The sequence below is a fragment of the Ammospiza nelsoni genome, chromosome 9 (assembly GCF_027579445.1).
Source record: "Ammospiza nelsoni isolate bAmmNel1 chromosome 9, bAmmNel1.pri, whole genome shotgun sequence".
Taxonomy (NCBI): domain Eukaryota; kingdom Metazoa; phylum Chordata; class Aves; order Passeriformes; family Passerellidae; genus Ammospiza; species Ammospiza nelsoni.
Window position 1 is genome coordinate 24,221,189 of NC_080641.1, and position 1,131,525 is coordinate 25,352,713.

Consider the following 1,131,525-nt stretch of genomic DNA (forward strand, 5'->3'; position numbering starts at 1 on the left):
GCCTATGTCTTTGTTTTCCCCACAAAGCAGAGTTCAGTGATTTCCTGTACCTCCCTCACATCCCATTACCCTTAAAGAAACATTGCTTGACTGCAGTAAAGATCCATCTCAAAACTGAAGAAAGCGGTAAGAACCACAGCAGTCAGCCAAGATTGATTCCAAACATGAGTCTCAGGGCTCACATGTACTCATGTCAGCAGGAAAAGGTGGAAGGAAGCATGCAGACCATTACCTCCGAGCCCGTAAACACCCAGCAAGTCACTGTTCTCCCCCACCTCTTCCTCACCCTCCCTCATCTGCTCCACCTGCTGCTCCTGCACTGCCAGCAGGCTGCAGCCACCCCTGCCAGCTGCACCTTCCCCCTGCCCCAGCCACTCTCCCAAACAGCTCCATGCTCCCCTAACCTCCTCACCCCGGAATCCTCTCCGATATCCTCCGCCAGACGCAGCCTCTCGTTTCCCTTTTGCTTTCTCACTGCCTTCCTGCTTGCCAGCAGACCAGCTCCTCAGCCCCTCCTGACCCTTCCTGTCCTGCCTGAGAGCCTCAGGAACTTTTGGAAGCGTGAGGCTTGGCACAGAGGGCAGAGTCAGGGCTGTGCCTGTACCGGGACATCGCTCTCCCCACGGTCCTATGTGCGTATTTTGCACATGGTCGTATATTTTAAAGCAGGGAGTTTTCTTCTCTGACACAGGGGCTCTGCACCGGGCACTGCACAGCAACAGCATCACCAATGAAACTGCTTCCATTCCTAGGTAGGTGAAACCTCTGTTTCTGGGGAGTGTGTGCCAGGTGAGAAGGGAGTGGGATCTAACAAGGAGAAAGCATTATATTGGGGGTGGTTGAAACCTGCTGGGTACACAGGACTGGAAATCCCTGCAGCTTTGGTCAGAGTTGCTGTTGGATTTGGTAATTGCATGGTTAGGATCATCCCACAACCAAACCCAAAACACCAGTCCTTATCTCACTGTGGCTTTGGTACCGAAAAAACCCCAGAAACATTGTGAGTTTCTGTGCATTTTTTGTATGTTTTTTTCCTTCTCTCTCTCTCCATCTGCTTGGGAAATTTTTAGATTTCACATGCTGAAAACAGTAAAATGACAACAGAATCAACAGGTTTCTGTTTTAATCCCTGTGGAAGACAGTCTCTCCTCTCAGAAACACAGAGAAAATGTGAAATTTGTTGATATCTAAATTGACTTGGATTATATACAATAATTTAAAAATTGTGTGCAATTTTAAGTCTTTTGAATTTTTCATGAAGTCCTAATTTTTTCAAGAAAACAACACCTCTGTGAGATTTCATGCGGCAATGAAACTGTAACACTGGGCTAGCAAATATCCAGAATGACATTTAGGTAGGGAAAAGCAGAACTGCAGGGAAAGACAGCACCCAGAATGATCTTTGTGTTCTGCAACTTTCATTATGTCCTCCCACTAACAATTTGTAAACTACAAATTAAAAAAACTTACTTTCATTTCTGAGCTAAATGCCTTATATCTACCAATTGTAGGGTGTGTGTGATCGTACAGTGATCTGTAAGTGTTCTCAAAAGAAGAGATTCCTTTTTTCTTGTATGCATTCATACAATGGGAAAGTAGTTATGGTGTTTTGAGACATTAAATTTAAATAATTTGCCACACTGTAAATAACTTTTAAACCCTGCTATCATAATGATGTAAATATGTGATATTTCATCTTAATCTACCAAACCATGCCTATGTTTTAGCTTCAGAAGTATGGGAGTGCTTATAAGAACAAAAAGTGAGATCAGGGGAACATTCTTTGGTATTTTTCCCTGGGACATGTAGGGCAGTTTGGATTTCGCTCCATACATAATTCAGAGTGCAAATGAATGCCTGGGCTTTACTGGAAACTACTAGAGAGCTTTGAAAGCCATTGAAATGGTTCCCCCTCAATCACTGAGTGACTTCTATGCTGTTTACCAATTTTTTACTGGTTGAGAACACATTTGAGTTGTTTATCTGTGGTATCTGCTGTTCTACCAAAGACGCCCCTGTAGCTGGTGGCCCTTGCCCTATCCTGCAGTACAACAGTCTGTGATGATGTTTACTGGAATACACCCATTTTGTGGAAACCTTTGGCCCAGATCTCATTTTAGAGCTCAGAAAAAAGGTTTTAGATAATGAAAGAAGTCTGATTTTCCTTTGTTCCAGTTTTGATTTCCAGTCTGCTGGACTATGGCTGCACTTCTCCAAGCTGCAACATGACATGCCACAAAGATGCCAGGTGTGAAGTTCAGGGTGGGACAACAGGCTGCTACTGTTCCCAAGGATACACAGGAAATGGCATAACAGTCTGTAAAGGTAAACAGATTTTACCTATACTTTTCTTTATGTGCTCACTTGAAAAACTTACTCAAGAGCCCACTAGTTCAAGGATTACACTTTATGTCACAGCAGTATCCTACGCTAATATGTCTTCAAAGCCAAAAACTTTAATATTTTCTGAGAAATTGTACAAATCGTGCTCATCTTGGTCTTTTGATACAGCTTGCCTTGTATCTCAGTTGAGTATGACCTGTTTTCCAGCTTTTCTTTTCCATGAGAGCTGCTAACTAATCTTTGCTGATTTACCTTCAGCAATTTCCCTTGTGACTCAGTATTTCTGCAGTTAGGGCTGGTGTGGTGGCTACTGCACAGCCCTCAGCTCCCTCCTCACACACACAGCACTTGGCCACGCTTCCCAGCAGCTGGTCACCATCAAGTAACAGCTCCTGGGCTGCTCTAGGAAAACAAGGAGGTGTGTATGCCACAGAGACATGCCAGTGGTGATTTCTGTACTACAGAGAAATATTCCAGAAATCCTATTAAGCAATCTACTTTAGGATGACTCTGTCTTTCAGCTAAAGAAAAGGATATTTTCCCCACCTTCGTATTTGAGTTTTCCTCCACTATGAATAGGTCTAATATTTATTTTCCCTGTTAGGTATGGTTATGTCTAGCTGCAGACAGCTGGAATTAATCTTGTCAGTTTTCAGTATAGTGATAAGCAGTTAGGAGAAGTAACCATTTACCAGGCCAGTTTTTGTGTTTCAAGCATCTTGGGAAATTTAGCAGTTACTACTTAGTAGTAACCCTTTGGTGTGGTATGAGTGTAGGAAAGCAGCCCACAGGTATTTTGGAGTTCTGTAGCTTATTTGCCATGCTGTGCTTGGAAGTATGTTTGTTTAAGAAGATTTAGAATGCAAAAGACTTTTTTCTAAGGCCTTCTTTTTTGTTTATAAGGTGTGAATGTTTAAAGAGAAATATAGATGTATAAAATAACAAAAAATGAGGAATCACATAATCATAGAATAATTTAGTTTAGAAGAGACTTCTGTAGGTCATCTGGTCCAGCTCCCCACTCAGAGCAGGTTCAACCTAGAGCAGGCAGCTTAGGGCTTTGGCCAGCTGAGTTTTGAGTATCTCCAAGGATGAAACCTGCACCTCTCTGGGCCCTTGTTTCAATGTCTGACCAATTGTGAAAATGTTTTTTCTGATATCTGCTTGAGGTTTCTCTCATTGCAGCTTGTATCTTTCCCTTCCCATGTGCACTTACCACTGTACATGTCTAATAATAGTTTAGCTTCATCTCCTCCATAAGCCCTCATGACCTCCCATTGAGTAGAGTAGGCAGCATTATTATTTGCCCTTTGCCTTCCCTTCTAAAGTCTGAACAAACACTCTTCTGTCAGTCTCTTCTTTGCATCAAGTTTCATATAGTTTCTAAATAAATTGCTTGAATTTAATGCTAACCTTGCTGTGATGGGTTAATCATTATTTGTCTATCAAGCTGGACAAAAGAAAGTAAGAAATGGCCTTCACAACACCGGTTTTGTTCTTGCACTGGTTCAATTGTAGCACCATGAAAGTCAGCTGGTGTGAATAATAAGTGCACATCATGTTTGCAGAGTCAAGGGCCTACACTTGTGAATAATGCAGAGAAAGAAGAAAAACAAGTCAATTTTAACAATACTGCCTGGCATAAATCAAACTAGCATTTACTTACCTGGCATCATCTGGTACCCACTACATTGTCTGTACTGGTCTAGAAAGTCTGAAATTATGAATAATCAATTTGCAGTAAGAATACCTATTGTTCTCACTGCCATGATTGATGTTCTTAAACCCATCCATTATACATGCACCTATTAAAATGTTATTAAATCCAAATTTGTGAGGACAAATTTATCTTGCCTTTCATGCTCTTTTTCTTTTTCATACAATACCTTTTTCTTACTTTCCCTTTTATCGTATTTTCTTAGAGAAATCTACATTCAAATTTCATAAAAAACATTAATTTAGTACTTAAAGAAAATTCAGTGCAGTTAAATATGCATTCACAAATCTTGTAAATCCATTAATTGTTTATTAAGAATTGTACTCAGTGTTTAAAAACTCAGTCTTTTAAATAAAATTTCCAAAGTCAGTCGAGGCAAACAAGATACTAGATGTGCTTGTGGTGTATTGCAGTCAAGTGGCAATGGTTTGAAGCAAGTCTCATGTCTGGAGACCAACATTTTCTCTGGTAAAACACCTCAACAGCCACCAAAGTCACTTACCCTCCAGCAAAGCTCATATCAGAGCAGTGTGGCTGCTGGCCCTGAAAGCGAGACAATGTTCTCTAGGGCAGTATGAAACACAGTGCATTTCTAATATTGTGCAGTAGTCCTCTAATAGCATAAAAAATTAACCAGAATTTTAATTGGGTAGGTTCTATAAAGGATTAGAAATGTAGGCTACACCCTATCATGAATAGTTTAAAGCTGTGAAGACGTAAAGCAAAGCCTCAGTTGTTAAATGATGTATGAGATCTTGCTGTTCTGTGTGGCAAAATCAGCAGGTGTGTGTGCTGTTCTAGAGATAGATTCCCATTTTTATTCAGTTAATAATCTTAGGCTTTCACAATGATAGCGCAGTCACCTTCAAAGGAGATCATCAATTATGTGCTAATACAGGCATTTTAGAAAGAGCCTATGTAGTACATTATGTTTACATATTTGCCCTTTTTGTTATTTAGATAAGCTGTGAGAGTCATAATTACTGTCAACAACATCAGTAATTTTGCATAATGTAGAACCAACTTCTTCATTGTGGTTATCCTGGTAGACAATTAAACCAGAACAGTCATTGTTTAGAGGCTTTATTCTGAAACAAGCAATTCAAATTCTTCCTCCTTATAAACATGTTGAACAGAAAATCTTAGTTTTCAGGTTAGTCCTCTTAAGCTTTCATGGCTGAGAAACTCTTCATTTTTATTTATAGGTACATTCTTACAGTGAAAGGTTTACATTTGTTTCTCTACTTTCACTTACTTGTAACACCTCTTAAATACTTGTAAAAGTTATTTCTTTGCTAGCCCTGTCTTTTCACTGTGACACACTTAGACATTTTCCCTTGAGTTTTCTGTGCTGCAAAAGGCAATAATGTCCTCTTACATTTATTTCCTAGCACCATTATTGATGAATCATGAATCACTGATGTCAACATACCTTAGGAATGGGGTTTGTTAGTTTTGACTTTGCTCCCTTTGCCATCTGGCTAAGTGACTGCAGAGAGCTCAAGATTATTGGATTTGCTGTGTATAGATAAAGACACATAGATACGAATTTAATTTCCTGGTGTCAAAGTCATGGCTTTTAAAATAATTATCCTTTTACAATCTTTCCCACAAGGTTTCAACCACTTTAAATTAGGTCATATTTTGGACTTTCTGAAGGCATACTTTGGCCACTCTAACAAAAAGCTAATCCTCTTCATAATCTCATTGTCTTCAGCAAGAATATATGCAGGAATGCACATAGTCAGGAGAATAACTGATTGTGGTATCTGGCCTCTTTTATATACTGGAATTATAACTTACAGAGCAATAAATTCCCTCTGTACAGAAAACCATAAATGAGTCACCTTGTCAAGTTTTACACCTCTGAGGTACAAAATACTATCCCAGTCTCCTTACCTCTTCTTTTGTATTTATATTCCTTGCTTTATGTAGTATTAAATAAGAGAGAATGACCTCTGATAGTACATCTATTTGCTTTTTAGGGCTGTTCTTGGGCAGATGTGTATTCTGCTTGTAATTCACAAGGCTTTAGCTTCACAATATCATACACATAATTGAAATAACATGGGCTAAAACTCTTGGCAAAAAAAAAATAAAGATATACCCAGAAACAACTGATTTATAGACAAGTTAACTTCCTCTCATGCAAAAATGCCACGGATTTTTTACAGATAAATAGTATATATTTGCCATTTGTGTAAGAAGAGTTGGACATATAAATTAGGTGTTGTTCATAATTCCAGCTTTCTTCTGAAAGAAAATTAAAGGAAACTAACAAAATTTTTGATCCTTTTGAAAAGATAAGGGTAGCAGTAAAACTTCATAGAAGCCAATATTTTATTTTTAAAACAAAGGGGAAAATGAGTTGGCATCAGTGATGCTTTCCTAAGCAGCTCTGCTGTTTCAAATGCTGGCTGCTTCTTGATTGCTGACTGCCAATTTGCTGCTTTGCTGGCACACTGCAGGAAATTAAAGTAAACAGTGTGATCACAGTGTTTACTTTAACTTTGTAAAATACGGAAGGAAAATGAAGCAGCGCTGTTTGTTCCAGGAGGGTAGGCAGGCAAGCAGGAAAAGCCTGAACACAATATCCCTCCCAGATATCCCTACACAATATTCCCTTGTAAATGTCACTTGCAAATTATACTGCAAGATTAATCAGTGTCATTTGTAAAATAGTTACAGCTCTTCCAGAAATATTGAGCAAGGACTTAGGCTGTCAGAGAAATTTTCTATTGGGGCAAGGCAGTAACTCTGTTTCTGAAGTGCACTGTAGGAGGATTTATCATTTTACAGAGGTAAAAAGTACATCAGTGCAAAGTGGTATTTTGTATCAAAATACAGAATCCCTGTTAGAACACAGGGCAATTTGTGTAAATCCAGCTGAATCAAATTGAAAGCATGCTCAATATCTGAACACAAACATATTTTCTTGCTTTATGGAGGGTCAAAATACCAAGTCTCTGGCTTTTGCTGTCTATAAAAAGAAGTTTTTTTGTGAGACCTCAGTTCCTTGTCCTAACATGATGCTGCTGAGTCCCACCATTGACTTTTATTGCAATCACTGAATTTGTTTGGATTCACTGGTGTCATTGTTGCCATTCTGCAGTACCCAATTTGTCTATAGTTTTTATGGAGGGAATTTTTATTTTCAAATTAAAATGACCCTCTAAAACCGCTGTGTATAATCATTTTATTCTATCCAAAATTGTTCATCAATAGAAAATTATTTAATTCAAATGTTGATTCACCAAAGGAGATTTTTTTTTTTAAACAGCAGGCATACATCACTGGATGTCACTTCTGTGTTTACCAAATAGTCTGAAATCACTGATATGGAAGATCCAATCCACACATTTCCTAAATTCATTTCACTGCTATCAGTTACCACAAGCTATAAAAAGGCAAATTGCAGCTGCTCTAACATAGCACAGCAGGAGAAAGATATGCCTTAGCCAAACACTAACAGGGCTCAACTCAGCGTGTGACAGCTTGGAAAACTTGGGATGTGCTATACAGGGGGCCAAAGAAGATCGCTGATTCCCAGCCCTTTTGACATGCTCCTTGCCCTTTTTCCATTCCCCTTCTCCTCCTGCACCTTCCAATCTCTTCTTCTTTGCCTCTATATTCTGCTGGAGCTTTTACATGGTTTCAGGGAAGAAGCAGGAATCACCTTTTAATTCAGAATTCCTACTGGAGATTTAGGTGTTGGGCATTTTGGTGATCCTAAGATTTGTCGGGAGGCACCATTCTGTTTGTTACATATTTAGGTATAATATTTAACTTAGCCCATGGCTTCAGGGTTCCTCTTCAGGGGTCAGAAGGTTTTCTTCCTTTGTGTCTTCTTTGGTAATGATGCAGCTGAATGGTTTTTTACTTTCCATGAAGTGCAGAGATTGCCTGCTGAGCTGTGAGATGTTAACCAGCTGAGGTATCTTGATTTCACATTCCAGATTAAACCTGTAGGCAGATCACGGAATTGAAAAGTCTGGATAAATTAACTGGGAGGATTTGATTTTCTGGTGCATAACAGTCCACCTGCCTAGGAAAGTGCTGATGTTAACGTTAACATGGCAGGCTCCTGGCCATTTGGGGACCTATGGCTTTATGTCTGTCTTTTGCCTTTTCATGTGCAAGATGTCACACTTTCTGTGAATTTGGGAAGGGCTTGATGGCTGTGATGTCCATGGGCTGCTGGGGACTAACCAGCTGTTGTATGGTTGCCTTCCAGCCACAAAGGATGGAGTTATGTTTATGTTCCTGAAAATAACCATATCCTTGGCTAACAGTATTAGTCAAAACAGCTTCTGTAGCCTTGAATTTATTTTCATAGCTATATTCAAATTAGTTTTTAGCTGAATTTTTTAAGAGTAGGTCAGGAATTTGAAGGGGGAGCATGTGTTACAGCACTGCCTGGTGATGGATGAGAACGTGAGTCAGGAAGAAAGCAGTGCAGGATGTCTGGAGTAACAATACAACCCTGCTGAATAAGGCATGGTGGAGGTGTCTGTCTTACTCCAATTGTCTTACCTCTGTAAATGGCTGAGTGTGGAATCACAGAGAGTGACATGGTTCTCCCAGGAAAATCCTGGGAAGCTGTGTAGGAGCTGCGGGAAACTTAGAGGAAAGAATTCAAACAATTATTATCTGTCTTTCTGCAACCACTGTTTATAGCTATGGCTCTCCAGAGTGTGATATTCATAGTTCACCAATAGTGGGAGAGAAGATTCCTAAAGGCCAAACAGGTCTTAGGTCCACCATTGTTTCTATAGGAACTGTAGATTTCTAATAATAAAGTGTCTTTTCATGGCTCCTGACCACCTTTGGCTGTCCCTGATACCCCTTAGGTGATAGCTGAGTCCATCAAATTTTGACTCAAAGCGTTTTAAGCATCCAAAATGTCAATTCCAAAAATGAAGAAATCACTCCCAGTTTCCCACTCAAATGAGAGACAGAGGATCTTCAGAGAGTTAAGATCTTCTTCCTACTGCCAGAAAACACAGTTCACCTGGGCCAAAGACACAGCCCACAATAACTATTTTTAAGATTGACCTAACTTTTAGAAGCCCCGGACAAAGTCCATTTTAGGGACTTTTTAGATAGATTCATTACATTCTCAGATTTGAGCCAAAAAATAATAAAAGAAAAAATCTCTATTTCTTTTATGTGTTTTGTTTACATTTTCTTGAAATGGTACTTTGAGCATGACTAAAATACAGTAATGCATTTTTTAAAGAACCAGAAAGAAAAAAAAACTTCCTCTTGTTATATCTTTAATCACAACCAGACTCTCTTTTAAATTAGTCCTGTTTGCATCTAAAAGAAGTTTTTAAAATGTGTGTAGATGATGAGGTAGAAAAGAGTAATTTATCTCTCTCAAAAATTTACCCAAACTTTTAGGCTGATTATCTGCACTTGGATGGTTTCTTACTTGTTTAATTCAAAATGTGTTTTAACCCTTGCCAAATAACGCTAATTTCCTTTCTTGAGAAAATACTCCTTTCATCCTGCTTTATGGTACTAAGAATCAATATGTTACATGTTCAGAGGATGTGGGAAAACTCATTTAAGGAGCTATAAACTTGTTATTTCAGAGTTTGCTTACTTTGTGTTTACCAGAGATATGATTCCCTTCCTGTGTCTCTGACATCTGAAGTAGTCCCAGGAGGTCCAACGGTAACAATATGTTCTTCTCACTTGCTGTTTTCAAGTAAAAGGATGAAAAGTATTTCCTGAACATGTATACTCATACATGTATATTAAATGTGCACAACCATGCACACAGGAACCTGTGTATAAGTAGGCATGTGAATCAAAGCGGAATTTTCTATGAAAAAAAAGTAAGGTAATCTCAAAATTGTCAGTTTTACTCATTCTGTGGCTGTATAGTCAAACTTAGTTTTTGTTAAGGGAAGAACAAGATTTATTGTAAAGAAATTGCTTCCATAAATTCCATTTCCTTGAGACTTCTCAGCCTAGGCTTGCCCATGGCAGAGGCTGCTGCAGCCATCAGACTGTGCAGCTGCCTTTGGGCTGTGAAGTCAGTGTCACCCACAAAACAAGGGATGCATCATCAGGAATTACACACATGAGATGATGTCAGTTCTACACAGCTCCACTGATTTACATGTAATAATAGCCCACTAATCTCCTATATTCATTTTACTTTTTTCTCTGTAACTCTATAAACTATGAACTCTATGAATTCTCTAACCCATAGAGCTCAATTGCAGAAAAGTGTTTTCTTTGGGATTTTTTTTGTGCCTTGTTTTTAATTGTTGTTTTTTATTTTCTTCTGCCAAAAGATGCTGGCCAGGAGTGGTGAAGTTGTATGTAACCACATTTGAAATGTGTAATTTATCTAGGATGATATGCTGGTGCACAATTTTTCTGTGTATGACTGTGAAAAATTGCCGACTGAGCTGCTGGCAGAGCGAATATCAAACCCAGCTCAGCCCTGTGTGTATGAAAGAGTTTAAGAAGGTAATTGACACTTTGGACCTCTATTTGCCAAAGAAAGAGATAATGACGTTCTCCAAGAAGATTAGAATCTAACCAAACATTGTGCTCTAAATATAGAGCACAAAGCCAGGTGATGTTTGTGAAAATGCTGCTGGGCTGCAGGAGAGGGAGGGGGCTGAAGGACTGCAATTTTGCACTGTATATTTTTTAGGTACACAGATTTAATTTAGAGATTATGGCTTGAAAATGAAATTTACAGTATGTGTGTTTTTCGGCGATAAGAAATTGATTTTGTGACCTTGGTGCACACTAATTGAAATATCTGGCACAGTGTTTTGCTGAGGTTAAAGGAAGCCATACATGCCTGGAGCCGCATTCTCCTTTCACCTTGAACTGTGTGGTTAATCACAGCCCCAATCAGGGCCAGGAAGGAAGCTGATGTTTCACTGGGGTACAAGGAAGCTGAATAATCTCTGCTCATTGTCTAAGGGATAGCTGCTTGTGTGATTACTTCTGGCTGGGCTTAGGAGAGTCACGATTACTTTAAAATGGAGAATTCTGGTGCAATTAACGTTCAGGGAGAGCCAGAGGCCAGAGCCCCAGCAGCTGTGGTGGCACAGCTGGAGCAGACACAGTGAAGTGCAGGGGTGTCTCCTTCCACCTGCCCACCACAACCCTGGCTGCGCCTTGGGGTGAGACACCTCTGTCCTGTGCTCTGTGCCCCTGTGCCGGGACAGGAAACGGGGAAAAGGTTCTCTGGCTGTGTCCTGTGTGTGCTGTTCCATGGCATGGAGCCCTCTGCCCCTGGATGGCTCCTCCTGTGTATTCTCCTGCTCTGAGGGCTGGTTGCAGCACTGAGGAACAGCAGCCATGTCCCAAGGGACTCTGTTTGTAGGGGTTTGGTTGAATATGCTTCATTTAACTGGGTTTCTGCCTTAGCTTGGACATGTACAACTGTGACACTCTGAGATTGTCTAAATAATGGTGTGGTAGGGTGTCCCATTATTTTGCTTATTATTTAATGTTACACATTTGCTAGGTTGGCACAGGATCTTGTTTTTCAAAAAGGAGAATGAAAGCTCCTGAAAAGCCTTGACAATAAATGGTTATTTGTTCAAAACAGCCAAGTCTAATCTTTGTTTATGTTACTAGGCTTCATGTAATGGTGTTGCAATAAAGAAAAACAGTTCTTCAGGATATGCACTGGCTTTTATGTTTTATTGTAATGAAAGCTAGGCACATAGGCAGCAATCTACATAAGTTACAGTGAGGGAGAACATAAGCTTGGATGGTGACTTGCATGTTTATATATTTACTTTTTATTTGTTGCAAAGTGCCTGAATCTCAATTTTTAAAAAATGTGAAATTAGCCTGAGGTATTGCAGATTTTATCCCCAGAATTTTACCAGTGGGAGACGAAGAGAAAAGGTGAATTCATCCTACACTGGGAGACCACTGCTTCCCTCTGCCCCATCTGTGCAGATGAGCTGTGGGTCTGCTCCCACAGCCACTGTCCTGTCCTGTCATGCTCAGTCCCCAGCTGGGACAGAGCACAGACATCTTCACTGCCCTCCTAATGTTCTCGTGAGTTTTGGGTACCCCCAAAGCTCAAAAGGGCTGAGGGTAACCCAGGCTTGGCCCACAGAGTGTGATGGCAGGCAAGGGAGATATTGCAGCAATAATCTCTGCATCCCATGACAGTCTTCACCTCTGATCCCTGTAACACCAGAGGCCCTAAAGAAACTCCAGAGAAGCTTCAAGGTGTTGTCATGGGCTGAAAGAGAAATTCAGTTAAGCTCTGCAGGCCTGAATAGGAGCTCTGAGTCCTGCATTTTTAGCTTGTGGTGATGAGAAAGGAGTAGGTGGAAAATTGTATTACAATGAAGGCTTTGCCTTACTTTTTCTCTTGAATAAATCATTTTCATGGGGAACATTGATCCCAAGGAAGCCCTACCTTTCCAAAATCAGCCTGTGAGGAGTTCAGAAGGGAGAGGAAAGTGGAGATACTCAGACAGACAGTTTCAGGCCCTTTGTTCCTATCCAAAATGTTCCATTATTTAGAGCTATGATGAAGCATGCATCAATTCATAAATATGACCCACTGTGCAATATAAAAAATATCAATATTTCTCTCCCATTGTGTCAGGGATATCTGGTGCATACAGAAAGACTTTCATCTCCTTAGCTACCACAGAGAAAATGGGAAAGGCAAACAGCCTTCAAAAGTGACTCAAAAGCAGAGATGAGGAGAAGTTTCTAAAACTTAACACAGCTTTTGATCTGAGCAGATCAAAATACAAAATGTGCAGGACAGCACATTGTAAACTATGCAGAACTACAATTTGGCTTCTTTTTCAATGTTGTCATGCAAATCTTGCTATGGTGATTCCACAACTCTTTCATCATACTCAGATTTATTATTAAAACCTAGGAAACTCATAGTGAAGCTGCCTTTAGAAAATGAGGTCACTTCAGGGATGCATCATACAGCCTCACTGGTCTCACAGAAGTCACATACTCAGTCCTAGGTATGTTGGGACACAGCAGTGGGTTACACAAGTGTTGAGCTCCATTTATACCACTTTGCACACACAAGGTCTGGCGTTTAGGTGGATGTCAAAGGAGAGGCTGGAATAATATTTACACAGCTGAAGACTGAAGAAAAAAAGAACTGCTAACTGAACTTTTTGTATTTCCTACTGAATAAACAGGTAGTATGTTAATACCACCAAATGCTTCTTGTTTGAGCAGAGGGATGTGCTATAAAACCTCTGAGCTTTATTCTCTGCTCTTAGAGAAAGCTACTGCAGCTTTCATTAGCTGTAAACAGCTCTTGAATTATTACTCAAGTTTTGGCCTTAGACTGATCACCCTACAGGAAACTTTTAACCTGGCAATGGCACATTACCCTCAAGGAATGCCATGCAGACAGCCACATCCCATTTTGAGCTTGATATTCAAGCCAGTAAGGAGTCTGTGCTGCAATGTGGACACCTGGCTTTGGGAGCTGCGAGGGAAATCCAGGAGCAGAGCTATTGCTGCCTTCACTGGCAGTGTGGTAAAAATAGAGCTGCTACTTCTGTTCCTGCAGCAGCAAGCAGAGGCAGGAGCACAGATGAGTACAGTCAGGTGTTTTATCAGGGTTTCCTGCAGAAGGGGTGATGCTGGTGACATTCCTCCAGCAGGGAGGTAGGTGACTTACGATTGAGTCTCGCTAGCCACAATGGCTCTTGGACACAAAGCCACAGTGAGGGATGGATTTTCCAAAGGAATATATGTTGAGGATTTTTGAACTGTCTGGCTCTATCTGAGGTGCCTAAAGGAGGACTGAGTTGTTTCAAAAGAATACTCCCAGTTGTGGATGCCAAGCAATTGAAAATCTGTCCCTGAAGTGCCTTTTATTTTCCTACCATCTGATGGCAGTTTGGGTTTTTGATTGATTTATTTCTTTATTTTTAACTGTAAAGACCTTTTAATTAGGGAGAGGAACTATGTGAATGAGCTGGAGCTGCTGGTGGTAGCAGCTCCTTGCCATTAGAGATTGGGTCATTAAATAAGTAGATAATATCCTCCTTATTGAGGAGATTTAGAAAATCATAAGGACTTTGCATTATTACAGTGTTTAGCATTCACAAATGGAGTAAAAAACCCCATAATGGCAATTTTAATTAGCTGCAATGCATGTGGAGGGTTCTTTTCTTTCTTTGAACAGCCAAACACTAAACAATTCCTAAATCCCTCCTTGTTACTTATGTTTTCTTCTTGGTGGTTAAAAACCCCATAAAGCAGAAATTGAAGACTTGGTATTAAAATACTTACTGACAGCTCCATTCAAAACATCCTTTCAAACAGTGCTATATCACATTGTGATTCATCTGCTATTCTGATAGAGTTGCTTTAACAAGCACCTTCCTTCTTAGTTAGAACCCATCTCTTTTTACTGGAAAATTCTTCCTTTAAACACTTTACTGAACCTCTGCTGTAAACAAGCCTTTCTTCCTCTGGAGCTGTACTGTTTGTGCTGCAAAACACATGTGGCCCCTAAAAAGCACGGTGACAGGCTTTTTGGCATGAAAAGGAGAAAAGAGCAAGAGAAAGAAACCCTGGCATTTTTCCCCTCCTCACCTGTGTTGTAGGGGTGCAAGCACCGTGTGAAACCAGCCCAGGCCAGGAACATCCTGGGGATGGAGTGGTCCCCAGTGCATTTCCCTGTCGGAGCTTGAAGTTAGAATTATTTACAGTCACTTTAACAGGACAACAGCTGCTCTTTACCTAAAGATGAGCCAAGAGCACTGAAAGAATTTGGATCTGAATTGCAGATGGATGGGTTTCAATTTGATTCAAGTAGCTGGACTGCATGATTCTGTACTGTAAGCTCTCAAAGTCAGAGCTTGAGAGAAAAATCATTAATTTGGAAGCTGATACCCTGAAAGACTTTTATGAAGCAATATATTTTCATAGCAGACACAGATCAATTTAAAAGTAGTAATCAAGAGCCATGTGCTACGTGTTCACAGACAAAAAATGTAGGGAATCCAGCCAGAGCCAGACACTTAACATTCAGAGCATTCAGACTAGCACTGAAGATATTGCCTCTATGGAAAATAGTAGGGTTCAGAATTAAAGTATTGTGAATTTGTGAGATGATCACAATGTTGTGCAGACATAAAGATGCTGCCAGATTGCTGCCAGAAACTAGCTCAACATAACTTTTCCAGGCAAATTTGTGTTTAACTTCTGTAGAAACTTTGGAGAAAGGAAGAGTCTCTATAAATATTTGACTGAAAAGATGTGTTAAATTCTTGAGAAAAGAGAAAAAATTATAGGATAACCCATTAAAAACACTTTTTATCATATTTGAAAGGCATTCTCTAAATTTTAAGTCACTATACAAGTTTTCATCACATGAGATTCAGGTCCTGGTCCTTACCAGTCCTAAGAATTTTTAGGTGTAGCATTTGCTTAAAAATAAAGCATCCACATATTAGTGTTTTATGTCATGCAAATAATTGCATTGTGTAAAAGCAAAATTTATATTTAATTGGAAAGTACTACAGCTAAACTCCTCCTGGAAATTTTTAACTTTGCTCCCTAAGTAGTCTCTTTGGCAATACTTACATGAAAAAAATAGAAGCCACTAGCAGTGATAGGTATTTCAAAAGGTGGATTAAAATCATCTCTTATCAGCTCCTCAACCATTTGGGATTTGTGCTTGGAGCCAGGCATGGTTTTCGTTCCTCTGCTGAAGTCGTCCTCTGCCATGACTTAAAGCAGCCTGAAGAGACTTTTGTATGTGTTATATACACTTTCTTAGGTTGATTTTGCTCTAGTTTTCCATATCAGTGTTTACCAGTCAGGAAAGAAAGTAGGGAATAGTACAATCTTTGATGGACACCTTTGTTTTAGCTGACATGTTCAGGTTTTTGGTGTGCCATGGTCTAACTCCAGCCAGCAACTCAGCCCCACACAGCAGCTGCTTTGCTTTCCCCAGTGGGGCAGGAGAGAGAATCAGAAAAATAAAAGTAAGAAAACTTGGGGGTTGAAAAAAATACAGTTTTACAAGAACAGCAAGAGTCATGCACACAAGGAAAGCAAAAAAGCGCTTTCATTCACCACTCCCATGAGCAAGCATGTGTTCAGTCATTCCAGGACAGCAGGGCTCCTTCATCTGTAACTCAGAAAAACAAAAGCCATCTCTCTGAATGTCCCCCCCTTCCACCTTCCTCCAGCTACTCATGCTGAGCATGACACAAGCTGTTAAGGAATGGTGTCATGCAGTTACGCACTCTGCACATATTGTCACTAAGGATAATATAATAAGGATAACAGATAAGGACAGGGGCATATTTTCATAGGTGTTTCCATAGCACACAGAGCACAGTGCTTAGAAAAAATCTTATTTTTCATGAGGAGCCTGGTCCAGTGAAAGCCTGCTCATAGCTGAGGGGTTACAACTAACTCTTCATGGTCCCTTCCAACACAAACCATTATCTGGTGATTCTATGATTCTGTAGCATAGGACCTATGGGGCACATGCAGAATTAATTTTTGCTTTTACCCCTCTTGGCAGATTCCATTTGGGTGTATTGTTTTGCTTGTGAAGAGTGAAATTCCTAAAAAGGCCTCTGTGTCAATTTTTACTACTTCTGTTCTCATCATGTTGATAGTATATGCAAAGAAATCATACAAAGAAAATGGTCAGTTTTTTACCACTGGTTTCTCCGCAGAAAAGAGATGTTATATTTTATATATATGTTAGATGTTTTATGAAGACATATGCCTCTGTATTACATTGCTACGTGCTACTCTGTAGCATGAAACCATACAAAATCTTCGAAAACTGCAAACTTTGAAATTTCTTGAGACTAGAAAATAACAATATCTGGCATCTTTGGAGAAATGTTACAACTAATAATTGCCTCCTAGCTGATTTTGTTGTTATTTCTCTGCTCCTGCCTTTGACAGTCCAGCTGCTTTTGGCTGGACTTTCAGTGGCCTCCCATTATTATCAGCTGGGGCATAAAACCTTTCCTCACATATTTGTATAGCTGAGTCTGGTCACAGACTCTCCCCATTCCCATCCTCTCTGCTTTCCCTCCATAGAATAACTCTGTCCTGACTGATATTGAAAGCATCTAGTAATTTAGTATCATCCACGAATTTAATTCTCAGAATGTTCTTCTCTTTTTCCAGAGCATTAGGAAATATGTAAAATGAGACTGGGCTTAACACCAGCTCCTGGGGAAGCCCACTGGGTACCCCTCCACAGCTCAGTGCAGAGCTCTTTGTCATCACCCATTGTCCTTTGTTTACATTCCTGCAGCCAGTTTGCAATCCCCATGGCAGCACTCTTACCCAAGACATCATAAGATATTTTTCTAATAAGATTTTGTGAGCCACTGTATCAAATGCTGTGCTATATCCCAGAGATGTTGTACTTTCAGCCATTGCTGAGATTCACGTCTAAGGTTTTCAGGAAAAGGGAGTAGGAAATCCCAACTCCTACACTTCAGCAATGAGAATCTCATGTGAGAAGTGCCACCAGAAAATGAGGAATGGCAGAGAGGTGGGACTAGCTGCATTAAGGACATACAGCCAGAAGGAAAGGACAGAAAGGCACAGCTGATAGCAGGGGAGGGCTGCCATGGTGGAACAGAAGGAAAGAGAAGGGTAAGACAAAGAGTATCAAAACTGGGAATCAACTTGATGGGGGAATACTGGAGCTGTCAGCTCTAAGGGAGGACCTCTAAGCTGTCATTCATTCAGTGATTTTGTTTGATTCTCTTCAAACCAGGAGCCATGCCTTAGTCTCCTTCATAATAATTCTTCTGCTGCTGTTTGCATCACATGCTACTTGGAGGTTTAGGAAAAAATTTCAAAAATATCCAGCAATTCTCTGGATTAATTCAGATGGAGGCATCTTGTGTGTGCACTGTGCAGTTTGTATCTGCAGGACATCTCTTCTCATGCCATCAGGGCCATGTGGATTGGTGGGGACAGGAGCTTTTGCTCTCATAGCCTCAAGTTTGGGACTTGTCCCTTACTCAAAACAGAAATACATGGACAGATCTTGCACTGGCTTTACCAAGAGCTATTCCTGCCTGAGAATGGCAAGATCACACTGAGGATCAAATCCTCTTTCTGAAGGGATTACAGTTCCTGCCAAATATGTGACATGGTTCAGTTTCAAGCACATACAAAATAAATCTCCATCAAGACAGACATTTAACAGTGGCTTAGTATCCAGGACTGTCATGGGAGAGAGCTCTCAGCATCCAATCCAGCAGGATCTTCTGGCCAAGGTCTTCAAGACCTTGAGATCTACCTCTCTTAAATAATTTATAGGGATAATATCTAATGAAGCTTTTGTATTAATTTATATGTATTGCACAAGTGTGGATAAGAAGAGTTACATTTTTGAGGGAGATTACTTCTGAGAAGCCACTTACAAACATACCAGTTTTCCTTCCTGTCAACTCTTGTCACTGCTTGCAAATCTTCACTCTCTTCTTTGTGTCACTTACCCATGTTCTTCCTTGGGCTTTAAAATGTATTCATCAAAGAGATAACAGATTTAGCTTTGAACATCACCAAGGATTATCCTGTGAAAACAATACTACTGAAGACATGTGATGGCTGATTTGTAAGTCATGTGTGGGCACTTAATGCATATTACAAAAATTTCAGTCCAGCTCCTGGGGAAAAAAAAGAAGAAAAAGAAGCAATATAATCTCACTCAAGAGCAAGAAGCTCTTCCTCTTGCAAGAAGCAGTATAATCTTGCTCTGTTTCTGGCAGTGGTGGGTGCCTGTTCTGAGAGTTCCCAAGAGTCATACTTCCTGTGCTGGGACAGTCAGAGGCAAATGCTGTCATTTCCACTCTGGAAACTAACTGCTAATATAGTTAATACCCTGCACAGAGTACTCACATAGGAAAGTATGGGTAATAGTGTCACGAGATTTTTTTCCCTTATGAAAATATGCAAAAACAAAAGAAGAAAGAAAAGAAAAGGGTGTTTTAAACCAGATATGCCAGCCTTAAATATTTTGCAGCACCTTCCTCCTCAGGAAATTAAGAATATTTAAAGCAGACTAACTTAGGGGTGTGTTGGCATGGCTGTGTGATCCCAAGATCCAATCCATACTTCAAGATTGCACCAACTGGAAAATGCTCTCATGAATAAAATAATATGGAATAAAGTGTTGTTTATGGTTTCTTTTCTCAGCAGATTAGCTATGTACATCTTGTAACACAGGCTGACTTTGTGGAATATCAAGCACTTCTAGAAACCTGTTTGAAAATAAATTACATTATCCACCCAAAGCAATATCAGAAATGTCCCAGAGTCTGCACTATCTTAATGTTGATTTAAAATCATATATTCATATTACCATTTTATGTCTAGTAAAGCAATGTGATTGAGCCTTTCTTTTGCCAAAGTTGTATTATCTCATTTCTCTGAGTTAGGTAAACTGTAATGTGTCTGCTTTACAGATGGGTAAACTTAGCATAAAGAGAGGAAAGCCTCTGCTTTGAGTTCAGAAAGCCTAAATATGAGCACTTTCATCTATATTGGTCAGTCGCAGTGGCAGTGGCTCCTAAAATGAGCTTCTTTCCAGTCATTTATATGACAGATTATTTTACTTTAAACAATTCTTGGATAAAATATATTAGGTGTCCCTAGGGCAGGGACCTGAAATCAAGAGTGGCACATGAGGCATTGCCTGCCCAGCTGCAGAGATGCTCTCCTGGGCTCGGGGGGATCGAGCTGCTCTTGGCACCTGGAGCAGCCAGGTAGGAGGGATGGGGTGAAGCTCTGCTCAGGCACTGCCTGCAGCTGGGTGGTTGGTGTGCTTCTCAGGATGAGGACAGGGCAGGTTTGTTTAGGACTCCTTCCTGCTAAAACACTGCTGATGAAGAGGACATTGCCATTACCTCCATGTCTTTCTCCTTCTTGCTGTGTTTGAATAAAAGTGACTGCTACTATGCTGATCATAGCACAAGCTCCCATAGGTGTTTATAGGACCCCAACCCTTTGGAAATGAGTTTTCAGTGGAATTGAGGCATCATTACAAAATAAAGACTGCCCCACTAATTGTTGGCGGGGTCAAGACAGTCCTGACCGTATCAAGAATCAGAGCACGACATTTGTCAAAGTACTTTTGGTGCCAAAATTCCTTTTTCAAGTTGTGATTAAAGAAGGAAGTAATCACAGAGAAAGGAAATAGAGTACCCCAGTCAGTAGCCAGTCTTTTCCAGCTAGCATTTTGAGAAATGCTGTATAAATTACAGGCATGTAAATTACAGCTAGTATTATGAAACATTGGACCTGCGGGGGGTTTTAACCTGCATATATGGAACAGCCAACATACTGTTTCCATCATTTTAATAACCTATATAGAGCAGGTGGCTGATGCAGTTAATGCTGGCATCATTTTTCTTTCCCTATGTGATTTGCTGTGATGACAGTTCTGTCATTTCATTTTGACTATTTAAGGCTATTAGGAAGCATTTTTGGATAATCATGCACAACAGGTATTTTCAAGCATGCCTAAAGCATATAGGGTGTCATCACCTTTCACACTGCATATTTCTAAATAAGTATATAATATATTCTTTGTTAATCAATGAGAAAACTATGGACAAGATCACCAGCTGTGATAAACTGCCTAGATTCATTTAGTTAGATGGAGTTATACTCTTTTGTTCCAGATGGAGATCAAGTCCAACATCATACAATTGCAAACATTTCAAAGAAGTGAAACATTTCTAAGATCATTGAAATACATATTTTACATTTCAAAGATAAAATACCAATATGTCATCAAACCATTTAATTTTCTTCCAAGTCTGAAAGTAAATTGACGAGACATCAGCAATTGGCAGGAGAACAAATGAAACATATTGAAAGAGGCAATTTGGTGGTGTTGAGGGAGGCAGATGTGTCAGTTTTACATCTGCTTCAGCAAAGTCCTTGTTGTTGTTTTTCTCCCTCCACCTTTCAAAAAATATTTCATTAGCTAAAGGTTTCATTATTAGATAAATGAATAATCCTTGATAAATGTCCAAGTAGCACTTTGTTCATTGAAAAGCCCCTTTGATCTCCATGCTGTGATTCAGGCAGTCGCTGTTCGTTTGTGGAAGTTTCTGACTTTTTTTCTCAGAACTCATCACACCTGACACACACAAGGTTTCAATTGCAGCTGAGTAGTTTCCTGGGCCCCAATACTCCAGATGCCAATCTACTACCTCTCTCCTGAACTAGCTATTAAAAGGGAAGGAAGTGGAAACAGCACTGAGATTTCCACTGACAGTCTGTTTCAGTCTATAGGCAGACATGGCAGAGAAGCAGCAGAAGGAAGAAAAAAAGAAGGAAGGGTAAGTGCTCCCGTGTTTTTAAATGCAGAAAGCAAGGTGGGATCCTTATACAGTTATTTTCTCTGTGAAGCAGGTAGACAGGTATGAGCTAAGTCTGTCAGCAGGTGTTAGTCAGAGCTGCAAGACTGAAGTGTGTCAGAAGCTGCTGTTTGAAGAAATATGTACTGGTAATGAAATGAGTGATTCCCTGCCGTTGGCTTTGCCTTGATTTTTTGCTGGTCTCTGTCTTCTTTGTTAATCATCTGTCACATTCTTCTGAAGAGGTTTTCAGAAATGCATCAACAAAACAAGGAGGCACAATTATTTAACTCAATATTTTATGAATTTTCAAGAGATTTGATAGGCATTGTGCCCAGGGTGTGTCTGAAAAATTGAAATACCAAAAAAATTCATAAGATTAATAGTAGGATCACTGGATTTGTAAAACCTTTTTGCCAAGTTATGTATCTGTGAATCAGATCTCATGTATGCATTGTCCTGCAAACCAGAAAAGTGGAACCGTGAAAATATTTGACTTTCTTTCATTTAAAATAGATTAAAATTTCTGTTGCTAGGAGCTGCTGATACTTGGGTTTTGGGGGTTTTTGTTTAAGTTTTCAGTATTGGCGTTGTTAATGTGATTTCAGGAGCTAAAGCTTTAAGCAGAAAAAAAATACTGAATGATGTAGAAGTATTAATTGCATATACTGGGGGCATTTCTAAAGACTGAGCAGTTTAGCCTTTAGGTGCCCATTGATGCATAAAAATAACAAGTAATAACAAGGAATTCTGCTCAAAGTAGACTATCATAACCTGCAATTTTGACCTTAGATTCTACGTTAGAACATTTTTTTTCCAATAGGAGAAGGAACTTTTCTTTAGAGCAGGGTTTAGTCTGCTTGAGAAGGTTGCTGCAAGGAGGGCATCTGTTGACTGGGCTCACAGGGCTTAAAGACAAGCATGAGGAACATGTACCTTCTCTGTAATACCAAAAGGATATTCAGGGTTAAACCTCCCAACCACTCAAATCCATGGCAGAATTTCCTTTTTAGCTCTCCTTTTTAATGGGGTATTAAGGTACCTTTCTAACCATGCAACTTAATCTTGCACTGTCCTTTGCTCGAAGTAAAAACATTCTGGAGAGCGGTGTTTGAAAGGAAGTTTCAGTTTGTTTCATTTCTTAAGATTCATTATGGGGTTTAAGCTTACCCAAACAAGATCAAGGTACCAAATGAGTTCATATTGCTATCAAAGCAAATGTGACCTTTAAGGGTTTGAGCTCATTTTGTTTAAATCAAAACAGACAAGGTAAATGGAAGGATTTGGTAGATGGGGAACTGAGACAAAGGCAGGCTAAGTGATTCCACAGGCTTCCACCCACAGTCTATAGGACAGTCAATAAAAGAAAATGAAATCTGTGAGTCTCTCAAGGTCACATTACCAAGGGTGCATCCAGCTCACAACCTTTGGTTGTGGAGGTGGCTTCAGGAGTATGTGTGGAGGTGGAAAGTCAGGAAAGGACACTGCTATGTAAAGGAAGCAACACACCTTTTGCATTTGGGAATTACTTAGGGGCTGGGGGAGGTGGAGATGAGGCAGAGAGAGGTGTCATTATGTCGGGGCTGTTGGATGGAGCATCAATGGAAATGCCTGACTCTCTAGAGGCACATGGCATGTGTGCAACTGTGAAGGTCAGCAGAGATGCTGGTATTTGTCAGAACAGTCTACACTTGCTTACTTTGCTCTTTGTTTTCAGGGGCAACCCCTTGCTGAGTATCCACCAAAGATGAAATTTCCTGCTGGGTTAATGACTTTTAATTGTGCTGTTCCTGTTATCATTCCAACAACACCCCTCATCACAAAGTGGCGTGCTATAGCCCTGCTGTCATAAAAGATGTGGACAGTATTTGTCACGCAGTCCACTGGACAGTCCAGAGCACTTTCCTGTGCTTAGTATAGATGGGAAGTCTTCAGTAGCAGTAGGCAAATGTTGAATTATTAAATTATGTCTACAGCACTTCATATAATTATTGCCCAAGCGATGGTACAGCGAGATAAGCCTGGTGTCGACAAGCAGAATTTTCCACCTTTGGAGTTTGGTTAACAGGCTTGCTGTTTTGAAATTCAGGAAAAGTCCACTCTCTCAGGAAGAATTTAAATAGAAAATTAAATGGGTTTGCATATTGCTCTGCATGACAGATTTTTTGTTAGCCTTCAAAGTCTGCATGATCTAACCAAGCATGTGGAAGCAAGATACAAATTTCTTCTGAGTGCTATAATTTTTGTTATTGTGGAAAATTGTTAAGGGTAAGTAGTTACCCCAAATGTTATTTTAATTCACTAAATATGCTGTGGATTAATAATACTGTATGTGGAGACAGTGGAATAGGAATGGCTGAAATCATTTCTGTGTGGCTTCTCAGCTGGCTGCTTTCAGAGGGAATTCACTCTCTGGTGATTTTTTTTCTCCCTCAAAGAAAAGTATTCAGACGAGAAATGACTCCACAATTATGTCTTGGCTAGAAATTACTGTGGCAGAAGCTCTGTTTGGTCTTCCCATTCCTTTCTGATAAAGTGCAATTAGTACATCCCTTGACTCACTCTGTGAGGTGTTTTGGGCAGGGGTGTTGTGGGGGAACATAGGCTGCTACCACAGCCATTCTCTAAACATGCAGTTGGAAACGACAGCTCTGCTCTGCTGACAGAAAACATCAAAGCAACAAAACATGCCATTTTATCTGATGGGGGTAACAATATCTCAGCTAATAAAATGGCTGTCATCCCTGCCTATTGTATAGATAAGGAAGCTGAGGATGTTGGGATGCTCTTTGTTGGTACGCCAAGTTGCAATTATCCTATGACAGAGCCCTTCTGGGCTATGATTGATGAAACATTTTGAGGGGGAAAGTGCCTCAATAAGTGAATTTCATTGGATTTGATGAAGATATTGCTTGCACAATGGTTGGCAAAAACAAAAACATTTTGAGTGGAACTAGGAAAATGTGGCCTTATTTAATCTGCCTGAGATGTCCTTGCCACATTCATTTATTTGTGTTTTATGTTGGATGTAAACAAGTCTAATTCTGAAGTTCTTGTGTTGACCTTTTCTGGCATTGAGATCAAAGCACTGTCTGCAATAAAGATGAGAAGACTTTAAAGACTTTGGTGGCTTGTCAGAGTAGGGTACGTTTAAACATAAAATATCACAACAGAGCAGCCTTTGGCTAGAGCAGGCACCGAATGAAGTTCTAAAGAATTTCTTGCTCCTCAAAAAACCCATCATTATCTTGCAGTTTAATGGCCTAAAAGTGGAGCCTGCTTAGAAAACAATTTTTCCTTCTTGCCTGAGCCTTAAGTCGCAGGGTGACTCTGCCAGTTGTCTCCAGCAGCCGTAACATGGATGTCACCAGCTAAGAGGAAAGGCATGCTCTTCCCTTACTCAAATCCCTGTGTAGATTTTAGGACTGGTAAAGCACTCCTCTGAGCAACAGTCAGCCCTCTGTAAAATATCAGCCTTCCCAAAGCATGGCATGCTGTCCCATCCCCAACATGCCCTTTTCCCTGGCTCCAGCTGTTCTGTATCCCAGATCTTTCAGTGAGTCTCTGGAGGAGGTCCTGGAGGTTAACTTTACAGGGCCTGATCTGGAGCCAAGGCAGCTGGTGTAAGAATTTGAGCTCTAATATATTATTTTCTTATATAACAGCTTGACCATTTGAAAATAAATGTCTTTTTAAACACTACTTTTCGGGTCCATAGTCTGAATTTAGATTTGAGGTGTAAACCTAGTCTAAGTGAAATGTTTAATGCTTAGAATAATGTAAAATTTGCAACAATTTCAAGCACAGAGAACATTTCCCAACAAACTAAAACTGGGATTTTCAGTATGTTGATTGTGTTAGGACTTTTGGAGCAAAGTTGAGGCTGTCCTATAGAACTGCCTGCACTGATGCATTCACAGGCAGGTGCAGAGGACAAAAGGCAATGACTTCTTTTGATGAATAAAACATTTCATACATGATATAATGGTTTTCCTAGATTGAAAACAAAGTAACCATCTTTACTGCAACTTGCAGCATTTCACCATATTTCCAATTAAACAGCTCAGTTTTCAGGGATACTTAACATGCTGCAGGAATCTACCCAATGCGTCTACGAGTTCAGTTGATTCAGTAATCGTAATATTTATCTTGACTATTTTTGCTTGAACTTAGGTTTAGGCACTTACTTTGAGGGGTTTATTTCAATGTGTGAAGGGAAGCTTCTTTTTTATATTTTTGAGTGATTTTCTTGGGAAGCAAGTTTTTAGCCTTTCCAACTGAGAACTTTGAAGCAGAGTAATACTCAGGGAACAATACTGGTGAAAGTTTCTGCAGTGCCTCCCTCTCAGATGGACCCTCAGCATGGCAGTCTGTGGAGATCTGTTGTGCTTTATGTGCATTTATTCAGTGCTTTATGACAATCCTCCTTTTCTCTCATCTCAGAATGTAAATTGTACCCTCACTTTAACCAGTGTAGGGGTGTTTTCTCTGTGCTGTGTAACTGGGAATTTTCCTCCCAGTGTCAGAGCTGTGCTGTGCTGCCAGGGCCAGGCTAACAGAGACTGGATTTAAAGGGCAAATTAACCTGGCAGCACTGCTGCAGCACCACTGCCTGTGATGGGACACGCCTCTGAGCTCAGGCAGCCCCACAGTGTGGCACACAGCCTGTCCCCCATTGCCAAAAGATACACAGAATATTTACAGCATATCCACACCCTCCCACCTGTCAGTGCTCCCAGGATAAAATGGACATAATAACACTTTGTGTGGCAGGTGGTATTATGGTGGAGAAACTTAAAAGTGTTTTCATCTCTGACTCGTGCCTCATTTCAACTTTAATACTTATGGTAGAAGTATTACTTCTGTCCAAACTCAGATATGTTTTTAATGGACTTTTGTTTTTTGCCTACTAAGTGTTTTGTATCATTGGGATAATAAAGTCCTCAGCCCCTGTTTCTGAGAATAAAAACCTTCACTAGAAAATTACAAATTCATGTAGACAACAGTGATTATGAATAAACAGACTATTTCAACCTAGGATGTATTAACTAATGAAGAGTAGAGTTGTTAGCATAGTCAGCAAGGGAAAATTCTCTTTAGATTGATTTAGGATGCCATGTACTCCCCTCACGCTCAAAATTCATTAAGAGATCTGAGTAGGTTAACTCGTTCTGCTGTTTGACATGAAGCTAAAATTTTCCAGGTTTCATGCCTCAGAAAAAAGGTCCAGAAAGAGCTACCCAGACCATTTGGCATGAGGAGACCACGAGTTCCATCCCTTCAAAGCTGTATGTTTCAGGAGGGAGAGATGAAAGAGGAAATTTGGCCTTAAGACCAGTCTGGTTTTTGGAAGAGGTTGCTACAGAAAGGAGGAGAGCTAGATGCTTTTCAAAGTAGCAAATTCCACTAAGATGATATTTGGCCATTATATGGGAAAACGATTATATTCATCCAAATACCTGCAACCTTTTAACTGAGCCAAGCAGTACCACAGACCTAACTCCTCCTAAGTTTTATAACCTCCTGTTCCACTTCTATCACTACATTTAGCTTTAATTCACATCAGAAGAAAAAAAGAAGGGGGGAGGCTATGGGGTGTACACAACATTAAAACCTGTATGATTTTATAGTGATTTTTTTTTTCTGAAATCATCCACTGGGGTCAGTCTCTGAGAATATCACTGTCAGTAGTGAAGATGTTTTGACCGTGGAGTTAAATACTTGCAGCATTGACAGTAGCTGGAAATACTTCAGTGGTTATTGTTGTAGTCACTAGTCCAGCTGAAATAATGGTGGCATGTTTTCCCTCTGGGTAGAATTCCTCAGCCTAATTGTCTCCTCCTTGCCAGACCATATTTGATATCTTCAGGTTTGGAGACTGGATGTATTCCAGCAATTAATGGCCTTTCTCAGTTATAGATTGAAATTATTTCCTTTTGTGATTTAGTCTATTATCCAGAAGTGAAGCTCTTGAATTCCAGAACATTTAAGTGGGATAACTCACAAACAGGATAATATAAAAAGGACTGTAATGAAGCCACATGAAAGCTTTGTGGGCCACTGTAGAAGATGACTATTTCACATGTAATATTTTACTTTAAAAATAAAATAAATAAAACCACTATTCACTATTGTAAAATCTTCTTATAATGGCCTAACCCTAATATTAGCTTAGAGCAATATAGGTCCAAGTGTTTCATGGAGCAGGATTAGGTCACCTCATCTAATCTCCTGAAGAGTGGCAATCCAATTTTGTCAAGATACTCCTGTCTTTAGTACTGCAAGTTGGGTTTGACAAAAGTAAATAGTGATCCCTGTGTGTCTGATGCCCAGGCCAGACTCCTTATGGTTCTCCATCCACTCAGAGCATAATTAGCCTGTGGTTTCAGAAATCAATGAACACTCTTCCACAATGGAAATAAAAACAGCTGTAGTCACTGTTTTATGGCCTTCCATGTTATTTGAGTTACTACTCTCAATGAAATTTTACCACATCTTTTATTGTATTCTGCCTTTTAAATCCAAAATGGAACAGAGTACACATCTCAAAATCAAGAAATGTTCTTAATATAGTTTCTGATATGTTACAGGAAATTATTTGCAATAAATTTGTCCTTTGGAAAAAATGTAACACAGTGATACCTGGGCTTCACAATGTACTACCTGTTTTTAAGTAGCTGATTCAAAAGCTGAACACTGAGAAGCACAGTTGTCCTTTCTACATGTCTAGCTGTCCTTGTTGTCCAAAGAAAGTCTTAATGCTATGATTCTAAATTTAGGATTTAGCAAAAACCTTCTAAGTAAGTTCAGTTCCTCTTTTCTCTTGCAAAAATGATGCTAAAATGGGAAATGTAAAAGGACAGAGTTTACCTCTCATGGACCAGGAAGGTAGTCTGGAAATGTGAGATGTAGGAATTCATCTTCACCATGACCTCTGTTTTAGTGTTTCACTTGCTGTTTGATGGGTCATTGTTGAGGGATGTTTGGTGCATGGTGATGTACAACCTCTTTGCAGCTACTGGAGAATTATGTCCTCTACAAGAGTTTTGGTTTGCTTTTGGTTCTGATGTAACATGCACAAAATTCTGTCATACTGAGTTTGTGTTTCAGAAAGTTCTGCAAGCAGAGTTTTGAGAAATTAGTGCTGGAAATAACAAGAACCAGGTGCATTGATAATTGAACAACTTTGAGTCTTATTTTCCTTAATACTATTATACAGCGGCTATTGGAATATTGGACAGATATGTGTACACAGAATAAGTAAATACTCTGAAAAAAGAGTTAATGTAATCAAGACTTCACTCTCACATTGTGATAAATCTACTTTCATGGATGGTGCTGATTCTATACCAGAATTATGGAAAATGCATTGGGAAATCTGCAAGAAATTAGACTGCCAATATTGTCTGGCTCTAGTTTGGTTTGGATTTCGTTGTATTTCTGATTTTCTTTGTTTTTTTTTTTTTTTAATGCAGTTGTATTTGCAGTGCTGAAACAGAACTTCTACTTGGGCTCCCATTCAGTTCTGCAGGAGGGGGCATGGTTATCTACTGGCAAATCCCTTTCAGCAGGGGACTGCTGTGCTGCTTACTTTCCTTTAAGCAAAAATATTCTGATTGTGCATGTCCTGTTTTACTTTTCAGTTAAAGGATGTTTTTCAGTGAAAACAAACAAGTTAGCAACAAAAATTAAAGCTAAATGGGAAATTATGTAGTTTAATAACAGGGAAGCTTGTAAAACACTTTTGCTGGTAGCATTCAGAAAAACCCTGAAAATATATATATACCTGCACACTGCCAGCAGTTCAAATCCAGCATATCCCCATTCAGCTGCACTCCACTTTGTGTTAATTCCTTGTTTTTGAAGGAGGCGAACCAAGAAACTAATGATGTGTCTCAATTACATTCTGTCTAATCCTCAAGTAGCGAGCTTGACACAGGGTGTCTGCCAGGATGTTGAGGTTGGGTTTTGTAATTAAATCAGTGTGGGTGAGGAAGAGCAATGTGATCTTGATTCTTGACTTCTGCTCTTGGCAGGTTGTGCCCCTTTGCTCCTGTAATAGCAATGGTGTAGTTTAATGGGAGCCACTCCTTGGGCATTTGTGAGTTTGAGGTCAGGCTCTTTTATGGAAACAGACCTTTCACATACTTAAACCAAACATGAGCATATTCACTTGGAAAGAAATGCAGAAACAGTCCTGGTATTTCTGAGCCTGCCACAAGGAGCAATGGAGCAAGTCAGCTAGGGGAAAGCGTGCTTCAGAATTAGATATGAACCTGAGCTGGTCCTTTAGCTCAAACACACCTGCCTGCCCACTCCAGGGAGGAACTCAGCAGCCTGGTCTTAATTTCTGGCTCCCAAATGTATGATATGAACCACCCCAAACAAATGGATCTCATCAACTCCAATTAAAACTACCTTTACCAGCCAGCTCTGTGCCTGAGCAGTTATTTTATGAATCATTGCAGAGCCCCATGTATTTGCTCATTTGTGCCCATCACTGTGTGCCACCTGTGCCACGAGCTCACACACCTCACAGTGTCACTGATGTTAAATATTTGATTCTGCCCTTTGTGCTTTGCAGAGGCTCCCAGAACAGCACAGGTGCTTTTGTGTGCTTCCAGCCCCAGCTGCCTGGCACAGTGGGAGCACAGTGCTGCTGCTGCCATGTGACATTCCAGACCCCAGGATGCAGCCCTGAGTGACTGAAGGATGACAAGCCCATATTCTGACATAGAACACCACCATTTCTTCCCACAGCCTTTGCTGCATGCTTGTAGCAAGTCTGATAGAGCTCATCAGATAATGCTCAATGTTCCACTGCCTCAGTCAAGCTGTGTTTTCTCTCAGTTACACCTTCTTCACGTCTTGCTCACCCACACCATGATGGCCCCACTCTGGACTTCATATACAAGCTGTAAAGTGCTGATGCATTTCCTGGCTGTGTTTTCTGACTAAATATACTTTTTTGTTTTGAAATTTAGGACAATGTTGCCTGGAAGTTTTTATTCCCCGTTAATCAGACTGTTTCCTAAGCTGCTTTCCTTCTGTCTAATCTCTTGCATGGGACCAAAATGTTTGGATTTGTGGATGAGTGACATCTCACTTATTCACATCCTGTCTGATGGGAACATTTGTTGTTTGAGTTCACAATATAACCAACCAGGAACTGCATGTGACTGGAACTGGAATTGGGATTATTTTTTATCCATTCCTCTTTGGTATCTATTAACCAGTTTTCCAAATAATTCACCTAGTCACAACTTCTCACCTCAAAAACCAGCCTTGGAACTCCAGCAGACCATCTTCAGCCTGTTCAGGGACTTTTCCACACTGTACTGTCTCTGACATTACTCTGCTACAATCTCTCCCCTTCTTTAGCATTGCATTTTAACAGCTCATCAGACCAGCTCCTTGCTGGTAAATTAATGCTGTGTTCTTGGGAGAAAGACAGCGGGGGATCCTGGAGTACCCCAGATACAAGGAGGTCGTGCTCTGCTACCCTGAAGAGTGAGTGGCAGCTCCTTGTCCCTTGTGCCTGGGCTGCCCCTTGGGCTGTGCTCAACACCCACACCCTGACAGGCTGCTGAGACCCTGCTCTCCCCAACAGGGGATGCCTGACCAGCTCCAAGCTTTGCCTGCAGGAGAAAATCCTCGCAGCACTCCCAGGTCTTACCCTCACGACCCAGTCAGGGAAGGGGCGTCAGTCAGACAATAAATAACTAATTTGTGGTTTGGACGCCCAAGCTGATGCTCGGCACTTGCAGCTCTGAAGTTTCTTGCTGAATCTCTGTTGGTCAGTACAGCAATGAGGTCTCTTCTGAGAGAGTGATGTTGATACACTCCATGTGGGCCTCTGCTCTCCAGAGGTGAAGGGGAGGAAGTGGTTGGGAAAACTGTGACAGGACGACTCAATATTTATTCCCTCCTTCAATTATTTAATCCCCCTTTTACTTCTGTTTCACTAGTTTAAGCACCTTGTTCCTTTTTGTTCTCAAATTCTTGCAGATGCCTCTCTGGATAAATGGTTTGTTTCCACTCAAGGATTAGTGCCTTTAATGATATATACCCCATTCTTCACATAGGACTGATCACAAATAATTTCTTTTTTCTGGTATTTCACAAGTGTTCAAAAGACAGGACGTTCTGTGTGGCTAAACAAAATGACAATTTAATCTCTAGCATTTACCTGATAATAAATGCTGTTCATGTTTAATTTATAATGTCTAGAAATATCAGCAAGAGATGAGGGAAACAGTTTAGATAATATATTAAACCCTCCAAACCTTGTCCATTCTCTGAAACTCAACCTGAGTGTGACTTTAATATGTAGGAAACTGTCCTCCCTCTCTTAGACTGTTCTATCCTGTTCCTTAAATTGGGACTAAGGGAATTTTCTGATGTGAGGCCCTTTAGTTCATCCAGACATGAAAGAACTGCTGACCTGAAATTATCCCTTCATAAACACATAGCCTGTGTGAGAGAAAATATTTGTTTGTAGCACTAAGACCTTATAGGAGCTAGTTTTAGAGCCACCAAGTCAAAACTGCTTTAAAACTCCCAAAAAGTTACAAAAACATCCCAAGAAGGCATTGTGAAAAGCTCTTGAAGGTGGCAGGGAGATGTGAAATCTTAACAAGGCAGAGCTTGCAGCAGTAAGATTTCCTATGCAGCAACTGCATGGTTCCCTGCCCAGGTGTAGGACAAAGATGAATCAGGCCCATTATGAAAGCAATTCATATTTAAATGAGATTTCCAGCCCAGTTTCTACAGTCTCTAGTGGTTATTCTAAGCATCTGCTCTTTCATGCTGATTTAGACCAAGCTCGAATGCTGAATCTTTGGAGAATCATAAACAAATTGTGTTAAATTGCCATTAATGGATACAAATCACAAGAAAGGAAAGGCAAGGTTGCTAATGGTATTGCTGTTCTTAACTCGGGCTTTGATGGCAGTAGATGCAGTCCTGCAGCACAGAAGTAATGTATGTAAAATCACCCACTGTTCTGAGACCTCCAGACAGGCTGAGCACAGCGGGAGGAGCAGCACTGGAATTTGCTTTACAGGAAGCCTTTCATTTCCTTGCTTTTGAGGGGTTAAGTGAGGCACTTCAAGCCCTGTTCTCCCACGAGGGTTACACTAGGGAAGGGTAGTTTTCCTCTCCCCCAGGGGCTCCACAGCAGCCCTGGCAGCAGAGGCTACTGTCAGAAAGCAGCGGATGCAATGCATCAATGAATTCCCCAGCCAGCCCGGCTGCATTTCCTTCCTCCCCACTGCTGTCCAGCGCTCACACTGCTGTGTCCCGGAGATACTGGGTCCATCTTGATAGATGGGTGTGCTCCAGAGGCCTCCAGCCTTGCTTTCCACAGATGGGTTTGCGTGGATTAGGGGAAAATTAATTGTTGATGCTTTAATTGCATCAACTTTATGTCACGCGGGAACGCACTAAATTGAAGGCGCACATATTGTGGTGTAAGAGCTGCTTGTAGTCCACAGTAACATCAGGCTTCACTAAACTCCTGAAAATCGCAGCACTGAAAATCACTCACTGAAAATCAAGCACAAGGCCTATGCTTGTTCCAGTGAGGCTCAGGTTAACAAACTCAAGCTCTGGTCAGGTGTCTTTAATATTCTCTTCATTTCTACAAAAATCTCGTTTTGCATGGATTGGGGAGGACTGAAAATGCACAAATCATTCTGTATAACTTTGGATTTCCGCCTTGTTTGTTACTTGAACGGAGGAACAATTTTTTTAGAAATTTATAAAAAGTTAAACAAGAAAAACTTCTGTGTGATTGTGAATCAATATGACGAGTTTCACCACACAACTAACTCTTCATATTATATGTCATCATATCATCAAAAAGTCTATCACAGAGATGTGCCCAGTGCAATTAAAATCTTTCATAGCTGTTTGATAAATCCATTACCTAAAGATTTTTCCTCATTATATTTTTCATGTAAATACACAAGCAGTATTACAAAAATCATCTCACCAGAATTGATAACTCAAAGAATTTTCCAATGCTTGTCACAAAAAAAAGCAAATTATGTACTTTTGTAGCTGCTTTCCAATTGTAGGTTATAATTTCATAACCATGCATTATTAAAATACCATATATTTACCATATATGACATGGTAAATCTTTCACTTTAAAAGGGACATAGAATACAACAAAGGAAATGTTCCAGGTTTGTTTTTCTCCTCCTAGAATCTTATCAGATTCCTCTAGCTTCCAAGTGTATCATGCCCCTAAAATCCACAAATCATTCTTCCTTTTTGTATTGGTATGTTTTAAAGTTTGTAAAATAATTTAATGCACTCTATGCAAAAATGTACTCATATTAATGAGCACAAGTGTTTGATAACAGAATCACTAGCTCAGATCAAAATGGAGCTCTAGAGGGGTATATCAGTTTTTCATATTTTTTTCTTTTTTTTTTGCTTTTAAAAATCCATAATTCTCAAGAGACTAGTAGAGGTGTGATTATATTACATTGATTACTATAAGAGTAGTTGATTCTATCTAACTATGACATTTATGTACAGCAAAATACATGCTTGCTGCAATTTTAAGGTAAAAATGGAAAATGGATTTTATTATACAACTCTAGCATGGAAACATCCTACCAGTATTCAGGTACATGTTGCTATATCTCCCATATATCTTGGAGTTACTCAACACAAATTCCCTTGGAAATTATGTATAACCTTCTTTACATTTTGATTGGTAATGATGAGATTTTAGAGCAAACCAAATCATAGAACTGCCACGTAAAAAAATAACTAACCAAAAATGGAAAGCAACCTAAAAAAACAACCAATCCCAACAACCAGCTCCATGGCCCCACTGTCATTTCTCAAGAGAGTGCAGCTATTCAGGAAATGCCTTCTGTATCTAACAGACTTGAACGTAACATTACCATTTAGCCATGATAATTAACCTTGTCATTTGGCTGGTCGTGCCTCTAAAGTCTCCAAATTTTTCATAATTTACTGGAGACAAAAAATCTTTAAAGCAATGTATATTCCTGAAATACTGCCTGCAGTGTTCAGTGAGTAGCTGTGCAGCATTAAATGCACGTGCTGTAATTAAATTAGGTAGCAACAAAGCAGGTGGACTCTATGAGTGCTGTCACTTAAAGTATCCTTTCTGCATAGGCAGGAAATTTTGTTAGGAAAATATTTTTTTCATCTATAAATCCCATTGTGTTTCCTGACATCCTTTAAATCACAAATCCAATGACACTATAAATCATGTAAAATTTGGAATATTACTTTAAGCCCCTGGGCTCCTCATTGGAGTGCTTTCTGAATAAAAAATTCAGGTTGTTTACACAGAGAATTCAATATTATTTTTGCCATCATTTTTTATCTTGTAGAATATTTTGTGTAAAAAGGAATGTTTTGATAGGCTGTATAAGAAAATCCTTTCTGTTTTTTTCAAACTTCTTCTTTTGCCTTCCTCATTAACCTAGTAGTTTTCCATAGCCTACTTCCATCAGTAACTTTTACGTCATTAATTTCAATGCAAGCAGGATGTGGTCCAGTAAATTATCGCCCTGCACAGTCTGCTCAGTATTACTTTAGACCATGGGAATAGTGAAATGAAAGCTCCATGTGAATTTAACTCTTTAAAATATTCATTCTTGCATTTGCAATGTAAGTTACTGCTGTTCTTCAATGTTCAAAATGTTCCTGTAATTATCTGAAAGATCTCTCAATAAGAAAGCTTACCAAGGCCATACAGTCACCATTAAATCCCTTGCAGACATCATAAATATTGAGGAAAAACACCAATAATCCAGTGAAGTTATTTAGATATAATTCTAGTGAATTTGTTGATAACCACTGTATGAGTCACTTTAATATTGCTTATAAATCCTTTGGACCACCGAAAAAAGGCAATATTGCTGGATATCAAGGACTGCTGTTGAAGTCCTAGAAAAAAAAATCAAAAATAAATGTTCTTGCATGTAGCCTTTAGACTCCTCAGCTCTGTTATTCCTCTACTTTAAATCTAGTCCTGCCACTATCAGCGACCTTCTACTTCTCATTTTCCAAGACTACAATCCCATGAGCTTTCCAAAGTCAACACATACTCTTTTCTAGAATCTGTAATATTTTCCCAAGACCAAATTAATTTTACAACCAACTGGAATAGAGTATTCCACTCTTTTTTTGTTGTCACTAAATGCTAGGCAAATTTGGGATGCAAAGGAGTCAGACACACACAAAATACATTAGAAGTGGACCCTGTAATTAAGGTTGCAAAGTTTTCTGGGACCTGGTCTCTGCAATGCTACATGACAAACCAGATTTTTTTCATATTCTCATGCTTTTTTTTTTGAACTGGGATCAACATCACACTTTTTCCTCCCTATCATAATTCCACTTATACTAATTAGGTTTTATTTTGGCATTCTTAAGATCCAAATGATACACATCCTCTGCTGTATTCTCATGAATACCAAGGCTGTAGAATAAATATTGTTGATGTGTGTTGGCACAGTGCTTTTATACTTGGATTCCTCATTAAATTACATTACATTTTAGTTTTAATGAGCATAATCCACTTGATACTGTTGACCCAAATTCCCCTGAGGAAAACTGCAGCTCTGAATTGATATTTGCATGTATGAGTCAACTGAGTCACATTGAAAATCATGTCAGACTTCAAATATCAAAATGTTTCCTGTTTGAGTTATGCTGGGGGTCGTGATGAAGTTTTATTCCAGAAATGTATTCCTGCAAGGCTTTGTGGCTCTTGCTGTACTTTAATCTTGTCACTGCCCCAGCTTGCGTGCCACTTTCCTTATCTGCATCCTATCTCTGTAAACAGCTTATGAGAACACTGACCATCAGGAAGCAGGAACACCTTTCTAAAGCTCATCCTTGGGTGTCTTTTCTGAAATCATATTTCTTCTCCCTGTCATGCTCCTAAATCATTTCTCTTCTGCAATAAATTGTTATTTCTCTCCCTGTTAGAATTCTTTCCTGTCATTCATCATGTTGTGAGTACCTTTTGCTTGAGAACAGGAACAAAATCCCAGTACATTTCAGAAAATCTTTAACTCTTTTCCTTTCTCATTATGTAGAAAATAGAGAATTCCACTCAAGAGTGCCACCTTCTTTGGGAGACTTTCATTGATTTTTTGTTTCAGAGTTTTGGGGTACTTAAAAAAAATGGGCTACTGGAAAAATGGATTTATCAGTATTGTGAGTGTTTTTCTCAGTTTGATAAGTAGTGGGCCTGAAAAAGAAAACTTTTGAAATTTTTTTCAAGTTTGGTCTGAAAATTATTCAATAGAAAACAGAAACCTTGGAAGATTTTGGATAGGAAATGGTTTTATTGAGTCATTGCAGGAGATCAACTATGCAGTTCAAAGCATGAATTCATGATTTTGTTTGACCTTTGATTAAGATTGCTGGATCCCCATGCTCATAATGACAGTCTCAGACTCGTGTATATCCCTCCTTTTCACTGTGTCATTGGAGGCCTGGGGTTAGCCCTGTAAAATTGTTCATGTGAATTTTCAGGTACAAAAATTATGACTTGCAGAGCAATTGCTAAGAGGAAAGGCTCAATACATGAATCTTGCTGATCTCTTTGTTGAGACCTTTGGGATAACTAAGAAAAAACAATATACTTGAAGACTCAGGCCAGTCAGCAGGATGAATTTGTAAGTCTGTTTTTACAGTAATGCTGAGAGATACCACAGAAGGTGTTTTAAAACAGGCCATAAAAAATGTGCATTTAGCTATAGAGGTTTTGCTTTGATGTCAGAGAATTAAGGGGTGATTTCTTTATAGCCTTTTGACCTCTGTTTTTTTATAATTCAGAATTCCCAGACACATCCTCAGAGTGAGCTTCTACCTGTAGATTTTTGGATAGGAAAAAAAATATTATCAGTTACAGCCATGGCAGAACACACACTTGTCTCAATCCTTTATTCCAAGTGTATATCCAATTAAACCATTCATTTCAGCATCCCACTGATCTCTCACTTGTTGATTCACACAGGATGAGGGCAGATGAGTGCTGCTGAACACCTGATTACTTCCTTGGCAATGGGAAAACTCTATAGACAAATACCAAGACTGCCAGCTCAGCATTCAAGATTTATGCAAGTGAAATACCAGAGCCAAATTAAGCTTATAGAAAACTGCTTTCTTCAATCATCAAATGTAAATATATTTTTCCATAATTTGTCTTGCAGATGATAATGAGTGTGAAAATGCTACTCAGCCTTGTGGAGAGCATGCCAATTGCACAAACACAGAGGGAAGTTATTACTGCACATGTATGTCTGGTTTCAAACCCAGCAATGGTCAACAAATTTTTGTTCCTAATGATGGAACCTCCTGCGTGGGTAAGTTATTACTGTCTGCCACAGAGCTTTACATTGTCACTCTTCTCTTACTGCTTCTCTTAATTATAGAAATATAGCAAAATGCTCTCATATTTGTGAAGTTTGGAATTTGTGTATAAAATTCCCACTTTTTGGAGTGGAACAGGCTTGCTTAATATTCCAGTTCAGGCACACACTTCTCCCTGACAACAGAGCATCTGCCATTGCTTTCCGTGACACTTGCATCTTAACTCTGTTTGCAATATATTTAAATCCACATGTCACAGATTTACACAATAAATATATAGTTAAGGCTACACAGAAATCACCAATTCACCCATTTATGCCACTGTTTCACTGATGTGTGAGCAAAGTGATCACATTCTCAGGAGAAAAAGTGACAAAATATTCTGCATTCAGATCTAGATCAACAAATTTCTCTATAAGTTTGAACTAATATACTTCAAATATCTTTTATTTGGAAACTTGTTCAGGATACTTTTGTTATTTTTCAAGTCTAATCAAAAGAAACAAGCAAGATCAGTGGTTATCCTACCTCCTGTGCCCTTCATTAGCCTCTGGTTCTGTAGCAGTTGTATGGAACATGTTCAAGATTACAGGGGAGGAAAAGTTCTCTGGAAAAATGTTATTTCTGAACAACCATGCAATCCTTTAGGATTTCCTCTGAATGGAAGAACTGCAACTATTTCTCTTTTTCAAACTCCTGGTAATTTTCTCTGTATGTTGCAAAAGTCCTCAGGGAATGGGAAAATGAGAAATAAATCTATTGCCCTTTACACCTTTATGCTGACTGTGTCTCATTCTAGGTATGTCTCCTGTGAGCTTGTGAGTGCTGACAACCTCTCTTCTCACCGCTCTTAATATCAGCAGAGTGGTTGCATATTAAGCCAGAAAGTGATCTAATCGACATTTCTTGCCCATTGCTCACACCCATCTAAAAGTGCTCTGCTTTATCCAGCTCCTATGAATCATTCTTAAATTAGCTGGGATGGAGACAGTTAGCACACTGAGCTGTAAATATTCTCACCATTTCTGCTCCAGGTTTTGATTTTTACATTATGATATTTCCTCAGCTTTGGGAGTTTGTCTTCAAACTTATTTCTCAGACTGTCTTTATATCACTTTAACTTCTTACCCTTAGCTTGATAATTTCTTCCTTTTTCCCCCTCTTTACTGGGCAGATTGATCTTCTTTTTATCCTCTACTAGAATACTTCTTCTTTTTGAAAATCCACATGGAGGAGCCAAGAGCTTTTAAAATGCACACTGAAATGAAAAAAAAATTACCTGTGGGCACCTTTTTTCATTAAACAACTGTACAAATTACTTTATCAAGATATGAGTCCTAAACACAACCTTTTGATCCACAATTAATTTTTTTCCTTATCCATCAGGGAAACCATAATAGGATATTTTGTACCCAATGGTTCTGCTGCTACAGGTAGCAGATATGATTTGCACACAAGCAGCTGACATTTGTGTATTCAGGGTGACAGCTGAAGCAAATATCAACATTTCATTCTAAATAGAGTGCAAGTTATTTAGTACAAATCACAGAACAGAACTACCAGTTATCCATCCTACACAAGCTTACGGGGCCCCACAATATATTTGTAGATTCTGCAAAGTCTTAAATCTTCTTTTTAATATATGTATATATGTACATGACAGTAACTTTAAAACTAGTGTTTGAATTTTGGAGAGTATGCCATTATGAATCCTATTTGTTTATGCCCTCAAACCTACCTGAGCTTCCAGTAGTGCAAGCATGGCACAAAACCTTGTGTGTCCAAGTCACTTTCCAAGTTCATGAAAATACCTCTGTGTTCCCTCTTTGGAAGCCACAATGAGCTCCCAAGTAAAAAGTGATAATGTTCCCCAAGATCATAGATCAAAAGAAATCTTGGGAAAATGCTTTGAGAAATGTTGGTTCACCCTTAATCCAGCCAGAATGCTGGGTTTTGAGTTGAGGGTCAGAAGTATTTCACCCATGTTATCAGGTAGAATTGCTGACGAGATGACAAAGACACAGATAGAGGAAAAACCGGACAGTAGGAAGGGAAAGAGAGAAGAAAAGGATAAAGGAAATGGAGAAGAAAAAAATAAGAATGCAGAGATGTGACATTTCTGAAGACTTTTTTCTGCTGTCCTGAAAGTGAGCTATTAAAATCAATTTTTTACTTTGTGCAAAAGCCATACTTTTCCTTAGACTTCACAATTTATTGAATGTTCAGCTGCAGATAAAAAAGTGAAATAGAAACCTACTTTTTTCACCCCAGTCAACAGAGTAAAAACATGAAAATGGCCATCTGTGAAATGAAAGTGACATCCACGCCACTCTGCTTTTTCTGGGAACATGCTATTAGCTCCCTTCAGGTATTTCTGAGAGCACTGGGAAGGCACCCATTCTCCATCCCATCCTTTGCTGTGACAAGGGAGCTGTACAGTGGATGGAATCTGGCATTGGGCCGCGTTGCTAACTTTTCTTTTACCTTTGCCATTCATAGCCTTTTACATTTCTACTTTGTGCGTGCTGCTGCCTTCCACAGTGTGGAGACACAGGGAGGGAACATCCAGTCCTTTGCAACTGGAGTTTTCAATCACTTGCAAGCTACTAATAAGCAGAAGGTATAATGTAGACATCAAGCTGTCTTGACTGGCTGGTGAGGAATCAAAGTGATGTAGGTACAATCCTGTAATTGGCAGGACTGAACATAATAACTGTTCTCCGTACTTTTAATTTAATTGGAATTTCCTTGCCTGCTGCAATAGATGAGGAGTGACAAAGCAAAGAAATAAAATAAAAGGTTATAAATCTATTTTCATGCTAGCCTAAGTGTTGTTGGTGATACTATTTTTCTGATTGCAGCTATTATAAAAGCTTCAAAGTTCAGCTGCAGGATTTGTTTTGAATATTTACTGAAAGGCCAGGGCCTTTCACAGACCTGTGGCAAATGCTCTTCTGTTTAAAAAGCTGTTGTTCTTCAACCTTTGCTCAGGAATGCTGCCTGTGAAGGCTGCTCAGGCAGCCTTGGCAGCCCACTCCTGCTCCCACAGCACAGCAAGGAGGAGAGTTTGGGATCCTCACCCCAAAGCTCCTCTAAAACTGGATTGCTGAAAGCACTGACAAGCTGTTGTCCATGTGTGGTCCAACAATTGCATATTTGGTTAAAAAGGCATAACTACAAACCTACAGCTACTGTGCGCAGCATTTCAAAGCAGGAACTTGAAAGCTGCATTCTTGCAACTGTCACAAACTGTTGGCTGCTCCTGACAATCTCATTGATTTAAAAGGGATACGAAGCTGATTAGTACCTTGCAAGTTCAGGCATATTGCCTTTTAATTTTGTCATCCAGGAGTTGTTCTTTCTTCTGAAAACAGTAAATTAAATAGGCATGATATGGACCCATTCCATATGGACAACTCAACTGCAGAAAATCTATTTGCATATACTCAACAGGGTGTCTCAATCAGACTTTAAATAGCAGTCCTGTTGCCAGAGATATGCCAAAATACTTGAATTTCTGCTTTTTTTTGATAATCCTCTCTTCTCATTAAAATCTCCATTACACTTTATATCTTCTATAATTACAAAAAGAATTTGCATGACTGCCCAATAATAACAAATCAATTGTTTACTGATCTAAAAGTTCATAAAGGTGTCATGACAATTTTGAAACATTTGTATCAGTAAATCATATGGAAACCTGATCCTTAGTGTTCTGAAACGCATTCAAATATTACTTTTTTACTGTAAGTTTTGGCAAAGATTGTTGTCAACTGCTGGTGTTTTAGCACTGCATTACATGATGAATGGTTTTGTTCAGATGCACATGCCCTCCATGCAGCTGACAAGGCCCAAGAAATCTTTGGTTTGAGGGTGGTGGTGTTTTCAAGTTAGACAAACTGGCTTTGTCATGGTTTTCACCCCTGCCACTTCATTCAAAGTCTCTCTGTCTTACAGAGTCACTCAACAAGGCACTGACAGACGCTCACTTGTTTCAAGCAGAGCTTTATAATTTACTGATGTGAGAGGTTATTTAAATGCCAAGAGTAAGAACTTTAGCCTTGTGTCTTTAAATGACAGCATTTAATTACGAGGTATCCTGTGTGTAGCACTACATCATGCTTTTTTCCTTCCCTTTTGCCAGATTGGTTCATGTATAATGTGGTTAGCTCCATAGCTATGAATACTTAGGTCACAGAAACCATACAAATGCTCATAATGCAAAACTCAGCTCCTTAAAGAGAAGCATTAGCAGTTTGGGACATTAAATATGGAAATAACCTATTGCCCTAATGCAGAAAATCATCATTTAACTTCCTGCTTTAAACTTCCATGCTGGCACCAAGCCATTTAAACACAGAGTTTTCTTGGTGGCTCTCCCTGCAGGGCAGTGGTGGCTGTGCTGGGGAGGGCAAATGCACCTCCAGTGCCACATCTCCTTCCTGTCTGCGCAGGAGTCTGAATGGCTTTTCCTGAAGCTTCTGAGCTTCAGGCTCGAAACACAGCATATCAGGTTCAAATCAGAGCATTGGCTCATTGGGAAAAAGAGATATATGAAAGTAAGGTGGGACTTCAATCTTAAATTCCAGGGAGACCTCTGTCCAAATAGACAGATGGCCTTCAAGTATTCGTCGTGTATTTTTTTTGCATTCCCTCTATATATCCATATCTTTCCATTTTTCAATAATATTATTTCACATGTATTGTTGCTTCATTTCATGCTCCATTTTGAAACCCACCAAGATTCTTGTATCAAAAGCAGAGTGTGAATCTAGTTTCTATATGCTAATAGTGTATTTCCAGCCACCCCCATAATCTGCTTTCTGCTTGTCTGTTTTTAACATGCCCTCTGACTCAGCAGATGCTGCCTATTAATTCACATAGCTCTTCTTTTCTACTGATCAATTAACCACTTCTCTTTTTTCACCAATTTCTTCCTAAAACTAAGCATCATTCCAGTTCTTGACTGGAGCTGCCATCCTCTCTCCTCCATGCCCTGCTCTGCCTTCCCTTTTCTTCAGCTGTTACTTAAACCCACTCATGTACCACTTCATTTTTTAGATATACCTGTCCCAAAGCTCGTCATGTTTTTCTCCTTTCCAGCCCAGCCCTTCACAGTCCGTTACTTCATTCTCCAGAATTATTTGGTATAGTTCCCAGTTTGCTTTCTCCATTGAGTTATTTGATCTTTATCCTTAGCCAGCCAAATAATGCAAAATAATCACTCCTCCAGCCAGGGATTTAGTACCCAGCTCTCCCAAACTGATCAGTTCATGGATTCCCTTACTGGAATTCATTGGTTTTAGTCTTGGACTATGCCCCACCCAGTTACTGAACTTGTCTACCTAATGGCAATTTATTTAGAAGCAAAAAAGACATTTTAGGCAAATGTAATTTAAATGTGGATTTAAAAAAATAGAAAAGGATACGTCAAGCACTTTAAAGGGCACAGAGTTTAATTCTTAGATTAACAAGCTGGACAGAGTGAGCTTTTGCAGTGTCTTTTTAAAGCTGCAACTTAAAAGACAAGTCTGCAGGGTCTTTTTCTAACTGAGCAGAGAAAATCTATTTATTCTAATCTCTGAAAAATGGATTTCAGATGATTTGCATCATGCCAACCATTTTGTTATGATAGAATTAATATGGTTTTAAAGCACGAGCAGTGTAGTATTATCGAGCAATAAAAGTGGTGGTATAAAAATATGATCAATTATGATTTATCCTTCTAATCCTTAAGTATTATAATTGGCAGGGACTTTGCCATTGAGATTGTGGGTTTAGTTGTTCCTTTTTTTTTATTACATGAAATTTTATTATGAAACTGCTTGTAGTGTGCAGGGCTATTATCAACAAAGCAGCAAGGTGTTATTCTGTACATACTTAATAAAAATTCAATTTCTCACAATATTTGCAGATGTAGATGAGTGCAGCAATGAAGGAAGCGTTGCCTGTGGAGATCATGCAAAATGTGAAAATGTGGATGGAGGGTTTAGCTGCTCCTGTAAGGAAGGTTATCAACCATCCACAGGAAAATTGCAGTTTAAGCCAAATGATGGCACTTCCTGCCAAGGTACATGATATTATAAAGGTTTATGTGTTATTATAGAGATACATCTTCTGGGAAATCCACCAGTGCCTATTTATCTTCAGTTAGATTAATCAGCAAGACATGAAAAAGAGGCAAGGCTGTGGCATCTACAATTCCTGAGAATGGAATAATTTTGTAAATGTATTTTTGCTAAACAGTGTGATGAGATCCATCTGAAATAATGGCTACCTCCTCACAGCTGTCAGATCTGTACTGCTCTCTGGAAATTTGAGCTCTCTCTGCCCCACCTGTGGAAGTCCCATAAAAGGGACCGAATTCTCCACCTGAATATAAGAGCTCATTCCAACCCAATGCTATAATTTTGGCCTAGATAAAGTCTTTGTAATTGTAGTTTGAGAATGGAATGTTGTGTTTTATGTGCATAAATTCAGAATGCTGATGGTGTGGGGAATGACCTAGACAAGAGCTTTTGCAATTATTATGTATTGAATATTGATTGAACTGCAATGTATAATTAGTTTCCCTTTTTGTTTTTACAGAAAATCCAAGGGCCAAGTGTGAGTTATTCAAAGACTGTATAGCTGAACATATTAATAGAACTTTAGCCAGGGTAAGTAGCGCTGGTTTGTAGATTAATTTTCAAATCCTTTAATTGTTTCTGTTTGAAACTGCTGTTTCAATTATAATAGTTCTTAAACAGTTTTTAACAAAGGCTTGAAGCATACAATTGAACTTAAGCATGTTGACAGAAGGCTTTTTAATAATTTCAAATTATTTGAACTGGGTTGTATGTTCTACTCATGATAATAACTTGCTGGGAATCTGCATGTTCTCTTTCCAGCAAAGTGAGTCATGATATATGAAAAATTCAGAAGCGTGGTAATCACTCAGCTGTTTCTGTAATTTCTGGAGTTACACACTGCTGCATTTACTGATGTGCAATTATTTGTTCAGAAGGAAGGCAAGATAGCTTACAAAAGTAATGTCAACAAGTGACTAAATAGAAAAGGGAGCCATAGCATCTTGGTATGCTGCTTTATTTACTCCTCAAAGACAAGTGTGTAAAGTGATACAGGATTTATAAAAACAAATACTCAAATACTCTGTGGCCAGAGTATTTTTCACCAGAAAATTTCTTTTTTTCACCAGAAACAACGATTCCTGAAGCTAATTAAAAATACATTAATGAATGCACTATCCATTATTCTACAGCTACAGTATTGTCTAATTTTAAAGAATAAATGAAGCATAAGCATAAATAAATTAAAAGCAATTGTATGTGTTTGCATTTGATATTAAGCAATTTGATTCAGTTACTGGATTCAAAAAGATATTATTTTACAGGATTTTATTAACCTAGTATTGCATATACATATGTAGTATTAACATAGTTTTTATCTTTACCTGCAATGTTAATGCATCATATCAAATATAATACCTTGGGTGCAAAGGCATGGTAACTGTTACAGCGGAATCTTAGAGGGAGATTTTTTTAAAAGATATACTTAAACTAAACTTAAATTTATAATTAAAAATACTTTCTTGTAAATAACTGTCAGATTTTTAGCCTGTTTTCTAGTTCTCTTCAGTTACAGTCAAAGGCAAAGCAAGCCCCATAAAAGCTGTTCAACAGCAGAGAGTGGAGATCATACAAAATCAGATGTTGGGTGTTTTATTAATTAGGTTCCAGTATTGTGAAATAAGAATTCTTCTCTTATTCAGCCATGAGACTGAAATGAGGAAGGTTAACCTTCATCTCACACTCTCCTGCCTATATTTTAACCTAGGTGTTTTATGTAAGTGCATTTAGCAGTTTATAAGCTGAAGCAGTGAAGGAGAAATTGACGGTACAGTTCACTCAACTACATGCTTTATAATTTGCATTTGAGAAAAAACAACTAAAAAAATACAAATACTTCCCATCTGTTTCCACCTCTTCAGTTAAATTTTAAAAGAAAATTAAATAGATTAATACAGAAGCAGAATAATCATATCATTGATATTTAATTTTTTTTGCAGAACGCTCTACTAGTTTGCTTTAGATCATCAGGATAAATAAAACTTAGCTGCTGTAGGGAAAAAAATGTGCAATGGTAGCACAGCTTTTTTTTAATTGTGGCTGTTTGTGAGGGTTATAACTAGACATGTGTAATATCAATAATTTATAGGTCAACGTGTTGATTGGGTAGGAGTGTTTATTCACAAGTGTCTTATAAACCAGTATGTTACTTAACAGAAATCAGTCTATTGGGTTCATTTTCACGTGCAGAAATATTGCTTTAATTGTTTCATTGAGATATGAACTCTGGCATTTTTCAGATTAGTCATTTAAAAACACCTCTGGAGAAGCTGCAAGAAATTAATAAAAATACTTTGGGACCCCTTTTACCTGTAGAAGTGATTTCATATGTTGAAGCACTGTCCCATTCACCGTGGAACACCATGAGTGACCCTGTCTCTGACAGTGAAGCCCTCCAGAACACCACCATTAACGTGAGTGGATCAGGCCTTGGAGCTGTGGGGTTTGTCCTTTTTCCAAAGATAGCATGGGACTCTTCTCAAACACATGTTTTACTTACAGGTTTTGGTCAACACTGTGAACAATTTTTTACAAAAAGACAAAATTACAGCCTGGGAAGCTCTGCCTGTAGATAACCAAAGGAGGAGCCTGACCCAGCTGCTGCACACAGCAGAGCAGGCAACACTTCTCATGTCACAGAGCTTCAAAAGGACAGCCCAGCTGGATGCTAATGCAAGTGACATAGGTAAGATAAAGAAAATTATTCTGAGGTATACTTCAGATGTGGATTAAACTGAGGAGGTTTTCAGCACAATTATAAAGATTAGAAATGGTGTTATGTGAAAGAAACAGGTGTTAATTTGTATGATTTTTGTAACTAACACCTGACTTTCAGTGTAGGTATCATAATTTTCAAAGACTAAACCTTTGAGTCCGGAGCAAAAAAATAAATTGAGAGACTGAAGGAACTTGTTTTCATATTCCCTTTAAATCTCTCATTATGGCCATATTCACACAGTCTAGATTCATTTTATAAGCACAAAATTATCTATGCATCTTATGTGTATAAAAAACACCAGTGGAACAAAATTTGGACTTACTTTCTACAGATTTTTTTTACTCTTTTTGGTTCAGTGTAGTTCTTATAAATGAACTTGGAATAAGGATTGTACCTAGTGAGTTTAATCTTGAGTGGCATAATCTCAACAGGAATTTCTCACTTTAAGAGGAATTCCCCAGGAGGAGAATTGGTTAGTCTCAACTGCACCATTTTGTTCACCTACCTTCTCTACCCTGTGTGCTGCTGTCTTCCCACCAATACCTGCTGATTTTGCTGTGGTAATAATAGTTTTACCATTCCTTCTACTGAGAGCAGAGTAAGGCTGACCAGCCACTTTTGCAAATCCTGATAAAGCATGGCAGATTCCTTTTCCAATGGCCACTCCTTCATCTTTATTTTTCTGAATGTCCCCAAACTGTATGTGATCTGATTTGTTATTTTAGATTTAGTACAGTCCTTCAGTGTCTCTCACCAGCTTGCTGTTTTATATGATGACTTGATGCGTAAGATTCCTACTGTGGTCTCGAGGCAGGTCAAACCACCTGTTCTTCCCTCACCTTTCTGAAAATAAATTAGAGTGATGAAAAAGAAGGGAGGGATTTGTTCCTCGACAGGGACTCTGTAGAATGAGACTCATGTCATTGCAGAGCCCCTCTGGGCCTGCAGCAGGTGCAGGGCAGTGCCAGGTGCTGCTCTAAAGCCCCCGTGCTCCCTCCCCACACCTCCCCTGCTCCAAAGCAGAGGCTCTCACGACCACAGGGCCATGGAAGTCAGCAAAGAGGATTCGGGTGCAGTCTCCAGTGGAACTCTAGGTGTCGGTCACCAAGGTGACAGAAAAAGCTGATAAAGAGAATGGAGAGGAATCCCTGTGTTGAAAGGGTAATGATTGTATTCCTTGGTTTTGTTCTAAAATGGTAAACTGGATGAGCCCATTTCCAAATTGGACCTAAACACTAAAATTTTTTGTTACTGTTTTTCAGCATGAATACATTTTTCACAGGTCTCATATGTGCCAGACAATACAATTTTAGGTTAAGACCTACAACATCACCCCTCTCTCTCCACTGCTTTTTTTGGTGTAAGCTCTTGAACTATGAGCTTTACAAAACTCCAGCCAAAGAAAACAATTTCTTATGCCCTTACAAACATTTTCTGACCACTGGTCTATTGAATAGCTCATATTATTTTTGTGTGCTGTGCTATAAGCAATGCAGATGGTCTAGCTTAGTGATATTCCTCCGTCAGTCAAGTTTTAGATTTGTTTTGTTTCATTTTGTTTTGCTTTACTTTGTTTTGTTTTTAAAAAAAACCCTATTGACTTCTTTTTATTCCCATCCTGGGTGATTGAAACTCAGCGCTGTAATGAAGCAAGTAAAGAGCTCAATAGTCTCTAATGTAGTTTTTGTCCTAAGGGGTGATGCTTGCTTGTTTGCTTTTTGACAAGACACATCATTAGTTCATGGTGCAATGTGTATTTGGTAGCGTGGATGGATAACCATAAAACATATACTTTTCAAAAGTTGGCTTTTATCAAATGTTATTATTCAGTGGAGAATTTTGTGCTTTCCTTTTTATAATTGTGATTTGTAGCCCCTTTCAGAAATACATTTTTAATAAAGCAATAGCTCTTCCTAAAGTAACCTACATTGTTTTTCCAGTACCTAATTTAAGGAAAGGTAAATAAGAGACTGTATTTTTCATAGAAAGAGTAAAAAGTATGAGAGCAAAATGTATGCATGAAAATTTAAAAAAATAGATGTTTAAACAAACGTGTTATATTAATGACATTTTTCTTGAAATATTTTGCACAAGGATAGAGTCTTAAAATTCACAGTAATTATGCAATCCAGTAGCACACTTACTAAGCCAACTCTAAATTATGGCAGGCCATAATGGAGCTGTGATTTGTACAGTATTTTTCTTGTTTTACAGCACTCAAGGTTTTTGCTTTTGATTCACACCACATGAAACACATCCACCCTCATGTATACACAGGGGGAGATTACGTAAAGATCTCTCCAAAGAAGAGAAAGGAACCTCATCCAAATGGTAAGAAACAAAGGTTGAAGAGTAGGTGGGTTAATAAACACCTTAGACAGACTTTTACCCACTAGAAAACAGCCAAATGTGCAGTTTACCAAGGCTGAACTTCCCCACTGCTAGCTACAGAGAAGACAAGGTATTTTTGTGACCCTTTCTCCCTGATTGTCTCAAGACTGATATTTCTAATATATCCAGTGGCACAGTGTCCAATGAGTTTTCACCCTGGGCATTGATGCTACAGACCTGAGCTTTATCCATTTCTCAAGCCATAGATCTGCTGTATGACTTTGGGCCAGCCCCCTCAACTCTCTGTGCTACTTCTCCTTCAAAATTTGGCGCATTTTTCTGTTCAGAGAGTAGGTCACTGGGGCAAGAACGTTTAATCTTTAGTACCAAAACCAGCAGGACCCAGATCTGGCTTGTACCTCAGAGTTATACAGAAAGGGCTTGCAACTACTGTTGCCACTAAATATAAATGCATATCACTAAATATAAATACATGTGTTTAAACAGTTATGGACTCATACCACATAATTTCATAAACATGGAAAAGATTTTTCAAATCTTTGTCTTCCATCTAATCTGTATCTCAAATCATATCAGTATCTAAAAATGTGGTTTATTGTGGTACCAGGGAGAAAGTCTCCACATTTTTTAAGATCAGCATTGAACCCTAAAATATCTTTTTCTTTTTCCCATCCTGGGTCCAATGTAATGGAAGTCAAACATCAGAAAAGTCCAGTAGTCAAGTCAGAGACATTTCAGTTTATAAGAGTTGACACCACATGTGTAACCAGTTGCAGAACAGCAGCAACTATACATTACTCTAGAAAAAATACATATGGATATATCTAGTTAGTATTGCCGGTGTGAACACACGTTTTTACTTCCAATGCCAGTTACACTGTTTTAAATAAAGCTATATTTCATTGTCTCTAAAACATTTTTATAACTATTCCACAAAGACTCCATCTGTTTTGCATATTTTATGCAATAGCAGCAATAATGTCTATTGTTTATTGTTTCCTTAATGCCTTCAATTTTGTTCTTCCATAAAAGCCCCCAAACTCCTAACCCTGGTGTGTTTGATTGATAGGCACTGTGGCAGTTGTCTTTCTGCGGTACAGCAACATCGGCTCGCTGCTTTCCTCGCCCAAAAACCTCTCCTCCAAAGACCCTTCCGAGCAGAGACAGACAGTGAGCTCTGCAGTTATAGCTGTTGCAATTAGCTCAAATCCACCCACGCTCTATGAGCTCGAGAAAATAACATTTACCTTAAAGTATGCCAAGGTAAGGAGGTTTTTTATTATCAGCTTCAAGTAAAACAAAGCATTAGCCAATCATTTTATGTGATGTAAGCATACCTGCAGCATATGATGAACTAAGACATAATTCTGGTGTTTGCTGATGTGATGTTACAGTTTACTACTCTAATAAGATTAATCTCAAATGTGACATCCTAAGTGCAATATACTAAATATGGTACAGAGGAAAATTGCTATGGGGCTTAAGCAAGGGCAATGATGCCATCTTGGCTGGGCTGTAGTATGGATAAAATGCAGATGTCTGAACCAGAGAATATAACAGGATCTTGATTATTCTGTACTTAGGTGGGTTTTGTTTCTGAAAGTTTATCAGACAGTTAAGCATGTATACTAAAAAAAGGGGAAGTAATGCGTCAAGGTTTGTGCAAAAAAGGTAACCTGGAATTAGGGGGTAATAGCAGAACCTATAGTTTTGGAGCTTTGCTATTTCTGAAATCTGAAAACATTTACTTAAAATTGAGAAGTTTACTTCCAGCAAATACAGATTTTTGCTGGCTTGAATCATATGTGATAAACTACCTCACACAGCACAAAGAATCATCAGAAACATAACAAGAAAGCAATTCTGTAGAGAGGTGAGCAACGGAACAAGGTGCTAACCTTGGTTACACAGCTTTTAAATTTGTTTCTTCCCTTCTGAGTTAGAAATCACCTTTATATAAATTTGCATGTATTTATAAAGCCTACATTACAGGGGAGACTTAGTCTTTGACTAGATTTAGTAAGCACTCACTGTACTAAATAATACTAATGATCTTACTCATCACTGTTGTGTAGCAGGTGATATAGCAGGTGTGATATGACCCTGGCTTTATCCCAGTTTGCTTTGTAAAATGCATGGAATAAGTCTCAGGTTTTGAACTGCTCATTTGGAATGGATAAGCAATGTAGCTGTAACCTTGGAGTCTACTCCATGTTCAGCAGGTGCAAGCATATATATAACAATGTTTTCAATAAGTAAAAATTCCAACATTTTTCCAGGTGCCAGCAGGGTTCAGTAATCTGATTAGACTACATGTTTGGTGGGGTTTTAGCTGTGTGAATAAATTGCTTCCATCCCCAGCCACATTTTAATTGCTTGGAATAGGCCTTGCAGAATGTGTTTTTTGTTTCCCAGCCTTCCAACGATAACAAGCATTTTTTAATGAATTGTGCGGTCTAGCGTAAGAAAGGTCTCTTGATGGGAAATATCCTGCCTTTTGCCATCAGCAGAACATCTTGTTTCTGTTCCAGACTGCAGATAAAGACATTAAATGTGCATTTTGGAACTACTCAGACACAATGAATGGCAACTGGGCTACAGAAGGCTGTGAGCTGACACATTCCAACTCCACTCATATCTCATGCAAATGTAATCATCTGACTCATTTTGCTGTTTTGATGTCCTCAGGTGGCTCCGTTGTAAGTGCTATTTTAATTTAGTGTTTTACCTGATACTTTATTCTGTTTTCTTTCCTTATGTTTTTATTTTAGTGCAACCTGCATACTCACCCCCCTTTAGGTTGTCTCTCAGTTTTGTTCAGCAAACACACAATTTATTGTGCACAAAGCAAACAAAATTCCTCCCATATGTGTTTGAATTTCCTTATGTCCTTTCTGCAGTATTACAGAGCAGTGATGCAGCAAAGTATCTTGTTCCAAAAACACAGTCTGTTGTGCTTATTTTTGGAGCATTGCATTTCATTTTACATCTCACTTTAATACTGCTGTGGGATTTATCTGCCATTCATTGGTGGTCAGTAACCATATGGCCCTGAATTTCTGTCTCTCAAAACTTTGCCACCCATTTGTCTAACCTTGGCATCTAAAAATCTGCTTTAAATTCTCTCTGGAGAGTTTGCAGCAGCATAATCATTCTGAAGTTTATGGCTATTAAACATGGGCACTCCCGACCAGCACAAAACTGGGAGGATGGCCATTCAATTTATGTCCTTCTTACATTAAGAAGCTCCATTGATTTCCAGGGTCTCAGTGGGGATCTGCAGGATCTCAGGTCCTGCCTCAGGAGGCAGCTTTATAAGGTATCAGAACTGACAGCAAGCAGAATATTAGCATGAATATACTGTATTGAGACAGTTCTCTCACACTGTGAATTTCATGCTGATAGAGGCTGTTTCCTGGTTGCTAAATAGCATCCCAAGTCTTCAGCTGAAATTTAAAACCTTTGCAGGTACCTATATAGTTATTTTGAAAAGAAAGGCTGGGAGGTGAAGAATCTCTCATCCTTTATTTAGTAAAAAAATACTGGGATATATTTTATGGTCAGCTGAATACCATCCTTTTGCTGATGTACAGTCATGTATTTCAGAGTTTCTTTGTTCAAATAGCAAACAGCAAAAGAAATTGTATTCTTATACAGAAAATATTCACGTCCAGTATTGAAGTATCTTGTGTTTCTCTGGAGAAAGTTCATGTTAAATATGTGGAATAGCATTTGCTTGAAGTGATTGTTATTTCAGAGTCTTGTTTTGATCATGTTGCAAATTCAGTAAGACAGTTATTCAGTTTTGCTTATCTAAGTCACTGCTGTGATAAGTCCTTTTATATTAGAAAATATTTGTGTCATATTAATAGATGTCCTACTGCCAGTGTATTTGTCATTCACTGAAATGATCTGATTTTGAAAATCTTATTAGGAGATACTGATGTTAATAAAAAGTTTTGTTAAGAAATATCAGAAAATGCAAGAGCAGGAATATATACAGTTTATTACTAATTTCCCCTAGAATTATATCTGTCTCACAAAAACCCAATACTTTTTAGATTATCCAAAGTGTACATTTCCAGTGAAACTCTGCAAACAGTTTTGATTAATATTTTGTAGAAAAGAAGAAAAGATCTGTATTATAGAATGAGGTCTTTCTTGAGATGTTACAAAGCTGTTCTTTTAAATACTATATTATAATTTTCCCCCAGGGTGTTACAAATTATAGCATTCTTACAAGAATCACTCAGCTAGGAATAATTATTTCGTTGATTTGCCTCTCCATGTGCATTTTCACCTTCTGGTTCTTCAGTGAAATTCAAAGCACTAGAACGACAATTCACAAAAACCTCTGCTGCAGCCTTTTCCTGGCAGAACTTATTTTTCTGATTGGAATTAATATGAACAATAATAAGGTGGGTAGTTTTCACTTGTGCCTTGATTTTGTATTGCAAAATAAATATACAGTATAAGATAAGATCTTCCTTCCACTCCCCACACTTCCTACCTACAATAGTGACCCTGCCTTCCCAGTACAGTAACAGGAAATACAAAATGGTCATTTAAAGAGGCAGGGCCTTCATCTGAGCTGGTGTGTAGTGACTTTACTCCATGGATTTCACTTAAAATTTGTCACCTTTACTGAGAATGAGATCTCAATGTGTTTAGCATTTTCACTTCACTTAGGATGCTGTATAAAGCCACGTTGGTGGCCCCCAGGTTAACAGTGTTCTCTAAAATCAGGCCAGAGCTGCAATCCCAAGCTGACATCTGAGATATTGAGCTGTAGGCTGGAGGACCACATGTGAGGTCTTGACCTGTCCCTTTTGCTTTTCAGAAAGCTGGGGGGTTGATTTTTGCATCTCAGATTAGTTTCAAGAAATAAAATTATGCATAAATTATCAAAATATCATACTATAAGTAGCTGAATAGGATTTAAAATCACTTGAGAAAATACGAGCTGCTATCCCTGAGGTAGCACTCCAGCACTGATGGATTGAAAAATATCATTTTACAAACACTTTGTATAACAAAAGTTATTTCAGAAATAATTCCTTGTGATTCCTAATTACAATGTTATCAAAATAATAAAAATTAACTTTCTGTAGAACAAGCCTATAGACTACTCAGCTATAACAATAGGATCAAACTAGTCAAGCCACTTATGGGAGGACAGAAACTAATTTTAAAAGTGGAATTAGTCTATTTTACCATTTGCTACAGAAAACACTAATGAGCAAATGTACAAATGGGTGTAGGACAAGTTCTTGTTTATCAGCTTTACAACTGGGCTGAATCCCCATTTAAGGTCACTCAGTCGCTGTGCATGTACTGTTATGGTATAATATATATTGACAAAAGCCTGTTACTAGGATTGTGACTTTTGCTTTCTCTGGTTGAATTTCTAGCTCTTCTGCTCAATTACTGCTGGACTACTCCATTATTTCCTTCTAGCTGCTTTTGCATGGATGTGCATTGAAGGTATTCACCTCTACCTTATAGTTGTGGGAGTCATCTACAACAAGGGTTTCTTGCACAAGAATTTCTATGTCTTTGGCTATGTCAGCCCAGCCGTGGTTGTTGGAATCTCTGCTGCACTGGGATACAAGTACTATGGCACCACAGAAGTGTAAGTCACTGTTTCTGTGTCCAAATCATCGTACAGGCAGAGACAATAATCACAAAAGCACATTTCAAGGCATTTTCTGCTGTTTAATTTTCAGATGTTGGCTCAGCACTAAGAATAACTTTATATGGAGTTTTATAGGACCAGCATGTCTAATAATTCTTGTAAGTATAATTTTAATTTTTATTGTAGTACATAAAGCCAATAATAAAAGGTGTTTAATAATCACCCACCCACTGCCAGCATAGCTGTGAGTGCCAATTATAGGGCAGAATTGACTAATTTAGACCTTTTTATAGTACCTCTAAATTATTTATATGCTGTACATCTAAACAGTTTACTAGTCTGAAAAATGAATGTTTGACAAAAAAAGTTCAATATAATATCAGAGGAGTTTTTTCTTACTCTCTTTTTTTTTATCCCAATGGTTTGTGAAATTCTGTGAAGCATTTCTGGTTTTTACAGAGAGGTATCTTTGTATGTCACTGGCATCTCAGCATGGCTCAGCAGGAGGTGTTACACAGACACCATCCTAGCAGACAGATAATCTGGTTTTTCAAATGTTGTGTGACTTAATCTCTTATCAGTGATCGGTCATCTTTGTAAGATTAGACTGTCATCTTTGTGGTTTTATCATTCGCATGTACCCTGTCATCATCAAAGCCATTTTAGACTAAATTGCGACGTCAGAGAAAAGAACCTGCTATTTCACATGGGCAGACAAGTCAAGTATTGATAGCCCTATTTCAGCTGTGAAGAGCACCTTTTTAATTCCTATTGGAAGTGGTTTCAAACCTGTAAATTTGGCAGGTATTACATGTTCAATTCTGAATCGAGATGTTTTTGGTGTCTCAGGAGCATTCCTAAGTGCTATAAAGTTTAAGGAACCATTCTGGCTGTAATGGGGCTGTATTCTGTACAACTGTGTTGACAGTGATAGCTGAGCTAACAGGAGGAGAAGGTGCAATAGTGAGGCCCCACAACACCCACGGTCAAGTCAGTTACAGCTGTGTTCCTTTTTAAGCTATTTGGTATAATGTGAGGATTTGTTAAAAAAAAAAAAAAAAAAGTGGAAGATCATAACGCATTCAACTTGGTAGTGAAACAGTTTTATGTCAAGGCATTATCCATTTCAAAGCTTAATAAAGTATCAGGTATAATTCTGGTCAAATTTCACGCCAAATTCCCACTGCATATTGGGTACAGCTGGAAACAACCTGCCAGATATAGCTGCAAGGTTATGCCTCCCCATCTCACCCTTCGGGTGAGCACAGCAAATTTTGAGAGGCAAAGCACCCTGACCTCCCTTGGGTCAGTGCTTCTGGGTCAGATAGCCCTGGTGTCCAGCAGGTTAATAAGATGAATAAAATCATGGCAAGGCATCATCCTTTACTAGGAAATTCTTACAATTCTTAGGTTTATGTTTACAATTTCCTATTTCCTCTTTGGACCTTATCTTTCCTTCCATGGAGGCAGCAGGGCTGGGGTTTTGTTGTTATTTCTCTCATTGCTGCTCCTCATTTGCCCTCAAGTAAAGACTTATGCACAGTGATGTATCTCTGTAGGGTTAGCACACGAAAATCGCATTATCAAACACACAAAATGCCCAAAGAGCAGGCATCTGTAACCTTGTTTTCAGCTCCAGCTGAGCTGTGCCCAGTGGGGATCTCAGATACACAGCACAGAGGCAGAGCAGGTCTGCAGTGGCTTTGCTGTAAATCTGGCTGGCTGCAGAAGCAAATCCTGCAAGCTGGACTCTGAGGCCTGTAGACATTCTCTGAGCACTCCAGATCTTCCAGCAATCCCTGCAAATTAAAAGGAAAAAGGGAGGTGTTAGAAGATGATCCAGGCCTGTATGCCAGTGCAGCCCTCCTATGGATGAGGAGAGCAGCCAGACAGTTTCTTTCTCTCTCACTCCTTTGCCTAAGACCTGTAGCTGAAGAGCAAAGAGCCCTGTTCAGCTACTTTTGGTGTGTTATAGAAGTATTTTGTGCTAATTTGTTTTCCCAGCATTTGCATACTTCCATTTAGTGTCTCTTCATAACAGTGTGCTCCTAGATTGTGGGGGGGAAAGGCAATCTGCTTTCAGCAAGGTGCTTCAGCAGCTCCAGGGTTTTTTTGAGGGTTTTGACAGCTTGTTTTGACAGCAAAATGAAGCCTGAACTTCAAGAGGGATATTTTCTAAGGGTGTAGGTACCTAGGTATTTTGCTCATGCTCTATCCAGGTAGTACATGAAAATATGGAAAACCCTATGAAAATAGGCACTGACACTGGAAGATGAAGTTGGTGTCAGATGTCTTCTTGGTGGAAAGCACATTGTTGGCAGCAATTCTGTTTCCATTGTCCAGCCTTCCTGTTGAGAACACTGCATGGGCTTCAACATGACAAAGATTACTCTTTCCAAAGTAGTGCCACTCAGGCAGTCCTTTTAATTACAGGAGCCAATCTTTTCCCAATATTTCCATTCTGCCCACAACTAATTAAAGAGAAAGAATTTAAAAAATATTAGTTAAGAACTCTGACAAGAAAATATCATTTTTGTTCTAGAATAACCAGATAGAGCACTACAACCATCATTCAAAGCTGAAATATCTGGCAGCTTCAAGTTTACCTTTAATCCTAAACTTCATCTGCTCATAGCATTGAATTTGCAGATTTTCCAAGACAGTTAGGAGACCATGGATACCAATTCTCTGGAGGGCTACTCACCACAAAATTCTTGCACAAAACCATTAAAAACATTGTCAGGACAAATGCCCATGTACCCAAATGGTGGTTTCACTTTCTGTGAGTGGGACCCAGGAGATTTGTCGTTTGGATTATACTGTAATATGCTTCTAAGACAGCACGTAAATGATGAACAGAACCCCTTCTGTACCAATGGTTAGCTGTCTCAGGGCACGTTGTTTCAGACATGTCCTTGGGCTGTAAATCTGTAGTAAAAATGAAGCATAGGGAGCTCAAGTGTTTATCAGGAGTAAAAATTAAGTTCTTCTCTGATTGCCTAAGCAGAAATGCTTCTTCTGAAGGTGTTTGCTTATTAATATAGAGGTTCTATTAGAAGTTTTAAGTGCAAAGTAATGGCCTTATTGATCCCATCTAAAAATTATTATTATTATTAGATTGGTGACTGTACATGAAAAGAAGTGGGTCAGAAACTCTTTAGATGGACTTAGCAAAGAAAGAGCATTTTAAACCTTTAGAAAACAAGCTGCAAACTGAAGATAACTTCTACAATTTATTCCTTCCTCCTAATATTTGTAATCTTTAGAACCACAACCATTTTAACTAAAACTATGCAGTAGATTAGATCAAAGCATACAAGTATGGAGAAATTATTTATAACATGTATTTAAACTTTTTAATAGGAACGTGAGTTTATCTCAAGCTTTAAGGGACAAACATTCACACACATGGCAGCCAAAGACTGATTGAGGCAAAGACAAATATAAACCCCAGAGATAAAAGGTATGAAAATGGGGGAGGAAAAAACCCAGAGAATATAAAGAAGACCTAGAAGAGTTTCTTTACTATTGTAAAACACTCTTACAGGAATAATCTCCCTGGTAATAAGTGTGTAGAATGGAAATGAGTATTTGTCGCCAGGGTGACGTGGCTGCAGTTTTGATTAGCATGTAATTTCTGTCAGCAACAAACTCCTTCCCATTTTGGAGCATTTCAACATGGCTTTCCCCACCCCTGGCATCATAGCTTTTTGAGTGGGAGTCGACCTGTGTAAGGGCTTTATTCTGTACCCCTGGTGGTTTTGGAATCTTCATCTTTTAAACTCTATAGACACAGCATAAGTTCTTCCACTTGTACCTATTTTGAGGTTCAGTTATATATTAGTTATCCATTTGGGAGTAGAAATGATGTCTGGAAGGGTTGGCCAAGGGCTGTTAACACTGTAGTTATGAAAGTCTATGAGACATTAAAAGGAAAATTTGGAAAAGAATCACTGCTATTCCAAGTGCAGCTCCAGCCAGCCCTTCTAATATACCTGTCTCCCACAATGTTCTCCCATCAAATCTGTTCAGCTGGGCTTTGTGCAGCAAGTTCAAAGTCACCCATGAAAACATGATTTGTGCCTTTACAGTATCGACAGAGTCATGCAGACTTGACTGTTGTACCTACTGTCACTGTCACAATAAATTGGCACACCTCTGTGAGGAACCAGGACTCAGAAGTGTGACGTGTTGTAACATTAATAGGTACAATTTGCCATTTGACAGTATAAATCTATCACTATCATTTGTTGAGATCACCTCTCTAATAAAAAATACAGACTTGCTCTTTGAGGTTGGAACATTTCCAAAATTGAACATCATCCAAATAATCCTCTCTGTGGCTTTTATCCAAACATCCCAGTGCTGTGCAGTGAGGAGGTAGCTCCTGCACGCTATTCCTTGTTTTACCTCTCTAATGAGTGGTTTTAGGGACTTTGAAGGTGTCTGGCTTGGCTTCAAGTTCCAGTTTCTTGAAACAATTGGTAATTGTAGTGTTTACAACTATAAAAATGGTTTATACATGAACCCTGCAATTTTCAGAGCATTCTTGTGCACTTGACTTAGAACGTACAAGCCAAGAATAATTCTTGGAGTGGTGTCCCCAGAAAATCCAAGCTCTTTTTTGATAAATGTAATGAATAATCAACTGTAAAGCAAAAATATTCTAAGAACTTCAGTGATTGATTAACCATACTGGTTGAACCTTTCTTATATAAATGAATGGGTAAATGAATAAAATATACAGATTGCAGTTGCAAAATGCAAAAAAGGGACATATGAGTGATGAAAGCAGGCTAGCAGTAGAGTAATGCTTTTCATTAAGGAACTGCCTGCATATTCATTAGAGGTAGTCAATTACTTAAAAAATACATTCATCAGATAATTTATTTGATGAATTTTACCATTATTTGTCAAATAATTTATTCAACAAAAAAAGGTAAAATTAATGGATTAGTGCATTTATCAAATCTTAATGGACAGCTCTAATGCTTATTCAGTTCTGTACATTTAGGTTGATTCAGGATTAGTAATACTGCTGCAATCAATGCAGAAGAATTCCAGGCAAATCCATTACTGTGCTATTTTCTCATATACTCACAAATTTCATGCACTTAATCTAGACTATTCAAACTGAACATATTTCATATAAAAAATAAATATTCAAAGAATCTAAGATATTACATTTTCCCAAGCTTCAATAAAGAACATGGTCTGACAGACCATTGTTACCATTTCAAAAAAAAAAGAAAAGAAAAAAAAAAAGCAGCCCCTCTGAGGTGAGTCACATCACAGTTATGTCATCAAGTCCACTGTCTCTTTGGGCTTCCTCACTTTATTATCCTTGTTCTTCAGTGAAACATTGCACAATCATTATTCCTGACATTTCTTGATATTCTAAGAATTATTATCAAAAACGTTCCTTGACCTCTGACTTCCACCACAACAAAACATAGCACCATCTCACATTTTTCAGTGAATATTTATGCTCTGAAAAATTCAGTGGGTTTTTTTAATGATAAATGCTTAGTTATGTTTCTTATATAGATGTGAAAGATATACTCCACCGTTACTGTGTGTTTTTCAGAAAATAGCTGTTTAAAACATTTTTTTATATCTACTGTTATTTCTCAGTCTGCCTTTTTAGTGGAAATAAATTCCTACCGGGACTAGCAATGCCTTTATTATTCTTTTTTAAAGAGTAATAGTCCCCTTTTCATTAACCTCTCAGTGGCTTCAGTTAAAGGTGTCTCCATGGCATTTCTTATGCCATTGTGGATAAAGTGGAGAGAATTAATTATATAGTGGCATTAAAGACCGAGTCTGCAACTTTGCTTGAAACAGATTAGTCTAAACCACAGTGCTGTTCAGCAACAATACCTGCTGTGCTAAATAATAACCGAGTCAGAAAATACTTGCCCTGTTCAGTGGACAGGATCAACAGCTTCCATATTGCCAAACCCAACGGATGCAATTTCTCAGCAAGACCAGAGCTTTCACATGAATCAAGGTTTTATCTTCCTTCTCTCTGCTATTAAAGCCCCAATTCTATGGTCCCTTGACATACTTAGGAAAAAGAGGGGTATGTCCATTAGCCATTTTAGAGTAATGTAATTAGAAAAAATATTTGATCCTGTGTTATTGCATAGTAACAAATTCATTGCATAAGGCTGAAGGGTCCTTGAAGAATGTTCCAAACAAAAGCGTTTGCTTTTTAAAAAATCAGCTTAGCAGTTCTATAAGAAAAAAGTAAATGAAGTTGTCCCTTGCTGTCCCTGGAAGGACATTAGACTCGAAACTCAGGCATGTCCTCTGTCACCCAGAGTGAACCAAGCAGACACAGCAGGGGAGGGAGCACAGGTGGATGTCAAGGGAAAGGAGAAGAGCACCTGCATGTGCCAGGTGGCTGCAGATTTCCTGAGATGTTCCCCAGCTCAGAGCAGATTAATGTCGCACACATCCTCCTTCAGTTCTAGAAAGACTTGTTTAATGGATCCATGTATAATCAGCTTTTGTGGGTTTTTTTTTTAGGAAAGCCATACAACTGACTGAAATAGGTTAGTTTTGTTGGTTTGTATTTTAGGGTTTTTTCATTGTTTAATATCTTCTTGCTGGTTCTGTTATATGCCTTGCTCTAAGCACAATTACTATAAACATATATGCTTACCCTAAATTGTTCACTGGAAGGACACCATAGGTTTGCTTTAGACAGTTAGCATAGACTGGTGATGTCTTTTGGACTTTCTTAGCAATTACAAAATGGCTTCATCCACATGACATCTCACTTGAATCAGATCTTCTTCCACTATTCCTGACAGGCATTTACAGAGGTGAACTTAAATTCACAACAGTAATTGCACAGGAATACTGTGCTTGGAAATCTCACTTGGACACTAAAAGAAGTTTTTGTAGTTTTGAATAAATCATGCCATGTGATCCTGAAGAGGATTTGGCAAATTGTGGAAGGTATGGATAGCTTTCTGACAAATATTCACACCTCCAAAATTGAAAATACAGCTTGTTCTCAGACTTCACATCTCAGTCATGCTCCTGATGCTTTCTCCTTCTTGGTAGCTCATCCAGTCACTGAAGCTAGTTGTACTAAAAGATAATGTACAACTATTTCACTCTTCTTTTCTGTGTCAAACTCCTGCAGGGTTCCTACACGAGGCTCCAGATGCAGCCTTAGAAAGGTTTCCATGTATGCAAGGAAACCATAGGAACAGGAGCAATGTGTAGTCTGAGCTTTTAGATGCACCTTGAATCAGTTCATTAAACAGCCTGATTTATGTCACTCCAAACTCACAAGATAATACATCTTCTCAAAAGCTTCTTGGAAAAGAAGAGTAAACCTAGGGATTATTTACACTGTGAGCAAAATAGGCCCCAGTCCTACCACTGCATCTAACTGGGGTAACATTTATGTCTGAGGTCAGGTACAGCTCTGTTGGTTCATCCCTCCTGCCCTTGGCTGCAGAGATGACAGTAAATAATGTGTTTGGTTTTGCAATCCAATAAGAAATAACATTGAATCCACAAGTCTGCAAAGCTGTTTACCCTGATGAAAAGCATTAAAACCCCATTTATTTATTTACATCTTCTTTTAAGTGTTCTAAAAATATAAAGGAAACAGTTAATTGAGTCTAAATCTATAGCTTGAAGTATCTAAAAGAAAACTTTGAAGTATTCATAAATAAAAAGCAATCCTATGTGAACTTTTTTTTTTCCCGAGTCAGGATTTGTAATAAACTCATTTGGCTATGTTTTAACTTTTAAAACAAGTGAAATCATTAAAATCTTAGAAGCATAAAATTCTCCCCCTGAATAATTGAAAATATTTCCCAAAAATACAGCCTAAAGGGGTTCATTAATGTTTTTGTTCCGTTTCCTACTCCTAGATAAGACTGCTGTTGTATACTTAAAGCTTTCGAGAAGATCTATTCACTGGGGACATGGTAATGAGATAAATCAGTCAGGAGACAAACCCTGACTGTTTGACTGCCAGCTTGTGTCCAATTTTATGCAATTAATGCAGCATACATTTTCATTTTGAAGCTTAAACGGTTGTATTGTTAATAACTTAATTCCGTTCTCCCGGGCTGCAGTAACGATGAGCCACTGAACGCTGTGGCTTTAGCCACCATCAGCCATCCAGCCAGAGAGGCAGGCATGGATTGCTCTCCCCGGCAGAACCCAGACCATCACAAGCTCATTAATTCAAACACTCGTAATGAGGGTCATTGTACAGACTGATACAGATACAGCTGCTCTGAACTTCAGACATTTTTTGAAAGAGCCACATTCAATATGATATATGTAAAAAATTCAAGTATATGCCTAAGAGAGCAGCAGGAGAAATTTTCTCATTCTTTTTTGTGAGATCTGACATCAGCATATAGATGGTTTCATCAATTATTGAGACAGAGACTAAGAAAGGAAAAGGGAATGATTTGGGGGTTTCATTTTTGAAGTTTGAATTTAAAGTGCTCAGACTGAATCAGAACTAGTATGTCTGAGTCTTTAGAATTAGCTGCTTCTTTCTTATACCTTCTCTTCTTTGTAACACTAGAGAGCCTTTAAAGGCTGGTATTTGAAATGTTTTAATAACTTTTGAAAGGCTGGGGTGTATCTTTTTACACAAAGATATCATACATGAAATTACTGATTCCTTTTTCATTCTATAAATAATGTGCATTGGAAATACTCTCAAAACCTCAGCCTCATATTAAACAAATGGAGCAGTGTTTAAAAAACAAAGCCGTTTAGATAATCCTGGACAAGGAACTGGGGGGGTGAGGGAAATCCAGGTCTTTCTGCTCCAGTGAATATTTAATTATTTATATGGCATGGAATAGATCCAGCAGTAGCAGTAGCAGTGAATATCTATACAGAGCTGAAGAAACCAAGGGTCATAGCCAAGTCTGAATATTAAGTAAAACAGAAAATTGTGCCCCATGTCTCCAACATCCTGTATAAATGTGCTGTCCACAGGGATTTTCATTGTTCAGGAGTGTCCTTTCTGGTTTTATTCAGAAAAGCCATCCTGGTCAGGAAGCGTTTCCTGGTGAAAACACAGTCTAAAACAGTAAATGTCTTTTAGTGCTAATGAACTGACATTTTTCAAGAAAAAAAGTCTTGGATGAAATTTTTTTGAATGCCCTGTCCTGATCCATTTAATTTCACCACAAGTCCAGGTACTAACTGAGCCACTGCCATGAAAGACAGACCATTCCCCTCTGAGCTTTCAAGTGCTCTTTGTCTTGCTTTAAAAAAGAAAGGGGGGGAAGAAGGAAAAAAGATGTCTTAGTTGTCAAATCTGACAGCTTTCAGCTACCTTGATGGGGCAAAATGATGATAGATCACTTCACTCAGTGTCTTACAATTTAATTGTAATTAATTATGAAAGAAATTACAGCTCTTCAACATGAGTGCAAATATTTTTATTTGCAAGTTTTATTAAATTTTGTGCAGCTCATCCTATTCAGTGTTCAACTAACAAAAAATACCATTCTGCCTCTACACAGGGAGAGTTTCATGCAGTGTGAAGCACTAACATCATATTTACTTGAGGACAGAACACTACAATACTCTTTCAGTATGTAAAATAGGTACATTTCAGAGTGGAATTAAAGACCTATTTTAAATATAGCTGTTGCTAGGCAATGTGCTATTAGCAGAACTACAGCAGCCTGGAACACTTAGGATTTTAGGACCTACATGCTCGTTCTTATATTATTATTTAGTTTCTAAAATACTAGCAATCCACAGAGAGGTTGGTATTTTGCTTAGACAATAGGTGAGATTGCTCCTCAGTGCTCTCTGCTGGGGCAGTCCCAGACCTGATAGGAGTGGCAGCCAGGGCAGCAGCATCTTGCTGTGTCCATGCCCAGCTTTCCTTCCTTGCAGAAGCACCTGCTCAGGTAGCAGGGAGACAGAGGGAGGGATGCTCACCTGCAAGCAGACTTTCAGGGATATCCTAGATGCAGGTGGAGGTAGGTTAGCTCCATTCTTTTCCCATCCTATTCTAAAATACATATGACTGATTGAACAGAGATCCCTGGGCTAATTCCTTTGGCAAAGCCTCCCTATTGTTGACCAGATGATTAGGAGAGCACCAGTAAATTTCTTTGAATTCTAAATTGCTTTCTCTCTCCTGCAAGAGGACATTATCCAGATCAGTGCTGTGGGTCAGATCTGATCCTAGGAGTTGTACCACTCCAGACTGCTCTGAACTCTTCCTTGTGTGCCTGTTGTACCTACCCCAGCAACATCGCCGTTCTGAACATGGGAACTGTAGCATGGAGATCCCCAAAACAGCAGCAGGAAAATATCACTGTCCTGCTCTTTACCACAGTGTGCATCCATGACACATTAAGTGCTAAAACCTGCAGCAGTGCCCACTGTTGCCTGTGAATGTCTTGGGACTGCATTCTCTGTGGTGTGCAGTGATAAAGCCTTGACAATGCTGGTGGCAATAGGAGTTTTACTATTTAACTAGCATTCTGCATATTAGTTTAATGGGGCCAGAATTCACTCCAAAACCCTAAATCCTTCTGACCCTTTTCATATGTGGTATCCCAGAGAGGGATATAACACTTATCATCCTTCCTTTAAACTCCATCTCAGGTGTACAATACAACCCAGCTCCTGGGTTTGTGTCTCGTTAGAGATTATCCAAGGTTATACAGCTACATAAATGTAGTTGCCCATATCTACAGAATCCTGATTTCATGGGCATCCTAATAATTGCTCTTGTTAATTTCCTATTTCTCACAAATATATTTTAAGTTTTTCATTTGTTCATAAATATACCACAACATTTCTAGAACTTAAGAATGCTAAAAATACTTTTACAAATATCTTTAGGGAGACTTGATTCCCTGAAGATGCTGTGAGTGGAGGCTTTTTCTGTATCAGTCCTTGACTTTGATTAAACACTTAAAAAAAGAAAAAAATGAATAGATTAATTATTAAAATTAGTCCTGTAGTGCACCTGAGCAATGATGAGTGAAACATGATTCTCACTGAATTGCAGAGGAGGCAGAGCTGAGGATGCTGAGCACTTCAGAGAATTGCCCTGGCAGGGAGAAAGTCAGAGGTTTTCTTTCTAAAATGATAAGGACTGAGTGCACTGTTTGCCCAATAGCAGGCTAGGGTGGTTTGTTAAATAAATAAAATACAAAAAAAATTATTCAGTTCAGGGCCTGGAATCAATGCAATTCCCCTCTAGTCTATTAGCCTTGCCGAGCAGCCCCTCTCAGGACACAGCAGTTTCTCTGCCTGCTCAGCCATGTAATAGCACTGAAAACAAAGGCACCGGAGCCGCCGTGTCACACTGTGACATCGTTATTCACTCCATAAAACCGCGGCCGTGCCCAGCCCCTCACGCCCTGGCTTTGCCCCCAGCTGCAGACTCACTGTGCTCATTATTCAGGTGAGCTGTCCCCAGGCTGGCCCTGTGCACAGCCTGTCCTGAGCTCGGTGTCACAGCTGCCTGCACATCCTGCTCTGCTCAGCCTCTCCCTCTCCGGGGACACCATGCCTTATGTTTGCCATTTCCTTCTCAGTCACCTGGCCTGTCACCTTAAGGCAGTCTTAATTATAGTGCCAGTGAAGGTTTAGTCAACAAGATCTTAAGACTCTGGTTTAATTACAAAAATGAAAACACATGATTACAACCAAAGTAAGTATAAAACAATATTTGGCTGTAAGGAGCAATCGAAACTTTTTAGATGTTTCAGCGTCTCTCATGCAGAAGCCCCTCTCTCTCAGACAGAAAATTTGGCGATCCAGGACTTTTGTGTACATCTGTATTTTAGATTACTTCTGCAGCCTACTACCTCAATTTCTGGTTGTTTGAAACTCATTTTTGCATACAAATTCAAATGTCTTAAGTGCTTGTACCTTTGGCTAGGCATTTTAAGTGATTTGACTTCTCATTCCATTTGTTGGAACACATAAGGCTCTTTGGGGATATCAGTTCTATTTCCCCTTTAGTCCTAATAAGTTCAACTTATTAGTGTTCATACTCAGTCCTGCCATCCAATATGAACTTTTTACTTTACATTTCCCAGAAATAGAGGCCATTGGTGTGTTCATAGCAAAGAACATACAGAGTATCAGGTTGAAGCAGGATGCATTAAGTTTAGGATACCTTTTGGGATATCTATTGGATTACCAGTTTTCTCCAAAGGCCACACTTGACACATTGTTTACATTAGGTGGTTTTTTCCTCCTGGATTTACCCATTAGTTCATGCTATTGTTTTCCCTCATGTTTTGCTTCATTTCTGTGTCACAGGGTAGTTACTAAACCTTTGTTGCTATCCATTTCATCCCCCCTCAAAGGACAAAATGCAGTTCCAGAGGTTTCTAACTTAGGTTGAAGCATTGTATATGTGCTTTCACTTTGCTATAGAAATTTTTATTAATGGAGTGCTTAAAAATGGGGCAAAGACCAACTTAAGACTTTAATAAATCTTGAAAATGACAAGTGTTTCAGAAGTTAAGTTCACCCTCATTACCCTGTAACACTACCTCCTGTGAGGCTACCTGAGACATATTGTACAATAATTGTGTTCTGGCAGCTGACTCCAAGAAGCTGGTGTTAACCTCTCCTGCTCCCCTGATACATACAGATTATTCCCATTCGAATGGGCTGGTGAATGAAAAGATCAGAGTTAATGGGAATTACTTTAATGCAGGAGGCCAAATCCTATTATCCTGTGAAACGGACAGTGCAAATAGCATTTGTGCAAAGGAGCCCCACTGGGACAAGGAGAAATGGAGCCTACTGCCCACCCCATCCTTGCTCAGCAAAACCTTGCCACTTCTGCAGCTGCTTTTGTGAGAAAGGGGGGTTGGCCCATGGCGCCTCTCACAGAACCTATTTCTGGCAGTTTTTAAAGAAGTTGCAGTGTGTTCTCCATACTTCTGGTACCTTGATCGCATTTCCCGCTACCTTTTTCAAATTAATAAGTACATTATGTGAGTTATGCAGATTACAGTGTATGCATGAAGTTATTTGATATATTATTCACCAACAAATATAAAATAAAAAGTAAGTCTGCATGTAATTATCCACAACTGCTGACTGACTCATAATTAACTTTGAAAAATTGCTGGTTTAGGAGATATCATAGATTACAATTTTAAATATAAGGAGCTTCAGAATAGCTCTCGTGATCAGCACTAGTACAAGGTATTCAGTGAAGGATTAATTCCCAAAACTGCTCATCAGCTCTATCTCCTGTCTTATCAAATTGTAAATATATTATGCTGCATTAAACTATGAGCACGCAGCTAATTAAAGCAGAGACTGCTTTAATATTAGATACTTTCCCTTTGACACAAGAAAAGTATTCTAAGGACATACTTTATGAGTGTTAACAAATGAAAACGATTCCTTTTCAAGTGGTACTGTACTCCAACAGCTGTTTGTTTTTTATTCCAGAGACTTTTTCTTTTGTTGTTTGGGTTGGGTTTTTGGTTTGGTTTGGTTTGGTTTGGTTTGGTTTGGTTTGGTTTGGTTTGGTTTGGTTTGGTTTGGTTTGGTTTTTTTTAAAGAATAAGAAGCAGGGGAAAACCATAAACTCTTTCTGGAGAAACAGCTTGGGGAAGGCATTAATTCTATTCATTCTACAGCTGGAATCCCACAGGAACTGACCAAGGGATTGCAGCCAAAGACTTACAAATAGTACCTGAATGACACACAGCAAAAATTTGGAGAATTTACTAATATTTTAAATATATTCTGATGTTAAATGCTGCAAAGTAAGAAGGCAACCTTCCACCTTTTTAAAGGAATGCATTATAAATTTAACTGAAAGATCAGTGAAGCCTAGCCAAGGCAAGAAAGCATCAGAATCACAACTGAGCATCATTTGATATATTGCTTATTTTAGTTGCTTTTCTTTGTTTCAAACTCAAATTAAATGATGACATTGTAAAAAATCAAGGAAAAAATACCAAAACTATTCATCTATGAAAAAAAACATAAAAGAGAAGATATACAGCAATACACCTTTCAGTAAAAGCTAGATTTTTAAAATTATTTGTGAAAGCCTCTAAGATTTTTCTGCCACTTGAAAGTTTTCACACCCCAAAGACCTCAAAATGTATGATGATATTAATGTTATTTAGCAACAAAAGACACACATATTTTATGATCAATATGATACAGTACAATAGAAAACCCATAGGGTAGAGGGTTTTTTAGGAGTTTCTAAATTTCTCATTCCTTTTTTTAAATTCCTTTCCTTTCTTTTCCTTTCCTTTCCTTTCCTTTCCTTTCCTTTCCTTTCCTTTCCTTTCCTTTCCTTTCCTTTCCTTTCCTTTCCTTTCCTTTCCTTTCCTTTCCTTTCCTTTCCTTTCCTTTCCTTTCCTTTCCTTTCCTTTCCTTTCCTTTCCTTTCTTTTCTTTTCCTTTTCTTCTTTTGCTTTCCTTCATTGCTACTCAGGAAAAATAATCTCAGTGGGAAATCGAAGAGATTTACCAATAAAATCAATAAACATTTGCAGACTGTTGGTAGTGATACTGTTGAGATAAGGTAGGGTTACATCCCTGTTTGATCAATATTTTTTTCAGGGCTAATATTTTTTTAATGTAAGTGAATCAGAACAGGGTGGGTTTTTTCCCCTCCAGGCATGGGATTCTTTAGATTTCACATGGGATTCTGTAGATTTCAGATACACAGAAATTTTATCTGTCTTGTTTAATTTAAATGCTTAACAGTTATTGGCATTCAAAGGTATCCTGGTTTAAACTAAAAGTTTTTCTCTTTGCTCCCCCAGGTTAATTTGTTGGCTTTTGGAGTAATTATTTATAAAGTATTTCGACACACTGCAATGTTAAAGCCAGAAGTCAGCTGTTATGAAAATATAAGGTAAGTTTGCCATTCAGTACAAATTCTGTAAGTTTAAATACAGACAGAGATGATAATGAGTATTCAAAAGCAACAGTTCAATATCCTGAGATTTGTAGAGAGAGAAAGATTTTTTTTTCTGCTATTACCCTTATATATATTTGGACATAAATTTTGCAGTCATTATTCCCACTGAGTCATACCTTGTATGATAGGGTGTGTGTGAAAGATGCACAAAGAAAACAAATGGCCCATATCAACCAGAGGTAAAGACTGATGGCAAAGTTAAAGAAGTAATTGTCCTTTTTTCTTAAGTACTTTCCACAGCCTCTATGCAAGGCAAAACAGAATTCAAATCTATGTCTGAAATGGGACCAAAATATTTGCCTTGAAGTAGCAAGATAAGAGATTGGAGCCATTCACATTATTTGGGAAAAGTCTGCAGTAGGACATTGTGCTTCTGTGGCACTGGGGGATGGAGCAGATTCTTTACTTTGCATGCTGCTATGATTTTTCCATCAACTCACTCTCTTTTAAACTGATTTATAGGGACCTTGAAAACCGTTTGTGCAGGAAAAGCTGAAGTGTACTACAGGGAACATTGAAAACAACTTACTGTTTGTGTTGCTTAGGAACACTCCTGCAGTTTCAATGCATTGCACTAGATTTATAGTTAGGATTTAGCAATCGTTTGATTGATTACTTTCTCTTATTCCTCACCTTTCATAGCTTCATGTGGTGACCTGTTTCTAATGGAGTTGAAAATTATCAATTTTCAAGGGAACAGTGCTAAAAATGTCTGCTGTTCAAAGGAAGTCCTGCAATGACTCAGCTGAAAATGAATAAGAAAGTAATCAGTGGCTTCATTTCCAAGACAACATGCTGTAATTTGTGCAAGTCTGTGAGCAGGGCTCTACAGCATCTTGGAAAAAAAAATTGTAGCCAATCCGTTTCTACAATTTTAAGGCATCAATATGCTGACCCAGGAACTATTTGAGGGTACTTGTGTTCTAAAAACTTTTTTTTTTTTTTTTCATTTTTAAGAGACGGAATTTAAAAAAGAGCCTGGTTTTATAACTGGCACCGTCCTCTGCAGTGAACCTGAGAGGCAGCCTGGGAATCCTTTGATGTCATGCACATGCACTGACCTAAGAGCATATTGAACATTTTTCTGGGTTATTTTTTTGAGGAAGATAGGGGGGAGGAGGAAAAGGGGGGGAATGCTTCATAACAGACATATGTTTTTCCTTGGGGAATTACACTAACAGTAGATTTAAATCAAATCATATGGTGCTGCAGTACACCAGAGAAAACATAGCTGAAGATTAAAGAAGCCAGTGTTTTAAGGCCCTCCAGTTTTACTCCTTTGCTCTTCCAAAGTGGTTGTGTGACTTTGTTCGTGCTACAGTGCTACAGCACACCCTGAAGAGCAGCCCCTGCACTTGCACTTCTCAGGCCTTGGCAGCTGTGAAAGAATTTCCAAGGCAGCACTCACCACCCAAAGTGGAGGGAAAGGAGAGTAGCATGTGCCTGTGTGTTGCTCACAATGTTCTCTCCCTGTCCAGATCCTGTGCTCGTGGTGCCCTGGCTCTCCTGTTCCTCCTTGGGGCTACCTGGATTTTTGGGGTCCTCCATGTGGTCCAAGGGTCTGTGGTTACTGCCTATCTTTTTACAATCTTCAATGCATTCCAGGGGATGTTCATCTTCATATTTCTTTGTGTGCTGTCTAGGAAGGTAAGCATCCTATTCCTTGTGGGAAGTGACTCCATCTCATGTCCCTGCACTGTCCAGGTGTCCAGCCCTGAAGTTGAGCTTCTGCCTTCAGTGGAGGCAGAACCTCTGTCCAGTTTTTATGTTCTCACATATTTTCTTCAGTTTAAGAACTGAAGTATGAAACATGAGAAAATGTGGTTTTTTAACTGTAAAACTGGTTACAGTGTCATTAACCTGACAGAATAATACAGTGAGTGCAATAAAACTTCCAGTATTTTCAATTAGCAGCACTATCACCCACACTAGCCTGGGATGATACTTTCTTCAGTGGTCTGTCCTAAAGTAAATGTCAGCCCCACCTTAAAATATCTAGTGACAGGAGCATTACAAAATAAGTTAAAAGACATATAGACCTATTAATAAATCTATTGCATAATTGAATTCAATATTTTTATTTCAGATTCAGGAGGAGTATTATAGATTGTTCAAAAATGTTCCTTGCTGTTTCGGCTGTTTGAGATAAATGGAAGGAAAACACTCAAAAGCATCTCAGCAGAAGAAAGAAGAAACTTACACGGTGTTGTTATGGATATTACTGCAAAATATAGTATTTTGAAAGTTTGAAATGACTCAGTAAGCAGGCATATCTCTTAACTAAATTACTGGTTTTGTACATACATGTGCATTTGTGCAGAACATCTGTATTATTCTGTATATTAACAGTATACAAAACAAACTAGATCATTGCAAAAAAAATATTAATAAAGAAAAGGGAAAGAAATTTCTAAAGAATCTCAAGACCTCATGACTGAGGTTTTGTTTCTAATATTAAAAATATCTGCAGTTCTTGAAAGCGAGATACCAAAAACCAACTGGCACAGCAGATTTTATGAAGTGCTTTGCTAGTGGAAACATATTCACCATCCTTTTGTAGTAAAAAACTTCATACATTAAGTTGTGCGTGACCATCTGCGGGGAATGGGTTCCATTAAAGAGTCAACAGATAAAGATCTGCTTCAGCCTAGACTTTTGAAAACATTTCTTTTAATTTAAAGTAGATTAAAAAAGGAATTTGTTTAATATTATTCTCTTATCACTCTGAAATATATATTTGTATATTAATCAATCCTTTATTTTTATAACTTCTAAAGAACTGTTTAGATCTAAAGAGCTGAGGTCAGATCTGATACAAGAATGGTGGGGCAGTCATTTTATAACTGAAAGATTATTTTGTGAATACTTTGAAAAATATCTGGTTCTCGTTTTATTTAATTGCCAAAAAGACTGAGATCTGCTTAACTGGCACTATGATTTTGGAGGCTGTGGGAAGAAGATGCTTTCACAGGTTTGCCACTTCATAGATGGTTGGAATCCAGACTTTGTAAGATCAAATTAAAGTGGTAGAAATTACCCATGCAGAAGAAGACAGATTTAAATTCAAGGTAATGTGTCTCTGTACCATGTAAATTCCAATTACAGCAGTTTTCTCACAGCATCTTTGAGTCAAGCAGTTGTCTTCCTCTGAGGCTCCTGGGTTTGAATCAATCCTGCACTTAACCTTAGGAGTGTGAATAGAACCACTAAAATCAAATCAAAACTGAGGTGCAAGTTTGGCAGATCAGGGCATAAACACAATACATCAACCATTCCACCATGGTATCTGACTTATTTGAAAAATATGCTTTAATTTCACCCATTTAGCACCCAAATTATGTGAAGTGCTGAGCAATTTCCTGTCCACATTGCCTTCTCAGGAAGTGTCCTAGGATCTCAGATGAAGCCCAGTATTTTTGCCAGTGAGGCACTGTAAATATGTAATTGTTAATAAATCCCACTGTTGTGTTGTCTGTTAAAATAAAGCACTAGTCTGAATTTTATTTATATTAAAGGAAATCTTTTTTTAGTAGTGGTCAACTTTGGTTGTTATCCTTTTTTCCTTATACACAAGGTTTTCATTGTATGCACTGCAATGATAGGCTTCATTAGGTATGTTCCATGCCTGTGTCAAGTCTTTTTGAAAAAAGAGTAGTCTATTTTTCAAAAAAAAACTAAAGAAATCTCCTGGTCCTTTGAATGTAAAATATGTGAATAAACTGGAGTGCTTTGCTTTCACATTTTGACATTTCCATTCATTTAAATTAATACAGTGGTAAAAGTTCACATTGTTACATATCATTTGCCCTCAATTATTTGCTGTATTTCCTTTGCTGTTGTCTATGTTCTTCTGAGGTTGGGAAATGCAGATACATATTACTTAAAAGAGTATTTTTAGAAGGATATCTACCAGCCCATCATTTTTAATCTCCTGCAGAACTGTAACCTATAGTAAGCTGATCTGGACAAAGCATCTCTAGTAACTATATAATGACTTCAGCATGCTCAGGGAGATTGAAAAAGTTCCTTGGAAAGAAAATATATCATAAATGTTTAGCTTACAATAGTCTTTGTAATGAAAGAACATCTTTTATAAGAAAACTGCTCTCCTGTCTCTGGGTCAGATCTTCATTGAAACTCTGTTTTGCTTACATACAAGGATGAGTTTTCATCTTTTAATACAGCACATAAAGAGCAGATATATTTTTTTTAGATTCCCTGCCTCAGACCCTGAAGGATATTGCAACTGCCCTTCCTAGCAAATGCAGATGTACTGACAACTAAAAGGTTTATTTGCCACAGCCCTTAGTTACATGAACCCCAATCCAGCAGAGAGAGAAGGGCTGACATTGGACATAAATTGAAAAAAGAGAAGTTTCAACAAGATATGAGGAAAATCCTTTTCACCATGAGGACAGTCAAGTGTTGGAAAGGATTGCCCAGAGAGTTCATGCAATTGTGTTAAAATCTTTGGAGGTTTTTAAGACTGCATAAAGTTCCCAGCAACCTGATCTCAACCTGACCCTGCTCTGAGCAGGAGGGTGCATGAGATGACCCTCTGAGATCCCTTCCAGCCTGGATTGTTCTATTAGTCTATGGTATCAAATCAGAAAAATAATAATCAGGCATTAGTTACAATTTTGTTATGCAAACTTGCACTCAAGTGCTAAGCAAACTGTTTGTCCAAAAGTAAATTCATGTAATATATTTATCAGATCAACTAGCTGACTGGTTTGAAAACTAAGAATTTTGTTTAACACTTTTTAAGATTACACATTTTAGAGGCCTGTCACATGTCCAGCGGGGCCAACAGGAAAAATAGTGATTGACCAGATATATAAAAAGTAAAATATTAAGGTTTCCCTCTGAAAGTAAATGCTTGATGAAGAAATTTTTTCCATTAAACCAAACAGAAATTTGTGTTCAGTGTTCAGTGTTGCATTTAAAGGTTCAGTGTTTCAGAAAACAATAAATAAGGTAAAGACTCATCTATTCTGAAATAAATATTCCCTCAAAGAATTAGAATAGTATTTCAAAGAAACTGCAATATTATCGCCATAGCCATTGGGAGATTCAGTCTGCTGGAGCTGTGCTAATAAACAGAACTTCTGTGCTCTTTACCTATTGGAATGAAGCAGGTAGTCATTCAAAACAAGATAAATACAGTGCAAATTTATTTCAGACTTCTCTCCACTCCCCAGCAGTCACAGACCTTCAGCTCAGAACATGGGGATGCTCCAAAGCCAGGACTTGAGCCCCTTGTTGACCACACAGATAAAGCAACGCTGCACATGGTTATGGGAAGCAGAACAAATATTTTCAGGGCTGATTCCTCCAGCTGCTACACTTCCAGCATCACTTTTCTCATCAATAATTTCACTTTTTATATATTTATTGTCATAGTTTCTTAAAGGCCAGTTCATAATCAGACTCTTGCCATGTGCCAATTAATCCCAGGAGAAGCCCTACCTCCTTCTTTGAAATCTATATAGATTAGAAAGAAAAGTCAAAACCCATGAAGTTAAAGCTTTCTTTGCTCTGGGAAAAGATGGTAGGAGGAGAGCCACTGGCCAACAGCTTCCTCCAGCCTGTGTTACTCTTTTCCTTTGGTTCTCGTACATCCAGTGCTGGGAGATTACAGAAGCGACTGTGCCACCTCACCATAGTCATCCCCATGCAATTTTTATATAAAATTAAGCCTTTAAGATGGATGCAGACTTGAAAACAGCTGATCAGCAATACCCTGATAGTCCACTTAAAAACGACCAAACTGTCAAGTGCAAATGTGCTGAAGCATTTTCACAAGCTGCCTGGCTCCCTGCCAGCTCAGCCCCCACGGCCGGCCGGCGCTGTGGGCAGCCTGTCCATGGAGCTGCAGCCACAGAAGGACAGGACTGCCGCTCTCAGACTCTGCATCTCCATGACAACGCTCCTGAACAAACCTTGTGGAGAACCAAGAGCCCTCGACACACCCAGACTTTGCCAGGAGTCAGGTCCATGGCCAGGCACAGAACCTGGAGGCCCTGGAGCTGCGGCTTTAAAGATGCAAGATGCGACTGATATGAAATACAGTATATCCACCAACTTTACTGCTACACTGCAATATTGACAGCAGAAGTCCTACTGGCTCAGAAGAACAGAAAGTATGAAAAAAGTTCCATAGACACCAAAAACTAACAGTAAAACTGGCTTTGGAGAGCATACTTTTTTTCCCAAGTGGAACAAAAAAATGCTTAAAAAATCACACTGAAATTATCATGAAATATAAGTTATTACTGATTCTATTTATGATAATATTCATGTTTTGTAGAGGCCTTATTTTACATCTTTAACAATTATGTTTTGTAGAGGTCCTATTTGACATCTTCCCAATGCAGGGTTGCATTTTTCCCAGAATCCCTTTTCCAGAACTATCCCTTTAAATTTGGCAGAAGCTTTACTTCTACAGCTGTTGTTTTGCAGGTCCTTGGGTTTTTTCTTGCATTGCTGGTAAGTGCTCATACTTTATTGTATTTTCTCCTCTGGATTCCCAAGGAAAAAGTGTATTTTCAACAAACATAGGGGAAGCTCCTCTGTTTCCCAAAGCATTGCTGACTATCCTAATTAAAACTATCTCCAAGACTTACCATCAGCCTTCACTACAGTGCAATAGACACCTCCCTGCAATGTAAGCCTTTGTATTTATTGTAACTATTTATATAAATGCTGCAGTCAGCTCTGTATCCACATAAACCTAACACCATTTATATTAATTTTGTAAGACTTTTGTGAGACAGTGCTAATTTAGTCAAATCCAAGTTGATTATAAACTGTTCTTCTTTATAATAACTAAGTTTGAAAACTATGTTTTTAAGAGGCAACCCAGTTTACTTTGTTAAAATAAGTTATATTTTATCTGGGCAGGGATATTTTCCTCCTGTGTCTGGCCCACCATTATTTGGTCTAATGGATTGAGTTAAAGGCAACAATCTTCAAAATCCCATTTCTCTCTCTCTTTGAATGTTTCTGCACTATGCAGACTTCTTGGCATCACCTTGGCTTCTGCTGGGTTTCAGAAATAATTGTTGATGATACAGTAAATTTGTTTTCTCTCCCTTGTGTTTAAATCCCAATCTTACAAACACTCATGTATTTGCTCAGTTTTATGCATGACTAAGTCTTTGGCGTTAATGAGGCTGCTCATGTGCATAAAGTTAAGCATATGTGCAAGTGTTGTATGATCAGGGTCTTAGGATGCCAATTTGCAGTAATAACAGATTTGCATAAACTCATGATCCCAAGCACTGGGCTTCCTGCTCATTATCAGCAGTGGAATTAATTTAGCTGTTTTTCATTCCATGATGTTTATGAACCTTTTCTTTTTTTTATTTTGTGAACTTCAAGTTGTTTTGATTACCAGTCCTCAGCCATTTTTGATTTTGTCCCTGTCACTTAACATACGTGGGGTTTTTCTCTCCATTTACAAGTAGCCCACCTTAACCATGTTAGTATGAGCTCATTTATGCTCAAGATAAAAGATCAGGTCACACTTCTTAAGCTGAAAATATGCTCCATGCTGTGTAAGAGATCTGCAGAAATACCAATTGCAAATACCCAGCTAAGACTCATCAAAATCCTGTGCACAAGTCATGGCTGCTGTTGTCAAGGGGTTAGGCCCTAAATGAAGTGAGTAGCAGCTGTAACCCATTTAGTAGAGATGCCAGCTAAGGGAGAGGCAGTCTGCACTCCACTCTGGCAGGTGGGTCGCATTGAAGCAGAAAAAAGCAAAGTATATCCTCACTGAAATAACAGTGCGTGTCCTACTGAAGGATAATCTCCCTTCTGATGCTCAGCTCTGCTTTGTCTTCATTATGATTGACACTTAATACCTATAATACAACTCCTAAAGATTCTGGGGTTTGACTCCTCGTTCTCAGAAGCAGTGCTGCGTTTACTCCCTCTCTCAGTGGATGGGGCAGGACCAGGTGTCCCCCCTTCCCTGGCAGGGCCTGCTGAGGACACACCTTCCCAGAGACCCTCCCTCTGTGGTGCACCCGGCTCCCAGAGCTGACCTGCAGTCCCCAGAACAGATGAGAGCTGAGTTGAGATCTTCCAGCCCGCAGTAACGTGGAGAAGGCTGGAGTGCAACATTTGGCTCTGCAGTGAGCAAGGGATAGCTGAGCTGCAATAGGGAAACAAAGGTAGAGTAGCAAAACAGAGGCATGAATGCCTCCTAACCCTAATGTGTAACATTTTTAAAGAGGGGGGGAAGATAAATGAATAAATGAATAAATTCTGCTACAAAAGAGATAGTTGAGAGCTATCATTTCAAGAACCTCTGAAAGCCAGCTGGAGCCACAGAGAGCAGTATCTCTGGAGGCCAGCCCAGGAGGAAGGTATTAACCCTCTTAGTGCTGGTGGAGAAGCAGGAAAGCCTAAAGTAGTAAATAAGTGAATCTCTGTGTGTGTCAAAGCCTTAACTGCAATTCTTTTCAGTAGAGCAGCTTTCTTTTCCAGCCCAGGCCCTTGAACACACAGTCACAGGGGGAGTGCACAAAGAGGCTTGGCTGTCCCTGCAGGGGCTGCAGAGTGGAGGGGATGGGTCCCACCTTCTGCAAGGGCAGAAAGGAGCATCCCATTGTGTCCCACCTTCTGCAAGGGCAGAAAGGAGCATCCCATTGTGTCCCACCTTCTGCAAGGCAGGAACTCCCCTTTCTTAAACAGCTTTGTTCCCCTACCAGGGGCTGCTCTCTGAGCTGCATCTGATTGTGGTTTCCAAGCTCTGGCTTGGCTCTTGCAAACGCTATTCCGGTAACAGACAAGCCTGCTCCTCTGCCACGTATTTGTTTAAATGGGTTCAAAAGTTCCCAGCTTCCTGACGACTTTTTTTCCCTCCTTTGTTTTATACCAATCAGTTAATTTGCTAACATCACCCTCCATATCTTCTGATCTTAGGCGAGCTGGCGGGGTTTACTGGTGCCTTTATCGCCACATTACAGCCAGCAGTGAGGAATGCAGGTCAGAAGGGAAATAAGAAGGGATGGCTCTTTTGAAATGGGGAGGAACAAGATCAGGGTTGTGGGGCAAACAGGAGAGGGTGGAAGTGCAGAAAAGGGATGTACTTTAAAAACAAACTCATGCTGCACTAATCCAGCTGCTATTCAGCTTTATCCCCCTCTGCTTATACATTGCTAGAAATCTCCTTTTATCTTCCTTTGTCTCTTTTTCTTATTCTGTCTATTACAAAGTCTTCACGAAACCACTTATTTTTGTTATACATTTTATAAAATGCTCCGAGTATTTCACAACACACTTTTATTAGCTTCTGATCAAGAAGTCCGTTTCAAATGAAAACATTAGACCCGATCAGAAATGGGAACGTTTTTCACAAAAGGTGATGGTTTTTGTTTTGAGAACAATCTACTTTTTAGTCAGAATTTTTGTCCTAGCCAACAAAGAGCTTTTTTATCTCTTTCCCAGTTACTCCAGATTTACAAGAGTGAGAATGAAAACACTGCAATTTTTGTCCTCATTACAGAAAGGGACAGAGATTTAGAAGAAAAAGATTCATTGAGCAGTAATATTAGAATAAAATTGTGCTGTTTGGCTTTGGTAGCTTTGTGCTTGTTTATATAAGTGGATTGATCAGAGGCACTCATATTTTGTTTTTTCCACTGCTCTGCATGTCCTTGTTGATCAGAACAGTCCTGCTTTATCTCTCACAGTGTTCTTCCAGGTCATGGTTGAGCACAGAGGCATGACCATGAGGAAACTTGCCTTTACTTCTGCCAATCACATGCCAGTCGATAAAGAGAAATCCATTTTCTTTCTACCTAGCACTAAAGTGGGAAAAGAAAGGTTCTCTTTTCTTTTCTTCTTTTTTTTTTTTTTTTTTTTTTTTTTTTTGTGTGTGTGCAGCAAAGTAAACAAAAGTTTACTTTAAACTTTTTCAAATAACTCTTTTTCCTGGCAGAACTTTCTCTGCCTTCTGCTGGCTGAAGGGCATTGTAATTCATGCAATAAAAGGGGAAAAGATCTGCTGGTAGAGATTGTTTACTTTAAACTTCTGTTTGTTTTGCCTCCACTCCAGGAAGAATGTAATATTTCTATAAAGCTCTGTTAATTTTTTTTTTTCTTCCTTTGACTGACTTGAGCACTGGAGAAAGCACCTGATCAACAAACAGGAAACCAAAGACTTTTTATCCCTGTAGGACAGAAGTAGCACAAACTGCTGCACTGCAAGCTGCTTTTAACTGATCCTCCTTGGGAGTGAATGGATGTTACCTGCAAGTAACCCATACACTCGGGTCAAAATTTTCAAACCAGTCTCCTAAGCCCAAACATCCCACTGAAATCTATGATGGAGTCACTAAACCACTTCAGATAATAATTAAAAAATAAGATAAGTGCCAAACTGTGATTGTAATCAGTAGGTCACCACTTGTGGATGTATTGCCAGTTGGAAGAGCTAGGTTTCAGATCCAGTTTCCAGGTTGGCAGAGCAGATGTGCAGATCTAGGAGCTGGTCCTTACATGGAGGCAGAGCTCCATCAGAGGTGAAAATGCCACACTGGTTGCAGACCACTAGCAGGGGTTTGAGGGGTTGAGGTGCCTCATCACTTTGTGGGCAGCAACTCACATTGCCCACCATAAAGCAACTGGAAACTGAGTTTCACTTTTCCCTCATCCCTTGCTGTGGACTCTGTGAGTGTGTCTGTCTGTTTCCTCCTTACTGAAAGAGGTTGAGGCTGAGAACATGGAAAAGGTCATATGGTCAAAATGCTCAGTCCAGAGTGATGTTTTTTAGGATGGTGTGGTACGTGACATGTTGTATTTTTTTTTCTCATATATATGAACTAGTTTATAAAAAGAGGAGCAGAGGAATAGTCAGTCCATTTAAAAGAGATGTGATGAGGAAGGCAATTGCTATCATTGTGTGCTAGATTCAGCATTTCTGGAAGAGGCAACCTACATCCAGTTGCATAATAACAGAGCAAGGGTTGTTTTTTGCAAGTGTTGTTTTTTGCACTCTTGATTCATAGCACACTGCAATGGTGACACTGATCCACTTATCCTGAAGTGCCTCCTAACCCAGAGCAGTGGGTCCAGGTAGCATGTGCTCCAGGTCCTGTAAGGATTCAAATCTTAATCTCTGACTTTTTGCGAGTGTTTGTCAGAAACCTGCCCATGAGCTGCTACTCAGCACAGTGGGGGTGTGCTTTCCTGACAAATCTCAGCTGCTGAAGCAAGAAATCATGGGCCCAAGAGATGCCCAAATGTCTCTCCCTTTGGAGGTGCCTGAGACAGTAGGTGGAAGGCTGTGCTCTGACAGCTCCTTCCAAAACTTCCCCCACCCCACCCCCACCTCCTCTTTTATCTCTGCTACGGGTGAGCAGGAAAAGAGCAGGAAGAGCGACAGAACAAAAACAGCCTTGAGACTGGGGACCAGGAGTCAGGGCTGCTTCTTGCTGCTGTCTCAGCTTCACTGACAGCCAGGTGCTCCAGCCTTCTTAGCCACAAAGATGTGTCAGGGAAGGCACAAGCAATCCTTCTCCCTCCCTTTCTCTTTCTGCTAGAAGAGTAAAGTTGGCACTGTGATGTTTTTGAGGCACTCTGTGCTGATGGTCACAGGTGTTCACTGGCCTCCCCCTTCAAACCGTGTCAGGCAGGGGACTTGGGTGCCCCTCAGTAACACATCCCCACCTACCTGCTCCTCTCTGAGCAAGTGCACAGGCAGACTGCACAGCCTGGATTCAGGCAGAGAGACATCTGGGGTTGCAAGAAAGTGCTGAGCGCAGATTTGGGGGTCCTGATATTGGTCTTTAAAAATCTTGATTTGCCTTAAGCTTCTGTAAGATCTCACCCTAAAAATTGATCTAGAAAATGTCAGATTTATTTCAGCAATATAGATGTTCAGGAACATAGATCTTCAGAGCCAGAAAGGATTAAAAATTTCCACTCCTATGTAATGAAAACCAAAGAACTTTATCCAAAAATGTCTGCCTCGAACTCTCTGCTTGTGACAAAATATTGCAAGAGTCTTAAAATTCCAGGATCTGGAGAACTCTTGCCCATTCAGCTTCTTTCTCTTTCTCCAGTCTGCCGCAGTTCTTGAATAAAAAGCTCCTGAAAATATGTATGTAAATGTGGGGCATTTTACAACATGCTTGCAAGGCAGGCAAACGGGCCAGGCCTTTGAGGAAGCATGAATAGGTTAGGATTATAATTCATTGTAATGTCATGGCAAGCTGCAGTTTCAAAGGCCTAAGTTCTCCAATTTTATCCAATAAAAAATTTAAAGAGACAAAAACCCAATTTGTTTTATAATCAATAAAATGTACAGCTTCTTTATCTTATTAGATGAGGCTGTCAGTTGCAGTCAACCATTGTCAACAGGCTGCTTGATCTATCAGTAAAACAAATCATTACAAGGAACACAGCACTGCTGCTGTGGCTTTTGTGGTGTTTCTAATGAGGACTGGCAATACCTCTATTCCATTACAAGATTTCAAAGTGAATTTGTTGGAGGCACACCCAGACTTAAGGTAGGAGAGGAAGGTTTAAAAATAATTAACTGTGCTGTTCCAAATAACTCGATAGATTAGGGATTCATTCACAATAAAGCAATTCCTTGCCTCTATGATTGGTATTTAAATCTAGGGTGGCATTAAGTGCTGGTCTGCTTCAGCCTAATCTTGGGACTGCACAGGATTAGAGGGCACGCACGGCTGCTCGCGCATGGGGTAGCTGAGAGGAATGAAGTGTCTGAGCACTGCACAGAAAGAGACAGGCAGGGGGAGAAAATATGACCACATGGGAGGCGTGAGGGGCAGTCTGGCAGCTGTTTTGCACCATGCTTGTGGCCATCCCTGTTTGCAGTGGCCCTGGAGCTCATGCTGGCACCCAGCACTGTTGCATCCCTGAAGCATGTTAGCTGCACAGCCCTGGAAAGGGGACCCCTCCCTGCCACACATGCACTGCTGCCTCAGGCCCCCCACACATGCACTGCTGCCCCAGGCCCCTCACACATGCACTGCTGCCTCAGGCCTCCACACTTGCACTGCTGCCCCAGGCCCTCCACACATGCACTGCTGCCCCAGGCCCTCCACACATGCACTGCTGCCCCAGGCCCTCTACACATGCACTGCTGCCCTGGGCCCTCCACACATGCACTGCTGCCTCAGGCCCTCTACACATGCACTGCTACCTCAGGCCCCTCACACATGCACTGCTGCCCCAGGCCTCCACACATGCACTGCTGCCCCAGGCCTCCACAGCTGTCCTGTGTGTTTCTCTGTTTTACTCCCTGTAGGTGCTGGGCCAGACAATAAGGTGATGAAGCTAAGACAGGGCAGGCTGAAGGACATGGCTTCTTTAGGCATGTTTCCCTATTAGGAACTCCCCCAACTCCATGGCATCCCTCCTGCAGCACCATGGCTACTCACCAAATCCAGCTGCTGACACATGAGGGTCAGAACAGGATTTCCTTCCTTTCAGACCAGACAGAAAACTGGCAGCCTCGAGAGAAGGGATGCCTTGGGATTAAAACAGATCTGAGGCTGAGATGATAAATGTGGGACAAAAGCTCCTGTGAAAGTCACCTTCCTAATTCAAAGGTAATGCCAATGGAAGTCATACCCTTAGGTCACATAATTCCTGAAATAATCTACAAAGTAGCCCAGTAAATCAAGGAGAACTGATTTGAAGCTCTTCCTCCACCTCAGACTGCTTTTTTAGGCACTTAGCTCATAAGAAAAAAATCTCATCCACCTGGCAAAATACAGGGGGCTGGAAACAGCAGCAGCTCTGCTGAGCCTCACCTGTAGTCTTTGCTTTGGGGTGGGAGTGCACACAAAATAGAACAGGTAACTTCCCCAGGAAAGGGATGTCCTGGGAAGGGACTGTGGACAGTCAGCCATACCCAGGCCACGTCTCACTGAGGAGCCAGGTTTGGGATCCCCCTCTGCAGCCTTCAGAGCTGCTTCAGAGCTGCTTCAGAAGCTGGATGGGACCCAGAATTGTCAACAAGCTGAGTAGCCTCTCACAGTCCTGCTGTGAGCTGATTATCACATCTAACAAAATAATGTGCTGGAACAAATAACACTTCAGGCTCTGTTGTTTCAGGTGAAACTTAGTCCTACTAAGTATAAATTTATAATAAGAGCCACAGCATTATGAGTTTCCCAACAGCCAGATCTAATTCAAATGCATAAATTCAGACCCTTACAGGGACACTCTCATCTTTGTGTGCTGGAATTTGGGGATTTACACACATAATTCCCATTAACACTAGTAGGAGTTACAGTACGCATACATACATTCCCCCCTTCCCGATGCAGGCATTTCCCTTGGGGATAATAACTGTGCTTTAAATTCTCCTTCCACGATGGTTTGCAGGGATGCTCAGCCCTGAGCCGCTATGGGCGCACCTGCCGCGGGCTGTCCCGGCAGTGCGGTGCGACCTCCCCCGACACGGCCTCTTCACCCGCGGGAAATTGTGTCCCTGGAAAGCCGGGGGACACTCCCGACAGACGCTGCTGTCGCGATTGAAGGCCAGAAAGCGCCGCTGCGCTCCGCCCGGTGCCGCGCAGCCGAGCGCGGCCGCAGCCCCGAGGCGCGGAGCCCGAGTGCCACCTGCCGGGACCGCACAGCTGGAACCGCACAGCTGGAACCGCACAGCTGGAACCGCACAGCTGGAACCGCTGGCACCGCCCGGCGCTAAACACGGCCCGAGAACGAGAGGCGTCAGGTTTAGGGCCGGAGCAAGGCAGGTGGGGTAGCATCGGGAAGATGCTTGGCTGGGGAGGAAGAAGAAAATAATTATTCCCTCCAATTCCATGCAGAATTCATGTGTGTGGAAAAAAATTAGGGATAGGTTTGTTGGAGTAGTTAGCTGAAAGAAAATGTGAATTGATCTTATTCTGACTCTTTTTTCCTTTTTTCCCTTTTTTTCCCTTTTTATCTTTTTTTCTTTTTTTATTTTTTTATTTTTTCCCTTTTTCCTTTTTTCTTTTTTTTCTTCCTTTTTTCTTTTTTATTCTTTTTTTCTTTTTTTCCTTTTTTTTTTCTTTTTTTTGCAGTCATTAAGAGCATTGCTGCAAAACCTCTATAAGGCACTTCACTTTAAAAAGGATTTAACCTGATGTTTAAACAAGCTGCCCAATCAAGGCCAGCAGCACAGCAGAATATCCTCTCGTTATGTGTGTACTCCTTATCGTTCGTTGCATTTGTAACGTTTTGGAAACGCCTGCTTCTCTAATAAGATCTACTCACATAAAATGCATCTGTAGCATAACTGTAGTGGGGAAGAAAGGCCATAAATATTGTGCTGTGCCTGACCAAAATATATCCATGGTGTCCTGTTCCCTTTTTAGCAAGTTTGAAGTCGACTCTGTCGAATTTAATAGGCTGATGCTTTTACAAAGCATGTGTGACAGATAAACTGGATTATGTAGAGGTTGACAGGGCAGTTGCTTTTTTAGGGTTGTTTTTTGGTGCTGGAAGCTTCAGTGAAATTCAGGGCACTGGTGGCTGCAGTGCTCCTCTCACAGGCCTGCTTTGCTGTCAGAGGGAGAGTAGGCTGGTGCCAGCCTGCACAGCACAGGGGAGCTGCAGGCAGAGTCCCCCTGCTCCAGACAGCCCAGTCTGTGCCTAAAGCTGGGATGGTCACACAACCTTTGCAGCAGTCTGACTGCTGAGCTAGTCTTAACCACAGTTCTTTCATGAGTATAATTCTGTTGTGTGTATGGATTACTAATAAGAATTTGCCATCACTCTGTATGTAAATGGCATGACCCAAATTTTTTTTTAGTAGTTGTGTTTTAACCTAAACACTGTAAAGCTGCAACAATTCTGTCACATTTTCCTGTCTCCTTTGAAGATCTGTTCTCATAGAACTACCAAGTGGTACATGGAAAAGGTGTGTCCCTTTTCCCATGGGGACACACACATCCCCCAGAATTCACCCCTTCTTCACACTCTGGGCTTCATTTTTTTCATGAAAGCTAAAAATTTGGCATTCTGCATAATTCTTTATCTGGAAACAGAAAATCTTTGTTAATAAATCTCTTGTATATGCTGTGAAATGCTGGAGGATCTCACAGCTCATTGCAATTATGTGTATTTTAGATCAGAGAAGTGATGGCTTACACTTAGGGGCTCTGCAGAGAGTGTTGCATGTTATGCTAGCGACACAGCTTTGGCTGCAGGCCCTGATCCAAAGCCAGCTGCAATCAAACAGTCAAAGGTCATGTCTCCACAACAGAAAGAAGTTGTAATTGTAGCTTGTCCCAGGATTACCCTTGGTGGTTTAAGCCTGACAGCCTGAGAAGTAATAACACAAGCAAATGTGTAGCTGAGAGCTACCAGCACACAAAGGCCTCCAGTGTGGGCTGGTGGTGCCTCCTGGAGCCCTGCACAGGCAGGAGCAGCCTGGGAGCTGGGCTTGTTCAGCCTGGAGAAAAGGAGACTCAGGGGTGACCTTATCACTCTCTTCAACTTCCTGAAGGGTGGCTGTGGTGAGCTGGGGGTCGGTCTCTTTCTCTGGGCAACAACAGACAGAACAAGAGGACACAGTCTCAGGCTGCACCAAGGGAGATACAGGCTAGAATTAAGGAGGAAGTTTTTCACAGGAAGAGTGGTCAAATACTGGAATCATCTACCCAGGGAGGTGGTGGAGTCACCATCCCTCGATGTGTTTAAAAAAGACTGGATGTGGCACTTGGTGCCATGATCTAGTGGAGGTGTTAGAACATGGGTTGGACTCGATGATCCTAAAGGTCTCTTCCAACCTAGAAATTCTGTGATTATGTGTCACCAGCCCTGGGCCACCCCTGTCACCTCCAGAGCCACGGGCAGCCCTGCTCACAGAGCCACCAGCACCTCCAGCCCCCCTCTGCTGCCAGGACACCGTGGCCAGGACCTGCCTCTCCCCAGCTCCAGCTGCACCCCTGAGTCACAGCAGGCCACAGTGCCACAACAGGTGTCCCAGCTGCCCTTTGTCCCCAGATCAGGATAAGGCTGTCCACATCCTGCCAGGGTAGCTGCTGCAAAGTGATGATTGGTGCTAGCTGCCATTAGGGTGAGAAAAATCTAATCTCCATAGCCTGGGGGATGGCCAAAGCTGGAGAACGTGAATGGATTTTCAGGAAAAGACACAGGAGGTCCTTAAAAAGAGTTTTAAAATGTATTACTCACATAAAGATAGATGTGCAATATATATATATAGATGTCTCTAGAAATATTTTGCAGAATTTGCATGATTTTTTGAAGGTCCATAATTTAGAGTTCCAAATTTCTATTTCAAACCCAGCTTGTTTTAAATGGATGGGAATTCTTCTTCCAGCAGTGACAAGTAGAAATTAAAAGTTTCTGAGCTGTACACTTCCCATTCCTGAGTCCAAACTTTTCCTCTTGAAAGAAAGTTTCTCATTACCATATCTCTAAGTAGTTAATGTTCAGAGTGTATTTTATTGTAATAGATTGAGAAAATGGCAATGGCTCTATATCATTATGCAAAAGCAAAGGGATCTCATACTACTACTTTAAAAATGCAGAAAAGATCACGTATTTCTGCTGTGTCTGCCTTATAGTTTGCTGTGCACATAGTCACTATCATTATCTATGAATGCTGTTGGGTCACCCTGAGATTTAGGAGAGTGAGGGGAAGGAAAGAAAACAAAGGTAGAAGAAAAGAAAAAGAAAGAAGCTTTGCATTGCTGCCCTTTCTTGAAGGCAGACTTTCAGCAGATCACTTTGACCTGTCTCCTGTCTACCTGTCAAAATGATTATTTGTTCTTTCACAGTGCCTAGAACAATTGCAGGGTAAGGGTTTGTTTACTCTTTTGCATCATATTGAAATCATTTACTTTTATAATTGTGGACAGCTGGAAAAGGGGTTAGGAATAAGAACAAAAATTAAGAGGACTGGCAAGAGGGTGAAGGATTTCAATACAGGGCACCAACCAGTTTAATTGCTTGAGATGACATAACAAACACTTATTGAACACCAAAGACTAGCTTATAACTTCTGTGGCTGTAAAGTAAATGACAGTTTTAATCAAATTTCTTTCTCTCACTAGAACAGTAATAAACATGAGCAGATATGTTTATCTCTTTCCCACACCTTTATCAGAATCAAAAACCCAGAGCAAGGAAAGTTGCTATCATCTGTCCCTGATGTAAAACATGTATCTATAAAGTAGACTTCTGAAAAGCTCATTTAAATGCTCTGGTCTCTGCTCTTAGCCATTATGTGTGCTCAGTCCCATGTAAAGCCTTGAAAAGCAAAACAAGAGCTCTTTTGCAAAGCCTCCTCTCCATTTCCCAGAGTTGTTTTTTCCAAAGCCATTGTTTTTTGTTTTTTTTTCTCCTGGGTATAATACCATTGTTTTTATCTTGCTGCACTGTTTCTTAGCAGAAGAATGTTTTAAGAACAATAACATAACATTTAGGAATAATAACCCCCTTGTCTCACGCTGGCTCTGCTGCTCTCACTCTCAGAGCCACACGTACTGTCTGCAACCAAAAGACAATACCTAAGAGTGAACTTCAGAAAATAACCAGTATTTATATTTTCTCAGTGTTGCCACCAGGGGCATTGAGTCTTTTTTGGTCCAAGTGGGATAGCTCTGTATGAGCCTTAGTAGCAATTTGTTTCAGAAGATTTCCAATTAGTCATGGATATTTTTCAATAGCTGGGGCATGTTGTGCTTAATGACACACTCAGAACAAAGGAATCTCCTTTTGTTCTGAAACTGCTGTTTGCACTTTTGTTTGTTTTGCCCCAATTTTCTTATTAGAATACAAGGTGAGCCATTGTTTCCACTTCCTACCTAATCTTTCCATAATTACAAAATAATTAGATTCATTAATGTTTGGGTTTTTAATCAGAAAAACAAAATTCTTCCATAATGTCCTTACAATTATCATGCCAAGAGGACTTTATTTTACAAATTTCTATGCAAATATAGATATAGCTGGGATATGTGCTTGCATTTGAGCAGTTATCTATAATGCTTCTTTAGTTGCATCAGGATTACCTGTTCACAAGGTCCAGCATCAGAGAGTTAGCAATACTAACTTATTCTAAATTAATCTTTCAAGATTTTTTATAAAGGTTCATTGATATTTGGTTTGATTTTCCTTTTCCTCCACCTAAAAGACAGGACTTTGCAGTTCCTGTGCATACAATGCTGCTTGTCTCTAGTCCCCTTCTCAGAGCTCCTGACATCTTCCAATTTCTGGTCAGGCCCTTTGAAAGGAATCACAAAAGTCTGTGCAAATATTTCATTTACTTTATTCACAGAGGAGGCATATGAGAACACTAAAGCTATGTGCCCTTATTGATTGGGTTTTAGTAAAATCAGAGGAGAAATTCATGTACCAGCTGATTTTCAGACAGCCACTAGCACAGAGCAATTCACTGATGGATGTCACCAAACAGAAGGTCACACCCCAGCATATGCACTTGGTTGTGCTGTGCAGTGACTTCATTTGTATGCAGCAGGGACAGTGAAGCATGGGGCTGCCTCTGGAGGGAACAGTCAATTCTGCAAACATTTATGACACTGCAGACTAGTCCAGGGAAGTTTACCTTGCCCTTGTCTTTGTAAAATGTTCTGTCGATCAAGGTTATCTGGTCAGAGCTCTCCTGGAGTCTCAGCACAACCAGATCAGGGAGCAAAGGGGTAGAGAGACATTAGAGAGGGTCTTTATAGTGTGTCTTGGGGAACATTTTTCAGAAAAATCACTGTACCAGGACTTGGAATTTCTGATCCCATTTTCCGCAGACTGCTTTGGACAAACAAGGAGACTTTTAGCCTTTGTGTGTCTTGCCACAGCTTATGAACAGGATGCAGATCTTCTCTCTCCACCATTTGAGGTCACTCATTAATTATTCCTGGTGTGCATGGGACCCCAATTGGAACTTGGGTCTATGGGTATAATCTTATATCATGTTGAATAATGAGCACATAAATGAACTCTTATTGAATGTTTGTCTGAATGAATGGCATGAGCATAGGAGAGGAAAGGTGGATTTCTGTCTGCACTGCAGATTTGGGGGAGGTGAAATCTAAGCCTGGGTTTTCCACAACCCAGATTTTGTTTCTGCTCCATTTTGTGAAAGGTGCCATCATTACTTGTTCTTCTCTTTCTTCTATTTTAGCAGTGATCTCTATGAGTTAATCCCTTTATTTTCAAGTACTTATTTTATTTTCTAAATTCTCTGAGAAGACATCAAATCAAAGTTTAAAAAAAATCAGCTAGAATAAACATTTTTACTTAATCCCAGGCAATATTTGTTTCAAATGTAGATAATTATAGGGGAAAAAATTATGTTCAGGTGGACATCAGATTTCTTGGGGACTCTCAAGAAATTTTAGTGGTGAATCAGAAAAATTAATTATTTTCACTGGTCTTTTCTTAAATCTTTATTCATACTACCTACAGCAGTTCTGTCATTCCTTTCTCTGCCTCTTTTTTTTCTTTCTTTTACTTATTCATCTTGTCCCAGGATAATTTATAAGAGTTATCTCAGGTTTATATTTTCAGATGTACTGCTTGTTATCTTGCAATCTGCAAACAAATCATGTTTTGTATCTCCTCTATCTCACTGATGTCAAATGCTGAAGCAACTAGGCCAGAGGAGCTTCTCTTAAATGTAGTTTCAATGACAAAGGGGGATCCACCTATTTGCATTTCAATTTATTGTTTTCCTGAGGAAGCAAAGTAACTGTTTGCTAGGTTTTGTTGGGTTTTGTTCACAAAAGATGGTTTTTGTTGATATTGGTTGGTTGGTTGGTTGGTTGGTTGGTTGGTTGGTTGGTTGGTTGGGAATTTGTAACCACCAGCAGTTTTTTGGTTGTTGTTGTTGTTGTAGTACAAATTGTTATAACCAGCCACACCAAGTTCTATGATGAAACTGAGGTGGAAATAAGTGTGTCCAGGAACACCAAGGTGTTACTCCTGGGTGAAACCTGCTCTTGTCCAACCTGGGGTGTGCAGAGCTCTGTGTGGGTGCAGGTTGCTGCATAGAGACAGCAAATGTGGCTGGAGAGGAACTAAAGCAGCAAAAGGCACATGCATACCCATGCTTATGTGGAGACTGAGCCAAAATAAGGAGGAGGTAAAGGAGGAAAATGTGCTTAAGAGCAGGTGTCTTTCAAGGGAGGAGTCACATCAGTAAGAAAAGGGACACACAGGAGAGAAACTTTATTAGTGACTGAAGGCCAGCCAGGACAGCAGATTTTGATGAGTTTTCCTGCACAAGAGATCCAGCTTTGCAAGTTGGGCTGAAGTCCACATTCACAGCTTCCATCTTCTCCATATGAGTTTTGTGGGCACACAGCTACTCTGAGTCTGGGCATTTGGATGTCTGCCTGACCAGCCCTGGGTGTTTATTTCTCGTTTGGGAATAGAAGCACAGGGTTTGCTCATGGAAAGAACTGAATGAACTCATTTGCAGGTGCAATCTTAATGTATTCTTAAACTGCTACCCTCTTTGCCTTTCCCAGCTCATTTTTATAGGGCTGGTTTGGGGTTATTTTTCTGTCAGTGGGTTATTAAAAAAAAAAAAAAAAAAAAGTAGCCCAAAATGTTCCCTAACAGAAACCTCTGTAGTCTCCCAGAATCTTTTTTACTGGACTGGCCCAATTCTTAACAAATATAGTGAAAAGAGCAGGGCAGAGAAGAAAGGTGCACAGGGTCATTTGACCATTGGCATTTGGTTCTGAACTTCAGAGTAAATGCCTGTATTCTTCCTAGTAACGTAGCTTTCCAATCATGTAAAGTACAGCACACCAGAAAACTTTGTAGCAGTTAATTCATTTTTGTGGAGTTCCCTACTGCCAAAAGTCAAGGGAGCAAAGGAGAACATAGTGTAAGGCACAGTTCACATGGCTGTGCTGCACAGCACGGGGACAGCTGATTGATGCAGTGTGAGTTTACCCTCCAGGATACAGCTGAGGTTATTGGTGGGACAAGGAACTGAAGATTGTGTTGCAGCTATTGGCTTCATCCATGAATTGTTAATGTAGAAGAACAAAAGAATTCACTCAAGGCAATCAATTTCCTTTTAAAAATACAACAATTCACCCCAAAAGAGTGAAAGAAGGCTTAAGTGATAAATTGCAGGAATATTGCCTTCACATTTGACACCCATTAGACCTGTTTTATATTGGGAAAGTAGTATCATTAAGCAAATAGACAGTGCTTTACAACTATTAGCTTATGAAAAGATACAGCTACTACATAAAGATAACTGTTATTAAATAAGAACATTTGGCAAAGCCTTTAAAGAATATGAAGCAGAGCTGCCTTTGGTAGTATAGGTCTTTCCTTACATGCTTTCACAAAAACGAAGGCCCAATTTGGAGCTATTTGAGTTCAGAGGCACTTAATGGGAAGCTAGATTCCCTTAGCAATAAATGCAAGTGTAGGTATAAACTGAAGGAAGTTTATACCTACACTTTAGTATGAACTTGCTCCTCCAAAAACACCAGAGTGAAGTAATCACTGTGTGCTGAAATCCCCCCATGGAATGGCAGCAACTGCTGTTCCTCCCCATGAGGAGCCTTGGAGCAGATGTGGGGTGGTCAGCATCCATTTCTCCAGGGTTCAGGCCCCTAAACAGTGCCTCCTTCATCCTTACCAGCCTTTCAGACATAAGCTGAAAACATTCACCAGCAACTTACATCCCATAGTCCTTTTCCAACACAGATCATAAACACTCACTCAGTCTTATAATGCACTATCTTGTAAGCTGTTAAACAAAAAATATGTGACTGAGTTTCAAAAACCCTGCCAAGCAAACTTTCCTCCTAATGTCCAGAAACTGCTGTCCTTTCTGTCTCCATGTCTAATTTGAGGCAGATAAAACCAACTTCTCACCATGTTTTATCCATCTGTAACATGTCTTCCCACCACATTATACCCCAAATGTTCCTTAGAGAAGCAAGAATATAACACTGATAGAAAGGGGGCAGTTCATTTTCTAACCTATGCCATCTCCCTTGAGAACAAAAAGCATATATATCTACTGAAACCATCAGCCCTCATCCCACATGCCAGGTTATGGCCTAGAAGCAAATCACAGCGATATTGCAGATGCAGGGATTTTTGAAAGGAAAGGATGAGAGAAGTAGGATGGTGAGGACTGCATGAAACATCAAACACAAGAACAAGGTGAAGAGAATTCAGAGCAAGGGTTAGTCTTTGCCCTGAATATTGGCTAGGGAAAAAAAATTAGGTTTAGAGCTCTCATCCTCATTTGCTTATGCTTTCCCCCTGCTTTCTGAACTCTGGATACTTGGCTACATAAACATTTTTTCCCCCTTAATCATTAGCCCTATATTTGGGTTATTTTTTAGGTGAAAGCAACCTTTTCTAATTCTCTGGGAATGTTCTGTTCTATCTAGTGCCAGATGGTGAAGTGGAAAGCACTTGGGATAAGTCCTTCACCATCTGCAGACCAGAATATCTCCACCAGTATATTTTCCTCCATCAGGTCCTCATTCTTTCTGTTTTCCCTCATAATTCTTGTTAATTTTCTTCTCTGCCAGCCTTCTTGATCTTTATCAGCAAGCAGGAACTGCCTGCCCCCAACAAAGCTAAGTGCAGAAGAAAATCTGTGTACCCAATCTCACATCTGAGATAAGCTTCAGCAACCAGGGGAGGTTGGGAAAAGATAGCAATATTTGCTTTTGTTATTGATCAGTATTTCTAATATAGGAATACCTCATCCTCTCAGTCAAGATAGATATTTCTTTGAGGTAGATGCAGAGTCTTCACCTGGTGAGAGATTTTCCCTGCCTTAAAACGTTTATAGTGCAACAGGCATGACATACTATCCACATTTTGTATTAAGTGTGATTTGCTCCAAGACCAACACGGATCCATAAATTGAAACCAGTTCCCCTCAGGCTTTATCTACTGCTTGAACCACAAAACCAAGTTTTCTGACTCCTGAAGGCCATTTAGTAATTGGAACTCAGAAATATTTCATAGTTTCTTTTTCTTAGTAGCTGTAAATTGGGTCTTACTGAAGTCAAAAGTGTTCTAGTGATGTTTGCAGCTTGGCTATGTTTTGCCATATTTGAATTAAAGCTTATACACCACTACAGCTTTTCTCTGCTAAATAAGAATGCCATTTTTCATTAGTAATAAACTATTAAAAATGTTTAAAAATTAGGTCCAGAAATGCACTCCTCCTTAAACTATACTACACCAAGTAACTACAACATATTGTTGGAGTTCTCCCTCTCAAAAGTTCAAGAAGCTTTTGGACAACGTTCTTGGGCGCACTTTCAACTCAGCTTATTCTGTGATTCTGTAATGTCACTCTTTTTTATGAAGCTTTGCATTAGAGCTTCTGGGTAATCAGGAAAGGTGCTGCTTGGACTTTCAGATGTCTGTCACATGCATATCCAAGTGATCCAAACTGTGTCTCTGTATACTACAATTACTCCATTCTACACCATATATTTCATTTCCAGAGAATGAGCAGCACTTTTTCTCCCACCAAGCATTTGTATTGTTGTGCTGTAAATTTGAACTCATACCTACGTCATTTTCTTCTACATCTTGCCCAAGTTTTATTCAAGTTATGCCTCATTCTCTTCTCTCCACATCAAGGGCATATATTATACTTGCAGTTGCCATGTGATTGACAGCAAGGATGCTATTATGCACCAAGCAATCTGAAAAAGTAGGTCACATAAATTTGCAGAGTGTAGTTTGCTGAAAACCTGTGGAGATTTACATATAGCATATTGTATGGATTTGTTCTGAGCATCCTTTGCCCGTGTTGTGCTTTAGAAAGATGTGGTGAGTGGGAATGTTTTTCTAGCCAAACACCTTTCATACTTGCTATAGGATTGTCCTGATGCCAGAGCTAGAGCACCTTGAAATTTGAATATGAGCTCGGAAGTGAGTATAAATGGAATAAAGTGATTTAAGGGCCAAAAATATAATAAAGATTTTGGAAACCGATACCAAAAAATGTACAGGAAAAGAAGAGATTTCTGACTTACTTTATGCAATTATTTTTTTGTAATTAAATGGAAGTCAAGAGAAAACACTCTCATCTCATCCTCTAATACTTCTGTAGCTCTCACAGTGCATCAATGAGAGCAATAAAGTGGGCCAAACAGCCTCAGCCTAACACCACTGATGTAACTGAATTATCAAGTCAGATAGAGACAACATTGTGCAGAAATCTATAAGCCTGTGTTACTGAGCCCCCAGTTAGGTACCATAATGGTTTCTTTTGGCCTGTGAACCTTTGAAATGATCATTCTGCTTTTTAAAGACTCTTAAGCATCTACAGGTCATTGCATTGGGTTACAATTGCAGCTATAAAATGACCAGTAACAAACCAAACACTTTTTTTTTCTCTTTTCTGAAGCATGCTTCTTATGCTGCAGACACTGCTTCTCCAACTCATTATAGTGAGATCCCTTATTGCCCAGCATTGTACTAACTCTGTCTGGTCTATTGTATTGTGATGACACTCCTTTGCCCATTGTATTAGGTTAGTACCTCCTTGGCTATAATAAGTATAAAAAAAAATTCAAGGTTTGACTTGTCAAATGGAACTTTTCAGTGACTTATTAAAAGAACCCCTGCGGTATTACAAAATGCAGGTTTTCTGTCATCTAACCAAAAGATCCCTTTAGAAACCTTCATTTTTTATATGTGTAAAGACAATTTCTTCTGGTGAAACTCTTTGATTCTTCCCTGAATGAAATCAAGTGTTTTAAAACTTTTTGAGTTGCCCCAAAGGCTCACTTCTATACCATGGAACGTGAAAGACTGTGAACCACTCACATAATCATCACATAGACACTGTGCAATGTGCTCCTGGCAGCAATCCTTCATTACATACTGCAGGCTTTCATTAAAAAAAAAAAAAAACCTGAAGGAAATCAGGGAAGAGAAAACTGTGTATTTCTTGATCATAAGAATTGAGAGAAAACAAAGCTGGAGAGAACACAGTTGTCAGAGATTGCTAATGAGGTTATGATAAATTGTTGCTAGAGAGATCTTACCTGATGAAATAGAAGGAGAAACAGAAATGTGAGGAGAGATGGCATTCCTGTTAACCTCCTTCAAGCAGATACACCTCAAGTAGTGCTGTCTCTGGTACTTTACAGTCCAACAGTAATGTATTTGTAGGAGTGGAGATCATAAGTCAGCATTCTACTCTCTCCTCACACCCCTGCTTAGAAAGCACCTTCCTCCCACCACAGCACGTAAATTACCACCAGCATATAAATCAGGTCTTTGCACTCTCTTCTGATATATTTGTTATTACTCCTTTTCCATTTATCCTTTGTGCTATAATGCTGAGGTGAGGTTGGGGTTTTTTGCCTTTTGGGTTCTTTCGTTGGGTTTTTGGGTTTGGGGTTTTTTCGTTTATTCATTTGTTAGCAATGCCTTTGGTGAACACAAGACCAGTTTTGTGGGCAGCCTGGGAAGACAGAGCCTCCCACATCTTGTGTGAGGTCCCAAATGAAGGAGGGGAAGAGCAAAGTCAGTGCCCAAATCTCTGTCACAGAGGAATAGTCAGAGCACCACAGGAGGAGGCAGCAGCACCTAAAGGATGACTGAAACCCCCATAAAGTAAGGTATATTAATGAAAATAATGAAAAGTTTAGAGAACTGCAGGATGGGATTTTCAGAGAGCAAAAAGCCATCTGAGGAGTATTGTTGCCCTCATTTGACTTTGAGACAGTCACTGTGTCTACAATGCAAAAAAGCAAGAGACAAGTTAAAGTGGTGGGAGATGTTAAATTAAATTTTCTAGATAAAAAAGAAAAGATAACTGGAAAAAAAAAAAAAAAAGAATATATAAAATTCTGAGTTATTCCAGAAGTTCTTCAAGACTAAAAAAAATAAAGTATCTGAAGCTCTCTTCTATTCTGATGGATCTGTGAAGGCATCAAAGAGAAAAAAAAAGTTTTCCTTGGTTCCTTTTTTCCTGCATTGTACACTTGCTCCTGGCTTCAGATAAGAGACTGAAGTAGAAACCTTTTTCCAGCCTTCTAATCTGAAGTATATTAAATGGATTTCAAAATGGAAAAGTAGAATTTTCTATATATCTCTATCTTTTTTATTGTGTAGCTTCAAATTATTCTCATTTGTTTCCAGAGTAATTTTTGCCATTTATTTATCTAAACTGTTTAAAACCTTTCTATCACCTTTCATATTCAAAGGCAAACCCAAACCATTTTTCCCCAAGACAGAGAGACAAAAATAAACTACTTAATACTGAGGTAATAACATGGACAAAATGTCACTCGTGTCTTTCAGTTTAAATCCCTTTTTCCCTCATGTTATTTCGATCTGCCTATTGAGAAGACCTAAGAGTCTCCCTGTAAAAACAATAGGTTTCCAATTAAGTCTCATTAGTCGGACAAAACCACCTGTTTTGGGTTAAAGATCTTATAAGGCTCTAGAGCGAAATGAGTGACAGTGAGGGCAAAGTGCTCTGATGAGAAATCGAACAACTCCTTCCCTGAGAAGTCCATCATCCCTTCCCGCTCTCCAGATCAATTTGAAGCTCTTGTCAGCACCTTGTGTGTCTCGTGCTTTTTAGCAAAATAGACTCCCCTGATTTCTTAGGGTCAGGGAATACCCTCATGGAAAACCTGCCTGCTTCTCTGAACCTGTACTGCCATACAGTTGTCACAAACCTTCTCCTCACACCGTGGGCCACCTTTTGTGGCAGGCAGCCCAAGCCTGATTCAGGGATATTCTTCCCACTGTTTCTGAGGAATCACACTCTTTGATTCACAATCCTCCTCTTGCCTTTGGTTGTGGTCCTTGCACCTTATTGCTTATAGCTGGAGGTTCATCATCTCAGTCCAGGTCCGTTTTAAAGAACTGTCCACAGGTCTAACTGTTCCTGCATGAGGAATTATGTCCATTAAATGGCAATGAAATCTTACTTGCTGTAACTTCAGGATGGAAAGGCTGCTTCAACCTCATTGCTAAACTGCTCCTTGGAGTCAGAGAAAGGTATCTAGAAACTCCTGTAATGGTGTTCATTTCAATGTGCTTTGAACCTGCTGCTCCAGTAATCTTCAGTGACAAGGCTGGCTCACACACCTGTGGTTCCATGTGTGCTATAGGCACTTCTATAATTTTAGAGCCCATTAACCACTAACTTACAAGTCTATGGTACTTATATTTTGTGAATGCTTCGTGAGGCTCAGGCTGATAGCCTATTTTCTTGGTTTGCCTTTTTCTCTTGTTTCCCAGGTGAGTGGCCTGGCTTTTCAAACTTACTGTGAGATTGGTTTCTTTTCCATGCTTCATTAAGACAGAACATTTGTTACCCTCTCTTCAGACATTGCCTAAGTCTTTGTACATGCACTTTTATCTTTTTCTATACTTTTTCCAACATGTTGAGTGAGTAGAAACTTACAGATGGAACTGCTGATGTGCTTTCATGTAGAGCATATTTGCTTTTACAGTTGTATGTCTCATATTTTAATTTTCCTTTGCTGATACCAGCAGTTACTTTTATGCCTGGAAGATGAGCTGTTCCCACACTCCTCCATAGTTTTTCCTAGCAACATTTCTTTGTAGATTGGCTGGTGAGGAGAGCTGAAAGTTATAGGGCTGCTACCTTCCAGAAAGCCATTGAATTATTTAGTATCACCACTCCTACCTAAAATGTTAGCATCATTGAACTCAAAGTTCAACAGTGGTACTGCCATGATCTGTTCAAGCACTCTGCTGCTACAGAAAGCCCAGAAGCTGTCTGGAGAGGCTAAACATAGGCAGATTTGAAAGAAATATTTAATGCTTATAAATAATAATTACACTAAGAAATATAGTTGAGCTTTATGAACATGAAAATGTAGTGTTAAGAGTCTTGGCTGTGTTAATAGGCTCTTCTGCTGTGACTCTGTGTGGTGTGGCAGCCACTGGCACCTGCACTGAAGTGTAAATAGCTGGACCAGGAACACAAATGGTATAAAATGTTTGTATAATTAATTAGGAGTTAAAAAATATATGCTCAAATGAACATATTTATTACACCTTGTTGTGCTACATCTGCATATATTTAGAAGTGCACAAGTAAAGAATGGAGTGGTAAAGTTAACATTCACTTCAGAAAACTCACAGATATATGAATCTAAGTAGTTTTATTTGCTGTAGGAAAGATCTTAAATCAATCTTTAAATCAAGAGGAAGACAATTTTTCATTCACTTGTGTCACAATGTCCAGAAATTCTGGGAAAATGAATAGGAGTGCTTGAATAATTTACTAGATTGTGCTTATGGTTCTTTGTTGTTTGTAGAAGAAGTCCTCAATTAGAGGCTTTACTAATAATCAGTTCAAGGGAACTTGTTTTTCTAGAGACTTTCTAACAGGCAACTAAGTTAGCATCAACCAACACCTTCCTATGTTAAAAATTGGAAAATACTAAATACACATCTGGAGTAAAGTGATCCAATTCCATTTAATTGGAGCTACATCAGTTTATTCCAGAAGAGATTCAGCCAGTGAATGAATTACAAATAAATTTTCAGAGGGGAAAGGAAAGCCAACAAGATGAAACTGCAGAAAATATCCATGGAATTTCTCTGTCTTCATTCCATTGCCTTCTCTGAAGAATTAAAAAATGGATAATTAGGTCCAATTTAAGTTTCAAGATTGGTATTATTTGTTGATCAGTGCAGGCATTCATTGAAAATTAAATTTAGAAGTTTCTTTTCCAGTTATTTGCCTTTGAAAACCAAGAAAATAACAATCTTCCTAGTGTTTTCTCCAAAGGTGAGCCAAAGGAAATTAATTTAGGTATTATTATGTTTTTTAAATTGAATATTTTAAAAAATTGATGGTTTCTCAAATAGAGTTCTCATATAGCATTTTTACTGTTCTGAGAAGTACCCATGCTAGAGCAGATTTTCAAACTCTATTCATACTGAGAACTGCTTTATTCCTTGAGTGTTTGCACTGAAGTTACAGTGAATTCTCAAAGAGCAAATTAGTGTCAGCATAACCTAGATATAGCTCCAGTTAAACTCCATGAACAGATACCATTAACTTCAGTGCAGGGTACAGAGAGTAGAGAGCAGGGGCCTGCCTTTAACTTTTTCCTATATTTATATTTAAAAGTCTTGAAAATAGAATTTGAGCAGTTACACATCAAGGCTGCACATACCACACTGGAGAACAGAATTTCAGTAATATATGCTCTTCTTGCAGGAAAAGACAGTCTTTATCATAAGTGTTAGAATTGCTCCCAGTAAAATGGTAAAGAGATTTTCTGCAAGTTGGGAGAAAATGCAGTTGTGTAAGTGGCAAGACGGTGGGCCTGGATCTGCATCCTCCTGGGTATACAAATTTGTTCAGCCTTAATTCTTTATACGAGGGGGATTAAATTAAATCTTCATGGTCTGAGCCACAGGTGTGTTCAAGAGTTAGTTTGCCCTCTGATTTTTATGGGCAATGCTGAACCCCAGTGCTGAAGTCCTTGATAAGCAGGTATGAATATCAGTGCTCCATTTATCTGTCTTATACAGAAAATATTATGATCATTAATACATATTGTTGTGGGAATAGCCATGTAGCAACTTTCTTTTAAACCAGTGAAACATGGTGCTCAATTTATTACTGAACTAACTTTCACACTAACTTAAAAACAAAGTGTCTTCTTATTTGTATACGATTAGACCTTTTATACTTTGGAAGTCATAGTCATTCATTAAACACTGGTAGGTGATGTTGCCTTTTTTACCTATTTTGTGAGGGTAAAGTCAATGCCTGTTGTTTGAACTGGCTGGGTATTATCTGCTCCTTCCTTAGGAATAATACACAGCTTATCTTATCTGACCCATGACCCAGTGTCACAGTGACCCAGTGCTGTGAAACTAAGGTACCACTCACCTCACATATTCTGTACTGAGAGCAAATTCATGGTGAGCTTCCTCCTGACACCATAAACCTGTCTGTTACTCTGGCACTAGAAAGGGATGATCCAGACCCATACTGTTCTTGCAGTGGTACTGTGATATAAAGGAATATGTTACTAAGTGGAAGGTCCATGAAACAAACAAAAAAAAATCATCATTATACCTGATAATATTGATTTCTAAGAAAAAAACAGTGCTTTCCCCTTCATTCTTAAAAAATTTTGCACATTTAGGGTGGGACCACAATAAGTAACAATTTTGAGATATCATTATATATTTTTACTGCTCCATACTTTGAAAATAAAAAACAAGATTCCTTTCTTAGGTAAATCTGAAGTTTTGCAGTGTAATACACTTGGACTGTTGTAAAGAAAAATGAAGCCTTGAGAATTTCCTTCTTTTTAAAATTCTTCTACCACCACTGACTTGGGCATTGTTCTTCCAGGGATAGAAAGGCATCCTCATGCAGTACAGCAGAGGGTCGCGGGTTCTATTCTGAAGTGGCAGCGGCTGTTTTGTGTGTTCTCCCTGAAAAAGGGTTGTGATGCTGAGTTGGCTTAACCAACTCCCTCTTCCTGCTTTCATCCTGAGGCACACGGGGTGGTGTGGACTCTCCTCACCTCCCTGCAGCAGTGCTCACACTTTTTACAGCCACAGTTCACCACAATAAACCTGACACAAGTATCCTTCCCCCTGGATGAGTTACCAGCCGTGACCCTTGGAGCCAGGCATGCAGCCCCAGGCCACCCCTCAGCCTGCTGAGCAGGGCACTGCAGGCCTCAGAGCTCTGTGTCCTGTCTGTGCCATCACCATTCCATCCCCAAAGGGACTGAGCTAGACTCCTGACAGGGCTAAATTCCAGGGCTGCCTGCTTTCCTGTCAGCACCAACCCCACAGGAGCCAACCACCCTGTGACCATGAGGCCTAAGGGTTAAGATAAACTTATTAGTTATCTTCTAGTGCAATGGAGTTACACAGCAAACACCAGTCCTCAAACATGAGGTGACTCAAGCCTCAGATGCAAGTTGTCTAACATTTAACCCTGCTGAATGACTTGGGAAATAGTATATCCTGAAAGGGGAGGGCAAACCCTGAAGGCACTGAGTCTGTATGTGGCTGATGAGCCAATGATGGTAGGTAGCCACGGTGGTGGACTGTCAGGCTTCAGAATGTGTTTCCATATTTAAATACAAATAAACACCTTTGAGCTCCTTAGTAAAACCAAGTCATATCAAAACAATCTGTTTTCAGATTGAGGATGTCAGAGTTAGATTCCCCACTCCTCTTTCTACTTTCATTCTTTTATCTGGAAATGACAGGCAATGCACACTTGGCCTTAGGAGCAGTCCCAACAACTACTTCAAAAAATGCACCAAAATGTGTCTTTACCTTAGCAGCAAAAAGCAAAAAGCTAATTTATCAAAATAAAATTCTACAGCTATTCTATTAATCTAGACCAACAGTATCTTTCAAACCATGCATATATCAGAAGCTAGACAACATATAAATAGCATTTCTACCTGTTTTAATTTTTAAACTTTGTATCCAATTCCCACAATTATCACTCCAGTGGTGGTGTGCCAGCATCAAACTGGGAAAACAGTCAAAAAAAAAACCCCAAAAAACCCAAAGCTCCTTTTAAAGCAATCTAATGAAAAAAAAATCCCTTTGTGAATGTACTAGAATAAGCATATGGCAATTTAGCCCAGCCTTGAACACATTCTCATTCATTAGACGATCTCTCTGGAGAGAATATCAAACATTATCTTGGAGGCTGTGCCACTCTTACAAATGGTGAATGTTTTGCACAAAAAATTCAGGGATTGAATGTTAAATATGAAATAGGTGTGAAGCTTCTTTTTAAAAATCTTTTGAAATGAGGAAAACTGAAGGCTAAAAATCTCTTCTCCTAGCCAACTGGTTATATCTATTTTAACCTGCTTGGGAGCAGTTTGGCTAATCTCTGCTTTGTCATTAGGCTATACATTAGCAGGATGGAAATGGCATCACTGCACCATAATTCAGCAATGTGAATACAGAACAAGGAGAGTGCAGAGCTATCCATGGCAGTACAACAGCAGATAATAAGACTCTGTAACTCAAGCAGAATGTGTTATGTAAAGACAATTGCTGTGTAGAAGCAATAGCTCTAATCAGGTTAATTAGGCTGTATTCATGTTTCATTTATGGTGCAAGTGCCCTGTAAAATCAAAGCAGTCTACCTCCTATTACTGCACTCCTAATACAGCCATCACATTCTCTGTAACACTCAACAGCATATATTTTCTTCTTTAAAAGAAAAAAAATCCCAAGGTATTTCCTATTGCTTTTTAACAATCCCTTTTCTTCATTGTTTATGCCTAAAAGTAGAAAAAAAGGAAAAGATTCAGGTTGTGTATAAAGCCTCTGCCCACATTAAATTTCCTTCCTCTGCAACTAAATTAGGCACTTGGATATTGTTTGTGGAGGACCTGTTTGATTGTGGATTATTTATTTTTCATGTGTTTTCTTGCTCACTAACATGACCTGTTGAATGTTTAAGAAAAATTGTATTGCCTTTAAAAAGTGTACCTCTTACCTTTCCTCCTTTTATCCATTTCCCTTAAGTGATGGATCTCCTGTTTATTCCCTCAGAACTAGCTGGAATGGTGTGTCTACTTTGAAGAAAGGATTAGAGCTCAGTGCTGTGACCCTCAAACTCTAGCTGTGTCTCCTCTCTACTTACTGCATTTATTCTGTAGCTCCTTTAAAGTAATAACGGGTACAACAATTCTGAGATCACTTTCTTTTCTCCCCCAAGGAAACAAGCCTGGGTAAAGAGGAGTTATTAAAAAGAGAGATTACATGCTGCAAATGAAGAGAAAATGGCAGCCTGCACCATCTTAATTATTATAGTTGTTATTTTTGCAATCAGGTGTCCACATGGTGATTGTAAGCTTAGATTCAGTGTGCTTCATTAGAAAAAAGAAATGCAGTATATTCACTATCCATTTAGAACAAATTTATTCATGTTGCACCTTAAATATAAAACCTTTTATTAAACTTGAAAAATGCTGCAGTTCTGTTTTAATAAGTATGTGTCCCTCACACAGTATTTCAATGAGCTATTAATAATGATGTTTAAATAAATATTCTTTCTCACACAGTTCTGTACTTTATCTTATACATTCTGCCCTATGGAATGGAGCTAGTTGAGCTCAATATGATAGCACAATATTACTGCAGAGGTCAAGCTGTGGCAGTGATGAGCAGGGTGAGAGGAGCAGGAGTTTTGCATGTTATCACAGTATTACTTTGCTGCTGTGCATTTACTTCCATGCTGGCTGCAAAACATGTAGCTGTTTGTAAGGATGTTTCTCACTACATCTCACACCAAGGTGTGCTGCTGAATTTCACAGGGCTCACAAACATGGTGTATCTTGTCATAGCTCACAGGACTTAGGACCTTAGGAGAAAAAAAAACATCAAAGAAAATCTGTGTACACTTATTTTTTCACCACCTGAGCTCACACTGACCCAAAAATATTTATTCATCTATTTTAATGGTTCATATGTCTACTATATATTTAAACATTTTACTAGACAGATTTCATTTCAGGGAAGGTCTGACTACCCATACAATTCTGTATCACTCTCTTCATGAAGGAAAGCTGAGATACTAAAATCCTCAAGATTTCATGAGGTCTTGGTAGTGAAGAAGCCCTCCTTTGACCCCTGGTGGAGCAATGATGGGGTAGAGGGACCATGAAACTGCATCCCTGACTCCAGCCCAGGTGCCCTGGCACCACAATAATGAACTTCACTATTCCTCAGTCAGGTGGCATCACTCCAAGTAAATGAAGCAATAATGTAAAGCACTGTTTGATGGGGCCTGCAGTAAATGTCTCTCCAGGCCTGAAGGAGAAGACCTCAGGACCTGGGTTTAGGTTTCACCCTTCTCCTCCCTGATGGACAGCACCAGCAGAGAAATCCCTGTTCCCCTCCTGGAGGATAAAGTCTGGCTGCCTGAATTAGTGCACTGTTTGCTGTGTTGCACCTCCCACAGCCTCATGGAAATACCAGGTAGACATTCCTGAGCTCTCCTTCCTGCCCCCCAGTAACCTTTGTATGCAGGTGGGTTTTTACCTGATATTTAATTTATCATTTGAACAAAAGACAAGTTTAAATTCAAAGTAAATGTTAAACACTTGCAAAAAAATACATATAATTGAAGTTAGGGAGCAAACTCCCTCCTGACATGGTTTTACTAAGGATTGATCTAAATGTTATTGCTGCAAGAGGGAAATTCTGGATATATTTCCCCTAGCAGGACAGCAGAAAAAGCCTCATGAGAACCTACTGAGAAGTTCCCAATGGTCCCAACTCACTGAGGTCCTCTGGAAGTTTAACTCCCTTCTTATTAGATTCTTCTTATAAACAAAGAGAATAATTTCCTTCCTGTTTTCTTCATATAAGCTTTCACTGTTAAGCACAGGCTAATGTGATGGTCATACTGACAAGTTTTGTCTTTCCAGGTGTGGGAAGCAAGATATGGTAAACACCACAGAAAGGCAGTTTCTCATTGCATGCCCATGAGCTGTAAAGTGTCTCGAGCCTAAATCTGTAAAATCAACCACAAATTCTCCTCTAAAGGGAGAGTTTCTATGTGAGCAAGGTTTATCTCCAAAGCAGTGACCCTTAGGAAGAATAAATTAGCAGGAGATTGAAGACATGACCAGAAGAAAGCTAAATTATTTCAGTTATGATGGAGGAACTATATTTGGATAATTTAAATTTTAGTGGGGTTTTTACTGTATAAATAAAATGTAGAGAAATGGAAGAAAATAGAAAGCAGGATATTTTTAAAATTAAATCTTTTCCAGCATATAGCTGCTAAGGTGTCCTGCTGAATTTCAAAAGGCTCACAAACATGGTGAATTATATAGAATGTAAGGTAGCTGAACTCATGAGGGGATTTGAAGTTGTCAGCATTCACGGCCTCAGAAATGTTTATTTTTTGATTGATCAATATGCATTCTAGAATGCACTTATTTGTCAAAGTAACGTGCCAAAAGAAACATGTGATATCACATGCCTTTATAAAAGAGAAACCCATCACATTCACCTTTACTCTACCCCCATCATGAGGGGCTTGATATTAGCCCTGGTTTTAACCCTGGTGGGTAAGTATCTAACTTATGTGCTTTGATCAATTTAAAATTGTATATTCAGGAAAAGGTTTCAGAACCTAAATATAGTTCACAGGCAGACGTGAACTTTAACATGTTGTAGAAAAAATATTTCATTACTTCTTTTGTTGTTAAAAGAAAAAAAAGGCATTTGGCTGGTGCTGAAATGGAAGTAAAGTTAATTAGAAAGGGTTATGCTATATGTGCAAGATGAGATATAGCCTTTTATACTACAGTACATTCACATTTTAGGGTTGTTTTTTTTTTCTTTGTCATTTCATTCCTCTATTTTTTCTTCTCTTTCAGGGAGCCAGCATCTTAATTACCGTAAGTAATTTTCCTATCAACTAATATAATTATAATGAGTGAAATTAAAAATAGAATCTGAAAAGTGTATCAATGTTTAATATAGCTTTACAACAGCTAATTTAGTTCAAGTCCAATGCAAAATGAACAAATTTGTCTTTTTTTGTTCCAAACATTCTAATGCAGGTACTTTAATATATTCTGTACATTGTGTATAATATTTTATGGGAATCATTTCTTTGCAGAACCCGATTTCAGTGAAAACAAGGTTTATACATTTGATTATGAAACAACGCTTCTCAGTGGACTTCCAGAGAAAGGACTTGCAAGAGCTGGAATAAGAATAAAAAGTAAAGTGGAAATTAGTGGTATTGGGCCAAAACTTTGTCTCATTAGGGTAAGAAAATATGTTCAATTTGAAAGGTAAAATTCTCAACATACTTAGCTTCTTTTTTAAGCTTTTGTGAAGTTATTAGCTTTCCTCATGTGTTGTGCTTACTCAGGGATAATGTAACTAACACTGTTATTTTTTATACAGTGCCCTAAAATTCTATTTGCACTTTGCAAGGTAATTCTCAGCTCAAGCCAACCTTGGGCTTGAAGGATTTCTTCTGCTTTGTGGTCAGGGAAACAATGGAATGTAATTTGAAATGCACAATTATTTATTACTAGATCAATCCAATTGTTTCAAACTGTACAACCTAGGATTATTTAATCAACTGATTTCATAACCAGCAGACAAAAGGCAATAAAACATGCAACAGTAGTTGCATGTGATTCAATATTTAGCATAATTAATGTCATCTTTCTTTTTTCTGAAGGGTCCTGAGTGACATTCTTTGTCATCCTCAATTGTATGTTTTTACTGCTTGCTGAGTAATTACTGAGGGGTTTGATTATGTGAAATACACTTTTGTCTTTAACAGAAGCCTGTATGTGCTTATAATGGTTGTAGAGAAATGCACACCTCAATTGCTTTACACAAACTTCACTTAGCCTTGTGCATGCAGGGAAGAAAAATGTTATTTTAAAATCTTTAATTTGGCATATTGAAAACTTTAGGTCAAAAAGACTGGTGGCTGTCTAGTAAATGTTGTAGCTTTCCACCCTGAATTAGTCTGCTGTTATTTGGTATTTTCGTACGTTCAAATTATAATAGATCTAGATGGGAAATATTGCTTTTCCATGACATTTGTTAGGGGATGGATTACAAAACAAAAGAAGCCAAGGAAATAAGAGTCACACATCTGGAGTGGTGAGTAGAAAGCTTCCCTACCAGAAAAGAGGCAGAAGAAGTCTTGTCCTTATCCCAGAATCTCCTTCATTCCTCCCTAAATGGCTCTTGGTGTGCCAGGATGAGTCTTCACCAAAAATTGACTCCTGTTCTCTAAAACTTTCTAACATAATTTTACTAGTGTTACTGCATTTTTGAAAAGTTTCCATTTCAGAAATAATTTCAGGCAAGGAAAGGAGAAGAGGAAAAAAAGCATAACTTTTTGGGCAAGTTCTAAGCTAAAGGAAATAGTATATTTATTCCCTTCTTCTCTGGGAAAAGTTTATTTTGCTGCTGTTATATTTAAATTAGACAGTTTGGAGGGATGGTTCAGGGAATTAAACTTTCATCTGCAGCCTACTAGTTCACATTCAGCCTAAACAAAAAGCTGTGCTCCCTGGGCAGTTTCCAGCTGACAATTTTTTCATCACAAACCAACAAGTAAGAATTGCCAGCTGTGTTCAAAACCAAGCAGACAGCCTAAGTCCTGCCTGGGCCCCAAGGGCTGGGGAAAACTACCTCGCCCTGACCCTGCAGAGCAGTCCCAAACCTGCCTGTGTGCAATATGCCAGAAGCATGTCCAAGAGGCAGCATGAGGGATTTACTCTCTAACAGCCTTCCCTGTAAGCTTCAGTTACTGGGGCTGGCAGTGATCTCCACCAACAATAACAAAAATAAATATGAAAGCGCAGTCTCCAGTGATTTGCTGCATGAGGATTTAGTTTGTGTAGCTTTTTGAGAAATTAATCTGTGTCTTGCGCCACATCACCAGCCTGAGGTGTCAGAGAAAAGTCTCTTTAAGTTGTCAAAATATATAGAAGGGAAGGGTCCTCTGAGAAACTAAGCTAAACATGCCCATTCTCTGGGGTAGGAATTTTTCAAGTTATGCATAGTTTAGCACAAGTTTCTACTTGTTTGGATGTGCCCTGTGTGGAGGCTGGAGTGTGAAGTGCAGAGTGGGGCTGGAGCCAGTGCCTCAGCCGTTGGTTCCATGGCACAACGTGTAGGGAAGGACAATTTCTGCAACCTGCTGTCCACCGCTCAAACTAATTCTGCATGTCTGGCTGACCTAGAGGCCATGTGTTTATTAGTTTCAGATTGCTGCCTGCGCTCTGTGACCCCAGTGAGGGAAATGACAGAGTTCACAACAGGAGTTAATGATGCTTTATGCAACATTAACTTTCTCCTGCAATTTCCTGCAGTTCTTCCACACTACTTTCGGGTAGCAACCTGCTGCATGTGGCTCTTCTCTGGCTCATTTCTTTGCACAAGTCAACCTTTGGCAATATGGATTGTCTGTGAAACAGAACAGAGTGCAGTGGCTGTGGAAATATCAGCCATTTGCAGTGCTCTCTTTCACTTTATATACAGAAATGTGTGTATCAACACTAGTTATGCTAAATGGCAACTTCCAAGTTTCGCCTTTGAAGAAGCTTTGCGTTATTTAAAAGCTTATTTTTGATGTGATTGAAGCTTTAGATGCTTGGGTGTATTCAAAAAAAAGTTAACTGGGGAGAAAAAAACTGAAAGAGGAGATTTATTCCCCCTTTGTTCCAGATTCACTCGATCGAAGCCGCAGAGTACAACGGTGCCTGGCCCGAGAGCCCGTTCTCCCGATCCCTGAAACTGACCCAGGTCCTCACTGGGCAGCTCAGCAGCCCCATCAAGTTTGAGTACAGCAATGGCCACGTTGGGAACATTATGGCTCCTGATTCTGTCTCGGATGATGGTCTGAACATCTACAGAGGGATTGTGAACGTGCTGGAGCTGAGCTTAAAGAAGGCGCAGAATTCATACAGTCTGCAGGAGGTGAGTTTTGGGTTTGGCCATTGTGGTGCCTTTGCAAATAAATAAACTTTCACTTCAGAGTCTTCTACTGCATTTTCCGTATTCATCCTTGACATAAAATTCACTTATAAGAAAGACCTAAGCTTGGGACATCATGATTAAGTTTCATATGGGACAACATTTGGTGGCGATGTACTTAAACAGAACAACAGAAGAGCATATTTTTAAGCTGGTTGATGAAAGTATTTCAGAAAAATACATTTGCAGAATTAAACTCTTGGAAAATCTGGCTTGTGATTCCAGAGAAAGTAAACCGTGAAAGATGAAGCCTACATAAAATGGGAAAAAAACATGCTTGAAAATACAGTTTCATATTAAAGTCAAAATAACAGTAATTTGACTTTTTCTACCAATCGTATATACGTTAATCTCTTCTAGCTCCTCTTTTAGGAAGAAAATAGTATATATGTCATAACATTACCATAACAGCTTTGACAGTTGCAGTTGATGCTCTGTTGAAATTTCCACTGTTTTTCAAGTTTTAATATATTAGTCAAGGTCAATCATCTGATATTGCTATTCACCACAGAAATTGCAACGTGTTTAGTTTTTGTGAAACCATATTTACATTGATTACACTACATTCAATTCAGAGATTGGCAAAAACCTAAATTATTATACTTTCATGTTATTTTTATTGGAACTATAGACAAGAGTAACTCTAATATTTTTTAAATTTATTTTTACATAAGTAGAGTTGTTTCTGGGAAAGGAGTTAGATGATTTAATTTTTTGCACACTGTTTGCTGCACATAAAAATCCGTGTGGTGTTGTTGGATATTCTGCAATGCTATTTTCTCATATCAAGTTTCACATCTTAATTCTTTCTAATTCAGTTAGCAATATGTTCTACTCTCACCGCTAGGCAATAGATGTGACTTCACCTTCTGGAATAATTTCCAAGTTTTCTTTGCTTCTCTCAGACAGCAACTGATTAATGAGCTTTGGCACCCATGCTTGACAATCTTGAGTCACTCTGCAAAGGAAGATAAACATTATTAGTCCCAAAATCTGAGCTGCAGAGAGGTTTAAAGGACCAACCTGGGAAGGTGTACATCCCATCCTGTGGGTTCAGGGTGTCTGAGCTGGCCATAAACTGCGCACATCTGTGAAGCTCAGCTGGGCAGGAGTCTGCTCCATCCCACTGAACTCTCTGGGTTGGATTCTCCCATTTAAAGTCTGGATGTCTCTACCATACCCTGCAGAGTGCAGAGACCCATACCTGTATTTGCAGAGTGCAAGGCTTCCAGAAATATTGGGCAATTCCTATTTCTAGCCTTTACCCAAGACACAGTGTCTCAGGGAATTCTGTTAAGCTGAAGATGAAGTGGGTACATCTTCTTTCCTAAACACCACGTGAGCATTTCTCTGCTCTCACATAGCCCAGAGCTGGTCTCTGCACTAGCTATGCTATAAATAACAATAATAAAAAAATCAGGAAAATAACTCTTCCTCCTGAAATGCAATCAAGCATTTTTCCTCTACAAAAACCTCACTGACTGTGGAGACTTAAAAGGTCTTATAAATGTAAATGCTCAAAATATTATTTAAGAGCTCCGCTAAAACTGTGAACTCAAGAAGACCCACAATCAAAACTCTTATCCTGAAATTTTTTTTAATTATTGCTGGTCATATTGTGACAGATCACCTGATACTGCAAGGCCTGTTCCATAGGCATTCGTAAGCTCTCTGTAAAAGCAAGTTTTGAGGGCAGAATGCCATCTCCAACCTTGAAATATTTTACTGTTAAAATTTCATGCTGACTGATCAAATTATTTTGACTTTTTTATTAATATTTTCTCAAAACATATTTCATAATCAACAGCTCTAGCTGAAAATTATTGCTCCCGTTTCCTGAGGCTCTGAGTGAAACTTTTGGGAGATTTGGTTCTCTCAGTGTAACTCTGATTTGGCTTACTGGAAATGATACTTGTGAAAAAGAGAGGAAAGTAATGATCATTGCAATTTTGCTTCTGAAGAATATAAGGAAAAATAAAGCATTCACTTCCATTAGTAATTTTGAAAATGCAGAATTAAACAGGAAATTTCATGAGGTGAGGAAAAGCTTTGCATAATAGTGACCTTCTCTGATCCTGTTCTCATTTTTGCCAGGCTGGGATTGGAGGTATTTGTAACACAACATATACAATCCAGGAAAACAAGAGAGCAAGCGTAGTCTATGTGGGCAAATCCAAGGACCTGGACAGCTGTGAAGAGAAAGTTCAAATTGTCACAGGATCAGCATACACTCATCCATGCAAGACCTGCCAGCAGGTAAATCAGAGTGGTATTGTGTATAAGTATTTTAAATTCTTATGCAGAACACCATTTGATATCCACAAAATCTCTTAATTTTAAATACTAAAAATGAGAGGAAAATCAGATCTGCTGTATCCAGTTGTCAATATTTTCTTTCTGTATGAAAATGATGTCACAGAGAAGCAGAGGTCTGGGCTGCCCACTGCAATGTACTGCAAGCACACTTGAGCTAGCTCAAGCTAGCTGGCTTGGAAACCATTAATTATCAGCATGAGTTAGTTCACCTACTCTGTTGAGTAAAAAAAATAGTCACGATGTCCATTTTCTGCTATTCAAGACAGGTACTGCTGAACTTTATTATAATCCTGTCTTTGAAATAGAGTGGTTTATGCAGCTGCTCTCCTCAGAAAAATGTGTCTGCTTCTCGAGGGAATGACCAATTACTTAGATTTGGGAAAAGGAAAAAGCAGCTAACATGTCTTAGCAGTAAAAGTAATGGAGACAGGCAGTGTGCCTGACCTCTCCCATGGAAGTGAGCGTACAGAATTCACATTGATTGCTCTTATGGCCAATGAACAAAACAGCCCTGGAAAAGAAATGAGTTGAAGTGGGTGATGTAATAGCCTCTAGTTACAGAATTTCAAAGTTCAATGACTTTTTATTTTCTTTGTTTCTTTTTTTTTTTTTTTTTTTTTTTTTTTTGTATTATAAAGAGGAACAAGAATTCTCGTGCGACTGCTACTTACAATTACAAAATTAAATATTCACGTAGTGAAGCTGTAATTACACAAGCTGATGTCGAGGAAATTCACCAGTTTTCCCCCTTCAACGAGATAACAGGAGGAAATGCTATTGTAGAAGCAAGGTACTGTACATATTGCTTTAATTCAGCAACCCAGTAACCTGAGTGAAGGTCTATAAGAGAAATAAATCCTTTACTTCCACAGCCTATTGTTTGCCAGTATTTAATTACATAAAATCCCAAACAGCTCATAAAAACAACCGTCACTGTTAGTTGTAAATCTGAAACATGCACATCCCTATCCAAATTTTGTTAGCTAAACTTGGCAGGACTTGACTATTTTATTTCTCAGGGATATTTGATTTATGCCATAAAAGCCAAAACAAATGTAATTCCATCTGAGAAATTGTGAACTAATATATTTGAAGCAAAATATTCTGAAAGACAGTTACTCAGGAAAAAGAGTTCCCTGGAAAATAATAATGCAGTAAGAGATCCTTGGAGACTAGTTCACAAAAAACCTAGATGGGACTCTGGATTCCTAAATACCATGGGCAGCTTGCAAATCTCCCACCAAAACTGTTTCTTGATAGGAAATTGCAAAATTTATTGCAAAACAATTGGGCACAAGACATGTTAAATGCATTTGCTTTTTCACAGCAAATTTTGCATATTTCTTAAAGAAATTTAGGGCAAAACACAAATAAGTTTTTCTATGAAATTGTGTCCCTAGCTCAAGCACTCAAACTTTCAGTATTTGAAATTTTTTTCATCTATCAAATTCATTTTTTGGAAAAATTTTCAGTTACTTAAATTTACTTTAATTATGGGCTCTGGAAATAGGAGTGCCCTACTGAAGGGAGAGGCTTTTTGCATAAATGTCTCAGTGCAGAAGGTGTTCTTTGATCCCACTCTACAGCTGCTGTAATCTTCATTGCTCCATTAGCTTCTGCAAGGATCTGTTGGAAACAGCAGAATCAGAAATTTTGTGTCAGTAGCTGACTGATTAACTTCATGTATATAATGAACCTGTTCCATTTGGCTAACCAAACAAAACTAAACCCAAAAAAAATAGTGAAAGTGGCTTTAATGTCTTACAAAATCGAGGTGTAGATAGACACATCTGCAGTTCTTATTAAATTATAGGGATTTTTGAGTCTGCATTAGTCTGGAGACAATGGATTTATGGTGCATTACACTCTCCCTGTGCAGCCTGTAGAGATTGTCTTCAGTAAGGTCTTTCTCTGCTCTCTGAAGGATAGTACCTTTACTTTTCCCATTTTCTCTGCATTTTTATCATTACCCAGCTGAAGGGGACAAATATAGGATAGTTGGGAAGATGTGACTATCTCACTCAAGTCTTCAGAAGTTATTTCCACAATGCATTCTCTGTTAAAAAAAAGTAATCCATCAAGGCACTTGGAGCTGAGCTTTCAGACCTGCTCAGCATAAGACTCTTGCAGCACCTTTCAAGGCCAAGAGAGATTTCACTACTGTTTCACCATTTTCATCCTATCTTTAGCATTCATTTGCTCTTCTCTTCAGAATACAGCATTTTCTCATCTATTCTAGGCAGATATATCTCTTCCCAAAACAATGAAAATGAAGACATAATAGATTCATCAAGATTTGAAAGGGGGAGTTAAATGTGCCTGAGTGTACCTGATGTTATACTTTGTGACCCAAATGCCCTTTCAACAGTATTGTATAACATTTCAAGAGAGAAAAAATCTCTACTGATTCTGTAGCAGTTTCTATTCAAATTCCAGTGGCTTGTATGTAAAGCAGTTATATGCTATTTTTCTGCAGCAGTTCTCTGCAATCCATATGGAAGGAGTGAATAAAAATGATACAGAAGATCATAGAGATTCCAAAATAAACACACCAATTTTCTACAGAGATTTCGAGAGACTCTGTAGTACAGCAATATTGCTTTTGGAATGTTTTCAGTTGTTCAGTACAAATACCTAACTTTATTATAGTGTCCTAAATGACCCATTTTAAACATAATTGGTAGGATAGGCTGCATCTCTTTAGCTGAAAATGTAAAAAGATAGCAAATATTTACAAAGACAGTCTCTCATTGGAATTATTCTTAATAACAAATGATGAAGGTTTGTTGATTCTTAAAAAGTTTTCAAAAGGTCGAGCACTTTTCCAAAGACTAATCCTGAATTTATGTGGCCCTTTTCTTTTAAAATCCAGTTTAAAGCTTCATGAGAACCTTCTTTTGTGGTCCCCAGGACATTCAGCTTACCAAACAAAATGGGGAGGGAATTGTAATAGTTCAAGTAAAAAGATTGTAGCATTTCTTATTGTATCTAATAACTTTCAATTTCATTTGAAACTTCCAGGAGAGACACAGACACATAACAGCTTTTATGAACTTCTTAAAAATGTTTAAATTAAATTGTAATAGCTGAGCAAGTTTCACATCTGTGTTTTTCTAGAGTCCATCTTTTACTCCTTAAGACACAGCAAGTATTTCCTATGATATTCTTCAGGCCACAACCTCTCACCTCCCTCTTCTTCCATAAATTCTCAAGCCCAGTTTTTCCCAAAGGAAGGCAAAGGCTGGCTCTGTTCTGAGCCCTGTTGGGCAAGTGCACACCTCCTCAGAGCCTGGTTCTGAGCAGCATGTCATTGAGGGTATTTGCATCTGGCTGCAAATACCCTCAATAGCAAAACCTTTTGTGGCTGCATTGCAGTACGGGGAAGCAGGATTACTGTTTGTTGGGGTTTTTTTCGTTTGTATCCTGAATCTTGTGATGTTTTCTTCCTGGGGTTCTCTATTCCAGGCAGAAACTTGTTTTGACTGAGGTGCAGAAGCAGAGGGCAGAGGTCCCATCAAAAGAGTACCAGAATCGTGGATCTCTTCAGTATCAGTTTGGCAGTGAGCTGCTTCAGCTTCCTGTCCACTTATTCAAAATAAAGGATGTGGAAAATGAGGTAAAGCCCAGCAACTGGACAGATTCTTTGTTGGAGATTTGAATCCCTGCTTGTGGGAAACAATGCATGCGATCTTTCTGCATTTTCATCTTTCTGCAGATTGAGGAAAGCCTCCAAGAATTAGTAGAGGCCACCTCTGACCAGCTTCCCAATGATGCACCAGCAAAAGCTCTCAAGCTCCTGCAGCTCTTCCGTGCAGCAAACGAGGAGAATTACGAATCGGTGTGGAAGCGATTCTCCAGTCGGCCAGCCTACAGGTACAGGCAGTAAAGGTGGTCCTGCTTCTGTGGAGACCCTCTGGGATCCCTGTGTTCAGAGGCAGACTTGGAAAATGCTGTTTGCCTTTCCCATTGCAGGCGCCACATTTTGGATATAATCCCTGCAGTGGCCAGTCACCGAGCACTCAGGTTCCTGCGGCACAAAATGGAAAGGCAGGAGCTCACCAGCTGGGAAGTGACTCAAACAATGCTTGTAGCTCTGCACTCCAGCCCTCCAACTCAGGATGTGATGGAGGAAGCAATGGTGGGATTCTCTAAACACTCTCAAACCACCCTCCTGATTCTAGCATCTGTTGTATTTATTCCTTTCACAAGATAGCAAAGGCTTTGAAATTACAAAGGTTTTACATCCTCTAGCGAGGTTGAAAGGGCTTTGTTTCCTGCGTGTCTTAAGGGGAGGAGAATGCAAATCAAAAGGGCAAAAATGAGTCCGGAATGAAACGGGAAATAAAGACTAAAATACCCCACAGGGATAGAGGTTATTGCTGCAAACAGTGGCTTTAGTCTCTCTTTTTCCAAATGTACTTTATAGTTACATCAGATTAGTTCTCTGACTGTTTACAAAGACAAGGGAGCAAGAAATACATAATTGTTATATCTACATATTTGTCCTAATTTTCCTAGAAGGATGGCTATGAATTTGAGAAGATCTGTCAAAACCAAGGAAATTATGTCAATGTGTAGGCCATGTAGGAGGAAGTCTAATTATTTTTGCAATTTTTTCTGTATACGCAGGCTTTAATCCAGTCTCAGATGCAAGAATTTATCTCTGCCTACCCTAAGTAGAGATGATGAACCCCAGACTAGATTTTTTTCCCCCAGTGAAAGCCCTGACAGCCCAACTGTTACTGTGTGCTGGTGCTCTGCTTCCCACACAAGAAACCAGTGGGAAACCAGCTGGTGCCTCCTGTCAGCTCCTACATTTATAAAAGATATTCCTTTCTGCCCAAGCAGTGAAGTCCATTCACAACAAATCTCAAATTCATTGTACCTATAGCTGAGGCAATCACAAAACATGATGAATGTTTCTTCAATAATGTGCATTTTTCCATTCCATGACTGGGTGATTTCTTCCCTTTGGATTATAGGCTATGCCAAATTTAAATGTGAAACACTGTAAAAGAGACAGATCTGCCTTCCAGATGTTACTTGGTGTTACTTTACAATTACAGTGTCAAATACAGCACTATCCACAGATTAACTGAAAATCCATCAACAAAAACAATATCAAAAGCCCGATTTTGTCTTCCATTAGGCAGAACCATATTTTTCAATAATGTTCCCCTTCATTAATGGTATTAACAACCAGCTGCCTTCTCCCCAGCTCTTAGTAAAGAAGCACTGCCCACGCTCGAGCTCCGTGCTTGGGAAGGTTTGCCACCTCAGCTACGCGTCCCTGTGCCACAAGCAGTGCTCCTCCTCAGACTCCTGCTCCGAGTGTCTCCAGGTAACCACGGGGTTATTTATCATTTAAAAGAAAAAATTAAGCCTTGAGTTCTTTCTTCATTATTCAGAAAGCTGTATTTCGCTTCACTACAGCACTTCCTTTGGGGAAAGGAACCCCAGTTGGTTAAATACAGCATTTTTATCTTTAGATTAGCACACAAAAGAGAGTGAGAGGAAGGAGCAAACAATTCATTACACTTTCTATCTGAGTGTCTCTGAGTGCTTTCTTGCCAATTATTAATGAAGTCCCATGACATTGCTCAAAAATACTTTAAATATAGGCATTATAAATAAACTAAGTGATACAAAAGCCCAGGTTTTTTGTCAGAATTAATGTATCCTAGCCAGAAGCAGAGCCCAGTCATCAATATAGGCTATAAGGTTGTTATAACAGCAGTAATACCCTCCCTGCTCTACACTGCTTTTAATCAGCAGGCCTCAAAACAATTTGAGTAGTCATTGAATAGCATTTCCCAGTTCTAAAAATGCGTGTCAAGTTTCGTGGAGCCAACCACTCAGCCAGTAACAGCAAAGGAAAGAGAAATATGTGTTTAGTCTTTGGCACCCATCAATCCACCATCCCCAGTGAGAGCAGGGTGTTCCAATTACACTGCATGCATGACACGATGTTTTTCCTGCAGTACATAGGCATGGCAAACATTCCTGCATTGGTCTCCTGTGTTACAATTGCCACCAATGCTCTTGAGCTAATTAAATCTGAGAAACCCTGTGTCAAAGAATGAAAATTCTTTCCCAAAGCAAATGATTGTTTAGGCTTATTCAATGCATTTCCAGTGTCCTTTCATTTGATCAGTAATACCAAGTAGACTATTTCTGCACCATGAAGGGATCTCAAATGTGTTATGTTAAACTGCACAGTCGGTATTGAAATTATTCTCTAACATCTCAGTTGCTTTTTTAGAGCCATTTCTTATAATTTAAAACTTATCTATTAGGATTTAGTTATTTGCTTTTATTCAGCCTTCAGATGACTACTTCTAATCTTGCCACACTAAAGGAAGTGTGATCCAGTTGCTTACAATGAAGGCTGTAAAATTACCTAATTGTTGGCAGGGAACTCATTTTTCATCTATTAATCCACACTGAAAAGAGGCTGTAATAACTGGTTAAGGGCACCACCACTATCCATATCTTCAGGAATCTTTTTTAAGGGTGTGAAGGTTTAACCGTATCTGTCCTGTGTTCAACCATGAGAGAGAGAGATGCTCAAGCAGCATTATTTCAGGGTTACCAGCTTACCTTAAAAGGCAGTGGACACTAGGTCCAAGCTGTTATTTTTTCCTTTAAAAATCTTACTTGGTAACTTTAAGGTGTAGTGAGAAGAAGCTGTTCAGTACAGCTACACTCGTTCTATGAATAAAATGTTCTATTCATGAGGAAAAATAAGAATTTGAAAACATTTAAAATAAATGAATTGAACAAACTGAAATTATAGAAGTCAAACCCCAGAAGAGGCTGGTGGATGGGATATAGATAAGAGCTGGAATTGAACTCAACAGATCTGTTTTTCTTTTTTCAGCTTCTTCATGGCTTTGCAGGAGAGGCACTGAGCAAGTCTAGCGCAGAAGAAATTTCCCTGGCTTTGAAAGCCCTTGGGAATGTAGGACATCCAGCCAGCATCAAGCACATCAAGAAGTTTTTGCCAGGATATGCAGCTGGTGCCTCGGATTTGCCACTCAGGGTCCATGTGACTGCTGTGATGGCCCTGAAAAACATAGGCCTGAAAGACCCCAAAATGGTAAGAAAATGCCTCCTTTGCCCTTCTGACTTCCACTTACAAAGCTGCTAACAGATAATGGGTGATGAGGGAAAAAAAGATCTATTTTCTTTAAAGATAATGTTATTTAAAAAAAAATACTTAGCCATTCCTCGGTAGGCATGTCTTATTTCTTTTGACATTAACCTCCAGTATTTCAGACTGCAACAAAAAAATCCCATTAAAAGGACACATTCATTGTTGTTGAAGACAAATCGGTATTTCCATTGCAAACATTTCATTTCCAAGGACATTAGACAGAAAACTAAATTATTGACCCAAATGTGTTTAGTACTACTTCACCTTTGGTATGTGAGAGAACCACAAAACAAGGTTTTCAGAGAATTGACATTTAATACTGAGTGTCACATCTAATCGTAATTCAAGACCAGATTTTATTGTAAATAGATACCAGGGGTTTGCATCCTAATTACAAATTTACAGACATTGTGTGGGCTTAAGTCATAAACAGAGCATTTACTAAATGTGACTTTTGTCCCTGACTGAGATAATTATAAGATCTCACATACAATGCCTACCCCAGCACACTCTCGTGTACCACAGACATCACTTTACAATCGTTTTCATTTGGAAGCAATCTGCTTTTAAATGGAAACCTTTTCAAGCTTTTCAAGATCTTTTTCCTGATGTTGAAATTTCTTGTTTTATAGAAGTAAATTCTTAATATAAAAAGGTAAAATAAAAGCTTTCATTAACTATTCACCTACTAATCAGTATCAGTGTTTCCATTGTACTCATTTTTTGCATGTGCCTCCCAGTTTGAGTGCATATATTGATCCACAGACAATAGTGAGCCAGGGTATGCTTTTAACCAAAAGAATAAAGAAACAATTTAGTGGAGTGCAGGAGCTGGATGGGGAAATGCAGGGGAGGGAGGGGAGAGAATTGCAAGGGTAGAAGTTAAAGTATTTTCTGGGGGAAAAAAAAAGTCAATTTGATGTTTGAGACCAACACTGCATCTCTGATTATTCTTTGGCCTGGCTTTCCACAGGTGCCCCAGACCATTCAGTTTCATTTCCTATGCATTTTGTTTGGGGAAAATTGATCTGGAACAAGTTAATGATTGTGGCCACTTTTTTTTTTTGTTCCAAAAACAGTTCAATTCCTGGCTTGCAGCTAGGCACACACTCATATTTGGATTAAATGTACATAATTCATGGCCTTTTTTATTGTTTAATCTGAAAATTTAGGCCTACTGCATCTTTGTCACCTCATCTACATTGACATCTGATAGTCAATATATTCAAATTCATAAAACCAGTCAGGGTTTTTCCAAAGTTTGCTGAAGTTTCCTGGGTCATTCCTCATTAGAGCTCATGGATGTGCTCTCTCCCAGGCAGGACAGGGCTGTGCAGAAGGGCTGCCAGAACAGGGGCACATCGTCCACATCCATTTCAAAGTTAGGGCCAAAGGCTCCTGTGCCCCCCTGGAAACTGCAAAGGTTCCAGCACAAAATTGTTCTTGGTAGTGAATATTGCTGAGGGCAAACACATCAACCACAAGTACTACTACATTTATTGCCTTGAATTTTGGTTTAAGCTGCCTATATGGCGTAGAGATTTATGGTAATAAATTAGGTTTTATTTGTTTCATTTTTATTCTATTGTTTAGCAGAAAGTACCACAGAAGATCACATTATTAGAAATAAGTTGTACCTTTATATAGAGGGATAAATGATTACTGAAATCACTTCTCAGGTATGTAATGGATTCATGAAATCTCTTTTACCTAGAGTGGGATAGCTCAAAAAAGGGTTAAAGACTTGATGTAGAAGTTATCCAGTGAAGTTCCTTGGCTGTGATTGTGTAGGAAGTCAGACTACCTTACCATAATGCCCCTTCCAGCCCATGGACTATGAAACCACACTCTTGCCATTATAATTAATTAATCCAAATTTTTACTGTGCTGTTGATGAAACAGATAATTCACTGCTGTTGAATGGTTATTAGCAAAATGTTCAAACATACAGTAAATCTGGATATATCTATTATGTTCAGGTCCAGGCTATTACCCTTGAGATTTTCCTGAATCAAAAACTTCATCCTCGAATCCGAATGTTGGCTGCAGCGGTTTTACTTGAAACCAAGCCAGGTCTCCCAGTCGTGATGACATTAGCTGATGCTGTGCTGAGGGAGCCCAGCATGCAAGTGGCAAGTTTCATCTACTCTCACTTGAGGGCCCTGGGCAGAAGCACAGATCCAGATCTTCAAGTGCTGTAAGGAAAATTCCCTTCCTAGGAGAAGCACTTGTTGCAAGCTAATTGGAATGTTAATGTGCTCACTGAACTTTTCCAGGGGTTCTGCCTGCAGGATGGCTGTGAGAGCTCTAAGTCCCAAGTTTGACAAGTCTGGATATCAGTTCAGCAAGGTTTTCCGCTTCAGCGTCTTTAAAGGTAAGATCCAGGAGGTTTTGTAGAAAATGTACACTGGTGAATATGTGGGGGAAAAAATTGTACAGTATGAGAGCAAAATTCTCCTAACCAGCTGTTAGGCTGCTTGTTGTTCCTCCATGTTTTCTGATCTTCAGTGAAAAAAATATGAGAATCTCAGACCCTCCATTTGAAGAGTTTTTATGTCCCTGTGTGTTTTGCTTCGTACACTGCCAGCATGAAATTACCAGAGGGCTTGTGGGGCTCTAACCCTCCGTTTTCATTAGTCAGGGAGGCACATGCTCCTGTATCAAATGCTGTATTCTCAGTGGTGCTTAACAATTTCATACCATTGTTCAGCACCAAACAAACAGAAGGGACCTAAATTGCTGCTGAAGTGGATTAATTTCCACCAGTGTTGAACACCTACAACTCCTGCTGCATCCAAATGTGATGCTAAATACTCTTCACCCCAACAATTGTGCCCAGTGAAACAGAAAACTCTGAAAACATTCAGATGTGACAATTTATTGCACCCAGGAGCAGCTACATCAGGTTTATTGTCTAAAGATTTTTCTTGCATCTTCCTACCAGGATTCTTTACTACAATGAACAGATCCATGTATGGTATCTGGAGACTGGCCAGTTACATTCAGAGTTACAAATAAAAATGTAGTTAAAGTAGGGAAGGACCAGATTAGAAGAGATGTTTTATTGGGCCACATTGTAGCTTTTCCTATTTTCCATGTATGTTACTTTTCTCAGTAGATTTTTTAAGCAACTCCTCTATGTAAATGACCATGACAGCCTCAGTGATTTGGCATATGTAGCTGGTAGACTTGGGAGATTATATCTCCAAACACAGTCTCCTTATGCATGCTGTTTATCTATCAGGAGCTGGATGTTTTTAGAACTTTTGTCGTTCACTGGTATCTCAAAGCAATCAATATTAAGAGACTCTGAAACATCTGAAATTCACAGTGCTGAGTGTACAAGTGCTGCTGCCTCCTTTTTGGAAACAGGGGTGTGGTTTGAAAGACTTTGGTAAATCTTATTGTTATCTTGCCCCAGTTTTGTGGGTTTTACGTGGCCATTTAATGTGTGCTATAATAGAAATAAATATGATACATTCTGTAAGAATCACAGTCATATATTTTTATACATGTCCTTGCTGCCTCAATCATGGAGACAGCAACTGTCCAAAGAAACACAGTCACTAATATACACCAGGTGAACATTTGTACTACTTAAAATACATTCATGGATAGATACATTTTCTGTTAATATGAAGATATGTGTTTCTTTGTTTAGACAAACATTTTGTCTTTTAATTTTTTCTTTTAAAATTAAGCCATCTAAAATTTTCACACTGTGAGAAAGAAGGGTGCAATATGTATGAGGGAGGCTATGTGAAATGGAATACTTTATTTTGGCTGTAGCCTGGAAATGCAGTACATCAGGGAATTGCTGTTACTTCCTAGTGAAGACCATTATCAGTAATTTGGCTACCATGGATAGGTAGGTCCGCATCCTGAAAAATAAAAACCAAGATCCTTTTCTCACACATGCTAATCTTAGACTTGCATAACTCAGTTAAATTAAGTCGATCTTGTACTACACTAGCATGGGAAGAGGATTTCTAATTTGATTTGTCTCCACTAGCCACAGGTAAAATATTTTTCTGTGAGTCCATTCTGGAAGAGTTACCATAGTGACGGCTGTAACACAGTACCTATTTCCTTGATAAAAACAAAAATCTGCCCCCAGCATTGCAGATCTTTGTGGTGCTAGATGCTGAATTTTTAATGACAAGAAATAATGTCAGCTGAATCTATCTCTGCTCTGGAATTTGTCACACATGACCACCACAAATAGTGCTTCATGCTCTACACATTGCTGCTGGAATCAAAGGGGTGGTTCAGTGTGAGGACTGTGAGAACCTGACTCTTAATATGCACAGATTCATATAGTTAAATGTATGCTGATGTTTATATGTACCAAAGACTGCTTTCTTTGCTCACTAAGTTTTCTTTCCCCCATCTTTGGGGTAAGACATTAATCAAATATATGCAGGTGTCATCAAACTCTTATGGTGAAACGGCAAATATATTCTTGGAGCATTAGCACTATGTAATGCCCGAGGTGTGGAAAATATTCCTGCTCTCTTCAAGTCAATGAATTCTATATAATCATTTATTAATTTTTAAGCAATAGTTCTTATTGAGTATCAGGAAGTACCATGGACTTTTTAACTTATTGGTTTTGTGGTAAGAACATAAAAAATTTAACAAATTCACTTAAGTACTGTGCCTCAGTTTTAGTGTCCTGTCCAGAAAACACCTGGCATTGCCTTGGCTAAGCTCATGCAGAGAAAAACTAGTCTTCACATTTCTGTTTTCTGTCAACTCACTAGTAATGTCCCGGTGTGGCACCACTTGGTTGTTTGTTTGGTTTTTTTTAATAGGATCATCATTACTATCTACTGAATGTTCTCCACTTATTCCTCTGTCAAAAGTGGGGTGGCATAAATGCCTGTGTCTTGTTTGCAGGGGCTGTTTCTGAATCTCATATGCTGTAGGTAGATAGTGCCCAGCACTTTGGATAGCACAGTACATTCATGCAGCAAAACAATGAAGGCAATTTGGCAAAATTACAGTTCATACATATTTCCCTATTCTCCAGAAAGTGTAGGAACAGGAGAGGAGGGCTAGAAGGAAGCACAACAAGGATGCTGACATATCCTGTCAGCTTTGTTCTTCTTAAAACCTAAGGAAATTTAGAAAAGCAGAGGGATTACTTCAACTCATAAAGCAGGACAGAATCTAACATGCCAGAACTGGGAAGAATTCCTGACTGTCCTCTGCACTGATTATCTGTACCTAACAACATTATGGATGATATATCTAAGTAGAGAAATAAATAGAAACTAATTGTTTCCTCAAACTTCACTCAGTAGTTATCAATAATTTAACAACTGGCGCATTTCATGTGAGGGTTACAGCATTTGGGACTAGATTTATTAAATAGTTTTTGAGTCATTTGAGAGACAAATCTATAGCTCACCATCTGTCCTTACAGGACATCTGTATCACTTTCCCTGAACTATTAGCAAAGGATGGCAAATCTGTTTTCATTTCTCATCTCCTTAGTCAAGGTGCCCTAAATGACGTCTCGTAAAAGCATTTCATAAGCTGATTTTACAGAGTGTGACTGGATGTAAATGATATGGACAGGCATATTTTCCATACTTGGAGAAGTTCACGAGGTGGGCCCATAGGAATTTCAGGAGTTTTAACAAGACCAAATGCCAGATGCTGCACGTGGGTCAGGGCAACCCTCCATATCAATCCAGGCTGGGGAATGAACAGATCAAAAGAAGTCCTGCCAAGAAGGACTCAGGGTGCTGCAGAAGGAGAGCCTGGACATGAGCCAGCCACGTGCACTTGCAGCCCAGAAAGCCAATTGTGTCCTGGGCTGCAGCAAAAGAAGCCAGACCAGCAGGACAAGGGGGAATTTCTGCACCTCTCCTCTGTTCTTGTGAGCCCCACCTGCAGGGCTGCATCCAGCTCTGGGGCCCTCAGCACAGGAAAGATTTGGACCTGTTGGAGCAAGTGTTGAGGAGGAGTAGTGAGATGATCAGATGGGTTGAACGCCTCTGCCATGAGGAAAGGCTAAGAAAATAGGGACTGTTCAGTCTGGAAAGGAGGTGGCTCTGGGGTGACCTAATTGTGGCCTTCCAGCACATGAGGGGAGCGTGCAAAGGACCTGGAGAGCAGCTTTACACAAGACATGGAGTGACAGGATAAGGGGAATGTATTCAAACTGAAAGGAAATCGGTTTATATTAGATATTACAAAGAAATCCTTTACTGTGAGGGTGATGAGACTGGCACAACTTGCTCAGAGAAGGTGTGAATGCCCCAATTCTGGAAGTATTCAAGGCCAGGTTGGATGCAGATTTCAGCAAACTTGTCTACTGGAGAGTGCCCATGCCCATGGAAGGAGGCTGGAACTGGATGATCCTTGAGATTGCTTTCAACCCAAACCATACTATGATTCTATGATATAGCAAAAGCAACTGGAAAAATGGCATAACCACCATGCAGTGACCAGTGAGCTTGTAGCTTTGCCCATTATTACTTAAAAAACATCAGAATATTCTGTTTATAACTGTTTCAGAACATCAGTTTTATAGCTAAGTTTTCTGGTCTTGCTCATATGATATTGATTATTAAATTAGTAAATAGATATAATCTGCACATTCTGACCTAAAAACTAACTGTGCTGTGTCTTACTGCCTATTTCTCTGCAGAGTCCCTCATGAGCGGGCTGGCAGCTAAATATTTGGTATTGAATGATGCAGGTAGCTTAATTCCAACTGTAGCAATGTCCCAGCTACGGGCACATTTCCTTGGAAGAGTGGCTGATCCCTTGGAGGTAATTGGGTCTACCCACAGTTTGCCCTCTAATCCCTTCTTATAACCATCATCCACTGGCACCTGCACTTTTCCTTCCCACAGGTAGGAATAGCAGCTGAAGGACTGCAGGAGTTGTTTGCCAAAGGTTACGCTCCTGACAGGGACTGGGAGGCTGACTATGACTTCAAGAAAATCCTGAAAACGGTAAATTCTGGGGGAAAAGAAAATCTCTGATATTGCTTTCTCAGATGTTATGAAGAATCAGGCTTTTTTAATCTTCTCACACAGCTCTCTGACTGGAAGGCATTCTCCAGTGACAAACCTTTTGCATCAGGCTACTTGAAGATGTTTGGCCAAGAGCTGTTTTTTGGTGGACTTGATAAAAACGCCATTCAAAATGCACTGCAGGTATCATTTTTAAAGCACCACTACCCAAGCATCAAAATCTCTAAAATACTGTTACTTTCATGCATTCTCTCCTTTTTATAAATCCATGATTGGGGTTTTTGTCTCTAGTATTAATCAAGGCAAATAAGGTCAAGCTTTGATCAGGATTATTTATAATCATTGCTAGCAGAATTTCCCCTGAGGCATACTTAATGACACGGATCATGATATTCAAGTTCTGCTTATTTAGACATGTTGAACTCTGTAATTGCAGGCATGGTATGGATCTGATGAAAAAATCCCTTCACTAAGGAGAATAATCAGTAGCCTTCAAAGTGGTGTAGGGAGGCAGTGGACCAAGGCTCTCCTGTCCTCTGAGATCCGCCGCATTGTGCCCACCTGCACTGGCTTCCCGACAGAGACCAGCTTCTATTACTCTTCCATCACAAAAGTGGCAGGAAATGGTAACATAGCTCTTTGCTTTAGCAATTCAAACATTCTTGCTAGGACTGGAGGGCGTTTTTAACCATTTCCTTGCTTTCTTTTTAATAGTTCAAGCACAGATTACACCTTCTCCAAAGTCTGATTTCAGATTGACTGAGTTACTAAATGCCAACATTAAGCTGAGATCCAAAACAAGTCTAAGGTAAGTATTTTGTATAAAATAAAATAATAATATTTTCAAGTGACAGAGACCATAAATATTCAACAGCTGATTGCTGCATGAACATAATTATATCCTCCTTCTACCTTTTCAGCATGGCCAAGGAGGTGACCTTTGTAATGGGAATTAATACACACACAGTCCAGGCAGGGCTGGAAGCACGCACCAAAATGAATGCTCATGTGCCTGTGAATGTCGTTGCCAGTATCCAGATGAAGGAAAAAAATATCAAAATTGAAATCCCACCATGTAAAGATGAGACTGATGTGGTTACCATAAGGTAAGACACAGCACTTAGTATCTTTATATGTAGCAAAGCAGAGTCACCCAAATACATCCAAGAATCTTGTCTCTGACTTAGAGCTTGGATAAGTGGTGGTGATTGGTATAGTTAATGTTCACTTTAAATGAAGTGATATGCACTAAAGCTTTGCTTGAAAATATGTGTTACTTTCTGTGGCCTTCACCTGAAAATCCTCCTTAGGACTCTATCTCAGTTGTTGAGATCCATAAGCTATCTGAAACACAAATTACATAAAATTTCTATCTTGTTATAAATATTTGAACTGGAAACACTAGGTAAGATATAAGCCAGATTAATTTTATCAGTTAGAACAGTTAACTCATCTATATTTGCATTAGATGCCTTGAAGCATAGAGTGTTTGGTGTTTCTTATGTTTTTACTTTGTTCCCCTGTGGCTGCCATTTGGTTTTCTTACCTGTTAGGTCTCCTTGATTTATTATCAGTGCATGCAATTACAATACACTCTGGAAAACTGTTGTAGCCAGATGCCAAACAAATGAAAACAGATGGAAATACAAATGCAAAGAGCAGGAGGAAACAGAAAGAATATGTCCAAGGAATCAAAGCAGTAGACCAAACTTAGAAAACCTTCTCACGCACACACATGAAAAAAAAAGCCTGAGAAAGAGAAGCTGAAAATTCTTCACAAAGGAAAAAGCTTCACTGACAACAGAAATCAGCGATTATACAAACCACTGAAATGTTAACAAGTTTCTGCTCCAGGAATACAGCCGTAACAAAAGAGATCAGTTGCTTGATCCAGCTGCAATTAGCATTCATGGCTGCTGGCCCAGAGATGCTCTGCAGGTCTCCTCCATTTAGCCACCAGTTAGGCTAATCATTATTTTCCCTTGTCCTTCAATAGTCACAGACCATTTGACATGCATTTGACATCTCATCCTCCTCCCTAAGACAATTCCACCTCTCCATCAAGTGTGGTTGTAATAAGGTCCTCTCCATGCAGAGGTAGGGAGGGTCTCAGCATTTCAGAGATGAAAAGTTAGCTGCATGGTTTTTTTTGGTTCAGTTTCTTATGGAGGCCAGGACAGCCTGCTCCTAAGGTCATCAGGGACAGCAGGCAACAGCTCTCACCAGTTCCCACTGTTAGAGAGAGGGAGGCAGATATTAATGAACTCAATAAGCACACTGAACTGAAATGAGAATATTGAATACTAATGGGGAGTTTAGAGCCTCAAGCAGAGAGAAATATTAGCAGAAGGATCCTCCCTGCAAATAGATAAAAAATATTTTCCTCCTTTGACTTAAGGGGAGATCAAATGAGACAGAAAAAGGGTTAAATGCATTGCCATTAAGCACAAAGCAAGTCAGTATCAGAAACAAGGTATTACAGCAGAGAAGCCCATGAGTTCCAGCACAAGCCCTGCTCTAGACCCTGCAGCATTACCATTTATAAAGTGAAGTAGTCACTTGGAAATAGCTCCATAATGCCAAGTATATGATAAAGCTAATACTCACTAGATGACTTCTAGCACCATCAATTTCTCTCCAAAAAGCATTCCCATTCACTGTAACAAAACAAATGGCCAGTGGAAACCACACGGAGCAATGAAACAGCAATGAGTGCAAGAGAAGGCAAAGCAATAACTAGAGAATGTAACACTGAACCACATCACTGAGGAGGTCAAAGACCAAGCAAAGTAAAATCTTAGAGGCATGAAGAAAAACAAGCAGGCACAGTAGACAGAAAGGAGATAGATATATAGATGTATAAATATATAGAGATATATATAGCTATATAGACTGAGTTAAAAATTTAATTCAACATAGCCTTTTTCTTCCTTTTACATAGACCTACCAAATAATAAAGATCCAATTGAAGTCAATGTTTTAGGGATATTGTGACACCTTCCCTTGTTAGCTTTAAATACCCCATTTAAAGAAATAGTCCTAGAAAGCTATTGATCTTTCATGTGTTTGTAAGCTCTGTTCAAAATATTTTCATATCGGGCACTGTCTTGATGGTCAGCAGGTTACTTTCTACAGTCCCATGACATTAAAGTTAGACAGGACATGGTATTATTTTCCCCATCATCTCTGGTATTCAGACACAGGAAGCAAACAGTTTTCAATAGTATTAGGTTCATTTATATCCTACACACCATAAAGGTTATAACCTGTCACAGCAGTGGGACTTATATAAATTTTCAAGAGCCAAAAAGAAATTCAGGTTAGTAATCACAGGCTCAAAAGAAGAAAAAAAAAAATAGAAAACTTTGGTGATAGAGATGTTGCATTCCCAAGACAAATCAGCACATTATGGGCTCAACTCTCTCTATAGCAAAAATCAGAGCACAGTAATTAATTGTACTATGGAGAGAATATATAGCATGTGTTTCAATTCAATCCTATCAAAATTTAATTAAAATAATGGTTATTTTTAAGGCTCTTTTCACATAATTATTTAGTATACTACAGATGGCTACTTCAACATACTTTTAAACAAAATTTACAAGAAGTAAAAATCAAATAAATTTCAGGGGAAATTAGAGCTCTGTGATTAAAGTATAAATATGGAGAGCTGCCAGAGAATGCACTTTGCTAATATACCACACATTCATAATGACAGCCTACTGAAGTATATGCATAATCATGAATAGAGCTTGTATCATAAGGTTTTTTGCTTATTTTAGCTGTAGGATAAGCAGAAATTGCTTCACATAGGCATCTTATTTGCAAGATGAGCCAGGTAATTGCAAATCTCTTTGTCCAACATAGTACACCACATATAGCAGAGAATGCAGAGAGTGATCTTGTTGAGGCAGCAAGGTGTGTTTGGGGAGCACTGCTCATTTATTTACATGTGTTGTCACACTGTGCTTCAAAACCTGGAAAAATAGGTTTTTGTTGATTGTTTTTTGTTTTAAACAGACATTTGAGCTCTCCTGTCCCCATCCTAGGGGGGACAGGAGAGCTCAAAGGCCACAGTCTCTGAAACATCATTGTGTCCAACACAGCTCAGTTGCTTGTCCCCTACCCATGCAGTGAGTTTGCCTTATATTATAGCACAGCTTCTTCTCTCATCCAAAAAAATGCACTAATACATATTGGAAAATCTCCTTTTTATTTTTCCTCCCTTGTGTGGGATCAGAGAGAACAGATTCTTTCATACCATAGCTTTAGGCCTTCTTTGTGACTGTTTTTTCTTGTTAAAGCACCAGAGCTGGCTCTTGTAGCCTATTTTTACTGTGCCGTGTGATTCTGCAGACATTGACATGTGTCACCTGTGATGCAGCTACATTTGTCGGCTCTCTGTGCTCAACAGGGAGGAATCGATCCTTCGCTTTCATTAGGTGGCAGGAGTAGACTATTGGCATAAAAATACTTAAAAAATTGGAAAAGAAACCCCAGGGCTTTCTGCTTGGAGATCCAGCCTGCAGTTCAGTGGTCATTTGAATTATTGAATGGGATTAAAATAAAACCATTTCCCTTTTTGTCTCTTTACCCAGATGAGCTATCTGAAATGCAAGTTGATTTGTATTTTCTTTTATCCCCTCAGCTTGTTAGGGAGAATATTTTATTTCAGATTCCATTCTTCAAGGTTCTCCTATCACCCAGCGTGGAGCGTTGCTGTCATGTCATCTAAAAAAAGAGAGAGATGGAAAAGAAAACAAAGCCCACAGGTGACACACGTTTTATTGAGGTGTTCCACATGAAGAGCAATTGTGTGCTTTACATTGCACACAGCACGGTAGGAGCCTTCAAGAGGAAGAGAGGGCTATCAAATGAATACAAATTCATCTTTCAAATAGGTTAGATTGGAAATGCTCAAGCTAGTACAGTGTGGACCGTATTAAAATAGAGACCATTTTGAGACCATCTCCATTCACTGTCACAGCAGCCACCTCCATTGGCAGACCACAAAAGCCCCAGGGCAAAGAGATCAGCTTCATCCTTGAGAAAGAGCACATGGGGAATTTTGAGACAGATGTTAGCTGATAAATGGCTAATAAGGTAGAGCTAGCACAGTGTTAATAGCTGAGGGAAATAGGTTTGTGTCTCTCAAAAGTGTTTCAGCATTCGAGATGTTGCTCTGACCCAAAACAAGCCTCATAGTTCACAGCACCGTAACAAGTTCCGCGAAGAATGTGGGGTATGAAGCCAGGGGTTCAGGATATTTTGCCATGAGAGCCTCAGCCTGATGCTGCACCTTCTATCTCTTATCTGGGATCCTGACTAATACACTTAGAATTCACAACACTGGAAACAATGTACCAGACAGATTTACATAAATAGGCTCTTAACCCTCCTGCTCAACTCTCTTGACCTCTTGCCAAGTCATGGCCAAGGCATGAGTATTATTGAATTTAAATCAAGCTGGAGACACTTAGTTTCATGATTTCACACTCCTTTCTTCAATTCTGCTCTAATAAAAATTGCACAGGAAACAGCATTCAGTAGCCACAAGTCCCCAGGCTGTTTTTTGAAGTTATGGCAGTATTTTTCCAAATACAATGTCAAAAGAAGTTAGAAGTAAGGCTACTGCAGTGAAGACAGAGAAGATGAATATAAAAATTTAAAAGTCCATGAGCTCAAAATAGGAAACTCAAAAATGTAATAATATAATCCACAGCCAGGCTTATAAGCATGCTGTTTTTCATGGTATTAGAGTATGAAGATCCAATCAACTGAAAGGTTTTTAACCTGTTCACATGATTCTAAAATTCTAACTGGGCTATCTGCCCCTGAGATTGTCTTTATTGACTCTTAGCAGTCCTTGAAAACACAACAGGAAGGATGCTGTAAATATCTGTAAAGCAATTTGCAAGGTATGATACTTGTTGCTGAGTGCAGGCTACAAGGCATTATTCAGGTCTGTTCCTCAGCAGTGCTTTATCAATACAGGTTTCCTCTAATGTTTATTCTGCAGGTCTAAGACATTTGCTGTTACACGAAATATTGGAGATTTGGCTGCTAGTAAGATGACTCCAGTTCTTTTACCTGAAGCAGTGCCTGACTTAATGAAGACGTCCTTCAATTCAGATTCTGCATCAGGAGAGACTGATAACATCGGGGTAAATGATGTAGTGTCTGACTATTCTTTTTTGGGCTTTTAAACAGTAGGGAACCATTTCTTTTCTCTATAGGAAAGGCTACAATTCATCTCTGACCAATGCTGATTCACTCAAATAAGCCAGGTTCAATCTAATAACACAAATAGCCCTATAGTAACATTATTTTAAAATCTGGAGTGTAATACATCAAACTTGCAACACTTTGTCTAAAGCAAAAGCATTTTCTTTGGTAATTAATTTTGCACTGCCATCTACAGGCCCACAATCTTTAAAATACTTTGCAACCATTATGGAAGCACCATGTTCCTGGGGCAATCACAAATGTTCCACAAGATGCTCCACTGCTCGACTTAGAGAGCCAAACTTAATGCCTATAAGCATCCTGATTTGAGCACGGAGTGCAGTTTGTGTCATGACTTCCTGAGCCAGGTTTCCTTAAAGCCAGGATAGGCTTTCTAATCCAGGCAGTGCTGTGAAGGCATCGCTGTGAGAATTCATTCAGACCGACAGAGGCAGGAATACACTGTCCTGTTCTGGTTTCATTGTTATCCTGCAACTCTGAAGGGTTTTCAGATAAAATAAGAGATGAACAGAGGACAAGAACAGCACTTTCCTATGGAGAAGTCAATAGACAAACGTGCTATCAGTGAGAGCACTTTCCAATATCCTGGAACAAGCTTCCTTCTGCTTTGTGTCTCTGTGCTTCCCTTCCTGAAAACTCAGCACTCCACAGTTATTCTTAAATGAACAGCAGCTGAAAAATGGCACTGAATGGAGCATTTCTCAGTATCACCAGAAAATCCGGGTTTTTTGGTAGGGTTCATGCAAGGCTGGAATCTTGTGAGACATGATAAACTGCATAAAAAAGCTAATTGCAAACATGAATTGTATGTGAAACTAAATCTTGTGATTATTGTGTCTTTAGGTATTTGCTTCATTGCTTCAGGAAATCATAGTTTTCATTTCATGGATTTGATTCCAGTTTTAATTAATTTTCATTTGTTCTTCTCTAAGCATTGCTTATCACATGTAAATTACATCGTTTTTAGTGGAAATTTCTAATACATTATATGTTTTGACCATTTAATTGATATAGTGTCACATTCATGTTAGACCTCATCTGACTCAGAATTTTTGTGAACATAGTCGAAAGTTCTGTTGTCTGACATGTCAAAAATCAAAAGAAAAAACTCCAGTCAGTCTAAAACACAGTCAGTTTTGTCAAGAACCTCTAAACACTGTCTAATATTCCAGGGAAACAAAATTAAATATTTAAAATTAATTTTTGATATAATTTCCCATTCTTACAACCTGAAGCTCTTTTTACAGTAGGTAGTCTAATCAACCCATTCAGATGATAATTTTTTCCACTTTAAAACCAAGTTGTTCTATGTCTCTGCTTTGCTATCCAAAATAAACTGGTTAATTTCCCCTGCAGAGCACAGGTACTGTTACCAAAATATGATGCATAACGTGCAGGTAATTTCTCTCATTTTTGCCTGAGTTCCCTTGATGTGTGTGCTGTCTCATAGGGTAGACAGTCTGCAGAGGATGTTTCATCTGGAAATCCCTTTTCTTCTGGACGCTCCTCTTCCCAAAAAGAGCCATTTGTTCAGTCCGTGTGCTTCAATGCGAGCACGTTTGGAGTTCAAGTGTGCATTGAGAAGAAAAGCGTGCACGCAGCATTTATCAAAAACCTGCCTCTTTATTACCTGGTTGGAGAGCACGCCCTGAGAATCAGCTTCAAGCCAGGTAAATGCAAGTGGGCACAAAAGAGAAAATAGTGGGTGGAGGTGTGTATATACACACACACATATAGACAGATACAGATGTATATGTGCATATGTATTTTTTGCATCTTAAGTACCACTAAATCTACAGTTCGAAGAACCAGGCCAGCCAGTATTGGCAGCAGTCTGTGCTCACAGCAGGAATCCATTTCTCTCCCAGCCGCCTGAGCAGCAATTTCCCAGCTCTCCCAGCAATGCCACTCAGTGTGGCCAGCGTCAAGCAGAGCTGATCTGTGCCTGCAGAGTGTGTCTGATGCATCCTGAATCATTGGATTTGGGATGCAAGCACGAAGCAATTGGACATGGGCAACAGATCTGATGCAGTGTCCTGTAGCTACATTCTAAAACCCAGACTCTAAAAGGGAATTATGGATTAACCCTGCCAGGATCTAGTCCTTAATGTCTTAATCCATGATCATAAGAAATAAAAGCACAGCAGGCCACTGAATCTAGGTCTCCTAAGTATCAAACTAATGGCCTAACCATTGGGCCATTCTTTAGTTAAGCCTCCATTCCTGTCTGACATTTAATTCTCTAACCCATGGTTTATCTCTTTAAACAATCCAATTCACTTGACTTAAATCTGCTGATCATTCTGTTTATTGACTTGAAAAGAATCTAGTATCATGGTAATATTATAAAATTTATTTGCCATTAATAAATGCTTCAGCTATTAGAGAAATTTTTTAACAAAATTTCTCAATACCAATAATAATCACTGAACATTTATATTTGAGAAAAAATGGCTGAATAAATTATGGTGAAATTGGCTTATTTTCTCATTCAGTTGCTAATAGTAACAATAATACTAATTGTCATGCAATTTCAGTTTCCACTGAGGCACCTATTGAAAAAATACAAGTCACAATTCAAGCAGGAGACCAAGCTCCTACAAAAATGATACGTCTAGTAACATTTGAAGATCCAAAGGCACAAGCATCTTCCAGAAAAGAAGCAATTAAAAAAGTGAAGAAAATCCTTGCTGACACTGATGATCAGGTACTGCTGCAAAATTCCACTTCTGAATTTGTGGGAGACATTACACAAAGCTTATTTTTATTCCTTCTACTAAGTAGCTTCCTTTGTTTAGATATTATGCCAAAGTGGAAAATAAAGACAGACTTTTGGATACACAAGTCTTTCAGCAGGTCTTTTGTTTGCACTCATCCTTTCTGCAAGTGAAAGACATTAGAAGGATCAGGTTGGTTTTGCATGCTTTTTTGAAAATCTCTTGTAAGAGATAAAATAGCTGTTGTGTGGCCAAAAAGTAGTCTGTTATTTACAGCTACTGCAACTGCAGCAAAATGCTCTGACACCAGCTACACAACCTGCCCTGAGACAGTGACAGCTACAGCATTGTCATTACTGATACCAGTTACATGTCATTGTGAGGCCAACAACTGCTGCACACGCTCCTTATCACAAAAATGTTTGGGGCGTTCTGCTTATGTGTGGGTTTAACACATTATTATGAAATTGCCTTTGAATTATTGTGATGTGTTGCAAAGATGTTATCAAGCACACACCTTGTCTTCTAAGGCAGCAGAGATTCAGAGATGTCTGCATCTGATTTTACTTATACCATTCTGCAGGAACACAGAAAAATAATTTTTTTCCATTGTTACCCTTGACTAGGGGACAAGAAAACACAGGAGCTCATCATCCAGTGCCAGTAGCGCCAGTGAAAGTGCCGAGAGTACAACGAGCAGCCCCTCCAGCAGCGACTCCGATGACAGAGCATCACAGGGAGGCACCCAGATAAATCTGAAAGCAGGGCAGTCCAAAGCCAAAGGAAAGAAGTTCTACCCATTTGGGGGCAGTAGCAGTAGCAGCAGCAAAAGCAGTAGTAGTGATAGCAGTAGCAGTGATAGTAGTAGCAGCAAGAGCAGCAGTAGCAGTAGTAAGAGCAGCAGCAGTAGTAGTAGTAGTAGTAAGAGCAGCAGTAGTAGTAGCAGTAAGAGCAGTAGTAGCAGCAGTAAGAGCAGTAGTAGCAGCAGTAAGAGCAGCAGCAGTAGTAGCAAGAGCAGCAGCAGTAGTAGCAGTAAGAGTAGCAGTAGCAAGAGCAGCAGCAGTAGTAGCAGCAAGAACAGCAGTAGTAGTAAGAGCAGTAGTAGCAGTAGCAAGAGCAATAGTAGCAGTAGCAAAAGCAGTAGTAGTAAGAGCAGCAGCAGCAAGGACAGCAGCAGCAGCAGGAGCAGCAGAAGCAAAGGCAGTACCAGAGGCAGCGCAGGTAGCAGCAGCAGTAGCAAAGCATCTGGTATAAAGCATAAGGCTAAGAAGCAGTCCAAGACCACATCATTTCCACTTGCCAGTGCTGCTGAAAGAGAGAGAAGTGGCCGTGAGCAGAAGCCTAAAACACAGAGCAGCAGCAGCAGCAGCAGCAGTGAGAGCACTGGTGCTTCCCATTGGCACAGCAAATCTGACCAAGGAGTTGAGACAAACCATGCCAAGTCCCGAGTTCACAGTGGCAGTAGTCACACTTCCACAGAATGGGTAAAATGTCTAATACTTTGACTTCTGCTAGGAGGCCATCTTGACTGACCTGTAGGTGATAACTTCTTTGTGAATTTTGCAGGAATATCACCTTCCAAAAGTATACAGTCTCCGCTTCAAGTCTGCTCATGTCCATTGGGTAGGTGCCTAATTCAAGTGCACATTGCCATGGTAGCTGCAGCTGATGTGATCAAACCTGTTACTGAAGGGCTTTATTTGGGCCATTTCCCTTGACTATTCCATAACCCCCAAAAACAATATTTACGATGAACAAAAAAAAGCAGATTTATTACTAATATGCTATTACATGTCATCCTTTTGGTGTTACAGCACTTGGGTCAGGACACACAAATGCAGCCAAAGCTAGGTTAACAAAGACCATGGGGGAAATGATAAATCAGTGGGACCTTCCAATGGGAATAGTTATGTTCACAGTTCTTAGGCAGCCATGGCAAAATCATTACACAGTTTTTTTCAGAAACCAGGTTCAGTACACATTATGGCTCAGAGGTATTTTTAGCATATATTAGAAGGGTGATAATGGAGTGGCTTTTGTAGGTGTTACCTGTACAGCTATTATATACCTTGCATGTGAAAAAGGAAGATGATTTATAGTGTTATTCATAAAATTGTATTATCTTTTTTTTTTCTGGATATGGATGTATTTGACCACTTATGAAATGCCACTTTTCATTTTCCCTAGCATTAGATCCGAACGGTGTGATGTTGCTATTTGCAATCAGTATCTGTGCAGTCTTTTTTTCAATAGATGTTCAGGTAGATGCAAGGCACATTCCAAACCAACAAAATTCATGTCTATAAATGGAAATAAAAATAACACTCTAGATATGTCCAAGTCCGTTACCTATAAAGGAAGGCTGATAGCTCTGATTTTGATATTTACACTGTAAAACTGGAGCTACCTCATAGATTTTTAACCTATTTTTATTTCATAGCATCCAGATCATAAAGGATCAAGCAGCTCATCATCATCTTCCTCTGAGCTGGGAAGCAGCCACAGAAACAGCAGCAGCAGCAGCAGTGACAGCAGCAGCAGCAGCCACCACCACCACCACGGAGAAAATTCTGCCCACAACTCCAGGAGGAGCAAAAGAGTCAGCATCCACCACCACAGCCACAGCTCCAGTCTGACACGTGAGGTACAACTGCGTGTGGTACCCAGAGCAGCCAGGCTTAGCTGGCTGCTGAGCAGGAGCTGTAGATGTGGTGCCACTAAAATTGAAAGCCAAAGTTCATTGAGATATTTCCCCCCACAAAAAAACTCTTTTTTTTTTTTTCCCAAATCCCCTTGTGTTCAGGTTTGTCTGTTTCCTTTCCTTCATTTCTGAAGGTATTTGCAGTATGTGAAAGCCTGGATTTGGAAATTATACATGTTGAAGGGAATGTAGCTGTGAGTTAAAGAGGAAATAATTTTCTTTATCCTGTGAAAGCCCAGAATACAAAATCAGTTGCTTTAGGTAAAAATGAGGAAGAAATAAATAAGTCTGCCTAATCATTTTTAAATGTAGACTGGAGGTCATGAGTGCATGCAGAGTATAACTAAAATCAGACTTTCCACGGACATTACTGATTGGTAAATGTGAAGGCCCATTAAGCACAGATTGCTTTTACCTTTATTGTGCACACAGTATTCTATAATTGTCCTGCATAAAGGTATCTACATAATAATAGAACAAATAGCTCTGCAAATGCAGGCAATGTCATGGGAAATTCTGCTACTAAGCAGGACTTCAAAATATTTGATTGGCTTGAAGAAAGTGTAGTATAGCAAAATAAGTTGTGAATGTGTATATTACTCTGAATGTCTCTAGCACACATTGTAGGCAACTATTTGGAACATTACCATAATGAACAAAACCTTGCTATTTGCACAAAGGTAGCTTGGAAGCATCTTGGATCCCTCATCAAAATAATCACGTCTTTGAATAAGTAGGTTTCCAACCAAATTCATCTTTAACTATTGTGGATATAGAAACGTGTACTGCAAACTAAGCTGGTGAAGGACAAGGGCTGCTGCCTGCTATCAGTGCACATTAACTGGGCTGCAGGCTCTCTGGTGAGCACACAGGAATCCTTAAACACAGATGGTCGGGGGCTCTTTTTCAGCGCAACTTCCTGGGAGACGTAATTCCACCTGGCATCACGATTGTGGCGCAGGCAGTGAGGAGTGACAGCAGAAATCAAGGTTATCAAGCCACAGCATATGTTCGTTCTGATGCTGCCAAAGTTGATGTGCAACTAGTTGTGGTTCAGCTGGCTGAAACCAATTGGAAAGCGTGTGCTGATGCTGTGATACTGCCTCTGAAAGCACAGGTAAGTGCCCAGGCGGCTTCGCACAGAGGGACATCACAAAGCCCAGAGCAGGCACAGAGAATCTGCTGATTAAGAGTATTAAACAGGAAAGGCATACTTATTTTTAAATGTTTCATAAAGTTGGGGAAGTTTCAGAAAATATTTCCCCATTAATATAGAAAATAGTATAAAGAAATACTCGCACACTTCAAACTCTGGCAAAAAAAGTATTGATTTTCAAGATAAATCAAAATATAACCAGTAGAAGCATTTTAAAAAATTGAAAAATTCACTTCTTCATGACTATTTATTATCTGTTCTACTATGAGTTTTCTTGTCTGGGAATCTGCCTGATTTTTCTGTATATAATTTATTGACCCCAAGTTTAGCTCCGCTGGTTAGAGCAGTGTGTAGATAACACTAAGGACACTGGATTTGATCCCTGTATTGGCCATTCACTCAGGAGCTGAACTCTTTCTGGAAGGAGTTGGATGATCCTTCTCGGTCCCTTCCAAGTCAGACTGTTGTGTGATTTCAAAAGACTCATAACTCAAATATATTTACATTGTATTTCCTATGATTTATATGAAAAGATGGAAAAAGCAAAGTTGGGTAATGGGTTGATGCCAAAGAGAGCATCATAAACGAAGGAAAAGGTCCTTACTGTTTTTGCATATCCCTGTGCTGTGCTTCCCATGAGTTTTTTAGAACAAGAGATGTTTGTGCAACAATTTATAAATCTCTGCTTTTTGCAGCTGCAATTAACAAATTCAGCATGATATTCACTATTGAAGAAAGTGGGGTGGGTTCAAATCAAGAAGTCTTGGGGAAAAAAAGATAAATTATAGTGCAGTCCTCTTCTAGAAAAAATACATATTTATTAAGAAGTTACCACATCTAAGGAAATCTCAACATGCTTTTTGCAGCTGCTTTGAGACAGGAACATGTGTATGTAGTTTTGCACAGACCAGAAAACTTTTTTCCTACTATGCCTCAGCTTTTGCATGAACAAGTCAACATTTCTCTGTGAGCCTGTTTAAAGATTGGAAATATGAAGGATCAATGCACAAATTGGTGAAAGAAAATTTTACATTTTGAAATGGTCAAAGTTCATTCTGGGATTCTTTTCTGAACTTTGGGTGACTGTTTCCCTGTTTACAAAGGCCAGACTGAGATGGGGCAAGGAGTGCCAGGATTACAGGATAGAAGCAGTGACTACCACAGGACAACTAGCAAAGAAGCCAGCTGCACAGCTGAAGGTGCAATGGGGAAAGCTTCCATCCTGGATAAAAAAGACAAGCACAGAGTATGTAATTCATTATTTCCTTAATTTTTATTTTACTTTTTTACCCTACTTGGCTTTTGAAAAACACTGAAAGAATGGATGAAATTTTTCAACCCAAACATACTTGTCTGGGTGGTTCTTGGATGGTAACCACAAGTTCAGTGGTTGACAAGTATTTTATGATGTGTTCTATTTTTTCCACATGTTTCATATTAAATGATAGCCTCCAAATATATTAAAATTATGTTTGATTTCATTCTCCATATTAAATTATTTTCTATTTATTTTCAAAATGCCTTTATGTTTTAAAATATTCTTCTATTCAATCTCAAAAAATAACCATTTTAAATAGGCAAAATAAAACCAATGTGTTTCTTCTTGATAAAATCAACCATTTAATTTGACCCAAAGTAATATTTCCTCAACTTTTCAGTTCTTCCATTTTTTCCTGAGGTTTTGGATCTGCAGTAGCCCTCACCATTCCATGTGTGCTTTTTGTTCATGCACCTGAGTTTGTCACACCTTGTTTATCTCTAGATTCATGCAATACATTCCTGGTGCAGCGCTCATGTTGGGCTTCTCAGAAGTACATCAGAAAAATCCATCTCATGAATTTATAGTAAGAGCAGCTGCAACATCTCCACGAACAATTGATACAGTAATTAAAGCTCCTGAGGTACGTTAAATTTTTATTTTCATATTCCTTACATTGAAATGATTTTCAACTTAGAATGTTTTGACACTTAACGTAAAGAAACAAAAAACAAAACATTCCCTTTTAGAGAATCTGCTACATACCTCACAGTATGAGGTGGGTGTTCAAATACATACAACAGCTCCCTTGATTTTGTGCTGCTTTGGCCCAGTGCAGGAGTAAGTTGAAAATCAGGCCCTGTAGTCCAATATTTTATTTACATTTGGAGATCAGCAGTGAGGCCAAATTGTCTCAGGTATAACTGCTCTGCACTCACACCTTTATGCATTTTTACCCAGTTTGACTAGTTCTTGAACGAGGGTCTCAGATGGAGGGGGCCTTGAGAGCACTTTGCACACTGCTGCAGCCACAAGCAGCTGCTGTGTGTGTTGGCACTGCAGTCCCACACCTGCAGTAACCATGCTTGATGTGACTGGTCTGAGCAGCCACAAAGGCAACTCTGCCATAACCAAACTGCAGCAGTTAGTCACCCTGTGACAGGAGCCTGCACAGGCCTGGTCTGCAGAGTCTCACTAATTAATTGGTCCTTGTCCACTAAATTCCTATGCACCTCTTTGAATAATTTCCCCTATGGATCTCTGGCAAATTAATAACAGCTAGCAATTCATACACAGAAACTTGTGTGTCTTTAACCCACCACAGTGCTTCAGTACTGCAGGATCTTAAATATGTGATCCTGAGGAAGTCTGTGCATTAGGCATTCATTTGATTCTCTTGGCAAATATAATTTGTAGCTACAGTGGAGGATCTTACCCCACCACTGAACATGCCAGTTTTCAGCCCTTAATGGATGAGATTCACTTTTCCAAACACATCCATCATCTCAGTTACTCAACTTGTTAGCCTATTTTTTAAGTCATTCACATATCATTTAAACTCATCTCTATCAGTTACTTTTCAATGTTCTTAAAAATTTCTCAAAAAGTCAAGTATGGCTAGAAGAGGTGATGATGATTTCTCACAAAAGCTGAAGGTTAGGGTACGTTCTGCTGAGACTAACACAACTGCAATTATAGAAATGCATCTTCAAGGGGTTTTTTTCCCAAGATAAGAGAGAGGGTTTTTTTGCAGTCATATCTTGAGCATATGGTTCAATTTATCTTAATGTATTTTCATTTCTGCTTTTTCAGGTAACACTTTATTGTCAGGGATTCCGATTGCCATTCACTCTGCCCTTAGGCCCATCTCCAGCTTACGAGACTCAAGATATCACTGCCTGGAATTTATTGCCTGCAATAGCTTCACAAATAGCACAAGAAGATCAATGTAAATGTTACTTATATGTTTGTCTCATGAATAAGCAATGTGTGTAGATCATACTCTGCCATGGCTGGGCCTTGCCTTTCCTTCTAATGGTCTTACAGGGAAGTATAGCATGCATCTGTAGCCCTGCTTCCAGCAGCTCATTCCCTCACAGAGAAGCAGGTTTATTGGCAGGTGAATGAAGAGGTTTCAAACTGCTGTAAACATTCAGAGTTTAGGAATCACTCATGTCTTCAAGGACTAGAGGTTGTCTTTCGCCCCTCCTGAGAAGGTGCCAGCTCTGCATTGAGAAGCATCAGGTGATGGGCACAGGAGAGTCCACATATTTTCTGTCCAGTTTATTTTATTCAAAAAGGAGCCACATAAGTTTCTCCTGGTTGGTGTCTAGCACTTCTGTGGGAAATGGGGAGTTTTTATCACAGTTTGTTATGGCATCCAGTTTCTCAAGAATTTTGTACATTTTATTCCCTGTTAGCTTGAGTTTTGTGCTTGGCGCGTAATCAAAATCAATACTGGTATAACCTACAGCAGGTAGTTATTTTGTAGTGTTCTCATGTCCTTACAGAGTCTGGCTTCTGCCAAGGAGGCGAAGTTTTCTTCATGTCTGCTGGGTAGTTCAGTCTCATAGTGTTCAATCTCACAGCAACACCTACAGTGGTCACATCTGCCATTTCTTTATGGTTTTGTCTTTCAGCCACGTGTGAAATCGGGGAGAGAGATTTCAAAACATTTGATCGTGTGAGCCATTCATATTCTTTCAATAAAAGCTGCAACCTGGTTGTGGTTCAAGACTGTAAGGAATACCCAAAGTTCATCGTTTCTACAAGAAAGGTTGCTCCTCAACCTTTCTCAAGAGAGGTTCACATAAATACAACATCAGCGTAAGTGTGATTTATACTGAGGCTTAGAAATTAGGTACAAAGTTTCTCAGGGAGTCACTCTAGGAGTAAGAGATATCTACTTCCTAGCTGAAACTGGTTCTCAATAAGACATATGGGAAAGAAAGAATTTCTAGAAGGAATCCTTGTCTGAGGCTCTATGGTGTAGTTGCTCTTGTCTTGAATTCCACAGCCACCAATATCTGATAACTTGCTCACTAAGCAACCATGCTGTCTTTTCTTTAAAGGCTGACTACTAAAACCCACAGTCCCAATGAATTTTGCACCTTGGAAAGAAAACTGCTTGTTCATTCATTCAAATTCAGATAGTCACAAATATCTATACTTTTCATATTTGACCACTAATTTATTCTCTTTTATTTTTGGTTTTTCTTAAGGAACATCACAATCAGTCCTGCCTCAAATTGGTCTCTCCTTGTGGCATACAATGAACAGCAAGTTCTATCACACAGTGGAGGTTCTGAGTATGCAAAAGGTAAGCTGTGATAGCCAGTTTTCCAGGACTGACCTGGGAGCTAAATATCAAGATTTTATAAATTTCACAGAAAAATCTCAGTGAAAAGAAAACATAAGTGGAATTAATTAAAAGAGAAAACTAAGGACTACTTTCTTAAGTTTTGTAGTGACTTATGTTCATGTTTCCTATAGTATATATACTCTTACTTCTACTCTTCCAGCATCAATGACAGGTGAATGAAGCCCTTTCTTATCATTTACCCAGCTTGGTGATTGTTCAGAAAAAAGGTTCACATTATAGTCACAGAGAGATACTTTTATTCAGACATTTAGCTGGAGCACCACCACTGTCATTATCATTTCAAAATTTAGCATACTAGCTACAGAAGTCAGTTCCCACTATAGGTAACAGCAGTAGAATATTTTTGAAAATATATTATTTCTTCTATTTTTGTTTTTCCTCTCCACTTAAATATACATATTTAACTGTAGCAGCAAAATGATCATTGTGAAGGAAAATGCATTGTGGTGAGTTTTGTGTTACACAGTTTCTCCATTAATTTAAGATGATCAGGGTATGATTCACCATCTTTTTACAGGCAATGTTAAAATTTATAAAAATGGAAAAACAGTTACCGTGGAAGTTCCAGAACTTGGACTGCAGAAGGTGACTTTTGATGGTGTAAATCTTAAGGTACAGGACTTACTTTCAAAGTTACTGCTTTCTTTCTGCCTGGTGCCTTGCCAGTGTGACAGACCAACACTTCAGCATTCACTACAAAGATGTGCTGCTTTGCAGGTTACAGTTGCTTCGTGGATGAGAGGAAAGACCTGCGGAGTTTGTGGTAACAATGACAGAGAAAAGGAAAATGAGCTGCTCATGCCAAACCATCGGCTGGCACACAGCTGTTCTGCGTTTATTCATTCGTGGATACTGCTAGAAGAAACCTGCTCTGGTGGTGAGTGGATATGGAAAAACTCTGTGCTTGGATAGAATATGATTTCACTTTTCCTCTGCCAGGACCTAGAAAAATTTTTTTTAAAGCAGTAGATGCCTTTTACTTAGAAATTTCAATAGCCATATGTATGTATTTTAACTTTATTGACCACTGACTGTTTAAAACACTGCTTGTGAATATAGAGAATATATACTCCAGCAAAAGTCTTTGTCTCATGTGTAATTCAATGTTAAATAATTGGTTTTCATTTCTTACACTGAGTAGTTTTTTTTCTTGAGAGGCAAAATCAGCCCTAATCTTGCTCTTACTGGAAAATAAATTGTGATTTTCACCATTGTATCACAACAGTTTCAGCTGTTGTCTGCAGACTTAATTTCACCACACAAGGTGCAGACTATGAATACAGTGTCAGATCCTACACTCATGTAAATTTCCAAAGTGTAAAAAAAATTCATTATTGTTCTGCACCACGTGAGGGTGCAATCTCCGGAAACTATTTAGAGCTACTCCTAAAGAGCTTCATCTTACACGCAGCTGGAAAAACAATGTTAGACTCCCAAAATATCAATACAGTTTTGTTTGGTAGGTCTCCATTTACCTTGGACCTGAAATAATTTTATTGAAGTTAATGGGGTTGCTTTCTCCTTGACTTCAGTCGCAGCAGAATTATTCTTATCTGTGTGTCAGGAAACTGAGTTGTAGCTGGGATCCTGTTAAGTTACATTATACCTTTCTAGTGAGATAATTGCAGCATTATAAAAATCATCCAATACAAAAATTATCCTTGTTGTTATTGAATAAATGCTGCCCTTTTTTATCCATTCACTACGGCTGACATTTTTCCTAATGCAATGAAGTAGCCATTGTGCTTGCAGTATCTATTCTTAATAGCTTTCAGACATGAGAGGTTATTTTCTGTGTATTATGTAGTTCTAAAAACTGAGTATACATGATTCCATTTGGGTTCTATTGTGCAATTAGATTTTAAAAATAGCTCCCCTTTCAGACTCTTTCCTCAACTTATTATTGTCCTATCTTGATAACTTCGCTACTGTGAAAATGGTTTGTCAGGTACCTGTGTTTTAATAAAAGCTGAAGAGAAAATATGGACCTTTATTATTGCAAGGATCTATTGGGATTTATTTCCACAATTTTAACTACCTTTCCTTTTCCTCTCAGGGTGCAAGCTGCAGCGCAGTTATGTGAAGCTGAATCGAAACCCTACTGTTGATGGTGAGGAATCTACCTGCTACTCTGTTGACCCAGTACTGAAATGTATGAAAGACTGTACTGCAAGTGAAAAGGCTTCAGTAAAGGTTGGCTTCCACTGCTTCCCAAAAGGTACAGTGTTTTTCTCCCTCTGTGTGTCACGTACTGCAGGAGCTGTCAGAGCACTTGAAAGAACAAAGCACAGCACAGCCATGCACAGACCTGTGCTGCTCTGGCTCCTCTCTGAGCTGCTGTTTTTAATCCCATTAGTATTTGCTATAACTGCTGACAGTGCTGGCCAATTAAAAGCTAGGTTAGGTGATGGCAGGTAGCATCATCTGAGAAAAACATTTCAGGAGGTAAAAGGGGCAGCAGCAATCAATAAAATCACAAAATAAAATTTGTCATGTCTTCAGGATCTCCATAAAGTTGAGATAAGCAACACTGAGTCCTTTTATGTACATTACAGCCTGCAATTTTGTGTAGACCAGGGCAGGCAAGGCAATTGAAAGTCAGTCAGGTAGTGTGACATGAGTGCTGTAGTTAGACTGCCATGCTATACCACTGTGCAATTCATCAGCAAAACCATATTGCTGGAAGTTTCTCTAGATTGTCCCAGAAAATGGTTTGGTTTTAAAGGTATTTTATACACACATACTCATGCCCCAGATTAAAAAAAACCCACAATCCTTTTTCTCATTTCATTTATACCAGGATGCCAGGCATTGTCTTATACAGTTTCACACTGAAGTTATGTAATCATGAAAGGAGAATCCAACCTGGAACCCACAGATATTTCTGGAGCATTTCTTCCTAAGTCTTTTAATTAATTACCTATATAGCTTACAGGGAACCATAACATTAGGAAGAATCTATTGAAGTGTTTTGTTCTCTGTTAACCATTTCTGGCCAAATCCATTGTTAGCTGAGATAATCCAGTGTGGTTTCACTGGAGTCAATGCACCCCTGTGTTGAGTAGGGTTGGAAAGGACAGGGTATTTTATGTCTGAATTTAAATGTCTGTGTAGAACTTTGCACTTTGCTTGTGTTCTTAATATCTGAAGTGTGCTGAATCAGCCTAGAAAAGAGGAGAGGATCCCTCTCTACAATAGTCAAATATCTGCCACAGCCTATTCAACAAGTAGCGCAGAGAGTGTTAATAGTTTTGGTGGCTCCCTGAGATGAGAATGGATGCATTCTTTCATAAATAGAAAAACCCACTCTCAACAAAAAATCCTTCCAAAATCTTGTTATATCCATGTTTCACAGATTTTATTGTGTATCCAAGTCTGTATCTCTGAAGTGTCACAACCCCAGACCACTCACTGCCTTAGAATATTAGGCTATAATAAAGCTGTCTCATTCTCTCACAAAACTGTTTGAGAAAAGAGGAAAATCAGAAAAAAAAAAGAATTTAGTTGTTGCAGCCAGTGCTGCTTTCAGAGCAACCGCAGGCTTCTCTTGTTCATTTACTGAAGCAGAGACTGGGGAGCCCGCTTGCAATTCTTTTAATCAAGACCTTAATTTTATTTACTTATTTATTTATTTGTTTATATGATTATTTATTTGTCCTGAAGAGGAAGCAGAAAAAGAGGAGGAAAGGAAGGAGGAAGAAAAAGATTCCATTTATTATTCTTTAGCTTGCTAAATTGATTGCTTTTTCTTAGGCTAAAGATCAATAGGAATACAAGGCCAGCACTTTAAAACTATTCTTTTTCTTTCTTTGTCTAATGACTTGGAGAAGCAGTAGAAGCAGTAGAAATCTTCATCTTTCTCAATCTAGGAACACACCTGCACAGGAGAAAGAACTTTTCTCAACTCTTTATATGAGAATTCAGACATGATAATTTGCTGTTTCAAAATTCAAGGACCCCATCACAGTTAAGCACCCCACTTGCAGTGGAGCAAGGATAAAATGAAGTACAAGAATGCACAATTTCTCCTGTTGCCCTCAAATCAGCAAGACTGTGGCCTTAGGAACTTGACTGAGGCAGGCATCACTCCAAGTTTAAATCCACATATTGGTTTATATTTCAAACATGCCACAAGTGGATCAGTTACATGAGGATCAGTTACTCACCCACAATCCAGTTTGCAAGGAAACCATTTCCTACACGGATAAGAATGTGCTCAGACCCACAGTGGGCCAAGAGTAAGAGACATAATGTATACAAAAAAACCAGAATTCAGACATTTTACAGCATTTCTCGTTTCACAGCCTGAAAATATAACATACATTTTTAAAAGCATCTCCAGCATCTTTCTGGGAAATATTCATTATCCAGTTTATTATGCAAAACCTGTGCTTAATATTGGACAGTAATTTAGCCATGGAGGGTGTTAACCTTTCAGAAGATAAGTGACTGATGCAACTTGAACTCATACAGCAGTGTCCATATTTCCCTGTGATGAGGAATGGCATGTTATAAATGTACTGTCCAACTAAGGAATAAAACAAATTGAAGTAAAATTACGAAAGTTTATGCATTCTCATTACACAAACCTAATCTAAATGGATATCCTAATATTCTTCCAATGCAATGATAAACCTCCAACTAGCTAGGAATATTTATTGGGAGGATGAACATCATTATTCCATTTAGATTATTTCAGCATTAAGGAATATGGCTTATTCAAGCTGCTGTTGATAAAGCAGTGTGGTAAGGTTAATACTGCAACTGAGAATGCTCTGCCAGATTTCACAGTATATGGGAAACTTTAATTAGAAGTTTATGAACCTCTGAAAATTCTCCAAAGGGCTTCCCCTTCAGAAATGAACTTCGACAAATTGTCAGCAGAAATACTCAGTGATATGCAGCACTAACAGAAGTGATTGCTGATGTGGATTGGTACGTGGTGGTCTTACACTGACAGGGGCTACCTCCAGCACTTTCACAGCCTCCTTTTGTCTTTGTGCTTCGTGAAATGTAATTCATTTTGGTTTTAGGGAAGTGTTACAGTAATTATATCATGGGTGAAAATCCTGTTCCAAGTCAATGAGTCAGTTAGATGTCAGTCGTGAGGGCAGGATTTCATTCTTTACTTGATGAGGGAGTTGACAGCCATCAAAACAGTCTTTCTTTGAAATGTGTTAATTTGCTTGATGCTAGTTAACAATGGCTTCACTCTTCTGACAGAATCTGCTGTAAGCCTGTTGGAATGGCAGAAAAGCAGCGATAAGAAATCTGCATCTGAGGATGTTGTGGAGTCTGTGGATGCTGACATTGATTGTACCTGCACTGGCAGCTGTAGTTAAGCTAAACGTTTTGGCATTGTGCTATAGACATACTACACAAATAATTGAATAGCTGGACAGATAAGAAGGGAACATAATAGCTGTAGTAAAATATTAAGAAAGGTGCTTGAAGAAAGTAAGTAAGTCTATTGCAAAGTCAAATGCATTATGTACAGTCTGCACTGCTTAATAAATGTGTTCATTAAATAAGTATTCATGTGGTCTCTCTTTATTTTTGCCTATCAACAAAACAATCAGGCCAACTATAATATTATACAGAAATTCTGCTCCCTTTTATCTGAGATATAATTACAGCAGTCCGCTCTTAAAATTATGTTCACTAGGTGATGAAAGGAAAACATGATTACGGCTACAGCTAACATTCCATTGTGCAAAGAATTTCATATTTAGCATACTAAAGACACAGTAAGCATTTGTTTTCTTTTATGTTTTCTGGTAAAGAGCAACGTCTGTTCCTGGAACCGTTCTGCAAAAAAATATATTTTACTCCCAGCAAGACCATTAGCCTTAGTACATTCTACAAAGGAATGAATTGGACTGCTAGACTCCCACTGTAGCTTTCCAGAGAGCTATAGTGTGTGACACAGTCCCCATTTTCATTTAAATTTCAATGGATGTGCTGTTGCTTCATGAACTAACTAAAAGTGTGAATAGGAACTTTTTTTTTTGCTTTACCATCTCCTATTGTATATTTATGAAAATGATGGCTTCAAAAACTTCAGGGAACAATAATACATCAAGTAGCATTCCAAATACTCCGAAAAGCAATATATAGAAAGATATGTAAGATCAATAGCACCACAAAGCTAAAATAAAATACAAGCAGGACAGTCAGACTGTGTTTAACCAGTGAAGAGTCAATCTGCTAGCCCTCACTGTGCAGAAAGGTAATTCCCTCCCACCCCAGGGGACCAGGAATAGGAGGCACCTTCAAACCCCCAAGCAATATCTCTTCACCCTGTGTCACAAATCAGCCGTGCACTGAACCATGCCATGTTTTCCACTGCAGTCAATAGCAGCCAGCACGCTCTTCCAAGAGAAGCCTTAGCGTGGGCAAGGGACAGCTGAACCCAAATCCTGGCAGGAAAGTGCCATTAAAGAAAATGCTTTTCTTTCTAACTAAAAACTGATCTATCAGAAAAATTATTGAAGACTAAATAGTTGAACAATTACAGCATAACACCTCACAGTGCTTTTGTTTCAAGAGCAGAAGCATGAGTAATGTAAGGAGGTACTCCTTTGACTCTCTCTCGAGTTGCAGCTTGCCTCCAACTTTCAGAAATGGCCCAGTTTTTCTCCATGTACAGCCATAACATCATTACTTCCAGAAGTAAGCCATTACCAGTTCATTCAGCCCAGATGCCTGATGCAAACTCTGGGGCAAAGGTATTTGCCTCTGCCCAGAGCCTCTCTGCTGGGGATAACCTACAAAGGCAAAAGGCAGTTACCTGCCTCTTTTTCCTCCCCCAGCCTTAATTCGTCTATGTATTATGTTTGAGAATGTATGCAAATACCCAGTGCTCTATTCAATAGCTTTTCTTCATGCATAGATCTCCAAAGTAAGACCAGTAACATGAATTCCTTGCCTTGTGTTTTTATTTTTAATAAAGCATTCACAAAATGTACAAAAGCTGTGTTTTCCTAACTCATCAGAAGAGCTAGATTGCAAAACAGATAGCCTCAAACAAGAGGGGAGATGAAGAATATTGCATTCCACTTTCCCTTAAAATCACACTAGTCTTATACCTGGAGAGTTCTTTTCTTGCTGGTATTGTTTTCACTGTGGCTTATGGCAGATTTGACATTGACTTTCACAGGATCAGACTGTCATCTTTAATCCAACACCTCTTTCTTTAATCCTCTTGTTTACAAAAGAGAAACTTTTGCCAGTCAACCACTTCAGATAAGACAAAGGTAGTAGGGGGAGAAGAAAAATGAAGTTTCATGCTCAACTACTAAAACAAGGGTTTAGTAACAGCAAAGAGCCATCAGTAAGAGAAGAAATTCTGCTCCTGGGGCAGGGAATTCACTCACCATCACCCCACCAGTAATGCAGCCTGGGGGAAAGCTTCACTGATGAAGCCCAGGCACAGACTTTGCTCTGCTCTGCACAGAGCATGGATGGGACGCAGCTCTCCTTTCCACTTCCAAGGGCAGCTTTCCTTTCTGGCCAGCTCCTGTTCCTTAGTGCCCTCTTGCTGGGACAGCTGAATGCCTTTGACTGCCTGAAAGGCTTCACTGCAGCTGTAAAATCACAATGCAATGGACGTTAGAAAAGCATGAGGTTGGTATTGTGCACGGCAAAGCAGGACTTAGAACCAGCTCATTTTGCCAAAGGAATTAAGAACATTAGCAGTACAAGTGTGAAAAAGCCCTTCTGGAATTTCTAATGCACCACACAGACATTTCCAACCCATCTGGGAGAATATCTGCAGTCCAGATTTAAACCTCATTTGGAAATCATGCCTGTCCTATCTTATAAAGCAAGCCAAACTATGTACCCAACTGAGTATTAAAATGCATACTACACAGGCTGAGCTTTTATGTATTCCACTTTTCATTCCTAGTGCTCCTCAATTGTATGTATTAATGAATTCTGGACTTCACTGCAGTAACGAAGTAATATAGTCTTGCAATTATGGTACTCTAGTACTGTTTTTCTAAAAAGTGTCAGAAAAAAGATGCAGACTTAAGCATAAGCCAGGCTTGCATCCTAATCCTGCCCTTGCAGGTCTGTAATGTGGTTTTGCATCAGGCTGGGGACTTCTGTGTCTCATTTTCTGCATCAGAAAGATATGACTACTTACCTACTTGATGGAGTCAGAAATGCTTATGAATTTATAGTCCCATATGTCTTTTGCAAGTTCTTCAGTGATTCTAGAAATGAAAAGTAAATTTTTCCACTAGATCTCCTAACCACATGAGTATGTTTTATTGCTAAGTTGAAGGTTTTCATTTTCAGATTCATCCAACTGTAAAATAACTATACATTTGGAAAAAATCAAAACAATACACTTAATTTGTTCATGGTCAGCTTTGGTTATACCTTAGTGGATTATTCCCAAAAGCCTTGAGTTGGATGGTGCTATTACAGACAAATAGGCAAAAAGGCTATTGGAGACACAGCCTTTTGTATCCTAGACAAAGACAACAAACCTTTTGTCCACCAGACCTGGCTCTTTTGATTCACTAATTTTAAATGACACAGTGAATCTCAGGAAAGCAGGATCATTCTGCTCCAGAGAAAGGAGCTGCAGTGGGATAGGAAAGGACAAAACCACTAATACCAGACCCTTCCTGGAAATGAAATGCCAGCTCTGCAGCATGAGCATTAAAAAAAAAAAATCCTCAATTCTAACCCCACTGAAACCAATGGTTAAACTCAACAGAGCCAGGCTTTTACTCAGCATGTTTGAATGAGTTATTAAATGAACTTCGGTTGTCCCTAAAAATAAATGTAGTGTGCAGATCTAAGTGCAGCTGATGAATAAGAAACCTCAGGAATCCAGCAAATACAGTAGTTAGAGCTAAAACCAGAGACAGCTCAGAAGGTTGCAGGAGTAGCTATTAGTGACCATCTGAGCTTTATGTTGAATCTCAAGGTCTCTCATGCCATCTACTGGCTTTTTTTATTTAGTTACAATGTTTTTCCTTGAGGTTTTTTATAGGTCTGGTATATTCCAAGTAGTTTTACATAAATTCCATTTAAGGTTTGGGATGGGTTGTTTTTCCCTCTTATCTCCACACTTGATTAATATCTGATTTTTTTTTTTCCTGTAAGTGCATTACAGTTTGGCACTATTCTGAATACCATTTCACATTGTCCCCAGAGGAAAAAGGCATTGCATAAGGCATTCTTATTTCTGGTACTGCTGAATAGGCAATAATTATACCTGTAAGCAGTACTGGAAGAACAGTTTACTAAGAAAATCCAAAGCTGCTCAAAAATAGTACTTACAGTTCATCCTGAATCAGTGTGAGAAGGCTGTTATTTTGGTACCTGAAAATGCTTTGTGTACAGAAAAAATGTAGTTATCCCTTTTTTTTCACTTGCAGTTCACTTAGCTGTAATTCACAGCAAACACTTCCATGGCCTAATAATTTTAAGTTGCCTTTCAGATTTCAGGTTTGATAAGCAGGAATTATCTATGCTGACAGATCTGATCACAGAGCTTTCCCTTCATTATCTGTAGCCTGTCTCTTCCTGCAGTCCCAGTTTCCCTTCCCTATTCATGCATCCACTGGTCTGGTCAGGACACATGTGGGCACCTAACCTTCATGTATCTTCTTAACATACACCGAAAAAGTAACCCAACATTCTTCATGGATATTATATGAAACAATATTTAAATGCCTAATGTAACTGTGGTCATATCTGCCTCCTATGTGGTTGAGAATTTACTCTAATTAGAGCTGTCTTGATGCTTTGTTTTTTGCCAGGTGATAAAAAAGATAATTACAGGGAAAAAAGAAAAGAAAAAAAAAGAGCCAAGAATTTGGCTGGATAAGCTAACATGCTAGAATTCTACTCAGATTCCTGCTTCTGTGGTCAAAACAAAACTGGTACTACTCATGATCTGTTCATGATTTGGGGGATGTTATAAGATTAGGTTTACTATGGGCATAAGTGATTAACAGGGGCTCAGGGTAGGGCTAGAACTGGCAGAGAAGTGCTTGTCTCACAGTGGCATTAACCTGCCTACGTTACTGCAGACTCAATGCAGACACATCCCTGAATGTTTCACCTTTGAGAAGTAACACCACTTCCTTTTGATCTACACCATGAGTCATGGTGCCCCCGTTCCCTCTGGCATTCTGAGTCTCTGTGACTTTCCTGTGTCTGAGCCAGAGCACAGTGTTCATCCCAGAGCAATGCACTCACCTCCCTTATCAAGGAGATAAAGCACTTCAGGTGGGATCTAAGGCATCATTCCCAGCCCAGTCCCTAGGAAGACCTCAGGAAATGCTGAAGATGTCATCATACACACTCGATTTCACAGGGCCCTGGGCTCCCTGGGAACAGTTTCCATACCTGAAATCACCTTCTAGGTTTTGGCACATGCATTGCCTGTTCTGCAACACAGCTGGGGAAGGAGGCTCACATCCCTGATGATTGCTCAACCTGTTAAATCAGGGAATGAAAATAGGCATAAGCATAATCACAGGTGTAATACAGAGGGAAGAGCAAGTTGTGTGACACTTTTCATATCATCTGTGTGAGAAAGGGCTAAGCCCTGTGTATTTTCCACCATTTCTGAGCAAAGGCAAGGCTGCTTTTTAGGATGCTGGAGAGTTCTACAGCTTGTGAAAATTAGGCCGTGAAAGACTTCACCATTTAAAGGTATAGAAGGGAGTATTAAGTATTTCAGTCTTGAGTATAAGTGCCTGCATTGTATCTAAATCTTTTTCTTTCCTCTGTGAAGCTGGGCATCAGTCTCTACAGCACTACAGCTTCACATTGGAAAATCCTAATGCAACCAAACTGAAATGCTCCAGAGGAATTAATTGGTGACCTCGCCTGACAGACCAAAATAAATCTGGCAGGCAGGCTGTCCCCTCTGCCAAGTGCTCAGCTCCCAGCTGCAGCCGCACGGATCCCGCTGCCAGCCCCAGCCCAGCCAGCCGCAGCTCCCTGCGCTGCCTCCTGCCCGCGGCTTGGCTCCGCAGGCTCCTCTGCCTGCCCACGGCCAGCTGCTTAGCACCAGGCAGACAGGCAAGCTGGCACTGCCCACACCTCTTGGCCAGCTGGTGGATCCACAAAATGGATTGCTCCACTCATGAGAAATTCTGGGAGGCTGAAATCCCCTCCCTGCGCAGAGCGAGGCGCGGAGTGACAGCCCCAAACCGCCCCGGGATGGCTTCTCCATCAGCACCTGCAGGCTGGTCCCTGCCCCAGTCCTTCACTCAGGCAGGGGACAAAGGGGCTTTTCAGAAGTGCTGGGATGAATTTAGTTCATTTATATTTCTCAAAGGATCTGAAGCTCAAAATTTCTGCACATCATTTGGTGTCCCGTTTCAGCTTTCTCTTAATGAGTAAGCACAAACTGGCTGAATTAAAGGTCATGGTTTAGGTTATAGGCACAGGCAAAGCTCTGTGTCCTACCAAATCTGCAGCTTTACATAAACACCTACAGAGTAAAGGTTCTGACCTGGCCAAGCAGAATCATAGCTCAGAGTATGGTATGGTTCTATATCATGTCAATACAAATATAAAAATAATTAAGGAGGATTTCTTGTTTCTCACACAGCTTCCATTATCAATTCTAGGGGTAACTCCTTTATAGTACAAACATTTGAATGTCACCTGCACTCACCTGCTGCATGTTTTCAGCATGGCACCAAAGAGTAGTTGAAATGTGTAAGTTTTTGCTCTTCCTGAGCTTGTTTCTCCTTAAAAATCTCACTTTAAAGGAGGTTTTTTAATTATTTATATATGCACCTGATTTGTTCTGAAATCAGTGATCAGGACTCTATGCCTGAATAGCCCCATAACAGCAATAGAAATATTTCCTGTAATTGTGTCCATCCCTTCACCATTGTTCCAATCATCAAGTCCCCTTTTAACTGCAGTTCCATATGGAGCAGCAGAGACAAGCAGTGCCACAACAGCTTACATTTGCATAACCTCTGGGCTGGAGACAGTGTGAGATTTTCACAACTGCTAGCTGGAAATGTATTTGTTTAGCCAAGCTGCCAAAACTCATATTTTAGCTTGGGAAGTCTCTCATCCAATAAGGCTCTCATTACACTTCCACCATTCTACAAGCACTCCATCCTAAGGCAATCAAGATGTAATAAATAGTGCTTTGTAAAAACCAATGGTCCTGAGTCATAGGTGTAAGGAATACAGATGGAGTGGGATCACCCAGAGTCAGCCCCTCAGGAAAATACCTGGCAATTTCCTCATCACATCATCCTTAAATGTCAACCATTTCCTCTATAGTTGCACTAACACTGGAAACACGAGCCTTGCTGTTTTCCTCCACATCAATATGCACTCAAGGAAGAAAGGAAAAAAAGTTTCTTCTGCTGCAAAAATGTTGATAGATCTTTTAAAACAGTATATGAGAAATAAAATCTGTGGCAGAATCTGCCTTGCTATTCTAATGTCTCAAGACTGAAAACTGAAATAATTTTTCTGAATGACAAACCAAGCACTTTTCTTACTTGGTGATCACACAGCAATTTCACAGCTACTGGGTTTCATTACCCTCTTCCCTCCCCAGAAGATTTCCTTTCTATGAAAAGACCTTTCCTCCTTTAAGTTCTACTCTTTGCCTGAGTTCTGCATTATGCTATTTGTAGGGCTTATTTTTCCCTTGTTAGTCAGTAAGCAGGGCTGTGAGGAAAGCACTACAGAACCAAGTGTGTCTCAACAAGCTGAACAGATTCCTACAGCAAACCCTCAGGAAAGCAAACTGCAGCCCCCTCTTCTCCTACCAGCTGCTGCTGCTGCATTTACCTCCTTGATAAGAGACTTGGGGATCTTCTCAATGGTTTTGCCCTTGAGGGAATGGAGCAGCAGGAAATAGGTTTGCTCACACTTCACCCTGACCTCTAGGTGAGACAAAACCTTCCCTGTACAGTTGTGTGCTCACAGCAGAAGCTGATAAATAGAACCACAAAACAAACAACAGAGTTAAATAAAATCCATTAGTGAGGCTCTCTGCTCCTCTTGGCCACTTCTGGGGGTCCATCAGCTGCAAACTCACTGCCGCTAGAGGGCAAACATGGCCAAGCCATTTAACAAAAGAAATCTCTGTACGTTAATACATTATCACTTTTCATTATGGCTGATTTTTCTGTGAAGAAGCCTCTTTGCCCACTGTACCTTCAGCAAGGATACTGTGATGGTATCTTCTACCAGAGACACAGATGTCAGACACACTAAAAATACTCATAGTGGGAACCCACCCAAAATACATGGATACTTTATTACATTTCCCTAAAACAATTTATAACTGCAAGCAAGTAAAATACTTTCCTCAGATATTCAAATAAAAATATGGTATATGCATTGTTGTTCTTCAAACCAATACAAATGAAAACAATCTAGATATTTTACACCCTATGGAAAATAATTATTTTGAAAAATTTTATTAACCGTAACCAGTCAAAAGGCTTCCAGAAAACTTTAGAGATCCCACTCTAGGCGTTTCCTGTTAATGCAGAAGGTGATAAAATGAGACATCCAGACTGACTTCCTCTACAAGGCTCTTGTCAGCCTTTCATCTCATTCTCAATGAGCACACAGGCAGCTCAACTCCTGTTCAATAACTCTTGATAATGGCTTCAGGGTCTGTAGGTGGAGTTAGTCATTATCACATAATATGGGTGTTTAGCTATTCAACTATTCAAGATAGAGAAGGTAGTGCAGCAAAGTGAAAGGAGAAAGAAAAGAAAACCGTGTAGGGAATCATTCAAGTTGTCATTTAAACTATGAAGAGGAAATACTATTCATTTGATAATTTCTTGAAAGATTTGTGCAGGTGATTTTTCTAATGGAAAGAAATGGAATGTTTAGAAAGATCCTGCAGAATTGGTATCAAAGTTCAGAAGTGTTGAGTCTGTTTTCCCTTTAATATAAGCAAGGCAATATTTTTTGTTAACAGGAGGTCCAGCTCCCTAACTGCAATGAAATGAAGTCTCTGGAGTTGCATTTGCCTCTGGTATCAGTAAGTGACCTCCCAACATCAAGATTTTACAAAGATTAGCTCAGCAAGTACATAAAATGTCAAAAGCTACAGGAAATTTTCAGCATTTTCCTTCTTTAGCTTCTCAGAAGGAAAGTTGTCAAAGTAGCTGTCTGCTAAACATATCATCTGACTTACTATAAAAGAAGGATGTCAACACTGCACATCAAATCCAGCACTGAGATCTATTTTTTAATGGGCAGGATCTGACTTAGACAGATCCCAAATCTCTCTGCAATTACCCGCATCTGTAGGAAAGGCACAAAAGGATTTATCTTAAAGAGCTCTCAAACTACCTTCTAGCCTTGGTTTTTGTGACAGAAACAAAGTAAAAATCTTAGGAAAATATTTCCAAAGGCATTTTTTGAGGAGACTGTAAGTGCTGGCTGCTCCCCTGCTTTCACGCCAGCAATGGGGCCACGTGGGTGCAGTTTGGCTGATGACATTTGCTCTCAAACAACACCTTTCCTGTGGTCTGGTGACCCTTCCCACATGAGCTCCAGCCCTCTGTCAGCAGCAGACACCAGGACACCCAGCAGCTTCAGGGAAACAGCTCACAGGTGGGCTAATGCCACCAGAACTACTCATCCACTGCTGCAGCCTATTGCCTTCAGAGAAAGTGTTTGGGACAACACAATGGGAATTGAAATTACTCTCTCTGCACCATCCCTAAGCCAGAGACCTTCCAAATATAGGGAGAGAGAACAGAAATGCAAGAACATTAAAAAAAAAAAAAAAAAAAAAAAAAAAGCTGGGCACTTTCAATATGCTTCAGCTTGATGAGCTTAACCTATTCAGCATGTCAGTGGTTCCCTCACACGCCCACCAAGGACATGCCATGGCAGGGGAACAGACACTGCTTCCTGAAGCCAATGTTCACACAAGTGTAAGAAACAAATTAATTTATTCCTGCTAACATGGGCTATCATCTGTTCCCTGCTAGGTTTCCTTCATGTTCAAAGCATACTTCAAAAACAAGCAGTAATGTGACCTGAAGTCTAAATTTTGCTACAAGAGCTCCAGCTTCTGGGAGCCCTTCCCACAGGTTAAGGGAAGTCACTTCAGCCAGGTGTGAGTCACCATGTTTCATGGCTGATTTCTCAACTATTCCCCTATGGATGGTCACTTCAGAGTTATATCCAGCCATTACATCTAATAAATCAGCCAGCATTAGCCCAAGAGCAGGCCTACAGATGCAAATCACAAATACTGCCACTTTAGGATTATGACCCGTGATCCTTGACATTCTTCTTTTTGTGTGTCATTTTACACCCACACAAGGTATGTACAGAGCCCTAAAGTCTCTTTTTACAAAAACTTCATGAATGTCCACAGTGGGGAAAAAAAGGAGACACAAGCACTTAAGGTTAAAGCAAAATTTTTGTCTTTGTAACTAAACCTTATTCCCTCCTGGATTAGATTCACCAAGCATACAAAGATGTGCTTTTGTGGCCCAGGAAAGAAAAGCTCTGGACAGGTTTTGCAAGTTCCTCTATGAAATCTTAAGTGGAACTGTTCACATTTAAGCCAGCAGTGTACAGGTGTTAGGGAGTGAGACAGCACATCATCTAACAGCCAGCATACCTCACTCCTGTCTTCTTCTTCCTCTAATTATGCATAAGAATTAAAGAAAAATAAAATAGGGGGAATTTTGTAGGAGGTGATTGCCCAAAAACATATAAACAAGATTTTTTTCCTTCTCCTCAACTGGGTGGGTAAACTTCTGCTGTTCTGGATTGGGCTCGATGAACAAGTCATGTTAGCCCTTATTTTTTCTAAGTTTGCCTTTCTGTCTGCTAACAGAAGACAACTTATTCTTTGATGAATATGAATATCATTTCAGCATATCTTAACTTCTTAGAAGGTGAAAAAAGACTTTGAGTTGTCACACAACTTATGCATTCAGAGTGTGATGATCCCTAATGGGACAAAATCATGGCAGAAATGGAGTACAACTGCGTTCTCCTCAGCTGATGTGCTTGAGTACAAGGCCTGAGCACCTTCCTCAAAAGAAGGAAATGTTTTCCTCATTCTAGAAGAAAGTCTGCTCTGGCACCAAACAAATGGGCAGCCTCCTAGGAACTGCTCCCCAGGAAGTCTCTCTGCAATTGCTTCTGGTTGAAGCTCACACAAGAATTCAGTTTTTCACAAAGGCATTAGGTAGAAAAGCTTTAATTATTAAAAGAGTGTGAATTAAGCAGACAGTGTGCTGCACCTACAGTGCCTTGGTGAGAAGGCACTCTGTAAACAGAATTATTATTTCATCAACGCAGTAGAGTCCCCACTTAACGGCTCACTAACTGGGCCAGAGATGAGATTCGATGTGAAGAAATCAATGACTCAAAGCAAGAGATTCAGCAAATATGAAACACCTAGTGCTTGGCTCTTAGGGTTGCATATTGTCTCCTGCGGAAGTGACTCGTATCATGCAGGGAGAAAATAACACTCCTGCTGCTGCATCCAACTGTATCCATGGGAGATAAGGCTGAACTGGTGCTTGCCAGCACCAGAGTCCCATACTTTAAGGGGGCGTTATTTGCTTTTTGGTGTTCTCCTTCTGTGCTCTGTCTGCTAAATTAGTAAGCATTGCTACTTCATATTTTCAAAATGTTCTTACTGCTTTATTTCTTCTTTTTGTAATTCATGACTTCAAAGTCCGTATTTCTTAGTAATGGCAGCCTTATTTTGGTGTCCACCAGATGTACACATCAATCAGAATGACTCTGCTCTACCGCAGAGCAGAAGCACCAAAGGGCATCCTGCAAAATTAAATGGGAAGAATAATGAAGTCCTTCACAATTCCTCTCTGTTCTAACCACTGTAACAACTCAAGAGAGCAGAGAAGATATTTTCAACATGTGGCTATAGGTGCATGACTCTTCCTCAGACAGCTGGCTAGAGGGTAAATGGCAAGAGCAATAAGTATCTATCTCTCCTCCCCGGGAGTGAGCATGATTCATGGGTGAAGAATACTTTATTTTCCTACTCACCAGCACACCGAGGCTTTTCTGTGAAATTACTTCTTAAGTTTTCCTTCTCTTCAGTGCTAATTTAGGAATATAAAACTCACCATGCTGGCTCACTTTTCACTGAAGTGATTTCGGCTTCACTTCCAGATTCTCAGGGAAAATCTCAGCTTTATGTTCATCAGCTCCTAATGAAAAACAGCAAATCTGACTCTGCAAAGGAAGGTTCCTGGTGTAGTGAGGATTGTCTGTGCAAAGAGGGAGAGATGAGTTAAATTGCAGGGGAAATCCTTCATTAATAGTACCAAAGGACTGCACAAAAACCCAACTAATTCTCTGAATGAAAGAAGGATTAATACCCCATTTTATAGGAAGGAAAGTGAGATAACAGAGCAAACACCCAGGAAAATTAGCAGACAGGATCACTGTGGCTTCAGTTCCACATCCATTCCCATGGGTGGAGAGCCAAATTTGGGCAGAACCCCTTCTATTGGTGTGGCAGTTTGTTTGTTTGTTGCAACAGAAGGAACAGCCCAGCAAAATTTCTCACAAGCATTTTTCTGTAGAAAATCCTGCCATTTCTCATTTGGATTTGTTTCCTATCAGCATGCATCTTTACCAAACAGGGCAGTTAACAGTTAATGTGACAGAAAATAAATATAAATTGCACAAAACTGTGTTCAAATCAGACTGACACCTTTCATGTGTTTTTGAAGATAATGTCTTTCTGACACACCTTCTGGCTGCTTCTCATAGAGAGGAATAATACAGAGCACAGAAATACAGCTCTGGAAAATGGCAGCTTACAGTGCCTTCCTCAAAAAAAGTAATAACCTTTTTCTACACATAATTGCACTAAATTCACCAAGAGCACATAATGGACAGGAATACAAAATGAATCACAGCATTTCTATATGAAACAGCTGTTCCATGAACTGGCCACGATGATTTTTGACTATGTGACTGCATCTGTAGTTTGGAAACAATTATCCAGGAGCAATTATTTATCTTGAGTTGTCACACTTGTTTTATCAGCTCTTTAGGGGGTACTCCTGGAGAACCTGGAGAGCTGAAAAAGCAGGATTTTCCTGCTTCAGTTGGACCAAGAAATAAAATGCAAATCAATGACAGCATGTTTGAATAAAATTTGTGACATCCAATTTCATCCATCATTTTCTTCCTTTCCTTGTTAAGACCAAAGAAAAAAAATTACATTCTCACTAAGACTCAGGGGATCTCAAAATATATTTAGTAGTCACCCCAGCATACAGGAATCAGGAGAATGCAAATAAATCCCATCCTTCATTGCCTCATGCTTTCCACTCCTCTAATTTGCAGTGGTAAATTTGAAATGTGAATAGTGTCATTTTTCAGCAAGCACTGAGCACTCCTGGGTGCCTTTTGCTGCCACTGGGACGTGCAGCTGTGACATCCAACACCTATGTAAATCTGGGCCGAGTTATCTGCAGGGAGACAACTGAGAAAAAGAGTTGCTTTAGCATCTCACAAGGGAATGAAAAATCAGTAGTGAGCTGCTGGCTCTGTTACAGGTAAGGCAACAACTTAATGTAAGCAGCCTTAGGAATAGGCTAAAAGTTGTTTTTCAGAGCATATCAGGAGACAATACAGGGCACTGTCATGCCTTCAGGAAATCATGTTCAGGTTTTATAAACCACAAATGCAAATAAGCCCTGGCAATCCTTATACTATGAGCACATAAATAGATTTAGTATGTATAAACCATTGTGTGACTCGGTTGGAGAATGAATCCTGTCTGGGAAAAGAAGCCAGAGCAGTAAGAAGTTTCTGAGCACCCAGGACAGACATTTCAGGCTTTCTAATTTCACATGTCTGAGACAAGAACCACGACACAAATGTTGTTGAAATTAGACATCATCTTCCAGGACATCCTGAGCAGTTAGCCAAGTGCAGCATAGCTGCACAAAAGAACTTGCTGTCTCTTGTTATTAAGCTATCTGGCTGCTCAGGTATGGCCCACAGCCTCTGGACAGTTGTTCTGAGTGCTCAGTCTGAAAGCAATAAGCATCACTTTCTGGGAAGCTAACAAGGGTGAGACTTTAACTGCTCAAGTGTGTAGTAAAAGGCTGTTTCCTTTCAAAACTGAATTAAAATTTGGGCTTATACAGTTCTTTTTAAATTAATCTCTTTGTTCCATCCATAACCTTTTTTCTCCTTTTTTTTTTTTTAAAAAAGCAGCTTTTGAACATGTGTTTGTGCTTTCCCTCTTCATACATTGACCAGTCTCCTGTTCTGAATTTTGATGCACTGGGGGCCTTCCCCTCAAACAGCTCTGCTCCTGCTCTCACTGCACTGCTGCTCTCTGGCCACAAATCCTTTTACAGGAAAGGGGCTCTGGGTGCAGCTGCTAGAGGTGCACAGGACAGGCAAAGCACCTCATCCTGAATGCCAAACACGAACCCTGAGCCTCACAGCTCAGGGGGTAATGAAAACTGAAGACACAAAGGGATTTTGCACTAGATTTCTGAAAAATCCAAGCTGAGCTGACAATCTAAGCACTTCTCTGTCAACAAAGGCTGATTGGGATTTACAAACTAGCTGTCCCTCCTGAAGAGCCTGATTTATTTGGTATGCTTTGAGTAATCTTAATGTATGCCAAGTTTTTATTCACAGACATGGCCTTTTGCATAATACCCGAACAGAGTATTTGCTCAGGAAGTGGTAGACCTGAATTCCAGGCTTTTCCCTGCTGAGGAGGGCTGAAACTATGGCTTCTGCTTCCTGGGGGAAAATGCAGAGCCTGCAAAGGAGGACAAATCTGGATTTGAGTAGAAGAGACCTGGGACTCAGCTTCTGCTCCCTGGGATGTTGAAATATCCAATGTCAGATGGCATCTGGATTAAAAAACAAATACAAGCCAGAAATAATCAAGGACAGTGAGACTGGGAGCATGAATACATCACTCTTGGCCAAGCTCCATAATCACTAGGTTAGATAATGATGCCAGTCCTCTTGGCAGACCTTATTTGCAACGTGCTAGTGCAATGATATTATTTCAGTTCTGCAGCAGCTTGGACGTCTCTGCATTGCCCCTCCATGGCACAGTGCAGACATGCTTTCTCTCTTTCACTGAAGTACAAGCTATTGCATTTCCTGGGTCAGAGAGAAGTTATGTGTAATAGTAACATTGATGTAACTACTGCAGCTGCACTGCCCTCATGCATTAGTCCTTGGGACTGTACACATCCTTGGTATCCATGGCACTGCCTGCACCTGGAACAGGAAACCTTTCCATTTAATTTCAAATATGTTCTGTGATTACAGCAGTCATCCATTTAATTGGGGCATCATACCCCCTGTTTCAAGTAATATTTAATTAAGTTGTAGTAAAAAGAAAGCAAAATTGAGAATCCCCTATCCAGGAATGAATAACCTAAAGGATTTTAGAAAAAATATCCTTGAGGATTTTAGAGTAAAGATTATTTGAAAAGGAATAGGATGTTATAATTCATCTGCCCTTGTCCCTTCCAACACACTTACCCTCTGTAGAACAGGGATGAGATTTTCTGGAGAGCTGCATTTCCAGGTCAGCATCACAAAATCAGGGAGTATGCAGGAGGCACTGCTTCATTCTTCCTCCCTGGGTGCAGTTTAAGGTGTGCAAAGCTTTCTGCCTCCCACCCAAATGCCTGTCTGGGGGAAAGGACATTTCCCCCTGGCTTTCTGAAGCACCTCTGGGCACACCAACTTCCAGGAGTCCCACCCATGAGCCCTACTGATCTTCTGGGGTATCAACCAAGAGACAACCAGGAGTTGCATGCCTTGACTGGAGTCACAAAACTTAGAGAATTAGCCCCCATTTCAGCCTGTGCAATATCCCATCTAACTGATGGAACATCCCATCTGACTGCAGCAGTTTGGGCATAGATGCACTGGGCCTTTGAGGCACTTGGAACTTCTTCAGAACGGGGAAGAACCTAAAATTCCAGCATCAAAGACAATTAAATGACTTCCTAAGAGAACATGGATCTACTTTAGTGAGTTCCCAAGAGAAGCCACTTTCCCAGCCACAGTCCAGAGCAGCTGCTGCAAGGATTCCCTGCCATGCAGTTTGTGTCCATGTCAGACACCTGCCAGGAGACAGAGCAGTGCAACATTCAAAGTGGGTCACCAGAGCTTTCTAACATTAACCTGCCTTTGACTCACATTCCACAAGATTTAGATCATTTCCAAGGAAGTCTGTCACGCTGAATGTGCAGGCTTTAAAGCCTGATGTTATGGCTGTGCTATTATTGTGCAGCATGTGCTGCTTGCACAGCAAGATTAGAGACTCCTTTCCAAAATGAGGGTCAAATTTATAAACCTGCATACAGTGCATTGTCTCTAATAGGATATTTTTTCCTTTGCACTCTTTCCTGTTTAATGTAAAATGAAATGGAATTTCATCTTTAGCAAACCTTTCAGCTGGAATATAATTTTGACTAATAAAACATCTATAAACAGCATCAGTTTTATTATGTAGGACTGCTAACAGTCAGACCTTGATAACAACACTTGACTTGATTGGCAGGAGTGGGGTAACCATGGACACTGTTCTTATTAAGAAGAGATAAAAAATTACATTCCAGTAATTCAGAAATACTTCTTTTCTCTTGAACAGGAAAGTGAAAAAATATTTACAGATCTATTCCTACGTCAGATGCCATGCCTGTTACTGGTAACATTAATATTGTTATCATTTTAGCTGCAGTGCTTGGAAACACCAGCCTGAGGTCAGGGCTACTGAGGTCAGGGAGATGCCTGAGAAGAAATCTTGGTCCTTGAAATTCAAGGCCCAGAGTTGGAAAAAACAAGGCAAATGAGTAAAAGAAACTCATTTGGTTTTATCTCTGTTTTTATGATTAAAGAAAAGAAACACAAGACAAATCTTTAGCTAGTCTCAAGGATATTTTCATCTTTGGAATTACTTTTTCTGCATCTATTAAGCATTAAAAAGGCATCAAAAACTGCTAGACTAGTCAGCCCTGAATGAGTAAAATCATATCTACATCCTCACTAATATTTTGAGTTATTTATAAAATTTTATAGACGTGTTTTAAATAACGGTTTCTGTAAAGACTGATCATACAGCAGACTGTTGCACTGACATTTTTATGTCTACAAAAACCTCTTTAATTGTGGAATTTCAGCAAACCTCATCCTTAGGGAGCTCATCAGTTTTTTCTGTGCATTTTTCAAGCCAACTTGCCTTTTCCTCGTTGTGCATGAGTGTCAAAACTAGAATATGGGTTGACCCAACTCAAACCAGGTGTTGGTTTTCTTGTTTGAATTATTTTTCTATCACATCCTGCTTTTGCCCTTTGCTCTTTTCCATACTGACAGCTTTGCCAGAATAAATCTTTTTGCTGTTCAGCCATACAAGAAAACATCTCACAAACAAGGTTATTGTTCTTTTTTGGCCAGGTATGCACAGCCCAGATTGCTAAATCCTGACCAGTGGGTCAGGCTGTTTTCACATCTCTTATTCTGTATTATCAAAAGGCCTCTTTGAATACATCTACCTGTATGCCAAAAATAAATCTTCATGTGCTGGGATGTTTATACTTTATATCAAATATATACAACATTATCTCCTCTCAGGCCCATATAGTTTAAAAGAATCTTTCCAATACTCCCTGAGTAACCTAAATCCAGGCAGAATAAAAATGATACAAAATATATAAAAGGCAATAAACCTGTAGCTCATCATAGCCCACGGAGTGCTCCCTAACACTTGTTGTTTTGAAATTACTTCTGTCGCAGTGGCAAGCAAGTGCCTGTGCTTTCATCTGGAAACAAAGACTGAATTATTGTCTCTGATGTCAAGGGAATGTTTTAATTTCTTGTGTTACAGTCACTTGAAAGTGTGTCCCCTAGCCTAGAGATGGAGAGAAAGGGCCGGGGTCACACTCTCACCAGTGTTCCCCCCAGAGATTTGTGCCTGCTCTCTGTCCGAAACCCATCACTGTGGTGCTCACAAACAAAGCATGATTTCATAAACACAAGCACTGGGTTCAGCTATTCAGTGACAGACCTCATTGTGTGTTTCTTGAAAATGTTCCTTATAAGGGGTACTTCTTTGGAAAATTGTATTTCTTCATGCAATATTTGCTTCTAAAGAAGCATCTTCACCCACTCTGCACAAACTGGGAGATGTCAGCTTCATTATGTTCCATCACTTCTTAAAACCATCACTGGAGAAAGGATGGGATTTTCACTACAATTTTGGCTGATCAGAGAATGGGATGCAGAAAAGCTGAGATGGCTGCAAGTGTCTAGCAGTAACATTAATGACCCAATCACCAATTCTTTGCATTTATACACACTAAAACATGTAAGTAGATTCTGAAATAACAAAATTCAAGGGTTCACAGCCAGTATGAAATTTAAATGCAACCCTTTCCACATCTATATAATATCTATACAGACTTGGCTCACCCATTTTGTTTTTAAAGACATCAGGTTTGTTGAGACTCCCTTGTCTTTCTTCTCACACGTACCTTGCAGTCCCCATTAAAAAGAGGATTGTGAAGTTCCCCTGGATGCCACTTGTTTTCTTTCATCTCTGTGCTGAAAAAAAATTTACACATCTAAGGGTGAACACTCTCAATCTGGCCTGCAGCTTTGGACTCTGATTTGGGGTAAATATTCTTGTTAGAGGCTACTTTTTGCACTGTGGAGACTTAGATCTCCTTAAACCTCAAATCCACAGCTCTATAGCATTTATCTATACATTTCTATGAACAGGAGGGAGTCAGAGAGGGCTGGGCTCTATCCTGGACTTCCCTGTGGTCTGTAAGTTTCAATACAGAAATGAAAACACCAGCATCTTTAAGGGGCAGAAAATAACAGGATGAATAGCAGGATGCCAAAATGAGGTGGCTTTCACTGATACCAGTTGCAAAGAAAGAACAAAGGTATTCATTACGTGGGTTCACCAGTTTGGTAATTGGGAGATAATACATTTACACACAGCCCAGTCCAGCCCAATGCTATTGCATAGCTTCGGTTCTTTTAAATAGAGATCAGTATTATCTGTACAGTCATTTTATAATAAAATACTCAAAATTGCATATTTTATCACAGCAAATGTTCTCAGGTTGTACAAGAAAAGAACAGAAGAACATGTTCTTACATAAGAACACCTGATACTAAGAAACATCATCTTACTCAATATATACAGAACACAGAGTCCCTTCACACGTTCATTGGCACCTCACTTACAAGTAAGTAGCTGGGTAAGCATAAACAGCAAAGTACAAACACCTCAAAAGTCAAGAGACCCTCAGGAGTCTGGAAAGCCTCATTCTTTCAGGCTCCATCTCTCCCAGCAGAGGACAGCACATGGACAACAACTGATCAACAAATGAGCAAATTCAAAGTGCTCACAGCCCCTGGTGTTTTGCTACCTGGAGTTGTGTGCTCACCAACAAATACATTCCTGTCCTAGTTCTCTGCAGGTGCTTTGTTGCCATAAAACAACTCTTGCTGCAACAAGGCTCAGAAAACAGAGATCACACTCCTTTGTCTTCCCAAAACAATGTTCAAGGTGAGAAATAACAGGAAAGTTAGAAGCCAAAAATTCATGCAAATGCAGTCTCTGGAATTCAAGGAATTCAATGCCACAGGACATCAGCAAACTGAAACGTTGCAGATAGTTCCACTGCTTACACAACATACAGGCAAAAGCTCATCAGAATTCACGCCACACAATGTAAATCTAAGGGATGAGAAGATGAGCTTCCTTTCCCCTCTGCGGTGCAGTGATGGGTGCAGTGCTGGGCACACAAATGCTGCTCGCCCTGAAGCACTGCCCTGGTCACCTTCCCAATGCTCCCAGGTCTGCAGTTCCTGCTGCTGTGACCCACAGCCCTCCAGAGACACAGCACTGGTATAAATTGTGAAGTCCAAATTGTTCCTAAAAATTTGCTTTCACTTCCACAGCATTACATTCATGTATTTTGCAAGCACGCTGAGGATTGTACTGCACATCTCTAATGCTTTTTTTCTGCTTTGCAGCATGTCTTTTAACCAAAGTACATGAAAGTTACATTCCCATTAATAGATTATGAACCACTAATGCAATTATCAGTTTAAGCAAAAAATAAAATAATTTTAAGTTACTAATCCACACATACGTACCTTTAGAAATAACAACATAATTTCCTGCATATTTAAAAAAATTAATTAGAACTTCACTCTTCCAATTCTTACTAATTTAAAAAAATCCCACAGATTAAAAATGGGGAAAATAAAGATATCAAAATTCATTAATATATTAAAATATCTTTATTTCCTTCAAGGCACTGTAATTTTAGATAATGTTATTCTCCTAAACTTTTAAGTTGTACTAATTTTTTTCTCTCTACTTCTATATTATTCTCCTCAGGCACAGATAATGCATTTTGTCCATCTTATGCTTCTACTTCATTTTTCCTAGGGACTGGTTTGTTCAGCAGCAGGCAGTCATTTTAGCTTTTTTATTCGCTTTATCCCCCATTCTCTTTTGTGGATCTAAAGGATACACCTAAGGTGAGTTGAGACACTGTTTGTGAGATCGTTCTGTCCCCCCCCACCCCAATAACAATAATCACAGACAAGGTGTCCTTGTTCTTTCCTTGCTACCAGAACATTCAAGATTGACAACTCTATACCAAGTTGCTCATTTAATCATACATGTTCTGGTGGAAATTATTACCTTTATTGCAAAGCTGTGTATAGGTAGAATTAAATGCTCATCTTTGCAATAAAGAATGTGCTCTTCTGTAAAATAATTACTCTATTATCAGGTCTGCTGTAAGTATTGTGCAGTTGCTAGTAATTTTTCTCATTCTGTGAGGATTATAAAGAGAACCTGAATTTTCAAAGTACGGCATTTAAGACTATCAATTATTTCCTTCATGGCTCCCTCCCTTTACAAAAGAAAATAATCTCCTCTGAAGAAGGTGTCATTCTGATGACAACAGAAGGATTGCAATATCACACTTTCAATGAGAATGTTAGACCTGATTCAAAGTCCAAAAATTCAAACTACTTGAAAAGTGTCCTATTAACATCAGTGAGCTGTTCATCAGCTCTACTGAACAAAAGCTTCTCCTCACTTTAGGTCCTGCTGATAGCTGTCAGGCCCTTGAAACTTTTGACATCCTGGTTCCAGTTACATCAGCTCCCCAGTAAGATTTATGCAGGTTTTCTGCCCATCTTCACTGGTTAGGTATATTCAAGTCCGCTTTCCTTGCTTCAGAAGAATGTTTTATACAGCTTAACTTTTAAAATCTTATTAAAATGACAGGCATTATACAGACTATGCCAGCAATCTGTATAATAACCAAGCAAAGTCAGAGCCCTTTTAAGATACATAAATTTTTGAAAGCAAAGAGTTTCCTCCATGCCTTGCAATACATGTAATAGCAAAACTTGAAAGAAATTACTGTTGTATAATTATCATTTCCTGGAAAAAAAAAAACACTAAAATAACTTGCAATTGTGAATGTTAGGTGTGGCTGAACACATTTACGCCTTCAGAAACATCAGGAAGTTTTTTATTCTACAAACACTCTTGAGAACTGATGGGCTAAACAAGGCTTCCCTGCCAGGTGTACTTTTTTATGAAATAAAGCATCACAGGAGCATGTCAAGAAAAAACAAAATTAAGACACTTACAAGTACTGGGTGCAGACAAAAGAGAAATAAATACTCTGGGACAAGAACATAAACCAGGAAATCCAGCCAGGAAAATGACAGTTAGATAACAGCCCTTACAAGCAAAGCAGATAAAGGAAAGAAAATAACATATGTATGTTGTCATGATATCCAATCTCCCACAATCCAACTAGTTCCATTCTCATGCATCCAGAATCATTAGTGCAAAATTTTGTGATTTAGAAATGGAAGCTAAAATGGAAATCATGCTGAAAACAGAACTGCACTGGAAAACATCCCTGTCCAACTGAGCACTAAATATTTATACCCCAGAGGAGGAAAAAGGCCTTAATCAAGGCTAGTCCCAAGCCCACAAACTTTCAATCCTCTCTGCTCAAAGGCAGCAAGCAGCAATAATTCAACCCACGCAACCAAAGCTAAAAGGTTTTTTCTGCCCAAAAAGAAGAACGACAGTAGGAGAAGGGGCTGATCCGCACAAAGGGCTGGTTTTTGGTTCACCACAATGTGTAACACTGCCACGGGCAGTGAGCTGTAGCCACACCAGCTTCCACAGCACCACCATCAGAGCCAGGACAGGCTGGGTGAAGGCAGCTGAAGCCAGAGGAGCCCAGCAGTGACAACAGCTGAGGCACCAGCCCCAGCCAGGGCAGCAGCTGAGCCACAGCTCAGCCCCTCCAGCTCCATGGGTGCTCTCCAGGGCTGCACAGGAGGGACAGGGATGTGTCACCTTGGGATGACACTGCGGCCAGCAGGAGACTCCCCCTTGGTTTGGAGCTCAGGGTCCTGCTGCACACTGCTGGCTAGAGAGTTTTCTGGACAGCCAACACTCCCTTGAAGGACGCGCTGGTGTCTTGAGCCCAGATGGATGCGTCCTGCTCCTCCAGCTCATTAATGCCAATCTTTCCTACAATAAATAAGCCCAGGAGCTGGTCTTCCCTGGCCTCTCCTGGATGATTTATGCCATGGGCTTGCAATAAGTCATGCTGAAGTTTCTCTGACCTAGATTTGCTCCAACGTTGTAACTAGTTTGGTGACTTCTTTCCAGTCTTTCAAATCCATTATTCAGCAAGCTGGTGCTGATGATGCACTTTCAGCCAGGTTGCTTTCATCTTTCATTTTATTAAATGCAAATTGGGTTTGAAAATGAAGGCGGACACTGCTGTAATCACACTGGCAGGTAACAGTGTTACTCAGCTGTCAACAGAATTCAGCCTAAATAGATCATGGCACGAGAAAGAAATTGTATCAATGACTTTGCTTTGCTTGTATTTAAATATTACATCAAATCTGTACTGTCACAGGGGACAAAAAAGTGAACACAAGTTGCAAACATAGCACTCATTCTATACCTTTTCTCGTTTCCCTTCCTTCTGCTCCTTAGCTAATCCAAGGGGAGTTATTACAGCATGAAATTTGTGCTTTGTTTGCCAAAAAGGTAGCAGGATAATAATAAACCAGACAGCACCAAAGCCATGGGTTCCACTTTCAATTACTGGTTTAGATAAACTAATTAATTAAAATATCAAGAGCAGGTTTTACACATGAATACTCTTGAGTTCCAGAGAGCTGAAAGTAAGCCAATATGAAACACCAGGTACAGATATACACTGCTAATACTGATTTGCTTGCCTGTATGTTATTTGTAACAAATAACATTATGGTCTGCTTTTGCAAAAGTAACTATTAATAATTAATCAGTTGCACTAACCCTTTCTGAACCATATCCTTATGTAAAACATGAGCCAGCTGTGGCATAATCAAAAATATCAATGAGTGTTAACCAGATTTCAGCAATTAATTTGATGAGGCCTCATTCATGACTTGGACTGTGTTGATTTTTCCTAACTTTGCTAACATTTCAATAGGAAGGAACACGTCCATGCTCATTGTTCTTTACTACTGATATGAAAATATTTTGAGGCTTTCATTAGAGGGTGTAGCACATAGTAGCACAGAGATGTTCAGCTGTATTTTTTTGCAAAGGGGCAATTATTCCCTACAAGGAGGAAGGAAATGCAACTACAAAGAACAGACCAAACACTGAAATGTCTCAGCACAGTCCCAGATGGAAAAACCCTGTATATTTTTTATGTGGGGACACTTTCTTAACAAGAGGCAATGTCATAAGAAGATGGGAGGGTTAAACATCTGGTCTGAGGTCTGCCAAGATTCACCCAAAGCTTTGGGCATGTCATCAGAATAATTCCTGACATTTCTCATTTATTCTGCACTTCTGTGCAAGCACCAAAGTCTGCTGTCAAGAGTCTGTCTCACTTTGATTGCAGCAAGCAGCTTTCTCACCCACTACAGAGCTATAATTTTGTGTGCTCGACACTTACTACAAATGCTCTCAGAAATTTGAAAAGAACAAGTGGGAGAAGTACTCGCGTGCTGCCACCCTTCCAGTGCAGTGAAAAAGCGGAAGGGAATTAATAATCCTGTTGATGTGGTCAGAAAGGGGCCTCAGACTCTTGCTTTGACTCTCTCCTGGCCAGGACACAGAACCCAGCAGCACAGTGCATTCACAATAAGCCCCCCAAACACAAATGGTGTCAGATGTGGCTGCTGCCCTAAGCAGGGTCATGGATTCCCCATTCCTCTGCACAGGTTCCCTCAGAAAATTGAAATCAGGTTTCTCCATCTTCTGGGGAAAACCTCAACTAGATAGCAAAAAATCCTGAAGCCAAGTTGTGTAAATTGACCTTGGAGCCAATTACCTTTACCCCTCCAAAAGCTGCAGAAATGTGTCAAAATGCCCCCTCAATTCCTCACACATGCCTGTGCTGGCAGAGCCCCAAACAAGTTTGGATCCGGGTGTTTTGCAATTGAAGGATCTTGATTGTTACAGGGGTAAAGAGAGAACCAATCAACTTTGCATATATGCATATCTATCTCAATATTTGTGCTTTCAGCTGAAGGAAAATCTAATTTATTTGAACCAATTCTAATCTGAATTTCTTAAAAGTTTTTTTTTTTTTTTTTTTTTTTTATTATTCCTTACTAAACCATTCAAGAACATAAGAAAGCTTGTTGTGCACACAAATAATATGCATACATCCAGGGCACTTCCTACATAACTCTGTTGTCCTTCTCTAAGACCCTTAGTGTTTCAGCATTACGAGAAAAATAACAATATCTCTAGTAAGTATTCTATACTTATGTAATCTAACAAGTAGACGCAAAAAATCTTTCTGCCTTTTTAAAAAATAAAAATTCTTAAATACATTTAAATGCCACACAACCCCTCTGCTGTGTCAGGGATTTCTTTGCAGATGGGCGCATTGCGGTGCTGGGGTCTGCCTTCCTGAGCTGTGCCTTCTTTCCCAGCCCGAGGGCTCTGCTGCGATTCCTGCAGCAGAGGGCAGTGCTAAAGCACCGGAGCTGCAGCCCTGCACAGGCAGAGCTGGCAAGGGATGGGGACATCCCCACAGGGACTCTGTGCCATGGAGCTGCTCTCATTTCCCTGCTGGAGAGGTGGGGATTGCTCCCCTGAGCGTGTCCAGGAGCCAGGCTGTGCTGTCACACCAAGGCTGTGCTGTCACACCACGGCTCTGCTGTCACACCATGCTCACACCAAGGCTCTGCTGTCACACCAAGGCTGTGCTGTCACACCACGGCTCTGCTGTCACACCAAGGCTGCGCAGTCCCACCACGGCTGTGCAGTCACACCAAGGCTGTGCTGTCACACCATGCTCACACCAAGGCTGTGCTGTCACACCAAGGCTGTGCTGTCACACCATGCTCACACCAAGGCCATCTGCACCTGTACTGAGGAGCTGCTGCTGGGCAAAGCTGCTCACAGGTGAGGTCTCTGCTGGGCTGGTTCCTTGTCTCTGCAGACCAGGCAGGGAGCCCTGCTCAGGGATGGCAGAGCAGGTAAATCTGTGACTCTGGGCACTGGTACTCACCCCACCAGCGAGCGACACGTGCCTGCACAACCCACAGACATGCCTGGCCCATAAAATCTGTTTGAGACTTTGCTGGCTTGGCTTTCAAATGTTCCTGGGAGAGACAATGCCATGAAAATAGGGGTTTTATAATCAGTCATTTTCATTTGGAAGCTGAAGGCAGCTCTCCACTGCTCTGCTTTTATAGTCTGTGCTGTCAGATATTCCCAAACACCCTACAAAGAGGCTGAGCCTGCAGAGCTGAGATAGTGAATATTTGCAGCAGTGCTCAGCAGCCAGCATCTCTGAATCTATCAACAGCTCCTTGCAAGAGGAATCAACTTCATCTATCCCCATCTGCACAAGTACTTTAAAGAATAATTTTAGAAAGCAAATGAACCATTGCAGAGCCATTAAAAGAATTAAATAATCCATAAGTAGCAGTAAAACAGTACAATAAGGAACACTTAATGTTATTAGAAAAGTCAGTTGTGTGTGGACAAAGGCTGACTGACAAATGAGAAAAATATTTGTTCACTGTGAGTGATCTACAGCAGACCCACAGCCAATGGCACCAGATGGTGGGGCTGGATTTTTGTAAACACACCTCTTCTAGAACCAAAAAAGCCTGGTTAATCGACCATGGATCATGGTCCCATAAACCAAGCAAAGCTGTGCCTGTCCAGCACCATTGGCAGAAGGTTCCCATTAGGAAAGCAGTAAAGAAAAGTTTCTGGGTTCTTTGGGAGGCATCTGGATTCACTGGGAAGCACACAAAAAAAGGGAAACTGAGTAATTCTGAATAGATCAGGTAATAGAGAGAAGATCTTATTCAATTTTCCATATCTGTGTTGGATAATACATTTAATTTGAATGCACAGTCCTTTCAATTCAGTATTTTTAGTCTGTCATCAAGAACACAGGGGTACAAAACTAAAGAGGGATGCAGCTGAGAACTCAGATTCACAGAGTGGGTTCATTGTATGATAGTCATGAAAAGAATGTTGATTCTCAGTTTGAACTGTTATTTGACAATAAATAATAGCATTCTTTACTCTAGCACTGTGATGGCATTTAATCCATGGATTTCAAAGAGCTTTCTTACAAGGTAGAGGATGAAAGAAATTTCCAAAGCAAATAGGCATAAAAAATTCATCAGGGGAAAACTCTGACTCTAGTTATTGATCTACAACACCGTTCCCAACCCATGAAACACCTTATTTTTTTTATTGGCATGGGATCACAGCTAATCCTGCTGCGTGTCACTTGAGGATTAATGACCAGCAGCAGAGCAGCTCCATTCATTACAGCATATCAGAATGAATTTCTAATTTTGACACTGGAGGGAAGGGATGCCATCCAGAGGGACCCTGACAAGCTGGAGAGGTGAGCCTGTGCAACCTTCAAGAAGTTCAGCAAGGCCAAGTACCAGGTGCTGCATCTGGGACAGGGCAATGCCAAGCCCAAACACAGGTGGGGCAGACAATGGGCCAGGCACACCCTTGGGAAAAGAACTTGGAGTTGTTGGCGGATGAGAAGCTCCACATGATCCATCAGTGTGCATGTGCAGCCCAGAAAGCCAACTGTGTCCAGGCTGCCCCAAAGGCAGCGTGGGCAGCAGGCTGAGGGAGCAGATTGCACCTCTCTGCCCTGCCCTCCTGAGACCTCACCTGGGCGCTGCACCTGGCTCTGGGGGCCCAGCACAAGGACAGGGACCTGCTGGAGCCAGTCCAGAGGAGCCCACAAAGATGCTCAGAGGGCTGGAACACCTCTCCTAGGAAGACAGGCTGAGAGAGATGGGGTTGTTCAGCCTGGAGAGAAGGAGGCACTGAAGAGACCTTAACACCAGCTTCCAGCTCATAAAGGGAGCACAAGAGTGCTGGAAAGGGACTTTTCACAAGGGCCTGCAGTGATGGAACAAAGGGGGATGGCTTTTAACTGAAAGAGTGGATTTAGAGATTAGAAATTCATTACCGTGAGGGTGATGAGGCACTGGAATTGTTTGTCCAGACAAGCTCTGGATGCCCCATCCCTGGAAGTGTTCGAGGCCAGGTTGGATGGGGCTTTGAGCAACCTGGTCTAGCAGAAGGTGTCCCTTTCCATGGCAGGGAGGTTGGAGCTAGGTGGCCTTTAAGGTCCCAACCCAAACCATTCCATGGTTCTAAGAATCACAATGTAGCTGCCAGCATCTTCAGGTACATAATGAAAAACCTGGGAATAGGTTGTTTTTTTCCTATGCTCACAGAGAATAAACTTTCTCTGACCACAAGATGGCCCTCATGGTATATTGTCTGTGCTGAGCTATACAATATCCTTGCCTTATTCATGATGCATAGCTTGCAATACTCTAGTTTCACTTTATTTATGTATGGATATAGTCTATTTCTCCCTGCTGCCTTCTGTTAGCAGAAGACAAAGCAAAATTCCTGAATCTCTAAGATTAATTCACAGGCTCTGGGGCAGCCAGACCGAGTTTGTGGCTGTGCTGTCCCAGCACCCCAGCCCCAGAACAGGCCCAAGCACACGGTGTCACCCCACACTGCCACTTCCCCATGGCCACACACCCCTCAGTGCAGCTGCTGCACACCCCTGGCCCCTGGGAGACAGACCTGGAGAAAAGTCCTTTCCCCACCACAAGGGCTGGCTGCCCCCAGGTGAGATGCCAGGTAAGCACAGCTCCTCCTTGTTCTCCCATCATGAGGTTTTGCATCTCTTGCTTGTCATGTTTTCTTAAGGATTCTTGGTATTGCTTCTGCAGGCATATTTGACCTGGCATTGTTTAATTTCCTGTGTTTTCTGCCCAAAAGCCACATGATCAGGCTCAATGATGTCAAGCAAGGAAACAAAATTGTTTCTTTCAGTCTCTGGCTTCCATGGGACCTTCTGAGCCTCCAGCTGTGTTGACAGGGCTCAGGAATAGCTCTTTTTGAGTTTCTGCTGGTCTAGAATTGGGGAGTTTCCATAAGAGAACTTCCTGAAAGGTTAGATCAAGACAATTCAAAGCAGGACAAGGAATTATATATATGTATATATATATATCCTCCCACCTATAAACCTACTAGTTTCCTGACTGAAAGTGTTCAAAATTGTAAAATGCTACAACAAGGAGTGCCAGCAGGATGAAGGACAGCCCTGTCTCAGCCCAGCTGAGCTGGGATAACCTCAGGATGATGTGATGCTGATTTGGTAAAGCACAGGGATGTCACAGAATGGGACAGGGTACCAACCACACTTCAAATGTGTCTCTTGAACAAAAGAGTAGCAACAACTTATGGTTCACATATTAGTCAGGTATGTCTGTTTCCTGTGGGCATCCAGTGCTCCAAAATGGTGACAACAAGATCAGTTGAAAAAAAAAAAGAAAGAAACCATTATAAATTTCACTAGAGAATGTTTTGTTGTTTCTAATTCCACACTGTGGGGACAATCTTTACGACCTCTCTATTTCACAAGGCAAGAAAAGAAACTGCAAGTCTTTCCCTCCTTTCTAGCAACGAATTTGAGTGCTGAGGTTTTGGGGATGCCAATCCTGCCAGGTTCACTCTCTCCAGCTTCAGTCTGTAACTTATCTCTGATCTGTGCCTGCAGCTAAAACAGAGATAATTCAGCCAGCAGTGGCTATCTTTACCTGTATATTTGTTTCCAACACCTGCATGGCTGATTGCTGATCATAAATCATTCAGTACAATGAAAAGCTTTTGTGAGGTATAAGAAAACATCAGTTCTTTAAAGGATAAGAAATGCATCCTTGAGCAGTTCCAGAAAACTTAGCAGAAGTATTGAAGACACTCTAAAACTATTATTTCTTGATTATCACCCCAACACTTAACTTGAACACAAAAGGAAAACACTGTATTCCATTAAAGAACAATATATTTTAGATCTGTAAAACTAGAAATAATTCTTATTAATTAATTAATAAGATCCCATTAAATCACTTCAGGCTTTTCTTAAGAATAGTATCCATATAGGTACCAGTAACAGGAATTAAACACATGTTCTTCAAAACCCATTATTTTTTCTTTGAAAGGAAAAAAATACTTTCTATTACAGGTAATTCTGAAGCAAGTTTCAATTTTCAATGGGAAAATTAGATTACCTGAAAGAACTTGTTTAGAGAACCTATTACATTATTTTCTCTCTGTTTGAGACATGAGTTTCAACCAAAAATTAAATTCCATTCCCAGGAACTTTAATTTAAAAAAAAAAGAGAAATTTCCAAGACAACCTCTGCCATTGCTAGCAGCTTTCAGCATCCCAGCTCCCACAGCTCTCTTCTGCTGCTGCTGAAACCAGACCATGAGTTATCCAAAATGATTGCCTAACGCTGGCAGCTAGAACAAACATTTCATTGAAACTACTGAAACTAATTCCTTTTCGTGATGTCTTGAATGACACTAGACATTGTATCATATTGCGCACCAACATTTTGCAGACCATTTCTCTTAATGTTGATGTTTTTAACACAGGTCTTCTATTGAGAGAATAATATATGTCAACAGAGACTCTCTCCACACCAACAGAGAACCCCAGCACAAGGCTGGATCTGAGAGGAAGGAAGCTGGAGAACATCCTGAACACACACCCAGAGTACCACAGTACAGGGTAGTAAAATCTCATCTTTCACCGCATTAAATGAGAAGACTTTTTGACTAATCCACTATTCTTAATGCACTAGCTCTCCTTAGTACAAATCAATAGTAATGCCCTAAAAATTAATGTAAGTACACTACAAATAAATTAGCATAAGTTGGTGGAAATCAGAATGAAAACTGAACAGCTTGACTGAGTCTTCAGTGAAGATCAGCCTGTCAAGATATTATATAATTACAATTACTATTACTTTGTTCTGCTGTGATTATTCTGCTTTCTTGCAAAAAGTATCACAGCTTTTCAAAAACACTGGAACTTGTTAATACTACAAACTGCCTTTTAAAAATCCACATCCTCAAAATTTTACTTGTTCAAATCAACCAGTTTGAAACAATAATTCTTTGTGAACACCTTTAAGGTCAGATCTTGTAGAATGACTGAATATTTGGGGATTCTTCTTGAAAATTATTTGCACTGTGATTCCCATATTCACTTCTGTGAAGAAATGCAATATTCATACACACATATATATAAAATCTATACTCACATACATGTGTATACATATTTATACAAACATCCTCATACTCTGGCGTTGCATGATGGTCTTTTGTGGCTTATGTCCACGGAAATGAGCAACTGCATTTGTTCCAGCAACATCCATCACAGAAATCCTTCTTGATGCTGGGAACAAATAAACCAGCAGCAGCAGCTCCCAGTTCCTGTGCCCCTGCACCTGGCACAGCTCTGGGAAGCAGCTGAGTGCAGCAGTGACATCATTTACACTCTGTACAAGGGCCACGAGAGCCTCTTCAGCATCTCTAGTACAGGCAAGCAGAGCTTAGGCACTGCTGGGGTACACAGACTCAGGTTTGAGGGTTTTGAACAGAACTGGGGACAGATTTGGGTACTTGTAGAAACAATTTGCTTCACTAAGCCCCAGAAAGGTGGCTCTCAGGGGAGGGCAGAGAGAAACATGCCATGGCAGAGAGGGAAGGGTGCAGAGCATCCTTGGGATGAAATGTCCTTTTGAGACAGCCATCCCTCTGAGCTGCAGCCAGGAGCCCTTGACCATCACATATTAACAGCAAAAGTGTGCAGAAGCCTGTACCAATCACTGCCTTATGGCATGTGATGGGTGAAAAATAAAATCTTGGAGATGTATACATCTCTCCATGAAAAATAGCTTCTTTTTCAGTATTCCTGCAACAATATACTTATCAGTAATCTTTGCCTTATAAAACATAGCCCTACAAGTTCACTGTAGCCCTAAGACCATTTCCTATTCCACTGTACCAGCCTTTGTTCCTGCAGGGTATCCATTACTCTGCAGTGCTGTCAGAGGTGTGTCTGGTAACAGCCCAATTCTGCTTTGATGCTCCCAGACCATCAGAAAAGATTATACACTTTTGTGGGAGCATAATTTGACCTGTTAACCACTTATAACTGGTAACGAAATAGAAATAAAGGACATGATTTGACTTCCAGAGCCAAAAATTAATTTGCTAGGCTGGCAGTTACAGGAAAAAAAAAAAACTTTCCATTTATGTACTGGAGATTTTGTCCTTAGTTCCTGGCACATCATTTCAATAGATCTCTGAAACACATTTGAGATTGAAATAGGCCTTTAATGTAGATCAAATATGGGAGACAGGGAACTCTGGTTTCAATATTTCAAAGTTATCCTTCCTAAATTGCAATAAATGTCCCTACTCTCTTTCCAGACTCTCTTTTCCCAGTGTTCTTGCATTAAGCTATTTATCTGCCTGTGTGACAGTGATTAAAGGCATCATTTTTTGTGAATGTTCAATTCTACCAAATCTTGGGCAATCTCCTTTGACAAGAACTTCAAAAAAGACAAGAATAAAACTTTGTAGAGCTCAGAGTCCAAGAAAAACACACAGACACTCTACTCCACCACAGCAGGTCCTCCTAGGGCATGCTAAGCATTTCCTCATTGCAGTTGAGGGAACCATCCCTGCACATCACCATGCAATTTTGATCCCCAGCACTGAGCAGTAAAGGCAAACCAGTCCAATTTCAGACATGAAGAAAACATGTCAAAAGTGGGTTCACATTGTCTTCTTGAATACTCTGAATTGGTGTGGCTAAAGGAGTGAGGCTGAGCCATGATGAAATAAATTCCTGGTGTTATCTGTTTGATCTGGCTGTGCCAGGTGCCTGAGACCTATCTGTATCTACATATTATTCTCCTTGCCAAACATGAGGTTCAGTCTCAGACTGCTTTTTGTTCTGTCCAATATATTTATTAGTCAAGAAGACTGAAAGAAACTGAACTTCAACAAGACATCAGAAAGTCACAGCATACAACCACTGCTACCACTACTATATACTACAATCACTAATAATAATAATAATTATAATAATAATAAAGGATATAATACTATGAATTGTGTTTGGAAAGCTTAGTGGTACCCCAGTACTGCCATGATTTGCTTTGCTGAGATCCAATCTTCACAGCCAAATGCACAGCCCTTTACTGTATGACTTCTCTAGCAAAAAGAATCTTCTTGCTTGCTCAGAAATATGACTTAATTGTGCCACAGGAACAAAAAAGTACTTTAAAAACCCAATAGTTTGAAACACAGAGTTGCTGTTTGCAATTCTAGATTCCTTACAGCTAGAGACCAGAGCTTTAAAGTGAAATGTTTTGGGGTCAATATTTGGAGAAGCGCATGCCTCTGCTTCTGGCTCACTTTTTGAGAATATGCTGTACCATTCCTCACAGCTAAACAGCTGCCCAAAGATAATCATTACATCTATTTAATCACTGTTTTCTAAAACTTGCTCTCCAGATATATTATGGAATGAAGAACTTCAGAACACTGTTAAGTTCTGAAAGTGTCTTCTCAGTCCTTCCATTTACATCACTAAATGCTAATTCCACAGATTCCTTCCCCAATTTCCCTAATAACAATCCTTTATAAAAAGGCTAGACTAACTAGACTGTTGCCTTGGATCCAGTTCCTCCTCACCTCCTCAAGGATATGTGGATTTTCTAGTGAAAGCAGAACATCAACACTTCCTAGTGTGTTCTCATTTGCCTTAGTTCTTTTATCGAAGATATATAATCACATCTCAGTTTAGGAGAACTTTATGCATTAGTAGAAATCTACAGTAACTTAGAAATAGAATTATTAAATCCAAATATCCTATATGCATCTTTCATCTGGCTACATAGGCAATTCACAGGTTTAATCTATAGAATAAAGTCTTATTTTCTCTACAACAAAACTCTAATTCTGGGTGGGAAGTATTACTTTAATTTCCTTTTTTAATTATTTCTACATAAAACAGTAAGCTAAAATTTTGTCAAAGCCGCTTTCTTTGCCCTAACCCCTCACATAAGCCATCTTGTAGAAGACTGTTGAAGTAGAACATCAATTCCTCACTTGCATGGGGTGTTTTAGGCAATGCTTTTCCTTTGTGCACTTAGCAGTGAGTGTTACAATGCCAGTCCCAGCAAGCTCATTTTCCTTTTTACCTTCAGTTTTCTAGTTGTGCTTTTTGTGGCAAGTTCCCTGATGTTAACCAATGTGTCTCACATCACACATGGCAGAGAAATCATCCCTCCTCTCTGCTCAGTATACATTTTATCCCTGTGCTAAATACTATTGGGTTCTCACTCAAAGATAACACAAAGAGCCCATTCAACCTTTCTCCTCAAGGTGCAGAGGGAAAGGACTTCATGAGCACATCTCAGTTCTAAACATTTTCAAGATGACAGAGGGGCTCATGGTTTCTTTTTCCTCATTTAAACACTCTAAGAAGGGCCATAGGTCAGATTCACATTCAGGTCCTTTTCTTTGGAAATGCTCTTGTTCCTACAGGAAGCACAATGGCTCAAATTACTTAATTCTACCTCAAAAACTAACAAGTAAATGAACAGCGAACACCTGAATAGCTTGTCACTGACCAAATTGAGTCTTTCACCAGATAGGGTCTAACTTATGCAGCTTTCTTTTGTGTGTGAAAAATCCATTTTTCTTTGCTCATTTAACAGTGAAAGTCACCAGTCTCAGGCTGTTACAGAGGCAGTTATTACATGCTTTGGGTTTTAAAGCAGTGCTCTTAACAACACTGTGAAAATGAATTACCTCAAGGAAGCTTTCACATTTTCCTAGGAAAGGCCAAAAAATTATGGGGGAAGAAGAAGAGAAAAATAAGTACAGCTGGTAAGTGTCAAGAGTGCCATTCGCTATGGATTTTAAGGTTTTGACATTTATTAATGTCAAATCCCTTTTCCTAAAAGACAGAGATTTCTGATAAGACAGATTTATACATTCCACATGGTAGTTTGTTCATATAGAGTGGAAGAGATCCACGTTTAAAGGCCTGCTCTGCTCTTCAGGACTGGAATCTCATTCTTGCATAAACTCCATAGCTGTCCCATTAGAGGAGCTTTGGCATCTCTCTCTGTTCTCTAAAAATTATGAACTATTCCTATCAAGGCTTTACATGGAAAATATTCTCAAATATTTATGTGTGTATGCATAAAGTGAGGCTATATAAGTACAAAAATATTGCAAATAGCAAAAACGTCATAAACAGTAAGAAAAGGAGGAGGGAGAGGAGAAGGAAGGCAGGTTTCTTGGCTTGCTGAACACTTTTAATTGAAAATTTGGCAAAAACAAGAACAACGAGAAAAAGTACATTTCCAGATGAATCTGTTCTTCCTAAATCTGGTTTGGGAGGAAGCCAACAGGACAGAGAAATTAGGAAAGCAATATGACTACACATTTCCCACACTGCAGGTCCCAGTAAAATTGACTGGTTTCCTGATACTGGATGCTCAGTCCCACCTCTCACTGGTACCCTGATGATGCAAAGCTCTCCCAGGAGGAAAAATGTTAAGAAATAAGTTTGTTTCCATAGAACCCTGTCCACTGCTAAAAAGAGCATCTGAAAACAACTAATTCCAAAACAGACATGAGAAAGCAAAATTTGTGTTTTAGCTTTGAAACATCATCTCAGATTTATTCTGTGATATTGAAAGAACAAAGACATTACCAAACATATATTAGTAACTTTTTTTTTAATTAGATTCTGTGTCTGAAGTAGTTTTGCCATCTCTTGCTTTATGGCAGCATAGAAGAAGCATAACAAGATTTTCAATGTGTTATCATTTGCCTTAGTTCTTCTATAAAAGATACATTAACATAGAGTAGTTTAGGAGAACTGTATACATTAATGGAAATTTACAGTAACTTAGTAGAAATATCCTATATACATCTAGTACACTATTATTTATAGAGCTAAACTGTGTGTTAAAACAATTTCAGATGTGTAAACATAGCTAGTAGAAATAAACCCTGAATAAATAACTGCATTGAGATCTTTCCAGATGTGCACAACCAGTATACATTCTACCAAAAATAAAGAAAAAAAAAGCATATCCTAGTACTTTAATCTTACAGTATTATAGGGCAGTGTCCTACTATTCAATCCATTTAACCTCAATTTTGAGGTTCATTTCTATCAGCAAAGACAGACATATTAAAATGCTCTTCAAAATTACAACAATATCTCATTGAAACCAAAGTCCCCAAAGTTCAAACATGAAATAGAACACAGTTGTACAGAGATGTACACCAAAATTGGCTTTTCAGAATAATCTGGTGTTAGTGGACTACACAGCAGCAATACTGATGAGATAGCTATTAGTGATTAAATTATTCAGTACTGATTGTTTCTTTGCAGGAAAACATCACTTGAGTCCTGAGTGCTACTTTTTCATCATGCCACTTGAGGCCACACAGCTTTTAAAATCCACATTCTTATTGAGGTCTTTCCCAAGGCACCGATCCATCACAGAAATCCCACCTGAATGTTGAGCATTAGAGTGGTTTTTCTCCTAAACTACATTCAGGCCAAGCTCTGCACCACAGAAATCAAAGAGCATTTTACAGTGATGCTAGAATTTCCCTCCTTGAGGATAATCAGGAATTGACTGTGCAAGGCCCTAAGCAACCAGATCTAAAGTTAGACCGACTTAGACTGATGGCTTGGATTAAGCAACTTCCTGAGGTCTCTTCCTACCCACATTATTTCCTGATTCCCTAGAAAAAGCAAAAACAGTAGGTAAAATGAAAAGTTGCAGAAGCAGAACATGAGAGGTTTTCACAGCATACAACAGGATTGTTGAATAATATTGCTAGAAATAACATTTTGAAGTGAAGAGACAGAAATAACAGCTGGAAAATATTTTGCTGAAGTGTTACTCAAGTGTTACTTAAAATGGTCAAGTGAGATTTTCGAGGCACATCATAGTACAGGCTTTATATATATAAATTCCTCGCCTTCACCAGCATTTTTAAACAGACATTTATATGTTCTACTTTTCCCCTTTCCATATACATGGAAGGACTGTCCAGGCTATCTGACTGAGTTAACTCTTTTTTTTTTTTTTTTTTATTTGTTTTAATAAAACAAATTCTCAAATTCTTTGGACTCAGGGGGGTTGAAAACACCAGAGCACACTAAATACCCTTCCTTCTTAGCTGAGCACTAGGATGTGTGCAACAATTCCAGGAGTGGTTTAAGAGTTTAAAATTTACAGGGGAATGGTAAGGAAAGGGCCTGGATACTTCTGGCTCAATTATGTCAGTCTTGGTCCTTTCACTGACGAGCACAACAAAGAGCAATAAGGTGAAATTCACTTCTTCACAGGGCAATGCCTACAGGTCTCAAAGCAGAAAACACTGGAATATTTATTAGCAAGAAATATTGAGTTCTAAAGCAAATAGCTAAGGATAATTTACATGGCAGTATAAGAGCAACTCTTTTTCAGGAAGTGCCAGTGAGGATTTTTACTTATGGAGAAAAAAAAAATGTATTGAAGACTTAGGTGTGAACTGAAAATAAAAAAAAAATCGTCAGCAATTGGGAAATTAGATTGTGGACATTCCGATTAAAGAGACAGGTGGAAAATTGGATTTTTCTACAGAAATGCAGCTCTCCTGCACCAAAAAATAAAAAAGCTTGCACTGAGAATATAAGACAAAAAAGAGAATCTACTTTCACCTTTCATTTTTGGCAAACTATTTCTGTTCCTTTATGACATAGTTTCCTGTCTCATTAGAAGTTTTAAACTGGTTGATTTTTCCGTGCTCCATTCTGTCTCTCTGAGTTTGGTGTTCAGAAGTTTAGAAGCTTTCTTTCGAAGCTCATCACATACTGGTGCTGAAACAAAGTCCAGAAGGGATGTCAGCAGCACCATGCCCTCTCAGGCTCCAGCAAAGCTCCACTGAAGCACCTGAGCAGCAGAACCAGGCTCGGGAAAAGCCCCAGCTGCACCCAAGATGAAGCAGAACCAATCACAGCCAGAATGGAGGAAGAGCAACTCCATGACTCCTGACTTGTGTGACCAGAATGGAAAATGAAACACAGAGAAACAAGGAGAAGATGTGCGACCGTGAGGAAGGACTGAGACTCCCAACCCACCTGAGGTGAGGGCTGGGATCTCCCCCTCAAAAAATTCCCTCACTCCCAGCCAGGCCTTATCAGCTGAAACTCCAGATTAGCATGGATGCCAGCGTGCAGCCCAGAGCTGGTGCTCTCTTAGAGAGAGGAACAGCAGCATCTCACTCATGCCAACGATTTGCCCACTGAATATACAGAAGCCCTGCTTAATTATAGCAAATTACAGTAATATGTTACGGCTTTGATGTGACTCTAGAGCCCTTCAGAATGAGAAGAAAACCACAGCGTACTGGAGGAAATCCAAAGGGCCTTCCCTCAACCAAGGATAAAAAATCGCTGTGAAATAAAATTATCATCTGATAATACACTGCCACCACTTTTAATCATGCCTTTCAAACAGATTTCTAAAAATATTTTCAGGTTAAAAGGAAATTCCCTACCCAAATAATACTGGCTTATGAATTTCCTAGATATCCATATGTTAGAAAACAGGAAAATTACATATGTTCTTTCTAAAGATCAAGTACAGCAACATCACCCAAAAGAGAGAATATTCCCACATAAAATTCAGATTAAACCCCTTCCATAAGGATCCTAAGGTCAGAGTTCATGACAATATGTTTATTTACTCTTGGTCCCTCACACCCTTTGCCACATCTTTACATAGTCATAAACAGCAGATTCCCACTCAAATTTTTGAAGGAAATATGGAAATATCACATACCTGGTTGCAATATGCAGGCTGTCCTCCAAGGAAGTTCTCTGCTTCAGATCCCAGGTACCATTACACCAAGTACCACCAAAACTGAAGGGTCAGTGGTCTCTTCCACACTTTGATGAAATCCCAGAATATTGTTTGCTGAGAATGGCATGCAAGTATGTCACAGCACAGAGAGGGGTAAAATAAATAAATAAAGTATATCTTTGCAGAAATTAAAATTAACATTTCCTGACTACTGTGCTATTTTTGAGATTGTATTTTGGTCAGTTATATTTGTAATTCCTCTTAAGTCTATTTAAGAAGGAGTTTGAGGAATGTGGATAGTCTGATTTACTCTGAGAGGTCTGATAGAGGATTTAATAGTTGATAAAAATGCAAGAGTTGTGGAGGTTATTTATTTCCTTCTGATTTCTTCAAGATCTTCCTAAGGCTCTGCACAGATGCCCCAAAACTGTTTCCGCTCATGTTTTTATATAAATGACAGCCTGGCAGAGAACTGGGGAATGTTCTGCTGTCCTTCTTCCTGAGAATGCACACCAAACAAGATAACTTTCCTGTTCAAAATCTATTTCTCAATTTTCAGAATTAAAAACATCTGGGTTTTCCATGTCAGCTTGTGAGATCTTGAAAGTCCTCTGAAATAAATGAAAGATCATTTTTCCACTGCCAAATATTCTGACCAAGGCTGAAGAGTAATTTCACAGTAATTGCAAACCAAACATTATTGATAAGGAAAAGGGATGCTGACTTGCAAAGGGCTTTGTGAGAGGCAGGTGAAAAAAATTCTATCACCTCTTAGTCTAATCCTTACTAATTAACGACATAATAATTGGTTTGGTCTTGTTGCTCATTAGGCCTTGATGTGCTAATTGGTTTATCCTGATGGCTTTATTGAATAGAGCACTTCCATGAGAATAATTTCCCATCCATGTATAATACACAAACTGTTTTCTTACAGCCATGTAAGTCATCTGTATGAGGCTGTATAACACAGGCTTTATGAATAGAATCTGAAGTATTTGAAAGCCAAATTTAATCTGCATCCAGTTAGTTCTTTCAGAGATAGATGTGTGAACCTTGTTATATTAATCCACTGACAGAGTGGAGGTTTCTCTACCATGACAAAACCTATCTTCCACTTCTCAAGCCAGTCCTAAAGCAAAGAATTCAGTAAATGAGCCTGGTTTCTTTACTGTGAGTCCTCTGAATCCTTCCTGAAGCTCTACTGCTCTAAAATGGTCATATCTTCTACTATAACACCTAGGAACAAGAAATTAAAATGAAGCAGGGAAGAGTTGAGAGAGAGAGTATGAAACAGGAGAAAAGACAGATTTAGAGACAAGAGAAAGTTAAACAGAAAGAAAAAATAGTTTGTCTTGACAATTTTCTCCCTGCAGTTTCATTTCATTCTGATCCCTACATAAAAGGGAGAGATGCTAGCTGAGGATGATGTCTGCACAGCTGATTGAAAGGACCAAACAGTTATAGTTTACAAAAAGGAGCAAATATGCTTACTGAACCAGCCACACCAAACACATGAAATATGCTATTATCAAAAGGCACTCAGTGCAATTGCTGGCATAGGCAATCTCTCCAGAGAGACCCGGGAAAGTTCTTGCACAAAATGTGAATGACATTGCCAAAGCAAAGCAAGCAAAGGGCCATTGTTCCAGGCACCTGCGTTCCGCTCATCAGCTCACGGAGCACGCCCTCGTGATTCACTTTTGTTGGAAACCTGATGATCTCCATGGCAGCCTTTCATTAAGCAGTAAAACCTCCACGCCCAAATTTGTTAAACTGTTATATTCAAGCATTAGAAAACATATGGCACAAATTTGTAATTTGAGTTTTGTGCCACCTTCCTCCTCTAACTCCAGACAGAGACAAGAAGTAAACACAGTGTCTGTGATTTCCTGTTGGGCTTGCCTTGTTATGGTTTTTCTGATTTATTTTGTCACTTTCACACATGTGTCTGACCTCCTCCTCAAGTTCCATTATATTCCTCTTGTCAGCAGCAGATTCTTTGTGCTGGGGATTGCTTACTTGGTGTGCGTATTTGCTCCTTTTTGCATGAAGCACTCACAGATGGTGAGGTTGGCACAGATTTGTGTCTTAAAGGCCAGTTGTCTCCCCATAAATCAACCCATGTCACCCCATCTCCTGTGCATGGTGAGCAAAAACAAAACCACAGGCAGAAAACAAAACAGAAGAAAGCAGCAGAGGACAGAAAGAGCAAGTGTCAAGTGACATTGCAACTTAGAAATCCTTTGAAGAAAATCAACATCAGACCGTGTGAAACCATGGAAAAACACATCACAGTAGGCAAAAGCAAACTGAGATTAATTTTTTTTTTAATGTCTCAACAGCGTTGAAGTAACATGAAATGTGGGAGCAACAGAAGCAGAGATTTTCAGCAAGCAAATGGAGTGAGCAAGGGAAAAACCAAGCAGAAGATTTTTTGATATCCGGGTATTTCTATTTCTGAAACTGGCTTTTGTAAGCCTGGGTCTGGTTAGACAGACAGCTAACTATGATACTGTGTACTGACATATGACAGCAACCACACTCAAACTTACAAGATATCTTTTTACAAAGTCTAAAATGGAATTAAACTGTGACTATTTTAAAAGTAAAGACTCTGAGCTCTTTCAGACTTTATGACATTTTGGGACTCCCAAAGAACATTCAGAAGGACTAGAAATCTTGGGAATTATTTGCTGGCAAGCAAAAGTTAGTCAAGTTTGAAAGCTAAATAGAATCTTGACACCAATGATAAGAAAGAATTCAAAATAATGTGGGAGATAAAGAGAGAAATTTGAACATCAATCTTCAAGACTGTAAAACAAAACAGAAGGGTAAAATACCACTAAACAAATTGCTCTATTTGGGGGAAGATGCAAAAACTTCAAAGGATTCTATCACTTTGCAAGAATTTTGGAATATCAACAGAGTTTTCACAGCATAAACAGAAAGGATGACCAGAGTAACAGTAACTCCAAGGAATTTTTCAGTAACTGGTGAATAATATTACAACAGAAGACAAATGGACTACAATCTGAAAGGCAGTGCAACATTTTAATTTAAAAGCACACATTCTTTGCTTCACAGCAAGCAGACTCAGATGCCAAGACAAAGGAATATTCCAAAGTGCCAAAAGGTTTCCAGATCATACCTGATCTTTGCACATTTCTACTTCTTGTCATTATCTGAAATTTATAATATTTTTCCTGCACAATAAATATAAACAATTAAGTTGTCCACCAATTCATTCTAGCAGATGCTTTTTCTCAGGCACCTTAAAGCTAAAAATAGGTTCAATCTGGAAGACACTACAATGAAGAACTTGCCAGATGTGATAGCACACTGTCATGCAGTGGCATGAATTTAAGCAGTTCTCAGCACAGGGTCATTTCAAATATGCTACTCCAGTTCTCTGACAGAAGTAGATTAATCAACTTCATTAATGTTTTAAAAACTGCAAAAACTTTACAAAGCTCTATCTCAAAGCAAAAAATGTCTGTAACTAAGTTATATTTAACTAAAACCTCAAAACAGAAATATATTGTTTGAGACATCTGGTCACATTACTGAGAAAATGCAAATACAGATGAAAAGGAATGCAAAAATAAAATCCACATGATAGGCATCTGCACTTAAATCTTGTACTATTGTCGTGCATATACAACAGCAAAAAGTATTTTTAAATATACCCACTAATATGCTCCTTGGTCTTTAAATTCTCCCTTAAAATGTAAAGCTATCTAATTTGTGAAAAAAAAAAAATCAATCAGGCATCTCCCAGATGATAAAAGCTCCATGTGCCATTGTATGTGCAACAATTAGGGGATACCTAAATGTGCTACAAAAAGGAGCCTTTTGTAATTTATTTCACAAATTATTATAGATATAAAATTCAGCTGCAGAGCATTTCCAAATGCCTACCAACAAACCTGTATTTCATATACCAGAGCAAACATATACATTCAAGAAATCAGAGAGGTAAAAATAAGAAAAACAAGTGACATCCCCCAGTCAGATTTGGTAATAATCTTGGTGATTATGGGTATCTTGTAAAATATGAAACCTGAAGACATACACAGTCAGTAAAGTTTTAGGTCTAACATGACTACCCAGGCCCTACCTGGCCTGTATTGGTCAGGAACATTACTATGCAGAAACTATACAAAGACAGAATTATATTGGATACGTCGTTTCCAGGCAATGCAAAAGAAAACCAAAATAAAATTAAGTTAAAGTAATTTCACACTGGATTTTCCCATTCTCTTTCAAAATGGATGAAGAAAGTATTTCCTTACCATCTGCCCTGGTACAGTTGTGTTTACATATTATGTCAAATTTCCAAACCTCCCTTCATTTGATTTGTTGACACAGGGTCTACTAAAATAATCTGGATCGTTAATATGACCTAAATATTTTTTTCTGTTTTGTTTTACATAAACATGTGGATGGGTGGGTGGTTGGTTGGTTGGTTGGTTTTAATACAGAATTTTTCAGTCATCCTAAAAATGATACAATATGCTTATGGCATGCTTGAGAATAATTTTATGAAGAGGGACTTTCCTGTTTTACACATTAAACCTGCGGATCAGACGGAAAGTATGACCAACAGCTGGTTTTCTTGCTCAGTTCTAGACCTTTCCAGGACTTTGGAAAAAGAAGCTGATTTTCCCTTTTTAAATATCTGAGACACAGAGCACATCTCCAGCTGTTCCTGCAATCCTCCGGACGGATTTCAGCTGCTCCTCTCCACGTGAGGAATTTTATCACTGATGCAAAACGAACGAGATGAACCAATGGTCCCACAGGAGCAGCAATTCATGATTCATCTTTCCTCATGGGTAACAAGTTTCTACTGTCCCCACTTTTTAATAAATACTACTTTATTCTTTTAACACTGTCTAGCCTCTGTTCTAGGCAGCCTCCCAAGGCATCACCAGAGTTACCCATTGGGCCCTGGCTCTGTGAGCGTTTGTGTCCTCCTTGCTGAGAGCTGGGCTTTAACCACCCTGTCACCATTTCAAAATCTAACAGATACTGTCATAGCTTCTAGTGACTCCATCTGTTCAGCTATGAACTTCATCCTGCTGGGATTGTAAATGCAGAGAGGAAAGAACATTACACTCAATTGTTTTGGGTTTGGGATGGGGATTTTTATCTGTACAATCTCCTGAGTGCAAGTGCACTCCCTTCGAGATCCTTTGGGATACCACAATGGAGAGCTGGGCACACCAGCACTTTGCTAATTAGTCCTATTGTCTGAAGCCACTTCTCACAACATTAAAAGGAAAACCAATGCCATTTGGTCAGAGGTAGCTAGAAATGTATCATATTTAAAAATATTGATTCAGAAAGAAAAAAAAAACTTAATATTTTTAATAAAATGTTTTGCAGAAAAAATCCCATTTGAAGTCATCATTCCTCTTATCTCAAAAAGAATCAAAACACATTCAAACACATTACTGCTCCTGGTCCAAATTATTTGTGTATGGGCTTACCTGAAAAACAACATTTAGCTGAAGGAATTACAGAATTATACACAATGATTCAAAATGCATCAAAATTCCTGTAAGATAAAGGTTTTGGGTTTTCAGCTGCAGCATTTTAATGTTCAGAGTTTTGGTTTATTTTATTTTTCCTCTGATAGTACCAGCAAAATGGAAAACAAACAGTTTCATTTAGAAATAATAGTAGCAAAATTAATAGATATCAGACTGCAGGAAAGAATAAGTGCATCATCATCTTTCCCTGTATTTCAAACTGACTTAGAACAATGTAAAGCCTTGCACCACTACAGGCAAAGATTCACATTTCCCATGTGATTTCCTAATTACGACTGAGTAAAAAGATGGTCAAAATTGCATACAATGAAATTATTTCTTAGGTAAATTGAAATCAGTGCGGAGTCAAAACAACCTTCCAAGGTGAACTTACAACAAATGTAATAAAATTATTTCAGATAAGGATAATAATACACCAGGCTAAAATGATGCAAATAAGAATCCTTTTTACGGGGGACAGAAATGTTTTGTTCTTCCCTCTGCAGCAATATAAGTACCAGATCACTTTTATATTGATGTATTTTATTTATACAGACTGTTTTCACATAATTAATTGTTCCACACAGAATGTGCTCCTTCTCTTGACATACAAACCATTTTAATAATTATAAAGGGAAGAGCAAGGCTTAGAGCTTTCTTCAATTCTTTTAAATTAAAACTTTTGTGCCATGTTATACATATCTCTGTGTGCACAGCCTGAAGTTCAGGCTTCCAGCAAGCAGCACTCCAAGGAGCAGGAGCTGTGTGCTGCTCTTTAACATGGGCTCCAAACCTCCTCATTTCCCACCCAACACTTTCTGCTTTCTCTTACAACCTGTCCCTATCACAGCATCTTCGTATATTGCTCCCTTCATGGAAGACACAAATGTGGCAATTCCAGAGAAGTTCAGAATGGATGCAGCCCAAAGAAAGATTATCTATTTTCTGCCTAGTGAACACCTCCGTTCATTTCTCATGGGATTTCATATTAAGTTTTTTTATGAAGGCGAGTTTTTTATCACATTTGTAACTAATAAAAGACTTTGTTGAAGACATGAAGGTTTTAAAATTAAGCACTCAGAAACTAGAAAATTCCTAATATTTGAGGCAGCCTTTGCAGCCAAATGTTATGGTTCATGTACATATGCACCACAAAACAATCCTTAGCTTTTTTTCCCACCGGCTATGAGCCAAATAACATATCATTCCCCAGTCCTGTCTTCACAGACAGCTGAACCATTTTAGTTGATTTTTTCCCAAAAAGACTCCCTTCAGGAAGCCATCCAACGTGGCTATTTCAAGCAAAATGTTCATGTTCCAAACTTCAGCAAGTGCAAGTGTTTGCACTGTACTTCTCAGGGAGCATCACAGATGGGCTCATTGCCACCTCCTTGTACACTGGAGACAGTGAACATCCCTCGAGAGGATTCAAGGACAGAGAACTCAGCAGCAGAACAAGGGCCCAGGCATTGCCCAGCTCAGGCACCCTCCCTGGCTGTGTGATCAGGGACATTACACTGAGTTTCCTCAGGACTGAGATCCCCCATCTGAGCCTGATCCATGCAGCTGCTGATGACAGCACCTTGAGAGACTGGGAGCCACCTGCCCCTGTGGGATCTGCCCAGCTGCTCTGGTTCCTCACTCAGTTGTGCCCTGTGTCCTGCTGGCTCTCAAGACAGATGACATGTATGAGCTCAGCAAGCCTGGCTGACACTGTTTATAAACCATATTTCTGCTCTTTCTGCTCTAGTCAACATTGTACTGCTATTTCATGTTTGTAGCAAAGAAATAAACAGACACAGGCAGGTTTCTTCAGAACTCCTGCCCCATATAACCCAACCTAACAAGAGGTCTATTAAATTACATAAAAAGAACTTGCAAGAAAATCTTATCTCTTGTAATTATTAAATCTGCTACTAAGTAATATAATTGTGTACTATTTGTAGCATATGGCTTAGACCACCTATGAACTCTATCATTTTAATTCAGCTAGAACATAGAACCAAATTTGTCAATTTTACAGTATACTGATTCTTTTCATGTTCATTTGAACCATGTACATTTATTATGAGTCAGTTTCCTGAACGAATTCAAGGCCATCTCTTGGATTCCATTTCAAAATGCCTGCCTGCCTTGCAAGGCTTCATACTGCATGAGCACTGTTCCTGATATTCCTGCTACATTATTTGAACTTAGATAAGGAGTCACTCCCCTGCACACTGGAGCTTGAAGTGTTGGCACAGCCTTAAATTGCATGGTGTGGTTTTCTTTTTCCATTAAATGCTTTTTATTTCTATCACTGGGAGAACAGAATCAAATCCAAGACTGAATCTTTCTGCAGATTGAATCACGCCTCCCTCATTTTAATAGCCATTTAAAAGCATATTAATACCTATTTACGTACCTATCTTTATTGTACCAGCTCAAATAAGTAATTTCTTGCCTTCAACAAATTATTCCAAGGCAGATAAAGTACAAGTCAATGCTTTAGCAAGTGGAGCTGTGGCTGAGGTGTTCAGACACTGCTGGCAGCAGTCAGAATTTAGTAATGGCATCCAGATAAGGGATTCACTTCCAGCTCCTTGTTGTTCTCACAATTTCAACTCTGACCTTTTATAATCTGCTCTTATACAAATGGGGCTGTCCCTCCCAGCTAAACACAACTTAAGCAAGGAAGACATGGTCTCCCTTCGTTTACTTTCAGAGTTTTGGTTGTTTTGGTGTTTTTTTTCATTTCAAGCTGTTTTTCTTTGAAGACATGAGAGATAAATACTGCTCCATTCACCACACATCCTTACTGCATAGCACACAGTGTCCACAGCTTGTATGGTAACAGGGAGATGAGCTTACTTTGACTGAAGAGGGATGTGAAAGGAGTTCTCTGGCACCTGGAGACTTAAAAATACAGCCCTCCATTTCCTCAGGACTTCTGCCTTTCAAATATTATATTGGGCTCATAGGGCTTTTTATGGCTGAGTTTGAATAATACTTTAAAAATGAAAATCACGTGGGTGTCTTTGCCTATTTTGACTGCTTTATCATTAAGCATCTGTAGATTTACTGACATATAACTGCAAGGAAATCCCTTTATATTCTCACTGAGAATAATGAGTGACCATCATTAAAAAAGATCTCTATGGCTTCAGTGCCCAAATATACTCCTAAATGTCCAAAAGAATCAAAAGCCAAATTTCCTGGCACATTAGAAGAAAGGAAAAAGAAAAGAAAGAAAAACAAATGTGGCATCAACACAGAGGACAACACTTGAATTTCCACACCAACCAATAAGTGAGAAAGCAAAATAAATTGTGTTTCAGCCATTTTTGAATTCTGAAGTGTAATGGGAAGTTGCACTTCACATAAATCTTTATCACACCTTTCAGGTTATTTCAAGACACATTTTTCTATTAAAATAGAATTTAAAAAAAAAAAAAAAAAGAGAACCACTAAAGGAATTCTCACTAGTGCTTTCAGAACAATGTGTCTCATTCTACATTTACTGAGAATCCCAAGATCTCACAAGTGAAAAACAACGTGGACAGTTAGGGAACATCTTACACTTGGCACTTTACCCTGAGTGCTACAGTGATACAACAAACAGGTTATATCCCATTAAAAACAGTAATACATGACGATTTTCAACTTCTAGTGAACTTTTTTATTATATACTACTTAGTTGGGACTGAATAGCAATTTGTGCCCGCTATTCATACTTGAGAAATAAAATGTTTTTTTTAATAAAAATGTTAATTTTCATTATTTTTCAAAATCTCTTAAAACTGCCTAAAGAAAACCTTCATTCTGTCTCGCTTCTTCTACCTACTCCATAATTCTAGTTTTTTCCTTCTGCTTAGAGTCCCACAACACTATTAGCTAGAAAGATCCAAGTCAGTTACAATTCTCATGCAAAGGGTTCTGAATAAATTAGGAAAAAATGCAGTCTGGAGGAATGAAGCTGTCGGCATAACAACATCCAGTTTGGGCACTGAAGAAGGCATCTGTCCTTTGTTGTTTGATAAAAGACAATAAAGTCTTCCAACGGGCTCATTTACAGACTTGGGATATTTTTAAAGAACCAAGGATCTATTTTTATGTTTTGTCATGTTGTGTCAAGAGGACACTTATCAGATTAGTCTTTTAATGCATATGGGATTTTGTTATAAAAATAATAATTTTAGAGTAATTTCAAAGATTTTGATAAGTATTTGTCAGATCTCTCTAACTGTAGGGAATTTTTAATTAAAATTATTTTAAATTATAATATAATATAATGTAATATAACGTAATATAACATAATATAACATAATATAATATATAATTAATTATAGATTATTGTGCTCTATCAAGCCAAAAAAACCTGAGCCAAGTCAAAAAAAGGGGCAGAGATGTCCACTTTTAATGGTGCACAAACAGCCACAAACTTGTGGAGTCTGTGTTCTGTGACTGCATTTTTTCCTGCAAATCCCTAATTCTTTTGGTGAAGACTGAAAGAGTGGCATGTATGTCATACATACTGAGCTACTAGCAAGTACTGAACAAGTTTAGCAAAAATTAATACACTGGGGGGAATGGGGTCACTAAATCATCTTCCCCAGATAAGGAGCAGCTTCCCTCATAACCATAAGTGAAGAACTCACCCAGACTCTCCTTTCTCTGGATGACACAACTGGAACATGCTGTCTTCCACACAAGAGACATTACTGAGCATCACTGTCCTTTATTTTATCCTGGGCAGGCTGTGCAGTTGTGGGCTGTGTTTACTCGATGCATTAAAGTGAGGCCAGCAGACACAAGGCATGAGAGGCTCTGATGTGAATCATCATGGGCTGGTAGCACTGGAATCCAGCACAGTAAATAGAGCTTATCCCCAGATCAGAACAAGCCACTCAAAACTGGTAGCACAGTTTATGACAATTTGAAAGGACTTTGGAAAAGCCATTTTTAGAGCATGACCACTATGACTTTCTCATTTCGTCTGCAAGCAGCAATAAATGTTTGTTAATACTGGAGGGGGAAGAAAAAAAATTAGTTAGCAAGCACAGCTCATAAAAGTCCTTCAATCAGGGGCACAGTCCTCATTTCCCCTCCTGTTCTCACTGTAGTTCCCTGTGGTAAATGCAGAGGAAATGCAGAAAAGCTGTTCCCCTCACTAGGAGGGTCTGCAACTACAGGCACTTTCCATGCTCCCCCAGGTGAGACTTACTTCTGTCCAGCATGTGCCCTCCAAACAGAAATATTCTCCAGCAGGTGACAGCCACAACACCTGTCTTTGTCTCCCTGGTGTGCAGAGCAGACAGGCTGAGAGCACAGCATGTGCAAATGTGCAAAGAGCACCCTGCACTGTGCTACACTCACTGCTCTGCCACAGGCACCTCACTGATTGTGGCTCTCAGTCTGTTTATTCTGCTGTCATCAGTGGTTTCACATCACTTCTCATTCTGAAGGACAGTGTGCATTGATCTTGCTGCTCTTATAAACGAAACAGTGAAGATGAGCGTTTCATCATCCCAAAGATAAGCAGTAGAGATGGACAGCTGGGGGAAGGAACTAGGACACAAAAGTGCACCAGAAAGGTAACAGGGTCAGTTCTCATTGCTCCTGCCAGAAATCCCCACCAGTGACAACGAAAATACAAAGAAATTAAAAAGGAAAAGAGGCATAAAAAATAGAGGAAAGATTAAAAATATAAGACAGTTTGGCAATAGGAGTGCTGAACAAAGTGCTAGGGGTAGTTTTTCCTCTTCCTAATGGATTGCTTTTGCGGTAGTTTCTTCTGTATAAGGCTAAAATTAACAATACACTTTTTTTTTCATGTGAGTAAAAATAATTGATTCAGCCCCAATTGGGCAAAATTTGCATTTAATAAATCTTAATTTGAAGGGGCATTGTTACTATATGTTGTTTTATAGAACCTGAGGTCTCCTCAGAAAGGAGTCCCACTTTCATAACACATGAAATGAAAAAGAATATTTCTCTCCTATCAAGTAGAACATAACAGAATAAATACCATCCAAAAATCACCCAGACTTTATTTAATTTCCCTTCAAATTCACAAAAGTAGCAGTAGTACTTCCCACAGAAAATGTTAATGTCCATTGAACTGTTGTAGACTTTTTACTCATATGTACTCAGCTCTTTCTGACATTGTTACATTGTAAGTGAATTCCTTGACAAGAAATCACTGACCACATTGCAGGATGATTTTATTCAGTCATCTGGGGCAGGAAAACCAAGTGCCTCAAGTAAATAAGGAATTCCTGATCTGCTCCCAAGAGCTGTCCCTACCTTCCAAACTGGCTTGCTTGAGAAATTTCTTTGTTCTGACTGCACTTACTTGAGGTAAGTAGGAACATTTATAATTAGTTATTACTCTCAAGTGGCCTCAGTCTCCCTGAGGAATGAGTAGTGCTGCCCTCTGGGTAGCAGGTTCTTACAGAACTGTATTTCAAATGAAATGTTTTACTATTAAAAAAAAAAATCTATGAAGTCTTATTGGCTTGGTTTTGCCTGGAAAAATCCAGGATTTTTCCAGATGTCCTGTGATCTCACTTAGAATTAACATATCCAGGATCCAAGTCTCAGACTAGCACTGAGGTCTGGCTTAGACATGTATTTTCAATAGTATGACATGATTCTTCGTTTGATTTACATTTCCTAGGCCTTTCCCATGTAAAAATAAAAAAGGCATGCAAATAATAACTTTGAATATCACTGGCAACTCCTAATCTATTTCATTGCTGAACCTTTACAAAACAAATGTATTGTAATTCTGTATTTCTTTGGAAAACACATGGTGCACAGACACATACATCCTGAGTTGAGTCTCCTGTTATTCACAGCTCTAAAATTAAAATGGCATTTCTAATTTTTGTATCTGAGAAAGACAAATTAACTAAGCAACACATGGCATGCATGATCTTACAACACTAATTACTCACTGGCAGGAGCCACCAGCACTCACATATGACCTTACCAAGGCTTTGACTCAGGATGTTATTTTTCTGCAGATTACCACCCTAAACTCAGACCATTTATCATGAACTGCTGACATTTCAGCACTAGCAGGACAATACACAGCACAAACTGCTGACCAAAATGAGTACAGCATTTTGACACAGCAGATGATAGCTCATTACTGGGATAGCCCTGCAACAATAATGCATTTTGCCTTGATAAAAATATCATAATCTAAAATTAGTTACAGTGAGTTGGATAATCTTAATAAAGAGGGACACAAGTTGGAAGAACCACCCCTGCTCAATTATAGCAAAAAGCAGAGTTCATGCTTGATGACCTGAAGCGTTTGAAGAACAAAAGTAACTTAGTAACTTTTTAAGTATGAATGATTCAAACCTTCACTTGGCAGGTTTGGGGTTTTTGGGGGTTTTTTTGCTTTCTTTGAAATCAGAACTTTTTGAAATAGCTGGCAAAAACTGTGGGGAGAAACCTCGTTGTTCTCTATGTGTTTGCAAATCATATAGTGCATTCCCTTCAGTTCACTGAAAGCATGTAAACTATATCCTGGGAAATAAGCTATTTTCCAAGATGACACTTATGGAAGCAGAAACCCACCAACCAAACATGGTGAAATGTGAACATATATTTGGGAGTGCAATGAAGCAGTGAGTGATATTTTGTAGACTTATCTTGTGTCAAGGTGTAAATTATCTGGTAGAAGTAATTTCAAAATGTATCTATTCCTTCAAGTAGTGAATGCTTTGCTACAGCAGCTCTGTCAAATCTTCTACAACTGAAAACCATTCCACCAAGGTCAATGTGAACTCTGACAGTGGTTACAAGAGAAACAGCCTTGCAGTAGGCAAACCACACAAAATGTAATACTAAACATTGCAAATACTGAAAAATTGTTTCATTGCTTCCATGGAACTGAACCAGTAAAACACCCATCCCTCCTTCAAGTGGATTAATGATTCCTTGGAATAGAAGAATAATGTACAAGGACTGCTATTTCTGTCCAGCTTTGCAGGTTAAATCATGCCATTTCCTCCTTTCCTCCTTTCCAGCCATTAGTTCCTCCCCAGACCCACTGCATGGGTTCCCAAGAGGTGCCAGGGACCTGTGGCTCTGCCACACCAAGCACACCTGGAGCTGCTTGCACTTGGCTCCTCAAACAGGCAGGAGAGAGAACAATGAGCTGCCATGACCTTACGCAGTTTGTAATTACTTTTTAACAAAGTAATTTTACTTTACTTTTTTTTCTTTCTTGGAGATTTTGCCACATATCTCAAGAATCCTCACCATTAGCACAACACAAGTCCCTGCATGATGGCTGTAAATGAGGGAGGCAGAGGAACAGTAAGGTGCTATATGTAAGATTCAGACACCTTAGACTATTTTCAAAATCACTCAGAAAGTAAATGAGGGGTTTTTCATTTCAGCTTTTCCCCAAAAAACTTTTACCATTGTTCTGCCATATGCTATTAGTCTGCAAGTTTCTCATTCTACGGACTGCAGTAGAGCCATAAAAAGTGTCTCCAGGTTAAAAATATTCACAAAGAATCATGTAACACTTCAGTGCATTTGGAGGAGACAAATCTGAAGGAGATATTTTATTTTACGTTGTTTAAAATTTGATACTGCCCTCACATCCTCATAAAAGTGACCATTCTCTTCTAGGAGATGACGTAAAACAATAAAGGAGCAACTGCACAATTAATGTGCTCTGTTAAATGTTTCAGGATGTGCAAAGAGATTATTTGCTCAAAGTTGAAACTAAAGGGGATTGCTGCTGAAGTCCCACAGTTGCTGAAGCTACAAGAAGAGTAACCACAAAAAGCTTATCAGAAATATAGAGTGCACCAAAGATTTTGTCAGAAGGCACAAGTAAGAAAAGTAAGCACTTCAACAATAAGTCAACAAGTAAGCACAGCAACAATAAATTCTGTTATACCAGCCACAAGCACAGATTGGAATTAGCTGCACTGATGACAAGTCTGATTTCGGATGCATGGCTGAGAATTCGCGCAAGAAACAGAAAACAACTTTCCACCACACCAAGTGGCTCAGAATCCTTCCCAATCTGATCTTGAACACTTCCAGGAATGGGGCACCCACATTTTCCTTGGGAACTGTGCTAGTTCCTCACCACCCTCACAGGAAAGAATTTCTTCCCAATATCTAATCTAAATCTTCCCTCTTTCAGTTTAAAGACAAAACAGAGTATCTTCAACAGAGATTAAAAATGTCAAATTACCATTTTAGAAAGCAGGGGTTGAATTGTTCCAGGCAATCTTGGATTAAAGTTCTGTCTTCTTCATCTTCCTCTTGAGCCTGTGTCACACAGACCAGGAGCAGACAGCACGTAATGTTTCAGGCATCTGGGGAACTTCATGCATAAAAGGTATCCTAGAAATTATCAGAAGTCTCTGCTTTTCAGGAATTATAAAAATAAATCTGAATCTTGAAATTAAAGACTTTCTCACTTGTCCAAGTGTCATTGCAAAGGTTCCACTCCAGGCTACCAGGCTGCTTTGGCATGGACTGTTCCACATTCCCCTGCTGGAGCCCTCACTTCACACAGCTCTGCCTTCAGCATGCATGAAGTGAAAATAGGACTGAAAGATGCAATCCAAAAAATAAATTGATTCAGATTACAAACATCTTTTTTATGAATTACAACAGAATTCAAAGTATTTTTCTGCTGCTGCCTTCAGAAGAAATTAGATACACACACATAAATGTCCCTGGGAAGGGTAGGTGCTTCCTAGAGATGTTATACTGTAACAATTTTTTGCCTCAAGTATTTTAAATTGCTAACCTCCAACTGAAAGTAAGGTTGTTTAAAAAAAAAACTGAAATGGATTTATTTTTGTAAACTTCTGTAGAAAGTATTTATTTTGCAACCATGGTGCTGAAATTAAACAGCTAGATAGATACATGTTTATATTCCTGCACACATGGAACTTTTTTTAAAGACTCCATGAATGTGTTGCTAAGAAACCAAGTCTTTCATAGATCTGTCACTCTTTAACTTATCCTAATTATAAACAATTTTTTAAATTGCATTAATTATATTTTGAATATTTAACCATTGGCAATCACTTCAGACGTCACTTTGTTTACAGGAGGCAGTAGAAAGGGACAAGTGGGTTTGTTCTTAAAGCATCATCCCTTGGAGCTCCTGAAGTGTTTACAGGAAGCTTTTCCCCACACGAGGAGGGTCGGATCTATTACAGCAAGCAATTGTCATTGACTCAACCTTTGGCATTTTTGTTATTAATTCTTCCTGTAACTTGCTGCAAATATTATGTTTGTTTGTTTTCTGTTTCTTATGAATAAATTGTACTGAGTAAGACCTAATGGTTTAGGGCTTGCGCAATTTTCAGGCTCTGCTCAAATCCCTGTTTGCACCAGCAGATCTGTTCCTCGACTGCACTGCCTACCTCTTCTAAAAATAAACCACTTCAGCATTTCCCCAGAGCCAGATGGAACTCTTTCCTATGGCAACACTTAAGGGAACAAAAAAAAAAAACCCAAACCAACAAACTTTGTACTCAGAGTCAGCATTCAAGATACTTGAGCCAGAAATTGTGGACCACATATGTGTATCGCATCCATCTGCACAAAAGCTGAGCATCAGCTACAAAAGGGTCAGACTGCAAACGTGCTTTGATTGCCCAGACACTGTTAAACTCAACCGGAAAACAGAAAAAGTATGGATTAGTACTTACCAATAACAGATGTTAAAGACATGCAAGTGTCATTGCTTTTCAGCCTTCACCAAAAAAAAATTGAGACCTAATGAAATAACCAGGAAAGCTTGGAAAAGCCTAAAGAAAGTATGAGTTAAGGAATCTGTGAGTTACAATCAAGGGTCTCTAAAGACAAGCAAGTGTAGGTCCTGCTTACCAGCCTGACCTCCTCACACCAAGGGCATGGGGTCCCAAAACCAACAGCAAACATTTTGGTGTAGGGAGAGCAGTTTACTTGATAATTTGAATTGTTCTGTTTAAAACATAAGAAGGTCTCCCTCCAAACTATCCCACTGGATGTATTAATGGCCACTAGAAAGCAAGTTGCAATAGTGGCTGTTCCATGCAGAGAAGCAAATGTGATATTTCAACCATTGTTTGCCCAGCTCATGTCCAAGACAACAACCTGTGAGACACACAATACCTGCCATCACCACTCACCACACTGCTTCAGTCACTGGTAAGGAGAAACACACCTATAAACAGTCACTTTTATGAGAATAAAAAGCATGTTGTTACTGAACCAATCAGCACAGCTTTAATGGGCAATATTTTCCACCTGAAATACACCCTCAATACAAGCTGATGGCCACGGGGTATTGGAACTCATGACTGGGTTTTCTCCTTGCAGCTATTCCTCACCATAGCAGTAAACTTGAGGTTATCTCAAGAACACAAAATGCATTTTAAACAGCCCCTCTTTTATCTCACTTTTGAAACAGCATTACACAAGTAGTATTTAAAAATTTCCTAGTAAGTATCAAAATTAACTGACATTCAGCAGGAAAACATTGTCTGTTAAAAGAGAAAATACTTTCCTCAATATAATGCAGCAACCCTTAATAGAAAGTTGTTTGCTGAAATGAAAGACCAGTTTTGCCATTTTTTATGGTGGCAGATTGCAGAAGTTAAAACTGAAAAGCATTTGATTTTTTTTATGGAAGCAATAAAAGTCACCAGAGGCATTGTAAATTCCCTTGGCATTTGAGCATTTTCCCAAGAAAATTAAATCTCATTCCAATCTATGCTGTAATTCAGTGAAGTGCTGAGTTACCTGTAACATCCTGGAGCAGTGCACTGCAGGTAAGGCACATCTGAAAGGTCCCAACATCTTGTCCTAAAGGATCACCATGGCTACAGAACTGGTACCTATTGCTATTCCTGAAATTGTTGCTCACATATCAGACTGAACTAATAGGAACACTTAATACACAGAAATCCGATAATAAACCCACAAGGTGAACCCTTTGTCTCAAGAATCACATCTAAAGACCTTGAACCTTGCTCTCCATCTTTGTATCCAGGTAACAAACTAGAGGTATTTGCATAATCCCTGCGATGAGCAACTGGTTACTGATGGTTTCTTTCCTCAGCACATTGGCTCAGCCCAGGCTAGGACTTCATTTCAGGATAAAGTGCTCCCTTATATAGCCTGCTGTTGCTTAAAATCCCAATTAGATTAAAATATTCTCCCACCCTGAAGATTTCCTCGGTCATTAGTCACAAATGAGATTCACTTTCTTCCCAACAGAGCACTTATTGCCCCTGCCTGCTCTGGAGGCACTAATTACTGCCAGCAGTAAACAGGCAGCTCACCACTGCTCGCATCGTTAGCCAACTTCTGAAGAGACCTCAGCACACCCTGAGCACACTGTCCTTTGCTCCCTGCCTGGGCAATGCTCACATCCTAATGCGAAGCCATCCCACTGGTTTTTTAATAATCTCATATTCCATAAAACATATAACTCGCTAATCATACAGCACAGCACGTTGCTGGCTGTTCTGTGAGATGAAATGAAATGCAATGACAATCCAATCACTTTCAGGGTAACAGGTCCTTGGGTGACTGTATCCTGAGCTGCCTCTGCAGGCCACCACATCACTGAGCAAGGCAAAATAGCAACAGCAAAACTCACTTTTTTCATAGTGTATGTGAAACACAGGCAGATACTTGGATAAAACCACTTACATCCCAAGCACCAAACTGCCTCAGTTCCACTTTTATTTGCATTTTCTAAGCATGGGTCATCAGAACTGCCTTAGAAACCCTGCCCTGGCCATGTGCAAGCACTGGTACCTCTCACCTGAATTCCCACTGGTCCCTCTCTACCTTCACACACAGTGGTAGTGGTTGGCTTGAGTCCAGTGTGATGTTTTTTGTCATAAGCATTATTTTTGATAACTCAGGATCATCTTTTTGGTTACACAAAAACACCTTAACTCTCAGGATACAGTTTGGTAACTTTAATGAGGCTTTGCAATTTACATTCAATGTGTATCAGTACACAAAATATAAGAAATCACATATACATATAAACTTTGCTCTGTTGTTTTACAAGCCAACCAGAGTGAACAACACAAGCTACATTTATTTGTTCACACAACAAAATGGAACATTTTCAAGCTTCATTCACCAACGAAATATCTCAACAATTTAAAGACCAACATTATTTTGCAGCTGCTAAAACAACAATCTTCCATAGGGAACAAATAATTTATGTCAACAGATAAACTGACATCACATTCTATGAAATAAAAAAGCCACGTTGAGCACTGACTGAATGCTTCCAGATTTCAGCAGAACTCACATGAAGCAATAGTGCAGAACTTACACCAGCATCAAATCTGTCCACCATTTATCAGCCCTATGACTGAGAAAAAAAATCACATACAGAAATTTTTTAGGGTAAATAAAGCCACTTTAGTACAGGTTTATTTAACCCACTTATTTTTCAACCTTTTTAAAACAAAAAGGAAATAGCTTTAAAAAATATAAAAAAAAAGAAACATTTAAACCTTTTGGGTTTTTATTTTCTGACTTGCAAACTATTCTCACATACAATATGAATTTGTACTTTGTGAATAGTTTTGGTCCCTCAGACTGTCTTCTTAGTGAATCTGTTTTTAACTACTTTGTTCAAATATACCAACACTTCACTAACGTAGTTATTTGAAGTTAAGTAGGTAAAAATAACACAGACCTATCTTAAAACAATATCTCTCATTTTTGGCTTCTGAACAGCATACAGTCACAAAAACCAAAGCTTCTTTTAGCAGCATTAAAGGTGAAGGGCCTTCTGTGTGAAGCTGTCCTGAAAATTTTCCGGAACCTTCAAGTTATTGAATGCTCTCAGCTCTTCAGACACAGACCCTGCAAAAACTGAGCATTCAGTTTGCTCTCACAAACTAAACCCTGCGCCCAAAGCAGTTCCCTGCAGAGGTGCTCATTTGGTCACACACATGTTCACGGCACACGTGTGACCTCTGACAGATGAAGCAGATGTACCACATGGGTATTTCAGTACATGCACCAGGGGAACGCTGCCAGAATCATCCTTCAGTGTGGGAGGGAGGGGGAAACCACAGTTTTCACAGACTAACCACTGCTTTATGCCTGTTAGTTTCAACAGAATTGCTGAAAGGACTAAAAGCTCACCAATACACCCCAAAACATAACTGTAAAGAAGCTGAGCTCATCTGCTTCTCTGCTCCCAAAGGGAACCTCAGGTTTTGTCAGTGATTTGAAAGGAACACTAACACTGATGCAGAGTTCACAGCTCTCCCAAAAACTCATGGAACAGTAAATAATTAAGTGATCAAGTCAATGAACCAAGCACAGTGGATCATTTAATAAACTGGGCATAAGCAACATGTCTTTTATATATACAATTGGTAAATTCAACGCCTAGAAGCACAGAATACCCTTATGTAAAGGATGCTTGACTTCATTCTAGAAAAAAGTGACTCTGCAAGGGATTTGAGGGTATCTCTGGTAGGAAAAAATCTACCCCTTTTAAAAATCACCCTGGAGATCAGTTCTGCCCTTTTAAAAAGCCTGTTAAAGTGAAAGGCTTGGTGGGGAGTGTTACAAGGAGCCCTCTTCACTTTAGAATACACCCCTTCCAAATCTGGTACTGGAATGTTAAATCATCTATATTTTTCCCTTCCATTCACTGAAGTGAATTAAAACATTCAAGGGCATCTTTTGGACTAGCAATATCAAACTGGTGAGCAACAACAGCAAACCACTGATAATTTAAAACATATGCCAAACCACTGAGCCTTGGAACTCATTTTAAGGTACTGCCCATGTAGGAGCGTTGCCTCCATCATCTCTTCATAATTAAAACTTTAGTTTAACTTTCAGTTCAACTTCATTGTCCCATGGAGCTGAGAGGCCGGAGGTTTATCTGTTTGGAACTTCCTGGTGACTCGGATATCGCTGCGACCTTCAGAGAATTCTTGATGGAGCTGAGCTCCCACATGTGCAGGTTCACGCCGTGCCCGCCGCAGCAGCCGCTGGTGATCTTGTAGAGGTTCCTGAGGACAGCCTTGCGCAGCAGGATGTACACCCAGGGGTCCAGGATCTGGTTCCACGTGGCCATGCGCAGCGCGAACAGCAGCGTCTCACACGCGTCCTCCGAGCGGCCCTCCCTGAGCCCGATCCTGGCCATGGCCACCTGGCAAAGGGCAGGGGTTTACAATTATGCATCAAAAAACACACATTTAAACAACCTGAAAACTGAGTATTTTAAAACTGTACATTAAAAAACAAAGAGAGCATGTAAATGAGCAAAATTATTTCAGCACTGTCTCTAATCTTCACACCTTCACAGCATCAGTGCATCCCAAACTGCAACGCAAATACTTTCAGCTATACAGGATTCATCATCCTAGAAATCCTCTAATGTTTCACAAAGGACATACACGTGCCTCTCCTGAATTACTTCTGCTGAACTTTAAGCAGAGGATGGCAACCTGCCAGGGAACATCCTTGAAAACAAGGGAATGATCTAAGCAACAAGCAAAAACTTAATCCAGAATGTGATCTAACAAAGCATGCCACGACTGTTCCAGAAATGGATTTTCTCAAGGACAGAATCCACTTGTAGGTCAGCACATTTTTGTAACAGCTATTTATTTTTTCACATCTTCCTAATTAAAGGCTGCATAAGGAACACAGTACCTTGACTTCAACAAGAAGATTCACATTTTTCACAGGTTTTCAAAAGATTCACAACTTTTCCAGGTTTTCACAATCATTTGGGAAAAAATCATATTTTTAATGTTAAATAAATTTGTTTAGGAGTGACAGAACATTTTTTATGCTGCAGCAGAACACAATTTATTGACACCAGAGGATTTAGAGGTCTGCAGGAAAATTTAAGCCATGGTGACAAAAGCCACTTGTCAGTGGAGACACAGGAGGTTTCATTCACCTCTGGAAATGCTACACATGGACAGACCTCCACCAGCAACAACACTACCAGAGCCAATAATTCCACATGGAGGAATTCCAGACCAGCTCAGCAGGGCAGCATCCAGCAGAGGATACCCAAGGGCCACCAGCCCAGCAAGGTGTGGCTCTGGCCCCTCTGTTCTGCGGGGACACAGCCCCAGGGAAACCCAGGCCACTGGGACTCCTGCCCTGCAGACACCTCCTTTACAGGCTGGCTGCCCCTGGGCGTTTGTAACCTGAGTTCCTGCGTGAGGAAAGCCTGATCTGCCAAGCCAGGAATCTGCCAGAAGGTGGTAAATTATCTCTCTCTCTTAGTAATGTTAAAACCACACGAAGACTTTTTTGGTAGAACGATGAAACACTGTAAGGCTTTTTGTTCCAAAGCCTTTAAAGCACGGCAGTTATTTAACTAAGAAACAGGATATTTTACAACTGATGCTCTGAGTACACTAATTTATTGGGCAATGAGAAGTAGGGTCAGGCTGTCCAGGCGCAGGGTTGTAATTTCAAAAAGATGTACTGAAAAGAGACTCAACAGAAAAACTAAAAAATAATAATGAATGAAGAGAGAAACTTAAAGCTCAACATGCCAGCAAACCTATTTTACTTCTTTTAAATGCTTCTCTCTATTTGCAGACCTATAGCTATATTTCCTATAGCTTGCAGGTCACCACATCTGAGTATAAGCTTGAATGGCACAAAGTGAACACATAAAAGGACACTGGAACTTGTTTGATGAAGCATCTGATGGAGTGTTTCTGCGTGGCTTCCATGGGAGCAGCAAAGGAAGCCCCCAGGAACATTGCTGGGGAAGCTGGTAGGACTGGCAGGAACACAGCTGGGAACTGGTGTGGGGAGCAGGAGGAATGTCTGAGCACCAGGCCAACACAAACACAAGCCAGTTCCCTGAATCTGCTGCTCACCCACAGCCACTGGGCACATTCCTCTCTGACATCAGCAGCCCACCCAAACTCGAACAGCTCCCCTGGCTTCACATGGGATGTTTGTTCAGGACAGTCTACATTTTATTTATTGGAGGTCCAATACCACAAGGCAAACTCAGACAGAATACTCCTTACTCTGCAAACAGGACTGGGCAGAAATGACAGCTCAACAGAGCTCACAGACCAATGTCCTTATCCCACTCAGCATGTCTGACTTAATACAGACACACAAGCCACTAATCTGATGTACTTAAAATTCATTTGTTGTTCCTCTCTCACATTCTCTGAAGTCAATAAATGCCAAATCCAATGCAATTTCATGTCCAGACAAAAAAAGCACTAAATGTTGCGAATAAGGAAAAATAGCTCCATCCAGACTTTGTAAAACTTATTTTCTCATGACACCAAGAACATTTGTGAGAAGTGTTTGCATTTAGAAGTAATCTGCATTTAGAAGTAATCACCTTTAAGTGAATCTATTAATTTGCTGTTCAAACTAAACGACTTCTGCTTTGGATTTGCAGGAAGTAAATCAGGACAACAAAGAAAACTGATACATAACTATGGATTCTGACTTGGAGAAGCTTCATCCAGAATATTTCAGTTGCCTCTTCTGAACATCAGACATACAAAAAATAATCCATCTAAATTCACAAGAGCAAGTAGAGCTTATGCACACAGACACTTGATTAAACAACTCATCTGTAGGTCCCTGGATTAGAAATAATAAGATAAAATCTAATTATTTACAAATTTTGTTTTATAAGATTTTCCTAACCATATTACTAACACTATTTGGGAGTATTATGCAGAAATTAAAAAAAAATTTTCTTTCTTATATCTCTAAAACTAATATAAAAGCTTTTTGAAGTTTTGAGAGGCCAAGATTTCCATAAGAAATGGAATAAGACAGAGAATCTCACTGCAGCCCTGAGCAGAAGCATTTTTATGTTTAAGCACTTGTGGCAGAGCAGCAGGACATGTAGCCATCAGTGAGTATGAATTGAGAGAGATTCTCACTCCTCCAAAGAGACTGTCCTGTTCTGGGGGCTCATCACATCTTCAGAAAAATCATGTAAGAAAACTGCAAGCACCCGTGCAAAGAGGAGATTTTGTTCTGGAGCCTTTCTAAAATCATTCACTGATTTCTAGAACAAGACTTGAACTTCAGAAGAAGAGGGGTGGAATGGAATGAAGTTAATATAAATTAGTATTTCTCTCACATTTTCATAGTCTATTTATTTAAATTTGAATTCTTGAAATACTGTTCCAAAGTCAAGTTTGAAACCATAGCTGCTGATAAAAAGGAAAATACACTACCAGCTGTTTAATAAAGGATTTCATTGAAGCAAAACACGCAGGCAGTATGGATTTTCTCCCTGGGTATGAGAAACTCTTGTCACTGAAATGGTTCAAAGTCATCAGCTCCGAAATTGCCACTAGAACTTGGTGCAGTGCCGAGTGGACTTTTGAAAGTGGGACCACCTCCATGGGCACAAAAAGAACATTTCAATTATTCTTATTTGAGTATTAGAGGTCAATAATTGGTTCAAAGTCAGGGAACCAATTCAAACCCTTTTTTCCTTTCCCTGCAGGTCCACCAGGCTGGTATGACAAAGGAATTCTGTTCTCTGTAGGCAGCAGCACCCAAGTGGGGAAGAGGCAACACCATTGCATCATATCTAATCACCTCTGATCTCCACAAGTGAAGTTAACATTCATGCAGATTCAGCAGCATGACTCAAAAAATTAATCCCCAGCTGGTAAATAACACACGTAACTCATGGCATTTTCTAACATATTTAGAAATGTAAGAGTCCAAGTAGCACTCTGCTGATTTATACACTGTTTATATGAGGACAGCTGTAGTATGTCTCCCTGGTTTGCAAAAAAAAAAAAAAAAAAATATCACATGATGTAACTATGACAATTCAAACTTTCTTTATAAAAGGTACTAAAAAAAGTACAACTTTAAAAGCAATTTTTTAAACCAAGGGTACCTGCTTGAAAGATATAAAGTTATTCTGATTCATACCAGTCCTTAGTGGTTTAAGAAAGGACCTGAGAATTCAGTGTTCCTAAAAATACAGAAAATCAGATTTGTGTTAAGGAAGGACTTGGCACAACACATTAAACTTCTGCATCCTTTTTGTCCAATTTTAAACTTCATTAAAACCAAAGCTCACTTTGCAAGATCCAGAAAGTCTGATGGAAATTTTTTTTAAACATTTTGAAACTGTTGACTTCTTCAATTCCGTACCTAGCAGACAGCATCAGAGAATTCCCATTTCCTTTAAGGGCAAAGCTCAGGGCAATAAACAAGAAAATTGCTTCAAGGCTTCACACCACTCTCCAGACATAAACAGCACTAATTTAATTTTCCTTCCAATTGGATCTACACGAGAACAACCAATAGGCTCAAAGGCTGTGCTGCTTAGTCACATTCCTGTCAGTACCCAAGGACAGCCAGTCAAAACAAGCAGCTGACTTTAGAGCTAGTTAAGAAATACGACAAAAATGAGACTTTGATGCATTTCTCCTCACAGGCTCTAAATCCAGGTTCTATCCTTGACTTCAGGAAACTGGGTAAATCCCAGTCACCAAGAGATTGACATGGAAAGCAGAACAGACAAATATCGGAAATTCTTGTCTTCTGCAGCTCAGCCCTCAGACTCCCCTGTGGGAACCCTGCAGACCCTCCCAAGCCTCTTCCTTGGGATTTCCTTACAAGCCATTCTGAGGATTTCCATTAATGGAAGGAAGTCCATGGATTTTTCAGTATTTGCAGAACGCTTCTATTTTGTCACTATTGTCAATGTCAAACCCTGAGGTGCAAATCCCCTTTTTCTAAACCACAGAGGTTTCAAGGCAGAACTTTACTGATTATGACCCAATCCACTGAAACAAAAAATATACACTTATTTTGAATTCCTAGAGTTTTTTTAACTTTTACTTTTCATTTTACAAAAGCAGCTTCAGTCTAACAGGCAAGGGATCTTACAGGTTGACATTTTGTAGTACTCCATAAACACAGACCTTAAGAAAATTAATTTACAAAATAGTGTGAAAAAGAAATAAAAAGGCATATATCTTCATGTTTTATGTACCATTTTATATCTCTCAAGCAGTGCTGGTAAAAAAGAAACACTGCCAGCAAATTGCCTGTACCATTGCTACACTGATCTTGCAGTATGCAAGCCAAGCATTTGTTGCAACAAAGCTGAGCATGCTTCGTTGTATCTTTTATGTGATTCTGCAAGTCAGTTTAAAAACAAGAGCTTCCAAGAACAATATGCAGTGCACCATTTCTGCCATCAAAATATTAGTACACACACTGTTCTACTTATGCCACATAATGCTTTTTATGTTCTAGATCTGCATGGTTTTCCCCTAGAGTTTTCCTTTCCCTTTCTGAAAGAAAAACATTAACTATATCTTCAACTTTCATATACCAGATGATCACTTAGCTTAGCAATTAAATTCTAACTGAGCATAATGATTTGTCTTAAAAAAAGCCAAATTAAAAAGGTAGACAACAAAACATATGAGCCAGCTTTCCACCACATTAAAGCCCAGAGGGTACTTTTAAGAGCATATGTAGTAATTCCTTACGTACAATTCAGCAGGATCAGCTCTTGAGAAGAGTAGCAGGAGAAAAAGGGAGTCTCCTTTTCTCTCATGTATATTTCTGTGATAAAATAATAATGCCACTAAAAATTTAGAATGGATCCACTGGCTCACTATTTGCCCCCCTTAAAAAGAAACTGCATAAACATTTGGAAGGTATTGTTAACCTACAGAGGTGTGAAAGAGGTGGGAAAAGTCCAAAAAGCAGAGAGATAATGGGAAATCACAAAAGTTTTCACAAAGCAAATTAAAACATGTTCTCATATTCCTTTCTCAGACACAGCCTAGTCTGTGACCAGGCAATTTCTCACTGAAGTTGACAGGAAAGAAATTATGAAGTAAGCCTCATAACCAGAGGGCAGGGGCAGGTCTGTGTGCATGAACTTGCAAACATTAAGTGAAAGTGAAGTTTTTACTTTCTGTCAACTTTCCCCTTAGACATTACCTATCTTGCATCAGTTTTTCAGGAGGATAAATTCATGTTGGGCTTGAATAAAGCATTCAGGGTCACCTCTTTGTTTCTCCTAAATAATCCAAATATTTCTATCTTTAGAAATCCACTATCTTTATTTCCTTTCCCTGCCATCAAAGTAAGAAATACTTCAGTTCAACCAGCTAGCAATGCAATTACTCTCACAGCTTAATTGATAACTCATTTGAAAGGAAAGCATTGTGGGTATGGATAGAAAAGATTCTAGCATTGGAAACACAAGATGACTCACTTCATAATGAAAAGACATAGCGTCCATACCACAGTCAAATAAACAACCTGTTTCCTGAGCTACATGCTTTAAAGCTGCAAGAAAGGCTGTTTCCACAGCAGGAGGAATGTATTCCTGCCCAAGAACAAAGCCTATATCAAAAAACCTCTTGCACAAAAAAAATTATAGATAGAATAAAAATATTCTTTACCCAGCAATGCTAGAGAAGCTTTACAAGACAATTTTAAGGGCTAGAAAACAACAGAGTATTTCTAGTATCTATAATAAGGACCGTCCTTAAGCATTTAGGAAGGCAAGATCTGTAAGTATTTGGGGTTTATTTATTCTTCCATTAATGTCAGTTGGACAAAGCTTCAAACCCTAGAAATTATCTATTACTTCTCTGTTGTCACTTTGCTTTTCCATGTTTTCACAATCATTTGGGAAAAAATCATATTTTTAATGTTAAATAAATATTTTAATTTGTTTAGGAGTGACAGAACTTCTCCCACTAATACCCTACAAATATCTCAAGAAAGAATCACAAATAACACACGATATTGGGGAGGAAGAGAACTGTCTGAATGAATAAAAAAGTGACAATGTACAGACAGCCTGGGCGAAGAGGAGCTGCAGAGGTCCATAGCCATAGAACAGGCTGGAAAAGTTGGAAGAGACCTCTACAATCATCAATTCCAACCATTACCCCAGCACGACCACACCCACCACGAAACTTTCTCCATATGCCCAAGTACCACATCCACATGGCTTTTGAACACTTCCAGGGATGGAGATTCCAGCACTTCCCTGGGCAGCCTATTCCAATGCCTCATCACCCTCTCAATGAAGAGATGTGCTCCTAATTTCTATTTAAACCTCCACTGGTGATCCTGTCCTTGTTGGAGATGGACTGGAGTCACAGTCACCCAATCACTCAGTACTGTCTGATCTGCAGTGTCTGAAGGAATCTGACTGGAGGCAAAAGAAGACACAATGCATTGCTTTTGTGTCATTCTTTTTATATCACCTTTGTTAAAGTGACTTATTCTGTGTATCACTCTGAAGGAGTAAACTAAACAGCTATGATCAGAAAAATCAAAACTAATGAATTCGCAATATATCTACCAAATAGAAATATATAATTTGCAATTACCTTTTTCTTTTATGTTGGCAAATAAATTGCAAGGGCTATTGTGTTCAACCACCTTTCAGGAGGAAGATGGAAGAAAAAATCAAGTCTCCATTTTATTTCTCATTACTTCTGCAAATGCACACCTCTGGTAAAAGGTGGATTCAATTTTATTTCCAATTCACTAATGAACTTTAAATCCTAAAAGAAACTGCTACCACTTACTCCTTCCTGCTTCTCTTCCTCTCTTTCCATGCAGTGAAGCAGATGGGAATACAGCTGGCCACATCTCTCCAGCACAAGAGTCTTCCTCCCCTCATACTCATGTCCTGATTTCAGTCATCACCAGGTAACCCCTGAGCAGATTCACCACATCCTTTCCATCCTACCCCACCCCTGTAACTTTGGGAGCCCAGACCTCCTGAGGGGCAGCACGCAGGTCCAGGGCAGCAGGAGATGGCGCAGAACCTCCAAAGCATCTCCAGTTCATTCCACTGTTCCTCTATTTCACCTCACCCAATTCCAGAATGAATCCCTAAGAAAGAGGGAGCTCTGCTGTTTCCAAAAGCACACCCACAGAACCTGTGCTGGGCTCTGCACTGTGGGCACACAGGGAACCTCCATCCTCAGGGAGCCTCAACCCAAACTGCAACTCAGCAATTCCTCTCACACATCAACCAATCCCACAGCACCAGAGACACAAGCAACTTGTGCTAGAAAGCACCATGCCACAAAGCAGATTGTGAATTAACACCATAACAATTATAATAATAAACATTCTCTCACAGAATACATGAATGTGTGTTACACCCTGATGTCTGTCATTGAAACTGGGGAGGATGAAGGACCTTCTGGAGTTTTTCCATGTGAGTGTATTACTCCCTGAGATTTTTCAGCAACAACTTTACCATTTAAAGTGTTTAGATAGCCAGGAAAGACAGCTTCCCTAAAATAACCATCCAAAAATGGTTATGCCATGTATGACATTTTCCAAAGATGGCTATGCAGTGTATGATATTTTCAAGTAAGAAATGCCTGAACAAGTGTCATATCTAGGAAACAGGAAGAATTCCCTTATCTCAAACAATAGAATGAATGTCAAACTGACTTACTTTTTAATATCAAAAACACAGAATGTAAAAACTTAACCACGTGAAATAAACAAGGAAAGATTATGAATGGCAAGTTTATTTTGGTGAGGTTTTCAGAATTTGATTTCTTGAGATGGCAACTTCAAAATTGAAAAAAAATAAAACCAATCCACATTGTCTGTGAAAGTCACTGATACCTATTTGAAACAAAATACTTGTTTCATAGTTTAATTCTGTATGTAACATCTAAATTTAAAAATCAAAAAGCAAATAATTATGACAGAAAACCAGAAGCACATTATTCTGAAAATGCCATTTTCTCACATGACTGGAAACCTGCCTTCCTTACTTTTTCTCTCCAAAACAAACAATCTCATTGTCTTCTGATGGCACTGCATTATTAGAAAAGCCTTTACGCAAATTTTTCCAAACAGCACAAGTAAACATAGATAACAAAAACTCTATTTATGCTTCCCCTGAAGCCTCTGGTAAAGGGCAATATGTCAATCTCAGCCCTCCTTCCTTCCCTGGTTCCTACCATTACTGCCCATTTCTTCTCCAGCACTTTCCTGTTGAGAGTATCTCAGCTCCCTGATTTCTGTGAGAGGGAGGTAAACACTTGAATTACAAATATAGCCACAATTACTATAGACTTTCTAAGCACTCTGTGATGTGCTGGCCCATGCTTATAAACATTTTTGTTAAAATTATTCATGTTTCTCAGAAAGGAGAAGGTCTGTAAGATCTCTATGTACTGTAAAAAGATGACAATAGGAAGAGACCAATTCTGAACACCAAAATAGCACTTTTAAAATTCAGTATAAATTTAGGTAGGTATCTTCTAAAATTAATGTCACTCCACTTCTCATGTAACCTGGTGGAATTAGACAGCTGTGCCACTTAAGAATACAAAATTAAAGAAAGTTCTCTACCATCAATACTAAGAACATCTTACCCAAAGGTTTCATAGAAACACATCTGAACAGGTGGGTTGGACTTTCAAACACATTGTATTAAACTTTGTTATTCTCTCTGACAACACATGCAAATTCTTTCCAGGACTATTTTCTTGGGGAAAAACAGCACACTCAAATTGTCTGAACTGCTGAATAAATCTTATTCCGTGGGAAACTAAGCTGGAAAGAAACTTCTGTCTTGAGACTAACAAAAACTTCCATCAAAATGAGTGTTCTCTTTCCTCTTAACCTGTAAAATGAGTTATGTATTTCAAAATACCATTTGGGTCATAATATTAGCAAAGATAGTGATAGTTTTCAGCAATTCAACCTTGAGTTATCAGATGCTAGGAGAAACTCAAGCAAGAACAGCAATTGAATTTGCAGAGCTAATGGATCTATTGAGAAACTCAGCAAACAATCAAAGGACCATGACAGGAGTGGGAGCCCTCCCTCTAATTTGGCTCAACAAGACAATCAAACTCAGGAATTCTTTTTTGGAGGAACTTAGGGAGCATTTTATTCATTCAAACTGGCACTCCTGATCTCCTCCGACACAGCAAGGTCTGGAAGAGAAATAACCACCTACAGTCAACAACAGCTATCCCTGCATCAGGGCTGCAGGCAGAGGTAAGGAGGTGGATCCAGCAGGCCTGCTGCTGGCTAAAAGCTGTTTTTCCTTTCTCCATGACACTGGTTCATTTATTTAAAGCATTGTGACAGCAGTGGGCTCCTGACATGGGCCTGCACCCAGCCTCAGAGATGCACTGACAGTGCCCAAGAGTTCTCTCTCCCACGGGAGACCTGCCCTACCCCAGGCAGGTGAGAGATGTTCCCATACCCCACATCAACCTCTCCTGCTGACAAGGCATCCTGTCTTTGTGTGGTATCAGCACACAAACCTTCCAGCAAGAACTCAATGACAAAAGCCAGCACAAGCACAGTAATTATCACTGATTATCTTCTTTAAAATCTGAGCCCTGAAAAGGACAGGTAAGTGTTGTTCTCCCCTCTGAAAGTCTTGAAACGGCACTAAAAGCTGCAAGGTTAGTTGAACATATTTAGTGTATCTCCTTCACTCTTCAGAAACAGACCTGTGGAAATTGAAAGCCTAATTTATTCTTTTTCAAAAGAAAAGATCACTCTCCCTGTTGACAGCGCCTGTGCAGGCACAACAAGCTTACAGCTATAGCTTTGACTAATAAATAGTAAGGTAATAACACACTTCTACAGCTTTGACTAATAAACAGGAACGTAATACACTTCTTCAGAGCAGCCCCACATGAGAAGTGAATCCTCACATGGACCTGCATCTTGGGACATCTCCCTGCTTCTACTCAGCTGCACTTTTTGATTCTGAGAAATCACCAGTTACAAGAGCACAAGGGATAAATTTTTAGTAACTCTTAAGCTGTAGGGACAATACAACAGCAATGAAGGCATACAAACAGCAATAATAAAGCGACCAGCTCATATATATGATGTCCACTGCACATATAAGGCAGTGCAACAGCAATTAAACAGTCACCTTAATAAAGAAGACAGAAAACAGGAATGGAGGGAGAGAATTCAAGAGTAACACAGGTATGAACACCTGACAAAGTGTATACAAGGCTATACAAGCAAAAACAAAGGAGATGTAGAGGATTGCCTTGTTCAACCAACTACCTTATAATGGACACAAGGACATGGCCCAGGAGTTACTTAGTGTAAAACGTGCAACAAACTGACCTCCCTCAGCAGATACCAGCCCTGAGCCTGGCTCGGCACCCAAACTGCTGGTGGAGCAGCCAGGCTGGGATGGGGTAAGGGCATTCCAGTGAAAGCCTCCCTGTTAGTACATCAGCTTCTCACCAGCTCCAGAGCACATCATCTGACAGCACCACTCAGAGCAGCTCCTGCAGCCTCTGAGTTGCAGTGATTCAATAAATCACAAGCTGAACACAGCCCTAGGTGCACAAAAAGCAGCCATCAAGCCCCACTGCATGAGACAGTCTGAGGGCAAGAAAAAGTCAGAGCGAGTTCAGGGAGACACAATTGGCATAACAAATTGGAAGGAGACGAGATTACATGGGAAGGGGCTGATAAAAATTAATCTCAGCAGTAAAAAAGCAACTGAATAACAGTTGATTTATTCCTATGAAATAAACAGAGTTCTTTCCAATAAAAACAGGAATGGCTATTTCCAGCAGAAGAGGGGAGGTAAAACTGGAATGAAATTAATCAGTTAACTGCATGGAAAAAAGATTTTAACAAGAATAATTTGAATGTAAAAGTACTTTTCTCAGGCTGTGTTTCACACATGAAAAAGATTAGAAATTTCTCCGTATCACAATAAATTCACTCTGTAAATAAATTCACTCTGAAATAAATCTCTCCTGTCCATAGTTACAGACAGTTCTCTTTGCTACTCCAGAAAAACAAATTTTATAATATGTTTATCCCTTGAGCCCCACAGAATACGACACAAGGATGTCAGAATTTGCTCATACAAGCACAGCTCCAAACCAAGCTGTTTCATGACACGCCAGACGTCAAGTGACAGCCAAAAAACAGCTTTATATAATAATGTATTTCATCAGAGGTGTAGTCACAAAATGCTCCTGCCAGCTATTTGCTTTGGGAATCCAACCCCTAGGGACCAAATTCATCCAGCAAAATTGGCATACCCTTAGCAAATGAATGAAGAAAGCTGAGAAGTTGAAGTTGGTACATTCAGAACATATTTACCTGGAATTACCCATCACAAAACAAAATTATTTGGACTGTCAGAAAAAATGTGCCTCTGCAAACCACTGATTACATATATTATTATAAAACACATGAATTTCACTTTTTGGGATTTTTTTGGTGAATTTTCTCCTGCTGTCAACTCCTCAAAAGGCATCAGTGCTCCCCCATAAGGGAAGAAGCAGGGAGTACCTCTCATACTTCATTAGGGGGAGATTCTCTCAAAGTGGCAGAAAATGTGAAAAAGCTGCTTATTCTTGAAAAACAGATGAGATGGAGTTTTGGGAAAGAAATCCAAAGGAAAAAAAAGAAATCAGAAGGAGGTCCCTGTCCAAGAACCATGGGGAGAGCTCCACATCACCATGCCATGGGCTCTGCTTTTGAAAAATGCTCCATCCATGTCTTCAGGAATCTTAAGACAGAGGTGGTGATTGATTAGAATACTACATATTATTATTTATAATATTAAGTGTTAGCTATTGAAACATTTACACACATATATAAATAGGCATCGAAACAACTTCACTATCACTGAGCAGATGCAGAAGTCAAGTTCAGCTCCACATCAGTCACCATAAAGAACAATCCAGGGTCTCGTCATCTGAAAATGATTTTATCACAGGAGAGTGACAATGTCTGAATATTAACTCCACTTGGAAAAAAAAATAAAATTAATTTAAAATCTAATAGTGAAGTAAATCTGCAGTTGGATTACAGCATTGGACAGACTCGGCTGTGGTAGCCCTACACATATGTCAATGGACATACCAGACTAGATTGAAAACAGAAGGGAAATAAATAAATTAAACCCCCCCAACACCAAATGAATCCAAACTCTTGTATCTGCAAACCACATGTGCTATAAAACGCATTGCCTTCCTCCACTTTCTCTTCCAGAAGTTTGTTTGGTTTCTAGTAACTCTGGTTTACTTTGAGGCAATTGACTCTCATGAAACATTTTGTTCTGTATACTCTTTGGGACAGAGAACACAGGTAGAATTCACAATTCAAATGCTAGACTTCAAATTCTGACTTTTAGATTTAGCTTGGAGAAAGAAAATGAAAGAAGCAAATCACAGAACAAGCATGTATTTATGTCCTCTTCCAGAGAATTTCACCTATGAACATCTACTCATATTTATGTCAAGAAATACTTATTTTGGTATATGCTGATTATATTATAGAATTTAAACCACTCTTTTCACAAATTAAAAGCCCTGAGACCTTTCAGAATCAGAAGGTTTGAATCAGCAGTTAATCATAAAGCATGTAACTTGATAAGCCCTGGATCACTTCAATGTAGCACATGAGCAGTATGCTCCAGACAAAACTTTATTCTACTGCAGGTCAAAAAACTTGCTAAATTAACAACACACGTGTAATTCTGTTTGTAGTCTGTTGCTATCAAAACAAGCAATGGGTAAATAAATCAGCAAATTAACTGGTATAAACTCTATGATCCTAACATCTACAAAAGGAAATACCCACAGAGGACCCTGTCCCATTGCATTCCCCACTGAAACTCTCTGGCTAAAACACTGACTGTTCACTTCCTTGAAACTTCATTCCAAGAATCTAATCCCCCACTACATCTACTTTTTTTTGTTTTTAAACCCTTCCTTTCTAACCTAAATTTGTCCACATTGCAGAACTATTTTCCATAATGCCAGGCTGAGTTTGGCTCACCTCATTTCAAAAGAAATCTAGAGGCACAGCATCACAAGCCCAGCAGGCACAAAAGGCACCATCAGATTTGCCACCCAATGAAATCAGAATTCCTTGAGAACCAACTTCCCTCTGCAACACAGTCCCACAAAATACCAAGTCCAAAATTAAGCAAGACCTGGTTCACTGGCCTGCATCAGCTAATGCAAACACTAACTCCAAAAAGGGTCTGAAGAAAAAATTCCTGCTAGACCAATAATTCATCTTCAACAACCACTTAGATGAAGTTAAATATTTTAACAAAAGTAGTGCTGTGATTTCATTAGATTGCCACAATTTCTAAAACTATAATTTTATATACTTTTAATATATATCATAATTAAAACTGAATGGCATAACAAAATCAACCATAGTAGTTGCAATTTAGTGTTCCTTAATGTGTTGAATAAATGAAGTGTCTCTTTTGAACTAAAAAAGTTTACAGCTCTTCTGACACTCAAGGGTTTCTCAAAACCAAATTAATCTCTGCTTTTAAGAACAATTAATTTAAATGAAAATAAATGTTACCAGAAGATACTAATGCTGCTTTATCATAGAAAGTAAAGTCATCATATGAGATCCTTTTTTGAAAACCATTCTGTGGCATGCCCCAAACTTCAGATGGTGTCTGAAATAACTATAAAGTTCCCTACAAAACTTGCTCTGCTGCTCTGACAACTTTGTTTATGCTCCACACACTACAGCCACAACACTGACAGAAGCCAGCATGAATTTAAACTATGCTGCAGAGCAAGACTAGAAAAATTCTCCATTATTTGAACAAAAATGAAGGAGTATTTGTGCATTTCAGTGACTGCAGACATTCGTACCTACACTCACCTTGAGGCCAATGATACTGGATTAATTAAATGCTACCTGCCAGACACCAAACTGCTGCAGCCAGGCCAGTGTCAGTATCTAATTTTTAACTAACTCAGGTAACTTCAGACTGTACCATAGGCAGTGAGCAGATGGAATACAGCTGGATATGATACAGATCTTAGACTTAAATGTCAGCATTTGTTAGTTCAATCCAGAATTCCTCATTTATATCAATGGAAAACTAAAGGACCCTGCCTCTAGGGAAGAAATTAAGATTCCACGTTGCTTGTGATTTAAACCCTCTAGCAAAAAACCTAAATTTCTTCAGACAAGTTTGCTACTCTAAAAGCTAACACCAGCTTTCTAATGCCATGATAGAGTTGGAGCTGTCAAATTCTTTCCCATACCACAATCCCACCTCCTGGGACCCTGCTCACTGAGAGAGCAGGCACTACCAGCACTGATCCATCTCACAGCAGGGACAGTCCCATACCAGCTCTGCTGCTCCTCTGTCCACATTACAAACCCAGCTTGCTTATGTCTAAAGCAAATGTTGATTTCAACCCACTGCCAACCACTGGTTTTCAATACGACCCTAAAGCTAAGCCCTTAACACCCTGAAAATGGAGGGGAGGATTTTTAGGTTCTTAACTGTTACCTGCCCTAACAAAGTTCACAAGGAGCAGTAAACAGTTGAAATAACAGCAAACAGACTGCCATAAATAAAAGAATTATTTACACTGTACAAAGTAAAAAGACTTCCCAATCCTAGATGTCACTGTTGGAAGAGCTCAAAATGTGTTCTGAATTATTCGAGCCGTGATTCTTCTATCACTGTCTGCTCCACAGCTCTGGAAATGCAGTCCTGACAATCACTATGTATTTAGTTTACTGTGTTATTTATCAGAAGTGGAGAATAACTACAAGTTTTTTATAGATGCATAAGTACATACATTATAGGCAATATGCTATAAAATGAATATCAACTGAGTGGGTGGAGCTGTTATCACAACTTAAGTGCTTTAAAACCTGGAGACAAAAAAGTGTAACTTTTATACAGTGATGTGCATTAAACATTGGCAAATACATTATGCTCTTACCAGGAATGGGCTCCAGCAAATGCAAGAAACACACATTATAGCCAAGAGCTGAATGATCATTTCAAAATGATGAGATCTGCCTTGTCTTTGTTGACTTTTAAATTTGACTCTTAAGAGGGTAATTCCTGTGACAGCATTGCACAGGAATGAAATAGCAAGGGCCAGGAACCCAAGGCAAGAAAAAAGTAAGAGATAAAATCTGTCTTCCCAGTCCTCAACATGTTCTGTTTTATAGAAGCACCAGGTCCTCGATGCTTGAATTTGGTAGGCTCTAAACCTAAGAATAGGCAGCAAAGCTATAAGAACAGCAAACAGACATACCATAGTCAACATCATTTTCACATGTCTAGAAGTCATTTTTGTAGAGTGAAATATTGGCTTGGTGACTCCAATGCACCGTTCAACAGCCATCACACTGCCCAGGAAGAGTGGGCACAAACCAAAGAAAACCATGCAGATGCCAAAAACACTGCACAGAATGTTGGACTGGTTAAACCGAATCCAGTCTTTATCTGAGGCATACACAAACACTGCAATGGCTCCATTGATGAGGTGGCCGAAGAGATCTGTGACAACCAAACTGCTGGCAAGAAGCAAAAAGGAGGCTTTGGATTTCTGTCTGAACCTCTGGTATGCCTTCATGAGAATTACTATTGCAAGACTGTTGGACAAAATTCCTGCCGTCATGAAGATTATTGAGAAGAAAACTGAAATCTTTTTCTCCGTGTGGCACGTTGTGTTTTTCAAGACTCCAAATCCAACCAGCCCCGGTGATTTTGAACTGTTCATGGTTAGGAAAGGAGACGCAGCCCTCAAAGCATTTCAGCAGTCTTGCAATCAAAAGGCATCTGCAATTATAAAAACAAATATACACAACGCTGTAAAAGGCATACCACTGTTCAAATGGCATTTCAAGCAGAAATTCAATAATATTAGTCTGCGGTACAAATCTAATTTTCCACTTTTCTGAGTGATATGATATGGCATCACATTTTAAGTTCATCAATCACATTGTAAAACAATTATCCGCATGCATTACACAATGCAAATATAGCCTACAAGAAATTCAGTTTCAGCATGCATAATACATACAAAACAATGTATACAATATATCATGTTAATGTACATCAAGTAAGATAAACAATACCAACAGTTCTGTTGCTTAAACTAAGCTAAACAAATGTTTTTGCAACAAACTCCAAGAATGACAGTACTTAACCAGCCCAACCACAAAAGTGAAATACTGAAACTGGAGCATTTTGAGATCATAATCACGCTCCATTTTTAAACATTTATTTTCAAAACAATGTCTTAGTACCTCTAAACAATTCTCCTCCCACAAATTCATGTTTCAAAGCTTTAACCTAACCAGCACTGAAGCCTTCAAGTTCCCAGTACCCTCGCTGAAGCACAAACTTGGTTTTCAGACGCACCGTAATTCAGAAACCAATTCTGGAAGTTACTTTACGCTTTATCTCCCATCTCTACTCCAAGGACATTCCTAATACCAAAACCTCCCCAGGTACGGAAAAAAAAAAAAATAAAAAGTAGGGAGAAAAAAATAAAAAGCGGGCGCTAACAGCCCGTATTACAAACTGCCGCTGAAGCCCCTCGGTTCCTGAGCTACATCGGGAACGGGGCACGCCGGACCAGGCAGCTCTGCCGCTCGGGAGCGCTCAGCGGAGCGCGGCCGGCCAGCTCCTCCGACGGAGCGGGGCACCGCAACCGCACCGCAGCCGCACCGCGGGCACACACGGGGCGCACACCGACAGGCACACACCGCCAGCAGCCCCGGTGCCGGAGCAGCGGCGCTCCGCTCTCTCTTAAGCGCTGCCGTCACCGGGGGCGGGGCGAGCCCGGCTCGCCGGGCACAAGTGCCCCGGTGCCCGCCGGCCCGGGCCAGCCCCGCCGCGCCGCCGCTCCTTCCCTACCCCGGTCTCGGTGTCCGCCCGGCCCCGCCGCCGCTCACGTTCGCGTCGCCCCGCGGGGCCGGAGAGAAGCGCAGCGCGGAGCTCCGCCGGCCGCCAGCGCTGCCGAGCCCCCTCCCGCCGGCGCCGCCCGCGCCCGCCCTGCCTCCGCCTCCCCACACGGCCTCCCCAGCCGGCCTCCCCACACGGCCTCCCCAGCCGGCCTCCCGCCCGCCGCCCCCGGGACGGGCTCCGGCTCCGTGGCGGGGCCGCGGTTCCGATGTCCCGGGCACACGCACCTCGCCCCGCCGTCCCGGGAGGCGCAGCCCGCGGTGTCCCTGCGGCCCGCGATGTCCCCGCAAAGAGAGCCGCGCTGCCGTGTCACATCACAGCCACGGGCGAGTTCCCGCCCGCCGGGCTGCAGCCACAGCCGGAGCAACTCATGGGGCAGCCGAGAGGCCGCATCTGTCCTCAGGCACCGCTTCACCTCCTCTTCACTTTCCACACGCTGCTTCCCAACTGCGCCCGTCAGCGGCACGCAGGGAGCTCGGGAAGGGGCAGCCCCAGCAATACTGTCAGGGATGCGGCTGGCACAGCCCCAGACACACGGCCCTCGTTCTCCCGGGTCAAGTAGAGCTAACAGTGCTCCTTGGACCATTTCTCTACTGGAGAAACACCGTGAGAGCACATCCAAATGAGGCATTAATGATACGACCCATAGGCTGGAAATTCAGAGGTTGTTGCCCATCATGCACTCAAGCTCTTACCAGTTGAAGTTATAGATGACTTTCAAGTTCTTGCATCCATCAATGCCCAGGACTACCAAACAGGCCTGAATGGGAATTTTAGTCACAACTCTTACTGTAGAAGTAAACCAAAATATAAAATCAATGTCAAATTATGAAACAAAACTGTAAAATACTACAGAATTTATCATGGCTACAATGATGAACTTAAATTTTTCATTGAGACACAGTCTTGAGTGGTACTGTTCCTGGCGCCACAAGACTATTACTTAAAAATTAACATTCTCAAATGTACTAGTTTTTGCTTACCTTCATATCTTGAATAGTACAGGTGCAAGTTGCCTTTCTGTAATCCACCAGTGAGGAAACACAGGCTAGATTTATCTATTTCTTCAAACAGTATTTAGAGTCACTTGCATAAACAGTTAAGAGCACCACACGATGACCTTCTTCAAAATTGTTGTCAGATTTTGGCATTTTAGCATACAATGAGCAAAAATGCTCAGTTTGGTCTAATTGGGACCTATAAATTCCCATAAGTTCTTTTTTAAGACAACAGTAAAACATAAAAATATCTCAAAATACATTATTACCTATTAAAGATCAGAGAAGGAGAGTTTATTTTATGTTCCCCTGCCTAGGAATAAATGGAGATGGAGATCTCAAACTACAAACAGCTCCATGCCTCTCTTCCCTAGCCAGATTTTTTCACACAAAGATCCTGAAATGGGGAGCAATTTTGCTTGAAAAGAAGCAATGAAGTTCATACTTCAAGACTGCAGCCTGGGTGGTAGAAGCTGAAACAGCATTATCAGGTAGATCAAGACAAAGGGAAGAACAGAAAAACCTCAAGACAGCTGTTTCAGTGTGCTTGTAAAATGTAGTAAGGGAAAGGCAAACACCCTGAGTAAAGCAGTAGCCTGCCAAAAGGAGGGGCAGTATTTCAGTTGCTGCAGAGATGGAGAAAAAAGGCAAGAAATAGTGTTAGGAAAGTAAATACAAGCTTCCAACTTGCTTTTCAGACAAGAGGCATTGAAGAGTGCTCCTGCACCTGTGCAGCTGTAAGAGCACAAAGTGCCACATCCCAGTTTTGTGCTGTGAGCAAGCAGCTTGTTAAGCATTGGCATAAGCAGGACAGGTATGTCTGGTGCTCAGCCCTGTACACATCTGTGTGCTCCTGATACAGGAATAACTTAAATAGTGGCTTCTCTGGAATGGAATGGGTTTGTAGGATTATGGCTAAGTGGGATGGAGATTTCAGAAGGTGTTGGAGGGGTGAAAACTGGCAGTGACACCAGCAGAACTGTTTTTCATACTGACCCATGATCAGCTCCTTCATCTCCTATTACTAATGAAAACAGGAGTGACCAAAGTTGTCCCACCACAGCCTCTGATGTGTGTTGTGAATGAGCAGCCACTGCTTTCTTAGGGGCCAGCAGTCCTTTCACAGACCAAGAGCTGAGGGAAAGGAGAGGAAGGATTAATGTCATTTTCAGCAGGGCAGTGGCTTTTCCTCTCAACCATTTGACAGTCAACCATTATGGAGCTGGGTTTGATTCAACTCCTTTTTATGTCTGAGAACAAATGCTGTAGATGCAGGAGCCACAGTGGAGTGTTTCCTGACCCTTTCTCGTTCCACCTATTCGAAGACTGCAGAACTGAGGTGGTCCCTTGGCTTAGCTCACTGACTTCAGCACTTCTTGATGTGTTGGGCTGCTTGTGTTTGTTCCTTGACTCCCGTGTACTCCAAGAATCAGGAGGGTAAATACACTTTTTGCCACAGGTTTCAACTTGAATGAAGGAACCAGAATTCCCTGCTCACATTCAGTGAGTTTAAATCAAGAGGAGTAGTTTAACATATAGAGAGAGAAAGAGATACAGAGATAAAAAGACATCTCTTGTTCTGTGATAATTGCAGTCCACACACTGGTCACCAGAGAGTGGAAAGAAAATGTGACAAAATCTTCTGGATGGAGAACTTTTGGATGTTGCTGGTTTGCAACTGAAGTGTACAGTAATCAAGTCCTCAAAGCCTTCTGCTGCAAATCCAGGAACCTACTCAAGTGTTGACTGATTTTTCAGTGAATACCAGCTTCAAAGAACCTTGCTGTAAATGAACAGGTAGGCATTCCAGTGGCAACAACAAAGTTGGTAGAATGCAAATAAAACAATATCTCTTCATCCTTTTTCATCAAGTCATAAATTCCTCATGCAGCCTTCAATGATAGTTACTATGTACTTTTATTATATTCACAGTTCTTGGTGCAAAACATTGGAAACCTTTTCCTTTTTGTGCATAACAAGAGCTAAGTGTCATCTTTCCATTTAGTGAAATAGCAGTGATATAAAAGCCTTTAAATTTCACAGACAAAAGTAGTAAATCAAAATAACTCTAGAGGGAAACTGTGAATATAGGATCAGATTTGGGGCACCTCAGTCAAATAAAGCTGTCAGTGAGAATCCTTCAGTTAAATGCCACCTTGTTCAGCCCATAATTGTTTGAGACAAAAGAGACTTCTGAGGCCACAGACACTGAATGCTACAGTACCCATCCCCATAGAGGGTTAGGGTTACTGACTTCCATTTCTCCAAAACCAGCAATCCTTCAGGACTTCCTTCTCCTCTGGAATTAGTGCCCTGCCACCCAAAAAACAGCTTCTATCAAAGGTTCAACTGTACGTGATGAATGAGCTATTCAAATGTAGAAAAAAAGCTGATATCCAGCTGAAGGTACCAAAGGAGATTTAGACTAGGTGGGATTTACATCAGAAAGATTGCACATATTTTTATGCATATATACCATTCTAAGTATTATATGGCTGAGAAGAAAAATCATGGAAATGATGAGTTTCAAAAGGTTAATAAGCAATGCTGAGAGGTTGGGCAGAGGCTTGCTGTGTTCTGAAGTTAGCAATAGTCAGACAGCAGAAACATGGAGATAAAAAAATTATAGTCTTGGAAAATCTGAGTCACTTGTTAAGAACACCAGCATTACTAATTCTTCTTGGATTTTTAGTAGTCTTTTTTAGTATTCTCATTATGAAATGGGGAATTATTCCCATGTCTTTTTTAAGATTGTTAACCTAATTTTACAGCAGATTTTCAAAGAGACTGATTTTAAATCGTATAGTAGTGAAGGACAATTTGCAATCTCATTTCATTAAGCAGATAAGACTGATAAGGGCCAATTTTGCTTGAGAAATTAATTATGCCTCCTGTCTAGAAAATGCAATCAGAAAATTAGGTCAGTAATGCGGAAGGTGATCGTGTACATAGTAAAATGGCAGTAAGTGCACAATAAAGGATGTCACAAATTCCTGGCCTTTTAAAGTCTCATATAAATTTAGCAAATAAGGCTTCCTTTAAGTGTTATGTGACTGCAGCATATCCTCAACATCCTGGCTTGATAGTGTTAAGACAAAACAGTAAATTTCTGCCCAGGCTAGGAAATGGATTTTGTGAGAACACATGCACAGTCATCCTGGTGTGCAGTCAGACCATGTAGGTATCTGAAACAAGAAATGGAGGTCAGAATATGTCTCCTTAAAGATGTGTCTCAGGATCCTGGGTTTGCTTGATTCTTGAGGAGGGTGCATAAAATACTTGCTGCATCCTGTCATATTCAAAATACGCATTTTAAAATATGTTAAGGCAATTCACCAAGTTAAAAGAAGTGTGGTTCAGCAGAATGCAGCTTACAACTCACCCATGGCTTTGTCATTCTGATAACCACCACTCTGACCTTCATAGCTCACCATGAAGCTGTAAAACAGTCACAAATTGTGGCTTAAGTGCTGCCTGAATTGGGACACAGCCAAGGCAGCTAAAAGAGGAAATTCCTAGGTAGTTAAATATAAATTAATAGTGTTTTGCAACCAGCCCCAGATCAGTTCAGGAGGTTAAAACCACCAACATGCCAGTAAGCATTCACTATCAAAGCAAAATAAAACCAAGAAAGGTCATCAGGAATGATAACAACAAGCATGCATCTTTCTACTGAGATTTTCACCTGCTGATATTGGAACAGGGACTGTTTACTCTTACTGGAAGTACAGCTGTGAATAATGGTGTTTTATTTTCTAAACATCCCTATCAGCAAGGAAGTTAAATTCTTTGCTTCTTGATAATGAGACACAGGTCCTGGCAAATGAGGTAAGAGTTGCTGTAGACAGAACAAGGAGGAAATATTCTCAATTTCCCTGGTGAGGTTTGGAGGTGGGATAGGGGACACAGAGGTTTGCTACAATTTGTGAAATATGTTTGCATTATAGTTCTTTTCACTAGAAGGAGCAAAGACAGATTTTCTGTCTTAATGTGATCTCACAAAGAGGGTCCAAGAAGACCATTGAGAGGCAATCCTTTAACCAAGGAATTGATCATCAAATGGCTCATGGTACTATTGATACCAAGCAGATTGTTTCTGAGATACCGACAGACCTGCAAAGCAATTCCTTGATAAGCAAACCCAAAACTCAGGTGCTAAACTGCTGAAACAACTGCATCTGACTAAGTCATCCTTGCCAAACTGTGTTAGCAGAGGAGGAGAGAGCTCAAGTATCCATCATCCAGCTATCAAAGACAGACAAAATTTCCAAATGGAAAAAAATTACTAAACCCAGAAGTTTCTAGTCTAAGAACATTTACAATCTGTCCCCCTGGTTTTCTAGGATTTTCTAAGCCTTCTGATGTTGACATTCTTGTAGTGAACTTTCCCACACACTTTTTCTGTAAACAACTCATTGTTTTTCATTCCTTTTGGAGGAAGAGAGATTTGATAGACTGTTGGTTTGACCTGTAGCATTGCAGAAGTAGTACTGTCACCTTCCAATCCACTGTCACCCTTGTAAAACTATAAATAGTGGAGTCAGAGAATAAAACTTCCCTTTTTTCCTTTCACCTGAAAGCGGTGTGTACCTGTGTCCTTTCGTGTCGATCTGCAACAACAATCTGCCAGGATATTCAAAACAGCCACAAAAAAAAAAATCTATTCTGCCTTATTCACATTTGTTCTGAGCAATATTTACATTAGCATAAAAACTAAGATGCCTCATATTGGTCAAATGATTCCCTAATGGATCATGACAAATGCTAAATATTAGAAGTGGCTTTTGAAACCTTTCATTACATCAGTTTATTGATTTGCATTTATTCCTGCTTAGAGATACACTTTCATCTTAATCACATACTGTTGCTCTAAAATTATCTGATTGCTACAAATAGTGACTAAATTGGCTGTATCAGAAAGAACTGCAGGGCAGTAATTCCCTTTTTCTCATTTGCAAACCTTGTACTTTCTTGAACCCTTGTTTTTTGATATGACAATACAAGGCATACATGGGAGATCATTAGGATCCTTCAGGGTGTGGGTTGATTCTTTTTTATGTGCAGTTTTATGTGTTGCTTTGTACAAGTACAGCCCTTAGGAGTGAGGGAAGATGAACAGAATAATAGCAATGTGATTATAGAGCAGTGTATCACTGAGCATGTTCTTCCTATAAACCCATGAATGTGAAAGCATTCCCTTCAAGGATTTATAGGAAGCTTCATGTAGCAGTTCTGTACCCATTTATCTGGATAATGAATAGCAGATTAAACATTTTTAAACATATGTTTTAAAGTTAAATTTGATGTTTCAGAACTAAGGGTTCTGAATCTCCTTTATGATTATATAAAGTATTCATTTTTTGTACTACCATAGACCCAAATTTTTAAAAGGCCAGAGGAGACAGATATTGCCATTACTGACTGAATCTTGCCTGTTCAGGCTGGGGTAATTTGTAGTAAGTGGGCTTAATCAGGAGTGGAAGTACAGTTCTATACATAAAAATAACAATGGAATTTTCTCTTATTTTAAATATATGGGACAGAATGTTCTCTTTTATTACTTACCTCTTTAGTATTTGGGGACATAAGAACAAGCATCTTACAAATTGTACTAAATTAACTGCTTTTAACTTCACAGTAGCTCCTTTTCTCTTCTTCCATTCTCCAGGATGGAGACCATGGAAAAACAAACTTCTTGATGAAGAAGTCTTTCATCAAGTATTCTTTTTGATCAGTTTGCTCAAGTAAAATTAAATAAAGAAATAATTTCCTTCAAATTATTCCAACTTATTTTATTTATTTATTCCTCAATCGATGCTTGATACCCCAAATTTATCAATAACTAACTCATGTGGAAACGTCCTTAAAAAGATGCTTGAACTTGGTCAGTCCTGAAGTGGTCGGGCAGTTGGACTTTATGATCATTTTATGCCCCTTCCAGTTTCTGTTCCATTCTGTTCTATTCTACTGAAATATTCTATTCTGTCCTGTTCTGATATATCCTGATAAGTGGGAAAGTTCATTTGGTTTTCTGATGGTTTTTTGACCTCTGATTCTCGTCTTATAATTTTTCATGCTCCAAAGTAAAACAATTTCATTGTTATTCTTAAAGTGTACCATGAAATATAAATCTAAAGTCCATTTCAAAGCAGTGGGAAGCTTTTAAGTAACATCAAGAGGTTTTAGGCTACAAACAAAGTAAATACCATCTGGTTAGCAGAAAAAGCCGCCCCAGAATAGCCAACGAGTACATTTCAAATAAACAGTTCTCTCCCTGAGCCATGCCACCACAGCTAGAGATTGATACAGATACAAAAATACACGATTGCTCCAGATAAATAATAAAAAGTTACCTGAATGTCTTATCATCTAAAAGTGAGGAAAAATAATTTTTATGATATGCCAAAGTAAACTAAATGAAATTAGAGTAAGACAACAACTTAGGCAAGCAAATCTAATTTTAGAAAATCTTCATGTTTCCATAACATTATTTTTTCCATAGAATCAGACTTATCTCAAAGTGTAGTAGGAGCTTTAGACTCAACAACAAACCACAGCCAGAAGCAGGAATTCAGCCTCAAGGCTTTCAACTAAGTGAAAGTGTTCGAATTTCCTGGCAGAAGATAATTTTTTGATGAAGAAATAACTTCACATTAATGAAAAGGAAGAGCACTCATTTATGATGTGGAGAGGTATCTCTGTGGAAAGACTTAATTAAGAATGATCTAATTTTTTGTAAGTAGTTCTCACAGTGCTGGCTTACCACAAGTAATATCTGTGCTAGAGAAATCTGGTAAACAAATTTATATCCTTAATTAGAATATAATATTATGATGGGCAGCCATGTAACCATTCAGCTCTTACTAAATTAATACAATCTGTATAGATATAGGCTTGAGCCAAGCAGAAGAACTACCTGTGAAATCTCAGTAAGCCAGTTACTCTTGATGAACAGCAGGATTTGATAAGCAGAGAGCTAATGGAAGATAATGATATTTTCAGTAATTTCAATAGTGGAGTTTCACTGGAGAGGAGAAAGAAGAACAAGAAGGTGCTTGGAGAGGAACCAGAGTGTCAAAGCCTGAGAGCAAAGGGGAATTCACATGCAGTACATGTCAACACACTGGTTTTCTTTGGCTTTGTTTCCTGAAGGGCAGAGGGCTGGATTTCTAAGTCAAAGGAAGTGTTCAGGTTCAGTGAGGGACCCCTACAGAACAGGACTGACCAAGGAAATTACAGATGCAAGGATTTAGTAATGATTGTGGAGCCCACGTGCCTCTGAAGGTCCAGGGGCAGAGACAGAACATCTGTGAGCCCCAGATTTGTGACCACTCTCTCCAGGTACAGGTGCTTGATGAGAAACTTTGGCTTTATGGACTCAGAACACAAAGTGGCCTAAGGGTTCTTAGAGGCCAGCAACACAAATTTGTACATAGATAGAAGTGAGAGCAAGCACAGAAAGAGTGAGTCTGGCTTCTGACTTTTAAATTAGTAACTGGCCTTCTTCAGCAGCTTGTGAGTCCATGAGTAACACTACAGGTTGCAAAAATAAATGAGAAAGGCTTATTTATTTAAAATCTCCAATTAGTAGCAAAACAATTAATAGCATTTTAACATTCTGCTTGCCTGGGGTCACAGCTGGTTAATAGTAAACCAAGGAGATATGCATCAAACTTCTACTTTCTAGCTCAGGGAACTGGGCTAGGCAGGGCTGTTTACTTAGTACATGTAAAACAGTAAAAACCATTTTCCTTCCAGAATTAAAATGAAAACCACTACAGAATTAATCCATAATACTAGCACTGTGCAGCACTGCAGTGGAAACAAGACAGCCATTGAATAGCCTGATTTGGGTTAGAAAAGTAACCCAAATGGATACTAAATGGATGAGTCTGTAAGGCTGCTGGACAAGTCCCATTTCTGCTGAAATTTGCCTAAGTAATCAATTATCAAGACCTTTATAAGAAGACATTTCCTCCCATCCTGAGTAATAGCTTTGATTTTACTTTCCTTTTTAACTTTCCTTTGCCAGTGTGAGATCAGAGTTGTTTCCTTCTGAGTTACTCAGCCTGTAGGATGAAGGGGAAACATTCAGCCCTTACTGCTGTGGGTCCTGCTGCACCTGAGCTGTACCAAGGAGTGAAAACTGACAGTGAACCTCCCTGTTTCATTTTGAATACTTCCCAGACTTTGGTTTATTTTTCAAGAAAATCAGTCTTTCCTATATTTTTTCTTAGCTTTCACAGCTAATTATCCTCTCCCTTCTGAGGTCTTCTGAAGATCTTCCATTATCTCAGATAAAAGCTGATAAGGAATTTTTTAGGAAAATATGTTACTGTTTCCTCACATCTAGAAAATTTTAGATAGCTCTGCCTTGCTACTACAGAAGATAAAGAGTTTGGAAAGAATTAAATAAGGATAAGAATTAAGGAGCTGGACTGAAAACTGTGAATTTGGAGGGAATGCTGTAAATGAATCAGACCTGGCTAAGCAGAAATTAAGTGGGAGATGAAGTTATATTCTACATGAGCATAAATACCAAAATAAGAAAGAAAATGTTAAGAGTGAAGCCCAAGGAGACAAAACTGGTGCTGACTGGACTAGATTGAGCAATAGGAAGTATCAGAAGAATGCAGTAAAATGAGAGGTGGGTGGCTGTGATGCATTCTGGTGCTGATGCAACACTGAACAGGAGAGCCAAACCTGACAGCCCAGTTCAAGCACACAAATTTCATTTCAGTGGTTTTTTTCAGTTTATTTAATTAAGAGAAAATATTTTTTACCTAATGTTTCCCACTTTCTGAAAACAAGCATTATCAGTTTTTTTAAATCTACTTCTTAAATAAAAACAGCTACATCCTAAATTAGAAATATAAAATCACCCATAACAATATTATAATTTTAGATTGATTACAGAACTTGTATTTTTTCTAAGAGCTTATCAATTTTAAATTGGCTATTTGTTGTTCACTGAGTATATTAATGTGAAATATTTTTCCTTGGCAGCTCTGTTTTTCAGATGTGTTGACTGATTGATCACAATGAATGAAATCATGGGGCTTTAATTTAACTGAACTGTTAAGTCTCTGGGACTGAACATCCCATGAAAACATCATACTTCATACAGATCAATGAGTAATAATTCTTTTTAAAATTCCATACTTGAATGAAATAAATAAAAATGGAAAACACATGGCTGCATGAAACCACTGACTCTTTTATGATACCTTCAATGATCAAAGGCCAGGAAAAGTTGCTGTTTTCAAATCACATTTCCATGTTTTACTGTGAAAAAAAAAAATTTCATTATTTGAATGTGAAAGCAGAATATCCCAGCAAGGCCAGTACAGTAAAAGTCACAGGAAGAGGAGCAGATATCATAAGCAATGTACAGTATTAAAAGAGAAAAGGCCAAAGGGACTCAGAGGTTTGTAAGATCACTGAGCACAGTGTCCTTTGTTTACCAGAACCTACTCTTTGATTAAATTCAGTGTGGTTTTTTAGTCAGCTGTTTACAGCAAGTAATATTTAATGTTTTGCTTAAGTTCTCTGTGCTTGGTTTTGGTGAGGCATATTGACAACAGAATAAAACATGGAGGTAAATTGCTGAGGCCCTCAGCAATTAGTTATGTAGCAGTTTAGCTGTATTCAGAGTCACATGTGAATGGAATGCATCAATATCCATGAGTTGTTAACACCTTCACAAAATGTATGTTATCTTTTTTGGGAGCAGATAAATTGTAGCTGAATCCATGAAGAGAGAAAAGTTTTCCTAACTGAGCCAACATTAAAAAAAAATAAATCAAAGAAACAAACATTCTAATAGTAATAGGTTGTGGGACTATCTTCTTTTTGAAAATTCAGCAATGACCCAAAACATAATGATCCAAACAAATGGTCCTGATGATGCCTCATCATCTTGAGCAAACAGCAAATTAGTCTGCACTGTCTATAAAGAGGACCCCTAATTGCAGACAGAATTTGTGCTGGGACACGTGGTGACAATCTTGTGTTGTGCATGGCAAAGCCCTCTTGTCACAGACTGCCACACTGTCACACAGCTGAGTCAGGCTTTCAGGTTAACCACGGCAGGTTCAGACTTGCTAACAGAAAAAAAAAATCTATTAAAAATACTAAATTCTGTTAAAGAACTATTTTCCTTAGAATTAGTGGTTTTCTGAGTCAGAGGAAAAATGAGTTACAGATTGGAGCACAGAATCTAACCATGCAGCAGCATCACCATTTGCTAAAGGAGCAATTAAGTTATTTACCATTGCACAATTAAGCCCTCAGTAAAATAGAGGAAAATCGTGTTACATTTCCCTAGAATGTTTCTGGGGACAAGCTGTACCCAAGAGCCTTGCTGGTGCAAAGGTAAAAGAGAGAAGCTATGATTAAAACTTGCTTCATTGAAATACGAGCAAAGTCAGCCATGCTGCTGAATTTCAGGTGTGGATACAGGCAATAAAATGGGGCCTACAGTAACAATTTAGTTTAACAATGCAGGACATCAACAACAACTTTTTAACAGCAGAAATTTAGGCAGTGAATCAGCAATAAAATTATTATAGCTTGTGGGTCATATTCATTTAAATGAGAAATTATGGGCATGCAGAATCTGTATTTCACTCTATTGTTGAAAGAAAAAAACTTGCTTGACATATTTCTGTACAGGGTTCAAGAACTTAATCAGCTATTCTCTAGAAAAATCATACTCCAAGCTAATGGATATGGGCTAATGAGAACAATTCTGTAGCAGAGTATTTTGTTACATTTTTCATGCTTTCATACATAATCACAATGAGGTTACTATATGCTAGTGACTTTATAAACTACAAGATTGAAGTATATAATTTTTGGCTAGATTTAGGACCAGGGTTTTCCCAAGGAAAGTGTTCCAGCTGTGCAGTTCAATTTCCCCTTCCCTGGGCTGGCATCCATCTCCCAGCACTGGGTGGGTTTCCCTCACCCATTCCAAAGGTGCTCATTCAGTACCACCATTTCCAGCAACCATCTGTGACTCTCATTTATTAATGAAAGTATTTTCTTCAATTAAATCTTCTCGGCTCAGAAAATAAGAAAATCCTTCTACCTGCTTTGCAGCATAAGAATTCTTAGCAAAGGGTGGGAGAGGGCAGGAATAGAAAATCAGGAGTGATACAAGTGTGGGAACTGCACCTTGTGCTTGATTTGAATGTCAGCAGTGCTACAGGGTTCTGTGCAGACTCAGCATTTAGATCAGCTAGGTTACATCCAGCTGTAAAGCAGAACTGCCTCTAGATCCCTCCCTCTGGATGTTCAAGTCAAGCACTTTTGACCACTTAGGACCCTGCTCAAGTTCTCCTGGTGACCAGTTAGACATAGCAGAAAGAAAAGTTACAAATCTGGGGAAAACTGTAATAGTAAGAAGCAATTGGAGTTTTGTTTTGTAGGAGAATTCAGGCTTCAAGATAAAAAAAAAAAAAAAAAAAAAAAAAAAAAAGAGAGAGAGAGAGAAAGAAAAAAAAAGCAGCACCAAAAATCACTTCTACCAAGCAATACACCAAACCCCCTCCCTCTTTGAGAAAACTGATCTAAAAATAGAGGTCAAAAATACATTACTTGCTTTAGTAACCTTTAAGGGGTATTTCTTCATTAAATATTATACCTAAATCAGCTCACATTTGCAATTATGCTGATATATAGTTAATTAAAGCTCAAAGTCATGCTACTACATATTTTTCTCATGTGTATGATGTTGACAGGTGCATATCTGCATCAGAAATTTGATTCCTGCCTTCTTTTTTCCAGTGGGCTTGAATCTGACTGAGTAATTCACTCAGGAAGGAATTAAAATTCTAACACAGCATCAGTTTTTTCTACAACCAGACACTGTTACAGCTGACATTCATATTTCATGCTCCTTGTCTTCTTGTACTTCACACAAAACCTTATTCTTAGAATGCAAGAGCCCTAAACACTTGAATCACATTGAGGATGTTGTGAATCAGACTCTCAGCAGAGAGCCTGATTGCATTTGGAAAGGAGTAATTCCAACAGGTTTGAGCAGCTGTGGTCTACATCTCATCCTTTTCCCTGGAATTCTGATGAAATGTCACAGAGTGCACTGTGTCTGGTGCTCTGCACTGAGCACAGAATTAACCTCCACCAGGGCTCACAGCTCAGCAGGCTGAGATTTTGCTGTCTCCAACACTTTACCATGAGACATGAAAGCAGGATCAGGACCCTTCATCAATAAATGCAAACAGTGCTCACCTCCTGCTTCTGAACCTCCTGCCAAAAGAACTGCAGGTCATCTGGGTCAGACACTTGTCTGGTTTCGTCCTTTCTGCAGGGAAAAAAGTTACATCCAATGCTTTGCCTTGGCCACAAACTAATAAGAGAGCAAACAGTTCCCATGGATCATCTGACTCAGCCATTTTTATTTTGTTTAAATGTCCAGATTGCCTCCTTGTGATCACTTCAGACATAGTCATTGAGACAGCCTCAGAATAAATACTGTACTTCTTATTTAACAAATTCATTTACTTGACTATTTCTTTGTTGCAGTTCAGTACTGAACACACTATCCATCTTTACCTGATTTTTTTCTTAAAAAATTAGCCCCTCTTGATAACAGTAACAAGCAATGTTGAGGCATGAAAGCATTTTTGATTCTACCTCAGTATTTATTTCAATGGATGTTAAATAGTTCTGAGCATCACCTGCCTACTGAAGTAATCAGTGTCACAGCTGGCTCTAGAATAGCTGGTTGAATCTTATGGGAAGTCAATTGTTTCTTTAAAATAAGTGTTTCTCTTATTGTTTGCCTATCCAAAGCTAAAAATATTCTTTTTTCTAATGAAATCTCCATCATTTCTTGGATGATCAAGAAATGGTACATGTAAGAGCTACAGCAGCCTTTTTTACAATGCAGTTCATTCTTCCATTAACTCCTCTGTCTCCATAAGTGGCACTTAATTCTGCTGAGAGCTGATGAGAAGTTCGTCTTCTGTGAAATTATTTCTGACCAAGATTTTTTTTTTGAAGGAGGAGAGAATAAAATCCTTAATAACAGCCTCAGTGAAGCCTCTTTTCCCATGAAGGTTCTTTAGAGCCCACAAGAATACACAACTACTGAGACATCAAACTGCCTGGATTGTGGTGTGGATTTCTTGTGAGTTTCTGTGGCAATCACTTAGAGATTCCTTATTTATTTTCTTTGAGGGGGAAATTCTCCAAACTGACTATTCACTATCTACCTGAAAACTGCACCACAAAATTCTGAGAGATTAGGCATGAGCTCAACCTTATTTTGATATACCTGAGCAGAATCTCAAATCTCCATCAGCAGCACAGGACCAAGCAATAGGCACAAAATCTCCAAAGAAGTCTTACCAGAAAAATTGAAAGTAGTCTCACTTTCAAAAGGGGTCAAGTAAACCAAAGACCTGGCTTTCATCACAGTCGATAGCAATAAAGCAATGAAATCATTGAAACACTTGAAAAACAAGCTAGTAATTTGCCAGTGCCATTCTAGGGAGAAAAATCCTGTATATTTACTAAAACAGGGTTTGCAATATGCGCCCCCTATTATCCCTGTTCGCAGTTCTGGGAAGTCAAATTGCAGTACATTGTGTGGGAACTCACTGAGCTGAAGAGCACGAGGGAGGTCACTGCTGGGAGGATTTTGTTGGCCAACAAAAACTGCACCTTTCGGATTCCAGCCCAACCTGTTTGGGGCCAGTGTTGCTTTGCAGGTTCCACAGAGCAGAGCCCTTGTGTGAGCTGAGATTTCATGCCACAACTGAAAACAGACTATCCAATTACAACATCAGTGTCTTGGTTGATAATTAATCTTTATCATGAGCTCCTGTTTTGACCTTGTCAACAATATAGAGAAAAATCTGATTAAAGAACAGGTATGGACATAGGATTGGGATTTATTTTTTTCCAACAAAAAATGCATGCCATTTTCAAGAATTATTAGAAATATCACCTTTAAACACAGCAGAAGACTCATCTTGACAGATTCAGCAGCACTGTAAATTATTGGCAAGATTGATATAAAAGAAGATGATGGGTAAATTGAGAAATAATATTCTGATATTGCAGCCTATATTAGTCTTGGAGATAAATTATGCATGTCAAGAATTCTTATGCTTTGTTGAAGAGCTGGGAGAGAGAATTTGTGTAGGTAGCAAAACTGTTGATAAGGAAATGGGGAAAAGAGCCAGCCTAGAATAATCACTGTTCACCTGCCAGAAGACAAAACAGTATATTCCTAGGCCAAATACATCATCCTGCCTTTCTCAAAAGATTTGTAAGAATTGCTTTAGGATAAAGCTGTTCCCTTCTGATTTCTGTTCAAATACATTTTTTTTTTTAAATTATATGAAGTGATAAGTCTGAAAAAGAAAAAAAATCATTCCCAAAGGAAAGAGAAGAGGGATTGAAGGACAAGTGACCACATTAATAGGATAGGAGTGATGCAAGGTGGTGTTTAACTGAAGAGTAACAGAGAACAGGAAGGTTACAGAATTTTGGTAAGGAGGGACATGGGTGGCAATAATGAAGACTATTATGGGAGCCTTACTCCAGCTTCACTCTTCCCTATGTTCCAATGTTGAATAGAAAGGAATGTATGCAAATCTAAAAGAAGTTTAATATCTGTATTTACTTGAAAGACATTAAACAAGCATTTAATGTTCTTTTGAGAAGCAAGAGGAATGCAGACATTAATTTTCCAAACAACACATGTTTTCATGATTATGAAATAGCAACAAGGGCCCAGGCAAAGTACTTTTTCAACTGTTTCTTTATGCCTAGATTTTGGCTGCAGAATAACACAAAAATTGAACAAAAAATTTATAAATGGTTTAGATGAAGATTATTATTTTCTATTGTAGTCAATTCATGGGCAGCCCTGTGTTTGGACATGTGGATGTGGCTGCCACTGGACACCAGAAGACACATTCAGACACATTCACCTGTCTCATCCCATAAGCAGAGCTGGCTGAGTTACCAGCAATGCCAGATTTGCAGACAGATTTAGTCACATCCATGGCTTTAGCTGCTGTCCCTGGGAACTTTCTGACCCTATTTGAGGCACAGGCTGAAAGTCAGGACTCATGGAAATCATAGACAGAACCTCCATTGACTTCAGCAGGATTGGCCTCAGGCAGATAAATGAATGGCTGTTCACCCACAGGCCAAACACAGAGCAGGCTGTATGTCTGTCACTGCAGCAGAGCATGGAAGGAATAATGCTGGCAAGATGTAGGCCTAAATTTAGTGCAGCTTAGAAAACCTTCATTGAAAAGTGAGGAAAAACCCAGAAATTATTGTGGAATTAATCTGATGGTAACTGAAGTATATAAGTACCTAGAAATAAAAATAATTGAAAGAAGATCGAAGACAAATTGTGTCTGTACAGTCACTGTACTGAAAATGTATCCTGACTTATGTCCAGGAGCTGTTGGTCCTGGAACCAAGGTGAGGAATGCACTGTCACTGTAAAAATGAAGAAATCACTACAGTGTATTCAAGGTGTTAAACAATACTTACAATCCAGTAAGGATCCATAATGCTAAGCACAAACAGTTTCATTTTATTTGATTTTAAAGCAGAGGTTTTTTTCCATTACTTACTTGAGCAACATCTTTTGCAGATGATGGCAGCTCAGCGACACTTGGCTCTTGCAAAGGGACAATCTCTGTAAGTTTAAGAATGTTGCAGAAAAGTGGTTTTCTTTCTTTTCCTTTTTTTTCCTTAAGAAAGAACTGGGAAATGAGGGAAGTGAGTAAAATTTTTAACATTAGCAGATTGTTTGCTTTTATGTAAACAGCCTCGAGGGATTAGTTGAGATGCAGTATTCAAACAAACAGATTTGGTTTCATAATAAATGGGCTTTTAAATTATTCTGACATATTCAATCACACAAACAAGTTTTTTCCCCAATTCAGAAAAACTTCTCTGAGTTTTTTCAATTCATTTGCCTTATATCAGCAAATAACCTTACTCTTCTCCTCAGAAAACTTACTTGCTTTTGTCTTGAGTCTTGTGATCTCATTTTCATTTACATGAGCCAATCCTATCCTTTGGATTTAGAGATTTCTAAACAGTTCTTGGTAATCTTGATAATGTATTTGTGATGTATTGAATCCAGTCCTAATGAAGGTTTGTTTTAAAGAAATGTAAACAGGGACTTGTTCTCATCTAATGCAATTTGGCAGCAGAGTCTCCTACAGAGAGGAAATGAGCTGTCCCATGGTTAGTGTCCTGGTCTGGAACTCAGAAATTCCTGATCTCCTCTGTTCTGCTGTAGATTTCCTGAATGACCTTAAACAAATTTCTCCCTAGTTTTGATCCCCCTGTATAAAATGAAATAATAATAATAATACCTGTTTCCTGGTTAACAGATGAAGGAAAATTAAACACAGCTGAAAAGCGCTCGAAGTCTCTCAGCCCAGTTTGTGATTGCTCCATAACAGAGATCCAATCTTGAGAGACACATACTTTGTTCCATTCTAGACTTTGGTCCATGTCCATGAATGATGAGTTTTTGGGATGTTTTTAACATTTCTAATCCCAGCTTCAAAGCCTCTGTGTCTGTTAGATCTGTTAGCCATGTACCAAAGGCTGTACATACGGTTACTGCCAACAGAGTTCACAATTATAGTGGAAAGTGATGACTCAGACCAAAGGTCAATATTCCAATCACAGAATACCAGGCTGGAAGGGATTTTAAGGATCATCTGGTCCAACTTTTTGTGGCAAAACACAGTGTAGACAAGATGGCCTAGCACCCTGTCCTGTTAAATCATAAACTGTCCAAATTTAATTAAAAGTCCTAGGTAATTTTTTATATTGCTTTCCCTTTAAGCTGTTACCTCGTTTAGATAACAGGTAATTAGACAAAGTAGGAAGATAGAAATTTATACTGTTTCCTGTTACAGGTACTGAGAGAAAAAAAATCTCAGTTAGTTATGGTAGAATAGTTACATTATTCTATTGACATTTTATGAAAAATGAAGTTGGACAAGTTAAGGAGAAGACATTGGAAATATATTGGAAAAAATATCATATTTTTACTCCCTCTGTACCATGTTTGGCCTCCTAGTCAGGACTTCACTTTTGTCTAACAGTGAAAATAGGAAATAAAGCAGAGACTGATAGACTTATTGAGTTACAGTAGCATAACCATAAGGGAAAAAATAAATAAACTAATTGTGTGATTTACTTTGGGGATAGAAAGTTTGAGAAGTAGGACTGAGGAAATCATAACTAAGGAGGGGATGATAAATTGGTATTACTACATTGCCTTGCCAGTTGTAGTTGTAAATGTCACAGCACCACTTTGAGCAAAGCTGTGGGAATAGGAAGGCAGAGGAACAGTGGATAATGCTGCATCAGGGCCTCTTATCTTACAAACCAAGTGTGTACACAACTAGAGTTAGAGCTGTGAAACCAAGGCTTGCCAGAGTTTAGCTCTGCAGCCAGATTAGCAAAGCCATCAGACAGGCAGTGCTGTGCCCCTGCTCTGGGGACACACCAGACACAAGCAGTGCCTGCAAACATTTCTGTGTGATCATAAAGCCAGCACCACAAACACACCTGCTTAGACAAATTTCATTTCCTTACAGTATAAGACTCTTTTCGCTGACTAGTTTCTCCTTTCATTTACAAAAGCTTTCCCAGAAAGTGCAGCAACTCACTTATTCGCTATTTTCCACAGAGATGAGTTTTGTTTTGCTTCAGTGACATTCCAAGCCCCATTTGCTGTTCAGAAAACCTCAGTGTGATCCGACACGCTGTACTTGGAGACTGACATGAGTGGGTCTGACAGGAACTCTTCCAAAGTGTAATTGAGACTGTTACATTTTGCAGTGTAGCCTTTTCAAAGATATGCAGCATTGAGTAAAGGAAAAAAAAAAGTTTGCTAATTTACCAAAAGCAACCCCTGAATTGACCCTAATCACATACCTAGCCTACCCAAAACATCACCTTCTAACTTTACCACATTCTTCATATGAGCTACTCTTGGCAGCTCTGCTTACCTAATCAAAGCTGTGTTTACTGGGTAACTGCTTTAACATTGTTCCTGTGACAGCAATGCAAAATAACAGTAGTTGTATGTGTTTAATTTGGTGGTCAGCATATCAAATGACAGCTTGAAATGACAAAGTGCTTGAAGAGGAAGGGAAAGAAGAGAGGGAGAGTGCCCTCATAGCCAGCACCTAAGTGAGCTATTTCCATTTCCCCAATGCCACAGCAGACAAAGAAAATTAGAGTTATTTAATTTGTGTGTGGACAAACGAGAATGGAATTTTTTTAATTCTTATTTTCCATCTGAGAGCCAAACACTTCTGACGCAGATGCAGCAGAAACCACAGCCTTTGCTTTGCTCCACAGGAGAGGCAGCATGGGCCTCCAATCCCACCTTGGACTCCTTTCTGCAGCAACCAAAGGTCTTGTTCATCTCTCTAAATCCTGTTTGTGTTGGGTAGTTTCTAACAACATTATTTCCATTTCTATTCTTTACCACATTATTGTAAGACAAACATGAAAAATTATTTCCCTGTCTTTCATATGCTGTCTCCTTCTCCACATGGTGTTTTACCTTCCCTTGAGACGTAGCTGATCTGGAGATCCCAATGGAAGATTTTGAAGCTCATACTGTCTGGAAATTGTAATTTTGATGATGACATAAAATATGAAGTCCTGGTCCAGGAAAACCACTGATTTTAACGAGTTTGAAATCTGTCATTATGTCCTGATCTAAACCACCTGCTCACATTATATAGTGACAAGTGAACACGATCCTGAAACAGAACAGTGCATCACCTGTAGCTCTATTTCTATACCAAATCAAAGGAAATAATGAATTCCCAAATAATATCAACTTTAAAGATATTCCAATATTAATTCAGTTTGAATTCAAGTTTTTCATAAAGAAAGAAATACACCTGAAAAAGCAAAGTACTCTGTCTTCTCTATCCCAATTGTTCCTCCAAGTCTGCTTTGATTTTGATCACATTTCACATTGATTTTCAGGTTCAGATAAAGGCATAATCCTACGGAGTTCTTCTGCAGCTGATGTTTAAACAGAAAACATGCAAATAATTGATATTTTTTTGTTGCTCAGTAGCCAACAGAAAAAAAAACCAAAACCAACAACAACCAAAAAGAACAAGTCAGTGGTTATTGTTTTGGGTCTGTCCCAAACTGAAATGTTTCCACATACTCAGCCAATTAAGACAGATCATTTGAGATTAAACAAAACATTTCATTCAAAGAGAAATAAATCTGACATACTTAGTAATACCAGCCAGCCAGAGTCAGAGAGCATTAAGAAAAAAAGCCTTTGTGTAGCAGAGGTGCTGATCCCGTGGCTCCCGGGTCACAGAGAGCCCACAGGCAGTGCAGGGCCCATTCCTGTGCCAGCCCTGGCTACGCAAAGCAGCAGGGCTGGGATTTGTGGGAACGTGCTGCTGTGTCCTCTGAGCCCTTCTCTGGAGGAAAGGAGCCAGCTGTGGCCAGCACTCTGCCTGGATCAGGGACAAGTGACACGCTCAGCCTCAGGGAGCTGTTGTCACCTCCTGCCTGTGACCTTCTCAGAGCTTCCTCTTCTCAGCTTCTGAGTTGCAGCATTTTGCTCCTTGATCAAGTGAAATGAGGAACACCACTCACAAGTTTCACCTTTTTCTGTTGGAAAATCATCCAAACTATGGGTTACTTGAGCATTAACACTGCCCTGCACACTCCTAGAGGAAATTTCACCCATCCCATGAGTAGACCAGAGCAATAGGTTGGGACATCATGGGAGCAACTCCTGGTTAGCACATGTCCCATGACATATTCTTAATCTTGTATTGCCTGAAGTAGTGTACTTTGAGAAGTAAATTGTTCACCTAAAAACAGTAGGTCAAAGGTATTAAAGAAAAATTCCTGTATGTCTTGAACTTCTGTGGGGTTTAGTGTAGACCAATGTGATAGTCCAGACTTCCTCCAGAAGTTATAAAAAATTTCTAAATAATTTCATGTTTCTGCTTTTTTGGGAAAAAATCTGTTCATGTTGTATCTCCTCCCCAAAAAAATAAAAAATTTTTAAGCTTTAGGAGAACTATGAGAACGATCCTCTTCCTATGCAGCTTTTTCTTGAAAAGAAAAGTCTTGAATTTTAACCAGTAAATGAATTACCACATAGACAAAAAGTAACACACTCAGTAAGAGCAGTAATGGAATCACCATCCACATGAGGGGTACATGCAGTACATCTGGTTTTTCAGCGTGATAAAGGACACCATTCTTTACTGGTCACTTCTTTCAAAAGTACTTTTGACAGCCAAGTTTTGTCAAACTGCTGAATTTAATAAAAACAGAGGGTACTGCATTTTCAATTTTCACTTAATGCTTGAAGTGAAATGCAGATGTTCAACTTACCACAGGCATCAATATTTTGTTTATTTAACAAAGAGGTTGAGGAATTCAGGCTCCTCTTCTAGAGCCACATTGCACACTGCTTTCAGAGACTGCTCCTGCTCGTGTCAAACCCCCTGGCTTGTAAATATTTGGGTCAACACTGATTGCACTGCAGTAATTGCAAGGAGGATTGGGAAATTGCAGGCCTGTGAACAAAACAAGGTGTGCCTTCACAGCTGTAGGTAGCAGCTGCCTAAATAAAACACAGCAGGGATATGAAGGAAAGAACCTGAATTTCTGCAAGAGGTTAAACAGAATTAATTCCCTTCAGAAATAAAATTCAATAGCAGAGTTCAATTCAAATTCAGAGTTGTATAATTAGAATTATCTAGTATCAGGGTAAGTCAAAAGTCACAAAGAAAAGATTAAGGTTTCTGAAAGCAGGCAAATTTTCCATTACATTTCAGCTGTTGAAATCTTTTTGACCCTTTGCTCCTGTAGTTTTTCTCTTAAAACCTTATGTAGGAAAAAGCAAGTCCTACTCACCCTTCTTTTGAACAAACTACTTCTGTTCAGAAGAAAAAGTATGTGAATCACATATCATGGAACCATATCACATATGAATATCACATATTCAGCCTGGGACATTAAGCTACCAAAATAAATACTAAGTCAAAGGAAAATGTTAGTGGGATTTTCATCATTTAAAATCAGTGATGGTCCCTGATCAGGACAGCCTTCAATTACCCAAAGTATTTCTGCAATGAGATACCACACTGGTTGGATAGCAGGGCCTTAGTCCTGCTGAAACGTATGAAAACCCCTAATAAGGTGAAAATGCCACTTCACAGGTGTGAGGATCAGTCACAGGATTGTGTCCCTAATTCACGTTGACCCTACAAAGCAGTAACCTCACACAGCTACACCAGCTAGGGAATGCACTCTGGAACTCTACAAGCTTTTGTGTTGGCTTTGCACATAATGGAAATGTTGCTTAAGAGCTGTTGAGCAATCTCCTGCAAGGAAATTTGTAATTATGAGAAACCTTTTCCTAAGGGATTTTCTGTTTTGAAAGATGTTATGCACTATGATTTGTGAGGTGTTTGAACTTGAAAATCCTTGGGGTTGGGAGTAAAGGCTCTTTGTTTGAGAGCTTGGTTATTTGAGGGTTTGTTGGTTGGGAATTTTTCTGCACTGTACGCCCAATAAACAGTTAATTCCTCATTTTCTCCTCAAACGCTCTTTGTAGCTTCTGTTTTGTTATCACCTCCTTGACTGAACTGATAATCCAAACCCAACATAAGGTGCATGTTAGTGCATTGCACAACTCCAGGCCCTTTTGGCATGCCACCAGACAGCAGCTGATTCACACAAAAGTGGAGTCATTGGGAACATTTTCCTTGACCCCACAGGGCTGCAGGAAGGCCTGAGAAGAGCAGCTCATTAATCCAGTCATTTCCGTGCTGAATGTCTCAAAAAGAAAAGTGAACAGATAGCAAGGTTAACTCAAGAAATCACGGCAGGGTCACAGTTAAAGGGTAACACACACACTCACACTCTTGCACACCTGCTCACACTCAGGCACACACTGGCACGCTCTTGCACACCCACTCCAAATATTGTGATATTTTCCAGCATTGATTTTCTGTCAATAAACATTGGATGCTGTTTCCTTAACCAAGATGAAACACTTCTGTGGGAATGGCAGCGAGGATGCCCTGCATGGCTCCTCATCCTGCACCCCAGCTGAGCACAGCCTGTGGGGACATCCCTGAGCCCAGGGCTGAGCACACACCTCCATCCAGGGACACCCACCTGTGACATCCCTGACTCAGGGCTGAGCACACACCTCCATCCAGGGACACCCCTGGGGACATCCCTGACTCAGGGCTGAGCACACACCTCCATCCAGGGACACCCCTGGGGACATCCCTGAGCCCAGGCTGAGCACACACCTCCATCCAGGGACACCCCTGGGGACATCCCTGAGCTCTGGGCTGAGCACACACCTCCATCCAGGGACACCCACCTGTGACATCCCTGAGTCCAGGCTGAGCACACACCTCCATCCAGGGACATCCAAGGGGGGCCTGGTTTTGTGTTTTTTGTCATTCCAGGGTTAAGTCCCATTTGAGAATTGTCCAACATGAAAGCACTTAAACAAAAGATACTTGTTCTTAGTCTAGCATGTTCTTCATCTCAATATCATTCATCCTCTGCTTTGTTTTCTTACATTAATTTAAAAAAAATGCAGAGTATTATTTTACCTCTCAAATTGTTTTAATTACTTCCTTTCCAATAGGAAATAGAATCGATAGCATCTTTCCCTTCCCATAACACAGCAGAGTTCATAAAACTGTAAATAAACTGTCTCTTGTCTGCTTGGTAGAAAAAAATATTGGATTGCTGCCATCTTTTGGTTACGCTCTAAGATAACTGCTGTCAATTACATGCTGTTTTTCTAAACCAAACACAAGAATAAAGTATTCTAAAGACATTTGTGACTTTGTGGTAATAAAGTGAATTCTCTTTATAAATACAAATCCGGGAACATTTTCTCTTTCGTCACTAAAGTTTCAGAAGCAACTTAAGTGTATTTGTACAAGGATCTGTGGGAAGGCCTGCTTGAGGCAACAAAATTTCAGGATGCTTGAAAATAGTACATTTTAGATTTTCTAATTACAGACTTATCATTAAATAACTTGTGATCTTTGGTTTTTGAATTTCATTGTTTGTTTGAGAAGTTATTTAAATTTCACCACAGCCATGATTATACATAGCTGTACTTCTGGAGACTTTATCAATTTTTCCATATAATTTTTGGGATTTAATATGCCCCCACGGACCTGAATTATCAGAAGTTTTGAATAATGACTTCTCTGAGCCATCCAAATTAAATGGCAACACATGGGCATAATTAAAGACTAGAGAGCATGTAAGCACATGCTCCCCATTGGTTTTGCCTTTACGTCAGCTGATGAGCAATGACTAAAACTGCAGACTTCCATCACTGCTCCAGCCCTCTCAGACTGTAAATACATCCACAGCTGTTTCATTTAGGAGACCAGAGCACAATGAATGGAAGGAATATAGTTGACAAACAATTTAGCAGCTGAATTTTAGGCAAGCTAGAATAGCTCACAAATTATCACGCCAGCTGGAATGTTTCAGAAAGCGTTCAGGAAGACGTACACAAACTACTTCTCTTAATTTCAGTGAGAAATCAAGATGAGAGCCTCCTACTTCTTGGCAGCCACTTGATAAACAGCAGAACAGATAAAATAAAATATTGCAATGACCCTGTGGTTTCTTGACGTTGTGTGTAATTCCTCAAGTCCACACTATCTGCAGCTGGAATTTCACAATAGAGGGATAGAACATATTTGTCATGCTCAAGGTGTGGAATATTTCCCACTTAGCTTTAGCAGTAATAGTCCAGCATGCAGGCAGCAGGCAGCTCTGGTTGATCCAGAAAGATGTGAAGATGTGTATCTGATTCCTATAGCCCAGCTGAGACAGCAATGGCCCCAGATAACTGTAGGCACCTGTGGCCACCTGAGACACCTTTTGCACCCAAAACCAGCAGGACAAGTTAACACTATTCAGTGCAGAAAATAATTTATATCATTATGGAGCAGTTCAAAAGAGCTGGTCAATGCCAAAAGTGTTCCCAAGCTACCTTTTTAGTGTGGCTGGAATATGATGGAGTTAGTTTTATCACTTTTATCAAATGTTTATGTTAAGTTAGTGCCCAAAGGTACTAATCCAATCAGTTGTAGAGATACTTCTGTTTGGTGGTGCATAAACACACATTACCTGCATCCTATATCCTGCCAGGCTTACAGTCTGCTTGATCAGGACATGTTTATTTCATTCATGAAGCTATAAAATTTATATTAACTAAACCTTTATGTCTCCAATGGGCAACCTGTTGCACGCAGGTCAGATATGACAAACAGTGCTACAGTCAGTGGTACACAAGCACAGATAAAATGGCAATAACTGTGGAAAAGCTTCTGAATGCCAATAGGAGCAAAGGTACAGAAAATAACTGGGAGGAATGGGTAAGAGGCAGAGGAATATTTTGCACAGACATAAAAAGTCTTTTCCATCTCCAATTAATTCTCTTACATCTATCTGGAAGCTTTCCCAAAACTGATATTTAATTTCAAGGCTCAGAAATTATGTTTCTTCCTAGGTAATTGCTTTCTCTAGCAATAAATTTAATAGTAATAAAATAAAACACAGCAAAAGACCTTTAAATATCCCAAAAAATTAGCAGGAAGCAGGCTCTAGATACAAAGCACTGCTCTATCCCAGCCTGTGTGGAGATATGGAACTCACTCAAAGAAATTTGCAATGTGTATTACAGTTCTATAATGTGTTACTTGTAGTTATTTCAGTGTATATGAACTCATGTATTTAAAATGCATCATCTACCTGACCCATTTAATGGCTCCATGTGCCCCAGCCAGACCAAGGTGGCTGCTGATGAATTGAAAACAGGAGAGAACTCCAGATCCAGATGTTCATGCCCAGCAGCAACACCAGCTGTTTAGAAAATAACATCTTTTCCCCTTTGAAATGGACAAAATATGTTGTACACTGATCAAGGACATGAAATAAATGTATTTCATGAGAAGTTTTCAGTGTCACTTCCCAGGGTATAATTGTGATTTACATCATTGAAAAAAGTTCCACCAATGGAAGAACAGCACTTTGAGATGGCAGCTTGTGATGCTACAGAGGAATAAACAGTCCAGGCTCACTGTCAAATGCAAAATGATACTGCATGGCATTGAAAAAGCAGAAAGCAGACTTGCTGCTAATTTCAAACTTAAAGAATGAGGAGTTGAATTTATCTCAATATGGAATTAAGGCTTTGATGATTTTCCTCTTTGATTTCAAGAACGACTTCTATGAATTTTCATGTGATAGAAAAGAAGCCTTTTGATATCAAAGTGGCACTTAAATTGAAGTATTATCTAACTTAAAGCATTACTCAGGCAGACATCATGTTTGCTTCAATACAAGAGTGTGTGTGAATTTAGCAGATTTTGTTGTGGGTTTCCTTGTAGTGCACACCCACAGCACTCACTGGCCACAGCTGGTGCAATGGCCTATGCCCTCAGCATGGAAATAAGTTTGATGTGTGTTGAACACTAGAAATTAGATGGTTTATAATACAATTTTCACTACTTTAAACTATGCAAGTATTGCCTACAACATCCTAGGTCTATAATGAATCGCTGAGTCAATAAAACAGAGTGACTTTGTGGCATGTCTGCAAACAGGGCAGGCTTGGCCACTGTTTTGAGTAATGACAGCTGACATTGATGGCATTGCTGCGAGGGAAAGCTACCCAGACCCACAGGCGCAGGAAATGCTGAACACAGCTTAGGATAAAATGGGGAAGCTGGAGAGCCATTTGCAGCTCTCAAATCTTTAATGTAGCCTGATTTGAAGTGACGGCTGCATTCCTCTCCCTTCCCCACAGATCCCAGACTGAGTTCAGGAAAAACGTGATTTAAGGAAAAATATTTTTGGTATTATTGTGTGAACAACCTGTTACCCCTGTTGGGAGGACTTGTCAATGTTCCAGACCTCAGTGGTGCAAAAGGACTGGCTGGCGCTCCTAAGCATATCCTAGATCTATACAAAACAAACAGACAAAAGCAAAGAGCACTACACAGATACACAATATTTTCCTTCTCAATATTTCCCATATTCATATCCTCTAGACCGAGTAAAGCTCTAGACACACAGGCACTATTCTATGTGACAGTGCTTTTATTTGGTCTGCTGCTACTCATGGCTTTGCTGCCAGTGGCTGATCTAATATTATCTATTTAGGGGGCATATAAGCACTAGTTCAACTCCTTCCAGCCTACTTTTCTCCCTCTACATCTAGAGTGCACAGCTTCCCTTGAAGATTTTGGCTCATTTGTCTACATTTATAACAGAGCAAATACAAGTGTCATCTGTTACATGTAATCTAAAAGAGATTTTCTTTTGCAAAAGGGATTTGAACCTGTTTAGTTTGTTTCCTCTAGAAGCTCTCTCTTAGAGAAAGTCCAAAATAAGCACAAGTTTGACTATTTGTAGATTGGGGTACTGGAGTTCCAGTATCTTTCCACTGACATGATACACATAAGAAGCAGCTTCAGAATTTAACCCAACCAGCAACAGCTGCAGAGCAAAACTGCTCCTGATTGTGACCCAGAATTAAAAGGAAAATGGAAATTACTCCATCTATGTCCCTCAGAGCACTTAAGTTTTGTGGAAACCTTTTCCTATATGAAATGTGTCCTGAGAGTAAACCACAAGCCGTGCTACAAAATCACAGTGATATACAATGATGTATGAACAAAAAAATTTCCAGGAAAGAAAAGCATCATGCAAACTTCAAAGCTCTTTCTGACCACAAGTGAAACCCCACGTTTTTCCTGGTGACAGCAGTGTTATGCATCTGTACTTGCAGAGAAGTGCAAGAAACAACTGTCAAATGTGGCTGACACTGAAGCAAAGGTTCCAAATACAGGGGGTGGGAGGGAGGAGAGCAGAGGAACATCCAAACCTCTGTAACTGTTGGAAGTGCCAAAAAAACCCAGTTCTGTATCCCCCAGAAATATATGTCAGGTCTCAGCTAATAGGAAAATGACAGAAAATGGAGCCTGGGAGGACCACAAGCAGCAGTCTAGACCTTTGCTCTGTTTGCCAGCTCTGCAGTGACTCATAGCACAAATAGCTGCTTCCTAAAGGTGTCCCGGTCACAGCCTAGAATTAGCAAGTTCTGAGCTTGCTAACTCTAAAATATTTTAAACAGAACTATTGAGCTATAAAGAGCAGAATTATAGCCTGCCTCTAGCAAGCAGCTCTCCTTTTTTTCAAACCTCTGTCTTTTAAAAGATGAAGGCTTGCCAGCCTCTTTATATAACTAGCACTGATGGGGCATCATTCCTATTTTTTCCAGATATAACTGGTTTCCAGTTATATCAGTAAAAAATAGGAATGATGCCCCATCAGTGCTAGTGAGCACAGCATGCAGCCCTTTCACAGAGTCAGAGTTGTTCCTTCCATCATCTTGAGTGAACACAGGGTTTGTAGAAGCTGACTGTACTGAAAAACTCAAAATATTGCAGAGAACACCACAGTTTCTAAAGGATGCCATTAATATGGCATTACAAGAGTACAAAAAAAAAAAAAAAAAGAGGAAGAAAATTAAGAAATACAACTGCAAAAAAATCAACAAAGAAATATGGAAGAAAATTACTGTCAGAGAATGAAGTATTAAAGGATCATATTTATTCCCACTTGCTTCTGAGCAAACCAAGGTCTCCTGTGCTCCTTTGCAGTGGTGCCTGCAGAACTGTGGGGCATTTGCCAGAATTGGGCTCCTTGGAGCTCTTGGGTGGGAACCAGCACAGCAGAAGGCAGAGGGGATCCGGGGCCTGAGCAAGCATCCAGTGCTTGATCCATCTCACACCAAAGGCTGCAGCAGCCTCTGGAGCAGAGCACAGGCAGCCAGAAACACCTTGGGTTTGTCATGTTTGCAGAGGATTGTCACACATCTTCCAAAAGCACACGCGGGGCTGCTGCTCTCTCCTGGCGCTGTGTGGCAGCCCTTGCCGGTAATGCGCCGTGAAATGGAACTGGTCTGAGAGCAGAACATTGCACAACAGCATTCCTCTGCTGTGGTACTGGTTGGGTGCCAATTATGTATCATTAATATTGTGTTTGGATAGCAAATCAGGCAGACTCAGCTAAAATAACACAGCTTGTTTTATTAAGTCTTTGTGTAAATAAAACTATTGTACTGTTCGTATTCCATACTTATTGCTTCTCCCTGTGGGCCTGATTCTGCTTTTCCTCTACTCAGTAAAAACCAGTTCCATAAGTTTTTCATTAGTTTCACAATGTATATTTCACAAGATACAATAGTCACAAATTTGACCTTTCTCTAGCCATTTTCTGCAAAAGGTCTCTCATTCCCTGCAAGATACAACCATTTGTTCATCACTTTCCTTGAAGGCTGAGTAAAAAAGACAGGGATCATATGCCATTTACTTCTGTATATACAAAATCCTTCCCCAACTCCTAAAAGCAATGCCATGGCACCCCAGGGATCCAGGAGGACTAGTGGTGCTCTTGTCTGCCAAGGTGTAAATGGAGTCCAGAGTCAGAGCAAGATGAAGATACATAATATCCCAACCAATTAACAACTGAACAATTAGACATCAATGGGGAAATAAAAAATCTAAGTAAATTTAAATTATGAAGTCACTAGTAACTATTATCAAACCAAGAACTTTGTCATACATTGCTAAAAAACCAACAGGCGTGCATACCTAATGTCTGTACTGACCATTTACCCCAAATCTGGACAGAGTAATAAGCATAGCTGGCTTTTTGGAGGGGCTACCTGCAGGTCAGTAGGCTGGATCAGCCAACCAGCACAGAAAATATCTTCTGACCATGAAACCTGCCTGTGCAGATTTCAGTAGGTAGCATCTACAGACAGTTCAGAAGGTGTGCATTATTCTTGCAGAATTCCAAAAGGGAACAAGGAACACAGTGCAGAGAAATCTAATATCAACTGACTCCAATCACAGAGTTAGCACACTCAATAACCGTGAAGAACTGGTGACTACAAATATTTCAAAAATATTTGTTAAACAGACATGGGAGAAATAAACAAACATTGCAGAAACAGTTTGCCTTTGTCCTACAGCACACAGAGAGTTGCTGAGCATGTTCCCACCTTGTAATTTGGTAACTGTTGTGGCAAGAGGTGATTAACCTCTCACTGCATGGGCACTGCTTTCCAAAGGGAGAGTTTGCTGCAAGGAGTTTAAAGATGGGAATGCTGGAGGCTGACCATAAAGCACACAGTGAAATCCTTCAGCACAAGCATACGCTAAAAATTGCAAACCAAGTGGCCACTCTAGGGAGTGCATGGGACTTGGCAAGAGCAACATTTATAGTGGTGATATAAAATTAGACCCCAGGCAGACTCTGGTTTGTATCAGGAATCATTTGTTCCATTTTTTCCACTGACAAGAATTGAAACATAAGCATTGAGTCAGGCTTGCTCAATCAACTCCCAAATCTTACAATATACAAAAAACTGAAAAACTCATTGAAAAACTCAGATCAAAACAATTTGAGAGCTAAATTAGGTTGTCCAATCAGCCTTGGATGTACTTACTGTTCAAGCAAGAGCATGGGAATTCATCCTGCCTAAATATGATTAATGAATAGTAATGGAATCTCCCAAAAAAACAAAGTTGGTCAGACTCAATGGACAATAATCTAAAAAAGAAAGAGATGAAGAAAAGAAATGTCATAATCTTTAAAATACCAAATTCCAAATTATTGTGCACCTGTTCAGATTTAGCATTACACAGGTAAAAGGTAAAGTTACTTTTACTTCTGCATGTTTCTGTCTCAAATCCTTCCCCCTGTCCTGACCACCAAATCTCCAGGATTTTTTCTTTCAATCTCCTCCATATAATTAATTTTCAAATAATTTTCCATATATGTTTTTTTAACTTCTTTTTACCACTAACCAGCCTTTTTTCTCCCATACATTACAAAAGAAGTTATGCCACCTGTAAGGCAGTAAACAACTTATGCATCAAATGCAACTTGAAAGGGAATAAAAAACTTCACTATCTATTAAAATTAAACTTTTGGACAAAATAAACTGCTACAGAAATTAGACTTGTTCACTGACACACCATCCTGAGCAACATCCTGAGTAGATATAAAATATCTTCTGTCTAAAATTCAGTCAAAAGCATGTTGAATTTGCCTCCTGTGTCACAAAATTTATTCCAGGAGCCTACAGAGCACTGGAGAAGTCTGTTTTTTAAATATGCTTTCATTTTGTTTGACAAACATAATCCTCCTGCAGTGACGTGTTGTAACACACAAATGCAACTAGTGAAGCAGAAGGAGGCTCTTTTCATTAGGAAATGTGGGAAAAAAGTTCAGCTGAAGAAAAATACTCAGCTGAAGAAAAATATTCAGACAGCATGATAAAATCCATATTCAAAGGGAAAATAAGACCAAGGAACAGAAAAGGTTAAAATGAAGTTAAAATCTAGCAGGAAAATTCAGCATCGCTACCTTCAGGACGTGTGTTAAATATATATGAAATTCAAATGCATTTTTTAATTACTATATTAACTGTATGTAGGGATTTTTTAAGTTTTTTTTTGTTGTTGTTGTTGTTTGTTTGGGGTTTTTTTGTTTTGTTTTTTTGTTTTGAGGTTTTTTTGAGTGGAACATTTGTAAACAAAATCCCAGACTTAGCAAAAAGATCCATCTGGATCCCACACTGCCCAATTTGCCTTCTCAAATTAGACATTTGCTTCTAATCACAGTTGTCAAGCTGTAACAAAGATAGAAAAATAAGAACTTTTAAACAATACATATGGCCACGTAAGAATTTTCTTTTACCTATAGAACCTTCCCTTCAAATCCTCCCAGGTAAGGAAAATGAGCCTGGAGTTTTTAGTGGCCTCTCAGAATAACCACTTGTGTAATTTTTCTACCACACAAGCTAGTTTCTAAATTTGTGCCTCTGTTCCCCAAGTTGTAGCACCCTCACATGGCATTTGTGACAGATCTGATGAGTTTTTGTGTTATTTAGAGTTACACATGATGAACAAAGAAAAGGCACAGGACCAACAAGCTCCATCCATGTGCAAGAACAGGATGCAGCAGTGGATGGAGCTCTTTCATGGCCATGAAGAAGCACAGGTTAAGGAAATTATAATTCAAACTGAGCTACACTTTTGCTTTGCATATCTCTTGCAGTGAGAACAAGTGTAGCTTGGGACCTTGGCATTCTGTCACATTCTAGGAAGAAAAAGGTACTAAATTATGTAAAAGGAATTAAAATATTAGGTGCAGGACTGAGAAAAAACATGTTAATATTTCCTCAGAAATACTGTGGAATATTAGCACTTGTGGCAGAGCAGAAGTCAGACTACAGTTAATTTGTTTTTAGTTGTTCACTTCCATGGCTTGTAATGGCAGAAGGATTCAACCTAGCGGACACACATCCTAAAATATGCAACTCCACGCAGTATCCTTGCTACAGCCACCTGAGGAATAAGCAGCAATTTCCTTGAACATGGCACAACTGTAAATTAACATATAGTAGCCAAGCACAACAGTAACACAGCAATAACTATCTCTTTCCCCATCCCAGTTAATGAATTCCTGAGGGCAAGCAAAATAGCTTCCAGCTGATGGAGTTCTGAGGGCTGGACATGAATCATCCCCTGCCTCATCAGCATCCTGACTCATCCTCATTGTGCACAAAACAATGTTATTTATTTATTGCCCCTCTCTGCAGCACACGGGTGCCAGTTTACAGTCGGTGCTGGCAGGCAGACCTGGCCAGGCTCTGCCCATGTCAGAGAGATGTCAGATGTGTCCTTGTTGTCAGCACCAGCTCCTCCTGCTCTGCTTTGTCCCTTCCCTCTGCTGCTGCCACTCTGGCAGTTGCTGCGAGTGCCTGAATTTGTCACTGCTCTCCCATTGTTCAGGACTCTGGGTGAAGTCAGTAATGATGCAGAGTGGGAGCCCAGCCTTAGAGATAAGCAGCAGGCAGGAGGGGAAATGGGATGGGATTTGTGAGTAGCGCAGCTCCAAATGCCCTCATTGTTATCAACTACCAGTTTTGTACCATCAAAGCCAGTTTCTTTTGTTTCTAGGTGTATCATTCACATGTATTTTAATGGGAACTGGGCTTTTGAGCCTTTCCAATGCATTTACCTTTCACCAGACAATTGCATTCTGCATTGAACCATTCACATAATTACTACTCATAAGCAGTTAGAGAGCTGCTTTTTCTCTGTACAAATCCTTTTGCATTTCCTTTGGCAATGCTGCTTTCCTATGTAAACAAAGATACCCACAAAGAGAACATTTTACTTACTAAAAAATGGGCAACACACCCTACCAAGGCTGGATTTCAAGCCTTTTCTACAATTAACATCTTTTGTTTCTTTTGGTTTTTTTTGAGTTAAGCTCCTCGGCCATCAAATTTCAATTCAGTTGAGATACAAACTTCAAGGTAGAGATGTCTTGAATAAACATGCTAAGTATCTGGAAAAAAAAAACCACAACACAAAACAGGCAGCAAAGGACAACAGGAATAATAAAATAATTTCAGTTGGGAAAGACCTGTAAGATCATTGAGTCCAATCATGAACCCAGAACTGCCACATCCACCACTAAAAGTGCCAAATCTACACATCTTATAAAAACCTGCAAGGGTGGTGACTGAACCACTTCCTAGGCTGCCTGTTCCAATGCTTGACAACTCTTCCAGTTAAGATATTTTTCCTGATATCCAATCTGAAACTCTTCAGTAGCTCATATTCTTGGGGTATCTGAATTTTGGAGTGCTCTGCATAGATAGTGCTGATCTGTTTCTAGACCTGGTAAATCCTGCTGAGATTATTGGAAATCTTTAAGCATCACATTCAAAAATCTCAACAGATACTGTAGTTAGTCACACACATGCACATTTAAAAATGCAATACACTCTAGACTGGAAGACTCTCAAAATTCTGCATGTAAAGTCATCCAGTCCTTAGCAGAGACACTGACAACCCACAAATATGAGTTCACTGGAAGTGGTGTATATGCAAGTAATTATTTCCCACATAGAAAATGCAAGAAATCTTACTGACTGTTCTCTGTGATTCTGAAGCCTGGAAATGAAGCAACTATTTAAAACTGTTGAACAAAACCAAAATTTCAACAACAAAAGAAAGAATCCTCTAAGATTCACTGTGTGACATTTTTGCATTTTTTTCTTTTGATTTCCTTTTCTCCTTACTGACTTGCTTCAAACAGCATGGCCTCCATTCTCATATTTTATTACAAAAAACTAAGAGCCAAAGGGATATTCTAGTTATCTCAGCTAAAAGATTTTAAAGGGCACCCAAAAAATCCCAGTTGGAGGAGCCCTGAAATTCCTGTGGTGAAATGGCAGCAATCTGGAAAGGGACTATTGGCAGATAGCTCCATTAAATCTCTCTGGTCCCCCATCAATGCATCATTATTTAATTTCTCCCACAGAGGCAAGTACATGGCTCTAAATGTGGAATTTATTTGTTTTAAGAATGGCTTCTGTCTGAATTTAATTACTTTAGCACACAAAATGTCCTGTCCCCTGGAGAGTGTCACCCTATCTGCTGGTTCTAAAGGCAATATAGGGCGAGCTGTTTGGAAATAAACATTAATAAACATTTCTGCAGCAAGCTGTTAGGAAAGGACGTGGGAAGTAGAGGATTCTCAGGAACACAGGTTGTACAGTCTCTTCCATCCTTTTTCGATGTGTTGTACTTTCATGAAGGTAAAACAATACAAAGGGAGCACACCAAACACCCACAAGAACCTTCTGACTTACAACCACTCATGCTGTGAGCTCTCTCTTATTTTCAGAGCAAGGGACCCCACTGGGACCCTAATGCCAGAATTTATAGAGCCAATTTCTTTGCAGCCTTTCAGCTGTCTCAGTACTTACTGAGATATATCCCCAATACCTGCCTGATACTTTGGAACAAACAAAAACTGACCAGGACATTTTCTGACTACAATTCAATCACAATACAATTTAAAGGTAATCTTGCAATAAAAGTTTAACCTACTCCCTTTCAGTAGGAGGCAGACTGTTCTCTCCCATTCAAGCCACTGGCAAAATTCAGAATTCAGAAAATTAAATAGCATTTAAAAGAGTGCATTTTTTTTCTTCTCTTCAATTATTTTATTTTTTTTACTATTTTTACTATCATATTTTCACAATAAGAAAACCACAGTGTACAGAAAAAAACTACAGCTATAGAAATTTAAATTTGCCTATTGGGCTACTATAGGTTCAGAGTTTGGTATTATATGGCATTATATACATAGTTATTATATGGTATTACATACACAGTGGCAGACAAAAATTGAACCCAGTAATCCTGTGCAGTCTTCAGACACTGAAAAAGGTTATGGATCTCTTGAATCAACAGTTCAAAGTCTATTTTTCATTCAGTTTCAAGTACAGGTTAATGAAACCTCTCATTTGGGATATCACAAAGTAAATTTCTTTTCTTCATGAGTAAAGAACTTCCTGTACACATTAAAATATGCCATAACTCCAGTAACTCATTTATCCTATTCCTGAAGTTTGGAGAATTTCTTTTTCTTACTGTTGTTTAGGAATGTGTTTTCTTTCAATTGTTTAATTCCAACCAGAGGAACCACATCTTGGCAGTTTTAATTCCCTGGTTTCTTCAGTCATTTTTTACATGACACACCAGTGGAGAGAAAATAAATAATACTTTTTTTTAAAAAAAAGCTAACATACCATTATGTGACAGGAGTTAATGCAGAGTAAAGGGACAGAATTGATGTGTGTCTAAGTGAACTCAAAGGCGCAGACAGGGAAGTTCATGTAATGAGAATTATTAAAAAATACATGTGGTCCTCAAGAGCTTAACAACAGTCAACAGCTCTTACCAATCTGAGGTGAAGCTTCAAATGAAGATTTATTGAGCAGTTTCTTGGGGAAAATTTCCAAGAGCCAGAGAACACAAATATTTATGCCAATTTGTGAAGATAAACCAATGATTTGCTTATTGTCCAAAAAAGTAATTTCCCATCACATGAATCATGCTAAAGTATTCTAATAGAGACAGGGAGGTAAAACAATTGTATTATTTCGCAGAATAAAATTTTAAAATTTGAGGTTGATCTAAAACTTTCAGTTTCATTTTCATCCATTTTTACTTGGTAATAAATATATTCCTATTAGCTGACAAAAGCAAATTTGGAATGTCCTCTTTTGTAAAGGTTGAAAAGGTGACAACATTTCAAGCTGTGAGTTTTTGGGACTGTCTGAGAAATGCTCAGAGCTCAGCAGCTCCAGGGTAAGGTGCTCAATCACTCACAGGAACGAGCTGATGTAAATTGGGCTGCATGAGCCGTGTGTTCCAAGAGCCTGGCTCAAAGCATTTCTGCCCAGGACTGTTTGTACTGGCACGTAATTAGTTTGTTATATTGCTCCTCATCCAAACACCGTGTCTGCTGCAGAGTTATGCCCTTCACACTCAGGGTTTCCTTATCTGCTGTGCTCTCGTTCCTTATTGCCGAGTCCTGAGCGCTCCATTCCATCTGCCAGCACTAAATATCATTTGTATTGTGTGGACCATAAAAGCAGGTTCAGTCCCTTCTGCACTCAGTGTCTGCCTTCACCTGCTGATCTATGGTTCCACTCAGAAGAGAATTGCTACTGAAGAGGTTCCTGGCTTGTGCTGTAGCACCTATAAATATATATACATGCACTACGTATCTATATATACATATATCATGCACCTTTCAAGGTAACTGGGTGGATATTTCAGTGCATAGTTTGCAAATATTAGTTATGATAAATCATGCAAGATGAATACTTCTTTTAAAGAGGAATTTTAAGAGTATTCAAATGCAAAAATTACAAACAACTATTTACATTTTAGCCATTAGCAGACCAAAAAAATTTAAGCATAAGGTGCTGGAAGTGTTTTATCCATAGAATTTTAGCATTTTATGTAAAATATCATCCTTACAGGATGTTACTTTAAATTGTTTAGGAAAATTAATTTTATTTTTTAAATCACTGAGTATTTTCAAAATTATTATTTTTTTGCTCCTTTTTTGTATAAAAAGGGCAACTTTGACATAGTAACACATTAAAAATTTGGTGAATGGCTTAATAATATAAAGGAAAGAGTGCTCAGGATTTTGTACTTCTTTATGTTTGATATTGTGGATTTGAAATTGCCAAATCAACTAAAAAAAAGCTTCAGTGAGCAACACAGAGTTATGTGTATAGAAAAAAACTAACACAAGGTCACATTTCCACTTGATTTAGTCAGACCATCTTTAAAAGTCACTTGACTTTCAGTTAACAAGTGTAGGCAGTGTATGGTCACTTAATTGCACAGGAACTGAGCAGATTAGCATTGGCAGGACTTGATTATGAAATCAAGTCATGAAATAGCATTAACCCTTATTAAGTGCTCTTAAAGAAGAGTGGAAAAATAGGTAGTTTAGCAACAAGGCAAATGCTGCCAGATAGAACACAGACAAATATTCCAGCAGTCCATCATCAGCCTTTACATTATCAGGACTGTGCAATCTAGGAGGAATAGCCAGTATTGGAAAGAAACAATAAAGGTTTATACACCTATATAAAACTGTTCTGCAGCATCTCTTTAGACATTTGCAAATAAAAGCCAAATAGTAGTGAAAAGTTGCCACAAGGATATTTTTGAAATTTGCCTGGAACCGACTCCTTAGTAATTGAGGTAAGTAAGAAAGCAATAAAAAAGGCAATGAATTCATTTAGAAAGTGCATCAAAATTTAAATGATTAATTTAAAAACTGATGTTTCTCTGTATGTTTCCTAATTTAGTCAGAAGGACTTATAATAAAAGGAAATCTGCATTGTGAAGAGTTAGAGGTTGCAAGGAGCACTGTGACACTGTTGCCCATACTGTGCTTCATTTTGCATTATTTCAGCTTAAAGACACAAGTCATTACTAAAGCACTAATAATGAAAAGATGTCTCTAAATTGTAATATACTTCCCTCTGACAGAGAAATTCCATCCTCAACCCCAGCAAACCACACTATGAAGGCCAGCTGCCCTGCAGCACCCTCCCCAGCCAGTCAGCACATCTGGCTCTTACTCATACTTAGTAGCTACTAGTTTTAGGGAGTTTTTTCACTCTGATGAAAAAAGTGCTTCAGCACTGAGCAGGCATCCCTCCAGACAGAATTCTGTTAGAAGAAAGGGACCAAGCTTTGCTTTTTGTGCTTTTTGTGCTAATCCTCTTCCACAGCTGTGTCCCAGTGTGCAGGCTGGCATCAGTGTGCTCCCACCCATGGGGTCAGCTATGCTGCATCACCCAGCCCTTCCTCAGGGCTGGTTCCCCAGTTCTGCAGCTCCCTTGTCACAGGTGAGTGCAGCACACCAGTGCTGACTGCTGCAGAGGCCAGAGAATCAGACAGAGCCAAGCTGGATGTCCCTGAGAGCTGCAGAGAGAGCTAGGTGCAGGAAAGAGTAATTCTGCAGCGGAGGAGCCAGAGGAGGAGCTGTGGCAGCACCATTCTGTGCCTCCCAGCAGCTCCCAGCTCTCTCAGAACCAGGATGGTCCATCTGACAAGATGCCTACAGCATTATGCTGCACTGCTGGCCACTGAAATTCCACAAACTCCCTCAAATCCACAAACGTATCAACTTACAGCCAAACATTTTAATTTGGGCAGATCTTAGGAAGGAATTGCATCCAAATACTATGGAGGATGAACAACTACAGATTTCTTGGCTATTCACACTATTCTGCATTCAGGAATTCTCCGCAGGAATAGACAATTTAAACCAGTGTTTCATTAATAAAATTGAACACAAAGAAAGAAAAACAAAACCACAAGAAGGACAGAAATACTTTGCTAGCCTAAAAATGCATGTATCCTAGACTGACCGGTTAAAGCTTCTTTTTCTTAGCTTCTGGTGTATTATTAAATAAAAAGGCATCAGTCTTTTTGTGTTAAAAGGAGGTTTGTCATCAGGAGAAACCTCCTTGGGTGCAGCTATCACATCATTGAAGATGTAGCCATAGACATCAGTGTGTGCTGGCAACTCTTAGATGATATAAGCTCTCCAAGAATAATGAATACATAACCTTGGTACTGGACATGTCAAAACCTGGGCTTTGCTCTTATTTTGTAAGCTGGGCTAATTAGATGAAACTACTCTGTATACACAAAGCCTTTTTACCTCACTTCACATCGTTTTACTGGGTAGACAGCTCAGATTATCTGTGTTTATAATGCCTGAAACAAGAACATTATTTGATATTCTTTCCCTTTTCCCTGTAACAGATCCCAAGTATCCTCCTGGTACTATTAACATTGCCTCTCCTAACAGCCACAAAGAGGACAGTGGAAAATAACCAAGTTGTTTACTGGGTATAAAGGACTTGTTGGCTCTGTTTTGCTTGTAAAAAAAGAGAATTGCCTGATCCAGACATGGCTCATCATTATTTTATTTTACACACAGGCTGTGTATGTCAGAAAATCAAAGAGGTTTGAAAACCCCAGCCAGAGCTCCCATCTGATCAGGGCAGCCTAGTTGTCCTTCTGGACAGCTTCCCTCACAACACTTGGTGTGAAGAGCACAAAGGAGAAGGGCTTTACTTACCACATTTTGGCCATAATAACAAGTCCTTTAAGTAGCAGCTTCTACCTGGAAATGGTAGTCTGGAAATGGAACAGGTGTAGATTTACCACTTTATAATGTCTCTGGGAGAAGGATGATAGCAGAGACATTTGCTCTGCACAGATGCCACCTCCTGTAACAGAAGGACAATGATGGGATGGTGACCTCTAGGCTGACACATGTCCCATGAAGTCCATTAGCAGCCACACAGCATCTTTAGGAGGTGCTGCTCTGGTTTCTGGAGCAGGCCCCAACATCCCCGTGTAGTTTCATATCAAATGGAGCTACATAAAAACTGTGAAGTGAGTTCAACCTCTGAAATCACTCTCCTCAGAGTGACATGAAGTATTTGCACTTCAGCTTTCCAGCAATATCATTCAGCATTTCTCATTCTCAGTGATAATGTTTAGCGGTTTAGGGGTTGCAGTGATAGTGCTGGGTTGTTGGCTGCACTTTATCTTAAAGGTCTCTTCCAACCTGATAATTCTATAATTTTATTATGCTCTCCTCACCTTTATGTTTGATTCTTTTAATTTCTGGACGATTTGCCAGTCTAGGTACAAATCAGATTACATCTCACTATCATAGCAGTTTCCCATTCCCTATCTGAAGCACAGATATTTCTTTTAGCCTTTAAAATTTTAGAGAAGCATCTTCCTTTGATGCCTGAAAATTCATGTGATATAAAAGTGCCCACCTTTCCCAAACAAAGATGAATTTTCACTGAAAAGACACCCTACAAAACTGCAATTTTCAATACAGTTGGGAATCTGAAATAACAAGATGAGTACAGCAGATTAGACTATAAGTTACTATCAGCAATCTGCACAGTTTAATATCTACACAGCAAACCAAATGGTCAGCAGCAGCAGGCTGCAGACTCAGAGTAACTCCAAGAGCCCTTGGGTGCTGCTCCTGAGGAGCTGGCATCACACAGCAGCACTTTGTCACAATCCTGCACAAACTTTACACACAGGATATTTTCCAACAAAGACTTATTTAGAAAGCCTCAAAAATTACGCTAGCTTTCATCAATCAAGTACTTCATTTATGTAGCTAGTTTACCTTGCATGATGTAATAATAATGGCCATAAATTAAGTCAGAGGCATGTTAAAGATAGAAATATCAGACTGCATGTGAAATATTGAGATAATACATTTATTACTACAGACTGGAAGTCTAGACAGCAGTAAAGATAGATTCAAATAGTACATCTCTCAAAGAAAAACAATGTGCTCATAAAACCTGTGCAACCAAGGAACAAAGGCCTTTGAATGAGTTACAGAATGCAGCTACCAATAAATTTCACAGGAACATCAAAAAAAGAACAAGATTTCAAATCACTATAGCCACTAAAAGTAACAAATAAAGAAAAAAAGTAAAGAATTGCAACTATATTTTCAAGCAAAATTGCCACTTAAATCAGTGGGAAAGTTTGCCTAGGGAAAAATTTGAAGTACTGGAACAAATTTAGTGGTTTTTTTGAAAAGGTCAGCAAGAAAGCAGGAAGAAATTAGTTGGCATTTTCAAGGTACTAACAAAATCCTTTCACAAAATTGTTTTAAAACTTCAAATTATGGGTTTTTTCCTTCATTGCAGAGTTTGCATAAGGACTTAGGGAAATGAAGGGCATAATGACTCATTAACGGAAGATGGAAGAATAAAAACAGGCTGCAAAAACCTTTTATTCCCAGTCTAAGTAATATTTTAAAACAAGGACTCACAACTGAATTAGAGTGTTATTAAGGTAAAGGGCATTCCTGTGAGGCAGATGTTTATAATAAATATGGCCCTGAAAAAGGGTTGTCAAGTAAATTGTGTATATCTCTGAAGACCAAAAGAGTTATTAGCATTGCTCTTGAACCACTCGCTCCAACTACAGTTGTGGTACAATTCCCACTTTAATTCAGACAATTGCCCTGCACTTCCTTCTTTATGGCTTGACCTTGCAGAAAATCGCTGGGGTCTGCAGTGTAGGGAATTGCTGCCACTCCTAGCCCAGCCCAAATATGAGCTCCAACTTTGATCTTACACGTGCCACAATTATTTTGGTAATTAACCTCTGGATGGCATCATAAATGGGAGATGAACAAGCCACACCAGTACATTAATAAGGTACAGGAAGTGAAAGTTTCAAGAACAGACACTGCCAAAGAGAATATAAAGATTTCAAAGTCATCCCTGAGCCTTCAATATACAGTTGACTTAAGTGTCTGATGTGCAGCCCTTGACTCTTGTGATGAAGCCATGATTCCTCATCTTCTTCAGAAGGTAATTATTTTTTTTTTAAGTCTTTCCTGCTTTTCCATTTAAAAACCCAAGGGAAAAAAAAAAAAAAAAAGTTGTAGAAGTGTTTACAAACTGGCCTATCTTCAAGCTACTAAAAGTTGTCCCTTATATGCCTGAGGTTAAATATGTACTAAATATCTGTGGGATTAGGGATTCAGGGAACTGCTGTTCTGCAGAACAGCTATAAAATTGTTTTAGAACTTAGTGAAAAATAAGCTTTAACAACAAGGTGGAAAAGAACATTCTAGATCATGGCTTGCATTTTTGAAATAAGAGAAGATATTTCCCATTTGGATGTTATGAGGCAATTATCTGATTTTTGAGCAAGGGTTTGACATTCTAAATCTGCATCATAAAGTCTCACTGTTATGGCTGAGAATTTGTTTTCATTTCTTTTCCATTCACATGTTTTTTAAGAAGAAAGGATTCTTTAGCAAAAGGACTACAGTATAAAATTTTAAATGTTCAGCTATTAGACTGTGTTGACAGCAAGTCGCTTTTTATCTTTTATTTTCTCCATGGAGCTGCAGTTTGATGGGTGCAGAATTTTTCTTGGGATATCTCAGAAATACCAGTGGAAAGAATTACTGGACTCTTCAAGGGCTTAATAAATGCCTTGTGAATTCAGTTTTTAAATGGTGGTCTATCTAAACCAAGTGCTCCAGCTGAGACAAATTACATCTTCTCAGCCTAGGGGTGAACATTCAAGATTAAATTTGAATTCCGTTACAATTATCCAATATTTTAACCTGTAAAATTAATGGTCTATTAAACAGATATAGCTCACATGTGGAGCCATTTTAATAATGCATAGTTACAAAACAATACACAGAGTACCTAAGGCCATAAGTTATGAAAGGTATTTTTACCAATATAAAAAATTAAATGTCTGATAGATTTGTGTAGATACATCCATTACACAAGTTCAGATACCATTAAAATGTATTTCTGTAGTCAGTGATTAACAAAAATAAAACTAACAGACAGGAACATCAAATAAACAAACAAGCAAAAACTAACACTACAACCAAAAAAATCAGTAAATTATCTGTCTAGGGAGCTGGTTAAAACAGCTGAGGATATTGCTCCAAGCTAGTTTCCATTTCACCACACCCTGATCTGCCATAGCAGGCTGCGTGAGCATTTCTTACCTACTTCACTGGAAAGATACCGCTGCTTAAACAACCTGAAGATGAACTTAAAGGCTGTGGAGGCAAACTTAAGCAAAGCCATGTAAATTTGCACAGTACCAGATGAGAAGCTTTCACACAATCCCCTTGCCAAGATCCAGTTAATAAGTGCGGTGATCTCCGTCTGGCCATTTTATACCATGGCAGATGCTTCTAAGCAATTGCTTTTTGTAGTTCCCCTTTACAAACATGCACCAAAATACTGTAAGTGCAGCAGCTGTAATTTATATCTTCTATTTTCCCAATGCAAGTCTGCAGATAAACATTTAATTCAGATTAACTTTTTCCAGTTCTTGTCCAGCTTAGTTTAGTGCATTCAAAAATTACATTATTATAGAATCAAATAGTACACACAAACTTAGCCCAAAATAAGAAAATTAATGAATAATAATCGAATACATTAGTAAAAGTTTTTAAAAGGACAATTACAAACTTTTTAGACAGTGATGATGTTGAGTATAGCAAAACCAGACACTGCTTGAAAATATCAACCTATCAACTCTTCCTCAGATTTGAAAATTATAATTACACTTGTAGGAAACAGAATTGTTTGAGCATCATTCTCCTTCTCCTATCAGTTTACAATACCAGATACAGATTTACTGCAGATGAAGGGATAGGAAGAGTAAAGGACAAACTAAGGAGAAAATGGGTGAAATTCAGTATATTTTTAACAACATAGCTGCAGGCTGAACATCTCATAGTACACAACAAGCAGTGAACACGTAAGAAATAATTATAGCAGTGAAAGTAGAATGCAGTATAAAAATAGGCAACATGTGGTTCTCCACATAATAGTGTCATTGTTGAAAAGAAGCAAAATGCTTCAGAAGAGCATTTCCCCTCAATGGAGTTGAATTCAAACTTTCAGAATACACAGATCACAGCTGCAGACGTGATCCAGCCAGAAAAATGAAATTAATCATTGCAGTAATAACTACTATAATCTCCTTTACAGAGTTCATGAAGTTCCAAAAACTGGGGTCTGATAATATTTTAAATAATGTTATTTTTAAAACTTCTGCTTCACTTGTATTAACCAATGGCTTGCTTTTTCCTTACTCAACCATATAGCTGGGGTTGTTTCCAGTCTCTCAATTCTCTCCTGAACAAAACCCAGTTATTTACACTCTCATTAAAAGTTGTACCTCTGACATCCTCTGTGAGGCTCCCAGCATTTCACAGCCAGACCTGTGACAGCCAGGCTGTGTTTCTGTGGCTACAGAGGTGCGGGGAGGCAGGGGTGGATGGCTCTCTGTGCACAGAGAATGTCCCCAACACAGGGACAGGGGCAACAAAACTGCACACACAAACCCAGGAAACAGAGCAAAGGACCAAGCCAGGCCTAACCATGGTTAATGCGTGCTCCCATGGAGTTTTCTGAGCCTGTGAGAGTTCAAGAAGCATTTGGACAATGCTCTCAGGCACACGGTGTGTGATTCCTGGGGTGTCCTGTGTAGGACCAGGAGCTGGACTTGATGATCCTCATGGATCCATTCCAACTCAGCATAGTCTGTGATTCTATGATTTCTTAATCAATGCATCAAGTATATACTAATTTTAAAACACAGTCAAAGGAAAGCCTACACTTCACTGAATTAAGTTTGTAGAACATAAAATGAGATTTTGCTACACTGTTCCCCAAGTTTTCTGTCAAAGGTCCTTCCACAATCATGGAAAGAATGAGACCCATCAGAGGGGATCCAAACCAACCAGCAAACGATGAGCCTGGCTTCTGGTGGAGCCAGGATGAGTTCTGGGAAAGAAACCCTCCACACACATGGGTTGCATAATAAAATCCATTCAAAGGAAAGGAATTCCTAGCAACTGATGCCATTAAGACTCAGACATTTGGAAAAGAGTATAAGGAGATGCAAATGGGTCCATCTCCTTTTAGAGCACCCCTATCTCTCCTCCAACACTTGCTGAGGACAAGGCACAACCAGGAGGGCTGTCAGGCTCTGTGCAGGCTGAGACCATGAAAGAACAAGTTGTGTTGAGAAAGCAGAGACCTTCACACACTGAGGAGCAGCAGGTGAAGGCAGAGGTGACTGCTGCTCTGGGGAGAGCAGCACGTGAGATGCACACTCCTTTTACACAGGCTCAGCTTTCTGTCAGACACCAGCTTTGGTAAATTCTCCCAGAAGCTGCCCCAACTCAAATTCCAGGACACATCAGTAATGTCCTGCCTTTGATGCAGCCAAGGTCCCTTGGAGCCCTGCCCTGAAGTTTCTCCACATGTTATCTATCTGGTTTCGTAACCTGGAGGAGGAACAGCACTACTTTATCCTTGGCTAATCAAACAAACTAGTTCCAGAAGTGGTGGTCACCAGAAATAGAGCTAGTGAGGAACAGCCAATGCTTCCTGTCTGATCAAAGAACCCATGAAAGGAGGAAATTAAAAGATGTAGGTACAACCATCTGCAGGGTTCTGAAGAAGGCACTTATATTCCCCTCCAGTCCCATTTTAGGAAGACAAGCTTTTGTGGAGACTCAGCTGTACTCCCTAAAAATCATAAAATATACATGATATTCCCCACAAAGCTTAGCAGGAGTGTTGAGTCAGGCTTCTCCCAGACCAGAGTCAGCCAGCCATCCTCCTTTGGCAGTGTGAAAATGCTGAACATATTCATGGAAATTCTTCCCTTCAAGGTCAGCACAGATAGCACATGAGCTTTGTCCAGGTGTGTGAAAATGTGAAGTATTTGACACAACAACATCATCCTTCTGCATCCTCAACTGTGCTTTATAAAAACTCCAGTTTTATACATGTTTTTTCAGCAGACCTTAGATATGAATTGTACTGCACCAGGACAATATGCACACTAATTTGGGACTGGTTTCCAACAGGCCATGAAATTACCAGAACTACTATAATTCATCTCAAAGAAGGCGAACTCTCGATCACAAAACATTACTTTAAACTGAAAGTCTCTAGGCAGAAATTTTACTGAACCTTGAAGCTTTCGTGGGCAAACTTGCACAGTGCTTGTGACACAGGTGAGTTGCATTTATTTAAAGCTGAACCCAGGCTCTCTCAGCCCCACAGCAGCACTCTGCCTCTCCCAGCAGCTCTGAGCTTTTCAGATTGCAACATGGTGGCTGAGAAAATGCCAAAAATCTCCCTTCCTCCCTCGGCTGAAGTGAAATCATGTCGTGAATATGAAGCTCTAGCTGATGTGCTACCCACTCAAAATGGCAAGAACAAAAATGCTAATAGTAATCATTTAAAACAGTACACTTTAAGACTAGATCCCAGTTAATTTCTCTAATTGGAGGAGAGAGGGGCTCTCTGAAAGGAGATGATCCATCTGAATCTCCTTATCCTGTGTTCTAGAAGTTGGGGTTTGTCCCATGTATTTAATCAACATTTTGGCTAGGCTGCTCTTCCCCAGACAAGTTTAATCTTTTCCTACCACTCAGATGCATTTATCACCTAAGATAGCATCTGAGTTTTACAGCAGAATGTTGCAACATCACTGAGGTCACAGCTGATGGAAACCCCTGCTTGTTCATTGAAGGTCTCTGTGCTGGCCTCAGAGTGTAAGCCCAGAAATGTATTTTAATTCTAAGTTTAAAGAATTTTAAAAATGCAGAGGTTATTCTGATAAAGCTGCCTCTCAAGGATAACTTGTTTACCTTCATTCAGCAATCTATTTTCTTCTCAAAGCAGACCTCAAGATTAAAGGAAGAGTAAAGTAAAATATAGTTTGGAGGGAGTAGGCTTTACTAGGCATTTTTCCTAAGATATAAGGAAAAATAGGGAAAAAAATCTCAACCCAGTAAGTTTAGTAATTTACCTTGCTCAGAGATACTGACAGAGACCAGCGATCTCTGCTGTAAATTCTGTATTATGTGAAGCTTTGAGTGCCATGAAAATGGAATTTAACAACTGTTCTGGTAGTGCAGTGACAGAAAGCCACTGCAAATAATCTTTAATTATTCTGGTTTTTAAACTTTGAATTTTACAGTGTTGTCTACCTGCTGCTGTAATTATTAGCTCATCTGATTTTTTACCCCTTTGTTAGAAATTTATTACAACTCATCCATCTGTCATTGCAGTGGTCCCTGTGCTTTTTGAGAATTCTGCAGCATGGCCATTCTATCATTTTCAATACACAGTTACATTTTGGTCTGAGCATTTTAACATGGACTTGCTTTTCATATTTTATTAGGACTCACAAAGCTTTTATCATACTCACCTAAACACAGTTTGAGGTCTAAAAAACTGGATCAATCCTTGGGCCAGCACATCTTCTAACTGTACACAATAGGAATGATTTGGAAGAATGGGACAACCTCCTTAGAGAAGCACAGTGTAATCAGCCTTAAGATAGTAATAACCTGTCGTCATAACAAATAAACCAAGCTTTTTCTCCCTCTGAGATAGTTTAAGAAGGACTTTTTAACAAAGACTGCAGCTAAGGCTCAGAGCAGCCCACACTGGACTGCAGAGCATTGTCACTCTATCTGGGGTTAAACAAGGCTGGAAATTCACTTTGCTCCTACTATAGCTCCAGCCATGGCTCCAAAGGCAAAGGGATGAGGAAGACTGGCAAGTCTGCTGACTACAGGGGGAGTGGAAAAGAAAAGGAATAATCCAGCCATGAATCTGCAGCACTGACTCCACCACAGCCCCAAGGTCTGATCCTTCCTGCAGCGCCTCCTCTGCTGGGTAACCCACAGCCCAGGCAGGGCTCTGACCATGGATACCAGCACAGCTTTAAAGCTCCACTCTCCTGCCCTTCTCTGTCCTACAAGGAGCTCATTTCCCACAACACAGACTACATCCCCAGAGGATAAGAGGAAAGATTTTTCCCTTGTGAATACGCTCCCTACAAGTTGTCCTCTTGCTAAAAATTTTAAAGCTGAAAATATGTCTCTTTCTTCATTCCCAGACACCCCACATACACAATTCAATTGGGAAAAAAAAAAAAAAAAAAAAAAAGGAAAAAATAAAAGGGAACAACCTACTACATTTCACATTTCTGACCTGTTTTTTCCTTTAAAAAATTAAAAAGCACAAACTGCAGCTTTCAGGATTGGAGGATACTGTCAGTGTGACAGTCAGATACATGGAACAGTATTATATCCAAGTAATAGCGTGTTTGAGGCTTTATCAGGAAACTACATGATAATTAATAGGCCACAATGTGGAGTTCTGAAACATGGGTTGGGTCATGTTACAAGAAGGAAACTGGGCTAGTTACAGCTCCAGAGAGCCCTTAAGTCAGTAGGAGACTTTAGATCCTTATTCCTATAACATAAAATTGATTTCCCACAAGTTGTACATGAAGACTGTTCTGTGAAATTGGTAGAGAGTATTTATGTGTTACACTGATATTTTCCAGATGTAGATTTTGATACTTCCAAGTAAAAAAAACCAAAACCCAGCTAGTTTAGGGGATCCTCAAAGTAAACCTCAGTGCCGTTTATTTTCTCTCATCGTATTCCTTTTGGCAATGCTGACTTGAGCTCATAAACCACAGGGCTGGAGCCCAGCGAATGCAGCAGGCCCTCCACCACAACTGAAAGCAAGGGGAGCGGAGCCCACTGAGCACCTGGCAAGGAAGTCCTTCATTAGCACCACTTGGAAAGTCTTACATGAGATCACTCCCTCCTGGCCCTTAACAAAGAATATGAGGTGGTCCAGAGCAGAAAACGCACCCAAATCAAACGCATGTGTTGGCACATACCTTTACCCTCTGGTTTTAATAAAAAGGCAAAGAATTCACGTTGCAGTTGAGACAGGCACGATATACAGAGCCACACCACTTCAGAAGGCTGCAAACCTCTGCCCTCCTTGTTCTTTAGCCCAACTTTTTATGTTCTTCGTCTTGCATGCTTTACACCTGGGTGCCCTCTGTTCCCTTCGGTGCCCCTGGGCACTCCAAGGCTCATTGCTGTCAGTGCTGCTCAGCTGCTGCTCACAGCTGTGCCCACTGGGGATGAGGCTTGGCCTCAGCCACACTCCCAACCACCACAAACTCTGTGCCCACTAATTTGTTCTTAAAACCATTCCAGAATTGCCCTGTATTTTGGGTATAATTGACTGCTTGTGTTTGGTTGTATGGATTAGAACCATGATAAAAACCTGTACTTAGGTTTTGTCCTAAAAAACCCACAGTTGATTTGGCATGACTGTCCTTTTAAAGTTAATGGCACTGCTTGTGCTCCTACGTAAATAAGAAACAGAAATAAAGAATCATTTGCAGAGTTACTCTTTGCATAAATGACATGACCCTTTCTTTTTAAAAAAAGAGAAGGATAATTTGAAAGCAAGAAGCAATTTGAAGTAAACCATAAACAGACAATGTCTAGAATTTCTTCCTCATAATCAGTTTGTAATTGAAAGCTTTACAAATAGGACAGGCTGCCTGTATTTTGAAGAAAATGTCAATTTCTCTTTAGTGCATGGCATATAATTCAGTGAAAGAAAATACCTCTGACAGTCTCAGATGCTTTCTTCCAACACTTCATCTTTGGTTGCATTTTATTTTCATTGAATAATCACTTTCCATCCGTTTGCTGAGGCCTTTTATTCCTCCTTTTACTCAGAGTTCAAATTCCCTGCCAGGAATGCAGCACACTACTCAGAAGTTATACACCAATTTAAGTGTCCAGTGTTCAGTTCTAGCTGGGAAATTTCCACCATTCATTGAACTTATTAATGCACATATGTTGTATAAAAGAAAGTTACCATTTCTTCCAGGCTAACAAAACTTACATGATTCTAAAGCCCTGGAATAGAAAGAAAGAATTCTTTAATTGCTTACAGCTTTAAAAAATAGCTAATCTGAAGTATTTTAATTAATAACACCTCTCATTGGCCAGGGTTTTTAAGAAAAAAAATGTAATTTTTTCAATTACATTTTCTTAGAGGATATAGAGGACAAAGCACAGTCACTCTAGTTGCAATTTTGTCTCCCTCAAACCTTCAATATAACGATTCTACTGTGCCACGTTTCCGCTTTCTACTGTAACCACTATTATCACATGGATAATAAAACAATATTACTTGAAGTAATGGGGTAATTTTTTCAAGATGCTGCTTATTTGTGCCAACAGACTGCAGTAAGGCCAGTTCCTCTATAGGGTATGTGATGACTGGTTCTGTGCAATAATGAAATGATTCACTGTGACTCTCTTCCTGAAACAGTTAAATAAATTAAAAAATAGAAAATAAATTGAAAACACCGCTCATTTTCATGAATGTTCGTTTGCCAAAATAGGCCATCTTTTGTAAATGCAGCCAAATCCTCCTGCTGAAAAATGTTCTCTTACACCATCACACTGCAACAGTATCAGCAGATCCAACCCCACACCTAAGCTCTTATCAGCTCTTTGCATTAATGCTGACCAGTGTCCATTTTGTTGGTAATACTATGAAAAGGCAGTAGAAATGCATACGGGGCCATTTGGAAAAAAAAAAAAAAAAAAAAAAAACCAAAAAAAAACAACCAAACAAGTATGTAAGTCAGTTCAGCAAACAATAATTTCAAAATATAAAATGTAACAAGCTCAACAAGCAGACCAGTCCTGTAAAACTCATGGTCTGTTAGAGCTTCAGGAGATCACTAAAATTGCCATCTTAAAGATCCCAGCAGAGGCTCCATACTGCCATTCATAAGGGTTTTTTGGTTTGGTTTGGTTTGTGTTTGGTTTGGTTTGGGGGTTTTTTGAAAGAAAATTACCAATAATCAAAAGTAGCATATTCCAGTTCCAATCAGGAATACTGTCGGCACAGTATTGTTGAATCCAGTCTGGGAAGTTACTTTTCATAAAAATACTTGAAACTTTATTTACCATTGCCTTACTCAGTCAGTTGGCATCTATTGCATCAACTGCTGCAAAAGCAAGAATAAAGCAGGACTCTCATCATCATCATCATCATCTTGGAAATTTCTGTACTGCTTCATCAATTTACTATGAAGAGCTAGTCATGAAACCTACCTAAGAGTCAGCTAAATACTGAACGTCCTAGAAACAGCTGAGAGAACAGATTCACTTCTGAAGACAATGTAAGGATGATGAAAAAAAAGAGAGAATGGTACATATCAAATCTTATGTCATGAAAGAAAAGAGTTACCAGACCTACAAACTGATGTTACTGTGGGAGCAGGACACCCTGAATTCACTTGGTCTCTTCCACAGAAAGAGTACACAGGAAACAGAGTAAATAACTGATTTATAAGGATTCTTCACATTACACTGCAGTAAAAAAACAGTGGAAGAGATGAGAAAGTAGAGCAGTTTTGTGTGTCAGCTGTGCTGCTGGACAGCCGTGACTCATCCAGGACCCTGCAGGCTATTTACTGAGCAATTCATTAACCACTGCTGATTTTCTTCTTGAAAGTCACTTATTTTCCTGTATAAAACAGGGAGGCAATTGTTCTTTGCACTGGCCAGTCTAGCACACACACACACACACACACACACTGGGCTCTGTTGGTGTTTTGGTTACGTAGCACTCTTGTGCTGCTGAGACAGCTCGGGCCAGGCTGGTGTTTCACATTTCAGAGCTGTGGGCACTCAGCTCAGCTGGCCAGATGTTTCATGGTTCCTTCTGGGTAAGGTCCCCAGTCAAACCAAGACAGCCAAAAAGAAGAAACCTTTTCTTTGCTTTGTCCTTCCTTTTTTATTCTTTAATAAGTAAAACGTCCTTTAACTGTGTATCCCTTTTCATAACTGGCTTTTAATTGTGGAGGTAGCTGATTGCAGCGCATATTAACTGTGAGTGAAAGCATCCCATCTATTTTAACCAACTTGCTCCTCATATTCCTGCTCTGGAAATCTTAGCCAACCTTAGTCTTGTTGTTGATTATCTGATTTCCACCATTCCTGTGCCCAGAAATAGTTTTCAGCCATTTCATCCCGCATGCTTTGATTTTATTTATTTTGTCTCAGCAGCTCTCCCACCCTGCAATAAGGTGTTCTGAAGCACTGGTGGCCCAGGTGTGAGAGGTGTGGAGGGAGCAGCGTTATTGCAGGGCAGTGCTCACCTTGGAGAGCCTTTGCAGCCCCAGTGGCTCTGCAGCTGAAGGTTTTGTGCCCCCCTGAGCCCTGACCCTTTGGGCCAGCTGCTCACCCATCACAGGATGTGTTTATCCAGCTGTGTGCTGGGCATTTCATCCAGAAAGATCCTGTGAGAGACGGCATTGAAAGCTTCACTTAAAAATGGACACATGGCAATTTATCCATGTGAGATAACATGGATAAATTTATCCATGTGAGATAACATATCCAGCTGAGTATTCACACTGTTAGTTTGTTACTTTGCATTCAATCTTCAGAATATATGTTTTTAACACAAGTAGCAGAAGTTTGCTGATTTCCTTCCAATGCTCTCAGCTGTGTGGATAAGAAAGAGGACAAAACAGACACAAGCATTTTATGCTGGATATTACCGTAATTTAGCTTTTCTTTACTTCAGTTAGCTTTACTGGAAGGAACCCTGGACTCCATTCTGGTTAAACATCTGTTGTATCATAATTCTCTCCTTGTTAGGTGACAACAGGAGGTGACCTACACACAGAGGTTGCAAACTCTCAAAAGTTAAGAAATGCCAGACTCAGGGTTGCCTAATTCAGCTTCTGTATTGTGATACATGCTGTAACTATGCAACTGCATTTTTTTCCCCAGGCCTCATGAACATCACAGCACAGATAGTTCTTCTGTCAGAATTTCTTCAATAATATTTTTATACATATTTTTTCCAATATCTGACCTCATGACTTCAAATATTTAATGAAATAACATCTACTGGACTCTAAAAAGAAATGTCGTTTTACAAAGACAGACATATTAAGAAAGAGGAAATATAACAAGAGACAGACCTGCAAAGCAATTTCACTCATTTAAATAAATAGGAATTTAAGCAAGTAAAGTAGGCAACTCAGAATTATAAAAAGAAAATATTTATTAAAGAACAACAATGAAAACTTCAGAGTATTTGGGGACATTTCTGGAAAATAAACCATGCTATCTTGTCTTTAAAAGAGATATATAAGAGCTGCCTTCCCAGTGCAGTTCAGTGCTCAGAAGTAACATCAATAATTCTGTCTCTGGCCTGCTGCTGAGCTCTGCTTCCTCTGCATTTTGTGAGATAAGAGACAAGTCTGAAGCACCAGGCAGGTTTCCCAAGTGTTTTTCATGCAGCCTAAATGGCCCTGTGATAGAACAGAAACCACCTTTGAGCTGCCTTTGAGTTGGATTGGGTTGTGAATTGGATTTTGAATTGTCTTTCTTTTTACCAGTGCTAAATGTAGCCATATCTTGAACAATGTTTTGTACCTTCAATATGTAAATCACAGTAGCCTTTCAAGAGACAGCCCAATTAGGCAGGAAGAGAGTCAATATTAGCATTTGTTGATCCAGTGCTTCCAGCTGAGAGCAGCCCAGCTGGTCAAACACCGTGGGAAGTTGAGCCAGAGTGAGGGAGGATGAAGCAGCAAGGCATTTGTCTCCTGAAAATGCACATTAGATCCTGTCTTCACCCATCATTCTGAGATCCATCTTGCTTTCCACTCAAAAAAAGCTTAGCAGAAGCAATTAAATACTATTATATTGAGCATTTATGGTGAAAAAATAACCCTTCAGAAAGTTATGCCACCTGCTGAGCTCTGAGCTTTCTGCTGGTCATGGAGGGTGAAGCAATGAAAGAAGCTTGTCTTCTCTGGAAGGCAAACAAATCATTTGCCGTTCAAAGTAGATGTTCCAAAGGTAAATATATCTGCAGTTTTGCTTTCAGTTCTAAAACCTTTGTATCTTATCAATAAATCAATGGAAAAGAATAAAGTAAGAAAATACAACCTTAAAAAATAACCTGGATGCATAGAATACAGCAATTTGTGGGTATGCTCTTCTTTTGTAGGAATAAATCAGAGGTAGTTTTGCCATTGCAGTACTGAATGCTAAGGAAAAAATGAGAAGAAATCTTCTTGTAGTGAGTCAGCTCATCCACCATGTCCCTTTCTTTGCTCTTCAGGTAAGTAAAGTATATTTGCACATCTGACTAAATAGGAAAGTCTGATTTATTGACTTCATTGCTACCTGAATATATAGCACCATTAGAGGAGGAAACTAAGACAATTATTAAAAGAAGAGCTATGATAAGACCAAGGAAGTTTCAGTGATATAAACAGAGCCATTTTCTTTAGACTAGCAATTTTTTGTGCTGTATTTAAAGGATGTGACACTATGGTTCAGTATCATTGCCAAATTGGAATGATTGTGCCTGTGAATCACCCATTTCAAAACATAATTCTTGCTTACCTTGAATTGGAAAGAATGGAAAATCTAAACAAATAAAGGCATGTGGTTTCCTGGTGTTTGCTCCATAACATGTAGTGCATTGGTAATTAAAGCCATGGCAAATCACAGGAACACAGAATTTAACCCTGGCAAATCACAGGAACACAGAATTTAACCCGGAGTCAAATTTCAAACAGGCATGGAGGATGCAGTCTGCCAGCTGTAACCACTTAGGAGAACAAACATTCCTAACTAAAGGCTTCCAAAATCACAACCTGATGCACTACTAACAATTCTACCAATTTATTTTGCATGTTGTGGAGTTCTACAAGGATTACAAGCACATAGGCAGAAGATGAGGTAGTCACTGAGCGCAGATTAGAGCATCTGCTCACCAGGTATAGAAGGAAAAAACCCCAAAAAACTACAACAACAATAACAGCAGGGTTCATTAGAAATGAGACAGCAAGAAAGGAATAGCTTTATTGGAGGAGAAATAAAGAGAACTCCCTCTAGGTGTGAAATGCCTGGCAGCAATGTCTCCTGCATGCTGACACATGTCTAGTTCAGAAAGTTAAGGAAAATGCAAATGTGTGAGAATCACTAGTATTAAATATTAGTTCCTAAAGTAACATGAATTCAGAATTGCATTAAACTGTGCTTAGAGTATCAAATCAAGTGTATTTCAAGTAATTATATATATTTTAGACATTAATTAGCCCATTCTAAGTAAATTTATCCAAATAAAAAGTCCTTAACATTTATTTAGCATAACCATCTCTCTTCCAAATTTGCCACAGTGTCCTCTGTTTTGAGGAATTTCTCTAGTATCACTTCCATTTGAGCTCTGCAACAGCACAGCTTTATTTTAGTATCCACCTATTCTCTATATTCCAATAGAGAAACCAAGCAGAGATGAGCAGCAATGCATTAAGGAAGGGTGAAATACTGTGTACATCTGCATTGTGCCACAGCAGCAACCTGCTCTTTCCCTACGACTTTGCAGTCAGGAAGAGCTCACAGACCAGCAATTAACTTTATGCACAAAGCAGCTCTATGAAGCCTCATTTATATTGCCTCAAATCAAAAGCACAACAGTCCCACTGCCATAGATTTTTAAAATTCGAAAATAAAACTAGTAATTGCCTTTTTCATTATTGCCTCATGCTGGCTCAAGATACATGAGCAACATTAAACACATTAGCAGCTCTTGGTCTGATTAACTAACTCAAGGCAACAAAAACCAAAGGAATTGTGGCCACCATTCCTTCTAGGACAAAAGCTGGAGTCCCCAAAGTGGACTTGAGAGCTCTCTGTTGAATTGATATGGTTTGGGTCTGCTAGAGAATTAATCCTTTCATACAATGTTAGTGCACAGACCAACCACTGAAAGATTTCTTTTGCACAATAGAAGGATAAGACTGGATCATACAATCCTCCTGTGTGACCCCTGGAACAAATTGTGCTATAAGACTTATGTATTCATCTTGTTTGAATTGGAGCATTTCCTTCCAAAAAGAACCCAGTTCAGATTTTAGAATGTTCAATAAGGAGAAATTTATTACAATCTTTATTAAATCATTCCACTGGCAAATCACTCACACTGTTTAAGATGTGCCTGCTTGGAATCTAAACTGCCTAGTCTCAAATTTAATTGCATGGCTCCCATTTTACCTCTTTCAGCCAGACAGGAGAGCTGCTGTTATCAAATCTATGCTGCACATAAAGGCAAGCTGCTCCTTTATTTTCTCTTTAATAAACTTTGCTGAATCCTGCTGCAGAGAAAGGTTTCTAAATCTCTTAGTTCCTCTTACACCTCCCTGACTAAAAAACTTCCAGATCTGAATGTGGTATTCTGGTAATCTTTGTACCATGGGTAATTACAGCTTGAACAATTTCCTACTCCTTGGTTCAGACGGGGAAGGACTGGGAGCTCCCTCACCCCCAGAGCTCTTTTCTGTCATTGCTCCCCAAAACAGCTTTCCCTCACAGAAAAACCCTTCCCTGTTCAGCCTCCAGCAGCGTGGGTTCAGCTCCAGCCCTACCAAATAATGCCTAACACAGGTTTATATACAGAGTCACAACGGGATGGGACTGCTGGGGAACAGGTCTTGAGCTCTTTATTTTCCAGCATCAGTCTCATGACATGGTTATGACAATGGGAAGATGCCAGCAGCAGCTGAAGAACTCAGTTACAACTCACTTTGAAAGTTTTTTGACCAATCACACAAAGCAAAAGCACATTGACAGTAGTTCCATCCAATCACCATAAGCACACATACCTTTGTTTAAAACAATGCTTGCTTATTTTGAATACAGTACCTGCTTGTAAGCCTTAAAATATAATGCACAGAGCTCCATTAAGCTTAGAACTCTCTAATATCTAATAGATATACTTTTCTGTAGCTTAGGGAGCTATTCTAGCCAAGGGCTAACACACAGAGCATTGTTCTATTTGTCCTTTCTACATCTCACAGAACATTTCTGCTGACCAATCTCATGGCTACTGCTCAGCTCCAATCACAGTTCTGCTCTTTCTGAGGACTGCCTTCTGCAGCTTCCCCAAAACCCTCTGATTTTAAGGATTCCCTGACCAAACCCCAATTGTTTGGTGCCACCAAGGGCAAAACACAAGAATTTGGTGCCTGTGAAGGAGCAGCCCCACGCACATCAGCCCAGGCTGGGGGCACAGCTCACCCTGGGCTGGGCAGAGGCTGCTCAGGGACACAGCCATGCCCCCAGATACTCTCCTGGCTGCAGGAAACGCAATTCCCAATCCTTCCCTCACTCTTTGGTGTAGCCCCAGCAGAAGGAAAGTTCAGAGGGCTCTCATGAGCACACAAGTGTAATTCAAACAGCATTTAGAACCATTGTTGTTCTGATACGAGATGGTTTGGGATCTGCTGCAAAGTGTTTACTGAAGACAGAGCTGATAGAAATAGGTAACTCAAGCATGAGCTCAGCAAGCTTTTCCTCAACTACAATCTTAAAAACCTACAAGTAAATGAAAATGCATTTCTGCAAGAATGGGAAAAAATATGGGAGTGAGAAAAAGAATTTGGAAAGAAAATGCAGCATCTGCAGTAGACTGGTTGGCATTTTTGTTAATTACTTACTAAATCTCAGTTTATTTGCTTCAAATGCATTCTGACTAATGAATCAGCACACAGTCCTGATATATTTATGAAATAGCCAAATACCTAGTCCTTCCATTCAATTAATGGCCAGTGTATTTGTCATTCTAGATAAAGCTGCACAGCATGTTAATGTATTTATATGTTGTTTGGTGTATTAACATTTCTTTTGAAAAAGAAGAGAAGAAAGGATTGAAAATAGTAAAACAAGATTTATTGTCTTTAAACATTTAGGAAAGAGATATAAAATGGGCTTAAGAAGTAATTGGAAATTCTGCAGAATAAAAATGTCTGGAACATGAAGAGACTCTCAGTCTCCACTACCATTTAAATTAGCTTTTATATATTCATTGTTTTGTAGATATCCACAACATTATTTTAAGACCTGACAAACAAAGCCACTCTTCATGACTAATGGAAATCATTCTGTGGAAGACAAATGCTCCTCCAATAATCATTTTAATGGTCTTTAAATTCTCTAAGTATTGCTCCTGAGAGAAAATACTTAAAATATTTTTAAATATTTTAAATCCTCAGTCTTTCAAATAATGTCCAGCTTTTACATACACAGTCTTGGGCTAAATAATACCAGGGATGTACATATCTGTGAGTGCTCCCTGTGAGGAGAGAGGAGGGAGAGAGGGGGACATCCATGGGAACAGAACGGCCTGGCTGGAAACGGCACTGGGAACGGAGAGCAGGGAATTCACCCGGCCAGTGCAGAGGGCCGGGAGCGGCTGGGACGCGGCACGGGGGGATGCTGGCACACGGGGACACCGGGGCACAATCGCTGCTCACACTCATTCACACTCTGGCACACCACGCACACTCTTGCACACTACTCACACTCACGCACACTCTTGCACACCCCCACACTACTCACATGCACACCTGTGCACACTCTCGCACACCTGCTCACACTCTTGCACACTACTCACACCCACTAACACTCATGCACACCTGCGCATGCACACACTCTTGCACACCTGCTCATACTCTTGCACACTCACACACACTCTTGCACACCTGCTCACACACTCACGCACACTCGCTCACACTCACACCCACTCACACTCGTTCACACTCTTGCACACTCACACGCACTATCATTTCAGCCAGGCTGCACTCCACCCCTCAGCCTGTTTCGGATCTGTTCCCAAATCGCCATTGCCTCTGGAGCATACAGGGAATTGCCCTGCCTGTACACCGTAGTTACATGCATGCATTTTAAACATTCTGCTGCCTTAACATCTATAATCCATCCATAACCTCTTTTGCTTTCATATTTCTAGAAATAGGTTCATAATTTGGCAGTAAAAATTCATGTTTGATCTGTCTATAGTAAAAGTTGCTTTGCCTCTGCTTCCTCCTGCTTGCCTCTGTGAGATTGTTAATGGACTATTCACTCCCTCACTGCCTGTGCACAATAATGAGTGTTTAACAAGATTTCCTATAGAGCAACACCTTATAACGTAACCTCATTCATGCTTTCAGGCTCACAACAGCCAAAACTACATTATTTGGAACTCTCATTATGAATAAAAATGAAAAAAGTGCTCAAAAGATCTGTGCAGATTGTGCAGGTTAACCCAGTAGAGAAGACTTGAGACTTTTATTTTTTTCAGAAAAACAGATGTCATTGGCTTCTCAGTTCCATGAGCTATGCTGAAAACAGATTCAGGCAAAGAGGGAAAAATTTTATTCTTGTGAGGATGAACTCCCAAAGAATAAGTAAATCCACAGAGAAACTACAGGCAGGTCTGATTTCAAGGAAAAGCAAGAAAGTGCAAATGAGGACACTGTGGAAAACACTGATGCTTCTTGCACTGAGCCTAGAGCTCAGGGGAAACATTCACACAGGGACATACCTTAGTTTAGCCATTTTTGTACTTTTTCACCAGGCTTGTTGAAGAAAGAAGAAAGGCTTTTTTTTTTTAACTTTTTTATTTCCTTTTAATAATACTTTTTTATTCCTTTGCTCTCCTGGAAGCAAGGCAGACATTCCACTGCAAATAAAAGGACATAAAAAATAAAAAAAAAGAGAGGTGAGATCTCAGATCAAGGTTAAAATAAATGAGGAGAGTGGAGTCAGTGGAGAGACCAGCCAGGTGATAACTGCAGATCAGCTCTAATGAGCTGAGATTTTTTTTCCTGCAGGGTATGAGTTACTCTGTGAGTCAAAGGAATATTTTTAAGTGACAAATAAAATGCCACAGAGGAATTAATTGTTGCATTGTTGACTACTGGTTAGTCATACATATCACAATATGTGTCTGAGTGATGTCATCTTTTAAACTCCCACCCCACATGAACATAATGGGGAGATAATTGCAAGAAGCTGGTTGGAATTAATCCAAGGGAAGAAGCAGGAAGCAGAAACTGCTGAAAAGCTTGTTTTAATCTTGAAAAGAGAAGTGTCATTCCACATTTTCCAGGACAAATCCTTCCCTGTCTCTCCATGGTCTCTGACAAAGCAGAGCTCATGTCTTTGTCCCCACATTGCTTGTAGGCAAATACAAAACCTTTTTTCTTGTAAATCCTACCAAGAGCTGATCATACAAATGACTTTTTCTACACTTAGCTAAGATAAGATGCTTTTCAGGACAGATACTTGAGAGTAGATTTAGGTACTTCCTCAGACAGTGAAAACCTGCTATGAAAATCCAGGTTTATTAACTGCAGTCAATAAAGAATCCTTTCAGAGAAAGGAAATACATTCCTGTCCATAAATTGAAGTGTGTAAATAGAAATTTTTTTTTCTCCTTACTTAACCCTCTCAGCAATCATGACGCCCTTCATTCACAGTGATGGGCTGGAGAAAATAAACTTATTAAATTAATGAAATCTGCACTGTCTGTCCACTTAAATGTATCACAGGACTTGTTTTCTATCTACCACAATGACAGTATCAGGTAGAAATAATTCCAGTTTGTTTTTAAGCCTTTTGAGCCAGTTGCCCTGGATTCTAAAGAACTTTCTGTGATGATTTTGAGGGTAGTGTTTTGAGAACTGTTTATGATGGATGAGGATCCCTTGCAACAATTCTACACAAATATTTCTCTTACCTGCCTGTTTGTTTGTGTTACCTGCCTCTGTTCCTGTGTAAATTAGCAAACAGCAATTTGGTAAAGGGGAAAGCCCAGGAATCCTGGGTATGAGATGGAGCATTGGGAAGAAAGATGGCAACCCTGCAAGATTCACAGTCCAACTGGTTCAAGGTTATTCATTATTTTATTCAGGTGTTCTTACTAATAGAAGATTAAAATCCTTCTGCAGTGAAACAATTCAATAAAAGGGGTTTAGTGCTATGAGTAAAATGACTGAATTATGCACATAACACTACTTGTCTCATACTAATCCTGGTGAGCTTATTATCTGTTAGGCTTTATTACTGGCTCTGGATAAGGGAATGAAGATTTAGAGATCTTCTTAAACTCTTCTAAACTTGCTCTAGAAATGAAGTAAATAATATAGCAGGATGGTAATTTTGGTGGTTTTTTTTTTAATCAGTCAACTTCTATGCTATAAAGTCAGGGTGACTTTTGCCCTTGCATTTGTTATGGTGGAAATATTAATGGACACCAGGCAGTCTATTGCTCCCACAGAAGGAACAACATCTGTAAAAAGAGTGTGATAAGACCATTCTTTCAGACTCATAGGCAGGAACATGAGGCCCCAGATACAAGATACAGCTGGAAAGAATGGAAGAATGAGCTGGAGTGCGGAGTCTGACAAAAGCTGAGCTGGCTGGAAAAGTGACTCCCTTATTGTTCAGTGTTGTTTGGCAAAGCTAACAGGCACAGAGAAGAATGTAAGCTGCAAGCAAATGAAACTGCCAAAGGCATCATTCTGACTTGGAGCAAAGATGAAGAAAATAAAGCAGTTTGGAAACAATGAGGGAAGCAAATGCCCCCAACTCTCAAGCCATCGGAATAAACAGCGATTTTACACACTTCACTCATGCCATCAAAATTTCTTTTACAAATAACTCTGCAAAACTGTAATTATGCATTTAGGACCTTTTGCAAGCATTAACCATGTTCTTACTAAACCAGGCACTGACTCCAGACTTGTTCATCAAGTTATAAAGCTGGTATTTATGCATTGAAAATTGTCGTCATTAAAAAGTGTTGCAAAGGGCTGATTATCACACATTTCACTTGCAAGCAATAAAGCAGCATGCTGGCAATTCCACTCTCGTATTTCCAAATGCCATATTAAAAAAAGGCATAATAATGATTTGCCACAAATCTTGAAAAATATTCTTTTCCCTATAAATACTACTGAGACAGGCTATTTTCTTGCATATGTATTAATGCATTTAATTGAAAACCCAAGGCAGCTGTTACACTGCTACTCATTTTATTATAATCATAAAAATAATGGATGTTCAACACAGAGCTGAATACAGATTAATGCCAAAGCTATTTACTAATCCCTTTTCCCCTGATCATTCAAGAGACTAACCACAAATTTGAAAGGCCAGAAATACAGGAGGAGAGCGTTTTGCAGTGAGTTCAGCAGGGTACAAATCACAGGCATTTTTTTATTTACTAGGGACTAGAAATCAAGACAATGGAGAAAATAGAGTCCCAACCAACAGTCTGCAGCACAACCCACAGACATCATTTTGTCTGCAGCCTTTCTTCAGTCAAGCACAGCTAGAAGATGAACAGAGCTTAGCTCTGCCCCCTCCCATGTTCTGGGCAACTCAGTGCCTACACCTAATTCTAGATGAAGACTAGAACTTCTCTCACCTGGTCCTGGGGATAGGATGAAACCTTGGCAGCCTCCCTCTCCACACTCAAAAGTTGTAGTGATGGCTTTAAACACAGTTCAAAGATAGAAAAATTAGTTTAGCACACTGAATCCACACAAAAACCAAGACCTCTCTCTCAACACCAAAAGAAAAGTCCAGTAGCTGTGGATGGAAATGATTCTTCTTGACTTCCAGCAGCAGTAGCAAGCTCAGCATTCCAGAGATATCTCCTCCCCTGACACAGCTTCCATACATTTAGCATACAAAAGAAAAGCAAGAAAAGCCAACATTCAAAACCACCTACTCTGAAGAGAGACCTCAGGAGGGCTTTGGCATTGCTTTTCAGTCAAAAAGGCAAGTTCCCGCATTCCAGCTTTAAAAAATTCTCTACAGTCCTACCTGCCTTTTCCAAATCTGTCCACATTTCAATTCAAACTGTGAGAGTTCAAAACACCTGGCAATTAAATACAGATAAAACAATTCTTGGGACCAAAAGGAACCTACTGTGGGACCACACCTTGTTTGCTGGTGCTCCAGCAACCATTTCATACAGCCTCTCTTTATAAAAGTTAGAGTTCTGCCCTAAAATCAGCCTGGATTTTGTCTCCATACTCTTCCCTTGTGCTGTTCCATTTGTGTTAGAAATCCTCCTCAGTGTTTCCAGACCGAAGGCAGCTTGTGGCCACACCTGTATTCTTGGCAGTGCAGTTGGTTGGTTTGAAAAACTCCTCTCTCCAAGATCCTTGTCACCCTAACCAACTCTTTTTAGCTGTACCAAAGAACTCAGGATGTTCAGTCTGATGTTTCAAGATTCTCATAATCATTTTATTAGGCCTTTTTTCCAAATCTGTCCAATGCTTAAACAACAGGGGAAGCCTGCAGTGAGCACAGGGTTGAAAATAAAAATAAAAATTGCTCTGGGTTGCAACATTGCCTCCAAGTTTCTCCTGGTCTTCCCCCCTGTGATGCACAGCAGTCACTTTTTCCCAGATGCAGCCCTCAGGTGGGTTAGTCATTCAATGACTAGAGCATCAAGGTATTTTCCATGTAGCATCTCCAATTAAGAACTTCCCTCAGTCCCTAAAATTTGAAGTTATGACCTTTCATTTTAAAATATTGAACTATTAAAATACTATTGGTCAAGTTTTAAAGGCAAACTTGTTGGACAAGTTTTAACCACAATCTTTTTTGTCATGTCATCTTTCCCAGTTTGTATCCTCAGCAATCTCATTAACATAAGCCTATTTTTTGTGCCATAGTCTTTTTTCTGCCTCTTTAAAAAAGAAATCATCCCTCAGGTAAGTTCTATGAAAGCCTTCTGGTAAATTCACTATCTCAATAGTGTGACAATTAGCACAGCTCAAGAAAAGAGCTGGTTCTCTCACAGGCAATGTATTATCTGCCTTGGACTTGATGAGCCAAACCACCAATCTGAGCCGAGTTTCATGAACCTTTCCCTTGCAGCAATTCACTCTAACCAAGAACCCTGCCAAGAAAATTGCACATTCAGTTGGTAGCACGGAATTCTAAAAGACAAATATTGTCATAGCTATATTCACTTATCCTTGACATTGAAGGGAATTAGCTTGTTCTTTACCAAAGGAGAAAGTAGTTACAGCATATTTATCCAGAGATTCACCTCAATTCACAATGCTCCTATTCCTGGAAAGAGGTCATACTTGTAACTCCCTTTCTTTTCTGGTTTGCTTTATAGATAATGAAATGAAAACATCTCAACTGTGAAACAACATGCACTTTTAATTTGTTGACATAGGAAGGACAAGGTTAACCCCACTTTTGTAGTCCTGCAATTAGGATTTTGTCACTATCAAATTTGTACATGCTAATGGCAAACATCCATTGGGCATTTCAGGTATTGTTACCAACAGAGCTGAGATTTATGTCATTCTGTTGATCGGTTTCTGTATCTGATCATTAAAAATTTAGCTTATTTAGGTTAGAGATGCTTCAAAAAAGCTTACTGGTTTCAAAACTTAAGCTCAGCAAGTAAAATTATCTCTTAAAACACTCATTGGAAACAAAATCCACATTGTAAAAATGAGAATGTTTGGAAAGTATGTGTGAAGGCTTTTAAAAGAGATTTCAATACTATGATATGAATGCCTGGAGACTGCGACTTGCAATGGATTTACCATGCTTGCTTTCCCATTTGAAGCCAGAGAAGGTTTATATATATAAAGTACAAATCTGTGCCTTTACTGGAAGAGCTGTCAAGTGAAAGGATTACACAAATCACTGTCAGGTCAGCTGTGTTACAAGCACAACTTGTAATTCTAAGTCTGTCATTAAAAGCTTTTTCCACTAAACTAAGAAGTCTCCTCCCTCACTGTTCACCATTATTTTCCTGTTAAAAAGTAAAGATTTGGAAAAACTTAAAAAAACCAATATTTTTTGTAAGCAGAAAATTGCATTATTAGATATTGTGGTGCAATACGTTTCTTCAGCTAGATCTCATCTAAAATTCAAATACCTTATTTCCTTCTTATAGTTAATTAATGCAGTTCATGCTAAAAACCTTACCCCTAAAAAATTACAATAAAATATTTTATTATTCATCCCAAAAAGAAGGCAATCATTTCTATACTACATTCATGAGCCCACATTCCTATCAAACATTATCAGGGCAGGAGAGCTCCTTGGCAAACATGCCAAGAACCACAGCAACAGTTCCGCCGACCAGAACCACTGGGGCCATGCACCCAACATCCACACTGATCCTGACAGGGATTTACATTGAATTGCTGCCGCTAGTCTGACCTGCAGACTTCATTTCAAAGAAAAGTAGACATTTATTTCTCCCTGATTCTCCCTCTCCTTCAAATACTATAGTAAAATCAGTTTATAACAACTTGGAAACCTGCATTAGTTCTCAGGGGACTGGGAGAACCCCAGGAAATAATGATCCAGGTACAAAACCAACAGCTACATTTCTCTGAAAGAGCTCAGACATGACAATAGAGATTTAGGTAAGGAGTGCCATTAAAGAAAACTGAAAAAGCTGTTCCCAACCTCTCTGTTTACTAACAGCAGGAGAGATAAAGACAATATCAATATATCAGGAGATTGCTTCTATTCAATCTACGGAAACTCTGTTGCTGCATTCAGACACTGTGTTCTATTTAATGACAGTGCATGTTGCAATAGGTGAAAAAAATATTTTTTCTGTACATTTATGCAGTCTCAATCTATTTTAGTTGTCAGTGCCTGAATCTCACACATTAAACATTCCTTTTCTGAGGACAAAGTCTGCACTGCAGGCTGCATACTTTTCATTCAAAGTTGTTACTATGTACAAGTATCCTCGTGAAACGTTGAGGATTTTCTCTTTGACTTCCAAGTCTGTAAATTCATTCACATTTTCATAAACCAAATCAGACATCTTTTAATGCATTACAACATCTAAATGCAGAATGCCTTATAAACATTGAGTCAGAGAATTGGACAAGAAAACAATACTGAATATAAATTTCAGATGAAGCTCTTATTGCTAGAGTTGAGTTCTGAAATTCATGGCAAAGATGCCTTTCTTTCAAAGAGTCAAGGCTCTGATTTTTAATTGTTCTGAAATATCTCCTGGCAAAAAAAAAAAATAAAAGGAAAAATAAAAGCATAATATATCATCTTACTACAATACTCAGACTTTGGAAGAGACATTCTCAGAACTCTTTTCATCAAAAACAGTATTTAATTTGAAAAATAGGATAAGTTCCCATTAAAAAGCAGGAAGAAAAAATCTAACAAAATATTACAAATTAGCTTAATTTTAACATTAATATTGCACTTTCAAATTCACAAAAACCAAGGTTTTCAAAGCTTTATATTACATTTATCTCAAAAAAAGAGAAATTAGACAAATTGTGATGAAAATTATATAAAGAAATAAGAGTATATGCATTATTCAAATCTGACTAGCAGACGCGATTTTCCTAATTAGACTGATTATATTAATAGCTCTTTGAATAATAGCTGAATGAATAGGGTTGCATAAAATCAGGTTTAACTGAAGCATAATTTGGCATATTAAAGGTGTCACAAAAGATGTACCTGTAATTTGCAAAATTTGTTCCTTTAAAAGTGTAAAATATTCATCGCTCATCATATTTTTTAAATGATGAGCTCAGAACTTTATGAACAGCAGATTTCATTAAATCCCCTTGTTGCATCTAAAGACTACCTAACGACTCTGCAAAAATAGAAGAAAATAGAGCTGTGTTTTCCATTGTCTTGAACATAGCAGCAAGTCTGGAAGCAAAGGCACAAATTGCATCTGTCTGCCAGCTCTCTGCTGGCTCCGCACCAAATTATAAAAGTAAGGAATCAGTCGCTTTTAGAACAGCTGAGTTTGGGCTGAGTTACTGTTCTGGGCCATTGCACCTCAGATTTTGAGTGGATTATTCCCCAACATTCACCTCCATGTGCAGCACACACTAACAAGATGTTTATAGTCCCTCTCTGATCAGCACTTAAATAGAGCTCATGTCTTAGAATTAGTTTGTCTAACTAACCTGGGAGACTTTTGTAGTGACATTTAATGACATTTTCACTGTACAAAGCATTAGTGTCATTATTGGTTAGGTTTTAAAGGCTGTATTTTATTAGTAAAACAACGTTAATTTGCTACACAAATCACTACAAAGAGAGAGAAGTATTTATCATGCTTTATAAGGCAGTGTGATTCTCATGTGACAATTTATTCATGCATGGATGGAAAATGCAAATAATCTACCAGATTAGGTAGTGGTACCTGTCTTATGTGCTGAAAATAGTGAGTGCTTTGAGAACACTGAAAAAGTAAGATATAGTGACATGTTTTATTGCAGTAAATGCTAGTAAAATTGCAATCACTATTTAAATCTTAGGCCTGAAATAAACTCCACAAAAATAGGCCACTGTGACAAGAGGCAGCCCTCTGTAGAATTAGAGCTTCAGAGATTAAATTTATCTTAGTATTTTATCAGTGTAATGAGACAAATTATTCCCTCAGTATAAATTGATTGAACAACATTAATTTCTCAAAATAAAATGAATGGCCAAAACACAAGTGGTTATCTACTACAGGCAACATTTTGTGCATTATCCATAGTACTTTTTCTCTTTTTTTTTAAGGAATTCTTCATTTTAATACATTTTATAACCAGTGGCATGTTGGTAACTAACAGTAGAGTACATAAACACGTCCACAAAATTTGACATTTGAGTTTTATGTTTTGAAACCAACAAGGAATTCTTGGAATTTCCTTTTTGTTTTTCACCTAGAAGTTTAAAGAACAAATTATATGGCCCACAACACTTTAACCCCTCATTACCATGAGTAAATCACCTAAAGCAGCCCTGCACAAGACAGAGAGTGTGCTCGACTGCAACAGAAGACTGTGGGCTCAGACTTGCAATTATTGAAAAAGAAGAAATGCTCAAACTCCTTTTGCAAAGTAATACATCCTTGAGGGCTCAAATGAGCAACGATATGTACAAAATTTTACCATCTCCTTAGAGTTTCTTCAATTTTATTTTCACGTTTTACAAAAATTTGCTGAAGTGGAGTTTAGAATCCTTCTTCAATAACCTAGTAATGAGAACAAGAACCTGTTCACTCAATGCTACTTCAAAGTGTCACAGATTCAGACAAAAAAAAAAAAAAACAACACTGACATAGAACATGTAAATTTATTGGCATAATCTTTATTTTAAAGAGATCTCTGCAATTCATTGAAAGACATTTTCTTCAGGTAATGATTTAGAAAAAAACTTTGTAGTAATTATTACTTTATATTCTTATGCAAATATAAAAATACTAAAAAGATATGACACCTTCCCAGGCCAGAGCCCACATTCTCATTCAATTTCATTTGCAATAATCTCAGATTTAAAAGTAAAAAATTAGTAGTCAAAATAAACATTTATGTACAATATCATTGGAAAACCTAACATCTAAGATTAGTTTAACGTATTTTTCAGGGTCTAGGCATGCACTGTCATCCAAACTACAATTCTTTGTGACTTTACAATAATATCTTTTGGGTTTTAACACCTTCAGTATCTCTCTTGTGTAGCCATGTTGAAAAAACACAGAGACAAGAGAGGAACTCCATGGGATCTCAAGAAATCATTTAGCATATGCAAAGATCAATTAAGCACTTAGTGATATACTGTAGTCTCCAGTGCAGTCTCCAGATATTATTCAAATGCATTAATATTAATCAAAATTAACATTTATTTCTTTCTGTGCAGTTCCTATTGCAATATTATGGCATCTGAATAAAGCAGCAGCTTCCTGGTTTAAGCATTTCTACTCATCTCAGTAACAACCCAGACAGAGCACATTATGACTCAAATGCAAGCAAGCCTTTCTCATCCAAATATCTTAGTTTTCATGTTTCAGAGGAAATTTTTTTCCCTGAATACTGGTTCTAAAGAAACAGAGTAGCTTCTTCTCAGCTTTGCCTACAGTAAAAACACTGTCCAGGCCAAACTGTAAGAAAACATAAGGCTCTAGGCTAATACATAGAAACAGCAGAAAACCAGGGAACTGCAGCATGAAGCTAGGTACTTTCTCAACAGCTTTATAAACCTCTCTAAAGAGATAAAATAATCCAAACTCCTAGTTGCATATGTCTAACGCTTTTCAGACTATTGGTATCAAAGTGTATGTACAATAAAAATTACCTCATTTTCATAAATTTCTGAACAAATATATCACCTTGACACTCTCCTCACAGTGACTTCTATACGTAAATTAAATGTTTTAAATTGCCAGATGAATTTGTCAGAAGTTCAGGTTTACCTTCATTTCTATTAGAAACCTTCCTTTGCAAAGGAAAATCTCAGGTCAGAATACTTGTGCAGAGCACTCTGAATTCACATCAACAAAATTAGTAACATTCTGATGTATTTGCAAATCATTTTGTATTTCCAAACAGGGGTTGATAAACTGCACAGTTCTCATTCCAGTCGTCCTTGCTTGGCATCACCTATTGCTCCCCACACATCAAATACAAACTCATCCGGAAATGCAAAGTCTCCAAGAGTTTCATCCAAGGCCACTGCAAACTCATCTGGGTTTTTCTTGTCTCTTCCAGCTTCCACAATTGTTGCAGCTAAAAAGCAACAAAACAAAAGAATGTAATTATCATGAAAGTGACAGCTAACACACAGAACCAAGATAGGGATGGATGGGATTTGAGATGTCTGTTTTCAACAGCTGGTGAGGTCAGCTTAGGGACATGCAAATTTTACCAGGTGAATTTAGGATTCAAGAGGAAATTATGCACTTAAAGTTTGCGCTTATGCCTCTATAAAATGAAAAAGTTATTTCTGAAAATCTCAGCCAGGTGTGTCAAATTGTGCAGAAGGAAGAGAAAGGCTTTGCTGCTGTGCACAAGAAACTGGAGTCACCAAGGAACATCTTGGCATCCAGGGGAATGAAAACAGAGGAGTGATAGAATGGAGTTAAACTGTGATATCTTGTATACCAATATTGTCTAGAATTTTCTCTTATTTACCAGAGAAGTATCAGAATTTATCAAGTGCCAGAGCACACTTTAGAAATGGCAAAACTGGAGCTGCAGCTTAGGATTCACTCCTTCCTTAGTTGCTGTGCTCATCCCTCGCCTTTTGCCACTACAGTTTCTCAGACTCTGGGAGATCACAGAAATCCATCCCAAACACTGGATGCTGCCAACCCATGGATATTAGAGCAAATGCAAACCTCTCTTGATCATGACACCTGCACCTCCATGAAGGGTGAAAAGAGTCAGCACAGAAATTTCTCCTGTTTAAGCTGGGCCCAGAGAACCACTGGCAGCAAGCTACAATGGTTTGAGGGCAGAATGCTCTGTAAGACACACTCAGCACAAACAGCACTGCTGAACACAGTTTATTTTCTGAGCTGTAGCTCTGCTGCACAGCCTCTCTTCACAGGAAAATGATGGTATAGTACAATAAATGAAACATCAAAGTCTGCTTCATTTTGTGATTATTTTATACCCTTGCCTTGAACTGCTAGATGTCCTCCATCTTTTGTTAAACACCAAATACCTGCCACTTTCTTCACAAGCTTATCAAATTCAAGTGTCAAAGTGAAGGATTTGGTAGCTTCTAGCCTTTTCTTAGAGAAATGTCCAAATGTAAAATGCATAATATAGTGCCTGAGAAAGGGAAGGAAGTTTTGAAGCCACAGAAAACATCTTTACTGGGACAGTCTGCTATCTACCACATACACTGTATTGAATCAACATGGCAAAATCTCTCTGAGAAAAATAAAAACAAACATTCCCTGTTCTGAAGTTTTACTAAATTTATTTTATTTTGTTGACCTAAAACTCAGCTCAACTTTATTGACAGTTCTGAACTTCTGGCAAACAGCACTTGCTGTTGTGCAAACATGTAACAAGATGTAAGCAAGCGTGAGCCATACTCCACATTGTAAATGTCAACAACAGTAACTCTGAGGAAACTTGATGTTTTGGTTTTAACTGTGTTCAGCTGTGAGGCTCCAATCCCAGTGTGTCAAACTACACAAAGCTGTGCAAGGAAAATTTATGTAATTCTTGACAAATAAACTGCTGTGTACCCCAAACAAGTGTACCCCAGCTTCCCAGGCAACACTAGTGGTTCTCAAGGACCCTCAAGGCCCTGCCAGAAGAAACCCTATTCCCATTGCATTGATTCCCTCTGTGTCCCCTGTGAAGTTCCTCTGACTCTGATTCAGTCAAGTCTGGATGGGAAATGGGCATTAAAGAAGGGACTCTTGTTCCTGGTAAGTAGAACACAAGGATTTGTTCTACAACACCACTCTCTATTTTCTGACAATGGGGCACAAGAAGGTACTTACAGGGAAGCAAGCCTGGAGATAATGAGGAGAAGGGTATAATTGAAACTTCACAGATTTCTGGATATGAAGCTGGATGTAAATTTACTTGTTATAGACACTGGGAGAAGGGTGGAGAGAAAAGAGCTGTGCAAGGTGGAGTAAGAACAAACACACCAAGAGATTGTTACATCAGATATTTAGAAATCAAAAGAGTAAGGATCTAGACAAGTGTTCAAGCAGGGTGGGAGCAGGAATGTAGCCAGTTTTAAGATAAATTGGCCAAGAGATATGGAAGAACCCTATGACACAGACAGCAGCAATAACACAAGACAACAAGGCATTATATCACAGTCCAGCTGCTCTGGCTGAAGCTTCAGAATTGCACATAACAAACTGTCATTAACAAAGTGGAACTTCAAATGCAACTTTCTTTAAAGATTTACATTCCCAAATAACTAAATAGAATCTAAAACTGGTTTATTACAGATTTACAAGACTTGAAAACAAAATCCACTAAAAACTTAGCGGATCAACTTTCAACCCAATCAAGCAAGAATCAGAACATCGCCGCGCTAAAGCAGCCTCAAAAAAAACCCCATTTTCACCTGTACTGAGTAAGTGTGACCAGCACTGCAGGGCACATTTAATGCAGCGTATTGACTGAGGCACAGCGGCATTCCCAGCCACTCCTGCAGCCGGAGCCAGGCTCGCTGGCAGTGCGGTGCTGACCTCCAGTGCCGCCCGCCCGCACTGCCGGAGCATCCCGGGCACAGCGGCACCGCCGGGCTCTGCCATGGACCGAGCCCCTGCACTGCCCTCCTGCGGGCCAGCTGCCGAGCCAGCCCGAGAGCTCAGCCCCCATTCCCTGCCTGATTCCCCAGCAGCTGCCACAGCTGCGGGACAGTGCTCCCAGGGCGGCAGAATGCGCCCGGTCGCACAGCGACATTGGCAGAATCGATGGCAGAACGCGCCCGGTCACACGGTGACATTGGCGGAGTTGATGGCAGAACGCACCCGGTCACACGGTGACATTGGCGGAATCGATGCGCAATTCCCAGGGCAAATCAAAGCCCGCTGACTGCCAAGGCATTCAGCAGATACTTGCCAGCTTGAAGGAAACGTTGCTGGTTCTCAGAGGGTGACAGCTTCGTGCCAGATTGTCTCCACTCCCCTCCCTTTTCCCCACTGCTTCTTGTAATCACTTATTGTGCAGCTCTTACAGGAATTTTATTCCAATAGAATATTTTTCCACAGTCAAGAGAGCCTCAATTGTTTTCAGATTTTCCTTTTTTCAGTTCACTTCAGGCAATGTTAGTGTCTGATTGATTTTTACATAAAATGTGAAAAGTTCAGCAATCTTAAAAGTGATGAAAGGAATTAGAAGTCTCATCAACTTTAACTGAGAAGTTAATGTCAAGCTTCCCAGAACATGAACAAAGTAATATGTTGGCTTTTCAAATACAGTTCCTTTAAATAATCTCAATGATCTTTCACAAAATCCTTATTTTCATTTTTAATGAACACATGGGGCACAAGCCATGGAATCTACCTTCTGCCTGCCATTCTTATTATCTACCTTACACAGTCGTTTTGCTACCTATATCCTGTACTGTAACTTCTGAAAAAGCTTTTATCAGAAGTCCTGACAGGAGCCTCAATGTTTATTTAGCTGTAATGCCATTAGAAGTTTTGTCTTCATCAAAAGGTAACAAATATTGTTCTGTCCTGTCACTCTAAATCAGAAAATGAAGCATGTTATTGCAGTTTACAGTATTTAACATTACTTGGTTTAAGTTTCATGTTGAACATTGTCAGATCTGGTACTCAATAACTATCAGAAATATTTCTGCTTGTTCCTTTTTCTTAAGTACTAATTCTTCTTGAAGTTTATTTTGTTTAACTGGACTTGCTGCCCTACCTTTTATCAAAAAAACTCCCATTATTCTCTCAGAGTAAATGAACAGCTGTAAACAATATACTCCTGGATGTATGCAATAAAATCCTGTGGGAAAGGAAGTCTGGTGACAGAAGGAGAAGAAAACAACAGATTCAGGGAGAATATCACTTCAGTTAAAGCATTTAGAGATAAAAACATCTACTGAATATTGATGGGCTGGATTTGCGGGCCAAGAGAAAAAGCTTGGGTAACAGAAAAGGTTTAAACCTGTTAAGATATTTTGACTAGATGGTAAGTTTGAAAACTGAATTCAAAAATGGAGAAGTTGAGTCCAATTTTTTTAAACAGACAAGACAGAATATGCAAGGATATTTCAGCCTGGTCTCAGTGATGGAAGATTATGAAACAGATTATCTTGTTTGCGATCACATAGCATGGACAGGACAAACAGGGGTCAGGCCCAGCCAGCATGGGTTTAGGAAAGGCAGGTCCTGCCTGACCAACCTGATCTCCTTTTATGACCAGATGAGCCACCCACAGGATGAGGAGAAGGCTGTGGATGTGCCCACCTGGACTTCAGCAATGCCTTGGATACTGCTCCCCACACCTTTCTCCCAGAGGAGCTGGCAGCCCATGACTGCACCAAGGGATGTCCAGGTTGGACATTTCTTCACTGAAAGGGTGATTAAGCACTGAATGGGCTGCACAGGGAAGTGGTGGAGTCACCACAGCTGGAAGTACCCAAGAAACGACTGGGTGTGACAGTCTATGTTTAGTTGGCATGGTGGTGTTTGGTCAAAGCCTGGACTCAGTGATATCAGAGCTCTTTTCCAACCCTAATGATGCTGTGATACATCATGCCTGATAATATTATAGAGAGCAACAGAAAGGAAATAATCAGCCAAAAGCAGAAAAACAGAACAAAGGGGAACAAAATACTGGTGGATGAAGCCAAAAGGTGCTAAAAAAAACTGTGGACAGGAAGCCCTTTTGCCATGATTTACCATCGGTAGCATTCTGGGGTTAGATCCAGGCTTCCTCCCACCCAGAATTTTTGGGATTAAATACAGTCCATAGCAATTCAAGTCTTACTGATTTAAAAAAATAAATGTCAATATTTTTAACTAGCACTGTTTCCTGAGTAGCTCCTATTAACCAACTGCTCAAATTCCTTTACCAGAAAGCACTCGTAGAATTTAAAATAACCTGAATTATCTCTCAGCTGTGTATTTAAGTTTCAAAGAATGCTGAAGTCAAACCTTGGCTCAATTTCTATTATGCCCATAAAATGGCTGAAGAATATATTTCCAGAGCCAACTGCCCCTTCTCTGGATTACATACAGTTTTCAGTACAAAGGGGTAAGGAAGTAAAAAGGTAAAAATGCATCCAAAAGCAGGTATGTAAATTTCAATAGCATTTAGATCTCTGAAAATAAAAACTAAAAACTGTGCCAGAAAAAAAGTGCATGCATTTTCTTTAACAATTTCCAAGTACTTTGGTCCAGCCTAGGGATTTGTGTGTAGATTTAGTCAGCCATTCTTGAAACTGTCAAGATACTTAACAAAGCAAAAATTAAGGGCTTTATCTGACCTTTAATCTTGTCTGCAATTTAACATTAGTTTTTCCTTCCTTTCTTTCTAACTTATGTCTTAAAACTGGGGCACTGCTTCAGAATTCAATCACACCATGGAAGTGTCATTTTAATGGAGATGAAAGAGTAACATTAACTGACATTCAAAGATTCTGACAAACAGAAGTGCATGGAAGTGAGCAATGATTGAGATCTTAATCACTTGTCAGCTGCACTTTGTGATGACTTGCATTTTCAACTAATCTGGCCTGAGTAATGAGAGAAATTTCGAGCTAAGTGGTGATTGGCATCCTCTGAATGAATCTTTTCCTCATATTTCACTTTCATGGGTGACTGATCACATCCAGTATGTAAAAAACTGACATGTGTTAATTGAACAGATTTGTGACAGGTGATTAGCTCTCCTTTCCTAAAGAATCCTTGAGCTGTTTAATTGTTTTAAAATGGTAAAGTTGGGGGATTTGAGTCATCAACACTGGCTGTTGTCTCTTAGATTTGAACTTCAAGATATGGCTTCAAAGGTGCAAACTAAAGCTACACGAACCCTACAGTCTTTGATTTCTGACGGCTTCTCTTGGTTTCACTACCTTTTGGGGAGGAAAAGAAGAGGTAAGGGACAAAACAACCACCCAGTAGGGAAGAAAAGAGCCTCTCTATGAACAAAGACCTCTTCCTTCTTTGAGTATTCTTCTAAGGCTTTTTTTTTAAGTTTCCAAACTACATACTGAAAGATGAAGGGCATTAGATCTTTTGAGGGGAAAAAAAAAATCAAGGAATTCATGGGAAAACTCTGCCAGGTGCTTGGCCATTAACTCAACTATATGTGTTGAAAGCTGAACTTCTCAGTCTAGTGTGCAAGAGCCATCCTGTTTACAGTACTGAGAGCCAAAAATACAGGGAACACCAGTTCCCACAGGACTGTTCCCATGGACACCAGAAGCAGAGCACCCACAGCTGCTGATTCCTGTAGGGCAAGGAGCCTGGGGGCCTTGGAGGTAACCTGCAAGGACAGGAGCTTCCAGAAGCCCAGGCTGAGCCAGGAATGCAACAGCTGCAGGACAAAAACAGCTCCCAGAGGGACAGCTGGCAGGGCACCCAGAGCTTTGAAGCCTGAGCCAGACTGAGGCACAGAGGCTGCAGGAATGAGATGGGACATGGAATCCTCCCTAACCTAAACATGGCTCAGCAGCACACAGGCCTCCCAGGAGTGCACTGCATGGCAGCAGCATCACATATTGGAGTGGCTGGGAACAGAAATGTTGAGAACTTCTAGATTCCCGGGAATTGGAAAGTTTAGATAGAACCTACAAAACAGAACTCGAGTTTTGGGCAGCTCTGCCCTCTCTTCTATGCCATGAAGCCCAATTCTGCCTTAGACTGAAGTACAAATACTGTTTTACCTACATTTTTTCCTGTGAGAAAACTAGTGGTATCTGCCAAACAGATGCTTGCTGGTAGGAGCACCCAACAAAGGCCTTTTGGCTATTGAGATAACCACCTTTTGTTCTCATTCCATGCTGCCCCTCCAGCCCTGGAGCTTCATGCCAGACCTATTTTCTCTTCTGCTTTGCCTTTTCCACTTCTCTCTCATGAAAGGTTTCTTTTCAAGATCTCTTTCTATTTAGCCAATTTTTTCCTTTTTCTTGGCTGGTTCTTTTAAGATATTACCATAAGAATAAATACCTTCCTCTTTGTCTCAGTACCAGCAGTTCCACAAGATCCTAGGAGGATTACACCAGCCACAGCAGGCTAAAACAGTCAGACTGCAGCTTCTTCCCACACAGATATAAACTCCTATTTAGTTGTTGTCAGAATAACAAAGAAAGGCAACAGCTGCAAGGACAAGTTTGGTGCATCTTTATGGAACTTATGACACTGGGGTTACATAATGTCTTTCATTATAAATCAATGATTCTTATAACTAGTAAATATTCTATAAGTTTTCTCATGTTCATCAGAACACAGGTTTTAGAGATTTTGATAAATTTGTGTAATTATTCTGTCAGTTGCCTTGCTAAATAGCTACTTGTTCACTGATGAAGACCTCAGGATCAAACCTTAGCAATCAACTTTGATGGGTCTATGCCAAAGGGCAAAAAAGCAAATAAACATACTTATCCTGAAGAATTCTTAACCATGGCACACACAAGATCCACTAGAAAATATATGCCAGAAAGAATACAGTGGTGACAGTTATAGCAAACAACTAAAAATTCATGCAACAGTGTATAGCTAATGTGCAGAAAGAATAGAGGATTGATTGAGTAATTACATCAAAAGGCTTGAAGTGGGAGGGAGATTCTTTTATCAGAAAAACACATTTGTAGAAATACAGGCAAGTTTTTGAGACTGCAGGCTGGACAAATTTTGCTTCGCTTACATCCAGAGACTAAAGTACTCAATAAACATCAGACTACAGAAAATGAGAAATTATTTACTCTTGTAGTAATGTATCTGCTAAAAACTCACCTAATTCAATATCTCTTATGCCCATGTATGTTTCAAGGAGCTCATCCACTTTTTTAATTGCTTTTTCTTCAACTTCAGTTGGCTTTGTTGGAATAAAGGGAGAGAAGAACAAAGGTATGATTATATCCATGCAGATTTCAAAATAAAGAGCAATGTGCCAGTGATTATCCTTACTCCCACCTTGGCCCCCTAGACTTACAGAATCTACAGATAAGACACACTATTCCACTCCCTTTCTCTCTTCTCACAAACATGAGCTTTCCTCCTAATACCAAGCCACACAACTCATGCATTCAAACTGAACAGGGGCCTTGTATCTCCTGACAATACAGATCTCCATCAAATCCTTATCAGCTTTAGAAGAGCCCAGAATAAATAATATTTATTCACTAAACTCTAATCCTAGTTTTGCACAAATTCATGTCAGTGTATCTAATCAGCCTCTCCTAACAACAACCCTTACACCAACCCTGTACACTTCAGTGTCAGAAACAGAACAAATTCTTCACAGCCATCCCATCTCTTTTTCCCCCCTTCCCTCTTTTCAGCACCCCTTGGTCTAATCTAAATTCATCCATGCAGTCCATGAACTCGAAATCTGGGTTTTGTGCTTCCAGGTTCCTCAGCCCCATCCTGTCCCTGCTAGTCATCAACTTTAGTTGTTCTCTTCAGTCCCACAAGCTTTGTAACATCCCATTTTTCCTTCCTACTTATCATCCTTGGGGAAGAATAAATCAGAAGCTGGGTGATTAAACTGCTGAGGGGCATTCCCCACCATACCATCTCCTCCACAGTAGCAGGGCCTTTGGCTCTCAGGCGAAGTGTTTCTCTCCCTTTGGAGATTTTAGCCTCTGACAGAGTTTTGCCTTTGGACCTTGGCTCCAGCTTTTCTAAAGATAAAACAAATCCAACAAAAATAAAATATCAACCAAAACTACATATACAGTACAACAGAATATGAGGTATCTGTTTTGGTTATTACAGTATCTTCACATTTAGCCTGATCGAGATCTAGACTATGTAAAAATCTAATTATAAATTAACTATTCTAAGTATAGCTTTGCTGACAATTTCTTGTCTTCAAATTGTAAATCTGCTCAACTGCACTGAGGCTAGAACAATTGACCAATATATCTAAGCAGGCCTGTGGCATTCATTTCATATATGTACCTTGTATAATTTGATTTCCCTATTGTGCAGAGAAGCATTTATACCTTTAAATTAGATAGCAGCTGAAGTCACTGGCCAACTGCTGATTTATTCGGGTCTTTACAGACAGAACACATTGCAGGTTCAGCACTACAACATTTCTATCTTTCACTGATGCAATGGTGCCAGCACTGCTGCTAAGCAGGTGATGATGAGCCACCCTGAGCTGAGTTACCAATCTGCTTATCAGCACTCACAGAGCTGCAGTGGCCATAAGCAGATCTGCAGGAGGTTTGCCACTGGTTTCACCAAATTTATTTCACAGCTGATAAATCTCTACAAGAGTATCTGGTTTACACAAAGTTTCCTTTACCTGAATTCAGCCTTTCTTGTCTCATTCTGGGCAAGGGCACTCCAGTTAGTGGATGGAGCACGGAATCATTTAAGATTTGGGTTTCTTATTTCAGGATGCAATTTTACATTCAAGAGTGGCAAGGCTTTAATTTACTTACTGACATGGGAATTACATAGTGAATCTGGAAAGTGCTAGAAGAGAGGAGACAATTCTGCAGAACTGCTTTTATTTGTCCTGTATTCTCTAACAGATTATTCCTCCTCTTAATAGCAGGCCTTTCTAATAAGCTCTTCTTTAACGTGTTATATTAATTTTGCTCAGATAGACTTCAGCTCATCATTATTGCATAAGTGGTCACAAATCTAGATTATTATGCTGAACAGTATGTTTGAAAAGTAAAGTTTATTAGCTTTCATGATATGACTAGGTATGTCAAAGTCTCATATATATCCTTAGGATCAACACTTTTTCTTTATCCTTCTATTGCTTCAAGGACAGTTTAAAACATCCTTAAGATTGTCATCATTTCTGCTAGACTTGTTTCAAAAAGTCATTCTTGATAAAAACCTCCTATATTTTTCAAATTCTGTCACCATTATCACCTTAGAACTCATGATTTGAGATAACCTTCATTTGCAGTACTTTAGACCAAAACACTCTGGTATCACTAAACTATTTTTCATGTTCACATAATTAAAATGCAGAGTTTGTGTTATGCTGCCTTTACTTCGTTTCTATTAATTTTTCACAATTCACAGACACTTGTGACTGGTACAAATCTTTTATTCTGTGCTACAAGCCTTGCCTAGGGGAGCTGAGACAGCCTGTGTGTACATGGTAGAAGGATGTCCAACCAGTAAATTATGCTTATTTCACATTTCACTGAGAGGAAGAAAAATCGAAATAATTTCACACAGAGGTTTGTCTCTTTATTTCTGTACCCTCACCAAATGCTCTTGAAATTAACAGGAATTCAGCACCTATTTGTTGAGCAGGATCTGGACCTTGTCTGTCATCTCCTCTGGGGCTATTCTTAGTGCTTAAGCTGCAGCTTAAGCATTATCTTTGTGCCTGAAGCCTAACTGTACCTAAGGCTAAAGGCAGGACTTTTAACCTACTGAGCACTGCAACTTGCGAGTGAATTTCTGTAGGGTAAAAAATAATGTGCATATTCAAAAAATCTCTCCACAAAGCTCTTTAAATCAATGGCAGAAAAAGGGTATTGCCATGAAATTACTGCATTTTCTCCTCTACATCAACAGGCAGACTAAAAGGTATCTTAGTCACCTGACTAAAGTAAAAACTATTAAATTATGACTGAAGTCATCAATCAAATGCTGATTTACCCCGCTCTTTACAAACAGACTGTGTAACACTTCTAGCATTGAACACAAATTACAGGCCCATATTAAAAAGAGGTATTGCTGCATTACTAATTGTGATGGACAACACATGCAATTCTTTAGCATAATGTATAACATACACATTTACTTAACAGCAGTACCAACTTACATGTAAACACATTAGAGATCAACTCATAACTCCCTTTCTTCACAGAAGCACCAAAAGCAAAAAAAAAAAAAAATCTTTGCATTTCTCTCATTTTCAATTTCTGCTACTATTCTGACACCAAGTGTCAAGACTGGTGTATGACAGTAGCTGTAAACTACTAACACATAAAAAAATTTGTAAAACAAACATTAAAAATTTTTGCTGCTGTAGTGAACACAGTGATATTGAATTGACTGTCACTGCAGGTGTGCAGAAGGCCTCATACAGATTTGTGATTTAGCATTATTTTGAAGTTTTTATTACAGGAAAATGCTATATGGTTTGGGGAGAGAATCCAAACAATTGAGATAATAAAATTTGTAACTCGGTCTCTATTCTGACTGCCTGAGCAAAACTTCCCTTTTTTGTTTGTTTGTTTTCTACATTGATAAGAGTTTATATATACAAGAATTAACAGTAGGTATGCATTCCTCCTATTTAAGCAGCACTTCTCATTGCATGCAAGCAGCAAGCAAAGACAGAACTTTGCAATTCTGCTTTCTTCCAGTTCTGAGTTACCTGCTGCATGACTGGAGATCCACAAAAGGCTGGGGAGGGGGAGAGGGAGAACAGGCAGGCAGCAAAGGAGGTGCTCTGGGGAACCCCAGACAGTGCTTGCTGCAGACTCCTTCTGCATCAGAGAGCACAGACCCCAGTAAAGGGTACAGAAATAGAAAAGTCTGACACACAGAACAACAGGGATTGTGTACCAATAGAGGAAAAAAGGAGTTTTGAGGATCCAGACATTAAGGAAGTGATCCATGCTTTAAAACCGTACCTATGAAACAATCCCTGTTCTAATTTTGCAACATCATGTAGTGGCAGAAGAGACTGAGTAAGGCTCAGGTGAGGTAACCCACACCAGGATGACTGCTGGACAAAACAAGATGGAAGACAATCCATTCATAAATCTTCCACTTCAAAGAAAAAAAACTAAATGTACTTTCTTGTAGTAGTTATGCTACCACATGTGGACACCTGGCTGCTCTCTGAAAACAAAACCACAAAGTAATGCAAGGATGGGATTTTATTATCAAGGTGTTTTCCTGAACAAGGTGGACAGTCAGGGCACTCACCAAATGCCTTCAAAGGCTCTACCAACTCCAGCTTAAACTTCTGACCTTTCTCCAGATCTTTTAGCATTTTGGCAACTTCATAATGCCGACACTCTGACACATTTTTCCCATTTATGGTCTCTATGTGATCACCCACGCAGACAGTTTTGGTTTGGTCCATAATGCTGCCTTCTTTGATTCGCTATTTAAAAAAAAAAAAAAAAAACCACCACCAGAATTAGAAACATTTTTTTAAAAGGTGACACCACCAAGTTTCAAGAATGTTAGTTAGCAATATCAGTATTACTGAGCTTATTATTCCAGCAGTGTGTTTTGTCTATGAGATTATCATAAAACATATTTTGAAAAGCATTATTTTTCAAAGTGTTTTAATAAGCATTGAATATACAATCAGACAGGGAAAAAAAGAATGCAACCACACTTTAGAAATAAGGAATTCTGAATAACCTAATATTTTTGTGCTTTAAAACTGTTTACAGACATCTCAGCAATGTGAATGGTTATTCAAGTTTTTGGGGGTTTTCTATTTAATAGCTTGACAAGCATAGGAACCAAATTTTTCTCTTCTCAAGTTTAGTCCAGGGACTTAGTAAAAAAATTACATACTGTAAAGGGCTGATCTTAATAAGACCCATCCTAAGGGCTGAAACTACTGTTCTCCTCATTAAGCTATACTGTAAGCTGTATATTAAAGGATATCCTCTGAAATAATAAAGAATAAGAAAATCTTTTAGCTGCTATCTCATGGAAAACACAAATAGTCTAAAAGTCATAACAGAACAACTTTAATGAAGTGTAATTTAAAAAGTATGGGGAAAAACCTTTAAAATATCTCTATGATTTATGACAGTTTAAATTTCAGTGAATCTGTCTATTGTTGTTACATACTGCCATATTGGTTCATCATATGCATACATCACTTAAGCCATTATTATATAGCTATGGGATAGACAAGCCATGACATAGTAAAATACCTTTTATTTTGCAGGTACAAATTTCACTCTAACGTGTTCCTGAAGAACAATCTTTCCAACCGAGCCTGGCGTGGCTCAGCTAACCGTGTGTGAGATAACAGTGAGACAAGGCAGATAAGCAGCTGCCACCTCCCACTGCAGCAGCCAGCCCGGCCGTGCAAGGCTCAGGAGCTGCTCCTGTCCCTGCGTGGGGCTGAGCCCACACATGAGCCTCCATCTGAGAGTCAGTGGGAGTGTGAGTGCTCACTGCCACACACTGCACTGCCAGCATCTGAAGCTTCAGGCTCAGTTTAACTCTTTCTAGCCCCAAACAGAAGCCTGGTGGTGACTGTGGATGTGGTACTGTACACACCAAAAACCAAATGTGCCAAATGCGGTCCTGTTACCAAGACTCAAAACCTGTCCCACACAGCTTCAATCAATGTTTAGTCTACATGTCAAATATTCATTTAGCTTTTCTTCTTAGCACTTGGATCCACACACTAAAACTGTTGAAATAATATTCACTGGCTGTTATTTGTGTCACTTTTTATCACCACTCCAAGTTAACTGGCTGAGACAGTCGAGCTACACTGTTACAGTAATTAAGATGCAATTGCCTGTATTTCAAGTGCTCTACAGTCCATTGAGAAGCTATGAGGATCTATATTTCCTATGCAATGCCTACTCCATTTGATAATGTCTCCTTGTACACCACTCAGTCATACTTCAAGTTCTACTGCTGTTCTTTGAATGCTAATTTGACTCCATAATACCTTTTCCCACCTGCCTGTGTACCCCAAAAACAAATTTGTGAAAGCAGAACAACACCAGGTTTTGTTCTTAGTAGGGCAAAACAAGATTAAATTTCATAGGAACAAGCCCTGCAGTTCAGTGTCAGGTTTAAAATTGGTTGGGTTACCACATCAAACCTAGAAACTTCTGTGTTATTCAAAATGCAGTAAAATAACTACAACCCGTAGCAACCTTCAACAACCTGCCAATCAGTAAATTCAGTCTTAATTTTTAATTAAGAACGGGACACAGCCACAATTTTTTAAGGAAAATATATGTATATAAGCAAAAAAAAAAAATCAATAACACTTTAGAGACAGTCTCTGCTTAGTCATTTACCTAGAAAATATAGTAATAAAAAAGATGCAGACTTTACTTTTGTATATATGTGTCTATATATAAATCAGCATTTTCTATGCTGATTTAAAAGATCCATTAGCTAAATCTGCAACAACAACAAAGTATGATCCTAGAAACTCCTTTAAACTTCACCTTCATTCCCATGAAGACCGCATCATTTTCATTACAATGCTTATTATTAGACCAGTACAAGGAAAAATAATATATATTTGCTCAGAGGACTTTTACACAATTAACTGGAAGTTACAGCCTGTCTGGCTAATGTTGTGAGGGTTTTCCAGTGTGCTCCAATTGTGCAGTAGCCTATGTGAGGGCTGTTACCAAGCAAGCACAAAGGCAGTGTCACTGCACAGGGCTGCACTCGTGAACGCTGCTCACTGAAGCATTGCTTCAATGCCTTCTTTTAAAATGCCACATAAGCAGCAGCATGGCTGAATGTTATGGGCTGTATAGATGCCACCACTAGAAATTCACAGTTCTTTATAAACATAAAAGTTAGACTATGATTTTGCCAAAATGCTTAGTGAAACCTTTATTGCATCTTGACTTTCTCAAACATGACCTCAATCACATTTTTCCACAACAAAGACAAGCAAACCGATTCCTAAACCCTGTCTTGTTTTATAGCCATGGTAGCTAAGGAATGAACAGAAAATACAATTTCTCCATACAAAAACTCTGTTTACAGTGAGAACAACGATTGGGGCAGCAGTAATCAAAGATAATTGCTAATGCCTCACTAATAATGGGTAACTGGAATATATAAGAGCAAAGAATCTCAAAAAGGCAGAAAATGTGATTAAGGTTCCTAATACCTAGTCTAGCAAGAAGGGCAGCATCATTTCATAAGCCACTACTTGTCTCAAAACATACTGCCTCTAGGTCATACAGAAGAGGAGAAGGAAAGCCATTATGATTAATATACTGAGTATGTTACTGCCCATACTTGCTACTCAAGCTCATTGTGGTAAATTGTGGTAATCCACATCCTTGTAAATTCACCCTATCCAAGGCAACAACACAGGAAAGCTAAAAAACCACTGTACTTGCCCCTACTCTTGTACAGCACAAAGGCTTCTGCCCTAGGAACAGCCAAAGACTGAAAGAACATGATCTCATTATCACGAGTGACAGAAGTTCTATAAGCATCTAATAAATGACATCAGAAAATCAGTTTAAAACAGGAGGGGGCAGATGCAAGCAGTATCTAACACCTACCATCTCAGGGTAGCTCAGGAGACACAATGGTCTCATTGTAAAGCTGATACACATTACAGAAGCAATGAACAAATGAACTGATTTTGAATGACATCCAGTACAGATTAGCTGAACTAATTTTGAATTATGTACCTAAAGAAAAGCAACTTTATTCTTTACTTACCATATATATGATAATAAAAGATCTTATAGTTCTAAAGGATCATGAAACCAATAATTAACCAATTATAGTAACAGAAGCTTCTATAGAACAAAGTATTTCATTGGTAATTAAGTTTACCTTTATAAAGGCACAGCCAGTTCCATTGTCTGTAATGGTAAGTCCCAGCATATCATCAGTTTTAAGAACTTCCACTTCTTTTCTCTGTCCTTTCACATGGGCAAATATGAAATCTTCAAGGCCAATTTGTGCACCTAAGAGTTTGTCCATATCAACTTTGTGAGTGTTCAAAGTGCAAAACATGATCTGTGCAGAGGGAAAGCAAACACATTAACAGTGCATTAGGCTTGGTGAGTTTGACAGGAAGCCAAAATGAGAGCACAGTTCAGGCCCTGTGACAGGTCCATAGCTTAAGTGATCCCCCTTCTTCTCCAGCTGTGCCAGGAGAAGGAACAGTCTCCATGCACACAGAAAGCATCAGTAGCTCAAAGTGCAGGTGAGAGCTGGCAGGGAACACAGGAAAGAGCCCTCCCTGAGCCTCTCAAGGCCTCTCTGAGCACACCAGCCCTGAGAGAGGCATCTTGAGCTGCTACAGCTTGCACCAGGTCAGAGTAAGCAAACTGAAGAGCCATCACCATCTTTTGCCTCATCATTCACCCACCTCAAATTCCACCTGATCCAAAGATCACTAGGGACTAGTTTAAAACTTATTAGTTGAAAGGAGTTTAATGGGAAGGAAAAAAAAGAGAGCTTATCAAAACAAAAGAGTCATAAGAGAGCATGAAATGGTTTGTATTGCCCATGTGTTCCCTCATGAGCTCAGAGCACATTGTCTCCAGTGGGCTTCATTAGTTCCTGCTCTTCCCCAGCATGAGCTGGGGTCATCCCTGTTCCAGTATAAGCAAGGCTTAATAAAAAAGTCAAATTGCTTCCTTATAAACCAGCTTTTCTGAGGGATTTCCAGTCCTTTTTCTGCCGACGCTGATGCCAGCTCCTCAGCAGGGAGGTTTCTTGTCCTGGCCATAGGCAGGGTGAGAGCAATCCATCTGTGCTGCCTGGGACCAGAGATGCTCCTGCCCACCAGGAGCTGCATGAAGGAATGTGCCAAGCCCAGCTCAGCCATCACAGCTGCAGTAACGACAGTGCCCAAGCCTTTCCAAGCTGCAGCAGGAGAGGAGTGAGGGCCAAGGGAAGCCCAGCTCCTCCTGGGCAGCACGGAGAGCACAGGGCAGCAGCCAAACCAGAGACTCTGTGCTCCATGAGAAACTTGGGGAGTCCCTAAAATCTACTTGACTGAGGCAAAGACATGGGGTTTCCACACCACAACACATTCCCTTTTCTTTCCTCCTGGCATCACTGGATGAAAGCAGAAAAACTGAAATGAAAGTAACCAACCTGTTTACATTGATTCCAGGTCAAAAGAAGAGTGGATACTCTTACTAATGTATTTCACAAAGAGCATTTAAGCTTCTGGAGCTTTCTAGGACTTAGACTCTGTAACTATGGGGATTTTAATCTTAAAAGACTGAAAGTTAGTAGAGAGATTGTGTTTCTTGATAGAGGTCTTGTTTAGTTGCTGTTTTTGAAAACAAAACAAATAAAAACCCTCCAGCAAACAGCCTCACTTCAATGGCTACTTGCTTATCTCATCTAATCCATCAAACATCCACTGCAATCTAACACCTTACTTAACAATGAAAGTCGGAACAGCACACCCTTAACAGACATTAGTTTTATTTGCTTGGGTAATGCAAAGGTTTTTAGTTAAACAATACTCCAGATATAACAACACCTAGAGAAATTAATCTGGTTTTAAGTAGAAATTTGAATATAATAATAATGATAATAATAATCTCTAATTACAAGCTCTTTTTTAAAATAAAAAAATTAAAAACAGATTATATCAAGTTCACATACACATTTTCAGCTCTCTCAAGCTACATAACTGCCAGTTTAAAAGGGTAACTCAGTTCTCTGTTCATTGTTCCTGTGATGAATAACAAGCACTGTCTTTACATTTTAGACATTAGCATCCTTCATCTGACCTTGTCAAACAGACAATCTAGTAAATACTGTCACACCTTTGAATAGATAAAATTGGCAACAGAGCAGAAATGTGATATTTAGAAACTTGATCCAGAGTTTCTCTTTATAGATCTTCATCTGGATGGCATTCCTACTACAGCCTATAAGTCTGCAGAATTTTTTGTGAGTCAGTTCTGTGTTAGCCACAAGGCTGAGAGAGCATCAGCTAGTCAAAAATAAAACTTAAATCATTCTTCATCCTCTTTAGTGAACAACTGCTTTTTCTCAGAAGAGATATATGCAAAGAGTAATGTACTAAAGATGTATCTACCCAGAAGGATATACCAGTACACCATCAACCAGTTATAGCATAGCTTTATTTGTACACAGCTGAGACCTATTCATTCAGAAATGGTATTTTTCATAGATTTTACATAGGTTAAATATTGGGACCTAATGCCAGATTATATACCTGAATACTTAAACAACAGGTTTCCACTCCCTCAGACTTTTGCATATTTTTAATAGTAATTTTCATATTCAAAAATGAAACAAGAAAAAAAATCAATGTGCAGTTCTCATGGTTAAGTCTTTTCTGTCCTTACCCAAACCTTCATAGGCATTTGGTCCCTAACTCAGTATACCAGTGCTGTGAATATTTCATGCCAACTTTAGCAAGATATTATAAATCAGAACTGTTACATCAGTCACAAAGTATCTAGGATACCTCCTTCACCAAGAGTTATCATCTTCTGCAGCACTCAGAAGAAGGAAATTCCATGTTGCTGGACACTAGGGGCTTATGCACAACTTTATAAAATAGATTTGTCCAATAAGATTACTAACAGATCATTCCCTGTACCCATATTTTCAATTGGAAGAGACCACATTAGCCAACAAAACCAGGGCTATATAAAGAAATATAAACATGTGTTATGTAAAGAAATGGTATTAGCTAAGAAAAAGAGGGTTACATGATGTGTTATATAAACTATATATGCAGTACCATATTGCATGTTCTATACATTAACTGTACTCTCATCTTCCATACTGAGCTGACACCTTGAGAAGAACTCAAAAATGAGTTGGTTGATAGATTACATACTCAGAAGCTATTGAAAATGTATTAAAAATCTCAGATAACTTTACAGAGAACCATAATCACTTTCTGTTTAAGAGGCAGGGAACTGGGAATTTTAATTCTGAGCAAGATATAACACCCACTGACAGACTTCCCTATATATGTAGATGTCATATCAAGAAATCACCAACACAATTTTCTAGGTATTACTCACTTTATCTTCCCCAAGGAAAATGTGAGCTATGACCAGCTTCAGCAACAGGAAGAGAGTAACCAGCTCCTCCAAGTTCTAGTGAGCTTTTGGTACTGTCAGATATTCAGCCTGGTCAATACATTCAAAGGCTTATAAAACAAGCATTCAGTGTTTTGCTGTTTGTTTTGGGATTTGGTTGGGGTTTTTTTCCTTTCGGTTTTTGGTCTTTTTATACACAAGTATTACAATGTAATACAGTGAACACAAGTAATTACAGTGTAAATTTTTCCATCCAATTATTTCCACATTAATATTTCAAATACTTTCAATGAAAGTATTGGAAAAGACACAGCAAACATCACATGCAATATGGGTGAGACATTTAAGCACTGCTTAGGGAAACAGCAAGCAAACAATTCTTGCCATAGGGATGGGAGGAGGTGTTTTGTAGGGAGTGTTAAGTTTGCTCATTTAAAGTATTCCATCTGTAGGCGTGATTATGAGCAATTTCTTTCAACAGATAAGCTTAACAATAAAACTTTCAACATTTTGGTGATGAGGGTTTCACAAGCTAACCCTTTTCTCTAAAACACACTTCAGATTTTTTATTATTAAAAGGGCAGTTTTGTTCAGAAAGACAAGTTTCAGCAGTGGCTTGTTTGTCAGCAGCCTTTCATAAAACTTTAAACTGAACAGGTTTAAATCAAATACTTTTATGAAAGTTTAATGTGGCACAGCCTCACTGTATACTTGACTGTTTTAGCATGAGGAGGCAAGGCCTGTGCAACTACAGCCCACACAAAGCTCAGCAGCTGAACTCCTGCTACTGGAAGAGAAAGAGGGAGCTGCATTACTGCTGCCAGAAAGGTCTGAATTACCCTTGCAATACAAAATTCCTCCCACTGTGAAAGAAACCCCAACCTCCAAGGGCTCTGGACAGGCACAGCCATCGAGCATTAAGTTTAGTTCACCAGCCCCACCACATTTCACCTTTCAAAGCAAACAAAATAATCAAAAGGCAAATTGCAAGTAGGCAAACCAGAAGTCCTCACAGTTTCTATGGGTTACCATTCCCTTCTCGTCTGATCAAGAAATAGCCCAGCTACAGCTGGACTTTAATATCCACGTTCTCAGTGCCTGATTAGCTATTCTGAATACTTTAAAGCCCTACCATGTGCTCTCGCAGGAGCACACCACCACCAAATGCCTTAACAGACCCACATTGTCCTTCAGTCAGTGCTCATTTATTTATCATACAGGCTGCACTCAGCACTTTCACCCTCATGGGGAACATTCCCTGCTACATTCCCAACAGTCAGAGTGGAGTAGTAATCCTAAAAGGCCAAAGCTACACATAAATACTTTTTCCAACTATTTTTCCTACTTCAACCTCCATAGAAAAAATAAGGGAAGATATTTCTATTATTTATGCAAACAGAAACATACACGTAATGGTGTGTGGGTTGTGTTTTTAGTTAAGAGTTGCATCTATCTAACTTTTTTTTAGCTCTGTGCTTTCTTTTTGAAAGCTTGTTGAAGTAATCAAGTTAAATGTGATGTACCTCAAACAACACATAATAATGATGCTGGAAATTATAAAACTTACTTTTTTTTTTTTAACGTAACTTTAGCAAGGGGTTTGTTCTCCTTTGCCCAGGGAGAAGGGAATTGAAGTTTCTCTTTACAAGACTCTTCACCGGGGTTTAAAATTTAAAATTTTAACATTCACAGATGGGGAGTAGCCAGAAGGTACACAGGAGATAAGAGAACATTATCGACCATTACCCCCCATCATCACCTCCTGGTGAGGCCTGAGATACCTGGTCTGGGAAAAGACTGATAAGAGAACTGAAGAATGAGGACCAACTTAGCAAAGGGATCAATCGAATCAATTGAAGGCAAGAGGAGATCGAATAGTAAGCATTGCCTAATTTAAGACCAGTAAACAAGAATTTCTTTGGGTTTGTCTGTATCTTTTTTCCTGCAGTTTTGGTGTCAATGACACAGGCAATGTATTGCCAGAAGCGATATTCACTCCTCCTCCCTGGGGAAAGAATAATCACCTTGGACAGAGAAAGTGCTGGATGTTGTAAAAGTCAGAGAGGTGGGCAGAAAGGGAGACCTCTGCCTACCCCTCAGCTCAAAAGGGGTAAGAGATCTATAAAATACCTACAAGAAAGGATGAGTGCAGGAAAAGCCTCAGGAAGCAGCTGTTATGTCTCACTCCTTCATAGACACCCAGCAAACATACGTCCCCTTTGAAGCTATACCCATCCTGTCCCCATCCTCCCCTACTCATGATCCAGGTCTGCACAGAAGTTTCTGTCAGCGTCTGTCCAACAAATACTGTGTTTTATATAAACTTCTGTCACTGTTGGCAGTAAATCCCAGAACCTGGAATGGATTCTCCAGCAGAAACTGAACTCAGCTGGTCCCGGGAGGTGTGATCCAAAGAGGAAAAGAAGCGCTGTAAGCATGTGAAGTCAAAAGGAGAAGTGACAGATTACAAGTACAGCTCATTCAGAATGGTATTAAAACACTTAGGCAGGAATTCATCCAAGAATCCATTCTGCTGCCTGCCCTGCGGTAACCTCACATCCCATATTAAATGTATTCACTTCTGCAAAAGGCATCTGAATGCTGTCTGCACAGAGCTGAGCTCTTCCCCTCCACTCCCCCCCAGCATTTTCCAGCCCAGGCACTGCGGGGCGGAGATCCCTGCGATAGGAGCTGTTTCCAAAGGCTGTCACGTGTGGGTACCACACTGCCCGCAGCCTTCAGCAGAGCGGGGTCACTGAAACTTTCCTAGACAGGTAACGCCTACAAATGGCATTTGAGTACCTGAGCGTCCTGCAGTTCGCTGAGATGTAGCTCCTGGCATTATTCTTTACACCAGACTATCTGTCCAAAAGCAGTTTTAATGAACAGATAATACAATTTTAAATAAATTCTAATAAATTCACATTTCTTGGCTGTTCACGGATCTATCCTGTTTCTGTGCATGACTCTCTGATCTGAATTCTTCACTCTGCCACCTTTACATCAGGAAATATTTTTCTTCACTATTTTCACATCATACAACTTTCTTAAAGCCAACTAAATTTCTGGAGTAGAAGATTTTATGTTCAGTGCCCCCAGCAATAATTCTCCATCCATTTTTAGCAATAAGCCACATTAAAGAAAAAATTTAAAGGAATGGAGCACTAGGGAGAAAAAGGAAATAAGAAAATTCTCCAGTCTGGCACATGGCTGGCAATATATGCCATGATATGTGGTGCTTCCTCTAAGACCTCTGAGAGTGTCAGATTATACATCTAGCAGGAGAAACAGGAGCACACCATTCATACAAAATTAAATTTCTCTGTGAAAGCTGTTCTTTCTCAAGTCAGTGGAGCCAAAAGTTCAACAGTGAAAGGAAGAAAACTAAAATAGAAGACAATCTGGTGATTATGATAACTTGAGAATACAAGGTATAACTGAGATGGAACAGAACAAAAGGCAAACAGCAGCACAGGATGAAAAGAAAACAAAGGAGCAGAAGGTCAGAAAGCAGCTGGGGAGGTCTGGGACACTGATGCATTGCCTCTTAATTACTTAATGCAACACTGACTGATTAAACTGTATTCACTGCTACTGCCACTTCCCCTTTACAATTTACCATTTGAAATGCTACGTCAGGCCACAGCAAACTCAGAACAAAGCTTGTAGTATTAGTAGTCTTTACAACTTTTTCAAAAGTCATCTACAAAGAAGAAAACAAGTAAAGCTGTACAGTCACACGTAGGCATAATGAAATGTTAGCCCTCTGTTTCAACTTGCCACTCGGAGGTTAAGGTTCAAAGAACCACATAGGAAGAACTTGATATGGCCACTACCTTTTAACTAAGAGAAAACAATGCATTTACAAACACAAATGAATCATTATCCAAACAAATGTTTAGAACATGGCTTAGAAAAAAAAAAAAAAGATCAAAAAGGCAGCAGAGCTTAAAAAGGAATCCTGTTACAGACTTAAATTTAACTCCATTGGAACAGTGAACACTTTAAAAATAATTACCTGACAAAGCAGAAAACTTTCCAAACATCACTTTCGGCCGAAATTTTAAAAGGCAGTACGATTCAGGGCATTATACCACATGCCTTACCCTTCCAATGCATTCGTTCTGGGTATTTAGCCCCATAAATCCGCTGTCCCTTTTTTAACTAGAATGAAGTAGGGCCTAAGAGCTGTCTCCAACAGCAGCTGCCAACAGGTTAACCGAGACCCTGGAGTTTGGGTCAAGAGGACCATTGTTTCTACCATGCAAGAGTTAAATGCAGCCACATTTATGCCTTTTCCCGCAGGGTAACGCTCATTTGGAATAGCCAAAGGGGGTTTTTCCTCCCCAGCAGTGTAAAGCAGTGCCGTCCCCACAGGCACCCGCAGAGGCCGGGCCGGGCGCCGGGGCAGGGCGCGGGGCCGGGCGCTGGTGCAGGGGGCCGGGGTAGGGCGCCGGGGCCGGGCGCTGGTGCAGGGGGCCGGGGCAGGGCGCCGGGGCAGGGCGCCGGTGCAGGGGGCCGGGGCAGGGCGCCGGGGCCGGGCGCTGGTGCAGGGGGCCGGGGCAGGGCGCCGGGGCCGGGCGCTGGTGCAGGGGGCCGGGGCAGGGCGCCGGGGCAGGGCGCTGAACAGCCCCGGCGCCCGCTGGCGCCCCCGGAGGCCCGGCGGTGGCGGCCGCGGCGGTGCCGGCCCTACCTGGGCGGGGTGGATGCCGAAGGCCGCCGCGATGCGGGCGTACAGCTCGCGGGCGCTGCCGAAGCCCTCCACGCGGCCCGTGGGGCTGCCGTGCGCCAGCTGCGTGTGGAACTGCAGCCGCGCCGCGCTGGCCGACGGCGCCGGGGCCGCCGCGGGCGCCGGGGCCGCCGCCTCGCTCTCCACCAGCTTGAAGGTCTCCTTGGACTTGTCCTTCTTCTTGTGCCTCAGCCCCAGCGGCATCTTCCGCGCCGGCCCCGGGCTCCTGCGGCCGCCGCCGCCCGCGCTGGACTCTGCCCCCGGCGCGGCGCCGCCCCGACCCCGCGGCCATCGCGGCCGCCAGGTGCGGCCCGGCCCCGCCCCGGCCCCGCCCCGGCCAGCCCGGCCCGGCCCGGCCCGGCTCGGCCCGGCCGCCCAAGGCACGGAGCGCTGCGGGCCGGGAGAGCCCGAACCGCCCCTGCCCCCTCTGGGCAGCCCGGGGCCAGCGGCGCTGCCCTCAGACCGCTCCTGCCGCCACCACACAGGGGTCCTGTACCCACCTTCCACTCGCTCGTTCATTTCTGCTAAGAGCAAAGTACTGAGTACCGACTAGTATAGATTTATATCCAGCACATAAAATAAAACCAGAAGTATACAAGGACTTCAGGCTACTCCTTCTCATTTATCACAGACTATAAATCTCTAAGGGTTCATGAAGCAACAGTAACATAACTTAAGAGACTTCCTATTGTACTGGGCAACAGCTCTGAAATACTGAGATTTACTAGAGAAAATACACTTTTCAAGTATTTCTAACACTTAACAAATTCAAAATATTTCCTCTACTGTGAAATAGAGCTCCATATTGTAGTCGGAAGTTCACATTAGAGGAGATATCTGTGCTCCCAAGTAACCACGCTCACCTCAGTGGAACTGCTCCATTTTCAGTAGTGCACTGAATCCACCCAGGATGTGATGAGTGCAAAATTCATGAGCAACATTCAGCACTTCTAAAGGAAACTGCTCGAAAGGCACAGGGAGAAGCAGCAGTGCCTTGCCACATCTTCTGACTTGCACAATAAAAAAAGACTAACAGGATTCTGGCACATGGAGTCAGAGCAGGCAGGCAGAGACAATGAATTACTGTGAGGCAGCCCTGAGTCAAAAGTTCTTAGCAGATCTAATCAGAGCATCTCTGATTACATGAAATTACGTACAGATTTCAAACTGCTTATGCTGAGAGGTAAAAAACGTTTGAAGCCAATTTGACTTCAGCTTTTCCAAGATAGCATGTAGTAGATTTAAATGAATACTCAAAAATTTATCCAGTTCTGGCTTTTATCCAGTTCTAGTTGAAGACAATCAAATTCAACATTGTTACTAATTTTGTAGGAATTTCCATCAATAAAAAATCTAACAAAACTGCACAATAAACTTGTCTCCACACTTTAGTAGTTGATTGTCCAGTTCAGCTGGAAACCGCAGAACTTAAACTGAAGGTTTCTCTGAAATTGCAGAACTGTGTGTACTTTTTCCCCATTACTAGAATCAAATTCACACAGCATGTTGGCATTCACTGGATCACATCGCAGTGAGATGAGATGATATTAAGTAACAGTACCAAACTCTTCGTGTTCATCTTGATATTCAGGGGGTTTTGCTGGTTTTTAATTTTTAAAAAGCAACTTCTTTTAAAAGAAGAAGACTTTTCCCATTTACTAATGTAAATGTACTATGTACTATAAAGGAATTGGTGACAATTTCCCATGTACTATAAAGGAATTGGTGACAAGTATTTATGTCTTGTCTTGACTCATTCCTTTTCTTGTGAAAAGGTAATTGCCTCTTACAACCCAGTTAATACTGTTTATTAATAATTTTGTTAATGAGATTTATACTACATGAGATTAATACTAAATGAACACAGTCAAGTTTCCATATATACAGAGGTTGTGCAGATTCATTTAAAAAATAATTCATGGACATGAAGAGTCCTAATTTAGCTATCTGTTGCAAACCTTTCTTCAGTCCAAGTGTACTTCCATGCTTCATGTGGAGGTGGATGGAGAAAAACAGCTGAAGTTGGTACAAAATCTATGCTGATCCTACCTAGAGCTTGGAGCCATGGCATCAGCTTTTAACTATGGAAAGAAAAAAATGATGAGGCCAATGGAGCTGATCAAATAAACTGAAGACACAAACAGTATGGAGCATGTATATGCCATCATTTGTTACATGATGTAACAAGTGAAATGAAACCTTTTGTGTGACATTTAAATCAGAGGAAGATGACACTGCACACATGCCTATTTTCAAAACCCAAACCTAGAAAAGCACATACATGGAATTGCCATAGCAGTCCCCTGCTTTGGAAGGAAGGGTAAAGAAGTGTTCAACAGTCATTTTCATCTCTGCTACTGAAAAGGTTTATTACCATGGAGTTCTTTTTCCTAATCTACAAGTACTACTTATTAATATTGCTCAGATGATGGATTAGCAGTTTCAATGACTTACATTTGATCACCATAACACAATGCTGAGTGGATTGCAGACCTGTAAATTAGTTTCCTGAAGGAGGACCTCAATGAAAAGGCTGTAATGGACAGAAGACACTTTCTCCAACTACAAGAAATCCTATTTTCAGACTCCCTTGAATGTGCACCTTCTAAGGAATCATCTGCCAACACAAATTAATGCACACTAGACCAACCAATCCAAACAAGCCTCCAGCAACTCAGGATACTAAGGACCCAAAAATTACTTCAAATTAACTTTTTGAAGAGAGTTAACAACTGAAATAAAATTGCTATTAGCCTTGGTTTTAGAAAGAAAAATAAACCGTGTACTTGAAAAAAAGAAAAATTGATTTAATCCTTTCATCCCAAGTATATTGCACACCACAGGCTACCCCATTGTTCAGTTTCTCACACATAATACTTGGGATGCAAAAATCGTGGCATGCAACAACCATAGTTTGTGGAGAATGTATGTGGAACAATCACCTTGCTGGCTATGAAATGCCACTATCAGTGAGTGTTTCACTACACATGGGCTACCTACCCTTACTCAGGTAGGTATTTCAGGTGCTGGTTGGGTGGTGCTAGGGGTTTTTGAATGCAGGGCAGCAGGGTGTGAACTGGCAGTTTGTCCTTGATAAAGCAATCAGGCATGACTAAACAAGATTGTTTGTACAGCTCCTCCCTTGGGTAAGCCAGAATTTCCAGGGCAACAAGCACAAGGCATTTCCCCTTCCACACCCAAGGGGATCAACAACAGATCTCTATTTTCACTGTTCATATAATAGAGCAATTAACTGGAGAAGCCCGAAGGAAACAAATCATGCCATCCAAGAGTCAATTGCTGAGCAATCTGACAAATGAAGGGTTGAGATTCTGCACCTCATGAGGAGATTAGTGCTGCTATCTGCCCAGTTTGGGTGCTGAACAGTAAGTGGCTGTACAACAAACTCCCTGGTTCTGTAGGATGTGTTCAGTAAGCAATACAGTAAGAACTACTCATGTCAGCTGCAAAAGAGGACTAGCACTTACTGACTGGAAAAGTAAACCTGTTTCTTGATTATATTTACTGTATCATGTTCATGGCACATGTTTTTAGGTCTAGCACATGAATTCAAGTGTACAGAATTTCACCCTAAGTTATAGCAAATTTCACCGTTTAAGGAAAACCTATCTGATCCCAAAAAAGTCTGCTTCTGGTGAGTCAGACTAGCATATAAGATGCACATACTAGAAAAGAACAAGAGTGCATTTCTTCAAATAGGCCTCAGGAAGCTTCCAGCACTACAAAATGGCTGAGTGAAAGAACGGAATGCTAACCCCCCCCTCAGGACAGCAGAAAGCTGTGGAGCAAGCAGAGCACCACTGCATGGCAGGAAGGACAAAGGGTTGCAATGTAGCTTGACCTACTCTTCCAACAGCTTGAGGGTATCCTAAGGCTTCATGTTGGTGAGATTAAAAAAGGATCTTTAGAAGCAGAGGTTTTCAGACTTGCTGGATGAATTCCAAAGCAAGTAATGACTTCTACTTTCTGTGGCACCTAAGCAACCTTCAAGAGATCAAAAACCCATCCCAGTTTCATGAATGACCATTTTATTTTCATGTATTTCAGTAGTTACAAATATAGTAGTTGACTGAGTATTTGCTTCCTTCTCCCAAGTAGCTTTATTAAATAATCAAGTGGGTTTTAAAACATAGCTTTTAAGCACATTTTTGATTAGAAAAATATTTTTTGTGAATCCTGGATTAGACAGATATTAATGCTTCCTCTCATATTTTGAAGTAATTTAACATGCTGGTTTCTGAAACATATACTTTATCTCTCCATAAGAAAAGAAATACAAGCATTTATTTCATACCAGTTCTTTAAGTTTTGTATTTTGAGCTTGAAAACAGTTGGAAAAGTTTAGTTTGCTATACACATATATATATATATATATATACACACCTCTAAATACACAAGATACTGCAATTCCTCAATTTAACACTACTCCTCTTACCTGAAGATGGTTACAAAAAAAATAGTCTTAGTTGCTGTAACTTTTTTTTACAAGTTGGATATGGTTACAAGATCCTGGATTACAAAATGCTTGATTCCATTAGCTTTTGAATGGACAAATAGGTTTTTTAGGTTGATATGCTTTAAAGTCGTGTAGCTTGTAGCATTTGCCATCATAACAAAATATAAGAGAAAGTTAAAAACCAACTTTACACTTTTTACTTAAAAACCACATAAGAAATGCAATACGGAACATACTGAAATGGAAATTTTTCAACAAACAATATATAGTATTAACAATATGTAGAAGCACTAAGCAGCAATTTTTTTTCTTTGTAATACTGCTCCAGCAATTGTTTACTTCCTGTAGATTTAGGACTACAACTAACTGGTACTGCATGAAGAGATCTGCAGTTGAAAAATTGACTTGAACAATAACCCACAGAAATTCTACTCCTTTAAAAAAATGGGATTATTCTTACACTCATGTAAAAATTACTGTAAATTAAATCCCAACTTCCATATGATTTACTTTCTGCAGTCACATATACAACACTGCTATTTCGTAGGCTACCCAACAGAGCAGGTAACCTCTAAATTTCCACAGGCAAAAGGCTGACAGCAAATCTTGAAATACTTTCTTATGAAAAACAACAACAAAAAAATCCCAAACCCCAAACCCTTTGAAAAGTGTTGTTAAAGCACTGTATTATGGTTTTAAACTCAAGTAATAAAGCATGCCCACAAGGCATTTCTTCCACCAATCCATGCTGCAACCAAGGGAACCAGCCCTATTACTGTATAATAAAACTAGACTATTACAGAGGGCTCTCTCTATGCACTTTTGAACTCTAAAGACAACTGACTAATATTTGAATTTTAAAACAGTAACTCAATTCAAGCATAGAAAGTTTCTGGGCAACCCCTATCCCACACTGACTCCTAAACTTTGCTTTAGATACGACCTAGCTCTTTTTTTTTCTTCATGGGAGTAAAGTTTGGCCTTTGAAAATAAAGAATACCTGTGATCAGCATGATCCTTAAATATCTGCCCTAGCCAAATGTTTTTACAGGGTTTTTTGTGCATCTTTCCAATCTGGCACAGACCTGCTCCCTAGGGGACTGTCACATGAGCATCATCTTTAGGCTAAAACTCATTTACAGAACATGACCCATAGCAAAAAATGCCAAGCCCAAGTTCAAAGAATGATTTTGCTTACAAGAAACCTCCTGGCATCATGTAGTGCAACGGCCCTGCTCACACATGGTCAGCTGGAGCAGGCTGCCCTGCACAATGTCCAGTCAGGCTGAGTATCCAGGGATAGCAACTCAAACTCTTTAGGAAACCTGTTCCAGTGTTTGATCATCCTCTCACTAAAAATCTGTTTCCTTGTGTTCAGATGGAACCCCTAACTGTGTCCATTTAGTCCATTCACTGAAAGCTGCTGAGAAGAGCCTGACTCCTCCATCTTCATTCCCTCCTGCCAGGAGCCAAGATCTCCCCCAACTCTTTTCTTCCCAACGCCTGCAAGTTCCAGCTCTCTCAGCCACTCACACGTGGTTCTGTGCTAGAGCTGCTCCACTAAGTTTGTATCCTTCAAGTACCAGGGAGTCCAGCACTCCAGATGGATGCTCATCAGTGCTGAATAACGAGGAAGGACCATCTCCCCACACCTGCTAGCAAAGCTTTGGCCTCTGCTGCCACAAGGCTGCATTGCCAGCTCACAGTCAGTTTACTGACAGTCTGCTGGCCAGTTACTCCCCAGTGGAGGACTGCCCCTTACAGAACTTTGTGAGATTACTGTGTCCAGTTCTTCAGCCTGTCAGGGCCCCTCAGAAAGGCAGTACCATCAGCTGGTGGCACTGCTACTCCTCCCAGTTGATATGGTTTGTAAACTCCATCCCATAATTCAGGTCATTAATGATGATGACTAGTGCTGGCCCCAGTACTCAGCCAGAGGGTACACCACCACTGAGTTGCCTCCAGCTGGACTTAGTGCCACTGATTAAACCCCCTGTGCCCCCTCATGCAGCCAGCTTTTAATCCATCTCACTTCCCACTTATCCAACCTGTACTTCACCAGTCTGCCTACTGATGTAAAAGGTAAACAACACAGACTGTTCTCCCAAATCCCCAAAGCTTATTGGAGATGGCAGTAAGACTGGTCCAGCAAGATTTCCCTGCTGTACAACTATGCTGACTAGCCCGACCACCTTTTAGAAATGCTCTCCAGGAGGATTCTTTTCCATCATATTATCAAGGGCTTGGGTGAAGCTGATTAGCCTGTGGATTCCCAAATCCTCTTTCTTGGTTTTCTTGAAGAGTGGTATTTTCTCTTTTCTAGTCTACTGGAACATCTCTTAATCCCCCTGGCCATTCAAAGATAACCAAGAGTGGCCCTGCAATGGCATTAGCCAGCTCCCTCAACACTTTGGGTGCAATCTGTCAGGCTCAAGAACTCCAGGTAAAGTGCACCCTAACCCAATCCTCCACCACCAACCAAGGCTCCAGATTTCCCCACTAGTCTCAGGGGCCTGGAATTCCTGCACGGTTGTTTTACTGGTAGTGACTGATGCAAAGGCAGCACAGAGTACCTCAGCCATGTCATTGGTCACCACCTTCCCTGCCCCATTCAACAGCAGGCTCATCTTTCTTGTTCTTGTCCCTGAAGAACCCTTCTTGCTATTCTGCCTGAAGGCTGAGGAACTACCCCACAGCAAATGGCTACTCTGGCTCCTCAGGCCATGTGCCCTTTGCCACACCCACAATGCAGTCCTGACACTTCTGGAGGCAATAAAGAACATGCTTTCATTGCACAGGGGAGCTGGTCAGGAGTCCAAGCTGATTTTTCTGGCCTATGCTTTGTGCAGTGGAAGGCAACATACTGAAATGATCTCTCTCATGTGCTCTTTAAAATATTTATACCTTTGTGTATCTCTACTATGATTTAAAATTTCTGTATAAATGTGTAATGTTATAGACATGGTGAGGATATAAGAAATAATGTACTTGAAGGCTCAAGTACTGTATCAGAAATATGCACTGACTTTGTAAAAAAATTACTGTAATTATATTAAGCAAAATAATGACTAAACATTGCTGATTAGGAAGATGTAAAACAAAATGAGTGGTTTTCCCTGTAATTTTTACTGCAGAATTCATCTGTAGGACTTCTACTTAAACCCTTTTCTTCTCATGCAGCATTACAGTATTTTCCCCCCACCCATCCCACAAAACAAAAAAAACCCCAAAGATTCCACTAGGTGTTACAGATTGCACTTTTAAAGCAGACTCGCCAGTCTTCTGCATTTCCAGTGTCCTATTTTAATCTGTTGACATACACAGTCTTCCATTTTATGAAACTGGAAGATTTCGCCTAAGTACTTCTTTTGATGCCGGAGAAATGTTATCTGGGAAAATTACTTCAAACTCTATAATTAAGTCTCCCCGTTGGTCAGGATTTTTGGGAAATGGCAAACCATATCCTATAATTCTTCTTCTCATCCCAGGCTTTACCACTTCATTGACTGTCATGGGTATGGTTCTTCCTTCTATCGTTGGCACGTTGAAAGAGCTGCCACACAAAGCCTAAAGAAAGATTGTAATATGAGGAAAAAAAATTGGTCAGAACTTTTTTGTACCTATAAATGAATTTAGATTATATAAAAGTGACTAGCGTTCTAAATACCACTTCTCCTATGCACTTCCCAGATTTCAAAATTTTAATACTGTGTTCCTCTCTTAAAAAGAGAAAACTTTAATTTGTCATTGAATATCAGTGAATTTATGAATGTTACACAATGGTTACTGGAGGGTAATTGAGCTTTTATGTCCTTCAAAGACGTTATCAAATAATAAAGAGAGCTAAGCAAAATGAATTCCTCACTCATACCTCTCTACAGATGTCAGTCTTCTAAATTTCCACTGGAAATTTAGAATCCCATTTCACTTTTTGTTTGTTTACATTGCACAGGACTTTTTTCCTAATACATTATCAACCTCTATTATATCAAATTTCAGAACATTTAAGTGTCTATAAGCAGAGGCATTTAGAATCACAGCTGTCTTAAGTGAATATCTGTGGTGCCTAAAGAAATTCAAACAACAATATTGTTGCACCAAAATTTGACCATTACAGACCTTCTGCTTTATCCAACAGTTTATTTTCATTACTAGGATCTCTGAGAGTAAGACTCTGATTCCTGCAACTTCACCTGATTCAGCACACTTAGTATACATTGATAATGCCCAATTTACATATCAATGCAATGAGTCTAAACAGGCTTTTATCTGTGAAGGAACTGTATTACCCACATTAATATTAAATATTGTCTTTTCTTCCTCCCTCACTACTTTAAGTGCTTCACCTCACTTCACACTTATTGTAGAATTCCTTAAGGTAGCTTAATTTACACGAAGTTCATAATGAAATCAAGAGTTTATTTCTCTACCTGATACTAATTAAGAAGAAAAAAATACCTTACACACACAGCTACCATGCAGCTTTAACCATTGTATCATATTGTAATAACATCAAACACTTGGAGTTCTACCACAAGAGAAACTTACCTCCCTTAAGCTGATCTTAACAGGATAGACAATATTTGATCCATCTCTCTTGAAATGAGAGTGAGGTTTATCTTTAATGATAAAAACAATATCAGCTGGAATCGTGTTGGGTGTTTCATCGCCTTCTTTTGGAAAAGTGATCTTGGTGCCTTCTTTCCATCCTCTTTTGATCTCAATAGTGAGGATTTTGTCCTCTGTTCGGACGCTTCTGCCATCTGGGTTAAGCCTTTTGCGTGAAATCCTCATTCTTTTCGTGCAGCCATGATAGATCTCTTCCAGGGACACTTTCAGTTCATGGATTACAGGGGGATCTTGTTTACGACGTAACTGGCTGCCAACTGTATTCCTTTCCCTTGGAAAACCATTCATACTGAAACTAGTGAAGGATCCAAATGGGTCACCATCCACCTCCATGTCTTCAGTGTCTCTGCCACCAGGCATCCTCCTCCCAAAGAAGATCTCAAAAGGATTTGTGCCACCAAAGAAAGCTGCAAATGTAGCATGTGGGTCTCCATGGAAGGAGTACCGGAAGGTGCCACCCTGGCCATCAGATCCTCCAGCTCCTCCTTTAAGACCTAAACAGGAAAAACAAGGCAAGTTAAAAACAAATTGGGACTTAGTATAAGCTTTCCTGCTGTACAGTGTAATGATATCAGGACTGATGAGTCAGAAAGATATTTGCAGTAGAGTGAAAGGTCTGCTTTTCAGGGAGGATTCCCCATGAGAATGCGAGGTACTAACTAGCAATTCAACAGCTTGAACAGCAAGGTTTCTGAAGCTCTAGAATGACTTCAGAAGAACAGGTATTCTGACACTGGCAATTTCATTTCATGTGATTAAAACCAGTTATTTTAATCAATTAGCATCTTAAGGGCAGAAGACAGGTTTGCTTGATTTGAACTCTTCTTGTTCTGCAAAGTGTTTTGGGAATTGCATCCTTCTACAAGGTCACTGCTGGGGAAAATTACTCACTATCATATGCAACATATTCCATAGCCTCCACAGCTCAGCTGTAACTCAGTGTTAATTAGTTTTACCCATTTTCCTGCAAATTGTTCTGAGTAAAAGGTAACATGCCAACAGTCAAGTACATATATGCTTCCTTAATATTAAATTTAGAACCCCAAAACTATCACATAGCTTGTGTTCCTATAGTACAAAGCATAGGAAGCCTCTTCAATGCAGCCACAAATAAAAGCATCATGGAACTTACTAAGATCCATTTGATACAAAACCCCTTGTATACACTATCACCATGTCCGTGCTAAAAATCAGAAGGTTCTCAACAGTTTTGTTCTATCTTTCACATGGTGAGATCTAAATCTCATTTCTTCATGCCAACAACTCTCACTGAAAATTCTCTTGTACTTCCTGCGCTCCCATTTCAAATCAAGCTAAAATCAATTTTTTTCAATGCCTCTTTCCCAATCAGTGATCAATTACTTCCTTGTAATGGTGCTCTTCTGCACTAACCATTTCAGGGTGCTTTCTCAGACTATTAGAAGGCTGAAAGTCTTCTTAAGATACTTTTGTCCTAAAGTAAACAGTTTTAAAGTCTTAAACTTAAAATGCTTGTTGTTTAAACTTTTTTTTCAGCCTTAGACAACTCAAAACTACAGCTGCTATCATACTTTTATAACCATAGAAAAACGAAGGCTTACATTATGAGGGAGGCATTCTATAAATTTGAAAGAGGGGTTTGTAGGGGTTTTTTTTAGCTCAGTGTTCTCATGCATAACCTTAATGTTAGGTACCAACACTAACCAGCTAAAACATCAGACACTTCAATACCAGAGCAAAAGTACTTAAACTGAAGTTTGTTGATGTCAAACATCCTTCTGACACACTACTGTTAATGCCAAATATGCAGATCAGGGGATTCAGTCTGTGACAGCAGAAGGACACCTCCTGGAATAGCTGGCCAGAAGTTACTGAAGGTACATCCAGTTCCTGGCTGCAAAAACACTGAAGATTCCTCGTTCTTACAAACCCCAACCCTCTGCATTTCCATTAAAACCCTCTCAGAAGAGCTTAGAGAGCAACTGAGGCATCAGGAGATATTCCCACATTCAACATTTTAAAAGATCATACTTTATATCTTTGCCCAAAATACTAAATAATGCTATTTAACTGTAAAATAATTGTAAAAAGCATGGCCCCAAGCAAATAGCAATGAGCAGGCCTACTTGTCACAACGGAAGTTGTTATTTTAAAAGGAATTTCTGATACCATACACATTTATGGAAAGGGATGTTAATGACTTCCTCTGTTGCTCAATCATAACACTGAAAGTCATGTCGGTCAAAAATTTAAAAAAATAAAAAAAATCATCCTCTCCAGATAACCATTTTAGGATAAATGTGACATTTCTGAGGCCTCATTCTCTTGGCATGTTATCACTGTTTACAATTAAAGCTAAAAAATTGTTCTGGTATTTCATGACATCAGCCAAATTCTTTCCTCTCTAGGCACAAAGCCAAGGACAACTACAGGCTGGACACCTGGGCTTTTGCTCAGAAGGACTGCTTTGCCTAGATCAAGCAGATTGGCCTTAAGCAAAATTTTTTAAAAAGAATACAAGCCTTTTGAACTGCATCTCAAAAACTGCTCTGGCAGAGGAAGGCAGCAGTCAGAGATCACAGAAAGCTATCCATGTGTGATAGAAACTTATTCTGTTTAGTAACTTTTTGCCTGTCATGTATTTGGGGTTTGTACTAAGCCCCATTAAATTAGGAAATTAAACTTTACCAGCATTAAAGCCCAGCAATGCATTTTATACTTAAAATCTTATGAGCAGAACAAATACATTGTAAATATGCTGTCTAAAGAGAACACATACTATGTCTTCGTATGTTTACTTTGCTTCATTCAACATGATGAAAGTGACCAACCAAAGCATAACAAAGACATACATACCTTCCTCCCCAAACTGATCATAAATATCTCTCTTTTTGGGATCACTCAGCACTTCATAAGCTTCTGCAACCTCTTTGAACTTTTCTTCTGCATGGGGAGATTTGTTTTTATCTGGATGCCATTTCAGCGCTTGTTTTCTGTAAGCCTTTTTGATATCCTCGTCAGAAGCCCCTTTTTCAATTCCCAGGATAGAATAGTAATCTTTCCCCATCCTGAGTGCTGGAGGAATTCAGATTTTCTTTGCTGTAAAGGAAGCAGCGTCCAGTGTCTTAGCAAGGTGGAGATGCTAGAGAAGGAAAAATAAAAATCAAACTTTGAATCGAAACAAACAAGAGCTGCTACAAAACAACAAACTCTAGGCTACATGAAGAAAGCCCGGAGAGGCTGTCCTGTTTCATTCCGTGCCCCGTGGCTCATTTATAAAGCATTACGGAGCGGGCACGCAGCGCCCTCCCCCGCAGGCCGCTCTTTCTAGAACGCCCAAGCCCTCACGTCACTTCCCCGCCGCCGGCCTCGGCTCGCGCCGTCCCGCGCCTGCGCAGCAGCGCCAGCCCGGCCCCGGAGCGCCCGAGCGGAGCTGAGGGGGAACGCGGAGCGGGAACTGCGCCTTGCACCAGCCCGGCGCACCCAGCCCGGCGCACCCAGCCCCGGCGCATCCAGCCCCGGCGCACCCAGCCCCGGCGCATCCAGCCCCGGCGCACCCAGCCCCGGCGCACCCAGCCCCGGCGCATCCAGCCCCGGCGCACCCAGCCCCGGCGCATCCAGCCCCGGCGCACCCAGCCCCGGCGCACCCAGCCGCTCCCGGGGCTCCTCTGGCCCCGGCGACAGCCTGAAACCCACCCAGAGTAATTATAGCGTTTTATTTCACTGTTCTGTTTCTATAGAGACAGCTGTGCACAACTCTTTTCCAAATATATCAACATGGAGCTGTACCCTTTCCAGCAAAGGCTATGAAGAATTTTACACCCGTATCAACGACAAAGCTTCTGAAAGCAAAATTTCCTTTCTTTAAAAATAAAATTAAGCCACTGTCAACCACAGCTGACCATAGCAATGTACTATTAAGCAGTAAGAATGAATCTGAGTAAAAAAATACCACTTTGTTTACCACAACTCAAGCTACTAAATTAAAGCAGATCAAAATGTAAATCCTGTCTCAGCCTTCTTTTATGGAATAGGAAATACCAAGATTATTATACAAGTATGGCAATATACCAAACAAATATCTTTCATCTGATGAGATGCTAATAACAGAAAAATACTTGGTTCTTACACATTTGTTTTTTAAAATATATAAAACAAATTCTACTACTGAAGTATTTCTCGTGCTCCATAGAGAAAATGCTATGAAGTTTTAGCCTGCAAGATTTCTTTTGTACCTCTGTTAAGAGCTATGGGTCAAAAAATCAGCTACGTTTATCAGTAGGGCAATGAACCACATGACAGATTAACACAACTGAAAAATTACTCCTCTCTGGAACAAAGTATTAGAATACAACACTTTGGGTCATATCCAGACGTTGTCTGTATGAAAACAATTCTAGGCTGAATTATGAAGGAGGTAATTAAGCTCAGCTGCCTTCCTTCTAACAATAAACTCACTAATCCTCTGACTCAGGGAGCATATTTGAAGCCATTTTCTAGAACCTGCTCAAACTTACAAGAGACTGATAAGAAGGGACAGAAAATGCTTCCTTAGCCAGAAAGTACTAGAAAAAGATTTGGGACTTTACTTTCACTTTCTTAGTTTGCGTCATCCTCCTAATCCTCATACCATTATCTTTTCTTTTCCAACGTTTAGTAAATAGAATTTACTAGATTCCTTCCAGTGTTTCTACCTTGATGTGTTCCATCAGTATGCCCATTTCCCAGAATCCTTGCATTTCAGAGCCTGCTGCTTTGTGTCCAAGTCCCACAGGTCCCTGCAGTGTTTGTAACCGCGGCCCCTGGGCTGGGAGCTCACGGCTTTGCCCCGGCAGGAGTCAGAGCACAGAGCCCCCGGCGGGCCCCGCACAGCCCCCGGCGATCCCACACAGCCCCCGGCGGGCCCCGCACAGCCCCCGGCGGGCCCCGCACAGCCCCCGGCGGGCCCCGCACAGCCCCGGCGATCCCGCACAGCCCCCGGCGGGCCCCGCACAGCCCCAGCGATCCCGCACAGCCCCACCGATCCCTCACAGCCCCCGGCGATCCCACACAGCCCCCGGCGATCCCGCACAGCCCCCGGCGATCCCGCACAGCCCCCGGCGATCCCGCACAGCCCCCGGCGGGCCCCGCACAGCCCCCGGCGGGCCCCGCACAGCCCTCACAAACCAGCAGCAGTGAGTCCTGTAAATCACTCAAGCCTTCCAGAAGCACTAAACTACACAGCTAGAAAATTAGTAAAGCCATAAGCCAAGCCTTGATTAAGCATGATTCTGTAAGAAAGCTAAGGAAATTCTCAGATGTACAAATCCAGTAACATACCAGGCCAGGAAGCCACCTCAAAAACATAACAGAAACCCTCCCCCACCATCACTTAACTTTCCTCCTCACTCTACCACATTAATTCTCCAACTGATATATCACATTATGACTCAATTAACCTTTTACATAATCAGTTGTTTATACAGTCTTCAAATACAACAGCTACATTCCATTTCAAGCATACACAAAAAAGTTATCACCCTTCCAGTATCAAGTGGGATCTCTGAAGCTCTTGGTTATAGTCAACCCTGTAAAACAATTTTCCACCAAAGCAGGCAGTCTCAGACGTGACTTTCTGTTCTTACAAGCTACTTCAGGGTAATGCCATGGTGCTCCTATTCTGTACTGACAAAGCCAACAGCCTGTATTTGTCCAGTGCTTTTTTACATCACTGGGTTTTGTTACAGTATAAACTGGGGGGGAAGGAATTTCAGTTCAAGCTTTTTAACGTTGACTAGGGGGAAAAATGGTACATTTTCAAATGTAACAAGCTACTAAAATGCCAAATAGACTATTAAAAATGTTATTGTCAGGAAAACAGAATAAAATTTTGAAAACATGCAAAACTTGCCTAATATAACCAAGCTCTTACCTAGAAGATTTTCTATGTGCTTTGATCAAAACCTATGACATTCACTTGTAATACTAGACTTCCTTTTTTCATCTAAAGTGTGTATGAAATACTTACTAGGAAACTGAAAATTCTTCCTTCAGCAGCTGCACTTCAGAGACAGAGCCTGACTAATGCATTCCACTTGAGAATTGTTGCTTTAAAATGTCTTTTCCATTATTCTCTCAGAACAACTATCGTTTAACTCACATACATAGGCCAAGAGCTATAAGTCTTGTTTGGCAGAAAGTGGGGGCAGGGTCACAGGAACAGCAGTGCTGATATCAGCTTTGAATCAGCTGATTTCTTTAAAAAAGCCTTCACAACAAGTAAGAGAAATTATGTAAGCATTCATAATAACATACTGAACTCAAATTATAGATTAATCATGAATTAGCACCAGCGTGTTAAGGAAAAGCTTCTTGGCAGAACAGTGTCAATATTCCCTCAAGCTGAATAAAAATGCTCATTATTTGCTTTAAATTAAACCATTTCTTCTGTACTGCTTACTTATTAAACCACAGAAACAAAACTGAGAAAGACAGGACTAGATCACAGAACAAATTAAAGAGCAAACAAAACCACAAAGGCAAATTCCAGACAGATCACAACTATAAATACACATGTGCACATAAATGTCAAGGCACAGGAGCCAAATCCCTCCCCAGGAAAAGCTTTCACAATTAAGTGCACAATATTTGCAAACCCACATTAATGAATGGAATAAATTCATACTCATCTACAATGGTTTGAAGAAAGCACACCCATATACAAGAAAATAATTTCCTGTAACATTATCCATTGTTTACCTGGAAAAAAAATCCTACAACTCTTCTCCCCACCATCTTGAACTGGATGTAGCTGCTGCCTGAGCTATGTTTGTCTTTATATACAATTTATACTGTGAATAAGACCTGGTACATGCAAGCCCCATTCATGAACTCTATAATTAAATCGAGTTTCACCACAGAACTATTCAGTAGCTGGTATCATACACAGAAATAAGTTTTGGAGTCTACAACAGAAGCAATAATTAGTATAAAAAATATATCTAACATAAAATGCAAAATAAAACCTGCAGAGCATCACAGTTCTTTCTAGTGGATGGCCCTAAAAGAAAAGCTTAATTTAGTAATGCCCTTCATACCACAGTAAGAACCAAATTTATCAAATTTTTACTTGAGTTCTCTGTGGAAATTGCTACTGTGACAGAAGTAAAAAGTTAACTGTACATAAGGATTCTGGGGCTGACTTTACAGCTAAATGAATAATCATAAAAGCAAAGTGAAATGCCACATGACTTACAATAAATTCATTATATTTAGGTTACACCAGTCCTAGTGTCAACAAATATGTTTTATATTTTTCATTGGCAGTATGTCTTTTAAAACAGTGTCTATAATATTACTGGAACATACATTAAATTCTGCCAACAGGCCAAAGGATATATTTTAAGGTCTTTTATGGAAAAGCTTACTTAAAATATACATTCCAGAAATTACATGAATTATTGAGTGTAAAATCTCAAACCAGAGATACACTGTTACCACTTCTGAATCCCAAAAATGTATTTTTAAGGATGTGATTCACATAAGTCTTCAATTTCATTTGGAAAAGACTACATGACAAGATGTTAGTAATTTTTTTTAAATTAGTTTTAACTTTCTTATTACTTTTTGTAACAATAGACCAAAAGTCAGAAAGAAAATGTACAACTGAAAATATTCATCACACTTTAAAACTTACTATAGTTTATAATATGCTAAGTTATGGGTTGGGTTCCTGTCCTCAGGAAATTATTATTTCCATTACACACTGATCAGAACATAGCAAACTTACATCTCATACCTGATTCCTGTTTACTAAGTCACAATCTTTACTATGGCTGGAAAACAAAAATACTCTTGGAATAAACATCCATATTTCAACTTTTCACAACGAAGAGGGAATGAACAACTATGTGAAAGCAAGCAGAGCTCTAGGGATTCAGCAGTGATGTACAGATTGATGAAAACACAGGACTGCACTTGGGAAACTCAAAAGGAACCATCCAAAGTATGGCCACACAAAGCAACACCAAGAATTTCCATCTACAAGTTAAGACTTCCCCCTTCTAAAAGAATTCACATTCCAAACAAGAATACACATTCTATAGGTGCTTTTCAATTCCTTAGATTCTGTGTCCATTTCAATCCCTACCCACGCATTTCTGTGAAGGGATTCTTGCTCAGTTTGAGTGGTGATCAGCAAAAATGCCAATCATGCAAAACATTCACCAGGTTCTCTCCCATAACTGACTGTGCCTGTCTGACACACTGCTGGGAACTTCAAGTAGTTAAGAATGTTCTCACAATCTTCTGTAAATATCTGTATGGAAAAGTGCAGTGTTTTGGTACAGAGAAATGCCTCCTGTTATTAGCAAAAAATCCCCCCCATTCACAACAAAGCTGAAGTTCTCTTTCCTCCATGAAAATGTATGATTTTAACAAGTTCTGCATAATTCACTAGTTAAGTTGTAAGTCAGTACCAACACACTGAATGTTTTCAATACCATCACAAAGGACTGATTTACTGCATTTACTGGATGTACATATAGTTTATACATAGCCAGGGGCTTCCATGCCCCACACTGTTTTCTCAGCATGAAGACTACACCACTTCATAGAATATATGTTGTTTATAAAAGGTTTTAAAAGTACTGATTAATTCTGATCAGTGACAAAAAGACTACAAGATTGCTTGGTAGCCAGAAAAAAAAAAAAAACCCACAAAAAAACCCCAAGTATTAGTTGATACTAGGACACAAAAATCCCAGAAAACATTACTCATGTAAACACTACAGTACCAAGAGTCCATCTACACTGTTAACACTCAGCTATTCTGCCCCCCCCACCATGTGTATTATTTAAAATAAAAAATGTTCAGATAACCATAACAGATAAAAAAAATGTAAGCATTTCCATGTGAGAAACTGAAGATGATTGAATTCTTCAGTCTCCAAAAAACACAGAAGTCACTAAGGTCTGCAAGGTCAATAAATGATGGAGGAAGGAGGAAATGAATCGTTTAAGGTCTATATCCATTGCCAGAGGCAAAGTGTAATCAGAAGAAGCTAGTTTAAATAATAAAATGAAGAAATTCTGTGATAGGTTTCCATGTCAAAGGACACTGGAGACTCAATAATGATGTCAGTGGGACACTGAATAAATAAGAATATTCACTGGGACACTGAATAAATAAAAAAGACATGCACTGCAAGTTTCTTAACAAAAAAAACAGAGCAGGAATGTCAGAATACTGCAAAAATGTGTGGACCCCTACTCTTTTGTCCTGCAGATGTGCTTATTATACAAATACTGGAAAATAATGAATGAGTATACTATACTATAATAAGTATATCTGTAATGTTTTCCACCTAAATAGAGAGGTGGAGTTTACAAGAAATACACTTTTTATAAACAGGCATTTAGTTGCACTTGCGAAGATGTTTTCAGTAAACTGAGGCTTAATTTGACATTCACAGTCAAGAGGTTCAGCCCCCCTCCTGCAACACAAAAGAGGCAGAAATATCTCTAAAAATATAAGGACAGGATGGGCAGCTCATTGTGCAGCCCAGCACTCCCCAGGGCACAGCCCAGAGCTCCATTTGCTCGGGGCTGGACACGAGGGCAGCAGCTCAGACCTGAGAACTGCATTGGCTCCCGACCACATCTTCCACCAATGAATCCCGGGGCAGGAGAACTTCTGTGACCTCATACCCGTGCTATGCACTGATTAACAGCAAAAGGACAATGGAAAACCCAGCACCAGTTTCCACAATAAGCCCTGCTGACTTTCCTTGAAGAAACTCGAGTTGAAGAAAGTGTTTAGAAGGCATTTATTGCAACACGCTACATAAGGTCAGTTATTACAGTTCTGACCCCCAGGAAACATTAGGATGGGCAGTGTGTTTTATTTAATATCTACTTCGATGGCTGGAGTATAGCACATCATCTCTTTTGGCCTAGAAAAAGGAGGGTATCTACCACCTGGAACTATTTACTGTTTACCTTAAGCACAGTAGCAACTCCTTCATGCATAACAAAGTAACCCAGTGGGGTTTTTCCACCAAACAATACAAGTAATAACTTGCTGTCTTAAAAAAGATATGGAAATAATGAATCAGGGCACCTGTAGAATAAAGATACTCCTCACTGATTAGCTCTTGCAAAAACGTCTCTGTGACTGGCACAGACACAATTCAGATGTGACCTGATCTGAACCTGAAGTCTGTCCTTCCAGTGGTTCTCAGCCTACCATTAGGTACTTGGATTTGTTCTATTAAAAATAAACCAAAAAAAAAAAAAAAAAAAAAAAAACCAAAAAACCACTGTCCCACCACACTGCCGGTTTGGAACATTCATTAGTGAAACATAACACATTATAGAAATATTTTTCTAACGATGAATATACTCTACAGGTTTACACAGAAGGCTGACAAACTCATGTAGAATTTTATCACTACTTCTGTCATGTTCCATAACTAAGGAACAGACAGAAGTCATGTCTGCAAATCATTTTTTCTTCTTGCAAAAGCATTAGGGGTTTTTTTGACATAATTAAAAAGCTATCAATAAGAAACAACTGATGGATACGGGCCACACACAAGATAGTGTGGGTGGAAGGTAGGTGGAAGATGCTTGCACAATCCCCATGCAAATTTTCTTTGTTTTCTTGAGGTTTCTTCCCCTTTAATAATGTCAGAAGTTATTAGTTTCCAGAAGAAAATGAACTATTTTTTCAGCCTTGATGAAGATATGAACTGCAAACACAATAAATCCAGCTGAAAAGCGGCTCAGCTACACTGTATTGTTTTAATTGCTGTTACACTCATGCAAGATCAAGGTTATTAATGCACTACCAAAAAAAGAACTGCCCACATTTTTGCTGTGGACATGTGATCCCACTGCTCTTACATAAGCAAAAGAAGGTGCTCACACGAGATGCTTTTTCCAGAGTGTGCTCGTCAAAATCCCACCCAGCAGCTCTGATTCATGCAGCCAGTTTTACATGCAAGGCTGAAAACACACACACTGAACGGTGGTACAAAGACAGGAATTTAAAAAGGAGATGTCAGCACAATGCTGCTCAACGTGAAAGGAGAACAGATGTCAGTAAGAATGTATTTCACCTACAGGAGACAGAAAGACAAGCAGCTCTAGTTATATTTACTACAATCTGCTGGAAGAGAAGTCAAAATAGTTGCTCACTACTCTTTGCAATGTTTTAACCACATCCCATAGCTAAGTTATGTTTCATAACTGGTTTCCCCCTTCTCTATCAGCCTAGGAAAGTTTCAAGATAAAAAGCAACTACTTTGCAGTTAATATCTTAAATTACTTTATTCCTCTAGATTACAGAGTGCTTAGCTAGCTAAGAGGTAAAGAAGGTATGACATGGAAGGTACAACTCAGCAGGAAAATACCTAGGTGTTCTGAAGGGATACCAAATTTCAGTATCTATTCTACTAAGAAACTATCGGAATGCAGACTCAGAAAAGATTTACTTTTCTATGTTTGGGATTTTTTAAAATTTATGCTATGATCCACCAACAGTTTGTTTAAAAAGAAGATGCTCTGACTCACAAATCAAGAAGTAAAATTGTTAGCTTAATTAAACAGTATCAGAAAGAATACTACCAGACATCAGGCCCGGGTAATAAGGAAGTACACCAATCAAGCTTTGGAGCAATCAAGCTTTTCCCACTTCAAGAAGAGAATTCTGAATATTAATTATGCCTTAAATACAGTACTTACTCACTAATTAACAGGTCTTAAATGCACTTTCTTCAGTGCATTGCTGCAGAGGGATATTTTAAGACACTTCCATCCTCTACAGCTACTGCTGCATTAATGATTTGTTCTCCTTTCAGAGTCTCTCAGTCCCCACCTCAGCCTCTCTTAATCCCTATTCATATGCAACTTCCAGGACAGCCCCACCGCCCAACTTTTCATGCAAGGCCTTTCACTATTCTCCCCCATCAGGGAAGAATTTTTCAGATGCTTACAGCAAATTCTCTGTGCTCTCCAAGCTTTCTTTCCCATGACATGGCCACAAAAACACCCAATCCCCTGGAACAAGTCAGTGCTGAGCACTGATGACACGATCACGCTGACTAATATTATCCAGCTGCCTTTGGCACAGCATTCCTTCTACAGAACGATCCCGTCTCTTTGCACAGCAGCTGTATCTAAGGAAGGAGTGAGTGTTCTCTGACTTATCCTCCTACATCGGACATACCCAGTGCAACGGGGGCTTGATGCCATTTGAGAGCCTCCTGGAAGGTAACCAAAATTTTATATCAAATACATATCAAACGAGATGCACAAGAGTAAAACGTGCAAGGGAAGAGCTCTAAAGATTCTACATTTACTCAGCTTCTATATGAAGTTTTAATACACTAAAACCTTTTTCTAGGAAAGGCAGAATGACTAAATGTAAGCCAAAACCACCAGCTATGACATTCCCCCCCCCAAACTCTCTATGTAAAAATTATCCAAATACTACCAAATTGTGGATCTGAAAACTGTAATTACTACTTCAGCGCACATGTATTAAATACAAAAACTCATGACAGATCAACAGTTGTTTCTCTCAGCAGTTATTTAAGGGAGTTTCCCACTGATAATGTTGCAGATCCTGGACACACTTTGCCCAGTGCAGGAGCAGCAGCTGAGAGGATCTGAATCCATTGATCCACACCTCCCAAAGTGAGGAAATCATCAGATTTCAGCCGAGCAGCAATGCCTTGCAGAAAGCATGGCAGGCACAGGTACAGCGATCACAGTGGTCATCCTTCTCTCAGAGAACATCAGCACTTCTATACAGGCGTTCAGGGTACTGAGGCAGAGCTAAACAAAACATCCTACCCAGAGGGTTGCACAGGCAGCTTCATGAGAAATGCAATTCTTTACTTATTTGCCTTGTGAGATGCCTCCTTACTTGTACCAGAGAAGCACTTCTTTCAGGACAGCCTTACCTTCTGGTCTGATCACCACAGAGCAAAGTTGAAGTGAATTGTAAAAGAGAAAAAAAACCCAATCAACCCAGCAGAACTCAAAGCATGCATGCACTGAAGTGGCTTTGGTTATGCAGAGGATTTGTGTCAGTTCCACACTTTTACACTGATGCTTTTGCAATACCTGAACTAATATAGAAATACCCTGAGGACCTTTTGATAAAATGATTCTTTCACACACAGCATACGATTACTTTTTTCCTCAAAACCATCCATTACTTAAATCTCTGATAACCCACACAAATAAAAGGTTTTCTGACTTGTCAGATATTTACACTCACTGTTTCTCAGTGAATACATCCAGTAGAATATTTTAGTCTGATGATTACTGCAAAAAACAACCATTACGTCCTGAAAACCACGGGGGATGTCATAATCTGGTAAATTCAGTTAAGGGAGACATCCTCCAATCTCTAAAAGAAACAGTGAAGAGACTTTAAAAAAATCCATATTCCTCTGTTTCTTACACTGCCAGCTATCTATCTATCTATCTAGACTCTGAAAGGTAAGATGTTCACTTTTCTACTATTCATCCTTCTTTAGTAAGAGTAGTTACTGTATGAAGCGAACCTTATTTTGCACAACAAATGCTCTCAGGCTCTGGCAGCCCAAGCAAACAACTACTTACATCAAGCACATGGAACTTCCTAGAAGGCATCTAGGAAAGAGGCAGTGCAGGCAACCCCTGCAAGTAAGAAGGCAGGACATCCTGCTGTGACATGCCAGCAACATCGAACAAATACTGCAGTGAGCACTGTGAAGGGGTTAGATCCTCACCCCACTCCATTCACAGATTAAACAGAATCAATTAATCCTACAGGGATCATTTTCTTAACAGAAATATCATCTAATAGAGGGAAATGAAGACAAGAGTGCTTAAGAGATGTGGTTTTCTAGCAGATAGGTTCTAAGTGCCATCATGGGAAATACAGACAGATTAAAGTGTTAATAAAGGTCATTAGATCAACTTAGGAACAGTGAAAGTAAAGGCAAAATATTTGTATAGTGTACAATACTGTGAGATCGTTCTCCTCTTCAGTTTGCTAAATCTCATATTCTGACTGCAAAGCCTACAGTGACTTCAAGAACTGAGAAGATCGAGGAATAACAGACATACTAAATATCACTCTCAGCCTTCAAATAAAGCATCACCTCAAAGAGTAGCAAAAAGCTGATAAAAAACCCTGAAAATTAACATTCACCTATCATCTGTTGTTTATGAATTCACCTAGAACACTTTCCATAGCAGACAAGAGTGTTTGTATTAGCCCAAGGTGTTATGACTGCTTAAAAATTACCAGCACTGCATGGCTACTGGCTTGTCCCACAGAACTTAGCAAAGAAACAGCAGCACATTTTGTAACTGTAAAACGCAAAGCACACTGATGCTGCCCTTCATCCAGGCAGGAGAGAGCCAGAAAACACATAGCCACTGGCCAGGAGTGGTTTCAATGTGTCACAGTCAACTACTATTGCTCAACTCAAATTATACAAGTAACTACTTGCTACACAGTCAAACTATTAGTAGCTAAAAGAATGAACAAAGAGTGTTTAGCAACAGCAGCAAAGAGCCAAGCATAAGAATTAGATTCCCACACTCCAAGAGTAATTTAACTTTTTCCCCAATCCCTCCAGCTAACACAGCTACATTAATGGAAAGTATAAGCTAATTCTTATGTACAGGCTTTTGCAGCAAAAGTCTCAGGGCAGCAAGTTTCACCTGGCTGTAGCAATACACTATCATCTGCCTAGAAGCATACAGGAATTTTTAACTTTGTGGAATATATTACTCCTATAACCTTTCTTAACTGCACTACCTCGATAGTATTATGGGAGTTAAAAATCTAGCAATTTCTTAGCTTCCTTTAGTGAAGTTACCTGCACTAGAGAATGCAGGATAATCTGAGCTCAGCAACACTATGACTTATAGTCTATTGAATTCATCCCAATTACAATCGCCTTAAGGCAGCAAGGAGCTACAAGGCAGCACTGAAGGACAGGGAAGGGAAAACACTGAGAGCTATTTTCTTATGCGAATCCCTACACACAGCCCCAAGCAGACCAAGCCCAAAACAACAGCTTCCCAGGTAAAAGCACTGACCACAAACAGACCACACTCACTTCAGGCTGGAAGAGATCTGCCACGCTTCACTTTCAAAGCAGGTATGCTTTAAAAAAAGGCATGACGTTTATATCGTGATGAAAAAGGAACGGATGAATGCATAGAAATATTCTTTAAAAACTGTAAGGCATCTCCTCAGAATGGTTCAGAACGCCGTCGTACAGCCGTTCCGCTCCGGTATGATGCAGTCTCTATTGCTAGGATTCCTAAGGAGATGTTCTACGACCTTATCCTGATGAGAAGCCTTTACAACACCGTCATCCCTGTTCAGCACGACAGTTCATCCCCACCGGGTCACAGGACCTTAACAGGACCCAGATTAAAGCATTACACACTCCAGTTTTTCATTAAAGCTTGTGCTTGCGCAGCCAAGACCACAATCCCCCAGCTCTAAATCGTACATTAACAACGAACATTTTCGGCTATGGAATAAACAACCATGGACAACCGCAGGACGAAGCAAGCGAAGCTCCGCTAAAGTAGAGAGCTGGTCCCGTTTCGCGGGGTGTGGAACGACCCAAAAATCCGTTCGAAACGAGCGGCCGCGCCCGCAGGATGGCAGCGGGCCGCGAGCAGCGGCGGGACGGGACGGGCCGGCTGCGGGCCCTGCCCCGGGCCCAACGGCTCGGCCGCTCCGCCGCCTCGGCACCGGCCGGCGAGCCGCCTCCCGCCCCTGCCGCCCGGGCTGCCCCGCCAGGCGCCGAGGCGGCTCCCCCGTAAACGGCGCTCGCGTTATTGTCTGTGACAACGCCCGGCGGCCGCGCACCGCGGGAGCCTCTCCCCGGGGCACCGTCGCGCTCCGGCGGGAAGAGAGCCCGGCGCTCCGGACCCCGCCTCAGCCCAGGGCAGCGACGCCGCTGCCACCGCCACAGCCCGGGCAGCAGCCGGGAAGGCAGAGCACCCCTAAAGCGCAGTGCGGCGCGGGCAGGCGGCGCTGCCGCAGCCCCGGGCCGGTCCCGCGCGCCCCCCGCACTCACCGAGCGTCGCCGCCGCCTCAGCCCGGGCCCGACCGCGCTCCCGGCAACCCCCGCAGCGCAGCCTCCGCTCCCCCGCGCGCACCCGCGGCTCCACGGCAAATGACGCGAGAACTGCGCGCTGCCTCCCCCCACCCCCCCGCGCGCTGCCCTCCCTTCGCCCCACGTGACTCTCCCGGCCCTATCAGCAGCGTCTCCAAGCGCTCGCGCCTCCCGTGGAAACATCGCGATCTCACCCCACCCCCTGCGAGGCGGCCCCGGAGGCCCCGCGGGGCCGGCTGGGCGGGGCCGGGAGAAACGCCGCGAGGCTTCTCCGCCGTTCTCCGGCGCCCACAATGAAATCCCGCCCGAGATCTCGCGAGGTTTCGGCGCGCTCCCCCCGAGCACGATGCCGCGCAGGAATGTGAAAGGCGCGCGCCCGCCGCCATTTTCTCTCTTTCTTGGCAGACGGCGGCAGCGGCCGGAGCGGCGCCGGGGAGGCCATGGCGGACTATTCCACGGTGCCCCCTCCTGCCGCGGGCGCGCCCGGGGGAGGTGGCGGCGGGGCTGGAGGAGTGAACGATGCCTTTAAAGACGCGCTGCAGAGGGCTAGGCAGGTGTGTGTGGCTCTATCGAATCAATGGGGTCCCGGGGCCTGGAGGCCGCGGTCTCGGAGCCGCGGGAACAGCGAACAGTGAGGGCGCCGCGCACTGGGCTGCGGGGAGCGGGACCCCTCCGCCAGTGTGCGTGCGCGTGTGTGTGTCAGTGTGTATGCGAGTGTGAGTGAGTGTGAATTGGGGGGAGCCTTGTCCCGTCCCCACGCCCCCTTTGCGCCACCCGCCCGCCCTGGGCCGCGAGGTATTTGTGGCCCCGCTCCGCCATTGCCCGCGAACGGCGCCGGGAGCGGCCCGAGGGCATTCGGCGGTGAGCGGAGCGGCCCCGCGGGCTCCGTCCCCGGCGGCGGGGAGGCCAAATCTCGACGGGCGAGTAGCGGCGCGTTATCGGGCCGGGCCCGGCGCGGCGGAGGGACGGGCGGAGGGCGGCGGCTCCGCGGCGCGGGCCGGGCTGTGTTGCCCGCGGCGCCCGCAGCCTGCTCGGACCGGTTGGGCGGCCTGCGGGGCCAGGGCGGCCCTTGCGGAAGCTTTTTATCCCGCAGCTTTATTTGCGGCTTCTGCACCACGGGCCGTGTTTTCGTCGCTTCTCGGGCGAAATGTTCGCCTTGCCTGTTAATAAGCGGTCGCGGTTTTGGCAGTATTCGAGGACGCGGTGTGGTCGGGTTTTGAAATTGTTTGGCCGGTGAGGCCTTGCCGTGAGATACCGCGGTGTTTGGCGAAGAAAGCGTAGAGAAAGAAAATTCCCGTGTAGGAAAAAGGTTGTGGTGTTTCAAGGCCAAGTTTTCGGTTGGGATTTTTTTTGTAGGTGAGGACAATTGAGGCGGCTTTGCTGCTGAAGTATGAGCACAAGTCCTTAAATCGCAAAAGAAAACCTCTATGAAAAAAACTGGTTTTGGCCTTTTGTTTAATGATTTGGGGTCTTTTTATTGCGCGTTGTTTAAATCCCTGAAATCTTTTAGAAAACGTGGAATTAACATGGGCCGAATTAATTACTTTTTTTCCTTGGCTCACATCTGCCTTTTGTTTAGATTGCAGCGAAAATTGGAGGAGATGCTGGCACAGCAATGAATTCAAACGACTACGGTTATGGAGGGCAGAAAAGACCTCTCGAGGATGGAGGTACGCACTCATTCCTGCTGCATTTCTTTTCGTGGCGCATGGCCACTGTGCTAGAAAGATTGTTTGTGGATGCGGGGTTTTTTTTCCATAGCAGAGCATTAAAACATTTTGTTCCCCTCTAGATCATGACATATTTTTTCATTTTCGGTTTAGTGGGGAAGTTTTAAATCGTTGTGCTGTAACCTGAAGTGAATGTAAGACTATTTTACAGTATTTTAAATGTGGTTTAAGTGCTGCAAATAGAAAAATGCATGCTGGGGAAAGGGACAGAAATATTCAGGTTGCAAAATGCCTATGCAGGTGTCATTGAAGTCTTTTGTGGTTTTGTGGGATTGGTTACAACTCATAAATTGCAATTAGGGCAGGAAGTGCTGGATTGTTTCATTAGCTGCATTACTGCACTGTTTCAGATAAAAGTATTAATGCATTTCATTGTAAAAGCATAGGATTTTAAAAAACACAGGGAAGTGAATTTTCTACCTTGAAGACACTTTTGTATAGGGTAATAGTTCAGCCTACAGCACGTGTGAACCCTGATAAGATCATGCTTAAATCCTCTGACTTGTTGCAGCTTTTTCGATTTGCCTTGCACTGCAGTAAATTTTCTCCTGACATGTGTGTGTGTCCTCTTCTGTCTCTTACAGAGCATCCACTTTGAACTTAGCAGGGTTTGATATGGTTAATGTACACACCAAATCCTATCTAAATTACAGGAAGAAATCTTTGAACTTGCTGAAATGTTCTCATAGGTCTCACAAAAGAGAAATGCCTTTTTTTTTTTTTTTCTTTTAAGAGGATTGAAACTCAGTCTACAGAATGTAACTAAGGCTTTATATCAGGATTTCTTGTGTCCTACAGTAAAGGGTTTTTTTCTATTAAAGGTGAGGTTTTTAATATACAAAAATGAGCTAATGATGCTTCAGATGATATATGTAATGTATTCTTTTTATTTTATGTGTAGATGGCTCTTGGACAAGTCCGAGCAGTACAACACACTGGGAGGGAATGCCCTCTCCTTTTAAAGGCAGGAATTTTTATTTATTACCTGTGTTTAGTATGTAAACATGACATAAACTAGTGGATCTTTCTGGATTGACACAAATATTTCTTGGAATATGTGGCTGAGTTTTTGCTGCATATAAATTATGGTGGTTCATGTAGCCTTTATTTTGGGGTGGGAAGGAAGCATCTGAAGTGTTATTTTTACAGATACAGGTTCATGATGCCTTTTATTTCTCTACTGTACAGAGAGGATTTGGACAGTAGTGATCTAGTTACTGTGAATCTGCTTTTTTTTTTTTTTTTGAAGTTTTATACTATGAAATGCTTGATATTTGGATAGGGATTTCATATCAGCGTTCAGATTGAGATTGCATTGCCATGTGATACTGTTGTATTTTCAGATATTTGGTCTAGATTTGTGGTCATTGTCTGAATTATTTCTTAAGTTATTGTTGATTTTTGTATGGATTTGATTTTTTTTTTTCTTTTTTTACTATAGAAGCATCATTAGCTTGAGCAGCCAACAAAGCTGGACTTTGTTCCTTGTCTTAGTTGAGTTTCAGTGACTGGGTATCTGTGAGCTATCTACACACAGTGCGTTCTGAAAGCTGCCTTTTGTTAAACTGAGAGACACATGGAAAAACCTAACACCTTTTCAGCTATACTAACCAAGTGCTGAGTGCTCGTCAGATTCTTTCTTTTATTCAGATGATCAACTCCCTGAAATTGGAGGAGGAAAAAGAAAGAGAGGAAAAAAAAAGGGGGTTAAAATGCACTGGAAATTTACTATTCACACTAAAAGGCTTAAAGAGTTCCTGAATTTCTTGGCAAAAAAAATTTAAAAAATCTTAATTTTGCAGATCAACCAGATGCTAAGAAAGTTGCTCCCCAGAATGACTGTAAGTAAATTTTATTTTGTTGCCAAAAATACCTAAACAAGTGTAACATTGTCAGAACAACAGTTTGAAAGTGTTCTGGTAGGTGACACTTGAATAAGGGAGATCCAGAGTGTGGCTGGGGGTTTGTCTTGCATTGTTGAGGCAGCACGAGTCTGCTTGGTAAAACTGACAGTGGGGGTAGCAACAATAGGGAGTCTTTATAGCTTTTAAACCTTTTGATAACACTTCCTAAAAGTAAACTTGGACTGAAGTTAGTTTGATACAATTGAGTTTTGTTATCAAAGGAAATGCTTAGTTGTAAGCTGTACCACTTGTTTGAATTTAATTTTAACAATGTTTGTTTATAGCTTTTGGAAATCAGCTACCACCGATGCATCAGCAGCAAAGGTAAGGGTTTTACACTGCATCTTACAGAGAATTTTTATTGAAACAAAGCAGTTCCAAGCAATTTTTTTGAAAAAATAGTATCAACACATGAAGCATTTATTCTGTGTTTTTATGATCTGTTGAAGTTCAGCTTTAGCAAGTCCCAAGTCAGACAGTTAAAATGTACCTACATTGCTCTCCCTTTCTTTCTCCACGGCCTAGGCTGTGGATTGAGCTCAATAAAAGAAAAATATATTGGCTGATTTCTCTACTTCAGCCTATGTAGCATAGCTAGAAGTTGGAAGCAGATCTGAAGTTTAGAAAGGTGATGGCATCTTGTAAACAAAAAGCAAAGCTGAATGACCTAAAACCAAACAAAATAATTCAGACTACAACTTCATTGTTTTCTCCACTCATTTCTTACCTAAACAACTACATCCAGATGTTACTCTTTTGCTTTGGACACTTCTGAGATACCAAAATTTGCAACATCCTTTGATGATATACAGATGAAACTTAAAATGCTGCAGAAAAGTAACCTTTTCTGTACTGCATGTCTGTTAATGAAGAGAGTGAAGGAAACTTCTGACTGATTTGTACAACACTTAAACTTTTTGTGGTTTTTTTCTGTGTATTGTCAGCTTATGTAGAACCGTGCTTGCGTAATGACTTTTAAAGTTACTGGGAGGCAAGTAAGCCAGGCTGATGGTGGGGCAGTAGCTTGCTTTAGTTTAATGGGAGGATAAATGTAAGTGTGATGCTGGTTTGTTCTCTGCATGGTCATGGCTGTGTTTGCCGTTGGCTGTAGGTCTGTGATGACAGAGGAGTACAAAGTTCCAGATGGGATGGTTGGATTCAGTAAGTAGCAGGGCTGTGCTCATGTGGCATGGTGGGGGATGTTGGCAGGTGCTGTTGGTACAAATCACCTTTGTGTTTTCTTTCCCCAAGTCATTGGCAGAGGTGGAGAGCAGATCTCACGCATACAGCAGGAGTCTGGCTGCAAAATACAGATTGCACCTGGTAACTGTTTGTTATGTGGGGGGTTTAATTGTCTGTCTGGGGGAATGGGGAGGTGCTTGGTAGGAGGTCCAGAAGATTGCTCATTGCTTCTCATTGCTTCTCATTGCCTGAACCTTCATTTAAGATACAAGTGAACTTTTTTGTGCTAATCATGACTGTGATGGGCTAAAGAAATGCAAAATGGGATACAATGATTATTCCACTTCATTGAGTATGAAAATCCAGTAGTTTGTGTATTATGGTTAATTTCATAATCTCTTTCTGATTTAACACTGCTGATAAGTTGGCTTTATTTTATGTTTGCAGATAGTGGAGGCCTGCCTGAAAGATCGTGTATGCTAACTGGGACACCAGAGTCTGTTCAGTAAGTATTTTTAACTGATATCAGGACTGTAATCATGATTTTACTCTCATGGCAGCTGACCTGACACATGTGGTGAATGTATACTTGCTTTTGTCCGTTGTTGTAGTGGATACAAGTACAAATGTCCTTACTTTGCATGCTGAATCAAGCAGCAGCTTTTGTTCTGAATTAAGCTTTGATGAGTGTAACTGTGTTCAAGGACCTTGAGGAGGTAACTTCATTAAATACAATTGGTAAAGGACCATCTTTTAAATTCCAGTATTGGGGTGGTTTTATTATTTTGCAGTTAGTTTAAGTTACTTTTGCAGATTGATTGAGATTGCTTCATATTTCTTAGTGATAATAGCCATAATTCTTTTGCAGACACTATTCAAATTTTAAAAATTGCCAAGCAGAATAGATAGGGGCAAGAGATACTTGCAGGGATGCACATTTATGAATGTGTATTTTCTTTCACAGGTCAGCAAAAAGATTGCTTGATCAGATAGTTGAAAAGGGAAGACCTGCACCTGGATTTCATCATGGTGATGGACCTGGAAATGCAGTCCAAGAAATTATGATTCCAGCAAGTAAAGCAGGATTAGTTATTGGGAAAGGTGGAGAGACAATTAAACAATTACAGGTATATATGTGTCATCTTTTAAATATGATGGTTCTGAATGTGGGTTTGAGTGAGTATTGACCTCCCTTTTGTCAAATAGGAGCGGGCAGGTGTCAAAATGGTCATGATTCAGGATGGCCCACAGAACACTGGTGCAGACAAGCCCCTTAGGATAACTGGAGACCCTTATAAAGTTCAGGTAAGAAGTGCCTCACAATTAAATGCATTTTAAAATCTGTTTGGATGTTGCAGTACCTGAACAAACTTCTGTTGTTCTTTTAGCAAGCCAAGGAAATGGTGCTGGAGTTAATTCGTGACCAAGGTGGCTTTAGAGAGGTGCGCAACGAATATGGGTCAAGAATAGGAGGAAATGAAGGGATAGACGTAAGCATGGTTGAAAAACTTGTTCACTGTATTTTGAGATGTTCACTTTGAAATGTTAAATTGGGTAATACCACTGACAGCTTTTAACCAGATTCCAAAAGTTGGTTGTGGCATGTAAGTATTACTTGGTCATTGCTGAATTTACAACGCTAAAATGATGGGCAGCATTCACTTTACATTGCCAGCAGCTATGAATAATTTCAAGTAGCTGGAGTTTTTTATCAAGTAAGCAAGTAAATTTTATGGTCAAGTATATCATGTTACAACATTATTGAAAATTGACTTTGGCCTTTACAGATCTTATTTAAGGCCAGCTGTTAATGCAAGTCACAAGCTAGTAACTTCATCAGGGAGAGGCTTAAAGCTTCATCTGCTGGAATCTGCCTTTTAGATACTCTATAAATTCTTTCTTTTTTTATTCTGAGAAGCATAAAATCCTCTGCAATTGCCACCACTATGAGAACTTCTAAAGCATAGGATCACTTTCATTTTAATGGTTTAGTCCAGTATGTGCTAGGCTTGTGACTTGATAATAAAAAATCCATCCTTTAAAAAGCCTGAAGTGGCATTGGTCTTGCCCTACTTAACAACTCTAACCCTTTCATTATGTGGATTTTTTTAGTAATATCTATGCCATCAACATCTTGTTTGGGTTTGGGGTTTTTTTTAGGTTCCAATACCACGATTTGCTGTAGGTATTGTAATTGGAAGAAATGGAGAGATGATTAAGAAGATCCAGAATGATGCTGGTGTTAGGATCCAGTTCAAGCCAGGTTTGTAACAGGTTCATAAGTTTTTGTGACTTTACTGTGAATTTACTGAATTGCATATACTGGAATAGTTTGTTTTTATTCCAGATGATGGAACAACTCCAGATAGAATAGCCCAGATCACAGGGCCTCCTGACAGATGTCAGCATGCTGCAGAAATTATTACAGATCTCCTTCGCAGTGTTCAGGTTGGGTAACGTTGTTCAGTGTTTAAAATCTCCTGTCCACCTTCTGGAAAGACCCAAAGTTTTCAAAAAGTGTGTGTAACTAGAAAAAATAATTTAGTTGTGCCATTTGAATCTACTTCAAAGTTTGGTCTGGAATGTGAATGTTTACAGTTACAGTTTTGCAAGTGACCATGCTGATTCAAAGTCATGGCATTTGTTGATGTGTCTGATTTTAGAGCTGGTCCTTGTTTTGTGTTAATTGCTAATATGCTCTTACTTTTGGTTGTAATCAGTGTTTAAAAGCTTGTTGTTAGATGGGCCCCACTGCTGCATTTACAGAAGGCAGACAAAAATGACATCTTTGTATGAAATTTCTGCTTGCTTCTCTATCCTTTCCTCCTTCATCTTTCATATACAGAATTGTACAGAACATTTTTTAGAATTTAATTTATGCCTTCCATAAAAGGTACTGCTTCAACTACCAAACTTGAGTAGTGAATCTGTTATTTCTTAACAATAACGTAATGTAACTTGTTTGCATTTGTTTGCAGTAATTTTATAGAACATGCTCATTTGTTGCTGCTGTTTTTTAGGCTGGTAACCCTGGTGGGCCAGGACCTGGTGGTCGAGGACGGGGTAGAGGCCAAGGCAACTGGAACATGGGGCCTCCTGGTGGATTACAGGAGTTCAATTTTATTGTCCCTACTGGCAAAACTGGATTAATCATTGGAAAAGGTAATATATCTTATATGTGTACCTTGTATGTTACTTTAAAAACCACTCAGCTTCTCGGTTTGGACAAATGCCGTGCTACAGAGATGCAAGATGAGTCTGATGCTAATAATGCTGAATTTATATGTTCAGTCCCCGTATGGGCCTTTCCCTTAAAGAGTTGGACTCCGTGATCTTTGTGGGGCCCTTCCAACTCAGAATATTTTGTAATTCTATGACTTTTTAAAAAAATTTTGATTGCCCAATTTCCCCTGTTTTGGAGACTTTGTATATATTAATGGTACACATAACTTTTCTGGATCCTGTAAGAGAAGGAGCCAGTTACTTTGTGGCCAGTACCTCTGTGGGGCTTTTTTGTCATTTGGGCTTCCTTGCCCCTTTTATTGGGAGGTTGGGTTGTAAGTTTATATTTACTGATAACCATGTGTGTCAGTTGTCATTAATGTTTAATATTAGATGTTTACATAAATAAAAAATATATACAAGATTGTAGGAATTCTTTACTGACATTTCTGAGTATTTTTTTTATAACCATTTAAAAATTTATTTTACTTATTTATTGCCATTAAATCTCTGTGCTGCACTGAAGAGATTTTATTTGAGTTGTTGGAATGTTCTTGAACAGCTCATAAGAATAGGTGCCTTTTCATGTCTTTTTGGCTTCCATGCAGTTGACTTTTTCTCTGATATGAATCAGTATTTTTTGCTTTGATGCACCTCATAAAAACTCCGTATTGCATTGCAGGTGGTGAAACTATTAAAAGTATAAGCCAACAGTCTGGTGCTAGAATAGAACTTCAGAGAAATCCTCCACCTAATGCAGATCCAAACATGAAGATGTTTACTATCCGTGGGACACCCCAGCAAATAGATTATGCAAGACAACTTATAGAGGAAAAGATTGGAGTGAGTGGAGAACTGACTGCTTTTTTGTTTATTGTTAGAGCTAAACGGAGCAGAAAGCAAGTCTCCTTTGTGGAGATTTCTTTCCTTTCACTTCCCAGATTAAATTAATCAGATAATAAATGGATAATAATGGTCATCTGGATTTAAAGTAACAAAATATTGAAATGGAAACCGTTTATCTCTTCGGCATCATACAGTGTGCTCTTGAAAATGCCAATTCTGTGTATATGAAAAAATTCTTAAGTTCAAAGATGTTAGTGACATGTTTTGTTTTTCAGTCCAGTTATGTTTGGGTAAAGTTCTTGTCAAAGTTACACTTTCAGTTTCACAGTGTTTTTGTTTGCCTGTGTGTGTGCATGTAATTAAATTTACAAGAGGCTTTTTGTGCCTAATCTTAAAAGCAGGTTTAGTTAGTCAAGTTTAGATGTATTGATTTATTTTAAAACTGATAGTCTTGTTCGAGTGTGGGGAGTTTAGTGCAACTTGTGGAAAAATCTGTGGGTTTTTTTGTAAAATCCTTTACTTTCTCAAGAAGGAGCTGAAATAAATGCAGTTTTTTAGTTGCTATTACTGCTACAGCTGCCTCTAACTACCTCTAAGCCTAATCAAACTTTAAGTAGCCTGTTTTATGCAGGGAACTGTCTTTAAAACCAATCAAACCTTTTAGATGTTCTTTGAGTGTTTAGACAAATGCTTTTAAAATGCTGAAAAATAGAGATTCTCAAGGTGTATTTTCATCTGTGTCCCACCCTTGTTACAGGGTCCAGTGAATCCATTGGGTCCCCCGGTTCCCCATGGTCCCCATGGTGTTGTTCCTGGCCCACATGGACCTCCTGGGCCACCAGGTCCTGGTGCTCCCATGGGACCATACAACCCAGCTCCTTACAACCCAGGCCCTCCTGGTCCTGCCCCTCAGTGAGTATTGCCTCAGCTGACTTTGTTCTGTGTGGGGTGGCCCTGGGGCTGCCTCTCACTGTGGGTGTGATCTTTTCTAGTGGTCCTCCAGCTCCATATGCTCCACAGGGATGGGGAAATGCTTATCCACACTGGCAGCCACCAAACCCACCAGACCCAGGTAAGAAATGCACAGCTGTGCTGTAGTGTTGGAATATGTCAGGTACATCCATTCTGTCCTTACAAGTATATGCATCGTACAGTTACTTGTGTTACGCTCCTAAAGCTGAAAAGCTCCTGTTTTTTCTGGCTTTTTTTCACTGATTGTCACTTTACTTATGTTTTGCACTTTCCATATGTGCCTTGTGAAATGTTGAAATTTAATTGTTACAGTTGGAGTATGTTTTTTTACAAATGTTACTGATACTGCATCACTATTTATGATACTTTTTGCAAGTCTTGGTTCACTGATTTTGTGCAATTCAGTTTTCTTAAAATCAATGTTTTTGCATAAAGTTCTGTAGTAAGGCTGTCTTTAATAGTAAATGACTTTTGTATTTTATTTTAAACAGTCTTTACTGATTTGTCTTTTTGCAGTAAATGCTATGATATTTCTAGGTTTTGTTCTATTACAATTTTAAGAGTCTGATGCTCCAGTGTATTTTGTTGACTACCTTTTGAGGGCTAAAACCTTGGTGAATTGCTGTTAATAGAGTAAAACTAGTTAGGGTTGTGTATTTTGAGCTTTTGCTTATCATAGTTTTGTATTTTCTTCTGAAACCTATCTTTGTAGAATTTGTTTCTTCTATTTCTGTTTATCTTTGTCGAGATTGGGAGTTCTTACTTAAGTACAACTTCCAAAGTTGTAGCATCCTGCTTTTCTTAAAGTTTACATCCTTTGGTTGGACTAGAGGATATGGGGAAATGGAACATCAGCCACAGAAGGCATGGTAAGGCTAGATGCTTGAGTTTGTTGTACCTCATTGGTTTGAGGTGGAATTGTAATTCCTCACAATTTGAGCCAAAAGATCTCAATTCTGTTTATGTTATCAATGACAGATATTTTATGGTAGCCACTGTTCCTGCCATGGATTCTGTTAGTGGAGAAGGGACTCCATGTCTGTATCACGTTATCTCTTTGCAAAGAGCCCTTGCTGGTTTTAGTTCCCAGACTTCTGCACAAGGTAGCTCTGCATGTGCTCAGTTCAGTGTTTAAAATGCTGCTGACTTCATTTAGAAGTAGAATGGCTCAAAGTGACTCAGTATCAGCATAGCAAAGTATTTCATGCAAAACCACTGCTGAAAAGCTACAGCCTGTTTCACACCACCTTTTTTACTCTTCACTTCTCTACATAAAGGCTGGGTAAGAAACAATGGCAAATACTCCCTTGATGTCATCTTGATGATTCTGTAACTGTTTTTTATGAACACTTCTCTTCAAAATCTAATGAAGTTCTCATATGTGCAGTTGAAGTTGGTGTTTCTTTTGACTAGCATTTATTTGAATGATTTTTCTACAGTTTTCACTTAGTTACTCATTCCAGTGTAACAAATGGGTTATTTCAGTACTTTTTTCAGAGGTGCTTTCTCCAGAACTGTGCTTGCCCTTGTCATGTGAAAGTGGAGCTAGTTACTACAGTCAAATTTCTTTGGAAATTAATGAACCCAGCTCTGTGTTCTTCTACTCTAGAGAAGTAGCTAAGGAGGAGGGGGAGGAATTGAGCAATGGCTTGTTTGATATTTGCAGGTAACCTTAGAATATAGGAAGTGTTAATTTAAATCCACTATTGTTGATGGAAGTAGTGCAATTTAAACAGAAAGTAGAGTGTTAACATTTTTTCTGTGTGCATTTGGAGTGATTATATCTGACTTTTGTCACAGGATTTCGTTTAGCATTAATTTGTTGCTCTGGGTTCTTCTTGAATGCATTTTTCAGGGGAATTCTTCATCTTCCATTGCTCACTGCCTTACCTGTTTCATGTTTAGGGAGGATTGTATTTCCATTCCCATGTATAGTTACTCTAAAGTGTCAGTTCTGTCCATGTCCTTTTGTGAATTCTCTCCTCACTTGGATGAGTTTCTTTGCAGATACTTTTATTCTTTAAGACTGCAAATACTGTTTGCAATTATATGCTGGATGTGTAAAATGTATTATTTTGTCTGATAGTAGATTTTCAGGTATTGTCAATTGCCAATCTTGTAATTAATCTGTGATCCGCAAGAATAAGCCATTCCTAAAGTGTGAGAAACAGAGCAATAAAACCCTAGGAAGCAGCATCATTGGCCTACCTAGATGTAGATGAATAATGAGTCATGGAGATAGATGCAACTGTTTCTATTATTTTTTTATACTAAAAAGTTGTAAGTAAACAGTGATGCTTCAAAGCCATGTATGTGGATTCAGGTTCTTAAAATGCTGTGTGTTTCTCTATTTTACTGTTACCTTAAAGTTTAAGTGACAAGCATTGCAAACACCTAGTAAGTCTTGTATTCTTCTGTTTCAGAAATATGTATTTGGCATGCCTCCTCCACCGGTGCCAGTGTCATTAGCGTGAGGTTCTAACAAAAGTAAAACCACTGAAATCCTTTGGTGCTAGAGTGATTCATTGCTGCTGCCATTTATTGACATGACTGTTTATTTAAACTTTAAAAATCTGTTTCTATTTACCATATGTAAGATTAATAAGTGGCATTGTAGTAGTAAAGGTTCTAAAGTTATTTTATCTCTCCAGCTCTATGAAAGTACAGTTTGTATAGTACATTGGTCTTAAACCTGATCAAAAGTTTATGCTAGAAAGAAAAAATACTAGAAGGATGTACATGGATATTTTGTTTAGATGGATTTTTCCTTGGAGGATAATAAGAATGCCTAGGACAGGATTAATTGAGGGCAGCATTCTGTTCATAGTAGTGCTATTATAAATGCTTCTGTTCTGTTTTCATAGGTAAGCCAGGAACAGATCCCAATTCAGCAGCGTGGGCAGCTTATTATGCTCACTATTACCAGCAGCAAGCACAGCCACCACCTGCAGCCCCTCCTGGTGGACCAGCTACAACCCAAACCAATGGACAAGGTAGATATTGAGTGAAAGGGACACATTTCTCATTGCTGGAGATGTAAATACCCCATTCTTTTTTATTGTTGTCCTCCTGTGTCAGGTAAATTTATTTTATCCAGCTGGTTTTCTTGGAAAACTATTGCTTGTAGCTTTCAATATTGCTTTTCACAGTTTCAGTAGTAACAAGGGTCATGTATTTATCTTGGAATATACTCCAGGGAGAATTTTGCTGCAATGTGGGCTGACTTAATGACTACACAGAGCAGTCATAAATAAAAATGTAATGAGCTAAGCTGTTGATTGTCATTTCCTTAAATGGTTGCATCACTTCCAGTGGGTTTAGGACAATTACAGTTGTGGTATGTAGTTGTATAATTTTAATTTTTGTGCCTGGCTGAGGCTTACCACTTGAATTTTGGTATTTTGAATTGCCAGTGGTATGCACTTCCTGAATCTTGAAAACATGTCTTCTTTTACTAGTAGTTTGTAATTGTAGTAGCTTGTACCACAAAGGTTTATAGTATCAGATTTGAGTCATGTCACATATTTCAGTGGATTATTATTTGGATTATGTGTGAAACAAACCCCGGTAATTTTAGTTTAACTATTTTTAATGTAACTCAGGAGATCAGCCAAATCCAGCACCAGCAGGGCAGGTTGACTATACCAAGGCCTGGGAGGAGTACTACAAAAAAATGGGTAAGTGTGCAGGGGGTTTTCTGTTGTTTTTTCTGTTCCACGTTCACAGTGGAATGTTTTAGGAGACTTGTCTGTTTTGCTGGATGAGATGAGGGCTTCTACCCCAAAAAAAAATGAAATGCACAGTCATGTCTTCTGAACCAAATACTGCCGAGAAACAGACGAAATTTTGTGTTGTTTTTAGGCACTTCATGGTACTCAGACTAGTAATCAGCTTTACAAAAATGCTTAAGACTTAATGAGATATCTTTGATCATTGGGAAACAGCAACTTTTAAATGTTTCATTCTGAATATTATAAAGTACATTTCCTCTGTTTTGAAGTTCACTTTTACCTACTTTATGAAGCTATCTTTTTTATGTTTGGTAATTGTTTTCCAATTCTCTTCAGATTACATATGATTTTTTTCCTTGTGCTTTGCTTTCTGTGTTTCCAGTTACTATACTAAAGCATCATCATTAGCTATCATTTATACTGTGCCTTTTTTAAAATAATATTTGCTTTGCAGCACTTGAGAGCTGTTTTTAAACTGCAGATTATATGTTGTGGGTAGCTTTCTTTATAAAACTGAAATTAATGTGCTGGTTTATTATTTCATTATTTTGTGTATAAGGAAAGTATGTGGCAGAAGGTGTCATTACCTTTTAAATCATTGTTGTGCTCTGTCTGTGGTGTCCTGCCCTGGATACTGCAGGACACACAGGAATGCCAGAGCTTCCCCAGTGTCTCTGACTACACATACAGCACCATTGGGATCAATCTTTGTTTGCAGGGGAGGGTTTGGTGCCTGTTCTGCCATCTTCCTACTGCACTGTTTTCTCATGGAATATTAAAAGCATTCAGATTTAAGATCAATAACATGCATAATTCCTCTTACCAGCCTTCTGCAGTATTGATAACGCTTTGCCAAGACATAACTATCTTTATTTTTTATTTTGGCACAGTATAAGTGATCAATTCTACAGAAAATACATAACGAGTATTTAGTTCAACAGCTGTGTATCAGACTAAGAAAATTACACCTCCCAAACATGTGATTTCTAAGATAATATGCCTTCCCATTTTTCTTCTTTCTGGTTCATTCAGCTATTTCTTTTCAATTTATTGTCTCTCTTAGTTTGGCTCACATTCTGAAATGCAGACTTGTGGGTGGCTTTCACTTTTTTTTAAATAATGTAATTTGTTGGTAGGCTCTCTGCTATCTTTCTAATTTGCTGTCTTGGAAAGCAGAGTCTGGATTGCACTAGTCTTGCACTTGCACAGATTAAAAAATAGCAATAGAGTTAATGGGAGCAATTCCAAAGAGGAGTTGGAAAAAACACATTGGGAGATAAAAAATAGTTGGTCTTAAATGTAAAATGTGAAAAATGCCAAGACAGTCAAATAAGAGGAAAAACACAAGGGCAGTTCTCATCTTAATTCCTTTTTCTAGTTCAGATTGAGTTGTTTGCCTGAAGGAGAGCTTTTGATGGCTGGACCTACATAACTTAACTTAAAATCATGAGAACTTTTTGCTGCAGAGTCTTGTTGTGGTAGATACCCTTTATCTTCAAAGCCACTTGCAAAAGAGGAGTTCAGCTGGAGTTGACATAATGCTAAATGGTGCAGTTTTCCCCACCTCATGAACAGTAGAAGGTCAGTAGAAGACCTGATGGACAAGAAGGCTGCCCACCAGCAAGTTCTGGTGCTCTCCAGGCTTTCCAGTACCATTTGTGCTTCCTGTAGTGCTGTTACTTCTGTTCCCATGAACTTGTGCCAGAGGATGGCAATTACAAGTCACTTGCTCTTTGAAGACTCAGGTTTTTCACAACACAGATGAATGATTTCACCAAACATTGTTAAGGAGAGCTGAACTGAAATTCAGACTTGCTGAGCCCTGTCAGTTCTGGTTTTGTTGCTGAAAAAAACTGGTTTGATAATCCTTGTGGGAAGCTGAACAAGTTGCCATTGATATTGCAGTTGGGGTTTTGGATTTTCTTGTACTTAGTTAAGTATGAGTGACCTGAAAATGCTAAAAAACTCCAGAATATGCCCATCCAAACAATAATAGGATTTTCAAAGTGGCTTCCTACTGGTGTGATATGACTTTGCTAGTCATGGGGAACACCTCACTGTATTTTTCACTGAACAGTGACTTGAATATTAACCTGAGTCAGAAATACAGTGGCAAAGTCCATCTCCCTTTTCAGACCCTTGTTTCAGGGGCTGCTGCTTTGAGTAGCAAATACTCCAAAAAGTCTCTCATGGGTAACAGTTCCCTTTAAACATGAAGTCATGATCATTAGTAAATGATCCATATGCCACTATCAGAATTTTTAACTTTATTATTTAAAGTCATTCCCATATATTGTGGGCTTGACATACAGTTAAAGGATTCAATAATAAAATAGGAGTTTTTGAAAGGTTGCTTAGCATTGTAGTGGAAAGAAGAAACAAAGCAGTTTACTTTTACTAGAATCACCCTTGATAATGTTGAACTATAAAATCTCTGTTGTTTCCTTTCTCAGCCCTCCTTAAAGGGGATGTGTTCTGTGTTTCTCATGTTTCCTCTTGTGGTGACAGTAATTTATAAGTACAGATATTATCTCACAGTAATGGTGAAATTAGAAAGAGTGTACCCTGTTAAAGGTAGTTTTTGTTAAAATAATTGATCAAAAGTGTAAATTGTAAGCTGTTGTACATTAAAAGTTGTAAAATGTGAAAACAGATCTAAAGATTTTAAAAAATGTAACTTTTTTTGGAAATTCCGTTACTGTATAAATGAAAATAAAAGATGGATAGACTTCAGAGCCGACCTACAGTGTAAGTAGAAAAAACTAAGTTGTAAGGAGAGTTGGAAAATGAAAGGTTGTATTTTGATGATTTTCAGGATCATGCTTTGCCAAATACATTCTCTGCTCACACTTTGTTTTTGAGAGGATTAAAAGATTACACGTGTGTAGGCATAGTGTGAGTAGCTAGGATTCTTTGTTTAAGTATTTAAAGAAAAACAACTAAACAAAGCCAACCTTCAGTCTGATACTCTAGAAAACACTTCCTTAGAATTTCTGATACCGTGTTCCTTAGAAAGTTGCTCAGTGGACTTGTATTCAAATAAAAAGTGAGTTGGTTTCAGGTAGAACAGGAAACTTTAAGCCCTCATCATGTGGGAGCTGCCCCTTTCTATCCATAACAGAATAGACAGTTTGGGTGCATGTGGAATTGTACAGGGTGCAGGTTTGCATTTTGCTTGGGTTTATTTCCTGTGGGGTGATGTGATGTGGTGATTTGTTTTTATTGGGTTTGAGGGTTTTATTCCTAGTATCTTAGAAAAAAATTGCAGAGGTAGTGGTTTTTTTGGTAATATCTTAATTCTGACTAGAACTTTTGATTTGAATAATAATCCGTTAAGAATATAAATCAGTAAGTTTCATAGGACAGTAATAAAAGTTCTGATTTGGAAGTTCAGGAAACTTGAAATAAAGCCTTACATATAAAACCCTTTTGTTTGGGTGCCTGCAAGTGTGTGTGGACAGATATATAGAGTGTGTTGCTTTGCTTGGAGTCTTGCACATTTTGTAGTGGTAATTGCAAAAACACCTCTCCGAAATTGTAAAGATTAGTGGTACTAAGAGGGGTGTGTTTGGTGTTTCTGAAGTTGGAGGAAAAAGGAAGTAAAGATGTCTGTGACAGATCTCCTGTAGAAGAGCAGCATAACTAAAAGGTTGGCTGTAATTCTCTTTTATTGTTTTGCTTGTTTTTTTAGTATGCTGTAGAGTCCCTGTGTATCAGTCTGGCACTGGGATTGTAGTCTGTCAGTTGATTATATTGAAAGGAGAGGTAATTCTGAGCTCTCTTTGAGAGTGTATCTGTACATGCTCTTGTTTCTAGAGATTAGAACTTCCACAAAGTGTGGAAGCACATTTCAGGACTGTATTCTGTAGTGGAGTAAATGTTTACAAAAATTATTGCACTTTTTGAAAAATGTAACCTGCAATAACTTTGAAATTGAATGAAGTATGCCAGCATTGGGGAAGTAAATGAATTGGCATCTGCTGAGCTAATGAATGCAGTCTGTAAAATAAGGTAAAATTACTCTAGGTGGATTGCAAAAAGTTTTGCCTCTTGGTGTGTATTTAAATACTACTGTTGTTTAGGCCAGCAGGCTTTAAACATGATTCATGACTATGAATCAAGAGGCTGAAAAACCGTCCTTAATTTTGATTTACATGGGAGTCATTACATTAAAGTAATAGAATGAGTGTTTAGGTTGAAAGAGGCAGCCACAAGTTTATTCAGAGCCTTGGAGGAATATTGCGAAGTGATGTTTGTTGAGATTCTCTCATTTCTATTGCAACAACAAAGCTGTGCAATTGCAATTCCTTGCAGGTCAAGCTGTGCCTGCCCCTGCTGGGGCTCCTCCGGGCGGGCAGCCAGATTACAGCGCGGCGTGGGCCGAGTACTACCGGCAGCAGGCAGCGTACTACGCTCAGACAAGTCCCCAGGGAATGCCACAGCATCCTCCAGCACCACAGGTACAGTCCTGAAGTGGTTTTTGGCTGGCTTCTGTCTCAGTGGTTGTAGATATTTTTTTGCATGTCTCCTGCTTTGTTCCTTTGGGGTATGCATCTTTTTTTCTAGCAAAGTAGCTATCAGAATAATGAGTAGATGACTTTGTTTACCTGATAACTTGAGTTCTGTATCTATCCATATGTTTGGTGATTGTTTCTTTTATTAAAAAAAAGAAGAAAAACTTTCTCCTCCCAGGGTTTTGAAAACCATGCAAGAAGCCACCACCATTTACATTAACCAATTTTTCTTTCTTAAAGGCTTCACTCCTGAGTTAGCTCGATTTAAAGGATTTTCTTTAACTTTTTGTGTATCTCTTATGTATCTCTTCTGCACAGGGCCAATAATAAGAAGTGGACAATACAGTATTTGCTTCATTGTGTGGGGGAAAAAACCTTTGTTAAATGTATGGATGCAGACGCCTTGATGAAGATCTTAAATTTGGTTTAAAAAATAGTGTTTTTGACAATGTACAAAATATCTATCACTACTGATAGGAGGTAATATTTCTGTGTAGAAATGAAAAAATGGTTTGTTTTTAGTATTAGTGTAGATGTACACATTCCAGCAAATGTATTTGCAATTATGTGGTCAATGCTTTGTGATATAAATGTACTTTTTCAATGTATACTTTATCACTTTTAAAATGCCTGTTTTGTGCTTTACAATAAATAATATGAAACCTCCTGTGTCGGTAAGTTGGATATGTGGGTATATGCAGTATTGATTATAGGATTGATTTGCAACGCTGAATCAAGGTACCGCTACACAAATGAGTTGGGTTTTTCCCCCCCCATAAGCCTTGCTGAGTTTAAAAACTTGTCATTAGCATGTTTTTCCCCTCTTGCAGAATAGCTGTAGATGGAGGATCTCTTTCATTCATTGTATTTTGCTGCCTAGCACCAGTAATCTCGATACCTTAATTTTTTTTCTACTTGATTAAAACTGCATGTGTTTAAGAAGATGATCTTTTGGCATACTTCCATTGCATTAACAGTGAAATTTCCTTTTATACATGACCACTGTTTCAGACCTGTGCAGCTGTTATAACAGAACTTTTGTTGTTAATTGAATACTTCAAAACTGTTCCTGCATAACTATTCTATGGATTTTTTCAGACTAGTATAAAACTACTTTAAGTGTAATGTGCTTAAGCCTTCAGTTTAAAGTAGTCCACTTCAAAACTCAGTGTAGAAAAGTCAATGTGGTAATGCATAGTAGTTACAAAAATGGCGTCTGTCCTTAAAACACTGTTTTGTTTGAGTGATGGGAGTGGTTGAGAACTTCCTGCAGAGCAGATAACTTCTCTTTTTGTAAATATTCAAGTATTTGAATCAACTGATTATTTTTTTATATATACTTGAAGCTTCTTATTGCTCTAATGCTCATACTAAAAAGCTGATTCTCTTGAAATCCTGTGTTTGCTCTTTGCATATTTATTGGCTCTTTGCATATATTAGACTACATGCACTACAGTCTGTCTTGCCATTGTCTGTTGAAGTGCAGGTTTGATCCAGCCAGTATAGAACTAGCTCTATAGGGGTGAGGAGGACTGTGCTGTGTATCATCCTTGATTGTTCCTTCAAGGAGCATTGCACTGTAAGTACATCAGAATGACAAATTGATGAACTGCAACAGTATCTTTTTGTCAATGTTCCACATAATGCAAATGCTGTGCTTGTGTGATATTATGTTGGAATACAGTGCTGGTATCTTAGGAAATCATAATTGCTTCTTAATTCAGAAACATAGGTTTGCTTATATATATACATACACATAATCTGAGTTTTGTGGGTAAGTATTTCTGAAACTTCTAGCAATAGCTAAAGAAAATCATGTTTCTGTTTATCTAAGAGTTTCTTTCATTAGTACTCATGAGACAGCTGTCATTCAGTGTTATAAAGTATGCATATCATAACATTGAAGTCTTTGAGAACCACTTGTTAGACAGAGTTGTCTTTGTCTCCAGATAGTTTGCAGATATGTAGTGATGTAGGTATGTTTTAAATAATTCTATAACTGTTAATTGCTTTAATTTTTGGAACACATGTTGTTGCTTTGAGAATTAAATTTTTTTAGGGTGGCTGCACAGAGAAGTAAAAGTTAAGGCTTGAAAACTGAAGTAGTTTTTTCAGGTAATCAGCAATGTATGCATTGTGCTGTAGAAATAGAAGGAATTATTTTTATCCTTTTAAAGCTAGGAATTGCTGGTAGCTTGAAGAAGGCTAGGACAGTATTTGCTATCTTTAGTGTAGGGTATTAAGTTTAATAGTTCAGGTATTTTGCATGGTATTTTGTAGATAACCTTACAGAATGGTGCATTTATTATGTACTAAAGTGAGCAAAATTAAATTCACTGGATTCTTTATCATTCGCAAAATGGAGGCTGTTGATTTTGATTCATTTAAGGTATAAAATCTTTATTAATTGCAAACAGTGCAATTATTTATACTTCACAGTGCCTTCCCAGACCTTCCACCTTAGGTTCTGCTGCAAAAAAGCAACAGGTAAGCACAACCTAAGGAAGTATATAAATTAATATATTTCAGTACATTAATGTTGTCCCTGTGAGATCTTTGTGGTTGTGTATTGAAAAGCAATCTGCTGCTTCCCCAAATGCATTGTTACTCACGGTTCCATTTGAGTGGAAAATCTTAAGTTTTTAAACAACTGTTTATATTTCTAGGTCAATATGTATTTTTTTCTTTTTTCTTTTTTTTTTTTTTTTAAGAAAAGAATGTTAGATTGCAGTAATTGAACTTGATCAGAATAAGTAATTTTTGTTATTTTACCCAAATAGATAATTGTTGCAATTAAAGAATCAAAACCTTTAAAATGTGCAGGAATTGCTTTGGTTAGAAATGTCAACAGCCTTCACAAATGTTTTTTTTATGATAGGGCACTATTCCCATTAATCCATAAGACCTAAATGTGAAGAATGACTTCTTGTTGTTATCACTGAACTTGATAACTTGTCTTACAGTTCTAGTGTGTTAGTGGAGTTTGCTTATTAATACTTGACATGGTAGGACAAGAGATTTTGCAGTTTGAGATGAGTATGTTTTAACTGAAAAAGCATGAGCACCAGTTAACAGTACAGCAAATAATATTTTATCGCTATAGCAGTCAGTGTATGCTGTTTCTTGATATTTTTAACTGAATTGCTGAATATTTTGATAGTATAAAATGTTAAATGTCTTACAGATGGTCTGGTACAGGTTTTTATTCTGAGCTTTTGTTGTTGGTTTTTTTTAGCTTAACATAAAGCAGCATCTGTTTGGTTTTTGTTCATTATTCTGCTTCTAAAATGTGCTGCTCCTCTTTCAAAAGTCCTGCTTATCTGTACATCAAAGAAAAATATTCAAAAATACTGCCTTCATTTTCACACACAGTGCTGAAGATGCTGCAAGCACCAAATCATAGCTCATAGAATCAGGTCCTGAGATAGTTACTACCAGTAAAGAGGAATCCTTTGAGTGTATGCCATTGGTGAGCCGATGAGCATGGACCGTAGAAGGGCTCCATGTAGAAGGTAAAATTGGCAAAAGCATAACAGATTTGAAATGTATCCCATACATAATGATATAGGGTATAATTTTTGTTTTGATCACTTTTCATTCTTTAAAGTATTCTTTGTTTGACCATTAATGTTCCATAATCTGTTAAAGTTTTTTAAACTGTGATTTAATAATATAAACCATCTGTTTTACTTTATATTCTTCTAAACAGTCAAGCTAATTTTTGAACTGAATTAATAGTTGTTATTCAGTTTCTCAAGCCACTTAGTATTTCATCTGTAGCTTAACATGTAACTTCATTTTTGATGTGAGAAGAGGGTAGGTGTGTACCATTTGGATACTGTGGATTTAGTGTGGGGGTGAGTCATTTGTTCACTTCCTTTTTACATGGTACTTTTTCCTTCAACTGTTGCTCCTGAAATATCTTGAACAGTCTTTCAGTTGCTAATTTAGCCTGTGGGAGGAGATAGAGAAGAAAAAGCCAGTGTATTGGGATGTTGCTAGTGTGGAAGGTGAGATTTCTTCTGTGTAGCATTTGAGGTGTATTGGCTTCCAGCTTTCTCACTGCAGGGCTTACAGGCATGCTGGTCTGTGCAGAGCACCGTGTTCCTTTTCTGTTTCAACTCTTGTCTCCAAACTCAGAGTTCCTGGGACAGCAGTAGATTATTGGAGTTACCCCAGTAGCAAAAAAGATAACTGAATTTGCTTAGAAATGCAGTGGACTTGTCCAAAAGGTGTCTTGAAATGTTTCCTGCTTACCCCACCCATCACCTCTTAGTGTCCCACAGTGAATGTGAAGAGAAGAAAAGTTTTAAAAGCAAGCATTATGTTCCAAGTAGGAAAAGAATTTTCATATCACTTTCTGCAGCCTATACTTAATTAGGACATTGAATAAGATACCAGGTGGATTCTCTTTCGGGTGGCTTTATTGTAAGTCATCTGTTTCACTTGTCAGGCAGATAGGATCACGATTCACTTGCACAGCCTATCTTGAATTATTTCATCTTTATACTAGTGATATTTTACTGGATGGTAGAAACTGTTTCTCCCCATTTCTTTCCAGAGTAATTCTTAAGTTTTCCATTGCATGCTAAAAGTTTTTCCATTTTACTTTTTCTCCAGAAGTGGGGGGAGGAAGGGAGGACTGGGCTTTTAAGAAAGCAAACAGTTGACAGGATTCCCTCTTCCCTAGTACTAGCTTATGAAACTCTTGTGTATGCACAAATATTTCTCTTGCGTGCATGTGAAATGCCTTTTCGTCCTGAGAAAAGTGTTCTCTGCAGAAACTACCCGTGTGTAAACAGAAGATTGGCTTTAAAAGGCAACTGTGATGGGAACAGTGTCTTAGGGAGATGCAGCTTGGACTTGAGGTAAATTGAATGCTTTACAAAAATGTGGTTTTGAGCTTGCATTGACATTGTATGTAATATGGGTACACATTAACTGTATAATGGTTTTGTATGGTTTTTCTCAATAAATGTAAACTGATGAATAATAATAGCAATGGTTTTGTCTTTTTTTATGCTCCTATCCCTGCCTTTGTTATTTTGAGCTTACAGCTTCAGAGCAAAATTATTGTATCAACCTGTACTTCTGTGAATGACTATCACCCACAAAAAATGAAGTTAAATGTTCATGTAGTTATTAGAGTAAATACTAATTCAAAACACCGTGCAGCTCGTTACCCTTTGTTAATGAGGCCAGAGAGTGACTTGCAGCAGGTAACTGTAGAAAGAAAGCAGATTCAGCCACAGTACTATACACAAGTACTTGAAAATGTGACCTTTTTGTGTAAAGTTACTCCTCCCAAAGCTTCATCTCTGTGGTTCAGGTGGGTGTTAGCAGAGTGACATCAGTGTTGTTGTCAGGAGGTCTTAGAAAAAAGTATTACAGTAGGCTTCAGAAAATAGTGTTTATAGATATGGCAATTAACTTGCTGCATGAAGATTGAGGAAATAGGCACTTTGTGAAAATATTCTCATAGATGTCACCGCCTGTTTCGGTGTCATTTGATCAATGAAAAAAAATCCTGAGTCTTACAAGCAGGTGTTGGTACTTTGAAGACTGCTATAAACCTAAAGGAGATGGTTTTATTTGAGATTATCAGCTGCATAGGTTAATCAGAGCAGAACATTTTCAATGTAAACCCATTTTAAAACAAAAGAAGTTATGCTGCTTCAAACAATGGTGAGCATTTATGTCATCTTTTATTCTTTAAAAATAGTACACTTGGGTTTTTGAAAATCATCAGGAAGTATTTCCTTTGCCAGTTCAGTGCCTCTGGGATAAGGTAAAACAGCTTAAATATTCAGTGCTCATGCAGGATACACCAACAGATTTACACTACTACACAAGTTCCAGATCGTGTATTCAGCTTTATTCTCTTATACAAGAGTTGGTCTTCAAATGCTGGAGCACTGTGATAATTCAGCTTTTTCCTTCAGTTGATCTTTCATACATTGATTCCTTTTAGTTTCAGCCTTTGATACTAGTTTTTGCATTGAGTAGGGAATTCTCACAATTTGAAGGGTATATTCTTATCTGATGCAGGAATGACAAATTAATGCACATCCTTGCTTTCTTTAGTTGGCCCCATCAGAGAAAGAGATGATGCAGTAAGAAAGTTGAGGGGAAGAAAGATTCCAGCTAAAGTACAGCATTAGTAGTCATCAGCTAGAAAACAGAAAGAGGGTTAAGAGAGAGAGGAAATTAGATTTTCATAACAGGAAAGATAATGAGACTGAGATATAAGCAAATTAAAATGCTAGCTCTTACTTTCAATGGTGAGAATACAGGTGCTAGCAGCTGAGCCTCTATTGTTGACTGCTTTACACATATATTCCCCTTCATCTTCTGGGAAGGTTTCTGGCAAGTAAAGGCAGTAGGTTTCTCCTCTTTCAATATATTGATAGTCCTCAGAGTCCTGCAACATTTCCCCTTCAAACCACCATGTAACTTCAGGTTTTGGTTCTCCAGTAATTTTAACTGTAAATCTCACTGGCTCGCCGTCAACAACTGATGTGTTTTTCAGTGACTTCTTGAACCAGGGAGCTCCAGATCGAGCCTGATCCTCATCTTCACAAGTAGAACCATTAATAATGCTTCCTTCTTCTTCTTCTTCCTCTTCCCTTTTCTGTTTTAAAATAAGTTGAATTTAAAGTAGCAATAGCACTATGACTGATAGTGACACACGTTTCATTACAAGTTACTGTGTTTCTGAGAAGAGGAAATTCCACATCTGTCCTCAATACATAACAATGCACCCAATCTGGGCATGCCACGGGCAGTAAAATGCATTTTAATGAGGCTGGAATGTTGGTGTAAAAAACAGACAGGAATGTCAATTCCATTTTCAGACTATTCACAGGATGTCACATACTCTGACACAGGATGTCAGCAGTGTCTCACGCTCTTCTGCAAGTGTTCAGGTTGGATGGAGCTTTGAGCAGCCTGATCTCATGGGAGGTGTCCCTGCCTACATCAGGGGAGTCAGAACTAGATGACTTTAAGGCCCCTTCAACCCAAACCATTCTTTGATTCCATGGAGAGTATGTGCAAACACCAAAAGCAATTTTATATTATTTCAGCAATTCCTAGCACCTGCTAAAAGAAGCAGAACTTTCCTTTTGTATCTGGTAGTGTTGCCTACAGTGGTAATTTAGAAGCTAAGTTAAATGACACAACTGGAGAAGATTATTTTGCAATTTATACCTTTTGTAATGCTGCATCGATTTCTTTTTGCTCAAACTGCATGCGTAGTAATTTCTGCTCCTCAATCCTCCTCTGCTCCTCTTCTTCTCTGGCTCTTGCCATTTGCTCAAAACGAGCCTTCATGTTCACTTTGTGAGTAAATGGAGCCTCAGATTTCATGGCTGGTGTCACATCTACATCATCATCCTTGGGAAATAATAATTAAAAACATGGCTTAACTATTATTTATTGCCTTAGACATATATATGATAGCAAAACCAGTTTTGTGTTCCCAGAGTTTTTTTTTTAACTTAGCAGAGCCACACAGAGACCTGGTTTTATCAGAAGTTTGTTTGAGTGTAGGGTGAGTTTTGTAATAGTTCATCCAAGGATAGGACAAGATTTTTGCAAAAGTAATTTCAAAAATTCTGTGTAAAAAAATATTGCAGAAGTTTTATTCATATAAAAGTTGAGCACTTGTTGGCAATTGTACATCCTCAGTGACTGGATTATTTTGCCATGATGTTGGATTGGGTTTAACACTGAAACAGTTGACCTTATGAAAACAATGAGTGTCAATCATTAAATTAAAAGCTCACAAATAGGACAGACTTTGAGCTGATGCTGAAGTGACTCCTGTGGAGAAGAGCCAGAATGAAGTTCAGATCAGGATTAGTACTCTTAAGGTTTTACATTTCATCACAAAAGCTCACACTGAGCATATGGATTCCAGACCACTTTGGCACTGATAGCTCCATTTCTTGGGGTTTCCCCTCTGAAAAACTGAAGGTTCTGGTCTGAAATACAGATGAATAGGAACCCTCTCCTGCTCTACCCTGAGGAGTGAGTGTACATCACAGAGACTTGATCTTTAAATGGTATTGTCTGGATTGGGTAATTGAGTTTTTTATTCCATTCATGTAGTGGAGAATGAATTAAGAGTCAGAAGGAGAAGCAGTTCAAGTGATGATTAATAGGTAATTCTCAGATATGATGTTTTAAGCCCTCAGACTGGCAGGTTTCAGGTTAAAATGCTGAGCTGTAGGGCTTTGAGCAGAAAAGCAGAACTCTGCTTGACCAAATCACTGATAATAAACTGGTGCTGTCTCTTTAAGGGATGCTGAGGTGTGATGTCCTTAAGCATCCAAAGGAAGGAACAGGAAAGAAGGAAAAACATAATTTTGGAAACAGCAAAATTTTATCAAAGCAGCAGCATTTTCCACTGCTGGATCATTAGTGTGCTGGTTAAGTAGATCATTAACATACACAGAATGCATCTTACCTCTTGAAATTTTTCAGCTTCCCTTTCTCTGATTTCTTTATCCATGGCTCTTCTCTTTGCCCGCTCTTCTTCAATCTTCTTCTGTATTTCTTCTTGAGACAGTTGTCCTATTTTTTCAAACTTGCTTTTTAAGTTCTTTGCCTGGATAGAACCACTTCTTTTTAGCTTCATCAATTCTTCATATTCTTTGCTTAACTCAAAAGTTTCAGCCTCTTCTTCCAGCTGTTCAGAAATGACAGAATGTGTAAGATGGAAAATACCCTCATTATTTTTACCACCTATTCTCCCTCCAGATGGTATAATTCAATACATTACAGCTCTGTTAGTTATTTGAAATTTCCCCTGTAATTTTTTTTTACTTTGCTATCTCATGATGAATGCATTTGTATCATATCTCAACTAGATACAGATTTTAAAATACCTTGCTTGAATATCCCATTTATTCAAGGGTTGCTGTCAATAAACTGCCCTTCTTGGATTCAGAAAACCAGACACAATACAAAAAACTTACCTGGAGTCCAGAATTCACCTCTACTTGCTTGTAATATGATATGAAGTAATCCTCTAAAATACAGCTGTTTTGTTAAAAATAAAATACTGCCTTTTTTATCTTTTCCTAATTCAATGAAAAAGTAAATGACATTTCAAGATGTCGTGGCTGGAAAAGAAAGGGCAGTTGTGGATCCTGCAGTCAAACCACATGGGAAGCTGTAATTACTGATCTTTTTCTCCTTCCTTTTATGTAAAGATGTAATGCATTTTTAGCTGGATGTCCCTGTCTCTCCCTGCTTCCCCAGGATTAGTTGAGAACATCACAAGCTAGAGCCTTTACTATTTGCTCAAGCTTTGCAACAAAAATAATAAAACAATAAATTAATGTTGTTCTCTAACATTCAAAAGGGAACAATAAAAGAATTGCCACCCACAGCCACACTGAAGTGCAAAGTTCATCAGTGTGATGTTTTAAACATTGGCATGTAAAGCAGATTTTGTGTGTGATTTTTGAAATCAACTGTGCCAGTCTTCAAACCCTTGAAACACCAATTAGAAAAAAATTGAGCCCACTGTATTTTTCTCATTAGGTAGCACAGTATCTCTCTAAGGAAAAGCAAGAATATTGCCCTTTCTCTTACTTCTGTTTTTGTATTGTCTTTTGGGAACTAGATATTCTCCCAAGATCATAAATATTATCTAATCATTTTACTAATCATCCAGAAATTCAGAAATTATTGCAAAACCAAACTACAAATTCATAACTGTACTTGCTTCCAAGGTGGGAGTGGATAAACACATTTTCCTGATAGATTAGTGACAAAAAAGTCATTATATAAAATGTTTTACAAATAACATTTTCTATTTTTCTTTCCTTTCACATAATATTGAATGCATTAATTTAAAACTTCTTTCAAAGGAATTATTCTTTCCAGTCTTAAACTTTTAGTAACAAAGTGATAAATTTTATTTTTACTCAGAGCACACTTAACATACAGTTTGATGTACAAACCTGTCCCATTTCTTGTCTCAGCTGTTTAAATTCTTGCCTTTCCATTTCCAACTTTTGCCTACGCTCTTCTTCTGTGCGCCTCTTTTCCTCCTCCATTTTTTGTTTCAGCAACTCCTCAAAATTAATTTCCAGTTTACCAGGTATGAGAGATTCTTGAGAAAAGGTTTTAAACATTTCTGGTGATTCATCATCCAGCACCTGCTGGAAATTCAGAGCATTAATTATATCTGTGATGAAATCACAGCATTGTTCAGACACTTGTGGTACATAAAGCTGAGTGAGTGTTTGTCACATCTGCCCCAGCACAGACAGGGGCACTGTGCCAGTGTGGCCATTCCTCTGATGCTGTGGGAGCAGTGCTTTGGGGGTTGGTATTTCACTTTAGTTACAACACTAAACTTCTGTCATGAAGATTAGGTGGTTTTTTAAAGTGCAGTATTTTCCCTCTGTAGGGGAGGGTGTCCTCTAAATGCACCTTTAGAACCTAAAGCAATTAATTCTTGTTTACTTCAGACAAAGTGTTTGTGTTTAAATGTCATTGCTCTTAATATTGAAGTACATTTATCTGTAAGCTTTCTCTTAAGCAATCTGAATTACACTTGTGTTCTAAAGCAGTATTAGTATTCCCAGTAAGGATAAAGGAACAGAACATTCAGAAGAAGCTCTTCTTTTTGCACCAATTGTTTATGTTAAGCTATGTGGCTAGTTTATTGATTTATACACCCACTAGCAGGGGTTTCCTCCTTTCCCTGTCCCTGAATGGCTTCAGAGCATGGTTAGGCCTGGTTGGCTTTGGGAGCAGCTGGCCTATCTTTTAGACTAATCTGTAAGATAGTAGGGCCTAGGAAAGGCATTTTTCATTATGTCCAAAGCAGCAAGTGCAAGAACTAATATTTTATCAGACTGAATTTGTTGAAGTACTAAAATATTAATCTGAACACTACAAAAGCAGCCAGTAGTTGACAGTGAGTTATGCAGGAATTTTAATGTCAGTTTATGAATAAGAATATATGTGCATGTAACTAAATAAACTTACTACCAGATTGTCTCAACAGGAATGTGGGTAAAGGTGAGGTCAGGCACTGGTCAGGTATTGAACTGGGGGATGATGTGGCTTTTGGCACTGTTTGATCAGCACAGGTTTGAAAAGCCTTGTGGCAAACATGGGAGAGCTCAATGTGCCTTAAGTTGTAGACATTTCCAGCAGCAGTAATCAGTCAAATGATAGCAATAATTAAAGGAGCAATATTTCCTTTTGAGAAAGTGCTCTGACTATAAAGGGACAGAGAATAAGCATTTCTGTAAGAGCCTCTGGCACTACCTATATTTATTGCTGCTTACTGCCACTGTAACCCACACCTTGCTCTGCTGCTGCTGTTACCTTGGTTCATACCACACTCTTGACCTACTTTGCCCATATCTCTTTATTTGCCACAGCTCTTTCAGTAGTTTTTTAGCCCAATCCCACTCAAATTCTACAGATTTTACTCAGATTTTCCCTCTAACTTACAACTGGACTTCAGCACCACCATTCCTTCCATTCTTCATTTGTTTTGTGTAATATGAGCATAATTGTTGAAATTGTGTTAATAGAGAAGTGAAGTCAAAAACCAAAGCTGTGAACTCCTCCCTACAGTGAAAATGATGCCCCAACAGTTTTTAGAGGCTACTCATAACTAAATTAGCAAAGCAACATGAAATTCTTTTGTTGGTGGTGCATTAGTTCATAAGCTCATGACTTCAAGAAGATACCAAACCTAAGTGACCACGAGAAGCATCAATTCAGAATTTGCCCTAAGGAATTCAGAATCTGTGCATGCACTAGCAGCTGTCTCTGTATTTCTAACTAAGTTATGAAAACACAGCCACCTTCTCCCTGGTTAAAAACCACAAAGATTTAGTTGAGCTATGTCACGCACAAAACCTCTGTGGTTAGTTCAGTAAACATTTTAGCCATATTTTGTGAAATTAGGCCATACTTTTTTTTTCTGCAAAGTGGAAATGGTTGGTAGTGAGAAACTTTCCTGTAACAATCATGGTTTGTAGCACAGTCAACAGGAAAAGTTTTTTTGTTTTGTTTTGGGGGTTTTGTGCTAAGACAGGGTTTTTTTGCAGTCTCTACCAGAAAAAGATTGATGAGCGTGAAAGATTTCATTGTAGAAGTGATCACACTGATGCTGGGGAGCATGGAAATAGCACAGGGAAATGTGAAAGAGGGAGATCCAAAAGGAGGTGGCATTTGTGTTTTCCAGCCACACAACTACCATTTCTACCACTTCCAAAACAAAATTTAAATGAATGAACATTAAAAAGTTCCTGGAATAACAATTTAATGTTCATTTTTACTGCCTTTGAAAGGGAGGACTATTATATTTTTAAACATTTTAGGACAATCTTCACTGCTGCTACATTTTGTAGCAGTGGGAAATAAGGAAAACAGAGGATTATATTCTGTTAATAGTAGAAAATGTAGTATTCATATTCAGGATGCTACTTAACAGAGAACTGTCAAGTGCATAAATGCTAAAAATGTATTTCAGTTTTTTTTTAGTTACAGACCACTTTGACTGTCTGCAAGTAGAGCAGTCACAGCCACTGTGCTGGTATGATGGATTACACCCTGTTGATCAGTGAGGTTTTTCTTGCCTGGACACTTGAGTTTAGGTTCTTGCTACACTGACGCCAAAAAAAGAGTTTCTCAAGAAAGCGGGAAAAAACAGAAGAAGCACGTGCTTTCTGGGCTTCCTTTAGTTCTCTACTGCCTTTTCATAAAAAGTCTCCAGTAGCATTCTTTTGTTGGATTGAGGGTATTTTTAAGTGGCTTTAGGTTTTGTTTTCTGTCTTTGGAGATACAGACAGACACTATTTTTCAGTACAGCATCAAATATAAATTCACATTGTAGCTTCTCTAGGTAGTCTTTCAGCACAAGTCTTTGGCCCAGTTTCTAGGCAGAGGGAGCCCTGCTGGCTGTATCAGTACTCATACAAAGTTTTCAAAGTATTGCTTTGAATGATTGAGAAAATGTTACTGGGCACACAGTTGGCCTTCCCCAGTTCAGCCACAGAGGATGCAGGAAGGTGCTACCAGATGCCTGGGTTATTCCACAGTTCTAGACTGGCAGGTCCTGCCCTCCCTTTTGAAACAAACACTACTTCATTCTAGTTTGTATTTTTGTAATTTAATGCTGTATTTCCTGATATCCACCAATAAGTAACTGGCTTATACCCAAAAGCCTGCTGAATCTTGAAGTGGTTTAACTGTATATGAAGACCACAATTAAAAGCTCTGTGGCCACTTTTTTTTTTTTTTTTTTTTTTTTAAATTATAAATAGTAGTTGCCAACCCCTGAAATCAGGCATCTTTCTGTGCTTTCAGGTAGAGTATGTCAGTCCTAACCCCCTGAAAATTTCTCTCCAGTTTAATCCTAACCCAAATTTTAGAAGTCCTTGCATATGACAGAAATCTGTGTTTGTCAAGGGAAGATAGTATTACAAAGTGTTCTAATGGTAAACACCACAAGTTATTTTTTGTTTTTCCCTGAGCAAGCATTAAAAAGATCAAGTAGCAGAGCTCAACCTTTTCATTTTTTCTCCCTGAAGAGCCACAGATGATTGGAAGTTACATAGTTGCAGTGAGCATTTTTCTACTATGTCATTAATTAGTAGTGCTTTTAGTAGTAAGAGTGGACACCCTGTCGAGGTAAGGGAATAAACTTGGAGCTGTAAAAGAAATTTCTCTTCCCAAAAAAAAACTCAAAACAATGAACCCTCCTTGTGGAAACATTTTGGTTCCCAAGTATGTTGCATCTAGTGTAATAATACCCACTGGATATGATACCTGGTTTGGACTGAATTATCTGAAATCCTCTCTAGGCTGGCTGTGAGGAGGGATTGTTCTCTGATTACTTTTGGTAAATGAACCTGACTAGTTTACCCCATCACCTTAGAATAAATAGTAAAGTGAACTAATTAATGAAGGAGTTGAAGCATGTACTCCTGACTTTATTTAAATGTTTTTCCCAGAGTTTCTTTCCAGATTGGGATTTAGGTAAAAATTAAATTCTGTGCTAAACCAAAATACCATACCATGTTCTTCCTTGCTTCAGCAAATGCTCTTTTCTCCTCTTCTATGCGTCGTCGTGCATCCTCTTCTGCTTTCCTCTTTTCCTCTTCTCTCCTCTGCCTTTCTATCTCCTCAAAACTGAGTCTGAGTTTACCAGGGCGGAATTCTTTAACAGCATTTTCAGATTCTTCATCACCACCTTCATTTATCTTAAGAGAATAGGGAGAGGAAAACGTAGAAAGCACTTACCCAAACAAGAAAAAATATTCTTTATTGCAAATAAATACTCCATTCCTTTCTGATCTTTTATAAGTACTGTTTTCTCTTTGGGGGGAAAAATGCATCAAGACTTAGGTTCCTGTGAGCATCATTTAAACCTTTGTTCTAGCCAGGGGAGCAAGAAAAGAAATTTTCAGTATCATACACATAGCTTTTATAATTTTTAAAACTGTGTTGAGTGTGTAATTCAAAGAACAGTGTGTTACCAGGAAGAGACTGAACAGTTAAGAATATACTTTATGGTCTCATTGTTGGATCATTTACTGTAAATCACTCTCTATTCTCTTTATTTACATCATTTTCGTAGATGTTTATATCATCAGGTCTTTTTGTTTGTATAGAAATTGCTTTCATCAGTGCACCACTTAAAGAAATGCTGTACAGTCTTATAGCAAATCTGAATCAGTTAGCATTTTACTGTTATTCCAGACTGAGATTTTTGTTTCTTTTCTTTTTAGACATTTAATCATCACTGAAGAAAAGGAATTGAGATACTCTGGTCTCCTCACTGTAGCTTCTCTCCAGTGAACTCTTACGTGCTAAGAGAAGCCTGTGCTTTGCAAGCTGCAATCAAGAGCCCCTTTCAGAGGACATCCCAGAGTATTTTATCTGTTCATGGAGGGAGTGACTGGGAGCTGTCAGAGTGCTGATAATCCAGATCTCTGTACTCTGAGCAGCCCTGGGACTGGTATGTGGGATAGCCTATTAAGGGAATTAGAGAAATCTTTATTTGAAATTTGTAAGGGGAAAAAAAAGAGAATTTAAGGAAATTAACTGCTGAATTCTTAAGAAAAATGTTCACTTCAAATTTTGACAACCACTGGTCGGTAGGTACAGCTTCATGTTAAAAAAAAATTCTTGTGATGTAGAGAATTTGTAAGTTAATTCATATGACTTGATAAATAAATGCATAAGCATAAGGAAGGGAGATGTGAATTAATCTTCAGTTAGAACACCTAAGTGACTTCATGGAATTTACTCTCCTTCAGTTTCTTCACTCTTCTCCTTCACTAGAATCTCTTGCCCCAAAAAAAAACCAAAAATGTCCATTATTGACATAATGGCAAGGTTATTGGTGTGAAACAACAGCAGTTTATTGGAGGTGGAGATGAAAAAGTAAACCACAGTTTGGGTATCTGCCTAAACCTAGAACTCTCTCAATATGGACCAGTTGGAAATTTGTGTGTTTCTGTTTTCCAGAAGTTCTGTGTTGTTGGTTTTGTTTAAGTTTGTTTCTGTAGAATATAAATATCCTAAATATTTTGGAAATATAATTGAAATAGTGATCTAGAGCTGTTTTCCAAAACTGTCCATGCATAATTATACTCTGTTAAAGCTAGCAAATTTCCTATAGACAATATTTTCCAAGTTTTTATGGAAGATTAAAATCTCATTTCTTGTTAATCTTGTTTGTACGTGACTTTTGTGTGCGAATTAAGAAAGTCATAGTGATCATGACTATACAGGGGAAATGGAGTATGGAAAAATAAGCTAAGCTAAACTATCTGGTTAGCTTAGGTTAATACTAAGTGTTTGATTCCTTCAGTGTGATCCAAGAACAAACTATAGTGAGCTCTGGGTATAGCTGATCTAGCTGACTTATGATAAAGAACACATATGGAGGCAGTTTTCCATGTAATACAAAACAGGATCTGTGGGCTGCATTTCTGACAATTTGGGGGACTCACTCTAGTAATTTATAGTTTGTTGTTGTTTATGTTAATACATAAAAAAGAGCTGATCTGTCTTTTTTTTTTTTGCCTTTCTTCATAAGAGGAGAGTTGTAATTGATGTATATTTCTATCACATTTACAAATAAATATGGGGATAAGAAACAGCATTCTGTTACTAAGGAATGTTTACATCAAAAACCAATTACTGAACCATCTGCAGCATTACTTCAGAGAAAACAGACAGCCACTCATCTTCTTGAAGGCTTACAGCTTAAGATACTACAAAGTGTAGATAAAAAATCTACTGAGTTGCTGGCAAAATCAAAACACTGTTATTTTTTGGTTCACTGAAAGAATGTCTAAAGCATTATGCCAGTGTGGTTACTGAGTTAGAGCAAAGGTCAAAAATGTCTTTCAAAAACTCATTTCCAGACTCTTAACAGCTTGAAATAGAGATAAGGAAGAAGAAAAGAGAAGAATCACATACAGGAAAGAATGTGCAGATTGTGTACCAGCATGAACAGAACGTGTGCTTACCATTCTCTGCCTGGCTTCTTCAAAGGCACGCTTCTCCTCTTCCAAACGCTGCCTTGCTTCTTCCTCTGCTTGCCGCCTTTGGTTCTCCTGTCTTTGTCTTTCCAGTTCTTCAAATGTCACTTTCAGCTTACCAGGAGACAGAGCATCTTGAGTTTCACTGTTTTCATTTTCACCCTGGGTAAGAAAAATGAAACAGTTGTATCTTAAGCCAATAAATATCTATTATATAGGTATTTTTGGATGACTGCTTTACCTGGACTAATGAAAGGCACTTGGGTTCCTTAAGGAGTTGGTTTTGTTTCTCATCTTTTAGTGCCATTTCTTCATCCTGTGTCTTTCCTTGTTCTGCTCTCTCCTTTCCTGTGTTCTCAGAGTTTATTTTCATCTTCCCAGATGTCCTGGTGCTTTTTACAGGCACTACTGTAACTAGCAGTGAATCATCCCCTTCCTGTCCAAAAAGATATTTATTACATTTTCATGGCACTTGACTTGTAGGTAGCCTCAGTTCTTAATGAAGCTGCTGTTTAACGTGTGTGCACCAAAGCTTCCAAAAGATTTACTTGTATTGAATATTACCCACGAGAATAAAGTCACTAGTTTTCTTCTAATATCTGAAGAGTATCAAGAACTGAATTATATTTTAAAAATAATGGCTGGCAAGCTCCTTAATTCCTTTATGGATTTTCATTAACTGTTTGCCATAAAAACTCAAGGTTTGGGAAAGAACAGGTGTAATTTTGAATATACAACAATTGTAACCACACTCTACTTCCAGTTTTGTATTTATTATGTAAATGATAATAAACTGCAGCTGGAATAACCCAATAGCTCAACACAGAAATACGTAATTTGTAATTTCTAATATGTCATTTGTCAGGTACAGTAATTGTTTCTTGAAGGATGTTGCTGCTTCAACTCTTTATTTACAACTTATTTGCCAAAATATAATTTACTCATATTTTTCCCTCCTGCCAAATAAGTTAAAACTGATGAATTTGCAGGTTTAGTTTTTCTTTCCAAAACTGTAGTAGGAGTGTGATTTTCTTGTGTTAGTGAAAGACAATAGGACCTTTGGGCCCAGTTTTTGAAATGAAACATTTATTTGCAAGATAAATCAAAACCCGTATGGTATATTAGTAAAAAAAATAACAAAGTTAACTGAGTGAGGTGTTCAAACATCTGTATATTGTCAGAATCCCCCTTTAATTTCAAGTTTAAGGCAAAGAGCTTTTAAGATAATTCTTTGCAAAGCCAGCGGACTTAAAAGAATCCCTAATATATATATATATTAGGAAAAGAATTCCTAATATATATAAAATAATTCTGGTGGCTTTGAATATTTACATTTTAGATGTTCTTAATTAGCCACAAAATATTCATAGTGCAGGCTCTGTTTCAGACTTCATTATATTGACTTCAAGTATAGAGATAGTTCCATATACATTAAAAATTTGTTAACTCCTTGGTTGAACTTTAATTAGGTATTTCTGTGCTGTTTTCTAAGTTTTCCCAACCCAAATTACAATAATAAAACAAAGTGAATAAAAATGTAGGTGAACATTTCTTTAAAAAAATCTGATTACCTCAGCTGCTGATTCAGTTCCCGTATTGTTAAAGTCATCAATCTATTAAATGAGAATTTCATATGATTACATTAATTTGGCTCTTTGCCTTAGAGTTGCAAACATAGAACTGGAAATTCTTTTTGTATCAGTGGTATGTATGTAGCACATAAATTCACAGAGGTGGTAAGGAGCGAGGCTCTGCTGGAATACTTCAGATAGGTCAGCTTGTCGAGGAAGAGGCAACAAGACATAAAACATCCCACACAAAGTCTGCTAAAGCATTCTCTACACTGCTGAACCAAGAACAGTACTTCAGATGTCCATTCTTCATTTAAACATTCCAGAATTATGTAAAAAAAAAATTTAAAAAAACCCCTAAAGCTAAGTCATTGATTATATCTGATTCAAGTGACATTGTCTTCCCCTCAGCTCCTGAAAAAAGCCTAATGCTGTGTTTGCTTCCTATGCTGTGCCTATGCTATGACCTAAAACTGACACACTTTTTAAAATTCTACATGTAAGCACTTCTACCTTGCAGGGTAGATTAAATATATGCTAGATACAATGCCATTTAAAAGTACAATTTTAACCATGTTGGAAGTTCTAGTAGAAAAGACTATCCAAAAACTGACTTCTCCTATAGCACTGCTTTTCATTTCTTACAAATTCAACCTAAATGAAGTACTACTGTCATTTGGTTAAACAGAAATTTGCATACGTTTTTAGTCTATAATTTAAATGCTTACTCTCACTGCAGTACTTGCAGCACTGAAGAAAACTTGCAAAAGGAATTAAGTTTGATATCCTACAAAAGACAGAATTTGCTTTATTGGCATCAATAAAAGTTGGAGTCTGTTCATATGTTATATATATATGCAATGATGATTCACAAAATGGCAAAGGAATAAAACATGACCTGGATCTTCATGATTTATTATTTTTACTGCATTGGTGTTGTCTCATTTTTACCTGCCAATGGTGTTTTACTACTTCTTGCTTGCCTTAGTTCATGTATCACTGAGCTCTATCCACTAACTTACAAGGAAAGGTTGTCTAAAGTAAGAGTTTATAAAATACAAGAAACATTTTCAAATTAGTTTAGTAAACTTATATGCATATGACACCAAAATTTGTGCATGGTTTCTAACAGGTTTATGCCTGTGCAGTTTCATCTGCAACTCAACTTTGGAGCTTACAAGAAAATTGTTACTGTAAAGAAACAAAGACTGAACATTATATCTCACTTCCACCCCACTGAGCATCTCCCATGTAAATCTCTACTATGAGAAATCTTAAGATCAATCTTTCTGATCAATACAAAACATTTTTAGTGTTTGTTGTTTACAATTACATCATGACTGTTGGGATCAGATAAACATACCTCCTGTGCCTTTTTTGCCAATTCTCTTTGAATTTTTCTTTTCTCAATCATATCTTGTTCAATTCTGCGCTTTCTTTCTTCTTCCGTTCTTTTTCTTTCTTCTTCTTGCCTTTGCTTCTCCATTTCTGCAAACTTGCCTTTAACAGTTCCTGTGGACATGAAATGCACAGCTCAGCAGTTCCATCACCCAGGGAGTTCTGTGGCCATTAAAGTCAGGCCTCTCTTACCTATGAGCTTTGGAACATAACCCTTTTCTGTTTTAGATAGTTTGGTGTCATCATCTTCATCAGATCCAAGCAGTTCTTTCATCTAGTTGATGAAACATAGAAAGTAAAATGTCTTTATAACTTAAATGAAATCCCAGTATTATTGTATTCAAATAATGTGAATAGATTTTCAGATATAATAATAAATATTATAACACAAAAATATTAGCAAAGAAAATAACCTCCTGCTTTCTCCTGTTCCATTCTCTCTCTCTAACATATTGTTCTTTTCTTCTTTGCTTTTCATCTCTAGATCTCCTTTGATTTCTTTCTTCCCTTGCTTTCTGCATTGCTTCAAATTTATCCTTTACATCACCCTTGTGAAGCTTGGGCACATAGGACTTTTGGACGGGTTTAGATGAAGAAAGCAGAATCTTGGTGAAGATATAGAAGAAATGAAGATAAGAAAAAGAAAGGTGAAACAGATGGACAGAATATTTCTGATAGATTGGATTAGAAAGAATGTAAGAACATAAAAAAAGAAGTGCAATTGAGATTATGAACTTGGTGCCATGAGCCGTCATCAGTTAAGCATTATTATATTTGTTCATAAATAGTCATAAATTGTAAAATATCCAAAACAACATTCAGCATTATATTAAACTATTAAATTAGATACAGATTTTTATTGTTGCTTTCAATCTTAAGCAGTCACCAAAGAGACTCTCTACCCCCAACATTTAAAAGAGATAAAAAGACATAGATACATAATACAATACATATGAGAGTTTCCCTGCAACACTTCAACAGCCATCTATAGTTTTTAAATAAGCAGTAGTGTTTCTTAATTTAAAACTTGCAATATGCTTACTTTTTCAATATCTGGAAAAAAACAGGAGCCCAGAGATTTTATGTTACAAAGTGCAAAGATCACTGGACCACCAGGGCTCTGATGGTGATACAGCAAATGGAACTTCTTTGCCAATGGTTACTCTGTGGGTGTCCAAACACCAAAGGCTCCCACTTTCAGAGCTACTGTGAAGTTTTGTCTTTCTACAGTGATGACAACGGGAATGTTCTCAATAAAATAACACTGAGAAAACTGGCTAAAAACATGCTTTGTTTCATATTTTCCCAGCTACACCAGAAGTTTTTGTTCCTGCTACTCAGTAAGTCTATGTAGAAGAGGAAATACTTGAAGTAGCCTAGTATATTTACATTTTAGCATCAGATGTAAATGTTGCCCAGAATTTCGCCACCAACATTTAAAACCTTTTCCATATTTCACCTTCCTCCTTCATGTTTTTCTAATAAGAACATAATTCACAGATTCCATCACATCTTAAGCTACTTAACAAAACCCCTTTCATTGTCTAAAAATACCAGCAGATTTCCAGTATAATTGTCTTTTACAATTATTTGTAATTATTACTTCTGCAAGCATCAGTTGTAAATTATTACATTGCCTTGATTACTTTAAAATTGGTACATACCTCAGTTTTCTGTGCAATGTCATTCATGGTTACTGTACTGTGCTCTGCACCTGGTATGTTTAAGATGGCTTTCAGTTTCTACCTAAAAGAAACAGTTGTAGTTACATTCCTTTCTTTTCCTTTTAAATGATGCTTTAACCATCTTCCTGTAAATAAGTTTGCATAGGCTGAAATTGATGGATCACAATTTCACTTGGTCCGCTGGGGCTTTTGCAGACATGAATAGGTTCTAAGTATGCCACAGTAATTAAAAGAACAAGCTTATGATTCACTATTCATGCTCATAACTCGTCTATATAGTCCTAGATATTGGGCTCTAATTTCCATTTTAAAAACAACAAAACTCGGAGCCAAGCTCAGGCTGCCCGTGCTGCTCGCTGCCAAGCTGCGGCTCCCGGGGCTCGTCCCGCAGCTCCGGGTCCCGCCCGGCCCGAGCGCGATGGGGCTGCGGCAGCGGGAGGGGAGAGGGGCTGGGGCAGCGCCTGCTGCCATCCCGGCCTTCACCCGGCACACGGCACCGAGTCACGCTGGCCTTCTCCAGGGAAAAGGAGTGGCAAAAGCTAGGTAAGCCAATTGTATAATGTAGTTGTGTTCTGGAAATTACATAGCATTTTTCAGGAGAAAATTGTTCAAAATTTTAAAGTACACTGTATACTAGGAAGCTAACAGAAAGGCACTTTCTCTTCTTTTTCTCTTCTTTTCAGCTTCAGATCTGTCAGAGCCCATGGGAGGAAGGAAATCATGATGTGACTCCAGTGCTACTACTGTTGTATTGTATTGATCCTCTGAGTCCCAGGAAAGCCTAAACTCAGTGTGCCAAACATGGTGCAAATAAGGGGCTCAAAGATTTTAAGCAGAAGTGCTGGAAAAGCAGCTTAGCACTGCAAGGGACCTCTCACTCATGGTTTAGAGGAGCTGAAGTCAGGGATTTTCATGATACAGAAAGTTAAGCTCTTATTTTTCAAATTCTCTAAGTGTTAATTGCAAACAGATTATAAACATAGAAATATTTATGCACTTTTAAAAATAATTAATAGTAAGAGTTTTTTCATGTAAACTCCTCAAAAATACACCAACATCACCAGTGCTCGCTGGCACTGCTGTAGCTACACAAAAGGAATGGGATTCTTGGAGATCTTGGGATGTTTTTCCCAATGAAAGCAGTCACAACATATGAAACGAGAGCATTTAGCTTCCAACACTTGCCCTGATTTACAAGCTCTAAACTCCTCAATTTTGGCTTCAATAGGGATGTTCTGGAGAGCACTTTCGTGTTCCCTTTCAACCAGTTAGCAGGGAAAGTCACACCATCCTCACCCCACTCCTTCATTTGTAGACTGATAGGAATCCAAGGCATTTCAGTTTCTCACTTGTGAACACATGAACATATAATCACTAAGTAGCAGTTCCTATTGAGATTGTTTCAGGTCAGCAATTGCATGTTAGAATTGTGTGGAGTCTAGAAAGGCAGATAACTGCATCAGCATCCTGTGGACTCAGTCTCCCCAGGCTTTGCCATCCATTTGTACACTGTGCAGGATTTTCCCAGCTCTGTAAGCTTTAGCTGACTTCTATCCATGTAAGTAAAATCCCCACTGTGATCAGTGGAACCTTAAAACTACTGCAAATCTTTTAACTCCCTTATTTCTCTAAGCAGGTCTTAGAGAAAGTTCTCTGCTCTCATCTTTTGCTACTCTGCTCATTTAAAGGCTCCTTCCCCACTTGGGGCTGGCAACCTTTAGCCTTGTACTAAACATCCAGCAGCTGACTCAAAGCTTGACTGCAGGAACCCATCAGAAAACAAAGGAATGTCATGAATTGGTGCAATCCTGCATTGAAGTGACCTGGGACACAGACACATTTTACCCTTGACATGGGGCTGGAGCAGAGAACACTCAAAGATAATCTGTCACAAGGAATTCCACCTCACCTCAACACCTCAAGGTAAGGTTGCCACAAATTGTGACAACAGCAATGTACCCCATGGATAGGGCTTCATCTTAAAGTCATCTGAAAAATGGCTATTCCAAAGTCTGGTTTATTAGTGCAATTAATTGTAAGAAAATGTTCCCGAGTCAAGACTTTTTCTTGAACCTTTCTGATAGTTCAAATTACCTGAACCTCAACAGTGGGATAACAAATCTGAAATTTTTCTTAGAAGTGCAAAAAAAGTTGGAAGAAATCTTTGCAAATTCCTGCTGTCTGAACTTCCAAAATAGTGCCAGTCCAACAGGCTGTGGGCCTCCAAGATGGCAGATATGTTTCTGCCATTTGGAATACTGCCATATCTGCTATTACTTTAGGCTACTTTCCAGTTCATTGGCATCACTAACTCTAATATGTTTGAAGGTTAGCCAGCTGGCTCTAAGGCATTTTGCCTCTGCAAGTCATCCTACCTCCACCTCTGATGCTAAAAGATATTGATATAAAGCACCAGCACACTGCTGAACATGATAGCACCCACGTGTGCACTTCCAGCCCTCTGCATGGCCATTAAACCTTGAGCAGGATGAGCAGCTGGACCCTGCCTCGGGCACCCCTCAGGGCAGATGGGTCATTTCCAATAAAGACAATCAAAATATTGAAGAAAAAAAGAAGCACTCTTGAGTTTTGGGTTGGGTCTGTGAGGCAGTGACCACAGCTTCAGGAACAACCACTGCAGACAGAAGCTCCTCTGCATCTGCCTCAGCATCAGGAGAGGCTCACAGTCCATGAATTGGTGCTGAGAAAGTGGCTGCATCCCTGACACCTACAAATCATGGAAGAACAGTGCCTTCCCATCTGCCAATAGCTCTGCAGAAATATGCAGTAATAGATTTTCCAACCCAAGAAACCTTGACCTACTAATTTCCTTTTGAGATGAACTAGTTATATTAAATCACCCATTTATATGTATGTATTCTTGTTTTGTATTTTCATCTAATAAAGGCCATTCTTATTTTTTGAGGCAACACGAGCCTGCCTGTTTAGCTCCTTACTTCAGAAACTGTTTATCCTATTACAAAGCTGTCCAATCTTAATATTCAGTCTCACCTTTTCTTTTCTTTCCCAAGATCAACATTCCCCAGCAGAAGCTGTAAGAGCTCCTCATTGAAGCTTCCCACTCAAAAAGAATCCCAGATGATAATTTTGAACATAACCATGATCAAAAAATCAAGTTCACCTTGTTACCCTTTGCCGTCCCAAACTCATCACTCCAGCATTCACCTGAAAATAGTGTAATTTTTTCTTCTCTCCACATTTTATCTTTCCTACAATTGTCATATCTTTGATAAAGTTAGTCTGGTGTTGGGAGGTTTATACTGAAAGTACCAGACTGCAGGGTCCCTTTGAAGGGTCCTCTCCTCAAGAAAAATTTAACCTGCACCCAGTGATCAATGGTCCTAACTCTGGAATTGGAAAAAAGAGAAAATGCCACTTAATTTGACTGGCTGTTATGCAGAGAGAGTGAAAAGTTTAAGTGAAAATTTAACACAAAAGCAATAATACATAGGAAACCAGGAACAGATCAGAAACGTTCTGTAAAATATAAATTACTGCTCTCAAACATCTTACTCATTTACTGTAAATGGACAAGCAATCAGCTCAGATATGCCTTGACCTGTTATGATCACAGCACTTCTTCAACTTTTCCTGCAGCCTCCCTAAAATCTTTGGGGAAGAAAAGTAAAAAAAGAAAACCATTAAGGGGACACAGAAGTTTGATGGCTTACAAGTCCCAAAATCTATCTCCTTAAATTTAATTAATTTCCATTTCTGAAAGCAGGTCATAGTCCTCAATTGATAAAAAAAAGTTGTACAGCTTTAACCAGATTAAAAAATAAAAAACCTTCCCATAAACAATAAAATTTGCTTTCTTTTAAAAAAAATCTTGTTTTTCAGGGGCTTGATAAGCATCTTCACAGACACAAAAAATGCCATCATTTCCCTGAACCAAACAGCACTCTTTACAATAGGAGTATGAAGCCAGGACTTGAAAAAAAGGGCCCCCTGCTCTCCTCCTGGGTACTGTGGGTTATAAATAAGCCCTTCATGGCACGGTCTCAGCTACGTTTACCATCTGTCCCCTCTTTGTGATCCACTTGCAGGGAAGTCTCCATTATATATAAGAAAACCAAACTGTGAGAGTTGGAAACTCACTGCTTGCAGCCAAAGCACCAAGCAGAGGCAAACACAGTCCACAGCACTGGAATATTTAATAAAATATTAAACAGAACTGGATAGAGGAGGGGAAATGGCCATCATTTATGTCCTGCCTGTAACTGCTCTGGAATGACACTGCCAGTTGTTGTACCAAATTACAGATACTGAAGTAGATACTAAAATTATCATGCACAGAGGAACATCCTGAGCTGGCATCAACCATCAGCTTCACGGCAGCCAGTGAGTTATGACAATTAATACCAGCTGTCTAAACTTCTCATTTTGTATAAACACAAAATGCAAGACTACTTCCACTTACTTGTATTTCCTTCGTTAAGCCTTCATAATTAAAGACCAGAATGCTTACCAACAAGTGGCCCAGTTAATTTTACAATCTTTTCCTCAACCTTTGAATTTATCAAACTTTGACATTTATTGAGAGTCTTATTTTGTTGTAGAATACTCCTTGCAGATAGGGTGTTCTTTATAAAAACATATGCATTGTAAAGGATGCTTATGTTTTACACAGCTGTAAACACTCTTAAAGCAGCAGTGCCAATCAGCCCAACTGTTAAAAAATGTGATCACCCTTCTCTGCACAAAAGGTCTGCTGATCCCTTGCTCTATTCTGCTGTTATGGGGTACACAGGCTCCACAGCAAACATAGTGGGGGTTCAGAGACTGCTCTGGTAGTGGGGAAGTCCTGCTGGCATCTTCTGGCCCATGATTTCATGTTCCATGGTATCTGCTCATCCAAATGGAAGTGGCAGTAAATTGTGAACTGAGATTCCCGCGAGATAAACCAGGATATTTTGTCCCATGCCACAGCTTCTCCATTCCCCGCTGTGTCCGGCAGCTGAAGATGAACCAAGTGCTCTGTTGACTTCAATGACAGGACTCCAGAGACCAAGGAAACACAAATGCTGGCCACGAGGTGCTATTGCAATCTGTATCTTCCCTGCTGACAGGACACAGCCTTTCTGCCTCTTGTCAGAAATGCTCTTGGCCAGCTCAGACTGAAGCAGGGCTGGTCAGCCACAGTGGCCATGGCCTGAGCTCTGCCTCTGCCCCCAAGGAGAGGTCTCCAGGGCTTTCCAGAGACAGGCTGCTGCTTCCCCTGGAGCAGCCCTACCCCGCTGCTGCTGGTGCTGATGCCTGTAAAGAGCTGCATCGTGTGTACCACCCTCGCCTGAGCAGGCACAGCTGCCTCAGTGCACAGCAAGGGTCGCTTCCATCGCCTCCTGCACCGCTCTCCCAGCGCCATGAGCTTTCCCACTGCCTCCCCTCAGCCAGCTTGACCACAGCACCAGTTCTCCTTAAAGGAGTTTCAAAGCTTGATAACCACATCAATGCTTGCCTGGCTTCTTTCACTGAGAAAACTACTCATCTAATACATTCCAAATGCAGTCAAAGTGTTCCTTACTAATGTCTTACCATCTACCCAGCTCTTCTATTTCACCATACTGTGCTTTCTGCATAGAGCAGTCATGTTGTCATAATTCTGCATGCTCCTTAAATGATACAGTTAGCCCTCCTACAGGACTAATTATAATTCATAATTTCGTTTACTTGGACAATTTTCTAGGAGATCTAATGTCTCTTAAGACCTGAGATCTAAGGTTAAGAGTACAGTGTTTTCTACCATGCAACTATTTGCTGATTAACTCTTGAAATTCTAACATGCTTGAAATTAAACATGCTTTTTTCAATACTTGACAGCTTAAAAGAAGCCCTTATTTACCTAAAACAAACGTGATAACAACTAATTTGCAACCTGTCACAGAAGCCAAATATTTCTTCCAAGCCCCTCTGTTTTACAGCCATCACTCCATAGTGAAGCAGAACCAATGGAGCATCCAGTACGCCCTCGCTGCTGATACCACACCAACAAAACTGAACTCCGCGCCTAGAGACACGCGGCTTCCGAAAATCGGGGATTTCGGGGATTTTCAGCTAACTTTAATGAACATCACTCACCGCGGGTCCCTCACGGCAGGGCGGGACGGCCCTCCCGGGCTCCGCGTCCCCCGGGCCGCCTCACGGGGCCGGGCGGGCAGAGCCCCGCGCACGGCGGCGCCTTCGGTTAAACCGCTGCGGCCGCGCCCGCCCGGCCCGCGCCCTCAGGGCCCCGCTCCCTCACGGCTGCGGCCGCACCGCCCCCGGCGCTGCCCGGCCCGGGCCCTCCCGCCGCGGCCGCGGTGCGAACGGGTGGCTGCCCCGCAGCCCTGCGGGCAGTGCTGGGATCGGCGGCCGGCGGGGCGGAGCGGTCTCGGCGGCGAGAGGAGACAGCGCTCCCGCCGCGGCTCCGGCCGAGGGGCGCCGCGGGCAGCCCCAGCCCCAGCCCCGCCGCAAGCCGGGGCAGCGGGGCCGGCTGAGGGGCGGCGGGGAAGGGAGCGGGGCGGGGGGGCCGGGCCGCGCTGTGCCCCGCGGCGGCGGAGCCGCTCTTACCTGTGCGCTGCCCGCGCTGCGGCTCGGGGCGCTCCGGCGGCGGGCGGGCTGCGCTGCCGAGCGCCCCTTGGCTGCGGCCACCGCTCCGCCGCTGCAACTTTCCATAAAAGTCGCGACGCGCGCCCGGCGCCCGCATTCCAGGCGAGCCCCGCGCCGCGGCAGCTGGCCTGGCCCGGCCCGGCTCGTCCCCGGCCCTGCGGCTCGGCGCGCCGTGCCCGGCCCCTCGCTGGCCGCGCGGGGGGCGCAGCCAACCCCCCTCCCGCAGGCAGTAACTCGGCCAACAGGCTAATTTTGGGCTGGAAGCAGCACCGAGCTATAAATAACCGGGGCGGCGAGGCTCAGCTGCGCGTCCCTGGCCGTGCCGGCCCTCCCACAGGGCAGCGGCCGAGCGGCGGCGGGGGCTCCGCGGGCGCACCGGGACCCACCGCGACCCGCCGCCCCCACCAGGACCCGCCGCCCGCTTTCGCCCTGCCCGTGCTCGTCCCGAGGACCGCGGCTTCCCCCGGCCCGGTACCGGCGGGTCTGCGCCGGCTCGCCAGCCCCGGGTCAGCCCCACTCACCGCAGCCCCGGCCCCGCACGCAGGGAGCGCTCCGCTGCCCCGGCTCGGCCGGCCCGCGGGGTTTTATACCTACGGCGGTCCGGAGCCGGGTCGGTTAATGGCACATGGAGAGCGATCAACTAATAATAGTAATGTGACAGTCCGCTGATGGAGCGGGGAGGAATCTCCCTAGTGCCAGACTGCGAGAGGCAGAGCGCGGTGGCTCAAAGCAGCGCCTGTCGCTGGGAACTTTACAAAGCAGCGGCAGAAACGTGATTTTATTACATCTGAGCACATTCCTTTTCCTGCTTGAAGATGACTTTTTTCCTACATGTTCAGCTGCAAGGTTTCCAGTGCAGAACTTTCCTCTTCCTATCTCCCTGGTATTGTGTCTGCCGGACCGGAGCCCAACTTCCAGCCGGGTTATCAGCATTAGGACAATAAGCACACGACCTTAGGCTGTGCAGATCTGAAGCACGGCCGTCACAGCTCAGACACGAAAGGCGTTTGCCTTTTGAAGGACAGAGCAGGCACTTTCCCCCAGTGCCACCCCCGTTCTGAAGCACAGGAGCGGCGTGGGGGCTCCTGACTGCCAGGGACCCACCCGGTGTCAGCAGATGAACACATAAACATGCAACACACAAAACAAATCTGGGCAGGTCAAAGCACGGCCACATGGCCCTTCCATAGCAATAGGGGTTAGACTCTTTATGTCCTCTATTTCATTATTTACATTACTCCATAAAGGAGGTCTTAATCCACAACTGGAACTCAGTACGGCAGTTTGGCTTGGAAATAAGCCTGAAAAAATTGATCTCCTAAAAACAAGTGGAGAGACAACAGCTTGGCTGTTACAACACAACAGCTGTATACAATGAAAGTGGACAGCCCAAAAGCTGCTCCCATACAATATTTTTTTAATTTATATAATAAAATTTTTAATAGTTCTTGGTTGATTGCAGGCAGAAAACTCCAATTTCAGGATGACTAACTGGTATCAAAATTCCTCCCATATTAAATGATTTTGCATTAGATTTCAAGAACTGTTCAGATTTAAGTTTCAGATACAGTTATATGAGCAACAGTTGTTTCACTGAAATATTTTATTTTATATACACAGCTGCAGTTCATTTAGGCAATAGAAAGGTCACAAATACTCTTACTGACACTTGATTTGACACATTTACTTTGACAGAAACCAAACACTACAAAAAGGAAGAATAATAATCATTAAGAACACAATTAAAGTAAAATTATTATTACAACTAAATTACAAATGATATAAATATTTGATTCTTTATAATCCCAATGCATTCAACATTTCTAATCTTAGGAGTACCATTATGGAAGAAGAGGATGGCTTTTAAATTTAGTTTGTTCTTATTAGGATGGAAAGTATCATTCAAAACTACCTAAATTTAGACACTATAAAGTAAATTCTGAGTCTGATTATGAATTAACTAGAGTAGAACTGCATCATGCTATCACTGCTGTGGTGCAGCTCTGGCACTTGTGTTTGCAGAGATGGTGCACTTCTGAATTCTTTAGCCACAGGGCTGGTTATCAACAAATGCTGTGTCCAGCTCAAGGGGCAGGCTGTGAGAGCTGACTGCAGTTCTGTGCTGCAAGGACAGAGCCTTCCAACTGGCATCTCTCTGAGTTACACACTCAGAATAGATTTTTTAGAAAAAGATTGAAAAAGACTGAGAGGAGATCAAAAGCCTTCCCACCTGTACCTGGACATTTCCCTGTTTCTCTATTGCCTTCCTTTTTGGTTTCTTTGCCGTTTCTCAATCAAATGTTTGTTGGTGGCATCTTACAACAACCAAATCCTGTATTTCTTATTTTGTATGGGAAATTCATTGGTTCAATTTCTACTCCAACTCTGTGGACTTTTGAGCTCTGTGAGTGCACAGAAGTGCTCCTGTTTGAAAGGGACACAAATGCTGAAATCAGGTATTATGAAATTCTCCCCATTTTCTAAATAGTTGGGTGTTTGATTAGACCTTTCTTATTCTTCTGTTTAAAACAATCCTTTTGTTTTTGACATAAGACCAAGTTTCCAGGTTTAATTTTTTTCCAAGTGTCTGGAAATATTTATAATCTCATCTGCAACTCCATTTCTTCAAGAGCTTTTTGTAAATAATACGAAAATCTCAATATACCTCTAATTCCATAAAGAAGTGCATTTCTGTTTCTTTGTGATACATTTTAAGGTATAGTTTTCTTCATACAAATTAATTAGACCAGACAAATCACAGCAGACACTTTGCTCTGTTACCTACAGGTCATACATTTGCTGTAGAATATGCAGAACACTTACTCTGTTCCTTCTATTTCCAGCTATTCCTATCAATTTCTGAATCCAACAAGACACCCTTATTGTTAAATATAATTTCTTTCATAACTTGCAAAAAGCTGCCAAAATGCACATAGCTTAAACATATTTATCTTCTCAAAACTTAAGTGAGGTGGGTGAAAAAAACTTCACATGCCTCTATTGAAGACACATTGATGAGAAAAAAAAAATACAGCAAGGAGGATGGTGCCAAGCTCAGCAAGTTAAACAGTGGAAATAGGCCAAGAATAGCATTTGGAATTTCTGGTTTATTACATATAGAGTATACTCTTTTTTGTTAAATAAACTATAATCATTTGGCATTTCACACAAGTAATATGACACATTTTCATCGCTTTTTGTATTTATCAAGTGAGTACAACAAAGGAGCAAAATGCTGGCTCCAGTGAAATCTGTGAATTACACAGGCCCTCATTTTGAATAGCATCCTTTTGGGTTGTGTTTGACATGAAATTCGAAATGTTTCTAGTCAAAGTTTGTTTTGATATCCTAGATTTTAACAACATGCTTCTCAAGTATCTGAGTATTTGGAATTACTCTGTATTTCCTGACGTGGGATAGATTCTTGTGGGCTGGCTTTGTGTAGCAAAGGCATGGAAGAGCAGTTTTAGAGCCTAAACTAACTGTGAAGCATTGCTTCAGTTGACAGAAATTCAAAGATCATCATAATTAATCACCTCTGGAACAGGAAAAGCCATTGCTGCAAGGTGCCTCATACCTCCTGAAGGTGCTGTGCTCCTGTCTGAAGTTCAGGGTTCCATGGCCTGAGCCACAGTTTTACACTGCACAGAGATGGCCACAATTGCACAAATCTCCTCTTAAACAGACACCTGACTTCCCACAAAGAAGGGAGGAAGACACAAATTATTAAATTATAAAACACTGCCTTCAATTCTGTTTCATTATTAATAAATCTTATAATACATACTTATTAAAAATATATTTTGAAATGCTACATATGAACTGAGATTAACATTGGTTCATTTACCACCATATTGAGTAGTAATGGTTTTAGAACAACAAAGTTTTAAATTAATTGGTGAAGCTAGCTTTTCAAATATAAAGAAGTATTTTAAAACACCTTAGTGATGTTTAGATATTTTAAATAAAAATAAAGTAAAAATTGCATACTGGCAGTCATTCCTGCCCAAATGGTGCTTGCATTTCCTGCACTGCTCCATCACACTGTAGTACAAAATGGCTGCTGACACCCACACAAATGGAATTCTGGGGCAGGGGCAACATGTTCAGTTCTGTGCGTGTGATTACTTTATTGCACGTGTCACATGAATCAGAGACTGCAGACACCCCAGTCAAAACACCTTCTAGATCTAGACACCTAATGCTGTGGAGACTGCAATGAACATTTTGTACTATAAGCTTTTAAAGGAAACAACTCCATCAGCTTCACTTACGAATTATTTGTGCAAAAGTACAGTATTTCATAAATAAACTTTACCCGAATATTACAGAAAAAAGCTTTGGGATACATGAAATATAAATACAGCGACAGCTGAGCTGCAAAATTAATTTAGGTATATACAGTAGTACACTCCCCAGCTCTTTTCACAGATGTACATTTAACCTCCCTGAGTCCTTTTCCATACTTAGCAACACGATGCATTCCCAGATGTTTGCTCAGTAACAGCCACAGTAGAAAAGGGTGGAAAAGAGCACATCTGTGTGCACTCCCTGCCGTGTGCCAGGGATTGAAGCTTACTGTACTTTTGCTTCCAGGAGCCCCGTGGTCAGGACAGGCCTGTGGCCACTGACACAGGCCCCAACGTGCCTCAGGGAGTCTGCCCCCAGGTAGGCCAGCAGCAGCTCCGTGTGCCGCATCAGCAGCTGCGTCAGGTCCTCGGCCAGGCTCTCCATGGTTGAGTACCTCACCTTCTCAAAATCAAAAATGTCTTTGAGGAAGAAAAGCACTTGATCCTAGAGGGGGGAAAAAAAAAGGAAGAACTTGTTTTCAGTTACAAAAAGGAAAAAAAAAGTATGCAATGCTAACAGCTCTTTCTTTAACATGTTTCCAAAAAGCATCCAATTATGTATTATTTTGGTGCTGAGAGAGAAGTGTGCTAAAACAGCCTTTGCAAAACAGTTCCAGGCTTAAAATGTTCATATGAAAGTACTTACTTGCTTCTTATGGTTTCTTACTGTTAGCCTTAATCTTAGGAAAATGCAAATGTATACTAATAAATAAAATCTCAATTTATTTTAATCTGAAAGATTAAAAAAAAAATAAATAAAAGTGGTAATCAAAAAAAGTTTCAAACCTTGAAGAAGCAGCATAGATCATACAGCGAATTTCTAGGGCCCAAAAAGCCCCAAGCCAAAACAGGGCTGATATGTTCACATATAGCATAGAAATGTGCAAAAAATCCATCAGGCACCTAGTGATGTAAAAATTGTAGACAAAAGTTACACAGTAAATTTCGTATACAGCTCTATTGTTCAGCATTAAGTCTTCATAAAAGCCCAACACTTCCCGCCTTGGTCTAATAAAATCCCCCAAATGTGTGGAGCTGTGGCACAGAGTTCTACTGCGCAGAGAGGTCAGGATGCAGAAGGGGCTGAGGGGAGGCTGCAGCAGAATTCCTGGTGCTGGTGAGGAACCTGGTGCTTCAAGCAGGGAACAGGGCAGGACTGGATGGGATTTGGCTGCGGGATCGTGGGGGGAGCTGGGGCTGACAATCCCAGCACAAGCAGGTGAGATACAAGAATCACAACCTGGGTGTGCAGAACTCTGATATCTGCATGAGGGGCAGGAAGTCAGAGAGGTGACTGACACCACCACCAAGAGAACCTAAACTAGGTTTGGGAAAACCTTTCAGTTAAGGCTTTTTGCTAAAAATAGGTTTTAGGGCCCCAGGAGCTAAACTTCTGCAACTGGCAAACCTCTTGTCTAAATTAACAAGTCTACAGGACTAAAGGTTGATCACTCATTTATTTTGCCAAAGCTACAAAAAGAACTTCAAATTTTTAGGAGATGATCAATACCTTTGTTCCATATAATTTGAGAGGCAGCTTACCTTCATTTGCTGTCTTTTTTGCTTCAGTACTGACCAACAACTTGAAGCCACAGCCTAATTGTAAAAATAAAAAAAATAAAGCAAGCCTCAAATAATTTTCCATGTCAAAAGAACTCATCTGCAGAATACTGTATTTCTATATTCTACATTTCAGGGACATGTATATTCTTCAGTTTCAATCTTGTGACAACACAAAGTTTCAAACCATAAAACAGCAGCTGATATAAATAACAAGTTTATATGTACTTTATACTTGCTATTCCAGATCCATCTTTGCAACATTTTTCTTAGTTCAATTCAAATGTAATTTGGCATCCTTGACTGATTTTACAGCTACCACAGTTAGCAACACTCACTGGGTTTAAGTGAGGACCAGTCTTGTATATTAAAATGTGTGCTCAGACATCAGTAACTATTTTAGATATTAAGTGGCATGTGAACACATTGAAATGTACTTTTTCACTTTAGCAAAAACATTCTTGCAATAGCTTCAGATTCAGCTATGGAGCTTTGTCCAAATATGGACTGTGAAATACAATATACCAACATCAATACTGGACTTTTTCCCCTCCCAGCCTCTGACTATCCTCATCCGACTCCCCTCAGTACTGCAAAGAGAGTTTAATACACACAAAGCACACTGTATCCATGAAACTACAAAAATATATACATGTTATCTTTATTCTTTTCCTCTACAGGGAATATTTCAATTGTAAAAGAAAACTAAAAGGAAAACTTGCAGTGTACAGATGAAAATGGATGAAATGACAGTAGTCTCTGTACCAGCTGACCATGGCACTAGCCTGTGTCTCTAACAGAGGGATGAGATCTATCTGGCAAATAAACAGCCACACATGAAAAAACATTAATTGCAATCAACAGCTGAATACCTGGATTGTATTAATTTACTTTTGTTTCCTTGTCCCTTATTGCTAAATCTCTGTCTATGAACCAAAACCTGGACCTGATGTCTAAGATGTGGCTAACAGAAACTTCCCTTCTAAAATTCAGGAAGGACAAGGTTAAGTATTTTCTCCAACACATTCAATCATTCTCTGTTTTGGGCCAACCTGTAACTTTTAAATTCCTATTATGAAAAACCTGATAATACAATCTTTTAAATTCTTTTGAGGAAGATCTCAGGTACATACTCAGTACACTGCAATGTACTACAGATCAATTAAGATAATTACACATGAATACTTACAGTTTCTTTAAAAGAGGAATTTAACCAGCGGTTATTTACTACATTCTGTATAGATATTGGTGGATTTTCTAAATCTTCAAATGAATCCATTAATATGAAGTCCAGGACAACATCATAAAAATTCAGATTTTTCACCTATATTAAATGAGAACATGATCTAAGTAACCTAGTTTCTCTTTCAGCAGTGGAATTCAGCATGCACCATATTGTAATTTGCAGATTTGCAATTGTTTTTAATGAATATTAAAAATACTTTGTCAGTAAAGGAGAAGTTTAAAAAAAGTGTAGTTTCTGGTACTAAACTGGTGAATGCCATTTCTCTAAATCAGCAATATAAACAATAAAGAGTTGCCTTTCCCACAATTCTGAACTGTAAAAAATTATTTTTAGATCCTATGGCATTAGTAAGGGTAAAAACACTTTTCAGAAATGCAACTCACTCCTCTAGCAGCAAGTTCCATTTCAGTATTATCCCAGTGATCTGTTTGCTCCAAAAAATATATCATTTCATCAAAGACATCTTCAAATTTCTTTGGATTCTGTAAAGTAAAAGCAATGAGTATCAAGCAAATGTAAAAAGAGATATGGTTGATTTCCCCTGGACAGTGAATTCAGGTAGAAGTTACATAAACAACAAAACATTGGTAAAAAAGGGATTTTACCTTTCGTGCTTTCACAATTAAAGCAGACAAAATTTTTCTTCCACTTTCAGCAAGAAATATTCTGTTTGATGTTTCTGAAAGAATGATCTAGAAAAAGGTTCAGAAAATATAGACAGGTTCATTCACAGGTTATACCAAATGACCTTAAACATTTCAATCAATTTTAATTATCACCTTTAGTATAGTTAACAAGTTCCTAATAAGCCTTGGGTGCAAAGGTTACAAAGCTAATCATAAAATCTGGACTCCTCTGCAAATACATCTCATTTTAGAATGATAAAAACGTAAAAGCAACAAGAAAATATTTAAATACAGATTACATTATAAAAATGCTTGCACAAAGACTAACAGTCAGTTTCAATGCCATGCACAAGACAGACAAATCACTCCTTCCAGTTTACCTGAAAAGCTTGTCGAATACAATGAAGCTTAGCAAGGAAGTCACTGTCTCCTAGACATTCAAACATTTCAGTCCTGTGCAAATAGAAAAGTTTTCAGAGACTATTAAAAAAAAGCAGCACAAGAATATCTATCTAAATCTAATTGCTAGAAAAAATACCTAGTACAAGTAACTTCTAAAAAGTGATTTCTAGACAGAATATTAAACTTTAATTCTTGCTTTTCCTGGAAATACTTAAATAGACAAAAATCAATACCTTAACACCCGTGAATAAATTTTGCCTTCTTCTGCTAAGTGCATGGCTTCTTCATACAGGGGGCAGTGGCAAAGGGAATCCAGACCATACGTGCTACGAATCTCTCTGTGCTCTGAAAGCTGAAACAACATGTTTTGGAAGTTCACTAAAGAGCTTGCTGATATAATTTTTGTGAAGATAAAACAAATTAAAGAAGTTTTCCTAATGTTCTAATGAAAGATGCATCCTTTACTGCATCTGCTTAAAATACAGGGGTAACAATTAACAAGTGAACAGAACATATACACCAGGTCATAAGACTTAACTTAGTAACTCCTAAAATCTGAAAGCTACAGTTTCAAGTTTCAAAACCTTTAATTAATGAAATAAAAGCATCTTACTTTTGTATTTCATTTGTATAGTTAAGTTTTTGAATTGTCTAGTTAAAATAAATGATACCATAATGGGTCTCAAAGCTGTTAAAAGAAAATAATTGCCAGGACATGAAGTACAGAATGCTTGCACCATACAATTCCTTAGGAAGCTGGAAATAGTAACATCCTTCCACCTCTGTTTTAGTCTCAAGGTAAATAAGACTCCCAGTTACCAAACATACTGTATGAAACACGAATATTCAGTGCTTTATACTACAGGCTCCCTAAATGGTTTTCATTATTGACAGTGTCAATTCTATGGTTAACATAGAAATAAACATGAACTTGTAGACATTTTTAGAGAAAGAAAAAAAGCAGATCCATAAATCAAAGCACAAAAATAATACAGAGAACTCCTGTTTACAGGGTATCATGTTCAACCCACAAAACAATGTCTAGCTACAATTTCACTATAAAGATTACATTATATTATTAATAATAAAACCAAAATCTGATGTTTACACATAATTCAGTTTACTTAATGACCAGAAAACTAATTCTACCTTTTTTTTTTTTCAATATCCTGCATGAGGCAAACAAACCTGTGTTTCTAGGTTTCTGTGTTTCTGGCCTTCGAGGTCACAGATTAGCACAGGAACTGATACATGGGAATTGGGTGAGGCCCTTGATTATATTTAGCTTTTTTTTAAAAGAAAACAACAATTCCTCTCAGGCTACCAGATGAAATAAAATATCATGAGAGAAAGGTCTAACTGTTCCTCCCCAGAGAAGATGATTTTAATTACAGATTAATTCCAACAAATAATATTTTGAAAGGGGGAGCAAATTCCTCTACCACTGACTTCTCTTGGCACATAAAAAGTGAAGGGGAGAAAAAACAAACAGTAAACCAGAAATTAAATGTTTAACTAGAAAAGGTGATCTAGACAGGCTCTGAAGTTGCACCATTAATGCTCATGGAGACATTATAAATTTTCTTTTGATGCTTTCTAGTATTTAGAAATATATTGCTATATCACTATTTTATATGTAAACATATAAAGTATATATATGTAACAATATAGAGATGTAACACAGATTATTATGCTTAAAATTATCTTGCAACCAGTAGGGGACATTCTTTGAGATTAAATAAGGTGAATGCTTGCCTATATAAACATCCTGCTTAAAGTAAAACTCATTAGAGATGATTTGTAAAGATACATCCACATTTCTATTGTAGAAGAGTTCAGCTACTAGGAAAATTCACAAATTATATTCAATATTTAACAGGATTCAGAGCACACAACATTTTCTAGACAAGCACCTCCCAAGATGGCATCAAAAGGAAAATGAACTCTTCATTGCAGAAGTCTCTGAGGACTTGCTGCCTTTGAGGATAAGGTGGGCAGAGGGGCTGGTTTTCAGTTAGATGGCTCACTGTAAGTGCCTTGTATCAACTGGCATGTGCTCATGATATTTATTGAGGTACCTGATTTTACCTCACTGTGTACCCCTAAGCACCACATAACTCTCCTCACCAGGGCTTTGGTACTAACCACAAGTTCCCAGAAAGCTCCAGCATCCAACATCTTGGCATCACAAGCAAGCTGGACACTTGAAAGCTCCCAGAGTCCCTTCCTGCCATTCTGTAGTGGCCACCTCTGTGCACACACAGCCACTGCCACTCTGAGGCTCCTCACACCCCTCCAGGGATGACAAGGAGCTGTGTCACAGCTACCCCCAGTGCTGGCAGCAGCCAGGAACACAGAGGCTTGTGATGGTGCACTGGATGTGCCAGCCCCAAGTGTCTGCTTCTTCCTCAGTGTCAGGAGGTACATGGAGAAGAAAATGAAAATGCAGACATAGAAGAGATAGAAGATGACTGACACTAGAGCAGCAATCTCATCTTGTAAGGCTTTGCTTGTATCCATTCAAGGCTTCAAAAAGAGAGACCTGTTGGTGACCACCATAAGGACATTTCTGATGGCCTGCCCTAAGATCATTACATCAAAATAACACATCCTTCAAAACTCCAAAGCTTGTAGTTCTAACTTGTGTCTAACCAGCTCTGCTGTGCTGCAGAGCAGCCTCTGAGGATTCCAACATGGACACGGTTCAGATGCCCATCAGTTTTCTCTGGAACTTCAGCTTTAGGGCTGTATCTGCAGTAAGGAGATGCTGAAATCATTGCTCTAAAGCATCCAACCTTTGCCACTTGCAATCATTTTTAGGTCTGGGATGCTCTGACTGCTTTGGTTTAAGGAACAGGCTCAGTACTCTCATTTGCCCCTCACAAGTTGTTTCTTAATAAATAGAAAAAATTCTCAGCTGTGCATCAAGACCTTGTTGACTACTAAAATAACCACCTACATGAATGTAACAAAAATAAACAATGCTAGACCTTTCAGGAATTCTTGCTTGCTTCCCCTAATAGAGAGGTCACTTTACTGGCACATTCAGCATTCCTTACATTCTGAGAAATTATGTTTACCATATATTAAAAAAGCTGATGATAATCTCTTTAAAATATAAAGACATTCAGAGAAAAGATTTCCTCAAAAAATGTAAGTAGCTGCAGAATGAAAGTGAAACATATCTGGGGAGTTGGAAGATGTGATGGTGATTAGTAACAAAAACCTTTGAGATGGCATTTTAATAAATTGAAATGATGAAGTGGTGTGTTCCACCTAAGGTCTGGAAGAAAACAGGAAGGCTGTTACTGATAAAAAGCAGCAAAGGCTTTATTCACAAGTCTAAAAAATCTCCCAAGCTTTGGACTAAGGAAAGTAAAGTTTATTTGATAATAGACCTACAGATTCAGTACTAGTCAAAACACAAAAATTAGACATGATAAATGCATGTGCACTGACAATGAAGAAGCAGCAACAAAGCTCACTGTCAGGGAGAGCAGGAGAGAGGTTCTGTTAGGAAGATGGAAAAGAAGCCAGGAAAGAGAGGGCAGAGGCCTTTATCTGGCACACTCACTGCTGCATTGTTGCCAAAGGTGGCAGCTATTTTGGTCACAGTAGATGGGAAAGCAAGACTATGAAAAGCATACTAACCCTCATCAACACAAGCTGAAGGCAGCCAGGCTCAAATGGGGAAGAAAATACCACTATTTATCACACAAGTGTTATTAATAACTTAATTAGGGCAATAGTTGTGCTTACCACCCATTCTGCAATGCTTCTAGAGCCTAAGTGTGTTTAAGACTAGAAGCCTGTCTGGTCATGGGGAGGGCAACTGTGTCTAAATTGTCTCTACAAAGATTCAGGCACCTGTGTATATTGTAGCTGCCAGACAGGCACAACTCTGTATGACAAATCACCAAATAAGTGACCCTCAGCACCCTCTTGATCACCAGCCACAGCCAGATGAAGTTTTGGCTCACCCTCCTGCTATCCTGTAGAGCTCATCAAAAGGGCACGTGACGCAAGCCCTGCCAAACTGTCCCAGTTTTGTACAGCTCTTTCCTATATTTTGTTCTAATATAACAGCACGACATTCCTGTTGCCTCCTGAGCAGTATCCCTATCAATTTCCATTCAAGCATCTATCTGTGTCTTGTTTCATTAATGTTCTCTCTCCTGCAGGGCAGGGAGCTAAATCTGACTGACTGTGTCAGTGCTGAAACATGAACACAGTTTCCAGTCTCCAAAATGAGAGTCACACAAAATACTTAGTCCTGCTCCTTGGGACAGGATACAGTGTAGAAGGAAGCCAAGGAACTGTCAACAGAGCTTGCAGCATGATGAGGCCACAAAAAATGGTGCCACGTTCTAATTTCCTGGAAGGTGAAATTATTAATTCCAGTAGGGCATAATCACACCTATGAATTTCAGATTTAAAAATGTTGCTAAACACTTCAATCAAGACATGGAGTTTAGGGACAGTTACTGCTATTGTAACTGCAATCAGGGAGCTTATGATGAAGGAACTGCCTTATTTGGCCCTTAGGTGAGACAAATCTGAAGATGGAAAAGCCCCAGACCACTTAGCCTAAATTAAAACATTCCACTGTTTCCCTAGTGCAAGAAAAAAAATTAAGAAGTAGATAAGCAAGAGGAAGCTACTTGTCATCATGTCTAGAATAAAAGAATTTGGTATGTCAATTGTAATCCTGTTAAATCAAAGCAATTACTGCTCTCTGCTAACAGCTGAATACACTGGGAAGTTGCTGCTGCTCCTTCTCATTGCCATAATGTGAAGCATTTCTCCACCACACACCCTCCTGAGGATGGACAAAATAATAAATCATGGTAGCAGAGGTTTTGTACCAGAACACCAATTCACAGCTCTTTTTTTGCACCACACAACGATGCCCTGTAGCTACAACTCCCGAGCTAGCTGACCCTCTAGTTTAGGCCCAGTGGCTCCCATTTAACCCAGAACACTGATGGTGCTCTGGCTCAAACACCAAACTGCAAGTTGCTCATGTTCTATTAATCTTCAGGACTTCTGTCACCTAAGAACTTCACTAGATTCTTCAATAAAATCTGAGAAAAGTGAATTTGTTCTATTGGCAAAGGTTAGAACAGCTGGAAAGGATGAGAGAATCTTCATAACTTTATCCTGGAAGAACAAGTTGACAGAAGTGGCTTTGATGTATCAAAATGTGGAGAATATTTTCAGGATACTTGAAGACAATTACATGTCCAATTTTGGTTCCAATGGTTTTTTTTGCAGACACTGGGACAATATAGCTTTAGGAGAGGATGATGATTCCACTGATACATCCTGGGGTTTCTGTTTGTTTGGTTTTCCCTTTCTTTAAAGCCAAGCAGCACAAATAAGCATAAGGGGTTGTTCCCATCCTCACATACTTGCAAAAGCATTATGAAAGTTCATGTGAAAAAATCCCCCAAAAACAAACCAGATACAAAATGTACAAACTACAATGGTTTACAGCTCCTCTCATGAGCTGGTAGAGCTGAAGCAAGCTTGAATTGTGGTGGTGTCCAAATTACAGCAAAGAGAAACCAGTGTCTATGGATACAGTCCTTGTTAGGAATGTTGGGCACCACAACTCAATGTGAGTTACTAAATCAAGGAAATCACTATTTAATGTGAATTACTAAATCAAGGTAACTGTGTTATGGAAAAACAAGCCCCATAAGAGACAGTCAAAACAACTGCAAAGAATGTGTGTGCAATTCTTTCTTTTTGCAACTGACTTCAGTAGCTTAGTTGTGGTGTGTATAGGAGAGCAATATCTATCACAAAATGATCTTCTGAGGCCAGCTGCCTCTCCTGGTTTTTGGAGAACAGTGCTATTCAATATCACTGCAGCTCCTCAGATACTACAGAAGGAGATATTCCTCATTCAACTAAGTGTGTCACTGCTCATGAGTCTCTTTCAAACACCTCAAGGGAGCTGTGGCAGACTCCAGCTAACAGGCCGTTACCCAGAGATTACCACGTGTCCTTTGTGCTCTTGTCCCACAGGATTACAGTGAGTTAGATCAGGTACTTTACGTTGCCAAGGAAGCCTCCCAGTGTGGCCAGTCCCTGCAGCCCCACTGCACCTCCAGGGACTGTCACTGCCAGCCCAAGGTCCCTTCCCGTGGTGGCTGCAGGGAGCTGGGGGGTCCCTGCACACCCACAGGGCCACACAAGCTCCCCCAGCTCGGCCCAGGGCCCCAGAGCAGCCTCAGACCTCTGGTTCCTGCTAAGTCATTTCATCACATGCAACAACAGAGCAACAGCTCAACCTGCTGCCCTCATATTGTGCATGGAGTGTGCTAACACAGGTAGCTGTCAACTTCTTACAATTTTCTCCCAAAAAAAACTCCTCCAGGTCTAAACAACACAAAGCCTTCTTCATACATCTTTATAGTATGGTAAAGCAATAGGAAAAAAGAACAGAAAAATATAAATCATGGTGAAAGGAACTACTATAGCCTCAACTGACTGCTTCTTCACTCATGAAAATGTGATCTGTTTTTCAAAAGCAACTTCTGTTTAGGAGTTGGGGATGCATTATGTCAGTACACAAAAATAAACCCAAAACAACTGGGTCCAATGAAGCCTGGAAAAGCTCTATTTTCCCCACAAGAGAAATATATTTTTGCTTACAATGATTAGCAAAAAATAAGGATTCTTCTGTTCACTGTTGAAATAGATCAATAAATCTTTAAAAAAGCAATCTTTAAGAGTCTTACCTCAGCTGTGGAAACAAAGGAATCTGTGGATGCAATGCTTAATGTATCTCGAAGGCAGAAATCATCCCCATTATCCTTTACAGTAATGTCTGTATTTTTATCTTTAAAATTAAAAAAAAAAGTTTATTAGACAATCAGAAAATTCCATTTACATCTTGAAAACGTGTTTCATGTGTACTTTAACACAGTATTTCTTTTGGAAGGCACAACATTATACTACTGTAAGGGTAAATTCTTTTATGACCCACTAACATATATAAATGTGACTCTCTCTTTTCTGCCTTTAAAGTGGATTTTCAAATATCATCCACAATGAACTGGAAGAAGACAAAAAGACTTGGCCAAGGTTTTGGCCTTTCTTTTATAGACTACTGATGATCTCTTTATATTATGATATTACTTTGCTACATTGAGCTAGATCCTCAGTCAAGTTTTTGACTTGGCTGTGTTATGTAACTGCACCATGTCCTAGCCACCACTTTTACTTTTCTAAATAAAAGTTTATTAATAAAAAAAACACCACCACATTTTAGTTTTACTTGAATTTGCTTAACTTTCTAATTTTCATGCCTTTTTTCACTTGCTGGTTCTTCTGGAGAGCAAGTGAAGCTTTTAATCTTCACTGTATCCTCTTTCCTCAAAAAGCTTCATCACTGAAATAACACATCCAGAAGTATTTCCTACAGTACAAGAAGTCTTAAAGCCTTTAAAATAACTGTTATTTTTTCTTCAAATCTTCTGCAATACAGTTTCTCTCAGTTCTGCTTTACTTCATTCTCAGATTTCAACTCTTGCACTTCTGGGATGGTTTCATTTTAACCATACAGAAACACTTTCACAGAAGGATTAAATTTGTAAGTCGGTAAGTCAGGCTTTGGCTTGATGTGACCCATCCTACATTCCCAGTAGAGTAGATACATTTATTTCGGGTTACTTTACCTTCAGACATTACACATGTGTTCCTAAAAGCCTGTTTTATCTCCAAGAGTCAGCAGCAACCAGCTACCCAATGTCATCCAGGCTTGTTGCTAAGGCAATACTTCACTAAAAACTCCATTACACAGCGGAGTGGCCAAATGCCAATTTACTGGGACGGTTTACTCATCACTTGAAATGCTACAAAGCCACATTACTTAACTATTACTTTGGTGGTTGTTATGGTTTTATTAGTTATGGACTTGGAATGACAGCTCAAAACCTGCACAGAACAAATATCTGTCCTTGGGAGTATTCACTGAGAGAAAAAATGATTCAGAGTTTGGACAAGGATTTTACTAGAGCGAGTTAGGCAAATTGCAATCACGACTTCACCACTATTCATATGCAGTCTGATTTTTTTTAGCTCATTCTTACTATTTCTTTCTTCTGACCTCTTAAAACCAAGAGGAAAAGTACTGGAGCTTAAAAGTTGGTCGAGAAACAATCACATTCTGAAATGTGAAGTGCTGGAACAGAAAAGCAAACTGTGGTTTGTAAAGCACTAGCTTGAGGTCTGCTTAGAGTGGATGGGTAACATGACGTTTCTTTCTTATTTCTAACTCACTATTTGCATTAATTCTCTTCTAATATTACATTAGATGATTTTCTAATATCACTTTTTCACAAAAGAGTTTGCTGCACTTGCAATAATACTGTTAAACCCAGGAGAGTACAAGCATTATAGACTGACTGCAGATTTTTTGGCTCTCCTTTTTTCAACCTCTCCTTTTGCCTAAGCTGCTTTTACTGTTATATGTGAGTTTATAGCTCAATAATAAGAACATATCCCCACACTGATTCTAAATAGTTTAACTCTGGGTTATGTGGTTGATTACATATAAATGGGAATAATGCTGTTTAACTAAAATGTATTCCACATATGTTAAAAAAGTAATTGGTGCAAATGAAGGAATCACAGCCCAGAACAACACAGAATCAGGGGTTCTTCCATAGATCTTGTACTCAGCCTGTTAAAGACTAAATGAAGCTCTAGAGTTAACAAATTTTTTATTTAATCTATCTTTGTTGAAAAAGTCATACTTCCAAGTTTTCTAATATGGCCTAAAACTATCATCAAGCCAGTATGCTTTTAACATGTTAATTAGTTGAATATGGAGTATCTGTGTTTTCACTCAAAATAAAAAATCTCACTGCTACAGAAACAGACACAAAATTCGCATTTTATGAGGAAGAAAAAGATTAAAAATAAGGTTGGAAATGCTGAGTGAAATAATACCTTTGACAAGTGATATGTGCACACAAAGCACAGCCTCCCTAAAGAAAACCAAACAGCCTTGTCAGCTATTTCTGGCTTTCAGGCCAGCACCACCCTAATACCCTGAAACATCCTTAGCCAAGCAGGTGCTTATCAATACCCAGGCTGTGAAGGGAGCACGCTCTTATGAAAATTCACCATGGAATTTCACTGGGGTGAAAATTAACTTACAGCTGGAGTACATACCAAGCAAGTACCAGCAGAACATTCTTAGACACAAGAACATGAAAAAAAAAGAGACAGTGGCACAAAGACTCCTGGAATGAACAGCTGCAAGAGGAACCCACCCACCAGCGCCTGCAACTGCTCACACACTCATCCGTGCTTCTTATGGACTCTAATAACTTCAGGAGGGGAGTACTAGCAAGTATGTGAGCTTCAAATATACTTCACCTATTTGAGGAGCCAAGGAGTTATTTTGGGTTCACTTCTATTTGTAAAGGGGATGAAGTAGAGTGTCAGATGTTACAATCATGGCTCTTGATTGTAGTACCTTAAAATGTATCTATGGTCCCTAAATTATATTACAGTGTTAAAAACATGGAAAAGTATGGGGGACTGCTAAAGCTTGTGAAATTACTCCTAGCTTTATTATGTTTTGCAAACAACTATCTATTTAAAACTAAACAAGATTTAAAAAAGAGACCAGAACCAAGCTATTTTCACATCTATTTACAAATACTAATCCAGAATAATTATTTGTCTTTGTGCTGGTACATTTTCACGGTAATACAGAGCACAGAGCCAACCCCTTAAACTCTCAGAGCAAAATCTGACCTTCATAACTGCACAGAAATCAGCTTTTTAGTATTTAACTGGGAAGCATTCACCTTCACATAACGTTTTAAAGCTCTGAAAACCGTTTCCATGTTATCTTCCTGCCAACCCTGAATGAAACATGGCAGGAAGTTCACAAGTGAGTTTGGCACTTAGCTGACACATTTAAAAAAGGAAAGCACTTACCCACTAGTAAAGAACTCACTGGGAGTTACAGATTTTAGTTCCAAGTACCACCATTAAAGTCATGGTTCCCCATTCTGCCCAGCCCTCCCACTTCAGTGGAAAATCAGTGCAGTTAAAACATCACAAGCAGAAAAGCAAGATGAGAAAGTAGAAACTTTATAGAGTCTGAAGAGGAAAAAACCTTGCAAAGGAACCACTTATGAAAAGTCATGGCACCCTCAGAGCAGCAGGGGCCCAGTGTTCTGCCAGCCCACGTTGTGTGCTCAGAGCCCTTCTGTATGTGCCTTCCTGTCCAGTGAAAGGAATTACAATAATCCAGTTCAGACAGCAGCATGAATCAGTTCAGTTCCATGAGAGTGTGCCACAGTCTTCTAGCTAATCACAAGTGGCACAGTGGTTTGTCACCCCTTGCTGAAACATCCAAAAGCAGCTTTATTTACCTTTATAAATAGTTCATAACTCTGAGAGTGCTGATTATCACTTCTACCAAGTAGCTGCTAAAGCATTACATGAAGTCTTAGAGGATGCACCCAGAAAACAGCGAATTTTACATCATGTCATATTTATAAAAAGAAAACAATCCCAGCCTTCAGGTGCCCCCTTCTGATGACTGGGTCCTACAGCCACAAATTCAAAAAGCAAGCCAATATTGGAGCAGGGTACCCACACTGTGGGTCTGCTGTTGCAGTATGTGTTTACATTCTCAGTAACACAAATATCTGGGGGAGCTGGAGGCACCTCATCTAACCACATGAAACCAAAGCTGTTAGTGACTTCAGCATGAAAATATATTTCAGGTCAGGGTATTTTAAAAATATCTCCCCAGATCTTGCACTCTACCAGTACATCAGCATGTATCAAAGTTCAACATGTCTCATGGTTCTTTGTTGCTACTGCTCTGATGCAAACTGAAGTGCCAGATTCCTTTAGGAAACAAAGCCACACTCTTTCCATGCCCACCAAGCCACAGAAGATACTCCAGCCTGGCTCTCAGTGGGTGCTCACACCTCCAGCAGGACCCTCTTCTAACTCTGAGCTTCTGCTCACCAGGGTGAGGCCAGAACTCAGCAGCCAAAGCTGCCTAGAGGGGAAGAGCACAGGAGAGCATCAGACACTCAGTGTTTGCAACTTCACCCTCCTCCTAGAACTCTCAGACCTTTGTCAAGGTAAGCTGTGGCTGGGGCTACTGCTGAGCCTTCAAATGCATCCTTAACAGAAACCTCAGTGGTTTCCATGCAGGGAATTATCTTCTGCTTATGGGTGAATAGAGAGCCAAATCTTACTTCCTTGGAAAAAGTCGACTTAACAGAACTTTCATAATTATTTCCAAGCACAACTATAATATTCAGGGTTCACATAAAAGCCTTCTACTTAAAACACACTCACACAGGTATGAAAAGGTCAATTTTCCAAGACACTGGGTTCTCACCTAATTATCATTATGCAAAACCCAAGATGTTGTTCTTGGGTTTTGCATAATGATAATTATGCAAAGTCACTGTGTTCTGTATCACTTGGATGTTATTAAGACAAAAGTAGTACAGTTGACTAAAAGCTGAATTAAAAGCACATGTATAGATGACAGTAATATATTCTTCATACGTAGAGAATGCTTATAAAAATTTAATAGTACAATCCATTCAGTTTACATACATAAGCAATAAAATGCACCTGAAAACTGTGATGCACTGATTTGCAATATTTGTCATGTGGAAAAAGATACAATTTGCCTAAAATAATCTCATAATCTTCAAGAGATTTTCCAAATACTTTGGAAAGAAATAATAACAATTTCTGTGATGTTGATAATACTTTGACTATTTTCAGACATTTAAGATGCTGACTTTGTCCATAAAGTTATATTACCTGCAGAATACCACATTTAATGGTGTATAAAGCAAAACAACATGGCTACTGCTCTTATATCCTACTGCTCTCATTCTGCAAAGGTAAATAAACAGCACAAAGTTACATGTGTAATAATTTTAGTCTCTTCATGTAAAAATCAAGTGTACCTGAGAAAGGAATGTAAGTTCAATTTATTTCCCATAATCCATGCACACAGGTACATCAAATTAGAGAAAAGTATTAGGAAATACTATATAAATTTGATATTCTGGAATGGTGATAAATAAAATGATCCTTTCAAGATTTAAATCTGCTAAAGCATTCTTCCATAAATTTGATAACAGAGTTGGAATATTTTCTGATAGTTATTTTTTTAAGCAAAGAAAATACCAAATGGCTAAAAATATAGTTTTATTATAGAGAATATGGCTTGTGAAAGCTGTGTCTGAATCATCATAGCAGATTTATTGTAAAACCAACATTTCAAAATGGAAAGACCTCATCATGAGAAACTCTATGATCTCAAGGAAGAGGCAGAGTAAACACACGTGGTGCTACATTGCCGAAATCTGAATTTTAAGAAAACAAAGCAGCATCTGATATGTATTTTATACCCTGAATTAACAAATCATGTGTGCTGACAGCTGAGAAATCAGCTTAGTAAACACAAAATAGATGCATGCATGCGTTTTTCTCTCTGATTTACCTCTCTGACTCTCTACTTTGCAGACATATGATCCTGAAGCAGATTTGAGACATGTGTCTTGTGTAAACTACATGTCACTGAGAGGTCTTTCCCTATCACACAGCCTTTCATTTCACTGAAAATGCAAACACTGTACATTATATGGTTCTACACTTACAAAGGGTTACAGTTTTTCACAATTTCTTTACTCTGAACCTAAATATCTTCCCCGATTTTAAGGTTTCAATCCCTATTCTTTATAGAAAAGTTTTGCTTCTGAGCACTCTGCTGTTTCCAACTCCAGTAGTTTAGGTAACAGCTTCTGTACTTTGATTTGATTTGAGAGAAAAGATCTGGCAACCAAGTGAATTTGCTCAGCTGTCTAATCCAGACAGAGTCTGTTTGGGTGGATGTGCAGCACAAAGTTGTCACTGCTCTTCACTCCATTCTCCTGCAGCTCAGAAAGCACCACATCTCTGCTGTCCACAGCAAAGACCAGTTTGAATTCCAGCACTGCTTATTTCAAAGCTGAGACTTTGAGGCCCCAGGCTTTACAGCACAGCCCTGTGGAGCCTGCCAGACACCTCAGTCATCAGATTTAAATGTCACTGCCTTTTCTAAGCTCTTCACTTCTCCCAGCCAAGTGCAACCTACTGCTATTTTTGTCAAGCCACCTTCTAGTGACAATGGGATGGTCTGTTCAACCCCATTCAGTGTGACAGTACATTAACTCATAGGGATGCAGAGCAGATTGAAGATACAATGCCACATTTAGAGAAAAAGGAAGCACAAGGTTAATTTTCAGGCTTCCACATCTAGAAATTACTACCTTCAGTACCTTTCCTATGCCAGAGGCCTGCATAACCAGGTTAGGTAGAAAGATCTTCTCACCAGACTGACAGAGGAATCTCAAAAGTGAATTTCTCCCTTTGGTCTCAATCTTCCACACCTGTGAGTCAGTGGGTACTTAAAAGCAGGATGTTTGCACCAGTGCTTTACCAATGTTATCCCTTCCTTTTTTCCAAGGCAATTCTCATTGCCCCTTTCTTGCCTTTCCCACCACACATTTCTTCAAAGAGAGATATTACCACACATAGTGATGGAAAGGGACAATAATAAGCAGCAACTGTTACTCAGCTCCTGAAACCTGTTGTGTTTCTAACTGTTTCTTCAATTTCCTTTTTTTTCAAATCAGTTTCTTAACATGTTATATGAAACCCAAAAGAGCAAACATTGCAGTATTCTGGCACAAAAACTACTTTTCTGGACACAGCATAAGAGTATGGGACCATCCAAGATGGTCTTGTCAAACTAAGATTTCTGGGAAGGTTTTTCTTTGGCCAGTACATCATGCCATAGGGATGCTGATATTTCAAAGCAAGAAAGACAGCCTGACAAAAGGAAAACCCACACATTCATTTGTTCTTCCATTAAAATAAACATATGCTGCCCAGCAGTTGATAATTCCACTTACATGTATGAAGACAGTATCAGAAGAATCTGATACCTTCTCATCCCTGAATTATCAAACAAAGACAGAACCAGCTATACAGGTGGTGATCCTCAATGAAATAAACACCAAAAGATACAGGCATACATGTGTGTTTTGGGCTCAGACTGTATTCAGAATGTTTGACACAGAAAAACTCTGTAAGAACAGCCTAATAATCTCAGTCTTCCCTTCAATTTCAGGGCAGAACTATTTAACAGAACACTGCAGACTCCAGTGACACTGCTCAGGAATGTGACTGGCTTCTGCAAACCCAGCTGCACACAGACATGGTTTGACAACTTAAAATTTCTAAGACACATGCTTAACTTTAAGCAATAAGACTTAAAGAATATCTGGAGTGCCCCACTGACTGGGACCTACTTGTATTCCACTTGTCCCCAACAATGGGAAAGAATGAGATAAGAATCCCTATAAGGCTGTACTCTATGTAGAGTTCTGAATCTTTAGTTTACTAAATAAGACAAATTATCAAACTTAAACTAAAAAACCAAATTAATAACACTATAAGGTTGCCAAATGCAGTGGTAACGACATATTAATGCTTGAATCATAATGCAAGTAATTATTAAAGCAACCTGACCATTGCCAATCACCTAAGCTATGTACATTATTATTCAAGCCTTGCTTTATTTTCCCTTACTCTGGTTTACCACAGATAACTAATACATTAACTAGACAGCAACTTTAACTGCATCTGTTTGAGCAGCTGCTAATCAGTGCCAAGCCATGTGGAAATATGCATACATTTACCTTTAAATACTCACAGCCTTTCTCCATGTAGAACAAGGGCAGCTTTAAATAGCAGGAGAGAGAATAAAGCCTGGTGTGATCGACATGTGCTCTTGAATCAGTTACACCACAGCTCTTTGCTACAAAACTGGATTATTAGGTAAGGTGGGACATGCGCACAGTCCAGAGAGCTCACAGAGAATTAGAGACAGTAATTTATTTTAAAAACACCCTGTAGTTTGAACCATCAAAAGGGAAATCAGACACATCTCAAACCCAGTTACTTTTTCTAAGAGTTTTAGCAATTACTGCACAAATAGAAGCATGAGAGAAAAATAACACATAAATAATAAATGTTACTCCCTCCATTGTTACTGTTCACTTTTGCTATAACTTGCCACAAAAATAAATTCACTCCCACATAATTTCAACTTTGAAGCATTCAAGCTGAAACAGAAGTTTAAGAAAATTGTAAGATATTAAAAGGCCATTAGGAATGAAATGCTTACACAAGCTACTTGAGCCTTCCAGGTATAGGGTAAACAATTAAAAAAAAAAAATCACACTCCAAAGTAAATGCTTGGCAAATAAATGTGCAGAGCTGTAGTGATGGGGCATGGCTAGTGTTAGATAATAATTTAACAGCAATTCTTGAAGACTGTGCTGTGTGGATATACCACAATCTTTTATGCCACCTTGATGAGTCAGAGTTTTCCACTTAAAGAGCAGCAAGATTTAAACATAGTAGACACATTCATTAAGAAAAGTTCTTAGCTTTTGGGTATGTGTACATACACACAATGTTTTAATTTCATTTCAAGTCCTTGAAAATAAATTGCAGACAGAAGTGTACCTATTTTAGTTCTAACTACTGAATTAATAAAACTATAGTGCAGAGATCTGTATTTGCTGATTTTATGATTCTGTCAATACTCCATTTTGATATTGCTCTCCAAAGCAATTGGAAAGCTCAAAGTGTTTTTTCTGCACGTCCAAGACTAAGCTACCAAGCCAAGAGAGTTGATTTCTTTAGAAGTCTCTTCAAATTCTGAACTATCACTGCCTTTATCTCCCTGAGCCTGTTCTGGCTCCCCTTTCTTCATTTTGCCCAAAAATGTTTCAGACAAGCCTCTCTTAAAAGCATACTGCAATGCAAAAAAGAGATTGTTCAGAGAAGATCTAAAGGGGAATTGGCTCTGTGGACCAAAACATGTTCCTGATCATGAGTTTCTATAACCTCACACTGCCAGTACTCCAGCCAGAAAAATAAACACTTATCCCACCCTCACTCATTGCCATCTATTTGATTTTTCCTACCTCTAGACAATATATACAAACTAATAGAAGTTAAGTGCATGTACACCTTTTCTAGTAAGAAAAAGAATCTGCAAACTATAACTTGTTAAGAATGTATCATAAAAACATGAGAGAGGAGAAATAAAAAAACCCAACCTCCTGCATTTGCAGGCCTTTTACCACTTTTATGTAACTTCAAAATGCAAGCAAGCAGTTATTAATTCAAGCTCTGACACGTGAGGAAAATTATTACATTTCTTTACTCAAATAGAAGGTAAATATGTACTTTTAAAATAGTTTTTTAAAAAATGAGAAACAGAAAATTGCATCTGTACACATATTGTAAAGAACAAGCAGAATTAGTTGAGATGCATTTTGTGTTAGGAGGCCTGAGCAGGGATGCACAGGAACAGCTAACTGAACAAAGTCTGGGAAATAAAATCATGTTGGGGGATTGTGGCTCCATAGTAAGCAGCTTTTAGAGCTAAAAGGAGGACCAGCTTGTATTTCATTTGAAGAGAAGTTCCCAAGGGGAAGAGACCTCTTAAGAGAGGAATAATCTGGTCAGAAAAATGAGCAAAGGTGATTTTTATAAACAACAGTTAAGTCCATGTCAGACAAGCAAGTTTTAAATGGACAAGGCAACACAAAACATGGCAGGAGTCAAGAAGTGAGAGAGACAAGGGCTTAGACAGGAGTTTTGGTGTGGACAGAAAGAAGACAGGGCTCGGGGATGCCATTTAAGGGAAAGCAGTGGGGTGTATAAATAGCCTGCACTGCTGGATCTAATGGCAAAGCTGCTGGGCAAACAGTAAGGAGAGTCCTCAAAAACCAGAAACATTCTTTCTCATCTTATTGGAAGTGCTTTTGGAAAAATCTCCAAGCTAATTGACCATAGTAAGTGACCTTGACTTCTCCATTGCTGGGTCAGTGAAGAGTACAATAGAAATTCTTGAGCCACTGTTGAAAAGATTTCAGTTTCTAGGATTAACATAAAAATACACTCCATGTTAGCAAATAGCTATGATACATATTATGAATACCAATATTTTCCAGCAGCACTAACTTCTCTGCATGTCTATGCAAAGCCACTTTGCATTTTTAGTAGAGTACTGCCAAAACTAACAGTATCACTGAGAAAGCCAAGCATTATAGTATTTTTATAGACAAAACGTTTGCAAAAGTATTTTTGCTTCAGTATTAGACTGAACTTCTAATGACCAATCTTACTCTGTTCAAGCATTGTACCTCAGTGCTTTGTGATGAGGAATTTTATGGACAGCCATTTAGAAAGGAAGTGTTATTAATATTGGACAAAATGCCTTTAAAGGGAAGATTTAAATATTACTGATTAGGGAAGAAATGCAATCCAATTCAAATATTTGCACTTTGAGTGTCTCTTGGGTGTCAGAAATAAGGAGTTGCAGCAGTAAGTTGTAATATAAGAGACCTCATGTTTTAGCAGTTACTGAACTTCAACAAACTGCAATAGGTAAAAATTATGTTCAAAATATGCATTTTTTTAAAAAAATAGGAATGGAATAACTTCTCTGGGCTTTTCCTCAGACTTAGAAATATTGTTTTCTTTCCTTTTCCCTCATTTGTTGGGATGAATACATTTTCACACTTAGAGAAAAAGCTGTTTTCTTTTGTTTCAATTTCAATCCCGTTTGAGCCACTAGAAAAATGGTTAGGTCATCTCCAAGAAATTAAGAAATTATTTAATGGAAATTTATCTTGAAGGAACAAAGCAAGCAAAAGTTTCCAAGCTAACATAAAAAGTTACACAACTCTAAGTTATTTCATAGTATGTAATACTAGAGCTCACCTAAGTGAAGTATTAAACTGCTCCTGGAGATTAGGAATTATAACTAGAAACATTTATTGTATATAGGCAAATAAAATACACTCAAAATATTTTTTTTTCCAATAACATTGAGAGGAAGGAAGAAAATACAGGCTGTAGATATTAATCCATTGACAGGAAGACATTAGAGAAGTCTGTGTTAATAAATTATATAAAAATGAGTTTTCAACAGCTTCAGTGATTATGCAAAGATTTTTGTTGGTTTTAAGAGCTGCTGAAGAAAAGGTTCCTAATATGTAAATCAGTTCTCCAAACAGTTTTGAGACTAGGTTAAAGGCTGTGCTTATTCTCTCCAAAATGCCAGGCATATCTTTGAGTGTGAGAAGAAAATTAAAAAAAGAAACAGACAAACCTTTCAACAAAATCATCCAACAGCACAGACCTTCGTGACAGATTTTACTGTGGTAGCTCAAACACTTAATTTGTTTTAAGCTGTGTAACTGATACACAATAAAAAGTAAGTATTATAAAAATTAAAATGTATTAACACTAAAACATTTTAATATTGGCAAAAAGTTTAAGGGCCAGTGTACACAAGTCCCCATCAGTTTGAATGCCTGCATTCCTTTCTACAGTAGAAATTAAAATAATAATATGAAGTATTAGGAATTTAGCACTGACAAGGAACAATTTGAGAATTTTCCTCTCTGACCTGAAATTCTGCTTGTAAGTAAAACTTTTGTTTCTCTCCCAACTCTTTGCATTCCTCCCAAGTTAACTCGACTAACATTTCAGTCTGCTAGAAAAGTTCTATATAGGAAAAAAAACTGGAGAGAGCTTTCTTCAAGGGCAGAGTACTGAAAGTCCTGGAAGCTTTTAACCCTCTACACACCTTTACATTCATCACTCAGAAATAACAGGATGAATATTTTGTTTCACGGTTTTGTGCCAACTGCCTCCTTTCTGGGAGTGCAGCCTCATGCCTGCCTCAGGACAGCCTGTCTTTGACTTTCCATGCTGGTTCACAGTACTAAAAGAGGCACAGCATAGAAACAACCACAGTTCAGCCCTACATATTTATTTATTTTCATGTCCAGAAGTACTTTTTCCACAGAAATCCTATTATAGCTCACTGATTTATAGGATAACACTAAAAGTCCAGTGGAGAATGCAACAGTGAACACAATGGCATTCCATTATTTCATCTATTTAAAATGCAAGTCTTTTCCAGAGTGGTTTTAATAATTTACAACTCAACAACAGCTTACCAAGTTGAAAATTATTATTTGTAATTATTTTTATTATTATTACTCTTAATAGTATTCTACTCACAGGGAGAAAACTTATTTATTTATACCTCTGTCTTCTGCACTGCCGAAAGCTGAATATTTAGAAATATCAGAAGTAGCTGTCCTAGCAGGCAGAAGAGAGGCACTTCAGGCACAGACAGACAGTGGCTGCAGTGATGAGCTCCTGTATCCCAACAGGCCCCCAGGTAACTCATTCCTGACTCTCCCTTGTGACATGTTACCACAGCCTCCTCTAGAAGGCTCCTGCTTGGCAAATTGTTTATCATGCACAACCATCTTAAAATAGTAAGTGGGATCACAAAGTGAAAAGCAAGTCCGTGGTATGATTTATCAATGGCAGCACTAAGATCCAAATTTGATTTGGTAGAGGGAAATGTTGGGAAGAGTAACATTTAAAGGTTTTGGGAAGGAGCAGCATCTCTGAACCATATATAAATAGCAGGAGAGAGGTTTCAGGAGCTCCAGAAGTTTGATAGAAGAGTTTACAGAGAAAGCCAAAATTTAGAAATTGCTAAAAATTTTCCCCTCTAAAAATTTTCACCTCTCTAAGTTTCCTTCTGAACAAATTTGGAGTTCCTTATAAATCAAATTATAAACATCTTCCATTCTTATAAGGAAGAACAAGAAGTGCCTGTCAGGCATTTATGTAGCACCTGATAACATCTGTCCAACTGTCAGAGCCTCAACTCCAGCTGTGGCTGATCACAAGCACTTCAGGTAGAGGAAACAGAAGAAAAATCCACAAACCATATCTATCCTTCCTATGTATAAGAGAAAAAAAACAGAGCTAAACATTCTCTGATTATTGGAGCTGGTGAACAGTTGAAACCCTGAAGCACATGAGCTGGTTATAAATGTTTTTAATGAGCTGTGTCATCACAGAATGGTTTGGGTTGGAAGGGACATTAAAAACCATCCAGTTCCAACCCTGCCAACACTAGATCAAGTGGCTCAAAGCCCTGTCCAGCCTGACCTTGAGCACTTCCATGTATGGGGCAATGAATTAATATATTAAGGACAAAGGTTTTATCTTATTCACTCCAAGGCTCGCAGAAGAAGGAAAAACAGTAGCAAAGGGAAATGCTGAAATGCCAGAAAGACCACACTGACCATTTAACCCCAGGTTTCTATCTTCCCCAAAGAATGAAACATCCCTCAAAACAGCACTAAAAACAAATCTTGCCTCTGAAGTGTGTTGAGGGTAGCTTGCTTCAGAACTTCACTTGTTTCACTTGAACAACAAGAAATTTGATCTAGTTATGACTCTGACAACAAGGTCTGCAAGTCCCCCAGCACCACATACCTTTTCCATGTGTAAGCAGCTATTGAGAACAAGTCAGTCACCTCTCAGTGTTTTCTTCAATAAGGAGCTGACATGCTCAACATGAACCACAGATTACCTTGTTTTTCCAAAACATGGGAAATTTTTATGGCTTGTTTTGAGCTGTCTACAATCTCCAATCTTCTGAAATATGACCAAGAGACTGGACACAGTATTCTAAAACCACACCAACCAAGACTGCATCTCTGCCTCTATGCTGCTGCTGTCCTTTGCACACAGCCAAAGGTTAGAAAAGTTTTTTTCTGCAGCCATGTGCCAAGAGCTTACACTGATTATGATGTGTAACTTTCCTTAAGTGTTTCTTCATGATTTTTCTTTTAAAATCTCTCACTTATATGTACAGTTCATATCTGAAGGATTGGTAGTACAAATGTAGTTAGTTACTATTTAAAGAGACTATTCAGATCCTTATTAGTAATCTTTGCTTTTTGTCCATTCAATATTTTAAATGCCCTAAATTATAAATTTTATCAACTTCCAGCTCTACAATGATTTCATAATCAATAATATAGTTGATAAAATTACAGCATTTAACTAAGTATCTTCCCTAAAAGGTAAATCTTTCTCTTAAGAGTAGGCAGAAATATAAATAAATGTTCACATCAGTGAGCTAAATATTATCACCTAATTTATGCTATACCAATACATCAAACTGCAGATCTCCAAAACCTACAGTCCAAGAAAACTTACCTGCTTTGAAATTGTATCAACTGGCACTAATTAAATACTGGATTATTTTGGCTGTGGTAGCAGAACTGCAAATTAGCAACTCTTGTTTCACAGGCATGACATGCTGGAGATTGTTCCAAATTACTGGGAAATGCCCATTTATCTCAAAATCTTAACAAACAAACAACCAACTCCCATTCTCTTTTTCCAAGATAATGAATAGTAAATGGTAGATAAGGATGCTTTCTTTATCTAATTTCTTTAAGAAGTTTTAGATATAAATCTACCAAGAAAATTTTAGGTATAAATCATCCTTTTGCCACATTATAGTCATAATTATAGTCATTCCTACATAGCATAGGACCTCCATTTCTGTTTCTGTTCAGAACCATAGTTTGTATTTTGCAGTAGAGTATTATTCTTATTCTTAGTAGCGCAAAGAAAGCTGTACTATCTTTATTTCTTTTGACCACTCTGATTTCATCATTTTCTTGGACTTGCTTATTCTTGTGACTCTTGAACCCTTCAAGGCATCACAAGAGCTTCACAGGAGATGGTCCTTCTGATTTTTTATTAAAACATTCTGAAAAAGTGAAGCATCCTTTAATATACTTGCTGTTCAAGTCAAAAACTAAAGAAAGATAATGATGAAAAGCTCCAAATCCTAAACAAAGGTAACAGTATTCATTAAACCAGTTTATTACTTTTTTCCTCTCTCATCTGGGCCAGCACAAATAAAATTTAAATAATAAAGTAACTCAAGAGATCACAAATTACTTATATAAAGAACGTTTGAAAGGAATCAGATTCTCAGAACATTCTTGGTAAACAAGAATTTAGTTATCACATCTGAAAAATGAAATATTAATTGTAAATACTCCCAGGGTAAACAACAAAACACATTGGTAATAACTAAACACATTGAGCAATCACATAAAGTCCTTTGAGTACCATTTTATTAATTTGGCCTGAAGACAGAAATCACAAATGAAATTCTAATTATAATGGATATACAATGCAACTTGACTGATGGCTTCAGATGAAACCAAACTGAAATGTTCAAATGCTTGTTTGCTTTAAGGGTTACATTTCCAGGTGTGTGCAGATGTAACTCCCCCCTTGTCAAGGCTGTGTTTGGTCGGTGCAGGAGAGGAGGCCAAGCGAGGGCAGCACAGCACAGCACTGCACTGCCACCTCGTGCCGGGCACCACGGCTCCTGCCAGACTGAGCCACAACGTGCTCTGCCTTCAAACTCTACACTCACTCCAGAACAGATGCTTCATCTTGAATTATGAAAGGGTACAACAGCATCCATCTTTAATATCCAATTCTTTCAATAAAAATAATCAAACTATCTGTAGTTAATCAGCATGTCAGGCAGCAACTACTGATTATATTCACTGTTGTAACAGCTTAGGCACTCAGAACTGATACACTTCACCACCGGAGATAAGACCTTTGCTAATGGACATCTGCTTCAGATTAAGTCTTTCTAGTTTAATTTTCCATTTTGATAAAAAAATTATGATAAAAGCATATCAAATTTCATAGTTCAGAGGATGCATAAGACCTCTGAACACCCATGCTATAAAAAGGGCCATATATTCTTGCTGTATAAATGTTTAAATACTGATAAGTTACAAAGAAAACAATTTCCTTTCAATCCATTGTTATCTAAAATAGAACCACTTCATCAAACACAACATAATAACATAAAGAATGTGATTTTTTGTTGTTGTTGATTTACTGATAAATATAATTTTGCTCAGTGGATTTCTCACTCCTCCCCTCAAGAGCCATAATTACAAGCAAAAGGGATGTAAAGTAGCAGTACTCACCAATATCATTAGCTAGAGCAGCAGGATCAGAGACCCCAAGGGTGGCTTCAAACTCCTCCTGAAGACGATAAGCTCTTTGAAGAAGGGATTCAAGCTTATGAATGAATTCAGCACTAATGATATCCTGCAAGAAGACAGACATTAGCAGCTTTTCTATTTGCTTTCAGCCTGTAAGATTCCTTTGTAAAGTCCAAGGATATTAAGCCTTCACAGAACAAACCGTGACACATTAATTTCCTACAAACCACAAAGGGACACTGTCAGATGAAAACTTCAACATCCACAATAGATACACTTTTCAGAACACACACATATTTTATTTAGAGTAATAAAAAATAAAATCTAAATTTAAAAATAATTTAAAATTATCTGTGATGTTTGCTGCACTAGGAATAATGAAAGTAGCACATACCTGTTTATTTCAAAATATTTTTTAGCATTTCGTTTATAAGAAAGGAGGAAAACAATGAAAGTTTAAGCACATTGTTTGTGAATATGCACAAATTGATTATTTTCCCTGAGACATTTATCTTTGGCAAGCAGATACCCTCTCACATAATCATAAAAGAAAGAGAGGACCCAAGGGATTACGGGCAGGGAAGTTGTCTGCTTGATAGCTCGATAATACTGTCCAGAAACAAACACTGATGCATCAGCAATTGCCAAAAGATAAATAATGTTGGCTCCCTTCCCATACCCTCCTCCACATAACCAACCAAAAAAGTCAGAAGAAATGAACTCAGATCTCCTTTAAATACAATACCATTAAACTGGAAATTGAATCAATTGTCTAGTTTGGTAACTGAATTTGCAAAGATTCAGGCAATAACACAGAACAAATTGTCAGGGCAGCACCAGTAGATTACAGATGGGATGTACTCACTTCTACACTTTCTTCTGCAATTGCATCTCCTGCTCCCAGCTTAATGGAACCACAGATTGCTTCATCCTCAACTTGCCTGTTACGGAAAGTCAGGGCCTGCTCCCAGCGCCTCAGGGCCTCCTCAAACAGCTCCATACCTAGGGCAGAGCAGCAACAGCTCCAGCTGCACCCACGTGTTACAGACACAGGAAAATATGTAGCTAAAACAAGCATCATTATCACAGAGATGTAAGCTGAAACAACATCACTTCCCAGTCTGTATCAGTATATAGCCAGTACATATTTACCTTCTTTTTGTGTAAAGAAACGTGGCCATTTTCCCCATGTGTCATGGCTTGATTTTAAGGATTACTACTGCAAATAGTGGAGGAAAAAGTGTTCTAGAAAACTAACTTTAGATCAAGTATGATTTCATTATTTTATGGAAATGTTCTCAGACACTTGCCAACAGGACACTGAGAAAGAACACAGTAATATTTTGTGTCACTTTACCATAAAGCCAAGAAATAATTTACATTCATTGTAAGCAGATGCTGGATGTTCTTATTACAACTTACCCATCAAATACAAATTTTCAGGTGTAGTCACTGGAATATTGACAAGCTTAAGGTCATCTTCATCTGCTTTATCCCAGGAATTAGAATTGGCACAAGCACAACTGTGACAAGAGGTGGCACTCTGAACCTTGAAAAATAAAAGAGAGTATCCTTAAAATCACGTTCCTGCCTGAGTACACCACATCCAAGCCATGTGCCTAGAAACTGCTTTCACTCTGTGGGAAGGACAGTGGTTTCTCAGCATCTCTGGCTGCCTGTGCAGTTCATTCAGGAAGCTTCCTTCAGCTCAGTGAAGCCTTTAGATGCATATCCAATACAAGTTAACAGACATTCAAGAGCCTTAAAACACTTTTACTTACCGAGGCCAGGCTCTGAACTGAACCAGAGTATTTACTGAAAAGTCCTCCATTTGCATAGATACAGGACTGAGATCCTTTTTCCTTGGCAGAGCTCAGAGAAAGAGTCAAGTTTTGTCGACTACTGGAACAACTAGAACCTAAGAGACAAATTTGTTTTAAAGTTCTTGCAAACTCAATACTGCTTCTTGTGCAAATCTATCAAGAATTGCATTTACTCTTTTCAATAAAATCCAGTTTAGAAGCAAACAACAATTAGTCTTTTATTTACAGTTCTACTTGAGAAACTACACATTAGAATTCATTGTCTGTAACAATAACTATGCATTTTACCTTAATAATTTGCCTATTCTATAAAAAATCAGATGTGAATTTCTCCATATTGAGATACGCATGTAAGAATGGCAAAACCCATTGTTAACATACTATTGATAAAAATAGTTTTAATCCTGGTTCATGATTAAAACTTCACCTTTGACAAGAAGCCCAGCTTCTTTAAAAGAAAGATACTGTAATTTAGTTTCTAATTTGACATATTCAAAATTCAAAGTCTAAAAATTTGAACCAACTCAGATGTTCCATCCTATGGAGATGATTAGAGGGATGGAGCACCTCCCCTCTGAGCAAATGCTAGAAGTTGGGGTTATTCAGCCTGGAGAAAGCTCCAGGGAGACCTTACTGCAGCCTCTCAGTACTTGAAGGGGCCTATAAGAAAGATGGAAACAGACTTTTCAGCAGGGTCTGCTGCAATAGGATCAGGGGTTATGGTTTTAAAACTAAAAGAGGGCTGATTTACATTGGATAACAAGGAAGAAAGGTTTTACAATGAGAGTGCTAAAACACTGGAATGGATCGCCCAGAGAAGTCATGGATGCTCCATCCCTGGAAACACTCAATGCCAGGTTGGATGGATCTATGATCAACCTGGTCTAACTGAAGACATCCCTGCTCAATGCAGGGGTTGGACTGGATGAACTTTAAAGGTCCTTTCCAACCCAAACTATCCCATGGTCAAAGGAAACTAGTTTGGTTTACTACTACAGTTATGCATACCCATCCCCTCACACAACTTTCTTCCCTCTCCAAGAAAACAACAAAAAACCCCAACTTGGGGGTTCCATGCCTTACCTTTTTCTGAAGCAGCTGCTTTGGTACACTCTAATACGAGATGAGCTGGCTCCCATGGTGGCACTTTCTTGTTTTTCTTTCCACGTCTTCTTTTAAAGTGATGGGCCAGAAAAATCACAGATATTGCACTCACTGCTGTTACTGTGAAAAGTTTCTTTAACCCTGGGGAAAGCTTTATCTGAAAAGAAAAATGTGATTTAATTGCAAATATACATACTGAGAGACAGACTGCAGCACAAAGAACTATAAGGTATATTGCAAACCCACAGACTATGGGGATCTAAGCAAATGACTTTCAAATAAAGATTTGGGTTTTTAAATTTCTTCTTAATGCCAGGACAACGCAGGACTTCAATTAAATCTCTAACAGCAAAAAAATACTGAGAAGGAACCTGCCTTTCCCAACTACAGTACTTCTTGCACTGTGAAAGAGTGGAAGATTCTAATGCCAACATTCCTCTGGTGTTTCAATTTGAATAGAACATGTATTTAAACACATTTCTCTAAATTAGGTTTTGAAAAAAAAAATTGCATTTTATTTTGGATCTCTTTCAGTCATAGGTGTATAGGTGTTTTAAATTAGTAAATAAGAGCCACAAACACAAACAACTTGTATCAAAAGCTATTAACAAAATTTGTAACATGCAAAATAAGAAGGAAAGCGCCATTTAACTGGAAACCACAGTTCACATTCATAAAATCTTCTGGAAACTTATGCTGCTTGAGGAACAGAATGCTGAGAGAAAAACAGATCCACAGTCCTCCGGCCTCATATGGTGTTTGTGTAACATGATTCCTCATACCAGAGAGAGCACACAGAGCACTCTGGCACTCCTGCCTGCTGTGCAGTTGCTAAAGACTATCACCACTGTGCAATGTGAAGAAACACTGAAAGCTTCTCTCTGCACTGAGTTTACAGTCAACAAGTCAAGCACCTTTGGTTTGTGGAGAACCCTGCCCTTCCTGGTACCATGCCTTGACTGAGGTCTACAACTACCACTGTGCTCCATGGGGAAAAGAAAATGCCTGGAACACAGCACCAACACAGAGCTTACAAAATTTACAAAAGACTACTGCATTTCACAGAAGAGAGTCAACAACCAAATAACTGAGATTAAAATCTCCAAGATCACAAAATTAAATGTTAGCACACTGCAGTTTCAAAGAACTGCAAAATAATTCTTCTACATTTGTGTGTGCCTACAAACATGATCATAAATTGATTAACAGTGAAATGAAAACCTCTAAAAAGAGGAATGTTAATAGTTGCACATAAGGGTATTTAAAAAGGACATGAAAAGAGTGATCTTGCAGTGAGAGTTTTGAAGTATTTAATATATAGAAAAAAAGTGGAAATGAGCATATGCAGCTAAGACTGAGAATATCTTACCCTGGTTTTATATGCAGTAAAGTACTTACAGGGAACTGTGAAATATGACATAGCTTTTGATTATAAGTGTGTGATTCAATACAATCATATTAAAGACCTGATTTGAAAAGCAGAACTCAATACTATTATTCAAAGTTTAATGACAGTTGTGTTTAGCTTGTAAATACAAAAAAATCTACAAGGAAAAAAAGACAATTTGAGAATTTTGATATCTTGAGAATCACTGCACTGTTACAAAATGGAGATACACAGACACTTCAGGTACAGCAGATGTATGATGATGTGCTAAGCATTTATTAGCAGAAAAAGACAAAAAGTCACACTTAATTTAGTGCAGTGTTATAAACCAACTAAACCCCAATGTATTCTGTACAAATTTAATTCAGTCACAAGAGCACATACAACACTGCAATAAACTTTTAAACGTATAACAAAAGCAACAAAATTTAGATGCATTTATTACCTGGTTAAGAGAATAATACCAGGAAAGGGGAAGATGAAACACCCGTAGAGCTACTGTCTTCAGAGAAAATCGTGTCTCAGTAACAGCCTCTTCTGACATGGCTCCTTCTCTCCCATACCTCATTAAGCGAAACTATCTTGAAAACAATCACAGATGGTCTCTGGAATATTCTGGCAAAAGAAGGATACATACTATGAAGATGTAAAGGATGCATAACCATGGAAGGATGCATCCTTCCTAAAAGAAGGACGCATAACTATAGCAGCCCAGGACATTTTTCTTCTACAAGCTTTAATCTCTTCAATCACAGTACATGACTTGTTTGATTGATGTTTTTGACTAGAGGCAAGACTTGATGTGGTGACAGCAGATTTGCTGGTTCAGCTCAGGCCCCGTGTGTCCAGCTGCTGTGTGCAGATGTGCAGCTGCCCAACGCCCAGCACTAAGGAGGGCTCGCTCTGCTTTCATTAGCGGCCGCTCCCGTACTACAGCCTCTAAACCACGCACGGCAACAACCCTGCCTCTGAAACCGCGACTGCTGGAAGAACAAATCTGTCGCCTGAAAGAATTAAAAGATTTGTGAGCAGCTAGAAAAAGTTTATCTCATTCAGCGCCTCGTTTATTTGCAGACACACCACGAGACACAACCACTACAGCCTGACGTAATCTCCCCGCCGCAGGCACACCTCTCTCGCTCCCTGATGCTCAACACAAGGCGAAGCCTCCGAACCGCGACCCCGGCACCGCAACCGCGGCACGGCGGGAGGCCGCGGAGCAGAAGCCACCTCCGCCCAGCCCGCCCGAGCCCTCTCCAGCCTGGGCAGCCCCGGCATCACGGGCGGGCAGAACCGGGTGCCCTGCGCGCTCCTCAGCCCCCTCCCCGCACCCGCCCGGGTCACAGCGGGCGCGCCTCTCCCCGTGCCCGGGCCGCTGCAGCTGCCGCACGCAGTTGTCACCTACCTGCCCGCCGAGCACCGGGGCACGGGCAGCTCCCTCGGCTCCAGTCCCGGCGCTGCCCGGAGACCGGCGGGATCCGCTTCCGGCAGAGGGAGACGCGGCCGCTGTCGGCCGGGAGGAGCGGCTACCACGTGAGGGAAACCTGCGGCGTCAGAACCCCGCGCCCGCCATCTTTGCTGCGGGCAGCTCCCGCTGAGGGCAGCCGGGCGGGGGCGGGGTGCGCGCCTGGCGCCGCCATCTTTGTGCGGGGCAGCGCTCACATGAGCGGCTGAGGCTCTCGGCGCCGCCATCTTTGTGCGGGGCAGCGCTCACATGAGCGGCTGAGGCTCTCGGCGCCGCCATCTTTGTGCGGGGCGCGTCCGCGGCGGCGTCGCGGCAGCCGCGCCCGCCCGGCCGCGCGTGTGCGGGGCGGCACCGGCGGAGCCGCGGCCCGGGCGCGCCCAGCTCCGCCACGGCAGCCCCGCTGCAGCGCCGCTGTCCCCGCAGGCAAGGGCGAGACGCGGTGCTGGTCACGGCCCGGCTGAGCTCTGGGATCCGTGCGCGGCGCATCCTCCCGGCTGCTCCGGTAAGAGAGGAAGGGCCCGCTGGGCAGCGGCGGAGGGTTCGGTCTGGCGGGGGCTGTCAGCGCGGCGGGCCGTGTGCCTGGCCGGTCGCACAGCCCGAGGCGCGTTGGTGCGGCGATGGCGGCCGCCCGGGAGCCGTCCCGGCGGTCCCGCAGGGCTGGGCGGGGGCCCGAGGTCGGCGGTGCCCGGCCCGGGGCAGCGGGGCCGTGTGGGGCGGGACCGGCCTGCCCCCGGCTGGAAGCGGCCACAGAGCTCCGCAGGTCCCTGCTGAAGGTGCGGCTGTGCGGCAGCGGTACCGGGGGCACCGCGCAGTCCCTAAAGCCGGGAATTGACCGAGAAATGGCCCCGTTCGCTCCCCGAGTCACCCGTGCGGATGGATCGTCGGTATGAGGGCTGGAACAGCCTGCGGGAAGAGTCCGGGGATCACCTAGTGGAAAATCACTGTAGGCTTCTGCGCTTAGGCAAAGCCCGAGTAGGAAAATCCTCTTAGAAATATAGAGGTTAGCTAATGGGTTTCGTGGTTAGGATTTAGCGTGGTGGAAGGAAGAAAGGAAAGAGTGGCCCGTATGCCCTGAAAGCCAATATAAAATAAAAACTATCTAACCTTGTAAGAGGATATACCCTCAACTCCAGAATATTTTCAAATGTCTTTTCTCTGTGGGAACAGTACATAAGTGCAGAAAAGAAATGTAATGCAAGTGACTTATCAATTTGTGTCTTGCTTGAGTGGGTAGCTCTTGGTGCCTGAGGAGAAAGAGCAGGTACCTTTGACCAGGTTATTGAGTACGCTTTTGTCATCCAGTGGGAAAATACCAGGTTTTATGCTAAATATATATAAAGTAAGTTCTCTACCAGAGCTGGAATTGGTGGTGTCATTTTTTCAAGAAATGGGCTGCACTTGTTTATTGTTGATAGGTTAAAAAAAAGATAAAAATACGGAGGGATGGGAGATAAAATTCAAAACTGCCTATTGATTGATGGAATATAAAGGAACTTAGGTCAAGAAATAGGAAAGATGAACCTTAATTTGACACAGTAAAAAGACTCATTTAAGTTTGGTAAAAATGTCATTCATGTACAAAAGCAATTGAAGGAATTTCCGTAAAGTTTAATTAAAACAATGCAGATTTTTAGAAAAGTGATAAAAATTATGTATCTTAACCATTGGTATATGCCTAAGGCTATCACTTCAGTGGGCTTTTATAGCTCTGAGTGAATGCTGGTGGGTTTTTTGTGAATGTGAAGAATATTAATAGGATAAGTAATTACTGAACTTCCAGACCTCCTTAGTATTCTAAGTAATTAAGTGTTCAGGTACAAAGTTGCACTCTGTGTCACTCTTGCTTTGTTGCTATAAAATATAAATAAATGTGAAATGAAATTGTTCCAGTGCATCACTGGTAAAATAACCATGAGTGCAATGAAGGAGCCTGAGCTTACAGATTACTGGTTTGAGATGCTGTTATTCAGAGCTGTACTGACACAATAATAAAAGCCTGTAATGAAGACACAATTGCTGCTTCATATAATTGATGTCTTCAGAATAATCCTTTTATTCTTAAAATCTTCCATCAACATTCCCTTACTGAACTCTGTAAAATGATCTCTTAAAACAGCTCCATATTTAGAATATCAGTGGAATACATAAAACATACAATTGTTTTTTTCAGTATCTGTTGAGGTGTTAACTACTGTAACTAGGGCAGATGAAATCATTAATCCAAAACTTTTTGAAATAATTTAAATTTTGTTTTGTTTCTTTAGGAGATATAGGGTTCCTTACATGACCCAAAGATAATTTTGGAGATCAGGTGAATTCCATAGTGTTTGATGGGAGTTTTCTGTGGGTGTGATAGGCTTTCCATGGTAGGCACCACACAAGTCTGATGCTGTGGAATTCTACTGAATAATAAGCAGGTTGCTGGTCATGATGCTTTGAATTGTAGTCCACATTTCTCTGATGGCTCAATTTTGTTTTACTTGGGGAATGAAAAGACTTGTCAAGAACACAAAAAACCCTCCAAGACTGGACTTGAAGAGCATTTTTTCTTTGAAGTGTGAGTCTGTGCGTGCTCAAAGCAAAATTCTGTTGATGAGTCCTTCTTTGGAGCATGAATTGGTTCACTTCATGGGATGGGGTAGTGTGAAGCATTGAGATAGGTGAGCTGCAACCTCTGAGGGGAAGCAATGGGGAGAGCTGGCAATAGACTGGGAGAGAAATCCTCTCCCAGACCTGTGGGAAGCATTTGTTGAAAACCTTATTGCATGAGTGTGATCATGAGCAGTTGGTGTGGAAACAGGCTGAGAGAGCTGGGGCTGATCAGCCAGGGGGGAGAGGGAGACCTTACACAAAGACTTGGAGCAGGACTTGAACAAGGGCAGGGATAGGACAGGGGGAATGCCTTTGAACTCAGAGGGCAGGTTTAGTTAGATAGTAGGAAGAAATTCTCTATTGTGAGGGTGGTGAGACACTGGAACAGGCTGTTCAGAGGAGCTGTGGATGCTCCATCCCTGGAAGTGTCTGAGGCCAGCCTGGATGGGGCCCTGGGCACCCTGATCTGATGAGTGGCACCCCTGCCCATGGTGGGGCTTTGGAACCAGATGATCTCCAAGGTTCCTTCCACCCAAACCGTGCTATGATTGTGTGATCTCATGGGATCATGAAATGGAGATATGCTCCAGCCTCAGGAGTACAACGTGGAATGCAAAGGAAACTACAAATCCTATTGGATTATTTTGGGTTTTTTTTCAAGTACTGAAAATGCAGAAAAACAGTTTTTGGATGATGCCAATGCAATGCAGAAGCTGGTGTAAAAACAGATGTGCTAATGAGCTGCAGGGGAAGAAAAGCAATCTCTTCACATAGAGTAGGAAGTGGTGAAATGGAGGAAGGTCACTGAGCAAGGGAGGGGCTACCCTGGGCTGGCTAGGACTTAGGTGAAGGATGAGTCATGGCTTTTGAATTAATTTGACAGTTTTAGACTTTAATATAAAATTCTACAAAATGTGTTTCTGCAGCTATGTGTATTAAGCTACCAAGGTTATGGCAGAGTTATCACAGTGCAGCAAGATGGAAGGAGGTGTGTAAAGAAATTGTTAACAAAAGGTGAAAGAATGGTCACTCAGCTTTGTTCATATAATGACAAGTGAAGAATTTGTAACATGAACTACACTTCCACAAGGGATGCTCTCCATAAGACAGGAATAGGGACCACATCCACAGGGACATGAGTTTGAACAGCTTTGGCCTTTCTGATCATTGTTAGATGCAGATTGCACCAAGAAGCAGAAACTGGCATGAGCAGAGCTCCTGGGTCTGGGTTTGTTCAGGACTGCAGGTTTGGATTTGTGGAGTTTTGTGTATGAAAAGTTAAATACAAATTAAATACAAATCTGGCAGCATGAGGTGAAGTCTCCATTCATTGCTTGTATTACTTGTAATAGTGCATTCAGAAAGCTTCTGCCATAAAAAAAAGCCTAAAGCTTTACTAATCCATTATATCAGTCTTTTTAAAGCATTTGTATTAAGTCATCTCACTGCATTTAACGTGCTCAGGGCTTTATTTGAAACTCACTTGTCCTTTTTAAACATTTTAACAGACCTTGCAAACTGTGGGAGATGTAACATGCATTCATGTTGCCATTTCTGTTCTGGAAGGGAACCTTACAGTTCAAAGAGGAATTGCTAATATGATGGAAGTTGAGGAGGTTTGGCTTGAAAAACTGTTGCCTGATTTGAAGTGTCTTTCAGTAACAGTGCATATAGATTATAGTCAGTCACTGAACTGGGGAAGTGCTTCTCCAGCTGGAGCTTATGTTTTAGAATAATGCATTTTAAATGTCATGCCACTGGTCCTGGGAGAGAATTCAGATCTCATTTAGAAAAAAAATCGTAAATGTAGTATTTTCAGTCTTGTGAGATAATTTCTGAAATACCTTATTGAACAACTGTTAACATGATATTAAAAAGACTGAAGCATATATACTCATACTTATGAGTCCATATATACAATTAGGTATCTAATAATTATATTATTATATAGGTGATTATTTTTATATAAAATGTATTTGTATATATATATGTGTGTGTGTACATACATGCATGTAATAGGACATGAAGAAATTTTCCATAACAAATAAGATGTAATACTTCAATAATATTACCTGTGTAATAATGTTTATAGCAATAAAACAGACTATTTACACACATACACACACTTATATAGAAAAATGACCAAAGGGAGCTGAAATGGCTCTTGATTCAAAGGGATTTACTGCAAGGCAACAGAAGGAAAAAGTCAGACATGATAAGGTGAGAGTTTACCTGGGAGTGTGTCTGAGATGTCCATTAGGCAAGGTTTGATTTCCCCACTCTGTCAGAGCTGTAGGGTGCTTGATACTGAAATGAGTGCTTGGTCCTGTAAGTGGAAGGAGCAAACCTAAAGCTGCCAAAGCACACAGGCAAAGTGGAAAGAGGTGTTGATAGCAGTGCCAAAGGCTGCAGACAGAACAAGGAGAGTACATCACTGAGTTGAAGTTTAGTTGTAAGTCTTGATAAAGGAGTGCTACATTGGACAGATATTGGGCAGAATAATTGAGCAGAACAAGTTAAATTTTTTTGGCCTTTAGAGAGATTGAGTCATCAATAGTAATTGCTTAAGTGACAAAACTGAAACAAAGTTATTGGATAGTCCCTGTCTGAATGAGTCAGTTGGAGTATTTATATAAAAAGAACGTTACAGAGTTAGTATTTTGATTTTCCTTCTGTTGTTTTCTGTGCAACTATTGAAATAATAGTAACAAAGTGATTGTATGTAGCATTCTTTATTTCTGGTAAGTTTCTATGTCTACACCAGAGACCTTGGATGGGCAAAGAGAACAAGATAAAAGTGTTGCTGAGTGTTTAGTGCTACATGTGAGTCACAAGTTTGTCTCCTTTTGATATATAATATGTCTGAATCTAGAATGTGTCTTTGTAAATAAATAAAACCAAGATAAAGTTTCTGTATCCTGTGATAAACGAGTCTTGTGTTTCTGCAGTTCAGCTTTCACAGCTTCAGCAGTGTTGCAAAGATCCTTTTCCAGAACGTACAGGCAAAGCCACTGTCAGTTCTAGGTTGGCTTGAAAACCAATGTTTATAGCATTTGGGTGCCATAGCAGAGTCCACAAAGTTAAATAATTGACCCAAATCACCTCTGCTCCATTCAGAATTCTTTTTGTTTGACTTATAAGTCATAGGATTTCATTTTAGAAGTCAGCAATAGTTTTGGGCTATTGGAGTCTCTTTATAAAGTTGTTTATACTAACTTAGTCTAAAGAGGCACATTGTTTTAAAAGTTATGTATATGTTGCATATTAGATATCTAGTATTGCTGTCTAGTCTAAGGAGTTGGGTTTTACTCATTCTTACTTCTCTTGACAGGTGATTCTCTGGTGTTGAAAATTACAGCTACAGCATCTCAGAAAATACAGCTTCAGCCATGTCATCACCCAGCAGCAATTGCCCACACCTGGAATCAGTTGGTGAGATAACAAAGGAGGAATTGATACAGAAATCTCATGTGAGTTGTAGCAATTCATTTTCTTCCTATCACTGTTAACTGATCAGGTTTTTTAGGTCCACATGTTAGTGTATTATTAGTTATAAGGTTCATTTAAGTGTCAAGCATGGGTAAAAGCTCCTCTGCTGGAATAGCAGGGTTTAAATAAAGTATGAGAAGAATTGTGGGATTGATGAAGCTGTAAATCTGTTTTTCAGCACTTGAAGAGCACCTTTGCCACAATTGATGTTTTATTGTAATCATTAGTTAGAGTTAGCAGAACACCAAGCTGAACTTCATTTTCATTGCCATTGCAGCATTTGGTTATTCAGACTGTCCATGTAAGATAGCACAACTGACTTCAAGTAGAAACTGTAACAAAGAAATTTATGCTTGAATTTACTTGGGTCACAGTTCTCTTTTTGATGGAGAAGCCACAGTATGAGAAGCCTCCCCTCCCTGAAATCTTTGTTTCAAGCTAGTATTAATAAATGGAACAAGGAAGGATCTTGTAGCTTATTTAAGTAGCTGGGAGGTGATGAAAAGTGAGAACTTTTCTGTCCATGGTGCTTAATTTCTGTAACAGTTCATTTTCTGCTGAGGAGAACAGCATTTCCCTCCTGTTACATCTTGTTTCTATAAACCTTTGCAGGTGGTGTCTGCAAGAAGCAATATGAATTTACTAAAAGTTCTATCACTATAATTTCTTTTTATGTTAAATTTATAGGAAAGACCAATTATGGGGATTGTGATAGGGTAATATTTATGCCTTAGAAAAGCAATTTTTGGTTTAAGATGAAAACTCAGATATAAATCTGATATTTTAGTCAAAAAATACGCTGATTTTGAGATTATGGGAAGCAAAAACTGGATTGGTTATCAAAATATCCCTTTTTAAAATCTAACTTTAAAGTCTTAAAGGTATTAATCTGATACTAAGCTTTACAGTATTTTTTCTCATTTTGTCTTGAAGTTGTGGTTTACTGGTGAAAGTAAGTGAAATAAAACTTGCTTTTGTGTTGAACTTTACCAGGGCACTTGTCAGGACTGTAAAGTCAGAGGACCCAACCTTTGGGCATGCTTAGAGGTAAGTTGTTCTCTTGTTCTGCAGCACAGTCATTTTCTAGTAAAGATAAAGTTGGTAGAGTTTTTTTAAAGAAACATCTGCGATGAAGTTCTTGAAGTTAGTTTGTTTAACTTATCATTTAAAAACAAAATTTCTTCTGTAGTTCTTTTTTTTTTTTAGATAACTTGCCTTCTATTGGGTGCATACTTCTTATAATTTAAGAATAATATGCTTAAAATGAGGGTTTTTTATAAGAAGGAAGATAGCCTATTAGTGTTTTTACTTGAGTTATGATACTTTTTAGCTCTTAAGTTTTGAAGGTTTTTTTAATCTTTTCCATGGGTTGGTAGATCTAAAAAATAATATATTATCCCTGAGTTAATTAAATTACTTTTTATAAGCCTTTTTTAGCAGTTGTAGTCATAACATCTAGTAGTAAATGCAGACATTTTACAGAATAATGCATACTCTAACTTTTATTCTTAAGGAAAACAAATGAAAATTCCTTTTTTTGAAACTTGCATAATCTTGTATGAGCATTCTCTTTACTTTGTACAAATTTCATACAGTCTTTGCCCTGGGTATAGCTCTGCCATAAACATGCTTTTGCCTGACTATCCTTGCTGTCTACAAAAAACTGTAATTTTCACTGTGTTTAAAGAAAATACAAAGATGTTGCATGAGGGATCTATGATCCCAACTGGAAAACATATAGTTAACTTAGTTTTTAAAATGTCCTGTGAGTTCTTTGGACTTTTTGCAGATGTTTACAGAGACTGAAATTTTGCCCTGTAGGCTTGACTTCATTTAATGGCAATTTTTCTTTAAGTACTGTCAGAAGGATCTCTAGGCTAATGCCCCCTGTAAGTGTATGTGTGAGCATCTTAAACTGCCCTTCGTGTCCTTTGAGGTGGACAGTGGCAACAATTAAGAGATCATCTTATTTTGCTCCTTCTTTCAATAACAGTGATGAAGGGGGAAAGAAGCAGTGTTTAATGTCTTTTGTTAGATGGCCTGAAGTTTTAATTATGTTTAAACAAACCTCTTGGGAGTGGGGAAGAGGTGTTCAGGGATGCATCTACCTGGCAGGTGGGAAAATGCTGTGAAACTTAAACCAATGTTTTTTATCTTTCACATAGAGCTCTTAGGCTTATTACTGCAAAACTAAATTTTATACTCACATTTCCATAGGAGAGTCTTGTAGTTGCAGTAGGACACTTAATGTCATGCTGTGATGTTTCTCCTCTTGGATGAATTGGCATCTTGTCTTCAGCTTTTTCAGTAGACAAACCTGGTGAGATCCCAGCATGTAAACAATCTGTAACTTATCAAATAGCTGAGATCATTTAATAGAAATTGGCCGTGTTCAGTGACTATTTGATTGTATACATTAACATGCTTAGAGTTACACAGATAACCTGCTGTACCCTCCTGTGTGATTGGCCTGACTCATGCAAATGAGGAATTAGCAAAAATTGCTTGAAGATAGCAGCTGCAAGATTCCACACTCAACTCAGCCAAATATGTTTTGTAATGAGCATTGCAAAATGATTAAAATAGGCAATTATTTTGCATGTTATAACTAGAACATGGCAAGTTCTTAGCCATATAGTGCTGAAAACTTATGTAAAGGTGAAGAGGCTTATTAGTTGTGAAGTAATGCTCTGATGAGTAGGCACTGCAGATAGGGACATGCAGGGATTTCTGTATAAAGGTGTCTGAGGCTGTTGCCATTCAGTATTTCACCACTCAGACACTGGATTAACTTTGTGTTTTCTGTAACAATATTTACCAAATAAGGAATTGTAAAAATACATGTTGTGTAATATGAATAAATATATAGGAATTGCCAAAAAAATTAGATTCTACACATTGCTCATCAGTAGGAGAAGTTGAGTTAAATCTTGCAGCATTCTTTTTTGCTTTAAGTGATATTTATTCCACTGTTTTCTGTGCATGTCTCTTGGTTTGTGTCGGACTCAAGTCCTACAAGTTTGAAATTTGAGTGGATTTAAAGGGACTGGCAATATGTTCCTATTCTGTAAACCTGTTTGAGACCACTTTTTAATTCTCTATATTCTGTGTATCTTGCCCAACAGAACAGGTGTACATATGTTGGCTGTGGTGAATCCCATGATGATCATAGTACCACCCATTCCCAGGTATGTGTTTGCTGGTAACACAGTTCCTTGAAGCAATGGAGTTAAAGAACTTTTATTTCAATGAAGTCAATAATCTATGTTAGCTAGCTGTGTGGAGGTTTGATTAGCTGTAATTGTTTTTCATGTTCTAGAAGCAGATCTTGCTAATTTAGGAGTATGTGAGTTTGCAGGTTTTGTACATCTGCATAATTATCCAGTTCTTCTAAAGAAGATGGTGCAAATTAAAATTAAAAAGGACAATTAATACTGATGATTTTCAAGATGCACAGATGAAAGATGTGCTGAGTACCTCAGCTTATGTCTAGTACTTCACTACTTCAGTTTAAATTTCTGGGACTGAGGCTGCCTGATGGGTAGGAGGAGGAAAGTTGCAATAATGGGCAGCTGAAGAGGTGTAAGATAGGGAGTATAAATTACCAGAGAGAGTTGCTTTGTTTCTGCAATATGCTCCTTGTTTCAGATGAAGTAACTGTAGGCTGAGCTGAGCATTTGCTTTCCTGCTCTGTCCTGATCTTGGATGCAGCTTGGTGGGAGCAGTGGAGTGTGTGCACTCTGTCCCCAGCATGCCAAGTTCTGCCAGGGCTGGGCATTCTCTGCATAGGTTTGGGTCTAAACTCACTGTGTGTTCTGGGCACACACGTGTGCAAGGGCAACACTTGCCAAAACAAGGTATTCTGGGCACAGAGAGGTGGCAGTGTTATAAACATGGCATTTCTGAGTTGCTGACTTTGAGACTAATGAAAGTCTTGCCATCAGTTTACAGTTGGTCAGTAAATGCATCTAAAGTTCCACACAGAACAATTTTTGATCCCTACAATTACTGAAAAGCCTTGGTGAATATTAAAATGAAAGAATAGTTTATACAGGGGTTTTACAAGAAGTTGTGGTGTTATGACTGGGTTTTACCACCTATTGATCCGTACGGCGGGTTAAATACAGTTAATAATGAGCTTCATACATATTGCAAAAGTTGAGCTCAGGATTGGTCAGTTACATATCAGCACCTACGCCTGCTTCTTCACTGCTGACCTTTCCTTTCAGCTTGCTGACTGCTGACTTTCTTCCTTCAGCTTAACCAGCGGCATTATGTCAGTATGGCCTTTCTCAGCTAACCAATTATCAATAAATCTCTCCACAACCACCACTCCTGATTTTGTTTTGTTTTGAAGCAGAAACTTGAGAAGAAAGAGTATTTATACAAATAGATAGTGCATTAATGTAAATCTATATGAATACCTTCACGGGTTCTTTATCCGCTGTTAACGCTGAATCACAGTTCTAAAGCCTTTACAATAGACTGAGAGATGAGGTGTTTCTAGAGTAGGTGGAGACCAGATGGTCCCTGAATTTTTGCAGCAAACCAGTAGAAATAAACATGGTAGAGATGGTAGCTCCCATTGTGGCCAGTTACAGATATTCCTTGAAAACTGGTTCATTGTGAATTGTAGCATTTCTAACAAGAATAAGAAGGCTTTCTTCTTATTTTTTTAATTACAGAGAGGCATGTTAGATATTGCAGTGTCTTGATTCTGATTGCATCTTATTACTAGTTTGAGTGATTTGTACTAAAAATGAATGTTTGTGTTAGAATTTAGTAACTGAATTGTTCTTTTTCAATATCCTAATGTGCATACTTGTTTCATTGTTGAAAAACCTAGAATTTTGAAATATCTGTTCTAGCTTGCATGTAGCAGTGTTTAGTTTTTCCCAGTTTCTGAATCCCAGTTGTGGTTTTTGTTCTGTTTCAGGAGACAAAGCACTGTCTGACTGTCAACCTTACCACTCTCCGTGTTTGGTGTTACGCCTGTAGTAAGGAAGTATTCCTGGACAGAAAATTGGGATCTCATTCTCCACTACCGAGTACAAGATTGTCTCACCAAGCACAAGAAAACAGTGTGCAGGTATTTTTTAACCCAAGGGAGCAAAGGCAGCTGTAGTTTTGCAGTAAAAATTATGTTTTCTCTTAAGTGAGAGACTAACTTTTCCTCCATTCTTGTGGTTGAACTTTCTGTTAATTCCTCTATATTTTCATAAAACTTTTTTAGCTTTACTGGCATCAGTAGTGTTCACTCTGATCTTTTTTTTTCTTAGATAAGTGTTGTCTTGGGAAAAGTTACACTGCAATTGTTTGGAATAATGCTTGTAGCTGAAAAAAGAAGTGCTATTTCTTTATTGTGTGTGTGTAATGTAGTTACATAACCTAACAGGTAACTAGGTTAAAAGTCACAGGCAGAAGCACAGGATTTCTAAATGTGTTCTGTTTGAGACATAGAGCAGTAGAAGAGAGATCATCATGCACAGGTTGAACAGAAAGATGGGCCATTTTTCAGTCTGTATAATAAATATATTTACTTCAAAGTTTCGTATTTAATATTAATGTAATCTGATCATTTTCTCATAAACTGCCAGCAGCTCAATTGGAATGTCACAACTGGAATTTAAAAAATCCTGTTGTCTAAAAATTCTTGTCCCTTGATATAAAGCTGAGTTCAGACTTCTGAATTTCTGTTCTATTATATTTAACCTTCTTTAGTTTTCCAAGGAAACAGGTATAATATGCAGAAAAATCAGTGGAACTTACGAAGTTTGTGAAGCATTTTGTTCAGGATTTTTATTTATGTGCTCACAAAAGGAGCCTGTAATTCAATAAATGGCTGCCTGTCTACTAGTTTGTTTCTCTATTTGTACATTTTTCTTTCAAGAGTTTAATTTGTCTTCATTAACTGTAGTGAGCCATCTGGTGGCACATCAAAAACACCTACATGAGCTTAGGTGATAACTCCTGCCTTAGCTCTTCCATGCTGGCTGCTTTGTTATCCAGGGGGAATAAATCCCATCCCTGGCTTTGTTTTGGTTCTTCAGCTGTTGTTCTAAAAATCACTCAGGGATCTGGTAACAAAAACATGAGGGAGTTCTTAGTAAACCTTCTGAGGGTACCTGTGAAATCCTGGTGTTCTCACTTCTGTGCAGTGAGATTTCAAAATACATTCACATAATTTTCCACTTCTTGATTTGTTGGTAAAATTACACATAGGCTTAATTAAGTAGAAAAGTGATGAATTAAAGTAAATATTCTTTTCCTCCTTTTAAGGATTTTAAAATACCCAGTAATCCCACACTGAAGATTCCTTTAGCAGCTGTATTTGATGACTTAGATATAGAAGTGGAAGAAGATGAATTGAAGACCAGAGGTAATAAAAGCAAAACCCCATGCATTATTTTTCTGCTCCAGCTCAGGTGTTTATTTTTAGTTTTGCTCTTCTTGGAGCAATCTTTCTTACCTTCAGAGCAGAGGCTGTTGCCTGAGTTTTGCTATTGCCAAAGCGTGTTCAGTGCAGTTGGTATTGTAGCCACTCTAGTTCAAGTAGGCTTTTTAAAAATCTGTTCTACTGGTTTTGCCTCTTTGCCCTAAAAGATTCCTGATTTAAATACTTTCCTTCATTTTGAGTAATCCTTTTGTGAGCCTGTAGTATCCTAGTGTGGGGTTTTGGTTATTTGTTTTCTTCTTGACGTAATTGATTTCATGCACTGCCAAACTTTCTCATATCAGAGATTACCCCACCCTAATACTAAATCTAGTGTAAAAATGAAAATTAAAGTGATGAAATCCTAAGCAGCAAAGCTAATCCCAAGCAGTGAAGCTTTAATCTTTCATTTCATAAGAGAACATAATAATTACTATTTCTTTAAAGCCTCTAATTATTATTGATCATTCTAAGAACTGTCTGTGTATTTCATGGTAAAGAAAATACTGCTAAGTACCATTTTTCAGAAAAATACGACTAGCAGATTGTTGAGCTGTTATTTTTGAGATACCATTGCATATGTCAAGGCAGTTTGTTTTCCATCAGTGATGAGAGAAAAGTTATTCTAATTTATGCATATGCCACTTTTGGCTGGGCAAGAGTTAGTTATCTGCAGAGTAGCTGCTGTGGGGTTGTGTTTTTGGATTTGTGCTGAAAACAGGTTGATAATGTAGAGATGTTTCAGTTATTGCTTAGCAGGGCTTACACACAGTCAACCTTTTCTCTTTCCCACACCACCCACCAGGGAGTGGGTTGGGGGTGCACAAGAAGTTGGGAGGGGACACAACTGGGACAGCTGACCCAAGTGATCAAGGGGATAGTCCATAGCATGTGGCATCCTGGGAGAGGAAGAAGGAAGATGGGGACTTTCAGAGTTAGGGTGTTTGTCTTGACAATTATTCATGATGGAGCCCTGCTTTCCTGGAGATGGCAGGGCACCTTCCTGTCTGGGGGAAGTGGTGGATGAATGCCTTGCTTTGCTTTGCTTGTGCAAACAGCTTTTGCTTCACCTGTTAAATTGTCTTTCTCTCAACCCATGAGTTTTCTCCCTTGTACAACTCCCTGCCCATCCCAGCATTAGGGAGTGAGTGAGTGAGTGAGCAGCTCTGGGGTGTTGTGTTGCTGGCTGGAGTTAAACCACAGCAATGGCTCTCATTTCTCCTTCACTCACCTACTACCAGCTTTCCCTCTGCTGAGTCTGCTGGCATTGGTCAGAAAACCTGCCTTGTCCCTTCTGTTGTCTGGCACGGCCTTACAGGATGTGACACCACCCTACTAATTTGCCATCTGCCCTTACATCATTACCCCATGTGTTCTATTCCTAGTTAGTTTCTCCAACCAATGTGTCTTTTGTATATTTTTATCTCTTCTTATATTATTATTATTTTGGGGAATGTAGCTTACCTTGCAATAATATGCAATTAGAATTGCAATAAAGTTCCCAGTAATGATGATGGAACTGTTAAGAAACTTATTCAAACTGAAAGGAAGAATCTTCTTTAGCTTTGTTTTAACTTTATTCCTAAAATTTCTTTTGAAATGCTTTTGATGAAGCAACGATTAGAATATATCTTCACAAGTAGTCTGTTTGAAAACTTTCCTTTTATTACTACAGGCTGGAAAAATGCAGCAAGAGTATCTTCCTGAAGCATGTGCTGCTTCTAAAAAACTGAAAGAAAATCAAAATCTTCAAACTGTTCTTGCTTTCCAATTTCAGTATAAGAATAATTGTTCTCTTTGTAGCAGAGTTTGGAATGCATGTTCTGATACAGGAAGCAAGACTGTACTTTCATTCAGACAGAAGGACATTGTAAAACTTAACTTTGAAGTCCTGTCTATTAGAAATTGTAACTGAAGTAACCCAAGTGGTTTTCAGATGTAGAAAGATTTTATTAGTAACTTTTCTTTTTCTGCCATATACAAAACTACCAGGAGCGTTCCTAGACTTCAGGAATTGCATAGTCATGAGTACTGATTGCTGAGTGTTTGTCATGATTTTTAATTTTTGGGTCTTACTGATTCTTTGCTTAGAAATGTTACTGTTCCCTCACACAAAATCAATTTTATTTTGATATATTACTTAAATAATGTAATGCTTTAGTAGCCATGAATAGCATAATTCATAATTATGGAAAGAATATATGTCAGTTACAACTTTCATGTGTGTGGAAAAGGTATATGTGACTATCTGTAAAGAATGTAAATAGTGTGACTTAGAAAATAAACAATGCAGGAAAGTCTGAATTGAGCAATCTGTTAATAAAAATAAAGGTGTATCATTGGAATAGAAAAGGACTAATTGCAGGACTAGCCTGGGATAATCACATGTTGAGTAAGTTTTGAATATTGAATATAATCTGATTTAGTGTGAATTTGGACCAGAAGAGTGAAATCTTAGAGAAGCTTTTGGTGATGTGATTAGTTACAAATACAGCATAGCAACAGTTTAACTGAACAGGTAAGTCATTTGGCTGAAGTAAAACTTTGGTGTTTTAAAATTTAAATTAAAATCTGCAGATGTCATAAACCACGAAAAGTGAGAAGGATGAAATACAGTCCACTTTTCTGAAGTGTTCTTTAGTTCAGTTGAGATCAGAACACTTCATTACTACTTCTAGTTAGATTGGTATTTGTTTAGGAGTCCTGTGTTTCTTTTAGTTGCAATTCTGCATTGTAATTGGCATCCCAAGTGTTCCATGAGTATTCTGATCAGTATATATTTTATAGGAATTATTGGATTAACAGATTTGTATTTATTCTGTTTTCCAGGTCTAACAGGATTAAAAAATATTGGAAACACTTGTTACATGAATGCAGCTTTACAAGCTCTTTCCAACTGGTAAGGAAAATGATAGTTAATGCAATTTTATATTTGCTTATGCATGCTTTTTTTCCAGATGGATTTAAGAAGTGCAGTACCATGGAGAAAGACATATATTTGTTGAATCTGTCTTGTATACTGGAAACAATTTATTATGGTATATGGGCCACTCAGCTTTTTCTCTCTTTCATTCTAATGCTTCCTAAATAAGAATATATGCAGTTTTAGAGACTAGAAGAAAATCTGAAAAAATCTACAGAAAAATCAGAGGAAATGCATAAGAATAAACTCTTAATTCAAGAAAAGAAATATTAGGATCAGAGTGTGGCTGTACTGCTGAAGTTGTCCTACCAGGAAATGTTTGGTTGCAGCATTTATGAACGTAGGAAGTGGAGTTGTTCAGTCATAGAACAGCATTACTTTTATGATATAATCCTGTATGAAATGCAGATTTCCTCTTGTATTTTAACAACCTGAAAAAATGACTGTTTTCTTCTTTTCATCCAGCCCACCTTTGACACACTTTTTTCTTGACTGCGGCGGCTTAGCCCGAACAGATAAGAAACCTGCAATTTGTAAAAGTTACCTCAAGCTGATGACAGAACTCTGGCACAAAAGCAGGTATTAAATCATTTTGGTGATGAAATGATAACAAATAAATTCCAGAGTCATGAGGGATGCATTAATCTGTCCTAGGTTTCTAATTTTATTTTATGTGTACACAGAATTCCTCTTAAAAAAAATTAGGAAGGAAAGACTGGCTTGCAGGGCTTAGGCACTCCTTATAACCTGCTATTTTTCATACATACCAAAGATAGGACAAGAAATAGATTGGATTGCAAGCATTTAGCTCTTAAAAATACTTATATTTGCCAGAAATGCATCTAAAATATTTAGCTATTTTATCCTCTCTGTATCCTTTGTTCCATATCAATATGTTATCAGTTTCTCTTATTTCCTTATATGGAATTTGTGCAATATCTGGCTAAGAAAATACTTCAAAATATAAAAACAAAGGTAAAGCAGTAATTATGCACAGAGGCAAGAGTATGTCTGATTTGTTGTCTGATTGTCTGACAAGAAATATGCCATAAAAGGCCTGATACAGTCACTGTTTCAGTTGGGTGACTGGTGTTTAAAAATCATGTATTAATAATTCAATGCCAATATTATGTTTTGTGAAGATTAATTTATTGGTGTTCAGTTGCAGGTAACGGTATGATCCCAGTAAAGATAAAAAAATCCATTTAAATTCTTTATTTTTCAGTGTTTATATATTTAAAACTTTTTTTTTGTAGGCCTGGATCTGTTGTCCCTACTGGCTTATTTCAAGGAATTAAAACTGTTAATCCAATGTTTCGAGGCTACTCTCAACAGGTAAAACTTTCTGATGCCTTTTAAATCTGCCTAAGCCATAAAATTATCTCTTAATCAGAAATCTAATGCTTAAAATACCATACTTCCTGTATTTGTTTAAAGCAAATGCAACATAAACTTTAGTTAATATAACTTGAATGTAGATCACTTGAAATGGAATAATCAGTAGTTAGGTCATGTTTTATATTTACTTATATCAAATTCTCAAAAAGCCTTCAGTGTAGAATAACTCCTTTTCTTTCAGAAAAATTCAAGTAATAATATCTGAGCTTCTCCTTTGTGGGAAATAATGCTGCTAATATTTGAGCAGTCTCAGAAAATAAAGATGCTAAAAAAAAGTTAATATAACAGATTTTTAATATATGTCTGTTAATGATGTTTTAAAAAAAATACACAGTATGCAGTTTCCATTTAGTGTCTTTGAAAAAAGCCCCACCATTTGTGTGTTATGGGAACCTCAGGTTGGTAGCTTGTTAAATGGGCAGGGTTCATTTTATAGGAAAGGCATTCTTCAGTTGCTGCTTCATACAATATCTGGTGCATTCATACAGTGTGGAGCACTATCATTAAAAGCTTTAGGACTAGGTGAAAAATTTAAACCTTGTAATTAGAAAAGCTTACTAGTGTCTTCTGGGAATCTGCATTTATTAATAGGAATTTTGCTGTTCCATTATGTTTCATATTTGTGGAGTGAAGGATTAGGACATGTCTTAATGTTCAATTGCTGCATGAAGCTGTAAAGTCAATGTTTAAATACTAAGCTTAAAGTTCTGTAATCTGCTCATGAATTTCTGACTTGCCACCTAGCTTTCTGAAAAAGCAGAAATTCAGCCTTGAAAACCAAAAAGAAACTGTATGGAAACTTAATTCTTGCAGCTTTGAATGCTGATGAAAACATCTTTTTCCATGCAGAGCAACACTTAATGAGAACCTTTTTTAGTTATGCCTGGATCATAGTTCAGTTGTGTGTTCAGCAGGTTTCATGGCAACAATTAAAGTACAGCAGGGCTTTCATAGCCAGCACTCTCCTAGAGCAAGCTGGGCAGCCATGTCCAATCTTCAGGGAGAAAATTACATTGATCAATGAAGAATGTTTATCTCTTAATTGGTGTCTAGATGTTTTTGTTAATTTTGGTTTTTTGTGAAAGGATTGCCAGCAAGTGGGCATACTGGGGTTTTTTTTCATTACCCAAATCCAAACTCAGTTCTGTAAGTTGCAATTTTTAAGAAAAAAAATGTTTTTGTAGTCAGCAGTTTTGAGCTGAATGAGTATTTGTTATGATAGATGGGAACGTTGAGCAGCAAAAATTACTGTTATGAACAACCAGAATACAAAAAGGAAAACAGAAGAAAATAAAAGCAGTAGTAGTTGCCAACAAGAGGCTTTTGTTTTCTCACATACCTGCTTTATTGGATACTTTCTATTGCCAAGATAGAAATAGATACTGCACTGATTGATGAAATTTGGTGGCTTTTAGTATGTTTTCAAACACAGATTAGACTTGTAGTATTACAGCTCTTTGTGGGAACACATTTGGGAAATCTTGTTGAGGCTTTAGAAGAATTGTATTATTGTTGTCAGTGTGATGCATTGGAAAGTCAGGCTAAGTCACATCTTAGTAATTTTACTTCATACCCAGTGAAAGCAAGGCTCTGGTTGATTTTAATGGAGCATTTTATCTCTAAAATGCTCCAGTACAAGCAGAGCTGGGGTCTGACCATGCTGCTGGTACTTGTTTGAGTTATGTTTATTGTTCCAGTAACCTATGACAACATTTTTGCTGGTGTTGTGAAAATAGTTTATTTTGGGAGGAAATTTGTGTTATAAGATTATTTGTGACGTGCAAGAAATGTATGCAGGAAACAGACATGGTCTGGAAGTGAAAAGTGGTTTTGAACATTAGACCTGGGACAGAGGAACTTTCTTCATTCTTCATTAACAGCCAGCTTTCATTTTACTTATCTGTATCTTTTCTGTTGTGAATATCTTCCAGATAAAATAAAGTAATATGGTCAAACTTGTTTAAAATTCTAGGATGCACAAGAATTTTTACGTTGTCTCATGGATTTGCTGCATGAGGAACTTAAAGAACCAGTTGTAGAACTGGAAGATGCCCAGCCTATGAGTGTTGAAGAGAGTATGGAAGAAGATAAGAGCCAGTCAGACTTAAGCTTTCAGCCCTGTGAATCCTGTGGAAACTGTGATAAAACAGAAAATGACACAATTTTCAAACCTGTCTTAGAGGATCCTGCAGAAACAACCATGTTGATTCAGGATGATGATAACAGTTCAGTCACTTCCAAAGACTGGCAGAAAGAAAAAAGCAACAAACTTAAACGAGCAAATTCTATGGAAGACTTGGAAAAAGACACAAACACTGCTTCAGAGACCACTGAATTTTTAAATAACCAAGGAACTGTCAAAGTACAGATACACAGCAGATTCTCAGGTAATGCATTGCTAAAGTGCAGTTGAAATAGTCAAAATCTTAGCCAGAATATCTGTGGGAGTAGAAGTGAGTTATAGAATGTAGTAGAGGTATAGGCCAAATAAGGTAGGTAGTTTTACTTGTAAACCATGTCCTTACTTAGTTAATTTTTTCAGTTTAGATCTTCTGAATTTGATTTTAATTCCCTTGATGAGCTAACTGTTTGTGCTTGGTAAGGTTTCAGATAGAGTGGGTTTTTTGTTTTGTTCTTAACTTCAAAGGAACTGAAGCTACATACCTGAATGTCCAGTGGCCTGACAGTGGGGTTAAATAAGTTACATGACCACTGTGTCTGTTCATTGTGCAGTAATTTTTTTCACAGAATTTGTGCAACTCTGAATTGCAGATTACATCAATGACGTTCACATGAATGATGTATCTGCTGCCCAAACACCATCCTCAGTTGAAGGGATGAACACACGCTTATCAAACAGCCCTCCAAAGTCATTCCCATCGTGCTCTTCACTGGCACAGGTCCACAAAAAAGGTAGAGGCTCTTTATTTGCTCCTTCCTGGTACTGAATTATTCCACATTATAGTTCTCATTGTGTTTCTTATGTCTTGTGTAACAATGCAGGGTTGTTCCTAAGGGGCTTTTAGCTGGTGGGGAAAAGGGAGTGTTATGTAAGCTGGACATGCAAGATTATTCCCTGTATTTCTATAATCTTCTGATTCTTTTGAAGCATGAATAGTATTTGCCTCTATTTTAGGAAGGCAGAATATTATTTTTAGAGAATTTTCTCAGTAGTACCAGTTTGGAGAGAAGAGAAAGGTATGAGAAGTTAGTACCCCCAAAGGTAATGCTCTCCAGAGAATAAGCTCATTGGTTATTCAGCAGAAGTTCAGTAAATCACCATTTTAGTCAATTAAGGTTTAAGGAGCAAAGTGTAATTGTACTGTAGATAAACCTGTAAATGCTGGCTGCTTCATGGTAGTTAAAGTCCCTGCAGTGCTGAGTATTTCTCTTGGCACTGCAGCAGGATGCCTTTATGAGCATCTGGAATATTTAGACTTTTACTGCCTTTACATATAAGACAGTGCTGCCTTAGGGCATGAGGAACAATATATAATTTTATTTTCCCTGATTTGTCTAACAGTACATTACTTGAAGCAAAGCTTGTCTTTCAGAGCTTGCTTTTAAGGCATTGCACCAAACCAAATCAAAAAACAAATACAACTTTAATATTATGATCCTGCTTCATTTGATAGCCTTTGCAGATAAGTTCTGAACATTTTATTATCTTTTTAATGCTTTAGCATTGGTGTTGCATGACAGTGATTAAATGGACTTAAATCATTGACCTGCTAGGTTTGTTTGTTCAGCAGCTTTGACGCTGCATCTGTGCTAGTGTCTCCAGTTGTGGCTTTGCCATTACAGGAGGGTTTTAGACAACCTGAAGTGAGTCTGTCAGAAGAGGTGCTTGGTCACTGGTGCTTGCCCAGGAGAGGTTGAGAGACTTTGGGTTTTTTAATAAGCAGCTGTTAGGCTGGACTCCAGTTGTACCTTTAGTGTACTTCAATCCTCTGTCATCAGTGTTTTGATACAGTAATATTGAGATGCTGTCTTTCAGCCCAGCATGGTTGAAACTTCCCAAGAAGATTCGATCAAATTAAGTGTCAAATAAAATGTTCCTTTTTATACCTTGAGGGATTCCTGCCAAGATAAATCCATCATGTCGCAATAGGCTGTAGACTTCAAGACTGGCAGCTTGAGTTTTACTTTCAGAGGCAAGTGTTTCTGGTGATTGTCCCCAATGGCTTGAGGAACCCACATTAATTGCCTATAATGGCAGTAATGTGATCTCATAATTCCTAAGAAATATTTAGTAAATAGAAAACAGGGCTTGGCTTATAATTTTACTCTGAACATGAGACTTCTAATTATATTACACAAAGTTGAAATGTAATCAGAATCCACTGTACTTTGCCTTACTGCAGCATTTTACTTTTGTCATTTTATAGTTTCAACGGTATCGTCCCCAAAAAGGAAGAAGCGCAAGAAGTACAGGAGTGTTATCTCTGATATATTTGATGGCACTATAATAAGTTCAGTCCAGTGCTTGACCTGTGATCGGGTAAGAAGAGAAAGTTCTGGCTTTTAACATGTTCTTTTCTTACTGCTTTATGAATACAGTCATTCTCTGGTAACTTTATATTCTTTTGTGGCAGATTTCCTCAGAAGGTTGGGGTGTTTCATACTCGTTCTCTCAAATTGTAATAGTAGCTTCTACCAGCACTTTGTGTTTAGAATAGCTTGTATTCATTGAGCTGAATATTTACTCATAGCTAAAAAAAACATTCTGAGAATTGGTTTACAGCAAGGATGAAGAGAGAAGCTTGCTTTTCAACTTCATTTAGGTCTCATTAGTGTTTAATAATGCTCTGAATATCCTAATGCATACATGCTACCTGATGTTTCAAAGAAAAGATGAGACAGTGATCTAATATAGTGCTGTAACTGTCCTGTCAGATAGATTGAGACTTACAAAATAAGGTCTTTCAAAAAATCCAAGTAAAGACACTAATTTTTGCAATGATATGAATCATTGACTGCTTTGTGAAGTTGTCTTAAGGTAATCTGGTGAAGAAATTCAAAAAACAAACAAAAATTTCTAGAATGTGTTTGATGTTTGACTCTGTGACTATGTGATCACTAAATGAAGCACAGGAGCAAGAAAATGCACAGATGGGTCTCCCTTGCAGCGTGTCCAGTTGCATCAGGTCAATATAATGTCAGAGTAAAATGCTGTAGAAACAATGGAGTGAAGCTTTCTGAAACTATTACGTGTAACACAGCCTGAAGCAAAAATCATAGTGCTTTGTATGACTGATATGAAGCAAAATAATAGTGACCTAAAAAAATGTTTCCATGCTAACAATGTGCAAGTTAATTTTAAAATGCTATGTTTTGGTTCCGATTTTTAAAAAATGAATTCTTGTAAATGTGCTTTTTTATGGTAATTTCCTACCTAGTGGAATTTTCAGTGATGCAGTGACTTGGTAGTTACTAGTGAATTGTACAGAATTCAGTTTAATTAACCATTTCTCTTCAAGCTTAACTCCACTGTGTTTCATTTATTTTCTTCCTTAGCTGTCTGTAACCCTGGAGACCTTTCAGGATCTGTCCTTGCCTATTCCAGGTAAGGAAGATCTTGCTAAACTCCATTCTGCAAGTCATCAGACATCTCTGGTCAAGGCAGGGTCATGTGGAGAAGCATATGCCCCCCAGGGATGGATAGCCTTTTTTATGGAATACTTCAAAAGGTAAATAATATTTACCTTGTTTGATTCAATTATCTATTTTGAACTTCTAGTTTCTGCTCTTCTGGCAGAACATTTGTTGGTTTTCTTTCTTTTCTGTCAATGATGTTTCAGGTTTGTTGTCTCATGTGTTCCTAGCTGGTTTTGGGGTCCAGTTGTAACCTTACAAGATTGTCTTGCTGCCTTTTTCGCCAGAGATGAGCTCAAGGGTAAGAGGTTAATTACCTGAACATGTTTCTTCTGTGTTTTTTTCCTCCTGTCACAATGAGATGATTAATATCTTCTTAGCTTAATGCAGTTAAGCAGAGGCCACCTGTTAAGGTGTAATACAGTCAGTCCTTGTTCATTTGGGATCATTCATTTCAGAAAGGTAAGCTTCTCATTCAACTGAGTTTTTGAGAGAAATGCCTATGAAAGCTGCTTTAGAAATGTCAAGTCAGTCTGAATTTGGTTTAGTGAAATTGTATCAACTGAAGGCTCATAAAAATTTCAAACCCACCATATTAATAATCATTCTTATAACCTCAATTTGGACATAGTAAATTATTTCCCTTTTGAATTATATAGCATCATCTCTTCAGATTATACTGTACTGCTTCATAGTTGAAGACAAAACCTAAGAACCTCTCCTGTAGTTGCTATGTCAACACTATTATGACTATTAAATACTGAATGCAGCTTAAATTCCCTTGACACTTTTTTCTATCAAATGTACACACTTAAAGGATAACTGTTTGGATTTAGAGAATGATGGCTGGTTTTCTTCTCCCTGATCTTTTCAGGTGATAACATGTACAGCTGTGGAAGGTGTAAAAAGTAAGCTGGCTTTTACCTTTGTTTTACTTTGTCTTAATTTGAGGTTTTACTGTTTCTGTTACTCAAGAGACATTTATTTCTGTTGGGTAGGTCCCAATATTGTTCATCTTTTGATATGATCCTGTGTTCTGACTGTCAGAAATTCAGTATTCCCAAGGAATACTTCCCAAAGAAGCAGCAATTTACCCTACCACATGTGCTTAATTCTTTCTCATGCCGTTCCAATTTAGATGTAAATTGGTTTTGTTTGACAAATTTAAAGTCTTTAGCCCTCTCTAGTACTAGCAGCTTTCCCCTGATATGCAGTAGGACACTAAGGTGTGTTAAATAAATAATATATGGCTTTAAATACTAAAAAACCAAGAAACAGAAGTGGTGTGAAGACTGCTTGAAGCCCTTTACGGTACAGGAACGTTATTCCTTCTTGTATGTGCTGTAGATAATTTATTAGAAGTAAACTTAGTTCATTTTTTTTTGTTTTTTGCTGGATTATCAGCTTTCATGAAGCCTCAAGTTTTTTCCTCTATGTTAATAGAAACTGTTAGCTAGTTGGGACTTGATAGTACTTGCTGTTTTGAATTTTTCAGCAGTACAGATTGTCTTGTCTTATGAACCATCATTGTTTGTATCATTTTGGCTAGTCCATGTCTAGTCTACATTCCAGAAATATTTTGGGTTTACTAATGCAATGTTCAGCTTAGGCTTTTGCTGATCTAGTGCAATAAAGTAAAACTTTTTCAGAATTAATCATTGGTTGTTTTGGTTTGGTTTTTCCTTTGCTTAGGTTAAGAAATGGAGTGAAATTCTGCAAAGTACAAAAATTTCCTGAGGTACTGTTACAATATGCACTTTAAAGCATTTTTTCTGCATGATTATGAATGTGGTAAGAGTAAATGAGTTGCACAGAGTAAATTGTCTATATAATACTGTGTGATGGAAGTCTACCTTTGTATTGGCATTTGTTAAGAATGTGAGCAACATGGTTGTTCACCCTGTAAGAAAATGAATCTTGTACATGACAAGTGCAGGAATGGGATTTCCCTATGTTACTGCTGTTGGTCTGCAGGCAGTAACAGCATTTCTGTTCTGTGTTAGTATATATTCTACTGTTTATACTGTGTTCACAGAATTAAACACCACAGCCAGACTGAAAAGCTTTTCTATAGTAACATTTGTAACTTTGCATTTAGAAAGTAATCCAGTGTTACACTTCAAAGCATGAGTTGATATGTGCAATAATCAGGAGGAATTAGTGTCCCCATTACAAGATTGTGCAATATGTGCATTGAGAAAAGGTACATTTTTCAGTGCTGCATCAGTGTTAGTAGCCACAGCTGATTAAAACACAGAGTTTAATATGCTTGAAGTCATAGGGAAAACTATCCTTTTTGGGATTATAAAAGGAAAAGATGGTGCACACAGTTTTTAGGTATTTAATATCAAATAGCATGTATAGTTCTTGACTGAATCTGTCAATCCTTACAGATTCTGTGCATTCATCTCAAAAGATTCAGACATGAACTCATGTTTTCCACAAAAATTGGGACCCATGTGTCCTTTCCCTTGGAAGGCCTTGACCTTCAGCCTTTCCTTGCAAAGGACAGTCCTGCTCAAATCGTGACTTACGATCTCCTGTCTGTCATCTGCCACCATGGGACTGCCAGCAGTGAGTATGGGCTGATGGTTTTATCTTTGCAGCTGCTACATCAGCACTCTTCTTCAAGGGTGATAACTGTATACTGAAGGGTAAATAGATAAACAGAGGTAATTAGAAAGTGGAAGATGAATGCTGTGATTTTTACCTCGATCTGGAAGATTTAAGGCTTGCTCTGAAAGTGTTGGCACATCTTTGAAATTACGTGGTACACCTAAATAAAAGTGAAGGTGGAAAAAATTTAACAGGTCCAGGAATATTAAGAAAGAAAACTATTGAACAACATAAATGTACAAATAAACTTGCCAGCAGATGACCAGTTGATCAGCTACTCTATGTGACTGCTGTTTGTGTCAATGCTTTAATATTTGGAAATTGTTTACAAAGAACTATAAAGATACCAGTCATTTTTTAAAATATGTTCTTTTGGGTGATCACTGCCATTTAACCCCAAAACAGGTGGTAACTGCTATTTGTGGGTAATGAAGAGTAGCTGAGTAACATCTTATTGCTATATGTCGAGGTAATTTCTGCCTAAGTGATTTCAGTATTTATAAGATTTGGAAAATAGGAGAAAGAAAACATTTAAGCCAGAAATTATATAGGTTTTTATGGAAGTTACCCCCTCATACTTCTCAGACTTAAAGTATCCATTGTTTGAGGTTTTTTCCCTTTATTTTTGTTCTACTGGATAGTTTTTCAACTTCTATTTAGTCCTTGCTAAGTCATGCTTTACCTAATCAGTTTAGCAGATATTTGATTATTTACTTACTAGCAGTTAAATATGAATTCAAAAATAGTAATAATTTTAAATATATTAAGAGTAGTCTTTGAAACACAGTTAGTTATGATCATGGTATCATGTAGCTGTTCTATATCTGTGCTATTTTCTATTCTAAAGCATACAAAGATTTGAAAAGAGTTTGTTGTGAAAACTGACAAGAGTAAATTGTTCAGATAATCTTACACTGAATGTTATGGTTCAGGACTGTTTTAAACATCATGCTGCCTGAAGAGTGCAGGAATGTGCTGAAAGTAGTTCAATTCACCACTAGCTAATAGAAATTTAGAAAAAAGCTGATGTTGAGTTTAACAGGAGTTAATTTCGAAGTCATATCTGCTAACAATTCTGTTTCTCCCATTTAAGACTTGGGGATTTTATTATGACTTAGTTAATTTTCATGTGTTACAGAGTAAAATGGCAGCTCTAGACCCTCTTTGCTAACTCTTGCTTCCTGCACCCTAGGTGGACATTACATAGCTTATTGTCGCAACAATTTAAATAACTTGTGGTATGAGTTTGATGACCAGAGTGTCACAGAAGTATCAGAATCCACAGTGCAAAATGCAGAAGCTTATGTTCTCTTCTACAGGTAAGGAAGACATCAAAAGTACAATCATACCCCTATGAGTTATGTATGTAAATACCTTTTAAGCTTTCAGATTTAGCTGCCCTGTGGGAATTATAATGGAACAATTTGACCAATGAGAAAAGCCTATGCTGGAGAAAAACTTAATCCTTCAGTTATGTCCTTAACACTTGCTCTGTGAGAGCTAAAGTGTTAATGTTAAAATGAAAATGAAATCTGCATAGTAAGAGAACTTGAGGCATCAATAAAGAACTAGACACCTTATTTCCAGTTAGAGGAAGGGAATTCTGCACACAGGGAGCTTTTGCACACAGAAAGTTTTTAACTGTTAGAGCTCTAACCGGAATTGTCCAAAGTATTTATCAGATGGATGGGATGTAGGAAAATAGAGGTTTTAATGTATTGTAATTTAATCCATTGTATTATACATTTTATTATGCATTTAATTTAATGCTCTTTATATGCTATTCTGTTTCTGAGAATTTAAATGAAAGGTGAAAAGTCATGTTATTACCATCTTCAGCCTAGGGAACTTCTGTGCTTGAGATAATAAAAGCAACACAGTGTTCAGATTTTAAATTTCTGGTACTAAGATCAAATTTCCACTAAAAGTTGGCTGCAAAATACATTGTGTTAGAGTTGCATAAAAGTTATCTGCACTGTACACAGGATCTGTATTTGTTTAATGATTTCTGTTTCTGTAATAGAAAGAGCAGTGAAGAAGCACAGAGAGAGAGACGGAGGATATCAGGGCTGCTGAATATGATGGAACCAAGTCTTCTGCAGTTCTATGTTTCCAGGCAGTGGTTAAATAAATTCAAGACTTTTGCAGAGCCAGGACCAATTTCAAATAACGACTTTCTCTGTATTCATGGAGGTGAGACTGTAACTGTGAATCATTTAAGAATAATTTGTCAACTTCTAGCTATAGCAGTGGTGTATACTTGTTTTAATAAAAGGAATTCGACTATGCTAAGTTCATATTATAATTTCTTTGGTAAATTATAACTTCTGAGTAAATTCTTTCTTATTTTAGTAGCTGACTAAGTAGAAATTATACTGTGTGAAGTTGTCCTATTTTTTTTTTTCTTTTCTCTGCACATTTGATTTTGTTTATAAACTTTCTTGATTCTTAAGGAGGAACAGTTCCTCTTGTCTGCTTGCTTCTTAAACATGTATATTCACGTTTTAAAACATCCTGTCACTATATCATCGTCCTTAATACTTTCATCTGCAAATTGAAATTATTTTCTCAGCTTGGGGCTATAAGCAGTGAGAAGGTTTGAAAGCTGCTTTGGAAGAAATTGAGCTGATGCAGCATATCCAGTACATAGCAGTGTGACAATCAAGTAGTAATTCTGTGTATTTTGTATAGGAGCATAAAAATTTTACCTTGTGCTACATGTAAAAAAAAAAAAAAAAACAAAACAAAAATAAGAGCATGGCACTAAGCAAAACACATTTGGGGAAATAGCCATATTTGAGTGCTAACAATCCAAGAAATCATTACTGTGTAGTACCTATTTTCTAATAAAAGTACAATTGCAGTGGATTGGATGGTGGAGGTGCTGCCCCTGTTGCTGAACCAAAATTTTAACACAGGATGATTGTGTCCCTGTAGCCATCTGCAGAGTACCTGTGAGCCCTTTGGCTTTCCCTCTGCAGGGCTGCAGCAGATGACTCTTGATGTACAAGTGCCCAAGTACTTGATTTTCCCTGTTCCCAAGAATTCCTGCATAGTCCACTGTTGTTTACCATGTGCTTCAACTCAACACTGCTAATTCTGCAAGCCCCTCCATTTCTGCCTTCCTCAAAATTTCTCTCAAGTATTCATGCTGTTTGAAGTAATTCCAAAAGGTCTGCAGCAAATAAGTGAATTTTGAGTAGACAGTTTGTTAGTGTTTACATGCATAATCAAGATATTTAATCATCCTGACATTTTAACTGTATACCTGAAGAAGCTTTTTGAACTCATTATGTAAAATGGATTCTAGCCCTTTAACTTCAGCCATTCATATAGTTTGCTTCTGCTTTTTATAAGTTTTTCAGCCTCATAAAAGACTAAAATCAGTGGTGCCTCTAAATACAGTAATAGATTCTGCCTAGGTAAAATTTATTTAATGTAATTTCTCTGAATTCCTTGAAAGGTTCTGTTTGCTATTTATTTATGGACTTGTAACATAGTCTCCTCCCCTCACTAAAACCCACAAGTGTTTTTTCATTGTTTGGGGGGGTTTGTTTGTTTTTGTTCCTTTTGCAGGTGTTCCTCCACACAAAGCTAACTTCATAGAGGACCTTGTTGTAATGCTACCTCAGAATATATGGGACAATCTGTACAGCAGGTAACTTTGGAGCTGTAATTGGGAAAAATCCAGTGATAGTTTGAGAGCCAAGCATCAGACTTTAGAATTAGTGGCTCAGGAAAAAGACAGTCCTCTGGGCACCCAGCTGAGTGAAGGGGCTGCAAACAGCCAATTTATATCATTTCCTTATGCAAAGTAAAAGACTGCAGAGAGTAGTATGTTATTGGGTTAGTGCTTCAATATTAAAGCAGTAAACATGGATGGTATGTATGAAATAACACAAAGTAGGTCAGCAAAAGTACACTTTGCAGAGGTTTTTTGAAAGAGCTCTCTGTATCAGCTTCCTGTTCTCTTGTTGGCTGCAGACAGCTTTTCTTTTATGTTGGCTTTGAATCCATAGCCTCAGCTGCCAGTACTGCTTCAAAATAACTTATATCTAAGTGTTCTGTGTTACTGCCCCACACTTTAATGTCAGTCAGGTTTGAGTGCTTGCTTACAAAGCAAGAATTCTTACAAGCTATGCCTTATTCCAAAGTAACAAAAAGCTGCAGAAGAGCTTTGCTGATGGCTTTCAACACTCTGTATTCCCCTTGCATAAAATATTTTTAGCTGTAATTTCCTGCTACCTGAACGATACATCTGAGGGTTTGGGGAGTTTTTTATTGATGTTTTAAAGTTTTGATGCACACAAGTAAAAAATAAAAACAATGGTATTTGCAGTTTATTTCCCTTTTCCTAGATGTACTGGATTTTTCTTCCATTATCCATTTTCTGTATGTAAAAATAGCCTTCACAGGAGCAGTGCCCCTGCAGATTTCCATGGATATAATTTCACACAACAAAAACCTGAGGGAAGGGTCAAGAATAACCTATTAAGAACAAGACTATAAATAAGTTTATAGGCTGGGGTCAGGGAGGTAGCAAAGCTAATGAGGAGTCTGCAGTGGGATTTAGGAACATGTTTAAGGCAGAACTGGCTGGAATTTCCATAGGTTGTTTCTTAGAATAGAATTGGAATCTTCTTTGGTAAAATCTCGCCTGGTGTATATTGAACAATACTTGCTCACTGACATGTTTAACCATAGCAGCTCCTTCTGAAGTCTGTGATGAGTTTGAGATGGTTTGTGCTGGCATGAGGCAGTCAGAACTTGCAAGATGGTCTTAGGATGGAGAACAGAATATTACTAAGAAAATAAACTATGGCTATTGGCATCACTGTGACTGGCATGTGTCAGCCTTCTGTTCATACTAACATTTGCCACGTCTGCAGGTGCATGATCTTTTTACATGATGTTTTCCACAAGGCTGATTGTTTGGGGTTTTTTACTTTTTCTGCAGATATGGAGGAGGACCAGCTGTTAACCATCTGTATGTTTGTCACACCTGCCAAATAGAGTCTGAAAGAATTGAAAAAAGAAGGAAAAATGAATTGGAAATGTTTATACGGGTAAAACAGTACACATTTATTCATTCTGCTACTGGCCAGCACCTGACATTCATGACTAGACCCAAGGGATTACTAGAATTGCACAAGGGATTCCTGTAACAAATGGACTTTATTAAATATCTCTATACCTGTATACCACCCTACCTCTCTTAATGGCAGCAGTAGTGTTCTTGTGAAATCCCAGATAACTCTTAGGTGAAAATGTACTTAGAGAAAATTTTTCATGTATTTCTTAAATTGCTTTTTTATAGTATGGAAACAGCCATGTGAGCAGTTACACTGCCAGTGCTCTGTTCTGTGCAGCCTGATATGGTTTAAGTGTAATAATACTGTGCCAAGAAAAATGTAATGGAAATCATTAGTTCTAATTTTAAAGAAAAGGCATTAGAAATATAAACAAACGTAAGTGATTCAGTGTGAAGTAAATATGTTGGTATTGTCATGGATCTGTAAAATTAATATCAAGGAGCTACTATATTTTCCCTGGTTAGAGGATTATGTGCTTGAGTCTGAATAGTAAAATAACTAGAGGTAATGATTTTGATGTTCTTAAACCAAAATGTGTTTTGAAGTTTTCATTGAAAATAACTGCAGAGATACTGGAGTTCCATTTCTGCTATCTCAACTCATGAAAGGAAGAAAAACAGAACTGACTCTGTTTTTTCAGTTCTGTTTGTCCTTTAATCATGCTTCAGAGATTCTCATATTTTCCATGTTTTTCTAAAATTTTTAGAAATTTTCATTACTCTGGATTATCATGGGATAGAAATTATTATTCATGACATTGAGTCAACCCCATTTGCTTTTTAGCAGTCAGTGTCTTCCCAGTAAAAGCAGTGATTATATGTGCACTGTTGTGCAACTATTGTTACTGGTTAGTACACAGAAAATTCTATTGTTCTCTATAAAGATGGCTTTAGGGAATGATTGCAACACTTACTCTATATGAAACCTCAAGAAGTTGTGTTGATGCTTTAAGTTTATGACTTCAAAGGGGAAGTGTAGCTGTGTTATTACAGAGCTAAAAAGATAATGGTTTGAAGGTTTAAGTGACTTTTTGCTTGTTTCTTCATAACGTTGTAAAAAGATCTGTAAGTCATGAAAAATCCCAGTGTGTTAGTTCACTGTGCCTTGCTTGGAATTGTAGTGCCATCTGCTCAGAATACTTGAGGAAAAAGAAACACAGATGAAGATACAGTTCATCACACAAAGAGTTTTCCATAAAATTATGGAAGAAGATTTTCAAACCACTTTCATTTTACAAAAATAAGATCTCTGCTTTTTTTGCGACTTGAAAGTTCAGCCTTCACAGTAATTATCTATTAGTGTTTGATGAGTAAGCACTTGTGCTTAAGAAGAACTTGTTGCTGTTTTTAGGAAACAAAAGTAATTTCTCAACAAAACAGTAAATCAGCTTTTAATATGAAGGTTACCACTGCTTCAGAATCTCATCTCACCTGTTCACCAGGTGTTTACTTTTTTTATGGTCAGTGATTCTTTAAAATGTTCTGTTACAGTGTAATGGCATGGTGTTAGCACAGTTCAAAGAATTCAGTAGTTTAAAGAAATGAAAGGGCAGAAAACCTGAGGGTTTTTTTTTCTCCCTGTAGCTTAATAGAGCATTCCAAGAAGAAGAATCTCCATCAACGTTTTACTGCATCAGCATGCACTGGTTCAGAGAATGGGAAGGCTTTGTAAAGGGTAAAGACAGTGGTAAGTTGTGCTCCATTTCAAAATCTAGGTAATCTTCTGTTGTATTGTTGTTTGTTCCTGCTTTGGTAGAAAACTGTAGGAAGAGCAGATAGCAAAGGCAAAGAAAGCTCTTAAATATCTAAGCACAGGTTTTATAGGTTACAGTGCATCCAGGTTACAGAACTTAGTAAAATACTTGACAGCAGTGGGATAATGGGATGGTGTTGGGAGGAATATTGCTTGTTTGCAGGATGTTTGCTGTTAGTGGCAGCAGGAAAATTGGCTCTAATACAGGAGGGAATGGATTTTGTTGTGCAAACTGATGGATGATGCTGCAGCTTCTGGAGGAAAGGTGACCTTGTCAAATGTAAACTCAGCTCAGTAACAACTGTACTGATGTCAGTTTAGCTGACTTCAGATGCCTCTAAAGTTTTAAATGGAAACTGATAAATTGTTCTACAATCTTATCAGAGTGTGCTCTGGGACAGCTTTGGTAAGGGTAAGAATTAGGATTAATTTTTGTTTTATGTTGCTTGAAGACTTAACTGTAATCAGGAATGCTTTGGAAAACTTGCTCTTAATTAAAATGTGATTAGCTTTTAACAACTTAGAATGTACTGTTAAACTGTAGAAGAAGCAAATGATCTGTTTTTCCTTTCCTTTGCAAATAGAACCTCCAACCTGCTGTTTGTTTTCAGCTCTCCCAATTTTAATAATTTTTCTATTGCACTAGATCCTCCTGGCCCCATTGATAATGCTAAGATTGCAGTAACAAAATGTGGCAATGCTGTGCTGAAACAAGGTAGGTGTCCAATATTGCTGCAGCCTTATGCATTTGCTGGAAGTTTGGGAAATTTATGATTTTTAAAAATTTATTTATTGTTACAATAAAATGAATGGCAGTTTCTAATTAATCTGTGTTGTGCCCATTTTTGGGTAACCATTTTATTCTGAAAATGAATAATTACTATATGCAATAGACTAATCCAAGTGCAGTTGAGAGTGTAGGAGGTGTTTAAAGAGTAACTTGAAAATGGAGAAAGTGTGCTTTGGCTTTGCATCACTTGGTTTGATGGGGGTTTTCTTAACAAAATTGGGAGACTGTTCTATATCTGTATCTGTATGTAGTTATTTGAATCTTGAAACCTAATTTGAATAGAAAAACATCTCACAGAGAGAGAAAAACCACTGTACATAAAGTCTGTTGCTCATTTTTCTGCAAGTCATTTGATACTGTACATTGCATGTTAGTGAAGTTTTTGCAAATATACAGATTTCTTCATTAATCTTCAGATTTAAATGCTCAATGTCATTTATTTGGAATTCATAGCTACAGAGGAAAACATTCTTATATGTCCTGCTTTAGGAAGTCTTTAGACGTTCTAGGAAGCTTTAAATTCATTGCAGCTCAGCCTAAAAGAAGAATCTGCATCAATAAGATTAACATTTATTTAACTGGATTTTTTCCCAATTTTGCTTAATGCCTCAGCATACACTAGATATACCAATAAACCTACCATAAACCTCACCAACTGTAGAATGTCAAGAGTTTATTTTAAAAACAATGAGTTTTGGGACTCATGAGTTTTTTAGAGCATTTTAATGATTTAATTAATTGAATCAATTTGAAATATAATTAAATTTGAAGCAAATTGGCCAGTTGTTGGTTTACTTTCAGCTACATTGGTACAAATTAGAGCTTGCGTAGAAATAAAAATGAATAGGATGTAGAAAATCTTTCTGATAACTTGTAAGAGGTGGGAATGCCCCTAAATAGGGTCCAGTACTACACATTTCTGTGACTCAGTGCCTGAGTTCACTGTGCCTGTTCAGTTTAACCTGACTGGCTGCAGTCTGGATGAGTGAGTGAAGATCTACTCCTGTGCCTGCAGAGGTGGAGTTGTTTCTTGAGAGCCTGAAGGTAAAAGAGTAGAAGTGAGGCATAACATCATCAGTACTGGCATGGGATCTGCATGGTGACTTCCAGAGGAAGCTTTGCATAGCTGAGTTTGTGTAGCTAAACAAACATGCAGCTCTTTGTACCCTTCCCCTGTAGAAACTCTAAACATACAAAGCACCACTGCAGCAGGTGATGAGGACAGAGAAGTACAGGAGGTAGGAGGAGAAGTTTGTAGGGCTGACTTCCTTTTTTTAAAGTATGAGGGTGCTGAAACAAGCTTAACAAGACAAATTAATAATGTCTAATAAGGCTGTCAAGGAAAACTGTCAAGTAGGGTTTTGATTTGCTAAAAGAAAAGGCTTATTCTGGTAGAGCAGAAATGTGATCTCTCTGTGGGTTAATGTGAGGAAATCCCTCAGTATCTGACAGATCATTGTATTACAACTTAGAGGGGGGATGTGCTGATGCATCTTGTCTTTGCCACTGGAAAAAGTTGTGGACAATCAGCAATGCTTGTTGGATGCTGGCTTGAGACAGGAGACAAACCTCTAGCCAGAGCATGGGATCATAAGCAAAGACTTTAACCAGTGAATGAAATCAGGCTGACCCATCAGTGCTACAGGAGCATTGCTGGAGCTCTCATTGTCCTAATAATAGTCCTTTGTCTCTGGGAATTTCACTGTGCTTCTCATAATTTTGTTCTTTAATATCAGTATTAATTTCTGTGATGAAGCAAGAATCTTGAGTCCTTGAACTTTACTGTGTAAGTGATGTGATTGATGTCCTTATAATAATATGAGTCATTGTTTCCTGAGTCCCAAGATTTACTGGCTGTGAGCTTGATTGGTAGATATTAGATAAGATATTTATCATAGAATTTTCATGTGTTTTCTGCAATTACTGCATAATTTAGAGCAGATAGTTGTAAGAATTAAGAAGTACAAAACTAACACAAAATAGGTAATTTGGTTTGGCAGCTGGTGCAAGATAAAGCAAAAATAAAGGTTATGGTGTTAAATTTGGATCTGAATGCTTACAGTTTTAAATTTTAATCTGGTTTTTTTTTTCCATTTTGTATCTGTTCTGGACTTAAATCAATAAAGATTTAAATAGTAATAAAATTTTAAAAATTTTTCAGGTGCAGATTCTGGACAAATATCAGAAGAAACTTGGAATTTTCTTCAGTCAATATATGGTGGAGGTCCAGAGATTATACTCAGACCACCTGTTCCTCCAGTAGAACCTGATATATTGCAAACAGAAGAGAAGATTGAATTAGAAACTCATGGTCTGTAGCTATTGAGGAAAAGATGAACTTGTAAGGAATCCAGCTTCCTTACAAAATGCCCAAAACACATTCCTAAAAGTTTTATTCTCTTATGTCTGTTGGAGGCACAGCTCACTGGGCATTACATTAACTACAGAATAGTAAGTTGAAATATGTATTGCAATTTGTTTAAATAGCGACTGTTTCTCTGTTTTGGAAGGCATGTGGTTTGTACATTTTGGAATGTTTGGTCTATGGGAAAAATGTAATTTCTGAATTTTTTGCTAAGACTCAAAATCCTATTATATCCTTAGACTTGAAAAACAGGGACAAATTTTAGAGATGTTCAGTAACCCTTCTGATTCCTGATTGGGCTTCTGATATCTACAAACTTTTGCCTGTCTTAATTGTACAGTCTTGACAAGCCTAGGTATGTGAGGAGTATATTTTAAATGGACTGTGATCAAACATAAAGAAAAAGGATTTTCATTTCCTAAATGCTCAGGAAAAAATTGTCTTTTACTTTGCACTGTAAGTATATGAAATGGGTAGTATATAACATCCAAATACTTATTGTATTTGAGTGGCTCAAACATTAGGGTAGACTGAATAATGGTTTAGTCAGCAAATGTCATAACTTATTACTACTAAATTTTACATCTTATTATAGTCTTCTGTAACTCTATAAACCTGGCTAGTGTCTTTAATAGTATATGTGGCAAAAAGATTTAGTCTTCTCTGGGGTAACATTTGAGAGCATGAAGTGTGAAATGTAAAATTATTATGGATATGAGTGATATAAATTTCAGAAAATTAAATTGTCTGGTCTCTTGAATTACATTCGTAAGCATTTATATTTGAAGGACTTTATTGTATTGTTAAGAATTTTCATTGGCATGATGACCTTTAATGTCAGAAGCTGGATAAAATGTATATATTGCAAAACTTTATTGAATGATTCATATTGGAATGCAGAATGACACTTGCTCATGTTTTTGCCTGATATTGTTACCAAATAAGCAGCATTATTCAAGACTGGATCAATAAAAAAACCAAAATTAACTGTGGAATAGGTGGGGGGAGCTTTCCTAGATGTTTTTCATTTATTATATAAATACAAAATCCTTTGAAGTAATGCTGTGGTACTGCTCTCACACCCATACAATTATTTTTTGACCATTTTAAGTTTAGACAATGATGTTGACAGTTCTAGTTCCAAAGTAAGAAAATGCTGACATAACCTTCCTCTGAATAATTCTATATGTAGTTTAAAAACATACTGGTTTGTATGACTTCATGCTATTCTAGTTCAAAAGTCATCTATAACAGCCCTAGAGAGAATATCCTCTAACAGTAAGTATTTGTAAATGTGATTTGATGTTAGGAGATAAAGCAACTTGAAGCTAATATCACATTACCCCTGCAAAGCATCAAGTGCTTACTGCTGACTTGTGTTACTGATTAAGGTAAAGTTAACTTGCTTATGGACAGACATTAATAACTTGCTGATGTTGGCCTGTGAGCTACTGTCTGACTGTCTGATTTCAAGTCTATTTCAAGTCTTTTTTTTTTTTTTTTTTTTTTTTTGGTAAATTCTTTGATTTAAGTTTCTCTAACATACTAAAGATAAAGAACAATGAATAGAAGATTTAGAAGATTTTTTCTTACACAACGTTCTAAATTGGAAACTCTGGAACTATTTCTCTGGTTAAAGCACAGTACAGTGACCAAGTTTACAAATTTATTCAGTGTTTTCATTAGTAGTGGATGGTAGAGCAGACTGGCTTTGTAAAATTTGTAAGGGAAAAATGGATTGAGTGTTAGGGGCATCAGCTTGTCAGGGAATGAAGCAGTTCTGTGCTGAGTATTCTGAACATTACAGCAGATCAGACTAAGACTTAAGACCCAGTGATACCAAAACAAAACCTGTTCTGGGTAATAGTAACAAAATTATCAGATGTGAGGCACAGGAGGTAATTATTCTGCTCTACTTGGTGCTGTGCTTGGTTTGAGATCTCATCTGTACTGTTCCCAGTTTTGAATGCTATATGATGATAAATACAAGTTGAGGTTATTTAAGGGAAAAGCAACAAGAATCAGTGTTGAAAAAGAAGTCGTTTTCTCCCTTAAAAGAATGCTGAAAATGCAAAACTTCCAATGTGTAAATAATTGCTGGTTAATACTGAACAGTTTTTTTCTGAGATAAGCAAAGATATTTGCCTCAGCTTTAGCAGTAGGGACATGTGCTGGGTTTAGGAAGCTGATTTCAGGAATCTGGGAGTCTTCTAGTTGGTCTTTGCTTCTGAGTGTCTGACCATAGTCAAACATAATCTGTGATGCATACAGATCAGTAAGGAGGCTCTTTACAGCAGCAGAGTTTGTGAAATGCCTTTGTCACTGTGGAAAAAGGCATCTCCCCACTGGAACTCTGTCATACTTAGAAAAAACCAAACCCCTCTGTTTGCAGAGATAAATAGATGTGTTTTAAGACAGTTCCAAAGGGATGACTGTCTTGCTTTCAGCCCTTTGAGAGCTCTACAAGGGGTATTATGTCACAGAAATGGAAGTAGTCTTTTCAAGGAAGGCAGTGTGGGAGACCTCCAGATGGATGGTCTGTGTAGCTGGAGGGAAGGCAATAATTCAGAGAATAGGTAAAGGAGAGGCCTTTACTGGGAAAAGCTGTCATGATTCGTAGCCAAGAAAGAATGCATCTCAGGAAGGGCCTGTGGAAATTATTTTTTTTCCATAAGCCTTTCACCAGACTATTTGGATTCTTTGTTCATTTGTTTCAAGTTGAGGAAACACAGCAGTGTGTTTGTGTGCCAGAGAAACTGTCACTTCAAGAAGAGAAAAATCCAGTGGACTCCTTGTTGTAGGCCTGGAAATCTAGATATGAGCTGTTAGAAGCCTGCAGTTCAGTGTGGTAACTTGAATCCTCTCTTCTGGGGAAAACTGTGGTGGGTGTCAGGGACTTGGCAGCTCAAAGCTTCATTTCTCTAAATTTCTGAAGGTTTTTTGCAATCAATATAACTAATTGTTCATCTGAAAACCTAATATTGAGGAGACTGCTTCAGATATTGTGTAATGTAGCTGAACAGTGTAATTGGAGGGACAAAGAATAGCAGAAGAGCTGAATTACTCAGTAGTAAAATAAGGCAGTTTTGTAATGTGTTTCAAAGGTGAGAGCTAAGTAGTCTGGCTGCTGAATGATTAAACTGAGGAGTCCAGAAAGGTGTTTCTGTAGGGATCATCCAAGTTGGTCCTGTCTATAGGGACACACATATACTTATTATTATACATACATATATAAATATATATAAAAGTTATGTGTATGTATATAAACGTGTATAAAAATGCACAACATCTACTTCTCCAGTATCTTAATTGAACTATGGCTAGAGTCACTGCAATCATTCTTTTGGGGTTTATGCTGGAATAGTGACCTGGAGTAGCTACATTTGGTAAAGGTTGGTTTACACTCAGTTCACTGCTGTAGTGGGTGTCAGCCCTCCCATCAGTAATGGCTTGTTTCAAGAGAAGATAAAAAAGCATAAAATGTTAGAAATGTGTTTGGCTGTATTATAATGTGGATGAAGAGGTTTTCATTTGTGAAGCAAAAGTTCAATATGCCCACAGTTCAATAGTCCTGAATTTTTCTTATGAAATCTAATGTAATTTGATGTGCTATGCTAATGCATTATTTAAGAATTCTTCTCAGATTCAGAACTTACATAGTGACTGGGTTTTTCCAGCACTATACATCCTACTTTTCCTAAAGCAGAAGGCACTTATTTTTGATGATACTGCTAACATTTGACTTTTTTTTTTTTTTTTTTAGTACCCCATTACTCATAAGTTCATTTGGAAAAGCAAGCCTGGGATTTGTAAATTTTATTGAAAAACTTAGATATTATCTGCTTAAAAGGGACCAAGTGCTTTCTTCATATTTGCCATACAACTGTTTTATACTGAACTAAGAAAATTCTATTTCGTTTATTCCTTTTGAATTCCCTATATACATCTGGCTTAGTGCAGTCTAAGCAGTTTTCTCACTGAAAACCTTTCAGTCTTCATTTTGCCCAGGAAATGAGTAAAACAACTAGGCTTTCTCATTCTTCCTAACAGATGGCTTTTCTGGCTTCCCTCTATACTTAAGCCATCCAGAGCTGACAGTTAATAGCAGGAAGCAAAATGAGACTTCTGGGTTTCTGAAGTGTCACAGAGAAAGACAAACCACTTTTAGTGTTAATTCACAGAAATTAATCCAGTTACAAACAAACTTGGTTTATATTAGCCTTCAGAATCTTAGGAGATTAGAAAAGAGCCTTGTTCAGTAAAATTTTAGAAGTGCTATTCTCACTAACAATGAAAGCTGTAACTTGTTTTCTTGAATATGTTCTAGTATATAAATATTACATATATATCTCTGTTTAAAACATATGTCTTGTCTTAGAGTAAGCTTCAGGCTAGCTTTAAGCCATTCAACAAGGTGACAAGTCTGCTTCTCCATAGAAACCAGTGAACACTGCCACAGCAAGATAAAATATGCTTATGCATCTCATGTTACACGTTTGCTTACAATGGCAGAGTCGTGGTTTTTGCAGAAAGTTGGAATTATTTATTCTATCTCAGAACTTTTCTCTCTTCTGTGTGTCAGCTCAGACATGCAGCTAGCAAAAGAAAGTCCATTTGAGAGAAACACATCACTGAAGTGTCCAGTAGGTTTTCTGCACCTGGACTGATAGTGGTGCAACATGCAAAGTCACTTGATGGCAAGTTTCCCACATAGGTTGCACATGGGTGTATGTGTGGGCTTTAAAAAATGCATTAAGAACTTGATCTCTGAAATAGGATGTTGATTAGATGAATAAGCAAGTAAATAATTCATTCTCTGTTCTGACTTGTTCAAGATTGAGTTGATTAGCTAAAACTTCAAGTTCTGATTGTTGAATGGACATGTAAAAATACAGCTGACACTTGACTGGCTGATTTATATACAAGTATAAAATGAACCATCAGTAAAAAAGTAAAGCTGGCATAATAGGAATACACTGGTTTGTTAGCAGTTTTGAGATGCCTTTATGCAATGGTAGTGAATCTTAAAGTACTTTTCTTCCTAGTCATTGGGAGGATGGGAGGTACAAAAGTAAAGGAGTCATCATCCACAAAATATTTTCATAACACAAATCAAGTTGAGAAGATTTCATTTCCAGATATGTTCCTCCTTCCCCACTTGGAGATCACAAACAATTTATTATACATAAAATTTAGTAAGATCTGGTTTTGGAATAACTTAGCACATGAGAAAGTAAATCTAAAAGTACTTTGTTGAGAAGAACAAAGAGGGCAGAAGAGAGGAGGCATTTGATTCATAGCTTAGAATAAACTGTCAGCTGCCAGAAATGAAAAATAACAATTTTTGTTTCATATCTCACAGGATACAGCCAAGAGCTTTTCATGTTTATTGTTCATGAATAGTTTTGCTCAGAAATGAATATTTCTCTAGGTGACTAATTTTTTTCTGTCTGGTGTGTTTAATGTTAAACATGCTAAACATGTTAAACATTATAAAAAAAAGATGTCCTGGTTACCATGGGGATACACTGCCTTTTTTTTCCCCACCTCCCCTGGGTGTCTGTTAAAATGCCAAACCCAAATGAACATGCAGCACTTGCTCACACTGTGAATTCATGTTTGTTTCCACCACTGCACACTGTGTCTCTTTAGCACCAGAAGTAAGGTTTCTCTGAGATTTTCATTTATAACAAAAGAAATGCACTCATGCATGCCAAAGTGCTAATGAACTGGCAGCTACTAATTCACGTAGACAGTATTTTCAATTTAGTGTTTCATGTACTACCAAGGTTTACAATTTAACTGTAGAGGCAAGAAATAAAACATGTATTAGCTATGAACTCTGAGTGCCCTGTCTTCTGAATAATTTTTAGTAAGGGAAATATGCTCTCTTTTACCTCGTTTGCTTGTAGTATAATTAATTTGCTGTCCAACCAAGCAGGGTAGTGGAGATAATCTGTCTTTTGAACTTGATCAGTAGGAATCTGAGCTTCATATGTGACCTTACCTTAGCACACTCAAGTGCAGAGACTGGTCTTGCTAAGCTCTTTCTGTAGGTGTTGGAAAAGGTTCATGTGATAGAGGCAGTCTCTGTGCTTCTGCTCTGCCTTTAAGTTAAATCTGAAAAGGGTCTGCTGTCATTCTGGATTTGAGCCCTGAACAGCAATCTCTTAAACTGTCAGTGGTGCTGGGGTTCACTCCTATGTGATGGCAATTTGTTTGAAATTTCATTTAAATCTTTCACATCCTGTATGAGAGGGCCCAATTCACAAGCTTGTCACTGAAGAGCTTTTCTGTTTGGAGGAAATGGGCCTAAAGGCTAGGCAGAAATGTGCCAGGTCTATTTATTTATTTATTTTATTTAGACACCTCTATCTTACTTGAAAACTGCTAGTGTAATGTTTTTCTGACATTGAACATTCTACATACTGTTTAGAGTAACAACAGAGCCCTTTATTGTGTTGTAAGACCTGAAGGAATATTAAGGTAGCCAAAATAGTAACAGGCATCTTCTGTGACCTGATGCACCTTCATGTAGGTTATGCATAATTCAAAACATTAATGCAGAGCCACTATTACCTGAGAGTGCTCCCAAACATGTAACAAAGGGATGTTTCTGTGGGAGAGAGGAAAGATAAAAGGGGTTGTTTGGACAGGGGTTGATAACATCTGTAAGGACTAAAACTCCCTGACAAAACTCACTCCGAGTCTGTGTTGATGGGGATGCTCCAGGGAGATAAATGGAGGTGATGTGGGCTTCAGGCAAAACCACTGTGCCTGTACAGGTCCAGCTCACCCTTTCATCCTGTTTAGTCAAAACTTCCCTGATTCACACAGGTAAAATGTCCCAGAACATGGAACTCTCTGAATTGTTGTTTTCTTGAAGCCCAAGTCACATTTCAGACACTACAATAGTAACATGCTCGAAGAAACTGTAGTGAAGCAAATTAAAAAAGATACAGTTGGTTGAAAAAGGTAGCAGTATTTCTATTTTGAAGTATAAAAACCCACTCTTGAGTAGTAAAAGCTAAGAAGAATAATACATTCTGAAAAACAAAGATCTTCCTTTTGGTGTGCAGCTTTTATGTTTATTGGGTTGCAATCTAGAATGTTTTTTTTAATAATGCACTACAATCTTGCTGTCATTTCATATCGACCTGACATTGAAGCCTCTACTCAAATTAGAAAAAGCCATTTAAATGGGAATACCTCATATGTGAGGGGTATTTATGCATAGTACTCAATATAGTCTAATTAATTCTGTTATTAAAAACAAGTATTAGATTACTTCACTGCAGCTTCTTAGACCAATTTGAATTAGATTGGCTCTACTTTAAATATATAGACAGAAAATGTGAATAATAACTTCCAAAATTCAATTAACTTCTGTGATTGGTAACTTGCTTTTTCAACATGGAATATGACTAATTTCAGTAACTAAAGTAAAATCTGCAACAATCTGTGTGGATTGCAAGACTTGTGAATTGTCTAATGTACTTACCCTTTATCAGTGACTGGAGATAGTTCTCTTTAATGAAGGGCTGAAATTTTATTTCCCCCTACCTTGTTCCTACCCCTCCCCAAAAAAAGGCATAAAACCCAGGCATTCCACACTTCAATGCATCAGTAGAGTATGTCTTCAGGCAGAATAGTTCTTAAAGGTTAGACACAAACCAGAATTGTTTCTCTAAAGGATTTTGCTTCGGGTAAAACCAGTGGAAACATTTCACTGAGGGCAATCTAGCCTTTCTCATATTTATTCTTTATATATGGCAGCTTTAATGGGGAAAAAAAATCAGAATGTGGAGGTCTCCAGGGAATAGAGCAGGCAGAACTGAGCAAAACAGAGGACCTATAACAATATTACATGATTGTGTAAGGATGTCGTGTATTCAAGCAGAAAATTGTTTAAACTCTGTTAATTTTTTTTGTTTCCTTTTGTCTCAACAAAAACTATCCTTCAATAACTTTATCTTCTGTAACTATCTACAAGAATGCAAGTACTTTTTCTTCTCTTTCTCCAAAGTGCCGCCCCTAAAGTACCTACAGACAAAATTATTGAGGTGATGAAGTAATTAATGCAGAGATATCCAAGTGTTGTGCTGAGCCAGCTCTCATCCAGTCCAGGATGCTTTATTAGGTTTGGGCCATGGAAGTTGACCCAGCAGAACCTAATCTGGCTTTAGGAAAATTCTCACTGTCCAAGGCTTGAGTCAGATGAAATAAGCCTCTGGAGCTGAACTGAGCCATAATCTCCCTTGTCCTGCGTGCCCTCTTGAAGAGCCAGTGTAGATGCAGAGCTGTAGCCAAGGACATAAGCCCCGTTGAAGCAGAGCTGGGGCAGGAACCAGTAATAGCCTGTTAATGCTCTTTGGAGGGCACGGGGGAAAGAGCAGAGCAGCTGTCACAACTAACCTAGATGTCCTTAGGCTCAGCTTCTCCATTGTGCTGAGTTCCAACGAGTGGGTTTCATTAATCTTTTGTCAGGAAAAAAACAATCACATATTATTTGCTCTAATAATAGGAGAAGCAATCAAGCAATTTCAGGGATTGAGATGGGTGGGAACAGTGATGTTGCTGCTGAAAGCAGGAGCTGTGTCACAGCTTCATCAAAGCTGGAACTTGTAATGTTGGCAACTCTCCATGCACAAATGCGAGCTGAGGCATCCCACAAACACGGAGGGATATAAAGCTTCTGTTCTTGTAGAAAATGCTTCTTTGGGAAGGGTCTGATCTACTAATTTATAGCTTGTCCCATTGTAACTTGATGAAAAGTTGTCATTAACACCATTATCCCCTGATCAGAATAGGGGGTGGTTTTGTTGTGGTTTGGGTTTTGTGGTTTGGGATTTTTTTCCCACTACCAACATCGATGAAGCCTGAGAATTTGTTATTGCCTGATAAGGCTGCCCATAATAAATGCAGTACCAGTTACTGGTACAAGATAGATGCTGTAGCACAGAGGAAGCTGCAGCCACAAGAACTGGAGAGGTGACATAGTTTGGGTAGAGTAAATGAGGAACAAGGGACACCAACTGGAAGTGAAAATGTGTTGGAGAAAGCAGTGTGGTGCTGCTAGGCAGGAGTATATTCCTTTACACTTAGGAATTATTTCAGAGCTGCTGTAGGATACTGAAGGGAAGGGGGCTGCAGGGTAGCACGAGTGGGTGAAAAAGATTTTGAACTGTGGGGACATCCGAGTAGATGTAGAGCCTGAGGCAGCTTCAAACAAAGCAGGTTTCTCCAGGTTTTAATGTAAATTCTTTTGGGTGGAGGTGTTAATGCACCTGATCTCAGGCATTACTACACATGGGCTGCTTTCTCTTCTTTGCATATTGTTAATTTTCCTCTGGAAGGTTAACAGAGCCAAACTACACAGTAGGTACACAATGGCTGGATTAAATCCAGGGAAAAGCAGGGAGGGTGCAGAGGTGGGGCAAGAGCCTGAGGAGTATCCCTTTCATTAGCAGGAACCATGACCTCAAACATCCAGCATTAGCAGGTTAGCAGGTCTTTGTTAACCTTCCATCACTAGGCATCCCTGCTTCTTAGGCAAGATGGCAGAACCTAATATTTAAGTGTGAATTGAAGGCAAATCCTGGTGTAGGGTGTGGTTACAGTATAGTCGGGCTGGTTTAATCCTATTGCCAGAAAGTTACTGGTGCCAAAGGAGGGTTGCCTGGTTCCTCGCCTCTACTGGCAGCATTCCCTCCCCCGTCTCTCATGCTGGCTCTTGTCACCCCTGTGGTGTGCAGTTTAATTTCTAGATGAAAACGAACACACCAGAAACAGGAACAGATTCTTGGTGGTTTAGGAATTCCAGCTGGTTTAGTGTGTGTGTAGATGAGCAGCAGAGTGGGCAGTAGGAAGGACTGCGGGGCAGGGATGGGGGAAGTGCTGCCTCCCGTGTCAGCAGCCCCTGGAGTCGGTCAGGTCTGCTGCTCAACTGCGTCTTTGCAGGGCCACGGAAATCTGAAAAAAACCCACCATCAAAACACCCAATCGATTTTGCTGAGAAGCAGCTGAGCAGAAGCCTCAGTTCTCCTGTGGAAGCACTAAGGCTTGTCTGCAATGCAATAATATCCTCAGCCATTGCAGCTGTTCAGCTAAGTGAGCATATTTCTAAATGGATTGCGAGGCAGAGCGCTTTAGTGCACACAGGTGCTCCTGCAGCAATGAGAGCACCGCTCCTGTCGGGCACACGCACAGCAGGGCTGTGAGAGAGCAGCACAGAATCGAGAGAAAATTCTCTCTCTCTCTCTCTCTCTTGTGGGATTTCTGTTGGTTTGAATTTGATCACAGAAGACTTCCAAGTCAGCAAGATGTAGGGAAAAGTGAGAACTGCTTGGGAGGGTGGAAAAAGCTGCTGAGGTTTTTCTGCAGACTTTGCAGAAGGAATGTCTGTATGACTAGACTTGCAATTTGGATAATTAGGATTTTATTAAATGTGCTTTTTTTTTTACAAAAGTATCTATCACTTGAATACAGTCACTAGCTACCTTTAAAAGCAACTGAAAATATTCCTCAATACTTAACTCTGTTACAGAAAACTGTTTTACCTAAGGATTTTCCAGCAATCTAGAAATGTTAATTATTATTAAGAGAAAGGTTTTTGAATTTCATTAGCATTTAACAGAAAACGTGAGTCTCTGTGTTTCTTGTCTACACAAAACTCTTCCAAATGCATTTTAACTGTGGTGTTTCAGGAAAAAAGCAAAGAGAAGTTCAAGAATAGTCAGAGACAGACAGTAGTTTTGTTGTCTCTGTAGGAGTACAGGTAAATGATGTATTAGAGCAGGCTGTGGGCGGTAGGCAGTAGTAACTCTTGGTGATCGCACACCGGTGGGCTGAGAACCAAGCAGCACTACAGGAAGAAATTTGAAAGCACAATCGATTAATATTTAGTCATAACCCAGAGGGCTGGAGTACCCCACAGAGCCTGTTCTTGCGGCACAGCTTGAGCTCAGTCGGGACATCGTGGTGGAAATTATTCAGGAGCTGCGAACCGAGCAGCCCCGCTTTGGGGGCACGAAGCTGGCACTGGGGGCAGGATCACCTCCAGCCAGCGAGCGCTGCCCCCGAGCCGCGCTCCGTGTCCCGGCAGCCCTGGAGCGTTCCCGCTCCGCCGGCGGGCGCCCGGAGCCGCTCGCTTTCCCGCTGCCGCCGCCCGCGCGGGCGGAGCTGTCCCCGTCCCTCGAGGCGCCCCGGCGCACAGACAGACAGACAGACAGACAGACTGACTGACACCTGCCCGGCCGCGCCGCGCTCCCGGCCCGCGCCGCCGCCGCGCTCCGCCGGCAGGGGGAGCTGCAGGGAGCGGGTCCCGCCGCAGCGCGGGGGGGAGGGGAAGGAAGCGGAAGGAGCCGCCGCCGCGCTGAGGGGAGCAGGCGCTGTGCGGAGCCGCCGCCTGGTGCGGGCGGCACGGAAGGAGCGAGCGGGGCTGCGCGGCCCGGCCGCGCCGAGGAGCGGGCGCCAGGTGAGGGCCCGGCCGGGCTCCGGGGGAAGGGGCGGGGGGGGCCCCGGGCGGCGGCGAGTTCGGAACCCGCGCGGGGAGGGGGAAGGAGGAGGAGGGAGCGAGCGGGGGAAGCCCCCACGTGACCAGCGCGTGCGGGGAGGAGGTGGCGGCTCGCGCGCCCCGTTCGAATCAGCTGGCCCGCGGTGGCGCCTCCTGCGCGTGCGCGGCGGCCCCGCCTCCCCCCCGGCTTTACGTGTGCGCGCGCCCGGCGCGGCGGCCCCGGGGCACGTGCGCGGCGCCTCGGCCGCCATGTTGTGTCTGAGCCGCGCGCGGGCACGGTGCGCGCGGGGCGGGAGGCGGGGGCAGGGGCGGGCGAGGAAGGAAGGCAGGCGGGAAGTCTCGCGAGGTCGCGCGGCTCCCGCGGGAGCGTGCCGGGTGCGGGATGGCGGCGGCGCTGGGCGCGCTGGGTAATGGTACCGGGCCGGGGGCGGGACCGGGACCCGCCGCCCCTCCCGCCGCGGAACGGGCGCTCGGGAGCGGGCGGGGCGCGCGCCCCGGGGAGCGCCACTGGCTCCGCGCCGCCGCCTCCTCCCCCCGGCCCGGCCCTGCCCCGCCTCACCTCACATCACCCCGTGCCTGCCCCGCGGCCGCCCCCCCCCCTCCCTCCCCCGCGTCGGGCTCTCCCCGTCCCGCCGCTTCCCCCGCGCTGCTCCGTCCCCGAGGCCCGCCAGCCGCGGGTCCCACAGAGCCCCTCGGGTCTCCCCCGCCGTGCCACCCCCGCAGCGGCTGTCCCCGAGCTCCCCCCGCGCTGTCCCGGCCGTGCCCGATCCTGGCTGCCGGCCCCTGTTCGCAGCCGGGGCTCCCGGGCCCTTCCTCGGCCACCCCGCGGCCCCGGGCCCCCGGCGGTGTCCCGCCGGCTCGGCCTGCCCTGCGCCCCTGCCCCGCAGCCCTGCCCCGGCTGTGCCCTCGCTCCCGGCCGGGTTCTCCCGGGCAGCCCAAGTGGTTCCTGCCCCGCAGGGACACGGGCGCTCATGGTTGAGGATGCAGAGCTCCGAAAGAGAGCTCTTGAACATCCCAAGTCTGCTCTAGATGGAGGCTTTGATTTATGTCCCGTTACAGCACAAACTTGTAACATGCAGTTCTGTTTTCTCTTGTGTTTAGAAAAAATTATTCCAGTCGTATCCAAGTGTCCCGGCTCAGCTATATTCCCTTTGTCTCCTAATCCTGATCTCTTTTAAGGGAGAGCATATGGTTCTTCTTCTTCCTTATGGTGTTTTGTATTCTATCCTTGTTTTTATCCAGTAACGTTGGCAGGTTTTGTAGTCTTGGAGTATTTTGCTAATCTGCTAAATTTTTTTAAAGGATATGTTTTTGAGGCTTTGGCGCTCCAAATTTTATTTTGTAAATTTGTTTCCAGTTATTAAAAAAACTAGTAGTTCTTCCATGGTTGTACATATATTTGCATGTTTTCCATTGATATTGTCATACTGTACTAATCACTACATAGTGATTGTTTACTGAGGCTTTTAAGTGAAGCTCTACGTGTACCCTGTATTTTACATTAAATACCGACTTGTGCAACCTCTTAAGAACATGCTTTTTGGGTGTATTTCTAACCTGTGGTTGGATACTGGCTTCCCATGGTAGCTGCTCCAAGGATTATTAGCAGGGACTGGTAGGTTTGGGCTTAGGAAAATTTGATTCTTTACATAAGCAAGTGTAACTTCTGAGAAAAGAAGTTGCCAAGGTGCTATTGTAGTTTGTTTTCAAGCATCTTTTAATCTTACTGTACTGTCTTTTGCATTAATAGTAGTAATACTTGCTTAATCACAAGTGGAAAAAACATGGTATATGTTAAACAGCAGCAGAGAAAAATGTATCTCTCTAAAGAGTATGTAGGAAATTTGTTCAAAAAAAACCCTGTCATCTGAAAATTGTCACTCAAGTGAAGAAACTTCCCATTACCTTAGAAGGGCTTAGCAGTTAAGTCAGTTTGACATGTGACTTCTAGCAAGTCATTAAGAACCTAAACAACTTTGCTTTCAGGCTTTTTCCAGCACTGTCAGGTTTATTCCACAGAAAAATTCTATGCTTTGAATGTACAGGCTCGAATTTAAAGGCTTTTTGTGAGGAGTGCAACCGTGTGTGTCAGTAAGGAGCAGCAGTGAATGACCTTACATTGAAATACTGCTGATCATTTCTGTTTCTGGTGTTTAGTCTGTCATAGGTAGTTGTTGCAATTCTCAGTTGTACCAGTGCTAAGTGAAATGATTTTTCCTTTGCCTTGCATTCTCCAAGTGTATCATTGCTAAGTGAGAGGCTGTATTAAATAGCTTCATTATTGAGGTATTTAGTGATGGAGCTCAATCATGTGTCTTGTCTCATCACTTTTAACATTTCTGGAAAAAGAGAAATAGCAAATGTGATTCATTGCCTTGATGTTATTATGGACTTAATGTGCAAAAAAACGAGATCTTTATTTCACAGAATTTGGGAATGTGTCCTAATAAGGGCTTTTGTTCTACAGCTGAGCAGCATGTGACTGCTCTGATGTTTATCAGTGTTTCTAACATACTTGTGTAGTGAGATTACATAGTGAGATATGCTGTCCTTAGTCTCCTACAGAATGAAGGCTTTACACTCACACCATTTCCAGGAGATTAAAGTTATTTGGGTTTTTTTTGGTTGGCTGCTTGAGTTTTTTGGTCTGTTTGTCTGTGACTGGTTCTTCCAGATCATTTTAGGTACTTAGGTTGACTTGTGATCAATAATAGTTGTGTGGTTGATACAAAGTGGAACGACTTATACTCTGCTGTTTTACCGTAAGGGAAATAAGAAATGTGTTTCTTGACATTTCTAAAAGTACTGGGGAAGCTGGAACAGAAGTCTTTGCAGTCTGCCCTGCTTCCAGTTGTGCTTTTTTTCTTGTTTTGTTTGGTTTTTTTTTTTTCTTCTTTTAAATTATCTTTCACATTTCCCAACACCTCTTTAAGATGTCTAGGACTAATCTATTGAGGTTTGCTTTGTTTTGGTTTTCCCAAAGTCTTTGCATTGCGTGGGAACTGATGATTTAGGTCTCTCTGGTCATAAGGAACCAAATTTGCAAGAGAGAATTTATTCATCAAGTATTTGGCACTTGCATCCATATATAGAGATTGCACTCACAGTTCTAGAAATGCAGTACTGTAGGACCTGTTGTTCCCTTTCTCTCAGGTTGGTTTAAAACAAATTGTATTATTCCAGACAGATATTTGTAGACCTTGTCCTTAAAAACCTTGAAGAAGAAAAATTCTGTCGATTCTGTAGGCGTGAGTGAAGTTGCAGAAACTGAGAAACTTTCTCACTTCTGTAGTAAGGCTTTTTTTTTTTAAGTTTCCAAATTAAGTGTTCTTTGCTGTAAGTCATGCTGCTGCTGATAAGAATTTGCTCCTGGTAAACTTTACTCTAACAATTAAGGGTATATTGTTCCAGTTTTAAGAACACTGTAAATATGGGTTGTGGTTGAAAAACTGCTGTGGTTGTAAAAGAACCATCATGGTAGTTGCAGTTTTCTGAAAACCTTCCTTCTGTTTGAGTAACTCTTATAGACACTTCAGAAGTGCAGAGCTGAACATGAAATGATGTGTTCTTATTGGACATTTGTGTTCCAAACAAAAAGACCTTTAAAAATATTTCCTTATGGAGTGCAGCTTTGTAATCAAAATACTTAGGGTTTGTAGGTTGATAATTTGTATGGTTTGTATTCAAAATTTCAGTATTAGTTAACAGTTTGCATTTAATTGCTTTCCCTTATACAGGCAGTTGGTTGTATCTTCTGTCCAAAAGCTTAGTAGCTTAACTTACAATAACTGTTCTTTAGAGTTACCTCAGTGTTTTGATGCTTATAATGAATTCAGTGAAACACAGATAAACAAAAAGCTCAGTGAGTCCAATCCCCTGCCCTTGGAAGCACCCTGGGATCCTTCCCTCTGATGGCAGAGCTCCTCCTTGTGTTGCTTGTTTGAGCAGCTCCATCACTCACCCCATGGTAAAGTTTTACCTGATACTGAATTTCAGTATTTTTGCTTTGCATACAGCTCACTGCTTTGTCTCTTGTTACTTCAGAAAAGAGTTGATTCTCCTTGTAGCAGTGATTTGGATTGCTATTAGCTGCTCTCCAGTTTTTCTGATCTTTTGAACCTCATCACAGGACAAAGGAATGTGAATGTGGGCAAGATAGACAATTTGTCCAAGATTTTAAAGATGTTGCTATTAGTTCAGATTTAAATACATTATTTAAACACAAATATTTGGTTTTTTGGGGGGTGCATATGTGCTGACCAAGTATCAGTAAGAAGTGTAAAAGCTCATCTTTATATGATGTTAGTAGCAGAGAAGTGGGATTTTAATAGTATCTTATCATGAGAAGTAGCTGATTTTTTTTGCCAAAGAAGAATGATTCTGATTTTGTTTAAAACACTTAAGTTAGAAAATTTGAAAGTCAGAGAGGAAGGGAGTGTTCCTGAGAGTTTACCTGTTGGTACATATATTATAACATCCTGCTTTTTGTTGATATTTTAGCATGTTTATTGTTGATATTATTAGCATATATACATGTCCATGAGAGCTGAATTTTTCAGAGCTAGTGGTGCAGGGTTTTTTGTGTGAACTGAAGAATCTCTAGCTTAGGAAGGAGAAACAGGGAGCCCAAATTGCATATTGGAGAAGCTATGCAACTGGGTTACTGTGCCACACAGAAATGAATTAAAGAGGGAGGAGAGTGACAGAGCCTCCTGTGTATGTTTGTGTTTGAAACATGCTCTGCCTGTGCAGTTAGGAATGTTATCTCCACAGCCAAGGAATCTGAAACACCAAAGATAGATACTGTCAGAGGAGTTCTGCCGTGCTGCTTAATTGCTTATTAAATAAATGTTTTAAGAACATTGGAGATTGAAGGCATGGGTGTGTCTTTTGCAGTTGTATTTTATGAATTTACTCCTGGTTATTTTTTTGTTTTGTGGTCTGGGTGATAGAACAAAGCAGATTTACTAATTGCCTGGGGAGGACAAATCTGGGAGTGAATGTAAGCATTGGTGTGAAATCATCTTGGAAAACTGGATCAATGACCTGAACTGTATGGGATGCAGTTCAGTAAAGAGAAACACAAAATAGTACCTTTAGCTAGAAATAGTAAATTTAAATATGAGAAGCACTTGGCTGGGCAACAGTTCTGTAAATAAGCAGCTGTATCACAAAATGAACACAGTGGAGTTGTGACAATTCTGTGAAAACCAGGATCCCAGTGGGATTTGTGAACAGGATTGTTGCATGTGAGAGGGAAGTTGCTCTGCAGCCCCAGTGTAAGGCCTCAGATAATGCAGTGTCTCTGTTCTTGGTGCTCTGCTTCCAACACATTTGGACCAGCTGAGAGTATTTAGAGAAGAGTTGCAATAATGACCTTTGAGAAAGAACTGAAAGAATTGGACTTGTTTAGTCTTTAGCAGAGATGGGGAGACGTAATAATAGGCTTCAAATGTGGTAACGAAGTTTGCAACAGAGAATAATGTAATAAACTGTTCTCTCTAGATGGGATAAGAAGTAGTAGTCCTGAGGAGCATTAAAAGAGATTTTGATGTCAGGGAAAACTTTCCAGCTTCAGGAAAGATTATCTATCCAGGACAGATAATCACAGGGTTATATATCTGAGGCAAGTAATGGGATATCTATTGCTGAAAGTGCTCTAGAAAAGGTTCAATAACCTCCTTTTAGAGGTGATTGAAGTAGAGTTTTCTGTCCTTGGCATAGAAGATGACTTTTTACCATGAGATCTCTATTCATTTTTAGATTTTTGTAATATTGTTGGCCATGATTTAAAAGAGAAAAATAACAAAACAACATGGTGGAGAAAAAAATTAGTGATGTAACAGTTGCAAGATTTAGTAAAAAACCTCTATCAAATATCTTCATTGAAGGGTTTTTATGAAGTATTTATGAAAGCTTCTGTAATGTAATATTGAAGGTAACTTTAATAGAGCTTTCATTGTAGATTTAATATCTTAAACTTGCCTTTAGGTGGTTTTAGTGATCCAAAAGGAAGAAACTGAGCTAAAGTCAAAGTCTTTGAGAAGACTTCATTGAGGAGAAGCAAAGCTCAGAAGGTAAATTCTAATGAGCCCGGGAGTCAGGTGCATTCCAGGCTCTGAAATAGAGCACACCATGCAGCTTCACCTCTCTGTAAAATTGAGATTACAGTGAATATCTGAGACATGCATGTTGGGGGTTCATCACCACTGATCAAGTCTTAAGGTTCCTGAAGGGTTTGTTATATAAATATATTGTTGTTTAAAATCAGTTTGTGTTCCATGTATTAGGAATAGATTTCAGTCTTTCATGCCCATTGTTATGTAATAGCAGTATAAATAAGCTTGAACAGAAATGTGCCTTGTTTACTACATATCCTATTTTTATACAAAATTTCTCCTTTGGGAGTTTTGGGGTGATTTAAAATTATTTGATTACGCTGGAAGAGATAACCTTGTTACAAATGAGTTAAAGCTTTTTAGAGTTAAAAGTACTGAACAGTTTGATAGAACTTTTTGAACTAAATTCAGTTTAGTGCCTTATTCTCCATTTTTTCTGTTCAAAATCAACTGTCTGCATCCCATACGACCTTGTTCAAGCATTTCTGATTTTTGAAATTTGACAAAGCTGCCTCAGGGTTAAGGGCAAGTGAAGGATAGGCTTTGAGTCACATATGTCTGAGCTCTGGAATTAGAGAAGGGGTTAAAGGGAAACAAATGTCACATTCTCAGCCATTTCAAAAGAGTGTAGGGGGTTTAGATAAAATGATGCTTTCAGTCTATTACAGCCTAATTGTAATTAGACTTTTAGTACATTTTCCCATCTCACCATTTATACAGATTAAAGTTTATGTGTACTTCCATTGCATAGGCTATCAGCATTGTCTTTGTTATACTTGATGGCAAATTGTGACTAAACCATCAAGAAACAAAGTGTTGCTGGCAGGGCACTGGGTTTAGATCCTGGTGTAGTGTTTGCTTATATAAATCTGGAAATCAATAAAGAATGCAAACACTGTTCACCATATTAGACTGATGTCAGAAAAGGAATTGTTCCTTTTCTCAAGTATTTTATATCTTCCAGGGATTTTCCTTCTATGTATCACTGCAGTACAGAGGCATTTTTGTAGCCTATTATAAAGGGATCGTGGTGTCTCATGTAGTAAGGGCACAAAGGCTTAAGTCTTAGGCAGATGCACCTGAGGAGCTGGAACTGAGGTGCAATTGTCAGAGCAGCTGGAAAAGGCTGCTTTAACCTGGAGTTTGGAGCAGCAGTTCCTGCAGAGTTGGCTGGAGTGGTGTTTGGGTGGTGACTGACTAAAGATGCGGAGTAGAAAGCTGTTAACATTTCAGTAGGTGCCATGGTTTCTTTGCTTCGGGTTATTTTCCTATTTCCAATGTAAAAAAGAATTGGCAACTTCAAAAATTCTATCTTATTAGTAATTTTGAAATTAGAATATATTAGTACATGTTTTCCACCCATTACCTTCTTTTCATTAACTTGTGCTTTCTATGTACATGTCTCTAAAAGTCAGAGTACAACTAGCAGCAAGTTTTCCTGGTTAGGGATACATGATTGTATTGCTTTTGTTAGTAGCTAATCTAATTGTCACTTTGAAAGGTTTGACAGTATTTCTGTGCCTTGCTATGCTGTCAGCACTGTTCTTTGGGGGTTTCCTTAAAAGCTAGACTTCAGGAGAAAGAAAGCTAACTAGATGTTCTCAGGTCTTCTCAATCCTCACTTATCAACATTTCTGTTTTGTTTATTTATTTATTAAATTTTGGGAAAAGAGGCAAAATGAGAAGCCAGTATAGCTTATGGGGTTTTTTATTTTTAACCAGTGTTTTATTTTCAGTGGAATTGTGATGTTTATTGCATCAGTTTTCTGGAAATTCTGCTATATTCAGTGCATTCTAAAAAAAGCAGACTGAAAAAAAATCTTTATTCACAGTATTATTACAGAGGCTGCTACAGTGCAATTACTTTTCATGTGTGTGGATAGTTTTAAATGGACCTGTGAGGAAGTGGTTTCTTACAGAATAAAGTGTAGTTACATAATTTCTCCTAAGTGAGGTCAGGTGAGACTTTTTCTGGATCATGGGAATTCAATGATCCTTTGTTAGGAGGATTCCTAAAATACTTCAGATGAAAAAGGTTCTTCACATATCTGCTATCTGACAGCCAGTGCTGAAAAGGACAATGAGAAACACTTACTCCTTGTATGATGTCCTAGTGCGGATAAAGCTGCCCACACCTCCCCCATCTCAAAGTCAAGTCTGCTTTTTCAGGTTTCTTGACTGTATTTTGGATGTATTTTGGAGATCTGAATTGTTGAACCAAAGTGAATTTTGCAAATCCTTGAGAATCCTCTATTCTCATAAATGGGTTGCTTTTTGGAGTACAGTTTGCTGTCAGGACCATTCAGGTTATACAAGTGTACAGGAACAGATTTGCTGCTGTTAAGATCTTGATAGGAAGTCTTCTGTTGTTGTTCTAACTGCACCTCAAAAAAAACCAACCAGAAACCTTCACCAACAATACTGGTAACAAATTTCTTCCTAATATTGATGAATTTCAGTTACATCTCTCATGATCTGAAAACATCTCTGGTTGATTCCAGCCCAGAAGCAGTTTTATTGGAAATTCACCTTTTACCTGAAAGGTTATTTTTTTCTTTGATCAGAATTCTGAATATATAGAGAGAATTTTTTGCCTCTCGGGTTCTGGAGGTAAAAGCAGGCCAGTTACTGTCATTTTATCCAGTGTGACTCATGTCTCATTGATTTTCCACTTGAGAGGTAACTCTGGTGATCAGACCTTGTGTTCTGCTTTTAGGGTGTATTTCATAACTGAATTAGTTGCAGTTAGATCAGCTACCCTTTTAAAAAACTTTTTAGATTGTTGTATGTCTGTATTTACTTGGCCAAAGAAATTCCCTTGAAGAAACCATCCCAGAAAGTGAGGAGATTGTAAGAAACAGCAGAGCTCTGGAGAAGCTTGCTCTGTGATATTCTTGGTACCATTTTCAGTTTGGATTCATGTGTCACTGCAGCTTTGTTACATGACTTGTACCAAATAATCATGTGGACATTTCTTCTCATCCTGTCTGTTCTGTCAGCAGGCCTGATTTGCAGACGTGGCATGAGCTCCAGTTTAAGTTGTGTTTGCTTCTCTTCCTTTAAATGTGCCCTTCCTTTGTGTGTGTTGTAGCCTGGCTTCCCTGCTTGATTCACTCCTGCAACTGCCTTGAAAGGAAAGTTTGCTTTTCTAGTACTTAGAAATTAGCTTCTGTTGAAGTGTGGACAACTATTGCTTTTTTGACCTTCACTGACCATACTTTTCATGATGAAATGTCAAAAAGAGTCCAGGGGTTTGAATCAGTAACAAATAAGAATACAGAAAGTTTGCAGGGTTTTTTTTCCCCTCAGATGCCTCTCTTTTGTGCCTGAGATTCTGTTAGTGAAGACTTGCATCAGCTGGATTTCAGTTAAGTTTTCAATAGAGTTTTAACAGATTTGTATTAAATTGAACAGTTAACAGAATGAAAATACAGTAAAACACGATGCTGTGACCTCTGCTGTGTGGAAACAGACATGAAGAATGCTTCCCCAGCATTCACAATTCCAGAATAATACAGGTTATAGCTGGATATATAGCTATGTATAGATGGAAACAATAACCTGCTGGAATTAGTGCTGTGCATCATTTAGAAAACACTTCTATCCTCAGCATGGAAGTTTAGAATTCCAAGATAAGAGGAGCACTCGTGCTGCTTAGGCTTACAAAGCATAAGGGAGAGCCTGAGAGAAGGGTTCACATTACAGCAAACCTGATCCAAGGACTGTCTGTCACCAGATGCAAAGCCCTGTTTTCCACTGGCACCTGTGCTTATTTCACCATTACAGGGAGCCTGTCTAGAAAGCTAAACTAGAGCAAAAATGGCTCTTTTGTAGGGACCTGTGATTTCCAAATCTGCTCACTGTGAGCTCGGATTGAACACAAAAGCAAATGCATGTGAAAAATAGGAATGATGTGCCTGAGTTACAGGGGAGTGGGATTGCCTCTTTTTGTAGATTAAATCACTTCATGGTACATGAAACCTCACAATTGTTGCAAAATTGAAGAGAGAATGATTGAAGGCTCGCCACCAGCCTGTGAATCCACCCTGTTGGTAAAGGAGTGGGAATGTTGATGGGTGTGGTTTTGATTGCTGTGATAGGAAGGTGGAGGGAAAGTGGTGTCTTGGACAAAACAATAAAGAAGGAAATGCTCTTTTGGGAAGTATCTAAATGGATGTAATTGAGCAGGGGCAGAAAGAGCACCATTGCAGTAGTTCAGCTGCAAAATTACAAGATCCTTATGAGAGTTACCCTCTTGGAGTGACAGTGAAAACCTTTGGAAGTCAGACCAGCTGCTGAAAGAGGGTTCAGTCTGTAAAAAAGCTGTTTGCTGTCTTTGTGACCTTCATTGTTGATGGATGGGTAACCTTTGACATAGGCCCTGGACTCACCAATGTATTTTTAATTATGATTCTGGTGTCTCACACATGGATTTGCATTTTTATTTCCGTAGTGGCTTTTTAAATACACATACATTGCAGAGTTGCTCCTTTCTTATCACTTAGAGCAATTTAAAAAAAAAAATACTTTCCTTAATTGAGCAAGGGCAATCCACACTATGCAGGCAGAACTCAGAAAGGAAGCAGTGCCCACCTTAGCTGGCATGTCATTTAAGAGGGGCATTTTAAGTCAAAATAGGCAGATGTTTAGAAGATGGAAATTTCAATTTTATAAATACTGATAGTGATATTTCAATAATTTTATTTCAGTTATTGCAGAAGAAAACCCTTTCTCTAGTCTTGTGGTGATACGAATCTGATGACTCTTTATTTCACCACTGTCTTGAGTCAGAAGAATCTGAAAAAACTGAGCAAATGGGTATTAAAATAGAAATTCATTGTTAGGAATGTGAAGTAATGCATAAGAATAAAAGAACTTTATGCAAAAAAGCCCAACCCTGACTTGAAATCAGCTATTAGTGCTCAGGAAAGTCTTCTGATAGACATTTCTGTAAAGACATCAATTCAGTTTTCACTGTCAAATAAAGTAAATAGAGTTGAGTATTAATAGAAGGGGGTCATGACATAAAATATTAACTATTCTGTGGTAAAAATCTATGACATACATAGGCCATGCTTTGAATATGATCATCCCACACTGATCTGTCTGCTAGACTTAATACAGAAAAGGGCAATAAGAATAATCAAAATTTGGGATAGCTTCTTTATGCAGAACACCAAGGAGATAAACCAGATAAAGTAACCATTAATTCTGGGATCTTACAGCAAAGGTATGTCCTCAGATACTGTGAAACTTAATTGTTAAAGGTATGAGAGTTTTATGGAGAGTTTTTTCCCTACTGTTATCAAGGAAGGAATGTGTTTAATTGCTTATTGACCTAGGAGAGATAATATATCACTGAGTTATGAGGGCTTTGTGTGTTCAAGATACAGCAAAGGCTGCCTAGGAGATATATTCTTACTGTATTTATTTTTCTTCTTTTATGGCTACAGTATTGTGCTCTGAGTAATACAGTTGTTCACAGATGAATAATTTTGTATTTTTTACAGAAATTTTAGATGTTCTCAAAGATAACTTGCGATTGGGGTTGGGGTTTTTTTCTATTCTATTTTTTAAAAGGTTAAGCAGTTTTATGGATGGTATATAAACTACATTTGTCAAACTCATCCTTACTTAATATTTCATGGTAGCTCTTCAGAGGTACTAAGTAAGGAATAAGCACAGTGCTTGTTTTGCTATAATGCTGTTAATTTCCTTAGACTATTTTGTAAAAACTGTGCCTTAGAAAGAGCCAGTTAGGCTTTTTTAGGACATCACTTGCAAACTCTAAGTTATGTATTATTAAAAATAACCATCTATAAAGCCTTCTGCCTGATATCTTTACTCTAAAAATGTAAATGTGCAAAAGCAAACCATTATGATTTCTAACCTTGTAACTGCTTTTATTGATTAATTTCAAATTCATACCCTAAAGATTCCAAACTGTATCTATGGCATATTCAGAAAGCTGCTGATCATACTGGTTTTGGTCTTGTAAGACATAAACATTTGGAGTAATCCTGTCTCTGTAGGTGAATGTTTTGGAGGGATAAAGTAGGACAGAAGTCAGTTTTATATTGTATTTGTAAGTGGGTATCTAAGCCCATAGTAAATAATGTAACCGTTTAGTCTAAGCTTTATCTAATTCCTGCAAATGAGAACTTTCTAAATGTGTTGTCATTTGATACAGTGTGTGAGCAATCCTGGTGTGCAGCTCAGAGACAAAGCCATAAAGAAGAATTTAACTGCAAGTGCAGGTTTTTTACTGCAGTGATGGGTTGGCCATTTAGGGAAGTGTCTGAACTCTGGCAATCTGCTCGTGTTTGCTCAGGATAGGTATGGAAACTACATAATTCACACTCTCTGACCCACCTTCTGGCAGCTGCCTCCTGCTTCCTGAATCTGTGATAAAATGTGCTGAAGGTATCTCTTTTCTTTTTTCCTCGTGCTTCAAGAAATTCTCTAGTGGCTGAACCTGGAACTTGAATAGCCTTTTAATGTTTCTTCAGTCCTTTAACCTGATATTACAGGACAATTGCAAGGAATAGTAAAATGAGTGTCTCTCTTTTATTTATGGAAATAGATACTATCAGGAATTTTAGATACCATAACCAGACATGTATTTTTTATATAAAGGTTAAATGTTCTAATTGCTATTCTACTAAAATGTAGTCAGAGTTTGCCCTGAATTATTGAATTAATAAGTGATGAAGTATAAAGTCCATTAAATACTACCATAGTCATGAATCCTATTGTCTTGAGACAAAAGAGGAAAGTCAAATCTGTGAAAAATTGCTTCAGTTTCAGAAAACTAAAATGAGAAAAGGCAAGATGCTATTTAAAGCCTTGAAGTTTTGTGTGTTTTATTAGGGTAGATAAAACTGCAAACATGCACCTTTGTAGAGCTGAGAGTATGTATTTACAGCATCTATGACATTACAGTTAGGAAGGCATGCTTTATGCTTGTAGTGGCTTTCCATCATTAATAATACCATGAGGCTTTTTGTTTTCATCCCTGAGAAAGTGTTTCCTAGACAAAGTCAGAAAAACTGAAGTAGAAGGGGAAGCTCTATATAAAACACAAAAAATTTATTCTGCCAATAAAAAAAGACAAAGCAAAACAGGAGAAAGCCAATTGAAGGCAGAATGGAGAAAGAATTAAAATGAAGTTGCTGTGAGAGTTGCATTGGGTATCTGTATCTAATCTTGCCTTTTCTTTTTTGCCAGGTCTTTATACCCATTTGTAAAAATGAAAATACAGAATTCTCTGTTTATAAAAACATCAGTGATAGCCTGAATGCTAAAAACTTACGGGAGCTCAAGGGAAGACAAGGAAAATTCATGGAAGAGAAATTCAGTGAAGTTTAGAAAATAGATAGTTATGACATATGACTTAGGAGGACTCTGAGCTAAAAATATTTGGAAGCTATAATGGTATTATACACAGCAGCTCTTGCCTAACCATCTGCTTACCACGGCTGTTGGAGACAAAGTACTGACTGCAGAGACGTGTGGCTTTGCTCTGTGTGAGAAAAGAGGCTTGAAGTTTAATAATGTTGAGCATAATTGATTTGCATTTAAATTTAATGAGGGAGAAGTTTTGAAAGTGAATAGTCAATTAACATGCACGGGGAATCAAGTGTCTCTGTGCATAGGTGACAGATATGCTCATGTGCTTAGGCAGGAATAAGTATGTCCCTTTTGCTCTGTAAATGTAGTGCAACATCTCAATATCAAGAAAGATCTTTACAAAGTCCCTGATAAAGTATTCAGCTGCTGGGACAGGGTAACAGAATCAGAATAAATTTTTCGCTTCATAGGCAATCTTTCATTTTATACTTGAACAGTGAGCATAGCTTTGAAAGTAAATTGTCTCGTGTAGTTGCAAGGAATCATAAACTGAGTGTTGCAAAACAAAACCCTGAAGAACAATAAATTCAAATCAGAATATCTGGGTATTCCTTGTATCACAAAGTTGAATAAAGGAAGCCAAAAGAAAAGCATGTGTAGGGTAAACTGTAGTTGTATTTCAGCAATGTGTTGACAGGTTAATTGTGGGTTTAGAGTAACGGTGTAAAGTCTTAGAAATGCTTTGAAATGTATTTTAAATCTATCAAATATGTATATTTAGCACGTTAATAAGATACCTGGAGAAGAAACAGCTGATGAGTAGTGGTGCTGTATGAAAAGTTGTACTCTCCCAGCTTAGTCTTTCAAGGGAATAAATTTGTGACTTTGAAAGATCAAGAAAGTGTGAATCAGACTATTTTGAATTTTTACTGTGCAAGGGCTGTAGGAGCTGCAAAACCTATGAGTCAGCCTGCATCTAGGTGAAAAATGAAAGTGGAGCAAGCCAAAGGTTCTTTGTCAGTGGTCATAGGAAAAGCAAAACCTGTAGGAAAAGAACTAGCAACTCCCTGCATTCTTACAGGGCAATTATGGTAGCAAGTAATAAAATTTAATACCAAAGTATTCAAATGAAAAAATACTCATACTGAGAAAATAAGAGTAACTAAAAGGCTATTATTTTAAATGTAAATGTAGGCTAGACAGAACTTCCTTTGTATTTCCAGTTGGTGCTGTAAGCATAGGCCAGACAGAACACAGAAAGTGTGGGAAATAAAAAGCAGCATATTGTTTATCAGTGAATGTGCTGGCCTATGAAGATCTTCTGAGCACAGCAAGAGAGGAAAGCAGAGTGGCAATCAAGTAAAACAAAATTACATGTGATGTGGTCATAGTTCTATTTGAATTATATTAGACTAGAAAAGTAAATTGGGCTACCAAGGTACTGCTAAATCAAGGAAATTGTGCTAACTATCCTATCTGGAAGTAGTTGGATATGAACAGTAGCAGCTAGAAAAAGGTAGTGTACTAGTTGAACTGGGAGCAGTCTTACAATAAAGTCAGTACTTTTTAAAATAAAGGCCTCTCTTAGCAGTAGATGTGCTGTGATTAAAAGGGTGGGTATGTGATATTGTTCATATTGCATCTTGGTTTGTTTCCTGTGCCTGAAGACAGGACAGCAGCAAAACAGAAAGCAGCTGCTCCCTGCCCCTTTAAGAGCTTTTAAAAACCACAGCTCCTAATGCACTTAAAACACCTTCAGTACTTGCCAGTGGAAACTCCCAAGCCAAGCAGACTGAAATATGCATAACACTCTTCTTACTCAGAAAACACAAATACAGCCTGAGCATGCAGTGAGAACATCAGGCTACAGAGTGTATTGAAACCTCTCTGCTTAACCAGCTCAGTGTCAGTCACAAAGCAGAATTTAGACAGCATCTAAGAATAAACATTTTCAGGTGCTGATATCTGCAGTTTTGTCAGGATACCCAAGCATTGGGAGAAAATTTCTGTCTGTTTTCAAGTACTTGTGGGGAGGAAGGCACATTCTTGGTGTAGATGATGCTGACATGCAGCTCACAGAGCAGGAACGTGCTCGGAGCTGCTTTGAAAGGCTGCAATGCAAAGCTGTCACGGATGGCTAAATATGGCTGTAGCAGTTGTGCTGTGTATTAGACCAAACTGCAGCATGAGGCAATGAAAATAAACATCCTCTGTGGAAGGCAGGAGGAGGGATGGGTCTTTTTACTGCAGATCACTGTTTTGAGAACTGCCATAATATTGAGGTTCTAGCGTAGAGTACAGTGCTGAAACATGTCAACAGCTGTAGCACCTCAGACAATTTCTTTGGAAAACAGATGTTTCTGTGGCTGTTCACCAGAGAAATTATTTGGTGTAATACAGTATTATTAATATGTCACAGTCAGTTGTAATAGAGCCACATGAGCACTTAAAAGAGCTGGGGCACTTAAAAATAGCTGCCAATCAAAAAGTGACATAAGGCAAGTCATTTACAATTGGACACAATGATCTTAAGGGTCTTTTCCAGCCTAAATGATTCTGTGATTCTATGATAGCAGGCTACTACTGTGTTTAAATTCAAGTTTAAAGCATATTTGGCTTCTAAGCCTGTCCATTACTTTCCCTAGCCCCTTGCATGTGAGAACTCATCTGTGTGCTGGTGGTGGCTGGTGCTGTGATTGTATACACAGGATCAGCTGGTGTGCCAAGGGATGCCTGTAATTCTGGAAGCATGAAAATGCACTGGGTGAGAAGACACAGCATGGCCACAGCACAGCTGTGACAAGCTGCAGGTTTTTTTTGCTTCATTGTTTTGGGGATAGTTCTGCATGCCCTCACTGCCCCCAGTCTGTCCAGAATATATTTTCAGCATTTGGAGTGTGATTTAGATCAACTGTTCAGATGTCCCTCTATTTGTTTACTGTTGTCACTAAGTAATATTTGAATCCTTAGGCCAGCTTAGCAACTCCTCTAAATTTAGGTGAGAGTAAACATCTCAGAGCTGTGGAGAGCTTGCAGCTTTCACAAAAATTGTAGCCCCCTTTTTAAGGGGGATTTGAGCCCAATAGCCACCTGCTATACATGGTTTGCAAGCAGTCTAGTCAGTGCATATATGGGTTGGAATTTGTCTCACCATCCTTAAGGTTTGGAGATGGCCAGAGGGAGGAACATGACATTTTTCAGGACATTGGAGGTGTGGTGTGGGGTATGTGGCAGAATGGTGCCACGTTTAGGACTCCAAAGCCAGCCCATTGCTGATCTGCTTCTAGAATAGTGTGTATTCCTCTAGATAGGGGAAAAAGCCTAGACTGAGGTCATTGTCAGATGGAAAATAAGTGGTTAAAACAGTTTTCATGAATGTAGACAGCTGGAAAAACAGCCTTCTCACTTTTTGCTTCTCTGTGAAGTGAGGGCATATTTTAAATTTTGAAGAAAAAATTAGAACAAAACCACTTTAATTCTAAAACAACATTGAAAATGTTTTACAGGAACTGTTGCCTCACATGTCCCTTTTCCAAACTCTGGGTGTATGTTTGCCTTTATATAATGCAGGAGCTCTTCAGAGCACAGCCCACACAGGGCACCTGATTGTGTGTGTGGTGCTGCTCTGAGTTGGGCATCAGCCTTGTGAGGTCATGGAGCTGATGCTGTAATTTTGCATTTAAAAGGCTGTATTAATTGTTGCATTTCAGATGCATGCCCTTGACTGAAAATCATCTGGGATAAAAATATGTTGTAGACAGTATTTCATAGAATATGCACTTTACAGTTTACTTCATAAGGTAGCATGTTCATAGTCACTGCTCCAAAAGTAAATCAGACAGAATAGTCATTTCCAGTGTAATATTGTACAAAAATGAGCAAATGGTTTATCCTGGCTTTTAAGAAAAAAATATAGGAGCATTGATTTTCTCCCATCAGGTTGCTTTTCATCTGTAAACTGCTAGCAGGGTTATTAAGTACTTGATGAACTCCAAAAATTGCAGCCTACCTATGGGAAAAAGCAATGTCTTTTTGTGCTAGATTTTCTGTATATTGTAATAATAACTTCTTCAGGGAATAAATAATAGTTTTCCTATTTATGTAAAACTGTGTTCTTTGCTTAAAAGATTAAATCTTACTGGAGTTTTCTCCTAGAGTAACAGTTTGATAAATGGTTGCTGTAATTAAGTTAGTGTAATTAATTTTATAATGAGCTTTCCAAGAAGCTGTGTGATTTAATGTATCTCAGAGATGTAAGTCATGTGTTTTGGTAATCCTGCACAGGAGATACTCTTTGGATAACAGGACAGCTAATTAGCAATTGAATGGTTTCACATGAAAAAGCCATATTATAATTTAGAGTGGGACTTTCACTTAGGTTGATAAAGTGGATTGGGTGGGTGTGGTGATAAGGATATAGATAATAATTGAGGCTAAGCATATTTTTTTTAAACTGAGACATGGAAGTTATTATAACTTAAATAATATAGCATAAATAGCTGCTGCTTCAGTTTTTACATAGTCTGATTTCAGTTTTTTTCATAAGTTAATTCTATCAGACAGTAGTGACTTTATAGTTGTGTTCTTTCTGTCTTCTAGCAGTTCCTCAGGATTTCCTTGTGTCTCTTTCTCCAGCCAGCATCCACTCCTTTTGCCAGTGTAGCTGCTCTCCTTACCTGTGCATTCACATTTAGCACTGCCCTCAGCCTGCCTTTGTCACAGCTCTGCCAGGATTTCTGTTCTCAGGCAAACTTCTCTATGCCAAATCCCAATTTCTTACTCCAAAATATGGAGGAAGAAAACCTTCTTGAGGAAACAGTCAGATGTATCTTAAGCAGCAAGAAGGGTTTAAAATAATTTTCATATTTGTTCACAGAAATGAGTAATTATTTTGACTGAAAATTCAGGAGAGAGACAGCAGGGTGGGAATATCAGTCTGAGACAGATGCTTCAATGTATAATTTCAGTACAAACTCTAATTTGGCCAGGATACAAGAAACTGAAAGCAGTTAAAGTGTTTCAGGCTTTAAAGAGAAGAAATTTGAAAAGCAACCACTGTTGCTTTTCTAGAGTTCTGCTGTAAAGTCACACTTGTATAATTCATATTTAGGTTTATGTGAAGTAATTTTGCAATCCTGTCCTGGAATGTCTGGCTGGAAGAGGGGTGATGCTATACCACACCCACCCTCCCAGTAAGTTTCCTCACATAGGTAGCCCAGAAGAGTGAGGAATAGCAGAGCTGTCAGCAGTTGTGCATTGCTGGTCATTGCCATGCAACTTTCTGGTTCAGCCTTTTTTTGTGGTTTTAGAGAAAGAGTGAGACTGTGTTAGGAGGAGGCTGAGCTTTTGTTTGTTTTCATACATCCCATTATTTAACTACCAATTCATTTTCACTGCCCATTATGGGTTTTTTTCTTCCAGAAAGAAGTAGAAATAGATTTCCACAAGAAGATTCTTTCTAAAGAGTTTTTTTCCTCTTATGTAAGAATAGGTTTGTCTAGCCTAGTGAACCCATCTGTTTAAGGAAGAAAAATAGCATATTGAATTATCCATTCTGGTTCTTTGCAGTTTCAGTTTTGAGTAAAACTTTTCCCTTGCTAGTTTGCTAGCTTTTAAAACCAGTTGACTTATTTTTCCCTATGATTCTACTTTTTTCTTTTACTTTCTTTTTTTTATTTTACTAGCCTTTTATATATAAAATTAATGGAAGTAGTCCCATTCTGAAAGCCTATATTTTGACCATATGCAATATAATCCTACTGTGTCAGAGACAGCTGAAATCTCAGAATAACTCCAGTAACATTTATTAATTTTTATTGCTTTTAGGCTTTTGTTATAGCTTTCAGCTGTTTATTGTTACATATTATTTCAAGTAAGATCTTCATAATGTCTTTTTGTGGAGGTTATTTCTGTCATTTGAAAGTACTGCTTGTTTTGATTCATGTAGAATCAGAAGAATAAAATGCTGTTTCCAGAAAACTGATTTCTTGCTAATGTAGTTCTGTGAAACTTGGTGTGTGTGGGAAGAGATGCTGGCATACTCTAGATGTGATAGACTGCTGAATATGATTTGTTAAATGTAATTCATCCCTAATTTAGTAATACTACTTTGTTAGGAAGTAATGTATTTTTTATGTGGAGATAATCCAAAATCTTGATAATCTGGTGTCTGTGCAGATACTCATCTTTTCAGAGGTGCTAATTTTTTTGTCTTGGGCAAATACTTCTGTAAGAGACTAGATTCTGTTTGCATAAATAGCTGCTGCTTTCAGTTTTTGAAGATGTACTGTTGTAAGTAACATTCCATTGCTCTGCAGAGAATTTAAGAACTGCTATTTCATACCACAGAGATCCACCAGTTTATTACTTTGGGTAATTATATATGTGTGTCACATTTGCTCTTGTAAATGGTGACTTTGCCAATAGCAGATACTGTCTCTGAAGTAATTTGAGGTTTACTGAGGTATGGTACTAGAGAGTGCTCCTGCTATCAGATATCCACAAATGCCATATCTGACCACTAGGAGAAATTTGAATTTCTATCACTGCAGTATTATCACTGAGCATATTGATTGTCAGATGAGACTCAGAAGAAAGATAACACATTATTTCTCTTCAATATGAAAATGATTCATTATACTCTAGATCAGATGAACACACTATTCTGTTTCCTAGGGTTGAATTGTTGTGGAAGACTTTAGATATTGCCCATTTTCCTCAAGTGGTGACATCAAGAGACTTCATCATTGGAGACTTCTCTTGATAGTCTGTTCTCCCCCATCCCCAGTACACTTTTAAAAAAAATTTGTTTAATGTTGTATGTAATATTAATTTATCCATCCTAAGTTCCATATATATAATTCTACCACAGTTATAGCAGAGAGCAAATCTCTTGGTTTGCTGGTTTCAGGTCTGGTATACCCAGTATGTTCAGGTATTGACTGGTTCTTTTCACTGCCTCTTTTCTGGCTTAGGGCCACATGGAACATACTTGTAACTGCATCCATGTTTCTGAGTTCCTTTAAACAGTTTGGCTTGCACTTGACTCTCAGATAGACAGTACTGGCATAATCCAGAAGAAAAGTTGGTTATTCTGTCTGTTTGGGAAGGGTTTTCCTTATTCTGCTGTCTTTAACTGTTGTTTTTCATCTCCATGTAAATTTGTTTCTTTGTTGCTAGAAGTTTTCATGCACACAGTTCAGCATTCAGTAGCTTTGCTAAATAGGCTTGTGGCTAAGTAAAATAAAAATTATAGCAAAATGTGAATATGGTTATATGTATTGGTAGAGTCTGCCTAAAGCTGAGTAAGTTTAAGGGTTCTTAAGTGCAAAAAATGCATACCCAGATGTGCATCCTATATTGTCATCAAATGCTTGATTGTATGCAAGATGTGCAGACAATTTTTGCAAGCAATTGAGCTTCAGTCTCACTCTGAAGATTGTCCATGCTGATTAATGTGTGACCATTTCCTGGATGGTTTCAGCAGCAGCATTTGCTTATTGGTTCTTAGACAGGTCCTTCCCCACAAGAGACAAATTCTGTCTGCAATACACTCTATTTAACCTGTAACTTCTTAATTTTTAGTGGGCTCTGCAGACCAGAGTGTGTTGTTTCTTAGCTGATTATCCCTCTTCAAACTTCTAGTCTTTTTTGCAGTGTTTCAATATTCTTTCTTAAATGTTGATGTGGTTCCCTGAAGAAAGTCTTTTAGAACCAAAAGCTTATTTAGTTTCCCTTGCTCTCTTTATTCCAGCTCATAAATAGCTGCTGAAATGAGTGGTGTCCAAAATATTAAATTACTCTTCCATTGAATTTCTCTGCCACAGAAGATGTGGTTGTTCTAAGTGAAAAATGTCATTGTAATTGGTTATGCAATGTAAAGGAATAATAGTTAATTTTCAAGACAGTTTTTCCAAGAAAGCTTCAGTGAAAAATTATATAATTGTTCACTTGTTAGGCTCTTGTGAATGTTGTTTTCTACGTTTTAAGCATAATTAAGGTGCTGTCATTCACTGTATGCTGATTTAAGTTTCCTGGTTTTGTAAATCGTTATTCCTTCCTTCATCCCTGCAAACTGCTACCAGACAAAAAATTCTGACTAAGTAAAACTTTTTTTACCCACCTTGGTTTCTTCTCTGAAGATATTTATGCAGTCTTTTTGCTGTGTCTAAAATGCTTCAGCTGTCCCCAAAGGCAAATGGACACAGCAGGGGTTGTGTCTTTCCTACTGTGAGCTTGTTTTGGGCAAAAGAAAATCAGGAGAGACGAGGTGTACAAATCTGACAAAATACTGACATTGCTATTCCAGCCATTCCTGAAACAACTTAGTCATAGGTTCTTTACTTAGGACTGGTAAAGTAATTAAAAATGATGAGATTTGGCTACCTTCTGATTGGCTCACTGTTAATATTTTGTTAAAATGTTTTCTTTGAATATTTTTTGTTTAAATATATTTTGTATTTTTACCAAAGTTACTGGGCTAGTATTTTTATTGGGTATGTTGGGTTTTTGCAAAAATTGGTCAAACTTTGTCATGCTTTTAGTGTCTCCAGATGCATCACTTAAAGATATCTTTAGGAAAGGCAATAATATGGATTAAGAGTACCATGCATTTTCAAGTGATTGTCTTTGCCTTCTTCTTCCACTCTTTGTTTGTCTTATTATAATGATAGTTCTCTGCTGTTTGCTAAATTGAGAAATCCCACTGAATAAATGAAACCTGATTTGATTTAGTAATCTACATAATAGAATTTGTGGCACTTCATGTAGCATCACTGAAGAAACATCTTCTGTTACTGAACTTCACTGCAATTAGACATAATTAATCTCTTCTCCCCTTATGCAGCTCAGTTTGTATTTTGAATTGCAACTTAATGGTGAATTAATTTGCTGTTCTTACCAGTACAAAATCCTAACTAGGTTGAAAGTAAAGACAATTTTCAGTAATCTAAATATAAAAACTGTGTAGAATGAAGAATATGGAGGAATATCTTGTCAGCGTGTGGTTTAGATCATGAAGATTTGAATTGTCAAGATGAAAAAAAGGTCACTTGTATGAAGTCAATAGAATATGAAGAAAGCTTCAATAACCACTATTCTGTAGTGAATTATGGTGCCTTCACAGTACTAGATGTTCTTAAATTAAATGTGATTGCTGGTGTCTTTTTTCAAGTAGTAACTTGGTCTTTGGCACGGATGCCCAGATTGGATGCTATTGAAAGCATTGTGTAACATTTGGATCTGTAGAAGTATTTTGTCTTTCAATATCCAAAATATTTCACTTCCACTACAAAGGAGGTGCTATACATTGTTTTCCTTGGATGAAGAACAGGTTTAATGTGAACTCTAGAAAGCATTTTAGTCCCTTTGGTCGATGAAGGTTATTCAGGGATTTGGAGCCAATGTAAGTTTAGAGGTCTGCTCAGTTAATTAAAATTAAACAGCAGAGTTTTTCACTGTGTATCTAATTATAAGATACAGCACATTTCATAATTCATTAGTTGTAGTAATACCTGTCACAACTTGTTTTCTTACGTCTCTTCAAATACCTTCTGAAATTTGAACACTAACACGACTCCTGTGAATTCATTTGCTTGCACATCTAGTGTGATACAGTGAATCACCAAGAAACTACTAAGGAAAGCATTTTACATTTGAAACCTAAATTAACATTTCACATACTTAATTACTTCATAGCATATTAATCTTTCGTTCAGTAGGACACTTTTAAAATTGATACTTTCTTCTCTAAAAAGCTGTTACACTTTATATGTCCTGTTGCATTCTTCTTCTTTTCCAGTGTGGTAATTTAAATGTTTTATTGATATCTTTGTCTTTTTCTCAACAGTTTTCAAAATCTGGTTAATGTGATGGCATAAACTAGTAAAGCATTTGGATTACATGATGGATATCAGCAATGGTGATTGATGTTATTTGAGTGGTACAGTAAGAGTCTGCTGTATGAAATGCCAGAAGTTTACATTTCTTCTAGTTTTGCAATGGTAAGTCTTTTTATATTTTTACTAAGGAAATAATAACTTTCTTTCTTGTCACGTAAAAGGTGTATTTCTTGAGAAAGTATCATATCAGCAAATTAGTAAAGATTTCTTTCTTTCATATGATTTCTAAAGTCTCTTGTGTTCAGAAGTAATTACTAACCAAAGTATACATTTGAATTTGGTCAAAGTTATTTTATTGGTACTAATTTGAAATGTCAGTTACTCACCCCTAATGTGTGCTAGCTTTAATTAGAACAACCTAGGGGAAATGGAATCTGTAAATAATGTTTGGGTTCAACCCCAAATGGGATCACTCTCCAGATGGTATTTGCACGCAAAGAGGGAGAATATGCAGGCAAGTCTACCCATGTGGAAAATAGGTGTAAAAACCATGATGGAAAACACGTAGTGTTTTGCTCTCTTCAGTCAGCTGCTGATGTTTGACCATTTGCTGCTTGACATATTATTTGTATTTTCTCTTAAGGCAGAGTGTGTTGGAGGGCTCACACTTATTTACTTTTAAGTGGACAGAATGAAAGTTAGTGCTGCAGCATCTCTTTACATATATTTTCAGGAATACAAACAGTGCACCTTTCCAGGCATTCATCTGAGGCTGCAGGAGTAGCTACTAAGCAGGAGGGTTGTAGCAGCACAAATAAATCACAGTTTTGAGAACATTTGAAATTTTCACTTTATAATTGTCTTTTTCTTTGTTGCACAAAATGATGTGCTGTCATACCAATTGTTTATGAGCTATACCATATATACACAAAATTAATGTGCTTTCCTCTACAGTTTTGTCCAAAACTACACCAAGCAATGCTGTTAGGATACATTGCTTTCCTTAAAAAATACTGCTTGCATTGTGAATTTCTAAACAGACAATACAGTAACTACTGGTAATTGTTAAACAGAATTGTATTGGATGAGAGTGTTCTTGTCTTGTCCCATTCCCTTTTCTGTTCTAGGACCATCTGACACTTAAATACTGGATTTGGGAGAATTTATGAATTTATGTTCTTGTTTTCCCCTTCTTCACTGAAAATGAAAAATGCCTCTTGAAACAATTTTCTCCATTTGTTATTTTCAGCATTTCTAAGTTATGTGTAAAAGGTTTGATTCCATATTTAAAATTTGTAGTCTTCACATCATATGACAGTTGAAAGGATTTGTATAATCTGGAATTTGGGTCGATGAAAAAGGGAAGATGTACCATTATGCACAAATGTGAGATGAATCTATTCATTAGCAAGGCTATTATGACAGATATGTGGCAATGTGGAGTTTGACATACTGAACTTATAAAGATTAAATTAATAGAAGGGTAAGACTGAACAGAGTTCTCCTAAAAATTATTTTGAGATGCTGGGCAGGTCAAGTACTCCTACATTTCACCCTGAAATGTGAAATACAGCCACTCTTAAATGGGATGTTTTAAACTTACCTGTGTGTCTGACTTTACTTAAATCTGATCTGAGTGGTGATCCATCTCACCAGCTGAAACAGCCTTCCAGTACCTCAGATGAGATTCCTGATAGAGTTAGGCTTTTGTTGTCAGAAGTCATAAAGAAGTAGGAGAGGCCCCACCTGAAATAAGGAAAATAAGAAAAAATATTTTTGCTTTAAGGACTGGAACAGGTTGCCCAGAGAAGTTGTGGAATATCTGTACTCAGTGTTTTGCAAGACTCAGCTGGATAATATTCCATGAAACAAAATCTCAATTTACGCCTTATGTTCATTTGAATGGGAGGTTGGATAGAATTGCCTCCCAAAGGCTTTTCCAGCTGGAATGATTTTATGATTCTGATTCAGAAATTTTGTTTTATTTCATTTTTACTAATAACTGTAAGTATTTTTTAGTGGTGTGCTTTATTTTTTTAATTCCTTGCTAAATTAGAATTGTAGTTCTGTTTTGTCATATATGAGAGATTTGTTTTTTCTTTAAGCAACAACTGAGTAAGCAAATGCAATTTTAATCGTTTACTTCTTAGTCTGTGAAACCATGTAACTGGAAACTGTGGGATATTAAAAATGCAGTTTCGTACCTTTAACTAGAACAGAAAAATGTAAATAATAATATCAATACGTTATAATATTTGTACAATACATAAAAATAGTGTATTTTAGTAACTAGTGCCTAACTGGGACATTCCAGCCTTACATAAGGCATAAGTATGAGCAATACTCACACAAGTACTAAAGCCAGAACAACCACAAATACCAAGTCAGCTACTTTGTAGCTGAGATGGAAAAATTTAGTGCACTAAAGCACAGAAAGCACAGAAAGAAGCAGTATGAATACATTGAATTTATATTCAGTTTGACGTTGGTAACATTTGTGACAATACATTCTTCACATTTGCTCTGTCTCTAGGTGTTTTTGAATATTTTTTTGACTGTTTTGTTTACATTTTTTCGAAGGTTTCCCAGTGAGTGGATCACAATGAACATACTTTAGGGACTTGCCATAGTATGGCTGCTTCTCGATCTACTCGTGTTACAAGATCTACAGTGGGTTTAAATGGTTTGGATGAAAATTTTTGTGGTAGAACATTAAGGAACCGCAGTATTGCTCATCCGGAGGAGATCTCAGCCCATCCTCAGATCCGATCCAGGTCACCAAAGAAGAGGCCAGAGTCTGTGCAAACTCACAAGGGCAGCAACGGTGGCAGAACTACTGATTTGAAACAGCAGAGTGCTCGGGAGTCATGGGTGAGCCCTAGAAAGAGAGGGCTGTCCACTTCGGAGAAAGATAATGGTGATAAACAAACTGTGGAAAATAGTGAAAAAAAGCAAGCAGAACCTGTTTCACCAGTTGTGAAAAGAATTAAACGCTGCCTACGTTCAGAGGCACCCAACAGTTCTGAGGAAGACTTGCCCACTAAGGCAGAGAAGGAGCCATTGGAGCATAAAAGCTTGGTGTCGGACAATGATGCAGCCTCCACGGGGACTAAGCGAGCTTGTCGATGTCTTATATTGGATGATTGTGAGAAAAGGGAAGTTAAAAAGGTGAATGTCTGTGCAGAAGGGTTTAATAATTCTGCAGTAGTTGAGGAGGTTGCAGGTTATCAGACTGTCAATGGAGTTGGTGAGAGAGACTCACATTCTCTTAACTGTGATGACTGTCAGGTTGATGGGAGCGCTAAGCAGAACAGTGCTGGTTCCCATACGCCCAAGGACAAAACAGTAGCAGAAAATGGAAACTCATTTGCCCATTCTTCGTTGCTGCTTAATAGCAGCAAAGAGGACAGTGTTGTAGACCATTATGTGCCTTGCACAAACTCTCAAGAACAGGTAAAGTTAGAGGACCACAAACCAATAAATGACTGCTTGCCTGAGGAGCATGCTAATCAGGCATTTGAGCCAGCTACAGCGTCCTTTTCTGAAATCCAGTCATCTTTGTTAAGGGATTCGGAGGAGGAGGTGGATGTTGTAGGAGATAGCAGTGCCTCTAAGGAACCGTGTGCTGAAAACACCAATAGCAACCTGAATACTCACCAAGACAGTGCATCAATCTCAGGTGAACCTGAACCACATTCTTCAGTGCTGAACTGTGTTTCGGCTCAGATGACAAATATGTTGGAACTCCAAGAACACAGATACACGTTGAGAACTTCACCACGAAGGGCTGCCCCTGCCAGAAGTAGCCCTCCCAAAAATAACTCTCCTTGCAGAGAAAACGGACAGGTTGAGGAAAATAATCTTAGTCCTACTGAAAAGAATGTACCTGTAGGTATTAATAATATCAATGGATCTCCCAAAAAGTCTGAAGAAATCAAACAGAATGAAAAAGAGAGAAATAGTAATACAGGGGATCATGGGAGTGATGGACTAAGAAAGCCACTTTCTGAGTCTAGGCTTGTTGCTGGATTTGTACCATCTGCCAAAGAGAGTGCCAACATCCACACTGCAGAGGAGGATGAGGAAGAGCCTGATGTGTATTACTTTGAATCAGATCATGTGGCATTGAAACACAACAAAGAGTATGTGTAACTATGGTAACCATGAATTCTGCTTTTGTTTCTTACAAGAAGTTAATATTATTACAAAAATTATTAAGTATTTAACATAGTTCCACAAAAATTTAAGTGCTTTATAATTTTCATACTCTTCAGTCTTCATTTTTCTTGTTTCTACCTCAAATGAAATTAAACTCTATTTAATATGCAGTATGGTACAGCAATGTGGTTTATACATATTTAGCAATCAGGATTCTTGAGCCAGAACTTGGGTTTTTTGAGTTTCTTTGGGTATTTGTTTCTTTGAAAATGCATCTGCTATTTATTTTCTCTTAAGAACTAGCTAGAAGGAAAAACAAAGGAATTACAACCTTTAATTAGATTTCAGTAATTTATCAGCATATCCAATGGACACTGCAGATAAAGCTTATACAGTTGTCATTCTGCTGTACATAAAAAAGTTAGATACTTTTTTCATGTCATGGGAGACAACTCAGCATTATTGTGTTCAGGAAGAGGAATTCAACAAATGCAGCAACTTTCTCCAGAGTAAATTGTGTCTACATTGCTATTTTTATTAATTACATGTCAATATAGGAATATAATTTTTGTTATTCTTGTTCTTATTATGCTCTGAGTCGTTTTGATGTTAATCATCTGAATGTCTGTGAGTAGTACTGTGGTAACTATGCCCTGTGGTAAATGTGCAAGAGCTTTTTAAACAAAGGGGAGATTCACTGAAGAAAGTTTCCATGGAGAAAACTTGTCTTCAGGTAGTAGATCAGGACACAGTTTTTTATTTCAGTCTTTGTAATGCTGTTTTGACTCCTGTGTTTTGCTGTTTAGTAGGTGTTCTGTATTTTGTTATGAGTTCTGAAAGGCCAAGTGCAGATGAGCTTCTGTTTGCTTCGTGTGAAGGGTTGAAGCACTGGTAGTAGTTCAGTGTAAATGTTCACAGCACAGTTACTGTGACTGTGGGGCACAAATCACAGGTGATTGTTTAATCCAGTATGACTGGGTTTTTGATGTTAAAGTTGCATTGTTTATATAGTCATATTTTATTTGGTATTGGATATGGATAAATAATTGTAATGAGAAAATTTTGAATTCAAGCATGGGTTAGACAAACTATGATTTCAAAATAATGATCAAATATTTGCAGCTTCAGCCATCAGTCCAAAGTGGGCACTTTCCCAGTAGATTGAAAGAAAATTACAAATGGGGAAAATGGACTGTTGTCTTTTGACTCTCTTAGGATGATTTTGGATCTGTATGAAATATTACTTCATCAGAGATGAAGTACACAGATTCATTAGTAATGTGGTTTGGTGTAGGGAGTCATATTTATTATAAATACTATAAAAATAGCAGAAGTTTTTTCTATTCTAAAACACAGATCTGAATTGTCCTTGGAAATTCCAGGTGTGTGCCCTAGTGTTAGCTTTTGAACATACCCAGTTGTGAAGAAATGGTTAGTGGTTGTTCAGATTGGCAGCCTGTCTGTGAGACCTTGTTGGGGAGCTTTTGAAATTGCAAGTAGGCCTTGGTAGCTTGCAACTAACTTGCTGCCTGAATGCAAAATCCCAAAAGTAGTTATTGTTTTTATTCTGTATTGTATTTATACTTTCCCAAAGGGAAGCATGCTGCTGAGGGGAGAAGGGAGTGTTAGCCTTATCTTTTCTTCATTTAAAAAAAAAAATTGATAGAACTGGTAAAGTACAGCCATCCTTTTTAGTTGTTTACATTTATAAGAAAATAAGCCTGGTATATTGATGGTTCTGCATGGTAATAGGATCCTTCTAAAGAACTGAAGTCAGTATTTTCACATCTGAGTGCAGTTGTCATTTATCCAGAATTTCATGCTTCAAGAGTAAATCAAGTGCACTGCACTATGTCCTCTATCCACAGTTTTTAAAATAGCAAAGTTCATTAGAGGATGCTCTTAATTCATGTGTAACAGTTTTTGAATAGTGTCTTAATTATACCCTTGTTTAATCATTTGGTACTTATTTTGAAAAGTATTAAAGTAAAAAACTAAAAAAGAAAAACCAAACTCTGCCAGTTTATCTGAAATGTATTCCCTGATGGGTCAGATGCAAAAAATTCCAGGGTTCCTTTTAATGCAGGTTCAGCTGGAAGTAAAGGATATTCACTTTGCTTGTGGTAGTTCTGGCTAAGCCAGATGTTCTGGTGTTCTGCATGTCGCATCTTCAGATGGTAAGGTTTTGGTTTTCTGCCCTTCATCACTTTGGGATTATTATGGGTGATATTTTGTCTGATTTATGTTTCTGTTCTCTTTGAAAAGCCAGTTCAGACATGAGCATCTTGGCTAGGTTGAGGAGGCAGATTTCTCCGGGATGGCATTAGTATAATTCTTCAGATGTTCCATGGCAAAAAAAAATATATTCCTCTGTGTCATAGATAGTACTTTATATGGCTGTAAATTTATACTATTTCTTGTTACATTACATAGCTTGGTGACATATGTATTCATACAGTTGGTTTTCACTCTGCACGAAATTATTGTGCCATTGAGAAAATATTAATATACTGATATATTTAAGAGCTATTGATAAGACTTGCTATAAGAAAAAACCCCCTAAATGTAAACTGTTGTATTTCTGTATGTATTTTGATGCTTTTTGAATATTAATATGTTTAAGCAATATTCATATATTAATGTTTCTGGGAAAACTGGATGATATAATAGGAAAAATAACTATCACAGATTATGAAATACTATTTCTCAGAGAGAAGGCTGAAATGATGGATGTTCCCACAACTTCTTTATTAAAATAGATCTCTTCTACAAAGAGATGAGATCTCTAAGCAGAAATTTTATCACAACATAGACATTTTTGTAGATAACAGACTGATCTGGGGGTTGTATAGTTGTGAAGTGTTGTTAATGTTGTCTGTTGCTACACACATAATTGGAATTTTTGTGTATTGTAACTGCTCTCAGAAAAGTATGGCTTAGTGTATATTTGAGAATTTTGCTTCTATGTTCTAGCTCAGAAATGTTTGCCTTTTCTCCTGAGATACTTTCATCAAGACTGAACTTCCTGATGTAAAACTTTCTACACTACTGAATTTTATAAGCTGTGCTTATTATTTTGCATATGTCTTTCCTCAGGCATTTCTCATATCTCTTTGCTGTATCTTTTTATGCTGTAATTCTATCTCACACTGCAGCAGCTTACTTTAATTTTCTGTCTGCTGCAGCATTTTATTCCCAGTATTTTCTGCCTTTGCCCAGTGTTTCATTTAGTGCCCTTTTTTGGTTTTTTGGTTTTGTTTTTTTTTCTTCTTCTTCTGTTTCCTTTGGAGATTTGTAATGTTTGGCAGGTATTAGCTTGCACAAAGGCACAATCTGTGTTTGACTTTTAGTCCTGGGTTCTAGATGAAATTGTGATTGAGGAATTGAGGTGTCACAAGCATATAATGCATTATAGAATGCATTTCTGTGACTCTATAAACTGCACTTGGTCTTACAGAATCCACCTAGACCTGGAGCCAGATCACTGAAAAAGAAGCCTTAGGCATGAGCAGTTCCCTGCAGACATTTAATTCTAAGAGTTAGGACCTTGTTCAGTAGATAGGTATTTTAATGTATCTTTATTACTTGATAATATTTAAAATTACAACAGCTGCACTGGCATTTAAAGTGAAGACTGATCAAATGAGGATTTTAATACATCTCTTAAACCCCAGTCTTGTAGATTCTTACCTACAATGGGTTGTACTGTTGCAGAGATCTTGGAAATACAGGCAACTGTGCAGGATCATGCAATAATCAGATTTACATATACTTAACAATTGATGATAATACTGTTTATGTCTTTGGATCCACCTTAAATATTATATGAATGTGAGAAAGAAAAACCTTTTTAGCATTTCCTGTGGCATAGGTTCTATATTTTACTCAGTCACAAACTTTCTGCCTACAGAATCAAATTAAAACAGTTCTGTATAAAAGTTCATCTGACTGCACTTGAATTGGTAGAATAGGACTTGGTGCACCTTGCCATACCAGTATATTGTAATCACAGAATCATATTTTTTAATTACATAAGCTATTCAGTAAAAGCTAGAGCTCTTACTTTGCAAGGGGTGATGCCTTGGGCATGTGCTGCATCAGCTTTTTGCTGCCTAGGAATGGGCACACTCTGGGAGCCATTAAATATCAGGTACATTTGTCACATTCATTTTTCTGCCCTGAACAGAGGCATCTTGCTGGCAGCCACAGCATCATCCCAGTGAACAGCCCTGGCAAACACAGTGCAGTCCTCACTTTAAATAGTGCATCCTGTGGAAAGTAAAGCTTGATTTCTTTTGGATTTGTGTCCTTTACCCCTTGAACTCCTTCCTTATTTGTCTCCTTTTTCTGCCTGCATCTGTGTAGGCACACCAAGAGTCCTCTGTTGCAGCAATCCACTCCTGGAAGAGAGTGTGAGCTCTCCAGTGCAGAGATGGTTCCTTGTTGGCTGCCTTGGTGTGGTACCTCCGGATCTGTGGGGTGATGGATTGATGGGGGAATGTGACAAGTAACAGCTGAATTCTGCTTGCCTGTCTCTTTTAGTGACAGTAGTTATGGCCTCACCTCCTTTCCAAGCTGCCTGGTTTTGGAGAATGCACAGGAATTCAGTTTGTCTTTCCTATTTCTTTGGTCAACATGGACAAAAAATCATGGAGGGGGGAAAATATGTAAATATAAAGAAATTCCAACCACAAGCAACAAGAAACCCATTATTCCAATACAAGAAAATGTAAAAAAATTCTTCTTCTGCTTGTTCATTTGGAAGTGCTTAACATTTCTAAGAATGCTCATTAGTAAATTCATCTAAACTGGAAAATTAAGGATCAAGAAATAATAAAAATGGTTTTGAGGTGTAGGAAATACCACTTGGAAACAAATAACAAATGCCATAGGAATCACAGTCCTGATTTTTAAAAAAAGAGCAAGAAAGAAAGCCAAGGAAAGATGGGGCAGTAATGTATTGACCCTACACAGCTGTGTGGAGAGTGAGGCTCTGCCTGTGGTTTTGGCTGCTCACACAAGGACACTTAGAAGCAGAAGCAGTAAATTGTGGTTATGCCAGTTATGTCAGTGTAAAGTTGTGTGGTGGAACAGGGAATAAATTAATGCTACCATAATTGCCTACTTGGTAGGGATCACTAAAATATTATTAGGCATAATGATGCCATCAAGAAGACAAGAACAAAGTGACTGCCATTTGCTTTGAGAATGGATTGTCTTTATTAGTCGGTTTTAACTAACCCAGCCTGGAATTGCTTCATGACTAATTTTAAGTTCTTGTTCTGGTCTTTCGTGAAGTTTTAACAGCATTTCCAGCATGAACTGCAAAACTGACCAGCAGTATCTTTTAAAAATAAATTGCACAAGAAATGCATATTGTACTAGCTGTTTTCACTTAGCAGGGAGTCCTGATCAATCCAGTTGTTCCTTTGGTACAACAATTCATGCATTTGAGACTTAAAAAGCTCCTTCTTTTTGGTTTCCTTAAAACTTTGTTCTTGGTAGGAATAGCCAACTGATTTTTCATTTTTTGTTATTGCACATCTTTATTTTGCTTTGGATAGCTCAAAGTAAAAACGTTGCTGCTGTTTTGTATAGCAATCTTTGAAAGTTTCATGCTTCCTAAGCCAAGGACCAGCTGTGTTAGTCCATGGTTTATTACAGTGAGTACTAATAGCACTACATATTTTATTAATTTTCTTCCTTATTTCTAACTTTTTTTGCACTTGTTTCACCAAAAAATATCGATGACTAATGCTTTATATTGCTATTAGAAATTCAGCCACTCATGATTGTAGATCATATTCTTGTAATTTATTTCTAATATTCAGATATCACTGTAACAGATACTTGAGGGGAATTTGTTAATTTGTTCCTATAGCAAGAACGTGAGTAATTGAGTGTATGTGTGTCTTGTTTGGGTGACAACCTGCAGAAACTAATTTAGAGTGAGTTGAAGGAGTTCAATAATCAGTGTTGTCAGCTTTCTCTGCTTGTTTTACCAGAAGAGTTCTGTGCAGTTGGGTCATTTTCAAGGGAACATGGATCACTCTTACTTTGTCTCTGGAATAAAGCTCCTTCTGATTGTTTGCTTTCCCCAGCATCTTTCTAGAGAGGAATATCCAAGTGGGCATGCTGGAGGAATCTGATATTTTCCCTCAGTAAAGGAACTGAGACCATTCTCATTAAAGATGATGAGAGGGAAGGAGAAAAAGTTTGGAGTGTGCTGTCAGTCTGTCTTCGTGCCATTTGTGAAGAAAACATTTTCTGTCATTATCTCATGTCAGTTCAAGCCTGGAAAATAGAGGAATGACAGGGACCTGTATCTTCTTTCCTACTGAATGTCACTGTCCTGCAGGCAGATGGTTTAGAGTGCTGTCAATATCAAACAGCTGTATTAAACTGTGTTAACTGGGAGAGGACTGATGGGTGCTGTTTTGTTGACAAGACTAAAACAAGTTGTGTTTTTTTAGAGGCACAGAGACCTAAATTGCTACTAAAATTTTTGAAAGTTGCTGGAAATGTGAGTATTTGATAAGGGTGCTTTTGTGCAGCTAAAATGAAATCCTGTTAAGTGTGTTGGACAGCTCTTGATGAGAATGAGGCCTCTAGAAATATATGAGAAACATAAAGAGTGTGTTCTCTTTATGGGGAAGAGTTAGAAATTTCACAAAGAAGGGGACATCACAAGTTGATGACCAATAAAATACTTTTCAGGCGGTTGAAACACAAAATCTGAAGCTGTTGAAAGAAAGGTAAAATTTGAGTGGAAAATGGGTTTTTTTGCATCCAGGTAAATTACTGCAGTACAATTTACTTTTTTGCCTTATGATTTGTTGGGTTTTAACAAATGTCCTTTAAAATGTGCTTTTTGGGTTAATTCTGTTTTGTTTTAAATAGGTGTGAGGCTGACATTCAGAAATAGTGCTTTGTGTTCTGTTCTTGGCTCAGTAGACTTGAAGAAGCCATATAATATGTACTTTAGTTGTTTAATGTATAACACAGAGATGCAGTTTAATTATTTACTTACCTTTGAACTACTTTAAGATGTCTGAAGTGTGAATATTAAATATGCATGGTGAAAGTGCAGTAAATGACAGTATGTGTAAAGAAGTTAAGCTAGAGTAGAAAGCAGTTTAATAAGGAGTTGCAGAAAAGCCTGTAAGTAGATTAGCTTGGCCATAGTGTCTAAGCATTAGGTAGGTAAAAATCCACCATGTGCTGCTTCCTCCAGGCATGGGTGCTTTTACAAGCCTGACAGGGGTTGATATATGTATGCTCTTACTGATTATACCCTTAAACTCTTCTGTTTCTGAAGGGAGATCAAAGAAGGGCCATTCTGCATCAGTCTCTTGTGCTTTCTAATTGCTGTTGTGCTCTATACGTCCAGCATTGAATCCCAGACTCTTCCAGAGTGCAGTTAGAGATTTTTTAAAATCTTAGTTACGCGTCAGAATAATTTGCAAGAAACCCCGCAGTGTCAAAATTACTGTATTGTAATTACTGTGTTGTGACACTGGCAAAGATTTCAGGCCAGGCTTAGGAGCTGGGAGCATTTTCTGCTATTTCTGAGCTCAAACAAAATAAGCCCAAATGAAAAACCATACTTCTTTGAAATGACAGGGTTGTGTTTGATCTGATTCACAGGTTTCTCCAGGGAGCCAGTTTCTTTAACTACAGCTCCTTGGGTGACTTGGAAATTCTAAGTGCAATAATGTTTCCTTCTTCCTACATAATTTACAGTCTTTACATTTTTAATATGCAATACTTTCTCTTGGTATCTAATGAAGGATGCCAGAATTTTTTTAAACTTGCTGTTAGTAGACTAGAGTAATAAATGACCTGGGTTGAGCAGGTTGTAATCTGTACTTTGCTGGAGTGCCAGCAGATGGCAATGAAACAAAGACTTGCTCAAATCCTCCTGGTGACTAACAACCAGTTTTGTGTCAGAGCTCTTGGAAATACAAAATAACAAGGATTTTATATATATGTATATATTAGCTGTGTTTTATTACATGTACACCCTCATGTAAAACAGTTCCTACCTGCACAGGAACTACTGACTACTTCTAAATTACAGTACTCATTTTAAGTGTCATAGCCCCCCAGAATTGATGGTACTGTACATTTTAACATACTGTGAACTATATAACTGGAGAAGTGCAGTTAGTTTTGGGAGTGGAAATTGATGACCACCAGCTACACAGCATTTTAGAAGTCAAGAGGATAAATAACTTCTTTTTCATTAGGCATCAAAGTACATATATTTGCAAGGTATTGAGTGATATAAGGCAAGTGTAGCTGCCAAAGTACTTTCAACTGACTTTGGATATTGATTTAGAGTTGTTTGTTTTTTTATTGGTGTGAACATTATCGACAGCCGCTTTATTTTCCCCACTAATTTGATTTAGCTACCTAAAAGATAAAATCTTTGTTTTGTACTATCAGTTGCTCACATCACTCATTCAGCTGAGGATGGTCTTCTCTTCAAGGGAGAGGAAACCTGCAGAAAGCATGGAGAGACTGTAACTGACAGACTCTTACTGTAGAAATGAAATTATTTCTTTCAAAATCTGAATTTTGTGGCCCCTTTTATAGGTCAGTGCCAAGTTATTTAGTATAGAAAAAAAGAGTTAGCTTAAGAAACATGCAATTGTTAAGGCAGATTGATTCCATATTCATATAGTGTTTTCTAAAGGTTGCTGTTAGGTCCTGACACAGAGAAACTAAAATCTGTGATTCTGATGGGAAATGTAAATGCTATTAGAAGAATGGAGGGGAGAGGCATTTTGAAAGTAGATCTCAGCAAACTGGATCAGAATGGAAGTAGGTCTCACTAAGGCAATAGCTGTGCTGTTCTCAAGCTTTGTCACAGGCAAGAGAGGAGGCTGCTGTCTCCCTAATCACTGTTAGAACAAGATTCATGGAAATTAATTGTGTAAGAACTAATTGCTTACGGCATGACTTCCAGAAATCTGGCTCTGCTCTGTGATAATGACTTCATGGAGCAGTCCAAAAGAGTGGAACACTTGTCACTGCAAAAGAAAAACTGAATCAGCAGGAATTTCTGCTGATCACTGTCAATCTGTAAGAAGCAGCTTTCCTTTTTGAAATATCAGTCCCTCAAACCCTATGTTAATCAAGGTTTTTCAGCAGAGATTCTGAAGCTGTTTTGTGCTGTGGGGAATGATTCAAGTGTTCATCCAGAAGCTTCCTGGCAATTAGCATGATGTAAGAACTTGCAAGAGTGTTTCCATACTGGGATTGTGGAAACAGAATCACATTCTCTGGAGTGAAAGTTTTCCTGCAAAGAAAACTGCTTTGGGTTCTGTATGTGCTAACAAGTTAGTATTTAGCACTGAGGAAAGTGTAACTTCAGTCAGAGGAAGGGACCTGTCTGTGAGTTTACTCAAAACTTTGGTTTTGGCAAATTTTATGGGATAATTTTCCTTGGTAATTCCTGACAGGTCTTTCAGAGAAAATGATGGAACTGTAGAGGTGGTTGCTCTTTGAGTGCCTCATCAAGGGTGGAGCTGGTTTGCAGCAGATTAATGAGCTACTTTTTCTTTTAATAAAGACTTTTTCAGTTTTGGAGAATTTCAACACAACTGCAGGAGGTAGTTTGGATCAGAATTGTGCTTGCTTACAAAGAGTCTGGAAAGATAGAGAGTAGAATTGTTAGCCACTTTTCAGAATACTCCTGGAAATTATCAATTCACATGATCTCTTGCATAATGCAGCAGGAGCGCATTTGAGGCTAAGAAGCCAGAATTGACAGAGGCTTCAAGAAAGGGCTCGGGGTGTTCGTGTTTTTATGTAGCTTGCTGCTTTTTCAGAGAAATACTTGGCTTTGTTACAGTCATACAGGGTGAGAGAGCCTGTACAAACCTGTGGGAATAGCAGTTGTTCAAAACTTAAAAGAACATTTGCAGACATACATCTCACTGAAAGGTCCTGTGGAAGTTGAAAGGGATGTGCCGTGGTTTGGGGAGAATGCAGTTCTGCAGCAAGTACCAGAACATGGAAGGTGCAGGTTGTGTATTTCAGGACTAGCGTTTTCAGGTTTTTTTCCCTGGCAGTGAAATATCCCAAAATCCCTATTTTTGTGTATTTCAGTACTTCTGATACTCACTTGATAAAACTGCAGTCTTATTCTTGAGCTTACAGGATATATTAATGCATAAAAACTGAATATGGAAGTTAAAGTAAATAGCTCCAAGTTAATCCATGTCTTACTACAAAAAAATGCTGGGAAACCATTTATTCTGAACAATGGGTTCAAAAACCCCTTTTCTCAAATTATAGTGCTACTCTGTAGCTACAGATCAGTATCATGTGATAATGTTGTTTGAATGATCCTGACATTCTTGTATTTTTACTTAATTCCACAAAGACCTCTTCAGTGAGGTCATGTGAATGTTTTAATGAGGGAAGTAACTGAAGTTGAATATTCTTGGATTTGTGTTATTTTTCCCCAAATGTAAATTCATCTCTTTCCATTCTGACTAAATTATTTAAGGCTACCTCATTAAGATGATTTCTTTCTTCCCTTTATACATGTGAATCATTATTAAATTATCACTTCATTTAAATCTCCAACATTTAGTTACATTTATTTCTATGTATTTACATGTTTTAAATGAAATTATTACTTTTTTCAATTTCATTTAGAAAATCAATTGCTTAATACAATTTGAAGAAATGAAGTAAAATGGCTCAAGAAAGAGGAGTTAAATACCTGCCTTTTTTTAGATGCAAATTTGTGCAGCTGCTGAGCCTCTGTTACTGCAGCTCTGTTAGCACAAGTTTGGGCACCTGCTGATGGAAACAGGCCTTTTGTTGTCCAGGGTAAATCCTCTCCCCAGGTATCCGTAAGCTGTTCTGTGTTGTTACAGCTGCATCTGCTGGCATCCTGCCTGTTTGAATCCCCTGGAGCCTGCAGGGCTCACACGTGCTGTGGGCAGGGTCTGGGTACAAACCTTCATCCACAGCCACTGAACAGCCTGAGCCCTGCTGCTGTCCCAGGCAGCTCTGATCTGTGTCACCACTTCTGTAAGCTGCTGCTGCTCCTGGAGGTAGTTTTTCACCTGCTGAAAAATAGCCACATCAATTATCTTGCTTTATGCAGAGTTATTTTGATTAGAAGAAACTGGAGTACTTTCCCAGTAGTGAAAATATTCAATACTGTTCAATATTAATGGCCTAATAAACAAGCATTTTAGGTCTTGGTTCCATGAAAACCTGAATATATGCAGACAAATGTACATAGTAATAAATTCATAACAAAATGATGTCCTATTGTTTTTAACCAAGCTCAGTATTTTAGTTTCAAACTTCAAAAAGTATAGTAATGTTTTATAAATTTTTGTAAATGCTACATTTGAGTGGAAAGAAGATTACTTTCTCTCATGGAGAGGCAGCAGTTTAATGTCCAGGTAGAAACTTAAATATTTGAAGATGCAAATCCTGTCTTTTTCCTTGAGACTGTTTACTTCTATCTACTTCAAGCCTTACCCAATTATTAGTGCAGTCAGTTGAAAAACTTGAATTACCTCAGTAAACTCTGGATCTTTTCTGTAGTACACATGGAATTTATTGTGCCAGGCTTGTCTTTGTTTTAACAATAAGGGAACAGAAAGAAAATATACTGAAATACTGTACTAGTGAACTGCTCTTACCTGATCTTAGTATGTGTATTTTGTGCTGAAGTAAATTACAGTTGTAATATGAAATGTCAGAAAATACTGGCATGAAAAAAGTTAATACATAATAATTTGCAACAACAGGGGCCATGGGTAGCTATGGTATTTAAGAAACTGAAGTGGGCAACTGTTACTTTAAAGCTAAAAAAAGGTATTAAATGTAGTTAACTTTTTTAAAGGCTGTGTTAAAATGTCCTATGGTTGCCAGAGTCTGAGTTAGCTTTCTGAAAACCAGTTTGGAATGCACCCATTACTGGGTACAGGCATGTCAGTCCCACCAGTGATGCTGGAACATGTCTGTGAAATATCCACTCCAAATTGTCTGTGACTCTGGGGGGGCACGTTTGAGGGAACTCTGACATTTTCATTCCGCTTCTGTATTCTTAGGGGAATCTGGTTTGAATTTATTTTGCCAATTACTTTTTCCTTGATTTGTTGTTACAATTCAAAAATGATTCTCATATTCTGCTCTGAGATGGGGCTTCTATAAAATGTTGTGTTTATAGACCATTCCTGTCCAGTGTTTGGATGGTTCAGGGAAATGCTAAAATTCTGTGGTAGCCACTTCTATTGGGGTAGAAGGAAGCTGATGTTGAAGAGAAATTAGTTCATTTTGTTTGTGGTATTTTAACTTTGTAAGCAAAGTCTGTTGGTTACAGCTATTGAGAATATGAATATAGTATACCATCTTGTTTCAGCTGCTGTAGAATTTACAGGTTTAAAGGAAGCCACTGGAGAGTTAAATATATTTTCCCTTATGGGTTTATATAAATTCACGTAGTCTTAAAATTAATTTATTTTTACTTTAATTCAGTAAAAATGTTATGAAATGGTTCAGATAAGCTATGAAATCTGGTAGGTTCTGGCAGATAACCACGGCTAGGTGGGGGGTGTCACTTTTAAAGGCAATTGCAGTGAGATGTTTTCCTTTGTCTCTGTAGTTATCAGAGACTGTTACAGACGATTGCTGTACTGGAGGCTCAACGTACTCAAGCAGTTCAAGACCTTGAAAGTTTAGGCAGACACCAGAGAGAAGCACTGAAAGATCCTATTGGATTTGTGGAAAGACTCCAGAAGAAGGTATTTCTATGGACTTTTCCTAAGTCTTCCTTGGATTTTTTTAATAACTAGTAATTCAGGCTCTGTAGAAATTGAAGAACATATATATATATATATATATATATATATATATATATATACTTGCATAAAAATTATGAGCTTAGAATCTTTTAACTGCTGAGCAAAAATAGCTCTTTACTTTCTTGCTAGATCTGTAAGACATAGGTCTTCAATGATTTTATCAGCTATGCTTCCTTGCCTTTTTTTTTGGTTTATAGTGTAGCTAATTTAAGACAACTTGAAGTCTGCACATGACTGGGAGTATCAGATCAAAAAATTCTCATCTTTCTCATTTGAGAAATGAAATGTTGTGCTTGGAATGAATTTGGTAGGGCATGTTTAAAGAGCAGGAGATGTAGCCTTTATTCCAAACTCCAAGTGAACACTAGAAAACATTCCTGATAACAGATAACAGAATTTAATATTGTCTGATAGGGGAGAATCCATTCCTGTAAGGAAACATTTTTTTTCATGCTTTAAAACCCCTGTAGTAACAGGAGTACTGAAGAAAAGTTTTCAGTTTGAATCCTGTATCACTGCAGCATCTACCACTGGAAAACACATGACCTTCTAGTGTGATAGCAACATATATTTCAGTGAAGAATGAAGTTATGGTTCTCTTTTCCTTGGTCTGTAGATACCTAGGGCATAAGTAAGCCCCTTGGTTTCAGTAGTTGTCTTTCTTTTAAGTTTTGAGATTAGTTAATGGCATAAATGAGGTAAGAATGTTGCATTTGCTAGTCTTTTATGGGGAGATACTAAGGTCACTTTCAAGTATTCTGGTGTACTTCTGTCCAAAAAGGACCAAAGGAATAATAGTCTTGCAGTTGACCTTTAAATCAAGAGGTGAGCTTTGCAACAGTTTTGTTCTAGGCAGAAGACAGCAAAATCAGTGCAAAAAAGGCATAAATTTCTCTGATGGGAGGAGTTGAGCTATCAGGTGATAAAACTCTGAATCTTTTGGGTTCCTAGGTTAAGAAAGGTGTACATTCTCAGCTAATGGTATGTTTAATAAAGGACAGTCAGAAACAGGTTATTGAAGTGTCAAACACCTGATTTCAGCTGTGAAATGCACTCCTTAAAGTTTTATGCTCAATAAGCCATCATTGACCGTGCCGCTGCATATTTTATATGCACTGTTGTGTATAATTCTTGAAAGATCTCATCTTCTCTATAAAAAAAACTGTGCTGCATGGCAGTTCAGAAATTCTGATTTTCCATTCTTCTGTCAAATAAAAAGCAGCAATGGGTTTTGGAGCATTTCAGTATTTGTAGGTTTTAGTTTGGATATAAAGTGATTGCATTAAATATTGCTTTTTACTTTTCATTCTTATTTTTTCAGGTTGATATGGGTCTTCCATTTCCTCAGAGAGTTGTTCAGCTCCCTGAGATTGCCTGGGACCAATACACCACTAGCCTTGGAAACTTCGAGAGAGAGTTCAAAAACCGAAAACGTAACAGTAGGAGAGTGAAGCTGATTTTTGACAAAGGTAAAAGAAAGTGAGCTTCTGTTACAAGGAGGAAATGACCAGTGTGGGAGTTCAATAATTCTCCCTTTGTGTTGCTTACAGTAGGTATCCCTGCAAGACCAAAAAGTCCTTTGGATCCCAAGAAGGATGGAGAGTCTGTTTCGTACTCTGTCTTGCCTTTAAGTGATGGTCCAGAAGGTTCCACAAACAGTCGTCCACAGGTAGTTGTTCAAAAGGAAAGAAAAAAAGTTGCAAAATAGTAAATTTAATTTGTTTTTCCTCTTTTGAGTATGAAGTGTGTCTTAACTGTTACTTCAAATGTTCATGTTGGTGATGACATGCCATTCCTTTACTCAAATCTCGGAACTAAACTTTGATTTCGACAAATTTTGTTTTGAAGTCTCATGCTTTGGTTTGGGTTTGGTTTAACTTAAGTAGGAAGAGGGTTCAAATCAATTATCCCAGCTATAATTTTTCTAAACAGATATTGCATTTTATGTCCTGTATTTGAGCAGATGATAAGAGGGCGACTTTGTGATGAGACCAAACCTGAAACTTTTAACCAGCTGTGGACTGTAGAGGAACAGGTAACAGGAAACTCTTTCATTTTGTAGCTGTGGCAACATACATCAGCATAAAAGCAAATTGTGTGTTAATGTTTATAGCACTTGGGAGATCAGAAACATGTATTTAGATATTTGACAGCTCATAACTGTACTTGGAAAAATGTATTTATTCCTTTTTGCTCTTGATTTAGAAAAAACTGGAGCAATTGCTTTTGAAGTATCCACCAGAGGAGGTGGAGTCCCGACGGTGGCAGAAGATAGCAGATGAGCTGGGAAATAGAACAGCAAAGCAGGTAACATGTGAAACACTTCCAGAAGTGATCCCTTATCTTCACTTTTTTTTTTTTTTTTTTATATCACTACAGAAAATTCAGTCTATTTTCAGTAATCACTTCATTTTAAGAATGTAGCAGCAGGGCCTGCTTTTCACCAATAACAATGGATCTCAAATACAGAATGTGAAATGTGCCCCAAAGCCAAACCTAATTGTTCATTAGATCTTGACAGCATGAATTTAATTCTATACAGCAAGTGCAGTGACACCAGCTGTGCTCAGACTGAGTTACACTGTAGTGCCTAAATTCCTGAACCTCAGTACTCTAGAATGGGCAGACATGTAAATATCACAGACAGAAGAAGGACATGGATGAGGAGACACCAAGTATTTCTGCATCTAACTTGTGGGAATTTTTCCCCTAAGATTTCTCCATTTTGACCAGAAGTAAAAAATGCTGATATTCTGTGTTTACAGTATTTTAATTTCATTTATTTAATTTGTACATTTCAGATAAAAATATAATTCAGTACTTCAGTATACTGGATTTCCTAATTTCTGATCTTATCTATATTTCTCCACATGAAAAAATAGACATGCTGATTTTGTAATGGAAACTTACTTTCTGTGTGCTAACCAAGGATAATGTATTTGGCATTGCTAAGAAGGAGTTTAGCTGCAGCTGGAAGTAAACTAGTACTAAAGTTCTTTCTAGCACAGTTTTTGCAAGATCTTCTTTGTATTTTTAAAGAAGGGCAATTTTTTCTCTGAAAGCTGTCAAAGTGTCTGGAAATAGCACAAATGCAGCACTGCAAGATAGGTACCAGTTAGAGTAGTTATTGCAAAGGAGAATCCAGAGGAATTCTTTTCTTCTTATTCTGAATCAATGTAGCAACCCTGGCAAAACTTTGAAGATCAGTTACATTTCATTTGACACTGAGTTGTTGCATGTTGGTTTTTTCTAGGTTGCCAGTAGAGTGCAGAAATATTTTATTAAACTGACTAAAGCTGGTATTCCAGTTCCAGGAAGAACACCAAACTTATATTTATATTCCAAAAAGGTGAGTCAATATTACAGAATCTTGTGTTTCTGTTTGCATTTATGTGGAAATTGAGTTGGAATCAGTAATACTTTAATAGATAAATAAAGTTACTTAGTGAGGTAATCCTTATCTTTTGCCAGTAGCACTATGGAGTAAATTGGATGTTAATTCTGGTTTCACAATGGCAGCTCTTGGGAAGGTGAAGTGTTCAGGTTGCAGCTGAACAGGCAGGGTAGAGTGATGGTCTTGGGGTACTTCTTCCTCATTTGTAAGTTTACCATAACTGGTCAGGAAGTGATAATAATTCCTGTTGGAAGAAGATAAGGAGCCCTATAATTCATATTGTACAGTAATCTCCTAATTAGTAAAGCCATAGAAAATGATGTATAACTGAGCATGCTGCATTAGCTCAGGCCTAGGCTTAAGGCCAAAATGTCCATTAAAATACAGCTTTTCTGATTTTGGAATGGATGAGAAAAAATATGGTCCCAAGACATCTTAATTTACAGAAGCAAAGACTAAATTTCTGTGATCAGTCACATATTTTGATTTAAATTATCTTTAAGGTGCTCTTGGGTACTAATAAGGTCCATGTAGAGTAAAAGAGAACAGTCTTAAGTTTCATGGATGTTTTATTTATTGGATTTAGGGGTGGTTTTTTTGTTACCTCGATATTTACAAAACTTCTTCAAAACCCTTTACAGTGGCATTTTGTGAAGTAACATACTGGTTTGCATCCAGGTATCCATGATGTTTTCTGATAAATCATAAACTTTCCATTGATTCTACAGAAAGGCAGATTTGCAGATTTAGTTCTTTCCAAGGTTAGAAACAAAAGTTGCTGTCCATGGGTTGATACAAAGATTACCACAGCTGGTGTGTAATGATTAAAGTGTTACACACCCTTAGCTGTCTCCAGGTAATCTCTGAAGTTACTGCAAACAGTGAGTGCTTGTATTGGAGCCTTTCCAGTTTGCCATCCATCATGGTAATACCATTTTACTTTCACCAGGGTTTAATCTACTATTGTGCTCTGTAAACAGAGGCATGACTGTCTGCCACCTTGTCTGTTGGAAAAGTGCTTTCTGGCAGAAGAACCAAAAAACCAGCTGGAAACAGTGATACCTTAAATACTGTGGAGATTCATCTGTCAGAAATCCAAATTACATCAGTGGCTGGGGTTAATTTCTGTAGTATAGTAATACTGTATGGCTGATTTCAACAGGCATTGAAAATTTAGTTCTGGAAATTATAATTGTTTGAGTTCTTTATGTCACTCTACCACTTACAATTACCTTGGTCAAACCTTTTGTTCTTTCCTGTTAATTTTGTTTGGAAAGACCATCATTACAGAATGTGTGTAATGTTGTCAGGCAGCAGATCACTGTATTTCATAAACATTGGGAGTACTTAATCAGTTGATGTGGGACATTTTAACTGTATTTTTCACTAATTTGAATAGTAATTGCACTGTGGGCAAACCCAGTATAATCAAGAGCAAAACATATTTTGTGTAAAATTCTTAACAATCTCACATTGCAAGAGTAATAGTCCCATCACACAGATTTTTCTTAGGCTGCTATCTAGAAGATACCCAATACTTAGGTCAGTTTTTGCAGTGTGATTCACATCCTCATTGCCAGGTCATAAGAGTAAGGTTGTTCTGCCCTGGTTTCTACTAAACAGCATCCCTGTGCTATATTTGTATCCTGTGTAAGAAATAAAGCAGATGAAAAAGTGAAACCAACAGTGTATGTGGAGAAATTGAGCTCTCAGGCTGCTGATAGAGCTGTCTGCTTAGAGCACAGATTGACAGCACCATACCAGCTTAGTTACTCCCAGGTCTCCAGTGGGGAAATAGTGTGGCAGAAAGGAAATGCAAGGGCTGTTGGAAGCCTGGGTCATGCCTGTCCTAATTTTGATATTGAGTAACTGTAACTGCAGTGGATCTGTTTTACTGCCAGTAATGGAAGTTTGAAACTGGATGCTAATACTTAAAGCACATACCTATGGGAAAATAAGAAACATAGATATCTTTCAGGTAAAGATTTGTGTCAAAAGGGATACTTCACAAGAAAATACTTGCATTTCTCCATGGGGATTGTTCAGGATGCTTATTTAAAATGGTTACTGGAGAGGTTAGAAACCTGTTCAGTTTTTGAACATCTTGTTGAAATTAACTTTGTATATCTACTCATATGACATATGTCTCTTCTAACTAATGATACTGGAAATTAAGCAGGACGCACCAGTTTATTTTCCTGTACAACCATTACCTACTGCTGGTGAAAATAAAACTGGATCAGAGACTTAGGACTCTAGTATTCAGTTCTTCAATTATAGCTTATCATTTTCAATTTAATCCTTATATAATATCATTAGTGCACCTGCTTTTAAGCCTAATCTAGAGATATATTTCCCACAGGAAAATGATCTCTAACTGTCTAAGTAATATTTTAGTTCATTCTTCACCAAAGAAAGATAATTCAAATCCTGAGTTCAGTTTGTAGGTCACAGTACTGTCATGCTGGCAGTGCTGCAGTATAAGCATAGTCCCACTTTTCCTTTCCTGACTCCAGATCTAGTATTGAATGCAGATCTGTTTTCTGTTAACAAAAAATGTAAATCACTGTGTCAGCTCAGTCTGAAATGTCATCTGTACATGGATGTATTTTAGAAAGGTTTGAAATCTTAATGGAAATCATAAAAACACCAAAACTCAGGTAGTTGGTGATCATAAGGCAGAAAAATCCAACACAATAGATCTAGTACAGTAGTCTTAGAAGAAATTCTTGTTGTTTTTGCACTGTAGTAGCTCTGCAGATCAGAGGTACCACCTTCCAGTTGATACTACAGACTTCATCTCTTCCATTAAGACCAAACAGAGCTAATCTCAAACAGAGCTCTCCTCCTGGTACTTCTGTCTGCATAGATGCATTCCATCTAAATAATTGGTGTCATCTCTGCCTTTAGTTTTTAACTGTGCACAACTGTAAAATAAGGCTACATCCCTCTTTAGAGAAAAAGGCTTGTACTGTAATATTACAGGTTTGTAACTGATACAGGAACCTTTTGGGGTAAAAGCTCTTGCTAAAAAAGGAGAAAGTACTAACTATTGCAAGTATTCCTTTTACTTTAGCTGTATGGGCAGCTAGGCACTGTGTAAAACAATCCTCACTTTTATGATTGTTAGGAAAAACACTTTTCATGTTTACGTTTTTGAGTCACACTGTAGGGTTTCTTTAAGTAGAGGAATGTAAGTTTTGACATTAAATGTCAAACTGCTAGTCTGGAAAGCAGCTAAGTAAGGGGTTGAGTCAGTTTCATTCACCCCAAATTCTTCTTTTTGATATTTCATATTCTGTCACTGGGGAATAAGTAATAGGGGCTGAGTGCCTTTAAGTAACTTCTTTTAAAACTGTCATCATTCTACACCTTCAGACAGCATTAAAGTTGAAAGTTTCTAGATGTGCACTAATGGAGTAATTTATTTCATCTAATGTTTTTTATGTTCCTTTTTCTTGCAGTGGAAATGAAAACCTTTAGGGAGCAGTTCTTTCTAGCTCTTAGAATCCTCTTTTTATTGCAATGAATTGTTTTATCTCTCCTGCACTAGGACAATAGGTCTAGACTTGGTTTTTTTTCTAAGGCACAAGTACAAGAAGTTGATAAGTGTCAAGCTTGGACCTTTTGTCTCTTGGACCTGTGCAAAATTACTTCTTTGCTTAGTCTCACACACTGTTGAATGTTTTTTAATATTTTTGCTCTCTGGTCCTCAGTCTTCAAAACTATAACAGCCTTACTTTGTGTTTTAGTCTTGCTGTCAGTCTCACCTGTTTAGGTGGTTGGGGTTTTATGCTGCATTTTTACCAAAGTATTGCGCTGTTCATTGGATTCCACTTGTTATGGGGGAGAAGAACTGCAGCTGTGATACAGAGATATAAATATAAGTAATTGGAAACATTATAGATTATTTAATGTGAAAGAATAAATTCCAGGCAGTTTTATCAATGAGGATTATTTACATAATAGCCAAGGAATGTTTTTAAAAATATACCATTTTTTCACTGTAGTCATCAAGTAGACGGCAGCATCCTTTAAATAAACATCTTTTCAAACCTTCAACTTTCATGACATCTCATGAACCTCCAGTTTATATGGATGAAGATGATGACAGATGCAGTTTTCACAGCCATATGGACACTGCAGCAGAAGAGGAAGTATCGGTATGTCATTTAATCAGTCAGAGAATGTCTTGCTTGCTGTCACTTTGACCTTGTTTAGTGTTTAATAGATAAGGCATCTTCACCATAAAATATCATCAAGGAAGTATTAAATTGTAATAAGATTTGTGAGCCATTTTGAATTATAAATACATTATTACTATAACAGCTTCTGACAGCAAAGAATTCAGACCAAATCAGGAAGGAAGTCTGTAAGTCATAAACAGTTTTGTCCTGAAATATCTTGAAGAAGTTCTAGTTGCATATTTTTAGTAAGTGATCTGGTATGAGAGAGATTTGAAAATCATGTAGATGATATAGTTGGGATTCTGGTTAAAAATGTGTTTTGGAAAGGTTACATAGAGCCCTGGTAAAATTCAAATGCTATTGGTGTCACTGTTTTTTTTTTATCTTCTACTGGCTGAATTAATTATGAATTTTGTAAAATCCATTTCAAAGTGTGAACTAACAGAGTGAATTGGCAATCAGCAAGCATATTTATGTATTCTTAGAGGCACATTCTAGTAGACATCCTAACCCAGTGAATTGCTGCATCATGGAGTGTACTACTTTCCTAATTTATCCCATGCAATAATACAACAGGAATTTAGACATATGTTGTTCCCATTTCCACACAGAATCATAGAAGGCCTATGTCCTACTGCTTGGGAGCTGGGCAAGTTTCACAGCTGGTGTGAATCACTCTGGTTTTCCTGTTTTCCTTAGACTGAAGAACCTGACTAGTTAATTCTAATTTTTTTTTTGTGAGCCTAGTGACATCCTGTGTGTGAAAACCTTGTTGCATAACACAAGTACTGAGCCACCCACTATCAGTCCATTCATTTTTTTACTGACTTTTTTACCTGCACTGCATAGTCTTCCTTAAGTATTACATTTACTTATTTATTTCCTAGTCTTAAATCCCATCTGTGCTCATTTTCTGTGTTCTCTCTGTGATGGTCTTCCAGCTCATCCACAGCCATTCCTGATAACTTTGCATAATCCAATAAGAATCTTAAAAGACCTGGAAAGCAAAATGCATGTTAGAAGAGATACAATGCAGCTTTTTTTTGAGCTAACATGCTTTTATTTTGTATTGGTTTTGAATACATATTTTCTAATTGTTCTGAACAGTTTCCTGAAACATTTTGGTTTTGCCATGGCGCCCTAACTAATAATTAATGTGGGCACCATAGCAGTCATAATAGTGGTCATGTGCCACACAGTGACATGTTTTTAATTTGGCATAATCTTTTCTTCCTTCACTAGAGTAACATTTCCAGATAGATCCAGTTCTGGCTTTCAGTAAGGTAGAAAGACACAGGGGAGCTCAGTTACCAAAAAGGTCCCCACAATCAGTGCAAAATAATAGCAATTTGGAAGCAAAAAGGGATTGTAAAATATATTCAAAATGAAGGCTTCTATTCTAGTGTTACAAGTCAGATCTCTTAGTGACAGTTGTTGTCTTGGAGAAAAATACTTTGTGTCATTTAGCAGAAGAAAAGCAGTGTAGCAGGAAAAGAAGGTTTTCTTTGATTTCACAGTGGAATTACCACATGCTTTTCCTGTGTAAAGACAAAAAGATTTGCCTGATTATTACCAGTCATAACTATTCCTGAAAAATTATGTTTTGGTATAAACGAGTTATTTTCAAGTGAAGACCCACTATTGCTAACAGAGTTCATTTACCTTTCAATTATGATTTCTTAATTTTGTGAGTAATCTATAATTATTCTAGAACACAGCTGTATACTATTCCAGAATTAATTGTCCACACAGGGAGCCATTAAAGGATACTTTATTCAGTAATCAGTTCTTTTGTGACGGGTATTTTTTCTCAGAAAAGCTTTTGAGATTTGTGTGGAAGGTCAATCTCTGTTTTATATTAAAGGAAATGTAGCTTATCACTACACAACTGAATTGTGTCATTTAACCATAACTTTTTCTGATAGTTTGCAGCCTAGTCCTTTATATAGGCTCATAATTGCAATTAAATAATTGATAAAGCCGTTCAGAAATGTAGTAAAGCTTCTTTCCCTCACTTCCTTTAATAAACTTACTAAATAATACAGAATCTTCAATCTTCACAGATTCATAAAAAGAGATGGAAATTACACATTCAGGCTACATTAGAAGAAGTTTAATCACTATTCTGTAGTTGTAGTTGTTTTCCCTACCTGAAGGTTTCTGTCAGTGTAGGATGTGAAAACTGCTCTACATCAGTAACGACTTGTCATCTTTGAAAACAGGTGACATCTACCAACTACAGCTGCTACAATAAAGTCATTGCCTTGAAATGAGCATCTGAACTAGAATCAGAGCTTCTGTCCTTTCTTAGCAGATCCTCAATCTTTGTTGAGGGAAGCTGTGTGAGAAAAAACAGAATTTGCATGTCTTGGAAAGGAGAGGAGCATTTGTTGTAACTCTGGCAAAGATGTCTGCACTGGCCTGCAGGGAGACAAACTGCTTCATAATTTATGAAAAAATAGCAGTCTGTTTTTATAAGCTCTTAAGAGACAGTAAAGAGGGATAAAGGGAGTTGGATAACTGTGAGTTCTACTCTTTCAGTCATGGCATGGTGCTTCTCATTGCATTTACTCTTACCAGTAAAGGAGAGAAGTTAATACTGGATATGGGTGTTATGGTTTTAAAAATATGTTTCCAGTATGTTAGAATAATGCTATCATTTTCTTGAATACTATTAATCATACATAATGATTTATGGAACAAATTCATGTCTTACTAGTTACTGTATTCCTAAGTAAGAGTATTTTTCTGACTTTTTCTTACCTTGAACAGGATGAAGAGAGTATTCCAGTAACATACCGAGAGTTACCTGAATACAAAGAACTGTTAGAGTTTAAAAAATTGAAGAAACAGAAACTCCAGCAGATGCATGCAGAAAGTGGGTTTGTGCAGCACGTGGGATTTAAGGTGAGTGCAAGAGATGTTCTTCTGTTGCTCAGTGGAATGTAGAGGTTTTCCAAGAGAATGTGGTTTGAATTTCCTGATAAGATTTCATGGAATACAGCAAGTTTCGTTCCTTAGTTTTTGTTCACTGAATCTGTTTTCCCTCATTTTGTTTAAGAAAAACAGCCCACATAATTCAGTCTTTCTGGTAGCCCAGCTTTGACTGAATGCTGATGTTATATGGAAATTAATAAACGTGATGGTTTTTTCTCACCACATTATGAAAATACAGCTTGTATTAGAGCCTTGTTAAATCATAATAGAATTCCATTTGACACTACATTCCATTTTGACAGTGATTAATTATAATAATTTTCTGATTATGAGTTTGGAGCAATTTTGCCTCCACCCGAGGCCAGAGAAGGGACAGAGATTTTGGGTAAGAGTAATAGATTAAAATTTTTTTTTGTTTTGTGGCAGCTTTACAATCTAATCAAGTGATAAATGACAGAAGTTGAAGCAAGGACATAAAACAATGTTCATGTAAAATTAAGAAAAAAAACATTAAGTTAAACTGATGTGTTTTCTGAGCAACAACCATTAATAGGCAACATGAAAGAAAGGGCACTCTGGAAATCTTATTTTCTGGTTTGCAAGGGATTTTGTGTCTAACTGGCTACTGTAACTGTTGGAACAGGTTTTTTTTCTTTAGTGTTATGGAGATGGATTTTTTTTCTCATACCGATTTGCATAAGAATGCAAGGACAGTTCAAGGTTCAGTTCAGATTAACTGTAAAATTAAGACAGCCTCATCAGTTGATACTGACAGATTTAAGTTATTAAACCACCAAGGTGCTTGTTATTTTTGTTGGTTTTAGTTGGCATGGTATGTTTGGTGTTTCATTTTGTGGGGATTTTTTAAATAAGCATTTTCTGTCCCCCAAAATTTGAAGCTTTAATCAGTCAGACCAGACTTCAACAAACTTCTTTTTCTACATAAAATTATCCTGAGAAGTAAATTGACATTACACAGTGTCAAGCATTTAAAGTTTGAAAGTTTCTTTGCATTTGACTTTGATTGTATTATGCATTATAGTAAGCTGAGAAATCAGGTGATTATGGGCTGTTTTCCCTCAGAAAATTCAGTCTGTGGGCTGGCCAGACCTCACCTAATAAGCAGCCATTGAGAGCAGATTTGGTTCTGCAGAGCTTTTGGCCTCATTTACTACACATTATTCAACCTGTGCTTTGAATATTGAATTATTGAATCCCTCGTGGGCTTTTTATGGCTTTCACTTCTTTTCTTCATTAACAAATGAAAGGCATAGTAGTATTTCTGTTTCACAGGGCAGAGGGGAGCTGGAGCATAAAAACTGAGGTCAAGGCTTTCCACTGTCTTGGTCCTCAACTTCAGATAACTGGAGCCAATTTTTCAGTTCTAGCATTATTCTGAACTTGGTATTTTCAAAGAGCAGCTCTTGGTGTGCTCAGTCCCTGCTCACTTCCAGCCTCACCCTGGAAAAGCATCTGTGCCCAGAGGGGTGCAGCTGTGGCAGGGCTTGTGTGAGGTGTTGGTGACCCTGAGTGCCTCGGTGGTGGCAGCAGCAGCTGCTGTGCCCCACTGGCTTCACAGATGCTGAGACAGCAGTTCAGGTTCTGATGGATGGATAGAGGATGAGCTATGGGAGCACAGGCTTGTTTCCCACTGTTTTCCTTTTCAGTCCTGTCTCTGCAGCGCTCTTCATAGTTCAGGTTTTTTAAAAGCTCTCCTTGCCTGCAAGTCCCATTTTCCTGGTTTCTTTCTTTTGATCAAATACTTTTGCCCCTTTTCTGTACCACTGTGAATTTTTCATCTAGTCTTTCATGTTTTGTTTTATCTTTGATTTTTTCTCTTCATGCCACACTCTTGCATTTGGGATTAGTTCTTGTCTCCTTGCTCAGTTTTAGTTCCAGACCTCTGTTTCCTTCTCTGAACATGGTATTCCCCTTCCTTCCTGGCTATCTGGCTTTAGTTCCAGCCCACCCATGATGTGTTACTGCATTTCCTGAGTTGGAAAGGGCGTCAGTGTGCCCTGATCCACAGCCCCAGGAGCCCAACAAGCTCTGCTGGTCTGGTCTTACTGCTTCCCTCTGCCATGGAAGGGCTGGCATTGCATGTGGCTGGGCTTGTGTGAAGCATCCCGTCCCTGTGCTGTGTCACAGCAGTTTGGAGCCACCTGAGGATGAGAGAGTCTGCAGGCAGGGCTGGGCTGCTTGGCTCAAGCAGGGTGGTTGCTTGGTGGGGCATTTGGGGAGTGGGAAGCAAGGCAAAAGCTTGGTGGATCCTCATGGCTCTGGAGGGCCTCTCCTAGAGAATGAGGACTTCTTTTTCCACATGGTGAGGAGAATTCAGCTGTGGGGGCTGGCAGTGGCACAGGGACACACAGAGATTCCCATGGGTGAGTTGGTGTGCACTGTAGGCATGGGAGTGCCTCCCTCAGCTGCTGCTTTCTCAGTGCTGTTCCCTGTGCTCCACAGTGCGATAACTGCGGGATTGAACCCATCCAGGGCGTTCGGTGGCACTGCCAAGACTGCCCTCAGGAAATGTCCTTGGATTTCTGTGATTCCTGCTCTGACTGGTGAGCAGCCTGTGCTTCTACTTGCTATTTGTCATTAGATTGAATCTCTCTGCTGCAGAACTGCTGTGTAGGGTGGAAATCTTTGCTCCAGCACAGGACACATAGCCTGGTTGAGTAAAGTGGAAGATAATTTAGCATCTCTTTGTGGGAGATATATTTTGTAAGCAGATTCTGGATGTATAATTTAATTTTCTTTAATACAGTGGACAAATAGGTTTGGTACAGTTAAATAAGGGGGGAATTAGACTTTATGAATGAACTGCTATCCAATTTGGTTTGAATCTGTTCATATGATCACTGTTTATGAAAGTTAAATATAAGGAAAGTATTTGACTTTTAAACTGTTATCTTTTTCTTTCCCTTGCAGTCTGCATGAAACAGAGATTCATAAGGAAGATCACCAGTTAGAACCTATTTACAGAGCAGAGACATTTTTAGACAGAGACTACTGCATGTCCCAGGGCACCAGTTACAATTATCTTGACCCAAACTACTTTCCAGCAAATAGATGACATGGGAAGCAGATCTACCAACTTGGGTTTACTATCCTCTTTGAAAAATAACAATGGCACCATTGTTAATTCTGTGCACATTTTGGAAAGACTCTGCTTTCCCTGAAATGTCACTCACAGCATGACAGCTTCCTGGGTGTACTTGTCAAACTACAGCTTTGAGCTGTCATGGTTCTAGATCACTGAACAGCAGCTGAACATTCCTAGTGTGCAGAAGGTTTCACTGGGAGACTTTTCTTTCACCACATTAGTCACTTTTAGGTGGTGAATCTAAACAAAAGAAACACATACAAAAGGGTGAGCCAGAAATGAGAGCACACTTTAAAGATAGAGTAAATTCCAAAGGCTTTGAAGAACTTGGTTATAATGAGATCCAGAGGAGATGAAGTATTTATATAAAAACAGTTTAGTAGCTTGCAGTTTTGTTGTGAAATAGTTTTCAGCACAGTAACTGACTTCTTTAGGCAAGGTTTAACCAATGACAGTGTTTGCTTCTAGGCTGTACTCTAAAATTACTCACTGTCTCAGCAATGGTTGGCTATGGGCCTTTATTAAATTGGAGCTGCTTAATCATGTTGACCTTCAATTTTTAAAATTTTTTTTTAAAACCACAACGAACTCTATTTACCAACAGTGAAGCACTACAGGGGGCAGCTGTGGCATTGCTTCCTTAACCAGCTCATGGTGTGTGAATGTTATAAAATTGTCACTCAGATATATTTTTTAAATGTAATGTTATATAAGATGATCATGTGATGTGTACAAAATATGGTGAAAAGTGCCAGTGCTAGTAACTGTGTAAAGTCTCTAATACTCAACATTTACTCCTTTAAAATAAAATACACAGCCTTCTGCCTCTGTATTTGGAGTTGTTAGTGCAACTCATCAAAGAAAACTGCCTAATATAAATCATATATATGGTAATAATTTTTCCTCTTTTGTAGTCTGCACAAGATCCATGAAAGATTGTATTTTTATTACTATTTAAACAGTGATTAAATTTAGCCTGAGCAGTGAGCAAGGGTTCACATGCATTCTTTTATACTGCTGGATTTTGTTGTGCATCATTTAAAACATTTTGTATGTTTCTTCTTATCTGTGTATACAGTATGTTCTTAAATAATGTTCAATTGTCAGGAGAACTGTGAGAAATAAACTATGTGGATACAGTCTGTTTATATATAGAATGCTTGCTGTGACTTCCTTTCTGTGTAGTTCTGACTCTTTAATCAGGATGGAAAGTTTGGACAGGACCTTTGGATCGGTCACCCAGCGCCGCCTGTGCCGCTCTGGCCGGCTGGATTAGCATTCCAGTTCTCTCCTCCTCACTCACAGACTTCTTTGTCAGACCACAGAAAATCCAGATTTTAGTAGCCTTGGTACAGTGTATACCATTGTCTGAGAAGCTTTGTAATTATTGTGACATATTTTACTTAATATATTTTTTATTGAAATGTATAGCTTGTGATTCAGAAACACTTGATTATTTTATAACTGTAATAGACTTCCAGTTGCTTTGAAGCTAGAATACTCAGAGCAATTAGCTAGAAAACAAACTAATTTGACTTCAAAAGATGGCAATAGGAAGGATAATTGGCTGGCTGCACCTAGTAACTTTAATTATAAATTGATCAGTATTTTTGCAGTAACTTTAGGTGTAGCTATTTTTTGCTTCAGAAGAAAGAATGTAGGCATTTAATCTATTTAGAAAGTAATACAGTACAGTTACTAAAACACTTACATCATATGTAAGAGTATCTCACGTATCTCGTATACTTAGATAAATTTAATATACCTTAAAAAACACAACACAACTCCCGTGATGTATTTTAGTTTTAATTGGAAAAGATACTGCTCTGAGAGGCTTTCTAAGACCATGAAAATATGCTTTCCACATCATTCATGGTCTTTATAGGCAACTAGAGTTGGTGAAGGTATATTATCAGGAAGAGGATCTGTGGTAACATTAATTTTCTGTTTGTATCCTGAAAAAATTATGGCAATAAAATAAGAAAAGTAAATTAGCGAAAATACTCAGTCATCAGGTTAGGATAGCTTGGAAAGAACAAAAGATCTTGGTATCCTTGGAACAAAATTGGAAGCTAAAGGATAATTTCAAGTCTGAATCACTCAAGAGTGTCTTGGATAAGTCCTGTTTTATTGAATATGTATAAATATTAATGTTTCCCTATGCATGCATATGCAGCTATTGTTCCTGCATACATTATGAACGTATGCAAATAGGTATCTAATGCACATAACACCAAATCAAGCATGGGATTTTTTTGGTTTTTTACACAGAAAAGACAGAAGAAGCAGAAAGAAAAATTAAATTGAAAGTGTATGGATAATAATTTTTGTTATTCGATTTTAAAAACCCCAACAAAATAGCAGCTGATTGTTGCCTTTGTTCCCATCCTGCACAAGTGTGAGACTTCACACTTTATAACTTCTACTGTAATTAAATATCATAGAAAATACTCCAGAAAACCTACCCAGATGAATTTGCAACTTTGTGGTAACTGCAGAGTGTTCTACTTTTAAAAAGCAGCAGCAGCAGCTGCTGGTGCACGGGGCTGCTGTGGTACTGCAGCACTGCTGCTGCTGCTGCTCAATGGCACTGGCTGGAGCTGCAGAAGCACTTCCAGAGCACCAGAGGTAAATGTAGGCTATAGAAGCACCCAGGAAAGAAGGAACATCCATGATTTGAAGGATAAGAACAAAACATAAAACAGACCCTAAAAAATAATTGAATTGGCATCTACAGGGCAAGTGCTAAGGAAGAAAAGGAAACAGAAGAATCTGCCCTGGTTGGAAAAACGACATACTCTGTAAGCATGCTGATTTGAGCTATATTTTCAAGTCATGTACTGTGCTTTGAAAAGGATTAAACCCACATATACTGTAACAGAAATCATTACTCCTCATTTTTGTACATGTTTTATTTGTATTATGTCTTCATTACAAGAAAGGTAACTTTAAAAATGCAAATCTGCTGCATAAAGTACACCTTTGACAGCACAAGCAATCATGCAACCCACTTTCACTGTAAATTCATCCAGTAGTTCCAGTAAGAGGATGCAGTTACTTTACAGCAATGTCAAACAAGCTTTTATTTAGCTGTCAGTATACCAAAGAAACTCCACAATATTTTAGTTAACCTAACAGAAATACAATGGCACTTTTACAGACTTTTTTGCAGATTACAGATAAATGGCTTACTAAAGGTGCAAGCAATATGAATTAAATAATCCCTGACATTTTCCTATTTTTTTGGTTTCCCACCCCACCACACCTTCCCAAGTTTTGGCAATGCCAGTACAAGACAACAGATGACGATCTGAATTTTGCATTTGAAATACTTCCAAAGTGAAATTTAGAGATGACATGACTCATATGACATGAGCCAGTTGGTTCTGGCTCATAACCAACTTTACATATGGACTTTAATAGCTATAGCACAAGTGCTGTTAATATGGATCATTACTGGACTGCACATTTAACTATACAATACAATAATCATTCTCAGCTCACAAAACTGGGAAGTCAGGTACAAAATCATAACATTCCCAGCAGAAGACAAGACTGTTTCAAAAATGGTGTCTGCTTCCCAATAATGGGTTGACAGACTTCCACAACATTCAGCTGTATCTTCAGTGAATTTTTCTCCTTGCAACAGTGTTCTGGGCATGTGTGAAAAGGTTATTTTAACTTGTAGCTTGAGTAATTCCAGCTCCCTTAGAGCTGCATGTTACAGAGAACAGGTTTCAGGCACTAAAGCCCAAGAACAAGCTAAGTGATACCACGAAAATTAATACTGTTAATAAAAAAAATAATCAATGGGAAACTCGTGTGCAATAACCCTACTGTCAGTCTGCTGGACAGTGACTGGGGTGGGTGGGGAGCTCCCTGCTGGCCAGGCACTGCCCCTTTCCCATGGAATGTGTGTGACCATGAAACACAAAACCAGAGCTGCTGCTCACCTTGCTGCTTTTAACCCATGAAGAGCAAACGCCCAAGAAATCAAAATACAGTTCTCAGAGTGGGCTTAGCATTCAGACCACTTTCTGTTGGGTGTACTTTCAGAACTAAGATTTCATCTAGGGTAACATGCCATGTGCACAAATTGCAGATACCTCTCAAGGAAGCAGCTCTGCTTTGACCAGCAAATCATGGCTGTGGGGTGCACGTGGGCAAGGCTGGGTACACACCTTACACACCATTACTGCATTTCTGGTGAAAAAAATGCTGCCTCTTCCTTTTTCAGAAACGCGTCAATTGTCTTGCAGATTTCCAGGAAAACATCCTCCTGTGTTCCTTCTGCATCAACCTGTGAAGCACAAAAAACAACAGTTTTGATTAAGCTACATAGAGTTATCTCAGAATCTAAACACTGCAATAAAAAACTGGTCTAATATAAAGTGAAAGTTGTTCTGCTTCATGGTAGAAGCATTCTAATGTAGAGGAGCAGCTTAATAAACCAGATTACTGATTTTGTTTCCACAGATTTCTGTAAGAAGGTTCTGCAGGCTGGATTGTCTGTAGCAAAGTACATCAGTCAAGTGAGGGAGTTTCAGGTATTCATGTTTTAAATTGAAGTTACACCTGATGCAGGACAGATGCCAAGGGCTCTTTGCCCATCACTCCAACCTGGTGAGGTCCTTCTGAAGGGCTGCACAGCACTCTGGGTTTTGGCCACTCCACAGTAACTTAGCAAATCAATGAATTCCAGTGCATTTGTATTTGGTGAACTGGTTCTGGTTTTATGACATCCTTTGCCCCTATCTTTTATAAGGGCACTGCTTTTGTGGTATAAGAACTCATCTTTCATTGAAGCAATTTTTTTCTTGAGCATCCCAAAGATTCAGTTAACTGACCAAGCTATTTTTCATTACTATACTTCACAAAAACAAGATGATTTTACACTCCTGTGCTGAAGATGAGAGAGCTGCATTTCAGCAGAGAGGAATGGCACTTGCAGCCAGTAATACTTGTCTGTGTTCCCTGGAAAACGTGAGGCAGAACTGAGCTGTTCTGAGCAAGGAGTTTTGTGTCCATCCCATGCTGTGCCACCTGAGGAAGGAGAGCTGTCTTCAGCCCTCACAGCAGTGACAGAAGCAGCTTTCACACTGGCTGTGTACTCCATGCAGATGCTTCTGCTGATTATTCCTTTCCTCAAATGCCTTCTCATATCTGGTCTTTACACAAAAGCAAGATTCTTCTCTGCTTCTCCATGCTTAGACTTTCATGCATGCCTGACATGAAGTTTGCACAAGATTAAATGGACCCATGACAACTTTGTGAAAGGATCTTTTCCTGAACTGCATTTTCATCTCCAAGTTGCTGACTAGAAAGCCAGACAATTGTAGTGTTTGAAGGGGACATACCTGCCCATAATACTTTCTGCCATCTCTGGTCTGCAGGAGAATTAAGGGAGTTTCATGTTCAAATAAATGTATTTTTAAATTGGCCAAGAAATTCTGCTCAGATATGATGTTGTCTTGCAGCCAGCTCCTGTACAGCTGACTGCAGTCCATGTACATCTAAGTCCCTTGGTGCTGAGTTTTGTGTGGGAGTCAGCAGCTGCGCCTTGCAGAGCTCCAGCAGGGACTGCAGGCACTCTCCAGACCTTGCCTTTCACTCCTGGTGGCACCTGCAGATGCTGAGAAGTTCAGTCCCTGTGGGAAGTGCTGGCACATCTCACCAGCCTGTTCCACAGACAGAACTCCAGCACTGGGTACCCAGCCAGGCCAGCCTTCAGGAGCCCTGCCTAGCTGGGCCTGTCCCCTTGGGCCCACTGCAGGGGTGTGTGACAGTGTGAGCTGAGCTGTACTCAGTGCCCTGTCCCCTTTGGGATCACTGCAGGGGTGTGTGACAGCGTGAGCTGAGCTGTGCTTGGTGCCCTGTCCCCTTTGGGATCACTGCAGGGGTGTGTGACAGTGTGAGCTGAGCTGTGCTCAGTGCCCTGTCCCCTTTGGGATCACTGCAGGTGTGTGTGACAGTGTGAGCTGAGCTGTGCTTGGTGCCCTGTCCCCTTTGGGATCACTGCAGGGGTGTGTGACAGCGTGAGCTGAGCTGTGCTTGGTGCCCTGTCCCCTTTGGGATCACTGCAGGGGTGTGTGACAGTGTGAGCTGAGCTGTGCTCAGTGCCCTGTCCCCTTTGGGATCACTGCAGGGGTGTGTGACAGTGTGAGCTGAGCTGTGCTTGGTGCCCTGTCCCCTTTGGGATCACTGCAGGGGTGTGTGACAGTGTGAGCTGAGCTGTGCTCGGTGCCCTGGCCACCTCTCTTGGCCCCCTCACTGCCCTTCATGGTGCTGGTACTGGTGCTGCTGGTACTGGTGCTGCACATCTTTCAGAAGTGTTTAGAGGTGGGGGATACTTACTAGCAGCAAAGAGAAAACGGGGGTGATGAACCATTCTGAACCAAATGTCTGCCTTCTCCAGTTAAAACAAAACCAGCAACTCCCATCTCAGCTGCTATCAAACACCTTGTTTGGCCTGTCTCAACTGCCAAGACAACTATTTTCATATGGCTATCCCACAGGAAATATACTGCATGCAGGGTGAAGTCCAGAGCCATTTCAAAGCTCTCATCTTAATATATATTATTATTATCTTTTTATTTCATAAATACTTCTGCACTGTCTAACTGATCTAATCTTACAAACACAGCTGATTGCCACTGGCTTTTTGGTGACCTCTTTAGAACTGGGACTGCTACTCATGTCTAGATCTAGGGAGTTGTGATGAAGAATTAGTTCTGTAAGCATGGAAACACCACCCTTTATGATGGGCTGGAATGCTGACTTCCTAGCAGCACAATAAAATATGGATAGGCCTGACTAATGACAGCCCCAGTGCTTCCCATGCTGGCCTCCTAAATAACAAAGGCCCAATTCATAAAACTAACTAAACATTGTGGCACAAAACTAACTTAATGTGCCAATAATTCACATCTAGTACTACAGTAATTCAACAACACTCTCAGCAGCTCCAGAGAAAAAACTGAATTTCTCTTCCTCAGATTCTAACAAACCTCATAAATTAGACATGTTTTCAAGGCTATTTAAGGCTGACTTCTCATAAAACAAGATCCATATACAGTTTTCCACTGTTTTGAAATGCAGCTATGGCGTTTGGTAACTTCCAATACAGAGAAATTTAATGAGCTCATATGAAAAACTACTGGAGTAACCATCCCTATAGTACAATATTGCTCCTTTTGTCATTAAAATCAACCAATTAAGTTTTCTGTCAACAAATCCACCTTTGTTGTAGGTTTTGAAATTTAGAGTTCTAAACATATACTGCCACTGAGGAGAATCTGAATGTCTGTAGAGAGGATGGCTGAGGACAGACTCTGGAATGAACTCAGTACTTAGAAGCGTCTTACTGAAGGTCAGTCAACTCAGCTGAGTTGTCACTAACATTTATGTGTCACTAGAGTGTGTTAGAAAATCTCTGAGAGTGTGCTGCACCTGGTTCTCACAGCAATGGATCAAGCTATGTAAATCCACACACTGCCCTAGACCTATTCATATTAGGCATGCATTTTCTGCTGTTTTATCCATGATCCCCTGCTAATGCTTGTGATGGGTCTTTCTAGATCAGTTTCTCATCTAATGGGCCACAAAGCACCAAGGGGGGGAATAGAGAACCACTTGTGCCTTTGTTCCCCACATTCTTATCTATCGGGGTTAATGGATCTCTGAGAACCTTTCAAAAGATGGAATAAACCACATAACTGCTCTCGCTATTACCATTGATTACCCCTCCTGGAAAGGGGGAGGTCGCCCCTCCCCACAGGCACTCAGAATGGCATCAGCAAGGGAAGGCTCACAAGTGGAAAACGGGAGAGGGTGGATGGTCACATGTTCTATGATAATGGTTATGGAAAATGTGACTGCAAGTGGTTTTAGAAAGAAATAGTAAAACAGCACTGAGAAAAAAAATAATGAAAGGAAATTAAGCACAGAAAAGACAAACTCCTGTTGGATTTTGTAGGCTAAGTTTTCATAGCATGTGATCTGAAAGAGTCAAAGTTTTTGGGCACCCTTAATCCTCTGCTCTGCCCTGCTTGGTTTATTTGTTATAATCATGCCCTTTTCCTCAGACTTTGAATAGGAAACTTGTATGTAAGACACCTACCAGGTGTCTTATGTTAGCTTAGGTAGGATCAGGGCTGTCTTGCTTGACTACCAGGCACTGCTCTTCTCTTTAACTTACTACCCTCCTACATACTGTCACTTCAAAAAAGCTTTAAAGAATGAGTCAGATATTAAAAACAATCTTTTTCCCCCCTCCTTTTCTTCTCAGTTGAGAGAGAGCCATATATTCAAAAGGATTTACATTTTGCCATGTCAAAACACAAGTAGGTGTCTACTAAGTTTTCAGATGCACTTTTCTGTCCAGGTGCATTGGAACTCACTGAGAAATAGATTTAAAACCAACAGTGTCTACCTGCTCACTACTACTATAATGCATTTTGTTTCATTTCATTTAATGCCATTTATCTGAAGCACCTGATCCCCACAGAAGCAGGCAGCTTGCAGGCAGTGTTTCAGAGAGCAGTGCTTTCAGCCCTTGCATCTCCAGTACAAGGTCTTTAATGAAAAGCAGCTACGTGCAGCTCCTTAGGTGGGTGTTCTGGAACTGGCTACAAAAGAAATTATGGGATATTAAATCCCCAAAACATAAATGTAAAAAAATTTGAAAAATTTCTAATGTGTTAGTCTCAACTACTTTACCTTCCAGAACACAATTTAGAAACTGAATGCCTCAGCAGAAAAGTGAGGACACTGTTGCCTTTGCCCTTCATTCTTCAGTCAGTTCATCTTCCCTTGCAAATATGTACACAGTTCTTCATCTCAGCAGGGTGCTGGAAGGATTGCTGTTCTTTATTCCTGTCAGGTTTACAGGTGTTTCATCTGCACCCCCAGCCTTCACCCTCTGTCCGTGCATGCCTCAAGCCTCCAGTGCTGAGCAGAAACACAAAGAGGGAATCTTGGCTAAAAGGAATTTTCCAACACAATCCCGATATTTTGTCAGCTTCACCAGGTCACTGTTCTTGTTCAGAGGTCAGCAGAATGGAAAAATGTTCCATTTTCACATATCATATTAATTAGTTATGAATGCACCTATGCACAATCACTCCAGGTTGGGGAAAGTTATAAAATCCTGGAGGATTAAAGTGGGAATGCTGTTACAACCATATACCTTTGTCTCTTCTGTGCAAGTAAAGCAGGGAGAGAATTCCTAATGAGCAAGCCAGGTCAGAGTTGAGTTTTTCTGTATAAACTGTGTTTGTCAGACTCCATCCAACCATGCCTTAAAGCCTGTTCCAAATGGAGTAAAGCATTTTTTACTCTGTGTTCCAGTGCACAGAGTAAGAAAGCTCCTTTGACACTGTACTGTCACCGCACCTTTATGTGGTGTGACAAATCAGTTCCTCCTCTGCTCAGTGCACAGCCAACATCTAATTCCCACACCAGACCTTTTGCTGGCCTTCTGCCCAGGACTGAATTTTACATTTGCATATTTAATCAGCCTGAAAACCTTTGGAGTGGATAGGACAAGTTAAATACATCCCACTGTTGTCATGTGCTGTTCCCAGTCTGTGGGAAATTTTGTCCAGTCCTGAATTTAGATTTTAAACTGGAGATATTAAATTACACCAATATGCCAACCCCATTTTCTTGTTGCACAAGTCTATTTCTGATTTTCTTTTCTGTGGCCAGGTGGAGCTGGGTGTTGTAGTCAAGCTCTATAAAACATGATCACTTACACAATTGATACCTAGAATGTAGTGGTCCTTAGCCACACACTGCAGTAAGCTGGCTAGAAAAAGTTAATGCCAAATCCTTGTGGAAGTTAGAAGGATTTAGACTCCAATATTCCTCTAGAATCTCAACACCCACTCCTCTGCATGCTTAGGAAAGTGCATTGCTGCAATTCCAAGGGACATAAAGCTCACGTGGGCCTTTCACTGGAGAGCTGCTTCTGTTGAAAAACCAAACCTAGGCAGGAATCAAAGACTCTTTAAGACTCTTCTTCTCCTCCTCTCTTAAACAGCTTCTCTTTAGATGCTTTGGCCATTGCTTATCCTGGGATCACAGACTGATCTAGGTCACCAAATAGCACCTTCATGAAGGCATTGCTTCCCTGGAGCTCTTGGATCCCACCAGTTTGCCTAAGGAAAAGAGTACACTAGCCTCTGATCTGTGAGGCCCACGGGCAATTTAAAATAAATCCAGGAATGCAGATGAGAATTTATTTGAAGGGGTTTTCAAATCAACATTGGTAAATTAACTGGTGACTTTGTCTGAAATGGATAGGAAACACACACAGTTCTCTCAGGGAACAGTTATAGCGGCAGCAGCATCTCCATGGCAGCACTAACATCTTCAGCCAGCTTTGGTCAGAGTTGGAGAGTGATAAACCCTCTTAGGAATGAACAAATCCTCAGCACTCAAAATATGTGATGTTTTAATTAAAATGGGAAAGAAAAATATTAAACATGTTAGACTGCTCTAGGTAAAGTCTCATCTTCTGCGTGCATGATATTACAAATTAAAAAAAAAAAAAACAAAGACTATTTTAGCCTAGCCTGCACAAAAAAAAAAAAAAAAAAAAAAAAAAAAAAAAAGCAGTCAGAAGTTATATTTGATATATTTGATCAGAAGTTATTATTATTAGTTTTTCTTCTTTCCACCTGAATTTTCTTTTCATCATTCAGAGAACATTCAGTGGCTGCTAATGTCAATGCTTGGCTGGGTGTAAAATCTGTTTCTATAAATAAGAAACCAACCCCATGCCCTGGGAATTGCAAGCTTCCCCTTGACTCTGCTTTCTTCAACACATGCAGCTTAAATGTATTCACCACTAAAATAGTTTTAAAAGACATTTCCCACAATAATGTTTATAAAGCTGATTTTACAGAGCATTCATACTCAATGGTTCCACCTGGAAGATGGATATATGGTAAGCACCACATTCACCAGAAGCAAGTTCAGACAATGTACAGACACTGTGAGTAAAAGCAGTGTAGACACAGCAAAGCACAGGTATTTTTTAATTTGCAAACACACAATATCAGCCTCCCCAAAACTAATGGTACAAGGACAAATCACATATCCAGCTGTGACCCACAGATTTGGCAGGTTCCTTGAGGAGCTAATGAGCTACTAACTTTCAAGAAAGGACAAAGGACTGCATGCTTTGCCATTATGTAGGGGACAGAGCAGGAACTTGCAGCAGAAGCATTAAGGAAGGGCAAAGAAAGTGCATGTCATGTGAAATGAGGTAGACCAAGACTGCAAAATCTGTGTGAAAGTATTATTTTGGGGCTGTCACTTCCCTGATGCTTCAGAAAGGGAAACACTGTGGTAGGCACAGCTCCCTGGAATAGGATAGTGAGACAGAGAACTCTGTTTTCCTTGGCATTGTGCTGTGTTGCTGTATTGTGTATTGTACTGAATTCTTAGCACATCCTTGCAATTTTGGCAAGATAGCTTCTCAAAGCAAAAACAAATAAACCACATAATCCTTGGTAAGCCTAAAGATGAAAAGTAAGCAGGAACTTTTTTCTGATACTTAGGCTTTGTCTTATGTGCACTTATTGTTGGGGTAAGGAAAGGCCAAAAATCAGAACTCTTCCTTGGAGTATCATTTTTCTCAGCATTGTGTCATTTACCCTGTCCTCAGGTCAGGATATTGGTGCATAAATTAGCTGCACATTCCTCTTTTGGGGACTTTGCAAAGGAGAAAAGTTTGGGGCAGATGATTTTCATGTTTGCTACAGCCCTTAGAAAAAATAGATCCCATAATATTTCCAGAAACTGTTAGTGGATTCTCTCTCTTTTAGGACAAGACAGAGCAGTTGGACTAGATCGTTCTGCAGCTGAACTAAGGGACAGTTTGCCATGACAGAGCAGAGAAGCAAAGAAAGAAAAAACCCCAAAATCCTATGTAAATGGGTCTACAGATGTGCCAGCTAAGTGCACTTTTTCTTGCTTCTCTTGAAGTATTGATTATAGAATAAAAAGAATGCTTAAAATATCACATCCTGAGCAGGTGCGAACCGAGGCAATTCATTGAAATTAATATAACTATGTTATTTATTCCAGCAAAAAGATCTCTCTTGTATGAAGGCCTGTTTTCTTTCAGGATATACACTGTCAGTTTTGAAAATTTTACTAAAGGGCTTTGGATTAACATAATCTTTCATCCTAATTCTGAAAGCCCTTATATAGTAATACATCCTAATACTTGAAGAAAAGCTTTCTAGAATTTATTTTAAATAAGCGATTCTACACAGGTGAGTTATTGATTCAGGATATGTTCTCTGACTAAGGATAAATCTGGGGTTTTATTCTTTCAAACTGTACTGTGGAACTCACAAGTTTGCAGAAGTTGCAAACAAACCAGGGAATTATAAAATGAGAACAACTGGAAAGTGTGGGAACAGTTCATAAATGGTGACATGTCAGTGTTTTCCAAATACTGCTAATATAATTGAAGTTAAAAGCAATAATTTAATTAAAAAGGTCAAGTATTTACCTTGCATAACTGTGTCCTGCTTTCATAGTATGCAATCAGAGGGTTTGATGCTTGATAGTAGCTTTCAATCCTGTCCTCAGTGGTTTCAGTGTTCTCAGAGCTCTGGCTGCTCATGGTTTCTGCAGAACAGTCCAGGCAGAGCACGAGCTTTGGTTCCCCAATCTAGACACCAAGGAAAACAGCAAACATTCAAAGCACTGGCCCAGCAAAAGAGATTTTGTTTGGAAAACACCAAAACAGTCACCAAGGAATTTGTGAGCAAATAGTATTTGTCTACAGGGAAATGATGTTTATCAACAACCACCCCTCACTGTGGCAGCACTAAGGGAAGCCAGCACTGAGGAGCAAGCAAGGCTGTGCTTGCCTGGACTCTGCACAGAGAGACAGAGATGGGATCTGACAAATTCTGGCTGCTTGGACTCAAGAGTGTCAGTTCATTATTTGCTGGATGCAAACAGTACAGGACTTATGCAACACTTGACTCAGTTATATTTGTAGCCTTTTTGTTGTTCAATGTGTGAAAAGGGAGTGGTAAACTTAGCTTAGTATTTCAAGATGCAGTAGCAGGAAATGTTCACATAAAAGTGTACCCACTTGAGATGGAAATGAGTAACAACAGGCTCAGGGACACCATCAAATATTCACAGGAATACATCCTGTGGATTACTTTATGTCACACAGTGTTTTATGTCCTTGTTTGTAGTGTACCCACACCATTCCTCCCCATGCTGCAAAGGAGGGATGTGATACATTTCTCTGCATTTTCAAATTGGCAAGTAATTTCCAAATTCTGTGGGAAGCTGGTCATTTAATGCTGTTTGGCTAGTGCCAAACTAGTCATGAGGGAGAGTCTGTCCTTTACTCTAATAAAAATAAATACAGATTTATTTATTTTGATTCTTGGGCCTGGAAAAGGTCATAAATAATCGTCTCTTTCTACATTTGATCATAGATATTGCAGTATATTATGGGGAAAAAAGAAATGGCAAGAAGGAGCAAAATGTTCTTTATGGTATTTCAGGAGAGAGCCAAAAGTTCTAAACACAAATCCTCATCGTTCTCTCCCTGAAATACTCAAAATTATGTATATCATTTTGCATAAATCTTGGAATGCAGTGCCATGCACCCTGCTCAGGCACAGAACTCTCTGACACAAGATTTTGTATGAGCAAAACCTGCTGGGCTGAGTCCAAAGCCATAAATTCCACTGTCTCAAGCAAAATAAAGGTGTTACAGGATCAGTGGGGAAAACAAGTTTATTTTTCCATGCCATTATGTATTTAATCCTTCAATGACATGCTCAGTCTTTTTCTCATTCCTTCCCTTTCCAGCAGGGATCTGGAAAACACTTTTTTAGGAAAAAGTGAGAAGTTTTGGAAAAAGATTACTTAACACTAGTGACAATTACAAAATCATATTTTTACCATGGCTACAGTAAAGAAAGTCTAAATGACTGATATATGGAAATTGTCATTGTTATCTTTGTTGACAGCCCCCAAAGGAAGAAATATTCTAAAGGTAAATATTTCATGTCAGGGCTTCTGCATTTGACTGAGGATGTCTGGATTGTGTTGACCTTTCTACTACCCTTAATGACTTTCTAGGAGAAGCTGAAGCCAAGGGATTATGTCAGACAGTTCAATAACAGGCTTTTATCTACCCATTTTTTCCACACAGAAAACATTAATGCAATTAGCTGTAGCAGCACTGAGTTTGGGGATTTAAAAAGCCAACAAGGCAGTTTTAATAGTGCAAGAGACATAGAGAATTAAAAAAAAAAAGATGTGGGCTTAATCAATGATTTAAACAAATGCCCTTTTTGTATAACTGGATTAGGATGGTGAGAAGTTATTTCCTCCCAGTTTTACATGAGGAATTCCATGGTCTGTTCTAAATTATAATAGAATAAATGGGAAATAATTCCTTTTATCAGTTGTATTGTCACCTTACAAGGAGGATATGAAGGACTCCCCTGACTGATAGGATCAGATAATAGCTTCTTGCTTGATACACTCAGTCTGATTTGCTTTTGAAAAATGTACATGGTTTTCTTAGAAGTTTCAGTATTGCTATCTGGAATTCAAACCATTACAGAAATATCTTTCTTCCAAACAAACCCACAAAGAGTGAAACTAATGCCCTTATCTGGTATCACACCAATTTTTGCCACTTTTTAAAAAATTATGATTTTCCTGACACAATTTAGCTTAAATAATACATACCAAACAAGTCTAATAGTTTTTGGGTTTTACTCTGTCTCACTGGGTACTTCCCACCTAGTGTTGTGGAATACATAATTTTAAAATGTTTTTTCATTTTGTAGAAAAACTGAGGAGGGAACAGAGTTTTGTGCTTCTGTAGAATTATGGCTGAGTAAAAATACAATTGCATCATAGATGGGAATCGGGTAAAACTGGCTGGAGAATCAGCTGTTTCTACATAGCTCATTCTGTTTATGAGTCAAGCTCTGAAACACAAGCATTATTCTTGATGTCTTCTAAATAGAACAGGTCTTTGTTAACAATTATAAAGCTTTTCACATATAATGTAGATATGTAGCACTATTCATCTGTACTTTGCTGCCAATAATTAGTAAGGCCTGATGCGCACCTCTTTTCATTCAGTTATAATTTAAGAACTTCTCATCACCCTTTGGAAAGAACTGCAAAGCATTATCTCAAAAATGACTCATTGTAAAAAACTTCACAGTTTTACTGAGCAGCCAGTAAAAAAAACAGCCTCTGGAAAGTGGATACAAGGCACAACAGGGGGGACTTAGCACCTTCAAAACAGTCACTTGAAGTCCTTGTTTTTACTCCAAATGCCAAATGCAGTCCAGCATCTTTTGCTGCTTTCAGGAAATTTAAGGAACTCTGCTTCAGCCTGGGATGCATTAGGACTTACTTGCCTGCAATACCTCAGTGCAGGGCACCCCAATCTCTAATCCCCACTTCATAATATAGAGGAGTGTCCACAGGACACCAACATGTATGCCTGCCAGAGAAACAGCACTGCTGAAATAGTTCCTCCTTAGACACAAAACGAGAGAAATCTCCAGCATCTTTTTAATAATCTACAGCATTTTATTAAAGGGACTAGTAAGTCAACATTTCTGTGAATGACTTCTATGGCAAATCTCATTGCTCATTACTTTGTCTGGCTTCAGATGCCTAAATTTTGCTAGGCTTTTATGGTAATCAACTACATAAATAAAGCAGCTAAAGGCTCAGTGAGAAAAGAGGGGATTCGCTGTTTTATAAGGTAATAAAGTTTTATCACCTTATAAACTTGTTTAGGACATTTTTGGAGTGTAATGTGATGTAACATATACTAACTATTATCCCTAATTCACCACTTCTTTTCTCCCAAGCCCTGGCAGATTCATTCACATGCTCAGACAGAGTATTTCCTGCAGGCTGAGAAATGCACGGCTGAGGCTTCTCACGAGGTCTCAGCACATACTGGGGAAATCGAGAGCTCTCGGAGCTGCCACGCAGGCACTTGCAGAACGCTCTTTTTATGGCTGTGCCACCTGTTACCCACCACAAAAATTAAATCTGGGTTTGGCTGCTGCAAGTGACAGCAAGCTTTAGCAGAGCTGGCTTACTGGTAATAAATATTAACTGTGAAGATACATACTTTTATGATTGTGCATCAGATTTTCATCAGAAGTACAGCACTATCCACTAGAACCAGAAAACTGGTTCTAAAATGATGTTTTCCCCTAAATGTGAATTGTTTCTGGTTTATATTAAATTTAGATAAAATCAACCTTTACTTCTCCTTGTATTCTAGATTCTTTGTAGGTAAGAGCAACAGCCAGATTTGCTATACTGATGGGGTGCCAAAATTTCAGTGATCAGCAGCACAGCTCTCCTGGATTGGCTTGTTACACGTCCCTGCTGCAATCAGCTGAAGAGAGGGACTGAAGCAGCACCAGAATTACAGGAGTTACAGCAGCATTACAGTTATATGGTCACCTTGCTCTCAAACTCTTCTGCATCTTTCAGCTCTTGGGGAAACCCATCAATCAGAAATCCTTTTGTGTCCCCTAGCTTGGAAACCATGGCTTCCTTCAGTAGCTCCAGAACAATACCCTGTATAGGAAAGAGAGGGAATTAGTTGGTTAATTACAAAGAGAGATTGATACCTTTGTTTGTTGCACTGACTTTAGTCCTATACCCTTGACAACAGCTCTGTGAATGCAGGTGTTTTGCTTGTCCTGCAGGTAGCAGGGCACCCTGCTTTTTATTCTCTCAGGACCGGCTATGCCACACAAATCTGATGTTGCAATCCACCCAAGATTTCCCAAAATACCTTCCAGATAGGTCAGAATATTTCATAGTTTCAAAATGAATGTTAATACCTGTGAAACTCTAGAGTACCGCTGCAGCATTTTCCAATCTGATTGCATTTTGCTATGTCACTGGTGTAATTACATTACATGGAAAGTGACCCCATCTGACCAAACACACTGAAGAGCAAAGCAATCAAAATCAAGCCTGAGCACAGCTTTTAGTTTCCCCTGAGCAAAATTTCCCAGTATCTTTCATTAACAAACACATCCTCTGACCTAGCTGCAGTTGCTGAATACCCACCAAGAGTTGGGACTGTGGACCTGCCATGTGAAAGCCAGGTCCAGCTGAGAACAACACCCTCTGCCTTCACAATTTCCATTAAGCTGCAGTCCAGCTACTCTGGGATGTCAGCCAGCTCTGCAGAGAACTGCTGCAGGTACTGTAATTTAAAATAGCTGCCAGGAGGACCAGCTCTGAATCTGAAATGTAACGCTATAAAAAGGACATAAAGTTTCTGTTTCCTGTACTTACACTTACATTTTGCCATGCATCTGTCTCACTGTATTTCATGTCTGATTTATTGCCTATGTGAAACATAAAGAAATACTGGCACTGAAAAGGGAAACAAGTGCCATGGATTTGGCAAAGAGGAAATGTCTCCCTGAGGTTAGAGATTAATTTTACTGAAATGGGAACCATCAGCTCCAGCATCTATTTCACTGGTTTAGACAATATACCTACCACTGCCTTTGTTTAACCATTAGAACCCCAAATAAAACCATCACTCACGCCAGGAACAGGTTCACCACATTCCACAATGTCTTTGATCAATTTACTTCTCTCTGATAATGACAATAATTCATTTTGGAGAAGGTCACTAGTGGACAGGTGAGTAAATCCATATTTCTTGGCTAACTGTTCACATTGGCTACCTTTGCCAGAGCCAGGCCCACCTATGTGAGGGAAAAAATACCTAGAATTAGAAAAGAACAAAGATGTCGCAATTTTCAAACTATACCCATCAAGAAAATGGGAGGAAATTGATGACACTGTTTTGCAATTTTTAATTTTTTTTTTTGTAGAGAAATTGTCTACAGTAGAACTAGTCATATACATATGATACAGCTTCAGTGTACCTTTCTGATACAGCTACAGTGCTGACTCAAAAATGTGTTGAAGTTGAAGGAGTCACAACAGTGTGAAATCTCTAACAGAGGAGAACCTGTTCCTAAAACACCATTAGCATGTAAAGGAAAACCATGAAAGAGCCTGTGGAAAAGGGTATTTCACTCTGCACTCGTTCAGTTTGACAGCTGCAACAAATCATAGCAAGTAATGTTCGCTGCAGCCCCGTGAGGGGAATAACGACGAGCGCCCACCTGCACCTGCCCACAGGAGCTGTGGGAGAGAGCACCAGGAGGGGAAGGGCACTGACCCGGGAATGCTGGGGGTGTCCTCCTGGCAGGAATGGCTCCTCCAGCCTCCTGCTTCCCTTGGCCAGCCAGCAGCCTCCAGCTCAGAGCCAGAGCTCTGCCTGTGCCGCTCTGCAGGTGCAGGCGCTGTCGGGCCCAGCTCCTCCATGCAGGCGGCCGCTTCTCGCTCCGCCCCAAGGCCGCGGCACGGAAGCCATGGCGGGGAAGTCCATGGCATGGAAGGTCTCTCTCTTCAGGCTCCTGCTGAGGCATTGCAGCCACCTCTGCCTGGCCGGAGAGAGGGACAGCCCACGGAACCTTCTGGAAGCCACTTGCCAGGTGTCCCAGCGCGGTGCCATCAGCGCCGCCAGCACAGCTGAGGTGAGGCCCTGAGGCGCCATGGCGGTGCCAGGGCATGGCGGGCAGGAAGGCCAATTCCTGCTGGGAGTTTGTGGAGAAACCCTCACTGCTGTAGCAGCAATTCTGCAGCCTCTGATGGATCTGTTCAGAAGATCTACTGCAGTAGGAGGTAATTACAGCCTTGGAGGGAGACAATGCTCAAACTCTTTTCAGTAGAGTTTTTCAGCAGGTGACCTGTGTTATTTATCAACTGCTGGGTCTTGCGGGTAGGGCTACACAGCTGTGCTCTGTGCATTTAAGAGGCTAAAAAATATGAGGCTTTCCTGTTTCCTTATCCTTCCACAAACAAATATAGGAATAACACATTCACAATAGAACAATTTTAGCACCGTCTCTTGCCTCACTTGAACTTTCTTCTAACTTTTGCATTCAATGTAAGAAATAATTGCTCTGAGCATATAATTTTCAGAGAAATTACAGTACTGTAGCTGAGACTAAAAATTGGGTCACAAAGGAGTAGCATCAAAGGAAGGGGTTTGTATTCTGTGATGTGCAGTTTTTTACTTCAACTTCACAAGGAGAATAAGCAGCCTGTGGTGTGAGAATCACACCTGTGCTATAATTTTTCTACAACTATCTTTGTTGCAGGCTTATCTTCTGGCCAATGTGGGTTGTATCTTGTTTTTCTGTTGCCATAATCTGAAGAACATTATTGTTTTCTAAAAACACTAGTTGAAAGAAAACAAGGAAAAAATAGGAGTGGCTATAAAGAAACAGATGTAACAAAATTACAGGCAAATTACTAGTAATGAATCCCTTAAATATCAGAGTGGCAATTAATAGTATTTCTGGCCTGTTTTGGGCTTTTTTAGCTCAGGAAGTTTGTTTACACATTTTGTCTTCTAGCCTTGAGTATGCTAACAGTGCAGTAATTTAATTCTATTTATTTGGTGTATATATGCAGTGTTAAAAAAACCCAGCTATAAAGATTATTGTATCCTTTTCCTTATATAACTGTTTCTCTTCTGAATGCAGAGCCCAATGAGAAGTTTCATAATTTCTACTCATACACAAAATTACTAAATCTCTTATTAGAAATAACAATACAAGGACATTTTTTTGTTTTTAGCAGGTAAATATTCAGAAAATTTGATGTGCTTCTAATACCTTTGTGTGTTAGAATTTTAAAAGAGAACATTGTCAGAGTGGCACAATATGCAGGGCATACACCACAATGAGTGTTCCTCCAAAACATTAATTAAAATGGCCATTTTTAATAGAAGAGTTCAAACAAAGCAGAGATAAACATGCTGAGCTCTTTAAAGAGTAAAAACATATTTGATTAAGTTATGTGCTAAAATTGGTAGTTTTTATGGCCACTGGTATTAATTTAGATTCATCTCATGAGTAGCAGAGCATCCCACTGCTTGACAAATGCACACAACCCACTTTATCAAGTCTTGTGCTTTCTTATCCATGAAAGAGACCACAGTTCTGGCTTGGCATGATCTGAGAAGAGACTGAATTCCCCAGGAAGTTCAGCATTGTGGGCTGAACACAACTTGGCCTTTACATCAGTATTAATTTACATGTCTGAAATGAAAATATTACCTTGTCTCCCTCTGAAGTTTCTTAGTGTGACTGGAATAGAGCTATTCAGGTGAGAAAAGATGTGATAGTGCATTTTCTTACTAATTAGGTGTTGCCTTCTTGCTCAGATTACATTCTTAAAACACTGCTACATAAGCAGCTTTAACAGCAAATTAATCCTGCAGCCATGAAGCTCACAGTGAATTTGTGGTGCTACAAAAATTGTACCTGTTCTTTTAGTGGATATTCTTCTTAAATCTATTCATTTTTTCTAAAGAAAAAAAAATAATGTTAAGAAAGTTTATCTGGAATAACAGCTGCATATGAAACGTGACAAAGGCTAGTGAAAAGATTTTTTCAGTTAAGAGTCCACTGCAACTTGTTACAGTGTTTTTCATATGGAAAATATTTGAGGCATTAAAAAAGGCAATCGAGTTTTCCCAATGGCTCAATTGTTAGCAGAAAAATATATCCCCACTTTTGTTGTGAAGGCGTAAGATTCTTTGTGAACACTGTTATTTTTTCTCTATGCTGTCATCTTGTGATCTGCCTACGTATACTTGGGAAAAAAAACTGTAGGTTCATGGTAACTTGTTATTCAGATTAATCATGTTGTTTTCTGATTTCTATGTATGTTATGCAGAGAAAAAAGTAAAGCCTAGCAAACAGCCAGAGGAACTAGGAGTGTGAGGTGACCTGTAGGACAATATAGAACTACCAGCAGTTCTTCAATATTAGCATGCTTTTGTATTTTCCTAGTATTGCTCAGTGCAGTGGACCTTGCTTTAAAGCTCATTTGGTAACTTAATAAAAACCCAAAAATTGCAGGTAAAGAAATTAAGAACATTGTATTAATCAGTGAGGTTATTCTTGGAAACAGAACTCTTTGAGTGTCCCTTTGTGCTTTTTGATACAAATGGTAAGCAAGAATATGGAACCAGAGGACTAACACAGAAATTAAATGCAGCTCTCTATATTGCTTTTCTGCAGACAAGGCCAGATTAAAAGGTCTATGCAATCCCTTAGAGCAATATTCCCTTCCATTATGTTGATTCATCGGCCTGTGAGAGGGGATCTCATGGTAAATAACTTTCTGGCAGCACTGCTGACTTAGGTGGTTACTTTTTAAATTATTGAGTGCAGAAATGCTTCACAGAGAGTCCTTCAAGGAGAGAAAAGAGTGTCTCAGTGAGTGTGGTAACAGCCAATTGCCCAAGCAGCACTTCAGGGTGTTCAGCTGCAGCCAGCCCTGGATCAAAGGTGTCAGCTCTCCTCCCTCCTGCCCCAATGTCCCCCGGAGTGGGAAGGCTGAGCAGCCTGGGCATGTGACTGAAATGAACAGCTCTGACCCAGAGCACAGCGTCACCAGCAGAGAATGAATGATGGCACAGGGAGCCGGGACTGCTACTGTGAACGAGCATGGCCAGGAACACACAATACGAGCAGTGCATGGGCCAGCCTTGCTGCCAGAAACACTGACAGAGCAAAAGTGCCATGCAGACAGACTGAGATGCCTCTATTTTAAATCTTACAAGTTTATTATATACCAAAATATCAGGAGTATTTATATAAAAAGCCAGCAGTAGGATTTACAAGACAGTCCCACTATTTAATTTAAAATGTTTCAATTTCAAGACCTTGCTATCATAATGAGCATCATCCCTGTATCAGGGAGAAGTGCCTACAGGGGAAATCTAGCTGCACAAGAGAGCCTCAGAAGTCTGAATTGAAACCAAAATAACCCCAGTCAGTCTATCTCTAAATTCAAGCAAAAATTTTGGACTACTTGATCAGTTTTGGCAGTTTTACCAATGCTACTTGGATTTTATAGACAAGTAAAAATAAGCCTTAACTTCAGAATATGGTATTTGAAGGCTTCTCAATAGCACCTCATCTGCTGTTCACAAATTATTTCAGTCTAAGTGAAACCATACAGGAATTGTGCTATTACTTAACAACAACAACAAAAAAGGCCTCAACACTTTCTTTGTATTTCTTTTTTCTGAGAAATTATTTTAATTAGAAAACTACATGTTGTGCATGTTGGCAGAGTGATGCAATATCCTGGGACATCACTGAGTTTTCATCCTTCTTAAAGAAAATGTGAAGTTTGTTTCACAGGAAATCAGGGAAATCAGCTTTGCACAGCATCCACAGTTAGTTTGGACCGATTGGGGGCTTAATTATCAGTATTGTTCATTCTCAGCTTTTCTGATTGCAGGTATTGTAGCATAATTTACATTGGAAGGGACCTCATCTGGTTAAACCTTATAGTCAAAGCAGGCCTAAATTAATGATAAATTGAATTAGGTAGTGTCATTCAAGGTCTGACATACCTGGGACGAATAAAGAGTTTGAGTTTTGTGATATTTTTGCTTGTTGAATTTTGGTGTGTGTGCAAGCTCCTGCCTGCAGTTGATAATGTCTACTTCTAGGTGGAAGTGGTGAGAATATCTTCAGTGTCAGCTAAAAAGCTGGTCGTTCTTACACTGAGTTTAAGCAATTACAAGCTTTAGATCATCAGCAAGAATATAACAAAGATTCAGTAGGGGAGAGTGGTTACATTAGCTAAGCTTTAAACACCTCATTTACAAGTCAGCGGGGAGTTTGTTTCTGATCCAAAGCGCAGAAAGATTCCTGAACCTCCGGTTTTACTTTCAGCCTCAGCTGAAGCCAACTGTTTTGTGAAGCTGCTGCAGAGGCCAGGGAGGGGGAATGCTCCCAGAAACTGTGCCACGTATGACACTTCTGTGGATGCAATATGGAATATTGCCGTAGTTAAGAATTAGAAGATCATTCAACATTCATTGTGGTTAAAATTGATGGCATAGGGTTTTTTGTTTGGTTTTTTTTTTTTGTTTGTTTGTTTGTCTTTTAATGACTGGCAATGATTACTTAAGTTTTGAATATTTATTAGAGCATCACCCAATTTTATCTTTGTGCCTCTTTATATTTTTTTTCTTTGAATTTTACTTTGCTGGCCAAATTTATCTTTGTTTTTCCTCTTTCATTATCCTGCTGTTTTCTCTTATATTTTTTACTTGCTGGTACTCTTTCTCTGCTTTACAATATGGATAGAACATTAACATTGTTTCTTAATTAATCCAGCTTGACTGTTATTCCAATTAATTCCTACATTAGCTCTAATGTAAACTTTTGCTAATTAGATGATTTCTTTTTCTTTCCCTTTTTGGAAAATTTTCAAGGGTAATTAGTGGGAGAGGGAACTGCCTGTTCCTTTCCCTTTGTCACAAACAGTATCTCTGTTTGTCAGGTATGGCAGATGGTGCATTCATTTTGATTTGTTTGTAAACTTCTTCAAATGTACATGTTTAAAATTCTAGCTTCAAAACACCTTTATAAGCATCTTATTATTTCCTCATGAAATAATGCACACCTGTGTAATGAGTCAACATCCTTAAAGGCACCTGAGCCCAAGGCAGTTTTTCCCATTGCAGTATCCCACAGCAGCCTGCTCTGACCCAACTTCTCTGCTCCCTCTCTAGTCAGGGTATCATAAACTGAACATCTCCAGCACTGCTCACTGCTCACTGCAGCAGAGCACTTTAACCACTGACATTTTGGGCTTTTTAAACTTTTCCCCATCCCCAACAGTTTTGTTCTGCTTCTTTGAGATTTCTTCATATTTTTCTTTCACTGTCGTACCATTCCAAACGATCAGATTTCAGCTCTTGACTGACATTTCCTGCCTGCAGAAACGTGTGCATGTGGGCAGTGTGTACAAAGCTAAAGCTGCAGTGCCTGTGGATCATCAGGGGATCCCTGCAGATTTACCTGCCTGAAAAGGACTCAAGGCAAAAGAGCTGTGGCCACTCCAACTTATCTGCTGCAAGAATTCTGTCTCTGGGAATGCCATTTATTTTCACTACCTAAGTGGAATAAAGTCAAGATTTTGCAGACAAATGAGCAACCATGGGGATCTCATTTTGTTCAAAAAACCCCAACAAACCCACAAAAAACCTCTCACTCTTCTCATAAGACTTTAAGAAACTTTTTCAGGGGTGCAAGGATGGGAGTGGAGATGGAGGTATTCTGGGAAAAAGAATAAATCATTCTAGATAATTTTTTGAAAATTAACCCACATTTGGACTCAGTAAAACTTTTTATAATAACCTTTTTCACAAAGAAAATTGAGTTTTGATTAAGGCACAATTTATGTCTGCTCCCAGGATGTATTTACTAGAAAATCAGAGCACAAATAACTAGGAAAAAGGTGTGATTTCAATTTTAAGCTGCAAGATGGCTACTGGATGTCCTATAAAAAATTATAAATGAAAATTTGAAATCACTCCTTGTAAAATAAAAAGTTTCCCAGAGGCAAATGAAAAATATGCTTTGCCACGGACAATTTCAGAGGCAAAATTCCTTGAGTGTGTTCTGATTTTTTTCTTAAAAATCTGTTTGTACAAACCAAAATGATTTTTTTTTCAATAAGATACGTGAGACAGAATTAAAATTTTTCACTGTAGCGACTAGCAGGAAAGGTGTACTTCAGTAAGCATAGATTACAGTTTGCTTAAAGGACTGAAAATTAGGTTCTATGCACCCTTCCTTTAAGAAAAAGTCTCCAGTGAACTCTTCAGTAACCTCATTTTACTTTTTCAAGCACATAAAAATTGAGTTGCAATAAATTAACTTGTATTTGGCATAAGAGAGCATGAGATATAATTGCAACATGAGAACACTCTTTTAATAGAATCTTTTAGATTGCAAGGAAGTTCTTGGAATCATTTATTCAAACAACTGTGTTACACTGGGATCAGCCACAGCAGGTTGATCTGAACTCTGTCAGATTGGGGTTTGAACATCTGTCAGCATGGAGGCTCTACAGTTTCTGGGCAACTTGTTCCAGTGTTTGACTACCCTCATAGTAAAAAAGTGGGGTTTGTGTTCAGGAGAAATTGAATGCATTTTAAGTTGTCCCATTTTCTCTTGTCCTGTCACTGGGCACTGCTGAGAAATTCAGGCTCCCTCATCTTCATTCCCTCCCATCAGGTAATTATTAATACTTAATGGTAAAATCTTCTGGAGCTTTCTCTTCTCCAGGTTGAACAGTCCCAGTTCTCTCAGCCTCTCCTCAAATGACAGATGCTCCTACTCCTCAAATATCTTTGTGGTCCTGCACCACACTCCAGTAAATCATTCTCTCTTGTACTGGGAGCCCAGACTGGACACAGTGCTCCAGATGCATCCACATCAGTGCTGAATAGGGAGAAAGGATCACCCCCCTCAGCCTGCAGGTATTGGAATGTTTTTTGATGCTTCTTGAGTTCTGGTTCTGAATAAAATTTCCATTCACTTATTATTAATTTTGGAAGTTTTGTAATTTTTTTCCCCCAGGAAAAACAATGCACAAATTGATATAGTTTTATGTAAAATCCCCCATGTATCTGGTATCTGTCCTTAGGTCCTTGGAAATGTGTGTTCCTGCTCTGGATTGTAAAGCAGTTCTAAAAACTGCTCAATACAAAAGCAATTATTCTTTCTAAGTAATTAGTACCAAGCTTTAAAATCAATCTTCTGGCTATAATTTGTTTTAAAAGACTGCTCCAAGTTTATGCTAATTATATTACTCACATTCATGTGATAAAAGGCATTAACATGGTGCTTTTACTCTGTGGATTTCCAAAAGGAATAGAAAAGTAAACCCTGAACCTGCAGAGTTTCAGTGCTAAGGATCATGCCTGGTGAGCAGCCTGTTGGCTTTTAACACGATGCTGAACAGATGTAGAATTGAAACCTGTATTTAACAGAAGTTGCCTCACAAATAAAGAAGGGAAGAGACCTGATATTTTCCAGCCAAATCTTAAACTTCTGAGTTACAATCCAATTTAGTAAAAATTTAATTAGTGCTGGTGAGGCAGCTTTGGTGTGGGAAGTCCCACAACTCAACTGTAACTGCACAAGAACTAAGGTTATTTTGAACATGTTCATGAATCAAAGGAGCTGCCTGCTCTGAGCTTTACACAACTGTTGATAGTATGGTTAGACCCAAGTTAATTACATATTATTAAATCCTAACTCCCTTTCAAAAGACTAAACCAACATTATAGAATCAATATTCTCAGCCAATCTATTTTGCTAAATAAATAAATAAATAAATAAATCACATAATCAAAGCTAAATAACATGGGAATATTCAAGAGTAGCAGTTAAATTAGGAATCCTACTTACCGAAAACAAAAATGATGTTTGATTTCCTTAGATCTTCTGAAAAATCTAAAATGAAAATAAAAATTCTTTAGTGGCAAGAGCTACTAATTTTAATGCCAGCTACTTACCACACCAAATTGTGTAACACTCATGCAAGGGGATCTGATTTTACTAGATTTACTTTCTGCTATAAGAATAGATATGCTTTCTCCATTCCAAAAGGAGCTATTATCCACAAGCCTATTAATCTCTCAGTTTCATAGTTGTCATATATGACAAAGACATTTTACCTGAAAATAGACCTTGCAATACACATCAGTTCTTTAAGAAAAGGAAGGAAGAGAGAAGCAGATTCATCTTGATGTAACAATGTGATGCAATGCCTCCTCAGCCACTGCAGTTTCTACTGAGTATATTATTACATTATAATTGCTATAGAATCTTGTCCACCTCCCATTTACATTTTATACTCTCTGAAACGAAGTTCTAAATTCCTCTGAGGCCCAAATTCAGCCAAATAATAACCATCTTAGCTGAAATCCAGGCAATACACTCACCAAAACAATGGTGTGTATTACAGCTTTGTCTTTAACAGAAAGCGTATCTTTTGAAAAAGCAATTCCTTCTGGTCTGAGTCCCAGCCATTGCACTGATTATACAGTCCAGAAGGTGATCTTGCACCATGTGAGCCTGCTGAAATTTTATTATGTCTTTGAGTTAATCACTTACAAGACACATGTGATTTTGTTAACCACATACAAGACACTTCATACAATTTTTGGGGTTGATTTTGTGGTGTGTAGATCTCTTATTGCAAAAAATCATTAGCCATGAAAAGTCTTGCTTTATCCTTTTATTCCTCTTAGACTCTACTTTCCAAGGAGACTTTCATAACTGCCAATTTCTGAAAACAACTATGAGATTTGATGCTGATTAACAGTAGTATTTTCTAATAATTTTTGATCCACTGGCCAAAAGAGTATAGAAACATGTTTTACAAACTTAAAATTTCATTTGAAAGAATTCACATGATAAAAATCCCTTGAGGCATAAACTTCACAATATAACTCACCTGTATTAACTTTACTTTCTAATTAACTATTTAAATAACAGGAAATCAAAGGTTTCAAAATTAAATGGCAATTGACACTGAAAAAGAAACTCACCTCCTGTGCTCTCATAACCAGAAAAACTTGACTGATCCTCCTCCTGTTAATTAAGCAATTGACAAATTGAAATGGATGTTCTGCATAGTTTGCATTTCTTCTTATATCTGCTTATCTGTATATCTTAATATGTATTTCTCTAAGGTCTCAGTTTTAATCTATGTTGAGATATGGTTTACAGTGTCACAGAAATGCTGTTAGTGCTGTTGCAGTTGCTAGAACACGAGCACAGAGAACCCAAGGTATCTTGAGATGATTCAGCGTCCCATATAATGAGTGGAGGTCCTCAGGGTTGGGAATGGGGACTGGTGTTGTTTAACATCATTGTTGGTGACATGGACAGTGGGACCAAGTGCACCTTCAGCAAGTTTGCCAATGACACCAAGCTGTGCTCGAGGGAAGGGATGGCACCAGAGGGACCTGGATGTGCTTGAGAGGTGGGGCCGTGTGAGCCTAATGGAGTTCAGGGCCAAGTACAAGGTACTGCTCCTGTGTCAGGGCAATCCCAAGCAGTTACAGGCTGGATGGAGAACGGATCCAGTGCAGTCCAGGGAAAAAAGACTCGGAGTCATTGGCTCCACATGATCCATCAGTGTGCATGTGCAGCCCAGAAAGCCAACTGTGTCCAGGCTGCCCCAAAGGCAGCGTGGGCAGCAGGCTGAGGGAGCAGATTGCACCTCTCTGCCCTGCCCTCCTGAGACCTCACCTGGGCGCTGCACCTGGCTCTGGGGGCCCAGCACAAGGACAGGGACCTGCTGGAGCCAGTCCAGAGGAGCCCACAAAGATGCTCAGAGGGCTGGAACACCTCTCCTAGGAAGACAGGCTGAGAGAGATGGGGTTGTTCAGCCTGGAGAGGTCTCTGCAGAGACCTTACAGCAGCCTCCCAGGACCTGAAAGGGGCCTGCAAGAGAGCTGGAGAGGGACTATTTCCAAGGAGATAGAGTGACAAGGGGGAATGGCTTTAAACTGAAAGACAGTAGGATTAGATGAGATCTTGGGAAGAAATTCTTCACTGTGAGGACAGAGAGGCACTGGAACATGTTTCCCAGAGATGTTAGAGATGACCCATCCCTGGAAGTGTTCAAGGCCAGGCCAGGCTTGGGGCTTTGAACAACCTGGTCTAGTGCAACATATCCCTGCCTGCTGGGGGTTTGGAGCAAGATGATCTTTAAGGTCCCTTCCAACCCAGGCCATTCTCTGCTGCAATACTGGTTTTGTGAGGAATGGCTCTTCAGTGTCCAAATGCACAATTCCCACATGATAGATAAGCAACCAATGTGCATCCTGAATTTCTTCTGAAGTCACCATGGTATGATCAGCTGTTAATAGTGAGAAAGCAATACTGGAGAAACTTCTAAAAGTGAGCTATAACATAAAGATGACATTGGTCTTTAATCTCAAATGTGTTGACCTTCTGCATGTGACACAAGCTACAAGTTGTTATAAAGGCTGTTGAACTACAAGGAGGGACTACACCAGGGAAATGGGGGATGTAGCATGTTTTGTCTCCTGAGATTTAGCCACTTAAAATTATTTTTTTACTGTATATTACAATCAATGAGAAATTACAAATATTGGCCAGCAAGACTGTCAGAATGGGAATTCTTTATTGTTCTGATAAGTGAGAATTATATATATGCTGGACATATTCTAGATTATAAGGTGTCAATATACCCATACCACCAATGCTTTAGCCTGGTCTGTAAAATATCAATAATAGCATTGACAGTAACACATCCTCATGTGACATCATGACATCATCAGTGCCTAACATCAGCATGAAACATGTTATGTGAGTCATCTCAGTAGCATATGGCAGCACAGCTCTCAGAAATAGCCTCCTTTAAATGTGTAGAGCTGCAGGAGGAGATGAAGTGACATGAACTGCAAGGTGACTGGAATGGGTAAACTGCTGCCCACTGTAATTTGCAGGGCTCATGCACTACCCTTGCAGGTTTCTGCTTATATTCCCATCATCACTGAAAATGAAGTACTCTTCATTAGGCTGAAGTACCATTACATTGGTTACACAAATTATTTTCATTTTTTGATTCACAGTAATTCTCAGCCTATTACACTGCAGCAGAAGAACTGCCATTCTTAAAAAAAGAAAGGTGTCATTTTCAAATGAGAAATTATTCTCTTTCCTACATTTCAAGTGACAATATTAACTCTATGTCCATTATTTTTGCATGTAATAATACAATAAAATAATTGACCCTGCAAAGCATATAATGCATACAAAAGGCTTAATTTTAGATTCTGCTTCTTATAATGCCTTTGAAAGTTTACAGATCAAAATCCTTTTAGGTACTAAGTTTAGAGTAAAATTCCTTTAAAAAACAGGATCAGAATTCCAAGTTTACAATCAAATTAAAGAATTGAAAGCAGCATTACTTCTTTCAAGTTTTGCTGTTGTTCTCCCCTATGACTGCAGAAACTGAATCCAACCAGTTTTTGTGCTAGATGTGCTGTTTGGTTTGAGGTCCCTTGCAAAGAGCGACAGTCTGGCACCCTGTTTAATGCAGTCCCCTTGTGTTTGCATTTGACAGTATTTGACAGAAAGACTCAAAGATTGAGTCTTTTTAGCAAGTAGGTCTCTAAACTGTGAATGGCTTGGCCTGTATCAGGCTGAACACTGCTCTGCCTCCTTACCAGAGCACTTTGGAAAATAACTGTGGGATTTAGCAAGTGATCACATAAGGCAAAGTCCCTCCAGTTAGATAGCAAATGCTGTTTTACACCAGACTGCCATCAGCAATACAGTGATTTAGCAGCAGTCTCTGTACTCTCCGTTTAGCTGTTTCAATGTACTTGAAAGCAAAGAGAGGAAGAAGATTACATCTTGTAATGAGCTCTGAAGAAAGATAGGTAGTCTGTAATTTCATATGCTTTACAGTCAAGTTATATCTCCAAATATTATCTGGAAACATATCCATTAGTGGAGCACAGCTGTCTGTGTAACTACTTAAACAATATCAACAGTGCATTTAAATAATTGCTAATTAGAGAAGTTTGCTGCCTGTAAAGAATCACCTATTTGACATTTGTCTTTAGAGTTGGAAAAAAAAGGCTTTTGACTGCCATTTTACTTGCCGCTTGTGTTGTAATTAGTAAATATCTGACTGGTAGTAGATACTTCATTGGTTAATGACATTTCAGTTACTGTCATTGCTAGATTGTGAGGTAAGTCCACAAAATCACAGAATGATTTGGGTTGGAAGATCATCTAGTTCCAACCCACCTTATTCCTGTAGTAATAAACTATGACAGTAAGTCTCAGCAAATAATAATGGATTGATACAGAATTCTTCAAAAGTTTCAATTTTGCTGCCAATGAATCAGTACTCTTAAGGCATATCAATAAAATAGATTTAATTTTTTAATCTACTGAAGGGACATTTTCTTTATGAGGACTTAGTGACAGCTGTTGTGAATGTCAGTTACCTGATGAAATGAGAAAGCTTTCCTGTTACCCAGTAATAACCTCTGCTCCAGTCCTTGCGTGTTTCAGTTTGGGTTTTGTTTTTTTTTGTTTTACATGGACAAGAGTTCTCCCTTATCACCTCATTGTTGTTTGAATGCTTCTAGAAAAGAGTGGTGAGAAGTGCCTGATACATTTCATTCAGATTTCTAACAGATATAGCCAGAGTTTCTCCTCCAAATTTACCAAAGATGATAAATATCACAGACAGAGGAGAAAAGAGGCAGTAGAATGAGACTGAATTTGAAATACAGCGTGACTGCTGCTTAAAATTATGCTCAATTTTCAAGCTTGAATTTCAGAATGTAAATATTCCAAGGAATGTTTCAGACACAAATTATTTAAACAAATAAAAATTACACATTTCTTTGTTTGTTTTATGCAAGGGCAGTGCTCCCTGGGTATGGATTTTATGAGCCATACCATTAAATTTGATTTATACTTCAAATCAATTTTTCAGCCTGAGCTGCTTTCTGCAAGCTGAGTGTTAAAGTATGCCTCTGTAAAGCAGAGGTGGCTGTGCTCTGATCTTCCCTGCTCCAGAACTAATAAATAAGGTAAGACACAGTAGGAATACCCTCACACTTCAAGGCTTTTTTTCTCCATTGAAAGTCAAATTTTCTTATATACTTCATACTGCTCATCAGAGTGGAGTTATTTGAGTTAAAAAGGACTAAAGAAATTAAGATGAGCATACAGAGCTAATGTTTTTCGAGGTGATTTTTATTTGTTCACAATGCATACAACTGCCAAACCATCAGTGTTCATAATAGCATCTACAGAATTCTGACAGATGAGATCACTGTGATTCCCATTTAATTCCAGGTTTCTAGCAGAGACAAAACTCTGTGCCATGCTCTCTTGTGAGAGAGCTGAGGGAGCTGGGCATGGTCAGCCTTGAGAAGGCAGAGGAGGCACCTAATCAATGTCAGTCAGCGTCTGAAGGGAGGTGCCAGAGGATGGACCAGGCTCTGCTCCGTGCTGCTGAGCAGTGGGACAGGAAGCAACAGGCACAAACTGATGCACAGAAGTTCCACCTTGACTGTGCAGGTGACAAGCACTGGCACAGATTGCCCAGTGAGGTTCTGGAGTCTCCCTCACTGGAGATATTCAAGGGTCATCCTATGCCATGGGCTGTGGGATGACCCTCCTTGAGCAGGGAGGCTGGACCAGATGATTCACTGCAGTCCCTCTTCCCACCTTCCCCAGTCTGTGATTATTCTTTTCTGTGATTCTGTGATTATTCTTTTAAAACAAAACATTATCAATTCTAAAATAATAATAATAATAGAAAATTATACCTATTAGTTAGAGATTAACCCATTTTTAACAGTCAAAAGCCAATATCAAATTATCTAGCTTTTAAATGTGGTTGGGTTTTTTTCAGATTTTGCATCCCTGTTCTTGAAGAACATCAAGAATATCTGTAGGTACTTTAGAGAGGAAAAAGCCAGAATCTGTGTGCTATAGTTTGGGGAGATTTGGTTTTTAACTTCTCTACATATTTATAATTTTAAAAATGCATATGATTAATAATCATGAAAGTGAAAGCAAAATCTATTTAGTTTCATATTTATTTCCAGACACTGGAAAAAATTTCAAAGAAATTACCTCTGAAGGGCAACAAGGTATGCAACCAGAACACCCCTCCCAGGAGGGTAGCAGCAGTTTGCATCATCACAGCACTGTAAGAGTGTTCTGGTAAGCCAAACACCTCATTTGCAATTTTAATATTAATTTGATTTAAAAGGCTGAACTAGAGGGGTCAGCATTATATGTAACTTGAGGAAGAACTGGGGCTTGATTTTTAAATATATTTGTGTTTTAAAGACATTAGAGACATTCAGTAACTATATTATCGATACATAGTTTCTATCACTGACTTTAAAATAGTTCTGTGACATATAGCATTCAGTCAGTTTTCAGTTAGGTCTATATTTATAGAAAGCTCCCAGTGCCTACAAAATTCTTTCTGGAAGTTATCACTATTTTTCCTTTGATATTCTTGTTTTCTGTAAATCACCATCACTCCTTAAATTATTCTTCTCTATGTGGAGCATTTATGCTGTTTGGTGCAATTTCTCCCAGGGACAATTTTTTTTTTTTTTTTTTTTTTTTTTTTTTTTTTTTTTTTTTTTTTTTTTTTTTTTTGTTACATCAAGCCACTGTAGCAGAGAAGTGAGGCCTCCTTGTGTACTTGAACTACAAATGTGGGGCTGCTCAACTCCTGTTTTAGATAGCTGACAACAATCCTACTGAATGGGTCCCTCACACCAGACACCTCAGCACTCTATGCAGAACCTCTCTGCCCTGAGAGCTGTCTTCTGAGAGGTGAAAGTCAGTCATTTGGGTTTTTTGTTGTTAATGGTTTGGTTTGGGGTTTTTTTTTAAATGTATGTGCATTTTGTGCTTTTTTGGGGTTTTTTAAACTTAAGATGAGAAAGGCTTTTCTGCAGGCCTGTCTCAACTCAGTTTTCAAAAAGAAAAAGATCTTGGCATGGAGAAGGACAAGAATAGAGTGTTGCAAATAAATCCCCAAACCCAGTGTGCAACCTCAGATCCTATGATTTGCTGCTATTCAGATAAAAATTGACAATTGTGTTCAAATTTTACCTCTCAAAGGCCTTCTCTGCTTAACATTTCACAAGCATATTCAAGGTTTACTATAGCATCTATTTATCTATTATTAGGCAGTTCTGTAGCTTTCAACTTCTGCAGTATTTCTAAAGGACTTCTGTGTTAAGAAGGAATTGAACTATCTGAAGAAACAGTCCACAGATTTGAGATGCACTCCTGTGAAGGAGTTGTAAAACTAGGCCACTTTTCACTCTTTATGACTGGTATTTAAGCCCAAAATGACTAACATTGACTGCACAATCCTGGGATACATAAGGAGTAAAAAACCAAGTAGGAAACATATGGCTTTCTGAAAATACATAGGGGATTTTTTTTTTTTTGTTTTCCAGTGTACCCAGAGAAACCACTTTTCTGCTTTGATACAATACAAATAAGTGATTTTAAGAGCAGTTTTGTATCCCATAGAGTAAAACAGCATCTTTGCAATCACTGCAGTTTTATATGTGTATGTAAAAATATACAGGATGTACTCTGACAGTGGTTCAGAAAGATAAAAGAAATAAAAAGGCACTTCCTTCTGCAGTGTTTTAAAATATAGGAATTGTTACAACAAATGTTTTCAAGAAAGGGTTTTGGTATCTGTCTTTAGGGATGCTGGGCTACGTGAACAAAACCAATCCACAGCCCTGAGTGAGGCCTCTAAATCTAGGAGGCAGAATGGGTTTAAAATACACCTTTACATTTCTTTATTAACTTTTGGTAGAAGAGGAAAAGTTCTGCTGTGGATCTATTTGCATCAACTGTGTGGGATACCTGATATTCCCTAAGAATTATGCAAGTTCTCTGGACTGTAAAGGTAGAGCTGATAAATTTAGCTGGGAAGTTATATTTTGTCTATGAAGCATAATGCCTCACCATGCCAGGGGAAGGGCAAGCTGGTGTGAGGAAAGAAGGGGCAGTATCCTACTGCTACTGCCTACAGCAATGATGGTGAGACACTGTAAATTGTAATGCTTTTACTACAGACACTTCCTCAAGCCACAGAGAAGGACTTCACAATTTACTGCAGAATTATTCAGTGAAGCATAAATGCAGCACCTCTTGAAGAATAATGTTGTCACTGTTGTTTAACTCTCCAGTAACTCACTTGAGCTCACCACCATTTTAACTGAATCCTTATGCCCTGTACTGCCCACCAGAGCTGCAGGCAGCAACTTTGGGTTCAAAACTAGGAAAGAATTGGAACGCAAAGACTTCAACTAACCTTGGCAGTTTAGCCTCCCCTAATATAAGTATCACCAGAAAGTAAGTTCAAATAACACCTGTGAAAGAAGAAGCAAACAATTGCTTCTGGCATTTTGCATAAGAAAGTGCAGGTTGACTCTTTGGTTATTTTTTGCCCATTTTGCCATGGTTTGCATGGGGGAAAATAAAGCCGGAGACTTTCCAACACGTGCCTTTATTACAGTGTGCAATGGTGATTTGAAAGAGAAAAAATTCTTTGCATTTACAAAATTATTTCAAAGCACCAAAATACACATGGTTTGAGCTTATTCAGGAAACATTTTGTAAGGCAAACTGTAGTACTTTGTTTCTGGAACTGGTTTTTTTTTGAAGCATTTAATAGGATAGTTTCCATGGCAATGTGAACTGAACAGATTGTTCACTGACTTCAGTACATTTCTATTAAACATCTTTTCTCTGTAGTTAGGCCTGCCTTTCCAGCTCTTTCATGTCTTTGGATGCTTATTAATTTTGCCTTTTTGCAGATATCCTTAAACTAGACTGGACTCCACCTTTGACAAAAAACAAGTGTTGAGAGAAGAGAGTTTTACAACCATTCTCTGAGTATCCTCTCTTTTCTATCCCATATTCCTGTTTTAATCAGTTTCTCTGTATAACCAGAATCTGTAATTCAAATTGATACCACTTTCTATCAGCAAAAGAGAAATGGACACTGCAGAAATGTTCAGCATTAAAAGCCCAAATGGCTTCTGGTTACTCTTGGTCATTTTACTAAGACCTGTAATGTTTAATGCTGCACAGCATATAGGAATAAAACTGCTGTTACACCAGAAGTTCCTTATGTTCTCAAGTGAAAAGAAAGCACATGATTAATATATGACATTCTAATCTGACTCCTTGAAGAGTTTAATTAATGTTTATCTGATTTTGAAAGTCTGAATGAAAATTTCTCCTGCTAATGAAGGTGTGCAGTTTGCTTTCTGTAGTATTCTAATCCTAACCCCAAAGTATTGTGTCTGAAGGGTTAAATAAACTTCTTGGACTGAATCTTCAGAGTAGGGAAAAGGGAGTCAAAACAAAGTGACAACTGATAGGAAACACAGTAAATGGAGGGAAATGGTCTTTGGTTTAATCCACAGAGCTTTAGTTAAATGAGGCTTTCACTTTGCTCATGCCCATCAGTTTTATTAATATTTGTGTTCTGCCTCTGCATTGAAAAGACTCTCAGGAACTTTTCATTATGTCTCTTGAATATTTAAGTTTCAAGCTATGCTAATCAGTCAGGCTGGAAATATTATTATAGTCTTGGTAGCAGTGGAATCTGTTTTGCATCAATTCACTAGAAGCTTTTCTCCTGCTCTCTAAAGCCTGGATTCCTCAGTGCTTTGGACAGGAAACTACACCAAGCTGCAAAATGAATTGTAACTACATGGCAAAAACTTCTAATTGAGAGCCTGTTTCCTCTTTTCCTCTTGTTAGAATGAGTAAGTGTCTTTCAGAGCTTTTTTCCTCCACTTGATTTTGGTTTTGCTTGTGAATTTTTCAAGTGAGCTGTCACATTTCTAATTATAAAACATTCTGAATTTGCAGCAAAGAGTGGGTTATTCAATTTATTTCATTGAGTTGATTGCTTGTCATTACTGAACAGAAAACCTTTTTTTTTTTTTTAAATCTACATTTCCTAGGTCTTTGATACATTTGTGGGGGGGCAAAAAAAAAAACAACTTGCAATCTTTTCTTTGCACTAATGCATTTATCTAATTGCATTTATCTAATTGAATCAGTAAATGCAGCATGACACTGCATGGAAATCTCTCAGTTAAGAACTGGTAACTCCCTGAAAGGCACAAAAATGCATTTCCATGTTTTGTGGATGTGAGGGTGGTGAGGCGCTGGAACAGGTTGTCCACAGAAACCGTGGATGTCTCATCTCTGGAAGCATTCAAGGCCAGGGTGAGTCAGTCTCTGAGCAACCTGGCCTAGTGGAAGGTGTTCCTGCCCATGGCAGGGAAGCTGGAACTAAATGATCTTTAACATCCCTTCCAACCCAAACCATTCTATGAAATTTGTGACTTCCTGTTCCAAATATTACTAGAGGCTAAGTATATTTTTGAGGCTTTTACTTGAAGTTTACCTGATTTTCACATTTCCCAAATTCTAAAGTTCTGTTAGTGCTTGTAGAGGATTGTATCCATTCTCCAGTTGCCTGACAGTGTGTTTTAACTTTTTCTTTAATTACTCTAAATATTCATCAGGCTAGTTAAGGTTCTCCTGAAAGGCTTGTTTTCATGAGAAAATAATTGGATGCTCTTTTCTTCTGAAACTCTTTGACAGGATTCACTGATGCCAATTCTTCAGTACTCTCTTTTGCCTGAATGCACTTGAAATAAACCAAATGGCAGGTTTCTAATAAAAATCCAATTGTTAAAAATAAAAACTTTCTGATCTCTAGAAACAAGGGCATTATATTGGTAGTCTCTCTGGCAAAGCTGAGAAATTGAATAGCAAGTAAAAATGAACACAGTGAGCATTAAAAATATTTATCACACTTGAGAGTATTCCAGCAGCAAAGAACCATCCTCATTAAACCAGACACTAGCCACCACAGCAAGTTCTGCAAATTGGGAATACTCTTTAAAGTTGTAGCACTCAAAAATGCCTGGCCCAAAATATATTCCTGAAGTCTTAATATGGATTAAAATATCTGAAACTGACCATGTTACTTTGCTTTTATGTTATCCAATCAAGTCATGAGTAATGTAATCATCATTCCAGAAAAGGCTGTAGAGATTGCTAAGACAAGAACCTTGGCTGGTTCTTCCATAAGTCATTCTCAATGAGAGGTACTATCTCCTTCATTTATTTACTTATTTCTGTTTTTCAGAAGAATGTATTTCTAAGTAATTCTAAAAACTAATATTATTCCTTTCATAATACAGGATCTCACAGATATGAGACAAAACCAGAAAAATAGTTATTAATGATTTGGAGAAAAAACATGGGTTTTAAATTTTTTTAAAGGGTATTTCCCTCCTGCTTTTCAGTGCTGTAGAGACTTAGTGATGATTACAAGTGTTCTAGTTCTTGAAGTCTTCATGCATAGCCAGTAGAAAAGAATCAGCTTACTTTTAATTTAGTTACATAAAGTTAATTGAACCATCATTTATAACATGTACAATTTAAAGCTCAAGCTTTCTCTGCGTTGTTTTAAATTCAATTTCCCCTGCAAACTCTTCCAGAAAAGCCAGATCTTAATCTGGACTAGTGTTGCTTTGCACTGTCCCAAGGAGAGGTACCAGGTGTTTCTGGGAGTACTTGGCACTCCCACATGAGCCAAGGACTCCATCAGCGCCTGGAGCCACAGCACTCCATGTCCTTGCTCCTGCCTACCTGTAGGAGACATTATTCTGGAAGAACTAATGTACATCTGAACAACTCAGATGCTTTTTTGGTTTAGTTTACACTGGAGATTTTCCTGGCTCATTCCAAGAATGAGAAAATGCAAAAGTATCTGTGTTAGGTCCATTTCAGCTGCACAAAGGCACCCATTGCCAGCTGTGGCTTTGTCTTCTGTGTGACCCCCAACTGCTCTTGTTCAGTGACTACCAAGATGTTCCCCTAAAATTCAGCCATTTTTAGCAGCTCAGCTGTGTAAGGTTGCTTGGAAACCAGCCTTCTTCTCCCCCACGTTCTCATGACAGATTTCCTATGCAATAACATCACTGCATGACACATTTGTATCCAGACACACATTCTTTTTCCACTTGAGATTCTCTGAGTAAAGGTTGTTGATGCTTCACACAATTCGTAAACAGCATGTGGTAAATCACTGGAGAATTAAATCACTGCCACAGTCAAAATGAGCTCAAGTTTTGAATGTGAGCAGTTCCTCACTCCTGAATTTAGTTATTGATCTTTCCATCCTGAGAGTAATTTCTCATTTTGTTTTTCAGACCAGGCAGCTAGGTGGTATTATGAATTCATGGTAATATCCACTCCCTTTTTTGCTTCTGTATATAATACTTGCTACCATAATTTCAAATTGGTTGCAATTGCTTTCTCCTGTAGATTTTCTTAATATTTGTACAAAGCATTTAATATAAACTGTGTGTACATTTATATATTAGTAATAGAAATATTTATTTTTTTAAATGTTGCAAAAAAGTATCAAGATACCAACTTGCAGTTAAAGTCAGTTGGTGTCAGCCACTTCATATTCATATAGCTGTCCCTGATTGATGGGTTGTTAGCACTGTTTTAGCTTCATTTCTCCTTCTTTGTTAACAGTATTGCACTCTTGCCAGAGTGGCAATGTGTTAGTTTAACAAAATAATGAGAAAAGCTAACTGCAACATCTGGCAGAAGGAATATTTGCCATTGACAAAAACAATAAGGTCCCATCATAGCGTTGTTCAATCTCATGTGAGAATCACATGCATTCAAAACTGCAGTGCTTTTATGGATGGTGTAATGTATCAGCAGTGAACTATATAGTTTGAAATTATTATGATATCAGTATAATTTTCACGTTTCCATTAATTTAATTTTATTTTGTAACTATAAAACTTGTGAATATTATGTAAACATTATGAACCAAGAGTATTATTTCTTTAGTGTATGTACTCTTCCAAAAGAACCTATTTTAAATGTCATTAAAATGCAAAATTTAACATCAAAATAGCCAAACATAATATAAATATAGATTCTGCTTTATTGGCCTAAAACCCCTAAATAATAAAGTGTAGTACAAAGATAATGTGAAATTTAGAAGTTTCCTGGACATAGAACATTTTAAGAAGAGTTTATGAAAGAATGTGATTTAAAAAGGGATGTGAAGACAGAGACAAGCTGCCTTCCTGAAAAACAGCCAAGCTGAAATAACTGAGCCAAAAAGAACAGTAAAGGGATCTAAAAATTAAAATAAATGAATGGAGCTAGAACATATAATATTTTGCAGGTGAGGATAAAGTGTTGCATTGAATACTGTGATAGAAAAGCAATGAATGATCCAATCATAATGAAAATTCAGTTTTGTTGGCCCTCATTTTGTCACTAGCTTTGAAATGTCACAAGAAAAGATATCTTTTGCAAGTAATGAGAAAAGAGGTGAGAACATTTGCAACTGCATTTTGTCGAATGACAACAGAAACACAAATTAGCATTCTGCGCCAAGCTGCTTACAAATCTAGAGAGATGTTTGTGGTATTCACAAAGAAAATACAAGCAGAGTCATTCAAAAGTGGAAGACAGGAAGCAAAACATACAAAACCACCACCCTTAAGTATGGTGGTGTGATAGACAGATGGCTTTCTTTCTTTCTTCTTTTTTTTTTTTTTTTTTTTTTTAATTCTAAGGCATTCTCTTAATGCTTATCCACAGCACAGTAACAAGCCCACAACTCTTATCCTTAGCACAGCATCCAAGCCTCAGGAACCTCCCATGCTTCAGTTTGTGCCCATTGCCTCTTGTCCAGTCACTGAGCACCAGAAAAAGCCTGGAACCATTTTCTCTGCATCCTCCCTTCAGACTTCTGTACACTTTGATGAGGTGCTCCTGAGCCTTCTCTTTTCCAGACTGAACACTCAGGTCTCTCAGCCCTTCCTTGTAAGAGAGATGGCCCAGTCCCTTAATTATCTTAGTGGTCCTTTGCTGGATTCTTTTAAGTATCTCCATATCCTATATTACCAAATCCACAACTGAACAGTATTCCAGGTGTGACCTTACCAATGTGGATGTGAAAATTATAGGGGAAAGATATACATAACTTCACCCCCCCTCCCCAAGGATTCTTCCTATATACAAAGAAAACTTTTATCAAAATTTAGTTTTTAGATGTGGATTGGACAGATTCAGTAGAAAGGCTGATTTCAACATACTGTATATCTTTGTTGTTTTTTTATTCTTAAAAACATTTCTTCATAGGGAGAATGTTTGATTTGGCTGTAGTTATATTTCACACTTCTTATAATTTCATACTGCTCTTTGGAAAGGTTTTACTTCTTTTTAAATATACAGCAGATTTACAGTGCATTTTAGCAATTCTATTTGTCACATTTGCCAACGTTTTAAAATTTATGGAGGAAACTCAGCAATGCACAGTAATGGAAGATACAGGGTCTTAATACTACAATAATATTAATTCTTTTTTCCTAACAGAAAGCCAACATCTGTGTATCATGAATTTACTTATGTTGCACTTAAGAATCCATTTGCCCTATCCTTAAAGTGCCATCACTTTGCTTAGACAAATTTTATAGCACAGTATACACATAAACTAGAAAACTGTCTAGAGAGAAGCCATATATACAGAAAATTACCTGGTCTTCAAAGTCAAATTCTGTATAAACAGCATCTCCAGAATCCATAATCAGACTGCAATCAAGTTCATTTGGCCCTAAAATAGGAAAGAAAATTAGAATTCAGAAATGCATTGAAAACTTTCACTTAATGTGGTAGAACATTATAATATTTCCAATTGTCTGTATCTGTGCAAAAACTGTGATCTAAGGAACCAACCATTCAGGTTTGCTGGAGTGCCCAGGTGAATGGTATTTCATTAGCAAAGCCTTCAAAATATCCATAAAAGTTACTGCAGATCTTAATAAGGAAGGGCTGTGCTGAATGGTGAATTGTTTTAGCTTGATTGCATATTTATTGGGCAGGGTGTTCTGCATGCCACGACTTGCAATTTTAAATTTCCGCACTCAAGGGGGAATACAAAGCAGTTTAAGAAAGAGAAAGGAAATACTGATTTCTGATTAGCAGATAAGGGTCCTTGAGTGGTGTGGCTAGGGGACCAAAGCAGCATGCTTCCAGCAGCAATTTCCATCCTCTTCTACCCCTTCCCAAGGGGTCTGTGTGGCTCTGCCCCTTCTCCTTGTCATCTTCCTGTGGCAGAACCAGGAAGAATGCAGTCTCTTTCACTTGGGATGACAAAATCCAGTTGCTGAGAAGCCTTGACCTGCCTGAGCTTTACAGTTTAGCTTCAACTGAACTGCTGAAGGTGCAGGACAACAGAAACTGAGCTTGATATTTCAATAAGCCATGTAAGGAAGGAATCATTGCTAAAGCACAATGGGAGGATAAACCACCAATAATGTTTCTATATAAACATAGGAAGGCTGTAACATGGTCATCATATTCTGGCAGTGTCACCCCATTCAGATTATCTCAGTCCTGGGCAATAAATAAGGAAATGTTCTCCTGAGTCCTCCAGATGGTGCAGCTCTAAACCAAATACTGCACATATTCTAAACACATAAAACTGTCAATAGGCGTGAGACTATAGAAGTCACTTTCACAGTATTAGTAAAATGAGAATAACAAAAATATTGTAATGATACACAGAAACCTAAAAATCATAACCAGCCAGCCACAGATGACTCCAACCACTCACATCATGTGGGCAGCAACAGGTAACACCAGAGGAAGTGTCAGCTGTGTTTTGTTTGGTCTCCTCGTGTCCTCAGTGAAACAAGATCACTGATGGAGAAAACAACTCCTCCTTCCTGGGTTACAGGTGTCTCTGCCTGGTATGATGCTCCTGCAAGCACTGGCACTGAGGGTACATAGTTTTAAGCCTATTGCTGACCTGGAGTTGTTTTCTCACCATGAGAGTTGTTTGTATGGGTGGCTTGCTGTAACAAGCACTATCAATAACAGATTTTGCAGTTCAATTTGTGCCAGATGCATTTATATATTATCTGGGTTTGCTTGCTTTAGAAGTTTGCATAGTAATAATCTGTGTGGGTGGTGAAGTAAATATCCCTGACAGAGAGAATAGAAGAGAGGAGCTGGATGTCATGATGACCAAAAACTGTAACTGCATGGTACAAATGATGATTCCAGGGTGTCTTAGTTTGCAATCCTTATCACAATAACTGCCAAATTAATCTTCAATTTCACTTTCTGGACTACCAGAGAAACCAGGGAAAGACCTGCATCTACCATCTGATGGTGATTTTGTTTTGCTTCCTCACTCCACTGCCCCCATCCCCAATGCTCATGTATAGTTTTTCAGATTGCTACAGAGAAATTACAGAAAGGAATTATACTCCTGGTATGTCACACATACACACACAGCATGTTTTCTGGCATGTACACTTTATGGTCTTTTGAAAATAACTTTCTCTAAAAGATATATGCAAGGAAATAGATTTCCAGCTGCTGAAAGAATCTTTTGATTTATCTTACACAGCTGACATCTCACTCTTAACACCGTGTCATTGTTGATAATATAATTTAACTAAGTCTCAGTTGTCACTGGCACTGGCCTACTCTGACACATCAATCACTGCTAAAGGCACTTGTTGGCACTTTATTAAAGGCACTTGATTAACTGTCACTTAACTACCAAGAGCAGTACATATTCTTAGCTAGAAACGTTAGTATGAAATATGGTGCTGCAAACTTAAATGTGAAGGTCATGCTGAAAATGAATACTCATACATAATGTATCTTAAGTGATAAAAGCCATAATGGCTATACAATTTTAATATGGTCAAGCATCTTAAAGCCTTTTTCCCTTGAATTAGAATACTGGTGTCCTTGGAAAAGCATAGCTTCTTCCTAGGGTATATTCAAGAAAAACTGAAAATCGGTCTTTTCTTTCATGCTTTAATGAAAACTAACAAACCCCATAACCATCCATCTATCACTGAACAATGCTCAGACTTCTTTACCCTTCTCAAATTGCCTAAAGACAAACCCATGAGAAATGAATTGAAGCAAATGGCTACTCCCAAGACAAGATAAAGTAATTAAGGGACATATCAGAGTTCTTGCGATATCCCTGGTGCAGCATGAGTAGTTTGCTATGCTCCAGCTCAGTTCGTTGTTGGAGGGAGCATATTTTGCTAAGGTTGGACTAAATCTTCCTCTAACAGGTCTTGCAGGGGACAACAATGAGCTCACTAACTATGGCTTGTAGGCAGGCAGCAGAGGCACAGCAGGGAGCCCCTTGGCAAGGTACTGGCAGTCGGGAATCCTGCTCTAGGCAGATCTCCAGACAAGGCTAAAGCCAAAAGGAGAGCCTTGGAAAGTGCATAATTCAAAACTTGGCTCAGGTTTTCTAAATGTGAGTTTAAATCAGCAACATTTTACATAAAACCTGTGGCAACGTTTATCTATCAAAGGTGAAATGCACAATGTCATTTTAAGGAAAAGAGTTTGGAAGCAAACATGCCCTGCTGCTTTCAGTGAGACTGCAGGCTGCACATCTCATGTCCGACAACAGAACAGTTGATCATAAATAACTTTTATTGCCTTTTCTGAGCATTTTCCTTTGCTAAGTTGGTACCATGAGACCTAGGCTATAAAAACAATTCACACTTGTCTATTAGGAGGAAAGGCTTACAGTCTGATTTGTCTTAATTCCTTCAAAAGGGTGTTCCATTCCACCAAATAATCTCTTGGCTCAAATAAGCTCTTGGTTAACTTGAAGCCTTCCTGTGCTTATATGAACCTTTAGGAAGTGATCTGAGTAACTTTATCAATTGCAAAAGGGGAAACTCAAGTTAAAAATTTAAGAAAGCCCATGAAAGTTCAACTGCCATGGAGAAATAACTTGCCAGCATGCGATCTGAAAAGGTACCCTTAGGGCTTAAAATATGTTTCCTTGATTGCTTGAATAAAGTTAAGGAAAGGGACACCTGGTCACTTTCATGTGCCCTGTGTTTTCCTTAGAGGAAAAAAGAGAGGATTTTATTAGGTGCAGTACTGCACAATTAAAAAGTAAGGCAGTTGAAAGTTTTTATTAAATCCCCATTAACTGAATCATCAGGTCTCTGGGGAGGAACAGGCTGAAATGCAATCCCCTTTTTTGCCATGTTTTATGTCTTGACACTGAAGGCGTCTTTCATAAAAACTTGTCTTGAGAGGAATCCAAGAGGATCCAGTGACACAGCACAGAGGACAAGGTTAATTAAAGGTGGCTGCAGTTGTACAAGGATGTGCTGACAGGTGCTACCCCTGCCAAGTCTGACAGTCAGGGACAGAGGGTGCATGGCTGTGCTCAGTCACTTCCTTCACCATGAGGCTGCATTTCATGTTTTATGCTGTATTTTCCATAATGTTTGCTGCTCCTAAGCTGAATTGCACAATATTGATCATGGAAAGCTGAGAGTGTGGCTGTCATAGGCAGGTGTGTAATTCCTACCACAGAGATGCAGCCCAAAGCCCAGGGGATCATGGCTGTAAAGTCTCTGGTCCTATAAAAGACTTCAGTGTTTTAAGCCGGGGATCGTGGCACTTTCTCTGAAAATGTGTTCATCCTTAAGTTGTCACAAATGCAAATGTCAAGCATTGCTTTTTCACAGTTCACTAAATTAATTTATACAATGAAAATAGACTGTACTGATCTGTCTAAATTTATCTGCAGCTGACTTCACTTCCCATCACAAGGTAGCTATGACCCATCATGCAAATTAATTAAGTCTGCTCCTTGGACCATTTGTGTTTAGCAAATCAGCTAATGAATTTCCAATCTTTGCTTAAATACATTACTTATTTTGAATCCTGCTAGCAATTCTATTCAGTATGGTTCATTGGCTCAAATATGCTCATACTCATATTTTAACAATGATGGTATTCACACAGTTCAGCACTGACTGTCATGAAAGCAATCTAAGCCTATCTCATGAAACATACTGCTTCTCTTAATAACAAGTTTAAACTCAATAAAATAAACGTGTCTTTTTATGTTATGGAACATGCTCTGAAGCACCATCTAATAACTCAATTAATACATATTGCATATAAGCATTTGGGCAAGACAAATGCTTAGAAGATAAATTTCAAGTGGAATATTATAGAAATAATTTGTTGAAGCACTGATTAGCATTAGAATGATTACATTTTAATTTTCCTCTCAGTAAGATGCTTCTAATACAAATTTTATTGCAACCTTACACTGTTGAGTTTCACGACAGGTTGTTGCTCTTGGCAACAGTCTTAATATGTTGTAGAAGGCAACAATGAGAAAATTGTATTTTTATCTATAAACATTTTAGTTGTTTTCTTTTGGTACGTATTGTTACAAAGTTGATTACAACTGGATTTTACAGGTATAACATGAATTAGATTGATGTGGAGGCATGAAAATATTAGAAATACTGTGTTTATGTTTGCTACAAGGAACTACAGTATACTGCAATATAACTAATAAGATTAGAAGACAAGAAGTGAGATCAAGACATGCTGGAATTGCAACATCTGGAAATTAAACACCTGATCTCATAAAAACCTTCATAGAACCCTCAAATCTTCTTATTACTATTAGTGCTCAAAGTAGGCACTAATTAGGTGAATGTGGCATGGCATCTGCTCATGGCTACCCAATTATTTTGGTGAGGGATTTATTAAATAGATCAGACTTTTGAGGAACTGACTGGAACTCATCCAGAATCACGAACAGTTTGTGCAAATTGCTTAGCTCTTGTCAAGCTGTTTGTCAGAGCTTGCACCTTTATGACACTTCTTTCCTCTTCCTCCTGTCCAGAATTTAAATCAGTTAGGGAATCCAGAGGAAATTATCAACACAATGTTGTACAATGGGAATGCCATTTTAGGTTTGTGATCAACCTGTTGCCTCTATGAATAAGGCTAAGCACAAAATAAATAAGTGTGCCATCTAACAGAGAAAGAAAGTCATCTTTATTCTTGTGCCTCTTATCTGAAGGGTGGCCACTAGAATCCTGTGGGCTTTTTAGCTGATGCACTTCTTATAATTCTCATCATTGTCCCCAGCCCCAGCTCCCCTTGCATTCACTGCCCTCGCCCTCCCCACCTCGGTACTTCATCTTTATCTCATTTAGAACATTATCCAAAACTTCTTTTTGTGTGCTGGTTCAGAAGGCATTAATGACATCATCTACATATGTAACCCTAGTAGTTGATTTGAAAAACAACCAGGGATGCCATTGTAAAAGGAAGAAGTTGTGAAGTTACTAAGGAACACTCTTCTGCTGCCCTCAAGCAAAACATTTCTGACAGATGTTACATATTTTCAGTGCTTTGATTTTTAGCTTCAATTCTTTTGCAGTCCTTTGTCTCTCAAAGGTTTTACTTTGAAGATATTCAAGCCTCAGTAAGCATAAATAATAAATAAACAAATAAATAAAATCCCCAAACACTTGACTTATATTCACACACCAATTATTAGGTAGGAAGTACGATCATTAATCTCACAGGACTGATTTTCTGGTGAACACCAAGGTATCACTGGAACTGAAACAGCTAACAACTGAAATTGAAAACTTACATGATTTTTGTATTAATAGTATAGCTTAGTGGACTTGCCACAGTATTTCAAGGCTAACTTGCAGATAAACTGCAAGCTGTTGGATAAGCTATATGAAGTTTCCAAATATAAAGAGATTTTTGTCCCTGATTGGGAAAATGTTTTAGGTCGGTCAAGATTGCTACAGTACCCATATCCAAACTTGAAGAATATGAAAGAGGCATCCCAATGTCAAATGCAGTACAATAAATATGGTTTTTTAAATCTTACATTAACTCACCTGCTGCAGTCTCTTTGTTTGCAAATAGCTTATTGTCAACTGCAGAACTTATGTCAGAGAACACTTCTTCTTCATCTCTGTCTGCGTCAAACTAAAAAAAAAAAAAAAGTTGGCAATCAGGCACTGCTTACTACTTGGCTGAACATCAACATGTACTGTGACTTCTCAGCCCAAGCCTTCCTGATAGGAGCCTTTCTATCTTAAAGTTTGCTGTCCATTGCTTTAGGTATGAATCATTTAAATGTTGACTTTAATTTTGTAAAGTTTTTTCTAGGCTCTGTCTGACAGGTTTCTTTTTACGGCCAGGTGACGGTGGCAGGGGAGAAGTTCTGCTACAGTGACATGCTTGACAGTGGGTTTGTGATTTTCCTTATTGTATTTATGAATTTTTATTTATTTAGATCATCACCTATTCAGATAGATGAGCCTACTATAAATATCAATATATGGAGTTTTTTGACATGTTCTAGAAATGGAGTTTGAGGGTCTGACCTAAAGACCACTCAGAAGTTCATCCTGCAGCAGTCACCATCTGTCTGGGCAGACATTTATCTAATCTTGAGAAATTCTTCTGCCATCTAGTATTTGCCACAACTCAAAGCACTTAAAAAAAATCTACAGCAGAAATTTGTTTGTGTTTACCTACTAGAGGGATTACACTTTAATTTGCATCAAAACTAAGGCTTATGGAAGAATAGCTCTTAAATAAAGCTGTTAATATAACAGCCGTTAATAAAATAAAAGTTTTGGGCGATTCACTATCAATACACAAGGAGCAGCTTTGGAATGTCCTTGTTGACAGGAAAAGAGTGCTCCTAACGTATGCTAGGGAAGACATATATCATCTTTGTGAGTATGTGTATGCATAAAACCCAGTAAATTGCAATCAGGTTGTGTCTGATCATTATTGTGTAGGTCCCACCGCACTTGAAGAGACAACAGAGTTGCTTTCTTATTAATAGCATTCCTCTGAATAATCCAGTTCACCATGAAAAAACACATGATCAATCTCAAAATGTTCTAAAGGTTCCAAGAATTTGAAACACCAACTTTCCTATTCAAAGAACACCAGCTGTGCTTCAGCATTCTGAAAAGTCTGGGCTTTGTAATGAAAGCTTATATTGTCACCCAAAGAAAACCAATTATTTGAAGCTTGCACATAGATTCAGTATTCCCCTCACAAAATGAGAATTGTAATACTCTGAGCCACAGGAAGGCAAGGTAGCTTCCATGGAAAAATTATTTTTGAAAGAAACTAAGTAACCTTGTGAGTTCTGTACTTCAATGAAATGCTAAATATTTTTAAATTAAATCCTCGGTAATTAGTGGAGGCTTGAATAAAAGATAAACGGTACTCAAACAACCCTAGTCAAAACAGCAGTAAAACTTGTATTTTTAGCAGAACCTGTCTAATCCAAAGGTTGCTTTCCTTACTGAAAACAAATCCCTACTTGCTTCAATACATAGCTCTTTGCAACTAAGTCCTCTAGGGGTTTCTTAAGGGATGTCTCAGTTTAATTATAGTCAAGGCTTATGTTTTATAGAGGTGAAACGTTATTATACATTAACTGTATTGTTGTCTGCATTGTTATATTCTTTACCAGCGATGCAGGAAGAAGCAAAGTGTTTCTTCCCTGTGGGCCAAAGGGGTTTGAGGTCTGACCTCACTTTATGGCATGTCCCTCCATGAGGCACTAATGGTGTTTTTGTTTTATGCTGTCTGTTTTGTTGGGGCAGGGAAAGATTAGGGAGGACCTCAGTGGATTAACAGCATCCCATTTGGAAACCAAGGTTTCACAAACCTTCCTAAACTATATTGGGGGGTTGTGCTTGGTTTTATTTTTTTAAGTAAACGATGACTGGCTTAATGATGAATTATCTGGAAAATGTATCTCATTTTCACATAAGCACTGTGGAATTGCAGATCCTGTCACTGGCATGGTGTTATATAAAAATGATGAAAAATATTTTCTAGATTTTCTCTATTGTAAATAAGAGCCTTAGGAAATGCAGGTGGTTGTTGCTGCTGGCAGAGAGAAAATGATTATTGTTTCTAAATAAGCACCCAACAAATCCTAGCCAACAGAAGGAGCTCCACAGAAAAATTGTCTGATTTATTGAAAATTGCAAATCTCACCAGTCCATGATGATAAATGGAGGTTTGGTAGTACCATGTATTAAGTTAAAGAAAAAAGTGCAGAATTTTTTTCTTCACATCTGTCAGGGGACAAACATCATGCAGTTAACTAGAATTTTGGGTTAGGATGTCATTCAGCCTGGCACTGCCCTTTCAGGGTTGTTTCACCTCCAATGAAACCGCTGGTTTTTGCACGTGGTTTATCTAAAACATTCCCAAAACAGGGGGAGATGCCACCTGTTTCAAACTGGAGTACAGGAAAGCTAGTAAGACTTGCAGGAAATTCTTGTTTGTGCAGCTTGAAATAAAGTTAGAAATGGAGAAAGCATAAAAAAACCACAAGCAAACTTGTAGTTAAATAACAGTTAAATAACATCTACAACAGTAGGTGAAAATTTCCTCTACTTTAGGACAGGATAGATGTCAATGAAAAGAAAATAAGCCATGTCCAAATTAAACATAACATAACATTTTGGTTTTTGGCATAGGGGTGAAAGCTCCTGGATGCTTGATGCAGTGCCAGTATCCACAGCTGATAAACTGGAGGTGCTTCCAGAGAGGCTATAACAATGATCTTTATCCTGTATCTTTCCATGGGAATGAAAAATTTTAGAAGTTTTTATATCCAGAAGACAAAATTGTAAGATGCAAGAATGAAGAGCAAATGAGATAAATTCAGAATGGAGCAAACAGCAAAATTTATTCTTTCATCACTGTCTTTACTGCTTAATTTATCACATTTTGCAATGGATTCCCCATTATTTGAAAATTTTAAATTATTCCTAAAAAGAAAAATATTAATAAAATTAAGCTAGGATCTAATTCAGGGAAGTAGCAGTATTACTCTACATAGCCAGAACGTCACTTCAGACTTCACAATCCATTAACCAGGTTCATGGAGGTGAAACACAATTGTTGTTTAGGAAGTGGAAAAATTACCCATCTATTATCACCTGCAGTGAGGAAAAATTTCTTCTTAAATTAAAAAAAAAGGTTTATCCACAGAAAAAAGAATGTGGCTTCTTGTACCATGGTTTTCCCACGCTTTTAAGAGGTATCTAGTGTAGAAGCCAGATTGCACCACTGTCCCTTAAGTGTTGGTATTTTTGGTTGAAAAGTTGGCAATCCTAGTAAAATAAGGGGAGTCATAAGATTGAGGAAGTTATAATGATTTTCAGCAGCTACAAATGCGATGAGAACACACTGTTATTATTCATCCTGATTTAGGCAGGCATTTGCTCCTGAAGGATTGAAAACAAATAAGAACTGGTTCTATTTTACCCTTGGTAATACTAAAAGGTGAAGTGAGAGACACTGTTGAGGGATAGGTGCTGCTTTACCATTTTTGGACACCCACACAGAAATTCCTGCATTATTGCTGTTCCATCCCTAGTTTGCGTCTCTTAAGAATTACAATTGACTTGTGCAGTTACCTCTGGAGAGAGTGGAAAAATCAAAAGAAAAACACCAGCAACATGGGAAAACAGCAAAGAAACATGTGAGGAAAAATATGCAAAGTAGTATAATAACCATTGGGATGGGGGGTGAGAAAAATTAGTTGAAGACTTGTATAGGGAAACCAATAAGCAGAGGCACTGAAATGAGGCTGGAATGTGCAGACTGGGAGTTCAAGGAACTATTATAATACTATAAATAGTAAAACATAATATATTATATAATAAATACTATAATATAATACTATTATAAAGTATTTTTAGTGATCCACTTTAACAAAACCAAAAAAATTTTCAAAACACCACAATATGGCAGAATGAGGACATAGGGGAGAGGTATTTCTCTCTAATCCATCCTTTATTTCTAATATTTTCATTCTTATCCATCAAATACTCCAAAATCTCAGATTAATTTTTATATTGTATTTTAACACATACACAAAAAAACCTACAACTGAAATTACACTAGAGCTCACCAATGATTTTAAAAATATTATGCAATTAGCAGAGGTCACAAATTGGTATCAGACAGAAATTTAGAACAAACTGAACTGGAGATATTGACACCATTATTACAATCCTAAGGAATACTCTGGGTTATCTAAAATAAGCACCTTTTTTTTTAACACAGGAGTTTCAAAGAGTATTCATAAATAATTGCAGAGTCCTCATATGTGTATCATTAGTTTCTCAAGTTCCACTTGTATTGAAGGATCTGCTGCTGTCGGTGTAAACAAGCATGGGGGTAAATGTTCTGCAGCCCTGAGTGGAGCTGACAGTTCTGCAGCAACTGCTGGTAGCTTTTCTGCATCCTAAACTCAGGTACTCAAAATAGGTGCAATTCAAAGCCACTAATTTTGTATTTTTCTATTCACAGACTCCTTTATATTTATTTGGCAGTCCATAAACATTGAAATTACTACAAAACACAGGCTTGGGGTTTTTTTTAAAAATTCTTTTCTCTTATTTCATGCCTAAACTCAACAACTTAGTGCCACGGCACACAAGTGTGGCGGCGTTGTGGCGGTTTCCCTCCCTTCACAGTAAAACTGTAAAGCCAGCTTCCAAACTTGGAATATTGAACAGAGCAACAGCAAGGAAATGGCAACTCTCACCTGAGGAAACAACAGTAGCAGAAGTAACAGCCTGTCTTTGTACATTTATGTGGAGAAGTAGCTTTTGATAGGTAGACAGAGGGAGAAATTCTGTCTTTATGCTGTGATCATTTGAGCAACACCTGACTTACAGCAGTTTGCAGCTGATAATAATGAGTGCCTCGGGCAGTGTGGTGGCAAGAGATGATGGGAAAGACACGGTGCAATTACAGGCCCTTCTAGAGCAGAAAGCAGACAAACTGAAGGAGAGTTGGATGTGACTGGGGGTGAGGGGAGAAATCAATAATTTGGTGGCGGGGTAACAGAAAATTAATGGACTTGGGAGGATGAAGCAATTGATTGTTTAATAGGGAAGCTGATGTTGCCACAGAGTGGGTTTGGAACATATACATTTTTCATAACACTAAGATGCAAAGCCTTTCTGCCTGTGCACATATTCAAGAGCACTGGTTGATTAATTTATTTTTCCCCAATAAGGATATTCATCTGGAAGGCTGGTGACCTATATGTGGAAAGCAAATGTAGTGTTCTTTTATTAACACAATCATTTTTGCATCATGTTCTCCATTCCTAAGAGGGACTCTGAACTTCCAGTAGGCATTATCCTCCACCATATTTGTATCTCTAACTCTGTTAACTGAAGTCAGTTTAACATAGTCAGTAACAAACAGTTCAAATGTTTCAGCTATTTCTCTATACTACCATGACCCCTACTGTAAGTATTATAATTATCTTGGAAATCATCAGGTATCAGAACCAAATTAGGCAGCATATGCATTACTTCACATAGCATTTAAAAGGACATGATTTGCATGTGTTTGCTCTGGGTTATTTGACTTTTCAGATAAGTTACTTCTAGTAGGAACTTCTCAAGCTATAAATACAGCCAGCATCTCTGCATATAAACTCTGTGTGCATATTCACTTTGGAAATCATTGAAAACTTTCACCCTGATATGTATTACATCTGTTCAGCAGCTTCTATAGTAAAGTCGACTATGTTAATTATTTTTGAAGATTAATTGAAATCAAAGAAATGCTTTAGTATATGAACATATAGAGATCTTTTCTACCTTGGAAGTACAAACACTTTTCCTTATTTTAAAAAACATACATTCCACTGTTGGAGTTATTTTCACTATGCATTTACTTTTTAAAGGAAATTGCTTTTAAAGAGGCAAATGATATTACAAAGAAACAGAACAGTGGTGTTGAGCATGCAGACAGATCACTTCTGAGGAGCTTGAATGGAAAACTTAATTATGGTCTGAGTTAGGAGATGCTCCATGAATTAATTTTTACTCTGTTCCTGTAGAAGCCAGGAAAACATTCAGCCTGAGGGAGAAATCATCTTACTCTCTACCTCCACTGGGTCTAGAATAAATTGTTTGATTTTTTACTTTAATGCACCTAACCCCAAAGGAAGGGGAAAGACATTACTGATTACAGAGAGTCAGGTATGACTCAAAGCTGTCCAAATCCTCACACAGCCTTAACAGCCCTCTGTGCCTTAGCTTGCCTTTCTTATTTACCAGAGCTCAGTGATGCTGCAATAATGAAGCATTAATGTAAAATTCAGTATTTGGAAATGTAGACAAAGGGCACAGAGGTACAAACAAGTGGCATGAAGCTCAGTCAATAAAAGCTGTAATTGTCACTTTGCTTTATAAAGCTCAGGAACATTATAGAAAGACTTAGAATTACCCAGCACATCCCCAGATGCCTTTGTTTTTTCTTTCCGCAATAATAATGTTTGTCTTCCAATAGTTTTTCTTCCACCTTTATCTATGAAAACTCCTATGAGGCTTGGATGTGCCCTTGTTCTTTGGGAATAAACCAGCTAAGGATCAGTTGCTACAGCACAACTCCCTTATTTCTTCCAGTACCCCATGAGATGAATACTGGAATATTCACATTCCCAGTGCACCCAGTTCAGTGAAACAGCTCTGATCACCAATATGTTCATATGTTAATATAAATGCTTTCCTCAATACTTTTTTTTTGCTAATTTTGACTGCAAATGAGGCAGAATGAGCCCTATAACTAAATGACATTAACCAGTATGTTTGTGTGCAGAAAGACTTTTCCTGATTAAAGTTTTTAAAATATATACATTTCCCCTTGCCTACAGAGCTCCTGTGTCACTCTTGTTTAAAACATAACCAAATAATTTTCTAGCATCAGCTCCCACAGCATGTACAAATAACAGACAGGCACCCTGAATAAATATACAGTGACACTGGCTTCCCCAAAAGGTCCAATGAGCAACAACTGTAATTCAAATAAGAAAAAAAAAATTAGAAAAAGTCAGAAATGAAATACATTTCTTCCTATAAATACTATTTTCTTCTATTGACAGTTTGCAAATAATTTCAAAGAAAAACACTGATGCTGCTGCCAAATATAGTCAAATATTTCCCTGTCAAGATCAATAGTATTTCTCCTGTTGGCTTTTTTGGAAGAGATTTTGAAAGCAAAATACTAAAATATTGTTGTCTGGTCTTATACTATTAGATGACTTGATAACAATTATTATCAAAAATATAATTTTTGCCTATGTATCATCACAATTTTCTAAGGAAGAATGCTACCATATGAAACCTAACAAAAAAATGCCCTGAGTTAATTTCAGCTGCAAATTTAGCCAGTTATTCAAGCACGAGGACTAATGACTCAGCTGCAAGAACAAGTATAGGGTAAACCATAGGCTTAAGCATTGGATGATGTGGGTGTCTCATATGCAAAATCTGCATTTAAATCAAGAAATAATGTGACATTTTTAGTTATCTATGACCTTAGCAAGACAAATAATTTCATCTGCAATAGTTGTAGCTTTTTAAAATGGAATTTCACACTGCAAGAATGGGAATGTTTGAAAATTTTTGACTTTTCTATTTTCCTTGAAGACAAAAATAAATTTTAATTCTCAGTTACACAGTTCCTGTGAATAAGCAGCACTTCCACTGGGCATCTCTATATTAATAAATTTCATAAAGGATACTGGAATCCTTGATATTAAGCCCTTCCTTGGTCATCTCAAGCTAAAAAGTACTAAATTTTCATGAAATAAAAGATTTATCTCTACAAGTAGGACTTCTCTCAAAGAGGATAATATTCAGCAGATGTCAGTCTGAGTTCAGGATGGCTCATAAAGCCAACTTCCAATTGTGCTGCTGCAGGAAGGATTTGAGTTTGTTTCCTGCAGCAAGAAGTGAGCCACTGCTATTTTAATTTCTGTACCAGAAAGTTCTGTTTTGACATCTGAATTATTGGAGCATGTTGTTTCAGAGCAAAAAGGAGACTACTTGATTTATAAATGAAAGCTGGCAAGCTGAGGAGACACTGACAGAAACGATTGCTTTAGTCATCACGGAATATGACATTCTTGCATCTAGCATGTATTTTTTGGAAACAAATGTAGGACAAAATCCCACATGATTATGTAGGCTGAAAGCATTTTTTAAATATCATAAACACGTGGATAAAGTGGAACTGATTGACATAATTTGTTTAACTTTTTTAAAGCTTTTGACAATATTTCTTCCCAGAGGCTATTAAATGAAATACAATTTTATTGAAGCCCTAACTAATAAAATTAATTTATTTTTAAAAGCATTATAAATGTCCAAGAAATGTCTTGGCACAGGGAATGGCCAATAAGCTGGTCAGAAAACTGGAAAGCACAAATTAGAAAAATCACCTTCACTATGAAAATTAAATCTGAGAAGGGATAGGGATGTGGAAAAGAAATGCATGTAATGTGACAATCATGTGTGTTGCAGGAGAAAAATGAAAACAAAGACCAAAGAAAGATCAAAATGAAGACTCTGTAAGCTTTCTTTTATTAGAATTTCACAGCTTTTCTTCTGGCCGTTTGTTTGAGCTAAGTACTTTACAGAATGCCTGAAACTCCAATACTTGGGGTCTAATAACATAGTTAGTATTAATACATTGTTAACATATAAATAATTTATAAATAATATTTATTTATATAACATATAAATAACATATAAATATTTTATAATTTATATAATATTATTATATAAATATAATAATATTTATAAGCAACCTATATTGAGTATTCATATAACATTATCTATAAAAACTGCTATAACTGACTTTTCCTTCAATATTTGCAGAAAATTAGAGCTCTTGATATTCTAAACCAGAATCCACTAGTTTACATTTACTGAACAGTAATTATTTTGTCATTGGGGATTTTCTCTGTATTAAAATAGTTTTGGCTACAGCTCTGCATCAGGGCAGCTCCTTCAGCACTGCTCTGGTTTCCTGTTGGGTGAGACACACGGTGCTGCTCCTCACTCTGAGGCTGTTTGTTTGTTTTCAATGTGACCTGGTAAAAGAAATAATCTGTGAAGCTTCCACCTTTCCATTTGCTGCCTTGTGCTAGTATGGCTGGCTCTGGCTGTTTCAAAGCTTGATTGCTTTGCCTGAATAAGTTCAATCTTGCAGCTACATAGTGGCATTAATTCCTACTGGGACCCCAGCAATATATGGGCAACAAGTTACAGAATTAATTGCATTCAAAGTGTTTGTCTTTGTAATATAAACCAGCTAAAAGTACACAGAAGGTCTGCCTCTGTCAACCTTCCCCAGTGTTGTAGTAACGACTGGGACTCAAACAGTGACTAGAAATAGTAGCTATTTAGAAAATTTAGCAACCATATGTTGTTTTTAATTTACCTTAAGATAATGAATGTGTGATTTATGTTTGCCTTTATTATTAAAATTTTACTACTGATAAAAATATTACTCAAACCATTCGTGTGATCCAGAGTGAAGGGCATAGGCTGTGGACCCTGGCACTTACAGACCTTGGAAAACAGGAAGTTTAGTCTTCTGTGTTAATATATTCAGCAAATGTAAGAAGTTCTAAAAGCAATTTGTAGGGATAGAACAAGTTTATTATTAAGATTTTTGATGTTTAGTTTTGATCACTTGGATATCTTTAAGCCTTCATGTATGAAGATATCTTCCACTGCACTTTTTTTCTCTTAGAATTCTAATTAAAAAGAACGCATTAAAGAAATTGAAGGTTTGTTTACTTTTGCAGTGAAACAACTTAAAGTGGAAAAAAAGACAGTGTGAATACATCCCTTTTTTTTTTTTTTTTTTTTGCATATGAAAGGGATTGGGGGAATTTTATGTACCTATTCTCCCACGTAGTTTAAGCTGTAGGGAGATAGAAAACTAAATATTTTGAATGTTCCTTTCTCCCTCTATAATGTTTTTGTTTTCATTTTGAATAAAATTACTTGGATAATTTGACAGTAATAATATGTTTTAACAAAAAAATATTTAAATGGGTTCCCACCAAAAATCTCCTAATAAGTAATCACTAATACAATTCCAATTATCTCCTTTTGCAGATCCTAAATCTTATTAGCTCTTGTAACTCTTAGAGAGTATTATATCAAAGATAATTTTTTTTTTTTTCACTCTATGGGTCATCATCCTCTCCAATAGGCATGATAAATGTTAAGGAGGATTTATCAATACTCACTCCATCTAAAAGTGGACTTGTGATAATTTATAGAACCAACAACAAGATTTACAGTTTTCAAGACAGTTCAGATATGCTAGTTTTTAAAATTAGTTTTCTGAAACTGTAATTCAAACAATGAATATGTTTTATACAGCCATTATTGTAGAAAGGAAACAAAATTTCCTATAGTTTGTACTAGTGTTCTAGTTCCCAGAAGATTTTGGAAGTCAGTGTCCAAACTTCCAGAAAACTGTCATCTCTTATTTGATTCTATTAGTTTTGAGAGTAATCTCTGCTAAAATAGAAGAAAAATAATTTGGAGGCAGATCCTAATTATTTGTAAAGCTTACTCTCTATTGAAATTATGCCATGGGACATGGGGAACTGACTAAATACAAATACTTCATAAAAAAAAGATCTTGCAGACCGTTCTACGCTGATCAGAACAGCCCCCATTTCTTTAAGAGCCCTTCAGTGGATCTGAGGGGGTTGCTGGCTGCTCCTCCCTGCAGTGTGGGAACAGGAGTCTGCAGAGAGCCCATTAGCTGCTGGCTCTGCAAGCACTCGCTGCTGCATACCAGCTAATTTAGCTCAACACTCCTCTGCCTCGTGTAATGAGACCCTTGGTACTTCCCTGTATGTAATTTCCAGCAGGTTCCCTGCACACCCTCCTCTCTGGGCAGCGCAGCTTTCTGTACACACAGAAATAGTCACTGGAGAAGGCTGAGACACTCTCTGTGTGCTTGTTCTCATCCATACTCCAGTGAAGGAGCTCTCACAAGCTTCTATTCCTAATTAAGAATTTTTTATTTGTCCTTTTTCATCCTCAAGCCAAATCATGTACTCAAAAAAGGTTAGATTTAGGCCTTGTTTCATATGGCAAATATCAGTTATCTTCTAGTCAATCTTTTTCCAAGGCATTTTTTTTAAACCAATTGGCAAAGGTCCCCATGCTTGTGTAATTCATGGGGAAAAAGGGAATCTTGCAGTTTTGCTTGACATTTTCTCAATGTAAAAATATCAACTGTAACCTTTGACCCCAAAATATAATTGATATTTACAAAGTATGTTACCAGATTGGGGTTATAACAAACTGCTGTGCAGCCTTAACAAGAAGCTATGAAATAAATTCTTTCAAAAGTTCCCACTAACACAAGTGGTTGTTAAGCTCAGGGTTTCAGCAGGGGCATCTTCCCAAGAAACACTGACATGGTTTCTGTTGCCAAGTGCTGACCTAACCTATGAGAAAATACCCAAATTTGTTTAACTAATTCTCCATTACAGCTACTCTACTAAATTTACTGATTTTTCTGAGGAGTGGTCTCCTGGCTGTAGTTCAAGGATATAATGAATAGTCCTTAAAACCAAGCTCATTTCAGAATTCACATGGCTCCTGACCCTGTTTCTAAAGATCAAGAGATATGATGGAACATGAAATGCATAAATGAAGAAAACCCTCTGTTCACAGTACTGGAACTGAGCTCATTTGTGTCTGGCACCCCATGAACAGGGTCAGAGATGAAAGCTAAAGTACCCACAAAACCTGTAATGGCCATTGCAGCAGACTGAGGCAACACAGAGGCAGACAGAGAGCAGACAGAATGGTCTTGCAAAAGAAACAGAAATTACCTGCCTTGGGGTGATGTGAATCTGTATTATGTAGAATCTATCAGCTGAAATTCTTGCAGTAAGGTGCAGACACAAAGAGGATTGCTGGATATTTTTTTCCAATGTCTTAGGGACCAATACATTTAATAAGCAACCTGACCAAGAGCTGTATTGCCCACATTCTAGGTTCCCTTTTAGTAAGGACTCTGCATTTACAGAGAAGTCTGTTCTTTTCAACAAAGCAGACCAAAAAAGCCCAGAAGGCAGGACATGGCAGGAACCTAGGAAAGTATATTTTCAAATTGCCAAATTGGCATCTTGCTGTGGTAAGAGAGGGAGATGACCTTGGCATTAGAAAAACTACAGTGTTACCAAAATACAGTGGATGTTATAATACAAGAAAAGATGAGACCTGGCATGCTATACAGAGCAGAGAATTTTGAAGTACTGGTATTGAAAACATGAATGTGGAGCTTCAATTTGACATTCTGATTAAAGACAGGAAGTAAAATTCAGTGGAGTACGTAACGAAGAAATGTTAAGATTTGCCTAAAAACAATGTAGTTTTAGCAATTTTTTTAGCAAAACTGATCAAGGGGTAGCATATTTATGAACAATCCTAGATATAAATAACTGATTGTAGCAAGTTACAGTGAAAAGATGTCATATTTTGTGCATCAATTCTTCATTTCTTTTACTGTGACTGGTTTGACTGACTGTTGGCACATAAAGAGATGAACAGTTGAGAATGGGGACAGCAGCTCTTCCTTCACAGAAAATGACAATAATTTTGACTTCAGTGTTATAGTTGTTCTTGTGAGGCTTCTTTTCCTGATGTATTATTTAAGTAGATTGCTGAATTGCAGAATGTGATATGGTGACAACAAAGTAAACACATAGTTGTATTCACTGGCCATTAATGAAACAAACTGCAGTACTATGTAAGATGGAAAGATACATTTCAGTGTTAACCCTGGAAGTAATAAAGATGATAACTGAGCTGAAGGATACAGAGATATATAGTTATAGTAAAGACAAACCACACAAGATTCACAAGAGAGTCTGTAGATTGGAAAAAATATCGCTTCTCTGCGAAGACCTTTTGTATTGAATCAGGAATATTTAGGTTATTTCTACATGGTAAAAAGTGATGCTGTGCAAAGATGTTCATGCTAATACTAAATGATGTACCACAGTTAAAAGAAACACAAAATAGCCATATTAGTTGTTTTCTGATGTGTAAGTATCAGAATGTAAGGAGCAAGGATATATTACTTCAGTGAAATGCTGAGTTGACACAACAGTGGTGTTTTCCTAATTAGGAAGCATTTCATACAGTTTTTCAAAGCACTGTTTGGTAGATATTCTTTAACTGCATTAGAAAAAATAAAAAGTCTTTCAAACAGCTATCAGAAATGCTCAAAAGGAAATTCTGCAATGGGGAGAATGCCCTAGGGGAAGGCTGTAGTTCTCACTTCAGTGCTGTCTAGTGCAGTGTGTACCCTGAGTCACACAATGGATGAGTAACTTTGCAGCTTTCTCAGTTCTCCACTAACACTGTAGCTGCAGCTAACCCTGTTAAGCCTAAATAAGACTCCAGAATACAGGAGTAAGCCCATAATGTTAAGAGCATCAGACTTTCTGCTGACACTTAAATGGCTTCCATCATTACAACACCTGAGCATTCACAAATCTGAATGCATGTATCTTTATGACACATTAAAACACAAGAACATTTTAGGTCTCACTCTCTTTCAGGGTACATCTACAAGAAAGAAAGAACAGGAGCAAATGCTCAAATAATCCCTGAATGGCACTAGATTGGATTACTAGAGACCAGTTCACTCAGTCTCATTTTGCCTTTGGAATCAAAGCTGAGAATACTATGGCAGAAAAAATGTTCAGTTGCCACTTGCATAAGGAAATAGAAAGAGCTAACAACAGCTAATGACAGCAACTTAGATGCTATAAGCAATGATAGATTCAGAAAATAAGGATGTTATACACTGGGACTGTAGAGCACAAGCTATCAGATGTAGTAACATTTTTATAGGACTGTGAGTATGAGAGCTGAAAGACTGTCTTGATTCTACTGAAGTAGCAATTTTCATGAGCTAATATGCAAATTTTCTCCACCAAATGGCAACAGAGTGGCTTTGCCATAAAATCATGAAGTCACTGACGATGAATTTTTCACTGGTGGAAATATCCACTGGCGGCAATTAGAGCTGGAAATCACTAATGGAACTTTGGGTAAGAAATTGGTTTTTATTGTTTACAGCAATGCACGGCTGAAATGCAGCTTTGGTTTTTCAGTTGGATGTTCACAAAATCAGCTGTGGTTCAGGATAGGAAAATTTGCTTATGCATGATAAATATTCCTGATTCAATACAAAAGGTCTTCTCAGAGAAGAGATATTTTTTCCAATCTAGTTTCTTAATATATCTCATCTAAATAAGAAAAATTAATCTTCATTAAGCATCACTTTAACTACAAGAACGAAATGAGAAGCTGCTATTCACCCAAAGGACACAGCTTAATTACCTTAAGATGAACTGTTTAAAATAACTTGAAGAATATTTAGGACATGTTATTTTAAACATCTCCTACAGTTCATTCCTCTGCATGATAACTTGGCTTAATTACTTATCTCAGTTTTAGTTTCAGATCTGTAAAAAAACGGTCTGTTAATTTTAAACATGTATCAGCTTTCACAGTGCCAGAAATGGATAAAATCTGGGATATTATGGTTGTCAAAGCCAACATTCCCTCTCTCTTTCTGGAGTTCCTAAATCAGCTTGGCCCATGCACTCATCGCTGCCTAATTCTATAGCCAGACTGGTCAAAGTTTGTTTCTTTTTTTTTTCCAAAGTCATCTGCTTCATTCAAGTCACTGGGTGTACAAAAGGCAGGGCAGGTTTCAAATAGCTGGTTGCAGCTTAAATTATCATACTTCCAGTGTTAGAAGAGAACATAGTATTGCACTAATACTATTCACATCAGCAAAGAATTACTGCCCTCAAGGTTTCTCTGCATGCTTCTATGTACACAGATGGCAAGTTTCCATCCTTGGTCATTCTCTGGCAGACATTGGTATGTCTGATATACTTGTTGACATAGAGCATAAAATGGGAGACTGAAAATATTTTGAAACTTGGAAGTGTTTATGGTGTACATGCTTCTATATATGCACAAATTACTCATCTATCATTCCCATATAAAATGTGCATATATTTACAAACAATTTGTTTACACTCATTTCTAGATAAAATTCATTTATGGACCTTCTTTGTATGTTCCTCAAAATCTGGCAAAACAGTAACACATAAATAATGCTGAGACGCAGTGTAAAACCAAGCAGTGATTAGAACATGGGAAACTTGATCTCTAGTTCAGCAGTTTCACAGGAAACAGCTCCAGGTTCTTGCTCTTAGCCCAGTTTTTCTGCAGAAGGGCTGTCAAATATAGAAGAGACGCAGAAAACCTTAATTTTCAGTGACTTTCTGTGACTGCAAAGCTCTGGTTACTTGTTTTAGGCTTCGACTTACCTTTCACTGCTTTGAATCACCAAAAAATGAATATGTGATTGTCCTTATTTCCCATCCCACCTCTAATTTTCCCTCTACATAAATTTTAAAATTATTATATAACCATATACATTCATGGAGCTAGATAAAGATTTACCATACAATACAACGGAGGGAGACTCCTGAATCTCAAACAAAACTTGTGGTCTCAAGGTTCCCACAAACAGCTGCCTACATTCCTTGTTTGATTTGAAAAGGTCCTAAAACATTGAAGGTTTGCTCCAGATGCTCCAGACTATCTGGGCTCCTCTTTGCATGTCCACTTGGTCATGCCCAAGAAGCCAGAAATACTCTGAAGATCCTATGTAGTAGTCAGGTTAAAAACACATAAAAAATTTTCATTAAAGACTGCTTATGGCTGCTGTATTTTTAAAACTACTGAGAGGCTTCTGAAAATATTTTGTTGGCATTGGGCCAATTAATAGGAAATCTCAGCTCAGTTTCCTCTAGAAAACCAAGCAGTTCAAATCCCCATCTGTGACCTGTGGGGAGAAAGGCCACATTCAGATACCAATGGGGCTACATTTGAGGGAAACCATTCCTGCCAAGTCTGTATCACTTTGCAGCCGAGGATGCAAGATCCAGGCATCAGATGGCACGTAAATGAGATTCTGAGCCTGCAGCAGGGAGGTGAGAGCACACGGGGGAGGTGGTGGCTAACAGTCCCTATTCCTAGCAGCACTCCAGGGAAGGAGGAGTGGGATTTTTAAAATTCTCTTTTTAATGATTGTTTAATGCAAAGGCTGAATGGATGCGCGCAAATATCGGCACCGGCAAAACAAAGGCATCATCCTGTGCTCTGCCAAACCAAATGCATGTTCCTCCACTGAGGAGAAGATTCTCTGAGCTGGATTCTGGTTTGGAAGACATGCCTGGCAGAGGCTGCCATTAGGACCTGGAAAGCAGGGTGAGAGTTCCTATGAAGCCTTTCAGAAGAGTTTGCTATCAGTGAGATTTGAATAGACCTTGGGAGCTGCTTAAAGGACTGCAGGATCCACATTTCTCTAGGGATGGGCTTAAAATTAAATGAAGAATGAGTAAGTGCAAGTCTTTTGGAAACAGCATTCAGAAGCAAACAAATAAAAAGCCCAAACCAGCATCTCAAGTTGGGCAGCTGTATGATAACAGAGAAACTTTAGAAATAAACTATATCTTCAGCAGCATTTTGATAAGTCACAGCCTTTAAATAAAGTTCATGTCAGTGTGCAAGGTCTATAGTAAAACTCTTTTTTTAACCCAAACAAGAGAAACAATTTATATAACACAGTTCCATGGGGAATTTTTCTGTGACAGTTGACAGCCATTAGGCCTGTTTGATGCTTATGAGAGCAGACAGCTACTTCCCTCACCCGCAACTGTTTAACTTCTAAATTTGTGCTCAGAATCCATTTCCAGCTTCAGCTACTTTTTCTGGGTTCTCTTTACTTCTCTGACTAATCTGAATGTCATTTTAATGTTTTCATAAGCATGGCAAATTCCCTAAAAGGACAAGTGGAACAATGAAGATATCAGAGAAATCCAGATTTCCTGGATGCCATGGGATGCTGTCTTGTTCTGGCTGTTTAAATAAGGACCAGAGTCTTCTTTAATATTTAGTCTTTTTGTCTCACTACAGCCGGTCTTTTATTTTTTCCCCTTAAATGCACACAGACTTATTAATGTATCAAGGTTGACATTGCAGCCCTAAGATTATGTAGATTCACTGTCAATGAGGCAGACTGGACCAAATCCCGCCTCCAGTCAGAGAAACTTCTACTGCTACAACAATGAGCTCTGTAAACTTTTTTCTGTCTAGACCAAGAGATATGTTCTACGAAGAACAGCTAAGCTCTCTGAGAGCAGATTTAATAACTGTTGGCCAAAAAATTTTTGCAACCAGTGATCTCCTCTCCAAGAGCTACATCATTATCTATAGTGGATTACAGTCCACATAAATTGGAGATTTGGAAATCTGTGTCCAGAACTGAAGTTCTCTGCTGAACATTAGAGTACTCGAGGTCACCTATGTACCTACATGTCCTCCCTCTTACAACTTAATCAAACTAGTATCTCCCCATCACCGCCAGGTAATTTGTGTGAAATTATTTTCTACGTAAACAATACATAATGTTTTAACATTTGTTAAAAGTTCCTGAAACAGTAAATGGCAGCATATGCATCTATTTACATACTCCCTGTCCAATATTGTGTTGTTATACTCTTGGTAACTTCTGAATTTAAATTCGAGTTAAGTCAGGTTCTCATTTGTTAGATTACTGACAGATTGTTAAAATGAATTTTAAACACAGACTGTGTGTTCATGAAAATATCACATATTTACTTCTGTTAATTATAATGAACTTTACATATCATTATCTCAAAGAGGGAGTTTTTCAGAAAGGACAGAGCTGCATTTCCCTATTTCTTAGAAGTATTGTAGGTGGGAGCCTCACCCCTTTCCTTAAAAACAGAAATCAGGATCAGACTGTGAGAGCAGGTACACCAGGCAGAGACTGAGAACATAAGGCATACAGAGCACCAAACCAGAACAACCTGGGTACTGTAGCAAATTATTACAGATCATGTGAAAAAAAAAAAATGAACGGGAACACTTACACCAAAGAAACCTAACCAGTAAGAGCTGAAATGAAGAATGTGGCTCTCAATTCTATTAACTAAAGTATGTTAAAAACAGTATGAAATAACTGTTGGAGCATGAAAATGAATCTTCTTTGGGAATTTAGATTTTTATTTCTTGCTCATAAAGTGTCTAACAGAAGATTATAATTATATATATATAATGCCTGCATATTAATAATATTCAGTGATATTTCAGTGAATTTTTCTTTTCTTTTTTGGTCTGTTATTGATGAAGAACAACATATTTATTAAGTAGATGTATAAAATATGAGCTGTGATTCTAAAATTATAACATCCCGTAAGACAAATGGCCCTGCTTCTCTCCCCTGAGTAGAATCGTGATGCTGGCTACAAGTGTCTGAGATTTTCAGCTTTAAACAGCAGTGATAAGGTGCAGGTAGGGATTTAAGAAAAATGTAAATCTTTTTATTTCCTTCTAGTGAGTGTTGACCATGTCTGACCTTGCCTCAAGGATTCACTCCTCTGGGAATCAGGCTACTGTAATTCTATTTTATGCTGTTCTAGTTCTTACACTGCTCTTATCTGCATAGTATTCCAGTGTCTTCCCAGGTTCAGCATTATTAGCAGCAGGATGAATTCTATTTTCTATCTTTCTTTCTTCCTTCCTCCTTCTCTAGGGAAGTAGCATGAATAAGTGCAATATTTTCTGTATATGCTGTTTTCTTTGTGCTGTAGTAATTTAATCTTTATATTCCATGCTGTCACTTCCATACTCATCATAAACATCTACTTTCTTCAAAAAGAAAAGAAGATATCTAAGGTGAACACTGCAATTTAAATTATTGTCAGGACTCTCAAGAAACAGAGATAAAAAGTAGATGAAACCTCCTTAAGAACAAAATCTTCTGTTTTACAGGTCCCATTACAGAAATGCAATTCTATCCAGATGCCCCACACGCTTTATGCACAAAGGCACATATTTCCTGAAGAGCTAGAAACACATTCCATAAGAGCACTTGTAAAGGCTATAGGAGCATCACTATAAAATACACACTTCCTCAACAATAAAAAAAAAACTTGCAAGAATCTTAGTTCTCTCATCCTTGAAAACCAAGTTAATCAAAATGCTTAACCCAGAGCACATACTCCCTGGAGAAGCTAATGTAATAATTTCCTGGAATTTTCATCTTGAAATTCAGAAAGATGCTGAAGTACATAATTAAGGCTATTAATATTAATTGATGACTTTGCAATTAAGGATGCTTTAACCTGTCATGAGTCTGACCAGCACAGAAAATTAGTCACATTTGCTGTGAGGAGCACATACCAATGTGAACTACTTAAGTTATCAAAGGAAAAGAAACATCTGTGCTCCAATACCACATGTGGTACCAAGTTCTGTGTGTTATTGCAACCAGACACAGTCTGTAACTTGGAACATGCCAATAATTCAACTGTTGTTAACTGCTCAATGAATTAGTTGTCTTCATTAATCACTTAAGTAGGCATGCTATTAACTTAAAACTGAATCAGACTTGTCTAGCCTGTCTTAAAGCAAAAACTACAAGAAGCCAAGTACAGCCCCAACAATTAAGGTTTTGGAGATATACACTAAAGGACTTACTGTGATAATCAGCCCTTTTTCCTGGAAATATTTAACCAGTGGGATTGCATTCTGCTTGAAATTCATTAGTCTTCTTTGAGTGGCTTTCAGGTTATCATCAGGTCTCCCTTGCTGCTCCGCACGCTTCAGTAACCTTTCTTTCAGCCTTTGACTGGAACATGCCAGAAACACCACCAAATCTGGGGTACAGATCTGTGGAAAGAGTAATTCAAGAAGTTTGATTAAGTTGATTATTCAGCACTACAAGATTCAGAAATTCCATTATTATGTGAGGCTCAGATATGTTACATTTGCGTAAGTTGGAACTTGATGTAGTCATTAATTTTCTGTTGGTTTTTTTACAGAAAGTTTGCAGGTTTAAGGAGGGGCTTGTTGATCTTATGTGGAGGTTAGTCAACTTGTTTTACCTGATATGTAAGGAAAAAGTTAATGAAAAACTTTTACTTCACAGCAAAAAGCTTCTCTAGGCTATATTCATCATTTGCATTACCAGATGTCTCCCCTACCTAAATTTTTTTTGAAAGAGCAAAATATAGATGTCTCATACTCTGCAGGAAAATGGATGCATGGTTTCCATCTGGAAAATCTTTAAGTAAGGTGGTATTTAAAATCCAGCAGCCACTGTGTGATGGTAAGGACCAGGTGAAAACAGACCTGTTCCAAGAGCCGCAGTTTCTTATAACACTTTTCTCTAAATCTCTCTAAAACTTCAGTGCACTTTTCAAGAGGTTGGGTAGGACAGCCAGAAGGGTTTTAATTTCCCCTATCCTTTTCAGTCAGTGTGGTGAGCACTGGTATGTGTCACATCCATCCCTGCACTGTGGTTCGGTAGCTAAAGCCTTGTAGCAATGAAATAAAGAAAAAATTTTGAACTCTAGCTCTTTCCTAGTCAAATCTTATTTATAAGATGCTATCAAACATTTAAAGAAGAGATATCTCTGGTACTTGATGTGGGGTAAGCAGTGACGGACCCACTTTCTTAGGAATACGGCTAAATGTTCACAGGCAATCTTTGGAGGTCACTGCTACTTAGTACCTATGGTGAAAAACCAGAAACCTCTACTGATCCTCGGAAATCTCCACACATCTGTTAAATACTTCCAAGGATGGTGGCTCAATCATTTCCCTGCTCCAATGCTTGACAATCCTTTCCATAAAGCAATTTTTCCTAATATTCAATCTAAGCCTCCCCTGGTGCAACCTGAGACTGCTTCCTCTCCCTGAAAGTCACTCAGACATCTGAATTTGCAGGATTTTTACAATGTGGCTATAAATGTATATAAACTTCATTCATAACATCTGATTTTGTTCTTTCCTCCATCTGGTTGCTGCAAAGACATCTACCTCTCCCTAAAGTTTTCACTAGCTTAGTGCTGTCTTTTAAAACATATTAGAATTCTCTGTAAGCAGCATTTAAGATGAAAACTGTTCAAGTTTTTATCTGATTACAGATTAGAAAGGACTTATTTTTTCTCACATACAAGCACAAAGTCATTTCTGCTGTTTTTACTTACCCGAACAAAAAACTTAATACTTTAATTTTAACTAAAAAACCAGTGGCTTCCTATTCTAGAAATGACATAATCTAGTTACAATGACAACAATTTTGGATGCTCAAGACTGTTAAACAGACATTTTTCTCATTATGTTTTCTATCTGCAGAATAATTTTGTCTTTGTTCAGCTTGATGCAATGCAAATTTGAAAGTCAAATTTGAGCTGTACACTAGTATCACAAAAACATCTACATGTATTCTAACTACTACGGTGTAAGTAGTAACTGATTCATATCTTTATGTTAATTATATAGTTGTTATATTGTTATTGAGGGCCAGAACAAACCAATTAATATTCTAAATGCTCTCTCTGTCTAGGTCTCTCTACCCAAGGATGTTAAATTGCATCAAGACAAACCATATTTCTAGCCTGAATAGTCAAAAGTTCCTATGTGGACAATCTGGAAAATTAGTAACTAAGTTTAAAACACAAAATCCCTTCTAAACTGTGTTTCTGTCATTTGAGAGAATACAACGTGAAGTATGGTCTGGCCTTTTTTACTGTCAGGCTGAGTACAAAAAGGTTCTTAGGAAGTCAAAAGAAACCAATACAACTTCTCCAGCCTGAGGTGGTGGTCATTAGCCTTTACAAATGAGGCTGCTGACAGAGAAGCATATGGATATGAGGAAGCAGAAAGTGGTGAAAAAGCAGAGCCATATTAAACAGTAAAGGACAGTCTGAAAATCAGCACTAGCAAGAAAGATGGTGGCCTCTTTATCATTACAGAAAATTAAATAGGGTTCAAATGAAAATCAAATTATTTTTTACACACATTGTAGATGATTGGAGACATGAGCACACAAACTACAAAGATAATAGTTCTGGTAATTATTTATGAGTATCTATTAGATTTTGAAACAATTAACCTTATAACCTGTTTTTTTAGAATAATTTCCAGTGGGAAAGAAGCTCTTTCTTACTTCTATCACATGTACCTCAACATCAACAAAACCAAAGTAACTTTCCCTTCCTTTTTCAGACTATCATAAACAGAGTTAGTCTGTTCATGGAATGAATTAATTATGAAAGTTAATTTTACTACCACAGAATAGCTTTAAGGCACATAATTATTCACATAAAACACTATGAAAGTAAGTTTCTGTGTAAGACTTTCATGCAATATGGACATTATTAAAAGTAGCTTGGTTAAATTAAGGTTGCTTCACAAGTAATAGAAAAATAATGAGGAATTTAGAAATTCAAAAAGCATACAGTACTAAAAACCCCCAAATTATGACACAGATAGGTTCTGAAAGAAAACGCTACAGATTTCAAAGCCTGTTAGCCATGGAACACTGTCTGATGAAAGGGAATGGCTGATGTACCTTGCAGCAGATTGAGCACAGAGACATCTCAAGTCCCTGCGTGGATATCCAGCTGATTGAAGCTTCCTAACATACATTACACAGGGATTCAGAAATTACAACTGGCAATCAGGGATCTAGTAAAGTGGAGGACAAAAGGAGTTTATACAAGTGAGTAGTTTTATTCAGTACTTCCATTTCTGTGTATCCTAATAATAGTGGCAGGAAGATGGCAAGAAATCTTCAGATGTTCCAGGCAATAGCTGGCCTCGCTTTCAATGCTCAGCACTTCAGGACAGCCCCCACGCAGGACAGCCCCACACTTCACAGCTGTGAAGTGACACCAGACCTCCCCAAAGGCAGGGCTGGAGCTTTTGTGCACCACAAGACTTCACATACAGCATCAAATCTTATAGAGAGTACCTAAGATAAAGAGATCACTCATGAAATTATCAGCCCTGAAGGAAGAGGGTCTCCTTCTGTCTCACACAAACATGAGAGTGCAGCTTACCACAATCAATGTCAGTTCTCTAAAGAAACTTCCCACAGGAAGGGAAGGATCCGAGTGCCACCATGGCTCCATCAGGTGTGCAAGTTCTCATCTGCTTTTAGTTCCCACAAACTGCACTGCCTGCAGAAGTCACTTACTGTTTAAGAAAACAGGAAAACACACCCTGGGCACAGTGGGCTTAATTTCTTTATTTTTTTTTCTAATTGTACAATGAGGATAATAACAAGGTATGACTTGGACAATTCATTAATTAGGTTTAATTATCTCCTTTTGCTTTTGAAAATTGAAAGTTCTCTACAGAATCTGAGTACTGTTGTTGTTCTCTATTTTTTTACAACAGCAATAATACAAAAGACACTATCACAGGTACTAACATTACCTTTTTTCTGACACTGTGAGTTTTTTAATCTGAAATACACTTCACTCACAGAAATAACATGTCAATGAAAACAATGCTTTGAAATTCACAGATCAAGAAACCTAGTTTCAAATGAAGTATTATCAAAAAATTTTTTTGAAGTGTAAAAAAGTAATTCAAGCATATATGAGGTAGGAAGTCAAAACAGAATCTGATTACAAGATGTCTCTATGAATTCAACTTTTGCCTGCAGAATACACATCTTTATCATCAGGAAGTAGTTGAAAACCATGTAAGAAACACAAGGTGCACAGAAGGGTAACATTTGTCCTTTATGCACAGGCATACAGACCTAATAGCATTTAATATTATTATTTCTCCTACATGCATTTGCAACCTTCAGGATACACCCTTCAAATGCTATTGATATTTCACTCCTGTTTTCATGAACCACTTTGCTTCTACTTACCTCAACTGTATCTGCCTGCAAGACATGCTTATAAATACTTCTAGCTGCAATGTAACAGAGTAGAGTGAATATATCGACATCTGGGATTACTTCTCTAGAAACATATCTATTCTTCTATGTAAATATGAGTATAAATTGCTTTTTTTCTAACAAAAGAGAAGTGTTTTATGACTCACTTGAAAATAAACCCATTTTTCAAACTCACAACTGTTTTTGAGTGTTATGGCTAGGGAATAAGTTTTGTTCTGAGACTCAGCTTGTAGAAAAGTTGCACAGAACCAACACAGACAGGAGAGCCGGGTTCCTTCATGCTGATTTCCCTCAGTACACATATCCTGTGCTCAAGGCAGAGGGTTTTACTCATGTCCAGCAATGCATGTGAGGTAGCACTGTGGGGCTCAGGGAAGGGAATTGACTACTTACTAACTGGAACTCAGCTGAAGGGAGAATCTTTGCCTATGGGAACAGACAGGTTTCTGGTTATTCATTTTAAATGAGATGAAGAGCATATGGCATCAACTCAGAATAAAACTGGTGGGTACATCCTCTCATTTTTTAGAATCATATTTACTAGTAAGTAAATCCTACTCTCTTTGAGTCTGAATCTCCTTCCTAAACTGGAACCAGGAGTAAATTGAGAGTAATTCTATGCAAGTTGATGGTGTTATTGACATTAAGCAGTATAAGTGGAAAGATGCTCTCTTTTCTCTGGGGATATTTTCTACATCTCTTCTTGTTAGTGAGAATAGTGTGGTTGTTTGCTAGAAATTAGATGATTACACTCTCTCTCATTATTCCTTGTTAGGCAAAAGATGAAAATGCTCTGTTTCTTAATTCCTGGTATGTTCTACCAGATACTCCTGAGAAAACTGACAGCTCATGAACAATTGCCATTAATTTAACAGTGCATCTTATTCTTGTTGGTAAAGGTTACTAGCAAGCTGGTTTATGTCCTTTGTATGTGTGCTCTCCCTTGTAATTACTTATTTGCTTTTTATAGTTCCATCTTTGCTGGGTTATTAGACTGTTTGCATAGTTTTTTCTTGGTTTAGAAATGCAAAATCATGAATCATGTTGTCAATTAATGAATCCTGCTGATAGAATCTGTTTCTGGTAGCTTCTTTTGAACCATATTCATACTGCCCAGAAAATAAATTTCCAGCAAATTGCCTAGAGTATGTAATTAGGCAGACTGGTGTCTTTGGGAACAAGTGATTCAGCTTTCCACCTGTGTCAGGCAGCTAACTAATAAAAATCCCTATCTGTTAACACAAATGCTAGTGATACTAAGAAAGGACTCTGAAGCAGACCTCTGCTCCAGAACTGCTCAGCAGGCACCTCAATCCACTCTGAACTCAGAGCATAGGTCCTGTTCTGAGGACCAGCAATGGATGAGCTCTCCTTTGTCCACTCTGACTAGCAGAGAAGAGCCCTCGCCCAGAAAACCTGGAAACCTGAGGCCTAGGGTTGCTTACCCAACAGAAAACTGACCTACAGCTTGTCTTTCCCTGGAGAGTGCTCCAGCTCCAGGGCAGGAGAATTGTAAGACCATTCCACAGGCCTCCTGGTCAGGCTTGGCTTAAAGAGAGCAATGTAAAATTCACAGGGAAAAGACAGTGAACAAAGGGACCACAGCAAAGCAGACTGCTCATGTGGCAGTCCTCAAACTGCTCACACAGGTCTCTGGATACATAATCAGTAGGGGATTGTACCTGGATCAGTGAAGTAGAGATCAGGGAAAAGGGAGATAGAAATTTAGGGGGAGAAGGAATAAAGAAAACACATTTGCTGCGATACACAAAAAATATCTTTACCAGAACAAAAATCTATTGCAAAAACCAGGTCCTTTCCCCTTAAGAAGCTTCTCAACAAGGTTGCATCCACCTCCCTGGTTGCTCTGGAGGTCACACTCTTGGCCAGGAACAGCAGGTTTTCTGTGAGAATCTCTTTGCAGAGCAGCAGCTTGGCAGTCAGACCCTCAGGCAGACCCTGCCACACACACCTGCGTCACACCTGGAGGGCACTGCAGGCATCGCTTCTGCCTGGAGGTCTGTGTCAGCCTTGGAGGAACAGGACTGCTCTCCTCAGCCTCTGAGAGTCCCCAGGCATTTCTCACCATCCTATATCATGCCACCTGCACAGTTAGTTCTACTTTATCCCAATCATTCTCGTAATAATTTTCCTAAGGAATATACCTGAGAGTTAAAAATTAACTCAGATTACAGCCAAGATGAGTAGTTATTAATTGGAGGTATATGCATTTATGAATATTCCTAAGAGCATTTTAAACAAAGAATCTGATAAAATTTATTACCTCTGTTTATTATTTAAATTAAGATTTTACTCAAATATAGTCTTGATCTAGGCCATATAAGACAAAAATTTTCTTTAAATTTTTACATAAATAGTTTTCCTCTTTTTTCAAGCAGTTGAATTACATTCATTAATGAACATCCATTGGTTCTAATACCTGTTCTACATTTATTTCACTATTAACAAAAATTACAGTGAGTATATTTGAAGCAAACTATATCTGTACTTACTCTATTGACACTAACAAAGAGGGAAGTTACATATGAATGACTGGAAGTAGTGGAAAAAAACAAACCAAAGCAATAATTGAAATTAACTGTAAAATACAGTTAATTGTTTCTCCTGGGAAGGATAAAAACCATGTGAGAGATTACACAGAAAGTCAAACTGGAATTTCTTGACAAGCCATTGGAGTTCAATACACCAGTCAGAGGCATTTTATTGCAGCATTGCAGGACAGAAGATATTTAACATGCTTCAGCATGCTGAGACTGTAGGTGGCTCGCTGAATTTCAAGATGACAGGTTAATGGTAAATAAACCATTTTCTCCTTGGCATTTTCAAGTGTGTCCTTGAAACCTAAACACCTTCTGCTATTTGCACTCAGCAGAGATCATGGATACCTATGAAATTTGTGGTTTAGGACAGCTTTATGCCTAGGCTCAAATTGAAACTCTAAATACATCAGTATTAAATCTGCACTGCTATGCAGGAGTTCAAACTGAGAAAAATACACAAATTATCATATATTTAAAAAGAATATATAAAATGGAAGTCCTGCTTGGTTTTAAGACATTAAAATTCATGTTTTCATTTTTTCCCTACAACTGTGACTGCTTGGAACTTCACAGCTTTATTAAAAGTACCCCTATCAAAAGTATTGGCAGTATCGACTCTGCTCTTTGGAAATAAGAAATGAGAGGGTCAGGACTTGGCAACAATCCCAGACTTCCAATAAGAGGAATTTACTTATTAAACTCAAAGAGAAAAATACAGGACTTCAACTTGGCTAAAAAGTTCAAAGAAAACTGAGATAAACTCAAAGAATACTGCAGTGCTCATGGCTGAATTCTTCCAGGCTGCAGGAAGGCTGCAATGAGTAGCTGAGCATTCAGAAATGGAGCTGGTGTAAGTGACCAGAATGGCCAATGTGCTGCTGGCTGGTGAGCACTGCTGAAACTCTGAAAACATCTCTGATGCTATCTTAAAAACTTCTTTGCTGCTCAAAAAACATGGATGACAGGAACAGTGTTAATAACAAAACTCAATTGGAAAGAAGGGGAGAAAAGCTTAAATTCAAATATAAAATTCCTCTGATGTGTAAAGTGCTTTCTAATGCACTTATTCCAGACTGACATTACTGCATGGAAGCAGTGTTTGTTACTTCTGGTTTCTAGATCTGAACAGAAAGAGAAATACTGTGTGTGCTGCAAATGATACATTGCTTTATTTTAGGCACTTTAGTCACTGAGATGCAACGTGTTTTAATACAATTCTGCCTAGCAACATGTTGAGAACTTACTGTCCACATGAGAGTCTAGCAACATAATAAGGAAGGAATCATCATCTTTTAGCTATACCTATGTATGGGAATGTTAGCATAAGTTGGTTTGCTTTGACTAGTTTACTAAAAATAACATTTTTTTCCCAGAGAAAAGTTCAGCTTCTGGATTAGTCAAAGGGATAAAAATGTGCTGGTAGTACCAAGAGCAATTGCAAGTGAAGTTTAACAAGCAGTTGTTATCATGATGCATTTCTATAACAGAATGTTATGCAGGACAGGTACTGTAACTACAGCTCAGACATACATGTATCCATTTGATTTTTCCACAAGATGAAGAAATCATGAAAGCCCAATGTCAAGTTTTAGTAACAGCTCTATGAGCCATAAGACTGAAGGAAGTAATTTAGCATACATTATTTGTTATGTTAAAGATGACTGCAAACACAGCAGAGTTAGATTTTACATGTGCTTTCAAGAGAAACCAGGCACCTCAGTTGTCCTTTTCTGTTACCCCCCACAATTCACTTTTGGTATTACTACCTATGTTCTTGGAGTTTGTGTTTGTGTAAACAATGGTAAAGAATTCATATGTGTCACATAAATTTTTCTGCTGTTTTCAGGTACTTAAGCATTTGAGACATAATGGTCTCAAAGGGACCATCTGTAGGAATAAGTATTTGCTGATGACAAAGCTAGTGATAGAAATAAGAATTAATTCTTTTTCAAAACTTCTTATCAACAGATCTCAGTGTTCTACAGGGAAAGTCTTTGTAAGAATGTGGCACAGGTGCAATTTGCATTTTGTGGGATTTCACCATTTTCTTCAAAGGATGTTCCATTGCTTAGTAGATCTAATTAAAATTGTCTTACTAGTTAATCAAAACTTTCTTTGCTGAAATTTCAACTAATTATTTCTCACTTTGTCACTTTTGGCTAATGAGAACAATTCTCCTACACAGTGCTAGAAAGAAAGCTGTAACATTTCTCAGCTGCAGAAAACCCCCTACTATCTCTAATTGCAGACCTAGACAAATTATCACAACAGTTAATTACTGAATTCTCCAAAACTCAATTGCACTTCCTATTGAGGAACCTCTGAGTGCCTGGAAAATGTTTGTATGCTTCATGTAAATTACCTGACATGCCATGGGTGACTGTGAGCCTGTGAAGGATGATCAGTGCCACAACTGCTAATAGTCCCTTTTCCTTAACACAAAACCTTCCTACCAAGGTGTGTAGCATTAGGGCTTACTAAACAGAGACTTTTAAAGAAACAAGTATATTTTATTTCTTTAAAATAGAAATCCAAGATAAAGCACTGAATGTATCTCACTGGAGATGTTGATATAGAATTGAATGTTGAAATATATATAGCTTTTGTACATTTATTTCCATGGCCTCACATATGTTCATATTACAGGTCAACTGCAAAGAAAGATGGAAATGGGGGAGTCTGAACAGACAGCCTATGCTCCTGTAAAAGGCCTGGAATTCCTTCATTCCTGTACTTTTTTAGAACAGGTAAGATTGAAAGGTGTCCTTATATGAAGTGCTCCTGGACATTTTGAAAGATTTAGTGGTTTAACTTTCAGGTAGAATCAGGCTTTGAGGAGTGTAATTTATAAGTCCCAATTGACTGAGAATGAAGGAACTCTCTGTGACTATAATTAAGTGTTATTGTTGGTTTTCCTGTCCTTAATTTGAGTCTAGGATACTTAATTCCTCTCACTTCCTCCAGTTTCATATTCCCCATTCTTTCATCAAAAACAACAGCAGCATAAAATTATGCACCAAGAAATGGTCTTAACACTATCATACTGGACAAAAAAATGACACAAGGAAATGATCATTAAGTCTACATTTCTGCTGTTTAACTTCTAAAATAGTCAATCTTCCCTTTTGTTAATTATAAGGAGATAGAGCTGGCAGTCACTGCTATTTCCTATAATAACTATTTTGTCTGTTTCCTTTAATTTCCTCAATTCAGTTTTCTAAATTTTGCCCAGAATAATACCTTATAAAGCACATTAATGAAATGCCTCATTAGCTGCTTTGTTTTGTTACTTCTGCCTTGGTAATGCCACTGAGAATTCTAAGTACAGAAACAGCAGTAGACCAGCAATTGTGAAAGACTTTGAAACATTCTGCATGTAGGCATTCTAAGAATTTAGCTCTGAAACTGCAATCACTTCTTGTGACCATAACTGTTATGTTAGCAGCACTTGATCAGAAAATGACATCAGCTGTTTGTTTTTCCACTGAATTAAAGTATTTTTAGATTAGTTTAAAATACACACATGAAAACAGCATGTCAATAGTACTCAGGAATACAGTTTTAGCTCACTAAACCTTGGAATTGTAGTTTAGAATAACCACAATGACCTTATTTTCTTTAAAAAAGCACACTTTCTGGTTTATAAAAGCTTGCAAAGCATGGGTAGTTTTAGCCTTTTTTTAATTTGTCTTTTCAATGCCCTGTAATAAACTTGACACTAAAAGCACTGTGAAGACATGCATTGCTTTAACTATGCTTCTCTAAATGGAGATTATGTTGAACAAATAGATATGGAAATATAATATTTTTCTACTTCTAAATCATTAAGATACAGAAAATATTCACTGTTAGATTTCATGTGTTTTTCTTCTTCATCTTGAGAGGACTTTCATTACAAGACAAAAGGCTTGGATTCTTGGTTATATTATCACATTGTCTTTTTACAAGATAGTTTGTCTTCAGACAACAGGACATAACATAAATTGTTAACATGTAATTATGTACTTGCAAAGATTTCAAGAGCAATGCTTTTTCTTGGAATCTGACTAATTATTTCAACAAACTTAACTGTTGTAGAGATGTGTAAGTCATTTTAAGAATAAAAACACTCTCTTACTTGGTCCTCAAAGGAGATTGCCTGGGCAACATCTCTGGGAAATCCATCAATCACTATCCCCTCTTCATCAGGGATCTGCATTAATCTCTGCTTTATCTCAGTGATGGTTGTTTCCTTTCACAGAGAAAATAAATTAGTTATTTAATATCGTAAAGGAAGTTTTCTTGATGGTGCACATTACTACAAGATGTATTAACCCTTGAAAGTAAATACGAACATAGGAAACACCGTACCTGAGGAGCCAGTTCTCCAGTAGTAATTATTTTGGCAATTAGGCTCCATTTTCTATTGCTGCTTGTGTTGTGGATTTTCTTCCTTAACAATTCACCAACTGATATGTAGTTAAATCCATAACGTTCTGCTATTTTCAGACTCTGGGTCCCTTTACCACTTCCTGGGCCACCTAGCATGAATCATAGGCAAAACATTAAATTAAGCTTTCATCAGAAGTACCCAGTCACAGGTGAAATCTTTGCTATTGGCACCAATTTTCCAAGCATTATTAGAGTAAATCTCACAGTGGCATGACCTGTTACCAACCATGTGTCTCATCTACTGGATCATAAACATAACAGTTTGTAAAATGAAATTTTAAAAAAGAATACAAATCCACTTGCAAAATAAAACTAAGTCCTCTTTGAGGTTGACCTCATTCTAAAGCCATTCCTGGAATGGAGCTTTTCTTGATCCACAGTAGAGGAGGAGACAAATGAACTATTCCTTTCTTAAGCTCTATGAATCCAGAGATAGAGCCAGATAGTCTGAAGTGCGTTCATGTCAGAAAGAATCAAACTTGGTTAAATAAGCCAATTAAATCAATGAACTAGTCATGAAATGGAACTAATAAAATCTGCTCCTAAATATGCTTACAAAAGATTCTGAGGTTTCCTTATTAAAAAAAAAAAAATTAAATAATCATCTGAGATGTTTCCATAGTGATTTGGTACAAGGACTCTTATTGAACCATGCAATACCAGCTTTTGGTATTGATGCTTGAAGCATCTGACAGAGAAGAAATTAGGTTCAGCTGGCTAGACAACTTGAAGAATAAAGAGACCCTTCAATATATGCAGCCCAGGCTAAAAGGGAATCAAAATCACTGAAAACAGGTATATTACATAGCAGGGAAAGCTGCAGGGAAGGTGAGCTGGACAGCAGCAGCAAGAATGCATGTAAAACAATCAGAACATGTCTGAACTAAAAGGACATGTTATGATGTGATAAGCAGAAAATCTGGAACTCAATATTTAAAACTAAGAAATTGTGTTTATAAAAATAAATATTTATGTGTAGAAAAATATATTGTACTGAAGAGTATAAAAAGCAAACCAAAACCAAATGTTTTGATAATAATACCAATCCTAAGTAGCTATCGTTTGGGGGATTCTTTTGAGAACACTGAATTTTATTTCAACAGAAAAAGAATCAAGATTTTTAAAAAATATACACTTTTTATTAATTTAAAAAATACAGCAATGCAATGAAAGAAACCTGAATACACTGAGCTTCTTGTTAGTAACTATGTAAATCTTTTTATATTATCTGTAATATTCCCATAAATAGCTTTTAAGCATTTTTATAACCAATACAGTTCTGGCTGCAGGATAAGATTTACAGCATTTGTACACGTATGCTTAGGGCACTCTCTGTAACCAGGCTCCAAGCTGCACCCCAATATTACTGTCACACAACTTTCAGTGTCACCAGCAGTCACTTGGACCTCTCTGTGCCCCAGTGCTGTGATGCTGATGCTGCACCTGCCCTTTGGAACAAAGACCAGGAGCCATTTCAAGAGTGCACAGAGAATTGTGCCTTTTGCTATCATGTGCCCATACCCTGCCCACAGTTCAGTTATGTCCCTGGGGGAAAAAAAAAAAATGGTTTTATCATTATCCAATTAGTTTAAATAATGTTTCTACAAGCATTTATCTGTAATACCCAACTAGACAACACAGCTACAGACATTCATAAAACACACATGTAAAAAAATGAAAGAAAAACTGTAGCTTATATAGTAAGATCACAACTGAAAAATCTTTTCTCTCATTCAGTTCACTTGGTGTTTCTGTTGTAAAAAGACATAAGTTTCTCTCTTCTTTCAGCAGATTACAGCTACTTAGGTTCTACAGCTATTCTTCCATTTCAGTAATGCCAGGTGATCTAGATGGGTTTAGTTTTTCAGCTTGGACTCTCTATTTCATAGACAGCTTAGCTATCTATCCTCTTAGAATAAAGAATGTTCTCCTTCTGTAGGTACACCAGCATCTGATACAGTAGGAATCATCTTGTCCACTGAAGTGGCTATAAAGCACTTCTGCTCCAGTTACCCCTGCTCCCTTTCATGCTCAGCCTTCTCCATAAAAAATGCATTTCACTGAACCTTACAAGTTTGAAACAGACGTGTTGCACCCAGCAACAATAAAAATGCAAAACACGCAATGTGCAGAAACTTTAAAATTGGAAACAAGGAAAATAGTGCTCGTGTTCCAACACAGATACAAAAGGTGGCAGAAAACCAGAACTGATACCTGATAAAACATCACTGTAATAGCACAAAATAGCTAAATAAAACATGTTTGAAACAAGTAGATAGACTTCACACTTCTGTTAGGGAGAGCTTTGCTTTGCCAGTAAAGAGAAACCAAAAAACAAAACAAAACAAAAAAAAAGTGTAGCTCAGCACTTCTGTTCTTTCAATCTGAATTGCAATCAGAAAATAGCTAATAAAGTGTTTGTTTAATATTCATAAACTTCCAACACATTTGTTTCTATCAATCCAAACACATCCCAAACACATAATCCAAATCAATTCAAACACATAATATCAAGATGATATTACCTGTTTACAATCTGAGGGGACACATTCAGGTAACAAAATAAGGGAAAAGTGATAGGACAAAATTACTTCCCACAGCACATCACAATTTATCATACTATGTATCTATTCCTGACTCTTTGATAAATCACACTGCCAAACCGTTCACAAGAAAGAAAAAATCAAATCCCTTTCGTTTTTTGTTCTTTTAACTTATTCTGAGGTAGATTACTCAAGGAAAGTATGATTATTTTACATATTTGAGAAGATGTCTAGACTAGGGAACACTTGTTGCATCTAAAGTTAAGTTTCCTAACAGGTTTCAAGTAAAGATTTGTGTGCCCAAAAAGTGTTATTAAAGCAATTGTTTTAATCTAATTCTGTTCATTATTTCAATTTTGCATATATTGTTGCAAATTCAGAATTAATTCAACTAAGAATAAAATTTCTGAAAATACTTCTTCCTTTAAAATCTGACTGTGGACTAGATTTAACAAATCAATAGGCAGCTGCCTGCTGACAGCACTTTATTTGATCTAGCCCTGACACTTTGATCTCAAAAGGAAGGTGTATTCTTTTAATATTAAGTAATATATTGAACAAAGTGCAGCTTAAAAAAATACTCAACTAAGGTGCTAATGACACCAGATAATTAATATTTTAAGATCTCTAAATTCAAGCTATACTAACAGTACAAATTTGTTTCTTAAAAGTATATTAGGAAGCACATTTTTAAACACAATCTCATTTACTAGTGTTATAATGCCTTAGAAACTTAATTTTTGCATTGATTCAGATGAGTGCCCTCCTGGCTGGTTCCATCTGATTTTTCTGAAATCCAGTCATACGCTCACTATGTAGCTTTATAGCTTTATCTTTCACCAGAGGTTTCTTCTGCAAACCCAGAAAAAGAACAAAGTGCCCACCTTTATAAGTGAGTTCTCTTCAGCCCTGGAGCTACCTGGTTCATTATAAGTATGATAGATTTCATAAAGTAAAGAAGTTGTAAAAACCTTTATGGAAGCATTAAAAAGATCTTGAGCTAATGCATTAATAAAGAAAAGTTCACCGAATATGCGAAGCAGAAAACAGGTCCTTAACTTCACTTCTGTCCCTGACAGTGACTGGGACCAGCACCACCTGAGCAAGGCAGGATGATCAGTTATCTCTAATTAGACAGAAATACATTATTTCACTGATTTTTTTTTTTGTTGGCATTAGATGCAAACTCAAAATATGCAACACATTTTTTGTGTCCAATATCTCTTGAAATGAACAGTATAATTTTTTTTCTCTTTTATTCAGTTACTTTTTCTAACATGTGTTTTTATGTGCTTTCTCAATAGAAAGTTGAATTTGGGAGACATTGACTTGATACTGTACAAAAATGGACAATAGCTGCTAAGCTACATAGAGTATTGTGTTTCTATCAGATCACACTGTAATAGATTCAGAGAAACTCCGTGGGAATATAAACCTGAAATAGCCTTTGTGGAATGTTTACAACGTTCCCTATATAAATGGGAGAAAAGAAAAGCTCTGTAAAATCCATGGTCTGTTCACTGCATGCTGGTGTTCAAGGATTTCACTTCAAATACACCCGCACTCAGTTCCAGAGGTGAAAGCCAATCTCTCTTTATCTCACTTAAATCAAACCTTCATTCATCACTCTCCTGCAATTGAGCTACATAGATTTCAATGCATTAAGAGCCTTCTGTGGTCACTGAAAAGGAGCCAGTTATTCTTCTTTATGAAAAGGAAATGTAGCAAATTAATTAAGATGAAAGAAAGGTATGTGTTATTTCTCCACCTAATTGCAATCTTCACATTTCAGCAATACATAGAGAGATTTTCATATTGAAATCTATAACCCTGAAACAAAAGATTAGGAAAATTCAAATGCCTTGAGCAATTGCTTTGGCATACCACAGATACTTTAAAAAATGCCTGGTCTTCTGTTTCCAATCTATTCCAATATCTTGTTTCTGAGAGCTGCTGGATGCAGAGCCTAGAGGACATGCTGTTCCTAGAGTTTCCATTCTGTAGTACAGAGAAGACATTTCTGTTCCCTTTTATTACATGACATATATTCTCTGTTATGGAAGCAGTATCTCTCTTTATTATGAATAAAGCTTTATACACTAAAAATGTAATTCTCCATCACTGGGCACCTGTGCTCTAACTCTTTAAGCCATCCAGAGAATCAGATAATTAGGCCTGGTGGTAACATTTCTAAAGACAACTACCTAGCTGATAAGGAAACTGATGCAAAGAACTTAAATTCATGAACAGAAAAAAATATTGACTTACACTTAACCTGCAGCTATTTTTTAATAACCTATGCTTGTCTGAGGCTGGAGAGTATGAGCTGCTTAGAAAGAACACTAAACAGCTCACAAGAGAGAACTCTAGGAGAGAGCACAATTAACTAATGTGAACTGAGTGCTCGCTCTCTGTGAAGCTGGAACAGGATTCATTCGCCAAGTGGGCCTGAGGATTAATTTACCAATGCAATGAACTAGTGACAGTGTCACTCCAACTGGGCATACCAATCATTTGACAAGGGTCTAAGTATAGAGGACAACAGTTCTCTATCACCTTTTTGAGGTGGCTTACACATTATTTTAAAATACCTCATTTTTTGTGATCAGCTTTGAGTATATCTGAGTGTTTTAGTTCAATCCCGAGCATGATTTGGAAGAACACTTTGTTTCACATGGTGCTGCTGCCTTGAAATGCATGAACCAGGTTTAGATAAGATGAAATCAAACTGGCAGATGTGCTCATAAGCAAATCATGAGCTCTCCAGCTGCTAAGAGGCATCCAGTTTACAGAGCACGAGTGCAGGTGCTTGCTGTGACCCCTAAAATCCTTACAGTGGGAATGCCGTGTCCAGCACTAACAATTTCACACTCTCAATTGGCCTGCACCACTTGCTATGGCAGATGGAAAAAATGTATTGAAATTCATATAAGCATTCAATGTATTTGCACTTTGAAATTCATATAAGCATTCAATGTATTTGCACTACAAATCAAAAGGCAAAGCAGAAGTGATAAAATCTTGTCAAAATGACTGCCTTCATACCTATGACAAGGATAATTTTTGGTCGAGGTCTTGCAGGGTCAAACACATCGTACTCCTCAATTAGCTCAGCAGTTTCAGAAAGGTCAGTGTCACTTTCTATGGAGAACTGTTGGATCGGAGGCAGCCGGTCGTAGCGTCGGTAGGGGAAGTTAGAGTTATCAGGCATCACTGTAAAATAGTAAGATAAACTGGGAATTGTGGAAATAGGCAGAAAACTCAAAATCTGTTCTGTACACAGATTTAAATAAGTATCATACATAAAGTATAAACATCTCATAATTTTACATTGTGTTTGCTGTTGCTATATTAGATACTTTTGACCTCTAAATAACTAATTTATTAAATCACAACCACCCAGAGTCAGTTTTCTCTGGTGTATGTTTTCAAGCACACCAGGTTTTCTATGAACATCTGCCCATAGCACCCAGAGTTCAGCAGGGGCCTCTGAGAAGAAAAGCTTTATATTGTGCAGATAACCTCTACTATTAAGCAGGACTCTTGTAGTGATACATGTTGTACACAGAGATAGAGACAGTATTCTTGCTGATTATCTTCATGAAATGTTGGATGGCAAGGAAAAATAACTATGGCAACTGAAATAACAGCTAATTACTCTTTGTTAACATTAAAAATAAAATAATTACAGGTATTTGTATGACATCTGCTTAGATTTTATGAGATGCACTTTTTCTAAGAGTTTATAATTTATATTTTATTTAGTAAATTAGCGTATGGCTCCAATGTAAATGTAGTAAAACACGTAATGTAACTGCACTGAAGTTGGTGTGTATGTCATCCATAGGGACCAACTGAAAACACAAGCCAAGTTCACTGTGTCGTCTCTGCCCCATCTTTGCAAATGTTGTCAGTAGGATACAAGAAATCCCCCCACTGATGTGCTAAACATTTACTCAGCAAACATCCATCATTTGGCTGGAAAATGATCACAATTTCCTCTACTGCCTAGCATCCATTACAGCAGGAGAAAAACAGGTGCCAAAAAGCAAGGAAACAGATTCTTGACTCCTTTGCCTACAGATAATCAGAATGAGGCATAATCTATAGAAGTATAAAATAATTCAATTGTGGATGTAAAACCATACACAGTTGAAGAAATAGAATAATTTTTAAATTTAATACATTACCATTCCTGAAAAACGACCTCCGACACTGTCCTCCATTGAGTGGAGGCAGGGTCTTCTTTTCTGGGCTGACAAAAGTATCCCATTTTACTTTTTCTGGCCCTCCAAGCTCTTTTACTTTCTGCAAACAGCTTTCCAAATATTCAATTGGGTCATCAGGTTTGTAACACATTAATCCATTCAACAGACTCTGAAATGTAAGATCAGAAACACAGACTGTAATGATAGACGCCAGGGAAAACCAAGCACCTTTACTTTGTCTTTTACTTTGCACACAGAAACACCACATCCCTTCATATTCAGACTCTCTATTGTAATTCAATGCATAAAAGGGAGGCCTGCAAAAAATCAAATTATTTTGGTTTGCCAATGTCACAAAAATTACTAGGAAAGGAAGCTCATGGCTATGTCTTTATAGTGTCTGTTTGCACTAAAATAAAACCCAAAAATACAAAAAAATCCCTCTACATTTTTCTTAGAACTGTCACTGGCAAGTATACACAGAGCAATGTGCAAGCAAGAGAGCCCCAAAATTTACACATCCTTTGTAGTCTTTGACATCACTAAAATGTATCTTTTCCTTAAAGACCACTGCACCCACAAGTATCTCATCCATATTCTTGTCAACACTTACACAAGCAATGAAAAGAGAATTTTAAAAAATCATGAGAAATACTCAAATATCACCTTGATCAGTAGCTGGAAAAATACCCCACTACCCCAAAATTCATAGGTGCTTTCTGATTTAATTGATCACAGATTTTAAGCCATTAGCAATCTCCTTTCTACAGTATTAATTGTTCACTCATCGTACTCATGAGCATTGTGGGGGGTGTGAAAGAAAGACTGCCAGGCCCTCTTCTGACACATTTCCTTGACAAAGTGATACATAAGTCATCATCTCACCTCTCCACGAGACTGCTGCATCCAACCTTCCCTTAACCATGCATGTCTTTCAGGATGATTTCTGTTCTTTTTGCTTTTCCTAATTTTTGTGTGAATAAACTTGAGGGTCATAGTTGGTATTAATAGTAAACATAAATAGCTCCAATTCAGGATTTGATCAGTTGCTATCTACAGTTTATACAGTAATTGATATTTACACACATTTGAGCTTATAAAATAAGGTACAATTTCTATGTATCCATGCCCTTACTATAGTACTTAAATGATCACAGCAACTAACAGTGTATTTTTGCAGAAGACATGCACCAATTTTTAAAAATCAGTAGCTCAAGCTTTGAGCTTCAACAGAAAACCAGTTTTGTCTGCATCTGTTGTTAAACCATTCACATTCTGTGTAATTAAAACATTAGCATTCGCCGTGTCCTGCAATTTTCAAAATATATAGAAAGACGTCTAGCTTCAGCACAGGCAAGGGAAAATACATATGTGTGCATGTTATATACGGATAACAGGATGTCTGATCCGGGAGGGAAAAAAATCCACATTGCACAGAGAAGTAATTATAGCCATTAGCAGCAGGTAACTTGTGGGGAGCTAAACAACACCTCACTAAACATTTGCGGCTCTTTTGTTCCCCCCGACCGCTGAAAGATGCCTCTCGCCCGCATTCCAAGGCGCTCCTTTGCCCTGCGGACGCCCAAGTTCGCTGCCCGCCGGCGGCGGAGGGAGGCGGCGGCCGCGGCGGGCGGAGGGGCGCGGCCGCGGGGGCTCCGCGGGGGGCGGCGGGCAGCGCTGCCCCGGCCCCGGCCCCGGCCCCGCGCCCACCCGGCCCGGGCTGCGCTCCCCGCGCAGGCTGCGCCAGCCTCGGGCTGCTCCGTCCTTCCAGCCACCTTCAGCCCTGCCCGCCGCGGGGTCCCAGCGCGGAGCATCCCCCGACGGGGCGGAAAAAGCCTCCCCCCTGCGCCTCGCCTACCTCGAAAAGCTGCGGGATCTCCCTGCGGGCCAGATACTCCTTCGCCTCGCCGGCGCTCATTCCGCCGCGGGGCGGGTGGGCAGCCCGAGCCCCGCGCTGGGCTCGGCGCGGCGATGCAATGCGGGAGCCTCGGCGAGGCTTCCGCGGGCGGAGGGAGGCAGGAGGGAGGCAGCCGCCCGCCTCCCGTGCCCGCTGCTCGCAGGGAGCGAGAGAGAGCACGTTTTCCCCCGGCGGGGAGCGAGAGCGTGAGCAGGCTGCCGGGGAAAGTTTCGGGGGTGCCCGCGGTGAGGCGCCGAGCGGAGGCGGCGGGGGGCTGTGCCTGGCGCCGAGCCGCGGGCAGGCTGCCCCGGCAGAGAGCGGACCCGCTCCGCCGGCTGCGCGGGGAGCGGCGGCGGCGAGGGCTGGGCACCGGGGAGCGCAGGGTGCTGGGAGCCGCCCGCTGTAACGCGGTCCCTGCCCTTGGCACGGTGTTCGGGCGGCTCGAGGAGCGAGACGTTTCATACACTTTGGGCTGGCAAAAAGCCACGAACTGCGATCAGTCATGAGCATCTCTGATCTGCGAGTCACAGGAAGAGATCTGAAATGATCTCTGGTCTAGCCTTCTGCTCAAGGCAAGGACAGCTTTGAGGTCAGACCAGGTTGCCCAGGGCTTTATTCAGTCTCATCTTGGAAAACCTTCCAAGGGTGGCAACTGCAGAGCCTTTCTGGACAATCCATGCTTGTCTGGCCTCGACATGAAGAAGGGTTTTCTCCTATTCAATTATCACCTCCCACGTCTCATTGTGTTCCTTGCCCACGATTGTGAAGACCCCGGCTCCACTTTCATGATGGTCTCCTGTCCAGCCTTGGAGAGCTGCTATTATGTGCCTTTAAGCCTGCCACAAGGCTGAACAAGCCCAGCTCCCTCTGCTCATCTCAAGAACAAGTGCTCTCCATTCTTTAACCATCTTTGTGGCTGTCCACTCAACTCAGAATCATAGAATATATCAAGTCCAACTTGTGAGTGAATGGCCTGTACAGGGATCAAATTCACTCCAGTTTGTTAACATCTCTCTTCTGCTGGGGAGCCCAAAACCAAGTGCATCATTCTAGATGTACTCTGGGAAGTGTTAAGTAGGGGGTAGCTTTTGTGGTAACTCTGTGGCACACTGGAAGTCTGAGTATTTCGATTGCTGAAGTGTCCTATATCAAGTCTGATTTTCCAAATAGTTTTAAACTTTATTATCTTTTCTAACAGAATATCCTTGTATTTGTGCTGAGGCGCACCCTAACACAAATAAATTACGTAACTGTAAGCTTATAAACAGCACTGAACAACTGCTTTCTGTATGTACATCCCTATTTTTCAGACAGATAGGAAAATAGATAGGTCTTCTCCAGTGTCTTTTAAGAAGCTTCTCCTCATTGCATATGATTTGTGGATCAATATCAGTTTGACAAGCTTCTCCCTCTCAGCTGCAGCCATGTTCCTTGTTTTGCTGTTTCTGTAGTTGAACTGCCCTTGTTTTCCTCAGCCCAGCCTCCAGCTTGTTATGCAGCTTTTTCTTTTTTTACTCCCAGAGAAGCTTCCAGTCCTTGTTCATTCCATGAACTGCTAAATTCTGCCCAGAAGGCAGTCCCATGATCTTCTAATGACAAATTGGACTGTTTGGTTTTCCAAGTCATCCAAATATTCCCAGCAACTACCACGTAAAGGGCAGCAACTGACATCCCTTCACAGCAACTGACTGATGGATGGCCCACAGAATCATAGAAGGGTTTGGGTTGGAAGGGGCTTTAGAGATCACCTTGTTCTGACCCCCTGCCATGGGCAGGGATGCCACTCGAAAGATCAGGCTATTCAGGGCCCCATCCAACCTGCCTTGGACACTTACAGGATTGGGGCACACAAACTCTCTGGGCAAATGTGTTTCAGTGCAAAGCTGCTGGAAAACCACAGCTGAAGTGTCTCTGCAGTTTGGCTTCAGAGCCTTTCAGAGCCTTTGCAGCTCCAGCTTCTATCAATCCACTGGTGTCTACTTAGAGAAGCTGGAGTCACTGAATTGACACTTGCCATATGTTCAAAGAAGACTTTGGTTTTTGCTGAAGAGTTTAATCAGCATTCTGCAGTTTTTCTCATCCTCCCATAAAATCTGGATGTGGTTTTAACCCTACTTTCTTCTGCTAAAATTTTAATCCATCCAAATGTAAATTCATTAAAAAGCATATTGCCTTAATTTTTATTGAGTAAAATGAGTAGGCTCCAATGTCCTAATAAAAAGATATGAGACATAATTGCTTTTAAATTACCTTAAATGAAGGTTGACAAAAGGAAGATGGAATTAAATTAAATAGATATTTTCTTAAAATAAGGTATTTGTTAATGAGGGCTAATAGAAGATGGCATTCTATTTAGGAGCACAGAACTGTGGTTTTGGCATTTTGTGGGTGTAATTTTTTTTATTTGTTTCTTGATACAAAAAAAAAATCATCTGTATTATCATTGTCTTGGATAAATTCCATTTATAGGCTTTCAGAATATATATTTTTATATACTCAACATTTATGGGTAAATTAGTATCTCATCCAATGTTTGGCAAGAGAAAAATATTTCCTTTCATATGCTTTCCATAGCATCTTCCTCAGGAATGTGAAATATGTTTGTGTAAAGTCTTGTCCTACTTGTTTTGGTTTTTTTCACTTTAGGCTTCCAGGCATTTTGTTCAGTTAGATAATGCTAACAGGAAATAAAAAACCAGAAATAATTCCTGCTATAAAATTATGCATTATTATTATGCACATCTTCATTATTGTTCAAAATGTTGTTTTGTTGCACAAAATCAAATTCTGTGTTGCAGAAATTACCACCTCAGAACAAATACAGCCATTAGGAAATCTATCAGACTGAAGGTGTGAAATGTATCTGGAAAGGATATTTTTGGATCTAATAATACAGTTCCTCCTTGTAGAAGCAATGTTTTATGCGTTTGCTGTCAGAAGAATCCCCTTATTGAAGCAGGGTCGCAGGTGGAAGCTTCTCAAAGGCTCTGAAGAACATTGGCAGTGAAGGATTAAGCAGAGATGAGCCAAAGGGGCACAAAAAGCTGGGCTATTTGTTGTGCAGGTAACATAAAGGGAGCTGTTCAAGGTGAGCTCTTTGTTGGGTAAGTGTCTGATCAAGAATGCAGGTGGGAGTGAAGTGGTCTTACTGCCTTAGAAAGCAACACAGGATGTAAAAAATGCTCAAAGGAATGGGAATGCATTTGAGCTCCAGGGCACTGCCCATTCCTGAAGGTGCAGGCAGCTTTTAGGGTACTGGGTGAGGCACAAGGATCATTGGTTATTTCCTACCTTTTCTGGAGGGCAAGAAGATATAATAGAAAGAACAAAATTTTGCTGTCAAAATGATAACATTTCAGAAAATTTATCTAGAAAACTACCTCTGGATCTTATAGCATTTGGCAGATTCCATTCTCATTCTTCTTGTTTCCTCCAGAAGCTACATGAAGCTGCACTAAGATGAATCAGTATTTTCAGGGATCAGCTGGGATATGGTGTTCTGGGCCTTCTATTCTTCTTGGTTAAACCAATTACACAACACCCATAGCCTTCAGTCAAACCGTAATTAGGTTCTGTGTTTTCAAAAATCACTTCAGAATACCCCAGTATTTTATAAACTATTTTTTTTTCTAGTGCCTGTTCAAGCACTAGTGGCTGGATCTGTCACACCAGTTGCTGCTCTGCTAGACATCTTTATTAAATCAGAACCAACATCCTTGGATTAATGTGCTTATACAGGCTGATATGAGGACAGCTTGAATTTGTAGATTCTGTAAGTAAACCAATTATGTGCAGGCTTTTTAATAGAACATGCTGAATTATATGCTTCTGATCCAGAAATGGTATGCGTTTTAATGTAAATTTGGAACTTAGTTGCAGCCTCATAGTTGCAGTTAGTGTGGTATAAATTAATCCAAGATTGCTCAAATGATAGTTTAATTTTTAGGATAAATCCCTTTCTGAACCCTTTTGCTACAGCATTAACCGTTTTTTTTAAACCTCATGTTTCCCCCACCTTTCTTTTCTACTCTAATACACCATTTTTTCTTTTCTACTCTGATAGATATTTTTCTCTTTTCTCCTGGTACCTGAACATGTTACTTAAGTGAAGTATATCACCAATTGAAAAGTAGTAAAAAATCAACCAAGAAAAATCTGATTTCTGGATCTAGATTTCAGTAAGTCCCAGAATTAACATTTTATGTAAATTTTGAGGACACCAAGATGAATAGAACACTGAGGGAAGAAAAAAAGATCATGCCACTTAAAAGTTTGAGGATGCATATTTCAATCTGCTGAGAAAAGAAACATTTTAAAGAAATGCTATGATCAAGTCCATATTTGTTGTGATAAACGAAATAGCTAAATAATCATTCTTGTGACCTTTCCCTGAACTGTCCAATTTATCTACATGCATTTTGAGTGGGATGTAGAGGCATCAAACAGGACACATTGTTCTGCTCTTCCAGCCTGCCTGTGACACCTCAGTGCCCTCATTCTGTTGTTTTCCTGCTGACAGACTGAATTTGTGCCCTGCTGTGGTGTTGCAACAGGACTCACCCCGAGCTGGGTGCCTGGCAGATTCCCAGCAGCTCTGCTTTCCACGGTTTTCTCTCCCAGGTTCCTTTGCTGGAGCATCAACACCTGCACTTTATTTTTGATGTATGACTGCCTATATTTGCTTGCACCCAGTTTACCAAGTAATCAGCATGCTCAGTGCCAGTGAGCTGTCCCCTCTGGGAGATCCCACTGCCCCAATCTTTGCTCCCTGCCACTGGCACCAGTGGTTTTCTTTGGTTTGGTAATCACTGCAAATATTATACAGCACATGGCCAAACCAGAGTTCCTAAGGGACCAAAACAGAAAGTCAGTATTTCCCATTCAACTTCACTTTTGAGGCCAGTCAATTAATTATTAAATATATATACACATTAATTTTGATTCACTCAGGTTTTTTAAAGAAAATATCTTGCAGCAGTAAGTAAATGGCATCAGATCAGCACTTTTTTTTCTTCATCAGCCAGAAGGAACCTTCTTGAACAGCTATTTGTGCACAGATCTGAGATGATCTTTATTTCAGAAGCCGGCATTGGCAGGCATCAATTCAATTTCATATAAGCTATATTCCAGTATGTTCTTATCAATTATGTTTTTTTACTAAGTTCCATGTTAGATGGCCAGGGCTATAATTCCCTATGCCACCATCATTAGAAAGTAGTGGTCTAGCATATTCCCAGAATGGAAGTATTTTAAGAGTTCTTTCCAGTTTTTCCCTTTCCTGTCCTTTCCAGCTGTTTTAAAACTCTGATACAACTTATCCAAGTTATTTTTAGTGACTACTATTTATAAAACTTACTTGACTACAGTTCTAATGGAGAATGTTTTATTATCATGATATGGTATAGTTACATCATCTGATCATTTATATACAGAATTGAAATATGCAGTGAAGTCTATCAATCACTTTTGATAAATCTGTGAAAGGATATGGCACAAATGTTGTAAGGATTGTTTTCTTTCTTTCTTCAGAAAAGCTGCTCTTTTAAATGCTGTTGCACCCCTCTGACTATTAGCTTTTATGTAATTTTGTTTCCCTTCTCATTTTTTAGCAGTTCTTAAATCTGTCACATATATTTCTTGCAGGTTCTAGTATTTGCAATAGAAGTTTTTCTTATTCTTGTATATCTTTATTTTCAAGGCAAATTGCTTGCAAATGTCTTGTTAACGTTTCTTAAATAATTCCCAATTATATATATATTTTCATATTTAAGTTTTTATCCTTGATTTGACTTATAATAATTAGATAGTATGAGGATATTGTACAGCATTATGTAACTTAATAAATTCAAGGTTTTTACCTCAGAAAGTCCTTACATCTCTGAGAGATGAAGAGCGGAAGGTGCTCTGGAGGTTTTCCTTGTCCCTAAGACAGTGGCTGTACTGGGGAGAACACAGATTGAGCATTTACCCAGACCTTCTGTCTGATCCATTACAGCCTCTTGATGTTTTTGCTTTTATTTTATGTCAGTTAAACTGGATCTCTTCCTCTCCCCACAGTGTTACAGAAATTGCTCTTTGGGAGGATTATTTCATAAATAAAATTACCATTTTTCAGTAACTGATTAATAAATACTCCAAATCCGTGGATACTGATTTTTCAAAACTTACAAATGTGGTATGGTTTTTGTCCAATAAAGTCCTAAGGATTTAACCACATATTTCAAGGTTCTAATCTATGCATTGTCCCCTGTTAATAATTTCTGTTCATCTAGTTTACTCTTTATGAGCTAAGGGAATTTGTGTAGCTGTAGGAAAAAACCACCAAAATAAAACAGAAAAAAACCACAGCAAAATTCAGTCAATAAAACAGGCTTTAACTGAATAATGACTTGTGGGTGGTGGTTGTGGGAATAGAAAAGAATTCAAGCACAGCTACAGACCTCATCTTGGGAACACTGTGGAGCTCAAGATTGTTAGAAAGTACAAGTTCCTGTTCCTTCGCATTTGGGTTTCATTTCTGTGGTTAAATGGACCAGTGCCATACGACATTATTTCTATAACTTGTTATTCAGTCATACAGTGAAAATCTTCCCTATTTGAAAATCATCTTTCACAAAATACAGCTCTTGAAATGATAAACATCTTGACTATTTCTTTTTTTGCTAAATGAATTGCAAGTAATACCAACTTCCTGTATGAAAGCCTTAGAAAAGTCACATAATGATTTCAAGAATTGCTCACACTGAGAAAACTTCAACATTTTTTGATGCTTATATCTTTACAGTGGCTCAAAACATTGTGATGTTAAGTCAAAGGGAAAGAAAAAGTATAACTTCATTTGATATAATTTGTTCTTACCTAGGATCAAGAAAGATTCCTGGATGGGCTATTTTCTTGTATGAAAGGCATTTATAAGTGCAGATTTTTTTTCTCTACTCAAAAATGAGGACCATTAATTTTGGTCAGGTACATGGTTGGTACATGTATTCCAAAGAATAAAATAATTCTTAAGGAAAAAAAGGTCTTGTTTCACAACATGGCAATTTTTTATAATTAAGATTCACAGTGGAATAATGTTCTGTTTTCAAAAGTGGCCATGGTGATAACTGTAGCATTCTGGTAAAAAAAGTTTCCTGTTTTCATATTCAGTGTGTATCCAATATTCAGCACAGAGCAGTAGCTGTCAAAATGTTGGTAAGTCACTGGTGTTTTCTTCTCCCTGTTAGTTTTTCTAAAGCTAAAGCTCTTTATATTTTATATTCCATAATAAAATGAGGAATGACTGTCCAAACTTTCTTTTCTAGACACAGAAAGGCTGTAACTTTGGCAGGTATTCGCTCACAACTCTGAATTCTAATGTAAGGAACATATTTTGGGTGGGGGGGAGGATTTTAATTTTGCCCAAGTCATTTTTTAATGATCTAATGTTCTTGAACTCATCCCTTTAACTTCTTGTTCTTGCATTGCAATGAATAGAATGCAGTATCTAGAGATTAAAATATGCACATTATGTAATAATTAGATACAAATCAGAACATAGAATGTAGGCAAGATAAAGAAATTGCACCTGAAGATACAATAGGCTAAGTTGAGAGACGTGAGAGAAACTGGCAAATGTTTTAGCCATAGAAATGTTTTAATTTTAATTTGAAATTCATCCTGCCTTTCTGCTGACATACAAGAACATTGCCTGAATTTAGTCACCAACTTCAGTGAATGCTTTCTTGACAGTATAACAAATGAGAATTGGATCAAACACCTGTTTCCCATAGAAGCTGACACCCTGCCAGATGGCTTATTAGCAAAGATAACTGTTGATGGAACTATCACATGAGGGTTGAACTTGAACTCAGGTTCAACATGGCATGGGGTGAAAACTTTTGGTTAAATGGAAGAAAAGATTATAACTCAGTATTTGATAGAACCTAACGCCATGTAGTTTATAACATTGGAAATTACTAACAATCTTCAGCACTTGTTGAATCACCAAGACCTTTCTTTTTCTTGTCATGCTACCCAATAAAATGAAATAGTTGTTGAAGTGCAGGGCTGCACAGGACCCTTGGCTCTGCCTTATAATACCTTGTTAGAGATTAGGCAATTGTGCTCTGGAAAGCAAATCCACCTTGGCTGGATGTTGGAGTCATGACACAAGGCAGGGTTCAGGAGAAGTTAATTAAGGATCACTGCTTTCAGGAGAACTGACAAAGTTCTGCTCCTATATGAACTCCTTAGCTGCAGAGGCAGGTTACTGTAAAATGTACAAGTGAGAAACTCAGTGGCTGTGCTTTTCTAATTTATTAAAAAATGTTCAGGAATTAAAAAAACAAAAAACCAACCTATTTTAGCTCTTGTGTATTTGACAAAGAGGTCATTGGCTTACAGCTGAGTTGGTATTATTTGGACAAGAGTTGAGTATTTTAAGAACACTTAAATTACTCCTTTCTTTACAATATACAGCTAAATCACCCCTAAATCAGTTTTGGAAATAGTTTTTTGAATTACCCTATAGTGTAGCTGACATTTTTCTATATACATTGATTGAAAATTATTGATTACTGGCTTTCTACTGGAACCTTACTCTATCAGCCTCTGGGCTAGGGAAAAGTGAAACGTGACCTGCAGAGGTAGAATGTACAGCTTCCCTAGCTGACTTCTTTTATTGAAATATGAGCAATTTCTGGAAAAAATATCCTGGTTTTATCATTTGATAGTACCAATACACACACAGACATACTTCCTTTCCACAATAAATTTTTGATTTATGAACATATGAGGATCTCCTACGAGAGAGAAAATATATTTTGTCTCAAGAATTCACAGGCGATAAGTAGCATAACGAATGAAGAATAATTTATTTCACAAAAGGATTTGAAAACAAATATGGCAATTTTAGACCATCATAACTAGACACAGAATTACTGAAGGAAATGGAAAAGATAGTTCATACTTTTCTGGTTCCTAGATGAGGATATAAAGAAGGCAAAATATGTTCAGTCTCCTATGTGACAAAAATGGAAAAGGAAAAGTATCTGGATTAAAAATGCTTCTTACAACATGGTAATATATAGCAATTTAAAAAATTAAACTGTTTTCCTAATCCTGTGGAAATATGCAGGCAAACAGAATCAGATGAAAGCAAAAGAGAATACAAATTAGCAACACTCCAAATTTTTGAGTAGTGTTTGAAGAATCCAGGTTTGAGATGACATGAAATTAACACTGACTGCCTTGAGATCTTTCTGTGAGTTGCTTTACAGCTAAAAAGCAGTAATTATTTTTACATTTAACAATGTCAAATGATTACCATCTTCATTCTAAAGCTAAGTAGCAAGGAAAGCTATGTACCTTTGACCTCATATAATAATTTGATGTAACTATTCTGAGAGGAATAGTCTTAATTTGGTCTGTTTGCCAAACTTAGATCTGGAATCCTGACATTTCTGTACCTGATAAAGAGATGTATTATTGGGGTTTTTTTTTGAGATATATATTTAATATGCACATGCAGCTAAAATGCAAGGGGGTTTTTAAGCATTTACATAATATTATAATGAGAAAAATTGTGTTTAAGGAAATCCTTGATAACTAAGAGAGTTCAAGTGCAAGAAGGTGATTTTTGCTGAGATAATACTTTTGCAAATGCATCCATTAAAGCGCTGATTAATTGAAGTTGATTGACTGATGGGTGCCTTTTCTCCATGTAAAAATCAATCACCTTGAATGAACATGTAAATTCAAATGCCTGCCTTAAAATGTAAAAGGTCATTAACTGCAGTAAATGTAGCTTTTACATTTTCACATAATACAGATATTTAGCAGCAAAAACAACTAGTTCAGGTCACAGGACAGATACATAGAAATGACAGGCATATATTCATGTATTAGTAATTCCAATTATCACTAGGTCTTTTTCTTGATGTTCTCTTTCAGTTAGAAAAATCTCATCAGGATACAATACATAGAACAAAGATAAAAGACAGGTGAAAATGAGGGGCTTGAATTCTTCATTCATGAGTTGCAAAGCAATATAGAAAAACTTTCATAGATTTCACAACAGTGCATTCTTGTGTAGGCAATTCTTCTCAGTTTGCACAATATCATCATTAACTTAGGCCACACAATTTGGCTTTTAAGAAAGGAAGTATTTGATGGGTCAACAAGTCACTGATTTACTTTCTTGCTGAATATGTTGGTTTTTTCCCAGACTTTCTGCTTAGTAATAGCTCTTTTAATTTTTAAAGTAAAATTCCACCTTGCACTGAGTGCCAGCACTATCATGGTGAAAAGGCTTTTTACTGACCTGTGCAGAAAGAAATTTCAAAAAGACTTCATTTTTATAAATCATAGCAAAATCTGGCAGCCAAGCACTATGATTTCAATTTATGAAGTAATTCTGGCATTTGTACTTGGGAAGTGTTTCTGGTAAATGAGCTCACAGAAACAGATACTTTTAATTTCCAAGAGCATGGTCTTAGAACTTGTAGTTTATTGAAGGATAGTCTATGCTTAGTTCAGCATGAGCACTTTCCACCTAATCCACAGCAGCTTTTACACAATCCTGGTAAATGAGGCTAAAGAGAGAAGAAAATTATCTCTCTGCTTTACACAGTTTGACTAGAGTGAGAAATTATTAAGGTTTGCTGATCTGCTCTTGAGCAGCTGCTCCTAAAACTACAAGTAAAGTTTTGTCTAAAAATTTGTTGGGCTGTTTCAATCTGCTCTTCCCCAAATCTCCTGGATAAACATTAAGAAGAAGAAGAACAACAACTATATATTTACATTTTAAATTATTAAGTTATTCCTTTCATTGAGAATATTTCTTTAAATTCCTTAACGGCCTAATTTTGGATTTGTCTTAAATTTTGCTTCTCAAGTCACACTTCCACTAGTCAGATTTAATGACATTTCAGTACCCATCACACATTGATCTGCATAACCTTTCCTGGCAATACACTGGATTCAGTTTTAGTGACTGTACAATTGTTTAATGTTAATCAATGTTATTGTACTTGGAGTATGACTAACCTTTTATAAAGTTGACTCAGGGCTCACTGTAGATCTTATTTCTAACAAGATTTTCATAATACTAACTTTTCCCAGGTAAAGCTGATGTGCATCCAGCCTTTTTTCTTCAAATGTTTTGTTGGTTTTCTCATATAGCTGATGAGTAGTTCTCCATGGAATACAAAACCCCTTGCTTGCAAATAAGACAATTACTTGGAAGACAAAAGGTTATATTTAGATTGCAGGCTGAAGACCAGTTTGAGTACACACAATAGCTTTAAGTATTGGTTTGGGAGCTAAAATGAGTCTATCAGCAACACTGCCCTTTATTTGAGTTAATTTAACCAGCAGAGCTGAGGCCACTTCAGCTCAATCCCTACAGGGAGGACTTTGCTGAGGCACTCAGGTATTGGTGTGTTCAGTACTCAGGAGAGATTTATCATACAGATGTCAGAACTGGCAGTGGGATAAAAGTGATGGCTTCTTAATGATTCTAAACCACAATGTTCTATCCACTGCTTGAAGCCAAAGGTAAAACTGGTTCTAAATTTAGCTGTACTTAGGGCAGTTTAATTAAGATTCTTATCTTGTTTCTAATTAAGAAGCCCATGAATTTTCTATTTGAGAATGAACCCTTTTGAAATACCAATGAAAAAATACAATGGGGAGGGTAATTCTAAATAATGTTTTAAATAAATAATACATTGGGGAGGTTTACTGCTGTCTTTTTCCCGATTTTGCTCTTTTAATAATGATTTGAGAAAATATTTTCAGCTTTATCTATTGAAAAAAATACTGGTGCAGAAAGACTAAATGTGACCTAATTAACTATCTCAATAAGCTGCCACTGTTTTTCCACATTTTCTTTTCTCATATTTTACCTTTTTTTACCAACAGAATAAACAGTTGGAATGGTTGGTAACTTCTTGTCTTCTGAAGATGTAATACTTGTTTATTTCACAATTCAACAATATGGAAATGCAATGCCTGGTAATATTTACATCATTAATGACAGAACAGAACTGATGACAAGGTAGATGGTTAATTCATTAAGAACAAATGTCAACTGAATTTCATTGCAGGCTTCAAGGTTTTTGCCTGTGTTCTATTCTGACCTCAGAAGGCCTGTAAAACATTATTTCTATAATCCCACTTTGTAAATAACAGTAACAAATACTGTCTTATTTGATTCCAATGTGGAGTTAAGCCACTTGATACTATGGTTGAACAGAAATGTGCAGTCTACTGTGTTTAGCCAGAGTACAAAGAGAATCTATTGACAAACACCCTTCAGTACAACTGTTTCAGCTCAGTAAAATTATAAACAAGGCTTCCTTCAAATAATTTTCCTTTGGAAGTTCTGTATCTATTACTCTCACTATATTAATTTTGCCTACTTTTTATCAGTATTAATTTGCTATTGTAAATCTTTTCAAAGTACGAACATTCTTTAGTCAAGCCAGCCTTCCATTAACAGAAAGGGGGAAAAACGCCAATGAGTGAGATCAATCAATAATTTAATTACTGTTGCCATTTTATCAGCTGAGATACCAAACTACAGTAGACTTGTTTTGGCATTTTAAAAATCTATGGTATTGACAGTCAAAAGAAGAAAGCAATAAATCTGCATTTTAAGTGGGATAGTAGCGTTCAGCTATTATTGATGATTCCTTAAGAATCACTCTTGTTGACTTATGTCATTGCAAGAGCTTATTTTAATTTTTCTTTTGGAAGCACAACAAATACAGCCAAAGACAGATTTTTTTCTTTTACACAGGAGACAATTATCAGACAGTACATGCAAGTCTAAAACAAACAGGAAAGCAGACACAGAACAGTGATCAAGAGTATAGAAGAAGGAAGAGATGCACTGTGATACAAATAAGTGAGACAATCAAGGTTAATGCAAACAAAATTACAGATATTTAATTGGTATTTTTGATACAGGAAAAAACCCAATTTCATGATTAGAAAGTGTCAGGTGAACTCTAGTATCATAAATTCTTGTTTTAGGAGCTTATAGGGTTACACTTGGGATTTCTGCTCCTCCTCAGTGGCTTTTTTGCTCCATGCTGGACAGGAACAAGCTGACAGATGGCTCATAAAGGGCAATTTCTAGAGGGTATAGATTAGAGGATTAGGGCCTGAGCAACCTGCTGGAGGAGGAAAGAATCTGGAAGGGCATCAAGATGTGCAGCAATGTGAACACCAGCTGCAGTTACAGCAGCTTTTTAAACAATTGTTTTAATTACAAATTATTTTGGAATACATATTTGGTGTCCTTTCTAATTACTCACCATGAAGTACAAGACACTTTAGCTTGGCAAAGGTCAAGCTAAAGGCACTCAGAGCATGAGAAGTATTGTTACTAGCACAGAAACAAAGCAGAATGAAGAAACAGGAGCAGACAGCATTGAGCTTTACTTCTAGACAAAAAAATAAATCCTGTACAGGCATGGAAGTATGTACTGAGAGCTGCCTAAGGGAATAAAGATGAAAAAAATGAGGACAAAGCTGTTGGTACTGTCTTACTGGAGGAAAAAAAAGAGAAGTGATACCACCTCCAGGAATAATGCCTGAAGCACTGGCACACTCATACATGTCTGATGAATACTAAAGCCCAGAAAGATTGAGCCTGTAAAGAAATAAGAGCCAGAAGTAGAAGGAGAATTAGATCCATTAGAAAAGACACTCCAACAGGCAAAGGGAATTCAGAAGGCAAACCAGAGACAGACCTAAGAAGGTGATGCACAATATTACACAGAATATTAATCAGAGGGAGTAATGGCCATTCTTTTGGATTATTCCAAAGAGCTTGTGCAACTGAGTTTGCCTTAACTCAGTGCTGCCTCTGCCCTGGGATGGAAAGGCAGCAACAGGACCTGAACACCCACAGTCAAAGAGCAGCCCCTGCAGTGTGGCTGTGCTGATCCAAACACTGCTCACACACTGCAGATGACACCAGGGGACACAAGAACTGGGAGTGTGCAGCTATGTATCAGCTATGTATGCAGCTATGTTTGCAGCTTTTGCATCAGGAGCCTGCTGAGCCTTCCTGGTGATTGCAAACCCAGCTACATGTAACCATGAGAAATACAAGTGATCTTCCATGCAAGGAAAATTTGCTACGGTTTCTAAGCTGTGTTTGTATCATTTCAATGCCACATGAGGCTTTTTTCCACCTTTTCAGTTTATTTTCTGAAGTAGCAAATCAGACACAGTAACCCTTAAAGAATGCTATTAAAATTATAAAGTCTAGCATTCCAGAGAATGAAAAAAGTTACAGTCACCTCTGATACAAATTTCAGGAGGTTCAGGAGTTTGTAAGGAAATAGGATGATTTTAAATTTTATTCACAGAAAAGACGTTCATTACCTCTCATGTCAGGAATGTTTCTTGGTAAACCAAAAATCACCTTTTGGCCGTATTTGACATAACTTTTCACATGGTACAAACATCAAGACATGTCTGGTTCAAAGATGCATCATCAGGATACAGCTGCTGACATTATTTCTGTGTGAAAAGGATGTTACGAAAGGATGAATATTTGTAATAAGTGCAAAGAGCAAGGAAGTAAACTTAACTGAAAGAAGTTCAGTCACAGGCTCAGACCTCATCACATGTTTCCTGGCCAATTCCACATGGGAGCAGAAAGGTATTGCGGTGCTATCTGAGTCAAGGCATATGAAATCAACTCATCAGTTTACCAAACTGCATGAATACATGCTTGGAGAGATCCTTTAGTATTATCCTTGTCTATCCTTTAGAATACTGACACATCATGACCACATCTGAGAATGATCAAGAGACCTAAGTGGAAGCATTTGAAGGGGCAAGAAAAAAAGCTTAAGTTTGGCCCTAAATTCATTTAGCTTTCTGGAAGAAGATAAACAGTGCAGCTTACAAGCAGGCACGAACAGACATTGACAACCATAGCACTTCTCAGTAGGTTCACAAGAGGCTCACACAGAAGGGTTCAGGCACAACAGGAGCTGGTGGCTATGGTATTCTGAAGGGAGTAAGTACCATCTAGTAACAGGTGATTGTTTTTGTCAAGGAAACCAGTGATGCTTTAAAACAGCAAATGTGATGCTATTGAAATTCCAACATCAATACATGGAAATGTGCTCCTGTCTGAGAAAGTCATTACTGGTGACAAGTACATGGAGCAAGATATAGCTTCCATGGTTCAGGGCAGATTCTGCATCTTCACTGATGGAAGGCATCAGGCAATTGAACAAAGCAGTGACAAGATGAGATAGTAGAAATAAAAGAATCATACCAAGTGGTTCAAGACATTGAAATAAAAATTTGATGATGCATCAGCTCTGAGGGATGAATACACTACAGGCAAAGCTATAGCAAGGCTTCTTGAAAAGAAAAAAAATCTACCTTTAGGTCCCACTCCCTCCCTTGCCAAAGCTGGTCCCTCTCCAAGGCAGCCCTGCGGCCACCAAGACCTGGTGACACCCTCGGCTCACAGCTCGCCATGCCCTGCCCTCTTAGAGCCCAGGATTTCACGGAATTCTTGAAGGCGGCTGAGAGGAAGGGCTGCTGTTACCCCGTAGGAGCCAACCGAGCCGAAGGCGGATGCGCGGCCGGTGTTTTCCAGCCCCAGCTCACGACGGAGCCACGGCGCACTCGGGTGCCCAAGGCAACGCCAGACTGGCAGCCATTACCGCCTCTGTCCTGCCAGCCCGGCAGGCTGGGAGAGCCGGCAAAGCTCAGTGCGCGACCAGAGCCCCCGGTGCGCTCCCAGCAGCGGCGCCGCTCCCGAGGCCGGGCCGGCGGCGCTCCCGCCCGCGGAACTTGCGCACAGGCCGCCGCCCCCCTTCCGGCAGCCGCGGCCGGGCCGCGCAGGAGGCGGGCTGAGATGGCGGCTGCCGTGCCCGGCGCCTCCCGGGCCCGCGCCGCCGCCGCGCTGCTGCTCCTGCTGGGCTGCTGCGGCGCGGCGCTGCCCGGCGGCCTCCAGGTACGGGGCTGGGGGAGCCGCGGCGGGGCCGAGAGCGAGCGGGCGGGAGGGCGGCGATGGGGCTCGGTGCTGCCGTGTCCCCATCGCCGCCCCTCGGCGGGCAGGGAGAGCGCCCATGGGCTGCCCGCGGAGCTGTCCGGAGGCTGGCGGCTCGCAGGAGGAGCCCTGTCGGTACCACGGGCACCGATTCTGAGCCGCGGTCCCCAGCGCTGCCCCCCGGCGGGCGGAGCCTCCCGGCGCTGCCCCGTGGGCGGAATCGCGGCGCTCTGTAACTTCTGAAAGTTGCAAACCCTCAGACTTTTCATCCTCTTGCGGGTTTCTGAAATTCACTTTCTCCCTGCCACACACTGTAACTTGTATTGGGTGTCTGTTCCCCCTTGCCGGAGCCGGTGGGCCGGGCGCGGGCGCTCCCAGGGCGGAGGAGCGGCCCGGGCTCCCCGGCCCGGTGCCCGCTCGCACACGGCAGGTGCCAGTGGGTTTGTCAGGTGGGAGTAACTTCATGTTTCAGCAATTAGCTTAATGCGCTGTGCCCACGCTGCATCTGGAGTGTTGTTTGCTTTTGAATTCTGCGTTATTAACAAGTTGTTATGCTTGAAATTAATTACAACTAGGACCAAACAACCCCCGCACCCTGAACAATAGAAATATTCTTACAATCTCTGGATGACTAATTAAACTGCAGGTTGTTTGCTGCTTGAAGTACAACAGTATTTCTGTTACTGTGTGTTTTGTGTAAGACCACGAGCATCATCCCAGAACTCCTCAGAGTTAATAGAGTGATTTAAGAGTCAGCAGATTTGGGTTGTTGTCCCATGACAGACTTATTCCCTTACCTCTGTGAAGTCTTATCCTCTTATTTTGTCCTGATTTATGCTCCTTGTTAAGGAGAAAGGGGCCTCTTATCTGCAAAGGAAAGTGGGAACTGTGGAGAACACAGATTTATACAGAAGGTTGCTGTCATAGATCCTGATTTTGGAAGATAAGTGTAACTGCCTTGGATTTAAAGTGGGTTCAAACAGCAGATTCTCTTACCTGCTTTTGAAAATTGAATTGAATGGAATCCTAGGCTCTCTTCTCATTAAGGATGAAACTGTAGGTCAATAAATCACATTATCTTGTTCTTGGAGTGTCCTTTGGCATAGAGGTGTGTGGGCTTTTTTAGCCAAGGTGCAAGTGACTAATAGTTCCTTTTTGTTCTGTAGCAAGTTTCAGGGAAATATTTGGAGCATTAACATGAAATGTGCAAATGTTAAGAAAAACACCTCTTTTTTAGCTTTTCTAAGGTCTATTCAGTATTAATGTGTGGTAAACATGTGCATTGAACACTATTGAGGAATTAACAAAATGATGAATGGTCATTTCTTTATTATTGCTGAAAAATCTAAAATTTTCATCTTTCAGGATCAAGCAGAGCAGTTTTTTAGAAGTGGACATACGAATAACTGGGCAGTTTTGGTAAGCATGGTCCAGGTTGTTTTCCTCCTATAATGTTGACAGTTTTTCATCAGGAGCTGCAATTGCAACAGTCATTCAAGAGTCATGCTCATTTGAAAGAAATAGAAAGATAAACATTTGGAAATAAATAAATTTCAAATTGTGCCTGCAAATTCATTACACTATAGTGAAATTATCTTTTCAATATCACCGAATTTCAAGCACACAGTGTGTCTAGCTACATGGCAGGATTCATAAAACAAAAGTTCCAAAAGCTTTAAAATAGTTAAATTAGCATACTGCATGTTGAAAAAAAGGTGTAATTCTGATACCAGGGAAGTCTGGTCTCTTTGAGCAGAAAGGTAGAATTTGTATCATTTTTGTTCTTGTTCAATCTGTTAACTTGTGATAACAGACTGGGAATAAGATCAGTTGAGGCAATACAGTGTTTAGATTGACTGTTTGTACCCTTTCTTTTTTTTTGCCATGTAACTTTTATTAGCTTTGAATCATGCTGCACAATTGGTTCTTAATCACAATTCAGGTCTTAATGACTAATTTGTTTCAGAACACTATTGTAATTACTCAGTAGCAGCTGTTTGTTTTCCAGATACTAAAACTGAGCAATATAAAAGGAAAGTTAACAGTAACTAATTGAAGAAATAACTTTTATATTTTACAATGTACAAACTTGAAACTATTAAAACATAACATACTATTTTAATACTATTAACAAATAGATGCTTTTATTAGTACCGATAAAAACACATAAAGAAGGTGGAAAATTAGGTCCAAGAACCTATACTGTCTGTGCTGAACAGATTTTCTGCTGGTTTTATTTTCTTAGTGGTTCATTGTTGAGTTTTGTAATAGTTGCTACTAAAATTTTAAGCAGCAAACCAGGGAGAGGTTACTGCTGTCAGGCACTTCAAACCTGGGATCAAACTGCAATCCCACTTCATCAATAGCTTGAATTAATGTGCTGCAGCATGGATAGCTATATTTAAAGCTTAGACACTTTCCACTGTGTTCTAAGGGAGGGTGCAGGTGATAGTGGAGGCAGGGTGCAGGTGATAGTGCCTTGAAATGTCTCAGCTAAACTGGACACAGTTTGTTTTCAGAGCATTAAGTCTTGCTGAAAGGCAGATGTCCTCATGGACTGATTCCTGTGGGGTTTTCTGGGATTCCTAACTGACAGGGTGATAGATACACAAGGGGATCCTTTTGGGCTGAATTTTATTATTACTTGAGCTACAACTCAGTTCTTATTATGGAAAGAGTAGAGAAAGAGATGCTATGTGGTGTGACTCACAGCTCTACATTTAGGGCTGGAAAATTAAGAAACTATCTAAATGATTTTTTCCTGCATCTCTGTTTTTGTGGTTTTAAAGTCACCTTTTCTAGAAGCTTTTGGAATGTCTGAATCAGAACCTGATTTAGGGAGTGTGTAAGTAAAGGGAATGTCTGAGCCCTGACCCCTTGCCTGTTAGAACAGTAGAAATTAAACTCTGAGAATTTGTATCCAGATTCACTTGTATTTGTATTGGTTAGAGCTCACTTTGCTCTTACTTTGACTCCATAAATGCAAATGTACTCAGTGCATTTTCACCTGTGTGTGGCTTCTGCATGAATTAATTCACTTGTGCCTTTGTGGAAGAATGCTCCCAGAATGGGATGGCTATTGAGAGAGAACTCTTCCTTTGATCTCTCTTCCATTTGATAAGGAGAAAGCAAATGAAAAAATTTATTTTATCTACTTGCTGTTGCTGGATTATTCCCCAAAGTGCCACCTTCTATATTTAGTAAGGGTTTATGACAATTTTATCTTGAGTCAGTATGCTGGGAACTTTTTTTTTTAACTTTTATTTTCAGAATTTTTTGCTTTGGGACAACTAAGATTTGCATAACTTATTACCTTCTTGGTGTTACTATATTCTTTCTGAGTTGTCACTATTTTTTAAATATTCCTGTAATCATGTTGTTCTGATGCAATGTGTCAGGCCAGTTTGAATCTTTGCACTGTTTAATGTGGGGTTTTTTCTGTTTCAAGGTGTGTACATCTCGATTCTGGTTTAATTATCGTCATGTGGCAAATACTCTTTCCGTGTACAGAAGTGTCAAGAGGCTGGGCATTCCTGATAGGTGAGGAAATCTTGGTGGATCCAGTTCTTGCAAATGGTCTACTAAAGTTCTCGTGCTCTCTGAATCAGTATGGAAATACATTTTTCTTCCCAGTTTAACTGGATAAAAGTAAAAAGGAAGAATGCAAGCACATCAATGTGATGAAAAGCGCAGCAATATTGTTCCAAAGAAAAAGCAGCAAGTTGCAGATTAAAATGTTCCTTTTGGAACAGGCTAATTAGATCTAGCCACTTTGCAAATGGGTGAAAGTAATGTGAAAACTGTTAAATACACTAAGCAAAGGCAGTGCTACTGTGAGAGGTGAGTCTTGCTGTACTTTAATTTCCTTTTAGTGTGGAGATGTTGGTAACTGTGACTGTACTAAGATGTAAGACTTCCACATCTGTAACTACATTGGATCTTTAAAGGCTCTGAACTATAGGAGAAACTCCTGTATATTGACAGTTGCCTTGAAAAAATCCATTTTGCATGATTTTATTTGGCAAACCAGTTTCTTGTCTGTACAAGTTGTGTTTCCCTAGTGATGCACAAGGGTTAGAACAGTATCTCTTCTTTGACAAAGGGAATAGGAAGGTTCTAAAGTATCTTTGTGTTCCTAGTCAGAGTTCTAGTGGTGTTGGCACAGTTCCTTCCAGCTGTTTCAGAATGTAATTAATTTCTGTCAGAACTGTGGAAGTGAATTTAAGGCACCAGCATCCATTGTGTCATAACCTATATGTACCATAGGCTGCTATAGAATTCCTTGTGGTCCTGGTTTTAAATGGTAGTTTAGAGGACTGGTAGTTTCTCCAGCATGTCTGCCTGAAGAAGTGTGGCCTGCTTCATCACTGCAAAATGCATGTTCTGATGGATTGAATTAGTTTGGCATTTTTTTGTCCAAGGTCCAAGTCCAAAACTGCACACTTGGAGTCCCCAGTTAACTCCCACTCAACTATGAATGCACTGACAGTAACATCCTGTTCCCTGTGTTTCTTATATTTAAAAAAAAAGAAAAAAAGGAGCGACTTTCTGGTTTTTGAAAGAGTAGAGTTTGAAACTCAATTTTTAGATGCATTTTGGGGTTATAAATCCAAGAGAATGCGCTGCAGAAGTGCTGTGGGCTGAAAGGCACAGAAAGATGCTTTTGTTCTTGAGGATGTAATTCAGGAGCAGCTGTCTTCTCTCCTGTGCAGCCTTTGAAGGACAGGTGCCCTTGGCACTGCCTCAGAAATTCTGTCATCAATTCTGCCCTTACCTGAGAAGTTTCATCTTCTTTGCATCCGTCTGTCTTTACCATTAAAGTCAAAATAAGTGTGAGTTTTAGAAATACTGCAAGAACTATGGTGTGACTGAGATTTCTGTGTTCAGTAGCAAGATCCATTGCTTATCCATAGCCAAAGATCTGGAATTAATCTCAAAAAGCCAGCAGTGCTTTGGACTAGAGACAAGAACACTCTCCAAGACATTGGAGAAGACCTAAAAAGAGAGCAAGAGATAGATGTTTATTTAGCCTTTACAGCAATTTTTATGTGGATTTGAACATGTTTTTTCCTTAGGCAAACTTACTTTATGTGTTTTTCTTTATTTGCTGCAAGACTTCTTTTAAAATACTGACAAGACAAAAAAAAACCTAACCAAATATTCCCAACAAACTTCAAAATCACATGCAAAAATATAAACATTTATTATGATTCTTGGAGTTGGTTGGTTTTAGTGCCCTTTAAAAATCTGAATTATTTTATTAAGAGCTCTGGCCCCCTGGGTCCAGGCAAGCCTGTGTACTAAAGTTGCTGATGTCAAATACTCCCCTGCTCATCTTTGGCCTTAGTCCTGTGGATAAATGACAGGCAGCTGCATTTCTGTGTGTGACATCTTTGTGATACTGAGGATGCTCATAAGGAAATAGGGTATAATTCTGCAAAGTTTCACTTGCAATTCTAGGAATCTTTTTAATGATCCAAACTATTGTTGTAATTGTTGAAGAGTGTTGTTCTAATTTCTGTTTGACTGTTATGTGAAAGCAGAATGTCTGAAATAGTCTTTTTCTTATCTTTCACAGTCACATTGTCTTGATGCTGGCAGATGATATGGCATGTAATCCCAGAAATCCCAAACCTGCTACTGTGTTTAGTCATAAAAACATGGAGCTGAATGTCTATGGAGATGATGTGGAAGTGGATTACAGAAGCTATGAGGTAACTGTGCTTTAATTAAAACACTGAGTCTTTATTTTCTAGTGTTAGTTTAAAGATTTATGCAGCATCTGTAAAGTTTGAGGAAGTCTTTCTGTTCATATTACTGGTTTTGGGCTGGGCTTTTATTATCAGTGATGAGAGTAAAATACATACCCCTCCCCTCCTTGATATTTGTTTGTATTTGAAGTTCCTTGTACTAGAATCATGTTTATTGTGTCTATTTTAAATAATGGAATAGAATCACATTACTGAAATTTCTCTGGAAATGACTGCTCAGTGTCTCATCTTGGCAACACAAAAATTACTGTGAAAATTTTGGTGTGCAGGTGAATTGTTTATTAGGTAGCTGTACTCTAATTCCTAATCTTAAGCATATGCTCCTAAAATAAAACAAAAGCCATAACTTAATCATTACTGCAAAGCAATTACTGTATAAAAACCTGCATTCTGTCACTTTTCTTTTCATGTAATATTCCTTCATACCAGGAGTGTCTTTACCAGTTGAGACAAAATTACACACCAGTTTCTTGGTTCAATAGTGCTGTAGAATTATTGCTAAAGGTTTATTGGATTGTATTTAAGTATATAGTAGATGTTTTATTTCTCTGAAGCTTTATACAAAGAAGTGAAGAGACAGAACTGGAATAGAGCTACATTCTTTTTATCATGTTTTTTCCTGGGTATGGATTTGTTGCTGGCATTTGAGCTGTGCACGTGTACTTAAAAGGGAAGTGGTGTTTTATAGGATGTGTTGCAGTCACCACTCAGATGGATCTCATCTGATCACTCAGACTTATGTAACTGAATTGATCTTGTTTTTTCTTTCCTGAGTTGCAGAGGGAATTTAAACTTTTGTTTTTCCATGGTAACACACACTAATGTTGGAGCATTTTGTGAGTACAGGAGCGGCTTTGGCACAATGAAGCTGTACGCTGACAGGTTTTTAGATCAATGTAAATGTATTTTAAAATTGTATTTAATAATGGTGGTAGATTTATTTGATATAATTAAGCAACTAGCTGGTGTTAATAGAGTATAATAAAAAGTACCACATGATTCTTAAACTGAAGTAAAACCTTATACAGAAAATGTTTATGCAGTTTATACCATGCCGTACTATGTCTGGTTAGATACACTGCATTATAGATACATTCCATTATTTAACTTCTGTAACCCAGCCTATGGCTGATCAATATTTTTATCTTTAGAAAATGACTTTATGCTTCTATTCATAGGTTACTGTGGAAAATTTCTTGCGTGTTTTAACGGGAAGAATCCCACCAAGCACACCACGATCGAAACGTCTTCTTTCTGATGACAGAAGCAATATTTTAATATATATGACAGGTAGTTGCAACTTTCTGTGTACAGTCTGTTGATGCTTGCTCAGTTGGATGGGTTTGTTGAAAGCATCAGTAATACAAATGCACAAAAGGATCGACCAAAAGATTTTTTTTCTGGTTTTAGCATGTCATTGTAATTAAGAAAAAATGCCTGTAAAGCAGTACTAAGCCAGTATAGTTTCCTGTTGAAATGGTGTATGTGTATTTTTTTTACTGTACTGATATTTTGTTTTGTTGGACTGTTTCTGTAGAAAGAGAATTGTTTTTACCTTGTTTTAGAAAAATTATCAACAAGGCTGTGTATCTTCCTTTAACCTATATCCTTGCCCAACTTCTGATTTTTCTGTCAGGCCATGGTGGAAACGGTTTCCTAAAATTTCAGGATTCTGAAGAAATCACAAATGTAGAGCTTGCTGATGCCTTTGAACAAATGTGGCAGAAAAGAAGGTAAGAAATAAGCATTATGCAGACATTGAATATTGAATATCCTGAACATACTCTTAAGTGTGTCTTTCTGGTATGCCTTGCTACCTGCAGCAGTGATACTGTTGGTTGTCCATAACATTTTCTGAGAGTTTGCATTCAAAGAGCAGAGTTTTAGTTTTTGCTTTCAGCTTCCAGCAGTTAGAGCTGCTCAAAGGTATTGCTGTGGGCAAATTCACATCCTGAAACTGATCAGGGTGAGCTCCTGTTCCTTAGGTTTTGAGCAGCTGCCCTGGTAACTAAAAAGCAAAGTATGTATATGGTGTTTAAGTAGAAATGGGTAAGGAGGCTGTTTTCTTTCTTTCAGGTACAATGAATTGTTGTTTATTATTGATACTTGCCAAGGAGCATCCATGTATGAACGATTTTATTCACCCAATATAATGGCCTTGGCTAGCAGCCAAGTAGGAGAAGATTCTTTATCAGTAAGTAGATTTATCTGATCCTTAAGACAGTTTTCAGAATGCCTGAATTAGAAGCACAATTCCTACTGACTTTTAACTAAAGATTTCTCTTATTCAAATTGCTGAATGTATAAGGTATTTTGTGGGGGTTTGACAAAACTTGTAAGTGTGCTGTCCCAAAGAACCAGGCTAATGAAGGATTTCTATGCTTGCTGGCCAGTTCATGCATTGTCTAGGGATAGCACAGAATCTTACGGGAAGACTGCTGAGAGTTGGGTGTGAGGAATATTCAATCTAGGACTTACTATACTTGATATAAAACAAACCAAAATGCTAACCTTCACCTGCTGTAACTATATACCAGCTGAATTACAGAAGGAGCCATAGGAGAGATTCCAGCAGCTGGTCAGGATTACCTGAACCCATGCACTGCTATAAGAAACACTGGCTCTCCCAGCCCTGTTTTGAAAGTCCACAGATCCATGCTGGACCGTTCAGAGGGGGTTCTCTGCCTTTTGGGAAACACAGATATTGCCAGAATACAGTTTATAGATAAACTGCATTGTTCAGCCTATCAGCACTAGGTTTCTTCGCAGCTAGCCATTTTCCTTGCATAATTTGCCTAAGAACAAAAAGAATCAAGCTTAACTTTTGCAATATGCTATTACATTCTGAATGTAATAGCAATGTTACATTCCTTCTCCTGAATGCTGAGTTCTCTCCTGCAAATGCCCAATAACTGCTGTGTGTTGTTTTTAAAGCATCAGCCTGACCTGGGGATTGGCGTTCACCTCATGGACAGATACACCTTCTATGTCTTAGAGTTCTTGGAAGAAATCCATCCAGCCAGTCAGACAAATATGAATGACCTAGTAAGTAGAATACTCAACATTCATGAATATGCTAATGACTTTAATAGTTCCAAAACTAATCTATTTTGTCTGTAGGGTTCTTCAAATGCTTTTTATGCTCCTGCTGTTTCTCTCGGAAGCAGCTTTGGAGGGTTTTTTTGCTATTGTTAAATGTAGTTGTGTAACACTTCAAGGATTGTCTTCATTTAAAAGTGCTTTGCTGGCTCCAGAAAAAAATAACCAAAATTAACCAGATTTTGTATTTTTGCTGAAAAAAATAATAAGGTATTCATTAGATATTTGTATTAATGTAATGAAGCATTTGCATGTGAAATATTTTAGCAGGAAGCTTCTAAAATCAGGATAGCAGACACTTTGCAGATGTGGAAAAGCAGGCATTGATGTTGTTTTGCAAAACAGCATCATGTGATTAAACAGTTAAAATTCTAACAGTGCACTCACAAATTCCTGCAGAGACTAATTTATCTGTATATCTGCTTAGATTCCAGAGCAAGATAGGTACAAATCCATCAGTGTTTGAACTTAATTCTAGCTGAGGCAAACATTACTGTAGATTTCAGGTATGAAGCAGAAGGAACAAAAGAATCCAACCAGGTAAAATATGACAAAATTTATGAAAATGCATCTCTAGCTGTAAGATATATACACTGGTGAGATGACATAAAAGTAACCATATTTTATTTGCTCCATTAACCCTTAATACCTGTTCCAATGCTAGTTTTTTTTTGTAGTAATGGGTTGTACTTTGGTACCTTGTAGCAACAAATCCTGCTGTGCCACATCAGTAATCTAAGAGCTACCACTTACAGAACACATTGTCGTAGATTCTTTTCTGTAAAAGGAGCAGCTGCTCGAAAGTTTTATGCCATCCTCTGTCTACAGAGGATGGTGTTAGCCTGACTGCTACATGTGTGCTAGAATTCTCTCCAAACAACCCACACTTGGCAGATTTTATGTTGATACAGAATTGATTCAATGGCTAAGACTCAAGGTTCTTTTACTTATTTCTATGGGAATGAAATTCTGTCCTATAATATAATACCTTCTAATTATGGGATACAAGTAAGTTTAAAATAAATCTTGATAAAGAAAAACATGCCAGTTCTTTATTGATTAAGTATCTTTGCCTAGCCTGTCCATTCAAATTAATTTGTGTTAATAATAAAAGGTAATAAAAAGGAACAGTACTTTCTACTGTGTAAGATACTCTCTGGGAAGTGGTATCGGTGGGCTGGCCAGAAGGATGTTAATCTGATTATTGTGAGAAGTGTAGAAGTTTGTTAGCTGGCCAAGTACTTTTTGAGCTCTTCAGAGAAGATACCTAACTGTGGTTTTGCTTCTATGCCAAGTACTCAGGAATAGCTGAGGGAAGTTACCCATACTGGTAAATTCCTTACATCATGTAAATCATCTTATCATGCATTGATCTGCTGATTGATGCTTGTGGAGTGGAAGAGAAGGGACACAAATATATTGTGATTTGTGATGATCTGTTCAAGGCCAGGTTGGATGGGACTTCAGGGCCTGGTCTAGTGGGAGGTGTCCCTGCCCCTGCCAGGAAAGTGGAACTTGGTGATCTTTAAGGTCTCTTGCAACCCAGACCATTGTATGATGAGGTACTGAGTTGTAATCTGCACACATTTCAGTAAATGTGACCACTTGACTTTGGATTGGTGCTTTTCAAGGCTGCATCTAAGAGTTCCAAAATGACATATGGTTAGTCCATGGTAAAGATATAAACCTGTTTTTTTGCCAGCAGTTGCAGGAGGTACTCTGGCACTGAAGGTACTCTATCCAACTCTCCAACTCTGATTTTTTAAGTTTAAAATAATGCTTTTCAAGATCAGGGTAACTTGCATTGCTCACTACTTAGCTTTAAAATTAAATGATCTTCAGTTGTTTCATCTTCTGATATGTCTAATGTCTTCTCTTTTTGAAGTACTGTGTATTTGTTATACCTCTTCTATCCTGTTACCTCTTTACTTTTCTCTAACCACTCTTGAAACAGCTTCTCTTCACATGCACCTAGGATTTGGATATTGCATTCCTGCAAAGAATGACACATCATTTTTCATAATCCACTCCACCTACTCCCCACCTGCTCCATCTGTGTTGCTAAGGGATAGCATAAAGCTGTGCAAATGACTGACTATAGGTTTGATCACAATTCCCTGAAAATAAAGAATACATTGAAATTTGTACATTTGTACATGGAAATGTTGTACATTTGAACTTTTAAAATAAGATTCAAATCAATTTCTAAATGAGGTGTCATTTATCATAAAATAGCTAAATTGTTGTTAGAAAAGTTAAGATAACAAAGTCGGGGGAGTTCTTTAGCTCTGTTTGGAAAAAAAAATTAAAATTTGGAAAATTTAATATAGGAAAAAGTGTGCTTAACTCAGCCAGTGTTTGCCTTTTCCTTTTTTTGTCAGAAGACCTTGTTTATTAGTGTTAGTCTGCTGTGGTATAATTGGTTTGCTGTCCTTTCTCAGAATGGTAGTGGATGGGTAGGTTTTTAACACTGAAGTTTTGTTCTCACTGCCACTTTATATTTTTACTCAAATTCATATCAATATCTTGCAGTAAACTGTTGCAGGACAGGTTAGAATTAGTTGGGTGCAGTATCAGTTTCCCACTTTCATGCTGATGCAGTTTATTAGGACATTCATACTCAAAACCTTGGTGAGAGACTTACTTGTATAACTGCAGCATAATTTATGCTTCAAATAGTGGGATTAAAGCAAATGCTTACTTTTTATGGTTTAGTTCAGAGAATTAGTTGTTATGTTTGTGTCCTTAATTGGAGCAAAGCTGGAGAAAATGGATAGTGTTTTGGTGAAAATGAGAACTGTAGCAAATTCGTGTGTGCATTAACAAATGGCTTTTGTATGGGAAGCATGATGCTGATGAGTCTAGTTCATTTTCACCACAGGGAGGATAACAAAGGGATGATTTGCCCCATCTTTTCTTTAGCAGCTGTGTGATAGCAGCCAGCAAGAGAGTTGGGAATCTTGAAAATAAGAGCTGAGTGTATATGTGTGCTTGTCTGCTTCAGGTAAAGGTGAAAGTGAGCTGAGCTGTCCCTGGACAAGCAGCCTAATGCTGCTTATAGGCTTGGGCTAAAAAGGGATAAAAGAGAAACTGGAATAGAGCAGAAGGGAGGAATGGGGAGGTAGAATCTGTCCTCTATGAAGAAAAGCCAGATAGATTGTTTCCTCTCTGGGAAACTTTTTGTAAGGTAAGACTCTGTTGTCCAGAAAGAATGTGCAACAAAAGCCTGTGCCTTTTGTGTCAGGCTGAGCACAGTATTTCTGCTGGGAAGTATGACCTGAATCTCACAGGTTTTTGTCAGTCATAATCTGGGATAATTCCAAGTTATATTTGCACTGAGCTGTTTAGGACCTGTGGTTTTGCCATAAGGATGCAACCTTGGAAGAGCTGACCCATGATGTAATTTAGGTATATGAGCTCTAGTTCCTGTGGTTGATGGACCTGTATGTAAAAATCACTTGGAAAATGTAAGATTAAGAAAGATGAACACCCATGTGGAGAGTGACATTCTTAGTCCTGTATGTTAAATCTCTTCTGTAAAATGTTCTGTGTGGCTGGAATGTGAAGGACTCACATAACCTGCACTGTTACCAGGTGATTTGTGTTGTGGCAAGTCTGGTAGGACTTGTGCAAAACAGCTTTGTGTCCAGCGTGCATTTGTATTGCCTTCAGTGTCTGCTGGGTACATAGCAGACCTGTTACTTAAGAGACATTCTGTCTTGCCAGGTGTTCTAAATGCTGCAACAAATCTGTCACTGTTCCTTCTGCTTTTGTTAGTGCTGGTTTTGTCTTTCAGGTGTTGCAGCGTGTGTGAGATATAGGGGATCTGATATGTAAACAAAATACATGGATAAAATAATAAATAATAAGGTTTGTAGGTGTCACAGGATGTTTGTGAACTTCATGTAAATAAAGCACTTTTGGTATTAGAAGATCCTATGCATTAATTTGTAGGCTATAAATTAGAAACAAGACTATTGGATTGTTTTTTTTCCTGATCAAAATGTAGATTTTTGCTTCTTTATGAAGACTTCAGCATAGCTACTTATTAAAGCTTGTTTAATTTTGCATGCCTCCTTTTGGTAAATATGAAGAATTTATGCCCAGTTGTGACTTCTGGAAGGTTATAGCAGCATTGCTGCATCTGTATTCAACAATATATTTGTGCATTTATTAGTTAGATGTAATTGATGGTTGGCTTTCACAGGAGCATTTTTAAACTCCAGTGGCATTAATGTAAGGAAAAAGATTTTCAGAAATGCTTAATCAAGATGTTTATGCATTTTAATGCATTTTTTCTACCATTTTTTTCAGCTATGGAGCTTATACTGAAATCATTGCAAGTTATATGTATTATTTATATTTCTTTTTAGTAGTCGTTTCATTGTGGAAGGTGTATGTAGAGAGTGTTGGATGAGGGACAGGATGTGATTGCCCATCTTGGTTTCAGTTCCAGGTCTGTCCAAAAAGCTTGTGTGTTTCCACGCCTGGGCACCGGACAGACCTGTTCCAGCGAGACCCTCAGAACGTCCTGATCACGGATTTCTTCGGCAGCGTCAGGAAGGTGGAGATCACTGCAGAGAGGCTTTCCCTGGACAGGGATGTGCCTGGCCTGGAAAGCAAGTAAGTGGGCATGATTTACACCTGATTTCTATAGCTTTGTGCCACAAAAACAAAGTAGTTGTTTAGCTGCCGAGGAAAAAGAACTCTGACTTCCTGTCATTTCCTAAAAGGAATCAGGGAGTTAATGTGGACCTCCTACTGTCTCAAAGTTGTCAGCTGAAAACTTTGTTTAAGAGTGCCCACTCCTTTCCTGACCCTCGTAAATAAATGCTGCTTAAGACCAAGGTGTGGATGTCAACAGCAACAGAAGTAGTTCAGAATTTTATTTCTTCCTTAACATTTCTTCTTTAGTGCTCAAATATTTTGTTACTGCAATTCCTGCTTGTGGTTGTTTGCCCCTCCCAGATAAGCCCAGAATATAAGCAATCAGGTTAGGTGTTTGATAACAATTAGCTTTTTAATAAATGCTTTGTTTCAGTTCTCTGAATTCTCTGGCCTTTGGCATTATTCTGTCCTGAGAATTTCTGTTCCTGAGATGCAGTGATTCATTTGATTAAAATTACTAGTGCAAGTTCATTGATTGAAGTCGTAACAGGGCTTCCATTACTTTGTGGATGAAGAAAGAAATATATAAACTTCTTTGTATTTTTGGGATTCTGTTGCCACCTATTGGGAAGATGTAAAGGAAGATTGTTCTGTAGGGTTTATTTAGCATTGTACTTCCATTTCTGTCGTGTCTTTTGTGCTTGATGATACTGCCCTGTAGGAGGGGAAACAAAGGATTGAAATATTGTGTTATATCAGGGACTAAATATTTTCAACACATAAATTCATGTAAATTCTTGTCTGCCTTGTTGTTTACTGCTGCTCAAGCCAGTGGATAGCAGTTTTATTTATTTTCAAGGTAACAGTAACTCTGGTACTTGTCATTATAAATATCCTACAAGGTTTAGTGTATTTCATATTTTACTTTCATATTGTGTTTTTATCTGGATCATATGCATTAGTACATACCATATAAATCTTAAGCTAGTTTTGTGATTCCTTAGTATAGAACAGTACTTAGTGGCATTAAATTGTTTTTTTCACTGAAGAATAAAAAAGCTCTTGGCAAGTAAAAGACATTTGACATTGCTAGTCAAAAACCATGATGAAAACTCACCTATGTGGATTTCTGATTTGTGGAAAATTGAAAGGAGAAATTGATTTTGAAGGACTTTACCATTCTGAAACAGAAAATGACTGGCTGGAATTTTCAGCTTTTTTTTTTTGGTGTCAGTAATGGAGAGGTTTTTGGTGCCTGATGCTACTGCACTGCACACATGGAAGCATGTTGAGAAATGGACATTCATGCACAGAGAGGAATATTATCCTTGTGAAATGTTCTGATATTTAATGAAAGATGTATTACATTATCATGGCAATCCACTTAGGTCTGTGAAATTGGAAGGGGTGGGGACATGCTGGTTTAATGTCTGGTTTAATAGTTCTCCTTTATAAAATTTTCTAAAAAAGTACTTAAGTTCTCAGTGTCTTGTTACCATTTGGAAAGAGTTTATAAACAGTATGTTTTTAATGGAGGAGAAAGTATGGAATTGGTTAAAAAAGTGCTGAAAAATTGTAGTATAGCTCTAACAGACAATGATGTGGAGTGCTTAATAAATTCCTTAAGCAGAATTCTGAGGTCAGTACCTCTTGATATGACAGTTCTGTTTAGCTACAAGAAACTTAGGAATTACAACAAATTACATCTTGAAGTGAATTTATTGAATGAAAATGTTATTGCCTTTTAAAAATGCAGTTTTGGAGCATCTGATCTACAAGAACTAGTTACTCTGTTTTTTTAAAAGAATGTTTTGAACATTACACACACCTGTTTCTGAGAGTGTTGAGAAGACAGAACACAAATTACATGATTTTTGAATAGGTGCTACCACTAATTGTCCCAAAATAATGTAAGAATGACTCCTGAATGAAAGAATATGAGTGCTTATTCTTAATCCTTTCAGTGTCAGTTAAACCATTCTGTGCCTTTTGGGAATGCAGTGGCTGTTGACACTGTGAGGTAAAACAGCTGGGGGAGGATGGGGCTATTCTTTATATAAACGTTTATATAAGCCTATATTCTTTATGAAGCCTGGTTTATTCTTTTTTGTTTCATTGGGAGAGAACTCAACCAAGCTTATTAAAAGTGAAATAATCCTTCCAAAGTAGTTATGACTAATCACTAATATTGTTCATGCCCAGCATTGTTTTAAAAGCCCTGATGAAGCAGAAGAAAGTAATAAAGAATTGAACTTGGGCCCTTAAGAGTTTGTAAGATTTATTGACCAAGAGGTATCTGATAGATCACAAGTATATACTACTGGTACATGAAAATTTGTATTACATTGGTTACTGAGTGTAAAGATGTTATTGGTTTAATATTTGATGAAGTCTTGAGGCTTCATTCCTTTATGAATAATGTCCTGTGTTTTATTCTTCCCTCAATGTTAGCCTGATACCTTTTTTGTTCTCCTTTTACATACTGGTGGCAGTAGAATGCTACAGAATGTTTGTGTTACAAAGTATAACCACAAAATGAAATCTGGCCCTCAGCTCTGACACAGTCTTAAGTGGTCTGTGTTGGATCTGATTTGTTTGTTTTAAAGCTGCAGGTGTCACAGGTGCAGATAAGGATGTTAAAAGCCAAATGAACAAAAGAGGTAAACCACTGATTACACAGATTATGGGTAAAGAAGATGCTGTCGTGTGAGGCATGTAGCAGGATTGTACTGCTGGCAGACTGTTCAGTTCTCGTCTTGCCCACTGCTGCGACTTTGCCAAATCTTTTCAATGGAAGTTTGTTCTTTTGTTACACAATTGCTTAGCAATTACTTGGTTGTACAGCTCCGCTCCCCGGCCCAGCGTGAGCCGTAGCTGTGCAGCCAGATCAGAACTGGCAGCTTCACGTGGAGCTCGTGCCGTGACATTTGATGAGTGAGGCCTTTGAAGTTTCCTCTGGCTTGGGCTGAGACTCATACAGAGAACAACTACTAATTAACCAGAGAAGAGGCTTTCTTTCTAGCCACGTAGTGGTAGGTGAATATTTGCGAGTAAAAGCTTTAAAAAATAAAGAGAAGGTTCCTCTGCTGTTTCCTTTCTTCATAGCTGGTTCAGTCTAAGCTGTGCTCACTTCAAAGGGCTTGTTCTGCAGCTGCCTCAGTCCTGACAGGATCTGTAGCTGTCAATTTTAGCAGAAAATCTGACAGTCTAGGGGTTCTGAGGCTTCAGATGGTTATGTTTTGTCTAAATCCCCATGCAAGTGCGAAAAGTCAACATTAAGGAGTAGAAGAAATCCTGCTTCTTTGGAGGAGGAGCCTTGCAGGTTTTGAAAATTCCAATAAATTAGGAGTGTGTCTTTCAAAGTTGGATTGTAAGTCTACAGCCAGTTGGAACATTTTCTCCTTTTCAGTTTTTGTCATGAGGAAAAGACCTGTATCAGCAGAAAGTGTTGGTAAAAATTGGGATGAATATTTCCCTTGAGTGTAGTAAGGAGTGAATTAATGACAGCATCATGTAAAACCGTCCTAATTTCATTGCTTTTGAGAATTAGGCTTTGTATTAATGCTTCTGTTATGAAGAATTGTGATTCTTCACTACTGACAGTGACTGTTTTCCTAAAAATAAATAAATTGGTGACTTGTGTTAGGAGGGACGCTTGTAACAGGCTACTAATGAGTAATTAGTTCATTGGCAGAATATTGCTAGCTAATGTTCTCTCAATCTATTTTTTCTCTGTGTGTTGGTGTCTCTTCCCTGTCCTTTCTTCTTTTCCACCACCTATTTTCAATTTGATGTGCTTAGTAATTAAAGCTGCTGTTGCGTGGGTCCTGAAGCCTTGGGGAATCCACTTTATGAACCAATATGTAATTTGATTATTTGGCAAGTAGATGCTGCTCAGCTCAGAGGGCTTTCCTTAAATAAGAATGCCCTGTACCAGGTGCCACAAGTGTGTGGTCCTTTCACGTTTCATAAGTCACTTTTAGGACTAATTCTGCCAGTTCGCGTTGCCGGGCAGGTCCCGGTTCCTGCCGGGGCTCCCGCGCTCCGCGGGCCGGGCAGCGCCAGGCGGGCCCGTGGCCGCTCCCGGCCGGCGCCGGCAGGTGGCGCCATCGCGCCATCGCGGGAGCGCGGCGGGCGGGGCTGGGACCGTAACCGGGACTGGGGCTGGGACAGTGACTGTAACCGGGACGGTGACCGTGACCGGGACCGGGGCTGGGACAGTGACTGTAACCGGGACGGTGACCGTGACCGGGACCGGGGCTGGGACAGTGACTGTAACCGGGACGGTGACCGTGACCGGGACCGGGGCTGGGACAGTGACTGTAACCGGGACGGTGACCGTGACCGGGACCGGGGCTGGGACAGTGACTGTAACCGGGACGGTGACCGTGACCGGGACCGGGGCTGGGACAGTGACTGTAACCGGGACGGTGACTGTAACCGGGACCGGGGCTGGGACAGTGACTGTAACCGGGACGGTGACTGTAACCGGGACTGGGGCTGGGACAGTGACTGTAACCGGGACGGTGACTGTAACCGGGACTGGGGCTGGGACAGTGACTGTAACCGGGACGGTGACCGTAACCGGGACTGGGGCTAGGATAGTGACTGTAACCGGGACGGTGACCGTAACTGGGGCTGGGGCAGTGGCTGTAAGCGAGGCTGGGACAGTGGCTGTAACCGGGAGAGGGGCTAGGATAGTGACCGTAACCGAGGCTGGGACCGGGACAGTGACCGTAATCGGGACCGGGGCTGGGACAGTGACTGCAACCTGGGCCGGACCGTGACCGTAACCGGGGCTGGGGCAGTGACCGTATCCGGGACCGGGGCTGGGATAGTGACTGTAACCGGGACGGTGACCGTAACTGGGGCTGGGGCAGTGGCTGTAAGCGAGGCTGGGACAGTGGCTGTAACCGGGACCGGGACCGGGAGGGCCCTGCCGTTCCCGCCCCACGCCCCGCTCTGCGGGATCCCTTCGGAATCAGGCGGGTGTGGAAACCGGGAGTTCCGCTTGGTCCTTGTTCGGTGGAAATTCAACCGGATAATGGGAGGCTTTTTATCTTATTTTTCTACTGAAAATAAGATAAACCCAACCTGATAGAGATGTAACATGTTTCCGATTCAGAGTAATGTAACAATAGAAAAAACCCTCAGAATTTAGCAGGTCTCTATGCATCAGAGTTGAATTCCCAGTGGGAATAAAAAGCTGTTATTTTTAAGACCACAAACATCTTCAGATGGGTTTCATAATTTTTCCCATGAAGAACACTAATCACTTACATACATACTGTATTTTCTCTAATGTCTTACAGATTTATTCTGTTCTAGTGGTAAGTTTGGATTTTTTAATCCATGTGCTTTTGTAATAGCCTACAAGTAATCAAAGAAGATGGCTGAGCCCATACTTGCTGTTAAATATTATTGCTGGATTTCCTAAAGTATTTTGTAAATATATTTGGGGTTTCTTTGCTTCCATAAAGATAGGTCAGCATATACATAGGCATATATACACACACTCCTATACCTACTAGTGTAAAAGAACTTTTCAAGGTAATACAAGTGAAATTATTATGAAGACTATAGAAGGAAAAATTACTTAGGAGGGCACAGTCTCACTAGTATAATGTTGGCTTAAAATAAATAAGGATGACTGACAATATCGAAAGGAACTGCAAGTATAAATTGTGTTGGGAAGTTTTTAAATCCACTAAAGTGCTGTGCTTGGTAATTACAGTCCCTGTTTAGCAAAGTATTTTTAAAAGCAGCTTGGAACAATTTAGTTTTTGTTCCTTTGAAAGGATTTTTGACCATGCATTTTGGCAGATATTGGGTTTTTTTTGGTAATAAAAAAAGGTTTTGTTTCAAAACTATAGCTCTTGACTCAGACTTTCTTTGGTGATTTTTTTCCCCCCTCTTCCTCCAAATTTTTGTTCTGTGTGTGATCCTCCATTATTTCTATAAGAAACCTTCAATTGTTGTGCTCTATCATTTCACATTTTCAGTATAACACTGCTTTGTCGAACCTATATATGGTTAATTATTTCTAGGTATAATTTTAATAGGCAAAGAAACCAGAAACCTCTTGGTCTGTAGAGGTACCATGAAGCACGTGCAAGTGAATGGCAGTATTTTACTGGATTCAGCTTTTGAATCAACTTCAGTACCTTTACATTCTTCACAAATTACTTTAATATGCCAGTTGACTTGGGCACGTGTGTTAGGCAGTCTACAATTGTTGCATGGCAGATTTAGTTGGAAATCTTAAGTATATCTAGTAGATTTTAACATCATCTAGACAGCTTGAGAATATCTAGGTATCAGAGGGTATTTAATGTAGGGTTTTTATTTTGTTTTTCTTTATCCACTCCTTTTTATACCTTTCCTATGTAAAATTCTTGTTTTGTTTCATTATTTCTTCTTCATCTCTTCTCCCTGTGTGATCTTTACTTGCTATTATTTTTGCAGTTGAGCAGGCTGCTTTATAATTGCAGTCTCCTGAAGTGCTTGTTATTCTTTCTAGTGCTATTTATATGGAGGTCCTGGCTTGATCTTCTTGCTTTGCTGCCCAGGTGCTAAATAAAAATTAATGTCTGTTTCTAGTGGTATTTCTGTAGCTGTGTGCTCTTATGTTGCTGCTGAAGAAGACCATGAAAACAGCTGTGGTATTTGGCATAAGTCTGACCAGGAAATATTTTCATGTAATTTTGGCATGTTTTCAGCACTGAGAGGTAACATGGGAATTTCAATAAAACTGTATTACTATTATTTGCTTCCTGTCAGAAGTACCAGAGCTGCCAGTGATGTTTGTTAGGATACCCTTCTTGTATGATTTCTAGCAGAGTGAAAAAAACAGGGGTGAAGAGAAGCAGGCATCTGGAAGCAGTGACTGTGGAACTCTTAGGTCTTTGGAATTCAGAGGCCAAGCTCGCATCAACATTTGTTATGCCCTAGAAATGAATCTGTACACATAACTATTAAATTTTCAAGGCTCAAGCAGAATTATTGCTTTTTAAAAATATGGTATTAGGCCATATGCAAATTATTTTAGTCTTTGCTGCTTTTCATATTGTCAAAAAGCTTACCCTTGATTTTTTGAGCACCTGAGGGATGACCTTCTGGATGGTCAGAAATTTTTGCCTCTGAAAATTCCTATCTTGCCCAAAACTGTGGGGTTAAAGGAGCTGTGAAGTGAAGTGCATTCACAATGTATTTATATAACAATTGTTAAAAGACCATAAACTGATCTTGGTCTACACCTTCCAGCCCTCAATAGGAGGGACCTTTCTCAAGTCAGGCATTTGCTGGACCAAAGCTCTCATCATAGAGCTCTTACATTGATTACTGAAACGCAAGTCCCTGAAGCCCTGTTGTTGGTCTTGGTGAGCTGCACGATGGTCTGGAAGATTGAGATGTGTCCCTGCTTGTTTCTGAAGGCTCTGCCACACTCAGGTTATGCTGCTCAGTGGGCATACTGACACCTAGTTCTGTAGCAAAGAGTGAAATGTAAGTTGTGAAAGAAGAGCTGAACTCCAAAAAAAAAACAAAACCCATTGTATTATTGCCGGGCATCTCTTTTCCATCCAGCTAGGTCTTTGAATAGACGAGTGCAAATTTCTGATATCAGGGGAGCAAGAAAGTCACAATTGCATCAAAGGATGGAAAGAAAACTAGAGGTGATTACAAAAGGCAATTCTGATCACATAAAGCACTGGATTTACAGATGGCTTGCTGAGCACTGTTTAGTATTACTTTATAAAATGAGATTGTTTTATGTGTTTGGTCAAGAGTATCAGAAATCTATAGAAACAGATGCTGAATACATCTACTGAAGTGCCCAAGCTACTGTTAAGATTATTTTATAAAATTTGTGGGATGGCAAAATATTAACTTTGAGGTGAGATTGATCTTTCAAGATAAGATAGTAATACTGTAAACAAAAAATTGACTGCAAAATGGGATTTATTCAGCATTTTTGCTGGCAGAAGACTGATTGCATGAAGGATTTGTTATTGGTAAATAGCAAGAGAAAGAAACAAGAAGTAATGGAGTACAATAAAGTCCTCTGTATCCCCTGAAGTGGAACAAGAAAAGAAAGGATGAGGCAGGATACCTAGGGAGCTGGAGGAATACCTGTTCAGGGGTTGGATATGTTGTATCTTTTGAATCCTAGTAAACTTAATTATTTTGAGTTTACTTAAGTTTCCAGTTGACTATTTGGAGATGCCTGGAATGGCAACTGTGGATGCTCAGCTTCTACAGAATGGTGACAGCCAACCTCTGCTCTGCCAGTTAAATTGGGCACAAGTTTATATGATATTGAAAAAGAACTGGAAAGGTTGAAACCCCCTTGGTCATTTGTCTAGAGATCAGAGCTAATTTGGAACATAAAGGCAGGCAGGGTTTCTCTTTCACAAAATGAGCTGGGAATTGCTGCTCCCAGTGTGTGTAAGTGTGAAGATGTGTTTATATTCTCTAATGTAGCACCAGCATTTATTGCAAACTGAAATTACTATATTTTTATCTAACCAAAATATATAAGAGTTTCTTATGGATGCACGAATGGTTCAAATCAGTAGGCTCCTAAAATATGTAGATTGAAACCATGAAATTGTTTAGGGAATTCCCCTTTCACTTTGTACATACGACATGAAATTAGTGGGAGCCCTGCATTTCTTGAGCAGCATTTGGGTGACAGGCAGGAATGAGAATTTAGAAGCAAGTTTGGAGAGGGAGAATGTGTCTTCTTCCCACCCCAGCCAAGTGTCGAGACAAGAATAGTGCAGTCCACTAGTTCCCAAGAGAAGGCAAGACCACAACGGAGGCTAGAATCTCCTTTCCTGTAGGGAAGGGAAGAGTAATTGTTGAACATTGTTATTCAAAGTTGCTTTAGCATAAATTCCTTGAATTATATAATAGCCATTTAAAATTTCTCTTCTTACTAGTTAAAAAAAGTTGCTGAAGTGTAGCTGATATACCAGTTTGCTCCACTACTAAGGGAATGGTTTATCAGAAACTGAAACAATTAAAAATGTTGCACCTTCCTCCTGCCTTCTGTTGCTGGATTTTAATTTTACAGTGTTACTTTCTGTGTAATTCTCTGTGTAGTTGCTATGTGAAAAACATACCAAAAAAAATCAATTCTGGAGGGATCAGAAGCAGAGGAAGAGACTGTATAATACTGGTATATTGGTATAATTTTAGACACTGATTGAAGGATAAGGAAAAGCTCTGCTAATCTTTCGGATTAATCTTCAACAGACGATAATCTTTAAATTGATGTTATACTTTCATTCTTTCTGTGTTTCGTATCTCAATATTTAAAAAATGTTCATTCGACTGTTGGTTTTTCAGCAGTCAGTGATAAATGACAGATGCTTGGATTCATACAGATTCAGAATGTAGATGGTGCTTTGTAGAAGTGGGTTCTCTCTTATTCTGAAAAATGTTTGACATGAGCAGTCTGAGTACCCTCATCAAGTTCACCATTACTGAAAGTGGGTTTGCTGTCCTGGGACACTGAATGTTCTCGAGCCAAAGCTGGGTGCGTTTATCCCACTTGGGCCAGCCGAGGTGGCAGTCAGAGCAGGCCCTGAGCTGCATCTCCCAGACACCGTGGCTGTGCTGTAGCGGTTCCTGGGCGCCTCTTGCACTCCTCTGTCATGGCAGATCTGCTGCCTCGCTGGGAGGGGCAGGGGCTGCGCTGCCAGGACAGAGCAGATCACAGAATCACAGAAGTTCAAGACTGGAAGAGACCTATAAGATCATCAAGTCCAGTCGATGTTCTAACTGTTCAACTAGATCATGGCAGCAAGTGCCACATCCAGTCTTTTTTTGAATTCTTCAAGGGATGATGACTCCACCACCTCACTGGGTAAATGATTCCAGTATCTGACCACTCTTTCTGTGAAATATTTCCTTCTTAATTCTAACTTACATCTCGCTTGACGCAACTTGAGACTGTGTCCTCTTGTTCTATCTGTTGTTGCCCGGAGAAAGAGACCGACCCCCAGCTCACCACAGCCACCCTTCAGGAAGTTGTAGAGAGCGATGAGGTCGCCCCTTAGTCTCCTTTTCTCCAGGCTGAACAACCCCAGCTCCCTCAGTCGCTCTTCATATGGCTTGTGTTCCAAGCCCCTTATTAGTCTCGTTGCCCTCCTCTGGACACGCTCAAGTAACTCGATGTCCCTCCTAAAGTGAGGGGCCCAGAACTGGATACAATACTCCAAGTGAGGCCTCACCAGCGCCGAGTACAGGGGAAGAATGACCTCTCTGCTCCTGCTGGCCACTCCATTTCTGATACTGGCCAGGATGCTCTGGTGCTCCTCGCTGAGGGCTCTGTGGCAGAGGGGCAGGGCTGGGCTGTGGCTGGGCTGTCTGCCTGAGCAGCCCCGCTCGCTGTGCAGTTTGCTCACACCCCACCGGGGCTCTCAGAGGACGGGAGGCTGGGGCTGCTGGGTGCCAAGATGTTTTCCCTGTGGCTGCCTTCCTGGAACTGCAGTCCAGGGCCACTGTTCTGCTGGCAGAAGCGTTCCAAAACTGGAGCCAAATCTGGCTTGCAGATTATCCATCTGAATTTCCTCCCAAGCAGCACAGCGCTCTGAAGGATAGGAATGGTTAGATCTTCTATGCCGTCAGAAAGTGTACCTCAGTGTAAACTGTGGGAAAGGAGTAGATAAGAGCATGTTTTTCCTCTTGTTCCACAGTAGTTATTTAAACTTGGCAGGTGGGATAGTGCATATAATATTACGGTTGTACTAAATAATTTGAGTGAGCTAAAAATCAGAAAGGGTGTTCCTAGGTGATTCTTGGTCCTGTGTTATCTGCAAGTGAGACAAGTTACCATAGACGTGCTCTAAAATTTCAGTAGTACTTTTGTGTTTGAAGTAGTAGGACAAAAGTTACACCTCTGAATAGTTAACAAATTATAGCTCTTTTTAGTTTGGGAGAATATAGTGAACCCTTTAGTTGCTCCTAGGTTTATCTCAATTTAACTGTAACATAATATTTAAGCTTCATAGTTCCCCACTGGCTAGTATTTTTTTTCTGTTGGTTACTTAAGAGTCTGAACCATGACTTCCTGCTAGAATAAAATAGGAATGAAGACTTCTTGCTGTAGGTCTAAATTTTAGCTGGGGAATTGGAGCAGAACAGCCACTAAGTGAAACTGCTCTAAATCTCAGCCATAGAGGACGTAACCTCTGTTTCTTCCTCAGCTGTCAAATAGAGTGACCTAGTTCCTTTTCCTTTGTGTGTGGTTTCCCTCTGATATAGTTTTTACTAACAGGTACTTTATTACAAAATATTGTGAGCTGACTTCTATCTTATTAGATGCTTATGGATGTCTCCATAAAAATATATGGCATATCTGTAAAATGGATAAATCTGCACTCTGCTGTAATGTTTTAAAACTGGAAACTCTGTGCACACAAAATATGTGGTTAGATAGAAAATTGTCCTTAAATCCAAATTTTTCTATGTGGTTTGCAAATCTAATGGCACTACTGAAAACTATTAGGCTCTTTATTAATCTGTGAGTTTATAAAGTAATTTAAGAAGGATAAGAGAAAATATTAGCTAGCTGTGGCAGGGAGACTTCTCATGCCATAGACTCAAAGATGGTTTACATCAGTCACTCTAAATATTTTATAGTAATAATGGTTGTATTGATGTGATGTGTCTGTTCAGTTACTAACGAGCAGCTGTGTCATGAAAACAGCTTCTCCAGTTGTCATTCTTGGGGATGCTTCCAGCAACTCTGGAAGCTGTGGAAAGGTCATGGCTGAGGACTCATTTCCAGTTGATAGTGGAGTGAGGGAGAAAAAAAAGTAGTTTTTCTATGTAGCTGTACATATTCTGCAAACAGAGGGATTCTATTCTAGTCAAAAAATTCTTATTATATTGCACTATTGAGGTTTTGTGCAAACATAATTATTTCTTTAACACTGTGGCAGAGTATGCATCAGCCAGTTCCTAACTCTGTGCTGACTGTTCTTAAATTCAGATAATAGTAAATATAAAACATTTAAAATTACAGTGCAGTTCTTAAAAGATTATCATTATCCCTGCATTGAATTTGGTGTACATTTATGTGAGTTTTATGGGTGAAAATAATAGATGCAAGTCTTAGAATAATAGTGATTAGTAGTTTGATGTGGTATTTATTTATGGTCATGCATTCCCGAGGAGGTATTTAGTTGAGTTTTTAGATAGCCCAGGTGATTGTTTCTAACTGGTTTCTAACTGTTTCTTTCCGCTTTCTCTGGATGTAAAATGAAGTCCATTATGAGAGAGATTGAGGCTGGAAAGAAAAAGTGGGGGGAGGGGAAGCTCATTTTACATCTTGGTAATTATATCATAAAATGCAGCTATGGAAGAGACCTAATTGCTGTGTGACTATTGCCTGTATCTTGCTGTGAGCATAAGAGAAAGCTGTAAAAATTGTGGCTGGTGCAAATACCATTGGAAAGGAGATCCCACCTACTGAGGAAATCCAACCATCTTTAATGTACCAAATGAATATGCAACCTGCACATGGTAACAAACTGAAGTCTGAGTAAAACTAGGGTAATGCAAATTGAAACAGGGAATAATTAATGTATTAATGCCTTTTATGCCTACTGTGCTCATCTAGTAATCAGATTATTTTGTTAAATGTAATTAGAATTGTAAAAAGAATAATTATGTAATAAAACTAACCTCACCAGAAATTTGAATAGAAACAAAATTGCTGAAATGAAGTGAAGCAAATTGTAGATTATTTATTTTCACCTGTCCTTGTAAAATAGAAGTATAATTTTTAGGCAAGCTTCTTACCTACTGAATTGAAAAAAGTTACTGAGAGAGGAGGGAATCAGGAAATCAATATAATCAGTAATAAGAACAATATGCATGTTAGTTATCTACTCAAATAAAAAAAATAGTGTGCTTCTGATTATAAAACCTGAAATTAAGGCAAATTTCCATAATCATAATAAAAGACAAAAGGTGAATTATAACTGTTGAGGCAAATGGATATTGAATGCAACCCATCCCCAAAGAAAGTAATACAAAATCGTTTTCGCAGTTGAATTCTGTGGAGCAGTAATTTTCTTAGCTTGTAAAGCCTTTTTGTTTTTGTTCATGTTTCTGATACCGCTTAAGAAAATGACACCATTAAAGGTAATTAATTTTTGCAAGGGTTATTTCAATAGCCCACTCTGCTGAACTGGTTCAAACTGTCCCCAGCACAGCCCTGCCTGTAAACATTACAAGTCAGGGGCCAGGTTCAGGTAATTATCTTGGAGCAAAAGTTTAGTCCAGTAATGCTTCTTTTGGACCTTGTTTAGTGAGTGAAGTAGTTAATCTCTTTGTTCCCAAAAGTTTGGTGTAGATTTATTCTTTTGAATGTTCAGTTCTGTATATTAATTTAGTTTTGTGACATTTAATCAGCTCGGTCTGATTGAATGGCTATGTGTGTTACCTTTGGTGAGTAAGGTGGGAAGTTCTCCTGAAAGGTTTTTCCTATCTGGAGCAGAAAAAGATAACCTTGTCCTGTAGAAAATATCAAGAGTGCATCTCCTTTGCATTAATACAAGGGAAAGCAAGATTTAAGACCAAATCCACACTGAAAAATTTAGCCCTAAATTTAAGTATTCTTGGAAAAATAGATTTAAACTAGAATCTTAGGGAGGAGTGTTTGGAAATGGCTGAAACCTTTGCATATATGTCATCTATTTGTTGGCATATGCAGTTTGTTTCCTGTAGGTAGCAGATTAACTTGGTAACAGACTGTGTGCTGATCTTAAGAAATAATGGATTAAAGTGACCAGAAGTATTTTTTTCTGTGACAGGAAGATTTGGACTGGTGTTAATCCGTAGTGGAAATGCAGTAAATACCACAGTTCTCATTTAGTTTAGTTGTGTCCTTTTTAGTCTGTGTGAAACAGCAGTGATTACTTTTCTTTCAAAAAGTTTCCACAAAGTCTTCTGTTCCTCAAGCATTGCTATTTTTAAAAATTGGCTTTATCTTTACCTGTGCAATATGCAGATTAAAAGGAAGAAAGAAATGTACTCAGACATTTAAAAACAAACAAACCAACCCTCTAAAAACTCCCACTTTAATTGCTAGTTTTCAGAATTTAACAAAACTTAGCATTTTTTTCATTTGCTCTTGTGAAATACCAGGATTCTCATATGGTACAGTATCCAGCACCTTAGTCAAAGAACTATTGTTATAGAGCAGATAAGATTAAAAAAAAAAGTCATTGAGTTTGATGAAAACCTGCATGAACATTGAGGGGAAAAAAGCCAAAGTTACCATGGCAACCACCAGTGCTTTAGAAAATAGCTGAGTAAAAAGAGCAGAAATGTAACAGAAAATATGAGGGCCATTTCATAAAGCATTAAAAATAAAAATAAATTTAAGGCAAATATGATTACTGCTCAGCTTTTATCTCAGAAATCCCTGATAAGCAGCAGCTTGTCTTTATTTAAAAACAGGACCACTGTTGATAAAGTTTAGTGTTTAGCCCCATTAGACCCTCTTAAGTAGATATTTTTGTGAATTTGGTTAAAAATGATTGAAAGTTCTATAAGCTGTTGTTGGTTGGGGTTTTTTTCTTACCTTTTTTTTCTCTGCCAATGGTTTTCTGAGCGACTACAGTCTTAATCTGTGCAGAAGAGTGGGCTCTGAAAATGTCCTTTATGGTACAAACATGACCAAAAGTCCTATTAATAAATGTGGTCCCACAGTGAAACTACTGTGAGTTCTTCTTGATCACATAGCACTGCCCTCCAGGACAGGAGTAGCAAAGGCAGCTTTAAAATTCATGGGCAAAAATTTCAGGAAACAGCTACATTGATATGTTTAGGGGAGTGAACTGCCCTTTCAGCACACCTTTACTTAAAATAACAGGTACAGTCTGTCACCTGTGCCTTTGTATCTGAACCTATATTCTGATAGCAGTAATTAACTCAAAGGCTGAGCTCTCATACTTCTTTTGTCTTTTTTGTCTTTCTGAATGGAGTCAGCATTCTGCAGTGCTTTGGTATTGGGAAAGAAGTCTTGTGTTTTGCCCGTATATTGCTTCATAGTTGTGCAGGATTAGATTTTATGTGAGTGAGCATCAAATGTTCATGGGATAAAATGGCAAGCATCTTTTCTTTCCCAATTACTACATAGCTGTTGTCTTAGATTTGCTCTTAGTCCTCACAGAACAAAATGGCCCATGTTGGAACAGTAACCAAATAAGAAAACGATGAAAAAAATCACTTCAATGTTCTGTCCTGAAAAACTCCTTCATATGAGAATTGAAACAATCTAAAAGTTTGAGTACAAAAAGGAAAACAACAAACACTTTATCCTTTCTTTATAATACAGTCTGATTCAATTCTTGCCTTCTCTTCAAAGGACTGTGTTGTTGTGTGCTAGGCTGCAGCAGAGTTATCCTCTCCCATTGTTAGAAGATGATTCTGAGTAGTAGGAGATGGTACTTAACTGTCCTAGACAGAGCTGTAGCCTGGGGCTTTGCTGCACTCACAGCAGTTCTTACTGGCATCTGTTTCTTTTGGAAAAAAAGGGCATTGTTTCTGAGCAAACAGATTTTGGTTATTTTATAAACCACTGTGAAACAAAAGTATTTTCCTCTCCTCTGGTCTCATGTGGAAGTTTATAGAAGGGTAAAAAGTCTTACATCATTCCCCAAAGTCTTCCTGAGCATCCAAATGAAACAATTGTGATAAGTTCTGTATTGTAAAGTGGGTACAGCATTTTTTTTCTCATCTGCTGTTGTCAGAGTTACAAATGTATGTTTGTATGAAAGTGAGAACTGAAACTGATTAAGTTGAAATCATGAAATTATGAATTTTGTAAGAAAGAAAGGTGGTGTGAATTTCTGTAAATGCTTAAGGTCTCCTCTCTGCAAAATTCACATGAGAGATCTATAGGCACTTTTGCACTGATTTCTTGTTTAGTTTCCTCATCTAAAAATGTTCTGTAGTGCCTTTATAGCGTGATTTCTGCTCCAGATCAAATGCAACAGACTGCTTACTCCAGTATGTGAGTTCTTCCCTAGGAATTACCAGGAAAAGCATGCATTCTGGACAAGATAATTTTAGTGTTTCAATACAAACTTTACATGGCATATTTAATTAATTCTTGTCTTATTATCAGGTTGGGGTTTGACCTGATAAATGTTTGCAGTGTGGCTGGACTTCATGTAGTAGTTTTGTGCTGGGGCAGAGGATTATAAAGCAGCCAGGTAAGGAGCACAAACTGTGGTGGAACACCCTGGAGCCACGACAGAGGCAGTGGAGGTGCTTGCTCTGCTGCAGCTGGGCTGTGTCACAAGGGGCTGCTGCTCTCTGATGAGCCCTCATTCCTGCAGGCAGAACCCTTTGCACTGTGTGCCTGCCTCTGCCAGGGATTTGATTCAAAAATCCTGCAGAGGCCTTCCAAATCTCAGTGTGTGGCCTTGTTACCCCCTAACAATGGGTTCAGACTCTGGAGTTAATGTATGGTATGCTCTGACAAGGTACTGTTGACATGTACTTTGAATTTGAAACTCATAAACACCACTTTATGAAACAGTTTTCTTTGACATCTCTATTAAGTTCCTGCAGAACTTAATACAAGGAAAATAGGTATTGTTGTCTTGCATTTGTTGTGCTATGTTTTTACAGGCGTGTGGGAGCTTAGCAGTGTAGTGCTGTTAGTGGGTTGTGGAGGCTTGAATCATTATATTGTGGGAAAATGCAGTCCGTCACATGAGGTAGGAACACAACTGACTGACCTCTGACTATTTTGGTAGATGAAGCTAAACCCCACTAGGTGGTGCAAGTAAATAAACCACTTTGCAAAATACTTCTCTCCAGATGAATAAACCTGGGGAAAGGATGTCTTTCAGCAAATTAAAGTATATTACTTGATTGTTTACTTGGGATTTTTTCATTTGTGGTTTTGTACAATAGTTATTAACGTTTAATATTTAATACTGTCTTATCCTGGTCTTTTCCACATAACAGCCTTCCTATGAGCTGACTGAGGCATTTCCAAGCTTGGCATCTACTTAGAGTATTCCCTCTCAGGATCTCTCTTGTTGCAGTTTATCCTATGTTTCCCTTTGGGTTTGCTTACCTTTATAGCTCTACTGTGTACATACAGTCAAAACTATTTGTTTGTTCAACAAAAAGATTTCAAACAGTAAGTTGCAGTAAGGTACTGTCAGTTTACAGTGGAGTGAATAAGGTTCCAGTAGAAAATAATTTTGACATATCATGTATGTGGTTAGTCCGTAAGGGTCAATGTGTATGTCAAAGAGAGCAGTAGTTCTATTATGTTTTATTTAGAAAAAACCAAACAGAATACCACAAAACGAAATTCCATACCTTCATGGTACTCCTGAAGTGACTATAATATAACCGTACCAGTTCGTGTTGTGCTTGGCTTTGCCATTGTCTTAAATTCAGTCTATCTAATCTTTCAATATCATCTGTTCTCCATTGAAAACACCTTTTGTACAGTGGTGGTTTTACTGAAGATGCAGTGGCCCATGCATGGTCAACATATTTTTATAGCCATAAGATCAGTAGCAAAAGTTGTTGAATAACAAGAGATCTCACATTCTTAAGATAAGTGGAAGACCTCAGGAATTTCTACCTGTAGAGAGCCATCAGCACTCTCATGTTCTAGTCAGTAATCATGTTTTAGCAGAGTTTGTATGGCTTGCCTGTAGACTGGAGGCTGCAGCTTGTGTGGGAAGGCAGCAGTGCTGAGGGGCAGGTCAGTGAGTGCTGCAGGCAGTGGGTGCTGCAGGAGCTGCAGGCAGTCAGTGCTGTTCCTGCTCAGCCACCAGCCCAGCAGAGCTGTCCCTTTCCTGCTGCCACCTGCCCTGGTGTCCGTGCGGGCCTGCGCCCGCCCCGGGAGTACAGTGCATCACTCAGTGCTGCATCATCACCTTGCAGGGCAGGACTCTGGGGTGAGACACAGCTGCAGACACTGAGCAGCTCTCTAGTGAAAGTTCAGCATATTACTGTGCAGTGTATTTACTGAAATGGAAATTTTTAATTTTAGAGTGACTTAGCTATTCATCAGCTGGGATGGGTGTGTTTGCTGCATTCATCCCAGTGTTGACAAATGCGGGGTTTGGGGTTGGTGTTTTGATTGGGGGTTTTTGAGTTTGATTTTTTTTTTTTTTTTGCTGGGTTTCTTTTTCTAGGAAATAAGACATTGAAGTATAAAAAGCTCATGACCGTGAAATCTCAGTTGACCAGCAACCATAAAGAATATATGCACTAACCACAAACAGTCAACACATACTCTGAGTTTTGCAGTAAGATTCTGTTGTACTGTATAGCCTCTACAGAGTACACATAGAAAAACTGCAACGGAGATACCAGTCTTAAAATGCAGAAAGAAAAGATTATTTTCCTTAGTTTCCTTGGGCTGAGGACCAGTGTACCCAATTGCCATCATACACTTTTGACTATTACTAACTCCAAACCCAGAGTTGAACTGTAAGTGATGCAAGCAGAAGGGCCTTGTGGTATGTCTCTTAAAATACTTTGATATTCCTGCTGTACAAAAATCCAGTGCCAATGATTTTGGTTACTTATACTGGAGTAGTGTGTGGGAGTGCCACTAATGAGTGAGGATCCACTGTAGCTGAGCAATGAACATCTGCATTTGCACACCTTACACTGTGGTGTTCTCATTCAAAGTACTCTAACGGTTTTGATGACAGGTACATTGAACATTCATGAAAATATGAGAGAAAATGGGTGATTTAAAAAGGAAGTTTGTTTTCCATGAAACACGTAAAACATGAAGTTAAGAGGTGCAAGACAGAATGTAAACTCTTTACTAGATTTCATATATTTGATAGTGGAGCATGTAAAATTCTTCAGAATGAAATCTTTCGGCTCTGGCCCGCTTTGTGCTTCTCTTAATTTGAAGGCTTTTCTTTTAAGCATATTACTGTGTAATTGGAGTTGTTCCATTGTTTCTCTAACTGCTACTTATTCCATCGGAAGGTGTCAGAAGAGAAATCTGGCTTCATTATCTCTGCTAAATGAACTTTTAATTTTGCCTTAGTTTCAAAGTTCCCTTTTATGTATATGTCTCTACATGCACAGCGACACACAGACACATATATATGTTTGGGATTGTGAAAGACCTTGCAAAAGCACTAGAGAGTTTGTTCTTCTACATAACAAGATGCACTGAGAGGCTGAAATTCTAAAAACTGAGTGACAGATTGGCATTGTGATCTTTTCTGCCTTAAACAGCCTCTTGGTGCTGGTATCTACTGATAATATACATTTAACATTCAGATTACTGATGCAATGTTCTGTAGATTATAAATGTTTGCAGAAAATGACTTATAAATAATGGAAGAACAGACCATAAGAATGAGATAAAGACTGAGATTAGGTTAAAAATACTAGGCCTCCAATCTTAGTTGAAGTTATAAATCATTTTTGTGTAAACCCTTGCATTTGTTTAAAAAGAAGCAACATGGAATAATCCTCTGACAATAGAGTGGACTTGCTGGGGTTTTTTTTTTTTTATTTTTGAAAGTAAAGCCAGGTGAACCCATTTGTTGTATGTACTCCACTGTTGTAAGGCAGTCTTAGAAAGTCATGGTCAGCTTAAGTTTGGGCATGAGTGAATACTGAAGGTTTAATTTTAAAAGTTTAAGTCCCATTTTCAAAAATAACTATTTAATGCTAGTCTTTGTTAGACTTTTTTTTAGTGTAATAGTTCTACTAACATATTTTTACTGTCAGCTGGGTCCAACCCATATAGTTGTTGTTGAAAAATGTGCTAATTAATTTTTTAGGAACTTACATTTCATAGAAGTAGCTTTTGCTTTATTGCATTATAAAGAAGGTCTTTGATGATTGCTTAAACATTGCTTGGCATTTACCATGCTGCAGAATTGATATGTAAATAAAAGCAGATTTTGTAAATAAATATTCCCTACTAAAATGGTTTTATCTCTTTAGTCTTGCAGTAAGACAAATAAATCTGTACAGAGAATTCAAGGTAACTGAGAAGAAAGGAATGGGAGGGACATGCCTGTAGCCCTCAGAGCTGTTTGTGTTCCTGCTATAGCAGGAACTCTCTTCTTGTCCCTGGGACACTGCAGAGAGAAAGGGTGCTGATAGCCTGTGGCACGCTCTGAGCTATGCATCTGTCCCTTCCCTGCAAGAGGGGTGAGGTAATCACAAATGTGGGCTTGGCAGGTGTCTGAGATGCCAGATTTTGTATCAAGTATTTGGATTAGAAACCACCTGTGAATATTGAAGTTTGGCTTCTCCAGCCTATTGCTTGGCTTTGCAGCTAGGAATAACTTGCAAATCCAGCTAAACGTCTTGTGTAGGTATAGCTGACAGATGCTGGAGTTAGTACAGCACTGAATTGAACACAAGGGCATAAAGTCCCTCTTTCTGTCCCTCAGGCTCAGACCTAGTGGCTTGCCTGGATAGGCAGGGGAGCTCCCAAGTTTGTGTGCCTGTTGGGAGGCTGGCAAGTGGCATGCCATGTGCTTGACCCGGGATAGGTATGATTTGCTGCTTCTGCTTTTGTTCCTGAGACTACTTAAATTGTATGGGCTTAAAGGCTATAAAGTTTCTAAAGTACTGAATTTCATATAGAACATTCTGGTTTGTATACAGTAGTCTGTGGTGGACAGGAGACAAGTCCTTCTTGGTTCTAATACTGTGAAATAAGTGAGGACAGAAAGGCAGACCATAAAATACTAATATGAAGAAAAAGGATGACTGCTTTAAGGAATCAGACATTAATAGATTCTTTGTTCAACATCAGCAGATTCAGTAACCTGCAGTACCTTCGCCTCAGAGAATATAATGTTTGAGTGTTTGTATGTGAACTGGAGGTTTCATCTGCCATTAACAAGAACAAACAAACCAGAATGCAGACAAAAGTAGGGCACAAGTCATCTATAAATAAAAGAAAATCATGGTCCCAGAGATGAAAAAAAGACTGATAAAAAGCTTAAGAGCTACATACATTCTATGCAGCTTTCTATGAAGCAAAGCCCTTCTAAAGTGGTTAGCAATGTATTGTTACATAGGTACATGCATTGACAGGAGAATAAAGCATTTATTGCTGGCTGACTAGAGTGCTACTCAATTCTGTCTGCTGTGGCCACTCTTAGAACCCTTAGAGTTGGCTACCGAGAAAAACAGCACTGGTGAAAAAGGGGAAAATGGTGGATTAAATTTTGTAGTATAGCGTTCTGCAAGTCTTGGTGTATCTTGGTTGTCTGCATTATGGAAATGTGTTACTGATCATGTTGTAGCAAAAAAGATCAAAAGCACCATGTAGTATTCAGGAGAGACATGATTGCACAGTAAACCATTTCTCAAAAGCCCAAAACTGTAATTTTTATGATTAATTTTCTGAGCACCTAGGGTATAGCATGTTTCAAGAAAATCTGGCTCTATGACTGGTACCAGTGTATGCTCCTTTGTACACTTGTAGACAGAAGTACAGTTGGTTCCTTCCCTGGTAACATCCTGTCCACATGGGCTGGGATCTGGCAGGAGGATCAGCAGCCCTGCTGGGAAGGACCTGGAGGTGCTGATGGGCACCAGTGCCATCACCATCAATAAAAGGACAAGCTGCCTTCTGAGCTCCACGAGGAGGAGTCTGATCAGCAGATTGAGCAATACTGTTATAATTTCTCTTTGGTACTGCTGAAGCCCTACCTGAAACTGTGTCTGGCATTTGGCCTTCCCCTTCAATAAAGATTTTGAGAGGTTGCCAAGATGGTCAGAACTGAGGGCATGCATCCTCTGAGAGAGCTGCTTGAGAGATTTGGGCTTGCTTGACCTTCAAAGGCAGAAATACAATAATAGCAGGCTGCAGCTGTTTAGAATGCAGTCACAGAGGTGGTTAAGGTAAACTCTTCTTGTGGTAGCAAGAGGCATTGGCTGTAGGTTGCGGCTTGGGAGGTTCAGGTTGTGCATGAGGAGAAGTGTTTGCAAAGAAGGGTGAGTTAGCACAGAGAGGTTGTGGAGGTTGTGAAGATTCAGGTGGGCAAAGCCGTGGCTGACCTGACCTCGTGTTGGGAGGCTGAACTGGATGGTCTCTGAAAGTGCCTTAGAAACAAGACTTGTGTAATTCTGTGTGGTTACCTCCCTTGACGGACTGGAATAAAGGGTCAAAAAAGCAAAATGGGAAGCTTGAAATGAAGAGGGTAAGGCAAAAGGTCTGAGGATGGTTTTGGGCAGAGAAGAGGCAGAGAACAATGCTACTTTGACAGATTTGTGTACTGAACTAAGCAGTCTCATGAGAAATTATAGCTGGATTGTACATTATGTGACTCTTGAACTGAAAAATAGAAATATATATTGTAGGTGTATAAATATTGGGACTTAAAATATGTGTATTATGGGGTTTTTAGAAGGTGATTGTTGAAAAGTGTAGCAATACAAACCAATACAGATACATTGTTTAGTTTGAATATGTGCAGGAAGGAACAGTAGTATTAAACACAAAATCAACTTTGCTATAAAGACTAATTATGGCCACTAAATAATGGAACTGCTATTCTGGCACGTTCCCAGGTTAATTCTTTGATTTAAAAACATCTTCCTACTGATTTTCCTGACTTGCAGTGCACTGGCAGGTGGTGTTGAATTGGTCTACATAAAGATGGGGCACTGTGGATAAACTTTCAATTGTAAAAAATGAACAAGTGTGCTTTATCCCGCTGAAAGTATAATTCCAACATTTGCTGGTAGCAGTATTTAAACTGGTTGTGTGATGTGGTGGCATGGGAGGATTTGGACTTTGTTCTTTGAGATTACTGTGAAATTCAGTCATAGGTTTCCAGACACAGAGCGATAATTAATAAATAACCTGTGTGGTTTTTAACCACTCTTGGAAATATTTCCCATGCAATTAGGAGGGAATGGATTCAAGGGGCAAATCTGCAGCCCTGGTTCTTAAGGACAACACATACACACTTCAAGCTGGATCAAACGTTTGCTCAGTGAGGTGGGGAGTGTTCTCTTTTGACTGGTTTGAAGCATCAGTAGAAGCTCCTCTGATACTGCTGGACTTGTCTTTATAAACATGGCCCAAGATTGGGAAATTTGACACTTGTATTCTTTTTTTTCCCCCACAAAACCTGCCTGTTGTGAGAATGAATTAGCATTAAGCCATGAGCACCTACTTTTAGCTGTGGACTCAAATGGTGATTTTCAGTGATAGAGGAGAGACTTGGTGAGTCTTTTTATCTCCAGCTTTTGATTAGCATTTTGTGCTTCAGCAGCATCATCGTGTGGAAGTTTTAAATTAATTCAAAAGAGATTTTCTAATTTACCTAAAATGTGGAATAGTTGAGATAACAAAATGAAGCCCTGTAGGTCATGTGGTTTCCAGTAGCAGGAAAGTCAGTTCTGCTTACTTAAGCTAATATTCTTTTTAATTCCTTCTCTCTGTCTTGCCTCAGAATAAAAATAGGAGCAGGCAGAACAGAGAATCCTTTCAGCAACATTTTTTGGCAAAAGTCATTGGCTAGAAATGAGGAGAGAGACAATATTGCTCAGCCTGTGTTAAAACACGCTATAGATTTCTATTGCCTCCTTTTAGGATCTTAATATGGCTAAGAATATGTGGCTTGACAAAGGTTAATCACCTGAAATTCTTCACATAAGACATTGTGTGGATCACAGAAAGACAGAGGAAACATCTGTTGCAGTCAATTTTTATTCAGTTTATGAACTCAGTGTGTCTGGCAGACTCTGGGAACACCAGCAGACCTTTTTGTGATCAGGTCCAAGAGAAAGTGCTGTGCATTCACAGACTTCAGGTATTTTTTAAACTCCAGAAATAAGTATGTGTGACTAGTTTGAGTCAAAATCTTTCACATTTATTCGAAAAGAAATGAGCAGATTACAGAAAGTACTTTGCATTTCTGAAGTGCAAGATGTTTTGCTACTTTATTCCACAGGAATATCTCTCTGTAAAGGCCAGCAAGCTGAAGTAGTTAATTTTACTTCACAATGCAAGTCAGTAGCATCCTTCTTCAAAAAAGTACAAAACTGATTTTGTCTAACGCTGATTTAGTTTTTCATCACATCAAAGACATTTTCGCTGTCAATTTATTTTTTCCTTTATCTTTATATTTTATTGTCTGTATTTTTTTGCAATCTTCATTTGAAGCTGTCTTTGATAGTCTGCCATCTGCAAACATTACTGAGGGAAGCCACAGCATTTGTGGAAGAGAATCTTGGCTGTGCCTGTGAAATGCCTGCACATTTCCACCACAGCTCCCTCCTCTCCTCATCTTTGGATGTGCCGCAGTGGTTTTCCCATCCAAAGGTGTTCAGACTGCCCAGCAGTGAAGGGCACAGATGAGTGTTAGTGTTGTGAGACAGCCCTGCAAGGTCTCCCAAGGCCAGCCTCCAGGTGCCCAGCATTCCAAAGCCCAGGACTAGGGTGGTGAAGGAAGTTGTTTGCGTTTTAGGTCTTTAGAGGGAGACATCTGCACTGACTTGAGCAAAGGTTGCAGCTAGAAAATGTGCACTCAGTTTCGACCCTTTAACTAAAAAACTGTGCCAGGAAGGAGACATTATGAGGAAGTTCCCTGGAATGATGATGCTCTCAAGTATTTGCTTCTCTTCTTTGTGATGATCCATGTGGTAAACATTCATGTAGACAAATCTGGCATTCTCTTACAAAGATGAGAAAAGCATTGATGAGCACACTCTTGAGAGAAGAGTTAAGCATGATGTCACCTTTTCAAGCACTGGTGTTTTCCATGTATCTTAGTGCTTCTGTTGTTTAAACATACCCAATTCTTAAATATGTATGAAGTTAGGATTTAACAGATAGATCAAGTACCTGGCACCAATCCAAGGTCTAATTCTTAATCTTCTGTACTATGGATATGGTAGATAAATTTCTCAATGGCCAATTTTAAAAACTATTCACTCAAACCCGACATAGCCCATTTCAGCCTCTCTTAATAGGAAAGCTAATAACTTTTTCTGATGTGGTGCATAAAGCTCTGGTATTTTGTTTTCTTTTTATTGCCAGATGCAAGTATGTTCCTGTATTTACAGTCAATAAAGCTATCAGTGCTATACACAGGTTTAGATTAATAATTTCAGCCTTTCAATCTTGGGTATCAGGTTTAGGCACTGCTGTGTTATTTGCATCCCTCAGGCTCGTGCTGACTGTCCAAGCAGTTGCAATGTTTCTGCTCAGAGCTGCTTCTACAAGGGGCACAGCCCATTCCAGCATTTTCATTCACATTATTCAGAAGTCATGTCTCAAACAAGCCAGGCAGCACTCAAGTAGTACAAGTGGTGTCTGCAGAAAAGAAAGATGGTGATCCCCAAACCCATTCTTCTCATGCATTTTTGTCTCTGATAGCTCTTTGTACCCTGTTCACACTCTGACTTCCAGTTTGGATAGCTTCAAAAGAGTTGATTCCTTATTAGGACTTACCATCAAAGAACAGGAATTTCAAAAGAGATGCAGTATTACTTGTACATGGGTCATAGATGTGAAATTCTGTGACCTTTCTGAGCCATCAAGTCTAGAGAACATATAAGAAGGAAGAAATACTAGACTTAGTCCTGCTGCCTGTTATATTAATGAATGTTTATATTAACCCAGAGAGCCAGGTTTTATGTTACCTAGACTTTTCTGTACCTTAAACGTCTTAACAACCCCTTTCTGCCATGAGCAAACCAGTTAGTGATCACATGCACTTTTTTCCCCCCTGTATTTTTGTAATACTTGCAGAAGATAAAATACACCTCTGCCCTAAAGCCACTGCAGTTATTCTGTGTAGAAGACCATGGGGTGGGTTTGCACTTGGGGGAGAATTTGCCACCTCCTCATGCTCGGAATTTATTTTTCTTTAGCACACATTGACTGTCTCCCTTAAGAGTGAGCATACAAATATAAATAGCAAATAAGATATTTCACCAAATATCTTGACACGTTTTACTGGATTTAGATTCACTTTCCACAGTTTCTGTTTCATGCTCACTTTCCTTCATCTAAGAGCAGTCGCAGTGGCAGTATAAAAATAGCTTTTAAATTGAATTTTTCAAGATCCTCCTCTTCTGCTATCTCTTACTGCTTCCCACTTCTCTTCTGATTTTACAATTCTTTCTACTCTTCTCCCTGAAAATCAAGATCTCCTTATGCTTTGCATTACCAGCTGTCAGGCACGATGCTGTATATGCTGATATGCCACTGTGTTAGCTTGCTTTGCCACTGTTGGCAGCACTCTGCTGTCATGCTTAATTGAGACAGAAAGGACTGTTTCTTACTGGAAAATTAATTCATGAAAAACTACCTTTGTTTCTGTAATATAATTGTTTTGAAAGAAATTAAACATAAAAAGAAAACTGTATTACAACAAATTAGTCCTTAATTTTATAAAGGTTTAAGTGTCAAATATGAATGAACTAAACACAGTGAGGCCAACTAATTTAGTGAAATTACAGCCTCAAATTGCCACATGTGATTTGAGCACAAATTCCATCAGCTGAGATGGTTTTTGTATTTGGATTTTTTTCCTGACATGACTAGTTCTGAGCAAAAGGGAATGCATCCCTAGACATCTGGAAATTATCTCTGGAGGGAATTACCAATTTGCTTGTGTCCCTCAGTGAAAGGGAGAGACAAGGTCAGAAGAATTGTATTGGAGATGATCTTTATCCTGACGTGTTCTCCTCCTCCCTGCAAAAGAGGAGGAAGTAGAACATCCTCTTCTGTGCTGACCTGTTTCTTCCCCCTAGGCCTTTCAATCCCTTGTGCTTTTATGAGGATGACTGCCTTTTGCAGATCATTCTGCCAGTCTAGGAGTGCTGGTGGGCTGCTATTCCTAGGGCTGAAATGAAGGAGCAGTTTTGCAGCAGGTTTCTTTATCTTGGGCACAGAGTGCCCTGATGGGCTTTCTTTGATCCATGGCAAAAGTGACCAAGGTAACCAAGCTGATCTCCTCCAAGACTGGTGGGGCTGCAGCTGTGCTGGTGAGCCAGGCTGGCATCCTGTCCTGCAGCCTCCTCAGTGTCATTGTCACTGTCACTGTGGCCCCTGGCACCAGTGTGCTCACCCCAGCTGGAGAATGGCTGTGAGTGGCTCAAGGCTCAGCCCCTGCCTGGAGCAGCCAGCTGGGGATGCAGCCCCTGCTTTGGGGGAGAGAATGCAGCCATTTGTGAGCTGTATCACGGGGTTTGATCTTACTGGCCCTGAGCTGTCTCTGTTCTTACAGAAATTACTCGTTAAAACACACCCTTTGTTCCCACTTGCGGGGGATTTTAGGCTTATCTGCAGGAGAGAAGAATCAAAAGTCTTTTGTGGACTTGACAGTTGTACATCACTAAACACATATACAAAAAGTCCATGGCATTACAGCAAAAAATTTGAGAAAACAGTCCTGAACTTCTCTTCCAAAACACCTGTGTGTGTGTGTGTGTAAACATTTTAGAGTGTGGGTATATAAATGTAGATGTTTATTTAAATACATTAGAATGTCCACCTACCTAATCTATGTTTTATAATTCATTTACATGTAAAATATAGTGTAGTTCAAGTGACTTGGTTTTTTTTAGAAAGTAAATTAGAAAAAAAAATAAAATGTCTTTCTTGATGTTGAAAGGCTTCTATCACCTTAATTTCAATTTAAATCTAATTACTTCAAAATGCATGTTTTTACTACTCTCCCCTTCCTCTTTTTTTTTTAGTTAAGCTTCCTAAGGCTTAAAATTATCTTGATAGTTTTTTTTATCTTTTTTAATCCTTTGTAATTTGAAGGAAAGTCTTTTTTTCTTGTAGTTGACAAGGAGTGTGTTTGACAATGCAAGGGAATGCTGATTTCATGTACAAAGAGAAACTGCTAAATGTACAAGGTCCTTGACACAACAGACAGACAAGCTCTTTTTTTTTTTTGTTTTTCTAAAATTCATTTATAGTAATTTTCGCTGTTACTTTCAGCTTAAAGTCTTTAATTTTGGGAATTGAGAAACTTTTTTTTAAAATTTTTTAATTCCCCCAGATTTGCAGTGTCCCTGTAAAAACTTAGAGATAAGCATTCAAGATATTGATGAATATTGTGTTTTGTGTACAGTTGTTTCATATCTAGAACTATGACTAAAAAATGGGCTTAGGTAGCTGGTATCCATAAATCAAGGTGTTGTGTCAGCTAAGAGGCTCCCAGCAAAACAGAAGTAATCTCCATTTCACACTGACTGTGATGTGTTTGCCAGTCAGGACCAATGACAGAAAGTAGGGAGGAACTGAGTGGAAAGATTCCTTCTGCACTCTGTGGTGGAGTTGCTGAGCCCCCTCTAAGCTCTGGTGGTTGCACTGTGGACTACAACAGCAGTGTATTTCATGTTAAAAGTATGAATTCATCATTGTCATAGTAATCCCAAAACTCTAAAAACCATATCAGTAAATGAGCTCTATCAGTGGACCAGCTCCAGCAGTTCAGAGCCTGCTTATTTAATTTGTCTTAAGCACATTAAACGGTTCTGGGCAGGCTGTGACTATGATCTTTGAAATATTGCTGTGTTTCTTTTGTTCTCTGCTTTTAAATTTCTTATACAGTAAGACTTTCATACTCTGTTCATTAAAAATTTCTGGATATTCAGACTCTTATTTGAGCTTAAAGCCTTTCAAACCACAGCAGAAATTCAGTAGTGGGAAAGGAGAGAGATGTGCACTTTGTCCTCTCTTTTTCCACAGCCTGTTGACTCCCAGTGCCTGTTGACTAAGCCTGGAGTTTCTGACTCTTACCTGGCAGCTGGTCTGCAGGTCAATTAACCCAGCAAGTACAAATCTTTTTTGACTAGAATAGTTATAAGGTTTGAGCCTGAAAAATAATGTCTTCACCACAGTTTTTGTCTGAAAATAATTCTACATCAGCTTAGAGAAGGGCCTTGTTTTTGTCAGGACCTTTTTTCCCCTTCACTTCTTGTCAAAGTGCTCAAATTCCAATATTCAGAAGTCTTCAGAAAAATAGAGGAATGGCTGATGAAAAACTTGTGTGATACTTTGAAAATGTAACACATGCTGTGCAGCTCCAGTAGATGAAAGCAGCTTGGTTGAAGGGTTTAAAACATGCTTTCATATTAATCTACTATCATGTAAATATTCTTTTAAGACACTGCTTATGGATTCCAATTCTTCAACTGCCACCATAGCTTATTCAAAGTTTGAAGGGTTATGATATATATTCTTTGTGAAGTATTCGCTCTATTTTTTTTTCCCACACTAGCTTTTTGGCTTTTTGATAACCAGGACTACACACTACTGTACTGGCAAATGCATGAATATTTGTGGTGTTCGACTTCTACCACATCTAAACACTGCTGTGCACTTGCAGCAAAAATGGGGAAATGGTGAATAATCCCTCCTGCCTTTTGAGATGGTCATACTTGAATTATGTTGGCAGGATTGAGTGAAGAAGCTTGTATTGTTAACAGTGCTGAATCTGCTCTGTAAATGCATAGGACTTTTTTTCCATGGGGATTTCAATCCAGCTTTCACCAGTCCTTGTTCACCTAAAATGAAATTTAAAGGTTTTCTTAGGTTTCTGCTGCTAAATTTGTTCTTTGTCAGGGAAAAAAATGCACAATGTTATGAACATTTCTGCTTACTATAAATTTGTTCTTTCACTCAACTTCATAAGAAATACATTCCATTATTGTCACAAAATACATGTTTTCTTCATCCTTAAGCAGAACAGTGTCCTGAAACACATGATTTCATTAATTTAATTTGGTAAACATTGTACTAACTTTGACATACATGAACTTTCTTTCTTCCTAGGTTTCCAGAGGAGGAGTTGGCAACAGAGCCACTAAAATATGCTGAACAACTTCCTGTAGCTCAGATAATACACCAGGTAAGTCTTTCCATTTTAAAAATTCCTTTGAAAATAAAGAACATCTGTAATACTTAAACTGCTTTTCTAGGTCACACAGAATTAATGTCCTCATGCTGGAAGTATGTATAAACAAGATACTCTTGTTCAGATGACAACTATTAAATTATAAAAGTCTCATTCTGAACATGGCAACGAAAAGATGCTTGCTGTATGACATGGTTAACACTTCAGAGCTACTTGTTAAAGTTGTTGTGTGTCTGCTGATAGAATAGAAAAAAAATCCATTAATTTCTCCAAATTTGCATCTTGACCTAAATTGTATTTCCCTTCCTGAAAAAGCAGCCAAAGTATGGAGTCATTATCATGGAATAATTGTCATGATGAGTTGAGCAGGGAAAACAATCTTTCCTCCTAATACAATTCTGAATTAGCACCATTTTATTTCTAACTATAGCAGTATCATCATACTTTCTGCTTTGAACAGGGTTTTTTTGTTTTGCACAATTTAAAAAAAAGGTTTCTATTTTTCCTAGATTGTGCCTTCTAACTTTGTCTTTATTTAAATGCAGTACTGTGGTATTGATTTAAGTAAACAAATGAGGAATGATGTGGACATACAAGCTGGAATTAAAGTTTTTATTGTGACATGTCTCCCCCAATTCATGGCAAGGAGGAAGAAGAGATCTTTTCTGTGCAGAAGATTCTGTATTCCCTTCTTGCTCTTTCCTCAGAGTTCAAGGCCTGCTTTTCCATCCATCCTGCTGGGTAGATCAGGTACCCAGTCTGCATTCAGGTGTGTCCTCATTCTTTGCTGTCAGCCACAGAGGGTTCTGCCTGTTGTGTGGAAAAGCTTATGGCCAAGTAGCACACATAAAACTTGTGTCAGACATGACTGGGGAGACTTAGCATTCCCCTTCTTGTGGATGCCTTAAAGGAAGGCTAAATGACCTATTCTGTTGCATTAATTTTGATTTTTTTCAGAATAAAATAAATAATTGTTAAACTTATAAAACTATAACGTTATAGATGTGAGTCCTGCTTCAGGGATAAGTAATTACAGTTTTCTTAAGTCAAGGCTAAACAGGTCACATTACTGTTTTCCTAATGGTATCTTGGCCCTATGGAATCTTCCAGGTAACCAAGTATGCTCTGAAAAATCGACCTGAAATTTGGGGAAGATGATGGCAGTTTATGTTGGGAGACAAAATGGTGCAGTCCATTCACTGCCTTGAGATAAGAAAATTTCCAGACTGAAAACTGGGACTTGGTACTGGTCAGAGTAGCACTAAGCCAGAGAGGCAATGTTAGATAAAGCTGTGGTTTCAGACTCAGCTGTTTTTAAATGCTTCAGGATCAAAAGGAGTAAATAAAAGTCCACTAAGTCCCTTAATAGAATTTTGTAAACAACTTTTTGTGTATTAATTATTATCATAGATCTTCCCAAATACCTTTGTCAATCAGTGTTTTAAAGCATTGAGTTCATGCTGCAGGCAGTGCTGGTTTTACCTTAAAGGAAACATAAGCTTTTTAAAACCTTCAAGTGTACAAGCCTTTCCTGCAAGTTGTAAGCACAAGGGATTTTAAAACTTTTGGCTGAAATCTGCACCTTTGGGAAGAATTTCTGATGTGTTCAGAACATGGAAGATTGGAAATCAGGACCAGTTTGTATGTCAGGAACTCCCTGGTGTTGTCAGAGCTTCAAATGACCCAACAGCCTGCAAATGTCACATTTAAAATTCTGTCTTCATGCCTGACTCTCAGCATAAATGAATTAAACAGCAGAGCAGGCAGCCAGTCAATATGTTCTTAACAGTGAGAGTGAGCAATGAAACAGTTTGGGGGTTGTTTGGAATCAGTAAATAGAAAGTGCATGGAATGGCTCTCCTAGAGGAAAAGCTCAAATAGGAAACAGAATTAACCTTTAAAATGGTCGAGCAGACCAAATGTCATAGCAATATTTTTACAGCATTAGGTGGGTAATAACCACAGAGTGTTCATTTGGCCAGTGTGTGTTACACTGCAGTAGAGTATTGTGCTGTGCAAAGGCAAAAAGCTGGGTTCATGTGCTCTTATCTGTCTGCTCAACTTGCCAGTAGTACAGAGCTGGGGTCTGCACAAGGCAGCAGAGCAGACCCAGCAGAACTGTGAATGTCTTGGATGCAGAGAAGGCAGATAAGGGAACATTGTTCAGCTGTGGGGACAGGGGTTTGGCACCGTGCCCTGGTTGTGTGAGGCTGATGCCCTGCTGAGCTGCCACCAGCTGAGCATCACTGCACCAGCACCGTGCTGAGTTAGCTCTGCTGAGAACCCCTTGTACCCTTCTGCTGAGGGACCTGGCAAACTGGGACAAGTCGTGCAGGGGCCTTGTTTATATGAAAAGGATTTTTTTGCTCTAAGAATAAAGAAGGAAATTATAAGAAGCTAAAAAAGTGACAAGAGTAAAAACAGTGAATAGTATTTGTGGTGTTATGATGCTGCATCCACATGGATACATACGTACTCTAGACATATATAACAGCATCAGTGCTGTGTACTTATAGCATAAATATACATTAAAATTTCACAGTGGTGGACAGGTATCCTAAATTAGTATAATGTATAAAGTACATTTTAATTATACTTTTTAGCCAACATAGCCACTACTACTATCCAGCTTTAAAATTGGATAAATTTATTCTCCTGAACACTACTAAAATACTCTTTGTGCTTTTAACTGAAGTAAGAAGCCTCTAGTGCTTGGTAGAGGAATGCAGTAATTAATATAAACTTGTAAAAGTAGAACTTTCAGAGTAATGCCCACATACATAAGACAGCCTTTTTAATGAGATTCCCTCTGTACAGCCATGCATACAATGCTGCTACTTACAATATGTTTATGCTACTTAGAATAAGGCCAAAAAAAACCCCCAAACCAAAACGCAAACTAAAAAGAGGAGAAAAAGAAGATTATTTTAATTCTGCACTTGTCTTTAGTCAAAACAGGTCTGGTGGAAGAACAGGGCAAACTGCATTTGAGAAGATTGTTTCCATTTATCATAAATTATATTCATTGCTGGCCTTGCAGCTCAGCAAATCATTTTAATAAAAGTACCTAACTTCAGTGCCAGTGCTTGTGCTTGGAATGTCACTGTGTGTTAACATACTTGGCCTAATCAGGATTTAGGATATTGAAGAGACTTAAATTGTTATAGGTGTCTTTCTGATGGAAAAATGTTTTATTGATGAAAGGCACATTTCAGCAGATAAACACTAGATATCCTGATGGTGTTATAATTGAAAACAAAATGAAACAGCAAATTCAGACCACAATCAACTTGCATACTTGGTCCATTTCAAACCATTAAGCAGATAAATGAACATGCTGTTAAACCAGGATGATATTTCAGGAAAGTGACTTGCAGCCTGTAGTGGAAATTGCACAATTTACTTGAAAGTTGACATAGTTTACAGTTGCAGATTTACTTAGAAATGAGGAGTTCCTTAGGTATTTTTTCCATGGGGGGAGTGTTACATGCAATATCCAATTAACGTAGATAGAGTTTCCTTTTGGAGATACAAGTTTGTTTTGTAGAAGTTTTACCCTGTGCTTTTGTGTTGCCTCTCCAGGAGCAGGCTCAGTGGCAAATGCCTTCAGCGGTTGCAGGAGCTGCTGGGAAGCTGTGCTGACCCTTGGAGGAGGTGTTTCTGTTCCAGGGCCTGGTGGAGCAGTGGGAGCTTGGCTCACCCCAGCCTTGGGGAGTGAGGGGGAGCTGCTCTGTGGATGTTGGCTCCAGTCACCATTGGGAGATTAAACGGGAAATTTATGAAAGATGATGGGAGGGGGATCTCCAGAGTTAAAAATGCACAGCTTGATGGCCATCAAAGGATGCTGCAGGGTTGCAGTTCTGCAGTAATTCTTGCAGGAAGGCCTTTGTTTCCATCATTTCTGTGCTTCTGTGACAAGTTTGCAGCCATTACCCATCCCACCCTTCCCCCAGAAAAAATCCTTTTGCTTTGAAGATCAATTTTTTGTTGATTCTCAGGGCCTCATTCTCACGTTGTAGAGGGTGGTTAGTTTATTGCACTTGTTGTTGTTATTCTGGTTTCATGCTGATTTAATTGACAGAGGTTTTCTTCAGCGGCATTTGCCAGAAATTGTTGAAACAGTATTAAGAAAATAGAACACACTATGTTGTATAGATTTTTTTTTTAAAATATCCCTTTATTATCTATAACACAACAATTTTAGCTCTCAGACTTAAAATATTTTCACAAACATTAAAGTGGTTTACGATCTGTGTGAAACATTCAATATGGAAAGTAACCCATCACATGGTGAGACAGTCTTGAAAACACAACTTGAAAATTCAGGGATCACACCAGCTCCTTGTCCATTGCCTTGTAGCTGCTCTTTGGCAGTTTATACAGTTCAGGAGTTCCCCTCATTCCCAGTCTGTTTCTGTCCTGATGGTGGAGTCTTTGTTCCTATAAATGTTTTATAAAGCCATTAGTGTTCAGAACTTTGGCTAAGTGTGCAAGATGTTTAATAGCACAACAGTAACCCAGATTTTTATTTTTATTTTTGATGCAGACAGGAGGTTTTGTTTATGAATATTAATTTATTAAAAATTTTACAGTACTTTGATAAGTGATACTTGCATTTTACTGTGTCTTTACAGGCTAAGAGGTTCAAAACCAACTTGTAATACTTAGATGTCTCAGGTTTGATGTGCAAAGTTTTAGACACAGCTATTTATACATTCTTTGAAAATCCATTCATGTAGCTGTGTTTGAAAATAACTTTGAAGCATAGCTTGCTTTTTAGAACTCTGGTCATGGTATTCAGCTCAATGATGTCAGAGATAAAATACAACCTTTCACCAAAAGGTCCAAGTTCTGCTGCACCTGCTAGCACAGACACAGGTCTGCTCAGGCAGGGATGCTTTTCTTTGTCAAAAATGGATTTTGTCAGGATGATTGAAAATTGAATTTTTCATACCAAATATTATAAAGTACACTGACTTCAGAGTCCAGTTTTATTTTAACAAAATACATCACTTGGCTTCCCACCAAAAAGCCTTGTGACATGTCAGCCTGCCCTAGGACACCTCAGGCTGTACCACTGCAGTGCTGAGCAGCGTGCTGAAGACAAATGCTGTCCCCTTGCCATGGCCCCTTCTGTGGCCATTTTGGAGTGTCTGGAGAACAGCAACCTGTCCTGCCAGGGCTCTCACCTGTCTGGTCCAGACTACAGGTGAGGAAAGCTGTTTCTGATTTACATCATGGAAATGTGCTGTGTGCTCTTCCTCACCAGCTCACCTGAAGTGGTTTTTGGGGCTCAGGCATTCTGTGCAGAGCTAAACCCAGGTGTGCTGTACCCCTTTTGCTGAACCTTTCTTCATCTAGGGCACTTGGAATGTATTGGAGTCAGAAATTAATGTGTCTGCTATGTTTGGGGGTTTTCCATTTCTTTTCTGTATTAAACATATGTTTGTGAATTGTTTAACCTAGAGGTGATTTGGCTACATTTTATAACTATAATGGAAGGGGTCTCAAGTGGAATCATGACTGGATGTCATCCAGCACATAAGAACTTGCTTTTTCCCTAAATTGTAAACAGTATATAGACTTAACTTCTGTTACTGCTGGATAAGTTAGGAATTGCTTAAATCTTTTGAGCCTTCTTTAAATTGAATGCTGTCTAGTAGAAAACTTGGTACTCAAAAGGATCAGAAGAAAAAGAGCTATTACTGCACACTTTGGCCAACCAAACCAAATATGTCATAGAGCAGCAGAGGTATTCCTGCCAACACCTTGTGCTACTTGTTGCATATAGGTGCTTTGAACTTCACTCCCTAAGATTTCTTCTAATCCTAAGTTTGATTCAAAAAGTTGAAGTGCAGAATCGTGCTATGTGTATGAGTCATGTAGTACATTAAGAATGGCACAGTCCCCTGTTTCTCTGACTCACTGCAAGAAATCACCAAACACAGTCTTGACTTGGTTATAGATGGTACAGATCTTTTACTGGCATATCATTAAACCAGAGATTTTTCAGTTTTTTTTTTTCATCTAGTGAACTTCTGCAGAGAACAGGAATGGTACTCAGGAGCTTCAAATGTAATCCAGTAGTCAATACAAACAGGTTGTCTCTCTTCTTTTCTTCTTCAGAAATTGCATAGCTCATTAGCCACATGAAACTTCACAACATTCCTGAAATACAGTTTATCTGAGTACAGCATAAAGTATTTTTGTAAAATAGAGACAACCTAATTTTTAAAATTCGCTGCTGTTTTTCTCACCAGTTTTTTCCAATCACAGAATACCATGATGTGGAGTTAGCATAAATTACTGATCATTTGTTTTTACTGACAAGACAGGGCTGCTTCTGTTTTGTTGTTTTTCATCTGACCATGATCTTCCCTCTTGGAAGCAGAGATGTAGTAAAACAGTCTCTTCTCTTCCATCTTCCCATTAAAGGACTCTTGTGGGTGATCACTCTCTGCCTATCCAGGACCATTATTTTACTGTTTCTCAAACACAGGAGAAGTTCTGCTGGTTTATCTCTTTGTTGTTGAAATATTACATGGAATTTCTTCTTAGTCTTCCAGACAGAATAAAGATAACTATCTGAGAATTATTTTTCTTTCAAATGCTGCCCTCCAAATCTTAAAAATTTAGCAGCAATGATGGGGACCTTTGTTTCTGTATGGCTGGAGTGCCAAAGTATTAATGCATGGGGAGCACTTCCTTTGTCTGTACACAGCACTGCTCAGCAGAGCCAGAAAAGAACCATGACTGCTTTTTGTTGCTGACCAAGGATTACAGGGGAACTGAATGTAGTATTAGATTTTTTCAATTATAGCTGAATACAATGGATTGGATAACTAAATGCATTGGAAAGTATCTTGCATGAGGAACCTGAACAGTGAGTTGTGTGGTTCTTGTTTTTAACTGTTTCATACTAGAAATACCACGTTGAATGTCTTCTGTAAGCCAAGAAGGGAAAATGTTACCTGTTCCAGCATCCCAGAGACGTTTGAGATGGTGTTTGGTAGCTTCTTCTTGCCAGAACTATTGCATGCATGCTCCGCCTATTCTTCCCTGTTTATGCATTAAAACATGCCCCTTTACGTCCTTCCATTTTTAAAACATGAAACCAAAGTGTATTTTAAAGAATGACCTGTTTTTCCTCTTACACACTATCAAGAACAGTTCATTGAGCACTTCTCAATATGTTCTGTTTGATGTGTATGTACATTATGAGCTCTGGGCATCAGTAGAATCCAGTCTCTGCTGTCACATCTTGGAATGTGACTTTATCCCCTCTTCACAGAAATGGCTCCCAGCAAGGTGACAGCAACCCCCAGGCCGTGCTCTCTCTCAAAACCAGTCTCCTCTTCAGGGAGATGCAGTAGCAGGCAACTGATGCAGTGTTTTCAAAATTACTGTTTTAGGCTGCCCAGATCCTGCAGTTTGGATGAAGAAGTTTTACCTCTGATCTGTCAGTTTTCAGAGGTCATGTATCTTTTCTCTTTCTGAGCCTGTGAAATCCTGACATGTACAGATTGGCATTTTATCTCCATTCTTCTTTGGCACAGGATGGGAGATCAGTTTGACAGACAGCTTGGAGCAATTTAAGGGGCTGCCCCTCAAGTGGCCACACTTCACTCTCACCAGTGCTGGTAGAGTCCTGTGCTCATTAAGCACAGCAATGGTGCAAAGTACTGCTTGAAAAAAAAAGGGCATTTTCATCCTGGCTGGGTATGTGACTACAGAATTTTTAAAGCCAACTAGGATACGTAGTATCAGCTAAAACTGATAAAGTGTACTTGTATTCCTGAAAGTTTTTGTTTATATTGCTCATGAGCAGATGAGAGTAAAAATAGCTGTTACTGTGGAAAGTTAAAATGGAAATAAATTTGAGGCTTTTGTGCATATCATGGGAGTGCTCAGTTTGCCCTTGAGAATACTGCTAATATGAGGCTTTATATGTGACTGTAGCCTCATCCATTTTGTGGATTATGAGACATCAGTTTCATACCCACCTGCATATAGAATTGTCAGATGTACTATTAAAAAAATATGAAAAGATACCCTGGCTCTATAGTAGCTATAATTGTTAGAGGTGCTGCACTGGATTTGCAGCTTCTTTAAGAGGTAATTCCTGTAACCGTTTCTTTTTAATAAGCACTATTTAAGATGTAAAATGAAGGAAGATGTTCAGGAAATGACTGTAACATGACAGGCTTTATAGAGTGCTGTAGATCTCTGGGGTTTACTCATCTGAACTTCAAATAACTGCATTTCAAGGGTCGGTAGTAACGGTATAGCCATGGACTCAAAAACTTATTATTATATTCCTTATATTCAAAAAATTGATTTGCTGCATGTCAGCTGAAGCAGCCACGTGTTTGAAGATCCTGTGTGCACAAGCCTTTCAATATGCACTCTTGATGTTTCAGTGTTTTTGTTTTGGCATGGGACTGATTGTGCCATGATCCCCTTTTGTTGTTCTTCAGGATGTGCTCACAACCATGATTTCAAGGCGATGGTTACTGTTTCTATTGTGCTTTATCTGTGCTCAGAGCTTTACAGAAACAGACAGGTTCAGAAATGCTTAGAGCTTGAAGTAAACTTCACATAGCAGGTTGGCAAAAAGCAAACCAAGGTTAACAGCAAGAGGTTCTGATTTGCAGACTAAGGCTGTAAAGGACCATTATGTTGATCTCTTCTGACTTTCTGCACAAAGCACACAGATACTTTATTTATATTCTCCCTTCTTTGTGGCTGTATTGACATCAGGAAGGATAACTAGAAGAAGGGTTTGAGCAGATGCTGGGAGATGTTTATTCAAAACATCATAATTATGGGGGGAATAAAACTGAGCAGGACAATTGGGGCATGTAAGAACATATTTGTGATTACAGCAAATATTCACAGTACTGCAGCTGGTACTGAAGGACCAACATAGGTCTCAGTTACTGACATCATGTGAAGTGTTGCACTCTGCTATAGGTAAAACATCAATAGCTGTCTCACTTTGTTTAGGGCAGATGATATTAGAACTGCTGCATTCACTGCAAATGTAAGGAGGCTGTTTTTGAGTTCTGTGCTTTGAGACTCTTTGCTCTCCTCTGTGGTCATAATAACCTTGGCTAATGTCAGCTTTTTTCCTAAAATTATCTCTTCAGCCATTTTCACTCTCAACAGTTTAGTCCTCTCTTAGGCATATAAATCACTTTTTTCATCATTCCTTCCTTCCATGATATCTTTATGTGATATATTGGTCTGCATTCATTCACATTTGTTATTTATAAGTTGAAATTCTTAGATATTCTGAGTCTTTTTGGATTTGTCTGTACTGGGTCCCATTTACTTGCTGTTCCTTCAAATATTGGAAAAGGGAATGCTATTTAGGGCAGGGAAGTGAGTTGTCTCCAGTGGGGATAACTGAATAGCTTTTTCAGTACATAATGGTATGCAAATAATATACCTCTGCCTCTCATGGGAACAGACTAAAGAACTGCACAAGCTGTCTGTGACCTTAATAGGTTTGTAGGCATCAGAATAGACCCCTGACTTTTGCTGAAGCAAAGTGTGTGATGTACAAATACTTCAGGTGTGTTTCAGGGCTAAGCAGTGCTGTGGAAAAACTGTGAATTTAGGATGTGGTCCACACAGCTTCGTGTGAATGGCAGTGTATCCCAGCAATACAATACAGCTGATGCACAAGCAGTAGGTTTTAATAGTAGTGACCATTAATAAAACAGATGATGCTTAAAACGTGCTAATTCATTGTGTTGTAAGAGTGTCTTCATGTACAGTACAAGGTGAGGCTGCAAAACACAGGAAAATGAGAGGTAAGCTGCTCCATTTGTCTGGTTTTATGTTTATGATGTTTTATATGTAAAAGTACCTTTTAAAAAATTTTCTTCTTTTTAGTTTATTTTATTACAGGTTCTAGAGCAATTCAGGAAACAGATGCTGCATTTAAAAAAGCTTTGATTTAGTGAGGCTTTCTGTGCAAGAGAATGCATCCTTCCTAAAACTTCATTTTACTTAAATTAACTTGTATTTCCACTGAGGATGGCTTATATTAAGCACAAAGGGAGGTTTAGCAGTTTAGACTTCCATCAAATAAACTGCATAACTAAAAAGGGAAGATGCCAAACCTCACATACTTGTACTTGAAAGAATTGTGTTCTCTCTCGTGGGAACTTGAGATTAGAGAAATTATAAAGGCTTTGCATAAAAACAGGGAGTTAGAATTAATTTTTGCTTAAGCGGGGAAGTGTCAAAAGCCTATTATGGTAATTTTTCAATTTTGTCTTAACTGTTCACACATTTTAAAATAGTTGTACAACTGAGTGGAAGCATAATTGATGTGTTGTGGTTTCTTTTTCCTTTCCTTGGGCCATCATAAAACACAGCTTAGGTGCACTTAGGCATGGAAGAAGTAGGTGTGCTAATTAAGTAGATGAAAATTTTCATATCATAGTGAGAAAATTTACCTAATGGATTGGAATAGTACTCTAAGAATGGTTCCCCTATTCTTAATTACATCCAAGTACCAGATATCAATATTATATGAAGACAATTAAGCCACAAAAATCTTAGTGAGAAGACATAATTCCTAGCAGTAGAATTACAGGGTTGTAGAGACTATAATGTTTATTACTATTATTATTATTATTATTGTTGTTGTGAACAGTAGCACTATAAGTCTACATTTAAAAGAAATTACTTTATTCATTGTCTTTTGATGTAGAGTAAAAGCTGAAGATATTGTGGAATGAAGAGCTACTGCTACATTTATTTTTTTAATCTTTCTTAAATTAAAAAAATATAAATCCTGTCTATATCAGAACAACCAATAAACTGCTGTGGTGTAGTAATTCAAAATTTATGGTTGACGTAGAATAAATTTTAGGACTTCTCTAGGTAACAGAAGACTGATTTATCAAATCCTTTTGATGGTAAATCAAATCTCTTTTTCTTTTATTAGATACAGTATTAACAAAATGGATACTGTTCCAGAGTTACTTTTATTTTGGTGATTAGCTTTGCTGTTCCATAGGAGAACTCTTTGAACCAGACTTTGCATTAGGAATGAGATTTACTGGCAAATGTAAAGTAAGTAGTGCTCCATGGTGGTCACTGGTTAGTGAGACACTGGTTTTTATATGCAGAGAAAGGGCCCCTGTCCTAGCTTACAGCTGATTTTTCTGCAGAAGCCTGTTTGGGCTATGAAAATGCTGCCTTTGGCATCCCCAAATGACACCCAGCTTGTTTGGCCAGATTTTTTCTGGCTTTGTATGCAGTAGAAACTGATAAAAGGACAGAGATTTGCTGTGTTGCAGGAGTGAGGCACGTTCTGCTTCAGCACTTTGCTGGTGCTGCTGAATGGCTTCTGTCAGAACCCACTTGCAGTGTCTCTTCATGAACCTTGGAGGGGTCTGATTGTTCTTAGCCCTTCTCTACCCAAAGCTGTGTTTGGGAATTACCTGACTAAAAGTGTTTTCCTGCAGTTTTGGTGAGATGGGCCTGGGGAGGAGACTCAGCAGCCACTGTGGCTGATAACAGATCTCTGCTGTCTGATGGGTTGTATTTGTGTCCCTGGAATAAAATGGCAGCAGTAACACAGCCAAGTGTGAGCATGGGTGTGTGTTGGGTAGAGGAAAGGAGAGGATGCTGTAAGGTCTGTAGGCAAAGGGAAATGTATTTAGTAGTCTTTATTCTTATTGCATTGCTTGATGTTGCACAGCATTGGTGTATCTATAAGCACATGTGTCATTTGAGTGTAAGACTAAATTTTGGACCCAGTTTGTGTTACCTATCACTAAATATATGCTGGATGGGGACCTTCCTGTATCAAACACATTACTGAAGTATTTTATAGTACATTGTCCAAGATGCAAGATTTAATTCCATTTTCTGGTGTCTGTTCAGTGTTGTGTAACATTTACATTTCTCACATAACCTTGTACAGTGCTTATTAATCATTACTTTTTTATTGTTTACACATGAAAGCTTCCCTGATAGACAGTGTTTATTTAAATGGTATTCCAGTGAGTAGTAAAATGAGCAGTAGGAGTTTTGTTAGATCTTTTTTCTTCTATCCACCGTATTTCTTCTGAGCTTATGCAGTATAAAAAGTAGGTGTTACCAATAAGCTCACATTGATAAGGAAAAATATAAATGTTATCAATCTTGATATATTTTGTGGTGCTGTGACAGCAAATACCTTTCTGAACACTTTTCCTCAGGGGAAGGCACTGTTAGCTCCAAATATATTCACACATTTATCCCACTTAACCATGTAATCCTAGGTGTTATTGGTGATTTTTTTGTGTTAAGTTAATTATTTGTTAAGTTAATTATGTGTTAAGTTAAATATTGTTTGTTTACTGTCCAGTAGCATGCTGTGAGGAGCACAGAAATGTAACTCACGAGCTCTTGACAGGACTGATGAATGGCCACAGACAGAGATATTGGCAGGCTGCTCTCTAGTGCTCTGTCTAGAATTGTTTTCCTAAATAATTCAGAGGGTTGAAATTTGATGAAATCATTTCCATTTGAAGAATGAATGGAAGGGGTAAATGAATGAAGCCTCTGGTAATGGAGCAGTTGTGTTTATATGTTGGACAGTCAAGACAGCATCCTGCATCGTGGTTCCTGTGCAAATTCCTTGCATGGGGTTGTGATTGAGCCTTGTGCAAGTGATTTCTTCTGTCATGGTGGGCGTTCCTGTGAATTAGTCAGTGATTTCATTATTTTCAGGAGTGCTTAACATGAAAGCCCATCTACAAATACATGGCTGACTCATGGGTGATGAGTGGTGCTTAGAGGGGACTGAATGACAGCTGGCCAGTGGAGCAGTAACCTGTGGTTAGTGTAGATGGAGGCAGGAAAGCTGCAACTGCTTTGCCCCTAGATAGAACCATGTGTGATTTCATCTTTTTTAAAGACTCTCTTGGAAGCTGTTGATTCTGTACCTGTCACTGGTGGTCTGGGAGGGTGTTGGGAGGGTGTGTCCTCAGCTGCACTCATCCATTCTTCTGGGAAGATGCTCTCTGTGAGCTCCACATGGCATTTGACTGATGAGCTGTGTCATGCAAATGTCACGTGGGAACAATGATTATTTATGATACCATAAATCTGCTATTCTTTCTTAATGCTTACAAAAAGTCTGTGCAGGAATGGATCTGCTCTCTGAGACTCCTTGTCCTTTGACATACTGAGTGTAACAGAAATGGCTTTTTTTGTGGAGCTGTAAATATGTGCAGCCACTAAATAAGTTCCTGTATGACTGCCATGTCCATGCTTTATGATTTGTTTTCTATAGCAGCTGGGGTACTCCAAAGTATTGGGTTGATATTTCAGAGCAAGTCTATCTCCTTTTCCCATAAGAGAGTACATACAACATAAACTTGGGTAAGAACACTTGTTTGGCTTATGAGTACAAAACTACTGAATACAGAATCACCTGTAAAAGGTGGGTGGTGGTGGGGAACAAAGTGGTCTGTCACCAGCTGTTACTCACTGGTTTGTCACTGAAAATGAAAATGAAATGCACTAAAAGTACTGCCATTCTTGATGTTGCTCTTATAAGTGTGAAGGCATCTTTTGCCTCAGCCCTGCTTCTCCCTCCATTCATTTTGTCATGCCTGCCTTTTGTAATGCTGTTTCAAGCTGTGCAAGCTGGAGCTAGAAAATGTGAAGCTTTACTGCACATGCATATAATGCAGCACAGGGCTTAGGGTAATGGAGAACATTTTAAATTATAGCTGTAGAAATTTGAGAAATGGACATTAAAAACTATGTGTATAAGGATTTCAAATGTAGCTGTTGAAGTATTTGATTAGATCTTGTACTCAATGTGGCATACTCAGTATGAGAACTAATGCAGTCTAACATCTGTTGTTAATGCAGCCTGTCACCTGGCAGTAAATGAATAGATACTTACGGGACGTGCAGACACAGAAGTGTGATTGGAACCATCACTACTACTTGGAAAGAAACAGCATAATAATTTATTAACATCATGGTTTTCCTATATAAACAGAAAAAAAACTTTGATTGAATATGAATACTCAGAATGGCACTTCATCACGGAAGTTCTAAGCATACAATTAATTTTATAGGATTAGGAGTAAAACCTTCCTTAGAAAAATTGATTTAAAAGCATTTGAGTGGACTCACCTTGTGGTTCAGAGAGATGCTAAGGGAAATCCAAGTCAGAGTTCCTAGGAGGATGTAGGAGGGCTGTGCTCCTCAGAAAGGCTGGGCTGGATGAGGCTGCTACTTGGAATAATGGTCCCAGATGAAGCAGGTGGGAGCCCATGAGTGCATGTGCCCCCATGTGGGGCCTTTGCTCTGCAGAGCTGAGAGGCTGGCTCTGCCACTGGCGGTGCAATGCTGAATTTGTCTGAACAAGACCTGCACAGAAGAAGACTGAGACAATCTTTTCCCAGGGGACGGTGAGCAGTGCACGCTCTTGGAAGAACAGTGCTCTGATGTGGCTGCAGACCTTGTTTGGGATGGGACACCTCACTTCTGTCTTGGCACAGACCACCTGACTCCTTCCTGTCCCTTACAACTGCCTGACCCTTCCTCCTCACAGCACAGCCAGCAGACTCTTCCTCCTAGCAGCCAACCCACTCTGTGTAACACCCATCCTGGCTGGACATAGCTGTGAGCTGTGGAGGGCAAGGCTGTTACAGTGCAGCTCATCAGGGGTGAGCTTGCTTGCAATCCATTCTGCTACACTCCGAGAATAGCTTGGCCCTATTTACACCACAGTATTTCTGTGAATACAAAATATTCTTGTCCCTCTAGCAGCCTTCGCCTCCTTTGTTCTTTGCTGTCTCTGTCTGCTTAACCCAGAGTTTCAGTGACAGGGACTTGCTTTTATATCTGATGATTTTTGGAGGTTTCTCTCTGCTGAGGTCTGCCTCACCAGTGTGTGTTTTTGTCATGTTCTGACTCCCTGCATTGTAAGGACCTCAAGGAGTTTATCTTTCCATTTGTGGCGTGACATTGAGCACTGAATTCTTGCCTTTAGTCTTGTTTCTGCTAATAATCCTTCTCTTGTTTAAATTAATTAAATATAAACGTATTAAAAAAGGAACATGCTTTTCTAAGTAGCGGTAAGTGAGTTTTGAATACCACGTCTACTTAATTAAGCTGCTCATCTGGTATTTTTGCATGCTTCAGTTGTCATGAACCTTTGTGTTTGCAAATGTAACTCATATATTTGCTGTTGACTTAGGTGGCCTTTTGTAGAAAATCATGATCATGGCTTCATATGCGGGTATGAATTTGATTAAAATATAAAGAACAACTTGCTTAGCATACCTTAAATAGAGGCAGTTGCCCATTTTTTTTCCCCTAAATACAAGCTAATCTGACTTCTCTCATCTCCTCTCTGAAGCATCTGTGAATTCTAGTATGTAGCTCAGTGTCAGCAGAGCAGGTGAGAGCTCAGCCCCATGCCAGGCTGTTGAGGACAGGTAGGAATGGTCTCTGTGTGTTCTTTCAGGAATTGTCTCTGTGTGTTCTTTCAGGAATTGTCTCTGTGTGTTCTTTCTGGGTATAGCAAACCACACACCTGCGCTTGGAGTTCCCCTGGTGTGTCCCCCACAATCCCTGTTGTGTTTGCTGGGTGGGCATCACTCAGCTGAGCACTGACTTGTCTGGGAATTCAGCAGCCCTGGCTCCCAGGTGCTGGCAAGTCTGCCTTTGATTAGAAGTTGTATATTATGTAATGTATCACAGGTTGGAAGATTAGGGAATAATTGTTAAACCACTGAAAGCACTTTACAGTGCTGTGAAATGTTGAGGTAAATCTGAAAGTAGGCAGTAGTAAGTAGAGGCTCATGTTAAAAAAGCCCTTCTAGATTATGAAGTTTAGAAGGAAATGAAAAAGTAAAGCTATCATAACAGTATTGTTCCTATTACAATGATTATACAAAGTAAATGTTAAAATGCAGTTGTTGGTATTGATGTTAATTTAGTTTAGCTGCTGTTTCTTCCTGTACCCTTTGTGAGTTTTTGTTGTTGATGAATGAAGTTCCTTAATTATTTTATTAATATTGGAGATATCAGTAATCATGGCAGTGTGGTTAATAAATGCAAACCGAGAGATTAGACAAAAGTATTTTAAATTGTTTTGCAGATGAACAGGCACCGTTGATGCTGGAGTTCTCTTATGACTTTAATCCTGCTGTGGGCACAGACAGGATTAAACTATTACTTGGTGACTGGAGTTATTTGACTTCCCCCATCCCCTGAGAGGACCCCAAAATTCAAACTGTACCAAACAAATTAGAAGTGCAGACTTCCACTGAAAGCTTTGAGGACATACTTTATGTTGTGATTTGCTTGTGATACATATAAATTCATTCTGGAAATAAACTTTGTTGTGTGCTTTATCATAAGAATTACAATAAAGGATTACCCAGTTTGAAATTCCAAATTGCAAGTCAACTTGAACTGTTGGAGTGCCTCTAGGAAATACATAGTGTGCTCTTGGCACAGTGCATTGTATAGCAGAATTTAGCTTTTCCAAGGAATTTCCTTCAGTTTGAGATCAGTTTTCTGAGGTGAGAAGCCAGTGGATTGTTCCAGTTTTGGATTTGAGGTTCACCTTGAATTTCAAAGACCTGTTTTGAGACATGGATCTTTTTTTCAGGTTTCTATACTGGTCTTTACAACCAAGCCTCACATAAAATTCTGTAGCTTGAGGAACAAGAAAGAAAACCTCTGGTATGCACTGGAAGAAAAAGAAACATTCATTTAAAGGGAGAATGATTAAAAAGAAAATTTGGAAATTCACCCCCCAAAATACCTGAAATTCACCCCAGTGAGTGCAAGCACTGCACAGACAAGTGTGTTTCACTTCCCTGCTTGCCGTCCCCAGGACTCGGGGAGTGGAGCAGCCCTCAGAGGACGTGCACAACCTCTCTCCTGGCTGTGGCTGCTGCTGTCGGCCAGGCAGCCCCAGAGCCCTGGGATGTTTTATACCACATGTGCTGCAATAAAGAGGCCAAAACTGGGTCTAGGGCACCCAGTGCTGAAAGTGCAGTGAGAATTAAGCAGGGATTAATTTGAAATCCAATAGCTGCCACTTTAATGGACTCGCTGGCACCTAGTGCTTCTGATGTGTTCTTTTTGTGCAATTGCACAGGGGATTTTGCACTCCTGCTACAAACACACACCATCTGCCTCAGGTTGGGGAGAACATCTCCTGCAACAAGGATGATGTGCACATTCATTTCTAAGCATTTGCACCCTTTCTTAAAGCTCTCTTTGGAAAAAAGTACTAGAGGAGATTGTAGAATTTGTGTATCCCTGTTTCATTTGGTAATTACTAAATTCCTGTCTGTTTGCTGGGCTTTCTGTGCTGGAACTATTCAGATGTGGTTTGTGAGTTTAACCCAAAGTTTACTGTACCAATATTTTTGGGCTTATTGAGAACATGTAGATAGAGTTCTGTTGGAAGATGTTGGATGTTATAGTCTGACAGTCTTCCAGTGTGGAAAACACTTGAATTTATCCTTGTAGATAAGTTTTAGACAGCATTGTCCACGTGAAATGTTAATATGAGATGTTTTAAATCTTATTTCTGTTGTGATGTAACATTTTTAAATTAAACCATTCTTCCTCTAATTAACACTTCAGCTTTTAAAAATTATTTTTTTTCATAAAGCTCATTTTAATTGGAGTAACATGTATTGCATGTTTTATGAAACACCTTCATTGAAAGTCTTGGATCCTTTCCATTCAGGTCCCTATAGACCCATCCAGTTTGAAAATACACTGTTTTATCCTCTTCTTAATTACAGTACTTGGAGCAACTCTCTGTTAACTGTTTTTGAATTCCAGAGGATAATGAGTCTACCAGAACTGAGAGTGTACAGCAAAAAACTGTTCACAGGAGGAAGTTTGCTGTTGCTTAGCTACCTGTCTTTTTAATTTGGTATCTCCAGCAATTCCATAATGACTAGTCCTTAAGCTGCTAAATGTATTTGTTCATGACAGACTGTACCATTCTGAACTGAATTTCACCTATGCATTACGGCTATTATTGTGGGAATAACGAGGGTGTTTGGAATGGCATTGTGCTGTGTGAATCACAATACCTAAATATGTCACTTACAGAGGCGGTTCCTACTGGTCAGTGCTACAGTGAAATTCAGAATAACTTTAGCAAAAAGTTGCCTCTGCTCCATCAGAGCAGTCCCAAATATGAACAAGTTTTGTGTAATCTGTAGGTAGTGCAACCAGTCTGTAGTGCAACCATTCTCACATCAATTTGAAACATAATAGTGATAAGATAATAAATTGCAGATCAAACTACTATGACATTTAACATGGTCCACTTACCATTTTCTTGCAAGTGAGAAAATGCCTGACATGTGAAAATTGCCTGAATCTCACAGAAATCTGCTGAAATAAGACTCTGAGCTAGGCAATAGTCATAGGAGATCTACTGACTTTTTTTTCAGCATCTGTGAAAAAAATTTACTCACATTAATGCTATCTGATCAATCCTAAAATTGATATAAAGAGATAGTTTATCTAGGCTTGTGGCCACAGAACTGGTATAAGCACAGAAAGAAATTCTGGCTTTTCTAAACCTTTTTCCAGCATGTGGATCTGAAAAGGATTTTCATTTGCTGTAAAATGAACTCTTTCTAACTATAATAGTCTTTTCCATTAGGAGAAATCTCTGTGACTCTTCCCCTTTTGCCTACACACAACAGCCACAGCAGCTTCTGCAGCAGTATGGGTGAGGCACTCGTGTGTTTCTGGGAGGGCATTCATCCCACCCCATACCCCATACCCCATACCCCATGTGACGAGCACAGCTGGCTGGCACAGGGCATGGGAGCAGTGGCTCCATGTCCCTTGCAGATGTCCCATACAGAGGTGCCAAGAGCAGCTTTCTGTAAAGGAACTCCAGCACTCCTTGCTGCTGAGCTGACGTGCCCACCTAGCCAGAGTTTTGTTATTGATGCTTTCTGTGTTGTATTTGTTAGGATTTTAGAAAGATGAACTTGTTAGTTTGACAACTAATTATATTTTAATTTAGTGGTGAACTCTCTTGGGAATCTATGAGCAAGTTAATTTAAACAAAATTAGGTATTTCAGCTCTTGCAGGTATACTTTGTGGATTTAAATGTGAATCTGTGTAATCCAATTTTAGATATTCATAAGGTTTTGATGTCCTCATGGAGAATACTGGCCTATTTCAGTATGATTTTGTGCTCAATTAACCATTTAGAGATATTGACTTACAGATATTCAACACAGTTGAATATTTTTGCCCTTTTATTGTGGTATAATATTTACGTGTGTATTTCAGTTTCTGGGTCTGTAAATCTTTCTTATTAGGATAATTTATTTTTAAGATTACTGAGTATGTAGCTCTTGTACAGCCTCATATAATTTTCGTCATGCCTTCATGGTTTTAATCCTTTACATTTTAACATTGCATCCCCTGACTTTAAAGTGACTATATATATGTCCTTGATTTCCCAGTGCAGAGCCACTGCTGCACTGGCCTCTCTTCCCTTGCACAATTCCATGGAGACTTCAGTACAAGCCATGACAAAATGTAAAACCATACTCATAGATCACCTTATAAATATTTATTCATATAAATTCTTTAAAGAAATTAAATTACGTGTTCTATACAAAATAGGAAAGAGAGGCTTTTAGTGTCACTGGCTGCAAATTGAAGTCATTTGTCTTGAAGGGTCAGGTGCCACTTTGTGGTAAGATACTTGTCTGAGATCCAAGAAGGGAAAGATTGATAGTACAAAGAGATTGATGGAACAGGCACTGCAATATGCATATGAAGTTACAGGTTAATTAGGAAGATTTAAACAAGAAAGTCCCTTTGTGTGGAGAAGTGTCATGTGTTGTTACTCTCAGAAGCGAGGTGTGCTGGCAGCCTTTTGAGCAGGCAGAGCTGATTTTCAGAGATGTTTGTGTGGAGATGTGCAGTTGTGAATGTCAGCGAGGTGGCAGATCACCAACAGCACACGCTGCAGCTGCTCAGGGAGCTCAGTGCTTTGCATACAGAGACACCTGCTCTGCTCACATCTTTGGCTTTGTGTGGTTGATGTAAATTATAATGCTGGTTTTGTGATTCCTGTATCAGAGTAAAATCATTAATATTTCAGACTGCCAAGTTCTGTGGGTGTCTCAGGTGATGTGACTATTTGTTCTACTTTTTAATTGCAGGCACAGCAGAAATTGCAGCACTTACAGAAAAATCCTAAAGCTAAGAATGTGTGGTTTATAAAGGGAAGCTGAGCAGTCAACAAACATTGTTTTTGTGTTGATAGGAAAGCTGTTTTGAAAGAACAGACACTGCAAACTGTTCCTTCTTTCATTAAAGTTCACCAGCCTCCCTGGTACATTTAGCAGAGAACAGCAAGCTTCTCTGTGTGTATTGATGCTGAAATTAAAACAGCAAAATCTTTTGTAACAGTTATTCACTTGGCAGAAAGAGAATTTTAAATTTGACTTAAATGCAACAAACCCAAAATGGTCTGTGCCCCTTGTGTCCCATTCTGCACAAGGACAAAATGGTGCAAATCTTTCAGCAAGGCAGGAATAAAAATCTCAGCAAGCGCTTCAGTATTTATTATCGTAATAGTAAATCATCCCTGTCTGCCTGGGAGACCTGTAAAACATACCTGCTGAGGGCAAGAGCAGGCACAGACCCGAGGGACTGTTACACTTCTAAATACTATAATTCTGGTATTTTTGTCACAATAGTCTTAACTAAAATTTTGCATTCATATAGTCACCTTATTTTTAGCCCCAGAGACAGATCTTGGGGTACATGGCAGCACTTACTTTCTACAATCCATTTCTCTATTCTCTGACTGTGAGTATCTGAATTTTGGTTTAGTAAGGGAAGGAAGAAGACAGGCAAGTTTTACCTTGTCTAGCTGCTACATGTAAGAGAGAAAAGGCCTTCAATTGCAGTGTATGGCTTTTTACTGAAGATGAAAAATTTGTTGAAGGGGGACAAAAGTTTTAATTGTAGAATATATTTCTACATTAGGGAAAGGCAGTTAGACTCAATGAGGCCCCTGGGAAATGTGATTGACTTTGAAAACAATCCTATTTTGTTTTATGATATTGCTGAAATGATGAGCCTTCACTTGTTATGTGGTCAGATACCTGTTTATTCACATAATTCTGAGTACAAAAGCAGCTGTAGAAAACAGGTAGTGGAAAAACAACACTCTCTTTTCTCTTTCACATTTTCACTTGTAGGAACTGTTTTTCATACTTAAAGAATTCTTCTCTTGTATTAACCTGAGACCAAATACAAGAAAATCTGTCAAAACAAATGAGTTGGAACACGTCCCACGATACCAATACACGCAGGCAAAGTGGTGTCTCAGGCACAGTTCCAGTGGCCTTTTTGTGGTACTTACCCTCCCTGCTTGAGTGGCAGCTTGCCTCCCATTAGCCTCCCCATCCATCACAAAGATGCTTCTACTTCAGGAAGAAATACAGCTTATTGGTATTGTTCTACTGCAAGGATTATATTTTTGCAGTTGATAAACACAGTGCACTTCTTATTGTGAGAGCTAATTACAAATTTTGTTCTTCTTTTTGTTTTCTCTTTTTTTTTCCAGAAACCAAAACAAAAGGACTGGCATCCACCTGGAGGATTTATTTTAGGACTCTGGGCATTGATCATCATGGTTTTCTTCAAAACATATGGAATCAAGCACATGAAACATGTCTTCTGAACTGGAGCAAAAAAGATACTTGCACTGGCTGCTACTTTGGGTTCCTGGGTATCTCCTGTGTTCCCTTCATGGGGATTATGGTTGTGTTGAAATACTGTGTTGACATCTCGCTTCTAAAGGTTCTTTTGAAGCCATCTCTTCTGCCCCTTTTTCTGGAAAGATTCTAAAAAGTGGTTTTAATGTTACTGTTATTTCACTTTGTCTTGATTTAAACATATTTTAATGCTTTTCTGAGCATTTTTTCTTTTTGGTTAAACTTAAAAAAGGGCAGGAACTAAACCCAGTTACAGGATTTCTGTGGTTGCTTCTGGATTGTAAATGGGCAAATTCTTTCCACCATACTTTGAAGTAAATCTTAGAAGAAGTCACCTCTTACTAAAGAAGTGGACATGGTGGAGAATGTTATTTAAGATGTCAATCTGTCAATAAAAACTTTAGCATGGCATATTGAAAGCTTTCTTCACAAAAATAAAAATACTCTGGAATATATTGATTTCTTTTTTATTATTATTCTTTGTTCCCTGTTAAATAAAACCCTTAGATCAGTCCTTTCACCTTAGATAGTTCTGAGTCTAGAATTCTATGAGTTGGTGAAAGTAAAACAAAAATTATATGACTTTGCTGAATCTACTTAAAAAGAAGGCCAAAAAAAGTGAAAGGACTTCACCATGTCCATTAGAAACCCTTCACAGATGTTGTATTTTCGCTGCATATAATATGGACTTGGATGCTTTCAGAATTTTCAGTGCACTGGATTTTGCACCAAAGAAAATCAGCTCTGGCATCAGGATGAAGAACATTATAAATTGTACCATTGTATTCTGTAGTTTCTGAGCCCCTAGAAGATGTGCTTTGTTGCCTGTGTTTTGTAAATTCTGGTTTGGCATATTGATGTGTTCTTCCTGGACATTTACTGATGAATGTGTGCTAGAGGGGTTTTGTCTGTATAATACAGTGATATTTGTGAAGAGCAAATCTGTGCATGTGTAGAAACACATCAGTCAGTGAGGAGAAGCTTTTGCCCTCTGCTTTTGGAACTTGTTCTCTACCTTAACCAAAATAAAGCTTACCTGACACAGTCATGGTGTAAGCACTACACACATATCACTAAAAGTTATTAGGAATTATCTATAATCACACATAGTGTCAAAGTTGGTATATTTTTCTTAGAATATGGTTCTGAGCATTTCCTATTGCACAGCACATACAAATCTGAGTGCATAAACATTTTGTCCTTTTTTTTTCTCTTCCAGCTTGATTGTGGCATCCCAGCCTCAGGTGAGAGGAGGTGAACTGTCAGAACTGTGTGAGCCTGGCAGGATGTGGAGAAGCCACTGAGGCTTGCAGAGAGCAGAGAAAACAGCAGTCTGGTGCAGCTCAAGAACTAAAGCCTTGTTTTTTTATCTCCAATGATTTTCTAGGCTTGGAGATGTTGAAGGTACAAAATGATCCAAAATGGGAAGGTAAACATTTGCCTACTCCACCTCTTCCTGGCACTTCTTGGTGAAGACCTGGGATTGTTTTCAGTAGCAGGGGCTTATGGCCCAGGAGTAGGGATTAGACCTAAAGCATTCCTAAAGTGGGGTGGATAATACTGGACTTGTCTTCTCAATGTGCTGATCAGAAGCTTTTATGTAACTGCTGATCTTCCCTGCTAAACAATGCCACTTAAAGGGAAAGAGAAACACCCTGTGGGATGGGTCTGAGCAGCATTCCTGGTGCTGGATGTCTGAATCTATTCACAGTGTGTTGGGTTTGGGGGTTGTTTTTTTGGATAATGTCCTTCAAAAGCAATGACTTCATATCCAAAATCTGATATAATGGTGATTTTTCATAAAATCAAAAAGCTGGTTTTTTTCCCCTGAGCAATTTCTAATACAACAATCAAGTAAAATCTGCTGTGCACAGACCATGTAGAAAAGTATAGAAATGAATCCTGCAGAATTCCTTAGAGGATTTGCTTAGCTTTCCTTTCCTAATCCAACTCTTTTTCAATTGTAGTAAATATTTTAATCAAATATTTATTTTATAGGCAAGTTTTGCTACACTTTAAAAAGTACACAAAGTCAAGTTGATAGAGCTTTGTGCCCTGCTTCATTTGCAGTAACACTTATTTGGACTCCTCAGGCCTTATTCAATTTTTCTCTTTCCCTCTTTCAGCCACCTTTTGCAGGAAGTGGTAGAAACATCTACAGAACTCAGCTGAATTTTGCCAGTAGCAGTAGATACCAAAGATTCTGGTTTTTTTAAAAGCTTATCTGCTTAGGGAAAAGGAGGCAATTAGGTGGGTTATTAAAATGCAATTTATGAATAGAGGCGCTCAGTAAGTCTGCATGTGAAGGTGATTAAATTGAAGTGAGAACAACAGTTTGACTGGAGTGCAGCAAACTCTGCTTCAGGCATTTTTAACATTTTTGTATGCACAGAAGTGAGGAGTTGAAATGGATCATTCTGAGACACCATCAAGTTGCCTACGCTACACCTATGAGACAGGATTTTCTATGCTGTGATAGCTTTTGTTCCTTGAATAGTTACAATCTGAAAGCAAGTACAGGAATGACACAGAATTGTCTGTAGATGTGTGTTGTATATTTATTTTTTTATTTAAAGTTAGTACCCTTTTCATTTTCCCCCGGAGGCCATCAAGCTCAGTTTGGAATGGCCTCTGGGAGTCAGCCATGGCACCCTCAGTCACAAACCATTTGTTGTGTGCAGGCCAAGTGTGCTTTGCAGTATGGATGCTTCCTCCAAGGTGCACAGATGATCTTTCTGATGGAATCCAGGAGACAAGCCAGGTGCCAGCTTCCTGATGCTTCTTTGCATGGGAACCTTTTGAGCAGAGTTGAATTTCAGCATTGTGTGACTCTGCATGGATAGGTCTGTGAACTAAGCGTGCCCATGCCTGCAAAACTCAGTGTATTCATGTCTGCACCCTGTGCTGTGGAACTGCACTGGCAGGTCCTGCAATGGGATTTTAAGATATTGTTTAGAACACTCATGGATGATAAAAATAGATGTTGGTCATTTCAGTTTTTCAGCTCTCTTTCAGGATCACATCTTAAAATGCATCTTTATTATTGAATGAAGAAAAGGTATCTCCCCAGTGCGGTTGTACTCACAGCCAGGTGCTCTCCTGTCCCCTGGAGTGCCTGTGACCAGGCCCAAAGGCTGACACAATGTGTGACCAAGCTGTGCTTCTGTTACAGACTGAAAAGTGAGGTTCCTACAAAAAATGAATGGAGAAAGAAACCTGGGCAGGGGGGAACACAATCAGTGTTTCTTGGTCTATTCCAGCAGAGCATTTTCATGTTTAATGACCGTTCTGATGAAATGCTGTTCTCTTGGCATAAGCCAATACCAGAGCCTGTTCACAGGTATCCTTACAAACATCATTAGTGATGCTGTGTCTCTTCTAGAGAGTGCAGGGATTTTTTCTTTCAGTTGGTTTTTCCTCCTGAAAGCTGGTATCTGTTATTGATTACAGAAAAGCAAATGCAGTCTGGGTCTAATTCTCTTGCTGAGTGCCTGCACACTGAGCCCATTTCAGTCTCGTTTCAGAGTCAGGGATTTTTATTCTCAGCTACCACATCCACAGAAGTAAATGGAATTTGTGGTCCAGTCTGCTCTCAGAGGGGCATCAATGCATGCTGAGTTGCACTAAATCAGTGATTTGCAGAGGGGCCAAGGCCAGGTTCAGCTGTGAATTTATCCTGGGTGGAGAGGATTTGTGCAGTGATAAGGCCAGGGAGGTCTTGCACTGTACTCCTGTGAGAGGGACTGGAAGGACCAGCTGAGGCAGGGCAGAAGTCTGCAGCTCTGGCAATCCTGTCAGCATGTCACCAAGGGTTTTTTTCATGTTACAGGACCCCTGCTTTCTCTTCTCTGATGGATTCTGAGAAGGAAGGAATAAAAAGATCTGAAAGCTTCCCTAATTATCCTTTCAGTGTAGCTGAGGAAGTGAGATGCTGCTAGCTTCTGGTAAATAGTGAATATTTCATCCATCTTTGCATTGTGAAGTCAAAAGCTTTTATGTGGTCAGGATTATTTGGACTTGATAAAAACAGATGAAGTGGAAGGCAATCCACAAAGTGAGAATGGTGCATTTCAGAGTCTGTGGTATCTGGAGAGAAGACAACCTTTGTATATGGTGCAGTGTGGGACAAGAAAGATCAGTGTCCTCATGTACAGATCTTCAGCCCTGTCTGTTACAGAGCTCTGTGTGACCTGGTAGAATTTTATCATGCTTCCAGACTAATTAACCTTTGGATTGAGACAAGCATAAAATGTTTCACCCAAGAGACTAATTTATCCATAAAGTTATGAACTGCAGAAAAAAGCAGTGTATATAATGAAAGTGTCTTCTCAACCATGTGAAGATCAAATTCAGGCTGCAGCTGACAGAGAGGGAAGTTGGGGCTCAGTACCCATAGTTGTCCTGCAGAAGTTTCTGTTCAGCATTCCACAAATGAATCACAGGTGCCACAAAAATTCTTTTTAACCATCACTTCAGCACTTCTATACCATGAGTGTAATAGTTTTTTGCATTTCTTAAGTGGTGAAAAGCAAATTTAAAAACTGGTGAAAGTTTCTCATAGAAGATTATATAACTTTAATTTATTTCTGCTTTCCCTCTTTCTGTGAACTTTTAAAAATAAAAAGCTTTCAGGAAACGTATCTTGAAAGTATCTGTGTTTTGTAACGAAAGCTTGCATAGGCTGCATAACATAGTCTGAAATCAGCATTTCTTAGAACTCATTTCACTTGCAAGTTCTTTAAGACTGAGTTACTTTTTCTCCCCTAAGGAGGATTTCTGCCTGATTTAGTGATTAAATTGATAATATTTAAGGTTTCCATTCAATGATGTATATCTATTAATGTTTGATTGTGCCATATTTTCTTCCCCATGCAGATTATAGATTTAACTTTTTTGCCTTTCTTTCTTTTCTGGTCTGTGTGAGAATAACACCAAAGCCTTGGCCAGTACTGAGCCAGTCTGGCTGCTTTGGCCAACAGGCTTAATAGATATGCAAATTGTACTTGCCTACATTATTTTGGTGATGTTGTTTACAACAATCCCTTGAACAAAAGAAGCCACATAAGAAGCAAACTGTTTGGACAGTGCAACAGCATTTTTCACACTGCTGTTGACACGGCTTTGGTGACAGCTCAGCAGAGACCAGGCTACCAGGCTGTGGTTTATTCAGGAGATTCATGGTGTGTCATACCAGTCTCTGTGACAAAACTGACTAATCTGGAATAGCAGATAGATTTCCTTTCTTGGTCTGACTTACTGGAATAATGCTCTTATATTAAATATCTGACTTAGGCCCAGTGGCTCTGCATATAGTGACTATTTTAAACTGAGGCTCTGTCCTTGATATCCAGCTCCAATGTAATGGTACTTATTTCCTTTGCCAAATGCTTTGACATTTACTAACAAAGAGCCTCACTAAATATTAGATTATGTTTGATTTTCTTTAAGTTACTTTTTCTGTACTGATTTTCCTGTTCAGGTTAACTTTGTAGCTGAAAATATTGTGGCTCAAATTGTGATGATTTTAGGGTCCCCTTACCTCCGTTGGTATTTATAATGCACATGGAATAGCAAATAGGATCTCTGGGGTCATCAGTATATTTGTATATTGTATTTTTTGCATTGTATATTGTATTACATTTTATACAAATGTATATTTGTATTTTTTGCAGTTCTTTTACATGCCCTTCTCTGGAGTGGTCCCTGTATTTATATTTTTTTACATATATATATATATAAGGCTTTCTGCACTTGTTGTTGCTGGTTTCTTTAATCTGCTCCTTCTCTGCAGCATCATTTGCAGTGGAGGGATGAGGAAAAGCTTTTCAGTGTTTCATGTAATGCACATCTACACATGTACAGCCAGTTAAAAAATAATGATGGTGTTGTCAGGATGTTCCAATTTTCTCCAACACAAATGGACAGTCTCACTCAGTATCAGTAACCACTTTCAGTTTTGGCCTTGTGTGCAGCCAGGATGCAATGGGGAAGCATATCCTCTTAGGCTATAAATCTGTTCACTGCTTTTGCCTTTGTGTTAAAACATAGACCTAACCTAAGATCTTGCCTTAAATGAAGCCACACCAAATGGTTCCCTTCAGAAATTCCTTTGTTTTGTTATTGACAGACTCTCACCATGCTCTATGTTTGGATCATAATAGGCTCCAACTGACCTGACAGCCAAAGTTAACTCAGCAAAGTCCTAAAACTTTATACCTTGCCACATATGAATTACTCCATTTATCTTCCCTGTACTTCAGGAAGCAGCTAGTGTCCTAAAAGTTACTCATGTTATCTTAACACCTGTCTGGGCTGTGTAAAGAAACTGGCAGATTTAAATAGCACTAGAGATGTCTTAAAGAAGACAAAGCTGTTCTCAGAAATGAAATTACTAAAATGACTTTCTGTGTCTGCTAAAAAGGGTGCAGTCTTGTTCTCCATATGTGCTGGATGCTTTGGCATTGCTGTCAGTAAAATGAGAATGCAGTTCCTGTGTTAGATCTCCCATGGAGAGTATGGCAAGGCTGGAACTGGGCTTTAGTGTACAAGGTGATGATCACTGGATACATTTTTGCATACTTTTCATCTATCTATTTATTTAAATGCAGTCTAGCTCCTGTGTCCTGCATCTAGAAATGGCCTATGGTAGCTACCAAGGGAACAGCATAGAAAAATAGAGGAAAATATATTGTGACATTTTTCCTGTGGAATTCTGCTTGTACCCTTAAGATGATGCTGCATCCTCTTAGCCTTATTTTCCTATGTTCAGAAAGGTTCCATAGAGTGAGGATCTCGTTTTTTTTTTTTTTTTCTGTGTTAACTGTAACTTCTTCGGAAGTCTTTTGCAAACCTAGATGTGGAATTCCAAGCAGATCCATCACTTGGATCTCTTTGTCCCCTTGCTTCAGAGAACCTTGAAGAACACTGAACAGATTTGCAAGGCAGAGGTTTGCTTACAAAAGCTGCATTACATCTTAGCCAATCTGTCTTCTTTATGACTCCTGATTTTGTTCTCACAGGTTGCCATCTGTTTTTCTGGATTGCTGGGCTTGTCTGTAGTTTTCCTGTCTGTTGCATTTTCCTGACAACTCCTGGTGAAAGCACTCACAGCAGACAGGGACACTGTGTTGGTGATCTCTGTGCAGCTTCTCTGGTGTGGCCTGGCCTTCAGAGCCAGGCAGGACAAGGGAGTGTCCCCTCCTCCCTGCAGTGCAGTGCAGCCCTGTGCTCTCCACTGGCCCCTGGAAGGGGCTCATCTCCCAGGGGCTGCTGGTTCAGGGCCTGGTTCCATTCTGCCTTCACCTTGGAGTTTGTCCCACAGATGGCCCAGGTGAAATCTCCAGCTTTGCTTCTGCTGTGATGCTGAATCTCCACCCACATGCTGGTCAAAGGGCATCATTTGACATTTCATGTTTTGGTGTAATTTTCAGTGCGAAAAACATTTAACAGTCTAGTGGTTTTAAGGATATTTAGCATAAGCAGTGCCATTTGACACTCATTTTAGAAAAGAGTCTTTGAATTGTATATTGTTCTGCTTCAGCACAGAGAAATTTCACACCACCTTAGACATTTGCCCTTTGCTATTTCCTAGAGTTTTTTAAAAGACTATTTCCTAGTTTTTTATTAAACAAGACTGTCCCTAATTTTTTTTCTTCTTACAAAATTCTGTGTTTGTTGTATGCAAGGTGTGTCTTTGCAGCAGGCAGCTGGAAGTTCAAAGTGATCAGTATGAACTAGCAGTCCAGGGAAGACAGAGGTATTGGTACCTGTAAGGTTTCTGTACTTCCTTTTGTTTTGCTGTACCTTTTGCTGCCTTACAAGTACTCTTTGTTCAAATGCTTATTTTTTTTAACCCCTAAGCTATGTTTTAATTTGAATTAGAAATTGTGTCTCCTTGCATCAGATTAAATAATTAACTTTCATTATAGAAATTATTACCAGCATTTTTGGAATAGTTTTTGTGGCACTTACATTCAGCTTACAGAATACTGCAAAGAAATCTGTGCATGACAGCCATTGCTATTGAGCCAGGACATTCCTCTGTCAGCTCCAGCCTGAGTTTGATCTAAAGCTAGATGGCACAAGGCACATTTCACTCCTTACTGTTTAGATTCCTCTCACCCCGTTCCCCAATGCTTTTCCAGCTATTTTTATCTTACTGTTTCCTTGCAACCTTAGAGGTATTTTGGGTAAAAATTACTTAAGTTTCCTTTGAAATCTGCCTGGAAAATGCAGCAGGGAAGCAGGAAGTCCCAGGGAAGCAGCTCCAGAAGGATTTTATCAGTTTCCTGCCTGTGTGAATGGAGATGGCAGTACCAAGTGTGTTCTGCTGGATGGAGCTAGGACTGCCAATCAGCAGCCCCCAGTTTCTCCCAAATCTTGTTCCAAGGCTGTAACTTGGTCTTAATTTTTTAACCTCTCCTTTCCTTAGTTTCCTTATGAAGAATAAAGTGTTAACTTTGTGAGGTCTGTAGCACTTTGGGTGGAAGGTTTCTCCATGTGCATCATGGTTTTGCTTTGTACCATGGTGCTGTCAGCATTGAGCCAACAGAACACAAAGCAGCTGTGGTAATTTTTGTTCTTAGTTGCAGAGATGTTTTCTTTATCATTCTCAATTCCAGTTGCACATATCATGGTGTAAGAGCTACAGTTCTTCAAGATGAAAAATATCTCCTGACAAAGGCAAGTGTAAAAGCCTGAAGGTATGTAAGGAGTTCAGAACTAAACTAACATAGATCTTGGAATTGCTGATATCTGTAAACACTGTTTTGCAACAGCTTTTAATATGTGAAATGATGCTCTGCAGATCATGAATCAATCAAATTATAGTGAAGAGTGTGAGATGACAGCATAAAGCAGAGAATGGCAGCAATGCCTAGTTTGTACTACTTATCCCTAGGCTGACAGCATTTTCTGTCATAAATCTGTTTGGTTTATAACTAGGCCATAAAACCTTACATCAGGCTGAAATGCAGCAGGATTCTGTAGTTCAAAAATTGTGCATTTGTAGAGAAATACATCAGTGATTTGTTAATTAAAATTGCAGTGCTTTAACAGTTATTTACATTTCATCTGTACTCATAACTTGTGCTTTTTGGACTCAATTTATGTTCCATGTAAATCTGTGTGATCTATTTAAAACTTGCTGTCTCCTTGCTTCATCAAATTCCTTTTTATATATACAGGTGTGACTTAGAAAATACTCCTTCATAATTTTTGTAATTAGATGGGGGACCTTGCTGAAACTTCACAGGAGGCTGATGAGACTAAAGTGAGTTTGGGCTTGTTTTGTTTAAAATATGTGTAGGAGGGTAGCAAGAACGCAGAGCTATTAACAGAAACTGAACAAGGAATGAGTTACAATGCTTAGCTTGGCTGTCTTAGGAGATTTAGTGCCCTTACATTTCATTCCATGTTTCTTCATATTCTTAGTGCTTCCCCATATATACTTGACACTGAGCAGTCTTGCAGACAGGGAACAAGCCTGTGGAACACTGGGGTCTGGCAAGTCTCTGTTTCTACAGAATACTGGAAGTAGACCAGTGTACTCTATCTTTAAATGATCGGATTTTAACAGTAACATAGCTGAACATATAGCATACACATCTTGCAGCCCTTGAGTGGTGGAAAAACTAAGAGCTCTAGTTTAAAATGAAAAGATCTTTTTATTATTGTATCAGTAATAAAACAGGGACAGAAGCATCAGAGGACCTACTGTGATCTGTACCATGTCTTGCAGTCACATTAGAAACGATCTGTAAATTAGTTTGACAGGTTTCATCAATTGGGGCAATATATGCTGCATACACACCCAGTACACATGTTGAAAGGAATGTTCAAACTGCCATTAGTTCAAAACCCATTCTGTTTTTTATAGAATGCAGTGAAATCAAGTGGAAGAAATAAAACACCATCAGTGAAAGAAGGAGAGGTAAACACCAGCTGTCAAGAGAAAGGTAACATGCACTTGGCATTCAGTTTGTAAGCTGAGTGGTGTGTACCACGAAGAACACCAAAATAAAGCTTTTAAGGCAAAATACAATATAGATTCTTACTTTTTGATAGTGGGCAGGGCTGCAGCAGGACAGTGGCTCTTGGAGACTTGCACTTCAGGTTCAGGCAGTGTTACAGAGGTGACACCAGTTGACCCCTGCCAGGACAGTTCACTTTATCCTCAGACAGCTGTATCTGTGGGGCAGCTGCAGCTATTGCTATCCAGTTTTGGAAAGAGGAAGACCATGGGTTATAAGGGGGTTTAAATGAGTGTTTGGTCCAGTTCTGTGTCTCACCTCTGAGGTTCAGCTTCTTGGATTTAGGTGTTTAAAGGTAGTATCTTTGTTCTAGCTTTTGCACTTGTCTAATGAGAGACACTTTTCATCACCTGAGATATGTTTCATGCAATAGTTACTGATTACTTTAAAAAAATTTGAGATTTGATATTTGTGAAGCAAAAGGAAAAGTAATACTGTAACTGAAATCTTCTTTATTCACAAGCCACATGTAACCCAGTAATTCCCCCTGTGAGGTTCCATACACAGCATGAGCATTGTCCTTCCCCTTTGTCTTGCAGGGACTCACCACATACAGGGACTTTATGGAAAAAAAAAGCAGAGTTTAACTTTGCTCCTCTCAGGAGGACAATTTTGTACTCATGGAACACTTTTCACATCCCAGCTTTAGTGTGATCCAGAATCTCCGAGATCAGTGATGATCTTGGGACAGTGGAAAGCAGAGATTTTTGCAGGTGCAGCGCTGTGATCTCTCTGGCTACCATGACTGGTATTGTAGTACTGGTAGTTTACCTTCTTCATTCCAGAAATTTGATGACATTGTGCTGAGCAGCTGTGGCCTGGTTCGTAGTCAGTTGCCTCAGGGGGGTTGCTGGCAGCCTCTTGCAGGAGTACAAGAGGCAAAACAGAACACAACTCCTCCAGCCTTAGCTTGTCTTCACTGAGAAGCTGCTGCCATGGCCAGTGGGGGGGTTTGGCTTTTTGTGGATAAATTTTGTTTGCCCTCCTTCCTCCCACCCCTATTTAAAAAAACAGCAGCTCGACAGCACAGCAGCAAATGCACATTAATATCAAACAGAATTTTCACTATAATTTTCCTATTAACATAAGATGTTAGAATGTAAAGTGAGCTGGATCTGCGCATGGGACCACTCTTGCTGTTAAAGGCTTTAGGCTGGAATGGAGCTCAAAATTCTTAGAAGAAATCCAACATTTCTTGATCAAATATTAATTACATGCCATATCGAATTATATATTTCAAACAAGTTTTATAAATAAAAAGCTAGGCCTTTCAAACCATCAGCAATATTAATTTTGGATTTAAAAGATTATGAAAGATAACCACATAACTGTGAATTAGAAAAATACTGGCCTAGGTTCCATAAAAACATCCATTAAATAAATACGGAAAGTTTTCACTATGAAAATTCAGTGGCATCGTACTTTAAAAAGCCATAATGAGTTAAAGGTGCCTTAATGACACTCAGATTGTGTTTCATGAATCACAAACACACACAGGACGTCAGATGGCCCCAAAAGGTGACAGACTGGGTTCATACAGTTCAACAGCAAGTACTGGGGGTGTGTGCTGCTCCTCCATGCCATTCCTGCCTGCTGCTCCTGCCCGTGCCAGCTGCACACCCTGGGACCCTTCTCCTCCAGGCTGCCGTGCTGGCCCACAGCCCAGAGGCTCCTGTGGGAGGTGCCATGGCTGGGTCTGTGTCCATGTGTCCATGCTCAGGCCAGCGGGCTGGGTCTGTGTCCGTGCCTCAGGCCAGCGGGCTGAGTCTGTGTGTCCATGTGTCCATGTGTCCGTGCTCAGGCCAGCGGGCTGGGTCTGTGTCCGTGTGTCCATGCTCAGGCCAGCAGGCTGGGTCTGTGTCCATGCTCAGGCCAGCGGGCTGGGTCTGTGTCCATGTGTCCGTGTGTCCGTGCTCAGGCCAGCGGGCTGGCCTCGGGCTGGGCTCCAGGCAGCGGCTGTGGCTCCCAGTCGGGCTGGAAGAAGCGGATGTCGAATGTCCGAGCCCAGTTCTCGAAGACGCGCTTCTCCGTGAGGAAGCGGTGGTGGCTGCCCTTGCGGCCCCGCTCGTGGGAAATGTACATTGTGCACTCGTCTGGCCCCAGAGGCTCGTAGTAGTGATAAGGTACTGAAAGATGATTAGGATCCCTGTGGAAAAAAGAAAATAGATGGAAGCCCAAGATGTTCTTTCTTGTTGATTGAAAAGATGTTATCTTTAATGAACTGATGGGCTCAAATCCACTTTTCCTCCCAGTTAAACCATGTAGCTGGTTTTTTTCTTGCATATCTAATACATCAGAATGGGGCAAAGGTGTTTTCTTTGCTTTTTCTTTTGCTCTCCTTTAATCCTCTTCCTCCCAGCTAAATGAAGGACAGCAGTAGCTCAGAAACAAGGGAGAGTGCTGCAGAGCTGTGTTACTACTATGAAATTTGAAGTAAACTGCTTAAAAGAGATTTAAATCAGGATTGTAATTTGTTAAAGGTCCTGCAGAGGTATTTCCTGAACTGGGGAAGAAAGAGAAGATGACAAAGGGAGGTGGTGATCTGTGTCACGTCAGCTCAGCTGAGCGTTCCCAGCGTGCTGCGCGAGGTTCCGAGAGCACAGCTTCAGTGAGAGTCTGCTCGCCAGGTCAGTGCTACAGGCTGATGGTGCTGGCATTTTAATCAAACATCTCATGCACAAATTATTTTACAACAGTAGTTCTCATGTATCTAAGCTAAAAATTAAACCAGTTCACCCATAGTATCCATCTGACCTTGTGAACCCGTTCACATTTCCCAGCGGGAGATGAGTGACTCGTGCTGACACACTGGATATGCCAAACACCAATTAGATACTTAGGATAAAGTTCATTTTAGCAGTTCTGACCTCAGTGTTTCCATGTAACATTCTGTAAATGGCACATCTGTATTATAATAAGCCAGAGCAATTCATTCTTCTTTTATTTTCATCTCTACCTGTACCCATGATGGTTTATTACTTTGGGCACGGGCGTTTTGGGCTGACAGGAACTCACACTCTCTCTGTGTCATAAATACTAAGAGAGCAAGCTGTCCCAGACGGAATTACCCAGTTGTATCCCTCTCTCCCTGATTGCTACCAGCTATTTTGCTGTAGCAGAAAATTTTCCAATATCAGCATTTAGTGAAACCTTGGAGCTGTGCTGTGTTACAGCCTGAGCTGAACAGGACCCCAGCACAGAGCAAGAAATCTGATACAGGCTCAGGGCTGTCAGCTCTAATATACAGTTGATTATTTTCATTTTGAAGAGCTAATATTTAAGGTCACTTTCAATTGAATGCATCCACAATCTGTCAGTAGTCTGTGCTGGTCATTATTTTTACTGTGTAATTCTGTCACCTACGCAATTTTCTAATTTTTCTTATTTTACCATTATCCATATTGTATATGCAGAGTAATGTATGATATTGCTGCTGCTTCCCATTTGTGCCTTAGATTAACGTTTTAATTCGATCAGTCTGCCTTCCTTGTAACACAACGTGGTGATCAATCTTACAAGACCAGAACAACAATAAAATTACATTTCTAGAATAAGATGGATTCTAAACTTATTAAATATATTCTCACTGGAATACATAAGAGTGAAACAAAATCCTTCATCACCTCACCTACAGAAAATGCATTTGTAATCTAAAGCTGCCCTTCATGTAGAAATTTATTATTTCTAAACTACAACTATTAGAACTCAATCTTCAATTAATTTTTCACTTTTTTGATACATTGGACCTCTTATTGTCACTTAAATGAATAATTTGTATGGTTACTATAAATCTAATAGGATACATTTTCATGTGATGTGTTTTTGTTAAGAACTACTAAACAAATAGGCCTCTGCCCTTCACACAGACTGCTCCTCCTTCTTGCACTAAAGCTGGATTTTGTTCTTGAGTCCTCAACCTGTTTTGCTTGGTATAAATTTACTGCTTTAAAGTTAGGATTAGTAAAGTTGAAATCATATGTCCAACAGACTTGGGAAATATGCAGCCCCAGTTAAAGGGCAAGGTGACCCTCTCAGGCTGCAGGTCCCTCCAGGCAAGGTGGTTTTGAAGCCAGGGATTCCACATTCCATGGAAGGCTCTGAACTAACACCAGTGTGTCCTAAGTGGATGTCCTTAGCTCCTGGCAGGCTGTACCAGGTCGCTGCATCCTGTGCACCATGCCACCAGAACCAGCCCAGAGGCACCTGGTGCACAGGGCCTGGCAGGTGAGAGGGGCAGGAGCTCAGTGCAGGCAGCCTGTGGGGCTCAGGCCTTGTGTGCAGCTCTGCTGGCTGAGCTGGGGCTGAGATCAGGGCAGGAATGGGGGCTGCTGGCTGCAGACCTCTCTAGGAATACTCTGCAGCTGACTGAGGTTTTAAGGCTAAATTCCAAAAGCTTTTAGATTTGAAATTCTGAAGGGTATTTACATATGGAGGGCCTTCTCATTTTATGGGACCTCTGGATTCCCCCAGATTGCATGCTGGTAAGCTTTGGATTTGAATTCTGGCTTGAGTACACCATAACCCAAATTAACTGCACTGTGTTATCTTCTAACTCTGCAATTAGCTTGTGTCACCAGCGAATGAAATGCATGAGTAATTTCTATAAGGAAATTGCTTGCCACCTCATTTATTAACATTAAAACAGATGCTGTTTTATCACTGACTGATACTGGACATTAATCAGTATTTTGTCAGACTCCGCATGCATATTAATAGCACAGCTGGGAGGAATCTCTGGAAGTTCCTCTGTAAGATATCCTGTGCTTCCTGCCAGCACAGCACCCGTGGAAGTGCCTGTACCCCTGTCAGTCAGCTGCTGTTTGCCACTTGAGTGCACATTTTCCCACAGATGGTATCCACCTACAGCAAAAGCTGGAGGTACAACACAAAAGAAAAAAGGCAGGGAAATCAGGCCACCCCATACCACATTCTGGTCAGCCTCTTTCCTTAGAAATGAAGAGCCATGCTAAATCAACCCTCTAAAACTATAGGTACTGACATACTTTGTAAAATAATTCGTATTTTGATGTGTGAGTAAAGTGCCATTTATATGTTGAGTGATGGGCAAGGTGTTGTGTCAGGACCATGAAGATTTCTAGATAATCTTTTGCCTGCTATTCCCAGGATCTTCTTTTCCTGACCTCCATAATTAGTCCTGTCTTCCAAACCATGTATGCATTTTGTTATTAAGCTAATGAGGTGAGGCATATGGACCAAAGAGCAGGACTAGCTCACATACAGCTTACAGTTTCTCATATGCTCCAGGAAATGTAACCAGCAACAACTGCTGCTTTGCATTTGATTTAAAGGAACTGAAAGTGAAGAGAGAGAGAGGTAAGAAAACACTAAAGTATTTCAAATACCAATTTTCAGGTGAATTATCATGAAAAATGACCTGGCAGTCAAATGAGGATTCTTACAGGAAAATTATCTGGTTCAATAACTGGAATGAAAATTATTCATATTAGTTAAAATGAGGCTCAGAATTAAGTTTTAAGTTTCTGGGAGTTCCAGAATGCCCATGAAGAGGAGAAGAGTTAAAGAGGGTTCATCTCACTAACCTCCTGAGTTTTCCTTGTGTACAGGAGTACCCTGAGACCTGCAGGGAACCAGCCTTTCTGTCCCTGCTGCCGTAATGCCACAGACAGGGGCTGGAATTCCTACAAACTCACTAAGGCTTGTCTTGTCCTTCCCAGCCCTGCTGCTGAGCACCCACAAAGGGAAGCAGCAGCCCTGCAGTGCCTTCAGGAATTGCTGTGGTATCTGGCACCACTGTCAGGCTGCTACTGAAGGGAGGCAAGAGGAGAATCCAGCATGTCCCAGTTGAGGAGTGAGTGCTGTTCATGCAGGGCTGCCAAAGGGAGTTCTGAGAGGGAAGTGCTTCCCATCTGGAAAGGCCTGGATTGGATCCCTGGGCACTGGAAAAAATACAGCAAGATGTATAGCTTGTCTGTCTTGGGACAAAAGAGTGAGAGGTGTGCACACTTCACAGAAATGTGTGCAATGTGCATGGAAGCACAAGCTTTCATCTTATTACAGAGGGCACAAGGCAGCATGAGAGCAATATCAAGCCATTAACCCTTACTACAGCATAAATCTGTAGGAAGCAAAGGGGCTTGAAATTACTTATAGTTTTGTTGTAAAGTACTAGAAATTTATAATAATTAGGACACCAAGTCCAGTTCAGCTATGAAACTCAGTGTCCAGTGAAAGTAAATAAAAATGAATCTAAAACACCTTGTTGCAAGTAATAGAGACAAATCTTTTAGTCTGTGCTCCAGACTCCTGCACTAAACTATTTTTCCTGCACGGGTGCAAAGCAGTTTGGTTAATGATCTTAAGCTAATAATTTGTAGCAGAATCAACAGCATGAGATTCCTGGTACCTTTGAGGTGTCCTTCACGTTACAAATGTGACACTAATTTAGTTCCATGACAGTGATCACCACACTCATTACTTATTCTAGAAATTAATACTTAAAAATGAATGGGTATCTATCTGCTGAAGTTATAAATTTGGTGATACTAATTATGAACAGAAATAAGATTTCTTAGTGGTTTTTTTTTTCAATCTTAATGATTCTTTACTTGCACAGCAAGTAGGATACCCACACACACACATCTAGCACACACACATTTCAGTTGTTTTGTTAGGATTTTTTGTTTTGAATTTTTTATTTTAATAGTAGATTCTTATTCTGTCTGACTGAAAACCAGGAAATATGGCTTACGATTACAGAATATTTCTTTCTGTTATTCTGTTCTGTTGTGTGATTTCTTTCAAGGAAAGCACTGTTTTAACTTCTTAATGAGTGGCTGAAGAGCCAGCTAAGAAGGTTAACTATATTTATGGCAAGAAACTCCTTTCACAGATCTTCATGGACAGCTTCTTCCAGGCATGGCAACTACAGTTTTCCCCTTCATTCCCTGAGGAATCAAGCTGAAGTAAAGACATTTCATATTACTTTGATTAAGAAATGACCTTTTCCCTTTTTAAAACCAGGTGTGTGTACCTTTATGTTAGGATTTTTTTATGCAGGCCGTAAGAACAATTACATCTTTCACTGGCAGGACTGATCTACAGCCTTTCTTGTGTTATAATTTAAGTCCATTTGATTTCAGTGTATTGATTCTATGAAAGCCTTTCATATGCTCTCAGTGACATTTTTAGTCTCTCTCAAAACAGTTTGTTAGGGTTTAGCTGGCTTTTTATAATATGTATCTAAACTATTCTGACTTTGTCTGAAATGTAAGGATTACTCATTATTTTGCAGTAAAATGCTGTCTTATGTATTTTTAGATCATCAGTTTAAGAATTACTTCCATGTGCCATGGGAATACAGCCCCTTCTGGAGTAAGACAGACCAGCCACTTACAGAAACTAAAGTAGTATGTGTTGGCCAACTGAGATGACAGAGGAACGAGATGCTGTGGAAGGTATTTGTTGTCTGGCATATCTGATCTAGTTTGCAATTTTCCTTGGAGAATTCATGCTGAAGTCTGGCAGTACATCACAGCATTTATCATCAGTATTTTGTTACAATTTGTAGAAATTCTCACAAAGCGGAGTTTAGTGTTGACATTTTATGCTGTGATTTCTTTGGGGATTTCTACAACGTGCCCAAGACAAATGCAGATTCCTGAATGATCCCTGTAAGTGCTCAGAGGAAAGTCAAAGCAGTCCCATTCTTGGAGACTGACCCAGCACTGCAGCCTTGCCCTCCCTGCCCCTGAAAGGCATCTGGAATTACCCAATGAACCACACTTGAGACAGATCACTACTAGAAAATTTAAGCAAGTACTTCTTGGTGAGAGGGGCTTGTGAGCAGGTGATGAAATGCTGCACTGAGGCCTTGTTCCAGACTGGCTCCAGCTCTTCCCAGGTCACCCAGCAGGACAAATGGGATCAGCACCAGCTGTGGGCAGGAACCACTCAGTGCTGGGCTAGTGCTGGGTGGGCAGGTGAGACTTATGTCAGCATCAAGACTGCTGCTGTAATACAAATTTGTCTGTGTTCATACTGGTACCTTGTGGCTAATGCAATTTTGGTCTAGCACTGGAAGTTCTGGAGCCTCTCCCTGTGTCACTGATCCACAGTGGGAAAAGCTTAACCAGGAGCTGGGGCCTGGGTGCTGAGCATGGCTGGAGGCAGAAGGGGGCTGGAAAAAGGCACAGGCTGTTGTGTGTACAGCAGCTCCCACTGGCACAGTTGTGCTGCCTCTGCCTCCTGTGACCCGCCCCTGCCATGCCCAGAACAGGATCACAGGACTGATTCTCTGGGGCCAAATTCATGGGACGGTTCCTGGGCACCATTTAGGAAGCTGCAGGATTGGCATTTGTGTGACAGAGGTACAATAATGTTAATTTGAGTTGCACAGAAAGTTCAATTTAGAAACTAGTCACTGAGAGAACACTGTTCCTCTATTAATTTGGGGGGAACTCGAAAAACAAATTAAAAGTAATGTTTTCCCGTACTTCTTTCTTCAGATTAATTTCATGCCAATTATTCCATTACTTTTAGCTGATAAATATTCAGAGACTAAAAGAAAGCAACAAGATGGATTAATTCTCCCACAGTACAAACAAATTTTTAAAATATTTTATATAACATAATTAAATGCTGTTTGTTGTTTTCAGAATGAGATCATGGGGCATCTCATTAATTGCTTTAAAAGGACTGAAGACTTGTTGCAAAAGAAAAAGATTAAAAGATTCAGATATTTATCTGTAACATTAACTTTGTTGGCTAATAATGGTTCTAAAATAAATCCTACCTGCAGAAATCCGGTGGCACCATCCCATAAACATTTATCCTGTCACAGAGCTCTAATGCGATAGTCATTGTGAACCAGCCCGTGCTAAGCCAAGTGTTAGATATCTTCCTGAAAGCAAAAACATAATTAAGTTTCTAAGCTGGCAAATAATTCTCGAGATTTATTTATTTATTCATTCATTCAGAAGCAATTTCTCAGCATTTTCTTCATTCTTGTAAAAGGCTTTGAAAACTGGGTAACCAAGACTCCTTTGCTCATCCACCTTTTAATGATTTTTTGGTGCCTCCTGTCAGTGGAACCCTGGGCAGGAACTTTCCTCACTGTAATTAATTTTAAGCACAGCAACATTAATATTTAGCTGACCTTCTGACTTGGTTTCTAGAAGCTCCCAGCCTGGGAAATCATCCTAGGAGCCACCCCAGGTGCCATCCCTGCCCGAGGGGAGCCTGACAATGGGAATGAGAGCGCTGGCAGGGAGCCCCTAGGACAGCATCTCTCCTGCCTTCACTGCAGGCTGGGACATGGCTTTAAAAGAAGCTCAACTGATCCCAGTATTAATTAGGCAAAGTAGGAGATACCAGCCTGTAACTGCTCACAGATGTAAGGGATTTAAAAGTTGTGTTTAAATTTTGCTCTATCACAGGTTCTTATCTGCAAAGGTTCACTCAAAGGTCTCCTTTAAAATGCTATTAAAGAATAAACAGGAATTCTCCCTAATGGCTCCTCACCCAGCTAGGAAAGTCCCACAGGAAGAAGTTGAGGCTTGTGTTATCTGCAGCCCAAATAGTCCTCAGATCCCTGCTGACTGCCTGTCACAGTGACAGGCTCTCCCTTCATCTCCTACTAAAGCTGAGGCACCAGGGGAGCAAGTGCAGGCTCTGGGAAGGCCTGGGCACTCTACCTGAATATATTAATGTAGGACCTACATTAATCCCATTCCCTCACACCTGCATCTGCCAGATACCTGTGAAACTTGGTCACAGCCCCCCAAAAAAGCACAGCAGAAAACATGGGATTCTCTTCAGAGAAGTCACCAGGGAATCCCAGGTCCTGGCCCAAGTTCCAAGGCCATCTTTTACAGTTTACCCAGTGATAGCAGGATGTGGAACACTCTTGGAAACAGGGACCTGAGGCCACAAAAGCCACTGCGAGCAAGTGCCAGCAATCACTAACATCTAATTCAGCTGACAGGAGCCACCACACAGCTTCCAAGCTAATGCTAAACAAGCTGGTTCCAAGTAGGTCACCTACAGGGCAGTAGGAGGAGATGTTTTGAGCACTGTCAGATTGAGGAATGCCTTGTACCAAGGTTTCCCATTTCCTCAGGGAATCAGACTACCACAAGGAAAAAAAAAAAAAATGTGGTGGTGTCTGTGCCAACTGCTTAAAAAGACACTTCTAAACATAAGGGAATTCTTTGACTAACTATGCCTGGAGGATGCTGAGGAGCCTAGGTAATTTGTCCTGTCCTTACTGGATTACCTGGTAATGTTTAAACTCCCGAAACACACATTTTTACTGCTCCTGACACACCAGACTTTCAAGCTAAGCTAGCATTTGGAGAATGACATGTTATAAGCATCTCATTATTTCAAATTATGGGGCCTTATTTATTTTCTGACTGTGCACTGAAGCTTGGAGGGGGTGGTGCAGTTTGTCACAATGTCAGAGCTGGGTCATAAGCTCAGTGGAGGCCTTCAGGCATATCAAAAATATACAACAGTGAGAAATTTTGGCTCAAAATAATTAGGAAAAAGAATGGTAGGGAAAAGCCGAAAAAATTTGTTTCTCTGCCACCTGAGCTCTGAATCGCTAGATAATTCAGGAACATGTTCAGGCTAAGAGTGCTTTGGAGCTTGCACAAGTCTGCTGTTCCAGGTGCCCAACACTTACATTCCAAAACCAAGGGAGCCATTGCAGCCAGACACGACCAAAGCTTTGCCCAGGGCAGGACACTCAGCTAGGCTCTCTGCTTTATTTTCTGGGTTAGCTTCCTTTCTGCTTACACACACTTAGGCTGTCATTTAGTGTTTTCCAGAAACAGGAAAACAACTGAATATAACTAAACTGGCTTAGAAGCTGAATAATCAAATAAAGATTCAAAAATTCATTCAAGTACCTCTCTGCCCTCTTTAAATACCATGTCTGTAAGGACAGCAACACAGAAACAGGGTTACAGTGTCTTGCATTTCCTAAAAGATCTAAGCAAGAGTCCAACAAAAGAATACTATTTTTATACCTAATCAGCAGTAATGAGAGAATATGAAGAACTGTCATGTGCTTATTAGGGGAAATTATCAGATATTCTCTTATATGATGAACTAACACACTGTGCTGATAATTCTGTAGTGCACACTAAATTACAATTAAAGGCCTTTCTGCTCCACCAGAATCTCATTTATAATCTCTTTGGAAATACTCTTCCTGCAGTTATTTCATTTATGCTGCTTTTATCTAATTACTATAATATTGGTTCTGAATCGTATTTTTTTAATGTACCCTTATTCAATTATAAAGTTATTTTCAAGTACAGTTGCTTTATAATGCCAAATGTATTGCTCTGCAGCCTTTGTCTTTCACCATGCTATTTAACTGGCAATGTTTTCTGAAGGTTTTTCTTAATTTCAAAATAATTTTTTTCCAAAAAACACAATACATCCAATTACCTTTCTTCTCATCATTTTCAAGATGGAAATTAATAGTCTGATTCTTGCAACCTTGCAATCATGCTTCTCTCTCCCTCATTTATTTTTTTGTAGGCACGAATGTCAAGAGTTCAGCAGAAACCCTCCAGGGAGCAGCAGCATTCTGGGCCTTACAATGTTCTGCTCCTGCCCCCACAAATTATTTCCTATCCATGTTTCTTTTCATTTTCCCTTTCTTCTGTGCAGCTTATTCATTTATTTTCATCTCCTGTTATAATCTTCTTAGCCCTTCAAGTATGCTGTCTGTGCCCTCTAAAGGAGTGGTTCATTCAGAGCAGAGCCTGCAGTTTATTAAAACCAACAGGGCCTGTTCCTCAGGCTGACTTTTGCTGGCATCTGCGTGCCCTTGATTCACTCTGAGAGTTCCGGGTGCCCATGACTGAGTTCACTATAAACTTGTTACAATGTCATTAATGGCTCAAATGCCTTGAGAATATTTCAGGACGTGAGCCTGGTGCCTGTGCAGAAAAAGAAATGCTTCCATCACACTCACTACAGGCCTCTGGCTCTGGATGGGTGATGCAGAACCAGAAAGAGCAGCTTGCCTGAAATTGCACAGCATGTGTCAAGAAAAGAACAGGATGCTGGCAATGTCAGGGAAGGAAGGGGACCCTGGCTGCCCATGGCAGAACTGAAGTTCTGAGAGTGAAGCAGGAAGGGAAGCTGTTCCTCAGAACTGGGAACAGCACGTGATCCTGCCCTGGATCACCAAAAGCACAGTCCAGGAAAGGAGCTGGCAGCGTGCATTCCTTGTGTCCAGGGCCTCCCCCTGGGGCTCATGGTGGCCAGGTTACAGTGCAGTTTGTTGGCTTGCATGCCTTTGTAAATACTGAGCATACAGATAACCCTCTGCACATTGCTTGAAGAGCTCAAATGCTTAATTCACCTTCTCACTCTGCTTTACTCTGGAAAAGACAAACACATCACAACTGGCAGGGTATCTCCTCTTGTTATCCTTCCTTCTTGTTCTGGCAGAGACCCAAATACACCAGTTGGAAGATGAAGAGAAGAATCTTTAATGTTACAATTTAATGTTACAAAACTGACCAAGTTACTCTGTGCTCTGGTTTGAGCCTGAATCAGCTATAAACTCAGATCTGCTATAACTGAACAGACCTCTGCAAGCCAACCATGTGGGGTGTGACAAAGGCAGCAAATGCCAAGCAAACATTGCCTTCAGCTAAGAGGGTACAACAGTTTCCTCTAACACTGGTTCTGCCTTTTTCATGTAGCCCAGAAAATGAGATCTGTGCTCGAGACCATGACAAGATCAATCCCTGTTCAAGCTTTGGTGTGTATGTTTTGTATTTGTAAGGTAGAACATCTGACTGTGAGTTACTACACAATAAACCTACTCTTCATTTGTATCTAAGTGGGGACCCTGTGCCATTTTTACAGCAGCATATTTAATAAGTAAAAAAAATCAGAACTTCATTAAAAATAAATGTCTTTCATTCTGGGAAGTCTTTAGTTTGAATGCCCATTTTCAAACATTATATCTGAAAATATTCAAGTACTGCAGTGGGTCACTTACTACAAATTTGATTTGAAGATCAGCCTACAAGTCTCATAAACAGTCTCATAAAGATGTAACTATCATAATAACTTTCCATTTTCCAGTTGCAAATGTAAGATGAACTGTTCTGAAGCACCTAATGTATGACTAATGTTTATTTGTTTTACAAGAAGCTTTACAGCTGCAATGTTCCAAAAATGCTTAAATTCAATAAACAGCTATTATAATTCACTGGATGGTGGCATTTCCTCTATAAGAAAACATAACCTATCCATTCTAATTTTTCAGAGTCAGTGGAAAAAACTTTAATGTATATTACCCTAAAGTGAGATTTAAATAGTTCCTGCCTCCTTGACTCCATAAACATTACATGCAGACTCTGGTATTCTAGACTGATGAGGCAGTGCTCCATACAAATCATTTTGATGTGTATTTTTTACTTATGTTATCAGTGATGTTATTTGGCATGTCATGCCACATTACAACTCACGAGGCAGAGGATTTAATGGGCAGGATTGTCCCTCTGAGCAGATCTGAAATTGGTATATATAAACTGCATTATTTTACTACTCTGTGACATCCCCTAGGTGTACCCAGGGAAGTTCTCACCTGTCTTTTCCAGTCTCCCGTTTAAAAAGGTCATCAAACTGAAGCATCTTGTGGCGAGAAATCATGTACACCTTTAACTGAGGCAGTATCTGGTTCATCAGCTGCAGGTTATTGTACACCAGGCCTTTGCCATCTCTCCTCATGTAGCTGCTGGGGCCCCAGAAGATGAACACGGCGCCGTGGCTCATGTTTAAGAGTTCGTTGCGGTTGCGGAGGATCCTCTGGATGCTGGAGTGCGCGATGACCCGCAGGCTGGTTTTGTTGCCCACGTCGTTGCCGTAGCCGCGCGTGGGCGCGTCGTTCATGCGGATCACGCACTCGCTCTCGTCGATCCTGCGGCCCTGCCGGCTCCCCAGGAGCTGTCCTGAGCTGGTGACCAGCGCGCAGCTCCTGCAGTGCATCCTCAGCGGCTGCAAAGACACACAGTCAGCTGCAGGCATCTCCCTGTCCCTGCACAGCTCTGCTTTACACCTTCATGGTGTATTTCACAGCAAAAACCTCAGAGCAAGGTGCAATCTCTCCCTGCAGTCTGCCCAAGTAGCTGGGGACCCGTCACCTGTACGTGTCTGGGGGGAATATGGGGACAGCCCTTAGAGTTCCTCTGTGGAGCTAAGCCCATTGTGTAAATCCTCCTTTCCACTGCTGCTTCACAAACACAAATAACAACAGCCTCTCTACTCTTCCCAACTGCTTAGGATTGTCCTTCCTCCACTTGCTATAACAGCTATAATTACAGTATTTTTTATTTTTCCATTTCCTTTTTTTTTTTTTTGGGAAATAATAAATCCTAAGTCTTCCTAAGTTCCTGTGTTCAACCCTGGGGTCAGGACATTTTGCTACAAAAAGAGATTGATACCCTGGCCCAGTGCTTCCCTGCTATTTGCAAGTTGTGCCACAAGCACTGCAGTGCTCTCGTACCTCCTTTATGGTTCAACAGTCAGAGCTGGTCAGTAATGTCTGTGTGTATTCTACATGACAGTGAGTTAGTGCACTGAACTTTTGCTACCTTGTCAGGTCATGTTTGAAAGTTACTCAGTAAAATGGAATGGGAGGTGCCTGTTCAGTGAGTGCTGACCTAATGGAAGCAGAAGAGTAAAACAAGCTTTCATGAAAATGAAAATGCATGATAAATCATGTTACTGAAGTATGCCACCACCACAGGTATCAATTATAGAGGAGTATGTCACTATCTACTGCTCAGCATGAGAACTAAAAGGTGCAAGGGTTAACAGTATTCCCAAAGTGCTACTTTCTAACAAGAATACAATAAACTGTGAGGTAAATAAAAACTGTTTGAGGGTGTGCCTTGGTAGCCCTCCAGGAAATAATATCTTGCACTTGGTGTACATCTTAGTGTCTTTGAAAAACAACAAACAACAGCAACAAACCAAACAAACAACAGTGCCCACCCACCCCCTGAAAAAAAACCCAAACCAGCCTAACAAAAAAAAACAAACCAAAACCATCAGATAAACCTCGGGCACAGAGACTGAACTGCAGCTGCTCGATCATTCTGATCTACTCATATACAGGTATCCAATGACTACATCAGTCTGCAGTGAGGCACAGCTTAAAACTGTAAAGCTGAAAAGGATGCATGATGTAGATCTGACACAATCTCAGGCCCCTATTTGAAAATGCTTTGGCCCTGAGTACTTAATAAGTGTGTTTTACTGTAGTAACTAGTTTTTAATTTTGAAGGTATTAAGTGGTTACAGTTACAGTCTGAGATTCTTTTATTCTGTGAGACTAGCTCATGAATGCTTAATGCTTTTTAATTAAAGAAAAAGTAAGAAAAAGTATACAATCTGCACAGTGATTCTCCCAGTAAGCCTTGTATTTCCATCTCCCCCAATAAACATCCCTTTCACATCTGTGGACTATAATCCAGAGCTAATGGTATGGGTGAAAATGTTCATGCCTTTGTGAGCCAAGGTTCCTAATGTAGTATTTACGTGCATTTTCCTTTAAGCTTTCGTCTGCCACTTTGATAAATTACCTAGTGAAAGGCTCTAAGGTGAACTAGCTGCTCCACCACCATGCTTGGGAAAGCAAGACAAGGTGTTAATGAGGTTAAAGGAAATGTAGTCAGCAGCAATGTTAACTCACACAGGTTTGAATATCCACATAGCAAGGCATTTTCACCTAAACAATCTCTGCTGGTTTCTGGCCTACTGAGCTCCAACTTCCTTCTTCTTTTAAAAAAGCCATCCCTTGTTAGGAAACAAGGGAGCAGAGCTGAGGAAACTTGGGGAGGGGTCTGAGGCTACCTAATGAACATTAACACGCCCCAGAACATCTGTCCCAGATCTTGTTGAAACATGTTCCTTCTGGGAAATAGTCTTTAGAGTGGAACAGTCAGGTATTCCCAGCCACTTCCTGAATGATGCATGGGGACTGAGCCCTTGTAGCTGCTCCAGGCAAGTCATTTTCAGTTGCCTCGCTCAGATTCCTTCAGCTGAAGTCTACAAAACTCGCACCTAAAAACTATCAGAGGAATTCACAGGGAACAGCCACAACATTCTCACCCCAGCTGTTTATAATGCTTTGACAACAGTGAGAGCAAGGGGGGGAAATGCCATTGGCTGTAATATCATCTCACTGGGAGGCAGCGGTGGCACCAGAAATGTCATCTACTTAAGCAATAATAATGGAAGCACAAGGCAGTTCTTTGGGATTGATGACCAGCTGGAAAAAGTTGATGGCCTGAGAATAACCAGGGGCCATTAAGCCAGAAGAACATTAACTCCACAGAAAATGCTGTTACAGTAATTATTACAGTGATATTTTGGGAAAAAAAAGCAAAGTGAAAAGAAAGCAAACTCCATGAAATATGAGTTGTATTTCAGGAGCCTTGCTTCAAAAGGGAGAGGGTGAGAGGAAGGCGAGTTTTATAGCATCTTGTTAATTACTCGGAAGTGTAACATATCATGCATGTAAAAGCTGCTGACATTGAACGTACCCTTTGTTAATCAGCAGCCCCAGTTCATGTGTACCTGAACTCCATGGACAGCACCTTTTGACAGAGCAGAGCACATGGCAACTGCTACAACACAGGTCAGGCACTTGGACACCACAGGAGCCAAGTATTGTCCAAAAAATTGCCCAAATCACCTCTCAGTTCCAGTCATCTCAAGACACACATGGAGAGAGGGAGAACAGAGGTTACAGTACGAGTTCACAGTGCAGAGCCCCAGAAGATGGCAAATCAGCTGGTGCTTTTCAAGGATAGATGGGCTATCCCGAGGGAATGAAGGCAGCAGGGGAACTCTGTCATGGGATAAACCCCGTAACAGCACCTTTGTATCCATGAGTTTGTGCAGCTTTTCACAGCTACAAGTATTCCCACAGGCCAAACTGACTCCTGGCAACTCCCACTCCCAGAAATTAGCCCAGAAGTGCTGCTGCTCTATCACAAATGCCTGATTTGGTTAATGAAACAAAAAACAAAGCCATGGTTGTTTCTGTATTTTCCAATTTGAGGCAATTTGCTCTGTTATTGACTTTAAAATCTACATTGTCAAATGATCGAAAAATGTTATTTTCAGACACTTTAATGCTCAAGTGCTCAAGAAGAATAAATTGAAAAATGTTATTCCTGATACAAAATAAGTTATTCTCAGATATAATTATTTTCTTTGTGATGAAATCAATTAAATTTTTTTGCTTATAGAAGTCTCTTGATTTTAAAGCCAAGGTTTAGATAAGAAGACAGCTCTCTCCAGTAAAATCACAGACACTATAAAACACACTTTTTCTTATACTGAGTCCTAATGACCTGCTTTCAAGACCCCTGGGTTCAGATCGCTCCATTGTCAGTAGCATAAAAATTTCTGTTCTATAAATAAAAGCTAGAGTATTTTATCTTGGCAATGATGACCTGGCCACAACAACAACAAACCAAATCAAACCAAACAAGCAAATCCACCTTCCCAGAAAAACCCAAGCCAAAACAACAAAAAACGACCTGCAGTGAGAACAGCTCACTACTGAGTTCAGCAGAAAAAGACCACGTGTCAGTTCATGAACACCAGCATTCCTCATGGATACATCTGGAAATATCACAGATGACTTCAGAGTGTATTGGGAGACAAGAGATACCATGAAAAGTTAAAGAATATCCAAATTTGTTTTGGATGGATGACCTTTAACTAAGCACTTGAAACAAAGTGCAAAATGTTTGTCTTGCACTGCAACACCTCTATTGTGGGCCAGCTCTCTCGTGCCAGAGCTGGGGCTGGGGGCTACAGAGCTGCTCCTCTCTGTGGGAACCAGCCACTGAAATGCATCCCTGAACCAACAGCCTCTCTGCAACAGCTCCCACACCGACTGCACAAGTAAAAGCACTGGTACAAAGAAGACTGATGTACAGGAAAGCAAATCTGTTCCCATGTTCAACTGAAGTAATTCAGTTGAATTCAGTATGTTAATGGTTGAAAAAGCACACATAAACCCTGTAAGAGCCGGTCTTACTGGTTCAGGAGAAAGTGACCTTATTCCAGAGCAGCCTTGCTTTCTTTTTGTTACAAAGCAGGCGATTTCTTTGGTAGGAGTTTCATGTCTCCTCCACGTGGTGCCCATTGTGCCTGGCCTAAGCACAACAGCTTGTGACACTCACTGTATGTTACCTCAATATTTGCCTTTTATGTTCCTTGCCTTGTGCACAGAACTTAAACGACATTTCCTACGTGATGCCAATGAACCCTGAGTTCACACCATGTTCAATGCCATTTGTTACTTATGGCTTGCTCTTGACTGCTGCATCATCAGCAAAACCACTAAATATTTAAGGCTTTGCCAGTGACACAATATTTTGTCCTGGCAGCTTCAATTTTTTTAACTTTCTTGTAGCTTTGAGCAGCTCTTTGGTTTCTCACAAGCTGCTGGCTGGGAACCACTGGTCTACCAGGCTGGCTGCTCCTTCCCAGGGCTCCTCTCCCAGAGGCTTGGAGGACAATGTCCTGTCACAACTACATTCCAAGCTGTGCAGGAGCTCCAGCCACTGCTGGCACATCACAATCAGCTGAATGCTCCAGCTCTGGTGAGCCCCTGTCATTCTGCACTGCCCCAACTGTAAAGCTGCTCATGCCATTATGTCCATTCCCCATGACAAGCTACATGTATTGTTTCTATCAGTGTGCCTCCTTTAGTATTTTCCCTAAAAGACTGAAAACTGTAAGGCCAAATCTACTTTTCTTTGCGAGATTCCCAACAACCACCTTAAAGTAGAATAGAAACACTGAGGCTTCACATTTGCCAAGTAACTTGTGTTCTGTGAGCCAATGCAGCGAGCTGTGGGGCTCGAGCTGTCTCATCACTGAAGCACAGCTGTGCACTTCAGAAGTGATTTCCACAATGCAGGGACTCTGGGAGACATGATCCCAGGAAAATAATGCAGGTTCCCTGATTATTTTTGGTTTGTAATATATTGATGGAATAGTACTTTCATAATACCATGAAAGGAATAAAAAATTAAAAAGCAGACAAACAACAAACAAAAAACCAAAATGAAACAAATTAAAAAATACAAGCAAACAAAAACCCCAACAAAATAAACCCAACCACATACAAGCTGAAAGAGTTTGCTAGTTTTCAAGTCCCATCTATGAAATGATGCTATCAAGCCAGTCTTCTCTGAACAGTAGGAGTCATTTAAATGCATATTGGAATATTGCAGGAATATTTATACACTTCTGTGTATAAAAAGGTGGAGCAAAAAACCCAAACTAAAACACCAAAAGCATGAGAAGAGTTTTCAAGTTCAACTTGCTGAGGTAAATTCCCTTTTAAAGTCCCTGTACGTTTTGATTTTGTGGTGCCTAGTTTGGATCAAAAAGATTATTTTGCTTTGACCATGACATTTTCACATGTGTATTCATAGAGGGAGTGTAGCTTAATTTCTACACTCTGCATGCCAGCTCAGACTGAACCCTCAAGTTTCATAAATTTTGATTCTTTAGCCATTATGCTAGATAAGAGCACCTTATGCAGGTACAGAATGGTGTCAAAGAGGGGGAAAAAATCCTCTGAGCAAATACATTTATAATTATTGCTGAAGTACACTTTTGCAACATTAGAGAATTTACCATGAAAACAAACTGCATTATCCACTGAACTAAAAGCACTGACTGCCTTCAAAACTATATCCCAGTGACTGATATCACACAAGTAAACAGAAAGGGTTAGGAGATACCACTTGCCCAACATTGTTAATCCTTATGCAAATCCAAATAACAAGCATTTGCAGTGAAAGTTTGCAATTCAAAAAAGGTCTGGCAAGTCTGCTCATAGAGATAAATGCACGTCTGTTTAAAAAGATAAAAGATAAAACAACTGAATTTCTTATTACTTCTCTTTGTTCCTTGGGCTGTGGAGCTTGAATATGCAAATATTGTGGAAACATTAGCATTGTAATTTCCCATTGACTCCTCTGAGATAGTTATATAACTGGACTCTGCCTTCAGATACTGGATAAGACAGTGAAATTGCCAAACTCCAGCACATGCACTCCTCACACTAGGGATCACAGCACCTTATGTTGTATTCTGCCAGGGAATTCTTTTTTTTTTTTTTTTGCCATGATACCCTACTGAGGGGCATCTGCAAAACCTGTAGGAAAAACATAATAATCCTATTTTGAAATGGTCCTTAAATCTAATTAAATTTCAGAACATGCAGCTATATTATGAAGAGGGAAAAAACCCAAGAAATGCACTTCACAAAGCTTTCAGTGGAGCAATTTCCTTAGAAAAAGTCCTGTTAAGCACATTAGTCAATGAAGAGTCTTCTGCTTGTGTGAAGTGTTTTCCGGCACATTAACTCCTTTTCAGGGCCTGCCTGCTAGTCAAAGCTTCCATTAGATTAATTAAAATATGGTTTCTCTCTCTGGAAAGAAAAGGCATGAGTCTGGTTACAGGACGTTGACCACCTACAGGAACTGAGCCCTTTCTGGTTACATAAAATCCACGAGCAGGAGCAGCAGCACAGGAGATGAACAACGGGGTAACTTTTGGTATATGGGGCACATTTCTCTTCTTATTTTAGAAGCATGATTACCAGGTGCTGGTGTTTTCCCCTAAGCCACCTGAAGTGAATATAAGGTGCAACCTTGCAAATTGTCAGCACATATAAAGCTAAGATTTAGAGAGTAGTTTCCATCCTGAAACCTATAAATGTGTCCCATGAGGAAGATTAGTATCAATCATAGGCTTATTGGAGAGGGAGATAGGATACAATGATAACCTGAAGCTATCAACTAGAGTAATGGTCTCAGAAGAAAAAGCAATCAGAGAAAGAAAAGAATATCCTCAGTGAAAGGCAGAACTGGAAAATCAGGCAAGAATGTATCATGTTGATGAACATGAACTGTTATACAAGAGAGAGTATCATATGAACAATACACAGGCTCTAAAGAAATGGTTATTGCCTAATGTTTATCTTAAAAGGAGTGCAAATAGACATCCATATTACATCAAACTGCTTTACTTTTGTTCTGCAGCTAAAGTGCTTGCACTATAATGAAACAGAGCCACAGGCATGGTGTCTTAACTATGCAAATTGTTATCACTGAAGTGTCAGAAAAACAGAAATTATAATGATCTTTGGGAAAAGTATTGGACAGTTTGGATTTTTGCTTCAGAATGTTTTCACATCAACTTCTCTGCTTTGCTTTGGTATGTTTTGGCAGTTCTTTCCAGTTTAAATACTTCATGTGAGTATGCCCTCATATGCTCTCTCTGCACCTGTCATGGCTATGCAGGATATTTTTTGAGCTTCAAGCTTCACAGGCTCCCCTTTCTTATCTAACCCAGCTCTAAAGCCAAGCATCACTGATCTTTAAAGTTTGTACCTAAGTTTTCAAATTCAAGCATTTTTTCTTTCTGTAGCACTATCTGGTTCATCCAAATGAATCTCAACTCTCACTACAACTATTATCTCTACAAGGCAATAATGGGATGGGCACTGCAAGGACAAAGCAAGCCTTTCCAATGGTATCCAGTTTTAACAGCACTTAGCACAGCATGCAGAGCCCCTAGAACAGGCCAGATGAAATATAAGACCAAATCTCTAATTAGAAAGTCACTGCCCCCACAGAGAATTTTTCTAAAATATATTTTGTCTTGTATTTCTCTACCTGGTTGAAGTAGAGTGAAATAAAAAATAATGCTCCTTATTCTTTTGAAAGGCCTTTGTTCAAAAATTTTATTCAAATGTCTTTCCTTCAAAATCTGTCAAAAATATTCAGCCTCGTGGTCTTTTCATTCTCATGTGGTAGCTCCATGTAATCTTCATCAGCCTGTTTTATGTAAACCAGGCTGTTCTATATCCTCTTACTTCTCTCCCTCTGACTTAGCACACCAGAAACTAGAGAACAGAATTAAAGAAAGCAGATTTAAACCCTATCCCCCCCCTACCATGCCCCAGAAGATACTGAATCTGAATTTAAAATGTTTTTCTGAGGATGTATCAGATTCAATAATACACAAAGTTGTACCACCTCCACAGCAGGATCCCAAGGCAGCCTCCAAAATCACTGGCATATTGACACCAAAGACAGATGCTGGAAACAGGTACTGGCAGCTGAAGTGGCCAAAACATCCATTCAACTTGGGAGTGACAGGTTGCAGAAACACACTGCAAATTTCTCCCATGCACATATGTAGAAAAGAAAAAGAGAGAATGTTTTGTGCTAAAGTATTTGTATATTTAGTTTTGAACAAAAACCAGATGCAAGAAAACATCTTGAAGACAGGCATATAAACATTTGTGTATCTGCAACTATGTGTCACTACAATTTTAACTGATTTTGGACAACTGCATTTGAAAAATAAATGTTTTAAATCAGGGGTCAGCTCTTTCAGTTTTGGGAGTTTTGTTAAAAGGTCTCAAGCATTCAAAATATGTCTCTCCACTTGTTCACTATTACCACAGTCCTGATCAGGAGCTAAAAACAAACACATCCAATCAGGATGTTTGTATTGAGTCTATTTGTCTGCATGCAGGTTAATATGAAATTAAACACTTTGTAGATGGAAATATTTAGCACTGAAATGAACCTGCCAGTGAGGGTTAATTAGACAATCAAGGACAAGAGCTGGCAGACAAGAGTCTGCCAACATTGGCATTGCTGCTCCAAAGAGGTGCTCTTCAGTTCACAGCAGAGTGTTCTGTGGGGATGAAAAGGATGAGGTTAACTGGAATCTCTGGAGGAACCACTGAAAAAGGGTGGCTGGACAGAAAGGAAGGTCTCCCCCAGAGGAAGGTACCCTGGGCTGCAGGAAAAATGAGAAAAGGGAGCCCTTAAAAAACAGAGCCAGGGAAGAGTTGATAGCAAGCCAGCTAATTACAGGGCAAGAGCAGGGGCTAACCTTGCTGGAAGTAAAGTCTATTTTAGATCTGTGTATTTCACAGATGTTTAGGGCACTGGCTTGTGGCTGTGGCCCACAAATGCTTTTATTTATGTTTACCCCAAGCATGATTCCCAGGCACTTATTTAACACTCTTCAGTAATATTCCTTACTGAAAGATGTAACTGATCTGAAACTGCCAAAATGATGGAACTTAAAATCACAGCTACCTAATGCATTTGGTCAAGGAATATGAAGTGTAGGAAGGTGTGCCAGAGAGAATGCAGGAGGTTGGTTTAAAACAGATACTACAAAAATTAAGAAAAAAGGAATCACCTCTTTGTGACCAGCAGCAGAAACAAAACCTTCCTACAAAGAGGTGCAATGTGGAGTTCCAGAGTCACAGGGGATTTCTGAGTGCTTTATACACTTTATCTGCTTTTTATTCTACATAATAAGTCCTAAACTGTACTCCTGGGATGTGATGTGTGTGTCATTTAAGTGCATTTTACCTGACAGTGGCATTGAACAATTCCTACTCAATTCTTCCTGGGTTGGGGGGTGGAGTGTGTTTCACTGGATCACTCCGTGGATCCATTTCACAATCAGAACAGGAGGCAAAGAGAAATCAAAAGAAGGCAGGAACAAAAAGAAAAGATAGGTGGATGCACATATCCAGCACTGCTGTCTTTAGTAACACTGAATGCACATAAAATTCAGCCCACATTGCTATGATAAGATGGGTAACAGTGGTAGTGGTGATGGAAGAATGACAAGGAGAACATGGCGGCACAACCAAGAAGTTATACATTTCACAAAGTACCTCTCAGTCTTTCATTGTTTAAAAGTCACCATTACTGATGCCTTGACATCTAATTGATAACCTGTCAGCAGGAAGTTTTAAATTCTATAACCAATGCTGGCTTTTCAGGGCTCTGCACCACACCTGGCTGCAGCCCAGGATTCTTCTTTCATGTGAATGAACTTCTGTCAGTTTCCTCAGAACAATAGGCATATTGTAAAGCAGTTTTTCTGCACTGGACATGAAAATTCATCTTTCCAGCTTTACTGCCCCAAACAATGCTCACCCATCTCTCTAGAGCCACAATTTCAACTGCTGGGACAGAGGGCAGGACATTGTCTTCTTGTAAGGGAGAAACACTGGAGCGTCAACAGCCTTTTGTATGTCAATCTGCTGCCCACATGCCCACAGTCCTGCTGCTTCTCACTCCTGGCACACCCTCAGATCCCTGAGTTGTGCCCACCTTGCTGTGCATGCCCTGTGCAGGTGAAGGTGCCAGCCCCCAGGCTGGAGCAGCCTCAGCAGGGCCCTGGGCACTGTCCCTGTGCCTGCACTGGCATTGCTGAGCCCCCAGAACCCACTGGAGGCCACCCCAGCCCTGACACTGATCTCACCCAGCTGGCACACAGGGACAAACACATCTGCACAGGACAGGGCACAGGGGGACAGTCTGCCAGGAGATGGCACGAGAGCACAATCCTGGCTCAGTCACAGGCACCGGGAGCCCAGGAGAGCCCAAAGCGCTGACAAAGGAATGCCACCGAGGACAGCTGGCAACCTGACATTCTGAAAACCAGGGTGGACAAAGTGGGAATTTCACCTTGGGCAGGGCAGTGCCTGCTCTGTGTCAGCCCAGATTTGCACAAGTGAGGAGAAAAGCAGCATCCTCCCAGGAGAAAGGCCAGCTCCTGCCAGCACAGCACAGCAGAGCCGGGAGGAGCCTCTGTCCTGGAAACCCACATTTGAAGAAATGCAGCCAAACTCCACTGATGTGTCAGCACTTAATTACAGCTGGAGTGAGGTTCAAATCCTTCCCTTTCTGTCCTGTGTTCTGCTTCCAGAAACACTCACTCAGAAAAAAAAGCAACAGTGCAGGATTTCTACCCCTCAAAAATAATAATCACGCTACAGCCCTACTATTATAATTAAACAGAAATTAATTACATTTTAGAGAAGGGGACAGGTTCCAAAGGCTTAGCTGGTTTCCTTTTTAATTACTGTGTAATATTGTGAACACAGCAAAAATCTTCTTTTTAACATGCTAAATGTGCTGGGGGTTATGTTTGCTTTAACAGACTGCAAAGGATGCTGCATTTGAATTTAATTAAAAAATAAGTTATTAAAACAGTTTATTTTAGTTCATTGTATATTTATTTAGCATGTGGATGGCTTCAAATCAGAAATAAGATTTTTTTTTTTAATTAGGTGTCAACAGACACCTGGGAGAGCACCTAAAACCAACGTATTTTCAAAAGAAAGCTTGTTAATGCAAAAACATTTGGCCTGTCGCAACTAGATTATTTTTGAACATTCACCTTTTCCAAAAAGAATCAATCTCTATCCCAGAAGCATAACCGGATATTACCTTTGAGACAGGAACAAAATAACATAACCCCAGAAACTGGAACACGTGCAGAATCCCCACACCAAGTGTGAGCTACCCTCCAGCCCAGAGTGATCTGAAGAAACAGCTCCTGGGGGTAGATGGCATCGTCCCTTCCAGCTGTGGAAGGGCATTGGTGGCTGTGGTAATGCAGGCTGGGCCTGCCAAACCTGGCAGAGCATTTGGGAGAAAGAAATTCTCATTTTCAGCTCCTGAGCTGCCTTACACGGGAAGCGGGCAAAGATTTTGGCAGACACAAAAAAACAAATGTAGGCATCCAGTTCTCTTGAAATTCAAATGAGGAAACAGCAAAGCTCATTTATGTGCTTTCAGGGTTAGTCAGCAGCTAAGCAAAGATTTTTTTTAACTGAAACTTTAAATTTAGGTTTAGGAGTAGAGCTTTAACTGGGTTAAGTCCTGCTTTACACACCAAAGCGATTCACAGGATCTATCTCTGGGTTTCTGTATTAAATAAAAGTCTTAGGGAACCATTTCTTCATAGCCACATGTCTGATTCATCACTCCTTGGAAGGCTACAATACATCTGTCATGGAACCCTACTAATTACTAGTAAATCAACAAAGTTGGAAGTGTCAGAAGCATATCCAAAAGAGTTAAAGTGAAAAGTTGAATATTCAAAGAGCTCTGGGGTGAAATTGTGTCACTTTACAGATGAACCTGTAATCTATGTGAAAATAAATGATGTATAATGATTACAAAATTTGAAATCAAATCTTCACATGGGGACAATTCAATAAGGTTAGGTGATTATAGGACTATGCAGCAGCATCAGTTATGGAGCCAGAAATAGTTTCATGTCCCTCAGAGGCTACAAAAACTCTACGTTGCTTTATTCACCAACATCAGACGGCATTCACTTTCATCTAATAGTCTGGGGGGGTCTCATCTGGAGGGAAAAAAATAAATAATGGAAGGCATAAGCCCAGGAAATGACTGGCAATGATCCTAACTTATCATCCAAGCTACCATTTGCTCTGCCAATTGATGGGAAATGAAGTGTGATCAATTCCAGTCCACTGTACATTGTTCCCACTGACAGACCGGCCACTCTTTGATTGAATAATTAGCTAAGATATCAATATCTGCCATTTTGCACAACGTTCACAAGACAAAACCCTTAAGTTCTCAGAAAATGGACAATCACCACATTATCTGTAACTTCACATTTTCTTTCACATTTGTGGCTAAGCCTTGATATTGCCAAAATATGGAATAAAAACGTAACAGTACATAAGAAGTATTAGAATCCAGGAGCATGAAATCTAGAGGTCAGTGTAACCCCTGAAGTAATACAACATACATTTTTAATCTTACAGATGAATAATAAGCCATATCAAAAAGGATTACATCTGTGCTCCTCATTTACAATAATTCACTGTAAGTACCAACCTATTTTCCACTCTCATACCAGGGCAAGAGGCGTTAACTCAGGTGCTGGGTGGTGACTGACAGCAATGCTGACATTTTAATAGCAGCTACTGTTTAAGAGCACTATCACCATCTTGTGCTTCTTAAATAAAGATTTAATCTACTTTTGATGCAGCAGAGCTCTGCAGACCTGGCAATCTGCTGTTAGGGCACATGGAAAGGTTTCTTTACTCCCATCACCCAGTCCCACACCGGGTGTGTAACAAGCTGTTCCAAAGCCATAAATTAGGCTTAGCAAGGCACTGCCTGACATTATACTTTACATTACAGTCCCAAGCCTGAAGTGCTAGCAAACAGGGACAAACACTTACTGTTCTATTTCAGACATAAATGGTGTTAACTTCAAACACAAATCAGTTATTCAGTGCAAAAATGATACATGACTTGTAAATTGGACCCTTTATAAGTATTTTGGCATTTCTAACTTTAGTTCACACACATGGATGCAATTCCCAAGTATCCAGATGTCATAGCCATATCTAAAGACACCACTTCTCCCAAAACCATTCTGCTGAAGCTTTGAGTGTGCTCACCACTTTCCCCCCTAATTCTCAGATTTATTCCCCTCCTATATACCAATGAAGAGCAAAACCAAAAAGGGAAACATACAAAATGAAATTGCAAATGTATCACCTAAAATGAAGGAAAGGGATGGTGGCTTACAAGGCAGGAATGAAGAAACCATGTTAAAAGGAAAATCACAGAATTACAAAAGCAGTTAGGTTGGATAAGACCTATCTTACTCCACCTCATGGATGACTAATTTCTTTCCATGCTATGCTGTTACAAATCCTAGCCCTTGCTATTTAAGAATAGCCAAATCCCAATGAAGACATGTGCTGCTCAATGCTCACTTCGATGTGCATAAACAGAAGACATTTTGGTTTGACAGGCAGTGGCATCTCAACCCAAAGGAAGCAGATTCATCTTTCCTTCTGGGCTGACAGCAGGTTAAGAGCACAATGCCATAACTTGATATCAACAAAAAGCTTCCTCTGCACCCTGTCCTAGGTCTTTGTTTTTCAACTGGCAGAAAATCTCATACCCAGTGCCATCCTAGTGCTGGCAGTTTGTCTGACTGATCAACACCCTGAATTGCTTCAACAGTGGCCACCTATGAAGTACAGGCTATCCAAGTGCTGTGCAGGCAATTCTTACTGTGGAAATGTACAGATGTATTTACTATTTGCTGATTAATATAGTCTGAGGAAACCTGGTTCTGTACATTTCACAAGTCAAAACACCTCCCTTGTATGTTCTGAATCATGCCTTTTAATTCTATTTGAAGACCCATTATCCAATATTATCTCACAATATTTAACAATGTGTTCATCCCTCCTGAATAAAAGACTGGAATGACCAACTCCAAGCCCAGAGGCAGACAAAATGTTAACAGACAGTCTTCATCAGAAATAACTGCATCCTTCCTGTATTACTCATGGCAGTTGGCCAGCCTCTTTTCTTTTCATGAAAAAAAGCAACATCCAACAACAAAACAAAATCCACCACAAAAAAACTCACCAAAAAAAAAAAAAAACCTCCAACCCAAAATAAAAGAAAAAAAATTATCAGTGTTTTTTTTAACAGGGCTTAGCTCTGGTGAGTATTAATTAAGCACTGTGAGTATCACAGAAAAAAAATGCCTCCATCCTCCCTACTAGCAAGACTAGCAGCAGGTGGGATATAAGCCATAAAATATTCTACTCTTTCCAAATTAGCCCAAAGCACAAACTAATACCAGTATTCTCTTTGTTCTTCTCACCCAGAGCAAATCCTACATGAAGTTTGAGAAAGAAAGATGCAACTTGAGGAAATTAGCTCCAGGAATCAAACAGCTTATCCAAGAAGAGGTAGGATATCTAGACTTTCATATTTGTGGAATTGGTTAGTAGGCATCAATGATATTGACAACATGATGGACTGACAAGACTTTATTTTCCTCCAAGACTCGAAAATTCTGATTCCACTTGGCAATAAATGTGAATTATTTACAGAGTAAAGATTTGGTAGCTAACATGCAGTCCGCTGCACATGGGTGTATGGAATCCTTTATACCATAATTTTGCACTATACATGCACGGATAAAATGAACAGAACTGCAAGTAGAATACTTCTATATTGAAAAATATTGCCCATGTTAACCACTCATCTTAATACCATTCCTCTTCTTATCTGATTGTTTTACTGAGTATGGGCAGGGGTTTTTTATTCAGCTAAAGCTCACTGAAGGAAGGAAAATATGCAGTTGTTTAGCAGGTCAGGTCAAAATGGATAAAGAAGCCTCAGGACTGCCTAACATGCCAACACGCCCAACAAAATAACATTTACTAAACAGATTTTCACAAGCAGCAATTTCTATTTAGTAAAGTGTAAATGCTGTCTTGAAATATCTGAGAGAATTAAACATTCTCTGTGAAAATTAGCCATCCAGCATCACAGGAGGTTCCCCTTTATCCAGCATCAGTTAAATTCTGCTGTCTTCTAGGAAGGAGATTAAATTTCTCCTTTAAAACTCTGTTTCCAACTCTCTAATGCACTTTGGCAAGCTTTCAAAGGCAGGCTGGCACCAATGAAATCTCTTTCCAATCCAGGCCACTTTCTTTGCACCCAGCTTCTCTACTCACTATTTTTTCTGGTTTTTCTTTCTTTCACAGTTGCTCACTCCCCAATACATTGGTTTTTTCCTAGGCTAAAATCTCTATGCCATGCACATGCCATTGCAGTGATACAACTAAAATGAAGATGTTAAATTAAGAATGCATTTGAAACATCCTGAAATTAATTTTGAAATATGAAGGAAGAAGATCAAAAACTGACAACATGAATGTGAATTTTAAGATGTAATAGAAATCATCTGTGCTTTCTGTAATGGCTTAAATAACTTTTTCTATTTCTTTTGTACTTATTACTTAAGTCATATGACTTAAGCTATATGACTTCAACGTAGAAATTATAGCACTTGTGGACCTTAGCACACAACCTTCCTTCTAGGGCTTTTCTTGACTCAGGCATCACCAATTGAGAAGAACTGTGGTCTTTGATGATTTTTGTAGTATCTCTGATACTGCTGGACAGTCCCTCTAGGATGAGATCCTGGTGTTCTCCAGCTCCAATTGTAAACTATGATGAATCATGATCAAGAGTTGCTGGAGAAAAGATATACCATGAGCAGACACCATGGATTTCATCCATGTAACTTTACTTTGGCATAAAAAAAAGAGCATCTTCTAAAAAGCTCTTCCCTGGTGAGCAGAAAATATACAGTATTTTAATTTATTACCAACAGGCCATTATTACACTGAAACTGACTCAATTTAAAGAACTTTCAACCCCTAAAGGGTTTCAAGCAATTCCCAGTAAATTTCCATGTCTAGATATGTCAATAAATTCAGCCTCTTAAGCAGCAAGAATAATCCACCACGGGAATTACACTGCATTCACCATATGTATGCAAATAAATTTGACTAACAAAAACATCAGTTTAAATACAAAAAATCAGATACAATTTGTATTTATCAGTATTGAGCATAATTTCATCCATTTTCTTTGTTTTGTACCAGAAAAACTGCGAAGGGGTGATTCCTTCACAGCCAGTAATCCTGCTGAGCTTCACCTTTTACCCTGGTTTCTTCATGAAATTCGTTCCAGCTGCCCAGTGTGACAGGTATGCAGCAATACATGCTTGGTGATGAGCACTTGTGACAGCATTTAGGCTGACCCAGTTTTCAAGGCAGTTCATATATCTTAGTGGGAAAAAAAATCCATATCAATGGAAAGGATAGGAATACTATTAACACACAATATTGTCTCTACTGACCCCTCCCAAAGAGAGAGAACCTTCCTTAGCAGCCAGCCTTTCCCATTCTCAGAAAATTTTTATTCTAGAGACTTGTCATTGTTACAGCAAAACAAGTATATTATGTTTGGAAAAAGCAATCTTAGCAGAGATTCAGCTATACAGTAAAGAAAGTGCTTTTTACAAGGCAAGCTGTATCACCCCCTCAATCATGCCAAATTCTGCCAGATTCACACTACAAATCATTCTACATTACAGTCTCCTCTAAAACAACTGTGCCTGGCTGTGATCACACCTTTTCTCCTCTCTCAGCATCTACCTGGCTCCTTACCACAGGTCTGGGATCTGATGTCCTCCCATCACCATCAACAGCAGCACACAAGAAGTTATTTCCATTATTGACATCCTACAGAAGGCAACAACCTCCACTGCTATTTGGACAAGGCATTGCCCTCAAAAGCTCTAGAATTTCCAACTGCTTTAGTCTTTCTTTGTGGTAAACAAGCAACTACAACCAGTCCTTCCACTGACCAACTACAAAATCAGGCTGACCAATAATGTTTTGAAAGTTTCCCATATCCACTTCTCTGCTTAGCTGTCACATGAGAACAGCCTCGCTTGATTACTACTAAATAGGAACTTCATCTTACTATTTGAAGGGCTGTTTAAGTGGTTTCTACAAGAATAATGGTAGTTTATTGTTTTTGAAACAAGAAATTCTCTGGTCAAAACCAGAAAAGGAAAAAAAATCCCCCCTCTTCCTCTCTTCCACATCAGATCATTTAATAAAATGGCTGTATCTCTTACAGCCTAGTTTTTTCCCATATCTCTTAGAGCCTAGCTCAATATTTGGATGCCAGGTGCTTTCTCTTACATTGTAAAGCATAATCAGGATTTGAAACTCTCTGCCAGTTGGCCACTTGGTTGCTGAGGAGTAAGGCAGAAAATGCATTTTAGGTTCAATACTCCTTTCCATTACTTAATGCAGAAATAAGCCAAAGAGTGAATAAGGAGAAGAGATGGTGAACAGGGATTGCACAAGAGGCCTGCCTGATGGCTCACGGAGCTCATCAACCCCCCAGGGCTTTCAGGAGCTCTCTGGTCATTGGATAAGATGCAGACAGAGCAGGGGCTGAGCCCAGCTCTTCCCAGCACTCTGTGCCTACAGACACAGCTTCAACCACAACTACACAGCAGTCTGACCCCTACATGAGTTTGTAGTTTAAAGATTGGGGTTGCATCCTTGAGAAAGAACTGTAAATCCCTTCTGACCAAGGAAGAATGAAGGGTTTGCCTCCTGCTCTGTGGATGAGCACACTAACCACCAGGCTACTCTCCTTGGCAGAGCAGAGGACCTTGTTTAACTGAGGGCTCAGAGGACTTTTGCAAAGTTTACCTTGAACACCAGTTTTTGAAAAAAGGGCACAGGAACTTATTTTAGGACCAGCATTAGGATAGTGTGAAGAACTCAGAGCTATGAACAAGCATAAAGATAGATATTTAAGGCAACCCCTCCCTCATGGTTTTTTCTATTATCTCTTGGTTTGTATTTAAGTTTTTTGGGGTTTTTTTTCCCTAGATAACTATATTCTCTTTTATACCTATGCTAATGTACATATATCTACTGAATACTACATAAACTAAGCAGATTTGGCATTTTATGTCCATACACAGTTACACCTCTAAAGTTGAGACAGTAATAGTTTAAATGCATTTTATGTCCATACACAGTTACACCTCTAAAGTTTAGACAGTAATAGTTTAAATGCTTCAAATATATTACTGTTTTACCCACTTTCACAGACCTTTCTGAATGTTATAGGAGGAGATGTTATTTCCTGCCATACAAGTCGAATACAAAGCATGACTCTACTTATGTAATATGCTTTTCTCTTCCTTTCCTGCATCTTTATCTTCATCATTAATTTTGTACCACCATGTAAATCCCAATGTTTATCTCCTGTAAGAATATGAAACACTGTATTGCCTTTACACTAACAGGGAAGCATAAATACTATACCTTTCTTCCTGAAGAGAGATTTCAATGTATTCTTTACAGAGAACTGTCCTTCTTGTTGTTATCCAAACAACATCTGAGAGGCATCAAAGTTGCAGTAATAGTTAGGCTGCTAATGTAAATCACAAACTCTTTTTCAGCACATGTGAATTGGAATCTTACTGCCCTAAACACTGATACATAAATACAGTTATTTGACATAATGTAATTTCAGAGCAAAATCACATCAGTGCATTGACCTAATACCAAGTTCTGTATGACGGTCTCATATTCTTGGCTGATTACTTAGAAAACACAGCCTAAACCACCCTGTGCAAGCAAAAAATATCTAACCTATAGAAAATAAGATTAATAACCTTATTGGACAGATGCACTCTGAGATTCTAATTCTGCTTCAATTCCTGTTTAGCAGAAGTTCATTAAACTCCTACATCATGAGTTTGACCTAGAAAAGTAAATAAGTACTCTGCTATTCCCTTTAGAGCCCTGAGTTACTAATAAGGAATTATAAATCTCCAGCCACTTTGTCAAGCAGCCAAATACATCCCAAGTGAAACACAACTGCAAAGTTCATAAAAATGAGACCAACTGAAATGCAAGACTAAAATTGTGATTTTGTTTTATAGACCATGAACCAATATCACATTGTTTCCACTTTTGTGAACTACAAATATGAACAAGCAGGAATGCAGTAAATGCAGCTAACTTCACCCATCTAACTTCACCAAGTCTTCACAGGGCCTTGTTTGTCTCCTCCTTGAGCATCAAGCTACTGCACTTACATAGGACTGTTCATCAAAGATGTTTAAGCTTTTATGAAGACAGATTGGTAGTTTAGATGTGAAGAGACTAAGGAGCAAATAATCATAAAAAATTCCCACATTCCTCAGCCAAAGTCACCATGCAAGCCAGAAATGGGTCTGTAATGGGATCACAGTTCCCTGGATCAACTTCCAGCTCTAAACCCCACAGAGTATCATGGGCATTACTCCAGCAAAATTATAAGCAGATACATTACTAGAAATTTATGAATAATCACATTGAAGCAGAGCCACACCATTTCTGTGCTAAGGGTGAAACCTGAGCTCTGCTGGAAAACCTGGCTTGCTGATAAAAGCCTTCTTGGCTTCAGTGGGTCTAGGACTTCCCCTCTTATTCTAAATATTTCCTGAAAATCTGCCTTGGATTTGTTGATTCATCTGTTGGATGACCTCAATTATACTACCCAGGCTATGTTAAATATAGTAGCTTGAATTGTCATTACCTACAGCAATTAAGCCTATAATTAGATCCCCTTCAATGTCTTCTTGACTTGCAAATGCATCTCTCTGACCTTCCTGGTGCTGTTTTACATTTGACCCTAGAATTTCTTTCATTGCTTTCCTAATACAGTAGCTCCAAAATTGACTTTGAACTCTCTGGCCAAAAAGCCGAGCCCTGGTTTTAACAGTATATTGAGAATTACTTCCAATCATGTTTCCTCTCTCTAACTACAAAAGACTTAAGGTTCATTTACAAATCATCCTGCTGCTGCTTATCCCACTGTTTTTGCAGCTGTCCATCAGCAAACAGCTTCACAGAACATTCTGTATGCTGCTGAAACTTCAGAATTTGCAACTGTACACATAAACATTGGTTGTGGTAAGAATTTGGCTATACTGGTAAGACTGGTAAGCTCGACCTTTCACCTTGCAAGGCTCACTCCATTTGTCATGAGGAGACCCTCCCAACAAGACCATGAAAGCCCTAAAAGCCTGTCTGCTGCCAGAGATGAAGATGGAATGTCTGGTTCACAACAGTCATGGTCTGGCCATGACTAAACCTTCCCAAGTCAAACACTGCACATTTGGCTGCTGCCTTCTGAGGGCAGAACGGTCTGTACAATGCACATTCTGTGTGTACACCACTGAACAGTTTGGGACTCTGTGGTATGAAAATAAGTTATAACACGGCTTCTCAGTTTGAATTATACCTGTTGTATTTGTCATGCTGATTTTTAATTCTCTATCCACCTCTAAAGCTGAGATGGCACCATTAATTACATAGCTGGAACACTGTACCTGTATAAAAATGTGAATGAAATTGCTAAATTAAGATTGCCTCCAAGAAACTGTTGCTTAGACTCATTAGCAATATAATAGTGCAGTAATTGAAATGCATGCAAGAAGCTGTTTATTCAACTGGCCAAGAAATCTGACAGTTACTAAAGGCAATCTTAATCTATACAAAGAGAGGGTTAATTAAAAATATGCAAATAGTTCATGTTCTTGTGTTTCAAACTAGGAGGTACCTAGTGTCCCATTCAAATAGGTGATGAGAAAACAATAGATCCTCTGGAAGATCACAATGAGATGTGAAACACATTGTACAAAAGGTGTTAAAAATCATGTGTTGAAATACAACATTCCAGGAAAACAGAAATTAAAATCCTGTGTACTGGTTCAATCTGCGTCCCTTTTAGCATCCCACAGGGAAAATAAACATGTTTTGTAACTACTGACATCTTCACATCAACTTCAGAGACCAAGTCACTGAGGGGGTTTTCCAGCCTCACACAGGGCTTCAAAGACAGCGTGTCACAGTCTTTCAGCTCTGACAGAAAAAGACAGACATGGCTTTGGGCTGTGACTGAGACAATGCTGGACTGTTATGTGGTTAAAACCAGCTAAAATTCCACCAATTTTTCAGTAAACTGAAGAGAAATGCTAGAAACTGGACAGTCTGTGACTCTACTTCAGGCAATTTAATATCTCCTATCTTTTATTTTCCTTTTCTCTCTATTCCATAAAATAGCAATAAATCCTCTTTTTCTTTAATCTAAGCTTAATTGGGTTTTTGGCTGTTATCTGGGGAAATTACTTTTTCACATTCCTGAGGGAAACAGAACAGTGTCCTCAGGAGAGCGAACATGTCAGCCTAGTGGTCAAGGTCAGGGGAAAAAACTGTTATCTTCTTTTAAAGAATTGCCTCAAAAGGGTCAGTCATGTCATTATGAACAGAGAAAGGACTAAATTACTTGAGGATACAATGCACCATCAGGGACCTAGATACACATAACAGACTGCTGGTACTGAGAGGTAGGATTATACACAAACATGTTAGGAATAAGATGGATATCTTAAAAAAACACTTCAAAAGTAATGTGCTCAATGAAATACAGTGCACGTGCAGAAGTCATATCATTTAATTATAAAAGTGTAATTAAAGTGGTGCAATTGTCCTAATGTGGATGGAGACTTAGAGGTACAAAGGTGTTTGTTTCATGATAAGCAAGTCTTAGAAAGCAAGAATAAAGGACATCTCTGGGATAAGGTATCTTGACACTATACATCTATGCCCATGCCAAAAGACAAGTATTTCCATTAGGGATGTGAACATAATGGAAAAAAAAGTGCACAGAGACCAGTCCCAACAAAAGAGAGCAGAAAAGGACAAAATTGGGTTCTTGATTTAAAAAGCATTTGAAAAAAGCAGTTGTCTTTTGTTTGTACATCAAAGGCATGCCATCATGAACACAAAGGGAACTCTGCATCTCAGTGACGTCCTCCTCAGGGTTTGCACAAACAGGCTTTCCATTAATAGTTCTCCACATTGTGTAATTATAGCAAACAGAAATACACCCACCTCCACAATGTGCTTTCAATGGAGTTATCACTTTGTAACACTGAGCCTAGTATTTTCATTATTTTTGCTGCATTGTATCACTGTGCTGCTTTGAATATTTATTCAAAGCATTTGTGTTCCAAATATTTCCATTTTCAGAATATAATTTAATGTATAGACAGAGCAGCAGACTGTCTGCTTCCTGACAGGGCTGATAAGAACCAAAATGTTTACAAGGCAAAGCTGTCTGAGAAGCAAAGCAACAGACCTCTGCAGGACAGCTGCTCACACAGGAGCATCTGCTGGAAAAACTGAAATACTCACTCTGACAGAACCTTCCTACCTGCTAACCACACATGTTCCTCTGAAATACCAACACAACTCATGAGTACAACCAAAGCTATTTTTATTGTGAAAATACTCTACTTTCCCCTTCTGGGATTAGATGTAGATACAGTACAGATAAATTCCAGACACCAACCTAATTGAAATGTTTTGCTGTGGCACCAACACTATTCCATGAGGGTTTTCTCCTCTTAGCTGTGGTATGCTGGGATGAACATGCATAATTATACATACATACATATATATATATATATATATATATATATATAATCTTACTTTGCCTGGATGGCCTCACCAACTCTGTATGCCATGGAAACTCACATCAGAGTTTGTGTTTTTTGTCCCTGGCATTGAGCACTCTTACCTCCAGCTGCATTCTTTGGCAACACCTCCTGCAATCCTAACTTGCACCCACAATCTACTAAATCCCTATCCAGGATCAAGTCGCTCCCATGGAACAACTGTGCAAGTGATTCAAAAAAATACCTCAATATTCATAATTCTACTGTGGCTGCTTTGTGAGAGGGCTTGGAAGGCAATAAACAACCCTGAAACAAACTGCTTTATGAATTATTCTGATGCAAATTCATACTCTAAAGCACTTCTCTTGTGCTAGAAAAAATGAATATAAACAATTGAGAATATATTTTTATATTTGGATTTACAGGGGTCATTATAAAAGAGTGATTAACTCCAACAAACCTCTGCACAAGTACTGATTTAGAGAGTTAGGTGAGAATCATAGTAGTGATTGACAGCCAACCAATACATTCACCTAACACAGAGTCACAGTCAAAAAATGTTAAATTCCATTATTCCTATTTCATGATGTGGATTTTAAAATATTTACATCTAAATCTTTAAAACACATAGACACTGAAATCTGTTAGCAATAAATGCAAATTTTCATCAAACTACTTCTGAAGAACTGACCCTCTGGATTTCTCAGGGTATTATCATCACAGTTAATGTATTCACACAGGAAAGGAATTGGCTCAGTCACAAGCTGAGACTTGCTGCACCCTCCTCAGTGAAGAAAATAGTCTCATATTAGAATTTTGTACATTTTCAAACTGTTTCGAGGATTAATATTGTTCTGTGCAGCTTGCTCCCTTCCCATAGTGCTGGCTAATATGCTGATATCACTGTAAAATCAGTGTGCTAAACCCATGAAATAGTGAATTCTATGAAAACTAGCAGGTGTTTGAACTCCATGATCCTAGCAGGCTATCGTGGCACCCGAGTGCCAGGGAGGTCCAGCGGCTCCCTGGGATGCAGGAGGGCAGGAGGAGGGGGCTCTCCATGGAGCTGGGAGGGCACAGCCCCAGCTTCCCAGCCAGGGAACAGCTCAGCTGGGGCAGCCCCAGCCCTGGGCAGCTCCCTGGGGACAGGGATGTGCTGAGGCCAGGCCAGGATGGCACCCTGAGGCTGGGCCTGGCTGAGCAGGGCTGGGACACAGCTGGAGGCTGGCACCACTGCAGCGTTGGTGTCACTGTCACTGCACCTCAGGCTGGGCTCACATGGGGCTCCTGGGCTGGGAGTGCCGGGAACAGCTGTTCACACCCTCCTCCAAAGCAAAAGCAGAACTGCTATGTGACCCCTGCAAAAAGTGTCCCTAGGTTTTGAGGAGAACATGCATGAAGAAGACAATGTGTGGGGAAAGGTCCTGTCATGAAGGAAAGGCTGGGCAGGAAAGCCCTTGAAACTGTTTGTGCTGCAGCATGGCACCCACAGCAACACCAGTTTCATATCCAATGATCTGAAAGCAGGCATCGGATAAAGGACACATAGGTCAAATAGTATTTGCAATATTTAGAGAAACATTTAGGTGGCATTGCCTGTCAGACCTTAGTACAATGATCCCATGATGGCAGGGCTACACCAAGCCACACAAACCAAGTGGCATAATTTACTATTTTACTAGTCTAAAGTATGTCAGGATAAGACAGCAGGCTATGATCTTCTCCCACATGTATAATTTTGATGAGTTTCACAAAATGCCAAATTATAAACCTAGTGTAATCATTTTATAAGAAATGAGATCTTTCCAGTTAAGAGCCTTAAACTTGAGATACCGAGCTCAACACAAGAAGTATTCCACTAATAGCAATTTATGGCAGCTTGTGTCTGTCCAACTAATATAGATTTAATTGCCAGTAACCCTCCTTTACTTCTGAAAACAACTCGAGACCAGTCTTTCAAAAAAGTCACTACATAATTCATTTTGGAGGATTTTTTTTTTCATCTCTTCCTAATGCAGTTTTAAATTTACATGTTCAATAAACACAAGCAACACTTCAGCTCTAAGAGCCAGAACCAATCTTGACCCTCATTTTATCTTAGCTGGAGATAATTACTTGATACTAATGCAGAGTGCCAAAGACATTCTGGAATTTCACTGAATTATTATTAGCCAGATTTTGGATCAAGACACTCAGTATAACACTGCCTCAGTTTATTTTGCAGTATTCTTGCTTGCTTGCAAATGAAAGCCACAAACCTTGACTGTACTTTCAAATAAGCCCACAGACTTCAGGACCAATCCCATAATCTGATCTATGTGAGTAATCACATCAATTGGTTTGTACAAATCCTTCTCCAATAGAAGGTTTCCCTGAACCACGTTGAGAGCGTTTTCTACACACCAAATGCATGAACAGTACATTCCACACAGGGTATTGTATGTACACAGCAAGCAGTCACTGCTTTTTGTGCAGCTGTCAGGTGAGCACGTGTCAGACTGAGGCAAGCAATACCTTGAAATTCAGTTGTATATCTGTGGATGACTGGTTAATTTTATGGAGTCTAGACAGAAGTTTGAAAATTAACATGCATAAATTTGAATCAATCATTCCTCTGCATTTAGCAGTCACTGCACTACTGATATCTATGGAAAAATGACCAGAGCTGTCTGGAATATCAATAAGAAACTCCCCAGCCTGTCAGCAAATACTGAAGTATTTACATAATCACAATTCTGATGTTTGCAAGGATGTAGGCTCTCTCTAATGAGGTGACCATGCCCTTAGCAGCTATTAGCATTAAGTAATGGTCAGGCAAGGTGCAAAATCTCCATGGCTCAGCCTTGGTACATAGAGCACAGTGTTATGTGTCACATGAGCAAAGACCTGCTAGATTCTCACTAATCAGTTCTGAGAGAGCCAAAGGCTCAGTGATTGTTTCATCAACTCAGGTTTATTCCAAGTATAGCTCATCAGATTACAAGTCTGACAGATGCTGAAGTACATCAGTGTTGCACAGCAAACCCAAATGAGGCTGAATCTCTCTTTCAAAACTTATTTTACATATTAAACTTCTCCTTCAGAACATACTTCAAGAATTTGATGTATCATCTCAAAATTCTTTAATATTCATATGCTACTAAAATGCATACTCCAAAACCTCCTCTCACTGCGTGCCTGAAGTGATACCTCTACAGATGCTGAAGTAGTATGAAAAAGATGTCCTTTTGTGTTCTTAATGGATCACAACCAAATACAAGGACACAAGATGGCTGATCTGAGAAAGCAACAGGCACAGAGACATTAACTGAAAAAGACACCTGATATATGAGGTAATCCTCACAGTAGAGGTTTCACATGCATCAGACAGTTGCTTTGATATCAGTGCTCAAAACAAGCATTTCAACCTTCCTTTGCAGCCTAGTAAGCAGTTAATAATCTCATCTAGTATATTTTTATACACTGTAGAACATTTTATTCTATCTACCCCACCCAGCCTAATCAGAAGTGACACACACAGGCATGCCCCCTCACACTCATACTGAGAACCTGTGTTCTGCTACCAAAACAAATCCCTCTGGGTTACAGGAGTTTAGAGCCTTCAGGACATTCTGCAATAGTGCAGGAACCTTGAACTGCAGAGGCACAAATAATCAGCATAGACATTTGTAGGTAGTCCAGTTACTTATTTTATCTTCTGATGTTTTAACTTTCTTTTTCACTTTTTTTCTCCTGGTTTTTGATCCAGTTACATCATTTAAATTACCATGTAACTGTATCAATATGAGATAATCAGTTCCCACAATACTTTTATCACAAAAATTTCCCAGAGTTCAGACACAAGTATACTGTAACAGTTACTTTATGTTTACCTTGCAACTTCTTGCCTTACCTACTGTCTTTCATCTGACTTAGCCCCCAAATTCTTTAGGTCTGGCAATTGATCTATTTATTACATGTTTATAGATTTCCCAGCACATTGAGGTTTGGTTCCCCACTTGTGCCTTAAAATAAATACACAGTAACAGAAGAGGTTCTCCACTGCAATTCCCCAGGGACCCTTCCCCACCAACATCCCAGTGCTCATTTCTTTCCAGCTCTCTAGCCAAAGTAACACTAATTTGCTCCACTCACAGCAATCTACAACTACAGAAAGGGCAGTTCAGCCCAGCTTGACCCATGTGACCAATGTAATAAGCAGAATTTAACCATCCTTGGGAAAAAAAAAATCAATCTACTTTGAAGAATTCATGGAGTGTATGCTCATTTACATAAAGTATCAATTGATCTCTGTTCCAAAAGACACTGTCCTTTATACTGATCCTTCTCAAAAACACTTTTCCCATAATTGCACAAAAAACTCATGCAATTTATATCCTAGGGTACAACATGAAACTGAAAATGGGGGTGGGGGTTCAACTTTTGTGTGGGCCATTCACTTAAGAGCTAGATGTGATGATCCTTTTGGGTTCCTTCCAATTCAGAATATCCTGTGATCTGGAAATAAAGATTAAATATTTGACTAAACATTCCCTCCCCCCTGCTCCTCCACCCCATCAAAGGGTTTATGAAGCATCAGAAAGTCATAGTCAGTTAGGTATTAAACAGGCATTAAATCAATTCTGAAGTCCCTTTTCCCGAAGTAATCCATACTGAACAAAAAAAAAATTGAGTAAAATCTTCACCCTAGTAAATAATTAATGATAAACACAATCTTTGGAATTTGAACACATAATTAAATGCTGTCATCATTAAACATTTATCAAGTTGAAAATATGGAACACTTGAAAACACCCAGTTTGTTAGTACAGAGAAATGTGACTTGCCCTGATTATTCACTGAACCCCTGACATACTGTAACATTGGAACTTGAATTACTGCATCAGATGCTTGCTCATAACAGAACATTACAGACTACAAAATAAGTTTTGGGTTTTCAGGAGTTTATTTTCATTTAAGAATCTGAAATTATACCGTGAAGGCACTGGTAGTCAAGGAGAACTGTTTGGAAGGAGCTAGGTGAGTCCTGGCCTTGAAATATTTACAGATGTAGGTAAATATTCAGTTACATATATTTAATGGTCAAACTTAAAACATTGTAACAGGACGATGAAAGGAAATGAATCATTTGCACAATGGATAAAAGTCCTTAGTGGCACATCTGTACCTGTCAAACTAATACCCCACCACAGTCATTGCTAAACAATTCTTCTTGAAGAAAAGCAAAATACTGATGATGGTCACAATTTGAACACAGATTCTCTTCACAGAAAATACTTCAAAACACTTCTGCTTTGAAAATTGTTTATTTAAAAAAACAAGCAAAACCTAAGCTTCCTGGAAAATTTTCTCTCAATACCAGGGTTACTTGGTTTTCCTAAAATTATTTTTGTTAAAGAAAAATTACAAATATAAAAAATATGCCATATGAAATATAAAATCTGGTTTTAAAATATCAACAAATTAAAAAAAAAAAAACCACAGAAAAACCCTTGAAATATTTTTTAAATGTTTTTGCTTTCTGGTAGGTCACCCCTACAAGAAGTCAGATATCAAAGTTTGATCCCCTTATATACAGAACAGTATGGGAGAATTATGAAAGAAACTCATCCTCTCACTATTATTATAACATGGCTCACAGGTAAACACAAAGTGTATAAACCACATGTAACACATTCAGATCAATTCCACTCACTAACAAGCAACTGAAGAAACATTCCTGCCATGCAAGTTATTTGACATTAAATCAATAATTAAAATAAATTTAATTTCACTTGGGATTCCACTTATCTTAGAGCAAAAGAAGTAAACAAATCCTATTTGTTTTCATGTTTTTGCTTTCTTTGATCTTCAAAACACAGGGAAATCTACTGCGTATTAAAGTGATTTTGTACATTCAATATCATTAATTTCTCCACAAACTAGAGTCACCAAACCTCAGCCTCATTTTAGGACAACACACAGCAATGCTCAAAGGGATTACCTCTCTCCCATAGGTTATTTATGAATGTCCATTAAAAAACTGCAGAAGTGCAGGCTACTAATTTATCCATTAAATAGCTAAAATAATTTTTTATAATTTGTTATATTCTGGAATATTCCTATAGTCCAAAATACAACAAATATACTATATTTGTTATATAGTATAACAAATCCTACGTGTTATAGGATTCCTATACCATTCCTATATAATTTGTTATATTCTGGACTATTCGTGACACTTTATTTCTCTAAGCAATCACCTACAAAGGAAAAACAAATGTTTATAATTGTCAAAACATATCTACAACTCTAGCCAAACAGGCTATCCATAAAAGCTACTGATATATAATAACCAAGAATATTTACAGCTGACTGTAAATATTAACTGACCATAAAGGTTAGCTTTAAATAAGTAACTAATATGAAGATTTGGGCTCATGGCATCAAATTTAGCTTTATTTGTATTACAGTGTAGTTTGTAATTAACAACAGATTTGTTCAATGCTTAAATTTAAACCTCTTCTTTTTTAGGATTAAGACTTTTTATGACAAAATAAATGCACCTGCAGAAACACAATTTAGAGACAGATCTGTGTAATTAAACAGGATTGAGAGATTCTGCCCAGCTCCAGGCTGGATGCCTGAGTAGATTTACTCCAGGGGGGCCTGGCTTTTTTGAGCTGAGAGTTTCGGGTAATTTGGCTGTGGTCACGGAGGAGCTGCAGTCCTCCCAGTCTCCATCTGTGCCTGGACAGGAAAGCTGTCCTCAGGAGCTGCAATACAGATGTGATGTCTGGCATTAGCCAGAGCTATGGGGCTCAAACCTAATTCCTGTTTAAAGACATGGAAGTCTTAGGTGGAATCAAGCTGAGGTATTGATTCTTATTACGTGTAATAGGCAAACAAGCATCATAAGCCCCGATTAGTGCCATAAGCCTCCAAGGTGTACTTAGCACAAAGATACAACTGAAGGCTGGGAAAACTGAAAGGCAGAAGTAAAACAAAACATGAGACAAGATTACCTAAGCAAGCAGGAAGTACAAAGTAGAAAGCAAAAAAAAAGACAAAAAAAAGACAAGGCTAAAGGCAAGAAAATGTTAAATTTCATGAAGAGTAGTGTTTATGGAGTAGACAAAATCCAGAAGTCTCAAAGAGAGTACTAGAAAATATAATGGATACTGACATGAGATAATTTTTAAAGAGAATTTCTTCAGTAAGTGGGAACACAGTTCATGGTCCTTTAAACATACCTCCTTAGAGAGGATCAGAAAAAAAAGCATTCATCAGCTTTCTTCCTGACATCAAAACCTGGTTAAAAAAGGACAGTGATCAAAAGCTCATTCCACCTACCAGACAACCAACCCAGATAACACAGCACGAGGTGCTTACAGGAGGAAAAGCACCCGAGGGAGGGGGCTGGAGCACCAACTCCACACAGGATGAACTCCACGGAGGACAAAGCCCAAACAGGATGAGCCCCACTGAGGACAAAGCCCAAACAGGATGAACCCCACACAGGATGACTACAGGGAGAACTGCAGACACAGCTCCTGGCAGGATGAAAAGCACAGAGGGCTGTGGCTGCTGCCACTGCTGCTGCTCTGACTTTCAAACTGCTTCAGGGAGGAAAATTTCAATCATGATCTTCTACAACATGAAACCAACAGTAAGTAAATGAGCTCTAAGAGGTAATGAAACTACACTTGTTGATGAAAAAGTGCTTGAATTATACTGTTCCCCAGATCTGTGCAAAGAACCAGACCTGACTTAGAGAGGAAAGCATATGAACTGTGTTAGTTCCAGCCTCAAGCAGACAGTAGGAATCATTTGAGCAATACTGCAGAAGTCTTCAAAAGACTGAATGATACTACATTGTGTTCAGAGTAGTTGAACTTAAACTGGAATCTTAAAAATAATTTTTAAAATGCCCATAGAATTTTACTCCAAAAAGAAGGAAAGCTACAAAACTCAAAACACTTTTTTATGATTTCAAAAAGCTAGAGTTTATGCTAAACCATATACAGGATGGGAGACAAGTGTTTAATCATTTCAGCTCAAAAGGTGCAAGTAGATGGTGTATGAACAAGTCAAGTTTTTAATTCAAGAGTTAAGATTCATGACACAAGTTCATCTGTATTTCAGTTTTTCTCATATTCCAGGAACCAAAACAGTTTCCAGTGTGGATGTTGCAATAATCTATTATCTCATTACATATATTTAAATGAATGTATGTATGTATATGTATATAAATATATATATACACACACATATGTGGACTTAGCAGTGCTGGGCTAACAGTGGCACTTGATGATCTTAGAGGAATTTTCCAACCTAAATTATGCTACAATTCCATCACCCTCCCTATATCCCTCGAGTACAAATGGAGAATATAATGCACAGGTACCAGTCCATTACAGTCCAAGCTAGGGCAAGTCAGTCCTTTAGCACCCTTTGGTTTCAGGACTGCAGATCTTCATACAACCTCTCATGTCCATCACACACACTACTACACAAAACACTGATACAATTGCAACTACCACACCAGCTCAACAGCCTATATGCTAGCTGGACTATGGCTTTCAATTCTACAGAACTGGAAGTTCTTGGGAAACAAAGCAAAAGGAAATGTATCTCCCAGCCTCCTTGAGACAATAGACTGTACGTCTCAAAGTAAAGAACATTTCTCCCCCTCAATAAGAACAGAAAGACAGAATATATTTCAGTGTTTATTACTTAAGATGCCCCACAGAAGTCAGTGATGAATTTAGTACTGACTCCAGGACATCAGAATCTAATGCAAGACATTTTCATTTAATAAATTCTAATCAAGTAAAAGATCAAAGTTCTGTCTACATACTTGGAATGCCTAATGTTGTGTTCACCACATCAGGCTACCTGACATTCAGGATGAAAACCAAGATAACCCTAAGGAAGTACTAGTCATTAACATTCCAAAAGACACAGCCAAAGATGCACTACTGAAGGATGTGTTTGAGTGGATAGTTTGGAAAAGCACTGAATTTCAGAGAACCCCCTCCCAGGAGATGGAAGAAAAGGCCAGAACATTGGCAATAAACACTGAGCAGCTCTAAATAACCAAAACATTATAGTAAGTGAGCACAGTGAATAGTCACAAATCTATTTCTCACAGATTTCAATGGGATTCAGTGTACCATATCTGATAAATTATACTGCACAGCTAGTAAAATACATACAAAAATCACATGAATATTAATGGCCATTTCTCTTTAACTCATAATGCTATAAATAGTATTTTGTACTTTATATTGATTTTAGAGCACTTATATTATGTCCCATTAGAATCAATGGGGAGTGAAAATTTATTACTGAAAATAATTTGCATTAAGATAAATATGATTGACCTTTTAGCTTTCTTCCATGTTTTCAACAAAACAGCCTGAGAACCAAATTTAAGTTGATAATTACATTTAAGAACAGCACAAAGGACTTGTGACATGCAGAAGCATAGGATGGACCTACAAACAAGGAGAAAATTGCTCAGGTGAATGACAAGTACATGGAGAGTTCATCTCATGACTATTTTCTTACCACTTGCTTCTTCCCTATCAAACTTTTTTTATCTAAATCAAACACTGAAATCATCAGCAATTTTCTTACCAAAAACTGGAATTTAGATTCTATAGCATAGGCTTAATCTTCTAATACAAGCCCTGACAATTATATCAAAATATCAAATAAATTAATTTGAGTCAAATTTAAAGGCATAAGCAAAATAATAACACTACTTAATAAACATGTCTATGAAGATTCTGTAATTGCCAAGAAAAACAAAACACACCTGAGAATAATCATAAACAAAAACCAAAGTTGCTAGCTCGTCTCATTCAGGGTGATAAGAAAAACAAGAAAAAGAATATTGACAGAAAGGTAAATTACAAATAGTAAAATATATCAACACAACATTTTGTAGTTCTGTCACAAACATACTAATGTAAATGCTAAGCTTTTTCATGCAGGACATGAGCATATTAACTTCAGAATCAAAGACTCTCCCCCTTGTCTTCCAAAATATTAATATTGAACTAATATAAGTGTATTTTTACTGCAAAGGAAACATTTTCCTTACAATTCTTAAAAACTTAATCATGTCACTTCTACCTCCTGCTTTTTTAAAGCACACAATGCTATGGGGTGTTTTTACAAACTAATGAGATTAGAGACTTACATTATCACTATCTACCAGTAAAAGTGAAAATGTGTCTCACTGGACTTCAGAGCAGAGGGTTTCAAGTATTATACATCTTAACAGTTTATTTCATTTGAATGTACAGCAACAAACTGCACTGAGGTGAGAAAACAACACACAGGAAAAAGAACTTTTAAAAAAAAATCCCACTGAGATGATGTATGAAGTATAATTGGGAATTTTGAAAGTACTGTTCTCCAACACAGGATTTAACATTTACTGAAAGAAGACCAAGGAGCAAGTTTCTCTGACTTTACAACAAATGTTACACTATGTTCCACTTCAGCACTGGTGTCTCAAAATTAATTTGAGGTAAACACAGCTACAATGTAACTAAAAGCTGATTTATATTGTCATCATTGGGCTTCAAAGCACTAACCATTCCTTTCGTTAAACCAAATCCACCATATATCACAATTTCACTACAGGTGAATTACAAATCCCATCTGTATCCCACTCCATCCACTCACTCACTTTTACTGTAAATAAGAAGATGGACCATTCTCAAAGACAAATCTGGACTGGCACAACTGATGCTTCTTTCCATAAGCCTTACCTATGAGAGAATATTGAATCTGGTGTCCCCTTGCTCCTATCTTCAAAAGTGGTGATTTCACAGATGTCACTGGATTAAATACCAAAGAATGCATGCTACTTTCACAGTTAAATATGCTGCACAAGGTAAAATAAAGATTAACATCACTGAATCGTTCCACAAAAAAGTACAAGTCAGCTGCTTGGAAAATACAGGTTGTGATGCCCTGTGTATAGTTTTCCAAGGATTATGATGCTTCACCTGGTGCCAGACCTAAACAATTTAGTTATGCAACTTTGTAAAACAATTGTTTAACTCAGAAGTGGAAACATCTGTGGCAGGTTGATCCTGGCTGGACACCAAGTGCACACCAAAGTTGCTCCATCATTCCCCTCCTCGGCAGAACAGGGAAGAGAAAATAGAACAAAAGGCTCCTGGGCTGAGGTAAAGATAGGGAGAGATTGAGCACCAATTACCTTCTTGGGCAAAAAGGACTTGACTTGGGAAAATTAGCCTAATTTGCTGTCAATCAAATCAGAGCAGGATAATGGGAAATAAAGCTAAATCTTAAAATACCCTCACTCATCCCTGCTTCCCAGGTTAACTTTATTCAGGATTTTCTCTACCTCCTCTTCCCCAGTGGCACAGGAACTGTAACGCCTCATGATGTGGAGCCTGAATTTTCTTGGCTGGGGGCACCCGCTCTGAAACCCGCGGAACATCCAGACACAGAGAGATTCACTTGAAGGGCTGGGGTTTTAATCTAAAGATTCCAAAATAGGACTAGCTAGCCTGATTCTATTTTACACTAAGAGCATTTCATACTTGTAAAATATTATATAGGAGTGTTCAAGTGGGCAGATATTGTGAAGTGTCAAAAAATGGCTTCAAACTAATCTCTACCTGAGCCATTAGTACAGACAGCAGGAAACAGTAGAGAATTGAACCACTTTGTTCACCATTGCAAATGGTATTACCACAAGGAGAGAATAAATTTAGAGATGGCATGGTGCTGCTCTAACTCTCAATAAGGAACAAAGTAACAGTCCCGTTCCAGAAATACTTTGCTACTTGAATTTCTCTTTCAGTCTCAGCTACAGGACAAAACCCCAAGTAATTTACAATGTAGTAATATTTACAAACAGGATTTATATTAAAATAGTAAATCTCAAAAGAAAAAAAAAAAAAAAAGCATACGAAAGCATACAAAGCACTGTAGTTTTGTACTTATAAACAGTTTCTGTACCCATATCTCCAGTTTCAAGTCATGTGAAAAATCCTTCAGTCTCATCAACTAAATGTTATTTTGTTCGTCTTCCTAGGCTTTTTAATACATACAAGAGCTTTTCTTCATTTCCTCTGATTTAGAACAACATATTTAAAAGGCCTTCAGGACTCACATTAACATCTAACCAGCAGCAAAATATGTCATTTTATTTTATCTCTCTTAGCTCACTGATTACAAAGTTCCATTAACTGAAAGACAGCACCAGTTCACAAAGATAGATCAAGAAAGCTCAGTGGTTTATGCAAGAAGTCCTGGCCTTTCAGGGAACTGCTGAGACCTGAGCTGTGAGCTGGTTTTGAGAAGAAAACAAAGATTCAGTGTTGCTCATCCCAGAACCACACCACTGAACCATGTCCCTGAGCACCACATTCACATGTGTCTTGAACACTTCCAGGGATGATGACTCCACCTCTTCCCCAGGCAGTTTGTTCCAATGCTTGACCATCCTTTCAAAAGAAATTTATTATCTGGAAAAAGAGACCGACTATCACCTGTCTACAACCTTCTTTCAGAAGCAGTAGTGTCCACCGAGCCTCCTTTTCTCCAGAATTAACAACTCAGCTCCCTCAGCTGCCCTAGACTGCAGCCTCACACTCTTTTTCCTAATCTGTAAGAACCTGACAGAGCTGGCCTGACCCTTGCCCTTCCTGCCTTCAGATTTTATTATCTATAGACTGCAACAGTTCACAGCAGAATCAGAAAATGCCTTTGTACCAGCACAGGAAAGGTGATCAGCAGCTGATGCTCAACATCCTGCAGTCTGCACCCAGCAGCCTCTGCTAATAACAATTGATTGGGCGGCAGACCTGGGCACTAATCCTGCTTCCACTGATTTCCAGGGGAGAATTCCACAGAGGTTTAGGAGAAGCAAGGCCGGGTTCTTTGAATGATGATATTCCATTCATAGCATTTCCTGACCTTGTGTGTCTCTCACCAGCTCCGCAAAGAGCATGGGGGAATGGCCCCAGTTACCCTGGGTTAGGCTTTTGTTCTCCCAAGAAATACAAAGGGGAAAAAGTTACAAGAACGTCTGTCAAAATAAGAGTGTTAGGAGATACACAACAAGAAGTGATGGATTATAATAAAGAAAAAAAAAAAGCTATCTGAGTCTGCTTTGCCTGACAGTCTCAACATCACTTGATGGATGATTTGCCAGGGTTCACCATTTGTGAGTCATGTATCCACCTTAAACTGTAACACTGTGGAACACTGTGTATCTCAGTGTCTAATCAGAATGGCCTGGTCTGAACAATCTCACTCTGAAAAGGGTGTACAGCAGCTTTTATTGCAGGTTTGTTATCCATGATAACATGATTCACTACTTGCAGTTCTCTCCTCAAACTTTCCTAGTTTAAATGAGAAGAATAGAACTGTGTTATCTTTATTTTCACCCTTTGGAAGGCAAGAGAAAAATATTTATTCCTAATCCATAGAAAGCAAAGAAAACTGAGGTCATTTAATCTTTAGCTGCATAATGTTAAGCCTGAAAGAAGACCTCAATTTTTTTCAAAGGTCATACTTTATAAATCCTGTATTTCTGTACCTAGTTGCTCATATCTCACTACTGCTACACATAAAATAATTGAAACCTTTTGTATCTGCACTCTTGTATTTATAGTTTCTGTACCTGCTCTGCAGACTTTGCAAATTTTAGGTAAAGAAAACTGAGGGCTATCTAAAGACCAAGCATACAGTGGATGCCCTTACTGCCCTAGGAATTTAAAGAGACCCACTGTTTTAATTTACTAGATCAGACACAGTCACAACCCAAGTGATTCTGCCACAACTCAGTGTCCAAGGAAACTCTGGATCAGCATTCCTGGAGAGGTTAGGGAGACAGCTGGCAGCTTAAACACTACTTCTATCTTTGTGCTTAAAGATGGTCTAACCAGGTAAATGGCAGGATTCTTTCCTCCTCTTCCCAAACTACTCTTGTTTCATAGTGTGACAGACTTCATACTCCAAAACTACCAGTCAATTACTGGCTACATTTATATTCAAATATCTTTTAAATCATCCTATTCATTGGTCATCTTCTGGAGCCAGGAAAGGATTTTATTTTTGCTTTAAACTAAAATGAGATGGAACTATTTGAATATGCAAAAAGAAGTCTGAAATGGGTTATCATGATTCTTCCCCCCATCAATGAAATTCACATATTTTATTTTTAAACGTAATATATTTTTGATAAAATGTCATATAATAAATAACAAAAAATAAATAACCATATAAAATACACACCAAATATTTCAAAGCACAATAAATTAATGTAAAATAAGTAGTTGGTGCCAGTATGATGAATAGACTGTTTCCCTAAGGACCTGAGGGTGCCTATTTTATGCTGCTCAATGCCTGTGTGTGCATGCCCCATTGAAGTTTATTAGAGCCCAAACCACTGCTGTGCACACCAACTCTTATGCCTAAAGAGTTAACCAGCCCTAAGCCACCAGAGCTGCTGCCAAGTGGAACACCAAGTGGATGTGGCTCAATATGCTCTAAAAATCCAGGCATTACTCTAAGTGCCCGAGTACTAATTCAGAATGAGATGTCAGTGTGTCAGACACAGCTGATGACATTTTGATGGAAGCTGAAAGCCAGAACCCTAAGTGTGATCTACAAAAGCCTCCTTCAGCCACCACCCAAATCTGCATTTAAGGAGCTGCTCTTTCAGTGTGTCTGCCAGGTAAATCTGGCAATCTTGCAGGACATCCAACACTGCCACCTATGATGAAGTTGGAGGAGTTACACAGCTCCATAAAACACATCAGAAAGTTCTTTGGAAATCTCCAAAGAGTTATGAGCTCCAACTCAAAAGATGTGCTTTAACAGCTCCTGGAGAAGGGACTCAAATGCTCTGCACACCATTTCCAACACCTGCAACTGAAACCCACAATTTGTGCTCTCTTTTGTTACCTGTTACCTGGACTGAACCATCCCCCACCATGGCTCTGTAAAGCAGAAGGGCTGGAATGAAAGCACACTTTTGTGTTTTTCTGATGGGTGGCTCTGCACAGCAGAGCAGGTATCTCAAATCCATTTCAGGTGCATCACTCTCCCAATCCATTGCATACAACTTCAGTGCTACATAGAATGAGTCTGAAATTTAACCTGCAAGCCATGCATGATAGTCAGGTATCTCAAAGTGATTGCCTGTGTGCCTGTCCCAGGGCTGAATCTCCTGAGATTTCAATACTCCAAATCTTCCCAAACTCATACATTAAATTCCTCAATGGACACTGAAGATCAAAACCATGGTTTGAACTTCTTTGTTCCAATATCCTCCTATGCCATGAGGAGTTAATACTCCAGTACTTGATGGCAGGGGTCTCCATGTAATGCTTCTAATAGCGCTCGGAGATCCTCAGAAGCAAGGTGCTATGTAAGCAGAGAAAGCATTATTATTTAATGACTTGAGGAAAAAAATCCCTTGTTTCAGAAAAATGGGAAGGTTATAGGTCCATAAAATGCAAAAACAGCCACTTGAAACTATACCTGAAGGAGTATGTAAAAAAATTGCATTTGTTGGGGGCTTCCTTTCCTATTACTAAAAAGAAAAAATACAGCTTGATTAGAAAAGTACAATTTAGGCACCTATCAACTCAAAAGCTTCTTTGAAGTATATTTTACCTACTCCTTCAACATACAATCTGTATCACTTTATTGATGAATATTTGCACAAATTGCACTGGTTGGCTATTATCATATAATTATTTAAAAATTCCTCTTCACAAATTTTAGCAAGAACAATATTAATTCAGTGGTATAGACATTCACGGTGAAACACAAAGCTCTGATGCCTATAGCACAATATTATGGTTCCTTACAACCAGTTTTGTACCCTTTTAGGAATAAAATGTTAATGTCAAACTTTCACAATAAATTTAACTTTGCTTCCCAGCTTGACCCTCTTTTCCACACAGTTTTGTTTCAAGTGTTGTCAAGTCTAAATGCAGCTATTATAGCACATTTCTTCTTTTGTGACTTAATGTTGTAATTTGTAAGGAAAATGTAAGAATAATTATTGATGTAACAATAAAGCATGGGTATACTGCAGATAATTCTGGATTTTTAACTAGGAAATGTAGGTTCACAAAATTATCCTCTGTCCTCCTTTCAGTGAGCTGTCACCCTGTCCATATCTTACTTCCATGAATTTAATATTTTGAACCGCCAACTTTGTCTTCATATTTCACAATATTTCATAAACATAAAGCAAATATGATGCTGCTAAGTAAGAGCTTGAAATACAATCTTCTTACAGAAATATGTATGTCTAAACCAGCTTCCCATTTTATTGATTGCTCTGTGCAAAAACATGAAAGCATAAATACTAGGAGTTGATTCGTTTTAATTTCTTTGCACTTAGCCATGGCCTCAGTCTAAAGAAGGATCTAACCAGTCTGACAGTCAAAGATTAACAGTCCTGCCAGACCAACAGGCTTGACAAAGGAGCTTAACTTAATCCTTAAGGCAGTATAAGATGTCTTATGTGTATTACTGCATAGGAGCACAACTTTAATAAACACAGTGTAATGTAATTTTCAGTAGTTTTACTGATGTCAAGTATGGGATATGAAGCAAAAAATAATTTGACAGATCTATTTGTTTTCCAAGGGTAACTATTTTTTAGAGATTAATTCTGTTTTGAATTTCAGTCTCAGTGCTTTGCAAGGACTGATATACAAAAAAGCATTAAAAAAAAAAAAGAGAGAAAAAGAGACAAGCAGATGCAACCTCATCATTCACAATCATGAGGGACTCAATTTCAGCTAAACTGGCTTACACACTGGTCTGTTACAGCTCGTTTTACCTCTGATCTCAGTCACAAGGTTTTCATCCACTTGCTGTGAACAATGCATTCAATTTTAAGAAGTTCTGAGAACTTAAATAACTATTAGGTCCTTGGACTTAGAATAACATGGATGAGATCACCTCTTGCACCTTCAAAAAGAATTAATCTTCTTTTGTTACTTGCTACAGACTGTGAAAATTAACGAACATACCCGGAAGTTCAAATGTCAGGACATTAATTTTCATGTTAAAATTATTTTTTTCACATTATGCACTACAAATATGGTATGTCATCCTCATAACATGCTGACAAATATACCTAAAAAGTGGCATAATTAAAAAAAATTTTTTGAGAAATATTAATAAAGGTGATGCATCATATCATCAACCAATTTATTATATAAGAGTCTGTCTGAGAGCAGTGATAGAAGCACAGTGACTCAGTCTCTGTTAGCACACACTCTAATTCCAGGTGCTCCCAGTGCAGCTGCCTCACTGTGCTCCTTAGCAATACAAAACCTCAAAGACAGGTCTGCAGGTCTGTGAGGTGCCTCAAATCTCAGTTTGATCTGAAGATACATGCTCTCGCAGTTTATATGATGTCTGTGTATGGGATATATTGCTCTTCCATCCTGGCAGCACTGACAGACTGACAGCCACCCACACCTTGTACTGCAGCCCAGGATGCTGCACACCCCTCATGAGGGCAGGAGCGTGATCCCTACACTTACAGGTGGGTAACAAGCTGTGCCAGTTTCAGATCAGCACAGCTGGGAGTGAAGGGTGATTCTAAAGCCTCATTTCACTTTCCATCTCAAAATGTCCACAGGCATAATTAAAGATCCCTGAAAGCTGTTTTGTATTACATAAACTGCTACAGATCAAAAGGGTTCACTGTGCTGGAAGAAATCAGACACATTAATAGCAAAGATACCCTCCTGGCCCTGATATCCCTCCTCCACATGTACCAGCTGCACAAAGTACCTCAATTATGCCCTTAAACCATCAGGGACACATCAACGCTACCCCTGAGAAAGAATATTCAGCATATCTGTAACTAGGTTCATTGCTTCTTTGCACTGCTACTGAGACATAAAGCAGATACAGCAAAAGTGGAAAATGCAGCTCTAGTTTTGATTCTACTTGTAAAAACCAGAGCTTTTGGCTATTCATAAAAATTAAATCAAAATTAAACCCATTAATATGATAATTACACATGGAAAGAGTAACATTAAGGCTCAAAGGCAAACCAGTCTCTTGTTAGTGAAGATGTTACTAAATATCCTATCAGCAACAATTCTTCACTGACCAAAATTAAGATACAGTTGTCAATATTTTCAAAGCAATATATACATGGTAAGAATATCAGAAAAGACAAATGAAAACACAAACATTACAAACGGAATAACCTGTGCATACAGAAATAGTCATGTTACAAGCAAGAAAAACCACATAGCTTCATGCTCAAACATGATTTTGTAAAGCAAAGGAATTAAAATCTTTTCTTCAGTGAGTATCTATCCAGTGAAAACAGCAGATTTTGTTCTAAGTGGTGACTCAGATGCTCTCTGAACCAAATTTAGTGTCTCATTTCAAACTCTGAAAACCCGATCCACAACGTCATCTATCATATTAGGCTGCAGTACAAGAAAATAATTATGAAAAATAGTCTTTTTTTGTTAAGTGTACTAAACATGTGGCAAACTAATGACCAGAATTTAAGTGACAAGAGTACTCTCAGTTATATTCTCCAGTCATACCAGGCAAAAAATTCCTGGCAGTGTGGCAGAGGCTGAAAATGCTCCTCTGGAGCAGAGTTAGGAAGCCATCAGGACATGGACCAGGAGCTTTTTTTCTGGGAGATGCAGGCAAATACTGACCATGCTCCACACAGCCAACCACACTCCAGCACTCCAGTTTATTGTCCAGTGCCCAGGAGTCGAGTGCAGCACTCACAGAAGCTCCAAGTGAATGCCACAAAGCCACACCAGTGTGCTGAGCCCAGGACAATAAACCCTGCCTTTCAGTCAGGCTTATTAGTTCTGGCTTAGCAACAGGCAAACTGCAGTGGCTCTGCTGCCAGAGCAGAGCCTGTGCATCTCCAAGCAGCTCAAAGGGAGGGCAGAGTGTGCTCCTGTCTGCTGGCAAAATCCCATCCTGACATATGCTTAGACATCGTGTCAGCTGGCACCGGGCAAGCCCTCACTGAAGGGCTGGGTATTATGTACAGTCCCATTCATGGTCGAGGGAGTTCTCAGGGATAATGTGAGCAATATTATAACAAAGTGTCTCATTCTTCCTCAGGCTCATGAATCACTATTAAAAACAGAAAGAAATCTGGAGTGGTGTTCCAAAGAGAATACGTAAGGAGGTGAAAAAATGGAAATAGCAGTGACTTTGTTACAGGCATTTTGTTTGTAAAATGTATTTAAGATAGTTAGCAATAATATCAACAATGACCAATTTATGGAATACAAACTCTAAGAAAGAAATTACCTAAATATAACATTTAGTGTTTTATCATATTTTTTTTAAATGGGAGTTCACCTGCAATTATCCAGGCACAGGCAGATGAGCTGAGCAAGGACAGGCAGTGCTAACTCTGCAATGCTTCAGCAGCTGCATTCAGAACACTGGCTGTATTTTGAGGTTTTATGTTTCTATTTTAGAGACAACCAATACGCTGAGATGTGTAAAACTAACCCTTTTACAGTAGCATTAGGACTAAAACAGACAGCAATCAAATTTAGGAGCACACGTGACATTATTTTAATCTCCATGGATGAAATGAGGCCAAGTGTGAGAAGGACTGACCCAAAGATGTCACACTGAAAGCTCTAAGAAAGCAGGGAAGGGACAGGACAGGTTGTGCAACAGCACATACTCCCTGTGAGCCTCTGAGCTCTGCACTGACTGAGGATAAAGCTGGGAAAGCACTGCTTCCATGTATTTGGGCAAAAGCTTTCTCATAAGGACCATGGACAAGTCTTGGAAACCGTGTTTTCTCAACATGCCTTTGCTGTGGCTAAAGGTTCGGTCTCTTCAAATACAACGTGTACATAATCTGATATTTGTTAGAACACCAAATGCAATTTCAGTCCTTGGCACCGCACTTGAGAACTGCCCAGATGTGTTGTTGGCATGTCCTTACCACTATTCCCCAGGCACTCCACGGAGCTTCCACCTATCTTGACCTCCAAATGCTACAGAAAGCACAGAGCAGAGCCAGCCCAGCTCCAGAGGAAATGTGGCTGCCAAAGACCAGGATTTACTCACTCAGATACAGCCTGACTTCTGGTTTCAAGCTAACAAGGCTGTCTCAAACTACACCAGGCAGACTCACTGACCCAGCCTCTGCCAGCCTTGGAATCTCTGCATCATTTCATCAGCCCACAGCCACATGCTACCTTCCGTCTGCTGTGTCAACTGTGGTTGTTTAAAATATACTCTTAGATTATTACATCCCTCACTTTATTACATTTGGGGTATACTATGCATGAAATATAATAGAGCTGAAGCAGAAAACATTGTATGCTATGACAAGAGGGATTGAACTGAAAGAGAATAGGTGTTGTCTGGATATTAGAAACTTCTTCACTGTAAGTGTAGTGAGGCCCTGGCACAGGCTGCCCAGAGAAGCTGTGGTTGCCCCATCCCTGGAAGTGTTCAAGGCCAGGTGCTACAAGGCTTGGAACAACCGGGTCTAGTGGGAAGTGTCCCTGCCCATTGTGGGGTGAGGAGTGAAACAAAATAATCTCTCAGGTCCCTTCCAAGCCAAACCATGGTAGGGTTCTAGGATGCTGTTTTGTACAAGCCACAAGCATGAAGCTCACTGAAATGGAACAAAAGTGTCTGTCCACAGAGAACAGTAATGCAGGCAAGAAAGTTTAGAACAGAATGAGCCTGGCTGTAACTCATGTCACTACCTGCAAAACAGCCTGGTATCTCAAGCTGGGAAAAAAGGTTCTAACTTCATGCAAGCAAACTGGTAAGCAGCCCATACACGGTGATGAATGCAGTCTCTAGAACCGTGTTTCTCAGCCAGCCATTTTTTAAACATAACAAAAGTTCCTTTAACTTTCCTGTGCACAAGACTTGGTACATTTTCACAAATTTGCACTGTGGAATTTTTCTTTTCTTTAGAGCTAGCTCTTAGGCTGATGCTCTTCTGTTATTACATCTACTTTTATGACTTGCTATAGCTGTGGGCAACATATATTATAACAGTACAAAATTTACAGACTACTTTGTTTCTGCAATATTAACATCATGCCAATACCTGAGGATGCTAATAATACACTAGATGCAAAATATATTATTTGCTAAACAAAAACGCATATTCCAAATATACTGAATGTTTATTGGGAAACATTTTCCTCTTCCAGGTTATTTCTAACTAAGCCATCCATTCTGTAATGGAAATTTTTTGCAGCTGCAATGAATTCCTAACATGTTGTATTAAACAAGACACATATTTATATATTCTTCTTCTGTGTTACTTACAATAGTCCATATTATTAAATATAAATTAAGAAAACCTGATCTATGCTGCCTGTTTACCATATAAACCCATTACTATTCCCTTATCTTGGACAATGAACACTTTATACCACACTGCCATTGTGAAAAAATATTCTACTAATCTATTAAATGTATCAGTTTTCCCTCTCTGTGTTTTAAAATAATCCAATCTTTTTCTGAAGTTGTCTCACAAGGTTTCAGTAAGGATTCAGTATTCACTACTGCATGTAATAAACACAGCATGTTTCCCTTCCTTCCCAGACACAGTGTTACCAGATTTGCCTAACCCAGTTCAAATTTGCTGGATTTTCTACAGCAATGTGTACGTGTTCCTCAGTGCCCAGCTCTGTCTTTCATATGGACTACCAAGGGACACCTCAGAGCTCCACTTCCCCAGCTGCATTTTGCACTTCTGTTGCAAACAAACACTCTGAAGGCAGAAAGCTTCAGCCTTGACTAGTTCCCTCTCCTCTTGACTCCTATTTTTTACTGCAATTGGTTATTTTTGGATTGACAATAGAGAACAATTAACAGCAGTTTTTGAACTGAAAGTACTTGCTTTTCCAGCTGACAGCAAACCTTAGTAGTTAACCCGGTCTTAGCACTTCAGGTTTTAACTCTTGGAGAAAGAGTGATGACTAATGGAGATTGTGTGGGGATGAGGTGAAACAGAGTGAGGTTAAATACCATGATGCTTCACCTCACCTTCAAAGTAGCTTTTGTGCTGTCACATCTGCTTATATCAGCACCAAACGACTGCTGATTTGATCATAATTGCCCTAATTAGAAGTTCAATTAATGCACTGAGTTCTTCCTATCAGTGCCACCTCAGCACCAAGGACGAGCACACAGCGTTACTGAGCAATACAGGTTACTGTCCTAAGGAAGGTCACTGGGAAAAGGAAACTACCTGCAATCCACTGCTTTGAGGATATCACATAGTTAGGATGCCACTCAATATCCACTTATGCCCCAGGACAAGCAGAAAGGGAGAATTTAAGGAACTCTATTGAGAGATATCCATCAGCTGTGAGCAAAAATTACATTTCCTGTCATTGAAAATCTCATTTAGTTCAGACTTGCTTCCACCAAGGATTAAGAACCTTCAAAAGAACACTTTGTCTTCACAGGAAGATGAAAATAGCCTAGAAATCTCACAGTGAAAGATCATGTGAAAAAGAAGTTCACAATATAGCAACTTTAAATGGTTATCAAATATAATATACTTCAACACATACTAAAAATACAAATGTGGTCATTGAAATTAATGCTGAAAGTGAAGAGAAAAAAAATTACGGAGTTTTGCATAAGAGCTGAACAAATTTCACCAGTAGACAAAATATCACCAATTCCCTGCCTGAAAGTACTTTGCAAATCCACTGAATTAAGAATTTTGTATGTTCACAAACGAAGACAGGTAAGCAGACAGGGAAACAGACAGCATCCACATATTAAAATATTATGTGTATGATATTCATAAAACAAGCATATTTACTCATTCTTCATAAACTTCATTTACTCTTCTTTCATAAATCAGGATAATTTGTGAAAAATTCATATAATCCAGAATCAGTCAAAAAAAAGAAGCGCAATAATGAACATCTTCATGCTTCTGCAGTTTTTCTTCTACAAACCAAAAAAGAGAAAAAAAAGCAAAAAAACCTGCAAAAAATCCACCAAACAAACACTCTGTTTTGGTCAGCTGCAAAAATAAGATAACATATCATGACCAATATATGGTATCAGATATTGTGGTGAGATGTGACTTTTTTTAAATGTGAGAAAATTAAAACACAATTCTGCATCAACTGTCAACCTGAATACCTACTATTTATGTTTTTACTGAAATAAATTATCAATATCTGGTGAAACAGTCTCTGAAATAAACTTTTTGCTTCAGTTTCTATGAAAGAATAAGGCTATATCACATAATGTCACAAATTACATAGGGCAAGATCTTCACCCAGTATAAACTCCAAAACATTCTCTTGTTTGCAGTATTACAACAATGATTGTCACTCCTTTATCTTCCCAATCACCAGGAAATGATGAGAACATGGCTAGTTTGTGGTTGGGTAGGTTTTTATCCATCCTGCTACATTAATGAACATTTACAACATCATGCACTAAATGCATACCAAGCATCTTCCAGTTTTCAGGGACATTTCAATATTTAATAGTACCTGTGCTCTTTTGAGATTACTTTTTTAAAGCAACAGATGCTGACTTCTGCCTGGACCACTACCCCTGCTATTTAGATTTTATCTTTAACAGCACTTGTTTTAGAAAGAATTAGGCAATAGTGTTAACTGTAAAATATGACTTGCTTATTATCCTAGTTAACATCTCTCTCAAGCACACACTGGAGTCAGAATTCTACAAAAGATGGGTCCAACAGAACACAGCCTTTTTCATAAAATAAATACATAAACTGCACAGCACCCGATATATGTAAACATTTAAAAATATTTCAAGATATTCTAAGTAGAAGCAGTGCTATGCTAGAACGACTGGTTCCTTTCAGACATGCCAAGCAACCTGGAAAACAGGAAAATGTACTATAATTTGCTGTCATTGCTGTGAGCTCTGTATTGCCCTGTGTGGGCAGCTAGTGCACACAGAAACTACTAAAAATTTTAGACAAGGATCACCAAAATGAAGGTAAGCCTGAAAAAGCACACTACTGCAGTAGCTCAAAAGTAAGAAATTGTAAAGTACAGGACAGTCATTATTTAAAAGCTGTGTAAATCTGGAAAAACAATTGTCTGTGCTCCCTGTGTGTGGATATTCAATTATGTTTCCTGACAGTCATGGTATTTTTTTTTTAAGATGACACCTTTATAAGGATTTAAATAAACCTACAGCTTATCAGTGGTAGGTAACTATGGTACCTTAAAATACAAAAAGCCAGGAAGCCAAGAGAGCACTGAGCAAAGGGCATTTTGGACTCCCACCTTGCCCAGGTCTCAGACAGATGGAAGAGTCCCCAACAAGGTTATTCTAGAATAAAGTCTCCCCCTTGTGGATCTCTCACATAATAAAAACCCCATCAAATCCTTAATTGTGTAATAAAGTTTGTGTTCCTTCCTTTGCAGGTAAGAATTTCAGTGGCAAATAGGAACATGTAATGAAATCATAGTACATGGTTTACATAACTCTGTGGGCTTGATCCCACCTCAGGCAAGACAAGCTGTTTTGCTGTAAGATACATTATGGTTCTGTGATAAATTCATTAAAAACCAATAAAACGTTCAAAATAATTTGATTCCTTCTCAACTCTATGTTTAGTTATGAAGGCTGGTTTAGTGAAGCCCCTCAAAACTATCCAGCCCCAAACTGTCAATGGTTTAGTGAGGTAAAAATTAAAATTCCAAACTCATTTGACTTCATTACTAAAAATAATATAAAGCATGGTAAGATTCCCATCTGATTTTAAGTGCACAAAGTTTACTATCCCAAAAAAAGTAGTTTCACCCAAGAGCAACTTCTTGCAACTCAGAGATTAAGGAGCTATAGCAGCACTATTTGCAGAATGACTCTTCCTCAAACACTTCATTAACTACACTATTCTCTGATCTGCATTAATTTAGAGGGATCATCAAGATTTCTTTGCATATGATAATTCACATTATCATAAATTAAGAAATCATTGTGATCACTTAAATTATCATGCTGATCTCAATTTGCTCTTAAGGTATTTAAAAGTATTTCTAATAAATCATACATTTTGACTGCAGGATTGATTTTAATTTTTTTTTATTTTCTAAGGAACAAAATCCTTGATGGTGTGAAATATTATTCAATTACATACGTGACAAACTCCTATTTTATTTGCAGCACCAACTGTTGAGTCAATACTGAGCAAAAAGCCTTTTAACTATCCAGAGACATGTTCTCACATTCATTTCAGAATCGTAATATAATGGTTAAATATTTATTTCTTGCAAGTTCTGGAATAGTGCTAGGTTTCCTACTTTCATTAACATTCTCTTATTTGTATGCAGGAATCGCTTTAAAAATATTAGCATTGTAATTTCTTGCTAGCACTATGATAAATCAACAGAAAGGCTTATCCCCATGCCTCCCCAAAGAAGAGCATAATTCTGCTTCCCTCAATGCCAGTGACAAAACCTCTTTAATTTCAGGATAACACCCACAGAATTCATGAAAGATGTCACTTTGACAGTGTAGGACTCCTGTCCTAACTGCAGAGCAGATGCAGCAGCTAAGCAGTGCTACACTCAAAGTGCCTCTGTAGGAGCCAACAGCTCCTTGAACTAGAAGCCACCACTTCTTCCCTTTGTTTCAGTCCTTGACCTCTCAATAACAACTATCAGCAAACCATATTTTCTCTTCAAAATCTGACATTTTTTTAGGATAGAACATCTAGCTATTGGGAACAAAAAGTGATACTATTTATTCATTTCAAACATCCATCAACAATGTCTGTCAACTGCTGTTACTGTGGGACATGCAGAGGTGAAATGCCAAGGATCCACTTGTATCTCTGAATCCAGAGCATTTCTGATATTTTTTTGTTCCAAGAATTCAGCTCAACAAAAATTAAGTATGCACTGCTAAACTGTGAAAGGCTACTAAAGCTAAGTACAGGGGTTCTGATCTCTGATGCTTGACTCATGGAAAAATGGGCTTGCAGGAACTATGAAAGCAAAGACTAGAAACTCATGCAAAAAACATCTTCAACCTGGAAAAAAAAATGACATTTTACTGTATTCTCAGAGACTGCCTGCTTATCTTGACAGTATGGATGAGGAACTACAATTCTTACTGAATATAAAATAAAAGGAGAAAAATAATTGGTAATTATAATATTGCAGGCTATATTTCAAAATCATTGTTACTGAGTACTAAGTGCCCAAATTTTCTGGCAAATAGTCTCCATACATGATCATCCAGCACTACTAAATGAGCTGTATTGCTAGTAGTGACAGACATTTGTAATACATGAAATTTCACAATGAGGACAATTGTTAAATTTTATCCCTGAAGAGAAACATCTTTACTGCCACATACTTACACAGCTCATGTGTCAATACTCACACTGTGATTATGGATCACTAACTTCAGTAGCTGGCAGACAGCTCCTACATATATGTGCATAGCAACTCTCATTAAATGCACCAGAATGGGTACAACACCACAAACATGAAAGGAGCTTTTCCTGTTAAAGCAAATTATGGGATCCAGAAACAAGCACAAGAATGATCCAGACATTCAGTCTACTGCCACCTGTCACTCATGCATGAACACATAGCAAGGCTGATTTCTGTATAATGGTCATTCAGTTTCAGGTCATTCAACCTGACAGATAATTCCAAGATTCTATATGGGAAATTAAGGAAGCCATACTGTGAAAAATCTACCATTCATTGTCATTTCACACCATCACCTCTGTGCTATCACAGTAACATGTACCATTGCTGAATTCATTGCTGCCTTACCTTTGCAAGCCTGTTGTCCTCAAACAAGAGATACTTCTCATCTCCTTCCAGACCGCCCCATCTCTTCAAATACCATGTCCTTTTCACAGCTACAGAATCTTACCTTGCTTTCTTCCTGCAGCTCTCTTCACATTCCTTAAAACTTCCCCTATTCCCTCATTTCACTTGCTATTCAAGCTGTCTTCTCTGCAGTTTCCAACGTCCCACCCAAACCACAGGTTCCCTGAATATGTCTCACCATTCCTCAGTTCTTGCTCTCTCACTGTTCTCTCACCATTCCCAATCCTGCATCCTTTTTTCAAACCATGAATTTCTGTGATTTTTTGCATTCTCCATTTTTTATTATGGATGAAACCTATCTATTCTGGGATTGTAAATCCGTGACAAGTACATGGACTACCAAATGAAATTACAAAAATAAATACATTATTAAGAGACAAAGCCCCTTTCTCCCCCGTCTCCTTATGGCAATGCAGTGTCCTCACTGCTCTGTATACCACAGTGGCACAGCTCTCTGCATGATCTCGTGTGCATTAAATTCAGACAAAGCAAGCAGAGAACACAGCAGGGATAGCACAATATTCTTTCTGACCCACAGAAGTTAGGTGGAAAAGTTATTAAACCTTCAGGAGATTATTACTGTGAGGCATGAGCTGTGTGAAATTAAATTCAGAAATAGAGTATCTGTGGGGTTTGGGCCATATTACAATATATTAAAAAACCAAAGGATCATCTTTCTCCAAAACACAAGGAAACATGAAAATTACCTGGAAAATAACAGAACAGTGATTTTAAGTATGGCCTGTTAATGAGGGGTGTTTGTGAGTCTGGAGAAACCAGTGTGAGGTATTATCAGAATCAGAAGACTACTCACACATGCATTCCAAAAAGCCCACAGATGTCTTTTCAATTACTGCTGGATATAACAACCATGTGCACATCTATCTACACCTATCATACAGTCATGTTCAAGAAGAACAAAAGAATTACAACAGTACACGTCAGACAGTAGGAAGCCCTGGCCAAACTTGCTTTTTCAATAGGCATTACATCTGAGAATTTCCAGGAGAACCATGTAGGAAAGCAAATAAAGCCTACAAGGCACCATCATGTGTTATTTTTCTGTGCTAAGAGCCCTACAGATAACTCTTGCATAGAAAGTTATGCCAGAAGGAACAATAAAAACCTCTGTATATCAAAGTCACTAGGAGCTTCACACAGTACCTCCAAACGGAGCCCAGTAAGTTGTGTGACAACATATCTTTCAGAAGGTTGTCAGTCTGGATGTGAAAACATAAAGTTGCGAATCCTCACTCCTCTTGTTTATTTTTAAAGTGAATTTTTACTGCAAGATGTGTGTGCACTAAACAATATCTGGGGTTTTGGAAGAGGAAGACCTTGAAATTTCCAGCTGAAAGCAACAACATGAACACCAAACAAAAAGCAGAGGAATCTGCCTCCTAAGAAAACTACTGAAGCTTGAGTATCTCTTTGGCATAGATGTGCCACCTTGCTCACTTTATGTCACTACATCTGTCCTGTGAGCCATCAAAGCTTAGCCTGCCTATCTCTGGTAAACAAGTATTATAGTCTGACAATACAGCCTGGTAATTCCTCTGTCAAGGGGAGGGACATCATTTTGCTCACCACTAAAGAAGTGCCCCAAATTTCTAGAATGGAAACGGCGGGTGACAACTTCTGCTTCCCAGAAGGGGGGATGAAAAGGTCATTTGTGCAGGGGACTTTTTTCATTTTTCCTATGACAAAATGAGCTAAGAATAAACACCTACTTATTGACTTTGCCCTCCAGTAAATAAACCTCATTCTTTAACTCTTACTAATATCATCTTAAACATACATTTGTACTGTACCTAGAGCATACAACATTAGAAACACTTCATCTTTCCCTCCCCCTTTCTACCGTGCAAGGGAGAAGAGAAGCAGCACTGCATAAATACCCAACCGCGGGCTGGAGCCCGGCTCCTGACCCCGGTAATTCCTGCTCTTGGGCCAGGCTAAGCCTGGCAGGCAGCGAGGGAGGCAGGGCACGTCGGCCCCGCCGAGAGGAACCGGGCACCTCACGGGCGCAGGAGGGAGAGCTCGGCAGCTCCGGGCTCGGTGCCCCCGAGGGGGCCGGGAAGGAGGGGCGGTCCCGCGGCTCACCTTGTGCTCCAGGACGCTGATGTAGCCCTCCAGGAGGCCGGCCCCGACGGGCAGGGCCGGGTGGCGCTGGCCGCGTTCGGGCGGGCGGCTGGGCACCGCCGCCACCTGCTGCTGCCGCCGCCGCGGCTCCGGGTGGCCCCCGCCGATGCCGATGCCGCCGTACATGAGCAACAAGCTGGTGCACATGGTGGTGAGCGCCAGGCAGACGGCCAGCCCGTGGCGCTGCGGGGGGCAGAGAGAGAGCCGGCTCAGCGGGCTCCCCCCGCCGCGGGGCCCGGCGGGGCGCGCCGCTTCCCCGCCGGCGCACCCGCAAGTTTCACCCGCCACACGCCCGGCAGAAGTGCGAGGAGAGAACTGGGGAAGCCCCTCCGTCCTCCTCCTGTCCCCTCGCCAGCCCGCTCCCGTGGCTCTCTCCTTCTCCCCCAGCCCTGCTTCCTCGCCTCTTCTCCCCTCCGTGCGCCCGGCTACCCGGCGTCTCTCATTCCCGTGCCGCCGTCCCCTTTGGGCATCTCATCCGTGCATTTTAACGAGTGTTGGGGACTGTAGCGCTTCCCCCCGCCCAGATACCTCCAGCCTCGTCCTTTAAGCAGATCGGTTTTCTGCACGCTCCTTAAAACGCACACACACACAAAACCCCCAAACCACGAGCAACACGAATAAAAGAAAGCAGACGGAAAGTTCTTGGTCGCCGCCACCAAGGTTCGGTCGCCTTCGCGCGATGCCGGGAGAGCCGCGGGGATGCAGCCCGGCGAAGGCTGGAGCGTGTGCAGGGTGCCCGGGGCAGCTCCGCTCCGCGCCGCTCCCCTGCTCTCCTCCCCGCCGCCGGAGCCGGGATGAGCCGTGCCAACAATGCACTTACCATCAGGGTCTTCATTTTGTGCGCCTCCCGGCCGCCAGTCCTCCCGCTCCCCGCTAGGCTCGGCATGGCGGGGAAGCCGCAGACATGGCTCGGCCAGGGAAGCGCCGCCGTGGCGGGGATTAGGGGGGAATTACACTCGGCCGGACCCTCGGAGCCTGCCAGAGCCGGGTCCTCGGCTGCCCCGCCCGCCTCCGCCTCCGCCTCCGCCTCCTGCTGCCGGCGCAGCGGCGACTTCAGGGCAGGTGGAAGTTAACTTCTGCCTCCGCTCGGGCGCTGCTCCGCTGCCGAGCCCGCGGCGCGGGGGGGGGGCGGCGGCGGCGGGATCGCCGCGGGCACCGGGCGGGCACCGAGCGGGCACCGGGCGGGCGGCGCCCCGAGCGAGCAGGAGCAGGGGCTGGAGCTCCTTCCTTCCTTCCTTCCTTCCTTCTCTCCCTCCCTCTGCTCAGGCCTCTGTCCTGCTTGTGGCAGCGGGGCACGACCTTCACGTTACATTATTTGTATTTTTCCCTAGCGGAAAATTTCTCGTTCTCCCACCGCTACCTGGCTTTCCTGGAGCTGGCAGCGATCAGGCAATACTTTAAATTCACGTTAGTAAAAAAAATCGACGCCCTCAACTCCTTGTGCGGTGCTGACAATGCCCCCTCACACAGTCTTGCCTAAGCTCTAACAACCGGTTTCAAACCCTTTTGACAGAAGCTGTCTTCATCTTATAAATGAAATCTCACAGACTTGCTCCCCATGCCATCTCTCTGGTTTCTGAAGGCGGACATTTTCCCACTCCCACAAGCAGCCTTTTAAAGTTTTTTATTCTTTCTTTGTGTTAATAGTGTACAGTTCAGTTGTGAAAAGTTTATCAGATCCCAGATTACAAATATCTTTTGCTGTGGGAATCCCACGTTTATAAATGGTGCCTCTTCTACACAAGCCATTTCTAGGGTTGATCTCTACGAAGTTACTAGACTGACTGCATTAAAAAAAAATCTATCTCCTAATCATGAAATTATTTCACTTGAAACTACTCATCGAAATAGTAGCTCTAATATATGGCTTCACATCTAACCTACAGCTATGTGGTATTAAAAATTATATTAAGGAGAAAACTATCAACAGAGTAACTCAACCATGGTCACAATAGCACATTTCTCAAGGCTGGAAGTGTCATTGAAATCAATTTTTTATCTTTGTTAATTCATTGGAGGACTAACAGTGAAACAAATATACCATCTCTAGCGTGGGCACAGCATGCTGCAATTAGTGCCTTTTAAGAGAGGAAAAAGAAAGATGAAGGTGTGGTTCACCAGCGGATAACGCAGTAAACACAGCTTTATCACTCCACGGAAGACACCAGTTACACACCCGCTGTTTGTGCGGTTTGTAGGGTTGGTTTCAACAGCACCAGTTGTTCAGACAAACAGAGCACTGTAAGAACCTTATCAGGTCTTGGTAATTCTTTATTATGTCGTTGCACTTGACGCTCAAATTAGTGAAACAAAGGGCCAACTTGATGAATCATTAAAGCAAATTATCTGTGGCTTTCCAAGGCTTCCTGTAAGAAACTACAGAAGGCAGCTCATGCATTTTACAGTGCTGTTTCTCAACTACCAGCAAGCAGGTTGCTGGTGACTGACCTTTCTGAGTCTTTCATATATATTTTGCAGTGCCAAAGTGAAGCATCATTTTTATGATTTAGGCTCCTGGCTGTATGTTAGACATCTGTTACACAGTATGTCTGACCAAATTCATTAAACTTATGGGTTTTGGTAGAATAGGCTGATTTAAAAATCTACTGATAAAGGAGACAAACTAAATTTTCTAATTTAATGGTTGACTTGAATAATGTCCAGCTTTCTGCTTGTCAAAAATTTAATTAGATTGCCATTTTGGTCATAGACTGTATTCTTGGCAGTCAAATGCTCACTGAAACAAATACAGTAGTGTAACGTAAATCCTATGGAGGTTTTTGTGTAAGCACAGGAACTTTAAAAATCATCTGGAAAACAGCCCAGCTATTCAATTTAATTTTAAATTCCTATGAACTAATATGAACTAGCTATCTGGAGGTTTGGGGGTTTTAACACTATTGGAATCTGCATACATGTAAATATGAATCTGTATACCCAATAGACAGATTTGCAAGGAGAAGAGCATAGGCTGCACTTAAGAGCACTTAATCAACTTGGAAATGAGTCAATACAGAAAACTTCTTAAAGTCCATTTGACTTTCTGCTTCAACCAATTTATTTTCTATATGCAAGGGATAATGAACGACCCATGCATTTCTATTCCTCCTTAGAGCTGGAGGTAAAGACAAATTAAAACATAAACAGCTGTTTTCCCTAGCCCAGGAGAAAAAGGGGCAGAGTGGTAGTAGGGCTTTCCAACCAAATCTGACTGAGGAGAGCTTTTCGTCTGCATGGAATGGTCTGGGTTGTCTCCTCTTCAAACTTACCCTTCCCATTTTCATCTTTCTAGTAGCTACAGGCTGACAAAATAGCCATATGGAATAAAAATCTGCTTGTGGCAGCTTCAGGAAGACCTAAGATGCTAATGACAACATAAAAATCCATGCAGAGTGAGAAATCTGTGAAAGAAGTAGTGGTGCAGAGAGAGAGAAACCTCTAAAAACTGACAATGGACTTGGAGCAACAGAGTTCTTTCACTGATTCCTAAATAAAACCGCTCAAATGGCAACTTCCCCTGAGATGTCTGGATGTATGAAATAACTACCTTTTTGTAATGCATTTTAGCCCAGTTTGTCTTTCAGAGATTTCTTTAGATAGATATAAAATAACCCTTTGAAGCTATGGCTGATTTCTCATGAAGTTCCTAAAGAGATTATATGGCATAATTTACACCTTACTATAATGCACAGTTATAAACATACTTTCCACATAATGGTCGGCCTGCAATGAGTACTCAAGCGGAGGAGCCTCCATGCCAGTGCACCTCAGCAACTGGTAGTGGAAATATTTGGTGGAATTTGGGATGAGGGCAATGGTGGGTGTTTCTGTGGATGATCCAGATGTTGTTTTCCCTAAGTGCATTGTCTACCACCTATGTGATCTTGCTGTGCCTGTCTCCTTTCCACCATGGCCAGAGGCAGTGTTTGCACATGCAGTCAGTACACAGAATGCCTCTAAACTGGAAGCTGCAGCTACCCTTCAGCCTTGTCACCTCCTCAGAACAAAAGCCCAGACAGTCTTAAGTGTTTAATTATTGGCAGTGTGGTTCTTTTGCTGGGAAAAAATATATTTTAGAGAACTGATTTAGATCTGTGCCTAATTTTAAAGAGAATAAGAAAAAGGGAGGTTTTGTTTATCTACTACCCTTCACAAAAGAGGGAGAAGAAAAGGGATCTGGTGTGATATAAGTAGTTAAACTCTAGGTGAGTTCTGCATGTCACTCTGCAGGAGTGCTGAAAGCACTTAAATACATTCCCATCACACTATGTGTATGAAGGTGTTTTTCAGAAAAATATTGGTGATAGAAGTGCTTAAAATAGATTGGAGGGGTGGGGTTAACTGTATCAGGACCACTTTGATATCCTTATGCCTTTGAAATGCAGAATGAGTTACTAAGATTTGATAGGCAGGAAACATGAGAAAATATTTGTAAAATATTTAAAATTAATCTAAAAGTGACTCCTGGTCAGTTGCATCATTCTGACATTTCCATTATATTCTGTGATCTGTGAAGCCCTGGATCTGTCTCCAGGAGCTGGACCTCTTGGCTCTACTGAAATAAACTCCTACAGCCATTTTATCCATCTCTGCTTGCTGGGGCAAGGAGCTCACTTGGAAGTGTAAAGCTCCCACTTCTGCAGCCTCGTGAGGTTGGAGCTTAAACCATGATCACCAGCATAGAACAGAACAGTGCTTGTCCTGGGCCTGCAGCCAGTGACATTTGGGAGGATGGCTGGGAGTGCCACATTTCAGAGGAAAGAAGGGAGACTTTTTTTGACTGACTACCTAGAAAAGCAAGACTAAAGGTGCTAAGGAGGTTGGAATATGATGGGAATTTGTGTGGATTAATGGACAGCAGGGCAGTCAAAAATATATATAAAATGAAATACATCACACTGATATCACCTCCATGTGTTGTTTTATTATTTATGTGTATATGAAATTTTAACCTCTTTTTCCTGAGAAAAAGGGCTGCATTTTTGCCTTGCAACACAACCAATGGAAAACATTCAGCAGCCAGCAAAGTAATGAGCCTACACTATAGATTTTTCAAACTGCCCAGTGACTCATGAAATGCTTCTCAAAACTCGAAATATGCATTGAGAATTGGTCAAAAAAAGGTAGAAACAATATTATAGATCAGTCAATACTGCCTCTCCTTTATGAAAGCAGGCTGCCTTTGAACTTCTGACAGAAGCAAACAGTGATAGATGAATAAAGAAATGAAATATTGCATGGAAATGGAAGTGCAAATGAAAACAGGAGGGGGAAATAGTGAGATAAGATCTGCTGAATCTGCTGGTTTTTCCCTTCCTATTTCTTAGTTTCCTCCCCAATCTAAAAAAGGTGCTGGATGTTTCAGAAACAATGTCTAGCTCAACTGAACTGACTCCTCTGCTTTAAAACCACACATGAAACACTGTTCTTCATGCTAATCACTTTTTTGGAGAAGTTAAACAAGACACATACTGGAATATACAGTGCACTCAAAATTACTCATCTAAAGTCAGAAACTTTGAAGATTAAGAAATTAGCAGAGAAGGCTTGAGATGGAGTTCACCAAATGCCACTTGTGGGAGCAAAACAGGCATGACCAGGAGCTCCTTCATGGCATTTTGTTTTACCATTCACTACCAAAACAAGAGAAGGAAGTCATATATTCTGTGTGCAAACAAAGCACAGATTTAACACATGGACAAAAGCAACTGAGGACATCATTACTATGATTTGGTGAGAGATTGGATAAATTTAGATGTGGGGTATCTTTGCTGTAATATATGAGATCTTAAGAGCATCCTGAAGGGCTCAGTTTTCAGTCTACATATGTTTGTTCCTTTGGAGAGAAAACCTACACCAACAGGAAGTCAAAGTGTTAAACACAACAGAATTTCTAAACTTTAAAAAAAACCAAGCAAATATCAGACGTGAAGCATCAGAGAAAAAAGGAAGCAAAGAAGGATAAGTGCTCATTATGGATTGGTTTGCAGTTATGTATTATTAGCAAGTCGATAGAAAAGTCTCCTGCTATTTCTAACACAAACACAAACATTGCTTATGATGACAGGCTGAGCAAAAACTGTGGCAGCAAGGGGATGCACTGGTATCCAGCTGAAAAGGCACAATCATAGAATCAAGTGAAGTCCTTCAGTCACCAAGCTATAGAGATCTTATGGTGGTAATAGCTACCGTTCTTATCTACATGTTTAGGGGAATCATCTCTACTATTCACATAGTATATCACTATATATGCATATGTGTTAATGCAGAGCAATAATGCTAATGTACAGTAGCTGTCAGTGACTTCTGTCATAGCTCAGCAATTTCATGCCTGAATCATGTGTGCCCCTGAAATTATGTAGTGGCCACCTTTGCAAAGTACAAAGTTCTTCTGTTTACCCAGCACACTCCAGAGACAGATACATAAATGAAGTCCTGGGGGGCTCACTGTAGTGCTGAGAGGTCCTGAATACTCTTGTTTCCCAAGAAGCTGACAGAGATGGAGGGAGGATCTCTGCATTCAAGTGAGCTCCCTGTTGTTTCTGGCTGTTTGCAGAGCCAGATGGGGACAGACCTCTGCTACCAGACACCAGAGATCTTGGCTGGGGGTGCAGTCATTTGAAAGGTATGGTGACAGTGGCCATGTTTATGTAGCTTCCTTGGTTAATTGCAATTGCACATGGAATCTAAACCTACCAGAGAGTACAGAGTGCAGCAGCTATAAAATTATTTCCTATGTCCAAATCAGGTCCTGCAAACCACCCTAGACAACTCTTCTAGCCAGGATAAATGTGTATTGTAGGAACTAACCTGGGAGAGTTTCTTCACTGCAAGAGATACCTAACTGGATGCTTGAAACCAGCTGCTGAAACAGATGGATTGTTTTCCTTTACGATGTGCTGTGTCCTTGTTTAAACATTTCTGCCATATTATTGATATTTGTCATTCTTAAACAAATACAGAAAACAAGCCTTCTCTGTTCCATACAGGATAGATATCTTGGATGTCTACTGGCATCCTCAAATCATGGATTATAGCAAATCCATGGCTACATACACTCATTTTTCTTTCTAACACTTCAGGGCAGAGGACCAAATTCAGCTCAGCTGCAAAGCTGGATCCAACATTTCCTGCAGCAGCTGTATCGTCCTTTCTTTGAATTGCTAATAATACATGTTATCACATTCTCTAGCCTTTATCATCCCCACCTGCCTCATGGTTTTTATTCAAGTGACAGGACCTCAAAAAATCATGTACTTTTCCCAATCATGCCATATATTTTATTCAATGTGATGATTATATCTCTATCCTCTCCCATAAACTACAGGGCCAGGAACATACTAACTGGAGTTTTGCCCCAGTAATTTTACTGCCATCTGATTATTTCCTTGGTGGGAACAAGGAAACCCTTGGTGAATTTGAGGCATTTGGCCTCAAACACTCATATTTATCTATTTACTTAATTTTCCCTTTTTTTTAATGGTTTATTTGAGTTTAAATGGGATTAATTTGACGTCTTTCCCTTTACAATAGTTTTGCATGGTATCTAATTTTATTTGTTACCAAAAGCCCCCAAATTCCATAAGGTTCATTCAGTTTTGTATGTGCTTGGTACTTGAAACGTGAAGCTGAGCTCTGTAGAGCATGTGCTGTTTCTGTCCTGACTTCAAATAAATGAGGCCTTAGGCCATTTATGGTTTAGACCATAAATTCAGATGTCAAAGGAACAGGTGGCAATGTGACACAAGCTGTTCTTGCTCATTGTATGAGCTTCCTCTGCTCAGTGTCCTACCGCTTCATCTCTGTCACAATCCTGAGTCACTCTCCAGCAGTGGCTCCTCCACTTTGGCGGGTTCAGTTTCTGTCCATTGATAAATGAGATCTTCTCTGCTTCTAAGCAATATCAGCCTGGAAAATGCAGAGCTTGGAATGTGAAAGCACGTCTCTTCTGGCACATTAACTCAGGCACAGAACCACATCACTGACTAAAGCCTTCTGGGATGAAGCTGGCTCACATCACCCAGTCTGGAGCCTGTGCAGAGGAGCTCAGGTCCATCTGCACACCAGCTCCAGCTCACGAGCAGTCTGCTGTGTTGAAGGACTGTGGGATGTGGTTCAAGAACTTGTAAACAGGAAAGAAGAACCAAAGCTTAGCAAAAAAGTGAATAAATGGGCATGATATATTAGTATGAAATAATGTAGTACTTCTGGGTTTGTTTGGTCACTGCTTTTGGAGGTTTTTTGGTATATATTTTAATATCCTGCTAGTAAGCAAACATTGACAGTGTTTCCTCCTAAGTGAGGAGAGAAGGAATTATGTACCAGTGTTATTTGTAGATAACAAATCTACAAATAGGCTCAATAATTTTAATCAAACTGACTTCGTAAATTTCTTTGGATCCTCAAAATTTTTTCCTAAGCACTATTCATATTCAAGGGTTGTCTACATACTAACTAGTCCTCACAAAATCTATGTGGCTTTGTCTCTATTTCCAGAAGACTGTTGTGTAATGAGGGTAAGGAATGTTGCTCACTCAACTCTGAGTTGTCACCTTAGAACTGTGACTATTCAGTATCTTGGGTATTGAAATCCACAAAGCCTAAAGTTAGGCACTGAAAATTAGAAGACTGTTTTGGGAACTTGAACTTTCTTGACTCCTAAAACCCAAGAATTCTTATTTCTCTTATTCCCGAGAATTGCTGCAATAGCAGTCTCTCCCATCTCAGCTTGAAAGAAGTTTCAAACAGAATGGGGTGGGAAGTGACCGCACACAAATACTGGCTTAGAATATTACTTGACTTTGATTCTGCACATTTCTAGCTACCATAAGTTATGAAGCCCCACAGACTTTCCTGAATTACAATTAGCAGTTATCAAAAGCTGATGAGACACATGAGAGACTAATGTGCATTGGAAAAAAACCTGTTTTCCTCACTCTCACCAGAAGACAAAGATAGGTTATACAAAGGCTCATTTCATGAGAAGCTGAGCCAGCCTCTATTAGCAAATGTTTTAAGCATATGGTCCAACTCTGGTTTGCAGTTTCCTTCCCTGAGCCCTTTTTGCTTTGTATCGCCTGTCTAGACAGCAAGGCACAAGGGCCTACAAGAAACCATGCAGACCTGAACCAGAAACCATGAACCAGGAGCCATGATCACTGCAGTGCTTCCAAATTACCTGTACTAATTGTTCCAACATTACACATACAACTAACACCCATTCTCAAATCCCCCCATCCTCATCTTCAACTAAAACCACTTGTGTTCTTTTCTTTCCTTTTTTTTTTTTTTTCCAACTTTTCTTGGTCCAGCCATTGAGCAGCTGGACTAGGTCCTCCCTGGCTACTCTTCCCCACCATCTGCTCCACCACATATGTACCAAATCTATTCCATACAGAGCTCCATGATGTAATTGGCTAATGACTGGTCTGCTTGGCAAGCTGCTTTTCAACAGAGCACTGGGTGATTGCTAGCAGAGCTCCTTGTCTGTAGCTATATTATTACAGCATGTCTTTCTGATTAATTAGAAATGCAGTACTGTAAGTTTTAGTTTCACAGTCTGGATATTATTAACTAACATTCAGAAGAAAGACTGCTCTCTTCACAGCTTTACATATTTGAAGGGTGAGAGAGGAAGGGGAAGGGATTAGAGGAGGGTGGAAAGAGTATATGCAGCAAATGCAGAAACAGTGCAAGGTGAGAAGCACTTTGAAGGGTGTGTCAGGGATAAACAATGTCTTAGCATAACAGACAGTCCAGAAGTCAATCAAAATGTTATGAAAATCTTAAGTCTGATCTGTACAGTTTCACTCAGACAAACAGAAAAGAAATCTGTGGGGTCTAAAGCTGCCCATGGCTGCTGACATTTCAAGTCAGCTAATCAGGATTTAGAAGTTGAAGATGGTATACAGAAAGTATGGTATGCAATGGATGCTCCTTGATCATGCCTAATGTAAGTGAAATAATATTTCTGAATCTTAATAAAGAAGTGGTGTAAAGGGAAACAACATCTTTGCTTCCCTCTGCCTGGAGCACAAGATCCGTGAAAAGGGAGGCTATTTATTCAAATCTGTGTGATTAAAATATATTCCTAAACTCAAATCTAAGTATTTCTGTATAAAGATGCGACTGCTCAGCATGCTGGGCCGTCTTGAAAATACAGCTCTGGATCTAAGCTGGATCTTTGCCTTATCTTTTATCTCACCCAAAGCTGCTTAGTCTTTGTGTACACGTGGCCTGACCTATCACTTTTATAGTCTATTGCTATTGAATTGTTCATAAATCTTGTAATCATTAGACAAGGTTAGCCTTCACATTTCAAAAGGGGAACTTTTTTTTTTTTTTTTTGCCAGCTGATGTTGGCTGGTTTTTTTTCATCTTTGTAACACTACATTATGCAAACCAGGTGCTGACCAGCAGATACTTCCCTGACTGCAGGGTGCTGATTCTGGCAACACTGAAACAGACTGAAACATATACCAATATAGGTTACATTGATCCATTTTATTCCTAAATGCAGGTATTAACAAATTGGCAAAGTTATTGGCCAATTGACTCAAAGTATAAGCATTAAAATAATTCATCCTGAACAATGCGTGGTTTTATTTTATGTTTAGTACAGTAGGCTCACCTGCACGAATTTGCTGTGCTTGTTTAATATCCTCTTTAAGATGAAAAATGATGCCAGTCCTGTGGTTATAGCATCTTTTGACGCTGAGAAAGCATTTCACTGGATTGAATGACAGTTTCTCTTTACTATGATGGAAATTTTAAAATTTGCTGTAAATGTATTGCATCAGTTACACCGTTCTGAGCAAGGATGCATACTAATGTCACAATACTATCTCAATTTTGACTTTCGAGGGAGACTAGTCAAGGGTGCCCACTGTCAGTGCTGTTTTTGCTAAGAGAAGCAAACCAGTCTTCAAAATATTGGGGAGATTGGGTGGCAACTTTAAAGTAGATTGCATTAGAGCTGAGAGGCATTTTAACTGCCCTTAAAATGGTGTCCCATTTTGTTATACATCAGTAACCCTTGAAAGACTCTAAAACAGAGTGGGCCCTGAAATCAGCATTGGCTAACTGCCATTTGTTCTTGCTCATCTTTGCCTTTCAGTAACATAGTAAACTGAGGAATCCTGAAGGAAAACCAATCTAAAATGCTTAAATACTAATCTTCCATTCTCATACCATAAAGAATGTAGGCACTTTTTGAAAATTAGTTACTCTTATTCTCTGAAGTTATTTGTATTTATGTACTTGTTGCAGGTTCAAATACATAGTCATCTAAATTAAATACACATCCAGTCAAACATTTAGGAATAAGACCCTCTAGTTCCAAAATCTGAGTTTTCAGTAAGTGCTTAGAAGTTAAATACAAAATCAGTAAATAAAATTCAACAAATGTAAATTGAAAGGCAAAATTAACTCATTCTGATGAGTTAATATAATTCCCTTATGGAATGCTTGTTTCCATACTATAATTAATTTTAAACACTAAACCAGTATGTCTGGGTTTTGATAATTATAAAAATGCATTCATCCATGTCCTTGAAAATTATTAATATTTATCATAAGAAATATCCTGTAGACATTAAGAATCAAGGGAGACAGTGTTTTCAGCAAATTCTTAAACAGCTTTACTAAAACAATAATGGAGTTTTAAATACTTGTGAGTCCTAACCAGAGAGACATATAGGGCTAAATCTCAAAGTCTCCTCCCTAACATCTACCTCATAAATCACTCAGGCAGAAGTTGCACTGAATCTCAGATTCAAAGATTTCAGGACTAACTGTCCCTTGTGCTCACTTCATTCCTGTTCCACTCCAGGGAGCCAAGAGTATCAAGTGTTCTAAAGGGATGAGGCCACAATGATCTTATAAAAAGATTATGGAAGACCCTATAGTTCTCTTTCCTTGCCAGTGATAAGGAAACCGCATCATGACACTTTTGAGTAACTTCTCTGACATTTCAGCAACACTGATTATCTGTATTTCTGTTCATGGATATTTTAAGCCTCTCAGCACATTTGGACCTAAAGCTTCACTTGTAAGGACTCAAACTCCTCATCAGTAGCAATAAGATGCTTCCCTTAAGTCAGCAGGAGTCAGTGGGGGGTTTGCTTGCATAGAAGCTGCTGGATCAGATGCCTGCAATCTAGTTACATGTTGGCTTACAGGTTATGATAAACCTGAAAAGCAGAAACTGAAACCAAATACGAGTTAAAGCATTTTGTAGTTTCAAAAAAATAGGTTCCATTTTAGTTTCTTTTCCATTAAAAAACAAAAACAAAAACCCAACAAAAAACCAAGCCCACATATCTCACTAATTACTGAAACGAAATTTGACCAGAATGTGCTTTCCTTCAAAATATACCCCAATCCAAAGTCAGGAAATAGCAATTTCCAGGAACAGATGATTCTAACACACACACTAACATATGCGTGTACATCTATCTATGTATACATATGTGATTATAGATCTCAAAACTTCCTTGGTTGATAGGTTAGGTCTTAAACTTTAGATAATTTGTTTGAGAGAGAAAGCAGAAACTCAACCACAGCAGCAAGGATTACAATAGCAATGATCAATAAAACCCACATTCCCCTTCCAAAATTATAGGCAAATATCAGTTTACATTTTCATGATTTGCTGTGAAACAACTGTCATCTCCACAGATTAGGCAAGGGAGCTGATTGTTTGTTGGAATGTTAGGAAATCTTTACAACATTTTGTGGCTAATTGCTGCAACAGACTGAAGGAGCTGGGTTTTCAGAAGGTACCCTGAGTTTTTATTTTTTGATTTTGCTGAAGCTAAGCAGCTGAGCTCTGTTTGTGATGGGGGCTGTGAAAACACAGAGGACCAGAGGAGACAGAGGAAGGTAAGAAAAGGTGTGTATTCCATGTCCTATCTCTACTCAATAACTAAAGGAGGTGGGAGCACAGAGATGTCACTACAGGCAGATGTGCATCCCTCTCTGTGCACTGGTGAGGAAGCAACCTGTGCTCCCACAAAGCAAATTAACTTACTGCTCTTTCATCTACCAATGGACAGGCTCCAACCAGCAAGTTAGATAACATGGTAAATATAGGCTGACAAAAGAAACAATGAGATTTACACTAATCTAGAAATATTGAAGCTATACAGGATAACCACTGTGGTGCAAAACAAATGCAACAGCTGATGATGTTTTAAGGATAAGAACTTCTTACCTCTGAAAGTGAAGTTTTAACTGGTTTGCCCCTCTCTTTGACATTTCTAATTTTGTTCACCTTGCTGACCACCAAGAGAGGAGTGAAAAGAGTTGGAGTGTGTGATTGTAGGGTGCTATTTTTTATGTCAGCATTCTTCATTATTGAGTTGGCTGTTTATGCTGCTGGTGTGTAATGTTGTGAAGCAGATGAGCTGGTAAAGTATGAAGGGTATTCTATAACCTTTGCTGTACTTTGAATTACTGCACAGTAACTTAAAATTCAGAAAGGCTGCTCTGAGAAAAATCAAAATACAATAAGATAAACTCCATTAGGAACTGATGCACTAGGGTTGTTGTTGGAGGAGGGCAAAATGGTCTAATTAATAGCTATTGCATTAAACTCATGCTGCAGTTGCAATAATGACACTGATAATATTGATGGCATTGAAGATAGAGTTTAGTTTAGAATGGAAATGAGCAGAGTATTCATCTTGAACTGCATATTGCTGTAGGCAGTGGAAGGCCTCAGAGCTTCTTTGTTTTGTTGTTCCGCTGTTCAGCTGTTTTTCTTTGATAGTGCAGCTCCAAGCTATTAATATATATATTTACTCAGGACAGAGCTTGTTCATTTCACTGAAGCCCCACAGCTGACATTTGGCTGTACTGAAGAACAAGCATTTATTTGATTTCATTCCTGCTGTTGGTTTTTCAGGGACAGCTACATGTAGGTGGGGAGTTCTCTAAGGGGTTCCCCCAACTCCTTTATAATTTTTATAAAACATTTCTCTCTCTTATTTGGCCTGTGAAAGCTGTTGGCAGCAGGGAATGCCAACTCCTGCATCCTGAGATAAGGTTTCGTTCTCATCAGTATTTGGTCTCCATTCAGACTCCTGTTGATATGTTCTTCCTTTCCCTTTACTGATCTATCTGTTTGGCTTATGTTATTGTTCAGAAATAAACACAACACAGTCTTCCAGTAACCAAGCTGATTTATGTAGGTAGATGAGCTCTTCATCAAATGTCAGGGTCAGTAAAGCTCCTGCCCACTCAGATATTAATGCCCACTGTCTCAAAAACACCATTTATTAATATGAAATGTCAAATCCCAGAACTGAAACAAAAATGACTGAATAGGACCAAAACCTAGTAAGCAATCCAGAGCTTGGGATATATCTTGGGAATTCATCACAATAACTGACACCCAAAAGCACTTTGATTCCAAATGGGTCATGCCATACAACTAAGATCAAGACAGCCCTGTGATCAAAAGAAAAGAGACAAATTTGCCTATGCTGGATAAAAACCTTTTCTGTACCATTGAATTTGGTGGCAAAATTATTCTTGCCAAAGAAAGATTAATTTCTTTGTCTTTATCCAGACTTCATTCACCTGTCATGTAAACTTCAAGGTTGCAAGTGCTATCCCAGGTGGTGCAGTTTGCAAGCAAGCATCCTAGGAGTTTACTCAGGTAAAAAAAACTCTCACATACCCAGCTGGACAAGTTTGCCACACAGAGAGTGTGCCAGGCCTCCAGATACACTGTACAAAACAGCTAGAGCATCCATTTAGCCAGATCCAGCTAATTAAAGGATAGTCCTCTGGTGAAGAACTGGTGTAAAAGCTCTGAATTTCTCACTTCAGAACAACAAGAAATTGGTATCCACTTTAAATACTTCCCTGACTTCAGGAATGGTCTCTTGTGATAGAGGAGAGCCTTTCTGCTCCCTCAGTGGCAGTAAAATGCTGGGTCATTTGGTGTTGAAACTTCTCTGAGTGAGTCTTATCTGTTGCCTCAGGAGCATACTTATTACTTGCTTTGTTTATGTTTTAATTTACTTTCCCTAAAGATAACACTTCAAAGGAGCAATTAATATTCTTGTAACCTCTTTACTGGTTCATCTTAACACCTGTTCATACATTTACAAAGAGAAACTCTACATAAAGAAAACAGCAAATACAGGAAGTATTGTAGAGGCCTCAACATATTCCCAGCCTTTTCCAATAATTTCTATGTTTAGTATTAATAATAATTGTAGGTTTTGGTTATTCTGGGTTATGAATTTGTCTGATGGCTTAAGCAAGTTATCAGCTTGGTCTTGATCTACATCCCAAAAATCTCTTAGTCCAGAGCTGTTGATAGCACAGCTGACTGCTCCATTTCATCAGTTATAATGTGTCACAGAGCCACAAAATTCTCCTTTTCCAGGACCTTTCTCTGCTATTCCCTGGATTTTGAAATGAAAACTTTTCCATGCATTTGCCAAGCTTGTCCAACCATTGGCATAGATCAAAACCAGTTATAACTGCAGCTGAGAACACACTAGAGCAGTAGAAGCAGAAGCACTGAAAACTTTCCTTCCCAAAAAGCCATGATTTCCATGGTTGTCTTGGTGTGTAAGGTCCAGTCCCAAATTACTGTGGAGAGGAGAGCATCTCTAGCCCAGATTCTCAGCAAATGTCCTTCTCCCTATGGCCACCAACTCCAGAGCAGCTGCCAAAGCAAGCCTTAGAGCTGATTCTGCTATTTGCTCTCCCCAGAATTGAGAAGGGTTATTTTTAATTAGCATTTCTGCCAGTACCTTGCCTCATTCTGTGTAGTCTTACATGGATATGTTAATATGTGGTTTTTTGTTCATGATTTGGATTAGGAATGGCTGGCAGGTATTCAGTCTGTATTCACCCACTTCTACAGAGGAAAAGTTATCAGCTTCGCTTTTCCATTAGATTTATAGGATTACAGCTGAAATCAGACCCAGATCCAGGGAGTTTTATTATCTCTGATCAATAAGCAATGAACAGGGGTAATATTGTTCATATAATATGGACACAGCATCTCCATAGGATATTGGAATAGCATTCAAACAAGGAATCACAAATCTAGTTTACTGGGAGATACCATTTACTAACCAAATTTCTGTTCAATTCTTCAGCCTAGCTAAACTGGGGATAAATCCTCTCATCTGCCTTATATAAATGAGAACGATATTTTACTTGGTACAGGATTTACAGAATAATAATATCTTATACTAAGAAGAAGTTTTTGAAAGAAGTATTTAACAGATGATGTTAGACCTTTAAGGACCTATGTTCTCTCTCAAGATCTGTGCAGAAGAGGTGCTGAACTTTGGCCTCCTGTTCTGACATGCTTGGACAGAAATAACCTTCAGACTTGCCAAAGCTTCCTCTTATGTGGGAATCAACAGAGGGGAAATATTCTTGCATTTTTACATTCATTTAAGAAAGCTTCATTACACTAATTTTGTTAATTGGTTACTAAACAGCTTACCCTAAATCTTCATTTCAAGTCTACATCTGCTGTCATTTTTTACCATATCTTAGTATTTTATACAGTATTTATTTTCTTTTCCTTTTTTAAGTGGCTACCAATGCACCTAAGGCTATTTTGCTGTACAAACTCCTGCTTCACTGCTTTTTACCTTTCTGTGAACTATAGTACATTTGTTTGCAAAATAACCTTCATGAGTCCATTACTGCATTCAACAGCATTTCCCCCGCTCTCTTCTGCTACCCCATGCAGGTTGTCCATTCTGTCTGGCCAAAGCAAACACAGCAAAGCCAAGGCTGCCAGATAGAAATTCCTATTTTGTTTGACCTTGCTGGGACAAGTGGTGATCTGTGTTATCTACATATTAAAAGCATCCTTCAGGGTCAAAACCTGGCCATTAGAAAGCAAGGATCAGTAAGAATGCATAAAAGTTGTCCCCAAATGAAATGCTTTCTAGAACTGCATCAGCTTTAACAAGAAATGGCAGCTCACAGCACTACACACATCTTTTTATACTGTCAAACATAAATGCACAGGAATGTATAAGACATGATTGGCAAGTGCAACTACCAGATCTGCCAAAAAAAATTTGTGCACCTAGCCAAATAAATGGCAGTCAGACTGGGCAGTACAGACACTGACTCTGGCCCTGGCACCTTTGAGCAGTAAACCTTTGCCCTGCTAATAAATGGTAAAACACAATTGCATTTTTGTTTACCAACATATAGTCAGAACAGCATTATCTCAGTCCTTGAAAAGAAGACTCACTCTTCTTTACTTCCCCTTTCTTCTCCATTTTTTTCTCATTTTTTAGAAAAATAATTTCATGTTCTCCTCCCTAGGCTGCCAGTAGTATGTTCTGTTACCAGTCATGAGTGATGTTCTGAGCACTGGAGTGCACAACCTGTTTTAATGAGCTCTGGCAGAACATCAGACTCATTCCCCCACTCCCTGTCTAATTACAACCTGCCATTTGTGTGACTCTGTTCCAGGATCTATCAGCAGATCTATTGGATACACCTATTTCTAGGGATTTATAGAAAAGCAATAATAATGAGCTTAAAAATGACTTAAGAATGGCATGCAACTGCAATTTTTTTGTATCCTTTCTACACTATTTACCCCATTAGCTTAAGATGTTTTTGAGGCCTATGTAAAGAGCAAAGTTTACTGCAATTAACATATGCTGTTAATTCACTTTTGGTACTTGAAGTAAAGTCGTGAAACTCTTTGGTGACAAAACAATTTGGGAAGTTTTGCCCATAGTTCAAAGCTCTCATCCTGCAAGGACAAATACACATATTTTACTTGCTGCAATTTAGCAGACATGTTTATATCTAAAGGATGACTGATGTGTCCAAGAGTCAAGCCTGATGAAAGTCTTCAGCAGACCTCAATCTGCACTAACAGGCTGAAGCTACTTTTACCTCCTAAATATTGTTATTTAGGAGGCAAAAATTAGTTTAAAACAAAGCATTTGAAAATTACTTTCAGTTCTACTCATGTGCCAACCATGATTTTTTCTGGACTCAGATCCTGGCAGAAAGATAAAGGATATACATCTAATAATTTTGTATGTGGACCAGCCAGGGATGTAAATTGCTACAGAAAAATGCCACTCTCATGATTAAGGACAGGTCTTCACCATCCTTTTCTAATTCTTCCAAACTGAACAAGAATTTTGCTGAAAAAAATCTGCTTATGATCCAATCAACATGGTGCTTCAGTTGCTTTTGAAAATTCTAAGGCTTTATGGATAGAAATACATACAGAGACACACATGTGTGTACAAAAAATAATGCTGGTTTGATTTTCTAAGCTGTCAGTCATTCTGTAACAACTGTAGACTGTAATCCAGGACAAAATCAAAACATACCCTCCCTGCCTGCAGAGATGGGTCATAAAGGTTTTAAGGTTATAAAGCCATCAGCTTACGCACTAATCAGATCTTAAAATATTTGCTGTCTGTTTAGTAGGATTGACTTAGGGTCCACTCAAGAGATTTGGAAAATAAAGGTATCAATCTTCACAGTTGTTACCTGCTTCAATACAGGAATGAGTCATTTACTTTGCTTATTCCTAGAGTAGGACACAGTTCAAATTTCGTGCAAATCAATCTCAACTTCACCTGGTTACTAAGCACTCAACTGCAGTACTTTGTTATTAGCCCACTTTCTTGTTAATTCTGTGGCCTGAGCCCAAATCTGGGAGCTCCCATCAGGCCCCAGGAAGAAAACGAAAGGTGACTGAACAAGTAAAACATGTAAGAGCAAATGCAGATCTGCAATTCCCACTACCCACTCATGTCTGGCTTGCCTGAGTGGTCCAAGAATCACTACAGTGCACAGAAAATTAATTAAATATTTCATTTAAATTCTACACCTGAAATTTCTTTACTGTTGTACCAAGAGTATACAAGAAAGACAGTACTTGCTCTTTTTTCTTTCTACATAGTTATCAATAGGGCAAAATTGATGATCTGAAGAAAGAGGAGCTTTATAGGACATAATTTTTTTTTTTTTTATTATTGCAAGTCCACTTCACTCCATGCAGCTATTTAACATGCTTTTTTATTTATTTCTGTATTGCATTTTCAAATCTCTGCTTTGTTCTCTGAACACTGCATGCCATGGCTCATGGACTGACTTTGTGCCCAGTATCTCCTGCTTTCATCTACAGGAGCTTTTTCTGGCTCTGTTATCTGGAACATGGGCTGCTTAAAGAGTGGATGATGGGGTATTACTTCCCTTATCCAACACACATGGATCTTCCCATAAGACAATGCACAGGCAATATCTGTGCTGTTTATCAGTCTTCCTTTGCTTTTGTAAATCAAGAATGTAATCTAGTTAATAGGTTTCCCCCTGTATGCCTATTTACATTTCTACAGCTTAATATATTCCATAAATTAATAGGTTGAAGGGGCATACTTCAAGTTCAAACTCTGGCTACAGTTTTACAAGCGAAGGCTGCAATAGCTGTAAAATCCCAATTTCCAGAAGTACTAAATTTGTTAATTTTGAAGACAATGGTAAAATGGTAAACACAGATGTAATAAGAAATATTATCAAATCATTCTAAATTAAAAGTTGAGGAGTTCCATTTACCTGCATCAACCTGTGACTGCATCAGTATCTGATGACATATATCTCTGCATCTTATGAGTTCACCTTTTTTGCTGCCGGTCTTTCATGGATCCCTAGCTTTCTCCTAACTGTCCACACAAATAAAAACTTTACTCTTTAAATGACTCAGTCATGAACTGCTACATCTACACTACCAACAAATCCCAGGTTTTATTAGCTGGGACTGCTATGTTCTGTTTTCTGCAGAACAGACTGGAATTGTTTGATTAAAGGGCCTGCAGGTACTAAAAAGGTGGTGTTTTGAGGAGGACATTCAGAATCTGTTGATTTTGTCAAACTTTATTTTCTAGTTTCATTACACTTAGCAGAAGTCACTTACTGCTCCTAGAGAAGTTGGATGCATAGTGGCCATGGCCAATGGTGATTTTTTAAATTATAATTTATAGGTTATTTACCTATATTTATAATATATAGGTGATTTAAATCAATCTTCAGGTATTTCTTCTCTCAATAACCTGAACTAACATATAATGTTAGGGTTCCTATAGACCTGGGATTTGCTGCAAGCCTTTCAAACTTTAAACATGACTTTTACCTGGCACTCACTTTTCCTATGTAGAAAGCAGAAATAACAGTGGCTTTGTGAGAATGGTGTGTGGATACACAAATTTAATGGTTGTGAGACATTGCAAAACTGTTGAGAGATGGCCACAGAAGAATTCAGGTAAAATCTCTAACACTAATGGAGTGATCCAGTGAGGGTTATAGTAACACTCCAAGCTATAGTAACACTTCAAGCTGGCCGAACACTTTTGGAAGGCTGGTATGAATTAATGACCAGCCTTGGTTCTCCATTTGGTTTTCTGGTTGCTGTTCTTTTTAGAAACAGTGTGGAAAATGCAAAGTGAGTTTCAATTTTCCTCTTTGACAGTTGCCAAAGGACTAATTCTTCATACTACTTTTACTTGCATCCTATTACCCATGTCAACAAAACAGTGATAACTAAAATGAGCTCCAGTGTGGTTTTGGAGTATCTCTCTTCTGACCTCTATATACAGGTAATAATTTATAGGGCTGTTCATAGTTTCTGAATATATGTAGAAGGCTCTATAAGGCCTGAATATAGCTCCTTTTTATTTGCAAGGTGGCAAAATAATGGAGTTTAAATCTGAAAATTAAGGTATACAAGAGAAAACTTCATGAGTCATAAAAGTAAAGATTCTAGACAAAGACTGTTCAACATGGATCTAGCCTTCATTACTGTAATTTTTCATGCTATGAGCTGATTCAAAATACTAGGGATGCTCCCTGGTAGTGCCCATTAATCCTTTGGAGCATGCTAAAGAATGGATTCCTAGAGTGGTAGATATTGAAGTTCAAGGATGCTGAGACTCCTGAAAGGCATCAGAATACAATATAATCCTGCTGATAAAGGAAGGAAAATGCCAAGAAGCCAGTACAGCTTCCCAAATGTCTACTCAAAGAATGGAGGGCAGCAAGAATTTGAAAGAATTATATACAGATGAACAGAGCTGGACAAAGATAAGAGCAAGGGAATGTGCAGTGAGGTAATTTTAGTTAAAGAAGAAACAGTGAATAAAAGAATATTTGAAGATATCAAAAAGAAAAAGTACACTAATGAGAAATTAGACCAGGTAATAAACAATCAGGAGGATTATCTTACTAATGATTCAAAACACAGCTGAGTTTGGGTTTTTGTTTTTCTTTTTAGTTCCAAGTTTGGTCTGTAAAAAAGAGAAATAAGGAAAGGTGGTGTGGATAGCAAAGAAAGATGCAAAGAAAATCTGTTATTTCTCTATGCCTGGCTCAGGAGCCCAAAGTTTTACCACCCTTCCCTAGGGCAGACTCACCTAGAGACAGACACGTGTCTCCAGATCTCTGCCTTCATTTCAGGGAAAGTTTGCTGAACCCAAAAAGTTTCTATGAACTGTTGTTATCAATGAAACTTGACTTCAGCGTATTTATTTCTACAATTACCTAGAGTAACATTTGCAAGAGGGATCCTGAGGCTGGCTGGGCTGTAAAACAAGGGGTTTGTATCAAGTGAGTCCTCTCTGACTCAGTTTATATTGCTTTAATTCTAACAGGTGGGAACAGAACTGTGCATGGAAATATATGACTATAGGGAGCTAGACAAGGCCTTAAGACGAGTTCTTATTCTGAGGCAGAATAGGTAATAGTTGGCCAATTTCCTTTTCCCAAAATCCCCTGCAAAAGCTTGCTAAACTTCCAGAGGTAGTCTGTTCCCAACTCTTTTCTTATAAATCAGAAAGATTTCCTAACATCAGAACAACAACATGAGTTTCAAAGAGATCAATTTCTTTCTTTTTTATTGTCAGTAGAAACAGGGAAATAAAACCCCCATACCATTGTCTTTTCCATGACAACATTTTGCAGGTGATTATTACATTCAGCTGCTTCTTTAGCAATCAATTCTATCAGCCTTTCATTTCTAAGCCTTGTGTTCTTGCTGGCATTCTCTCAGCTTTCTCCAAACTGTCCACACACTGAAGTGTGAGAATGCAAGTGGAGAACAGTGGTCCTGGAGAGCCCCAGCAGTACTAAATATCATGGCATAATTAGATCACACTCCTGTTCCACACTTCATGGCAGCATTTGTGTTCTTTTTCATCCAGCACCACATTTGTGAATGATTCCTATTCAGTTGATGGCCAGATAATTATCTGCAGTGATTTTGCACAGCTAATCAATTCACAGTGTGTTGGTGTTTCCATCTAGAGATCTGCCTCTATTGGATGTCACCTTACTGATTTCAGAATGTTTATCCAACATTTGGCAATGTTTTTCCATCACCATTTTCAGTTTTAATCTCCCCCTCACAGACTCTCCCAACCTTTTGGTCTGATCTACATTGAATTTCTTTTTCTATCCTCTGTTTCACAATCTCAATCAATAGCAAAATGCTTATAAAACCAGACACAGGAAAGATCCTTCTGGGTTTGCACTTATTTTGTCATTAGAGTTTGATGTATCAACAGACTTTACAAAATATCTCTCACACAATCTTATTAAAAATGTATTGAAATGATCTCAGATGTCACCACTGTTTTAGCAGCAGCAAGCAAAAATTGCCATAAACAGGGGGCCAGAATGCTTTAACAGTGACAATTTAAAGGAAGTAGAAAATAAATATTTCATATATTTCATATATCAGCATATAATTTCATACTAAATTTGCCAGTTTTATATTTTAGTCAAAGAGTAATCATACAAAAAAACCCCCTCTTAAATGTTAGAAATATGAGCAAAAATATTAAGAATTCAATCCTTCCTCCAAAAATCCAAGTCATGCTTTGTTATGCACTGCAATTCCATAGAAAGGACACACTGCAAAGTCTAAAGAGAGAGCCAAGCATGGTAAATTAAACCTTACAGTGGAGATCTGAAGAAGCCAAAACAGTAACTGGCTCTGTATTGTAGAAATACTGTATCACAGCCCAATGAGGTGATAATCTTTCTCCCCATGGCTTTGGTGACACTGCACATGGAATTCTGTACACAGATTTTGGCACTCTAATACTGCAAAAGTGCCAGTGAACTAACCATAATTCAGAAAAAAACCTGAGGGGGTGTGTGTGCATTAGAGAGGATGCTTTTGAAGAAGCATTAGAAGAACTGTTAAGATTTGCTAAAGAAAAGCTATAGGGAATATTATAACATCTGCAAATATCTACATTTGACAAGGAAGAAGTGAAGTTTTTCAGATATAAAATAGATTGCAATAATAAATTTCAAAATGAAGGCAAAAAAACAAACATAACCAGAATATTAGAAGGAGCTTCCTAAGTCTGTGGCCAATATATGTGTAACACTTTTATTTTAGCCTGGGTAACAGGGTGCAGCCTCTTGGACCATTCTCATCAAAAGTAAAACATTTGCAAGTATTTATTGGCTTCAAGATTTGGCCTTAGGTGAAAGAAGCAATGATTTCAGTAATTGATGTAGGACTTAAACAGGAGGCTCAGAGAATGTCTAAAATTGGTTAAACAAGAGAAAAGTAATAGTCCTTCAACAACTACACATAAACCCTTTTTTTTCTATGAAAAAAGTAACTTCTTAGTATTTCCATTGTTTCTACCACAAAGTGTTTTTTTAAAACATATCTGGTTTCATATCTGGTTTCATATCTGGTTTCAACACCTAAATCAGCCTATGAAATGGTGTGTGTTTAACTGCAGTCCATATATATTTATTGATTAAAAAAAAAAACAACTATCCTGTGATTTATTTTTAAATAACTAGCTTCAGTTATACTTCTGTAGAAGCTCACACAATTTATTGACAGACATTTTCCCAAAAAACTTAAACAGAGAAATATTAGGTACATGACTGCTTCTGTACTTCAATAACCATCACTGATAGAGAAAATAGTGGAAAAAGCCAGAGATAAAGAATGGATTTTTTTTTTGTTTTGGCAGACAGATCAGCATTACTTTAGACATTATTATTAATATTCATTTGTGTGCCCCAGGATACTCACACAAAGCACCAAGAAAATTAAAGGATTTTAGCAGAGACTTTTAATCTGTTTCAGGCATTTTAGCAAGTTATAGAAAACTGACAATGTCAAAATCCAGAGACTGCCAGCTGTCTCTGATGAAGTCATCAGAATCTGATGAAAGAAAGCTGTGCTACAATTGCTAGTCAGGAAGCCTGGCCAGGTTTGCTTCCATACTTGCTGATGAAACAAAAGTTACAGCTTGTAGAGAACAATTGGATATTTCCATGTGTTATTCCAGTAATAGCTTTCCCTGTCTCTTGCTTCCAGCTACCAGCAACGCTCGCTCGCTAAAATCTGACAAATGGACTCTGTTCAAAGTTGGGTAATTGGCACCTCAGTAGTGTGGACGTGACTTCTGTCTCCTCAAGCTCTGACAGTTCATCTGCTCTCAATGGTAACTTCCAGAGAAAGCCCAGACTACTCTTTTATCATCCATTGCTGTAGTCACAAGCACTTGCTGTCACAATTGTCAATATACCCGAAACAAAACTATTGTAAAAACAGTTTCTATGCAGTCTTGAAGAATTTTAGATGATGCAAAAATGCCTCATGAAGATAACATAGTATGGTAAAACAGTACCTAAAATATTCTCAAGGCCTATAAAGAAGATAAAATTGAACCCAATTTTGGAAAGTGTAGGATTGGGAATGTCAGAAGTATGCAGCAATTTAAATTTAGTCAGGATTCTTAAAATAAATACATTTCTGCCAAAAACGTAAGATATGGAGATGCCACAATTGATTAACCCATTGGATAATAATTTTTCTCTTAAAATACATCATAAATATTGTCAATAACTGATAGTTTACACTGGTTTAAAATAAGTCAAATGTTCCCTAACCCTGACTGCTTTCAGAGTAGAATTTACAATGGCAAGTTAGCAGACAGTGCACTCACCTGGACTATGCCTGTTGCACATGACAGGGAGCCCTCACTAGTATTTGGGAAAGGGCATGTTAATAGTCTTTGCAGCCTAATAAACACTGAAAAAACCACCCCAGTCAGCTTGATTGTTCTCACTATGACTTCAATTAAGCAGTGTACTTGGAGAGGACATGGTTTGAGCAGGTAAGTGAGCAACACCTTTGATGTAAGGGCTCTGTTTGAGTTGAGCCTGCAGTTTGTAATTTGTTTAGCCAGACTTAAAGCAAGATGATGCAGAAGGAATCACACAGACAACATCTGGACTTCAGGTAATCTGGTCAGTAATGAACTAATGACATGAGATCATGGCTACGTATGTCTTCAGGACCAGCATCTTTGTGTTAGTTAACTCCATTGAAATTAACAGAGTTCAAGTAACCAAAGTGAAAATATGAACAAGTATTTTCTTCTTGCAGTTCAAATGGGATTTTTTTAAGTAAATCTCAGATATCAGCTCATTAAATTTGGAGTGTTCAGAAAATGGATAAAGCCCCTTCCTTTTTAAAATATAAGTTTTACAACCATTTTAAGTGTTTTGTAAATTAGATATAGCAGCCTTCTCAAAATTTTGGAGGAAAAGAGGGGACAAACATGGCCAGACACTTGGTAATGTATGTCAACAATGAGCTCCCATTCAGAGATTTTTCCGTAAAAAAATTTTATCCACTGCTATGGCAAGTCATTGCTGACTGTATGAACAATTTCAGTAACCACTAACATATGTGAAGTCTTCTTCATATGACTCATCACTATCAATAAAGCTCAAAAATGAAATAGAGAATAAGAAAGATTGAGTTGATTTATAACTCATACCTCAGTCAGAAAAACTGTTATAAAAACAGATTGTTAAACAGTTGAATTTATCATGGTCTCAAACTAAAAAACCTTCACCTCATTTTAAAAAGCATCAGTAAAATGAAAATAATAACTTTGGGTTTGTAAGAAATATCTTGACAAGCAGTGACTAAATAAAATAACCTTATTTTATTAAGTGTTCTCTACTTCAAGGCTGCAACTTCCACTCTATGTTCCACCACCTCTGAGTGCAGGGCTAGTCAAAAACAAATTGATGCAAGGATGTGAGAGAAAGGGCACAGCAATATTTCCTGCCACTTCTCTGAGCTGGCTTGCAGTAGAGTGAACTACAACTAAGTCTGGACGTGACCTAATTCATGGCAAGGCAGACCTCTTTTTATCATATCTTGCACACCCAGAGGAAACTCAGACTAAAGAATAGATTCACCATCCTCTCAGGAAGCCAAGCCACTGGTGACCAAAAGGCCACGCGGGGCAGGGCACGATGCTGGGGTGCTTGTGAGTGTGTTTGGGTCACATGCCTGAGGAGTATTGCAAGAGCTGGCAAAAGCTGCTGAAGGTTATCATAAGCCTTGAGCATCTCTGCTGGTTAAGCTCTGAAAGGCACTGCAGCTTGCAGACAGTCCTGGGGTGTTTGTGAGTGTGTACATGGGCAGTGATTCCTTCCACAGATCACTGCCATATATTACACAAGTTTCTAGGAACATCCACTCTCTTACGACATGGGTACATATCTGCAATGCCAGAATCTAAAATAAAGGTGCATGAAAGTACTGGGTCTGATGATAATTTGCACTAAGGTAACTGTACCTGCTTTTGGCCATGTTATGAGGCTGTAAATAGGGAGCAAATCTCAGCAGATCTTTTTAAACACTCCTCTCCATTGCTCAACAGGTGTCAGACACTTCATGTAATCATAAGAATCAGGCCCCAACAAAAACCAGCACAACATAAATTCAAATGGCTAATAACTACACTTTCAGTGCATTTCAGCAGCCATATGGAGATAAATTCATAACGTAATTAAAACAGTTCAGAAATTCAGAAAGTGAAACACTGTATTTGCAGTTTCATTCACAGCCAGATTAAATGGTGTTATTTTGCTCATCTCATAGAAAATTTTATTCATATTTTTTGAGGAAGTGTCTATATAAGCATTTTTTTTGTATAGTTCATGAAAATAACAGAGGAGTAAGACCATTTATTAACTGGAACCTGACAGCGTGTACACATGTGGTCTAATTTGCATAATTCAATTTAACTTCTGTGGAACCATAGACATGAACAAGCACCTCACGTCTTTAAAAGTTCATAAGATCAACCTGTGTCTGTTTTTCTCCTTCAGTATTGTTAAATTTGGTCCAGTGTAACTACACGTGAGTACTGGGCTGCAAAAGCATCAATTAAGGACTGATGATCCTTCACATACTGGTTTATACTGTAAAATAATATTTGCTAAATAAAAATTGAAGAAAGAATGACCTTAGGCTTGATATTTCCATTACAGTGAAAAATCTAACAAAAAAGAAACAAATCCATTTTACAAAGAACGTAAGAATATGAACAGTTAAATGCCACTGTATTGACTTAGCAAGGTAATGGAAAAAACAGTGCTTTTGTTTGTAGAAGTTACTATTCTGCAAGTAATTTGCACTACTTTAGCTATTATTTTTCTATTTATTCTCTGGAATTTAGATGGGGAAAATTAGCATTTTTATTCCTTTTACATTGTCCTAAAAAACCAAACATATGTGTCTCCTGCAATGGAGATGCACACAATATCCAGGACTTTTATTTTACTTTTTTTATTTAACTAATACTGTCAGAGAAACTTTTTAGCTCTGGATGAAAAATTGCATCTCAATGACTTTACAGAATGTCAAAAACTGTTAGGTTAATAAAGCAGATTTTTAGCTACTTGGCTTTATTCTCCTGTGCATAGCTCTCACTACCCCTATTTTCCTTCATTTGATCATGAGACTAGCAATAAAACTTCACTTCACCTTAATAAAATAGAGTCAAAGCATATCATTTAATATATTTCTATTTTATTTTAAATAGACACTGATTGCTGATCTGAAAACATATCATTCTATACCGTTGTACCTTTCTGCCTCATTTTTCCATTTATATCCATTGTTGACTGTGATGGAATTATACTAGCAAAACAATATGATCCCAGCCTTGAGAAGGTGTCTCTCTGCTAGGTCAAACAATTTGCCATAATGAAAATTGCAGAAAGAAAATAAGTGCATTCACTAAACAGTCAAGAACATTGGCCTTTCTTCTCCATGCCTCATGATAACAGATTGGCCTTGCCAAGTTCCATCACAAAAACATTTTCATCTGTAGAAGATATTATAATTCTTGTTTTGAGTGATTGCTTTTAGATGACACACAGCAATAAATACGAACTTTATTTTATTTAGTGACCAGCGCTTCTGAAAGGCTGCAAGCCAACTAGAGCAGCAGAACATTGAATACATAAAACTGCTGTTAAAGAAGGTTAAGGCTGTGTCATAAACTATCTAAAATGTTATTATTATTTCAAGCTTAAGCTGCTGTACTGTTGGGAGAAAAGAAAAGAATACAATAGCAGGAGTAAAAGCAGAGTCAGTCAGAAAAAGGCACTGTAATAATGACTTTGGGATTAGTCCAATACAAAAAAGGGCAGATCCACTGTGGGTTACAGTCAACATCAGTGATACCATATCAAAGTCATTCTACTCCCAAGCCACAGGAAGTTTTCTTTTCAGCTAATAGCCTAGAAGATGCAAGGATTGGCCTCGTTTACAATTAATACAATGTGAACAAGAGTCATAATTTGGGAACAAAAAGTTAAACTACGTTTCTTCCATATTTTCTGTTTTTCCACTACTACTTTTTACACCTGGAATGTAGTTGATGGCAGTTCATGCAGAACAGGCAGAAAAAAGGTCCTGTTTACTGCACAGGTATTTCAGTTGGATGAACAAGCACGAGTTGTTATAGAATTTACCATTCAAATTACAACACCTTTTTACACATGCACTTCTCTTCACTCCCATGCAGCATCCTGGGGAGTGAGAACCTTTTCAAGGTTCTTTGGCTCTTTAAGCCTTAAAAATGGTGCTGGGCATCCATCAATGCCATAGAAGCATGTTCCCAGATCACTGCTATGTGTACTTTTATTTGTCCCCATAAAAGTAGGCTCAATTCTGCCTTTCAGAACTGACTTCAGCACTGTCTGGCAAGAAAAAATCATTTACCTTTTCCAGAAAGTTGAAGAGCAGCCTCCTACTTTCACAGAGCTTGGCCAGAATACAACCTAGCCCTGACATTACTTCTAGCACATTTTAGAGATCATCATATATTCCAAGTCCCATCCAGCACTCAAGCCCCAGTGACACAGCACTCTGTTCCTCCCCTTGGGAAGCACTTTGCCTTCACATTCAGTTTATGGATGGTCCTAACTCTTTCAGTGAAATTTCACCTACGAACTTGAGCCTTAAACAACTTGAAATTTACTCATGTATGACAAAAACAGTGCAAAATCCTTGCCATTCTTTTCAGATTATGCTGCAGACTGTTCCCCCAGCCTCGCAGGCCTACCCACAGCTCCTACAGGGGGACAGCAATTCCCTAAGGCTCATGGGCAGGTTTTGGGCTGCACAGCCAGCCAGGAGGAGTTTCAGCACTTGCAGCCTCCTCTTGATAGCACTGCTGAGTTGAATTGATGATTTCTGTACAATTGTGCTGTTATAGCCATAATGGCTGGTGGGTAAAAGAGATACTTTTAACAACTGTAATGAAAAATGTAAATGGGAATTATTTCTAGCCTGTGTGAATTACAAACTCTATTTATTAACTAAGTGTTATGGCTTGCAGAATGGCTTGTGATTTACTTGTGAATTGTACATCTGGTAAAAACATCTGAAATTCACAATCTGATAATCTGCTGATTGTGATACTCTTGGATTTTAAATCAAGAATATGTTTCTCTTGTACCCAGTGCCCCAAAGAGCTAAAACTGGGGTAAAATTAATTACATCTTTTCTACTACCTATTTGCTTATATTAACATTAATCCCATCATCATTTTTTTCCCCCAAAATACTAGCTGGTGGATTTTTTCTCTCATCCTTTGTATCTCCTTGAATTTTATAATCCAGGAATCCTGGAATGCATAGCCTGTTCTGTAGCTGTAAAGCTGACAATTACAGTAGAAATTTGCTACATCTACTTTGCTCAAAAAGAACCCCTCCAGAAGAGAACAGAACATCTGAATGGCATCTCCAACACCTTGGCATATCTAGTATAACTGCAATCTGGTGCCAGGCACTGAAAGAATTAATTACCCACTACCTCAGCACTGGAAACATGATGATAACAAGCAGATAAATGTCATGTACACAGACATGATGTGGTAACAACTTTCTCCTTTGATAATGATGTAGATTTGAGCTGCAATTTAGAAGTAGGAATCAGAAGGTTTTTTTTGCCTTCTCTGTGGAAAGTCTACCTCCACACAGAAAATAACAAGCTGATTTTCTTTGTGACCTCTTTTCTTTCTGTTTTTGTCTTCAGTGTATGCTCTACAATATGGGAAGGAATTTGGATGGTAAAAACGTTTTTCTTTAAAAGTATTTAAATAAAAATCTATTTTTTTCTATAAATCAATCGTACTCCGTATCATATTATTTTTATTATAATGTCTGAGGGAGAAGACAGGAGATACTGCACAGACTGATAGGAAATGCTGCAATTTTAGGTTAATCACTGAAAAAAATTACAGCTTGGTAATGAGGTTAAGAATGAAAATGTGGTCTATAAAAAACCTTATGTGATATACATTTCAAATGCAGTTTTAATCAACCCCTTATGGAGGAGGATGAAATCTAAGTAATAAAAATGACATACTACTTATGAAAGTTTTAAAGTGACATGAAGTTATATCCTAAAAAGAGGCTGAATAACCTCCTAAAAAGAGGCTGAATACTTATTGGGTATCATGTATCAGCTTTGCCAGGAAACTGATTGGGGCTGACAATGGTTGTTACCAGCAATTTCCAGGACAGCTTCTCCATGCTTGTCAGCAACAAAAACTAATGCAAGTGTTAATATAGGTGTCAGAGCCATTTCTCAGTGCTATTTTAAAAAAGAAAATTGTGACCAGATATCACACAAAAACCAGATAGATGAGAGTGTCTTACCAAAAAAAAAAAAAAAAAAAAGAGAGAATTCCTAATGGTTTTTACTTATTTTTTAAAATAAAACTTTGTTATCAGGTCTAAATGCAACATTTCAAATCAAGAAGTCCCTCTCACCCTCTCACACAAATAACAAGTAAACCCTAGCATACTTATTAACGTGTCTAGAAATGCCAAGTAATGAAGCAAGGGGCATTGGAAAGGTTGTTTTATTACCACAACCATAGCTAACACTAGGAGCTAGGCTTCCTTTACAACAAAGAAAAAGCCCAACAAATTTAACATGACAAAAGATAAATCAGTGCTCTCGAAAAGCTATTAAGCCATAAGTGTTAATTTCCCTTAGTTAAATCTTTGCTCCATCACCTTGTTATATATGAATCATTTCATAAAAATGAAAAAATGGTGCTTTAGAAATATTAAAGTCATAGTTTTATGGCTTCTTGAATAGGTCAGGTTCTTAAACTTTCAGTAAAGGGTATCTAAATGCAGCTATCTTTATAAAAGCTAAAAAAAGATGACAAAGTGCAGTGGAGAGAATCTGTGAAAAATCAAGAATACAGACATATCTCAGGTCTCATTGACTTTTAGAAACACTTTGAACAACAGCTGTAGCCACTGGGGTGCTGTAATGACATAGCCCATTATAAAAAGTAACACTAAGTAAATGTAGGAGTGGAAATTTAACAATTGGACATTTAATGGCTGCAATTATGGCAAAAGAATAATGAACCTATTAGATAGAAGAACTGGCAATTACTCTAAGGCTTATTGCAATACAGCTGTGAAAAAAGTAATACAGAAGCATGCTTAAAAATGGTTATTAAGGGGGGATAATGCATTCTGTTTACCTTGACAGAAGCAATTTTTCTTCTGAAATGAAATGGAGCTTTTTGGCTATCAGACATGGGAGCTCAGATGTGATGGATCCTGCTATTTAAAGGTAATGTATTTCCAGATATGCTTTTCTAGGTATAAATGATGTCTACACAAGACTATAACAGCTAGATTTATCGGTCAGCAAACAGACAGAGGAAGATGTTTAAGAACATGCAGAAATGAAAAATAAATAGCATGCAAAAATTTAAGGTACCCTCTAAGCAGTCTAAGTAGCTGCTGTTCATGAATGGAAATATTAAATATTATTTGTCTCTTATCAAGACAGATTAGGTGCCAGACACATTAGAGACCTTACAAAATTCCCACATTGGGATTCAGATAAAATTTATTTGGCTAACTTAATTTTCAGCTGTATACATCCAAGTGAGGGTGCAAGGGAATGGAAAGGAGTAAGGAGTGAAACAAGGAAGGCTGTAGAGGAAAGCCTCAATTGTCTCAATTGTATGGAAGTGAAATGTTTGAATAAAGCAATGTATCATTTTCAAAAGTAGCTTCCTTTAGACAGCCAGAGGCAACAATTAAGGGTGGGAAGCTGGTGAAAGTTTTGGTACAAGATACAGGATGTGTTGTTTGTCCACATATTAAGTGGAATTCTGGAATATCCAGAATTCAGAAGACAGCCATTTCAACGTTGCCCAGGCCAATGATTTAACTGGGGACTGTGTTGAACATTGTGGAAGTAAAATGTTCCATACCAGGTCATGGAATTGTTTTTAAAACACACATCCTAAGCTCAAGTAATAATCAGTATGTGTTGATCAGCTTTTTACTTCATTTAGTGTGCCATGACAGATTTATTAAACACACCAGCTCTCAGCCGTTCCCACAGAGGGGCTCAAAACTTAAAAATGGATTTAACTTGGAATGGCAGAGAATGCAACCAAAGAAAGGACCTCAGGGCTCACATTTTATCATTTGGTGCAGATGGTTAGAAAGAAACCAAGATTTGACTTTAAAAGGCAAAGCAAATAGGATTAACTAATTGAGGAATTACTTAAAGGCACAAATCATAATGCCTTATGAATGCTTTTTTAAGGCCAGGAACAAAATAATCAAAACCTTATGCACTAACAAAATTCTTGTCAATGGCTTTGCCCTGAGCTTGCTAGGATCATGGAAATTAATATGTACAAAAATGGGGGAAATCTTGGCTTAAACAGCATGACAATTAGCAATCTGTGTGTATTTGGTTCAGGTTCTGGGACTAACTTTGCCTGTTTTATGTAGCCATGGCTGCTCAAAGCAGTGGAAAAACTATGCTATGAGGGACCATAAAAATGTTCCTGTTTGCTCTAAATTATTCAGTAGGTGATTTAGGCCCAAGACCAGTGTGAATATGGGTATGGAAAAGTGGCTTTGAGCTTTGGCTCAGTTTCCTAACATGCGAATTAATTTTGAGAATGAAAGGGTGAATTGGAGATTGACCTACTGACTTAAAAAGGTGTTTGTCTAAAAGAAAATGAAATTAAAATCAAGCTATCCTTAATGTGTACGAAATGTCTCCCTTGTGCTGTGGTACTTTTGTTACAGGCTTTGGTTACTCCATGGAACTGGTTCCATATACACATATTCCCTGCATACATTCCTCAGGAAATGTCAGTTGCTGAAAATGAGTCCCCAGATCACCGAGAGCAGAAGGCTCTTCAAGCTCAGGAGTGGGGACCATGTAGGCTATGGAGAAACATGTTCTAGAGATAGCAGAGAAGACCACTAAGGAGCTCTAAGGTAAACATAGCCCTGTATTTCTCGTCCAGAGTCAGAACTCATTTACTTCTGAAATGCAGGCTGTTTATTTATTCCTAAAATATGTAAATATCTATATTATAGATGACTTGTGAATGATAAAGTGAGAAAATGCAGTATGATAATCCCCCTGAAAGAGAAACTACATTTACCTGTAAGTGTACCCTGAGTTAGTGGCACTCATACCATCACTTGTCAAGCATGCCTGCCAGACAAAATGTTGTGATGCTATAAATTGTGTCTCTTTCCCCACATACCCTTCCTTCTTGTTTCCTTCATCTTCCCTAAGATACTGCTCTGCAGGTTTCAGACCATACTTACACTGGCAGTGCATTGCATCAGCATGCAAATTATAGTTACATCCTGCAGTGTGTGAGTGGCTGTTCTGTCAGTGCCTCAAACATGAGACTTCTCCTTAGACTGCAGTGTATCCGTGGTGTCTCTGGCTGGGAAGGTGGTGTTTTCACACATTCAACCCAAGCATGACTAAGAATGGAGCTTTAAAAGCATAGCCTGTTTGATTAGTGTTGATCTGCACATCAGAAACTAGTAAATAGAAAATACTAGAAGGTGAATATGATGGAAAGTGGAAAAAAACATACCATGAAAAAGTGCCATTAAAGCAGGATGTTATCCTCAGTTGTCATCTGCTGAGAATATATTTGTTCACCAAGCAATAAATAAACATATCCTCAGGTTCCCTGCTTTGAAATGATGCTAGAGAAAACCACATTGCCTTTACAATTGAGTTTAGGCTATCATTTGGTTTATGGCAAAGAGATGGCAATAGTTAACTGTCTCTGGGAGGGATGATTCATTCAGAAGGAGGAACAGTATTTTGAAGACCTCCCTACAAACTTTTCAGGTTCCCAGAGATGATGCATATTACACAAGACTAGAGAAGAATAGACACTTGTCTTTGAAGAAGCATTAACATGCAGTGCCATCTTTTAAATGTTTTAATTGCTGGTATTCAGCATTTGTATGAGTCAGCCAGTATGTTTATATCATTTTCTCTTTCTTGCTAACTTCCTTTTTCCTCAGAAATTGCTGAGAGGAGTTTGTGCTTTTTTCTTTACAAGCTGTACATATTCATCTGGGTGCCCCTCTGCTCATTATCCTTCAGAGAGAAAGCCCTTGCTCCTATACCTTCTGAAACTTCTTACAATGTGTGCTTTTTCTAGCATGATTATCTTTCAAATAGTACAGAAAGTCACTGTTAAAAAATATAAGGACTACAGCAATGGATAAAGCAATACTGGGTAATTTTTAATCTTCTTGAATGTGCTAATATAATTGATTCCTGAATTCTAAAAATTGTTATTCAGGTAGTCAATACATTAGGGACACTATAAAACTTCCCTTTTCTTTTTTTCTTCCTTTTTTTTTTTTTTTTTTTTTTTTTTTTTTTATTCTCCAGATACAGCAAACCTTTTTAAATGAGCTGTAGGTTTTCCTGGTTCATTTAGCTCCATCTGTCTGCTCCAAATATGGTCTCATTACGTGGTAGACTGTCTACAAGTATCTTCTTTCTACAGAAAACCTTTAAATTAAATGTTACCAGAGTATGAGAGCTTGCTAACTAAGGATTTGCCCTGTTTTCCCAAGAGGTTCTTTGCAAAGAAACATTCTCTCTTCAAAAAAAATTACAACACCCATAAGGAATTCCACTTACTGTGTTGGGGCAACTGTGCACTGAAATACAGGACAGTTGTGCAAATCAGTGCAATCCAAGGCTGGCCCAGCACCCCAGCTCAGATCTGGAAGTGATGTGACAGATGTGAATGCCTGCTGTGACACTAAGGGGATGTTTTGGACCCTCAAAGGGCTGTGACCACCCCAAGAATCCCTGCTGTGACACTAGGGGTGTGTTTTGGATCCAAGCTGCTTTGTGCACACTATGTAGGTGTTACTAAGTTGGAAGACAGAAACTCTACAAGGCAAGATACTTTTGTCAGGATGGCTAAAAATACATCCAAAGGTGTGTCTGTGAAGAGCACAGTAGGTAGTGAGGAAAGACTTTAAATGGGCTGAGCAGAATATCCACAATATTCCTGCCATTAGCTGCTCAGTAAGATGAGTGGGAAACATAGCTCAAATGGCTGATGTGACAGACTGTCTCAGGTTTGCTGCATCAGAAGTTAAGCATTTCCTGTCACCAGAATACAGCATCAAATTCCTAATTGAAATTAATTATAAACCTCTGAATTCTCACTACTTTGGGGAAATAATTATGAATAATTACCTCACATATTCTTTATGATTGTCTGTATTTTTCTTCCAGACATTAAAAGGGAATTCTATGCATGGCTGCATTTCTTGAGAATGCAACTAGACTATATTATTTATAAGACAAGGGCATTACTTGCATTCATCTATGCTTTAGACTGGACTGGTACCCAGATGTTGTTATTTAAAAGAAAAAACAAATCATGCCTCCCAAAATTTCACAAACTTAAAGTACATCTGCAAACATGAGAAAATGTTTGGAAAGTTTGGGTAAACTCAAATTTCATGAGAATTGTTTCTCCCTGATTTGCATGCATGAGTCATGTAATTGCCAATGAGTGATGAAATAGGGAAGCAGGTGGTAATGTCTGCACACTGAGTTATGAGTGCAGTTCTGAGGCAGGATGCTTTTCAGTCTGTAGGAGAGTTACCGGGAAATGTGACAGACCAGGTTCTGTCAGTTACTGGACAAACAGAATAGATCTGAAAAAGCAGTTTAACAAGCCAGCTAGAAAGCTATTTTAGAAAGTCTGTTATAAAAGAAAAAAGATGATTTCTCAGATAAGAGATATGAAAGGCTCAAAAAATACAAAGGATTCTGAGGGTTCCTATTATAATCTAGCTATCTAGCTCATCCAAAGATAAGAGAATAAGGGAGATCAGAGAGATATATTCGCAATGAGTGAAAAAAAAAAGTATCACCCTTTTTATTCTGCCCAATAGCCTCATTAAAAACAACAAACTACCTTGTTATAAAACTGAGATCCACTGTCTGTGTTCTTCCTAGCACAGCCTGTTGTATTGCATGACATTTGCATATTCCCATCAAATTTAGGCTGCTTGCACATCTTTCTAAGCAGCATTATACCACAAAAAGTAATGCACTAAATAACCAGTAATACACCATCCTTTTGACTGAAGACAAGACATGGAAAGAAAAAAAGGTGTATAGTCTTCAAAAACACTGTTTTGGAAACTGAATATATAACTACATTGCATTTCTGAAATGTCTCTTATTCTATCAGTGTTTTGTATGTGTTGCTATTTTGACTGCTATAAGAAAAAAAAAGGAAAAAAAAGAGGCTAATGAGATGGAAGCTCAGCTTCTCCAGTTCAGTTCAGGATCAGTTCAGAAATTAACAGTGCCATAAGAACTAGACATGGATACACATATGACATAGCTGTAAATCATGGGAAAGCACTGCACAGTATTTACAGTGCAAAACTCTTCACCTGTCATAAACTAATCAATCCTATAGGCTGGTTGATGGGCAAACCATATTTCAGATTACAATGGAAGTCATTAAAGCTCCTCTTTATTGCTGAGTCACTAAAGTAGAATAATGAAATTCAGTAGAAGCATTGCTACCTGTGGGAAGCATTCAGGAGTGCTCTGCCACTGAGATCAGTATTTCTGACTTGTCCATTTTGAAAGATGACAGCTGTGTACTGAAAGCTAAAGGCAAATGTTTGTCATTGGCTTGTTGCATTACAAGCTCCATTTAGGACTAAACCATCCGTACAGTGACAGGAGAGAGAAACCATGTAAAGCACTACAAACTTGAGAGTCATTGTGGGATCTCAGCTGTGTATGTCTCTTCCTCAATGAAAGAGAGTTTCCAAGCAGTAAAGTCTTTGAACGGACTTCAGAAAGCAACCTGCACAGGAAAGAAGTGAAATTCTCCTGTGGTTTGCTCTGAAAGCTGCAGTTTGTCTACCTAAACACTGAGTTTTCACTGTCTGAAAAGTAAGATCCATTTTATTGCAACTAGGAAGCAGAACTAGCTGGAAGAAGAAAAGGCAGGAGGGATCTATTTGGACCAAAGCTGCTAAGCAGAATGAGAATCAAAGGCGAAGCAAGATCAATCAAAAAGAATTTTCTTGTCTTCAGATTTTCAGTGCTCTAAAGTCTTTGAGCAAAAAATGTCCCAAGGATTAAGAAATGCCTTGCCAAACATACTTTGTGATTATTACCTCAGTACCAACCCAGGAACATGCTGAAGTTGCTAGGCTTTCTGGTCCTGTCATGTCTTCCAGTGCATCAGCAGATCAGGGCAAAGCAAATTATTATAATTGCCTTGTACTTTGATTTATATAGTCTTACATCTCTTAATGAACAGCATAACAAAACCAATTCATATCCAACAAAGAACAGCCTAACAGATTCTAGCATTTGTGAAATGTCAAGTAGATTCGTATACTCACAGAATCGAGAGCATATTTCTAGATCTAAAAGTCTGACCAACAAAATAATCTGGATGAAATGAGAATTCTTACAAACTACTTAATTCCTAACCATCAGTGTTCAACAATCTGCTCTGATCCTGCATTTCCTGTATTTCTGATTCTTAATGGACAGACTTCTGTGACCAATGTGCATAAGGAGAAACAATGGTAACTGTGTCTGCAGGAGGAATGGCACTTGCAAATAAAACATTCCTTGAGACAAGGTGGTTGCAAAATTGCATACAGGTCTATAGCCCTCTGCTCTTCACTTCTGTTTAGAAATAGTTCTCTTTGGCTAAATTAATTTCTTAATGATTATCAATTATGAAACTTGTTGCTGGTTTCTGTTATACTCTGCAGATTTCCAGTTTGGTGGCACTGAGATGCACACTTCCTGACCTTCAATACATTAAGCTAATGTATTACCACATTAAAGTAATCAGACCACAGCACTTCCCACCATCTGCAATTTACTTTTACAGCACTGAGTGCAGAAGCCATCATGTTTGTGTTGTCCACTATAATAACAATCTCCTTGCTATATAGCTTTTACTTCATTATTATAATACACATTTTCCAAAAGAAAAAGAAAAAATGCTGGTGGCTATGAGAAAATTGTACTTGCTGAATACAAAAGCAAGGTCAGCTTTTATGAAAAATGTGAATTTGACACATTAGGGAGAGGTATATCCTTTATTATACAAGTGAACACAGTAAGGACAAACAGCTCAGCTTTGGGTGCACAAGGCCAAGTGAGGGGTGTTTTTCCCCCTCAAAAATTGTAATAGCTGTTATAATAATATATATTACTTTTCCCTGAAAACCTTGCCTTATCTGTATTCCTAGACCATCATAACAACAACAGTAATTTTCCCCTTTATGTGCATACAGAACTGAAACCCTGAGGCTTCTCAAAATCCTTTGTAACTTTGTGTTGTAGTGTTTATTCACCTTTACACCATAAACAATGCCTGCATACAGACATGAGTGTGCAGCACTGAAATTGCATCACAAGTATTTGATAGAGAAAATGAAGTTTCTCTTGTTAGAACTAGCAGAAGGAATTAAATTAGAATACAATAGTTACAAGAATTGGAAGCTTTGTATTTTACAGAAGAATGTTTAATGTCACACAAGCAGAGGAAATCCTAAAGAGGGCTTGCTGCATGTCAGCAGCAAAATAGAATGAAATTCTAGCTCCAAGAGGCATCAGGACTTGATCATGGAGGTGACAGAGCAATGCAAACAGAAAATGCATAATAAATCTGTGTATGTTTTAAAACTTATAAACTTTTCTTACAAGCTGGTTAAATGATATATTCTCTTTGAAAATATTATAGATAAACTTGTGCCAGCTACAGTCCATCAATTTTATGAAATGGTATTTAATGAATGCAGCAGATTCCCACAGCATGAGTACAGAACCATCATGAATAATGGACATAATAAAAGAAATACACCTCCAAGCACAGAACAAGCTACTGACTACACCATCACTTAAAAAAGAATAAAAAGAAAAAAGAGAGTGACTTAAAGAGTTACCTGCAAATATCATTCTGTAAACAAATTTGAATATAAAAGCCATACAGGGTTTTTATCCTTCAAATTTGTATAAAGGATTTGTCATCTCTGAAATGACAATCCATTCAAAGTACAAAGGCAAGCGTGCTGAAGGCACCAGTTTGATTTACCAAAAATACCAGGAAATAGGGCAGAATGCAGCTGAGCATAAATTCCTACAAAAAGTTATCCTCAAGTGAGTGATCACCAGGGAGCAAAATACTTGTGCCTCCACTTCATAGAGATATCAAGGAACAATAGTGCACTTATCACTAATCAGTATCATTGCCACTGTACTCCAGAAAATTGTATTTACAGAGGCTTATTGCTTACTTTATTTTACTGTCCCCAAACATAAGACAGATCAAAAATGGCCCTAAACTTCCCCTGAGCAGAAATAAAAAATACACAAAAGATCCCCAAATCACTTGTCTCTCCATTCAGATGACAGTTTGAAAATAAAAAATGTATTTCCCTGTGTTTTCCCAGCGCACTGCCTGCCACTTTCAGGCCAGTATCACACACTGAAAGATCAGGTAGCTGATGGTGTGATCACCTGACAGAGCTGGCACAAAGACAGAGCCTGCATTTCCCACCCAGCTCAGGTGGTGTGCCTTGGGCACAGCTCAGGCCTGAGAACAGGAGGGCTGAGGCTGCCCCTGCCACCCTGAGCCCTCCTGGCTCCTCTGCCACCTTCCTTGCTGCTTGAGCATCTGGCACCCACGCAGCTCCTGGTGAAAGGGGAATGTGAACTCACAGCGAGGAGGAGGGAGAAGCAAACACCCCAAACAGGATCCCAGCCTCCAAAACACTTTACAGATAGGGGAGAGGCAAATCCCCCAGCAGAGACTGGGTGAGAGCAAAGCCCTTCCTGCAAGTTAGCTGGGTAGCCTCACCTTAGGGTCAATGCAAATAACCACCAAGGGGGGGACAGGTGAAAGGAATCCTCTCCCTCCTCTGAACAGGAGCTATGCTTCAGTGGGAACCTGCCCTCTGGAAGTTCTCACCTTCTGCATTGTAACATTATAAACAGCAATTCTTGTTATGTAAAAAATGCTCAACAAGTCAATGAAGACAGGCTGAAAAGTGCTGGATCTAACTGTACTTCTTAATGATCATTAGTAAAAACTTGGCAAAAGCAGGAAAGGCACACGTATGGTCCCACGTCTAGTATGAAGATTAAAAATCCAGAATCCAGAATTTTATACAGTGTGCTCACACCTCAGTTAATGAGTCTTTTGACTCAAGTGTGCTGCTTGGTACCAAGAGAACACCTGCTCTGGATAGCACAGTGCTACCTCCCCTACAGACAGAAAAGTTTTCAGTTGGCTGTAGACATGGTAAGGGAAGAGAAACTCATTTTATTTATCTGAAAGCTACTGTCTCCTATGCACAGAATTATCAAGGAGAAGGTATGAACTTCTACCACCTGACTGAAGATAGAACAGGAAAAAAAATGGCAGAGAAGTGGAAGAAATATCAAGAGCAAAGTACTGAGTCAGTGATGTGGATGTTTGAACACAGAAAAGGTTTTAGATTTTAGGATGACTAACATGTGTTTAAGGGATCTCAGAATTAATCAGAGGCTTATTCATGCAAAGCAGTGGTATGCATGGGACCCTTTATCAGCAACTGTGCTTTTCACTGTTTCTTTTTTAATGTTTCAGGAAGCCAATTAAAAAACCACAATTATAAGCAATCTGGTTATGTCACTGCATTTCCTGGATGGTAAATCAGTAAAATGAGGCTTGGACTTTGTATAATTGTGCCCATAGATGTCTCCCTGAGGAACTGAAATATACATGGAAAAAGATACATGGGGTTTTGGTTGGGTTCATTTGGAATGAAAAAGCACAACTCTACTGCAAAGCATATTTGTGACACTGGGAAAGAAATAAATGTGGTTGTTGCCATCTGGCTCTTTCAAAACAATCCCTTCAGAGATCTGTCTCTGCCTATTTATCCCACATCCATTGTCATCATATCTGACCATCCTGTGAGACAGCACTCTGGGCAAGAAGCATGTAGGATGATATTCTGAAAATTATGGAGATGGTTCTCAGTGAAAATCAGCACAGCAAGATTAATGAATGAAATATGTGGTTTACACCAGTTGAGAATCTGCTCTCATGAATTAATCACCTGTTCTTAAATAAATTTAGAAATATCCTTGGCGTGACTGTTCTGAGTGTGCTCATCCTGCCTGAGAGAGTGAGGATAAGGAAAAATGGCTTTTTGCTTTCATCTTCTGAAGAGCTTTTCAATGTTCATGGACCCTCTCTAAGTGTATTCACACACAAATAGACCTTATGTCAGAAAATTTATGCCTTCATCTCTGAAATTCTCTGTAAAGAGTAAGGCTAAGAGAAGCATGGAAGGGCACTGAAGAGAGAAAAGCTAAAGATAACTTAAATACAGCTACTAAAAGCTAACAGTGAGTTAGGCAGGCAGTCCTTGCTATTTCATGTGCAATATTCAGGAACACAAACAGAATATTGTGCCCTTCCCCTTCACTTAGCCATCTCTCCTCTTTTTTTAGGCAGTAATTGCCTAACAGGCTCTACCAAAACTCATTTTCTGATTAAAAGCATTGCGGGCATCCACTCAAGGAACAGGAATAATATCATGTGATTAGACATCCATTCACCTCGTTCAAACATTAAATACTCACTAAAAAGTCCATGGGGAAGCCACAGAAATATCAATATCTTAACTACAAAGGTACTAATAAAATATATTTACCTGATTTATGGGAGGGACCTGGTTTCAAGAATTAAAAGCGGCCACATTGAGCCAATGAGTTGCTCCTTTCCTAATTTCATATCTCATCCAAATGATAAAAACTCTTCAAAATATTTGACCAGCCAAGACAAAAGTCCCAAATGAAGTCCACAGAGTTTCTTTCTACAGGAGAAGAAATGCTGTCAACTTCAGGTGATTGTAACTAGTGTTCTACCAGTCTTTGTAAACTGTGCCATTAAGACATACACAAAAAAAAAAAACCCCAAACATGACAAAATCTTTAAAACTAAAAATGGGTTCAGGAATTTTGTTTTCTTAGCAAAACCAGTCTAACATAAGGCAGCTGCAGTATTTACATACTTCTCCAGAACCCCCAAAAGGGAGAAAGGGAATCACCTATCTTTTAACTGTTCAGTGATTTCTGAAAGCTTTCAAACTGCTTTTTCATCCAAAATCACAGATCTAGCATTACTGCTCTTCAGGTACCTTATAAAAATTGCCAGGTGTTCAGACATGAGGAGCATCTGCAGCCATCCTACATAGGTAGCTTAATCCTGCTCCTATTTAGTTCACCTGAGAGGTCCTTCTGTGCTGCTTTCAGCTTCCACAACGTGCCCCAATCCCTGCTCACTGCTGGGCCAGCACCAGGACCACTTCTTTTGGCAAAATGTGGCTGTGGAAGCCTTTCAGAGACACAGGAGCTGGCCCTGGGGTGAAGGACTGGTGGGAATGCAAACATCTGAATATTGTTATCTCACTGAACCCTCCCTGGACTCCTCCTCACGGCAGAAGATCTGATTCCCATGCACTACTTAGGTAAAAAGGTATGAAATTTGAATCAAAATCAGTCCCACAATCCACTCAACCATATTTGAAGTAGGAAGTATTCCTTATTATTCACCAGGATTTTCACACTAACCACAGCTGCCAATAAAAACCAAAACAAAACAACCCAGTTCAGAGAGTAGGAAATACAGTGACAGCTTTTACAGGTGATCTCCAGGTTAATGTTAAAATATTCACAGGAGCTACTCTTGCAAAGACTGTGAAATGTGAATATTTATCTGAGCCTGAATACATACTACACATCAAGTCTCAAGTATACTCATTTTTCCTCAGCACTTTGCTATGGGTAACTCCTCCAGAGAGGCCTGGTAGTTGATTCTTTCACTACATTTCAGCCACCTCTTTGAACAGTTTCTACTTTTCACTCTTTAGGGATCACTTTTATATCTTTCTTTCTAATCACATCTAGCTCCTTTGCTGGAAGCTGATTTTTCTTTCACATTTTTTCTTCAAGAAAAAATATAATTTTTCCAACTACAACCTTTTGTTCCTTTCTCTTCAAATCACAGAATTATCATTCTGTAGCTCCCTCTAAAAAAAACCCCTTCTATTTTATATAATTACTCATAGATCAAAATAGCAAAAAATGTCTTTCCTACTGTAGTTTTTAGATTGTTTCTGATAACTATATAATGAGAAAAGGCTTTGTGCTTTGCCTGTATCCTAGCTGGATATTACTTGTATTTAGATCTTGACAAACCAGAGTTTGAAATTAATTTTCACGAGTATTTATTGTAAGAAGAGGACACATTTGTAATTACAATACTTAGATTCTGTTAAGGTGCAATCGACCAGCTTTCAGACAGAACACAGGCTCAGAAAGAAATTACCTGAGATCCCTGTAGGACTCAACATTCAGTCCAGATCATCCATTTGTCTTCAATGGAGCAATGCTGATGTACTCCCACACACAAGCTGGCCTTGTTCTCTGTGGAACTATTGCACCCCATACTTCTTTTTAACAGGTTTTCCTTTGTCTGATTCAAAGACTTTTTTTTTTTTTTTCATTTCTGATGCATCTCCTGGAGAAGCGTAATAATTCCTGGAAACTCTTCCAGAGATGAATGTGCTGAAATTTCACCATGTATGGGGCAAAATATTATATTACATAATATTGAATTTTAGTCCTGTAGCAGAAATTTTCATCTGGAGATATTAGAGCTCTCAAAATGCAATATTCCAACTTCTGTATTCAAGCATCAAGTATTTACCTGTCAAATAAATGCACTTGCAGCTGGACAACTCAGAACTCCAGTGATATCTGAAACTCATCAGACAATTCTCAGGTTTTTTTTTTCCCCTTGATTTCTTGGGTAAGTATTTCAAGCTAGATTGCACCTATGTATGAGCAGCAGTCCTAAAGCAAAGCAGTGCATGCATCCCACATGCCCAGATAAAACACCTTCCCTCTGGTTTATTGTCCAGCATGCTGCAGTACAGATGGGGATGGCACACAAACTCCAGAAGATCCTTCCATGTACGTGTCTGAGGGGAGCTTTCATTAACGCTGGAGCTGAGCCCTAAAGAGATCATTGGATGTTTTTGCACAGCACCCTCGTGGCCCTTTGCCAAGGGCCATCTCCATGGCCTGTTACAGCACTGGCACTGAGCTGTTATTTACGTCATCTGAGCTCACAACAGCACCAGTGCTTGCATGAGAGGGCTGCACTTACACTAGAACATATTTTCTGACATGGAGTATTCTTCATTAACTTTTAAGCATTTAACTAATTAGATTTCACTTTGGGAAATGGACACTGAGTAGGATGGCTTTTATCCTGGCTCCTACTCAGTGAAAAATAATGGGATTGTGAGCAGCAAATGTTAATCGACTATACAGCAGTGGCTGAGTTCTGCTGCTGCCCTTCTCTTCCTGCTGCCCTTTTGCAGATGGAAGGCTGCCATTATTGTTTCATTCCTCTGACCTCTTAGAAGGGCACCACAGAAAGGTCAGCCTGCTCTTTTCTTTCCTCTCCTCCCCATTAGCTGGCAATCCAGACCTCTCCAAATCTCTTCCCAGAGTTTGCTTCTGCATACTTTGCTTCCATCCTTACCTCTGATCTATTTTTCTAGTACTAACACATAAAACACAGGCACCTCCAGTTCTCCAGGTGCCAAGACAACCTCTTAAAAAACAAATGACTGACACCTGTTATACAATCAAACAGGATGAAAAAATACACAAAATGTGATAAACCCTCCAACGGTTTCATTGCTGCCTCACCTCAGCCCATCCATGTCTGTGACCAAAGGGGAAACCAGCAATCTGCCTTATAACTGGTCCTGAAAGTTAGCAAAGGTGTCCACTGGAATAATAAATCCCTGCCTCCATCTTCCCACTTATTTTTGTGTAAGCCTAATGTCCCAATGCAAACAAAGCTCCTGTTATCACAGACACGCTGCTTGTTTGCATGCCTGTCTACTTTCATTAAGTAACTTTGGATTTCACTGGTAATTTGAAACTAATTTCACAGAAAAACAAAGGTCTCAAATATAGGCATGAGTTTCATGCAGCTCAACAGTCAGATAACAGGAGAGAGCTCCTTCTAGAACTTTAAATGAAGGAAAGGCAGGAGCAGTTTAAATTGTCTCTTTTTGTTCAGTTTGCTCAGAGGGAGGAAGCAGCAAACAGTGAGTGAGTTCACATTTATTACCTGGACTAGAAGTCTACACATAACTTTAAATCAGCCAAAGCATGTTTTCTTTGGTACACCAGACAGGAAAAATGGTGGTAGAGAATATGTGAGGGAGCTCTGAAGCCACCTTAACTTCAGTTACCACAATGGAAAATCTCTCTGGAAATACATATGGGATAGGCAAGAGAGGCATAGGGGCATGTGGAAAAAGACACAGGACATGGGGATATCACAGTGCATGAGGGTTTTTAAGGGACATGGGGAATGTGGAGCAAAATCAGTGGAGAAATGCAGACTATTAAGGACAAATCCACTGCTACCCAGACTTCATTTCTCCCAGAGTTAGCAATAGGGCTATGGCTTCTGTCCCTTCACTGACAATAAACAGAGCAACCATATCAGACAGAGCTTCTTCTAAGGATTCATGCAGATTTTTTACCTTTCTAGATCAAAGAAAAAGCTTCAAATGAATCTGGGAGACAATGGCACAAATGGCCCTATGGGGTAACAAGAAACTTCAGCTCTTATTGATACCAGTGAAATGAGATCAATAAATGCAGTCACATAACCTTCAAAAGCTCAGGCAAGCCCAGTTAATGCATTATAAATGAATGTAGCAGCACTTGCTCAGTTCAGGTGTCAACACTTTTAGATTGAGATAATATACTGGTAAAAAATTTTACTGTGTTATCTTCCCAGATAGCCTGACTAGAGCGTTTATGCTGCTCCCTGAAATTGTAGAGTTTCCAGAGAGCCCCTGGCCAGGCCAAATACAGGCATTTGTAAAACTGTTCATAGAAATCTCTGCACAAGGAATCAGGCTGATCCTGAATAGCAAAGGCACTGTCTTTATTAATTCAAACATTTTCTTACTGAGAGATTTTAGTACTCTCATTAACATTAACAGCAGAAGAGCAATACCTTGTTAAGAGGAAATACAGTAGTGGAAGGAAGAATGCTCCAGAGAGGAAGGTTTTCATGAGGCTTAAAGATCCTTGGCACAAGATACAAATGAGAGAGACTTCTGTGTCTCAGAAAAGTTACCTCTCTGCCCACAGGAGAAATATGTCTGACTCTGAGTCAATTAAATATGCCCTCAGGCTTGATTCCTATAGCCAGCAAGTTGGATGTTCACTATTCCTTATACATTACAAATTATGAATGTACTAATTTTTCATAACTTGGATGTGAGTAGCTCTGCTTTTTAAAATCCAAAGCAAACATCAGATATGGATTTCCCCATATATGATATACAACTGACAAATTTTTTTAACAGAAATAAGTAAATTTGGAATAAAATTCAGAAAAAATTATAGATTTCTTACTTGTTCATTTCCCAGTTCACATACATTATCAAGCAAAACATTATTGAGTTAAATTATGCAAGTAAATTTGAATCACCAAAGTCAAAAGACAAGCCTAATGTATCCTGAATCTTCTTTTTGTTACCAGAAGTTTTAAACCTTAAATAACAAGGAAAAAAAAGTAAATCAAACAGCTAGTATATGGAGGCCTGATGACATCTGATCTAGTGCCTGTTTGTCCCATCAAACATGACTCTAGGCATACTAAAATGCAGGACATGGGAAGAATAAAGAGGATTCTTTCATGCATTCATAGCTAACAGCTTTTATCAAGCTAGCATGTAGACTGATGATGGGAAGAGAGTTGAAATACTTGGTGACTTGTCACACTGGAGCCTTCAACTCTTTGAAATAGTAGGTTATTTTCAGACAGTTGCTGCTGTTCAATTATGCATTTTTGTTTTGTGATGCATATAATCAGTCACCATATTCACAAACTCGAGATTTCCCAGTGGGACAAGTTTTAAAGATAGGACTTCTGTTGCTTTCCTGCCTTATCAAAATGGCGGCAAGCAACACACACTTTCAGCAACAAATATCTCAGAAATATCCTAAGATAGCAATCCTGTGTTCCAGATAGAAAACTATTTTGGGGGCCATCAAATTCCAGACCAAAAGGGTAATGCATGTATCAAAAAGAAACTATGCAAAATAATGAACTTTAGGTTCTATTGTTCACAAATTGTCAACATTATCAACCATTCTGGTGACCAAAACAGGAACAAAAACCTTTAAGCAGGGCTACAAACTCTTCTCCCAGGCAGGAAAAGGACCTGTTCCCAGCCTCAAATATGGAATGGGCAGTGTTGCAGTTGTCCTTTGTGGTACCTGCACATCCCAGCCTGTGACAGCCCATCAGCAGCAGCTGCAGGCACAGCAATGGTCACACTCCTCCTCTGGGAAACACCTGACCTTGCGCCTGCACACACCTGCTGTGGCACAAACCCTTTCCATTTTTATTAAATAAAAATGAGACATGTACAGCAAGTCCACCTAGACTTGCCCCATATATCCCACCAGGAGCTTAGATTCTTTTGATATATTAAAACCAGAATTGCATTAAGTCACTGAGAGACTGAAACATAATGCTTGATCAGGAGATGCACCGTGATGGAGGCCCAGGCAGTTTGGGAATGTGAGTGCAAATCATGAGCTCTCAGCTTGCTGGATGCAGCCAAAGCAGTATCTAAGACTTCAAGTCTTACAAAATTTAAGGGTAAGGAACACCAAAATGCAGATCCAAGCTTTATCTGGTACATTCCACTCTATTAATATTGTGTGGGGATATTCCCACAGGATGAGGAGCACATCAAAGATGGGCTATCTTTGCTTATGCATCATTGCCCAGAGGAGAGGGATATCAACACAGTTTTTACATTTCAAATCTTTGTTTTGCTTAACATCAAAGTTATTTCTGGAGCCCCCTTGTGAGAATCAAGAAGTCATTATTCTGGGTGCTGAATGGGGAGTTCGCAAACAACCCAATTCCGGCCTGAAGACTTTTCCCTTCCCAGACAAGATGTATGTAGCCAACTTAAAAAATAACATTTCATGCAATTCTCTTTGTTAGAAATGTGCCCAGAAAACAGCCCATTAAATCTGAATGAAAGGTCAAGTCTCCATTTGTGTAATTACGTTTTTTTCAAGAGAGATCAGAGAGAACTGTTGCAACATATTGTGGATTAGTATCTGCCACCATATGGCACTTCAAAATGACAAACAGAAACAATGCATATACTTTGTTAAAGAAGCAAATTCTAACCCATTTAAAAAACTGTTTTACAAAATCAACCCTTGGTATTAAAGACTAGGGTTTTTAGAAGAGAATGGGGACATTCTCTTCTATTGCTATTCAGATACAGAGATATACGAGACCAAGGCCTGGGAAATTCTTTTTCAGTTTCTGATTATTTTAGATTCTTTTAATTAGTATTAGCTAAGAAACCTTTATAGTATCTTTACGCCTAAGGAAACATTTGAGTTGATTAAATACATGCTCAAAAGGCAAAGCAAAGATACCCATGAACAAAGGTTTTGTAGTTAGCCCTATTGAAATAAGGGGGAAAATCCATGACATTTAAATGGGACAGTCTTCATATCAGGACTGCTGACAGAAAACAACACCAAAGCAAGTTGTCTCCTCACTGCTTCCCCTTCCTACAAATCATGAGATAGGCTTAAAAATTAAAAATACAAAAGGAAAAAAAGAATTAATATTTTTACCTCCTCCTCCTTTTGAACTGCTGAAATGTATACAGGTCTGTTCCGAGGTCTCGTTGCACGATGAACAGCAGGTTTTGGGGGGCCTGGGGTTGTTTGTTTGTTTGTTTGTTTGTTTGTTTCTTTTTACAGAGCGTTCTCAAAAGGACCAAGCGTTCTGGGGAAAAACCCGACTCAACAAAACCTTGTGCAATGTGGCATGGGCTGAGGCTCCTGCCGGGGCTGTGGCGGCGGGCAGGGCAGGGCAGGGCAGGCCTGGGGCCCACCGGCAACACCTGCCCGGCCCGGCCCGGCCCCGCCCAGGACAGACAGCTCTCCCCGGGCCGGCTGCCGCTCACACCGAGCTGGGTGCAGGTGCGGGAGGTGCAGCCTCTGGCAGCCCCCGGGCACCGCCACAAGGCTCCGTCTGTCCTGTGCCAGGGACCCTCTGTCCCGCAGCAGCGCCCCGGCCAGCGCGGTGTCCCTCGGCTCTCGGTCCGGGAATGCCCTGCACAGAGCCCTCTGACCGGCCCGGGCAGCCTCCCAGCTCAGCCCAGCGCGGTGTCCCTCGGCTCTCTGTCCGGGAATGCCCTGCACAGAGCACTCTGACCGGCCCTCCCAGCTCAGCCCTCGCTGCTCCAGCCTCTCCGAAGGGAGTGGGATGGAGTAACCGAGACAGACAAACTTCCCCGAACAAACCAAACGGAGCCGTTGTGATCAGGAAACCTGTGGGAACAAACCGTGTGAAACAATCATGCAGCCTCTCTCCTACCTTATCATTCCAATTACATTCTCCTAATCTACAAAATTGAAAGGTAATGAGCAGTTTTTCCTTAAACCACATTAAATAACACTGTCAAAATGCAAATTTATTCATTAAGTATAAATGAGTGTGTTAAATATTCATGAATTGTTGCTTGCAGTATATAATTAATCCCATGGTCTGTGTGTCCAAAAGCATTTAGAAGATAGAGTAGAGAAGACGGTGCTGTAGAATGATAACATTTAAAGCATGTTTTTAAAAGCAAAGGTCACCAGCCCTTTGGATTCTAAACTATTACCAGTGCTTATAATTCATTGTAATACCTCTTCAGCTTATACACGTGCTTTCATGATTCAAGGTTTGTATCCCCAACCCTTCCTGTATAATAATCTATTCAAGAAAAGAAATACTTGAGAGGGGAAGGTGCTGTTAAATTATCCCATTCACCACTGATACACTCAAATGAATACAGTATTTTCCACATTTTAAAACTCCCAAGGACTGCAAGGCTGCCCTTAAAAAAATGGTGCAGTTTGACTCCCTCATCCTCTTTTGGAGGGGGGGAAAGTGAATTCTGACACTTGAACCATCACTAAAGCTGGTTGCCATTTCAAGTATCATGAAAGATAAAACAAAGGCTTCACACTAGAAAAAGACTGGCCTCTTTTTTTTTTTCTGTGTCATTTGCAGATATGAAAGAATCCCTGAATCCTGTACTAAGCTTTAAGTATGTTCTCCCATTGATACCAGTGAGAAGTACAGTACATAAAGTGCTGGAATTTTAGGTCTCAATGTCCTTAGTTTAAATATTCACTCTTTTCTCTGCCCTTCTTAAATTCCCACTGCTTCTTTTCATGCAATAGAAACCACTTTCAGAAAGTCTTTGTCAGTCTGCTTTGTACTTTTTGGGGGAAGAATCTTTGAGGCGCTGATGAAAATAACTGATCTTTTTCGAGCTAGCATGAAGAAATAACAAAAAATAAAATCATTATAGTGTTCATAAGAATTCCCTTCACAATCTCTTGATGTTCACAGGGTGCTTACTGTATACAGCTTTCAGCCAGTTGTGTGAGTATAAACTCTGCCATCTCCCCTTCCATCCACAACACTTGTAGAAAAAAAAGTACATGACAGTGACTTGATCTTTTAGTGCATGACATTTTTACCATGCCATTCTGTGTGTGTATGTGAGTGTGTGAATTAATCAACACAATACCAAGTGATTCACAATTCCAAGTAACTCAACCTGCTGTTCCCAGCACAGGCCAGAGAAACCAGGAGCTGCAAGGCTCTGCTCTGACAGATTTTTTTAATGTTTTTCCTTGCAAAAACGTAACAAATGGTTTGCCATTTGTATGCAGGCACATTTTGTTCATTCAGAACCAAGAAGATTATCTCTGCATGGCATGGGACTTGTACCGTACCATGTGGATTTATCCTGCAAAATAGGTGCTGGAAGATTTTTGGTTTCTATACAGTATGTTCAGGGGAAGCATTTGCTTAGCTCCTTTCCTAGTTCTGCAGAACTCATACACAGGACAAGGCAGCAATCAGACTTTTTACTCAGTGACATCACCATACATCAAGTGTCTTTCATCAATCAGGGCACTAAGATGATAAAGAATGCAGCTTGGAGTGTGTCAGATCAATGAACTGAGCATCTTTTCTAGAGTGCTGACAAAAAAGGCAATGTGAGACCAAACTGATCTGATTTGCCTTATTTTAAGGCCTATGCAGTAGGGCTTGATGAACTATAAGGCCTATAAAAACAGGCTGAAGGCAAAGTTGGTCACAGAATGCAGGATAATGTTTCATCATGTGCTAAAGAGGGAAGCTGTCAAACCCCAAGGCCAGGCAGCTGCAATCCAAGCACTGTTGACATTCAGTTTACAAGACATTTGTGATAAGTGCTTTTGTTGTAATTAAAAAGCTGTGCAAATCTACCCAGTTGTGTCGTAACCAGTACCTTATCTCCTGTACCAAAATGAGGACAGACCTCACCTGTCAAAGACAATTAATTTAGATAGCTCTTCTCTGGACAGGAGAAGAGTTAATCACAAATTCTCTGGCAGAATGTATTCCTTTTGCCAGTAAAGAGTGCCAGCTGATCACAATTTAAATCCCCCATACAAAGATGCAGATTTTAGATCAATTTTATGACAAAACAAGCCAAATCTTAATGTTTCATTTTTAACATTTCCTTTGCTCACTTTACACATAGTCTCAGAGCCCAGACTCCCTAGTTCCCAAATTCTGCCAGTCCTGAGGACAGATGGGAGCTGCTAGCTACCCAGGGGCAGAGCAGCCCCCAGAGGTCTGGTTACTCTGTGAACAACAAACACAAGGGCCCGAGCAGATGTGTTATCTCTGCCTACACTTTCCTTTGAGCAGACAGCTTCCCTCCATCTCCAGTTCACTCCCACCCAAATTCCAGAATTCTCCAGAGGCAGAAGTGTTTTTCAAAAAAGGCCAGTTAGGGATCATGTGCAGCACAACCAATATGGGGAAAAGGCTGGAGATTAAAGATGATTGGAAAGACCGTATGCATCAGTGGCTCTGCTGCATAGAGATTGTCTCACAGATCTCAGACAAGGTCAGGGAACTCTGGACATTGCTTAGGAAGAAGGATGTCTGTGTGATCCTCCAGGATATTATCCTTGGCTGCTGAATGAAGGAAGACAGGAAAAAAAAGATTCTGAACATGCAGCATCTGTCTTTTGATGCAGGTGAAAGGATGACACCATTTAGGTGGTCTCCTGTTCTGCAGAGAGGCAAACAGCCTGCTAGGAAAGAGGCTAAAAATAAGTACTAAAAGATGAACTGATTAAAAAAAAAAACAACAAATCCAACCAAAACCTCCTAGTCTTTCAGGATGAAATTAAGATGGCAAAATCAAAATTCATGAAGAACGTAAAAGTAGTAAATTTTCTATAAAACAATACCAGATAGTCTGGGTAAAAAATGAAAGTAATTAAAATTACATATTTATAAATTCAGTGTAGCAGGTATTACTGAAATTACATGGGAAGAACTGCTTAACTGAAACATTAAAATCAATGGTTATAACCTATTTTTGGAAAGATCAAGTAGAGAGAGGGAGAAGAAGAGTGGCACTTCACAGTAAAAGAGCCACAGTCCGTTTTCAGGACACTGGCAGCTCAGAAGCAAATGATGTGAATGCAATGGATCAATACTTTAACAGATAAAACACTAGATGGGATAGTAGCTGCTGTCTGCAAATCACCAAATCATAGAAGACAGCAGGAAGACTGGATGCCTTTGCACCTTCTGGAATGTGTAGGAGCAAAAAGGCTGCATAATCATCTGAGACTGCCCAACATCTGCCTGAAGTTTCATGATGCCAGTACCTCTGCTGAATTATTGAACAGGCTATATGAATGTTTCTTAATGGAGAATTCTCCAAGAATGAGAATTTTGTGTCAGACAGCATCTCAGAAATAATGAAAAATTATCAGAGGCATTTGGTCAGAGAAGTAAATTAATATTAGTGGCTATGATGATAACTTGATTGATCTTTCTGGGCAGAAGAGAATGAAGCTCACAGTTATATGGATGGTGCAGTCTTTTTACCAACCTGAAAATTATGGAAAAGGAGAATCAGCTCAGAAAGAAAACAGTTCAATAATTGGAAAATGCAAATGTTTATTAGTTGAAAAATCAGGAAAGAAAGTTGTATGTGTTCAAAAATTATCTAGATCAAAGGGTTAATGAAAACCTCTACTTAATTGTAAATCAATGAAATGAAAAAAGGTTAATAACACTGAATATAGAGTAGAACTAAGGCATTACATATATAATTCCTCCAGTAAGTGTAGCCAAAGGAGAAATTTATGTCCAGAGAATTAAGGACAATATTTTTCAAAATCATTAAGAATCCTGACAATGGTACCAATCTTTATCAGATTGAAGTGGAAGATTTGTTAAGAGTAATGAAGACAAGAAAGAAGTGTTCAATATTTGTGTTCAGTATTTAAGGAAAAGACAGACAATTGATGATACTCTATGAAGATGATAAACTACCAAGCAACAAGGAAAAAAAAAGGAAAAAATTAAATGGAAGCTACTAAAGTAAGAAAAGTAAGAAACACTTGTGTAGAAAACTTCAAGTAACTTGTATCCAAGAGTTTTTCAAGAGCTGACTGCAGAATCTCCAGTATTATTATTGCTGCTTTTCGCTAAGTCTGGGAACAACTGGGAAGGTTCCAGAAAGCTCAAAGAAAACGTATGTTGTGTTAATATTTAAGAAGGATAAACTTAATGACCTAGATAATTACAGTCCTGTCAGTCTAAAATGGATCTGGAGTAAAGTAATGGAATGGCTGACAAGGGACTCAATTACAAACTAATTAAAGAGGAGAAATATGCTAAATGTCAATCTAAGTGCAATATGGAAAACAGATACTGTCAAACACATTTGCTGGCTTTTTTTCCAATTGTGAGTACAAGTGAAAGACAACACTGCTGATACACTTGGAATCTATATGACATTTGATGTGGTATTCATGACATTTGAGTTAAGAAAACATGGTAATACAAAATTGACATGTCTCACATTAAAGGAATGGAAAACTGGTTAACTGACATTTCAAAATGGCAATTTAAATGGGGAATGACCATAGAATAGGTATTCTGCTGGGATAGCTTTCTGGGCATACACTAGTTCACAATTTAATCAGTAATTTAGAGAAAAACACAAAGGATCACAGAAGACTCAGTCATTATGGAAGAAATTGGTAATAAAAAGAAAATATCACTCAGACTATTGACAAAGTATTACTGGGTGATCTGGTGTAAACTAATAAAATAAGATCCAAATGTAAAGCCACAGGAGCAAAAGCTTCAGGAGTTTAGCTGGCTATTCTATGGGGGTTTGAAAGCTCTAAGAGGGCTAATTCAACAATTAAACTATTTTTTTACTCGATTATCTGGTCCTATGACAAATAGTAAAATAAACTCACATTCACATTCCACGTCACTACTATTATGTCTGGTGGATGTACTTCAAGAGTAATATATCCAACCATCCTACATGGAAAAAGGCTGAAATGAATCCATATTACATCATGCTACTAATATGCATTCAGAGCTCACACTGTAATGGTTCTGAAGTGAATATTACGGTTAATGCAGAGAGTATGCCTAAAAAAGTAACACACAAATTCTTAACAAGCCCCTTGGCAGCACATCAGACATGAAGGACCCTCAAAACTGAGCATGTGGAAAGCATTTCTTCCCTTTATTGAGTGTTATTCTTATCACAGAAATACTTTTTTCATTTCCTGGTAGCTGACAAAATATAGCCCAGTTCTAAGTGGCGTATACCAGAATCTGGCCCAAAATTAGGTGCTAACAGCTGCTGCATTACATATGCCAGTGCTGACAGATAAACCCAGGATCTCCAGTCCTTCCACAAACCCAGCTACTCTACATATGTTTACTTCAGCACATACAGACCAAGTTAAGATTTACAGATCAAAGCTGTTGCTTGTTAATCATGTTCTTAGCTGGGAACAGGAAAATAGCAAAGTTAGAGACCAGAGGTTGAATGAGTTCTAGTTCCTCTCCTCCCTTAGCACCACGGGGTCCACTGGGGAACAAAAGTTATGTAGGTCCCCCTCACACTCCTGTCAGCAAGCACAGGTTTGCACCTTTTCCTGAAATGTGGTCTCTCCCCCACGTTCTAACTTACACAGCTCTCAAGCACATGCTCAGTGTCCACTCCTGGGGTTCCAGTGGCTTCACCCCAAGACATCTATGCTCTGGCAAGGACGTGCCCTTTATGACCAGGACCCAATGGACCTTTTCCACAATGTGCATTTGTGCCTGCCATGTGTTTTTACATACAGAAATACAATCATGAGTTATTGCAAGTGTAGGTTTTGTGGCTGAGTTTACCCAGCATTACTGAGTATTTTTAGGGCAGATGCCTCAAAATTTCTTTAAACAGCTGATTTATAATTTCTAATGATTTTATAAATATTCTTATTTTCATATTATAATCTTTAATCATCATATAATAATATTATAATTTCTAAAGATTTTATAAATATATATATATATTATGTATTCCAACACTTATGAGAAAAAAGATCTTTGTTTCCTTGGGTTCAGTGAACTGACAGATATTATTATAGTGGCATATACATAAACAAGAATAAAAGTGTTTTGCACAAAATCATGCATAAATTATGGCAGACAATTGGAAAATTGTATACATTTATTTACGTTTTAAAATAATCCAGGCACAATTTTGCAAATACACAGAAGCACATTCTCCAAATGGGAGCAAAAATTAAGTAACATATAGCAAGAAACACATGGCAAAACATACAAAGTTAAGTATAAATTGTATGAAAGTTTTTCTTAGTGTACAGTGGTATCTGCTATCAATACACTTGTCAGCATTACAAAAGGCAACCAAAGAATACAAGTAACAAATTGTGTGACATGAACCACTTAAAAAAGTTTGTTAGCAGCACATAGTAGCAACTTTCTAAGAACAGAAGAATGCTTGCACACTGTATATAAATGCATATATGCACACATATACAGATACAACTGGAAGGCCACAAGAACAAAATTACCCTGGGAAAATGATTAAGGGAATTTTTATGCGTCTTGCAGTATATAAAAACAATGCATGCATTAGCAAGCACCCAGCATGTTCAGGATAAAATTACATCCACGAGCAGAATCACATTAACTCTTCATCAAACAAAGCACTTACCATGCTGTACCTATACTGGATCACTTTGTCCTATATCACACTCCTGATTTATGGAGCACATTTGGATGGTAAATTTAGGAAGAATCAGGAGCCCTTAATCCCCATAGTCTGACAGGAGGAATCAGATCTCAAATTTGAAAGAAAAATACCCATGGGAAAAAATACCCTTGCAAAGCCTGAGTTATAGGATGGTCTAGCAGGAATTCCACTTTCCTGTGGGACAGTGCAGTCCAGTGGCCTCACTTAATGAGCTTTAGTTTGCATGATGGAGAGTTCCTGAGCATGTGCACCAGATTCCTTCTGGATGGAAGCAAAGGATGTGCTCCAATCACTAGTGGCCTTCAGCCCCTGGGATCAAACTAGAGATAAGTGTGGAAATCAGGTCCTTAGCACCAACAGTTTCAGGCTACAGATCCCATCCAGCTAAGCTAATTCTTTGCTAACACAGACACAGGCTTTGAAATACACAGAACAAACATTAATCAACAAGTACTATAAGCTGTATTTACCATGTAGATTAGTCTTAGTTGTTCTTACTTGCCCCTGCCTGACAAAAAGGGACCTTCCCTACAGAGACTCACTGTGTTTGCAGACACTCAATGTGTTTGCAGGGTCTGTGTATGAGGGGGTAGAGGGGATCAGCCAAAAGAGCAGTGAACACACAATTTGATTTTCCTTCAACCATCTTCAGAAATATTATTTTTAGTAGCAAAACTATTAAAAACTCTGCAGGCATCTTAGCCAATCTTCAACATGCTCAATTCCCATAAAAAAGATACTCCTGTAAATTGAAAAAACTTTGGGATCACTGCCCTCCTAACCTCTTAACAACATCTGTGTCAAAAAAGTCATTCCCAAGTTACACTCAGGATGTGAGATTTCCTTAGAATAGAACATAGAATTGTGATTGTGAGTGCCAGAGTAGGTTCACTAAAGCAAGCTGAACTATTTCTGATATTTCAGTGAAAAATGTCAAATTTAGTAATTATTTCCTGACTGGTTTCAACAGTTTATTTGCTGCCAGCTGCTAATGGCATTTACAGAGCTCCAGCAAAGTGCTCTGGGCAACACATGATATGAGGAAAAGAAAAAGTACTACTTCTGCTGCTTGAACTGAGTTCACACAAAACTTACATTATTTATTATAGTGGAGAATAAAATGTGTAACATGTTATCATGCATAATACATGGTAAGAACATGCATCAGTTCAAGTTTACAGTCTCTTTCCAGTAAATTAGAACAGCAGTGGCAGATGTTGACAGCTACATATTTTGAGGAATTCCCAGAAATAGCAGCAAGCAATGCAAAAAAAAGACATGAAATCAGCTGTTTAGGACACTCATGAAACAGTAACTTTTTGTGTTACTGTTACCAGTGATATCTTTCCTATCTTATTCCAGGAAACTGAGTTCAGCACCTGAGGCGAGACTGCTGCAGGCAAATCCTGCTGCTGCCTGGGGAGTGTGTCCCTGCCTGTCCCTGCAGCCCCAGGGCACATCCAGCACTTGGCTGCTCCACAGAAGGGGAGGATGGGCAGGCTTTGAGTGGATCTCAGGCTGCCTAGGTCAGATGGAGAATTCTTCTCCACTGGGGCTGGAAAGGGCCCAAAGCTGCAGCTGGGTGGGGACCTACAAAAGCTGGGGGAGCAGCCCACACATGTTAGCATGGCTTCCACAGAAGTCCTGTCTTTCAATGGAGAGAGACCTTTTCTTTCTCCTTCAGCCCCTTTTAGAGGGTTTGCCTAGGAGACTCCAATCCAGAACAGACACACAATCTTCTGCAGATTATGCTAGACAAGGTTTACAAAAAACTTCCCCCTTCCCTATGACTTCAGGTACGCACATCACAGCAATAGCCAGAAAAATATAAATCAATCTGGTAGCTGGCTTCACTCCTCTATGGTTAAGTTTCATTCCTGTGCATCCTCTCAGGAAAAGGGGAACAGAATGAAACACATCTGTTGAAAATGAAATGTTTCCTCCCCAAAGGAACTAAATATAGTCAGGAAAACCAGGACTTTTAAAAGTAAATATATGACTGCTGCTCACAGTACATCACAATGCCCACAGACAGCTCCTGTGTGAGCACCAAGGCTCACTCTTGTGGGTACCCTAAGGTTCATCATGAACACACCCCAGGCTTGCTCCAGCACAACTAAAGACACACTATTTCTGACATACATGCAGAAAAAAAAAATACAGCAAATTCTAAGCATCAATATGTAACATGCTTCTGATTTTCTGCTCACTAAGAGCATCATCCAGGGATTACTTAATTCTTACTTACCTGCACATGTCTTCTGGTTGAGCATCTGTGCTCTGCTGCCAGCTATCTTTGTGTGGGGTCCTATTTCAGTCCAGCCCACTAGCAGGTGAATAATGGAAGACCATCAGCATCAGCCCTCCAAGAGTTGGATGAGCTTCTCTTTATTAATTCTGCAAAGCATTTTGTGCTTTGGTACTTCCCAGACAAAACACTGCTTACCCAGGAGTGCAAGGATTTCACTGGGGTAGGTGCTGTATTCATGAACTTGCCAAAGCCACTTCCATTAGTTTTGAGTCCTCAAAGATTGCTAAATCAGTGAGTGTTCAGATAACTTGTGCCAGGCTGACTTCTTCATCCCTGGTGGTGTTTATGTGCAAATAGTTAACAACAGAGAATTTGCCTCCATTTTTTCCTGTAAAGGGCATGGCTTTCCCACTGCTGATAATTCCTACCCAAGAGAGTAGGACAATTATTCTACACAGGAGCTAAAGGCATTGAAGAAACTGAACACTTTAGTAAAGTATTTCCAAGAGAGATCAATGGGTACTCCTTGCCTAAAGCACTTCAGGGGCATTTTTTAGAAGTTGGAACACCATCTGCTCCTTAGTAGAGCTCTCCATAAGTCCTTCCCATTTACTGATGTGACTGATAGGAGCAGTCTGCAGATGGAGCCTCCCAGCCCAGATGGAAAGGGAATTTGGCTGGATATATAAACTAATTTTTTTCTTTCTGAGAAGAGGCCTTGGTATAAGCAGAAGGATGTGATCTGGACATCTAATAGGGATGAAAAGGTTGGGATGATGCCTGTTATGTCAGTTTGGAAAGAAAAAGCAACACTATTTTATTCAGTTAATTATCTATGAATAGTAATTAACCAGTCAAAAAGATAATTTAAATCAAATTTTCTGTTCCTATTTAGAACTTTCTGCTCTGAAAACAAAACTCAGAAGGTAATGCAACATAAAATGTAAAGTATATTTACATTTAAATGTTTATTAAAACCAAGCCATTTATGCTTTTTTTATGCCTTCCCCTCTTTTTAAAAAAAAGTGTACTTAAATCCCCCCTACATTTTAGAAGAAACTTTTGATGACTACTCAGCTCACTGATGGCAAAAAAAAAAGAGGCCAAACTATTTTTGAGTATTCCTCTCTTAGCAGCAACATGAAAATGCATTTTGAAATCCTCAGGTAAACTCCCTGCTTGTTTTATACTCATGAGTAGTTGATTAAAAGAGGACTGCTTGAATGAATAAGCAATTAGGATATGATTACATTCAGGTAAACTGTAGTAGTTTTATCTTAAAGAATTAATAAGTGATTCTCAGCTGATTTCTTAACTGCTCTCAGAAGGTGAACCACCAAGATTCCTTACACATCCAAGTACTGATTATTCTTTCTTTAGTACCACAGCTGGTTTTTAACAGATTTCAACCAAGTAATTTCTTTGTAGAATCATCTTTAACACAGTGGTCACAGTTACTTACTCATACAATAAAAATCATGTAAATATGCATTTAACTTATGCTAAAGACAAGCTCATTTAAATAAGGGAACTGATGTTCATTTTTTCTAGTATGAATGAAGCTGCTGCAATGTTTCTAAAGCGGATCTGCTCTAAGTGCAAATCCAGGCAGAGAGTAACACCTTTACTTTGCTCTGTGACACCCAAACTCTAATTGTGTTCTCAATTTTGTGTACATTTAGACGTTCTTAGAGCTGTATTTTTCTTAGCTATCCTTTGTGATAATGTTTCATGCAGCATGCAAGCATTCTTCAAAGAGCTTCAGAATGAAGCACATATTTTACAACACGTTTATGGTGAATTGGCAAGTATTAATCATCTTAAAAACTTTCTCAAGCTGAGAAACCCGGTGAACAAACTTAGGCAGAAGAATCCTTATGCTCACTGGGGAGAAACACCCAGGGGGACAAACACTCTGCTTCATGAGGACACTTCCATGGAACTCTGTCCAGTCCAAACAAATTCCATGTGCAGCACTTTCAGAGCAGTTTTCTGTTAACCCAGAAACCTTCTAAATACAAGTTCAATTGGCTGATGTTCTACCCTCAAGGGAATGACCAGATTTCCCAGGCTGCCCTGTAAAATATGTCTGGAACATTCTTCCTAATTCAGCGTGTCCTGAATTTTTCAAATTCTGCCTTACAATTTTTTATTACCTTTCCATATATCCAGACACCTCTGTGAACTCAACAGATGCATGGTGATAAATCTGCTTTTTCTACTACAGCTCTTCTTCCAACCATGACCCTTTTTCCCCTTTTGATTTCATCCCATGTTGTATCAGCATACAACTGATTTAAAATCCTGGGACAAGAAACAGTCACTTCTAATTACTTGTATGTCACAGCATTGCCTGTAAGCTTCAGACACTTAGGGCACCTTTTCTTCAAAGTGTTATACAAATAAGTTGAAAATGGGAATACTCATCTCCACATCTCAAGAAAGTCAGTCAAGAAAGGGAGTAGGAAAATACTATTGTTCTTCTTTTCTAAACAGGAAGGTGAGACATAAAGTCATGCCAGAAACCTGGGACAAAGCCTGTGTTTGAATATAGATGTTTATCCAAGATCATAAGCATGGCCCCAGCCTTTGTCTGACAACCAGAATGAATACTTAGAGTACTAAAGAAAGCAGTGAAAGCTGAGCTATATAAAAAAATAAAATCAGAGTGCTGCATTTATGGTAGAAAATAGAAGGAGAAACACAGATGATACCCTGGAATCACCTACCAACAGGAACAAGAAACCAATGATCAGGAGGAGGAATACTGATTTCCTCCCCATCCTATGAGTTGCAACAGTTGATGAGAGAATATATATGCAATGAACATATAAAATATAGATTTATATATACAAATATACAATAGGAAATAGTCAGTATACAAATACTTACATGTAAAAATAGTTTTTTACTTTCCCCTTTTCTTGATTTACAAAAGCATACAAAGTTTCCTGTTGGTTAATGTTTAAGTAGTGTGAGTAAACCCTGTGTGACATGTTCCACACATAATTCCTTCAAGTGTTCACAGTATTGGCTATTACAGTGTTGAATCTGACATTCTCGATGTTAAAATATTCATAGGACACATTCTAAAATTAAAGCATTAGTTCAAATACAGTTTAAATAAATCTCACATGTGTATTTGAATTATGGTCATAATACAAATGAGTCTGCTGCAGTTGAAAACTTTCCATGACAGTAAGCTTGGAAATACATACTTAAACTAGAGATGAGTATATTTTAAGATTCTTGAACTGCCTTTTAATGTGCAGATAATACTGTGAGATGGGGAATTCTTTCAACTTCATCTGAAGAAATGCAAGCTGATAGAACTCAATATTACAAATTATCCTCAGTAGGAAAGCGGATGCACAGAACAATTTGCCATCAGAGCCAGACACGTTGTCACTTTCTTCAAATACCCAAGAGACAAGAATAAATGACAGGTACCATTGTTTTTGTGTTAAGAATAAATGATCTGGAGCATTCTGCATCAGGAAAGCGCTTTAAATTAAATTAGTCCTCACAACTCTCTTGTGAGGTAGATAGACACTATCCTTGTTTTTAAAGATGGAGAAACTGGAGATCTAAAATAAATTATGATGGCTGCATGGGAAATACTGTCAAAATACTGTTATTTGGATGTTGGAGCAAGTCAAATGCACAACTGGAGTAAATGGAGATATTAATGAGACAACTTTGCACTCACCAGCTTGGGTACTGACAGCAGGCTTGGTACAACAGCCGAAGGTTCATCATGGGCTGCAAAACACAATCTTTGCCAAGTGCCATTCTGCTGGAGCTGAAGTGTGGGACAACAGCTTCAAAAAAGCACAAACTACGTTGTCCCAGATGGTGCAGACTGACCAAGGTGGAAGGAGGTTGCATTTCAGAAGTTATGAATTAATCAGGAGCCTTGAGTAGGTAATATCTTTTCATTCAACAGTTGGGTACAGTTCAAGAACCATGCTTAGCTCATCTCTAATTTTACCATATATGCAAGTGCTCACAATAGGCTGTGTATCAATATATTCAGGTGTTGTTTTTTTTATTTACTCCCTCCTGGACCTTGGAGGTCTGTATTTTTCCTCACATTTCTCTTGTTGAAAATTTCTACTGATACCACAAATGGAACTAGTGCTTTAGTACAGCAAATGAGCTACAAATAATAATTTTAAATATCTGAGATGATGGACAAGGACCACCATGCTCTCTGTGTGCACCTGTATATACAGGAAATCTCATCTGTCTTTAACTGCTCCTGCCTTGAAGTAAAATCCAGTTAAAGTATAAAGTGCATAGTGTGGATTAAAACCCTAAGAAATAACAAACACTGTGTCTGCCTTCCACAGATGATTAATTTTGCTTAACAGCTGAACCACTACCCTTTTTGTCTTCTGTTTTTAGTTTAGTGTTACCGAGGCTGAGAAAGGCCAGCCAGATGTAAGCAAAACTATTGTAAACTGAGACATTTCTGTAATATGCTGTTAAGGGAGAGTTAAGTAAACCAGTATCAAGACACTGTCCAGTTGGGATGTGTAAATATTATTGTGTGCTTCTTGGCCCACTTTGCAAATACTTTCTTTTCTGTGATAAACCTGTGGCCTCCATATGGAGCATTTTCATGGAGAAAGTATTCCTCACACTCGTCTCTTCCTGGCTCGTAATAGTGGTAGGGAACTTTGCGAAAGCCTTCTGACCTAGGGAGAAGAAAGATACACTTCAGTACTGTCTTCCAGAAAAACATAAATCTATAATACACCTGAATACAAGATACAAGCATCATGGCTTGGATCAGCAATAGTGTGGCCAGCAGGAGCAGGGAGGCTGAGACTGTGCCCTGCTCTCAGCATTGCTGAGGCCACACCTCAGATCCCGTGTTCAGTTTTGTGTCTCACTACAAAACAGACACTGAGGTGCTGGAGTGAGTGCAGAGAAGGACAATGGAGCCAGTTTAGGGTCTGGAGCACAACTCCCACAAGGAATGACTAAGGGAGCTGGGAGTCTTCATCCTGGAGTAAAGGAAGCTCTGGAGGGACCTTACTCTTTACAGCTGCTTGAAGGGGGGTTGTAATGAGGAGAGGGTTGGTCTCTTCTCTCAAGGAACAAGTGACACGACATGAGGAAATTGATTCAAACTGCACCACTGGAGGTTCAAATTGGATATTTGGAAAAATTTCTTCACCAAAAGGGATGTCAAGCACTGGAACAGGCTGCCCAGGGAAGTGATTGACTCACCAGCCCTGGATGTATTTAAAAGATGTGCAAATGTGGCACTTGGGACAGTTTAGTGCAGACTTGGCAGTTGCTGGGTTAACGACTGGACTCCATGATCTAAAAGGTCTTTCCCAACCTAAACAATTCTATGAATGATCTGAATTCCTGTCCATGTGTCAGCACTTGAGCTCCTTTGCTAAGCTGTAAGGGCTTTCATTACATCAATTTCTAGGAGTCTTCCTAAGGCAGAAGAAGCTCAGTCTATCTCTCAGCATACACTCATCTTACCAGTCAGTGAGAAGCTGATGGGCTGGCTCCTATGGGCACTGCACATTTTGTTTGACCTGTGATAACTCAGCCCACAAGGCTCCCTTCCCAACCAAAGTCTTCTCACTGGATAGTCCCAGCTGTTGAAACTGGTTCTTGAACTGGCTGAACAGGGCAGTTATAAGAGTAACATCCAATTTAAGTGAGTGATCCAGTCAGAACCACAGCTTAAAGGGGACATCCTTCTCTGCTGCCAACAGTGCTACCATGCTGTTGGCTGGTTTTACATCAGGGCTATGCTATGCCAGCTTGGCTGAGCTCTCTAAGGACAACCTTAGTTCTGTCACCCCTCATCCCAGGGTGCCTACTGTGTATTTTCATAAACAAAGAACAACATATGTTCATTCTGTTCATTCCATCTGGATGACTCAATCAGTGAGATCTGCAAGTTCTAAAAAGTCAGCCTCTAATGTTAAGATATCCTAATTAAACAGCTGTGACTCAAATTCTGTTGTTTGTGACATTTTTTAGGTTCTGCCAGCAATGAGCCTCACACTGGAGTGACACAGAATGTAGAGTGAGAACCTGCACAAAGGCTTGACTTTAGGAGCTCGTGATTCACTGGACTGGTTACATGCAGGGCTTGGGCCAGCCTAGGTACAGAAGAATAGAGGTGTATGTGCTAGTACCATAAATTGTTCATGACATTTCCTGATTTTCTGAATGAAAGAGGAATAGTTTCCTCTTATATTTTTCTACCATACACAGTAGATTAAAGTATTTAACTTGGACTTTTAAAAATTGTGTTTAGAGTTATACTTCTGGCCATAGGATTAATCCACTGTCACTGTAAGGTCACCAACAGTAGTTGGTTGAAATTTATGTCAGTTTATGGCGATAAAGCTCACAGGACTTGTTTTATTATCTAATTAGAACCCTCTACTACTCAAAACAAGCCATATATAACCGAGAAAGTTCAAGTACGTTGCTCAATGGTAGTGAAATGTAATTTCAGGTAACTATCCCGGGCTAATCATTTTATTCCACTTCCAGGTGTATTTGGTATTCAGAAAACAATGTGTTAGTTTTTTTCCTCTATAGATTTGTTTTAGCAATGGAAGCAAGTACATTTTATCAAAAGAATATGAGCATACCTTGTTTCCAGCTAATTCAGAAACTGCAAAAGATCTTTGATTAAAAATAGCTCCTTATGACATCTGATGTTAGATTTTGTAAACGTTTTTATTTTATCAACAGCACATGCCATATCAGGAGTGAATATGCCGACAATAGTGTCACATCAATGCAAAACACTGGGAAATGACCGCCTGATCCATTTTTTGGATTTATGATATTAAAATCAATTGTGAAATTTTGACAAGACATCAGAATTGTAGATGCATGAAAATAATTTTCTATGATCTTACTTGCAGTAGGTGTCATTTATCATCCCATAGACGTGAATTCCATAGCAGGCATCCATAGCCAAAATTAAGGTGAACCAACCCGTGCTGAGATATGAACCTGACTGGACTCTGTAAAAATAAACAGACAGAAAACAAATTGCAATGAGAAATTATCAACACTTTATCAAAGAAATAAAATCCATTGCCTGGGACAAAAGGCATTAAGCAGCTTGACAATCTGTCAAAACCATACAATTACTTTGAATTATTTATAGATATGCTCTCATTCTTCCCAGCTTGGGGCCTCCAGCTATTGTCCACAGGGAAAAAAAAACATGTTAAATATCTGAAGTCAAATAATGCATCTCCAGCAAAACAGAAAATTATTTCTTTTCACATCTGAAAGATAGCAATTAGTGGAGTTTGTAAAATGAGATAAGTTTACCAAAACACAAAGTACTGTTGGAATTTGTGTTGTGCTCATATGAGTAGGGACCGTTTTCTTCTGCAAGCAAAATCTTAATCTACAGTGGGCTACCCTCAACCTGAAAATTCACACAGTAATGAAACTTCCATGGATATTTTGGTACAAAACCATCTAACAAAAGGTTCTGAAAACCAAAATTCTGTGCATATCCCTTTACCTAATTTTGTGTTATCATTCTTTGAGCTACCATAGCAGAGAGAAAACCACAAGAGGATAGTGCCCAGATTGACAGTCTTTGCCCAAATGACTAGATATATTCAATCAGCCCAGAAGTATAACCTGCACCAGTGAGAAAAATTACATGTGTAAGGATTTGGCTCACAGACTGGTTGTTTGAGCAAACACATGCATTGTTAACCATAAACCAAATCTTGTTGGCTCTGCTCACACAAATGTTACCAATGGGGGACTGGGAGTCAATGGAGCCCATCTTAACAGAGCACCTCAATAGAGCTGGGTGTGAGTGAGAGGAGGGGATATATGAGCTTTCTGCCACACCTGTAAGCTCCTAGCTTTTGGGTGTGGCAGGGAGCAGTCTGTTCTCCATCCCAAGTTAAAGCAGCCTAACATTTGCACACAATTAAGTTTTGCTGTAAAAGAACTCCCAAGTAAGCCCATGTGCAAATCAGTTACTGCCATCAACAAATTCTTCTAAAAACATTTTCATCTTGGGCTAGGAACAAAATTTTCATGTGAAAAAAAAACCCTATAGCAATTTACCCAGCCTATAAGCCCCAACCTCCCTGTGAGACAGAAGAACCAACCTCAAGTGTTTTTTCCTGTTTCAGAGCAAGAATGTACTCCAGTCTCCTGCCTCCCTCCTCCTGCATCAATATATCAATCAGTGGTTTTGGCACAGATTCTGTGTTACATCCTTGCTCCAGCTGAACCAAATAGTACTTAAGACAATGGGTGAAAGAGTAGTTGTACAAACTTTATGATGACAATTACCTGGCACATAAAGGTCTGAGATTCAAATTCCTTCTCTGTGTAATACCTTTTATTATGGATACTAGAGAACCTCCAAGAGCTTTATGCTCATAAAGAAACTCCAGTACACTCCAGTTTAAATAAACCTATGATTTTTTAGTGAAAAACTATTGCCTTAATTCCCAGAGTTGAGTCCAAGAACACTGAAAGTAGTTAAATATTCTCTTTCTTGCCCATGTCTGTCCTCCTTCATGGTTGAGCTGGTGTGAACTTCTATCCCTGACTTTCCTGATATATCCTTTCCTTTGGGGAAACAGCTAAGTATCTGTTTAGCTGCTTTTGTAAAGCTCATACTGGAAATAATAAATAAAGGGTTAACTTAAAGTGAAGAGCAACAAGTGGAAACTAAAGGCAGGGTGTCAAACACCCAGGTTTCATTAGGACGAAACCAACTGTAATTGTGCTGCTTTTTTGGACACCTATATAGCCATGGAAGTGTACAGCTGTTTATCTGCCCCATCAGGATCTTCATCTCTTCAACCAGAATGTTCTGCTACTGTCTAGCAGGGAGAATTCCCAATCCAATTCATGTTATGTCAAAATAACATTCTGCCATGATAAAAGGCTGCATTGCTTCTAACTTGCTTTCTACTCTTGCACCAGGAAAACACTGGCCTTGAGCTTTCAAAGCATTTTAGAATCATAATAACCATTTATAAGAACACGATGAAGATCAGGACCCTTTCGATAATGGAGGTTTATTGGAGAGCACTATATTGACAGCAGCATCTGAAATTTGCTATACTCAGGAGGAAAAGGGAATTTTAAAAAAGAATTAATCAATATTTCATGTCTTGTTTTAACACCATTGGACCTTAGTCCTCTCATCTATATACTGCACTGGCAGGATAAATAAAAACAGCAGAGTGAGTTCCCAGGTACCTTCCCTGGGAGATGAAGTACATGACAGAATACAGATTATACACTTTAAACCAAAGCGCTTATATTCATCCATTTTTTCCTCTGAAGATACACGGGGGTACGAGGGAATATACTTAAGCAGTGGAGATTCTGGATGATTTGGTAACACCTTAGAATGCAATCTGATACCATAAACATGCTTTCAAAATTCTAATGAAAGCAATATTAGAAATACGAAAACAATTTTAGCTGTCCCTAAAAGGCCATAAATCTCCGAATACCTTTTAAAATATCATCCCATAAAACCGTAGTGCAAAGCAATGTCTCAGCCCTTGCTATTATGCTAACACTGTGCACTCAATTTCCCTCTCTACAGGAGAGTTTTACATGTTTCTTGGTCAGGGGGTTTTGAGACTCATTAGAAAAAGAGTTCCTCTTGTTACTGTAATTGCACTCAAATTTCAACTTTTACACATAGGAAATAAAAAAAATCCTCCATTTATGTGTAGCATAAGGCTATGTAACCACACAAGTGTGGGGGAAGGAGGACATTAATCCCAAAATAAACAGGAGTTTGTTAAACATCATCTGCAGAACTACAGCAGGCAGATCTGTGGTGATATATGTATGTGCAACAATCCCAAAATTGTTTCCTATGGCTCAGAGAGACTTTTTTTCATAGCATAAAATTAATGGGGCACCAGATCTGGACAGGAAATTGTCTCAACAGCTCAGGAGAAAATAATGCACTGTTTTTCAAAATACACTTTTAAAAAGATGGCTTTGCTTTCAAGACATGATTTACAGCTGCAAACAGCAATAAAAAGGCAATGCTCACAAAAAGTTACTTTGTTTACCTTAAAAATGAAACCTTATTTCACACACTTCCTACTTTATTAGTGGTCTTAAAGAAATGATAGTTATAGGTTGTAATTCATTCTGCTAAATACCATCCACCATTTCAGAAAAGTACACAGGCATATGGTTAACATTAAAGACATAAAAAGACCAGTGGACTCAACTTTGTTAAAATGCTTGAAACGAAGTATATGCTTGCTTATCTTGCTCTTAGTGAAGGTTTAAGTGCTTAAAATGTCATTATTTAATCTCAGAATATAAAAGTAAGCTCCAAGATTAATAGTTACTTGAAAGTTTCAAGTCTCAAAACATATAATTTGCATTTTTAGTAATGCCTTCCATAAACTCCAGCAGAATGAACTGACTAAAGTTTCTCACAACATGTTACAAAGAGACTTGCATTCTATTTTTCAGAAGAAAATAGTAAAATGCACTTTTAGGATTGCTAGAGTTGTAATATATGACACATAAAGCTTTAATTAAAGTTTAATTTAAAATAAAAGCAATTAGACAGGGCTCTTCAGCTTTAACTTTCCACCATTTCAAAAAAAGAATAAGAAATCGACATAAAGAAGATGAAATAGAGAATGTACCCTAAAAATGTTGGCAACTGAAATTCATCTTCTTTGACATCTATAACCATGCTTTGATGTAGGCTAAATGAAGAAAAAACTCATTCTTCCTGTCACTGGGGGTAAATGGAAGAACATAAAATATTTTCTTGGTGATCCAGGGCAGGTGAGTTCAAATTGAGTAAAAGTTTTGTTGTCACTTGAGTTCTGATTTTAGCACAAAATTCCAGGAAGTTCTTTTCTTCATTCAGTTGTTCCAGGATTTTTTATGTGCACAATCAATTTTAGTTCTATGGTTCAATGGACTGTAATTTCCAGTGGGGACTTCAGTGGTAAAAAATAAAAATGAAAAAACGTTTGTGAAGGCAGAGAAGATGTCTACACAAGCAATTGCATGTCAATCTGATTGCAGAAAAGAACTTAGAAGTCTATTTTTTAATTCTTTTGGGAGAAACTAGAGATCACAGAAGGTCAATTAAGAGTGTTAATTAAGATAAAACCGAGGAAATTTAGTACTTCAAAAAGCTATTAATTAACAGAGCTTGCCAAAAGCATTAGATAGACACTTTTCCTTTTTGACTTAATTTCAAAATATTGCAGTAAAGCAAAATTCAACAGTGACAGATTGAAATGACAAAATTCTCCAGGCCAATTAATTGACAAAAAATATATCCTTTCATAAAGGCTGTTTATAGAATCTAATCCTCAGATGACTCTCCCACCAAACTACTGAATCAGCAGCAGCTTTATTTGCAGCAGCTTGTCAGGCCTCTTGATTAATAAATAAGTATGAATAAGAGTATTGGTCTAAATAAAAGACCTATAATACACAGAGTAGAGGCTTTATAATGTGAGAGGCCCTTCCAACAAAAGGGCTTGTTAAAATGATTCAAAATAAACAGAAATATTTTCAAAAACATGTCAGAATTAGGTTAGGCAATGTTCAGGTAGAATTGTCTCTGGTACTTCTTTGTATCTGTGGTGCATCAAGAGACCACTGATCCTCTGGGAGGGGTCAGGTACTCTGGTTTTGCCTGGCACTCTGTCACCTGCCCTGTGTCAGCCTCATCTGTGACAGGTCGTTGGGAAGGAGGGGAGAAGGTACAAGTCCCCTCTGCACTCCCTTCTTAAAGACAATCGCCTCTTTTTCTCCCTGGGTTTCTCTGGGTTTTTGCATTGCTGAATCACAGTATATTTCCTTACAACTAAAAATACAGGAGATTTATCTGCCAGCAGATACTGGTAAGCCACTACCCAATTCTATACTAACCAAATTAATGCTTCCATTGCACTTGTGTTGACTGAGACTTCTCTTTTTTTCTTTTTTTTTTTTTCCCCTGAGTAAAGCTGCTGTAAAACTCTTCTGCTTTGCCAAATTAAACACCCACATTCCCCAGGTCACAGTTTTGGTCTATGCCTTTCTCTTCACATCAGATGTAGGTTTGTAAATGACAGATTGGAATGAGTTGGCAGAAAAATGCACCCACCTCTGAGAGAACAGCAAGGCTCTCACCTCTCCCCTGAGGAGCACATACCCTTCTCTTGCCAGAGAGCTGTTTTTCTGAGAGGAGTAAAGGAAGCACCTTTGGTACAGGAGAAGGGCAAAATTCTAAATCCTGAAGAATATCTGCCTTAGCCTGGATTAATTTCTGTTTTCTCGAAGACATGGTACTTTGTTGCTAATTATTTCATTACATACTTTCTGAAGTAAAAAGAGCACAAGAAGAGCAAAGATGATACAAGCACAGAGAATTGATTTTAGCTGGTAAAAATGGTTGCCATTTCTGCATTATAAAGATCCCTGTTAGGCAACCATTTATCATAATTATTCATTCTTTTGTACTTGTGTGTGTGTGTGTGAGTGTACACACGTGTTTGCTCTGCATTCCATAAATGTGCAGGACATCTAATAACAAACAGCCGTGCCCCTCTAGCAGTGAGTGAGCAGACTGTCTCACACATCCTGCTTCAGGTCATTCTGGAAAGTGAAACATTTATACATGGGCAGATGTTTTATTAGCCATCATGTATGGTTTTATGCAAAGCTCAAACAAGTGGAATGCATTATGAACAGCACAGACCACATTCCAGATTAAGGCAGTGACTGTGCCCAGCAAGATCTACCTGGGTATGGAGAAGGGATGCACTCACAGCCAGCCCAAACTCTTGGTAGATCATCCCTACTGTGAATCTTGAAAATAAGCTGCAGCTGGGTGGCATACTGTTCAATTAATCTCCTGAAATATTCACTTTCTGATTACATTAACACTGTACCAATGGAACACAGGGACAAGAGTCCACTTCAGTTGAGTTTACTACAAACCTGCAGGCAAGGCTACTCCTAGGTCACAAACTGGCCCACAAGAATCTCTCCCCACAATCTGATTTAAAAAGAGATGTAACAATTAAAAAAACCCCATGTCAAAATGGCATTGAATAAAAGACAGGAAGAACACTTACGAATGATCACAAAAAAGAGCAGAGAAATGATGGCTTTGTATTTAACTACATCTAATTTTAAAAACACCAAAACTATCTGCTTACTATTTACTTATTATTTTGGGCAACACAGGCAAAATCAACATTAGAAATAAGGACTAGTCTGTTACTCAAGTACAGAAATAGCTAAGACATCTGCTTGGGTATTTAACTTATGGATTTATTTCCAATATTTGTGTTGTGTACATTTTTCTAATTTATTTCCTTTCTTTCTTTGTCTATTTAATACTCCTGGAAACTTGAAACAAAGAGGAAAAAGAGGGAAAAAACCAAGGCAGCAGCCTGAGAAAATTGACTTCTGCTGTCCAAGCTTCTGTAGTTTCCTTATTTCTGATTCCTTGACCTGACTTTGATGCATCTCAGTTCAGTTCTGAACTCAGGCAATGAGACAAGGAAGTTATTTCACCCAGGCAGAGAGGGCTCCTTCAGACACCTCTGCTGCTGAGCTCAAAGAAGAAAAGCAGAATTCCTGTTTATCCAGGGTGATCACAGAAGGCCAGCTTGGTGCAAAGCACACAGAAGAGAAACAAGACTAAAGAATTATAATTGTAAACTCTGCCCTCCAGCCTATATATTGCACATATTTATTATTTGAAGGTGATTCTCAAACCTGTGCTAATCTCTTCAAGATGAATGGCATCCCCTGCAGAGGACATGAATTGGTAGATGAATTTCTTACAGCTACTGGGCTTCTACAGGCTGCACTGAGTCTTCAGGTAAGAACTATGGTCTTGGTGCAAACTGTTTACAGAACAGTAAATCCCAATTTCAAACTTTTTTCCTTCCCCACTCTCTTCCCTAATCCTTCTGTTTCCAGAAATACTTATTTTCTTGACTTCTCTTGAGTCAAGATTCTTTATTTCCCTTTCTTAAGTACAGGCTGTGGTTGGAGCCACAGCCGATGCTATTGCCTGCACTCAGTTATCAGCAGAAGATGCCTTTTGTGAGTGCCTGGGTTGCACTTGTCCCCTGGGGTCTGCAGTTTATGCACAATCACAAACAACCTCAACCTGCTGCAGCTGCACCATGCACGGCTCCACACATCTCCATTTGCACTTGGATTTTGTTGATGAACAAAAATGTATGTTTAAATCAGGACAGGATGCACAGAAATGTCACCCATTACAAACATGCAATTACGTTTAGAACGAAGTCACACAAGCAGGTTTGGGGGCTAAACTGTTGGCATTTTTCTCTTCAAAAATCACCTGAGTAAAATTCATTCTATGCTTAGGAAGACTGCTTATCAGGAAATGCAGCTCATCTGGTCAATGGCAGCAGAGCAGTTGCTCCACAGGACAATTACTTATGCTCACAGTGGTTGAATCAAATGTGGGGTGATGCCAAAATGTCCCTGGTTGTGGCACCGTGGTGTAACCCTGTCCCACTGTTCCCCACCTCTGACTGGACTATGCTGGGCTCAAGATACTGCAGTCCCTGGTGGCTGTGACAAAGGGAGTGACAGCTGAAAGCCTGGCACAGGTTTCAGGGCTGGTGGCACAGTCGTCTGTAGGGCAGTTTTATGTGCTCTCCTCTTCACCAGTAGCTGCATCCAGTTTGCTGAGTCCTGGTTCAATATTTTCACACAGCGTGAAAGGGAGTAGAGAAGGATTTAGATTTTCATCCTTTGTAACCAAAAATGAATCAAAACTAAAAACTGTGCCAAGTGGAAGAAAAAAGACAACAGGGCCTTTTCCCTGCATCTCCATTTAAATCAATATTTGCTGTCTTGGGTCTGCACATTTTTCTACAGGGAGGATATAAACTAAACAGAGCTGCAGTTAATCCAGGATCCCTGAAGAGATTTAATTAAGGAGGCTTTCCCACCCTTTTCTTTTGGTATTAAAGGGCACTCACTACTCCTAGCTGCATATTTTAGTGAAATGTATTGTAGGTGAATACAGAAGAAATTTCTTGATTAGCTCTTACCGTCTCAATACAAGATACTGAAAGGAGTTCATCTAACCTTGTCTGAAAGCAGCTTAAATTTTTCATAAAAACATTTTCTTTTAGGTTGGGTGTTTTTTATGTATGAGATACGACTTTTTAAAGATGTACGTTGTATTTCTGTGACACTGGGATGTGAGCGGAGGCTTTTACAAAGATATTTTGTTTTACTGCTATGGTGAAAATGAAAGAATAGCTAGCATGAGATTGTACTCTAACTCTGTTCATTTAAGAGGGAAGAACACTGGACCAGAAACTCAGCTGACAGAACCCACACTGATGTACATCAGCTGATACCCTTTCAAATTTTCCACAGTCTGCAGTCATTGTAATAGTTCAAGCACTACCTCTTTGATATTGATATGGAAAGGAAAGCGATGTTACATTGTTCTCCACACATTTTACATTTATCTGAGAACTTTGCTTTATACCAGGATGGATGCCCATACTAAAATAAAAAAAGCTTATGGAGGGCCAGAATGTTAACTGTAATTTTTCTTCTGAACAGATAATACTCACTTGAGAAAGAGAACTCAAACTCCACAGATTAGACCTTCATCAGTGCAGATTCCTCTAGCAACAACTCTTCTCCCCCCAGCTCTGGTATTCAGAAGAGCGTTTCCAAGTATTCTAAAATTCATTCCTAATTTCTTGCTAAATTACTAACTGATTATTTGCATTACAGCAGCACTGTGAATCCTCACTGTGCAAGGCACTGTACACACATGGCAGTTTCTGAACCAAAGAGCTTAACAGTCAAGCACCCAAGAGAAGCAGATTCTTTGGAGAAGGTCCTTACCCCTAGCACTGCACCACATCATAGAGCCGCGTTCTCTGAAGGTGCATCCAGAGCCCAGAGCTCTTCTCTACACTGCCTATTTGCACTAACCAAAAGTTCATCTTAGATTATGGAGCATCAATATTTTTAGCAAAAATGAAGCCTTAAAACCAGACAAATTATTCTGATATGGAAAAAGGAGGTAAAAATAGAACTTGCGTGGGTCTGAATTTTAATTCAATTGCAAGAGGCCATAAAGTAACCCATCAGTCAAGCTTTGAAGATTAACTGCTAATTAACACAGATGTTGCCTTCCCTTTTACTACTGTAACTTTCTCCAGATTAACTTTTCCTTAAAGTATAAAAGGAACAAAAACATTTCTCTTTCCTTTTCTTTCTTTTCCTTTTTGACATACATTTTAATGAAGCCCACACACATATATAGGTGTCGTATTATAGTTTAGTATCAATATTTGGATCTTCCTTACTATCTATTTTCCATCAAAATGGATCAAGTCTTTCACTGCTTTCTTAATTAACTAATCTCTGTCCAAATATCAAGAAAGTAACAAATAATCCTTACATTTGAGCTACTGAAACTTCCTCTAACACCTCCACTGCTTGGGTTACATAGCAGGTGGCTTTCTGAAAGGCGTCTTTCACTCATGCACTTCAAATATAGTGTCCCAAATCCTGAGGACACCCAGGATTAGCTTTTTCATTCCCCTTCTGTTCCCCCAAAGTCACTACATTTATGCAGCAGGGTCTTCTGAAGGCCAGATGCCCACAGCCACTGGTTTAAATACCTACCCTGGAGGCAGCACGCTGACTGTAGGCAAACACATTTGGCAGAACCAAGACTGGCACAAGTTCTTCTCTCAGATGGCAGCCTTTAGAAAAAGCATGGTATAGCAAACAGTTCAGAAAAGCAGGAGACTCCCACAGAGAAGCTCACAGGAAGAGGAACTAGGGGTCACAACTTATTTCCTACTATCCCACTGAACAGTTTCTTCAACACTGGACAATTTCAGAATATATTATTCCAATATTCATTGAATAGTCTGCAGGAGGTTAATAGTACAAGTGGAAGCTTTCAGAAAAATCTCCATATTTATTAGAATGGCAGTTAAATGCTCGAAACCAGAATTTTTATGGCTTCTCTGCTATCAACTGAAGTAGCAAATTAGTTAATTTTCCAAGTCTTTCGCAATCCAGCTTTTTGAGAATAATAAACACAAGAATCATCATACTAATCATCTAGGCAGCTCACTGTCAGTCCAAACTAATGCCTAGGTATCAAGAAAGGTGAGGACTTCAGCTAGCACCAGGAATATGATATTTACAGTGCATCCAAGTGAAGTGGGATTCATGAAGTGGGACAGTGGTCCTTTGCTTTGTAAATAAATGCTCTGATTTCTCTTCCACATTACACTGCTCTTAGTAACATCGTCTTTTCAGCAATTCCCAGTATCAGCTAGTCAAGAGTTGGCAATGTTACCATGGAATGGTGCAGGCAAGCAGCTCCTTGAAGGCCACACATGTGACAGGACCCGTCAGAGGAGCCTGTGGCTGCTCCCCTGGCACCAAGTTCAGGATATCAGAGTTAATTAAATTTTTATCTACAAGATTTGCATAACAAACATTAAAACAAGTTAATTCATTACTAGTAGAAACTGCAACCCACTTGCCACAGTTTAGCTAGACTACATCCTTTTGGCACCAAACTCTAAAATCTAGAACTGACTAAAATCTGTTCTGTGGCTACATTACAGAGAACCTCAGGTAACAGTAGGAGCTACACTACTGGAAGGAATACCACATTAAAATTTAGAGTTCAATCACATACAATAGCAGAGATAGTGTCACAAATAGCTTAACAAAACAACATAATTCTTTATAAAGCTCATTCTTTGCCTCTTCATGCTATGTGCCTGATAAGCCCTTGCCAACAAAGACATTATACTAATTACAAACTGTAGGATAACTTAAATGATTTATTGATTTTTTTTCCCCTCCCAAAATAAATGTTATTTTGAATTCCAAATATACAGTAAAAAAATAAAGCAGAAGCCACAGATGGCATGTTCAGTCCAGACACGTATGAATGTGAATATACTTACAGGGACATTCAATCCATTTAAAACTTTAATCTTTTCCCTGGAAAAATCATTGCAGAGTAGGTTTTATGCAATTAAATTCATTTTTTCCCTGAGCAGAGACATTTAAGGTACAGAACCAAGAGCTGAGCTGTTTTAAAAAAACCCTTAGAATAAAGATGATATTCCACCAATTTTTTTTTCTTAATGTCTTCAGGTGAACAAATAAAAGTATGCACATTTGTCATGCAATATTAATGTGGCACCATGTTTGCCTTTGGTATAATTATTATCTACATGCAATCTGAAGACATAAAAGAATCTGAAGTTGTATTAAATAATTTTCTGTATTAACTATCAAACTGTGGTAATGACCACTTCATACCTAGGCATGGAAATAACAAAGGAATCTTTCTGCTTCAGTTCTTTGGGAAGTCCTTTTAAGAACTACTACAAGACCCTCCTTTGTCCTCCATCCTGCAACATCATGAATGTCCTGTAACCATATTGAGAATTTGCTTCTCCTGTGAATATCCTCAGTGTTCAAGTGTATTTCCAGGAAGGAACTGCAGCACTGAGACTCTGAGCAGAGCACAGCACTCGATCCTTCAGGGGGACCCTCTCATAAATCTATTTTGAACTCCTCTGAAATTCAAAAAAATACCCAGACTCACTGAAAAATGAAGAGCTGACCCAGGCTGATGTTCTCCCAGTCCTTCCTATCTGGAGATTGGCCCCATCTCCAGAGTGCCAATGCACTCAAGCACTTAGATGTAAACCTTCTGTGACACAGACAATGAAGGTACACGAGAAAAGGCTTAGGCACAACAGGCACCCCCAGCAAGCAGCAGGTTTACTCGCTGCTCTCTCAGTGCCTTTTGCCATTACACCAGCCATTTTGTCCTCAGTCTTGTCAAGTGAAGGCACAACACTTAGGAAAACACGTTTCTCTTTTTTTCTGGTCTGCGAGTCAGCATTATCTGATTAGGTCTACTTCCTAGGGCTTGTTCAGTCTCGCTTATCAGACACACTGGAAAATATTTCCAATAATAAGCCAGCAGAAATCTGCCTTCATATCTGGTGTCAGGCTACATATAACAGAAATCTTTTCATTTTAGTTTTAAAGTATTGCTTCATTCAACAAGCCGACTGCTGGCTGACACACAATCTAACCTAAAGGCTATGGATCAGCAGGTAAATGCAGAAATTCTATTAGTTTTCAGACCTGAGGTTTACGCCTTTCATTTCAAATGAAATCAAAATCCTACACATGAATAGGTAAAGCACAGAGTAAAGATCCTTTCTTAAAACCATCCATTACATATTACATGAGTGCAAGGAAGAAAGCAGTTCCTGCATCTTGTAGATATGGTATTTCTTGTGCTCAGTGGCTCTGGCAAGGAGGTAAATAGCAGACATAAAAGAGATCCATTCTGAGGAAAAATTAAAACCATGACCAACATTATATTAGGCAATGTGAAATCCTGCAAAGGTACAAAGGCAGGCATAGCCAGATATGCTTGTCATTAACAAAACCTCTCCAAGCTTGGATAAATTGGACTTCCTTACCCAAATCCGATTTTAAAAGTCATAATCAAACTTATCTATGCTTTAAAGGTTTTGGAAATGAGCATCCTCATATAGGACCAGAAGAAGGAAATAGTGCAAAAGGGCATATTACAAAGTATTCGGAATATTGAGGAGAATATTTCTTTTTCCAAACTGAAAGAAACACCACCAACAAAGAGAGTTTTCATTTCTTTGTTCTTTCTAGAAGTGTACACGCCCAGATTTATATATAAATACATGAGATTTAGGAAAGATTGACTCCTAACTTCATTTTCCTCTTTGCTCTAAAGAGATATGTTCACTGGATGTTCTCAGAGCATAGGCATCAGCATTTTGGCAGACTATATGGACTGAATCCCCAAAATAATAGCAGAAAGCATAATTCACTTTTGGTGTGGTTTTCCTTTACTATGGTGGATCAGGATAGTCTTATAGCAAGAAAATCAATTGTGATTACCTGGTCACAATTATGATCACACGAACAGTGGTTTGGTTATTTTTGCTGTAGGTCCTATTCTGTGCATTCAGTTAAGGAAATTGTTACATGGCATTGCTAATTACTCAGGAAAAAACATAGAATAAAAGCATGACTTTTTGTTCCTTGAAAACTTAGCTGTAACACTTGTCTTTGGAGAATGACATTAAACAGTAAAGAAGCTTGTTGAGCTCCCTCTTTTTCATCATATAGGCCTTACATAATATATAAAGCCAGATCTTTCATTTGTACTTTGTGTTTATTTGTATTTTATCTGCATTTTCTCCAGGCAATACATTTGATAGCCTCTAGTTACATTTTGTGGTGATGCTATCTTATAGCTTGATGAGAACAAGTGAGTTGGTATTCTTTATCACAGCTCTTAGCTATTATAATGCACAGCTCTCATTCACAGATATCACTTACATTTTCTCCAGGAAAAGTAGAACTGTAGGTGTCACACAAATACAATGACATGCTAGGTGGGCTGGCCTAGAGGGACAGCAAACAAAAACATCAAGATACAATGTCCAGGTCCAGCACTCCCTGAAGTCCAGTAAGTCAATTAAATCACATCTTATGAAGAAATAAAAAAACCCCAAACATGATAATTCTTGTTTATCTCACAGATTATAACAGAAAGGATGCTTTATCTTGTCCTTCTGACAGATGTAATGGCAGCTCTTCTGATTCTGCACAAGTATTTTTGACAAGGAAATAGTGCTCTGTACTCTTCAGTCAAAGGCTGACCTACATGGTGTTTTAAAAATAACATTTTGTTGTGTTTTACTAAACCAAGGCTGCGCAAAGCTAGTATAACATGTAAAATATAAAATATAAATATAAAAGCATAAAACAGAAAATAGAAAATATAAAATAAATATAAAATATAAAAAAACAATTTTGTATGAGGATGACGAACCATGTATCAAGTGAACTCCCCAAAAATATGGGAGATTCTTGTTCAATGCTGGCAAGAGAGGAATACTGCTATGGAGCAGTTTCCAATGCAATCTTGAATTACCTTGGAAATCGCTCACCTTAGTATTGACCAGATCTGACTACATTTAACTTGCTTGATCTGATGAGATCAGGTTGTATGGCTGCAAGTTTGTGATAAGAAGCCAGTATTAGAAATTACAGATCTCAGAAAAGCAAAGCAAGAAAACACACAACCCTAAACCATTCATATGGAAATTATTCAATACAAACAGGTGGTTTCTTCTTGAACCGCCCCTATAATATTCCATATCCACGGATCATTATGGAAACCACATGCATGCACAGATTATTACCACATGAAACAATGAAGATGTCTCACATCCCCTCCTAGGTTTGCCAGCATTGCTCAGGGGTTTGTTATTTGAGGGCAATGCCATTATCCTTTATCTTTATGCTGTGCAGAATCGCCCTCCATTGTGCAGTATTCATTATTCCACACTTGGTCATGCACTGCCTCTGCACGTGTGTGTAACACACACAGCCTGCACCCACTGATTTACACTGCACTCACATCCATCAGAGAATTCCTCACCCTCACAGGGCAAAGCAGCACAGTTGCACCAGTTTATGCATTAGAAGATCACAATCTCTAAAAGTTGAATGATTTTAGTGGTGACATTATGACTTTTTTTTCCATCAGTTGGTTCCTAAGAGGATGTAAGAAATAAAAATGTACTTGTGGGGAAAGGAATATAAATTAAACTATTTTATAGGTTTCAGCAATTGTTCAAAAGCTTGAAAATAACAATACAGGTGCGGAGGGAGAAGAGAGAACATCTCCAATTGAGATGAAATTCAAGTTTGCCATTTACTTGTACAAGTATTACCAAAGAGCTGCTCTTCAACCAGGGAGCTGTCACTTCTCTGAACTTGACAGAAGCTTTGTTCTTTTTTACCTTTGTATTTTTATTTGATTTCTCTGACTGCAGGCAAAGGATTAGTTTGAAATAAAGTTTTTTTCCCCCCCACTGTGGAATGAGTTGCCCACCTCTAACTTGTAAAATACAATGTAGACTACGCAGACTCCATAACATTTAAATAGAGTTTACAGAGGCAACCAACAGAAAACAAGCAACTGGAGTGGAAGTATTTTGTAAAGAGTGTTTGAAAAGATGCTAGATACCATCTCCCTCAGTCCTCAAATACCACAGTAAATGAGCACATAACTCAAACCTCATTTCTCCCTGGAACATTTTTTAAAAATGTCTTTCCTACTGATTTCTGGAGTTTCCCTTTAAGAAGAAACTATGGGATGAAGGCATTACAAATATAAGATTATCTCCTCTTGATAACTCAGTTTGCTAGCGCATAAATCATATGAAATGTGATTCTGAATTTCATGAATGCATGAAAATTAACCATGGGAAAACACATGGCAATCCAGAGGTGAAATCTACATTGACAACATGTTCCTTTTAAAGCAGTTTGATGCTGCACATAAACAAGCCCTCATAGTTTTATGGAAGGTATGTAAGGACAAATATTATCATCAACAAGCAGAAAAGCTAAACCTGGGGTGGACAAAGCCAGCTCTGTGCAGCTCAGCTCCATCTATGCTGAGCTCAGGTACCATCAGCCTGTCAGACCCTGCCCTGAGCTGGGGGTACAGATGTTGCTGCTCCAGCTGTTGGTCAACACCCAACAGCTGGAGGTGGTTGATCCCACACAGTTCTGGAGCACACAGCGCAGGTCTCTAACCTGTTCTGAGCAAAATAACCAGACCAGACCAACTCCTGGGCCTTGGAAGCACAAGAGCAGGGGCAGCACAGTCAGGAAGTGGCTGTGTCTCAAAGCAGCGCGGCCAGGAACGTGAATCTTGGCCCTCCAGGAGTGTGCATTTGTGAGCCCTGCTAAAGCAGCTTCCTAGGATTTCTATCAATAGGAGATTGGAAAAAACAAACCCACCAGGAGAGAGCAAAATATCTGATCTTGTGATTTGGGACAAGTAAATAGCTTCAAAATGGCCCTGTGCCTATAATGACAATTATTGGAACCACATCTTTTTCCAGCCTGGACTGAAGAATGCCTGGTATTCACATACAAAGATCATCGTTGTAATGGTAATTTCTTTGCCACTCCAGGAGCCTGAGTAGCAGACTCAGCTATGATTAAATCATTCAATTCACCTCTTTGTATCTTTTACCTGGCATGACATTGTTATTTACCTGAACCATGGCTATAAACCCTCACAATTCAAATATTTTACAATGCAACAGACTAGTGCCAACCTGAGACAAGACCACTAGTAAAGCACTCCTCCCTAAGCAAATAATGCTGTGAGCTTCTCAGTATTTTGCCTTAGGTGCTTAGCTTTGTTCAAAAATAATAATGAAAAGAGGCAGAAAATATATTTGACAAAGTGGTGAGGTGGAGGCTTACATGAAGATGGATTTCCATTTAGTAGCAGCAGGTTGAAGAGTCACATTCTAGAAAATAAAATTTTTTTCTTTCCTCCTCTTTTTAAGAGAAGAAAAAGTTTCAACCCAAATTAATTTTTATCAAATTTCCATAAAAATGAAGTAAAATTATATATGTTCTTTGTGATCCCTTTTGGGTTTTTGTCTGACATTAAAATGTACTATGCTTTTATCTGAATGACTTTGTGGATAGCAGGCTTCAACTGCCCAAGAAATAAGAATTAGAATTTGCACACAGTTGTATTGAATTATTACATACCTTCACATTTTGGAGCACTCCAAAATAAACAACAGCGTTTTGGGCTTTGTTCCAAGTACTTTCTGCAAACAGAATTATTAAACTATTCACACACCTGTGAAAGCAGCAGGCACTGCTTGGTCAGAGCATGGTGCTGGTAATGCCCGGGGTTTAATCCCTGTATGGGACACCCATGCTAAGAGTCCCTTCCAACTCAGAATATTCTGTCATTCTGTGATTCTGACTTAGTAACTGGAGCACATGGAAGCTGTGTCAGATATCCAAATGGCCTACTCATGGATAACACAGTTGTACTCCCACTGTCTCCAGACTCACAGTATCAAGCCCAGAGTAAGCTGCAAATCAACAAAAGACAAATCTAATTCTCAATCAATTGCTCTGACAGTGCACCACAGACTACAGGACAACAGGAAGGGAATGTGCTTGGCAAATACAGGTTACAGAGCCAAGTTATGGGATATCCCACAGGGCACACACAGGCAGTGGCAAATGGCTACTGGTATGGGATTTGTCCTAGCAGCTCTTGAATGACTCCCTCATGGTGGGCAATGTGCTGGCCATGTGCAATTGTGGTGGCAAAGCAAACGGAGGTCCATCTAAAAAGTGAAAATCCCTGCCTGCTTCTGCCCCCAAATCTCATAACTAAGTGGGATGTATGCTTGGTTTTTGTATGCAAAGAAAAACCTTCATCCTAGCCTGAATGCAGAGAACTTTTCAGAGTACAGAATTTCAAACAGGATTAAACCCCACTAAATCCTCTTTTGCTGTGCAGACTGTCCTTTCACTGAACACAGGTTTGAAACATGGGGAAGCTGATTTCCCAGAGTGCCATCCTTCATTGGCTCAAATTCTCACAAAGGTTTGTTTTCTCAGCCAGCCCTGCATATTCCTCCCTGTAATGAGTGCAACTGTACTACAAAACAGCCAAAAAATTATTGCCTTTTCATAGGATCCAGGCTCCTATAAACATGAAACAGAAAAGAGACAGATATTGTTCAACACCATCGCCCAAAATGGTGCAAAATTCCTGTCAATATATTGGCCTAATGTTCCCAATTCTTGTTCTCCATATTGCACAAAATGTTCTTTCCAAAAAAATTTTAGTAGATCTTCAAAAATTTAAATAAACTGGTCTAGAAAGGACAAGTGATCAGCTGTGAAGGCAAAAGAAAATAACCAGTTTTTATTACAGAATTTATATCCCAAATTTAACCTACATGACACCCACTAATGAGCATGAGCCTCACCTGAAGTAATAATACCTTGCTGAAAAAAAAAAAAAAAGTACTGATGGTCCTTTTCTACATTTGAGCAAGAGACAGAAAATTTTTAGAAGAAAAACAGTGCAAGTGTTGTAAATATTGCAAATATTTCTTTAGTGTGAAGAAGAAATTATTTTATAGCTTTCCTGTGAGAAATTCTGAAACTCATTTTCTTTTCCTGCAAAGAGAAGTAAAAATATTCTGGAAGTATATAACTATTATGCTCTAAAATATGTATTAGGTACAGAGATAAACTCTCCTAAGAAAACAGTAAGAAAAAAATCTATTCATGAAACCAGTACATCATTACTGTTCTGGTTTCTTCTGGAATAAAAATTCGTATTACAGCAATTAAAAGGATGATACTCAACAATTAATTAATTAATTTGTAAGGGCAAAGGAATAAAAACCTGGATATATTCCCATGGGATTTGCTGAGCCATTTTGCACCTTCTAAGTCATCTGCCAAGAAAAGGTCACTTGAACTAATCCATGCTTACACCTTGGCATCTCCCCTGAAAGATGTCACCTCTCCACTGCAGAGGTATTACTTGCTGCCTATGACACTAAGCCTCAGAAACAAGCCAGACTTGATCTAAATGGAGGTGTGACTGATGTGCATTTCACAAGCCAACACAATCTATACACTGGATGTCTCAGGAGACCAACAGTCCAACTTCCTTTGGAGTATTTTCCTCTTCTGTCTGCCTTTCAAAGCATTCCTTCTCCTGACATAGGAACTGCAGTGTGGAAAAGGAATCATCAATACAAATCAACACCAAACAATTAACTTTGTGGGACAAAACTCAAAGGAAAGTTAAATGTATTTGCTTATGCTCGTTTTCCTGAAATTCAGGGCTTAAACATTCACTACTAGTTGAGAATTCATCTTCTCCTGGTCTCCCAGGCTTTCCCTACACGAAGCCATCTCTTTGTAAATTGGGAATCCTGAAATCTCACAGTGAATGCCTGGCAGCAAGCAAACAAATGAAACAACAGATCACAGAATAAAAGCAGCCATAAAAAAAAACCCTCATGTATAAAAATTAGTTGTCAGATAGCTGACAACTCCATTCTGTCTTCCTGTAACCTGTAACATGCAGGAAACAATCCCTTCTCATTTATCACTATTTACCAATACTACTCTCTGAGGTCTCAAAGCTTGGACCAGCTACAATTGCCACCCACTCCAAATTCACAGAATCCATCTCCTTCTCCTGCCATCTGTTCTTTGTCTTGGATTAATCATGATGTATAGGGCAATATGGTTGTTACCTGCTCTGAGCACTGCCCCCAGTATCTCAGCAAAGGTTTCAGCAGAATCCCTCCCGCGAGGCTCTGAGCATCATCTCCAAATGCTTGGTGTGAAACCACTGGAGCACAGAGGCAACTTTTAGGACTAGTGCAATTCCTGATGCTGTTATCATTCTTTGTTCAATGTTCCCTCATATATCTTATCACCACAATGCTCCAAAGCTACATTTGTTACAAACATACCTAGTTGGTAGTGACCTCTGATGGATAACACATGATCATTTTTTAAATTTGGGCTTCAAAAGGATTCTAAGATTTACCTCTGAAAACTAGGCTTTGATTGGTCTATTTGGGAGTATTTTCTGTGATAATACATGCATTTTAGACTTTTGAAGAAACCTGACAGGTGCTAGACATGGAAATTGTAATTTTCTTCTGTGAGTCCGGCTCCATTATACACATTTTCAGATCCCATTTTTAAAGCAAAACCCCTGTTTAAAAAATAACTTTACAGGTTTTAAGATGCCTGTAGTCATTTATTCAGAATTTTTCCTTTTTATTTCAGTCAGATATTAATAGAACAGCAAAGAAAAATCTTCCTGTGGTTCAAAGAACTCATTTTTCTCTATATCTGCCTTTGCTTACATGTGAGGGGGGAAAGGCTCTGATAATCTACAGTACAAGCAAGAAATGTGACAAAGGAAAACTTATCTTTTAAAATGCTCTCCCATTTTTACTTCAGGTGAAACAGGCATTTAATATGCTAGAGGCTGCTTTCTGTGTAGCCTGGAACAGCAGAGACCCAGCATGCTAAATATCACATATAGAGCCTGAATCATAACACAGCAGCTTAGTTACTATTGGAAAATCTGTGACAACTTGAGACAGATGAACAGGAATAGAAGTTTAATCAGGTTTGAAGCTAAAAATTAAATACCAGTGAGACTACTTCTTACTATTCCCAATATTAAGAATGCCAAATAATTTCACAGAATTACAAAATTTGAGAAACTAGAGTGAGAGCAACATATGCAGCAAACCACAGAAGACTTTACCCTTGCAAACAAAGTTGGTGAGCATTTTTGCTCACAGGAAAAGCATCTTAGTTTGAATTTGTGTGATAAGTAAATATTCCCACTTCTCTGCTGGTTTGGAAGAGAGGTTAATAGAGGTGAAACATTCAACCAACATCTCTAACATACACATTTTTCTGTGCAGGAAATCATTATTATTCCTGCTTCATGATTTTATCAGCCTGGATGTAAGATCTGCAAAACGGAGGAACGTTTACAAATGTAAAAAATTCCTTTTTAGAGCAAAATAGAATTACATGTTTATGTTTCTGATCAGAAAGTATGCTAGGGCAGTAATTTCATTGAATAAACAGAGACCAAGTTATCACCTCTCCCTCTCTCTCTCTCTGCTGAGATCAAAGCTGGGATTTGCAGATCTCATCCACTGAGGCTTGGATCGTCAGACCTATCAAGGCTGGTAAGATTCAATCCAAGCAGTTATAACATTTAAGTGGATTCTATTTTTGTTCAGCTTGAATTAACTGTCTGAAAGATTCATTACTTACATTGTTCAAGGCCCTGAACAAATCTGAATTAACTTTAGTGGTTCATTTTCGTAGGACAGAGCTAGTTTGTACACAAGTACAAGCTGAATTTTACCAGTGACCTAGGTGGATTTGATATGCACAAGACAAAGAAAACTCAAGGTACTTGAGCATGTTAATTCACATTAATACCAAGTGTGTGGAATACTGTAGTTTAAAAAATCTTTGATGTTAATAGCATGAGTGATAAAATATGGGTCTAACCAAAATGACTCAGTATTGCACATTAAACCCTGCAGTACCCAATTACTCATTGCTGTTTCTGGTGAGAAATGTGATATTCAAGGGTATAACCTAACCTGCAGCCATAAATAACACATATATTTAAAAGAGCAGGTTGATGGCAGGGCTACTAAATGCTGTTCTTTAACTCTGTGATCCTAGCTTTGAACACAGTGGTAGCAGCAGCAGTGCCGTAGTTACACGGTATGATCAGGTCCCTGGACAGAACGAAACCACAAAGTGGTTGTGCTTGTCAAATGCAACATTAATAAGCTTGGGCTTGTTATGGAGATGATATTTCTTTAAAAAAGGACTCACATGTTTTGAACTTGTCATTTTGATTTATCTAGGAGTCTCTTCTTGATTTGCCTTGAAAAACCTTACAAGGGACAGCAAGAGAGTTTTTTGGGATGTCTTGTAACAGGAAAAGGCTTAATCTTACTGTCCACCCACTTTGCTAAATAAGCAACCTGTCATGATTGAATTAATTCAATCAGGCCAAAGCTGAAACTCGTTTTGAAGCTCGTATTTCAGCATTTTTTGTCTCGAACCAACTGAACTTGTTGTGTATGAACACAAAGCTGTCTGTCATAGACAGAGAAAACAATTTTTTTAAAAAGAAGAAAAAAAACCTGTCAAATACTTTGGGTTAGGATTTTTTCCCCCCTTTCAGTTCAAATAAGTGCCTGTTTTGTGCTGCAGAGATTGGTACAACACTTCATCCATTTCAAACGAGAAGCTGCTTTAAGAACTCATGGAAAACAGCTATTTTATACAGCAACTTGCAGATATGATCCTCTGACAAGCAGTGCTCATTAAAAGAGCATCAGCTGGCTCAAGCAGTAGTCTTGGTCGTTACTGAAGTAAGTCAGAGCCCTGGGGATTTTAACACCATTTGTTCAACAAACAGTCTCATTCTGCCCAGCTGAAAAAAAAAAAAATTCCAATTTAAAAATAAATCTTTTGTAATGGGCTCAAGGAAATGTATGGTATGGGAGGATTGAGAAGTTATCTATTATACAGGCATTCTGCTCACATCCACGATGATTCTGCCTTGATAAACGAACAGTGACACTATTGGCAAACCTGGGATTTGAAGTAATGGTTCATTAATGCAACTGCACACTAAGTAATGTACTTGGGTGTCAGCATTCTGCTGGGTTTCCTTCCTCATTGTAATACTCTTTTTCCTTCTGGATATGCTTAAAAAATATCCTGGCACTCTGTCAATATATTCCTTTGAAAACTGTCACCATGGGCTGTGACTGTGGCGTGTGTATGTAACTGTGCATTGACACATGCATTGCCTTGATGCATTCTGGTGATGCGAGTTCAGTCTCCTGTAGAGATCCAAATTATGATACGATTGCACTGAGCTTACAGACTTCTCTCATGCTGGGATGGAGATGGTGTGAGGAGCTAAACCCACAAAACAGAGCAACGTGCTCATACTGCATGGTCTGAATAGCTCTTTCAGCTGCACACAGAGAACATCTTGCCTTCCCTTAGAGGAGTTCTCAGATTAGATATGGCTGAGCTGGGGATGTGGGGTATTCAGTTCTTCCCCCTCACTAACACAATCCTTCTGACTGGAGAATCCCTCTCCTCCTCCTTCTACCCTTCCTTCATTATTTCCTTCCCTCTTAGTTTTTTCAAATTGCATTCAACAGGTCCCATACCTGCCTGTCAGGGACCAAATGTTTAATGCAATGGTTTGTATAGTCCATGGCTCTGCTCCAGAAAGGTGAGTGCTCAAAGGCCCTGGCAAAGACATTTTGATGTATCATTTAGAATTTAGGATCTATTATAAAAAAACCACAATTGGAATTGGTACTGCTGGTATGGCAAGGTGTTAGAGTGCAAATAGAGTAAGGCAGGCTTCAATATCAAGGGGAACAACATCCAAAAGGGACAGACTTAATAATTCCTTCCATCTGCCACCTATAGATGACAGAAGGTTGATCAAGCCATCTTTGTGTGATCAGAGAGGAAAAGCACATTTTCAGCACAATTATGTAGCATCAATTTTAACTATTATCATATTTGTCAGCAAGAATTGCTTTCTAGTCATTGGACGGCTCACACAAATTTATTGTGTGAAGAACTCAGAAAAGGTGTGTGTAATTGTTTTAAACATGTTTCATTAGTTTTTAATTTGTAGACTGATGTGACTAGTGTTGAATAAAGCAGCCTCATGCTTCCTGCCCCAGGAAATTCTTGGAAATTAGATATTTCAACTCAGTGGGATTCACATTGCAATGTATTTTAAATTACAAGAACTGAGTCTTTGCTCGCTTCTGTCCATCTGTGTTATAGTCTTGGATTTACTCCTATACACAGAATGTATAGATTGCTTCTTATCTACATAGCTTAGTGCAGCTTACACAGAAAAATCAGGAAGGAAATCTCAAAGGCAATTATGTTGGAATTAAACAGCTGCAAGGAATCGTCAAATGCATTCTGGCCGTACCCAGCGGGAGTGTTTGCAATAGTTTGAGTTTATGTGAAAACTCACCTCACGTGGAATTTCTGAAGGAAGACATAAGTCTCTGGTCAGGACTCTGTGAAATTTTACAGAATTGCTCAGTTTTCCCCAGTCCTATAAAGACATTACTGACAGTCAGCAGAGTCTCTTTGCTACTGGCCACTGATTGTAATCCCTTTTTCCCCTGCCCCCACAGGTAGGGAATGTGAACAAATATCCACTGCAGTTAATAGGATCATCCTAAATCCTTCAGAGGAAGCTCTCCTACTCCATTTACTCACTGGGGACTGGCTGTAACAGAGGCCAGAGTCTGGTTTAGCTCCAAAGCTGCCTCAATTGCCACACAGTTTCTCAGGATGCCCGTACCAGCCTACCTGTGCACGCAGACAGGGCTCACTGCACTGAGCCAGCAATGATGACAGACATACTGCTCAAGCTGGGGAGCACATCAAGGAGCTGGCCTGACTCATTCCACCACCAGGCTAAGATCATGCTGTATATCTGACATATTTTTCCAGCTTGCACAGGGGAACCTCCATTCTTATAATTTTGGCTTTTGATGTGCAGCACCTAAGGAGCAAAAATACTTAGCAAGTTGCAAACATTAAGGGTGCACTTGAAAATTTCTTGTTCCAAGCCCACGTATCTGATATTGGAGGTGCCCATTGGCACATTCTAAGCAAGAGCAATTTCAAAAACTGAACTAAACATACTATTATTGACCTGACTTTGTCTGCTGTGCAAGGTGCAGCCCTTCACCCTGAGGTACCTATGCAGTTCCACAGCTGATTGCCACTGGGAGTACAAGTTGATTGATTTTCTATTTGTAACCAACAGCACTTTAGTGGCATTAAATATTATTTAATGGCATTGATTAAAGTTTAATAAAATTATAAAAGAATCCTGCAATCAAAAATAACAACAACCACATCTCCCTTAACTGCAGCAATGTTCCAAGTCTGAAACAAGCAAGCTGTCTGGTTGCATTGGAGGGTCACATCTTGATTAAGCAGAGCGTCAAGAGTATTGATAGCATCTTTTCAGTATTCTGGGGAGCAGCCATCAACAAAAAACTAACAGAGTACAATGGCTTCTACTCTCTCTTTATTAATCATGAAAATATATTTACCATTGGAGCAGAAATGCATTGTATGGATGCCTCTTTGCCCACATCCACATTGCAATCCCCTTTCATTTCACAGGAACTGATGTTTAAAATGGAAGTCAGTTCACATGAATCTTCCTGTTGCAAACAATTATTTTCACTAGAAATCTTCAAGAAAAATCAAAACAAAGCTCACAGGCAAATAAAAATGACAAGTTCAAAACAAAAGCACTTAAAGCTTACAGAAAGAAAAAAATCTTTTTCCCTTATCAACTCCAACTTAATAATAAAGAAGATTCTGACAATCACAGTCCTGTTACATACAGAGATGCCAGAGTCTACATTCCTGATTGTTTTATATGAGTGGTGTCAGGAAACTGCCCTTTCAATAGTACTAAACAGGAACTATATCAAATGTATTTACTTTAAAAATCAAATGCAGGTGAGCAGGACACTAATTTAATTTCTCCTTTTATGGTAAAATTTCTCTCTTCTTTCTGGGCTGCAGCTGTCTGCAGATTGTTTGACTTGTCCAGAGAATGCAGAATGTGGACAGAATCTCAAAGTGTCAGGGCAGAGCAGAGGGGAGAAATTTTCTCCTATAGGTCAGCAGTATCTGGTGTGGGTCAGATAGGCAAGTTTGAGTGTTCACAAAAACCAGGAAAATAAAAATATTTCCCATTGCAACATGGAGAAAATGTTTTTGGAAAGAATTCACTGCAGCTGAGTTACTTGTTTTACCAGTCCCAGGAGGTGCCAATTGTCTCCTGGGATATGTCAGACTGCCCATGTCCTGCTGGGTGTGCAGTTCCTACTGGGAGATGGCCAGCATCTCACGTGATTTGGTCCTTTTACACACACAGAGGCAAAAGAAGAGAAAGGAGAAGACTAAAACACCTGCATGGTTCATTTCCAGGAATTGAGGAGGCTCCTGAACACACACAGCAGAGGGGAGCAGCGAGGTGGGGCTCCTGCCCAGGCAGGGACAATGTTCCATTTCCTATGTCAATCCCATGGCAAATATTTGCAAGGACTAAGCAAGCACACTTAATTGGCTACTCCTTTTGCAAGCAGAAGGCACAGAAGATGTTTATCTGATTTCATACCTTAGCTGTCACTGTGGAAATTAAACATTCTGCAAGTCACTTTCACTGTCAAATATGGAGACAGTTGGCAAATGAGGCCATAAAGCTCGAGATTAATTACTGGTTGCATGAATTGTTGCTGTTTTCCTCTGTCAATTACGTCACGGTTAATCACGGAGTGAACTCCTGAGAGTTTTGTGCCACTCCTCCCTGCATTTTTCACAAATAAAAAGTAAACAAATGTAACCAGAGGTCAGGCTAAACTGTCTGTATTAACTGGCAGGAAAAAGTTCTGGGAATTTCAGCATCTCTCTCAGTCAAGATTAATTTTAAAAGCTTTAATTTCACAAGATAATTTAAAACTAGCAGATCGGGTCATCTTGATTTATTTTATGAATTTAAAGAATATTTAGGCACATATTTACTCCTGGTAAAGGATTTTCTGGTTACTATATTTAGTAGTTTCTGGCTTTTTTGGGCTCAGAGCTGCTTACATTAGGCTACATAAGATTTGTCATAAATGGTCAGGAGCAAAGAGTGAAATAAAAGAGAAGAATGGAAGGAATGTACATAGTGTAGGTCAGTCTCTTTGGTCATAATTACTGAGCTAAGTATTACTTCCAATGAGGCCACTCTGGACTGAGTTTTCACCAGAAGGACTAGCTATAATAGATAAAAGATAAATTTCATAGAAAGGTAGAAATATTATTTGCTTTTAAAGAAGGCAATATACCTCCCTATGTTGGGCAGCCAGCAGCATGTCAGTACTCCTCCAGTACTTTAGAAAAGAAAAGCACCCCAGCTGCCTCCACAGGTTGTTTTTTAAGGAAATGTGTTATTATAGTTTAATTCATTAAATAAGCCTAGATATCAGCATTAGCCCATGTTCACATGGAATTTCCCATAGGAGACAAGTTGAAAAGAAGATTGTAAAGATGTCATTAAGGTATGTGGATAGGTAAGAGATTGAAATCCTCCTAAATACTAATGTAGAACACTCTAGAAGCACAGTTTGAGTTGTTTTCCTTGGGTTGCACGGACAGGCAAATCCAATTCCCAGATGAGTTAGGAAGTCTTCTTCCATCGACTCTGACACACAGGACTAAAACCACCATAAGCAGACACAGGACATTATTCACACCTGCATCAGTCCATTCCTCCCTACAGACAGTTATGCCCACACTGTAATTAGCACAATGTCTACGAATACTCACAAATGGACTCCGCAAGAACAAAAGTCATTCTCACTTCTACCTTACCATCAATACCTTTACCAATTTTCTTCCTTTCATTTCACACTAAGAAATAGGAAGTTAAAAACCCTGGTCTGGATCAAATGGCAAATCTTGCTGACAGAAACAAAGAAATACCTCAATAGTTTTTATTTCAAATACAGAAGAGAAGCCCTATGGACCACACGTCACAAAAATTATTAACATATGCATCATAATTACTTGACCAAAATCATCTTTCATTGGGGAAGTTGGATGTAATTTGCACTTAACACTGCTCAGTGATACAGCATGGGTAGAAAAGTCTTCACACAGTTCTGTGTGAGAACAAGCCATTTGTATAATTTGAATCATTTGAATTGGATAAGATAACAGCATCTCAGTCTTACACTGGAAGATCTGCAATGAGTGAGATAAACAAGACATGCAACTCAGATAAAGGAACAAAAATGACCAATTATTGAGGGGTTGCCACTCGAGTTTCTAGACATAAAACTGATTAAGGGCATCACCATTTATCTTTTCTGCATCATGGAGGCTGACTGGTGTGAGCTGTTTGTTGTTTCTTGCCTACTGATCCAGGAATACTGTATTTCCAAACAGTTGTGAGAATGGAGGCCAGCAAATGTAATTACCTTCACCTGGAAGGTAAATGTACAGTAAGTCAGGATGTTACAGTGGTTACACCAGTTCTGCTGGGCAAAGAAAGAGGTTAAAGTGGAGAATTTCTTTGTGTAAATATAAAGAAGAAAGGAGGCTCAAAAAGTAACACAATATCAGGGACATTCAGACACAGATTCACCGCTGTACACAAGCCTCATGTGCTTTGCTACCAAGGTTTCATTTCAGCTCCTTAGCACAAACTCCACTGCCCTGCGTGGGACAGGCACCTGCTTTCACTGAAGGGAATTCTGGCCTGACATGAACCTCCTTCTCATACTTACTCTCTTTATGGGATTACAATTAGATCTAAACCTTCCTACAGGTGTTGCAGAAAGTCAAACCTTAGCATGGATATTTAAAATTTTATACACAATCTTTTGTTAAAGTCTGTAATTCTTGCTTCCACAGAGATGGATAACGTCAATTTATAGACACATACATCTTGAAGAATATAATTAATTTCATTCTTCACTAGAGTTACTAATAACTAAACAAATAATGGATAATAATGTGTTTGTCAGAATAAAGAGGCTGTGAGGGAGTTCATGACATCCAGTCATTCCTGTGAACTGCAATTCTCCAGTCTGGTGTGCCAGAAACTCCATGTCATTCAGGCTACAGCCAAATGAAGATTGGAGTATTCCCGTGCATGCTGTTATGACTGAAAAATAATTAGTTGTTTATTAACCTACAAAGGATTATCTTGAACCAATAAGATTGTGCTGGTTGGACTGGAGCCATTTGATTACCTCCTGTTTCTGTTTACAGGGAATTGGGGACTGCTGCTATTCACTCTAACAGTGGTTATGAGAAAATTACTTTTTCCAATCAAGCTATTATGGTTACATGGTTTTACCTTTTCTATTTACTGATAGTATTAATTACTACAGTATTGACGTGTATTTTTTTTGGTATTATTTTAACAATTGGGCAGCTTTCAGGTTTGGCCATAGGGCTGTTAAAATTAACTGCAATATGACAATAGATGTCAAGAAATATCCTGACAAGACCAAAAGAAAAAACAGCCATACCAGGTAAGAAGGCTGAATTATTGCAGTGGTAAATTAATATCATATACAATCTGAAAGCAATACTTGGCTAGTTACATTCCTGACAGGCTTATGCTTGACAAATCTTCAGTCCACGGTGGAGAGCAGTACACTGATTATTTCCAATTCATGCCAAGTTCTGTACTAGATCCATGCAAATATTTGAAAACTGTGTCTGCAATAAGCTGATTGGTTCAGCATTTAATTTTTATACAAAAAAAAAAAAAACCAACAGTGAAAAAAAGAAAAAGCCAAACAACATAGAAGTGAGAATTTTATGGGATTACAAGCTTACTCAGCCATCACAGGATGCCTGAAAGGCCAAGCACTTAGCTTTCCTTGCTAGAGATTAATTAGCTAGCTGTGACTCCCAGATCTCTATTTTTAAATAACGACTTGCATAAATCTCTGAAGACAAGAATTTAACACTGCTACATTACACACAACCATGGCTGCAAGATATTACTATCACTGGAAATTCAAGTTTGCAGGAAACTGATGTAATGTTTTTTCTATGAAGAGCAAGAAAATTAACCCTGACACCTATGTAATTCCACTTGGGCTCACCTCGATTTCCAATAAAACACTACAACAAATTGCATCCTCATACTTCTTACACAACCACAGAGCTGGTAGTGTTAAAAAATCTGGCAAGATGCCTGTGTTTTAGCTAGAATTAATACTTGTGAAAAGGGAAACATTTGGGAAACGTTGCAGTAAGCAAGGCCTGGTGCATTTGTTCCAAGGCCACATCACAAACATTCATATATGGATATCTATACCTTCAATGAAGGTAAGCAGAACTATTTTGCCATTTTTTGGATTGTTTTTGTATGTTTGTGCTCATTACCATTGGGCTCACAACTCTCTCTCATTCTGAGCAGCTGCACTGAAGTAGATTTAACCACCTGCAGGTTTCAGATAAGAGTTGTTCCTTTTTTCCAACTCAGGTTTTGAATTCCCTCAATTCATGTAAAATTTCTGTCTGCAGTCATGGTAAAGACAAAGAGCAGGATGAAAGGAATAGCTGCCTGCAGAGTGATCCTCAATAACTGCATACCCCAGGATGCTGTCATCAGCTGGCAGGATTCAGGTGCCATTTATAAATGTGATTTTTAACAGAATGATAGTCAATAGAATTGCCATAACCTTACAGTGAGAAGAGAGAGGAGTCATGAAACACCCCAAAGTTGATCTATGCTGCAATATTAAGTGAATTACCAACATTTTGCAGCAGGTTTATCTCAAGGAATACAAAAATAACTCAGCCTTGAAACATCCCAGTAGTTATTTAATAGGCGCAAAAGATCAACAGATAATTACAATGTATTTTGTTAATTACAGTGGATATCATTTATGGTATATTTTAATTACCACAGAGAACCTAGCATGAAGGATGAACACTTAAAAATCAAGATAAATATATTAATACATCGCCTATAAAAATAAACCTGTTAGGTAACATGTACTTCACTGAGCTTTGCAAGAAACTGCCAAGCTGTGTAAGAGCAGCCCTTTTCTGTTTGTTATGTAAAGACCCAGGGAGGTACAGAACCACCTCTCACTGTTTGCCAGATTCGGCAGGACAAGTTTTATTCCCCATCATAAGCATGTACCTTTAAGAAGTTCAGAGGAAAGAAAACACCTAGTGCTTCAGTTTAAATAGGTGACATCAAATGCTATTTTCTTAGCATTATTTCAGGCTTATGCTAATGAATTCAAGCACTGCTGTAGGTGAGTCTCTCCTCAATTATGCAAACTTTGGTCCTCGGTATAGAGGTCATTATGTGACACACAAAATTTGTATAGTAATGAGGTTATTCACATTCTGTTACAGTGCATAAGAATTGAAAACCAAAACTGAAATTAGCTTTCTTCCTCATCTTTTTTGTCTTCATAGATTTAGGCTAATAACTCTGTGGTATGGTATGGCTGGGATAGGAATATTTTAGAACACAGCATTGAACCAATATCACAAAGCAAACACCATAGTGGGGAGCATTGCATTAACACCCCTCTCCTGAGCTCTGGAAAATGAATTTCAGATGTAATACAGTGTGATGTTTACCAATTCATTACAATGAGCCAGCTTGCTGCTTCCCCCAAAAACAGCACAAATGGAAATGTCACACAGATTTGCGTTCAGGAGGCTGCTGGTATCACTGCACACTTCTCATGCTGCCTAAACCCAAGGCTGGTGCTGCTGTCAGTCCAATGGCTCAGCTGTGACCCCGTGGAACTGCCTTGGGGGCACCAGGGCACCCTGGGCACTGCCAGCTTGTGGCATGAAAGAGATGAGGCACTTTGTTTCCTAAAGAGAGAAACTATGCTCAGGACAACCCATATCCCACAGGATCTTCTGGAAATCTTTGGAATAGGCTGGAAGTGTGATTACAAGCAAGGGGATGTGGCAGAGGATGGCTGGTGTCAGAAGCTAGAACTAGCTTGTTCACTGCAAAGGGGTCTGAATTGATGAGAACAGGATTTCAGACTGGGAAGCTGCCCTAGCTCAAGGTGGTGCAGAGTACATCTTCAAGTTTTAGGTACATTCATGGATAAGGACATCCCCATGCAGCTATCCCAGCTTAAACTTCCTCTGTTTCAGCTCTCTATGTTGTTGTATTCTTTTACACTAAAAAATAACTTCATAAATACTGTGTATAATATATGGTCCCAATGTCTTTAAAACACTTCTTATGCTAGCCACAAGAGTGTCTGGATTAAGACAGAAAAAAAGGTTTGGAGTTTTTTCCCCCCTTAAATTTTCATTAGGAAGCTGATGAAATCTACAAAGCCAAGCACAGCAAATTACTTCAGAGTGACATTGCAGTCTTGACAAGGCAAACTGCCCAGCACCCTAACTTTGTGGAATATAAAGAGTGATGTAGAACACTTGGTTCCCAGGAGAAAGAGAAGAGCTATAGTCAGGCCAGCTCATATTCCACTAAGTGTCTTTCTGGTAGTGAACAGGATGTGTTGGAACAAAAAAAGTGGGCCAGAATTCCATTTTATGGCAATTATTTATGGTCCAAAATTCAATCTCACTGCAAACTAATAAATATAATTTCCAAAGCAAAACTCTACCAGCTGTGCGACTGGCCATTTTTTTTATCCTTATGTTTCAGTTTAAAAATGAGGTTTGAATTTTGATTTATTATTTTTTCAGTAAAACAGGATTAATCTCTGTTATGCACTATTTTGAGTTGAATGCAAATATGACCTATAAGAATCATGCTATATTCAGAAAACTGACATTGCTGATTAATACTCATTATTCTTCTGCTTTTCTGAATTAAGGATACACCTGTGTAGAACAAAGCATTGCAACACAAAATACATTTAACTTTAGCAAGAAGAGTGAAGTGCAAACAAGTTCCACGTCTCCTGTCTATGCAGTAATAAACAATTCAAGAAATGTACATCCAAATGGCCTGACCTTCTAAAGTAATAACTACCCAGCAGCTACCAGTGAAGTTGCTGTACCTGAGAATTAATTTAAACTAAAGCTAGTTAAGTGGAAGATTTTTACAAGGAAAACATGCAGTCATGGGAACAGAAACGGCTGATGCACCTTGGGAAATCTCATCACTGTCAAACTCTGCAGTGAACATCTAACTTTTGGTACCAAAATGTGTAAATCTTAGTTTTATTTTCACTGTGTTTTACACGCAATGGTCAACAAATAAAAAGTAATTATGAATTTGTGGTGACACTTACTAACTCTTCTGGGCTATGCTAAAGCCAGAACTTCTAACCCAGCATTTGTTCTCTTATCAATTCTCCATCTTTTCCTCTTGCAGCAGATCTGTGGCTTTGTCAGCATGTGCAAAAACCAGCATGACATAATCATATTATGAAAAGTGATCTTTAAAAACTAGTTCTTTCAAAACAGTACCTTTTGTGACTTTCTGGAAGGCACAAGAGGAAGGATCCTATCATGGCTTAATGCACCTTCCAGAATTTCTCACCTTTTGGGAGATAATAGCTGTTCTCTGATTTCTTTGTGTGAAACGCCAACATATTTATATTGAGATCCAGGGTCTGAGGTTGAAGCATTATTACAAAAGCAGCAAAGTAGGCAACAAGTTCTAAGTGCAATTTTCTGTGAGATAGAAGTACATTCTGTTTCACATTTATATTCAATGATCTTTACATGCTGAATGCAATACCATCATCACATCTATTTGAAATCTTTTTCTGCTACGGCACAAAAGAAATCATTCTTAATCACACAGTCTGGCAAGTCATTAGGAGACCAAAGTTTCCCTATGAGCTGAAAGGGCTGCATCAGGAGAGATGGGGAGGTGAAAGACAGCTATTGCTCAGCTGCACACAAACCCTGTACTCTACACCTGCACACTGGCAGCATCCAGCACGGGGCTGCTCTGCTCACCAGGTCAGCTCAGCACAGCTTCAGCCTGCAAGAATTACTCTGGATCCAGAAAAAGGAACTTCTTGTTCAGACTGTGGCAATTGTTCAGCATCTTGCTGAATGTGCTACTAGTGAGCAAGTACTTGAGGTGTGGAGCGACAGCATGGGGATGAGGTTACAGAATTAGTTGTCTCATTGAAATGTATTGTTTCCCTTTACTTGGGCCAGGCAGGTAATCAGAGGACTCAACCTGTTTGCAAGAAAGCCTCAGCTGCCATTAGAAATAATGTCTGAGACTGGCAAGCTTGTTCACCCAAATGCAGATGCAGCTGAAATTTGGAAATGAGAGAATTGTTCTAATTGCATTCAACACTGAGGGTGGGTTGTCCAGGGAAGCCTCTGCCTGTGCTCCTCCTTCCAGGGAAGTATCAGTGGGATTCTCACTGCTCTCATTCCTGGGGGCTTTTGTGCAGGACTCTGAGAAAAGAGAGGGCATCTGTTCAACACAGGAAACCACAGAAAGCTTCACTGGGACAAGATCCTGGTGTAATCATGCTGTGCTGTGAAAAGTAACTTGGATCAATGTGGCTTTCTGTGCTGTCAGATACCAGATACTGCAATGCACCATTTTCTCTGGGTGATCCAGCACATGCCAGATGCTGTTTCAGGAGTACCACTGGTAGAACTAAAGCTGATGGGCCACACTGCTTTGGTGGAGGGAAGTGAAGTGGTGGGGACAGGGAGGTCCCATGAGTGACTTCAGAGGTTCGGGATGTAAATGATCCTTCCCCTGAACCCGTGAGACTGGGAGGTGCAAAACTCATCTATTCAGAAATTACAGTACCTTTCTCATCACAGAACTGAGTTATATCATCTGTTCACTGACTTCTTGGCTGCCCTCCACCTAAGACACTTTCCATTCTCTTCCTGTACCTAGAGCTAGAGTTTCAGCCTTAGGTTTTCCTTAATATCTTAAATTACAGGGTTTGGGTTTTGTAGCTCCTGAACCTAAAAAATTCCTAGTTTAAACTATGTTCCAAATCTTTCTAACCATTCACTTGGTCATTCAAATACACATAAACATAGACATGTGTATGTAATCTGAAGCACTTCTGTAAATTACTGTGATGACATTTCCAGTATTCTTTATTACAATTAAAGAACCTTTAAGCCATTCCATCATATGAGAACTGAAAGACTCTGGACATGAGACTCAAACATGATCCCTTTTTTTTTTAAGACTGAGTTTGTGAGGCAGCTTCACCATGTGATTATAAGACCACAACCCCGAAACCTTTGAGATTAACTCTTTCCCCTTAATTCTGAATTCTACCCCACTAGTGGCATTAACATGCAAAATATCTGCTGGAACATGCAATTTTTATCACAATTATTAATGAAATGCAACATCATAAACAATAAAGCTTAATTAGTAACTAAAGTGTCTATGGCAATTAAATAAGAAGGAAGCGTTCTGGAACACAGCAGGATACTTGGAGTCATTTACATTGCAAAAGGATTTCAAAGTTGCTATTGATGGAAGTTTGGGGGAAGTTAAGATTTTAAGAAAATGAGACATTGAGTCTGTGACACTCAAATATGTACCTTGGCTTAACTTGGTAACTGGAACTGCAGGTGGAATTAATAGGAGCAGCCAATCACGTGAAGTGCAATGAAGAAGCATTAAAAAAAAGGTTAAGAAAAATCTTGTGCAATCTAATGCAGTGACATGACTCATTAGTGTCAGGCCAAAAAAGAACTTAAAATGAAAGAATACATGTTCAGTTACACAGTAAGGAAAATTTGTTAATGTATTTCATGCCTGATTATTTAAAACTGAACACAGCTGCTTACTATACTACACAGTCACAACTCGATCTGGAACACTGCAACAATTTAAGATACAGAGCAAAGGTCCTATTTCAGGACAGTTTGTGAATAACTTAAGTGGACAAATGGTGGAACACTGTCCACTTGTTTCAACTCACAGTTCATTCCACCTGAATTATTCAACCTACAACAGCAAAGCTGGATAGTCATCAGGAGAAGGCTGGGCAAGAAGAAAAATAAAGAGGAAAAGAGCCAGGTGGCTGAGATTTGAGGCCAAGATTTCTCCTCTGAGACAGGAAGGTAAAGCATGAGTGTTCTCTCTTTCTCAGAAAAAGCCAGCGAAAGCTACATGGAGAAAGGATTATCTCTGGCTGATTCACTAGGCAAGCAAGGCTTCAATTTTTACAGAGAGCTCTGAAAGCAAGCAAATCCTCCTGGGTTTGCAAAAGGACAGGTCACCTCCAGACCAGACTTGTCCTCAAGCACCTCACTACTGTCTGCACCAAGCCTGGCTGTGCTCCCCCTGGGAATGTGCACTCAAGCATGCTGAAACACTGCTGGTCTTGGTACAGCAGCTGTGACTCTGCAAACTGCACCTGAGAGCCTCACAAAGGCCATCCAGCTTTTGAGCTGTCCATGAGGATATATTTAGGAAGAGGCAATTTGGGGTTCTTTATCTGCAGGGTACAGGAATTTGAATTGTTCCCACTGACAGTAGCTGTAATATGCCCAGTCAAAGATTCATTTTTATGATAGAAAGAATGGAAAAATAATGGCTTTAGATTCCTTCATTTCACAGGTTTCCATGAACTTGAAGTGCTTTAATTTTCAGACCTATCTAAATCTGAAAACACAGTCTGCCATCTCTAATTCGCCTTCAGGACCCCTTCAAGGTTTTTTTCTCTCTCTTGTTTTTTCACGTCTCCTTCACTATCTCATGCCCAGCATATCAATCTTAGTGAAATTAAAAAAAAAAAATTCTGGGCTTTGGTGCTATAATAGAATTTCAGCTGTTTTCATAAAAATCCTTGGCATTATCTGCTTTCTCCTTAAGGGAAGAGGTGAGTAAACAGAGCAAAAAGTATTTGTCAATAGCTTCATAAATAAAATCCCTTGACACTTCTGGTCCTCTTTCATCTCTCTTTGTTTGCATATTTACAAACATCCCAGCATCAAAAGAAAGGATTTTCAAAAGCATTCAGGAGGTTGTTTACTTTGCTCTTAGTGCAACAGGAGGTAAAAGCGTCCCTTACCTAATGGGAGCCCTGTCAGCCTTTGCTGATAGTAAAGCCAAGGTTTTTCTTCCCAGAATGTGTGTGGAATAAGCACCAAAAGAAGCTGATATGTTACCCACGGGGATGTCTGCTCTACGGGAGCAGTTTCTTCCTGGAATATTCTGCTGCTCTCCAGTGAACCACAGAGAGGGTCATTACCATTACACAACCTTGACAGGTGACAAACTTCTCTTTCTTTTGCTCTTCTGTATTATAAGGAGACATTGCCAATACCTTCCTTCTGTTCTGAGGTACAGTGGGCACAGTGAATAGCCACACGCACTTCTGAGAATGCTTTGCACTCCAATGCTCACATCTGTGCAACATGAAAGCAATGAAAAGGCATAAAAACAGCAAAAGCAAAACATAAAAATGTGTTATTCAAGGGTTTGAAGTTTTTACTTTATGCTCTTCTAATAGCTCTGCAATGAAATGCCACAGGATCGTTTCAAATGAGTGCAGAAAATCTGACCTTGCAAGTGCTGCCTGCTCCTGTCCTGGTGCTGAGCACCTCCCCTATTGCTTCAGAACTCTGGTGCCCAATGCATGTTCTTTATACCTGTGGGACCAATCTCACCATTTATATTTTTACTATTGGAAGGTGAAAGAAAAAATGGAATTGTCAGAGTTTGTATTGTTAAAATTTGGAGTTAGCCACGGAGCTGACTTTTGGAGCAAAACTTAGAAACTGGAGGGCACATGCAAATGTCTGAATACTAAGGGGCTGAGAGATTGTTTTTCTTAAACTCAAACTTCAGTCAAGTGACATGACATATGGAAATAGCTCCTTCAGGACTGGCTCATTAGTGCTCTTAAGACCTCTGATTCACCTTCCGTTTTAAATGCAAAAACTTCCACAAGTTTTGTAAATATTAAACGAAATAATGGTTTGCACACAAATGTATGGGCAGGTTTTCAGACAGCTTAGGGAAAAAAAGTACTGTGTTTTTTGCCATTTAAAAAATCACCTTTTTTACCTCTATAAATGTAATCTTTCAAGGTGGTGGTAAACTCTGGCACCCAGGGCGAGTAAGCCCTGCACAGATGAGGAAAGACAGCAAATTACCAGACCTGAACCAGGAAACATTCACATTTTACAAAGGGTTTTGGATTTAAAATAAGCCAAATCTATATCCTAACTGAAAAATATTTACCCTTGAGCTATTTGTTAGGAGGTAAGCTTAAGTCATGGATCTAGTTTGAATTTTTTTGTGCTTCCTGATACCTGTGTTTCTTCTCTTGCCCATGAGTGCAACAAACAGGGAATAAAAGCTGCCTTATACTTATAGCACAAGGCACAGCATGGGGGGAGAGGATATTCACACAACTTAATTGAGACACTTTTCCCCAGGTTTTCTACAGCCACTGAAGAGAGTCAGCTTCACAAGGCAACTCAGAGCCCCTAAGCAACCCTCAGTGTCCGATCCCTTCTCTCAGTTATGACCCTGAAAGAACTCCAACAGCAGTGAAAGAGGCTTTCTCTTCAACGAATACAGAGAAAGCAAGAAAGCCAAGGTGTCCTCGTGAAAGTTACTAAGTAGTATTTTGAAAGTCCTCAGTTCTGTTTATGCTCATTCCACAAGACTGTGGCTGACACAAAAAGCAGGTGCCCCAGCTGGGTCCCCTTTCAGCAGCTCCAGGGCTGGAGGTTAATGCTGGAGCCTGCAAAGCACACAGCTGTGCCATGAGAGCACGAGAGCAGAACAGGCAGCATGTGATGCTTCACATCACAACACACCAAATTCTCTCTCTAACAGCAGATCTTCACAGAAAACACAAAAACAAAACCAAAAGAAAGGCAGCACTACCAGTCTGTAACTGCTACGTTTGGAAACTGGAATACGAAGAGAGGTGCTGAAATAAATGCTGTGCCTTGTATTGAGAGGCAGTTTGCCCAACAGAAGTGCTACCCTGTACCTATTTTAAAGTGTTTTATGATTTTAAAGCATCATAAAGGTCAAAGTTTAATAACAGTGGTGTATAATTCCCTCTACCTTTAGCTCTGCTTCCAGTGTTATTAACTTATCCACAGTCTGCACATAATATGCAGCGCAGCAGTTTGAGCAATGCTCTGCCAAGCTGACAGGATCAGCCTCTCAAGGGATGTAAGGGTATTCACCCTCCAACTTCACTGAATCCTCTTTGGACCAAAACCTGCTAGCTGAACAAAAGTTGCCACAATGTGTCATCTGCTACAGCATACAAGACATGTGAGATGTGGCAAACATTTGTAATTGAAAACACACAGCTGAGTGCAAGAGGAAGCCGGATTTCAGAAAAGGAATGGGATGGTTCCACATGTATAAATAGCAATTTTATCTAGTGTTATGCAGCTCCTAAGAATAAAACACTTGCTTTTGCTTGCACAGGAAAGCAGATTCAGGCTCTAAATTGATTAGGGTGGCCACTTTACTTTTATTACTCTAAGAGCAAAACACAACCCCAGTCAACATCTCACTCTGGAGGAATCCACATTCTCACAGCCTCAATACAATCAGTTCCCCAAAGTCAATTAAAATAACAATTTATACAATTAACTTAGTCTTTTTTCCCTAGCTCTGGTTGCTCTCAACTGCATCCATGAGGAGACTGATCCAAAACACAGCAAGCTAACAAATGACTATTGGTGGCTTCAATGGTTTTAGATCAGCAACAGTTTAAATGAACTTGGACAGATTGTTTCTCTAAGAATTGATCACAAATATTTGGTAATAAAAAACCAAAATTAAAAGTCATTATGCAACAAAAGTGATTTTTTACAGAGGACAGAGAAACTTCTGTCTGGCCCACACTTTTGTCTCGGTGAGCAGTAACACATTTTTGCACATTCAAAATCAAAACTCTTCTTCCACAAAAACTCTTATATGAAATAGCAAAATTTACTTTCTGCAAATGTTTATACCAGATGTGATTGCTTGACTGTTTGCAGAGTTAATGTGAGAGTGTGAAATGAATTAATTTTAAAATTAAAATAAATATTCATAGGCATTTTTAGTTCACGTTATTCATCCAGCTTTGTTTAACACAGAAGCCAAGGAACAAATGTGCAGAACAAAGGGAGACACAAACACAAAACCAGTTTCCTTTCTTTTGCCCCAATCTTCCTACTTTCTGGGCATGTTTCTCCCCAGTTCTGACAGTTAGAACATCCATATTGAAAAAGAAAGAACATGTCCTCATTTTGCTCATCCCAGAACACAAATGTGGAAAAAAACATGGCATTTCTTAGCTGTAGAAAATTGCACCAGGGATAACCCCCCTTCCTGTGCTTGAGTCTATCTTCAGAATTAGTATTAATGCCATGACACACACAACAGGCATATGGAAGTGTTATTTGTTTCTCATTTACCAAACAGATAAGAATATGGAAATAGTTTCAGTCCATTTGTTTGATGAGCTTCCTAAGCCAGTAATAAACAAATCAATACAATTAGTTTTGGCTCATCATCATTAGAAACCTTCACTACTGGGATACAATTTAATTATACCTCTTGTTCCACAGCAAAGAAAAGCCTTTGAAAATGGACTCCTTTGCCAAGGATCGAACCAGGAGGGAGGAGCAAGAGGATACATCAGTGATGGAGGAGTTATTATCTAAGCAGGGTGTTCAACATATAAAGCATATTGTGCAATACAATTTCCCTGATTGCAAGTCTAAAATATTCCTGCCATTAAGTGCTTATGAGCAACCCAATGTGAAATCCAGCTGTAAAATGACTGTGTATATGACATGCTTCATGTGAATGTTGCAATTAATACGGCATGCATCAATCACTCTTGGACTTGATTACAAATGCACTAATCCTAATTGATTAATTAAGCTGCAAAGTTACATACAGTAATGTAGGTTAAAAAAATCCTCACCATATGTGTGCTAATGTGCCAAAATACATTTTCATTGTGGAGATTTAACACTGATGCTTCGCTCTCAGCTGTGCATCAAGGGTCTAACAAGTAGGGCTGCATTAAACACAGACATTCCCCAAACTGAAGACTCTTCAGTAGGAATGCAGTGAGCTATAACAGCAGTAAGGAAATAAACATTCACAGTCAAATTCATTCAGAGTCTGGAATACTTTTAGGAAGAAAGGAGGAAAGGGCTGGAATCTAAACCTGACTTTCCTCATGAATCAAGCATCACAATTCCACTGTGGCAATAGCAGCTGCAGAACAGGCCTCACCTTGGAAGGGGTAACAGGAAATCTCAAGTTTTTGGTGCACAGAGTGGCAGCTCTCCAGCAGCACTACTCAAAGCCTCGAGGCTTTCACTGGGATTTGCACACCATCTCTTTGTGCCACAGTTGCAGCCACCCTTTCCTAACCAGGTCTGACAGGCTTGAAAGGGAAGATTACCCCAGAGAGGAGGCAGCTGGGGCAGGGCAGTGCCAACCTGCGTGGGGAGAGGGCCCCAGATAAGCTGTAGCTGGAGATGAAAGAACTACACAAGAAAAAAAGCCTCCAGTGACCTCCCCATTGTGCCACCTTAGCAAAGGCCAGGTTTACCAGGCTTTTATTTGCCATGGTTTCCATCCTCCAGGGAAAATACCTTTGCAAAATCTAAGGTGACTTGATGCATAAATAATGCAACTGGGATTGCTCAAAACCCATTACATTCATTGCACATCCAGTGCAAAGCTCACTATTGTATTTATAACAATACATCTTGGGATGACACATTTTAGATTGACTTGTAGGAACTTTTTACACAATCAATAATTGCTATCTCCAAATTAATTGCTTGGATATTTAAAAGTGTATTTCTGCTAGTACCCAGCATCAGGCACTGGCAATCAATGCACTCTGCTGTATAATTATTATTCTAATTTTCATCTTATTTTTGAGTGACACAAAAAGGAAAAAATACCATGTTTTTAAAATACAGGAGCTGCTGCATGTATACTTTGAAAAACTGGGGTATATTTTACATTTGTATATGAAGACTTAGGATGCTGACTTCAGGCAACCTTTTTGAGGTATCTTGCTGTAAACAGACACATAAAAATTGCAGTAGGTTGCCTTAGCTGAAATTCAAGTTAAGTGTCATAATGACAATGGGAGATGTTGAAATGTAGTCTTTCAAAGTATATGAGGTTGATTTTCAGTTTCAGCTGGTCTCCAGTGCTATCAGAAAGGACCAAATCATCCTGGAAGGCAGGTATGAAAGGAAAATTACCCCAAGGTTTCCTGGTAATGTCAGAGTAACACCACCAATGCAATATCTCTGCAGTACAGAACCAGAGAGAGCATTTGAAAATTTCCAGAAAATAGTAGGATTTTTTAAAGCCTCTTATACAGGCTTCTATGTTTTGCTTGGCAAAGTCTGTGAAAAATAATATGGTCTATTTCATGTTTGTTTATTGTTATCTTTGTCTTCAGGATGCCATGCAGTAATGTATTTTTCACTGTATGCATGTATACATTTACCCTTCCGTAGGTTTAACACTTTACCTTCTCTTTCATCAGGCCCCTGGACCATAATCCAAAAGTAATGGTCCAGTATCACTGAAAGTGTCATCTGAGTATACAGCTGTTAAACAGAGGCGAGCTGATAAAAGGAAATGGTGAAATGAATGGATGGCTGAGTGCTGGAACAAATTTATCAGCCTCTTCTATAATGCATTATCACTGTTACTGGTGTGGCAGAGTGGAGAGGGCACCATGTGGAGGAGCTACTTAAAGCCCATTTTTCTCTGAGGAAGTTTGCACTGTTCAGATTGAAGTGCTCCCCTTTGCTGAATTGTCTTTGTAACACCTTGCTCAGCCTTACAGGGCACGACAGTGGCTGCAAGCCAATAAAGCAAATCCTACAAGAGGCTGCAGTTCAAACGGGAGGGATGTCAGCTGGGGGAAGAAATGCACATTTATTTGCATAGTCATGCCTGAAGGGCTCGGGGAGCTGAACCTTTGGCACAGTTCAAGGATCTCTCAACAAGACTGTGCCTGCCTCACTCATTGCCTCTGCTGAGAGTCCAGAGGAAAAGCCAGAGTAACCTTAACTCAAATGACTCTACAGGGAAAAAAAGGAAAGTTAATCAAATCTGGGCTGTTGTGTTAAAAATGCAGCAAAACAATTTTCCAGGTTGTCTTATCCTCTACAGTACTTTACATAAATACAGGAAAACTTCATCCCAACAATTTTTTTTGTTTTAATGAAAAGGCCCTGGGGCTGTGAGATTTCACAATTTTATTGCACATTTTACCTTGTCTGCCATTCTTTGACCCCACCTTTTGGAATCCACTGACTCAATGGCATGTGCCACTTTTGCTGCAACCAAAAAAAATTTCCTAGCCCATCATGATTTCAAAGAGCAGTTGGAAAACAAATTCAAGAAGCTCAGGAAAAAGAATAAAATTTAACAGAATTCTGGTTTAATCCTTTTTAAATCTCATCACCTCAGCTCCACCCTTGAACACCCATGAATGATGGCATCAAGACCCTGGGTGACACCTCGTGTCCCTGGCCCAGAATCCGCACAGGGACTCAGAGGAGAAGCTCCCAGCACGTGTCAGTGCAGATGTGATGAGGAGCACAGGCACCATCTGCAAACAGAGACTGCCTTACAGCACTGGGGCTTTCCCCAGACTGCACCAGAGACACAAAATTCAAAAGGCAAGAAACCAAAACACTTTGGGACCTGAAGGCGAGGCAGCTGACTAAAGCTGTGACCTCTCATGCCAGTGAAGAAATGCCAGGCTTTTTACCACCTGTCTAGAAACCCCTTCTGAAAAGAAAACACAACTGCCTTTATTTCAGAGGGCATCCATTCAAAGGACTGCACTCATTTTGTGCTTTTAACTCAGCATCTGATTATAAACATGAAAAAAAAAACTTGATTCTGTCATCAAGTGAGCAATTTTGTTGGTTTATTGTTTCCTTTAAAACAGATGATAGCTGCAAACAGAGCAAAACCAGCCTAAAAGCCCTAAATGCACAGAAGTTTACTTACATTTTTCTATGGTGCATCACTGTCTGACAGCTCTCCACTGGTGAGTCATTCAGATCCATGGTTACAAAGTCCATTAGGATCTTGCAGTGAATTCTATTATCTGATTGTTCTAACATTTCTAAGAGGATAAAGTGGCAGGGCCACATTCTCTGTTTCTACAGCACAGTTATAGTAACAGACCCAGAACTCCAGCAAGCACTTTGCAATATTCAAGTGCTGTAAAACACCGTGAAATCTAACAGTAATATCTTTGAGACCCCTCAAAATGGTTCTGCTTTTCAAGGTTTAGGTAATCTGATCTGGGAAATTCATGCCAATGGGAATTATACACATTCATCTGCAGCTTCTTGTTCAAAGGACAAGTCTTGTAATTTCAGAAAATATTCCTCCATTTTAATTGAACCCAGGATGTTGAAAGCATAAAATGCACTGTAAAATTCAGTGCATTTCCAGTATCATTATTTCCTTCGAAACTGAGTGGTTTGAGTGGTTGATTGTTATGGAAATGAATGAAAAATGTCAAGAGATTGTGAATTTCAAGTGTTCTGTTCCTGGTATCAGATCAGACTGCATTGAAGCATGTAATTAATGGTGTATCTGCCCAATCTACTCAATTACACTGTTTTTAGAAACTAGAATAAATATTTCTTGTATGTATATACCCAGATGGTTAACTTGCATTAGCTGTATGACCTATAACTTTGAATATCTTTGTATGCAGTTAGATACTGAATCAAACTGTTCCATCACCATAGTTTCTTGAATTTAATACAATATTAATTCAGCAAGTCACTTAAAAAAAAGCATTTGAGATGAGATAAAACAAACAGTAAGAGTTTCACCTAATCTAAAAAGTCCAGTAACAAGGGAAATGTGGTTTTATAATCTTGCCTCAGAAGAGTCTTTCACATAATCACTCAAAATTTTAATTTCTCTGTGCAGAATGAAATTCCAAATGGTTTTTGACAGTCATAACTCTTATGCAAACCTATTTCATTTTAGTAGCTGAACATCAATTCATGCCATAATGAAAAGCAAATCTTCAAAGTTGTCTCTCTCTCCTCCCTAGCATTTAATACAAATCAATGACACAACGTGACCACTATCACAACATCTCTCTGTGCTGATCATTTTCTTAGTTAGCTTCACAGATTTAATCAACAATACTAAAATACTAAAATCACTTTGCTACCTTTTTTCAATTTATCAAGACTGAGTCTCCCTCTGACTTTCAGTCAGCATGGAAGTTAGATATTACTGGCTGAATGTGGATTGATTTGAGGGCAGTAGTTATATGCAAAATAGAATATATTGCATTTAAATTAAGTGATCTAAGATGAGCAGTAGAATTTTTGAGTACATGTATCACAGATGGTGTGGTATATTTCAATAGGTCTCCTGTTAAAAACTCTAAATTTCATTCAAGCCCAGTAAAACATTTTGCATATATAAACTGACCCCTACTTGTGTGCTGACACTTATAATAGTGCAGCAATCCCGTGGATCCGTCTATTTTGTTTGGAAAGTGCTCTTTACTGTATCATTCACTCTCCTTCTCTCTTGAGGTATATAAAGGTTTAACTGGAGCTCCAGGATACACTGCTCATGGTCAGGAACTCAGCAGCAGCCAGGGAGCTTCTTTGCACCCCTTCATTCTCTGGGCTTGTGAAAAGAGCTGTTAATTCAGGGAGCAGCACTCTCACCTCTGTCCCAGGGCTGCTGGAGCGAGCATCCTGACTTCTCCCACACTTGCACTGTTCTAAGTCTGCAATAACTCCAGTGACATCATCAGTAAAACTGGTCTTTGTGAAAGGAAAGTGAAGCCCTTTATCTTTCTCAGAGTAAGTGTTCTTTTTTACTGTAAAGTAAGTGCTTTTTCTGTATCGAAGCTATTAAAAACATCAGAGTGCATTTTGCAAGGAACTTTATGACCAAGTTCCAGTTTGAATAATTACAAGAACCAGCTAAAAATATGTCTTCAACTAAGAGGGGCAACATTTTCATGCAAATGTTTTCCTTCCATGCTACCTTTTCCCCACTGTGTCAAACACATGTTTGGTCTTTTCTTTCTTTCTTAAAAGTCTATATGCTCTTTAGCAAACATTGCATTTCATCCTGGAGGTGACTGCATTACACAGTGGATAAAAGAGACTCTTTTATAAATAGTAAAGTTAATTATTTCTTATTTCTTCATTTCCACCAAGATTAGCTGTTATAAATAAATACGTTTACAGTCATCAAATACTACTGTCTAATTTCCCACAAGATTCATTCTCTACGATTCTTTTTCATAAAATCAGACTCAGCTTTTTTATAAAAAGAGGGCACACGATTTTTAATTCCACTAGGATTATGTCTTTGGGTCAAAGCATAATTGCCTACAATAAATAGAAGCATAAAAGAGTGACTTGGAAATGCAGAGACAATATGCTGGACCTCTTTAAAAGACAGCTGGTGCCCCAATTCACTGATAGCAATGCTGGAGGGTATTTGTTTTCCCCTGCTATGTGAAAATTCAATTTCCTTTGAACTAGAGTGAAATCGTATTTTTATCGATTAAAGGGAACAAAAAAAACAGACAGGTACCAAATTTTGTGGATATCACACAGAGCATCTCTGGCCTTGCATATGGCATATTACTGCTTTAACTAAAACACTGTTGGTCTTAATTTCTTTAGACAGCAGCCAGATCTAGGGAGTCACATGAGTATCTATGGGAAGACCAGTAGAGAAACAATTCCAAATCTTTATATTTAGTTAGCCTCAGGCTCTAACTACTATTCAGTAGAGCAGCTTGGCAGGAAAGGTATATAATGTTTTGTAAGGTAAGAAAATGGTCTCCATTCCCCACCCTGGCACCAGATGGAACTAATGAACTACAATTAATGTAACATTTGCTTCATTCACAGATGAACTAACAGACTGAAAACTACAGGGGATGTATGCTCAGTGTTGCTCTGAAAAGGAGGTGCAAAGAGAGCTTTTAAATACCAATAGTTGTGTTCTAAGTAACCTCTGCACCCCCCATCACCAGCAATAAATTCTCCTGAGTTGCTGTAGCCACCTGCCAGACTCTAAACCACCACCAAGAATCTCTTCTAAATGTCATCTGCCTTTGCAGTGGCTCCCAGACACACATCTGGCACTGACTGTAGGTGCTCTGCACAATTGACTTCCTGATCCCTCAAGGTTATTCACATGAGGGGAGTAAATTCCTTTTCAGTCAGCCACAGAGCAGCTGTGAGCAGCTGGAGCAATGAAGAACAGCCTGCCAGAGCTGGATCCTCTCCATGCAGGTATCCTCCCACTGTGGCAGCAGCTGATGCTCTGCAAGGCTGGGAAGGTGATGGAGATCCAGGTACCCCCAGTGTGGGGCAGCTGCACCCCAGCCCTGGAGAGGGCACGTGGGGCCCAAGGCAGCAGCATCCCAAGGATTTCCTGCCTTTGCTGAGGCCCCAGCCTGCCAGTGGGAGCACTCTTGTTAACAGCAGCAGGAAACATTTGGAACAGTAACATCCAGAACTAAAAACTGCTCACGACCGATGGGAAAGGTAATTTACTCCTGGACAGCAGATGCCAAAAGAGGTTAGTCACAGACATGGGTCTGCACAGGCACTGTAAACACAGCCCAGCACCAGCTTAAGTATTTTATTCCTTTGCAAAAAGAGTTTCTCTTCTATCATGTCCTCCAGTGGGCTCACTGCTCTGCCCTTTATCCCTCATCTCACGGGGAAGCAGGGTAAGTGTTCAGCAGTGAAACAACAGCCCATGGGCACATCTGACCCAGCTGCAGCTCTGAGTGTCCCAGAGGGTAAGATCACAATGCCAGCAGAGAGTGCCACACAGAAAGTAAGCTCTGTCTTGTCCTCACCAATACTGCCAAATTACCAACCTACTGGTGTGCTAAAGGCTTACAGTGTGTTCCTAAACAAACACCTCTCCGTGCAGACACCCGTAACAAAGAAAAGGCATTCCCACAAATAATTAGCTTTTCCCCCTTATCTTAAAAAAGAAAATGAAAATTCAGTGAAAAACAGTCTGTGTCCAAACAATGTTCTAAGAACTTAGAAGACCAAGTGTTAAGTGCCAATGGGAGGAATGAAATCCTTAAGAAAACGCAGCCAACTAGAACTGCCAACCACACTCACACACTGAAGTCCACAATTCTGTTGTCTTGACTGTTCCATCTTGGCTTAGTCATACAGAACAAGAACAAAGCAATTTCAGCCTTTTCTAAACTCAATTTTTGCACTGGAAGGATTCCAGGTAACTTTGGACAGTAATCTCACTGCAGTGAGAAATGTCAAGACTTTTCTATAACCAAGTGAACTCTAATGCAATTGGATGGTTGTAGGACTTCTGTATAACAATTAAAAGCTTCCCAATATTGTTCACTCTAACTGGATCTATGGAAAAATACTTCACAGCTATTCCAACACTTGCTATCTGGTAAAACTTCTTTTTTTGGTACCTCTCTCACTCATTTCTCCCTGTCACCTTTTACCTCTGACCCAGGGTGGAATTAAATTGCAGACCTAGTTTTATGTTGCTAGATACAAGAAATTCTTAAGAACCAGGATGGCAACCAGACTGAAAAGAGGATTACAAAGCATTTGAGGTTTCTGCTGTGGTAAGAACAAATCACCTTTACCAAAACCTTCAACTAAGTACAACAGCAAATACCTCTTAGATGATACAACAGGTAACAAGACATTTAACCTCTATTTACCTCACCTTCCTTTGCTAACCAAGAACTAAATGTCTAGGTGACTCATCTAGACCATCTTTAGTCAACTGAGAAGGGGTGGAAAATTTGCTTACCCATCTTTAGATGACTCTTTTAGAAAAATGCTTTTAGAGATGCTTACTGAAAACGGCCTGAAGGGAGGTGAGTAAGCTCTCTAAACCAAATGTGTATCCTCCACACTTCCAAAGTGATCCACTGAAAGTCTACCTGAGATTTTTCTTCTCAGACTTATGTCACTTCAATAAACTACTCCAGATTTTATATTTAATGTGTTAAGAATTCAAAATCATTTATTTAGCTATGTTTAATGCAAGCCTTTGGTTTTCATCAGCTCTTACCTGCAGTAGCTGCTGCCTTTTACATTAGCATTCTGTGTCAGGCAGCTGCACCCTGTGACATCAAGGGTCTAAAAGTTTTATGAGTGTATTCTGTAGCATTAAAATCAAAGAACCCAAATCAATGCTACAGATTACAGAATGCTTCATTGGGAGTTTCTCACCATTAAAAAAACATGTCCTATGATCTATGTTGTAAATACACACTCAATCAATTTTTAAAACATATATTACTCTAAGTGTGCAGTGATGGTAATGGGAATGGCAAGGATGTCATGAGATATTCCTGTCCAAATGCCTCCCATGAGTGGAAGATGTTTTATTGAACTGATATGTGGAACTATCAAAACAGTCATTACAAATACAGATACACACAGTTTGTTAGTTACAGCCAGACTTGTAGAATTGATGACTAAATTTATCACGACTAAAAATGTTAAAAACTCATTCTGGAAAGCCAGTACTCCTATAATCCATAATGGTTCAGATCATATGATAAGATACAACTTATCTCCATAAGATCTTCCACACAGTGGCTTAAAAATACATTTTCCTTTGATAGATAAGGTAATGGTTCAGCAGAATTCTAACTTTCTCCTGAAAATTTATTCAAACAATAATGAAGATCAGGCTGTTCTATTAACCTTCATATTACATGTGATTAGAGGTGAATTTTTTAGAATCAGATAAGAAAGCAGAAAAGAAAACCCAGCCCATAAGCCAGTCTGAATGAAAACACACCATACCATTTTGAATTCTCCTCTTCTGTTGCCAGGCACAGACATGTAAGAAATGAAAGCATGTGTGAAATATAGGGTAGGAAAGGCTGCTGATCCAACTGTTTAGCATTCAAAGGGCATGAAACAAAGAACTGAAAGGGTCTAAAGTTTCTGCATGCACCTGCAGCTCACTTGGTACTGTGCGGTGCTAGGCTGATACAACTTCTTGAACTAACATTTTAGGGTAATGTGGAGTTCAACTGTAAGTGGAAAGAGCTCCTCTAGGAATTAGAAGAATCAATTACTGCAGATTAGGCACAGTAGATATAACTTTTGTGTGAATGTTTAATTTGAAACCAATAGGTTCGGGCCTCAGTAGAAAAGCACACACTTTGTAACTCTGGCTTTACACAGTTTTTTCTCAGAAAATTTTTCACTGAGATTCACGTTGCCTTCCTGTCCACTCCTTTCTTTTAGTTACTACTGCTACCATGTTATAATGCTAAGACACCTGCAACACCAGCAATCCTGCAGAACTTCATAATCCTGTTCAGGAAAAACAGCACAAGAAATTTAAATAAATGTTACCAGAAAATCTCTGCTTCTTCAACTAATGTAAACATCCTACAGTAGTGTTTCCAGTTCTCCTTTCAGAAGAAAAAGGGAATCAGTTGGAAAAAAAAAATCAAGATGCCTAAATTTGCAGGGAATTGTTTAATTTTCAGATGTAATGCAGGATATTTGGTCAAGGAAGTGCTTTGGAAAATATTTTTCTTTGTATTTGCGCCACGTCCATTGATAATAAATAGCAGTTACTGACGATCAAGAAATGTCAACAGGAATAAAACATTGGCAAAACTTAGCTGCCAGCTCTCAAATTTCCTAGGATGAATTGAAACATCTTTCTGGCTAAGAAGAGTTCCTGATGCAGCATCCCAGGTATCAATCCTGTCTGTGAACAAAAGCGCAACACAATGTCTGACCTCCTGACTTTGGTGGGGGATGTGCATGTTGAAAAACAGATTAGAGATCTGCTGCTCAGGCCAGGCTGGGATTTACAGGGATTTGGCGGCAGTGAGAAGAGGGGAATAAGGTGGTAATGGCTGGCTGAGAAAGCTGTAACACCGCTCAATTCTCAATGTAGGTGAAGAGAAATCTGCAGCACACAGCAAGCGTGGCTTTTCTGCCTTTTTTAAAACAAAAAGTTTGCATCAGTTTCTATTAATGCCATCTGAACATCACCACCGAGCTTACAGTTCACCAGGTTGAGTAAGAAGAATTGCAACCTGTTGAGGGTTATTTACATGGGGATTTATACAGCTAATTTCTTTCCTCTCATGCTATAATATCACTCATAGCAGCTCAGAAATGTCTAATGAAAAGAGAAGTAGTGTATCTGATTCCAGTCATGCTGTTCTAAGAGAATTAATCGGAGTCGTCATTACCTCAAACACTTCCATTCAGAGTGGGTTTTATGATGAGCTCTAGAAAAGTAAATGCTGTTTCAAATAGGTACCTCTATATATTAAATCAAATAAATGAATGATAAAGTGCTGGCACTTTTTGGCTGTAATCCTGTTATTGCTTAGAGCCATTTCTAATGCAAATGAAGAATGATGTAGCAGAGCTATTTAGCAATTTTCTTTGATGGGCAATGTTAACTGCTGGGAAGTGGCAAGAAAGCAACTGCTTGAATACGGAGTGCTCCAACATATCTTGTAATATTCCTTCCCAAATCTAATGACCACCCCTCCCTCCTGCAATGTGCTATCTTTAAACAAGGCTCTGCTGAGCAATACAAGCCTATCTTTGCACAGAGGCCAAGACACAACAGCCTGGTCTAGTCATAAAAAATTTTAGTAAACTAGAAATTTTAGAATTTCTCATGAATTATTTTAAGAAACCCCAGTTCTTTCTTTCTGCCTATAAAAATGCACTTATTCATCACTTGGTCACAGGGCTCCCTCCCAGTTAGGCATGACCTTGCACAGGTAGGAATAAACACCTGTGCCTTCTGAATGTCAGGGTAGTGCAGCAGAGACAACTGGGAACCCAGACTGAAGGGTACTTTCATAGCTCTGCCACAGACTTGCAGAATGATACCTCTGTGCAACTTGACAAATTACTCCCTGCATGAGTTTTACAATCAGGAAAATGGGAAAATTAAAGCTGATTTAGCGTCCTGCAGTGCTTTAAGGTCTGAGGATGATATGCTCTATGAAATGCTAAATAATATTAATGCAACCCAACACTGACTTCAATCTTGGGAAGAAAGATGGGCTTGGGAACTGTCCCTCTATTTAATAAAACATTACATGGGGCCAGTAGGAGGTTGTCATCAAGTTAGAGCATACATACCAAATGTGGTAGATTATATGGCTACTGTAAATTCAAGCAGAGAAGACTTCTTCAGAGACTGCAGACTATCTGCACCATGTGAAATGGTGCATAAACATCAGCTTTAAAATGGAATAGCATGTTCTCTCTTCAAGATATATATGGGGGAACAATAAGGCACATCTAACCTCAATTTCTTTGGCTTCATTGATGTCTGTGTCATAAATATGAGATGTGGCACTGACTGGAAATCCCAAGCTAGTGGGATGCAACATTGCTGGCTGCAGCCCAGATTCCAGGTTCAGACCCAGAAACCCAACATCAGGAGTGAGGTGCCACAGAGAGGTGGCAAAAAGGAAAGACCAGACCCCCCATCTTAGTGACCCCAGCAAGCTGAACAGCCACCCTGACTGTGCTGTCACACTGCAGGTGTGCTCCTTTGGAGAGAGTGTCCCTGGAGCACCCAGAGACACCCAAATGTACCTTCCCCAGGCCCTCAGCACACACTGCTACATGTCTGGGGGGAAAGTATTTATACTGCAGTGTCTTCAGGAAATATGAGACATTCTGAAATGAAAACATCAATAAAACCATTTCCACAAGGACAACAAGTCTGGAAAACTGGGCAGACCTTGCTGAAGAAAATGGCCAGGAAAAAAAAACAACTCAGAAAGATGTTTTCCAGTCAGGCTGACCAGGCTTGAGGGATGCCAACCAGCATTTCTGCAGCACTACATTTTTGCTCAGACTTTTCCTTCTGAAGAATGACTTAGGAAATGGAGAAGCAGAGCTTGCTGAGATCCATATGTTGCAGTGAGAAGAGCTGTAACTCTGAGCATTTTCCACAAGACTGGGCAGGGCAATCTGTCCTCAAAGGGCATATTTACAGGAAATCATCAAAGATAAATTTGTGGTTTCCATGTTCCTGATTGGAGCAGATGATTGCTATTGCAGGTCCCCAGGTTTCCTGCTGTTTTCAATACTTTGCACCTTAAACTGTCTTACAACTGACTTTGGTCCTTTTTTTTATTTATTTATTAAAAAACACTTCCATCCATTTAACTAGGTGATGCTTTCACGGCCCTTTGAAGTTGTACAGCACTGCAAATTTAGAAACTGTTCTTAATAACCACTTGGACAAATGGATGCAGAAAAATTGCATATTGATGGAAGGAGTTTATGTTCTTTGCAGTCAAATATTTCCTCACTCGTTTCATGCAAAATTGCTTGGCCAAACAGATTTTCCCAAAGCTCTCTCAATAATGAATGTAACTTTCTTTTGTTTCTGGCTCTTCTCCGAACCCATCAGGAAAGGGTAAAGCCTAATGACATAGGTCTGTTGCCTCCTGTAACCCTCTGGGACTGTTTTCTCTAATGTGATTGTTTCAAAATCAGCAGTTTTCTGCCAGGAAATAAATAAGCCACTTTCCTTCCAAGTAACACTGAAAAAAACCTAAATGCCACTGAGCCTGCTCACTCATGCAACATTAATTTTTAAAAGAATCAATTTTGTAATCTTTCAATTATGGTTTATTATAATGATAATAATCACTGTGAAATCAAGGGGTTTTTTTCCACTGCTAGTGCTGGTGGCTGTCATCAAACCACTTTCAGCAATGCTGAAAACACCTGGACTAATAAACCAGGCATAATTTATTTATACTTTAGTTTTACTTATTTAGAAATGTATTAAGCATCAATTCCCTTAGCAGTTGGTGATGTTACAAAAACTAAAAGCAAATAAATTATAACTATCGACCTAAAAGTCACTGCCAGGCTGGCTATCTTGTACATTTATAATAGAAAAGTGCTTACAAAAAGCAAAGAACATGCACTCTGCTCACTGCCAGCACATGAATAGAGACTCTGTGTGAACACTCCTGTACTGGGAGCCCACAGAAAGGCTGCCCAGCCCCAGATCCCTTTGCTTTTCACTTGGAGATCACCTTGCACTGGTGCTTGGCACACTTGAGAGCAGCTGTGAAAGCTCCTATATTCACGTATATAAAAATTGCTTTATAACAGCTCAAGCCTTAATCAATGCTCACATACACAGAGCTACATACCTGTGTGACAGGGAACATGCACTGTTCATACAGCAGGTCAGCATTTAACAGCAGGAGCACAATGGGTTTATATTATGTTCACATTTTACAATAAAAAGTGTACAGAAAAATCACTTGTTTCTGATCAAAATCTGAGCTCCCTGCTGTTTTAATTCCTGTAACCAACAATCATCAATAAATAATCATGCACAGCTTCTACGCCCCACTGTGATATTTTGGTTTTGTTTTAAGAACTGGATGTACTGAGTTGAGATCTGCAGTTCCAGACCTGCAGACTTTCAGGTGCTCTGCACCAGGATTCAAGTGAATGAGGAAGCACAAGGGCAAGGGCAAGGGCACAGAGGGAAAAGCTGCTCTTCATCAGATACCTTGCAGGTCTGTGAGCTGTTTTAAAAGAGATTGTGTTGAAAATGGGAGGTGTGTTCAAAGCAATATGTTTTACAATAAAAGGACAAAAGGCTGAAAGAAGAAAGCTATATGGATGACATAGTTACAAACAATGAGGCAGAAATAAAAGAGGAAAAAATGTCCAAAATATCTGTAAAAATTTTAGAAAAGGAAAAAATATTTCAAGAAAAGAAAGGAACGTGTAATAGAGAAACAAGTATCCCATTGGGAAGAGTGCAACCAGCAGGTTGAGGGAAGTGATCTTCCCTCTCTTCTTAGGCCTGGTGAGGCACGTCAGGAGTTCAGTCTCCAGTTCTGGGCTCCTCAGGGTAAGAAAGACAAGGAGCTGCTGGAGAAGGTCCAATAGAGGCCACACGGGGGTCTGGAGTATCTCTCTTGTGAGGAGAGACTGTGGGAGCTGGGCCTGTTTAGTCTGGACAAGAGCACACTGGGAGGGGATCTCATTAATAATATAAATACCTCAAAGGTGGGCAACTCTTTTTCAGTGGAGCCCAGCAACAGGACAGAGGAAGGAGCGATGGCCATAAACCAAGGCAAAAGAAGTTTCATGTTAACATAGGAATGAGTTCTTTACACTGTGGGTGGCAGAGCGCTGGAACAGCTGCCCAGAGAAGCCGTGGAGCCTCCATCACTGCAGACATTGCAAACGCATCTGGGAGCGTTTCTGTACAACCTGCTCTGGTGCCCCTGCCTCGGCAAGGGGGTGGGACAGGGTGATCTCCAGATCAGCCCCCCAGTGTTAACAATCCTGTCATTTCTGACCAGAAAGAGAAAGTGTAAGAGAAGTATGGAGGAGAGAGTTTGTGAGCAAAACACAGCAACAACATTACAGTTCATTATTTGAGTTAGCTAATCCAAATGGAAGGGTCTGAGATAGGTGTAAGAGAAGGCCTAAAAGTTGAAATGCTTCAGGAATTATTTGGAACCAGGCCTCAAGACCCACAGACAAGATGCACCTTAGTGCCTTAGCTGACCTAGCATTCCAACAGAGCCTCAGACAGTAACCCTAAAACACTGAACACCTTAAAACCATGCACGCTGTGGCTCATAAACTCAACCCACCACTGAGCTCACTGGAACATAAATTAATTAAATGTCATGCAATTATACCAAAGAGATTTTCTATTGATGTAATTTTGTATAATACCTAGTAAAAGCAATAAAATTATACTTCGCAACTGCTTAATTAATATCTCTTAATTCTGTTCTGGAGTGAAATGGATTAGATTATATAACTCCCACCTCCATGACTTTGGCATTTAAAGGTAGCATTAAAAAAAAAAAAAGAAAAGTTTAAAAAATATGCAAAATATTGAAAAGTGGAGCACAATCTTGCTGCATCTTTAAAAATCAGTGTAGTATGATCTGTATATAAAAACACCAAAATGTCTTAATTCTAATTAGTTCCCTTGCCATTAAGGTAACTTGAAAGCTCTATCTATGCATTCCTGAACTAAACATTCTTCATTCAGAGCTTAGTATGCTAACATACAAAATGAGAGATTTCTCTATCCATGCCAAATCCCAGTTTTGCTATTTGTTCTTGCATGTTCCACCCCTGGATACAATAGAAAAGAAACTTGCTCACCTGCCTGACAATACTTTGATTCAGTGTTGTAGACAATACTGAACAGAAATCGCCACAGATAGTAGGTAATTACCTGTTTGACATTTCTCATTCACCCAAAGAAACACAGTATTCTACTGACTGACTTGGTGTCAAGCTTCCTTCATTTTTCTAACACTTCAAACCTGAAGAAATTAAATTAATTTTCAAATTTTAGTTCAGCACAGTCACGTTGCAAATTTGACTCCCTTCGATAATTTAGTTTCAAAAATGTTCTTTGTGAAGACTATGGGCAGCATTTGATTAAAAAGACCATGCAACTATTGGTCTTAAAACAGTAACTTGAAGCACATAGAGAGTGGACACAGATTTAGTACAGAGGCATGCCATTCTACAATTCTGTGCAAAATGTTCTCTTTATGGGAAGAGCAAAAGTAATGTAAAATGTAATTAGATAGAATCTTCCCTGTTTTCATTAGCTATTAACTTTATGCAAAGATAAACTAAAGCATAACGAGTCCTTTCATTATCACATAATTGTTCTTTTAATGGTTGCATTACGAGCAATAGAATGCTATACATCCACCTCTCATATTAGTGGGCAATTATTTTGAAACTTCATATTATAATCCACCCACAAAGACCAATCTATTAATGCCACCATTTCAGTGTAATGATGACCATGGTTTTGAAATCAGCATGATAGCCTCAAGGAAAAATGTAAAGTAGTAATGAAGAAAATGTTTATATTACTTGCCAGTCTTAGGCCTGGAATGCAGATCAAAGAAGTTTAAGGAAAATATGTGGAGTTTCTCTTGCTTGTGCTACCCTGAAACTGGTCAAATTTATATGACACCAATGGTGATTATGTCAAAAACAAAGGAAAACTACCAAGTGATCCAAAATTAGGAGCTTGGAAGGGAAACTGGCAAAAGCCTTCCCTCAATGTATCATTTTCAGGTACCATCCTAAACCATATCCAGAAATAGTGCCTGAAATCCTGTTTCCCACTGATAAATACTGAAGTGGCTGTAGCTACTCCTCCATTCACTGCCTTCCTTCTAACCAAGCAAAGCAGTGTAACTTGGTAGGAAATGACTGGACAGATCTAAGCACCACATAAAGCTTGAGGATACCCTGGGGATGCCCTCTGTAAAGTTAAATGACTTTTCATATCCAAAAGGCACTCCATGAGCAGGACTCAAAATACCTCTAGCAGTGTGCAGGCTCCGGGATGCCACTGCAGCTGAGAGTCCCTGGCACATTCTGAACAGTGAAGCTGAAACCCAGCTCTCCTGAACACTGTTCATTCTTGGAAGGGGAGGTAAAGGCAATTTCAGACCATGAAATTAGCCCCAAGGAGTTAAGGACCACTGCTTGCTTCTACTCCCAAACACAAAACATATTTCAACAGTGTCATCACTTATAGAAAATCAGAGCAGCACAAACAGAGCAAGCGAAAATCCACAACCACTGAGCTCTGGCAAAGACACAATTCTCCCTTGATAAAAGAAAAAGATACACATGACCAGCACTAGCCACATTTCCTAAAGGGCTAGAAAGGTGTGTAAAGAATGCTGAAATGCATGGGCAGGGAATATTGATAATACATGAAATACTTTTAAAAAATGAAACAAAAAAAATTTCTTTTGGAGGAATACTGCTTTGCACATACTCTTTAGATTATTTTCTTTTCCTAATATTTTGATTGATTTTAAAATGACAAGAGACTACTGCTGATTTCATATAGAAGGAAATATGGTAACATTAGCATGTTTGGCAGAAAACAGGTTATAGAGCAGCAGAAATTTGTTCCATACTGCACTTCCAGACATTCCAACTCCAAATTAGGACCATATGAGATTGAAATGCCTTCATGGTAAGCATACAATATTCAAAAAGCCCTGTGGGCATGAATTTCTGCACAGCAATAGCTTCTGCTTTCCCCTGGTGTCCTTTTCTCTCAGAGCAGTCAGGCTGTAAAAAGGGGACAAATACCCTTTGCCTCACAAAGTCATTTTGAGACTTCTGTGATACTTGCAACACTTTTCAGAAATGTTCTCATGGAAAATATTTAGGACATTTTTTGGAAACAGAAGTACTAGCAAATCTAATGAATTTATTCAAGAAAAATTCTGAAACATATGGAGAGCAAACTGAACACAGAGCACATATTTCTGACATTTATCTTTGTTTTTATTGTTAAGATAAAAGCATGCTGTTTGTTTTTTAGAATTTCATCTGCTAACTCTTTTCTTTCTCTTTTTCTACACTAGTGACATCATCTGCAGCAATTTTTAAAGCTTTGCAGAAAGTCCTGTGCTCTGAAAGTTTTAATGAATCATGTAGAGAATGTTATTAGACAGGGAGTTTATGCCTCCTTTCTGTAACCTGCAGGACTAGAGCAGAGAGGATATGCCTGCTGGGATGACTTGATTTAAATAAAAATAATAAAAAAATAAAAATAAGTCTGTAAATGTAAGGCTGGGGTACCAACAAGAAACTTGTAAAGAACAAATATGAGCAGTTAAAGATCTTTTCTTCTACTGCAATTGCATGTTTACTGAATTCTAATGCACCAGACAGGCTGCTCAGGCTCTGAGATGAGTGGTGTCTCTGGTAACTGTTCCCAACTGTACTGAATGCTCCCACAACCAGGAATTGCTTACAAAATCTTGAAAACAGAACAGCTGAATCTTTGAACATCTATATTAAAAAATTATTTCTCTTCAAACACAAACTAAGCCCCATGCTGGTCAATATCTGAGACTTCACACAAACTGTTTGAAGACATAAGATTGAAGATTCATAATAAATCCCCACTCTTACAGTTATGTTTTTCCAGACTGTTGGAAGTTCCAAAACCTGCTGAAGATGTGAATCTCTGAGAAAAATTGTACATGCGGCTCTTGTGCATGTTACTCCTCAAATGCAGAGCTGCCTCATGGTTAAAAGCTCAGAGAAGTTGAGTGTCACGGGAACTGTGTAGGAGTGATTGTTTTCTAAACACAGGTTGTAGCATATCCCAATAGCACATCAGGCTCCCCAAGAAGCACTGTTATGAATCCTGAGTCACCTTCAAAGGTAAGTAAGTGCTATGGATCCATAGATTTGAACAGTTTCACTGTCCTGAAATTACAACCTAAATTCTTTGTGTGGGATAACAGACACAGAAATTTAAAAATGTAGAACATGTGCTTTGTTTTCATCTGGGTAAAAATACATATTGAAGATGTGCACAACCAAGCACCTATTTACAATGAGTTCTAAATTAACATAATTAGTCACAGAAATTCCCATTTCCCCTTAGTTTTCCTCCTACCTATGAGGTCTCACGTAGGCTTGACTTCTTACTAATTAAATTTTCCATGCAGAATTTGTTTACTAATCTTTCTACATTTTTAGATAAAATACTTGAACATAAGTTCAGGCTGAACTTTTTCTACTTTCAAACAGATTTTCTTTTGCTGTGTTGTTTACTTCTACAAAGCTTTGAGATGACAATCTCTTCTAAATATCATTCTGTGAGACATGCATCAGAGTTCTCATACACCTTTTCTTATAAAAGTAGTTTCTAATGAATTTGACTAACTAGGGGGTGGATAGATGTACAGAAACTCTTCTCCATCCAAAGCAAGAAATTGTTGTAGAGTTATTCCCTGTCTCATAAAGTTGCTATCCTCACTTGAGCACAGGCTCTGCAGCAGAAACATCCCAGTGCATCTCATGCAGTTTGATTCCAGTATTTTTTTTATTTAGCACTACAAATTCAGCTCAGAGCTCTTCAGGGAGCTTCCATTAGAAACCCCACAGTTACCAGCAACCACAACATATCACACTTAAACAATAGCAACACTACATTTATCTTCTAATCTGTTTAAAATCTCTTAGAGAAGAATTGCTGTGTGACAACAAGTAATAAGTACAGACTTCAATGGTAATCACTCTGTTTTTCAAGACAATTACTTCACCTGGCAGCAAGGCTGAATTTTAAAAAATTGATTGTTTTTTTTAAGCTATAGATTTTTAAAAAATTATTTATATTCCTTCAAAATTATAAACTCCTTTAGGAACATAAAGACCTATTTTATACACTGTAATCTGAGAAGTGAAAAACGAGCTCTGGAAGATTAACAACAAAGGCTTCATTCAAAATCTATGTTTCTGCTAGTTTTTCTCTCCAATACTTTTTTCCTTTGCAACCATAAAATATCCTCACCACCAGCAGCAAAACTGGAAGCCCTGCAAACCAGGATGGCACCAGGATTGCCAGCATGAGTCACTGACTTACATCATCCTTTCCAAAGGTGGATGTTCATGGGATGTGACAATCACAGTCACAGGATATGCTGAGTTGCAAGGGACCCTCAAGGACTGAATCCAGAATCCCATCCACATGCACAGTTCCTTCTGAGAGGTATCAGCAAATCTCTCATAACCACAAAAGCTGCAGAGTATTTAAAGCACAGGATGAAAAATGTGTGCACAGGGCTATACCAAACACTGGATAAAGATTTAACACACAGTTCATCAGAAGCAGAAAACAGATCCAGTGGCACTTGATGAAGATTTGATAAATTAGAAGACATAGATGGATAGATTCAAAGAACATGTGAAAATGCACAATGATAGAGTAGATCCTGATCATATATTCTTTGTCTTTAATCATTAATTAAAAAGAAACAACTCCATGGCTATAGTCAGCAACCCCTGCAGAATCAATAGGTCTCTAAGCTCACACCAATCTATATGCAGCCACTGCTTTATCACAAAATAATAGCTAATATTGATATTTTTTAATAAAGTTTCACTTTACTGTGTAATTAGTGTAATGTAGTAGGAGCTGTGCTCCTTAACAGAAGTGCTGGTGCTTTGAGCAGCATTTACTGGCATGTTAATAAAGAACGGACTTCTTCTATTGAGTTCCATCTGCCTAATAGAGAAAAGTGTTCATCTTAATTAGGAAAATCTTCATAAAGACTATAAATGCAGTTACTAATGGGCTGCAGGGAATAAATGCAGAACACTCAGGAACAACTGGTGTTTTACCAGGAAATGGAAGAGTGGATATAAACCCCCAAACAGTTGTTAACCATCTGGTGGTTGACCACAAATAGCAATAGATGCTGAGGTTTTAAGTGTTTTATAATGAAAAATCTATTTATTTCATTAAGGTTTCATGCTTTAGACCCTTGTTTTTTCAGGTAATAAAGCAGTCTTGACTGACAATGAAACTATTTAAACCCTTTATGAAGTAAGATGGACAAATCCATTAGGATTTTTTGAAGGAATTACTTTATAAAAAGGAAGAATGGAAATGCCAAGCAATAGTTCAAGAAAGATCCTATGTCAAGTACTTGAAAAATGGTCACTATATCAAACATGTATTTTTGGGGTTGCTGAGATGCTCGTGGGCAGTTGAGAACCTTTTGCTGACTTTACTGGTGCAGCAGCAGATATTACATCATCATGATAAAGACTACAGCAAATTGTAAACTACAATTAATCTTTGTCCTTAAAAATGTTCCAACAGACATTATACATTTCCTCTGTCAATCTGAATCAATTTTTTCATCCTTTTCTTCCTAAAGTTCTGTAATTTAAAAACATTGGTATTCCCTAACTCTGCTTAATTTCTATTCAAAATGAAATGAACTTTTACTCATCTTCCAGAATTATTTTTTTTAAATCACATTAATACAAAGTACTGATGGGATGTAATTCCCAAGTGCCAAAATTTAATTCTCTGAGCCAAACTGTGTCAATGTTCACAGCTTCCCAAGGAAAAAGTGCTTTCTGCAAATTTAAGCAACACTAGCTAATCTTTTATATTTCCTCCAAATAACTCTGATAGAGAAACCAATACACACATGAAAGGAAGCCCAAAAATGAAAATATCATTACTATAATATTTCATTCAAGCCAACAACCAGAAATACAGCATAAAACTCTGATATTCTGGACACTGACAGCTTTACTGCCTCAATTCACAGAGAATATCACCAAACAATAGAACTTGCAGCTACTTGAACCTCAGAGAATGTAATTTCATTTATTCATTTCAATGACATTTTTACTAGACTATAGCTTCATGTAGATTAGTCAGACACATGAAAAACCACACATTAGCTGAGGTGAAGCTGTGATGACTGCAGTTGTCTTAACAGTGTCAATCCAAACTTTAGATGAATGTAATTTGCTAGATCTAAATGACAGAGATATAATATAGATCTCATATATCACTGAAGTAATAAATAATTAGTGAGCAGAACTGAGTACAATGGAAGCTTGAACACAACCCCAAATTTTGAATCTTGATGCAGAAGTCAGCAACCAGAATGATACATCTTTTTCCCTTGAATGATAAAACAGCTTTCTCACAACCTAACACATAGCACCATCTGGCATGAACTGAGGAAACTAAGAACTTCTGGAAGAGAAGCACAAAAGCAATTTTGTTTCTTCAGAATTGTCCAAGATATCGACAGAAGTCTTTCAGAAACAGCAATTTGACTGCAAATGTGGCTCAGTGAACCTGTCTCCTGAAGACATGGTGTGTGTAACGAATAAAATGCTGTTGAATTGAACTGATTGGGTATGGGATGAGCAGTGTCTGAGTTAACACAGTGCACATGTAAAGTCCTCTGTCTACCAAACTGGCTGAATTTCCAAACATTATCTTGTATCTCTTACTGGGAATTTTAGGAGCTCAGGATACATTTCTTCAGCAGAGCCCAGCAGGCTCTTTTCAGTAGTTACTCACAAGAAGAGTGACTGCAAACAGCCAGCTAAGGTGATTTTTGAGCAGTACCAGCACATAGCACTGGCTGTGTGCTGGGGCTGGACACCTCCCCTGTGCAGAGGGACAGAGGCTCTGAGCCCACTGCCAGCCCGAGGGGGACGTGGAGCTGGGCAGTGCTCAGGGGCTGGCCTGAGATGCTTGCAGTGGAAACACAAATGGAGTTCCCTGCAGTCCAGGAAACATCAGAGTGCTCTGCTATCAGCACAGATTTATTTTAGCATTGCTTGTTGAAAGTGACTTTTAGCGCAGACTGTTTTCTAAATGATCCTTAAAAGACACTCCTTTCTTTCTCATCACCTTCACCTAAGGCAAGAACATCCAGTAGCATTGATCTATTTGCTGCTAGTTTTCATTAATTTCACCCTCCCTAAGGGTGGTGAAGCTTTGGTGCCAGCTAATTAAAACCTATTTAGGGATGCTCAGTACACTTTATCAGACCAGAATTAGCTTTGCTGCTTTAATGAAGACTACAGTTTTCTCTGTTATTACCAATTAAATGTTATTATATCATATTGCATTATATTTGTATTGCATGGCAGAGATATAGATGGCTTTAGAACTACTTATCTGGATTGAGGTACATACAAAGATGGCACATTTAGTAATTATCTAATATCTCTTTAAATCCTTTCACTTGAGTAAATATATATATAATATACCAGCACATTAGTGAAGTACTGGAAGAAGCTGCCAGCTTTATGCTCCCTCTAGGGAAGTACCAAGCAAAATGCATTAATGAAAAATTGTGAATGTCTGGTATTGAATACTATTTATGTAGAACAATTATTCAAAGTGGATGAGCATTCACCACCTTGAACTCGACTGCTTCACTAACAAATACTCTCAGAAAGAACATATGTTCCCCAGATTCTTAACACTCATGCAAGGTTAATTACCCAGTGTGGAAGCCCATATCAGAGGGCATTTTGTACTACTGTAGAATTAAAAAATGCATTACAAAATAAAAAACACTGTTTGTTCAAAGTTACTCAGAGGCAATTCTTGTTTCTTCCATGCATCGGTGATAAATCATTTGTCAATATCAAAGCTGTGGATTTTGGAGCTGCACCCAGTGAAGTCAGGGATAAAGCTCCCATGTCAGCACTGCAGGACCAGAGCTTTTCTGCAGTAGAAAAGTGACTGCAGCACCTACCTGTTAGCTGCTTCTCACAAAATCTTTTTAAAACTTGAGCACCACAAGGATGAAACTGCTGGAAATTCCCACTAATTACCTAAAAAGATTGTACATCAAAGAGTAGAAACAGAAAACTCATTAAAGGCTCGACAGACTAGAAATCTGTACAGTATATGCTGCTAATGCAATCTTACTATGCATTAGCAGCATATACTGTACAGAAAGACAGTATTTTAGGATTAAACTAAAATAGATGTAGTTGCAATTCACTCAGTACATTTTAAAATATGAGTTGAAATTGGTTTCCTTCCAGAATTTTTGCTGGAAACATGTCGAACCAGACCTCTGTTCAATCTAATATTCCAAGCAAGGGTTGATGTTTCTCTGAGGAACTGAAGGAATATTTGGCTGAGGAACCTGAGTCTGTCTCAGCATCATAATAGCCTGGCACAATGTGTGAAAGTATTTTCATCACCCACAAATCTCCTGTGCTCTCCATTTACTGCTTCCACAAATGCCACATATACCTCTAACAGTCTCATGACCCTCCCTAGAAACAGAAGACAGGTCCTGCAAATTGAAGATGTTACAGAAAATGAAACAGTTTCCAAATTGAAGTCCCCAATTACTAGGGAACTGCAAGATGTTTTCTAGAGATACAGAAGGCGTTGGCTGGTGATGCATCAATCATTTCCCTTGTTTCTGCATGACAAAATCACTAAATGATGTTAAAAACATCACTAAGTATTTGATGTGGAAAAGCAGGACTAAAAATGAAAGTTTCAGTAGATAGAAGGATGTTAACTGGCTGCCACTGTGAGAAGTGGTGGGTTTTCCCTTGGTGTCAAAGGGACACACATGCACAAACAACGTGAAGGGTCGTGAGCCAGGCTCATAAAAATGTATTGCTGTTGCAATGTGAAACTTAAGGAAAAAGAACATGGGCCATTTTGACATTAGGTTGCTTAAGAACTCTGTTGTAAGCTCTGAGAGAAGTTCAGTCTGTTTTTTACATGAAAAGAAGCATTTGTATTGTGTTAATTGCGTAACAATAAAAACCTGAGATGTGTTAATTTGTTGAAGAGGCATGGATTAGGCTGGAGAGAAGGATACTTTGACACTGAAAGATGAGATGTCCTTCTTTCATAGGAAAAAGAGGAGATTTTCAAGGTCTAATCTCACAATAAGGATTTTGATAACGTAATGTAAAGTCACTGTGACCTGACTGACTCATAAATACAAACAAATTTGTGTACAGCAATACAATAACATATCCATTATCATATTTGGCTTGATTAATATGTAAACAGGATGACTTGGATTATTAAAGGTCATTTTTCAAGAATGGATCTTGTGTATTTATTAGCCTCTGGTTATCAGTTTGCTCAGTTAAACTAAAGAAGCCATTATAACCTTGACACCTTTATGAGATATATGAGCTCCCTCCAACTCCAGAACCACAGCAGCAATATGTGCACTTGGTGAACAGGGGCAGGCTCCTCCTTATGCTCCAATAGTTTGAAAAATAGGAAAAAATCAACTGTCACCAAGTTCTGACAGTTTAATAACATAGTGAAACAAGTACTTTTGAGATAAGCTTTTCTACTTCAAAAACTAAGTCAAAATTTCAGACTATGTTAAGTTGTTTGTGAAAACCTGCATCATTAATTTGGTCAGAATGGCAACAGTCCTTTCCAACCTCAAATTCATGATGCACAAATTCAAAAATTAATATTAAGGCACAGCAGTGATCTGGAAACGCCTTCCTCATTAGCTCAAGTGAGTATGTGTGACAGATGCTCTTCCATGCCAAAACAGAGATGACCTGAATTTTTGCAGCTTGGTTACAAATTCTTGAAATTTGTGGTCTTAACTCCACAAAACTAGTTTCTCCTTTGAACATGCTAGCCCAAACAGTCCTCACACCTTCACCTCTTACAGCCTCACTTGAGTAGCATAAATACACATTATCAAGCATAGAAAATAGCATTTCAGCATAATACTGGTAAAAACCTAAATCTATTCCAGTATGTCTGATAACCTGTTTTCACCAAGAAACAGAAATAATGCATAACCCTGAGGTCTGTGTTTGAAGAAAAGCTACAGTGAATCTCAACAGAGAAAAAAATGCAATATCCAGAATTATCCTGAGGTTGTGCATTTGGAAATGTTGCTTGTGTAGGATTATCCTCTTCAAATAAAATGTCAATTTAATCAATAGTAAATTGAGCTGAAAACAACACACAGCTTTGAAAACATTTCAGGAAGACATCCAATATTTTTGGGACTCAAGCCAACAGCAACGGAATGAACAGAAGGTAGCGTAGGTGGGGTAAATGGGGCCTAGCTGCTGCCTCATCAAGTGCTTATAACAGTCAAACCCATACAACAATCTATTAAAAACATATCTGGGGACTCATTTAGTAGCTGACATCCCACATGGACTTTCCTCACGTATCTTTTGTCAAACGTTTTAATTGTTCCTCACGTTTCAGACTCACCGGTCCTTTCCCGTCTCCCTCTTGAACACCGCATCGCAGTAACTCATGCGCTTCTCCGTGGTCACGTAGATTTTGGCAGTTGGGTAGCTGTCAACAGTTTTCTTCAGCATGTTGTACACAATGCCATTTCCATCCCTCCTCATGTTGCGAAAAGGACCCCAGATCACGTAAACGGTGCTGTTGGTTTCTTTGAAAAAGTACTCGGGATTCTTGAGCAGGAGAGGCACACTTGTGTGAGAGACCACTCTTACGGTGGTCCTCTTCCCAACATCTTCCTCATAGCCCTTTGTGGGAGCATTGTTCATCCTCCAGATGCAGGAGGACTTGTCTATCTCAGTGCCCACCCTCTGGCCAGCCATCTGTCCCGAGTTTGAAACAATGGCACAGAGGTCACAGTCAAGTTGTAGAGGCTGGAAGACAGGAAACAATAATTTATATTGCAAGTTTTTCTCTGTAAAACATGAAGACTGAAAATTCAGTTAAAAGAAAAACAGGTACAGTACAACAAATGGATAATAATGCTTCTCTTTAAAAAACTAAAACCACAATCCCCACATGGCAGAGCTGCTTAAAAACCCTACCAGTACAAATGCAAACCTTTTAAATGAAATAGAAAAGTTCCAATCCTTGCCTTTGTTCCCACCTTGCAAAGTCAACTATACAGATAATAATTCCTTTTTCCCCTCTAAATGTTACTCTTTTCACTAAAAAAACAAGGAAATAAAGAAACAGTAGAAAGCAATATTTAGATCAATGGCTTCTCTTTTAACAAGGTGTTGCCAGCAATAGGAAAAAACCTACTGAAAAAGTAATGCTGGAAGTTTAACTGTACATTAACTGTGTTTGTGTCTGAATGAACAGTTCCCAAATTTGTGACAGAAGTCAAATGCAAAATGTATCTCTAAAAAGCAATGGAATAGTATGAAAATCCTGCAACTGGAAAGGAGATGTGGACAGAGAAGATGTTGTTCTCTCCAGAGAGTTGTTATGATCCATCGAAAATGAGAGGCAGAGGAACTGGTGACACCTGAACTAGGAACTTAATCCTGAGAAAACTATAATCAAAACAGTATTTTGTTACCATGTTCTAGGTTGCTATTACTCCAGTATGAATCGAAAATAGAAAAAGATAATCTAACAAAGATATAAGGACCTATCTGATACTCCATTTGTCAGAGTATAAAAAGTAAATCTCTTTTGATTGTTTTGTACCTACAGACTAAAAGGAAATGCCCTCTATTTAAATAGGATTGTATAAAGAGTTCAGTTAGAAATTGAAATCAAATGAAAACTAGACCCATCAGAAAAAAACCTTACAGGAGATCATCTAGGTCAGAGATAACCTACAATATTTTGTGTGGTCACAGACTTGATCCTCTGTCATGCTCACAATTGGGAGGCAGTGACCTCAGTTTAGTATTTTTTAGGAAAAATTCTCTTCACGTTCATTGAACATTTACTCTGACAGGATGCTATGTGCTTTTCTGATCAGTCTTGCAGTTATTTCTCTTCAAAATCAAACCTCATTTAACTGATGTGGATGAATAATCTGCCTACATTTGACCACTATAACCCTAGGATGCAATTGCTGGCAATAAAATGAATTCTTTTATAAGGAGGAATAATGCAAGGACAAGAGACAAATATCTTAAGAAAGTCAAACTGTAAGAGCTAATCTTTGGGTGACAAATATTGTACTGAATTAAGGTGCATCCTGCACGACTTGTGCAGTAAACCTTACAATTTCAAGGCTTTGATTTCTCTGTTTTGATTGATTTGATTTCGTTACGTGGCTGGTTCAGGAAAACATTCTTTCCTAAATCAGTAGCTAAAGATTCCTGATTGAATGCAAAAGTGTTGTCAATGTTTCCTTTACAGAAAACCATGCATTTTTTATAGCTGGTATAGTTTTAGAGAGCTGTCCTGCATGGCTCTATGACAGCAGCGATGAAATCCCAGGAGATGCAGCTGAATGCAGCAGCCTTTCTGTTTACTGCTTACTTACAGAAATTCTCTCTAAGATAAATTATGGGGACATGGCTGGGTGACCTAAACAAATCCACGAGCATAACTCATATTCTAGCATGAAGTGAATAGTTACAGACCCAGTAGATTAATTTATAGCTTTCAGGCTGAACTTTCAAACTAACAAATGCTGAATATGAAACTGCTAGATAGGAAAAGCCAATTTGGTCAACAATCTGGTTCCATTTAAATTTGTCTCATCCTTAGAGCTGCTTTTTCACTAAATTCTTCCTTCTCCATTTAAATGGAGCTGCTCTCTTAAATTTAGAATTGTTTGAATTTCCTCACCTTAGTTAGAAATGCATTGCACATTTTCTGTTCACTGAGTGCAACTGTTCTGCTTGAATAAGCTGAGTACACTCACTCCTGCAACTGTGTCCCCTGGTTTTCTAGCTCTTTTGTTGTGATTCATTTATCTTGTTCCAATTTATAAAGTGATTTCATAATACTGCATGCCTACACTAGGTCAACATATAATCTGCCTTCTTGAACAGAGTCGGAGGCTAACCCCCTCCCAGCTCTATCTCACAATAAATATTTTTCACAATGCTGAGATTTTACATGTCCCACTATGCACATTTCTCAACAGAGATCCCAGACAGAGTTAGAAGACTGACACCCATGACAGATATTCCAGTGAATCCAGAATCACCCACTGCCTTCATCACCTTTTCGCATCATATCTCCCTCAACATATGAGAAAACACACATCAATATTCACTCACTGAGCCCCATATGGAGACAGGCCACCAGTTTGTGGTGTTGGTTTGCAAGTGTCACAGATGAGAAGGGTGGTTTCAGTGACACACATGAATCCACATACAATATAAATGGGTCTGCCAGGCAGTCCTGGCTGCCCTCTCCTCTGCAGAGATGGTCCAGCAGCAGTGGGACTGAAACAGACTGGCAGGACCACACTGAAACTTGTGCTGTTACTGATTTTCCTCTGTGGACCCAGAAAATCAGGCCAAGGTTCACCTCTCACAGCATCATCATTCACTTGCATCATAGTTACATGAGTTAAAGGCAAAAACATTAAGAACCATTCAGCTTTTCTTCTCTTGTCATGTACTTACTTATCCCATCTCTAAACACCAAGGGGGCTGAGCTATTATTGCTGCTAGAAAATTGCTAATTTTTTTGCTGACCAGAAGGATGTAGAAGACCTCAGCAGAGCAGCTGGGTATGGTGCTGACAAGTAGTCCCATCTTTTTCCTGAATGATACATTGTAACTGTTGAGGAACACTTACATTTTAATCAGTAAAGAAAATGAAATGTCTGACCTTTCCATTTCCTGTGCAAGCTTACAGACAATAGAAAAGATAATTAAAAGTGTGAATTAGAACTCGCAAAACAGTGCCATTTCTCTAGCAAAGAGAAATAGCTGTGTAATAAAGGTCACTTATCAAACAGTTCTAGTTATTAAATCTTTGCATTTAGCACTGAAGTGGCTTCACAGAATCAAAGGTCAAATCATTAAATAACAAAATCAGCCAGAATTAGAAAAGGTCACAAGCAAATCCAACTAAAGTAGGTCACAAAACATGATTCTTTTCCACACAGGATTTCATTATTTGGAAAATTGCTTACTGTCCAAATTTGACAACTCCCCCAGCATTTCCAGTGTCTCCACCAGGAGACTGAAATTCCAGCTACAGAACCATTTGTATGGATGGATTTCCCAGTGGCACAGATCTTGGATCACCAAGTTCCCCAGCCACAGCCCTGTTCATCTGCTGAGGTCCCTGTGGGGATGATCTCAGGCCAGGTCTCTGAACCACAGGATAAGGTCTGGACAAACAGACACACGCCAAGCTCTGGTCTCAGCTGAGACTGCCAGATTCGCTCCCCAGCTGGACCAAACCCAGCTCAGGACCTCTGCAGATGGAATCTCCACTAATGAAAAGCTGAATTTCTCTTGTGGCTCCTTAGCACTGTGGACTGGCGGTGCGCTCTCTCCAGCCACCAACTGTTCCACTCTGAATCCCACAACTAATCACACAGATAGTTAGGAAAATCACACTAAACTTTCTCAATTGTTACTTTAACAATATGATTGTAATTTTGTAAATTGGACGCAATGCCCATTCACTACATAATGAGGCAATTATTAGCAGCTTGCCACATATTAATTTGCTCCTTTAATGTTGAAACAAATGAGATCTTTTCTTATAATCATCCTATTTGAGTGAATTCTAACAAAGCCGATTGAACAAAGCTCCAGAGAGACTTTCTTTATTTCAATGCCATTTATTCTTCTACTCTTCTTGGATGTCTTTAGAGTTTCAGAGGATACAACATTTATAATGATGCCAATAGGGAATAGATTTTGCCTTTATTCTTTTCGATGTTCTTTTGAGGTCTTTGAAATGAAAGGTACAAGAGAGACATTAACCGTCTGGCATTGTTTTTATTGCTTTTCTCTACTTTGCAAGCAAAAAATGTATTTTAATTTTTTCTGTGTTTCAGTGATTAAACAAGCTGGTTTTATCTACACTTACTCAATTTCTTCAGACCTCTGATTGAGAGAAAAGACTTGCCAAGCTTCTCTAGGAAAAAATTCAGCACATTAAAAGAAAATAAAGATAGTATTTGTGTGTTCACCCAGCAAGAACTACCAAAGTAGTACAGCACTGTATCTAACTTACACTATATTACTAACATCAAGCAAAAAATGATAAAAATTATAAAAATGACTGATTACCCTGAGATTGTGTTTGTTCCCTCTTCCGCCCTATGGCAGTATTGTGGGGTTTTTTAACTTCAGCAGTTGATTTTGGTCCTATCCCTCAGCATCATATCCCAGCAAACATCTCTGTCTTCATAAAATTTAATGTTAAGATTTCATAAAGATTTTACCATTTTGACATTATTTTGAAATAACCCCAACGTCAACATGCATCCATTTTCAAATAAATAGAACATGATCTGCTCCTTCATAAGACTGTTCCTGAGACTCAAGTGCCTGGGATATTTTATTTAGATGAATGTCACTGATACATACATGAGTTCTAGCAGAAAGTTTTTATTTAAATTGAAGGAATTGGAAGGGAGTGCACAGAAGGTACATAATGGGACTAATCTTACAGCAGGAGACTGAATAAATAACAGTATTTAAAAGTCTTTCTATACACACTGACCCAGTTCTTAGAGAACTGTTTGATTTGCAGCTCTGGTTACAGCTCCTTAAAGGGGCTGTACCAGCCCTTTACCTGAACAAGTATCTTGTGGATTCCTCATGTCAGTGGTAACAAGATAGAAAAACAAAGGAAGCTCGGATTTTGAGCAGAGGTTGAAATCTGTGGGCCAAAATCACCCACCCCATCCAAACTTTCAACCAGCAAGTGTATTTTTGAAACATTTTAGTTTTCTTTCTCATGGAAAAGAAAAAAAAAAAACGAAGCAGAAACTCAAACCTTCCAAACACGAATCACAGTGCAAAGTGATGCAGTGTCATCTTTCTCACTTTTGAGACGGCTCCAGACAACTCCATACCAGCTCCTACCTCTTTCAAGACACAGCACAGCAAATGCTCACCAGAATGTTGTTGATTTTGCTGCTCCTACTGGGAACAATACAGGCAGCTTTGAAACAAAGCAAGAATTAAGCACATCTCACGATACCAAGAGCAGAAAACTAAATGCCTCAAATATACGTGAGAAAACTCTGAGTAGAAAGAATCAAGTATGTAACCTATAAAGAATAAAACCAGGTCTTGATACATATTTGAGGTAACTTCCACTACTTTATTATAAAGCAAAAATTGAGAAGTCAAAGATCATACCTCTCATGATAATCTAATAAAACAAAATTTTCTAAAATTTAATAAAAGCCATGTCCAGCTTGATCAAAATATCTTAACTTTCTATTTTTAAAAAATTGTATTTAATAGTTTTCTAAAATAGAGTTAAAATGCTCCCCCAGTTGAACATTTTTCTTTACTATGAAAAGGTGAAAGAATGGGAGTTCATACTAACAAAACAGTCCCTTTCACTTTTTTCATTTTTCTTGATTTCCAGCTGAAACTTTAAGGAAACTGACACCTTTTAAATAAGTCTACACTAGTATTTTCTTCTGGAATAATAAACTATTGGAACACTCTTGATAGCTCTATTGGTAAAAAAGGCTTAAAAATACAAAGGTGGCAGAGAGTAAATAAGAACAAGAGAAACTGTTCTGCCTCTGCATGGAGGGTTAATGAAGGAAGGAAGCTGCCAGATTCAGGGCTTCAAGTGCAACAGAAAGAGCTGGGAGAGGCAGAGCTCAGAGGACTGATGGTCAACAGCTCTGAAGGACTTAGGACACTGAGAGAGAGGCAGGTGAAGAAAGTTTTGCCCCAAGGCATTTCCTGAAGGATGTGGAGACCTGTCCTGCATGTGCACTCTGAGTCAGTCTGCAGAAGACCCATTTTGGTTTGTGTCTCACGCTCCTGGCAAATCGCCCTGTCCCTAGGCAGGATGGCAGAAGGGACGTGCTCCTATTTACATGAATGTCACAGAAGAGGGAGGAAATACATGGAAAGAACACACAGAAGAGAAGAGAGAACAGAAAAAATTTCAGACACCTGTAAAAGGGCAAAATGTAGTTTAGTGTTAAAAGGGAAACATGTAAGGGGAAGAAGGACTTGAGAAAAAAACTGATATATATAGCTGAGAAGATAAACCCTGATGTTCGGGGATGCAATCCAGCAAAGAAGAACCAGAACTCCTGAAGTTACAAACTAACTGTTGTGAAGAGAACTTAATCAGACATGTCAATCAAATAATTTAGGAATGAAGAGACAGAGAGAAAAGCTTTTGTCCTTTACACTGCAACTGCTCAAGTAGAAAACGGATGAAAATGGATATGTTCAGTTTAGTATATAGTACTATAGTTTGTAGGTAACCAGAAACCCTGACATCCCCAGGCATGCAGATGTCTGCACCTTCAGATCCCCACAATGAACATCTCTGAACTGGAAGAAAAGCAGATATCTCTGGCATAGATATTGAAAAAATCAGCATAAAGAGACAAGTACACCCAAGAACATATGTGGAAATGTTCCTGTCAAACACTGTTGAGGACTGAATTGTTATGGAAGGGAGGCAAACTCCATCATGCACACCCTATGCAGACAAGTTCAGGAAGCAGGCACTAAAACAGCATTCACTCTGAAAAACAGCCTATGAAAAAATTAGCTTCACAGCTGAAAAAACTGGAAAACCAAACAAACAACATCAGTTCCAGAGTATTCCTGACTTCATCCCAGAGCTTTAGCTGATGACCATAAATAACCAGAATGTTTGTGACACTTCATCTATCACCCATTTACAAACACGCAGGCTTTAAAATATCATGACTTTGTAATAGTTCAAAAGCCGGGAATTCTTCCAACCAAATACTGCTTGCAGAATGCTGAACCCAGTAGGTCATTTATCTTAACATCCACCACATTGTTCGCCTGCCCTCAGTACTACGTGATGACTCCTGAATTTTGTGCACAACAGTTACTGGAAAAACACCATGTAAACCAGACACTGTCCATCAAACAGCATAAAGAACTCAGAGTACAACACAAGGTGATCCTAACAATGACACTCCTTTTGTCACTCTGCTGCAGAACTGTATTTGCAACATTACATTTGCTACCAGCAAAACATGTCCCTTGATTCAGCAGGTTATTGGTATCACAATATTTAACTCTAATTTATCTTCTGCAATTCTCTGCATCACATTTCTTTTCTGCTTTTTACATTTAGTAATAAGGAAGATAACAATTGTTTCTTCTCTATACAGAAATATTTGCTCAGCAAACAATACAAACCACCAGGAGGCAAAATGTCACAACTCAAGGAGACATAAAAGGGAGGAATGTCCTGTTAGCACATGGGCTGAATAGCCAATGAATCTCAGTACAAAAGGACAAAAACAATTTTTCACACCCAATAACATGTGTAGCAGAGGTAACGTGTAACACATAATCCTTCGTTACATGTGGACTCTAGAAAGACATCCCTGACAGCAACCAAGGCCAAAAGAACTCTATCCACAAAAACTGTTTTTCCTTTGCAAGTAATAGTAAAGTATCTCTGCAAAAAAATTAATGGGAATTCCTACAGTGAAGATGCCTACTGGAAGACTATGTCTAAGGAATTCTCTGTCACATATGGAAAACATGAGTTGCTCTAACCGCTGACTTTAATTTGTATTTATTATAAATACCCACAGATGGCGGTAAAGTATATAACGTATACAGCAGATTTGTTCCAAGTTTGCTTTCTCTAATAACCTCCCATTATCAGCACTCACCATTAATCATGGACCATTATCTGGGAACTTAGTTGGCTGAATCACAGATGCAGTAATGCCTGTAAGGCCTCTAATCTAAATACATTTGAAAAAATTAGACTCACAAATAAACTAGGGGACTTCTAATATGAAGTTTACATATTATTTCAGGTTAATTTGTTTGGGATTTGATATGGGGAAACAACATCAAGGTAGGCAGCAAAAACTGTCAGAAAAACTTCCTTATATTAACCTCCTCTCCTTCTTTACCATGAAAACCCACCTAACAGGCCGGAAGCCTAACCTCTAATTTATTTTGGTTCCATGCTGTCTAGACCTATTATTTAATTTTGTCTCTCTTGGTGGTCTATCTGACAAATTATTTGTATGCATGGACGGAAAGTGATAAGCTAAAATGCTAATTATCAATTTCTTCTGAAATTAAAAGAATTAGAATATCCATGCCAGGAATAAGAATAAGGTTTATTACAATAGCTTTAAAACCAGTGGCATTTTTTCATTTGACAAAATAAGCTTTAAGAAGCTTTCTAAGTCCAGTGTTTTTAATTGCAGGATGCTTTATCTAAAAGAGACTACACAGTTACTTTTGGCCACACTTATTTGCTTTCACTAGTACATTGGCAATATTTGCAGTACTACCCTATGACTGTCAACTGTAAAAATGTTTAAAATTTTCTCTAAAAATGTAATTTCAGATTAAAATTTCACTTAGAAAGTCTTAGTCCAAACATTCAATTGTTTGAAATATCTTCTATTTTAAAATCATAAAATAATTTCAGTTTCAGAAAGATACAGGATTAAACCATCATTTTATCAGACACCTGAAATTTCAAACACTATAGCAACGGGCACTAGGACAAAAATTTAAAATATCAGAAAGTTTATTTTAAAGGATTAGAAAGTTCTGCTTAAATTATTAGGCAGATGTGTTTTACATTTTCTTAAGTCATTAAAGAAAGCTATTGAAGCATAGCTGCATATTTTAAACCTTTTAAGTTTAAGGTCTGTTTCAAAAGAAAAAAAAAAATCACTGTACATATACTCTCTTCTGATTGCATTTGCATCATTGTCTTGGTGCATATGTCCACTAAACACCTTTTAATCAGTGCAGATTTCATGCAGACAACAGTTTGAACCATGGACTAACAACATCTGCAGTAACTCAGTACGCGGAAACTCAAGTGGAAGCCACTGGGGTTAAGTGACTTATTTACATCATTTACAATGGAAAGATCTTTGTGTCAGTTCTCCTTACTCATGGAGCTCGACAGGGCAGCTCCTGCTCCTGCCACATCCCAAACAGCCCCATTTACCCCTCAAGTAAAAGTCTTCACTGAATAAAAGCCCCTGATCTCAGTGGCCTCTGCCAAACCTTACTGAAGTCAAGGGCCTTGCGCATCCTCAGCACAGAGCTCAGAACCAAACTGAGCCTGAGGTGCTGAGTAACACACACAAATGAGCTGGTAAGTTATGAGGTGAAACATGCTAGAAGCAATTGCAAAACAAAATCTTGTTAAAAGATGAAAACAATAAACCCTATCAATCTTTTCTCCACTACAAAGTCTGGCCTGACAGTGACATAGTTCCAAGATGTAAATGACACTACTTCCAAAATGGGTATTTATAATCATATTGCTATTCTGCCTATAATTTAACTTTTTAAGAGAGGAATTAATTTTCAGTCCTTCATACATCTTCAGAAGTAAAATACCACTGCAATGTACCTATATACTGACTTTCTGGGTAAATCTATGGCACTTTCATTGTCTCCATTACAGTTAAAATTAAAACTCCCACTGACATGACCAAAGACTTCATGGAGACTTCACCTAAATAGGAATTTTGGGAAGAGAAATCTGGATTTGCAGTTCACGGACGGACAAGATTACAGAATCATGGTGCTACTCCTTCACGTGGGCAGCAGCAGAGGCCTTTCAGCCATGATTCAGCTTCAACCCATGAAAAGGATGCAATGTGCTTTCTTGATATAAGTTACCTGCTCACAAAGCCAGAACACAGTGCTCCTTCTCTGTGTGTGAGCACACACACTGATGTTCTGGGCTGCATGGACTTCCCTGGCCCCTGCTGAAACTACTCCCTGCCCCAAGTCCATCTCTGGGATGGAAGCCTTGGAGGCCATGCTGGCTTCCTCACATTCTACATTTCCACTCTGCTTGTGAGTGCACAGAGCTTGTGTAGGTTTTTGTGTTTTGTTGTTTTAGACTGTTCACTTTAATGTAGCTTGTGATTCCTAGTGCTTCCAAGGACAGCAATGACAGCAGGATCTTTGAAACTTCAAAAGCAATCTTAAAGGTCAACACCTAAGCTCATCAGTGGCTCTGTAACTCACACTGATGCAGCAATGACTACCATGGCTCTGACAAAACAGGTTCCTGGGGAGAGCAACTTGAAAAAGAAAATCAGAGCCCTCTGAGAGTATCTGCCTGCTGTGGCTTGCTGGCACTGTGAGTATGGCAAAATACATCTCAGCTGAGGGCCTGGAAAGATAAGAGGTCATAGAATATTGAGAACTGCCTTCTAAGCAAACAAGTTGTGCCTCTCCTTTCGTCCTTCTGGAGCAATGCTGCTCCACGCTACAGGCATGCTGCACCTCAAGCTACCAACAGCTCCCAGCTGCACACTGGGAACCAAGAGGGGAAGTTCAACCTCACACAAAGCTGGGGTGAGGGACTCGGGGATGCCGCTGAGTAAGAAAAAATAATCAGCTTAAGTCAAATAATTATAAAATAATCATCCAAAGGAAATGAAGAGGTGTCCAGGTTACAGCTTATGCTGAGGAAAAGCATAGAAATAACATTTCTTCATTTCTATGAACAGTATACAAGAGAAGACTTTTCCATGCTCAACATTAGCTCTATGTTCTCATTTGCTTAGCGACTTTAAAAAAAGAGCATACATGTACATATGTATTAACAACATCAAAAGGAGCAAGCCAGAGGGATGGAGGGTCTAGATTACGTATTAATTTAACTCGAAGAAAATATTTACAAAGCAAATGTGCAAGTTTTGGCATCCCCTCTCTCTGAGTCATACAACTGTAGAACTATAGATGCAGCATGAAGAGGTTTGTGTGTGTCTGTGTTCAGCTACCCCATCATACATGGTGTCAGACATTCACGGTGTTCTCATGGCTACAAAAGACCAAGGCAGATGAGCTTGGGGGAAAAAAAACCTGATGGACTATATATATCCCATTAAAAAAGAATCCTTTTTTCAAGGAAAGTACTTTTATGACAGAGGGCAATTAAGCTTTGAAACAGGTGCCCAAAGGAGCCTTTGTTCCTAGAGATTTTCAAAGCTTGAAGAGGCAGAGACCTGACCTAACCTTGATGTTACTCCTATTTATAGTTGATATTGGACAAGATGGTCTCCAGAGGTTATTTCCAACATACTTTTTTCCAGTAATTCTATAGTTCTATCACTATGAAGAACCAAGGGGAAGCTCAATGAATTTTAATGAAAAAGACAGCACACATTTTTAATAATGAGGACTATTCAATGCCTAGGGAACTACTTTTTTAGAAATAACTCAGAATGACAACAAAATATTGAAAATTGAATAATTAGTGAAAAATTATTCTTTTTTTTTTGTCTGTTCTTGGTTCTTTCTACTGCCTGTCACACACAAAATCATGCAAAACACAGGAGAGAGAAACATTCCTAAAATGAAAATGGGCTAAAGATTTGATCTGCATGTCCTATGAGAATCCTGCACAGAACCCACATCAAATAAATCTTATTCCAGATAAAATATTATTAGGCACAGTTGCAAGACTGGAATCCAGACTGACCACAGGTTCACTCCAGCTGGTCGTGGCACAGGATATGGGCAGGGAACATGGTGCAATTTCCCTCCTGGCATGAGTGAACCATGGACTTCTAAAATGGCTGTATCCAATAGACCATTACTTTGTAGGTGTTTGTGGAGAAAGCTGAGTTTATTGAGTCTTCCTCATAGGTCTACTTTCTAAGGCTGTTAGCAGTGAATAGAAAGTGATAAATACAATGCCATATCTGGCTAAAGGAGTTTTTGTTACTCCTTTTAGCTCCACTAACCAACAGCAGTGCCTTCTTCACCAGTACTGGGACATGGCTGAGATGCAGAAGTAGTGGCTCAACTGGACTCCAGGGAGAAGAGGGGTAAAAAGAAAGGAAAAGCCCCACTGATCCAGAATGAATAGCTCTTTTTCAGAGCAGAAATCTAAACTACTGCCATGTGCTAGTGTCCACTGAGCAGTAAGCCTGTGGCTTCACAGGCTGAGACAGGAGGGAGGGATGAAGAGGAGAGGTATGTTCTAAGAAATCAAATGCACATTACACTCCAGAAAAATGGGGAAAACTCCCATACCATCAGACCTTCAAAATTCCATCTATAAAACAGCAGAATTATAATGGCTACAAAATAGGATACTGAAAATCAATTCTGAAAAAGTACATCATAGGTAAATACTGTATTTATCCCCTCCTCTTGTTTGCAGCAGCAAAATAAATGCTGACTCTGTCACAAGACCCTTGCAAAAATCCTGCAGACCCCGTTTTTCAAAAGAGCAATAATTAAAAAATAAAGTTCTGTGGTGTTTTTCCTCCATAAGCCCTGTTTATGAATTCATAGCACAGCATGAAGGTTATTAAAATCCCATATGTGAGAACCACACACGGCACAAGGAGATATGAATTGGCATTCCACAGAGATAATGCTATCTAATGGGCAAAACAAGGAGCACGACTCCATTCTTCTTCAGAGTACATTTGGAAAGGGCAAAGCATCTGGCTGCTGCTCATGGATACCTGAGCAGACACAAGACATTTCTCTTTCTTACCTGTTGATTAACAAGTTAAATGTGAAGAGCATGGCTGTTATCTTGCCTCGATATTCCCAGGACACCGTTCTACCCACAAACCATTTGATGTGGGGGATTAAATGCTACTTGGGGTGACCCAGATACAGTGACTATTAAACACACTGCTGTTTACTTCCACATCCACACATTTCAAGTCAAAATGTAATTAATTGTGGAGATAACCAATACACCTCACAAATTCTGGAGTACTGCCTATCCGATAATTATTTTTTCAAAATGATTCATTTATTTCCCAATTTATTGTTGAAGCAAAACAGCTAATTCTGTGCTTTTTTTTATGCCAACGCTGTTTTGATCCCACATAGCACAGAGCTATTTTGAACACTATCAGCAGCTGGAAAAACTTCAAGAAAAAGCGAGAACAATTGTTTTTGGAAAAAAGTTTATGGAAAAAAACCTCAAACTGACAAAGTACGGACATGCACAAAAAAACCCACACAAAATTCCTCAGTTTTCAAATACTCTGAAACTTTCACTAAAGAGAAAGCAGTCCATGGTTCTAAAATCCTTGAGTCAAATTTAATGCATAAAACATACTCTACTTAAGGACACTGATCAAAGGTTTGTAAGGCTGTTTCCCTGCCTTGCATGTATGATCAATCAGCCATCAGCAGAGAGACCACAGGTGTCTGATGGGAGTCATCACTAATGCCAGAGAATGGAAAGCACTCCAAAATAGGAAAGGCAGGATCTGCCATGAAGCAACAGGAGACAGAATCATTTTCTGGCAGGATTAAAATCCAAGTGCTTGCTCGGTTCTCTGCTATATTGCTGAGGAAAGGTTTCCTTCTCATCTGTGTCCCTATGATCACACAGTGCTGCTCAGCCCTCCCTTGAAACACCATTGCTAAAATTCAGAACTTGGATGAGAGCTGTGAAACTTGCATGTAAATATGAACTTGCTCTAATTTCAGGCCTGTTCAGATTCAGGATTCTCGTTTATACCCATCATCCTCTTTCAGCTGCACCTTCCAATCTTGTCTCTATGTGAAAGGCCCCATCAGGATATCACACTATCATTTCAGCTGTGGGATCCTACCTACCTGCCACAATCAACATCACTGTCAGAAATTATAACCTCTATCAGTATTTTACAGATGCAAAGGAGGGAAGACAGTGAAAACAAATTAGGTTTCATTTTAGTTATGAAAAATCCTTTCCCTCTAATGACTCCTGCCTTCCAAACTGTCTTTCTTTATGCATGAGACAATTTGACTTGGGATTTGCTTCCTGACTAGGCTTAGCTACATTGGAACAAGACATTCACAATGAGAAATACATAAGACATAGCAATAAAATTCTGTAGCATGCCATGCCAAATAGAGAAGGTTGTTATTCTTCCAATCACCCTCACAACTAAAGCTACCATCAGGTATACAAGCAAGAGCTCTCTCCCTTCATCTTGCCACTTTGTTTCTGCCAAGTCACAAGAACAAAATAAATATCCAACAACAAAAAACCAAAACAAAACAAAAACACACACACAAAAAAAATCTTTTATCAGTCTTTTGAATACTTTTAGGAGAGAAATCACTTAGAAGGGATGTGTCAGAGCACCTTGTCTGCTTCTTTCTCTCCCTTTCTCAGTTGAAGGATGGTGTTAAAAAAGCAAGAGCACTTTTAAGTGCTGTTTGGGGTATAAAATCCTGTGCCATCCATCCCTCACTAGGAAAAATTTTGAAAAGAAAAGCATTTAGAAGTCACTTTTTGCCTCCATCTACATTATTCCTTTTCTTGGATTAGCTTGAAATAAAAATAGAAACGAAATGCTATTTTCACTGTTTTGAAGTTCAAATCAGGCATGTCTCCTCTAATTTCGTCCATTTGTGTTTTCTCTGTAACAAATATCAGCTTTGGTGTATACTGCATTCCATTTCTCTCTCTTTTTAATCTCAACATCCCCCTCCCAAGTAATGAGATTATGATGTTATAATCTCATTCTGAGCGTAACCTTTGATTTCTATGGATTTCTATTCCAACAAAGATACATCCGTTCTGCTGGCCAGATGTCAGCAATCTAAATGTTTAGCTAATTTAATTGATGCTTTAACTTCCTAAAGTGGGGCAGCCTTCAGTGACAATGGCAGTCATCTCCAGAGCTACAAGTCACAAATGTGTGCTCAGTGGCAGCAAAACCATCAATACAGGTTTTAGCAACTTAAAAAAGCAAACATAATCCTGAGACATACATAAAGGGTTTTGAAATTATCTTTTCACTCTGCTCAGCAGCACTGATAGTAAATTCAGTCTGGGCATTCAACTTCAGCACAGATTTGGATCTGTTGCTGAAAAGCCAGAAAAAGCAAAAAGAATAATCCATGCCATAGAAAAATTAACCAGCAATGGAAGGAGAAGGAGAAGATGGAGGAGCTGTGATAAATGTTTCCAAATATGTAAAATATGCTGCAAAGGATCCTTCACGTCTGTTCTACATTAGCAGGGTGCTAGCTAGATTCCAGTTAGACTATAAGCAGCTTTCTTTATGAAAACATAGTTATAAAAAGTCTTGCCAGGGGCACAATTACAAACTTGCTATCTCCAGAAGTCCTTTCTTATCCTATTTTCTGCAATTCTGTGAATTTTAGTAAGTTGATGTGCACACAGTACTTCACAACTCAGCCTTCTTGGGTGACACTAAAGAAAGAAGATGATGTTCTGTGCTGCAGTCTCTAGCTCAGCACTGTGCCCTGCACTGCATGGAAAAGCAGCTTTCCAGGTATCCTTTAGCAAAAAGGTACCAGGACAGACGTGTGTGCATGGATGGAACTCATGTTCTAGTAAAGCAACCCGCAATTTGGCAAACCTTGATCCACAGAGAGAAATCAGTAAAATGAGAACAGATCAGGTTATCCATAATGCAGCAGCAGCAAAGGTAACAGCTACAAACATTTCAGAAAGTCAAGAGTATTTTCCTAATTATTAACAGTTGTTTTAGTACAGTGTCATGCACTTCTGATTTTCAAGTTCAAGCTACAGCAAAAGGAAACTGAAACACAAATATTCACTAGCCCATCACCTTTTATGATTTATGCTGAAATCCTGCTTAACTGCAATAGAAGGATTGAAATCAACCCTTCTTTTCTGTATATCTATTCAAATGTTACCTGAAGCATTCCTAGCAAACCTCTGTTTCTTGACAACAGTAGATATGCAGCTGTCTTTGTGTAAAAGCTGTATTTCTTCAGAGTTCATAATAGCTCTAGACTTGCCACCTTTTTCTTTTTTTCAGAACAAAGAATAGGAGAAATCGTGCAATAAAGTACCACTCATCATGAGAAAGGATGTCAAATTCTTTTCTATTGTAAGCTCTGTCAAATGATAAGCAATTAGACCCTGCTTTCAAGGTTGCTTAAATAAATAATATTTTGCATGAGTTACTTTTTAAAAAGTTGCCTGATGTACATATCACAGTCTGGAATAATGATATGTCTACACTAACTGTGGTGTTGAATGTGTATTTAAAGAATAAGAATTTCTATATGTGCAAAAAAATGTTGCTTTTAAAGTCAGTCTGAGGGTGTGCAATTTCACATGTTTTTGATCAGCTCTTCCCTGACACTTTTCCAAAGTCTTTGCCATATTGTTAGCATCATCATATATAGCTGCCAGGGGAAAATTAATCAGATGCCACAAATTACTCAAGGGCAATGAAGCCCTAAAGGAAGCTTCTGCAGAAAGTTTCTGACTACAGAGCATAAGCCTGCTGTGCTCTGAAGTTCCTTGGTGGAATTCTCCTGTGAAGGCAAACATATGTTTGTTTATGCAGAGACACCCTACACGTCCTATGGTAAGGAAATGCCACTTTGTGGCCACTACCTTTGACAATGTAGACAATAGAAAAGCACTTAAGAATGTTTTAAAGCCATTGCAAGGTGAATGACCCTGCTGGCCTAGGAAAAATCCACAGGTTAAATTTGCATTTCATGGGTTGCTTGGTTCCAAGCTCTTGTAAGTTTACCTGCTAATCAAGTAACTGTATCACTTGTAAAAACAGATATAGGGTTCCACAGGCAATAAGCCTTGATAAAACATGAGAATTGTGTGGGATCTCTGATGCTCCCCTGCATCCCAGAGGTCTTGTCATCCATGACTTTCAGTGTATCATCAAAAGAACCCCACAAACTGTGGAAATGCATCAGTGCTACACCAGATTTCCACATCCATCACTGCAGCTGAACTTGTCCAGAGAACTCCAGGCTGGCCTCAACAATTGCAGATCAGTTACAGCAGCGAGTGACTCCCTGTGACAGAGATCAGTGTGTTCACAACAGCTCCTGTATGGGAAGCAAACCCTGCACTCACACAGAGCTCACTGCAAACACAACCTCGTGCACACTGCTGCACAGCCAGGGCTCAGCTACAACAGCAGGAGAGGTTACAAGGCAAAATAACAACTGCAGGCTTCAGAAACACAGACTGTAAATGCTGATGTGCTTCAATTTTTGGGATGTGCTTATTCAATTATTGGCATTAGGATGTGAGAATCAGATTTTCTTTTTTTGTGTGTGTGCTATCTTTGACTTTACACTTGTAAACATTTAATGTGATAGCACAGGAAGGTCACTCAGTTCTGCACAATCATGCTGAGATTTTCTCTAAGACACAACCTTTACACCACTATTTTATTTATTTACTTATATCTTCAGAGCACTATTTGTATTACCAGAATCCATAACACTGACAATTAAAAAAAGAAAAATGTTCAATACCCACACCCAAGTTTGTGTCAGTCTAATAATGCAGACAAAGGAAAAGGCACAGAAAACTTAATTCTCCTTTAACACTAATATAAACTTGAAATTCTGGGTAAATCATTTATGCCAGTGGCAGAAATAAGAAACCTTCACTGTGAATTGTAAGCCACTACAGAGAGATCTGAACAAAGGAAGGTAAGAGACTGCACAAGTTTCTGCTGAAAAACTGCTGTGCTGAAGAGAGATACTGCTTCTGGTATATAACTCTACTTTTTACTTTTGTCCTTTTTGCTGAGCACAGAAATATCGATTCTGTTCCCCAAAAGCATGATACATGAGAAATAATAATGAATACAGATATCCTTCAAACCAAGATGGATTTTTTTAAAAACACCTTTATCATAAACAGGAGATATTGTTAAAGGGCTATGTAAAAGTACATGTGAGGGATAATTAGCAGGGTAATGAAGCAACCCCTGTGAAGAAGCAGTAAACAGGACAGAGCAGAAAAGATGTGGGTGCATTTTCAAATTTAGGAATTTGGCAACCATATCCATCTCTGAATTTGGCAACCATATCCATCTCTGAACTGGTGCAGTGGCCATCAGGGTTACCTCTAATACCAAGTTATTTCTCAAAGAAACATAATTTTTTCTTGTCTTGAAGCAAATGGATAATAAGTGTCATGTAACTCACACTCCCTTGGACTCTAAGTCTAATAGTGTCACCTTAAATAGCACTTCCATCAGAATAGGCCTCTCACAATCAGGAGCATTATCCCTGGAGTCAGCTATTGCTTATGTTCACTTGATCCCAAAATACTGCAGTTTGAGGCAACATTCATTTTTATGCAATTTTATTTGTGCTGTGTAACATTTGCTCTCTCCTATGGGGAGAATCCACAGACAGATGCAGGGAGGAAGGAATGGGAATAGAAGTTTAATAAGGCAGAAGGTAGGCAGGGAACATAAGGGGCCAAAGTCTCAAAGACAGTCAGCAACATATACAATATTTACCTTGTGGATCCTGGCTTAGAGGGGAAAGACTGAATTGACAGCTTTAAATGCCAAGAGAAAGGCTTTGTCCTGTTCAAAGATTTGGTATAAATACCTGACTGGGGTGGGTGAGAGTTACGGTGAAAGCAAACTCTTCTTGGTGACACCCAGTGACAGACCAAGATACAACGTGCATGAACAAAAATACAGGAAATACGTGCATGAACAAAAATACAGGAAATTCCAGTCAAACATACTAAAAACTTCCCTATTGTGAGGGTGGCTGGCCCCTGGAACAGGCTACCCAAAGATTCTGGGAAGTCACCATCCACGGAGGCATTCAAGCCCAGCTGGAGAGAGAGGCTGGAGCAATCTGCTCTGGCTGACTCTGCGCTGAGAATGAAGGTTGGACTAGATAATCTCCAGAGCCTCCAAACCCAGAGGCAAATCCAACAACCAAGCCCAGCTGAGCTGTGCTCACAGGAAAGATCACTCATGAGAGTTTGTGTGGGCTTTTTTCAAAGAGGAAGACTGTGTGTAAAAAACCCTCTTGCTGTTCAGCAAAGAAAAAGGTGTATGGCTAGATGCATTTTTTCTGGATCTCAAAACCTGATGTGATACTGCTTCATCTAGCAGATTGATTTCTAAAGTAGGAAAGCATGGCATTGAAAAAGACAGAAAACAGAGGTGGTTATAAATCTTTCCATAGACAAGGAAACAAGGATATCTATAAACAGAACATTCCAAGTTTACTGTAGAGAATGTGTAGTGCCATATGTGTACCTACTAGAACCACTTGAGCTTTTTTAATATCATTTTTTTGCCATTACAAAGAAAATAAATCAGGGCATCTAACGTAAATAAAACATAAAAATAGAAATGGATAGTAAAAACTTTCTGCTAAGGAGAAAGAAATGAACTTGCAACCTTCCATGCCAGCCAGTGGGCCTTTATTACACATAATGGAGTCATTTCCAGCATAACATGTATTTTCTGTCAATGACAGACAATATATATATCTTGAACATGCAAATAGCGTGTAGATTTTTTTTAAAAAGGCTTCACTACATATTTTCATCTCTGCTAAAATGTATTGTATTGCTTTTTATTGTTAGCATAAAACTAGTAATAAGCTTTATCTGCACAGATGGTTGAAGAGAAATATTCAGGTCCACAGGAGCTGATCTCAATTGGGTGCTTTTAAATGCAAGACTATGGAGAGCTGAAATCATAACTTTGGGACAAAACATCAGCAAGCTCTGTGCAATCACCACACAAGAGTGGCAAAGTATTATACTGCAAAAACTCAAAGATATCTCTGTATGCACAGTGTAGATAATTACACCAAATTGCACCAAAACAAGGAAGAATGAGGGACAGCAGCTCATTCAGATTGACTTCTGTTATTTTGTTTGGTTGCTCTGGTTTGGTTTTTTTTTCTTTTTTTTCAATTATGTATAGGTATCAGCTCTATGTTCTGGGAAGCTAACCAAGAAATTAAAATTTGTAAATACCACACATATCCAGGTTCATTTTGAAAGATTAAACCCATGTTTTCCAACGGGGTTGGAAAGAAAAAAGAAAGAAAGAATGGTGAAGTGCAAACTTCTGAGATGGAATGGTAGTAAAAATCACATAGACTGAATCATAAAAGGAAGAAATGGACAGTACAATATCCAGAACAAGGAGTGGATTTGGAGGTTACAATAAATTATACACTAAAGCCAACTATACAGTTTATTTTCAATTGGTGTCACTTTCTGAAACAGTCACAAGCAGGACCATATTGCAAATACTTTAGTGAACATCCTGAGCTGCTATTTGCAAAAAGGATGCTTACTGTGGATGAAAAATACAGCAGGAAAAATCAACCAAAATCACAGGTTTCTGTGATAGAAGCAAATTGTTAAAAAAAAAAAAGAAAAATGAAAGAGAATTCAGGGAATACTCATGTAGTGTAAATGTCTCCTAGCTTCACTGCCTTTAGTGTACATGCATTAACTACCTCCCTTTAAATTTTTTATCTATTACAAATTTTTGGTAATTCAGCCAATACAGAATTTAGCATGTGCTTAAATGCTTTGGAATCCATTCCAAATCACATGAAAAAAAAATCAATGCTTTTATTTGGTTTGGGATGAGGCCCCCATCAAATATTTCTGGGGCTAAGCATGAGCTGAGTTGTTTTGCTAAGCAAGTATCAGAGAGAAATAAAGATTTCACAGAGGTAATTTCTGTCTGTCTAAGCACTTAAATGCTACTAGTCCATCCAAGATAGTGAGTTTTAAACAATGTAAGGCAGGAGCATTTGGACACTGCAAGACCAACTTCTTGAAGAACCCTAAGTGTAGCAGAAGATTATGTTCTAAGTTCTGGGTAAGTACTGGGCTGGACCCCTCATCCTTGTTTGTTATCATCTGACTATCTGTGCTCTCTGTGCTTCTGATTTCAGTTCACATGAACAGGAGTGACAGGAAAATGTGACTCTACAAATCCTTAACTAGAAAATATGCATAATAACATTCAGCTATGGAGCTCAAATTAACAATGGTTCTGAAAAAATTTTGTAGTTTACATAAATGCCATGACTCTCAGAGCCATAACAACCTAAGTCTCAACAAAATATTCCAGAAGGCTTCACAATGTGAGGCTATGCTATTATGTGATTCATTGCCAAATTATTTCCATACAATTTCTAAAAGAAAATTATTTATAAGAATAGAAAGCGTGGTAAAAGTCTGGTAAAATTGATATGAAAACTGCAATAAAAGAGTAAATATAATTTCAGAGTCAGCCATCTATTTTCACTGCAGCTTTAGATAATTTGTGAAAGGCCAGAATTCCTGTATGCTAAACAATCAAAAGGAAAAGATACAACTAAAGACAATACTAATGGAAAACTAAAATAAATATTAAGTTCTAGGTGCAAGTAAAAGGTCACTTGCAGCTTATTTTCTAACATAAAACCAAAGTTACACTATGCTTCCTTTGTTCCATTACTTGCCTAAAATCCATTTCCTTAAAGCAGAAAAAAATTTCCTTCATTCCTGTGAATCAATGTTTAATTATAGCACATTTGACTCAGTCCAAGAACTGGTTCTGCAAAAAAATACGCACAGTGCTTTAAAGATGATGTCAGCACGGCTTGACACATAATGTAGACACCTTTATTTGTGATTTCTTTTCACCATAATGACACCTTTTGACTTCAGGCAAAATCTTAGAAAAGGGAAAGAAATTAATTGAGTTATGATCATCTAGACAGGGCAAGGTGAAAAAAGGCTCAGCTTTTCAGGCTTTCTAATCGTGAATCTATCACCTGGGTTTGTATTTTGATGCTCTTACTAATGCTGAAGATTACCCAACAACACCAGCAGTCCCTTTGGTAGATCCAGCATGAGTAGAAATGTAAGAATTTAATTTTACCAGGAAACAAGACTGCTTCTTAAACTCTGCAAGCTGTCAGGGACAGCCCATGCAGGTGGACAGGCCCTGGTGCAAAGGAGGTGCCTTCAGGAATGGAGGCTGGCAAGGGAGGTTCTCACTCACCCCATATCCCTCCTTTGGCCCCTGTGCTCAGTCCGGGGGGTGAAGGGGACCTGGTGTGTGACAGCATCAGCTGAGACATGCAGGCATCATCTCCCCTCAGCCAGGGAGCACAGGGAACACAGCCCTTGCTCAACCCTTGGCCATATTCATACTCAAGTGAGGCCAAATTTCAGAATATTGGAGTCCTACATCAGGTACAGCACTTACAGTGCAATTGTGGTGGAACAGCTCAGGAGAACAGCATCACTGAAGCATTGAAATAATTTATTGGGATGCACAAGACAAAAAGTCTCAATAAAGCTTATTTACTTTCCTGTCCCTCAATTCTCCCTTCTCAGTCTCTCAATTTCTCTCCTTCTGTTTTTATTGTTCTTCTGTGATATTCTGAAAAGTTCCACATCATACAGGCAGGTAATGCCAAGTAGAAAGCTGTACTTGAAAACCAAAGTATCTAACTGCAGTTCACAAGTTTCCAAAAGACGTGGGTGAAATAAAATTAGTGTTTTAAATGAGGGCCATAGCTAAAGACTACTCACACCCACAGGAGTCTTATGAACACACATCTCATTAAAAGTTGCTTCATCCAGACCATCATCAGCCATGAAGGCCTAGAAATAACATAACATGGTGAGTAAAAAACCAGACTGCACTGAAAACGTAACTTCCTAAAAATAATTAAGCAAAGAAAAATTCATTATCACTGATGTAAACCCTTCAAAGCTCTGGCAGCCTGAGATTTCCTGCTCTGCAGCATGATATCCAAGGTTCATTGCAAAGCCCTGTTTATCCAACTGCATTTCTCAGTAGTTCTACCTAATTAACAGTTTGGCAATGAAGGAGGCAATGGGGGAGCATATATATGTAAATACACCAAAAATATGCTAGGGAACATTAAATGTGTAAAATCAAGCACTGAAAATTTAGGGAAGTGTCAGAATTAGAGTTGCTGTGCAGGCCTAATTGGGCAACCTTGTGTGCATGCACTATGATACCATCTTTAATTACCTGACCACCTACTATTTTTTCCACTGGACCCCTGCCTGCACTGACTGACATAATGAGCAGCTACTCAATGCCTTTGTTTTCTTGTTATTAGTCAATGTGTCCCCATGCCTCATTTATTGAGCATTATTCACACCCTGCTCTGAGACTTATTAATTTCTACCTGGGCTGTCATTCAGTACTCACAGTAGCTCCTCCTTTCTCAAACACCATTCTAAAGAGAGACAGGAAAAGATTGTATTAGCCCTCTTCAACTAAAGAGGTCTGAGAAATTTAAGTGAAAGTTGTAATTTAAATTAATAAGAATACACTCACTGGCATACAAAACCTGAAGCAATTAGAATTCTTTGGTAATTTATATGTTGAAATAATTTTCATTGACTTGAGCTATCTCTGTGCTGCATAAATCAGACCCAAGGGTCTCAAACTAAGCATTCAGAAAGTAAACACACACAATTAGTAAAAACATGGCTTGATTAGATTGGAATCACCAGGAAATTCTGTAACAGAGGCAAGAATAAAATACAGCAGCCAGCATTAACACATGACTGTGACAGCCTTGCCTACCATTGCTATAGTGTCCCAACTCCTTCACACATTTTCATTTCTTCAGCAAATGAGGCAGTAGTCCTAGCAACTTCTTTAAACATTTCCACCCAGCACCAAAAAAGGTAAAATCTGGACAATGAATGAGGTTGAAGTTATCCCACTCTGCAGAGCCATGAATACATCAAAGAATTCTGGATCAAAAGTAGACAAATTATTTTATTTATGGCATTCCCCAGTTCCTGAACCTTGACTTTGCAACCCTACTAGTATTATGTCAACCTCCAATGTACAAAAGGATATTTAAAAAGCCAAGAAATCTGTCCTCAGCATGAGAGTGACACCTGTGTTGTCCAGCAGGGCCAGAACCTGCCTATTCTCCACACAGATTTCAGTCAGTTGAATTAACACAGCAGTAATGGCAGCAGCAGAACACAACTCTCTACTTCAGTAGCCACACTATTTCTCCTTTGTAATTATAATGCCAAAATTATTATTGGGAAAATATTTTTCCAATTAGCTCTAGTGAAAATATTTTCCCCTGACCACCTAATATGTCATTAAGAAATAAAATATTCATATTAAAGAAGCGTCCAAAATTTTTTGTCTAACAGATAGTCATGTTCCAAAATTCATTATGTAAACTAATTAAGTGGTATTTATCAAGACTGTGTTCTAAACTGCTTTTTGTGTCTTTCACCCACCAATTTTCCATTTGGCAATACAAATTATTCCCTGGACATACAATCCCACCATCCCAGAAGCAAGGTAAAATAAAAGTCTGAGTTTTGGACTCCGGAGCCCTGAGCTGTGAGCTACTCCATGTCTCAGGTAAACAACAACCTCAAGGTCCCACTCTGCAAAACAGACCTGCTTTGCTATGTAAGTGTTATTGAAGGAAAGCCTCTCCACAGGTAATGCTGTTTGTGAAGGGAAGTGTTCAGCATGGTCCATGCAGAGAATTACCACACCTCCTCAAGAGCCCTGTCTGCTCCCTGAACATTGGGATCAGTGGAAGGAGGCCTCCAACCCTGCAGGGACTGGGGAGCAGGCAGGCACATCAATTCCATACCATATTCAATTCCAGGGAAGCCCAGCTGGGGAAATCTGAGGTATTGGCATGTGCTCCATCAGTCAAATCTAAAATTAATTAAAACTTCTCTTTGCAAAGTTCTCTTAACTTGCTGTGGATTTAGCTACCAGACAGCTCTAGACATTATGCAAGTAAATCCAAAGTTCCCATAACAGCAGGATGGATAATGCCTTTCTCAGGTGCTCACTTTCTGTGCACAGCAGGTGCTGAGATATTAGAATTGAAAATTCAAAATATTTAAATCTAAAACTCTATGCAAATACATGTTCTAGAGGAATGATTTCAACTGAGTAGTCAAAGTATAGAGAGGCCATTGCAGTGCTAGTAAAACATAATTAGCAAGTGACATAGCATTTACTTATTAATTGTATTTCTTTTGTAGCAATGCTTACAGGAAATGCAGCAAGAAAAAATTATAATCAGCAAAAATCTTTTCTGATGACAGGTGTTTTTTCATATTAGCTCTGCAAAACATATGAATCCTGAAAGAACGGTATTTCCTTTCAGTTTTGCCTAGCAGTGAGTATAAATAAAAACGTTAACTGCCAGGACATCATTTTCAGTATGCTTGTCTTACTTCAGATGTGCGTTTTCTGTTTGGAGCACAGCTGTTCATATTTCCCAACATGAGCTTCAGTGCTGTAAATATCTCCTCTATTGAGGGCTACTTTCCTAAACTGCTGCTCAGGGGCCACGTGCACAAATTGTGTTAGTGCTAATGCAAGCTGTGTGCATGCAAATCCATGCACAGCACTCAGAACAGGCACACCACGGACCTTGACCCCAAAGCTTCACCACTGAACCAGAATTGCTCGGTTTAAAGCTGTGACTGTGACATAAATCAGCTTTTTCAAAAGGTTTTTATTCAGCTAAAAGAACTCATTCTGGGATAAAATTTAAATAGCTCGCGCTGCAGAACTGCATTAATGAAGCAAATTACTCCCAGCAACCTGGAAAACAAAATAATTTGGAAACTGAAGACTGTCTGGGGTTTATTGCTACATTTTTTTCAACAGTTAGAACTCTGTGCTGTGTTAAGCCAAATTTCTTCACTTCTGAATCTCAAAAACAAGTCCTTTGCCTGTCAGCATAACACAGCTGGCAGCACTATTGCCTCTCCACTGGAAGGTCAGGGATTCTCATCTCTGACTGAGACACGGGCTTGTGTCCAACGCTGACACTGCAGCAGAGGTTTGGGCGACTCTCTGCACAGCTCAGGCTGCCTGCATGCAGAGAGACACCAGAGCAAGGTCACTGCTGCCCATCCCTGGGGACAGCCTGGGTGAAAGGTAACAGCTCCACGGCATTTTTCCCAACAGCTGGACATAAGCATGATGGCTTTAAGAAATAGCTGCTTCTAACAAACAGCTTTGGGTATCTGAGAATCTTTGGGAGGAATTGTTAAAAAAAATAATAGAAATCCATGGGGCTATCCAAACCAGGCCAACGATGTTTCCCTCCTTACTCTGCAAAGCTTTCTTTGTTTAGGAGAAAGGGCAGACTGCTTCCAAGAACAATGAGAGTACAGAGGTCAAATACACATGATTACATTTTGTACAGATGGGGCATAACTTGTACATTTTTAGAACATTGGGTTCATGAATCTCCAGTTTTCTGATGGAAAATTTGCAACAATAATTACCAAACTAGGTATATTTCAGTCAGTCTGCTGCTTTAGGAAGAGGGGGGAGATGCAAGAAGCATGAGCATGGGAAGTAAATGCTATTTCTGCACCCTTTTCTCTGAGCACTCAAGTGGATTCTACAGCTGGTGACGAAAGTGGTGGCTGGTGGCCATCTACCCACCCTGTGCCCCAGCTCTGTGTGACTACAGGGACAGAATCTGATGAACAGACATGGGTATTTCTTCATCTCTTACAGGATCAATCTATATTGTAAGATCAAGAGCAGAAAGAAAGAATGGCACAACTCCTGATGAATGCAAGGCTGCTGCTCTGAAAGCAGTGAGATATCTCATCTTTGAGTAAGAGCTAGAACAATACAGAGATAACCTAAGAGTGTCAAGGGAGCAGGGCTCCGTGCCTGGGAACCTGGGCAGTCCCTGAAATCTCCCTCTGTGATCAAGGGTTTCATCTATTGCTCATGGACTACAAACAAGAAGATTTCTCTTCTTTGTTTTGTTTTTCAATCGGACGCTGTCTGAAACAAAGATGAGCCTAGAAAGCAAACTTTGGGTACAACAAGAGATTTGAATTAAAAAAAAAAAAAAATCTGAATTTATTTGAAGGCCAGAAATTATAAAATATGTTTTTCTTTCCAAGAAAGCCCTCACAAGGAAACTGAGAGGACCTGCATCATTTCAGGTATTAATAAAACAGAGCTCTTCATTGTCTTAATTTGAGAAATCCTAGGGAAGTCTCAAGAAAGGAAATACGTTGCTTTTTTCATTCATATGACAGGAGAAATAAAAATAAAAGAATATCAGATAAAAACCAAATTGGACTAAAGTTGTCTTTGACCACAACTGGAAATGAGAAAGAAAATGTAACATATACATAGTAGATAGTGGAATAAAATTAAGCACACAAATAAAATTGCTGCTTCTGTAAAAATAAAAAATACACATATACTTAATATCCATCATGGGAAAAATTCCAGTGAAGTTACAATTAGATTTCGAGGGTAATTTCAGCAGCAACCTATTTCATTTCTATAACACTATAATGATTTCATCAGTAACAAATTCTCTAGGTAGTATCACACTGGAAAGTTTAAGGATGGCACCATTAAATAGCATCCATAATTGTTACAATCAACTGCATATTACACAAAAGGGTGCATTTCCAGATGACTGTTAAATGTACCAATTTACCAGATTAGCATTTTGCTGAAAGAAACACTCAGAGCCTTCAAGAACCTATTACCTATGGACCAAAGCTCATGTCAAGTCCATTTTCTGCTGCAAAAATAAACTGGGCATCCTTTCACAATACAACCTATAGTTCAGCTGAAAATATTACAGATTGCCATGTACTGTTCTGTTATGGGGGGGCAAAACATGGGGCTTTAAATGCCTCTGAGCACAGGGCTGGGCAGGCTGATGTGCTGAATTTATGCAGAGGTTTCCTCACCTTATTCAGGCTCCTTTGCTCTTGCAGCCATTGCATGGAGCTGCGAGCTGTGCTTTGCAAAGGCTGACAGGGTTTGGGCTGTGAACCTGCCAAAACAGGCCCCTATTTAACAGGAAAGGAATCTTGCAGACACACACACAGGTTCCCCAAAGCATGAAAACCTGAGGTTTCACTTCAAGTGGTACTGGGAGCAAACCTAACCATGCAATCAAGAAACATCCTTCCTCTCCCAAATCACCACAATCATTAAATAACAGACACTGCCTCTGTGCTGAGCACTTTTAAAAATGATGCTATTTCAAATACAAAATAGTAGAAGAACTCTTGGACATCCTTAGGTAGATAAATACTTCACTGCATCTAGAAATAACTAATGGTTGTATAGAGAGATAGATACTCATATTGGAAAGAAGCAAAAAAAACCCCTACATTCATGAATCCTCTGGCAATTTAAAAATTCAAACAGATTTTAAGATTTATTATGCAATAATATCTACTCACACATCTAACACAGAAATGCCTCTTAGTGATATGTAGTTGCTAAAATTATATTTATGTTTATAAAGATCTTGCCAGACAAACTAGATTTTTCAAAGAAAAATTACATGCTTAGTGAGTGAAGGGAAATTACTAGAGGCATTCTTCCATTTACTAAAGACTGATAAAAAGACAGATTTTCAGGAATTCAGAATACAGCTTCCTAGATAATTGAACAATTAATCTGAATGTACAAGAAATACAAATGTATATACAAATCAAGTGTTCTGAACATAAACTGAAACTCTAATTTCTTAACAGATCCATCCTGTTATTCCATTATGAAAACTGTTCCTCTAATGAAAAAGGGCATTTAAACTGCAAGAACACTACTGCAGACTGAATAGGAAAAATTATGGCAAAAAAATCCCATTTTCAAGAATAACTTAAACCACTATAAGATTTTTGATATAGACTGAAACAAACTAAGGAGAAAAACCCCAACAAACCACAAACCAACCAACCAACAAAAAAAATCACTTTGCCTTTTACTGCTATACCTTTTTTAACTGGCCTCATACAACACCATATTTGTGATCTTTTCCTTCCTAAATCTGCCTTATTTTCACAAACAATCTTCAGGAGAAAATAAATTGTATTTGCAGAAAGAGTGCACAAGCATGAAGGAAGTCACATGGTGGGCATCACCTTGGAAAACAATGGAGATTCATCTCATGTAAAAAGATCCAACACACGTTAGGAAAAATAAATCCAAGGTAATTTGATATCTAGAAACAGAGGGACCATGTTATGTCATCTCCTGTCTTCATTACAGCTCAATCCCATACTGAGTTTTAGGAAACTGAACACCAAGAAGTGAGTAAAAAGTGGGCTTTTTCCATGGATGAGTTAGGAAAAATAAAGGAGCATTTCGCTTGATAACATGGTGATAAAAGTGAAACTGCAAGTGTCCATACACACTGGAAGAAAAAAAGAGAATAAGAACTAGAAACGTCTAAGATCTTTAAAGAAACAGGAATAAAGAGATACAGACAGCTGTAATACTTGCCATATCTCAATCACAGAAAATACTCAAGTGGTACCACATGATCTTCCAAGGGATGTGGGTAAAAGCCCAAGAATTGCAATTATAGCAGCAGGCAGGTTAAAACTGAGAACATGGAATGTGGGTCAGTTACGTACTAGCAGGATGATGAGTGGCCAACTGGCTTCTTTCAGCTCTAGATTTTATTTTTTGTATATGAAACTATTTAGCACACACTGAAACTAGCAGAAACTGTATGCATTATTCATGCTATTTGTGGCAGCCAAGCATTGTAGTTTCAGTGAACAGGACTGGAAGTAATACCAGAGGAAATAGAGACCTTAGAGGAAGACACTAATCTCAGAAAACTCAGAGTGTCACTGTAATTTTTTTAAGGGTTCTGTTATGGTAATAGTTATGTTTGCAGAAAATTATTTCTGCACTATTCAGATAAACAGCCTCACAGAGGGCCATTTCTTCCCCAGGAAATGAAGAGTGGATAACACTCACAAGAATGGGAGCAAGCCATTTAAGAGCAAGTGGAGGGAGCTGGTTCTTATGTTATTATCAACAGCCTATACATAACAAATGATCAAACGATTTAGATTTTACAGCAGAACTTACCTTGCACTGCAGCCAGCAGAGGTGGCAACTAATTTTAAACAGGAAACAATATCACCTCTGTCTATTGCTTGAAAATGACTTCTCATCTACAATTATCTGTCAGTTTTGCCTTCTCATTTTCAGCTATCACCAGCCCCCATACCTACAGAAGTCCTTTCTCCTTGATGCTTATGCTCAGCTCCAAAATAATTTATTAGGAGTTACACGTGCTTATCAAAGACAGGATTCATGCAGAAATTAATGGCAGCCTATGGAGGTTGCTATATATCATTATATAATACATGCCAGCACTGCTGTCACAGTATGTGGCTTACCTCATCCTTTGTCAATCAGAATGAAGCATTAGTGCAGTGCAAAGATTATTTTTGTTGTTGTTCTGACAATAAAGTTCTGACTGTAATACAATGGTAATAAGGGATAATAATCTCTCTGGGATAGTAGATTCACAATCATTTTATGACAGTCAATATGACTATAACATTTCAATTTTTGAACACTACCACAAGTAACTTGATCAAAAAATACTACTTGCTCTTCATAAACATTGATTCTTTACAAACATGATGATCCTGAAGCAGTCAAGAGTACTGTGGACTACATCAGCAGCAGGACAGAAAATGAGGCAAGCTCATAAGAGTTCCAGGCTGTTCCTCTACCCACTCCTTTCTGAGTAAAAGATGAACACTAATCATCATTATTTGCATTACAATAATGTCATCAGCTCCACCCCTTGTCACTGATATACTGATGGTTACAAGGCACATTCTGCACCAAGGGCCAGCTGGAGCAGAAATGAACAGGACAGCTCCAGAGCAACCCCACCAGCATGGAGGATCCCAAAGGATGATCCCACTACCTCCAAGGCACTCCTGTGGGACTTTGTGAAGGTCTGCCACGGAGACATTTAATGAAGAAGCACCATCTGCTATGTGTCTGAGAAAACTGCATTTTTCTGGCTTCTTACCGGAGAGCCGGTTCAGCCTTGGAAACACTAAAAGGGCTACACTCAGCCTTTGGGAAACACTGATGTGGCTTCAAATAAACTCTTTTTGGGCTCACTCCATTTGAAAAAGAAGTCATTCTAGTAAGGACATCAGAAGGAAACTTAAAAAGAACTCGGACTTGAGACACAACTTTGCCACAGGTTCTTCTGCTTTGAAACCTATTTCCAGATGCTCTTCCAAAGGCTGCTACCAGAAGACTGGATCTATATATTCACCATGAGGCCACATCTTGATTCCTACAAAAGTCCTACAAAAGGAATCAAACCTTGAGCAGAATGCAGCAGTAGGTGGCTTAAGAACAGACTCTTATCTCCTAAATCTCCAATCTATGCCTTCAAAGCATAAATAGTAATATATTTTGGAGGAAGAGGAAATCTGATGATCTAGTGAAATAAATTCTTGGCAGTAAAGGGCAAGCCAAACTGGAGGGGAAGCTGAAGAAAAATCAGCAGTTTTGGACAACATGAACTGGCTCTAAAAAGGAAGAGCTAATAGGAAATAGGATTGACATTACAAATCTTTTACACGTTAGGAATAAGATGACAAAAGAAACTGTATTGTAAGCTGGAAAATGTTGATAAATCAATAAAATTAACGCACAAAACACCTGAGAACAAAACTGACATTCATTGATCAATTCCATAAGACACTGTATGTCATCAAATACAGGGTTATTGTTTTTACCTAAAGGCCAGACTTTATCCTTCACCTTGGTATTTAATTTCTGCTGTAAGATATTTGCCAGTGCTGATCTAAGCTTTCAGTGTACTGCCCTGGAACTACTCTGCAGTCAGTCCTGTGCACGCAGTCAGCCATTTCATAGGAGTCTGAAGGCATCTCTGTAAAAGCTTAGAGATACACTTTTTCAACTTGAAGCGCTCCAGAAATATTTTTCTCTTTACAAATGTGAATCCTAGGTACCAGCACTGAAAGAGGCAGAAAGGAGGGAGAGTGGTAGCATCACTGAACTAGAACCAGGGAAATCAACCCAAACCAACTTGCACTTTGGCTGGTGTAATACTAATGTGAGACCCTCGAGTGCTCTTTTCAGTCTCTAACTGAAACAAAGCAGGTTCCATCCCCTGGAGAAATATTGATCTAAGACTGGTAGCATTTACATCCATTTCAAATCCAAAACTCTGGGTCCTAACTACAAGAAACTGTTAAAGACAAATTCAAGAAGTGCTACTTCAAAAAAATGATGTTATTAGTTGCAGAAAAGAGGACTTGCCTGGTATGAAAAGGTAAAGGCAGTAATATGCATCCCTGGGGCTAGGGAATAAAAAGGAGGATGAATTGTTGTTATTAAGAGGACAATCCCAAAATCACTCTAGTAATTTCTCTGCTCATTTGGGGATTTTCATTTAACATGGTATTTATTCATCTAATGGGCCAACTGCTTTTCTAACTGAGAGATTACTGTAATCTCTGACTAGCTCAATATAGAAAATATATCAATTAGAGAGAAAGAAAAATAAAGGTGGAAGAACGAAATATTGCAAGTAACAAAGAACTTCATTTTTCTCCCTCCCACCTCTCCACAGATTAAACTGGTCTTCATTTTAGGGTGCAGCTGCAATGAACACCATTGCAATAAACTTTCCAGCATTGGTGGGAATACAATTTATTGGTTTGGAGGTAGTTACAAAATTATTTGTGATGGGTACACAAAATTTACAGCTAAACCCACAGAAAGCGTAGCTCCTTGTAACAGATACTGTAAGTCTATTAAGTAGAGATCTAAGATGCACACACTGCCAGCACAGTAATGCCATTAATGGGCATGAGGTTTTTGATACAACATTAATACAGGTCTCTTACAGACCAAATAAAACATATTTGGTAGTACAGACTAAGGTATTCAGCCAGACAAGAGCAACTAGCCCAAGAAAAGCAATTACTGCTGGTACAATTTGCATCCGCTCCAAGAGGGTCTCTGAGCTCATTTCTCTCTATGCAGCACTTACACCACTCCACCTGTTCCATCCTGGTTTGAGAGCAGACAGCACAGATTAACAGCTCAAATATGCATTTAAGGTTCACATTTTAATCTAACAAAAAGCCTAAGAGAAAAGGCTCATGTGAATGAAACTTTCCACCCACTCGGAGAGCAACACAAAAGACAGAACTCTGCGCTCAATCCGCAGAGCCTCCCAGCAGAACCCAGAGCTGCCAAAGGCAGGCTGTGACAGATGGCCATGGGAGCAAACTTGGAAAGCAAAGGCTTTCAAGGAAGATGGCTGTGGCTTTAAAGCTAACCAGCAATTGGCACGGCTGTCAGTGCTGGGAGCGTGCCTCCTGAGCGTTCTGGCTGCTGTGTTTACATGTGCACCCACAGGCGCCCGCGCGCGGCTGGCACGCGGCTCCCGGCACCGAGGTATTAATAGCTCTGGGTCAGCCCTGCGCTGAGCAGCTCTGCCAGAAGAGCTGTGCTGGGGAGGAGCTCAAAGAGCTGAACTCACTGATTGCCACAGCCAGCAGGAAGCCCTTGTGTAAGAACAATTATAAGAGCAGAATTCCATTTTAGTGGCTCTCTTTACTCAATGGTGTATTTTATACACCAGTACAAAGTGTACCTCAGCTGCCATCACCAAATCCAGAACTGTGACACTGTGCTGCAACAGACACCTTGAATCTCTGTGAGAAATGGACTCCAAGTATACACTCAGGAGGGTGACACTGGGCTTCTTTAGATGAAGGCATCCTCATTTTTAAACAGCAGTAGTGGGAGGATATTCAGGGGGGAAATGAGAGGGCACTGCTCTCCCAGCTGATGAGCTGGAACACCAAGGAGACACCTCACCTGCCACCAATGCAAAACAGCCCATCCTTTATTTGGCAACTATTACTGACAAAAAGCCGAAATCATGTCATGGCAACAGAAGTTCTCATGCAGAGTAAAATCAGTAAGTTCCTCCTTCATTCCCTTCATTCCTCGTCTTTCATATTTTCCCCAGAGGTTTGGTCTCACTCAAGAATACATTACACCAAACCTCTCTGCTCTTTTCTTTACCAGTCCAAAGAATACTCCATTCACTTTTCTGGTCCACCTAACATTCAAACTAAAACAGAACATTGCTGACAGAAATTTGCCTATCAAACTAGCTAACTGCAAAAGTCAGCTTTTCTTCTAAAAAGATTTTTCAGAATTTTTGCCAGATGATCCCAAATCAATTTTCTAGGTGTCGTGTCTCTCTTTTGGAGAGACATTGATCACACTTTCCACATGGAGAACACAACTGGCATCTTCTCAACAGGCAGACTAACATTAGCTACCCTTCAGCAGCAGTAGAAAAAAAATCCTCAAGGAGGTGGAAGAAATCTCTGAAAATAATACATGAACAAGGTGGATGGAAAATCTTTGGTACCAGTGACCTTCTGCAATATAACCTATAAGCTCCATTCCGCAGATCAGCCCAGCCCACGACTGCATCGTAGACATTTATTTCTACCAGCCCAGGTTCTTTAGGGATTGACTTTTGAAGGCACAGCTCACTGGCTGATAGTAATCTCTTCTCAAGTCCCTTAGCTGTTTTTTTTTAAAGCAGAGCTGCCACACAGGCAGCTCTGCTTGACTCATCACACTGAGGCTCTGTGTGGAGCAGATTTAATTCCTCTATATAGAATACTTGATATATTTATCCTGGCACTTGACTTTTTCCTCATGAGACACCATCAGAGTCGTGGCAGCCTTAAAAACCTAAGCTTATTCCATATATACAGAAGGAGAATGGCTGAGCTGGCAGGATTTGCTCCACTGAGGACACACATTATCTGTGCTCCCTTCTCTCCTGTAGGTTCATAACAGCCCGAGTGGTTTCAAGTGGACCTTGCAGCTTATTTGGATCATTCTCTTCTCTTCCAGGCCAAAAGAGGGCTGGAAAGAGGAAGAGGGCAGTGAGGATTCTGGTGAGGTCTATTTGTTTAGTGAGATCTATTTCTATAATAGATGTGGTCCTGGAGTTGCTCATTTGGTGGTTAAAGTCCTTGGCAGGAATTTTATTTCTGAGTGTGTGCCTGTGGCTCCCAGAGCCAGGAATGGGAGCTCTGGTACAGCTGGGAAGCACGACAGGGGTGGGGGATCAGGAACCACCAATCCTCCATATGAATGTCTCTCAGTTTAACAGGTAGATTTGAAATACAAATATAAGTGAAGTGTTACATCACTTTACATGTGATTGTCATGTAATCCTTCTAATACTAATCCTTCTGCAATACTTCCAAAGAAAATTGCTCCTGGAAATTTTTAAAATGGAAGCAGAAATTTTATTCTCAGATGATACGTCATGTTTAGTTGTACTTTCATTACTGTTATTATTATTACATTATTTCTGAGGCTGAAATAATGAGTTACTGTGCAACTGTGATAAAAGAACGTGTCTTAGAAGGGATATAAATGATAAATTACTATGAAACAAATGACCTTTTACTCCCAAAATATCCTGTGAATTCTTAAGTTGTAACATAGAACAAGATCCCAAAGGAAAAGACAGGATAGAAGTCATCCATGTGTCAGAAATTAAACACTAAAGTAATTTTCTGGCACAAGGAGTTTTGGCTGATGCAGCTTTTTAGCCTCTCTAGGACACAGTTTTTCCAAGAAAAGTATGAAACAAGCGTCTTTGGAGTCAGCTGAACACACCATTCAAGTTCAGAGTCTGGTACCTTCTCTTCTGAGATGAAACCCAAAGCTGTTCTCCAACAGCACTCCAATATTCTCCATGACATTTCATAGTATCATTTTCCTCCATTACTAACAGAGGCAAAACAAACCTTCCCAGGTTGGTTGCTAGCTTTACATTTTTATATTATTTCTTACAAAATTTCAGTCTTTTTGAAAAATGTTTCTTACCTCCCATATCAGGAGAGGAACTAATATTAAAACATCACTCCCATTCTTTGCTTTCCTTATGACTTTTTAGTTTTTCAAGTTTTGTAAGAAAGGTGGTGTCTCATGGTTGGTGTGGGTCCATCTAATGATTACTTATAACATGTTGACAACTATGGTTTTGCTATTGTTGAAATTGTATGTGCCTTATCTTACAGCCAGAGACCACATCACAGCCCATATTTCTGCAGGTTATGTTAATTTTTCTCTACATTTCAGGTAATTTTTAAGAGCACTTAATTTACTGTGTTTTGAAAAGAATAATAAAAAGGACAACACAAAGGTCTGTATTCATATGTTAATATTCATAATTGGGGTATTTCATTAGTGGAAACCTGCATTCATTTAAGCCAAGTTCTAGTACAGAACTTCTGGCAAAAAGGGGGGGGGGGGGGGGGGAAAGGAAGCAGATTTAGGCAATCCAGTCCCACATGTTCATAGCTGTGTGTGCCACAAGTGGTGAGCAATTAATGCTTGTGCCCAGGTCTGTCCAGGTTAGGGACAAAATGGGATGGGATAATATGATCCAAATGTATTTCTTCAATGTCAATACAGTACTGATGAGTTTTGCAGTTATGACAGGATTTTTAACATGTCCTAAGTGCTGCAATGCACATTCCTTTTATCTGGTGCTCCTGACTGTAATGTAGGCTCCTTCAGTGCTCACGACACAAAGGCTCTTTGCTCCCTCAGAACTCATTTCAGAGGAAGCCATTAGATCTCACAGCTGCAGTTTAATATAGGGATTTTAGGTCATCTCAGAACTTACCCTTTTCCAAGAACAGTTTTAATCATTGTTCAGTACCTGAATATACTTTTATAATTATGCTTCAAGTGTTATTGCAGCTATATTTCAGGTTTTACGTACGTAGGAAAATGCTATATTATTTTAATACTGATGGTAGAGTAAAAATCTATTCAATATTCACCTTTCAGGAAGCACAATCAAATATCCAAGAACACTATTAGACTTGCCTAGCATAAAGTTTCAAACTGCTAATGGATTTTAAATTGATGTCATAATGCTGCAATTTAAATACATGATGTTCATTAATTTTGCCAGAACTCTTTGTAGAGTAGGAGTGGTATGAAAGAAGGAGGAAGGTTATATTTTCTCTACCTGCTTCTTTTTATCTGCTTCCTCATTTTTGATATACAAAAAAGAGTCATTACATCAGCTTGATGTGAGTGGGGGGAAGTTTATTCCAGTAGTTTTCAATTGGGTAACCACCGTGGAGTTGTATCAAATTAATATTTTCCATGAAAAAAAATCACCAGGAATAGGATAAAACTAACTAACACATGATAGGCATGACATTTCCTAAAGACAGATTTCATGTGACCCCTCACCAAAAATCCATAGGCACAAAGTGGAGGAAATAAGGGAAAGAAAGGTCATCTTGTTCATATACCTCCTTCTCACTGAAAGGTCAAAATTCATGTATTGAGTGAGACAATATTGCAAAACAGCAGCAGAGCTTCCCACAAATCTCAAGGAGTCACCTCAGATGGGGATATTGAAAAGGGAAGAGAGATCTCATCATGGAAGGCTACTACAAGATCTCCTCCTACTGAGGGGAGGGAGGGTGGGCTCTGGATGGAGATTTTCCAGGTGAAGAATCCCCTATTTCAGGAATATCTCCAAAGTGAAACTAAAATGTGTCTAGACATAGTGGCCCAGTATATACAACACTTCACATCTATTTGTATTTCAAATCTAATATATTTACTGTACATAAAGACAGTTTTCCCAAAGCTGTTGCTATGGCTACAAATCAAGGAAACCATAGCAACAACCCTGTATTATGTACAGCCTTAACTGTGGATTGTGTCTCTCTTTGCATTTTATATTAAATACTCCAATACATCTAGTTTTAATCTTTTTTTTCACAATTTTTAATAATAAAAATCCCACAATTCTACAGTGTCAAGTCAAATACACAGCACCCTTGAAAAATTATTTACAGCATTATTCTGATCATACCTAATAACAGCCACATCATTGTTTTTTACTTGAGATAAACACAAATATTCACATCATCATATTTCCTGATCTTTTTTAATACAGATTATTAAACACCACCATTTTAACCAAGTAATTGCTTTTCCATCATCTCATAAGATTTTTCAATCTTATCTCACTCGGTCCTACCCCCCAAAAAAACAAGCTCCTCCTAACTTAAACTTTTATTGCTATGGTAAAGATTGGGGGGTTGGGCCCTTTTTAGTTTGGTTTGATTTTCCTTTTTCTTCAGAAGAGAAGAGAGACAGGAAAGGCAGAGAAGTAGCTCATTCTAGATTTTCTAGCTTCCTGTCACTTCAGATGACTGATTGGGTTGGTGGCAAATTATCCTAATTCCTCTGGTTTGTTGACCTTGCACTTTTAAGTACACTAAGGAGTTGGCATGCAGCCAGACCCTGGAGTGCAGCCTGAGAGGAACAGGTAAAGGAGAACAGAGAACAAATGTGAAGAAAAGAAGGAGGATGTTACAAGTGGCTGAGGAACAGGAGGGAGTGCTATCAGACAGCAGGAGACAACAGTGGGTGACAGAATTCAAAGGACACTCTAGGAGTATATGAGCACATTCAACAAAGAATTCATTCAAAGAATTCTGCAAAAATATTCCCTCAATAGAAGAGAAGAAGCCAAAATTCACATCTCTGAAAGCCTTCCCTCCTATCTTCCCTTCCATCACTTTACTTTCTGATAATTCATTGTGGTGCTGTTTCCTCACAACACTTGGTCCTTGACGAGACACCAGGTGTCCCATTTTGCAAAAAAACCTGGCCACATCTGTTTGGGGCATTAGTCTGTCTCATAGAGTAAACTTTTCTGCTTATTTTACATACCACAGCAGCACAAAAAAAAAATAGAAAATATCTAAATTTTATTAAATTAGCAGAAATTCAATGTATTTGACACAATTAAGAAACTAATAATTGAGATTTTTCTGGCTATATTAATAGTATAATAGTATACAAATGCTTATTTGACAAAATATGTGTTCTAAAAATCATAGTCTGAGAAAGCTGTGAGTGTGAGTTAGGAACATGAGCTATGTGAAAGTTTTTCAAAAATTCCCTCGCACAGGGAATAATTAAGTCAAGAGTGCATTTACAATAAGCAAACCACGTTCAGGTTCTTCGTTATCATTTTAATTAGCAAATATTAATGAATCTGCAAATACAACAGGGAAAACAACTAAAATTACTAAGTTTAAGGAGTCCTTCATGACCCAAGTCAAATTGAGACAAATGTGTTACAAATTGATACCAGTCACCAGCTTTCAGGACATTCATTTCCATTTACTGTTAGAACTTCCAAGTGTGTTACCAAATTTAAGAATGAATTAAGGTCCCCACAAACTACTTCTAACCTCTGATGAAGTCAATGGTGAATAAAAATGGATTAGCATGCTCCTCTCCTCCCCAGTTATCAGTTCAGACTGATAGTGATCCAGTGACCCTGGCAGCTCTGCCTCATTCAGATTCCAGGCCTGCCACTCTGGCAGCAACCCAGGGACAAGGAGAACAGGCTGCCCTCCCATTCCTGAGGGATGAAGATGCTGGGTGAAGCCTTAACCCCTCTGAGCTCAACAGCACCTCCCATTCCTTTCACATCTGAACAGTTCTCCTTTCAGGTGCTTGTCCTTTTCCTGCTTTATAGACAATGTACTTTGGCCTCCAAAATAGTGCTGCATCTTACAGGAGCAATGATTAAAAGCTACATATATTTAAAAGGAGCTTCCTCCTAAAAACTGCCTCTCTCTCATTCTGAGTTCCACATTTAACCCACTAAAGGTAGGATAATAACTAACTAGTCCAATACACTTACAGGACTAAATATAATGAAGTGGTGAGGTATTTTCATTCTCTATAAAGCTGTTACGTGAATGAATTTCACTCATTAATAACTATAATTTTATAGGAAAAAAAGCCCTAGCAGTTAATGGAAGTCTGATAGCACTTCTCATGACTGACAGTACCAGAACTGATCACAAATTATAGAAAGAGCTCAATTTTTATGTTGCCTTATTTTGAAAGATTCCATTTTACAAATATTGCAGGGAGAGAGGAAAAGTCTGAAGAAAATGCACCACCACCATCAAAACCCAACAGTGGCACTAGAAATTTTGACAACTAAGACACTTTAAAGCACGAGTCCCTGTAAAACCTAATTTCATCAGACAAGTGTTTTTATCACACAGCAAGTATTTTGCAAAGCAGATACACATCAGTGAGTTTTAAAGTACAGAATGCAAATACATACCTAGTTTTGAAATAGCTATCAAGTATTAATGCAATACTTCCAGAAAAATCCATCTAACCTCTAGCTTATACATTCAGTAGACTCACATATTCTCATTTCACATATCACTCCCTTTTCCTCTTTCATGCCCATACAAACAAAAATGAGCTATTTCTTCTTTGGGAAGCCCAGGCAAAATGAAACATTTTTAGGACCTTATTACAACAAACAAAAGAAAATTCCCTTTTGCATTAGAGGGATTGAAGGATTGAAATTAATCTGAAAGATTTTCTTGTTTGTATAAACAAGGTTTCACTCAATAAAGGGTGATATTGAGGTCAGTTCACTGCTCTCTACACTGCAGACATGACAGAAATTTTAAAAATTTCAAAGGTCATTTAAAGTGGTAGGAGACTTGTAAAATAGCCACTTAGTTCAGAAACACCCTTCTTCAGTTTTTACACTGGGCAGGTTGTAAAAAAGCATTGGATGGGATCAGAGAAAAAGAAATCTACTGGTCCATTTGGCCAGGCTGTTAGAACCAGGTCTTACCTCTTGTGTTTTTACATTTATATATCCATAATGAGTTTTCAGAGGCTGCCTTTGGCCATTAGAAAATGGGATCCACTTGACTCTGGTTTGTCCAAAGCAGTTTAGGATCAAAGAGAAAGTTACTTCATTTGTGAGACGAACGATGATCAGACAGAGGAATGCTGCAATGAAACTCACGGCAACAATGGACTTTCTCTGTAATGAAAAGAAGAAAGGAAATAAATTATTAAAATTGAGAGTCAGTTTTAATAAAAAAATACATACCTTCAATTGGAGGATGAAGGAAAAACACTTGAGAAAGCTTTATGTGAAATTATTCCTCTGATAGTCACCTTGCTGCAGGAGCACAAGGAGACAGGTGACTGGATTGTTTTACTTCAATAAATTTGCATTTCAGAGGTTTGCAGTGTTTCTTTTAGAACTGGTTGCAAATGAGTCAGTTTTGCTCAGAGAAAAAAAAAAGCCTTTTTTTAAGGTTCAAAAAACATCTATCAACTTTAAATTTTATTCGCATTTGGGATAAAGATTTTATGTAAATATCCACACCAAAGTCTTCACTCAAAATCATCCATCTTCCAGGGATGACAACACACAAAAGGAAAATGCCATCTGCAGTGACACCACACAAAGTTTAATGGAAAGATTACCATCCCTACAGATCATTCCATACAACAGAATTCACACTATAACTTTAAATACTTTAGAATAAATTGTTGGTGAAGTTAGCACCACATTCTGCCTTATTCCAGGTTCATGAATTTACCAAGTAAGGTTATTGTTTCGGACAAGACGATCTCCATTGTTAATAATTCAACCAATCTGAAGCCTGTAATTAGTCCTCCCCTTTCACCTCTAGCCCATGCAGTCAGCTGGACTGGAGAATGTAATCCCAGAAAGAAAACACCTTTTCCCCTGGGTAACTCCCCAGTCTGCAGGTGAAAGACCTGTGAGAAAGTAGGATGCTCTCCTTATTTTTAGCTATTTTTTTAATACTGCAGTCAATTACTTCTAAACAAATTACTTAAGGACAATCATGTCAGTTGGCATATGTAAAGATTCTAGATATGATACTCTATTGAAAAGACTATTTTCACATTTCCCCTGTGGGAATGAAACAATTATCATTTACACGTGTTTTTACTGTACTTTAATTGCATTCTAGGTTTACCTAATTTGCCACAGTTTAATTACTCTACTGAAGGTAACTCTATCATTGTAAACAGTAACATTTGCAGAAAATACAGGGGGGAAAAAAAGCATTTGCCTAAGGGCCTATGCATAAGTGTATAATAACTCTTAATGCTGGACGACAGAATCTGATCACCCCAATTCCCATCTACCAGCTAATTCCCAACTAACCAGCATAGAACACATTTAACATCACTTATTTTACATGATGGCAATAAGATCACACGTGATGCCCTGGTAAAGGCAAGCTCTCGTTGCAACTAGATAACATTAATCTGTCCTTGCACAACAGTGAGAATCACAATGAGCCCACAGCAAATGGGAAGGCTTGTTATGATATTCCCACAAAAGGAGTTAACAAAATAATCCATTGCAGGGGTCAATTGCCCGGCTCTGTGTTCTGATGTACTGGGAGGTTACAATTTATAAGATAAAAGCAATGAGAGACTGGGCTGGAAAACTTGGGTGCAGGAGGTCACTGTGAGGAGAAAGGAAGAGGAGGATGAAGAAGTATTGTGGCAGTGTGATTCAGTGAGGAACCTCAGCCAGCTAATGGCTGTGCAATGTAAAATTAAACCCAGCAAATCTTCAGAGGGCAGCACAGCAGCCACAACCCAATCGCAGCTCTCAGAATTCATGGAAGCCACTGCACTTTTCATCATCTGCATTATAACAGATTTACATTAAATTGCAATAAAATGGCTGGGGAGCACTTCTGTGTCACTTCTCTTTGTAGCAGATGGAGTCAGAAACATTTAGCTATATATCAGAGCCTTGTAAGTGCTAAAAGCAGCCAAGATGTGCAGTGCAAGTGATAATCATAAAGCAATGAGAGGGAGCATGGATTAGTCATATTATTTATTGCAAATCAGAATTAAAATATTGCAAATATTTAAAGGGGAATCTAGAGTCTCATTCCACTACATGAGCATGTTTCAATCAAAACATCCACAGCAGGAAGCAAGATTGCTTGTATGATGCTACTACCCCATTTCCACATACCCTATCTTCCTGGTTTATTGAATATCACTTTTTACTTCCTTTATTTTGTGCAAATCTGTTCTGAACTTGAAAATAGCGCAATCAGCTTTATGTGCTTCTCACGGAGAGTTGGTCTAAACAGCCCTTTTCCTGAGAAACATTCAATTGTGTAGCTAAATTTCTTGGCCTTCACTACAAACCCACCTGATTCTTATATTTCTTTTCTTTAAATGCACTGTACTACCAGATGAAAGAAAAAATATGGCCTTTTGTTTTTTTATGTAAGAAAACATTGTTTGAAAATGAATATTTTTCTCTGTGTGTTGCTTAGCCAGAAAGAATTTGCACTAACAAGAACACTCAAATGAGAGAAAGGAATTTTTACAACAGAACAGAATTAAGGCATCTGTTGAAATTGTTTTTGAAAAAAAAAATCTAGCCATATGCAAACCCAATGTTTACTTATCAACTTGTACAAAGGACGTTGGTATTAAGTATTCAGTTCCCCTGCAATTTTTGTTGAAGGCACGAGATCCAATAAAAGCCATTCTCTGTAGGAAAGACTACTGCAAACTGGTATTTCAGTGGCCCCATAAATTTCACTGTAAAAATACTGAAAAACACCAAAGCACATACTTTTTATCGTTTAAGCCTTCTTAAAGCACCAAGTAAAGAAGTCTGATCAGTGGTCACAAGTATTCTACAGGGCACTTCTAAAAGTAATTTGATTCCCTTAAGTCCCTATGTTCCTTACCTGCCCATTAAAAGAAAAAACAAAACACCCAAAGCCAGGTGCTATTTGTCATTAACTGCTTCTTGTAAAATCTCCTTTCCTGCAGACAAATGGATTTTCTTACTGGTCCTCTGATAAAACTTAAAATTTAGCATTTGAGAATCCAGAAATTCTACACATCATTGGGATATGACAGAGAAGTCTGAAGCTACATACAGGGATGAATACCAAATTGTAATTTGTCTCAAAACTTGTCTGCATCAACATTTTAAATACTCACATATCCTACCATTTGGGAGAGCTTAACCAACACTAATTAGTAAGTCAGCAGAGAAACAAATCTTATTCCATCTCAATTTTCAGTTCTCATGAATGCAAATTGTCTCTTAACAAAAGAAATGTTTCTCTAACATGGACATATCCTGTGCATAAATCTCAATCCTTTTTTTTTAAAGCTAATCTAATGTAGACATTTTGATACTGACAACATTTACATAAGAAATGTATATTTAGCCATAAACATCTTTTAAATGTTTCCCATTTTTTCAGATACTCAGTGAGGGGTACACAGTAAGACATATGTTAAAGAGTTTCTTATCTGGATGACCTGCATGGTATATTAGCTATTGTTACATTTTATTTCAGTCACTATAGTACCTGACTAGCCTAGATGGCAGTGGCAAGAGTAAAATTACCTTTCTCATGAATACAGGATCCTCTAGCAGAAGAGGGAAGGAGTTTACCTTTAGTTAATGAGACTAAGTCTACCTACAGGCTCATTCCCAGTTTAAAAGAAAATAAAGAAAAGTGGTAGAAGAGGAAAAAGTTGAGATCAGAGTACCTGAACTGCAATACTTGAGACCCCACTGGGCCAAAAGCTCTCACTAGGACTGAACAGTGTCTTCTAATTCTTTTTATTCAATCCCCACCACAGCACCATCCCACTTTTGGTGTCAGTTATTTCTCAGGCACCAAGCTCATTCTGTCTAGCATGTATATCAAAATCAATAACTAGCAGGCATGAATCACATTCAATTTATATCTAGGTTGTTAAAGTAAGAACTGATATAAAACCAGGGGTGTCATACTACTCTGCTGGATAGAATTTAATTAAAAACTTCATGGGAATAAAACAGTAACTACTTTCAGGGGTATAAATATTTGGCAACATAGTCCCTAGCACTATTTATACGCTTCATATCATCGAGTTTTGGCTAATTACCAGTGCCAGGGTGATTCATTAGTTTCAGTTTGGCAGGAACTTGACAGTCTGAACAAGTTTTAGTCATTTTTCTTTCATAATCTGTTAAGAAGTGAGATGACAAGAATAATTTTTTTATAGTTCAATAACACCTGACATAATACTAAGACATAAACATTTTTTGTGTTGTATTCAGTTGTCTGGGAGGGAGGGAGGAAGGAAATATTTTCAGCATAAGAAGATAATTTCTTAAGTTGTAAATTTTGCTGAGATCTGTACTAAGTATCTTTATTCTGCTTTCCAGCCAGAGCACAGCACCCTGCCACCTGACATGTATTATATGGCAGAGACTATCAAACCACTTCACAAGCAGGAATAAATCCCCATCCTAGTGAGTTTCACAGTAAAAACCCATTTCACAGGTGCATAAACTGAAGTTGAAATCAACTTCCCTAGGATCACAAAGAACTCAACAGAAAATTTTTACTCAACTCCTAATCTTTCATTCTAGAACTATTTTGTTTTTCAGGCTTACTGCTTCTAGCACAAGTAACTGCCTGAATTTGTTAAAAGACAAAGTTGAACATGATATTATGGAAGATTCCAGTAAAGAACCCTGGGAGCCATGCCCCAAACAGTAATTGCAAATAAGCCTTTTTTCATAAATTGATTTTCTTCAGTACTCATTCTTTCTTTTATTTTTTAGATACATGGCAGCACTGAGCTTGGAAGGACAAATGAAAGGTAAAGACTTATGTGAGGGCTTTGGGTCCCTTGGATGACACAATATGTAGTAATATTGTATTATTTCCACAATTCCTGTCTTTACAGGCACAGTGAGTAACTCAATCACTTTTTAATATCTCTGCACATCATACCATTTTCATTATAGGACTGATGCAGGGTTTCAGTTTTTACTCAAGTATAATACCAAATGAAAACAATAATGGCTACACTTACTGAATTTGTTTCAATTTGTAGACCACTATATGTAAAAAATAGTTTTATTTAATTTTCTCTTTTATAGTCTTGAGCATCCCATTTAAAAGCTACTTTCTATTACAACAGAGCATTAAATGAAATTCTTTCAGCACTCTGGTTCAGTGTACCTTACTGATTTCACAAGTATTGGAAAAAAACATGCCTTTCAGCTACTTCTTTTGTCCTGAAACTCCGTCTAACAGGGCTGCTGAAGAGACAGTCAAGCAGGGGTCCTAGAAGTCTTCAAAGAGAGTAAGATATAAAGCAAAGATCCTTCTAGAAACAGTCATGTGTCAAACATCGTTTGCATAAAATCAGTAGCTGAAGATTTGCTTTCTTCCCTTCCAGAAGTGAAAGTTAACCTGGATATGTTCAAAGACTCCACAGGAGACTGCTCTCAGCGTTTCTCCCTCAGGAGGAGAGAAGAACAAAGCTGGTAGGGTTTATATCACCAGTAATATCTCATTTGGGTTAAAAACCACTAAAATTAGGATTAAAGGATTAAAGGATTAAATTTTTTTTTTAAGGACATTTTTGCTAAACTGGAATGTAAGCAGCCAGGAAGCTGAGAAATAAAAGCAAAAATGAAGTTCAGTGATGAAGAAGTAATGCAAGAAATATGGTGCACCTAAAAATAGGTAGTTACAATGAAAGAAACATGTGAGTTTTATCCTGAATGTGTTTCTTATAAGAAGGTACCCTGAATCAGGACTGTATTTGGGGACTATGGTGTTTAAGCAGGTATGAGTAGAAGACACATAACTTCTTGCACACCTTCTCTGCAGGAACTCTGGCCTTTTCTATGGCTAAGGCAGCTCAAGGGCTCTCAAAACACAGCTCATTGTACCTCTTGTGTCGTTGTCATTTGTTAAAACTTTGTTACTTAATTCAGTCTTCACCATGATTCACAATTCACAGGTGGTGTGTCTAGGTTCATAGCAGCTCAACATATTCAACCACATCTTTCATTAAAGCCAAAACTGTGCAGAGTGGGTTCAGGTTTACTGGGGTAAGACCTGAATGAACAAATAGTAATCAGCATAGTCCAAATAATTGATGTACCAGCAGCAGTCTGTATTAAAAACCTTATATAAGAGATAATCCTCCTATATGTAATCTCCTTTTATTAGTCTCAGGTAATTGCACAAGTTTCTTACACACAGCATTTTCATCAAAAAGACACTTATTATTTACTTACTTACTTAGGTAGTAATATGAAATTATGTAAGGTGAAGAACTTCCAAGTTTCAAGGAGTAATTGTTGATGGATTTTGAAGGCCTTCCATATGCTATCATGCATAAGAAGATACAATATTTGAAAAACCCCAGTGATTCTGAGCCGTTCAAATTGCAAAGCATTGCCAGATTTCAGGAATTACTTTGTGTCACTATTCCCTCTTGATAAGAAGGAGTATTTATTTGTCTGGAGATATTCTTACCCCTTCAGCCTTTCCAGACTTTGAGCTCCCCACATCCTACAGTTGCTGCTCTTGGTTTCACCCTTACTCCAAGCTGAACCTGTATTTCCTTCAGCAGTCTGCTCCTGGCCCAGGGTTCCCTATGCCAACAGCCCCACTCCAGCAGGAGCAAACCCATCATTAGCACAGCCCCAGCTCACACACCACAAGGTCACACCACCACCAAAGCAAACTGAATTTCTGAGAAAGGCATGCCTTTGGCTAGCCTGCTACTCGATTTATACTGCAGCTGAAAGCTGTCCAGTAATTTAAAATATCTATCCCCCATAAAATCCCCATGGCAGCAAAGCACACTTTAAATAAGGTTGTTGATTTTTCATTCTATAAGATCTGTTAAGAATATTTAATCTAAAACTCCAGTTACTGAGTCACTGATGTCCTTCACAACTAGGGTGAACTTCATCAGCAGCTGTGGATGCATATTATATAAACACTAATGTAGTCTCTGCATGATAAAGTGGTATTAAAAAGGAGAAAAAAAAGAAGAGCTCTGCAGTACAGATCTCAAATGTTGATTTTTTTTTTTTCTGGCGCTGGATTATTGCCCAGCTCTTCTTATCAATACCTTGGCAAGCTTTCTGACACACACAGGCTGACACACGCTTCCCTAGAATAGAACTGCTGGTACAAGAATTTGTGATCTTTCAACCTGGCAGTTGGTTGTTACTACTTACTGAAGTAGTACCTGATTGTAGCTATTTTTCACCTGCTGAGGAAAGTTCAAAGAAAAAAACCATCCATATGTGAGTATTAACTCTTATCCTGCCAGATATACCTCACTCAGATGACCTCTCTTTCTCCTCTATAGAAACATACAAAGATTCATGATCAGCAACATCTTAAGACTGAATCTGTAACTGAGGGACTTTCACAAACATTCTGAAAAGCACCCTATAGGTGACAACATTTTCATGAAAATTTTCTTCAAAAAGTTCATTCTTGCAACCAGAGATAGACTAAAAAATGCACAAACCAGTTGAAAAACAACAGCAAAAAGCCCCACAAATACATCAGGAAAAATTCTCAGAAGACAATAAAATATCAGCAGATTTCTGGTCAGCAGATCTTTATATCTGAAAAAAGATGTAGATATTAAAAAGTCTTTTGTATTTCTCTGCTGTTCTACAGGAAATACCAGAAATACTAAATTTCTTGTTTCAGAACTCACAGGAAAGGTAATTTGATGGCTTCAAAAGTGAAAGTGAGAAAAATTCAATTTTTGCTTGCAGCAGTAAAATCATTAGTGTGATTGGTATGCAGCAGCAGGAATGGATGTTAATCACATACCTGTATGCTTAGTAAATACTACACTGGGATGTAACCTCTGGAAGTACTAACTTCTAGATAAGAAAGAAAATAATCAGACAAATAAAATTAAACACTTGACAGCAGCCCAGAGGCAGAAGAAATGAAAGTAAATAAAATGTTGTAACAACCCCACATTCTCAGGCTGCACATCTGTGAAGAAAATGCCTTTTGCTGGAAACCTTCACTTGCCTGCAGCTCACTTCTGCCTATGGGGGAAAGTTTATGCTACACAGCAAAAACTGCGTAACCAGAAATTCACACAAATGAATTGTAATTGCCCACCACCATCTGGACAAGCCCAGACTTTCTCCATTGAATTTTCTTCTGTAAAGATCCCGGACTGCCACAGAGGACTTGAAATTAACAAAAAACTGACACCATGCCTCTGTTTCCTTCTAAAAGCCATTTAACAGTGGAAGACAGAGGAGATCTTGCCCAGCCTGTTACTTGGCAAGACTCTTGCTCTGGCCCTTCACACCAGCCTCATCCCACACTATTCTTTGGGAGGACAGCACTTTTGGAAAGTTCCTCTGGATGTTCTCTCTGCCAGTCTCTGCAATGCACCTGCTATTCAAAGCATGAAAAGAAAACAGAAGCAGGGCATCATTACTGATTTTAGTCTTGCACTCTCAGGCAGCCAGGGCACCCTAACACAGTGCAGGTGAGTGCCTTGCTCCAGAAGCAGGGATGCAAAGCCTGTTCAGTGTGAGGAGCCAAGGGGGCTCTTTAAGGTCTGGCTGAATAAAAGGCTGGCTTTGCTCTGAAATATAAAAATATTGAAGTGATAGACAGCTCCTTCACCAGGCAAAGGTCCAAGTTCAGAAAGGAGAAAAAGAAGTTTTTACACACTGGTCTTCATAAAAAAAAAAAAAAGGAAGGTAACTGTGAATTAGAAAGAAGCTGTTCTTAAGCAGACATGAATGAGAAATGATGCACTTCAGCCAGGCTGCAGGAGATCTTTTGTAGTCTCTTCTCTTTTTATCCTTTTAATTTTTTTTTTCTTTTACATTTGACCAAGAGACACTCCAGCACAGCTGTAGGAATGTTGTCCTGGATTGGCAGCAGGCAAGAGCAGCCTCTACAGATGGCCTTTCACACAAAGCAAGGAAACCTTGGGCTCTAAATTCTTTTGGCAATTGATGAGTTTTCCATCAGACATGGAAATCTCACTGTTTACTTCGGATAAACCTGTTCCAGCCTATTTCATCCATACATAGCTGCCACACACGTCATCAGAAAAGCAAAATGTATTACTGAGTGCCTCCAAGCATTGTCTGCTCCTGGCACATTGAGGAGCACTCCAACAGGCCTAACCATTTACAGCCCAGAAAAAGCACGACCTAATTACAGAGAAGTCTGGGCTGAGATCAGCTATTCTGTAACGGGAATTTGAAATTTTCTGCCATATAGCTGGGAGCATGCTACTTCCAGTGAGGGGAAAAAACACCTTCCCTGCTTAATTCTTGTTCTTTTCTGCATGCTGTTTTCTTAATTGGAAGCTTAGAAAAAGGGGTTGGGGAAACAAAAAAAAAAAAAAAAAAAAAAACCAAAATTAGGACACCAGCATGGCAGAATCCTCTCTGAAGAGAGAGCTTAAACTATTCCTGTGGCTTCCAGACCTTTAGGGCACCAAAACTTTGAGCAAATGGAGGCACATGGAGGATGTGGGATTTACTGGGATGGTCACATTAGAATCCATTCTAAGGAGCGTTGGATGTTCCAGCACAGAGCAATATGCCATAGGAAACACATGGAATGGGGAAGGGATTTGGGGGGTGTGTTTGGATGAAGGCATGCAGAACCCAGCCAGGCACTTGTACTGGAAACATTAATGATCATATTATTATCACAGCACTATAGAACAGAGCTTTTAATCTAGAATGCACATCAACTGCATTAAACACTGCATGCTCCTAGCAGCACATCCAACTATTTTATGATTTCAATGAAAAATAGGAAGCAGGCCTATGTTTTAAATCTTTTTTAGGAGGTGCTGCACTGGGCCATGCAGTGTCAGTACCAACACAGGGGGGCAAATGACCTGTACATTTCTGGCAGAGAGATTTCTTTCACTGACATGATCTGACCCTGCTTTACTCACTTCTTCTCATACAGGAAGATGCTGCAAAGCACAGGAACTTTAACAAAATTTCTTGCCCACTTAATACAATTGTATTCCTTCTCCAGGTAGGAGTCTGTTCATTATTCATCCTTGGATAACATGAGCAAAAGGCTATCAGAAGCCACCACAAAGGAGACTCTCCAGATAGCAAAGATTATGCAGCACTGCAGTTACAAAACACAATGAGTGCTCACATACTGCTGAAGCAGTTGATGACATTTCCCTCCATTGACTGGGGAGCTCCTCAAATCAGGGCGCTGAAAGTCAATAAAAGCACTGATCAAGGCAGTGCCTTCAACTTAATTATGAGCTTTATTGATCACATCTTCTCTTTATAAAAAGAAAAAAATAAAGTGGGGCATGGCAGGGGAAGTAACCATGAAACACTGCAGTGGGACTTGGCAGAACAAATTCCTTGGAGTGAGAAAACTCTGCCTTTTGTACTGACCTCTCCCTTCTAGGAATTAAGAAACTGTTTTTACACAAACCTCTTTTCATCAGAAGGAGGCAAAACACAATTTCATGTTTACAAGAAAATCCATGATCTGAGACTTATTTTGTGAATGCACTCAGTTGAATGGGATACCTGCAGTGGAATAGCACCCAAAAGCCACAATCAGGAGTCAATCTCCATTGTGATAAAAGCTATAAATTCTCTGGATTCATTATTTCTGCACAGCATCTCAATAGGAGCTAGAGAAAAATCATAAAAATTGATAGTTTTCCGAAAGACATTCTCCCAAGCAGTAAAGTTTAATCTCTCACTGATCTGTTATCCTGATAGAATAGTACAGGGACAGTAACATATATATCCTACCCAAACACACATTCCATCATCAGATCACGCTCCTCTCACGCTGGGTGAGCTAACTGAATTGAACTTGACCTTCAAAGCCCTTGGAATGCAACAAAATCTCTCTGTTTTCTGACATTTATGGGTGGCTTTTCTGCATGGCTGCTTTTATTGCCTGGAAAATAATGGTGAAAGCTGTGTGTACAAACCCACTACAAACACTGACAAATCACATGAAAGGAAGACAGATTTATTCAGTGTAGATTACTCCACAGCTAATCTAATCAAATCCAAGTTTTACATTTTTAAAGTACATCAAAAATTCATAGAGTTATCATTTCAATACAATAGATATATATTACAGCTTTATTTTAATCTGCAAGTGTAATTGAACTGATGTGGATTTTCAGTGCTTTTATTTTTGCTTAAAAAAGCTTTATGTGTTTCATATGAAAATGCATCATTGAACCAGCATATGCACAAGAAAAACCCCATGAAAAATTCATACACAAGATTATCAATCTCTGTCTAATAAGGTTTAGATAAAAACACATTTGGACATAATTCTATATTAAAAATTGAAAGGGCTACACATGGAAATGCAAATATATTCTATTTGTGGCTTTCTTAAGCTTAAAAGAAACCACTCCTAGCCACTCTATCAGAGCTGATCTAGAACATTTTGATGGAAGAAATGCAACACAACTGGGCACCTAGCACAGTTTTCCATCCTTCAGTCCATCAATCATAGAGTTCACGTGTCAGAAATTATTTTAAACCCATGGTTCCCTCCACATACATTCTACTCATGTGCATGCAAGAAACAAGCAAGAGTAGTACAGACCCCCAAAACATTCAAATTTAGTTCCATTTTTTGCATAAGACATAATAAAGACATAATCTACTGTCTAGGTACTTGGTTCTATGACAGCATATCCAGCAACTTGCACCAAACAAAGCCAGCTGTGGAATTCTGTCCCTCCTTCACATAAAGATATCTCTAACTGATTCAAAGGAGAGCAACAGAAAGCCAGAAGCACAATTCAATTTGAACAGGAACAGTAAGAGAAATATATTTTTTTTAGTTCTTTCCCAAGGCCTTTGTGTATGAGTTATTCAATGTGCAAACTCAGGATCCCTCAACTCCCACTTGAGCCAAGTCTGGTGTCACCAAAGCCAGCTTGTGAATGTTCTTGCTGACATCTGTGGGACCCAGAACTGCACCTCACAGCCCCAGGGGAACTTCCCAAGGTGCCAGCTGTGCAAGCCTTGACCTGGATATGAACAACAAGTTCTCATCTTTATTTTTGCAGCTGGTGCAGGAAGCAGGTTCTGCCCACAACCCTTCTGCAGGGTATGAATCTCTCCCACACACTAACAGCCTTGAGGCCATGTATTTTCAATTATCTTGGACACCAACCTGGTCTAAAGCAGTAGAATAAGGCCACCAAAGCCTTGATGAACTCATCACAGTGTCCCAGAGGTTACAGAAGAGTTTTTTCCTTCCAGCAGAAAAGCTGTCAGAGACACTGCTGAGATTAAATAATGCCCCCCATGACCCTTCAGGGAGTACCAGGCAAAGGTGAGTTTTCCTCAAGTTCATTTAGAACCAGAATCATAGTCAGTTACCTATAAGAATAGATCCTAGACACTTCAACAAATACAATATTCAAAAAACATGCAGAATGAATGCAAGAATGTTACTCTTACATTTACTGCTTCATCTGTTTGCAGTGTTTTCCATTATTCCTCTCAAAGGTCTTTACTTTTACCAGTTTTTATCTCCACCTTTACCCCAGTGCTGGTCAGGCAGCAATTGCCAACACAAGAAGGAACTTGCACAGGACAAAACACCCCAATTACCCTGTGACCACAGGTTCCTGGCCATCATTCATTGTGCCCACATTCTCTGCCAGAATACTCAGGTCTGTACTAGTTTGTACACTCATTACAAGTTATGAGAGTTTATGATATGTTCCAGTCACTAAGAGCCATAAAATCTATCCCACTGCTCTGAAAATAAAACAGCATAAGATTTTCCCAGTGATCTTCTAGCCATAAATCTCAACAAATAATGCTGTTTGTTTAAATTAACACCATTATACAGATTAATGAGACAAGTTGTCCACCAGTCAGGGGAGGAACACAAAGATGCATCCTAATGTATTTCATTTCCAGGTTCATTCATTTAAGTGTTATGCAATGTGACAGTCACACATTACTGAAAAAGTTAAAAGAACAAAAGGCCCATCACTAATCAGCTGATCATTTATCATTTGATTTTAGATGCCAAAATTAAAGATGCCCTTTCTTTTTCATTAAATTTTTTGTACTTTTTTTCATTAAATCAAAAATATGTGAGTAATCAGAGTATTTATCTGCAGTTTCCTTGCTTCTGCACATGTAACTCATCCCAGAGTGCTGGAAAATAGATTTAATTGGTTGAAACCTTAGGTCTGTTGGGACTCCCACAACTTCAGATGTTAAAGTTCCAAGATATTAAATTCTGATATTTTCAATTTCTCATTCTTAGTTATTCAGCATTCACCACAAATGTCACTGGTCAAATTTCAGCCCATCTTACTGCATTTCCCTTTGTCCGAAAGCTGCTACCTCACTGAGTACCACAACATCTAATTTTATACCCCGTGACTATGCACAGATACTCTAAACCTCCAGAAAGTCAGACAGTATTCCCTATTTTGCCAGATAGTGACTCTAATTCAGCAGCTTCTTACTACCCCACAATACTGCTGTCAAATTTTCCTCTCTTACTTACCTTAAGGAACTGCAATACTTAATTCTTTAACCCCTTCTCTTTGCATTTATGCTCCAACTTTCCATTTAAATTAAACTTCCCCATCAGTTTCTCCTTTCATAACTGTTTTTAAGAAACTTATACTTAACTGTTCTTCATTTATACATAGTATTCTGTCTAGTTGACTAATTCCACGCTAAATTCCCTCTGAGAACATGATCTTTCATCTCATAATAATTCTTTTTTTTATCCTACTAAATAGCCTTTCTCTTTCTGGGACCAGAAGAAAGAGCAGAGCGGAGCACCAAGTGTATGTGTCCCTTTTTCCTGCAGTGGTTTGCCTTTTGTTTCTCTGCTATGACACTTGCTCCTGTGGCTGCTGTGATCGTCATGTGCTGCTGCATTTCAGCCCTGGTAATACCTTTAAGGTTTTGGTACTAAGAGCCAGATGTTCTGACTGGAGTTGTGTTAAAGAAGAATAAAGTTCTGTTCCACTTGGGCCATGCAAAGTGCCCTCTGTGACAAGAGGCACAGTTGGAAGTTCACCACTCTACAGTGAGAGAAGGTGCTTTGGGGGTTACTGGGGGCACCACCTTTTCACAAGTATTTGCCTAGAAAGTACTAATTTAAATGAGCCGTCTCTAGATTAGAAGCAGTTTTCTAAACAGATTGCATTTAATGTATCTAATTGGTCCTGCCCATTCTCAGAAACAGACCTTTGATATACATCTTCTCTCAACTGGATTTAGCAAGGTAATTAAGCCAAACTCTTCAATCTTCCACAAAGTAGGTCCCCCACTCTCCAGATACATCAGCTCCTCAAGCTCTGCTTGTCTGCCTTCAAGTCATCCTCCTTCCATAGGCAGTAAACTCAGTCTTGCAAAAGGGACCCCGCTCTGTGTGTTCAGCTACAAAACATCCCTGACTGAAGGTATTTCATGGTTCAATTTTATTTAGATTCCTGATAATTTTGTGAGTGATCAGCATGCCCATAATGAGTCCTAAGTCATTTGCTTCTAGCTAATGAGCTGTCAGTATGTCAAGCACCATGGCTGCACAATGCTGTTTTTCTAGGGCTTGCCTAATTGACTTTTTTTTTTAACACTGTGGAACATCCATAGAGTCCTCTGTTACTTTAACTTTGGTATCAGCTGTAGGAGACAAATGACCTCCAGAAAGCTTTTACAAAACCACTTTCAGAAATGGTCTCTGTCATGCCAGGCAGGATAGAAAAGGCTGTAGCAGCTAGAACAACAGGAGCTGGTGGGCTCAGGGTCAGATTTTTGGAAAGCACTCTGCACTTTCTGACAGAGAAGGTACAGAAACGCGTCTTGAAAGCTGCATCTCAATCTATTTTTAAGCTTTTAGATACTACTGTAAAAACAGTTTGCAATGGTTTGCCTTAACTTAAACATTTTGGAAGTGTCTCAAGGAAACACATTGTGGCCAGGCTGAACCATGACAGAAAACCTGTCAGGTCACCTTACATAGGAATATTCACTATGGCTTTAAACAGAGGTAAGAGAAAGTCTGATACTAAATGATCTAGCCTCTCAAATTTTGACCAAGATTGTACCAACCATGTCATATGTGGTCCAGTGAAGAGTGGAAGTGTTAGAGGATGAAGTCAGCTACTAGGGTTACAAACATTTAATTTCACCCTTCAGCCTTTCTGCACTAAAGCTGTCATCTCCTAAAAGCCTCGTACTGTCACCTCAAAGAGACAGCAGCTGACACAACCCTTTAAAGTGAAAGGAAAAAGATATTTTGTGATATCATAAAACTGGGGGTGATAAAATAACAGTAAGTGCAGCAAGATATTTGCTGCTCATCTTTCACATCTGTTTTTTCTTGTTGTCACTGGACACTCACAGCAATGGAGAAGCAGTGCAGCTTCTCTTGTATACCCAAAGTGTTTCCCTATGGTGATACAAAGAATACAAAACCTTACAGCAAAGCTCTGCACTGGTTAAAGTTCTTGAGTTTTCTCTGTCTTCCCTGAAGACAGGATGGATATAGACACATAATATTAATACACAGAAAAATAATGGATAAATTGATGGACTATTTTACTGCACAGAGGCCAAGGAAGGAGAATCAGAGAGGTTTTGACAAATCAACTGTGAGGCAAAAACCCCACCAAACCCAGTCATGGTACATAAACTAAGTTAGAGAATCAAGTCTGCTCCATGAAAAAAGCTAAGACCTCACAAGACCCCCCTTGCCACCAGCAGAACAGCAGACTACAGCAGGCAACAGTGCTGACTAGGGGAAAATGTTGTTATTCTATTATATAGGGGTAAATTATTTGCTCAATAAGCTGAACTAAAAGTCCATTAAATATGGCATCAGAGGGAAAGAAATGATACAATAACAGTCTGCTAAGGCACAACTTCAAAATGCAAAGCAGTTCAAAATTTGTCAATTACTCTATCTAAAAACCCAACCAGGTAAGGTAGTGACACCACTAAGAAACCAACTTTTTAATTTTTTAAACAACTTTTTAGGTTTTTTTTAATTATGCTGTTGGCTAATAATGAGTAAGTTCAGTTTGATTCATTTAATTCATTCCTCCTAAGCAGCACATTACAAGTCTACTGGAATGAGATTTTAAAAAATTACTATTTCATCAAAGGTTTTTAATACCCATCTATGATTTAATTTGATCACCAAATTTGATCTATAATGATAGTAATAGATAAAAAAAATCCATAGTAGAGTCCATTATTGTTGAACTTTATCATCTTTTTGAAAGTACAATGGTAAAATTATCTATTAATTAGATTAATTTCAAGGAAGTTTAAATCATCCTGACCCGTGATACTTGCTTGCAAAGCTTTTGTAAGAGAATAATTAATAGGCAATAGTCCAGGAATATTATTCTGAGCAGATGTGAACCTTGAACTTGCAATCACTAGACTTAAATTCTAACTAGGAATACATCATCTTATGGAAAGCCCAACACCCTGGAGGGCTGAGAGAAGGGAGAGAAGAAAAAAAGATCCAAGTAGATTGCTGTTGTTATATATAGCCTGGATTATTGCTTAACATGACCACAAGCTAGAAGTGACAGAAGTAAAAATTTCTGAATTTTAAAAGTTCAAGGTGAGAAGGACTGTGCCACTCAAATAATGGAGCCTTGTTTAAAGAACATTTCTTACAAGCCATTTAATTTGTTGCCTATTCTGCTGGAAAACTGTATGCCCTTGGGCAAATATTTAACCCTAACCAGTAGCTAGCAGTAAATACATACACCAAGGAAGACAAATACAAAACTTAAGCATGATTTTGCTATTCTTCCTCACCCTTCCATCATGACAAATCAATTTCTACAGATTTTAAGATTAGATCTCTTCCAAACATATATCTGATTCACCAGTCCTAGGTTTGAAAATTTGATTATAAGGTCTTTATGGTAGAATAGCAGTATCTACCAAACAAGGAATGGGAAGTAATCTAGATTAGAATCTTGTATTTATGTGTAAATTCTCAACAGAAATTAATCCCCGTGTTTTCTGATAAACCACGTCACACTGAACTGTGTGACATGCCTAATAAACTGTAAAATGTTTTCCATGTTGATGGATGGAGCTCTTACCTGTAAAACCTCTTCAGAATATACTGAAAGACCACCAAAATGTTCTGTTTCAAAAACTGAAGAGAGGACAGGACAGTTTCCCATGCACAGAGAACACCCTGGAAGCAGGGGTGGGTGGGAAGTGCTGCTCTGCTGTACGTGCTGGTTTGTAACATCTCAGCTTTTAGCACTGACACTGTGCAGAACAAAAGCAGATCAGTGAACCGAGAAACCCAAAACCATGCTCCCAAGGCTTCAGAAAGATCAAACTGACTAGATGTACACTTAAAATATTGTGACTAAACAAGGAAGGGCTGGAACAAAGGAAAAGAGCCTTCCCTTGAATCCCTAGTTCAACTCCCACATAGCACACATTGAGCAACACAACATGATAAATACCACTGCCTCAGCTATAATTTTAAGACATTTTACAGCACCAAGCAAGAACACTTTTTTTCAGGGAAATACTGTGTATTTCTGATGAACTATTTAGCAGATACTAAATGTGCTGAATTCAAATGAAATGTTTGCACCAGAGAGTCACAGGAAGAAGAACCTCACAGCATGGCCCTCGATCCCCTGTAAGAAGTATTCCATACAGCACTCAGTAAAGCCTGGAGTTCTTTTATAACAAAGTTTCAAGAATAAATTCTACCAATAACACTTTCTGCTATCTCTCTGGGAAATCTAGTGAAGTGAAATTGATTTTCTTTTTTTATTAGCAAGGCTATTAAGCATGAGGCACCAAGAGATGAATGGAGAGCAAGTAACATAAAGAGACAAAAGTGTCTGAAAATGCCTTTTATTTGTTGCACGGTTTCTTTTTGAGAAGAAATCACAGAATTACAGAGTATGTCGAGGTAGAAGGGACCTAGAAAGATCATTAAGTCCAGCAGCCACTACAGAAATAAGATCCTAAACGTGTGGAAAGAACCAGAAAATTTCTCCTAACTTCTGAGATTCATCTGAGCTCACTAGAGACTGTTCCAGTAAAAGTCACATATTGCTAGCAGCCCACTTCTACTGCTCAGTATAAAGAAATTTGAAACTGGGGCTTGCAGATGAGGTTAAGAAACTCATTACCCATACCTCCCTCTTTCCATCCTTTTCTTTTAAACTCATGTCCTCATTGCTTTTTCTTTGATTTTTCTCCTGCTTTGATCATCCAGAGCTGACCATACAGGTTTGTTCCCTAGGTCATTTTTCAACAGAAGCATAAGTGGTAGGAGAGCTGGAAAACAGACCTAAAAGGCATAGGATAGCAGCCCACTGTTGCTGTAAAACAACTGGCCCTTATTCTGAACTTGTATCTTCCTTGTGCACTGTTTTCATGGCTTGTCTTTTATAGATAGCATGATAAAAATATCGTAGGCATAACATTCCATTCTCTGGGAGTGGAACAATTTGGCACACGGTGACAAAGAGAGCAAAGGAGGATGCCCCCACCCCCCAAAACAGGCAGTTTACAATGCATTTATGGTCCTATGAGAGTGGAATGAATTCCTACAAGCAAAATTAATATGATGCCTTATTCTTTAACATCTGAAGGAGGCAGGAGTAAAGGAAAAATGAAACTTAAAGTGCCTCTTATTTCAAACAAAAGGAGGATATTTAAACAGGAGTGTCTCAGGGGAAAGATTTCATATCACTACAAACAGTGAATTTGTCCAGAATATAACGGCAATGATAACGTTACAAATGGAAGTAAGACATCCTTGCAGTTTCCTGTGAATAGTAAATTAAAGAAACAAGTACCAGAGCTGAGATACCCTTGTATGCATGTGCACGTGAGTGCCCAAATACACTGCTCACCCTTTGCAATTACCTAACTGTAATGTCAGATCAAAGACAGTCAGAGTACAGATGGATGATTTCTCATCTGCATCTGGCTGTGGACGTTCTGTTTGTCATTGGGCCTCGGTGAGAGCACTAAGCAGCGATACACTCATTAGTCCCTGGAGGTTTCTGCAGTTTATGATCAAACAGAGATGAGTTTTCCATCTTCCTGCTGCTTGTATATCATTTAGCACTACAAGATGTTCCATGAATAATGGAAATAATGAAAATCTGTCCTCTAAGACACTCTCCCCAAGCCAGAGACCACATACACTGCAGTTATTAACCAATTATATATGCATTGATGAACTGGCAGCTGCTGCAGGGCAGAGTGTGTAGAGTGCCTATTACAGCTCAGCTTTGCCTGCCTTTCCTCAGCTTGGGAGCTGGCTTTGGATCCTCAACTCCCATTGGAAGTTTTGTGAGAAAATGGCTCTTTCCTACAAAACTTATAGGAATGTGAGTAGCTCTGAGAGAACCAAGAAATGCAGAAGTTACTTGGAGCAGAGGTCTGGACAGACAGACAAACAGGCACATAAGCATGGCTGTATAAACTTCAGCTGTGACTGTTCTTCCAGTTATTTCCTTGTGGGCTTGCACAGCACAGTTTTAAAATACATGATAAATAAGGGCAGACTGAGCAGCATTTAAAGTATGGATTTTTTCTTATTTATCTTCAAACTTGAGGATAAAAGAACATCCTCAGTCCATATCATAGCTCTACCTGTTCTTCCGAGGCATTTCTTGACAGTCTCCATTCCATAGGAACAGTAAGACAGGATCCAACTCTGAGTGTCAAATAATTTTTTGGTAGCACTTAAGTACAATGTAACTGCAAAGATCCTTAGGGACTATTTAATAAGGTAGGCTGAAATACTCTAATTCTGGATCCTGCTTGCTTTAGTAAATTCCATAACAAATCCAGGACCATGTGGGGATTCAAAGTTGTAACTATATTAAGCAGCATGGCCAGCAGAACATTTTAAAGCAACTAAGAGAGAATTTAATCCTTCCAAGGCAAAAAGAATTTTTCTTGAACTGTTGCCAAAAATGAGTGCATGTTACACAATGTTAATTCCATTTTTTGGAAGCATATAAGCATTAAGTAGTTCACTGTTAGATGAAAAGTAAGAACTACAGGCAGTAAACATCTTTAATATAAGAACTCACTACTGAAAACATACTAATATTAAGGGTTTGGGGTAGTGGGGGGGCTTGTTATTGGTTGGAGACAGAATGGTTCCTTGATATAATTTGAGTGCAACTTATCTGTCTGCTAACCCTTCTTTCTGCCCATAGTTAATATGCACTTGCAAATTTTGACAAAATGATAAAGAATGCTAGGCTGGTCTTTTATCTCAGACTTAATTAAATTCCCAAGAGAAAAAACCACAAGCACCCATACTTGAGGTCAGATAGGCACAACTCAGCTATTCAACATTCTACTTGACATTTTGCTGGCTGGCCAGTGCGTGCCCACAGCTCCAGACTTGACAGATCATTTGCCACCTCGCATGTCCAGAGTACAGAAAGAGAGAGCAGGGGAGCAGGAGAGTATAAGGAGGATAAAGGGCACATGAGATCACCACACATGGAGTAAAATTTGCTTACTCAAATATCAGTAGTGTTGTAAAGAAATTCTAAAATTCTTTCAGCAGCTCATCAGACATGACCAGCTCAAGTCAGAAGAACCCTGAATGCCATTTTACACATTTATCTCAAATTCACTTCAGAAGATGCTTTAATGCAACCAAGCTGGAAAATGCAAATATTTGTTAAATCACATATGACAATGGTTCTACAGCCACACTGCACTGACAGAGACTGATTCTCTCTCACACACTCCAGCTAATGCAATTTTTTATTTACGCCAATTGAACTATTTCTGCTTTTCATCACTTAAAAGAATTCAGTTCAAGATTAAGAAAAAATTGAGGTTTTTAAATTCCATTAACCAAATGACAGGTTGAAAGGCGCATGTACTACAGCTACAGTAAGTCACAGATCTTAATTGGACTGTGTTATTTTTATATCAATGGTAAAAGTTACAAACTGGTAAGTAGACAAAAATGTATCTTGTCAGACAATATTGCTATGGTGGCATCTCACTAGAGATGAAGAGCAAAATACATCCCATGAGGTTCAGGTGCGTGGGAGACTTATACAACAAGCCAGGGATGGGATGGAGGTGAAAAAAACAAAACAAAACCCACAAAACAACCACAACCACCAAGTTCTGGAATTTGGGGATGTACAATGCACATGGATAGAACTACACAGCTCCTATTCCCAGGGATGGGATTAAATACATGCTCAAGGCAGCAGTGTGATTAGAATGAATTGGTGCAACAAAATGTTCTGAGAATGGAAGCTGATCCAGTTCAAACAAATGAGAAATGAGGATGCTACAATGTCGAATATTTAATTAATGAAAGAAAAACAGAGAAAATTCACTAGAGACAACTGTTCTGTATTCCCAGACATTGGCTAGCTAGCTTGAGAAACATTTCTATTACTAAACTCAGGTTTAAGGAAGGAAAAGAGATGAAGGTGTGGAAGACTCTGATATTGTTCAATTAACATTTTGGTGTAAGATTTTAATGACAGTATCTTGAAAAACCCCATTTAATGTGTAGGGAAAATGTCTGCTCCTGATGGGTTTGGCATGTTCCAGAAATGCTGTCTGATTATACCTCAGCCCAAAAGATTGAGAAAGCTGTCTTAAAGGATTACAACCTACAGACTCACATTTTTGATTTGTACAACTGCTGGAGGGCATTGTGGAGTGAAAGCATTTTCTGAGGGAATTGTGCAGAATGTGTATCTCAAGTGTTTTACACACATGAATTCAGCAAACCTGCCTTCCTGGACAGCAGTAAATCAACCAGCCAAACATGTTAAAAAGAAATAGAGGAGAGTAATACATTATATAATTTTTCTCTGTTTTGTCCTGTGAACACACTTCTGATAGTGCAGAGTGCAGAGGTCTGTTTGATAAAGCAGTTTGATTGATAAAAACTGCGCCATTCCTCTGAAGAATCCACATGAGTATCACAGATGGTGAGATAACTTGCTGTAATTTTCTCAGCAAAGAACACTGAATCAAGCTTTCAGCCTACATAGCAGTCAATAATTTCCAACAAAAATCACTAAAGGAGATTTTTTTTAATTTAAGTAGAGAAAGAATTCTGTACTTGCATCTCTCAAATTTCAATTATCCTGGCATCCACATCTCTGTGATGCTGGAATGTGTTCTACAATCAGCATGTTGAATATTTCTGCCCCAGTGATTCTGACTGCACATGTAGGTTAATGTCAGACCTTAACAGTGATAAGGAAAATAGTGAAAATATGGGAAAGCAAAAGTGGGGGGAGGAAGGCATAAATAACACTGACTGAACTGAGATGCTCGGAATTCTGTAGCACTGAGGGTGTGGTCAAGTGATCACCTTGTACTACCTCATATAGCTGTATGTATATTATATATACCTATATATATATACCATTTTATTATACTAGCTGGGTCATACAGTGTCCTTGTGTCTTGCTCACCTGCAGTTATCCCTCATTAAAGAGTTTTTATCAAATCCACTGACCACAGGATGGACAAGCACAGAGTAGACCCTCAATCTGCAGGGGCAGTATGGACTGTAAGGGTGTACAGGAGTGTTCTATAATATCTAACTGGAAACAATAATGGGCCTTCAAAACATGCACTACACACTGGATCTCAGACAGCCTTCTGCAAACTGAATAAATAAGCCTTCTACTGTAAAAAGTGTTTATTCCTACTTCTCTAATGAGCAGCTCTTCCTGTTTCAGCCATAATATCCAATATAAGACAAAGTTATATCAGGACAAATTTCCATTTCCAGTGACTCTTCTGTCAACAGGTAATGACACAAGAATCAGCACACCTGGATTCTCACATCTCCCTGGACTTGGGCACTTACTGCAGTGACTAGACTAACTTACAGAGCTAGTCCTGGTTTGTTACTTGGGAGGCAAATAAAAAATAACTTGGTCCTTTTAACTCAAATGCTGTAGTAACCTTGCTCCCATTAATCTTACAGTTTTTCTGAACAGCACAGCACTTGAAGGCACTGGAGTCTGTCTGACAGTGTTTGCCTTGAAGGTTTACCCTCCGTTGCCTCCTCAGGTTTCCCACATGCACCCTCTGCACACAGAACCCTAAAAGCATTCCCACTAACTGCATTCTTGGATCAGGCACAAAACCAGCTGCAAACCTTCTTCCTCTGCCATTGTGTCTGTTCTCTGAAAAGCCTGCTTTGATTCCAGCTCTCACACCTTTCATGTCACTGGCATTTCACTCCATTCTCACTGGCTTGCCTTTGGACAGCTCTTTCCCTTGGGAAGAAATGCCACAGTTCCATTGATCAGCCCTGCTCTGTGTTCAGCAATTTCACAGCAGACTTTATTGCTTGAACTCCATGGCACAATTTCCATTGGTTTACAACAGCTCTAAGGCTCTCAAAGTGGTCTCATCATCATCACAACTATTTGTTTAAAAGGCTGTTCTGCTCTTTGAGTGCTGTCATTCAGTAAGCCCACCTGCACTGGATGGAACAGCATCCTTGTTGCAAGCCTACATCATCTTTTGGTTCTTGAAAAGCAAAAAATGCTTCAACTTAAATATAGAGCACCAACTAAACTGCCAAGGCATCTTTTTACCCCTTGCTACTTTTGGCTGTAGCTGATAAAATGCCAGCTACATATCTTTGCCAGTAATACAGCCTGGGAATTTTCTTCTGTGTTGACCTGTTCACAAGAGTTTCTGCTATGACTAGCTCCTGCAAAGAATCCTCAGATTCAAATTAAGACGAAGAGCTTTCTAGCTATTTCCCATGCAAATCTCACTTTCCATTTTATGAATAAAATTTAAAATTTGTCATCTTTGTATAAGGAATTGTCAGTCTATAATTTTAGAATCCTTAAAAAATTCTATTCCCAGGAGCAGGAATAGTCCATCTTTCACAGAAACCTGGCATTTAATTTCCTTTCTGCTTTTCTGCAGTTTTATTTCAGACACTTTTCTCATAACACTGCTTCTGAACTGTCTCCTTTTTACTTGTTACTTTAGCATTCTTTTACAAAATACACATTTTTAAACTCTAACAGTAACCAGTCTCCTCAGCTTCTACCACTGAAAAAGAATCCTCTGGTTTTTAATTCTATAAAATAACTAGAGTCAAAGAGTATTTTGCTGTGAAGTGCCTATAATTTGTCCCTTGGCTTTTCTGCTACTGTCATTCTTCAGAGAGAACAGAAATCCTTCCCTCACCAAATTAAAGCCATTAGTCCTTGTGTAGCCACAGCACTTGCCAGACAGAACCTTCCACGGCAGCTGCAGACAGCTCCAGCCTGTTAATTGACTACCTGCTCAAGCATTTCCCATCGCAATCAAAATGCTCTGGAACACTTGCAGCTTGCCTCTTCAAGTCCTGCACAGGAGCACAAGGCTCCCCCTGAGGCCTGCCCACATGGTGGAAGGAAAAACACCTTAACATCCCCGGAGGAGGGCACTGACAAGGCTGGGACGCCAGGGAAGCGATGTCTGGCCTCTGCATTCCCATGGCTGCCACCTCCTGATGCAATCATTCCACTTTTTTTATAGTGTCTTCTAAATCCTAGCCAACAGTTTTACCCCGACAGGTACAGAGTAAAGAGGTTCTGAAGACATGTACTTATTAAAAAGTCAGAAACTGTGCAACTAAAGTCTCTGTGTGTGAGTGGGGGAACATCACCCATCAATCATGCAATCCCAGGCTTTTCCCAGGTTATCCGTTAGGAACACAAAATAATCCTATTTCATGTTTTTACACAGACACTCCAGACTCTGAGCCCAGTTCTTGTTGCTAACAATAATGGCTGACAGGTAGATGGAGGTTAGAGCAGTTCCATTATAAAGGAAACCCAAAAGAATACAGAGTTAAAGGTTTCACAGCTCACCAACTCTGTCACTGCTTGATGTTTCAGCTTTTGAACTCTTGTCTTTGCACATTTCTCTTAATGCTTTTTTACAACTTTCTTCTGCACTGTTTATTAAAGCAGCTGTGTTGTTCATGGATAAAAAAAAATCTAATAAAAGAGTTCCCTCTTTAAAACAATTAAAAATAAATGCAACAGATGTGTAGCTCTACTCTTGGCTATTGATTTCAAATCCCACACGACTTTCACTATTTTATTATCATTTACATGATAACTCAGGGTAGAAATTGTTCAACGAAATGCACAGAGATTCACTTGGGACCTGACCCTGTTGGGTTCCACCCTCCTGCATTTTCAATTTGCCTTCAAGTTGAGTATTCATTTTTAAACCACACCAAACTGTACATATGGCTCATGATAAAATTCTCAAGAGGAGGCCACTGGTTTCAGGAACAACAGTAGAAAAAATATGAAGAGGGTAGTGTGAAAAGAAATGTCAGCAAGGCTCTGCCTGATTGAAGTCTCTTCTGCATTCAATATTTGAATTTTCTGCATTATTTATGGCTACCATAAAGAGTTTAATCCTTAAGGCATCATTCTGCATGCAGTTTCTTTATAAGCACACGAAACCCTAAGTAGCTTAATTCCAATACAGTTATATAAATTATTAACTTCATCTCCAAATACAATATGAATTTCATCTGAGAAATTGTCTGAGATCCAGAACTTCTGTGTGGAGACCAAATTTCCTACATTCAAGCTTTTACAAGAGTTCTGTGAAACAATCTTTCACTTGAAGGCTATACTGCAGACAAGGATCATCTTGTAAACCACAAGCAGGACCAAGGAAATATCTCCAAAACCAAATATTTACCTATAAGAATCCTATTCCAACCTGCATTTTTAAAATTTGGTCTCCAACTGACTAAAAATAAACACCCCACCACCACTACTCCCACCCCTTTACCCCAAACCCCAAGCAGATTAATCTACAATTTGGCCAATTGTAAGGTACCTTGAGGTAAATTACTACTCTGAGTGCATCAACATGATAACCCAGGACATGGCAAATCTCACAAGAGAAAACTCTGCAAGCGCCACTTCTATTATTCATTCCCTACTGTCACCCTGAGTGCTCTCAGAAGAGTTCTCCAAATGTCACCTTCCCACTAACTTTCACATAGCTACATACATGTGGCTAGAAATACTGCTTCAAGTATATCCCAATGTAAGTGTTCTGTTTCCACAGACACAGAAAATGCATTAGTTTCTTCTAAAAAAAATTATAGGGAAAAGAAAGGAAAAAAAGGAACAAAAACCAAACCAAGCAAAAACCCAAAAGTTGTGTCCACAGAGCTGGTACCTATTTCTATGTTATCCTCAAAACTAAAATTAGAGAGGATGAATTATTATTTTTAACAACACTAGGACTCTAAAGAGCTTCCCCCAATGGTCAGTGAAGTTCACAGGAAGGCATGGGTTGACTTACTTCTGCAGCAGTCCTGACCTTACATTCAATCCATGAGTTTCTGCTTAGTTTGCCTGCATTAGTGTTTCAGTTGCTATTTCTGGTATTTCTACCCAAATATCTGACAAATAGCAACACTTTCTGCAAAGATCTGTATTCTGGTACATGAGGAAATATGTACATTCATTATTAATTACTAGTTCTTATTTCACTTAAATAGTTTTAGCCATCTAACTGAGAAAAAAAAATGAGATAAAATAAGCAGTTCAGAAATGAGATATAATAAGATACATTAAGCAAGGGACTGTTTGGTTAAACTCCTGGTAAGGATCACCTGATAAATCAGCACAGACCAGAATTCACTGTGTGCCCAAAACAGGAAGAAAAAGCTTTGTATTTTGTACAAGTTAAAGAAAGCAACCAGAAGATATAAGTATCTTTCTGAAACCATCCTCAGATGTCGTAAGAGGAAAGAAAGAAAGCAAGCATTGCAAGATTCAAGAATGAAAATGCTGATAACATCTCAGCTGAGCCCATTTTAGGATCTGAGCCAAAATTCAGTAAGGAAAGGACACAATGAGCTTCCAGAGGGCAGGGATTTGTTGTTCCCACAGGCAGCCACTGCTGCTGGTAACGCAGGGAGTGGTTGTGGAGCAGGCAGCACATTCCTGGGACATGCACTGCCAATGTGTGTGTCTAATTTTTATTGTATATACTCCCCTGGACACAAGAAGTATTAAGAATTCCAACATTTTAAGTGGACTTCTGGGTTTCTTGAGCTAGCCTATTAAATCACTGGTCTTTCTTTCAATCCCAGGTCCCTCGAACTCAATGAGCTCATTCTGCCTGAGTAAAAGGTTCATGTCCTCCACTGTCTTCTTTTCATCTGTGTCTTCAAAGAAAAACTTAGAATCTAGAAAGGTAGATTCTAGGCAAGGTAGAAAATGCTTCCCACAACCAAAACCTTTACGAACATTTAGAATTCTGTTCCATTCCAGTTTTAGTGATGTGTGTGTGTTTATATTACAGTCTGTATTTTGAAATGAGGGAAACTAAGGCAGTGCAGCTAGGTCAAGGAACCTGCATTAGGGTGGATGACTAAGCACACCAGATTCAACACACAAACCACAAGATGTATTACAGTTTATTTGTTGCATATTGTTTTTCAGCACAGCCTTACCTATGAAACAGTTTTGTAAAAGTAGTGCAAAGCCCTCTGATTTCTTTTGCATGGTTTATTATTTTTTAAAAAAAGCCAAACATCTTTTTCCTTAGAGCATAAAAGAAATGTGTTTCTCAGAGTCTGCTTTCATTAGAAATCAGGAGTAACATCAACTTTTCTACAAATTACCTTTGGAGGCCACATCTGGTTAGCTTAATTCTTCAAAGATTGCCTTGCTCCGTCTCCTTGGCTCTTTCTTCCTTTGTCATATATTGGCTTGTTTTATGTCTGACAGTTCTTTTATTACCAGATTTCATTTTGAATCCGATTTCCCCCCTGTCTCATTACTTCTGTCTTGCTCTCTGTTTGTTCTCTATTTCTTTTTCCTGTCTGACAATTCTCTTATTAGTGGATTTGGTTTTGCCTTTGTTTCATGCTTTCTGCTTTTATTCTCTTGTGTCTTATTTTTGCTTTTTTACTTATTTTTCTCCTGTCAAGGCCTCCTTTACTTTCTGCCTATTCTCTCAAAAGGTATATGCTTAGCTTTTGTTTAAGGTTACCAGATTTCAGCATGCTGTGGAGCTAGTTTATTGTTAGATATTGCCATGCAGAAGGAACCAGGTTTAAATCAGTTCCTTTGGTCTATGAGCAGCCACTAATCTACATATTTATATAGCCATAAGCTCTGCTTCTCAGCTACTACAACATGTCCTAGAACGAAACCTTCTAGTTTAAAGAGCAAGGACACTGCTTTTAAAGTTCATTACTTTCCCCCAGCATTCTCCATAAGCCATTAGGTTCCCCCCAGTTAGTTCAGACAGAAGGTGACACTCCAGGCCTGCCTTCCCCGTGCTCCTTGCAGGCTGTCACAGCGTGCTGAGGACAGTAAATCCTCTCCTGCTGCACCTTAACAGGCACAATCAGTGTTACCTGCAGCTCCCGTGCCTCAGCTCCTCCCCAGGGAATCAGCTCTGTGTGTGCACCATGCAGCCTTGCTGTGAGACATTTCAGAGGGAAAATGAGAGCTTTTGTGTGCTTCACTGGGGCTAAGTGGGAAAAGTGTTATTGATGAGCTTCATCCAGCTGGTCTGCTAATCCTTTAAAGAGCTCCCTGTACTACCAGGATGCCATGTATCCCAGGGACTAGCAAGCACCCACTGAAATAGCCCTGAGTGAAAGCCAGGGGACCTCAGTTATTGCCACCTGCATCACTCATTTATTTCAGGTGCCAGAACCTGAGGCAAGACCAAGAAAGCACTGCTGGGACAGGGGGCTGATCTGAAAGGAGATGTCTGGCTTATACTGATACTTCAATAGGATGTTTAGTTTTACAGCAATAGAAAACACAACTGGGTGATCTCACTGCAACTGACTACAAGAAGGAGGAGAATATTGTCTCACTGCCCCTTCAGGTTGTTGTTCAGGTGTTTTTCAAATTAAAAGGGAGGTCTTGCAGCCATAAATTTTCTCCACCATGCTCATGAATGGAGAATTCTTCTTCCAAAGGCACCAGCAAAAGGAGCTTTACAAGATTTCTGGGTGAGAGCTCAAACTGATTTATTATTTGTCAAGAGACACATTAAATAAACTTGGCCTTTTTTGCTGTAATCAGCTGTCTGAAAGACAAGCTATAAGCATTAGAGTTTTCTTTAATGCCACAGCACTTAGGTTAGAGAAAGCACAGTTGAAGCATCTTACATTTGGAAGGAAGGTGGGATGTCAGGATGAATGTTGCTTGCTGGGGCGGTCTGTCCCTCAGTGGGGAATTGGTTCCTGTGCAGTGTTTTCTGTGTATGTTTCCACTGGAGGGGAACAAAGTTGTAAATTGCCTTTGGTAATTAAAGTTTGGTGAATCACAAGGAGGATGAAGTGCCATGTCCTTCTCATAGCCTGTAATGAGGATCTCTGTAAAGTGATTCAGCATTCCTTTAAGGCTCGTCATTGCCAAGGTGCAAGAAGCAACCTTCTGTGAGTTACTTGCAGGACACAGCCTCCCTATTGCCACTGCAGAAATTTTCATGTTTGTTTTTTGTCACAGAACTCCCTCATAGCTTCTGGTTCTTTAGTCTTAAAAATCAAAAGCAGTACTCCATACAGTACTCCAAACAGCAGTACAGACCATCAAGGCAGCGATTTCTGCTTAAGCTTCTGAAAACCAAAGAGAAAGCAAAATGTGTGCCATGCACTGTGGGCTAGGCATACTGGCACCCTGATCAATTTCCTACTGAAAGCTAAGAAACCAAAGGGATGTAATGCACACAATGATGTGGGGCAGTGCAACACAAAACTTAAAGGCATGCAGCTATGCAGAATTATTTGCTGTATTTAAATCTTATGGACATACTAAAAACTGCAGCTGTGTGAACCAGATACCAACTTGCTATGCACAAATTCTGTGTTCTTAGATTGTTGTTGTCATCTTATTGTATTTCATATTTCTGGAGTCCCATCTTAAAGTCCATACCTTCTTGCTGGTCCTATTATGCAGCTCCTCTCTGCAGCACAGTTCCTCATGGCTTCCATAGGGGCTCCTTCTGGGCTCTCGACCCAACCCCTTTTATCCCAGTTGCCTTCACAAGCTACAGCTGCTGCCCAACTAAGGACTTTGCAGCTGTAGCTCATTTAGAATAGCTGGGACCCACTTATATAACACATAGATCTTACAGGGACTCTCTCCACATTTCCCCCTTTTTCTATTACTAACAAATATAGTCAAATACAGTATAGATATTCAAGTACAATATATGCATTTCCTTACAATACACACACAAATACAATACACACATTCCCCCATGACTCAAAGGTCATGTACAACACACAGCTTCTTGACTCAAAGGCCATATTTCTCACAGCTCCTGGCTGCCACAGCTCCTTGATCCAATAGCTATGTTCTTCTCTACAGCTCTTCAGGCTGCTACAGCTCTCAGGCTGTCCTATTTTCCACAGCTCTTCAGGCTGCATACCTCCATCACGTCGGGGTCACCAATTGTTGTTGTTATCTTATTGTATTTCATATTTCTGGAGTCCCATCTTAAAGTCCATACCTTCTTGATGGTCCTATTATGCAGCTCCTCTCTGCAGCACAGTTCCTCATGGCTTCCATAGGGGCTCCTTCTGGGCTCTCGACCCAACCCCCTTTTATCCCAGAGGCCTTCATGAGCTACAGCTGCTACCCAACCAAGGATCCCACAGCTGTAGCTCATCCAGAGCAACAGGACCCACCTATCTAATACATAGGACTCTCACTACATATATATATATTCACAAGGACTCCTTTATAACAATACATATATTCAGGCCCCTACATTTCCCCCCTTTTCTTTTAACAATTTCTCAATTACACAGTTACAATATCCATATCTGTCCCAGCTCTCAGGCTGCCACAGCTCTCGGCTGTCCGGGGGATTCCATACCTAATACATATATTCAGGCCCCTACATTTCCCCCCTTTTCTTTTAACAATTTCTCCATTACATAGTTACAATATCCATATCTGTCCCAGCTCTCAGGCTGCCACAGCTCTCAGCTGTCCTATCTTCCACTGTCCCAGCTCTCCGGCTGCCACAGCTCTCGGCTGTCCGGGGGATTCCATACCTTCTCCTTGGCTGCATGTTCTTTATCACGTCGCGGTCACCAATTGTTGTTGTTATCTTATTGTATTTCATATTTCTGGAGTCCCATCTTAAAGTCCATACCTTCTTGCTGGTCCTATTATGCAGCTCCTCTCTGCAGCACAGTTCCTCATGGTTTCCATAGGGGCTCCTTCTGGGCTCTCGACCCAACCCCCTTTTATCCCAGAGGCCTTCATGAGCTACAGCTGCTACCCAACCAAGGATCCCACAGCTGTAGCTCATCCAGAGCAACAGGACCCACCTATCTAATACATAGGACTCTCACTACATATATATATATTCACAAGGACTCCTTTATAACAATACATATATTCAGGCCCCTACATTAGATCAGTATCAGATTCGCAGATTCATCAAACTGATGATGAATGAAAAAGAAAATAAAGAAATTTCTCAGAAATGTACTGATGGTGGGGCAGGCTCTTTTTTTTTTCTTTAAACAGATGCATCTGCACGAATTTCTCCAGACTAAACTGTATTAATCACATTACCACAGTAAGTCCCACAGCAAAGATGATTCATCTGCTCTGCTGATAAGGAAGGCCATCTCTGTTCCTGCAAACCAGACCCCTCTCCACATCACTTAGCTTCCTGTCTTGTGATTTAAATAGAAATGGGACTAGACTGCACACCCTTGACACACAAGTCCAACTAACATTTCAATAACAGTTCACCACTATGCATAAAAGCCCTTATTAGCTGTCTTTGAGTGCTGCTGAACCTGACACAGCACTAAACTGTGGCAAACAGGCTGAGATTAGAAATTTCAAAACCATTTAGATGCCTTAAGATGCACTGTCGTAATCTGCCTTTGGGAATGATCTGCCCTCACAGCAAAAGCTACCACATTAGCAACATATTCCAATTCCCACACACTCTCCTGCAGCCAGAAGCCCTGTTTCAGCATTCTCCACTGTTTATGCTGGATTTAATCACAAAAAGCACCTCATGCACCTTTCCCAGGGCAGCTAGAACCAGGTATTTGTGGACAAATGCTGCTTTTAAACTAAATCTGTATGACTGAGATTCCTTTTTCCCCAGCATCTCAAAAACTGAAGCACTTAAAAGGCAAATAATAAATTTCCTGCACACCATAGAAATTGGAGACTGATCTCTGTTCAAATGCAAGACAAACACTGCAGACCTGCCCACAACTCTGCTGTACCTGTTAGTCTCCTCCAAACTGAGACTGGCAAGTTGCCTCCGCCCTACAACTATTAACAGAATTCAGACAATCCCAAATGAAAGATCCAAAAGGCATCCAGGGTCCTCGGTTTTTCAACTTCTATGGCTTGAATTCTGGCCAAAGCAGTGACTGCTTAGAACCCAAAGGCTGATCTGGAGTGAGGAACTGTTCCTAAGTTTCTGCTGGAGCCCCTCTATACCATATTCAGAATAACTGCATGTGCCATAACTATCATGGACTTGCACACTTCTGCAAAACTGTATCCACTTCACTGAAACCTAATTTCACCCAGAGTCTGAAATTAGTTAATTCAAACAGCATCCTGTTATAAATTTGCTGGGAAATATCCCCTCATTTTTTATCAGCAAGATGACAGAAATTTAAAACACAGTTTATATTTTTCAAGGCCAAGAATTTCTGGCTTTACAATAACACTATTGACGGGTAAATAAACAGAAAAGAGGAGGGTAAAAATATCATCATGCAGGATAATATTCCTTTCATAAATACTCAAATTATATATACCTAGCAAAGACAGAGCAAGGCAAGCTCCTGAACTGAACTGCTCAGAGAAAGACTTAGATATTGTTAGCAGATAAAAGGTAAGTTCTGAAATTAATATCCTTTCATTTCTCATTCACATACTTCACATTAGTTGAGATAAGAGTAAATTACCTCAAATGCATCCCTTATTGAAAAAGTAAGGATATATTTCCATAACCTTAAAATATACAGATTCTCCATTTTGATTTCTTCCATGTTTGTTAAAGATGCACATAGTGCCAGTGTTTTTCGCCTGTATCTTGCCCTCAAGAAAAGCCTATTGTATACAAAAAAGAAGTGTAAAACAAGGACAAGGTTTGGGCCAAATCTACCTATCTTGTTTTGTCACCAACCACTTGATCCTATTTTCTCTAGGGTTACAAAGTATTTAGATGCAAATGTCAAGTTAATGCATATGAACAAAACAGTACAAGCAAAAAGAAGGCAACGTATGGATAAAAACCACTACTAAAATGTGTACATGTTTCAGACCACACTTCAAGACAGCTCTCCCTCAAAAAAGCTTGAGTTTGCCAGTAAAAACAGCATCCAGCAAGCAAACAAACGCATTTATTTCAGGAGCCAAAGACCAATTCACCCTCCCTGTAGAAACTCTCATGATTGAAATGCTTTGCTAATTGATAGTGAGTATTTTTCTGGTATAGAAATATTTCATCTACAAACATGAAGTGAGCACAGCAGGCTGACTCTGACGATGTCACCCAGAAATGAGTTGACTCAGTTGGGCATCCCTTCCAACCTCACAAAACCACTCTTCATCACTGTAGTTCTAAAAGCTGTTCCAAAACTTCACTGGTTTGAAAATACATACAAGAAGACAGAAATTGCAGGGGAAGTAGAAAAGACTCTAATATTCCTATAAAGCAAGATAAATTAAAGGAAATGTTATCCTTGGACACTTTATTTTCTTATTAATTTCAGACAAAACCCTGTCTTTTGTGGACAATAACTTCTGATCAATTGGTTCTAATTGTTTCAAAACCAATCACTGAATTTTTTACAAACCACAGGAAGACTGCCAGTGAAATCTATGCCTCACCCTTACTAAGACTGTTTTATGAGCTGTCATATCCTGCAAATTTCATTTAAAACTGAGCTCTGCCTCTGAACTATTTAACAATTAGATGAGATGTTTTGCTACAATTTCACTGCAATTCAATTGAGAGTTCAAGTGAAAGAAAACTTCAAAATGCCACTCAATTTATACTCATCCTTATATTGCTTAAAATACCCAAGATCACTTCCAGCAGAAAAACCAATTGCTGCAAAAACTTAATGAGCCTTGACATTTCATATTCCACAGACTCAAACACGGACAGACAAACTACAGGTTGATGTTGTTTAGAATACTGCAGGGCACCAAGGGAGCACCCCGGGGTAAAAGCCCCCTGCTGCTAATGGTGTGTGTTTGAGCTGAGAGCAGTGACACACATGCACAGGGCGAGAGCTCCTGAGGGCAGAGTCATGATACAAATGAAGCTTCCTCTTCAGAAGGAGCTGAATTTGCCCATGTACATGCAAAAAAGGGTAAAAAGGGTAAAAAACCAGGCTGAAAGTTAGCTTGAGGAATAAAGAAGCTGACATGTGAATTTAGGATATCATCAAGACACAGAAAGGAAATAGATGCATGCAGTAGGGAGAAGGAAGGGATGCCTGGAGAGAAGGACAACTATTATTTGTCCATTGACTCATAGAATCACTTCAATGTCTCAGCTGGAAAAGACCTTAGAAATCATCAGGTCCAATCACTTATCTGACTCCATCAAGTCTACCATTAAATCATGTCCCTAAGTGCAACAACCATGACTTTAAAACATCCAGCCCTCCCAGCCACTCCCCACAGGACTCACTCTCCAGGCCCTTCACCAGCTCCATCCCTTCTCTGGACACGCTCCAGCCCCTCAGTGTCCTTCTTGTAGTGAGGGACCCAAAACTGGACACTGAGGGTCTGGCCTCAGCAGTGCTGAGTACAGAGGGACAATCCCTGCCCTGGTCCTGCTGGTCACACTATTGCTGACACAGGCCAGGATGCCATCGGCCTTTTTGGCCACCTGGACACACACAGTGGCTCACCTTCAGCTGACTGACAATCAACACCCCAGGTTTCGCACCAGGGACCTTCCAGCCACTCCTCCCCGAGCCTGTGGCACTGCACAGGGTTGTTGTGACCCTGTTCGCCATGACATTCACACCTCATCTGTCAGCCTAAACACAAAGAAAACCTGTGAGGCCTACCTCGGTCTGTCCTTGCTTTGAAACCATCAGTTGCAAAAACAGGTCTGCCACTAAAGCCTTGACTAGAATAGAAAGCACTTAATACTTGCATGAAACAAATAGGAACTGACTGAGTCTGCACCGACACGAGAAATAGTGAGCAGCATTCCAGTATTTTTCCAGCATCGTCCCTCTCATTTATTATTTTTAGCTTGCTGTTCTAAGAAAAGAAGTCGCAGATGCCTCTAACCTGCCTGTCTATTCACCACTTTCAATAGTCAGATTTCCTTGCAAGTTTCATGAAAATCCTCTTGACAGAGCATACCCAGAAATTACCTACACCCACTGCACTTCAGGTCCATACCCATAGACACAGAGTAGCCAGGTACCCAGGCCTCCTGGAGCTCAGGATCTCTGACAGCACTGGCTGGAGAAACTCCTGCTACAAAGAAAAAGAACTAGATAACACCAAGGAAAACGTCAGAAATATGGCAAGGAGATGCTCTTTTGTAAAGGCTGTGGAGAAACAGCCAGAACAGCAAGAGACATTGTGGTGTGGAAGGAGGGAGGGAAACATACAATTACACTGGAGCCCCATCCTGAGGGAAACACGTTGTGTGAATTGCATTACTGATGGAATGACTTTTCACTCATTACGAAACTTCAGAGAGTCTGTTGGTGTCTGTTCTCATTGCTTCCAGAACAGAGAGATTCATTAGGAGGGTCAGGTACCGATATGTCCACAGGAAAAGTGAGTCAGTGTAGGGTGTTTGAATGTCTGCAAAGGTCACAATTAAAGGGCTCACACTCCAGCAGCAGTGGCACCACCCAGTCCAAGCCTTATCATGGACCAGCACAAGCCAGAAGCCACTACAAAGACTTTTACATAAATATATTTCCTGTTATCAGGAACCAAATTATTCCAAGGAGAAAGTGTTAGGGTTTTGTTTACAGCAACAATTGAGAGACAACAGCAAATTAACAGAATTCATATCTCTGATAATCCTTTTTGACAGAATTCATCAGCCAGCTCAGGAGTGCTGCAGTTTGTTCTGATTAGAAGGAGAAATTTACGATAGAACCAAGTATCTCATGCAATTCTGTCTGATAATTAAAAATTGAGAAAAAATAAAAACCAAGCAAATAAACTAAGAATCCTCTCAAATCAATAAAACAACACAAAACAATCCCCCCCTCCAAAAAAAAAAAAAAACCCAAACACACAGATTTGCCTTGAATACAACAGAAATTAAAGTAAAAGGAGTTATTTTCTTTACTCAGAGTTCCAAACTTCTTTCTAGCTGACACTTAGTCTGGATTTTTTGGCTTTTACTCTGAACTTGAACGCCAGGGATTTTGTGACAATTTCCAATGCTTTAAATACAGCCCTCTCTTACTGCTCCAGTACCCCATCTACTTTCTCTCTCACCTGCATATCCAAGGCTTGATAAAATCATTTGCAATGAAACCTTCTGCCCACATGCACCCCGTGCCTGCTCGTGTTTGAAGTGGAAGCTGCTGTCACTCTACCATCTGCTCTGTAAAAGAGCATTTCTGTTTCATAATGGTATTCCCAGACAAAGGGCAACTTCTGCTTCCTCGCGGGCAGCAACAGTTTTAGTCCAATTCAGAACAATATCTATTAGCAAAAATACAGGGCAAAAAAATACTGCTTTTTCCAACATAAAAAGAAAAAAATATCTTTAAATAAAGCCACCTGAAGAGCAACCCAAAGGGCTCTGAAGAAATTAAGGAGAGACAGTAACATTATACACACGTGTGTGGGCCTGTCCTGTTTTAAACCCTTTAAAAGGAACCATTTTGATGCTAAAGAAAACGATGAAAATTATAATGATGAAATGCCAGCTTACAATGTCCTTGGATCAAAGGCCATCCAAGGCCCCCTACCCTTGCAAGTCATTTTAAACATAAATCTTCACTCTTTATTCATTCCCCTTCAAAGCCTGACTGAAAGTACAACCCATTTGTGACAGTGTGGGAATAAATCTAAGGAAATGTTTGAATTCTGAGTGTCTGATCCTACAACTTTAGTCTTATATCAAGCAATCAATTAAGAAGGCTCTTTTTCTTTTTTCTCTCTCGCTTTTTTTTTCTTTTTTTTTTTCTGTATCCAGGCAACACATCAACTCTTCAATGCAGTGTTGTGGAGTTTCACACCCATGACCACTACCTCTCTCTTGTTCAGGCCAACATCTCAGTTCAGCCTCAGTGGCTTTCCTCCCTTTCCTGATCATGAGCAGATATTATGGATTCCATGCTCTGTTTGTATTCGTTGGTTCTTGCCTTTAGACATTGGATTTTTTAAACTTTCTTTGAAAAATTCTCATTTCCTGTTCATTTTTAAGGTCAGACTTACAAAACATGCACAACCTACCTGTGCTTGATATAGCTTGTTAAATATTTCATTTTATTTGTGTTTTTATTAGCAGAATTCAGCCCTCTGGGGCACTTTTACAAAGGATGCTTTTGAAATGTAAATGTGATTGATTTGACATTACATCTTATATTATTCTTACTTGCAACAGTGCCTTTGGGAACAAGAGGATGGAGTTTTCTTTTTACTGATGAAAAGGTATTTTCCCTTTTCTACACACAAAGAGCCTATAAATTTCTATAAAGAAATACCTGTCTTCATATGTTCACGCTAACCAACTTTTAGCGCTTCTTCCATTTTCTGAATTGTTTTGGGTAACAAAACCAATAAATTTGGTACTCCCATGTAAGATGCAAATTCAAATTTACACACAGTGCAGACACAGTTCCACCTTTAACAGGCTGAATAGTACAAACCTCACCAATATTATCCCAGGTGCTAATGAAAAGTACATACAGCAGTTCAGCTCAGTGGTTGAGAATGTGCTGCTGTGTTTGCAAACCCCCATTATAACTCATTCATGTAGGGAGACTCACTTGACTGTTTTAAAAAGCAGTTAAATAAACAACAAATCCTTTATATAACACTAAGTCCTTTATAAAGAATGTATTCCAGAAGAATATTCCAACACCTGTAAATGATGGGCTAGCACACTCCCATTTGAAACCCACATGTTACACTTTTCCCTGTCCCCAAGAGGGTGTAATGATCATAGATAACATATTTCACTGCAGACCTGCAATCTCCTCCTTGTTTCAAAGAAGGAATATTTGTGAGACTTCTACAACTCATCAAACCCCAGCTATTTAGGAGAAATACTTCTGACTGCAATAAACAATGGTAACTATTTCCAAATAGTGCTGTATTGTCTGGGGAGATATTTAAAGTAAAGCGAGTAACTAAGAAGCGATCTGCGTTTCACACACATGGTATTAAAATACACCCACAAGAACAAAAGGCATTTGGGTAAAATTTAACCAATATTAAGGATGGAGTTTTTCCAGTGAATTGGTAAAGCTCAGAACATGTAACTAATTAGAACAGAAGGCTGCAACAGTTAGACTCTTTCAGAAAGAATAGTTAAGGTACGTTGCCATATGGTTCTGAAAACTCATTTAATGCAATCCAAATAGAAGAACATGTGCATATACCCCTGTGAGTTTCCCAAGCATTAATACTGCCTTTTAACTCAGCCATTTAGTGCAGGCACAACTGTTACTGAGCTGCATGAGTTCAGACAGTGAAGATAAAATTAAACTGTGAAAAGATTACAAAAGCTGTGAAAACAGCATAAACCAAGACAAATACTCACCTATGTGTTATATAACATAGGATGTTCCCCTCTGCTGAAATAAGCTTGAAATACCAAAAAACTTTTTAACTTCAAAAGAGCAACTGTATCCTTGCACAAACTTGCACAGTAGTTAGAACAGCGTGGCCATGCAGCAGATCTTGAGGCAAAGCACTTAATCTATATAATATCTAAATTGCAAAGCTACATGCTCAAAATACAGAAAGAGCCACAGCTATAAATCACTTATAGAAAAACCCTCACATTTGACAGTATCAGGTGCCATCTGTCTCTATTCAAGTGTGCTCCTTGGAAAAAAAATCAAGAAGAAATTAGAGTTGAAGAAAGAAGTTGGCATGACATTCATGAATCTAACAAAGAAACTGAGTTAGAACGGACAAAATGGCATTTAAGACCTTGACCAGTGAAATATGGTTGTCATTCACTACTGTGAAACTACGAACTTTTTTACTAATAAAGCAGCAGCTTTGTTAGAAGTTAGCCTTGCCTTCAACTAGGATGTTGCACTACTGATAGTGATCCAGAAATAACACCAAAAGCAGAACTTTTGCTCTTCCTCTGTCTGAAAAAGTCTGGACCTCATTAAAATCCCAAGGGTTAGTTCACCACCTAACATATAAACCATTCATCCTTCCATCCCAAAAAAGAAAAAAAATCATGCCCCAATGAGTAGTTTGAAAACCTTACTCTCTATTATTTGCTCTTCTGCTGCAGCTATTCTTACCTACTGTGTCAAGATCTATCACTGTTATAAAATCTTTGACTGCTAGTTATTTTTACCATTGCACTTAGCATGTTTTGGGCATCAAATAATATACAAAGTAAGCCCTTTTACTGAAACCTTGCCTAAAGTAAGAATGGAAGACTATTTTTGTATTGTTCAATTCATAAAGCTATCTCATATCCATAATCCCAGACTCATTCCTTTAGGAGGGAAAATATAATCCCCTGGGAGGTTTCAGTAAAAATGGAACTGTGCTCCAGTTTTGTAACTGGTAATTTCCTCCCACAAGCTGAGGGTTGATGTGGACACCCTGCACAGGTTCTGCTGATGCCACTGCTGACAGGATAATGGCCCTGTATTCATACCTGTTCCAGTTCCTCAATCTTAATCACCTGGAGGCTGAAGACACTTGCTTAATTGTGTATATTTTACAAGCAGTCAATGCAAAATGAATTACTACCTCTTCCAGTCCTCCAAAAGATATTTTAAAGGATTTCCAGATGTATACAGTTTTTAAAAGCATCCTTCATTGATTTATGTCTTTGCCATAGATCTGTGTGCTTTCTGTACTCTTCAATCTGAGTCTGGAAAACAAGGTGCCTTTTCTGCATCCCAATGCCTAAATGCATTCATTGACATTTAATAATATGTTTTACTACTCTGGCCTTTGAGTGTGCTGTATTGCAACTGCTTGGGCATCCCATCGTTTCCCCACAGGTCAATGACACTTCTAAGGAGGGAATAAGCAAAATTCTGTTTGAGCTGATGGCATCAGTTTCCTGCTGCAATGCCTTGAATTAAACGTTGTAAATAACAGGAACAACACAAGGCAGCTCATGGCTGTGGGTGCCAGCTCCCTTCAGAAATTGCCTTATGGCCACCAGTGAGGCCACTCTTGGAACAACAGGCCACACAGAAAGTTGCACTGCCTTCGCTTTTAAGGAGACAAAAGATTTTGCAGAAGGTTAATTCAGAATGTAATGTGTCTGAGAATTTTTGAAAGCCACAACACTTATTTTGAAGAAATTTCTGTGATACAGAATGCATGGCAAAACTGTAAAGAGCATTAGCTTAAGAATAATTTTTTTATGTCACTTCCCTGATTGGTAACATTTAGCTAGTGTGGAAAATAGTTATTTAAAAACCCATACTTTAATGTGCAAGCCAGATATCCAGATACTCTCATAATCTTCAACACTGCAGATTTTCAAGAGTAGAACTTTGCATCATTGAGCAGTCTTCCAAGAGAACAACATGAATAATATACATTAATTTATGATTTATTTATCTTTACCCTGACTGCTTTAGAGTCTATATCCTCATAGCATATTGAAATGCAGCCATCTCTGGAACAGAGAAACTGGCCTCCCAGAGCCCCAAACCAGCTCACTGTGGGAGAAAGCAGAGAAAAAGGTGCCAGAACAAACATTATCTGAAGGAAAGGTGTCACAGAGATGTCAGTTCTATATAGAGAAATGTAAATGTCTCATCTGAAAGCCTCCAGTTTTATGGGAACAGAGGCAATGAAAGACACTTCATGAGGGCACACAAGTTAGAGCAAGCGACACACTTCTTCTAGATGGATAGTTAATAACTAGTGATCAAAGCTTTCTTCCTTGAAATCAGCAGAACTCCTACTGCTTTCCATGCATTTTCCTTCCCATAGCTATGCTTTGATACAGGAAACCTTAAATAAAGGTGAATAAAAAGCCACTTCAATGAAGAAAATGCCTCTTTTAAAAAATAATTATTAAAAGACCCTTCTTTGTCCTTTCACCCTTTTCCTTTTCCACTCCAGAGAAGGCATCAAAATCTGGTTTTCATCTTCTCAGATCAGCACTGCCTGTTGTTACAACTGCACCAAAGCTGACTGATCAGTTTGGACGTTTTGGTCAGCTGCTTCCTATTAACAATCTTTGTTCTGAATAATACTCGGGACAAAACAGCTGAACATCAGCTACCTGAACACACGTGTCTAGCACCATTTTACAAGCCCTGGTGTCTGGCTGACTTTCCCAGAAGGCTGTGTCATGCCTAGATATGTTTTTTGTGTCCCAGAACATGTGAAATGGCATTAGACACCTGTATCAAAGAAGCAGAGCCCCATCATTCAGTACAGACCTTCCCAAAGCAGAATCATTACATCAGTCTGATAGGAGCTGTTCCAAATTCAGCACCTGCGTCAGGACAGAGGAAGAGGAAGCTCAGAGCTTTAGGTACTTTTACATACAGTTTAACTCCACTGTTGTCTCTCAGATTCCCTAAAGAGCATATGGAGGGAGCTTACACATTTAAGACTGATGTATTCTATAAATTCACTGTACACTTGAGTTTACATATTAGTCACTGCTATTTTGTAACAGTAGATTGTTGCTGTAATATTAGCATTTCATACAGCTTCACAGTTAGGGAAGATGGAATAATCATTTGGGAATCCACAGGGGGCCAGCAAAACCAAGTAAATGTTTTGCTGTTCAAATTGTGGTGTGAAGGCAGAATTTTTCATCAAAAGTACTGGTACAGATTTTTCAAAATCTCTTTAAATACCTTTCGTACAAACTCTGTCATAACACATACTAATGTTTTTTTCTTACTGCCAATCATGAAATTAATCACTGCATTACCTAATTATTTCTAAGATCTTTATGATTCTTAGAACATTCTTTCTACACAATTTCCTTTCTCATTTTGTAAATGATTGAGAGAAAATATTTTTAAACATGCATTACTTAAGAAAACAACTATGATAAGAATAACAAATGATTTCTATCTGCTGGCAGAAAAACATTACAAGTTAAAATAATTTGACTGAACCTTGAAGTGAAGTCTGGATTACAATATTCAGAATTAGGCAGAAGAAAGTGGGGTTAAAAAAGAAGGGAACACTAAATCGGTGGAAAGAAAATCAGTGAATTTCTTACTTTACTCTTCAGAAGTAAGGTCAGCAGGTCCTTGAAATTTGAATGAATGCTTGCATTAAACAAAATGTACAAAATTGTAATGTTTTTTAGGAGCAAAACTCCACTGAACTCTTGTAGAAGAAAAACATGTTAAATTGTATTTCAAAATATTTCAGAACCTCTGTTGTTTTAGACCAGAGAGACTTTTGGTGCTACTCCTTCTGCTGCAATTGATTTACTTGCACAGAAATCATTCATCTATCAGTATGGAAAACATAAATGTCAAAGCAACTATAATATATGTGTACCAATAAAGTCATCTGTTATGCCTTCTTTTCTTTTTTTTTTAACTCAGCAAACAGAAAAGGCTTTATTAACCTTCAGCAGAACACTAAACAAGGTTTTTTAAAACAGAGGGTCCCTGGGTAACTTCCATGCAAGTGATCTTCAGAAGGGACAGTGAGCCCAAGCTGCAGACCAGTAACCAAAATCTGCCAGTGCCAGTCTGTCCTCACCAGTATCATTTAAACCTCCTTGCCTCAGCTTTTTGTTGTGGGATTATAAAATAACAGTCATAACACTGATGATCTGCAAGGTCAACCTATTCTTGTGGCTGATGCTGTCAGTAAATTTAGTTATAAAGTAGCTCAAAAGAGAGCATATGTCTGAAGAACCAAACATAGGCGAATGTGTCTTGGGAGAAGAGATGACTCACAAAGAAGCAAAAGACACTCACTGCCTCCATGTTTTCTAGCAGTTCTCAAATCACTTTATTCAACTTACTGAACCATCTCCAATTAATTTCCCCTTAAGGTAGTATGACTAGATTAAAATAAACAAACAAAAAAACCCTGAAAAAAAATGCCACAACCGCACAGACACCTCTGCTCAAGAAAAAAATAAAAAGGGAAAAAATTAGTTAAAAAAGACCATACCCCAAATAGTGTAGCTCTGTGTGATGAGTTCATAGATGAAGTTAGAAATCAATAAAGAAATCTCCTCTCATCATGTACATCACAGGAATACGGCCCTGGTGAGGGCTCATCAATCACGCTGCACACCATTAGATGTTCCAGGAGCAGTCACACACTGAAAGGTGGGAAACTTGGGAAAGAAAAATCAACGTGATCTGACCATTTCTGAGAGCAATGTGATGGAGAAGTGCCTGAGTGCAATGCCAAGCTGCTGCTGCTCAGGAGGGACCCCAGGGAGCTCCCAGGCTGCTCTCAGCACTGCCCTGGCTGGGCTGTGAAGTGACACCTCCTGCAAGCCCTGGGCAGCTCCCCTGGAGAAGGGATGCAAGGGTACATCCTATGCTCAGTTTTGGTCTTGTTATCAACTGAAAAATACAAGAGGTGAACCAAAAGATGAAGCACTCATGGGAATGCAATGCTGATGATATTTTAGAAGTGATCTAGAGCTGAGAAATTCGGGAGGAAAAAAATTGAGGAAAAATTATCTGTGGTTTGAATGAGGATCCTTTATCAACATTTGCTCTCGCATTTAAAAGCCAAAAAATAACAAAAATAGAAGTTATACATTTGCTGTCTAGCAAAGAAATGTACACCAATAAAAAAAATTAATACTAAAGTTCTATTTATGTTTCTATGAGTTAGGTAACTTTGTATTTTTTGTCCAAAGTGTTTACTATTAAACAGTGTGTAATCACAGTACATTCTAGGATCAGTGGTGCTTGTGGAATTCTCAGTTGGTGAGGATCTCGAATTTTTTAAGACACATACTTTTGTGTCCAATGCAACAGACAGCAAAGAGAACAAATTCATACTAAAGAGGTGCAGCACAGGCCAGAAAAGTTTTATACTAATTGTCCCCCTCCTCTGCCTCCCCAAAAAAACAAACAAGAAACCCCGCCACGTTATTTTGCAGAAGATGCTGAAACTGCCTTCTACACATCCCACCTGGGTGCTCAGCCCAAGAATCTGCACTCCCAGGGAACCTGGGGACAGAACTCTGAAACCCTGCTGCAGGCCAGGGAGGAGTGCAGGGGCATCACAGAACATGAGCTATCACAACAATAGGTAACAACAGAAAAAGGTACATTTAAATACAACTTCCCCAACTGAAAATAGATTTTTAAACATTATTTACAGAATATGAAAAAATCATATTAGGATAATCCTGTTCCAACCTAACTTAGTATTCAAAATCCACTTACTTTAGAAGTTTAAGAATCTATATCTTTTCCAGTTTTTTTCTTGCATGCTGCTTCAGGAAAGCTCTACTGGGTCCCACAAGGTCACACCAAGAGCTGACTTGATACATCACAGCCATGTATACAGGAAAATGTTCAGCATAACATGTATTTTAAATATGTATCTTTCTCCTCAAAGGACCTAGTAAGAATATTGTTTCTGCTCTGGAATATCATACACCCTGTGCAATGCATTATGGCTGTCTGGGATCAATACAATATCAGGAGGATTTTTTTTCTTTTTGTTTTCCCCGACTAAACCTCACAAATTCTAGCAGGAATAGCCTGTTATGGACCTCTCTATCGCTGACAAAGAAAACAGGTCCAAGCCACTGTTAGGTTAATCTTTCTTCACAGCTATCTCTCATCCCTCCAAAGGCTGCATTGAACACCTTCCAAATGACAAAACAAACAGGTAGAGTGAAAACAACAAAGAAAGAGAGACATGAAAAATAGTGGCTCTTCCTTTAAAGCCATCCAGAACATGAATTTGAATTTTGCATCTAATTCCTACACACTGTGGCTTACAGAAACATGAAAATTTTATAAACAGAATGGGAAATAGCTTGAAGAACACAGAACACATCTGTTAACCAAATGGAAAGGATCTTAAAAATTAAAGAGGTTGTGGAAATTATTTGGTTTATTCTTCTGCATTGCACACAATCATTATGTGTTCTTCACTTCTAATTGAGTCTTCTAAGCTATAAGAGATTAATAAACACAAGTGCCCAGCCATAATGTCTGTTTATACCAGTCTTTGATCAAGCCTAACTACAACAAATTGGGAAGACTCTTTAAGTAATTATCAGCATTATTACACAAGAACAGAAAAATACTTGCATAACATATTTCTCTTGGACCAAAGCTACCAGTAGCAGTGAGGGAGGACAACCTTAAAATGCTTTTGAAGACCTCAAAGTATATGAGAATATGAACTGACCCAAAAGAGCATGAATTGACCTGGATACAACAGGATACAACAAGAGGATACAACATGCTACACTCACACTAAAATACACCAATTTTGAAGGTAAAGGTGTTCTTTATATCGTGTTTTCCATCTATTGTGAGGAGAAGACAAGGATGGACATGAGGTCAGCAAGAAAATAAGACTGACTGAGTATCACCATAAAGGGAATATTGGAATGGAATGCCATCACTGTAAGTGGGCTGACTGTAATTTATATTAATGATATGCATAATGCTACTCTCTTATCCACCCAGGAAAAAAAAAAAAAAACACAAATAAAAAAAAAACACAACAAAACCTCAGAACCCCACATACACTGCAAACCACATTTTACTGTTTGCATAGGCTCCATTTTGAGGTTGTCAGTACATTGAAAGAATCTACAAGATAATTAATGAGATACAGCAAACCAATAAAAAAGGTGTATTTTTCTTCTATGTCTTGTTCTACTTCATTAGCCAGCAGGAGGAAAGACTTGGAGCGTGCAACTCTGCAATTTGTCTGTTGTCTCAGAAACATACCAAACATATTTGATATGCTGGAGGGGAAAAAAAAACTCCTTGACTTCCTTATTATTAATCCACAGCTGAGAAGTCATGCAGTTTTCATGCATCTGTACCTGAAGAGCCAACAAAAGTGAGAAAACCAGATGTCTATGTCCTTTGGTGATACAATCCAGTCTTGCCTTTTTTTTTTTAAAAACACATATTTTTGGTTTTTAATCTAGAATCAGTACAATGAATCAGGGAAAAGACAGCCAGTGTTGTCTATAGCACATTGCCATTACACAACTAAGACAGACACTGATACTTCATAAAAGAGCAGATAGTTTATTTCACTACCCCCAGAAAGGCTCTCTTCTAGAGAGATCTATTTTTACTTCTTCAAGACCATTAAAATATGTACACAGTCAATCCTTATTCAGAGCTAAAGGCAATTTTTAAATTACCAGTTATGATGTTAATTCTTTGCTAACAAGATTTGTGATTTATATAGCATGCACAGTTTAATATAACCATAATTTGCTCTCCTGCTGCTAATTGATGAAAAAGCACTAAATACTTAAACTTTGAAGAAAAATTATGAATCATTTTCTAATGTGCTATTGTCCATTCTTGTAGACAAACTGCTCAAAATACTAAAGATGATGATCTAAAAATCAGTTCTAGGATCACCTTTAACTTCCACACCATGAATACCACAGTTACATACCATAAACTAATTAATATAGTCTCTTTCATGGCAGTGTGAGTAACAGTAGAGGAAAACGGAAGGGCAATAAAACATAAAACCAGAATAATGTTGTTTGAACAGAATTTCCCACTTGGTTATGTGCAATTTTCAGAAAAAAAGTTCTATTGGTGCACAGGCATACATAATAACTATAAAACAAGCCTTATTTAAAACAAACAAACCCACTAACATTTCCTTTTAGTTAGTTTATAGAGCTTTCCAATTCCCTCAAAGCTTTTTATTTTAGCTAGCAGAAATTCTGGTGAAGGTAGCCAATGTTTGTTCCCTGACATTTCTGCTGAGAAGAAAAACAAGGATTTGCTCATCTTGCTCTCTGAATCCACAGTACATGTGTGAGAAATAATCAATAGATCTCGGCTGCTACTGCAGAATATTTCTGCAAATAATCACTGTAGCTGTAATCCTTGGGCCAACAGATGGGGGATCATCTCTGACTCTCCCCTTTCAAGAATGAAAGCTTAGGTGTCCCAAAGCCATCCACTTCCTATGTAACATTTCCAAAGCACATTTCTGGCTTGCGTGCACATCACAGCACGTCATGTGGGCCCCTACTGTTCCAGTTTTGATGACTTTTTCCCTCACACAGCTGCTGAAAATTTGTTTATTTCAAATGCTCCCAAAAAGTTGCCAAAATTGATTTTCTAACTTTCCCCAAAGCTCTTAATTGTTTTGAGGTTAAACAGCAAAAAGCACCAACCCTCAACCATCCCAACCCACTCCTCAACCCCAATAATTAGCATGAGCCAGATCTGAGCAGCTTCCAATCATAGTAAGGTCATTTTGGCCATGCTTGGCCTCCCCTTTGGCTCTTCTGTCAGAATTCCAGAGATTATCTTTATTCATGAAAATTTTAACCAAAAAACCTCAAACCTGCAGTTTTCAAGGTTGCACGCAATGGCATTTGTACAAACCAAAGCCTGCCTATGCCAGAATCCTTTGGGATGTGGGAGTGTGTAATTCATCTGACTACAGACCAAACCTGAAAATAATGTCTTCAATATTAAATGCTTGCACAGGACTAACTGACTAAGTCCAACAAATATTCTTTAGTAGGCATAAAATACTTACTTCTCTATCAAGCAAAACAAGACTAAACAAACCCCCAAAAACGAACAAAAAAAAAACCCAGAATAAATAAATTACAGAGTTCCTCCTCTTTCAAATATTTGTATATCTCTGAAGAGAGTTTTTCCAGGAAATTCATATTGTGAGTTTACAGTGTACATCCATTTTTTATTGGAATTATGTATAAAAAGTTTGCTTTTAAGCTCCCTGGAACAAGCACTGTGCTGCTTGATCTTTATTTCAAGACCAAGAGGTCCTTGTCCTTAATTAGCTTCTTAAGGTTGTAAGGTTTTTAGCACCACCTCAGCTTAGATGGATAAAGCCTTAGCATAATAAGCTTACTAGAAAGCTCTACTTTACAATCCAGAGCATTACAATAATATATTTAAAACACGGTTCCTCATGTACATGTAGCAGGACAAATGCAGAATTATCAATGATATTTACACACTTCTACCTATATGCAAATTTTGCAGCTACATCAATAAGGCTTTTTAACTAAGACATCTTTACAAAACACAGATGTTTACTTAAAAAGCTGAAGTTAAAGAAAGAAGTTTTAGTGAGAGAAGACAATTCCACTTAATATCCAACCACTACTGAAGACCTTATATAAAAAGAGAGGCATATGTATCTAGAAGGGCAGAAAATCATGATACCCAGATCACTCACAGAATTCAAAAAAGGCTTTTTCACAAACAGGTTCAGGGCAAGGCAGACTCCTAGGGTTAGTCACAAGTGTAATTCTAACACAGAAGATCATGTACATGCCCTAGGGTACCAGAGAGTTTAGACAAACTTGAGTTAATGGAGACTGCTCTCCTAAGATCAAAAAGAGGAACAACAAAATTAACTTTACTTGATTAAAACAAATTTGATCCATTTCCAGAAGAGGGAAAAAAGCTCAGCTCTGATCAATTAAGATTCTTTGAGGATACTGCCAAGATGAAAATCACAGCATAATTCAACCAATTCTTTTTTAACAGAAAAAAGAAGAATCTGAGGCAAGTTCTAAGGTGAGCAATTAATTAAGACAGGAAATTATTTTTAGAAATAATTAAATTTTACATTTCAAAACAAGCCAAAGGTTACAAAGTAAACTTTTAGTAAAAACAACATCTCTTCTGCTCCCATTTTTGCCCATGGCCACAAGCAGAGCAGGATCTATGCAGACTCAGCCCTCCCAGTGGGGCACAATGGAGTAAGGCAAGTAAGGCTGACAGTAAGGAGACACCTGAATGCAAGGAGTTTTGCACTCAGGTGAATTCCTTGGGAAACCTTGGACCTTTCTGGAGACCAGCACATACACACCATGTTCCAGCACTTCTGTGGAATTAGAATCAGTATTTTCAAGTGGAATATCAGCATTATAGATAACCAGCAAGAGCAGAAGATTTGACTTTTAAAATACTCAGTGGTCATAAATATGAGAGCGCTGCAAATTTTATCAAATGCAAAAGAAAGCAGATCATGTAAGAGAAGGGCCCAGGCTAAGAGCAGCTCAATAGTGATAAGCTCCAACTACTATACTGTACAGCAAAGAAGAAGAAATTCTTGCAAAGTCTTTCCATTAACACATGATAAAGGGGAGGGAATGTATCTCCAAGATCCCAAAGTCAGTGATGGCAGATGCTGAGGAATGCTGCTGCTATTGGAACAGAGCTATGGGCTACATGGACAATTGGTCCAACCAAAGTATTCATATTCTTTTTTAAAATACAAGCTGGTGAGGCTGTTATGTGCAAAGAAGAAAGTGCTGAAGTACAAGTGAGGATGGAAAACCACGGGCAGCTGCAGTAAAGAAAATGAGCATGAACAAAGACGACCATCACTATCACCAAAAAATTCTGAAGTTCAATCAAGTTTTCCATTCACAAATTTCCAAGGATAATACAAGTATTCATTAGGGAGGTAACCAGTCTCTGTCCAATTCATTTTCAGGAAAAATAACTAAAAAAAAAAAAAAAAAAAAAAAAAAAAAAAAAAAAAAAAAGCCAATTCAAACAGGAAAGAAACAGGAAAGATAATAGTTTCTCAAGCTTGTTATTTTATGATTATTCTGTTATGATTTTTTGTGATTTTTTGGCATATTCATATATGAAGCAACATCTAGACACCTCTCCATTTTAAAAGTGCTTGAAGAGATGGGGAAATACAGAAACAGAAAAAAATTCACATTAGACTCCTTGGCTCCATCCTCATTTATTCTCCTGCAGTGAACTTGGTGACAGAAAGGAATTAGCTTCTTCAGATACCTGGTATCAGAAGCTAAAAATACAGAGTGTGTCCCTCTGCACACACACACAAACAACAAACAGTAATCATGACAATGGACCAGAGACCTGTCTCTGAGCATACTGATGTGAAAGGAATTTAGTTAGAAACTGGAAACTCTTCTCATCACAATGAAAAATTGCAGTGAAGTTTGACAGAGAGAACTCGAATAAAAGTAGTCACATTATCATCTGTAATGGGCAATGGCTGCCACAGGCAACAAACATAATTTGGATTTTTCAGCACAAACCAGGAACACCTACATCAAATTCTAGAAGCATTTTCAATCCACAATTTCTGTCATATGCCAAGAAAGTGTAATAATGCATTTAGACAAAAAGCAGATTGGACAGTTGCCAAGCTGTGCGAAATGGCCAAGTCATGCTATTATGAAATCTTATAAACTAACATGCAATAGATTAATAAGGGGAAATACAAATATAAGAAACAAGTGAGAATACTCAGGAACTCTATTATAAAGATGTACAGACACATGCAAAACTAATGAGCAATACCACATCCAGAGATGACGTGTGGTGCAGGCTTGGAGGCCACTCATGCAGTACCTCAGAAGGTAAGAAAACAAGGAAAAAGCAAATGCTGAAGTATAAAACATGGATAAACAATACCAAGAAGTGAGGAAATCAGAAGAAGCAATACCCAAGACAGTAATGCAATAGTTAGTATAAGGGGTCATTTGCACTAACTGTGGTACAGTGAATAATTGTATCTCAGCTTCCAGACAAGCAAATAACATATTGAGGCAGGCAGGAACAGAGATCAGGGGCTTGGGAGACAGCATTTTGCATGAGTAACATTAATGCAAAGGCCTGTTTGCAGAGCAAAGACAACACTAGGTATAGAGCAAGAGACACATGTGCACAAAGTTCAAACAATTAAATGTACAACATCATGCAAATTTCCTCAGAATTATGCAGGAAAATAATGTAAAGCTACTGTAAGACTGTATTAAACAGCCATAAAACTGAAGGAAGTACACAGATTATAATTATATACAAAAGCAGCAAAGAATAAACTCAGAGTGAAGTTTCAGAAAGTAGAGACAACACAATCAGTGCCTTCAGTTAAAACAAGTGGATGGCTGCTCCTGGCAATGCTAAAATGAGCAAAGTGTTCTTATGAGAGATGAGGCTGATGCAAAATAAAGATGCAGCCTGAATATGTCTCTTTTAACTTGATACAGCCATCAGAGGTAGCATGAAGTTTATTACCAATCATCCCACCTTGAAGTAGTACGTGACTGAAAAGAAAATCACATAACATGAGGCCAGTGAGATGGTGCTTGAAGGATCATTCCTATAAAAGGGACAGTCAGTACCTTGTGTGTGAAGGTCACTATCACCAGAGGAAAAATACACACCTGATTGAAAAGAAATTTCTTGTAGTAGTATTTGCATGTGAAAAGTTTGGTTCAAGGATGGGAAACCACTCTAGTGAAAAGACCATAAATCACCAGAGAACTGCTAAAAAAAAAAAGTCAAGAAAAAAAGACTGAGGTATACGTAACTGACTTGCCATCCAGTACAGCTGAGATTACTCAGGCTTACATCCAGCAACTTCCCAGGATGAGGCTCTTTCCCAATAACACAAGTTCCCAAGAACACAAAGACCTTCCCTCTCTGCATACCTGAGCTATGAGGTAATGACACAAGGCACAATTAGATATGGTGGTAGCTGAATCTCAGTGAGAAATTATTACTGAGACAAGAAATTCTCTAAATATTAATTCACACCTGTGTAATACAAGTAATGGATGCCCCATAGACCTCAGTCAACAAAAGATACCTGAGCCCAATGAACAAATGTAACTCACACAATGGTGTCCAGTCTAAGCACAAGGAAAGACATTAACACAAGGCAGAAAAAGCCTTCCAGATTGCTGGCTAAATGGTTAGACATTGTAAAATTACCCCAACACTGACAAACAGCAAAACCAGAAGTCAAAAATGACGAGAAGAATACATCTATATTACATTCTTTTGTTTAAGGGCATGGAGGTGTTCAAGACACAAAGGGATGAGACACCAAGTTGACACAGTGGTGATTAGCTAAAGGCTGGACTCAGTGACCTTGAAAGTCTTTTCCAGCCTTAATGATTCTATGAATCCAGGGTTATGCTGAACATCAGCCTTAACTTCAGCTGATTATTAGGCCTAACTTCAGCCACATTTGAAGACAGTCAGCCATTCAAGGCAAATTGCAGAGCAAATCTGTTTAGCAGAGGCTAACTTATTCATAAACAAATTGCAGAGGGTTGTGATATATTTCACCAAAAGAGCTATGTAAATGTATTCATAACAAACCAAGTCATAACTGAGAATGCTGAAGAGGACATAATATGCTCTTGAGATGTGATCAGATGACCACAACACAAAATGGTAAATTTTTCTAAAATATTGTTGTATCAAGAATTCTTCTTCTTTACTCCAAGGAAAGGTTCAGACATGCTTAAGAAAAAAAAATTGAGGTCACTAGCAGTTCAACACAAATTAAACTGTGAAAGGTTCACACCTTCAAAATCAGATAGGTTTCTGCCATTGAAGCACCATTTCTTTCACCTTTCCTTGACTTGCATTTATTATATAAATATACAGACAAATTTTTAAAGAATAATTAAGGCAAAAGGAATGGCACATTTTTTCAGCTTTGCCTCTTCAGATGAATCAGAAGGGTATAGGACAGGTTCCCAAGAGAAGGGCGTCCCAGCAGGAGAGTATGGCTGCATTCATGGAACGCTCCAGCCAGGGTCCAGCAGGAAGGGCGTTGTCAATCAGTGTGTCACCACTGCAGCTGTGCCACCACTCCTGGCTCTCAGCAGGGCCCACAGGCACAGTTCCATCCTCTGCTGCTGCTGGAGTTGGTGGTCACAGCCCACTGCTGCTACTCCCCTCTCCCTGGAGCTGCACAGAGGATGCTTTACACGCCTGAGGTCCCATTTCAGTCCCTGCTGGCTCACGTGTCTTTTCCTTAAGCAGCCACAGTTTATTACTCGTCAGTCAGCACAGTTATGTTCACATCTCTGACTAATTATTAAAGAATACTAATACAGAAGATTTACATGAAAATGGACTTCACTGCCTTGGATAAAAGCAGAATTAATCATGCAGAGATCTCCTCTGTGCATTTGTAAATGTGGTAGGGAAATCAGGACGTCTGGCTGTGTCCCAAGAATGTGCTCGTAGCACTAGAGCTATCTAGTGTAAAATATCACTTTTTAAGTAGTAGATTAAATAAATACTGCATCCCACAAGTGGAGAAATTTAGAGCCTTTTTTCAAAGCTCTTTTATAATATTAAAATATCATTTTTATGCAAGAAACCTTGAGTCTGGGAAGGCCAGGTAAAGACAAATAATCCATTTGCCACACTTCCCAAACAAACTAGTTTAGGCAGAAGCATGAGCTTAAGCAGAGTAGATTCCATTGAGTCATCCAGCTCCTGCAAGCAGCACAACTGCAAGAGATGACTAGATCTGAGAGCTTGAACATTGCAGAATGTGTAATTGCAATTATTGTGTTTCCTATCCCTTCAACATTATTGCAGTGTTGGAGGATCCACCTCCCTTAGAAGCAATTTGGTTCTTAACCAATGAAAATTGTTTCTGCAGTGCTAGAAGAAAAAAAAGTCCAACTTCAGAAGCAACGTGGAATAAGTAAGACATGGTCTTCTATTTGAAAAGGTTAAATAGCTTTTTCAAACTCTTTGGTTGCTAATTACTTCCTTGGCTGGCAGATATTTTTGGTTAAGCTGCTGGAAGAGTTGTTCTTCTTTGCAGTCAGGAAGAAAAGAATAATTCTTCGAAGACATCTCCATCTGGAGAAAGCACAGGCAAAACATTAACTTCGTCCTTGAACTCATGGTAAGGATTGAGCACAAGGGACCACTTGAGGGAGACTAATCCTAATTTCAGCTACCTGAAAGCTGAGAGTGAGACTTGTAAAATGGTAATTCCTCCTACATAGCAAGGCACATGTCCTTTCTGACCTCTGTATCATATACAACTGCATCTCACCCAAATAACTTCCATAAAGCTGAAAGTTATGTACTTCAATTTAGGAGTGAAATACTTAGCCTACTGTAACTACAGGACAGAAAAAGCCAAAGCACCAGTGTTACACAAAGCCTTTGCAATGGCCAGGAGCTAATGAGCAAAGGAAGTCCAGACAGTTCCAAAAGCCAAACCACACCTCTGCAACACAAAGACAAAACACTCCCAGAGCTCCAGCCAGGCTAAGCCAGAGGAAAAACCTGAATGATCACAGGTCTGAAAGCAAATCACTGCTGAGAGAGGCAAGGGAATTCTCTGCATCAGCTTCCTGAAGATTACACTGACCTGACCTAATTCATATCCAGATGTCAGCTACAACCTGGTTTTGATGCTCCCAAGGAACTCTGATTTCACCAAAGTCAAAATACATAAGAAGTACAGGCAGAGTGCAGAACAGGAATTCGTTCCTGGCAGGCAATTATCAGAAAGCGTGACGTATGAAATATAATATAATCATCACATTAATGCAGAGTTCTACATAATAAAAGCTAGTTTCTTTCAGGGTTCACTGGAGGAAAGAAACAGGCCAAGGAACCTTTAATTGCACACTTCCAGTAGGTACAGATTAAAGAACATCTCACAAAAACAGAGCAAAACTATTATTTTGACAGAAGGAGACAGTTTCTCCTTAAACGCAGTGTTTAACGTAAGGCCACTGTCCCCTTGGAGCACTGTTCCATCCCTGGAGTGCAGTGAAAGCTAACTAGAGTCACTAATGGCACGTATGTGACACAATAGGTCTGTTGATAATATTACTGAACTTTTTAGCACCATTTGTTCCTGTTCAGCAGATCCTGAAGCAGCAGTGAGTGGTGGTGATCTGTTACATGTGGACAGTTCTGTTTAGAATTGGCTGCACTCTTGGTTGGTGAAAGCAAATCCATTCTCTCACTTTGCTGGGTTTATGCACACTTCTCCCCACGTTGATTTTAAGGCTTCAAGGCCAGAAAAACTTCTTTTATGACTTTTACTTACTTTACATGGATTCATAAACATACTCATAAAGTGCATCTAATATTAGCACATAAACACATTATCTAGCAAACTGTGAGCAACTCAGTTGAAAGGTGGAAGCTCTGAAAAATATCATACCTGTATGGCACAACTTTTCCAAAGCCATGTCCCATTTAATCTTTCCATCTCTGTTTCCCTACTTTTATTCTGCCCTAAATTACCTGATTTCAACTCCCTCTCAAATCCTCCAGCTCTTTCTCCTCCTCTCTCAGATTCAACCAGAAGACCACCTGCCTAACTCATGCAGTGGGCTCACAGCCTTATAGTGCCTTTCATGCTTGTGCTGCACAGTTATCACTTGATCTCTGTGAGGATCAACAGAGCCAAAAGCACCACTGTGAAGCAACTAAAATGAGAAAATGGGACACCAAAAAAAAAAAAAAAAAAAAAAAAGGAAAAAAAAAAAAATAAAGAAGAAAAGGATGAGATAATAGCCCCTGTTTATATGCAAAACATTAGGCAGCTAAACTCAGCACTGTGACATAAAATAGTACTGACATCTGCACTTCCAAAACGTGTGGTCTAATCTCCACTGGAATCCCTAGTGCTTAATCTGCCAGTCACCACACATGGATTTAGTATTTACTGCCAGGTATTAACTTGCAACTGTTTCAAGCATAAAAATCCTGAGGATTGGACAATACAGCTAAGAAAATATGGTTTTTATCTACTCTTTTCACAAAGATGTCCTACCTTGTTTTAATAAATACAAAACAATCCTCCTGACTAAAAATTTAATTCTATGCTTCATATTTAGCTAGTATGACCATAGAAATATCCCTGAACCAGAGTAAAATGTAAGGCTAAATTCTCATTAAGTACAAAACAAATCACACAGTGCCAGATTAGAACTAAATCTCCTTTACTGTAAGTGGCAGAGGACTGTGGCAGGGAAATTTCTGGGGAGGGTTTTCACCTCTGGACCACACCATCTTCTGTAGTCTGGAAGAGCCTTGAATTTTACCCCCAGGGTCCCTTTCATTAATCTGGATATAGACCCTGAGTTGTAAGAAGATAGTGCACTCCTTAGCCATGTTATACAGGTTTCCACTCAAAAAGCAAAGCTTTTCCTTTCCTACCTACTGTTTTTTTCCATTTAGAAAGTGGAAGAATAAATAAAATAGATGGCTGTATAAAAGAACAAACAGGGAAAGATTATCTCTTTTAGGAAGGTCAGGAAACAGCTAATCTGAGACAAATGTAAATAATTACCTCCAGTCTCTACTTCCTACAAGTAAAATCGGAACTGCACACAGTTCAAAGGGTTTCTTTGTGTTCCTGTTACAAGTGTCATACAAATATTGGGCAGAGGTTCCATTCCTCAACTGCTCTGATGAGGAACCAGAGATCCTGAGACTGTGCTGCTCACTGGAGCCCACCTGCCAGAAGATGAAGACAAACACTTTGGTACAAACACAGGCATCCCATGACTGCATGACTGACAGTGATAGAAATAAACTCCCAGCTCTCTCAATAAATGTGAATCTCCCAATTTCCAGGGTGATTTTCCTTCACATTGTCCTGACCTATTCACAGCATATATTGAATGTGCTATATAGCCTACACTAAACTGGCATTTCAGGACAAGGGTTTTGGAACTTCTCTAGAATAGTTATCAAAGTCACTGTCATTTATGGCTACATCACTCATTAGACACTTTCTCCTTGATTGCTATTGTTCATCAAATTTCTTCTCACTTCATTAATATTTTCCATGCAGAGATCACAAGGAACTACATGCTAGAATATGGCAGTTTCTTCACTAAGGGAGTCTTATATATTTTATTCTAACAAATCCAAATATCTTTTCTCCCCTCTCATTTCAATAGGTGCAACCAGACAACAAACATTTTTCAGCCCATTCTTGGCAGAGCTCCTTTAAACACTACAGTCATTCTGCTTGCCAACTCATTTACCATATACTCTCTTCTGAATTGGAATGACCCTCACTGCAGTAAATTTTAAAATGTAAATGTAGTCGGCAGGCTGCCTGTATTTGCCCAACTAAGAGCTATACATTCATGAACACTTCTGTTCAAGTAAGCAGAGGGTGCAGGAGGTGCAGGACTAGGTGTTTATTTTATTTTTACTGGCGATCGTGTTTCTGTCTGATGGAAGGCTGGAAGCTTAAATAAAAAACCTCCTTGAAATGAAGGTCAGTACAATCAGATACTTAGAACTCGGGGTTTAATTTACCATATGAAGGTAACTGAAGGAAAGCATCAGAAACTACTTTGCACAATGTGACTAATGCCGAAAAGCCAGCATACCAATTGCAGCAACAGATTTTTGTATGGGGTGCTGAAGCATTTTAAATGTCAACATAGAATCAGTTTAATTCTCCAGCATCCAAACAGTTGTAAAGAGCAACCCTGAGTAAATTTGCGTGCTAATTGTGAGGTAACACACCTCAGCATTGGCTACAGGATAACAGATCTTCATTACCCCTAGAGAAAAAAGTTGGAGTGTTGGTACTGACTGAGGAAATATTTTTCTTGTGCTAGGCTGGTATCTAAAAGCAAATACATTTTTAAAATATTATGAAATACAAATCAAATCACTCTGTAAGAACTACAAGCACAAACTCAGTAAACACCATACTCAAAGGTTTCCTTCAAACACACTACGCTTTCAAATCAAATTTAAAAGTTAATTGTTTAATTCTGCTCTGAAAATACTCCAAAATCATTATCAACTGTATCTAAGCCCAATTTTCACAAACTCAAGCTAGCGCTGTACAGAACCAGTGAACTTTTGCCTGCAGTAGCAAAGATAAATAACAACACTGTTCTTCAAGATGTCCCAGGACTTAGTTACAAATTAAATAATACATCACCTTCTTCAGGGAGAAATTGCGTAGCTAGAACCCCATGAAATGTTTGATCTAGCTACAGACTAACTGCAGACAGACATCTCCTCAGTGTTATTGCTATTGACAAAACTTCCACAACAGGGACACAACCTAATAAACCAAAAGGATCAATTATTTCTGCACTACATTCCTTACCATCTCAGTTCTCCAAACCCTTCAAGTAACTTCCTTAGGAGTAATTCAAAGCAATGGCAAAGAGTCCTTGGAGAAGTGTGTTTGACTTTACCAGACTTCTGAAAACTTCTGTGAGCAAAGATGCAGCATTTCTCAGATACACACTCTGGTCTGTACCAGTTTCTCCTCAGCAATACCTCTATGAAAACACTTTTCTTTTGATGGCATGGGATCATTTCAGCATCCCAGGAGAGCAGCATCCCTTTCTTCCCCAGATCCTCCCACACTTCCATCCCCAGCAGCTGGCTCCAGCAGGAGCACAGCCCAGCACAGCGCATGCACCAAGGGGCACAACCAGTCACAGATCCAACTGCTCCAGGCTGCCTCTGTGCCTGCACCTGTGTGTGGATGTGTAACTCCACTGAGAGCTCCTTCCAAAGCAAAGCACAGATAAAATAAAAAATACCAGCAGTTATGTCATTAAATACTTCTCTGCACAAAGTGTCTGAGCCCTCATTTATAAAACTCTGACATTTTGCCACAGCACATGCTGCTAAGTCCAAATACCTTGTTAGAAATATGAAAATATCTGATAAAACTTCTTTTCCTAATTCTTTATCTCACAGTTCCCAATTAAAATGCTCTTAAGCATTTTATCAGCGCACTAACTTTATGCCTTTTTTAAACCAATGAAATATAGAAGTTGCCTAGACATCATGTCTTTATTGGCTCTCTTAGATGGTAGCACAGTAGACAAAACTTTGATTTGCAGCTGATATGAAATGAATCTGAATTTGGTTCCACATAGCAAATGAACACAGAGCAGACCACCTCCCTCACTTCATCTGATCACCAGATAATGCACCCAGCACACGCAGCAAAGTAACACAGCTGGAAAACCTGGAAATAGGAAGCAAGTTGAACAACAATGGACAGACACCCTTCTGGGAGGTGTGAAACTGCAGCACCACATTCTGGTCTTTGTAAACTGTGGAGGGAGAATTCCACACACACAAATCCAAACCTTGGTCAATCCTCTCTTTAACCGAGTCATTAGTTTTTCTCTTCCTTAACCTGTAAGCCAAAGCAGGTACCTAGTGATCCAATATGGGTGTAATTTGACACTCCTCAAATTACAAGTTTAGATCCTATCAGCACTCCAGTAAATATGCTCAACTTCTTGAAATTTACCTCATGAAATCTTGCAATAGAATCAAAACAACAAGAAAGTATCTTTGCCAAATTTTACCCAGCTAAACCACCATTCCACTCACATGGGTACATAAATGAAATAATTGATCATCTTCCCAACAATGCACAAGATTTATATTGATTGTGCCATTTAAAGAGACTAAATAAATGCCATATTACTTCTTACAGTGAACATAAAGAAAGAGTAATTACAGAACTACTAGATGGAAAACAATCACAGTATTTTAGTTAAAGAGTCTGAGACTAAGTAGTGTAATGTACTCATCTGCTGTCTGTCATAATGAAGGCAGTAATTTGTTCCAATACCATTTACGTATCTTAAATCATTTGGTGCATGATAAACTTCACAACAGCACTGCAAAAGCATTTAAAAACTGTAATTTTGTTAGAAATAGGAGTTCAGGACTAGGATGGCAAAAATAGGGTGTGATTAAAGTAAGACACTTCACTTTCTAAAGTTCCAGGAGGGGTTCAGGGGCAGGAGAGGGGGTGAGGTTTCCTTGGAAACTACTCTACACGTATAGTTGCACTGTTTAATATGGATTAGATGGCACAGTTACTACAAAGCAAATATAATTATTATTCTTTAAACTGAACAAATCTAGAAAACAAACATTTACAATCTCTAAGAAACATAAAAGGATGCTCAACAGGAGAGCTCAAACAGCAAGAGTGCACAACCAGAGCAAAAGAGAAAAGCCACCAGTGTCCAAGCTGTGAAAGTAATACTGAGAATAAATCCCATGTGTGTCCTCTTGTGCAATGAATGACTGCCACAAGCACAGTTTAGTCTTTTATTTGCTTGGTCTCCCTACAGTCATAATTAGTAGGACATGTTCCAGTTGGCACAGGTCTTGGAAACAGGCAGCCTTTCAGGAGAACAAACTCATTTAAACCCATTTTTGTTAAGAAGCATGTCTTTTTTAAGGGCCACACATAAGATATTTACTAAGAAGCAAACCTTAAGGGTGGAAAAAAAATGTTTATAAAATATTGGCCAATCATCACACTTTACAGTTTAGCCCCCAGAACCATCTGCTGCTGCCCTGGAATCCAGTTCTGAATGGCCTTGATTTTAGGATCACTAGAGTGCTCTAATGTCAGCACAAGGACTGCAGCAGTCACCTGCCCTGCAGATACCCATGCACATGGTTAAGTATTTAAATATGCATTCAAAACACAACCCTCACAAAAAACACGAGTGGAAATCAAATGAAACTAAAGGCTACAGCCAAAGGCAAGGAAAGCTCACACTGTTTTTTAAACTTCACTCAAGTTTACAATCAACCGTTAAAAATTTTTTTAAGTTTGCACAGTTTTCATCATTTCACCTGAACTGTTAAATTAAAGAAACCACAAAAAAGATAAGGAGGAAGAGACTATTTAAATCACTGTGGTTTTTAAGCACTTGAAGCTATTGCACTACTGCAAAATAAAATGATAGAAAGATAAAGCTATTCAGTTTTTTAGTCAGAGAGAGATCAAAGTCAGCCCTGAACTGCAAGTCTATTTAAATCAGTTCTTGATACAATAAATTAAATTTTCAGATACAGAATGCAAAAATTCAATAGAAAAATTGATCTACAAAACCAGAGCTGTTACATGAAATATTCTCTTATTACGAGCCACCTAAATAGCTGTCAGCTCTCCTAACAACTTCACGTTACAGGAACAGAACACAAACACCACCATCACATTAAATCCAAAGCCTATATGCAATTACTGCCTTGGCATTTCCTTTTTTTTAGAAGACATGCAGTTATTTAGTAGAAGGCATTTGATAAGGAAACACTGAATAAGTACTACTAACTGTTGGTGAGAGTCTGTTCACATGCTGAAGTGAACTTAAATTTCCTCATGGGGTGGGATTTTTGTTTTCAGTGATCAGCAAAGCACTGTATTTCTGTGCACTATATTGATGGTGCTGAATTTCATTACACTGTGAAATTCAAAACCAACCTCTTCTTATGAAAGAAACTCCATGAAATAACATAAGCAGGATCTTTCATGACTTGGAGAATATTCTCAATAGTCCATGGAAATTTCCTATCACAATAAAAAAGAAAAACAAGACCAAACTACTACTATTATTTTAAAAGCCTCTTGACAGAAAAATAAATTACTAATTAACAATTAGCTAACTATAATTACAGAATTAGACATACTTTTAAAAACTACTAGCTTTTAAGCATAGTAAATACTAAAATCTAAATGTAAATGCTACAGACTTGCATAATACATGGCACCAATTAAAGCAGCTGTCTGGGAGCAGGGTACCCCAATATGAGAGCTGTATTTTAAGCACCATCTATACAGGGTTATTGCCCAGTTTATTTACTGCTGTTATCGTGATCTATGGCAGTGTGACAACTGCCACAATCACAATGGAGTATGACAATGGAGTGTCACACAGCTACCAAAAAAAATAATTTATGGCAACTGCACGTTTCTTGTTTTTAGCAGTGATCTAGCACAAAGCCTTACTTAAGTACAATTCTTGCAAAATACAGTATTGCTAATGTCAAAATCTATTCCAAAAATTTCCAGTGATTTAAGCATAGCTTTAGATGGCATTGAGTAAAGAGCTCTAAATCAACTGAGCACTCCTCTTAAGTATCTGTCAGTTAAGAAACAAGTTCACAAAGAGGAGGAAAACCCCCAACATTCATCAAAGGGAAATGAGTTTCAGATAGCTTCAACACTCTGTGCTAGAAAGATACCACAGAGGTGGAGATGTCATCTCTAAAAACAGAGCTGTTATTTATATTTGCTCCTTCTCTAAACCTAATGCTCAGCATTCCAATGCAGAGTTACCAATTTTCCTCTTGTATGGAGATCAGAAAAGGATAAAAAAATGAACCTGCATTGAACATGGACCTTTCCTGTCCCTTAGACATGCCCATGCCCCCTGGTTAAATCCTCTACCACCAAGGCAACAGCTGATATCTCCACTGCAGGAACAGCAGCTGCATATAAAAGCAGGTTTTTTATTCCCTACATAGATCATCTGCTTCTCTCACAAGATAATTAGCAAAATTCAAGAATTTAAAAAAATTAAAAATAAAGTCACAAAGATTGTAAATCTGAGCAAGACATAATTTGCTCACAATGATACAGTAAATTAGTAGACAACCCCAGTATTTCTGACAATGAAGGTCAAAGGTCCTCAAGAGGACCATATAAACTCCACTTTCACTTCTCCCTTATACTTAAGCCATTTCTGAGAACAAAGTGGAGAAGGTAAAACAAAGGCTACTAGAGGGCTATATAATCCATTACAAATGTGCACATTTAAGTTTTTATAATTTAAAAATATGTAGATATAGAAAATTCAAGTCTATTAAATTGTCCTGTCTTAGGTTTTAGAACTTCTAGAAGTATGTCTTACTATTTTTAACATCTTACCACACACCTCTTAATGTGTACTAGTCTGCAATAAAGTCGTTCTGCTGACTTAAATGCAGCAGTAGTAAAGCTGTGCAAGAAGCAAACTAAATTAAAACATTATTAAAAATAAAGGTAACTAAACCATTGTAATTTATAGGTGCACACTGAATAGAGAGTAACTTGCTACCTGCAAAAACCCAAACAAACCAACTAATCTGTCAGTCAATAGTAATCAATCAGGTCTGCTCTCTAGGGTTTTTGGTACTGTCAAAAGCATTTAGGAATAACTCCAGTGACAAAGCCAGAGAAAAACCTTCCAACTTGTCTGTCTATATAACACATCTCAAGTAGTAGCAACTTCAACAGAGAGTTTATTTGCAGTTCAAAAAGCCCATCAAAGTACTAGTCAAACAATGGATACAGAGGATAGCAAACAGAACATCACTTGGATGACATTCCTCACACCTTACTAACTCACAATGAAACGCAGAGGCTGCTCTGGCTTCAGGAAGCAGGACATGAAGAACCAGAAGAGCATAAATAAAGCCTAAGAGAGATGGAAATCACATTTCTTCTTTGTTTGCAACTTTGTTTTCTTGAGGTATCTTGTTTCTAGATCATTAAAAAAAAACACCAAACAAACAAAAAAAACCAGATTCTTGTAGTTTTACTTTTGTGGGTACTTTTTAATGTCATCTCCCTTTTTACCCTCCATTTCATCATCCCACGTCCATTTGTGCAAACACATAGAAGCTCACGAGTTATTTCTTTGACTTTAAACCTCCAATTTTCAATGAAGAGCCAGCTTTCACCAAAAATATTCCCTAAAGTGAGCTACAATTGCAGGAAGCTCCAGATAGGCAGGGAAATCCCTGTTCTTTCAATCTTTCTCTGTAAGCAAGACAGGCTCCGTGCTGGTGCCAGGGAATACAAGATGCTGCCCCTCATGATGCCTGGAATAATATTTGGGGTTGTGCCTTTGCTTATTCCTCTTCCTCCCTCCACCGTTCTCACTTAAGCAAACCACCCACTGGAGTCAATTAGAATTTTGCTTGAGTAAGCACTGCAGGGTATGGCCTGTTGGCATTAAATAAGTCATCATTTTTAATTGGCATTTTAAGTTCCATCAAACTACAGACTCTACCTCACATTGCCTCAGTAAATGTTTGCACAGGGTAACAATTTGGATCATGTTAATATTCACAAGCGATCCAAATATGCACTGTACAAATACTGAGGTTAGGCCAGTTATTTCAGGACAAAAGATACCAAAATCTTTTCTTCTTAAATTAGTATGTATTTTGAAAGCCATAAGACAGCCTAAAGTTATTTCTTTTAGGGCATGCACATATTTCTTTTAGATAATTTGGTTGAGTGCCAGTAAGTATTGTATATACAGAAGACCTTATAAAAGCTTGCTTTATCAGTAAATTCATCCTAAGCCTCTTTTTAAGTGTAACATTATTCATCTTGAAAAGGCTATAACAGCATGCTCACCACTTTTCATGATTACAGTAGCTGTTATCAAAACACCCCAAAAGCTCTCATTATTAGGATTTTCTCACCAATATCACTCCTCCTCCCCCTTCAAAAGGGATATTTAAACAATTTGGATTGTTGTGTTAGCTGTATTACATATTTAGGATGTCTATCCTTTGGAGCATGTGGGACTAGAATTCATAAGAACCTCGACAAATATTGTAGAACGTAACATCAGATTTTTAAAATTTATTTATTTTTAGGATCCTGAACCACGTAGCCTAATAGCATTCTGGATATGTGAAGGACAGACTTCACACTATCTTGCCATTTCTACTCACACACGTGCTTATGTGGAAATAGGTGGAAAACACTAAATGACTCTAACATTGCTAGTTTTCCCCCCACTTTCTTCAAACAAAGAACCACAGAGACTTGAGTGAACCTTAGGGTAATCCAGAAAACGCTTTTTTTTATCCTCCCACAAAGGAAGCCCCCATTTCTTGGGGCACCAATCTCTTTCACACATCCTCAAGCTCAATTCCTGATGCATATTCAGGATTAATGACAGGTAAGACAGAGAAAATATTGAGGTTGTATAAGATTAAGTCATGCTTACAGAGAATGGGTAACTAGAAACTTAAAGGAACACATTTGCGCTGTACACTATGTTTACTTACAGATAGAAAAAAAAGGTAATCAAAAATACTTTTAAAGCCAAAAAGAGTGGATTGTTTCTGTAGCATTCTAGAGTTAAAAGGCAAAGTACAATCAGGCCCTTAGTAAAACTGAATCTGACACCTCTTTTCTATTGAGATTAGGAATTATCATCTTGCAAACCCACAATTTGAAGCATCAGTGTCAACCTGTCTGGAATGCAATTTAGATTTTTCAGTAACATAGAATGCCTACTGCTCTACAGTCATTAGTAGCTGGCATAAACAGTCTGACAGTGAAGGCCTCAACAGTTTGCAACACTAATCCAGTGTTTTACCAGTAGCTCTAGAGCTCTCAGAGGGGCAGAAGAAACACATCTCTTTAACCCAAATCCCTGTTATTTTTACTTTTTGTACTGATGATTTGCAAATTCTTTTCTGGGACCAACCTGATTTTTGTTGAAGAGCCAGAAAACACACAGTGGAGATAAGAATCACTAACTTTTATGGACATGATTTATTTTCTTATAATTTTAAAAAATGAGCTAATAGAGATGAGCAGTTATTTCTTAGAAATTAATCTAAAAACAACCAGAGGAAAAAAAAAATGTTTCTTTTGAAATGTAAACGTCTGAGATCTCTCATTCCCTCTAGTGGCCACAGCAGCTTAGACACAGGATTCAAAAATGTATGTGAACTGCATCCTTCCATTTGATATATGTAACTAGACTGAGCTCTGCCGTGATGTCGCATTTTAAGTGGAACTCCCTGAAGAAATCAATGGGGAATTCTGCTTAAAAAACAGCAGCATATTATGCCCTATAGTTGCCTAAGGAAGTTTTCTTCCCTGCAGGGACAAAAATGAAGGTCATTCTCTAGGAAGAGTGCACTAGGGCTGGGCTTAAAGTAATTGAAAATTACATTAACATTTTGATTGTTTCTCATGTGCTGTGCTTGTGTGGGCCTCAGATCAGAAAATATAAAACAGAGATTTAGGAAATGTGAATCAAAAAAGAACTGGTGCAATTCATGGTGAGAAGCACATAATGTAAAACAAATAGGAAAAAGCAAGCTCCTTTTTAACAAGACTCACTTCGATCTGACAGATCAAGAAGCTGGAAAACCTTCAATCTATTCCTCCTTCTCAAAAAAAAAAAAACAACAAACTATGTTTTGTGCTTACTATTATGTTCAAAATTCCTTTGAAAAACACTAGTCTAGGAGTAGAACAGCAACATGTGAACATAACATCAAATTACTTAGGTAAAGGGAAGAAGATGTTAGGTACTAGAGAAATTTCAATCATTAACTCAATTCTTCTCCATCAAGATAAAAGGGAAACTTTGAGAAGTGTAATATATGTAGCAGAGAGTAATTCAAACTATTATTACTAGTTTCCAGGCTAAATACAAGCACTGCAAGAAAAAACAAACAAAGCCCTGGATTTTACAGTTCTGTTCATGGTGGATTAGAGATTGAAGATAAATAAAGCAATTGATTAACATTGTGAAGGAGTGGGAACTACTGCAAGTATTAAGATATTATTAAATTGATAGTAAATTATACAAAGTCAGTTCTGATACCCTCATTTTAGAAGAAACAGAAGAATTGGATTTCTGCAGCAGCAGCACATGTAACCAATTGAAAAATCTGGAGTGAGCCTGCTTATAAAGGAAACATAAGACTGGACTCATCAAACTGGAAGTTTGATTAAGAGCATGAAAACAGCAAAGCTGAAATACACTTCCTTTAAAGACCCAATGAACAATTTGCAACTTAAAATGCCTCGGTCTGCCTTGAAAAAAAAATTGAGTGTCACACAGGATCTCTATACAGAAGCTTCTGAAAATACTTTTATTCTAATGCAAGACTGTAAAATATCAGTTAAAATATCATTCTCACTTCTGAGCATCACACATGAAAAAACTGGAAATGAAATGGTGAATCCAGAGAATGATAAGCAATGAGTAAGATCAGACCAGAGATCCTAAAAAAATATTGGGAAAGGCTAGGGTAAAGGCTTCCATTAATTCGAAGGAGAGATGACAACGTGATACACTTCTAACACATAAAAGTACAAGCGGTAAAGGGATTAAGTTTCAGCAAGGCCGATAAGGACAACATTTTCAGACTGTAATGAAATACAACAGTTTAGCCTGCAAGGTCTGGCTTACTGAAGGTGCTAGGAACTAGTTAGACAACCACCAGCCCAAAGGAGCAAATACAGCTGATCCTGCCTTTGGGCAAGATCACAGGGGTGATGACAGAGGTCCCGTCCAGGACTGTAAGCCTAGCAACAGGTGAAGAACAAAGCCAGTCACTGAATCTGAAAGACAGAAGATAAGAAGCAACACAAGTGAATTAACAGCAAACATTCCTTAACACATTAGCTTACTAGGGCACAGAACTCATTACCAGGGAAAAACAGAGGTTGAATGTTAAATACCTTCCTAAAAGCAATCACCCACATTTACAGACGCTGAAAAATATCCTCAAACTTAGCAGAACTGTACAGCTATAGCACCAGTCATGGGATTATTTATGGTTGTTCACCTGTTAATTTTGCAAAACAAAGGATAGTTCACTGGGAAGGTAAGAGGCTAAGACCGATTCCCTCCAGTTTTCTGTCCTGAAAGACAGAGCACTAATCTGCATCCCAGACATCAGGAGAAAAATATTGCCTGTCTCAATACTCACAAAAGGCCTAGAAGAACACTGCATTGAAAAACAAATGCATTAAAACCTGTGCTTAGCTATGGCTTGTGCTCTGCTAAACACATGCTCTCCCTTCAAAAACAGAGCAGGTAAAAGGTAAGAAATTCATGGGAAAGGGTGCACGTTTCTGGAGAAGTGGAAGTCTGCTCCCGTGAGCCTCAAGAAAATCAGAACCAGATTTAACACATTTGTCTTCCCAGAAAGTCAGTGTTCTCTCACTAACACTTAACATTTCTTAGCAGGGAAATTGGTAAGAAATGGGTGATGCTAATTGACCTACGAAGTCTTTCAGCTTCACATCATCCAGTCCAAGTTCTAACCAGGCTAGCGAGCATTCAAATGCCATCAGACCTAAGTGACAACAGATGAGACAAGCTTAGTAAGAAACAGAATTTCACCTTTCACAATTGTATCACCACACTTTATTACTGCCTTCCAAACTGAGCTACAGACCAGATGTCCTACCCTGTGTTCTGACTGTACCCAAGACAGTGCTCTTGGCTGAACATACTACTTTAATGTGCAAACCAAACAATACAAAAAAAAAAAAAAAAAAACTCAACAAACCCACATCCCACAATAACAAACAAAAATTTTTACAGCACAACATTCCCACTGTGATTTTATGTGGAGATTCTGGTTTCTCAATGTTTTTTTTTCTATATTAGCCTAAAAGCAGAGGTTTTTTTTCCAGGTACTAGAAATGTAACAGTGCTTTCCCAATACAAGGATTAGCTTTGTCAGAAAATGAAAACTAGGTCATGTTTCTGACTGACATTACTCAAACACTACCTCTTACACGGGAGTAAATACCAAATATTTATATAGCTGTTCACAAAATCTGCATGGTTATGTTGTTCAGATTCATTGCCAATCATTCCTTCTCACCGAGTGCATTTAGTGGTTATAAGTAATAATAAGAACAGATATTTCTATTAATTACTGTGTGGGTAAATACAGAAGGCAGACACTGCTTTCTAAGGCTGGGAGACTGAACTCTAGTTAAAGCACCAGAGCTTAGAAAACGGTACATTAAAATACACACGCATTTTAAAAGAGTCCTAACAGATCCCAATATTTCTTTTAAAATTCCCGGAGCGCCCTCTTGTGTGAGAACTGTCAGACAGTGGAGTTCCAAAAGCGCAACAACGTAATTACATTCCCTCTTATCACCCGGTAACTTTGCCTGTTTCTGACAGGCAATTTTTTTTTTCCAACCTGTTTCACTGGATTTCTATTCTCACGGACACATGAGCAGGCAAAGTCAAAGCCAAAGCAGTGCAAAATAATCTATTCCTTATCTTGTCTCCTAAATAGCTTCCTCCAGTGTTTCCCTACTCAGCTCTGCAGGAGTGATACTTCCTCCAGGCTGCAGCACTGGCACATACCAGACCCTAAGAAAAATAATAAGAAAATATCAGCTGACACTTTGAAGCTGATAGGAAAAAACTGAAAAAAGGAAATTCGAATTGAGAGGTGAGTGAGCAGGGGACTCAGCTTGCTTTTCATTGTCCATCTTCAAATCAGTCAGTAATTGGAAACTTCCAGAAAATAATGGTCTATTTACACTGGAATGTGGGTAGCAAAGCATCTTTTGCCACAGAGGAAGATGAAGACTGAAAGGCATCTCAGCCATTTGCCCAAAGGTAACATACTGACTAATGGCACAGATTGCAAACTGGCAGGTGCTCATGAAAAGCCCCAAACGCAGCAGCCAGAGCAAAGCCAGATTTTCCAGGGAAATGCACATATTGCCTGTTAGAGCTGCTATCAGCACCAAAAGTAGAGCAGACCCACAGCTACCGAGGAAGAGCAGTGAAAACAAATTGGGAAGGAGGCAGATGGAAGGACCTGAAGTGAAGTTAGAAAGATAAAAGAAGACAGGGAGAGGAAAGTTTACAAGCTGAATCCACATAGAACATGAAATCATCATCACTAGAGTTACTCATTCTTTTAATTCTGTGCTTGACTTCTCTCAGCAATTAAACTGAACGTCCTTGACAGCCTCTCTTCTGTAGCAGCACAGAACTGAAACCAGACGTCAGCTTCAGCCCTTTATGGTCCCCCAAAGTATTTTAATTTTCTAAATTGGAGATTTATGGAAATGCTGACATTCATCTCTCGGTTAAAATGTTATCATGTTGCTTACAAATACAGACTTTTTTTCTCCTTTTAGCTAGAAAGTTGACAAGACAGGCTTAGCTGCTTTCTAATCATCTCCCTGCACGAGATGGGCTGTGAATTATGTGAGCTTTATCATCTTAATGCTTACATCTCTAAAAGCATCTGGTCACAGACATGCTTTTGCTCACTGCATTCTTTAAACAACAGTGGTAATAATTAGCAACTCTTGAGCAGCCTGATTACCATATGAATAGAGAAACAATTGAAAATGCAGCTGAATTAGGACGCAGCAAACATTTAAGTCTAAAATTACAGAATCTTTAGCAACAGATGTCATTCAAAAGTATACTTACAGCCACACCACTACATTAAATACCACTAACAGCAGGCTCAAAATTGCACCACAAGACTTCAGGTTTAATTGAAGAGACTTCATAGTGTTGGCAACCTCTTTTCCTTTGCAGACACTTAATAAGGGAACCTGTAATCGGGTTAGTATGCTTCCAGCACCCTTATTAAATTATTATCCCTAAAAATAAATGCTTTTTGTTTCGTGTTTGTCTCTTCACAGGTATCAAAAAGTGAATCTTCATGTAATTAGACCTGCATTTATGCTGAAAAAACTACTAAAAAAAACCCTTGATGTGACTGAGAATCTACAGTTATTAGAAACGTTACCATCCATTACAAGTGAAAGAGAAGTGACAAACAATCATTTCTCATATCTTAAAGAAAAGTCTTCAGACACAAGATAGGATGCTGCATTGTCCTACTGAAGACAGCCACATTTGTTTCTGCCTTATACTTCAAGGGGCTTCTACAGGACAAAGCCTTAAAAAAGACAAAGCTGTTCATAAAAACAAATATGAAGCATCATTATTTCTAACTCTGCATTAATTATACTCAACAGAATTAAAGGGGACAGGATGCTGCAGAGCACTGGCAAAGGGTTAAGAAAGGCTAACAGAAAATAAAAGTGACATTCACTTTTGTAAAAAGGCAATGAAACCAGGCCTCAAAATAAAATTACTGCAGACACCCTTTCATGCAGGAGCCTAACCATGAAAATCAGAAGAAAGACAACTGCAACTCAATATGGGCTCTTCTGCAGCAGAATGAATATGTGGAATAATGATCAGCTACAGCTACCAGTGCACACAGGCTGGATCTAATGAATGATAATGCACAGCTTCCCCACAGCATGGTGTGATGTGGGTGTGTCTGTCACCAGAGGGATTCCCAGAGAGAAAACACATGAACACCAAGGTGTGCTATGAGTTATCTATAACCAAAGGTGTTATCTGTTTACAAGTGCCTCCATATACCAGACCCACTCACTGCCTTTCCAGATTCCTACTTTAATAATATGGAATTTCATTAAATCTTCAGGTAACTGCTGGCCATAAGCCAAGACACTAAGATGTTCCTCTCATCCCACAAAGGACTGAATCCTAATGGAACATGTGTACAGTTGTTAACCCACCAACAGCCTTTCCTCTCTGCCCATATCCTCAGTGTTGTAAGAAAGCCAGAATTGGGCTGGGATCAGCCCAAATATTTACCTCCCTTTCTCTCATACACACATCCATCCTTCATTATTACATGTTCTCTTCCAGATCTCGGTAATATTTACATTTAGTGTTCCGTGTGTGAACACTGAGAGGCAGATAATACCATATGTAAATTATTTCTGTCAAAAACAGTGAAGCTTCATTTTTTATTAGCAAGTTTATCATATTGCTTTTTCCCAATCCATTCACCAAACTGTAAATTAGGTCCTCCAAACTTTCAGATTTTATCTGCAGAAGTAGCTAGTCACCTGAGAGCCACAGCAATATTTTAATATACCTCTATAATGCCTTCCTGGTTTTGCTTACAGCTTGGGGCAAAAGACAAGGGAAAAAAAAAGAACTAAGGAAAAAAAAAAAACCCACACCAAAAAGGAAAAAAAAATTAAGGTGGGATAAAAAAAAGTAAACAAAATAAGTGAAAAGGGCAAAACAAACGTCAACACACAGCACTCCTGGACTGTCTCCAAATCCACAGTAACATTCCTCCAGGACTTCAGACACTGACAGACAGCACATTATGAGCAGCACCCACCACTCCAAGATTTTTAAAGCCCAGCAGTGTCACTGTCACCAGCTGCCTGAAGAACAATTCCCTGGCCTTGGGTGTCCCACAGCACAAGGCACAGAGCTGTCTCATCTCTCCTAGGTCTGCTGCCTCAGCAAATCCAGTTTACACTTTTATTGTTTCTTTTCTAAGCAAAATCCAAGCTGGGTCATCATTTCCCCAGGAATGAAAATTGGAGTTCAAAAAGCATTTGAATTTGTTTCTCCCGACTACAATCTAAACAAGAAGCTAAGGAATAATTTTCTCATTATACAAAGGAGAGTATTTAAGGCTTTAGTAGACAGCAGCTTAGATCATCCTCGCAATCAATCCCAACCACCAAAATCTAGGTCAGAGAAATGGAATGGAAGTCAGACAGCTTCAAAGAATGAAACATTCATTTGTTAAGAATTATGGAAGAAGCTTAAGTCCTGGCTAGGACAAAGGTCACGTTAAAGCTGCCAAGTGGAAATACAAGAGTTATCTGGAAAATAACCTCCTTCAAAATCCTACATGCAACAAATGCCTTTGAGAATTTGTCAAGAAACAACAAAAAGAAGACTTTGCAGGGTAAATAAATAAATATGCGTTGCCATCTTGGAACTGTAAGTATTTATTGCAGTGATCACAGGCTTCACCAAAACCATCTCTGACATTATTTCAAGATTAATAGAATTAGATCCAGTATTTTACTTAGTTAGGAACTTTCTACTAGGACAGATTATGCATAGAGACCTGTCTGCTGTTACAAACAGGTCTCCCTTGGCCTTACAAATAGCTGAAAGCAACGTGAGACTTACAAGACGCAATACAGTAAATTAAGGTAATATGCATTATTTTATTTTCCTTCCTGCTGCAGCAGGAATGTAAAACCTTCCAAGCCTGTTCCACATCAAGACTACTCTGTGAAAGTGCCTCAAGCAGGCTCTGCTCAATTTCTCTGAACATAAAGCTCCAGCTGACCTAGAAATCCATATTTCTAGGATTTCTATGGATTTACATGTCCCACCTTCAGAATCAGAGCTGCTGTGTGGGACTGCTGACAGAACACCAGATACCAGAATTTTGTTAGTGCTCTGAGCACCTATCCTGGAAGGCAGACAGGATGGGTGAGGTAATTGAAAATCTCAATTATTGAGAAGTGTCCTAACTGGTCCCTACAGTCCTTTAACAATTCTTAAGTACAATATGGAAAAATTACCATGCCCACTATTCCCTCAAGCCCCAATTATACCTACAGGTTACAGTTAATTGCTTACATGTGCCTGGGGGTGGAAGGAATCTACAGCTATTTAAGTTTTTCTGCTGGAAAAACATGACCTGGAAACCCACTCAATGCAAAAGGAATGAAGAAATGCTCAGAGCTCCAAAAACATGGGCAAAGGCTCCTGAGTTGTCAGCATTAGGAAAATTCACAAACACCAGAGGTTCATGTCCAAAAAGGAGACACAGGAGTCGTGCCCCTTTACTTGAATAAGGCAGAGCCCACCAGGGCACACCCGCGGGGTTTCCTCTCTCCAGGTTTCTGAGGGAGCTCTTGTCCTGAACTCCTGGCCCATGGTGCCCTCTTCCTTTCCCTGTTGCTGAGGTACTGGGAAGGTTCAGCCTTCCCAAATCACCTACCCCATGTTCCCTATTGAACCTGCCATTTTACCCCGAAGTTCAGAGGTTCAGGCCTGTGCAGAGGAGCCGGCCTGCCTGGGCTCTGCAGCAAACCTGCTGCCCAAAGTCAGCAGAGACATTCAGACCATTCCAAAGACCTACACACCCACACCCTCACCCATCCAATGGTTTGTAAAGACAAGAGCTTTCCTCTCACCAGCATGGAGTGTCTTCTGCTTACCACCCGAAAGCAGAAACAATAGAGCCTGTTGTGCTCCTTGTGTTTCTTTACAGTACAAAACAGAATCCTCCTGGCCATTCCCCATGAGAGAGCCTGTGACACTTCCAGAATTCCTCCAAAAGGGATCTGCATTGCAAGGACAGGGCAGCTTTTCTTAAACCCTCATTTTATGTGGCACAGAGAAAATCTTTGCTGTAGGCAAGAAGTGAGGAATCTAGGTCACACCTTGCAGTGAAAAACATAGACATGTAAGGGATAGAAAGGTTTTGATGTGTTCCATACTATTTTAAACCACGCTATTCTGTATGGACTCCTGTGAAAAGATCTTCAACTTGCTCACAAGCAGGATGTAAAAAAAGCAATTACTTTACACAGATCTTCCACTATTCTCTCAAAACTTCTTGGACTCTTGTCTGGGGATTGGGTTTTGGGGGGTTTATATTCGTGGTAGTGTTTTGGGAGAGTTTTTCTTGGGTTTTGTGCAGGGCTTTTTTAGCTCAGCATTGTCCTTGAGTAAGGACAGAAGATAAAACTTAAGAACAAGAAAGGTCAAGCAACTTGAATTCATCCACAGATACTGGAATGGAGGATGCCTCTCCTTGGTCAAGAGTTTCATTTTTATAAATGTAGACTTGCCATGGCATTAAAATAAATGCACAGCTATACAGCATTATTGAACTGGAACAGAGAATATTTTTGTGGACAAGGGAGCTTCAAAATATATATATATATATATAGATGGCTCTGTTAACTACAACCCTTCTTCATTATTTCAAAGACACTCCTATCATTCTTGTCTCTGAACTCTATTTTTCATCAACAAAACTCTTCTACCAGGGATGTGATTTAGTACCAGTGGGTATAGTAATAAAAAGTGGCTTCACAGCAAATTTTAGCTTTCCTTATATGCCCAACAATGTCTGAGTTGCTGTCTGGAAAGCTTAAGCTTTTGGAATACCTAGAAAAAGACAAGAAAGTCCAATTTTAAGGGTTAATATATTTTCTAGACAGTGGGAGGCTATAAACCACTGCTCACAAGCAACTGATATTGATGTTTATCTCTTTATTTAATATGCCCAGCCTTGAAGCATTTATATCCATTAGATGCCACAATTTCATCTTCCTAACCAAAATGTGACTTGAACAAACAGCTTGAAGGTTACAGACACGTTTGCAAGTTTGCAACAGAGTAATAACTTGAAAAAATTTCTCTAATTCTTAAATGCAATATATAGCCTTTGCAGTGCTTTACTATTTACTACGAGGTCTTCTTAATGCAGACAGACATGAAGACAGTTTAAAATCAGTATTATCAAAAATATTAACTTTTTAAAAAAACAAAGAATCAGCAGTATCAAAATTACTTAAAGAATGCCCTTCTTTGTTTAAAAAATGCTGGCTGGCTGATTCTCATGATAAAAGAACATACTATTCTCTAAACAATTTGGTATTGTGGGGGTTAATTGAGAAAAATGAATACAAGCAGATCATGCCACATTTACAAAAACAACCTGAATAAGGATTAAAATGCAGGACTTCCCACATCCCAGCCTAATGGTCAGGTAACATGGGTTACTTACGTAGCAACAAACTTCCTGTCTCCAAGGACCACATTTGGGGCTTTAATGTACATCAACCTCTTGAAATACAACAGGAGCTAGAGAATATCTAGAGATGTTATCCACGTGAGTGTCAGACTTAATCAGATGGAATGCTACAGTACTGTTTTCCACACTCAAAGTTTGCAAACAACTGTCCTTTACTGAAAGAGAGTTTCTCTTCAGGTAATGGTAGACTTCTCTGGACTGCACAGAGAAACTATGCTGAGTATCTTCTTTCCCCAGGTAGCTGGGGGAAAAGTAATTGCAGTGGTATGAAGAGGCATAGTTTTTCAGTGTCCATCTCAAGAACAGAAATAGGATGCACCAAGTGAATTGAGAGGTGTTTGCTGTGCATGTGGCAGTCCTTGGCACAGGACACAATAAAACTCCATGGGCTCACAAGCAGATTGTGCAAGTTCACAAAGTTCATTAAGGTTATAGCAAGCAGGGGAAAAACTGTCTGATGCTTGCTTTGATCTTTTATTTCTGCCAAGTAGGCCTTTGGTCTCACCTTTCACAGCCAGGCTTATATGTGCATTAGTGTAATCTCCCTCATTATTATTACAATGACCTTCTAAAGTCCTCAGAATGATTGGAGCATCAAACTCCATAAGCACAGGGCTAGAGCTGCTTATGAGATGAAAGGCATTGATGCCTTGCTGGTAGCCCTAAAGCCCCTGCACAGCAATGGGAACAGGAGGGCTCAGATCTCCACATCTCACTGCTCAGAGCTCCCCACACAACAGCTCTAAAAAGCTTAGTCATATCTACAAGTACCTGTTTAAACTATCTCCTTCAAAAATAAACACCACTTCAGGTAAGATACTTGAAAAGCAAGTCAGAGGCCTTGGGAGCCTTACAAATAACACACAGGCTCCTATGATCTAAATTCTCATTGATATCCGAGAAACAGAAATCAGGCACCAAGGATAATTCCTACCGTCTGCCTAAATGCCTAAACTGCTTTTCAGAAATGAGACTGAGCCCCAGCAATCCTGCAATTTTTTTTTTAAACCCCAAGCATGACAGGCTTTTGTATGGTTACCCTTTGGGCCAACATGATGCCATCTTCAGTACTTTATGCCCAGCCTTATCAGTCCTGGCAGGGCCCTGGCTTCACAGCTTGAAAATCTGTGCAGAGAAAAACATCTGGCAGCAATCTGAATATGGCTCCTCTTCAGCTGCCTGATTAACAGTGCACACTGGGCTTGGACAAACACTTACCCCTGATACCTCCTTATGCCTTTCACCAGGCTCCCTGGGGAAGGACAGTAACAAACCACAAAAAAACCCTCAAATTCATAGAGCAGTCTCTGCAACTGATTAGTATTTTCAGTTAATATTCCTAAGATTCAGGTCCTGGATTTCAGTACTTTTAACAGCAGTAGATGTATGACTGGCAGAAGTAGGTTTACAAAGAAGGGAAAAAACCCTTAACCTGTTCCCCCTGCTCTCCCCACAACTACTTCCATCCACACTCTGGTATTAAGACTGTAAAAACACCCAACAGATTAGTTGGAGAGGGAAAAAAAAGCTGAACAAGAAAACCCAGAGACTGTAGTTGCTATGAAATATGTCCTACATAATACAAAACTATTGACACCACTCCCCGCCATCTTCTGGGACATTCTGTCGCAGATGGGAAGTTCCTGTGGCACAGACACACATCTACCAGAGACTGGAGAGACCAAGACAACACAGATTTTACCACTGTGCTCTGTGCACCTTCCACACATATGCCCACACTTCTGGGTCGTCTCTGCCATCAGGAACCCAAGAGCCTTTTCTCCACTTCATCACCAGCCTTAATTCCCATATTGTATAAAAGCAGGATTCTGTTTGTGGTAGAAATACAGAGAGCAATAGTAAAACCAGATCCAAGGAAAAGAGCAGGGTGGCTGAAAAGTCAAATAGAGTGAGAACAGCTGCCAGACAGATAAATTTGTAGCAAATAAAGAGTCTTCTCACTTGTAACATCTGTCAATACCACACCATCTTAAAAAGGGGAGAAAGCAAGGCAGGAGCATAAAACAAGGATCTGAGGCTTCTCAGATGGGCTAATAGAATATTCATAGAAGAAATGAATAAAAGGCACAAGGTGAAATCTAACCCAAATAATGGGTCAATGTCTTGAGAAGAACTGCACACAGTTGTGTTGACACTGCTGAGAAGATGACAAATCTCCTAATGTATCAGGCACAAATATTTTCTCATGCAATCAGACATGCAAGACTTCTTATCCCACTGAGCTTCCTTTTCTGCCAGCAAGAGGATTAAGGTCCAATCTAGTCAATGAGCTTCTTCCCATTGACTTTTATGAGCTCTGGGCTTATGTGTCATGGCCAACACATGTTGTGCAGCATTTGTTTTGTCACCATCCAAAGAGAAAATTATTTCAGCCTTTTGCATATCCATTTGCTGAATCAGAAAGAAAGCAATTTTGCTAACAGCAGTAGAAAATAGCTGGGAGGACAGAAGACTAAATTAATTCCGGACCTTAAAAAACTAAATTACTGAGCTATTCAGGCAGTAATTGACACACTAAAATACAATAAGGAGTCCTAAAGACTGAATTTCCTGAAATCACCTGAACAGCCTTTACATTCCAGTGGGAGGGGAAGGGGGAAGGGAGTCAGGACAGAACAAGCCAGACTTGCACATGTACAACCAGACCCAGTATCAAACTGTCAGGCTGGACATATTGCTTTAGTGTACAAAGAACTGAACAGGACGTCCTGGATTAATTCAAATTATGACCAATACAAATGACAACAGGTCTAATAATTTCTTGTGTGCTCACAATGCCCCATAAGATAACATCATAGTACAGTCAAACTAGAATTCAAAGGTCTGAACTGGAAAGAGTATTTCTCCTCCATCCTTGAGCTACCTGATCTTTTCTTGGTGGTGGCCAGTGAGACCACCCAAGGGAATGGCCTGAGTTGTGTTAGGGAAGGTTTAGGTCAGATATTAGAAAAAGGTTCACCCAAACAGTGGTTGGACCCTGGAACAGGCACCCCAGGGCAATGGGGAGCAGCACCAACCTGACAGAGCTCAAGAAGCGTTTGGACAACGCTCTCGGGCACATGGAGTGAATTTGGGGATGGCCCTGTGCAGGGCCAGGAGTCGATGATCCTTGTGGGTCCCTTCCAATTCAGATTCTGTGAACTCACTAATTGAAAGGAACCCAGTCTTTTACAATATTCCTTTACTTAAAGCACTTTTCTATAGGTAGGTTTCATGACAACACACTTGAGTCATTACTGTAAAAAGAGTGCAGAAAATTTGTAGGAGCAACACTGAACAGCACCTACTTGTGAGAAATCCAAAATGAAGGAAAACTGAAAGAAGAAGAAAAGTTACAGAAAGACATTCTACAAACACACAGTTGTTTGGTCGCTTTGTGACCTTCTTAAGAAACCACAAGACAGAGGCAAAAGCCTCTAATACCTCATCAAGCAGCTTAAATTTATGGGTTGTAGGCCACTTTAGGAACATGGAATGGTGTACAGAAATGGATTCATTCTGCCCACCTATGCTTTGCATTCAGACGTATCCTGCAAATACAAGCATCTTCATTTTTATCTGAAGAAGTGAACAACTGCCTGCATTTCTATGCTCTTTCTCAGTAATGGTAACAGTGCATTACCTTATGCTTCCAACACTCCCACAATTTGCTGCCTCTGCTTCCAGGGCATAGTTATAGAGAAAGTATTTTTCATGTTTACTCTTATTTCTTCTGTTGTGCATGTGGTATTACATTCACAGTTTTGTATGCTCTCTGCAGATACAGTCCTTGAAAAAATATTTTGACATTTGTTTCTGCTTCCAAACCACAACTCCAAATTAATTTTCATCATATATTGTCAAAAAAAAAAAAAAAACAAACAACAAAACCCAACAAAAAAACTCCACACGCACACCAGAAAAAAAAAACAACAACCACCAAACAACCAGGGGCATCATCCACATGCAGCTGCACATTCTGAAGGTACTTTCAGCTAAGCTTTTAAATTATGAATTATTCATGTATGATATACACCATTTCACAGAACAGCAATCAAAATGAAGTGTGAGGTTTTTTTCTACTTTGTAGGCTGCTTATAAATATCCACACTCAGCTCTGTAGACCCATATCCTTACCTCAGACAAGGCCTTCAGTGGGTTTTATGATGTCAAATAAAATACTTTTTGCACCTAGAGTATGCTTAAAATCTGTCTCAGATGCCACCCCCACACACAAATCCCATTCATGGAGCTCTAATCACACTCCTTCAGCTCCCACAGGGGCACACTGGCAGGGTGATGAGACCACCTGGCTGAGGCTCAAAATAGTTTGAGGGTCAGCCAAGAATTGTAATAATTAAACCTGTTAATTCATGGCACTGCTGGAAATGGAAACAAAAACACATGACTGCTGGAATGGGATGAGGACCCTGCCCCAAAGCAGAGCATACAGCTCCCAGTCCCACCTGTCCTTGGGTTTCTGACCATGTCTCTGCTCCAGGTCCTTGTTTCCTTCACCAAAGTTACTCTGCCACACAAATTAGCTCTTTTGGATATTCACAGCCCAGCTAGCAGTAGTATTAGCCACAGCCACGAAGATCAGCTTGAATATAAGAATATGCCCTATTTATTCTTTCTCTAACTGATGACTGCTCTGGCCTCCAAAGCAGAAAAATTGTTTTCATTGCTGACAGGTATGCTATACAAAAAAAAGGAAAGGAAATGATTCTCAGAGAAAGGTACAAATCCATTTCCAAATATCAGTCTTCAAATATATCAAGCACCCAACTTTGGCTGGAGTATAAGGCAGGGTTAACTTTCAAAATGTCAGAGTGCCACATGCATTGTTTTCCCAGATGATGGTTCCTATCAAGTACGTTTTAGTGTCATCTTTTCGCCATGCAGTGTTGAATTCACCACACTACATCTACAATGACTTCTAAGGAACTGGGGAGAAAAAAAAAATGAAAAAAAAACTTTTTTGATGGTCTGAATAACTTACAAACACTCTTCAAACAATTACAAAGTGTTAGCAACACCAAGCCCTACCAGCAATGCATTCATTTCAAGAGGCAGAACACAGCTTACTAAACTGCTTTACGTATGTTCAATAAATCATTTATAATGAAGTGTGAAACCCTTAGGAAAAAATAAATACAATAAATTGGGTTCATTTGGTAAATGCAGCTATTGGCTAAGTATTTAATAAAGCACTCATAACAGAGCATATGAAGCATTTGTTTATAGCATCACATGCTTACTAAACTATTCACCACTGCAACAGGCAACCTTTAATAAAAACTCACTAAATTTAATTCTGAATATTATTGACCTGCTCTAGTTGTTAAATACATCATTCATAACACATTTAATGAAACATTTATTCCAAGTTATGCAGCCCTCAAAACAAACACATTTTCACAGCAGTTGAAATAGCACCAGTCTTCTCTGCAGTAACTACTTCACAGCTCATGATGAATGTATTAACAATTTATAGCCTATCCTGACTTCAGGCAGAAGACAGCAGAGAAGACATTCCTTTGGGTACCCAGCAGAACTGAACAGCAGGGTAGAGAAACACCACATGAACACCATACCCTGGGAGACTCCCAGAGTGAAATCCCTGCTTTCACTGGTCCTGGAAGGATCCTTTCAAACACGGGGCTGTTTCTTTTTGTATTTGAACTCCTGCAACCACCTTAAGACTTGCTAGTTTCACTTGCCAGATTTTCAAAGTTTACCTTCTGTTCCTCCAGTGTGTTTATGGCTTAGAAGTGGGCAGTGCTTTGGACTCAGTTTGAGAAAGCAAACTGGTGTAGTACCTTTGGTGTGACATAGTTAAAGGGTCAAGATCCCAGCACTTTCAAGCAGCTTAAAAAGTTAACCAGAAAAAAAAAACCTCTCCATCAAGTAAAGTGGTATTAAACACCTTTTTTTGTTTTGTTGAATTATGACTTGCATGTAACAACTTGATTCTTCATTATTCAAACATCACTCATCCTCCAAATAAAAGATGCAGGTGCAATCACTGCTACATTTCCTGGCAAACGACCACCACCAACCTTGACCTTGGGACACAGCTTTGTGACTGCATCTGATTTCAATTAAGCCATGCTTTTTTTCTTGGAAATGCTGTGCAGACCATTAGCTGTTACCTTGAAACTTCAATAAGAGCAGAAGCTCTGCAGAATTCAATTCTGTTCATTCTTACTCCAGTGAACCCTTGCTGCTGCTAATGAAGTTGTGCCTATTTACCTAGAAATCCGGTTATTGGTAGCAAACAAAATATGCAAAACAATAATATTAATTTTTAAAGAGCTCTGTGCTGCATCTTTTATACCATGAAAATGAGTTCTAACTTAGAGAAGCATGCAAGCATGTTGTCAACACCTCTATAGGATGACTCAGTACTTCTCAAAATACTTGCTGTATTTATTTCTCTGTCCTAACATTATTCCCTCCCTATTCTTTTCCCATTTCAACATTTTTTTCCAACCTGTCCTCTGGAGCACACAGTTTGCTTCAAAAGCAACAAAACATAAAATGCCTTCAAATTCCTGAATGGCTAAAAAAATGCTTAAAACACTTAAGGCAGACCCAATTCCCTATGTCAGGACAACCAGCAGTCTCATTACTGAAACTGAAGAATTCTGCATGTATCTGCCCTGGAAAGACAATCCTAATGAAGCAAAAATTGGGAACAAATCAGAGCACAAATTTTTCATCTTAGTTTTTTTAACTTACTATACTGCTCTGTTATGATACTCCTCTAAAAAGCAGAGTTTAAGAAAGAAATGAGATCCTTTCTTCTGGGCAGTATAGGTCAAGCCCCACAGAAAGCAGGCTAATTAATCCCATCTGAGTACAGTCAGAGCTGACCTTGCACAAGTTTCCTAGAAATATGCAAAAGCCTAGACAAAAAGAATTCAAAACTAAGAGAATACAACTTCAAATTCTTGTAGCTGATCAGAAATTTCTGTTGTTGTTGAACCATTTACAGTGAAAAAATACCTCGTCCCATTAGAAAATAAAAATGTAAATAAATTATCTGCAGTCTCCTATTCTTCTAGATTCTAAATTTAAGTAGAAGGCTCAGAAAAGAGCAGATTATTCAAAACACCCTTTTGAGATACTGTCCTTGACAGTTAAGTTAGACTTGCACAAAGAACTGCGACCATCATGATAGAATGAATTAATTTTTCAGACACCAGGTAATTAACTTTTCATTCCAACAAACATTCTACAACTTTACCAGTAAGCACTTTAGCAGACAGCTGATTTTAAGCTGTGGTGAACAAATGGCAAATTAAAAAAAAAGAGAAGAAGAAAGAAAAAAACAAAAAAAATGTTGACGATATATTTGTGTCATAATCCTCAAAAAAAAGTAAGATGAGAACAAAGAAAAGCATCTCTCTAACTTCTCTGAAACCCACAAGACTTTGGGCGCATCTAGCAGTCATAATCCATGAACAATATTGTACATTTTACCATTCCAGGAAATATGATGTTGTGAAATTCAAATAACAGTTTTGTCATACACAGTTTGGCTTAAGCAGAACTCAGAGTTTCCTGTGCCTGCACTACAACCCTTGAGAGACAAGGAAAGGTGTGGATTTCAGCAGAAACAGCTGGAATAAATCACTCCTGCTTATCATACTCATCTTTATTAAAGGCATGTGTATCAAGGATTCCCTCACTTATCCTAATACTAAAAAACCTCTACAGAATTTTCATACCAGTAATAAGCTATAAACCTCACTGCAGGTAACCCCTCTTGTATTACATCAAGCTTAACCTTCTTGGTGAAAAAGTTAATAACCCTGAATATAGGTCTTAAATAGGGTCCTTTGGAAAAATGGGGCAGGAAGAGAGAGTGAACTCCAAAAGAAAAGCTGAAAAGAAAAGGACTGAATTTGCACTCACTCCTTCACAAACCATCAAATTACTAGAGGCTCATAAGTTTAGCTAGATTTTCCTGTCTCATTGAACATAGGCAGAAAGAGTTACACTCCACCACTTCAGAAAATTCTCAACTGAGTGCATTATGCATGAACAAATTAAATTTAGGCTCTAGGACAAAAAACCCTGTCACATTAAAATTTTCTGCCAAATACAACCCTTCGGGCATTCTCAAGAGTAATGCAAATTGTAATTCCTTTCAGGAGAAGCTTGCACTTAATTGTGGAGACCCTGAAAAAGTATCAAGGATGCCACACTCATGATAGCCAGACAGCAATTTATTCATGTCCTAAGCCAATTGGTAAAAGGTTTCTCTACTAATGACTGAGGAGCAACTGCTTCTATTTCTTTATCTGCCCCTCTATGTGTAAATTAAACTTCCAGTGTTTTTACCTTGAAGATCTCATCAAGATTAATGAAAGAACCAAAAAAGTCTTGGCCTGCCCACAGGTGAGGGTGATTCTGTTAACACAGCTATTAGACATGCTTCAATAAACCCACTACATATGGTGCACTACAATTAACGTTATGAATGGCAGCAGCAGCATTGAAGAAATCATAAAAATGAGGAATAATTAAGACTGGGACACCTCTGGAGATCATCTTGCCAAACCTCCTGCCTGAAGCAGGCCTGATTTCAAAGTCACATCAGATTGCTCAGGGCCTTGTCAGGTTGAGTTTAGAGTATTTCTGGGGCAGTTTTTGCCAGGCCCCTGTGTCAGTAACATTCAAGTCTTGTTCTCCTTATATTCATTGAAATTTTCCTTGTTGCAGCTCATGACACTTCCCACTATGCTCCTGTGAGAAAAACCTGCTTCATCTCTTCTAACTCTGCCAAAAGCTGCTCCCCAGGTCTTTGCTTTTCCAGGCTAGGCACACCCAGTGGCCTCAGACTCACAAGATTTTTCTTTTCTAACAACTAGTACATTAGTGGGTGGCCATCTGCCTCCCACCATCCTCTGCAAAGCACAAACCTCAGACTTCAGGGATTTTTCACTTTTAATTTCAGTTCCTATTAAAAGAAGGCACACACATCCCAACTTCCCATACACACAGACATGCCTGCTATTTGTTCTAGGGAATGGGGGCAGTAGACAGTCTTCCACAGCAGCTAATCACAGAATTACAGAAACCCAGGTTGGAAAAGACCTTTGAGATCATCCGGTCCAACCTATGACCTAACAGCTCCTCATCAACTAAACCACGGCACTGAGTGCCACATCCAGTCTTTTTTTACACACGTCCAGGGACAGTGACCCCACCACCTCCCTGGGCAGATGATTCCAGTGCCCAATCACTCTTTCAGTGAAGAATTTTTTCCTGACATCTGACCTAAACTTCCTCTGGCGCAATTTAAGACTCTGTCCTTTTGTTCCGTCAGTTGTTGCCTGGGAGAAGAGACTGACCCCCACCTGATTACAACAGCCTCTCATGGAGTTGTAGAGAATGACAAGGTCTCCCGAGCCTCCCTTCCTCCAGGCTGAACAGCCCCAGCTCCCTCAGCCATTCCTCACAGGGTTTGTGTTCCAAGCCCATCACCAGCTGTGTTGCCCTGCTCTGGAGGCGTTTGAGCTCTCAACATCCCTCCTAAACTGAGGGGCCCAGAACTTGACACAAACGGGATCCAACAAGTGTGCTCCATTTGTTTTGCCATACTCCAGAATTACTCTTGGCCTGCGGCAGGAAACAACGGGGGGCAAGCCCTGATCTCCGCTGGGTGCCTATGTTTACCAGGGAAGAGGCAAGCTCTAAAGATCCACAGTTAAAGGCCTCTCTTTTGCAGAGAGGCCTTAATTAAGCCAGATGACAGCCTGTCATTACAAGAAATGCCTTCGGGCAGCCTCATTTATTGAGCCTTCCCAGGTGGCACCCACTGCTGGCTTTGGCGAGGCAGCGAGCCCTGCACAGCCCCGCCAGGCTGGCACAGGCTCGGCCCGGGGCACGCACTCACTGTGCCTGGCGCCCATGGAACACGGCTTGGCTCCGCAGGGCAAGAGGCAAAACAAAACAAAACATTTTGATTTATATTTTGTTAACCAACACACATAAAACAAAGTGTTGTAACACAGAAAGGAGAAGCCAACTTTTCTTTCCTGTCACAACAAAAACAGTTTTGGAACCCTGGTGATGCTGTCTTTGGCACTATGCATACAGTGTCAATCCCACCTGTGCCATGAATTAGCAACAGTCTAAGCTACAAATTAACACCAAGAAAACAAAGTGCAGTCCCTCTCACAGCTCTGCAGTAAATATTACTGCAGTTGCCTACATTTTTTAAGTACTTCAATAGCAACAATAACATTAAAACAGAAAATTAAAAAAAAAAAAAAAAAAAAAGAAAAAGCCCAGACTATAAATCTGTTATTTCTTCCTAATGGTTGACATCTCCCAGTATGGCTATGGCTTCTCATTTTCCCACTCCAGTGATGGAAAACCCTATCTTCCCATCCATATGCAGCCACTGCTTTTGCCTCAGTTTCAACCACCACACTCAGCCCATCAGCCAAATTCAAGGATTTAAGGATGATTGCCTTTCAGAGCTCTCACTCCTCTATTTTTCCCACACGGTTGGTCTGGGGAGAAAAGGATCTACTCACTCCTAGCTACTTACGGGTTTAACAGATCAGTTAGTCAGTTGAGGTATTTGACATCCTGTTTTATTTAGAATTATTGTGAAGGTGGAAAGAAATTACCAATTCTAAAGTTTCAAAGAGTAAGAAACCAAAATTTAAACATAAATCTGAAGGTTCTCTTGTTTGCATCAGTTCTGCAAAGAAATAAAATGTGCTGTAAAAACTAACTTTATCTTACCTCTTTTTCATATAAATTTTCATATTCAGTCTCCTGTGCAATATTAGCCCATATGTTTTCCTGTGTATTGTACAAAAAAGCATAATTTAAGCTTCTAATGTACAACCGACTCTGAAATCCATTAGAAAATTACAGTACAAAGACAGAAGAAAATTTAAAATTTCTCAGGTAACATTTCTAAATACCACAATTTTACTTCCAAATCATTAAAGTAGTTTTTCCTGTAATTTCCAAGCAAGGGCTTGTCACAGCTTATGATTAAGTTGCCATTCAGAGAATACCTTCAGGGATAGCCCAGGCTAATTCCCAGTCCTAGTGCAGTTGTTTGATAAGATGCACACAGCATTTCTAATATTTCATTTCTGACTGGCAGACTAATAAATTAGGAAAAAGAAGTGACATTCCTTATCAAAACCTAACCCAACTGTCTATTTTTAGACCTGATTGCCAGACTCAGTTTTCAGAAGATACTTTCATATAACTTCATTTAAATAACAGTAATACTTATCTATTTGCAGGCTGGCAATTCAAAGCATGCATTGGCCTTAATCTGCTTTGAATTAATCCTTTGCATCTGCTATTATAGTTCAAAGAAATTTCTTCAATTAGGTTTAATTACTTCCTTCCACTGCTTTGGATACAGCCCTTATTATATTTCATTACCTTTCCTCATGGACTGCATGGAAAATAGATGCCTAATAGAAGTACAAAATTGATAAATTTATTAAGCAAGTATATTACATATACATAACAATACTGTACATATATCACACTAATTAAGTTATTATCATAGTCTGCAATCATATAAATGGAATATTAGGAAGGAACTTTTCACAGAAGATCAGCAAAACCTGATTCATTCTCTGAAGTTTTTAATACCTTTCTAACTGAATTTATAAGTACTTTTTCCTGAATGGAAACATGCCTATTAAAGCACAAAAATAATTTATGCTTTTTACTCCAGGGCATATTAAAGAACATTATCTAGACAGTGAGTTGGTTACCAATGACATTCCTCTGCACTCTGCCTGTCTAGTAGTTACAGAAATATGGAAAACAGCTTCAGTCTTTCCAGTTGCCTGGAATACCATATCCATGATTCAACACAGATCCCATAACTTCACTTTTTTCCCCAACTACAGGGAAGATGAAGTAAAGCAATGCTAGTGCTATGTAAGTAAAGCTTTTTTTCCCCATTTTGTCTGGATGAAACGTCACAAGCGTTGATTTGAAAAGCAAAGCATAACTCCTTTACATAAAATGAATAATCACTATTTTGAACCAAAACAATCCTATGTCAACTAAAGGGAAACATTAGATCAATGTTACCATAACATATCTGGTCCAAGCAATGAGATAACCTTTAAAGGTCCCTTCCAACCCAAACTGTTCTATGATCCTATGAAAACAGCCTTTTTTTTTAAATGAGTAAAAAAATACTGATAAACAATAAAACTAACAAGTAATAAACTGCACAGCTGTTTACAGAACACTTTACTGATTGAAGAAATAAATACATGACTAGTAATCACACATCTCAAGCCACCAGAGTCATAGCAATTGGAAACTAAACAATTTCAAAACTCATTTTCATTTAGCACAAGAAAATAAATGTTTCCTCACAATAAATATTTTTAAATCAATTGAACGTTCAAGTTTTTGTTCTATTTTAGTTCCACATAGACACTCCTCAAGCAGACCTCCCACAGTTTCATTTAACATACTGATGAGTTTTCCATTTTCCTTCTTTCAAGAATGTTTATTTCCATAAATGGATGACATCTTTCCCTAGCTCGTTTGAGAGCACTTTCATGCAATGCTTCACAAGACACTTTGCAAACACAAGGGATGTTTAATGGCACCATTAGCAAAATCCTGCCAAGCCCTGGTACCTGCCTTGAGGCCCAGAAGGAAATTCAACTCTCTGGCCTCATTCATGAGGGGCTTGGGACTTCCCGTTGAGAGAAAGATGGGGCAGAAAGAAAAAAAACCTAAAACTGAGCAACTCTGTCAAATCCCATTTTCTTTTCACTGTCACTGATAATGTTTTCCTGCAGATTTTAAAGGTAAAAACAAGTTATCATCCATTTCCACAGTATCTGTGACCTGGATGATATCCACCCATTGGGGGATAAGCTTTTCACTGTACAATTGTTCCTCACTGCAAAGGCCTCAGGCAGATTTGAAACTGAGGATCTGAAGTAAAAGGCAAAATAGAGGAGTTCTAACATCTCTCACAGTTTGCATTCAGAACAAGTACACCAAAGTCAGCTTCTCCCCCTGGAATCAATGAACGGGGAGTGGTAATAAGGTCTCATGCAAGATTTCAGTGGGGAAAAAAGCACAGTCAATCTTCTTGTTAATTCCAAAGTGCCACCAAGTGGAACATCAGTTGTAGCTAATACCGAAAGCTGAATTTTCAGAAACACTCATTTTACAAGCCTCACCAAGAGGCAAAGAATGCTATGCAAGTAAAGCTTTAATAAAATGCCAGTTGAGCTTCACCTCTGGAATTTTTTATTTGTCAGACAAGCATCACTCTGTCAATAAAGGCCACCTACAGTGCAGTCACTGCTGTCTCTTGCTCTTGCAGGATCCAAGAAGGGAAAATTTTGTCTAGTCTTGTTTGACCAAAATATGAAACATACTGAAGTAGGGTGGACTTTGAATAGCTCACCAAGCTCTCTGACTGATACAATAATGGGTAATCATTTTCTTAATTAGAAAAATTTGGCTGGGTGATAGAAATAAAATCCATGATCTGCAGAAACAGGAAGCATAAAAGAACACCCAACATTTTAAGAATATATATACATACACACACTTATTTGCTGAGTAAGAGACCATATCTGAAGAAATAAAGGGCCTAAAAGCACAGATTCAACAGGCACAGTCACTAACTGTCTAAAAGGCTGCTTGAGTACAATTACTGTCTAAAACTGCAGCATTAATGCTATTGGAACACATTACAGCTTCCTAAATGAATTAGGCTTAGATTCAGTGAAGTGTGGAAGTTAAGAATGGCAATATTTGTGATACCTGCAGTTTGTGCAGGGCTGCAGGTGAGGAGGTGGTGGCACCTACGGGCATGGGAGATGGTCCAGGGGCATCGTCCAGCAAAGCTGGACAGTGTGGAACCAGCTCACCTTATATAGGTGCTACAAGCCCAGGACAAACAATGACCTCCATCAGGATCACACAAAATAGGAAACACTCCCTTTTTTCCATTCTGTACACACTAAAACCATATTCTAGCACTCAGCAGGCACCAATTTATCAAACTGTGCCTTGCCTCCTGTGTAACTCAGGGCAGCAGGGTCTCCACAAAATAAAGCTGAATTTCTGCTACAGAACCTCCCATTTAAACAATGGCTAGATCCAGTCTGGGCTTATTTACTATACACTGGCAAGCAATTTCTACTAACAGTACAAGCTCCTACTCTTGCAGGAGTATTTTGGTAGTAGGAATATCATAAGGATTTCCTGACCCCTTCTAGGCTACACTCTCATACTTGCACCACCTTCTCAGCCAGGACAAATGCAATAATCAGGAGACTAATTCATCTTAAAAACAACACTCATATTTAGGGCTCCCAAGAGGAAGAAGCATGGTTAGAGTGGGGGAAGCTTCAATGGCATTTCCAGGTCCTCAGTTCTGTTTTCGCCTTAAGTGGCCTGGTAAAACCACTAAGATACTTTTAATTGGCTTAATGAAATATGAGTGGGCAAGTGGCAGCAAACACCAAGTAAAAACACGGTATAAACTCCATTTCATAACAGGAGTTGGGAACTGGAGAGACAGACTTCCAAGTCCCTGTAACAGGTACAGAAAACTTTACACTGGCTGAGAGAACGTGCACAATAAAGTAAAGATGCTGTTCAATAAGTGTTCCCAAAAAGTGCCATTTCTTCTCTCTGGTTTGGAGTATTCTTTTTCTTCCAACCGCTGCCCTCAAGAAAAACATTTAGTAGGGTAAAATTAATTTTTCTGTAAAAATATTTTTATATCCCATGGAAGAAAATGGAAAAAAATGCAGAAAAGGAAAAGAGACACACACAGAGACAGCTGTCTGAAATTGTCTCTGTAATCATATGGAAAAAAGTTACAAAAGCTTTTCTTTTGGCAAAACTTGCATTTCCCAGTTACTAAAGATGTGTCTTCCACTAGTTTTTTCCCCACATTACACATTCCACAGCTCCCAAGGATCCCACAGAATGAGTCAGCATCATTCCCCATTCCATTTTTCAAATGTTGGGTTTTTTTGTTTCCACATAAGAAGCAGTAACAGAAAGCTCTCTTCTGTTAATAGCTGGTTTTAACCTGACTAGCTTGTCAGAGTTGAATATAAACACAGGAAAACTATAACAATCAGCTGACATGAAGTAACTTGTAAATAACTTATCCACATGGCTCTGAGGACTGAGGTAGAAAAGTTTAGTAAAACTATAAGGAATTTAAATAATCACACAAGCCCCATTGTGGACACACATAACCTGGAATAAAATATTTAGTCCTCTGACAAATCAAACCAAAAAGAATTTTATAGGAACTTTATTCTGGTGTAACTGCACCCCACAGCAGAAAACAACATATCAAAAGACAAAAGCCTTTCATTCTTCTTGAATTAATCTAAAAGATAAAGGGATTTCCACTTATGGAGAAGGGCCAGCTCACAGTAACTTTGAGTACATACACAAACCACAAGCACATAATTTTATAATCTAATGTAAAATAATGTACTGATAATTATTGAAAGTACACCAAGAAGCACTCTAAGGGCCTCAACAGGTTAGTAATAATACCACTGTGTATATTAAAGGGTTAATAATAGATACACATCGTTATTTCTTCAATGTAATGGCAGCCCCTCATTCCAAAAAAAATAATTATGTTCAAATCTGGCTGAACAATAGATTTGGAGGAAACTAGAAGTTGATGGCTTACCAAAGGTTGTGAAACTTAAAAAAATTAATTGGTATTTGGCTTCTGGCTTTTCCTATTTAGAATTAAATCACCAAACCTCATGGAACAAAGTCTCATGTTGTTACATGCTCAGGGGGACATTCTCTTTGCCAAAGCCTTGGCAAACAGCTCCTAGTATTGAGATTATATATAATTTTAAGGACGAGAATTTAAGAAAGAGATAAGCTACCCAATCCTACACCAAACAAACACTGCAAGGAACACATCAGTAGAAGAGGCAGGAACTATAAATAATTCATTCACATATCTTCTGTCCAAATTGCTGTTCCCATGAAATAAACATGTTTTTTCTGATTACTTCCAACCACTCCACACCTGCCATCCTACCTGCCTCGGCCAGCATTCCTCTGCCTGTTGTTAATGCAAATTGCTGAAAACATATCTTTGGTAAGAAGTTACTGCTTCATTTAATTGTAAGCAAGTGTAGTGCTCCCATGTTAATTTTAAATGTCACAAATGCTATGCAGGTAAACAAGAAATGCTTAACAGGACTGCCTTTATATCACATGAGCCATTGCTCCTGAACAGCAGCACTTAAAAGATCTCATCTCCGAAACATTTCCAGTTCAGTTCCTGCCTCACCTCTGCTCTTCTCAATAGTAAATATGAAAAAGAATACCATATCCAGCATGGTATTTTACCCACTTTCAAATATATAAATCAAAAATCGTCATGTTTTGCACATGCTTCTTCTAAAACAATCAGAATTAAAATAACTGTCATTAGAAAAAAATTAGTACACCTGTACAGGTCTCAGAAAGCACATGAATGCACCAGCATAAGGATATCTTACTCAATGTAACTTGGGACACTGCCATCAAAAGCAGGTATGTAACCAAGTAAAGGCAATATTTGCAGGATCTTCCTGAAGGGGCAGCTGTCTGTGGAGTACAGACAGCTCAATATTTAACATCTCCTGAGATCACTCAAAGCAATTCTCATCTCATCCAGCCATAATTTATTCTGTCCACAGATTGAGGAACACAACACACATTACAGTCACACATCATCCTTTTATACTTCCCATTCACAGAAACCAGGGAAGCTACTGGAAAAGCAGTGGTCATTCTTTCTCAGCAGTCCACAGGGTATTTACAAGAACCACCAAAAAAAACGCAGAGGATGCAGCTTTTCCTCCAAAGCAACAGCAAATTCATTCCATCTGAGTATTTGATGCTGACAACAGCAAAGCAAGTGCTCCCTCAGCTTTTAGATTACAGGCTCAAGGCAGAGTTTTGCCTTATTTATTGAGAATATATCCAATAAATGGAGCTGCCTTTCCCCACCTAGTTTATAGATCTCCACCAAAGATCAATTTCTCCTAGGTCCTGGTCAGAGGCCTCAGGGAAGTTTCAACCACTAGTGAGATAAAACACACCTCCAGCTCTCATTGTCATGTTCGTGCACACTTCCAACTCTCTGTGATATGAATCCAAATATGGATGGAGAGCAGCTGATAGGCAGAAGAAAGTATTGAGAAATTGTCATGAATAACAACCACAAAATAAATCATCTGCTTAATATCTAAAAGTAAAATTAAAAATTCAAAATAAACTCAGAATCACTAATTTTTCTTGCATAAAATAGCTCTTTATATTATGGTAAAAGCTGCTTTGGAGAGCAGATTGGTCCAAAAATTATATTTATCCATTAGCCACCAAGAAGATAAAGAAATTCACTTTACATTTCATGTGTAAGCATTTTACCTTTCCTAGAAAACTCACAGAAAACTTTTTTCCTCTTTAAGCCACAGAAAAAAATCCTCTTAACAAAAAGTCAATCTGCTGCATAGATACTGCATTCCAGGGAAAAGATGAGAAAACAAATCCTGGAAAGTTCACCATGTCCAGTATTAGACTTCTGGAAGGCACATAAGCTACTGCTGGAATGCAACATGGCAAAGGGACAAAGGACAAAACGCTAAAATCTCTGCCTTTTTAAATTAACCACATAGATGTTGTGATAGTCATGATTAAAACCTAAAATGTGGGGTCTTTTAGCTGCATTTCACACTCCCTTAAATTAATCATGAATGCCTGGCAAGAAAACAAGGTGTGCTTTTCTTTTTGGGTGCCATGCCACTAGAAATAGGCAATAACACATCGGTATAACCCTGTATCTCAAGGAATTTCAATATGTTGTGTTATGTCAAAGTATAGCAATTTGCTGCTTTCTGTGATGGTTTATGTCCTACTCTGGCTTGCCAAGTTATCTGGCATTCAGGACTTCAAAATGGAAATTGAAAAAAAAAATGAACAAGATATAAACCACCAAAGCTCACACACAAGTTTACAATGGCTCAGTTTTGATACAATTCCCTTTAATATGTGATTCCATACCCCTGATAATCACAGAATCAACTGGGCAATTTGGCCAAATTAATTTGGGCAGGGACACCTTTCCTTAAACCAGGCTGCTCCAACAGCATACAAAGGCAATGTGCCCCTGGTTAGGGGGGAACAAATGTCTGAGGGACATAGACTTCATTGTTTGAAGATGAAATGCAAGACAAAAACCTTTCTCCATTATTGCTTTATCAAGTAACTACTTGAGTGTATAAGGCACATCATAACTTCATGCTGGTTTTGTGGTTTTACTTTTCACACCTCCAAGTAAGACACAAATCTCCAGTTTTAAACCAACTGAAGCTGCTGAAAACTGGAGGTTTTCTTGGTTCAGCTACATGGGCATCAAAAGCAAATTCATTCAACCAAAGCAAGTCCCCCTGGATGACTCGACTGACTAGATACTGTCTCTTTCTGGGAGGGAGCTAATATATTGTCCTTAAAGTATGATTAGTTTAATGTCATTGCAAGTGAGAGTGAAAAGTGGTTTTATACTTCTCAGAATTTAATTTTCCTTAAATTTTCAAGAAGTGAACAAAACAAAAAGCACATTACAAAATTCCATATAATGCACTCCGTAAAATCTCACATGGTAATTAAGCACCACTGGACCATGATAGAGCAAATCCCAGCCCTGCACATTGGCATTCATTAACGCAGCTTCATTTACTTTGGAGCAATTTAGAGGTAAACAATGTAGAACCACTAAAAAAGAAGTAGGAGCTCACATTACAGCAAACCTGCAGCAAATTCTGGGAATTGGCCCATCGGTGCAGCATCTCCCATGTGCAGGGGAGGTCACCCCTGCTGCTTTCCCTCCATCTCCTGTCACAGCAGGAGGAAGAGCACAGCATGAGAATCAAAGAGGATCCAAGCACAGCTCTCAGCACAGGAGAATGGATGGATACCATGCATAAACACTGCTGCAGTCAATTTAACAGTCAAGGCAGAATGTGAATTACCCTGGACCTGATTCAAGCAGGATATAGAGGTCAAGTCTATGGAAATGTTTGCATCCTGGAAATCTCCAATAGAGAATGGAGTTATGGTGAGACTCACAGCCCACTTTGCACAACAGAGCAGACTGAAACAGAGAACGTGCTTTTGATGATATAGAAACTTGGGAGGAAATATCTACACTCATTGTCATGAACACAGAGGTTAAAAAAAATTCAAATTAATAACTAAATATCCAAGATCACAAGCATCCAAACACTGGGATCAGATCCTTTCAGACCTTCTGTCTCTCCCCTCTGAACAGCTATTTGCCAGGGTGAAAAATTCAATGTAATGAGATCAGCTTTGCTATTTTAGTCTCAAAAGTGCAGATGGAGCATATGCCTGTATATAGTAATATTATCTGTATTACTGCAGTGTCTGAAGACCCCAATCAGACATAGGCCATTGAACGCTCAGAAAAAACTCTGAAAGAAAATTCCTGCCAAAAACAGTTCACTATGTGCACTAAGGGAAAAATGCAACCTGCAAATTTAATTAAACCAGTGGAGATAACCATGGAGAGGAAGCATGTAAAAGAATTGTAGATGAACACACAGGTACTGGCAACTTTGGCAACATCCTGCAAAAGAGCCACAAGCCTGTGCTGAAGGGTTTTGCTTGTTTGAAACCTTTAAGTTATGCTTTACAAAATAGTTCTTTCAATCTTCAAATTAGATTTTTAAAATATTAAAGAGTCTATAAATTTTAGTTGGCCACCTGCTCACTTTGAGAGGACCCTCAATCAGCTGTGTTAATAAGAACATCACCTCACATTATGCAAATAACATTTAGACCACAGAGTTCTGCTGAAGGTTTGTGATCCCTGCTGATGGAAGGTCAATCCAGCCCCCAGGCACATGAAACCTCTGTTGTTCACTGCACAACAAATACACAGCACACAAACCAGAAGGAAGTGTCTTCACAGATTTCATGCTTAGCCCTCACTGTACAGGCCCATCACACTCAGATTTTGTTTATTAAACTCTACCACATGAAGCCTACCCAGTGAAAATTGTACTTGGATGACAACATAACCCATCACCATCATCATCTTCAAAACTTCCATTCAATAAGAAGAGTTTGGGGACAGGGTCAGACACAATCTCCTGCAAAGTGCAGCATGTGCCAACTAAGTTACCAGGCCTATTTGCTTTAAAATATCATGGTCTAGCCTTCACTGGGGGATATCACGATTTTACAGAGTGTTATCATTCATGCTGTATTTATCATAAAATGACACATACTTTGAAGTATTATTTTTCAATTATGCAGGAAGTGGAGTAGGAAGTAATTTATTGTGTGAAATCTGTCCTCATCTTCAAGAGTGACTGGCAGATATAGTGGAATTTAGGGACTTGAATATTATTAGGGACAGGAGTGACTGCATAACTAGTAATCACTGCTAATCTAGTGGCTGGCAAGGTGACATGCAGCTACCATAGCAACCAGCATAAGATCAACTGTTTGCTTCCAAAAAGTGCCTACACTTCACTCAGCTACTTGGCATGTTTTTAAAGTCATGACAGAGAAAACAAAAACACAACACATACTTTAGAACTTGCATCTTTCCCTGCTTTTCTTTAACAGAGGAGAGAATGCCTCAAAATAACAATTTCACTGGTTTTACTGAGAATGCCCCACTACTGACTAGAAGGTAAAGTTTCTGGAGCCACATAACATCAGTAACATCCCCATCACTCTTACGGAGGAAGAGTGCACAACAAACACCAGGGAGACAGCAGGCACCCTCAGGGAGAATCATTTTTGCACAGGCTGCACACAGAGATTATTTCATGCAGTAGTCAGCGTACAAGGAGATGCTCACATCTAAAGGTGACACCCTCTTCTAACACACTCACACCCACTCCAAGTAACTACAGGTAATTATTAACCACCACCCCTGATCTCTGCACTTTACAGACACTTCTATCCAATCTCATTTATACTAAACTCTCACTCACATGGAACTCCAACATTCAGCAAGTCTCAACATCTTTGTCAGGGGGCTAAAAAGCTAGGAAGAGATGAGGGCAAGCCACAAGGCAGAGTCAGAGAGACACTCAGGGCTGAAGTGGAAAGGAGACACAGCTGTTCTGGCTTCCCATCCACTGTGCAACCACTTATTTCAAATCCATACCTACAGATTTCTGGAGTTTTTTTCCCCTGTTTCCACACAAGCTCAGGGCAAACCTCAGGGAAAGGGAAGGGTGTAGCTAACAGGTTGTATTTTCAGGAAGGAATGAGCCTAGCATCATGTCAAAATTTATATAATATTTTGAATTTCCTTGTTAGGGAAAAAGCTTTAGACATTACATTATAAACTTATATACAAGTAAGTATCTTGAGCTAGACATTTAAATTACTCCTGTGGGATATTTGTCAGAGAAAATCCAGCTTGCCTTATGGCAATGCTAATCTTCTCATATCTGTTTCACTTTTTATCCTTGCACCTGCCTGTTTTAACAAGATTAAGAATTAAGCTGGAAGAGGGCTGTCTGTCAAGGAATACCAATTAATCTATTGATTTAATCATCAGAATAACAACCAAATGGAGTTCCTGGCCCAGGCAAACAGAAGATTTTTATTGCATTATAATTCAAACTCCCAGTCATGCTTGTGGCAGGCTGTGTCACCAGACTGCAGAGGAAACAATTAGGAGGGCAAGAGAGACACTGGAGTTTTCTTGTAAAAGGCTTATTACTTAACTCTTATGGCCAAAAGGAAGATTTTGCATGTGATCTTGCCACAGAATTTTTATAAAATAAGAAATTCTGTTTTTCTGATCACTGGCAGATCCAACCAAAGTCACGTAGGGAGTGTTTAAACAGGAATGCACATGCTTATCTTTGTGAAACCAGGCTCCATTCACAGAGCCCACATCTTCTCATCTCAAATCACAACTCTGAGCTGCATTACTGCTGACTAAAGGAGTTTGTTATCACCTAGCTCCAAGGAGAACCTGCTAGTTCAGGGAAGTTTCTGCACTTGCAGCAGACTTGGCCAGATTTATTAACATAAGCTACCACAACCTACAAGACAGACAACACAAAAAACATCCATGTACCATAGACTCACTAGTTGAGAATTAATGAATGGATGAATGAATGGGGAAAAGAGTGCAGCAAAATAATAAGTTTTTTTCAAAGCTGAATGCCCAAAAGTAGTGCTAAGGACTGGATTCATGGAGACACCTAAATGTTCATTATCCCAAAGCTGTTTTAAAGTTTTGCGATTTATCCACTTTGCTAACACACTGAAAGCAACTCCTATAACAGGCCATCACAAAGTTTGAGATAATCAGCTCCATGCTAGAAGATCAGATCGCAAATAACAACTCACAGATCAGTTTTACTTGCTGAAAGAAACAGAGTGCAAACACACACAAAGTACCCACAGAAAGCAGCAAGGAAGGAGCAAACGGAACTGAAACAGACCAGGTTAACACACGGATCTGAAACTGTCCAGGTAACAAACAGATCTGAAGCAGACCAGGTTAACACACGGATCTGAAGCAGACCAGGTTAACACACGGATCTGAAGCAGACCAGGTACCAAAGGGCTGTGGATGTGAGCCCTGGGAAGGCAGGCACAGGACAGGGACGCGCTGCCAGGGGCACAAACGCTGCCCGCTCCCGGCTGAGCGCACTTCCGCCTCCTCCCCTCCATTCAATCCCAGCGCTGGGATGCTCCCTCCATCCCCATGCCATGCGGGCTCCAAACAGTTTTACCTGGGTGAGGGAAGCAGGCTGGAGAAAGCATGTGATCACACGGTAAGTTTATGCTTGTATTTGCTGGCATGAAGGGGGAAAACCCGCTATCAAAGAGGTTGCTTAATTAGAAAATGCGGTTGAATACTGAGTGTAATTGTGTGGAGCATGTGGGTCTGGAGCAGATTCAGCAGGGGAGTGTGTGCTTAAGGGGCAGCTGGGATAGCTGTGCTCATCTGCAGCCGCTGCTTTAAGAGCAGTAAGTAAATGCTGCGTGTGGAAAACCAAAATAAGTTGCCCGTTTTGTCCTTTGTGCTGGAAGTCTGCTGCCCAAATGCTATTGCTCCTGAAGGAATCCAGTGTACACAAAGCTGAGACAAGCCAGAGCCCCTCTCCCGCCTCCCATGATCGGTACGCACTTCTCTTCCCGCTAGCTCACAGTTCTGACAATGCAGGGAACAGAGAAAGAATGGCAGAGGGAAGCAGAGCACAGCTGTGCGTTGCAGAATCTCTCCATATTCATTTGCCAAACAAAGCCAGGACTCAAAAAGACAACGAGGATGCATTAGGACCATACCAAATCCACGCCTCTGAGCGGCGAGGGGCTCTCTAACAATGAATTCAAGCAACAGATAGAGATTTACCTTCAAAATGCAGGCCATGTTCTTTCTCTATCCTTCCTGCCAAAGAGCAGCGGGGTTCTACTTTGTGAGCAGCAGTTGCAGTGTCAGGCAAGAGGCCGGTGGAGCTGCAGAACTGCCGGAGCCCACATTCCCGTGGATCCAAAGGAAGGCAGCACGCATCCAGGACCCGTTAGTCATGTTAGTCTTTTTATGCCCCGTTCGTTCCACCCATCAGCTCCTGCCACTGGCTGCGAGCCAGCCCAGCACCTCCCCTCCATCACATGACCGGGTTTGATTCATGGCTCCAGCGTGTGTTGCTGAGCCCGGGGCTCGGCACGGCGGCAATCCGTACCGTGCCGGGCTGTGCAGTGCTTGCCAGGGACTCGCACGGCACCAGTCCGTACCGTGCCGAGCTGTGCAATGCCCGCCCGGGACTCGGTACGGTCCAATCCGTACCGTGCCGGGCTATGTAATGCCTGCCCGGGACTCGGCACGGCGGCAATCCGTACCGTGCCGGGCTCTGCAGTGCCCGCCAGCCAGGCTGGGTGTTTGTCACGGGTGCGCTCAGGGCATGGCCGCTCACAGGCGGGCACAAAGGTCCAAACTCTCCCTGTTACTGCACTGTAAAAATCCTTACGCTGCTTGTTAGAGTGCAGTGTTGTTTTATGTGCAGCCCTTTTCACTGTACAGCAGGCTTCCCTTTGTCTAAATTGCTGCCCTATGAGAAATAATCATTATCAGCAAGCAGCCCAAATGTCCCAGCAGACGTGTTTGCGTTATGTTGGGCACGGCTTTTTGAGTGAAGAGCTGGCATCTGTCACAGGGAACCTCGTTTGTGAGGATTTTTGCTTGTGCAACTTTGTTTGCACTTTCTCGAGATAAGAAAGTGGGGTAAAGTGCAGATGAATAAATTCAGCTGTTGAAGAAATTTTTCACTTTACATAATCTCATCAAATTCAAATTCTTCTCTTACATAACATACTCTGTATATCTATATTACACAGGTTTTACTTCATATTTGTCGCTTCTCCTGCAGTCTCTTTCTCCCTTTTTTACACTTTCTCAGTACTTCTCATTACTTCATCTTGGAACCCTTTGCATTTTCTGTACTTGGCACCTTCCCTGTATTCCTTTTGTGCCACAGTGCTCCACTCCTGCTGCTTTGGTACCAAAAGCTCTGGCTCCCTTAATAAATTCCCCGTAGTGGGTGTCTTTATCCTCTCTGCAGCATCTCGTGTTTACATGCAGGCAGTACCCTCCAGTGCATGTTAAAGAATCATTTACCACAGAGCCCCTCAATGGGTGGGAGCCAGGAGGGTTAAATGGGCTGCACATTTAACACCAGTACTGTTCCCAGCCTGGAGCCTCCCCTGTCCAGGTGCAATCCCTCCAGAGAGTAGGTAGGTTGAAACTAAAGGATGGAGATGTCCTCATTTGAATGCAGGGGCAAACCCTCCCTGAGCAGAGCAGAAAGGGCCTGGGGGGATTTCTCCTGCTCACACTCCTCAGCTGCCTTGCTGTGCATTTCCAGAGATGCCAGTGTGTGTTTGGCCTTTGCAAAGTGCTGTACTCTTACACAGGTCCTGCAACTCCTCAGCACCTCTCACCACTAGAAATCCACTTCCTTCTTCAATTACAGCCGCAGGCCAAAGCTTTTGAGCTGAAAACTGTAGTATTGCTGGGAAGACTGATGAAAAATAACTTAATGAAGTTTCTGTCTGTATTGACTAACATAAGGGAATATCTCAATGACAGTCAGTGGAAGAAGGTGGTAAAAGAGAGATTTACAACATCTATTAGAGTCTACCACCAACCAGTGTTAGATCATTCTGGATAGCAGTTTATGTGTCTTTAAGTACTAGTTATTCATAAGGAGTTCTGTGACAAAGATCTGTTTCTTAGTAAATAAGATAAACAATTAATTAATTCTTTCCTGAATAAAAAAATAACTGCCTATTTTTCTGTCCAGCAGTCGAGAATCTTGTTTTCTTTGGAGTGAAACTATTCCTTTCACCTGTGTGATGGCATGAAAGAAGCTTGCATCTGAGGCAAAGGAAAAATATTCCACCCCCTTCCCACCAGCCTCCAGTACCAGCTCTGTAAAGAATAAAAAGAATGAGGCTGGAGAGAAACCATCCTGAAAAGGTCAACCATTTCAACATGTCCAAAGCATTGAGGGGTTTCCAGTGAATTATATTCCTCAGGGAAAGGCAGAGGCATGGGTAGTTGTCCGGTTTTAAGCATCTCTGACATGCTTTGATTCTAAACATCGCATCAGACAAAATGTGGTGAACTTTAACTTTTAGACTTTTTGTAAATAGATATTTATCTTAAAAATACTTCATCGTTAGTATGAACAGCAACCGCCATCCTTCTCTCTTTCTTTCAGGAGAGATATGAGATTTCATTTTATTTTCTCCTTGGGACAAAACTGAAGGTGTGACTTGAGCTGAGATCACCACAAAGAGCAACAGAAAGTCCAGCCTTGGGCTGAGCTAATTTCACCTCAGAGAAACTACACGAGGAAAGGCACCCAGCAAATGATAAAAGCAAACAGCCCCTGTAAGCACATCATTCCACAGGTCTCATGAAGTGCTTTACCTGAACTTATGATGCTCTTGATATCAGCTTTAGGCCAAACAGAGCTCACATAAATTTCAGTCAGGCTTGCAGCTTCCCACCCAAAATTAACACGGCTGTTGTTGCCTGTCAAAGGGATGTCAAAGGCAGTGTGAATCTGCCTTTCAAGTCTGAGTCATTGTGACAGGCCACACAAAGTCTCTGGTTCTGAGGACAAAGACCTTTAATTCTGGGGACAAAGACCTTGCATGTTTTCCATCTAGTCCAAACCCTTCTGATACATTCGTGTGGTGATACAACCTTGGGGAAAAGATGGTTGTGTGGGCAGCAGCCCTTTGCAATTCTAACTCTTAAAAACTAATTCTGTCATAAGAAATAAATCCTTCTTGGAGAAGGCTGATTGAACCTTAATTTGCAGAGGTTAATGCAGATGCACAATCGAGCATCCAAGCAGGGCTTTGTGGTGCCAGTGTGGGCAGTTCTGCTGGGCAGGCTGTGCCAGAACAATTGGGTTTGGTTGGTGCCTGGACACCATGGCACTGATGAAGCTGCACTTTCACCTATGGTAAGAATTTCAAAGCCAAAACTTCACAGATTTAAGCAGTAAGGCAATTTTTTAGCCCCACATTTGTATTTTAAAAGTGCAGGCTTACAGACAGTCTGAAAGCTGTCATCTCACTGATCATTGAAGTCAGACTATGGTTCATGTAGTGAAAATGTGCCAAAAAGGAAGAGCCTGCTCTTACACTTACTGCCACTACAAAGTTTTATCAGACAATGATGACACAAGGGGGCATTTTTCACCGTTCAGGTGCAACCTGAGTCAGTGGCAGAGTAACAGATCCACTCTGCTGTTATCCAGAGATCTCATCTTCCCAACCTTCTCCCTACCTCATGTAACACACCACTATAAGTAAGAAATTTAAGGTAGCCAGCAACCCAATGCCATGGCATAGGGAGAGGATGAAATTATTAAAAAAACAGCAGGTTAAGGTTTGAACAGGAAATCTTACCAGGTTATCCAAATGCCACGTGAAATTTTAATTTAAAACTCATAATGATGCTGATTTTCCAGGTAAGAAAAAGGCTTAATGAAGCTTGACTAATTAATTTTAGAGGTGAACCTCTGCTACATTCTGCAGTGCAGAAGCTGAGGAGAGCAGGTGGGGCTTGTTACAGCCTAAATTCTACTGTTACTTTTCAGAACATCCTTAAAACTTAAAGCAAGCTTGCCATGTGCACCTTACTGAAACAACCAGTGTATATTGCCCTGCCCAGCTTCCTTCCCAGCACAATTCATCTGAACCTCACTCAGCTGCAGGACAACCCAGATCCATTAAAAAAAAAGTTTTAGTCCCTGAATACTTCTGCATGTGTTCCTGGCAGGAGACAAGGAGTGCTGGGCACCATTCCTGCCATTGGAAATTCAGCTCCTCACCTCCCTGTTACTCAGTGTCATGGTGACAATTCAGCACAGCCACACAGCACTTGCAGACCTGGCATGTCCTGGTGTTCCCCCCAGCCCCATTCTAATGCACACGCACAAACTCTCAAATCAAGGCCTCCTATCTTCATTTCAACTAAACATTCTTTAAAAAAAAACTAAAAAATTTAAAAATCACTGTTGGCCACACCTAACAACATGTGAATATTCAGAGATTAAAACACAAAGGTCTGTAGAAGTTCTTGGAAGTAGAAAAAAGCAAACCCTACAAATCAGTAATCTTTTCAGACTGTTGACATTTTATTTTCAATGCATGCTCATCTGAGAGCTTCAGGTTTCTGTTTTCAAACATGGTTATTAACCAGTGATCATTTTACACTGAATCACAGATTATTGGGATTTTTTCATATAAATGAAGAAGTGTATGTCATCTGTTATTTGTAATTTAATTTTAAATTAAATGTGTTTTAACAAAAACAATGGGGTTTTTTTAATGCAGGGAAAAAAAAACAAGACAAAACAAAAACCCCACATGCTTAGAAAAGAACAGTGTTTCTCCCAGACAGCTTTCCTCTAATTAAAACAGGCCAAGCAACTCTGAAGAGTGCTGTGTGCTTATGCCACTAGATGTTTTGTCTGTATAAAAATAGTACAATAATCAACTCTATGAATTGCTGCAGCCTCCAGGAGAGGAAAACCCACCAGTAAATATTCTGAAGGATGTTCAAAAGCTAAATGACGTGTTTGAAAACCTCTGTCATTTGCAGGTAACTGCTGAATGGAGAATATGGTTGGTCAGTAGGTATTTCTTGTATGTTCTTCAGTAAAAGATGGATTTGGTTTTTCCACTCTAAAGTTTTTACATTCCTTGCTCTGTTATGCAATGCTTTACACTCCCACTATTTTTATGAGCTATAACTAACATCACAAAAGTACTGATATTGTTTCACACTGAGATGTGGCCATGTCACTTGATCCTCTAATGAGATTTTATCCTGGAGAATACAGCTGGGCACATAAAAGCAGCTTAGGAAAAGGAACCAGCCCAACTTCAATCGTGCCATGGAAGGCCTTAAAATGGAACAAAATTTAAAAGCAGCATTTCAGTTTAGGAGAATGCCTCCCCCTGAGCTAAGGAAGCAGAGACACATCCTACCTCCTTCCAAAGATCCACCCTGTTTCTGTGGGCTAAGCTCTGTCCTTATCCAAACAGTTTGTCTTAAAAAAAAAAAAAAAAAAGAAATAAAAACACCAAACCTCTCCTCCCTCCCAAGGCTTTATCTAATGTTTCATTGCACTTGAAAGGAAAAGCTTCAAAGTGCAGCAGAAAGGACAAATATATTTAATTCACGAGTGAATTCATTTTGGTGCAGGGAAGGATGGAGCTTTTCACCACTCTCAAGTAACATGGAGAGGGTCTCACCCCCAGCAGTGTCAGAACTGAGTCACCCTGTTCAGCAACGTGCTGCTCACACCATCACAAAACAGGATGTAAACTACCCCCAAGTGCAACTGGTGGTCTTGTTTCAGGAAATTATATAAATTAGCATTATTTTAGCATGCTATAAATCAATCTTGAACATGATTACCATAATTTTAGGAATAAAAAAGGCTTTCACTTTTTTTTCCCTGTCTTGGATATATTTTGTTCAGTTATGGCCACAATGTTTAGACATGTAGAAAAGAATTTGATTTGTGCAACCACAAAAGTAAGCAATATTTTCTCAGTAGCAGAGGTGTCATATGGGGAGTTTTACAGAAGATGGTCAGAAGGACACAAAAAATCACCTATTCCTGTTTTTAAACCCCATTTTGTACTTGATTCCCGAGTTATGAAACCAATTGAATTATACTGAAATCCAACTCTACTCCTTCCATTAAGATTCTCTCTCTGTGAAATTCTGTTCTTGGCAAATTTAATGTCTTACCTAGCCACAGCATGAGCAACAGCAAAAGCTGCTTTTAGATCTGGAATAATGAGTTTACTCCTCTGAACCCAAATAAATGCTACCCTACTGCTCTGTTCAATCCACACTCTCCTTGGAGCCTTCAGAGGCTCCAAGCAGGCACCATGCTGTGCCCTAGCGCCAACAGACTTTGCTCCACTGGATATAAAGTGAGGAAAATAGATTGTTATTGAAGTTATTTTCACCCATAAAAGTTGCCAGTAGCAAAGTGCTGCCATACTTTGAATAGTCAACCTCAAATTATTAATATATATACTCAAGGAAAACACCTTTACATCTTTTCAAACATCTGATAAGTCTCATGCAATTTTTTAACAAAATCTATGCCATGCAATTGTTTAATTAACAATTTTACCAGTTTACAGCTGACAACAGCCTTGCCTTTGAAAGTTGTCCACACTGCTGTGCAATAGTGAACAGGAAGATAAGATGCATTTATAAGGGGATCTTAAGATGTTTAATAAATTAAAGAACTTGTGAATGTTGCCTTGTTGGACAAAACAGCAATAAAATTTGCAATCCAAGTTTCAGCGCTGAACACAAGACTAAATAAATACAGCAATTCAGCCTGAGTATACAGATCTCAGAATTGTTTAATGACATTATCACACCATCCTTTCCCCAAAGGAAGTTCAGGGATTCCAGGTTGTTGTTTGGTTTTTTGTTTTTTTTTTTTTTTTTTTTTTTTTTTTTTTAATTAGAGTGAGGTTTGGGATTTTGGGGTTTTTTTCCATTTGTCCACCCTCTTCTAGTTCAAAAGATGAAAGTTGCAAAAGATCAGTTTGAATCAGCATTACATGAATATGCTGTTTCCTACAGGTTCACCACTTCATTTACTAGAAAAAAATTACACAGTGCATGAGAAATGGTTTTAAAGAAAATCCGCAGAAGTCTGATGATGTAGATCATTGAAAGCAGCTGTGAAGAGGTGGATTTGGAACCTGTCTTTATCAGAAATCCACTGCAATGGTCTCTGATTTAATGGCTAGGCACTGATATTATTTTTCCTCATTTTCTGGACTTGGAATTTGAAACCACAAGGACTTATTTACCAATGCACTGGGTACTTGCAGCTGCAATTGAAGGTAATAGGAGTTGCAGTCTGATCACATTAATTGATACATAATGCTGAGTGCTCTGAACAAAAAATCTTAGGCACTCAATATTGGACAGAAGCATAAAAGGACACATTAATTCTTTTCCCTGTGACTCACTTTCCTTCCTATAAAACAGTAATCATTTTTAATGTCAAGGTGTCATGTTGCAGTGAATGGCATAAGAGTGTCCATTAGGAAATTAGGCAACCTGCCTTCAGGAAGTGTCATGAGTACCACGTGGCACAGAGCCACACTGGGGCATGGTGGAGCAAACAGAATATTAAATAACGGCTCTCCACCTGCATCTGGCCAGCCCATGAACATAAATAAGCCAGAACCACTAGAACAAAAACATGTTATTTATAGTATAATTTAAAACTATGTTTAGAAGATAATGAGACTCTTAATTAAGATATTAAATAATGAATAATTTAAAATAATTAGGGCTGCAGAAGTAATCCCACTGGCATTTTAAATTTTGAATGCTTAGGTTTCTTGCTATTTTTGTATCCCAAAAGTCAGAGGCACAAATTCCATCTCCTGCCATTACTGGCAACCCTGTGATATACCACTGTAAATTTTACTAACTTCCAGAGCCATCCAGGACTCCCACTCCTGAGAAACCAGCTCACACAAAAGCAGCCGCTTCTAGACCCACAGTCCAAGGCACATCCTTCCCCTGATGGGTGGTAGCAGCAAAGAAAGGAAGATGCTGTCCTGTGGCACACTCCAGTCTAGTTAATACCGAGTGCTGGATCCACCAGCTCAGACACTGAACAGGACACAGCCTAAGCTGTCCCTGTCCCTTGAGACTGCTCTCAGTTAGAAACTCTAGTAAGAAAGCCTCCACTGCTATGCTAACTTTGAGAAAAGTTCCAACAACCTCCACGTTATTTTAAGAGTCCCAATAATGCAAGAAAAAGAAAGACTCTGAGTACATCCGTTTAACAGTCCAAATAAAGTACATACAGTGGCCCTTAGAAAATGACAAAAGCGATGTTCAGTAATTTTGATATTTTATGACTTCTGGTGACCCTGATATTTTGCTCAAAGTTGTTTCTGAATTTTTGAAAAGTCATTAAGGTCTCTGTTAACAGTTTCCACAAACTGAAAGTTGAAGATTCACACATCCACTACAGTGACAAAACACTAAGATTTGGCAGTCTAACTGTTTTTAAAAACCCTTTTTACAAGCAATGCAATCCTGCCATAGATCACTCTAAGCCAAGTAAGAGACCTTATGGACACAGTGGCCTTTGATGTAAAAGACCAGGTTTTGCAAAGTTCTCACTGGAAGCAAGTTCCATATCTCCAGAAGTTGATTAATATTGCTCTGTAATTACAGCCTACATCTCAGGAGCAAAGGAATCAGAACTTGGATCCAACCAACTTGAGAACATCTAAATGAAATGTGTTCATAATGCAGATTTTTAAAATTAATGTGCATGACAAGTTAAGACCTTTCCTGCCCTTATATTTTCAAGGTGATTATCAGCATCTCATTTTTCTATGTCTGTTCTTATTGAGTGCATACCACCAGTGTTGGCAGGTCACATAACAATCTATTTCTTTTACGTCAAAAGTAGAAGTAATGTTGCATGTCAACATCCAGGACAGGAAAAAATAAGCCTAGAGAGACATACTTTTTGGAAATAAAATCACTTTAATCATCCTCAGGTGGGTAAGACTCCTCATTTCATTTTCCCCCAGATGCATATTACTAGAATTAGTATTAATCTCAATAAAACAACAGTATTTCTGTTAATCCACCAGAGAGCATCAAATTTTAAAATAGCTTGTAATTTATTATGCACAGCATAATACAATTTTACAACATTTTTATTGTTTTTGAGACCTTATAGGATTTTCCTTACCAAAATGTGATATAATTCTTCCCATAGCTCAGTTGTCTCTTTATAATGCTGCAGTACATGATAAAGAAAATACTTTATAGCTGGAGATAAACTTACTGTCTCTGGCTTTCCATTTTAATAAAATTTACAACAGCATTTGGAGATACTGCAGTACCAGATTTCACTGACTGAAAAAAAAGCACACATTGGTAGCTAAGATTTACTTTACACCTGTTTTGGCATTTTGTATAAGAGCCATGGAAGCAAGCTGTCAGGACAAGGTCCATGAAGGATTTTAGGACAGGCTTAATTGAAATTCAGGGGTTCAGATGCAAATGGGATGGCTGCTAGCACTGGAAAGTGTCAGAGCACATGGGTTGCCTAGATTTATTTTTTTTTTGCATGACACTAAATGCAACACCTACCTACAAACACAAAGTTCCTGCATTTTATTAATCCAAAATTAAGTTATCTTTTGCAGTTAAAGGTCCCTGAAGTAGATTTGCATATCTTCAGAGCTGGGATAGAGGGAGATTTTATTATATTGGACTAATCCTCTCCTTTAATTCTCTTAATGAACTATCATTGCAGAAGCAGATGCCACAGGAGAAATAGCCAGAACCACTGAACTTTGTCCAGGATGGCATTTACATCCTTCCTAATATAAATCAAAATTTTTTGCAAGTTTTCATGAGAAAGAAGAAATAAACCTGACTGTTGGCTGAAATTATGACCAATGAGAGGCAACTGGGTCAGAAGCTGAGTGGGAGGAAGGAGGGACAGTGCTCATAGCTCAGACATAGCCTTGGTATTCTTGGACAATTTGCTTTGCTATTTAACATTTCTGTATCTTTTCCTGATAAGAATAAAGAAAACTGCACATTGCTGTGGTCCTGTAAAAATCTTAGTTGAACATAACAGTGATCAGTAAATAGTTTCCCTTTTGGAAACACCAAGGCCATCACACTCTCCTCCTGTGAACCCTGCAGTTTGCTGCTGTTGCTGCAGTGTGCCAAGGGCTGTAACATTAGTAAGGTTTCAGCTGGGACTAAAGGCCTTGGAATCATTAATAGATGGTGGGGTGATAAAAATGACAATCAGAAATTACCATGTTGCAACTCCAAGAACATTTCCTTCCTTCCCCTGGTTGCTATTTTTAAATTCCACAAAGGGAAGCATCAGGAATTCCTCCAAGGTGACAGCAGCTCTGTGCTAGAAGGGTGAAGGCACCAGGCCACTGACTGGCACAGTTCAACAGAGCAGCACCAGGGCTGGGTAAAGAGCTGACAGATTGCTGTTTAATTCTGTTTTCACAAACAGAAATGGAGACTGTTTTGCTAAAGAGAAAATCTCTTCCTTTAACATAGCTTCCCCAACAGAAGGCCTGACTAAGTGAGAGTAAATCTGTGAATTTTCAAAGCAGTTCCTGAAACCCACTTGAGGTTTTACTGACATTTACATTTCTAGAGCGTGCCCAGTTTATTTCCACCCAGCATTCAGAAGCCATTATTTGCATCGCTTGAAGCTTTTCTTTTGCACAGTCAAAACACACACTGCTACACAAAGTGAGTTCACTGGAGGGGCAGGAGAATTTAGCTTCAAATGCATTTCAAACAGGAGCTGTGCTGTACTTTGAACAAAAAACTTTTGGAGTTTTATCATGTCTCTCCTTGAGAATAGCTGCAGAAATATGTGGGGTTCTCCCCAACCTTCCACCTGCTCTCCTTCATCCTTCCTTCCCTGTCCCCAAACAGGGATGCTGACCACAGCCAAACTAGAAAAGTATTAAAGATCACCCACATGGTACCGTATTTATATACCCAGGTAAATGCTGGGAAAAAGTAATTTGATACAGCAAGGGGAGATGGGTTGTTAGAGGAAATAATATCAGCTGGGGAGCAAGCAACAATCTACAAAAAGCCAGCATTTCTGTTTAACTGCTTGCTTGCTGCAGGTGACAAAAACAATGACTAAACTTTCATGAGGCAAAATGAAACTAGACCAGGACTCTGCAAGTCTGCATGGAAGAACCTGGGAGAGAGAAAAGGCCATGACACAAGGCTGGTAACACACAGATCTCACCATGACACAGATGGAAATTTAAAATTTTAAATATTTTCATTTGCTTTCTATGTTAATTTAATTACTATTTCAAGGAGGCATTTGCTCAAGCGTTTAGCACACATTTGCAGTCCGTTTCTAAAACTACAAAAGAATTTTCAATGATGTGTGAAAATCACTGGGGAATATTCTCTAAAAAAACATTAACCTATTTACAGGAAGTCAAAATTCACCTATTCCAAGATTAGTCAGAAAATTTCCTTATTGTGGCTGACATGCAAGTAAACAGTACTATGATTTAGCCCACTGAGAAAGAAAACTCCAAGAATTTCTCAGGAACTTCCTAAACGTGCTATAAAGTAATTCACAGAAGTCAGGATCTGCTCTAAACAGTTTAGGCACTTAAGACACTAATTGTGGTTGCTGATTATACTGCATGCGATGAAATCACAAAAAAAAAAAAAAAAAAAAAAAAAAGAAAGAACGAACCCACATCTCTTTGAGCCCAGATTTACATTGGCTCTTTCAGTTCTCACTTCAGGCCACAGTGTCAGTACTGGAACATCTTATTCCAAAACCAAATCATTTACACGTTGAAAAAACAAGCACACTAGGTGGTCGTGTCACCCACCCCTTCCACAGCAAGTACATGCATTTTTAGTGAGGTAAATGCAAATAAATCTAACAGTTTGCTCTCCTGGAACAGAGTTCTTTCCTAAGAAGAAGTTATTTCAACATCTTCTATGCCAAATGAGTGCTGTTTGCTGTTACTTGTGCCTGAGAGCTCAAGGCACGGCTGTGAAGCAGCACTGGCTGAGCTGCAGCCTGGATACCCTCACAGCACCAAACAGCAGCTCCAGGAATGGTGGCCACACTCACACAGACATCAAAGCACCTTCTGTGTGAGAGCCAGCAGCTTCACTAAGTGTGTAGCTGGCAGGGCTGGTTATTAAGAAAAGCTCTTAATTATGTTATCATCAGGAGAGCCACTTGTCTTGAGCAGCAAATACCCCATTAGGAGATTATTTTGCTTTAGCCTCAAGTGTACTCTAGTTTTCATGCAGTATTATTCTTTGGGATTAGCCATGATACCCACAGGTAACAGGATCCTTGCTTCCTTTTTCTTGCACACAGTACTGCCAAAAATCAGTTATCAATAGAACTGTTAATTTTAAAGAAAAATAAGGGTATTTTCCACTGCAAACAGTAAGAGAACTATGGGAGAAAAGATGCTATAAACCCTTTTTTGTTTTTAATTAAAAATATCTTTGTACTTGAAATACTGATAAGAATCATATAACAGAAAAATTTCTAGGTGCATGTCATGACAAACTAGAAGGGTTTCTTTCTTCACCTTGGATTACCCAATGTCACATCAGATATTCCTATGTGGACAAGGCAACCCAGAAGAAGAAAAGGGTCTAAAAAAGTTGAGTTTATTAAATGATCTACAACATAATTAGCCACAGTGTGGGCACATATATATGTCTGCTTTAACACATGTATGACTGTGGGTGTGGGTGTATGTATATGAAGTCCTCATATAATTAGCTTCTTTCTATGGCTGTCAACACACTTCAGTTTCTTCACACTAGCCCTCAAAATTGTTTCAGGGTATTTTTCTCACAGACTTTAATGGCTTAGTTACCTAATGAAGTAAGAATTTAAATAGTGAACACTTAGATTTGTTTTGGAAAGTAAGAGAGAAGAAACCTTCCCAGAAGGATAATAAACAGAATTTGTAGTCAAACAGCACTCTAGTAATAACAGAGCACAAGAACAATGGCAGAGCCAGGCACTGGCAACCTCCAAGACAGATTATTTGTGATGGAGTTATGCTGTGTTATTAGACAGAGTGCTCAAATTTCTACAGCCATGTCCTTCCTCCTGGGGGTTCAAAGGCAAACCATGGGAGAAGAGTTAGTACATTTTGGTCAAGATTTCAGCAGAGGGCAATGAAACATAAAATAACATAGAAGAACAAACTTGTTACCATTGAGCTCTCCAATTCTCACTGAATGCTTTTGCTTGGGAGCACGAATGCAGCAGCATTCAGAGAATGCACCCTTTAAAGTGACAAATTCAAAAGCCACCCAAGCACATACACTGACCTCCATTCCCCTTCATGGTGTTTGGTTGGGTACAACAGCTCACTGAAATTCTTAAATGCCATTTACAACTACAACAGTGCAATTCATGGCTGGTACTTAACAGTGACTCTCCAGGTGAGAAGATGGAATTACTTTTCCGAGTCAGAGTTTTCTAACTTGCCCTCTCTAACCTTGCTGCTCTCCTCTCCTTTCCAGCAGTCTCAAGTGCAGCACTCTAATGGCACAGAGTATCTGAACTCAGCCTGACTTAGCCAGACATTTTATATTTTTACATTTTCAAATAGCTCCACCAGTCTAGATAACAAATCAGAATCAAATATTGCCTTCGTATTCCTATGTTACTTGTGCCCAACCGGATTATTTTTATTTTAAAAAAAACCCTAACATAAAAATATTTTTTAAAATATTGGCATTCAATGGTATGGACCACATAATCTGTTAGATCATAAAGCAAAAACTTTCAGGGACAGACACTGGGGTGACCAGGATCACCTGGGCCTGTCTGGTCTTACTTTGAAATCAGTCTCAAGAGGAAGAGAAATAAAGGAGTAATAGACATTGGGCATCCTAGGGCAAATACCAGTAGCATGTTGAGTATGGACCAAGACCCAATCTACCATTTCTTCTTGGAATTAAATAATAGAACAGGCTTGTCTATCTGAATTTCACCTTCAATTAACTGCTGGAAACAACTGATGTTTTCCACTTAAGTATTCATAGTTATTAGGAGATAAACCACAGAAAAACACATACAAATAAAAGTTTTCAATAGTCAGAGTCATGATTCAAATTGGATCCTTCAGTTTCTGAGGAATGACTGCCTTTTCTGCAGAGCTGGGGGATACAAATCATGGCAATATTCCTGTCTGTGACCAGCCAAACATGATGCAACATCACAGGAAGGAGGTACCACCCCTTTGTAATGATCTAGTCTGGTTCCTCACACTAAGAAGACATTTATATTGCCTCCATATGTTTTCCATTTCATTTTTCAAAATTCCCCTAAGTTAATCTGTTGTGTCATTTGGACTTTATATCGCTCAGTCCTGCTGTAGCAGCAGTTCATAACATACATATGAGAAAAGTGAATTATCTCACTGGAATTGCTGTCCTTTGGAATTAATTATCTTTTTGTGATCCTCCGTGGAAGGTTTTTGGAGAAAAATACTGTCTCTGTTTGCCCCCTAGCTGATCCTCACACACCCTGATGAGTGAAATTTCAAATCAGTTGAAAATTCCTGTTCTTCTAAGGAATAGATGAGAAACAAACTGTCATTGATGAGGATTTTCAGATCTGTGATTTGTATCTTCCCATTGTTTGCCAGAGACCCTCCATGTGATTGTTCTCTGAAGCTGTGAGTTCACAAGTGACCCTTACCAGCTGATAAAAGCAAAACAAACCAAAAAGCCCTTGAGCCATTCTGGATTGACTCCATTTATAGCAAACCCCCTGTAGGAAAAGAACAATCACACATGCTTATATAACTAATTGAGTTAATTCCAGATTTTCTTTCCCCAAGCCTAACACTCAGAACCTCATAGGGAAGCTTTTGACAGATTTATTTCTTTAGCAAGATTACAGCCTTCACCTATTACAGCACTTACTCTTCTCAGTAATCAAGTGACTGTTACCTGAACACAAAGCCTCAGACACAACCCTAACACTCCTGCTGCTGGCTTTCATGGTCATATTTTATACCAATTACTTATTTTTCTGTCATTTAGGGGGGTTAAGCAGCCTTGAATTGACTGATATTACTCTCCAGAGAGAAGGTGGATGTGGACAGTGGTTATTGCACAAATTAACATGCTTCCATTGCACTACTCAATGATTCCCCCACCCTTAGCTAAAATGATGCCTTGAGGTTGTCACAAAACTCCATGAGCCCTGTCTGTGAAGATCTCACACAAGCACTTTCTGTGGTCACACACTGCCAAGGGTAGATACCCATAACTCTTTTGGTAAAAATGTGTTTTGTTAAAAACAGGGGAAAGAGTTATTGCTGCCTCCTTCCTGTGTAATAGCCAGCTGCAGAACATCTGCCAGGGCAAAAGAGACCTCTGCAAACCTTCAGAGAGAGCATAACAACAACCCTAGGGTGCTCTTCCATGGGGGCATCTCCATCTCACACACCCAGCTTGGCCATGGCAGGGTTCCCAGGGGACACCAGGGAAGGAAGGGATCCATCTCCAGGTGAGGGCTTTGAGTCATCAAGCAGGTTTCAAGCTTGCCTGCTTTACCCTGAAAGCTGAACTAGGATGGGTGTAGAAGTCACCCAGATGCACCAGTGAAGCTTGAGCAGTGTCCACCTCCTCCTCCAGGAGCTGTAATTGTTGGCTGCTGCTGGCAAAGCTCTGGGTCTTGCATACAAGTCACTAAATGTCTGGGAAGCACCCAAATACTGCCTGAGGCCATAAATGCCAGGCAAGACCCTAGGGAAAAAAACCTCAGCACAGTTTCTGTGCTGCCCATTTGCCACAATGGTACCCTCTTGTCACTGCTGCAGCTCCTGAAAAAGCTTTTTGGCAGCCCATAAAAGGGACTTCCAGCACTGACCACCTCTCCCTAAAGCTTTTCTTTGCCAAAGTCTCATAAAGGGTGCACCTACCCACCAATGCCAAGCACAGCAAGTTAGAAAATCAATACTGACTCAATTTCAGACTGAAACCTTGCAGTGACCCAAAGGGGGCTGAGCTGCCTGGCTGTAGGGAAAATCCCCAACACAGCATAAAGATCCAAGGCTAGCTCACCCAGAACACGATAAAGACATGCTCTATAAAGTTCTCCTGATTTTGGTACCTGGCTTTCCTGGCCAATGCAAGGCTCTCTACCCACTGCTGCCATCCCTGGATCTTTTCATGCTGCAGCCCTCTAACTTCAGTTACAAGTTCTCCAAATCCAGCACACTCTCACATAATGCATCAGTTTCTTTAACTAACCAGCAAAAATAGTGCTTAAATTCTGCCTAAGCCTGCAGGTAATCAAGAATTTAGATTTTCACTCCATTTCATGATTTAGAGAACCCTCTCAAATAGAAAATACATGTTATTATTGATAGTTTCTGCACATGACATCATATTTTTGGCATGGTACAAGCATTCTGTGTTTTACAGTGCTGACAACTGTATTCTGTCAAAATATATTTGCAAAATCTGTGGAGAAAGGTGAAGGAAAAGGCTTCAACTATTCATTGGCCTTTCAGTCTCTTCAGATGTGCTTTCCCCTTTAAGAACACATTTTTCCCTTTCTTTTAGAACATCCTCCCAATATCCTACTCAGAATGTGTTACAAGGATTATTCTATGTCAGATGAAGCATGGTAAAACACTGTTTTACCATGTGAAACAAATAGAAAATAGATTTGCTTCCATCTTTATGCTGATTTTGTAGATCAGCATCCAGAATCAAACTGATATAAGCTACCACTTATGCTGCTTGGAAATGTTCCAGCACACCCAAGAAGTACTGTGTCTTCCTGAGAACACACAGCAGCAGATGACACACAGTAAGACTAAGGCTATACGAATAACTGATATTGCAGGTTGCTTGGGGAGCACAAAAACTCATTTCTGATTAGTCAAAAATATTCTCAGTTCTTGGGGAGAAAAAAAAAAAAAAAACAGAAGGAAAACAGAAGGCAGCATTTCATACCTAAAGGTTTTAACCCTCTGAAGTGTGGCTACAGAAGACACTGACAGAGAAAACACTTTAAATGTTGCTTGCATATTCTGCACAAGAGTCATTAATACTGTTTTTCAGAGAGACTTTAAAATGTTCTGTTTAAAGGGAAAAACTAGAAACACATCAATCCATATGCACAGCTATTATTAAGTTTCCATTCAAACTTTTTATTAATAAAAGAAGATTTGCCACATGGGTTTCATACCTGCAGCATAGAATACAACAGCACAATCCATATACTTGTATACTGGCATAGAAGAAGACTGAAATTAAACTCTGATTTTTTTTTTTTCCTCCTGGAGCATATTTAGCAGAATACTTTAACCCATAAATATCTGTGCCATATCATTCTACAGAATGGTATTTGACTTATAGGAAGAATCATAACCCTTCCATCTAAGGCCTGTTCACCTGTATTTCCCTGTCCTCTGGGGATGGAGTGCAAATAGTAAAGCTCTGGTATCTTTACTGTGTTTGCATATATGGACCAAAATTTAAAACAACAAAAAATTATAAAGTATAAATTATATCTGTCATCCATAAGGACATAAGAGAGTCTCAGGCCAAAACCTGGGCTTTGACTGCCATTCCCATCACCATCCCTGAGGCATTCTAATCCATATCAAACTCTAAAGGTTTTTAAGCAACCAGAAAAGAGATATTGTTTTCTACAAAGTCATTAAGTTCTCTACTAGTCATACTTTGCAGTTCTCCGTGGCTTTTATTTTATCTTTAACAAACTCAGCATTATCTAACACAGTGCCTCTAAAAATTCAATCAGAAACACTTTCTTCACAGCCCATATTTAATCTTAGCACTTGAATAGTATTCCACACCTTCAAAGCAAGCACAGTAAAAATATTTAAGCTAATCCTCACAACACTTCAAGATCTACATTTGTTAAATGATTTAAAACAAAGCAAAAGATTTCTAATACAAAGAAAAAATCATATTAAAAAGGGGAAATAAGTACAACATACATTCATTATCGTGAACATGCATATGAAACTCCAGGCCTGCATGAGAGACAGCATAGCCCACACAAGTGAAGATATTCTGAAATGTGTTAGTAGTAGAAAGGCAGCACTGCACACATAATGTCTCAAGGAAAAAGCACTCCCAAGAACACCTCACCAGCCCAGCTTCATTTGCAAACCAGCTTTTATCAGCACATCCCACTCCTTCCACACTCACCCAGCACAAAGCTCAGCTCGGTCTCCTGGAGTAGGAAGCAGCTCCGTCCCCTGGATCTCAGCCACATCAACCATGGATAGGGCAGCAAATAACCCAAATAATCCACCCCACCCTTTCCTGGGAATCCTGGGCAGCTGGGACTGTCACAATCAGAGCTACTGCTCTGCAGCTGGTTGGCAAACCAGTGTAATCTTGTCCTACCTGCTCACTCCTTTAGTAACCGTGCTAGGTTTACAAATTCTGTGACAGCTGTATGCATTTAAGCATTTGAAGATCGGGTTTTCAAAGGTATTTAAGTATTTGACTCATTTGCTACAACCAAAATCAGACACCTAACTCTCTGCAGCTGTAGGCCTTAATTCTGTGCAAATATTGTCTCCCAGCTCCAGTTAGTTAATCTGATTATTTGGCACAAACAACTCATTTGTGTCACTTTCTCCAGTCAGGTTCTTTTTGCTTCCTTTCCCTGGCTCTCTTGGTGTGTGTTGGCTCCTTCTTTCCTTCATGTTAGATTACACAGCTCAAATTGATCCCCACTTGTAGCTTACTGCTGAGACTCCACTTGGTATCTCATTTCACATTTAATTTCTTTTTAAAGTAGATGCTATAAAACCAAGGTGGACAGTTGGGATCTAATTTAGGTAATCAAACTATGCTGATACTGCCATCAGCAGACCACTTACAGAGACCATGAGAAACTCTTCCAGTTCATAAACTGTCCAAGTTTATTAAAAACAATTTTGTTGCACCTGGCAAGGCCGCCCCTTTCCCTCCCTCCCATGTCTCTCTGGAAAAATATTTCAACCACACAGGAGGAAAATATGCTCTATGAACTTGTTTAGGACTGATTAAGCAAAGCTCCTCAGTTCCTCCTGCAGACAGAAAGGGTCTGGAGCTGCATTTGCAGTGATGAATGCTGTTCTTAACCACCAAGCCACCCAGAGTAAATCACTGTAGAGTCACTCGTACAACCAAGTAGTCCCTAACTTCCCTTATCTTGATCAACTGAATAGCCAAAATGTAAGTGGAAAAATCAGCAATCTCTTTTCTTGCCCTTCTTGCCAGTTGAATCTGCTATGTCAGAGAATCTCTCCAAAATCCTTTCATACAAATTGTTTCCCAGATCTGCAGAGCTGGAAACTTGACTGCAAAAGGGAAATATGTGGGAGGCAAAAGACACAGATGTTTTTCTTGAGGAAGTTTAATTAATTGTGTTTATAACATATAAATGATGTTAAAATTCTTTGGAAGTGCCAAGTTTACTTCTTATTTACTACCACCAACAGTCATGGAGAACAAGAAATAGCATGACCACTGTACTTGGTGGTGATTTTAGGTTGTGACTCAAGTGTTCTGTAGCCTTTTCTTTCAACAGATAATCACAGACCACATAATACAAGAGTGGAAATCTCTTCTAGTGCAAATAAAGGATGTGTGGGGGGACTAATAAAAAAATGCTCTATTTCTGCCCCCTCGAATATGTTTCTATGGTATTGGAACCTCAACCCACCTTTTAGCTATTCATGTCCATGCTGGTTTTATTCTGTTCTGAAAATATCTTTGTTCCATTAGAAGGCACTGCTCCCAGGTGAAATAGATAAATACAAAGGATGAGTTGGCAATTAAACATTGCTTTCTTCCTCCAGCTTCTACAGAGGGTTTGTCCTTGCTGGCAGTCCCAGCTGGAGGACTACAGTCCCATCTCTCTCTCTGAGCAGTGTTTGCAGCATCGTTTAACCTGCCTTGGCCATGGGACAGAGTTGCTGTCAGGATGAATTATGTTGGTGAATGCTAAGCAGGCAATCATTGCAGCCATTGTGCATTCCAGCATCCCTTTTATATAGCTACAAACAGTTGCCCCACAGCCATTTTGCTGTGGCCATCCAGTTTCAGCAGCACCTTAGTGAAAGAATGTGAAATCCCATTAGTCACCATCCTGTGTGCAGCGTGATTGAAATACTGCAGTCTGTAGCATGCCAAAACAAGTGATTCCTGCAGAAACAATGGGGCTGGAGTACAGTGGAATGCAGGTGAGACAAACAGGCTCAGCTGGCACAGCTCTGAGCAGCTTTGCTGATGAGAACATTGGGCAGGCTGGTAACACAGTGCTGTGTTCTGGGAGCAAGCACAAATGCCTGCAGCCAGCACTCCTGACTGCCACCAGCTACCAACCTGAGCAGAGGCAAAGGTTCAGTGTCTTAAATAGCAAAGAAGAGATTTCTCAAAGCAAAATGGGAACTTTCTGGGGAATCTTGCATATCAGGCTCAGGAAGCTCAGCCCTAGAGATGGTGAGGTTAAATAGGTTGCAAACTGTGTGACCACAGAACTACAGAAGCAATCTTGATGTGTTAGGTCTGTGCACTGCAGAAAATCACTGATTTTTGTTCACATAAGCAGTTATGCATTTAAGCCAATATGATGTAGAAATTGTCTTCGTCAGCCTTAGGTTGCAGGTCATATGAGGTAGTGATCAGCCTAAAAAGATGTGTCAGGAAAACATAGGATGAAGAAGATTACAATTCCAGCTAGTCCTGTGAATTAAAATTCAGTGAACCTGTACAGATGCTAGTGAGCAGTGCATGACATCATGCAAACAGAGTTTAAAACACAAACCCAGCACATCCTTTCCCTTTGTCTCTCACAAGACAAGGATTTTCCCATACAATCATTAACTCCAAAAGGAAATGTATTGTTCTTCAGTGACTTAATCTTAAGTTCAAAGCTACTAAAGCAGCAGCTCAGCTGAAGTGAGCCAGTGCTTAGGAAGAACACATGCTACCAGTTGCACACTTGGAGACTAATTTACAGTAGTGCTGAGTGCTCTCAGTGCCAGCTGCAGCCAAGTGCCATGGGAGGAGATCAGCACAGCAGAAGATCAGGCTCTTTGATTTAAAGAGCTACAGAAAGACTACCTGTGGGATCAAAGTATGGATGACAATGACTGTCAGTAAGAGTCAAGCATTTTGGAAACACAAGTTGAAGCCAACAAAATAATCTGATCTATGCCCCACTCCTCAGAAAGGCATGAAATTCAGCACTCTAATAATCTGGGGGTAAAAAACATCTGTGGAGAGGAAAAAGTGGTGTTGCAGTAGCTGAGTTTTTAAGGTGACTGCTGGACAGATGCTTGATGGGTGTGCCTAAAGGAAGGCTATTTTGTCCTCCAACTGGTAAAACCCATCTCTGCAAATGGTTGGTGTAGGAATTCTTGTATTCCTGCAGAAGATAAAGCACAAGCAGATACACACACAGTCCTGTGACTTGTCTGCCCAGCTGTTCAGCAGTTTCCAAATCTGCATAAATATAATAAATCATATTTTACTACAAAATATATTTGCTCTAGCACCCATAAATACGACATTTTATTGCAGAATCTTGATTCAAGGGTATTTCTATGCCCTCATTTAGTAATTGCCTCACCCACTGACAGCTACAGCTCTATCAAGATGATCCTAGTGATATTCATTATATAGTTATATATTAAAACTATGTCACACTCTACTCTTTCCCCTCTCCAACCAAAAAGGAAACATGACTAAAGGTTTCTGGTTTTGGTAAAGACAGAGGAGGAATTGAGTACACAAGGAACATGCTACAAGTGCTTTGGGTTTGTAAATTCCCACTTGTGTCAAACTGCAGGCTCTGGATTGGATCAATGACATCCACAAATGTGAAAATGAAGGAAAGTATTTCAGATTGTTTTGTCAAGCTGGAAAGATTCAATGCTGACCTTCTTTTTAACTTTGCCCTTCCTCATCCTCAAGACCATGAAACAGTGGATAATGCCTTCACCTGTGCCCTGCTGCAGTTTCTCGATTGTAATCAATTTTTTCTGCCTCTGGAAATGCAGAGAAAGCCTGAGTAAACTGGACCACAGCAGTATGGAGCAGTAAAAAAAGCCTCATTCTGTTGGATGTAAAACATAAAACTGGGAGAGAAAACTAGTTTGTAGCTCATCCAATATTTTTAAGATAAAAGTGTCTCCACCTGTCCTATCACTTATAACAAAAGTTGATATATCTACATCTGGAAAGAATCTTTTCTTGTTTTTCTTTTCTTTCAGTGTGATCCACACCATAAATCTTCCAAACAATAAACTCCCAAAGCCACCCTGATTGCATGCGTTCACAAGGCAACTGCAATGTACTGCAGAGGGAGAAAAAGCACAAGTTAATACAGCCTCAAACACCTTTAGATAATAGAGGCTTTCATCTGTCTAGAGAAATAGATGGAGGCAATGCATTTAACCTGGGAGAACAACTCCAAGATAAGCTTCCCCTCGGAAACTGGACACAGAGGAAAACAAGGTGATTCCAGAAGGTAAATAGGATATTCAGAAGAGGCTTGGAGGACAGCACATAGAAAGGAGGTGCTGTTTTCTAGTTCTTCTAGGAAAGATAATCTCTCATGGCTCCCTAGTCACTGAATGCCAAATACTGTGATAAGTACATTGTGATAAGTACATGCTAAAACCCCAATTAAACAGTTTATCTCGTCACACCAATGTCAAGTCTCACACACGGCAGTAACACATTTTGAAAGAACAACATTTATGGCTCTTTGTAGAAAGGAGATGGATATAAATGTCTATAATTTCTTTGCTGTGTTATGCATTAATGCTTATTATCAGTTGTTGCCAGAGCTGAGCAATTTGTGAATATGTTATTTTAAGCCACCCCTGCTGCAGCCCGTAGATGCCTTGAGTTTTGCCTATATTTATGCAATTAAGCAGCATTTAGGTTTCCACTGCCAGGGGTGATTTCTGTGGTAATGTGTTGTGAGCTTCTCTCCAGGACAGGCTTTCAATAATACAGATCCAACTAAAGCTTTAGTGTAAACACACTGTTGAACCTTGAGGATGAAACGCACAAGATTTGAGCACTGAAAATAATGGCAGGTTGGGTATCTGTCTTGTTTTTTCTTGGCTGGCTGTACAAGCTTTGCTGAACAGGAAATGATCTTGCTAAGGATTTAATCAGTGTTGCATTTAGTGTGCCCTAAGTTTCACATCTTTCCATATTTTCTCTGGCTATAACTGTTTTCCAACAGCTGTTAGTGAAAACTGCAAGAAAAAAAACTATATTCTGATAACCTCTTAAATTTATACCCACAAACCTGTATGCAGCTTCTCATAGGCTTTGACATAAATTTGGATAAAATGGACTATAGGTCTTACATGTCCTCAATTTTCCCTGTAAGAAATTGAAGGAAGAGGAATAATTAGAAGATAAATAGCAGTGAAAATAAATAGCAGTATTTATTATTCTGAATAAATTGCAGAATATATTCTTCTATATTCTTCTTGGAATTAACAGGTTTCTCTAGGATAAAGAAGAACATAATAGTGCCATTAAAGTTTGCATGTGGCTCATGTTTATGGTGGATCATAAAGCTGAGTGCAAACCCTTGTGCAAAGCTCCCACTGAGGCCCACAGGGGATGTTTAATGTCATTTACCCATAACAGTCACACTTGGCATAAAACCTAATCAGCAAATTGATGAAATACACTGAGACTAGACTTGCTAAGCTTGAAATATCCAAACTAAATGTCTAAACAGTGGCTGACCAGAATGAAGCTAACACAGTTTACTCCGTGCATCCAGGTTCCCAGCTGCAGTCCCAACAAGCCTGATCCACCTTGCCCAGGAGCTTGGACTGCAGCTGAAACTGAAGACCAGCCAAACTCAAGAAAATGTATGTCTTTCTAAAGACCAGTTTCCTTAAGCAACTTAAGGAAAGGGTTTTAACTGATGCACTTGAAAAAGAAATGTGAGGAATTTATGCTTTTCCTCAGCTGATGTACAGGGAAAATACCAGATAAGATGGATCAGGTAAAAAGTTCTACCAATTGCAGTTAAGAGAAACTGGACACAAAATATTTGCAGAATTTGTTTGTTTTAAAGTGTATTAATTAGACCTGTTGTAGCCATGTCAATGTATACATGTTTTGAGGATACTGTACTATCACCTTTCAGGATAGAAGCTCAGGGCCTGCAAAAAAAAAAAAAAAAGAAAAAATCAACAAGGAGTCTACCCCTCGTCCCTGAACAAGTGTAGCTGCTTTCTGAGTGATGTAGATTGGCATATTTGTAGAAGGGTGGTCCTTCATTCTCTGCATAACCAGCTTATAAAAGAGCAGGCATAGCTGAGGGCAGGAAATCAAACTTGATGTGCTGATGGAATATGGCAATTCCTAGAGCACTACCAGTGGTTCATTTCCATACAAAGTCCTCCAGACAGCCAGATAAGAATTTCACCCTCCCTTGGATATCTCTGTCAACAGAATTTGCATGGCATGCACTATTTATGGCATCCTTCAGGCATTCCACAGGACTTGTCTCACACTGGCATCTGCACTTGCCCAGGTGCATGTCACATTCCCTGACAGGTTATGGAGGAACCCCTTGGCACAAGAGCTCCAAGAGGCAGTCATGAGACTAAGTATCAAAATGTTTAGTTGGGATTATACTGAGACTGTAAAATATTATGAATTAGCCCTGTGAAAATACCTATTCAAGGCAAAAATTAAGACACAGCAGGCATTCCACATAAAGAAACCGTCTGGCACACCAATAGCTAATTGGTTGTTATGGTTTAGTATATTTGCAGAATGGAGCATAAGGAAACAATTAAGCCTGCATACCACTTAAAAGCTGTAAAGTGATTTTTGAAAATCTTGTTTGATAGAAAATAAGAGCAGCTTCCAGCCTGCTAAGTAGGCAATGCAGTTTTCTTCTGATGTTATATCACTTACATAGCATTTAAAATCAGAATGCATACTCTTCCCCTATTTTTATTGTCAATTATCTTCTCTTTAATGAAACTGCATATTTTAGAGGGAGGAAACAATCCCACACTTCTAAAAAAGTGAACTGAACAGGGGCTGTTTACTTTAGTGTTTAGTAACATCAGACCAACTTCCCTTCACACAAAGAGCTGGCTTGTAGTCTATTTCCTGAGCAGCATTTTCCATTCAAATATGTGTTAAGTAGCATTGTTCCCCTCAGTGATTGGAAAGCATGCAAAATAAATACTAGAAAAAAATGTAGCTTTCATTTCACTATAGAAAGCATACACATTTAGGGGTTTAGCACAAGTTAATTCCCTTTGAAATAAGGAACCCGCAGCCAAAGTCTAGATAAGGATGAAAAAAAGGAGGTATAAAGCAGTTTTCTCCCCTGTCAGCATGCTAAGCAGAGAATTCACCTGTGATTTCTAACAAATATTTTCAGTGAGAGCAAGATGAGAGGTAAAGACAAAATATGTTTCACTGAGCTCTGGAAATAAAATACCTTCCTTTTTGGTAAGATTTACAGGGGGGTTGTGTCTTTGTCCACTTGTTTGGGATGAAATCTATTTGTATATAACCAGCCTGTGGAAACATCATCATCCTATGTATTTTATATACTTACACATTGCACATCTTTTTTGTCATCTCTAAAATGTCCTAGAAATGCCTTCTCCACCCACCTCCTGCTCTTCAAGGAGTCCATCACAGCAAAACATAATTCACGTGAGTCAAAAAAGATTTACTGAAACACGTTGCTAGGTTTTCTGCTGTTCCAAACACTTGTCCACATGTGCAGTGTATGTGCCCCTAGCCACAACTTCTTTTCAGAGCTCCTCACCATCTCCTGATGGACTGAGATGATTCTGACAAGGGTTGGAGTCATTTGTCTGCCCCCAGCACCAACTTCACCATAATGCTTCCTAATGGCTTCTGAACAGGCTGTCCATCTGCTGCCCCCAGGTGAGCTGACAAACTCTTCTGCAGCAGGGAGCAGCCAGCAGCTCCTTTGGAATTGGAGCTGATTTCCCTTCTGTGCCCAGCACTGCAAGTGCTGCTGAACGGCCCTTGCCTGGGTGCTGCTCCTGTCCCTCCTTCCTCACATCATTAGCTGTATTTTTATACTTCTGGCCATTCCACAGCGACACCAAAGGTGCTAAAGGATGATCTTGTGCCTCCCCCTGCTCTTCCAGACACTTATGGACTATATTGGATCTCTTAACTATCCCACGGACACACAGGCGTTATTGAATCTGGAAAAATACTCAGTAACTATTTTAAATTTACCTCTCCTGCACTCCTTGATCTGGACATATTGCTAATGATTCCATTCCTCTGGCTCTAAACAGCGTTCTTCAGAGGCTATGTGCCCTTTTCATCTTCAGTTTTGGACATAATTTTCACCTCAGCTTGATATCCCACTCCCAGCACCCTGCTTGGAGCTGTTAGAGCTTGGTAGAGTGCTGAATCTGGTTTTTTGCAGAGGCTGGGTTTTTTCTGTTTAGTTGGGGGGTTTTCCCCATTATTTTTTTTCCAAGAACATCTCATGAAATCCATAGCAAAGGCTATTAATGGCCTCTTTCTCATATTAGTGTCCTGACCCCAAAACTGAGCACTGCAAGATGATCTACACTTTACAGAGTAATTGAATGAATATCACACATAGGAGTTTTTGCCTGAAGCTTTTGAGGTATTATATTTTATGGAGGCCTTGACACTTTCAGGACAAGTGTCAAAACCTGATTATAATTTGTTTTGACAATATTTCTGTTAAAATATATAGGGCATCACAAACAATACTTTTGACCTTGTACTTTTTTTGAGATCCGAGAGCGCACAAGACTTCACAGCAATCTGTCAAAAATATTACTGTATCTTGAACATGAACTTAAAATTGTTTCTACAGAGCCATTTTTATGTTTTATTTTTAAAACAAAAGGAAGACATGTAGTCCCGAAGTTTAAACTGACAGCAATAATTATGGCTAATGAAGACAAAAGGATAAGATTTTATGAAAGTTTGTCATTTTGACCTGACTGAATCATCTGATGTGTTCTATTTTCAGTGGGGATTTTATGTTAAAATAGCCATAGCTATTGCTACCATCACTTGTAAAAGGGTTAAGGTTATTGCAAGGTCTCTCTCATCTGGAGAGGAAATTGTTTGGGTAAAACTCAAACAATTTCAGAGCTTCCTTCTTTATTATTAAAGCTTCCTTCTTTATTATAAGATTGGATATGGTAACATCCCCCTGCATTATGCATTGACATTCTGGCAAGGAATTACTAGTACATTGCTCAAGATTCAAGATCTGTTTTTAAAATTTATTTTGTAATTCCAAGTGTCAGTTGAAAGAACCTGGTGTTATTATGGTCAAATATTTTATTGCAAGGTGTCCTATTAATCCATCACAAACACAAAGGTAATTTCTCTGGAATTTTCTTATCGAAACACTTAAAAACTGGCTGGTCACTACATACTGTCTTCTCAGATAAACCACAACCTTTAGAAGTTGCTTTTTAGTCCAAGTTGTTCTCATTAATTCACATCAATGTTTTTCATATATGATTTGTTACATTCAGTAAGCTTGTCCAGCCTTCACTTGGAAATACAAAAAGATATGTGATGCCTTGTTTTTGTGAATTATTATCTACTGGAATAAACTTAAGAAGTTTTACTTATCTTTTTAATTTAATGTCTGGCATTGTCTTCAAATAAGTTGTACCCTTTCTAACCTGACATTTAATTAGAGGGAATCACAGACCTTTCAGTAAAAAAAAGAGAATCCAAAATCTGAAGATCTGGACCAACTCCTAACCTCCAACTGGAAGTCTGTGCAAATCCCCCTGTAATTCTCAGGGTGTTTATAGTAATTCAAAAAACAAAAATTAAGTGTCCTACAGAAAACTGATATACAGCCCAGTGGCATAAGAAGCAATAGATGGAAGGTATGGTTCCTGTACACATTCACCTGTCTGTTGACAAAAAACACATATTTTGAGAAATAAGAGGGGGGAAAAACCCCAAAGTCCATATAATAATTTTCAATAATAATTAAAAAACCTTAATTAAAAATCTTGAATTTCTGTCAGAGACATCTTTATCATAGCTGTCATTGCAGAAATATTGTAATAAACAATTTAGTAAAAGCATGTTACCTTGGAACCCAGTTGCTCACATGTGGTACCAGTTAGGAAGCTGTTGGTGCCTACAGAGCTGCCACCCCAGAAGGAGTCACATACATTCTTTGTCACATCTGACAGCCCCCTGTATCAACACCGTAACAAATTTAAAAGAAAAAAAATCAAATAGTGCAGTATTCAATAATTATAAGTGAAAAACTACTCTTAGACTTCTTATCAACTTATTTTGCCTCTATAATCAGATTTCATAAATTATATACTAGTCAGTAGCTCAGCTAAAATATTCCATACAACATCTTATGATTTTTAATAGTAACAAGCATAAAATAGTTATATAGGAAGCAGCAAAACAGAAATTTTACACTTCTAAATGCAATCTCTAGCAATTCAGGTCTTTTCTCGTGCTAATAATAGAACTGCTTAGATTTAACAGCAGAAGACAATTACATGTCACGGAGTGGCCTAATATAAAATGAGAAACTTGTAATATCTACAAGAAAAAATGACATTATTAGCATTCATAGCACAACCAATAATGTACTGTATTTCCATTACTTAAGGGTAGCATTTTTTAATCTATTCAGAGCAATCCTGAATATGAAGGTCTAATTCCTGGACACAATCTTATTACAGCATCCAAATCAACAGGACTCTTGCTGCCTTTCCTGTGCTCACAGGACTTGTGGGCACAGGCTGAGGACAAATATTTGTTTAATTATAATGAAAATGTCACATAAAGAACAGGAAGGGTGTTAAATCACCATACAAAGACTTAAACTGGAAGCTGGTAAGGTTTTAATAACACTCTGTTTGTGAATTATGCTTCCAATAACACAAAAATGTATTACAGAGCTTTAGCTGGTATAAAGCAGTTTCTTATAGTTTAATATATTTGAAATGAGAATGGCTGTACTTTGTGGTAACAGAAATACCAATTATGAATCAAACTCTTAGTTTAATTCACTTAATAATAGCTGCAGTTAAGGCAGATGTTTAAAGGCTTAAATTATAAAGTTGTGGTTTTGTTGTTTTGCTTTTTTTTTTAAATCCCATGGTGGTGTACTGAGTTCTAGCTCTAGATAGTACCTCTGTAAGAAAAATTAATATGGAAGAAGGGATATTTATTGTATGACAAGATTTTTTTTGCTCATGTAGGAAAGCATTATTCCATTTTAAAAAGGCCTCATCATAATCCCAACCCAAGGAGAACCATGACAGAACCTGTCAGCTCAGATTTGTCCTTGACTGCTTCTTTTAGGATTCAAATAGCAGCTTTCAAACTCAGCACCCATCCACATAGCTGCTCTAGATGGAAGTGAGAGCATCCAGAGTTTACACAGATGGACACCTTTTGGCCTCACAGCAGCTGCCAGCCCTTCAAAAGCCACAGTGATTCTGCTTCCACAGTTCCATCACTGAGAATGCATCCACAATATTTCACATAGATTTAATACTAAATGAAATATTAGCCTTTTCGTCTTTAAGTTCTGTTTAGCATTTTATCTCAAAGTGGCACCAACCCAGCCCTGCCATACAACTGCAAAGATTTCAGTCCCTAAGTCCATGAAAGCTGCAGTTAAGCGAGTTACTGCACAAGATCATAATTAAAAGTTTATTTGCATTGCACATAATCACCAGTCTTACACTCTGAATTGTTTTACAATTACAGGGGTACAGGAACTTTTTAAGAATTATTAAAGCATTTGAACCTGCCTTATTGCTCTTACATAATCCATCAATAAATCAATTTATTGTCAATGACTGGACTTGCCTGGCATATTCTTCATAGCTGCCTATCCCAATAGTAAAACTCACTTTAGCATTCTGGGCATTTCAGGTCCCACACTTTAAAGTCCAATGCAACATAAATCCCTCATTATACTGCAGCATACCATCTTTAAAAATCTACATGAGTGCCAACTGAAACCAGCCCCCTGGCCAAGCACAAGGTTTGGGATTTGCTTCCATAGGCTCCAGCTCCACCTCCAGGTACTTCCATCCACTCCCCATCAAACTTCTTTGAAGAAACAATATGCTGATACATTAAGAACCTCTCTGAATAATAGCCACACTTCTGTCTTATACTGCTGCTTCCTCCAAGACTCTACCTTCTCAAGCCCAGAAAAAAAAAAATCAAAACAAACAAAGAAACCCAAAAGAAAACAAAAAATTACTAAAAAAAAATACATCTTGAAATCCTATTGAAGTCTGTTTTCTGTTATGCTAACCACTGGCTAGCCAACATCCTTTCCTGGCCTTAAGGAGAGCAGCTGCCAAGAAATGGCCTTCAATTTGCTTACACTGCAAAGACTTTTTTAGAGAATTCCCCTGCAAGAGATAAGTTCCAGATGGATGTTATTTCATGTTATTCCCATATGTAAAACATTTTAAAATATGCAAGTTCCTTTAGCTTTAAGCAAAGTGCTAAAATACAAAGACCAAAGCTTCTCCTTGATTAAGAAGACAGCGCATTAGTTCTGCTTATCTCTGCTTTTGCTGAAACAAGTGAAGTTACAGCACACTTCCCATGTCCTTAGCCATTCCTCTATTGCACACTCAAGTTCCACCTTATTAGTCAGGCATTTTTCCAGGAGAAACTCCCATCTGAATGGGCCTCATGTGTTTAAATAAGAGAGGTCCCACCAGCACCCATCTCCTCTGACCCACTTCTTGCTCATGGGGTAATGAATCTCCACAGTTCTTATCGTTCCATAATTATGGGTATAAGATGTAGGACTTCCTCCTATTTTTAAATAGTGCCAGCTCATCTCAAAAGGTTAAGAAAAAAAATCACCTCATTGTATGCAACAGACTAATAAAAATGCTATGTTTCAGCATAACAGGCAACGTGCAACTCTGACAGTTCTGCTTGTGGAAGAAGTTATGCAGACTCCTGGAGTCAGGCAGCAAGAGCAGCTCTTCTCTTGCAGGCAAATCAAGTATTCCAGATATTTAGCATTGCTTTCTCTTGTGTCAGCAGCTCCTGTGAACAATCCATCCCAGCAAAGAGGACACACTGTCTCTCAACAGTGGTATACTTGAATAAAGGCACACAGGCCTCAGTCTATATGTGCAGATAATAAAATACAATTAGCAGGCAGAAGAGAATGGTAGGAAGGTCCCTCAGACTGGATAAAACTGTAGAAATGTCCTTGTTCAGTCTTTTTGTTTGCTAGAGTTGCATTTGTGACACAGGAGTACTCAAGGCTGGGGGCTTGAGGGGGTCTGCAGAAGCCTTCCAGATTCCAGAGATGTGAGATGGGGATAGTTCTACATATCCAGAGTCAGCTGAATGAAGCAAACATCCAAAAAAATCTCCATTGACTTTGTCTGTGTTATCAAATATACACAGCAAGATTGCTGCATCTCAGCAGGCTGAGCTGACACCTCACAGAAACTAGAAGAGCATTCTCAGTTGTATTTCCAGTTCTCCTTCTCATCAGCATCTGAATAGGTGTGTAATGAATCCTTTGAGGAGAAAGAAAAAAAATACCAGAAATTTATTTTGTGCCCACTTCTCCTTAATTCCTTACTGCAAGAGGAGGATCAAAGAATCCCAACCCATCCTTTCACCCAGAGGACCAGGTAGTGTTACACAACCCCAACATTACAGGAGTATTTTGCCACACCAAGAGCTGCCCTGCTGCATGCCCTCTTTGCAGTTCCATCTCTCCTGCTGTGTGGGATTTTCCTTTACCTGGGCTGGGAGCTGGTGGTGCCTCAGGTGTCTGTAGAAGTGCAGCACAGCAGGGTCAGCTCTCACTGCTTTGGGGTCGAAATCCAGCACACGGAGCCCCGCGAGGCTCCGGGCGCGGGACAGGGCCACGTAGGCCTGGCCGCTCTCAAAGACGCGGGACAGGGAGATCTCCACACAGTCCAGAGACATGCCCTGCCAAAGGCACAGAGGGCTGGCTTACACAGCAAACAAACAGCATTGGGATGTAGCAGCACTAACCTAACCTGTGAGTCTGTCCAAGGTACCGTCTTTGGGAAAAGGTTTTGATTTTAAAAAAAGGGAATCAGCAGAAAGCAAAGGCATTTTTCCACTGTCAGGAAATTTCTAGTAGACAGTAGGATCCACTAACTAACTCCAGTGAGGCTCTTGTTGTGTGAAACTCCATAAATCTCATCTAATCAACATAGCAGGGAAAGAAATCCTGCTGATTTCACTTTTATTAGTTAAGTGGAGCAGGCATCTTTCTCAAGCAGTCCTCAGGGAGACCTGAGAGAGTTTGGGTTGTCCCAGGTGCAGGAGAATTCACAGCATGGCCTAGCTTAAACTGTGGCACAGGAATAAACTCACAGGTCACAGGTTCTCCAAGACCATATTTATCAAGTATGAAGTCTTATGGAAAGGAAGGAACTTGTAAAATATTACACTGTCACATTGAAAGTTATATTGAAAAAATTCCCACTGCACACCACCAAAGGGTGAGTCCAGCCCAAAGAGCACAGCTGTGGCTCCAGCAGCCTCCTCAGTGACGCTGCAGAGCTCAGGTCCCCAGTGCTCTCAGGGGAGCACTATCCTCATCGGCCCACAGTGATAAATAATGCTGCTGTATAGCCCAACTCCAACTCTGCAGATGGCAGTGCCCTTAGGGAAACCCCAGCAGCACTGACAGCCCCACTCTCTGCAGCTAGACACATATTCTGGAGTTCCCTCAGCAAGGGCCTTTCAGCTTTCTCTCCTGTTTCACCAGCAATACAAGCTCACCCAGGAAATAAGGTTTATAATGGTGTAAAGGTCTACAGACAGCTGTACAACAACACCCACCTGACTCTTGTGAATGGAAATGGCCCATGCCAATTTTAAAGGTAATTGCTGACGACTCAGATGAACTCCTGATGGTCCTTTGATGATCCATTTCTCCATTTTTATGAGCTGTGTGACCCCACAGAGAAACCTCACCTTAGGCAGCCCTGTACGAATGGGAGCAGGAAAAAAACCAGGGATGTATTCCTGACACTCAATAGCCAGGATGTCAGCACCTAAAGAACACCTTTTTTTCTGCCTAAACCAAACCTAAATCCACAGACAGTTAACAGCATGTCCTGAAATGATGTTTGACATCTACTTAAGCAGAAGAATTAAAGGCAGGTATTTCACCAGTTGAGGTGCAGAGAAAAATACATTTTGCAGGTAGCAGAACATTATTCTTTGAGAAGAACAAACAAAAATTAATCAAAACTTGCTTCAGCAGAACAAACAGGAAATTCAAATGAGCACACACATTTACATACAGACTACAGAACACAAGAGGCCTACAGATAGCTGTAGCTGATGCAGTGCATGACATCACAGCTCATGAGAGCCCCAAGCTTGCAGAGATCTCTCTGCTTTCCCTCAAATTATTACCAAGCTGTAAACAAATTCAGAAGTCATCAGCCACCAATGACACACTGTTTTGTTATTTTGCCACTTCCTTCAACAAAAGATCAAAAGGCTTACTCACCCTTCTGTTCACTTTCAAACCCTACAACAACACCTCGTGCCCCATTCACCAGCCCTTGAGACACATCAAGGTTCTTTGCTAACATCACCTACAGAGAAAAAGAAATATCTTCAATGCACTGCTTCTACAGCCTATTCAGCTACCTGCAACTAAACCTCTTGCCAGGAAGCATGAGCACATCAGGCTGATTTGGCCAAATCGTCCTATCCTGCCTATTGCAGCACCATCTCCCATTTGATTGGAATTATTTCACAGCCTTTCCTTCCTAGGATTCCTAACTACATCATTTTACAGCACTGAACATTTTACTTGAGTTATTTCTCTGTGAGCTCAGATCCAGGGAGCAGTTTCCCCTTCACCAGGCATTACCAGCCTATGCACATACAGATTCTGGGAATAGCAAAGGAACAAGTTTCCAAAGCCAACAGTGCTACTGCTAAGTACAATCCCACATCCTTTCCATTCTGACAGCTCCAGCTCAGAGCTAGGTGCCCAGTCCAGCAAATATGGCAAGCTGTGCCCTACCTTTACAGGTGGGGAGGGCTGCTGTACCTGGAGCTGAGACTGCAGGCAAGGATTGCTTATGCTCTCTGCTACTGGAAAGCTTCTAAATTTGACTGGACATGTCTGTCAAAGTCACAGCAATCACCACTGTCCTCAGGACATGGACCTGAACTCATCTTCTGTGTGGATAAGACTCTAAGCAGAAAAGATATAGAGATTGGGACAGTCTTCTGCTGGCCTGGCATAGTCATTCTAGACTGAATTGCATTCTATATATTAATCTACTCTATAAATTTCTCTGATATTCCTCCATTTTTCTTATGCCATTTGTTCTGTTCTATCACACATGTATGCACACACACTTACCTGAGCTCCAAGCTTTAGCTCAACTCTACCACCCACAGGACACTGAGCATCAATTAACTTCACTAGCATTGGGTCACTATCCAAAGCCTCAAACACATGCACTTCTCCTGTTAAGGAAAGAAAGACAGAACTTACAACTGTTGAACATACTCTACACAGCATTTCAGGAGGTTCAGCATTTATTTCTAACAGCAATTCCTCTTTTAATATCCATTCTACTCTGCTGCTAGGACATCCTCACACAAACCTAGTCACATCTAACAGCAGAGAGCTCATTATTGCCTCTCTTCCCTATCTAAGTTCCAGAGCATGAAAAGGGACAGGAATGAAAGGTCAGCAGTAAATAGGAACTAAGCAGACACCATTTTGAGCAGTTTCACTCACTACAACAGCAGATCTCCAAAGCAGACTAAGGAAGAATCCAAGGGCCAGCAAGGGAGACAAAAAATTAAATAGTCCTTAATTCAAGTCCTGGCTGGATAGAACATGGCCTTTCTAAGATGCTATAGAAAGAAAAAATAGGGGTGTGGAGGCAATAAATTGCACACCCTACCTCACAGCAAGCAATGAGCTTGCTGTTTCTTACAAACCAGTGACATTGTGGCTTTTTAAACAAAAAACTGATTTTTTTTCCCTAGACACCTCAACTCCAACACACAGAGCTTGGATGGTGCTGCTGTGATGACAGAACACTGGTCCCACCCCAGTACCCCCAGTGCACCCACACAGAGCTCAGCCCCAGAGCCAGGCGCTTCCTCCACCGAGTTCACCTGGGAGCTGTTGCAAGCGTCTCTCGTTGGTTATTTCTACATCATCTTTATGGGTGCACAGCCTCGTAGCCAGGATCCCATCACGCTCAGACTTGTGAGCAGCTGTCTGCATCAGCTGTCGGGTAACCTCCTCTGTGCACCTGGTAGCCAGGAAAAGGGAATTCTTCTTTAAAGTGATCAGGGACAGGTTTGAGCAGCAGTAACCTCACAGAGCTAGATCAGTCGTGCAAGCCACAGGCCCCCAGAGAGGACAGAGAAGGACACCTGCATAAAGTGAGAGAGCAGAGCCAGTGTGTGCTCCAGCCCTGCCAGCTCAGGAGCCTTTGAATTAATTCACAGAAATTGCACAGGGACCCTAGGAAGTGCCCGTCCTTACTAGAGCAGCATATATGAAACCTATCTATGTTAACTAAAGCACTTATAGCTTTTGCCCACAGCCACACATTGCTGACAGGGCACAGAAAAGTGAAAAACTGCTCTTTACTCTGCTCCACCTGTGGGTAGCAGGGATTACAAAGAGAGATGAGCTTCTCCTCACCTGCCTAACCGGATTGCACTCAGGATTGAGACAAAGGTCTTGTCAGTCTGTCTCCGCACTTCAGTCAGCTCCATGTTTATGTGGATGCATTTCCTCCAGCTTTTTGCCTGGAAAAATCATTCTCTTGTTAAGAAAGAGACAGACTTGAAGTATGAGAATGAGTTTAGGAACAGTTTTGTACCTGGAAGCAGAACTTGGTTTCTTCATTAGCCTTGCAGACTGGGGGTAGCTGTAAGAAATCTCCACAGATAATTAGCTGAATTCCTCCAAAAGGCTCATCCCGTTTTCTGACGGCCCTAAAAGGGATAGAAGAGAAGTTTTGAATGTCCTCCAGAATCTAGACATAGTCAGGTCCCAGAAGTTACCTCTCAATCTGTCAGTATATTCAAACCTAGACAACTGCAGTGAAAGATGTTTATCCCCAGCTGCCTCAGAAGAGCTCAAATAATTAAGCAGGGCTAGTACAAGACATTACATTTTCTTTGCTTACCTAGCCCAGAGGTCAATACTGGTCTTGGTTCTTTAGTGGCTGTTATACTACAGCTACTTCTCTCTGCCAATAGAGACCTTTTGGGCAGAGCTGTATATTCTGGACTCAGCTCAGGAGATGGAGAGAACAACCCAAACAGCCACAGCTATGAGTGAAGAATGGACATGACCAAAACCTATCTCATGGTAAAGATCGACCCAGATGCTATGATTTCATTCTTCCTTACAGTCCTGTACCAGTAGCTGCCTTGTATTCATTCACAAAATGAAAGAATGGTAGCAGACTGGAAGTTTAGAGAAACTCATTTCTGCTAGTTTGACCTGACAATTGCTCACCTTGCCACTGCTTCCAGCTTGTCAAAGAACTTGCCATCCACCATTGAGATCTCATCAATAATTAGGTGCTGGCAGGCCAGCCAGTGCTGGCGCACCCCTGGCCTCTCTGCCAGCTGAATGCACTGTTCCAGCGGTGCCTTCCCAGAGCCGATCCCTGGCACAGGACAAAAAAGCAAAGCTTTAGGATGCTCCTGATTCTTTGGGAAGAGAGTAATAGCTCCCATAGCGATCGGGCAGGCCATCACCTGCAAAGGCGTGGAGAGTAGTGCCACCGATGTGACAAGCCGCCACTCCCGTGCTGGCTGTAGCGTAGGTGATGTTGGGAGGGAGGGAGCCCAAGATCCGCTTCAGCAGGAACGACTTCCCAGTCCCTTCGAGAGAGAAGCAACAGGTCAACGGGCAGGACTTTCCCGGGGAGCCGATGAGAGCGGCCAGGACGCTCACCTGCAGAGCCGGTGAAGAAGATGCTCTTGCCGCTCCGCACGGCGCCCAGCACCGCCTCCTGCTCCGCCGAGAGCCTCGCCGGGGGCCGCCTTTCCTTGCGGGGCACCTGCGGGACAGGGGGGGCGCGCTGTGGGGCTGGGCAGGGCCGCTCCCCCGGGCCGCCCCCTCGCCCCGGCACTCACCTCCGCCGGGCGCTGCCCCCGCTCTTGGCGGCGGCCGGGGCTGCCCAGCAGGTCCCGCTCCTGCACCGGGCTGATCACGGAGAAGGACGGCGGCGGCCGCTCCAGCAGGCGGGGGCGGCGCGGCGCGTCCCGCGGCCCGGCGGCCACCTTGAGGCGCAGGAGGCGGAGGAAGCGGCGCAGCGCGTCCGGGGGGCAGTCGGACAGCAGCACCTGGGCGCCGTCCGGCCCCACCCGCACCGCCGCCCGCCCCTCGCCCGCGAACCGCGTGAAGAGCCTCACGGCGTCCCCGGCCAGCACGAAGTTCAGCACGGCCGCCGCCGCGCCGCTGCCGCCGGCCACGCGCAGCACGGGCTGGCGCAGCTCGTTGCGGCCCAGCAGCACGGTCGCGTTCCGCATCAGGCGGCGGCGCGGGGCGAGGCCCCCCGGCAGCGGCTGCTCCACGGCCGCCGTGCAGCGCAGCTCCGCCGCCTCCATCAGCCCCGCCGGCCGTTCAAACGCGCCGCGTGCGCCGCCGCCAATCAGCGCCGGGGGCTTTAACTCGGCGGCCAATAGAAGGCGGGAAGGGCGGGGCGCGAGGCGGGGCGCCGCGCGGGCCAATCGGCGGCCTCGCCGGCAGCACGCGGCGTTGCCAGGGCAGCGGCGCGGGCATGGCCGCTCGCCGCGGAGAGCGAGACCCGCCGGACGCGCGGCAGAACCTCCTCCGGGCAGAGCGGGCCAAGAAGGAGCGCCGCTGGCAGCTGCTCTTCACCCAGTACACTGTGAACCCCGTCCATCCCGGTGAGGCCTCCCGGCCAGTCACAGGGAATCGGAGTAAAGCCCCGGGGGCAAAACAAGCGGTGAGGGGAGTGGGGGGCCGGGGCAGGCCCGCAGCGCTCAGCTGCACTCAGGGACGAACAGCCGCAGCCAGGCTGGCAGAGCGGCCAGCGAGAGGGTAAAGCTGCAAAGGGCAACTGGAGCACTTCCCTTTTGCACACTCAGAGACAGAACCGAGACATGACCCGCTTGCCCAGATGGTGCCTTCAGTAACCACGTACAAGTGAGGCAACTATTTAGGGTGTGGAATTTACAAATTCAGTGTAAATACAGAGCCAAGATGGGGTAGAGGGCCCCAACACTACACCCTGTTCCTTCAGGTCCTGATCACTTTCTACCTGCTAATTCACAGTCTGTGCTAGCACAGGCAGGTGATGTAAATAGATTCTTTCAGGTCCAAGTTTTTCAATAAAACAACAAAGAAAAATGATTTCTGAGACTTGGCACTGTGCAGGCCATCCCGTGGCTGGGGTGGGACTCTGATATGGCAAGCACAGGCAGCATCCTATTGAAGGGTCTTTAGCACAGTTAATGCCCTTCCCTGCCTAGAAGTTGCCATTAATCAGTGTTTCTGACTCATTTTCTTCTATGCACAAGCAGTTCAATCATACATATTCTATACTTGGCTGTGATGCCAAATTCACATTAAAGTCATTCACCTGTCTCATTTCTCTGCAGTCCACATGGTCTCTAGGAAGCCAATGTCTTGGCACGAGAACATACAGGAGCCCATAGATGGTAAGAAGTCTCTGAAAAGCTTGTGGTAACTACATAAGAAAATTAACACGTAAGTTTTAATAATTGTAACCAGTCTAAAATATGATGTATGTGGAAACACCTCTGTGACCATATAAGTTAAACTCATTAATGATTTTTGTTTGTAAAGCAGGTTTTTCCCACTTTAAAGCCCTTTCCCATTACTTTCTATTTTCAGCACAAGTTTGCATCGATGCAATTATGGTCTTATTTTTGTTTTTAATTAAAATATGGAACAACTGTAAAATAGATAAAATTCCTTATATTCATACTATAAAATTTTGGTTGAGAATCTAAACATCTCAGGAAAACAAAAATACCTAGAAGCATGTTGCCTGCCATTGCAGATTCTACCCAACCACCATGCAGATTAAACCTCTGAAATGACTGCCCAGTCTTACTTTAGAGTACTGGTAAGAGCCCTTATAGCAGCTGCTCCCTTATTTCTAACACACTAATTGTGTCTAAAAACCTTAATGCTCAGGTAAGGTTGGCTGCTCTATTCAAGGACTGGGAAGGGTGGCAGACCAAACCAGAGAAAGGCTGTAGGTCTCAGGCAACTGAGAAAGTCGAGAGCTGTCATGGAGCACTGGTTTGTACATGATGTGGTGTAGGAAAAGCAAGATGCTGCAGTACAGTAGGCAGGGATACAGAATTACAGGATAGTACTGTCAGGCAAATCCTGAAACTTCCTCAGGAAATATTTGAGTAGAAATGTCACTGTGCATTCTGACAGTATCATTCACAGAAGCACAGGGGCTGTTTTTAAACACACTTTCATTTGTATTTGTGTCCCGTTTTTTAAAACAACAGATGAATTCCTGAAACTTCTTCACCGTGCAGCAGAGGTGCCAAGAGAGAAATACTCAGAGCCACAAACTGAAAGCCAAGTAATTGGCTGGAATACAAAACCTTTGGTGAGTAGGATGCTTGAAGACAGCCCTTTAAAGGATTCAGAGATGTTAAGCCTGCCACACTGAAAAATACTCAAGCAGGAAAACAATTTGTGACAAACAAGGAAAACAAGAATTACAGGGAATGAGCAGAGCTGTTCACAGAAAATAACTTTTAAAAATTTACACCTAAGAGGACTCTTCACACTGGCAGAAACTCGTGAACAGAGAAGCAGTACACTTCCCCTGAGAAACCTGGCTGCAAAACATCTACAGAGACAGTGGCAGCACACTGCCAAGTGCCACAGGTGTACTCGGGGCTGTTTATTAAAGTGCTCAGCCATGAGAAATGGTGTAGTGATGTACTGAAGTACTGTGAAAAGAAACGTGCTGCTGCACAGCATCTTTCAAAGTAATTGCAAGCAGAACCATAAAATTAATAATCTTTTAAGTATACCCAAAGCAGATACACCAGTGAGGATTCATCTGGGGAATTGTGAATAAACAGGAGGAGAAGGAATATTATTAACAAGCTGAGACATCAATCATATCTGGCAAACAGCTGTGATGATGACTGACTTTGCAATTAGCGTTTTGGGAAAGGCAAATTTTGGCCTGTTATAAAGAAAACTAAGATAAATAAGAAAATAAGACAGTCTTCATTGACTTTTCATATGATATATCAAGTAAAGTAGTTAGTAATGACAAGAGTGGAGACAGACATCCCAGCTGGGCTCTGTGGTACTAAGGAACTGCTGGTAGGATTAGTCTGGCAGGGTGGAGGCAAATAAACTTGTGTGTAGGGAAGCAAGTTTGATTATTAGAGTCAGAACTGATGATGTTGTTTAATTTGTTAAGTTTTCCTTATTCGGCAGGTTTGACCATAACAAAGCAGAGAACAGTACAGTGGTACCCTGCTCTTCTGTCATTTGGACACTTCTCAGCAGTGGAACACCACACATCACTCCCCCAGGAGGGACTCCTACTGCTGATTTTAGTAAAAGCCCATGACTGTTTGTGATTCTTGTTTCCCAGGTTCCTTTTGACCGCAGTGATACCAGATTCTACTTCCCACGCCAGACAACTGAAATTACCATCCTTGGCTACCCTGCACCACGGGGACAGATGCCTAAAGGCCAGAACAACATCTAATGTGTTAGGTCCTGTTTGTTATCTAGCAAGTCTGGCAGATTGCTAGTGACAGACAATAGAAAAGAGAAGTTCAATCTGTCCAGATTTACAACCTGACAACAGTGTCACAAATAAACCTATCTGTAAGGCTCTGTATTTGTCTCATTGCTGTTCCTATACCCATCTACGCAGATAATCTAAAAAACCACTCTAACATCTCAAAAAGCTTCAGACTTCTTATTTTGACATTGGCAACATGACCCAGAACTCAAGGTCACCAACTTCATCTTAACAGTAGTGGTGGGAAAAGCTGTCAGAATAAAGGGGACAAAGGGCAGACTTCAGCCACCATTCACTGAACAGCTAAATATGAGTTACACATAGTTCTGTGCAAACCACTTAATGCATTCACACAAAACAGGTTTAAGTAGAAAACAATCCTTCAACAAAACAGACAGTAAGAAAAAAATTAAGTGATAAGGCACTGTTTCCACTGGTTTTTTTTCCTTGCCACTGTAAAACATGCAGCTTGCTCCACAGTTAACTGCTAGATGACAGCAGAAACATATCTTGCAACACAAAGAAACACAGGAACCCCTTTGGGGAGCACAGTTCTCTTAGCGGGCTCGGTTCTTCATTTTCTGCCTTGCTCTCTTTCCAGGTCTCTTCTGGAAAAAAAAAAAAAAAAACAGATTCAGATTTTTATTTTTATGTTCTCCATCTTTGTTTTAGCTCTATAACTTGGGGAGGATACCAAAGAGAGGGTATTTGTCAGAATGTCTGGACAAGAAGGTTTTGGCACACAGGTAGCAAACAGAACTTTTTAACTCCCTTTCTGATTTTCCTGCTGATACCAAACCACTGTCCCCAACTCTGTGAGTAATTGAATTATGCTTAGCTCCCAAAGACAGGCATCACTTCCTGATGCTGGAGACACATATCATGCACTCATCTCTCCCTGACAGACATGGCATGGCTTCCAAGCCAACCAGGATCGTTTTCCTGCAACATTTTACTTACATTAAGAGCTTTTTTCCCTCCTTTTCCTCCTCTTCCTCCTTTTCCTGGGCCTTTGTTGTGAGCCACTTTTGCCTGGAAGCTGGATACGTCATTAAAACTCTCCTTTGTGTTCCACTTGGAGCCCTTCTTCTTCCCACCAAAACCAAATTTCTGATTTTTGTATCGTCTTTTGGCATTTGGCCTGAAAAACAACCAAGCAGCATCACTGCCTACATTCCTTGTTCCAGAAAGCTCTCAAGACACACAGATATATACTCATGGTATCCCATCAACCACCATAAACCTTCCCCCTCTTAACAAAGATGCAGAAATCACATTTCAGTCTCTGCTCCATTTTGGCCATAGTTTTCTTCTCTTTAGGGACAGAATACCACCTTGGACTTACTTTAACACTAAATAGAACAGTTTTCCTGTTCCCCAAAATTATCCCCTAAAAAGACTGAAAAATCAGACATTCTGTGTTTAACTCTCTCGTTTCTGGTCTCACCCCTTCTTTGGCCGTTGACTTGTATTGCCTTTTTTATTCCCTTGAGATGACGTCTGCTCTTCATCTAGAAAGTCCAGCTTGTCAGAGAGACCTGCAAGAGTGAAGACATCACAGCTACATCTCAGAAAAGACAAACTGTCAGTCTAAGCAAGTAATAGCAACAGGTCATCCTCACTGAAGAATAGCTGCTTGGGAGGCTTTTCACTGCCACAGGCACACAATTCTGCACAGCAGCAGCTTTCCAACCTCAAGGCCCAGAACTACAGACACAGTGACCACATCACACTGCTCACACACCACTACTGCCCTTACACATTTGTTCTCTTAGACCTTTCTGGTATTTTGTTCTCTTACCTTTCTGGTATTTCTTGACTGCATTCAACATATTTTTCTTCTCCTTCTGTCTCCTCTGCAGAACCTCAACTTGCACCTGAGATTAGAAGCAGAATGTTAGTGTTGTTCCTTGCAGTGTCCCATACTTTTTTTTAAGGTATCCTGTGTTTTGTTCTGTCTTCCTTCAGAGCAGCTAGACAGGAGACTAGACAGATTCTGTGTGTTTTAGCCAGACTCTTGTGGCTGCATTTTTCCAGCCCCCCAGTCAGGCTCCAAATTCTTGTCACAAATCCTTTTGCACATGTCCCTTTTGTAGCTCCTCACCTTCTTGCCATATTTTCTCATTGCACGGAGTTGTTTTGCTTTCTCAGACCTTTCCATTGCTTCCTGTTTACTCTTAAGTTTCTGTCGAATCTAATTAGGGAATAGAAAATCAGAATTTATCAGTAACACAAAAGAAAAAGAAATTTATAATTTCTGTACTGATCTATAGCCCAAATATGGCTAAAAAAGACAAAACTCACACAAGAGAGAAGAAAAAGCCTTATAATGGGCTCTAATGGAACTGAGAGTATCATGTCAGTCTATTTGGGTGTATCAAAAAGACTTAATAGTTTCTTTCTTGTCATTATTAAAAGTAAAGCACTGAAGAAAAGACAACAGTCCTCTAGAAAATATTTTTTCTGTTCCCTCCTTGTTCACAAACATTCTTATAAGGATGCTGCCTTATGGAGAATTACAAAGATTTCAACACAGATCTTAGTGATTCAGTCTAGTGACTCCAGTAAGAGATAAAAACTGTTCTTCAAATGAAATCAGCAAAAGAAGAGAACAGTAATGTGCAGGATTGACTTAAGCCTTAGTACCAGCTAATTATCATTCTTCAGCTTAACCAGAAAGGTTCCATCAGAAAGCAGAACAGTGACCCAATGAGACATGAACCTTCCAACTAGATTCCAGCTCATGTTTCTTTAATTTATACAATGTAGTCTTTTTTCAAAATCTAAACAAAAAAATAGAGTTCAATTTTGAACAAAGACTACAATCAAGAAGGAAATGTGTGAAAGACTTATTTCCTACACCAATATAATTTCCTATCCAAAACAGATTCATTCAATAATATACAATTTAAAATCACAGAAAACCAGAACACGCTGGCAATAAACAAAAGGTGATACTTAAATTAAAAAAAAAAGGATTGCATTAAAGCCACAGTCAACTGCAAGTTTTATGACAAAGAGCAAAAACACAGGTAACTTTACATCCACTAATACACATACTAAGAAAAATCCTCCCTTTTTAATATTAAACACATTCAGGACAAAGTATAAATCATGTTTTTCTACTTTATCATCCAACCTGTTATAAAAATCCCCACCTAAATAAAAAGAAATCTGTCACAAAGTTTCATCTACCCTACCCCACGCTAAAACACACATTACACTGGAAAGAAAACCATTCCCTGCACGTACCTTCTGCATCTGTTGGTCTGATTTGGCCATCTCTGCAAAGTAATCATCCGGCCTCCTTGTGGGAACTTGGAGCTTACGGAGCCGAGGGAGGGCCTCCAGGACAGCCGCCTGCGCCTGCCGGTAGCTGGGAGAGAGCACAGCACACTGTCACTGCCCCAGCTGTCACTGCACTGGCTCTGTCACTGCCCCGGCCCCGTCACTGCCCCAGCCCTGTCACTGCCTCGGCCCTGTCACTGCACCAGCTGTCACTGCCCCGGCCCTGTCACTGCCCCGGCCCCGTCACTGCACCAGCTGTCACTGCCCCAGCTGTCACTGCACTGGCTCTGTCACTGCCCCGGCCCTGTCACTGCACCAGCCCTGTCACTGCACCAGCTGTCACTGCCCCGGCCCTGTCACTGCACCAGCTGTCACTGCACCAGCTGTCACTGCCCCAGCCCCATCACTGCCCCGACCCCTCACTGCCCCGGCCCTGTCACTGCCCTGGCCCTGTCACTGCACCAGCTGTCACTGCACCAGCTGTCACTGCCCCGGCCCTGTCACTGCCCTGGCCCTGTCACTGCCCCGGCCCTGTCACTGCACCAGCCCTGTCACTGCACCAGCTGTCACTGCCCCGGCCCTGTCACTGCCTGTTGGGCACCTCACAGTTCTGACACAAACTGCTCACACAAGCAGGCTGATACTGGGATCTAGCAAGCATTGGTCTGGTCTAGCAAACATTCAGTGCTACTGAAAGCAGCTAAGGTACCGGTACAACATTTAACATTTATGTCTTGCACATATAAATTTATCTTATTTCCAGTTATAGCTTTTTATGTTGGAATACAAAAGGCAAAGCAAGAGAACTGTAAGAGTACCAAAACAAATCCACAAAAAAAAGTCATATCTTGTGTTAAAGTGTTAGTCCTGCTGTCAAGGAGCTTTTAAAATAAACTCAGCAAAGGATGAAGTCTGCTATGAAGAGAGAAATTATTCATTTCAAGTCACACAGGAGTTGAATATACTAGCACTAATTTGTAGTTGTTTTGGAAAACATTCAGAGCCATTGAATGTAAAATAACATGGCCAAGAGTATCACAGTGACAGCCAGTGTAGCAGTCTGCAGCAGTCTGTAGCATACTGGTGAAAGAAACATAACTCCAAAAACGCAGCAACACAGTGAGACACGACATGAAATGTCTTTTTGACACTTACAAACTCATCTCTCTCTGGAAATCATTCTCAGGGTCAACGGCATCAGACGTAGAAGCATTCTGAGAAACGGGGTCCGCGACCGGACCCAGAGTCACGTCCAGCCTTTCCACCCAGGCGAGCTGCTGCCTGAATTCGGCCAGGCACTGCTTCAGGCCGTCCTGTGAGAGGAGCCCAGCTCAGCACAGCCGCGCACCGACCGATCCGCACGGCTGGCCCGGCCCAGCGGCCAAGAGACACCGCGGGCTGCTCCTGGGGCCGCCGGGCACACCCGTAGCCCGGCCCGCAGCGCGGAACACCAGAGCCCGCCTGGCCCCGGCCCGCGGCCCCGCCGAGCCCCCCGCGCCCCGCTCCCGGCGCTGGGGCCGCGACCCTGGGGGGGCTTTGCCCGGTCCCCGCGTTCCCGCTCACCGTGTCATTGCGCCGCTTCGGCTGCTCCTCCAGCACAACGTTGAGCCCCGGCTTCAGCGCGCCCTTCGCGAAGGCCTCCTGGAGCTGTGAGAGGGTTCGGTCAGTCCGCGCCGCCGGCACGGGGCGGCCCTTCCCCACCGGGCTCACCACGGCGGCCACGGGCTCACCTCCGAGTCCGAGAGCGAGGAATCCTCCGAGTCCGAGCCGGAGTCCGAGAAGGAGCCACGCCGCGCCACCGCCGCCGCCATCGCTGCCGACCCCGTGCGCCGCTTCCGGCCGCGTGCGCCGCCGCTTCCGGGGCCGCCGGGGCCGCGGTCACCACGGCGACGGCGGCAGCGGCAGCATGGCGGAGGCGGAGGCGGAGGCGGCGGCGGCGGCGGCGGCGGCCGTGCTGCCCGTGGCCGTGTTCGGCTGCCGGCCGCGGGTGGCCGGCGGTGTCTGCTTCCTGGAGGAGCGGGTGGTGCTGCACGCCGCGGGGGCGGGCTGCCTGCGGCTGCACATCGATCACAAGTGGCACAACTTCATCCCAGGTGGCCCCGACCCCGCTCCCGACCCTAACCCCGGTGCCGGTCCCGACTGCGGCCCGCCCTGACCGCTCTGCTCCCCGCAGGCACGAAGAAGAGCCGGGGCGTGCAGGCGCTGGCCGTGAGCCCCGACCGGCGGTTCCTGGCGCTGTCGGAGGCGGCGGGAGAGCGGCCGGTGCTGGCGGTCTATGAGCTGTCGGCGGAGCGGGCGCGGCGGCGCAAGGTGCTGGCCGCCGAGGAGCAGCCGGCGCGGCAGGCGGTGTCCCTCGCCTTCTCCCCCGACAGCCAGCTCCTGGCGGCCGCCACGGCCCCCCCCGAGGGCCACCTCGCCTGCTGGCTCTGGGAGAAGCAGCAGCTGGTGGCGACCGTCCGCGTCCCGGCCGCGGGTGACGGCCCCTGCCAGGTAAGGGAGCGCTCCAACCCCGCCGGCTCCCAGAGCTGCCGAGCCCGGGCCGTGCCAGCGGCCCTGCCCATCGCTATTAACACTCCCGTTCAGCTGACTGGTTCTTCGAGACCATACTCCACTTTTCAAAACTTTGGATAAAACGATCAAACTTTAGTTCAACAAGTAGCAGGTGCGAGTTGGACATGTGTTCATCCTTCAGGACGTGTGCACAGTGCATTTTCCCGTGGCCACGTGGCTTTTTATCCACGGCAAGAGGAGAGGGCTCCACACTGTAGAATCCATACAATTTCTCTGACCTTTCTTGACATCTGCTGTTGGCCTCCCTCAGCAATAGGATGCTAGGCTAAATAAAGTTTTGCACTGAGCCATAATAGACATTCTCATGTCTGTAGCTGTTGTATCACATGAGTTTCTCTTACATCACATGAGATCTATGTTATGAGGCCAGTATAACAGGCAGTGAGTGTGCAATGTGTCCCTTGTGTCCCTGCAAAAGCACACACTAAATAGATGGGCTGTGCCCAGTAGTAGCAACACACTTTTGGAAGTTCTCAGTGCACCTTTTCCTTCCTGCAGTTTTCTGTGTTCAGAGCAGAGGAGAAGAGTGACTAGAAGCAGACTGATGGCGCACAAATGATTTCTGCATCCAGGTTTGGGTGCCCCTTTTTAGATTCGTTCATGCAGGGAGGTCTGACACTTACTTTCAGTCCATGTGTTGGTTGAACTCCAGGTGACATTTTTTCTGGGGTACAGCTACAAGCAGAGGTTGGCTCAACCACTGAATTCATGAGCTCAGTTCCTAAGGAGAGGGGAGTGTAAAGACTCTGGCTGTGTAAAGCATAAAAAATTAACTCAAACTACCCTTCCTATCCATGTTGAATATTGAGATGCCTATTCCATCATTTTCACAAATAAACACCTAATTATGTGAATTCATGTACATACTGTTAGCTTGAAACACAGGAATACAGAACTTATTCCTGGCTTTTTAAGAACAAATGGTCTCCCACTTTTCAGGAAGCTTGCTACTGGAAAAATTTGTTCATCAGTAGTAAAGAGGTATTTTGGCCTTACTTTTGTAATTTAATTTTAATAGACACACTTTTGAAAGGCAGAAAACTGCAGTATGTAGTTATGGTGGCTAATTCTTACTCTCTTTGGTATCCTTGTATGTTTCTATGAACCATCTTCCCTTGTTTGTTTTCCTGTATCTGGTATAGAAAGTCTTCAGAACAGGTATAATAATTACTTATTTGTGAACATAGTTGGAAAAAATATTTCCTCTCTTTTTTGCTCCATAGGTGAGCTTTAATCCTCAAGACAATACCCAGGTTTGTATCACTGGAAATGGCTATTTTAAACTTTTCAAGTACAGTGAAGGATATTTAAAGCAGATGAATTTACAAAGGGGAGAGCCAGAAAACTACTTGTGCCATGCCTGGCTGTCTGCGGAGGAAGTTATATGTGGCACTGACACAGGCAAACTTAGCTTGTTTGAGACTGGAGACCTGCGCTGGGAGAAAAGTTTGGAGTACAGGAAACCACCCAGAAAACAAGAAGAACGTACAACAGAAGAATATGAGAGGTAAATCTCTTCAATGTTATTAATAATAGTTCCATGCTTTTGCAGGCAGATTAGTTCCTTCCTTCCTGTCCAGTTCATGTTGTCAGTTGCTGCTAAGCATTTTTTGATTTGTGCTTCTTTATTTTTAAGTCTTTATGCATTTCCTAATTGCATTTCTGGTGTTTCTAGTGGAGCGGCCTTTGAAGATACCAGTTTACAACAGCATTCTTTGCCTCAAATATCTGCAGTTGCAGCCTATTCCAAAGGCTTTGCATGTTCACCTAGCCCAGGAGTTGTTCTTCTGTTTGAGAAGACCTCTGAAGAGGAGGCCTACGAGGAGAGACAAGAAGTCTGGGTAAGGAGGGAAAAAGGTTTTGTAAGCAATTATGCAGCAGAACCCTGTTTAGAGAACTGTGTGTGTTTCTGATTTAGTTATTAATAATAATTTTTAGCACACTGCTAAACTGTATTGTAAGGATTAGCTAACTATCCTAGTGATGTCAAATGGAGTTGCCAAAGGTCACACTGATAGTGCCTGATGACCTTCTGCATGTTAGTTCTGTATGTTTCCTTCCCACATATAAAATGTGCTTTGAGGCTGCTAAACTTCAGGAAACCTTTAAGAAACTTTTATTTGTGGAGACTTTCAGGACTAAGAGATAGTTTACATCAGTTTTGAAGAGCTTGGCTGCTTGTTTTTTTCCAAGGAGAAGCTTTTCTCCCTCAAGTATTTATTAGAACTGTCATGAGACCTATGCACTCTTAAATAATCCTTCTAAATGTTCTATAGCAAACTGTATGTATTGACCTACTGAAATGTCTGGATAAGAACATTTAACTCTAATGAACTAGTCAAGACTTCATACTCTCATTTTAAAAGGTTGGATCTTCCCTGTGCATGAGATCCTCTAATAAGACTTATCTACCTTAATCATACATTACAAAGAATTGTTATTCTAATCACAATTTTTAGGCAGTTCTCATTCTGACACTTGCTAGGTTTTTTTTTCTTGATATTTTTCTACTACCATTTTAATTCTTGTTTAGTGCAGTACTTCATATTACTGCTGAAATGTCCCCTGATACTTTATTTCAGCTGTAATGTTATGAATACCATTAGATTGTCCTCTATTGCATGCCTTGCAGTATTTATATGCCATTAAATATCCAGATTGTCTTGCTGATATTATGTATGTGCTTATTAGAGGAGCATTACAGCAAAAGTTTGTGTGTGTGCATGCCTACTACCAAAATATGGAAACCTGGCACATCCCACAGGATGCCTTTCTTGTGCAGCTGCCTCAGGACCTGTTCAGCACTGACCCCAAAAAGTCAAGCAGACAGGACATTACATGGATATGCTTCAGCCCCTCTGAGGAAGTGATGGTTGTTAGCACAAATAAAAATCAGCTCTACATGTTTACTATGTTCTCCAACAAACTTATAAGGGTAAGTGCAGTTCAGTCACATTGCACAGCTTTCATGTCCAGTATTGTAATGATACAGGCTACTCAGTGTTGTTTTCTGTGATGTGTTCTCATTAAATCCTTCAAATTAACCCTTACTGCTCAAGATCTGAAGTGCTCACTGTGCTTCTCTGAGGGCAGTATTTCTGTAGCCCCTTGCTCAAGGCTCCCTCCCTGTGGAGTACCTGATGCTATTCAGGAGAAGGATAAAGAACACTTAAGACCATTAAAGAGTGCCTGTTACTGCTGAACCACTTCGCTAAGGCTTTAACTGAGATATCCTCCATGTAACTCTGTGGTCCATGCTCCACTTTAACAGGCAGAAACTTTATTGCAATGATAAAGCTGGAAGAGCCATGGGAATCTCATTCTACTCTAAAATGATAGTTGGTGACGTCTTAGCTAGAAGTGGAACCTCTCTGTGAAATAAAAACATAATGAAAAACCTTCCCTACTCTAAAGGAATTAAATAATACAAGGATAAGTGGAAAATGTATTATCATTAAATAGACTTTTATGGAATTGAGTACCTAACCTGTGTGCAGACATAAGGAAAGATCTTTACAGGAAGAGGGGTTGTAGTTAGGGGTTCTGTTTCCACATGCAGCCTAACATTTTATTGGTGCTTCACTTCCAACATGTGGTAGCTAGTCATCCTAGTAAAGTTTTCTATCACTCAGCACTTGACTTTTTTTTTAGCATCTGCCCGACCAGAAGATATTAACTGAATTCTTGCAGGTCCAGTTATATTTATTTATCTAACTTGCCTTTTTTTATATACCTACAATTATGTTCTACTCTCACAGCTCTGCCCTGCATCACTTTTCTTGATTATTAATTCTGAACTTAAAACTAACAATGTCAGGCCTTTAGCATTTTTATGTTCAGACCAGGGCAGTGAAAGGATGAAGTGGTTCCCTGAAATCTATTCAACAACTGTATGCAAAGACCTATGAGAGATAAGTGAAAAATGTATAAATGTAAAAATGAACTCTGCCTTACTGCCTGCAATGAAATATTTGTGATTTCTTAATGTTCTCATTCCTTCTCAGGAGAAGATATCTTATTTTTCATATATGAATTTCCCATTGCATTCTAATTCAATCACTGGTCTGGACATGTGTACTTGGAAACCCATCCTTGCTACGTGTTCCCTGGATAGATCTGTCCGCATCTGGAATTACAAGAAAAAGTAAAGAGTTGTTTGTATTTGTTATTACCTCTTGCTTTTTTGTATATTGTATTTAGGAGGCAACAGCAGCAATCTCATATGAATGAGAGTGTTGTTCTGGTAAAATTCTTGTGTGGTGTGGGATGTAAATGGTATTACTGACATGATTTGGGGAGTGTGAATATGCAGTGCCTTTAAAACTGGTGCCAAAAGAATACAAAGCCTTTTCTATTAAGCTATTTCTGTGTCAGACTCCTTGTGTTTTGGAAAAAACTCTTTCATTTAGCTTTGTCTTAAGATACTGTAGCCCCATATCCTGCTTCTTAGGCATAGATCTTAAGCAAAATGACTCCAGCTCTTGAGGTTCCCTGGAGGGAAAAACAAATTTCAAGAGATGCTTGTGTAGGATTGCAATCAGCAGTTCATTTACCTTCTTCATTATATTACAGTACACAAGGTTTTGCTCTTGCACCTCCCACACCTTCTCTGTGAACCAGAAAGTCAAATTTGCTTTTGTTTCCTGTAATATCCCTGTGATCATTACTTACCCAAACAACAACACACTTCCTCAAGGACAAGGCAGAGTCAGATTTTAGCTGCAGGCATCCTTGCTGGGCCAGATAATATCCTGTCAAGTGTGCAGTGGGGAGTTTGTGCTATTCCATACTGCTCAATGTTTTTCTCTTTCAGCACTTTGGAGCTGTGTAAGGAATATCAGGAGGAAGCACACACAGTATCCCTTCATCCCACTGGCCTTTTCTGTTTGGTTGGGTTTTCTGACAAACTACGATTTATAAGTCTCCTGTATGAGGACATGCATGTTTTCAAGGAGTTTGCTGTGAAAAAGTGTAGAGAGGTAAGGAGTGGTGCAAAAATGAAATTGGGTAGTTATGTGGAGCAGAGTGCTGAAGAACATGACAGAAAATAAAAACTTCTCCAATACATCCTAGTACTATATATGATGTCCTATATCAAAGCTTAGAGAAATTGATTTAACTATTGGAGAACAGTCCCAGAGGCTGATGTGTAAGTGTGGGAAGCAGCAGAAGGGATAATTTGTTCAGAAATACTCCAGAACTGAATTTTAAAGGGGAAAGCATTGATTAAGAAAACTGTAATGGGAGTTTTCTTTTCATGCAACAATTTGATATTAAAGGATGTAATTGAAATTCAATGCATGAGTGTTTTTATCCATTCCATCTACAGTAATGGGTGGTTATGTTCTTTTTGTAGTGCTCATTCAGTAATGGAGGCCATCTTTTTGCTATAGTTAATGGAAATGTGATTCAAATTTATTCTGGCATCACCTTTCAGAATGTTACTAATCTGAAAGGACATACTGGGATGGTAAGTAAACAAATCTTACACACTACAACTTATTAACATAATAACTAGTTGATAAGATGCATTTTGAAGAGGTAAAGTACAATTTTGGATCTTGAGATGGCCCCAAAATGTAAAAACAGAAATAGAAAACTTAGTTTTCATTGGTCAGAAGGCAAAATGTTCATGCATTAGATACACCTGCAAAGTTTGCCCTTAAATTGAAAGTGAACAGTTCTCAGCTGGCTGAACAAAGTAAAATATCCCAGTAATACACTATAAAAATAAAATCTACTACTCCATATTGAAATGAACCTTTTCCTGATAGCGTGTTCACGAAGTAGTTCTTACTGGTTTTGGTTTTTTCTAATGCTAAAATAGAATTGGTTGAGAAACATTTAGAGGCTTTTCAGTAAGACTTTGAAGTATGATTCTGAAGTTGTCATGGCTTTAGCAGTACAATGACTCCATGCTGTATGTCTGTAATCTAACATCAAGCTCCTTGGTGTGTTTTACTTTTGCCAGGTACATGCTATTAAATGGAGTTCAGATGACACTAAACTTGTCTCCTGTGACACACATGGTGCTGTGTATAAGTGGAATTTGTTGACAGGTAAAAAGGAGTCAGAGTGTGTGCTCAAGACCTGCATCTACAGCAGCATTTCCCTGACTTATGATGCCAAAATTATCTTTGCTGTTGGATCTGACCAAACTCTCAAAGAAATTTCAGAGTCTTCGGTGAGCTAAGAAACACTCCTGGATTTTGCTACATTCTCTGGGGAGGGTACTGGTGCTTTGCTTTCCTTAGCATCCATTTGGTAAATAGGAATCAGTCTGGTTTTGAAAGCTGTGGTATTTACTGACACTTTTGTGTTATGTCTTTTACAATGAAACCTGAGATTTTGTTGTAGTTTTATGTTTTTGTCATTTTACTTGCATTCACCTAGAAATCTGCTAATCCAAGTAACAAACTAGCTAGGCAATATTGCATCAACTATTCTGCTGAAATACAAGTGTATCTCATCTACCACTGTATCTACCTGCATTTTTTTCCAGAAACGTAGTAAATTGTATGTGAAAACCATTACATCTTTTAGATCACACATCAGCTTGGCGTGAAATTTTAATACTGGTAACTATAACAAATACAGAGATTTTATATCTAAATATTTATCTTAAATACAAATTTTTTTCAATGTAGAAAACTTAGTACTAATTACTGTTGAGACTATACTTCCATAGATATATAGATTCTTTTAACTGCACTATGTTCTGCAGGCAGAGGTATAACAATTGCTCATGCAGTATGTAATCAAATATGTGCTGTAATGTGAGGTTTGTGTGATGGTTGTGCTGTTGGTTGATGTGTAGATCAAGCATGAAGTGCCTGCCCGTGACGTTGTTTACACCACTGTCGCTGTCTCGCGTTCCGGGTGCCTGGTTTTTGTTGGGACCTCCCTGGGGACAATTCGAGCTATGAAGTACCCATTAACTCAGAAGAAGAATTTCAGCGAGTACCAGGCCCATGCAGGTGCTGTTACAAAGGTAGCACAGAGTTCTTTCTTTTCCCTGTAATGCCAGCTGCACACAGCTCCTTTTTTAGGGCTGATTTTCCTTCGCAATTTGTAGCATAATATGTTAAAATTAAGGCTGAGTCTGCACATGGAGAACGAATAGCACAGCATTCATTCATAGGAGTTCTGTCTCTAGATATGTCAGGGAATAAGCTGTTGACTGAAAAGTGGCTTACACCAGATTACAAAACATGGCATATTGGATGGAGAACTTTGATACAGCTCCTTCTGGAAAGAGGAAGGTAATTTTGTCATAGAATCTTTTAGGTTGGAAAAGAGCTTTTATGTCATCAAGTGCAACTGTTAACCCAGCACTGCCAAGTCTACAGTAAACCATGTCCTCAATCACCACATCTACACATCTCTTAAATATCTCCAGGGATGGTTCCTGTGCCGCCTTCTCTTGTAGAGGGGAATCACATTCACCCATTTCCAGAGGGCTGAGACTTCTCTAGTGAGCCAGTACTGCTGCCAAATGACTGAAAGGTCTCAGTGAGCACTTGTGCCAGCTCCCTCAGTGTGCTTTGGTAGGTCTCCATTCTCCAGGAAGCCACATGTTCTGTGTTGTTAAAGCTGGTCATAAATTTGGTATTTTAAGTACCACTGTCAACTACAGCACCCAGACTTATCCCCACACAGTCCAACATTAGAATATGAACTTCAATTACTGTAACTCTCACCTCAGCTGTAAGCTGTATCAGCTCCCATGTACTCTATGCAAGATCAGGCAGCCACAGGAGGTCTGGAGGATGTGGCAGCAGTTATTACTACATAGTTCTTGGTGAGCTTAGTTGTAGTTTCAAAGAAAACGTTTAGCCATCTGTTGCTCACACAACTTCTCAAAGAAAAACACTAGAGACCTTTGGAGTTGTCATATAAATGGCCTGTCTGTGCTATAATAGTCTAGGTCTTTTCTGTTTCAGGTTTTCAAAAATCTTGCTATGGCTTTGAGACCAGAAGCAGATCCAGTATCTACACATATTCTTTCCCTTCCCTTTGTTATTTCAACCAGGGTGGAACAGGAGTAGGAAACATAATCAAAATGTTGGTAGTGGGACAGTGTTATTATTTCCACTGTTGAATTTCTGGGGTAGAAATGAAGAGAGTATGGGGGTGGGGAGAAAAATGTGGTGTAAAATAAAATTGTATCTCCATTCTTCCATGTCTCTTCTATTATTTTGTTGTCTCTTCCTTCTAAGATGACAGTAACAAGTGATGACCAATTTCTGCTGACTGCCTCAGAGGATGGCTGTGTATTTATCTGGAGAGTGCATGATAAAGAACCTGGGGAAGTGAAAGAAGAGCAGAAACTCGAGTATGCTGAGGAAGTGTTGATCATGAGATCAGATATAGATGAGAAGGTAGGAGGAGCAACTTGTGAACATAAACCATATGATTTCTGTCAATTGCAATTGCATAATGCTTGTTACCAGCCAGTCCAGTATGGCTTTGGTCAAAGAGGTTACAGCCAGTTGCTGCAGTGGCTTGTCAATATGCAAACAGCATTGTACAAACAGCAAGTGTGGATTAGATTTTTCTCTAACACTTTCCCCAATCTCTTGAAAGCACTTCTAATGGAATAGAGAAGTCAGAAGATGCATTGCTATAAACTATCTTCTAAGATAGCAAAGGAACTTTAGTTCTAGGACTTCTTGGTCGTCTGTCTGAAGATTCTCTGTGAAGGCTGTTGTTCATAAATATGTGCATGTAAATAAAACATCCTTAACAAGCTGTTGTTAAGAGCAAATATTCCCTCCCTTAAAACTGTTTTCTCATCCATGTCCTAACAGACTCAGGCAATACTAGACCTGCAGAACTGTGTGAGAGATCTACAGACAGAAAGTGAGTACGAGCTACGTCTCAAGGACATATACTGCGAAGAAAAAATAAAATCATTGGAAGAGAATTTCACTCAGGAAATAGACTTCCTTAAAGCTAAACACCAGGTATGATTCATGTTGCAGAACCAAATACTAAGAAATCTTTCACTGAAGAGTTGAATTCAAGCTTGCATTACATATGTAGAAATGCCATACAGCATCTGAAATCATTCCTTTCCAGTTTAAGATGTTCTTGGTATTTATAAAGCATGAAACTATCTTTGAGTTAAGCATCTTACACGTACAAGGGGATGCAAGAGTTCTCCTAGGTACCCTGTAAGTATTTTCCACATAAAACCAGCACAAAAAATACTGCCTGAGCCTGAGGATCAGTAGTAGAAATGGCACTGTGCCTTAAAAGCTCCTTTCCATATAAGACTGCAGCTGCTGCAGGATCTAACAGTTATTTTCCTTAATGCTGCCTTCTTTATGTCCTGTCTGCTTAGATTTTTAAGAACATCTGCTGAGGTTTCTTGTATATTTTTTGAAAACAAAAGTAAAATTTATTCCCTGCATGTCTTCTGTTTGTGTGCTTATTGATTTCTTTGTGGTCATGAAGCAGGGCTCTCCTGAAAAGCAAAGGCTATGATAATTCTTCCCAGTGTCTTGTTTATGTGTGTCTGATAATGCTATTCTGTCCATCTGACTGGTGCACACACTGGATTTCTGACCTGTAATTTGTTATATTTCTGGACTTCTTTTATATGTAGAAGGCAAGGGATCCAGTAATAATTTCTTTGGCAGTACTCAAAGTAAGGGATTATATATCACATGATTCAGTCCTGTCAACCTCATGTTCTTTTTGAGTTTTTGGGTGAATATTGTCCTGTTCTGGTGATTTGTTACTGCTGATTTTGTTGAGTTATGCATAGTACCTTCAAGCAGTATTTCTGTTTGACTCCACATAAAGGAGTTCGGTATGGAAGCTTGTCAGGTGACTTACTAGTTGTAGTATTTTACAGGTTTGTAATTTCCAAGTGCTCTCTTTATACCTCTCTTGTCTTTTGGCCCTACAATTGTACCAGTAGGTTTTTGATATTCATTTTTTGAGGAGGTTTAATTATTCATTTTAATGTTTTCTTCGAGTATTTTTTCAGATTCTTTGACTTGTCTCATTGTGGTTTTTTTTGTCTAAATCACTTGAGTTTAAACCTTTCTATTTTTCTCTCTTTTGTAGAACCTAACCTTGTACAAGAAAACCATTTAAATTCCTCTGTGGATTCCTCTACCTCTGTTTTATCTCTGCTGGGTGTTTTTCTGAGATTCTTCAGGTCTTTTGATAAGTAGTGCTTGGCTATATATTTATAATAATCTCAGCTACACTGAAAATTCTCTAGACTTGTTGATTATAAGCTTGTAAACAAATACCTTTGAAGATGAATATGATTCTCTAGGCAGGCAAGTTGTACTTCCTGTCCAAGTATCAGTAACATGTTAAGATTAAACTGAATGACAGCTTTAGACTGAAAGGGCTAAATTTTCTAGTTGTATCCATCAGACAAATGGAATATTTTTGTTTATGAAAGACCCATGAAGTTGTTGCAAGAAAAAGGTGAAAATATTGTAACTATGGTACAATTCCTAGCATCTCTGGGAAATTTCTCAGATATTTTCTTGCTCCAGTTCTTTGTGCTTTTATAGAAGATTAAGGAATTTACAGTGGTAGGCTGACATTTCAAGCAAATGGCATTTAAAATTCACTCTTGCTTAGGTTTATGTCATAGTATGCAAATGTCAGCATTTTAGGACCTCAAAGTTGCTTCAAGTGAGACAGGAAGCAGCTTGAACTTTAATATGTGGACAATAATTTCTGGAACTGCAAATTCTCCTCAGGCAGGCACACATAAAGGAGTGGAGGCTTTTGTAGCTCACAAACTTTTCTTTTTAGATTACGATCAGTAACTTGTGTTATATGAACACTGTTTGCTGCTTTTCCTTAGCTTAACTTGTCAAAACAAACTAATATGTGGGAAAACTTGTTTTAGTGACACATGGCATCTCAGTTTTGGTGAGAGATTTCAAACGTATTTCTGCTTTCCTCACCAAGGGCAATAGCACAAACAATTTGGACATTGCTTTGTCTAGTTTCAACTTGTTGTTGTTATCTTATTGTATTTCATATTTCTGGAGTCCCATCTTAAAGTCCATACCTTCTTGCTGGTCCTATTATGCAGCTCCTCTCTGCAGCACAGTTCCTCATGGCTTCCATAGGGGCTCCTCCTGGGCTCTCGACCCAACCCCCTTTTATCCCAGAGCCCTTCATGAGCTACAGCTGCTACCCAACCAAGGATCCCACAGCTGTAGCTCATCCAGAGCAACAGGACCCACCTATCTAATACATAGGACTCTCACTACATATATATATTCACAAGGACTCCTTTATAACAATACATATATTCAGGCCCCTACATTTCCCCCCTTTTCTTTTAACAATTTCTCCATTACACAGTTACAATATCCATATCTGTCCCAGCTCCCAGGCTGCCACAGCTCTCGGCTGTCCGGGGGATTCCATACCTAATACATATATTCAGGCCCCTACATTTCCCCCCTTTTCTTTTAACAATTTCTCAATTACACAGTTACAATATCCATATCTGTCCCAGCTCCCAGGCTGCCACAGCTCTCGGCTGTCCGGGGGATTCCATACCTAATACATATATTCAGGCCCCTACATTTCCCCCCTTTTCTTTTAACAATTTCTCCATTACACAGTTACAATATCTCCATTACACAGTTACAATATCCATATCTGTCCCAGCTCTCAGGCTGCCACAGCTCTCAGCTGTCCTATCTTCCACTGTCCCAGCTCTCCGGCTGCCACAGCTCTCGGCTGTCCTATCTTCCACTGTCCCAGCTCTCCGGCTGCCACAGCTCTCGGCTGTCCTATCTTCCACTGTCCCAGCTCTCCGGCTGCCACAGCTCTCGGCTGTCCGGGGGATTCCATACCTTCTCCTTGGCTGCATGTTCTTTATCACGTCGGGGTCACCAATTGTTGTTGTTATCTTATTGTATTTCATATTTCTGGAGTCCCATCTTAAAGTCCATACCTTCTTGCTGGTCCTATTATGCAGCTCCTCTCTGCAGCACAGTTCCTCATGGCTTCCATAGGGGCTCCTCCTGGGCTCTCGACCCAACCCCCTTTTATCCCAGAGCCCTTCATGAGCTACAGCTGCTACCCAACCAAGGATCCCACAGCTGTAGCTCATCCAGAGCAACAGGACCCACCTATCTAATACATAGGACTCTCACTACATATATATATTCACAAGGACTCCTTTATAACAATACATATATTCAGGCCCCTACATCAACTTAAAATGTATTTTTCTTATTTTTTATCCCAGATTTTACAGGAAGAGAAAGAAAAACAGAAGCTACAACACGAGGTTCAACTGTCTGAGCTGATAGATAAACAGGCCAAGGAGGTGAAACAGCTAGGTTAGACTGTAACAAATGTTTGTAACTGGAAACTGGGGGGAATGCTGTATTGACAGCAAGTGACAGGGAGGGATTACTAGAGCAGAGGTGTAAAGAAAAATGGATGTATGTCATGTAGGTATTTGGTGCAGACCAAATGGGTGTCTAAACTGCGCCATACATGTGCCTATGATGAGAACATGCACATGGGCCCTGTGTCTTTGAGATTAGTAATTTCAAATTCTACTTGAGATTAGTAATTTCTTCATTAATTTTATGCACAGCTCACTGTGCAAGAACAGTGCAATCATTCAGTTCAGCAATGAGGTGCACACAGCCTGGAAATACCTGGACTCCAGATTTGTAGTCAAGATAAAAATACTGCAAATGAGTACCAAGGACTCATGTTCTTTTTGAGCTTTTGGGTGAATATTGTCCTGTTCTGGTGATTTGTTACTGCTGATAAATGACTCCATTGCCTACTCATACTTTGTAGCAGTTGAGCTTATACAGCTCTGCCATGGTTGTCATCCCAAGGAAATGCCTAAATTAGTTGTCAATTTTGCATGGCTACAGAGTCTAAAGCCCCTGTATATCTGATGAAGAAAGTGATTAAATACTTCTACTTGTAATTTATTGCAACCCGCTGTGAAAAAGACAGTAAATAATAAGGCAGTGATAGCTGCAGAAGGATAGGATTCAGTTTTCTTTTCTATTAGCTGTATCCATTCCATATGTTTCCTGTTAACAGAATCTGACAGTAGTCAGAAACTCTCAATGGAAAATGAGAAATACCAGGAGCTTCAGGTGAAATCCCAGAAGATGGAGGAGGAATATGAGAAACAATTGCACAGTTTGGAGGAAAGCAAAACGAAGGCTGTGGCAGAGCTAAAAGAACAGTATGAGAAAAAACTGAAACATAAATCTGTTCTGCTGGAAGAGGTAGGAAGCTTGATTTGCACACAGCCTGGAAGAAACAGCAATTCTAATTGCATCAAAACCAGCAATTTTAAAAGATCCTAAGTGATACTGGTTTGTGATTTCTTGCAGAACAAGTTTGCTGATGTTAGTATTTGGGCCAGATTCCTAACTTGAAGCTTTCAAGTCTTAAGAATTATTAAATTTAAAAAAAACAAAAACAAAAAACTCAATGTGTATGTTATCAGTTTCTAAAGTTGCTTTAATCCACTAAAAAGTTATCTTAGATTATATTGCTGCAACTGAATATTTCACTAAACATAGATTCTCCCAGGAGAAACACAGTAACAAATAACTTTTTATTTCCCTCCTTTATTGGTCTCTTACACTTCTCTAATGTTTGTTTTCCTTAACTGCAGACAAAGGAGAGTATGATGAAGCAGATTAAAGCACATGAAGAAATGGAGAAACAAATTTATGAAGACGGAGACAAAGAAATCTTCGAGCTGAAAGACAAGTATGAGAAACAGCTCTTGGAGGAAAAGGAGTCCAACATCCAACTGAAAGGAGAAATAGGAGTCATGAATAAAAGGGTATCTTTTATTCTGTGCTAGTATCAGAGCTTCACAAGACCTAGAACTGAGGACTGAATGTGATTAATGGCATGTCAGTTTAGTCCATTTATCTAGTCTGTAAATATGTGGCATTTCATATGAGAACAGTAGGTTAGTTTGAATGTTTAGAGTATTTGGACAGAAGAAGAAGCTGTCTGCTGATTGTATTGCTGATATGATTAGAGATAGATGATAAAGGAGGTATGTTTTTATTAGTACACTTTCTCTGATCTGCATAGTTTTGAACTATAAATAATATTGTTCGTCCTATGACAGGAAAGAAATGAACTCTTAATTTTTCTATCATTGAATACTTTGCTGTATTAGTAAAATATTTCTACTGCTTCATTCGATGCAATAATCCCTGTGTTTTGTTTGCATCATCATTTTTTATTTGCTTTACTGGAATTTTTAAGGAGACATAAAATATTTTACCTCTCTTATGGTCTGGGTATTTCATTTGCCTAAGGATGTTAGAGAGACATTTTTTTGTTTTTTGTTTCCTCCAATATCTATCTGGAGACAGAGAGGTTCTTTTCATACCCTCTACTATCATGGTACTGTCCTTTTAATTTCTTTGTCTTTTAGACCTCAAGGTTTTCTTCATGTATCCTTACAGTTTGTCCAGTACCATTCATTGGTTCCAACTTTCTTGGTTTTGCAGATCTTAGTCCTTCCTTCCTTCCTTCCTTCCTTCCTTCCTTCCTTCCTTCCTTCCTTCCTTCCTTCCTTCCTTCCTTCCTTCCTTCCTTCCTTCCTTCCTTCCTTCCTTCCTTCCTTCCTTCCTTCCTTCCTTCCTTCCTTCCTTCCTTCCTTCCTTCCTTCCTTCCTTCCTTCCTTCCTTCCTTCCTTCCTTCCTTCCTTCCTTCCTTCCTTCCTTCCTTCCTTCCTTCCTTCCTTCCTTCCTTCCTTCCTTCCTTCCTTCCTTCCTTCCTTCCTTCCTTCCTTCCTTCCTTCCTTCCTTCCTTCCTTCCTTCCTTCCTTCCTTCCTTCCTTCCTTCCTTCCTTCCTTCCTTCCTTCCTTCCTTCCTTCCTTCCTTCCTTCCTTCCTTCCTTCCTTCCTTCCTTCCTTCCTTCCTTCCTTCCTTCCTTCCTTCCTTCCTTCCTCCCTTCCTCCCTCCCTCCCTCCCTCCCTCGTCAGAATATACAGAAAAAGCAGAATGGATACTCAACCCCCTTTTGAGTTAGAGGCATTTAACTTATGAGCTGCTCCTTCCTCATATCTTAATTTGATATCTTTTATCCACACTGTCTACAAGGTATCCTACAGAACAGGAGGACCAAGCTGTGCACAGCTTTTGGAGACTGGTAAGTTCTCACTAGTTTGCCTCTCTAGTTGAACAGCCTACAGAAAGAGCTCAAGGACCGAAACAGGGATATTGAGGAAATGAGACTGGAACAGCAGAAGCTGCAAGACATCATTAAATCACTGGAAAAAGATATCTTGGCACTAAAGACAGATGTTAAAGAGAGAACTGAAACTATCCTAGAGAAGGTGAGAAAGTAGACAGTTGGATGAGGTCAAAATCCCATCCCTTAATCAGAGATACTTATTAGTTGTGATAATATCACATGACTAAAGAGTCAGCTTCAACTTAATGAATTTGTGATCTCCAGTTTGGGGTTTTGGTTTTTAGTTGGCATTCTAAGCTTTTCTTGGGGAGCTCAAGTTCAGGATGTTGACCTTCTCATCCCCTGTTCTGGGATCTGTAGATGGCTCAGCATTATTTGCCCCTTCCCATCTAACCTGTAGATTTGCAACTGGAGTTCAATCTTCCACAAGATCTGTGACTGCTGGTTTTGTCTCTTCCATATTTGTATCTTGTCCTAGGGATCTGTGTGAGAGTGCTGGCTCTGATTCAAATCTCTGTACCCATTTCTTCCAGGAGAAGTATGTATATGAGCTAAAAATGAAAAATCAGGAACTGCAAAATTTCAAGTTTGTACTGAGTTACAAAATAGAGGAGTCTAAGAAGCAAATAGAGTCACGTGAAAATGATATTGAGACAATGAAGAAACAGATCAGTGAGGTGAGTAACACTCTCATTTGGCCTCTGCTACTAAGCCCATTGTCTAAATACAAACATGACCCAACAAGTCCATGAAAGAGTCCACCCTGGTTGTTCCTTGACTTCTTTCAAGGATACATAGCACTGATTCAATATCTGTGCAGCTAATAAAAATATCTGTAGAAAATAGCTAATTAATTTTCTATCACATGCTACCAGTGATCCACATAGTTATTTCAGTTCCTGTATGTAATTCTAAATTTTGCTTAAAAATAGATCTTATCCTTACGTGGTTGCCCTCCATGTGCCTTATAGCATTTGCAAGACACTGCTTTTACTGATCTGGCAGAAAAGAGTACATTTCTTCTCTCAGAAATGTTGCAGATTTATGCAAACATAATTCTGCTAGGGGTTAGGTATATGGACAAATTGTATTCATCAGTTGATACATGGGAAATTTGAATGTATTCATACTTAGCATGCAGCAGATTCATTGAGGGAACTTATTTATGATAGAAGCTTACTTGGATCTCTGCATAGATGTATCCTTAACTCAATCAAACTAGGACTATGGTGACATAGTCTTTTAAATAAAATGCAAACTAATCAACGATTTGTATGTACTTCAGACTAGCAAGATGAAATCCCTGTTGTCTTTTCTGGTCACCATCTTGTGCCATAAGTAAATGCTTTAGCACCTTTATTGTTTTTTCCTGTGTGTTCTGCATACCTACCCACAGTTTTCAATCTATTTGTTTCTTTTCAGTATCAGGGTCTAGTTATTGTTGCCCTTACTGTTTCCAGTATTGACTGTCCATTTCCTCCTCATCCATTTTTTGTTCAGATGGAACGGTAGAGCTCCCGTTCAGCTCAAGGAATGTAAGGGGTATCACATAATTTAAATTAATGTGACTCAGCAGGGAGTTGCACATTCATTTTTGTGGTTTCTGTATATTCTGACAGAGGGCAGTGTTGTTACAAAATTGACGTTTCTCATGTTGCCATTCGACCTGAAGGGGGACCTATTCCCTCAAGTCTGTATTTCCAGCCTCTGTTTTTCCTGTTATGTGTTATTTTTTCACGTCTCCTTCTAGCCCTGATTTCCTCCTCCCGCTTCCTTTCAGATGGAGGAGGAGCTGGAACAATTCCGCAAGGAGAGCGTAGAGCTGAAGCTGAACATCACCCAGCTGCAGCAGAAACAGAAGGCAACTGCTGGAGAGGTGCACAGAGAGATGGAAAAGGTATGGGGTACCCCCACCAAGCAGGTCCCCCAGAATGGCATTGGTGGGGACACAACACTGGTGAAACATTAATCTGAGCAAACAGTTACTGCAGGGCTGCTGTGTCCAAGGACCAGGAGAGTCTCTGCTCGGGGGGGACAGAGACACAAAACTTTCAAGCCTGCAACCAGCTTAGAGCATTCATATTTTTAAAAAATCCAGTTATTTATGAATCAACACATATTGTCCTGAGTTTAAGAAAACAGTGAGGTGAATGCTGAACTACGTGTTCCTGCCCAATCCTGAAATCTGGGGACACTTGGCCTAAACAGGAGCAGCATGTAGGATACCACCTAGGCATTAGTAGGATAACAGAAAGGAAGGTCTCATTAATGGACGAGTCCAGGACCCCTTGTTTGACAGCATATCAGACATGAGGGAGGAAAAGGGACTGCAGGGGAAGGTGGAGGAGCTTAGCAAGCATGAGAGCATGGGTGAGGAAGCAGGTAGGGAGGCCTGGCAGACACTAAGAGAGGATGAGAAGGCAGTCTTGATGTGAAATCAGCAAGCTGTGCATGTGTCTGATATGTTTTGTCCCTTGCCTTCTCTCCTTAACTCTTGTTTCTAAATAAGAAGGTAGGACAGCATTTGGACAATGCTCTCGGGCACATGATGTGGCTCCTGGGGATGTCCTGTGCAGAGCTGAGTTGGACTCAATGATCCTGGTGGGTCTCTCCCACCTCAGCATATTCTGTGATTCTGGGTTTAGGAAAGGACAGTGGGCAATAGCATAATGAGCCACTGTTTTTTAGTTGTCATTTTTGCAGGTTGTCACTGATATTACCTAATAAAGTATCTTGGCTTATTATTATTCCTAAAATCTATGACTGTTGTTCAACACATAATGCTTACATTCCCAGTGAGTTGTTAATTTATTTTTTTTTAATGAAGTGGAAGAAAGTATATGAGAGTTTTCATGAGTTCCACTAGACTTTCTAGAAAATTGCACAATGGAGTGTTCTGACGAACCAAATAAGAATGTGACTGCATTGTTCTTGCAGAGGCAAAATATGGAAACCCTCATCAAACGATTTAAGGCAGATCTTCATAATTGTGTGAGATTCATCAACGATTCCAAAAAAATGAAAGACGGTATCCGTGAGCTCTACACCAAGTATATGCATCAGCCAGACGTGGTGAGTCAGGACCTTTGCCTTCTCCCTGCCTATGACTGTGTCTGGTAGTGTCATTACTGAGACAACATGCTGTGCCCTCTTAGGTGGAGGCTCAAGCAGAAGATGGAGATTTGCAGCAGCAGTACAAGAAACAGCAAGAGCACAACGAGAGGAATTTGGCAGTTTTGAGGAAGAAGGTGATGAAGGATAAGGAAATACAGCACACTGCTTACATGCGCATCGTGCAGGTAATCAGCCTTTTCCTTGTGCTGTGGAGTGGGAACAAAGGAAATGCCTGCACAAAAGAGACTTTATTAACCTTTCTGTTATGACTTCTTAGGACTTTGAAATAGTTTTGGTTGACTTTCTTGCCAGAAATGCCTACATTTTTCAAGTGCTTCCATTAACTTTTCTGAACAAAAAGAGCAAGATCTTGGAAGTCAGAAATGGCTTTTGCTTATCTCCCACTCCCTAAAAGGAGATGGGGAACTTCTGTTGCATGGATGTTTTAAAGGAAATTAATGTACCTACTTTTTGTTTTAAACAGTATTTATAATTGCCATTACAGTCAATTTGCCCTTGCTTGGATGCCAAGCTATATCTGCTATGTAGTAATGTTTAGGAAGTAATTTTGGAAGAAGAAAAGTAAAAAAAAAACCTTCTTTGTCCACATAGTCCATCCCTACTGGTGTGAATTGAGAAGAACTTTTTGCTTTTCACATCCAAAATTTTCAAGGAAGTTCAGAAACAGATGGGGAATATGTCTATTTGTACTAAGATCTCTTGCTCAGAATCCTTGTTTCTTACAAGGCAAAGTAAACTCGTGACTGCTGGGGTCAAAGATCCAATTTGTTTTTATCTGGAGTGGGAGGACCTAGAGCTCCACACCAGACATCCTAGGAGGACAGCTTTTCTAGTCTCTTCTTAACATGCTCTCCTTCTGCTCAGTCAGCATTTCCTTTTCCCCTCAGTAGCCCTTTCTACATTGTTACTTTATTATGCTTCCTCAGGATCATTAAATCTCATCCCTCCTAAGTCATCTGTTGTTTGCTATTTATTCATAATTTGCTTCTTCAGGGCTAGACAGCAGCAATCTTCTTCCTTGATGCTATTTTAATTTTTTTTTTACTCTTTCTGTGAGATAGATGTTTCCCTTGGAACAAAAGGAGATTGGTTCAGAAAATAACCTGAAGAATTTCCTTACTGGAATAGGGTGACAGATGGTGTTCATAATTATAATACTTGATGTCTTGGATCAGTAAGCCTAAAATGAAATTATGATTAAAACCAAATTAATAAAACATCTGGAAGATGAAGATATCAAAGATTCTAACCAGCCTGGTTTCTTCAAAGAAAAAGCAGTTCTCTGAAGTCCAGTAGATTAAGGAGATTTTATAACCAGCAGGAATTATCATGGCCTTCCAGTCTTTCACAGGGGCTTTTAAGACTAGTTTAGACAAACTTCTGTGAGGATTCACTTTGAAAAAGCAAATGACATCTTGACAGTCTTCTAGCTCTGTATTTCTATTATTCCTCAGTTGCAGTTACATTTTCAGAGCTATGTCCTCCTCTTTGAGAGATTATTCATAGGTACACTCCACTAGTGACTGCTGCAACAGATGATTAGAACTGTCAAGATAATTTTAGTTATTCTTACCAGTTGAAAAGTTGCCTGTTATTCAGCTATTAGTTTTTCCTCCAGCCTTCTGTATTTGTAATGGTTTCTTTGGATACATAAAAACAGAGACACTGAATAACCTTGAAGTAGTGCTGCTTAAACTGAAGCCCATATAGGATGAAATTTTCTATATGTCCTACCTGTCTGACAGTCAGCACTGTAGGGACTTCCTAGACTGTAGATTGCATCCATATGAAATGTCATTGTACCTGATGGCCTCATTATCCATGCATTTGATCAGTCCCTTTTCTGAAACAATTGGTTCTTTGACACAACCTCCCATGACAATGAGTTTTCCTATGAACATTTGTTTTATATATCCATTCTGTGACGTTGCAGTGCAGTGCAAGCATTCTGTCAGAATGTAAATATTGAATTAAAGGCTAATCTCTCTGGAGAAAAGGCCTCTTCAGGAAAATATTAGCAGTGTCAACCAACAGTCTTTTAGCATCAAGCAAACCAAACAAGACATTTTTACATAACCCAGATTGCTTCATCAAAAGGCTCTGTATTGTATTTTCTGATAGACCAAAAGCAAGATCTTCATTTCACAGCAGCAGGTAATCACTTGGAATGAACATATGAAGGTGTTCATGACTAAAGTACACCTAAAGGCAAATGTTATGACCCAACCCTGAAAGCTGGTCAAAAGAAAATTACCTTGACTGATTATTGGAAGTTACCCTCTTCATGTGCTCTTTCAGGATCAAGCTCTGGAATAAATGCATAGAGTCAATTTTCATCTGTATTTAAAGGCTTGCATTAGAGAAGTCAGACTCAGCAAAATACTACAGTTCTAGAGCTGCCTGAGCACACCAACTCCTGCTGCATTTATAGTCCAGCGTAAGCACTGCAAGAGCAAATCTTCTTGCCCAACAAGTTCAGAACTTAATGAATCCCACACTCTTCCTCCAGTCAGTGATTCTCAGCTGAGGAGAAGCTAAAGCACAGCTGCTCTACTTGTCTTAGTGTGAAGTCTTGATAATCTTGCCCCACACATGCCCTGAGCTACTGCTGCCAACCTTGAGTGCAGGCACATACTGAGAGGTGCAGTGGGCTTTGTGCTTCACTTCTGACCAGACTGCAGTTGTGTGGTGCCAACACTTTATAAGGATACTCAAAGGAACTGAGTCATATGCTTTGCACAATCTTTTGTGGCAACATAATTATCTCTATCGACCAAAATTATCATTAAAACAAAAGTAGAAAATAAGATTTGAAAACACCATTTTCATGGAAAAATTTCATTTATCCTTGTTCTTATCTCCTGCTGTTTCAGTGTGTTCCCTACTGCTTGAGACTGGTATTGTGAGGTAGCCTAAACATGCCTTTTTGCCATCTATCTTTTTGAAATATTGCCATTGTGTTCCAAAAGTTCTAAAAAACACACCTCAGGTAGCTGAAATAGTTGCTATTCTTGGTTCAAGTATGATGGCAGCTGTTCAACATTTGCCCTAGTTACTGATGTGTTATTTCAATGTCCTTGTAAGAGGCAAATATACAATTGTACTTCACTCTCTTGAATACAGAAAAGAAATATTTAGTTAATGGTGCTCCCGTTTCTAAATCATGAGCAGCAGTGTTATCATCCTTAAATAGTATTAACCATACTGGTTTTGCTAAGTCTTTGAATCTGTTGCAACAATAGGTAAATTATATTTACTGTCACTTTTGTAGCTCCTTCAGGAAGATGCTTCATGGTAGGCTACTAAAGAATTAGAGGATTGAACTCTTATGGGCTAAAAATGGACTTAAAAAAAGAATAAGAGATTAATACATTGTCAACTTTTCCTTATAACAGCTTGTTAGCAGTAGGTACCTCAAGTCTCCACATGCTTTATAGATTTTCTAATAATTTGGAAGGTGTGTGGAAAAGTAATGTCTGTCAGAACTAATGAAGATGGCTTTGACTAATTCCAAAGAGATAAAGATAATTTAAGTGAACAAACACATAGTGACAAATGAAAAGTAAAATAATACACACTGGAGGGAGAGATGGGAATTCTTTGCATTAATTCTGAATTAATTGGATATATTTAGGAAGGCCCTGAGCTTCCCTTTGGAACTGGCAAGGAAGATGATACCTTGGAGTGCAGCTGCAGTCAGAAAAGCAAAACAAATATTGGTTTTTTGAGCTAACATGGTTTGAATACTGTCATGTACTGAGTCACATCTACTGTGATCTTACCTGAAATGTTGTGTACTCTCCTGATTGCCCAGCACCTGCTTGTGATACTGATTCTATACTTCCCAGTGTCTTTCTCAAAGATATGAAGATACATCTTGCTCAGCCAGATAGTACCTGTGCCTTTCCTTATAGAGCATGTTTGTTTTTGCAGGAAAATATGAGTCTGATTAAGGAAATTAATGACTTGAGGCAAGAACTGAGGGTGGCCAACGCGCAGGTGCACAACCTCGAGTCAGCACTGAGATTAAACAAGAGCAAAAAGGCAATTCAAGACACAGGTGAATAGCTCTTGTATATTTTCCATATTGTCAGTACTCATGGCAGAAGCTCTTTTGGTCCTTGGTGAACAATTTTATTACTGTCTGTGTTTCATTCTAACTTGTCTGCCTGGTGGTACCTGGTACATTTTAATGTTAATTGTAGAAGCTGATAACTCCTGCAGATTCTTACTATTTAGATCTACTCCTTCAGCCCTGAAAGATTCTTTCCTTTGTTCATGCCCAAGAGCTGTATGAGCTGGACCTTTGTTACTGTACTATGTCCTCTCTGTTTTATCTTCTAGCTCCCTCCGCTGAACTTCCATCAGGCCCAGCTGTCCTGAGGTTGAATCCAGAGATGGAAAGTGAAAAAATCATAGAAATGCAGCAGCTAGAAATTCAATATCTGCGAGATCAAGTCCAGGAGATGGGGAAAGCCCTGAACTCTCCAGGTTCAGTCTCTTTCAGTTAGAAACCTTCCTGACCTGAATGTGGGAAGAAGTCACAAGACACAGCAACACTGATGTGGTTCAAGGATGCCTTATGTTATTATATCCTCCTGGCAAGATCAGAAATGCAACAGCATAGACTTACATCATCCTATACTCTTCTTCTAGGAGCATTTATTAAACAATCAGAGCTCTGAACACTTCTACTTTCCTGAAATCTGCCCTTAGAAGCCTAAAAAATAAAAAATAAATTCATGCTAGTGTTAGACTAATCTTTGTGTCTTCATACTAGATATTCATCTTTCTCTTGAAAACTAATGTGTCCTAATCCAGAAGAGCTGGTCAAACTGTAAGCCTTTTCTGCTAGAATTCTAATTTGGTGTCATTGTGCTGCAAAATTCAACATCAGCCTTTTATTTTGCAATATTAAATTGCCTATGTCCATACAAAGGACTGCTGCTCTTAAGACCAATGTCACTGTTATTCCAAGCAGGTATCCAGTCACAGATTAACAATCAATTACCTTGTGAGGACAACCTTTGACTCATGCACTCACAAGCTAGAGCCCTTGGTAAAGCCTCTGCTTTCTGTCTAGAGATGTGTTGCCTCATCTGCTACAATTATTTCAGCAGGACAAAAGAGGCAGCCCAGTTTCAAACTCCCCAAATCTGGAATAAAGTCCAAACTTTATGCCATAAGTCCTATAACTTTGATAAACTGATTTTTGTTTGTCTTTTTTTCAACATCTGCAATCCCTTTTTAGTTTTTCAGTGAAATTCTCCTAATAAGTCACTCTGCAAAGTACTCATACACAGAAAAAGGCAGGGAGTCATTTATTTAATAATGAGGGGGCAAAAACCCCCAAATTTTTCATCTTTTGTTGTCACTGCATGACACACTGTCCCACTGAGGACTATTTCACATCTATCAGAAGTTTGAGCTACTGTTTGAGCATGGAACTATATGGCATTACAGCAGCCAGTATATTTCTGTTTCATTTCCTATCCTGAGTTGTGGAAAAGTGATAAGTACTTTTAATATACTCCTAATATTATACAGAAGAAGGTGGTGCCAGGGCTGGGTAACATGTAAGCTGCAATACCATCAGGAATACCAGACTCATTTCCAGGGCAATACCATGGCAAAATAGATGGTTCCATGAGCTCCAATGATTTTGGAGACTTCAGCTGAATGCTTTGTCCATGAATGTGGAATTAAGTTTCTTTGGTCTATTTTTTTTTCCATTTTGCATCTTTAATCTGTATGGAGCACAGGTTTCACAGGAGCAAAAGGAAGAAGTTAATGGTCTGTTAATGGGCTAGCTTAACACCTTTTCTTCCTCCTCCCCTCCCCATATAATCATCTTGATACATCCTGTACAGAAAGAGGATGTAATTAATGTAATTAGTAAATATTTTAGAACCTAGTTCCCTCTAAAATTTTCAGGACACACCCATTTTAATTTGCTAGGCTCTCGTGTGGTATAATTTTCTCCTCTCTCTGTCAGGACAAATTGAGTGCTAGAATCATACACCACACTGCTTCAATAGTTGTGGTTTAGAGAAATGAAATCAACTTGTCTAAATAAGAAGAATCTTTTCCTAATATCCCTATACAGATAGTGAATTATTTCTAAATGGTGACTGATATGCTTAAAAATATATCCCTATGTCACCCTTGTTAGCAAATTTTAAAGGCAATACTCAGCCTGTCAGATGAAGCCTAGGTAGCTTCAGCTGCCAGACTTAGGCTGAGGAGGATTTTGAATTTAGTGGCCAAGGGGCAGCTAAAACATTGCTTGTATAGAGGAGCATTAAACATCAGGCACAGCAGTGGTTACAACTAATCTTCAACAGACCTGCTGGAAGCAAAGTAGGTGTACAAGCCGCTTCTAGACTGGGAAAAGCAGACCAAGGTCAAACTCCCACACACAAACTCTATAAATGTTTTAGAATTAATCTGTAACTGGATTATGGTTTTGTGTGCTAATGAATTCTTCTGAATTCTCTCAGGGTGCAAAATCATTTTCTGCTTTCATCCTCTCTTGACCTTCATTGTTCTGTTTCTCCTACTGGTATCTCCCTAAAGGAGCTGGTAAGGATTTCATGCTCTTATAAAGCTACAGCCCACTTTTTAAAATGACTACATGGCTATCTGAATAAGGAAGGTTTCCCCTTAGATGACATTTTTGCTAAAAAACCCAGGTTCTTCTGGATAAGGTCAAGCTCATTGTTCAAAGGTGTTTGTATAGGAAAACCTATCACATACCATTTGTTTTTTTATGTGTAGGACAACATCCTTTGGACTGATGATATTTCACAAGTCTCCAAAGACGTATCAGATTTTTCTCAGACAAATTCCTGAACCTGTCACACTACTTGGTTTCTATTTGATTAGCATATCCTAAGCTTCCCTTCTCACAGCCTGATAAAAAAGTAGCATGTGACTTTATAACCAAGCCTCCCTTTCCATTAGCCAGGCAAGTGCTGTTGTTCAGTCCTGTTCTCTTATTCCTGGATTACCTTCCTGCATTAGATTTTCTAGCTGCTCAGACTAACAGTAATGATCCCTTCTGCTATCATGAAACCTAGCCAGGAAAGAGGGGACATTGATCAGTCTGGGAATCCCATTCCCCTACTGAATTCAACATTCCTGCTACTCCCTTTTGTTATTCTTCAACACTTAAATGAATGCTTTTCTGTTTCCCTGATTACTCTCAAAATAGTTACCCTTTTTTCCCCACTGGATTACCAGGAAATCAGCTCTTCTACAGCTTGGTAAAATCTGCTGGTGCTGATGTCTCCCAGGGAGGGGGTTGTGCAGCTGCCTTTTGTTGGAAAGATGTGACAGTAACATCTTGCCTGACTTGAGTGCTTGCCTGAACTTCTGCCACAGAAAGAAGCAGTCCTGATATGACTGGGTGGCCCTAACCTATAAAGTAGAGCAGGAGCTACCTTATTTAACACCAAATACTTGCTGAGTGTGTCAAATGTCCCCTAGCGCTGCCCCGTGCTGCCTGGGAGCTGCTCTGGCACCCGTTCACCTCCAGCTGGGAGGAAATGAGCCACCTTCCAGGATCGGTGTGTGGCCAGAGGCCAGATCCTGCCCGGGGAGGGAGGGGTAGCACCTGCACACCGGCGCGGCTCTGGAGCGTCTCCAAGAGCAGCAGCAGGTTTGCTGAGACGCCACCCAGCTGGGGAATGCACCTGCCCGGGCAGGAGGCGAGGGCTCCGGACCGCGGGGCTGCCGCGCACCGGCAGCGGGAGCCTCGCCCGGCTCCTGGCAGGCACTTACAAGAGGAAGGGAAGAGATTTTCCCCGTGGGCTCCCTCGTCAGCTGGATCCAGTGGAAGGAAAGCCAGGAAAAGCCATTGCTGCCAGGCTGGAGCAGGGAAGTGTGCCCGGGTGTCGCATGTGGGCAGTGTCTGCTGCAGGTGAGTGATCCCTTCCTCCCTGGGAGCTGGGCAGTAGCTGCTGGCAGGTTCGAGGCTGCTTCAGACTCACTTCTTAAGAGACCCTGCTTCTTGCCTCCAATTGATTTCTTCCTTGTGCTATTGTTTCCTCTCAGACTTGGGAGTTTCTTGTTTCCCTTGGAACTCCCAGGCCACCCTTGGCAGAGGTGTATCAGGACAGGCTCTGCAGGGCCAGGATAATGGATGCCTGTTGAGTGTACAAAGAAGAAGGGGAACGTGACATTTCACAATGGAGCGTGCCAAAACTGTCTAGATCTGTGTAAAAGGCAGCTGTGCACTGATCCTGTTACAAGAAACCCTCCACCACCCCTAAGGCCAGAACCCCTAGGCTTGGGGAAAGGAAGGGACAATCCACCATCACCCAGGCTTCCCAAATGGGGTCTCATGGCAGGAGCACTGCTGGGACAGATGCTCACTTGTGGGACAGCATTATCCATCTGTCAGGGGAGAGAGGGTGGGCTCTCCCCAGAGGTGCAGATCAAACTGCACAGGTTTGCATGGATCCTGAGCAGCGCAGGAAAGCAGGAGCATTGAGAATTGGTGGTTGGTGTGGCAGGCAAAGAAGTGTGGATTTTGGGCAAGAGAGATAGATGCCACATAAAAGCCCCATTACTCCCATTCCTTGCATGTTCCTCTATTCCCAGTCCTGAGTTCTCAGAGAGGGATCCTTCCCACATGCTCCCAGGTGCACAGACAGGCCTCAAGCACCATGACACTCAGAGCTTCTGGTTTGTGCACTAACAATAATTCAGTCATAAAACAAGATACAGGAGCTGCATTCTCTTTGAGCCTATAGGGAGTTAGAACAGAATCAAATATGCTTAGGAAGCATTTCTTTACTGGAAAGGTGGTCAAACACTGGAACACACTTCCTAGAGAATTGATTGATACCCCAAACCTGTCAGTATTGAAGAGGCTTCTGGCCAATGCCCTAAAACACATTCTTGAATTTGGTCAGCCCTGAATTGGTCAGGCAGTTGGACTAGATGATCATTGTAGGTCCTTTTCCATTGAAATACAAGAGAATAGACAACACAATAGGCTAGAATAGACAAACTAGAACACAATAGACAGAAGAGAATGTACTGTTTCAGTTGGAAGGGACATGCAACAATTCAGGGCTGACTCTCTCCCTAAAGAAATTCTTCCTAAAGCATTGGAGGTTGAAAAAATTACATGGAAATTATGGGGAAATGTTTATGCCTATTCTGGACTAAAGATTTTTGTGAGGCACTGAGTGGTGGCAGGTCCATCCCAAACAGGCTATGGACAGATCAGGCGAAGAAGCAAATAAGCTATGATGGACTGGGGAAACAGAGGGCTGAGATGGCTTGGATTTGCTTGAGATTGTGAAGCTCTGCTGGCTCTCATCCACACTGCTCAGGTAAATAATTTTATGTATTGTTATTTTATAGGAAATCTTGTTGGACTCTCCCAGTCTCCATGATGCTTACAACATCCACATAAAAACTGCATAAAACCCTTCCAAGGCTGGAAGTACAAGGAAGTGCTGCAGGAGCCTGTCTCATCCCCAGACTTCCCCTCCTAAACCCTGTGGGTAAGCATTGTTTTGAGGGGTACCCTGGGTTTGAAAAGAGGAGGGAAGTGAGAAATATTTCAAGAGTTGAATTGCATGTGGTTCTGAAATTGAATTGTTAATTAATGTACAGTCTGTGGCCTGTCTGCCAGTTATCAGTCTGTCAGGCACAAAAAGTTTAAAAGTTACTAAATATATATATACTAAATATATGCATGTATCACTCTGAGGCGTTCAGCCAGGGTACCTCTCCCACACCTGCAGCCAGGAGTTGCCAGGAGCACATTGATGATGACCCTCAATTTCCACTTAAATGTTGTCAGAGCAGGGAAAGAAAAAAACAACCAACACAATGGAAAAGGAAAAACATGAATACTTTTGTTTTCCTGCATTCCTAGTGCTTTCCTGCTCTTCCTCCACAGCTGCCAGCCAGCAGTGGGGAAGGACAGCATGTCACTTTTTTCCTGAAATGTGCTCTTTGGACTTAAAGCATTGTGTGGCTGTGCTGGTCCTCTCCTGCTTTTCTCTTGCACACAGAGATGGAAGCACAGAAGGTGCTGGCTTCAGTAGTGAGTAAATGTAGAGATTGATGACCCGTGATCCACACTATCAAATACACCAATCTGATGGGCCACTGGCTTGTTATGGTCTGTCCCAGAGCAGTGAGACCAGCTAGCCCAAAGAACACCAAAAGAAGGGGCAACAGATTTGGGGGGCTGTCCTTCCTCATGGCAGAGCAGGCATCTATATTCCTTCCTTCCTCTCAGTCTGATCTGGGCAAAGTGATGTGCTGCACAGTGCCAAGAAAGCAGATCAGCAAAGCTGCTGTGAGAGCAAAGTTCATCCCTTCTTCAAGGAGTGGTGGGTGACAGTCCAGGATAGCTTTGGTTTAACATAGAAAGAGTTTTCTGAAGAGGGTGGGAGGCAATGCACCCAGCCTGAGGAATGAGAAACTGTAGCTAGATTTAAGGAGGAATGTTTTCATGGTGAGGGTGATTTAACTCTGGAATGATCCCTGAGGGGCTATAGATTCTCCTTCCTTGGCATGTAAATGAATGGGGCCCTGACCTGCTCAGTCTGACTTTTAGGTGAACTCTGCTTTAAGCAGGTGACTTCACAAGGTCCCATCCCACCTTAATTATTCTGTGATTCTAGGAGTAAAAATACTGTTATTAGCAGCACAAGCCCTCAGGGTCTAGAGAAGCAAGTGTGGATGGTTTTAGAGCAAAAAATTATATTCCCAGAACATTTCCAAACAGATGCAAGGAAACATGAAAGCACACTTCAGTGGAAGCCTTTGCCTCTCCAATCATTTGTTTAATAGAGGTTAATGCAACACTGGGAAACTCTCCAAATAATCTGCTTAATAGAGGTTAATATAACACTGGGAAATACATACTTGTAGAGGTGATACTCAATTTTGTTCCTCGGCCAGATGCTCCTATGGTTTTATTTTGCTCTCTTGTCCTTCTTCTGAGCATATAAAAAACTAAAATGGTTAAATTTTAAAAAGTAACATGAGAATGCAGAGCTGTAGCCTGATTTTTGATCACATTTTCCCTCATTGTGGTTCATGCTGCTGTGGTTTCCTTGTTTACTGTTTGACTCGTGTAACTTGGGTAAAGCAGCAGAAGGACACAGACTTTGCACTTCTCCAAGCTTTATGTTCTCTTCAAATCTCAATCTAATCTATAAACATGCTACCTACTAGACTCACCCATTCACTGCTAAGGAGGAGATAAGGCACAAGAGAGAGCAATGTTTAGAACCAAGCTGATTTGCATCGGCTAAGGGAACAACTCCAGACTCAATGTCTCCTTGCCTCTGACTACTTTAATAGCGCTTCGTGACATCCTCACCTTCCTGGGGACTTGTGCCCTGGGCACACACAAGGTATCTGCTGTCTCATGCAAAATCAGAGTGCAACCCAGCAGGCACAAACCAACACGCCCAGCAGGCACAAACCACGCTCAGCCACAGCTCTTTTCTCTCTCTAACTGGCTCCAGCCAGGAGCTGTAGGACTCCCATGGCTCTCCCTGTCCCCTCTGAGTCCTGGCTGTCTGTGCCGCAGCCATCGCTGCCCGGCTCCCCGAGCTGGACCAGCCCCGTGCGGGACCCGCCGTGCCCACAGGCTGCCCGCCCCGCACCCTCACCCGGGCTGCCCATACCCGCACCCGGGCTGCCCGCACCGCCCCCGGGCTGCCCATACCCGCACCCGGGCTGCCCATACCCGCACCCGGGCTGCCCACAACGCGCCCGCACCCGGGCTGCCCGCACCGCCCCCGGGCTGCCCATACCCGCACCCGGGCTGCCCATACCCGCACCCGGGCTGCCCACACCGCATCCGGGCTGCCCATACCCGCACCCGGGCTGCCCACACCGCATCCGGGCTGCCCATACCCGCACCCGGGCTGCCCACAACGCGCCCGCACAAGGGCTGCCCGCACCGCCCCCGGGCTGCCCATACCCGCACCCGGGCTGCCCACACCGCCCCCGGGCTGCCCATACCCGCACCCGGGCTGCCCACACCGCATCCGGGCTGCCCATACCCGCACCCGGGCTGCCCACACCGCATCCGGGCTGCCCACAACGCGCCCGCACAAGGGCTGCCCGCACCCGTGCAGCGCTGGCAGCGGGCCCGGAGCCAGGCCACAGTGACCTCATGCTCCATCGCAGCCGGGGAGTGACTCAGGAGGAGCCCGGCCTGACACTGTCAGGCGGTGTCTGGTTCGGCACTCCCCGCACAATTGTCCTCCCTCTCCCCCCGGCCGTGTTGGCTGCGCCCCGGCAGAGGGTTTGAGGTGTTTGCTGCCCTGGTGCGTGCAGAGCTGCCACGTGTGGAGGTCATAAATTGTCCCTGCCTGTGTGTAATGAGCCCTGAGCCCAGTGCCGAGCAGAGCAGGGTACAAACAGAGTGTGTTTGACCGTGGCCTGATGGGCTCCTGAGAGCCATTTCTAGCAGGCAGAGTGGCTGTCCCCCCACCCAGAAGTGACACAGCTCTGACACAAGGGACCTGAGTCAGTTCCTGTCCCTGCCATGGGCTCCTGTAGGACTCACAGCAGTTCATGTGTGTGCCTGTGGTGGTCAAGAGTGCATTATCCTGTCTAGGAGGTGACCAGAGAGGCTGTTCTGGGTCTCCAGGGCTTGTCCCATGTCTCCCAGGCTCAGCCATTACTGACATGCTCCCGTGCTCTCCTCCCCAGTTCCTCTCCATGGTTTGGGTACCAGCTGTTCTAGAGGGTCCCTGTGGTGCTGTGGGACCAGTTGGAATACTCACATGCCAGGGAGGAACATTTTGTAAGAGAAATGCAAATGGTTTCCACTCTTGGTCTAAAACTGTACCCAAAGAAGTATTAAGGGGAGCCAGGACAGCAGGGACACAAGCCTGGGAACCACGAGTGGTGGGCTGAGACAAGGTGCTGTGATTTGGGAGCCCAGCTAAGCACAGCACCTCAGAGCCAGCGCTGCCCTTCCTCTGCTCCCCTCCAGGGCAAAGTGCTTCACAGACCAGCAACAAGGAGAGCAAAATATCAGGGTGCCAGGCCACAGCTAAGGGCTCTTCCCAGGGAAGTGCTGAGATCACCGGACATGTAGCATATTCACATGTAGCATATCTCACATGTAGCTGAGATCACCGGACATATTTCTGTAGAGAATTTCTGAGGGGAAACCACCGGCAGTGCAGGGATGAGGACAGGGCTGAGAACATGCAGCTATGGCAGATCTCACTCTTCCAGCCACTGGAGTGGAAGGGTTAAACCCTGGTCCTGACCCCCACCTCCCCTTCTGGGCAGCAGAGCCAGTTGGTGACAAGAGGCTGATGCTGATGAGGGAGCATGTGAAGCCAGAGCTGTGAATGGGGCTTTATCCCAGAAGGGACCTGCCTTTGCTCCGTCCCTGCCCTGCTGCCAGCACCAGCTGCAGGCAGAGTCCTTCAGGCAGCAATGTGCCAGCAGCCTCTGAGCAGGGCACACGGCACTGGGGAGGCAGGAGACTCGCCCTTGGGGCAGCCTGGGGTTCCCCCACAGCACACAGAGGCCTCCCATGAAGATATGCAGCTGAGGCACACAGGGCTCCTGTGAGGGAAGCACAGCAAGGTCTGCATGCCAGCCTGAGCAACCAAGGCCCCAGGTTTGGCACAGAATTATTTGGTACAGGGGAGCATGGTCTCTGGTTAATGATATCTTCTCTTCTTGACTTTTTCAGATGAAAGACACAGCAAAAGAAGGAGACAGCCCTGGCAGTTCCCCTAAGGTGCTGCTCCAGGAATGCTCCATCATGTTTCACAGCCCTGTCTCGGTAGTGGGTTCAACCCCAGCACGTGGATCATAGCTCTCCAGGTGGCACCACTGCAAAAGGAAATTCCATCAGGATCCAAAGGATGAGACTGAGACAGCACTGCTGGAGAAATGCAGCTGCCTTCACGACTGCTGCTGCACTGACCCTCCATTTGCTGTAAGGGTGCAAATTCATCTGTGCCACCTCTGTGCCCTCTTCACCCAGCTGCCCACCATGCCAGAGCTGGCAGAGCTGAGCAGCCCCCGCACCCCTGCGGATGCGGACCACATCCAGAGGAATATCTTGGAAGAGCATGTGGAGCTCTGGTGGTTCCAGGACCCCAAGAAGTCCATCCTGTGCTATGGAATGGCCGTCGTGCTGATCCTGGCCTGCGGGATTGGGGGCATCATCCTGCTGTACAGCACCAGCAGCCGGTCCGGAGAGTGGCGGCTCGCCGTGGGCACCACGCTCTGCCTGCTGGCCCTGCTGGTGCTGCTGAAGCAGCTGCTGAGCTCTGCGATCCAGGACATGAACTGCATCCGCAGCCGTGATCAGATCGAGCTGCTCAAGAGCGGAGGCTTCTCGGACTGCCTGGTGCTGCTGCTGAGCGCCCTGGTGCTGCTGGTCTGCGGGGTGGTGCTCACCATCCTGTCCACCACCAGCATGCAGCTCAGCCCCGCACGGCCGCTGGCCAGCATGTTCACCAGCGGGGTCATCCTCCTGACCGCCGGCAGTGCCATCCTCCTCTGCCTGCTGCTGTACCTGCTGTGCACCTCCTGCCGCCGGGCGGCTCCGCGGAGCCTGGAGGCCGGCGACATCCGCGTCTTCACCATCTCCGGCCGCCTCGCTGGAAACAGGAGGCTCCCCCCCACCTCCAGCATGGCCAACCTGATCTGACCCAGGACACCTCTGTGTGAGCCTTAGCGGATACAACCTGTCAGTGGTGGCCTTTCCCAAGGAAGGGCGAGAGCTGCCCTGTGTTTCTGTTGGAGATGACTGGCATGTGCTTTGCCCCAGGCTGGTGGCGCAGCACAGACTCAGGGCATCTGGATGGGCTCTGACCTGGCTGGCATTTTATCTCCACAGAGCCTCCTGTGTCAGCTGCTGCCTGCCTGGCTGTGATCATATTACAGAGTGAAGGTGAGCCTGTGTTGTACCCCGGGAACCCCAGTACTTGTTTGGTTCCTGCAGTTCCTGGAACTGTGTCATACACTCTCCTGGCAGGAGAGGCTGTAATTCTGGGTGGTATAAAACCAACCTGTGCTCTGGGCAGAGCCTCCAGCTCTTGAGTGAAGTAGAGCCTCTAGCAGCTGGTGAATGGCAGGAGACACTTTGCGTGTCAGCAGGCACGAGGGAGCCTGGTGGGAGGTATGGCTGCAGGGGCTGCTCCCAAAAGTCACCGGTGTCTGTGGGAGTGAGTGTGGGATTTGCACAGGATTGTGTGTGCCAGAAGCATGGCTGGACCTCCCATGAAATGCTGTTTGTGTTTGCAATGCCAGGATCTGTTCCAGTGTTACATTTCTGCAGCCCACCATCACCTGTGGTTTATCAAAGGGGTGATAAAGCAGTGCTGGTGTCAAGGCCCTGATGGGTTATCTGTGCTGGACTCAGTGCTGGGGCTCTGTTACCATGCCAGGATGCTCCAGCTACAAACAGCAAGGTGCAGTTGCTGGGGGATGGTGATGAGATGCCCAAATCCTGGGGCTGAGGCTGCCCTCTGCAAAAGCTGTGCGAGGGGAGTGTGCTGTGCCCTCCCACAGGAGTTTCCCAGGCAGAGGCAGGAGCCCTGCAGCTCATCCCAGTCCCTGCTTGTTCCCATGCTGTTTCTGTCTCCCAAGTGCTGCAGCTGCTGAAGGGCAGAAAAGTTCCTCTACTGTCACTTGGGCCTTACCTGGAGGTTTTTTTTGTGTTTTATCTCTACAAGGTGTCTTGTTTTATCACCAAGGTCTCTCTACCAGAGGCAGACTAACAATTCACCCCAGGAACTTTTCCTGTGACTTAAGTCTAATTTACCTGACAAAATTCTCATTTTCCTCATAGACTCACTAACCATTTCACTGCCCTTTCCATAGACATAGATCCCAACCTCCTGCTGGAGATGGTCCTGCATGACCTTCTCTTCCTCTGAGCCAGTTGGTCAGAGCATGGTGCTAATAACACCAAGGTCATGGGTTTGAACCCCATATGGGCCATTCTCTTAAGTGTTGGACTCTGTGATCCTTCTGGACCCCTTCCAGCTTAGACTGTTTTGTGATTCTTCATCTCTTCATCTTGTCTGCTCCCATCTTTCCTTCACCTGAGTTGCTCTGCCTCAGATGTCGGTTTTGCTCATTATTTGCCAAGTGTCCTCTCCAATGAAACAAGACTGAGCTATTGTTTTTTGGTGCCTGGTAGCAAATTTTTTGGAAAAGGAAGGTAGCTGATTCCCTTGCTAAAAGCACAAATCACTGTTCATGTTACACCTGGAGGCAGTGTCAGAGCTCACCATCAGCTGGTCAGTGAGGGCTTCACCCCTTCACAGCTCCAGACCAACCATTCCCAATGCAGTGAGATCTCATGAAACCACATCTGTATTCACCTGCTCCTGTCCTGCTCCTGCTGACTTTCCTCTGCCTGAAGCCTTGGATTGTTTTCCCCAATGTAAAGGTACATAATCTGAGCTTTTCTCTCTGTATCTCTGTTATTGCTACATTTTCCTCTGCCACTTTCACATCATCTGTAGATGTTATTAAACTGCTGTTTCCTCTTCTCTCTGCATCTCCTCCCTTAATCTGCCCAGGAGCTCAGAAGGTGGTGGTGAGCTCAGATCCTCCTGTGCTAAATCTCTTGAAAGCTGAGCTTTCCCTCTGGGCTGTTTGGCCTCAGGCCCACCAGGGACCCCTGTGGTTACACAGCAGGGGACAGGCCAGAGCTGAATGCTCTTGCACCACCATCACCATTGCTGCTGCTCTGCAGGTCTGTGTCAGGGCATGTGCAGTTATGCCAGCCTGCCCCCCCTCTGCCAGCACCAGAGGTCCAGCAGTGACTGCCAGCTCCACAGCCTGCACGTGCTGGCAGGCCACAGCTGCCTGCGCACCAGCTGTTTTGCACATCTGGGCATTTCTGTGACGAGGCGTGACTGTGCCCAGCTCGCAGCTCCTTGCTGCCTGCATGTCAATGTGAATCCTGTCCCCTCCACAGCCCCTTCAGAACGTGCCCCAAGTGCCTGTGACTTGTGCCAGGAAAGGGTGATTGACTGTGAGCCAGCAGCCCAAGGAGAAAATGGCTAAGAACAGGCTGTGCCTGAAGATGGTGGCTGGCTGTCCAGCTGCCCAGAGGGACAGCCTGCGCAGCCCAATCACTGACTCCCCTCTGCAGTACAGGTGTGGTTTGTTTTGGGTTCCTGTGTTGTGTGTGGACACACATAATAAAGTGTTACAGAAGTTGATTGTGTTGAAGGCTGATATTTGAGTGCAGACCTCTCTGCAGAGCAGAGGTGTCAGGGCTGGCCTCAGCCCAGGGCAGTAATCACAACAGCCCAGGATCCCTCGTGTGGCTGTGGTTCTGGATCACCAGCTAGTGTGGCAATGCCACCACAGCCCCAAAAATGCATGTACTTCTTTCATGATACACAATTCCCACTTCCAGATCCATATTAATCTCTCTCTGCTTAAAAACCCAGACGTATCCAGATCCCCTTACCACCACTCTGTGAACCTGAGACCTTGCTATGCCCCTGAAAGATACTCACACGGAGCACACAAAGCCTCTGAATATGTCAGTGCTGGCTAGCTTGTTTACAGAGAAGCTGTTTCACCCTGTGGCAGGGCTGAGCCTCGTACCTGGAACCAGTCTGCCTGCATACCTGCCCCTGCTCCCAGCCAGCCTCAGCCAGGCCCTCATGGCAGCTTCCTGGGTGGACCTCTGGACAAGGATCCTCCTTTTCATGCTCTGACCCTTTGTATTCCCAGCTCTGTATGCCAGATGTATTTCCCCCCAAACATGAGTTGCCAGGTTCCTGCACTGCAGCTGCCTGAGGGCAGAAAACGCGCACACACACACACACACACACACACACACAAGAAAACCTGCCATGTCTGCTTGGCTAAAAAATAAATGGATGTACTTATGAGCAGGGTCAAAGTAGACAAGCCATCCAACCACTAATGCTGAGGGACTGCTGAGTAAGATCCCGGACAAATAAGCCTGGGTGCTTGTATTTTTAACTTCTTTTAAGACATCACCAAGACTAAAAAGAAAAGACTGCACCCAGCATAAATTCCTGTGATTGAAAAGTATGTTGAAAAGCCCAGCAAATACCCTCCAAAAGATAAATGAAATGCTTTTTCCCAGCCCTCAGATTTAAATCTCTTACCCAAAATATATTAGAAATTTCCAAAAATACTGTGTATAGTGTATTTTCATAGGTAGCTGATTAGCCCAGAAGACAAATTATGAGACAGTAACTGAAAAAGTAAAGCTCACTTTAGAAATATGGCATTTAAGAGCAAAAGTTGGCTGACCACTGAAAGAAGCCAGCAGGTTTTCCTCCTGCTCAAGGCTTCAAGTCGCACATTTGCTCTCTACCCTGTCTCATCCATCCAATGCCTGACCCATTTTTCCCCTTTGGTTTGCATACTCTGAGGTGTATTATTTACCTTTTTTATACATTAAATGTTTTAATGAGTGGAGAAATAGAAAGGCAGTTAGCAGTGAAATAGAGATTTAAAGGAGGTGGGGGAATTAGCTGTGTGGCAGAACTTTGAGAAATGCTGTCCTGTGTTATCTCATGCTCTGGAGCATGACGAAGAGACTCCTGAGCTATCAGGGATGGTAATGACTGGGCTGTGCCCTGGGCAATCTTCCCAATCAGTTGGTACCAGCCTTATGAATCACTTTCTAAAGGTGAATGCCACTGCTGCTCCCTGCTTTTAACTCCAGAGTAACCCATGAAGGCACGACCAACTCCAGCAGAAATAGCTTGCAGTTACCTGTGTCTCATGTGCTGTTCATCATACCACAAAGATGACAGGAATGTAAAAATTATTACATTTGTACAACTCCTCAGCTGAAGAGACACATGAAAGTCTGTAATGGGTGCTGAGGACAGGGTCACCTCACCCCAGTGCATGGGCCTGGCACTGCAACTGGCAGCACCAATGAGTTTGCTCAACTCTGTGGAGCTGACAGGAGAAAGGTGTCTTTTAGCTTGTCCTCCTGGAGAGGAAAGAGAGAAAAGAAAGAAGGGCTATGGCTGGAGAGACATGCACAGAAACCCTGTGATGATGCACTAGAGCTGCCTACACCACAGCAGGTGAAATATTTGTTTGGACAAGAGCACTCATTGTGCCACAGATGTGTCTCTCATCGCCACAGTTAGAGCAATGTATTTATGGCCCTTGAAAGCACTTGCAAAAAAAGCTGCACCCCAGCTGTGGGGCTGGGGGTCTCCTCCCAGCACTGCCACTGGGAGAGTCCCACCAAACCACTGCAGGCAGAGGCAGGGCTAAATCACGCTTTAATCACACCTCAGAGTAACAATGCATTGAGGGACAGAGCAGGGCTGAGTCCGGCACCATGGGGCAGTGGGGCCAGTGCCCAAAACCCCATGGCAGCACCCAGGCATGCTCCTCTTCCCACTTCACCTGGTTTCCTGGACACGGTAGGCACCACCTCCTTTATCCTCAGCATCTGAGCTAGGCTGGGAAAGCAGCACCTGGTTTGGTGTCCCTGTGACAGTACAGCCTACTGGTGTCATGCTGGGACACTCAGGGACCAGCTGCTTTCAGTCTCCATCACCATTCCTAGTCCATCCCTCTCTCCCCTCCTCTCTGCTCCCTTCCTCCTGCCCCAAACATGTGGGGCCCAAAGCCAAGGACAGGTAGGAAAGGGGTGGAGCTAGGGAGACAGCAAGAGGCCGCAGCAGTGGTGGCTGAGCTGTAAGCTTGTAAGCTCAGATGGAGCGATGCAACTCCCGTTCCTCTTTTGTTGGCAGCTGCTCACTGGGCTGGATGTAGTTGTCCTCGATGAAGCCATCATCATCCTCAGCTTGCAGGTCAGCAGCATCAGTTATGGAATGGCTCCCACAGGAGCCCCTGTCCCAGCTGCTGCTATCCTCCATGGGGCTGCGGCCGATGGAGCTGATTTCGGGCAGCGGCCGGTGGCGGTAGCTGGCGAAGTTCTTGTGGGCAAGCTTGCACTTGGCAGCCAGTGCAATCAGGATGGAGATGCCAATCGCTGTCACCAGGAATCCCACCAGGTATGGCCAGCTCCTTCCCCCCTTCCCGGCAGGCAGTGCAGTGCCTGTGACACAGGAAAAGCACATGGTCAGCCTGTAGCACACCAGGGGGTGTGAACACTGGGGGTAAAACTGCCTGACAGCTGGCTGGTACTGCTGCCCATCACTGTGGAGTCTGTGCTCCATGTGGCTTCATGGCACCTGTTAACTTTTCTGTCACAAACCCAGCAAACACCTCCGGGAGTTGGCCACCCTCCCACCAAGCCACTGCACCAGTGTGGCCGAGCAGCCTGAGCCTCTGGGACTGTGGGGCAGAGCAGGGGGTCTCACCTGCAGCCCCACCCAGTATGACAGAGGACAGGAAGGTGCTAAACCTTATGGACACCTCTGAATCCGCACAACTTACTGTTGTTCTCAGTCACTGTGATATTCTGTGGTGTGGTGAGCTCACGAGCAAACCGCTGCTTAACCTGGCAGCCCAGGTCCTGAGAATCCAGAGCTGCAATCTCCCGGCCCCTCAGCCCCGGGGGGGACACGCAGGTCACCTGCACAGCTGGGAGACAAATGGGCTAAGGTGGGATGGGGGTCTGCACCCATCCCCTCTCCAGTTTAGAGAAGATGATCCCTGCTTGCTCCTGGGTTGATGGGTTGCATTGCAAGGTGCTCCTGGCTCTGCCTTACAGACTCACTGACCCTCAGCATATTGTAGGAAACAACCAAAGGGAAAATCCCCCGACCAAGGAAGTGTGTGTGACTCTGATTAGCAGCTCTTTTAAATTGGATACAGACAAATTCATGGATACCCACAGAAACCCCACTGTTCTTACTTGGAGCTGAGCTCAGATACTCTGACCTGGCTCCAGAGAGGGAGCTGCCAACTCCTCAACAATCAAAATGTGGTCACTTCACAAAGTCACATAAAGATGGATTTAGAGGCCAAAGTGTACATGCAACCCATTTCACAGAAGAGTAGCCAAATGATCCTGCTGACATTCTTAGAAATCCTTGGTATCCTGCCTAACTGCAAGCAAGGAACAGACACATCACCTTTTGGTTTGCTGTCACTCAACAGGATAGGACAGACAGCCATCTCAGACCTTGTCCAGGGGTCAGAGCAAAGGGATCAAGCAAGACTCCTACACTCGGGGTTCTGCCTGCCCCACACACTCCCTGCCACCCACCCTCCACTCACCTCTCCTGCGCCGCAGCCACTGCTGCAGAGGGTGCGCGCTGCAGTCGCAGGCCCAGGGGTTCCCTTCCAGAAGGACCTGTGGGACCGTCTCCAACAGCTGCAGGCTCCAAGGGTCCACAGAGACCAGAGCATTGTGCTGCACGTCCAGGTGGAAAAGAGCCTTCAGCGGCAAAAGGAAAGGGACATCAAGCTCTTGCAAGCTGTTGTTTCTTAGAAGCAGGGTGCGCAAGTTTCCCAGGCCCTTGAAAGTGTCCATGTGGATGTGGGTGATGCTGCAGCTGCTCAGGTCCAGCAGACTCAGCGCCCCGAGGTTGGAGAAGACTGCTGGGCTCAACGTGAGCTTGGCATTGCTGGACAGGTTGAGAGACTGCAGGGAAGGGAAGTGCTTCAAGAGAGTCCTGTGATGGGACATGACCAGGGAGTTGAAGGAGAGGTCCAAACTGGTGATGTTTCTTGGAAGGGAACTTGGAGCATGCTGAAGGTTCTTCCCACTGCAGTTGGCCCACCCCTGGGAAAAGAGCTGCTGTTTGAGATGGGCTATCCATGATGGGGAGTGTCTCCATAGAGAGACTGCTCAAAGGTTCAAATGTCTTAATTACCCTTGCAGAGTTTAAAAAAGCAAAGACACATACACATTTAAAAAACACATGAGCTACCAGACTGGAGTGGGCCTAGATAAATGGAGAAAGATGAGCAGAACAGCCCAGGACTGAGAACAGCTGACTGAAACAGTAAAGGAGGAGCATGCAGGGCTGGAGGAAAAACCCAAACGGATGAGTGCAAAGGCAGCAGGTTGTCACCTCCCTGTCCTTCCATACAGGGCAGTTGTCATACAGGGTCAGTTTGCAGAGGGCTTTCCTTTTCCTCCCCTGGATCCCCACCTCCGCCCCCTGGGAGCTCTTGTGTGACACAGGGGCATCCTCCCAGCTGGAGCAGGGAAGCAGGCGAGCCTTGCCTGTTGCAAGGGCAGGCAGGAAGCTGACCAGGCTGCAGAGCTATAGGCACTAGGCACCTGTACTAGTTACCTGTGCCTGGAGCAGCTCCCAGGGGCCTGTGCAGGACAGAGCACCAATGCTTCCATCTATGCCACATTCCTGAGGATGCACAGTGGGTAGCTGTGGCTTACTGCTGGCTGGCTGTGCAGTATTGGCAAACAAAACCTGAGGCCAAGGACCATTCACTGTCCCAAAAGACCAGGAGAGCAGGCTGGAAGGATGTCAACCCACATGGATGCATTTATTTTTTTACCAGTAAAACAGGATGCCCCAACTCAAACAGTTCTGGGGAGCAGACTGCAGCATGGGTTACTCTTGCCTGGGCTTTTAGTGGGAGGGGGTCAAGTTTCCAAACTAAAGCTGCCAGACAGCAGGTCACCAATTTAAGTTTGGTTTGGCAGGCACAAGCTCCTGCTAAGTACTGTTTGGACTTTGCAAACAGAGATTTTGTGCTTTAAGTTTACTGTGGTCCACAGTCCTGGGTTTCTGTGTTGGCTACATTCCAGACAGCTGAGCTTTCAATTTCCTTCACCTGTCTTTTCATCCTCCTACATGTCCTATCAGACCCTGCTGCTCCTGCTTGGCAGAGGAACAGATATGCCCTTAAATATCTCAGGTGCTGAGGACTGGGTTATAATTGGGCCAAGCCACAGGGACACCACATGTGCCTTGTTTCCAGCTCAAACACAGCTGGGCTCAGGGAGGCTTTGGAAAACAGTGCAAACCTTTGGGTGGAATAACTGAGAGCTCAGTGGAAAGGTCAGTGGCCCATGACAGCCACTTTCCTTCATTCTCAGCTCCTGCCTGATGCAGCCAAGCTGCTGGCTGCAGTGCTTGTCCCCATGGCTTAGCAGTGTTTCCTGCTCCTTGCCGGGTGCTCAGGGATCCTGGCCCAAATCACCTTGGCTCCAGTCACTGCATCACCATGCACTGGGGAAGGGAGTGAGGGGTTGGGATCTCCTCAGGGATGTGACTCATGGCTGCTTGCCATGCACCCCTCATGGGCAGCTGTGTTAAACCTGCAGCCAAGAGACCCTCAGACAGTCAGAAATGCCATGACTCAGACAATGCTCTCCCAGGCAGTGCTCTGAGAACAGGCTGGACAACATGACACGCTGGAAGCAGGACAGCCAGGCTTTGGGCATGAGCAAACCACCCCTGTGGCTGGTGGCCACTGGCACAGCATATCTCCCAATTAACTCCGCTGCCTCCTGTGGGTTTTCATCACTCATCTTCTCTTGAGCCGTGCAGAGCAGGAGCTGCCTGCCAGGCCCTGCCGCCCCATGGCACCCCGGCTGTGCTGGCAGGCCCAGGAGCCGGCCCTGCCCAGCCCCATGCCGCCCGCGCCGCAGCCCCCACGGCCCCCGTACCTGGTGGTCAAGGCTGCAGGGGTGTCCCATCACCACTGACCAGGCGCAGAGGAGGCTGCAGACCCAGCAGAGCAGGCAGGTAGGAGCCATTTGGCTCCAGGAAACTTCCGGCCAGAAAAACAAGTCTCGGGGAAAGCTGGGAAGCCGGCAGAGCCGGCCCTGCCGGGCGAGGTGTGGCCGCGGCCGCTCGGCTCAGGGCTGCCACCGAGTCCCCACAGGCCAGCCCCGCACTCAGCAGCGCCCGGGACCCGGCCCCGCTGCCGCCCCAGCCCCGCTCCTCCCGAGCTGGTGAAAGGTGGCGGTGCCAGTTACACATTAACAGCCGCGCCCCATCACCTCCCAGCCGTGTGGCCGCCAGTGATCGGTGACCAGGACTGCGTGCTGCGCTGTGGGTGCCGTGGGGGCTGCCGAGGTGGCAGCAGGACCCTGGGAGGGCTGGGGAGCCTCCAGAGGGAGGAGGGGGCACGGCTGTGGCATCTGCCCTGAGACGCTGCACTGGAGGAGAGCAGCCTGAGCCTGGTCCACGCACCTGGGACAGGGACGCACAGCCAGCCCCGTCGGGGGAAGCTGGGGCTGAGGCAGCAGGGAAGTATCCTACAGGAAAATAAAGGTCTTGCTGGAATTCCAGCAGAAAGGTGTTTAAAGCATGCAGCAAACTGGCAGGTCGCTGGGCCCAGCCGCAGCAGCTCAGTGAACAACACATGTTCATGAAGGTCCCAGAGGATGGGAGTGTCCCACCACCTTCGGCACTCTCCATGCACACCTGCCACTTAACAGTAGTTCTCCCTTCCAATCCTGCCATGCACTCAGTGAAAATCTGAGAAATCGTGTCAAAGCAGCATCTCATGGGTGTTTGCTGGCATGCCAGACCTGCTCCTGTGCCCAGGGGTGATGGGGCAGGTGAGTGGGCAAGGCTGGCAGAGCCACAGGCCAGGCAGGGAAAGAACTGCTACACCTGCTCCTGCCTTTGCCTCTGAAGCAGGAGGGAGCCCCAAGCTCTCTTCCCTGCTCCCCATTCCCTGGTCCCATGCCTGCTCATCGACAGGAAGCCGATTGCCAGCAAGAGCACTTCGGAACTGTCGGCAGCTGGGACAGGATGGCCCCTCCTCCCCCAGCTGCCAAAGGGCCCCTCCACAGCCACGCATCCACCCTTTCCTTAGGGAAAGGGCTTCCCAGCAGCCTGTCCCTCATCCTGTGGGCATGTGCTGGATGGCAAGGCAGCAGGCAGCTCCTGCTTCCCAGCTGCCCAGGCAGGCTGGGGATGCTCAAATACCCCGCTTCCCGAATGTTCCTATGCCTGATGCGATCAGTCCTTACCCCAACTTTGCAGGGCCTCCCCAGGACCCACTGAGCACATAAAACAAAAGAAGTATCCAGAGAAGCAGGGCTAAAAGTG

The 1,131,525-nt window shown here is 39.4% G+C and overlaps 20 protein-coding genes and 1 long non-coding RNA gene across 40 annotated transcripts; 9 read left to right on the plus strand and 12 right to left on the minus strand.

The window, feature by feature from the left end:
- The first annotated feature begins 361 nt into the window (after positions 1 to 361).
- ADGRL4 (adhesion G protein-coupled receptor L4) lies at positions 362 to 73,321 on the plus strand. The gene is made up of 16 exons (XM_059478169.1): positions 362 to 752; positions 2,176 to 2,325; positions 37,641 to 37,793; positions 43,715 to 43,870; positions 44,389 to 44,459; positions 46,169 to 46,342; positions 46,431 to 46,614; positions 48,862 to 48,978; positions 50,069 to 50,262; positions 51,531 to 51,698; positions 53,214 to 53,417; positions 54,411 to 54,631; positions 54,726 to 54,792; positions 69,426 to 69,517; positions 71,062 to 71,230; positions 71,670 to 73,321. Exons 1-16 carry the CDS (start codon positions 731 to 733, stop codon positions 71,730 to 71,732), a joined length of 2,205 nt encoding a protein of 734 aa, XP_059334152.1. The 5' UTR covers positions 362 to 730; the 3' UTR covers positions 71,733 to 73,321.
- A 32,293-nt stretch (positions 73,322 to 105,614) lies between these two features.
- On the plus strand, positions 105,615 to 148,464 carry LOC132077057 (vitellogenin-1-like). Its single transcript, XM_059478513.1, has 36 exons — positions 105,615 to 105,654; positions 105,967 to 105,987; positions 106,212 to 106,363; positions 108,797 to 109,048; positions 111,200 to 111,361; positions 112,060 to 112,211; positions 114,887 to 115,037; positions 115,137 to 115,294; positions 115,394 to 115,559; positions 116,640 to 116,762; positions 118,302 to 118,520; positions 120,557 to 120,774; positions 120,854 to 120,951; positions 125,239 to 125,363; positions 125,447 to 125,548; positions 125,633 to 125,752; positions 126,006 to 126,195; positions 126,284 to 126,377; positions 126,490 to 126,675; positions 131,589 to 131,733; positions 133,266 to 133,485; positions 134,353 to 134,522; positions 135,159 to 135,576; positions 135,745 to 136,016; positions 136,099 to 136,155; positions 136,973 to 137,176; positions 138,144 to 138,350; positions 139,493 to 139,635; positions 140,152 to 140,290; positions 141,460 to 141,595; positions 142,287 to 142,473; positions 142,869 to 142,966; positions 143,547 to 143,641; positions 143,747 to 143,906; positions 145,086 to 145,247; positions 148,253 to 148,464. The coding sequence occupies exons 1-36, from the start codon at positions 105,615 to 105,617 to the stop codon at positions 148,369 to 148,371; spliced, it is 5,661 nt and encodes a 1,886-aa protein (XP_059334496.1). The 3' UTR covers positions 148,372 to 148,464.
- A 56,387-nt stretch (positions 148,465 to 204,851) lies between these two features.
- On the minus strand, positions 204,852 to 224,726 carry PTGFR (prostaglandin F receptor). Its single transcript, XM_059478359.1, has 3 exons — positions 224,597 to 224,726; positions 222,666 to 223,513; positions 204,852 to 207,082 (listed from the first exon to the last, which is right to left on the minus strand). Exons 2-3 carry the CDS (start codon positions 223,452 to 223,454, stop codon positions 206,777 to 206,779), a joined length of 1,095 nt encoding a protein of 364 aa, XP_059334342.1. The 5' UTR covers positions 223,455 to 223,513; positions 224,597 to 224,726; the 3' UTR covers positions 204,852 to 206,776.
- A 52,970-nt stretch (positions 224,727 to 277,696) lies between these two features.
- LOC132077122 (uncharacterized) lies at positions 277,697 to 279,199 on the minus strand. Its single transcript, XR_009419000.1, has 2 exons — positions 279,076 to 279,199; positions 277,697 to 278,714 (listed from the first exon to the last, which is right to left on the minus strand). It is a non-coding gene; the product is annotated as an uncharacterized LOC132077122 (long non-coding RNA).
- Positions 279,200 to 292,627: 13,428 nt separating this feature from the next.
- Positions 292,628 to 317,663, minus strand: GIPC2 (GIPC PDZ domain containing family member 2). The gene is made up of 6 exons (XM_059478659.1): positions 317,384 to 317,663; positions 309,473 to 309,658; positions 305,867 to 306,047; positions 302,516 to 302,625; positions 301,736 to 301,817; positions 292,628 to 294,062 (listed from the first exon to the last, which is right to left on the minus strand). Exons 1-6 carry the CDS (start codon positions 317,621 to 317,623, stop codon positions 293,908 to 293,910), a joined length of 954 nt encoding a protein of 317 aa, XP_059334642.1. The 5' UTR covers positions 317,624 to 317,663; the 3' UTR covers positions 292,628 to 293,907.
- A 3,788-nt stretch (positions 317,664 to 321,451) lies between these two features.
- DNAJB4 (DnaJ heat shock protein family (Hsp40) member B4) lies at positions 321,452 to 342,716 on the minus strand. Of its 3 annotated transcripts, none has more exons than XM_059478726.1 (4): positions 342,590 to 342,716; positions 329,361 to 329,646; positions 326,445 to 327,019; positions 321,452 to 325,463 (listed from the first exon to the last, which is right to left on the minus strand). In XM_059478726.1, the coding sequence occupies exons 2-4, from the start codon at positions 329,569 to 329,571 to the stop codon at positions 325,230 to 325,232; spliced, it is 1,020 nt and encodes a 339-aa protein (XP_059334709.1). In that variant the 5' UTR covers positions 329,572 to 329,646; positions 342,590 to 342,716; the 3' UTR covers positions 321,452 to 325,229. The 3 variants fall into 3 exon arrangements, with proteins under 3 accessions (XP_059334709.1, XP_059334710.1, XP_059334711.1); XM_059478727.1 differs by lacking the exon at positions 342,590 to 342,716 and adding an exon at positions 341,612 to 341,937; XM_059478728.1 differs by lacking the exon at positions 342,590 to 342,716 and adding an exon at positions 332,512 to 335,108.
- A 279-nt stretch (positions 342,717 to 342,995) lies between these two features.
- On the plus strand, positions 342,996 to 376,690 carry FUBP1 (far upstream element binding protein 1). Of its 4 annotated transcripts, XR_009418952.1 has the most exons (21): positions 342,996 to 343,182; positions 344,208 to 344,298; positions 346,161 to 346,199; positions 346,547 to 346,586; positions 347,374 to 347,423; positions 347,514 to 347,585; positions 347,892 to 347,949; positions 348,409 to 348,571; positions 348,651 to 348,749; positions 348,833 to 348,934; positions 349,605 to 349,707; positions 349,792 to 349,892; positions 350,465 to 350,606; positions 351,349 to 351,509; positions 352,270 to 352,424; positions 352,505 to 352,584; positions 355,349 to 355,477; positions 356,087 to 356,161; positions 360,530 to 360,675; positions 361,048 to 362,308; positions 363,169 to 365,727. XR_009418952.1 is itself a non-coding variant. In XM_059477896.1 (20 exons), exons 1-20 carry the CDS (start codon positions 343,069 to 343,071, stop codon positions 375,519 to 375,521), a joined length of 1,890 nt encoding a protein of 629 aa, XP_059333879.1. In that variant the 5' UTR covers positions 342,996 to 343,068; the 3' UTR covers positions 375,522 to 376,690. The 4 variants fall into 4 exon arrangements, 3 of the variants coding, with proteins under 3 accessions (XP_059333879.1, XP_059333877.1, XP_059333878.1); XM_059477896.1 differs by lacking the exons at positions 361,048 to 362,308; positions 363,169 to 365,727 and adding an exon at positions 375,504 to 376,690 and having other exon boundaries at positions 348,833 to 348,886; XM_059477894.1 differs by lacking the exons at positions 361,048 to 362,308; positions 363,169 to 365,727 and adding an exon at positions 375,504 to 376,686.
- On the minus strand, positions 366,416 to 389,118 carry NEXN (nexilin F-actin binding protein). Of its 8 annotated transcripts, none has more exons than XM_059477888.1 (14): positions 389,052 to 389,118; positions 381,901 to 381,982; positions 380,650 to 380,841; positions 380,429 to 380,510; positions 380,202 to 380,350; positions 378,839 to 378,880; positions 377,509 to 377,703; positions 377,256 to 377,429; positions 374,790 to 374,975; positions 370,704 to 370,904; positions 369,200 to 369,421; positions 367,939 to 368,124; positions 367,003 to 367,360; positions 366,416 to 366,900 (listed from the first exon to the last, which is right to left on the minus strand). In XM_059477888.1, exons 2-14 carry the CDS (start codon positions 381,925 to 381,927, stop codon positions 366,887 to 366,889), a joined length of 2,028 nt encoding a protein of 675 aa, XP_059333871.1. In that variant the 5' UTR covers positions 381,928 to 381,982; positions 389,052 to 389,118; the 3' UTR covers positions 366,416 to 366,886. The 8 variants fall into 8 exon arrangements, with proteins under 8 accessions (XP_059333871.1, XP_059333872.1, XP_059333868.1 ...); XM_059477889.1 differs by lacking the exon at positions 389,052 to 389,118 and adding an exon at positions 388,492 to 388,661 and having other exon boundaries at positions 370,704 to 370,901; XM_059477885.1 differs by lacking the exon at positions 389,052 to 389,118 and adding an exon at positions 388,492 to 388,661.
- Positions 389,119 to 390,115: 997 nt separating this feature from the next.
- On the minus strand, positions 390,116 to 425,654 carry MIGA1 (mitoguardin 1). Its single transcript, XM_059478230.1, has 16 exons — positions 425,454 to 425,654; positions 424,494 to 424,663; positions 422,641 to 422,818; positions 421,516 to 421,652; positions 421,157 to 421,283; positions 420,600 to 420,736; positions 419,717 to 419,840; positions 403,463 to 403,563; positions 396,947 to 397,065; positions 396,692 to 396,764; positions 396,291 to 396,377; positions 396,069 to 396,167; positions 395,629 to 395,763; positions 394,422 to 394,475; positions 393,666 to 393,782; positions 390,116 to 393,324 (listed from the first exon to the last, which is right to left on the minus strand). The coding sequence occupies exons 2-16, from the start codon at positions 424,614 to 424,616 to the stop codon at positions 393,106 to 393,108; spliced, it is 1,830 nt and encodes a 609-aa protein (XP_059334213.1). The 5' UTR covers positions 424,617 to 424,663; positions 425,454 to 425,654; the 3' UTR covers positions 390,116 to 393,105.
- A 173-nt stretch (positions 425,655 to 425,827) lies between these two features.
- USP33 (ubiquitin specific peptidase 33) lies at positions 425,828 to 461,554 on the plus strand. Of its 3 annotated transcripts, none has more exons than XM_059477908.1 (24): positions 425,828 to 426,015; positions 431,437 to 431,575; positions 432,588 to 432,641; positions 434,720 to 434,782; positions 436,531 to 436,683; positions 437,874 to 437,973; positions 440,857 to 440,926; positions 441,416 to 441,529; positions 442,207 to 442,285; positions 444,321 to 444,735; positions 445,121 to 445,261; positions 446,737 to 446,849; positions 447,866 to 448,038; positions 448,150 to 448,244; positions 448,818 to 448,851; positions 449,636 to 449,681; positions 450,337 to 450,517; positions 451,752 to 451,878; positions 452,583 to 452,752; positions 454,136 to 454,217; positions 455,517 to 455,625; positions 457,236 to 457,338; positions 458,051 to 458,119; positions 460,356 to 461,554. In XM_059477908.1, exons 2-24 carry the CDS (start codon positions 431,495 to 431,497, stop codon positions 460,511 to 460,513), a joined length of 2,730 nt encoding a protein of 909 aa, XP_059333891.1. In that variant the 5' UTR covers positions 425,828 to 426,015; positions 431,437 to 431,494; the 3' UTR covers positions 460,514 to 461,554. The 3 variants fall into 3 exon arrangements, with proteins under 3 accessions (XP_059333891.1, XP_059333892.1, XP_059333890.1); XM_059477909.1 differs by having other exon boundaries at positions 448,174 to 448,244; XM_059477907.1 differs by having other exon boundaries at positions 447,866 to 448,037; positions 448,140 to 448,244.
- Positions 461,555 to 471,919: 10,365 nt separating this feature from the next.
- Positions 471,920 to 527,163, plus strand: ZZZ3 (zinc finger ZZ-type containing 3). 4 transcript variants are annotated; one of them, XM_059478716.1, is made up of 14 exons: positions 475,902 to 476,041; positions 478,066 to 478,151; positions 495,391 to 495,544; positions 497,963 to 499,524; positions 512,184 to 512,322; positions 513,704 to 513,851; positions 513,933 to 514,051; positions 514,346 to 514,417; positions 514,588 to 514,689; positions 515,636 to 515,731; positions 519,787 to 519,939; positions 522,736 to 522,870; positions 525,364 to 525,464; positions 525,832 to 527,163. In XM_059478716.1, the coding sequence occupies exons 4-14, from the start codon at positions 498,014 to 498,016 to the stop codon at positions 525,974 to 525,976; spliced, it is 2,721 nt and encodes a 906-aa protein (XP_059334699.1). In that variant the 5' UTR covers positions 475,902 to 476,041; positions 478,066 to 478,151; positions 495,391 to 495,544; positions 497,963 to 498,013; the 3' UTR covers positions 525,977 to 527,163. The 4 variants fall into 4 exon arrangements, with proteins under 4 accessions (XP_059334702.1, XP_059334700.1, XP_059334701.1 ...); XM_059478717.1 differs by lacking the exons at positions 475,902 to 476,041; positions 478,066 to 478,151 and adding an exon at positions 471,962 to 472,035; XM_059478718.1 differs by lacking the exons at positions 475,902 to 476,041; positions 478,066 to 478,151 and adding an exon at positions 472,449 to 472,481.
- Positions 527,164 to 528,903: 1,740 nt separating this feature from the next.
- AK5 (adenylate kinase 5) lies at positions 528,904 to 613,071 on the minus strand. 2 transcript variants are annotated; one of them, XM_059478720.1, is made up of 14 exons: positions 612,800 to 613,069; positions 610,924 to 611,110; positions 609,779 to 609,946; positions 604,110 to 604,279; positions 603,877 to 603,990; positions 592,971 to 593,162; positions 573,360 to 573,450; positions 567,159 to 567,235; positions 553,536 to 553,578; positions 552,391 to 552,435; positions 543,623 to 543,786; positions 542,516 to 542,632; positions 538,536 to 538,697; positions 528,904 to 530,306 (listed from the first exon to the last, which is right to left on the minus strand). In XM_059478720.1, exons 1-14 carry the CDS (start codon positions 612,857 to 612,859, stop codon positions 530,199 to 530,201), a joined length of 1,698 nt encoding a protein of 565 aa, XP_059334703.1. In that variant the 5' UTR covers positions 612,860 to 613,069; the 3' UTR covers positions 528,904 to 530,198. The 2 variants fall into 2 exon arrangements, with proteins under 2 accessions (XP_059334703.1, XP_059334704.1); XM_059478721.1 differs by lacking the exon at positions 538,536 to 538,697 and having other exon boundaries at positions 612,800 to 613,071.
- Positions 613,072 to 624,348: 11,277 nt separating this feature from the next.
- Positions 624,349 to 694,454, plus strand: PIGK (phosphatidylinositol glycan anchor biosynthesis class K). Its single transcript, XM_059477701.1, is given in 13 exon segments — positions 624,349 to 624,376; positions 628,172 to 628,372; positions 628,375 to 628,817; positions 630,219 to 630,272; positions 632,302 to 632,393; positions 634,432 to 634,567; positions 635,803 to 635,914; positions 636,261 to 636,357; positions 636,701 to 636,818; positions 637,559 to 637,669; positions 642,174 to 642,346; positions 672,141 to 672,216; positions 693,849 to 694,454. Coding segments are annotated over 13 exon segments (1,758 nt in total). The 3' UTR covers positions 693,966 to 694,454.
- Positions 694,455 to 703,644: 9,190 nt separating this feature from the next.
- Positions 703,645 to 770,831, minus strand: ST6GALNAC5 (ST6 N-acetylgalactosaminide alpha-2,6-sialyltransferase 5). The gene is made up of 5 exons (XM_059478073.1): positions 770,667 to 770,831; positions 769,808 to 770,029; positions 717,634 to 718,043; positions 712,804 to 712,911; positions 703,645 to 706,176 (listed from the first exon to the last, which is right to left on the minus strand). The coding sequence occupies exons 1-5, from the start codon at positions 770,730 to 770,732 to the stop codon at positions 705,945 to 705,947; spliced, it is 1,038 nt and encodes a 345-aa protein (XP_059334056.1). The 5' UTR covers positions 770,733 to 770,831; the 3' UTR covers positions 703,645 to 705,944.
- Positions 770,832 to 826,316: 55,485 nt separating this feature from the next.
- On the minus strand, positions 826,317 to 1,041,871 carry ST6GALNAC3 (ST6 N-acetylgalactosaminide alpha-2,6-sialyltransferase 3). 2 transcript variants are annotated; one of them, XM_059478701.1, is made up of 5 exons: positions 1,041,746 to 1,041,871; positions 942,852 to 943,046; positions 901,846 to 902,255; positions 836,042 to 836,149; positions 826,317 to 833,825 (listed from the first exon to the last, which is right to left on the minus strand). In XM_059478701.1, the coding sequence occupies exons 1-5, from the start codon at positions 1,041,761 to 1,041,763 to the stop codon at positions 833,771 to 833,773; spliced, it is 786 nt and encodes a 261-aa protein (XP_059334684.1). In that variant the 5' UTR covers positions 1,041,764 to 1,041,871; the 3' UTR covers positions 826,317 to 833,770. The 2 variants fall into 2 exon arrangements, with proteins under 2 accessions (XP_059334684.1, XP_059334683.1); XM_059478700.1 differs by having other exon boundaries at positions 826,317 to 833,830.
- A 31,101-nt stretch (positions 1,041,872 to 1,072,972) lies between these two features.
- PIF1 (PIF1 5'-to-3' DNA helicase) lies at positions 1,072,973 to 1,079,200 on the minus strand. Its single transcript, XM_059478497.1, has 12 exons — positions 1,078,727 to 1,079,200; positions 1,078,533 to 1,078,650; positions 1,078,346 to 1,078,471; positions 1,078,101 to 1,078,254; positions 1,077,457 to 1,077,571; positions 1,077,276 to 1,077,382; positions 1,076,738 to 1,076,877; positions 1,075,968 to 1,076,074; positions 1,075,098 to 1,075,185; positions 1,074,419 to 1,074,564; positions 1,073,342 to 1,073,533; positions 1,072,973 to 1,073,112 (listed from the first exon to the last, which is right to left on the minus strand). Exons 1-12 carry the CDS (start codon positions 1,079,198 to 1,079,200, stop codon positions 1,073,056 to 1,073,058), a joined length of 1,824 nt encoding a protein of 607 aa, XP_059334480.1. The 3' UTR covers positions 1,072,973 to 1,073,055.
- Positions 1,079,201 to 1,079,373: 173 nt separating this feature from the next.
- CFAP144 (cilia and flagella associated protein 144) lies at positions 1,079,374 to 1,082,406 on the plus strand. The gene is made up of 4 exons (XM_059478735.1): positions 1,079,374 to 1,079,503; positions 1,080,218 to 1,080,277; positions 1,081,109 to 1,081,212; positions 1,082,224 to 1,082,406. Exons 1-4 carry the CDS (start codon positions 1,079,374 to 1,079,376, stop codon positions 1,082,338 to 1,082,340), a joined length of 411 nt encoding a protein of 136 aa, XP_059334718.1. The 3' UTR covers positions 1,082,341 to 1,082,406.
- On the minus strand, positions 1,081,056 to 1,087,495 carry EBNA1BP2 (EBNA1 binding protein 2). Its single transcript, XM_059478734.1, has 9 exons — positions 1,087,398 to 1,087,495; positions 1,087,231 to 1,087,314; positions 1,086,823 to 1,086,980; positions 1,085,632 to 1,085,755; positions 1,084,484 to 1,084,573; positions 1,084,181 to 1,084,256; positions 1,083,827 to 1,083,917; positions 1,083,340 to 1,083,520; positions 1,081,056 to 1,082,987 (listed from the first exon to the last, which is right to left on the minus strand). Exons 1-9 carry the CDS (start codon positions 1,087,476 to 1,087,478, stop codon positions 1,082,937 to 1,082,939), a joined length of 936 nt encoding a protein of 311 aa, XP_059334717.1. The 5' UTR covers positions 1,087,479 to 1,087,495; the 3' UTR covers positions 1,081,056 to 1,082,936.
- Positions 1,087,496 to 1,087,573: 78 nt separating this feature from the next.
- On the plus strand, positions 1,087,574 to 1,111,338 carry CFAP57 (cilia and flagella associated protein 57). The gene is made up of 22 exons (XM_059477702.1): positions 1,087,574 to 1,087,760; positions 1,087,841 to 1,088,157; positions 1,089,462 to 1,089,745; positions 1,089,875 to 1,090,079; positions 1,091,021 to 1,091,173; positions 1,092,243 to 1,092,382; positions 1,093,052 to 1,093,217; positions 1,093,595 to 1,093,708; positions 1,094,210 to 1,094,422; positions 1,095,056 to 1,095,229; positions 1,096,458 to 1,096,619; positions 1,097,049 to 1,097,204; positions 1,100,486 to 1,100,579; positions 1,101,310 to 1,101,500; positions 1,101,896 to 1,102,069; positions 1,103,427 to 1,103,585; positions 1,103,977 to 1,104,120; positions 1,105,224 to 1,105,340; positions 1,106,381 to 1,106,515; positions 1,106,599 to 1,106,742; positions 1,110,512 to 1,110,638; positions 1,110,923 to 1,111,338. Exons 1-22 carry the CDS (start codon positions 1,087,574 to 1,087,576, stop codon positions 1,111,087 to 1,111,089), a joined length of 3,723 nt encoding a protein of 1,240 aa, XP_059333685.1. The 3' UTR covers positions 1,111,090 to 1,111,338.
- A 3,054-nt stretch (positions 1,111,339 to 1,114,392) lies between these two features.
- On the plus strand, positions 1,114,393 to 1,123,780 carry TMEM125 (transmembrane protein 125). The gene is made up of 3 exons (XM_059478514.1): positions 1,114,393 to 1,114,499; positions 1,115,954 to 1,116,096; positions 1,120,284 to 1,123,780. The coding sequence occupies exon 3, from the start codon at positions 1,120,590 to 1,120,592 to the stop codon at positions 1,121,250 to 1,121,252; it is 663 nt and encodes a 220-aa protein (XP_059334497.1). The 5' UTR covers positions 1,114,393 to 1,114,499; positions 1,115,954 to 1,116,096; positions 1,120,284 to 1,120,589; the 3' UTR covers positions 1,121,253 to 1,123,780.
- Positions 1,123,781 to 1,125,709: 1,929 nt separating this feature from the next.
- Positions 1,125,710 to 1,130,294, minus strand: C9H1orf210 (chromosome 9 C1orf210 homolog). The gene is made up of 4 exons (XM_059478630.1): positions 1,130,130 to 1,130,294; positions 1,127,765 to 1,128,272; positions 1,126,979 to 1,127,125; positions 1,125,710 to 1,126,637 (listed from the first exon to the last, which is right to left on the minus strand). Exons 1-4 carry the CDS (start codon positions 1,130,217 to 1,130,219, stop codon positions 1,126,288 to 1,126,290), a joined length of 1,095 nt encoding a protein of 364 aa, XP_059334613.1. The 5' UTR covers positions 1,130,220 to 1,130,294; the 3' UTR covers positions 1,125,710 to 1,126,287.
- Positions 1,130,295 to 1,131,525: the final 1,231 nt, after the last annotated feature.

What these genes read in the sequence shown, in the direction of transcription:
- NEXN (XM_059477888.1), bottom strand. Translation starts at nt 381,927, where the DNA reads ATGAATGACATTGCACAGAAAACTGAG. An exon ending in GGAACAGGAGAAAGCAGGAG is followed by an intron (nt 380,511 to 380,649) that starts GTTATTTTCTTT and finishes TTCATCAACTAG; the next exon opens with ATGAAAGAACTGCTTGGATC. An exon ending in AGTGCCTTTCATTAGTCCAG is followed by an intron (nt 377,430 to 377,508) that starts GTAAAGCAGTCA and finishes TTTCTTACCCAG; the next exon opens with GGTGAAAATGAAAACAGTGA.
- ST6GALNAC5 (XM_059478073.1), bottom strand. Translation starts at nt 770,732, where the DNA reads ATGCCGAGCCTAGCGGGGAGCGGGAGGACTGGCGGCCGGGAGGCGCAC. An exon ending in ACAAAATGAAGACCCTGATG is followed by an intron (nt 770,030 to 770,666) that starts GTAAGTGCATTG and finishes TGCCCCCCGCAG; the next exon opens with CGCCACGGGCTGGCCGTCTG. An exon ending in TCAGCGTCCTGGAGCACAAG is followed by an intron (nt 718,044 to 769,807) that starts GTGAGCCGCGGG and finishes GTGTCTTTGCAG; the next exon opens with CCGCTGAGGATGCACTGCAG.
- FUBP1 (XM_059477894.1), top strand. Translation starts at nt 343,069, where the DNA reads ATGGCGGACTATTCCACGGTGCCCCCTCCTGCCGCGGGCGCGCCCGGG. An exon ending in CGCTGCAGAGGGCTAGGCAG is followed by an intron (nt 343,183 to 344,207) that starts GTGTGTGTGGCT and finishes CCTTTTGTTTAG; the next exon opens with ATTGCAGCGAAAATTGGAGG. An exon ending in CAAAATACAGATTGCACCTG is followed by an intron (nt 347,586 to 347,891) that starts GTAACTGTTTGT and finishes TTATGTTTGCAG; the next exon opens with ATAGTGGAGGCCTGCCTGAA.
- MIGA1 (XM_059478230.1), bottom strand. Translation starts at nt 424,616, where the DNA reads ATGAGGTATGGGAGAGAAGGAGCCATGTCAGAAGAGGCTGTTACTGAG. An exon ending in AGCAGCTGCTTCAGAAAAAG is followed by an intron (nt 421,653 to 422,640) that starts GTAAGGCATGGA and finishes TTTGTCTCTTAG; the next exon opens with GTTCTAGTTGTTCCAGTAGT. An exon ending in TTGCAGAAGAAAGTGTAGAA is followed by an intron (nt 419,841 to 420,599) that starts GTGAGTACATCC and finishes GTCTTCTTGCAG; the next exon opens with GATATCATTAGTGCTGAATT.
- DNAJB4 (XM_059478726.1), bottom strand. Translation starts at nt 329,571, where the DNA reads ATGGGGAAAGATTACTATTCTATCCTGGGAATTGAAAAAGGGGCTTCT. An exon ending in TGATCAGTTTGGGGAGGAAG is followed by an intron (nt 327,020 to 329,360) that starts GTATGTATGTCT and finishes TTTCCTGTTTAG; the next exon opens with GTCTTAAAGGAGGAGCTGGA. An exon ending in TTAAGATCAGCTTAAGGGAG is followed by an intron (nt 325,464 to 326,444) that starts GTAAGTTTCTCT and finishes ATCTTTCTTTAG; the next exon opens with GCTTTGTGTGGCAGCTCTTT.
- GIPC2 (XM_059478659.1), bottom strand. Translation starts at nt 317,623, where the DNA reads ATGCCGCTGGGGCTGAGGCACAAGAAGAAGGACAAGTCCAAGGAGACC. An exon ending in CTGCTACTGTGGAGGAGATG is followed by an intron (nt 301,818 to 302,515) that starts GTATGGTGGGGA and finishes ATTCCAACAAAG; the next exon opens with CCAACTGAAGTTGAAGAAAA. An exon ending in CATAAGAGATATTGAATTAG is followed by an intron (nt 294,063 to 301,735) that starts GTGAGTTTTTAG and finishes GTTGCTTTTTAG; the next exon opens with CTGCAACAATTGTGGAAGCT.
- PTGFR (XM_059478359.1), bottom strand. Translation starts at nt 223,454, where the DNA reads ATGAACAGTTCAAAATCACCGGGGCTGGTTGGATTTGGAGTCTTGAAA. An exon ending in TTTGCTGGAGCCCATTCCTG is followed by an intron (nt 207,083 to 222,665) that starts GTAAGAGCATAA and finishes GCCCTTTGCCAG; the next exon opens with GTGGCCATGGCCAGGATCGG.
- LOC132077057 (XM_059478513.1), top strand. Translation starts at nt 105,615, where the DNA reads ATGAGGGGCTTGATATTAGCCCTGGTTTTAACCCTGGTGG. An exon ending in CCGCTTCAGCGTCTTTAAAG is followed by an intron (nt 120,952 to 125,238) that starts GTAAGATCCAGG and finishes ATTTCTCTGCAG; the next exon opens with AGTCCCTCATGAGCGGGCTG. An exon ending in TACTGCCTCTGAAAGCACAG is followed by an intron (nt 138,351 to 139,492) that starts GTAAGTGCCCAG and finishes CTGTTTACAAAG; the next exon opens with GCCAGACTGAGATGGGGCAA.
- AK5 (XM_059478720.1), bottom strand. Translation starts at nt 612,859, where the DNA reads ATGAGCGCCGGCGAGGCGAAGGAGTATCTGGCCCGCAGGGAGATCCCG. An exon ending in AAAAAGGGCTGATTATCACA is followed by an intron (nt 573,451 to 592,970) that starts GTAAGTCCTTTA and finishes TTTTTTTTTTAG; the next exon opens with TTTGACGCAGACAGAGATGA. An exon ending in TGGTTATGAGAGCACAGGAG is followed by an intron (nt 552,436 to 553,535) that starts GTGAGTTTCTTT and finishes TTTTCATTTTAG; the next exon opens with ATTTTTCAGAAGATCTAAGG.
- CFAP57 (XM_059477702.1), top strand. Translation starts at nt 1,087,574, where the DNA reads ATGGCGGAGGCGGAGGCGGAGGCGGCGGCGGCGGCGGCGGCGGCCGTG. An exon ending in ATGCAGGTGCTGTTACAAAG is followed by an intron (nt 1,095,230 to 1,096,457) that starts GTAGCACAGAGT and finishes CTTCCTTCTAAG; the next exon opens with ATGACAGTAACAAGTGATGA. An exon ending in AAAGGCAATTCAAGACACAG is followed by an intron (nt 1,110,639 to 1,110,922) that starts GTGAATAGCTCT and finishes TTTATCTTCTAG; the next exon opens with CTCCCTCCGCTGAACTTCCA.
- ZZZ3 (XM_059478717.1), top strand. Translation starts at nt 498,014, where the DNA reads ATGGCTGCTTCTCGATCTACTCGTGTTACAAGATCTACAGTGGGTTTA. An exon ending in CAGCAGAAGAGGAAGTATCG is followed by an intron (nt 519,940 to 522,735) that starts GTATGTCATTTA and finishes TACCTTGAACAG; the next exon opens with GATGAAGAGAGTATTCCAGT. An exon ending in TGCAGCACGTGGGATTTAAG is followed by an intron (nt 522,871 to 525,363) that starts GTGAGTGCAAGA and finishes TGTGCTCCACAG; the next exon opens with TGCGATAACTGCGGGATTGA.
- EBNA1BP2 (XM_059478734.1), bottom strand. Translation starts at nt 1,087,478, where the DNA reads ATGGCGGCGGCGGTGGCGCGGCGTGGCTCCTTCTCGGACTCCGGCTCG. An exon ending in CAGACCAACAGATGCAGAAG is followed by an intron (nt 1,084,574 to 1,085,631) that starts GTACGTGCAGGG and finishes TTCCCTAATTAG; the next exon opens with ATTCGACAGAAACTTAAGAG. An exon ending in GAGGGAAAAAAGCTCTTAAT is followed by an intron (nt 1,082,988 to 1,083,339) that starts GTAAGTAAAATG and finishes TTTTTTTTCCAG; the next exon opens with AAGAGACCTGGAAAGAGAGC.
- ADGRL4 (XM_059478169.1), top strand. Translation starts at nt 731, where the DNA reads ATGAAACTGCTTCCATTCCTAG. An exon ending in TGGCATAACAGTCTGTAAAG is followed by an intron (nt 2,326 to 37,640) that starts GTAAACAGATTT and finishes TTTGTCTTGCAG; the next exon opens with ATGATAATGAGTGTGAAAAT. An exon ending in AAAGGAACCTCATCCAAATG is followed by an intron (nt 48,979 to 50,068) that starts GTAAGAAACAAA and finishes TTTGATTGATAG; the next exon opens with GCACTGTGGCAGTTGTCTTT.
- ST6GALNAC3 (XM_059478700.1), bottom strand. An exon ending in TAAATGTAAAAACACAAGAG is followed by an intron (nt 902,256 to 942,851) that starts GTAAGACCTGGT and finishes CCTGTCTTCCAG; the next exon opens with CCTCTACAACTTGACTGTGA. An exon ending in AGGGAGACGGGAAAGGACCG is followed by an intron (nt 836,150 to 901,845) that starts GTGAGTCTGAAA and finishes TTATTTTTACAG; the next exon opens with AGTCCAGTCAGGTTCATATC.
- USP33 (XM_059477907.1), top strand. Translation starts at nt 431,495, where the DNA reads ATGTCATCACCCAGCAGCAATTGCCCACACCTGGAATCAGTTGGTGAG. An exon ending in CGCCAGAGATGAGCTCAAGG is followed by an intron (nt 448,245 to 448,817) that starts GTAAGAGGTTAA and finishes TGATCTTTTCAG; the next exon opens with GTGATAACATGTACAGCTGT. An exon ending in TGTAAAGGGTAAAGACAGTG is followed by an intron (nt 457,339 to 458,050) that starts GTAAGTTGTGCT and finishes CTATTGCACTAG; the next exon opens with ATCCTCCTGGCCCCATTGAT.
- TMEM125 (XM_059478514.1), top strand. Translation starts at nt 1,120,590, where the DNA reads ATGCCAGAGCTGGCAGAGCTGAGCAGCCCCCGCACCCCTGCGGATGCG.
- CFAP144 (XM_059478735.1), top strand. Translation starts at nt 1,079,374, where the DNA reads ATGGCCGCTCGCCGCGGAGAGCGAGACCCGCCGGACGCGCGGCAGAAC. An exon ending in CATACAGGAGCCCATAGATG is followed by an intron (nt 1,080,278 to 1,081,108) that starts GTAAGAAGTCTC and finishes TTAAAACAACAG; the next exon opens with ATGAATTCCTGAAACTTCTT. An exon ending in GCTGGAATACAAAACCTTTG is followed by an intron (nt 1,081,213 to 1,082,223) that starts GTGAGTAGGATG and finishes CTTGTTTCCCAG; the next exon opens with GTTCCTTTTGACCGCAGTGA.
- PIF1 (XM_059478497.1), bottom strand. Translation starts at nt 1,079,200, where the DNA reads ATGGAGGCGGCGGAGCTGCGCTGCACGGCGGCCGTGGAGCAGCCGCTG. An exon ending in AGTGCAATCCGGTTAGGCAG is followed by an intron (nt 1,076,878 to 1,077,275) that starts GTGAGGAGAAGC and finishes CCTGGCTACCAG; the next exon opens with GTGCACAGAGGAGGTTACCC. An exon ending in GTTTGAAAGTGAACAGAAGG is followed by an intron (nt 1,074,565 to 1,075,097) that starts GTGAGTAAGCCT and finishes CCATTCGTACAG; the next exon opens with GGCTGCCTAAGGTGAGGTTT.
- C9H1orf210 (XM_059478630.1), bottom strand. Translation starts at nt 1,130,219, where the DNA reads ATGGCTCCTACCTGCCTGCTCTGCTGGGTCTGCAGCCTCCTCTGCGCC. An exon ending in CCTGCAGCCTTGACCACCAG is followed by an intron (nt 1,128,273 to 1,130,129) that starts GTACGGGGGCCG and finishes CTCTTTTCCCAG; the next exon opens with GGGTGGGCCAACTGCAGTGG. An exon ending in GTGGCTGCGGCGCAGGAGAG is followed by an intron (nt 1,127,126 to 1,127,764) that starts GTGAGTGGAGGG and finishes TTTGTCTCCCAG; the next exon opens with CTGTGCAGGTGACCTGCGTG.